The sequence below is a fragment of the Macaca nemestrina genome, chromosome 12 (genome assembly GCF_043159975.1).
Source record: "Macaca nemestrina isolate mMacNem1 chromosome 12, mMacNem.hap1, whole genome shotgun sequence".
In the NCBI taxonomy this organism is placed as follows: Eukaryota; Metazoa; Chordata; class Mammalia; order Primates; family Cercopithecidae; genus Macaca; species Macaca nemestrina.
In genome coordinates this window covers 50900802-51988265 of record NC_092136.1, presented here as the reverse complement: position 1 = coordinate 51988265, position 1087464 = coordinate 50900802, and the positions used below count along the sequence as shown (strand labels likewise).

The 1087464-nt window shown below is 40.1% G+C and overlaps 6 protein-coding genes, 1 long non-coding RNA gene, 1 other non-coding gene and 3 pseudogenes across 30 annotated transcripts; 6 read left to right on the top strand and 5 right to left on the bottom strand.

Annotated features, from left to right (window-relative positions):
• The first annotated feature begins 199362 nt into the window (after positions 1 to 199362).
• On the top strand, positions 199363 to 491088 carry LOC105486919 (spondin 1). Its single transcript, XM_011750058.3, has 16 exons — positions 199363 to 199783; positions 219668 to 219774; positions 279634 to 279767; positions 313556 to 313629; positions 318106 to 318228; positions 371941 to 372089; positions 466686 to 466750; positions 477493 to 477694; positions 478628 to 478768; positions 479596 to 479671; positions 480689 to 480871; positions 482256 to 482426; positions 482506 to 482673; positions 483556 to 483720; positions 485700 to 485963; positions 488498 to 491088. Exons 1-16 carry the CDS (start codon positions 199546 to 199548, stop codon positions 488659 to 488661), a joined length of 2424 nt encoding a protein of 807 aa, XP_011748360.2. The 5' UTR covers positions 199363 to 199545; the 3' UTR covers positions 488662 to 491088.
• A 10161-nt stretch (positions 491089 to 501249) lies between these two features.
• LOC105486925 (RAS related 2) lies at positions 501250 to 615975 on the bottom strand. Of its 7 annotated transcripts, none has more exons than XM_071075058.1 (6): positions 615910 to 615975; positions 518170 to 518257; positions 517160 to 517262; positions 516869 to 516977; positions 504939 to 505057; positions 501250 to 502753 (listed from the first exon to the last, which is right to left on the bottom strand). In XM_071075058.1, the coding sequence occupies exons 1-6, from the start codon at positions 615958 to 615960 to the stop codon at positions 502666 to 502668; spliced, it is 558 nt and encodes a 185-aa protein (XP_070931159.1). In that variant the 5' UTR covers positions 615961 to 615975; the 3' UTR covers positions 501250 to 502665. The 7 variants fall into 7 exon arrangements, with proteins under 7 accessions (XP_070931159.1, XP_011748366.1, XP_011748365.1 ...); XM_011750064.2 differs by lacking the exon at positions 615910 to 615975 and adding an exon at positions 593714 to 593761; XM_011750063.3 differs by lacking the exon at positions 615910 to 615975 and adding an exon at positions 580305 to 580723.
• LOC112427588 (uncharacterized) lies at positions 579873 to 705499 on the top strand. 5 transcript variants are annotated; one of them, XR_011610800.1, is made up of 9 exons: positions 579873 to 580008; positions 591588 to 591726; positions 620376 to 620489; positions 624088 to 624248; positions 643351 to 643500; positions 646030 to 646301; positions 659241 to 659507; positions 690455 to 690613; positions 705206 to 705499. It is a non-coding gene; the product is annotated as an uncharacterized lncRNA (long non-coding RNA). The 5 variants fall into 5 exon arrangements; XR_011610804.1 differs by lacking the exon at positions 579873 to 580008 and adding an exon at positions 589713 to 591093; XR_011610801.1 differs by lacking the exon at positions 624088 to 624248.
• On the top strand, positions 664636 to 665078 carry LOC105486923 (large ribosomal subunit protein uL13 pseudogene; annotated as a pseudogene).
• On the top strand, positions 678547 to 679740 carry LOC105486922 (cytochrome c pseudogene; annotated as a pseudogene).
• On the bottom strand, positions 682732 to 730780 carry LOC105486921 (COPI coat complex subunit beta 1). Of its 2 annotated transcripts, none has more exons than XM_011750059.3 (22): positions 730633 to 730780; positions 729778 to 729925; positions 725158 to 725387; positions 724589 to 724758; positions 721794 to 721908; positions 719691 to 719783; positions 717262 to 717399; positions 713915 to 714034; positions 711869 to 711976; positions 711639 to 711785; positions 710456 to 710601; positions 708113 to 708209; positions 706959 to 707119; positions 705694 to 705814; positions 700305 to 700532; positions 699646 to 699825; positions 691080 to 691224; positions 689720 to 689839; positions 686326 to 686471; positions 685372 to 685461; positions 683742 to 683897; positions 682732 to 683106 (listed from the first exon to the last, which is right to left on the bottom strand). In XM_011750059.3, exons 2-22 carry the CDS (start codon positions 729866 to 729868, stop codon positions 683047 to 683049), a joined length of 2862 nt encoding a protein of 953 aa, XP_011748361.2. In that variant the 5' UTR covers positions 729869 to 729925; positions 730633 to 730780; the 3' UTR covers positions 682732 to 683046. The 2 variants fall into 2 exon arrangements, with proteins under 2 accessions (XP_011748361.2, XP_011748362.2); XM_011750060.3 differs by having other exon boundaries at positions 730668 to 730778.
• Positions 709786 to 709847, top strand: LOC112427599 (U7 small nuclear RNA). The gene has a single exon (XR_003019283.1). It is a non-coding gene; the product is annotated as a U7 small nuclear RNA (small nuclear RNA).
• A 4967-nt stretch (positions 730781 to 735747) lies between the features above and the next one.
• On the bottom strand, positions 735748 to 858279 carry LOC105486929 (proteasome 20S subunit alpha 1). 5 transcript variants are annotated; one of them, XM_011750070.3, is made up of 12 exons: positions 858072 to 858219; positions 831660 to 831845; positions 811533 to 811701; positions 749940 to 749984; positions 748829 to 748930; positions 748599 to 748702; positions 745381 to 745469; positions 744799 to 744869; positions 744553 to 744682; positions 741564 to 741643; positions 738499 to 738609; positions 735748 to 736120 (listed from the first exon to the last, which is right to left on the bottom strand). In XM_011750070.3, exons 3-12 carry the CDS (start codon positions 811575 to 811577, stop codon positions 736064 to 736066), a joined length of 834 nt encoding a protein of 277 aa, XP_011748372.1. In that variant the 5' UTR covers positions 811578 to 811701; positions 831660 to 831845; positions 858072 to 858219; the 3' UTR covers positions 735748 to 736063. The 5 variants fall into 5 exon arrangements, with proteins under 5 accessions (XP_011748372.1, XP_070931158.1, XP_011748373.1 ...); XM_071075057.1 differs by lacking the exon at positions 811533 to 811701 and having other exon boundaries at positions 858072 to 858279; XM_011750071.3 differs by lacking the exons at positions 811533 to 811701; positions 831660 to 831845; positions 858072 to 858219 and adding an exon at positions 751323 to 751462.
• Positions 858280 to 858331: 52 nt separating this feature from the next.
• Positions 858332 to 1064871, top strand: LOC105486928 (phosphodiesterase 3B). 2 transcript variants are annotated; one of them, XM_071075053.1, is made up of 17 exons: positions 858332 to 859670; positions 970326 to 970376; positions 986180 to 986428; positions 988839 to 988975; positions 1003067 to 1003173; positions 1015605 to 1015815; positions 1016577 to 1016650; positions 1019561 to 1019653; positions 1028200 to 1028348; positions 1029139 to 1029276; positions 1030230 to 1030341; positions 1032473 to 1032586; positions 1044169 to 1044368; positions 1053224 to 1053427; positions 1055350 to 1055511; positions 1061597 to 1061849; positions 1063576 to 1064871. In XM_071075053.1, the coding sequence occupies exons 1-17, from the start codon at positions 858693 to 858695 to the stop codon at positions 1063788 to 1063790; spliced, it is 3447 nt and encodes a 1148-aa protein (XP_070931154.1). In that variant the 5' UTR covers positions 858332 to 858692; the 3' UTR covers positions 1063791 to 1064871. The 2 variants fall into 2 exon arrangements, with proteins under 2 accessions (XP_070931154.1, XP_011748370.1); XM_011750068.3 differs by lacking the exon at positions 1019561 to 1019653 and having other exon boundaries at positions 858333 to 859670.
• On the bottom strand, positions 886615 to 887289 carry LOC112427581 (mortality factor 4-like protein 1 pseudogene; annotated as a pseudogene).
• Positions 1046481 to 1084542, bottom strand: CYP2R1 (cytochrome P450 family 2 subfamily R member 1). Of its 7 annotated transcripts, XR_011610799.1 has the most exons (7): positions 1084024 to 1084542; positions 1077769 to 1077910; positions 1074214 to 1074846; positions 1073311 to 1073640; positions 1072371 to 1072491; positions 1069154 to 1069285; positions 1046481 to 1047063 (listed from the first exon to the last, which is right to left on the bottom strand). XR_011610799.1 is itself a non-coding variant. In XM_011750066.3 (6 exons), exons 1-6 carry the CDS (start codon positions 1084366 to 1084368, stop codon positions 1069255 to 1069257), a joined length of 1602 nt encoding a protein of 533 aa, XP_011748368.1. In that variant the 5' UTR covers positions 1084369 to 1084542; the 3' UTR covers positions 1067712 to 1069254. The 7 variants fall into 7 exon arrangements, 6 of the variants coding, with proteins under 6 accessions (XP_011748368.1, XP_011748367.1, XP_070931155.1 ...); XM_011750066.3 differs by lacking the exon at positions 1046481 to 1047063 and having other exon boundaries at positions 1067712 to 1069285; XM_011750065.2 differs by lacking the exons at positions 1046481 to 1047063; positions 1069154 to 1069285 and having other exon boundaries at positions 1072204 to 1072491; positions 1084024 to 1084540.
• Between the last annotated feature and the right edge of the window lie 2922 nt (positions 1084543 to 1087464).

Below are 1087464 nucleotides of genomic sequence, written 5' to 3'. Positions count from 1 at the left end.
TGTCTATTAAGTATAAGAGATAATTCATTAGTAATAGAAATTAATTGAACCCTTTTGGATGGGGAGAGCATCAGGCTGGGGTCAGGTAAGTGTAAATGGCCTTCTGAGCATGCTCTTCTAGGCTGACTCCCAGCCCTGACTTGAAACCATTAGTGGTGACTTGCTCTGTTTTGAGAAAAATTTTCCAACCTTTTGCATGAGAAACTAGAAAAAGGAATGTATGCCACGTAACTGGATTACAGAAATGAGTTAATTTAATAGTCTCTGTGATTAAAAAAAAAAAAATGAAATATTTTCTTATTGAATTAATATTTTTGTCTTGAAGCGTTTTCTAGTGATAGGATGTATTTGTCTTTTTCCTGGTGATACCCTCTTAGCTTATATCTTTGCTGTCCTTAAGATCCTAAACAAATCATCTTTGTTAGTTAAGTATAGTTGTGCAAAAATTGTTAAATAATTCCTTTGTCTTTATTAAAGAAAAATTTGAGTAACAGTAAGTTTGATGTGCTCCTTTGCAAGTTGATGTCTCTAAAGTTCATTTATTTAGAAAAACATGAAATGGTAAGTAAAAGTTTAATGTCTTTACCGTGGGCCTGAACTCAGAGAAATAAGGACATAATTGTTTTTTGGCCAGAGATCACAGATGATAGCTATAATACCTATAATTTTATACAAGGGACGAGAGAGACAATCAAGATTTTTCTGAATTCATTTATTTAAAACAAAGTTAACATTCCTAGTTATTGTCTTCAAAATACTTTTCTCTTCTAGACATTTAATTTTCATTTTTAAAGTTCCATGAAGTTGAATTAGGTGTCTTCCAAAGATGCTTTGGAGGCAGAATTCCTTTATTTTCTGCTGTTGTACAGTAAACCTAATTCTTTCTCTCTCATATAAATCTAGAGAGCGTCCCTTCACTTGTCTTGAGCAAGGTGTAACTGGAAAGTGTTAGGTTGAGCCATATAAAAATGCTAATATATCTTTGACCTATAAGAAATTTCATATGGCTCAGTCTAGTATTATAGCTGCCTTTTGTTCTTTTGTTTTCTAACAAACAGCTGAACCTAAACAGATGGGTGTAGTTTTATTAGTCATCCAGATTGTTTATCAGTATTTAGTTGTTTGACATTTAATACCTAACTTTCTGCTTTATGTCACATCTTTAACAGGTTCTTGTCATTTCCCCTAACTTCTCCCAAGTTGGTTGTTGGTTTCTTGAGAGCGAAACCAGCATTGCATGTTGTATGTTATAAAAACAACACTAATGACATTTGTTAAGTTCTTACAATGTGCCAAGCACTACTCTAAGCATTTTACATGTAATAATCCACTTACGCCCTCTGTGTTTGTAAGTGTGATAACTAAGGTATATGATGTTAATAAAGTACCCCAGGTTACACCAGTAGTAGCAGAGCCGAGACTTGAACTCAAGACTAGTTCCAAAGCCCACGGTCCAGTCCATTATACTGTACTGCCTTTCACCATAGGAATATAGATATTTCTGGACTATTCAGAGGTTCCCTGACTTGTACTAAATGTCTTTGTTGACTTCATTTCAAAAACTCAACATTCATTCAACACATTTTGAGTGCCTGGTATGATTTAGGCACTGTGTCTTATATTGCAATTATCTGTATCACATAAATTAAGCTGCTCAGTGGCCCAGACCTGAATATGGCACACTGCCTTCCCTTAGGATTTTATGATTTGGTATAGATAAATAAGCAGATAATTTTAATATGTAATGACAGATAAGAACAAAATACTAAAAGCACAGAGGAGCGATTTCTTGCTTATTTCAAGAAAGCCCATGCAAACAGGACTTTTGAATTGTGGTTTTATGTCGTATTGGTGGAATGCTGGGGTAGGGAAGCATCCAGGTTTCAGGAAGAGCATTTGCAAAGGCTGGGAGGTGTAAGGAACCGAGAGGAAATGTTTTGGTGCTAAAGGAGAGGATGGCTAAAGAGAGATGAGGCTGTAGAGATTGTTGGGCCATCTGAGGGTCTTCATACACTCAGAATGCACTATAGGCAGTTCAATGGCTGTTAGAAAAACACTAAGAAGGTTTTGCTAGCTAAAGCACATCTGTTACTGGAAAAGGGGTCCCGATCCAGACCCCAAGAGAGGGTTCTTGGATCTCATGCAAGAAAGAATTCTCAATCCATAAAGTGAAAGCAAGTTTATTAAGTAAGTAAAGGAATGAAGAATGGCTACTCCATAGGTAGAGCAGCCCCGAGGGCTGGTGGTTGTCCATTTTTATGGTTATTTCTTGATTGTATGCTAAACAAGGAATGGATTATCCATGCCTCCCTTTTTTAGACAGTTTATGGTAACTTCCTGATGTTGCCATGGCATTTGTAAACTGTCGTGTCGTTGGTGGGAGCGTAGCAGTGAGGATGACCAGAGGTCACTCACATCGCCATCTTGGTTTTGGTGGGTTTTAGCTTACTACTTTACTGCAACCAGTTTTATCAGCAAGGTCTTTATGGCCTGTGTCTTGTTCCGACCTCCTATCTCATCCTGTGACTTAGAATGCCTAATTTGGGAATGCAGCCCAGCAGGTCTCAGCCTTAATTTTACCTAGCCCCTCTTCAAGACGGAGTTGCTCTGTTCAGATGCCTCTGACATACCCAATTTCTATTAAATATGAGTAGATTTTGTACTTTAAGTGAACAGACTTTTAAATATATTTTCTAAATGAAAATTTAAGAGAAAAAAGTACTGGTGTGGTGTCGCTTGTTTTTTGAGAATACAGACCATACCAGTGTTTAAACAACCAGTCTCTGTTTTTCAGTTTTCTGTGATTCTCAAAGTGCAATCCGAGACCAGAGGAGTCAGCATGGGCATCACATGGGAACTCACTGGAAATGCAAATTTCAGACCCCACCCCAGACCTATTGAGTCAGAAACTCTGGGGTGGGGCTCAGCAATCTATTTTAACAAGTCCTCCGGGTATTTCTGATGCACACTAAGATTGGAGAAGCACTGGTCTAAGTCAGTCTTCATGCCATACCAACATGATCTAAGTAGAGTGCTTTTCTGGGATTTTGGGACAGGGTCAAGTAAGCACCATTTAAAAATCAATGATTAATGCCAAGTGCGGTGGCTCAAGCCTGTAATCCCAGCACTTTGGGAGGCCAAGGTGGGCGGATCATGAGATCAGGAGTTTGAGACCAGCCTGGCCAACATGTTGAAACCCCATCTCTACTAAAAATACAAAAAGCCAGGTGTGGTGCACACCTGTAATCCCAGCTACTTAGGAGGCTGAGGCAGACTTGCTTGAATCTGTCAGGCAGAAGTTGCAGTGAGCTAAGATGGCACAACTGCACTTTAGCCTGGGTGACAGCAAGACTCCATCTCAAAAAAAAAAAAAAATGTATAAAACATGATATAAAACGTGTACATAGAAAAAGGTCAACTGGTAAGAGTAAGGCCAAAATATTAAAGAAGTTAGCGCTATGTGGTGGTTATGGGCCCCTTGTTCTTTTATATTAGTTTTCTGCAGTGACCCTGAATGAGTTTTTAACCAAAGCAAAGTTTTTATTTTAAAGTAATGTAAGGATGAGGATGATTGGATCTAGAAAAATAAAAGTGTAAAAAATGTCTTATCTCCAATAAAGGGTGAGGGTTCATTCATTCTGAATTTTTAGCTTGAGACAATTTTTCTTGTGAGTAGGGAACAACAATTTATTAGGCTGCTATGGCCCGTCAAATTGTCCAGGTTTTTGTTGTTGTTGTTGTGTGTTTGGTGGACTTGGTAAATACTACCAGCCTTACCAGTTTCTAACTTGATCTTTCTCTGATGACCTTGCCAACTCCCGAGTATACATCTTGTCCGTGTAATAAGTAATCACTCCTTCAGCTAACTTGGTTTTCCTTTGTGATTCCCATTATAATGCTATGTTGGCATTCTCATTTATAAATCAAGTAACTGAATTTATAGAGAATCAGCTCCCACAGAGACTGCTCAACTCATAGTAGACTGAGAAGGTATTTCTGGTCCTTAAAGCTGAGTTCTAGAGCCTGTGCCATGGGAACGTCTAACTACCATAGCATGGCACCAACAGTTGAAAGTATTGCTCATTTTCAAATGTCTTATTAGAAGAAATCTGAAATAATCAAGATTCTTTTGCCTTAACCTCTATGAAAACAGGGCCTAACCTACTCCATTACATTAAAAATGCCTATTTACATTGTTTTCTCTATTTGATGTATGAGCATTCTTACAGGGCAGGGCCTATTTTTTAAGGTACCTGGCACATAGAAGTTACTCAATGAATATTTCATCTTAACTTTAGAATGAAGTTTGTCCTTCCTTCCATCAGTCACAGGATTCTTAAGCTTCCTGCTTATATATAAGATTTTGCAATCAAGAAGACTTTGCCAAGAAGGGTATAACAGTTAACACCACTAACTTTTTTGTTGTTGGTCACCTAGAGATGTTAACGCAACATGTAATGCAAATATCCCATGTTAGAAACTCCACAGTTGACAGACTTTACTGTCTTTTAATCAATAAGCATTGATTAGCTGTTTGTGGTCCACTAATGTAAAATCATGCTAAGTGCTCTTTTCTAAATTGTTAACAGATCATAATCAAAGTACTAACAGATGCCTTTATACCTCCAGGGTTTTTCGTTGAAGACATTTTTCCAAATATATCTAATTGTCTAGATTGAGGGGCAACTTGATTTCTGGTTTATGGGTAGGTTTGATGACTCTGCTGAGCTCAGTAGTGCTGAAGTGGTTAGGAGGGTGGGCTGTACATGTGACACCTGACAGAGCACAGTAGATGGAACACTGCCATGCCTATATCATCTGCCTTCTGCAGTATGCCAGAATGCATCTTATAGACCTGCATTATAGTTTTTATTTTTCCCCCGTCTGGTACAAGAGACAGTTCTCAGTGCACTGTAAGAACTGCCTACCTTGCTCTGAGATCCACCAGACTTCAAGCCTTAGTTCCCTCAGTGTTCAATATTGTTCTCATACCACATTATAAATACCCTTCTGCCTCTCATGTATTGTCAGATATACTTTACCTACAAGCACATTTTGTATATCCATACTCTGTTAGTTTTACTAGACCACTAGATTCTGAGTCATCACAGAGGAAATGGATAGTTCTTAAATAAATGTCAGTACTTGGGTCCTGGAGTACCCAGAAATCCTCCTTGGCACTAGGTAGACATATCAAAAACACACACAAAAACTATCCTGTAGGAGGAAAATGGAAGAGCCCCTTAGAGCAGAAAGGAAACATTTTTTTCACTTAGCGGAGAAAAATGCAAGGGGAAAATGTTGACTTTGAGGCATTCTAAAACTCCAGTTCACAGGCTTTTTCACAAAGCCTGAGTATATTGTATAAACCTAGCTTCATCTCTTTGAAAGCCACTTATGCTTGTTTGCCTACCCTGGTCTCATTTGCTATTCTTTTTGTCACATAGTTGCTTGACAGATCCTGTCTGCTTCTGCCTTCCCCATCTCCCATTTGAAAGCTCCCTTGCCAGCTGTAATGAGCCTTCTAGGGTCAGTTGGCATTCTTCTTCCAGGGGACTGGGCTCCTGTAGGGTCCACATACAAGAAGGATGACACTTTTGGAAATAACCAAGCAGATAAAGATCAGTGTTGAAAGGGATTCTTAAAGAGCATTGAATATTGCTAACTTACTAAACTGACTCCAATTTTACCATTGACCCTTGAGGGGTCAGTGGTGTATATATATATTTTATATATGTTTAATATATAATATATGTTTTATATATATTATATATGTTTTATATATAAAATATATATATAATGTTAATATATATATCCTAATCTTTTTATGTCACATAACTCAGCAAATAAAAGATGCTGTCAGAGAAAGAATATTGGTTTGTGGGGGGAGACCTTTTTTGAAACATAATAGTTTTTAAAAAGCAGAAAAGGTTTGTCAAACATTATGCTTATTTAATTCTCCTTTAATTCAGATGATTTCCCTGAGCCCACTCTCTTCACATTATTGCTAGGGTTCTTGAAGAATCAGATCATAAGTTTATAAAGCCCCAAGCTGAAAATGCCATCTCCTTGGATGATGCCAATCACTTTTCTATCCACAAAAAACCACAAGCTCAGAGTTCATTCTAGCTAACCCCCAAACCCGGATCTCATATCTAGCCAGTTCAAAATTACTGGCTAATTTTTTAAACATAAAGGTTCCATGGACTGACCCCTGGAGTTTTTTTTTTTTTTTAAACAGAGTCTCACTCCATCGCTCAGGCTGGAGGGCAGTGGCGCGATCTCGGCTCACTGCAACCTCTGCCTCCTGGGTTCAAGCAATTCTCCTGCCTCCGCCTCCCAAGTAGCTGAGACTACAGGCCAGCGCCACTGCACCTAGCTAATTATATTTTTTCTAGAGACAGGGTTTCACCACGTTGACCATGTTGGTCTCGAACGCCTGACCTCAAGTGATCCACCCATCTTGGCCTCCCAAAGTGCTGGGATTACAGGTGTGAGCCACCATGACTGGCCTGATCCCTAGAGTTTCTGATTAGAGAAAAGCCCAGGGATCTGAATTTTAAAATTATCTCCCAGTGACTCTGATGATCCAGATTTGATTGTCCCTGCCCTAAGCCAGTGGTATGCAGCAGGATCATCTGAAGAGCTCCATATACATAGAGGTATCTAGGCCCTACTTAGGAGCCATGTATCCCAGACAACTGGGACGAGGACAAGACATTTATTATAATCCATTTATTATAATACTTAGGGTATTTACGAGTCACCCAAACCTTTTCAAGAAATGTTTTGGCACTCTTAGGAAAAAAATACCAGCATTTTTTCCAAATAAGACAAAAGTAGATGACAACAATGTTTACAATTTCAGTTCTTTAGCATTGTTCAGCAAATTCCACTGCCATTTTAGTATAAACATTCTGCTGTTTTTGTAAATAAATGTACCACATCTGCATCTCTAACATACTATTCCATGTTAACTCCAGAGCAGAAGTACCTAGTCACTTCTCAAATTAAAAAAAATATATATAATACCAGCCTGGGCAATATAGTGAGACCCTGTCTCTACCAAAAAATAAAGAATTAGCCTGGCGTAGTGGTATGTGCCTGTTGTCCCAGTTACTAGAGGCGGAGGTGGGTAGGGTTGGGGACTGAACACAGGAAATCGAGGCGTGATGGCACCACTGCACTCTGGCCTGGACGACAGAGAGAAACCCTGTCTAAAAAAAACTATGGTGACAAAACTCTTCCGTAAGGATAGAGAAGCAGAACTGTATTGTGGAAAGAGAGAGACTGACTAGGTATAAATTCACTGCCACTTACCAGCTGTGTGGTCATGAATGAGTCATTTAGCCTCTCAGCTGCAGTTTCCACATCTGTAAAATACCTACCTGGGAAGGTGGTTGTAAGGATTTAAATGGTACAGTGAATATAAAGTGTGTAGTACATAGTAAGTATCTAGTAGAACTCTTCCCTCAGAATCACCAAAAAAAGTCTCAAACTATAAAAGGAATTATATTAATGCAACCTAATTTATATTCTCCACTTTTACACTATGGTTTACCAATTTCTAACATTTTATTTCTATCACATTTTCTTTTTTTAAACTATTTTTAAGGATTACAGATTCTGAAAATTTTGAGTAAAAATATAAAACATTAATTCCCTTTTCTGTTTGTGGTGTTAATAATAATATCTCTTTCCTTGAGCACCTCCCCCACTGTGGCTTTTCTGCAGCCAGCAGTTCTTGGCCATGGAGATAGAGAAGATCCTTCTAATCTTTCCCACCCAATGACAAAATTCCTACTTACTTCTCCCAAAGGCAGAAGAATTCCTCAGTTTGCAGCTTCCAAATTATCATCCCATGGTTTTTTGCTGTTGTCATTGTTAGCCAGACCTCGAGACAACTCACCCTCTTTCCCACCTCCAGTGGTCTGTAGGCAGCCAATTTTCAAGCAAACAAGGGTTTGTCTTCCCTTGTGGGGTTGAGAAGTTTATACCATGTAACTTGGGCCCTATTTGTTTCCCAAGAACATTTTGGGAGTTTCCCTCCTTTTGCGTGTATTTAAAAGAGATAAACCTGAAACACAAAATAATTTGATTTTGCTAATTGTGAAACTTGGCTCCCAAGAACATTTCACATTTCACTAGCCTTGTAGTCCTCCATGCTGAAAAATTATAGGCACAGGATGAGCAGTGGCTTATAATTCATGAAAACTTTAAACTGTCCAGAAACAAGCTCCCAGTTAACTGAAACAGGAAGGAAATCATCCACTTAGCCACATATGCATTTAAAATCTTACAATCAAACTAGGTTCCTTCCTCAGAACCAAACATCTATGCCAGAATAGTTTCACTTACAACTAGAAATTGCAAAACACATGTGTTTAGAAATTGTTAAATCACAGGTTCTTAGCTCTAGTTTTGGGTCTTTTTTTTCTTTGAGACAGAGTCTTGATTTGTTGCCCAGGCTGGAGTGCAATGGCATGATCTTGGCTCACTGCAACCTCGGCCTCCTGGGTTCAAACAATTCTCATGCTTCAGTTTCCTGAGTAGCTGGGACTGTAGGTGTCTGCCACCACACCCAGCTAACTTTTGTATTTTTAGTAGAGATGGGGTTTCGCCATGTTGCTCAGGCTGGTCTTGAACTCCTGACCTGAAGTGATCCACCTTCCTTGGTCTCCCAAAGTGCTGGGATTACAGGCATGAGCCACCACGCCTGGCGTGGTCATGATTTGGGTCTTGTTGCTCCAGGCATTCCATCAGCTTTCTCAGCCGTTCTCATTTTCAAAGGAGTGTGTACGATATTTCCACAGTCAGTTGCCAGTGTTTTCTTCTAGGCTTATTCTTTTTTTCCATTACAGTTTAAATGAATACATTCACAAAATAAATCTGGTTATCTTTTATCTTTTTCCTTGGCTAGAACTTCCTAGTTATTTCAACTGAGGTAAGTTTCTATTCTGATTCAATCCCCACCCTAACCTCCTTCCCCTAAGAGGAGGGTTCCTATGCTCAGTGTTACCCCTTCACTCCTGCAGAGCCCTCTTCTCTCTTTTCCACACTGCTCTTTGCCACAGCAAGCTGACTTTTGTGGATGACACATTTGGGTTCCCTTGCCCTCCGGCTTCTGGTGGGGTTCAGCCAATGAGGGGTACTGGCAGGAGTAGAGGACCGGAGAGAGGACTGAGGGGTTATTCCTCAGTCACTCCCTATGGGCTCTGGCTTGGCAGTGGTTGCCTTCCTCTACCAAATGCCAGTGCTTCCATAGGGTGGCCGTGCTCTTAAGGCTATATATTTCTCAGAGTTTCAATAACTGCCACCTCCCTTTGCCCTGACATTCTCCTCACTGTGTTTCACCATCTCTTGTTGGGTGCCATGGCCCTCCTTACACGTTTGTAAATAGTCCTTTCCTTAAAATCTGTTACTTTTCTGAAGATGCTGCTTCCTGCTGGACGCGGGTACAGCTCCTCATATACATTTTGGTAGTGCTGTGACACCAAATATGATGGAATAAAGCCTGTTGACCAGTCTTGACAAAAATTGTCACTGCCTTTTTCTACTTTTCAAATTGGTGAGTACTTTCCCTGTCAGTGCCTGATGTACCATGGGGATACATAATTACATGGGAATCATGAATCATGTGTGCTGTTTCACATGTCACTATATGGCAGAGTGCTGAGACCACGGATTTGGTTAGTCCACCAACGTCCAGAAACCAAATTCTTTACCTTCACAAACTTCCTTTCTACCCAGTCTGAAAGTCATAGCACTTCAGTAGAGTGCCCTTCATCCATTCCCTGAGATCCACTCCACTCTGGAAGAGGAAGAGACTGCTCAAGGTTCCCCAACAGGGAATCATCTTTTTTTTTTTTTTTTTTTTTTTTTTTTTTTTTTTTTTTTTTTTTTTTTTTTTTTTTTGAGATGGAGTCTCGCTCTGTCTCCCAGGCTAGAGTGCAGTGGCGCGATCTCGGCTTATTGCACCTCTGCCTCCCGGGTTCAAGCGATTCTCCTGACTCAGTCTCCCAAGTAGCTGGGACTACAGGCACCCGCCACCGCGCCCAGCTAATTTTTGTATTTTTAGTAGAGATGGGGTTTCACCATGTTGGTCAGGCCGGTCTCGAACTACTGACCTCAAATAATCTGCCTGCTTTGGCCTCCCAAAGTGCTGGGATTACAGGTGTGAGCCACCGTGCCCAGCAGGGAATCACTCTTATATCTTCTCTCTCCTTATACTAAATATTGCATAAGTCACCCCATGTTTTCCACCCTAGTCCCTTAACTTTCTTACATCTTCACCACTACTACTGTGATCCAGAAGACCAACACTTCTCTTACATGGATTATAACATCTTTGTAACTGGTCTTCGTGTCTCTAGCCTGGTTGCTTTCCAAAGAATGAGCCTGGTTGCTTTCCAAAGAATGCTCTTTTCAGCAGCCAGAATAATCTTTCTAAATCACAAATCTGATCATCCCTTTTGTATACTGGCCCCAGGATCAAGTCCATACTTCATAACACAATTTCTAAGCTCATTACAGCCTGGACAATAGCTTCTCATGTCTCACATTTTTCCTACTTCTCACACCCCAAGCACTTTTTGTTCCACCAAAATTCTAGTCTCTTTCTTGCCTTCATCATTATGTCCTTCTACCTGCAAAGTTCTGTCTACTTTCACCTGTCTTTCAAGTTTCAATGTGGGCATCATGTCTGTATCAGGAATGCTTTCAACTGCAAATATCTAGAAGCCCAGGCTGCAGTTAATTGTTTTTTATGTAAGAAGTCTGGAAAGCAGCAGTGGCTAGCATTGACTCACTGTATTTTTATTTTTATCACTATTACTTTTAATAGAAATTATTATTTTTTTATAACAGTAAGATTAGTCTTTTAAATTATTGTTCCCATGGTTCTGATAAAACTCTATTCCACATTCTCATTCTCCTGGTCCAAACCAGATATCGCAAAGAACCAGGTTTTATCTGACGTTTTTGCAAATCAGCTAGCTGATATCTGTGTTAAGAAAAATGTTAAGGGCCAAGAGGGGCTCAGCAGAAGAGAATGCCATGCATGACCATTTAGTCACATCTGTCATGGGTGCAGAAAACAAAAACATGACAATGTGTACTATGTATCTGCCATCTTTTGTCAAACTTATGTATCTGTAAGCGGCCTGGTGTTAATACAGTTTTCCAGTTACCTTGTCAGGATGGAAAAGGACAGTTCTAGAACAGGAAAAACATGATGATGATTTGCCTTTAATCTGTGGGGCTGGTGAATTATTCCACTTTAAATGATTAAAACCTCACATTTCTAGGATTAAACTCAGTCATGGTATACTAGCTTTTGTATAGACCACTAAATTTATTTTGCTAATATTTTAACTTATCATAGTATACTTTGAATTAATGTTACACCACCTAACATATTCTACACCACCTAACATATTCTAACCACCTAACAATATTCTCTTGCTTTACAATAGAATATTGTAACATATAGAATGTATGTAACACCTATAACATATAGAAACCTTACAATAGAATATTTCCATTTATCTCCTCCCCATTCTGTGCTCTGCTGTGGTCAAACTTATTTTTTTTTTTTTTTTTTTTACTTTTCCAAATGGTATACAACATTGCAATACATAGTTAATATTTTTTATTTAAATAATCAGCTGTTTTTCTTGTAATAACTTAAAAAATCATAAAAACATTTCTGAAGTTTTGTATTCCAAAACTCCATGTTCGATTTATATTTCCAATTGCTGACATTTCCCTTCAGCCTGAAAACATTAACATTTCTTGTAGTATATAGCTCTGTGGTGATGAATTTCATCAGCTTTTTTTCTTTATCTGGAGATGTCTTTTTTAATCTATATTTTTATTTATCCCTGGAAAAAATTATAAGTTGATAATTTTTTTTCCTTATTACTTTAAATATTAATACATCATTCTATTTTCTTTTTATCTCTGTTGCTTCCCATAAAAAAATCGGTGATCATTCTTAGGATTGGTCTCCTGTATGTACTTTTTCTCTGGCTGCTTTATTTTGCTTTTGGCAATTTAACTATAATGGATGTGTTGAGGTTTTTTTTCTTTTAATATTTATACTGCTTAGGTTTTATTGAGCTTCTTTGGGGTCTAGGGGTTTATAGTTTTTATTAAATTTAGAAAAATTTGGCCATTAAAAAAATTTTTTTCTGTGCCAATCTTACTCTCTTTTATGCTGAGACTTCGTGTATACATATATTACACTGTTTAGTGTTACCTCATAGGTTACTCAGTCTATGTTTAATTTTTCATTTCTTCTTCTTTGTGCTTTGGTTTGGATAGTTTCTATTGACCTGTCTTCAAGTTTACTGATTTTTTTTTGTAGTGTCTTATTTACCATTAAGCCCATCCAGTAAAATCTCACTTCAAATATTATATATTTTAGTTTTAGAATTTTCATGTAATTATCTTTTTATACTTTCCATTTCTCTATTCCAATAGATTCCCTATGTCATCTATTCCTTTGAATTTTGAATATATTTATAATAGCTGCTTTAAAGTCCTTGACTGCTGATTTTAACATATATGTTGGGGCTGGGTTTGGTGGCTTATACCTGTCTATAATCCTAGCACTTTGGGAGGCCAAGGCAGGAAGATCACTTTAGGCCAGGAGTTCAAGATCAGCCTGGGCAACATAGTGAGAACCCAACTCTACAAAAAATTTTAAAAAATTAGCCAAGTGTGCTGGTATGTACCTGTAGTCCTAGCTATCTGAAAGACTGAAGTGGGACTATCGTTTGAGCCTAGGAGTTTGAGGTTGCAGTGAACTATGATTGTGCCCGGGTGACAGAGTGAGACCCTGTTTCTAAAACAAAACAAAACATGAATGTCTTCTCTGGGTCTGTTTCTTTGGACTTTTTTGTTTGTTGTTGTTGCTGTTGCTGTTCCTAATTATGGGTCCCATTTTCCTGCTCCTTCTCATGTCTAGTAATTATTATTGCTTGATGAACGTTGTGGTTCTTGAACTCCTGGCCTCAAGTGATCCTCCTGCCTTAGCCTCCCCTTATTCTAGGACTGGAGCAGACCTACTCCAAAGGTATGGTCATTCCAAGCTTTCAAGTGAATGCCTGGGGTACTCAGTGAAGTCTCTTTATTCTGGCTAGATGGAAGACCAGTATCTCCAGCAGTGTGCAAGCTTCAGAATTCTCATTTAGCTGATAGGGACCCCATTAGCTGTTTCTTGACAGGCCTGTGGTCTATTGCTCTGTGCATCTCCTGCTTAGCACTTGGCCAAAGACTCAAGGGGGCCCATATGCAGATTTCAGGACCTCCTTCCCTGTGTAACTCCCTCCATCTGGCACCCTGACCCTCAATTTCCAACCATTTCAGCAGCTCCAGCCTCTGATCTCTGTTTCCTCCATGCAGGTGGACCATTGCTCTTCATTAGTCTCCACTTTTCTCCTTACGTACATAATCAGGTCCATTTAGATTTCATTTTAAGGGATCTGGGGAGTCATTCAGTTCCCAGCCTGGCCTCACTGGCTGGGCCCAGAGAACTTCCTGTTGGCTTCCTGCCAGACAGAGAATGGTCCAAAGGAACCAGGAAACAACCCTGCCATGTGAGACTTTGCTTTGCTGTTTGTCCCCTGCCGACATCTTCCTGTCTAGCCTGACTCACACTTCCCCTGGATTCTAAGCAGCCTGGTCCAAGCTGACTGTTGTGTCACTAGGTAGAGAACTTTTCCTTCCTCATCTTTTGACCCTCAATCCAATCTTGGTAGTGTTTCTGGCTGTCTGAGTAAGGAAGTGCCTAATGTCTAGAAAGAAACCTGAGGCTTTCTTTGGTTCACTAGGCAAGGGCAACAAGCTCCCTGTTGCCGATGTACCCTTTTCTAAGTTCACCTGCACCCTTAGGACTTTCAAACCAGAGAGCCCCACCAGAGGTCAGTATTAGTGAAAAGGGGAGACTGGAGGGAGTTTTAGCCTCTTTGTAATCTCCACTAACATCCCTAAGCCTTCCCTTGTTATTCTTTGATAGGGATAATTTTTCCATCATAAGAAGCTTGCGTATAAGCATTTTAGAAAATATTGCTATTTATATTGATCTGTAAGTTAAATAATGTGGAGTTTGGGTTCTTCAGGATGGACTCTGGGTTGGGTTGAAATTTGGGCTCAAGATCTGTATGAGGGATCAATAGCTGTGAAAAGAAGGGAGTGAAAGCTGGATTGGGCAAAGAAAGAAATCAAACTGTGTTGCAGGCCTGATAAAGTCTCAGCCCCACAGCGGGGAGTGCGGGAGTCAGTACTGCCCGTTAAAGTGTGGTGCATCAAGCTGCAATAGCTAAGCCTTGATACCCCACCTCTCCCAGGCACCAGATAAAGACTGATGACTTCGGGCTTGGCAACTCTGTAGGTGAGGTAGACCTGTAGGGAGCTGACATTGAAGGCTGTCTGCTGGCTACATCCCCTGCAGTTGTGCAGCAAGTCCTTCTTCAAAGAGGAGTGTGGTGGTTCATCTCTATTTCTACCACACAAAAAAATGGTGCTTGCAATGGAAATGCAAATTTAAGACAGATCTCGCTGACCTTTCCAACCTGCTTACTACTCCTAAGAGCCTCCTATTTAGAAATTCTGGAGCCAACTGAACTCATCTTTTGAAACACCAGGAGGCAGTAAGGACTAGACTTATCACGGACCCTCACTGGGAGGCAGTCAGGGAAGGGGTCACATGGCAGGCTCCAGCAGTGGTCAGTGCATGCATCTGCAGATCTACCCATCTGTCTATCTGTCCACATGTCCACAAATGGACTCTGTGTCAGGCTCTTGGTCAGGGGCTGATGAGATAACTGTGGCTCCAACACCTTCTCTGTCTTCAAGGAACTCATAGTGAGGTTGACATCGCTCAGAGCAGAGCAACCCTCAGGTGACTGCACCCTCAGCAAGAGGGCTTCAGCTAGTCAGATATTCACATTGCCTCCAGGCCCAGAAACCAGTGTCAGGCATTGAGAAGTCACCCCATGGGAGAAAGTACTAGTCATGAGGCCACGGGCAAGGCTGGGCAGGCAATAACTGCCAAAGTAAGAGTCCAGGCCTGGTCTCAGGAGGCATGGGTGGGGCACAGAAGAGCTAGGCCTCGGTCTCCATGGGAATCTTGCTGGTCCCAAAGCCTGAGGTGTCTGGGCACAGGATGCAGCTGAGCTTTCGGGAACTAGGGAAGCTGCAGTAAATCGAGAAATGAGGAGTGATGATGATGTAGGGAAGATGTATGAGAGGGGTGAGGTCAGGGGCACCAGCAGTGGGTGTCTGTGACAGGTGGGAGGGCCACAGACTCAGAAAGCTTAAGCTTTCACAAGACACTTTTCTTTTGGAGAAAGGTGAAAGGAAAAAGGAGATCAGCATGAACTTTTAGGTTGTTTTCTGCTGGGGCGAATTCTCTTGCACACAGGCAGTAGGGAAAGAAAACCAAAACCAAAGCACAGCCTGTCTGAGCAACCCTGGTGGGCCGCTTTGCCCACTCCCCACGGTGGCCATTTTGTGCCTTCTCCACTCTCCACAAGTTCATAATCAGTCTAGATTCTTTCTCTCAAATAACAGAGAACATCAGTCATGAAACCCCTCTAACTTACAGACTCTGAGTACTGCCACCCTCCTGGGTCTCAGCCACATCCCTTCTCCTTCAAAGCCAGGCCCCGACCTGTGCTCATGTGCCCTTTTCCCCTTGGCCATTCCAGGGCATCTATCTATGAATTATTCCTTCTAGCCTTTTGCTGTCCACTTCCTCCCCTTTACCCTGGCAGCCTGCTCAGACATACTCCATGGAAAGACAAGCACTCCTCCTTACCTGAATGCCTTGTTTTGCTCTCCTTCCACTTCTAAACTTCAAAGAGTTGTCTATCCTTTCTCAACTCCCTCCCTTGCCACCCACACTTCAGCACATTGCAATCTGGCTAGGCACATCTGATGCAGCACCATTTGGTACTGTCGACCAATTCATTTTCCTTGAGTTTCTCCCTTCCTGTACCTATCACAATGATATCCTGGTTTTCCCAATCTACTTGGTCGACTTTTTTTTTTTTTCTTTTTGGCCGCTCTTTACTTATCAATGTCCTGCAAAGCTCTGCCCTCAGCACTCCTCTGTCTTTTAGATGCTCTCCGGCAATAACCCATACACAAAAGAAAGCTCCCCTCTGATGATCCCAAATCTATATCCTCAGTTCAGACACCTCTCCTGAGCTTCAGATGCATGCTTCCACAGGTCTACCTGTCAACTCCCGAAAGGTATCATAGACATCGTCAAAAAAGAGCTTCCTACCTTCTAATTCTCCCTTCTGTGTTATCTTAGTCAGTGGTTTCAATACATGTGGTTATTTAGCCATAAACCTGAGAGCTATCCTTCTCCTCTCTATTTATGAACCTGCCCCAATCCTCCTCCTTCTCCTCCTCCTGCTTCTCCTCTTCCTCATCTACCTTTTCTTCCTTCTGCTCTCCTTAACCACTGCTCAGCCCTGTTCCTTATAACCTCTTATCCCAATCTTTCCAACAGCCTCCCTGGTAGTTCCATTCCTCCTCTTTGACACTGTTCAAATTTATTCTAGGTGACCAGAACAATCTTTCTAAAGCACACAGCTAATCATCCTCTCCTCTGCTAAACACCTTCAATGGCCTCCCCACTGCCTGACAGTACAATCTCCTCAATGTTATCTATAAAACCATCTTTCATTTGGCTTCTGTTGACTCCTCCAACTTCCCTTCTCCTTCCCTGCCCTGCATTTTATACACCAGCAACACCAAGCTGATGCATCTGCAACTTCGCTTATGCTGTTCCCCCTGTCAGGAATGTCATCCCTAAGTCATCCCTTCAACTTTTCCTCTCATCCAAGATATACTTGTCTGGTTTACATGCCCTTTTCCTGTCTTACAACTACATAGCTTTTGTCACTGCTACATTGTAGTTACATATGCACAAGAGTGTTCTAGTTGAGCCCAAACTGGGAGTCAGAACTGGTGGACCAGGCACCCTCTTGTACTCTATTTACATGAGCTGATGTGCATGAAGGTATGTACTGTTAGTCCCCATGGATAATATATAGTACTACAATTGCTTAAACAGTAAGTGTGGGATGGAAGACTGAGAGAAGAGGGAGATAAAAGGACAATTTTTGGGGGGTGTATATTTTCTGCCAAGCCCCTTGAAATGTTTGTGAGTCCTGATGGAGAGGTGAGTTACAGATGTTGTGAGACTCTGGGCTCAAGCAGAAAGGGAACAACCATTTCTGGGTGTGTGGAGGCTCCCTTATTCAGATGTGACAACAGAGGACGTTGACAAGGGAGAACCAGGGCAAGCTGGAGGGTGAGGCCAAATGTTGGTTTAAATTGATGGATTGGTTCATGATTCTATGCCAAATATTCCTTGGGAACTTCAAGAAGTATTTGAGACATGGCAGACTGGAGGCAGCACTGGATTGCAGCTCTGACTTGGACGGACAGAGCAGTGTGAGGAGGCTTGCATCATGAAATTTTGCTCCAGAATGACTGCAGGAATAAATCAGGAAATCTGAGAGGACCCACAGACCCCCTAAAGGAAGCAGGTTGCTCCTGCAGGACCTGGGAGACACCTCAAATACTGTGCTGGTATCCACAGCTGAGAGACCCACAGGCGGTTCATATCACAGGACTCTGTGCAGACAACCCCCAGTAACTTCCAGGAGCCTGGTAGACTTGCTGGGTGGTTAGATCCAGAAGATAGATAACAATCACTACACCTCAGCTCCCAGGAAGCCACATCCATAAGAAAAGAGGGGAGAATACTACATCAAGGGAACACCCTATGGGACAAAAGAATCTGAACAACAGCCTTCAGCCCTAGATCTTCCCATCTGGCCTACCCAAATGAGAAGGAACCAGAATATGACAAAATCAGGTTATTTAACACACCCCCAAAATCACACTAGCTCACCAGCAATGGACCCAAACCAAGAAGAAATCTCAGATTTACCTGAAAAAGAATTCAGGGGGTTAGTTATTAAGCTCACCAGGGATGCACCAGAGAAAGGTGAAGCTCAATGTAAGGAAATCCAAAAAAATCATACAAGAAGTGAAGGTAGAAATATTCAAGGAAATAGATAACATAAATAATTAACAGTCAAAACTTCAGGAAATGATGGACACACTTAAGAAATGCAAAACCCTCTGGAAAGTCACAACAATATAATTGAAAAAGCAGAAGAAAGAAATTCAGAGCTGGGAGACAAGGTCTTCAAATTAACCCAATCCAACAAAGACAAAGGAAAAGGAATAAGAAAATATGAACAAAGCCTATAAGAAGTCTGGGATTATGTTAAACAACCAAACTTAATAATCAGTATTCCTGAGGAAGAAGAGGAAGAAGAGAAATCTAAAAGTTTGGAAAACATTTGGGGGAATAATTGAGGAAAACTTCCCTGGCCTTGCTAGAGACCTAGACATCCAAACACAAGAAGCACAAAGAACATCTGGAAAATTCATAGCAAAAACAGCATCACCTAGGCACATTGTCATCAGGTGATCTGAAGTTAAGATGAAGGAAATAATCTTTTTTTTTTTTTAGACAAAGTCTCACTCTGTCGCCCAAGCTGGAGTGCAGTGGCATGATCTCAGCTCACTGCAATCTTCACCTTCCAGGTTCAAGTGATTCTCCTGCCTCAGCCTCCTGAGTAGCTGGAACTACAGGCATGCACCACCATGCCCAGCTAATTTTTATAGTTTTAGTAGAGACGGGGTTTCACCATGTTGGCCAGGCTAGTCTCGAACTCCTGACCTTTTAATCCACCCACCTCAGCCTCCCAAAGTGCTGAGATTACAGGAGTGAGCCACCATGCCCGGCCTGAAGGAAAGAATCTTAAGAGCTGTGAGACAAAAGCAACAGGTAACCTATAAAGGAAAACCTATCAGATTAACAGCAGATTTCTTAGCACAAACCCTACAGGCTAGATGGAATTAGGGCCCTATCTTAAGCCTCCTCGAACAAAACAGCTATCAGCCAAGAATTTTATATCCAGTGAAACTAAGCTTCATCTATGAAGGAAAGAGGCAGTCTTTTTCAGACAAACACTGAGAGAATTTGCTGCTACCAAGCCACTACTACAACTCCTAACAGGAGCTCTAAATCTTGAAAGAAATCCTGAAAACACATCAAAGCAGAACCTCTTTAAAGCATAAATCTCACAGGACCTATAAAACAAAAATACAATTTTAAACAACAGAAACAACAAAAAAATAAAACAATGTATATAGGCAACAAATAGCATGATGAATGGAGTGGTACCTCACATCTCAATACTAATATTGAATGTAAATGGCCTAAATGCTCCACTTAAAAGATACAGAATTGCAGAATGTATACAAATTCACCAACCAACTATCTGCTGCCTCCAAGAGACCCACCAAATGTATAAGGACTCATACAAACCCAAGGTAAAGGGTATAAAAAGACATTTCATGCAACACCAAAAGCAAGCAGGAGTAGCTATTCTTATATCAGACAAAACAAACTTTAAAGCAGCAGCAGTTAAAAGGTAAAGAGGGACATTATATAATGAAAAAAGGCCTTGTCCAACAGGACAATATCACAATCCTAAACATATATGCACCTAACACTGGAGCTCCCAAATTTATAAAACAATTACTAATAGATCTAATAAATGAGATAGACAGCAACACAATAATAGTAGGGGGCTTCAATACTCCACTGACAGCACTAGATAGGTCATCAAAGCAGAACATCAACAAAGGAAAAATGGATTTAAACTATATGCTGGAACAAATGAACTTAACAGACATATACAGAATATCCCATCCAACAACTGCAGAATATACATTCTATTTAACAGCACATGGAAATTCTCCAAGATAGACGACATGATAGGCCACAAAATTAGCCTCAATAAATTTAAGAAAATAGAAATTATATCAAGCACTCTCTCAGACCACAGTGGAATAAAACTGGAAGTCAACTCCAGAAGCAACCTCCAAAAGCATGCAAATAAATGGAAATTAAATAACCTGCTCCTGAATGAGCATTGGGTCAAAAATGAAATCAAGGTGAAAATTTTAAAATTCTTTGAAATGAACAACAGTAGTGACACAACCTATCAAAACCTCTAATACACAGCAAAGGCAGTGCTAAGAGAAAAGTTCATAGCCCTAAACACCTACATCAAAGTCTATAAGAGCATAAACAGACAATCTAAGGTCACACCTCAAAGAACTAGAGAAACAAGAATGAACCAAACCCAAACCCAGCAGAAGAAGGGAAATAACCAAGATCAGAGCAGAACTAAATGAAATTGAAACAAAACACATACAAAAGATAAATAAAACAAAAAGCTGGTTCTTTGAAAAGATAAGTAAAATTGATAAACCATTAGCAAGAATAACCAAGAAAAGAAGAGAGAAAATCCAAATAAACTCAATAAAAAATGAGAAAGGAGACATTACAACTGACACCACAGAAATACAAAAGATCATTCAAGGCTACCACGAACACCTTTATGCTCATAAACCAGAAAACCTAGAAGATGTGGATAAATTCTTGGAAAGATATTTCCAGGACTCTAACCCATCATAGCTTAAATCAGGAAGAATTAGATACTCTGAACTGACCAATAACAAGCAGTGATACTAAAACGGTAATTTTAAAATTACCAACAAAAAAAGCCCAGGACCATACAGATTCACAGCAGAATTCTACCAGACATTCAAAGAAGAATTGGTGCCAATCCTATTGACACTATTTCACAAGATACAGAAAGAATGAACCCTCCCTAAATCATTCTATGAAGCCAGGGTCACCCTAATACCAAAACCAGGAAAAGACATAACCACAAAAGAAACTACAGATCAATATCCCTGATGAACATAGGCTAAAATCCTTAATAAAATACTAGCTAACTCAATCCAACAACATACCAAAAAGGTAATTCACCATGATCAAATGGGTTTCATACCAGGGATGCAGGGATGGTTTAACATACACAAGGCAATAAATGTGATATACCACATAAACAGAATTAAAAACAAAAATCATGTGACATCTCAATAGAGACAGAAAAAGCATTCAACAAAACACAGCATCACTTTGTGATTAAAACTATCAGCAGAACTGGCATACAAGGGACATATCTCAATATAATAAAAGCCATCTATGACAAACCCACAGCCAACATAATACTGAAAGGGGAAAAGTTGAAAGCATTCCCTCTGAGACTTGGACCAAGACAAGGATGTCCACTCTCAACACTCCTCTTCAACATAGTACTGGAAATTCTAGCCAGAGAAACCAGATAAGAGAAATAAAGGGCACCCAGATTGATAAAGAGGAAGTCAAACTGCTGCTGTTTGCTGATGATATGGTCGTTCACCTAGAAAACCCTAAAGACTCCTCCAGGAAGCTCCTAGAACTGATAAAATAATTCAGTAAAGTTTCCAGAAAATATATTATCTGGAAAAATACAACTTAATAATACAAATGGTGTACAAACTAATCTATGCAAACCAGTAGCTCTTCTACAGATCAACAGTGACCAAGCTGAGAAACAAATCAAGAACCCAACCCCCTTACAATCACTGAAAAAAATAAAATAAAATAAAATACTAAGGAATACACCTAACCAATGAGGTGAAAGACCTCTACAAGGAAAACTACAAAACATTGCTGAAAGAAATCATAGATGACACAAACAAATGGAAACACATCCCCTGCTCAGGAATGGGTAGAATCAATATTGTGAAAATGACCATACTGCCAAAAGCAATCTACAAATTCAACATAATTCCTATCAAAATACCACCATCATTCTTCACAGAATTAGAAAAAACAATCCTAAAATTCATATGGAACCAAAGAAGAGCCCACATAGCCAAAGCAAGACTAAGCAAAAAGCACAAATCTGGAGGCATCACATTACTGATTTCAAACTATAAGGCCATAGTCACCAAAACAACATGGTACTGGTATAAAAACAAGCACATAGACCAATGGAACAGAATAGAGAACCCAGAAATAAACCCAGATACTTACAGCCAACTGATCCTAGACAAAGCAAACAAAAACATAAAGTGGGGGAAGGACACCCTTTTCAACAAATGGTGCTGGGATAATTGGCTAGCCACATATAGGAGAATGAAACAGGATCCTCATCTCTCACTTTATACAAAAATCAATGCAAGATGGATTAAGGACTTAAATCTAAGACCTGAAACTATAAAAATTCTAGAAAATATCATTGGAAAAACTCTTCTAGACATTGGCTTAGGCAAGGATTTCATGACCAAGAACCCCAAAAGCAAATGTAATAAAAACAAAGTTAAATTGCTAGGACTTAATAAAACAAAAGAGCTTTTTCACAGCAAAAGGAACAGTCAGCAGAGTAAACAGATGACCCAAAGAGTGGGAGAAAATCTTCACAATCTATACATCTGACAAAGGACTAATATCCAGAATCTACAATGAACTCAAATCAGTAAGAATAAAACAATTCCATCAAAAAGTGGGCTAAGGACGTGAATAGACAATTCTCGAAAGAAGATATACAAATGGCCAACAAACATATGAAAAAATGCTCAGCATCACCAATGATCAGGGAAATGCAAATCAAAACCACAATGTGATACCCCACTTTACTCCTGCAAGAATGACCATAATAAAAAATAAAAATTAAAAAATGGCAGATGTTGGCATGGATGCAGTGAACAGGGAACACTTCTACTACACTGCTGGTGGGAATGTAAACTAGTTCAGCTGCTGTGGAAAACACTGTGGAGAGTCCTTAAAGAACTAGAAGTAGAACTATCATTTGTCCAGCAATCCCACTACCTGGTTATCTACCCAGAGGAAAAGAAGTCATTTTACGAAAAAGATACTTGGACATGCATGTTTATAGCAACACAATTCACAATTGAAAAAACGTGGAACCAGCCCATCGATCAACCAGCAGATAAAGAAACTGTGGTATATATATACCATGGAATACTACTGAGTCATAAAAAGGAATTAATTAATGGCATTTGCAGTGACCTGGATGAGATTGGAGACTATTATTCTAAGTGAAGTAAATCAGGAATGGAAAATCAAACATTGTATGTTCTCACTCATAAGTGGGAGCTAAGCTATGAGGATGCAAAGGCATACAAATGACACAATAGACTTTGGGGACTCAGGGGGAAAGGATAGGAAGGGGGTGAGGGATAAAAGACTACAAATAGGATGCAATGTATACTGCTTGGGTGACGGGTGCACCAAAATCTCACAAATCACCACTAAAGAACTTACTCATGTAACCAAACACCACCTGCTCCCCAATAACCTATGGAAATAAAAAATGTTTTAAAAAATAAGTATTTGAGAGACACATTGTTGGGAATTAAATGGTTCTGAAGGAGTTATTTGAATTAATGGACTCCTGTTTATATTCGTAGGCTGATGAGGACTGGGGACATTGAGTTTGTTATTTTCAGTCTTTCCACAACTGCACCGCAAGCTTTGAGGACTAGATCTATTCTTATACTTTTGTTGCTATTGTTGCTACCTGCAGCAGTGTCTGTACCTTGCAGATTTTGGATGGATGGAAATATGATTATGTATGTAAAGTACCCAGGACAGTACCTGACTCAAACTAGCTGCTTAATAAATGCTAGCTCCTATAACCAGGCAAGCCTGGCAGAGCAAGTTCTTTGGCCCCCTCCTGGGATGAAGACCTTTATACAGACTCGGAACAAAGATTCAGACAATCCATTGGTGCCACCTTTACTCAATCTAAACACACACGAGCCACACAGAACAGGGTTTGCTTTCACTGAACTGGGGGCCTAGGTCTTGGAAGTGAATTCAATTTGGCAAATGTTATGGGCCTGTTTGCATTCACACTTAGTCTGGAGTTTCAAAGACAGGAAGGCAGCATTCTGGGGCCAGGGACAGAATGACTAAGAATCCAAGGAAGAACCCTGGGGAGAGGGGCAAGCCCTGGGAAGCAGAGCTGGGTATCATATGAATGCATCCACCACCACCTAAGTCTCCCTCCAGAGCTCTGCAGGGACACCTGCTGGGTTTTAGAAATGGGAGCCATTTCTCTGCCGTTGGGGAGGAATTTCACCTGCAAGAGGGACCAAGGTCCATAGCGAGGCTGTGAGATCCTCCTCAAATTGGTGCCAGTTCATCTTTCCACTTACATCTCACACTGAAGTGTCCCCTTCCTCATCCAGATTATCAGTTTCTCAGTAGAGCTGCTACTTCCATGTCAGGCAAGACACCCCTTCATTGTACAGGACTGTCCTGCTCATTTCTGGACATTTGGCTTCACTGGCCTCCACCCAATAAATGCCTGGAACACCCACCCCCTCATCATGTCCAAATGCCCATAAATTTTTCCAAATGGGCCATGTGTATTTTGCACTTGCTTATTCCTCTCCCTGTAACCTCCTCTACTCTTCTCAACCAAGTGAAGATGTCCTTCATAAAACTCCAGCTCAAATGTCACATCTCAGGGAGCTCCTCCTGTTCCCACAGCCTCCCAAGGGCTCCCACAGTGGCCGTCCTCCCTCTGATCTAGCTGGGATCTCCTCTATTGGATGGGTTGTTTGGGGGTCAATTTCCTTTGTTACACTTCTCAAAAGACAACATTACAACAAATGTATAGATCTAATTGGCTTTCATTCATGATTGAGTGGGGGCAGCCTCTATTCAACAAGATAGAATAAGAGTTCCCATTAGGCAATGGCAGAAGAGGTGGGGATGAAGAAACAGAATCAGAGGGGGAAACAAGGCTGATTAGTTTACGTCAGGTTACTTCAGGCTACCTTTTTGTAAGGATTAAAGCAGAGGGGACTTTCCTATTTTGCTTATTTGGGTAGACTGGAATCTCCTGTTTTCAGGAAAAAAAAAAAAAAAAGTCTGTTTTGGGATCTGTTGCTTCCCTTAAAGTTTCAGTTTGATTATGTGGCATTTACTACGAGTGACTCCATTTTGGTTTGGTCTGGTCTGTTGGGCCTAGCGCAGGAGCTCAGTCCAAAACAACGGCCTGGATCATTTTTGTTTAACACACTGCAGCTCCTGAAGAGCTGGACTGTGCCTTACAAAGTTTTTTTGTATTCCTCACAGTGCCTAGCAGCAAAAGGTGCTTCATTCAGCCGGGAGTCCTCAGGGAACTAACTTGTCTTCCTGAACAGGGTGGGACTGCACTTCAGGGGACCTGGCAGGACCGCAGCGTGGCTTTCACTGCCACCTGGCGGCAGACCCATTGTGCAGGTTTTCATGCAAATGAAAAAGCTTCTGGGCCCCAGGCCAGACGGCCAGAGCAGCTGAGCTAAGGCCCAGTTACCGCATTGCTCCTGCCAGGAGCCAGGATGTTACAGTGGCGGCCATGATTATTAGTACTAGGACAACTGCTGTCTATGCAGCTATTCACACTTTAAAGAGCTTTTATTTCCCTCAAACCACCCTCAATCTTGTGAAGTCAGTGGAACAGCAATTATTATTCTTATTTTACAGATGGGTAAGCAGAGGTGAATAATACCAGTAACAACATCATCTACTACCACAAAAATAACAACAACCTCTCCTCCTCTTCTTCCACCTCCAGTCTCTCCCTTATCCTAGTGATTGCATGCTTATTGTGTGCCAGGCAGCGGGTTAAGGGATTTACAAATGTCATATAACAGACTCCTGAGTTTTGGTCCAGGCTTTAAAGCCAAGTGCCCATAAATTTTAAGGCAGCGCCTATAGAAATATAAGGTAAGCCATGTATGCAGTTTAAAATTTTCTAGTAGCCACACCTTTTCTTTAAAAAAAGATGAAATCAATTTTGAGATATTTTGTTATTCCAATATGTGAAAATATTATTTCAACAACTAATGAATATAAAAAATATTAATAAGATATTTTACATTATTTTATTTATACAAAGTCTTTGAAAGCTGCTGTGTCTTTTACACTTAGTACAATCCCAGTTTGGATCAGCCATACTTCAAATGCTCAGTAGCCATATTTATGTAGCTAAGTGGCTGCCATATGGGATGGTATAGTTCTAAAGAAAGGAATTTGGCCATCTAGGCAGGCCTTGCCAACTGGAAGTCTCCAACATGATTATGAGCCTTATCCCAACATTCTGACCATTTGTGAGAGGAAGTAGGGGCTGGAGAAAGAGAGTTGGGGAATGAGGATTTCTTTGAGAAGAGTTGTTGGAGTGCTGTGTGATTTCCTTCCCCTGCCCATAGAGGAGAGGAGGGTGGTGCCCTTTCTCCAATTTCAGACAAGTAAAGGAGGCTTCATGAGTTTATACAGTACAGAAGCTGATGCCTGACTCATGCCTGGAGAAGCCAAGAGGTGAGCCTGGCTGGAGATGACTCTGATGTCAGAACAAGGAAAGAGGACTACAGAGTGAATGAGGTGGATTGTGCTGACAGCTGGGCAAGGGCCATGCCCTCCATGGGACATTAATCAGCTTGAGGGATCCAACCCAGGGACCTCATGCCACTACAGAGAAGCTTCCTGGAATGTATCAAAGGATCAGGGGCTTGAGCATGGGAGCAATTGCATCACCCACAGCTGTGGATGGTATAGTAAGGAAGCCCCAGGTAGGGGGTCTCTGAGAAACCATGAAAGTATTCCATGAAAGAAAGAGCTACTAATTTGGCATCTGCTACCTACAGGGATCTAAAGCTGGATTACAATACTATGTATGGAAGGCCTTGCTCTTTTCTTCAAATCTTCTGTTTCTCCCTGTATGTGACCCAAGAGAAGGCCTAACATCACAGCGTGAGCAAGGGGAAAGCAGTGGAGCAAGGAAGGGACAACGCTGACCATGGCCCTCCTTTCCTTCTGTGGCTTCTCCAGTAGTGCAGATGTTATATGATGGCTGGGGCAGGAAAGCACTGAAATTCCTAGAAAAGGATCTGCGATTATGTGACCTCGGCTGGGCCTTACCCTGTTGTTTGACAAGGCTTTCATTTACTTTGGTGACAGTCATTTAGCTCGTGAACATTTACTGAGCACTCAGCAATAGTAGCTGCTGTCGTTACTATTCTAACCTTTATTTGGGTTAAAATGTATTTTAATAAATTTTGATGGCACTATGAGGTTAATATTGGAAGATGTATAATCCAGGTAGATTAATTAGACATCTCTGCTGTGAACAAAAGAAATCTAACTCAAGCTAACAAAAGTGAAAAAGTTAATAGAGTGGCTCATATAACTGAGAAATTTAGAGGGGATTAACATCAGTAACAGTTTTATCCAGGAACTCAGACAATATTATCAGAATTATTTTTCTTCAATAGATATTTTTTTCCTTACTTCTCCTTGTGTGAGGATCATGAACTCTCTTGCCATAAATGGCTTCTCCTGCTGAGCTGGGGAAGATGGCGTCCATTGCTCCAGACTTGTTTCAGTACTGTAACCCAAGGGCAAGATAATACCTTTCTGGCTAGTGGCTGCAGGAATGTTGGCCTGACTCATTCCGGGGTCCATCCTTTGGAGTTGGGGATTAGGAGAAGATGTGGTATGGCAATTGACCGCATCTGAAACACAAGGACTGGGGGTAAGTTCCCTGGAAAATATGAAGGTGCTATTGCCAGAAGTGAGATGGAGGTGCAGGTTGAAGTAAAGAAACTCCACTGTCTACCACTGCAGGGAATGAATGCAATGTGCCATTAGAGCACAGATGAGGCTGTGACCAATAGTGCTTTCTTATTTAGCACCTTTTAGTTATAGTACAATGATAAAAACAATAACAAATCTTATTTTTGGTTTCTATAAGTGGGTACTTTCTATAAACAGCTTTATATCACATCAATGACATGTGCTTTGTTCAACCAGATATGCGTATCTAGCATAAATTTCTTCACTTTTTCCTCAAGGAATTCCTGGCATTCCTTGTCAAATACCTCACTTGTGTCCAGATACATTTAGAATATTTGATTTCCATAGTAGTCTTCAACTGGAAATCTTCTATTGGCCCCTGCAGACCTGCTCTCCACCCTGTCCACCCTGTTCTGTGCCCCAGGAGCTGACTGCATGGATTACATCAATGACTTTTTGGCCCTCTAGTTGGATTTTCAGTTGGGTTGGTCAATGGAGACAAAGGACATTGGAAGGAAAGAGAAGGATGAGTTGGGAATTTGGGGTATCTCCAAATTCCCTTAATGCAGGGTCACTTCTGGCTGGGCAAGTGTCTCTGCATTTAGTCCCTCTGTTTGCACGCTGCTAGTTCCAGGGTTCAGGCTGCCCCCACACCTTCATGCTCAGAAGAAGCAACATCCCCACTGTTACTAGCCCAGGATTCTGTACTACTCCCTGTGATTTTTGTACATCGTGTTCATCTTTGTATATAGTCCCTTTATACAACTTTCTTTTAATGTCATCCTAACTTGAGTACACCATCTGTTACCTGCCAAGACCCTGTAGTAAAACCTGTCTGGAAAGCAAATGAAAATTCGTTGGCTGTGATTGTCCTTGGTGAACTGCACTGATTACTTATGATTGTTGCTTTCTTTTCTACAGGCCCACAAACCTTTCTTTTTACCTGTTCCATCTAGACTCTTGCAGAGAGCAAAAGTCAACCTTGGCAGCCTGTAGTTTCTGGAACACCCTTAAAAAAAATACCTGTGTTTGCTGGTCTCAGTTCTTCAAGATCCTCTATTTTCTAAAGTGCCCTAGAGGTTTGTCCATTTCACCCTGTTAGTGTTTCTCAGTCAGAATAACCCAGGTTATGCTGTGATAGCAAACAATCTCCGACACTCAATGGCTTAAAACAAAAACAGGTTTCTTTCTCATTCCTGCTATGTATCTATCATGCATTAGGAGGGAGCTCTGCTCACAGCAAACACCCAGGGACCCAAAATGATAGCACTGACACAATTCAAATGTTGCTGATTGCTGTGCCAGAGGTAAAGAGAGCTCTGGAAAGTCTTGAATAGACAATTAAATGCTTGGCCTGAAAGTGACACCAAATGTGTCATATGGCTTCATTCCCTAACAGGGGGCTATGAAGGTAGTCTACTGAGTGCCTGTCTCTTTGCGGGGAATATAGTTATTTCAGGAATATCTCTCATCTTTCCAACCAGGATATAAGCTCTTTGGGGGGCAAGGATTTTTTTGGTACTGCTTCCTCTTAGCTTATGTCTACATGCAGATCATGGGATTACCACTTGAGGGGCAGCTTGTCCAACTCTGATTTTTCAAAGTGAATGACATATGAAAGCAGGAAAGCGTGCTATATGTTATGCTGTTTAGCCAGCAGTTCCTAAGGTTTTGTTGTGTGTGTGTGTGTTTTATGTCATAGTAAATACCAGTTTTTCTTATAGTAAAATCTCATACAAGAGGTAAAAAGCATAATACAAAAACAAAAATGTATTTTGTAGATGTACCAGTTGTACTATCACGTTTATTTTGAAATAAATATACATTTTTTTTTGGAATCAACACAATGCCTAGCACATATTAGGCTAAATATTTGTTGAATGGATGAGCAAATATCATTATCTCTGCTTATTCTCTTAACCTCATATATCAGCTTTTTCTTATGTTACCAGGCAACAGAGAATATATGTTCACTTTATGGTTAGTATAATATGGAGGAGCTGAGCTATGTGCAAGATGATGCCAATAAGGTAAAGTAAAGAGGGTTCTTACTGAAATACAAAACAGTGGACTCTGGACCAGAAGGACCTTTTATTATAAAGGGGGTTAAGTAGGAAGCGGAAAGCCGCGTAAGCCACACTTACTATTTGTTGGCCTTTGCTAGCCTTACCTGTGTTACCTCAAGTCCCCTGGCTTCCTCAGCCTGAGAGTATAAAATATGATTAACTTAACATTGAATCTCACATCATGAGAGTTATGAGTCCCATCTGCTCACAGAGGAGTTTCAGGTGCTCTCATAGTGACCCCCAGGAATTTCTGCCTGCCTCACACTCAGGTGTGAGTCCATTCAGGCTTCTCCACTCCTGCCTGCAGGCTGCTGCTGGAAGCCATCCTGTCCCTGCTGATGGTGCCCTTGCTTTACTGTACTGCTCTGTCAGGTGCAGCTGTCTGTCCTCTGTTGGTGGCCCCCTAAGCCATCCATGGGGGTCTGGTGTGGTGTGAACACCCTCTCTTCAACTCTGAGTCACATTGGGTCACCTGGCTCTTGAAGCAGCAGCACAGATGCCTTCATGAACAGAGTATCCTCAGCCTCTGACTCCATGTCCTGACCTTCGCCATCCTCTGACCCACTCCCCAACCAAGCTAACTCTATTCCCCTTCACCTCTGGCACACCCCTACCCCCACTCTCCACCCCTGGCCCTGGTTGGGGATGGCCCAAAATCAGTCCTTCAAACTAGGCCAGGGATCTATCAGCCTTTTCTTCTCCCCACCGTGGTTCTCATCGTCCCCTTTGCCCCACCAAGGGCCTCTCTACCCCATCCACACTCTCACTAACTCTCAGGAGTCTTAACTCCAGCCAGTGGATCCTTGGGCAGTGTTAGCTAATTTTACTTGCTAAGGAGCAGTCACAGACCCAGCCAAGAATCCTGTGCACTTTCAGTATTCCATTTAGCCCTGCAAATTAGGCAGTTGTTATACCAAGAGGTCACTAGCATTGCTCGTGGTCAAACAAGTAGTGGGTGGTAGAGGATTTAAACCCCTGCCTGCCTTTGCCTTTTCCCCTAACAGCACATGCTGCTACTGCAGAGCCACTCCTGACCCTATTAAGGTAAAAATCAAATAGAGCAATTTGCTAATTCAAGTCAAGACTCTTTAGAAACCCCCCTTCCCAAATCCAGTCCTCTCCGTGTATCCCTTATCTCAGTAAATGGCACCACCACCCACCCAGCTTACTCATGCTGGAAATCTAGGAATTATTCTCAATCCTGCTTTTCCCTCACCCCTCAGCAAGTCCTATCAGTGTTACTTACAAAATGCAGCTCAGATTCATCCAGCCACCACATTGCCACTGCCCCCATCCAAGTCTTAACCACTGTTCTCCCTCTCTGATCTCCTGTTAATGATCTCCTTACTGGTCTCCTTGCCTTCATGATGGGCCCCTTCCACTTAGTTCCCTGTAAACTACACCCCCTCCATTAGGTCTCAAACACCATGCCAGCCTCCCTTGTGTTTGTTGATCACATTTCCAAATGTTCTTGAGTGTGTTTTCCCCACCCCACCCACCCTGTGCTCTATAACTTCCTTTATACTGGATCAGGAAGGCGTCTTCCCTCCGGGTGGGAGCAGCTAGACAGACATCCCCCACTGTGGAAGTAGAAGAAAATCTGCAGATATTCAACTGGAAGCAAGCAAGCAAGAAAATGTTGCTAGTCTAAGCACAAGACTGAATATTCCAGTGCAAACTTGCAGAGTGAGTGTTTGTTTTTTTTTCTTTCTCTTCAAGAGATTAGTTAAAAAGAGGCCAAGTCCTGCCCTGGGGAGAAGACAAGGCAGAGACAGATGAAAACTCATCAGCCCCTGTGGACATGCCCCCTTTCTGTTGCCCCGCATGCTCGGTTACCCCTCAGAACGTGACATGGTGGCAGGGGGCTTGATACCTTGACAGGTGCAGGGGGCAAGAAGGGAAATTACTTCCCATTCAACAGCGGCCTGAGTAGAACAAATTTATAATTTCCCTTGAGCTGGAAAAGGAATGAAACAGCTCTATCACATTTGTGAGACTAATGTCTGTCTCCCCAGCTAGACACTGTGCTCCTGAGGACAGGACTGGGGTCTGATTTTTGCTGTTTGTGTGATTCAACAGTGTCAGATACATGGTAGACACTTGATACATATCTCTTGCATGAATAAATTGTAAATATATATACACGCCCATAGGTGTGTGTATATAAACATACATGTAACATATGTGTATGTGTTTATATGTATGTGTGTATATGTTGAGTTGTAAAAGATGGAGGCTTCAGATTGGTTAACGTCCACTCTGAAAGAAAAAATGCAATGATTCTTGTTAAAGCATGGTAGAGAAGATTTTTTTCAGGAGACAGGTACAGGAATTGCTGTGTGAGGAAGAGAGATTGGGCTCAACTCCAATTACAGCATGGAGTGGGAATTTACAGCCAAGGAGCAGGTTGGGGGTCAGTGGATGGAAAATTACTAAGAGAGGAAACATCGGGGCTAAGGAGTAATTGGCTAAACAGATCTAACAAGATTCTTGCTAAAGACAGGCCAGAGTAATCAGACGTCACCTGGGAGATAGTGGCAGATGAGGAATCCGATCAGATATCCAAGGTGTTAGATATGATTCGGGGATGTTCTTGCTAAACTGACTTAGCGGGGCACTTTGCTAAAACGAGATTTTACAACGAAGTACACAGATAGGCCTAGGAGAAGGTTCAGAAGCCTGACTAAAGTTTGGCCAAGCAAAGAATCTTTGTCACCACTTTGCTTTTCAAATTTAACATTCCTCAGCAAAATTTAATAAAGGGCAGAAAGGAATAAAAAAGGTAGTGAATTCTACAAACCTTTATGTGCTACTATATGAAGTCCTTGTTTTTTTATTTTTATTTTTTTAAACCTGGATAAGCAATAATTGTCTATAGGGCTGAGCTCTGTCCCCATCTATTGAGGTTTCATCAGAATCTTTTTGGGGAGTGGGTGTGATGTAAAAATATCATTGCTTTAATTTTCAGCCAAAATAGTTTGACTATTTCAAATTACCTTAAAAGGCTGGGTGCAGTGGTTCTTGCCTGTAATCCCAGCACTTTAGAAGGCCAAGGCGAGCAGATCACTTGAGGCCAGGAGTTCGAGACCAGCCTGGCCAACACGGAGAAACTGTCTCTACTAAAATATAAAAACTAGCCTGGTGTGGTGGTGGGCGCATGTAGTCTCAGCTATTGGGGAGGCTAAGGCATGAGAATTGCTTGATCTCTGGGAGTGGGGTTAGCAAGTCCAGGTGGAGCCATGGATGTCAGACATGAAAAAACATGAAAATATCTCTGAAAAGGCCAATCTACAATAGTGATGTTATCCACAGGACATATCTTGTGACCAGTCTGCACTTCAGCAGTATTTGGGTTCCTCTCCTTTCCCTAGCCTGATGGCCTTTCATTAGCTTTACAAGAGCAGTTGGGTTTTGGGGCCTATTATCATTTAAACTATAAACTAAATGTCTCCCAAAGTTAGCCTAGCCTAAGCCCAGGAATGACTAAGAGAAAGGCAAGTTGTGTTGTGGGTGGGTTGGGGGTTATATCAGATCTTTTTTAACTGCTGTAATTTTCTCACCATTATAATTTTTGCAAACGTGGCTTCATTTGGAGTCTCTAGTAGGTGCTCAGCATCCATGTCCTCTCTTGGTCCTCAGTTGTAGTATTCCAATTCCCCCCATCTCAGGGAAGACACACGTGACTGGCCAATTAGAGTACTGTATCTTATGACTTTAGTGGTTGGCTTAGTAATTGACATATACTCTACTGAAAGCAATTAGGTTTTCAGGGGTGGAGTCTGAGACAGCTGCTGGGGGCCATTACATGGCTCCTGACAATGAAACCAACAGAGGGAAACACGATGTTGAAAGATGGATAGAATTCGTTTTCATGGTATCTTTTTGGATCACTGGATCAACCCATACCTGAAGGTTAGTTACTCTTGGACTTTCCAGTAAAGTAAACCAAAAAATTACCCAACTCCTTTTGTCTTTCTTCTTCCTTAAGCCTGTTTGGCTGTGTTTTCTGTCACATGCAATACAAAGAATCCTAACAGATAATGAGTCCTGTCCCACTGGAGGACTTTGTGTTAGGCAAAGGTCATGGACATTGATGAATCCAGCATCTCTCCTCTATTGTTCAAGTCTCAAAGGATGTAATTCTTTTCTGAGTGTTTTCCCTCTTTGTCAGCTCTTGGAATACTTTCCACTCGGGAACAATCCAGCTCTATAGGTTCTATGTGACTAGGCCTTTGAAAACAAAAGCCTGTTAATTCTCCCATAAGGCAAAGGTCACTTAGGTCTCTAAGACACAAATGTTTTACTGTTCTTCCAATAATGGGGGAGGGAAATTTTACCTTTTCATTCGCCTACAGCTGGGGGAGTAAGCTAGAATAAATATCTCAATAAATTACCTGTTAATTAACTTTAAATATGTAGAGCTAAGGCAGCCGTGTCTTGATAATAGAGTACCTGTCCATTGACTCAGCTTCAGGCATGCCAGAAACACCATAAGACTAGGACAGCACAGCAAGACAGAAGGAACCTGGCTCAGCCCTCCCTCACCAGAGAACACTTGCCAGCTGCTGACTGAAGAGGTGTGTGGCCAGAGTTAAACTCACAGGGCAGATTGCAAACTTAAATGCTTCCACCGCCAGGAAGCTAAGAGTGAAGGAGGCTGGAGGGGCATAGGGCATAGTGGGGACTATTGCAGACAGGAGAGGCTGGTTCAATAAAGGGGCAGCTGTGATTTCACACAAACTACTGCTGCCATGTGGAAAAACAAGCCCAGTATGACTGCAGTGTAAGGAACGCCCTAAAATGTGCAAATTCTAAATGTTGACAGCTAATTTTAACAATAAAAATAAAAACCAAAAAAATGGTACTATTGAACTAAACAAAACACACAAGAAGGCCAGGTCAGCTTGAAGACTTTAAACTTCTGCTAGATAGTCCATAATTATTTATATACTTCCATAGTAAATCTACTTATAAATTCATGGTGTGTTGAGATACTATTCTTTTAAGTTCAAGATAAATAGTCTGCTTCAGATAGCATATTCATCAGAAACCAGATTTTCTTGTCAGGTGCCTGGCTTGGACCACAATGAGTGATGGGTGACTGAGTTGATCTGTTCCCCTTTCCAGGCACTGCACCTGTCTTCCTTTTGGAGAGAGACATTTCCCTCTCTTTGTACATGTGGTTTGGGTGGGGCTGAATCAATCCCTGAATCCAAGGGTCAGCCTACACCCTGGCCTGGCCAATCAGAGACCATGGTTGGACCACAGCAGACCAGGTCAAGGTTGGGGAGCATGGACAACAAATAATGTCAATGAGATAGTTCCTGGTTTTTGTGTCTTTTTGGCAAAAATTGGGAAAGAAAAGTTCATTTTCCTCTAGGGTTGCTAGTTCTGAGGATTATGAATCTGGAGAATCCAGGTACCATCTGTGGGTGAGGGCTTGGGAAAAAGAGTGACACCTCCCACAAGCGAGGGAAGCAGATAATAGGGGAGGGGGAGGTAGGAGAGAGAGAGAGAGGCACAAGGACCAAATTTTCATCCCTGATTCCAGCTAAGCCTGAAGCCACATCACATCTGAAATTTTTATTAGGTTAACCAAGCTTTTCTCCCTTTCTTAGGACAGTTTTAGTTGGCAGTCTCCCACTTGTAACCAAAATAACCTTGTCAAATACATACTGTCGTGCTAACTAGTATAGCACATCATAGGAGCCTTGGAGCCCAGAGCCATGATTGACCCCATTTGGCTGGCACATGGGGACATGTGTGAACCTGACATTGAGGCATAGGGAGACAGGCTGAAAGGGAAGCAGGGCTGACAGAATCCATCCTTTTAGCAGGGGTTAGTATTAAGATGTATGCTAGAGAGAAGCATCCCATGCTCATTCTGTTTTGCTATAACACTTATGTGTGTGTAATTTTAACATAAATTAGCTCAAATGTGGTTAATATATGGTGGAACGATGTCAGTAAAATGGGATATTACACTGGTTCATCTGTGATGTTCCTAGTCAGTCAGCGTTTTGCACAGGCGAATGTCAGAAACAAAGGCGGAGGGCACAAATAGCTGAATGCAGCAGGCTGATGAGGGAATCTGTATGGTCCACAGTTCTCATTTGCTTCAAATCTCTCTTTGACCTTAGGCAAGTCATAATCTCTGGCTTAGGAGTGCCCATGGCTCAGTTCTCCCTGATCCTGTGCAGTTTTTTTTCTTATTTTCATGACTCAGAAGACTACAAGTTCTCTTACATTGCCTTTCATCAAATTACCCAATCTTTCTTTCTTTTTCTTTTTTGAGACAGTCTTGCTCTGTCACCCAGGCTGGAGTGCAGTGGCATGATCTCAGCTCACTGCAACCTCCGCCTCCTGGTTTCAAGTGATTCTCCTGCCTCAGCCTCCAGAGTAGCTGAGATTACAGGCATGCCCAACCACGCCTGGCTAGTTTCTGTATTTTCAGTAGAGATGGGGTTTTGGCATGTTGGCCAGGCTGGTCTTGAACTCCTGACCTCAAGAGATCTGCCCGCCTCACCCTCCCAAAGTGCTGAGATTACAGACATGAGCCACTGTGCCTGGGCTTTCTTCTTTTTTAAGGCAAAATCCTTTATTTCCTGTAGAATTTATTTATTAGGCACTGAGTGAGCATACTCTTTAAACTGTGCTGGTATTTTAATTAAGGTTGTTACTACCTTTGTTAATGTTCCGGTTGCAAAGCTGCATGTGTTTTGAATGGTCTTTCTCAATCCTATTTTCCCTATAAGTCTTAATTATTTTTAGTTTGCAATTTTATAGAAAGGATGTTTCTCTTTTCCTCATGAGAATATATATATATTTAATTATTGCAGAAGTACCTGCATTTTTTTTTATAGGCAGAGTGATAGCCATAGATGTGCTGACTCTGGACCAGGCTGCTTTGGTTTTCAATCATTTCTTTGCTTTTATAGAGTGTCGATAAAGTTCAACCTGCCTTCTTATAACTTTCTTGTCTAATATTTCAATATCAAGAACACGTACCTGATTGCCGGGTCCTAAGCTAAACCCAGAAGCCTTTCTGGAATCCTGAATTAGATTTTCAACCTGGGAGACCTAGCACATGCCATGCTCCTCAGCATCCAGGAGGGGCCTATTAAGCAACACCACGTACACCAACAATGCAGCATAAGCAGATGCTACACACTGTAAAGGAGGTGGGATGCAAGCAGCTGGAAAATCATGGTACAGAAATAAACACCCAATGTCTGCAAATTGGGTAACTCTCATTAGCCCTAAAAAGCTCATTTTCATGGTTAACTAGTTAAGCAGTTGATTAAAGGCACAAGACTATTTAGGCTCCTGCTTATTTGTTCATTTTGTTTTAAACTTTGGACAGGAGATGGCGCACTTGAATGTAATTTGGCAGAGGATCACTCAGTCCTAGCGCTAGCTACAAGGACAAATTCAGCACCTGCAAATACTTCCTTCTTAAACTGAGAAAATGATTTGGATTTTCTGAGGGGGAGAGGAATGCAATTTTAAAACCAGCTAGAAGTTGAGTGGCTAAGAACATAATAACACCACCTGTCATTTTTAATTTGGATTTAAAAATTCAATTAATTCTGATTAGTGGTGGGGACAGGTGCAGCCCCAGTGCTGCCATGTTAAGCCAGGAAGTAATAATATTTTGAAGTTGAAAAAGTCATTTGAGGAGGAACTAGTTTTAGAGCTTACCATAATAGAATAAAGACAGGTTGGCCCACTGGAGTGTGGTAGACCTGGATTTAAATCTTGGAGACAAATGCCAAATATATCGGCTTACACCTTCCAGATGTGCCTTAGCATGTTATCTGAGCCCCTTAAAAAGCCATTATGACCAGAACTGAGTAATGAGGGAGGAGGTCTTAAAAACCAAGAGAATTTACATCTTCAAATACTGCGTTTTAGGCAGTTTCCACCTATATTTGAAGAGCTAGTTCTAGAATGCGGTGGCTTGAGGTCTGGATATTACATGGAGGTGTGGGGGCCAAGAGAGTGGAATCCTAAAATAGAATCATAGCACTTATTGATGGTTCACAGCATGCCAAGCTCCATGGGAGGTGCTCTGAACGTATTCTCTTTTTTAATCTTTACAGCAACATCAGGAGGTGGTTACTTTTATTATCCTGTTTTACAGATAAGGTAACAGAGGTTTAAAAGGGCTAAATAATATGCCCAAGGTCAGCGAGGTGGTAAATATTAGAGCTAATAAATTATTCATCTGGGTATAGAACCCATACCATTAATTACTGTGCTGTACTTAAAACCTTCTGAGGGCTTTCAAAGCCCATGGGATAAAGGCCAGACCCCTTAGCCTGACACTCAAGGTCTTTTATGAATAAATTTCAAGCAAAAGTAGATCAGAGAAATGGCAGTACTATTATCTGAGGCCATGTCTAAGGCAGTGACCACTGATCATCATTACTGAAATTGTTCTGGGGCAAGCACCCACAATATGTGAATGCTTATTCATAAATTAATCACAGGTTCTATTGTCAATCCATACATTAAAAATTATTAAACCTTAATTTATTTCTAATTTTAAGTACATTCTAAATAATGTCTAATAGTTCCCTCCTTCACTCCAGTGAAAGTCTTGCTTATCTGCTGCTGTGTACACTCTGGAAATCACTGGTTTAAGGTAAGGCCAGCTCTATCTAGTTCTCTGCTCAGAGGACAGAAATTCTTCTCTCTTGTCAATGTTCAGGAAAGAATAGCCAAAGCATCGCAAGCAAAAAGAGCAAAGCCAGAGGCATTAGGTTGCCCAACCTCAAGCTATACTATAAGGCCACAGTAACCAAAACAGCATGGTACTGATATAAAAGCAGACACATAGATAAATGGAACAGAATATAGAATCCAGAAATACAGCCACCTGATCTTTGACCATGTCAACAAAAATAAGCAATAGGGAAAGGACTCCCTATTCAATAAATGGTGCTGGGATAACTGGCTAATCATATGCAGAAGAATGAAACTGGATCCCTGTCTCTTACCATAAGCCAAAAGTTAACTCAAGATGGATTAAAGACTTACATAAATCTTAGAATCTTAGAAGAAAACATTATTCTGGACATCAGCTTTGGGAAAGAATTTATGACTAAGTCTTCAAAAGCAATTGCAACAAAAACAAAAATTTACCTCTAGTTAAACCAAAGAGATTCTGCACAGCAAAAGAAACTATCAACAGAGTAAAGAGGCAACCTACAGAATGGGAGAAAATATTTGCAAACTATGCATCTGACAAAAATCTAATATCCAAGATCTATAAGGAACTTAAACAACTCAACAAGAAAAAATGGCTATTATTAGAAAGTCAAAATACAACAGATGTTGGCAAGGCTACAGAGAAATGAGAATGCTTACACACTGTTGATAAGAATGTAAATTAGTTCACCCATCATGAAAAGCAGCTTAAAGATTTTTCAAAGAACTTAAGACAGAACTACCATTTGACTCAGTAATCCCATTACTGGCTATATACCCAAAAGAAAACAAATTATTCTACCAAAAAGACATATGCACTTGCATGTTCATTGCAGCACTATTCACAATAGCAAAGACATGGAATCAACCTAGGTGCCCATCAATGGTGGATTGGATAAAGAAAATGTGGTACGTATACCCTATGGAATGCTATGCAATCGTTAAAAGGAATGAAATCATGTCTTTGTAGCAACATGGAGGAAACTGGAGGCCATTATCCTAAGCAAATTAACACAAGAACAGAAAACCAAATACTGCACATTCTCATTTTTAGGTGGAAGCTAAACATTGGGTAATCATGGACATAAAAAATGGCAACAAGAGAAACTGGGGACTACTGTGGGAGAGAAGCAAGGGCTGAAAAATAAACTACTGGGTACTATGCCTAGTACCTGGGTGATGAAATCATTTGTACCCCAAACCTCAGCATCATGCAATATGCCCAGGTAATAAAACTGTACATGTACACCCTGGATCTAAAATAAAAGTTGAAAATAAAATGTTCTGGAGAACTCAGGCCCTAAGAGGTATTGGGACTGGCACACTTATGCTGAAGAGTCAGAACATTCTTACCCTGGTGTGGGTAGGTAATGAGAATCATAATTTGGTAAGCCTGGAAACACGACCAAGGAAAGCACAAGGACTGAATGATGCTTATGCCCAGGGGGCCCAGGATGGGCAAAGTCCATTGGCCAACGCGTCACCTCCCATAAACAGTATATCAGATGTATTAGTCTCCAGGGCTGCCATAACAATGTAAAAAACTGGGTGCCTTAAACAGCAGCAGAAGTTTATTGCCTAAGAGTTTTGAATGCTGAAGACCTAGATCAAGGTGTCCCAGGGGCTGGTTCCTTCTTAGGGCTATGAGGGAGAATCTGTTTCATGCCCCTCTCTTAGCTTCTGGTGGTTTGCTGGCAATCTTTGGCTTATAGACACATCAGCCTGATGTCTGCCTTCATGTTTACATGGTATTCTCCCTGTCTGCGTGGTTCTTCATAAGGCATTATTTTTACAAGGACACCAATCATATGGGATTGGAGCCCACCCTCCTCCAGTATGACTTCATCTTAACTAAATATATCTGCAATGACTATTTCCAAATAAGGTCACATTCAAAAATACTGGGGGTTAGGACTTCAACATATCTTTTCTGGGTACACAATTCTGAAGTTGGTTTCTGTGACTCTCCCTTTTCTAAACTTATCTGTGGCTGATTGTTCCCTGCTGATTAATGTTTATCTGCTTTAGATCAGGTTTTCTGATTCTCAGCACTGTTGACATTTTGGACCAGATAATTCTTTGTTGTTGGCAAGCTGTCCTTTGCACTGTAGGATGTGGAGCAGCATCACTAGCCTGTACCCACTAGATGCCAGTAGCACTCCACCCCTTGAGCTATGACAATCAAAAGTGTCTTCAGACATTTTGAAATTTCCCCCGGATGGTAAATTCATCAGTGTAGAGAACCACAGCTTTAGATGCAACCCTACATTGACATGGGCTCCAGCTGAACCCTGGCATCAGGGACCCATTCTGCTCCTGGAGACTTTGCATTCCTCTGATCTCCTACGTACATCTATTTCCAGTTTCACTCCCAGAAGGTAACCTTACATGCCTCCCAGGAGCTCCTAAGACCCTGTGCTCCCCAAAGACTGATCTTGCAGTTGCCTGAGCTCCTCTTGCACTCTAGCAGGACTGTGACCAGCCTGAGGGCAGATGCAGCATCTGACCCACTTCTCTATCACTCTATCTCCCTGCCTGGGGCCTGGCACCCCACCCTTGACCCAGTATATTTTTCAAATGAAAGAATCCTAGTGTCTCCTTATTCTGATGGTTTCCTATTTGTTACCAACGTATCTCTTTTTTAAATAGGAAAACGATTTGATTGAGATATAATTCATATACAATTTCCCATGTAAAGTATACAGTTCAATACTTTTGGTATATTCAGAGTTCTGCAATCATTGCCACAATTTTAGAACAACTTCATTACCCCCCAAAGAACCACCATACCTATTCTCAGTCACTCTCCATTCTGCCCGATGGTGCCTAACTGAGCAACTATGAACCTACTTTCTGTCTCAATACATTGCTTATTCTGGATCTTTCATAGAAATAAAATTGCTATTATGTGTGATTGACTTCTTTGCATGGCTTTTTTTTTTTTTTTTTTTCAAATTTCATCCATGTTGTAGCAGGTATCCGTCATTTGTTTCTTTTTATTTCCAGATAATATTTAGTTTATGGATAAAACACATTGTATTTATCTAATAGTTGGTGGACATTTGTGTTGTTTCCACTATTTGGCTATATAAATATTAGTTTTTGAATATGAATGTTCATATGCTATGAATATTTGTATATAAGTTTTTGTGTACCCCCAAACTGGGTGATACGGCAACTCCATGTTTAACCTTTTGAAGAACTGCCAAACTGTTTTCCGAAGCGGCGGAGCCATTTAACATTCCCACCAGCAGGGTACGTGGGTTCCAATTTCTTGGCATCCTCACTATCACTTGTAGCTGTCTGTCTTTTTGATTATGGCCATCCTACAGGGTATGAGGTGGTATCTCATTGTGGTTTTGATTCACATTTCTTTGATGGCTAAGGATGGTAAGCGTCTTTTTACATGCTTATTGGGCCATTTGTATACTTATTTGGAAAAATGACTATTCAGCTCCTTTGCCTATTTTTAATTGAGTTGTCTTTTTATCATTGGGCTCTCTGAACTCTTTATAGAAGAGTTCCTTATACATTCTAGATAGGGGTTCTAGAGATATGATTTGCAAATTTTTTTCTCACATTCCATGGATTGTCTTTTCACTTTCTTGATAGTATTATTGGAAGCACAAAAGTGTTAAATTTTGATGAATTAATTGACTTCTCTTGTTACTTGTGCTTTTGATATCCCCAGTGTATCCTGAATAACACATACACTACAGGAGCCCCTCCCAGACAGTATTGAGATATCACTGCCTTGACTCTTCCTGATTAAGACAGACCAAGCTCTTTAGGGGAGTGGGAACAGGGAATAATCCTGCTTTATTAAATTTGTATCCTGAATAGTTCCTGGTGGTTGTCCTTGTTCTAGTAAAGTGGTTGAAGACATGGGCTCTCCAAATGGGTACCTAGGCTAGAATCCTCTCTGCCATGATTCCTGTTACCTTGAGCAAATTACTTAGACTCACCAAGCCTCAGCAATCTCATCTATAAAATGGGGGAAATGGTAACCAATCAGCATTGTCGTGAGGATTAATTGGGTAATGCATATAAGGTGGTTCACACAGATCTTGCACATAATAAACATGTTAGCTGTGCCATTAATATCCTTAGGACCTGGGACAGAGAAGGCTGTCTGTGACTGCTGAATCAATGACCGAAAGAAGTAGTATTACGGAGAACAACCCAATCTCCTACTGAGAGTCACAATCTTGGTGCTCAGAATGGGCAAACAGAAACATTCGCTCCCTTAGAAAGAAGGTAGGAGAAACTTCTTCAGTTTTATGAGGGAAGGGCAGAAAAATCCCTGTGGGAGTTGATATCAAAAGGATTTTCCTCCCATACCAAAGGGGTTTGACAGAAACTCCACTGGCGCCGTCCCTCAACCTCAGCATTTCCCTTATCTGGAGAGGTCTGTGCACATTACTTACCCTGTAAGGGTCCTGGGGACAGCATCTTCTGCTTCTCTTGCTTAATTGTCTCCTAAAAATCCAAAGAAAGTAGATAATTGTTCCAGGAGGAAATACTGGTAGGCTTTGATTCTTAAAGCTGGCATTAAAGCAGTGTCAGCATTTGTTATAAAGTCCCCTTACACACGCTTTGTACCAGCGCTCCTTGCCTTAGGTCATTATTTCATGACATTTGTTAAGAAATATGCTTTCTTTTTCACAGTCAGAAGTTTCTTCCCCCAGGCCTGCATCTCTCCTTGGTTTGCTTCAGTCTGTGTTGGTGGGGTTGAAGCTGAGTTCACAGGACACTGAACTCATGTCAGGTTTTTTTGGGGGTTTTTTTGTTTTTTGTTATTTGTTTTTGAGTTGGAGTTTGGTTCTTGTTACCTGGACTGGAATACAGTGCCGTGATCTTGGCTCACTGCAACCTCCACCTCCCGGGTTCAAGCAATTCTCCTGTCTCGGCCTCCTGAGCAGCTGGGATTACAGGCATATGCCACCAAGCCTGGCTAATTATGTGTTTTTAGTAGAAATGGGGTTTCTCCATGTTGGTCAGGCTGGTCTCAAACTCCCAACCTCAGGTGATCCACCTGCCTTGGCCTCCCAAAGTGCTGGGATTACAGGCATGAGCCACTGTGCCCGGACGCTCATGTCAATTTTTAATTAATAGATGCTCCTGAGTAAAGGCAGATTCTGGCTCTGGGGTGTTACTAATGATAACAGGGCAAATAATTCGAATCTAGATGAGTTAAAGGATCATCACAACAAAGAAAAAATGTAAAATAAAATTAGTTATATTATCAAAAAATGCAGATTAAGACTACTTTAAATTCAGTTTTTCCTACTATTTGGGAAGCTCAAAAAGTATTTTCCATCATTCCCCAAAAGAGGAAAGCAAGATGACTACTTTGGTGGCATTGGCATTTATTGGACTTCTCCAGTGTGTCTCCTTAACAGTCTGAAGGTGCTGGGGTGATAGCTTCCACAGAACCTCTAGAGCTGGGGTGCTGGGGCTCACCTGCATGAGATATGTAGTATGTTCCATGAGCAAGAAAGAAATAGGGGCTTAGAGATCCTTGAAATGGAAGGGGATGTGTCAAAGCAGCAAGGGTGAGGCTTTCCATATTGATGGATGCTGCCCAGGAACACAGATGGGGTGAGGAGGAGCATAGAAAACAGCAGCATGAAAGGTTACTTTCAAAATTAAGAAAAAAAAGTAACATCAGAAAACAGTTATGGCAGTTCCTCAAAAATTAAACCTGGAATTTCCATTTGATCCAGCGTTTTCATTTCTAGATATATACCCAAAATAACTGAAATCAGAGTCTCAAAGAGATATTTGTATACCCATGTGCATTGCAGCACTATTCAAAATAGCCAAAAGATGGAAGCAACTCCAGTATTTATCGTTGCATGAAAGGGTTAACAAAATGTTGTATCTACAGTCATCCCTTAGTATTTCTGGGTGATTGGTTCCATGACCCTCATCAGATAACAAAATCCATGGATGCTCAATTCCCTTCTATAAAATGATATTGTATGTGCACATAACCCATGCATATCCTCTTGTATACTTTAAATCATCTCTAGATTACTTATAATACCCAATAGAATGTAAATGCAATGTAAAAAGTTGTTGTATTGTTTAGGAAGTAATAAGAAAAATGTCTGTACATGTTCAGTACAGATGTAACCACCTTTCTTAATCTTTTTGATCCAAGGTTGGTTGAATTCATAGATGCAGAACCCATGAATACAGAGGGATAACTGCACATATAATGGAATATTATTCAGCCATAAACAGGAGTCCAATTCTGACACACGCTATAAGATGAAAGAACCTTGAAGAGTCTTGAATGATGTGTGAGTGGTTTGGATACTATTGAACAAGCATTTTCACTTCCATTGTAATATGATTATGACCTATGGCTCCCAGGCCACAGAGCTGAGAGGAACTGAGACTAATATCAGGATAATTGTCACAAATCACACCCTACCCTAGATGCAGCTCCCTTGGGAACTCTTCCACCAGCTGCATATGCTTAGTTCCTTATACTCTTCTGTCGGTGTCTTGTTTCCGAGTATGCCATGGAAACAATGTGTGGGAGGGCAGTGTAGGGTATTTCATCTTTTATTTTTCTTAGATTGCAGCATCTTGGCCTTTGGATTCAGCATGAGTTCAATGGAACAAGGGACAATCCATGTAACAGTCACCATGCTGTCTTAGCTCCACTTGCCTCCCCAACCGGCCTGCCATCTCTGAATCTAACTTATGCTCTTTGACTTTAGGGTGAATTCCTTCCCAGAAGACTCTTGGGCTCTTATTGCAAATACATTCTCAGTAGACTGGCACCTCTAAGTCTACTCATACCTAGTTCCTATGGTAAGCACAGAGAGGCCTCCAGCCGGGACTCGCAGCCATGTTTGCTTTCTGTTCAGCTGTGCCCTCTCAGAAATGGGTTCATTTCTCACACTGAATGCATTTTCCACCAGATGTATCATGAAGATCAATTAGATGCTTTATTGTATGAGTCATCTTAAGGCCACACATTCTCATGGCAATATCATCCTCATCAAGGTGAAAATTCATTCTTAGTTACGTGGTGTATGTATAAAGTGCAGACATACATATCATATATAAACAGATATATAGTGTATCTATGGTGTTAAAATTTCATAGGGAGGGTGATTAGGGAAAAAATGTCTAAAAAGGCTACTGAAGGAGACCATCAAAAAAGTTTGAGAAACATTCTGAAGGTCCCAAGATAAAAGGAATATTTGTAGAAATTAGAAATATACTGCCTATATAATTATCTTTATGTCCACACTTAAGATTTCCATTTAAAAGAAATATTTGTAAAACAAGTGTTGAGATTTCTGTTTTAGAATGTGTCTACAGATGTCACACATTCCAAGGAAGCCTCTTATATAGGCTATATTTTGGGTACTTCATATATTTGGAACTCTAGGTTCTTTTTTTATGAAAACATAGAAATTCCCCAAATGGTTTTATTGGCACTGGTTACCGTCACTGAATTTTAACCAAAAGTCCTTTGGGCAGCTGTGATCAATTAGATTTTGATTATTGGCTAATTGTATGCATTTAAAATATATCCAAGAGACAGATAATATAGTTAACTATGATAATTAAACTAATATTATGATTAAAAATATTTTAATCTTTCATCAATTCAGAAGAAATGGAAGAAACATGTTTTATTTTATATGTACAATTTACAAAGAGCTTTCCTATAAGCTCCACTTGATAACTGTGTAGCTAATTTGATCCTCATAATAGTCCCATGATGTAGGGTTATTATTTTACCATTATTTTAGAGATAAGGAAACTGAGGATCAGTCGGCTTCTTTGGTTTGTTCAAGATGACTTAGCTTCAGTGGTGTTTATTAGACAGCTTAGGCTGCCATAACCAAATGCCACAGAGTGAGCAGCTTAAACAACATAAGTTTATTTTCTCACAAGTTTGGAGGCTGAAGTCCAAGATCAGGTGTTCCCAGGGTTGGTGTCCTCTCTTCCTGGCTTGCAGAAGGCTGCCTTCCTCACATGACCTATCTTCGGGGCAAGAACTGAGAGAAAGAGAGAGATCTCTGGTGTCTCTTCCTCTTCGTAGAATACCAGTCCTGTCAGATTAGGGCCCCACCCTCGTGACCTCATATAACCTTAATTGCCTCCAGAAAGCCCTCTGAGTACTGTCACATTGATGGTTAGAGCTTCAACATATGGTTTTCGGAGGGACACAGTTCAGTTTGTAACTGAGATTTGAATTCCTCTCCTCTGATTCCCAAACCTGCTCTTTCTGTCCCATCCCACAACCCTTTCACAAGCTCACATCCATCCCAAGAAAGGGCCAGGCCCCTGGCAGCAAGCCTAGAGCAGGCAGGCAGCTGTCTGATCCAGGGGTGATAGCCAGAGTTTGGGAGGAAGGCATGCATCATCTGCATCAGGGGAAGGAAGGGCAGAGAAGTGGGCAAGCCAGGCATTGATCCCCCTCACGTGGCCACTGCCTTAGTTGAGGTGCTCATTATCTCTTGCCTTGATGACTGGAAGAATCCCCTACTTACTTTCTCTACCCCAGCTTTTCTCCACTCCATTCCATCCCCCAAACAGACAACAGCGTCGTTTTTCTAAAATACAAGTCTTACCACCTCGTTACTGTGCTTAGAACTATTCCTTGTTTCTCACCATCTAGGCAAAGCCTAATTCCTTAACTCTTTATTAAGAGGCTTAATATGTCCTTGGCCAGGGCCATATTTCCAACATGAGCTCCTCACGCTTCCCTCCTCACATTGAGCATTCCAGCCACACAACACTCTGTTCTCTTTAACACACTGAGAAAATGCCTGCTTTTATTTCAAAACTCAGCTCAGAAGGCACCACTTCTAGGAAGCTTTCCTAGAAATCCTCCCCAAAAACATAAGCAATTCTTGTAATCAAATTATGTTTTTCCGTAGCCATAATTTGATTACAAAGGTGGTATCTTAGTGCATGTGCCACTTATAAACAACAGAAATGTATTTCTTACAGTTCTGGAGGCTGGGAAGTATAAGATCCAGGAGCTGGCAGATTTGGTGTCTGGTGAGCCCCTCTTTCTGGTTCATAAAGGTACCTTCTCACCTAACATGGTGGAAGAACAAAGGCAACTCTTGGAGCCTCCCTTTTTTTTTTTTTTTTTTTTTGGAGATGGAGTCTCGCTCTGTCGTCCAGGCTAGAGTGCAGTGGTGCGATCTCAGCTCACTGTGCAACCTCCGCCTCCTGGGTTCAAGCACTTCTCCTGCCTCAGCTCCTGAGTAGCTGGGACTACAGGTGCCTGATGCCATGCCTGGCTAAGTTTTTGTATTTTATTAGAGACGAGGTTTCACCGTGTTGCCCAGGCTGGTCTTGAACTCCCTAGCTCAGGCAATCTGCCCGCCTCGGCCTCCCAAAGTGCTAGGATTACAGGCGTGAGCCACTGTGCCTGGCCGGGGCCACTTTTATAAGGACAGTAATCCCATTTACATTGGCTCCACTTTTGTGACCTAATCACCTCCCCAAAGGCTCCATGTCCTAACACCATCACATTGGGAGTTAGGTTTCAGCACAGGAGTTTTTAGGGCATGGAGATGCACAAACATCCAGACAAGCATTTACCTTCTGCTGAAATTGTCTCAGTGTTTGCCTCTCCTAATGGAATGTGGGCCACATGTACAGCAGGGGCTCAGCAAATGCTTGCTGAACAAACAAGTTTGGGGCAGGATTTCTAACTCAGGTAGATGGTTTCATCCTCTTCATCCCCCAGCAACCAAGAAAACCAGCCTATTGCCATGGGATCCTTCAACCCTGGCTATTCTCCGTTGCTAAAGACTGACAGAGAATCTCAATTAGCAAATTGACCCTCATGGATTTTCTGCACTCATAGCAAATATCATCAGGAAAACTGAATTTCTCTCCATACCTGGTAACCACAACTTCATTCCCTCCTCCGTTTGGAATAACTTCTTGTATGACTTATACAGTAGCCAAACTCCACATAGCTTTTAGAACCCTGGGGGTCACTGAGGCTTATAGGAAGTCAGTCCTCCAAGCTTTTTTACAGCAAGCCAAAGCCCCTGGAAGGTCAAACACCAAGTGCCGGTAAAACCCCTTTGGTCAGAGGCCAGGCTTGGCTCTTAACTTACCACCTGCAGCCAATTGTCTCTTGAACTAATTGGTTGGCCAATGCATATGGCTTTTTTTCACTGGCCAGCTGTTTAACTCAGTGGTCTATCACTTCCTTCCCTCTTTGAGATATACTAAATCTTCCACACAAGCTTGCTCCAGCTTGTGATGTGGATCATAAGAGCCAGAGGGGGAGAGGGGATGGCTCTTCCTCCCCATATCACGGGGGGTGCCTCACCCCCCTGTGTTCTGTGTCCATTATTACCATTCTCTTTTTTTCTGGTATCAGTGACAATTTCACAGGGTGTGGGTACACAGCCTGCGATATTAAAACTAATAGCATCCTCTGCACCTCCACAGATTAGGAACCATATCACACCATGGGTGTCCACTTTTTGTGAGATTTGGGGTAATGTCATCCTTGGCTTCCCTGAATATTCGGGGAAATATCACAGGGCAGGTGTCCACCCGCTACTCTGTTGGTAGGCACATCCTACGTTAGCTACTGGCAATTAGGAGCTATATCACAGATGGGGTGTAGAGCCACTGTTATATCTCAAGTACTATCATGCTCTCCCCCACGAGTTGTGAGGAACAATATCACACGGGGGGTGTATACCTTCTGCGGTATTGGGAGTAATATCATCATCTCTTCTTTTAGATGATAGGAACAATATCACAGAGCAGGTGTACACCCCGTGTATTTTGGAAGCAATGTCATTCACTCTTCTTCTCTATTTTACGATTCATATCACACACGAGGTGTACACCCCTTGCTATATTGGGAGTAATATCACCTCTCCCCATGTGGTTATTAAGGACAAAATCACAGGGTGGTGTACACTTCCTCCGTTATTGGGAGTAATATCATCCACTCACCCCCTGGATATCAGGAACCACGTCACAGAAGAGTTGTACACCTCCTTCAATATCGTCAGCAATATCATTATCCTCTTCGCACCTGGATATTAGGAACAATACCATGGGGGTTTGGGGGTGTACACCCACTGTGAGATCCAGAGTAATAGCCTCTTTCCCGCTGGATATTAGGAACTATATCACAGGTGTGTGTGCACCTTCTGTGATATTGGGAGTAATATCAACCTCTACCCCGCTGCCTATTAGGAACAATATACGGGGGGCGAGGGGGTTACCCTCCCTGCGATATTAAGCGTAATATTATTCTCTTTTCTCTGTACCTTAGGAACTATATCACAGGGGTCTGTACACCTTCTGCAATATTGGGATCAATGTTATACTCTTCCCCCCCGAATATCAAAAAGAATATCACAGCAGCATGTACACCCCCTGCGATATGGCCAGTAATGTCATTGTCTCTACCTTTGGATACAAGGAACAACATCACAGAGGGTGTGTACATGCCCTGCAATATTGGGCATAATGTTATCCTCTCTTCCCCTGGATATGAGGAACAATATCTCTGGTAGGGGGAGGTGGAGTACCTTAAGAACAGTATCACTGGGTAGGTGTACACCCACTGCGATATTGGGTGTAGTATCATCCTCCCTTCCCTAGGATACTCAGAACAATATCACAGGAGGGACAGCCCGTGCGATATTGGGAGTAGTATCATCCTCTCCCCCTCTCGACATAAGGAACAATATCCCAGGATGGGTGTAATCCCCTGCAATATTGGGCATAATGTCATCATCTCCCAACGTGGATATTGGGAATAATGTCACAGGGGGGTGTACACCTTCTTCGATATTGGGAGTAGTATCACCCTCTCCCCTCAGGATTGTAGACAAAATATCGAAGGGGTTTTACAACTTGTGCGATATGGGCAGTAATATCATCCTCTCCCCACCTACGTATTAGGAACTATATCACTGGCGGCTGTACACTTCTCGCAATATTGGGAGTAATATCATCCTCTCACATCATGGATATTAAGAACAATATTACAAGGGAGGTCCCCCGCCCCGCAATATTGAGAGTAATATTATGCTCTCCCCTTCGAGATATTAGGACCAACATCGCAGGAGGTGTATACAACCCCTGCGATATTGGGGGTAATATCATCCTCTCCCCCTGAATGTAAGAAACAATATCACAGGAGGATGTACACCGCCTGCGATATTGGGAGTAACATCGTTTTCTCCCCCTCTGGATATTCTGAACAATATCACAGTGGGTGTGTACACACCCTGCGATGTTGCCACTGGTATCATCCTCTCCCTCCCAGGATATAAGGAACAATGTCACAAGGGGGTGTACACCCCCTGCGATATTGGGGGTAATATCTTCCTCTCCTCCACTGGCTATTAGGAACAATGTCACAGAAGGGGTGTACACCCCCTGCTATATTGAGACTAATATCCTCTCGCCCCCTGGATATTAGGAACAATATAACAGGGGTGGTGTACACCCCCTGTGACATTGGAAGAAATAGCATCCTCTCCACCTTCGGATGTTAGGGAGGTCTGCATCTCCTGCAATATTGGGAGTCTTATCATCCTCTCCCACTCAGGATATGAGGAACAAGATGACCGAAGGGATGTACACCCACTGCGATATTTTCAATCATGTCATCCTCTACCCCCTGGCTATCAGGAATAACATCATAGAGGGATGTACCCTTTCTGCAATATTGCGAGTAATATCCTCTCCACCCCAGATATCAGGAACAATTATATTAATTATTAGTATTAATAAATATAAGCACAATTAATAGTAATCATCGATATTAATAATTACAATAGAGTAAAAGTTAATACTGATTAAAATATTGACAATCAATTACTATTAATAATTAACAGTAATCACTATTAATAACAGAATAATCATATCAGTAATTCATGTTACTTAATTAAATCAGTAATAAGTGACATCGGTAATAAAATAATAATAATATTAAGATTAATAACTAATATTATTGATAAATGACATTAATAGTAATAATTAATTCAACCATGCATAATCATATATTTATAATATTTATTAAAATTAATAACATTATACTATTAATTAATATTAACATTGATAATTATTAATAAAACTGATGTTTGATAATTAATAATATTATTACTCCTAATACCACAGGGGCTGTACACCTACCTGTGATGTCGTTCCTAATATCCAGGGACGGAGAGCATGATATTGGTTTTAATATCGCAGTAGGTGTACACTCACCCTGTGACTCTGATCCTAATATCCAGGGGCTAGAGTATGACATGACTCCCAACAGAGCAATGAATGTACAGCCACCCGGTGATATTGCTCCTAATATTCATGGAAGAAGAAGAAGCCTATGATATTATGCCCAATATCGCAGGGAGTGTACACCTCTTCTGTGATATTGTTCCTCGTATCCGGAGGGGGAGAGGATGATAACAATTCCAGTATCGCAGGCTGTGTTCACCCACCCTGTGATACTGTTATTAATATCCTGGAAGGGAGAGAATGATATTAGTCCCCATAGAGCAGGAGGTGCACACCCACCCTGGGATATTGTTCCTAATATCCATGGAGGGGAGAGGCTGATATCACTCCCAATACACCTGGGAGTGTACATCCACCCTGTGATATTGATCTTAATATTCAAAGGCCGAGAGGTTGATATTACTCGAAATATCGCAGAAAGTGTACACCCCTGTGTGATACTGTTCCTGATATCCAGAAGGGGAGAAGATTATATTACTCCCCATATCGCAGGAGGTGAACACCCACTCTGTGATAGCATTCCTAATATGCAGGGGGAGAGAGGATAATATTATTCCCAATATTGCAGAAGGTGTACACCCTCCCACCCCCGTGATATTGTCCTTAATATTCTAAGCCAGAGAAGATATTACTCCCAATATCGCAGAAAGTGTACACCCCCCAGTGATAGAGTTCCTATGATCCAGGAGGGAAGAGGATGATATTACTTTCAAGATCGCATGGGGTGTACACGCCCCCAGTGATACTGTTCCTAATTTCCACGTGGGAGAGGATGATATTACTCCAAATATCACAGGGGTCATAAACACTCCTTTGATATTTTTCCTAATATCCAGGGCAGCAGAGAGGATGATATTCCTCCCTATATTGCAGAGGGTGTTCACCAGTCTTTGACATTGTTCACAATCTCTAGAGGGGGAGATGATATTATTCACAAAATCGTAAACACGCTGTGTGTCCACCGTGGATCCCAATATCCAGGGAGGGATATTACTACCCTTATCGTGGGGGGGTGTCCACCCCGCATGTCATATAGTTTCTTATATCCAGGGAGGAGAGGATGATATTGCTACCAATATCGAAGAAGTGTACACGCCCCCGTGATATGGTTCCTAATACCCACGTTGGGAGAGGATGATATTACTCTCAATATCACAGGGGCTGTACACACCGCCTGTGATATTTTTCCTACAATCCAGAGAACGATATTACTCCCAACAGTGCAGGGGGTGTAGCCCCCCCACCATGTGATAATGTTCTCAATAGCTAAAGAAAGAGAAGATAATATTATTCTTTGTAGTGCAGGGGGTGTACACCCACCTGTGATATTGTTCCGAATATCCAGGGAGGGAGAGCATGATATTAACCCCAGTCTCACCATGGGTGTACACCCACTTTGTGATATTGCTCCTAATATCCAGGGGATAGAGTCTGACATTACTCCCAATTTAACAGTCGGTGTACATCCACCCAGGGATATTGCTCCTAATATTCAGGGAAGGCGAAAGTGATATTACTCCCAATATCGCAGAGAGTGTACAATCCTTCTGTGGTACTGTTCCTAATATCCAGTAGGGGAGAGGATGATATTAAGTTCAATATTGCAGGCTGTGTACACCCACCCTGTGCTATTGTTCCTAAAATCTCGAAGGGAGAGGACAGTATGACTTTCTATATAGTAGGAGGTGTACACCCACGCTGGGATTTTGTTCCTAAAATCAAGGAGGGGAGAGCGTAATATTACTCCCAATATGGCAGGGGGTGTACATCCCCCCTGAGATATTGTTCTTGCCATTCAAAACAGAAGGGGATGACATTACTCCAGATATTGAAGAAAGTGTAAACCCCCGTGTGATATTGTTTCTAATATCCAGAAAGGGAGAAGAGAATATTAATCCCCATATCGCAGGAGGTGTACACTCACTCTGATATTTTTCCAGATATGCAGGGGGGAAAGAGGATAATAATATTCCCAATATTGCAAGGGTTGTACACCCCCGTGTGAGATGGTCCTTAATAATATTGCAAGGCGGAGGGGAGGATATTACTACATATATCGCAGAAAGTGTACACCTCCCAGGGATATTGTTGCCATGATCCTGGAGGGAAGAGGATGATATTACTTTAAATATCACAGAAGGTGTACACGCCCCCAGTGATACTGTTTCTAATTTCAACATGGGAGAGGAGGACATGATACCCAATATCACAGGGAGTAGAAACACTCCTGTGATACTGTTCTTAATATTCAGGGAGGAAGAGGATATTATTGCCAACACACACGGGTGTACACATTCTGTACACCGAGGGTGTACAACCGTCTGTGAAATAGTTCATAATTTCCAGAGGGAGAGATGTTATTACTCACAACATCGCAAACAGGCTGTGAGTCCACCGTAGATCGTAATAGCCAGCGGGGGAGAAGGGGTGGCTCTTATTCCCCATATCGCGGGGGGTGCCTCACCCCCTTGCGATGTGGATCGTAAGAGCCGGGTGGGGAGAGGGGGTGATTCTTACTCCCTGATCCTATATAGTTCTATATTTGTATTACATTTGTATTAGGGTTCACCTGAGAAACAGAACCAACAGGATATATACATAGAGATTTATTATGAAGGATTCACTCACAGAATTATAATAGAGGCTGGGAAGTGCCACAATTTGCCATCCACAAATAGAGGCCCAGGAAAGCCAGTGGTACAGTTCTAGTCCAAACCTAAAGGCCCTAGAATCAAGAACACTAATGTCCAAGGGCAGGAGAAGATGGATGTCTCTGTTCAAGAAGAAAGAGTGAATTTGTCCTTTTTCTGCCTTTTTGTTTTATTGAGGACCTCAGTGGACTGGAAGATACTTAGCCACATTGGTGAGGATAATCTTTACTCAGTCTACTGATTCAAATGCTAGTGTCTTCTGGAAACACCCTCACACATACACCCAGAACTAATGTTTTACCAGTTATCTGGGCATCATTTAGCCCAGTCAAGTTGACACATAAAATTAATCATCACAACATTCCAGAAGGCAGAGGAGAGAAAGAGAATAGAAAGGAAGCAATATTTGAAATGCAGTAGCTGAGAATTTTCAAAACTAGCAAATACATTAAATAAATAAATCCAGTGTTTTAAGATTTTTCTGCAAACCTCTTGCAGGATAAATAAATATTCCACATCTAGCACATCATAATAAAGATGCTAAGAAACAAGGAAAGGAAATAATCTTAAAATCAGCCACAGAACAGGCATGTTACCTTTAAAGGCACAACCATAAAACCAACAACTGACACATTAACAGAAAGAATGGAAGCCAAAAGACAGTGGAATAAGGACTTCAAAGTGCTAAAAGAAAATAATTGTGAACCTTAGAATTCAAAACATCCATTGTTTTAGTCTGTTCTCCCATGCTGCTAATACATATCCAAGATTGGGTAATTTATAATGGAAAGAGATTTAATGGACTCACAGTTCCACATGGCTAGGGAGACCTCATAATCATGGCAGAAAGCAAAGGAGAAGCAAAGGCACATCTTACATGGTGGCAGACAAGAGTGTTTGTGCAGGGGAACTCCCATTTATAAACACATCAGATCTCATGAGACTTATTCACTACCAAGAGAACAGTATGAGGGAGACCACCCCCTTGATTTAATTATCTACACCTAGCCTTGCCTTAACAAGTGGGAATTATTACAATTCAAGGTGAGATGTGGGTGGGGACACAGCTAAACCACATCATCCATCAAAAACATTCTTCAAGAATAAATGTGAAATACATTTTCTAATATAAATGGAGAAAGTTCATAACCAGTAGATCTAAATTAAAGGAAATATTAAAAACTGGAAAGAAATAATACCAGGTTGGTAATATAGGAAGGAATGAAGAGACATAAAAATGAATAAATATAATTATTGTATAAAACTACCTAAAATAAATTTATAAATTGTATGACAAAGATCTCACGAGTCAGAAGGAGATAAAGTGTTGTAAAGTCTTTACATTGTCCAAAAGAAGGTAAAAATGCCACTTAAAACTGAATTAGATAAGTTGATAAGCCATGATGCAATCTCTAGGGTAATCACTAAAAGAATTATAAAACAGCATTTGGTGTCCCAGCTAACATAAAAGAAAACTTGGATGATTTAAAAAACTGCAAGAGAAAGTAGGAAAAAAGAAAAAAATATGTGGGACAAAGGGAAATCATAAAATCATAAAATTAAACCCCAAATATATCAGTTATTATAATGAAAATGAATTAAATGCTCTGATTAAAAATAAAAGATTACTATGTACTACTAAAAAACCTGATTTATGCTTTATACAAGATGTAGATAAAACATAAATATATAGAAAAAAGAAATAAGATATTATGCAAATACTCATCAAAAGAAAGCTGGTATAGCTATATCATCACAGTTAAAGACTTTAATACCTTACAAAAGATAAAGGGGGACCCTTTATAATAATTAAAGATTTAATTAACAAGGGTAGTCCTAACAAGGCATGTTAGTGGAAAATTTACACGTTGAAATGCATATATTAGAAAAGTAAAAAGACTAAAAAACCAATAATCTGAGAATCCACCTTAAATAGGAAAAACATCAAATTAAATTTATAAAAATAGAAGAAAGGAGCTGAGCATGGTGGCTCACACCTGTAATCTCAGCACTTTAAGAGGCCAAGGCAGGCAACTGACTTGAGTCCAGGAGTTTGAGACCAGCCTTGGCAATATGGTGAAACCAATCTCTACAAAAAATACAAAAAAAATTGCTTGGTGTGGTGACACATGCCTGTAGCTCCACCTACTTAGAAGCTGAGGTGGAGGATCACCTGAGTCTGGGAAGGTCAAGGCTGCAGTGAGCTGTGATCATGCCACTGCATTCCAGCCTGGACAACAGAACAAGACCCTATCTCAAAAAAAAAAAAAATTAATGAAATAATAAACTAAAATGGAAATCAACAAAGCCAAATATTGGTCTTTTGAAGAGGTAAAATAATTCTATAAAACCCTAGTGAGACTCATCAAAAACATGAAAGAAAACAATGTAACGAATGAAAAATATAATCACTTTATATCATTCAAATGTTAAAAAGAATAGAGGGTATTAAGAAATTTAATGTTCTTAAAAATGTTATTAATCTGAAAACTGATCAAATTTTTAGAAACTGTTATCAAACTTATAGAAACTGTCACAAAAAGAAGTAGAATATCCAGATAGTCCTACAACTGTTAAGTAGAATACATAATTTAAAATCTTACATGAAGAAAACTGTGGTTCCAGATGGTTTCACTGGTAGATTCTACAAAGGTCTAATGGAAGCATAACATCAATCTTAAACTCTTCTAGAGACTATAAAAAGAGAAAATATCCTCCAACCTGTTTCATTAAGCAATTATGATTTTGATACCTGAATCTGACAAGGACATTACAGAAAATAGGGTCAATTTCATTCCTAAAAATACATGCAAAAATCTTTTTAAAAATGTTAGCAAACTGAATCTAGTGTTAAATAAAAAGGTGATAAAATATCACAACCAAAGATAATTTAACCAGGAATGCATTATTGGTTTAACATTCAAAAATTAGTTAATGTAATTTGCCACATGCTATGGTTTGAATGTTTGTATCCTCCCAAAATTCATACGTGGAATCCTAATCTCCAGTGTGAAGATCTTTGAAGGTGGGGCCGTTGGGAGGTAATTAGATCATGAGGGTAAAGCCCTCATAAATGGGTTTAGCACCCTAAAGAGTCCCCAGAGAGCTCTCTCCCCCACCCCACCTGCCACCATGTGAGGTTACAGTGAGTAGATGGTTGTCTATAAGGAAGCAGGCCCTTGCTGGACACCGAATTTGCCTACACCTTGATCTTGGATTTTCCAGGCTCTAGAACTGTGAGAAATAAATTTTTATTGTTTATAAGCCATCCAGTATATGGTATTTTGTTACAGCAGCCTAAAAGGCCCAAGACGCCATATTAACAGAATAAAGGAGGAAAAAATTATGAGACAATTTCTGTAAATGTAGTAGGACCAATTGATAAAATTTAACTCCCATTTATGATAAAAATGCTAAGCAAAATAGGATCTGGAGAGAACTTCTTAATCAGATAATAAGTACCTAGAAAATGCAGCAGACATACTTCATGTGTAATACTGAAAACCTTTTCTGTGAAGTCAGGAATAAGACATGGAACAATAGGGCATGGAAGTCAACTGTTACTACTTCTATTTTACATTAAATTGAAGGATCTAGTCAATGCATTAGGGCAAGAAAAAAATTAGAAATTGAAAGTATAAGAATTGTAATGGAAGAAAAACTATAATTATTCACGGATAATATAATTATATGCCCAAAGAAGTCTAAAAGAAATGATTAGTTAATAAATGAATTGAACAAAGTGCTATTATGTGAATATAAAATATCAATTTCATTATATATGAAAATGTAACTGTTAAGATGAAATTTAAAAGATATTTGGTTTAACATCAAAATATTAAATATCTGTGATAAAAATGTCTAAGACCTTCACTGAGAATATTAATCATTGTAGAGACAAACTAAAGACATAAATATATGGAGGAATATGTCATGTTTATGGATTTTAAGACTTAATTTAAAAAATATATTACCCACCCTCCGACTAATCTATAGTTCCAATGCAATCCTAATCAAAATCTCAATGTATTATTTTTCAAAATTTATTTTAGGTTCAGGGGTACACATGCAGGTTTGTTATATAGGTAAACTATGTGTCACAGGTTTGGTGTACAGATTATGAACATTAACAATCTGATTCTAAAAAGTTTTATGGAAATGCAAAAGGCCAAAGATAACCAAAATAATCTTGAAGGAGAAAAAGGTGAGAAGACTTGTGTGATTGGATATCAAAACTTATAAAACTGCAGTAATTAAGACATTATTGACATAAAGATATTCAAATAGTTTACTCAAATACAATATCCCACAAAATAGCTCTATGGACATAGAAACAATGTGACAAATGTGGCTCTGAAAAACTGGGGAAAGGCAACCTTTTCAATAAATGGCGCTGTGTCAACTGGCTGTCCACGTGGAAAAAGTAAATCTCAACTCCTGCCTCACTATGTACAAAGAATGAATTCCAAGTGAATAGTAGATAGAAAGGAAAGACAGTACAGCTTCTACAAGAAAACCTGTGAGAACATCTTCCTAACTTTGAGGTAGGAATGACTTTTTAAACAGCATACATAAAACAAAACCATAAAGGGAAAGATTGATAGATTGATAACTTGGACATATTAAAATTAAGAATTTTTGTTTATCAAGAGGCACTACTAAAAGAATGAGACTATTTAGAACACACATAATGAGTAAGGGGCTCATATTCAGAATGTGTGTATATGTGTGTGTGCGTATATGTGTGTGTGTATATATGTGTGTGTATATATATATGCAATAAGAAAAAGACAATCCAATGGAAAAATGAGTGAGATAGTTGAGCAGGCACTTCACAATAGCATATCCCAAATGACCCATAAATATATGAAAAGGCCCCCATCCCTGTTTTACCAGGATCCAAGCCCCCATTCTTTCTGTAACCTAAAGATGATATGTAAGTTTCTGTATCTCACTGGGAAGTCGGGTCTTCATTCTGAAGCTTCCTATGTATACACATTAAATACATTTGTATGCCTTTGGTTCCCACAGTTACAGCATGTGAGCGTAAATCACCAAAGCCGCTCTGTTCTGCAAGTTGCGGTGAAGAGAACCTAGGAACCTGATGAGCCAGTACAAGGATACAGGGCCTTGCTATATTACAGCAGCCTAAAAGGACCAAGATGCCACATTAACAGAATAAAGGAGGAAAAAATTATGAGACAGTTTCTGTAAATGTAGTAGGACCAATTGATAAAATTTAACTCCCATTTATGATAAAAACGCTAAGCAAAATAGGATCTGGAGAGAACTTCTTAATCAGATAATAAGTACCTAGAAAATGCAGCAAACATACTTCATGTGTAATACTGAAAACCTTTCCTGTGAAGTCAGGAATAAGACATGGAACAATAGGGCATGGAAGTCAACTGTTACTACTTCTATTTTACATTAAATTGAAGGATCTAGTCAATGCATTAGGGCAAGAAAAAAATTAGAAATTGAAAGTATAAGAATTGTAATGGAAGAAAAACTATAATTATTCACGGATAATATAATTATTATCCATGTCAAACTCCTGGACTCAGGCAATCCTCCTGAGTGGCTGCAGATGTGAGCTACTGCACCCACCTTGGATTCAATTTTAGATTGGAAAAAACACAACAGCTCTTTTGGGGAAACAATTGGAGAAAGTAGACTTTGGACCATATATTGGATAACATGACTGAAACAATGTGGAAAATACATAACTACAACCTAAAACTAACGTAAATGATATTGACAGAAGAAAATAGGGGAGAGAGCTTCATGATATTGGATTTGGCAATGATTCCTTGGATATGACACAAAAAGCACAGGCAACAAATGCAAAAATAGATAAATTGGACTACATCAAACTTAAAAACTTCTATTCATCAAAGGAAATAACAGAGTAAAAAGACAACCTATGGAATAGGAGAAAGTATTTGATGTATATGTGGTAAGAGTTTAACATCTAGATATATATATATACACACACACATACATACACACATACACATATATTTAACATCCAGAATAAAAAGAACTTCTACAACCAAACAACAACAAAAACCACATTACCCAATTTTAAATTGGGCAAAAAACTTGAATAGATTTTTCTTCAAAGAAGGTATACAAATGGCTAACAAACATGAAAAGATGTTCAACATCACTAATCCCTAGAGAAATGCAAATCAGAACTACATTAGATATCACCTCACACCAATTAGGACGGCCACTTTAAAAAAAAAGCAGTTGGCAAGGACATGGAAAAATTAGAATCCTTCTTTTAAAGGCATTCAGTCTTTAAAAGAAGACAGGTCAGGCATGGTGGCTCACGCCTGTAGTCCCAGCACTTTGGGAGGTCGAGGTAGATTACTAGAGCCCTGGAGTTTGAGACCAACTGGGGTAACATAGTGAAACTCTGTCTCCACAAAAAATTAGTTGAATGTGGTGGTGCACACTTGTAGTCCTGGCTTCTGAGGCGGGGAGGCTGGGACTGGGGCAGGGGTCTTGCTGGAACCCAGAAGTTCGAGGTTACAGTGAGCTGTGATCACACAACTGCACTCCAGACTGGGCAACAGAGTGAGACCCTGTCTCTAAAATTAAAAGAAGAAAATCTTGCCACATGCTACAACATAGATGAACCTGGAGGACACTATGTATACTGAATGAAGTAAACTGTTCCAGAGGACAAATACTGTCTGATTCCACTCACGTGAAATATGTATGGTGGTCAAAATCATCGGAACAGAAAGTAGCAATAGCAAGATGGTTTCTGGGGTGAGGGAGTGGGAGGGAGTAATGTGAAGTTGTGTTTTATGGATATAGGGTTTCAGTTTTGCAAGATGAAAAGTTCTAGAGATCTGTTACACAACAGTATGAATACAGTGAACGATACTGTACACTTAAAATAGTAGAGAGGGTAAAATTTATATAGTGCAGCTTTACCACATGAAAATAAATAATTTTTTATTGAAAAAAGTATGTGAAAAGGCATATTCTCATTAGGAATCAGGAAAAATGCTAAATAAAACCATAATTGGTTGCCACTATATACCCATCAAAATGGCTAAAACTAAAACGATGGATAATGTCAAGTTTTGGTAAAGATATGGAACAACAGGAATTTTTATTCATTGGTGGGAGTGGAAATTGTAATTGTTTGGAAAACTCTCTGGAATTGCCTATAAAATTTTAATATAGGTATGCCTTAGAAACCATCAATTTCACTCCTGGGTATACACTTGTGTTAGTTTGCTAGGGATGCCACAACTAAGTACCATATACTGGGTGACTTAACACAACAGAAATGTATTCTCTTACAGTTCTGGAGACCAGCAATCTGAAATCAAGGTGTTGGCAGCGTCTTGCTCTTTCAGAAACTCTAGGGGTAGATTCTTCCTTGCCTCTTCTAGGGTTTGGGTCCTTGGCTTGCGGCAGCTTAACTCCAGTCTCTGCCTGTGTCTTTGTGTGGCTGTGTTATTTCTCTGTGTGTCTTGTGTTCAACTTTCCCTCTCTCATAAGGACACGGGTCATCCTGGATTATGGGTCCATCCTAATTAATTACATCTGCAAAGGTCCTATTTCCAAATAAGATCACACTCACAATTACTAGGGGTGAGGATTTCAATATATCATTTTTGGAGACACATTTCAACTCACAATAATACTCAAGAGAAATGCATGCATATGTGTACCTTGAGACATGTATAAGCATATAAAAGTACATGACAGCATTATTTGTAATAATCCCAAACTGGAAACAACTTATGCTATTAATGAATTATGTCATAGTCATATACTATACAAGAATTTCAATGAGTAAATTATAGCTATACACAACAACGTGTGTTGCACAATCTATTAAGCTAAGAAACTAGACACAGGAAAACACATATTGTATCATTCCATTCATTACAAGTTTAAAAAAAAGATATAACTATGCTTTTTAGGGATGTATGCATAGCTGGTTAAACTAAAAAGAAATTCTAGAAAATGATTACCATAAGTCAGGATAGCAGCTACCTTGGAGGGAAAGAAGGGGCTACAATCGGGACCAGGCATGAGAGGGGGCTCGTGGGTGTTGCCAGTGTTCTAGTTCTTGACCTGGATATTAAAAATGAAGTGTTTACTTTGTGATAAATAATTGAATCACATACTTATTTTGTTTACTTTTCTCTGTGTGTTTTATTTCTCAAGTTTGTATGCATGCACACACACACACACACACACACACACACACCTTTTTTTAAAAAAAGGAATAAAGCAAAGAGTGACTCCAGAAGGTTAGTGGAGTTGAGGCCATCTGGGCTACATTTACAATCAAATAAGCCAAACCAAAGCAAGGTACCATTAAATTTGTTAGAAACAACATGTTGTTCTCAGTTCTGTTCTGTTGAATAACTTGGATGGGTGTGGCGCTGTCTGAAATATCTCCTGAATACAGTTTTGAAAGTGTTAATTCAGTAATATGTTTTTGAGACCCCACAACGTGCTGGACATTGTGGTGTGTTTTTCCTCTGAGTTGTGTTTTGTGAAGTTCAGAGGAAATACAGTCGATTTTGGTTTTGAACAGCTTCTGCTCTCAAACTTCTGCATAGTGAGCATCTCCTCCCTCACACCATCCCCACCTTGGCCCACACTCTGGTATGAACAATGAAAACTTGTGAAATACTATGTATTAAAACACATGGGATGCACATATTAAAAAAATATGGCCATCTGAGAACAGGGTGAGAAAGGCTGTTGGGAAAATCTGTGGCAGCCTGAGGTGGGGAATGCATGTGCATGTTCTCTGAATATTTAAGTTTAGGTAAAGAATCTAAATGTTATTGCTTGAAAGCTACCCAAAAGCCCAACATGTCAGTCCCCCTGGCCCTGCCTTTCTCTAGAAATATAGATGTCATCAAATCTCAATTATTACAGCTATTAACAGAGAACAGCAGACTTAGAAGACACTTAAGAAAATAGGTTTTGTTTCTTAAACTTATATTATCTTCCATGTCTAGCCTGAAATTAATTGCATATGATGTTGGTGTCTTCTTTAATCGTGTATTTGGCACTAATCCATCTGTGGGATATGGTAAGAGTAGATTTCCAGGAACTGGGTTTGCCAAGTCTTAAGTAAACCCATGTTGCAACAAGCCAAGTCAGCTGGCTCCAATCAACTTGCCTTCATAGTCTTTGTCTCTTTTTAGAAACCTTGAGCTTCGGGAGAGTCGGTACCCTGTTTCTTTCCATCAGCAACGTGTACCTACTGAGTAGAGTGTTACGCACGCAGTAAACTCCAAAGCTTGTTGATTTGTTGGTTGAGAAAATGAATGAGCTAATACTTGACAAAACACACGTTTCCCTAGAATGAACAATGTTATTTCAGAAGGATTCTGACTTAAGTTGTATTTAAATCGAAAACAAAAACAAGAACAAAAGCCTCTGACTTTTGGACATTCATTCAATCAACCAATTTTTATTGAACGCCTACATAGACCCTGGTGATATATAGTACTTTTGATGACAAGAAATAGAGGAAAATAAAAGAGTAGGCAGTGTTGGGAGGACAATTTTAAATAGAATGATTAAGGAAGTCCTCACTGAGAAAATGATGTTTCAGTAAAGACCCGAAGGAGGTGAGGGAGCTGGCAGAATAGCATTTTAAGCAAGAGAATAACATATACAATGTCCATAAGGCAGAGAATCCAAGAGATTTTAAGGAAGAGTAAGGAGCTGGGCAAACTGAAAGGAGAGAGCAGTAGATGAGGACAGAGAGGTAACTGGTCTGGATGGGTAGGGCCCTATAAGACATTGGTTCCTACTAACAGTGGGGTAAGAATCCATTGAATGGTTTTCAGCAAAACATTTACATGATAGGATTTGCTTTTTAACAGGATCACTTTAATGCTTGTGATGGAAATAGAGCAGAAACATATGGAGGCAGAACTAGTCTATGGAGTATTCTGCTAATCATCAGATGTATAAAATTGTAAGCAGAGCATTCAGTTTGCACTGAGGCCAAGTCAAAATGGTAGTTCTCTCCTTTTAGGAATATATTGGATGATAGAGTAGATGTAATTATAATTACACAATAAATATCTTCTTGATGAAAATATATATTTGGTAATGCATGAATATGTTACTGTAAATGCAATTTGGAAAGATGTTTTGAAATGTTTAAATGAAATGAGTGAGAAATTATAGACTACTGTTTTGAATATCTTTGAAGAGTACCATTTGTCATCTTTAAATGTATTTCTTAAAGAACTGAGAGAAGATTTAGATAAAAATTAATGAAATATGAAACAAAAACAATAAAGATGAATAGTAAAATCAATAGAAATCATGTTGCTATTGAGAGGTGAATTGTAACAAATTTTTCAGATTATACTGAGAGCATTAATTCGTTAAGAGATAAATTTAGAATAAAAGTTATCAACTTGATAATTCAATACATATGACAATCCAATTAATGAAATGAATTAAACACACACGGCTAACTTTACAAAAATATTTACATTAATGAAGCTAATATAAAACTCAAAGTGTGCCCATACAATAAGATATTGACAAAACCCAATGAGTATTATCAATACAAAAAAGTACTTAGATTCAATTATTGAATAGAAAAGCTCAAAATGTTTTGAAATCTTACAGCTCATACAGGAAAGAAACTGAATAGATGTTTTCCCAAATTTGAAAACAATCCTAAAAATATGACATTACTAATAACAAGTTATGAAGTGGAAAGGAACTTTCAAAAACTATCAATATTGAAAGTTTACTTTTCATTAGCCATGTTAAAGTAAGGATCCAATTGCCTTTGTATTCTTTACATAGAAAATGAAGAGCCAAAGAGTATGTACCCCCCAAATGGAAAGAAAATATATTACAAAGCTTATAGTTAATTAATGAAAATGTTATTTTTCTCGATTTTGTGATATTCACAGTTCTTATTGACTTTATATTTTTATTTTATCTTTTTGAGACAGGGTCTCACTTTTTCACCCAGGCTGGACTGCAGTGGTGTGATCATGGTTCACTGCAGTCTTGACCTCCTGGGCTCATGTGATCCTCCAGCCTCAGCCTCCCATGTAGTTGGGACTATAGGTGCACACAACCACACCTGGCTAGTTAATTTTTTTTGTAGAAGCAGGATCTCACTATGCTGCCCAGTCTGGTCTCATACTCCTGGGCTCAAGCAGTCTTCCCACCTCAGCCTCCGAAACAGCTGGGATTATAGGCATGAGCCACCATGGCCAGCCTCTTGTTGGCTTTTCAAAATTCAGGCTTAGTTGTGATTCTTTTTCTTACCCTCAAATATTTACTTTTGTGCCTAATTTTTTATTTTTTTTCCTTTTTTTAAAGAGGGACCCCCAAATTGCACAAGCTTCAGGTCTCCCAAACCTGGATTCACCTCATCTACAGGTCAATTTGTGTACTCTATGAAGATATGGAGAGGCAATTACATATACAAATCTGGAGTTCAGGCTAGAGGTCTGTGTTAGTCCATTTTCACGCCGCTGATAAAGACATACCCGAGACTGGGAAGAAAAAGAAGTTTAATTGGACTTACAGTTCCATGTGGCTGGGGAGGACTCAGAATCATGGCAGGAAGTGAAAGGCACTTCTTACATGATGGCGGCAAGAGAAAAATGGGGAAGAAGCAAAAGCGGAAGCCCCTGATAAACCCATCAGATATTGTGAGCCTTATTCACTGTCATGAGAATAGCAGGGGAAAGACCAGCTACTCTGATTCAATTACCTCTCCTGAGTCCCTCCCACAACACATGGAAGTTCTGGGAGATACAATTCAAGTTGAGATTTGAGTAGGGACACAGTCTCAAACCATATCATTCCACCCCTGGCCCCATCCAAATCTCATGTCCTCATATTTCAAAACAAATCATGCCTTTCCAACAGTCCCTCAAAGTTTTAACTCATTTCAGCATTAAACCAAAAGTCCACAGTCCAAAGTTTCATCTGACACAAGGCAAGTCCCTTCTGCCTATGAGTCTGTAAAATCAAAAGCAAGCTAGTTACTTCCTAGATGCAATGGGGGTGCAGGTATTTGTTAAATACAGCTGTTCCAAATGCGAGAAATTGGCCAAAACGAAGGGGTTACAGGGCCCATGCAAGTCTGAAATCCAGCAGGGCAGTCACATTTTAAAGCTCCAAAATTATCATCTTTGACTCCAGGTCTCACATTCAGGTCATGCTGATGCAAGATGTGGGTTCCCATGGTCTTCAGCAGCTCCACCCCTGTGGTTTTGCAGGGTACAGCCTCCCTCCCAACTGCTTTCACATGCTGACATTGAGTGCAGGTTTTTCAGGCAAATAGTGCAAGCTGTCAGTGGATCTACCATTCTGGGGTCTGTAGGACCATGGCCCTCCCCTCTTCTCATAGCTCCACTAGGCAGTGCCCCAGTATGGACTCTGTGTGGGAGCTCCAATTCCACATTTCCCTTCCAAGTTGCCCTAGCAAGAGGTCCTCCATGAGGGCCTCACCCCTGCAGCAAACTTTTTCCTGGGCATCCAGGTGTTTCCATACATCTTCTGAAATCTAGGCAGAGGTTCCCAAACCTCAATTCTTGACTTCTGTGCACCTGCAAGCTCAACATCACTTGGAAGCTGCCAAGGCTTGGGGCTTCCACCCTCTGAAGGCACAGCCCAAGCTCTACATTGGCCCCTTTCAGCCATGGCTAGAGCAGCTGGGACACAGGGCACCAAATCCCTAGGCTAAACACAGCACAAGTACCCTGGGCCCAGCACAGGAAACCACTTTTTCCTTCTGGGCCTCTGGGCCTGTGAGGGGAGGGGCTGCCATGAAGGTCTCTGACATGGCCTGGAGATATTTTCCCCGTGGTGTAGGGGATTAACATTAGGCTCCTTGCCACTTATGCAAATTTCTGCAGCTAGCTTGAATTTCTCCTTAAAAACTGGATTTTTCTTTTCTACTGCATTGTCAGGCTGCAAATTCTCTGAACTTTTATGCTCTCTTTCCCTTTTAAAATAGTATACTTTTAACAGCATCCAAGTCACCTTTTGAATGCTTTGCTGCTTAGAAATTTCTTCTGCCAGATACCCTAAATCATCTCTCTCAAGTTCAAAGTTCCACAAATCTCTAGGGCAGGGGCAAAATTCTGCCAGTCTCTTTGCTAAAACAACAAGAGTCACCTTTGCTCCAGTTCCCAACAAGTCCCTCATCTCCATCTCAGACCACCTCAGCCTGGACCTTATTGTTCATATCACTATCAGCATTTTTGCCAAATCCATTCAACAAGTGTCTAGGATGTTCCAAACTTTCCCACATTTTCCTGTCTTCTTTCCAAACTGTTCCAACCTCTGCCTGTTACCCAGTTCCAAAGTTGCTTCCACATTTTTGGGTATCTTTTCAGCAATGCCCCACTCTACTGGTACCAATTTTCTCTATTAGTCCATTTTCATGCTGCTGATAAAGACATACCTGAGACTGGGAAGAAAAAGAGGTTTAATTGGACTTACACTTCCACATGGCTAGGGAGGCCTCAGAATCACGGTGGGAGGTGAAAGGCACTTCTTACATGGCAATGGCAAGAGGAGATGAGGAAGAAACAAAAGCAGAAACCCCTGATAAAACCATCCAATATTATGAGACTTATTCACTATCACAAGAATAGCATGGGAAAGATCAGTCCCCATGATTCAATTACCTCCCCCTGAGTCCCTCCCACAACATGTGGGAATTCTGGGAGATAAAATTCAAGTTCTGATTTGGGTGGGGACACAGCCAAACCATATCAAGGTCCAAAGTGGAGAAATAAGTTTGTGAGTAGTGTTGTAAATGTATCTAGAAGGTATTTAGAACCAGAAAACTCAGGGTCACATTATGACTATCATGGGCCCTAGGCAATTTTTCCTTCATGGGCCTCTTTCTTCATTAAAAAATACACATGCAGATAGTCCCCAACTTCTGGTGGTTCACCTTAAGATTTTTCAACATTACAATGGTGCAAAAGTGATACACATTCAGTAGAAACTGTACTTTGAATTTTTAATTTTGATATTTTCCTGGGTTAACTATATGTGGTATAATCATCTCTTGCAATGCTGGACAGTGCCAGCCCAGGCAGCCATGCAACCATGAGGGTAAACCGTAGACACTGTACTCTATCGTGTGCAGTATTCAATAAATTCCCAAGATATTCAATACTTTATTATAAAAGAGGCTTTGTGTTAGATGCTTTTGCCCAACCATAGGCTAATGTAAGTGTTCTGTGTATATTTAAGGTACACTTGGCTAAACTACAATGTTCAGTAGGTTAGTTGTATTTAAAGCATTTTTAAAATTTATTCATTTATTCCACATATATTTATTAAACACCCATTACAAATCAGGCACTGTACTATGCCCTGAGGGCAGTGATTAGGAAAACAGAGCTGGTGCTAGCATTATGGTGTTTATAGTCTAGTAAACATTTAAGTCAAGGAACATCTGAACTTACAATGGTTTGACTTACAGTTTTCGACATTACAATGGGTTGATCTTGCATTTTTGACATAGTTTTGAATGCATTTTTGACATAGTTTTGACTTAGTGTTAGTTTATTGGGATATAACCCCATCATAAGTCAAGGAGCATCTGCATACACACACACACACACACTCTCTCACACACACACACACACAGAAATGTATGTATGTATAAAGATGAATACAATCTAGGCTGAATTCATTATTATTATACTCATTTTTTTCCTCTGACTTTAAAAGAAATTAAAACATTTTCATGGGCCCTTAAAAGCATCATGGACCTTAGAAACTGTGCCCCCCATGCCTAATGGATACACTGGCCATAAAGTTAGAGATTACCAAGAGAATGTGTGTGCCTGGAAAAAAAAAGATCCAATGACCGAGTCCTGGAACACTCCAACATTTAGAGATCAGGAAAGTGCAGAGTGAGAATAAAAAGGTTTTACACTATAAACTCAATAGGTAATTTTTCATTGGTCATACAAATTAGTGGCCACCAGAACCTGTTTTAAACCCACCCCAATCCATAAGTGACGTCTTCCTTCTGAAAGCAAGTCACATCCACACTCCAGGAATTGCGTCTATAACTGAAGGTCAATAAAGTGACCCTAAACCCTTCCACTGCTCAGTCCACTAGCCCCCTGGGCTTTGTGGCCCCTACACCCTATATAAGACAAGCCATTTACTATTTTTAGAAGCCCACACCTTACAAATAAGCAAAGGAACAGAAGTAGCCACCAGTGAGATAGGAGAAAATCCATGAGAGCACAGTGTCCTGGAAACGGAGTGAGGAAGGCTTTGAGGGGATGAAGTGATTCATTTGTGTCCAACACCACAGATGAGTAAGGGGAGAGCTCTGAGAAAGGGTCGTCTGGCTCATCAGTGTGGAGGTCCTCGGTGTCTTAAGAGGAGTTCTGATGCAGTGACAGAGGCAAAAACCATCTTGATTGGGTCCAAGGGAGGCACTGGGGAGAGAAGTGAGGAGCTGAAGGGAAAGTGAAATCAAGAAAGTTTTCTTTAATTTTTAAGGTGAGAAACATTACAATGTGGGTTGGTGTTTGTTGATAGGAAGGATCCAGTAGAGAGAGACAGAATGAATGGGGGTGGAGGGTTGCCTGAGTCATGTCCTTGAGTAGGGAGGGAGATGGGATCTAGGGTTGCCCTCTGCTAACAGCACAGGCTGTTTGTCAGTAGTGATGGGAAAGGCAGAGGACACAGGCACAGATGCAGATGGGCCACGGGAGCTTGTGGAAGCGCTTTTTTTATTGCTTCAATTTTCTCTTTGAAATAGCCATTTAGGAACCTGGTAGTGGAGATAGAGTATAATTGACGGGCAGCATTAAAAGTCCACTTGAGGTGAGAGGCCAGTCAGCAGGTGCAAACATGTCATGTAGCTGATGAAACTTAAGCCTCAGTGCTTCTCATTTGCTTGCATGGATCCTTTCAAAGGCCTGACTGGGAAGGTTTTAGCCATTTTGCATTTAAAATTTTGCATTTTTTTAGAGTCCCCAAAGATATAAGCTGCAGGCCTCTAGACCCTGGATTTCTTCCTAACAGCCAGCATGGTTTTGTGTGATTTTGGTAGCTGCAGGTAGCTGTTAAGGGCACAGGTGTAGAGTTGGTAAGGTGTCGGATTTAAACTTGGTTATGGCTTTGCCAGGTAAAAAAATGAATTGTGTGAAGGACAAAGGCATTGAGGGAGCATATAAGAAAGTGATTACAACAAATGATAATAGAATTTCAAGTGGGTAAAGAGAGGAATGAGGACATATGGATGAGGGAGTGGTAGTTTTGAACAGTAAAAGGATTATAGGTCTTGGGATGGATCGTTGGGGTCAGAGAGTCAGAGAAAGTGAACTAGAAAAATAGGAGGTGGAGGATGGAGAGAGGAAGCCTGAAATTGAGTGAGTTCTTAGTAATGATGAGGTTCAGGTCATGACCATGGAAGGGAGTGGCTGAGAAAGGGTGGAGGCTGAGACACTGAATATACAAATGGACATGGCCAGACCCTAAATGACAGTACAACTGTGACACTCAACCTTTGCAGCAACCAGCTGGGGATGCCAAACCATAATCTCTGCAGCAATCAGCCTATAACAGTCAGGACTTGGTCAAGGACTGCAGCTTCCCTATTTCTTGCCCCATTTCTAACTCAAGACCAACCAAAAAGAAGCCAAATGTGCTCCTCAAACTAATCATATAAGATGACCCGCTTGGGCCAGGCGCAGTGGCTCACACCTGTAATCCCAGCACTTTGGGAGGCCGAGGCGGGTGGATCACAAGGCCAGGAGTTTGAGACCAGCCTGGCTGATCTCTATGGTGAAACTCTGTCTCTACCAAAAATACAAAAATTAGCTGGATGTGGTGGTGTGCACCTGTAGTCCCAGTTACTCGGGAGGCTGAGGCAGAAGAATTGCTTGAACCCAGGTGAGCAGAGATCGTGCCACTGCATACCAGCCTGGGCCACAGAGCGAGACTCCATCTTAAAAAAAAAAAAAGATGCCCCACTTGTAGTAAGCCTGCCTCCAGTTTAACCATGTCAACGACTTCCAATCAGACTAGACCTGAAGCCCTCCCTTTAATTTTCTTTATAAAGTTTTCTGCCTTTGAAACTCCCACAAACACAGAGACACATTCACTGATTTGGTTGCTAACTCCCTTGCTAAAGGGCAAGCTCTTAATTTATTTCCATAAAGACAAGATCACCGGAGAGGATGTCAATAACTGGAGGTCAGAATATTGGCAAGATCAAATATATGGATATTAAAGTCACTTAGGATTATAAAAGAGGACAGTTGGAGGGGGAAATCTTGAGAGAAGACCTCCAAATATTGAAGAAGCAAGTGGGACTCACCTAGGGTTCAGTGCACGATGGCAACGATGATGGCTAGCAGTAATGATGTGAGAGTCAAAGCTATGGCTTTTAAGTGAGGTAAAAGGAGAATGGCTGGGAAGCAACACTGAGAAATAAGAAGGACCTACTTCACCATTGGCTCCAGTGACAGGAGGGATGAGAGAGATGAAACAGCTGCCCTTTGAGAGGGCTGCAGGGAAAGCAGTGTCCTTACGGAAGGGCCAGGTTTTATTAGATCCAGGACATGGAGGGAGGTTTTAGAGAAGCTTTAAGAGTTTAGGGAATATTGTTTATTATGTCCAGGACATGGAGGGAGGTTTTAGAGAAGCTTTAAGAGTTTAGGGAATATTGTTTATTATGTCCATGAATTCCAGATGGTAGAAGTTTTTATAAATTGAAGAGGGTTATGATATGGGCTCAAAATGTACAGGACATTCTGGGGATTGGATCTGGGGGATGGAGGGTGAACTGAGGAACCAAGGCTTCTTGCAATGAATGACCAAAATGGAGACAAAGAGGATATTCAATTCAGCCCTGGAGAATTGCGTATATTCCCAGTGTATTTCATTGGTGGACAAAGAGAGTTAGGGTGAAGTTGTGGGTATTGAGGTGGAAGAGAGTGGTTGGACTTTGTCAAGGAAGATTCTGATCTCTGGTGCTCCCTCAAGACTTCTCCCGGAGGTGTGGAGACCTCTGGAAGATCAGTTGTTCACTAAGCATGTGGGGCTCTGTTTTGATTCCAAAGATGGAGATTTGGAGGGTGGAGAGGGCAATATTATGCCAAATGAAAATATTTCCAATGTCAGCATAAAAACTGCCCTGTTAAGGCTGCCTTAGTTGCCTCAAAAGTCCTACCAAGCCATCAACATGGTGTCTGATACACAGACACTTAAATATTTGTTGAATGAATATGTGAATGAAGGAATTCCCTTCACTAAACTGAATACTTAACATTTGCAGTCTGATGCATCTGTATTAGAATGACTTCTTGGGTAGACACCTGCCAGACTTCTGTATAATTAAAAGAATAACAAAGCAAAAGGTGGAGTCTGCCCTAAGGGCAAGATCCAGCCTCCACCCTACCATGAAGAAAATCCTTACAAATCCCCAAATTGTCATTTTCTATGTCTAATAATTTAAAGATCCTGACTGCATAGAACATAAGACAGGCAATTATGGAAGAAGAAAGGAAAAAAAGTCAGAGGTAAAGAGCCAGCTACATTGGTGGTAGGCTGGTGGGGTGGACAAAAGGAACATTACAAATTTTCAACAAAAACTTGAAGTGAAAGCACTGGGGGACAAGGAGCAAAGGTAATAGGTATTTAAAAATAAACTTTAGACAACTGTATTTAACAGAGTTTATTTGAGCACAGAACAATTTATGAATTAGGCAGCACTCAGAGCCCAAAGAGATTCAGAGAGCTGTACCCTAGCTGCATGAGCAGCCAGCTTTTATAGGCTAAAAGATGAAGTAAGTAAAGAAATTACTTGATTGGCTATATCTAGGCATTTGCCTTTCTTTGGTATATTCTGGTGGAAAGTCCCTAGTGAGAGGGAGAGACTTGTTATTTCATGTTATTTCACTTGTCTTAATGAGCTGCCCTGTGGGATCACCCAGCATTGCTGGGTCTCTGTTTGCAATGGCAGCCAGGACTCTCTGGACATGGGAGACAGCCCTGGGAGTGTTTCTTGGCTTCTGTTCTAGCCCTGCAACAGCTCCTTGAGGAAACCATATTCTGCTTCCCGGTTAAAGTGTAGAACCCTGAAGACCACACTCATAAAGTGACATATCAAAAGGACCTTAAAACATTTTTAGTCTAATTCTCTGCCTGATGAATGAGGCTTTTCAGAAAATGGCATTTTGCTTCACAGTGACACAACATTCAGTACCCCAGAGGCAGTCCATTTCATTTTGGTTCTCTTTGATGAATAGAATGTTCGGGTTCATTGAACTGCAATCCCCATACCTTCTTTAGCAGCATTTCTGCCGAGATTCTGTAATCAGTTTAACAAGATCAGTGGCCACCAATTATGTGCCATAAGATGTCTCTCTGGTGACCAGAATTCATTCTCTATTTTGGACACAGCTGATTCAACCCTACTGCCATCTTATTAATAAACTTTTTTTCTATATGCATTATTTTAAAATGCCCTTCATTTACATTATTAATTAGTTCATTCTTTCATCCAATACTACAAACATTAAGGAAATTAAGGAGTATCTACCATGTGTCAGGCACAGCGGTTACATTGGTAAATGAACCAGAGAAGGTCTCACTTTCTAGGACTTCATTGGCCAGAGGAAGATAGAGCCTAGAAAAAAGCTATGATTCTAAAGTGAGTCAAATACTTTGCTATGGGATTTATTAGAGTACATTGGAAGTTCATGGCTGAGTCACCTAATTTTACTTGAATTATAATACTAGAAATCAATTGGCTAGGCTTTTTAGGTACATGCTAGATCTGAATGTAAATTCCATTCACCTTGGATAAAGTTAGGTGGGTCCTACATTTTCATTAGTCACTCATTTACAGACCATCCCTAGTGGTGAAACATATGGGTAGGTTCCTCCCAAGTGGGCAAACCCAGTGTTGGGCAGTCAGGGAGGGAATTAAAGGCTGGCAGAAGTGGAGGGGTGAGGAGGTAGGTCTTAGCCCTGGGCACTTTTTATTGATATCAAATGCCAGACTCACCAGTCTTTTTCCTAATGAGGAAAGTCACTCTTATTTCTCAGAGTGACACAAGTTCCTGGGCTTCTGCTCAGAAAACAGACATTTTTTGTTTATTGATTAGTCAATAAAGGAACAAGTTCAGAAGCTTTGAGCACAAATATTTCAAAAATAAATACAGGGATTCATCAATTTCTTTTTTGGAGCAGGGGTTGGGGGCACAGATTCAATAAGCCTAGGTAAAGACAAAAACAATTAGGAGAAAGACATTTTCTTAGGACATTGTTAGATATTTTAAGACAAAAGTGATTACTAAATATATTTCCCAGATGTCAAATCACATAGGTTAAGAGCTTCATTTCCCTGATAGCATTCCTAGCTTCAGGCCATCTTCATAATTTTTACATTTTCTTTAACTTAATGAAATCTGCTCTGATAAAAAAATTTCCATAATTATATTCCAAGTTAAGTTGAGAGAAAAGAAGGGGTCTAATTATTAGAAATTCTATAAGAGCTGCTGCAGGAAGGGCCTGTGGCAAAGCATGTGGGCTGGGCTTTCATCTCAGCTCCTCATCCTCTTGCTTTGTGATTTCCAACAAGTTACTGAACCTCTCAGCAAATGGGTGCAGAAGGGATCCCCACGTCATGGGGCTGGTGTGAGCACCAGCTAGCTAACCAGCCAGCCATTCGCTCAACAAATCCTTACCGAGCATCCACTCTAATATTCAAGTCCTCAGGCACTGTTCTTGGCACTTGGGATGCAGCAGTGGAAAAGATAAGCACGGATCCCTGCTGTTGTGGAACATGCATGGTGCAGGGGATGGTGGTAGACAGTAAGTATAATTAATAAGTAAATTATATAGAAGATGAGAAATGCTATGAAGAAATGGAAATATTAATATGATAGGATAAAAGGAACTTGAGATGCAGGATGAAGGGCAGGATGGAGTTGTGCAGGTCCCAATGTTAAATCGGACGGTGCAGGTACACCTTTGTTGACAATGTGAGATTTAGGCCAAGACTTGAAGTTAAATTAATGACCAGGTAGGAAAGGTCCTGGTACGTTTGAGGATAAACAAGGCAGTGCATCTAGAACAGAGTTAGGAGAGGGTGTGGGAGTGGTGAGGGTCGCGTTTTGAGAGGATCACCTTTCCCTGTTAGTAAGCAAAGGAAACTAGCTAGGAGGCAGTAATAGAGGTGAGAGATGGTGGTGACCCATGGATGACAGGAAGCTGTGATAAGTGGAGGGATTCTAGACATATTCTGAAGGCAGAGCTAGCATGATTTCCCTTTGGATTGGATATGGAGTGTCAGCATGTTTGTGGGAAAGAATCAGGGTCTCCAAATGGCTATGTTTAGTTTGAGATGTCTATAGACACCAAAGTAGAAATGTCAAGAGGCAATTGTATACATGACTCTGGAGGCTGAGAGATATTCTAGGATAAAGATATAAATTTAGGAGTCACCAAAGACTCACTAAAATACATAGCAAGTTAATTTATTGATTTATTGAGATAGTCATTTCTATTTTATTTATTCTCCACCCTCCATGACAAAAAAGGAAGCCAGGTCTTTTTTTTTTTTTTTTTCCCTTTTGCCTCAGGGAGAGTTGGCAGTGGAAAGTATCCATCACTTGATGGCAAATCCTTTTTATTGCTTTTGTCTTCTAAAGCCTGAGGTTCCTGGAAAGGACTGACCCCCAGGGAGGCGTGTGTAATAGTCAGGTGGTTTGCATTAAACTCATCCTCCTTGTTATAGTTCAGGTAACCCAGGGCTTTCTCAGTCAGCATATAACCTTCCCATAACCTCAGAGATTGGGTCGGGGCGGCTCAATTTGTTAGAAGCTCAAGACATTTGCTGGGAATTTTGATATATCTGTGCATTCTCACTTCATGGACAATGTGGTATATGTTTGTTGGACCTGAAACTAATACAACCATTTCACCCCAGTGAGGGAAGTATGCTTGAAGACTAAGCTGACATGAAATGGGGGCATAACAGAAAATGATAGCAGAAATGGGACTTATTAATCATCTATCGCTAAATATGTTATCCCAACGCTAAGTGGTTTAAAACAACAGACAGGTCTTATTTCCCACAGTCTCTTTGGATGAGGAACTTGGGTGTGGTTCTGACTCATGCTTTCTCAGAGGTTCAGGCCCGATGTCCAATGGGGCTGCAGTTATCTGGAAGGCTTGCCTGCAGCTGGAGGGTCTTGTGTGAAGGTGGCATATTCAGAGATGGCAAGTCTGTGATGGGTATCGATGGGAGGCCTGGAGTCTTCTCCGTAGGGCTGCCTTAGTCCTTGTGACAAGGCATGGTAACTTGCATCCCCCAGAGTAAATTATCTGAAACAGAGGAAGAAAGAAACTTCAATGCCTTTTATGTTCTAGTCTCCAAAGCCACAGACTGTAACTTCTTCACATTCTGTTCATTAGAAGGAAGCCGCTAAGTCCCTCCCACAATCAAGGGGAGAGAGGAGGAAATTAGGCTTTGCTTTTAGAAAACAGAAGTTTTCTAAAACCATCATTCAAGAGGTTAGAGCTCTTATATAACCATATCTGAAACCTTTCCTGCCAGGAGGCGAGCCAATAACTTCCTTTTATTTTTAAAGTCAATTTGAGTTTTTTGTTTGTTTTACTACCTATAGTAGAAAGCATTCTAATTGCTACGGACAGGTATAAGTTGAAGTAGCTGATCTGAGACAGGAAAAAAGTCTCTAAAGCTGGGAAGGTGATGATTTCTTGGAAAATGATAAGCTCTGAAAGAGGAAGGAGGAAATGGCAACGCCTAGGGAGATGAGACCTTCTACAGTGGGGCCCCCAGCCTCCCCAAAGATCTGCGGCCCAACCCCAGCGCTGTATTAACCAAGCCTTTTATTATTTATATTCTGATGCTCTGACATCTGGGGCCTTGCTGACTCTGGAGGGACCGTACCTCCCATGCTTAGTCAATTTCTAGAGATACTAAACATCTTATTCACGAGAGAGCTTTTCAAATACAAGCCAATCAGTCCAGAGCCCAGACTCCAACACTTTGAGTCTTATTACTCAAAAAAATTATACAGATATTTTTTATAAGTTTTAATCATGATTTCACTTCATTGGTTATTTCTATTTTACCTTTCTGCCAACCTACTGATTTCTCTAAAACCTGAATTTATACCATGTCTACCTAGTAGATTTATCTAGTAGATAAAAGGCTTTCATTTTGCACTTCCTTTGTTGGGCTTCACCCTCTGGGCCACTCTCCCTCCTCTTGCCGGAATCACCCCAGGGCAGGTGCCAAACAACTAGGGATAGCCCCTATGCCCCAGAGCCCACGTTATTCGAATTAGCCAATCCTAAGTCTGCTTATCCTGCCTTACCCATTCCTCCCTGCAGAAATAACAATAGAGGCTCTTGCCCAGAATTTCCCTTCTCCCTCAGTCTCCCCACCATCCTCGGTGCACCCCAGGTGGCCCTGTGGCATAGTGTGCCCCCTCCTCTTAGAAACAGTATGTCATAAACTGTATTTTCAATGGTAATCATCTCCTCATCTGTAGGCCTTCTTATACCTCAAATTTTCTATTAATAAACTATAAGTCAGGCACACAATCCATGGAACTTCCCACTTTCAAGGAACCGTGCAGATAACCACAAGTGGCATATAAGCTATGACCGGTATTGTTCCTTCCAGAATGTTCTGAACTATGTAAGACCCTAGAGTAAGGGAAAGAGGGGCTGGCTAGTGGAGAAAGAGTCAGATTTAGAATAAATTTAACAAAAAAAAAATAACATGATGCTTCTTTTTCTGAGTGTGGTGATTACAAACTACTACCATCTACATGTAAGTTTTGGTTTTTGAGGAATCTGTGATAATCCAAATAAGCAGTTATTCCTATTTGCTGCTTTAAATTTTTGAAGTAATTTGCAAAGATTTATTTTTAATCATCTCTAGCCCCTACCATCTCCCTCTTTGACCTCGTGATACATTTAAACATTGGGATGTGTGAAAGCATTTGCTGACAATTTATTTTACACAGATGGTACATGCCTCACCTCATCTACAAAATTTGCCAAGCATGTTGAGTCTTACTACTTAAAAAAAAAATCACGCAACTATTTTTGTAAATTTAATCATGAATTCACTTAACTGGTTATTCCATTTTCACCTTTCTGGCAACCTGGTTTCTCTAAAATCTGAATTTAACACCATGTCTATCTCATAGGTGAAAAGTTTTCATTTACTCTTTTGGATCTATTTCTTTCTTTGTGGGTAGAAAGGTGATCCTCCTTCATAGAAGCATCTTTCAGTAACCTTTGGTTAAGACTGACATTCCCAGAAAAGCTCTCTCCTTTGCAGTTATTCTTAGACCTTTCTTGTAATGTTTTTCCCAGCCCCCTTTGCTATCTGGGTCTTTATCTTCAAGCTGCCCCATCATCATTCTCAATAAATTATTATACATCTTTCATCTCAGATGAGATAAAAGCTGATTTATATGAGGGAGTTCCCTTATTCACCCTCAGGTTCCAAATTCTCTTTATCTCTGTGTTAAATTCTTTCATTTTCCTTTAGATTTCAGAGGAAGAGGTTGTAGGAAGTCACTCTTCTTTTAAGCTAAGCTGTTCCTTTTGTCCCCTTGCGGGAAAAGGATTCCTATATTCATCACCATGCATGCATTCATTCATCTTGTCAGTCATTCCCCCAACAATTAATTAGTGAGCACCTCCTGTTTTGGGGAATCAGAGATGTTTAAGACACTGCCCTTGCTTTTAAGAACGTTGGAATAAGGCTAACTAACGAGCAAACCAACAATTGTAAAAGTCTGTACAAAAGCACCTAAATAGCACAGAGGAGGTGATGACTTACTATGGCATAGGGTGGTGCTTCGGTTGTCTGTTCCTAGGTAACAAGCCACCCCAAAACTTCATGGCTTAAAACAACAATAATTCATGATTTCCTAGGATTCTGTAACCTCAGCTTGGCTTAGCTGGGAGACTCTCCTACTTTATGTGTTGCCTGCTGAAGCAGAAAGTCCAAGATAGCTTCTTTAGTTGCACAGCTGTTGATTTTTCTGTTGATTTCACTGGAAGAGCTGGACACTGGCCAGGCAGCTCTCGCCCTCCATGTGGTATCTCCACCCGGCTTGCTTGGCCTTCCTCATAGTACAGCTCTCTTGGGGTTGTCAGACTTCTTTTGGCAGATGGCTTCTAAGAGCTGCTAGTTCTCCTAAGGCCTGTGCTTGAAATCCCAGAGTATCACTTTAACCACATCCTATTGTCAAAGCAGGTCATAAGTCCAGACTAGATTCAGGAGAGGAGACATAGATTTCACTTCTTGATGAGTGGAGTGTCATGGGTGTATGTGGAGGGAATTCATGGCAGACATCTTTGGAGACTACCACAGGAGGGAAGGTTAGGGAAAACATCATAGAGAAGTGACTGAATTGGCCAAGGAAAAACTGTCCAAGCGTGAACTCACCATAACGTACTGAATGTTTGTTTTCCCCTGACATTCATATATTGAAATCCTAACCTGCACTGTGATGGTATTAGGACATGCGGCCTTTGGGAAGTAATTGGGTTGTGAGGGTACAGCCTTCATGCATGGGATTAGTACCTCTATGAAAGGGACCCCAGAAAGCTCTCTCACCCTTTTCCCACATGTGAAGACACAGAAGAGGTTAGCAGTCAGCAACCCGGAAGAACCTCACCAGAACCTGACCATGCTGGCCTCTCCATTCCCCAGAAGTGTGAGAAATAAGTTGCTACTGTTTATAAGCCACCAAGTCTATGGCACTTTGTTATAGTGGCTCAAACTAAAACACTCACTTAATCTTTTGGTTATGAATAAGGACTTTCCTTCCCCATCAACTTTTACCACTCCTCACCCCTGCTGCCCAGAGAACCAAACATGGCTCACTTCTGGCATAAAGATAGGACATGGAGAGTAGCTATTTGAGATGTGTTCAAGAGTCTATTGTCCATACTATGCCCTCTTTGGGTGAGCCTGATCCACGATTGGCCTCTCCACATTCCTGGAATCTCTTTGTTTCCCTGTGTGGCACACCCCAGTCAATGACAAACGTTTCAATAACCTGGAGCAGAGGCCTTGTTTTCCCATCCTGCCAGATCCCTGCACTTTTCCAGAGTGCTTACAGCTCTGCCTGAGTGACCCTCCACCTGGGAGCTGCCTGCCCCATTATCACCATCTGAAACAATCCCTTCTAAGTCAGAGAGCAAAGTATCTGGGAATGCACTGTAGCTCCAGAATCCAGATGCCACCTTATCTAGTCTAAAGACAAATGGAATAGCACAGTTAGTTGCCCTTCATAAAACAGAGGTTAACTCAGAAATTAACAGCATAGGCTATGAACCCCGCAGGACGCCTTCCTCTCAGGGGTCTCAGCTGGGCAGGACATTGCTGTTGTTCTTGGAATAGGCTGTTCAGAGAAGAGACAGGACCAAGTAGACTCTCTATAGCTAGGGAGTCCAAATGCTTTAAAAAGGTATTTTTCCCCCCTAAATGTATTTTGAGAACTAAAACTTTCTGAACATTTTTGATATCAAGGCAAAGAGAAAAAAGGAAAAATATCACATTTTTTTAACTTTTATTTTAGATTCAGGGGTACACATGCAGTTTTGTTGTATAGGTAAACTTGTGTCATGGGGGTTTGTTGTACACATTGTTTTATCACCCAAGTACTAAGCCTAGTACCCAATAGTTATTTTTTTTTTGCTCTTCTGCCTCCTCCCATCCTCTACCCTCAAGTAGGCCCAAGTGTCTGTTGTTCCCTTCTTTGTGTTCATGAGTTCTCATCATTTAGCTCCCACTTATAAGTGAGAACATGCAGTATGTGGTTTTTCTTAAGGATAATGGCCTCCAGCTCCATCCATGTTCCTGCAAAGGATGTTATATCATTATTTTTCATGGCTGCATAGTATTCTATGGTATAGATGTATTACATATTCTTTTTTTTTTTTTTTTTTTTTTTTTTGAGACGGAGTCTCGATCTGTCGCCCAGGCTGGAGTGCAGTCGCGCGATCTCGGCTCACTGCAAGCTCCGCCTCCCGGGCCGACGCCATTCTCCTGCCTCAGCCTCCCGAGTAGCTGGGACCGCAGGCGCCCGCCTCCGCGCCCGGCTAATTTTTTGTATTTTTAGTAGAGACGGGGTTTCACCGTTTTAGCCAGGATCGTCTCGATCTCCTGACCTTGTGATCCACCCGCCTCAGCCTCCCAAAGTGCTGGGATTACAGACGTGAGCCACTGCGCCTGGCCGTATTACATATTCTTTAACCAGTCTACCACTGATAGGCGTTTAGGCTGATTCCATGTCTTTACTATTGTGAATAGTGCTGCAATGAACAAGGAATCACCACAAATCAAGAGGTCAGAATTCCTATCACATCCATTTTACAAAGCACAGGTAGATGAAGACACTGGCTCATGTTACACAGCCAAAAATAACAGAGATCTGAATGCAGGACTCCTTGCCCTAGGTAGCTCCCCTTCCCTGGTTATATCCTGCCAGCTGGGTAACATGTCAGGAACTGTGGGCCTTTCCACTGCTCTGCCCCAGAGTGTTTTCTCAGGCCTGGCCAGCCTCTACCCTCTCCTTTTCCTTTTCCTGACACAAACTCAGTGACTTACCCACTTTTCTTTCCTATGAAGATTCCATCACCCCCTCCAGCCCTGGTCTTCTCCCTGCTAGTCTTGGATGCATTATGGGCCACAGTTTTCCTAATTCCCTTCTTTCCCTCTGCTCTCAAACAAGAACTCACACGTTTTGTGTTTTAAGGATTTCACTGCAGGTGTCTCTAGGGACCAGGGGAGGGGAAGAGGACAGAAGCAAAAGCCCTGCAGGTCTTTATCATCCTGGTCTCGGGTCTAGAGTCTCTGGCCACCTCATAGATAGCTGAGGAAAGCCCTGGTAACCATCAAACATCCATTTTTATTTTAGAAGGTGGAGCTACTGTACCTGCCCTCTGTCCCCACTGTCCTCAGCTTAGGGATGAACATGAGGATGCTTCTCTCCCTGAGAAAGTCTGCTCCCTGCCCAAAGACTCCAGCTGAGGGAAGCCCTTGTGATTTTTGGTCTCACCTCGGCAGTTTGCCTCTCTGAAGTCTTCCGAGAGGGAATCACTGAGTTTCCTGGCTTCTGCCGTTCCCACCTTGTCCTCTGGGGACACTGTCTTATGACTTGGCCCCAATCCTTTCAGACCACCAGGACCCTGGCTAAGGGAATGGGCCGCTGTCCCCGACTGATTAGGTTGCTGGCCTCAGAAGGCGTAACAGGACACTGCAACTTGCAGTAGGTCCCATCAGCCAGAGCACTTACCAACAGACACACATCTCCCCAAGATTTAAAGCATTCAATTTCTGACTGCCTAAGAAAAATTCCATGAGGGAATTTGAGTTATGAACCAAGAGGGAGACAGCTGTGGATTTATTTTCCCTTTTTCTTTCTATTTTTTTTTTTTCCCCAGTGGAGAGCTGATACAATTAGGTTAGAATAGAATAGTCATTGTCTCAGCAGGTGATTCTTAGGGGAAGGCAGAGATGGTGTGGCTTGAAAATCATTTGGCATCAGCCACAGCCATAGAGTAGGAGGGAGAGTCAGCATTCTCAGCAGGCTGTGAAAGCCAGTTATTCATTACCACCGACACTTGACAGTACACTGAACACCCAACATTATATTTATGCTACATAAAATAACGTGATACAATTTGTATGACCCAATTTAAACCAGTAGAGGGTATCGGTTTAATAAAGACAAAGACAATAGAATTATCTATAGATCTACATAACAAAAAGCTAGTAAAAAGGGAACTGCACTAATTTGACAGGAAATAGATTGTATTGTCATAAAATTTGTAAAATGGAGAGAAAGTGCCTCATTCTGGATTTGTGTGAGTTAAGTTGACAGGTGCTGAGACCCGCAAAAGGAAAAAAGCAAGAACCACACGGCAGTGTTTTCTGAATTCCCAGGCCAAGCACAAGTTTCATTCCCTTATTTATCCCTCTGACAACAAAACAGACAATCTGCTGTGAAAAACTTAAACATTTTAACAACTATGCAACAAACAAGCGAGTTTTCTCGGGATGTATAAGATTTTTCAAAGTAGAATTTCACTCCATGTTGATACTTTGCTTTACCTTCTAGATATCCATGGCAACTGACTGGAAATGGCTAATATAAATATAGAAATATCGGCTCTAGCTGCTCCCTGGACTGGTGAGAGCAGTGGGCTCAGAGCTGAGTGTGACTTCACTAAGAAAGGAAAATGTGCATGATATATGGTGGATTTCAATTTTGTGCCACCCACCAGGTGTTTATTCTCCTAAGGGTCCACCTCCACCTCAGAACTGGGTTTGGGGGGGCACAGAAAAGTCTGATCTTGTCTCTGTCCTCCACAAGCTCACAGTCCTTAGGGGATGCAAATTACTCTGATGTGTTGGCATTTCTTTTAAGGGTTTGGGGTGGAAGGTAAATCCTAATGAGCTTTGTTCATTCTGCCTATAGAATTTTCTCACCCATGCTCCTAGTACCAAGGTCATGGTGGTGTCAGCCCCTTAAATATTTTTCCTCTGTTCATCAGTCAACTCCCTTGAATCACTCACCTTCCCTTCCATCTGGAGCCCAGCCCTGGCTCAGTCTAACCACTGGCTTCCATTACCACTCCTTGGGGTACAGAGATGGACCTGGGTACATCAAGTATCTAACCCTTGTCAGACTGTTGTCAAACCCTGGACTGTTTAGAGTCTAGAGTGGTGTGCTAGTTAATTTATGTGTTATTTTGGCTAGGCCATAGTACCCAGATATTTGGTCAATATAACCAAATATTGACTAACAAAAATACCTTCTATGCAGGTATTTTTAGAGGACGTTAACACTGTATCAGCAGACTTTGAATAAAGCAGATTGTGCTCCATGATGTGGGTAGGCCTCATTCAATGAATTAAAAGCCTTCATAGAAAAAGACTGACCTCCCCTATAAGAAGAGGGAATTCTGCCAGAAGACAGCCTTTGGACTCAAACTGCAGCTCTTCCCTATGTCTCCAGCTGCTGGACTACCCTGAAGATTTTGGATTTGCCAAGCCTCCATGACTGTATGAGCCAATTCCTTAAAAAGAATCTTTCTCTCGCTCTTTAGTTTGGTTTCTCTGAAAAACCCATCTAAGACAAGTGGCATTCAGTCTCTGCACCTCAGAGCTCCAGGGCTTCTCTGAGGAGCTTCGGGGAGTCCTGCAGGGAGGGAGGAGAAAGGAGGAGACAGGAGGCTAAGCAGGCTGGGTCAGGCCTTTTCCCTGCTACAGAGTAGCTCCACTTCCATCTCTTTTATATATTAATGCTACATAAACACTATCAAATCCATCTAAGTCTCAGGAAGGATGGCGGCTGAGAAGTGATCATTTAATTTGACCACTGGATGATCTCTAGTGACCTTTGCTTGGTTTCAGAAAAAGGCTGGGGGCAGAATCAGCTTGAATGTGGTGAGAGAGGTGAGGAAGTGAAGGTGGTTAATATAAACTTATTTTTTTCTAGAATGGAGGTAAGGAAGTAGCTTGGGGGGTGGGGAGGGGATACAGTTTAGAAAGTGTTTCCTTTGAGAATTCATAAGTTTGAGGGAAGAGAGGAAGCTGCCCACAAGTTGAGAAGGAGTCACTGAAAGTACATGTGGGAAGGGCAGTTGGTGGCACAGCATCTCTGGGAAATGGACAGGGAGGGAACCAAGAGCCCCACCTGGCTGTATGAACTCAGACAAGTTACTTGCCCTCTGGAACCTCCATGCCTTCATTTGTAAACTGGCGATCACAGTGCCCATTTCATTGGCTCGTAAAGATTAAATGAAATGCAGTGTGTAAAAGCAGATAATGTAGGGCCTGGTATACAAAGGGGCAGTCAAGCTTTCCTTCTTTCTCAGCTTCCTGATACCACTGCGCACTGTCTCCTGGCTTCCACATCTCTGTTTGTACCTGTGATTGGAATCAGGAAGATCAGGGTTTAAGCCAGCGCTGTCCCACATAGTGACTGACTGTAGGCAGGTTATCTAATCTACCCAATCCTCAGTAATGGTGTGTGAAGAATGGGATTATATTTCTACTTTAGGGTTCTTTGTAAAGGTTAAATGAGATAGTATATATAAAGCACCCACTGAACTGCCTAACTTACAGAAGATGCAGGCAAGGAAAAAATAGTTTAAGTGACTCAACAGAGGTCAAAGGCTTTATGAGCTGATGTGAGTCAGGCAGCACCTGAATCAAAGCACAATTGTAGTTTTATGGGGTGAAGAGAAGAGAGAGGCCCATGTCCTTGTGGTTTGGCTTAGGTAGCCGTTTCTTCACTGCAGTGAACTTGAGCTTGGAACTGTGCCTCTTGTTCAGGATCACCGGTGCAACCCCAGAACAATTCTTTTAAGAGCCTTTTTCTTTCTTTTTAACTTTGCAGCTTTTCTGCTAGTTACGTTACAGAGGAGGAGAAGGCAACAAAAAGAAAAAAGAGAGAGAAGGGGGAAAAAGGAGAGGGGAGACAAGGGGTAATGCAAAAATACGTGGGGGCCTCAATCATGTCTGTTTTAATTACCTTACAAAATTGAGTAAATGTGCTGAATGAATTAACAAATGCATATCTGGCCTAGGAGCTATCTTAGTACACTTAACTGAGATGCAGAGTTGTTCAAATAACTCTGGGTAAGAGTCCATGCTTGTTTTTTAAAATAAGACACTAAAAATATACATAACCCAGGTTTCCCCAATCTCTCTACCTTACAGTCACACTTTCTTTAAATTCCCAATCAAAATGGTTTAAGATTCCCTCCTTGCTGATTGCAGAAATTCTGGCCTATCATGGGGGTTTTCTTCAGAAACATTTTTGAGATTTCCCCAAGATGATTTTTGTTAGCCAGAAATGGGTCCTGACTATTGTGTCATCTTACTCCAAAAGGCTGCCCTCTGACTTCTGGATCATCATTTGCCATCTTCTAACCCTTCTCCAGGTTATCTCTCTTCTCTGTGGGCACAGGTCCTTTTCTAAGATCAAGTTATCGATTTCAACAAAACTTAATGAAAGGTTTAGTGGTAACCTTTAGCTTCAACATATAGAAAGTCAGTCTTAAATGAGGACCTGGGCATCTCAACCTCTAGCACCATAAGACCTGGCTCCTGCAGAGGCCTGCCCCCACCCTTGGCTTCCTGTTGCTGCCCATTACATGCCCATCTGGCTACCTTCCCACACAAACAAGAATTCCCACAGGCATCCCCTCTGTCCAAATTCAGGCCTCCAACATCCTTTGAGGCCCACCAGGAGAGGGAGTAGGAAAGCCTTTACCTGCCTCACCTCCATTTCCTCCCTGTCCTCATCACCACCCCCACCCCTCACTGGGACAGCTGTTGCCCAGATAAACAATAGCTTGCCTCCTCCATGTGTCCACATTCAAACACAGCAGAAGAGGCTTTATCTTTGCCGAACCAAACTGCTGCCTTGAAGTGTTTCCCTCTCCCAAAGTAAAAATTAGTCTTGCTTCAAAGATGATGTATTAGTTTCCTACAACTTCTGTAACAAATGGTCACAAACTTGGTGACAAACTTGGATAACCAAAGCTTATCACTTAACAATTCTAGAGGTCACACGTCTTAAATGCACCTCACTGGAGTGCAATTAAGGTGTTCCTTTTGGAGGCTTGAAGAGGGAATTTGTTTCCTTGCCTTTTGCAGCTTCTAAAGGCCTCCTGCATTCCTTGGTCTCCTTGTGTCTTCAAAACCAGCAGCGGCCAGTTGAGGTTCTCTCACTTCTGACTCTGACTTTCCTGCCTTCCTCTTTCTCTTGTAAAGACTCTTGTGATGATATTGGACCCACTTGAAAAATTCAGGATGCTCTCCCCATCTCAAGATTTTGAGAATGTCTGCAAAGTTGCTTTTGCTATGTAAGGTAGCATAGTCACAGATTTGGGGAATTAGGACTTGGACCTCCTGTGTTTGTGGGGGAAATTATTCTGCCTACCACAGATGAGTTCTCCTTTACCACTTGAGAAATAGGAAAAACATTTTGAACTTTAAAATAACTTTTTTTAAAAGAGTGGTTTGGGCTGGGCACGGTGGCACACGCCTGTAATCCCAGCAGTCTGGGAGGCCAAGGTGGGCGGATCACCTGAGGTCAGGAGTTCGAGACCAGCCTGGTCAACATGGCAAAACCCCATCTCTACTAAAAAATACAAAACTCAGCTGGGTATGGTGGCAGGCACCTGTAATCCCAGCTACTCGGGAGGGTAAGGCAGTGAGAATTGCTTGAACCCAGGAGGCGGAGGTCATAGTGGGTCGAAATCATGCCACTGTACTTCAGCCTGGGTGACAGAGTGAGACTCAGTCTCAAAAGAAAAAAAAAGAAAAAAGAGTGATTTGTTCTGAGCACATGTATAAATAATTTGTAATAAGATGGAGATATTTTTGTTGCTGTAATTCTTCATGGAAAGAGACCTGTATTTCTTTGGAAGAAATAAGGCAATATGGGATGTGGAGGAACGAGAGGGGTGGGATGGGAGATAGGGAACTGAATCCCTTATGACATTTTAACATAACAAAAGATGGTCACTAGAGTGTGTTCTGCAGATAGTGAAGCCTATGGAGGACCCTTTGTTTACAGAAGAGGGTAATAGTCAATATGTAAGCTTGAGAGTGGGAACAGGGGTTGAGTTACTTAACAGGGGAGATAGAAAATTGAGATTCTCAAAGGAAAATTTAAGATGAAAGGATGCAAGAACTGAGTACTGCTAGGAAAGGGGGAGGGAAAGAAATAATATAACCAAACTAAACCAGACAAAAAAATTAAACTTATGGCCAGAATGGGCAATGGGCATGTGAGATGTGGGGACACCCTCATTCATTTTTGGGGGTCTTCATTCAAGTTCACCTTGCTCACTAATGTCATAGGGGAGAATGAGGTAGGAGGAGATGAAAAAATGCAGAGTTCTACCCTGGGGCAGTACATGGTAAAAGCAGTGGTACTTGTAGGGTTCAGGGCAAGAGACAAACTGCATTTGGGTTGCAATTGACATAGGAGTTAACTGTGGTTCCTCCCATTATACATAGCAACAAACTCCTTGTCTGGTCTGTGTGAGTGGTCTTGCATCATCTGGCTGCTGCCATCTCTCTGGCGCCCTTCTAAGCACTCTTTCCCCTCACTACATCCACGCACTGTCTCCTCTAAAGTCCCTGAAGGGCCCAACATGGTCCTAATTTTCACTTGTTTATTTGTTTTTACATCCCTCTCTACAACTAATCTGTAAACTCAACAAACTCATGCATACTTTTTTAAATCAAAACATAGTCAGCTCCTAACCTTGAACCTGGAACATAGAAAAGTGCATGGGATTTTGTTGAACGAATAAGTCATCGTCTTTGGCTTATTCTCCTTAATTTCATTTTTTCAGCTTATCTCTAAGTCCCGGTTGGTTTTTCCTCTCTCATTTCAGATGTCTCTTCCTGTCCATATCACTTTCTTCTGCCTAAAATGGGTGCAGAAGATAATGAGACAGATTAGACTGCGGTGAACAGACAGGCACACAAGGTGGAGCGGGCCTTGGTGACAAGCCCCAAATCAAGTGAGAGGAAGCATGAGGAGCCAGATTGGAAGATGGAGTCCAGTGCCCAGAGCTCACGGTGCAGGCAGGCAGTGTGGCCATGTGCTGCTGTACAAGAGGGAACCAGAGCAATTTCTGACAGGTGTTGGGATCAATGAGATAATGGAAGGATAATGGAAGGAAGCGGGGGACTGGAGGTTTAGGACTGAAACCAGAGCATGACTGTCTGTGTGTGGATATATGTATGCTGGTTTGGGGGCATCCTGCCTAACCTCCCAGAGCCTTCCTTTATACATCAGTCAACTGGGAATGACAATATCTGTTTGGTAGGGTTGCTGGGATGATTAACTGTCATGTTGCGTGCCAATGTCTGGCACATAGTTGGCACTCAAAACTATTGGTGTCCCATTCTTCAAACTTAGCTGACATCTCTTTCAGGCACCCCTCAACCATATGTGATCTTGGCTCTCCTAAACACCCACATATACTTGTTGGTACCTCTCTCTAATGGCATTTGCATTTTCTGCATTTTATTAAGAGTGTCATTTCCCTTGTTCTATCTCCCCATTTAGATTTTAAGCTCTTGAAGGCAAAGCCTAAATTGTCTTTATCTTAGCAGCCTCCACAGAAGGTGCGACAGAACTGGCACAGTGACTTGCAGCTGTGCTCAAAGTATTTAATAAGCATTTGTTGGATGTAATTGAAATGTCGAAAACAATCTGATCCCATTGTCATTCTGAGAAATATCAGTCTTAAGAGCCTGGCTATCATGCATTATTCATGACAAAGTCACCCTCAACACTCTTGTTTCCTGGTCTACCATTAGAGGAGGAGGCAGGTCAGTGGTGTGGGCTGGACACATTAACATTTCAGAAGATCTGATCTCTCTCCCCATTAGCTCACCCCAGGCCCAGTGAGGTTAGCTTGGCATTGCCAGTCACAGAACCAGAGTCCTTGCAGTTCTCTCTCACAGAGGCTGTGATGGGAATATTGGTCTTTTAATACAATGCCAGCTTCAAATATATAATTTTTCACATTTTTAGTTGTTTTAAAAAAGTAAAACTCCAACACTCAGTGCAGTCCCAGAGGAGAGAAATTGTTTAGTGAAAGAAGGCATACCTTTGGCATTAAAACAAATGTTTGGGGAAAGGAGGTACAGAAAATCTGGATATGACAGTAGTTGGATTATCCATGAGATGGCACACACAGAGCCTTCCTTTATTTTTATTTCCTAACTTGGTAAGAAGTTTGAGGTTTTATGCTGTCATAGAGTGGGTGGGCCTCTGATATTTATGTGGTTGATTTCATGTACTTTGACAGTTGCATCCCAATTCTGACAGTTGAAAAACCATCTCCCACCTGTCAGCACACTGGGATGTTGATGTTGTGTTGGTGTGTTCTGGGAGCATCCTGAAGCTACACTTAGAGAACCAAGGATTTTCAGTCATCTTAGAATTTAAAACATACTTAGTTAGAATCAATTCACTCACAAAATTACATGTTTCTGGAAGGACTGAACAATCAACTAGAGATAATTTTGAGTTGAGTTGTAGGAAAACCCACAGTCTCTTTGCTCACACATTATTTTTGCTACGCTTCCAGCAGACCCTCGCCAATCAAGGCACCTTATCTTTGCAGATGCCACTCCTTCTCCTTGGGATGTTTCCCATCCCATGTGCTTATGGGGGATAAGGTCATCCTTAGCTAAGATCAAATGTCGTATTCCCCAATCCCAGCCAGAGTGAATTGCTCCCTCTTTTCATTCTCGCGTAATTGTATACACCTCTCTCTGGTGCTGCTTTTTATATTGCTGCAATTATTTGTTTAAATGCCTGTCTCCTTTTGTAGATTGTGAATCCTTTAGTGACAGAGATTATTTTCTTTCCTGAGACCATTTTCCTGCTTCTCTTTGTATCCCATGACCTGCATGAAAATGAAAACAAAACTCGCAGGCCAGTCTCAAGGAATTGACAGTTATGAAAACGAACAGAACAGTTTAAAATCCTGCTCTACAATGATTAGAATCATAGAACACTATAAAAAAGTAAAATGGGTACTGTAGAAGATTATAATGGTGAAACACAAGACACATACAATCAAAATACACATAATATTTGAAAACAAGGTGTACCTAAGAGATGGGAGGAATGCTTCCTGCCCCCACCATTTCCTGCTGAACTTAATGTAAATAAGAAGCAAGCTTCTATAGTGTTAAATCGCTTCTTATCCTTCTACTCCTGTATTACTTATTCTCTGTTCTCTTAGCAACCACTCTTTTCCACACTTAGGTTATTTTTATTTATCTTCAAAATAGGTAGTTGAAACAGTGGTTATATTTCATGCAGCATAGCTTCACTGCTCATTATTTATGTATTTCTGTAGCCAAAATTTCTCCTTTTAACATTCTTTGTCATTCTAGATAATGCCCTCCAATGACTTGAATAAAATAACTATTTGGGTTGTAAGGTTTCTGAAGAATTTCACACCTTATTACCTTCATGAAAAAAAATAGTAGCTTGAATGGATACAGCGATTTCCTATCACTCTTTTTCTTTAAAAATTCTGAAAATAAAATTCATTGTCTTCTGACACTATAAGTTAAAGTAGAGAAAGGTGAAACTATCTGATGTGGGCCCATTGGAATTTTTTCTAGATAATACATCTTGAAGAGATTAATACATGGCTAGAGGGGTGGGAGATAGATCTCTGAAATGTGTATGTCCCCAATCCTATTCACCATCTTCCTGGTTCCCACGTCCCTCTCACCACAGGTAATAATTATTACTCTATATAGCTAGTAGATACAACCATTGGAAGAAGTTTCTTATGCGTCAACAAGTAAACATTAATATATATTACTATTCCCCATCCTTATAAAACAGGAGGGGAAAAAGTGAAGATAATTATTTTAATTTGGTTGGAATGAAAGCAGAATACAGAAGGAATAAAAGAAGTAGATTAGCTCTCTGATTAAGCTAATGATTAATGAGAAAGCACAAAGGAAGAAAATCCAAAAAGGTCCTAACTCCTTATCGGCCATAAAAGGAACTCTAGGTTATGCTAGAATAGACAAATATAAATTGATGGTTACAGGACATGGGCTATTTATGCAAGTTCTGAAGTTAATGATGAGTAATGTGAAAACTGAGTATTTACCTTTTAAATCATACTAGAATAAAAAAGGAAACTAATGTTGCTCATATATCAAAAAGCTATAATAGAAAAGGGGCCTCAAGGAGAAATAATGTTTAAAAGCATAAACTAGGATGACACATCTAGTATTGCAATGATCATCATGCTATCAACATTGAAATAGTGGTTTGATAAAGTTTATTGGCCCTTTGGAAGGTGATGAAGATAAAGAAAATAATCTTTTTAAGGACTGGGTGACGAGCAAAAGCATTTAAGATGTGAAGGTAAGTGAAAAGCTGATACGTTCATTGGGATTGCAGCTGTAAAACATGTCTGTGGACAGGTGAGGGGTCATGTGGCAGGGTGAGGTGGTGAGATGACAGGATTTTTGTTACTATTTTTCTTAATTAAAATGTTCTAAAGTTTTGTTTTTGTGTTGCCTTTCTTTTATTACATTAAAAATGATAGTATCAATGATTATGGTCAATGAAATCATCCTAAAATATGTTTTTAGAGGTTTAAAAACCTCATTCAAGTGCCCTCCTTTCCAATCCTCCTGAGATGATTAACATTGACAACCTGCCATGTATCTTGCCACAATTTCCTTTATGCTCAAACACACAAATACATTTAGGACGTTTTTTAGCAGGTGTTTGTGTTTGTTTTCATAGAAATGGAACTGTACTATAATGGTAACTCTACTTTTCTCATATAACAGTATATCATGGGCAATAAAGATAGCTCTATTTCCATATCTTCACAGTTGTATAATAGTTTACAGTATGGAGCCATCACAATTAAGTCAAGAACATTTCTTCTTGCTGGACATTGAAGTTCTTCCCAGGTTTTTGGTTTCATAAACAATGATACCATAAATATCCTGGTACATATATCCTCATGTATAACAGCTTTCATTTCTACTAGATTTCCCAGGGTGAGATTTCTGGACAGTGGTTTGTAATGCCTACTGAAAAAGAACTTGGGTGAAAGAGTGAGATTTTTATAAATTCATGCATATTTACTTTTGCCCTAAGTTTTCTGAGATGATCATTCTTTGTAGGATTGAAGATCAAAGTTTAAGTTGACTTCTAGGCCCCATCCTGGTACATTCTGGATGAATTCTGGGTTTGGAAGAAGGGGGACTCATACATTTTGAGGAAATAAGAAGGATAATAGGAGTCAGTGAAGAAGTGAAGATGTAAGAGTACCACACAATGAATTCTTCTGTGTCTACTTTTAGGAAAAAAAATTCATTTCTCCTGATAAACTACATTTCCTCTTATTTATGAGAATTATATCAGCATCCCTAGAAACCCTTGTCCCTTGCTCTCCTCTTTGCCTTGACTGCCAGGGGCTTCCGAGCTGTGTTCAAGTAAAAAACTGATCTTTACCTGGATGGTTTGGTACAGTTCTTCCTCCGGGGGTCTAGCTTGTGAAGCAGGGATGCATTAGGCATGGGGTCTGTGTTGGAAGATCTAGACAACTTAGACAGCCCGGGTGGCTGAAGGTACCAAAGCTTCTCTTACTGTGGTCAAGACAATTTGGGATATTTTATAAATGGAAAAGACCCATCAAAAATGCTATGAGAGCAGAAGTATAGAGTAAGGGAAGGAGGGAATGTGTGTATAGGGGAATGTGTGTTTGTTTTTGCCTATTTTACCAGTAGTCACATAACTAGCAAAATCCAGCGACACCTTCAGAATCATTCAGTGATAGTTGGACAGTCTTAATGTAGAAAATTACATAGATAAGAGCCTGGTTCCTCTCAAGATAAGACTGTTTATCACACAACATCAGAGTTTTAGAAATTGTGGGCCACACGTTTTTAGTGGATTGTGAAATTGAATTAGAGCATTTTGACCACAGTTTACAAAAATAAAATGGGGCAGAAAACACCAGAATGCATTCCATGTCATAAATGTAGATTTGGTTTTTTCATTTGTTTCTTTTGCTTTGGTTTTTAGAGATGGGGTCTCCCTCTGTTGTCTACGCTAGAGTACAGTGGCACAAATACAGCTCACTGTAGCCTCGACCTCCCAGGCTCAAGTGATTCTCCAACCTCAGCCTCCCAAAGACCTGGGACTGCAGTCACACACCACCATGCCCAGCTAATTTTGAAAAAACATTTTTTGTAGAGACGGGATCTCCCTACGCTGCCCAGGCTGGTCTTGAAGTCCTGGGCTCAAGTGATCCTCCCACCTGGGCCTTCCAAAGTAGTTTTGTTGTTGTTGTTGTTGTTTTTTAATGACACCTTTTTTTTTTTTCTGTGTGTGTGTGTGTGTGTGTGTGTGTGTGTCCTGGGCTGTGATCAGGAACGTGTTCTTATTGTGGGCTCTGGGGGGAAAAAAGAACACCATGACTCTAGAGCCAGTGGGGAGTGTGAACACAGGGATAGACTGGCACCCTGTAGAGACCAAAACCGGGTGAGACCACAAGATAGGCAAAAACTAGGTATTGCTGAGGAGAGAGCACTTTATGAAGCTAAAGCCAATGGTAGGGCCACTGATTCTGAGTGAAGTGGAGCTGTGCGAGCATGCAGACAATAGGGACCAGTTTAAACAAGTGTTCAGCCTTGGCATGGCTGAACATAGTTTGTTAGAGTCAATAAATGTTTAAATTGGTATACCATGTCAGTAGCAATTTGTATTAAATCTCTCTCCTTGATCTTGGATCAATTTCCTCCAGCTTAATAAACCAGAGGGATAATCTGAGAGACAAACTGAAGGTCAAAATCAAGGCAGTGATGCCGAACAGAAGAGCCCGAGGTGTGATGAGTACAATGTGAACATGAAGGAAAATAGTGAGTTCAGAAACCTGGAGATTCAGAAGCAGGTCAGGCGCTGGGGCTCAGGGCAAAGACCCTGTACACTGTGAAGGTGTTGGAGACCTACCTGTTTTGAGGTGGTCTTTGAGGTGGCACTGCGGCTCAGTGTGAGTGCATACCTGAGAGATTAAAGTGTCCACGAAAGGCCAAATACCTTTCCCTTCATGACATGACTTCACTCTGTGAGTTTATTTTAGGGCAATTAATGTCTTTGAATCTTTCATTAAAAGCCACTTCAAATCCTTTTCCTAAACCAGTAGTGTACAAGTGATAAGTAAATGGAGATTGGTAAGACTGTAGCTCGTTTTATTTCATGTCATATCCTCTTGTTTATGCTACCCTTTGGTGAGTTTACAGGCTGTGGGTTTTTTCCCCCTATTAATAGAAGCTTGGAGGGCATCCAACACTAAAAGTGATCCTATACTTGGTATACACAGATACTTTAAACTGCAACAATAGTTTGTCTTCCATCTTCATCTTCTATATCCTTTAAATTTTCCTTGCAGGCATAATAATTATCTGACCTCTGAAAACTGTTAGCTACAGAACCAGAGTTATGAGAGTATAGATTTTTTTTCTCTCCATTTCAACACCTTGGCTGTGCTTGGCATGCTGCAAATACCATATCGTCATCCAGACTAAAATTGTAATTCTGGGTGTGTACAATGTCACTGTGGTTAAATTGCTGATATAGAAGAATTCTGTTCAGGTTATTGTCAGTGATAGAGAGCAAAGCATGTGGTTGTTTGAACATTCATCTTTTTCTCTTTGTTTTCAGGAACATTATAAGAATGAAAAGATCTTCATTAGGATAGTAGCATATTCTATTTTAACCTAACACTGTTTAATAAATAGAAACACATTTAAGGGAAGATATAACATAGAACAAGATTTCTTGTTTTTTTAATATAGAGATTTTTTTTTTAGAGCAGTTTAGGTTCACAACAAAACTTAGCAGTAGAATGTTTCAAAAAAACCCATAAATCTTTACTACAATTATTAAGTTTTGTCACGATGGCAATTGCCCTTGGCTAGTACTTAACCACACTTTTGTTTTTATTTCTTTTTCTTTTCTTTTTTTTTTTTTTTTTTTTTTGAGACAGAGTCTCTCTCTGTCGCCCAGGCTGGAGTGCAGTGGCGCAATCTTGGCTCACTGCAACTTCTGCCTCCCAGGTTCAAGCGATTCTCCTGCCTCAGCCTCCTGAGTAGCTGGGATTACAGGCATGTGCCACCATGCCCAGCCTTTTTATTTCATTATTTCATTATTTATTTATTTATTTATTTATTTATTTATTTATTTATTTACTATTTGCAGAGAAAACTGGCCTGTAAAGCTCTGCCCATTGACCCGTCCAGTCTCTAATGATCTGACTCCCACTTCTAGCTCCAGTTTGCATCACGATCACTGGTCTTAAGCAGACTTGGCTCTAATTCTAAAACTCCAATGTTTCCCGCTATACCACATTGCTAACTTCTTAAAGGACTCAGGCTCTCGATTGCCTTAAGAACCTATAGAAAACTGCCTTAAAACCTATAGAAAAAAATCAAAAGAAGATAAATTTTAAAATCTAGATTAAAAAAAAAAAAACAAGATCTCAGGTGCTACTTTTCCTTCTTAGTAAACATTCAAATGTCTACTTTGATAAAAAAACATACAAAAATATTTAAGAAAAAAAGAACCTGTATGCCCCTCCAGCCATCCATGTCCCTGCCCCCTTTTCTCCCCAGAAAAGCAAACATAATTTTTTCTACAGGAAGGTTTGGTTTGTATTTGTGGGTAGCAGAAGTGAATTCTGAGGATAACATGGTTTACATGTGGGCTGGGATTTCCACTCACCCCTTCTTTGGCTGGCTTGAAAAATTAAACAGGCGTGTCCTGTGTAAAACCAGATGTGCATGACTCCTCATTGCTTTGAACAGTTCCAGATCCTCAGTAATTTGAGTTTATCTCAAAAATTACTGAACTGCACGGCAAGAAATTAAACTAAAAATTATGTTCATCCATCACCTTTTATGAACCATGAAAAACTACATGGAGAATAAATCTTTGCAAGCAAGACAGTTTTGTTATAAGTGGTTCTTCTGCACTTCAAATGCATTAATATTCAAAACCATAACCTGTCGCGTGCTCAGCTTTGCATGAGAAGGGGAACAAATCAATCCCCTCCTTCTGTTTACTGTGTTGATTAAGACTGTTCTTGTCTTTGCCTGGGATACAGGAGGTGTTGTTGCCTTTCCCTTAAAGGAGCAGGTGCTCAGGAAGCCCAAAACAGAAAGAGGGAATCGGCGTTTTTCATGAGATTGCTGTGGACCATGCTGAATTCTCCCAGCATACCAATACATTTATTAATATTATTCCTACATTGCTGTGGAGAATAATACAGCTCAGAGAGCCTATGAAACTCTGGCGAGCTGACACGGCTAGTAAGTATGAGCCAGGGTGAATCCCACTCAGTCTAACTCCAAACACTTCTTGGATTCCTCCATGGCACCCCTCACAAAGCAATCAAAGGAAGTAAGAAAATGCATGCCTCAAGCAACAAGAGCCCTTCAAGTGTCTGCAGAGAGGAGAATGGAGCATTCTGCCCATCTCCAGTTCTTAAGAGCTCCTTCACTCTGCTCACAATTCACCGAGAAGTCACAGCGTGCTGTTCACTCTCTGTGTGTGATGGCTTTAGTTGTGAGTGGGAAGCTGTCATGAGTGACTCATGTCATGTGCCCCCACACAGCCCTCACGAGGGTATGGAATGCTCCCACCTCAACGTGTTCTGAAGCAATTCATTCCTGTCTGCATGGTGTAGTTGTTCCCTAGACATCTGGCAGTAGGTCCCCCCTCCTAACCTCCAAATAATTACCAAAGTCAGAATCAATGTCTTTTAAGCAGAAACCCACTCCCTCTACTCTTTGCAAAAAGGCAAATTGCAGTCTCCTTGGCTGATAACTGATGTCAGGAACTGTGGCCTTGTGAGCTCTTTCCTGCTCTCTGCTTGGACCCGTGGCATTGGTGGGTGCTTATAGGAAAAAAGCCAGAGAGTGCTTCCTCCTCCCAGCTGTCTCCCTCCCAGCTGTCATGGTTGTTTAAGCAGCAGCCTCAGTTGGTACTCACATCTTTCATGGCAGAGAAAAATCTTCAGTTTTTCTGAAATCAAGATGTGCTTTTTGTAAACAACCAAAATTGAAACTGTTTTCCTGGCCCATCACAGAGGGGCTGGGATGTCTGGACACCTACTGCTCCAGCAGTCCCCATCTTGTGACACCCTGTGAAGATTGAAGAAAGTGTAGTATGGTGAACAACATTCTTATCTCCATCCACAGCCTGACACCCACTGCTGGGCTTATCCTCCTCTGTGATCTCCCTCAAATCCCCTGTGTCCTCAGCCCCTTGTGTGTTCACTGTACCCACCCTGCCAATCAGTTTTCTAGACACTGCCCATCAGCAGCTAAGCCTTGCAGGAGAAAAAATTCACATAACCAGGCTAAATGGTGCCATAACTGTCATAGTCAAGCTTTAGCAGGGCTCTTGACATTGCTGGGCAGTGCTCTGAGTCATCTCCAAGTGATCTTCCATCACATCTACATCCCTCAGGGACTGGCCTGAAGCTCTTTCACTGCCCCTGGGATTACAACTCACTCCCATTCTCTCAACTTCCAATTCTTGCAGAAAACTTCTAGGGTAATGATTCTGAGTCCCTCAAAGATAAGAGCCACACTTTTTTCATATTTGTGGCAATAATGAGCTGGACAAATGATCGAAATGAACAAACAGAATAAAACTCTTTGAGTTCCCCCAAATTTAGTCCTCTTCCCCATGAATCTGAATCAAGAGGAAGGGAAAGAGCCTAATTTAAATTAAGCACTAAACCATTTTTTAAGCACTTTCTCATATATTATCTCATGTAATCCTCACCCAAGCCTGTGAGGTAGGTAATGTTATTTCCATTTTATGCATACAGAACAGTAATTGGTCCAGATTTGTCTAATTCTGAAGCTCATGCACTTTTCCCTGCATTTGCTATCTGACTTCCCACCTGCTTTTCCATCTTTATCTCTTCTAATTCTCTAATAGCCAAGGGAGTTTATTAATAGTTGGCATTCAAGGAAGCAGAGTGTGAGCTGGCTTCTGCAGATAGTAAGAGGGAGAGGTCCCCCAAACTGTAGTATTCACTGGTAATACTCGGCAAAGAAGGCAGAAAGGGGCTGAGACTGTATATTAGTTTGAATATGATTGATTGATTTTTATTGCAAGCAACAAATCCTCAACTTAAAATAGAGGAAAAAGGGAGAATTGAATCAGGTACCTAGAAAATCCTAGGCACATTTGTTGAGTGTTTAGATATCAGGCTCCAACAATGCATCAGCCTGGTGTCACTCTCTGTCTGGGCTTTGCTCTCTGCTGTGCTGGCTTTATCATAAAATAGGGTGCCTCTACATGGCAGCCAAGTGGCCCACTGTTCTCTCTAGGCTCACCCTGTCCTCTCTAGGCTCATCCTGTCCTCCTGACATTTGCTATACTGTGGCCCCTTCTGCCACCCTCCAGTCTCCTGTCTGACCGAGCTCCTTCAGAGTAAAGTCTGCACCTTCATCTATATCCCCAGGGCCTGGCCTGCTTGGCGATGACTTACTAAATAGATGAATGAATACAACCTGCTGTTCCTCCTCTAATCTAAAGTAGCCAAGTTCACTGTGAGGGTTGGGGGAGAGTCAGAGCACATCTGGGACAAAGTTTTTCTTTGTACATCTTCCCACTTAGTTTTTAATTCTAGCCCTGTTTGCCTCTGTTCTCCAGTGATTTTTTTTAACAGATCTTTTCCTTCCTTAATGTCCAATCAAGTCTTAGAGGGTGGGGGGAGGAGGAAAACAGGGAATGACTGCTAATGGGTACAGAGTTTCTAGTAGAGGGGAAGAAAATGTTCTAAAATTAGATTGTGGTAATGACTGCACGACTCTATGGATACACTAAAAAGCATTGGCTTTTACACTCTAAGTGGGTAAATTGTGTGGTATGTGAATTATATTTCAAAGAAGTGGTTTGCACAAAGATTTAAAGAAAAAAATCTAAAAAAGGATATCCTTACAACATAGAGTAAACAAGAAAGTCCACTGTATATTGCTTTTCCCTATATTTACAGCTACTATACAATAATAACAGAATAGCTACATAGTTTTCATATGTTGCTGGAACTATGATGAATAGAAAAAGCAGGGGTCTGGGTGCAGTGGCTCATGCCTGTTATCTCAACACTTTAAGAGGCTATGGCTGGAGTATCACTTGAGGTCAAGAGTTTGAGATTAGCCTGGTCAACATAGCAATACCCTGTCTCTACAACAAAACAAAACAAAACAAAACAAAACAAAACACATTTTAAATTAGCTTGGCATGGTGGCTAGGTCCTCAATCCCAGTTACTTGGGACATTGAGGTGGGAGGATTGCTTGAGGCCAGGAGTTTGAGACCAGCCTGGGGAACATGGACAGACTTCGTCTCTAAAAAAATTTTTTTTTAATTAGCTTGGTGTGGTGGCATGCACCTGCAATACCAGCTATTTGGGAAGCTGAGGTGGGAGGACTGCTTGAGCCCAGGAGGTTGAGGCTGCAGTGAGCTATGATTGCACTACTGCACTCCAGCCTGAGTGACAGAGAAAGACCCTGTCTCTGAAAAAGAAAAAAAAAAAAGGAAAGGATTTACGTGTGTCTGTTTCTACATGGCAATATCTTCAGTGCCTAGAACAATGCCTGACACCCAGTAGGTATGGTAATTGCAGGAAATGGGTACAAATCCCTTGTAGTTCCTCCCATCAAAGGGTCAAATCTGTTTCTCCTCCCCTTGAATCTGAGCTTGGCCACATGATTTGGCCAAAGCAACATTAGCAAACGTGATGCAAGTAAGGCTTTGAAAGCTGTGAGCACTGAAGCTTACCCTCATGTGCAGCTGGAAACCCTCCCATGACCATGTGAGGAATCCCAGATTGGCCTACTGGAGGATGAGAGACCCAGTGGAGCACAGATAAGGCGTCCCAGTGAAGGTCCCCTAGAACAGCCAAGCTGCCAACTGCTGGACGTGTGAATGAGCCCATGCTAGACCACACGGTCTCAGCCGTGCCACCAGCTGACCACAGAGATTCCATCCCTCACACTCCCCCAAAACCCTTAACAGACCAGAAGAGTTGCCCAGTTGACTCACTGAATCATGAGCCAATACACTGATGGTTGCCTCAAACTACTAATTTTGGGGTAGTTTGTTGCAGAGTAATGGGTAACTGAAACAGTAGGCAGTTCATACATATAGAATGAGCAGACACAAAGGTATCTGCAGATTGGCTGAGGAGGAAAGCATGCCATGCAGGCTGGAAGTGTAAAGGATGATTCCAGCTGAGGGCACAATGAGAGGTAGAAGGCAGTCAGGAGAGACACATGGGCAGCAAGCAGAGAAGCAAAACTCACTCTCCTCCCTGTTAGGGAATCTTGTCTCTTCTACAACGTTTACCTGACTCTTTAAACACACTGTCCTCTTACCCTATTCCCCTGGTACTTGGCCACACAAGCCAGCTGCAGACAGTAATGTTCCCCAGACCTCTCCTAGCTGCTTTGGCTCTCAAACTTCAGATTTTGACCCTTTGGCCCTCAAAGTCCATAATTATACTTTGCTCTTAGCTATTTCTGGTCCTTTTGGTTATGCAAACATCGGGGACTCTCCTCCTTAGCTTTTTGGCCTCAATAGTCTATTCTAAGCTTTGTTTGCTTCTTGGTTTCTGGATTCCCAGCAGTTTAAGGCTGCTTCTAGAGGAAATCCTCTGGCCAGGGATAAAGACTTCAGTCATCTTGTTTGGAACTCATGATTCCCAAGGCCTCCTGCCATCCTGGGCAGAGTGTGATGGGGGAGGCTCTCCTACCTCTGCCACTGGAGAGTGCAGAGCACTGGTGCAAACCCAAACCATGGGGCTCTCTGACAACTACTATAGACTGTATCGTCCCCAGATTCACATGTTGAAATCCTAATTCCAAATGTAAGGGTATCTGGGGGTGCGATCTTTGGGAAGCAATTAGATGATGAGGGGAAAGCTCTCATGAATGAGATTAGTGCCCTTTTCAAAGAGGCCCCAAAGAGATTTCCTGCCTTTTCCACCATGTGACGTTACAGTGAAATAACAGTCATCTGTGAACCAAAAAACAGCCCTCACCAGACACCAAATCTGCCAGCACTTTGATGTTGAACTTCCCAGCCTCCAATACTGTAAGAAATAAACTTCTGATGTTTATAAGACACCCAATCTATGGCATTTTGTTATAGCAGCCCAAAGGAACTAAGACAACAATTCTTCCCATTCCACTGGAGAAAAGAGCATGCAGCTGTTGCCCTGTACTCCCTGGTGACATAAACTCCTGCCACTGCTTTTCCTGAGAGACCTGGAGAGGTAGGGTTAAGTGGTGGGACTGGAGAGACACCCACTCCTGCCACTGCTTTTCCTGAGAGACCTGGAGAGGTAGGGTTAAGTGGTGGGACTGGAGAGAACACCTGACTGCCCTGGAATACAATGTGGTAAGGTGCCATAGGCATTTCTGGAGAAACCTCAGGACTACCCATCTACAAGAAAAGGACAGGAGGAAAACAGAGATGTCTGCCCCATATCTGCCCCCTTAACTTACCTGACTCTTTAAACACACTGCTCTTTTAAGGCTGACCCACCATGTGTCAAGCTACAGCTCACAAATAAAGTCCACTTGTCCTAAGTAATTGTGCTGGACCACAATGAACCTTTTCAACCCTGTGTTCTCGCATTCACTCTCCTGATCTGAGCATCCTGCCTCTGTGCTGCGGCTTCTGGCTGCTGCTTGACTTAGTTTAGATGAACCATTTGGACGCCTTCTTTGGCTTGTAGGACTCATCTTTCCACTCAGTGTTTGAATCCATTCTTTCTTAGAATCTTGATGTCCTCACCAAATCTCATGGGGCCAGAGGGTGACCAACTCATCCTGATTTCCCCAGTTTTAAAACTGAAAGTCCTGAGTCTCAGGAGACCGCCTCAGTCCTGTACAAACGAGGATGGTTGGTCACTCTGGGTAGGAGTTCCCCAGAAAGCCTAGATGGCCGAGTTAATCCCCTCTCCCCGACATGCAGCTGGGGAAGCCCCATCCATTGATGCAGCATCTCGTCTATCAGATGAGGGATAACAGTATGTGCCACATAGAGTGGTTGTGAGAATTAAATGAGACAGAACATGCAAAGCACTTACTGGCATGTCATTAAGTTACCAGTAAACATGTCTTATTGTCATCATTGTTGTTGCTGTTATTTTATTATTTCAAATCATCCTAGAAGAGGTGAATTTGTATAACACTGTCTAAGAGTCTATGGTATTGTAGATTCAGTGAAAACTAATGTTACACTAGATAAAATGAGTAAGATCAATAACTCTGGGCCCATTGAGATGCCTACTCTCTATAGCAATAACTATACTAATATCATTTGATGTGAATTAGACACTGTTCATTTAACTTCAGGGTCTCTGGGGGTTCACACACAAGCAGGGCTCCAAAAGCCTCTACCCTGAGGTAGCATGGGCAAACATCTCCCTTTCTTTTCTCCGCCTCCCCACTAACTTCCATGCCTCGTTCAGGTTGCCCTTGTCAGATTCAGATTCATTCATTATTTCTAAAAACAGGTCCATCCCATATTTAAAATATTCCCAGGAGTACTGGGAATAAGATATTCCCGGGAAAGGAGGTTGATGCCAGCTGGACCCTATTACGTGAGATAAACTATTGAATGCCAACTGACTCAGAATCTCTAAGAGTGGACCCCAGAAATCCACACTTTTAATGCATTCCCCAGGTGACTCTTAGGCACACTAAGGTGCAAGAACCCCCACAGTAGACCTGGGCTCCTGGTAGAAGGTATTTGTGCCTTGTTCACTGCAATACCACCATCCCCTAGGATGGGACATGTGCTCAGTAGGCACATCCTGAATGGGTGTTTATTTATCAGTTCGTCCTTTTGTTTCCGATGCTAAAGATTTGGTGTGCCCAGAAAGTATTTCTCCAGAATGAGACAACAACACATGTTCTAGTCACTGAGGCATTTGTTTACACCAGTTTTTCACCCTGGTGGTAATGATCAGGACTGAAAACACTTTGAAAATTAACAAATTTCATGAGGAAAGGAGCAAATTAAGTCTGTGCCGGCAAGAGGCTTCGATTAGATGGAAACAGCACTATAAAAACAATCGCCTGGTCTGCCAAGCAAGGTACACTCGCTCCTCTCAAATTAATGCCATCTGGTTACCCACTTCGAGACAAGGCCCCTCCCCAGGAACACCACGCACCGGAATGAGGACAAGTAATCTAATTCTCCACGACACCTCCATCTTCATTTTAATATGGAAAATCTCGATGAAATGGATTCTGTAAGAACAGATTTTCATTATTGAAAAGCCATGTCAGAATAAATTAGCATGAAGAAGAAGCAGAAAAATACTGGATTGGATTATTCAGAACAATTTGATTATCCACCTATTGGCAAAGTTGTTTCATATGCATTTAGTAGGCGTTGAAGACACTGAGTATTGTTCTTTCTACTAGTGAAAAGGTTAAATTATCTGCCTGGATTTCTGAATTGATAATTTGCATGTTTCCCTGCTATTTGCATGTCATTTGGTTATTTTGCATCTTGGGTCAGTAATGATAGTAGCAGAGCAGTGGCTGGAAAAGAGACCTACTATTTGTAGGTTTGGCTGAGGCATTGTATTATATGAGGTCTCATAACTGAGCTTATACCTAGCAGGAATCTACCTGGAAAACATTGTCAGAGGAGAGGGAAGAGCAAACCAGATGCAGACTGCCAGATTCGCAGGTTGTGGGGAAATACTCGAGCTGCCCTTTTTGTGGCTGAGCCAAGGAGGCGGCCCCAGGGACCTGTGCTGCTGGGGTCCTGGGGAGATAGCCGGGGGTATGAAAGATGGCTCACAGCTGATGCCAGTGTGGCCGGGGGCTCATAGACAAGCAGGGCTCCAAAAGCCTCCACCCTCAGGCAGCATGGGCAAACGTCTCCCTTCCTTTCTCCCTCCGCCTCACTAACTTCTGTGCCTTCCTCAGGTTGACCCTGTCAGATGCAGATTCATCCGCTATTTCCAAAATGCCTGCTCTGTTTCAGGCTCTGCATTAGTCTCCTTTCTGATCATTCTCCACAGATAATCAGGTATTAGAAAACACACATACAAAGCAGGAACAGCTGTCAAGCATCTCCTCTTGGCTCTATGACCTTGTGTTTCTGTGCCTACCTTCCTAGTTAGATTGTGAGACCCTGGAGGGTGTAGACTATGTCTGTTTATCCGGCAGCGATCACAGTGTTTGTCACTTGGCACACACATAATAAATGTCCAGTGAACAAGTAAACAAATCATTACTCTGTAGCATTGGTCTGATCTCATTTTATAGAGGGAGAAATTGAAATAGCATTTAAATGATGTGCCTTGGTTCACACAGGTAGTATGTGGGTCGCAGAGCCTGGCCCCACATTTGTTTGTTCTTGGCTGAACACTATGATGGGTTGGATTGAAGACCAAGTCTTCCTTCCTTCCCCTTCTGTACTGTAAGTCTATGGATCTCATACCTCTCTATAGGGGATAGTGCTCAGGGAAATATCTGACTTCTTCCTTTACCAAGGAAACTTAAATTTGGCCCCTTCCTGTGCTGATAAGTGGCATTTCTTAAATGACAACTAGGGCTGGGTCTCATCTTTGCCCAGTAACTCTTCTCTTCTGATGTTTTTTTCTGGTCTAGAGGCCTCGCAGAGCTCTGACTGAACATGGGTCAAGCACATTGCCACCACTGGGCTACTATCGCCAGCACTGTGTTGCTCCTCCTGGTGGGCTCTGCAGCACCAAGCACCTAGGCCTTCAGGATCTACAGTGTGCTGCCCAGGCCTCTGTCCTGGCCCAAAAGGAGCAGAGCTCCAAGGGTCTCTGCCACAGACTTCCTGTCTGCCCAAGACTGTGTCCAGGAAATCATGACTGATGTGTAAAGTGGGAAACAGGGGTTGGGTGGAACATAGTGCTAGAGAAGCTAATGGGACCACATCGTCAAGAATCTTATGTATCGTGTTATTCATACTACCTCTGAAGGCAACTAGCTCATTGGCTATCACCTTCAAATGTCCTAATTCACTGTATTAGGCCATTCTTTCATTGCCATAAAGGAATAACTGAGACTGGGTCATTTATAAACAAAAGAGGTTTAATTAGCTCACAGTTCTCCAGGCTGTACAGGAAGCATGGTGCCAGCATCTGCTCAGCTTCTGGGGAGGCCTCAGGGAGCTTTTACTTCTAATAGAAGGCAAAGTGGGAGCAGGCATGTTACACGGCCAGAGCAGAAGCAAGGAAGGGGGTGGGGATGCTACACACTTAACCAGATCTTGCGAGAACTCACTATCACAAGGACAACACCAAGCCTCGCGGGATCTGCCCACATGATCCAGTCACTCCCACCAGGCCCCACCTCCAACATTGGGGATTACAGTTCAACATGAGATTTGGTAGGGACACAGATGCAAACCATATCACTCACCCTCTGCAGGATGGAGGTAAATTTTCTCTCCAATCTGGATCATGCTACATAATTACTAATCAATAGCAGAAACTTTTCTTCCCCAGAGCTTACACAAAGGACTGAAATTCTTCTCAGTACAGTCTTCCAGGCAGCCACTACCAATGGGCTGGATTGGCATATGAGATGAAATCTATTTGCCATCCTGATTCTAGGCATGCCCTCCATTTGGATAACTGGAGGAAAATCTTGTCATCCCGGTAATCTCAATAGATTTTTCTTCCTCACTTCCCCCTTCTGCTCCAGGGATCCATAAACAAATAATGCTCCAAGGGATAGTCATGAACTCCCTCTCCCATTCCTCAGTCTTACCCCAAAGAGTGAACCTCCCCACTCGTTCCCTAGAGCAACAGCATCTGTGGCTTTTGCAGAGTCCCTATGCAATGGGTCAGAGATTGTTTTCTGCTAAAACTAATACATACAATATATTATTAGTGAAACTCAGACTTTCATTAATCAGGGGTCTAGTTTTGCTCCCTCCATCAATACCACATGGTGGTGCCCATTTTCTAAACTTGCATCAAGGCAGCAAAACTCGATGGGCATTATGCAGCCATTAACCAGAAAAGCCTGCCATTAGATGAAAGCTTCTGATTCTGCCCAAAAGTTCTGTCTGGGCTCCCATGTAATTTAAGCTTTCTTTGTCAGGCCAGGCCTCTTGGCTTGGAGCTTCTCCCAGGGCGGCGCAGAGCCGAGCAGCTGAATGACTGACAGCTCTGAAAGGCAATGTGGGGGTCCCCATCGCTGCCCTCTCTCTAGGGCACCGGGCTGCTGGACTAGGATTCTGTTACAACTCATAGCAAATGCAGACTGCTCTTGTCACCCATGAGCAGAGACTGATGTGTGGGGAATTTCAAAGTAGAGTTTATTCAGCCCCAATTAAATCCTATTTTACAAATTCCATCCTACTCCTCAACACAACGCTCATTAATTTTTGTCACACTAAGCGGACTAGGTGGCAGTGCTGGGCCGGACTGGTTGGGCTCAGGCTCTCGAGGAAGACTGTCAGAGCAGAGTTCTGTGGTTTCTTAGAAATGGCAAAAGGATTTATGTGGTATAACTAAGTACCAGAAAGACAAGGTTATTTCTAAGCAGGTATCAGAAAATAAAACGATGGGCATGAAATGGGAAAAATAATCTTTGAAGAGAAGCATTTGAGCAACCCAGGGCTCACAAATCAAAAGAGAAAAGGTTTCTTTTTCTTTGTCTTCGCTTCTTTAAATAAGGCCAATTCTATCCAGTCAGGGATATCCAGTGAGCATTACGGGTTTTATAATGGCTTGTGATTGAAGCAATTTTTAAAAGAGTGTCACAGATAAAGCTTCCTGGGCTGTCTTTTAGCTAGTGAATGGGTCACCAGAGGATTAGCCTATTATTCAATCAACAGAGGTCCAGAAACTGGAAATCATCAGAATTTCATAGCATTAGGATTTCCTCCCTCCATCCCCAGTCACCTTTTTATCTTCTTAGATACCTGGACAGTCCAAATTAGGGGACATAAAACCAAATTCTCTCTCTTTATTCCTAACTTGGAGCTGGCCTCAAGTCCGCCCACTGCTGCCACCTTGCTTTTCACCTGTTAAGTGTGGCTATGCATCACCAAAATGGTCAGGGCCCTTTGCACCCCCATTAAGGCCTAGGGCTGCTTTCAATCCAAGAAGCCAGCTCCTTCTCTTCTTCCTTGGGCCTTGCTTGACTTCCTCAGCTCTCCAGAGCCAAAGGGACCTCCCATGCACTAGGCATCCCCAGAGCCAAGTCTGGCCATGGGCACTGCACCCTAAGGATGAGGGAGAGGATGAGCACAATGGGAGTTGGGGAGAGACCATTATCGTCTCCTCTTTGCACCTGAGGTTTGTCTATCTCACATCTCTGGGAGTCACAGAGGAAGAACTCAGAGGATAAAAGATGAAGGTTGACCATCTGCTCTCTCGCTCCCTCCCTTCTTTCCTTTTTCTTTCCTTCCTTTTGGCTTACTTTAAAAAGCCTAATTAGGTAAGAGTAAAATAAATGAAAGAGCCAGGGCTTCCACCTTACTTCAGAAACAACCTTGCTTTGATGAGTCATTCAGTTCTCATAGATTCACTATTGGCAGAAGGACACTTGAATTATGAAGAAAGGAAATACAGAAAACCTGCCTTTTCTGCAATGTTTCCTTTGGAACCAACAAAATCCTGTGTAGAACTCTGGGAGAGGCAAACGAGAACAGAGTGTAGCAGCCTTTCATCCTTATGCAGATTTAAAAGACGAGGAGATGAAAAGCGCATCTATTAGAGGAAAGCTGAACACCTGTCTTCTTCACTTTTATTTTTTGTGCTCAAACAGGAAATCTGGGGCTCCATGTGGCAGATCTCCCCAGTGACCCTCCAGCGCAGGTGTTTCAACACAGGAAGTCTAAGCAGGACTGAGCCAGCAAGACTGAGTCTGAGGGCAAGGCCTAGGATGCCTGGACGCCAGGAGCTGGCCCAGGTTGAGGCAGGCAGGGACAATCATGCGAGGGTCAATGACAGAAATAAATTATCCAAGGGAAGAACTCAAGTCAGGGAGCTGTCAGAAGGGGAAGGTAGATGTTGGCATTGGTAGACCTACAGAGTGAGGTTACACAGTGAAATGCCTGCCAAGGTTTAGCTGATAACTGAAATGAGGGTGGAGGGTTGGGTGTAAAACAATAGGGAGTGGTGGGAACTGTGTCAAACTGGAAGTCAAGTGCCCCTGTCTAACAGAGACCAACCCTCCTGGAATCCAGTAGGTTGTGGCTATGAAGGAATGCAAGCCCGGGATTAACCAGATCTTCCCATTTTTAAAGAAAAGCCTAAAATCTGGATTTCTATTTGAAACATGCCAGTTCTAAAATGATGAGGAAGTCAACAAAATACAGGTGGGGGTGCTGACATGACACAAATCTGCATCATGACCTGTGTAAAATTTAACAGAGGAGAGAGGCAGGCACAAGGCTGAAGGAGAGCAGAAGGGATTCCAGGAAGCGGTGAGGTTGGAAGGGACAGAAGCAACTCTATGGAAGGCAGACAGGGCATGACCACACCAAGTCTTTCTTTTCTTTTCTTTTCTTTTCTTTTCTTTTCTTTTCTTTTCTTTTCTTTTCTTTTCTTTTCTTTTTTTTTAAGTTTGGTCAGGGTCTCACTTTGTTGCCCAGGTTGGAGTGCAGTGGTGTGATCAACTCACTGTAACCTGAAACTCCTGGGTTCAAACCATCCTCTCACCTCAGCCTCTTAAGTAGCTGGGACTACAGGTATGCACCACCACACCCGACTAAGTTTTTTTATTTTTTTGTGAAGATGAGGTCCCACTATGGTGCCCAGGCTGGTCTCAATCTCCAGGCCTCGAGCAATTCTTCCACTTCAACCTCCCAAAGCACTGGGGGCATTACAGGCATGAGCCACCACGCCCGGCCCACATCAAGTCTCTTGACACAACCTTGCTGTGCTATCACCGAGCTACACGCCTTCAGCTTCCTCTCTACTTTATTCTTTGAAGACTAAACTTTGGAAAATTGCAGAGAAAGAAGTAGACTGATTCTGAAACTAGGAAACATGGCTGGTGTCATGAAAATAGGTGTGGATCTGCATGGATAAGGGAACATGACAGAGATAGGAATGACAAAGAATGGGGTTTTGGACCCAAACTGGAAAAAGCCCATTTCCTGGATTCTCAGACACCTCCCATTACACAATACCACTAACTTAGAAATGGCTTTCAGGGAAAACAAACATGCATTAAAGAACAGTTTTTAGTTATTACTCATCTTTGTATAATTATATACTACTTTCTTTTCTTAATAATTCAAGTCTTGAGCCTAAGCTTTTTCAGACAATGAATTCGAATGTTTTCTGAATGTTTTTGGTGAATAGCAACTATGCTTACCATCATATGATATACTGATTTTCACAAATAGTGCCTTTGACTTCTTTATTACCTTTAGGATATTGGCAATGTAATTTATGAGTTGTATTAAATAAAACCCTTGTCTGCATTTCCTATTTGGCAACTGTAATTCCCCTCGCTAGAACTGTAGAACTGTAATTCTACTCAATTACTAGAAATTAAACTGGTACTGTTGAATAGAGAGACTTAAACCAGCTGCACAAAAAAAGCATTTTTCTTTTACAATTTTTAAAAAGCATTTTTTTAAAAAACTGTGTAGCCAAAATATAGTTTAAAATAAGCACCATCAAGGTATGAGAAGTATCTGAAAAACCCTTTCCTGGGTGGGTATGTGGGATACCACCAAGAGATGCTTAACACATGCATTTTTCTTTATTCAACACAAAGCAGGATATTAAAAATCTAATTTCTACAAGCCGCTCTACTGTACCCTTTATTCCAGAGCAGAAAGGAATTACAGTGCACCTGCTGTGTGCCAGGCATTGGGTGGCATCTTCTAACCACCAATTTTATTTACTCTTCACAATTATCTGAAAGCTATTATTATACTTATTCTGTAGTTGGGGAAATGGAGGGTCAAGAAGTTATATAATTTGTTTGAAGTCACATAGAGTTCAAACATGGATTTCACTGATTCTGAAGTCCATGAGGTCCAAAAAAGTCTCCAGTTGTGCTTATCTTCCTCTGCAATCAAATGAAGAATGGGCACCTGGGAACTCTCACAATTAGAACCATGTCATTTACCACCTTTCTATATTCCTTGGCCCCATCTACTCTTAGCCGTTTTAGTCAGTTCATCCCATCCAGTGCCCTGACACAGGAATCCAATGCTTCTTCCCTACAGTTTTTTTTTTTTTGGTATAAATTTAAAGGGTACAAGTGAAATTTTGTCACATAGATATATTGGGCAGTGGTGAAGTCTTGGCTTTTAGTGTATCCATCACCCAAATAATGTACATCATACCCATTAAGTAATTTCTCATTGAGATTCTCCTGCCTCCAATCCCAACCCTACCCAAGCCTCCTGGAGGCTATTATCTTAAGTGAAAAAACCTACACCCTTTTGTGGCCTTAGGTGCATAGTTTCTGTCCTTTAAAGCAGGGCTCCCCAGCACCCAGTTGCAGACTGGTACTGGTCCACGGCCTATTAGGAACTGGGCCACACAGCAGGGGGTGAGCCTTGGGCGAGTGAGCATCACCGCCTGAACTCTGTCTCCTGACAGATCAGCAGCAGCATTAGATTCTCATAGTAGCTCGAACTCTATTGTGAGCTGCACATGTGAAGGATCTAGGTTGCATGCTCCTTGTGAGAGTCTAATGTCCAATGATCTGAGGTGGAACAGTTTCATCCCCAATCCATTCACCCACATCCCCCATGTCCATGGAAAAATTATCTTCCATGAAACTGGAATTTGGTGTCAAAAAGGTTGGGCACCACTGCTTCAAAGTCCTTGAAACCTTTTCTGATTTTACCCTTCCCCCAGTCATTTGTTATTTCTTTCTTCTTTACAATCATATATATTATTGATCCTTTCTTATGAAGCTTATATTCTATCTTACATTATGTAATTGTCTTATTTTCTTTCCATAGCTTAGTGGGAGACTGTGAGACCAGCATCTAAGGTTTTGTACAGAGTACCAGCAGCATGACAGTTCTCCTCAGACATCGCAGCATTCAAGTCGCCTGAGCCTCATCCTTCCACAGAGGTTGTGGCTTGTAAATCGGTGTACTCAAAGTCCTCTGATACTCCAGTCAATAGACAGAAGATCTATGGGCCATTGAAAACATTTTTTAAAAGAAATCTTTTGGCGTAACAAAAAATAATACAAGTCGTATTTTATATATATGCTGTTACTTATATTTTATAATACCTGGCTAGTGCTTAGCCTTACCTCTCTGAAAATCTTGGTTCTAGAAGTACATGAAAGGAAAGAGAGAGGATCTTTTAAAAATTTTCTTTTATTATTATTATTATTATTTTTAAGAGACAGGGTCTTACTCTGTCACCCAGGCTGAAGTGCAGTGGTGTGATTATAGCTCACTGCAACCTCAAACTACTGGGCTCAAGTGGTCCTCCTGCCTCAACCTTCCAAAGCACTGGGATTACAGGAGTGAGCCATAATGCCCAAGAGGATCTTTTCTACCTAAATTTATGCTAGTCAACAGTATAAGCAGTAATAAACTTTAAACCAAATAGAATGCAAAAAAAAAAAAAAAAAAAAAAAACAAAACTCCAGAGCTTAGATAAAGAAATTCTTATCTAAGTGGGTTGGCTTAGCTAGAACGAATTCTGCCTAAAATCCCAACGCTTGCCACATTTCCACCTTAAGTACTGTAGCCTGTGCCCTCAGGGTACCAGATAATCAAAGCTGTGTTTTCACTGTTCACTTTCTCTCCTCTGTGTGTATTGACTCATCTTTTACCACTTCCACAACCCCACTACTCATCCCTGATGCTTTAATATATCAAAGCCAAGTTTATAATCAAAGAATCATACAACTACCATTGACATCATGACCCACGTTAGTATCTGTTTTCTAGGAAGTGTTGAGATCAAAGGAGTAGATATGTTTGGTCACCTCCCAGCTCAGGAAAATCTCCAAATTCATGGAAACCCTGTGGTAGAAGAGCCTGTTTAAGTTAATTTAATGCCTACATGACCAGACTTATTTTGACAGAATACCACCCTCTTCCACACCCACCCAGCTTTTGTTGCTTTTTTTCTAGTTAAGGGACACTAGCCTTCTTTGGAACACAATTTGGAAAATGTGACCGTCCCCTATCTGGTACATAGCTCTATCTCTTCTACATTCTTGGTTTTCTAAGAAAAGTTACCCAGGATCACTTACCTTACGGTACTCCCCTAAAATTTTTCTATTTTAGGAAATACAGTGTTATAACAAAAACAGTCAGAACATGAACTGTGATGATCTTTGCCAAATACAGAGTCATCTCATTAAACCTCAGAGGCAGTGCCTCAGTAGGGCCTGAGAATGTGGCACTGTAAAATTTTCACTTAATGAGCCACTGCTCCCATCCAATGTTACATACATTTATAGGTAGTATATCACAAGCTCATTGGAAGAGGGACAATATTCTACTCTTATTTGTAGCACTCGTAGCATGCATTGGGCTTCATATATAGTAAGCACTTAGTAAATATTTGTTGGGAAAAATGGATGGAGAAAACGTATGTCACCTGCTACCTCTCCTTGTTATCATCCACTGATCTCTGTGTCTCTTCATCATTCACTGAGGGCTTAAGCTCTCCACACCAGTCCTGACATTAGTAATAATTTTGTTAATATCAACATCTGTGAAGAAGATGCAGCCAACAACTGGTCTCAGGTTTTCAGCTCCTCCCTCCCATGACGAATTTCTCTACCGTGCTTCAGTTTCCAACTCCTATGGGATGCCTTTGTCTAGACTGTGTCATCACAAATAGGTACACCTCCTTCTAAAATCTCAGTTCCACGCCCCCCTCCCATCACCTCCTGGCAACCTCCTAAAGCCCAGGCTGTCACCATCCCTCATCCTCACTTGGACCTTCAATCTATAGGTTCTTTATTACCCCTCATGTCCTCCTGTTCCTCCCTATCCACCTTACAATCCATTATCATTCATCCCTTTCAGTTTCGATGATGGCCCAGGCAAGTGCCAGGTGCTGAAAATCGGGCAGGGAAGAAAAGGCAACCTGGCTGTGCACTCCCAGAATTTATAGTATAGTTGGGGGATAGATATTAGAAACATGAAGAAACATATAGATGTATGATTAAAAATTATGAGAAGAGCTTTGAAGGGAAAGCACAGGAGGCAATGAGTTTACATAATAGGCTTATCCCATTCAGTCTCAGGAGATGGAGAAGTCTTCCCTGAAGAATATTAAAAGAAACTCCTTGAAAAAAAAAAAAGGAAAAGCATTTCTGTAGTTTAAATGTTACTTTTTAATTATTTCAAAAAATCTGCTCAACTTTTACCTAGGAAAAGCACTAACAATGATTTCTAAAGATCTCAATACTCTGATCTTTCCCACACCCTCCTGGGCATATTGCTTCTTACACGTTTCCCATTGTCTGTATTTTCTGTCTGCCTCTCCTGCCTCGGGGTGCTTCTGGGGCTTCTAGAGCCAAATGATCAAAATAGATAAGTTTATGGAAAACCCTGGAAACAAGTGTTACTTTTCCTACCATGTGCAACACAGAGACATTATGTCCCACATTTGCTAAATAAAATAAAAGTCAACACTTTGAATGTTGCTATTAAAAGCTGCACATTGGCTTGCTGGCCCTCTCCCCGTGTCTCTCTGGGGCTGACTGTCCTATTTGTCCTTCACCAGTAGGCAGCTTGAGCCTGCCCCAGAATCTGGGAACCTGGCCCTATGCAAGGGCGATCTTCACCTGACCTGTCTCCAGTCACAATCTGACAGTTTAATGTCTGAGTCACTTAGTTTTCCTTCCTGTCCAGCAAGGGCATGCTGGGTTTATTACACAGTGCTATTGTTCCTGTTTTATGCCTGTGAAGCCCATCCCACTGCACCAGGGAATAAATCATCCCCTTGTCGTTGGCCCAAATGAATTAAAACTGCTCTCTGGGGGCCAGGGCAGACCCCTGCTGAGGTCCAGCTCTGCAAGAAAAGAAGCGCCCGAGCCCTCTGAGATGCTATGTCCTTCTTCCCACTCACTGACCATAGGTGTTTGTATCTTGCCTTGCGCTGCCCTCTGGGCACCTGACTCCTCTGAACACAGGAGCAAAGTGACCAGAACAGATAAAGAGGCTGTTGGAAGAACAAGATAAAATTATTAACTTTCCTAGAATTCAGATCTTAAAGAATAGAGAAGGTCTTTGAACCATTTACACCCCGTACTTGAATAAGGATCCTTTAGAAGGCATTTAGATCAGTTAACAAGGTAAATAAATGTGTGTGTGTGTGTGTGTGTGTGTGTGTGTGTGTGTGTGTGTGAGAGAGAGAGAGAGAGAGAGAGAGAGAGAGAGAGAGAGAGGAAGAGAGAGATAGAGAGAGAGAAAGAGAACAGTGCAGGGAGCAAGGAAACTGGAGAACTATCTTGAATTTCAGCCACTGGGAGACCAAGGAGTTATGATTTGCCTGGAGCCATCCAGACAGCTCTTTCACTATTTGAAGAGCTCTTCCTCTCTGTGCCGAGGCTCTTGGAGCATCTACTCTTTTTTTGTTTGTTTTGTTTTGTTTTTAACGCATTAGAAGAACCAGCTTGTAGAAACTAAATGAGCCAGAATTCAAACTTTTGGGTTTCTTAAATTGATACATTATAGTTGTACATATTTTGGGCATCCACAAAATACATGTATACCATGATACATGTGTAATAATCAAGTCAGGATCATTAGGATATCCATCACCTCAGTCATTTATCTCTTCTTTGTGTTGGGAACATTACAAATTTTCTCTTCTAGCTCTTTTGAACTCCCCAAAAAATTGTTAATTATAACTTTTCTACTGTATTATCAAATATTAGAACTTATTCCTTTGATCTAACTGTATTTGTATTTTTATAACCGTTAACCAACTTCTCTCTATCTGCTACCTCTCTTCACTTCCCAGCCTCTGGTAATTACCATTTTACTCTCTATTTCCATGAAAACCTCAAATTCTTTCAAGAATAATATTATTTATTTATTTAGAGATAGGGTCTCACTATGTTGCCCAGGCTGGGTTGATCTCCTGGGCCCAAGTGATCCTCCTGCCTCAGCCTCCTAAGTAGCTGGGATTACTGGGGTTCTCACTTATGACATAGCACTCCTGGGATTACTCTGGTGATGGGTGTGGTGGGTGGATGTCAAGCTGCTTGAGAAGAGGACAGATAGTCCTGTTAGAAGGATTTTGTACTCACCAAAGTGACCACAAACTGAGACAAAGGCTATGAAGTGAAGCCTGTGGATTTAAAAGATCTTGAGAAGGAACTGAATGGATTTGTAAAGTACCTATGTCTGGAGGGAAATGGAAAAGAAGTTCATGATAAGATCTAGGTTTCTCACTTTAGCAGTGGGAATGGGGCAGATGGAGGTGGACAGTAGTTGGTCCTGAGAGGGGTCTAGGGAAGGGAAAGAGCCTGACAGCCATTAGGATGCATGTGGAAGGGGATTAGGGCAGGGATGGCAGAGAGGGGTGTACCTTCTGACAGTCCCAACCCTTCACAACCAGACCTAGGACAGATATTACTAATCAATTGTACCAATCTTTCCCACTGAGCTTGAACCCAGTGTCAGAACATTTTGTAATATAATAAATCCTGGCAGCCATTATCAATTAATGAAATTTAGGTCTGAAGATGAAAGGTGATTGCTTCCTTTTATCGTTCTAGAGGTTTAGAAGCAGAGCTTACAGGTAGGAAGGCTGGGCCTTGCTCAGTGCCTGCTTGGCAAATTTATTCCCTCCCAGGCCAGCTTCCCATGCTCACCTCAAGCCTCTGCCTTTTCTCTCACCTCTGAGGCCTCAGGGGCAAGTCTCAGCAGCCTCAATCTAAAGGTGAGCATTGCACCCCTGACCTAGATTCTCTACCTGTCCATAGTCTTCATGCAAGTCAAACAGCACCGAGATTCCCCCAATCAATGTGTGTCCTTTTGTCCTTCCCCCTTTACAAAATTATGTGGACACTGGTCCTGGCCTGTCCTGAAATTGAGAGCCCAAATCTTGGGAGACTGAGTGACAAGCATTACCCGTCAAGGGAGACAATGGCAGTATTGACCTGCTGACGGGAAGCAGGCCTGTCCGCGTGCTCCAAGGACAGCTTGCAGACAGGCTTTTCTTCCCACACAATTGCTGGCTGTTTCCCATGTTCCACAAGAAAAGGGGCGTACATTCCAGACAAGGAGACTATTTATTTTCCCACCAAAGGTGACACGTGGCATCCAGAGGTCAGGCTCAGGCCAGGGCCATGTTTGCTGGGCTAAGTTTAGCCTTTTCTCAGAAGCCTGGATTGTTCTGACAACCTCCCAAGCTGTGTCCCTGGGCTGGGAATGTTTCCTCAACTGCTCTGTACAAACACCCATACTGGCTACTCCATCTTCTGGGTTTGTTTATAGACCAAAGTCAAAGGCGTGAGCACCCAGGCTCCAGACAGAGCTTTGATGGAAATAGATGGGTGAGGGGCAAGGGTGGGACCCTTAGTTTGCTCTTTCTCCACACAGTCTGAGCAAGAAAGGCAGAATTTCTACTATTAAAAGGTCCTCAAATACAATTTGATCCCTTGAAAAGAAACTGCATGACTGTGACCCTGTCTAGCAAGAAAGAGGAAGTTAGAGTGGCTTTTCTTTCTACGTACCTGTTCCAATGGTACCAAAATTCTGCAACACTCCCTCAAACAGCTGGGATTTTTTTTGAGACACCAATAACAATAATGATGAATTTTTTCTGAAAAGCGCCTTGCACTTTAAGAGACACTGTTAGAAATATTATTTTATCAAATTCTCAGTATAACCCAGGGAGATCGGTATAAATAACATCACGTGTTCAAAGCATGTGCTGGGTTGGGCACAGTGCAGGATCAGAGGGTAAGGGGTATGTGGAGCTGAATAAGAGTCCTGAGCCACAGGGACTCACTGTTATGTGTGTGAATGAAGACGAGGAAGGCAGCAAGGCCTTTTGATCCTGTCTCCAGGCTCTTAGGGCCTCTCAAATTTTGGCTGCCCTCCAGGGGAAAATTTGTCCAGAAGACTAGCATAGCACTTTAGCAAAAATATTGATCCTAACCAAAATCCACTAGTCCTGGGTAGTGGCCAAACCTGAATAGGTTGCCTCAAAAGCTGCCTATACCTCACTTGAAGGAACTGCTCAGGGTTATGCATAAATAGCAACCAGGCTGTATCTCGAGGGGCTGTTCTGGCGGGAATCTCAGCTGTGCTATTGTACTAGCTGAGCAACCTCAGGCAAGTTGCTCAAACACTTGGGAAAGTGTGTATTGGCTTCTTTATCTCTAAAGTGAGGTTACTATTATTATCTCATTTGTTGGTACTAAGGGTTGAATAAGTTAATGTATGTTATGCGCTTTGAATTGCAACTGTCACATAATGCATGATTAATACATGCTAGTCATTATTCCAGCAACCACATGGATGGTGAGTAGAAGCAACAATACAATTTCAAGCACTGGTGAAAAAGTGCAGTGTAGCGTTAAGACAGCCTAACTTAACCCCTTTCATCTTTCCTTTTCTCTCTTCTTCCTCCTTCCCTGCCACCTGCCCTTATTCCTTCCCTCTTTCCCTTTCTCAGTGGAAGGAGTGTGAATAGTAAATGGGAAGAGTTAAGGCAGATTGAGTGACCTTTGGTTGAAACTAGGGCAGGGTCAGACCCCAGGCTTTGGGAGGAACCAAAAGGCCCAAAACCATAAGGGAGGATCTGCAAGTCAACACCAGGAAACCAAACATAAAATCTACATGCAAAAGGCAGAGGCAGCTGGGTACAGTGGCTCACACCTGTAATCCCAGCACTTTGGCAACCTGAGGCGGATCGATCACTTGAAGTCAGGAGTTCAAGACCAGCCTGGCCAACATGGTGAAACCCCATCTCTACTAAAAATACAAAAATTAGCCAGGTGTGGTGGCGGGTTCCTATAATCCCAGCTACTAGGGAGGCCGAGGCAGGAAATTGCTTGAACCCGGGAGGTGGAGGTTGCAGTGAGCCAAGATCATGCCACTTCACTCCAGCCTGGGTGACAGAGCAAGATCCTGTCTAAAAAGAAAAAAAAAGAAAAAAAAAAAAACAGAGGCAATATTGGAATAAAAATGTTGAATATAGAGACCAGAGACCATAATGGGGGGAATGGAGTCAGGGTGTGAGCAGGGTGGAAATAATTGGGAAAGTCCCCAGGAATTACCACTAACAGGCCTGGGAGGTTTGGGTGGCTGTGTTGGATGGTCTTAAAGGGTCAGAGACTAGAAGGGTACAATCACTCACCACTACCACCTCCAACAATAATGACCAACAAACATCTGTTGAGCACTTACTCTGTTATGGCAGCTTGCTAATTCCTTTATGTGCATTTCTCATATAATCCTCACACTATACTGAGTGAATGCTATTGTTTTCCTCATTTTGGAAGCTAAAGTTCAGAAAGGCAAGCTTCTGCTCAAGGTCACAGAGCTGGATGTGATGGAGAATTGGACCCAGGACTATTTGATGTGGAGCCCATTCTCTATGCTCTGCCATCATCCTTTACTCAAAAAATAGCAACTGAATGTCTGTAGTGACCTAGTCTCAGGGTAAAGAATTCTGAAGGTAACACAGATGAGTCAGATATGGTCCCTGTTCTCCTAGCTAATGAGGTAGCAGTGAAGGCAGATAGAAGAATCAAAGTGTAATTTGTTAAGGATCATGATTGCTTGGTCCTTACAATAAATATACCTTCTGGTAGAAAGCAATCAAGGTTTTCCAAAAGCAAAACCCGGAATATGAAAGGAACTTATCTAACAGATTCTGAATTCAAGAAGGAGACCAGTAGAGGCAGCCAGTTAGCAGGGTTTTTACAGAGACACTGGAGAGAGAGAGGATCAGGGACTGGCTGGTGAACCCAGGATAGCAGAAAGAGCTTTGGAACCCAAGGGATCTGCTGCATCCTAGCCATGAGGCCTTATACAAGCAAGTCTCTTAACTTATCTAAAATGGGGATGCTGGTACCTATCTTGGAGGTTTGCGGTAAGGATTAATTAAAGTAAATTATATACAGAACTTATTACAGTGCCTGACATAGTAGAAAATACTAGTAAGTGATGAATCAATGGAGTGAGATGAGAGGGAGGAAGAAGATGGAGAAGAGAAGAAAGAGAGGACTGCCTCTGAGCAGCCACTGGAAGGGAAGCTTGCAGCTTTGAAACAGCCATGTTATCCACAGTGGTGAAGCAAGGCAGCTTCCTGGTCTCCAAATCCATGCAAAGCTATAGAGCAAGATAATCAAACTTGTGAGCTCTCAGAAACACATTGAAGGATACCCCAGTTCTCTCATGTGGCAAATTTTGCTTGTACACTTAAATGTGAGTGTGAAACTGAAGTGCACATGCTTTTTTAAGGAAAAGCCAGAGAATGTGTGTCAGGGGGAGGGAGAACAGCACAGAGTATAAGGGTTTGGCTGTTTACTGGAAACTCTTCAGTCAATAAGCAGTTATTGAGCACCTGCTAGCGTGCACCCAAACTTTGAAGGGAAGTCTGAGCCCTAACCCAAGGGGAGGACACAGGTCAGGCCCCGTGACAACAGGCCCATGAGGAGGAGGTGAAGAAAGGCGCATTCCGAGGAAAAGGAGGAAATGTGCTGCTCGGGAATTTGCAGAGCTCGAAGGCTAACTGGGAGTGGGGATGAGGGATTTTGTTACCTGGGCTTCCAGCCGCAGTTCTGCCAGGAACTGAGCTCTACTGAAGGGTCTGGAAATTCCAGCAACACAGAACTCTGCCAGGTAGAGTTCACTGAGTGTTCCATCAGCCGATGGGAGCAAAGTTAAATCCATGCTGGCTCAGCCCCAAAGACAGAAGCAGAGAAGCTGGTTGTGCATTCTTGCCATGTCTCTCTCCAGCCCTCTCTCCTTTGGCACCTCTGGCATGTTTATCCTGGGTGGACCTTCTCTGTTCCATTTTCTTAGCTGAACCAAACATAGAGCTGTCCTCCTTTGCTTGTCTTTGATCTGAGTCTATAAACTTGCAGGCCTGGTCAGTTCTCTGGCTGGATTTCTTGGAACCTCCTTTCTACTCTATTTTGTTTTAGGCCTTTTCAGGCTGGTGCCAGTAACAGCTCCTCTCCTGCCCCCAATAGCCACAGATACCTAATTTTAAAAATTTCTTGCAGGTTTAACTTCCTTCTAGTGTTCTCGGCTTCAGACCTTCTTGTTCTGGTCAGTAATTTAATGCGGATGTCAGCTACCTGAGTATCCCCAGTCCTCCATCCTACGAGGGCATTTTCTTCCTTTAATACATATAGAAAAATGACTTAAACTCCAGCCCAGGTATGGGGAGGAACATAGCATCCTCCTGGTACCTCCTTCTCTTCTGACACCTCCTGGCTCCCTTTCATGCATAACCCCAATTTTCTTTATTTCTCTCTAGTTTACTACAAACACAAGACCTCTTACAGAGTAGACATTCCTGAGGCTTTGGGGTAACAGGTAGATTTAGCACACCACATTAGAGATTACAACCTATGGTGTCTTACTTGTTGGTGTCTCGACAGCTAATGGGCATTTTCTGTCCTGGGAAATCTCTCACTGGCCGGGTTCCTCGTTAGGCCTTGCTGTTATCTTTGCTCTCAGCCTTGAGAGTCTTCTCCCCTCCCAAGCTGCCAACTTCCCAACCTTACCACCAAAATCCTATTAACTTCATATAAAAAACACCTCACCTACCCACCCTCTACCCACAGCCCTAAACTACTTTGCATATTCCAAGTTTATTAAGGGCCTCTACTGAAATCTGCCATCTCAGGAACTTCCTCCAAGACACCCAATGAAGCTCTGAAAGAACAGTTTTCCCTTTAACATGACAGACTCATTAGAAACAACTCCCTCCTTTGTTTGAAGACTCCCCCTTGCCCAGGGTGTAGGATTTTTGTGTCTTTCTTTCTCCATCTAGTTTCCCAGCTTCCCTCTCATTACCTTGCTGGATTCTTCTATGCCACTTAGTCCCTGGGTTGACCATTAGGCTGCCTGGATTTGATTACATTTTCTTGCCTCACTGCCCTTGACCACACACGCTGCTGCCTAGGCCAGACCCCACACTCCAGCTGGGCCCTGTGTCACACATTTGCCCCCTGGAGGGGGTCTGTGACAGTTCTTTGGAAGGCCCCTACTCACCCCGTTTCAGTCAGCTAGGCCATTTGTTCAGTGAGTAATCATGTCTCATCCTGTGCACAGGGCCTGGAGGCAGAGAACCTGGGACTACCCTCTAATGTTGGAATGTCAACATTAATGGGACACAGGGAGGACCAGGAAATCCATAATGGGGCAGGTGGAATGGAAGGGATCTTGGCTTGGGGACTGGCTGCTTGAAGGTGACATTATTAGGAATATGAACAAAGCAGGTTAGAAAGTTCCCTTTCATGCTTGTTAAGGCTGAGGGGCCTATGGGGCAGCCCAAGGCAAAAGGTCTTCAGGTAAACAGCTGGGGAAATGGGTCTGCAGCCCATGAGAAGATGGGAAGGGGGAGGGGAGCCAAGGGCACAGAAAGTAGTGTGAGGGCCAGAAAAGCTGTGTACTGGATGGCTTGGCTCTACCCAAGCTCTTGGGGACCAGCAAAGGCCTGAGAGTACAGATCTCTCCCCAACAGGGGCCCAGCTGCGTCCTGCACCCTGCACCACAGTCACAGCAGCCCTCACACTTAGCCGGTGCAGGCAGGCAGATAATGCGCTCTGGTGTTCAAGGACAATCAGATTCAGCAAAGCGTGAAATCAGTTTTTTCCAACGAACTCACTGTGGGCCAAAGGAACAGTTTCTATCTTCAGAGAGAGGAGAAACCTGTCATTCCCTGCAGCGATCTACCTGTTTCAGTGGAAGCAGATGTTCTTTCAAAGAGCAGGGGGCATCTGTGCCTAACCAGGGACTACCCATGTGTACATCTGGTGGAACAGAGCACAAGCGCTAGGCTGACTTTCCTCTCTGCCTCGTGTCCAAGGGCTTGGGATAATGGTGACCGCGTCGGGAAAGCAGATGTTACACATCAGCAGCCTGGGGTCACTGCGAGCCAAGAAACCGGTTTCATTTGTTTGTTCATTCCCTTGTGTTTATGAAGCACTTTCTTTTTTTTTTTTTTTTTTTTTTTTTGAGACCGAGTCTCGATCTGTCGCCCAGGCTGGAGTGCAGTGGCGCAATCTCGGCTCACTGCAAGCTCCGCCTCCCGGGTTCACGCCATTCTCCTGCCTCAGCCTCCCGAGTAGCTGGGACTACAGGCGCCCGCCCCTGCGCCCGGCTAATTTTTTCTATTTTTAGTAGAGACGGGGTTTCACCATGGTCTCGATCTCCTGACCTTGTGATCCGCCCACCTCGGCCTCCCAAAGTGCTGGGATTACAGGCGTGAGCCACCACGCCCGGCATGAAGCACTTTCTATGCATCAGGTTCTAGGCCCCATTGTTTCATAAAAGAGACAGAAAAATCCAGTCTCGTGTTAGGTATGTGGACCATGGACTCAGACCACTTGGATTCAAGTCCCGGTTCTACCACTTACATGATGCTGACCTTGAACAACTTGCCTCCCTTTTTTGTGCCTTGATTTCCTTATTTATGAAATGGGAATGTGAAAGTTCCATCTATATCATGAGAGTATGGTAAAAACTGTTACAATACATGTAAAAGCTCTTAAAATCATGCTTCACACATTGAAATGCTTCATAAATGCTAGCAGAGGAAAAGAAAACCATTCAATGTTTGTGGTACATGCAGTGTTGAAGGAATGATGAACAGGTTCTCTGAGAGCACTGAAAAAGGAGTATCTTGTGAGACACTGATATCTGCATTGAGTCTTGAAGAATGATCAGCAAAGTGTACAATGAGTTTGCTGGAACTGGGAATGGCCCCTCATGGCTGGAGCCAAGTTCACTCAGGGAAGATCGGGGAGTGAGGGAGGAAAGGTTAACAGGGGCAGATCCCAGGATCCCAAGATCACAGAGGGCCTTGAATGTCGCACCAAGCCACTTGGGGTTAATATTAGATTAAGTGTTGTAAAGATGCTTCTGGAAGAGTTTCTGGGCACTGAAGTGCCATGCCATTATTCATTCCTAGTCAGGAAGGTGGAATTATAGTTTGTTTATTTTTAACAAAATTGATTAACAATTTAACAAAATTGATTTTTTTTAACTGCCCATCTCTTTGCCAATAAACCATTGTGCCACTGAGGCTGCTTCATAAGCTGGTGACTGTGCTAGCTGGAGTGTAATAATTGTTTATCCTCATGGGCTGACTGAAGCATTGGTCTGTGAGGCAGGAGTTCAAGTTCAAATTAGATGGCATTTGTTCCTTATTTAGGTCCACCTGTTACGAATATTTACCAAGCTGAGGGAAAAAAAAAAAAAAAAACAGTGAATAAATGGACGATTTGTGAAGGCCTTAGGTTGAGTGACTACAGCCTCCTGGGAGGAAAGAGTGGAGCTACATATGTATCTGTCATAAGAGGATGTCTCCAGGTCTAGAGCATGTCTTGAAAGAGCATTTCTAAGTGTCCTTATCAGGATATTTTCCATTTTCATCTGCCAGTGACCTCTTCCCCTTGCCTAGGAGGTGGGTCACCAAAACAATGTAATTTGGGGAGTCCCGTGCAGTACATTAGGAAGTACATGGGCTTTGGTGACAAAGGACTTGGTCTTGGTACCAACTTTGAGCCTTTATTCCTTCATTCATAAAACAGGTATCAGGATGCTGCTTACCTCATGGGGTGCTGAGAGTTTGAGACTGTGTGACAGCTCTGAGAGCACAGTCAACTGTGGTACCTTCTGAGTGTGCCCACAGAGCCACAGCCACAGAATTCATGCTTGCACAAAATGTCAGCACAACACCAGGGGAAAATTCTACATTGGACCTGTGAGACCATGCTGCTATTACAGTTGAGAGATTGGGTCTGAACCTGATCCCGTGCAGTGGGGAGGGGAGAGAGGTGGTGCTTCCTCTGCTTTATGCATATAAAGTGTTTCTCTTGGTTCCTAGCAGATGGTGAATGCCCTGTAAGTGGCAGGCACTGGCAGGGCAGCAGGCATTGGAGAGTGGAGCATGGTGGTGATGGGGAGCTCATAAAGAAATGGAAGGGAAGGACTTGAGAAAAAGACAGAAGGTTCCAAAGCACAGGGAGAATGTTAGGGGGACCAGTGGGAGCCAGAGAAGGACTCACATAGTATAGGAGTGCAGAGAAAATGGGAGGCGAATAGAGAGTAAAAATAGAGTCAAACAAGCACAACGGGAGAGTGGGCCGCTGCCTTGTAACATGGGGCAAGTGCCACTGGAAAACTGGCTGGTGGCAGTCACTGTGGCCAAGGTGTGTCAGCTCCCTGAGCCTCAGGTTCCTTGTGGGTAACACAGTTGGGAAGTGGGGCAGGGAGAGGCACTGGTGCAATGCCTGGGGAGCAGCATCTAGTCCCTCATCACAGATAATGTGGCCTGATGTTCTGGCATCAGGCTTGGCATACAGGAGGCCATACTATTGATGGTTCAAATCGGCTGACTTTGTGGAGTGAAAGACAGAGCTATTCATAATTACACCAGGACAACAGGGCAAATCGGGTCTCTCCGGGGCACACTACCTCGTGTGACCTCCAAACATAGTAAGCTCTTAAAGACACAGTTGCAATCCCTAGGATTCATTAATGGGAATTGCATAGTTAGAAAAGGCACTCACCTAATTCACTATTCTTCTGAGAAGAAGGTAGGTATTGTAGAAATAAATGCCTGATACCTATAAACAGAATGTGTCAATTAATAGTCAGGATGCAGTGCTGCCAGATGAAATGCAAGTTTAGTTAAGTTTGAATTTCAGATCAACAGTGAATCATTTTTAAGGTAAGTATGCAGTAGACATAGTTACCTCTCCTCTCTCCCTGTCTGATTCTTTCTCTTCTTACTGCCTAATGCCTTCCTCTGCTTAGTCACAGATTCCATATTAGTCACAGATTTCATATCATCAGAACGTTGGCCCATGCCTGGTCAGCATAGTTTCTCAGGATCTGAAGCTGCCTTCAGGATTACAGTTTCAAATACCTATTACCAAATGCCTCAGTATTTTAAAGTTCCTGGTTTAATTTTTTAACAATTTTACTGAGGTATAAAATGCACGTACCATAAGATTCACCCACTTCCTAGTTTAAATTTTGCAAAAGACTCTACCTAGGCTAGCTTATGAGTCAGTATCTTGGTCAGGTGCTTATCCCTGTGTCAGGTACCTACCCCTGGTACAATAGCTATGACCCGACCACAGGTCATGACTATCCTTGGACGAGTGCTGAAAGTCTGTAGAGCAATCCAGAGGGAGAGAGTCTAGTAGGTAGTTGGATACACAATGAGGAACCTATAATAACCTTCACCAAAACTTGTTCTGAATTTCACCAATAATCCAGCCCTTGGAGAGCCTTGATGCTGAGCTATCAGACAGTGCAGCAGGAAATGAGTCCATTCCTCCAGGGATACCTGCTCAAACCTTCCTGAAGGTGAGCCCCGCCAAATTCTGCATAGTTGGTTCAGCCCAAACTCAAGCGCCTTTGTACCTTAGGAGGAAGTAGAGAGTGGCAGAAACCTGGAATGCTATATGTGGAATCTGTGCTTAGCCAGCAAGTTTAGATATTAAATGTTGAAAAGAAAAATAGAACCTGCCATAAATTCTCATTACACACACTATTGCCTAATAGTAGAAGTACAAACAGGTCCCTAAAGAATTTTCTGTTTTAGAGTCCATATTTAGTTTTAGCTTGTGATTTATTAATTTGCTCATTTTTCATGGTTGCTTATGGTAAACATTTTAGAACATATAAATACTTGTTTTAAAAAGAAAGAAAAGAAAAATTACCATAAATCCCCTGCCTAAAGATGACCACTATGAACAGTTTTAAGTATATACTTCAAGTTTTTTTCTTTTGCAAAATTAAATGTTAATTTCTATCTAGGTATACATACAGTTGCACATCAAGTAGTGCAAAGATTTCTAATAAGAGCACCTGGGTTCCATGTCACCTTCTCATGCTGTTCTACTTTTAAGAGATAACATATTTCAGTGGGCTTTGTTTCTCATGGTGACATCTGTGCTGTCCAATATGCTGCTTTCTAGCCACATGTGCTTCTTTAAATTAAAATTAATTACAATTAAATAAAACTTAAAATTCAGTTTCTCATTTTCACTAGCTGCATTCATGTACTCAATAGCTTCATGTGGCTAGAAGCTAACATGTTAGACAAAGCAGATATAGAACATTTCTACCGTCACAGAACGTTCTATTAAATAGCACTGCTTTAAGTAAAAAGATGCTTTTGTCTTTATTTCTTTGTTTATCTTTAGGTAGTATCAGTTGCCTTTGTTCTGTTTCTATTCAGATATATCTTTAAAAACTTTTAGAAAAATTAAAATATAACATACATACAGAAAAGCATATTTGTCATATATATAAATCTTAATAACTTATTACAAAGTGAATACTCCATGTGACTGTCCCCAGAGAAATAAATGGAATATTACCAGGAACCCAAACTCCCTCTTATTCCTTACCCTTCTCCAATATCTCATCTTCTATCAACATGGGTTAGTTTTGCCTGCTTGCTGTCTTTCATAGCTGGCTTCTTTCATACAAATTATGTATGTGGGATTCCTCCATATTTTTGTGTGACAGAGAGTACATTTGCTGAAATAATATTACCAGTTGTAATGTAATTCTTGTAATTTAAGAATATTAATATTTCTGTATGAATACTAATGTAAGAATACTAATATTTATTTATTCTACTAATTAGACATTCGAGCCGTTTCCAGTTTGAAGCTGTTATGAATAATGTAGCTGTGAACTTTCTTATACATGTATTTTGATGCATGTGAGTACACATTTCTGTAGGGTGTGAAGCTAAGCATGGAACTGCTGGGCCACAGGTCCGACTATGCTTAGCTTTCATGGACCTTCCATTGTACCATTTCACACTTAGAGGCGTCTGACAGTATCAGCAGTTGTTCTACTGCTGTCTGATATGGTTTGTCTCTCTGTCCCCACCCAAATCTCATGTCAAATTGTAATTCCCAACATTGGGGGAGGGACATGGTGGGAGGTGATTGGATTATGGGGTGGATTTCCCCCTTGCTGTTCTCATGATAGTAAGTGTATTCTCACCAGATCTGATATTTAAAAGTCTGGCACTTCCCTCTTAGCTCTCTCTCTCTCCTGCTGCCTGTGAAGATGTACTTGCTTCCCCTTTGCCCTTCTGCTATGATTGTAAGTTTCCTGAGGCCTCCCAACTAGGCTTCCTGTACTGCCTGTGGAACTTTGAGTCAATTAGACCTCTTTTCTTCATAGATTATCCAGTCTCTGGCAGTTTTTCATAGCCATGTGAGAACTGACTAATACAGCATCTTCACCAATTCTTGATACTCTAACAGTTATATCATTATGTTTTAAATTTGCATTTCCATGATAACGAGTAAAGATTAACACCTTTTTAGACATACATTGACTATTTGAAAATTCTTTTTTTGTCATATGTCTCAATGTCTTCCCTATTTTACTGTGAGATTTCCTGACTTTCAGAAAAATTGATTTGTTGGCACTTTGAATATTGTCTAGATATGAACCCCTTTTCAGTTATATGTGTTGCTAACATCTTCTCCCAGACTATATCTTGCCAACACCTTTTGATGAAGAAAAAGCCCATGATTTTTATATAACCCAACCTACTAATCTTTTCTTTTATGGTTAGTGCTTTTTGTGTTCTTAGAAATATTTTTGTACCCATGAATATATTCTCTTATGTAATTTTCTAGAAGGTTTATCATCTTGATTTTTTACATTTATATCTAGAAAGAAGCTGGAGTTTATTTTTATGTAAGCTGTGAGGTAGGAATCAGATTTCACTTTTTTCAATATGGCTAGGTAATTGAATCAACTGAATCTCTATTATCTATTTTAAGAACCATTCTTCTCTCATTGCTCTTTAGGGCCACCTGTGTCACAAGTCATAGCTACATGTCTATACATCTATGCCTATATCCATGTCTATAGATGTCTGTTTCTGGATTCTTTGTTACAGGGATAGGCAAACTAAATCCTGCTGCCTTGTTTAGTAAATTAAGTTTTGTTGAAACACAGCCATGCCCATTCATTTGTGTACTGTCTATGGGTACTTTCGTGGCACAGCAGCACTTGAGTTGTGACAGAGACCAGTTGACCTGCAAAACCTAAAGTATTCACTATCTGGCCTTTTTGAGAAAAGGTTTATGACCCTTGAATTCTGTTCCTTTTTCTTTTTAAAAAATTATACTTCCACTGATGCTATACTGTCTTCATTGCTGTAGCTTTACAATCAATCTTGATTTTTGGTAGAGTAAGCCTTTCAATATTGTTCTTCAAGATTGTCTGGGCTATTTTGGGGTCTTTGTATTTCCATACAAATTCTATTCAGATATATTTTGATTATAAATTTTTTTTAAAAATCACATAATAATTTTAGCAACTTGTTTTATAAATGACTTAATATATAGTGGAAATCTTTGCAGAACATTAAATGTCTTCTACAATATTATTTTGAATGGCTTCATAATATTCAATTATGCAGATAAACTATAATTTATTCAATCAAATAAATTGCTTGTTGTGTCTTTCCTATTTTCTTATCACCGCATTAAACTGTAAATTGCTTCTTTAGAGTGTTCATACTCTTACACTACATAATTCCATTTAAGGGAATTAAACCAAAGTAAATGATCTTAAATGGGAAAAAAAGCATGAAGATGTTGATCATAGCATTGTTTATAATCATGAAAAACCAGAAATGGCAATTCACTGACACTTGGTAAATGGTTATAGTACTTTCGCTTATTGGAATATATAAAAATGTTTAAAACCATGATCAAGGAGACTAGGAAATTATTATGGAATGTTTTAGAAAAAAGATTCTGTGTACTCTTGGAAAGGCAGCTATACTCACCACTGTACCACCAATGCCACATGGTGTGTACTCTTTATTTATGAGTATTAAAATATAGCCCTTAGGAAAAGATCTAGAATGATCTAGACCAAATCCAAGTTGGTTAATACTAGGGAGTGGCATTTGTGGGGGAGGAAAAGGTACAGTACTACATTCCCTTTTGTGTCGCTTGAATATTTCATAGAACTTATGTTATCTTATAATAAAAACATTTAAAAATCACTTTCAAAAATAGACTGTATGACGCATGAAATGATAAAATAGCAATGTCCTAGGGGAAAGATAAGCCTTCTGTAAAAAGCAATCCCAGAGACTTAGTGTTAAGCAAGTCTGTAAACAGAGGCTAAGATTTAAAGCCAGACTAACATCCCAGCTTGGCAGATGAATACAGCACAAGAGCATGAAACCCACAGAGGACAACCCCAGTTTGACCAGATTTATTCCCTTAGTCACACTGGGTACCGTGATTCCCAGCTACTTAGTGAAGATGAACTGGAGACTCTGGATCCTTAGAGGCTGTTGAGTATGATCACAATAAACTACTTGTGATTCTTATTTCTGAGTGTGAGTGCAAGGTAATCCTGGAAGAGACTGAATATAATCCTTGAAAATGCGTAACGTGGGACTGTCCTGTGGACATCTTGTGGAGACCATAGAAATAAATCACAATCTGGTGGGTGGGGTGGGATTTTTCTCTGAAAAGGGTAAAAACCCCAACAGCCAATCATCTTAGATAGTGTTTATAATGTGGTCTTTGGTCCAGTGGAGAGGGGAGCACATCCCCAGCCTGGTGCAGTTGGGCCCAGATGCTGAGGGAGGTCTGAAGAAATGGTAGTGGTGGATATGACCTATCTCCAGCCATAAGGAGGCAGAGGGGATGGAACAGCAACGTGATATAGTTAGTGTCAGGAGCAGCAGCAACAGCAACAGGGCAGAAAGGCTGCTCTTATGGCAGCTGGCATCCATAGCTACAGGCAGTGTTTGCAGAACTAGGCCTCTGACCACAAAGGGCTCATGCCCCATTGCCAATGCCATTATAAAAAATACTGATGTGCAGGCCTTACTCCAAACCAGTTCAATCAGATGGTTAGGAGTACAGCCCAGGCACCCATTTATTTCCAAACTCTCCAGGTGAGAACCACTGTTTTAGGATCAACACTTCCCCAACACCCCTGGGTGTCAGACTCTCATAATTGCATCCAATTTGGATTGTGCTGCCCTTCAGATGAACAGTGGGTAAGAGTTTCATTCTTCAACAAGCCACAGTCCTACAAAACAACTTCATTAGCCCTGGCGAGCTGCCAGCCCTTCTCTTCCCTCTTTGCCAGAAAATTAATGAGACCATTTATTTGAAGGAAGAAAACTAACCACTCCATTTTGTAGTGTCATGGGTCAAACTGTACACATTCTGCTATACTTATGCTTCCATCAGGAAGGAGTAAAGGGGAAGGACTCTGCTTATGTGCCAGGCACACTTTCTCTTAATCTTCACAAAACACCCTGAAGAGTAGGTGATACCATTAGTTTCTTTTGACAAAAACACTGAGACATAAAATGGCTAAGAAATGTGGCCCAAATTACGTAGGTACTATAAATGGTAGAGTGGGGATTTGAACAAGCTTTATCTGACTCTAGAATTCATCTTTTGTCTTTCTCTTTATTATAACCCTTTCGCTCCTTCAGTTCATTGCTACACATAAATTATTTAAAATAATGTCTGGCAAATTGCAAGTGCTCGATAAATATTAGCAATTCCTCCTGAGAGTTTACTGTGAGAAGGAGGGGAGGCATGCAATCTGACCCTAAATTGCAGTAATTAAACTTTGTTGGCAAAAAATATATAGGCTAGAAGTTGGGGCTGGGTGAAGAAAATTTCCCAGGCTTTGGCTGAAATCCTTAATCCCAGGATGCAATCTTAACCAACTCATTTATGCAAAATAAAAGATTGAGATTCAACTTTGCTAAAACAGAATGCATGTGCTGGGTTAAGTTCTTTAAAAATGCAAAGCAGGTTCTAGAAATTATTGAACTCTTCTCAAGCAAATTCTTTATCCAGCAAAGGGCAGGAAGGTCCGTGAGTTTCAGGTGTCTTGGTGATTTCCACGGATGGTGCCTTCTTGGCAGTCATGTGGGCTCCTTTGCAGTGAAGGGGCAGAAACAGCAGGTGAGGGCTGGTCTGAACCATGGCAGAGAATCAGAAGTCTACAGAAGAATCATCTCAGAACTGGGCCCTTGTTAAAACAAAGCACAGCCCCTCCTAGGGTGGAGTAGAGTGGCTCTCTGGTGAGTGAGTGCCTCTCTATCCCTCCTGAATTCTCCTTCCCTTCAGCAACCTCCCACTTAAATCCAGCTGTCACTGCTATCTAATCTCCTGAGGATGCTACACACTGTCTTTGAAGACTAGCCTTGCAGAAATGGAAATATGTTTTGAGACAGTCTAACTTCCCAAAGAGACTTTACTAAATGAGAATTAAAAAGAGAGAAATTCTAGAAAGTATAAGCAGCATAAAGGACATTCAAAATAATGTTTTATATTTGTTTCTTTTATTCCACCATAAGTGGCTTCTGTCCCCAAAGTGTGGTTTCACATCATGGGTCCTTCCTCCCCGCTTCACACTTGCCAGGTTATTTGTATCACACAGGAACCTGTCTCCTAGACATCCCTGACCCTTCAGGAAAACGACCAACTTCCCTTCCAGCATTCCCTTTCAGTCTAGCCTGTGGTCTCAGGGGCACGCCGTGCTCTCTTCCTAAGCTAAGAAAAGGCCCCCGGTGGTTGATAGACACACACAAAAGAAACTTATTCTTCAGATAAGAATTCTGCTTTCTACTCACAAAGGTAGGTGTTGTCCATTTGGATTCCAATGGAATAATATCTCAAGCACTAAACAATACCTCCTCTATTAGACACACAATAACAGAAATATGATTTTTTAAAATAGAGGAATCATGAGCATAGCAAAGACTTTTTCCTGATTCAATTCCTGGTGGTGTATGACAAAAAGGTCCCAGTCCCCTTGCCAATAGGCCTTGTTATATCATTACTAAGTGTCAACTAATAAAGTGGTGGATCTTTCATTTGTGATTTGCACATTACTTAGAAGATGCAAGTTTTCTGGAATCTTAATCAAGAATTGCAAATTCTCAAAAATGTGGTCTCTGTAAGCAAATATTATAGCAGGGGTGCAGACAGGAAGAGCTCTGTATTTGTTCATACTGCAAGCGTACATTTTCATGTGCTCTGTAAACTCAAATAGCAAAGGATCAGCCAATAAGGTCTATAAGAGAGAGCAACTGCCTAGTTTTGCGAAGTCACACTAGATGGACACCTGCTATGAGGTAATAGCCATGGCCTCTGTGATATGGTAGCATGAAGTGACAGGAGAGGATAGTCTGACTAAAATACAGTTGAAACAGATGTCAACGAAGATGACTGAGATAAGAATGAATTACAAAGAAGCTAGAAATGCAGGAGATGGATTAAAATCTTTGGAAAACTTAGAATCTGAAGAGGCGTTGCAGAAAATCAGACCAATGAGGTGGGGAACAAACTGCAGGTCTCCCAGAACTCAGAGGAAAAATAAGGAAGAGGTAAAAACAATATAAGATTACAATGTTAGCCATTAAAAGAGAGAAAAGAGGTCTAACCTAAGAATTATAGATGTTTTTGATCAAAATCATACAATTAGAACAGAAGTAATAATGAAAGATGCACTGAAAACTTTCCTAAGCTAAAAATCAAATAGGTCTGCTTTTTTTTAAAAATAAACTTTTTATTTTGGAATAATTTTGGATTTACAGAAGAGTTGCAAGTACAGAGTTCCTGGATTCCCTTTACCCAGTTTCCTCTATTGTTCTTGGCTTACATATCCACAATGTATTTGTCAAAGGTAGGAAATTAGCACTCATACATGACAACTAACTAAACTACAGACTTTATTCCGATTTCACCAGGTTTTTTGTCATTTTATTGCTCCAGGATGGGATCCAGGATACCATGTTGCATTTAGCTATTTAGCCTTCATATTTTTATTCTAAAATAGTCTACAATTTTAAAAATAGAATTGTAGGCTGGGCACAGTGGCTCATGCCTGTAATCCCAGCACTTCAGGAGGCCGAGATGGGAGGATTGCTTGAGCCCAGGAGTTTGAGACCAGCTGGGGCAGCCTAGCAAGACCTCATCTCTATTTTTTTATTTGTTCTCACCACAATTTTTTTTATTATATTTTAAGTTCTAGGGTACAAGTGCACAACTTACAGGTTTGTTACATGTGTACACCTGTGCCATGTTGGTGTGCTGCACCCGTTAACTCGTCATTTACATTAGGTATTTCTCCTAATGTTATCCCTCCCCGCTCCCCCCACCCCACGACAGGTCCCAGTGTGTGATGTTCCCCACCCTGTGTCCAAGTATTCTCATTGTTCAATTCCCACCTGTGAATGAGAACATGTGATGTTTTGTTTTCTGTCCTTTTGATAGTTTGCTCAGCATGATGGTTTCCAGCTTCTTCCATGTCCCTACAAAGGACATGAACTTATCCTTTTTTATGACTGCATAGTATTCCATAATGCATATGTGCTACATTTTCTTAATCCAGTCTATCATTGATGGACATTTGGGTTGGTTCCAAGTCTTTCCTATTGTGAATAGTGCCACAATAAACATATGTGTGCACGTGTCTTTATAGCAACATGATTTATAATCCTTTGGGTATATACCCAGTAATGGGATGGCTGGGTCAAATGGTATTTCTAGTTCTAGATCCTTGAGGAATCACCACACTGTCTTCTACAAAGGTTAAACTAGTTTACAGTCCCACCAGTAGTATAAAAGCATTACTATTTCTCCACATCCTCTCCAGCACCTGTTGTTTCCGGACTTTTTAATGATTGCCATTCTAACTGGTGTGAGATGGTATCTCATCGTGGTATTCATTTGCATTTCTCTGTTGGCTAGTGATGATGAGCATTTTTTCACGTGTCTGTTAGCTGCATAAATGTCTTCTTTTGAGAAGTGTCTGTTCCTATCCTTTGCCCACTTTTTGATGGGATTGTTTGATTTTTTCTTGTAAATTTGTTAAGTTCTTTGTAGATTCTGGATATTAGCCCTTTGTCAGATGGGTAGATTGCAAAAATTTTCTCCCATTCTGTAGGTTGCCTGTTCACTCTGATGGTAGTTTCTTTTGCTGTGCAGAAGCTCTTTAGTTTAATTAGATCCTATTTGTCTATTTTGGCTTTTGTTGTCATTGCTTTTGGTGTTTTAGTCATGAAGTCCTCACCCATGCCTATGTCCTGAATGGAATTGTCTAGGTTTTTTCCTAGGGTTTTTATGGTTTTAGGTCTAACATTTAAGTCTTTAATCCATCTTGAAATAATTTTTGTATAAGGTAGGGATCCAGTTTCAGCTTTCTACATATGGCTAGCCAGTTTTCCCAGCACCATTTATTAAATAGGGAATCATTTCCCCCTTTCTTGTTTTTGTCAGGTTTGTCAAAGATCAGATGGTTGTAGATATGTGATATTATTTCTGAGGGCTCTGTTCTGTTCCATTGATCTATATCTCTGTTTTGGTACCAGTACCATGCAGTTTTGGTTACTGTAGCCTTGTAGTATAGTTTGAAGTCAGGTAGCGTGATGCCTCCAGCTTTGTTCTTTTGGCTTAGGATTGTCTTATCAATGTGGGCTCTTTTTTGGTTCCATATGAACTTTAAAGTAGTTTTTTCCAATTCTGCGAAGAAAGTCATTGGTAGCTTGATGGGGATGGCACTGAATCTATAAATTACCTTGGGCTATATGACCATTTTCACAATTTTGATTCTTTCTATCCATAAGCATGGAATGTTCTTCCATTTGTTTGTGTCCTCTTTTATTTCATTGAGCAGTGGTTTGTAGTTCTCCTTGAAAAGGTCCTTCACATCCCTTGCAAGTTGGATTCCTAGGTATTTTATTCTCTTGGTAGCAGTTGTGAATGGGAGTTCACTCATGATTTGGCTCTCTGTTTGTCTGTTATTGGTATATAGGAATGCTTGTGATTTTTGCACATTGATATTGTATCCTGAAACTTTGCTGAAGTTGATTATTAGCTTAAGGAGATTTTGGGCTGAGACAATGGAGTTTTCTAAATGTACAATCATGTCATCTGCAAACAGGGACAATTTGACTTCCTCTTTTCCTAATTGAATATCCTTTATTTCTTTCTCCTGCCTGATTGCCCTGGCCAGAACTTCCAACACTATGTTGAATAGGAGTGGTGAGAGAGGGCATCCCTGTCTGTGTCAGTTTTCAAAGGGAATGCTTCCAGTTTTTACCCATTCAGTATGACATTGGCTGTGGGTTTGTCATAAATAACTCTTATTATTTTGAGATACACTCTATTAATACCTAGCTTATTGCCTCGTCTCTATTTTTTAATTAAAGAAAAAAAGAATAGCAGTGGGAGACAAAAAATTGCTCCTTAAACCTCCTCTGCCCCACTCTCAGCTTTCCTGGTCTCTGATTTTTTCATTCCTCCTGAATTTTCTCCTTACCCTCAGCTGTGATGCACACCATGACCTCAGAACGCCTATTGATAATGACTTTATTCTTCATACACTCTGTACTGCCTCAAGGGCCTTGGGTAATGCCCATTCCATTCCCAGGACCCTCTCACCCTGTGCTGCCTCCTCAGGGGGCACCATTGCCCCAGCTTCCCCTGGCTTCTGGTCAAAAAACAGTCATCATTAATATCACCACTATGATGCATTCTGACTGAAAAGACAATTAAAGTCTAGAGAAGTCAAAAGAAAAATGAAAATCAAACACATTCCTATTCACATACAACTCAATATGTCCCTCTCTTTTTTCTTGATAAATGTTAGAGCCTTTGAGAATGTCATTATTTCAGTTTCACAAAAAAAAAAAAAAGTGTTTAATGACTGGATTTGGGGGATGGGGTGGTTCTCTGCCGGGTACTGTCCTGTGAGTTCCCTGCAGCCTGGGATCTGACCCTCAGCCTTGCAGGGTGAGGAACCTAAACCCATCAGCTTTCCAGAGGTGATCACACTTAAGGAATGCCCATGCGTACTTACAAAAATCTCTGATAAATGTGAATGAATTCAAACAACAATGTATTTATAATGAGCAACACAACTGACAAATCTGGCAGATGTGTCATTGGATGGGCCTGACCAGTCAGCTCCAATAGGAGCCACATTATCAGATGGGTTCTTGGTGAATACACAAGCAGAATAAGGGAGTTACGGAATTGAAAGCTGAATGACATCAGGCCCTGAAAAATGGATGCTCCCATTTCCCCAGTAAAAGAAGGCCTGTCCAGAGAAATAGGACCTTACACAGCCTGGCTGGGCACTTCTCCTCTGGGGATGATTTAGGCAGCACTTCTTTCCTTTGTGCTTCTAAGGCTGACCAGGCCTTTGGCTCATGCATACATTCTTTAGATGTGACCATATTTTTCTTCACTTATTGTCCAGGTCTGGGAACCATTCTGGTTCTTTAAGATGACGATGGTTCTGATCAATTATATGGGGATCTGAATTTTAACCTCCAAAGAACTCCCTTCCAAGTCCTGTGTGGGTGTGTGCATGAGCGTGTGTGTGCATGAGTGTGTGTGTGTGTATTGGGGAGGGTTACTGTCATGTATGCTGTCTACATTCACTTGAATGCAGCTGTTCCTGACTCCGCAAAGTCAGGAAGACCTAAAATAGAAGAGCAAGCACAGCAAGTGCCCATGACATGCCAGGCCTGAGCCAGGCAATAGACATACAGTAACAAACCAAACAGACCTGGTCCCTGTCCTCCTGGAGCCTGGGGTCTGGTGGAGACACTGCTGTTCATAAAATAACCACACAGATTACAGTAAGAGACTTGAATGAGTGCTGTAAAGGAAAAGGAGAGGGAATAGCCTAATAAGAAACCTGCTGCTCTAGGCCGGGCGCGGTGGCTCACGCCTGTAATCCCAGCACTTTGGGAGGCCGAGGCGGGCGGATCACGAGGTCAGGAGATCGAGACCATCCTGGCTAACACGGTGAAACCCTGTCTCTACTAAAAATACAAAAAAATTAGCCGGGCGTGGTGGCGGGCACCTGTAGTCCCAGCTACTCAGGAGTCTGAGGCAGGAGAATGGCGTGAACCCGGGAGGCAGAGCTTGCAGTGAGCAGTGATCGCGCCACTGCACTCCAGCCTGGGCGACAGAGCGAGACTCCGTCTCAAAAAAAAAAAAAAAAAAAAAAAAAAAAAAAGAAACCTGCTCTAGTGCTGGAGGGCAGGGAGAGTTTTCTTGAGAGAGTGACACTTGAGTTGATATTTAAAGCTTAAGTAAAAATTAACTAGAGAAAGTGGGGAGGACAGAGGGCTGGACATTTCCAGACCTGCTCTCTGCTTTTCTCTGTCCTGCTCTCTGGCCTTGGAGGCTGGCCACCTAGGATTGCATCGCTAGCTCCCTGCCCTCTCTGTCTCTTCGGTGGGGAGCCCCACCTCCCTAGATATTCAAAGGGAAGGAGGACTGTAAGGGGTGTGCATTCCCTGTCTTCTTCTCTGTGGTATTGCCTCCAATTTACTGTTTTTTTGGTTTTTTTGTTGTTTTTTTGTTGTTTTTTTGTTTTAGGAAAAGTAGCTATTCCCGCTGCCTCTCCAGCAGTGCTGCCCTTTGACCTGGGAGAGAGAGCCCCCCTGCCACCCCATAGATACCATGCCTTGGACTTCCTGTCCTCTGGCCACATTACTGCCCACGGTGTAAGAGCACCCTCCTCCCATGCCGTTCATGGTCATGCATTTTGTGTGCATCTCTCTTCCAGAATGTGGACTGCTCCTGCAGGCTCCTCTGCCTTAGGTCTGAGGGGCTGACCAAAGAGTATGAGTTTTTTTGTGTGTGGTAGGTTCTGAGGGCAGCATGGGCATGAGGCCTGGGGTGCCCCCCTGTAACCAATAAGGCCTCCTGAAGTTGCCAGAAAACACAGGGGTGGGAAGAGAAGGTGGTAAGCTAGGAGTCCAGGATTGGGGCCCAGATATTTCCCTTCTGCCATGTTCTGGGCAATCTGAGACTTCCAAATTTCAACTTCATCTTCCAGGTTTTTATAAAGGTATATTTTCCAAGGTCAACAGCTAGGATATATTTTGTTGAGTGGTTCGTTAGTTTGAGTGATAACTTTTAAATATCTAGACATATGGTTTGGAGGATTTCCAATTGTTCTCTTGTTCTGGGCCCCACAAATGTGTGGGATGTGCTTGCCTTCCAGTAACCACTCTCTCCCTCCTCCCTTTGGGCTCGGGAGCAGGGCACCCCAGGCTACAGAATGATCCCTTACACCCACACTTTTGTAATGACCCTTTGCGAACAGACCCCCCTCAAATTGTTCTATTTTCAGTGGACCATCTGTTTCCTGGCTGGTCCCTGACTGATTCTGCAGGTGTTTCAGGCAGAGGGAACAGCGTGTGAACGTCCCCTCCCCAAACTCACACACGATTTTTTATTTTACCTTTCAGTTATTCTGTAAGCCATTAGTTGTTGGAAGCAAGATGAGGAGAGATGCTAAAAGGGGCAGGAGAACCAAGGTTACTGTGGCTATTAAGCCAGTGTGTGTGTGTTTAGCTGCAGAGGGGGTGCAGTAGCTCAGCTCCTCAGTGCTCTTTCTCTCACTCACAGACCTTCCGCCTGCCAAAAGGGAACACACCCTTAGCCCCCTTGCAGGGTCTGGTTGGCAGGAGCTCACCCCTGGTGCCTTCAAACGGACCCCAGTGGCCCTTGTTGCCAAAGCAGGGGGAAGGCAGCAACTTCCCTTAGCCTCTCAAGCCCTTCCCTCCAGGAAAACTGGATTCCTGTCCCCTCCTGACCCCCTCAGGACACGATTCCCCAGTTTTGCTCACCTCCTAAGTTCCCTGGGAAACAAGCAAATGTCCCTCCCACTAAGCAGGCTCATGAAGCCAGCTCAGATGAGGGTCATGTACACAAACCTAGCAAGCACCCTCTGTATTGCAATCAAAATACAATTTTGATTTTATCACCCACACTCCTTTTGCAATTTATTCAATAGGGACAAATTTCCCTCTGCCCTGGATGAAATTGCTAGCAAGCTCACAATTATTCTGCTCACTTTCATGTAACAGGTACTCTTTAAATGGCACATGCACTCTTAATTTATAGTAGCAATCAAAATGTTCAGTCCCAAACTCTAATCTTAATTTAGCTTGGTGCCATCTACCTTGTTCTCAGCTTGGGCTGACTTTAGGATGGGAAATTGCAAAGGGAAGTGGGGTGGGGTGTGGCTGGTGTCCCCATGTCTGCCCCTTGGGCTCCTCCATTGTTCAACCTCCTCAATTGGGAGAGGGATGGAGTTGGGTGGATGTAGGAAAGGCCTCACCTAAAATCTGGGATCTCATCTGGCGTCAGCCTCTCTGGGCCTGGCAGATGTTGGAGCTGACATTTTCTCTTCTGGGTGCTTTCTTAGATTCTCTGGGGTTTCCTATAGGGCCCCCCTTATGTGAATTTCTGTTCACCTAGAGACAGGCATTTTTTATGGCTGGTAAACACTCGCCCTCCAGTCAGATGGTGGAACCTCAAGCTGTGTTTCTTGAGTTCCATAGGAAAATGTGTTCCATGGGAAAGTATATATTCTTGCCTGGACAATCTCTGGGCATGCAAGAAATCTAAAGGCAGCAGCACCGCCATGGCTCTGCCGGGAAAGCGGGTAGTCAGCCTCTTGGTCTTCCCGTCCTCTGATTTCCCAGGTGTGTCCTCGTGTGTGCATGCATACATGCCTATGTGTATGTGTAAGAGAGGCACATTAAGTTCTCTGGGTAGCGGCCCGGGCGCGGTGGCTCAAGCCTGTAATCCCAGCACTTTGGGAGGCCGAGACGGGCGGATCACGAGGTCAGGAGATCGAGACCATCCTGGTTAACACGGTGAAACCCCGTCTCTACTAAAAAAAAAAAAAAAAATGCAAAAACCTAACCGAGCGAGGTGGTGGGTGCCTGTAGTCCCAGCTACTCGGGAGTCTGAGGCAGGAGAATGGCGTAAACCCAGGAGGCGGAGCTTGCAATGAGCTGAGATCCGGCCACTGCACTCCAGCCTGGGCGACAGAGCGAGACTCCACCTCAAAAAAAAAAAAAAGTTCTCTGGGTAGCCCAGAGAAGCCCCTGCTTGCCACGTGTATGGTGAGCAGACACCCAGGCACTCGCCTCCTACTAGGGGGCAGGGTGGGAACAAAGAGCACTAACCAAACTTCCCTAAAGAGCCCTTTCTCACAAAATTGCTCCTGGAAAAGAGCAAGTAAGTTCTGGAGAGGCCAGCTATTTCTGCTGAAAATGTGCCTGTGGTGATTTAGGGTCTCACTTTGGAATTTCACATCTATTGCATCTTGGTATCTACTAATTACTTGGACTTGTTGATAATGATCAAAGTCCTTCACTCAACCGCAGTCAGCGGAGATGGGTTCTCACAAATACCCTTTTGAAATCACTCTAGGACAGCCCAGCTCTTTTCACTGTTAGCTAGATAGGAGGAAAAGGCAAATATGTGAAGGCAAGAAGGGAAGTAGCCAAAATGCAAGGAAAGACTAGAAGGGTTGGGAAGAGAGGAAATCAGGAGAGAGGGAGAGAGAATGAGAGCAGATTCCCTCAAGTTTGAGAAGAAATACGCCTGATGCAGCTGCCTTGCTGGGTGGGGCTGTATTCCTTTGGTGACTCTGCTAGATCTCCATTCCAGCTCCAGGAAGGGGCCTGTACTCCCTGGTCCAAAAGAATACAACAAGAGAGGAAACTTTTATGACTTAGGTTCAAAGACCAGGATAGAATCCCAGTAATGTAAATTAAGGGGGAAAAAAGACTGAGAATAAATCTGCTCGTGGCCACAGCAATGTCCCATGATTGTGCCTGGGTCTAACAGTTCTGTGCCCTTTATGAAGCTTACTTCCAAAGGAAGAAAGCATCATTTTGGCATCAGACTTCTCATCTGTAATACCAGAAGCTAGTAGATGTGAATAACAATCTGTAGGTTGCTGAGAGAAAAGAATTGAACCCCCCAAATCCTGCACTCACTCAAGATATATCCTTGCTGACAAGCAAGGATTCAGTAAATATCTCACATCCTCCATCTGAGGAAAATATTCAAAAATCACAGCAAGGATCTCAAGATAGAGAAATGAGCAAGGACTCATAATCTGTAGTTGAATCTAAATGGATTAATTATTAATTTTACAGGTATCTATTTTGTACCTAGAGCCAGACACTATTCTACGCACTAGATGGCAAACAAGACAGACAACTGCTGTCATGGGATGTACATTCTAGTGGAGGGAGACAAAAATTGGGTAGACAAAAAGATGTATGATTTAACGTAAAGATAAGTTCAATGAGGAAAACTAAGCAGGGTAAGGGGATACGGAGGGAAGAACTAGCGGGGGTAGACTGCTATTTTAGAGAGAGTGGTTTGGCTTTTGGGGGAGGAGGAAATTGAACAGAGACCTAAATGAAGTAAAGAAATAAGCCCTGTAGGCTTTTGGCAGAGGAGAGCTCCAAACAGAGAAGCACCAATGCAAAAGCCTAGAAGGGAAACAAGCTTGGTGTAAGAACCTGAGAAACAGCGAGAATGACAAAGATTGAGGGGCACAGTGGGAGATGAGTCAGAGAGGCAGTCAGCGCACTACCAGGAATAGCCTTACAGACACTGGTAAGGGGCTTCACCATCATGCTAAAAGCAAAGCAAAGCCATTAGGAAGTTTTGATCAGAGCAGCAACATGGTGTGTTTGGGTTTTTTTAAAGAGCATTCTGGCTCCTGTATGGAGAACAGATGCAGGAATATCAGTCAGGAGACTACTGCAGCAGTCCAAGAAAAAGAAGGTTAGTGATTTTTATAGGTGATTGATATGGGACTGGTAGAACTGGTGAGAAGTGAGTGGATTTCCATGACACTAAAGGAAGAGCCATTTGTGTTAAATTATTTACATGGACATGCATAAAAGTTGCATAAAAGGATAGATAACATGTTATTGACGGTTAATATGCAGTGAGATTTGAGGTGATTTTTTAAGTTTCCACCTGATACATTTATATATTGTTTAAAATTTTCCAATGAACATGACATCTATATAAACAAAAAATTAATAAAGCTATAGTTATTGTGGATAACAAAAAAGATGAGAAAAAAGAAATATAAGTTGAGGTACAAAGACTGCCTCCAAGATTGTCCCTGAATCCTTAGTTCTATTATCTTCATGTTTCCATCTTTTTTTTGTCAAGAAGCTCAGAGCTAAATTGCCAGCTCCCCATTAGTAATTATGTAGCAGTCCTGGGTCCTGTACAAGTGTGTTTTAATTTTTCAGCTGAATCCTGTCTAAGGGAGTGTTGGAGACCAGATTCTCTGGGTCATCAGACTGTGAGATGGAGATCTGAGTGCAGAAAAGGCACTGGAGTGTACTGTCAGTGGTAAGACCTGTCGGGGAGGAAAATAAGCAGGATTGGGCAGATTTAGAAGGTAAACTCTAATGTAATCACAGTCAAAGGGCTGGGCTGATTCTTGGAGACCTCCAAATCTTGGATGGCCCTAGAGTTTTCTGGAATAGGGTAGGGGGCTGGGCCCTACATCAATTTATCATTGAATGGGTAGTGTAATTCTTGTGAGGCAAGGGACTGAACTGTCAGCCGCTGCCACTCCCCTGTACTGACAGAATAAGTGTTTCAGTCCTGAACATGCTGGTTCTGGGCAGCACACCACAGCATCCACTACAGAGAGGAGCCTCATATCATGGTAAAGCTCTTACACTCCAGACTCTGGCTCCTGGGTTTAAGTTCTGGCTCAACTGCTTTTTGGCTGAATGACTTTTCAGCAAGTTCCCTAATTTCATTTATGAAATAGTGATAATGATCTTGTCTAGCTCAAGTTTTTTTTGCAACAACTTATTGAGTCAATCCATGTAAAGCATTTATACTAGTAGCAGACACATAGGAAACACTCAATAAATGTTAGCTATTAAAATTATGCTAGTTCCTATATTTCCTGGTGCAAACTTTAAATGTATTATTTATAGATTTTTTTTTTTTTTTTTTTTTTGAGACAGGATCTCACTCTATTACTCAGGCTGGAATGCAGTGGTATGATCACAGCTCACTGCAGCCTCAAACTTCCAGGCTTAAGCAATACTCCCACCTCAGCCTCCTGAGTAGCTGGGACTACAGATGCGTGCTGCCACACCTGGCTAATTTTTGTAGTTTTTGTAGAGACGGGGTTTCACTATGTTGCCCGGGCTGGTCTCAGACTCCTGGGCTCAAGTGATCTGCCCAGCTTGGCCTCCCCGTTGGGATTACAGGTGTGAGCCACTGTGCCTGACCTATATGTCTTCATTGTAGAAAATGCTCTAAGTTTCTCCAAAACGCCTGAGCAATGAGGGAGTTGATTCTAGGTCTTGGATCTGATCTTTAGTATTATAAAACATGGGGATCAGCCCAGGCACTCCACAGCAATACTCCATTCTTTGAGGCCCATCAGGTGCTGGCCTGAGATACTTAGCAGCTGCCTCACAGCTGGGCTGTGCTGGGACCTGAAACAGAGCAGAGGCTGAACATGTAGCAAAAACAAGATGAGGCTTGGCAAACGATAGTAAGTAGTAAGATACATACAAACCTTGCCTCCAAAATATGGCTTCCTAGCAAAGCCAAGGATATTATATTATCATTATATGGAGATTTTCTCTTTCCTGTGTAGAACCCTGCCAGGAGGCTAAATAACACAGAAAACATGGTAACAGCTTGCTGTGTTCCTGACCCTATTATGCAGCCAGTGAATGAAACGCGTCTCCTTTGAAAATAAACAGCTATTCATCAAGTTGTCGCTCTCTAGCATGGTATCATTATCTTCCCAAAGTTATGAAGGAAATTATAGGTTCCCAACAAAAAGCGTATGATGTAAAGATGGGTTTCGACAGCATCAGTTTGTTTCGAGGGAAAGGTGGGGCCTGTCTCTCCCTGGGCTGCTCTTGCCACTGAACACACACGTTTCAAGCTGACCCACAATGTACACGAGAGAGGAAGGGGCCCCTTGGGGAGAAGAAAGGCTTTCTGAGGTTGGTGGCAACACTTTTGTATTGCTCCACTTCAAGACTGAGTGGGTCCAACCTTAAGCCCCCACCTTTCAGGAGGTAGGAATGGGTCAAAGGGATATGAGATCAGGTAAGAGGCCAGGACTGGCCGGAGGACACAGGCATTGACCATGGAGGAGACGGAACCCGTCAGTGCGGAGCTGGCGCTGACTCTGAGTGCAGGGCCCTGCAATATGTTACTGAAAACCAGAGATCCTTCCTTTAGTCTACGTGATTATTCCTTGTTCACAGCTAAAGTCTAGAGGAGCAAAACACATCAGCTATATTCAGTAATTTCTGTCATAGGATAAATTAGTGTCTCAGAGTTTTACCTAACATGGAGCATCCTCATTCATAGCAGGTGAGGCAGCCTCCTTCTTCCTGGGGAAAATGAAGCTACTCGACTTAACCCTCTCTGTGTCGCTCCTCTCTATGGACACATCGTGCTGGATCTGTGCTTTCTTTTTCCTCACTCACCTGTACAGAGGAACTCTTGTCTTGAGTGAATCCTCTTCACCTGTTTTTTTTCTTTCAACCTGTGTTTTCAATTCCCTCCTATCCCCGTAGCACTCTTGCTCCATCAAGTATCATTTTATCATCATGCAAATAAAATGCTTGGCATGATGCTTGATACCTAGAATTCAGCTCCAGTTGGCTACTACCACTGTCATTATTATCACCAACAAGGTGGTAGTAAGCTATTTTCACATGTAGTTAAGCCTGTGTCTTCCACTACTTATAATGGTGCAGCTACTGAGTACATGCTATGTAAGTGTTTGCTATCTTAATCATTCTTCTTGTTATTATTGTTACCCACCAAGCATTGCTTAACGTGACTGCTAGAGTGGCATTTGCCCAATGAGCCAGTCAGGTCTAATTGTAAAGAAATTTAAAAATATCAATAAAATCCCTTCACAGGGCAATATGAGCTCTGATGATAGATAATTATAAAATAGTACAGGTATCAGACTTTAGGTTTTGCCACTGGTGTACTACTATTGATTGTCATCTCTGGTAGTGGGTATGGAAAGGGCCATGAGGGAGGTGAGGTGAGCACCCTCATGTGAGTAGTGACCTACCATAATGTGACAACAGTGACAAAAGTAGTCCATCAAATCTTCAGCCACTTCCTGCTGTCCTTACCTTCACCAAAAGACAGGCTCCCATGGCTCCCATTACTCCAAACTCAGCCATTAACCCAGAATCCCCCATCAACTGGACATCGTATGGTTCTCCACAGCACAAGCAGACTTCAGGAAAGGAGAATCTACCTTCAATTAATTCTTTCTCTTTTCAGTCTACTGGCTCCTGCTCCCACCATTCTAACCAAACTACCCTCTATTCTTAATGATTCTGTATGTACATGCAAATAGACGTGAAATAATTTTTAAAGTTGCAGTGTTAGTAGTGGGAAATAGTACAGTGATGATATGATACCAGAATTAACCAGAGATTTCCGTTTGTATAGAGCAATGGCAAAGGAAAAGTAATTATTAGGAAAACAAGAAAATTATAAAGGGAATTTCCTTTGTCATTATAAAGGAAACCAAGATGGTAGCCATGTGCTTCAGAAGGAGAGGCTGGCATCATGAAGTAACAGAGATGCTTTATTGTTCACAATTCTGCATGCTGTAGGAATGTAGTAGAGATTGTCAAAGAACTGATAATAGAAGCGCCCCGCTAAGAAAAATTCTGCAGAGAGAAATGGAGAGACTCCCAGGATCTGAAAAGTATACTTTTCCTCCTTTTTTTCTCAGGTTCTGGGTTTATAAATATACTCCCCTTCAAATTAGAGTAGATTTATTAGCATTGATTAGACGATTTAATACCTACAATGTATTTTCTGTGTTAATTAACTCCTCTCTATGACCTTGTTCTTTGTAAAAGTGCTTACAAAGAACAGGAAAGACACAATCCAATTTCATATATTTCATATGACAAATATTCCCAAATCTGTTGGGAGGAAAAGAGCCACTCAAGACAACCTTTCTCAGAAGAAGTGGCCTCCAAAACTTGTGGAAGTTTTCCCACATCACACACGATTGCTGTTTCCACTCCTGGGCTGACAGCACCAACAAGCCCCAGTCAGCCTTAGAGTCTTCTTCGATTTATGGCTCTATTCTTTTCAGGTCTGGGTTATTCAAAGGTCAGTTGAACTAATGGATGAGGGCTGCTTTGCAGTCTATATTCAATTTAAAATGTGTGATGCCTGTCGACTTATTATTTTTAAAAGGAATGTCTGATTGGAGCAGAAATGCTATTTTAGAGATGATTCTGTGATTAGTTTTAGAGAATAAATCAGATATGATTCAGAAAGATAGTGTTGAAATTCACGACATGTGAAAAAAAGGGAGCAAAATTTTCCAATGTACTCCTGCTATGTACAAAAAGGTTCTCTGAAATATTTCACTCAAGTCTTTTGAGGCCATTAAGAATGTGCCCAGCCAGGACTAAAAAGTAGATTAATAGTTATTTCTACACAGCAATTGAATTATAGCATCAATTTCTACCTAACTTGGACCACATTGAAGCAGGTTATTTTTAAAATTAGATACAAGTGTTCTGGTTTAAAAGGTGGCTGGCTAGTAACCCCTAACACAACTTCCTCAAACCTCTCAATACAATTCTATGAAGAAAGAAAATAAAACAAATGCACATTTTTAAAAACTGCAAACTAGGACTGACAAACTACTGCTAGAATCTGGGACAAATTAACAACTTCAATGCCAACAGAATTGGCCTGAGAATGCAGATTTTGTCTTACCCTTGCTCTGATATTAGAAACAGAATACGTCTGCTAGGCTGAAAACAATAATAGAAATAATAGTGTTAATAGTTGTCTTAGTCCACTTGTGTTGCTATAAAGGAATACTTGAGACTGGGTAATTTGTAAAGAAAAGAAGTTTCTTTGGCTCATGGTTCTGAAAGCTGTACAAGAAGCATGGTGCCAGTATCTGCTTCTGGTGAGGGCTTTAGGCTGCTTCCACTCGCGGTGAAAGGGGAAGGGGAGCCAGCATGCAGAGATCACATGGTGAGGAGAGAGGAGGCAAGAGAGACGGGAGGAGGTGCCCGTCTCTTTTCCACAATCAGCTCTTGTGGGAACTAAGAGTGAGAACTCCCTCAGTTCCGTGAGAATGGCACTAAGCCATTCATGAAGATCTGCCCCTGTGATCCAAATGCCTCCCACCAGGCCCTACCTTCAACATCGGGGATCAGATTTCAACATAAGGCTTTGGGGATAGGGTAGGTAAATAAACTGTAACCATACCATAGTAGTAGTTAACACTTATTGAATGCTGACTGTGTACAAGACACTGCTCTAAGCATTTTGCATGAATTGTCATTTAATTCTCTCAACAACCCTATAAAGTAGAAGTTATTATTTCCCCTACTTTACAGATGAGGAAACTGAGGCACAGAGAGGCTAAGTATCTTGCTCAGGGTTCCAAAGATAGTATGTAATAGAAGCAAGATTAAAATCCGTACACTTTACTTAGTTCCTCCTTCATTTCATAATTGCAGTCCAGAAAGACAAGGTCTTCCTATCAAAAATCTAAGCAGCCATATCTCTACAATGTCCAGTGATAATGAAGTGTATTGTCATAAAATTTTAGTGCCAAATTGCAAAGCATCAAGCCAGAAAAAGAAAAAAAAAAGGGTTACAAATATAAGAAACTGATAGTTGTACAATTATTCGAATGACTTCTGCAGATAAATTAGGACCCCAACCCAAACCAAACCAAAACAGAAACCTGGAATTATAGAGAATTCAAGCAATACATATATGGGTTAATATATGATATTATAAACAAAAATGTACCTTCTTTCAAAATAGTTGAGAAACATTTACAAAACTGATCTTGTTAGACCACAAAAACAAGTTTAATAAATCCCCAAAAGTAGAGATCATACTATCTTTCTGCATAAAATGCATGAATCTAGAAATCAAGAATAAAAGTTTAAGGAAAATCCCTCAACCTCATGGAAATAAAAAAAAACACTCTCGTAAGACTAAGAGAGGAAATCTAAGGTATCATTATATATTATTTAGAAAATCACAGTGAAAATACAGTATATCAAAATTCATGAGATGTGGTCAAAGCTGTTATCATAGATAAATTCATAGTATTAAGTGGTCTCATTATTTAACAGCAGCAACAGCAAAATAAAATAATATTCCTTATTTGACTCAATAACTTAGAAAATAAACAGCAAGATAAGAGAAACAGAAACATAGTAGAATTGTTATATTTAGTGGAGACTGTAGAATTATTTTCTCCCATTCAAGTACTAATGAGGCCTGACCCTGCTTAACTTCCAAGATCAGACAAGATTGGGCACTTTCAGGGTGGTATGGCTGTAGATTAGAGAATGATTTTTTTAATGCCAATTCCTAACTTCGTTTTCTCTAATCTTTTTTTTTCTATGGGAGCTGGAAAATTAAATAATTAATTCCCTAGAATGTCTTGTAGTTAGAAGTGGACATATAAAATAGACCTTATCACTGGGATATGAGTGGAAGGTGATTGAGGAGTCTTCTTGGAAAACTCTTGCTTTAATGTTAAAAAAGGGATACAGACAGAGCTGGTTCCATGCAGCCCACTTCACCTTCACCAACCGCATTTTCTGTTTTGAATAGTTCCTTGATATCTGAGATTGTAATAACCATCTTGGGACCATGACACCACAAACATGAAGAGGAAAGCCAATCTGAAAAGTGGAATGAATCTAGATCCCTGATGGCACTGTTGAGTAGTTAAACTGCGCTAGCAACCGTTCACCTCTGAGTTTATTATTGTGTAAGAAAAATAATGCCTACTTGTTTAACGCACTGGTAGTTTCATTTTCCGATCCATGCAGCTAAATATATTTCTAATGTATATGATTCTAATTTCTAGATTTTTAAAATAAAGACAAAACCTCTGGCAAATCTAATTTTTAAGAAGAGTGGCAAAACAAATAAACAAAATTAAGATTTAGATCAGTATATAATAAATACAGAGAGAATTTTAAAATTTTAAGAGAAGATCCTGCTAATAAGATTGATGATCTCAAAATGGATCTTGTTTTAGAAAAAAAAAAAAGAGAAATAATCATTGTGATTCAGGTTTTTTATTTCTTTCCAATTACTATATTCATCAGATATTGGTCAGGAAAACAAAGTACTCTGGGGATCTTAGGTAAAACCTTATTTAGGACAGGGAATCATATGCTTAAAAAACCTGAAAAAAACACACAAAAACCATTGGAGTGGCAATTTCATCATGTCTCTGCCTTTTTAAAAAAAAACTTGCTGTTTATTTTCTAACTTATTAAGTCAAATAAGCATAGATCAGGGAAGATAGCTGACAGTGCTCAGGTTCCTGCTAGCTTTCAGAGAATCAAGAAAATGCTACTCTCTCCCAAGTCAGCAACTGCAAAAAATCAGCCACTGACAATGATCACAGTTACCTGCGATACCAAGGCGGATGTCTCTGAGAGGAAAGGCCCTAAGGCCACTGCATTGCAGGAGGAGAAATAATAGCGTATGTTTTTCTTCTGCCTTCTAATCTCACAGTGAGGACCTCTCATTAATTGACTACAAATCAGAAATCTGCTGGCAAAGAAATGGGAGAAATGTAGTTCTCAGGTTTTCAGCCTCCTTGTTATGTAGAGATAACATAGAAGGGCTGGGAAGAGAGGAATTAGCTGGCTACTGAGTGCCAGCTAACTTTGTAGCACATTTATTCGTTTTATTTAGGAAAAAAATGAAAAGCTGATTAACATATATATGTCAATCCATGAAATTCCCATGCTATATAACTACACACCCTCCCGTTCTAATGGATTGTATTAAAATCCTGGAAACAGAATTATATTTAAATGGATTTCTATAGGTAATTTGATGAAGGGATTGTAGAGACGTGGTCAAAGGTTTAGGAAATTTGTATGTATTGATTTATTCAAGACTAGCCACAGTGGGAAGTCATTACCATCCCAGGTCTGAAATGGGCAAAGGCAAAGGAAGTATGATGGTTTTAAGGTATGTTCACAAATTTTGGGGTACTCTTCTCTTGAAGAGGTGGAGCTTATTTCTCCTCTGCTTGAGTGTGGGCTGGACTTAAGTGACTCCTTTTGAATGGACAGAATATGGCAGAGGTGATAGTGTATGACTTTTAAGACTCAAAGGCATGTAGCTTCCTCCTTATTCTCTTTTGGATTGCTTGTTCTGGGGAAGGCTGGCTGCTATTTTGTAGGAGGCTCCAGCAACTCTATGGAGAGGCCCACAGGGTAAGACCTTGAGGCTTCCTGCCAGTGGTCATGTGAGGGCATTTGGAACACATCCTCCAGCTCCAGTCAAGCCTTCAGATGACCACAGCCCCACCTGACATCTTGACTACAATTTTATGAGATACCCCGAACCAGAACCACCCAGCTAAGCTACTACCACATTCCTGATGCTCAGAGATTGAATCTTATGGAGCCAACAAAAAATAATCAGAACATATTTAAAACAATCTTACAAATGGTGTTTTGATCAAGATTTGATAAGAGAAGAAGAAACACTAGGGGTTATATAAAATAAGAGATACGTTATACAGATTGGATATTATGCAATTGTGGGAGCTGATTAAATGTTTATGTACAACTGTTGTTTCTGTGTTTCAGGCTGGAACCTGAAATCAGAAAGGCAGGCAATGAGGAAAGAAAGATGGACATGAACTGGGGACAGCAAAACTGGAACTTGAAAAGACAGGTTAAAACCTACACCAGTTTCTCACTGTCCCCAAGCCTCCATAGAGTGGCATTGGTTTGAGAAATGGGTACTTTTTCTCATGTAGCTGAAGTGTGTCTAGCCCAGGAGTCAGTGAAGCAGAAAATATTGGCCCCGCAGAATCTGGAGGAGCTACAGACCAAGCTGCTGTCCCATCCCAACCAGGCAAGCCAGCAGAACAACAGCAGGTGCACAGCACCAATAACTTGTATGCTGCACCAGCCTTGTGAGTGTAAAGTGAATACAGCTCCTGCTTCACCTTCCTAATCTCACACAATTGTTGGTTGTGGCCCAGCTAACCCAGAACTACATAGAGAATTCTGGAAATGTAGTTCCAGCTAAATTAAGTTGATGCAATACAAATCCACCACAGAGTTGGAAAAGGACAAAATATAGTAATAACAAAATAAAATATTAAGAGAATAACCTACTGCAGCTAAATATGGTTTATTCCAGAGAAGCAAGGGTAGTTTTATGTTAGAAAAATCCGTTAATATAATGACATTAGTTCAACAACTCCAATATAAAAAATTGTATGATAATCTCAATAGATGACAAAAAGGTATTCAGAAAAATTTAACATTCATGCCTGATTTGGAAAAAAATCCTCATAGAAAACTAGAATAGGAAGATACTTCCTTTAACATATAATATTTCATATTGACAGCCTGTATCATCTTTAATGTCAAAAAAACAGAATCATTCTCATTAAATCCAGGAAGTGGCAGAGATGCTAGATATCTCCATTGTCATGTAACACTGTTCTGGAAATTCCATCTGATGCAATAAGACATGATGCAAAAATAAGAGGTAAGATTATCAGAAAAGAAGAGATACATTACTGTTATTTTCAGACAATATGATTATGTATCTTTTAAAAACTGCAAGAGAACCAGCTGAAAGCTCTTAATATTAATTCATAATAAGTAAAATGATGGTATACCAAAAAAAGTACAAAATTCAGTAGATTTCCTCAATGCCAGAAATACCATTCAGATAACATAATGGGGAAGGGAATTCAATCACAAGAAATATCAGAAAATATTAAATGCCAGTGATGTAGACATTTTTGAAGAAAACAGATTATTTTGTTGTGTATCTCTCAGTTTGGGTTTGTCTGATGTTTCCCTATTACTAGCTTCAAGTTTTCTGTTTTTGGCAAGGATATCTCAGAAGTGATGTTGTATCCTCAGTTCATTGTATTATGAGGAACATGATGTTAATTAGTGTCATTATCAATGCTACCAACTTTGATCTCTTGGTTAACGTGGTGTCTGCCAGATTTTTCTATTATAAAATTATTTTTCTCTCTGTGGTTATTAAATGTCTTGTGGGAATTTATTTTGACACCATGGAAATATCCTGTTTCTCAGCAAACTTTCACCCATTGTCAACTATTTTAAATGACAATGCTAGCAAGGGTGTGGTGAGATGTATATTTACACACAGTGCTGGGGGTCATATAAATAGGTCACATTCTTTGAAAAGCAATTGATCAATCCTTATGAGGAACATTAAAAATTGTCAAAGTCTTTGATCTAATAATTCAACTTCTATGAATGTACTCCAAGAAGGATGAACATCAAAAGTGTGGCCAAACAGGTATCCTTTTCATTTCAGAAATCTTAGTATAGTGAAAGTTTGATAACAACATAACTGTCCAACAATGGGTAATAAATTATCATGGTTCTATATAACGAAATAATACATAACCAATTATAATATTCTTAAAGACTAATGAAAAAATAGTCACTAAGTAATGTCATTTGAAGATATGGTATTTTAAACTGTGTATACAGTATGTACTTACAGGTTTAAATTTTTTAGAAAAAAACACCAAAATTTTAATAGTATTTGTTATCAAGGGCAGTTTTTCAGGTGATTTTCATTATTTTCTTTTATATTTTCCAAATACTATACAATAATATACTTATATATTCTTTTTTATAATTGAAAAAATCTTAAAGAAACACTGTGTGCAAGTTAATTTTCCTGCACATTTTCCTTGTACAAATTTGTGGTCGATGTGTTAGCTCTGCTAGAGTCAGCAACAAAGAATCAATGAAACAGCGGACAAAGTTGGTGAAATACTTTGATATGTTTGGTAGCCATCAAAATGTAATGTGTAATACTGTACAATTACATCCATCTTCTCAGACCATTTTATTTTTTAACCTCATTGATTTAATCAGTAAATGACCCAATATTTAGACAACATTTTATAATTTACTGTGCACTTTCATACACATTTTCTCATATATTAAATGCTGACCTGTTTTAGGTCCTCTTAATCTGACCATGGAGAAAATCTTAAAAATGTCATTGAGCACTAGGGTCATCTTGCCTCTTTAGACCTCTCTTTCCTTGCTTTAAGAATACTGTGGTAGAAAGCACATATCACTTAGGCCTGTGATATGATTTGGCTCTATGTCCCCACGAAATCTCATGTTGAATTGTAATCCCCAGTGCTGGAGTTGGGGCCTGGTGGGAGGTGATTGGACCATGGGGATGGCCCTTCATGAATGGGTTAATACCAGCCCTCGGTGCTGTTCTCATGAGAGTGAGTGAGTGAATTATCCTGAGATCTGGTTGTTTAAGTGTGTAGCACCTCCTCACTCTTCCCCTTCTCCTGCTCTGGCCATGTGAGACATGTCTGCTTCCCCTTCACCTTCTGCCATAATTGCACGTTTCCTGAGGCCTCTCCAGAAGCAGAAGCCACTATGGCTCCTATACAGACTGCAAAACAATGATCCCATTAAACCTCTTTTCTTTACAAATTACCCAGTCTCAGGCATTTCTTTATGGCAGTGTGAGAATGGACTAATATATATGTGGCCTGAGACTCCAAACAACAGTACTTGAGTTGTCTGTCTCCTCTTTAATAACATGTGACCCTGGGTGGGTCATTTCATGCCTTTGTGCTTCATTTTTCTCATCTTCAAAATGAAGGATTCCTAAGTTTTCACTTAGCTTTATTAGTCTATGATTCTTATTCGGTGTGTCCATTTTCTTCATGTCCAACATTTTTTCTTGACTGGTTCTTTTGAAACGTCAACAAACATCTGTGCCTTTGCAGGGTATCTTCAAATATTATCACACAAATGTGCCTTAACAAGTTCACATCAGAAAAGGACTGAATTTTCTTTTGCCCTGACAATCATAAGCATTAGGCAAATCTGGATTTTCATTTTATTTCACCAGAAACTTTGGGCATCTAGCATCTCCTTTCCTACCTTAGCCCCCTTGAATGACTATTGGCAGCACTGCAGCAAAGGGAACTTTATAATTAAGTGCACAGATACTAGGCATTATGTGAGACGGCAAGTCAGTACTCCAAGATCAGTAAACAATGTTGCAAATCAACACTTCCCAATGAGTTAGAAGAAATAGGTAGCAAGGAGAGATCATGCCCCCAATTTCTCTCAAGGAAACCAGGTCTTAAGCAGCTGTTTACAAGAATATGCTTTTCACTTGACACTCACACTAAACCCTTGTCCCCCCAGTAAGAGCATAGCACTTTAAATAAAATGAGTTCCTTGTAGAACACAGTTTGATTAAGTCTTGAGTTTCCTCATCTGAGGTCTGCTCTGGATAAGGCTTGCTAAACTTGCCAAGTTTTTGAGACTTCCAGGAGTTTTTGTCAAACTAGGAGTTAGGAAGAGAATAATATGTATTAAGCACCAACCGTGGTATGGTTAAAGCCAATTATATCCATTCGCTCATAGCAATCTTATAAGCTAACTCACAAAATGAGAAAAATGTCTCAAAGAGGTTAAGTGAGATATCCTAGGTCATACAACTAGGCAAGTTTGCCTGATGAAATCTGTGATTTTTCTACTGCACTGTGGCTATCCAGGCCTGGGGAATTCCAGGTAAGTTTCAATCCCTCTCCATTCTGTTGCTGTAGGGTCGTACATTCATTTACCAAACATTTATTGAATGCCCCGTATGTGTCAGGAGCTATACTAGGCTCTGGGTATTCATTATTGAACGAAACAGTAAAACAGTGGAGAAGACAGATAGTAAACAAAATAAAAAGTAAAACGCCTTGTGTGTGAGCTGTGATGTGTTAAGGAGAATTGTAAGATTCATTGACAGAGGAGGGCAGTTTGAGATGTGGTATTTTTTTAAATTTTTTTTTTTATTTCAATAGATTTTTGGGGAACGGATGGTGTTTTGTTACGTGAATAAGTTCTTTGGTGGTGATTTCTGAGATTTTGGTGCACCCATCACCTGACCGGTGTACACTGTACCCAATGTGTAATCTTTTATCTCTTACCACTCCCAAGCCTTTCCTCCAAGTCCCTAAAGTCTAACGTATCATTCTTATGCCTTTGCATCCTCATAGCTCAGCTCCCACATATGAGTGAGAACATACAATGCTTGATTTTCCATTCCTGAATTACTTCACTTAGCATATTAGTCTCCAATTTCTTCCAGGTTGCTGTGAATGCCATTATTTCATTCCTTTTTATGGCTGAGTAGTATTCCATGGGGTGTATATATACTTGTGTGTGTGTATATATATGTGTGTGTATATATATACATATATATGTATATATGTAAAACGTGAGAGATATATAAAAAATGTGAGAGAGAGATATACACATATATATGTGTGTGTATATATATATATTTCTCACATTTTTTAACTACTCATTTGTTGATGGGCATTTGGGCTGGTTCCATATTTTTGCAATTGTCAATTGTGCTGCTATAAATATGTGTGTACAATTATCTTTTTCACATAATGACTTCTTTTCCTCTGGGTAGATACCTAGCAGTGGGATTGCTGGATCAAACAGTAGATTGACTTTTAGTTCTTTAAGGAATCTCCACGCTGTTTTACATAGTGGTTGTACTAGTTTACATTCCCACCAACAGTGTAAAAGTGTTCTCTTTTCACTGCATCCATGCCAACATCTATTTTATTTTTTTTTTGTTTGTTTGATTATGGCCATTCTTGCAGGAGTGAGGTGGTATTGCATTGTGGTTTTGATTTACATTTCCCTGATAATTAGTGATGTTGAGCATTTTTCCATGTGCTTGTTGGCCATTTGTATATCATCTTTGGAGAATTGTCTGTTCATGTCCTTAGCCCACTTTTTGATGGGATTGATTGGGTTTTTTTCTTGCTGATTTGTTTTAGTTCTTTGTAGATTCTGAATATTAGTCCTTTGTCACATGTATAGCTTGTGAAGATTTTCTCCCACTCTGTGGGTTGTCCGTTAACTCTGCTGATTATTTATTTTGCTGTGCAGAAGCTCTTTAGTTTAATTAAGTCCCATCTACTTATATCTGTTTTTGTTGCATTTGCTTTTGGGTTCTTGGTCATGAAGTCTTTGCCTAAGTCAATGTCTAGAAGGATTTTTCTGATGTTATCTTCTAGAATATTAACGGTTTCAGGTCTTAGATTTAAGTTTTTGATCCATCTAGAGTTGATTTTTGTATAAGGTGAGAGATGAGGATCCAGTTTCATTCTTCTACATGTGGCTTGCCAATTATCCCAGCACCATTTGTTGAAAAGGGTGTCCTTTCCCCATTTTATGTTTTTATTTGCTTTGTCAAAGATCAGTTGGCTGTAAGTATCTGGCTTTATTTCTGTGTTCTCTATTCTGTTCCCTTGGTCCATGGGCCTATTTTTATACCAGTACCAGGTTGTTCTGGTGACTATGGCCTTATAGTATAGTTTGAAATTGGGTAATATGATGCCTTTAGATTTGTTCTTTTTGCTTAGTCTTGCTTTGGCTATGTGGGCCCTTTTTTGGTTCCATATGAATTTTAGGATTGTTTTTTCTAGTTCTGTGAAGACTGATGGTAGCATTTTGATGGGAATTGAATTGAATTTGTAGATCACTTTTGGCAGTATGGTCATTTTCACAATATTGATTCTATGCATTCATGAACAGGGGATGTGTTTCCATTTGTGTCATCTATGATTTCTTTCAGCAGTGTTTTGTAGTTTTCCATGTAGAGGTCTTTCACATCTTTGGTTAGGTGTATTCCTAAGTATTTTATTTTTCTTGCAAGTATTGTGAAAGGGATTGAGTTCGTGATCTGATTCTCAGCTTGGTCTCTGTTGGTATACAGCAGAGCTATTGACTTGTGTTACATTAATTTGGTATCCTGAAAGCTTTGCTGAATTCATTCATCAGTTTTAGGAGGTTTTAGGATGAGTTTTTAGGGTTTTCTAGGTATATGATTGTATCATTAGCCAACAATGTCCTTCTTGTCTTGTTCCAGTTCTCAGGGGGAATGCTTTCAACTTTTTCTGATTCAGTATAATGTTGGCTTGTCACAGATGGCTTTTATTATCTTAAGGTATGAGATGTGGCAAATTTTGAGATGTCTGTTAAGCTTCCAAATGAAGATGTCTGCAGAACAGTTGAAAATATGTGTCTGGAGTTCAAGAGAGAAGTGAATGAAAACATCTCACTGTAAAAAAGAGTCAAAGGAGAAATCCTAGGGTTTTCTCTATTTGTAATTTAATAACTCATGCTCTTGACCCTATCAGCTGCATGGCAAAGATCTGAAGATGAGAAGCAATGGCATGTTTGAGACACTAAAAGGTACTCAGTGTGGGTGAATGTGGAATGTGGGGGGAAAATGGATCAAGAGGATCATAATGAGCTTGGACTTTGTTCAGGTGAGAATAGGAGGCTATAAAAGGGCTTAAAGGAGAGAAGATGTGTGCTTTAGCAAGAGGACTCAATCTGTCAAGAAGACTAAATTGAAGAGCAAGGCTGTAGGCAGGAGTCCTGACCAGAAGCTGCTTCAGTAGCTCAGGTGAAAAAGACTGGAGGCTTTAACCAAGGCAGTGGGAAAAGGTGGAGATAAGCAAGTGGATTCCAGTTATATTTGGATTTAGAATCAGCAAGGCTTAGAGAGTGATTGGAAATAATGGGTGGGCAAAGAGTGTGAAGGGAATTGAGGGTCCCAGGTTTCTGGCTTAGACACACAGGTGGCTGACAGTGCCACTTACCAAAATGGAGATGCAGGAAGAGAAGCTGATTTGGTAAGGCCAAGGGTGAGTTTAGTTTTGCATATATTGTGCTCAAGGTGACTGTGGAAAATCCAAACTATACAGTTGAGTGTGTGCATCTTAAACCCCTGGGTGAAATCTGAACTGTGCATATTTGGGATACACACACAATACATATACCCACACAAAACAAAGTGTGTGTGTGTGTGTGTGTATGTATGTTGTGTGTGTATCCCAAACAAGTGCAGATGAGGTCACCCAGGGCTAGCATAGAGCATGCAAAGACAAAAAGACAGAACCCCAAGGAACCTTACATTACCCATATGTACTATCTAATTTTTCTTTTTTTTCCTCTCTTTTTTTTTTTTTTTTTTTTTTGAGACGGAGTCTCACTCTGTTGCCCAGGCTGGAGTGCAGTGGCACGATCTTGGCTCACTGCAAGCTCTGCCTCTGACTCTTGGGTTCATGCCATTCTCCTGCCTAAGCCTCCCAAGTAGCTGGGACTACAGGCACCCGCCACCACGCCCGGCTAATTTTTTGTATTTTTAGTAGAGATGGGGTTTCACCGTGTTAGCCAGGATGGTCTGGATCTCCTGACTTCGTGATCCGCCCGCCTCGGCCTCCCAAAGTGCTGGGATTACAGGCATGAGCCACCGTGCCTGGCCTAATTTATCTTTTTAACAACACCATGAGTTAAATTTTATCTTTTCTGATGCAAATCAAAGAAAATGACTGAGGTGAGTCACAATGATTTTAGAGGTTTATTTTGCCAAGGTTGAGGACATACCCAAGAAAAAGGAACACAAAACCACAGGAACATCTGTGATCTGTACTTTTTCCAAAGAGGTTTGGGAACTTTGACATTTAAAGGGGAAAGAGTGGGCAGTAGGGGAAAGAGAAGTGAAAAAAAGATGGGGAAGGCTAGATAAAAAGGGGGAAGCAGTGTCATTGTTTTGAGTCTTTGGCCTTCACTGAATCCACGTTTTACACGTGAAAGGAGGGGATCAAGGAAGAGTCAATTATTCATTCATCTCATGCTCTGTGAATCCGCATTGTTACATAAGATAAAGTAAACGTAGAGTAGAGGAAGCAGTCAAACATGCATTCATCTCAGGTGAGTGGAGAGATGACTTCTGGTTCTGTCCTTGGTTCCGTATCTGTGAATGTAAGCTGTTAATTTACATTATCAGGGTGAAATTCAACAGAACTGATTTAGGGCAAAGATCTTGGGGCCCACAAGGAATTGCCTTGTGAGCAAATTGTGAGGGAGGTATGTAGCCTTTTATCTTTGTAACTATTTAAGAACAAAATGGGAGGCAGTTTGGCTTGACTCAGTCCCCAAGTTTGACTTTTCCCTTTGGCATAGTGAGTTTCAGGGTCCTGAGATTTTAATTTTCCTTTCACACTGTTTTCTCCACAGCTGAATGATGAGACAACCATAGGCATTTCCCAGTTCCCAGTCTCAGGAGGCCTATTTGTATAGCGTCTGGGACCCTTTGCCAAATCAGCTTACATGTGGGTTATACATTTATTACACGAGGCATCCCTGCTGTGTGAAAGCACATGAAGAAATCTTGAGTACTGTCATGAAGCCTCCTTAAAAATGCTAGTATGAAGTATCCTACACAGGTTAAAATGAGAACCTTCACTCCCATTTTTACAATCTTTAAAGTAAGGCTACTTGGGCTGACACTGCAGTTTCGATTGAAAGCCAAGAAATTTATCAACATGGTAAAAGTCAAGTTATAGGACCCCAGAGATCAAACAGGACATGGAGGTTTTCATACATGAAAATAGTCTTTGGTCCACAAAGGTGAGAAAAGTAATAAAATTCCCACAGGTTTCTTCTAGTAAGATAAATGGTCAGAAGAAAATATCACAAATGCAAAGTATTGTGCTATTACTTTTAGTACCTTTCTTGTAGGAAAACATAGGAAGAAATAGAATATATTCCTGTAGAATCTTTAGAGAAGCTTTCCATGTGGGCTGATCCCAAATACTAGGACAGAGTACAGGCTTTTGAAAGGAACTTTTAAAAATAATAGATGTGTCTTTTTCTTTTGAAAATTGTTATGTTGTGTGGTTTTAAAACATTTAAAATCTTGAAACAGAAATCCACTGAAGTGCAATAATTTTATTGTAGAATAGACTGAAAACAATATTTAACCCAGCAACTGGGCATCAAAGTGAGAAAGATTATATGCTAGAATGGCACATGGGGCGTGTTCCATGGTCTGCATTGCTGACTGCCACAGAACGCGTTGGGAGCAGGCTTGAGGCTTTCTGTGTCATTGTGTAAGTACTCATAGACCACTTAGCCATGAGATACAACTTGTACATTTATATAAAGGAGAAAAGAAAGTCATTTTCCAAGTTAGTTTCCACAGCAACAATATTCCATGTTTTCTTCTTCTGTGTCTAAACATGAGCACGCCTCAACTAGTGGGTGGAATATAATTCTTGCAAAATACCAATTAAGATCAACCATGTGTGTGAAAGCTTCAGTGATCACATTCATTCAACAAGCACTGATTACAAGCCTACCCTAGACCAGGAACTGTGGGAGACCCTGGAGATGTAGAGAGGAAGAAGCCCCGAGGTCTGCCCTCTAGATCCTTGTGTGCAATGAGAAAGAGCCAGGTAGAAGGCTGAATTAATAGAATGTGATAAACTGCTATAATGGAGATACATTTGGAATATAGGAGGGGGCAATTAACCAGCCCCTAGAAGTCAGGGACATTTGACCTAGATTTTGAATTTGAAAGAGGTATTTGACCTTGATCTTGAATGATCAATAAACTTTTACAAGTTGAGGAGGAGAGATGGGAAGGTGAGCAATGAAGACAAAGGCTAATGTATGTTCAAAAACATACAAACTGAACAAATAGAGGTATGGAAGAGCAAAATCATTGAGAAAGGACAGGGTGGAGGGGGTGAGAAAGAATAATATGAGGCTATGAAGTAGGCTGAGGCTGTTTGGGAAGCACAGTACATACCTAACTAAAGTGTTAGGATTTGATCTTGTAGATGATGAGAAACCACCAAACCTAATAATGCAGAGGTATGATCAGTTTTATGCTATTAGAATATTCACATGAGCTGCACAATAGACAATGAAAGTAATTGAAAGAGTTGGGAAGAATGAAGGCAGAGTGATCTCCCTAAGATCTCATAGTTTATCTCAGGGTTTGAGAACGTACTGGGATGTAAAAACATGTGCATATGCTTTGGATCCTAATAGAGTACTCAGCAAAAGTTAGTTCTCTCTTTCCCTCCCCATCTTGTTTAACCCCAGACTTGGCAGCTGAGCTACTGTTAATCCTTTGCTGAGATTTTGCGGATGAGGATTTTAGGCATTAAGAGAAAAATTTGTGGCCCAAAGTTACAGAGCTAGGAAGTGGCAGGGCTAGAATTTGAACCCAGGCATTCAGACACCAGAGGCAGGGTGAGTAATCACCACACTGTCACCTTTAGCTAAGTGAGAGATTTGTTGTAAGGATTAAGTGAGAGGATATATGTTTGTTGCTGAGATGACGATATAGTTAGCCATTTGACTGAATCCTTACTCCTCCCCCAAAGCCTGTCCTCCTGGTCTGTAACCTTAATCTGGTCAGTTCCCATTTTTCAGAGTCCCACATCAGCCCTCATAGTCCTGTACTTACCTTCATCCCAAGGTTAGAATTTCTCTCTACAGTCTTTGTTGCACTTTCCTTTCTAATTTCAGGTCCTAACACCTTCTCTCCCATGTGTTCTCATGTAATACCCCTCTCAATGGCCCTTTGTGAAACGTCTGGCCCTCTTCATATAGATCCTGGTACTCTTTCCCCCTGAAGTAAGTTTTCAAAGTGGGAATACCACAGAGCCTCTCTTGACCAGAGATCTTGTTTGTTAAATAGATATTAATCAATGTTGCTGAGATGCCACTCTCCCTAAAACTGCCCCACTCAAAATTCTGAGATTTGTGACCCAAGAGGATCCAGTCCAGTGACCAATTCAATCCTCTCTCTCTGTCTCCCTGTCGGACTTAAACTAGAGACTGAGATACTTAGTCCATCTGAGATGCTGGAACTTGCAAGTCAGGTGGAGCAGAAGCTTGGGCTCTGCTCCTGAACCTGCTGGAGTTGGACTACAGAGGGGAGGGTTGAGGGACTGTGTAGCCCCTTACCCTTTGTTCTTGGCTTTAATGGATATTGACTCTCTGTCAAGCCCTTGGGATCTGACATACATTCACTATATGTTTCCATTGAGCTTTCTTTCTGGGGTTGTGTCATTTTGAGTGGGTTTCTGTTTCTCACGTTCAAATATTTCCTAACTCTGCTACAGAACTATGAGTGGTGTTGTCATATATGAGTTATGTGTGTGTTCAATTATAAACCCCATCAGAGCCAGATAAAAAGAATTTAGGGGGAGTGATGGAATCCATATTGAGACTTGGCATCCAAAGTGGGTTTCTTTTCTTTGCTCATAGCTTGTAACGATATTGTAAAAAAGGGTGCTTCTGTTGCCACCTAATTTTTTTCCTTTTAACCTCTCAGGGTAGCCTATGACAAAGGACTCTAGAAGAACAATTCTCCACTTTTATTTGGCTTAAAATATTTGGCCAGCCTTAGCCTAACAATTTTGGCCGATATGAGAGCTAATTGTGGGGACTAATTATTTGAAGTCCTAAGAACTATGGTACTAAGGAACATAGACAAAGAGTGGGGGCCACCAATAAATTTTAGGATTCAGATGCTGCATCTGTTTGTCATTGTTGTAAGCCTATGTGTGTGCACGCACACACATACCAGGATTCTACCACACGAGACAGCACCTGAGTTTTTAAAATATGTCCTTTTTTATTTTCACAGTGAGCTATGCCAGGTGGTCAATTTGAATGACCATTAATCAGTGCAATGAGGTGTCAAAGAAGGCAGAAATCATTAGGAAGGTATTGTCTCTGGAGGGTTTTGCAATTTTCCAAATTTATTTTTATCTAAAGAGACTCATGAGGCTCCACAGTGACATATGTGTCCTATTTACTTCATCAGAACCAGGGTAGCTAGGCACAGATGCACCCGATGAGGGATGAGCTATATCAGGCTGGGGGGAGCTGCATTCTCAGAGGTCAGGTCCGATTGCAGGGAAGGGTTGGCAGAAGGGCAGCAAGAGGATATCATCTCATCTAAGGGTTGAGTGTTAGGTAGGGGTGCCCGGAGAGGGATGAAGACCTTGAATATCACCAGGTCTCTGGAGACTGGTGTCACGGGAGTACAATCCTGTCCTGGAAAGGGTAGCCAGAGCTCAGCAGTGGGATGGATCTGTCTGCATCCTCAACAAGGAGAGTTTCCTATATGAAAAAAAAAAAACACCCAGTTTTAAAGGGACACAGCTTGGCTTGTCACCCTCAGATCTCTGAGCATTGTGATTAAACTGTAAAACTGTCATAAAAGGAAACATGAAGATTAATAGATAATATTCTTTAGCACTTTAATTTTGTACATTTCAAAATGCAAGAAAATGAATTTCCTGGCCTCTCACCGAAGGAGATATAAATAAATAGCAATCGAGGTTCTAATTTCCTGAGAATTTTAATAAAGAGAAATATTTATGGTTTAAAATTACCCCCGAAATTATGCATCGAAGAATAGATAGTTTATGACTTCGGAGAACAAAAAGAAACTTGCAAATTCTTGATGTTGGCAGATCAATTAAGTGGTAATACATGCTACATTATAATTTTAATCACCATGAAATTAAAATATGGTAATGAATGTTAACACGACTTTATCCTTTCAAACTATGATTTAATTTATGGAACTTTTCTTGACTACTTCCTTATTTCCTTGGTTACTTTTCTTGCTCTGCATGCTACTTTAGATTATACACTTTCCAATGCACATTATTTAAGACAGCCACCAATTAAATGAGTTCTTTTTCCTTTATCAATTAAGGATCTTGTAGATAATTTTACTCTTTTTAGTCTAGTTCTTTCTGCCTCCCTGCATAAAGTATGCAGAGAATTAGAATAGTGCTCTCTTAATGTCTCTTCTTGGTTTTAAATTTTTTTATTTTTTCCAGTAACACGAAAGGCAACCCAAGTGTGAGCTTGCTCTCTTCAAGGGTCTTCTTCCTCTAACATACCTGGGGCAGGGGAAGAGCTTGTTCTTGGCATCCACATGCCAGCTACTTGGATATGGTGCTGCTCCTCCTGCCTCCCCCATTCCTTCCCTCTGCCCAGGGATGCCCCCACCCCACACGCACCTCAGCAGATGGATGGTGTTGCAAAGACCACGTTTCCCTTTGCTCCTCAAACCTCTAATTCCCAGCACCTCACTTTCAAAGCTCCATGCTGAGATGTCTAAAAAGTATCTCCATAAGTGAAGAGAACTATTTAATAGTACACTGAAAATGACTCAGATGGTAAGGAAGAAGAACAACAAAAAATTTTAAACCCTTCTCTGTTTTTTCCCTAACACCCAGTACGTGCTGTCTTTTCCAACACCACCAAGTCTCCAATTCCACTACACTAACTGGGTGTTCAGCAATTCAATTCAATTCTGAGACTAACTCTCCATAGTTAGTGCAGTTTCTACAGGTTAAGGGCTCAGACCCAGAAGACTGCTCCCACTTCAGATGCCAGTCACAAGGCCCAGGTTTCCATCTATATTTCTGAAGGACCTGCTATAAATTCAGTGGTTCCAACTCCCTCTTCAGGTTTGCTAATTTGCTAGAACAACTCACAGAATTCTGGGAAGCACTGTACTTACTATTACTGGTTTATTATGAAGGAATACAGTGCAAGAGCAGCCAAGCAGAAGAAATGTAAAGGGCAAGGCATGGGGGAGGAGCACGGAGCTTCCAGTTCCTCTCCACCCTCCCAGCACTTCTATGTGCTCAACACCCTGGAAGCTCTCTGAACCTCCTTGTTTAGGAGTTTTTACAACCCAGTCTTCAGACCTCCGCTTCTCCCCAGAGGTCAGGAGGGTTGGAGGGGTAGTGCTGAGAGTTCCCACCCTCTAATCGTGTATTTGGTTATTTGGGTTTTCTAAGGACCAGCCCTATGTACTGAAATTATCTAGGGATCCCAATTCGAGTGACCTCATTAGCATTGACTCAGATGTGTTGGAAGGCGCTTGTTATGACTAACAAAGGACACTCCTGTCACTCGGGAAATTCCAAGGGTTTTAGGAGCCCTGTGCCAAGAACTGGAGACAAAGATCAAATATATTTTTATTATACCACACCTTCCCAGAGGACCCACTGTGTCTTATCCAAGGTTTTCTCCTTTCATCTTGAGGTCAACACTCCTGTTTCTCCATCTTCTTCAACTCTCTGCATGTGAAACCACACCCCATCCCCACAGGTGGGAACCCTCAGCCTCTCCCCAAAGCCCTTGATCTAACTCCAGAATTCATTCATTCCTCCCAACCAGGTAATCCCCAGGATCACAATAACCCTATTTCTCAAATGCTTTGTTTCAAAGTCTGATTTATTCAGCCAAAAATGCAGTGACATGGGTGGGGAGTAGTGGCTTGACGGTTGAGGGCTGAAGCAAGTCAGTCTTGAATAGTTTTCTGCAACAAAACCAACGTAATTTCCTGTCTCTACATTAAAAAATGCTCAAACCATGCACACTTCCTGGGCCTGTGATAAACAACATTGAGACTAAGAAAAAACAACTTAGTTGCCTGCTCCGGGAAATACCACACCTTGCAAGGTGAGGCTGTGGATCAGCTAAACAGTTAAATTATCAAAACTAAGTATACTCATTAAAACTCACATCAGCATCCTAACCTCACTGCACTCACCAATCTAAAGCCATTACGCGATAAACTGTACCCAATCCTATCCTAACTAGTTCCTTGGCTAGCAAGATTTGCCTAAAATCACCCAGTCCAGGCCCTTGTTAGATCTTCTGATGGCTGCCCGTCAGCTGTAGGATAAAGTAAAAACTTTTATAAATTTATATGTTTACCTGAGCAGCCTTATTTCCATCACTCCAAATTTCACACTTTATTCCAGAACTCTGAAGAATTTGTAACCACCCCAGCATACACATACATGCCAAGATGTTTCGCATTTCCATGTCTTTATTAATTTTTCTCATTGTCTTAATTACCCTCCTTCTCTCCTCCTTGTTGCCTTGGATAACTCCTACTCAACTTTTATTAGTCCAAGGCCTCTCTTCAGGGATCCTTCTCTGAGCCCCAGGCTAGATCAGATGCTCTTCCTTCCTCTTTTCTCCTTGTGCGTATATCACAAGCTTCCCACTTACAGCATTGCATCGGAATGGTCAGCTTTTATGTGCTGCCCTGTCAGCAGAGCTCTAAGAACAGACATGATGTCTTACTGAGCGTTACAGCTCTCAGGACCTCATGGTTCTAGGAACCTAGGAATGCACAAGTGGTATATGTTGAACTGAACCGAACTGGATTTGGCCATCAGAGTTGTGGTGAATATTTTTCTTCGTTTATTGTTCCCCTTTAATTTGGGTCGTGAGGGGTTTTGACATCATTTTAATTTTTATGGAGTCAAACCTATTGATCTTCATGTGATTTCTTCTATTGATTTTGAGCTTAAAAAGTGAAGTACTGGATTTTAAAGAGACTTCATGACTAAGCTAAGAAAATCTGCAACCTCATCCTTCTCACTGGGAATAGAAAAACAGCATAAGGCAGAAGAACAAGGAAAACACCTTACCCATCTATTCTCAGAAATTCATGGCTCTTTTTCTTTCTTCCCAGTGAGGAATGGTCTATGGGTCAAAGGCACAGCATCTATTTTGCATCTCAGCTTTTATAATTTTCATCAACGCATGAAGACAGCTATCTTAAAGCTAAGCAATTCTACTTGTCTTTAGGTCCCAAAAGATAATCTATATCTAAGTGCTTCTGGATGAAAAAAAAAAAAAAAAAAGCATTTGCTATTTTAGTCTTTTCTTATTTTATTTCCTAAGTAAGTACAATACACTACAGCAATTTACTCAGCTGGCTCTGCTTGCCTGGCTCTGTGCTTCACCCTTGGGCTCTCCCTCTGAATTGCTGGCCCACCTTCCAAGGGCCAGCTCAAATGTTACAGCCTTGATAAGCCTCTTCTCTGATGAGCTCCTTCTCCTAAACCCATTTCCCATCCTGTAGATACATGCTTGTATACAACACTCCTAAAATATAAGTAACATGACACCAAAACTGATGTCTCCTTCATTTATTCATTCACCATTCGAACATTAAGCATTACAAATTCTCTGCTACACACAGGAGAAACGGTAATGAACAAGATAGGCTAGGCCCAAGCCCTGACCTCATGGAACTTGTATCTTAGCAGGGGAGACAGCAGTTTAATAGCTAATTACACATTTGCTTACAAGCCAGGAAGGTGCTATGAAAGGAAAATGTAGAAGGATACGATAATATATTTAAAAAGGGTGAGAGAAGGGGAGTTCAGGAAAAGCTTCTCTGGAAATCGATATTTTAAGTTAATATTTTAAGTTATATTTGAGTAGGTGTTAGCAAAGTAGTGGGGAGTAGGGGGAGGGCAGGGTATACCAGGCAAGGGAATAGCACGTGCAACATCCCTGGCGCATACCACCACGTGGCTGGCTGAGGACATTGCCTTGCATACAAAGGCACCTAGCACACATGGATAAAGTAAAGGAAATGATAATACTTATTTCAAACAAAATGATATTATTTTGTGTAATAATATTTTGTTTCAACATTCTAACATGTTCAACTCTTAAAGGAGAAGCATCAGGAGTAAAATTAAGATTTTTGTATTTTTAGTAGAGACAGGGTTTTGCCACGTTGGCTAGGCTGGTCTCGAACTGCTGACCTCAAGTGATCTGCCCGCCTTGGCCTCCCAAAGTGCTGGGATTACAGGCTTGAGCCACCGCGCCCAGCCTGGACTACAGGAATTTAATCAGCTTGAGCACATCAGCCTGTTTTACAGCCTCCTGCCCCACAGCTTGTTTTTTTCCAAACCCCATGAAGAATGTGGTCACCTGGTTGGCTGGAACCAGTTTACGACATGTCAATTTACTGAAGAGTCAGAATATGATAATAATTAAAGTGGCTCTGGAATCAGATGGGGTTTAAATCTAAGCTCCATTTCTTACACAAGGTGGGAGACCCTGGGCAAGTTACTTAACTTCTCTGTGCCTTATTGTTTTCATCTGCAAAAGAGAATAATAATAATATTTTAAAAAATAGTACCCCCCGACACACACACCTCATAGGATAGCTGCAGGGATTAGGTGAGATTTAAAAACTGTGACAAGCTAAGAGCACTCTATGAAAGTCAGCACTAATCATTTACTGAAATCAACGTATCTGTAAATCTTCTCTATGTCCCTAAATAAATGAATATTTATTGGAGTTTACATGAATAGTACTAACAGGAAAAGATAAAGTATAATTTTTATTTTTTGACTTCTACCCAAGGAATTTCCCTTGTGAGTATGTCTATATATAGCATTGCCAGTGAAAAGTAGAGCAAAGAACAAGATTTCCAAGTGATAAAATTATATTTCCGTTTCAGTCATAATTACATACCTTCATAGCTACTCTCATGAATTACAAGCATCATTTCTCCTCTGTCTTCACTTTCAAATACCTACAGTGTTGGAATCCTTTGGCAATCTTCTATAAATTTCAAACTGGGGCAACTTAATTAGAATCCTGACTTTTCTCCCTTCCACCAGCAATTGCTTAAGTTTTTGAAAAACATCATTAAAACAAAGGATGCATTGAGTATGAGAACATCGGGCTTTATTTGTTTCTGAGACAAGATCATGGGGAGGAGAGAGACTTACAAATGATAAATAGACTTGATATTTAGACTCATCTGGCCTTGATTTCCAGCTTGGGAACCTTCATTTAATATTGAGAAAGACCAGGCTTCATCTTATATCTCACAGTTCTGCATTGGGTTGGTCAACCTACCAACATTTTATCCCATCCAATAGAGCTAGACAAAAAGCAAAATTAAAAAGAAGCAGTAGGGGCAACTGGACTTGAATAGAAGAATAACCATAAATTAATGGTCTATTCATCCCTCCTTGGGCTGCCTTGCTGAGGCTGTGTCCTGTGCAGGTGGCCAAGGCTGCCTAATTAGTGCTTGCGCAGAATGGGGAGTCTGGTGAGACTGCCAAGTGCACCAGTGTTGAGCTTCTAATTTGGAGACTTACCACTTTTTTGACTTTTTTTTCTTGGTAAAAGCCTTTTTTAGTTCACACACCATACAATTCACCCACTTAAAGTATATAATTCAAGAGTTTATCATACATCCATAGGACTGTGTGATCAGTGCCACAATCGATCTTAGAACATTTTCATCACCCTGAAAGAAACCCCATATTGGTTAGTAATCAATCCCTTCCTAAACACCCCCATGCACCTAATCCTAGGTAATGACTAATCTACTTTCTGTATCCATAGATTTACCTATTCTGAACATTTCATAAAAATAAAACCTTAAAATACGTGGCCTTTTGTAATGGGCTCTTTCACTAGGCACAATGTTTTCAAGGTTCATCCATGTTGTGGCATGTTTCAGTACTTCATTCCTTTTTATGGCCAAGTAATATTCCAATGTATGGCTATACCACACTTGGTTTATCCATTCATCAGTTGATAGACACTTGGGTTGTTTCTACCTTTTGACTGTTATGAATAATGCTGCTATGAACAATCATGAGCAAGTTTTTGTACAAACATGTGTTTTTATTTCTCTTGTGTATACATATACACCTAGGAGTGGAATTGCTAGGTCAAATTTTCTTGGTGTTTTAACTTAAAAACAAACCTTATACCAAATTAAACTAAATGACAGCACTTTGTAAATAATAAATCACTTATAAAAATAAGGTTTCATTTTAACTGTCTTGTAGAATATTTAATCACCTAATTTATTCTAGTAATGTTGAATCCATTTCTACTGTGGACTTTGTACTGTGCTATGTGTTGGGAGTAAAGATTCAAAGAGGACTGAGACATGGACCCTAAACTGGAGGGGATTACTGTCTATACAAATAGCTAACATACTCTAAGCCAAGCACGATACTAAATGTTTTCTATGTATCAAATCCTTGACTACTAATACTACCCTATGAGGTAGATACTATTATCATCCTCATTCTGCAGAGAACTTAAGTAACCATCCCAAGGTCACGCAGCTGGTAAGTGGCAGAGAACCATCACACTTCCTTGCTCTCCCAGGCTGCCTCTCTAGCAACAGTATAACACACAAGAGTTAACAGTGTGTCATCTGGAGTTAGATATCCTGGGTTTGAGTGCTACCTCCCCCACTTACCATGTGACCTTGGGCAAATGAATCACACTTCCTACGCTTCACATGCCTAAAGAGAGGTTAATCCAAGAACCTATTTCATAGAGTTGATATAAGGATTAAATGACATAAACATGTATTAGTTGCTTGACATGTAGTTAGTGCTCAATAAATATTAGTTGTTGTTATTATCCATAAAAACTCTATAAGCAAATCATTACAAAGGCATGTGATACATTTTAAGGGCTGCCAAATGTCGCAATTTATCTCTGCTGGGAAGGAAAAAAAAAATGTCAGGCCAAACTGCAGAAACAAGCCTGTTTGCCTCCTTTTACATGAATTCCGTCCATTGACATTAACAACCGAAGTCTTAAAAGCTGGATTCTGTGTGTCTCTTCCACTTCCATTTCTAGTGCTGTTGGGGAGCCTAATGCGAGGTGGTGATTTGTATTCTGCAAGTGTCTCTTGTCTCATCATGAAAGGGGCCCATCTGTCTGGTCTTTGGGTGGGTTTGGAACATGACACCCAGGGGATGGGGGTGGCAGCAGAGGAATCAACCCAGGCACCCACAGAGGTGTCAGCCAGGCAAGATCCATCCCTCTGCGGGCTCCTGTAAGGAGGGGAAAAGGCAATATGATTATTCAAGGGAAGATCTCACAGAGATGTGTGCTGCATTTAAACACAAATGCATTCTGTCCTCAATAATTTGGTGGAGTTGGCGCGTAGCACTGGGGTCAGCCTGACATGGTATTGAAGAGGCCCAGGGTGCAATGTGACTTGTCACACTAAGTACACTTGTCTCCCACGGCAACAAGTTACTGGGCAGCAGGAGACAGGAGGGCTGGGAAAAGCATTCAGGGGAAGGGTCAACAGGGAGCCCTTCTTTGCACATTTATCCGGCCCCAGATTTGGCTGATGGTTTCAGAATGTGTTAAGTGGTCATCAGCATTCTCAGCTGTTCTCCGGGATGCAGTTAGTCGGAATTGGCTTCCTGGTACTTATTAAAGAAAAGTCAGACATCTAGGGAACCAGGCCATGGAGAAGGCTAAGTCCAAAATAAGTATGAGCTTATGGAGATATACATATGAACACACCCCAGGATGACTCTCCTTAAGGATCTTTCAAACTCACATGTTAGATCCTAAATCAATATTGATTCCCTCTCTCCCTGCTGTCCTCGAAGAACTCAGAGATACCTAAATGTATTATAGCTACTTGCTTACTTATATCTGTTTCTGCCTACCGGCTTGTGAATTTGGAGTGAACAGGAACCATGTGTTATTCTTTCAGTAGTCCCAAGACCGTGGTACATGCTTGGAAAAAAAAAAATGTGAATGAATAGACTTTAGGAGTATATACAACCTTTTGCCCTGGAATTCCAGTTAATTATCAGACAAAGTCCATGCAGATGACTTTACTATTCTTACTTTAACTGGTATGGAAACTGAGGTTCATAGAAGTGAAGTAACCTGCCCAAGGTCATATGGTTGGTGGAACTGGAACTGAATTTCACATTGAACATCTGATGGGTGATTAATATACAAAAATCAATTAACCTTTTATCACATTAAGACACTAGGATGACTGAAAGAAAATGCCTGGAGCTTCCAGAAAGTTCAATATCATCAAAGAGGTTATATTAATTGCCCTCAGGCCCATGACACTGAGCTAAGTGCCATGAAAGGTATTCCACACAGATGGCCTGGCTCTCTAGTGGATTTTTAAAAATAAAAACCTAGGCCAGGCATGGTGGCTCATGCCTGTAATCCCAGCACTTTGGGAGGCTGATGCAGGAGAATCACTTAAGCCCAGGAGTTCAAGACTAGCCTGGGCAACATGGTGAAACCCCGTCTCTACTAAAAATACAAAGCTAACCGGGTGTAGTGGCACACGCCTGTAATCCCAGCTACTCAGGTGGCTGAGATGGAAGCAATCACCTGAGCTTGTGAGTTGGAGGCTACAGGGAGCCAAGATAGCTCCACTGCACAATGGGAGTGAGACCTGGTCTCAAAAAAAAAAAAAAAAAAAATAGAAAAGTAAAAAACATATGTAAAGTATAATTATATTTAAGAGGATGATTAGTGCCACAGTGAACTTGAATCAATTTGAATATGGATCAGATGAGTGAGAGCTCTCTGAGAACAAGAATTGGGTCTTTTTTTTTTTTTTTTTTAATCACTATTGTCCTAGGGCCCTGCACAATGCTGGTGACCAAAAAGTACTACTGAGATGGATAAAGTGTAAAGGAATAAAGGCTCTGTAATCACTGGATCTGGATATAAAATGTCAATCAATAGGATTAGATGAACAGGTTCTTCCTAGCTGGCTTCCCCACTAGACCTGCCAGACCTCCTCTGCAAGATTCATAGGGCCTTCATTTCATTGGCATATCCCTGGGGTTAGCAGCTTTGCCATAGCCATATGATAGGCGGTCCAGGTTGTGTTGTATGACCTCAGGAGTAGAGGGATGAGGGCACAGTTTGCCATGGCATTAAGACCACCTCTTCCTCTCTACCCTGGAAGCTGGCTGGAGGTGCAGAGAAATCAATAGACAGGTGAGAAGAAGATAGGGATAGAGGCCAAATTTTGTTCACAGAAGCCTGGGGGGCACATCAGAGTCCAGGGAACAGCAACGGGAAGTTGATGCTTAGCGCCAGAAGAGGGGGCTGCAGCTGGTGCAGCTGCTGCTGCAGATGACATTGTTTGTGGGTACACAATGGGAGCAGAACACTGTGGAGGGGAGACTAGAGCCCAGGCTAAGTGGAGGAGGACTGGTGCAGGGTGGCAGTTGGCCCAGGAAGAGCACGTACCTCCACAAAGGTTTGCCATGTGCTTAGGGGTGTAGACTGGAGAGAGTGTTCTGGGGAAGAAGGGCGTATATCATGGGAATATGGATAAGAATAAGCTCCAGGATTTCAGTCTACAGAGGAAAACAGACACAGACATGACCAATAGTAATTCTACATGACAAGTGGGAAAAATAAAGATGGAGTGAAGTAATATAATAATTTAAAAGGGGGAACTGAAAAAGCAGGTTGTGAAGGCTAGAGGGTACCAAGAGCCAGAGAGGTTTGGATTCAGATCCTAACTTACAAGGTGTGTGACCTAGCACAAGTCATGTAGTTTTGTCTAAGCTTCAGTTGCCTTGTCTATAAAATGTGTGTAACACCTTCCTCATAAGAGTTTGTAAGGATTAAAAGGAGATGTGTGTTAAGTGTTTAACCCATGGCCTGGCATAATAACACTCACTGAAAATTAGTTGCTGTTGCAACTACTACTATTTCGACTTCTATTTGCCAGGCACTGTGCTAAAGGCTTTTGTCTATACTAGTTAATCTTTACATACACTCTGCTAGTCAGGTATTTTTATCCCACCATTAATCAATGAGAAAATGGAATCCCTGCATGTTTAAATAACACAGGTGGTATATAGCAGCCCTAGGACTCACCTCCAGGCATGACAGATTTCAGACACTCCACTCTAGTCACCATCCTGCTGCTTTATTACTATAAATATAACACTTTAAAATATATTCATATTTATACTACAAATATAGTTATAGTATAAAATAGCAGGATGGTGACTAGAGTAGAGGTCTGAAACCAGTCAATTTCCAATACCTATGGAAATTGCCTAGGTTAGTGCTTAATCATCATAATAATAGCAGAAGATATTATAATCATATTTATAATTATTATATTATAGCTATTATTATGTATAATAATTACAGATTACTATGATTATTGTAGTAATTGTTAGGCACTAAACTAGGCACTTTTCCTACATTGGCTCATTTAATCCTTATAATAACTTTATGAATCAGAAACTGATTATCTCCATTTTGCAGACAAGATTAAGTGACTTGTCCAAATTGTCTAACTATCGAGTGGTAGAGTTGTACTTTGAAGTGGGTAGGGGAACTTTACTCCAAACTGTGTATTTTCTGACACTCCAGCCTTCTTAGTTTTAGTGGAAGAGTTTTTCTACCTCTCTAATTTGTCCTTTTTTTCTATTTTCTCTCTCCTTTATCTCCTTCCTTTTCATCAGTGTCTCAAGGGCATTTCTCATTTTCATAATAAGGTTATAGATTCACCTGAAAGGGAATGCAAAAGGAAAGGGGAACACAAACCTGGAAAACTAGCATTTAACCTCACTAATAAGCAAATAAATGCAAATTAAAATAGAAATGATATTAATTTAGGCAACAATTTTTACATGAGCAAACCCGAGTCCACAGGGAAAGGGGTTCTCTTTTCTGTGACAAGGTAAGTTGGTGCAGCCCTTTTGGCAGGGAACTTGCACTATGTAATGACAGCCGCAAAAGGCAATTCCATTTAACAGTCATTTAACTCATTTAACACACAGCCATAGAGCTGCTTGAGAATTTTCATAATGCCATAATGGAAATTACCTTCTTCTCATGGGAATTCCATTTAAGAAGGGGTCACATGGTACTATTTACTATTCCCTCAACCTCCTGTCAGTCTGGTATCTCTCCCCTGGGGCTCAATGGGAGAAGCCAGCTCCTGCTACAGGGTCCATTAATTACCGTAGCCCTTAGGATCCTATCTACAGAGGACCCAGGTAGAGCCGGAGCTCAAGAACAGTCCCTTCCTGATGTGGGCAGGAAACTCCAGCTTCCTTATTAAGGACACCTCCCAGTTCTCCAAGGTTGAACACCCTGACTTTGTCACTGTGATTCACATTCCTCTCATCTCTTCTTGCTGACCTGGCTGTCCCATCACTCTGGTCCCAGGGGATACTGTTTTTCCTTTAACATCCTTACTTCATTCTGAGCGCTGCTTCAGAAGGAAGGGGCCCACAGCTCTCTGCCAATGATTTAATTCCAAAGACTCTTTTTTTCATCACCCCAACCTGGACCCCATCCCCTTCCCAGCAGCCTGGAGGTCCTGAGCAAATGAATTCCTGGTCATGACCTTTCCCTATAATCTCCCTGGACCTGGTCACCTCCACTCTTGATGCCCTCTGGGTCTTGGACAGCACAGTTTTAAATCTAAGTACTGTTAGCTCTTCCTGGGCCCAGGGCAGCGGGTAGGGCAGGGGGTCAGAGAGCACAGGCAGTAAGCATCCTCCTGTGCCCTTCATTACCTGGTATTGATTTTCTCCCATCCCTCACTCTTCCACTGCCCCATAAAGAAGTCAGAGTTGTAAAGCTGTCAGGACATTTTCTGACTAATTTCATGGCTAATTCCTCCCCTCAGTAAGTAGCACAACCCACAAAGGAGCTGCTGTGCTGCTTCAGTTTCCCAAGATGAGGCTGAATGCTCAGTGTAACTTAAAAGTTTCTGTACCTCCATGGATGCATCTGTCGTCCAGGAGAGAGAGGAGGATGGAAGAGCTGAAGGTATTTATACCTTACAGAATCCGTGCATCAAGGGAACACATTGTCCACCTTGCAGGATGTTGCAAATGTGTTTTGTTTGCTGTAACAATCTCAGATCAAAATCCACCTCTGCCATTTACTAGCTCTATGGCATCAGGCAAGGTACACAAGCTTTCTGAGCCTCAGTTTTCTCATCCCTCAAAATGGGGCTATTTAATACCTACTTGCAGGGATGCTGTAAGTATAAAAGTAGAATCCTATAAAATAATATAATGTCTTGCACACATATATATATATAAAATAAATACTTCCTTTGTTTTTCAATCATTGGCCAGAGCCCTTAACCCAGTATCAGTGTGACTGTTAATGTTTTAACAGGGGCTTATGGATCTGTTCCAGGACTTGGTGGCTTCCTGGTTTAACAAAGCCCCTCTAATGCCTAATAATAATAATAGTAATAAAAATTAGAGGCCTGGTGCAGTGGCTCACACTTGTAATCCCGGCACTTTGGGAGGCTGAGGGGGGCAGATCGCTTGAGGCTAGGAGTTTGAGACCAGCCTGGCTAACATGGCCAAACCCAGTTATCAGCAGAACCAGCCCCTGATAATTCAACATGAGTCCTTTTCTATTTTCCATAAGTGTCGACTGGTCTGAGAAATAAAGGGAAAGAGTACAAAAGAGAGAAATTTTAAAGCTAGGTGTCCGGGGGAGACATCACATGTCAGGAGGTTCTGTGATGTCCCCCAAGTCACAAAACCAGCAAGTTTTTATTAGTGATTTTCAAAAGGGGATGGAGTGTACGAATAGGGTGCCCCCAACTGGGAATGCATTCTTTTGCCAAGGCTGTTAATTATTAATATTCCTTACTGGGGAAAGAGTTCAGCCATATTTATCTTACATGTTTTCAGTAATAAGAGAAATATTACTCTGTCCTGCCCGACCCACAGGCAGTCAGACTTAATGGTTATCTCCCTTGTTCCCTGAACATCGCTGTTATCCTGTTCTCTTTTCAAGGTGCCCAGATTTCATATTGTTTAAACAATTTGTGCAGGTAACGCAATCTTCACAGGGTCCTGAGGCAATATACATCCTCAGTTTACAAAGATGATGGGATTAAGAGACTAAAGTAAAGGCAGGCATAGGAAATCACAAGAGTATTGATTGGGGAAGTGATAAATATCCATGAAGTCTTCACAATTTATGCTCAGAGATTGCAGTAAAGACAGGCATAAGAAATTATAAAAGTATTAATTTGGGGAACTAATAAATGTCCATGAAATCTTCACAATTTATGTTCTTCTGCCATGGCTTCAGCTGGTGCCTCCGTCCAGAGTCCCTGACTTCCCACAAGACCCAGTCTCTACTAAAAATACAAAAATTAGCCAGGCATGGTAGTGGGCACCTGTAATCCCAGCTACTCGGGAGGCTAAGGCACTCAAATTGCTGGAACAGGGAAGGTGGAGGTTGCAGTGTGCCAAGATCGCACCACTGCACTCCAGCATGGGCAACAGAGTGAAACTCTGTCTCAAACAAACAAACAAACAAATTAGAGTAGAAGGCAGAATACCACAACAACTGAAGAAGGAGATTGATAGCCATTAGTAATGTTGACCTTAGATGAGTGACAAAGTTTAGTTGCTCATCTTCACAACACAGTGTTTATGAAAGGGCTGAGCAAAGTGCCTGACCTAGAGCAAGCATGCAGCAAGTGTGTGGTAGGCAGAATTCCTGGGTAGTCCCCAAGATTCTTGCTCCCTGTTATGCTCCTCCTGTGGAATCCACATACCTGGAATGTGGGCACAGCTTGTGAATGTGCTGAGGTTTCACTCTAGTAAGTTAGATGTCAAAGGTAAAGGGATTTTTGATGTAATTAAGGTCCTAAATTTGTTGATTTTGTTGTTGTTTTTTTGAGACATGGTCTCCCTCTGTCACCCAGGCTGGAGTGCAGTGTTGCAACCACGGCTCACTGCAGCCTCGACCTCCTAGTTTCAGACAATCCTCCCACCTTAGCCTCCCCGGTAGCTGGGACTACAGGCACATACCACCATCCCTGGCTAATTTTAAAAATTGTTTTGTAGAGACAGGATCTTGCTGTGTTGCCAGGGCTGGTCTTGAACTCCTGGGCTCAAGCAATCCTCCCACCTAGGCCTCCCAAAGTGCTAGGATTACAGGCATGAGACACTGTGCCTGGCCAAATTAGTTGATTTTGAGTTAATCTAATGGGACTAATCTAATTATCCTGGGTGGGTCTCACTCAACTAGGTTAAAACCCTGAAAAGGGAGACTGGGCCCTTTCTGAAGAGAGAGATTCTCTTGCAGGCATTGAAGAAGCAAGCTACCACAAAATCTATAGCTGCAAGAAAATAAATTCTGCCAAGAACAATGTGCACTTGGACAAGAACCCTGAGACCAAAGCCCCAGCTGACATCTTGTGAGACCCTGACCAGGGGACCCAGCTAAGTTGTGCTTAGACTACAGAAACCTGACCCATGCAAGCTGTGAGATAATAAACATGTATTCTCTTAAGCTGCAATATTTGTGGAAATTTGTTCTGCAGCAACAGAAAACTAATATAAACTGGTAGACCCTCTTTTAAAAATTACTTTAGTTCATTGTAAAATAATAGGACAGAATCATGCCAGATGAGACTCCACCACTCTGGCCCATGAGAAGGGTCATATAGGCAAGGCACTGGTTCATCTGAAATCAACTGACTGCTACCCAAGAAAATAAAACACCATTCTCCCAATTCCAATACATTCTCATGAGTAAATATCCACATGCAATCTGGTGAAGCACATCCTAGGAGTAGGCATTTCAAGGGGCACTGCTGGCTGGAGAAAGTGCAGGCTGATTCATCCTGTGGTTGGAAGCAGGAAACAAATATCCTGGGATAATATTTTGAAATAGGAACATATCCCTTCCCCCACCCCCAAGAGTTGATCTTCCCCTGCTCAAACTAAACAATTCTGAGTTCCTTATCTCAGGAATGGGATGAACCCCAGAAAGGGAGAAAAAAGGAGCTTTTCTGCTTTTGGTGTTCAGTAAGCCAGCCCTCAGAGGCAACAGGGAGAAATCGGGGCTTAAGCAATTGTTTGAGAAACAAGCTGATGAGTAAGAGGCAGGCTCCACCTTCCCTGGGGTGAAGGAAGGGGAAAGTCAGAAGAAAGGGTTGAGTGCATAGACTTGTGAATCTCTGAAGAAGGGGCGTTGTTTATCCTTCAGTCAGGCTGAGCTCAGGGCAAAGCAGATTCTTCAGAAAAGAGCATGGAAATGCATATCTTGTTTCCTCTGTGGAACCAAAAAAGGTAGCAAGAGCTCAGAAAAGAAGTGCATAGTATACAGAGAGGGCCTTAAACAGCTCCTCATATATTCCCACAGTCCAATGGGGCATAACAGTGGCAGAAACGTTGAGTGCACTACATTAGGACAGAAAGAGAGTGAAGAGGAGGCCAGACCACAGAGGGACCACATGGACCCTCACTGAAGAGCCAGAACATCTCTACAAATGTCATCATGGAGAGATGATGATCCAGAGCATATAATGCTTCCATAACCCTGCAACTTTTCAATTTTTACCATCCAGCAAGAAGGGGTAGGGGGCTTTCAATGAAAATTAAACTGCAAAACTAGTTTTTAAATTTAGATTTATATTCATTGAATAAATAGTCAACTTCTGGGAAACCCAAGGAGAGGTAGGTTTCCAGGAAGAAAGGGACTGTGGTAGATCATGACAGGAATGGCCCCCAATGATATACCCTTCCCTATTCATACCCTCATTTTACCTACTTCTCATTGCTTCCATGTAATTCAGGCCAATGGAGCATTAGCAAATGGGAAGCAAGCTGAGACTTGAGCTGTCACTTGTTGATTTCCCTCTCTCTTGCTGCTTTTGGAACCTATCCACCATGGGAAGAAGCCTGGGCTATCTGTCTGGAAATATGTGGCCCAGCCAATAGCCAGCACCAACTTGTAAATGAAGCCATTTCTGACCTTCCAGTCACAGAAAGTTGCCAGATGATGTTAGCTGCACAAGCAACCCCAGGCAAAACCAGCATAAGAACCACCAACTTGAGCCCAGCCTAAGTCACTAACCCATAGAATCATGAGTAATGAAAATAGTTGTTATAGACTGCCATATTAAGTGGTGGTTGATTATACTGCAAAAAAATAATAATATAGGGCACACAGAGAAAATATCTGAGTGAAACATGTGATATCCTGAGCTCCAATTAGGATAGCTCAATGCAAACAAATTGGCTAAATGAACCAACCTAACTGCCCATCTATTTTGAATCAGACACCTATATTTCATTTGATTTTGTACACTGACCCTGTGAAGTGAGATTTATTATGGGTAAGATAACTCAGGCCAAGTAAGTTGTGTTAAAAAGCCACAGGTTTTCTACAGAATCCAATCTGTGTTTTTATAATGTGCCCTTATCTCTTCTAGCACCCTGTAGCACTTACTGTCAGGGTAGAACCAGACACTTTGATGGGACCCAGCATGCGTTATAGTGAAGTCCCTTTTCTTTGTTGTTCTTTTTAAGACTCAATCTCAAATCTGCAACCTACCTACCATAAGCCCATTCTTCCCTCAAAACAAACAGAAGAGTTAGAGGGAAGAAGGAGGGAGGGAAAAGAGCCTTTGTAACACCACTGGGTGAGAGTTGAAAATCACCATGGAGCTCAGCGATCTCCTACAAGACAAAAGCATTTAATTTCCCGCTGTTTGGACAGCTGAGACTGGCTGCCTTCTCCCCCCAGCATGCACGCCAGCAGACCGGAGCTGAATCCTAATTCTAAGAAGAAGGGACTTCTCAGGGAAGATTTTCAACAGCAAATAAACAGACACTCTCTAATGACACAATACTGTCTCTAGGAATACTTGAGAAATTTTTGGCTCTTTTTTCTATCATTCTTGAGTTTTCTCCATCAGGCTCAGAAAGCAGAGTGACATAAAAGCTGGGTATGTGCTAAGGAGGAGGGGGAGGGAAAGTCTCCAAATAAATCATTTAATTCACAGAGTTTAAGATTGGGAGATTCTCCTGGGCCTTGTACGCTGTTAAAAAAAAAAAAAAAAAAAAAAAAAAAAGCAGATCTCTGTTAAGAGGCCTTTTCTCTAAAGCAGTTCTGACTCAGCCTGTTTGCCCTTGGAAGATGCTGCAGCACCTGAGACATCCAGAGGCCATCAGTCAACACATGGTCTCCTCTCTACGGTCCTTCTAGAAATGCAGGATCTTTTGCCCCATCCTAAAGTCAGAAAAAGGGGATTCATGTGCAGAACATGGTAGAGAATCCTAGGTGTCTGACTCACAAAAGGATCACCTTGGGCCTGAGCTTCCTCATCTGTGAATGAGGATGGGAATTCATGCCTTGTTGTATAGTTGCAAGGATTATATGGAGTAATAAAGGTAAGCGCCTGGCATGGTTTTTGTACATCTCAGGTGCTCCTGGTACTGGCTCTCACAACAGGTCAGTAAATGTCAGTTCCTCCTAATCTTTTCACATGCATGGTTATTGGAAAGCTGGGTGGCCAGCAGGCTATAATTTTTATTTTGTTCAAAAAGGCAGGACCTTATTTTGTTTATAGAAGGCAGGACCTCTTTGTTCCGCTTGGAAAAAAAAAAAAAAAAAAACTCTCAAAAGTCTCTTTTCATCCTCTGCTAAATTGGAAAATCCAGTCAGTGCCTCTGGAGTGGAGTCAGTTGATTGCCTACCCAGCACCCATTTCTCCCCAACTCCCTACCTCCTTTTTATTTCTCCTGCTTTAAAGAACTCTAATTTCATACAGATATATTCATGTTCCTCCCTGGCCATGTGCCTCAAGAAAGGTAATCCCCACTCCAGCTCCAGGGGGTTTTCTGATTGGTCTAAGACTCGGTTTCTCAGCCTCAGAGCTATTGATATTTTGGTTGGAGATATATATATATATATATATATATATATATATATATTTTTTTTTTTTTTTTTTTTTTTTTTTTTGAGACAGAATCTCACTCTGTCATCCAGGCTGGAGTACAGTGGCGTGATCTCAGCTCACTGCAACCTCCACCTCCTGAGTTCAAGTGATTCTCCTGCCTCAGCCTCCTGAGTAGCTGGGACTACAGGAGCATGCCACCAGGCCCAGCTAATTTTTGTATTTTTAGTAGAGACAGGGTTTCGCCATGTTGGCCACAATGGTCTCCATCTCTTGACATCGTGATCTGCCCACCTCAGCCTCTCAAAGTGCTGAGATTACAGGTGTGAGCCACCACGTCTAGCTGGATACTTCTTTTTTATAGGAGATGCTATCCAACGCATTGTAGGATGGTTTAGCAGTTTCCCTGGTCTCTAACTACTAGATGCCATTAGCATCCCCCTTCCCCAACTGTGACACTCAAATATGTCTCAAGACATTGTCAACAATGTCCTTTGCAGGAGTGAAGGACAAAGTCATCCCCAGTTGAGAACCCCAGGTCTAAGCTAATCATAGTATTCAATTTTTTCCACCAGTAATTGACTTAAATGTTGTATATGATGCATTTCTTCCAGCCAATAGGACTTAGGAGGTCTGCTGAGGCCTCTGAAAAAGTTTCCTCACTTTTAAAAAGAAGCTCAAAGAATATATAGCTCATATAGCTCCTTTTCCTTCTGTTGGACATTTTTGGGTCTGGTTATAATGAGCAGACTGTAGTAGCTATCTTGCAACCATGGAAAACTAGCGTGAAGACAAAGTCAACTCACCGAAAGATAGACCGAACCTGAATTTTTCATGATGTCAATGAACCACTGGGTTAACAAAGCCTGGGGTCATTCCCTGCTATGAGAGATCATTCACTTGTTCATTCATTCACTGGATTTTAAATGAACAAGTGAATGATCTCTGTGCACCAGCTACTGTCCTAGAAACTGGTGCTGGATTGGTAAATAAAATGGGCATATTTCATTTACTTATGACACTCACATTCTATTGAATTTAGTGCTTAAGCTACTTTGAGAGGAGTTTGTATTATTTGTTGCCAATGGCAACCAAACTAATGTACCTAACAAATGCTAAAAGTTGCCAGCATCACTTGGGTCTTCAATGAAACCTAGGAGGGATTGTTTTCCCCTCCATCTGATTCCTATCTCATTCTCCATGCAGACTATTCCAAACCTTCCATGTTTTGTTAAGACCTCTGACCACCAACTCTCTTCTCTAACTTGGCCCTTACTTTTAATCCACTGGCCTTCTGTAGTCCCTGATAACACCCTATGCATACATACCAATTTCACTGCATACATCCCATCATATTGGATTGTCTGTTGATTTATCTGGGATGAATCTGAGTGCAGACATAAACTAACTCTGGGATGACTCAATAGCTGAAAGATGCAGGGAAGCCATGAGGAGACCGCTTCTGGAACAGCATTGCAGGCTGAGGGCCTGAGAGCTTTCTATTTCCTTTCCTAGGTCCTATAAGTTTTTGCTATAGCTTTACAGAAAGGACTCATTTGCTTGAACCAGTCCTAAGGATATCTTCATTTCATGGGTCAGTAAACTGTGGCCTGAGGGTCAAATTCAGCATTTTACCTTAACCTAAGAATGGTCTTTGCACTTGAAAAATATCCAAAGAAGAATAACATTTCACACCCCATGAAAATTATATTAAATTCAAACTTCAGTATCCATCAATAAATATTTTTTGGAGCACAGCTGCATTTGTTTGCCTATGTATTGCTTATGACTGCTTTTATATTACAAAGGCAGAGTTGAGTACTTGCCCCAGAGATCATATGACCCCCAGAGCCTTAGACAGGGGTGTCCAAGGGAGAGAATACAGTCATGGGATCTTAGTTTCTATTTCTGACTGGGCCAGTGAAGCCCCTTCCTCATCCCTCTTTTCTACTTATCACTGGAGACATAAACTAAAAACCATGGTTTCAGGCTAAAAGCCTAAAACAAAACAAAACAAAACAAAACAACAACAAAATAAGGTGAGTTGAACAAACTTGGACCCTAAAACATTATCACCTGAAAAATGTGCTGATCCCTTCTCTGTTTCCCACAACACAGAATCCTGCCTAAAATAAGTACCTTCTGAAATAAGAGATTGTGAGGAGCTTTAAAATAGAGAATGCTTAATACATCAGTTATTGTGTTACTGACTGGGCCAAGACTGGGTTTGATGGAATCATCCTCTGCTCCCAGAAAAACAGTTAGAAGACAAATAGAAGAGAAGGAATTTGGATTTAGCTTGGCAGAGAGGATGGCTGGACCAAGAGATAATAAATTCAGGCACTCACTTCTCTAATAGATTGTTTTCCAAGTATGTTCTGCCAAGGCTTTCCAGTATTTTTGAATAGGGAATGTTGCTACACAAATATAGTTAAGAAGTACAGTCAGCCCACACTCTACATGTAGCAGAAACAAAACATCAAGCCATGCCCGTGCTCTCTGAGCGACTGAGCATCCCCTGTTGAATTTCCATGGTTGATTGAATTCATTAGTTTATTCATATCTTAGATACATTCATTCAATCTGCAAATATATATTAGGAATCGTGTACGGAAGGTTGGAGACCAAACTGAGCTGAGACGTGCAAGAAATGTCAAAATCAACAGAACAGGTTATTATCATCTGTCTGGAAAGAGAACACATATAGATCCCTGAATCTTTCTAACGGAGAGTCTGTAAGGGTGGTGCATGACAGAGAAAACAGAAGCGTTCTACTGGGCTTTTGTCTTTGTCAAGGAGAATTGTCATTGCACTGGAGAGATTGAAACCTATATTGGCACAAGAAAACTGAGTCCAAGAAAAATGATGAGAAAACAGCTGCTCCCAATGAGGCTGTGAAGCAGGTTCACTGTGTACTAATTATTGACTTGTCTTAGTCTGGTGAGACAGAATACCTACATATGCAACAAGTTTCACAAAGTGGGCTTATGACTTACAAGTAGGCAGCAAGGGACAACAGAAGCCTAGGATTCATTGAGAGCTGGGCCCTCAAGGCTCAGGAAAGCTGCCAGTGAAGACAGAGTTCTGACTGTGTGTGCCTCACTTGCACCACAGCTGAGAGACCCGAAAAGGCAGCCCTCCCTGGGTTATATATCTCTGGGGCAACATGACACACTGGGCTAAAGTGTTGAAAGACATCTGATTTCTAGAGGAGGGGGTGGTGGGTCACTGGAACAGAGCCTAGGCTTTAGTGGCCAGTACCTACCCTATCTCAGGATGTGGTGTTTCCAGCACTTTCTACAGTTATTCTTGACAATTGTAAGCAAGAAATAGGGGAGAACTGAGTTCCAACCTTCTGGCAGAGGCCACATCTCCTGGACTAAATAAATTACCTACCTGGTCATGAAGATAAGTTGCCAGCAAGATCACTGGCATGTAGACAATGAAACTATGGGGAAATATAGTGGTGCCAGAGGTCAGAAAATAGTCAAATAGTATCTTGATTTCTCTATCAGAAGAAGACAGAGTCTTCCAGATTATAAAGCAGTTGGGTTGATCCTGGTCTGAATTCTAGGACAAATAAATCACATTTAGCTATTAGTAATTGAAATCCCAAAAGAGTAGCTTAATTAATTTAGAAGCTTATTATTCTCATTATATGAGGAGTCTCAAGTCAGGCATTGCTTTAACTGCTCAAAGATGTTGGGACTGAAATCTCTGAGATTCTCTTGGCCTTTCCCTCATTGTCACTTCATGGTCCCAAGATGGCTCCTCTATCACCAACCTAAGTGTCCATATTCCAGGCAGAAGGAAGATAAAGGACAAGGGCATAATTGCATGCATCAGCTGTCTCCAGCCTCCCTTTCCCTTCTGAGGGGCTTTCCCCGAGGCTCTATCCATCAACTTCCTTCTCTTATCTCACTGGTCAGAACTGAGCCAGATGGTCCACTGGTGTCTGAAACAAGTGGGGAATACAGTGATTTAGCTAGGCACATTGCTCCTCTCCCTGGCCAAGATCAGGAATTTGTTAGTAAGGAAGGAAAGAATGCATATTGAGTACATAATTAGTAATCTCTCTTACAACAGATTTTTCAAGAAACAGTATATATGTATGTTAAAAAAAAAAAAAAAGAGTTGATTGCTAGGAACTGCCATGAGTTTGCAAAGAAATCCCAGCAGATTAACCCACTTTTCTTAAATGAAGATGTTACTAGGCTGGTAGAAGAAGGAAATATGGTGGATGTAGTAAATGCATTTATCAATTAAGAAAGCAAAGTCACTTGTGATATTCTTATAGGTAAGATGGAGAAATGTAATCAACCATGACAGTGGAGTAAGGTAGATTTATAACTGCTTGAAAGACTATCAAAAGACCGCAGATGAATAGTTAATGTCAGTTCTATAAGCAACAGTTATTATTACAACATTGAATTATTTTAATTAATATCAGACTTAGGGCAATAACAATATTTATAAGTGACAGCAGATTCAGTCCTTGTCCCAGTCGTGTTCCACATCAGTTTCTAGGATGAGGATCTAGTAGACCTTATGGACTTGAAGATGATGTAAAACTGGGTGACAAATTCAGAATCCAAAATTATCTAGATGGGCAGGAATCGTAGATCAAATAATATTAGTCAGCATTTACTGAACACCTACTAGATGCCAGATACCATGCTGCACGCTTTCCATATATAATCTCTTGTCCTCTTAATAACCTTACAAAGTAGGTATTCTTATCGGTTTCATTTTATAGATAAAACAACCAAGACTCCAAGAGGTCAAATCATGTGCCTAATACCCCATTGATGGAAGTGGAAGAACTAGGAGCCCTGCCTAGGTCTATCTACCTTCAAGACCTGTTCTCTTTTTTCTACACCTTTCTGCATTCCTCTGCTAGTAAATGTAAGGAATTCCTGTATTTCAGGAGTAGGCAGAAGATGGGAAGACGTAGGTAGAGAGAATCAGCAAAGCAAGAAAAGAACTTAAAGATTTTAATTGGCTAAAATGTCTATTAACTTACTTTGAAATGTATCAAAAAAAGAAGAATATATTGTTGCCATGCTGCTATCACCAACACAACAGCAAAATCAGCATGAGAACAGCTCTGGCAGGCAGTTTAATGTTGTGCTGATTGCTAAAAACCCAGAAAGCTTCCATCAAAATATGAAATTGGCTCCATCCTAAGTGATATTATAGTGCTAAATCTTGAGAAATATGTATCTCGTTCCTTTATGAAAAAGAAGGAATAAGGGACTGATACAGGAATAGATAAACAGATTTGTGACAAAGTGTGTTCATTGTAGAATCTAGGTAGTGGATATATGAGTGTTAATTGTAAAATTATTTTAACTCTTCTATAGGTTTGAAATTTTTCATAATTAAATGAAGGGAAAATCAATGTAAATTGACAGGATGATGTGGCAATGCTTAGTTGGGCAGGATATAGCTTCTCCCTTCTGGGATAGTGCAGTCATACCCTAAAATCTGTTTTCACTTCTCAGTGCCAGCCTTCTGCAAGGTTGGTAACAAGCTGCAATGTGCCCTTGGGAAAAAGAACAGAAAGATGCTGGGCCCAGAAACCATGCCTAACCTGGAAAAGAGAAGAAAACAGTACAACATGGTAATTCTCAGAAAATATGTAAATGGCTGTGAATTTATTGTGGTATAACAAATTATACCAAAAATTAGTAGCTTAAAACAACACATATTTATTATCTTATAGTTTCTGTAGGTCAGAAACTCACAAGTGCCTTGACTGGGTGGCTGTAGCTCAGGATCTTTATGTGGCTGCAGGCAGCATGTCGGGGCTGCAGTCATCTAAAGGGCTTGACTGAAGCTGGAGGATTCCCTTGTAAGACAGCTCATTCACATGGCAGGAGGCTTCAATTCCTGTTACATGGGTCTCTACACAGGGTTGCATGAATCTCCTTATGACGTGGCAGCTAACATTCCCAGAGTGAGCTATCTTACAGAGCAAGGCAGAAGTCACAGTGCCTTTCATGACCGGGTCTCTGAAGTCACACATCTTAACTTCCGTATTATTCTAGTCATTAGAAGTGAGTCACTGAGTTGAGCTCACACTCAAGGGGAGGGGAATTAGGTTCTACCTCTTGAAGGGAGGAGTATCAAAAAATTTATGGACCTATTTTTAAATCGCCCCAGGCTGCTTCTTGGAAGAGAGGTAAGCTTGTTCTGTAAGTACCCTAGGGAAGTGGTTTCTACTTCAATAAAAAGAAAAATTTCCCTAATAATCAGAATCATCTAAAAGAATGAGAAGGAGCTGGTGAGTTTCCCCTAACTTAAGGGATTCAAAAAGAATCTGGACAATCAATTGGAGATGTGATACTCATTCAACAAATATTTGTTGAGTATTTACTACATGCTATGCACTGTGCAAGGAGCTAAAGATGTCACAGTAAACAAGACAAATGTGGTACCTACACTCCTGGTGTTTACACTGTCCTAAGGGAGGAAGACAATAAACAAGTGGACAAGCAAATTAAATAATTACAGATCGTAATAAGTATTATGAAGGCAATAAATAAATAGGCTATTGTAATAGCAACGAAGCAACTTTCATTTTATAGAGAGGACTCATGAAAGGGATAAAGATCTGAACCAGATAATTATTTATATTCCTTCCAATATAATAGTGGTAATTCATTCAATTGTTTACACATTCTTTCCTTCAGCAGGCACTTACTGAGCATCTACTATGTGCCAGGCACTGTGGAAGGCACTTAGGGATACAAAGTAAACAGTTCCATATTGTAAAGACTCCAGAGACTTGTGAGAGATAACAAGATGTATACAGAGATGCTGATCCCCTCTGATAAATCCTACAAGGGTTACACACAGGAGCCTGATGCACACAGGAGTGACAACCCTGCCTGTGGCTGCCAGCAGAGTCTTCACAGAGTGGCCATTTCAGCTGCATTTTCAAGGATAAGGAAGGGGACTGACAATCTGCATGAGAATCTTTGTGAAAAGTCAGCATCTGAGATGCTAGGCCTTGTTAGGGAGAACGAAGGAAAAGAGACAAAAGTGAAATGCACTTTTAATGAGTTAATGGAGCCTGATGAATGAATGCACTCTGAATTCTGTCTCCTGTGCCACTGCATTAAAATGCACTGGGCTGAGAACTGAAGCTCATTGCAAATTTAAAACTTCTAGAGAGAGAAACCCCAACACTACGCGTTCATCACAGCCCTGTTCCTGTTACAACTTCCCTGTGATTTCCTGTCACAAACCTTCTGTTCCAGACTGGGTGGCCTCTCACTACCCCACCACTACTCCAGGCTCCTACAGTCTGCATGACTTAGGATGTCTTTTCCCTTCTTATCTCCAAATCCCACCTATCCATCAAATCCTACTGCTTCCCTGAAACCTTTGGGCCACTCTAGCCTGTGGGGATTTCTCCCTTTGAGGACATTGTGAGGAGTACAGAGACTATTGTCTTGACCTGTCATTGGCACTAAAGTGTCTCTTGTACAATTGCATTGGCTCTCAAATAGATTGTAACTTTGGGCAAGCAAGTAATCTAAGGTACCTATGCCTCAGTTTACTCATCTGCAAAATGGGAGTAATAAAACACTCAGCACATAGGTTGTTGTAAGGATGAGATATGTGTGAAGCATTTAGACCACTGCCTGGCCCATAGTAGGCATGATATGAACTGTCAGCTGTGATTATTGCAAGCCCTCTGTAGATGGAGGCATGCTTTCCCATCCTTCAGGGACCCAATAAAGGGCTCAGCTCTGTCAGTGTCACTGCTATCTGATGAGTGAATAAATGTCTTTTATTCTTATTCCCTCTTAAAGTTCATACCAACAAGCTTGGCTTAAGTTTTTCTAAGAGAAATGAGTTTTGGGCCTGAATTATGTTCTGGAGGCTTTGTTTTTTCTTTCCCCCCAAGTGCGAGCTCTTTGGGTTGTATATGTGAAATCACAATTGGATGGCACTTTATTTATTTATTTATTTTTTATTTTTTTAAATTTATTTATTATTATTATACTTTAAGTTGTAGGGTACATGTGCATAACGTGCAGGTTTGTTACATATGTATACTTGTGCCATGTTGGTGTGCTGCACCCATCAACTCATCATTTACATCAGGTATAACTCCCAATGCAATCCCTCCCCCCTCCCCCCTCCCCATGATAGGCCCCTGTGTGTGATGTTCCCCTTCCTGAGTCCAAGTGATCTTATTGTTCAGTTCCCACCTATGAGTGAGAACATGTGGTGTTTGGTTTTCTGTTCTTGTGATAGTTTGCTAAGAATGATGGTTTCCAGCTGCATCCATGTCCCTACAAAGGACGCAAACTCATCCTTTTTGATGGCTGCATAGTATTCCATGGTGTATATGTGGATGGCACTTTATTTAAAGCCACAATCCAATTGGTAAACCTGACACTTCAGCAATTATATTTTCCAGCTGAGAGACGTGCAAAACTTGAGCCACAGTTAATTGGAAGGCATTAAAAAAGCCTTTTTATTGCATCACATGGACATTTCATTATGATAATAGGAGGACAGGATCCTCATTTCCTCTGCTTTTTCTCAGACACTCTTATGTATTTCTTTATGCACTAAATATGCTTTCTGGTCATTTCTGCCTTATTCCCCACTTCCAGTTCTGTTTGCTTTGTCTCCTTCCCTCCCTTCTGTCTCTTCCTCATCTTGTCAGGCAGAAAGGAGGCAGGTCTGTTTTCTCCTCTACTGTCTGCCCTCAGTGCCTCCCTCCAGTTCCAGCTTCATGCATGAGCAAAGGAGCGATCAGCCAACAAGCTTGGGAAGCTCCCTAGAACCATGAGTACCTTCTAGGTTACAGAGGCTAGAGTCCTACGTCTTTGGTTTACCCTGGGCTGCCGTCGTGAACATCCTCCTGTGTCACCTTGTGAACCAGGTAGGGAACTCAAGATTACTATTTCCCATTAGCATGCTAGCAAAAGTGCATCTATCATGTTGGTTTATTTGTTTGGAAATCAGAGCACAAAGCTAAGAAGTAACATAGGACAGCTGAGCTTTGAGAGTATCTTAAAGGGAGTGTTGGGGCACAATGCCAACTCCCAGGTCTCTGTTTCCAGCGCTCACTCCCTTCTGAGATAGAAACCTATTGTCTTTGACAGTCCACTGTACATCCCCCTTTGAAAGACCCCTTAAGTGTAAAATATCCACAATGGAATATATATCGTCTCACACATTCCTCATTCCCACATGTCCCATGGCTTCTCTTCTTGAATTCATTGTCTTGGAAAAATATACCATTGAGGTGGTAGATATACCACCCAGTGGCCCATATGAGAACTCTCAGAGCCACTCCTGTCTCCCTTTCTATACATCACCAGGCACTCCATCCTCTTTAGTCTGCTTCCTGAACAGCCCTCCAATTCATCCCTTCCTCCTAGCCTTAGCTCGCAGCTCTCCTCTGGACTGTTGTTAAAGCCTCTTAACATGTGTCCATGCCCCTACACTCTCACCGGACAATCCATCTTCATACAGTGCCACTGAAAAGATCATTTTGCTACCCCAAGGATACACTCTGCCTTCTCTCATCTCTAAGCTTTTGCATTAGCTCTTCTCCCCTCCTATATTCTCCATCCCCTTGTCCAGTTGACAAGTCTGTCTTTCGAGGTGTTGAGTACCTTTTCAAGTGTTACTTTACCTAGACAGAATTAGTTACTCCCTTCTCTGTGCCCCCTTTAATACTTAGTACACATAATTCTTCATTTTACAAATATCTGCTTTATCCATCTCTGCAGCTTCTTGAAGGCAGGAATTATGTCTTGTTTTTCTTTGGATTACCACCTCCTAGTTAATCAATACGTGTTTGCTGAATGAATGAAAGGCTTAAATATCACAAAAACTCACTAAACACCTGCTTTATGCAGACACATTATTCTAAAATAGTGTAAAACTCAACAAGTCTATTCTCAAAGAGCAAACAATCTAGTCTAAAATAGGCCCAAACATTGTAGTTTAAAATAGGTTCAAGGAGTGCCTGGGTGCTTAATTTTTACTTAATACTGCTGCATGTTCAGTTCACTGTCACCAGGTGGCAGTAGTGTGCCGTGGTCATGTGGTCCAAGCCCTGAAGTTCTCAGAACTTCACAAAAGTGGTTCTGCTTGGGTCGGGTTGCTAGATTAACAGCAAGAGAACCACAAGGGGAATGTAGACTGCATCTGGGTTCTATGTGTGGCTGGACTTGCAAGGGTTTGCTCTTGGGAGATGCCCACAGCTGCACCTGGCATGCTATGCTGCATTTAGACACAGTGCTCTCTGTAATCCATAAACCCAAAGCAAGGAGACTTAGAGATCTCCAGGTTAGGACAAGATCTATAGCTTACAAGACCTCCTGCTATGCAGTTCTCTTTAACTGCTCTCAGTGGTGAGCTTCTAGTCTGCCATTTTTAATTCAGACAATGGCTATGGCAATTAGGAGGTCTTAGGTGATCTCTGCTAGAACACTTTCCATAAAGAGATATGAGCTGATTCCAAGCTACACCGCGTGAAAAAAAAAAATGCATAAAAACTGAGGAAACAGAGTTACAAGGGAGGAGGTAGAGAGTGAGACAAGGTCAGTAAAAAGTCCAGTTTCTTGCCTAGCACTACCTCAATCCCTAGTCCAATTCCCCGCCCAGGATGGGGAAGACTTAGCTATAGCTGCAGGCCAAGGACATGGACAGGAACAGAAACAGAAATACAAGAGTGAGAGAGGATAAGAACTAGATCAGTGTTCAGCAGAAGTCAGGGAATGAGGACAAGAATGCAAGTAGGGGATTAGCCTTGAAAAAATTGAAGAGTCAAACCTTTCTTCATTTGAGGCAAGAAGCGAACTTGGGTTTTGCCAGAGTTTGGTTTGTGGAAAGGGGATATGGAGATTTGAAGAAGTTCATGCCTACTGTTGCCCATGTGAGGGATAAAATAAGAGGGCAAGTAACCACCCCTCTCCATACCAAAGAGTGGGAATTAAAGAGTGATGAAGCAGGCTTGAAAAGATGGTAAGGACTAGACGAATAGGAAAAGAAACTATTAGGAATACAGTTAAGAACTATACTTAAAGAGAATTCATGCATTTGTAGTAAAGTAATTGGCAGGGTTACCAGGTTTTGCGCGGCAGAACTCAGAAGTCTGGTTCCATTGTTTCGCGTGGTTGATTTACTCTACATTGGGGGTTAAAGAGGAGGAACAGAAATAAAAGAGGAGAGTTAATGAAGAATGGTGGTTAGGATATAGTTAAAATGATTGAACATGATGTCCAGGCTGGGTGGGAAAGGAATTAACAAGATGGGCTGGAAAAAAACAGAAGTGACTAAGCAGTTGTAGACCTGAATGACATAGAGGAGGTGAGAAATAGGAAAACTGGAAGTAAAATGAGAAAGTGCTATTGGGAGCTCAAGATTCCCAAAGCCAAGGGTGTTTCTGTGGGAGAGGGCTGCTGATATGGAGGGAGGCCAAGCTCATTGGAGTAGAGGAGGTTAGAGCAAAGACTAAATTGTCAGCTCAGACTTCATCAGGCTAGTCGCCAAGGCCCATAGCATGAGACAAGATAGGCAGGAAGCTAGACGGCCCACAGTGTCCACAGTGGCTGCAGGAGAGTGACCTGGAGGCTACGGATGATGGAGATAGGATGGAGTATAAATTGGATGCTGGGAGTTTTAATGTAGGAGTGACTCTTACTTTTCTCTTACTTACTAGAATGCTGATCTGGATACGGCAATGGGCAATTGATAGAGGACTGCTCCAGACAGCAGAAGGAAGGGCAAAACTGAATGGAGACCAAAAGATTGGAGAGACAGGTGATCGGAGGAGCTCATACCTTAGCTTTGGGTAGGATGGGCCCATTGTGGGATGGGCCCAATCAGTTTCAGGATTCCAAAGGTAATGTAATTATATGTAATTTGGCTGATGCCTAGAACACAGCAGGTTCTGAAGAAATATCTTTGTAATTAATTAATGTCTTTTGCTTTTAGGATTTTTTTTTTTTTTTTACTATGTGTATTCAGCTTCCATAACTTAATCTTTATTTTTTATTTATTTATTTTGTTTGTTTGTTCGTTTGTTTTTTGAGATGGAGTCTCACTCTATTGCCCAGGCTGGAGTGCAGTGGCACGATCTAGGCTCACTGAAAGCTCGCCTCCTGGGTTCACGCCATTCTCCTGCCTCAGTCTCCTGAGTAGCTGAGACTACAGGCACTCGCCACCTCGCCCGGCTAATTTTTTTTTTTTTTTTTTTGTATTTTTTAGTAGAGACGGGATTTCACCATATTACCTAGGCTGATCTTGATCTCCTGACCTTGTGATCCGCCCACCTCGGCCTCCCAAAGTGCTGGGAATACAGGCATGAGCCACCACGCCCGGCCCATAACTTAGTCTTTAAACTTGCTAGCTCACCTGTAGACAGCTTCCAGGCCTCCTCACCACAGATTACAATAGATTATTCAGTGCAATTCAACTCCTTCATTGCCTATCTGTTTTCTTTCTCTAGAAATCCTTTTCTATAAAATGTCCAATTTAACTCTATATATAAGAGAAACAAAAACATAAAGTTTCTAGACAGTTTTCCTAAATTAATAAGAATAACAATAATAACTAGGTGGGGTTTTTTGTGACCTCGTTGCAGTTTACAAATTATCTCACTTACCCATTTATTTCTCAAAATCCCACAAGGTGGGCAAGATGGGTATTACTATGACCAATTTTGCACATAATCAGTGTAGATAGGTCCTGTGACTCTCGAAGACAGCACAGCTTCACATGGCGAAAACATAGGAGAACCAGCCTGGAACCCATGTACTTCAAGTCTGAATTACAGTCTAGGATGGTGGTTCCTTAAACTTTAGTATGAGTTTTTTCAAAGTACAGATGTAGTAGGTCTAGGATGAGGTTTCGGAATTTGCATTTGAAGCAAACATCTGAGGCTCATGTTTCAATGACCAAACTCAGAAAAACCCTAATCTAGAGAATCCTTTTCCCCCTTCTCTCTTAAAGGGGGGAAAAAAAGAGGGAGATCTTACCTCCTATGAATCAAAGGACTTTTTTCCTCTTGGAGAACTGGAGCGCCCAGCTCTTCTCTTCTGCGACCTACCCACACACACTGATAAAGTTAATTATCTGCCCTGGCTAAATGACTTTCCTTAGCAACACCGTAGCAACTAACATCAGCTCTGCCTTAGGCTACAACACTGGAAGGAGATTTCTTGAAGTCCAGTATATTTTACAAAAGAACAAAACATCTGAACAGGAAATTAAGGGGAAAGTAAACTGGATTCATTGCTAGGAGATGAGAAATAGACACAAGAAATAGTTCATGACAATTCACTGGAACACAATAGTCGAAATAGGAAACTTTTTCTCCTCAGTTCTACTGAAGTCCAGAGGAGGGGAGACTGCAGGATCTCATTCTATGGAGGAAAATTTAAACAGGCAGGAGGAGGGAGGGCATTCCAGGCCATGAGAAAGCTGTAAGCAAAGGTGCTGAGGCAATACTGAAAGTGGAGGACACAGGGAGCCCAGCTGGGTGGTGTTGGGAGCTCAGATTGGGATCTATGACAAGGCATGACCAGATGGACACAGTGAGACCAGAACATGGAGGGCCTTGGAGGCCAAGTCTTAAAATTTGGGCTGAGTCAGAAGGCACTGAGGGTAGGCTTGTTAAAAAGTTTTTATTCAGAGAAAAAATATTTATGGAGCCCCTACTATGAGCCAGGCACTATGTGTGCACGGAAAATACAGTGGTAAGCCCCACAGACATTCTGGAGCTTAGAATTTAGAATGGAGACAAAGACTGAACAAATATAAAATTTTAAAAATCAAACTTATAAACGAATAGGTCCTTATAAATCTTAATATTAAAAGAAGCCAAGTGTTCATGCTTGTAGTCCCAACACTTTGGGAGGCTGAGGCAGGAGGATTTCTTGAGCCCAAGAGTTTGAGACCAGCCTGGGCAACATAGGAAGACCCTGCCTCAAGAAGAAGAAAGGAGAAAGGAGAAGAAGAAAAAGAAGAAGAAGAAGAAGGAGAAGAAGAAGAAAAAGAAGAAGAGGCAGAAGAGAAGAAGAAGAAGAAGGAGAAGAAGAAGAAGAAGAAGGAGGAGGAGGAGGAGGAGGAAGGAGATTAAAAGAAAAGGTACTCATGAGCTCCAGCAGAGTTTTAGTGGCTGGATCTCTTCTAGGAAACCAGAAAGGTCTTCTTTGAGGAGGCAGTTTTGCACTGAGATCTGAAGAGTGCATAGGAGTTGGCCAGTGGAGGGTGGTGGGTAGGAGAGACCAAAGAGCATGATAGGATTCCAGGCAGACAGAACAGCACAGACAAAGAGAAGAGCTGCATGGCTGGAGAGACAGATCAAGCAGAGCCTTGGAGACCTGGCTAAAGATTCTATCTTTATTCTGAGAGCCCTGAAAAACCACTGAGAAAAAATTTTAACCTCAGGATTGACATTCAAATCTGCATTTTTAAAAAGATCACTTGGGCTTCAGTGCAGAAGACAGATGGAAGGAGAGCACAAGTAGACAAGGGCAACCCAGTTAGGAGGATGAGAGAGGATGTCAACACGGACTGGAGTAGTGGTGGAGGAGAGCGTGAAACTGTTGATGTGGTGATGGATTGGATGAGTGGAGAAAAGAGCAGAGGTGTGAGTGACAGCCAAGCTGGTTTAGGAAAACCTGGCTCATGTACTGGGATTGGAGCTTGGTGAGCTGGTTAGAGCCTGCTATCATAGCCCAGATGGTAGGGCCAACACTGTGTACTGGAAAGTACCTCATTTGGTGTTGGGGATGCCTGTTTTAAATCCTGGCTCTTTCCCTTAATAGCCATGGAACATTATCTCAGCAGGTAATTTCATAGGCTCCTAATCTGAAAAATGGGAGTGCGGAGGTGAATTGAGGCTGCCTACTTCACATAGTTTTCCTGTCAATATCCAACGTAAAGTTAAATATTGCATTCCTGCCTACTTCATGCCCACCCATCTCCAACTTAGATTTGAACCTTTTGTAGATGAATAGAGGTTCAAGAGCACAGATTTGAGCTTTCAGACATACCATAAGCTTCGTGAAGACAGGGGTCACAATTTATTCATTTCTGTAGTTTCTTGCCCTCTGAGATAAGATCGGGTAGACTTTCAAGAACCACTTATTTTACTTTGTAGCATACATCACAATTATCATTTGAAAAGTTTCATATAATTATGTATTTAATATTTGCCTTTGCCACAGGCGTGTAAAATCCTTAAAGGCAAGTAACATATCTATGTTTTTTTATCCAAGCACTGAGTACATGGAGGGTCTTTGTCATGAATGAATGGACAGATAGATGGATGCATGGATGGATGGATGGATGAATTTTTGTTCCCTCTTCTACCTACTGGTCAGCACGGAGTCTAGCTCCAAATCTACACTTAATGAAAGCTTGCTGGATGGATGGGACCGTGCAACTTGGAGTGCAGCATGAGCACTGAGCCAGTGGAGTGAAGATGCAGACAATTCCCTCAGCACTTAGACGTGGATCTGAGCCTCGCCTCAAAAGGAGGGCCGATCAGCTGGATTAGGTGCTGCGAGGGTCGAGAAGGGCAAGGGATGAGAGGAGCATAATTGGCTTCAGCAAGGGGTTACTCTCAGGTGACCTCTGAGAGAAGGCACCCAGTTAATAGTGGCAGTGGGAATTCCAGCACAAGCACTGCTGAGTAAGTGGACAGGCAGGGAGGAAGGGCGGACCTCCCATGCAGGGGGCGCCCTGGGCCTGTTTGTAGCGTTATGAAAGAGAAAACACTGACCTGGAAAGCAAAGGAGATTGCTTGCTAATTGTAGGCACTTAAGGTGTGTTGAAGGCCCTGGGCAAAAAGAAGAGGAAACCAAAGCTTCTGAGGGCACCTGGGGAGGGATGCTTGTGTGCACTGAGAGGCAGGGGGCTTAAGGTATCCCCAAGCGGGTGAGGGAGCGGGCGCCACTAGAGACCAGCTCGAGTCTTTTATATGGGTCATATCATTCAACTCTAGCATATTCCCCCACTACCTCTAGGAAGGATGTACTGGCACCCACCCCCACTCCCTTGTTCTCCAGAGCAGGAAACAAGCTTGGAGAGTGCAGTAACTAGCCCAAGCTTCACAACGGGTGAGTGGCAGGACTGAGATTTGATTTGGGTCTCTTCCCCGGAGAGACACTGGGAGAGATTCTTGCCCCGGGTCTTTTCCCTTCAGGCCCTCAGGCTCAGCACCTCTCTGAACATCTGTCCCTGGGGACTGATAATCTGAACTAAAATGTAAGCCAAGAAAACACAGGCTCTTCATTGAATCTTTTGAAACTCCTTTCCCGGGCAGTAGGAGGACCTTCCTGAGCCTTGGGCACTTTTGCCTTTGCTGGCTCCTTCCTCCAGGTTAAGCATATTTTATGACTGTAGAGGTGTAAATACAAATATATTAACATTATACAGTGAAACATTTTGTTTGACCTAAACTTTTTTCTTCTGATTTTTAAAGAAAACATTTTCATAGATCTCCAAAATTATCGTGGGCCCTAACCTCTGTAGCTAAGTCGTTTCTCCTTTCTCAGCCTCCAGTCTGACATGTTCCAATATGGCCTTGGGAAGAGCAATGGGCCCGGAGTCGCCGCATCTAACCCTGCAGTAACTGGTCGCAAGTCTCAGTTTGCTCATCTATAAAGTGAGTGAAAGTAATGCAATCTTTATTGGGAGTAGGGAACATGAAGGCGAGTCGATACAGTAAGTAAGCCGCCAAGCATATTGCTGGGCACAGAGCAGGTGTGCTACAAAAGTTATTTCTCAGGCTTTCCTTCCTCTGAGCACCGTCCTCCAGAGGGTCCAGAGTGTAGCTGGGGGTTGGAGCAGCAGCCTCCTAGGCGATGGGACAGAGCCCACAGTGTCCGGTAAGCCATGATTTCTTCGTCAGACCCTGGGAACCCAATGTCGCAAAATAAACACGGCCGCGCTGCTAATCGCCAGTTCGGAGGAAACAAAACAGCGCTGCGCTGGGGGATCTGGGCAAAATCAGCCCTCCCTCCTCCCGCTCCTTCGCCGCGGCCCTCCCCTCCTCGCGCTGCTCTGGTTCGCTTGACTCAGCTCAGCTCAGCGCAGCGCAGCGCAGCTCCGCGGCCGCCAAGCCGAGCCTGGCACGGTCTCCGAGTCGCCGACGCCGGCTCCGAGCTCCCTCTCTCCGCCCCGGCTCCGCCAGGTCGCGCCTTCGTCGGGACCACTTCGGGCAGGAGTCGCGTGGCCAAGGCCGGCGGCCGCGGCACAAAGTTGGGGGCCGCGAGGATGAGGCTGTCCCTGGCGCCCCTGAAGCTGAGCCGGACGCCGGCACTGCTGGCCCTGGTGCTGCCCCTGGCCGCGGCGCTGGCCTTCTCCGACGAGACCCTGGACAAAGTGCCCAAGTCAGAGGGCTACTGCAGCCGTATCCTGCGCGCCCAGGGCACGCGTCGCGAGGGCTACACCGAGTTCAGCCTCCGCGTGGAGGGCGACCCCGACTTCTATAAGCCGGGAACCAGCTACCGCGGTAAGTGGCCGCCCGGTGTGGCGTTGGGAGCGCGGGACCCGGTCCCCGGAGGGCGCCGACCTCGCGGTGCCGGAGGAGGGCGCGCGGTCTCCGGGCGCGCGGCACGGGTGCAGCCCAGCAAGGGCCCTTCTGTCCTGGCTGCCCTCGGCCCTTGCAGCTGCGAGCTCAGCGCGCATCCTAAGCCAGCGTACTGGGCCGTCGCGGGGGCCGCAGCCAGGAGAGGCAGCCCGCGTCTCCGACGCGCGGTTCCCAGGCGGAGCCACGCGTCACGCCGGCCTGACTGCAAGGGAGGCTCGCTTCTCCCCCGGCCGTCTGCAGGAGGGAGGTAAACCCGCCTTTCTCCAAATCGGTCTGGAGGGGATCCAGGTTTCTCTTGGTCGGGTCCCGGGCAAGGCAGCGACCCCAGCTTTCCCCACTCTGGCCCTGAAGGAGAGGGTACCCGATTCTCAAAGACCGGCCCCGGGCGGGACGGCCACTCCGGCTTCCCTAGATAGGACTCTTCAGGAGAAGGGACTTTGGCTTCTCCCTAACCGGTCCTGGGGCGCGAGAAGGAGGGGCAGGGACAGCCTAAAGCTCCTCGAAAGGGTCCTTGGAAAGAACCCCAAATTATTCTCTCGTGGTCCCAGACGAGATGGAGGATCTTGGGTTTCCAGAACAGGTTCCCAGTGGGGACAGGGTCCTCAAAGAGCTTTGGGTAAGCTCCGAACTGAAAGGGGAATTGGATGAAGATGGAAAGAGAAGCCCCGATGCCCAAGGCCTGCTCCCTGGAGGCCGGGGAACCTTGGCTCCGGCAGCTCGGAGTCTCCGCGTCCCAGGGATGTCGCGCCTACGCTGCTTGGCTGAGAGCTGGGTTTCGGGAGCTCAGGGAGGAGGTGTCTAAGCAGGTGAGCGCCTCCTGGGCGGGACAGGCAGCTCGACTAGCACCAACCTGAAGACGCCTGACTGTATCCCCAGGCCCGCCACCTCGCTCCTCAGCAGGGTCATCTCCCAGACATCGTTTCCCCGTGCAGCAGCCGCCGCTCTCCGGGTCGGGGACAGGTAACCAGGAAGGGAAGGGAGCCTGTCTGGCCTCACCTTGGGTCCCGCCAGGGAGCGTGTCCCCTCACCCTCGCCCCTTCATACGTCAGCTCTGGTGCTAAGCAGGGAGGAGCGGGTCATTGGGGCACCTGGTGGGGCTAATGGGCTCCCAGCTGCTGTACTTTCCTCCCCGCCTTCCCAGTTCCCCAGAGAGCCTTGGACGGAAGTGGTGGGAGCAACACAGGATAAAGTTTGGGGCAGTGTCAGCGGGCGCCAGGGCCACGCTGGAGACCAAAGCCAGGGGTCACCCTTCTTGGAGCGCTTTTCCCTCTTTCCCGGGTTTGTGTCCCCGACTTTCTCCACCCTGAGCTACCCCAAGCCGGCTCCTTGGTGCCCTTGGCACCTTGGCGTGCTGAGCACTTTGCGAGGAATAATCTGACCCTGGCGCGCAGCTCCACAAAGAAAGATTTTGGGCGGAGAACACCCCTCCCAGCCCGGGAGGGAGTGCGCGGCTTGGCACCCTGGCTGGAGCGAGCTGCGCCGACGGGCGGCGATTGCCACTCGGTGGAGCCGGGAGGCGGCCGATCCTCCCTGTGGACCGCAGGGAAGCGAGTGTGACCTCACTGGCCTTTTCAGCCCTCCCCAAAACTGAGGACCTGAGTTCACAGGGGAAACTGTCCCCGCTCCACGTAGCAGAGAAAGAAGTGGCTCTGGAGTCCAACAGACTTGGGTTTACTCGCTGTGTGACCCTGTGCAAGTCATTTAATTTCTCTGCACCAATTTCCTAGCAAAAAAAAAAAAAAAAAAAAAAAAAGCCAAACAGACAAACCAAAAAAGCTGTTTATCCACCCTCTCTTGGTGGTAGGGAGTAAATGAGTTTACAAAGGTGAGTGTGCCTGAGCTAAAAGAGATGCCTAATAAGCGTAGGAGTTCAATGTGAGGCCTTTATTGGTTTACTAATGGAGGTAGGTTCTTGATCAGATTTTTGTTTTTGAAGAGCATGTGTGCGTTTGAAAGCAGGTTTCCTCAGCTCTCCTCCAGTCCCATTCATCTACCAGTGAATGGTGGTTATTTGGGTCCTCATGAATTAATTGAATTAATGAATGAGGTATTTCTTCATATCAGGAGCCTTGCCTAAGACTGTTGCTAATCCAAGCCCAGGAGGATTGTTTCAGTGGCTTAGGCTAGTCTGGGGTTCAGGCCAAGTGTACCCAGTGTCTCTTTTCACACTAATCCTCCGTGTTTTAGTTGAGCATTGGCAGCTGGTGGCCCTAACACTGGGAAGGAGGTACAGCTGGTATTCACAGGGCTAAGGAGGTTTTAGAACTACCTAAAAGTCCAGGGCCAGCAGGTGGGGAACTGGATAGGGAGTGTTCTGGACTTTCACCCTTCAGGCTACTCCTGCCTAAATAGCTGTCTGGACTTTGACACCCCAACTCAGGCTATAGATTGGGCAATCATCTCTTCTCCCTTCTTATGGCTAAGAGACCTTGAAAGAGATCTTGCAGGAAGCATGCTGATGTTTTCCAAGTAAATATTCTGCAATTAGCAAACCTGATTCCGCCACTCAAAGTTTGAAAGAAAAGTTGCTGGCCTAGTTTGTGACATTTTCTGCTGGCTCCTTCTTTCTTAGAATAATTATGTTAAAAGTAACTCGAACACATTCTGCTCATTGTCCTGACTTAAGGCTGCTAAGTTGGCATTCCCCTGGTGTTCTATTTGCTTTTTAATTTTTTCCTGAATTAGGATCCCTCACAATCCTTGGAATCAATGACTTGTTTTCCTGCCTCAAATCTTTGTCCACAGTATTCCAGTTCATCCCCAAGCAGCTTCTGTTCTTTGTGCCTGCTGTCTAAGTATAGTCTTTAGGTACTCTAGACCGGAATAAAATGGTCACTATTAAAAAAAGACTGAAACATGGGGTTTCTTCCCCAAAACCTGAATCCAGTTGAGATCATTATTTTGTCTTTTCCAAGTTGTTAGTATTATATTGATTTCCTTTTCTCTCCCACCACTTCTATTCTCCCTCCCTCTTCCCACAGTCCCCCCTCCCTCCAACGGCAATAATTGTGCTTTAGAAAGCTCTGAAAGGCCTGCTCTGTTTCTGACCAGGGCCTCCTTTGAAAAGGAGATTACAGTGATTAAAAATAACAAGTTGAGGATCCTCAAGGGGCTTCCCTTATATAGGAGGACAATTTGCAGGACCAGCCTTTCCCAGATCACAATTTCAAGCCAAATAGAAGAAAATCCACTGAAATGTTCAATAATTGATTGAAAATAAAAGAGGCTCTTTTGTCTTACCAGAGGTCTGTTTATTAGGAAAATAAAGTCAGACTCTGGCTAATGAGAGTGGCTTTTCCTAGATGTTTTTTAAAGGGACATTTCAAGGAACTTGATGGGAAAAGAATGTCCAGTAGAGGTTTCAAAAGCTGGTCCAACTTCAAGCATAATTGGGGGTTTTATCCTAAACTGAGAGGTTTGCAGACCTCCAAAGCTGCATGGCTCTTTCTTTGTCCCACACTGAGACACACATCGACCACAGGAGTAGACACCTCAGACTGGTGGAAAGCACACAGGCTTTGATGTTGGGTGGGTTGGTTTCAGGTCCTGCTTGGTCACATATTCACTGAAGCCACTTCACCTCTCTGAGCCAATTTCTCCATCTGTAAAATGAGGGTGTTTTGATTTTTTCCCAGCATTCCTGTGAAAATTAGAAATAATTCACATCAAAAGAAATTGTCACACAGTGGTTGCTAAAAAAATATGAGATGATTATTTTGGAAATAGAAAAATACTTAGCGGCAAAGCCCTGGATAAGATATTGTGTTAAGTTCTTCCTACTCATCTCACTTATTCCTTATAGTACTTTGAGGAAGTTTCTGATCGTTACTATTTTACGGATAAGAAGACTAAATCTCAGAGAGGTTTAGTTCCTTACCCATGGTCACACAGCTAATAATCGGCAGAATCAGGATATGATCTCAGGTCTGTCTGACTCCTAAATCTGTGCTCTTAACCAATCTTCTGTGTTGACTCAATGAAATTAGTTGGGAATAGAATGAAATTCACTCAGCTACCCTCAGCCTTCTGGATGGTGAGCCTTCCTTCAAGGAAAACAGAACAACAAATCAAGATAGTAACTGACATCTCTTAGGAGAATTACTTTATATTACTACAAAGTAATATAAAGTGATAAATCCTTATTCACATTTGCTCTTTTCTCTTATTGGCTTCAATGTTGTATTTCCCCATAAATTAGAGGATTAATTTAGAATCATGAAGAACCTTGTCAGTCTTTGGCCAATTCCTTTTGTTCGTGGGGAAACAAAAGGAAATTGGATAGGGGGGAAGCAAAAAAACCCAGAAAGAAAAGAAAAAAGAAAAAACAGATTTTACTGTTGTTTTATTTTTACATACAGATGTTATATGACCATGCCTGCAAAATTATATGTTTGGAAAGGACATATTTAGGATCTGAGAAATTTACACAGGATGAGGTCTTTTAAACTATTTCCTGGATGGTGGAGTTTTTAAAAATGTAAATGCTGTTGATGATTTTATAATTAAGCCACCCCTCCTACCTCTCTTCCCTTTTTTGCACCATTCCCCGCTTTTTTATTATGTAACTATTTTTTAACCGTTACTACTTTTAATAAGTATTTAGTACAAACTGATAATAAAAATTAGAAAATGCAGCTATAGCTAATGCTTAATGGTTGTGGAGATTGTTTATTGCTCTGAGTTTTAGGAAATGAAAGAAATAAAAACATACCAAAAAGCATATCGAAATGGAATTTTTCAAGGTTTAAAACTTGAGTACTTCCCCAATCACAGGTAAGTTGTTTCATTACAGCTGACTCTTTCAATTGCATCAAGAAGCTATAATCACTGATACATTTACCACTATGGGCTGGTATATGAGGAGCTTTTCACTCTCACACTGTCCATTTGCTTGTTATACAGACTCACACATATATATAGGTCAATATCAATTTCTGTTGTGAGATGGGGGGACTCTTACCATATTATATTAGTCATAGTACAGGCTAAGCTCATGTTACTAACAGAACCCAACACACAGTGTTTTAAACAAGAGGTAAATGGGAGATCCAGCACGATGGGAGGCTTTGCTCTATAAGGCCATCCAGGAACCAGGCTCCTTCTACCTTGTTCCCCTGATATCTTCTTGCACTCTGTTGTCTAGTTCATAGCTATTTAGCCATGTGTGGCTATGAAGTGCTTGAAATGTGGCTATTCTGAATTGAGATGTGCTGTAAGTATAAAATATGCAATGATTGTTGAAAATTTAGTATAAAAAGAGCAAACATCTCAATAATTTGTGTATTATTACATATTAAAATTATAATTGTATATATTAAGTAAAATACACTAGTTAAAACTAAATTTGCCTATTTTCACATATTTTAATGGATACCTGTTAACAAAATTAATTTCACCCAGCTTGAGCTTATTTCTACTAAACAGCACTGTTTTAAGTTGTTATTCTCCTCAGCACCATTACAGCCGAGGAGAACCACTGCACATCTGTATTCAGTCAGCATGCAGGGGACTGGGGGGAGAGGAAGTAGAGGACAGCAGTTTTCTTTTAATAATGTGACCCAGGAACTGCACCCAGCACTGCTAAACACACTCTGTTGGCAAAAATTTAGTCATGTGGTCATACCTAGCTGCAAGGGAGGCTGGGAAATATAGCATTTAGCTGGGTAGCCATGAGCCCAGTTAAAACTTGAAGGAGGATTTATTTTTCTAAAAGATGAAACAGAAAATAAATTTGTGAGGACCATATTAACTGTCTCTGTCACATATTTTCATGCACAGTCATGTAAAAACACAATATGTCTTATTCTCTCAGTGAAAGGTCATCTAGGTGCATGAACTTGACAACATATAAACTGATGTTCCTGCTAAGAATCAGCAGAGGAAGCCAGATGCAGTGGCTCACACCTATAACCTCAACACTTTGGGAGGCTGAGACAGGTGGATTGCTTAACCCCAGGAGTTCAAGATCAGCCTGTACAATATGGCAAAACCTCATCTCTACAAAAAAATACAAAAATTAGCTGGCTGTGGTGTCTCATGCCTGTGGACCCAGCTACTCAGGAGGCTGAGGCAGGAGGATCTCTTGAGCTGGGGAAGTTGAGGCTGCAGTGAGTAAAGATTGTGCCACTGCACCCAGTCTGGGTGACAAAGTGAGACTCTGTCTCAAAAGAAAGAAGGGAAAAAGAGCAGAGGCAGGAGTTCTGGGGTGTGTATGTGCAAGCATGTGTTGTGGTCTCTTTTGTCTCATTCTCCTTTCTCAATAAAAGAGGAAGTAGCAAAGAGGTGGTGTAGGAAGAGAAAAAGAAAAATGAAAACCCACTGGGGTATATATTCAGAATGAAAATGAAAGAAAATGTTTGAGTATGGCAGAGTTCCATTAAGATGGGACTAGAGGGCTAGATTCAAGAAGAGCCATGGAAAGCAAAAATCACATAAGTCAAAATTAATCCTTTGAAATTACACATAAGATAAAACCCAGATAGCATCTTCAACCTAGCCTTATCTAAACACCCTACCGCCAATATTCCTGTAAGAGGAATAGAAACGAATTGGCATGTATCAAAAAGTCTAGCACTTCTAGTTTCCCTCCAGCATTGGAAGAGAGCAATGTTTCCTCAGTAGAGTAGCAGATAAACCCTTGGTTTGCTCTGATATGCAAGTACAAAATCCTCATCATATGATGGAGTGAGGGAGCTGAGAGGCTCATCTCATGCTCACTGAGCCCATTCATGCATTGAATGGAGTGGCATGTGGCCCAAGTCATTTAAAGCATTACATTCTCTCTCTTTTCTCCTCCAGTAGTGTGCAATTGTGTTTGATTTTTACCAAATGCACCTCTCTTGGAGCACCTATAGTGTCAGGAAGCTTGCTATATCACACAAAAGGTTTTTTGTGATGCTTGCCAGCTCTTGCTGGTATAAAATGCCCCACTTTTACAGGATGTTTTGGCAGGGATGGAGTTGGGGTGCAGATAGGACAAGGCAAGGAGTTAAGTGAGACCACCAGAAGTCCTTTGCAAGGTCTATGTAGAGCAGGCTTCTACCTTTCACAGAATATTTATAACTTCCATGAAATCTTCAGGAAAACTTAAACAAGGGAACCACCCACATCTACTGATTTGCTTGAGGCTAGGAGACCCACAGGAAATAACTTGAACCCTCTCTACAGTTGTGGTTGAGATATTTGCAAATATGTCTCATGGACTGGGTGAGAGAAGCAGGGAAGAGTTCCAAGAACAAGTCACCATGTGTGGGGCAGGAGTGTGGGCAGATGGGCAGAGTAACAGTCACAGCAGGATGTATGAACCAAATGGTGATTCTAGGTGCTACAGGAAGCTCTCCCAACCCCTGACAACACTGTCCTTTGAATTTTCCAAATACACTAAGCTCATTCCCTCCCCAGGGCCTTCATCCTTGCTCTTCTTCATGCCTGGGATGGTTTTCCCCAGATCTTTGCATTGTTGACTGCTTATCTTTTAAGGGAATCTCTTTAAAGAGGCTTCTCTCACTACCAATTTATGTTTCCCATCACTTTTGCCTGATTTTGTTTACTTCATAGCCTTAAACACTCTCTGAAATTCTCTCTTTTATTATCTGCTTCCTACAGCTAGAATACAAGCTTTATGAGAGCAAAGACTTTGTATTTCTTATTTGCCATTTTATCTTCAATTTCAGAACAGTGCCTGGGCATAGCAGGCATTAAATCATTATTTGTTGAGAAAAAAATAAAGTATCATTGAAGCCCCAAGAACCCTGGTACAAGCTCTCTAAGAGAGCTGGATGGAGGAAGGGGAAAGTGTTTCTCTCTCAGCCAGAGAGAAAGGTGAGCACCCAAAGGATGGCAGACAGGGGCAAGAAGCTCCAGGTGGTGGCGGCAGAGAGAAAGGATGCCCAATGCCACAGGGGCATTGGCCAGAGGCAGAGGGCAGATGGCCTGCATCCAGGGTGCAGACCACTAGGAGGGAGGAGAGAGTAGTTGCATGCATAGTGGAAGCAGAAACACTGTTGCTGTGGCGTGAAAAGCAGAGCTACAGCAGGCAAAAGGACAGAGGCAAGGGGCTGCCAACCTCAGAAACTGACTCTAAGAAACTGGCTCTGAGTATCTGGAGAAGTAGGGCTGAGGGGATTATTGAGCCATCAAACCTAGACACTAATTATTAAAGTGACTTTCCCTGGAACCAGCACGTGGTGGAGTCATTTGTAGTACTTTCCAAACCTAGCTACGCCTTTGGAGAGTGCAAAAACTAAACTAAAATTCAATTTAATTTTAAAACTTTCCTGGGCCCCACCCTAACAAAAGGCTGGATTCTAGGAATCTTATATTCTTTTTTCTCTCTCTCTTTTAAAGGAAAATGATAAGACGCAAAGAAAAGGTGTCCCCTTTTCTAGGAGCATGCTTCACCATCACCACCTCTCCTAGTCCCCAGCCCCAGTCTCCCACACACATTAGCACCTGGTCACATCATTACCGTATCTTGTTACTATGGGACACACTCACTTAGTGACCAGTGGAATATCCTCAAAGCCAACACGACTACAGCATTTCCTGCTTGGCAGTAGGGTGATGAGGAGAAGAGAACCATGAGTTTTCCTTAGGTAGCCACACTCACAGACTGGGGAAGCTTGAGCCAGGGCTGACTTGCTTGTACTTCTCTGCCACCAAAGTCTGCCTCCCATGTAACTTTCACACATCTGTCCAGAGTTCTGTCCTTTGGAATCAAGCAAAATGAGGTCTCCCCTGGGCCATATGTCAGCCCTTGAGATGTTTGTGAATAAAAAGCTGTTAATGGCTTCTCTTCTGACTAAAATGCCCCATTTCTTTAACCATTCTTTGTGGGTTGCAGTTGCTTGCTCCCTTGTACTTTGTGCCCCAGATGTGGTCTGTTAGGGGCAGGACATAACAGAATGATTATCTCCTTGTCCTGGACATTGTGCTGGTGTGAAGCTTGCCAGGTCTTGTGTTTGCCATTTTGGCAGCTGTGCTGCAGTCTGGAATCACACTGAGCTTGCAGCCAACTCAAATTCCTGCAATTTTCTGGAAGGCCTGCTTCCCTCTTTAACCTAGACTGGTGAAAATGGTCCTTGAACATAAAATTTGACATGGTTTCTCGTTCGATTTAATCCAGCATGTTTGGATCCATCCCTGTAGCTGTCAGCCATTCGTGAATCTGTATTCGGTCACCAAGTGACTTATTCATATAATCTAATTTTGAATTATCCACAGTGTTGATAAGAAGGTCTTGTAAGTCTTTATCAATGAAGTTGATAAGAAAATTGAGCAACTTAGAGTCTAGGATAGAGCCCTCTGACATTCCTTGGAGTCCTTCCCTAAAGCTGATATTTAGCTAGGTTTGAAGTCAACAGATCTGCTGTCATCCCAATGACATTTACATACCAACTGCCACCCCCACCATAAGCCACCTCAGTTTAGTTCTAAATACTGTTTCCTGAGCCTGCTGGTGATTCTTATAGTTTAGGCAGAACGTTTTCTTTCTTTGCTTCAAAATTATCACCGCAAGTGATAGGAACAAAGTCAACCTAACTAAAACAGAAAAGGGAATGCACTGATTCCCATATTTGCAAAGCCCAGGGGTGGCTCTTACTTCAGGCACAAATGGGTCTAGTGACTCAAATGGGGTCATTCCATCTCTCTCTCTCTCTGTCCCCCCTTCCCTCCTTCGCTCTCTATCTTTTTTTGTCCCTCGCTTCCACCTTTTCTGTCTTGCTCATTCCATCCTTAATCTCTTGGCTGTGTTTTGTCCTCATTTTTTCTTACTACAGATAAACTTTCTCCAAATGACAGGGAGGATAGCTGCCAGCAACCTTCAGTGAAAATCCTCTTAGCTCATCCTGTGACTAAGAGAAAAGCCCCTTTCCTTCTAACTACAAACTGAAACATCCCAGGGAAGATTGTGATTAGTCCAGCGTGGGTCATATGCCCAGGGCAATGGCATGGAGATAGACTGGCTCTGGATCGCAGTCACTTTTGTGACTTGATCTCTGAGGAGGGAGGACGAACTGTGATTGAAAGTCCCGGTGACCACAGGGTCAGAGTAGGGGCAGCAGTGGGGGTCCCCCAGAGCTTCCTGCCCTTGTCCACATTCCCAGATACGTTCTCTTGGCTGATACATCTCTACCTCTCCATTATTCCTCCTGCTATCCACATGCTGTTCAGCTCAGGACCCATTCATCTGGCTCTGAGCTGTTCCATGTTGAGGTCACACAAGGGGGAAAGGATTAACTTTTATTGAGCTGCTGCAGTGCGCTTGATTGCATTATCTCCTTGAATCCTCATGACAAATCCACGAGATGATAATTATGATCCTTATTTCACAGAGGAGACTGATTTATTTTTTAATATATTTTATTGATTTAGCAAATGTTTTTATATACTTCCTATTACCAATGCATTAATTGTCATGATGATAACAGGAGGTACATACTATTAAATATTACTGCTGTTTTATAGGTAAGGATATGTAGACAAGGAGGGCTTGAGTAACTTGCCCAAAATTACACATGATAAATGGGAAATTTGAAATAAGTCTGTTAGCTACATCTGTTATAGAAAAAATGACCCTTACAAATTTAAGTATGCATGATCTTCAGTTTGAATGGGAGAAACTTCATCTCTGCCTGGGGATGCTGAGAGCACTGACCAAAGAAGGCCATCCAGGGGAACAGCATAATCCAACTCCACCATCCTCACCTGCTCACTTTTGGATTATCAGTCTTGCCTTCCAGTCTTCCAGGCCATCACCAGCAAATCTTTTCTTGCCTGATCCTGGCTAGGTGGCCTTAATTATTGTGCCAATTTTTTAAATAGAAATATATGAGTTGCTCCTCAGAGCTCTGGAAGTTGTTCAGAGTAGAAAGGGGAGCACTGTGACTAACTTAATGCCCCAACAGTCTTTACAACTCCATGTTATAAGTTAAGGCAGAAGCTGAAGTGCATTGTGGTTGAGATGTGTAGCATGAAGACTGGGGCATTTCAGTAACACATAGCAGGTGGTTGGCTGGGGCTGGCCATAGGATGGAGCTGGGACTCAGGATCTTCTCATTGAGGTTGGGGTTCTATTAATAATTCTGAAACCCAAGAAACAGAGTGTGGAGGAAGATGGAACTGGACAAGATCCAATGAGGGTAATAGGCATAGAAGATGAATTTGGCTAATAGTTTACTAGAGTTTTTGTTAGAAGGTTGACACACCAACATTTGAAAGACACAGAAAGCTATTTGGTAATTAGGTAGGGTAAGTGTACCCGAGGATGGAAAGAACTCTGCCCTGGGTCGGGGTTTTAGGCCACGCTCTAGTGTGAAATATCAGTCTTCATATAACTAAGGCAAGCCTTTGTTACTGATGTGGCTTTTAGGGCAAAGCTGTAATTCAATAGTTACACAGCCTCCAGTCTGATTTTTCTAAACCATAAATCTGAGTATGGAATTTCCTAGCTCAAACCCTTCAGTACTGCATCATCCCCCCACCCAGGGTGATATCCACACTTCTCATCCAGGCATTGAAGGCCTTTGATCATCTTCTCCCTGCTCATCTTCCTCACCAAGCCTTTTATCACACCCTTCCTCCCAGAATGCAACTTATGAAATACAGAATTAGTTCTGGTTTCCAGGACCAAGACTGGCCCATTACGTCTTTCTGCTTCATGGGATGCTGTTGATTCCCCTGTCCACTGGACAAACTCCTATTCCTCATTCAACTTACAACACAAATACTACCTCCCCCTTGAAGCCTCTCCGAATTCACCCAGATAGACGCAGATGTTCTCTCCTCTGCAAGCCCAGAACACATTGTTTGTACCTCCATAACACACTTTACATGTTATAAAAAATATCTGTTGATATGTATTTTTCCTCCAGATACTAGACTGTGCTCCTAGAGAGCAGAGGCCATTTCTTTGTTACTCTGTGTCTCCAGCGATGTAGCACTGAGCTAGTGTAGACCAAATGCTCAGTAAAGATAAAAGGATGAGGGAGGTTGGCATATTGTTCAAGGTAACCCATGGGAACTTTGGGAAAGGGACCAGAATAGGAATGAGAAAACTATGCATTTAAGATAAATAAAACCTTTTTTGTTCATTCATTCAACAAGTATTTATTGAGCATTTACTATGTGTAGAGTGATATGCTAGATGCTAAAGATGCAGTGGAGTTCAAGACAGAATTTGTTTCTGCATTCATGGAGAGTACAGGTTATTAGGGGAGACAAGCATTTACCAGAGAGTTTCATAAACACATACTGAACTAACATTGGGTGAGAGGTATTCCAGAAAAGTAAAGAAGTATTGTGTGGGGGTGAAAGGGGCAGGGAGGTCCTCACAGGGCACTCTATTTTGAGTGTCATGGGCTGTAGGAAGCCTTGGTTTATTATAAGGACTTACCCAAATCTCCCCATAACCTGAACTTGTAAGAATCGTCCCCAAAGCCAATTCTCTCCATTGCAATCCCCCCAGTGGTCCTTCACTGGCACCTGCTAGAGTTTTTCTTTGGAGGTTCAATCATTGTTCCTGAGGACCAGCTCTTTGAAACACATTGTTGGGTAATCAGGCTGATGAGCATCATGATCTTTTATCATAATCACCAATTTCATCATCATCTTCATCCCCAATATCACCATCACCACTCACCACCATCACCATCACCATCATAACCACTACCACCATCATTATCATCATCATCCCTTAAAATTCTTGAACACTTTACATGTTCCAGGCACTGGAATAAATATTTATTTAATTCTACATTCCTATAAGAAAGGCAATATCATCAACCTCTTTTTTAAAAATAAGGAAACAGAGAGATTAAGTAATTTACCAGAGATCACATAAGTGGTAGCTCTGGGATTCTAATCCTAAATGTTTGGTCTTAATCAGTTCCCCATATGTACTCACAAGATGGCTCTGAATGGAATTCCTTTTTTTTTTTTTTTAACCCTTCATAAGCATTTTTCTTTAATTTCTTGGATCTCTTAATAGCCTCTCAAGGGAGGCAATTGGGAGGAGTCATTAGAGAGAAGATTCTATTATTTACTGCCAAGCAGTCATTTTAGGTTATTACTGGGACTCAGAACATACTGCACATTTGTGCCTTTCAGAAGGAAGTTGTATAATGAGGTTCTCTGGAAGGATAGAGTCTCCTCTATTCCTTCAAATTATACTGTGTAACAACATCATCACCAGTGATAATTATGGATTAAAACCCCACACTGAGTTCAGCCTCCAGAGCCTCCATCTCATGTGTTATATTTAATAGGGTAGTGTACAACCTTAGTTTTCTAGAACCTACAGGAATGCAGTATTCTGGGAAGCAGAGTTTATGATTAGCCATTTAAGCACACTGCACAGATATACAAAAGTTTGGATATTTATCATTCAGAAACATTGTTTAAGAATCTTTTAATCAAAATATAACTTACATAAGGAAAAGTTTACAAATCATGGAGTGTGGTGAATTATCACATCTTGAATATACTCATGTAACCAGAACCCAGATCAAGAAACAGACCATGACTGGCTCTTCAGCAGCATCTCTTGTGCCGCCTCCATGTTGCACTCCCTCCCTTTCCTGTACATATTACTACTGTCCTGACCTCTAGCACCATGAATTACTTTGCCAGTTTTTGAGCTTTATGTAAACATATATAAATGTAATCATACCATTTGTATTCTCTTGTGCCTGTCTTCTGTCACTCGAGATTATGTTTGTGAGAATTATCCATGTTGCATGTGGCAGTATGTGTTCATTTTCATGACTATGAGGCATTTGGTTATAAGAATATGCCACAATTTATATACCCATTCTAGGGCTGATGGGCATTTGAGTATTTCCACTTGGATGCTACTACAAATAACATTACTGTTAATATTCTTTTTTTTTTTTTTTTTTTTTTTTTTGAGACGGAGTCTTGCTCTGTAGCCCGGGCTGGAGTGCAGTGGCCGGATCTCAGCTCACTGCAAGCTCCGCCTCCCGGGTTTAGGCCATTCTCCTGCCTCAGCCTCCGGAGTAGCTGGGACTACAGGCGCCTGCCACCTCGCCCGGCTAGTTTTTTTTTTTTGTATTTTTAGTAGAGACGGGGTTTCACGGTGTTAGCCAGGATGGTCTCGATCTCCTGACCTCGTGATCCGCCCGTCTCGGCCTCCCAAAGTGCTGGGATTACAGGCTTGAGCCACCGCGCCCGGCAATATTCTTATAGGTATCTTTGGTGCACATATATACACATTTTTGTTGATTTAAGATGGTATTGCTGGGTGATAGGGTAAGAGTATGTTCAGCTTCAGTAAACATTGCCAAAAAATTTAGCAGCAAAATTGCTAATTTTCACTTCCATCAACAGTGTGTGAAAGTTCTAGTTAACGTCACTGGATATTGTTAATTCTTTTAAATTTATCCAAACTGGTAGATATGCAGTACTATTTCATTGTAGATTTAATTTTTATTTCCCTGTTGACTAATGAGGTTGAGAGCCTTTGCATATGTTTATTGGCCATTGGGCACCTTCTTTTGTGAAGTATTAATTTGTGCATTTGTCTTTCTTTTTTTTCTTCTGTTGGGTTGTCTGTCTTTTTCTTATTGATCTGAAAGACTTTTTTATATATTTTGGATATATAAAGTCAGTTTCTGGTTATATGGTTGCAAATGTCTTCTTTGACACTGTGACTTACTTCTTCACTCCTAATGGTATCTTTTGATGAGCAAAAGTTTGATATCACTCCATTTATATATCTTCTTTATTGTCAGTGCTTTTTATTGCTCTATGTAAGAAATCTTTCTTACTCCAAGGTCATTCACATTTTATTTCATGCTGCCTTCTTAAAACTTTGTTTTACTTTTCACATTTAGCTCTACAATCTATGTGGAATTTACTCTGTGTATTACGTGAGTTAAGGGCCAAGATTTACCATTTTCTACACGGTCATTCAGTTGTCCTAACACAACTTACTGAAAAGATTATCTTTTCTCCATTGCTCTGATGTATTAGGCTGGTGCAAAAGTAATTGTGGTTTTTGCCATGGCAAAACCATTAATGGCCAAAACTGCAATTACTTTTGCACCAACTTAATATGTCCTTTGTCATAAATCAAGCTTCTCTATATTTGTGGAACTTTCCTGGACCCTAAATTGGTCAACTGGCCCATTTTTCTTACTTTGCTATAGTCCACTGGCTTAGTTTCTGTAGCTGCATAAGTCTTGATATCTGGAAGTATAAGCCCTTCAATTTTGTACTTCTTTCATTAAGATTGTCTTGGACAATCTTGGCCCTTTGAATTTCCATATAAATTTTAGGACCAGCTTGTCAATATCACAACGAGCATACTGGGATTTAAATTTAGATTGATGAAACCGGTAGATCAATTTGAGGATCATTGACATCTTTACAATACTGGGCCAACCAGTCTATGAACACTCAAGTAAATTTAATTGCACATCAACTCTGCACTGGTCACTGTGCTGAGCTCAGAAGGGTTCTTACCCTTGAAGGTCTTACAAATGTGAAAACAAACACATAAACACAAAATATAATCTAATTTGATACTCTTTTCACTGATAATAATGAGTTCATATTTACTAAGGACTTTACATATATTACTTCATTTATACCTTGCACTGATACTTTGAAGTAAGTGCTGTTACTATGCCCATTATGTAGGTATTTTTCATTCCAGTAGGGTCCAAGAGAAAGAGCACCCAAGTCTTTCTGGGGAAATCAGAGGAAACATCACACAAAGGGTGGAGATTTGGCTGATTTCTGAAGTTTGCCAGGAATGGAGTAGCTTGACCATTCAAAGGTATATGAGTAGCATGTGAAAAAATACAATAGGGCGACATGACATGGATTTTGGGAAACTTCTAGAGAGTGAATCCAACGACTGAAATGTAGTATGGCAGGGGAATGGGAGCATGGTTAGTGAAGCTGGAGAGGCAGAGCCTGAGGGCTTCGTGGTCTGTGGAGTTTGAGCTTTTTCCTGAAGGCAGTGGCTGTGGAGCAGGGATTATCTGTCTTGCATTGGGTTCCCTGGAGGCTGACTGTATTCATTTCCTAGGACTGCTGTACAAATTACCATAAATTGGTGACTTGAAACAACATAAATTTATTCTCTCATATTTCTGGAGGGTAGACATCTGAAATCAAGGTGTCTGGTGTTTGCTTCTGGAGGGCTCTGGGAGAAAGTTGGTTCCATGCCTCTCACCTAGCTTCTGGTAGTTGTCAACAGGCCTTAGCTTTCTGCGGCTTGTAAATACATGGCTCTAATATCTGCCTCTGTCATCTTGTGGCATTCTTCCCTGTGTGTCTCTGTGTCTTTTCTTATAGGGACATAAGTCATATGGGATTTAGGACCCACCCAAATCCACCATTACCTCATCTTAACAAACTGCATCTGCAAAGACCCTATTTCCAAATGAGGTCACATTCCCAAGTATGGGTTAGAACTTCAACATATCTTAAATCATAACACAAGCCTCAGATGAGGATTTAGATGTAAGTGATTCTTTTAAGGAAGTGCTCCCAGGGGAAACTAGTAAGAGAGTGGGGGAAGCAGGATAGCAATTGGGAAGGTGTCCTGCCAGCCTGTGATCCCACGCATGGTCCCTTCAGTTTCCACCAGATCCTGCGGGGCCATTTTGGAGTGTAAAGTGCCTCTAAGAATTGTACTCACCTGATGCAAGGCAGCTGGATCTTTCATCTTGGGCAGAGTAGGCGCTGGTAACCTGAGGACCAGGGACACAACTTAAGAGCCACAGGTGCTGGCCATGGGAAGCAGAAATATATTAGTGCCAGGGTCACATTAAAATGGCAAAAAGGCATTTGAAGAAATCTGGATGGAATATCCTTACTATTTGTTGCTTTGTCCTCTGTTCCCCTTCCTCCAGAATTGTGTATAATGGCCTTGAAGACCACCCACCCTCACCCTAGAGAGTCCAAGACTGCTTTTTGGTTGTCTGTCTGTCCTTCAGAGATTCCCAGCTCTGTCCCCTGACAGCATAACCACCGTTTTTTTTGCTTGACACTGAGCACCACACTTTTCTTACTCTTCTTTGCTTTATTGTGCTTTTTTCCCCTCCATTCCTTCTTTTCTTTTCTTTTTTTTTTGTGATAGAGTCACGCTCTGTCGCCCAGGCTGGAGTGCAGTGGTGCAGTCTCGGCTCACTGCAACCTCCGCCTCCGAGGTTCCAGCAATTCTCCTGCCTCAGCCTCATGAGTAGCTGGGATTGCAGGCGTGTGCCACCACGCCTGGCTAATTTTTTGTATTTTTAGTAGAGATGGGGTTTCACCATGTTGGCCAGGCTGGTCTTGAACTCCTGGCCTCAAGTGATCCACTCACCTCAGCCTCCCAGAGTGCTGGGATTACAGGTGTGAGCTGCTGTGCCCAGCCCCTTCTTTTTTTCTATCTGATCTTTTGTAGACATCAGTAGCTCCTTTACTTTTGTAGGATGAACCGGCCAATCACAGCATGTTATTTACCTTCTTTATGTCTTAGAGTTCTTTGCTGTGTCATTCTGTTGGTGGCTCAGGGCCAGCCACTACATTATCCAAGATAGTGGTTTTATTTGTTGGAGCTTTAGGGCACTTCATTTTCGGGGCTAAAACTAGTTTAAGGAATTTGGAAGACTAAATGCTCCTCTTCGATAGGAGGCTGCATATCATATTCACAAATATTATATGTCAAATGAATTGATTTTTTAAAGTTTAAAAACTTACTAATCAGACAATATTTGTGGAAGATCTGTAACATGATGAATATATTGTGAAGCCATGGGTAGAGTGTTAAACTGGGGAGAGTGGGCCTTCAATTCTGACCCTAAGTTGCCACTGGATGATTTTATGATCTTAGGTGTGTCTGTTGACCTTTCTATGTTTTACTTTCCTATCCATGAAATTGGAGGGCTGAATTAGAAGATACTTGAGATCACTTGAAGTTCTAATAGTCTGTAATTCCATATCTAATGTCCAGAATCTTAGCACTTTTATGCAGGCCGTAAAGTAATTTAAATACCAATTTACATCAATTTAAAGAAACCTGAATTGAATGTCTATTAGATGCCAGGCTCTGTGCCAGGTTCTGGGGATAAAAAGAGAATGAAAACCCAGCCCCTCTCCTGTATTAGCACAGTCCAGTGGAGAAGGTGAACCAACAAAGAATTGCAATTTAGTACAAAAAAATACTGCAATAAAAGATTTCCATCTCAGGAGACTGGGGGTCCAATGGGAGGGAGGACCGCCATTGCCTTGTTGAGAAGGCCCTTGAGCTAGATTTTTTTTTTTTTTTTTTTTTTTTGAGACAGAGTCTCACTCTGTCACCCAGGCTGGAGTGTAGTGGCGTAATCACGGCTCACTGCAAACTCCACCTCCTGGGTTCATGCCATTCTCCTGCCTCAGCCTCCCAAGTAGCTGGGACTACAGGGGCCCACCACTTCGCCCGGCTAATTTTTTGTATTTTTAGGAGAGATGGAGGTTTCACTGTGTTAGCCAGGATGGTCTCGAACTCATGACCTTGTGATCTGCCCACCTCAGCCTCCCAAAGTGCTGGGATTACAGACGTGAGCCACCGTGCCTGGCCGAGCTAGATTTTAATGGAAAAATCGTTCCCTGGGTAGATGTAGGAAGGAAGAGTATAACAGACATAATTCCAGCTGCTGTAACAGGTGACTCTCCACTACGTAAGTTTATTTCCAGCTCATGCAAAGTATAGTATGGATGTTTCTGGCCAGTAGGTGATTTTCCATGGGTTTGTTTAAAATCCCAGTTTCCTTCCCTCTTGTGGTTCCATGGCCCTTCTGGGACATCAGAGTCTTCTGCTGGACCCTGAATTAAGCAGGCAGAGGCAAGAGAGTGAGAGTGCAGGGTCGTGTGGAAAGTTTGTACAGGTCAGGCTTGGAAGTAGAGTATGGCAGTACTCCCTTATCCGAGGTTTTGCTTTCTGTGGTTTCAGTTACCTGCAGTAAACTGTGGTCCAAAACTATTAACTGGAAAATTCCAAAAATAAACAATTCATACGTTTTACATTGCATGCTGTTTTGAGTGTTGTTATAATGATTGTGTCTTATTAGTTATTGTTGATCTCCTACTGTGCCTAATTTATAAATTAAACTTTATCATAGATACACATGTATGTATGTATGTATGTATGTATGTATGTATATATAGGAAAACCATCGTAAGCATAGGGTTTGGTACTATCCATTATTTCAGGCATCCACTTGGGGTCTTGGCATGTGTCTTGGCCTTATCTGCAGGGGGCTACTGTATATCATGTCTGTCCATCACTTCCACTGGCAGAACTTGGTTATAAAGCTGACTTAACTGCGAAGGAGGCTGGGAAATGTGGTGTAGCTGAGTTTCCACAAAAAAAAAAACGAAATACGTTTTGAAGAACACACAGCAGCCTCTGCCACAAAGGTCATCCTACAGGACTTTGTGCTGTGAAGAACTAGTTTTCTCTTGGGCCAGTCTAATGGAAGTGTAATGTTAGACAATTGTCAAGATTGAGTTTCTGACCAGGGACTATCTTTATCAAATTGTGGTTATTGGGAGAGAGCTCACCACATCCCTGGTTGATGCAAGAATCTCCAAGTAAGATAGCAGCTCAGATATTTAACAGGTTCTGAAATGTAAGAGGGAGCTGGGTGAAGAGGTTAAGAGTTCTCAAATCAATGCATGAAGGCCTCACCACTGTCCACGGCCTCTGTAACCCACAGGTCTGGGATATTGATGGAGAACTCAGGTCTATCCCATTTGACAAATAGACAATAATTGATTCTTATACTTAAAACCTGCTTTCTTTTCTCTCTGCAGTAACACTTTCAGCTGCTCCTCCCTCCTACTTCAGAGGATTCACATTAATTGCCCTCAAAGAGAACAGAGAGGGTGATAAGGAAGAAGACCATGCCGGGACCTTCCAGGTAAGACCCTGCCTGGGCTTATTCAGTGGCCGTCCCTGCCCTGGGAGGTAGAGGCTGGAGAGGTACAAGTGTCTCAGGTGGCTTCCCATGCAGTCCCTTGACCTTTGGCCAGCTGGGCCAGGTCCATTTGAAAGGGTCATCATGGAGCAAGCAGCAAATGCCGCACACCTATCTGAGCAAGGTTGGCCACTAGGCAGGCCTTGCTTTGTCTCAGCAGATCACAGGGCTCTTCTCTGGGCCCACAATATCCTTCAGCAGCCAAGCGTGGGGAGAGCACTTGGAGCCCTGGCTAGGCCTGGCTGTTTCGCCTGCACAGGCATTTCGTGATTGACTGGTTAATTCTCAAGTCTAAACGGAACAAGAGCTCGGGACCGCCAAGTTGGAGGGAGTTCAAAGCACAGGAGGAAGACTATTAAGGGAATGTAGAGATTGATTTATGGGGGAAGATTAAAAAGAATTAAACATGCTTTGCTTGGCCAAATGAACAGGGCTGAGTTTAAGAGGTGGTAATGGTCTTTAAATGTCAGTCCTCACAGAACACGTTCCTCAAGGGGAGGCTTACATTTGACTCTGCGTGAAAGGGCACAGTAAGACAAAAGTGGGGCAAGAAAAGAAAGGGAATCGCACAGACAAGGACCCCGACAGTGCGTCATATTTCACTGTGGAATATTCTTCCAAGGAAAGTGGTAGGAACGTCATCCCCTTTCAGAGGTTTAGAAAAGAGCCAGCAAGTTGTCAGAACACATCCCAGAAGACTGGAGGGATCCGAGGAGGAGGCCTGGCCAAATTTGCTGTAATTAATTCTCGTCTCAGATTTCCATTGTTCTGGAATTCATTTTTATCTTGCATTTGCAAACTAAGAAGAAAAAAACTCAAAAGGAATACTTATACCCATAGCTGGCTGCTGGCGACTCTGGTACAATTTGTGGGCTCCGTGGAGGACCCTGACGCAAATACCTCCCTTATCCAAAGACATCTTTCAATCCTTGTGGCCAGGTTGTGATTTTTAATCCTGTGATTTAAATTATTTTTCTGCTCTCTGGGATTCTAGGTTTTGGGCCTAGTGAGATTTAATTCCACACTCACTGTAATGTCCTTCTATGGCAAGGAACCTCTTGGCATGTATCTGCAAGGGTGACCCAATAATAATACTAGCAACAGCCAATATTTGTTGGGTACATACCATATGCCAGACACTATGCTAAGTGCTTTACTTAATCTTAGTTTATCCTGTCTTTGTTTAATTAGTTTATCTTTGTTTAATTCTCAAAACAACCCTAGTACATATGAACTATTATCCCCATTGTTGGTCCAGGAAATTGAAACTAGAGAGATTAAATCACTTGCCTTAGCTTGTTTAGTGCTTGTTTTAGTCCATTTTGTGTTTCTATAACAAAACACCTGACACTAAGTAATTTATAAACAACAGAAGTTTATTTCGCTCACTTGACATGAGACTGGGAAGTCTCACATCAAGGTGCCTACATCTTATGAGGGCCTTTTTCCTGCATTATCCCATGGGGAAAGGCAGAAGGGTAAGAGAAGGTGAGAGCAAGAGGGGGCCGAACTCACCTTTATAACAAATCCACTCTCAAGATAACTAACCCACTCCCGTGATAACCACAATCCATTCACAAAGGTAGAGTCATCACGACTTCACCTCTTATTAGACCCTACCTCTCAACACTGTTGCACTGGGGATTAAGTTTCCAACACATAAGCTTTGGGGGACACGTTCAAACCATAGCAGCACTGTTCTGGCTAAATTCAGTAAGTCGATAGTCCTCTCTGGCTCACAGTTGTTTCTGCTCAGCTTAATCCTTGTTCTTGCAACTGATTGGTGAATACAGGGCCCTGCTCATAGTGGGCAGTGCATAAATATTTGCTCGATGAGTGGATGAACATTTGACTCTTTCTGCTAGTGTCCATACCTCAGTCCTATTTGGGACTGTTGTAGAACTCCTATCTCTGTATGCATCCTCCCTTCTTCCTCCTCTTGGAGCTTCAGACATCCTCTCTTGTTACACAACAGTGCTTCTCAGAATGCAGTCTCAGGACCAGCAGCATCAGCAACACCTGGGAACTTCTTAGAAATGCAAAATCTCAAGCCCATCCAGACTTGCTGAATCAGAAACTCTGAGGGTGGGGCCCCCACAACCTGTGTTTTAACAAGCCTTCAGGGTGAATCTGGTGCATGCTTAGATTTGGGACCCATTATTCTAATGAGACATAGACCAGCCCATCTAATGGGACGTCCTCCATCATCATGTCAACACATCTGTCTGTTCCTATCTATCACTGTTTCCATCAGCCCTAAGAGGGATCAAAGTGGGATAAGAATATGAAAATGCCTAGCATATGATAATGACAATAGGTAACACTTAAAAAGTGCTTGTGTGCCAGATACTGTTCTGAGTGGTTTATATTTGTTTACTGAGTTTATCCTCAGAGTGACATGATGAGGTAAGCATTATTATCCTATATTCCACAGAAGAGAAACTTGTGGCAAAGAACAATTAAGTAACTTTCCTAAGATACCCAGCTCTAAGTGATAAATCTGGGGTTCAAACTCCGGCAGTCTGTCCCTGGGTACCTGCCTGTGACCACTGTGTATGCCATCTCTCAATATATACCTGTCAAATGAAAAAATAAGGGCCCACTATGACTTTTATGACCGTCTCTGTGCCAGGTGCTTTTTATGTTAGCTTTTTTTCCCCCTTAATTCTTGTAGCAACCTTGTGTGGTCAGTATTGTTATCTTCACTTTTCAGATGATGAAACTGAGTCCCCAAGGAGTTCAGTAAGTTCACCAAGACAGTCCAGCATCACAAAGGTCAAAACATTGTGCCAGTTTCTTATTTCTCAAACATTATCTCCTCATCCCTGCCCTACCCTTGTGCCATCAAAATGCACACTCCACTTGGGTTCCAATTATCTCAGAGATTTGGGGGAAGGAATCATAGCCCATGCCCCTCATCTTACCTCTCCTGCTCCTATGATATGTGGCCCCCATGCTGTCCCTTCCAAATCTATCATGAAAGTATTTTATCTGTGTACCAAAGCTGTTATCTTTGGAGTCATTGATTTATTCAGCAGCATTCGTTGAGTGCCTACTGGGTGCTAGGCACTGGGGATAGGGTGGTGAAGAAAACAGAGGTAGTCCTCATGAAGTCTAAAGAGGCTTCCTTGTCATCATCCCATAAACTGACCTCTGCTGCTGAAAGATGTGGCAGAAAGTCAACAAGTCATCCACTGAAACATAAGCAAACTATATATAGAGAGAGTTATATATATAGTTTATATATATTTATAGTGATTTAACAAATAGACACAGCTTTTGTTTAACACCTTTACTGCAAATATGATGACTTTGAGGGCTTAACAACCACAAAATTCTAATACTCATTCATCGATACATAATATTTAACATATTTGTTGGATACGTGTGATATTGTTATATATATAGAATGTGTAATGATCAAGTCAAATATTTGAGGTATCCCATCACTTTGAATATTTATCATTTCTATGTGTTAAGAACAATTCAAATCCTCTCTTCTTGCTACTTTGAAATACACAATATATTGTTGTTAACTATAGTCACTCTGAATATCCTTTTCTTTTTTTAAGTTCTGGGTTACATGTGCAGAACGTGCAGTTTTGCTACATAGGTATACATGTGCCATGGTGATTTGCTGCACCCATAAACCCGTCACCTACATTAGGTATTTCTCCTAATGTTATTCCTCCCCTAATCCCCCACCCCCCGACAGGCCCTGGTGTGTGATGTTCCCCTCCCTATGTCCATATGTTCTCATTGTTCAACTCTCACTTATAGTGCGAACATGCGGTGTTTGGTTTACTGTTCTTGTGATAGTTTGCTGAGAATGATGGTTTCCCCCCGACTTATGGCTGCATAGTATTCCATGGTGTATATGTGCCACATTTTCTTTTTCCAGTCTATTATTGATGGACATTTGGGTTGGTTCCAAGTCTTTGCTATTGTGAATAGTGCCACAGTAAATATATGTGTGTATGTGACTTTAGAGTAGAATGATTTATAATCCTTTGGATGTATACCCAGTAACGGGATCACTGGGTCAAATGGTATTTCCAGTTCTAGATCCTTGAGGAATCACCACACTGTCTTCCACAATAGTTGAACTATTTTACCATCTCACCAACAGTGTAAAAGCGTTCCTATTTCTCTACATCCTCTCCAGCATCTGTTGTTTCCTGACTTTTTAATGATTGCCATTCTAACTGGTGTGAGATGGTATCTCATTGTGGTTTTGATTTGCATTTCTCTAATGACCAGTGATGTTCAGCATTTTTTTCATGTGTCTGTTGGCTGCATAAATGTCTTCTTTTGAGAAGTGTCTGTTCCTATCCTTTGCCCACTTTTTGATGGGGTTGTTTGTTTTTTTCTTGTAAATTTGTTTATGTTCTTTGTAGATTCCGGATATAAGCCCTTTGTCAGATGGATAGATTGCAAAAATTTTTTCCCATTCTGTAGGTTACCTGTTTACTCTGATGATAGTTTCTTTTGCTGTGCAGAAGCTCTTTAGTTTAGTGAGATCCCATTTGTCAATTTTGACTTTTGTTGCCATTGCTTTTGGTGTTTTAGACAATGAAGTCTTTGCCCATGCCTATGTCCTGAATGGTATTGCTCAGGTTTTCTTCTAGGATCTTTATGGTCCTAGGTCTTACATTTAAGTTTCTGATCCATACTGAGCTGATTTTTGTATAAGGTGTAAGGAAGAGGTCCAGTTTCAGTTTTCTGCATAGAGCTAGCCAGTTTTCCCAACAACATTTATTAAATAGGGAATCTTTTCCCCATTGCTTGTTTGTGTCAGGTTTGTCAAAGATCAGATGGTGGTAGATATGTGGTGTTATTTCCAAAGCCTCTATTCTGTTGCATTGGTCTATATATCTGTTTTGGTACCAGTATCATGCTGTTTTGGTACCAGTATCATGCTGTTTTGGTTACGGTAGCCTTGTAGTATAGTTTGAAGTCAGGTAGCATGATGCCTCCAGCTTTGTTCTCCTTGCCCAGGATTGTCTTGGCTATTGCGGGCCCTATTTTGGTTCCATATGAAGTTTAAAGTAGTTTTTTCCAATTCTGTGAACAAAGTCAGTGGTAGCTTGATGGGGATAGCATTGAATCTATAAATTACTTTGGGCAGTATGGCCATTTTCATGTTATTGATTCTTCCTATCCATGAGCATGGAATGTTTTTCCATTTGTTTGTGTCCTCTCTTTTGTCCTTGAACAGTAGTTTGTTGTTCTTGAAGAGGTCCTTCACATCCCTTATAAGTTCTATTCCTAGGTATTTTATTCTCTTACTAGTAATTGTGAATGGGAGTTCACTCATGATTTGGCATTCTGTTACTGGTGTATAGGAATGCTTGTGATTTTTACACATTGATTTTGTATCCTGAGACTTTGCTGAAGTTGCTTATCAGTTTAAGGAGATTTTTGGCTGAGACAATGGGGTTTTATAAATACACAGTCATGTCATCTGCAAACAGAGACAATTTGACTTCCTCTCTTCCTATTTGAATACCCTTTATTTCTTTCTCTTTTCTGATTGCCCTGACCAGAACTTCCAATACTATGTTGAATAGGCGTGGAGAGAGAAAGCATCCTTGTCCTGTGCCAGTTTTCAAAGGGAATGCTTCCAGTTTTTGCCCATTTAGTATGATATTGGCTGTGGGTTTGTCATAAATAGCTCCTATTATTTTGAGATATGTTCCATCAGTACCTAGTTTATTGAGAGTTTTTAGCATGAAGGGATGTTGAATTTTATTGAAGGTCTTTTCTGTATCTATTGAGATAATCTTGTGTTTTTTGTCATTGGTTCTGTTTATGTGATGGATTATATTTATTGATTTGCATATGTTGAACCAGCCTTGCATCCCAGGTATGAAGCTGACTTGATCATAGTGGATAAGCTTTTAGATGTGCTGCTGGGTTTGGTTTGCCAGTATTTTATTAAGGATTTTCGCATCAATGTTCATCAGAGATGTTGGCCTGAAATGTTCTTTTTCTGTTGTGTCTCTGTCAGGTTTTGGTATCAGGATGATTCTGGCCACATAAAATGAGTTAGGGAGGATTCCTTCTTTTTCTATTGTTTGGAATAGTTTCAGAAGGAAAGGTACCAGCTCCTCTTTGTACCTCTGGTAGAATTCAGCTGTAAATCCGTCTGGTCCTGAACTTTTTTTGGTTGGTAGGCTATTACTGCCTCAATTTCAGAACTTGTTATTGGTTTATTCAGGGATTCAGCTTCCTCCTGGTTTAGACTTGGGAGGGTTTATGTGTCCAGGAATTTATCCATTTCTTCTAGATTTTCTAGCTTATTTGCATAGAGGTGTTTATAGTGTTCTCTGATGATAGGTTGTATTTCTGTGGGATCAGTAGTGATTTCCCCTATATCATTTTTTATTGCGTCTATTTGATTCTACTCTCTTTTCTTTACTAGTCTGGCTAGTAGTCTATCTATTTTGTTGATCTTTTCAAAAAAAACAGCTTCTGGATTCGTTGATTTTTTAAAAAATTTTTTTAATTTTAAATTTTTTTATTTTTTTTATTATACTTTAAGTTCTAGGGTACATGTGCACAACGTGCAGGTTTGTTATATATGTATACTTGTGCCATGTTGGTGTGCTGCACCCATCAACTCATCAGCACCCATCAACTCGTCATTTACATCAGGAATAACTCCCAATGCCATCCTTTCCCCCCCACCCCGCCATAATAGGCCCCGGTGTGTGATGTTCCCCTTCCAGAGTCCAAGTGATCTCATTGTTCAATTCCCACCTATGAGTAAGAACATATGGTGTTTGGTTTTCTGTTCTTGCGATAGTTTGCTGAGAATGATGGTTTCCAGCTGCATCCATGTCCCTACAAAGGACACGAACTCATCCTTTTTTATGGCTGCATAGTATTCCATGGTGTATATGTGCCACATGTTCTTAATCCAGTCTGTCACTGATGGACATTTGGGTTGATTCCAAGTCTTTGCTATTGTGAATAGTGCTACAATAAACATACGTGTGCATGTGTCTTTATAGCAGCATGATTTATAATCCTTTGGGTATATACCCAGTAATGGCATGGCTGGGTCATATGGTATTTCTAGTTCTAGATCCTTGAGGAATCGCCATACTGTTTTCCACAATGGTTGAATCAGTTTACAATCCCACCAACAGTGTAAAAGTGTTCCTATTTCTCCACATCCTCTCCAGCACCTGCTGTTTCCTGATTTTTTAATGATTGCCATTCTAACTGGTGTGAGATGGTATCTCATTGTGGTTTTGATTTGCATTTCTCTGATGGCCAGTGATGATGAACATTTTTTCATGTGCCTGTTGGCTGTATGAATGTCTTTTGAGAAATGTCTATTCATATCCTTTGCCCACTTTTTGATGCGGTTGTTTGTTTTTTCTCATAAATTTGTTTGAGTTCTTTGTAGGTTCTGGATATTAGCCCTTTGTCAGATGAGTAGATTGCAAAAATTTTCTCCCATTCTGTAGGTTGCCTGTTCACTCTGATGGTAGTTTCTTTTGCTGTTCAGAAGCTCTTTAGTTTAATTAGATCCCACTTGTCAATTATGGCTTTTGTTGCCAGTGCTTTTGGTGTTTTAGACATGAAGTCCTTGCCCATGCCTATGTCCTGAATGGTATTACCTAGGTTTTCTTCTAGGGTTTTAATGTTTTTAGGTGTAACATTTAAGGCTCTAATCCATCTTGAATTAATTTTCGTATAAGGAGTAAGGAAAGGATCCAGTTTCAGCTTTCTACTTATGGCTAGCCAATTATCCCAGCACCATTTATTAAATAGGGAATCCTTTCCCCATTTCTTGTTTTTCTCAGGTTTGTCAAAGATCAGATGGTTGTAGATGTGTGGTATTATTTCTGAGGGCTCTGTTCTGTTCCATTGGTCTATATCTCTGTTTTGGTACCAGTACCATGCTGTTTTGGTTACTGTAGCCTTGTAGTACAGTTTGAAGTCAGGTAGTGTGATGCCTCCAGCTTTGTTCTTTTGATTTAGGATTGTCTTGTCAATGCGGGATCTTTTTTGGTTCCATATGAATTTTAAAGCAGTTTTTTCCAATTCTGTGAAGAAAGTCATTGGTAGCTTAATGGGGATGGCATTGAATCTATAGATTACCTTGGGCAGTATGGTCATTTTCACGATATTGATTCTTCCTATCCATGAGCATGGTATGTTCTTCCATTTGTTTGTGTCCTCTTTTATTTCACTGAGCAGCGGTTTGTAGTTATCCTTGAAAAGGTCCTTTATATCCCTTGTGAGTTGGATTCATAGGTATTTTATTCTCTTTGAAGCAATTGTGAATGGAAGTTCATTCATGATTTGGCTCTCTGTTTGTTACTGGTGTATAAGAATGCTTGTGATTTTTGCACATTGATTTTGTCCTGAGACTTTCCTGAAGTTGCTTATCAGCTTAAGGAGATTTTGGGTGAGATGATGGGGTTTTCTAAATATACAATCATGTCATCTACAAACAGGGAAAATTTGACTTCTTCTTTTCCTAACTGAATACCCTTGATTTCTTTCTCTTGCCTGATTGCCCTGGCCAGAACTTTCAACACTATGCTGAATAGGAGTGGTGAGAGAGGGCATTCCTGTCTTGTGCCAGTTTTCAAAAGGAATGCTTCCAGTTTTTGCTCATTCAGTATGATATTGGCTGTGGGTTTGTCATAAATAGTTCTTATTATTTTGAGATACGTTCCATCAATACCAAATTTATTGAGAGTTTTTAGCATGAAGGACTGTTGAATTTTGTCAAAGGCCTTTTCTGCATCTGTTGAGATAACCGTGTGGTTTTTGTTTTTGGTTCTGTTTACATGCTGGATTACGTTTATTGATTTGTGTATATTGAACCAGCCTTGCATCCCAGGGATGAAACCCACTTGGTCATAGTGGATAAGCTTTTTGATGTGCTGCTGGATTCGGTTTGCCAGTATTTTATTGAGGATTTTTGCATCAATGTTCATCAGGGATATTGGTGTAAAATTCTCTTTTTTTTGTTGTGTCTCTGCCAGGCTTTGGTATCAGGATGATGTTGGCCTCATAAAATGAGTTAGGGAGGATTCCCTCTTTATCTATTGATTGGAATACTTTCAGAAGGAATGGTACCAGCTTCTCCTTGTACCTCTGGTAGAACTCGGTTGTGAATGGATCTGGTCCTGTACTTTTTTTGGTTGGTAGGCTATTAATTATTGCCTCAATTTCAGAGCCTGCTATTGGTCTATTCAGGGATTCAACTTCTTCCTGGTTTAGTCTTGGGAGAGTGTAAATTTCCAGGAAATTATCCATTTCTTCCAGGTTTTCTAGTTTATTTGCATAGAGGTGTTTATGTATTCTCTGATGGTAGTTTGTATTTCTGTGGGGTCGGTGGTGTTATCCCCATTATCATTTTTTATTGCATCTATTTGATTCTTCTCTCTTTTCTTCTTTATTGGTCTTGCTAGTGGTCTATCAATTTTATTGATCTTTTCAAAAAACCAGCTCCTGGATTCATTGATTTTTTGGAGGGTTTTTTATGTCTCTATCTCCTTCAGTTCTGCTCTGATCTTAGTTATTTCTTGCCTTCTGCTAGCTTTTGAATGTGTTTGCTCTTGCTTCTCTAGTTCTTTTAATTGTGATGTTAGGGTGTCAATTTTAGATCTTTCCTGCTTTCTCTTGTGGGCATTTAGTGCTAGAAATTTCCCTCTACACACTGCTTTAAATGTGTCCCAGAGATTCTGGTATGTTGTATCTTTGTTCTCATTGGTTTCAAAGAACATCTTTATTTCTGCCTTCATTTCATTATGTACCCAGCAGTCATTCAGGAGCAGGTTGTTCAGTTTCCATGTAGTTGAGCAGTTTTGATAGATTTTCTTAGTCCTGTGTTCTAGTTTGATTGCACTGTGGTCTGAGAGACAGTGTGTTATAATTTCTGTTCTTTTACCTTTGCTGAGGAGTGCTTTACTTCCAACTATGTGGTCAATTTTGGAATAAGTGTGATGTGGTGCTGAGAAGAATGTATATTCTGTTGATTTGGGGTGGAGAGTTCTGTAGATGTCTATTAGGTCCACTTGGTGCAAAGTTGAGTTCAATTCCTGGATATCCTTGTTAACTTTCTGTCTCGTTGATCTGTCTAATGTTGACAGCGGGGTGCTGAAGTCTCCCATTATTATTGTATGGGAGTCTAAGTCTCTTTATAAGTATCTAAGGACTTGCTTTATGAATCTGGGTGCTGCTGTATTGGGTGCATATATATTTAGGATAGTTAGCTCTTCCTGTTGAATTGATCCCTTTACCATTATGTAATGGTCTTCTTTGTCTCTTGATCTTTGATGGTTTAAAGTCTGTTTTATCAGAGACTAGGATTGCAACCCCTGCTCTTTTTTGTCCTCCATTTGCTTGGTAGATCTTCCTCCATCCCTTTATTTTGAGCCTATGTGTGTCTCTGCATGTGAGATGGGTCTCCTGAATACAGCACTCTGATGGGTCTTGACACTTTATCCAATTTGCCGGGCTGTGTCTTTTAATTGGACCATTTAGTCCATTTACATTTAAGGTTAATATTGTTATGGGTGAACTTCATCCTGTCATTGTGATATTAGCTAGTTATTTTGCTCGTTAGTTGATGCAGTTTCTTCCTACCATCGATGGTCTTTACATTTTGGCATGTTTTTGCAATGGCTGGTACTGGTTTTTCCTTTCCATGTTTAGTGCTTCCTTCAGGATCTCTTGTAGGGCAGGCCTGGTGGTGACAAAATCTCTAAGCCTTTGCTTGTCTCTAAAGGATTTTATTTCTCCTTCACTGATGAAACTTAGTTTGGCAGGATATGAAATTCTGGGTTGAAAATTCTTTTCTTTAAGAATGTTGAATATTGGCCCCCACTCTCCTCTCGCTTGTAGAGTTTCTGCCAAGAGATCTGCTGTTAGTCTGATGGGCTTCCCTTTGTGGGTAACCCGACCTTTCTCTCTGGCTGCCCTTAACATTTTTCCCTTCATTTCAACTTTGGTGAATCTGACAATTATGTGTCTTGGAGTTGCTCTTCTCGAGGAGTATCTTTGTGGCATTCTCTGTATTTCCTGAATTTGAATGTTGGCCTGCCTTACTAGGTTGGGGAAGTTCTCCTGGATGATATCCTGAAGAGTGTTTTCCAACTTGGTTCCATGTTCCCCCTCACTTTCAGGCACATCAGTCAGACGTAGATTTGGCCTTTTCACATAATCCCATATTTCTTGGAGGCTTTGTTCATTTCTTTTACCTTTTTTTTCTCTAGACTTCTGTTCTCACTTCATTTCATTCATTTGATCTTCAATCGTTGATACTCTTTCTTCCAGTTGATCGAGTCGGTTACTGAAGCTTGTGCATTTGTCATGTATTTCTTGTGTCATGGTTTTTATCTCTGTCAGTTCGTTTATGGCCTTCTCTGCTTTGATTTTTCTAGTTATCCATTCTTCCTTTCTTTTTTCAAGATTTTTAGTTTCTTTGCGCTGGTTACGTAGTTCCTCCTTTAGCTCTGAGAAGTTTGATCGACTGAAGCCTTCTTCTCTCAACTCGTCAAAGTCATTCTCTGTCCAGCTTTGATCCGTTGCTGGTGATGAGCTGCGTTCCTTTGGAGGGGGAGACGCGCTCTGATTTTTTGAACTTTTTGAATTTCCAGCTTTTCTGCCCTGCTTTTTCCCCATCTTTGTGGTTTTATCTGCCTTTGGTCTTTGATGCTGGTCATGTACTGATGGGGTTTTGGTGTGGGTGTCCTTTCTGTTTATTAGTTTTCCTTCTAACAGTCAGGACCCTCAGCTGTAGGTGTGTTGGAGATTGCTTGAGGTCTACTCCAGACCCTGTTTGCCTGGGTATCAGCAGCGGAGGCTGCAGAAGATATAATATTGCTGAACAGCGAGTGCTGCTGTCTGATTCTTGCTCTGGAAGCTTTGTCTCAGGGGTGTACCCTGCCGTGTGAGGTGTGAGGTGTCAGTCTGCACCTAGTGGGGGATGTCCCCCAGTTAGGCTAGTCAGGGGTCAGGGACCCACTTGAGCAGGCAGACTGTCTGTTCTCAGATCTCAACCTCCGTGCTTGGAGATCCACTGCTCTCTTCAAAGCTGTCAGACAGGGTCATTAACATCTGCAGAGGTTTCTGCTGCTTTCTTTTTTTTTGTTTTCTTTTTTTTTTTTTGCTATGCCCTGTCCCCAGAGGTGGAGTCTACAGAGACAGGCAGGCCTCCTTGAGCTGTGATGGGCTCCACACAGTTCGAGCTTCCCAGAGGCTTTGTTTACCTACTTAAGTCTCAGCAATGGCGGGCGCCCCTCCCCCAGCCTTGCTGCTGCCTTGCAGTTAGATCTCAGACTGCTGTGCTAGCAATGAGGGGGGCTCCGTTGGTGTGGGACCCTCCAGGCCAGGTGTGGAATATAATCTCCTGGTGTGCCATTTGCTAAGACCCTTGGTAAAGTGCAGTATTAGGGTGGGAGTTTCCCGATTTTCCAGGTGTTGTGTGTCTCAGTTTCTAAAGGGATTCCCTTCCCCCTTGTGCTTCTCAGGTGAGGCGATGCCTCACCCTGCTTCAGCTCTCGCTGGTCAGGCTGCACCAGTTGACCAGCACTGATTGTCCGGCACTCCCCAGTGAGATGAACCCAGTACCTCAGTTGAAAATGCAGAAATCACCCGTCTTCTGTGTCACTCGCGCTGGGAGCTGGAGGCTGGAGTTGTTCCTATTCGGCCATCTTGCTTGCACCCCTTGTTGATTTTCTGAAGGGTTTTTTTGTGTGTGTCTCTATCTCCAGTTCTGCTTTGATCTTAGTTATTTCTTGTCTTCTGCTAGCTTTTGAATTTGTTTGCTGTTGCTTCTCTAGTTCTTTTAATTTTGATGTTAGGGTGTCAATTTTAGATCTTTCCTGCTTTCTCTTGTGGGCATTTAGTGCTATAAATTTCCCTCTACACACTGCTTTAAATGTGTCCCAGTGATTCTGGTATATTGTGTCTTCATTCTCATTGGTTTCAAAGAACATCTCTTTTTCTGCCTTAATTTTGTTATTTACCCCATAGTCATTTAGGAACAGGTTGTTCAGTTTCTATGTAGTTGTGCGGTTTTGAGGGAGTTTCTTAATCCTGAGCTCTAGTTTGATTGCACCATGGTCTGAGAGACAGTTTGTTATAATTTCTGTTCTTTTGCATTTGTTGAGGAGTGTTTTACTTCCAATTATATAGTCAATTTTAGAGTAAGAGTGATGAGGTGCTGAAAAGAATGTATATTCTGTTGATTTGGGGTGGAGAGTTCTGTAGATGTCTATTATGTCTGCTTGGTTCAGAGCTGAGCTCAAGTCCTGAATATCCTTGTTAATTTTCTATCTCGTTGATCTGTCTAATATTGACAGTGGGGTGTTAAACTCTCCCACTGTTACTGTGTGGGAGTGTAAGTCTCTTTGTAGGTCCCTAAGAACTTGCTTTATGAATCTGGGTGTTCCTGTATTGGGTGCATGTATATTTAGGAAAGTTAGCTCTTCTTGCTGCATTGATCCCTTTACCATTATGTAATGGCCTTCTTTGTGTCTTTTGATCTTTGTTGGTTTAAAGTCTGTTTTATCAGGCATTAGGATTGCAACTCATGCTGTTTTTTTGTTTGTTTGTTTGTTTGTTTTGCTTTCCATTTGTTTGGTAAATGTTCCTCCATCTGTTTATTTTGAGCCTATGTATGTCTTTGCATGTGAGATGGGTCTCCTGAATACAGCACACTGATTGGTCTTGACCCTTTATCCAATTTGTTAGTCTGTGTCTTTTAATTGGGGCATTTAGCCCATTTACATTTAAGGTTAATATTGTTATGTGTGAATTTGATCCTGTCATTATGATGCTAGCTGGTTGTTTTGCCCATTAGTTGATGCAGTTTATTCATAGTGTCGATGTTCTTTACCATTTGGTATATTTTTGCAGTGGCTGGTACCAGTTGTTCCTTTCCATGTTTAGTGCTTCCTTGGGGAGCTCTTGTAAGGCAGGCCTAGTGGTGACAAAATCTCTCAGCATTTGCTTGTCTGTAAAGGATTTTATTTCTCTTTTGCTTATGAAGATTACTTTGGCTGGATATGAAATTCTGGGTTGAAATTCTTTTGTTTAAGAATGTTGAATATTGGCCCCCACTCTCTTCTGGCTTGTAGAGTTTCTGCAGAGAGATCTGCTATTAATCTGATGGGTTTCCGTCTGTGGGTAACCTGACCTTTCTGTCTGCCCTTAACATTTTTTCCTTCATTTCGACCTTCATGAATCTGACAATTATGTGTCTTGGGTTGCTCTTCTTGAGGAGTATCTTTATGGTGTTCTCTGTATTTCCTGAATCTCAGTGTTGCCCTGTCTTGCTAGGTTGGGGAAGTTCTCCTGGATAATATCCTTAAGAGTGTTTTCCAACTTCGTTCCATTCTCCTCGTCACTTTCAGGTACACCAATCAAATGTAGATTTGGTCTTTTCACATAATCCCATATTTCTTGGAGGCTTTGTTCATTCATTTTTATTCCTTTTTTCTCTAATCTTGTCTGCTCTCTTTATTTCATTAAGTTGATCTTTAATCACGGATATCCTTTCTTCCACTTGATTGATTCCGCTATTGAAACTTGTGAATGCTTCAGGAAGTTCTTGTGCTGTGTTTTTAGTTCTCATGCTGTGTTTTTCAGCTCCATCAGGTCATTTATGTTCTTCTCTACACTGGTTTTTCTAGTTACCAATTCGTCTAACCTTTTTTCAAGGTTCTTAGCTTCCTTGCATTGGGTTAGTACATGCTCCTTTAGCTCGGAGGAGTTTGTTATTACACAACTTCTGAAGCCTACTTCTGTCAATTCATCAAACTCATTCTCCGTCCAATTTTGTTCCCTTGCTGGAGAGGAGTTGTGATCCTTTGTAGGAGAAGCAGCATTCTGGTTTTTGGAATTTTCAACCTTTTCTTGCTGGTTTATCCCCATCTTTGTGGATTTATCTTTGATGTTGGTGAACTTCGGGTGGGGTCTTTGAGGTGGACGTGCTATTCCTTTCTGTTTGTTAGTTTTCCTTCTGACAGTCAGGCCCCTCTGCTGCTGGTCTGCTGGAGTTTGCTGGAGGTCCACTCCCGACACTGTTTGCCTGGGTATCACCAGTGGAGACTGCAGAATGCAAAGATTGCTGCCTGCTCATTCCTCTGGAAGCTTCATCCTAGGGGGGCACCTGCCAGATGCCAGCCAGAGCTCTCCTGTATGAGGTGTCTGTCGGCCCCTACAAGGAGGTATCTCCCAGTCAGAATACACAGGGGTCAGGACCAACTTGAGGAGGCAGTCTGACCCTTAGCAGAGCTCGAATGCTGTGCTGGGAGGTCCCCTGCTCTCTTCAGAGCCATCAGACAGGGCCATTTAAGTCTGCTGAAGCTGTGCCCATAGCTACCCCTTTCCCCAGGTGCTCTGTCCCAGGGAGATGGGGTTTTTATCTATAAGTCCCTGAGTGGGGCTGCTGCCTTTTTTTCAGAGATGTCCTGCCCAGAGAAGAGAAATCTGGCAGTCTGGCCACAGCAGCCTTGCTGAGCTGCAGTGGGCTCCGCCCAGGTGGAACTTCCCAGTGGCTTTGTTTACACTGTGAGCATAAAACTGCCTACTCAAGCCTCAGCAATGGCGGATGCCCCTCCCTCCACCAAGCTCCAGCGTCCCAGATGCATCTCAGCTGGTGCTGTGCTGGCAGTGAGAATTTCAAGCTAGTGGATCTTAGTTTGCTGGGCTCCATAGGGGTGGGACCTGCCCTGCCAAGCCAGACCACTTGGTTCCTTGGCTTCAGCACCCCTTTCCAGGGGAACGAATGGTTCTGTCTTGCTGCTGTTCCAGGCGCCACTGGGGTATGAAAGAAAAGAACCCCTGCAGCTAGTTCGGCATCTGCCGAAATGGTCACCAGTTTTGTGCTTGAAACCCAGGGCCCAGGAGGGAATCTCCTGGTTTGTGGGCTGTGAAAACCACTGGGACAAGCGCAGTATCTGTGCCAGAGTTCCTCCGGCTCAGTCCCTCACAGCTTCCCTTGCATAGGGGAGAAAATTCCCTGACCCCTTGCTCTTCCTGGGTGAGGTGACACTCCACCCTGCTTCGGCTCGCCCTCTGTGGGCGTGCCCACTGTCCTGCCAGTCCCAGTGAGATGAACCAGGTACCTCAGTTGGAAATGCAGAAATCCCCTGCCTTCTGTGTGGGTCTCACTGGGAGCTGTAGACCAGAGCTGTTCCTATTCAGCCGTCTTGCCAGCCTCCCCTAAAAATTCTTTAAATTTGGTTAAAGATTACATTTGTGGCTCTAAAAGTGACTTTGGGAGAGGGTTACTTTGCGTCTTTATGAGTGAATCCTTATACAGAGAACACAGACTCACAAAATACAAACACAACAAAAGCAAGTTTTAATGCTGTCTTTGCGCCTCCTTAGACTTAGTGGCGAGGAAGAGTAAGAGTTACAGCTCTTACCTCTCCAAAGAAGGCCAAGGAGAAGGAGGTGGGGCTACCTGCTCTGGCCCCAACAGCAGGTTCCAGCACAGCAGCATTGGCACACACTAGATATCAGAAGACACAGAGCCTCTCTTTGATGAGATAGCTGATTCGGTGAAAGTGGCAAAGAACTCAGGGACTCAACTGCCTGTACAAAAGTAACCCACCTATCCTTAAAAATTATATTACCACAAACTGCTCCCTGGAATGCTGTGGCCCAGTCAGCTGCCCAGCTCACTCTCTTGCCTCCTTCAGGTCTCTGCTCGGTGGTCCCTTTCCAGGGAGGCCTGCCCTGATCATCCTATTAGGCACTTCATTCTTCCTCCCATCCCTGAGCTAGACTCTTTCTCTCTCTCCCCAACTTAGTGTTTTTCCATTGCATTTATTGCCACCTGGCATGCTATTTTACTTATTAACTTGTGTGTTATCTGTCACCTTCCACTGAACTATACGCTCTACAGGGCAGGATTTTAATCTCTGTTCAGAGTATCCCTGGCAGCAACTATGCCCAGCACAGAGTAGGCACATGAATATTTGGGGATAGAATTTTAAGTACAGTATTTGCACTAAAATTTAAGCTGCTAATTTATAATACTATTCATTGCCTTGTTTTATTTTTAATTTAAGGTCTTCAGGTGTCAACTAGTTTAGGTAACACTCTACCAATCGAAGGAAAAAAGTCTCAAAAGGATATTTGTCTGAGAAGAGCAGATGAACACCATACAAACAAGTATCTTTTAATAGTCTTTTATATTCATAATCACCTGTTTTTAAACTAGTTTGTGATATCTACGTTAACAATAAATATTTAGTGGCATTTAATGAGTTCTGAGCTGCTTTAGAACCTAAAAGGGTTTTTGACACACTTTTCTAAAAATAAAATGCTATTGCAAGCTTGTTCTCAGGAATTCTCTTTGAGCTCATAGGAAAACCTGCTCTTGTTACACTAACCTAAGCTTAATCAAGCCCCTTATAAGATGTTAGGATTTTTAAAACTGCCATTCACTATTATAAATAATGGAGTAGAAACAGTTTCTTGCGTAAAACTTTTTATCATTTGGTATCGTTCACTAGGACAGGTTCCTAGAAGTGTAATCACAAATGCAAAGGATGTGGACATTTTTAATGGTTCTAATGAGTATTGCCAAGATGATCCCCCAATCTCCCCACCCACACACACACAAAAAAACCGCTGCATTCAACAAAATGGAATATGGGCATTCCATCATGGAAGTCATGGCCACTGATGTGAAGGGAAACAGACATATGAGATCAGGACTGGGAATCACAAGATTTGAGCAGGTTAAATTGATAGATCAAATCTAGCAAGATGAAAGCTAATGGAGGAAGAGAGAAACACAGAAAACCACCTACTTGGATCCAAATAACCAATTGCACGAGTACAAGATGAGAGGTTTGGATTTATGGCAGCACAGTAAACAACCAACAATAACAAGAAAAATACTCTAGAACTTTCAGTTGCCAGTAAATAAATTGAGAATGAATCATCCATAAGATAGGACCACAGAAAACTGATGAGGTCTTAGGATGTGTCATAGGAGCATAGTGGTCAGAACACACGATTTTGATTTTCTTATGAGATTCTTATGTCATTCTGAGAGAGCCCACAATATTCCCTTTCTTTCTCTATATAGTATACCTTTCAGTGAATGAATATTGGAATATAAAATATACAGTGTTTTCCTTCTTTCATTTGTTTGTTCATTCAAGTATTTCCATATCAGAGTAGTTATTAAAATTTATAATTATTTGTAGGATTATTTGTTTAATATTATTCTATTCCACCAAACTGTAGGGCAAAACCATGTCTATTTCATTCACTGTTGTATTTCTAACAACTAGCCCGGTGTTACATATTGGACACTCAGTAAATATAGTAAGTATCTGCTGACGTGAATTAATGAATGCACTAATGACTAGCTATGTAAAATGAAGCATACTAGGCTCTGTGGATATGGAGATGAATAAATAAGACATGGTATATTATTCCATTTTCACACTGCTATAAAGATACTACCTGAGACTGGGTAATTTATAAACAAAGAGGTTTAATTGACTCACAGTTCTGCATAGCTGGGGAGGCCTCAGGAAACTTACAATCATGGTAGAAGGCAAAGGGGGAGCAGGCACCTTCTTCACAAGGTGCTGGAGAGAGAGAGCAAGACAACAAAGTGCCACACTTTAAAACAATCAGCTCTCGTGAGACCTGACTCACTTATCACAAGAACAGCGTGGAAAAAACCACCCCATGATCCAGTCACCTCCCACCGGGTCCCTCCCTCAACACATGAGGATTAAAATTTGAGATGAGATTTGGCTGGGGACACAGAGCCAAACCATATCACATGGTCCCTGGTATTAGGAGGTCAAAGTCTACAGAAGAACTTCCCAGTTCAGTATTTTATGTACACTGGTGGATCACAGATAGGTTGAAGGAGAACCCAGACATGTATTTCCTTAGATATTAGGGTGGCCTCATCTGTTGACTCTAGGGAAATAGTATCCTTTTCTATATGTGACATAGAGTCAAGAGACCTGTTAGAACTATATTGCAGCCTGCTAGGTGCTAAAATTGCTGCATCTGTGCAAATAAGAAAACAGTCATTTGCAGAAAGTGGGTAGTGAGTGCTGATTTGGGAGCACAGAAAGGACATTTACAGAGACAATAACCTTTGAGCTATCTCTTACAGTGGTTGAAATTTCCACTGGACAAGGAGTGAAGAATGTGTGTGAAGACCACCGTACTGTCCCTCACATCTCTATTTTAAAATTTGCCATATTTTAGTGTTTTACTATATCTTCCTTAACAAGCACCTAGAACTTCACAAGGGCCCAGTACAAGTTTGTTTTTTTTTTTTAATAAATAAATGAACCAGGGGATAAATGATATTCAGTCCCTTCCCCTTCCCTTGAGGAACTCACTTGGTGTAAAATGCCTCTGCAGAGCTATAATGCACAAACAACACATTTTAAAAGCAATGTCAATACCTCTTGCTTGACACACTTAGTTTTCTTGCTTAAAATTGCCATGTGAAAAGTCATTTGTAAGAAGCACAAGAAGCTATGTGCACTGTGAGTGCCTGGGATGGACATTGGGTCCTCACACTTCTGCAGCTTTGGTCTCCAGTGCCTGCTACCAGACAAGATGAAAAATCATTTTCCTTCCCAGCAAGAAGCCTGAGTCTGGGAACCAGAGGCGTTATTAAGACTTAAGCATCACTCCTCTCAACAGAGCACACTTGTGTTTTGTGTTATAAAATACAGAAAAGGATATAGAGAAAGATAAAAAAGAAATAAAAATATGTCATTTTATAATCTAGAGATAATCATTAACATTTGGGTGTATTTCCTTCCAGATTATATATTATATAGAAAATAAAATTGTATAATATAAATGTAGTTATATATATATATACACACACACACCTATATATATATATATATATATATATATAAAATTTTCAAACAGAATATTGGAACCATTCTGTATATAGGGTTTTATATCCTGTTTTATTTTTATGAACATTGTGAACATATTTCAATGAAATTAAATTGTCCACATGATTTTTAATGGCTTTATAATACTCCATCATACTGTTGAATTATAATTCATTCAAAGATTCCTCTATTATTGGCAAGATAGGTGGTTCTAATTTACTTTTATATAAAACACTGCAGTAAACACCATAACACATACATCTTTGCACCTGTATTTGCTTATGATAAAAGCAAAGATTTATGCATCTGTATTTGCTTATGATAAATTATAGGGTCAAACTAAAGTTTCTCTCTCTGTACATACACACATGCATGTATGCACACATGTACATGTATATATGAGCTCTCTTTCTGGAGGAGCCGTTTGGGTTTCAACAGTGTCAATGGTGGGCACACAGGTTAGCATCACAGTAGAAAGTATTCCTATTTTCAGGCTGCTCTAACTACTCAGAAAGGACCATGCAACTAGCTTAGCTTTTCTGTTTAAAATATACAGTGAGTATATGGAAAGACTTTGGGTTTTAGAATCATTAGGTCATCAGACTAGGACTCCAATTCTGCTCTACTAGCTGGGTCAAGAAGTTGCTTAATTTCTCTGAAATTGACTTAGTCCCTTCATCTACAAAATAAGCATGATCAAAATGAAATAATGTATATAAAATGCCCAACACAGTGCCTGGACATAAGGGACCCTCAATCAATACCTCCTTCTTCTGAGCCAGCAGCCTAGGGTGCACTTTCCACATCTCTGTTTACAATGAATCATAAACTCCGTTCCTCTGTAGATTTGGCATCTGTGGATCACTGAGGAGCACAGCTGAATCTTGTCAAAGGTGTAACTGACTAGCTGTCTTTCCAACTCTACAGGTGAGGAGAGAGACAGGCTTCTCTAGTTCATTCTGTCTTTATTGTAATAGGATTGGGATGGCTATAAAATAAAATGAAAAATTTATGTTACGGATACATGATACCCAAACAAAATCTGTTCAATGTGGGTGGTTGGCTGGGCTCTCAATTACTGGTTTTATGAACTACTTCCATATAGCAGCTTCACCAAAAGTGGAATTTAAATTATATCTTGGCAAAAGGCTCCACACCAGAGGTATGAATGGATAGCAGAAACCACAAATGTCACCTGTAGGTACTATTCTAGTTGCTTCGTATACTTTAACTTTCTTCCTCTTGGCTGGAAGTTCCATGAGAGCAGAGATGTCTATTTCTTTCACAACAGCACACACAGTGCTGGGTGCCATGCTGAACACACAATCAAAGCTCAGTAAATATTAGTCACATAAATAAATGTATTAATCTCCTCTTCAACTCAGATTCTACTGCCTGCCCACATACACACCCATGAAGTAGGCACTCTTATTATTATTCCCATTCACAGGAAAGTTAACACTGAGGGAATCAGAGCATTGATCGATGGCACAGAGCCAGTAAGTGGTAGTGAACAAAAACTAAGCCACCAAAGGTCTGTGTCATTTTCTCTATTCTGCATCTCTTACAGCTCCAGGGAGAGATATGTGGGAGAGACAAAGACAGAAATTGACTGCTAAACCCCTAAACTCCTTTCTGGGTTATTCCAGGGGTCATACCAGGTTTACAGTTTCACAGATCCACGAGGTCTCTTCCAGGACTTTCAAATGCCATCGCCTGTCTTTCCCGACATTCACGTCTTCCTTTCATCCCATTTAGAATCTGTGCACCCTGCCTCCTCTTTGAGATCTCAAGCACTGAGCACATCCCTTTGTTCTAGTTCTTCACTCACTGTGTTACCCTGATGAGTTAAATTCCCATTCCCCTACAAGATTCTGCAAAGAGGCAGACAACCGGGCCATGTCTGTCTCTGTATTCCTGTGGCCACCCCTGTACTCTCCTGGCCTCACCAAGGCCTGGCACCCTGGCTAGGTGACAAGTGCTTTCCAAATTGATGGATATCTGCTGCTGGAATTGCTGGCCTTACCCACTTATTTGCAAACATTAATTAGTCTTCTACTTTCTTACAAGGAACTAGCATTGTTTCCACATCTATTTTCTAAAGGTCTGGAAATCATTTTCAAATACATGATAGACTTGTTTAATAGACAATACATAACTTTTATGCAAAACAACTTTTTCATATATTTATTAAGTAGTTTTTTAAAAAGCCAATCAGTTCCTGTGGCCTTGCAATCCTGTCATCTTTAAAATGAGAGTGACGAGCCTTCATTCCAGATCTAACTACTTCGTAGGATAGCTCTTAATTCTGGTTTGCAAACACTTAAAGTCGTTGTGTTTGTTTTTTAAAACAGGTAAAATCCGAAGAGTAAATGGGTCATAGTTCACTGAAACAGTATCCTGTTGTAGGATATTTAGAGGATTTTTTTAATATTATAAATAATTTAGCAGTATACATTTGTATAAAGAAAACCCTCTTATTTATGAGTATATAAATGACACTACTGTGTGCAAGGCATGTTCTAGGCTCGGAGGATATAGCTGTGACATGACAAAAATCCCTACCCCTTTGGACATTATATTTCTATATTTTAGATCATTTCCATGAGATAGAGTCCCATGTTTCTGGATCAAAGAGTTTTTAGGCTCTTGATACACTTTGCTCTGTCACCCAGGCTGGAATGCAGTGGCATGATCTCAGGTCACTGCAACCTCCACCTCCCAGGTTCAAGCAATTCTCCTGCCTCAGCCTACCAAGTAGCTGGGACTACAGGCACCTGCCATCACACCCAGCTAATTTTTGTATATTCAGTGGAGATGGGGGTTTCGCCATGTTGGCCAAGCTGGTTTTGAACTCCTGACCTTAGGTGATCTGCCCACCTCAGCCTCCCAAAGTGCTGGGATTACAGGCGTGAGCCACCATGCCCAGCCTGCTATATCACTTTCTATCACACCTGACCAAGTAGGAGTTTGAGTAGGAATCTGACTCAGAGCTTACTTTTTTAGAGAGTATATAACCTTTGTCAAGTTACTTTGTCTTGGTTTTTCCCTTGGACACAAACTTTCTCTCCAGTTGACCCCTAGCTGGTACCTTATGTCCTATAGTCTTTCGTGTTCAGGAGGCCTGGGTGTTGGCTGGAGGAAGTAAGTTCCCATCCTTCTACCACGTGGTTACTAAACAGATCTTGCAAATCCTGTTCTCATAAAATTACCTCTTTGGAATAAAGTTCAATACCTTAGATTTTTGCCCTGACAAATGAATTATTCAACATGGTTCATCTCTCTAGCACTTCAAGGTTCTTCTATGTTAGGAATCTTTTATCCACTGTGGTTGATCACTGTTTTCACAGCATTATATCGTCTGCAGAGTGAACAGGTCTGTCCCCCCAGCCATGGATATGTGCCTCAAAAACTCTATTTCCTCATCCCTCTACCTGGGATGCTCTCAGGTAGCCACAAAGCTCCCTCCCTCACTTCTTTCCAGTTTCTGCTCAAATGTCACTTTTATCAAAGAGTCCATTTCTGACCATATTTTATAAAGCAATACCCTCATTCTAAACCCCATTTGCCCTCCTTTATTTTATTCATCTGACTTATCAGCACCAGACATGTTATATGCTTGCTTGCTTATTAGCTATTATCCCTACTGCAATGTGAACTCCACAGAGGTATTACTTTGTTCAGCACTGCATCTGTTCAGCACTATAATAGTGCCTGGCACATAATAGGTGTTTAATATGTAGCTGCCAATTTACTGGGTGTGCTTTTTTGAAATCAGCCTAAGAAGTTGTTGTTTGACCATGAAATGACACTGACTTACGGTATTGACAAGGATTCTGGCCCCTACCCTCAGCCCATTTCCCCCCCCAAAGTCAGCTGACACCCCCAGGACTTCTTCACATGGACCAATATGAAGACACATGTGCATCACATGCACAGCCACACACCTCCCAGCCTCTCCAAAACAGCTTGTACTTATATGGCTGCTTTTCTGCGCCCTAGCATTGGATTTTACCTGAATCCCAATTTTACCATTTTAGTGGCAATATAGCCACTCCACCCCTCATTGACTATATAAGCTTGGCCACTTAGTTTTACCTTGCTGAGTTTGTTTCCTTGCCTGTCAAATTTGGAGTAATACTAAGTCAAAGAGTTAGATTAGAACTTCTAATATCTACTGTGACGTGTGAAGAGCTTAGAAGTCATCACTCCTGTCCTCATAAGAAAAAAAGCTGAAAACCTGAAAATCAACAACTCTAATTACTTCCATCAGAGAACTGAGGAATGAGGCAAACCTTCCCCCACCTCCTTCTTCCTCTACCCCCACCACCTCAAAATGGAGAGACAAGTGAATACTGAAAATCACAGATTCTCAGGAGCTGCTGGAAGCAGTAAGTGGTAGGAAGACTTAAAGGGTAGTTAATGACTAGCTAGAGGTTGAGTGTGGACTACATGGAGAGTTAAACTCCTGGGAGCCCAGTCCTAAAGGGACCCCCACACTTGTAAATTTTACTCCCAGGAGTCCCCATCAGGTTCTCACAGTGAATATCAGAGAAATCTCCTCCAGCTTGAGGCTTGGGAAGGGAAAAAGAAGGTTTTTGAAATCTGGCCAGATCCTTCCCCCTAACAAGGTCTGCCCTCAAGGAAACTTCTTTACCAGAGTCTTATCTGATCTGGAGAAAGAGCAATTAGCCAGCTCCAGCCCTGTCTAGCCTTCCTGTCTCATATAAAGGAAATAAAAAAAATGGCTGAGACACTCTTCTGAAGACCACAGCACAAAGATTCTTCCCCAATAAAATATTGAGATTTAATCAAAAGATAGACTGTTACCCTTTCCCAATATGTTACCACCACATCAACAAGGCTCAGTATAACAACAGTGGATTACAACAGAGAGGGCTGCAAGGCATAACCTCTACTTAAGAAGGAGTTTCTAGGGAAAACCAAAGATAGACAAAAATGAAAAGAGAATAAAGAATGAAAAACAAATATAATAACCAAGAACTGTGGGGAAAATCACAAAAGATGTAACATACGTATAATGGGAATATCAGAGAAAAGAATAAAAGAGATATTTGAAGATTAGATGAAATAATAAAAAGGCTATTATGGTAAGTAGTTGGTTCATACTAAGTGATCAATAAATGGTAGTCATAATTAGTATTATTGATAGATCAAAATATCAGGGGAGGGAAGAAGAGTTGAAGGAAAGGCAGCTGTTTAAAGAGGACTTAGTCATGATCAGGCACAGGAGGGAGGATGTCTTTCTTGAGATGGGGAAAACAAGCAAAACTGGTGAAAATATACAACAATTTGATGGTGAACAAGAAGGAAAGGGAGAGGAGATAGGATTACACAGGATGCCCTCCATATAATTCTGAATTTGATAGTAGTATCTTCCTTATAGAATTACTGAGAAAATTAAATAATGTATAACAATGGTTCTCAACTGGTAATGAACGTCAGAATCTCCTGGGTAATTGTTTGTAATTCATCTCTCTGGGCCCCAAGTCAGAGAGAATCTGATTCTGTGCACCTAAGTGGGTGAGGAACTGGGGCTGCAGACCCTGCATCTTTTGTAAGCACCTCATGTGAATCTGACACAAGTATCCCAAAGAACACCTTAAGAAACACATAAGCATGTTGATCACTGACTGACCTGAAACACAGTCAACAAATGTTTTTCAAGTAGACAGAGGCAAGCTGATCTGCAGAGGGGAAGAACAGGGCTGAAGACTGGGGAGATGGAGCAAGTGCAGGAGGAATGTGGTAGAGAGTCCATGAGAGATGGATGGAAGGATTGCATAGCAACAGAGACCCAGTTTAGAAAACACATATTCCTAGGGGAGATGTTCAGACTGGATTTGTAACTTTCTTCATCAGCTCTCAAGAGCCTGGTGGCAGGAGCCAAGCAGACAGATGATACAGTTTTCCCAGAACTGGAAAGCCCCGAATACAGTAGAAGATGGGGGGCACAGGCATCCACCAAGGACAGAGAGAACTAGGGAACCAGAGCACTGTTGAGAAAGCTGGTCAGGGGTTCAAGTTGGCCAGGAAGGTAGTACCTCTACGATCTACCTATAATTTAAAAAAAAAAAACCCAAAGTCCTAGGACCCCACATCTCCTCCAACCACTACCTCATTTCTCTGCCCCACCTCAAGAGCCAAGCATTTCAAGAGAGTTGTGCCTACATGTGTTTTCCCTACTTCTCTGCTGTTGTTCACTTCTCAACCCCCACCAAAATGGCTCTTGAGTCTTGACAGTTTCTGCAATGGCCTCCGCGTTGTCTATGCACACTTCATCATCTTGCACACATTCCTCAGTATTGCAGAGGGAGCTGACCACTCCCTGATTCCTAGAATATTCTCTTCTCCTATCTTTCTGGTTTTATGTATTTTGCCCCAAAAAGTGGCAGCAGGGGAGTTCCCACACAAGGGAGTGCCACACACTATCCTGAAGTGGGGCTGGTTGGGATTCCAAAGAAAGGAGCACTAAGCACCACTGAGATCAGTCCAAAGCATTTATTAGGGGAACTTACTTACAGAGGTGCTGCAGTGATCCCTGCACCAAACAGCAAGAGAAAAGGGATGTTCTGCCCAGGCACAAATGCAGTGAGGGGGCCAGAGTATGGAGTTTTTATGAGGGTTTAAGGAGTTTGGCTCAGGGATGGGGCCAGTTTATTTCAGTGTTTTAGGCAACAATCTAGATACCTTTGTCAGTGTCTGGGAATGTTCAAGGCCCCAGTTTGGGATTAAGCCTGCTGGGAATAACCCATATTTGGTTGGGTCACAGAGTGGTCAAGGCACTCTGATTTTCTATCAAGACGCAGAAAGAAAACGGGAGAGCTGAAGGGCCCTACATAAGCACTGTTGGCATTTGGGCCATATTTGAGGTTTACAACATAATGTTATGTATAGATAGTATATATGATGATATATATAGTTAGTAAAATGGTTACTGCAGTGAAGTAGGTTAACATATCCATCATTGCACATAGTTACTTTTTTGTGACAAGGGCAACTAAAATCTACTTAACCAAAATCCCTAATATAATCTTTCATCCTCATGCTATACATTAGATCTCTAGACTTGTTCACCCTACATATCTGGTATTTTGTATCCTTTGACCTACATCTTCCTATTTTTTCCTTCTCTACCCCCTTTGATAATCACTTCCATCTCTATCTCTGCATATTTGAGCTCTTTTTAAAAAAATGTTTCACATATAAGAGAGATCATGCAATATTTTTCTTTCTCTGCCTGGCTTACTTCACTTTGCATAATGTCTTCCAGGTCCATCTGTGTTGTGGAGAATGGCAAGATCTCTTGCTGTTCTAGGCTGAATAATATTCCATTACACACACAGACACACACACACGTATACCATTTAGGTACCTTGTAAATATCTTTCTAATTCACCAACTTCTCCCCTTCTCAGCCTATGAGTCCAGTCTGTCATCACATACTCCTAGACGACCATAGTAAGCTTTCTGCATCCATTTTTGGCACCTCACAGTTGCTCTGCTAAGCTGCCTTCAGTTGTGTGTGATTGGTATTTGAGCTCGATAAGGTTAGGGACTTAGTTCCATTCATGTGTTCCCTGTGTCCTCATCATCTTGAAAAGGGCCCAAAACACAGTAGATGTTCAATAAAGGTTTGTTGAAGGTATTCAAATAATTTATCACTAATTTCAGGAGGAAGACAAACTTCCTTAACAGCCCAAAAGGCCCAGAAAGGTCTGACCCCTACTCATTTCTCCACCTCATCTTGTGTCATCTTCCCTTGCTCCCTGAGCTCTAGACACATTGGTGGTCTATGAACACTCCCAGTTTTCTTCTGCCCCAGGGTATGTGTAGAGAGATGTTTCCTCATTGTTTCGAACATTCCCCTCTGCCCCAACCCACCTTTTCCTAATAAATACCACTCAGCCTTCAGATCTTAGCTCATATATAGCAAGTTGCTTCCTTGGAAAATCTTTCCTTAGCACCATTATATGCTCTCTTATGTTCTCGTTGCACATATATCTGTCATAGAAATTTCCCAGTAAGAATTGTGTTCATATTTGGTGACTATTTGATTCATGTCTGTATTAGTCCATTCAGACTGCGATAACAAAATACCTTAGACTCGGTGATTTATAAACAACAGAATTTATTGCGTACAGTTCTGGAGACTGAGCAGTCTAAGATCAAGGCACCAGCAGATTTGTTGTCTGGTAAGGGCCTGTTCCCCATAGATGACACCTTCTTGCTGCATCTTCATGGGGAGGAAGGGCAAGAGAGCTCACTCAGGTCTCTTTTATAAGGACACTAATTCCATTTATGAGGGTGGAGCCCTCATCACTTAATCACTTCCCAAAGGTCCCACCTCTTAACTATCACATTGGGTATCAGATTCAACATATGAACTTGAGGGAGGGGGCTGTCAACATTCAGACTATATCAATGTCTTTCCCATCAAATGAGGTCAGGGGCCACTATATTCCCAGTGCTTAGCATACTGTCTGACACACGGAGATGCTCAGTAAGTATGAACTGCAGGAACAAATGAAGAGAGAATGGAATAATGGCAGGGCTGAGATCAGATACAGGAAGAGAAGAAGGTTTAGTGGAAGGGTCACAACTCAGTTTTGCCCATGTTGGAGGGCCCCGCAGGCAATTCAGCTGGAGAGGTACCCTCTTATTTGGGAATTTGGGCTGGGAGCTCAGGACAGAGGGCAGGCTGGATATCTAGACTTAGGTGGTTGGTTACTCCGTAGTAGACACAAAAGATGGGCGATATGAGAGGATTCATGTCTAGAGATGAGAGGGGGATGGGATTAAGGGCAGACTGGGAGCTCAGAAAGGAAGAGCCACAGATTTAAAAAAGATGAGCTAAGTGTAGAGATGTAAAGGAGGGACGAGGATGAGAGGCACGTGAAGCAGCAGGTGAGGCCAAGTGAAGGTGAAGGACAGGCTGGGGGTAAAATCAGGGATTGGGGAGAATCAGGAAGGTTTAGATTTTCTGAGAGGAAAAAAATCTCCTGCTGGCCTAGGCCTAGGCCAAGCAGGTCACCTGCATGAGATAAGTGTGTTTACCTGTGTGCATGCTTATACGTGTATTATAGGGAACACCACACCACTCTCAATGTGAATTCACTTTCAGTAGATTACCTGGCATCTTTTTACAGCAACCCAAACTCTCTGAGGCAGGTAAGGCAGGTGCAGTGATTTTTCTTTTCTAGGTGCACTATTAAGTTGGACTGATATCCTAGGCCAATGCTCTTTCCACCAAACCACACTATTTCACTGGGCTCTAGCCAGCTTGTCTGGAGCTTGAAGACATATTACTGTCTTCTTTCAGCATTTCTGTCTGCTGCAGATGAAACTGGCCCCCAGCCAGGGAAAAATAAAATGCCCTTGATAAACGGCAATATAGTAGGATCATAGCTTTAGGAAATTGTGATGCTCCTTGTAACATTCCCCTCTTTTTTTCTTTCATGGGAAGTCCTTAAGAATCAATTACATTTTCTTAATTAGTGTGGGTGATCAGGACAGACCAGAACCAAAATATTATTAATGGAATGTGCCTCCATCCTGAGCAGCTGAGTTTGGGTAGCACATGTAGCATCCAGGAAAGAGCTCAGAGCTCAGCCCTCTCCACTCTGTGGATTTGAATTCAGCTGTAGAAGCTCAGAAGAAAGAGCACTGAACTCTATTGAAAACCATGTTTCTACATGAGTTTTCATTCTTCATTCAAATTTTAGCAAATTTTAGACTTTGTGACTTCTAGGCATGGCCCACTCTTATGTTGGACAATTTTTCGGGTAACCATATAATAAGGTACTATCCTTCTTATTCTTAGAATCTAAGGAAAGCTATGTACTGTGTCATAAGAAAATGAATTTCCACACACAATTTTGCTTGTATTTCAGGGATTTCTCCAACTTTCTGAGGCCTGTCCATGGCTGACTCCTTCTCTAGTTTAGGGGGCCCTCAGTCCACTCATGGATTCCTACCGCCTCCCAGTAGGTCTCTCCTCTTTGCTCTCTGACTTTCCATTCATCCACTAAATTAAAATTTTCCTATTGTTCTCAAGTCAGCCCAAATTATTCTACATGGTTTATGAGGCCCTCATGATCTGGCAACTACCTCACATTTCCCCCACTGTAGGTACATAGAGGTGGTGAGTGAGGGAGGTTTGAGGAGAATGTAAGTCGGTAAGGATCTGATGGACAAATAAGAGTTACAGAGTGAAGGAGGATGGAAGAGGAGGAGTGCTGCTTGGAGAGGCCTGGAGGTGAGAGGAACCCTAAAGAACAAGAAAGGAACATGATGTGGGCTTTGGAATACGACATCTCAGATTTGATTCCAGGCTCTCCCGCTTGTTAACCAGGTGACCTTGGGCAATTCTTCAAGCCTCAGTTTCCCCGTGTCTAAAATGGCAGTAATAGTAGTCTCCTCAAAGGAAGGCTGTGAGGGCTGCAACGCATAATGTGCGGAAAGTGCTTAGCAGAGTCTGGCAGGTAAACAGTGGGTTGGTGGGCTGCAGTGAGGTACCAGCTCATGCGATGGGGTGCCTAGCCGTGAAGGCCGTGTGGGTCATAGGAGGGAGTTTGTTGACACTTTGCCTCCTCTTTACCAGTTGGGACTTGCTGGCCAGCCTTCTGGAGGTCTAACACTGAATGCTGCCAGCCTCTCCCGCTGGCTGCACGGCCTCCTTGTGCCAACAGTGATTGCAGCTCCAGACAACGGAGCCCCACTGACAGATACTTCCCATCCTAACACCCACCCTAACCTTTCACCAAAGGCCACAGGACCAAGATGGGAAGGCTGAGACTGTGCCACAGCAGGGCTTCCTGTGACCCCAAATGCAGGTCAGCTTTTGACTCTGGTGAGATACATTGGAGAACCAGATTAACACCAGATTCCTCATAGACCAGCTTAGTTATGCCAAGAATTTTCTCAGTGATGACGTGCAAACTGCATTTATCCTTTGTGATAGGGAATGAGACTTTTCTCCATAAAGCCATCATCACATACTGCAGCCTTCTAAGTGTTAACCATTTTGTTCACCGGTCTGGCAAAAACAGACTCCTCTTTCAAGATTCAGCTCAAAGTCACTTCCTTTGTGAAGCCACTCCTGTGCCTCCTCCCCCATCCCAACTCCTAGTAGAAGCCAAGCACTCCTGAGGCTTCTGCTGTCTGCCATTGGGAAGAACTTCCCTTTTATTTCTACCTCTTTGTCTCCCTCTGCTAGACTGCAAGTCCTTTGAGGGCAAGGCATGTTTTAATCATCTTGGACTCCCCACGGCCCGGGACAAAAATTGACTCTTGGTAGTTAATTAATAAGTGTTTGTTGAACAAAAGGATGGCTACATTTTATGCCCTTCTCCTTAGTTATTAAATATTAAATATTCCTATTTACATATTCTGCCTTACTGAAGAGGTGTTGCTGGTCCCTGCACAAAATGGTCCCTGATGACTGTACTCTGATATTTCTTACATTCTTTTCCTGTGGGTCTGTTTCTAACGGCAACCTCGTCTTCTAAATGTAATTTCACACATGTTACTAAATCATTTTGCTTCAGCCTGAACCTAGGATCTTGCTTCTCCTTCAGAATAAGATGCCAGCTGGGAATATAGATCCAGGCAGTCCCAGAAGCCCCATGCTAACAACTTCTGCTAATTCTTAGGCTGATTATGTAGATTATTGAATAGATTGTCTTTCTGCTTTTTATCCTTTAAACTCTCTCTGCTTGGCCTTGTCTGTTTCATCAGTAAAGGTGGGCATGGGGAACACAGAGACTGTGAAATCTAAACCTACCCTACTTCACTTCCGTTTGGTCAGATTTTGAAATAAAAAATCTACTCTATTAGTAAAGAATGATAGTCATTTTAGAGCCATTCTCTGAGTAAAACTGTCAATTAATACAACTTGGCCACTCTGTTTGGGGAATAAAAGAAAGGAGGAGGGAGTTAAGGAGCTTATTTCCCCCAATTCTAACTCATGAATGGGTTTGTGGCTGCAGCTGCCTGAAGTCCCATTGACTGTGTTGCCTGCCTATTGAGTAGGCTCTTCTGGGGTACATAGAACTTAAATGTAGTTTTGAAAGTTGCTTGACTTTTTCTCGGGTCATATTGCTAATATTGAATACATTGCCAATTGAGTAATCAGTTTACCAACTAGAGGAAATCTGGCTCACTAGATTTACTGAGCACCCACTGTATACCAGGCTCTAGACTGGGTACCCTGTCTCCTTGACCTCTAATCTTCACAAGCAATCCAGGAAAAGTGTTATGAACATTTTAGAGATGGAAGGAGGAGACTCAGAGAGGTTATTTACTTCTTGCTCAAGCCTGTACAGCAATGATTTCCCAAACCTGTTGGGTGTTTCTTCCTTGAGTGTTTTGTATTGGGGAGAAAGAAAGTCAAAGCCTGTTTCCATTATCATGGATTTCAGGGAAAGGGGAGCATTAAACAGTAATTAGAGAAGGCTGGTTCTTCTGAAGCTTCTGACTATCATCAAATTGGAAGTTAATGCTGGGGGAGAAGCTCTGTGTGAAGGACCCACATGCTCCCGTCCCTGGCCCAGCCCAAACTGCCTTGGCTTACCTGAGGCTGCCAGTGACTTCTGGCTCCTAGATCTTCACCTTGCAGCTAAGTGGACAAGGTGGGTGCAGCCCAGTGCCTATGTCTGTGCTGTAGCTTCTTAACAGCAAGTGAGATGGAAGCAGGCATGGAAGGCCATCAGTGGGAAGGGAAAGGAGGAGTTGCCGTAGACCAAGGAGGGTGACCACAGCATTCCACAGATTCAAAAATACCCATTTTTAACATTGTAGCATTTTAGAAGTCAGAATGCACCTTACAATTGATATGTACATGACATATAGGATTCCTTCTCCTCTAGATAAACTGTTAGTGCATCACTGGTACCTCTTATACTCAATGGCATCCATCCTGGATTCAAAGAACTATGGCAGGTTTCATCTTATGTGTCAATTCTGAGCAGTGGTGGAGACTGTCTGGAGTTTGGGAGGAGAAAGGTCTGGTGCTGTGTCCATGGCAGTGGGGAACAACAGTAAACTGAGTGGGGCGTCACTGTGCATGAGAGATGGCATAGAATCCTACTGTCAGGCATTTGCACCTTCATCCAATATCTTCGGTATTAAATAGAGGAACACCTGCCATATCTTCAATTGTAAACTAAAGGACACAAAAAACAGGAAGCATTTCCAAGGGACCAGGTCAGAGGCCTGCCTCTTTCATGCAGATTTGTGACTTTGGCCTTTTTAAATACTTTTTTAAAGTATTAATTTAATTATAAAAGTAGTACCTGCATGCTATAATACAAAGATACAGAAGTACATGACATTTTAAATGTCTCATTGTATAGATGTTACTATTACTGGCCTTATAGATTGTTTTTACCCTTCTACTGTAAACAAATGTGTCTTTGTGTATGTGTGTGCACATGCACACACACTTCTCTGTCTATAGAGAAAATCTTAGCAGAATTCTGGGCAGGCCTCATTTATAATGGGCACAACATAGTCCACTTAACCTGTCCCCACTGAGGTTTGGCTCAAAGATTATTTCTTGTTTCTTATGAGTGCAAATACTCAGAAAAACATGTTTGACCACTGTCATAATCCATTCATGCTGCCATAACAAAATACCACAGATTGGGTTATTTATAAAGACTAGAAATGTATTTCCCACAGTCTGGAAGCTGAGAAGTACACGATCTAGGTGCCAGCAAGTTTAGTGTCTGGTGAGGGCCGTTTTCTGCTTCCAAATGGTGCCTGTTGCATGCTCTGGAGGGAACAAGCACCGTGTCCTCACATGGTAGAAGGGATAATACAAGCAGTTTCATCCCTTAAGACCTTTATAAGGTCACTAATCCCATTTATGAGGGCTCTGCCCTGGTGACTTAATCACCTCCTAAAGGCTCCACCTCTTAATAGTGTCATATTGATTATTACATTTCAACATATGAATTTTAGGGGACATTCAGACCATAGCCATGAGGAAAGCTTTACTTATGTTTTAAATTAGTTTATTAAGATGGTTTCCCAGAAACATAAACATGCTTAAGGTTTCTGATAGTTTCTGAATTGATGTGACAAAGACATGGTTGATTGACACTTGTTAACTATGGATGAATTTAAACTCAGTAATAAAGGCTTTGTGTTTCCATTACCAAAGAACAAGAAACTCTTGGAGGTAATTCATTGCACATTTATATTGTCTGTTTGGCGATGTCCTTGTTAGGAATGGAGTGAGTCATGCTGTCTGAATGCAGTGTGTCAGAGGCTCAGGGTCTTAGGGACAATATCCAGGCTCTAGGTCACCTTTGACTTTACCTGCCTTATCTGACATGCTCATAGCAGGCTGGGGTAAGTTCATGTTGCCACAACTCTAGGAGGGATCTCTGAAGTGTCGAGTACTGCCTTTTCTTCTTGTGGTTCAAGTGCAGATGGCCGCAGAGGGCAGGGTAGTTGATGACTTATTCTCTGGGGTCATCCAATCTTGGGATTAATTATTTTGTATTCATTTGCTGGGAAGGGAAAGGAAGAAAAGGGGAAGAAGCTCTGATGGCAGTTCCCTCTTCCTAGACCCCCTACTGGTGGTGCCTCAGGAATTTCCTTTCTTTTGTGGGTATAACTTCCTTTCTTTCCTTCCTTTCTCAGTGTTTATTATTTGTGGGAGCATGTACTAGGTGCTAAGCGCTGTACACATGTGATCTCATTTAGCTCAATCCATTTAACTGAACTGCCAGGAGGCTAAGTGGCTTATAAAACCAGTAAGGATGTTCTACGATCTTTGCCTTTTTACTTGTGGAAACGTGTGAGAAGGTGTGACTGGTGAAACATCTGTCAGGTGAAGACTGATGTGCTTTCTATGTGTCAGCAAGAAGGCAGAAGTACATGCATCTAAGTATCCATTTATATCAAAATAATTTATTTGGACCCATCTAACTGTAGCATTGATTATTTTCTAAATTTGATTAGCTGTCAACTGAACATACTATTCATTTATCGCTAATGGGTACTTTAAAACAAGTTCTCAGAGTAAGGGGGTTTTCTTCTGTTATATTTTTATACTCACATTAACAAAATATATACCTAATCTTGTTCAAAAAGACTTTAAGATAGCTCATATCTGGTCTAATCTAAAATTAATACTTTCAAAATGGAATTTTAAAATGATCATTTTAGTAGTGTTTTGGAGACTTAAATTGGGAAAGTCAAGAAGCTGGCTGTTGACTCACACTATTGGGTTCACATTGCGAAAGATAATGTGCCATTTTTTCATTTCAATTTAGGCAACGCATCCTGATCACCTACTAAGTACTAGGCACTACGTGTGGCCAGTAGGACCTCCATGTGTTGCACAGTAGCTGACAGCAGATCAGCAGCCTTTTGCTGCCAGGATGGACACAGGGCACTCTAACTTTGAAAGCAACCTTTAGGGCCTCTTTTCAGGCACCCAGAGATTGCTATGGTGTAAGGGAAACTTTTGTATGTTCCAGGGCTGATGTCAGGCCCATTTTCATTGGCAATGACCCTCCTGGCATATGCTGCATTTTCCTATGTTGGTGAGAAATTTAATTTTACTCTCCAGAGGTATTAGGGAAAATATTACAAACCACTTTTCAAGTTGAGTCTGAACAAATGACCAGGTATAACTGGTTCAGGACCCCAAAATAATGTCATTGTTTCTTTAAGCATTGTCATTGAGTTGAAAGTCATGGAGGTCACAAATAAAAAGAGTTAGGCTCATATTCTAAAGATCCCCAGCTCTTTAATGTAAAAAAATCAGTGTCAAAATGTTTTGTTTTAATTACATCATTATTTTCAGACTATGCTTTAAAGAATTTTAAAATTAGCTTAGTTTTTTAGTAATCTGTGAATAAAGCTTCTGTTCTCTTGTGCCTGCCTTAGAGATAGGCTGACTCTTTTGCAAAATGCAGCTTATATTCTTAGGTAACTTAGTAGTGCTTAAATCGTGTCCATATTCATCCTGTCATTTGAGCTCTGTGACAGACTTGTGATGGAGACAGAACTGGATTCTTACCCAGATTTTACAGATGAAAAGTTAGAGATTGAACAACTTGCCTAAGGCCACCTGGCCTAAAGTAGGAGGGCTATTTGAGCCCTAGTTCAGGCATATTTCATTGGGCACACTGTCTTTCCAAATATTTGCAAAATTAGGCACTTGAATAGAAGACCTTCACCAAAACTCTGCTTATTATTTGGCTATTTCAAAAGTTAATTGTTAGATTTGCTGCAACTACCTAAGTATCTTGAAAAATACATGCATTCTGATAATGGATGCAGTACATCAACTAAGTATTTTTAGGCCCCTTGTGTTTTTACACTTGTTACATCTTTGTAATATATTGATCAAACTAATAAGTCAGACTATTTGGAATGAGCAGCTCAGTATTAGTTAATGCTGCATTTCTTATATTTTATTGATCACTTGCCTGATTGATTAACTTATACTATACTTGGTTTTAAGAAGACTTTGCTGGTGCTACTGAACCATCCTTTAGCTCACTTTTCTTATGAAATAACCTTGGAACAAGGTACTATTTAGAGTCCTTGGGTCTCGTTGCTAATTTGTAGGTAGAAAATGTAAGATATATTTCAATACATGGATATAATCCATTTACAAGTAGCCAGAGGGCCTCTGTTCAAATTTGACCATCTTTCAGACAATGAGCTTCACCTCTGAACTCTGCAGGAAGCCCTTAGTAGGTCCCAAATGGAAATGAGATCTACTCTATCATAACCATCAAGCCTGAGACCTTAAGGCATTCAGGTAGTCACTTAGGAATGAAGAAGCAAAGATAGATTCAAACAACATTTCAGAGGTAGAAATTGGCTTGTTCGGTTTAGAAATGACATGGAAATTTCTAGTTTAATGATGCCAGTAATTGAGAGACCAACAGAGGGGCAGGGGCTGAAGGAAGGGGCTGGATTGAGTTTGAAATATTGTATCCTTCTCCTGAGGAGGTTATAACTTGGTTTGGGAATGTGGAGTTGACAGAGGTGAGAAAAGATAAGTAAACAAATGACTCAGCTGCAGTGTGATAAGGCCAGAGATGGAGATCTGAAGAGCATGCTGGGAGAACAATTTGTGGAGGTTAGGAAGTGAGAGAAAGCCTCCTAGTGGGCATGACACATGGGCTAAATCGTAGAATTAGTTAGGGAGAGTGTAGCACAGGGCATTCAATGCAGTAAGGGCAGTCTATACAAAGGATCCAATGGTACAACAAGAGCCAGTAGACCAGGCAAGTTCAGTGGGCTGGAGGGTTTAGGATGGTTGAAAGATTAGACAAGAAGCAGCAGCTCAGTCATGAAAAGCCTGGTAATAGCAGCCAGCATTTGTAAGCATTCACTGCAAGCCAGGCATCGCAGAATAGTTCAGAATATGTTTTGAAGGTACATTGTCAGTATGTGGTGACCAGTTGGACATGGGGTAGAAAAGAGAAGTACAAGTCCAAGGAGACTCCTGAGTTTCTGCCTTGACCAAGACGGAGTTTGAATGAAGAGCCTATTTATGAGGGAGAAGGTTGATGAGCTCCATTTGGGACCTGTACAATTCAAGGTCCCTTTAGTCATCCATAGGATTTGGATGTATGGACTCTGAGGCCAGACTGCCCTGGTTTGAATCCTAGCTCAGCCACTTAGGAGATTTATGACCATGGGTAAATTACTTAATCCTTCTGTGCCTCAGTTCAGTTTCCTCACTAATAAAATGGGAATAGTGGCACTTAACCTTATAGAGTAGTTGTGATATTTAAATTTTACATAAAATTATATATAATATATATGTAATTTTATAATATGTATAATTATATAAACATATAATTTATATAAAATCATATATAATTATATATATAATTTAGGTTCTAGATCATAACAGGAACTTGATAACTTATTCATTGTTATTAATTATTATTATTATTATCATATAGTTCTGAGACTCAAGAGAAGGACCTGGGTTGACACCATCAAGCTAGAGTATTATATATGATCATTATGTATGATCATGATGTATCTGTTAGGAGGCATTTGGTTACAAGAAACGGAAAATCCAATCAAGCCTTTTATCATGGGTTCTTTTATTGTTTAGCAATGAGTTTGGAGATAAATGGCTTCCACATTATTTTAGCAGCTCAGTGACATCAGGTCCCTGGACCAGTAGCTCTGTGATTCACTCAGCCTTTCTCTTCTATTCCATAAAATGGCCACACTAGCTCAAAGCATGTCACCCTCACCAACAGTGTTCTAAATAGGAGAGAATGAGGATAGTGGGGGAAAACACTCTCCTCATAGGCCACTGCCCCTTTTGTCAGAGAGGAAAACCCCAGAAGCCTCCTGGCTGATGTTCCTGTACTTCTCTTTAGCCAAAAGCAGGTCACATGGTCACCTGAAGCTCAAGGAGGGGAACAGGATAGGCATAATTGGTTTAGACCAGTCATGATTCAATATCTGGGGTCACTGTAAACCCTAAACAAATAGGGTCTTTTAGCAAGAGACAAGGAGGGAATGGCTGTTGGGCCAGTTATTAAGAAAGTCCACCTCTCTAGGGAGGGAGGACGTTTAGAGACGAGGACAAGAGGAGAACCCAGGACTCCATGACATTCATAAGTCTTATACGGAACAGGGGCCAGGGAAGAAATTTCAAATGCCAATGAAATAGGACGCGAAGAAATCCAGAGAAGTACACCACAAGGAAGAGTTGGGGGAAGAGGCATGTCTACAGGGGTACATCTGGCAGAACTTTGAGCAGAATGAGGCTGTAAAAAGCTGTCAGAGTTGGCAGTGAGGAGGTCAGAGTGACCATTGCCAGAGCAGATTTGGTGATGCCAAGGGTTAAGAAGAGAATGGTGATCTCTATCATATGCAATGGGTAGGGGTGCAAATTAATCCAAAATTTGTATTAGTTTGGCACTGCGTGCCAAAATTTAAAATGCTCATACCCTTTAACTCTGAAATTTCACTTCTAGAAATTAATTCAACTGGCCAATTTAGACAAGTGGAGGCTGATATAAGTATGAGGATGTTGATTGCAGCCTTGTTTGCTATAGCAAAACAAAAAAAAGAGGGGTGATTGATCTGATCTGAAAGCCCATTATATAGGATTAATTATAATAAATGATAGCACGTGTTGGCAATGGAATATCAGGCACAGTAGAAAAGAGCTGAAGTTCTGGGGTCCCACAGCCAGAGTTTAAATTCCGGTTCTGCCATTTACCAGCGGTGTGACCTTGGCTCTCTGGGAACATTTCTGACACTCCATTTCTTTAGCTGTAAAATGGGATAATTATAGTACTAACTCATAGAGCTATGGTGAGGATTAAGGATGCTGATATAAGTGAAATACATTGAATATTTCTGGCACAGATTATTATGCAGTAATTTAAAAAGATTCGGCAGATTTACATGTATGGAAATAGCCGTTTATAAAATGTTAAGAGAAAGAAATGAGGTTACAGAATATCATGATATAATGATCCAACAGGTGGTTTTATGTGGAAGGTAAAATCCTGGGCACAATTCACTTCCTACTTTATACTTATTTGTATCTTTTACCTTTAAAACAAGCATTTAATGTCTTATTCACCTGGCCAACTATAAGCCACAGGAGGGAAGCTACCGTTTCTGCTTTGTTCATTACAGTATATCATCATACCTGGCATATTACAAGCAGATGATAAATATGTGTTGAATGAAAGTATGAAAAAATAGTAATTTGTGTTTAGAAGGAAATTCCATAGGCCAAGAGTTCAAAGATGCAACAGTTCTGCACCAACTCCCAGGGTAGACCTCAGGGACGAGGCTGCAGAAATGAAGCAGAAGTCAGGACTGAGGGTTGTATATTGGTCTCCAGTATGGATGCCTCAGCTTCCGAAACATGCAAAAGCCTGAGGAAGAGGAGGGAAAACAAGCCCCAAAGCCCCGGGATCCAGTCCCTGGTTCTGTTCAGCACTTCCCAAACAGGCTGAATCCCAGAGCCAAATCACATTTTAGAATTGCGGGGCATTTTGGTGCCATTGAGTCATTTTAACATCAGAAAACCCAAGGCCCTGGAAGGAAGAGTTCTCCAAGTTCCCACAGGACCTGAGATGACCCTGCCCTGTGTTTCCCAATTCCTGCTCTAGTCTGGCTCCTTCTTCCAAGGACTGAACATTGTAGATTTCTGATATAAATGAAGTTGTTTTCAGAGGATGTTCATTCATTTGACTCCTAAGAAACCCAGCTCTCTTAAGCACAATTCAATGGCTTGCGTCTCTAAAGTTCACTGATCACCCATCGCTCTTGCTCTTTATTTGTAAAGAACAAAGGGACTAGGGATGTAATTAACTCACCCACATTTCCCATTGTCCTTAAGTCTTTTGTGCAAGCATTGATTGTTGTTTTTATTGTTGAAAGCAGAATTGTTCTCCTGGCAACACACATCCAGAAAGAGAGCCCAGGGAGGGACTCAGCAGGTGATGCTGTTGAAGTTTGACCTTACGGTTTGGAAGGATAAAAGAAAAAGCCAAAAAAAAAAGCACTAATTGAGCAGAGGGTTATTATGAAATGGTTACTATTCTATACTATTAAATGCTTTGGGAGAAAAGATTTGGTTATTTTTAAGTGCATTTAGGAATTCAGAATATCAGCCAGCTGAGCTGCCAAGTACAGGTCCCTCAGGGGATTCAATTTAATGAATATTTAAGAACAACCTGTTGTTAACATATTATAATTAGCACAGGTAAATGGAGGATTAAAATGTGCTTCTGGCAAATAATCTGTTCTCACTTTTACATCTTAATCATTTTTACTCATAAGTTGATGTTTCCTCTGAGGTTGTTTTGCTGGGAAGAAAGAATACACTTAGCAAAGTAAGATGATGTGGCAAAAGAGAGCTTGAGATTTGGATCAAATGTGACCGGGTGGAATCTTGGCTGTGTTCATTAGTACAGTTGTGTGGTCCTCAGGAAATTGCTGAAATCCCCTGAATCTGTTTCCTCCTCTGTAAAATGGGGATTATAACACCTGTTTCAGAATGGTTGTTCAGCTGATTCAACCAAATCATGTTAAAAGGGCTGCTGCATGGCTCAATAAACTTGAGCTTCTTTCCCTGAAAGTTAAGCTTTTCTTCCCCTGAAAGTTAAGCTTTTCTTCCCCTGAAAGTTAAGCTTTTCTTCCCCTGAAAGTTAAGCTTTTCTTCCCTGTTCATCTAAAAAATCAAGCAATGAATTACTGAAACCTTTTCATAGGGAAGAGGAGGCAATGTTTTGGGTTCTTTACCTACATTTTGCACATACATTCGACTTTATCCAAAGAACGCTTTGAGTTGCTGCAACCACCTTCACGCTGAGAAAACAAAGGTGAGGAGTAGGGTTAAAAGCAGGTTCATGTAGGTTCAGCTGGAAAACCAGCTGCCATGGAAGCCTCAGGCATATCTAAATTTGTTCCTCCCTCTTTTCCTTCCTAACGCCTTAAGGTTTGTGGGCGGGATCATGTAGGATGACGACAGCCAAAGGGAACCATCCAAGGCTCTGAGGTGGAGGGAGCTCTGCTTGTTTAAGGAACTGGAGCTTGGTGGGTGAGACAAATGGTGGCAGGAGATGTTGTCTGAGAAGTTGGCAGGGGCCAGATTAGGCGGGGAATTGCAAGCTGGCATTATAAAGTTGGGATTTTAAGTGCAATGGAAAGCCACTGGAAGTCTTTAAACAGGGAAGTGACATGATTTATTATTTTAAATGTGCACTCTGACTTCTGTGGGAAGATTGGATTGTAGGGGCTAAGTATGGAAGCAGACAGATAAGTTAGAAGGTTGTTGCAGTGGTTTATTGAGTTTGGGCACTTTAGGGTGCTGAAGAGAAATATTTTGAAGGTAAAACTGACAGGCAGTCAAAGGTGAGGCTTAAATGAGATAACAAATGAAGTGCCAAGTGTGTAGTAGACATTTAACAACACAAGTTCCCTCTCTTTGTGCTACACCTATATCAACAAAGTGATGCTTTTCTCTGGAATTGGATCTAGGGAGATGATAAATTAATAACCACATTTTCTCAGCTATGGATTTGCTCTTTGGAGGGGCCTGACTGGAGATGGAGGTCAGCTTTTGCAGATCACAGCCTGTCAACTGGGAACACTTACGAAAGGAAGAAATAATACAGAGAAGCAGGAAAGGAGGGAAGAGCAGTATGGAAAAAAGACTGGGCTAGGTACGGTGGCTCATGCCTGTAATTCCAGCACTTTGGGAGGCCAAGATGGGTGGATCACGAGATCAGGAGTTCAAGACCAGCCTGACCAACATGGTGAGACCCTGTCTCTACTAAGAAAACAAAAATTAGCTGGGCATGGTGGCGGGCACCTGTAATCCAAGCTACTCGGGAGGCTGAGGCAGGAAAAACACTTGAACCCGGGAAGCCGAGGTTGGAGTGAGCCAAGATGGCGCCACTGCACTCCAGCCTGGGTGACAGTGCAAAACTCCATCTCAGAAAAAGACTGGAAGGAGCGATTCAGGGACCTTATCCCCCTCACAGGGCATGTGTCAGGGGTGTGGCTTGGCTTCTTCAGTGCCCCATTACTCAAACCCCTAGCGGGAACATGCAGATGGACAGGTGCAGAGGTCGCGGGGAGTACTTTTGGGCTCCAAGCCCATGGCAGCATCTTGGGGTGAGTGCTTATAACCCTTGAAGCCCCAGTGGGTGTGTGTTACAGTGTGCTCTTTCAGCTTTGCCGTCTGCAGGTGGCTTGTGTTAATCAGCGCAATTAGACCCTCTGCTTTATCGCAAGAGCAGAGGGCTTTGCGTCTCCTGAATTCTCGCCCCGTGTACCAGAAAAATTCGATCACAGGTGGGCTTGGAGGGTGAGTGCAAGGTTTTGTTGAGTGGTGGAGGTGGTGCTCAGCAAGATGGATGGGGGGCCACCAGGGGCATGGGGTGGGAAGGTGGTCTTCCCTTGGAGTCGGGCTACCCAGTGGCAGACTCTCCTCTGACTGCCCCTGGCTGAACTCCCCTCAGAGTCCACATCGTTCCGCCATTGCTGGTCTGCTGGTGTCTGCTGGTGTGTTCCTCTGCTCCTCTTGATGTCCAGCCGCTTGTGTGTGCGCCCGCTAAGGTCTCTTGGATTAATATGGGCACAGGATGGGGGGCGTGGCAGGCCAGAGTGGTCTTGGAAAATGCAACATTTGGGCACAAAAACAAGAGTGCCTGTTCTCACTTAGGTCCATGGGCACAGCCCCGAGGGTGGCGCCCTTGCCAGGGACCCCACTCTTCTCTACCCAGGGCTTCCCTGCCCTACTTTCATATCACTGAGAAATGTGAGGATATTGTTGTGTGTGGAAGGTGCTGGCATAACAGCTGGATTTGCATCCTTCAAAGTGACAGTATAGGTGTATCAGGGCAGTCCGCTATGATGAGAACTGAAAAAATCTGGAGGCCGTATCATCTGAATTCCTCATTTTAGGAAACTGAGCTCTAGAGAGGAAAAGTGACTTGGGCAAAGCCATGCAAATAATGGCAGAGGCAGGGCTGGTAGCAAACTACAGTAGGAAGAGATTGAGTCTTAAAGTAAAAGACGGGGGGTGCAGTCATTTATTCAGCAAACATGTACCCAGTTCCTGTTCCATGTCAGACCCAAGTCTAGGCACGGGGAACACAGAGTTAAATAAATCAGACAAGGTTTCTGCCCGCATGGAACTTACGTTCTCATTCCTCCTCTTATAGCCACTCTACCACGGCAGTCCACCTAGTTTGCCTTCATGAATCGATTTCCTCTTCTCTAAAAAGGGATTCGTAATACCTCTTTAATTTTAATTAATCCATTTATTCATTCTACAAATATTCATCAAGTATATATGATGTGCCAGGCACAGTGCAAGGTGCTGGTGACCCAAAAGGAAGCAAGGTAGAACCATCCCCTGCTTTCAGATATGACGAATTAGAGGCAAGATGGTTGTCATCTTAAATGTCCATCAAAATCACCAGAAGGCCGTAGGCGGTCACTGCTGCCCTGGCCCCCTGCCCAGAGCTGTCAATTCCACTGCTCTGGGGTGGGGCTAGGCATCGCTACTTTCACAAACCTTCCAGGAGGTTCTCATAGGGGTGGGGTGAAGAAGTGCCGGAGAGGCAAAGATAAAGGGTCTTGTGGGTGGTGGCTCGGCAGGTAGAGGGTGCAGCCTATCATACCTGGGCTTTTGGGGCTGGAAAATGCTTCCCAGAGGAAGTGACTCCTCAGGTGAGACCGTGAGTAGGATTAGTCCAGGAACAAGAAGTGGGAGCAGTTTCTTGGAAGGCCAGAGCCCCCAGAGATTGCTCTGAGGGTAAAAGGGGTAACAGAGGTGGACCACAGTCCATAGACAAGAACTATGTCATTGTTCCTTTGCCTGTTTCTCTCACTTTGTTCTTTCCAACCCCACTCCCTTCCTGTTATGTTCTTTCTTCTACAATACACCATACTGACAGCACAAGAGCTGATTCTCCAGCTTCTAATAATTATCTGAAAGAGCTTCCTCCTGTCATCCATCTCATGGCCACTGCTTCTCTGCAAGACAGGAGCGAGCCTCCGGCTCCCTTCCCACAGCTCCCAGCTCAATTGCCTCCCTACAGCAGAGGGAAATGCTCTCTTTGCTGCATGATTTGATCAGTGTATTCCCCCCCAACCCTCCACCTTCAGGTGCACAAAGACAAAATGCATTCTTTTCAGATATTTGATTTGTTTGCAAGTAAGTGCTCAGTACCCACCAGCTGATAACCACATTGGATGTGTTTGACCAATAGTCATTTAGTGTTACCATAAATCTATATCTTGATGAGAGATTCTTATTGTTAAAATAAATTAGATCAAAGTTTGGTATTTCCCAAGGGTGTAAGGAAATTCATGGATGTGTACCATAGTCAGTAAGATATACGTCTATGCATGACGTCTGCCATGTCACTCTAAAACAAAAGGGAAATCTGACATGCTTTTATGTCCTAAAGAAGGAAGATATTCACTGACTTGTTTAAGCCTCTTCTGAAATAACCCTCAGCAGACCCTGAGCATATTCTCAAGGCAAGGGGGTGGGGGAAACGGGATACACAAACAGTTTTGATCCGGTGCCAATGTCTGCTGACTTAAGCAGAGAGTACAACAAGCTTCAGGGTTAAGGAAAGGATGACAGGGAGGTTGAGAAAGAAAAATCAGTCTGCTGGAAATGTCATTGCCTTAAGCGAGGGTGGAGGAGAGTTGGAGAGTCCTCTTCTATGTATATTCTTCTAAATGCATTGTAAAATGTTTTGAAAGGATATTATTTCTCCTGCCTGTGAGGTTATCCCACCTTGTCTCCTCCTCTCTCCCCATTTTTCTCATTTTTGGCTCTTTTGACATATAAGTGAGACCAGAAACAAAGGTTGTCATCTCATCCAGGCAGCCATTTGTCCATACTTGCCAGTAAACTGAATTTGCCAAGAGCTCCCACTCTGCGGTCTCTGGGAGAGGCAAGATGATAAACTTGTGCCTCTGATAAAGCCTGCAGCCTGGGATGATCTGGGCTGAGTGGGGAGGCTGAATCCATGGGAAACTGCATCCCTTGAGGAGACTCAGGAGACTCGTCTTGACTCCTCTCTGCCTGGAGGCACTGACTTTGTAAGAAATGAAGGAATGAGGTCGGGGGTGGGGAGCATCCACAACTCAGATGTTTAAAGAGCCAGAGCTGCAAACAAAACCTGGCTAGGAACAGTTTTCTTCTCCGACTGACCTCACTAGCTGCCTCTTTCCAAAATTCCAAGCCCTCTTGGGGCACACAGGGTCTTTCTGGAGGTTGGTGATGTCGTGGAAAGGTCACTAGGTTTGGATCCAAACTGCCTAGTGTGAGTTTACTATGAGCTTCAATAATCTGATCAAGTTCCAACATTTCTCTGAGTTTCAGTTTCTTATGTGAGATGGAAAACACCATCCCTTCTCAGGACTGTTAGGGACTTTAAATAAGCTGACATAGTTAATACAAATCAACCGCCAGCATAGTGACTGGGACACAGAAGGACCTCAGCAAACTGAGTTTTCGCTCCTTTTTCCTTTGCTAAACGAAATCAAACCATTGCAAGCCCCATTAGCGTATAAGAGACATTCATTTGTCCATCCCTGAAGGTGTAAGCACGATATAAAAAGGCTTCCCGAACTACTCAGGCGGAGCAGGATAGAGAGATGTATGTTTTGCTGAGCTGATCATAAATCTGAATGGAGTAATTATGTAAAGTATTCAAGAACAATTCAGTAAGAAGATGCCTCATCTGCCTTGATGGGCTTTTCAATTACTCATTTTTAGTACTGCATTATGCTGTTCTCTGGCAATAATTATTAAACATTTCAACTGTACTGCTATATAAAACTTAAAAGGCTGATTTATTTCCTAGGCATGAGACTACATAGAATAAAATTCCCCAATTACATGGTTCTGTTTTGTAAAACCTGTTTATTGGTGATTTTCTAGTATTGAGTTGAAACTGACACCAGGTCCTCATGTGAAAAATAAGGGGACAGTGTGTAAGGTCCAGCGGTTATTAGCTTTGGGGTCATGGAGGATATTAATACAGACCCCCTACGTGCTAGTGCCGGTTTCTGAATCTGTAAAATGGGGATAATTCCCACTCACAGGATTATTATTTGAAATAATGGATACAAAGTGTTAGCAAGAATATAGAGTCTGCGCCAGGTTTGTTGACTCACGCCTGTAATCTCAGCTCTTTGGGAGGCTGAGGCAGGACGATTGCTTGAACCCAGGAGTTTGAGACCAACCTGGTCAACATAGACCTCATCTCTACAAACTATAAAAAATAAAAACTATTACCTGGGCGTGGTGGCATGTGCCTGTGATCCTAGCTACTAGTAGAGAGGATTGCTTGAGTCCAGGAGTTCAAGGTTATAGTGAGCTATGATCTTGCCACTTCACCGTAGCCTGGGCACAGAGTGAGACCCTGTCTCAAAAATGAATTACAATTTTAAAAAGAATATAGGGTATGTACTTATTAAACTCTAGATATCCTGAGATTTTCCCTGGCTTTTACATACAGCCAATGAGAATCTTCCCACTTATTCAGTGTATACGCATCAATCACCCACAAGGCTCTAGGCACTCAAGATGCCACCAGGGTCCATTCTCTGATTGTCACTTCAGTAACTCAAAGAAAGTCACGGTCATCAAGCATCTAGCAGCTCCAGGTCCCCTTTCTGGGCTCTGTACACAGGAAATCTTTCATCATCGATGCGTAGCCATTTTTCACGTAAGGATGTGTCCTCACAGAGAGTTGGGTGACTTTACTCAAGGTCATTAAGTAGCCGAGGCAGAAATCAGACCTGGGTCTGCTGGCTCCAAAGTCCACATGTTCTCTCTCCACTACCCCGTGCTACCTCTCAGGATTCCAGGAGGCACATTTCACCTGGTGTGAAGGATAATTTCTCCTCCTCTTCCTGGTTTTTCTAGAGGAGATAGCTCTTTTCTTATTGAGGATTACCTACTCCTGGTAAATTACCACTTCCTCTAAGTCTGTGTCTACTTTTCTCAGCATCTTCCAATTCTCACATGGAAGATAAGGCTTTCTATTTTAACTGAGGACTACACCATGATTCAGGCAGTGACCCCTACACACACACACACACACACACACACACACACACACACACACACACACTGTGTGTGCCCAGGTCTACTGGACTGGAGCCTGTCCATTGTATTTGAGGCTCCCAAGCCAGACTGGATTTAGGTGCAGGCCAGCTGGGCTGGTGCCCTGGATACCAGTCTGTAAAGTGCACTAAAATGCTGCTGGAAACGTAATGCAGTGGAGAAAATGGTCTTTACCAGAATGGTTGAGAGCAAGCAGGACATGAGAATGATAATAATAATATTTATCAATGCACAGTGGTTATAATATACACAGTGATAGTTTTGTTGATAAACTTTCTCCTTAGTTCAGCTAAAACCGGGCTCTTGTCACATGACCAGGAAAGATTAGGCTTGTGGACACACAGAATGGTGAGGAAAACAGACTTTATTGGGTAAAAAGGAAAAATAACTCTCAGCAAAGTGAGAGAGAGTCCTCCTAGCAGGATTCCCGCCTCACACATTGAATCCCAGGTCACCATACAGGAATGGGAGAGGCCAGGCTCCTCCCCACTGAACTTCCTGAGGCTCTACCCCATCCTCCCAGTGCTCAGGTGGGCATTATTCAGAAAGAATCAGGAAAGGGTGGCTTCATCCAGGAAGAGTAGTCTGGTTTTTCAACCTTCAGGCTGTTTTAGGCTTAAAGATGGGGTTTTGCTGGGGACCCTTGGCTGCCTCCTGTCTCTATTGGTTTTGTGCCAGAAGCTTCTCTAACAACTTTGTATATGAATTCATATAAACACTTCTGGCCCATTGAAGTAGATGCTATTATCAGTCCCCATTTTACAGATAAGGAGAATCAGTCCAGAAAAGTTAAGGAACTTGCCAGAGTCACACCAGTAATAAATAGGCTGTTGGACTCTCCCAGGCCTTTGTATTGCCTCCTGGTAGGGGAAAACCCCCAGGAGCACTTAAGTGACAAGAGCTGGTATCTCAGAGACCTTCCAGGCCTCTTAGTTGCTGGGTGAGGTATGCAGGTTTAGGGCAGCAGTTGAACTGCTCAGGGTAATAGAGTGAGCAGTGCTGAGCCAGCAGTCTGCCTGCCTGCCTTCTCCCACGCAGCACTCAGCCTCTCCTCCAAATGAATGTTGGGCAAATATTTAGAGAATATTGTTTTGAAAGGGGGCCAGGTTATTAGCCTGCCCAGGGGGCCTACGCGTCTTGGCCCAGCCTTGCTCCCAAGCCTGGCCTGCTGTTTTTGCTCCTAATATGTGAAACAACCCACATAGCACGGAGGATTAATCTGCTTTTGGGGGAGAAATGCAATCTGGTGGTTCTCGGGACTAAACTTCTGTGGATTGGATGCCACATGCCCAGTGCCAGAGGGTCCGCCAATGGTGTTCATGGCCACATCACCTCCCCAACAATCCCACGTGCTTCTCCAGTCTGGGAAGCACAGGGTACACTCCCAGGAAGAGAAAATAAAGCAAGTGAGATTTTAAAAGATGAATAAGATGAAGGTAAGAATCTGTTTGAAGAGCTGCTAGTGCAAAAAGGATGCTAGTTCACAGAAATGCAAATCAAAACTACAATGAAGCACCACCTATCAGCAGTCAGAATGGCTATTGTTAAAAAGACAAAAAATAACAGATGCTAGCAAGGCTGCGGAGAAAAGGGAACACTTATACACTGTTGGTGGAAATGTAAGTTAGTTTGGCCACTGTGGAAAGCAGTTTGGAGATTTCTCCAAGAACTAAAAACAGAACTACCATTTGATCCAGCAATCCCATTACTGGGTATATATGCAAAGGAAAATAAATTGTTCTACAAAAAAGACATGAGCATTCATATGTTCATTACAGTACTATTCACAATCTCAAAGACATGGAATCAACGTAGGTATTTGTCAGTGGTGAATTGGATAAAGAAAATTTGGTACATATATACCATGGAATACTACACAGCTATAAAAAGAATAAAGTCTGTCCTTTGCAGCAATATGGTTGCAGCTGGAGGCCATCATCCGAAGCAAATTAACTCAGGATGAGAAAACCAATACCACATGTTCTCACTTGTAAGTGGGAGCAAAACATTGGATTCATATGGACATAAAGATGGAAACAATAGACACTAGGGGCTACTGGAGCGGGGAGAGATTGATGGGGAAACGTCTGAAAAGCTACCTTTTGTGTACTGTTACCTGGTTGATGGGATCATTCGTAACAAACCTGCACATGTACGCCCTGAAGTTGAAATTATATTTTTTTAAAAGGATGCTAGTAACTTGTGGAAGTTAGGCTGGAAGATGGGGGTATTTTTAGGGAAAAGGGACAGGATTTAAGCCTAAATCTTTACAGCTTAGAAGAGAGGCCACTGACAAAAAGTACACTGAATAACGCAGCCAATACAACCATTCAAATTATGTTTCTGATAAGTTCAGAAAAACCTGGAAAAATATTGAGGGTCCTAGGACAAACAGGGGAAAAAAAAGACACGTTTATATAAACAAAATCAGCACCACTATTAAAAAATTTTAAAGAATACATGGAGAGAAGGCTAGAAGGAAACAAACCAAAATTATTCAAACAGTGGAGGATTTTTTTTTTTTTCTTTACTTTTCTATCCTGGTTAACTTTTCTATGATAAACTTTTTAAAGCAATAAGGGCAAAATCTTAATTTTAAAAAATCTATATTGAAAGCCCTTTCATAAAAGACAAAAGCAACTATGTTTCCTTCCATGGCTTTCAGATTGAAAAAAAATACACATAGGAAACTACTAAGAGGTTATTTAATGACTCAGATTATTTTCTTTGGATTCTCTCTCAGGTTTTACTGAAATAGTTAGAAAGCCCTTCCTGGGCAGATTCAGCAATAATAAACTGCATTAATTTCACTTCCAGAAAAAACTTAAGATGTCAAATTTAGCTAAATGGGATCATAATAGCCCCAAATTATAAACAACAAAATGTTCAACACACTGAGGTTTGTTAGGTAAAATGTGGATCAAACATAAGATGAACTATTATGCTGCCATTAAAAATTTTATTGGGATTGTATGTTAAATGGAAGAGAAATATGTTCATGATATGTTGTGAAATGAAAAGACGAGTTACAACATAAGAAGTATACTTTAATCCTGTCTTTTAGAATTGCATTTTTGTATGTGTATGTATGCATAATCTAAAATGATATACACCAAAATATTAATAACTGTCTTGGGGTGGTGGAATGATCAGGAATGTTTGTTTCATATTTTTTGCTCCCTATGTTTTCTGATTTTCTACAATGAACAAATATCTATATGGAGTAATTATAAGCTTATTTCTGCTTCCCCTCTTAGGAGTGTCTTTCTCCCATGTTAGCCAGCCTGTGGTGTTAATGCTTCCCTCTGGGGATGTGGGCCATGACCGGTTAGGAGAGGGGTGCACGGCATACAAGGGGAACCATGACATACCAAGGGCCTGTTAACAGCTGCTGGCTGCTTCATCAATACTATCTCATCTGTTGCTTCTGTCCACCAAGCAAGATGGATATTGTCATCCTCATTTTGCAGATGGGAAAACAGATCTAGAGAAGTCAAGTAGCTTGGTGTGGTCAAAGTCATCTAATTAGAAAGTTGCAGAGCCATGATTTAGTCCAAATCTACCTGCCTCAAACATTCATCTACTTTTTACTCTACCACGCTACTGTTCATGATACCTCTAGAGAAGAAATATTTACAAGGTAGTATCATAGCACATATCTTCCCTCATTCCTCACCCTGGTCCCTAACTTCAGTGTCCCCTATACTCCCTGACTCAACAGTTTATATTTGGATGTCCCAGTGCCCTGTTCTTCAGACCCAGCCCACCCAGTACCCACATACCCAGACCAGAAGCTGCTGTTCTCAATTGGGGGTTATCACACTACTATCCCTGATAGGAATCCTTGGTCGTGGTGCCTAAGCATTGGCCACTGAGTCCCCTGAGTTGTTCCCTTAATCACATCTCACATCCCCCACAGAAGATGTCCCTTCTTATCCCAAGGCTCAGTTTCTAAGACTAGCCTCTCCTGCTTACTCTGCTCCAAGCCCATGTTCATGGGACCAGTTTTCTGCTATGGATGCTGTTCCAAGTTCCTGTTCTATTCTGACTTCTCCTTGATTCTCATGTGGGAACTGGAGCCCTGACCTGACCACTAGTCCTAACCTCTGTGTCTGGGGCTCTGCTTCCTGAAGACAAATGTCCCAGATACCACTTACGTGGACTTTGGAATAGTATTCTCCTGGATGTCTCACTGCCATGGCCCACCCACATGGTAGAACGCTTGCAACTTCATCTGGGACTTTGATGTTGTTCAGGTTCATCTCTTGAGGCTTGTGTCTGTTGGACCAGAAAGTGTGAGGAGGTGACATATCAAGGAAGACAATCCAGATCAGATTTGAGGAGGGGAGTCAAGATTAGATTTAGGGAAGAAGGGTGTGTGTTCCGATCTGAAAAAGAAAAGCCCATAAATAGGCTGAGGGACGAGTAGGAACCCTCAGAGTAAAGATGGGTCCTGATATAGATTTCAAAATGGGTATGGCATGTGATTTAGGACTGTGTTCACTGAAAAGTTTTAGAAGCCTAGAAAAATCATTCTATTAGCTTAAAATGCCCCTGATATTTGAAAAGGCATATTCACGACCAGATACTCAACCAGTTTGCTTTAACTGTAGGCTGACAAGTATTGGGGAATCAAACCTTGTCTACCTGTCTAAACTTGGTGGATATCTGGGTGGTCTCACCTGGCTGGATGGGAACCAGTCATAGATTAAGATTTGTCCCTCTCTCTCAGGGAGCCAAGCAGCTGCCTTACCAGCAAATCTCTCCCAAAGTGACTTTAAACTTAAGAAGGTTTATTTAAACCTATATATAAAATAGAAATGTTATCACTGGAATGTTGTAATTAGGTCCTTTAAAAATATTAAGCTGGGTGTGGTGGCATATGCCTATCATCCAAGCTACTCAGGAGGCTGAAGCCAGAGGATTACTTGAGCCCAGGAGTTCACAGCCAGCCTGGGCAACACAGTAAGATCCCATTTATAAAAAGAAAAATTTATAACCTCTTCATCTAAAGTAATACATCATCACTGTTGAAAATTTAGAAAACACAAAAATTATACGAAGGAAATAAAAATCACCCATAATGTTATTACTAGACACAACCACTCCATTGTAATATGTTTTAACTTTCTGTCTTAGGTAAAAAGAAACCACAGATTGAAATGAATGACTGTCATTTAGTTGGTAGCTAACGTGGTAGGATCCTGAGACCCACTCTAGATGACAATGAGTGTGGAGACATTTGGGATTGCGAGGAGGTTTGAGAGCAGGTTCTGATAGGCACAAGGCTTTTAGAAGAAGCTGATATTTTCTGAGAAGCAAACAATGTTTGGAGGATTCTCTGGATCCAGGGAAATAACGCCTTCTGTTCAATGCTTAATTACCATCTGGCAACTGAGGTTGTGGATAAACATCCGTGTTTACCTGAGGTAGCTTCTATGGATTGGAGAACATTCTTTTTTGTTTCAGTTCTGGGCCAAGGGTCTTAGTCTTATGTCCCCATGGGACCTTGGTCAGAGTTCACCTGAAATAGCATGAATTTCAGACAGCCCTGGGTCTGAATCCAGACAGATCACTCTGAGCTCCAGCTCCTCATCTGTAAAATCTTCTATTCCTGTCAAAGGTCCAATGATATGACCATACTAAGTTCCTGGCAGATAATAAATGTTAACTAAATATGAGTTTAACTCTTTTGGCTTTCCCAGTGTAGTCACCCAGAACCTTCCCAAGGATTTTAAAGACTTAGGATTAAAAATTCCTGCCAAAGTTCTCTGCAACCATGAGCAAACAGCGTCCTCACTGGACTCACTATTCTGCAAGTCCAAGAAAATCACATTATTTGGAAACCTACCCTCACATCAACAAAGCTGCAGAAGGGAGTCTAGGAACCTGTTAAGAAAATATGAAGCAAAAGTACTATTCACTTTTATCAAGTACTTGTGTGTATGTTGGAGTGGAGTGGGGTCTTTTGTTGTGGGTTGCTCCAGTATATGTAGTTTCATGGGACTAGGATTGGCTAGAGAGAAATTTCCTGCCTATCATAAAGAAAATGGCACAATTAGGAGGGACTGTAGCATAGGGGAAAGAGCACGGACATTATGGCCAAGTAGGGCTGACCTCAAGTCCCAGCTCTGCCATTCTGGGACTTCGGACAGGTTGTTGAACCTGTCTGCATGACAGTAGTTTCCTAAGGGGTGGGTTTAATAATGCTTATTTTTCAGTGTTCGAGGGAATTGAAATAATATATGTAAAGGTCTTCATCAAGAGAAAGTGCTCAAAAATGCTAACTATTATTATTATCATCAAAGCTATTAATAACCATCTAGGGAAACAGTCCAAATTCAGAATGAAGTCCAGGGAATTATCTAACTAAAGGAGCTGAGACACATGTTGTTGCCAAGTCATACAGACAGGAACCTCACAACCAAAGGGAGGAGGCAAGTACACTTAGTTTTTTGTTTGTTTGTTTGTTTGTTTTAAGACAGGGCCTCACTCCATCACCCAGACTGGAGTGCATTGGCACAATCACAGCTCACTCTAGCCTCAACTTCCTGAGTTTAAGCAGTCCTTCTACCTCAGCCTCCCAAGTACCTGAGACTACAAGTGTGCACTATCACAGCTGGCTAACTTTTTATTTTTTTATAGAGATGGGACTTCACTACGTTACCCAGGCTGATCTTGAACTCCTAAGCTCAAGCAGTCCTCCTGCCTTGGCCCCCCAAAGTGCTGGGGTTACAGGCGTGAGCCACCATGCCCAACCTACTACACTTCATTCTTACAGTGCACACTTACATGTACCAGCTACCTTGCAAAGTGATGATGAAATGATGACTATTTTTAAAAAGGCTTTGGAAATAGGAATTGACCAGGCTTTGGCAGGAGAAGACACATGGCCAGTGTAGACAGTGCAGGAAGCAAAGAGGGAGATGGCACAATGTGAGGCTAGAGGCAGGAACTAGCCTCTGTGTAGGATTTCAGTCTTGATTCTAAAAGCAATGAAAAACTGTTGAAATATTTTGAGGAAAGAGATATTATATTGTAATGATATTTGTGCTTTTAAAAGGCCACTGTGGCTTGGAGTATAGGTAACAAATTGGAGAAAGACGAGAGAGTATATAAAGATAGTTAGAATGATTTTACATTAGTTCAGAGAACAAATGATGTAGCTTAGCCCAGGGTAATAATAAGAATGGTGGTAGACGTTCAGGAGATATTTGGAAGGTGAAATGGACAACATTTAAATATGTAAGATGAAGGCAAGGAAGAGCCAAGGGTGACCTCCAGTGTTTCTGACTTGCACAATTGGAGTAGGACCAGGTTAGAGGGAAGATGGTTAATGGTTAGGTTAGTTATTAACAGGGTAGATTTGAGATGTTTCTGATATATCCAAAAGTAAGTGCAAGTAAAAGATAAAGTTGGAGATATATGGACTCAGAGAAGCAGCCAACACTAGAAATATAAACGAATGAATCATCTATACAGAGGTAGTAATTAAAGCCATGAGTTGGATGAGATCACCTACAGAGAAAGAATCAAGTCAGAACAGGAGAGGATTTATGCCTGAGCCTTGAGCAATTTCAAATTTAAAGGCCAGTAGTGGAAGATGAGCAGCCAAAGAAAGTAGAGAGAGTGGATGGGGGAAGTTAAGGGAGGGCACCAAGAAGGAGCTATGGCACAGAAGGCAAGGGAGGAGAGCCAGTTGAGAAGAAGGACTATATAGGATCCATTGGATTAAGCATTGCAGAAGCTTAGCTGGAGTTATTTTTGTAGTGCAATGTGGCCTGAAAATATACAGAACTGGGTTGAGGAATAAGTGGGAGGTGAAGTGAAGACAGTAAGTATAGGTACCTTTTTCAAGTAATTTGATTGTGATGAAGAGAGAGAGATAAGACGATAACTAGAGGAGGATGAAGGGTTAAGTAAGGTCTCAGCTTTTTAATGGGAGAGATTTGAAAGTGCTTAAAAGACGAATGAGAACAATTCAGTTGAAGCATAAATTGAATCTGGAGAAGAATAAGGAGATAATTGTTAGAGTTGGGAAGAAGGGATGGGACCAAGACAGTGTGGTATTAGCAAAAAAAAAAAAAAAAAAAAAAAAATCTAACACAGCAATGGAATGTAATAAAAAGCCCAGAAATAGACCCACACAAATATAGTCAACTGATCTTTAACAAAGGAGCAAAGGTAATATAATAGAGCAAAAATAGTCTTTTCAACAAATGGTGCTGAAACAACTGCATATCCACATGTAGGAAAAAAAAGAAAATCGAGACACAGACCTTACACCCCTCACAAAAATTAACTCAAAATGGATTACAGACCTAAATGTAAAATGCAGAACTATAAAACTCCTAGAAGACAACACAGAATAAAACCTAGATGACATTGGATATGGCAGTGATTTTTTAAGTACACCACCAAAAGCATTATCCATGAAAGAAATAATTGATAAGTTAGACTTCATTAAAATTTAAAACTTTTGCTCTGTGAAAGACACTGTCAAGAGAATGAGAAGACAAGCCACAGATTTGAAGAAAGTATTTGCAAAACACAAGTCTGATAAAGAACTGCTATCCAAAATATGCAAAAAACCTCTTAAAACTCAACATTAAGGGCCAGGTGTAGTGGCTCATGCCTGTAATTCCAGCACTTTGGGAGGCCAAGGCAGGCGGATCACTTGAGGTCAGGAGTTCAAGACCATCCTGGCCAACATGGTGAAACCCTGTCTCTACTAAAAATACAAAAATTAGCCAGGTGTAGTGGCACACGCCTGTAATCCCAGGTACTTGGGAGGCTGAGGCAGGAGAATCACTTGAACCCGGGAGGTAGGGGTTGCAGTGAGCTGAGATTGTGCCACTGCACTCTAGCCTGGGCGACAGAGTGAGACTCTGTCTCAAAAAATAAAATAAAATAAAATAAAAAATAACGGCTGGGTGTGGCAGCTCACGCCTTTAATCCTAGCACTTTGGGAGGCCAGGGTGGGTGGACCACTTGAGGTCAGGAGTTCAAAACCAGCCTGGCCAACATGGTGAAACCCCATCTCTACTAAAAATACAAAAAACTTAGACATGGTGGCGGGCACCTGTAATCCCAGCTACTTGAAAGGCTGAGGCAGGAGAATTGCTTGAACCTGGGAGGTAGAGGTTGTAGTGAGCTGAGATGGTGCCACTGCACTCCAGCCTGGACAACAGAATGAGACTTCATCTCAAAAACAAAACAAAACAAAACAAAACCTCAACATTAAGAAAGTGAACAACCCAAATAAAAAATGGTAAAAGACCCAAACAGAAACCTCACCGAAAAAAATATACAGACAGCAAGTAAGCATATAAAAATATGTTCAACATCATACCTCATTAGGGTGTTACAAATTAATAATGAGATACCACTATACATCTATTAGAATGGCCAAAATCCAACTCAGTGACAACACCAAATCCTGTGGAGGATGTGGAACAACAGGAACTCTAATTGTTGCTGGTGGAAATGCAAAATGGTAAAGCTACTTTGGAAGACAGTTTGGCAGTTAAGTCTAAATATACTACTACCATATGATCCAGCAATTGTGCTCCTTGGTATTTACCCAAATGAACTAAAAATTTTATGTCCACACAAAAACTTGCACATGGATGTTTATAGCAGCTTTATTCATAATTGCCAAAACTCAGAAGTAACCAAGATATCCTTTCCGTAGGTGAGTGGATAAACTGTGGTACTTTCAGACAATCAGATGTTATTCAGTGCTAAAAAAGAAATGAGCTATTAAGTCATGAAAACACAGAGAGGAAACTTAAATGCATATTACTAAGTGAAAGAAGCCAATCTGGAAAAGCTACATACATACTGTATGATTCCAATTCTATAACATTCAGGAAAAGGCAAAACTGTGGAGATAGAAAAGATTAGAGGTTGGGAAGAACAAGGGATGAATAAGAAGAGCACAGAGGATTTCTGGGCCAGTGAAACTATTGTGTATGATACTACAATGGTGGATACATCTCATTATACATTTGTCAAAACCCATAAAATGTACAATACCAGGAGAGCAGCATAATGTAAATTATGGATTTTGAGGGATAATGATATGTTAATATAGGCTCATTGATTGTAACAAACGTATCATTCTGATATAGGATGTTGATAGTGAGGAAGAGTGTGTGTGTGTGTGTGTGTGTGTGTGTGTGTAGGGGTGAAGGGACAGGGAATATGTGAGATAACCCTGTACTTTCCACTCCATTTTGCTGTGAACCTAAAACTGCTCTAAGAAAATAAAATTTATTAATGTTTTTTTAAAAAATGAAGTTAGATCCCTACTCTATCATATTAAAATAAATAAATAAATAAACTCCAAATGGATGGAAGACCTAAATGTGAAAGGGAAAAGTATAAAGCTAATGAAAGAAAATATTGAAGAATACCTATGTGATCTCAGTTTCTTTAGGCAAGATGATAAAAGTGCTAGCCATAGGAGATAAGTTGATGAATTTGACTAGATGAAAGTTATTTCTGTTAAATGAGGAATTCCAAAGGTAACAGTAACCTCTGGATGCCAGAAAGGAAGAGATATGTGTAAATGATGAGGTATTCATATCTAGAAAATCCCCAAAACAGCAAGAAAAAGACAATAAAATCCACTGGCAAATATTTTGAGTAGACAATTTGCAGAAAGGCAGACCTGATAAATTTGTGAAGATGATCAAGTGTGCTAATATTAAGATACGACATTATAAGCATCAGATTGGAAACAATTAGAAAGTCCGGTAATAACAAGTACTGGTGAGGATATGGGGGAAATTAGGAACATTAGTACATAGCTGATAGAATAAAAGGTATAGCTATTCTGCAGTACTTAGTGAAATTAATATGACTATACCCACAACTTAGCAATCCTACTACATTGTCAATCTTGCTGAGAAACTGATCACAAGTACAGCAGCATGAGATTCTTCATTACATCAATATTTGTGGAGACAAGGAACTAGAAGTCAGCTAAGTGCCTCTCACTGGAAGAATGGTTATGTAAAATGTGATCAATGCATACAATGGAATACTAGGCAACAGTCATAAACAAATTACATTTACATGTAGTAACACTGACATAGCTCAAAAAAGCATAAAGTTGAATGAAAGAACCATTAAAACACAAAACAATTCTAAATAATACACACTGAGAACCACACACATTAAATACTTAGGAGTGAGTGCTAAGTAGAGGAAAAAAAGTAGCGTAAAGAGTATAAAGATAAAAAGTAATAGAAAATGGTCTTTGCTTTGTCCAGTGATAAAATTACATGATAAGCTATGGAGTTTGAGTGACTTCATTCCTTTTGTCTGTTGTCCTAAAAAGGAATTTTTTTAAGTAAAATAAATACAATATAGATATAATAATTTAATAAGATTGTGTTTTGAAGATTAATTCAGATAAAGCACTTAGTGCCTAGCACATATTAAACACTCAATTAATATTATCTATTAATGCTATCAACACTATTCATGATCCAGCTACTACCAATCCATTGGAGTTGGCACTTAAAACCAATTGGATTTAGATTATTTTCCCCCAAAAGATCCTTTCAGGTCTAATATACTATTGTTCTGCAAGAGGGATAGGCAAGTACCACAGGAGGCCCAGAAGCAACAGGCAGGAGAAAAGCTGGAACATCCTTGGGGAATGGGAAAGGCTACCATCTTGTTTGTAGCATCATAGGAAACTTTGATGGTTAATTTGGGAGAATACTGATTAGTAAATGTAATGCACAGATTAAAGAAGTAGGAACTGCGCTAGTAAAAAGTGCTATGAAGCTGGGAGACTTTATATACTTTGCTATACTTCCTCTAAAAGGGTGTTTTAACATTTTAAGTTACAAAATTGTAGCTGAGTTACAAAGTTTTGCTATATAGTGTTTGATTTGGAGTATCCCTTCCCCATCCTCCTCCTTCCCCAAAGTGGGACACAGGTTGTTCTATTGAAATAAGCAAGATCATCACCTAGTGGTTAATTCCTCAAAGTGTTGACACAAGATTTGGTCCCAGAGAGCAAAGAAGTGCCCAATCCATGTCCTCATACAATGTTAATTCATTCAACAAACATTGACTGGGACTTTATGCCAAGCACTATTCTGGTGCCTGGGGATACAGAGTTGCTAACACAAAATGACAAGTTTAAAAATAAAATTAAGGAAGTACCAACTTAGAAGCTTAAGCGCCCTCTCAAAATGATGTTGCATGTATTTATTTCCCACTGGTTTTCCGTAGATCATAGACGAAGAAGAAACACAATTTATGAGCAATTGCCCTGTTGCAGTCACTGAAAGCACTCCACGGAGGAGGACGCGGATCCAGGTGTTTTGGATAGCGCCACCAGCAGGAACAGGCTGCGTGATTCTGAAGTAAGTAACCATGGAATCCTTCCCTGCAGTTTATCAAAGACTTTGTGATGTGATTGCAGGGGGAAAAAAAAAAAAAAAAAAAAAGTTCGTTACTGAGGATCAGAAAGTTGCATCATCCCTCTGCCCTCCCTTATCTGAATTCTCAATAGCACCATAGACTATCATTGGCTTCATAAAGATTCATTTGCTGGAATCTATGTTCATCAAATAGGATGATTCTCCTGGCCACCCTGTCCTACTACAGATAATTATATTAGGGCTGGTTAAGAAAAATTACAAACCAGATGAAGATAATCTTTTGACTTTTTCCACCTGGAATTTAACACTTTTTCTTTTCTCAGAGCATACAGCACCTAGAATCCTTAGACTATGCTTAGGCTACCCTGAGACCCACATGTGACCTCCATTAGCCCTGAGCTCTGCTTTATGATGCTACCTTCTTCCTTGCCCATCAAAATGGCCCTCTGGTGCCACTTCCTATCTTGCCTCTTGACCCTCCTTTCAGTGAATTATAATAGGTGATAAAAGGTATTAACCAGCCAAAACAGTTTTCCTCTGAAAGGTAGTGTTGTCTCAACCTATTATCTCCAAACTTACATGCCACAAAATGATGGTTTGGGAAATGGAAATAGATGGGCAGGAAAACAATTTCCGTGGTCAAATGTTTGCAAAATGCTATGTACTAAATACGCTTCTTACAGATTCACAACACTAGCATAATGAAGGTTTTGCAAAGTCCTGGCAAAATATAAAAATCTGCTTAATTTGGTTTCACCCAGTTATTTTCCAAACTTACTTGATTGTAAAGCTCTTTTTTTATGGTGACATCTATTAACATTCACAGTTTGGTGAAACACAGCCATAATTTATTTTAAATAGGTTTGAAGTCCTATAGAGAATGATGCTTAGAATGTTAGGATTTCATACCAGCAAATTAGTCTTGGATAGATGGACATGGTTCCAGTCCTTGCCTCCAAGAAGTCACTGTTTTTTTTTAATGGAAGTAGGCACTGAGACCTTCCCAACAGTCTCTTTTTTAAATCCTCGAAGGTCTTATTTATGTATTTGGTTCATTTGTCAAATATAGTCATTTTGACACACTTACAACTGTGGTTAACTCCAGCCCACCCCTGAGGAGATGGTGATAAGAAAGCCCACCTAGGCATTGCAGTCCCTGTAGTTCCTAGACTTCCACTGTGCTTGACTTATGGGAAAAACCCCACAGAGTCTCTGAAGCATCTGTCCATTGTCCAGACTCAGCCCTGTCGTCGTCTGGCCTCCCTTTGCTGCCATCTGTCTGGACGTTATTTGTTTCTTTCATAGTTTAATGCAAGCTGAGCATCTCTCCTCAGTTTCCTTGAGCAGTTTGGCTCTTGGAATTAATCTACACTGGTCATTAAGAAAAAATCAGTAGAATTTTAAAACATGAAATCGTGTCTATAAATGTCAATATATAACATGTCTATAGTATCTAGTTAAAATGTGGGAGATGGCCTTGTGGAAATGAACAAAGACCCCCGAAATGAGAACAGAGACTGTGTGTTCAGAGCCTGTTGTATAACAAGGGAGTCAGCTGCCATTACTAGCATTTGGCAGAGTCTCAAAGGCAGGCAGAGGACTGGGAAAGCCTTCTAGTGAAAACAAGAGAAGACTGATTGGAGGTTCCTTGGCATGAGGAAGCTGGAGGCAGGCTAACTACAAGTGGAGCATCTTATGCGATTGGTTTGGAGGGCATATTTGGCTTTCTCTGGTTAGTTCTGAGTTGAAAGTGAGGGAGGTGGTGAAGGCAAAAAATAGAGCAGTTGACAGTTCTTTGGACAAATCCTGATATTCTGTGTCGATTGCTGGGGCCCAGAGACTGGAGGTCAGAGTATTATGGTCATTGGGATAAATAGCCTTGCTATTGTCTGTTAGTATATTCACTCTTAGCCCAGAGACTGGGTTCCCAGCTTGGCCCTCAGTGCCCATCCCACTACCCATGACAGCCCAGTGGCTCCACAGAGCCTGGAGCTCTAAAGAAAATGGGTTGAAAATGTCAGATCTATGTGAAGAGTCTTCCTGCTCTAAAAGCTCTTATCCCTCTGGCCCAGATCTCTAGTTTTCTTTGATTTATTGTTCTTACAACCCAGAAGCATTAGATCTTTTTGGTGGAAGCCAGAAGGGCATCTATTGTTTACCCATTAACAATCAATGTATGTGTACATATGTTTATCCATTAACAACATGTATGGCTTGTTCATTCACTCATTCTTCCAACAAATGCAACTGAGCTTCTCTTAGCCCAGGCATCCACGATATACACAATGGAGGTATGTTCTTGACCCTGGAGGTTCTTACAAGTCAGATAAGGGAGAGAGAAAAAGTCAACCAATGCTTTCTGTGTACCAAGAACTCAGCGCACATCTAGCAGGCTTTGTCTAATTTGATCTTCACAGAAAACTACTCCCATTTTACAGAGGAGGAGACAGGCCCTGGGGAAATTAGGCAAGTTTTTTAAAGTCATGAATCCATTTAACATTAAACTCCATGTTCTGCCTTTCTTTTATTTATTTTTTCTCTGAAGGAGTCCTATATAAGCTACAACTATTTATTAAAGAAATAGTAATTGTATGGGTAAGACATAAATGCATTCACATTGTAAAATTTCAAACAATACCAAAAGTAGTGAAATACGGAAAAATACAGAATAAAGAAAAAGTTAAAAATCCATGGCATCTTAGCTGGGCTTAGTGGCTCATGCCTGTAATCCCAGCACTTTGGGAGGCTGAGGCAAACAGATCACTTGAGGTAAGGAGTTCGAGACCAGCCTGGCCAACATGGCAAAACCCCATCTTTACTAAAAGTGCAAAAATTAGCTGGGCATGGTGGTGCGCACCTGTAGTCCCAGATACTCAGGAGGCTGAGGCAGGAGAATAACTTGAATCTGAGAGGTGGCAGTTGCAGTGAGCTGGGATTGTGCCACTGCACTCCAGCCTAAGTGACAGAGTGAAACTCCATCTCAAATAAATAAATAAAATCCATGGCATCTCTCTCAATTCCAGTTTTCTACACAAAGGCAACAATAGAATCAATTTGGTTTGTATGCTTTAGACTTATCTCTGCTTTTACATTTACGAAGGTAATCATAAAAGTACATAGTTTCATTCCTGTGGGAATTTGAGTTTAAACAAATGGTATCATGTTATGCGTAATGCCCTGAACTTGAATGGTTTTTCACTAAATAAGATATATTAGAGATATGTCTGGGTCAGTACATACAAAGCTACCTCCTTTTGTTTTTTAACTGTTGTATGTCTATGGTATGGATGTTAATTATTCCAAAGTTAATGGACATTTAGATTGTTTCTGGTGTCTTACTGTGACAAATAATGCTATGATGAATATCCTGATACTTGCCTATTGAGCAAATTTCCAAGTTTTTATCCACAGTAGATGCCAAGAAATGGGATCATAAGGGATGCACATTTGTAATTTTATTAGATGCTGCCAGATTTTTCTCCAGAAAGCTTGCCAACTTAAACACTCTCCCTGACAGTGAACAAGAGAGCCTAAATCTTTACTTGCTCAATGGCACTTGGTATTATCAATCTTTAAGATTCATAAAGATTGTGTGCATGGCCCATTCATATTCTTGTCCATTTTTTAATAATCTGTCTTTTAAAAATTGATTTATATGGCCAGGCATGGTGGCTCTTGCCTGTAATCCCAGCACTTTGGGAGGCCGAGGTGGGCAGATCACCTAAGGTCAGGAGTTCGAGACCAGCCTAACCAACATGGTGAAACCCCATTTCTTCTAAAAATACAAAAATTAGCCAGGTATGGTGGCAGGCGCCTGTAATCCCAGCTATTCAGGAGGCCGAGGCAGGAGAATCACTTGAACCCAGGAGACAGACAGAGGTTGCAGTGAGCTGATATCCTGACACTGCCATTCAGTCTGGGGGACAGAGTGAGACTCCATCTAAAAAATAATAATAATAATAATTGAATTATATATATAATTTTGTTTTAATATATACAAATATTATATTTAAAATATAGCTTATAAAATGTTTTTATATGTAAAATATTTAAATATATATTTTATTTAAATACATTAAATAAATATATAAATATTTTATTTAAATACATTAAATATATAAAATCAAATACATATAAAATAATTTGATTTATTTAGAATATATTTATGTTTAAAATTGATCTTTAGGTAGTACAGATAATGACACTTAGTTGCAAATTTCAACTATTTCTCTCCACCTTTCTTTTAACTTTGCTTATGGGTGTCTAATTAGTCAAAAGTTTGAAATTTTAAGTAGTATCCATCCTTTCCTTTATGAATTTTGATGTTGTCTTGTTCAAAAATAATTTTCCTATGCCTAAGGCTATAAATATATTCCCATATTTTATAGATTTTAAGTAAGTGTAGGTCTTTAATCTTCCTGGAATTTAATGTTGTGAATGATATGATATTAATAAGCCACCACAGAAAATAGATGGCATGCTCAAAATGAGGTGCCAGAGGAAAGTTTAATAAGGGTCTGGTGGGGGCAAAATAATGGTGAAGGAGGGCTATACAATCCAGGCCTGAAGAAGCAAAAGGAAAAGGCAGAGAGGATGGGGTAGAGAGGACCACCCCTTTACAGGAGCTAAGACCTTTGGTTAAGGGAAGCAACTAGCCTCAGGTACCCCAACCCTACTCCTTTCTCTAATTCCTTGTGGGCTCTCCCTTTGGTGTGGCTCCAACTACAGGAACATAGAGCCCATATATATAATCTTTACGGAGTATTCTCAGTCTTTAACTAGGAGGCAGAAGAGTAGAGCAGGTATCTAGAGGAACAAATCAAAGATACCCACCACAGATGGGAAATTGAAATCTACCTATTTTTCCCCAGATGGGTAGTTGTCCCCCATCCATTTATCAAATAGTTTATTCTTTCCTTGGTGGGCTGAGATGCTACTTCATTAAATGCAAAATTTTTATACAGGTCTGGTCTGTTCTGTTGATCTATTTATGTATTCTTCCATGAAACCCACACCATTTTATAGCATAAAATGGTTTGAAATGGTTATGTTTTGATGGCAAGTTATCGCTCGTTAATCTTCTCATTCAAACTGTTCCTGGTCATCCAAGTAGATTTCTAATTCCTGACAAATCATAGAATAAGTTTGTTGTGTTTGATAAAAAATCGTTTTGGAATTTTGAATGGCTTTGCACTGAAATAATAGTTTCCCAGAATACATAAGATGCATTCACAGTCAAAAACATGGAATGTTCCATATTTATTTTGGTCTTTTGTATCCTTCTTAAAATTTTGAAATTTTCCTTCATTTAGATTGCATATTCTTGAGAGGCTTTTTCCTCACATAGGTAATTTATAGTTTTATTTCTTTTGTGAATGGGATCTTTGTCTTGTGCTTTCTAATCATTGATCCCTTGTGTTTAGAAAAGCTATCGATTTTTGTACCTTAAGTTTGAATTTGGATACTGCTGCACTGTCTTGGTAGTTCTAATGGCTTATTCTTTCATTCTTTTGGGATTGTTGATGTAAATGATCATATCTTAAAATAATGAATATATATACATATACACACATATATACATATACCTGTTGTTTCTTTCTTATATTTTAGTTTATTATCTAGCACCTCTAGTACAGTATTACATAGTAGTATTCATGCTTATTCCAGATTTTAATGGGAACACTATTTTACTTTTAATTGTAATATTCAGTACTACAGGTTTCGAATCAGTGCCTTTAATCAAGTTGAGGAAGACACTTTATTTAGCTGAGAAACTTCCCTTCTTTATCAGGTTGAAGGTGCTATTTGGGAAACCAACCAACCAGTATGCCATGTGCACCTACCATGCACCCAGAGTATAGCAGGCATTGAGGAAGATTCAGGGTATAAACAATGATCCTGACTTTCAAAACGCTTTCAGTCTAGTTGTGATATAAATTAAAATATTTATGCAAAAGCTAGCAAACCCAAGACAGACATTAATGGGGGACAAATTAAACATGGTAAGAGTTCAGAAAGGAGATGAATGAGGAATGGAAAAATCAGAGCCTCTTGGAAAGGTTAGCAGTTACATCTTGAAGACAGTGTTAGGGTTTGGATAAAAGGACAGAAGGGAAGAGGTTATTCCACGTAAAAGGGGTGGATAAAGTGAAAACTGAAGTGAGAGAAAACATGGCAGCCCTGGAAGACAGTAGACAAACTTTTCAAGATTAAAAAGCCTTTGGGGGCCAAAATTCATTGCTAAATCATAGAGTCCCTCCAATACCAACAGGAAGAGATTGAACTTGATTCTAGCGGAGTTGAGGGAGCCATTAGTAGTTGTTAAACAGTGGACTGACACACTGGGAGGAATGTTCATTAAAAAGTTAGTAACGATGGGCCAGGTGTGGTGTTCATGCCTGTAATCCCAGCATTTTGGGAGGCTGAGGCAGGCAGATCACCCGAGGTCAGGAGTTCGAGACCAGCCTGGCCAACATGGTGAAACCCTCTCTCTACTACAAGTACAAAATTGGCCAGGCATGGTGGTGCATGCCTGTGATCCCAGCCACTTGGAAGGCTGAGGCAGGAGGAAACGCTTGAACCCAGGAGGTGGAGGTTGCAATGAGCGGAGATCATGCCATTGTACTCCAGCCTGGGCAACAAGCACGAAACTCCATCTCAAAACAAACAAACAGGTTAGTGAGGATGCTTAAATCTGGCAGCAAAGTTCAGGACAGATAAAAAGGGGGTACCAACTGTGCTGCAGAGCCCTCACTTGTCAAAAGGAGCATTTGTGTTGTATTTGAGTAATATTCCTGGGAGAAGGCAGCCTAGTAGATAAGCTGCACAGACTGATGAATGTCTGTAGATGACAGCTCTGAAGCCCACGTGGCTGGTTGTGTTCCTTTGCCCAGGAGTGCTGGGAAGGAAAATACATAGCAATTATGACTTTCCTTTTGGCACAAACCTGACACCATTTCCATTTTCCATTTGGATGCAAAGCTTTGTACATTTCTAAATTACAGACTTTCCAGGCAGCCCTCCTTATAGCCTTCTCCCTACAAAGTGACCCAGCACTTAAAGTTTCCCTGGCATGTTACAATGCTGCAAGAACGCTGCAAACCGTCACAGGCAAGTAGCAATTGATTAAAAGAAAAAGCCCCCATGAGTAGAATAAATGTTTACAGACCTCACCAGAAGGGAGTTCTGTATCCTTGAGTCTGACAAAAGTTTTATCTCGTGACGTGATCCTCTGTTTCCATGGATTTGTTACCTTTGGGTGGATTTCTAACACTTACTTGTCCCTTCCTGGAAGGGTCTGAGATGTAGATCATCCTTCTCCTGAGAACACATTCATCTGGTGAACCATCAGGAAATTCACTCTTAGGAAACAGTGGTTGGTTAAAGGCAGTCGTAAGAGCCAAGAGCCAGGCACTGTTCTGGGTGCACTACAAATACTTCTTTCATCCTCATAGCACCCCTATGAAGTAGATATGAAGGAGGAAGCTGAGGCACAGAGAGGTTCAGTAATGTGCCCAAGGTCCCAGGGTAAGTGACAGAGTTGGGATTGGAACGCTCCCAAGTCTGCGATCTTCACACTGTACTCTGCCATCTCGGCCTGCTGCTGCAGGGTCAGGCTGGACTCTGACTCTTCTCTCCCTCCAGCATCATTAGAGCCAGATCTTGGCTCTTTTTTATCGCTTGCTCTACATTCGTTGCCTAATTCATAGACACTTCTTGCCTTACGCTTGTAGAAACCTCCTAAGTGATCACTCCAGTTTCTTACCCTCTGATCCTCCTCACGCTGATATAAGACTCGCTGTCCTCGGGCCCAGCTGAGTCACACCACTTACCTAACACTTGAACAGGGCTCCCCAGCACTTCCAGATAAAGTTCAAATCCTGATCAGAGCACATAAGGGTACCTATGACCTTCACCAGGTCCCTAACCAGCCTTCCTCTCCATCTCTTTCTGAACTCTGAATCCTCCCCAGCCTTTCTTGTCTGTCCATTCCCTTGGTAGCGCTTACCGAACACCTCCTGCATGTGCGTACTAAGGACACAGAGGCTGCCTTTGAGGTTGGCACAGTCTAGGGAAAATCATGAACGTACAAATTGGGTCCACAGCCCTGCATCTGCAAACTGAAATCCAGAAAGCTCTAAAATCCAAAAGATTTTTCATAACTCATTTAGGGCCAAAACCTGCCCTAAACTGCTTCAAAGTTACGTATGGTCTTTTTGTATACATATTAATGTGTTTGATGGTGAGATGCTGTCCCAGGCCCTGATGGGGGCATTACAAGATATAAGGAATATGTACTATATTATTCAAAGTATTCTTAATTTCAAAACATATCTGGCCTCAGGTCTATCAGAGAAAGGACCTTGGCCCTGTTGATGCAATCCAGGGTGGGAAATTCAGTAATGGAAGCACCACTCAGGGTGCTTAGGCAACCCTCTGGCAGGATTGGGTTTCATGTAAATGTTAAAAAGAAGCAATTCATTTCTTGCTAGTGAAATAACCTATTCCCAGTTGCAGCTGCTACAAGATACGAGAATTCATTCAATGTTTCTTACCACCAAAGAATAAAGTCAATATTCCTTAGCATGGTGTCCAACTCTATATGATGTTTCTAGCCACCTTTACAGCCTTATTTGTAGGAACTCTTCCCCACACAGGACTCTGAGTTTCATGAAGGCATGGATCAATTTCACTCTTCTTTGTGGTTGTAATGTAGGTCAGAAAATCACAGCCCATGGGCCAAAACTGGTCCACTGCCTGTTTTTGTAACTAACGTTTTATTGGAACACAGTCACGTTAATTCATTTATGTATTGTTTAGAGCTCTTTCAAGCTATAGCAGCAGAACTTAAAAGTTGCAATGGAGACCATATGGCCTGCAAAGCCTAAAATATTCATCTGGCCCTTTATAGAAAAAGTTTACTGGTTTCTGTTCTAATGTACACTCCAGCATCAGGAACTCAATAATTACTGATTCCTGTCCTAGATTCTTCTAAAAGCCCAGCTGAGACCAAAGTTTACAAGCAGGTACTTTATTTGGGAAGTGATCCCAGGGAGCAAGAGTGAAGGGTAGGGGTGGTGATTTGGTCAAGTTTTACTGACTTGGCCACCACTGCAGGCCACTGGTGTTTGATCCCACTTGTGGCCTTTGGAGAAGGCTTATGACATGTGTCTCAGAACAGTGCACCCAGGGTAAACTGGGGAAGCCACTCTCCATTGGTCTCCATCCTTCATTAATTAAAGGTGGCCCCACAAGCATTAGCTCCCCTCCACTTCTGAGATGCATATATGTGAGTATTCTTAAGATTCTGAACACTTGCTGCAGCATCAGAGAAGCTCTGGAACAGGAATCAAGTGGTACACCATGCAGGCAAGATGTGCATCATCCCATTGCAGTGGGGCAGAGATGGTCAAGGTCTGTACATAGTTGGTCACTACAGCAGTGGTTGGAGTCAGAGTTGTGCTGAGAGGATGTGAAGATGTGTGTAGAGTTGCCTATTATGGTCTGAATGTTTTGTGTCCACCCCAAAATCTGTATGTTGACGTTTAATCCCCATTGTGATGGTATTAGGAGATGGGACTTTTGGGCTATAATTAGATCAAGAGGATGAAGCCCTCAAAAATGGGATTAGTGCCCTTATAAAAAGACATACAGGGACAGATGTGGAGGCTCATGCCTGTAGTCCCAACACTTTGAGAAGCCAAGGTGGGAGGATCGTTTGAGTCCAGGACTGCGAGACCAGCCTGGGAAACATAGTGAGACCTTGTCTCTACAAAAAATAAACAAAATTAGCCTGGTGTGCTGGTGAGAGCCTATAGTCCCAGCTACTCAGAAAGCTAAAGTGGAGGATTGCTGGAGCCCAGGAGATTGAGGCTTCAATGAGCTGAGATGGCACCACTGCACTCTAATCTGGGAGACATAGTGAGACCCTGTCTCAAAAAAAAAAAAAAAAAAGACAAGGCTTGCTTTCTCTGAAACTCTGTCATTCACTATGTGAGGACAGGAGGAGATGGCCGTCTTTAAACCATGAAGAGGGGCTTTACAGGGCACCAAATATGCTGGCACCTTGATCTTAGACTTTCCAGCCCCCAGGACTGTGAGAAATACATTCTGTTGTTTATAAGCTAGTCAGTTGATGATACTGTATTTTGTTATCACAGCCTGAACAGACTGAGACAGTGCCCAACATGTTGATTAATCAAATAACAGTATAAGTAGCTTATATTTATTGCTAAGCACTATGCTAAATGCAATGCAGGTCTTATCTATGTCTTACATAATTCTCATAAAAGCCCTATAGAATTTTCACTGTATCATTCCCATTTTGTTCATAAGAAAGCTGACATTTAGAAAGTTGATACTTGGGCCAGTAAAGCAGTAAAGTAATGGGGTCTGGGACTTCAACTCACTTCTGCCTGACTCCAAAGCCCTGATCACCACTAAGCCACACTGACTCAGCTTGACTCCCCTCCCCGCCACTCCTGCCCACCTTCTGCCTTAGTAGGTCTGTGAGGAGTAGGACAGAGCCCTTCCTATAGCCAAGGGTTGGAGGACTACCTGTGGGGTGAGATATTGTTCCCCAAGTAAGGAAACTAAATGTCACTTAGAAAATGGAAAACAAGCCCAGAGAAACTGGCAAGAGAAAGACTTGTTAGTGGGAAGAGAGGATGAGTATTAAGAAGCAATTAGCTAGCATTCATAACACTTTGTAATGTCATAGGGCTCACTAACTCCTTTTATCTTCAAAGTAACAGAAAACCACATGCAATGACTCTGTGTGTGATTTAGCGGAAAATGGCAGGGTTAGGAGGATCTGATGTGGCTGGGGTAAAGCTTACCCCACAATTTTTCTGGCATTAGGTAGCAAGAGGAACTACAGTCTCCTTTGTGGTAAGTCAGGGTGGCTTCACGTCAGGCAGCCTAGGACCTCAGCAACCCTGACCAGGGAGGAATCAAGGAGTCAACAGAAAAGGGACTGGGAAACTCCTGAACCAGCTAAAGTAGCAGATTCTTGCGAGAGCAGTTGAAAAGACCAACGCCATGGCTAAATGGAAACATGTGCCTGGTTAGGAAGACTCAGTTGCCCCAGAATCTGCCATCCAACAGGTGGAATCCAGATGTCAGAGGTTCCTGGGATGCCAGCGGGAGCATGGCTCCAGGGGATCAGTCCAATGGCAGCAGAGTTTCATTCAACAGCTGAGATCCCAGGTGCAGGATCCAGCTCCCAGGGGAGAAAACTGGCAAGAATTAAATAGGAAGTACAGGCTGCCGAGGAACAGGCCCTAGACAGATCTCTAGGCACAGCAGTCAACTGAAGCTTGGTGGGAAGACTAAAGCACTGACAGACTGCACCAACATTGTGGGGATCCTGGGAGTGACTACAACTTGGTGGGCATGCAAGAACATATGGCCTACCCTATTTGTGCACTAGCACCAGGTCTATGGCAGCAAGACTAGTTCCATGGGGCAAGAAAAACACTGTAATAGAAAAATAAAACTCACCACCTAAAAAAAAAAAAAAAAAAAAAAAAAAACAGACTAATTCCAATTCTCTTCCACTGATGGAGTGGGAGTTGCCAATATATTCCCTGCCCTGGTCAAGTTAGGATCAAAACAGAATGTTTCAACCCTGTGAACTTTTTTATAATTGAGGTTAAATTCACATAACATAAAATCAACCATTTTAAAGTGATCAATTCAGTGACATCTGGTACATTTATAATGTGCAACCACCATCTCTACCTAGTTCTAAAACATTTCCATCACTTCAAAGTAAAACCCCTTATTCATTGAGCAGTTTCTCCCCATTCTCCTCTCCCTGCCCCAGCCCCTGGCAATCACCAATCTATATTCTGGCTCTATGGACTTAACTATTCTTGATATTTCATATAAATGGAAGCATACAATGTGTGACCTTTTGTGTCTAGTTTTTTTCACCTAGAATAATGTTTTTGAGGTTCATGCATATTGTAACTTGTATCACTATACTTTATTCCTTTATATAGCTGAATAATACCCATTGTATAGATATACCACAATCTGTTTATCCCTATGAACATTTTTAACATGAGATGATCAAAGGATAAAAATGAGAACTTTGGGCAACAGTGAAAAAGTATCATGGTATTATTCCTACATTGACTTCAGTCCATATTTTTTTAACCAGGAGATACACACAATTGGCATGTTGCCTTACACCTGAGTCCCACACCATCCATAGGAAGGACAGTAATGACTCTGAACAAGAGTAGAAAAGGAGAAAGAAGTGGTTCTACACCTACTTTGTCTTTCAGGGTCACAAAGTATGAAACAGCCTGTCCCAAAAATAGATTGATTAGATCTTTGGACACTCAGTGTGTGACCACAGTGCAACAAAGTCATATACTGGGGAATTTGTTCCTTCATCTGGAAGAAGCGAGGGTGGAAGCTGCCTGAAGGTCCTCAGTGCTGTGGAAGATGGCATTCCTCTATAGATGCTCTCCTACTCTACCACTGTTCATTCCCAATTACTAATCAAATAAGTGTGCCTGAATTATTTACCTTCCTGCAGGCCTGCTCACAACAAAGAATACCCAACCTAAAGTCAGTGAACAATAAGATTACATAAGAAGAAAGAATGTACCACACTCCCTCCATAATTAATTATTGTGGGCTGATTTCAGCTATATTTTTCCTTGGGTATTTTCCTAACAGTTCACATTTAACAGTCCCTGGAAGCCAGGAAAACAGAGGAGAAAAAGCTCCTTTATGTCTTAGTTCTATGCTATTCATAAATGAAAATCATTGTTAATTTAGAGTTTGACAGCTGTGGTGCATTTGTAAGTCCAGAGCAGCTGTCATCAGCACTCCAGCTTATTTTTCAAGCAGATGTTTAATTTGACTTTAGCGCTATTGCCAGCTCTTAAGGAGAAAGAGGGGGAAGCAGAAACAGAAATAATCATTATATTCATCATTTGGTTTCCTTTCAAAACGTAAATCGGCATGATTAACAATGACATCAGAATTGCTCTAATTGCAGTTTTGGGTGCAGAACTAGTTAGCCATCATCTCCTACATGGTCCAAAGTCTAGTTTTCTTTTCTTTTTTCTTTCCTCTTAAAGTCAGAGGGTGTTTTGTGGTAATTACACCCAGACTCTGAACAACAGTCCCAGATCCATAGAAAAGCCTTCCAAAGTGCAGAAGAAAATCAAAAATCAAGGAATAGGGAATGATGGGGGTGACTGGGCCACAACCCCAGATGAAAGCCACAGGCTGAGTCTTGTCTTGTGGCTCTGGAATCAGGAAACCAGCAAGAGCAATCAGAGTCCTTGGAACAGCAGCCAGGATCTCCCGCTCTTACATATCTACCATGCTTCTGCGGCCAGGCAGCTGGCTTTGTGCAGGCTCACAGTGTGCAAATTGGTCTCAAAGTATAAAATTAAACACATCTGTGGCTCCACGTAGAAATCTGATGAGTCAGTACGTACTTGATCGGGCCCACTGTTCCAGTCCACGTTGCTTGGAGGAATCTTCCTTCGCACCAGCTGTGTTGCTAGCTAAACCCACTTCCTGGATCTTTCTTCACCCTCATTTTTATATGTGTGGCTTCCGGAGGTCTCACTTGGCCTTTATTTTTTGCCATCTATCATCTGTCCAATCATAATGTCCCAAAGAACCTCTTTGACATTGCCTTTGTAGTGGGGACACTAGATGCAATAACACACTCCTATCTTTCTATTTGTTTCTTTGTACATTGAGATGAATGACTGCCTTGCCTTCTTCATCAGTCAACAACTCGATATGTGCTATGCTAAAAAAGATCCCATCCAAAGGAAAAGTTTGGCAAATGTCCTGGACCCCAGCTCTGAAATTAAAGTTTGATAGAGGAACAGTCTACAACCTCACCCTTCTAGTGCCAGAGGATCCTCTAGACAGAACTAAAGATGTAGACCCTGAGGGGCAAGTCTGACTCCTAAAAGGGTAGTCTTCCATCTTTTTAAATGGGAAGTATTATTTGTAGATTATGAGTTAAGAACTAATTCTTCCTTAATGATAGACCAGGCTTCTGCCAGGTTAATGTCCCAAGAATTTGTGAGAATCCTTAGGGAATTATAAACATGTACCTAAAACTACTGACCGTTGCTTGTTGCTTGCCACCTTGGCCATCCACTTGGGGCTAGGCTCTGGATCTGTTCCATGGGCAGCTCCTCTCCCTGCCTTTGCCTCAAGCTTGGACTCCAGGCTGTCCATTAGTACCCACATTATGGTTAGGGCCAAACAGCAATGGTTGATAAGATGTTGAGGACTTGGGGAGTGCCCCAAAGTCCCCACAGAGAACCTACATAACTGGACTAAGGGTTGGCTGCTCTTAGGCCCACAAGCCCAAGCTCATCCTTAGAGGTTCCCTGCTGTCAGCTCCTGGCCTGTCTCACACAAGGTGGGCACCAGGCTGCCTGCCTAACCCCAGTGGCCTCTTTCCTTCTCCTTAAGGGAATACCCCTGTACAAGTCCCAGTTGCCCCAGTTTCCAGACCTAACTCCCCTCCACACTAGTTTTCTTAGCATTGTAGTTAAGAAGGTGGACTTCCAGGTCAAGTGATCTGAGATTGAAGTCTGGCATTACCACTTGCTAATGATGTTAGGCAAGTCATTTTAGACACCCAGTGCCTCAGGTGCCTCCCCCATAACATGGGGGTGGTAATATTAATAGTATGTACCTACCTCATAGAGTTGCTGAGAAGACTAAATGAGTTAGTGCATGTGAAGTGCTTAGAACACTTTCTGGCACAGAATAAGCTCTAAACAAAGATATATTATTAATGTTGCTGTTATTACTATTGCTTTACCTTTGCAATAAAATGAAGATCATCATGTAGATGTTTCCTAAGACAAAGAAGTGGTCCCTCCAAGAAGTGAATTTCATTTTCTGGTACTTAGGACAAAAGCTGTACATTTTAAAGCGGTTTTTCAAGCTTAAAAAACTGTTTAATCACACTGGATCTCCATTTATTTTACTTGCTTGCTCCTTGCCACTTCCCATAAAGAATATGAAGTGGCATTAAGAAAAATATAAAACAAAGTGGTCGTGTTAAAAAAAAATCAAGACCAGGGAAAATAAACATTAAAATATAACGTCAGCGGGGTGCAGTGGCTCCTGCCTGTAATCCCAGCACTTTGAGAGGCCCGTGTGGGCGGATCACGAGGTCAGGAGATCGAGACCATCCTGGCAAACATGGTGAAATCCCGTCTCTACTAAAAAATAAAAAAAATTAGCTGGGCATGGTCACAGGCGCCTGTAGTCCCAGCTACTTGGGAGGCTGAGGCAGGAGAATGGTGTGAACCTGGGAGGCGACACTTGCAGTGAGCGGAGATCGCGCCACTGCACTCCAGCCTGGGCGACAGAATGAGACTCCATCTCAAAAAAATAAATTTAAAAAATAAAATATAACATCAAGACAGGAGGAAGATCTAAAGCATGCTAACGGCTCTAAATTCTCATACACTTACAGGAGCACTGGATTACAACACATTAAATAAAATGGAAAACCATGGGTTGTCTAATATAAATAAACACATATACCAGTTAAACAAGTGGATTAATAATTGGAAAGTTTGATAAGGAACAGTGTGTTTCTATAATCTCAAAGTACTTGCCTTGAAATACTTAATCACTAAAAAGGGAGAAAAGCAAGAACTTTAGAATGGAGAAATCTGGCAGTCACCTATAATGTGTGCCACCTGATAGGATGCAATGAGAAGAAAACAATATAGTGTCAGTTCTGTGATATTTCTGCTAGAGATGCATAACCTGAATCTAATTATGAGGAAACATCAGACAAGCTCAAACATTTTACAGAATAAATGACATGTAATCTTCAAGTTTCAAAGTCAAAGACTGAGGAAGATTCTAGATTGAAGGAAACTAAAGTGACATGAAATCTAAATGCAACACTATGATTCTAAACTAGATATATTATCTGCAAAAGAACAGTTGTTGAAATGTGAATAGGGTTTGCAGATTAGATATATCAGTGTTATCTAATCTGATGCTTGTATTGTGGTTAAATGGAAGAATATCTTTGCAGGAATTACACAAAAAAAAGTACTTGAGCTGATCAGGCATCATGTCAACCACTTACTTTCAAATGCTTCAGGGTAAAAAAAGTTTTTTATACTGCTCTTGTAAGTTTTCTTTAAGGTTGAAATGGTTTCAAATTAAAAAGACTCAGGGTTGCCAGACACAGTGGCTCATCTGTAATCCCAACACTTTGGAAAGCTGAGGCAGGAAGATTGCTTGAACCCAGGAGTTCAAGACCAGCCTGGGAAACATAGTGAGACCATGTCTCTACAAAAAAAAAAAAAAAAAAACTTAAAATAAAATTAGCTGGGCATGGATGGTGATGCATGCCTGTGGTCCCAGCTACTCAGTAGGCTGAGGTAAGAGGATCGCTGGAACCAGGAAGATTGAGGCTGCAGTGAGCCATGATCATGCCACTGCACTCCAGTCTGGGGGACAGAGTGAGACCCTGTCTCAAAAACAAACAAAAAAAGGACTCAGGGCAAAATCCAGGGTGGAGGGGAAAAAAAGAGCTGTATTTACATCTTTCCTTCCTTCCTTATTTCTTTTCTCCCTGACTTTTTTCTCTCAGAAGGTTGGGCCAAGATTTTGATGAGAAGACACTGGGTTCATTCAGGAAGGCAGGCAGAGACTTGCCAGACCTGAGGGGCTGGGCTGAGTTGGTTCGTTCAGTGATCCTTCCTGTAGTGTATATATACTAAGCACCTTCATCCCATCCCAAGCACCATACCAGACAGCAAGGATACAGAGCTGAGCAGGATGCAGCTGGTGTGACCGGAGACTCGTAGAGTGGTGGGAAATGAGCCAGTCAACAGGCAGCAACCGCGTGATATGAAAGGGCCTCCCCGAGAGAAGCACAGGGCGGAGTTGGGCAGGCACCCATCCTTGTTGAGGGTGGTGAGGAAGGTCCAGAGAGCAGTGGCAAAAAGGCAACAGGTGAGGGGAAGCAGAGGGAACAGTGTGGGATTTTCACTAGACCAAAGAAGGCAAGGAACATTAGGGGACCTGCAAGCAGGTGGAGTAGGGAGGACTGTGGTTGGGGAGAAGGTGAGGCCATGCTAAGGAGTGGGTGCTCAATGAATGTTCCTCTTTTTCTATACTTTCCTTCTCTTCTTTATCGCTTCCTTTGCTAAAATATTGCTTCCTTTGCCAAAATATCCCTTCTTTGAGCATTCAGCTGGGTATTTTTCTAATTTTTTAATGACGGTAACAATAATCGCTAAAATACGTGCCCACAATCCTATAATGCAGATACTATTATTTCCTCCATTTTACAAAGAAGAAAATTGAAGATTGCTTAACATCATATAGCTCATAAGTAGCAGAGCTGAGATTTGAACCCTGGACAGTCTAACTCTGTAGTGCAAGCTTTTGATCTACCACAGTGCAAGAGTACATCTTTAACAAGGCTGAATTCTCAGGGGGATTATGTCTTTCATAAAGTGTCTTGAGAGCCTCAATAGTTCTATAATCAGAGGTGTAAAGGGAGTGGGGATCTTACAACCTGTGTCTATTGGGACATCTTACCCATTCCAGCCACCTCCCCTCATCCCACTCACTGCCTTTTTGTGCCTGCCCTGTCATCAGTTGTGAGACCTGCAATGGGTCCAGGGACACCTGCAGCCTGGGCTGGACCAGTGAGAGTTTTACCCAGGGTGGTTGCAGAGCCAGCGCAGCTCATAGTGGAGGAGGGAAGCAAAGGGTCAAATCAAGGATCAGGTCCAAAGGGCCCTCAGGGGGAAAGGCTGTGCCCAGCAAGAAACTGGGCACAAAGTTGGGTCAAGGTGAGCTGTTCGGGATGGAAACTGAATAAGACAAAGTCAAAATGTAAAAGGTGAAAAAGGTTCTTTTGCATGTGGTCTTGGGCAGGAGGGAATGGGAAACATACTTTCCACCACTGTAGAGCCCCCACTACCCCCTCAGGACTCAATTATTTATTGGACAAACATTTAGTGAGCACCTACTATATGCCAGGCTTGTGCTAGGATTGGGGGAAGAAAGGAGAGAAAACAAGGCAGAATGACTAGAGGGACTGGCACATGAATATTCATCTGAGAACCTGAAATGCCAAGCTTTCTTTGGAACCAGGCTGCATTTCCATTTTCCCTTTAGCCCCTGGAACAAAGCCAGGAAGTGACAGAGTTACTGGCTGGGGAAGAGTGTGGGAGGGAGGGAAGAGCAAGTTCCCCCCAGCAGCCGCTTCCACAATCATTTCTAAAACAGGTTTTTACAGAAAAACCTGGTTATTCCATTATTCCTCCGCAACCAGGAAAAATCCCCCTTTCCACACCTGCCTAGTGATCAGTACACATGCTTCTGCTAATTGTGTTGTCAAGAAGGTCCTTGACTGGTTCTAAACATTCTGTTAGGCAAAGATTTCCCCCTTGCAGGTAGGTTTTAGGGTCAGGCAGGTCAAGGGTGGAATCCTGGCTCTACACAGTCTGAGCCTGTTTTCCTCCTTGTAAAATGGGAATCGGGAGCAAAGGCACAGGAAGTACCCCTTTACATTTTTAAAAGTAATTTAGGGTTTGCAGAGCACCTTCCACTCTACCCCTCAACTACTCTTGCTAGGTCAACATCATATTGTGAGAAATTGAAGCTCAGAGAAGTAATGTGATTTGAATTGGATCACACAGACCCTGAGTATAAACATCAAGATAGAAACCTGGCCTTCACTTTTAAAATAGAACTGATTTGCTGGGCTTTTGCACATTTTCTTTTGTGATGGTCAAAATCAACTGCCTAATACCAAGGATACCTACATACTATCTAACACCCAGTAGTTTTAGCTGGGAATTTCCTTGCCAAATGGAAGGCAGGAGAGCCCAGTGGAGAAGGGTATGGGTTGTGAACTCAAAGTCATTGGACTTCTAATGCTGGACTACCTCTTAACAGCTGAACTTAAGCAAAATACTTGATCCCTCTGTACCTCAGCTTCATTTATTTGCAAAAGGAGTACTACCTACCTCATAGGTGGGAGAATCAAACAAGATCACCAGGGATTCTTGGCCCTGGCTACATATTGGAATCACCTGAGCAGCTTTTCAAACCCACCTATGCTTTGGTCCCACCTCTGGAAATTCTGATCTCATCTGTCGGATGGAATTAGGGCACCCAAATGATTCTAATGAGCAACCGGGGCTGCAAACCTTTGAACTAAATAAAATGTCTACTACAGAGTGCCTAGCACATAGTAAGCACTCAGTAGATGCTAGCTATCACTGTCATACTGGTTGGTGATAAAGCCAAGGCACGTGGGCCAAGACTGATCCATTGGTACCAACATCCAGTAGGTCCCAGTTACTGTGCTGTATACTGTGGGTAGGTACAACGGTGAACAAGAGAGAGTCCCTACCTTGTAAGGGTTCCATTAATTCTCTAGATTGGTAGAAAAGGCATAAATGTATGAGAAGTTATAATAAATAGTAACACAAGGTTTAAAGGAGAAGGAAGAAGGAAAGATAACATTTTCCAAGCTCCTACCTCATGCTAGGCACTTTCTACACCAACGTAGTTCATTAATGCACACAGGAGCCCCATAAAGTAGGTTTTAAGCCCAACTTGTGGGACAGAAAACTGAGGATCAGGGAAGAAATTCACCTACACACAAAACAGCTCGATCCAGAATCAAATTTTACCTGCCTGACCACAGAGATCTTTCTATTGTACCATGTCTTTAGCACGCTGATTTCATGGTGATTATAAGGACAAGTAATAAGCTGGTAAGAATTAGAATTTAGAAGGTTCAAGTCCTTATGTGTGTACGAGTGTACATATCTATCATATATCTGTCATTCTATGTATCTATCATTCTATCCAATCATCCATCCATCCATCGATCCAGTCATCTGTTATCCATCATCGGTTGTAAAATTAGATTTTCAGCTTAATCAAATATTTCAGTTAATAGGTCAAGCTTTTAAATTACTCTTAATTAATTATCCATTTTCCTGCATAAAATTAAAATATTAGCATTAAGCCAAACAATATATCACTTCCAGTAAATCATGGAGGAATAGTATTGCTGATATTATTCTTTAAACCGTGCTAATGGTATCAGACTATTTAATGTAGATTAACTACGAGCCCTAAACAGTAATACAGATAGAGGAAAACAAAATTAACGTGATTAAATACACTTGGAGGCTATTTAGTCAACAGTCAGATTGCAGAGATTTGCAGCTGCAGCTCTGAAAGCTGGTTCTCTGCTCAGCTGTCACTAATTAATGCGATTTTCCTAATAACAGTTTTCTGATAGCAGACAGGCAGCATCAAATCAAAACAACTTCATTTTTATGCTGATGAGGCCTAACCACTACAACAAAAGCCCAACGGGTGCAAATGGCAGTGTTGCTAACTGCAGGCTTGCATGTGGTCTTCCTCACACACAAGTTGACCATCAGTGCTGGAAGTTTATTGCACAAATACATGGGATGTGGGATAGCTTGGCTAGTTACATCATCACATCAGCCTTGGTAGTACTGGGTCACCGTCGATATACCACAGTTCTAGGAGAAAAGTGCTCTGGACAATTGTCCATTGCTCTGGACCTACGCCTGTATAAGTGACCCATCTTCTCTTAATTTGACATTTATTTTTCCCAAAAGACAGAATTTAAGCAGGTCAGTTCACATCATTCAGTATTCAGAACCCTTACTGGGCAGGGTCAGCAGGAGGGCAACCCCAAAATGGCCAGCATCCAAGTCTAATATGGGTGACTTTGGCTCATGCATTGATCCCTAGTGTAATCATTTGCAGTTAATTGTTTCTCCAAAACATGTTACATAAATCATAAACATTTATAGATCAAAAAACTGGTTTACATCTCCTAAGAAGGGTACTAGACACATGGAAAGCTAGGATTTACTACCTTTTCTACTGACAATCCAGTACAATAGCATCGCAAACTGGGCCAATCAGTAGCATTTGACCTCTGACCATGAGGGACTTCTGGTCATCTCTAGGGGAGCTTGAATAGAGAAGAATCCAAATTGGTAGGAGAGTGAATTATAGATTTTCAAGACTATCTGTGTCAGCCCAGAGAAACACTGTACATACTGATGCCTTTGGATGGAGAGGCATTAAATACAGTACAAAATGTTATTACCAAAAGATAGTTGCCAAATATCCTCCGAGGATAAGAATTCTGCTAGTTGACTTTCTTGAAATGCACCTCACTTTGTAGTAGAAACATCCTTCGAATGGAGACATCCAGAAAGCTAGGGAAATGTACATCTTAATCTCATGGCCCAGACTCATCCATTTACAAACAAAGCAGTGACCAGGACAAAGACCCTAGAAAAAGTTTGGGCCCACCACACCACGAGAGTCCAGCTTCAGGGATGTCTGTTGTGCTGCACCATGGAGGTGGCAACTATCTGGTTTTGCTCTTGTTCCCTTACAGAGATGAGGAGATAAAGGCTTCCCCGTCCTTCCCTCTTTTTTTTCTCTCTCCTCTGTGACTTCTACCTACCCTGCTTTGTAAAGGTTTTAAGTGTTTACAAGGGGCACATTCTCTGAAGTTCAACTCCCTCATGTCTCCCAGATGTGCAAAAGGAAATGTACATGTTACATTGTCAACTTTAGGATATATATTTTTATTTATTTATTGGATTTTAATTTATTCCTTGCCAACTTGAAAACAATTTGCAGTACCTTGTTTAACACAGAAGCTCCAGAATCATTCCCAAGTCTCCCAGTGTAAACACGAGTGGTTTACCATTAAAATAAAATTTTAAAAAAAACGGTCATTTACATTCTGCTCTGCATTAAAATGGGATCACACTAATTTCTCTTCCACATTTTTCACTAAGAAAACTAGAGTTCTTAGTTTCCTTCCTTCCCTCCCTTCCTGCCTTCCTTTTTTCTTCCCTTCTCCCGCTCTTCCTTTCTTCCTTCCTTCCTTCCTTTTTTGTAGCTGAAAATACTTCTATGAGAAAGATTAGGAAACAGGACAGATCATGCCCAGATTTTGTAGCTTACATATGGTCTCATGCTGTTGCCCCAGAACTCTGTGAGGGTCCAAGATGACCGTGACTTACCTCTGATGAGTTTATGCCACATAAGGATGAGGTCAGATGCTATAATAGGGGCACAGACATTGAAAAGAAGAAACGTGGGGCAACTCAATGGATGAGCAAAGTCGAATGCATTGTGCAATCAGCAAGTGAAGTGTCTTTTTAATAAGAAAGCTCTGTGCTTGGTTTCACCTCCTGCTGCTGGACATACCATCATCCTGCTGATTCCCAACATTGTGAAGGGATTTTGAGTTCAGCCTTTGTGGTTCCTTTTGAGAACAATGGTTGCCATCAGCCAAACTGCCTAGCTTGGTCAAAACACAGAAGGCATAAACAGCCTTTATGCAGTGGGAAATGTTTCATGATTCAGACCAGTCACTGTTTGCTGATCACACAGCACTCTGGGTGGCACTGCTAATACAGAGGAGTTCATGCTTCTTGCCAGATTGTGGACATATGGTAGACACTCAAAATTATGTGTTGAATATAAAAGAGTTGAATTATGGGGAAAGTCAGTGTATTTAAAATGCATCACATCAGCACACCTGCAATGTTTCCTGTATGAAAGCTCAGTGCCAAATGTTGGAGGGTCCACAGTGGAGTAACAAGGTTCCTACCCTCAAAAAGCTCGGAATTCAGGCAGAAATGCAAAATATAAACATGCAATAAGTCAAGGGATAATACAAGATATTAAATAAAGTTCAAGCAAACATCAACAGCACCCAATGCCTGAATGCCAAATGAACAGTAACAACAAACTGTGTTCTAGAAGTCTGGTGGAGGGACAGGTCACTTCTGATGGTCCTGGTCAATGCACCTCTGAGGAGGAAGTGAGACAGTGACAGATGATTGGGATCTGATTAGGCAGAGAGGAAGGTAAAAGTGAAGAGGAGACATGTGACACATCCACACAGTAAAGCTGAGTTCAGGTACTTGGGGAGGGGAGTATCAGACCTGAAAGGTCATTTGTACCCCAGTGTTCAGGATTGTGGATGTTTAGCCAAGACTTTGGACTATAACCTGTAAGTGAGAGAGGAGCCTGTGTTCAGAGAGGACCTACTGTGCATCAGACCCTGTGCTGGAGTGTGGTAGGTGGGGGGTGGGATAATTAGGATGTGGTGCTATCATTGCTAACAATGTGTGAAAGAAAGTGATAAAGAAGAGGTGATGATCAGTCCCCTGGCAGAGCATAGGTAAATGGGATGGGTTGGCAAGGACAGGAGACCATTAGGAGGTTGCTGCAGTAATTAACCAGAAAATCCTTCATTTAATCTCTGTGTGTCCTTCCTTAGGGTGGGGTAGAGGGGAGTCAGGTGGGTACTAGCAGGCATGAAAATCATGGCTTCTACTTTAGAGAGCTGCTCTTATAGAATCTCTCCCCAAAGCAATGCACATGCTTACAATTTTGCATATACTTTCCATACAATTTTTTCAGGGGTTCAAAGATCCTTTGGAACCCAATCATGGACTATGAGTTCCTTGCGGAGAACAGTAACCCCCTCCCACACCTCCAACCCCACCTAAAGGAGCAAGCATCTCCCAACAGCCAGTTCTACTACTCTACAGGACGCTCCCATTTCCACAGCAGAAAACCTGAGTGAGAGGAAACAGAAAGAAGGGCAGGTGGCCTGCCCTCAAGGACCTTGCTCTGTCACCTGGATTGTTTCCTTATACCTGAGAGGACAGTGCTCTAGCAGCCAGCCCTAGTTTGCAGGAACCCACAGAAGCGGGAGGAGACTGAAGCTAAGGCAAAGTGGGACGAACTGCAGAGAGTAATGACTTGCATGAACCCAGCCAAGAGGGAGCTTGCAATGTGGCAGCATTTCCTGTTCCTTAGAGGCTGGGGCGATTATGTGATTACACCCACGCCCAGCCGCGGAGCAGCAAGGACTCTGCACAGAACACCGGAGAAACCTAAGAGCAACACTTCACTTTCTATTTCTTGTTTTCCAGCTGAGACAGGTTCTATTTTGGATCAGAGCATAGTCTGGAGAGAAAGCAGTTGAAGTCTTGGGTGCTTGGAATAAAAATTTGACCTTAATCTTTAGGAAAAAAGTATATATCTTAGTTGAAATGTTTTATTAAATGGAATGACATTCATGCCATTCTGCATATCTGCTCCCATATGTTTCAGACCTAATGGTGACTCTTAAGCTTTCTGGGGTCAGGAACCCCTTTGAGAAGCTGATGAAAGCTATGAATTCTTACTCAGAAAAAAATGCACTTGTGCACAACAAGCAAAATTTCATCATCCTACAACCTGTATGCAAACCCTATGTTAAGAACCCCAGGTTTGATAAGCCTTGGCCGGATCCTCTGTTACGACCCAGGAATGCAATGATGAGTAAGACACAGTCCCTGGACCCAAGGGGCTCTGAGTTTAAGGAAGTGTTTATAGATGTGAAGAAGTTAGTAGGGAGAGCTGGGTAGGTCACCAACTAGCAAGTGAACTGTAAGAGGCATTAATAATCACCAGCTAAACAATGTCATACAGCCTGCCAGTTGTCCCTTGACTAGTAATAACCCAGGTACCACTAATCAATTGCAAAATGCTAAGTAATGTGCTAAGGCTGATTGAAAAATAAAAGTAATTTTTCAGTAACATCAAACCTCTTGTTCATGTGTTATTAAGAGAAAAGATTTTTTGACTTAATGATGTGTGTAAGCCTTCACCCCAGGCTCAGGGATTAGACAAATACCTCTTTGGAAGAAATACCATGGATAATTTAAACCAGAGGAAGGAAACCATTAAGGTTCAAAAGACACTGGAAAAAAATTGATAGTTTGGTTTAAAACAATTATAGAAAATGAGAAATAGTCCTGTTGACTATCTAGAATTACCTGCCTGTCAGAGCTTCCACAACCGGGACTACCTCCTGCAGCCTATTTATTTCATTCATATGAGCTGAAGAGTTTTCCAACAGCTGACAAATTTCCAGCCGGTGATCCAGCAGGTACCCCTAAGGATTTCCACCCTTTCCTCAGCTTCACCTTACAGGCATGTGAAAGCTTCCTCCAGAGAGGAAAAGAGTATTTCCCTTGCTTGTGTTTTCCTGTGAAATTCCTACTCACAACCCCCACCCCACCTTTCCTTTATAGCCACATCTCTGGGGTGTAAACTTGAAGGCCTGACCCAGCACAGGGACCCTCTAGTTCCCAAATCCAAGGCCTTCTTATAAGGCCTTGTCCACAGCTGTCCTTCTTCTCAGAGTCTCTTCTGGTCAAGAGCATCCCTGCCCCTCACTCCCACCAAAAACCTACAGTCTGGGAGCGATAGCTCACGCCTGTAATCCCAGCACTTTGAGGGGCCTAGCCAAGTGGATCACTTGCCAGGAATTCGAGACCAGCCCGGACAGCATAGCAAGACCCCATCTCTACAAAAAATGTAAAAAGCAGCCAAGCATAGTGGCAGGCACCAGTTGTCCCAGTTACTCAGGAAGCTGAGGCCAGAGGATCACTTGAGTCCAGGAGGTTGAGGCTACAGTAAGCTGTGTTCATGCCACTGCATTCCAGCCTGGGCAACACAGTGAGACTCTGTCTCAAACAAAACAACAACTAAAGACCTTCAACGGCTCCCCAGTGGTGCAACCATGTGGTCTACATATGGGTCCAGACAGAGCCTGGCTCTTCCTTTCCTCTGAACTGCCCTTCCTTTTTCCCACCATGCCTTTTTCCATCAGTTAGGCATGCATTTAAGAGCAGCATTCATTAGAAAACTTGGCTGATGATGGCTTCAACAAATAGAGGTTTATTTTTCCCATACCACAAGAAGCCCCAGGGTAAGTGACTGCTGGTATTCTTTCAGCAACTAACTGATGTCAGGGCCAGTGTCTCTGTGATTCTTCTTGGCCTTTCTTCATGGTAGCAAAATGGCTGCCTTGCTCCACACATTGTGTTTGTAAGGGAAAGGCCATGGTGGGTCATTTATTTTTCTTGCCTGGAAAGCAAAGCTTCCTCAGAAGGGTCTCTTTTAGGTGTGCAGCTCTACTGCAAAGTTCCCGTGCCTGGTTTTGCAGACTTAGTCTCTTCCATCTTGCAAACTTCTCGTTATGTTACTGAGGCCACATGTGGGTCACGTGTCCTGCCACCGGCAGCAAGGAAGGCTGGGAAAGCAGGAACAGGACTATCATGACTGGCACGTCTGATATTACCCCAAACAAAATGACAGCTCTGCAAGTGGGGAAGATGGAGGGAATGGATGCTGGGTAGATGCCAGGACTTGCTGTGCAGTGTTTTGATTCAACAGATTACATCACTCTCCTGTCAGGCTGGCAACTATTTGGTATCAAACAAACAATAGTTTATTCATCTTTGTATCTCTGAGTCCTAACACAGCTTTGTGGCACTTACTCTGTTAGACAAACTCATGAGTAAATGAATGTCTGTCTGGTTTTAATACCTCTTACATCTAAATTAGTTCTTTTAAAACACAATCCAGTTTTATTCTTTTCTTTTTACATCTCTTATATGAAAATCTATTCCTCATTAGTTTTCCATTGGATTTGGGGAGAAAGGTAAGTTTTAAAGTGCTAGAGTAATGGTATTGACCAGGTATATGGTAAAGATGAGGTCTGAAGTTGAACAATATGAGAGAAAATGGGATCATGGTAACCTTGTTATCCCTAGGCCAGTCTAAATTTTGAAGAGGAAATAAACTGAGCACTAAAACTAGCTTTTCTTCCATTTTTATTGAAATCAGAACCAGGGCTTTGTAGTGTAACTTTATGCACTGCAAATCAAGAGCTTGAGAAATCCAATGACCATACAAGTTTGGGAATGGATTGTGGTCTTGTTGAGAGCCTAACTGACCTCTTAGCCAACTTCTGGAAATAAACAAAGCTGCACATGGGTATGCAGCACTGTGTGGAGCTGATACCTCTGATTCAGGTCGAGATGTCTGCTCAGAGCAGAGAACGTTGTTTCCAAGGACCACAGATGGTGGGCCTGCCAAGGGTCTCTCTTAGTTGTGCAGCTGTACTGCAAAGTTCCTGTCCCTGGTTTTGCAGACTTAGTCTCTAGAACTCCAAGTCCAACTCCTGTGCCATTTTTCCAAGAAGTCACACCTGGTCAACCTCATTTCTACCAACACTTCCCCCAACTCCACCTTTATCCCCACCTCATTCCAGCCAGAAATGGCCACCCTCCACTGAGTTACCACAGCCCTTGTAAATGATTCTTTGATTGGGATTCTATCAGATTCGTGTTGTGAGAGTCATTGGGGTATGTTCTGTCATAGAAAGTGCCAGAATTTCTTTAGAATGGCATGATCTGGCTTTCATCTAACCTCATTTCACCATTTTGTACCCAGACTCAAGCCCAATGAATTATACCAACATCAATATCATGGTTGTACAATTATACTTAAGTTTTGCAAAGTGTCACCATTGGGAGAAACCAGGCAGAGTACAATCACTTTATATTCTTTTTTACAACCACATATGAATCTACAATATCTCAATACAAATTTTAAAAATAATAATAAAAAGTCTTTCTAATCTCCCTGGCTTTTGTGTCAATCCTAGCATGACTATGTCTCCCTCTAGTCACTGGGGTTCGTACCTAGGGAGTCAGTTCACTTACCTCCCTCTATCTCAGTTTTCTCATCTGTAAAATAGGAATAATAGTAATGCCTACCTCTTGGTTGGGGGGATTAAATGAGTTAATATTTGTCAAGCACATAGGAAAGTGCTTAACTGTTAAATAAACAATAAATAAATAAAATATCTTATGCTTAACTTTCTCTTTCTGCCTTAGATCCAATATGTTACTAAGTCCTGATGAATTTTCCTACCATGTGTCTCACAGAGTCTCTATTTCCCATGCACCTCTCTCAATTCAGACCTTCGGAGCTGCCATTGTCTCTTCCTCTTGAAGCCTTGCCGTTGTGAAGTTACCCGCTTCACCTCTGCCTCCCATGGCTCCTCCATTAACATGTTCCACATTGATTTCCAATTTCCTTTTTCTGTTTCTCTCTTTTCACCTGCTGGAATAGGAGCTGCTTACTGGAAGGCATCGTTTCTTATTCGTTTTTGAAGTTTCAGCTCCTAACATAGTGCCTGGCACAAAGTGAGTGCTCGACATATGTTTTATGAGTGAATGATAATTAATTAGGAATAATCTCATGGTAGCTACTGGAATTGCTTTTTTGCCATCATGGTAGATGCCCTCTGAATCTATAGCTTTGTGACCCCAAGCCTTATCCTTGGACAGTCATGGAGTTCTTGAGAGTCTTGTAGATAGAGTCCTGCAGATAAGTTTTCACTTTTCCTCTCCCATGGGCACACTGTCATGGGCGTCCTGGATACTTGTTAACTCTTGGACATACCTCCATTTCTTGAGACCCACCTAAAACCATATACAAGATTGGTGAGTGTGCATCCTGGCATGGATACAGCCTTTGGATAAATATGCGGCCATCATTCAGTTAGCCCTTGGCATCCTTGTGAAGTAAAATAAGGGAGATGGCCTCAGCATCTGATATTATCATTGCAATGACTTCAATATTTGATTCCTGGGTCATCCCACAGTTAATTTTTTCATTGGTAGATGGGAATAAATATTGCTGGTTATAAACTGGACCAACCCTATGGAAAACATTACTGAGATCATAGGGAAATTTTATAAAGTATTTCAAGAAATGTTCAGTAATAAGGATTTTACTGGAATTGGGAAGAAGGCTGGCAAAAATAGTCTAGAGACCACAAACCCAACCTTCATTTTGACAATGTATTGTCTCTGTCAGCAGCAGCTGACCAAGGTAATACTCTCACTCCTCCTTCCACAAGCAAAGAAACAGACCTGACATCAATCATAAAAATAACTACTGTTTATTAAGTACTTATTATGTGCCAGGTACTTTTTGTTAGGAGCTGGTGACTCAGCAGCAATGATAATGACCACCACATACTGGATATTTACTGTATACAACACATCGCAGTAGGAACTTACATGAATTGTCTCTGCATGGCTGTGACCCATTCCCTGAGGATCCAGGTATATTTTTTAAGTCATTTCATGACCTGATTTCTCCTGAGTACTTCAGTTTCTGAGATCTCTCTCTCCCTGGGAGCAGGGATCCCACCCCCTTTCAGCACTAGACAGCAAACCCACAACTTAACAAACTCTAACTTCACCCCCACAGGCAAATTCCCTCAGGAAAAAGAGTGGGAAATGAATAAACCCTCCAAACAGAAAAGGGCTGAGCACCTAAGAGATTCAGGATGGCATTTTTGGAAATGTTCACTTCAGGTTGAAAAGAAAACTTTTGAAATGATTAGTGAGTTATTTAGAACCTCAATATTCTAAAGTCTGAGAAGCTAACATACTGAGAAATTTAACTTACATTTCCTTAACATGCTCTCTTAAGATAAGAGAGCATTCAGTGTATAAATGCTATGCAACAGTACTGCCAAATTGCAACACAGAATGGGAGAAATTTGTCATTTTGAAATGCTAAGGGAGTTCTTACTAACAGCTTTCTCATCTTGTAAAGCTATTATTTTTCTGAACGATAATATGATTTATAAACCTCAGCTGAGTTTTATAGTTTTGATGGGAATAGACTCAAAATGCATTTTCTTGGAATATAAAATTCTCTCAGGAGTTGGCCAAATGAGGAATAAAAAGGAACTTCTGCAACCAAGTGTACCAAAGTCTTGGTCTCCGGTAGCATCTGTGTAGGTGAATGTTGGTCTTCCTCAGGGTTCTGGGCTCAGTTTGACTCTCACTCTCAACTCTGCACACTTTCCCTGGGTGATATCAGCCACTCCAAATCCTTTGACTCTTACCCAGGCCAGCAGCTCCCACGTCCACACTCCCATTCCCTCCCAGCTCTCCAGAGTTATAATGCCCTATGTCTAACGACCCACTAGAGTGCCCACCATCACATCCTAAGCCACATTCACCTCAGATTCTCTCCTGTCCCCAAACCCTGTTCCTTCTCCTAGAACATTGGTAGCAGAATGATACTAACATTTGGAGAAATAAGGTGCAAATCTTGGAATCTAGCACAGGAGACCAAAACGTGAATAGGTAGTAACAGTACTCTTAGGGAGCATAAATGAAATTCATACATAATCTAACTTTTCGGGGGGGACGGAGTCTCCCTCTGTCGTCCAGGCTGGAGTGCAGTGGCACAATCTCAGCTCACTGCAACCTCCACCTCCTGGGTTCAAGCGATTCTCCTGCCTCAGTCTCCCAAGCAGCATGGGCCACCTCGCCCAGCTAAGTTTTGTATTTTTAGTAGAGATGAGGTTTTACCATGTTGGCCAGACTGGTCTCAAACTCCTGACCTCAAGTGATCCACTTATTTCAGCCTCCCAAAGTGCTGGGATTACCGGTGTGAGCCACAGCACCTGGCCCCATAATCTAACATTTTACTGCAGAATATTGATGTGTTTGATTATAGAGGTATTAATGGTATATATACAATCTTAACTTTCTGATATCTAAAAATTTGTGAATTCAAAAACACATCCAGACCAAGGGTTTTGGGTGAAGAATTTGAGGACCTGCCATATATAAAGCATAAGTTATATAAGGTAATAATGTATATTAAGTGCCTCCTTAGTGCAGGCTCAGAAATGACAACAATTATTAAAAAGAGGAAATGGGTTGCTTTCGACTTTATAGAATATTGAGGAAGCTGATACATCTTATAGGAAATACATGTTTTTCATCTCTAGTTCCCCCAAATTTTTATAATCATGTATTTCAAAAATTTGAGGGCAATTACTTTTCTATGCACGATCATGCTTTTAAATGATAGGCTTTGCCATTGTCGCCCCTGTTTACAGTAGCAGGAAGAAGATTGAGAGTATTTATTACAGAGGCAAGCAAAGGCAGGCATGGGTGATTCTGGGAGAGGAGGCAACACAGGCAGAGGTCTGGTCGAATTGAAGAGGTGTTCACACAAGAATAAACGTCGAAAGTCTGCAAGCCAGGAAGCTTGGCACCAAGTGATGACAGCTGAAGCCGGGACATGTTTGGGGAAAATTCTAAAGACCCTTGAGTATTATAAGTGTGTATTTTATCCTGTAGATGACTGATTTTTAAGTGTTTTTAACAAGAGAGCTTTATGGAAACAAAACTTGATTTGCATGGGAGCTCTGTCCACTGCAGCTCCCATGCAGTCCAAACCAACTGGTTTTTACTATGTCCTAGTACTCCTTTAAAAGAGCAGATCTGATCACTCAGTCCTCCGGGCACACTCTCCAAAGATATCTCATTAAACTTGGAGTGAAATGCCATCTCGCTGCAGGCTCTGGGTAATGTGGCCCTACCCATCTTCCCAGCTCGTCTCATACAGGTTGAGTATTCCTTATCTGAAATGATTGGGACCAGAAATGTTTTAGATTTGTGATTTTTTTCAGATTTTAGAATATTTGCATATACACTATGAGGTATCTTGGGATGGGACCCAAGTCTATACACACAATTCATGCACATTTCAAACATATACATGAATAGGCCCTTATATATATAGCCTGAAAGTAATGTTAAACATTATTCTTAATAATTTTGTGCCTAAAACAAGTTTGTGTTTTACACAAACATTGAGCCATCAGAGAGCAAAGGTAACACCACCGCAGCCTGCCATGTGGACAGTTTGTGGTGGTTTGGCGTCACCATCGTTCCTAACCCTAAATGTGTGTGCTGCCAATAAATGTTTTAACTGTGACCTGATACATGAGGTCAGGCATGGAATTTTCCACTATAGTGTCATGTCAGCACCCAGAAAGTTTTGGATTTCAGAGCATTTCAGATCTTAGATTTTCAGATTAGGCGTGTATAATCTATACTACCTACCTGACTTTCCCCTCATAGGTCCTCCCATGAGCCCATGTTCCTCCCTTCCTGAAGAACTTTATAAGGGATGCCCTTTCCCTGTCTCCTCCCTTCCACTTGCCTAGTTAGCTCCTAGTTTGCTCTTTCAAACCTCAGCTCTGCCACTCTTTTTTGGGGGAGCCTTTCCCAGCATGGTTAGGACTCCCTATTCTATGCTCTCCTGCACTCTGTGGACTCCCTTGTAACCTTTAATCAAGGTTGTGTTAAATGATCAGCTGCAGGTTTCGTTATTTGATACTTTCTCCTACTGTGCTGTAAACTTTGAGGATGGGTAGTGTGGCCCCATCTGGCTTGTTTATGACAGTGTCCTGAAACCTCCCTCAGGCCCCGAAGCAGACCCCACAACATTTGTTGAAAATACACCAGTAAATATAATGGGAAGATGAATGGGGTAGGAGGCTGTTGTGGTTGAAATTAGGATGGAGCCTTTGGTTGAAGCCGGAATGTGGGGCCTAGGATACTTCCCAGTAAGCCTGCCCCTTCCCCTCCACAGGGGTCCTGGAGGCACAGAGTGGAAAATATTCTGAAAAGCACTGTTGGAGATGATGGGATGCTCTGACTAATAAAAGGCTTTGTTATTTGGCTTTGGAGTAGAGAAGACTGTTATTCTCTTGGCCCAAGGAAACTTTCTTTTGCTTCATAAGAATGATCAAAGTAGCTTTACGTAGACAGGAAGCATATTTCATTCATTTATTTCAACATCTTGTCTTTCTTGGGTAAGGAATGACTGTAAAAGACATCTGCAGGATGGTCAGAATTGTGTTATTTTGTGCAAGACTAGATGTAGAGTAGACATTTCTTTGGAAAGTCATCCTGGCCTAGGCCCAGACCATCAGGAAAATTGCCTCCATACTCTGTGGATCCATGTACACATGGCCCCATTCCTGGGTCTGGAATCATGTGACACAGTGCAGATCATGTGACTCATACTCCTTCAGTGTGGTCAGCTATAATAGAGTCAAGGAATCGCTATATTTGTTAAATAGGGTGAATGGAAGTGAAAATTACCTTTTGACTGAGTAGCATTGCTGAGGAAAATCAGTAGAAGTGGCCCAAGATCCTTTCACATTGTCTCCGTTTTAAATGTTGTAAACTTTCAAATTACTGAAACTCTGGGTTTCAGTATCCAACCCCTTCAAGGCTAGCTGAAAATCAACAACAGAGTGGGTTAAAATAAAAGAAGCATGTCTGTGCAATCCCAAATTAAAGCGAAAATATGTGCTGGCCAAAAGTAAGTCATTTTTCAACCTCAAAGTATTTTTTCCAAATTCTAAGATCCTGCATTTGACATGTTTAAGAGGGAGATATAACAGCTGAAGTTGTCTTTGTTCAGAATGTAGGAGACAGTTTTGTCTAGACTTTCAGGAAAGATATAGAATGACATTTTCAGAACAAATCAAAATATATTTTTAAATTCCTTTTTCCCCTTCACAAAGAGGATCTGACATGTTTCTGTGATTTGAATTTGGTTGCTCTATAAATGGCCTCAATAGTTTAACATGAAAAGTAGATTAAAATGAACCATTGAGAAAAGTTATTAAAATACTGTTAGTTCACTCTCTTACCTTCCCAATAACCTTACCACCAAAAACAATTTAGTAACTAATATTGAGTGGAGTGGTTTCTAGGTATGTGTTAATCTCTTGACATATATTTTCCAACTTAGTTCTCACCACAACCCCATAAAGCAGATATTGCTGTTATGTTAATTTTCTCATGAAGAAACGGAGACACAGACAGTTGGGGTGACTCACTCAAAGCCACAAAGCCAAGCAGGGACTGTCTGACTGATCCCCCAAACCTGCCTTCCTGCCCTCCTCACCACTGTGCTTCTGTCTTCTTTCTCCACAGGGCCAGCATCGTACAAAAACGCATTATTTATTTTCAAGATGAGGGCTCTCTGACCAAGAAACTTTGTGAACAAGGTAAGACCCTGTGGGGCGGGGTAGGGGTGGGGTGGGGGTGGGCAGAGACATGGAAGGCAGCTCCTCCTGCACAAGCCTCCTGCTGCAGGAATTAAGGCCCCTGGGCTTCATGAGTTCCTCTGGGTTCTGCTTCCTCACGTAGCTCCGATTTTTAATCTGACTGTGTGCTGTGCATAATTGGATCCGCCTTAAGCTCTAATTACTCAGCTTGATTCCCTGGGTAGGAGATAATGTACCTTATATTGGTGTCGTCGTCTTATTTTTGTGAAACAGTGATTATTCTGAAGAGGTTCCTTGGAATAATTCACAGGACTTAATTAAGGAATGCACAATTGTGTGCCTTTAAAAAGTCTGTAATGGTTCTTTGGGAAAAAAAATCACCAGCAAGATCTTGTGTGGCACCAGGACAATATGGGAGGATTTTCTCCAGAGAAGACCAGCAGGGGATGGGGATGCCAAGGGAGCGTTGACCTTGTGATATCACCACATTCAAGGATCTAGTCCTTACATTTGCAAACTCATCAACCTCCTCTCCTTAGGTTGAAGGTATTCTAACAAAGCTCATGGAGACTAACTAGACTCGGGGGATAAAGCAGAGGCCTGAGTTTAGATCAGTCAGGCCCCGGTTTGAATCTGCCTCTGCCCCTTCTAGCCATGTGACTTAAATAGATAAAATAGTACAGTACCTTCTTGACACATAGTAAATGTTATCTATAGAATAGATAGCTCTTGTTATCTATATCTGAAAGCTTATTCATTAATCTGCAAAACAAATTAATTTTAAACATCTGAATATTTTTAAAAGTTATTAAACTAAATAAAAATAAAAAATGTTCCACATTTATACAGCATAACTGTCTCATTTCTATTTATTTTTGCAGAATTTTTATTTGCATTTAGAGCAATTAGTCTTTTGAGAAGAAATAATCCTCTGCAACTATAGCAAAGTATAAGCTACTAAGAAAAAGAAAGGTTGATAAAGGTCTTCTGGGAAAACAATAATAATAGCTAATATGTTTGGGGTGCTTTGCTACATGCCAAAAACTATTTTAAGCACTTCATATGCATTAATTTTGTAATCTACACAACACCCCTATATGGTAAAGATTATTATTATATTTTTATGGACGAGGAACCTGACACAAAAAAATTAAATAACTTTCTCAGCATCATATAGTCATGGTGGAAGGCAGGGTTTGAAGTCAGGAGCCGGTGGTGCCCTTAACCATTGCTTTCTATCAAAGCAACTTCTTCCCAGTTCAGTAGTTCTTATCATTGCCTTTGACAGATCAATGCATTGTCCCCCTGTGGATGAGCTGAGCAGAAACTAGGTCCCCTGTTTGGGATTGCTTGGAGAACATGGCAATAGCAAAGGCGAGAGAGTCGGATACCTTACATGAGGGTCATACCTCCCAGAAGGGCTGAAGAGCTGGAATCTGCAGTCCAGAGGGCCCTGGCCAGTTTCCAGATGGGCACCACCACATGTATATTCAACTGCCTGCAGGTTCACTCAGCCTTTCTCTAAACAGGGAGCATCTCCACTTATTAAGCTCTCGGTTCCTCAATGACAATCCCATCCCTTCTGTACCTCCCTGTGATGAGATCCAGGTGCTGTGGTGGACTTGTGGGTGTTTGGGATCACACCTTTACAAGACACCTCTTGTAAATGCCTTAAGACAAGGCTTCACATAACATCAGTATTGAGACTTTGGGAAGTGCATGTTAGTTAATGATTGATGTCAGTACATGAGGGTGTCAGTGAAGTATCTCCTAAGAACCCTCAGCTCCTGAAAAAAAGGCTGTCCTCCCACAGTCAAACTAACAAAACCACACCACAGTGCCTGTGGGAGAAGACCTAGAGCTGCACAGATGACAAGCAAAGGCAATCAATACTTTTAAAAAGCAAGAGAAACAATAGATTACTTCCAATTAAGAACAGAGAAACAAAATATTCAAAAAAGTGACCTATAACAAACATATGCATACACATACTTTATTTTTTATTTTTTTAATTTTTTTGAGACAGTTTCACTCTGTCACCCAGGCTGCAGTGCAGTGGCACAGTCTCAGCTCACTGCAACCTACCCCTCCCGGGTTCAGGCGATTCTCCTGCTTCAGCCTCCCGAGTAGTTGGGATTACAGGAACGCACCACCATGCCCATTTTTGTAATTTTAGTAGAGATGGGGTTTCATCTCTGCTAAAGATGAAAAGATCTCTGTCTCACAAGTAAGAACTAAATAGAGATTTGCCATGTTGGCCAGGCTGGTCTCGAATTCCTGACCTCAAGTGATCCGCTTATCTCTGCCTCCCAAAGTGTGGAATTACAGGCATGAGCTACTGTGCCCAACCCTGCATACACATACTTTAATACCATGTCACAAACAATTAAAGGAAAGAGACAAAAAAAAAAAAAGGCAAAATAAAGGGAAACACAGAAAAAAGAGGAAAATGTCAACAGAAAGGGGATAATGAGAAAAGGAAGAAAAAGAGAAGAAGAACAAAGAATTCGGGAAGAGAGTTGCAAAGGATTTAGAGTAGAAATGGAGAAAGAGGGCAGCTCTGGAGATGCTCTATAGCCTGAAATTACCCATGGTTGGCAGGCCCTGCTGTGGTTAGAAGAGGAGTAAGTGGACGATTCTTATCACTGCCCTTTGAAAGCCTGATTCATTTTCAGTAGGCTTTTCCTCAGTAGGAAAACAGTATATCTGTTTTTATTTTCAAACTTAAAAATTTATTTTTCAAATGGAAGCTTAAAAATGTATTTTTCAAATGGAAGCTTATTTTCCTTTGAAAATCCAAAAGGTTTATTATGCATCCCTTTGAACCCTCAGAAATATCTTTAAGCTAACCACCTATATCTGAAAGCCCTTTTGATAAGGCAAAGCTACCAGTTGGCCTTCTTTTGGTTTTTGTAGAGACTATTGCTGCCTCATTTAATAGCCCCTAGTAGTTACAATTGAAACCTCAGCATGTATCTCTGATTTAGAAATCCTAGAGCTATGTAGGGAGGCTTTTTTTTTTTTTTTTTTTTTTTAAAGTGCATCTTTCTTCATTTGGAAAAAGCAACACAGAAACAATAAAAAGGTTTTCTCCCTTTGCTATCTATGTGGACCTATCCAGATGAGGTCTTTCCTGGAGTAATGTAGTGCAGAGATCAAGGGCATGAGCTCTGGACCCAAAAAGACCTGGCCTCCAGTTCTGCCTGCCGTGTTCACTAACCCTGTGACCTTGAACAGGTTACCTAATCTGCCTCAATTTACTCTTCTGTAAAATGGGGATAGAAAAAGTACTTACCTCCTAGCATTGTTAGGATTAAATGAGACAATATATGGAAAGAAAACAGCACGTAAAAGGACTCAGTATTTTGTAGTTATTGTTATGATGTCTCATCCTTTCATCTCCACTCTAGAATCTAGAATTCACTTCTATCCATCATGGATTTTATATATTTAAACCAAATCAACCCAGTAAATTCCAAAAGGAAGTCTTATAAAATGCTCTTCCTAACACTCACAATGATTTTAACATTCTTTGTCACTACTCTTTGTATAATATTTAAGAATAAATGTCCAACTGCAAAGAAAAAAACCCATTTATGTTAATACTACTAGAGGAAGTGAAAAAAAGCAACTGAAGCAAGTTACATCTGTAGTCATTGTTTTCATCTTGCAGGAAGCAGAACAGACTAAAAGCAACAATGTGCAGCTAGAGATGTGGGTTTGACAATCGGAAATACTGAATTTATTCATGTAATCTCTCTTTCCCCATTTATCAGCTATTCACAGCTAAAAATGAGGGCCGAGAGGGAATCTTAAGTTTTTCCTGGCTGCTTCTATACCCAGAAGTACAGTAAACCTGAGCTTATGAACACATTTCCACCTCCCACCCCTCCCAGTGAAGTCTCTGAAAGCGTGATAAGAAGTGACGTGATTATATATGCATGCCTTCCCCCCCCACACACCCCTTCAGTAGTTCTTTATATCTCTCCATTTATTTTCACCGCTCTGCTTCAAAGTCACTCCTTCTGGTCCTGTCATTTTGGTCCCAGAGAATATTTCCTAAAGAAAGCACACATGTGTATTCCTCCTAAAATTTGTTGGAGAAATCCTGTTGTGAGAGGGGTGGGGAAGGAGAACAGGATCCGGAAAGGATGATTGAGTAAATTTTACCCCTGACTTTTCAACATAGCCCCCATCTTAAATATTCTCGAATAACCTGTGGGTTATTGTTCCCACAGATCTTCTTAAGTTATTAGGGAAAAAGCACTGATTTTTTTTTTTTCAAAATATTACCATACTTAAAGGCATACAAAATCCTTTATTGCCCAAGTACTGATCTGGCTCTAAGTCTTATTAACTAATGAAAACTGCATCTTCTTTTCCTAAGGGTTAAGGATAAAATGAGATCATGATAGCACCACCTTATGTACAACCCACATTTGCTTTCTAACTTGGTGACTCTTCTGACTGTTTCAGATTCCACATTTGATGGGGTGACTGACAAACCCATCTTAGACTGCTGTGCCTGCGGAACTGCCAAGTACAGACTCACATTTTATGGGAATTGGTCTGAGAAGACACACCCAAAGGATTACCCTCGTGAGTAGAGTGGCTACTCTGTGGTTTGAGGAAAAGCACATGGTCAAAGTTCTGTCTGGTTGTGGGGCACGCTAGCTACAGCATGTCAGATCTGCTCCCTAGTGTCAGCTGGTTCATGAAATGCACATTCCAAGTACGTATATTCATCAAGACAGGCAGACATTATACGGGTATGCTTTCAGCTTCTTTGCATAGTGTTGTCCTTTTTTTTTTTTTTTTTTTTTTTGAGACGGAGTCTCACTCTGTTGCCAAGGCTGGAGTACAATGGCACAGTCTCAGCTCACTGCAACATCTGCCTCCCAGGTTCAAGTGATTCTTGTGCCTCAGCCTCCTGAGTAGCTGGGATTACAGATATGCACCACTGCGCCCAGCTAATTTTTGTATTTTTAGTAGAGATGGGGTTTCGCCATGTTGGCCAGGCTGGTCTTGAACACCTGACCTCAGGTGATCCACCCACCTTGGCCTCCCAAAATGCTGGAATTACAGGCATGAGCCACCGTGCCCAGCCCCAGCATTGTGCTTTCTTATCTGTGATTTTTAAAAATATTCCTGAAGTCATGCTGCTTATCTTCAGGTCAGGCATTTGGTAACCTCAATGCCCCTGCCATGACCCTGTCCATGAATTCCATGACAGACCTGCTGGAAATACCTGGCAAAAGGAACCTGCTCTTGACTCTACAGGTCAAGGTCAACAAATACTCTACTATCATAGCTGTTGGTAATTAGTCAGCATGCCCTTTTTCTACTGACTTCAGATGCCACCTTGAAATCCCTTCATGAGGGGCCAGGCACGGTGGCTCAAGCTTGTACTCCCAGTGCTTTGGAAGGCTGATGTGGGAGGATCCTTTGAGGCTAGGAATTAGAGACCTGCCTAAGCAACACAGCAACATTTTAAAATTAACTGGGCATGGTGGCACATGCCTGTAGTCCTGTAGTCTTGCCTGTAGTCCTAGCTACTGAGGAGGCTAAGACAGGAGGATCTTAAGCCCAGGAGTTCAAGGCTGCAGTGAGCCATGATCACGCCAGTACACTCCAGCCTGGGCAGCAGAGTGAGACTCTGACTCAAAAAATAAAAATAAATAAAAATAAATCCTTTCATAACATTGTTATCAAGATAGCCAAAACAAAGCCATGAGAATTGTCAGGAGACCCAAAGCTGACTATTTTGTAAGTCGATCCTACTAATTCCACTTTATCACATAACTGTCTCAACAAATACCTAACATGTACCAGGCACTGTGCTCAGCTCTAGAGTTATCATATGGAACAACAAAAAAAAAAGATGCACCCCATATTCTCAAGCCACTCAGCGGCTAGTGGAGAGATAGACACTAACCAAATAGTCATGCAGAAAGATGTGAAGACTAAGAAAAGTGGACTTACTGTGAACCAAGCATTTCGAAATATGTTCTAGTGTTTAATCCTCAAAGTAATGTGTTTTTGTGGATATGTTTACTGGGGAGCAGAGAGATGTCATTATTTGCCCACATTGAGATGTAAGTAATGGATCCAAATCCAAAGGGGTTTGTCAGGCTCCTAGGCCTGCCTTTTGTTTGGGTTGCATGTTGCCCATTCTCTCTGTGGGTGGCAGGATGTCCGTGTGTGGCACTGAGCCTGTTTTTTCTGCTCATTGTCTGTTTTGTTCTTGTGCATTTTGCTTTGGAGTTGCCACAGTTCAGGAAGAACAGTAGGAATGGGAGAGAGAGATTAAAAAGAGGGATTTGGCTCAGGTCCCAAAGGAAAGGGGGAGAAAAAGGCACATGATTGGGACTTAAGACTCAGACCAGATCAGAACCTCCATGATCCCCACACAGCCCACCCAGAGGGGACTCCGACATTTGTTGGCAAATCAAGAGCTCTATTGTTTAATGTTACCCACATGCAATCAAGGCTTGGGATCTTAGAAGCCTCTTTCTAGTTCATTCTTCTTACTCTGAGATTCAGCCTGATCTGCATCAGCTGTGTGGGAGACCGGTGCGAAGAAACTTGGTCTGCCTGGGGGAAAGAAAACACTTGGAACGAGCGTGATGGAAAAAATTTCCTCCAGCCTCTCTTATCCACTAACCAGAGGAAATAAAATGTTAGGGGCCCATTACTCATCTTTTGTGATCCTAAGAAGTTTCTTGACCTTTTCTATTCTGCCACTGTCATTTCCCAGAATTTAGGGAGGAGGTGAAAAAAAAAATTGTTTTTGGGTCTTTGGGCCAAATCAAGTACAAATCTATACAGAATTTCTGTGGAGTTGAGAGTTTCTTAGTAATTATAGGAGACGTGTGTTCCAGATCTTCTAGGATTGTCCCATTTCTGGCATTATGTCTGATAGAAATTGTCTATCAGATTGTGTCCTAATTTTTGGTTGGGAAAATTTGGTCACTTGTACAGAATAACACTTAACATATCATACTGCAATTATTTTTTTAAAACTATTTCTTTCCCACTAGACTGAGAAGTCCTCCAGGACAAAAGTGATGCTGTGCTTATCTTTGATTCTTAGTGCCTGTTGCCTTCCCAAGCACTATGTACTGATTGTTGAACTCAGAGTGGCATTCATTATGACCTGGGAGGCAGATATCTAGCCTTCACCTAGTCATGATGGGCAGTACTGAGGAGAGTGTGAGCCAAACCTTCCATGGAGGAAAAGGAGTGAACACTCAGGGAGACTGGAGCCATTTAAAAGGGCATGGGGGAGGATCTAATCAGGACCTTGAAAATTTAAGGCTCTCAAAAGTTATTTCTATCAGACTTAAGTAATAGATGAATTTCCTTTTGCCACTGCAAAGATGATGCTGTCTTGATAACCAATCTCTATCATCATGCCCAGAGAAGCTTCCCACAACAGTGCAAATTGACAGTTGCCAAGCCCCCCGTCCTTTATTAGTCATCCAAAACGCTGCTTTCTCTACAGCGATCTTAGGACAGTAGTTCTCAAGCTTTTAAATCTCAGGACCCCTTTTACATGCTTCAAAAATCTTTGAGGATCCCAACATAAGTGGTTTATATGGGTTATAGCCATCAATCTTCCATATATCAAAAATTAAAACTGAGAAATTTAAAAATATTATTTATTTTTAAAATAAACCTAGTAAATTAAAAATAATAAACTCATTACAGGTTAATATAAAGAACATATTTTGTGAAAATACCTATATTGTTCAAAACAAAAGAAATGTGACAAGAGGATCAATGTTTTAAGTTTTTGGAACTGTCGTTTCTTCTGGCTTAATAGAAGACACCTGGATTCCCATTTGCCTTTGTTTCTGCATTCAACTTAGATTCAAAGTAGATTCACATAGATTTTTAAAAATCTGTTTTTTGGTTGAAGTATGTGAAGAAAATTCTGTCTCATATCACTATGTAATTGGAAAGGGGAAGAGTATTTTAATAACCTTTTCCGATAATTATAGATAATCTTTGATCCTACACCAGAACTCTGCAAATTGTTGTTTTTTAAAAGGTTAATTACAATGTGGAATATGAAACTATATCAGTGAACTTATACTCCTACAGCAAAAGTCATTGCTTTACCTTCTACTTTAAATGGATCTTTTACAAATGCATGGTTTTGTAACATCTTATGTTGATCATTTGGAAAATATTGGTTTACTGAGTTATGCAGATTGTCCAAGTGTTGACACAGTTCATTAAACAATGTGAAAAGCCATATCCATTAATATCACTACCAACCTCATCAGAAAAGTATTTAATATCAGAAAGCTATCAAGTTCATAATAATGAATACACGTTTTCTAAAATTCTGGGTTTTGCTTGAAAGCTCAAATTTTATCACTGGCAACAAATACTGTCAGTTGTTTTCCTTGAAGTGACAGGCTCACTTTATTTTTTAGAAAATGTGGGCCAGATTCCCAAGTCTGAATAACCATAATTTGTCTGTCATTTGTCCTTTCAAGTGAAAATGATGTTTTATGAACGTAAAAAGTGGCTAGTCCAGCTTGCACCTCAAAGAGTCGCATAAGTGCTTTTATTCAAGACAATCACAGTACTTCAGTATATCGCAGAAGTGCTTCTGCATAGTTCCCAATTAGTCACACAGAATAATAAAAAGGTGTATACTCAAAGGCAGAGATCTAATGAAATTAATCATTTTTATTGTTTTTTCAAGGACTTTCTTTTTTTTTTTAAACTTTTAAGTTCTGGGATATGTGTACAGAATGTGCAGGTTTTTTACATAGGTATACATGTGCCATGGTGGTTTTGCTGCACCTATCAACCCATCATCTAGATTTTAAGTCCCGTGTGCATTAGGTATTTGTCCTAATGCTCTCCCTCCCCTTGCCCCACACCTCCAGACAGGCCCTGGTGTGTGATGTTCCCCTCCCTGTGTCCATGTGTTCTCATTGTTCAACTCCCACTTACAAGTGAGAACATGCTGTTTGGTTTTCTGTTCCTGGGTTAGTTTGCTCAGGATGATGATTTCCAACTTCATCCATATCCCTGCAAAGAACATGAACTCATTCTTTTTTATGGCTGCATAGTATTCCATGGTGTATGTGTGCCACATTTTCTTTATCCAGTCTATCATTGACGGGCATTTGGGTTGGTTCCAAGTCTTAGCTGCTGTAAACAGTGCTGCAATAAACATACGTGTGCATGTGTATTTATAGTAGGATGATTTTTAATCCTTTGGGTATATACCCAGTAATGGGATCGCTAGGTCAAATGGTATTTCTGATTCCAGACCCTTGAGGATTGCCACATTGTGTTCCACAATGGTTGAACTAATTTACACTCCTACCAACAGTGTAAAAGCATTCCTATTTCTCCATATCCTCTCCAGCGTCTGTTGTTTCCTCACTTTTTAATGATCGCCATTCTAACTGGCGTGAGATGGTATCTCATTGTGGTTTTGATTTGCATTTCCCTAATGACCAGTGATGATGAGCTTTTTCATATGTTTGTTGGCCGCATAAATGTCCTCTTTTGAGAAATGTCTGTTCATATCCTTTGCCCACTTTTTGATGGGGTTGTTTATTTTTATCTTGTAAATTTGTTTAAGTTCCTTGTAGATTCTGGATATTAGTCATTTGTCAGATGGATAGATTGCAAAAAATTTTCTCCCATTCTGTAGGTTGCCTGTTCACTCTGATGCTAGTTTCTTTTGCTGTGCTGAAGCTCTTTAGTTTAGTAAGATCCCATTTGTCAATTTTGGCTTTTGTTGCCATTGCTTTTGGTGTTTTAGTCATGAAGTTTTGCCCATGCCTATGTTCTGAATGATATTGCCTAGATTTTCTTCTAGAGTTTTTATGCTTTTAGGTTTTACATTTAAGTCTTTAATCTATCTTGAGTTAATTTTTGTATAAGATATAAGGAAGGGGTCCAGTTTCTGTTTTATGCATGTGGCTAGGCAGTTTTCCCAGCACCATTTATTAAACAGAGAATCCTTTCCCCATTGCTTTTGTCAGGTTTGTCAAAGATTAGAGGGTTGTAGATGTGTGGTGTTATTTCTGAGGTCTCTGTTCTGTTCCATTGGTCTATATATCTGTTTTGGTACCAGTACCATGCTGCTTCGGTTACTGTAGCCTTGTAGTATAGTTTGAAGTCAGGTAGCATGATGCCTCCAGCTTTGTTCTTTTTGCTTAGGATTGTCTTGCCTATACGGGTTCTTTTTTAGTTCCATATGAAATTTAAAGTAGTTTTTTCTAGTTCTGTGAAGAAACTCAGTGGTAGCTTGATGGGAATAACATTGAATCTATAAATTACTTTGGGCAGTATGGCCATTTTCACAATATTAATTCTTCCTATCCATGAGCATGGAATCTTTTTCCATTTGTTTGTGTCCTCTCTTGTTTCCTTGAGCAATGGTTTGTAGTTTTCCTTGAAGAGGTCCTTCATGTCCCTTGTAAGTTGTATTCCTAGGTATTTTATTCTCTTTGTAGCAATTGTGAATGGGAGTTCACTCATGATTTGGCTCTCTCCTTGCCTATTCTTGGTGTATAGGAATGTTTGTGATTTTTGCACACTGATTTTGTATCCTGAGACTTTGCTGAAGTTGCTTATCAGCTTGAGATTTTGGGCTGAGATGATGGGGTTTTCTAAATATACAATCATGTCATCTGCAAACAGAGACGATTTGACCTCCTCTCTTCCTATTTGAATACCCTTTATTTCTTTCTCTTGCCTGACTGCCCTGGCCAGAACTTCCAGTACTATGTTAAATAGGAGTGGTGAGAGAGGGCATCCTTGTCTTGTGCTGGTTTTCAAGGGAAATGCTTCCAGCTTTTGCCCATTCATTATGATACTGGTTATGGGTTTGTCTTAAATAGCTCTTACTATTTTGAGATATGTTCTATCAATACCTAGTTTATTGAGAGTTTTTAGCATGAAGGGCCATTGAATTTTACCAAAGGCTTTTTCTGCATCCTTGTCAGGGTCTGCTGCACTCTTCAGAGCCTGCGGGCCGGAATGTTTAAATCCGCTGAAGGTGGGCCCACAGCCGCCGCTTCCCCAGGTGATCTGTCTCCAGAGAGGGGAGTTTTATCTACAAGCCCCTGACTGGGCCTGCCGCCTTTCTTTCAGAGACGCCCTGCCCTGTGAGGAGGAGTTTAGAGAGGCAGTCTGGCCACAGTTGTTTTGCCATGCTGTGTTGAGTTCCGCCCAGTCTGAACTTCCCAGCCTCCTTAGCACGGTCAGGGGAAAACTGACTACTCAAGCCTCAGTAATAGTGGATGCCCCTCCCCGCACCAACCTCAATCATCCTGGGTCAACTTCAGACTGCTGTGCTGGCAGTAAGAATTTCCAGCCAGCGGTTCTTAGACTGCTGGGTTCCATGGGAGTGGGACCCGCTGGGCAGGACCACTTGGTTCACTGGCTTCAGCCCCATTTCCAGGGGAGTGAATGGTTCTGTCTTGCTGGAGTTCCAGGTGCCACTGGGGTATGGGGAAAAAAAAAAAAAAAAAAAAAAAAACCTTCAGCTAGCTTGGCGTCTGCCCAAAAGCCGCCCAGTTTTGTAATTGAAACCCAGGACCCTGGTGGTGTAGGCACACGAGGGAATCCCTTGGTCTGCGGATTGCAATAACTATGGGAAATGTGTAGTATCTGGGCCGGATAGCACAGTCCTTCACGGCTTCCCTTTGCTGGGGGAGGGAGGCCCCCAGCTGCTTGCACTTCCTGGGCAAGGCTACACCCCACCTTGTTTCTGCTCATCCTCTGTGGGCTGCGTCCACTGCCTAACCAGTCCCAATGAGATGAACAGGGTACTTCAGTTGGAAATGCAAAAATCACCCTCCTTCTGTGTTGGTCTCACTGTGAGCTGCAGACCAGAGCTGTTCCTATTCGGCCGTCTTGCCAATACCCTCCAAGGACATTCTTAAGTGAAACGGACCCCTTTTGTTTTTTACTGTTGGTATGTGGCAGTGAAAAATACATCAGCTACTAATATGGTTTGGGGCCATTGCCTTGATCCATGCTCAGTGCCAGAGTTAATGTCAATACATTACAAAGGGAAGTAATGTCTTAGCATTATTATAAAAATAGTTTTCACCTTCTAGACCCCCTGAAAGGGTCTCGGGGTTCCCAGGGGTCTGTGATCCATGCTTTGAGAACCTCTGCAATAGGTAAGATAGCAGCCTAAGGTGTCTGACTTTCAGTAGTCTTTGGGTAACTTGCCCTTCGGAATTTATGTTAGACACTCTAGGAGGGATAGGGCAACACTCAGTCTCTGCAGGTGGGCCACATCTGCAGAGGCTCTTCTTAACCATTATACAAAATGGTTTGTTCCAAGTGCTGTTTCTGGGCTTCCCTCCATCAGAGCACAGAGTTCTCTCTAGGAGGGGCTAGATGTGGTTAGATAAGAAGGGAGGCAAGGGATTCACCTAAATGACCTCTGGCATTCCCTATCTATTGTAATGCCGTAGATCTCTGCTTGTCATCTGGAAATAGTGAAATCCTTTTAAAACACTTCTAATCTAGTAGTTCTAGAAATCCATTTTAACTTATAATGTAAGTTTTACCTCCTAATTTTATAAGTGAAAAATTCCTGAAGCACAAAGAAGTTACCAACTCAGATGACATAGCCAGAGAGTGTCCAAAACAAAATCAAAGCTTAGGTCTCCTGATTCCTTTATGCCTTCCTCTCTAGGCTATCAGGAGGCAATCAATCTTCTGTCCTCTGCAGGAAAATTAGTATCTTATACACAAAGCATCTTTTAATAAGGCCCTGCTTTACTAACATGAACTCAACTGGTACCAAATTTGGTGCCATACTGAACAGCTTTGCCCCACTCTACAAAAACCTATGTTGCAGAGATCCTAACTTAGAAGTCAGAAAGAGAAGGTCTGGCTGGATTCACTGAGCCTGAATGGAGTTCATGGACGCTAAAGTGTCAGAAGAACTGCCAGCTCCTGCAATGTCTGTTCTAGGCACTGTGAGTCTGTAGCTCCCAACTATAGCTCAGAAGCAGTTGCTTCACAGAAACAAGATGACTGGGCAGTGTTACCACATAAGGGTGTCCTGGAGGCTGGAGACATGCCCAGTCTTTGCCAAGGGATTGGGAGTTACCTAAAAGATGCTGAGTCTCTTTACTCTGTAGCTCTGAATACAGCTCTTGGGTTTTTGACAAGTGCTCCTATCCCATAGAGACCCTTTCATCACGCTTGACAATGTAAGCTGCATAGCTTCCCCCATTTTTGTTATGACATCGGTTTTAATGCTGCTTAACAGATATGCATTGATGAAAAGAACATTTTTTCCAGGAGCCAATTACATTTTTCATTTGCCAATACATTGCCTAAAATATAAATACAGCAATTGGAAAATATACTCTATATAATCAAAGTTCATTTTACAATGTAATTCAGCCATCTTTTCTATTGGGTCACTGGATTTAGGAAATTATTATTAAGTCTAATCACATGAAAAACCACCACTCTAACACTTAGCAACTACTTTTGTTTCTTCATATATTCGTCTGTATACAGAGTATCTATATCACATTTGAACCCACTGTGTTCCGCTTTTTGCATTTGATTTTGTCTTCATACTCATATCAGCTTCTTCTAGGCAACTTATCTATTGTTTTATTGATCATTTAAGTAATGTCAGGTCTTTTGCTAACGTAGAAAGCACTGCAATAAAATACTTTGTACTTAGGCCGGGCATGGTGGTCACGCCTATAATCCCAGCACTTTGGGAGGCCAAGGCAGGTGGATCACTTGAGGTCAGGAGTTTGAGACCAGCCTAGCCAACATGGTGAAACCCCATCTCTACTAAAAATACAAAAGCTCACCAGGCATGCTGGTGTGTGCCTGTAATTCCAACTACTCAGGAGGCTGAGGCACGACAATCGCTTGAACCCGGAAGGCAGAGGTTGCAGTGAGCCAAGATTGTACCACTGCACTCTAGCCTGAGTGACAGAGTAAGACTCTGTGTCCAAAAAAAAAAAAAAAAAAAAACCCACCACAACACTTTGTACTTAAAGTCTTCCTCAATCCTTCTCCTTTCTTTGAAATTATTTCCTTAAATAATTTCCCAAGATTAAAACTGCTGGATCAAAGGATATGGATTTTTCTTGTGGCCCTTGTGACGTCTTGCCAGATTCTTCTCCAAAACATTTGTAACAATTCAGTTTATTACCAATAATGAATAAATGTGTCTGTTTCTCCTAGCCTCCTCAGCATTCAATTAAAATTTTCATTAAAATTTTATTTATTATTTATTCAAAATTAATCTTATTTTAAATCGGCATTGGTTTAATTACCAACACACTTGAATCTTTTTTCATGTTTATTGTCCTTTGCCTTTAAAACCACTAGGGTGTTGGCATGAATCAAGTCTGATTTTGCTCCTTGTCTCCCCAGGGAGTCAGTCATTGTCTGGCACATTGAAAGTTCTGAATAAATAGTGTGGAATGAATGGATGAATGAATGAGAAGCAGTGACAAAATGAGTAAGGAAGAGAGTGGAGGGAGATGAGCAATGAGAAGCTGCTGAAGAGGTTAGGCCAGAAGAAAGATAAGGCCATATGTGGATGCTGGGTGGACAGCAGCTTGGATGGGGCCAGTGATGTGTGGGAGGATGGTCTAGGAGGACACTGCAGTCGGTTAGCAGGCAATGGTGTGGCTCGGACTGCGGCAGTGAAAGTGGTAATGGAGAAAATTGGTGTATTTGACATCTCTTTTAACAGTACATTCTGTCACGGACTGGATGCGGAGGAGTAAGAGAGAGAAGCATCATAGCTGACAAGCTAGGTTTCTGGCTTGGAAATGGAGGTGCTCTTTCTTTTGAAAATATTCCTCAATATTATTATCTTTCTCTTTTTACAAATGTCTTTGAAATCATTTCATCAAGCTCTGGAAAGGAGCCTGTCAGAATTTTAAGTGGGATTGCACTAAATCTCAAAATTACCTTGAGAGGAATTGTTAACTTCATAATGTTGAGCTTGTCTAGTTTTTTCCCATTGATGAATAAAACCAAACCATGCCTTGAACGGTGATACCATATGGACCATAGCCCTTCTTTCTCAATCTAACTGCAGAAACAAAATTAAACATTATATTACAGTTCTCCAGAGAAACAGACCAGTAGGAGATAGATAAATGAGAGATTAGATAGACAGATAGATAGATAGATAATTTTTTTTATGAGGAATTGGTTCACATGATTTTGGGGGCTGAGAAGTTCCACAATCTGCCATCTGCAAACCAGAGACCCAGGAGAGCCAGCGGTGTGGTTCTAGTTGAAGTCCAAAAGCCTGAGAACAAAGGGAGCCAATGGTGTAAATCCCAGTCCCAGGGCAGGAGAAGGCCAATGTTCCTGGTCAAGCAGGCAGGCAGGATGTAAAGAAATGGATTTCTTCTTCCTCTGCATATTGTTCTGTTTGGCCCTTGATTGATTGGATGAGGTCCACACACATTGGGGAGGGAAGTCTCCTTTGTTGAGTTACCTGATTCAAATGTGAATCACATCTGGAAATCCTCACAGATGCACCCAGAAATAAATTGGGCACCCAATGGTGCAGTTGACACATAAAATGAACCACCACAAGCATACAATGAACAATAATCCCACTGCTTCCTTCTTCCATCACTGTGAAATCCCTCCCAAAACTGAGAAGTCTGCCCATCAGAGCCTCCCAGCTGTGCCACTGCCAGTGCTATGATGGGACAGGAGACACTGCTGCTGCTACCAGGCTGAGTCACAAATACAGAATTTCACCAGGAAATAGAATTTGGCACCCAACACATGTGTTGTCATACACAGTTTCAATGAAAGAAAGGGCAAAAGAGAAAAGATTAAGTATCTTCTGTACCCTTTTTCTCTTGCCTTCCTTCTGCCTCTCTGGAAAGGAAGTCTTAGGACAACCATTCACCCGTGTATGGGTTGCGAGTGGAGAAGGAAAGTCCATGATCACATTTTCCAGTTAAACAGGGAAGGCTGAACACATAAATCTCTGTTGTTTCCCCAAATCCCACAAAGATAACACTATATGAATAAAGCAGATTCAGTCCCAGAGGATTTCTCTTACTTTTTCCAGTAGTTTTAGGTAATTTGCACAGGAGTGTTTTTTAGGGATTTCATTCTAACCCCCAGATCCACACTTTTCTCCTCTCCATCCTGCTTTGGGAGGGTGACCTCGAGGGAGCTCATCAAGTGGCTCTCTCACCCTGTGCATTCCAGCTGAATTTGGTCAATGGGAAGCCAAGGACAGAGAAGAGTGAGGTCAGGGTCTCTACCTACCCACCCACTGCTCCCTGTCAGTGGATGCTGCAGATGGGCAGTCCTCTTCCAGCAGCTACAGCTTCTGCCCAGCCATCCTGTCTTCCAGCTTCAGCTCTCCCTCCTGGTTCCTGAAACTGCTTCTCCTCAGGTTTAGGGGTAGTCACAACTCCCTGGGAGCTTCACCTTTCCTTATTGTACTCCCTTGACTCTGCCAGGCCCTTATAAACTGTCCCTTCATCAGACTCACTTCTCTTGCCCCACTTGAGTATGCCCTCTGTTCCCTGTGGGACCAAGACTGGTATTGCCACTCTTTCAGAAATTGATTCTTAGACTCTGTACATGTACTATTTTGATAAAATAAAAAGAAAAGCTAGCAAATACGGTAAAGTCAGCTATTGCTATAGGATTTTATGTTGCTATAGGATTTTATAAAGGATTGTACATCCCCACTATACTGAGGCTGCCTTTGATCCACTCAGAATTGCCTTCCTCTCCCCCACCCCACTCAAATGCTGCTTCCTTCCATTGCTCACCTAGGACCTAAAAACACCCAAATGAGAATGTCTTTTCTCTGGGTCTGTGGCTAAACTCAGATGCCAATCTAGTTTCTATTCCCATATCTTCTAACTCCTTCTCACTTTGCCAACACTAGGCTGTCATCTAACCCAAAACATATTCGAAGGAGCAATATTATAAAGTAGATTATTAGATAAGGGGTTTCTGGAATTTTGGCTAAGAGGACACCCTTTAATAATAGTGCATTTTCACAGATCATGTTTCCTGGTTTAAAAATATATTTACTTTCCATAAAAACTGAGACTTGAACAAATTTTAATTTTTTCTAAATGATGTTTGTTTTCCTAAGAAGGCTTTGCAGTTTCATTCTTATGTATGCTTCATCAACTTAATTTCTAGGATTATTTTATGTTTTGGTTATTATGAATGAGATTTCCAGTTTTCATTACGCTTTCTACCAGGTTATAATTAGTGTACAAAAATGCTCTCATTATTCCCATTTATTGTACCTGTATGCTTTTTTCTAATAGTTTTACCTAATATTCCTTGGGCTACATAAGTAATCAATAGCTATTTGCCTAGCTGGGCACGGTGGTGCATGTCTGTAGTCCCAACTACTTGGAAGGCTGAGGCAGGAGAATGGCTTGAACCCATCCTTGAACCCATGGTTAAGGCCAATGAGCCATGATTATACCACTGCCACTGCACTCTAGCCCAGGCAACAGAGTGAGACCTCATTTCTAAGAAGATAAATAAGCAAAATAAAAATAATAATTTGCCTGTAAAATACAACATGTTTTTCTCTCTCTTTTTTTTTTTTTCTGATTAGTCTTCCATGATTTCTGTGGTCTCCCTCTTGTTCACTGACAATGTACAGTGTTGACTCTTGGATCCAGGATGTTTAAGGATGTTAAATATAGATGTACACCTTTAATTTTTTTAATGGATATTGGATTTTTCTAATGGCATTTCAGCACTTATTGACATGAACAAATAATTGTTACTATTCAATCTCTTTTTGTGGAGTATTATAATTCCTAGTTTTCAATTTGCTAGACTATTCTTCCATTCTCTGATAAGCCTAATTTAATCGTGGTTTATTTTTCTTCCTTTAGTATGCATGCATAATTATAAACTATTCACAAAGCATTATATTTTTGTATACATTTTCTCAATAATTCTCACCTTAGTCTCATAGGATGAATATTATCCTCCTGATTTATGGAAGAGAAATTTGGGTCTCAGAGAGGCTAGAGTTGGCCCAATTCATAGAGCAAATCTGTGGTCGAGCTGGTGTGTGATACGAGAGGCAGAGACAGAGAGGAGTGGGAAGAGAGAGACAGAAAAGGAGGGGAAGACAGACAGAGGGAGAGAGAGAGAAGGGAACCAGAGAATGATGCACTGGCTGTGCCACAGGTTTCCGCTATGAGATGCATCTGGCTTTGAATCTGGGTGCATCTGACCCTAGAGTCCTTTCTACCATGCCTCTCCTTTAAAGTGGTAATCCATTAGTATTGTCATTAAATTCTTCAGATCTACATGTAAGAGTGACAGTGGTACACAATTTCTGATTTTTAAATCAACTCTTTATCTGACTGCAGTCTCAAGACCATGCTAGCTTTGAGGAGGAAATTGGTTAGTTCCTACCTACCAGTTTCTATTCGTAACTGAGACTTTAAAAGAATTATCCACACACACTGAATACTTTCCCCTATCCTCATCCCCAAGTTATCATCCAATTTCTTCATCCATTTTTGGTGTATTCAGGCTCTTTCTTTTATTTTTTTATTTTTATTTTTTATTATACTTTAAGTTCTAGGGTACATGTGCATAACGTGCAGGTTTGTTACATATGTATACAAGTGCCATGTTGGTGTGCTGCACCCATTAACTCATCATTTACATTATGTATATCTCCTAATGCTATCCCTCCCCACTCCCCCCACCCCACAACAGGCCCCAGTATGTGATGTTCCCCACCCTGTGTCCAAGTGTTCTCATTGTTCAATTCCCACCTATGAGTGAGAACATGCAGTGTTTGGCTTTTTGTCCTTGTGACAGTTTTCTGAGAATGATGGTTTCCAGCTTCATCCATGTCCCTACAAAGGACAGGAACTCATCCTTTTTTATGGCTGCATAGTATTCCATGGTGTGTATGTGCCACATGTTCTTAATCCAGTCTGTCATTGATGGACATTTGGGTTGGTTCCAAGTCCTTGCTATTGTGAATAGTGCTGCAATAAACATATGTGTGTATGTGTCTTTATAGCAGCATGATTTAGAATCCTTTGGGTATATACCCAGTAATGGCATGGCTGGGTCAAACTGTATTTCTATTTCTAGATACTTGAGGAATCACCACACTGTCTTCCACAATGGTTGAACTAGTTTACAGTCCCACCAACAGTGTAAAAGTGTTCCTATTTCTCCACATCCTCTCCAGCACCTGTTGTTTCCTGACTTTTTAATGATTGCCATTCTAACTGGTGTGAGATAGTATTTCATTGTGGTTTTGATTTGCATTTCTCTGATGGTGAGTGATGATGGGCATTTTTTCATGTGTCTGTTGGCTGCATAAATGTCTTCTTTTGAGAAGTGTCTGTTCATATCCTTCACCCACTTTTTGATGGGGTTGTTTTTTTTCTTGTAAGTTTGTTTGAGTTCTTTGTAGATTCTGGATATTAGCCCTTTGTCAGACGGGTAGATTGTAAAAATTTTCTCCCATTCTGTAGGTTGCCTGTTCACTCTGATGGTAGTTTCTTTTGCTGTGCAGAAACTCTTCATTTAATTAGATCCCGTTTGTCAATTTTGGCTTTTGTTGCCATTGCTTTTGGTGTTTTAGACATGAAGTCCTTGCCCATGCCTATGTCCTTAATGGTATTGCCTAGGTTTTCTTCTAGGGGTTTTATGGTTTTATGTCTGACATTTCAGTCTCTAATCCATCTTGAATTAATTTTTGTGTAAGGTATAGGGAAGGGATTCAGTTTCATCTTTCTACATATGACTAGCCAGTTTTCCCAGCACCATTTATTAAATAAGGAATCGTTTCCCCATTTCTTGTTTTTGTCAGGTTTGTCGAAGATCAGATGGTTATAGATGTGTGGTATTATTTCTGAGGGCTCTGTTCTGTTCCATTGGTCTACATCTCTGTTTTGGTACCAGTACCATGCTGTTTTGGTTACTGTAGCCTTGTAGTATAGTTTGAAGTCGGGTAGCGTGATGCCTCCAACTTTGTTCTTTTGGCTTAGGATTGTCTTGTCAATGTGGGCTCTTTTTTGTTTCCATATGAACTTTAAAGTAGTTTTTTCCAATTCTGTGAAGAAAGTCATTGGTAGCTTGATGGGGATGGCATTGAATCTATAAATTACCTTGGGCAGTATGGCCATTTTCACAATATTGATTCTTCCTATCCATGAGCATGGTATGTTCTTCCATTTGTTTGTGTCCTCTTTTATTTCCTTGAGCGGTGGTTTGTAGTTCTCCTTGAAAAGGTCCTTCACATCCCTTGTAAGTTGGATTTCTAGGTATTTTATTCTCTTTGAAGCAATTGTGAATGGGTGTTCACTCATGATTTGACTCTGTCTGTTATTAGTGTATAAGAATGCTTGTGATTTTTGCACATTGATTTTGTATCCTGAGACTTTGCTGAAGTTGCTTATCAGCTTAAGGAGATTTTGGGCTGAGATGATAGGGTTTTCTAAATATACAATCATGTCATCTGCAAACAGGGACAATTTGACTACCTCTTTTCCTAATTGAATACCCTTTATTTCTTTCTCCTGCATGATTGCCCTGACCAGAACTTCCAATAGTATGTTGAATAGGAGTGGTGAGAGAGGGCATTCCTGTCTTGTGCCAGTTTTCAAAGGGAATGCTTCCAGTTTTTGCCCATTCATATTGGCTGTGGGTTTGTCATAAATAGCTCTTATTATTTTGAGATATGTCCCATCAATACCGAATTTATTGAGAGTTTTTAGCCTGAAGGGCTGTTGAATTTTGTCAAAAGCCTTTTCTGCATCTATTGAGATAATCATGTGGTTTTTGTCTTTGTTTTGTTTATATGCTGGATTACATATATTGATTTGCATATGTTGAACCAGCCTTGCATCCCAGGGATGAAGCCCACTTGATCATGGTGGATAAGCTTTTTGATGTGCTGCTGGATTCGGTTTGCCGGTATTTTATTGAGGATTTTTGCATCGATGTTCATCAGGGATATTGGTCTCAAATTCTCTTTTTTTGTCGTGTCTCTGCCAGTCTTTGGTATCAGGATGATGCTGGCCTCATAAAATGAGTTAGGGAGGATTCCCTCTTTTTCTATTGATTGGAATAGTTTCAGAAGGAATGGTACCAGCTCCTCCTTGTACCTCTGGTAGAATGTGGCTGTGAATCCATCAGGTCCTGGACTTCTTTTGGTTGGTAGGCGATTAATTATTGCCTCAATTTCAGAGCCTGTTATTGGTCTATTCAGGGATTCAACTTCTTCCTGGTTTAGTCTTGGGAGGGTGTATGTGTCCAGGAATTTATCCATTTCTTCTAAGTTTTCTAGTTTATTTGCGTAGAGGTGTTTATAGTATTCTCTGACAGTAGTTTGTATTTCTGTGGGGTCGGTGGTGATATCCCCTTTATCATTTTTTATTGCGTCTATTTGATTCTTCTCTCTTTTCTTCTTTGTTAGTTTTGCTAGCGGTCTATCAATTTTGTTGATCTTTTCAAAACACCAGCTCCTGGATTCATTGATTTTTTGAAGTGTTTTATGTGTCTCTGTCTCCTTCAGTTCTGCTCTGATCTTAGTTATTTCTTGCCTTCTGCTAGCTTTTGCATGTGTTTGCTCCTGCTTCTCTAGTTCTTTTAATTGTAATGTTAGGGTGTCGATTTTAGATCTTTCCTGCTTTCTCTTGTGGGCATTTAGTGCTATAAATTTCCCTCTACACACTGCTTTAAATGTGTCCCAGAGATTCTGATATTTTGTGTCTTTGTTCTCATTGGTTTCAAGGAACATCTTTATTTCTGCCTTCATTTCATTAAGTACCCAGTAGTCATTCAGGAGCAGGTTGTTCAGTTTCCATGTAGTTGAGCAGTTTTGAGTGAGTTTCTTAATCCTGAGTTCTAGTTTGATTGCACTATGGTCTGAGAGACAGTTTGTTATAACTTCAGTTCTTTTACATTTGCTGAGGAGTGCTTTACTTCCAACTATGTGCTCAATCTTGGAATAAATGTGATGTGGTGCTGAGAAGAATGTATATTCTGTTGATTTGGGGTGGAGAGTTCTGTAGATGTCTATTAGGTCCATTCGCTTGGTGCAGAGCTGATTTCAATTCCTGGATATCCTTGTTAACTTTCTGTCTTGTTGATTTGTCTAATGTTGACAGTGGGGTGTTAAAGTCTCCCACTAATATTGTGTGGGAGTCTAAGTCTCTTTGTAGGTGTCTAAGGACTTGCTTTATGAATCTAGATGCTGCTGTATTGGGTGCATATATATTTAGGATAAGTAGCTCTTCCTGATGAATTGATCCCTTTACCATTATGTAATGGCCTTTTTTGTCTCTTTTGATCTTTGTTGGTTTAAAGTATGTTTTATCAGAGACTAGGATCTCAACCCCTGCCTTTTTTGTTTTCCATTTGCTTAGTAGATCTTCCTCCATCCCTTTATTTTGAGCCTATGTGTGTCTCTGCATGAGATGAGTCTCCTGAATACAGCACTCTGATGGGTTTTGACTCTTTATCCAATTTGCCTGTCTGTGTCTTTTAATTGGATCATTTAGCCCATGTACACTTAGGGTTAATATGTTATGTGTGAATTTGATCCTGTCATTATGATGTTAGCTGGTTATTTTGCTCGTTGGTTGATGCAGTTTCTTCCTAGCATTGATGGTCTTTACAATTTGGCACGTTTTTGCAGTGGCTGATACCGGTTGTTCCTTTCCATGTTTAGTGCTTCCTTCAGGATCTCTTGTAGGGCAGGCCTTGTGGTGACAAAGCTGGATGGAGAATGACTTTGACTAGTTGAGAGAAGAAGGCTTCATACGATCAGAATTCTCCGAGCTAAAGGAGGAAGTTCAAACCCATCACAAAGAAACTAAAAACCTTGAAAAAAGATTAGATGAATGGCTAACTAGAATAACCAGTGTAGATGACCTGATGGAGTTGGAAACCATGGCACAAGAACTATGTGACGAATGCACAAGCTTCAGTAGCCGATTCAATCAACTAGAAGAAAGGGTATCAGTGATTGAAGATCAAGTGAATGAAATGAAGTGAGAAGAGAAGTTTAGAGAAAAAAGAGCAAAAAGAAACGAACTAAGCCTCCAAGAAATATGAGACTATGTGAAAATACCAAATCTACCTTTGATTGGTATACCTGAAAGTGACGAAGAGAATAGACCCAAGTTGGAAAACACTCTGCAGGATATTATCCAGGAGAACTTCCCCAACCTAGCAAGGCAGGACAACTTTCAAATTCAGGAAATACAGAGAATGCCACGAAGATACTCCTCGAGAAGAGCAACTCCAAGACACATAATTGTCAGATTCACCAAAGTTGAAATGAAGGAAAAAATGTTAAGGGCAGCCAGAGAGAAAGGTCAAGTTACCCACAAAGGGAAGCCCATCAGACTAACAGCAGATCTCTCTGCAGAAACTCTACAAGCCAGAGGAGAGTGGGGGCCAATATTCAACATTCTTAAAGAAAAGAATTTTCAACCCAGAATTTCATATCCAGCCCAACTAAGTTTCATCAGTGAAGGAGAAATAAAATCCTTTACAGACAAGCAAATGCTGAGAGCTTTTGTCAGGCTCTTTCTTTTATGTCAGTTTTCGAATTTTACTTTTTCCTTAAAAAATTATCCATTTTATTTAGAATTTCATAGTTCCTAGCATACAACTATAGAGTGCAGCAAGATCATTCTCTATTTCCTGGCTAAATTTACCCATGTTAGCTTTATCTAATAAGCTTTGTAGCTTATTAGATAATGCTACTGTTATCCTATTGGTAATTTACATACATCCACTTTTTTATATATTGTTCTCTTCTCCTATTTCTTTTGGGTTGCCCTTTTGTTACTTTGGTGAATTTTTATATTGATTACTTAGTATGCTAATTTTCCCATTTTGCTTTATGGTTTTATTATTAATAAATGCACTTACGGCTGTGAATTTTCTTAGTTTAGCTCTGAGCCCTTCCCAGGGTATTTAATTTGTAGTTCTCATTTTCATTGTTTTCTTAATACAGTGCTTTTGTGCACTTTGTCTTCTTGATGTACTTGTTAATTAGCAGAGTATTTCAAAATTTCTAAGTAGTCAGAGAGTTTTGACTTATATCTTTGTTCCTAATTTTGTTTATTTTGTTTTGGTTAGTGTGTTAGTCCATTTTTGTGTCACTATAAAGAAATACCTGTGAATGGGTAATTTATAAAGAAAAGAGGTTTAATTGGCTGCAGGCTGTACAAGCAGGACTCCAGCATCTGTTTCTGGTGAGGGCCTCAGGAGGCTACAATCAGGGCTGAGGGCCAAGCAGAAGCAATTGATGTCATACAGTGAGAGAGGGAGTGAGGGACAGAGGGAAAAGGTGCCACACTCTTCCAAACAACCAGATCTTCTGTGAACTACCAGAGTGAGAATTCACTCATCACCAAGGGAAGAGAGCTAAGCCACTCATGAGGGTTCTCCCTGCTTGATCCAGTCACCTCCCACCAGTCCCCGCCTCCAACACTGGAGGTTACATTTCAATATGAGATTTGGAGGGGACAAACGTCCAAACCATATCAGTAAAATAGTATGTTATATATAATTTCTGCTTTTTTGTACTTACTTAGTTGTTGTTGTTTTTTTTAATAACCTAGCTTATGTTGACTTTCAAAAGCCTGTTTTCTTATTCTTCGTTGGGTGCCAAGCTATGTGTTACCTAGTGACACACAAGTATCATTAGTCCATGAAAGGCCGCTCTGGGCCCTGTTGTTTGTTTGATTCCATTTACCCCATGTTTATTGTGATTGCTGTCCTACTATAATTTTTCTACCCTGTTATTTTACATTTTCTGATTGTACTTTCTCGTTGTTTCTTTTTTTAAAAACACCTTCTTTTCTTTCCATTCCCTAAGTTATTTTCTTCTGCTGGATTAAAAGTGATTTGATCCATTTTTTGTTGTTCTTATGGTGGTTGCCTTTAATGTAAGACACATACTTATGTTTATCTCTGTTGAATTCATAAACAAAACAAGTACTTGAGCATACTTTATGATTCCTTTGGTCTCTACTATCACTGTACCCAAATACACACTGTATGTTGGTTATTTTCTAGAATTTTATTTCTGGATTGTGTGGATAATTTCTTTTTTGTTTTTCTTTAGTCTTTGCTTTTTTACACAACCATAAACATTACTAAAGTGTTGTTCACCCATTGCTCTTTAGTGTTTTTCTTATTTCACTACTTTCTACAAGAGTATTTTTATAATACACTTTTGCAAGGCAAACCCCCTAAGGCCTTATATGCCTGAGAATTTATTATGCTCTCACATTTAAATGACTGATGGCTGATATAAGACCTGAGTTCAGAAACACTTTCTTTTCCATTGTCCGTTGTGTGCTTCTATCCAGCTGCTTAGAAGTCCAATCTCAGTCTGAATCTGATTGCTTCCTAGGTGATCTACTCTCTGTCTCTGCTTTGCTTTTCCTTTCTTTTCTCTCTTTTTTTTTTTTTAGCTGTCTCTTTGATGTTCTTAATTTTCACTGTTAATGCGACTTGATGTAGTGTTTTTCTTTTTAAAACCTGGTTTTCAGCTGGGCGCAGTGACTCACACCTGTAATCCCCGTGCTTTGGGAGGCTGAGGCGGGTGGATCACCTGAGGTCGGGAGTTCGGGACCAGCCTGACCAACATGGTGAAACCCCATCTCTACTAAAATACAAAACTTAGCCAGGAGTGGTGGTGTGTGTCTGTAATCCCAGCTACTCAGGAGGCTGAGGCAGGAGAATTGCTTGAACCTGGGAGGCAGAGGTTGCAATGAGCGGAGATCATGCCATTGCACTCCAACCTGCTTGACAGAGCAAGACTCCATCTCAAAAAATAATAATAATTTAAAAATAGAAATAAATTAATAAAACCTAGTTTTCTACTCTATGGATCCTTTAAATATGAGGCCTTTCCTCTTCCTCTAATTCTGGGAGATTTATTTTTTGTCAAATATTTCCCCTCCTCCTTTTTTCTCTTTCTGAGCCTCTAGTGACTCAGATGTTGTCACTTCTTCTCATTTCCTTCATATCATCTGGGTTTTATTTTATGTGTTTTTTCCCTTCCTACCTCACTGCTGCCTTTAAAACAGCTTAGAACATCTAAAAATTGTAAAAAACAAACTCAAAAACACTAAAAAGATATATTAATTAAAGACAAGAAAAAGCAAGTAAGAAGTTCCTCAATTTTATCCCTAGGCCGCTCATTTCTTTCTTTAGTGCTAACCATCCTGCTTTTACCCCAACTACTGTGTTGTTTATTTCAACTGTTGTGGGGGTTTTATTATAAACCTTTATGTTGAAATAGCTTCAAATTTATATAAAAGTTGCCAGAATGGCACACAAAACTTCTGATTACCTGTCACCAGATTCCACAATTGTTAACATTTTACATTTCCTTTATCATTCTCTCACCATATAGATACCCATTATTTTTTGTGAATTTCTTATAAGTAGCAGACATCATGCCTGACCTTTTACCCCTAAATACTTCAGTGTGTATTTCCTGAATGTTTTTGTAATATTTTGTAAGAGAACAAGGATGCTCTTACAAAATTACAATGCACTTATCATTAACATTGATAAAATACTATAATCTACATATCTTGTTCAAATTATACTCATTATACCTCTAATGTTCTCTAAAGCAATACTGTTTCATATCACTATAATGTAAACCACAAATATGAGCCACATGTGTAATTTGAAGTGTTCTAATAGCCTCATTAAAAAAATTAAACAGAAGCAAGTGCAATTAATTTTAATGTTCTATTTTATTTAAGTCAGTATATCCAAAGTAGTATCATTTTAACATGCAATTAATATAAAAATTTATTATTGAGACATTTTGCATTCTCCTTTTCATAATATGATCCGTTGTATTTTTCACTTACAGCACATCTCAATTCAGACTAGCCACATTTCAATCACACAGTAGCTACATGTAGCTGGTGGCAACCATATCATACAGCAGAGTTTTGTAGCAAATCAAAAATAAAAATTCTGGTTCAAGATCCAGTCTAAGATTATATACTGCATTTACTTGTCAGGTCTCTTCAGTCTTGTTCAATCTGGAATGGTTCTTAGTCCTTCTTGACTTTCATGACACTGATGCCTTTGAAGAGTACCAGAGAGTTACTGTGTAGACTCTCCTTCAGTCTGGGGCTGTCTGATGCTTCCTCATGATTAGATTCAGGTTGTGCATCTTTGGCAGGGATACCACAGCCATTACGGATATTTGTATAACACCTAATTTACATTTTGTTCTTTTTCTCTATTTCTTGTTCTTGCTTCATATTGCTAACATCCTCCCTATCTTTGAGGATATGTATTGTGCTTCTGTTAAAGTTTTGGTCCATCTGTTGCAATAAGCTGCTTCATGTTCAGCTTGCATTCTCTTTCGCTAGTTGTACTCCTTGGGATCTAGTTACTGTGGCAGGTGGCCTTCTGTTTCTGTGGTGATATAAATGTTATGCCTGGAAGTGTATGATGGGGAAAGGCCAAATCCTAGGTGGTGCCCCTTCTGGTGTGTATAAGGAAAAGGAAGGAGACGAGGCCCAGGCATCATGTCGCTGCTATCAACTCTTCTATTTGCATTCTTCTACTGGGTAATATCTCTAGTTAAGGATTCATCCTGACACTCTTAGAACAAAGCAGGAATAGGAGGAAGTGATCTCCTTAGGTTGTAATCCCCAGCCCTGCAAGTTTGGAAACACAAGGGTGTATACCCAGTGAAGGCTGGGCTTCATTTATCCCCTTCTCTCCTGAGAGGGCTTTATGCTGCTGCCCTGAGATTACTCTGGCTGGGAATGGGAATAGGAATAGAACTGACCTAGTCCTGCAGACATCTGGGTTGCAGGACAGGCAAGGACCCTCCCTTGGTGACATAAAGGAGGGGAAATAAAAGAGAACTCCAACAGTCCTCACAAATCCATCCTCCCACCACCGGGCTAGGGGAAAGAGGAGGATTCATCACTCCATCTATCCTCTTTTTCCTGGATCAGAATAGCCTTTGATCTCCTCTTTATTTCAGTGTCTCTGTTAGTTCCTTGGATCTGTGCTTCCCTCTGCTTCTGAAGTTTCCCTGGGTTGAATTTAGAGGATGAGGAGTACATGTTAATTAACCATCTAATCAGGAAACAGCAATAACATTTCAGGGTTTTTTGTTTGTTTGTTTGTTTGTTTGTTGTTCAATCTATTAAATTGTTGGCAGTACCTACCCTTTCTGCTGTATAATGGTATGTTTAATTATGTTTCTCAGTCTATTTCATTTTCTTATTAGTTTATCATATTCTGATAATAGGGTATTAATACCTTGTTCTAAAATTGTATACTTACTAATTTCCCTTTGATTTTTATAAGTGATTTGTGGCTATGTTCTTTGGGCCTTATAGACATAATATCATTATGCTGTCATTATTAAGGCTGACTTTTGTCACATAATTAACATAGTTAGCTTGCTTTATTAACTTTTACCATAATTCCACCTTGTCTGAAATCTCATTTGCTTTTTCTTCCCTTTAATTAGTATACCTTTTAGTGATTTTTTAAATTTACTTTTTAGTATTTTTAGCCTTCTTCTAAGCCTTTTTAAAGATTTCCCAGTAAATTATTGCATTATTCCAGTTGGAAGCATTCTTTTTGTTTTTGTGTTTTATTTTGTTTTACTTCCCCCAAATTGTTTGAGCTTACACTTATTTTAACCCTAGTCCTCTTAGGTTTTTTTTTTTTTTTCATTTTACTTTTTATCTCTCAATTTTTATAGTTAATTTGGGTTTTTTTACCCTAGATATTATTTGGTATTGTATACACAATTAATTTGTTTGGTTTGGGTTTTGCTTATTTTAATTTCCTTTAGCAACTGTCTTCTTTTTAATTTGATTAGCTGTCAATTTAAGATAAACCACAAAGATTTCATTATCAAAATAGTATCTTTGATTCTCTTTTGTGGGAAATTTTTGTGTGTTTTTTTGTGTTGCCCTACTCTATTACTGCTTCCATTTTTCATTGATTTAACTTGTTACTCAGTTTATTTATTTTAATCTATTTTTATTCTAACAATTTTCCTAATGCCCAACTCCTATCACAAACAATTCTTTCTATTGTTTTTGTTTACTTATCTCTTCAATAGATACATACTAATTCAGGATTTCATACTATTTTTAATAGTATCATGTTTTTTTCAGGTCTATCTTTTAAGATCAGATTTCTTTTTGAAGTAACTTTTGAAGTCAATGCTGATCCATTAGTGGGTGACCAAATTTCTTCAGACTGAAAATTCATTAACATCTTTGCATTTGGATAAAAACTTGACTGTATAAAGACAGAAATTATACAGCTTTTTTACTCTATGATATGTACATGGTTTTTCATTACAGTGAAGTCCTTATCTACTTATGACTATATTTTTTACATGAAATATGTAACCTACCTCCTTGCAGAATGCTTTCTTTTCCTTTGGTAATTAAAATATTTGATGATAAATGTTGATTTCAATTATTTTCAATGGATCTTAAATAGGGCTCTGTTTGTACCTTCAACTTTTTTATTAATGGTTACATTTTTCTTCTAGTGGATCTTTTCTTTTTCTAATCTTCAATGTTTTATTCTTTGTTTGCTCATTCATTCCATAAATCTATTCAAAGCATCTATTTCATGCAAGCAGTGTGTTCAGTTCATTCCTTCTCTTTCTTTAGGAACTCCTATCTCTCCCAGAGCACTCCATTCTCCAGATCTTCTTTTGCATATTTGTATATCTCTTTTCATGCTTGGCATATTTTTTTCCTAGTTCATTTTCTCTTTCTCTGTTAGTTACCTGTAGCATCCAATTCTACATTTTACCTGTACTACCATTGTTTACGCCTTCCTGCCCCTTCCTGCTGTAATGAGCTGTTCTGAAATAGTTATAATGTCTTTCTTCAACATTTAAGAAATAGGTTACAACTATTTTCTAAATCCTGTTTTGATTCTTGTTTCATTTCATGGTATACTGATTTTGTACTTCCCATCCCCACCCCATCCTGCACCCAGGTTCTTAATTCATCTTTCTTCTGTCATACCTGACAAACATTTTCAATGGTTCCAGTCATTTATTCCCCTTTACTCATTCTTCCTTGAGTTTCTTATGATGATATGGCTGCTATTTCTGAAACCTTTGGTTCAGACTGTTTTACTTACATTTAAATAGGCCTTGAAATTGGAAGGTTCACAGGCTCTCACTCTGACTTCCTCCTGGAGGTCCAAAAACTGTATTTCTTGAACACATCATATCCTAAATAACACATACCTGTATTGGATTAACCATTCAGAACTATATATTACATTAAATATTACTTTCCTTATGTCTATCAAGGTAAAGTCCCATTACCACTGAGAGGGATAAGTTAATTTATTGATAACTTGCTTGCCATTTACTCCTGCTGGTTGGCAGCTTAAAGAGCACATGCTTCCTGCATCGCATTTATGTAGCTTAAATAGTCACCTGTTTTGAACTGATCTGAGAGGGAAGAAAGACTGGATTCATTGGCAAGTCATGGATCAATTATTATGTAAGCTCTAATGCTACCAGTCTCCTAGCAAAATTGATGTGATTAACATTTAAGCATGATGCCAACCCATGCATTTTTCATTTACTATTTCCTTCAAACCTATTTGCCAGTTCCTGTGTTGTGATTCCAAGAAATGCATACTTTAATAATAAAGATTTAATTTTCCCTTTGTATGAAAATATTATAAACACCAAACAGCCTTATGAAATTATAGGAGGGGGAATATCAAAGTCCATTAACAGCTTTATGTATGGTCACCCGGGAATTTGCACACACAATTCTGCTAAAGCTAATGGCATTTATGTACTTAAGTTTTCCAAACAACGAGTTGAAAAATATGCCCTCAAGAATTGTTTACGCCAAGAAGGGCCAACTATTTATAATCACAAGTGGAGTTTCCGCAAAGGTCTCTGCCAGCCACTACAGTCCTGGTATACATCCCTCCCAATTTGCAAAAACTCTTCTGTTTGGGGTTAAAGTGAAGCATGAGTCCAAAGAAATATTTGCAGCTTTTTCGTAGACTCAGTTAAATTCAGAGTGAAAGAACATAGAAGAGGACAAAGGGTATAGGAAATGACAGCATAGGCAGCCCTGCCTTATTTTTAGTGAAAAGGATTAGTACAGGTAGCCCTGCAGTAAAGCTGATCGCCTGTGATCAGGGAATATGATAGTTGTAATCCCTTTATTATACCACTGAGTTGATTGATTAAATTGAAAGTTATGAGTCAAATGCCCCCAGACCATCTTCCTGAGTCTGTGCGTATTCATATGGTCCTAATAGCCTTCGACTGGAAGGAAAAAGTGTGCGCTGCCTGCAGGGAACACATGAAGAAACGCTTGGGAGGAAGCAAAACTTTTTCACAACCACCAGCAAGAGTTTAATTAAACTCTCTCTAACATTATAAGCTTGCCTCAATTTAAGAGCAAAATGTGCCAGGTTTTTCCTGAACATTGAGCCTCCCAGGGTCTTGCAGCTCAAGTGGAAAGAACAATGAAAAGCAGAAGGCTTTCTTTTTACATCTGGCTCCTTGAAATGGGGCTAAGAGGCTTTCTGGAGGGTTTTGCTGGCTGGGACAGTTAGTGTTTACAGATGTGAGTGGCTTTCAGTCATTGAATGTAAATTGCATTTGCTTTGTTGTGCACACCCTGGGAAAACCAAGAGGAAGAAGAGAAATAATGTTCCTTTATCCGCCCACACACATTGACATTCAAGGCACAGTCTTTTCAGGTTTATTGGGTCCCTAAGCAACCTTTGAAGAGATCTGTACATCTGTCCGGCTGTCCCTACTCCAGCGGACGTGGATTCCTTTGCTTTGCTTTTCAAGTTTCTGGTTCCATCTTTGGTCCGTTGACTGAATTTTTTGGTAAACATTTCTTGCATTCAGACTCGAGTGGCCGGCCACCCAGCTCCTGGGCTAATTCTGCTTCTCTCTTAAAATTTGATCTGTATTCTGAAGGCGAGTTCATCAGAAAAAAAAAAAAAAAAAAAATGAAGGAGAGCTAGCTTTTAATGTGGAAGCTAAAAGCCTAAGAAGTAAACTAAAATAGGAAGGTGGGAGAGAGCAAGTTCTTGTTGAAATACTGAATCCCCAAACCGGATCAGAGTAATGTGAGAGTGGAAAGAAAGCCTTTCTAAAGTGAGAGAAACTGTAATCTAGGTTTCTTTTGTACCTCGCAGCTCCCCAGAAAAGAATAGCCAATGGTCAGCACTCCACTGAGGCAATACGTATTGTATATAGTCTGAACAATAGTGGACTATCATGAGTCAGATCCATCTAGGAGTGTTGAATCTGAGACATACTAGAGGGCCTTATGGAAGTTACTTAACGTGTCTGTGTCTCAGTTTTCTCATCTGTAAAGCAGGGATAATCAAAGCACCTATCTCATGAAGCAGTTTTAAAGATGACCTAGGTTCAAAGCTAATCTCCACCATTTACTAGCTGTAGCACCTTGCAAAAAACACTGACTAACTTATCTGACCTCCGATCTCCTCTCAGTAAAATCACAGTCTACATCATTGTATTGTTGTAGAGTTGGATGAGTTAATATTCTTAGAATAGGCTTGGAATATGATGAAAGCTCACAAAGTGTTAGTCATTATTATTTTAAAATGAGACAATGTATAAATGGTTCTTAGCTCAGAACAAGACCAACATCAAGGACTGTGTTAGCTATGGCTATAATGTGCTTATTTCTAGCCTTGTCCTGCTACCCACCCAAATTCTCAACCTCTAAATAAGGAATTAGCTCTGATCTCATGCTGATATCTTGGATAAGTCTTCTCATCTGATTGGCTTCCATCACCTGGTGAGAATTTGCTGAGATTCCAACCTGACTCCTGAATTTCTTCCATGTCCCAAGTGGAGAGAGGGCTAAGTTCCAGGTATATTTTATCATCCCTAACTTCACAAATATCACTGGAAGTAAATGGCCCCAAGTTTACAATTGACAGATACTTTATAAAAGATCTTGTACTACAAGGCCTAACCAGCAATGAGGAAATAGAGTTTTCATTTGTGACTTTTTCCCCTATCAGAAAGGAATTTAATAACAAATAAAATATGTCCATTTCAGCAGTCGAACAGACAAACACATGGAACTAATCAGCTAATTTTCAGTTAGTATTTGATGACCTTTTTTTTGTAAATAAGAGAAGTCAGTGGAGTTTGGAATTTATGTGTTCTGCGATTTCTGTGGGCCAAGGTCACTTTTACTTGATTTCTCTTCCCCTCTTTGCCCACCACCCAACCCCCAAAAGCACATAAGCAATTACTAGGTGAGATCTGTCTCTATGTATCCTAGGGGCTGAGCAACAAGCAGTTAAAGAAGAAGCAAAGCCGAGAGAAGGTAAAGAAACCACTTACTTGTTGAGCTGAGTCCTGGGCAGCTCCTTCTCTCTCTGCCTAGCACGGTCTTACTTGGTCTTCATATTTCAGCCTAAATCATCACTGCTTCAAGGAAGCACTCCCTGATTCCCCACACTGGACTGGTTCTAGTTCTTAAGCACTCTTTACAACCCTTTGTACCCTTCCAACTATTTATTGTTCTGTTTATCATTCTGCACTTGAACTCCTGGTCTCAATCGATCCTCCTGCCTCAGTCTCCTAAGAAGCTGGGACTACAGGTGCATACCACGATAGATAGAGCACCAAGTCCTATTTATTGTTTAGTGTAGCTGCTCCAGGTTTCCCTAGGGTTATGTTCTTCAGGATATTCCATATAATTTAAAGCTTACAGAATTCAAGATTAATCCTGAAAAAGGATTAAGACTGCATTTTTAAACCAGCTATAAAGTGGTACAGCTGTGCACCAATAACATAAGCACAGCTTAAAATTCATTCAGTCACCAGCTTTGAAATTATGATTCTTACAATTTTTTAATTTGGGGAAAGAGAGCATTGTTTTACACATTTTGTGCACAGAGTGACTTTACTAATATTTTAAAATATTTTTATATGTCTTTGTTAATATTTTTATGTTTCTATGCCTTATGACATGTCCATATAAGTCCAAATCAGACTGCTCTGTAATTATTTGTTTAATCAAATTAACTGGCTTCCCCCAATAAAGGATAAGTTCCAGGCACTGTAACTACCCTTTGTTCATTTCATTCCACCCAGTGACTAGCAAAATGGTATGTGGTAGACACACAAGAAACCTGGAAGGGATTTAGAAGAGTAGAAACTGACACCTTCTAAGAATAAAGGAGGAAAACTTTTTTCTTCTCTGTGGACAGGAAGGACAGCATGTTTTCCATCTCAAAGACAGGAAAGAGTTACCTCTTCCTCTGGGCTCCATCAGCATCCTGCCTACTCCTACATCACGCACAGATCCTAACTGACAAAATTATTAATCTCTCTTCCACTGAAATAGTCACATCAGATGGATTCCTTTCTGACTGAAACTGTTCTGCTGTGAAAGACTAAGAACAAAGCAGATACTCCTTCATGCCAGGCCAGTTCTATCAGTCATCCTACTGGCCATCCAGGGAAGGAGGAAGACTAAAGCCTTCTAACACCTGACATCCCCCAATCCAGGAGAGAAGAAGAGGAAGTTCCCAGTTACTGAGAAGTGAATCGCAGTTCCCCTTTTTGAGTCTCTAATACCATAACCACCCCATCTCCTTATGGAACCAGAAACCCATAATCTCTTATTTTATCTCTTCCTTTATAAGAATTATTGAGTAATTGCTATGCTACCTGTACTGTGTCAGTTGCATATCAATTAAACAATTGCCTGTTGGACTATACATTCTATACCCTACTCCTGGTACCAAAATCTGTGTTAGAGTTCTCCAGAGGGACAAAACCAATAGGATATATGTATATAAAAGGGAGTTTATTGGAGAGAATTAGCTCGTACAATTACAAGATGATGTCCTATGATAGGCTGCCTGCAAACTGGGAAAAGAGAGAAGCTGGTAGCCTGGCTCAGTTCAAGTCTAAAACCCTCAAAACCAGGGAATCTGATAGTGCAGCCCTCAGTCTGAGGTCAAAGGCCCAAGAGCCCCTGAAAGGCCACTGGTGCAAGTTGCAGAGCCCAAAGACTGAAGAACCTGAGGTCTAATGTCCAAGGGCAGGAGGAGAGGACGGGTCTTCCTCTCCCAGTGCACTGACTCAAATGTCAGTTTCCTCTGGCAACACCCTCACAGACACATCCAGAAACAATATTTTATCAGCTATCTAGGCATTCTTCAATCCAATCAAGTTGACATCTAATATTCACTATCACACTTGCCCTAGGCTATTGTTTCCCTGAGGGCAGAGACTATGTTTTGTTCATGACTGCCTCACTATCTCCCAGCCTATGCAAAACAAAATAGACAGCTGGAAGTATCGAATGAATGACGGATAACAGAATGGATAGATGAACTGGGATTCTGGGGTTCACTCCATCTCTTGTAATAATATCAAGGAAATGTCATAAAAGACAGACTCTAAATCTTCTTTAAAATCTGTATCAGTTAAATGCATCATGCTTCCTTTAATCTATAAGGGCTGGAAAAATCATATTACCCTCAACCCTGGGGCAGCAACCATAATTAGTATCTTCAAGATACCACATATATTAGAAAAAACACTGGACAAACTCTCTATATGATGAACACATCCTTTTCCTTACCTTTCATTTTCTGTGTCCTCTTTGCTTTTTCCCTGCATTCTATGATTTTATGGAAGACTCTCAAGAAAGACATTAGAGTTGGTTGGGACCATTACTATATCCCCAGCTCCAGCACCATATCTGATAGAGAGTTAGTGCTGAATACATGTTACTCAATGAACTTGCTGCAAGAAGTCTTCACTTTTAAGAGAATATTTCAGTTACTTGAAGTGATCATAGGAGGAATATGTATGTACTAACAATCTAATAAGATTACTCAGAATTGTACACACAAAACTCTGCTGAAGCTAACAGCATTTATATGCTTAAGTTTTCCAAACAATGAGTTGAAAATATACCCTGAAGAATTGTTTATGCCAAATAAGGCTGACTCTTCATGATCATGACTGGAATCGCTGCGTGTTTTGTGCCAGCCACTTCATTCCTGCCAAACATCCAATTTGCAAGGATTCTTGGGTTTCACTTTGAAAATAAAGCAGTAAAATGCTGCTTAAGCTCAACTTACGTGGGTCTTATTCTTCATTACTACTTACTTAGGCTATACTGATTAGAGTAACATCTTAACTCTGTTTTGAAATGCTTATTTTGATTGACAAAGTGACGTGGAATTTTAAAGTGACAAATTGACCAAGGAGCACAGAAACGAGTCAACAGAATTGTGATGTTAACTTGAGTTCTGAACACTCAACACTTGAAAAGTGGCTCATACCACCTTTTGTGCAGGGACACCAAGAACCTGAAAGGCTGTCAGTCAGATATTTCTGTTAGCAGAGGCAAGAAAACAGTTCCTTATCCTGGTGGCTCCTAGGTCAAAATTTGCAGGAAAAAAAAAAAAAGAGAGAGAAAAGCTGGCAGACCAAAACCTTACATTGACCAGGGTCTTAAACACGGCAGCTAGAGATTATGTGCTTGGAAAATAATCCATAACAAATAGTGCTTAAAGGCAAAAGAACTCCTGAAAAGTGAGGCTGCTGAAGACCCTTCAGACTCAGTCCAGACCTAGGTTCTAAACCAGTGAGTTTCCTTATTTGGAAGAATTGCACAAGAGTTTAGCAACCCAGCATTGTACCAGTTCTAACAAGGCCATTACATCTAAAGCTTTATTAAGCACATAGACTCTGCAGTCAGCATAAATCCTGCCTTCACCACTCACTACCTGCAAGAGTCTAGGCAAGACATTTAACCCCTCTGTGCCTTGGTTTTCTCATATATTAAATAGGGATGATAATAATAATACTAACTTCATAGGACTAATGTGAGCATGAAGTTAATTAATTTATGTGAAGCTCTCAGAAGAGTGCCTAGCATATATTCAGAGTTATATACTTGGTAGCTATTATTATAACCCTTTTTCATGATCTATTTATTACCTTGGACCCCAGTTCTCATAACTGGGTCTTAATTTTCATGCATGTGTCAATTCCATAGATAGTTAGGGACTACCTACTATCCAGCTGACTTTGTCCTTTATAAAATGGCCTTTTTCCCCAGCAAGACCCATGTAGGAGTCCTGGCTTTGGCCTTCCAGGGATGAAGTCCGTTCCTTGCTCCTTCTAATTCTTCCAAGCACTAGAATTCTGCCTTTTATTGCTGCCAGACCTGCCTGATGCCCAGTGTCTCTGTATCACTGTCTGCTCCTAATCCCTGATCTTGCCTAACACCAGGGGCTTTCTGGCCTGTCTGCTCATCCCAATACCGATCTTTCTGTCTAGTCTTTAAGCTCAGCTGCCTGGTCTGGTCTTGATTCTGACAGTGCCCTTGAAATTTGTTCAAGCAATGAATAAGTTATGCAAATCCTTTATTTCCCTGCAAGGGAGAACTAGGAAGCCAGACCTTATAAAGCCAAAAGAATTCCTGCTGCCCCCTTACTGCAATAATTTAATCTCTAAGAAACTCAAAAAAGCACTAAGGAAATAACCCTCTAATCATAAACAATCCCTCTCCATCAAGAGAAAACAGACCTCTCCTGCCTAGAATTGCTTAAACAGGAGTCTTCCGTTTCACCAGAGCTCCAGGGACAAACCAGCCACCAGCCACCACCATGGGCTGCAGGTTTCAGAAACTTGGAAAGGGGAATTTTTCATCCTAATTATTGCCTTTGCAGTGTTCTCAGATGCAAGGATGTGATGATGGTGGGCGTGGGTATGAGCCTGCTTTTGTGTTCTTAAATAAGGCTAAGAGGCTGTTCTCCTTAGCTTCTTAGCCCTAGACACTCATCAATCAACCAGATTTCCTGAGTGTACCTACTATGTGCAGGTCTTTGGAGAGCAAGTCACCTCCTATGTACTTTTTTAAATTTCTATTTAAATGTTTCTGAGTACAGAGTTGGTTTATATGTGTATGGGGTACATGAGATGATTTGATACAGGCATACAATGTGAAATAAGTACTTCATGGGGAATGGTGTACCCATCCCCTCAAGCATTTATCCTTTGAGTTACAAACAATCCAATTAGACTTTTTAAGTTATTAAATATTTTTAAATATACAATTGTTGACCATAGTCACCCTATTGTGCTATAAAATACTAGGTCTTATTAATTCTTTCTAATTTTTTTGTACCCACTAACCATTCCCACTTCCCTTCCATCCCCCTACTATCCTTCCCAGCCTCTGGTAACCATCCTTCAACCCTGTGTCTATGAGTTCAATTGTTTTGATTTTTAGTCCTTATGTACTTTTAAAAGTATTAGAGGGAAGCTAATATTCAAGGTAAAACAAATAAAGTTCTGATGCTGCCAAAGCAGAAGGGACTTTCCCAAGGTCACAGAGTTCAAAAGGAGCAGATCCAGGATTTAATTACATCACCCTGTGTTAAAATACAGATTGTTTGACACATCTCACTCAGTTCACTGGAACTTGACCTGTTCCAGCTTAATCTCATGCCCTCTGCACATCATACTCTTGGCTTCACGTCTGTCCAGGTTCCTAGAGAGCAGCCTGCTCATTCTGATCTCCAGGCCTTTGCACAGGCTGTTTCCTGCAATTGCCACCCTCCATCCAGCCTCCATTTCTTCACCTGACTGTTTGCTTGCCACCCTTTCATTCTCTGCATTAACCCCACTGCCCTGCCTCAGAAAACCATTTCCAATTCCCCAGTCTGTATTGGTGGCCCTCCTCATTTCTGCTTTGTGGCTATCCTATCACGACACTTTATCCACACTGCACTGTAATTGCCTGTCCTCACATTTAATCCCCTAATATGCTGAGAGACCCTCAAGGGCAGGACCCTTTTCTGGTTTCTCTCTGAATCCCCAGGACCATATGTAGGATTTAGAGCACAACACGTGACGGTGAATTTTTGTTAAAGAAAGGTGGACCAAACTCTCTCTTTACCAGGCTGCCTCCCTGACAGGTCAAATCCCAGACTAAAAATAACAGCGTTGCAACTCCTGGTTAATGGCTCCAGGCAGGCACTCCTGGCCCAGAGCTCCTGACCTCCGATCTGTAAAATGTTCTGGGGTAACATGTGTCCTCCCACCTTTGCCTCTTACAGGCTCACTGATCATCACTGTCATTTCCCTGTTACCACCCCCATTAGGAGGTGTATCAAACTTTCGGTTTTCATCCAACGCAGCTCAAGCATAGGGTAGGCCAGAGTGAGCCTGGAGAGACAAGGCAAGAAAAGTAACTCTGCTTCTTCCATCACTTGGTTAGTTTTTCTTTATTGAAAGGGAATTTTTTATTGAAGCATAACATACACACAGAAAAGTGGGTAAATTGTAAGTCTATAGCTCAAAGCTTCACATTCATGTGAACACATTCATTTCACCAGCACAAAAATCTTAAAATGACTAGGACTTCAGAAGCCTCTGTTTTGTCCCCGTCCAGTCACTACTGCCTGCAAAAGGCAACCATCTCGACTTCTATCATAGATTAATTTGGCCTGTTTTAAAACTTTTTAAGAAGGAAATTTTACAATATGTACTCTTTTGTTTCTGGCTTCTTTTGTTTATAGTTTATCATTAACTTTATAGTTGGTGAGATTCATCCATGTGGTTGCATATTATTTTGGTGTATGTTCTCTCTTATAGCTGTATAATATTCCATTGCATGAATCTACCACTTTTCATTTATCCTGTTATGAATGAACATTTGGGTAGTTTACAGTTTGGGGCTATAATGAACAGTGCTGCTATATCCATTCATGTCTATGTCTTTTGATAAGTATACATGTGCCTTTCTGTTGGTTAGATACTAGATGTGGAATTGCTGAGTTGTAACACAAGTGGCTTAGCTTTAATAAATACAGCTAAACAATTTTCCATACCAAAAGAGATCTAATTAATCTACATCCTTGCCCATACTTGATATTGTTGATATGGTTTTGTTTTGTTTTTCTACTTTAACTACTGGATGTAGTAGTGATATCAAATTGAGATTTTGATTTGCACTTCTTTGAATTTTGCCTAGTGTGTTGTCATTGACCACTTGGATAACCTGAAGTATTTGTTCAGATGTTTTGATCATTCTTTCTTTTTCTGTTATATTCTCTGCCTTTTTCTTACTGACTTGTAGTAATTCTTTATATAGTTAAGATAAAAGTCCTTTGTCAATTATATGTATTGCAAACATCTTCTCCCATTCTATGGCTTGCCTTTTCACTTTTCTAATCTTTTGGTAAATAGAGGATTTAATTTAAATGTGGTCCACATTATCTGTTTTTGTTCATGATTAGCACCTTTTGTGCCCCATTTAAGAAGTTTTTGCCTACCTCAAAGTCATGAAGATGTTCTCTTGTATTTCCTTCTAAAGCTTTATAGTTTTTACCTTTCATATCTAGATATTGAAATGATCTGTAATTGAATTTGTGTATGGTGTAAGGTAGGAGTCAATAGTCTTTCTGAATTTTTTTCTACAGGACCATTGATTGAAATGCCCATCTTTTTCCTACTTCATTACAGCATTACCTTTGTCATACATCAAGTGACCTTATATCTGTGGGTCTATTTCAGGACTCTTCTGTTATTCTGTTCCATTGCTGTTTGTCTGCCCTGCCAATAATACACCGTCTTTATTATGATTCCTTTATAAAAAGCTTTGATATCTGGGACTGTTCTCCAATTTTTTTCTTCTTCAAGATTATTTGGCTATTCTTGGTCTTTTGCATTTCTGCATAAATGTTAGAATCGTGATCAATTTATATTTTTTTAAAAACCTGTTATTGAGACTGTTTTTGAACTCACAGAAAAACGTGGGGAGATTTGACAACTTTACATTATCAAATCTTTCAATCAATGACCATATCATTCCATTTATTTAGTTTTACTCTAAGTTCTGTCAATAATGTTTTATAGCTTTCTGTAGAGAAGAGGTCTTGTTCAGTTTTTCATGAGATTTATTCCTATATGTTTTATGCTATTGTGAATAATAACTTTTTAAAATTTCATTTTCCAGTTGTTTGTCCCTGGTATATAGGACTTAAATCGACTTTTGTATTTTGAATTAATTTTCAGAGACTTTGCTAAATTCACTTATTGCTTCGATTACTTTGTATATAGATTATTTTGGAATTTACATACACAATAAGTTATGCCAATAATTCCCTTCTAGTTTTATAGTTCTCTTTTTCCTTCTTGCCTTATTGCACTGGCTGTTACCTCTAATACGTTGTTAAATAGAAGTGGTAATAATGGGCATTCTTGACTTGTTCCCAATCTTGTGGGGAAAGCTTTTAATATCCATCATTAAGTAAGATTATTGCTATGGCTTTTTTGTAAATATTTTTATCACATTAGGAAAGTTTCCTTCTATTATTAGTTTGCTGAAATGTCTTCTTATTGTGAATGTGTATCAAATATAATCAGATACTTTTTCTGTGGTCTATGAACATATTCATGTAATTTTTTCTGTTAATGTGATGAATTGTATTGATTAAATTTTGAATGTTAGACTACCCTTGTATTCTTGGAATAAACCCCACATTGTTATTATATAGAATACTTTTTCTAATTAACTGGATATAGTTTGCTAATATTTTGGGGTTTCTACATCTATGGCAATGAAAGAGATTGGGCTTCCATCTTCACTTTTACCTTCAATTTTGAGATGCATTTTTTTCTACCTGGGCTGACCCCTCTTTTGTCCTATATATAGACTTAGTTAAATAGACTTTGCTTCTATTATTAGCTTAACAAACTTCCCCCAGATCCTCTAGTTTATTTCTTATTGACAGAACGAAAAGCTTTCCCAATGACAAACTAGTCATGAGCCATGTCATGGTCCAACCACTCCCTGGCAGTGTGTCCACTGTCACATTATAGATCCTCTCTGAGCCTGTTTCCTCATCAATGAAATAGCATTGAGAAGAAAGTTAGACAATGCATAATAAAGCATCTGGTACAGGCAGGTGCTCAGTAATTCCTGTTTCTCACTACCTCTTCTCTTCTGCTTAAAAACTTTTCAAATATGGAAGACCATTGGCTTACTTATTTACAGGGCTTAGCCGTCAGAATTAAGATTCCAGCCTGGGCGGCAGAGCGAGACTCCGTCTCAAAAAAAAAAAAAAAAAAAAAAGATTCAAATCTGAAAAAAATGAACTAATGGGAGTGGGAGATGTCCATTCTTTTTGTTATACTCTAAAAAACAAAGCAAAGTTGTTTACTGCTCCTGCTAAGCTTTTTAAATACAAGCTTCTAGATTTTTTAAATTAGATAAACATTGCTAGAATTTATCATCCATAGTGCTACAGTTCCTTCCCTGGGGCTTCAAACTCAAGTGTTAATGGAGTATTAAACATTTGGAAGTTGTCCAGGAATACAGCCTCTCTCCCATATTTAACAGTGTTTATGTGGAAAAGTCAGCTTGGCAGGACACCTTTAAATAATATTCTTTCTAGATATATAATTGTAGTGTTGTCAGTGCATAATAAACCATCAACCAGCCTTTATTGTACCAATGGGAATGAGAGTTTGGGGGTGCCCTGAAATTATGTTCTTTGTGTCTGGGATGAGAATCAGGTGATTAGCTAGGCTTTATTTATAGATATCCAAATAAATCAAGAGTCAGAAGTTCAGAAAGATTGGGCTGGGAAGGCTGAGGTCAAAGAAGGATGAAGTCTATGAACACCAAGAGTTAATACCCCTAATGCTATCAAGGACACTGGATAGGTCCCATCGTATGTCTCCCCATTATCTCCACCCCAAGAACTAATTCTGGTGACAGGCATGAGTGACATCAGAATGACCTTCTGACTAAATCTGAACTTGGCTCAAGCTGTGGATCCCCAGTGGAGTAGTAGAAAGGGCAAGGCCTTAAGTTTGGCAGGTCAGTGCAAATCTCAGCCCTGCCACCTACTTGCAACTCAGTTGCCTCACCATAACATGGGGATGGTAACTGACCTTCCTAGTAAGACAACTGTGAGAATGGAAGGATACCCCTGTAAAGGACATGATGCAGGGAACATGCTCAATAATAAATGGTAGTGATTGTGATGATAATGATATTGATGATGAGACAATGACAATGAAGACAACATCCCTAGCTTTGGATAGAGGAGTGATAGAGGATTACCTATATTCTGCTTGTGGAAACAGGAGGAGCACCCCTAACTGCCTCTTTTCTAATCCCCACAATTATTTTAGGGATCTCTGGGCCCAGACACATGATCTTAGTTGGACAAGCCATTTCTCAATTTGGGTTCTCCTAAAAGCAGAATCTGAGGCAAGGCCTGCAGGTATTTTGTGTAGAAGGTATTAGAGGAAGCAGAAGTGAAGGAATAGGGAGAGAGTAACAAGGAAGGAGGAAGGGTCAAGGTAAGAGTGCATTATTCAGGTCACTGGCATCAGTGTACTTCTGAAAGGTGTAAAGATTGTGTCCAGAATTGTCCACTTTCCAGAATTTTCTACTAGCACCCACCCCCTATAGACCAAGGGTTGTCTGCAGTAGCATGAACTTCCCCACACTCCCAGGCACTTGCTTGCTGGCCAAATGGACTCTCAAAGCTTCAGAGAAGGCCACGAGTTAGTAAACAGGAAGAGGCCCTTGAGGTGGACACTCACTGACAGCATTAGCAAGTGCTCACCCCTGCCTGCCATAGTTGTGGCTGAAATCGGAGGTGGATGGAGAGTGTGATGCAGGGCACCAATTGTAGCTGCCACAGGCCAAGTCTTAGTTCAAGTGCAGACTCCTCCTGCAAACTGTCTACTTGCCACATGTGATCCACAATTGTGAGAGACCCCAGTCATCAGTAGAGTCTTTCCTCTCCCATCCCCTTGTGCCAGAAAGGACTACCTGCACAATTGGTTCTTATATTTAGCAGTACACAAACATATGCCCAATTCTAGGGCTGTACTGTCCAGTAGGGTAGCTACTCGATACATTAAAATTGATTAGATTTAAATTAGTTTTTTGAAATTAAATAAAATTTAAAATTTATCTCCTCAGTCACACTGACCACATTTAAGTGCTCAGTAGCCACATATGAGAAGTGGCTGCCATATTGGACAGTGAAGTATAGTATACTTCCATCTTCATGGAAAGTTCAACTGGACAGTGCCACTCTTGAGAGAGTCAGTCTGGATCCTAATCCTGGCTCTGCCATATACTAGATGGGTAGTCCTGGGTACATCATTTAATCTATCTATGCTTTAATTTGCTAATCTGTAAAATAAGTTTATTTCCATGATTAAATAATAATATGTAAGCATATACTAAAGTCTCACTACATGTTAATGATTCTTATTTCCTAGTTCCCAGGGTAATATTTATGTGAGGCAGGAAGTACTTAAAGAGCCTCCAGCCCTGATTCAGGCCCTGGGTCCCTTGAGGCTACTCTCTGGGGTTCTAAACTATCTCTATGCTCAAGATGACCATGCCCATATCTTCGAGTCTCCAAACAGAGATGTTGCTTTAGCCCTCACTCCTTTTTCAGCTTCTTGTCAGTTCCCCACCCTAAGTTCAGAGGCTGGAGCTGGAGCAGTAGCCCCCAGCTTATGTCAGCAGCCTTACTGCCTGCTTCTGGGAACTTCTGTCTGTGTGCCTGACTCATTCTGCCACTATTTTCCCACCACTTGCCCACCCTCCCAAGGGGCCTCTGCACCCCCAGTGCTGACTGTGACCTGAACTGACTACCTCACTTTAAAATGCTTGCTGTCCTCTAAGACCTTGTCCTACCCTAATGGGCAGGTCCTGTGCATGTCCTGGTTTGCTACCAATTTCTGTCTTTCCTAGAGAAATAAAATATTGATATTTAAAATAAGCATTATTGAATGTTTTCTTGTGTGCCAGGAACTGTGCTAAGTGCTGTAATATGGATTTCCTTCTGTAACCACATCACAACCCTAGAAGACAGGTACTATTATTATTTCTATTTCACAGATAAGAAAACTGGCTCTTAGAGAATTTACATAGCTTGTTCAAGATTGCACAGTGAGTATATGGTGAAAACAGGAATGTGATGATATCCTTAAGCCAGTAGGAGGTCCTTTTCTTCTTTCTAGATAATTGAGAAGAAGGAGAGACTGATACATACAACAACATGGATAAATCTTGAATGCATGATGCTAAGAAGTCAGACTCAAAAGGCTACATACTGTGGGAGACCACTTATATCTTGGAAAACTTAAAACTATAGGGACAGAAAACAAAACAGAGGTTGCCAAGGGCTGGGAGTGGTGGTGGGGTTGTTACGTGGGAATGTGGGTGGGTAATACAACTATTCATTATCTTGATTATAGTAGTTACTATAGAGTTGCCTGCATTTGTCAAAACTTGCTAGACTTTACATTAAAAGGGGTGAATATTACTGAATTCAAAGCATACTTTTATTTTTAAATGAGAAATGAAGATAGAGAGTAATTTTCCTCTAAATGCCCCCAGCAATTGTTCAAATGTGGGAACAGAGGGGAGCAAACGTCAGTTTTAAAGACTTGGTGGAGAAAATAAGCTCACGTTCCGATTGCAAGGGAGATAATTCAAGGAGAGGAAATGGAAGCAGTGGGTTCAGACTGACCTTCCTGAAAAGCCTGGAGGTGCAGGAAAGGCAAAAGATGGGCTTTTGTGAGAACAAAGCATTGATGGAAGATTTTTTTTTCACCCAGAATGAGAAAACTTGAACCTCTTTACTTAAAGGCAGAAGCTCTTCAGTGAAGAGATTAAAGGTGCACCTTACCCACATATTTCCCATTTCCAGCACTCTTTATTCCTTCATGTAGATCTGTATTTCCATCTGTTTTCATTTTCCTTCAGCCTAAAGAACTTCCTTTAATATTTCATATACTGCAGATGTGCTAATAATAAATTCACGCAGCTTTCATTTATTTAAAAAAAGTCTTATTTTTACCCTCATTTTTGAAGGGTATCTTTGTAAGACAGAATTCTAGGATGACAGTTTTTATTTTTTTAAAAGCTTTAAAATTGTCATTTCATTGTCTTCTAGTTTGTCTTGTTTTTGAAGTAAGTCATCATTCTTGTCTTTGTTTCCCTCGTTGTGTCTTTTATTGCTTTTGGTTGCTTTGAAGATTTTCTGTTTTTCTCTCGTTATTAGATTATGCTGTGCTTAGGCATCATTCTCTTTGTTTTTATTCTGTTTGGGGTTTGTTGATCTTCTTGGATCTGTAGGTTGGTATTTGGGAGAATTTCAGGCATTGTCTCTTCAAATATTTTTCTTTTTTTTTTTTTTTTTTCTTTTATGAGACAGGGTCTCCCTCTGTTGGCCAGGCTGGAGTGCAGTGGCACGATCTTGGCTCACTGCAAGCTCCACCTCCTGGGTTCACACCATTCTCCTGCCTCAGCCTCCCAAGTAACTGGGACTACAGGCGCCCACCACCACACCTAGCTACTTTTTTGTATTTTTAGTAGAGACAGGGTTTCACAGTGTTAGCCAGGATGGTTTCGATCTCCTGACCTTGTGATCCACCCACTTCGGCCTCCCAAAGTGCTGGGATTACAGATGTGAGCCACTGCACCTGGCCTGTCTCTTCAAATATTTTTCTAACTCAATCTATCTATTCTCTCCTTCTGGAACTCCAATTACCCCTATGTTAAACCACTTGTTTTTATTCCACAGTTATATGTACTCTAGTTCATTTTTTTCAGCCCGTTTTTCTCTCTGCTTCATTTTGAATTGTTTTTATCACCCTATCTTTTAGTTCACTGATCTTTTCCTTTGCTGTGTTCAAACACAGATACTATATTTTTCACTCCTGAAATTTTCATTGGAGCTTTTTAAAATAGTTTTTATTTCCCTGCCAAAATTCCCTATCTGTTCACTCATGATGTCCATTTTTTCTTTAAATCCTTGAACATATTGATAATAGCTGTTTTAAAGTTCTTGTATGTTAATCCCACATGTCAATCATCTTGGAAACTCCTGCTATTGACTGTGGGGCTTTTTCCTGGTTCTGGGTTACATTTCCTGTTTCTACACTGCTCTTGTAATTTTTTTTTTTTTTTTTTTTTTTTTTTTTTTGAGACAGGACCTCCTTCTGTCACCCAGGCTGGAATGAGTGGCAACCATAGCTCCCTTCAACCTTGAATTCCTGGACTCAAGTGATCCTCCCACCTCAGCCTCTGGAGTATCTGTGACTACAGGCATGTGCCACCATGCCCAGCTAGTTTTTAAAAAAATTTTGTAGAGATGAGGCCTCACTATGTTGAACAAGTTGATCTCAAACTCCTGTGCTCAAGTGATCCTCTCACCTAGGCCTCCCAAAGTGCTAGGATTACAGGCTTGAGCACCGTGCCCAGCCATGTCTAGAAATTTTTTATTGCATGATGAACATTGTAAATATTATGTTGTTGAGTGTCTGGATTTTTTATCTTCCTTTAAAGAGTATGACAGATGGTTAATTTACTGATGGATCTGCCTGATTCCTTTCCCACGCCTGTTTTCTAAGCTTTGTTGGGGTAAGTCTAGAGTAGCCTTTACTCTAGGGCTAATGTAGTTTTGCCACTAAATTATAGCCTTTCTAGGGTTTCAGTTGAATGTACAGAGTGTTCATCAAGGTCTCTCTAACATGGATGGGTAGACATTTTATATCTCTGGCATTGTGTGACCTCTAGAATCTCTATTCAGCTCTTAGCTCCCCAGGGACTGTTCTCTGCCAGGCCTTGTAAAGTGTCACTCTGCACATGTGAAGCTTAGTGTTTGGTCAAAGATTTAAGGGGACTTCTGTGCATATTCTGAAGCTCCATCTCTGTGCAGCTTCCTCCTCTCTGGCATTCTAGCCCATAAATCCTATCTACTTCAATTGCCGCAAATTCTTACCTCTACCTCCTCAGCTCAGACAGTTTACCATGCTCAGTTCTACTCCACCTTCCTGCACCGTAAACAAGAAAGTGTCTGTGGCAGAAAGCCTAGGCAAATGTGGGCTCACCTCTTGTGTTTCCCTACTGTCAGTGATCATAGTCCTTTGCGGTCTGTTTTCCAACATTTGAAAACGGGTGTTTAATATATTTTGCCCATTTATAGTTATTTATGTCCAGAGGGCTAGTGCAGTGCCATTTACTTCATCAGAGTCAGAAGCAGAAGTCAAATGAGCACATACAGATCTGGGAGTAGTCTATAGACAGGACTATCTTATTCTCTTCTCTACTTCACATTGCCTTTAAGGTAAAAAGTTTCTATTAAGACAGTCATTCCCATCATGATCTGCCTGGCTGACTGATCTCAACATTGATCATCCAATCTTTATACACACACACACACACACACACACACACACACACACTACCATGACCTACTCGTAGTCTTACACATATCTCTGGCTTTTTCTTATGCCTCTGCTTTTGCATCTATTATTTTGTCTTCAAAAATAACTTTACCTGCCTTCCTAACTGCTACTTATCCTTCGGAATTTAGCTCACCTACCATCTCCTCCAGGACATCTCCTCTGGAACCATCTGGGTTAAGTGTCCCTTATATGTGCTCTGATATTCTGTGTTTGCCTTTATCAAAGTGGTATCACCCATGCTTTATTATAATTGCCTGTTATGACCTATCTTCCATGCCCTTCACACCCCACCCTCCAGACAGAACATCTCTAGGACAGGGATCAAGTCTGAGTCATCTCAGAGTCTCTATGACCTGGCACAGGTTTTAAAACTTTTTGTATGAAGGGCCAGATAGTAAATATTTTAGGGATTGTAGGCCAGTCATCTTCAGCTGTAACTACTCAACTCTGCCATTGTAGCATGAAAGTGGCCATAAACAATAGATAGATAATACATAAAATATAAGACTTTATTGAAATGAAAACAGGCAACTGTAGCTTACTGATCCTTGGACTAGCACATAGTATAATCCCAGTAAATGTTCATTGAATGAATTAATAAAATATTATTATTGGAGGCCTCAGAGGAAATAGAAAATAATGTAATCAGTTTTATAAGTGCAAGAGTTTTCCTGGGAATAGAAAAGTGGCACTTTCCATGAGGCCCTAGGGAAGGAAAAAAAACAATGGAGTGAAGAAGGCAGGATAATAGAAAACTGAGGGATTTCTGGCCTAAATGACAGACTTCCCCATGCATTGCTTTTGCCAGGAGGCCATTCTGGGATGGGATCCTGAAAACCAGAATGGTTTGGTCAGAGTAAGTTCTTGAGGCAGCCAAGAACAGAGAATGCCAAAGGACAAGTACAGGCTGTGTCCTGGGCAGCACCCAGGTGCAAACCCACAGAAGGCATGTTCTGCAGCCAAATTCAAAGTGTCAGAAACCAGGCAGGTTCTGGAACTGTGCCTAGCATGAATATAACAAGGGCAAGAGGGATGTGAGATCCTAAACAACTTTTATGAATAGAACTGGCAGGTTCACAATACTTTTCTGTTGGTCACTGGCCACATTGTGCATGGATGAGTCTGTAGATGGGTTAACCTTGGTCTTCTCAGAAGAGTTAAGTGACCAGGTCATCTACTAAGAAATAAAAGGAGGAGGGGAGCCTAGAACTTAGAGGCTGGAGGAGCTCTGTCATGTATAACAACTATAGCAAATTCCATAAGGGCCCAATCAAGGGCGCAAAACAAAGATTTGCTGAAAGCAATATGGGTGAGGCTGAGGTTAGATAATAGAAGGTTGCGGCAATCTAATCACTAAGGTTGTAGAACATTCTGTGGAGAACCATTATGAATGGGTATCTAGGAAATGAATAGGTGGCTTGCTGCAGAATTGGGATTGGCAGGGGAATGCAGCCACTGGCCAGGAAATCCAGATAGTCACTGAACACCTGTTGTATTAGGGTTCACCTAAGAAATAAAATCAACAGGGTATGTTGGGGGGCAGGGCGGTGGTGAAGAGATTTACAAGAATGTGGCTTTCCTGAGTACAGAGGCCGAGAAGTCCCAAGACATGCAGTTAGCAAGCTGGAGTCCTAGGGGAACCAACTGTGTAGTTCCAGTCTGAGTGTGAAGGCCTGGGAACCAGGGTTGTTGATGATTCAGTTCCAGTCCTAAGGCCAGTAGGCTGAAGACCCAGGAAGAGCCACTATTTTAGTTTAAGTCCAAAGGCAGGGGAAAAAAAGCAAGGTTCCAGCTTAAAGGCAATTAGGCAGAAGGCATTTCCTCTTCCTCCAGGGAGAGTCAGTCTTTACGTTCTATTCAGGTCTTCAACTGACTAGATAGGGCCCACCCACAATAGGGAGGGCAGTCTGTTTTATCTATCTATCAATTCAAATATTCATCCAGAACACCCTCATAGACATAACCAGTTTGATCAAATGTCCGCCCTCCCCATAGTCCAGTCAGGTTGACATATAAAATTAACCATCACACTGCCATGTGCAGAACACCTCAGAGAATCTATCTACCATGCACCCTGTCTCCTTCAACACTAGACAAAATGTCAAACAGAGTTATTTGATTAGCACTTGGTGTTTCAAGCATCATTGTGAACACTGGTAATTTAGTACCAATGATGACAGCAGAAAGGATGTTAGGAAGAAGGTTGCTACACATATACTCAAAATTATCTCCCTGGAGTAGCTTTTTAGACAAATGCACCTGGTTGGCCATCAGTATCTTAAACTTACATGTCTAATTATTTCTTCCTCCCAGCTTCCCCCCACCTCTGGACCTCATCTAAGCTATTGGGAATAAATATCCAAACCCAGATAGGCCACTTGAACTCTGCTGGAACCAGTGAGGGACATGCAAAATCAAAAAGCCATGTCCTTACCTGAAAGTCAAAAAGGATAGTGATAGTCTGCTTCTCTGCTACTTCTCCCTAGGTCTGAGTCCCCAGTGTTTCACCAAAGACTCCAGAGACTCTGAGTTTTCCTTTAAGGCCACAAGATTTAACCTCATCTCCTTCTTCGCAGCCCTCCTGATACCTGAGTCTTTTCTCTCTCCTCCTCTATTTACTAGAGGATGCGGGGCCCAAGCATAAACTTTCCTGTGTCGCAGCTAACAGAGATCTGCTTAACCACCTCATTCTGCAGACCCCAGATCATGGAGTCCCATTTAAATGATTCCTTGACTCTGTTTTTCAGATTCAGATACTTGCATGTGACATTCCTGTCATCTCCACACCCCCAATCACCCAATTAGATTCTCTTTGGTTACCATACCTTACAGAAATATGTCTGTGTTTTCCCTGCTCTACTTAGATTTAATTTTTCTAGCTAATATTTATTGACCCCATTTTATGTGCCAACCACTAGTCACTATTTCATGAACTTCAGCCTCAGAACAATACTAGGAGGCTGATTTTATTACTATCCCTATTTTACAAATGAAGAAACTGAGACTGAGAGTGACTAACTGATGTGTTTAATGTAGAAAGTTTCAGAAGCAAGACTAGAATATACATAGATCTGACCTCCAAAAAAAAAAAACAAACCAAACAAACCAGTTTTAACTACTTTACCAAAATGCCTCCCAAGGACTGTTCAGTCTTCTGTCTTATTGTCTCACACTCCTGGCCCCTTGTCCCCATTCCCCCTACCACTGCCCTAAGTCAGACCCTGCATGATTCATGAAGGGAATGTCAAAGGGCCTCCTATTTGGTCTCCTCACCTTCAGACCCTCTCCCTTCCTATCCCTGGGTATGTCCTACCAAAGGTATGGTACCATGCAGCAAAGAAGAGCTGGTCTTTGGCTCTTTGACTCAACTTTGAATCGCAGTGTCATCACTTGCCTGCCTCTGCATTCTTGGGTTAACTGAATGAGAATAGCATCTGTATTAAGAATTTTCTTTTTGAGTGTTTAATGAGATAACATAAGTCAAGACCTTCCCATTGTGCCTGACACATAGTAAAGGCTCATGTATTAGTCTGTTTTTACACTGACATAAAGAACTAACTGAGACTCTAATTTAAAAAGAGATGTAATTGACTCACAGTTCCGCATGGCTGGGGAGGCCGCAGGAAACTTACAATTATGGCACAAGGTGAAAGACAAACAAGCACCTTCTTCACAAGGTGGCAGGAGAGAGCAAGAGTGAAAGGGAACTGCCACACACTTTTAAACTATCATATCTAATAAGAACTCACTGTCATGAGAACAGCATAAGGGATATCACCCCCGTGATCCAATCACCTGTCACCAGGTCCCTCCCTCGACATGTGGGAATTACAACTTGAGATGATATTTGAGGGGAGACAGAGCCAAACCATATCATTCTGCCCCTGGACCCTCCCAAATCTCATGTCTTTCTCACATTTCAAAATACACTCCCAAATCTCATGTCTTTCTCACATTTCAAAACACAATCATGCCTTCCCAACAGTCCCCCAAAGTCTTAACTCATTCCAGCACTAACTCAAAAGTCCAAGTCCAAAGTCTCATCTGAGACAAGGGAAGTCCCTTCTGCCTATGAGCCTGTAAAACCAAAAGCAAATTAGTTACTTCCAAGATAAAATGAGGATACAGGCATTGGGTAGATGCTCCCATTCCAAATGGGAGAAATTGGCCAAAACAAAGGGATCACAGGCCCCAGTCTAATCCAAAACCCAAGGCAGTCATTAAATCTTAAAGCTCCAAAATAATCTCCTTTGACTCTGTGTCTCATATCCAGGCCACATCAATGTAAGAGGTGGGCTCCCAAGGCCTTGGGCAGCTCCACCCCTGTGGCTCTCCAGGGTACAGCCCCCGAGGCTGCTTTCACAAACTGGTGTTGACTGCCCATAGCTTTTCCAGATGCACAGTGCAAGCTGTCAGTGGATCTACCATTTAGGGGTCTGAAGGATGATGACCCTCTTCTCACAGCTCCACTAGGCAGTGTCCCAGTGGGGACTCTGTGTGGTGAGTCTTCAGCCCCACATTTTCCCTCTGCATGGCCCTAGTAGAGGTTCTCCATAAGGGCTCTGCCCCGCAGCAGGCTTCTGCCTGGACATCCAGGCATTTCCATACATCCTCTGAAATCTAGGCAGAGGTTCCCAAACCTCAATTCTTGCCATCTGTTTACCCACAGATCCCCAACACCACATAGAAGCAGCCAAGGCTTGGGGCTTACACCCTCTAGAGCAATGGCCCAAACTGCACCTTGGTCCCTTTTAGCCACGGCTGGAGCTTGAGCAGCTGGGACAAAAGGCGCCATGTCCTGCATCTGCACAGACCAGCAGGGCCCTGGGCCTGGCCCAGAAAACCATTTTTCCTCCTTGGTCTCCCAGCCTGTGATAGCAGGGGCTGCTGTGAAGATCTCTGAAATGCCCTTGGAGACATTTTCCCCATTGTCATGACTATTAACATTTTGATTTTTACTTATGCAGATTTCTGCTTGAAATTCTCCCCAGAAAATGTTTTTTTTTTTTTCACTACCACATAGGTTGCAAATTTTCCAAACTTTTATGCTCTGCTTCCCATTTAAACATAAGTTCCAATTTCAGACCATCTCTCTGTGAATGCATATGACTATATGCTTTTAGAATCAACCAGGTCAAATCTTAAATGCTTTGCTACTTAGAAATTTCTGCTACTAGATATCCTAAATCCTCTCTTTCAAGTTGAAAGTTCCACAGATCTCTAGAGCAGAAGAAAAATGCTGCCAGTCCCTTTGCCAAAGTGTAGCAAGTGTAACATTTACTTCCAGTTCCCAATAAGTTTCTTATTTTTATCTGAGACCACTTCAACATCAACTTCATCGTCCATATCACTATCAGCATTTTGGTGAAATTCACTCAATAAGTCTCTAGGAAGTTTCAAACTTTCCCACATCTTCCTGTCTTCTTGTGAGCCCTCCAAACTGTTCTGACCTCTGCCTGTTACCGGCTTCCAAAGTTGCTTCCACATTTTCAGGTATCTTTATAGCAGTGCCCCACTTTGGGTACCAATTTTCTGTATTAGTCCATTTTCACACTGCTATAAAGAACTACCTGAGACTTGGTAATTTACAAATAAAAGAAGTTTAATTGACTAACAGTTCAGCATGGCTGGGGAGGCCTCAGGAAACTTATAATCATGGCAGAAGGTGAAGGAGAAGCAGGCACCTTCTCCACAAGGCAGCAGGAGACAGCAAGAATGAAGAGGGTACTGCCACACACTTTCAAACCATCAGATCTCATGAGAATTCACTCACTATCATGAGAACAGCATAAGGGAAACTGCTTCCATGATCCAGTCTCCTCCCACCAGGTCTCTCCCTCGACACGTGGGAATTATAACTTGAGATGAAATTCAGGTAGGGACACAGAGCCAATCCATATGAGTTTAATACATGTTAACTATTGTTATGTCATTCTTCGCAGGATAAATCTTCGATCATGTTTTCCCCTTTCCCAATGCCATTTACCACCATGGGTACTCAGCACCCACCACAACCTAGCCCTGAAATTCTTTTTCATCTAATTTCTTTGTTTCTACAGTCCATCCAATCATCTCTTCTGTGTCCTGACCTCACAGTGGGATGTAGGGAGATGAACATGTGTTCTGGAGTCAGGTATACCTGGGCTTGAACCTCAGTTTTACCCCTTCCTTGCTCTGTGAGTTTGGGCTGATTCCTTAAGCCCTCTGGGCCTCCGTTTCTTCATATGTAACAAGGGGATAAGGTTATAGTGAGGATTACACATAGGAGAGCATCATCCTAACACCTACTAGGTGTTTGTGCCTAGCATCTATATTGTTCATTAAATCCCTGCTCCAACTAGCCTGCCAGTCCTGTGCCCAGCACACTATCCTCTTTTCTACCTATTTCTTTACATCTCTAGGCGCCCTTCTTCCAACTGGAAAGTTTCCTTGCTCGCCCACCTTCTTTTGGATTGGTGCTTCATATCTGTAATAATACCAAGAGCTTTGTTTTGCACAATTCTTTACAGCTTTCACAATTCTTTCCAAAACTGTCTCAATTAATTTGTACAACTCTGGGCGATACTCCAGTTTGGTAACTATTATTTCTATTTTTTAAAGGGAAACCGAGGCTCTGAGAGATTGAATGACTGATTTATGGTTATAAATGGGGCCTGGAGGCTGGTCACCATGCCTTTCTTCCCTGCACCATTTTGCACCTGAGTGACTGCTGCTCACCTGACATCAATACCCTTTGTAATGTTGCAAATTGTTTTTCCACAGGTGCCTGTCTTGTCACCCCAGGGCAGGGACATAGTCTTATTCCTTTCCCCTGGCCAAGTGCCTTTCAAATATCTGTTATTTGGTTGATGTCATTAAACGTGTTAAAATTTGAATTAGTATGTTATGTTGCAAGACCATTGCAGGAAACTAACAGCTGTATTGGCTATGAGGTTGAAGTGGTGTAATTAAATTTTATTTAAGAATGAAAATCATAAAGATAGGTCCCACGCTTGAGGTACCTGCTTCTCTGCACTCATGCCTTTGGACTTCGATTCCTTGGATCTGGGAAATTTGGAGTTAGCTGCTCCATCCTCTGTGCTCTGCATTCTTGTGCTATAAATAACCCTGACCACAGTGTATTGTAATTAATCCGCTTATCCATCTGTTTCCCCCACCCCCAGACTGTGAGTCCCTTCAGGGCAACACCATATCCAGTCCTCCTCAGAGTCCAGGGCCCGCCACTGTGCTTGGCACATAATGGAAGTTATATGAATAAGCCAGAAAGATCCATCTGGGTCCCTCCCCTAATCCCCTAGGATTGTACATGTTCCCATTATCTTACTTATAGTACATATTTCTTATCTCTTATACTGAATTAAAGGCAGGTTTCATGTTTTACTCAGTTTTGTAGCCTCCCTAACAACCATGAAAGGAAGAAACTATAATTATTGACTGTCTATTGTGTGCCAGTAGTGATTTTAATATATTGTCTCACTTTTAAATAATTTAAATTAATTCTCATAATAGGTTGATAAGGTCGACATTATCATCCCTGAATTACAAATGAGGGAACTGAGACTCAGGGAAATAAAGTAATTGAATTTAACCAAGTTTACAAAGCCAGTAAGTGTCTATGCCAGCGTTTCAATCCCTGTCTGCTGGCCTAAGACCAATGCCTTTCTTTTTTGGTGTTGCTCTTTGTTTTTTAACAGCACATAGGATACTGCCTTAGCTTAGCAGGTGTCAACTCTGCTGAACTTATCAGCTCTGCTGAACTAAGGCTTGAATTTAATCACAGTGAATCAAATCTGTGCAAGCTTGTTCCCAACTATGTCAAGTGCATATACTGCTGCCCTCCCATTTGATTGTCTGGATGAAATGCTTCTGGAAACATATACTGAGCACTAACAACACACTAGGCACAGCACTAGGTATTGGGCTGAAGGCAGGCTCCTTCAAGAAACGTTCAGCCTAGTGAAATAACAGACTGTAACAGTGATAATAAATGTGATTTGTGCTATGGCAAGACAGAAGACAAAAGCTTAGGTTGGCCTGCAGTGGTCTTGAGGAACTTCTGAGTATTTTATAAAGGAGGAATGGGAGTTGGCTAAGCCAAACAAGAAGAGAGTACAGAGCAAAGAGCATATGGTAATTCTGCACTAAGGTACAGAATTTCAGGCAGGACAGGCCTGAAACAAGTAGTATTTTGGTGGAGAAGGGCAGGGAGAGCAAGAGATTCTGAAGCTGGTCACTCTGTCCACATGAACCTAAGGCCGTTACTGGCTACCAGCCATTGCCCCTACACAAGCGTACTTTGGCTTAGACGACAGCTAGGACTCTCTTCACCCAAGAAATGAGTTAGAGAAACAGCTGGCAGCATCTCTATCCGTCTACTCTAGGGATATGAGAGATGAGGGATAAACATGGGATCTGCATTTTCCTGATGTGTAGGAAATAATGAACAAGCAATTGGGCAAACCCACATGGTCCTCTGCCTGGAGTGGGCCATGGCTGCCCTCAGCAGGCCAGGAAGGTGCAGCCTGGCTTTACACCTATGTTCTTGATGTGCCCCTGGAGCAAAGGGCCATAGGGAAGTGATGTGAGCTGTAAACAGAACCAGGCCATGTTCAGAAGCACTTTCTTAGGTGCTGGGCTGAAGAGTTCTGCCACTCTGGGCCACCAGGTGGGAAACTGAAAATGTCAGTTGGGTTCACCCAGTTCAAGTTTTCCTCTTTGCTATGCCTGAAAATGTTATTTAACTCGAGACTTTGTTTAAGCAACCAAAGAATGGCTGAGAATTGAGCCAACCCTGTGATGAACTAACTATATGTAACTTAGTAAATAATAAATTTTTATGCATCTATATTCATCACATGCAAAAACAAATCCAGTAGGGTACTGATACTATCAGTTCCTTCTTCCTCCCTTCCTTGGGGACTTAAATAAAATCCTCAAGTCAAGTTCTGTCTTGGTCCAGCCCAGATCTTACTCTGTTTTCCCATGCTATTGTGTTGTGCATTAATTCCCTCCCACATCCTGCTGCAGCTGCCATCCCATGTGATCTTCACCAAATCACTGTGGACTGGTCACTTCCACATATTCAAACTGTCTATCCCATCCTTTAAATTTAGTTAATTGCCCCTTGTACTGAAATGTACATGAAACTCAGCTGAAATCAACCATGTTTACTTCTAAGGCTGGTCCGCACACATTTCTTCTATCTTTTGCTCCTTGCTTACCTCTCCAGCTCTCCACTCCAACTGTGCTCCCTCCAATGCATTCTTCACACTGCTGTCTGGATGATTTATCTAAAATTCAAATGCAATTATATCACTCCTCTGCCAGAACCCTTCAGTGGTTTTCAGATCCTTTCAAATGACATCCAAACTCCTGAAGCATTTAGAGCAAGGCCATTCATGAGCCAGCTTCTTCCTACCTCCCTGGCATCATCCCCTAACTTTCCCCTTGACAGTTTGTGACACAGCAATGCTGAATTAGTTATGACTCTCCAAACACACAATGTTATTTAATGTTTCTGAGTCTGGGTATGGCTATACCACCCTGAATACACCCAATCTTGTCTGATCTTGGAAGCTAAGCAGGGTCGGGCCCGGTTAGCACTTGGATGGGAGTCTGCCAGAACAGTCCTTTCTACTCTCTTTTGCCTTACAAATATGATCAGCTTTTAACATTCTCTCAACTATCCCCTTCTCTGAGACCTTCCTAGACAGAACGCATCTCTGGGCTGCCTCTCTCTTGTTCAACATCTGCTATTACCTGTCTATACATTCCCAAGACCTATTTGCTTATAGGAACTCTCTCTTATCACTGAATAGCACAGGGCCTAAGACAGAACAGGTGCTTAGTCAGTGCTCTTTGAATCATTGTCCAATTACGCATCCTCACCATCATTTAAGGGACTCATGTTTCAGCCACAGTCACACTGATAACTGCATCCTGATTGACTTTCCCAGGTCGGGCCAATCACTGGTCTGCAATCATTGGAGGATCCCACTCCAAGAATTATGTACTGTGGGAATATGGAGGATATGCCAGCGAAGGTGTCAAACAAGTTGCAGAATTGGGCTCACCCGTGAAAATGGAGGAAGAAATTCGACAACAGGTAAGACAAAATATCACAGAATGACCAAATAACAGAAATGCAATCAAAGCACTCCTTAGATATTGTTCCCAGAGGCTTGAAATTTGCAGTACAGTGTGCTAGAAGAAAATCTATTTGCTGAGTTTGGGGTTTTATGTTAAGTAGAGGACAGACAAAGGCACAAATATCCATTTTGTTGTCTCAGATTGTCCCTGACTGCATTCATGTTTTCTTCAGCCTGTGCTAAATGCTGCTGCTGTGGCCACATTGTTGGGATGCCTTGTCTCTAGTCTCCTGAGAGTCAAAGCCATGAATTAAGGTTTTCTTACTGTGATCTTTGAGAGGGTCAGAGGAGTAATAGTCAAGCTGTCCAGCCAAATCCCCAAAATAAACGTTTGTGTGTTGGCACGTGCATTTTGCAACTATGTCTTGAGGTACTTGATAAATTAGTCGTTAGTTCATCATAATCATTATGGACTAAGGCGTCTTCTTTGTCCTATGTTGTGTGGGCCCAGGAGCAGTCCCATTATCTAGGCCCTCACTGATGCCTCTGCGAGATAAGGGAGAAAAAGCCCATAATTCTTGTCAATTCATTTGGCTGACAATGCCATCGTCCTTCATCAAAAGCCTGATCAGGTTGACACCAGAGAGGAGGCTAATGAGAGAACCTTGGAAGAAGAGCCGCGTGGCTCAGTGGTGGTTTACTGCAAGACGTGGCAGGGCAGCTTTAGCCATCACTACCCACAAAAGCCCGTCTAGCCTGAGAGAGAACATGGGAGCATGTCCCACTGCCCACCAAGTGCTCTGGAGGAAGTAAGGAAAGAGGAAAGCATGCTTGGGATGTGATCATTTTACAACACAGGTCACTAAGAGGCTGTTGCCCTCCCTGTGCTCCTGTCTCACATCTCCTGAGACGATGCAGGAGGCTAAGGAAACACCAGGGACCCCATCTCCCAGTATGCATGTGCCCAGAGGCCTGAGCTGCACAGCAGGGCAAGCACAGCTGAGGCCTGCAGTGCTCCCTACCATCTGGACTCCAAGCTGCCCACAAACCCTAAATCGGATGCAACAAAGGTCACTCTGACTCCTGCTATAAATCCCCTGAGGAATCAGAAAAATGCCCTAGAATGAGCTTATGTTTCTTATTAATTTGATTTGAAGTCTTTCCTCCTTTCTTGGAAAAAAAGATGTTTGACCAGATGTTTTAAGAGCGCATGCTATTCATCCAAGATGAGCTATCTGACTATGCTCTGTTTCTCTGACTCTGGCTCCGTGCCTCACAATTGGCATCACTCCTTCAGACTATGGCAGAGTTATGCAGGGCACCATATTGGCACTAGTCTGTCTGGCCTATCATGGGGGAACCCTTGTTTGGGATCCTGGGGGTCCACATTCCCAGTTCTCAAGTATGGAATTATGCCTCCCTGATTTGTCAAGCTCCATAGTGTGGAATCTTGAAAACCTTTTGTTACAAATAGTGGTTGAAATATTAAAGTTTGCCAGTTAATTACATCAGGGTCAGGGCATCTTCACGATAACATCAGTCTCACTTGTTGGCTTACTTGAGAGGTTTCTGGAAAAAGAAGCCTGCAGGAATCATATGTAACTGGAACTATATTGTGCTGGTGAACATTATATGACATGTGTCATAGCAATAAAAAGATTGAAAACTCATGGGTGGGACCCCCCACCACCACCACTGCCAGTCTCAGAATGTCCCTCTTAGGAAAAGGTTCTTTGGTATGTTCCTAATCAGCATGCCTGTGATTGGCTTGTATTACCACACAGGCAACATCTGTCTGCCTATCCCAGCTGGCTAGTGTTTCAGACATACAGTCGTAATAATGAGTTTAATTATGGGTACCGCACATGGGAATGAGCATATCTCAGAGCCCATCACCACCTTTCAGGCCCCCTGGGTGCTGGATATCTACTTTTAGCTCCCCTCACATCTAGGCTGAGAGGATGCTATTATTATCCCAGTTTTACAGATAAGGAAACCAAGGCAAGTTCAACAGCAGAGAATACCAGGACTTAAACCCAACTCTGTCTGGCTCTAAAGCCCAGACAGTACTAGATGTATAATCTGCTCTGTGTAAACCTGGGGCCACTTGTTCAAAACTTGTTGAGAATCTCAAGATGGTAACACCGTGAATTTCATAGCACGGGGTCCTGTGAGATTGCACAGGTCACCTGCCCATGAAGCCAGGCCTACTTGTATACCTTCCCTGTCCCACACAGCTGCCCCACAGAGAAATTCCTCTTGCAAACCTCTCAATCTGGCCTCTGCTCTTAGTGCCTCGGGTTCCCCAGCTCCTGGGAAAGTCAGTAGGACAGGGTGATGTCAGGATTCCAAATAATTCATCTTTCTAAATATTGTTCCCCGCAAGCACACAATTAATTATATTTTTTTGTAAGTCGGGTAAGAAACAACAGTAAAAGAAGCAAGAATATGAATCCTCCTAGAATATGAAAGTGTCCTCTGAATAACCAGAAACTTGCTTGAAAACATCAACAAACTAACACAGTGCTCTCAGCCTTTAATACTTTTTATCCTACCAATCACTCTGTCAAAGAACCTGAGTCCAGCCATGATGAAAATAAAAAGCCCTCTTTTCTCAAGAAAGACATTTATATGCTTACCAGCACTCTCTTATTATAAACTTACTGCTCACTGCAAGTTTCAAGGGCATGAAGAATCACAATAGCTATTGTTGGAGGTAAATTTTATGCTAATGACTTTCAAGCACAAATGAACAAAAATACTAATCCCATTAATAGTGGAAAGTTATAATAATACTGTTGAGTATAAATTTTAATGTTACTATAACTGCAAAACACCAAGAAAATTAATGAAAAATTAGAGCAAAATTATTGGCAGTAGTGGCACTAGTAGCTGGGGCTGGGGAAGGCCACAATGCTCACTCCTTCGTGGGAGGACAAAGGCAAGTGGGTCCTGGTGGCCAGGACACCTGGGGACTGGAAATTAGAAATACTGAGCTATGGCTAGTCTGGCAGGTCACAAATGGGTAATCCAAGGCAGGCGGGGGCTGTAGGAAATGGTAGATCACACTTGTAGGTTGGTGTGGGAGTGGAAAGTGTGCTTATGAATACTCGTTATGAAAACACTTCATCCCACTAAGACCATTTCTACTTCAGTAAGCCCATATTTCTGGCATGTTTACTAAGTGTCTGCTTCTCTGCTGGATGCTGGCCCAAAGATGATGCCCCTTTCACTCAGTTATTCAGGCTAGAATCCCTGATCTCTCCACACCAAAACTCATGCCTTCTCTTTTAAATTCATCCAGTTCAATCTGCCCTCATCACTACCTCCCTCCACTTATCTCTTGCCTAAATTGCTGCACTAGCCTCCTGATGTCCCTGCCTCTGATTCTGCTCCTATTACCCATGCTGCCCCAGGGCCATCTTTATAAAAAATAAATCAGATCATGCCACTCCCCCACTTAAAATGTTTAATGGCTTCTCCTTTACCCTAAGATAAAGTCCGAATTCCTTATCATAGCCTGAATACCCTCTATGTCCTGGCCTTGTCTTACCCTCCAATTTTATTTCTTGCTCCAACTCTAAATTTTGGGCATACAGAACCTCTTTCAGTCTGCACAAGAGGGCCATGCCCATCTTGTCTCTGGACCTTCTCTCAGCCAGGACATCTTCCAGCAGCCTTGTAATTGGTGAACTCCTATTCATCCCTCAGGACTTAGCTTAGATGTTGCTTCTTCCAGGAGGCTTTCCCTGATTCTGTACTAAACTGATCTTCCCAAGCGCTCTCCCAGCACTTTGTACTTCTCCTGTTGTTAGCATCATCACACTTACATATTTGTTTGATGTCTCTCCCTCACTAAACAACAACGTTTAAAGCTGCCCTTCCCACTATTGTATCCCCTGAGCTTGGCATAGTATTGGATGCTTCCTAAATGTTTCTTGAATAGTTTGTTCCTTCAATAACTTTATAAATACTTATTGAACTTTTTATTCATTTGGTAATTTTACTGAAAACCTACTATATGCTAGGCATTGCAGATGCAGCAGTAATCAAGAGAACTCCTTTCCTTCATGAGCCTACATCCTAACGGTGGAGAAAAGGAAAACAAGTAAAATATATATATTTAAGTGAAAAGAAACCAACAAGGGTGGTGGTGACATAAAGAGGATTAGGAGTAGGGAGGGGCCTGTTTTAGATAAACTGGTCAGTGAAAGTCTCCCTAACAAGTGACCATGAAGCAGAAACCCAAAAGACAAGTGTAGGGGAAAATCATTTTAGATGCTAGCAACAGCACATGCAAAGGGCCTATGGGAGAACATACCTTATTGTGCATAGAACTAAAAAAAGACTAGTGTGGCACAAGGATAGTGAGGGGATTGTGGCACAAAAGGAGGCTGGAAAGTTGAATGCAGGACCACTTTGTCTCTACTCAGACGAAATTCACAGACAAAGTGGGAGAGGCACATACATGATTATTTCCATATGAGGAACTTTTTTCCTTAGAGGAATCTGTGCATCCGTTGGGGAAATGTGGGCACAAATGTGGGCACGGCCTTGTTGGGTTTCCTCTCTGCTGGAGTCTCCTTTTCCAGTCCACATTTGCTTCTTTCCACTATTCTAATCCTTCATTAGGGCTACTTTTATCTCTTCAATAATTTTAAATATGTCTAATTGTCTCTTTCAGATTATTCTATTTTCTCATAATCTTAGAGAGTACTTTTCCTTTTCATTGAACTTGCTCTCTCGGTGTCATTAGTTTGTTCTTTGGTTTTAAATTGTTTGATCATCTTCAGTGGTATTTGTTTTGCTGTTTTGAGATGGAGTTTCGCTCTTGCCACCCAGGCTGGAGTGCAGTGGTGCGATCTCAGCTCACTGCAACCTTCGCCTCCTGGGTTCAAGCAATTCTCCTGCCTCAGCCTCCTGAGTAGCTGGGATTACAGGCACCCACCATCATGCCCAGCTAATTTTTGTATTTTTAGTAGAGACGGGGTTTTATGTTGGTCAGGCTGGTCTCGAACTCCTGACCTCAGGTGATCCACCCACCTTGGCCTTCCAAAGTGCTGGGATTACAGGCATGAGCCACCATACTGAGCCTCAGTAGTTTTTTTTTTTTTTTTTTTTTCTTTTTCTTTTTTTCCTGTTGGAGGAAAAAAGGTTCAAGTGATAGTGTCTTTACAGTGACTTTGTATTTTCTTCTCCTGGTCCCACCCAAGTTTTTGTGTCATTTCTCAGATTGGAATTGCCCACTGCACAGCTAGTATACACCTGGACCCTGCATTTATGCGTGAGAGAGATTGGGAGTTCCATTTCTTGGAGGTGCCTCGGGCAGAAGCAAGCTTCCTTGCCATGTTCCCAAATGCTTGATGGAGGGTTTTCTCATGCCCTATTCACAAACACGGCAGCCCTTTAAAACATCCAACTGTACGCAGGCGTGCCCTCCCATGCCCCACTTCTCACTGGCTCAAGATTTCCCCTTCTTTCCACGTATGGGCTGCTAAACCCCCGCCTCCAGCTCCTGGGGCCCGTATCCCAGTCCAGGGCCCCAACAGCTCACCACGCACTAGCTCCTGCTTACTGTTTTGAGTTATACTTTCTTCCCCATTTCTGGCATCTGGGCAGTTTTTCTAAACTCATTTACATATTTCTGTAATGTGTTTTGTTATATTTGTCCAGCATTTCTATCTGTTTGTAGAAGGAAAGAGAACTTTTTGTCAGTTCAGTTTTCCACATTTTCAGGTATCCAACTAATACCTGTAACACCTAACAAATATCTGAATTGATTGACAAGCAAGCCATGAATGGTTCTTGCATAAAACTCTGAGCTTTGAAGAGCCACCCATTTATTAAAAATCCATTAGAAAAATCACTCCAGCTTTTATATTCCTCTGGATTCAAGGCTTTCCTGACCATAAAAGGTCAGATAATGGTGGCCCCTAACACAGGCATTGATTATTTCACCTTCAGGAGACCTTGCTTTGGAGGATGACTTGAACCAGCCCACAGGATTATCACACCACATGGCCCCAAATGGCAGCCATAGGATCTTCCTCCTTGGCTTCTCACAGCTAGATGAGCAGTTTTGGTGACTCTTAGTTGAAGCACCAGAAAGACAGTTTGATCACTGGATAGCTTGGGCAATGGTGCCCCCTGCATCAGTTGTTACCCAACCTTATTTGGGTTACATTGATGACACACACTTCCTTTGTTCTCCCCCACCTCATTCAAGGCCTGATTCCATGTAGTATGGGTAAGTGGGCACTTGTGGTTGATAGAAATAAAATGATGCTCAGAGTGGTGATAGGCTAAGGAGTCAAATAAAGATTCTGTCACAGATACTTGATATAGAAATTAAAACATTGTTTGAAAGGTATGATTTAAGACATATGAAACCTCTTACTTGCTTTCAGTTGAGTCTTCAAACAAATCCAAATCACAGAAGGACAACCTGCCAGAGTGATTTGGTGATGCCTGTTCTTTAATAAAACTGGCACAGGCTGCCTTTGCTGGAAGGGTGTAGAGCTGGCCTCTTAGCACTGCTTCTTAACCTCTGCAGTTTTATAAGACAGCGTCATGATCCCTGGGAATTTTTCTGAGAATCTCTGTATAAAGGAAATGTGGGACAGTCTTATTCAAGACTTACAGAATATTTGACTCACTGAAATATCTATTTTTACAGTAATCGAGCCAAAATATTGCAAATAGAAGGCAAATTTAAGTGAGGGATCATTAATATATTACCTTAAGATTTAGAAGACAATTTAGCAATATCTATCAAAATTATACATTTTCTTCTTTCTATTATAGTAAAAGAAAACATAATATTTACCATCTGAACCATTTTTAAGTGCACAGTTCAGGAGTGTTAGGTATATACACATTGTTGTATGTATATTTTCCTTATACGTCAACATAATAAAATAATTCTATATCTACGAATATATCTTTCTGAAATAGTCTTGCACAAAGGTATATGAGGAAGAATATTGATTACAGTATTTTGTTTTTAAGAGATGGAACAAGCAAACTTTCATCAATAGGGGATGTATTAGAAACTCTGGATGCATTTAACAGGTCAAATACCATGCAGCTATTAAAAAGAATGAGGCAGATTTGTGTGTACTGATACAGAATGCTCCCTGGTGTATATCGTTAGATGGGGAAAAAGCAGAACAGTGTGTACAGCTTGATTCCATATATGAAAAATGGCAGTTTAGAGTGAAATGATTATATGCATGTATAGGATTATATATGCATAGAATATCTCTATGAACATACACCAGAAATTCCTTGCCTCTAGAGCACACAGGGAGAGTAAGGGGCAGAACTGAAAGATTTATTCACATTTTGTCATATGGCCTCTCGTATTGCTTGAATTTTACCATGAACACAAATTACTGTCCTTTTTTTTTTTGAGACAGAGTCTCTCTCTGTTGCCCAGGTTGGAGTGCAGTGGCACCGTGTTGGCTCACTGCAACCTCCATCTCCCAGGTTCAAGAAATTCTCCTGCCTCAGCTTCCTGAGTAGCTGGGATTACAGGTGCCCACCACCATGCTCAGCTAATTTTTATATTTTTAGTAGAGATGGGGATTTGCCATGTTGGCCAGGCTAGTCTCAAACTCATGACCTCAGGTGATCTGCCCGCCTTGGCTTCCCAAAGTGCTAGGATTACAGGTGTGAGCCACCACACCTGGCCTACTGTACCTTTTCAAAAGAATAATATTTAAATGAACAAAGAAAACTTTGATAAGAAACTAAATATTTTCCCCCCAAAAAAATTCCATAACTTAATTTATAGATTCAATGTGCCCCCTCAAAAATCTCAGATAATTTTTAAAAAATTATACAGGCTGGTTCTATAGAAATGGAAAACTGAACAGTCAACAATAGCAAGAAAATGTTTGAAAAAGAATAATAATGAAGGGGAGACTGGCTAAACCAGATATAAAAACAGTATAAAACAACGTTAACTAAAACTATGTGAAACTAGAGAGTGAATACACATATCAATAGAAGCTAATAGAAAGTCCAGAAATAGGCACAAATTCATTTGTAAGTTAAGTATATGAAAAGTGTATAATTTCATATCAGTTGGAAAAACACTAGATCCTTCAATAAGTGGTAATGGCACAACTGGAAGTCATCTGGAAAAAATATTTTTCTTCATACCTTAATCCTGGAACCAATACAAGCTCCAAATACATCAAAAATTTAAATATTTTTGAGTGAAGACATAAAAACATTAGAAGAAAACATGAAAGAACCTTTTTTTTTTTTGAGATGTAGTCTTGCTCTGTCACCCAGGCTGGAATGCAGTGGTGCAATCTTGGCTCACTGCAACCTCCGCCTCCCAGGTTCAAGCAATTCTCTTGTCTCAGCCTCCCAAGTAGCTGGGACTACAGGCACCTGCCACCATGCCTGGCTAATTTCTGTTATTTTTTTTAGTAGAGACAGGGTTTAACCTTGTTGGCCAGGCTTGTCTCAAACTCCTGACCTCAGGTGATCCACCTGCCTCGGCCTCCCAAAGTGCTGGGATTACAGGCATGAGCCACTGTGCCCAGCCAGAACCATTTTTATAATCTAGAGCAAAGTTTTTTCCAAGCACATCACAAAACCCAGAGATCATAAAAGGTTAATGGAGTAAACTAAAAACATTTCTTTTTTTTGAGATGGAGTCTCGCTTTATTGCCCAGGCTAGAGTGCAGTGGCGCAAACTTGGCTCACTGCAACCTCTGCCTCCAAGGTTCAAGCGATTCTCCTGCTTCAGCCTCCTAAGTAACTCAGATTACAGGTGCCCACCACTAGCCTGGCTAATTTTTATGTTTTTAGTAGAGACGGGCTTTCACCATGTTGGCCAGGCTGGTCTTGAACTCCTGAATTCAAGTGATCTGCCTGCCTCAACCTCCCAAAGTGCTGGTATTATAGGCACAAGCCACCACGCCTAGCCAAAAACATTTTTGAAATAGTGGAAAATACTAATACTTATTTTTTTTTTTTTTGAGACAGAGTCTCGCTAAACAGAGGGCTAATTTTTTTATATATATAAAGAGCTTCTTATGGTCAGTTTTTAAAAGACCAGCAAACCAATAGATCAAAACACATGGACAGGTCTCAGAAAAGGAAAATCAGATGGCTTTTAGATATTATAAAAGATGTTCAACCTCATTTACAATCATAGAAATACAAATTAGTTTCACAGAGCTATAATTTTTGATCTGTTAGACTTTTGATAACTATATTGTCAGAGGTGTAGGGAAACACCTTTCTATACTGGAGACTCAGCAGTTCATAGTCAGAAATTCATATACGCAGATATGCTCACATTTAGGCACATTCTATTTATTGAACATTGTAACACAAGAGTGGAACAAATTAAGTATCCATGAATAGGGGACCAGTTAAATAAAAATGAGATTTTGATATTAAACATTTCCAAGACAAATTGTTTCATTAAAAAAGAAAATGCAGCAGGGTACTCACGGTTGGTCCCATTTGTGCTATCTTTTTAAAGATGTGTACTTACGTCTCTTGAAGGGTATATAAGGATATTAATAGCGGTTGCTTCTGGGGTGGAGAGTTAAGAGATTGTGGAAAATGAAGAGGAGGGACCTTTCACTGCACTCCCTTTGGTGCCTTTGGAATGTGGTGCCGTGTTTTTGTGTTATCTATTTAAAAAGTAATTATTTTATCACTGAAATAAAAAAAAGTAAGCCAACCAGCCAACAAACACCCAAGCTTAGGAACACTTAAACGATGCTGTGTCTGAAAGCACATTGTGGGGTCTTCCTGGATCATTCTCCTCCTGGTGACCAACAGAGCTACAGTTCACCTATTATTTTAGGTGAGAAAACTGAGGCTCAGAAAATACACTTCACATGTCCGAATGCTAATGGCAACGCGGACTTTTGACTTCCTTCCTGGTACTTTTTTCTGTCTCTGCTAAAAAAGAAGAGACCTAGGCAGCCCCGAAAACGTCACTCTGGTATATGTACTCATCCAGTGTACTGAAACATTTACTTTTCACCAGATTGTGTCTCTGAGACAGTTTAGAACTGGACTTTTCAATGAATACTTGCCATCTAGTGGTAAAAAAAAAAAAAAAAAAAAATGTGTGCACCTAACACAGACTGCACTCATTCATTCATTCCTGCATCAAACACCATACAGTCATGCACTGCATAACATTTCGATAAACGACAGGCTGCATCCATGACAGTGGTCCCTTAAGATTATAATGGAGCTGAAAAATTCCCATTGCCTAGTATTCACTATACCATAATTTGTTTCATTATTTTAGAGTGTACTCCTACTCATTTTTTTTAAGTTAGCTATAAAACAGCCTCAGGCAAGTCCTTTGCAGGTATTTCAGAGGAAGGCATTGTTTTCCTAGAACAGGAGAGTTGTGAGTTACTGCCCCTGAGGACCTTCCAGTGGGACAAGATGTGGAAGTGAAAGTCAGTGATGTTGATGATCCTGACCCTCTATAGGCTTAAGCACATTTTTTAAAATGTGTGTGTTTACATCTTAGTTTTTAACAAAAAAGTTTAAAAAGCTGAAAAAAGAATTAAAAGAAAAAGTCCTGTAGAATAAGGATATAAAGAATGAAAACATTCTTGTACAACATGCACTGTGTTGTTGTTTTAAGATAAGTAGTATTACAATCATTAAAAAGGTAAAAAAAAAAAAAAAGTGTATACAGTGAAAAGTTACAATAAACTAAGGTTAATTTATTATTAAAGAAAAATGTTTTTATAAATTTAGTGTAGCCTAAGTGTCCAGTGTTGATTAAGTCTACAGTAGTGTGCAGTAATGTCCTAGGCCTTCACATTCACTCACCACTCACTCACTGACTGACACAGAGTAACTTCCAGTCCTGCAAGCTCCATACAGGTGTACCATTTGTTATCTTTTATACCTTATTTTAATGGTACCTTGATATGTTTAAATATACAAATACCATTGCGTTACAGTTGCCTATGGTATTCAGTACAGTCACATGATGTACAGGTTTGTAGCCTAAGAACAACAGGCTGTTCCATATAGCCTAGGTGTGTAGTAGGCTAGACCCTCCAAGTCTGTGTATGTACCCTCTATGATGTTTGCACAATGAAGAAATTGCCTAATGACACATTTCTCAGACCATATCCCCATTGTTAAGTGAGGCATGACTATATTTGGGAAATCACTTGTCCTTAAGGCACTCCTAGTCTCTTGGGAAAGACTGACAGAAAAGCAGGTGATTCACCAGTATGTTGAAGAGACCACTGCACTCCCATGTTTATTGTGGCATTATGCACAATAGCTAAGATATGGAATCAATATAAGTGTCCATCAACAAATCAATGAATAAAGAAAAAGTGGTGTATATACACAATAGAATATCTAGCCATAAAAAAGAATGAAATGCCATCATTTGAGGCAATGTAGATGAGCTTGGTTAACATTTTGTTAAGTGATAATAAGCCAGGCATAGAAAGATAAATATCACATGCTCTCATTCATATGTGGGAGCTGCAAAAGTTGATCTCATAGAAGTGGCATATGGAATAGTGGTTACTGGAGACTGGGAGTCAGGGGATGGTGAGAGGTTAGTTAACGGATGCAAAATTGCAACTAGATAGAAGGAATAAGTTCCAATGTCACTGTAGCATGACTGTAATTAAAAACAATCTACTGTATGTTTTCAAATATAGCTAGAAGAGCAGATTTTGAATGTTCTCAACACAAAGAAACAATAAATGAGGTGATATGCATGCAAATTACCCTTTGATTATTATACATTGTATACATGTATCAAAATATCACACTATACCCTGTAAATATGTACAAAATTATGTGTCAACTAAAAATAATAATAAAAGAAAAAAGAAGAGAAAAATGGAGAACAAAAAGACCCATGGTGAGCGTGAAACTTAAAAAAATAGAATAGAAAATGACTCATTAATGTTTTCATTATATTGATTACCTGCTGAAATGGTAATCATTTGTGAAAAAGAAAAATAGGTGGCTCCACTACAGTGCAACTAAAGCTAGGAAAGTCAAGTACAGAACACGGGGAGCACAGTGTGGGGTTTAACTTTGCCTTGGGAAATTGCAGGTATCACGAGCAACATTGAACTCAATTTTCTGGATTCTCAGTAGATGCTAAAATTACCTCCTTTCTTGTCTTCCTCTTGCTGGACCCCATCAGGATTGGGATAGCAGTTTTTGTTGTTACCTTCTCTGTGTCTGAGGATGGACTCATTAACTGATCATGTTAGGAAGGCAGCCAGTGTATGCCCTTTGGCTACATGGAGTAGCTGTTCCAAGAGCTGAATCCATGCCACTGTTGCATCTGGTCTGCAGATCTGCTTTCCAAAGAGCCATATGCGAATGCATTGTTCATTTCCCACCTCTGGTCAGAACATCTGTGGAATGTCCCTCCTGCCCATGTAGTTCTTCAGCTGTGTTATCCTGAAGCTCTCTTGAAGGTTAGCCTTTCATTCTCCAAGCAAACAAGTTCTTGTAGCCCATAGAAGATGCCCTCCATAGAAACAAAAGCAGTCCACGCAGCTTGCCTAGAATGAAAGGTGCGTAAATTGGTAGGGGGTGGACCTGCAAAGAGAGGTGGGGCCCTTTCATAAATGAACTTAAACACCAGGCTGGTGAGATGCTGAGATTACAAGTAGACCTAAAGTATTTGGGGAGCCAGTGAGAGTTTCTGAGCAGGGAAGTGACCAGAGACCAACGTATTTGTTCATTCAACAAATAATTGTCAACATCTACTGTATGCAAAGCTCTGAGTGAGACCCTGTGCTACGGACCCCAGCACAGAGATGAATAAGACCCAGGGTGGGAGACATGTCATCCTCCTGGGTTATAATGCCTTCTACCCCCACGCAACAGCTTAAATTTTTTGTCTCAGAGAAGGAAAGAAACATCAGAGCATAAGAAATTAGCAACAGAAATTATAAACTATAAATCACAGTTCTAATTGTTCTATAATCATATAAGCATAGCAATTTTTCTTTAACATAGAAATATACAAGTCAAAGATAAAACAGGAGCCCAATCTCATGGAGAGATAGTCTGCTGCCTCTACCCAGATATTATACCATGTCCTTTTGACACTGTGGACCCAATAAGGCTTCCATCCCTAGAAGACCTTTCTCTCCCGATCTGTATCCATCAGAATTCCACTCAACCTTCCATACCCTCCTTGCCAGAACACCTTTCCTTCTCCTTCCAAATGCATGTCATTTCTGCCTCCTTGGATCTTCCAGACCATCTTGTAACCCCGTTTGTCCCAGTTCCTGCCTTGTATTATGGATGTCTGCTCCTAAAACAAAAGTAGGAGTCAGTATGAGCTGGGATGTACTCTGGAATCACCCCTCCATCTCCCTAGTGAGGCTTCGCATATGGTTCATGGTACATTGAGAAGTGTCTGTTGAATTGAATGCTTTAGAACTTGGTTCACTGACAGAAGGACTCCTTTAGCAAAGTTAGCCATTTTACCTCCTTTGTCTCCATAGCTGCTACCAGTTCTCCAAATTACAACCTATTTCCCAACAGACTCCAGTTACAGTACTTCTTAATTTATCTTCCTATTAAAAGGCAAAACTACTGCTTCATTAATCAATGGGTAAGGAAAATCAAAAGCTTATTAACTAGCAAGCCAATGCTATTCTAAAGGGCATTGATTCATGTATGTTATGGGCAGCCTCTTCATTGATAGCTACAGCTCTTGGAGGGCAGCTGTCTGGAGTAGCACTGGGGAAACTGAAATCTTTTTTGAAATAGCTTTTAAATGCATGGAAACACATCTGATTCTTATTGGGAATTTCTTGATAGGGAATACAGAAGGGGAGACTATTTGCTTGTCAGCAATATGATATAGAGACACATCATTTCATAGGATTTCATAAGTGCATACATGTAACCAAGAAACACAGATACTTTCATATTATCTTGAGCAAAATAAATTTATTCTTTAAAATGCAATGAGTGCCCTGCATAATGTATTCAAGAATCAATGCAAATATAAAGGATGTGCTTATTGGCTTGTGATCTGTATTCATGACTGCAAGTATGGTTGGATCTTTTGAGATGGGGGTTTCCTCTGTTTCAGTGGCCAAGGGATATTCTTTCTCAAATGGACATGGTGATAATTTGAAACTTATCCCATGCATAGTGACCCCAAATTTGAGTAAATATATATCAAGTACATATGATACACAAATAAGTGAGTCTGAAGTTAACCTCCAAGCACTACAAATTAGGGCCCTAAGACAACTGCAGAATTTGTTGCAGGGCAGGTGTATGGCCTGGTTTAGAGCTTTATTATTTTGACCTCCATTCGCATGTTAGTTTTACTTATTCTTCTATCTTCATTCTTTAACAACATACATCCTTTACTTATTAGATCCTAATATATTAGCATCTAATATACTTTTACTATTTTTTGGACAATGCAAAAAACCTTAGAACAGTGTAATTCCCTTTAGCCCGTGTATTAGTCTGTTCTCACATTGCTATAAAGAACTACCTGAGACTCGGTAATTTATAAAGAAAATAGGTTTAATTGACTCATGGTTCTACAGGCCGTAAAGGAAACATGGCTGTGCAGACCTCAGGAAGCTTATAATCATGGCAGAAGGTGAAGGGGAAGCCAGCATGTCCTATAAGTCTGGAGCAGGAGGAATAGAGTGGGGAGGGCCATACACTTTTAAACAACTAAATCTCTGAGCACTCACTCACTATCACAAGGAGTCCACCCAATGATTCAATCACCTCCCATGAGACCCCTCCTCCAACACTGAGGATTACAATTCAACATGAGATTCATCTGGGGACACAGAGCCAAACCATATCATTCTGCCCCTGGCCCCTTCCAAATCTCATGTCCTTCTCGCATTTCAAAACACAGTCATGCCTTCCCAACAGTTCCCCAAAGTCTTAACTCATTTCAGATTAATTCAAATAAACTCAAGTCCCAAGTCTCATCTGAGACAAGGCAAGTCCATTCTGCCTATGAGCATGTAAAATAAAAAACAACTTAGCTACTTCCAAGATACAATGAGGGAAAGGCATTGGGTAAATGCTCCTGTTCCAAAAGGGATAAATTGGCAAAAAAAATAAAGGGGTTACAGGCCCTATGCAAGTTCAAAGCCCAACAGGGCAGTCATTAAATCTCAAAGCTCCAAAATAATCTCCTTTGACTCCATGTCTCACATCCAGGCCACACTGATGCAAATGATGGGCTTTCAAAGCCTTGGGCAGCTCCGCTCCTGTGGCTAAGCAGGGTGCAGCCCCTGCAGCTGCTTTCACAGACTGGCATCGAGTGCCTGCAGCTTTTCCAGGCACAGGGTGCAAACTGTTGGTAGATACCATTCTGGGGTCTGGAGGATGGTGACCCTCTCCTCACAGCTCCACTAGACAGTGCCCCAGTAAGGATACTGTGTGGGGGCTCCAACCCCACATTTCCCCCTCTGCACTGTCATAGTAAAGGTTCTCCATGAGGACTCCATCCCTGCAGCAGACTTCTGCCAGGACATACAGGTGTTTCCATACATCCTCTGGAATATATGTCAGCCTCAACTCTTGCCAACTACACACTCACAGGCCTAACACCATGTGGAAGCCTTGGCAGCCTCCAGCTTGCATCCTTTGGAGCTCTGACCTGAGACATATCTTGGCCCCTCTTAGCCATGGTTGGAGCTAGAGAGGCTAGGACGCAGAGCGTCATGTCCCAGGGCTGCACAGAGCAGTGGGACCCTGTGCCTGGCCCACAAAACCATTTTTCCCTCCTGGGACTCTGGGCCTGTGATGGGATGGGCTACTGTAAAGGTCTCTGAAATGCCTTTCAGGCATTTTTCCCATTGTCTTGGCTATTAACATTTGGCTTCTTTACTTATGCAAATTTCTGCAGCAGGCTTGAATTCCTCCCCAGAAAATGGGATTTTCTTTTCTACCACATGGCCAGGCTGCAAATTTTCCAAACTTTTATGCTCTGCTTCCCTTTTAAATATAAGTTTTAGCATCAAGTCATTTCTTTGTTTATGCAGGTTAGTTAGTGTAGGCTTTTAGAAGCAGCCAGGCCACATCCTGAATGCTTTGCTACTTAGAAATTTCTTCCACCAGATACCCTAAATCATCACTCTCAAGTTCAAAGTTCCACAGATCTCTAGAGCAGGGACACAATGCTGCCAGTCTCTTTGCTAAGGTATAGCAAGAGTGACCTTTACTCCAGTTCCCAGTAAGTTCCTCATCTCCATCTGAGACCTCAGCCTGGGCTTCACTGTCCATATCACTTCAGCATTTTAGTCACAACAATTTGACGAGTCTCTGGAAAGTTCTAAACTTTCCCTCATCTTCCTATCTTCTTCTAAGCCCTCCAAATTGTTCCAAAGTCACTTCCACATTTTCAGGTATCTTTGTAGCAATGCCCCACTCCATGCACCAATTTTCTGTATAAGTCCATTCTCACATTGCTATAAAGAACTACCTGAGACTGGATAATTTATAAAGAAAAGGGGTTTCATTGGCCCACAGTTCCACAGGTTATACAGGAAGTATGGCTGGGGAGGCCTCAGGAAATTTACAATCATGGCGGCAGGTGAAGGGGAAAGTGACATGTCCTACATGGCTGGAGCAGGAGGAAGAAGGGAGAGGTGCCACACACTTTTAAACAACCAAATCTCTGAGCACTCACTCACTACTATGAGAACAGCAAGGGGAAGTCTGCCCCCATGATTTGATCACCTCCGACCAGATCCCTTCTCCAATATTGAGAATTAAAATTCAACATGAGATTTGGTTGAGGACAGAATGCCAAACTATATCAACCCACTACCACCTTAAGTATTATTGTTACAAAATAATTAAATTTCATATATATTTTAACCTTACAACACATTTATTAGTATTGCTTTGCCCAGTCAAAATTCATTTGGTTTTACCCAAATATTTACTCTTTCTGTTGTTCTTCACTTTTTTATGTCCATTTTCCTTCTGGGATGATTTTCCTTCTACCTGAAAAACTCCTTCAGCATCTTTTAGTGAGAATTTGCAGGCAAAGAATTCTCAGTTTTTGTTTATTTGAAAATGTCTTTATTTTGTCTTTATTTATTTATTTTTATTTTTATTTTTATTTATTTTTTTTTTGAGACGGAGTCTCGCTCTGTCACCCAGGCTGGAGTGCGGTGGCCGGATCTCAGCTCACTGCAAGCTCCGCCTCCCGGGTTCACGCCATTCTCCTGCCTCAGCCTCCCGAGTAGCTGGGACTATAGGCGCCCGCCACCTCGCCCGGCTAGTTTTTTGTATTTTTTAGTAGAGACAGGGTTTCACTGTGTTAGCCAGGATGGTCTCGATCTCCTGACCTCGTGATCCGCCCGTCTCGGCCTCCCAAAGTGCTGGGATTACAGGCGTGAGTCACCGCGCCCGGCCTCCTATTTTGTCTTTATTTTTGAAGAATAGTTTTAAATAAGTTGCCACTTATTTTCATTCAGTATTTTTAAGGCATCACTTGTCTGTCTGTGGCTTTTATGATTTCTATTGAGAAGTCCTTTGTCAGTCTTATGGTTGCTTGTTAGAAAGTAACATGTCTTTTTCCATAGCTGCTTTTAAGATTTTGTCTTTATCTCTGATTTTCAGTAGTTTTACTACATAGGTAGGCATGACTTTATTTATATTTATTGTTTTTGAGATTTGTAGCACTTCATGCATCCATGTCTTGGTATCTTTTGTCAGTTTTGGAAAATTCTGGCCCTTATTTCTTCAAACATTGGTTCTATCCCAATATTCTTTCTCCTCTCCTTCCAGAATGTTAATTATATATATGTTCAACTTTATCATCATTTTCCATATGTTTCTTATGCTTTTTTCTATATTCTTTATCATTTTCCCTCCATACTTTAGTTTGGATATTTCCTAATCCTCTCCTCTGCTAGTTTGAAATGCTATTAAACTTGTTCTTAATTCTAGTTATCATATTTATTAATATTAGTTCTAGAATTTTCATTTGATTCTTTTTTTAGAAATTCCAGTTTGTTGCTAAAATTCTCCATCAGATTTCTATTTCCTTGAACATATTAATTACAGTTTTTAAGTCCAAGTCTGATAACTATAATATCCAGATCATTTGTAGGTCTATTTCTATTGTTTGTTTTTCCTTTGTTTCAGTTTCCTGGTATGTCTCATCATTTTCTATTGAATACCAGACATATGTATGAAAACTTATAGGGGCTCTGGATGACATTATCTTCCTTCACAAAGATTTGCTTCTTCTAGCAGGCAGTTAAGAGTATGGAAGATCACCTTAATCAGGCCTTGGGTTGGGCTGTTTTTAAGCTGGATTCAGTCTTTGTGAGAGCTCTTTTACTTATGGTTCACTCTTATTCCATGGGTGTAGCTCTTCAGGGGTTCCTCACTTAAAGCCTAGGGTGCTTACCAGTGTGTCTCTTCCTTATGGTTTCCAATTTCCAATTTTAATCTTCCTCAAATCTGAGGCTGCCAAAAGCTCTGTTTAATCTCTTAGCCACTAATTTCTACACAGAGTTGCAAACTTCCTTCATCATGACTCTTACAAATTAGCAACTGCCTCAGAAGAAACAGCAGTGCCAAACATCAGGCTTACTTCTCTGTCCCTTTCTCTTCAGGATCCTAGCTCAAGTCATTTTCTCTCCCCAGTCCTGTGAGACTGATGAAAGCTGTACTCAGCTTCTCAGCCTCTTAGCCTTGTGTGGCTGATGAAAAAGCCAGAACCTGAAGGGAAAAAAGCAGTTTGGAATATCTGACTCACCTCCATGCATTTCCCTTCTCTCCAGGATCTTGACCTTCAAGTCCTGGCTGCATTGAAGCCTTTCCAATACTTTAAACCAAGTTACTTTGTTTTGTTTTATTCATTTTTTGTAATTGTTCCTGGGAGGTTGTTGGTCTGATATAAGCTAGTTCATCAGTGCTGGAGGTGAAACTAGTACCTCTTCTTTAAGTACTTGGGTTCTGTCTCTCCTGCATGCAAGTCTTTCTCTTGCATCATTCTTATTTGTCTCTCAAATCTCACTTTCTGGTATCAGTTCTAATATGCTAGGTGTGGAGGACTGTACGTCTGTCTACAATTGTTCAAATCTTTCCTCTTAAGTAACATCTCTTACTATTTGTTTCTATTCTTAATTGGTATTGGGAAATATAATATTACATCAAGTGTGACTTCCTTCAATGTGAGTACCTTGGTAAAATTCTGCAACTCTTAAGACTGAAGAAAAAAACCTCTATGGATTTAACATAATTAATTACTTTATAGTAATGTAGGACTCTAATTGATTCTTACCTCTAAGATGTCATGAATTGATGCCACTTTTTTTCTGTTTTTTGAGCTATTAAATGTGAAAGAGTCATTATTAAAGATTTTTTTGATGCCTTTGAAAAGGAATTACAGAAAAGGTGCTCAACATCATGATCATCAGAGAAATGCAAATCAAAACTATAATAAGCTATTATCTCACCCCAGTTAAAATGGCTTATATCCAAAACATCAGGGAATAAAAAATACTGGTGAGGATGTGGAGAAAAGGGAACCCTCATACACTGTTGGTGGGAATGTAAATTACTACAAGCACTATGGAGAATAGTTTGGAGGTTCCTTAAAAAACTGAAAATAGGGCTACTATATGATCCAGCAATCCCACTGCTGGGTATATATCCAAAAGAAAGGAAATCAGTATATCAAAGAGATATCTGCACTCCCATGTGTGTTGCAGCACTGTTCACAATATTGGAAGCAACCTAAGTGTCCATCGGCAGATGAATGGATACAGAAAATATGGTGTGTATATATACACACTGGAGTACTATTCAGCCATAAGAAGAATGAGATGCAGTCATTTGCAACAACATGGGTGGAACTGGAGATCATTATGTTAAGTGAAATAAGTCAGGCACAGAAAGACAAACATCACATGTTCTCACTTATTTATGAAATCTAAAAATCAAAATAATTGAACTCCTGGACTTAGAGATTAGAAGGACAACTTCCAGAGACTGGGAAGGGTAATGGGGGTGTGTGGATGGGGATGGTTAACAGGTACAAAAAAATAGTGAGAATGAATAAGACCTATTTGATAGCATAATGGGTGAATATAGTCAATAATAACTTAATTGTACATTTTTAAATAAAGAGTATAATTGGATTGTTTGTAACTCAAAGGATAAATGCTTGAGGGAATGGATACCCCAATCCCCATAATGTGCTTATTTCACATTGCATCCCTGTCCCAAATCATCTCATGTACCTCATAAATATATACACCTACTACATACCCACAAAAAAATTTTTAAATTTGTTTTAAAAAGAAAAGAACTATAGATACTCCTTGACTTACAGTGAGGTTACATCCTGATAAACTCAGGATGTTTTATCAGTTACAACTGAAAAACATTGAAAATAACATTAAGTCAAAAATACACTTAATATACCTAAGCTACTGAACATTATAGCTCAGCCTAACCTACCATATATGTGCTCAGAACAGTTACATATTATTTTTATATATATATATGTGTGTGTGTGTGTGTATGTGTGTGTGTGTATATATATATGATGGAGTCTTGCTCTGTCACTCAGGCTGGAATGCAGTGGTGTAATCTTGGCCCACTGCAACCTCCACCTCCGAGGTTCAAGCGATTCTCTTGCCTCAGCCTCCCCAGTTGCTGGGACTGCAGGTGCATGCCATCATACACAGCTAACTTTTATATTTTTAGTAGAGACAGGCTTTCCGCATGTTGTCCAGGCTGGTCTCAAACTCCTGACCTCAGGTGATCCACCCACCTCAGCCTTCCAATGTGCCGGGATTACAGGCATGAGCCACTGCATCCAGCTAGAACACTTACATTAACCCACAGTTGGGCAAAATTATCAAACACAAAGCCTATTTTGAAATAACTGTTGAATATCTCATATAGTTTATTTAATATTATATTGAAAGTAAAAAATAGAGTGGTTGTATGTGTGCTGAAAGTACAGTTTCCACTGAATGGGTATTGCTTTTATACCATCATAAAGTCAAAAATTATAAGCTGAATCATCATAAGATGGGGACTGTCTGTATATTAAAATAATGAAGGTTTTTCACACCAGGTGGTGGCTCATGGCTCACGCCTATAATCCCAGCATTTTGGGAGGCCAAGGTGCGGCAGATCACTTGAGGTCAGGAGTTCGAGACCAGCCTGGCTAACATGGCAAAACCCCATCTCTACTAAAAATACACACAAAAGAAATGGCTGGGCATGGTGGCAAGCGCCTGTAATCCCAGCTACTCGGGAGGCTGAGGCATGAGAATCACTTGAACCCGGGAGGCGGAGGTTGCAGTGAGCTGAGATAGTGCCACTGCACTGCAGCCAGGGCAAAAGAGCGAGACTCTGTCTCAGAAAATAAATAAATAAATAAATAAGGTTTTCTTAAAAATATAAAATGTATGAACACTAAGCAATGTATATTACATGTATATATATATAGAGAGAGGGAAAACACTAACCAATGTATATATAGGAATGTCTAGTTTGGTAGATGCCCTCCATTCCAATTCAAATGAGAGCAATAGTTGATTACTATAACCTAAAGAAGAATGTGTTAAAGCAGGGAATTATAAAAATTAATACATGGATATGTCAAATAGTTTAACTTAAATCAGATAAGTATACCTTCAATCAGAAATATAAATCATGCCAATAATTTATCACCCCTGATTTCCAATTTAGGCTTCTTGAAAATGAATCTAGTACTTAAAGATACTTACAGAGCCATCTGAGTATAGAACTCCTGATTTTTACAACTTTTCCCAGTCTTTTACAGTTATCTTGCTCTCACCTAATTATACATTATTTTCAGCCACTTGCCTCTGTTGAGTCCTTTCAGAGCAATCATACAAAAAAAAAAAAAAAAACTTTCCTTTTCTCACTTATATCTCATCAGTTTCAAAAGATTTAACTAAATTATGTAAGCACAATGTCAGAATAACTGGTATAAGGAGGTTTGAGAATAAACACAACTTACTCTTGATAAACATGCAAGTTTATTGCAGAAGCAGAAGCATGCTGCCACAGTGGAGAGTGGGCACCCAACTGAATCATCCGCATGCCCTAACTCTGTCAGTATTTATGATACTACAGAGGGAATGGCAAGCACTGGCTGGTCATGCAAGGAGGTTAAGTGTTGGCTAGTCAAGAGAGCTTCTGCAATACAGTTATTTTGAATATAGTTATTTTGCTTAATCTTGGGTTGAATCTACATATTTTTGAAGTCATCTTCCTTGTCACCACTCATCTTATCCTCACACTCATTGGCATGATTTCAGAATAATTGGAGATAGCTTCTTCCAATCTAAGTATCACAGATTGCCTGTTTACTAATAACAGTGCACTTTTTGTGTGTTACCAACTACCAGACTTGTAAACACTTTACATGAATCTCATTGAATCCTCAGAACCCTATGAAGTGGGGCTATTATTATCCACATTTTATACTTGAGGAAATGGAGGCTCAGAGGAGTGAAATGACTTGCACATAGGAAGTAACGATAGGTGCACAATTCAAGTCCAGGTCGTGAGCATCTACAACTTACATGTGTACCATACACTAAGTGCATCCCTTGTCATAGAACTTGGGCACTGGTGGTGCGCTCCCGCCTCTCAGGCTGGGGCCAGCTCCCCACCGTGCCATTCTCCTTTTATTTCTCCAGTCAGCCTCCCTAAACTCAGCCCACTTTGCCTTCATTCAGGAAGTGATTACTTCTAGCCCCCCAAATTCTCCCCCCTCACCTGTCAAAGGGCTGAGTTCACGCATCCTCCGTTCCCTTTCACTGACTCTGACGATATTTGTGTGAGCTCCTTGTGATTTCAGAATTTTACTGTCATGGAGATATGGGGTGAGAGAAATACACATGCAGAAAAATGACAAAGGCTTCAGAAACTTACTACATTCTTGGATTCTGGTTCCTGAGCTACCATTCTTCATGCCCATGCTGTGGTGGGAACCAAATGCTCCCCTGGACTGCTGTCCTCCATATTGATTCCTGAGAGAAAGGCTCTCCAATTCCCTAGCAAGAGCCCTGGTTACCCCCAGACCCATAAAGGCTCCTTTTCCTAGCACAGATGTCCCATTGTTTATAGTGGAGGCTTGTGCTCTAAAGCCCTTCAAACTTGGAAGCATACAATTCTGGCCCCCACATACAACAGCAGTAATGACCCCTCTGGGCATTACCTGATGGTCACTATTTAGAACTAAGTATCGTGACTTCTGGAAAAACTGTTAAAATGCCAAGTATTTTTGCCTGGCACAAATGAGGTTGAGTGGACAAGGCAAAAGAGCCATAGCTTCAGCCACCGTTAACCATTAAAGGTGAAAAGAAATTCGTTTATCCAAATAGCCTATATCCAAGATGGATTTCCTGGCTGTGCTGAAATGGCAGAAACTCAGGGGAAGTCCGTGGATAAATTTAAGTTTATCAAGTGCATCTAACATGTATCCCAGTATCAATACTCCCACTCCTTTTAACATCAGAATGCCAGCTGTCAGCTGGATACATGGCCACCCAGAAAAATACGTTTCCCAGCTTCTCTCGAGATAGCCATAGCCATGAAACTAAGTTCTGACCAATAAGGTGTAAGAAAAATCATGTGTGCAATTTCCTGAAAGAGTACTTAACCAGAGGGAGCATGTCGCTCTTTGTCCTCTGGACTGTCCACCTACAAACTTTTTTACATGAGATACAAATAAACCTTTTGTAAGCTATGATGTTTGAGGTTTCTCAGTTATATGCAATCAAACCTAATCCTATCTGGTGTAACCACCCAAGGAGTTCATCTTGCCTGCTGCCTAGAGAGCCGATTCATCAAGACAGGGGAACTGCAATAGAGAAAGAGTAATTCATGCAGAGTTGGCCGTGCTGGAGATGGGAGTTTTATTATCACTCAAATCAGTCTCCCCTACCAGTCAGGAAGCAGAGTTTTTAAGGATAACTTGGTGGGTAGGGGGAAGCTAGTGAGCCAGGAGTGCTGATTGGTCAGAGATGAAATCACAGGGAGGCAGAGCTGTCTTCTTGTGCTGAGTCAGTTCCTGGGTGGGGGCCACAAGATCAATGAGCCAGTTTATTGATCTGGGTGGGGTCAGCTGGTCCATCAAGTGCAGGGTCTGCAAAATATCTCAAGCACTGATCTTTGGAGCAGTTTAGGGAGGGTCAGAAACTTGTAGCCTCCAGCTGCATGACTCCTAACCCATAATTGCTAATCTTGTGGCTAATGTTAGTCCCACAAAGGCAATCTGGTCCCCAGGCAAGAAGGAGACCTGCTTTGAGAAAGGGCTGTTACCTTCTTCCTTTAAACTATAAACTAAGTTTCTCCCAATGTTAGTTCAGCCTACACCCAGGAATGAACAAGGACAGCTTGGAGGTTAGAAGCAAAATGGAGTCAGTTAAGTTAGATCTGTTTCACTGTCTCAGTCATGATTTTGCAAAGGTGACTTCAATCCCTCCTTTTGGGTTTTTATAACACCTTGTTCTTAAGGTGTAGGCTATGAGGATGGGAAAAGGCCATCCATCACTCTGGCTTCTTCCTGCTGACAGGAGACATAGTGGGAATGGGAGTAATCCCCAAGGTGAGAAGAATAGAACCGTTTTGCAACTGTCTGAGTGTACTCATGCAGGCCTGGCTGGGCTTTCAAGGCTTACATGGCAAAAACATTGGTACTCTCATCTATAGTTTTACTACAGTGTTTAAGTGACCAGCCTACTATAAGGTAAATAACGAGTCCAAGGATGAGGAGTACAATTCCCAATTTTAAAAGCAAAGATTTCAAAGCATTAGTTTGGGGACTTCTAACCCACAAAGAATTTAAAATTTTGTCTAAACTGCAGAAAAAACCTCAAGAACAGCTAACAACAGTGTACTATAGTTTTTCTTTTGAAGCATAATTTTTCTCTCTCTAGTCCCCATTTTTATTAAAAACAAATCATGAGAGAACTGATTTGTTTACAAAATAAACTTTACTCTTACTGTACTTGGCCTGATTATTGGCAAAAAGTGCAGTAAGAATAATTATTTTTCACTTAGGCTTTTTTAATTGGCTTTGATAGAACTCTGCTCCATGAACACTCTCAGATAAGACTTTTTAAAAGGTGAGCCCAGGCATGAGTTTGTACCCTCAAATACCTATGAGTTGGGTAAATTCCTCTTCTCTTGAGGTCCCAAGATAACCTGGGGTTCCTGGGCCTGTTAGAAAGTAGCATTCTTTAACTTTCCACGGGTCAGGAACCTTGTACAGGGACTCTGTGTAGACAAGGTATGAGGCCAGATTCCCCAATGGGCTTTAATTGGATCTCTAAGTCAACTTGGATTCTTTAAAGGAAGCATGCCATTCCAGTCAAAGCTTTGGTAAAAAAACCAATTTATCCAATTGTGCCCTGTTAGAAAAGAAAATAGATTCTTACTGTGCTTATACAATTAACTATACTATAATGCCATAAATTGAGAATATTCACAAATAGTTTCCAAATTCTGGAGAAATCAGGTAGAGAAGAACAAATATCCAAATTTTGTTCACAAGAGTATATTTTACTCACTTGTTGAAAGTTGCAAATAGCTTAAAGAAATTTGTCCCCTTGTCTCTGAAAAAAAAGGTTTAGGAATGCTTAACACATTAGCTCTCCATGAGAGTCCTAGAAGTTTGGTTTTTTCATGTACTCCAATAGCGCAATTTTTAAAGTTATCTGAGACCTGCACTTAGAGTCCTATATCTGATTATGAACTGCCTTTTGAAAAGGACCAAAGCAAGACAAAATAAAATGTCTGTGGATTACAAAAGTCTATAGCCACTATTAAAGCTACAATTGACTAGGAATTTTGGTTACTTCTGTGGCATGCAACGATTTTATATAACATTTATAATTAACAATGTACACTAAATTATATTAACATTATAGAAGTTTCCCATAATTTTGGAACATATACTAATAACATTTATGCAAATGCAGTCCAAAGTAAACCAAACAGCATTTACTCTTCTATTTGAAACTTTTTCTTCTATTCTAATGTCATAATCTCCAGCGTTATTCATCAGAATCCTGCATTTAAGAGCATCTGTTAAATTTTATAGCTGATTGTAAAACCATCTTTTAAAGAGGACCAAAACAAGACAAATGTCTGTAGATGACAAAAATATTTTAGGGCAGCCACAGTTAAAGACACAATTGACAAGGAAATTTGTTACCTCCATGGCACACAGTCTGTTAACATAATAATTATAATGCTGATAACATATATTAAGTCATATTAGAATTATAGGAGTTTTACATAATTTTAGAAATATACCAATAACAGATTTACACAAATATAGACCAAAGAAAGCCAAACACCATTTCGTATTTGATGATGCTTCCTGTATAATTTTTTGTACCAAATAAGCCAAAGGTCATTATTGGACTTCAGAGGACCTAACAGCTAAAATATTAAGCTAGAAAGAGACATACTTTATAATTTCATTTTGGAAAGTTTGTCAAATATCAAAGGTTTAAAACACTGGATATCATAAAATAGAATCCCAGGTCATCATAAGTTATTCATTTGGCCAAAATGATAACTCTAAAATCTTAAAAGAAAAACCTTTACTCTGATAGGAAACTTAGCCAATAAAGATAGCATGAGGCCAACTGAATTTGTCTCTTCTCTCTCCTCCCCTTTTTTCCCCTGCCATTTACCCAAAGGAGAAGACAAAACCCTTTCATTATCTTTTAACATTATGTAAAAATTGTCTTCAAAAAAGAAAACCAAATTTCATGTTTACATTAGTGCATCTTTAATGTTAAAGCTAGTTATTTAAATAAAATTTTATATTTCTATCTGGTTTTAATTAGTTTGACCATAAAGTAAGATGTTCATTAACTTTTTAGAACCCTTTACAACTTTCCATCAAACAGCAGATTAATTTTCTGAGAAAACCCTGTTACTTGGACACATGGGCCCAGATTCTGGTCCCACATCGGTATGATTTTAATGTTTTAACCTATGGAAAAAACCTAAATAATTTCTCTTAAATCTTAGCCACCTTGTTTATACCCACAGAATTTTTTAATAAGATTAACCCTTTACAAACCCTTTTCACTTTGCTTAAGACTTCAGTTTTGTCCCATTACTCTTTTAGGTTAAGACAATCTTTAAAATCCTCTGAACTAGACAAAGTTATATTCCCTTTAACAAAAGCCATATTCCTATGCCTTCTTATAATCTTTTACCAAAAACACATTCCCTATACACCCTGTATGTAAAACTGTTTCTCCAGTGGTCTCAACTACATATTATAGTATTAACTCTTACTCCTTTTAGCATAGCTAGTAGGCATGGCTCTCCATATGTTCCCAGGCCTTATCTATAATCTAATGCTTCAAAGTAGGTAAATTGAACAATTTTCAAAAGTCAAACAGTTTGACCTTAAAGCATTTAGCAAATCTGATATCTGACCTTAATTGAGAACAAATGTCTACATTTTCAAGACATTTTATTTTACCAATAATCCTTAAAACTGTCTTTATTTCCAAAAGATTACTAAAGTCATGTGAACAAAAAGGCATTAAAGGTTCTATTTTTCTGACAAAATAATTAATCAGAGCTCTTTTATAGATAAACATACAACACATATAATACACAGACAGAAGATTCAACACTTGTAAAATTTTTCAATTGCCAGTTTCTTAATTGGATTAGTGGCTTCAGGGTGGAGCCCTTGGAGGAACAGGGCCAGGAAAGCATGCATTTCTAGGGCTGAATAAGGACCAAATAAGCAGCTGAAGGCAAAGATAGATCCCCAAAATTAAGGGTGCCATTTTATACTGGATCCTGGATCCCCAAAAGGAGGGAAATATGGGAGAAGACAGTGCAATGCTTCTACCCTGCATTTCAGCATTTCATTGCAAGGCAACCCAAAGCCAATCCGCCCATTTTGTAATCAGCCCATCTCTCATGAGGGAATCTCATCTCCCATTTGGGGGTGAAGATGTTTCCTTATGTTCCAGGTGGCCAAGAGCATGTTTCTCTGATCCAAGTGTGCAAAGAGTCAAGTATCCCTTCCTAACTATTAGCCATCCCTTAAAGTATATTTCCTACCTAGTTATCATAATGTGAAGTAATTTGATACCCCCAAAACTCAAAACCGTCAGATAACACAATGCAAAACAGAACAGAGCCTTTGGTTTTGAGAGGGATTTATCTGCTTTTAATTCCTGGGGTTTCATGAGGAAAACAGAGGGATTTTTTCCCAAAACGGGGCCTGTGGCACCTCCTCTGTTTTCCCAGTGAGTCCTAGGCTACCAGAAGTTATCTTAGGGTCTCTCATGTGTGCATTAAGAGTGACAAGAAGAAAAAAAGAAAAATAATTCAGTCAATTGAGAAGAAAAAGCTTTTTTCCAGAAAAACAAATTCCAAGAAGAGAAAAACATAAAGGTCTTTTAAATATATCTGTAGCTTTGTTTATCCACTTTTAATTAAGCTGACTTTTAATCATAGAGCTCTTTTAAAAAGAAATCCTTTCAAATCTCTTATTACCTGACTTTATCCATGCCAAGTGGCCAATATTTCTAGCTTCTGAACTTTACCAAAGGTGACCTCCCAGGTGCTTCAAAGACATGGTGAGCAGTTTCCTTTTTTGTAGGAGTTAGAATCTCCACAAGGTAGTTCAGAGAAAGGAAAATTCCAGAGAGGAAATCAGAAGCTAACTATGGGAGGAAAAAAACACAATAAATGGCAAAGTTACACAAACAACAAACCAGAAAGGAATCATTCCAGAAGCCAACAATTGAACCCAGGCCACCATTGTCAAAAGATAAAGCCTTAGCTACTGAGTAGACAGCACTGAGCAGTTTCTATTGCATTTCCCAGAAGGAGCCTAGAGAAGCCAGTTTCAAGCTTGCAAGGCTTTAACTGCTTAAGAAAAATTTGTAGGACTAACTATGGCATGAACCTCCAAATTCCTGTCCTGTGGATGGTGGAAACCAAAAGAAAGTATTCCCACATGGTCACTAAGTTAAGCTCTTAAGGACACAAAACAAGACAGAGAAAATTCATACAGTATTGGTTTCAGGGACCCGTAGCAAAGTTTGTAACTGACCAGCCTGCCAAGCTGGCTTGAAAAGCAGGCTTATATTGATGCTAAGCCCACATTCTATCCTGTGATACCCCTCTCTCCATTACAGAACACAGAAAGACAAATTCTTAGTACAAAGTATACCAGATTTGCTACAGCCTAAGACTAGTCTCATAAATCCTTTTTTCTATTAATCAAACCCTTACAGAGGGGACCAGTAGCTTACTGTTTTACCCAAACAGAGAGAGAGAGAGCGACCAGAAACTTGGCTGGTAAGAATTTCTTCCCTTTTTGCTGGCATACCAGGTTTCTGGGTTCCCTTTCTCTGCAGTTTCCAGAAGAACGGAGTGGCTTCTGGTGACTCTGCTCACTTGTGCTATAGCTGGGGCTTCAAGCCACTTTACAAGAGAAAATCACCCTTTACTGTCTTACAGAACCATAGGCAAGATGCTTAATTTGCAAGATGCTGCCCAACGGGCTGCATGGGAAACTGAATTAACATTTTCCATCCCAGCAAAACACACATAACAAAACAGACATTAGTCACCTTGTTCAGCACCCACTATCAGCCTGGCAAAGCTCAAACTTTTTCCCATTGGTCCCTGTCGTCTTTGATCTACTCTACAAGGGGACGGACAACCTCTGAAGGGTAATTCATATTGGGGTCTCTGGGAAAGGCAAAGAGCAGACAGGCACCCCGAGACAGGCCTGTTGAGCCTTCTTTAGGGCTCATCCAATGTGACCAGACGAATAAGAAGGGTTCTCTGAGTTAGGCCTGCTGGACTTCCAGCAGCAACCCCTCTGAGATCCCTTCCACATATACAAACACGCACAAAGATAAGACAGACAGAAGGCCTTCCAAATCAGATCCCTAACCAAGAGCTCCAAGAATATCCCTTCTTCCAAACTATCCTCCTATTCTCCGTCTGAGAAACCTCCTTAAAATCTGCCTGATTGAGAAGTCTCCAAAGTCAGGACTATCCCTACTAGTTAGAGCCAACCGAGACCCCCCAGGAGCCAAACAGACACCCCACAATGTGGCTACAGGTACCCCATGGTGGAGCTACAAAGAGACACCCCACAATGGGGCTGCAGACACCCTATCATAGGGCTACAGACACCCCACCATAGGGCTACAGAACCAGTCGGGAGAAGGAAGGAGGCCTTGGCAGCAATACTCACCAATCCAGACACCCTTCAATGGGGCTACAGACAGATACCCTGTGATAGGGTACAGTTAAGGGACATCTCCCCAGGACTTTTTCTCCATTGCAATTAAATTCATGCACATTGGGGGTAGTGCCCCACCAGTAGAGAGAGTACCAGAGTCAGTCCCCAGGCCAAGAGAACTAGGCGACCACTTGGGTTGGCTTTGGGATCCATCCCTAAAGGGGGTTCCACTGAACCACAGGCAGGTAGCCACCAGGGCAATCCCAGACAAGCCCTTAAATTTGTAACCACCCGAGGGGTTCACCTTGCACACTGTCTAGTCAGAGCCGATTATTCAAGACAGGGGAATTGCAACAGAGAAAGAGAAATTCATGCAGAGCCAGCTGCACAGGAGACTGGAGTTTTATTATTACTCAAATCAGTCTCCCCGAGCATTCGGGGAGCAGAGTTTTTTGTTGTTGTTGTTGTTTGTGTGTTTGTTTTGAGACAGTCTCGCTCTGTTTCCCAGGCTGGAGTACAGTAATGTGATCTCAGCTCATTGCGAGCTCCGCCTCCTGGGTTCACACCATTCTCCTGCCTCAGCCTCCTGAGTACCTGGGACTACAGGCGCCTGCCACCACACTCAGCTAATTTTTTGTATTTTTAGTGGAGACGGGGTTTCACCTTGTTAGCCAGGATGGTCCCGATCTCCTGACCTCGTGATCCACCCACCTCAGCCTCCCAAAGTGCTGTGATTACTGGCATGAACCACTGCACCCAGCCCAGAGTTTTTAAGGATAACTTGATGGGTGGAGGGAAACCAGTGAGCCAGGAGTGCTGATTGGTCAGAGATGAAATCACAGGGAGGCAGAGCTGTCTTCTTGTGCTGAGTCAGTTCCTGGGTGGGGGCCACAAGATCAATGAGCCAGTTTATTGATCTGGGTGGGGTCAGCTGATCCATCAAGTGCAGGGTCTGCAAAATATCTCAAGCACTGATCTTAGGAGCAGTTTAGGGAGGGTCAGAAACTTGTAGCCTCCAGCTGCATGACTCCTAAACCATAATTGCTAATCTTGTGGCTAATGTTAGTCCCACAAAGGCAATCTGGTCCCCAGGCAAGAAGGAGACCTGCTTTGAGAAAGGGCTGTTAACTGCCTTTGTTCAAACTATGGACTATAAACTAAATTTCTTCCAAAGTTAGTTCAGCCTACTCCCAGGAATAAACAAGGACAGCTTGGAGATTAGAAGCGAGATGGAGGCAGTTAAACTAGATCTGTTTCACTGTCTCAGTCATAATTTTGCAAAGGCGATTTCCCTGACACAGGTAAGAATTCCAAAAGTATTTCAGAGATTGAAAGACTTGTTTCTTATTCCTGTTCAAAGTAGTTGTCACATGAAGTATATTAAATCCAAGATTCTCTGATTCTCTCACTGTTGTAAAACACACACATACACACACACGCGCACGCGCTTTGGTTCCAGTGACTGGGGAAGAGTCATTTGCTCTCACAGATTATTGTATTCTACACACAATTCTTCAATTAAATGAATGTTTAGAAATCACAAACAACACAGAATCCTACACAAACTTGGTCTCAGTATTCAACCGATCCCTACCCCCACTTGCCAGATGAGAAAACAAAAGAAATCAGCCTGCCTTTTTTATTCCTCGGGCTAAATTGTTACATACTTTGCAAGGAAATGAGAATAGATATTTCCGAGACTAAACCATCATACACAAGCAGTCAGTAATAAATATGATAAATGCCTAAATAAATTATGGCTAGAGTTGGTAAAGTAATTTTTCACCATCAGATGATTCCTGTAAAAAGCACTAAAGTGTCAATCTACGTGAAGCCCCCAGCCCTGTTTCAAGTTATCTATTAATTACACTTCCCTCATTTATCCAGTGCCTCTGCTATTGTGGTAAGTGTCGGATTCATTTTATCCCATTGCTCAATAGATTTTAATTGCAGCTGCTGCAGCAGACACCTTGAGATACATTTCCTATTGAGACCGTGGCAGCCTGCTAGACTGGCCCAATGATGATTAATTTCAATGAGTTGAATCGCTGAGAAGGAGGGAAGCCACTTCCATTTTAATTACATCTATAAGAGTGCAGCACTTTTGTACCAGTTCATTGTCTTAAACAAAAGAATACCTGAAAGGAAAACAAAATTCAGGGTGTGGTGGTCTCTATTTGCATTGATCTCCTTTTTTCAGTTCATTGCACCACAACTCAGTCAGCTCTGTATTGGGAAATATTGACAAGCCATTGGGATTTGCACACAGATTGGAAACCATGAAGAAAGCATCGTTCAGTTTATTTTTGTTTATCTTACTTGGGCAATTAAAATCCATCGAGCGGGTTAAGATATGACACAGCATTTCACCATCATCGCAGATGTTCCACATAAAAGGGTCAAGAATAATTAACTCTGACATGTGTATGTATTTATTTATTCCAGGGAGACAGAGCCAAAGACATTCTTGGGATTTTCCAGAACACTCCATACTCATTTATGCCCTTGGATGCTGGCACATGCTATTCCCTTCTCTCCCCCATCCATTTGGATAAAATCCTCCAGCAAAGGCCAGCTCAATTGCCATTTCCTCTGTCCTGCCTTGAGATAGGGGTGGAGTGAGGGTGGGGGTTGAAAGAGCAGAGGCCTTGGATGACACATATTTGACTGGGACTGCTAGTGCTGTGTGACCTTGGGCAAGTTACTTAGGCTCTCTGAGCCACAGTTTCCTCATCTAAATGAAGGAAAATTAACATTCTCCTATGTTATTATCATGTGGATTAAATGAGATACTTTATAGAAAGCACCCAGATTGATGCCTGGTCATAAACGGGTGTGATAGGTTTAAGTCTACTTGCCTCTTCTGCACTTCCGGCAGTAGCACTTTTTAAAAAAAAAATCTCCTTTATGATGCTAATTGATCAGCAAGCCAGAAAACAGGAATTTAGACTCTGTCCTTTCCTCCTTCCCCTCCCCAAGTAAAAAGGTGATGAAATGTATTTGTCTCTACTTCCTATTTCAGATTCATTCTCTTCTCTTCGTCCTCACTGCTAACTACCTTGATTCGCACATGGTTTCTTCATCCCTCACCCGAATTAATGGGGAAGGCTCTTTGCAGATCCCCACACCTCCCATCTGACCCCTCCATTGCATCTTCCATGAGGCTCACACAGTGATCTTCCCTGCCCCTCACCATAGGTGACCAACCATCCCAGTTTGTCCAGGACAGCAAGGGTTCCCAGGATGTGGGACTTTTCAGTTTTAAAATCAGGACATTCCCAGGCAAATCAAGATGAGTTAGTCACCCTACATCCCTTACTTAAAATCTCTCAACAGTGTCTCAAAGATTCCAAGATAAACTTAAATTTGTCAATGTAATACAAAAAACGCTTTGTAATCTAGCCCTCCTCTCTACCTTCATCTTCATCATGCCTCTCTATTTCCTGCACAAACACACACACCCTTTGCTTTGGCAGTACTGGGCTCCTAGAAATTCCTCCGCAGATATTTCATGCCCTTTCTTGATGCCTTCTTTGTCTTTGCCCTTGCAGTTCCTTCCACTTGCAATGCCCATTACCCTACTCCTTTCATCCGGTTAGCTCCTTCAGATCCTGAAGCATCACCTCCACTAAGAAGTCTCCCCTGAGAGTCTAACGTAGAAGCTCCTCAATTGTGACTTCTGTAGCACCCTGTGTTTACCTCTGACCTGACATCTCTTATGCTTCACTGTGATTATGATCTGCCTGCTGTAATAGACTGAGCAGTCCCTGAGGACAGGGACTATGCCTTCTTTAAGTCAAGGAGCTGACACATGGTCCATGCCCATTATTGGATGGATGAACAAATAAGTTGTATACATTTGCCTTCTCACCTCCACTACTAAGTGACCTCCTCAAAGGCAGAAAGGACACATCTTGATTTTCTTTGATCTCTTGATTTTCTCCCCCAGCACCTGATCCACAGCAGGGCTTAATTAAATGTTTTGAATATATGAATGAATGAATACATCTTTCTTTAGATTTGAGCCTAGCTTTCCTGGTGAAATAAACTTCCCTTCAGTTTGTTCACCACCCCTGCCCCAGCTGGCTGTGTGCCCTAGACAAGGAACTAGTTGTCAGAACTAAACATGGCTCCACACTGTCCCTCAAGTGGCCATCAGCCCGACGACACTGGGGTCAGGACCTCTCCTATAGGCTTGAACTCCAGAAGGAAAAAGGTATCTGTCCAAAGGCTGATTTCAGTCAGATCTAAGAACATTTTCAACTAGATTCCTTACACAATTGAATATAAAGGCCACTAGCACATGGGGAGGAAAGCTACACCAGATGGCTTTCCCACTACAAAGAGATGAAATATATGTCATTTCCACTTCTATAGTGGTTTAGTCTTTTTGGAGCTCAGCATTAAACAGCTGGGAGCCCTTTCTGACAGTGCAGATTCCACTGCTGATGGCAGGAAGTCAGTGGCAGGCAGCGTCCATCCATTTTCTCCAACTACCTTTCCAGCCAACCACCTATGACTTTCTCCCCTACAAAAGTCTTATGACAAGTTAAGTAGAAAGCCTAGCAATGAATAAGGCCTCAAGGGGTTTGGCAGGATGGAGAAAATGAAGAAAGTTTAGAATAACAGTGATTGTTCCTGGGAATAAATGTAAAGTGGAAAAAGGTCCAAGGGTATTGTGGTCACACAGACCAGAGATCAAAGCCTCACTCTTCTGTGTAGAAGCCACCTGACCCCAGTTCAGTGGGTCTGGGCCTCAGTTTTCTAATCTCAACAGGGAGAAGAATGACAAGACCTAGCTGGCACAGAGTATGTTCAGTACATTTTAGCTCTCTTCCCCTCTCTTGACTCCTTTTTGTATTTGCTAAAATGATACTTCTGGTCTGACAATGGATTTTTTTCTTTTCCTCATCTGTGGGTTTTGTTTTGTTTTGTTTTTGTTTTTTTAGTAATGATAACTCTCATAAAGATTGTTTTAAATGAAATCAAATTTAGATATGCATTTTTAAATTACTTACTTTTGAATAGAAGGACAAGACTATGCCGAACAGAATAAAATTAGAATTGTCAAGGGGTACCTGGGAAATGTGACAGCTCTATCCATGAGGCAACCATGACAGCTAAAAAAATGGGTGACTTGTAATTTGCTCTGGGTCTCCAGAAAGTTCTGGAAACACTATATTCTGCTTTGAGTCTCACATTTGCTCTCCTATGTCTCCCAAATGGAGAGGGGTCTCTAACACTCTTAAGCTCTCTGATATACCCATTGATACCTGTCCCTGAGACTACTTGTTTCCATATACTATTGTTCCTGATATTCATTCACCTCCAAGTCTGCTCATCTTTTAAAATCACATTTGAATAGGCATGTGTGAGAGAGGCTAACACACCTGTAAGCCAAAATCCCATGGGGCGCTGTAGAAGACATCCCAGTAAGGCTAAATGAGCAAGGGTTTCAGAATCAGAGGCCTAAATTCTAACCTTGGCCACTTCATCTTTGTGCAAGAGCAGCGCTTATGTCTGTGGGCCGTTGTATAAAATCTACAAATCTCGGTCATTCAGTCCAATTTCCCATTCAATGAGAAGCCCCTTTCATCACATTCCTAGCAGATAGTCACCCCATCTCTGCTTCAGTTCCTCCAGTGACAGGGACCTCCTTTTTCTGAACTGCCATATAAGTTTGTGGAATTTGGGTATTACACAAAAGCACCAAGCTGAAGAGGCAAATGGGAGCTGAAATCAAGTCCCCATTCTGCATGTAAAGCTTGTTGCCTAAAAAGGATGCCTTTTTCTTATTTGACGGTCCATAAAAGGCTCCTTTTTCTAACTTTCACAAAGGCATCATATAGACTAGCACTGACCCTGTCAGGTCAACACACTCCAGTGCTCACTGAAAAATAGAAGGAACTTCAACCTCTGCCATGAAGGATGTTGTTTCAGATGCCAAGTGGACAGTGAGACTGTGTCCTTTGGCTCCTCTTAGCAAGGGCCATGACCCCAAATGAGCCCAGGTGTTGAGAGACCAGCAATTAGTCGCCATCCAAGCTAGTGTCTCTGCAAGAGAAGAATATAACAAAATAAATAAAGACCTGCAGCAGCACACCATGCTTGATCATTTATCAAATTGCAAAATCTTATCCATGACTGTGAAATGGCTTTATGGTTACGAAAATGTACTAATAATGTTATTAGGCAGCAATTAAACTCAAATTCCTTTTAACTGTATTTGATGTCATTCTTTTTCTGGGCCCATTAGAGTAACATTAAGGTGTTTGTGCAGATAGCTCAGTCATTTCAAATTACTTTCCTGTCTAATGTGGGAGCCTTTAATAGCATACTCTTAGGTTGAATTCAATTTTGGAGACACCAGGCATGCTAATTAGATTGTCTGAGTGTTCCTTGCAGAAGAAGCCAAAGAAGAGCTCTTTTTCCCCCTCTTCTGCTTAGCAGTGTTCATGGAACACAACTTCCTGTGCAATTAGAGGTATAGACCCTTTACTACACAAAATCTCACTTGAACCATAAGTATTGCTAGCAGACACAACATCTGGTGAATATGCCACCATTGTTGAAATGTTTTTAAGTTCTCATTAGAGCCAGTAAGTTTTCTCCCCTATTATTCTGAGTATCATAGCTAGTGTTTGTTCTGTCTCAGCATATTAGAGTTGGAAGAGAGGGAGCAGTGAGGGAACATTTATTAGGCACCTACCATCTGCCAAGTTCTGGGTGAGATGTTTAATGCCTCCAACAGCCCTGTGAGCTGCAGGTCATTATCTCCATTTACAGATGGGGAAACTTTAACTCAGAGAGGGTAGGTAAAGTACCCAAGGTCACACAGCTGGCAGGTTATGGAGTTGGGATTTAAATAGATGTGACTCTAAAGCATATGGTCTTCACCTTCTCTTAGCTCTTCTGCTTACTGGTTTGGAAACTTGGAAAGTCACTTTAACATCCTGATCATCAAGATCACATCTATAAAATAGGGATGATAATAATATTGACTCCCTCACAGTACATTGTATTTATCAAATATAGTAATAAATGTAAATGGCCCTTGGAGAAAGTGAAATGCTATACATATGTTGATGGATTTGCAACTCTTGAGGCACCTTAGTTTCCCCATCTGTAAATAGGGGGCATGCAAGCTGATATATGGATCAAATGGGATAGTATTATGTCAAGCATCCAGCCCATGGTCCAGAACTCAAACATTCAACCGAACAATAATTTCATCATCATTTCAACCAGCCTTAGTCCCTGGCAGCCTTCCAACTATGTAATCTCTGCTCACTTACAGATTCCCTTTTCTAAGTCTCCTTTTTCATTGATCTATTAACATAAATTCTTTCTTCAAATAGTCATTGCACTTGGCATCGATCTACTAACTTGCAGCTATTACAATCATGATTGCAATTACCATTTGGCTCCCTGCAATGCTATCATCATTTTCTCTTGGTTGCCATGATAAATCTTACTAATAACTCCTGCCTCAGATCCTTTGTGGAATGAGGCAAGAGATTAATTTATTAATTGATGGATTAATGACTCATAACAGTTACAATCATCATTAATTGCTATTACCTCCGAAACATCAGATGGTTGCGGGGGGGATAAGAGTGAGGCTAAGTGGAGTGTTTCTTCCTCTCAGAAGGCCAGCCTGGTAGAAAAGGTGAGAGCTGTCTCCAGCCAGGCAGAGAAGGTAAATGTCACCTTGTGAGTATGAGTGTATTAAAACTGTCATGGCACAAACCACCACTGTTCCAACCCATTCCTTTGTCTTCCCTGGCTCTTACTTGGCTTTGAGACCAGTGTGGCCAACATGCTGAAACCCCGTCTCTACTAAAAATACAAAAATTGGCCAGGCGCAGTGGCCTGTGGGCTATTATATAAAATCTACAAATACCGGTCATTCAGTCCAATTTCCCATTCAGTGAGAAGCCCCTTTCATCACATTCCTAGCAGATAGTCACCCCATCTCTGCTTCAGTTCCTCCGGTGACAGGGACCTCCTTTTTCTGAACTGCCGTATAAGTTTGTGGAATTTGGGTATTACACAAAAGCACCATAACTACTGTGATTCTTTCAACATTAGACACCCAGCTCTGAGCTGCAGGCCCTTCCCTCATCCCAATGTCATTCTCCACCCAGGAATTCCTGAGAGCAGCCAGCCAGGCAAGATAAGAAAACAATAGGCCTATTTGCCCCTCCAACCTCCAGGATCCTTGCAAGCTCTGGTGAGTGCAGCAAGTAGCTACAAACTTGTCACCCTGTCTTTGAGAGATCACTCATCCTTGAGCACTCAGATTCCATGGAACCCATGGAAGACCAGAGCTCGAAGTCAGAAGAAGGGTACAGCATGAAGAACCCAAACTTTTCATCAGTCCACTCTGCACCATTTCCATTCATACCCAGCTCTCCTGTGTGAGAAAGGTAACCCTTCCAGAGCCACATAAATCTCTTGTGCAACCCTCTTAGCCATGTAGCATTTCTGCTTAGATACAAGAGTAGTGCGAATGTAATGCACATGCTTTTACCAAATTATTCCCATCAAGGAAACAGTATTATATGTTCTGCTTATCACAGGGTCTACCTGTAGTGACCTCCCACCATCAGCAAAGCCAATCATTTTCCCTTAAATATTATAGCTATTGTTCATTGCTATTGGCTATAGAGTTTAGTTTGAAGGTTTGCCCATAGCATATCCCCCGTCATTTACCATCCAAGATTTAGATGTATGAACTGTTTTTCCTCTATTTACTATCAACTTTGAATGTCTGTGCCCCACACCCCTTTCTCCTAGAGAGCCTTTCTCATATAGACCTGACCTCTGTCATAACTCATCTATAGAATCTTGCAACCATTTTCCTGAAAAAACAATGGAAACAGACCAAGGGTTTGGTTCAGTGAAAATGTTAGTTAAACCTGAGTCTACGTGGTAAAATGAATTACATATAGTTTACCAAGCAGATGAAATGTAATCACAGCTACCCCAAATAGCATACAGGCATCACTGTAGCATAAAGTTGGGTTAACGGTCAATCCCTCCAAAACAGGGCATTAGGAAAGCCCTTGGCCTAGGCCAGTTGAATGGATTTTTCTTGGACTTCTCCAGACTTCTTCTGTCTCTGTGATGGTTCTGTAGTTTCTGCTGATTGACCTCTGGACCAAGATAAGCAGCACCGCTTCTCATCAGACTGGCCACTTCCTTGTATCAGAACTGATCAGAACATTGCAAAGAGTTACTTAATATGTCGGTCTAACTGATCTGACAAAGTGGGAGGAAGACTGGGCAACCTTTCAATGCCGAACTTTGCATTTGATCTCATAGTCAGTAAAGACTATTGAGCTGAGGAGTACATCCTGGTAATAACAATATGCATCTCCCTGAGTTGTCTGAGGATCAAACGAAATAATATATGCAAAATGAATTTGAAACCCATATAGGCCTGATGATTGTTATTATTTCTTTCTGAAGGAGTTCTTCCCCATTAGTGATTCCTGGCTTGTCTTTGGACTCCTCTTTCAGAAAAGCAAGCCAGACACATGTGACAAGTTAAACAGGCATAGAAGATATTTTTATCTGCTCAAGCCAACAACAGTAAATGCATCCAAGACAGTGTGTGATTAATTGCCAAGTGAATTGTGAAAAGAATAATTGCCAGAAGAGTTTGAACAAGGGAGGGCTCAGCTCTAACCAGTGGGGAAGGGAAGAAGGAGGATCAGGAGAGGCTGTATAGAAGAAGAGAGATTTTGTTTTTGGTCTTGTGGGCCAGATACAATTTGGATTGGCAGGGAAAGGACGTTCCAGGGAAGATAAGCTATGTATGGTTGGGTGGACTTGCTAGGGATTGGAGTATTCAGGGAGCTGGGAGTCGGGGAGATGCATTTGATGTAGTGGGAAATTGTGAATGGTATTTTCTCTGACTCGGTACCTTTAATCAAGCCCTACATACCTGTGCCACCCACTCCAACCAGCCTCTCCAATCTTGGCTGTCCCACTTACCCAACACTCGCTCCTGCTTATGCTGTACTCACCCTTTGCCATCCTGGCTCATCTCCACGCCTAATCTTGACTACATTTCCTATTTATATCCTTGTGCAGGACCCTGTGAACTTGATTCTAAATTTTGACCTCAGAGGTTTCTTCCTCAATTCCCACTCAAGCCTACAGAAGTAAAGCTAACACTCAGCCACACCTTCATGTGAGATCTTGAAATCTACTACCTCTTTAAAGTAATCCTGTGAAATGGAATTTCTTTTACCCCCATTTTGCAGGAGAGGAAACTGAGGCTTGAGATGTTAAGTGTGAGCAATGTGTATTATTAGTCCACTTTGCATTGCCATAAAGGAATAACTGAGACTGAGTAATTTATAAAGAAAAAATATTTATTTGGCTCATGGCTCTGCAGGCTATACAAGCACAGCACTGGCATCTGCTTGGCTTCTGGTGAGGTCACAGGAAGCTTTTACTCATGGCAGAAGGCAAGAGGGAGCAGACATGTCACAAGATGAGAGAAGGGGCAAGAGAGATGCCAGGCTCTTGTAAACAACCAGCTGTCCTGTGAACTAATAAGGTGAGAACTCACTCATTACCTCAGGGAAGGCACTAAGCCATTTATGAGGGATCTGCCCACATGACCCAAACACCTCCCACTAGACCCACCTCTAACATTTAGGGTCACATTTCAACATGAAATTTGGAGGGGACAAATATCCAAACCATATCAGGGTAAGATTTGAACCCCAACCTGTCTGACCCCATAGCCTAACTCCCACCACTAGGCAGATGACACAGCCTCTTATTGCCTTGGCCCACCATATTAGTGTTTTTCATCGTTGGTACCCATGGATAGGATATTTTACTCTAGGCAACCCTTGGAACTTAGACCCTGCCTCATATTGCCATCCTGCTGCAAATCCTAGGGTACCAAGGACATGTCATAGGTAGGAATTCTCGGTGCAGCAGTTAGTTTGGGGTCCTAAAAGACTTTCTTTCCTTTTCTTCATTTTTTTTTTGAGATGGAGTCTCGATCTGTTGCCCAGGCTGGAGTGCAGTGGCACAACCTTGGCACTCTGCAAACTCCACCTCCCAGGTTCAAGCGATTCTCCTGCCTCAGCCTCCTGAGTAGCTGAGATTACAGGCATGTGCCACCATGCCCAGCTATTTTTTTTTTTTTTTTTTTTTTGAGACAGAGTTTCACTCTTATTGCCCAGGCTAGAGTACAGTGACGCACTCTCAGCTCGCCACAACCTCCACCTTCTGGGTTCAAGCGATTCTCCTGCCTCAGCCTCCCGAATAACTGGGATTACAGGCATTTGCCACCACGCCTGGCTAATTTTGTACTTTTAGTAGAGACGGGGTTTTGCCATGTTGGTCAGGCTAGTCTTGAACTCCCAAACTCAGGTAGTCCCCCTTCCTCAGCCTCCCAAAGTGCCAGGATTACAGGCCACTGCGCCTGGCCAATTTTTGTATTTTTAGTAGAGATGGGGTTTCAGCATGTTGGCCATACTGGTCTCAAACTCCTGACCTCAGGTGACCCACCCGCCTCAGTATCCCAAAGTGCTGGGATTACAGGCATGAGCCACTGCGCCCAGCCCCTAGAAGAATTTCAACACCAACATTTACATTTGATTCCATTGACCCTGCAAGCCAGTGAAAGTTTTAAGATGGTTGTAAACATGAGGATAACATGATCAAATGCCATATTTTCAGAAGATAAATCCTGGACGCAGTCCAGGACTATCCTGCCTCTTCCCTCCTATGCAATCGAGGTGGCAGGAAGACACAATTTGCACCCTATTTTGTGGTTTAAGTTAAGGTAATAAGAGTCTGAATTCAGTAGTGGTGGTAGAAATGGACAGAATATGATAATAAGTAATTGACTCATTTTACTCTGAAATAAATGTATTTCTTCTGAAAATAAACTTTCTCACCAATAGCATCATCTGGAAAGAATAAGCTCATAGCTTCATAACTCTCAGGGACTCGGGACGTATCTCAGGTGTATCATTGTTCCTTGGTTCATATTCTTGAAACTTTTGACGGCAGCAAGATGTGGAGGGAAGCTTAGGGGATTGAAGTCAGACCTGCTTTCTAGTAGTGACCTGCCACTCACCTAACTATGTAACCTTGAGAAAGTCCTTAATCTGTCTGAGCCTGTCTCCTCATCTGTAAAACGGGGCTAATGATGTCTGTCACGCAGGGTTGTCGTGAGGCTTAAATACAACAGAAGATAGAAAAGCTACAATAAGCACAGAATAAATGTCAGTTTTTGTAATATCATTTCTTAGCCAAACATCTCATTAAAGCCCTGAGTAATCACCCTTAAAATCATATTTGAAAGAAGTGATTGGGTTTAACCAACCTTTTAGAAAGAAATTTGGCTTTCCAAACGCTTTCCAGTGTGTATTAAGACACATAAAAATCTTCCTATCTTTTGACCCAGTTGTTCCACTTCTCAGAATCTATTGTTAGGAAATTGTCCTCAATACAGAAAGAGTGGAATGCACAAAGAGGTTCAATGCACAGATCGCTACAATAGTGAAAAATCAGAAGCAACCTGCATGTCCAGAAGCCAATGATTGCCGAGTCCCACTGCAGTCTGCCGATACTTTAAACATGCTTTAAATCAGTATCAAATACACAGCTCAAAACAGTATGAAAATGGGCAAAGTAAATCAAGGATCAAACATTCTTTTCTTCAGTTCATCACCTCCCACCTCTGATGTCCAACCCCACTCTCTGCAGAGCTTCCCTGTGTGGCCCATATACCAACAATTCTCTTTTTCTGCCATCTGGGTACTGCCAGAGCTCATCTGCACAGCGTTAAGCTTCCCACCCAGCCACCTATGCCCCCTCGGAAGCAAATCTCAGCTGTTTCCCCTGCAGACACAGAAGTTCTCTCCAAGGCTGGCAGTTTTTTGGCACAGCTCTCTGTCTGTCTCCCAAGGCTTCCTTGCTCTGGCCTCACCCCACATCCCTATTACCTTCCCACTTCCAACTTCTTTCCCGATTATCTCCAACATAATTTGCTGTGTCCTTCTAAGTTAGAGAAAGTATTCTCTCAGGTGTCCAAAATTTGTTCATCTACATAAACTTAAGGAAGAGAGAAAAAAGATGGACTTTGATGTCAAAGTTTATTTAGAAGCCTCTTTACACTTAGTCTCCAAGTCTTTCAGTCGTGACTGCTCTGTGGAATCCCTCAAGAGAAGACTAAAATGTTATTAAACTACATCATTTCAAAGCTGGCATTCATGAAGTTAGAAACACAGACAGTTAGCTGATCAAAAATAAAAATAAAAATCACATAAAGTCATGTGGTGCTACCTGTATTTTGTAAGCTGGCACTTCCTCTTTTGATAACTCCTTGGGAAGAGCATTTGGTTTCTCTTGAGTTTGTATAATTACATGCATTGTGCAATTTCTTAGCTTTGGCAGGCACTGGGTAGCATTTGGCTTCAGCACTTTCAACTCTAAGGACAATTTCACAATGGGGCTTTTCCTCTCAGCTCCAACATCTGGACCCAGGGGAGACTGGGTCCACCATGTGATGAAACCCTATGTGAACTTCCTCAGCCAAGCAAGAACAAGCTGTACAGGGGCAGGTCCTTCCCTCCCTCCAGGAGCCTCAGAGCAGGCCTTTCATGATGTCTGCCAGGTTATGGCCACTTTTTAAAAGAAAATAAACTGATCATTTTTTAAAATGTTGCTTTACTGGTTGAACAATAATCACTATTTCAAATTAATATTTATTCAGCACCTACTGCATGCCATGAGTTCCACACTGTGTGCTATAGAGGCAGCTCCTGCTAATCCATCCTGCCTCTTCTTCTGTCTTCCTTCTTCTTTCCTCCTCCTTCCTTCCATCCCCTTTTCCTTCCTTCCTTCTTCTTTACTTCCTTCCTTGTTTAGTTCCTTTCTTCCATCCTTCTTCCTTCCTTGCTTCTTTTCTTTTTTTTTTTTTTTTTTTTTGAGACGGAGTCTTGCTCTGTCACCCAGGCTAAAGTGCAGTGGCACGTTCTTGGCTCACTGCAACCTCCACCTCCCGAGTTCAAGTGATTCTCCTGCCTCAGCCTCCTGAGTAGCTAGGATTACAGGTGCCCACTGCCATGCTTGGCTAATTTTTGTATTTTTAGTAGAGATGGGGTTTCACCATCTTGGCCAGGCTGGTCTGCCTTCGTGATACCCACCTTGGCCTCCAAAAGTGCTGGGATTACAGGTGTGAGCCACTGCACCTGGCCTCTTTTCTTAAGTGTTGTTTAAATAATGCTGAAAACAAAAAAGAAAAGAGCGCTTACAATCCCATCACTTGGTATATAAATAATAAAAAGAGCATCATTCTAAAGTTTATTTAGAAGCCCATTTACACTTAGATCTCAAGTCTTTTAGCCTTGAATACTTTGTGAAGTTCCTCAAAAGATGAGTGAAATGTTATTAAGCCACATCATTTAAAAGATACATTGCTCATCCTCCCCTCCTGAGTCCTCTGATGCCTCTGGTGACCTGGGGCAGGGAATCCAGTGGCTGCCCCAACTGGCCCTGACAGTGATGGAACCTGGACCAGTGAGAATCAGTCTCTGCCTAGGAAACGCTGACAGCTTATGTTATATACAAAGGATGATGCCTTCACAGTTTAAACTCTCCCCTTAATTTATGACCTTGGGCTGAGCTTTCTGCCTCTCCTCCAGATCTTCCAGTCCCACCTCCTCTCAAGTAGAACTCCTTAAATGTAGAGTTGTTTCCTTCTTCCTTCCCCACACATTTAAAACAGGCAGGCACATTTTGTTCTTCGTGAACGTTCAGGACCCACACACACTATGAAACAACGTGTGAAAGGAGGAGACAGCATGGACTCTGACTTCCTGGCTCTAGAAAGTTCCTTCCAGAGTAAGTTTGCATTCAGTTCGCTGTTGCACACAGTCCTGGGACAAAGGATCCCAGATGAAAGTAAAAACCCATCAAGAGAATTCTGATTTAGAAGTTAAGAAAACAGCCTGTCTGTATTTTTAGAACAGCCCAGAAAAGAATACATCTGTGACTTGAAACAGCTGGAAATCTACTTTCTGCCAAAATTATGCTGATTGTGAAAGCTGTAATGGTCAGACAAGAGACGTTCAAAATCCAAGCAGTCCTGTATTTTCATGTATTCAACTTTCAAATAATCTTTACTTTCATACATTAAACATTGATCCCTCTACACTGCCTTTCAAACACCAAATGCCAGCCAGCCATGAAGTTTGTGCAGCCATGTTTGTATAATTGAGGATTTTATTGTATCGGTTTAATAGTAAGAATGGTCAACCAAAAGAACAAAAGTAATCAGAAGCGTGGGTCTTATAAACTCATAATATACTTGAGAAAATAAAGGAAATTATGAGGCATCCTGAAAACAGAGTAACATTAGCTCTGGATAGTCATTGGGTTACGGCAGTCAACCATGTGTTCAATTCTGAAGGAAAACAACAACATTTTAAAATGTGCGAAATGTTAAAAATATTGGTAACAAATTGTGGCCGAAAGACAAGGTATCATTAGGGATATATATATATATATATATATATATATATATATATAAGATATATATATATATACATATATAACTGAAAATGAAGTCTTCTCCTACTTAGGACCCTGCTAGGGCATGTCTCTCATTCAACGTTATGTCCTCAGTGCCTTGTACATAATAGATGCTCCATAAATATTTGTTGAGTAAAGAAATAATGTAAGTCATTTGTAGCTTCGTAGCTTCAATGTTTTAAAGAATTTATTGCGTATCAAGTAGAGATATATTTGCCTGTCTCTCAATATAGAAAGAGAAGTAGAAGAGAAAGGGTTTCTGAAGCTGCCCCATCAGTGTGCATAGAGATAGATCAATCTCTTATAGGGGCACGAGAGGTGAATTTAAGCAGAAAGGGTGACAGTGAGCTGTTTGTCAGACTGTTGTCTAAACATCCTCCCTCACAGTACACCCTCCTCCAAGCCACACATACATCTGACTGAAATCAGGCAAAAAATAGACCTGGTAAGGCCAGGACAAAGACAGGGCTTAGGAGTGAGGTGCCCACCCCCCCCCACCCCATCACAGGATGCAAGGTCTGGAAAGAGGTGAGACAGGAAGTGCCCTGGGGAGAACATCAAATTCAAGTCCAGTATAGTCCAAACTGAGGAATAAAATGAAAATGTACAGCCAAGGTAAAGAACCAAACCAGAGAGGCTGGTGAATGAAGAGCATTCAAATGGACATTTCTAGAGGAATTCTCAAAGTAGAGTGCAGGCATCCAAACTGGTGTTTCCAACCAACTTGCTGTGTGCATTTGAAGAAATCAGAGCAGAAGGCATGCAGCTCCTATGCAAAAGATGGATAAATTACAACACAAAAAAGAAAGTCTAAACTCGTGCACCGGCAGAGCAAGTCTCTGGTGTATTTGCTCCTAAATATAAATGATTAAGCCAAATATTGGACACAGTTGAGATCAGGCACTGGAAAAGTATTTCAGTGGTGCCAAGGCCACAAGCATGGAGGAAAAGCAGTGTCAGCAGCAAGTGTGGTGAGAAACAGGGTAAGAGCAGGATGGCCCTGAGATTCCAAGATCAGAACCAGGAAGTGTTGGAAGGAAGGCCTGGGAGATGATCAGAACAGTTCTGCCTCCACAGAGGACCCTAGCCTCACTCCCACTGCCACACCACCCAAATCTTAAAGGTACCCCATGCTGAATTTCATCACTGACAGCTTGTGAAGGTGTATAAGGCCCAGGAGGAGTTGCGGTAAAAGTATGCACACATAATATAAATATCATCCTGCTCCAAGGTTTTTGAGGATGGTGAGCTCTGATTGTCACAAAGATAGTAGGGGTGGTCATTGGTTTCACTTTATGTGACCTTAAAGTACATTTGAAGTGAACTCACATTCAATGTCACTTTGTGGGATGCTTGGGGAGGAGGGTCTCCTTTAGTGTCCAGCCTTCTGAGGCTCTGCCTTCTCCCTCCCTGGCCTTCCTCAAGCAAGCAGAGCTGAGACTCTGCCTTCGAATCTCAGGTATTGCCTGGAATCCCTGAGGAAGTGCTAGCTGGGGAATCCAGTCACCTAGCACATGACTCTCAGAGAGTCTGTACTCCCTCCTCTGACATCCAGGAGGGCCCATCACAGGGCCACACTGTGAGACCTTGCCCATCACACAGCCCTTACAGGGGATTCCCACAGAGCCTTTTGACTGTGGTGACCATGCATGGCTTTCAGGGTATGCTGCTTCCCTGAGGAGCTCACCAAGGGCTGTGATACTCTCAGAAGTGCCTCTGAAAGGCAGCAGTTTACAGAAGAACCCCTGTTGAGCCCCTGGTGAAGCTGAGCCACTGCACAGTTTGCCCAAGGAACACCTTTCAGAAATACCTTCAGATCCACTGGGACTGCCAGAGGCTCCTCATCCTGTGCCCAGCACAGGCCAATGGTTCTAGCCCTTTTGGTTCAGGATAAAACTTCACCCTTCCTAAGTTTTAGTCTTTCCACTCATCCTTCACTGGTGAGGCAAAATACGCCTATTAAATCTTCTCACTGGTGTGCGAGAGTCGATTTCTAGGGTATTTGACAAGAGCTCTAGATTCCTCTTCCTCTGAGTCCTTACAAAGCATATACCTATGGGCATGGAATTGAATAATCTGCCAGTCCTCCGTTTCCTTCAGCTCCCTAAGCAGCAAATACAAACTAAACTTCATTAGCAACTCCAACTTGAATGGCAAATGCCAGCCACTGGGTCAGCTCAAAGCTCAAGGATAAATTTCAGTGGTGAAACATCCACAGCAAACCCTCAAGTGGGAGAATGCTCAGAAACAGTGGGAAATGGGAATCTAGGCCTACTTCACACACACACACACACACACACACACACACACACACACACACACGGCCTGCCTGCATGGCTGGTACAATAAAAGTGTGTGTTTACTCACTCATCTATTTCATTACAAGGGACCAATCACAAAGACATTTATTTTGTCTTCTTTCCCGCTCTGGTAAGCTAATTACAAAGTAATTAAATTAGCTACAGAATAAATTAGTTGTTATCAAATTGCAAGTAAAGGGATTCTTCTAAAAATTATTTAGAGTAAAACACTGGCTTGCACAATTCTTCCAGGGTAGGAAACATTTTTAAAATTTATTTTTTTTATGTGTTTATTATTGTAGGAGGAAATCCTAAATTTAAAGGTAAGTCTAAAGTAAATATTTATTCTATCTTTAATGAATGACAAGGAAAGGAAAGCATGGGTAAATTCTTGAAAATACTAGAGGGGGTGGTCTACGTGAAATGTTTTTGTGATCATCTTTGTTGGTTGAGCTCACTGAAATATTGAAATGTCTTTAGTGGTGAACAAGTGGGGTAGAATGGTGCTTACTCTACATAATATTGATTTAGCACCCTTACCACATGTAATTACTAAGTAGCCAGAAAGAATGCCTTTTTCAAAAGTACATACTCTGCCCTCTTAAAAATCTCAAAAATAGCATCTTTTGTTTTCAACTTCCAAATTACACTTCTATTAAATGCCATGCAGAATTCAGAAAATGGCTGCCTGTGATCAATCTGGTGTGCAAAGCCCTTCATGAAGTCATATCTGTTTGATCATAAATAAGCTCAAAGATACCTTACGATAAAAGTATCAGGCTTTCAGCTCTCTGGCAAAGTAAAAGGAGGATGTGGGATATTAATGGCAAAGACAAAAATGATTGGAAAAGGCCTGGAATCAAAGGACAAAAGCTGGAATTATTAAACACAATGCAACATAATGCCACAATCAGAAACACTGCAATACCATGGAATTCTTACAGTGCAGGTCAAATTATGCCCCTGAGCATAATACTTGATACTTGAGGGTGAAATGTCAGGTCCTACACTTGGGCCTGGAAGCAACAGCACAATTACAAGATCAAGTAACAGTATTGGGAATAAAAATAGTTTGCAGGTTTTAGAAGGCAGTGAATTCAGAGTTCATGGCATGCAGAGGCTGCAGAAAGGCCAATGTGAATATGGACAGCCCTAGAAGGCATAATCTGGAAGTAGGGTTCTTAACTGGAACTCTGTTGGTGGGGAGTGGATTTAGGAGTCACAGCCTCTATTGTCAGACATTTATTTCACAGTTTTCCATATTAGCAACATTGTCATGATTAGCTATGTATATATAACTTTGCAGCCATCCTTAATGAATACCTAAGGATAATCCTAAAAGTGAAATTTATAGGTCTGAGGGTATATACATTCTTAGGGCTTTTAATACATACTACCATGTGCCGCTTGAAAAAGTGTACATTCTCTGTTTCTAATAAGAGCATTTGAAAGTTCCCCTTCCCCAGCAATCCACCATTTGCCACATGATTTTCTCTAGGACTAAATTTTAAAGTAGAGTCTTTAAAGTAGAAGGGAGTCTGAATTCCATCCCTTTCATTTATAGGAGAAAAAAATAGAAGCCCACAAAGGATAGGCAATGTGTCCTCTAATACCAGAGCTTCTCAGGGGGAGAGAAGATGGGGGTGGCTGTAGCTCCCTTCTCCTGGCTTTAGGCCTGATACAGAGCAGGTGCATGGAAATGTCTGGCATAGGGAAATCTATAGAAACAGGAAATAGCTTAGTGGTTGCCTAGGCTAATGGATGGGAGGGAAGATGGGGAGTGACAACTAACGAGTATGGGTGTTTGGGTGGGGGCATTGAAAATGTTCTAAATCAATTGTGGTGATGTTTACACAACACTATGATGATACTAAAAATTATTGAATTACACACTTTAAAGAGGTAAATTATATGTTATATAAAATATATCCCAGTAAAGCTGCTATTTAAAAAAAAAATCTGCTCAGTAAACATTTGTAGAAGGACAGAATAGAGGGAGGAAAACAGATCAAACATCCTTGTTCCTTGATTTCCAACCAGTGGTCTTTCCACTTTCTCACTTTCACTGAAGTAGAGCATGTCTAAAATTGTCCCCAGTATCAGTGTTGGGTTTCCCCTAGGTGTTTCCCTGTTGTTTCAGGAATGTGTGTGTGTGTGTGTGTGTATGTGTGTGTGTGTGTGTGTGTGTTTTAGTAAACACTAACCTGCCTCTTCCAGAACTTTTGAGTAGAGAATTTTTAAAATCTGAGCTTCAGGCCAGGTGTGGTGGCTCACGCCTGTAATCCCAGCACTTTGGGAGTCCAAGGCAAGTGGATCACTTGAGGTCAGGAGTTTGAGACCAGACTGGTCAACATGGCGAAACCCCATCTCTACTAACAAAAATTAGCCAGGTGTGGTGGTGCATGGCTTTAGTCCCAGCTACTTGGGAGGTTGAGGCAGGAGAATCTCTTGAACCCAGGAGGCTGGGGTTGCAGTGAACGGAGATGGCACCACTGCACTCTAGTCTGGGTAACAGAGTGAGGCTCTGTCTCATAAATAAAATGTGAGTTTCAGCCTTTTATATTTTCCTGGGAATCTAGCTCAGGGCTCGTCACAAAATAGGTACTTGATAAATGCTTATTTACTGAAATACCGAACTGTATGTACATTAAATATTAAGTAATAAGGCCATAATCTAGTATTATTTTCTAATATTGATGCTTAAGTTCTCCAGCTGTCAGTTCAGGCTCTGTCAATTCAGTCGACAGTTAGCACTCTGGTATTTCAGAGATTCTGATCTCCCTGCTTACATTTCACTGTGCATAGTGAGTTGTTATGGGCCCCACTTTGCCCTCAGTGCCCAAAAGCAAGGGACTAAACTTAAGGCTCAAAAGTACTGACTGCAGCATCTGGGGGGCAAATCCAGAATCCATGAAACTTATTCACTTTGGAAGGAGGAAAGCTCCCCTTTAAAAAAAAAAAAATGCCAGGTGTGCTGGTTCTCACCTGTAATCCCAGCACTTTGGGGGGCCAAGGCGGGCTGATCACCTGAGGTCAGGAGATCGAGACCATTCTGGCTAATGCAGTGAAACCCCGCCTCTACTAAAAATACAGAAAAAAAAAATTAGCCAGGCATGGTGGCACGCACCTGTAGTCCCAGCTACTTGGGAGGCTGAGACATGAGAATCGCTTGAACCCAGAGGCAGAGGTTGCAGTGAGGTGAGATCACGCCACTGCACTCCAGCCTGGGCGACAGAGTGAGACTTCTATCTCAATCAGTCAGTCAATAAATAATAAAAATAAAATAAAAACACAAAATTATAAATGCTAAGTACAACCCCTTGGAAGGGGCCTGACCAAGGAAGCTTCGTCAGCTTCCTGCTAAGTCTGCCTGTGGCTTTGTTCATTTCTCTGCTCCTTTTAATTGGGTTTAATTTTGTTTTTATGTTTAAAAGTCCATTGTTAGTAGCAATTTAGCATCATAAGCCTCCTAATTCTTCTTAAAAATACAGTGAGTTTAAGTAATTGTGTAATTAACTCCCCACACCAGCTAAACGATAACTAGAATGACAGGGCATCCCATCTTGAGTGGAGTTGGGCTTTCAAATCGGTGCCTAATGTGAAAATCACACATAGTCCTAATTGTCTTTAAAATCCCTTAAATTGCCTGTTAAGTACAGAATGTGTGGTTTTATGTGTCTGACCTTGTCAGTAGTTCTTAGACACACTCAAGTTTGAAAATCACTAAGCCAGACCAAAGGAAGGAAAATCCAAATGCAGGTGCCTGGAGGTAAGAACCTCTTTGCCTTATGACCGCTCTCAAATCTCTAGCTTGAACAAAGGTAGGTGCTCACCTGGGATGCTGACTGCCTCTTGTTTTGATATTGAGCCCTTATAAAGTTAATAAATGTTAACAACTTGGTTTATTGCTATGGAATTTGAAAAGATGATATATTTGGAAGTTGATAGACTGGGGCTTGGCACAATAGATGCTCTGTGAATGTCAGTTGAATTTAAATCTAAGTCTCATTTGATCAGGTCTCCATATACACTGCTCTGATAAAGATGGTGTCTTCCAAGCTGGTGTTTCTGGTTGTGGCCTCAGGACATGACCATCACATTCATTCAGGGCGTGGGCCCTGGGCTCAGAACCTCTTTTGGGGTAAGGGTTTCCTTTTACCTGAGGGAGGGTTCTCAAGTCTCCCATTTGAAAACATTTCTTCGTGACGTCTACTTGATGTAACTTTGTAAAGTTACATCAAATAAACAAAAGTTATTTGAAATGAACTTAATAATTTACTTGCTGCGTTTGCTTTTTTACTTCTTTGTAAAGCTTAAGCTTAGAAAAGGTGCTTCTGTTGTATTTGCATTTTTTAAAACTGACTCGAGTAAGGCAATAAATGAGGTTTCCAAAAGATGACCAGAAATAAATCTAGCTAAAATCGGTCTCAGGACTTGAGTTAGTTTTGTTCCTACCCTTATATGTATTTCACTGACATAAGTAATAGTGTTTCCTACTATCTACTACTTTGGAGGAAAAAAAGAGAGTCCCTTTGGTACAGAGTTACTAGGTACCTAAATATCAGCCCTGTTTGCTGGGCATGTGGGATTCAGAAATGAATAAATAGTACACAGCCTTGACCTGAAGGTCACATATGTCTGAAGATATTTAGTCCCCTAGATACTTTCTTAAGGAGATGTAAAGGCACTAGCTTTCAATATACCTTTCAGGGGAGTAGAATAACTGTATTCCTCCAATGTCTTCATAGTTACATTGCTTTATACAAAAACTCTCTTCATAATAGCACCAACATCCACCTAGGTGTTCAATCCAGACACCATGAGTCACCCAGACCACTCCTTTCCTTCACCCCCACAACAGTTGACCACCAAGAGATAGTAGTTCTAAGTCCCAAAATACCTCTTGAATCCATTTCTCCCTCTTACTCCTCTATCTCTTTCCTGGTTCAGGCCTCATCACCCCTTGCCTTGACTATCACTAGTTCCTAAACTTCTCTCCCTGTCTTCCATTCCCACTCCCTGACTCTTCCCAATCTCCCTGCCCTACCCAGCCCATGTTCCATACTATAGCTAGAAAGGGCTTTTAAAACACAAAGCTGACAATGGCACCCTCCTGCTTAAATTCCTCTGTGCTTCCCCGTTACTCTCAGCTGTGGTCCTCCACCTTTTTCTCCTGCTACTGTGCATGCTCATATGTATGTGCATTCAGAGGTTCATTCACTTATGCATGGTTCTGAGCATGCCAGCTATAATCTCGCCCCACCACTCTGGAGGGTGCAAGCCCTCAGTGGGGAACCCCTGCCTTAGAGCATGAAGCTCAAGTTCCTTGGCCTTGCCTACAAGGTTCTTTCTGATCTGACCTATTCACATCTGCAACCTCATTTCCTCCCAGCCACGCATATGTGCCCTGTGCATCAGCCTATTCCAAACCACTTACCGTACCCTCAAGAGACCATGCCCAATGTGTTTTTACACATTGCTCTCTTTTCCTTGAATACTTTCCCCCACCCTTCATCCACCCAGTTAGCAACTACTAACCCTCCGAGACACAACTTAAGAACCACCACCTCCAGGAAGCCTTCCATGCTCCATTTATGTCCCTATTCTCTATGTTATATGTCCCTCCCCTATAAGATCATTTATGGCTTCATGCTTATCTGTAATTAATAGAGTGTTCAAGTTTATAGCTTGTCTTGTGTGCTAGCGGATAAGCTCCTTGAGACCAAGAACTTTGGGTTATCAATTGTTAAGATCTCAGTTCTTTGCACAGTGCTTTGCATCCTAGGAATTTGCTAACATTTGATATTTGTGGGAGGAAGGAAAGAAGTAAGAGAAGGTGGAACTTTGGAGCTATGATCATTTTCTTTCCATCAAAGCCATAGAAAAAAGAACAATATTTTTAACATCCATTTAATTAACTTCTATAAAGATTTGTTGTTGACTTCATGAATCTTAAAATTCTTTATTAAAAGATCTCTTTCTTCATTCTCACTTTTGAGGATTTGTCTTAAAGTTACATAAAGGATTCATAGGAGAGAGGCAGAGGTGGGCAGATTACTTGAGGCCAGGAGTTTGAGACCAGCCTGGCCAACATGGGGAAACCCCATCTGTACTGAAAATACAAAAAATTAGGCGGGCATGGTGGCACATGCCTGTAATCCCAGCTACTTGGGAGACTGAAGCACAAGAATTGCTTGAACCTGGGAGGCGGAGGTTGCGGATGTTGCAGTGAGCCGAGATCATGCCACTGCAATCCAGCCTGGGTGATCGAGCAAGACCCTGTCTAAAAAAAAAAAAAAAAAAAATTTATGGGAACAAACATGCAGTGGTCCCAGGTTTCAAAAAAAAAAAAAAAAAAAACTCTGTAGCTCTACAGGATGGTGGCTGGAAGTTGGGCTTTGAAGTGAAACAGACCTGTATTTGAATCCCTCTTGGCCACGTAGTATCTGCATGGCTTTGGCAAGTTACCTACCTCTCTGAGCCTCAGTTTCCATACCTATAAAATGAGGATAATAAAACTACCAACTCCTGGCTGGGCACGGTGGCTCACGCCTGTAATCCTAGCACTTTGGACGGCCAAGGTGGGCGGATCATGAGGTCAGGAGATCGGGACCATCCTGGCTAACACGGTGAAACCCTGTCTCTACTAAAAATACAAAAAAGTAGCCGGACGTGGTGGCGGGTGCCTGTAATCCCAGCTGCTTGGGAGGCTGAGGCAGGAGAATGCCGTGAACCCAGGAGGCAGAGCTTGCAGTGAGCCGAGATCGTGCCACTGCACTCCAGCCTGACAGAGCAAGACTCCGTCTCAAAAAAAAAAAAAACAAAAAAAAACAAAAAACTACCAACTCCATAGCATTCGTTTGATTTTTTTTTTTTCTTCTTGAGACAAAGTCTTGCTCTGTCACCCAGGCTGGAGTGCAGTGGCACAGTCTCAGCTCACTGCAGCCTTGACCTCCCAGACTCAATCGTCCCACCTCAGCCTCCAAGTAGGTGAGACCACAGGCCTGTGCCACTACACCTGGCTGTTTTCTTATTTTTTGAAGAAATCTCACTCTGTTGCCCAGTCTGGTCTCAAACTACTGGACTCAAGTGATCCTCCCTCCTCAGCCTCCCAAAGAGTTGATGTTACAGGTATGAGCCACCTCGCTCAGTCTAGTTTGAAATTTAAATGATAAAAATACATACAATTGAGTATACACACATAAGTGTTTAATGGATGATGATTATTATTATTATAAGGACAAAATCTAGTGCATCTGATCTTAAACTATGGTTTCATAGCAGGTGACTGTAAAGTGGTCGGGGGATTCCTTGAAAGGAGAAACAAAAAATTCAGTGGGAACTTAGATAAAGAGATGATGGAGAAATCATTTTTTTTTCCTAATCTGTTTAGCTCATTCTCTTATAATTAAACTGCAAGATTATTCCTTCACCTACAAAATGGATAAATTCTTTATTATATTGACTTGTTTTAAAAGATATCATAGTTTAAAATGGAATGAATTTATCTTTAATATGATTTTCTGGCAAGATTAGATTCTAATGTGGATTAATATCCTAAATTGAGAACTCTAATTGAACACTGTGGGAACCAAGGATGAGTCAAAGACATCATCCCTTTACAAGTGTCAGTCACTGAGGAAACGTTCACTTGTATGTCAGAGGGACGCCTAACATCAACAAGAGTCACGGTAGCTCAGGCTGAATGAAGCCTTGCTGTGTTGGGTACACATGTCAAGGGAGATGCAGGATGCTATTTGCCTCACGTCTATTCTTCAGGAAGCCCTCTCCCTCATCCTCCAGTAATCACCATCCTTTGCCTTGGTGGAGTTTTTAGTGTATGCAGCTTCTGTGAACACAAGGACCTCCCCATCATGTCCATTGCACCCCCTCTATGCCTAGCATAAGTGCATGATCCGGAGTAGTGCTCAATGAATATGTGTCAGGACAGTGGGGAAGGGAAGAGGACGATACCCTCTGGCCCAGATTCAGTCAGACTCCACCAAAGTCAGTCTCCAGGACTCTGTTTTCCAAGTTTGTTCAGCCCTTCCCCCTCAGCTAACCTATTCGTCCCTTTGAGCCAAACTCACTGACTAGCATTCAGCTTCTTTCACTTTCAGTCTTGCCAGACCTGGTGCTTCATGCTTAACCCTTAGGGAAACATCCTGTCTTTTACCACGATTTCTGCAGGTGGCTAATATCGATTATCTTATTCATTCAACTCTCAGAGGGTAATCCCTTCTTTAATTCAAGTTTCAAGGCCATCTCACTGTGGGCTCCTATACATCACCGATTACACCGGGCAGAGTCAAGCAGAGGTGCTGGCCCCGTTCTTTATAGATTCATCTGGAAACTATGGTGCTGTTAATCTCCTCTGTGTTCATGCTAATAGTGTCTGTCTGTAATCAACCTCAATCTACCCTTCACCATGCCAAAAAGATAAATGCCAGACTTCAGAAAATGAATTAAAGGCAGCCCTCAAGCCCCAGAAAATCTCCCGTCCACCCCTGCCAGGGCGCAAGATGTCCTGATTTAGGAGGTTGATCCCTCCTCTAATTCCTCCTTGGAATGTATTTCAAAATCAAAAGCCAATAGTTACATTTCTAAGCAATGGAGCAGACCAAAAATGTTTTGTTTGACACAGAAGCAATAGAGGCAAGACCATTTTATGAAACCTCTGAGGGTAATTCATTGAAATCTTGACATTTAATATCACCCAATCACCTCTCTACAAGCTATTTTCTTTGGCTCCATTAACCCCACACATACAGACAGGGCTGCTGGCACTTACTGGGTCTTGTCGTTAGGTGGGCTGCTTTTAATACCCGGGGCAGGATTTGGCAAGAAGAAGTGGCACCTGCTTTATTGAAAGACATCTTCATATTTTATCCTCTGAAAGAGAAATATGCAACATAAATGTCCTTAAGAGATGATTATCATACATCAAGATGTCCATTCCAAAAGGCATTGTACCAGATGCCCAATCACACACAGTCACCCAGAATGGACGTGACAGATGGAGACTTTGAGCTTTTAAAGAAAACAAATGTGCAAACTCCAAAGTGTCTGTGTGCTCCTGGCCAGCACATGCCCAGGTAATTTGAGTTGTGCCCATTGGCTGAAAGATAAGATTCACGCCTCAGAGAGGGTTGAGGGAGAGGATGTATACAGGTTTCTTGCCCAGAGTCTCCAAATCAATACACACAGGATACACCACCTCGGCCCGGAGATGTTTAAGCACTGAGTTAAAAGAAAGGATTGAGCATGCAACGTCAGTTGACACATTAATGTTGGTTCTCGGGCATCAGGGGAGACATTAACATAGAGATCTTTTCTTCTCCAATGTTCAAACATGGGAAGAATCATTCCAGCAGGGAGAGCAGGGAAGTCCAAAATCCATAATACTCAGGTACAAAGAAGTGAAACCAGAAATCCAGGGTATTTTTGCTATTACTACCAAGGGCCTATCTTCGGTGTAATGGCAATCTTCTAAATCTCTGCATAGTTTGACACCTGCAAGTCTGATTGAGTCTGATTGAACCATTTGCTGTCTAAAATCCTTGGGAGGCCCGTATAACCTACAGCTGTAGCTTTCAAATTGCTCCATGGGCTCAGGTCAAGGCTTCCACAGGGACTGAGGGAGGAAAGGTACAGCTCTCAGGCACATCCCTTTGGCACCAGTCAGAAAAGTTCTTTCCTCTGTTTTACAAATTGAGCTTCCAAGTAAGATTTTCTTCTTTTCTCTTTTTATGTGTCTCTGAAGTTGGGTACAGTGGCGTGATCACAGCTAACTGCAGTCTTGACCTCCCTGCTTCAAGTGATCCTCCAACATCAGCCTCCCAAATAGCTAGGACCACAGGTGTGCATCACCTGTGGTCTAATGTTTTATTTTTTAATTTTTTGTAGGGATGAGGTCTCACTATGTTGCCCAGACTGGTCTCAAACTCCTGGGCTCAAGTTATCCTTCCGCCTCAGCTTCTCTAAGGGCTGGGATTACAGGTGTGAGCCACCATGCCCAGCTCCAAGTAAGATTTTCAACTAAGAGTCTTGAGGCTTAAAAACAAAGTTTGTTTGAAAAGAAGGGGTCTGCAGGATTAAATTCAGATAAGATCCTCCCTGTTCTTTATCCTGTCTTCCTCTTAGACGTTCCCCAGCACACCCAGATAATCCAGTCATGTCCAATGACTTCCTTCTCGTTATATCAAAATTTCCTTCCATTTCATTTGCCTGGAATGTTCTCCCTTCTCTCTCCTCTGCATGGTAAATCTGTATTCTTGTTTTAAGATTCAGTTCAATTTTTGCCTTCGGAGTACTCCCATTCCTGCCTTAGCAGCAGTTATCCACATTCCCACTGCATTTGTGCATGTGTTGACGCATATTGCATTATTACATGTATCTGAATGTTGGCCCAGTCTGTACACTCATAGAATATAGAGTCTCTGTCTTATTCTGTCCTCCTCCATCTTCCTCCAGGGCCTGGCATGTGGTGGGTACTCAATAAATATTTGATGGATGGATGTGTAGCTATTTAATTCACACTAGATAGCAATTTGGCATTTTTCCAAACCCCTTTATTCAGAAGGAATTCAAAGAAATAGGCCCACATTCTCATAACCAACTCAAGCAGCTCTATGTTAGCAAAGAACATGATTACTTCTAACTACTTCTGTTTAGGTCTGAGTTTTATTTTTTTTTATAAAACTTATGATTGCAACAACATTAAAAGAAATGTTGTGTAGCGGTCACATGCTGAAAGCCCATGGACAATAGCAGTCTTTTAAATTGGCATGGTTTGACCCTACCGATCTGATTGGGTCATTTCTTCACTTAAAATTCTCATGAGACTTCCTGTTGTTCATGGAGTTCAGAGGTTCCTGGGACACCTCTATTGCTAAGGCCTCCACATGGAGGTCTAAGTGGAAGGGAAGTGGCTCAGGGTCCCACATTTTTTGCTGCAGTCAAAGAGGTTTACAGAATCAAAGTCTTTTGTGTCTTTATTTCTTTTTATTTGTATGGCTATGGCTGAGCCTGACTCTCCAGGTTTCCATAGTTCCCAACACTTGTTACTTTCCCTGTCGGTTTTACCTGCCTGATTCCTGGTATTCAAGTTTGCAACTCAAAACTCATCCCTAACCCCAGCCCTCTAAAACTGTTTTCATTTTTATGAACCTCTTTCCAGGCCCAGAGCACGATGCCTATTTTTATATATACTTGTAATTGTATTGCATATACAATTTTATATTCTGTTTTCTTCACTTAACACTGTATCATAAATATTTTTCCATTATGTGAGATGTGAGACACAGCCTTTCATGGTTACTTTTTTTTTTTTTTTTTTTTTTTTTGAGACTGAGTCGTTCTCTGTCACCCGGGCTAGAGTGCAGTGGCACGATCTCGGCTCACTGCAACCTCCATCTCCTGGGTTCAAGCGATTCTTCTGCCTCAGCCTCCTGAATAGCTGGGACTACAGGTTCATGCTACCATGCCTGGCTAATTTTTGTATTTTTAGTAGAGATGGGGTGTCACCATATTGGCCAGGCTGATCTCGAACTCCTGACCTCATGATCCGCCCACCTCGGCCTCCCATGGTTACCTTTTTAAATGACAAGTTTTTAAGTTGGTTGGCTCTAATTTATGTAGGTCTTCTGTTATTGTTGTATCAATTTTTTATTTTTTTTGCTCTTAGAAGTAATATTGTGTTGAAAATCTTCATACATATGACTTTTTCTAATAATAAAAGTGTTCTTCATATTTCCATTCACAATTGCCACAAAAAAAGTAAAATAAAATACCTAGGAATACAGCTAACTATGGAGATGAAGAATCTCTACAAAGATAACTACAGAACACTATTCAAAGAAATCACAGATGACACAAACAAATGGAAAAACATTCCATGCCCGTGGATAGGAAGAGTCATTATTGTGAAAATAGCCACACTGCCCAAAGCAATGTATAGATTCAATTCAATTCCTATTAAACTACCATTGAGATTCTTCACAGAACTAGGAAAAACTATTTTAAAATTCGTATGAAACCAAAAACGAGCCCAAATAGCAAAGGCAATTCTAAGCAAAAAGAGCAAAGCTGGAGGCATCATGCTACCTGACTTCAAACTATACTACAGGGCTACAGAAACCAAAACAACATGATACTGGTACAAAAACAGGCACATAGACCAATGGAAGAGAATAGAGAATTCAGAAATAAGACCACATGCCTACAACCATCTCATCTTCAACAACAATGACAAAAACAAGCAATGGGGAAAGGATTCCCAATTCAATAACTGGTGCTGGGATAACTGGATAGCCATATGCAGAAGATTGAAACTAGACCTCTTCCTTACACCTTATACAAAAATTTACTCAAGATGGATTAAAGATTTAAATGTAGAGCCCAAAACTAACCTAGGCAATACCATTTAGGACATTGCCTGAGATATCCTGATGCAACTTTGTTATTGACAGCTCACAGAATGGAGCAAGATTTTTGAGGCCCAAAGCTTATATGAGTGAGAGGAGATTTCTTTAAGAAAAATATTTTTTTTATTATGCTTTAAGCTCTGGGATACATGTGCAGAATGTTCAGGTTTGTTACATAGGTATACATGTGCCATGGTGGTTTGCTGCACTCATCAACCCATCACCTACATTAGGTATTTCTCCTAATGCTATCCCTCCCCTAGGCCCCCACACCCTGACAGGCCCCGGTGTGCGATGCTCCCCTCCCTGTGTCCATGTGTTCTCATTGTTCAACTCCCAGTTATGAGTGAGAACATGCAGTTTGCTGAGAATAACGGTTTCCAGCTTCATTCATGTCCCTGCAAAGGACAAGAACTCATCCTTTTTTATGGCTGCATAGTATTCCATGGTGTATATGTGCCACATTTTCTTCATCCAGTCTATCATTGATGGGCATTTGGGTTGGTTCCAAGTCTTTGCTATCATAAATAGTGCTGCAATAAACATATGTGTGCATGTGTCTTTATGGTAGAATGATTTATAATCCTTTGGATATATTCCCAGTAATGGGATTGCTGGGTCAAATGGTATTTCTAGTTCTAGATCCTTGAGGAATTGCCACACTGTCTTCCACAATGGTTGAACTAATTTATACTCCCACCAACAGTGTAAAAGCGTTCCTATTTCTCCACATCCTCTCCAGCATCTGTTGTTTCCTGACTTTTTAATGATCACCATTCTAACTGGCGTGAGATGGTGTCTCATTGTGGTTTTAATTTGCATTTCTCTAATGACCAGCGATGATGAGCTTTTTTTCGTATGTTTGTTGGCCATGTAAATGTCTTCTTTTGAGAAGTGTCTGTTCATATTCTTTGCCCAGTTTTTGATGGATTGTTTGTACTTTTCTTGTAAATTTGTTTAAGTTCCTTGTAGATTCTGGATATTAGACCTTTGTCAGATAAATAGATTGCAAAAATTTTCTCCCATTCCGTAGGTTTCCTGTTCACTCTGATGATAGTTTCTTTTGCTGTGCAGAAGCTCTTTAGTTTAATTAGATCTCATTTGTCAGTTTTGACTTTTGTTGCCATTGCTTTTGCTGTTTTTGTCATGAAGTCTTTGCCCATGCCTATGTCCTGAATGGTATTGCCTAGGTTTTCTTTTTCCTTTTTTTTTTTTTGTTTTTTGGTTTTTGGTTTTTGGTTTTGTTTGTTTGTTTGTTTTTGATGAAATCTCACTCTGTTGCCCAAGCTGGAGTGCAGTGGCACAATCTCAGCTCATTGCAACCTCCACCACCTGGGTTCAAGCAATTCTCCTGCCTCAGCCTCCCGAGTAGCTGGGACTACAGGCACAAGTCACTATGCCTGGTTAATTTTTATATTTTTAGTAGAGATAAGGTTTCACTATGTTGACTGGCTGGCCTCAGTCTCCTGACCTCATGATCCGCCCACCTTGGCCTCCCAAAGTGCTGGGGTTACAGGCATGAGCCACCACACCCAGGCGCCTAGGTTTTCTTCTAGGGTTTTTATGGTTTTAGGTCTTATGTTTGAGTCTTTGATCCATCTTGAGTTAGTTTTTGTATAAGGTGTAAGGAAGGGGCCCAGTTTCAGTTTTCTGCATATGGCTAGCCAGTTTTCCCAGCACCATTTATTAAATAGCAAATCCTTTCCCCATTGCTTGTTTTTGTCAGGTTTGTCAAAGATCAGATGGTTGCAGATGTATGGCATTATTTCTGAGGTCGCTGTTCTGTTTCATTGGCCTATATATCTGTTTTGGTACCAGTACCATGCTGTTTTGGTTACTGTAGCCTTGTAGTATAGTTTGAAGTTAGGTAGTGTGATGCCTCCAGCTTTGTTCTTTTTCCTTAGGATTGTCTTGGCTATCCGGGCTCTTTTTAGGTTCCATATGAAATTTAAAGAAGTTCTGGCCAGGGCAATCAGGCAAGAGAAAGAAATAAAGGGTATTCAGTTAGGAAAAGAGGAAGTCAAATTGTCTCTGTTTGCAGATGACATGATTGTGTATTTAGAAAACCCCATCGCCTCAGCCCAAAATCTCCTTAAGCTGATGAACAACTTTAGCAAAGTCTCAGGATACAAAATCAGTGTGTAAAAATCACAAGCATTCCTATACACCAATAATAGACAAACAGAGAGCCAAATCATGAGCAAACTCCCATTCACAATGGCTACAAAGAGAATAAAATACCTAGGAATACAACTTACAAGGGACTTGAAGGACCTCTTCAAGAAGAACTACAAACCACTGCTCAAGGACATAAAAGGACACAAACAAATGGAAAAACATTCCATGCTCATGGATAGGAAGAATCAATATTGTGAAAATGGCCATACTGCCCAAAGTAATTTGTAGATTCAGTGCTATCCCCATCAAGCTACCATTGACTTTCTTCACAGAATTAGCATCTTATATTCTTATATTATTATACATGTATGTTTTCTAAGGATTTACTGATTGTGTATAATAATGTATATAGTAATGTAGTATATATGAAAATATGGTGTATAGTAATATATTAGGCATAGTAATGCTACTGACCTTTGAATCTTAATACCAAATGACATGTCCTCTTTCTAAACTGGTTGGTTTAGTTCCAACTGTACAGCAAATTCTTTGTAAATATTATTTTCTTCTTTCCCAGTAATTATTGTCCTTTAAGTCTTTCGCAGTTTGTCTAAAGCAATATTATGTTATAATAATAGCTATATTATTTTCAAGGGCCAATTTTTGAAAACAAAGCTTTTAATCTTAATCCATTAATGGTTCATTATTTAAAATAGGTATCTTTATCAAGTTAAGGTAGTAAATAATATCACTCCAAGTAAAAGTTTTATCAATTTTTCTTTTGATATATATTGAAATAGATTGTCATCTAATGTTAATATAATGTTAGTCTTTTATTGATCTTTTTTTTTTGCATTTCTTGAGTGACCTTCATTAAGATCAAATTTGTCACATAGAATAATTAGATGGAGTCCAGCCTTGTCTGTGCTTTGATGCAGTCAACATAGCTTGGGAATTATCTGTTCCTTGTGAGCTTGAAGGAATCCGTTAGATCTGTATGGCTTGCTTTTTGGGGATATTCTGAATTTTTAAAAAATTTCTACCTCCATTACTGGTTTAATAGGGTTTCCTACCTCATTGTTTCATTTTTAAATATGAGTGAATTAAAATCATATCTGTTTATTAAAAAATATCATCCATTTGTTCAGGTTTTTAGTCAGTTAGCATGTAATTAGACATAGTATTCCATGTCAGTGGCTTAATTCCTTTTGCTCCTTAGTATATGGAGTCAGACCTGAATTCTCATCCAGGTTCCACCACTGACTGATGTGACTTTAACCAAGTAACTTGACTTTTAACATCATTTCCCTATAAATAGGGGTCATATTACTTAGAGTATAGGGTTGCTGTGAGGATTACAGATGATGTATGTGAAGTTCTTAGCACAGTGCCTGTCCTCAGTAAGTCGAAGATATTACACTGTTCTCTTTCCTAACGCTGTTTGTCTCCTTTTTCATTGTTCTTTAATTATATTTGCATGGGTTGTCTATTTTTCATAGTCTTTTCAGTATTTTCAGAAGCAACATATAAGCAATGGGGAGCCACTGAAGGAAAGAGTACCAACTCTGATAATTGAGTGTCTGAGCTTCATTTGTGGGTGGATCATCAAAAGATGGGTCTATGCTGTGAGAAATGACAGAATTGACAAAGGGCCATCTAGACTCTTCTTGCCAAGCAAAATGTGGAAGTGTGGTCCTTATATTCATAGTCAGTAAACACAGGCTCCAGAGCTTGGGAGAGACTCTTTCAAGGGCTTCTGAGAGTGGGAAATTGACGAGGCCCCCAATTGTCCTGCGCCTGCATCCAAGCCTTCAGGGCCTGGAAACAGAGATGCTGACAAACACCGTGACCCAGACTGAACCCAGCTTTTCAATGGGACAACAAAATCAGCTTTGTTCATCCTTTTGAAATGGAGCCCAATTATGTTTGATTAATAAATGAAACTCTGTGTCCAAAGAGGAGAGGCACTGTAGAAAAAAATCGTCAGAAAACACTTTGTGTAAGAAAAGGCTGATGAAGTTTTCATCAGAGGGCTTTCATTTGCCTGGAGCTAGTCTAAGACAGAGAGAAATGTTCAGTTTCCAAATCCTTCTCTTGTTTCCCATTCCCTTTCTTTTTTTTTTTCTTAAATATGTTTAACTCTCCTGCTTAAGATTTGTTTGGCTCCTTAGTGATGGATTTGTGCTTATTGTGTCATTTAAAGAAAAATGCACTATTAAAAACACTCCTAATCCATTTATAAATGTCAACTGAAAAACAAGTCAAAGGTTGACAATAGTAATTAATCAAACAATATTTATTGAGCACTTTCTATGTACAAAGCTATATGCTATGGAGTAAGAATAGGAAACCGTCTCCAGCCTCAAAAGTTCTTCAGTTGAGCTGAGGAAATAGCCAAATAATTGACTAGCTATAATACAAGGGAAATGGAAATAAATATTAAAGTCAAGACATAAACCACGCTGTATTGAAGTACATATCCTGGGGATGGATTAGCAAGGACTTAATGAGCAATTTGGGGTCATGAAGCAATTCAACTTCATGTTGCATTTGGGTTGCATCTTGAAATGTAAGTAGGCTTTTTTATAAGGATGTGTTCCCTTAGATTTTTAGGTGAGCCAGCCAATACACCTATGTATTATGCCCCAGATGTCAGCAAACACAAGCACCTATTCTAAGCTAGTCCACCAGACCCATGTGTGCACACAAGCACACAATCATGTTGTTCCCAGGTCACCTACTTTCCTGTTCCTCATTGCATTTGTCCAATCCAAATGCTTACTCCCAGACATGCCTCTGAACCTCTTCAATTTGATAACCTCCAAAGCTTAGCTTCTTAAATTTGGTCCTTTCTACATGGTTTTTGGTTTTGCTCCCTTCTTTAAGTTTTAGCCTTTCACTCCATGTTGTCCTGGAGGAAGAACTCTCAGCTCAGGTCCTCTACCCATATGGCCCCCATCCCTAATCAGACCAAATCTTGGAATGAGGAAGCCATTGGAAGAATTCCCTGTGTTATCCACCCAGGAGTTGTGTAGGTAATACAAGTTCTCCTCTACTCCCTGGCCCCAGGTAAGATGATGCTTCCGAATAAAAACATGCCCTTGCATAGATAGGTGGTTCCCTTCACAGCTGGCTCATTACCAGAATGGAGAACAGTCCTACTAGCATGGGGTTCAGAGGCTTCCTGTATGTGCATCTTTCCAAAGATATTAAGAGGAAAAAAATATCCAAGTGAATTTCCAGGTTTCTCCAACACTTGAAACTATACATTTGATATTCTTAACCACCTTGATGAACATGTTGGCCTGTCTCTTCCACACACCGAGCAGGTAAAGAGAAGTCAAGTGAGATGATGTGCCATGGAATTCCACCTGCTATGTCAATCATCAGGCTAGAAAAATGGGAGGCTGTGCATTAATTCTAAGAGAACCTCAGAGAGCTGCCTCAGGATCAATCAGCCAAGGTGATTGGAACATTGTACCATTTCTGACTGGCAAATTTATTAATGAAGTAAGAGTACAGTCTCAAGCCAAATCCTCTTGCCTCTGTAACAAACTCCTCCTGTGAGAGAGGATGAAGGGGATGTGTTTGTTAGAATACTTAGAGGCCATAAGTAACACAAAGCCTAACCAAGAGTGCTTTAAATTTTGTGGACTTTACTATTTCATTAAACATAAAGTTTGGAGATGGGTAATTCCAAGGTTAGTAGAGTGGCTCATTCATGTTATCAGGGACTAAGACACTTCCATCTTTCCACTCTGCCTTTTTTGTTTGTTTCTGTTTTTGTTTTTGTTTTTTAAGACATGAGAGTCTCACTATGTTATTCAGGCTGCAGTAGCTATTCCCAGGCAGGATTATAGCATACTACAGCCAAGAACTCTTGAGCTCAAGCAATCCTCCCACCTCAGCCTCCCAAGTAGCTGGGACTACAGGTGTGCACCACACCCAGCCCACTCTGCCATTTGTAATGTGTCATCAGTGGCTCCCTTTATGGTCACAAGATCAGTATTAGCATAGTAGTTCCACACATTGCCTCCTTAGGTGAGCCGGGTGATTTCTTCTTCTCAGAGTGCTGTCGGCCAGGTTACTTGTGGTATTCAAAAACCAATGGGCTACTGTAAAGGGTCTGTGACAGTATTATTCCTATGACTGGAAACTTCAAGGGGTGTCTTGAAGGCAGCGACTGGCAACTGAAGTGTCTGCATGGCTCTTCGGCATGGCGGTCTCAGAGCGTCAGACTTTCTACATGATGGCTTGGGATCCCCAAAGGCCGTAATACAAAAGGCAGAAAGTGGAAGCTGCCAGTGTCTTAAGGCCTGGGCCCAGAAACTGGCCAAAGCAGTCGCAAAGCCCCCGACATTCAAAGGGAGATAACATAGATCCCCACCTCCTAATGAGAGGAGTGTCCGAGAATTGAGTTATCTTTGGGTCATATGTAGGTTATAAGTCAAGCTATTGTAATAAAGAGACCAAAAATATGCTGACTTAAACAAGATAAAAGTGTATTTCCCCTTATACATCACAGTTTAGAGGTGAGCAACACAAGGCTGGTGGTCTATTTCAGCCATACAGCTCCCATATCTGGATCCAACATGCTTTGGCTGCCACTTCTTCTCAAGTGGTGGGAAAGGGAAAATGAGAATTGCAGACAAATAGCTTTCTTGTAAAAGATGATTGATCCAAAAGTTACACACATCCCTTCTGTTTGCATCACATTGGCTAAATATTAGTCACATGGCCACACCTGTCTCTAAGTTATTGCCAAATAGAAGATAGGGAAAATGGGTACTGGAGACAATTGCTTCTTGGTTTCTCTTCACAGCCCAAAAAGAAATAGGTAGTGTTGGATGAGATTCAACTCTAGACAATGAAGTTGGCATCTGTGGCGGTTTATGAATCAACCTTGTACATGCAAAGGGTTTTCACATCTGGGGCTGGGTAGTAAATCACAGGGTGCTCTGAACACATATTTAAGTATTGGGCTATTCACCAAACAGAGAAGCATATATTGTGCAGATGCCAAGCTCCATGAGGAGTAGCTGCCTATTTGAATCTCTCACTGGATGGTAATGGAAATGATCAGTTGGGTTCGCTTGGTAGGGTACTCCTTAGAAATAGCTAATGAGGTTCCTTATTGTCTTAGTCTGTTTTCTGTTGCTATAACAGGATACCACAGTTGGCCTCATAGTTCTGAAGGCTGGGAATACCAAGAGCATGGGGCCAATATCTGAGGAAGGTCATCCCATGGCAGAAGGCAGAATGGATTGATTACATGAAACACAGAGGCACCAGGGGCTGAACTTACTCTACAACAATGCACTCTTCAAATAACTAGCCCACTCCTACAATAACAAAATTAATCCATTCACAACCCAAATTACCTGTTATTGGACCCTACCTCCCAACAAAGTTGCATTGGAAATTAAGTTTCCAGCACATGAATTTTGGGAGACACTTTCAAACCATAACATTTACTCTGAACTTCACAAAGACCACAAAAGAATTAGTTGATAAAGAATGAACTAAACAGGTGACTAAATTGTTTAGCAATCATAAATATAAAGCAGCCTAACTAGAGTGTTAAAAACATTACTGTGAGGCAGATATAGCAACAGCATCAGCCTGATCTAACCAAACAACCCCATCTCAGTAGGATACTGGTGAAGCCATTCCCTAGGAGAAGGTGGCATGCGTCATGGGTGTTTGCTGGACTTTCTTCTGCCTTATTCCTGGTTCAGAGAAACTCAGTGATCCATTTTTGCATCCCACTCCAAAGCAGATCAGATGGTTGTCTTGCTTGTATCACAGCTAATGCTTTCGTGAGGAGAGCTCTCTGTTTCTGCCTACAAGTGCTCACAGTTCGGTTGTTTCAGCCAGCACCAACATTTGTTTCTTAGATCTAAAAGTAGCCCTATTCCTGTCTGCTTTATAGATTGGAGTTCTGAGTATACTTTTGTTTAACAAAATGTGTTCCATTACATAAAAAAAAAAAAAAAAAAAAAAAAAAAAATTGATAGCCATTAGCTTAGGAGGCTTCTAGAGCTCAGTGCACAGCCAGCCCTTGCTCTCTCATATATTTTTACAAATATCTTCAAGAAACAAATGGCCTTTCCACGGTTCCTGAGGGATAATGTTAATAATATAGTTGCAGAAATATCTGAAATGGAATAAGGATATTATGACTGTAGACTTCACTTATTTACTGCTGAATCTTGTAGCTTCTGTATTAAAAAGGAAGAAAAAACACTTTTTTATTGAAGACACAGTATGTCAGAAAAAACATGGATTTTTTTTACTCAAAAAGACTTGTGTTTAAATATAATTTGTGCCACTTATTAGCTCTGTGATCTTGGGCAAAATATTGAGATCTCTGAGTCTCCATTTTTTCATGTATAAAATAAAAACAATAACAATTCCTGTGATATACTGCTATTATAAGGATAGTTAGCTAATTTATGTAAAGTGCCAAGCACAGGGCCGAATAGTATTTGTAGCTACTATTTATTGAACCCTTACTATGTGGCAGACACTGTCTAGGTCAATGGTTCTCCCTTGCGGACTTGTTAGAACTGCAAATTCTTCATCGGGCCCCAGCCTAGACCTACTGAATCAGAAACTCTGGGGATAGGGCTCAGCCATCACCCTCCTGGTGATTCTGATACACACTAAAGTTTGCAAACCACTGTTCTGAGTGTCCAAGAAATGGAATGTATGATTATCATATTCATATTACACTACAGCTAATAATTTGTGCTGAAACAAATACAGATACACCCTCTTCTATTTTGTGTGATGACAGCCCCAGATTTTTCCCACCTTAGTCATATCTGTGACCATTCCTTACAAGGAGATAGGCGACTTGGAAAACCCAAATATCTTACCTCCTTCTCCCTCCCGAGTCCTCTCTTCCTCCCCTGGAGGGTCTGCATCCTGTCTGTGTCAGGCAGTTTATGAAATACCTGGTGAGAACTCAGCCACTCCAGAGAGAGTGAATAGCTCCTCCAGCTCCAGCACCTGGCGTCAATATCTCCCTGACTTGTCAGTATGTGTTCCCATTGGTCCCTCTGGTAAAATATGATCTCCCCGAGGGCAGGAACAACATCTTAATGATTTCTGTGTCCCCAGCACCCAGTACCCATAATAGACGCCTAATAAATGAGTGGTGAATGAATGAAGTGTCAGCCCCAAATCAGAGGGGCGTTTGTTCCTGGGGCATTCAGGTGTTAGGCATACCCTAGCAGCCAGTATATTTCTGGTTGTGGTGACAAGTAGGCAATGCGATTGCCTAGAGACCCATGAAATGTTACCTGAGCCATGTCTTCTTTCATCCATAGGCTCAGTTCTGTGCCACAGGGAAAGCTGTGTGACAGTCTCATGGCAGATCAGACCCACATTAGGAACAGCCTAGAAAAGCAAACTGCAAATATCCATTTCTTTTCTCTGTCATAATTTGTTTTCCCAGTTGCTGGCGAGGTTGAAATTAGCTCTGTCTGTTGACAATTTGGATAGAATAACCTTTCTGTTTCATGAATTCTGAACAGTGAAGGACTGAATTCTGCTCTGGGCTGTGGAAAAATAACAAAGCACTCAGTGGGATAGGTGGGAATGGAGCACAGACTTAACTGACGAAGAATTTGGCCCTGCTCTGGGGCTATCTCTGAATTTATTATTCCTGCCTTCCATGTCTTTTCATGCTGGGTGGGTGTAGAAAGCCATCCTGCTCACCACTTTGTCCCCCACCCACTGCCACCTATGCTGTGAGCCATTCATCTAACCCACTTAGAAGAACCAGAATGAATATGGATTTCTTCTTTCACACATTAATTTATGGAGCCTTCCTATTTCTTCTCATTGCACTGTTCCTACCTGCTGCAATCACATTCAGTTTTATTGAAAAGCAGCAGGGAATTCATCCTTTGCTGGAAAACTTTGACAATTAAATTCAAACTATAAGGAAAAAGTTATCCTAGTTTCAGTCTCTCTCTAAATCAAAGTGTAGACAGTATGTAGTGGGCGATGGTGAGAGGCCCCCATAATGAGGAGAGCAGTTACCCTCTAAGAGTTGAAGGGGAAAAATTGATGCAGATGGTATGAGTTAAACCACATACAGAAGTGACCCTGAGATCTGGCTTTTAAGTGGATGATAGCCAAATTCCAATCACAACTAGTATGAATCCTCTAAAGTTGAATGTTTGTCATAAAACTGCCACCTATTTGTGTCATATTGTAACCTTGTTGAAGAAAGATCTAACTAGGAGAGAGTGGTCTGCATGACCTCTAGAAAGACAGGAGTTTGGGGGGGTCTTCTTTGCAGTCCAAGAAGATAGCATGACCAGATGACATGATGTGTTTATCTGCAAGCCAGGTTTGTTCCCATAATGGGAGGTAAATGCATTTGACTTAGATAGTTCCATGAGGTCCATAAAAACTATTCAGCTAAACACCTTTGCTTCAACTCTGTGCTTCCCAGGCAATATTCTGTTAAGATTATGGCTTCTCATGAAGTCTTTCCTCCAGCCTGGGCAACATGGCGAGACCCCATCTCTACAAAAAGTACAAATGTTAGCTGGGCATGATGGTGTGCCTCTGTAGTCCCAGCTACTCAGGAGGCTGAGGTGGGAGGATTGCTTGAGCCCAAGAGGTGGAGGTTTCTGTGAGCCAAGATTATACCACTGCACTCCAGCCTGGGCAACAGAGTAAGAACTTGTGCCAAAAAAAAAAAAATCCTTTCCTACATGTGGAGGCTGTGTTGCCCCACGCCCGCCCATAAGTTTACATAGAGTCCACTTGGCATTCCTGTTTCTCACTGTTGGGCTTGTCTTCTACATCTTGAAAGTTTGAGTAATGTGAGCCAGTTCCTCTGCTTGAACCCTTCTGCACGTACCATCAAATTCAAGATCTGGACCGGGAAATAATAGGACCATACTCCGGACATGGTTCAGCCAACATCCTAGATGACAAAACTCTTTAATTCAACTGTGAGAAGGTGATTTTTCTTCCCTATCTCTGTCTTCAGGAGACCAGTGTTAAAGCTGAGTGATAATCAGCCTTTTTTTTTTTTTAATTCTTACTAAGGTGACATTGTTAGGCTGTTTTGAGCAATCCTTTGAAGTGGTTTTTCCTCCCAATTTTTCTAATTTTTGTTCATTATATATTTGAAAAGAAATTCAAATTGCCTGATAATAGAAAATGAAAACATTACAAGCTATAAACTTTGACCTTAAAAGCGTCTCTAATATAACATCATAAAATATAATTAGAAATCCATTTTAACATCACATTACAGATCTATGACTTAAAGGTAATTTCTGTCATTTAAATATAAGGGTGAGATGATGACTGAATTGGATTCTTAGGAGAAAAACAATTTCTTCTGCATTAGGAGTTATTAGTTTAATTGAATAATATCTGGATCATACTGGTGGTAATGTTAATGTTATTACCCATTATCCTGGTGATGGTCACACCACTGTTTCCAGGAAAAATATAGCCCATTAAATGAACAGAAGGATTAAAATAGAAACAAAGTGGCAGCTTTTCATGGCTCATTATGCCAGGGTCAGGACAAAGGAATGGCCCTGACCTTGAAATGGGACAGAGGACCCAGCCTGAGCTAAATGCCTCAAAGAATTCCAAGGGAAGTCCTTTCAGGCATGACAGAGTGCATTTGGTTTCCTCAGCATGTCGTTCTGAACATTTCTACTCATTAATTTATTCATTTATTCACTTACCCATTCATTCATTCAACCCATTCATTTATTCAACCAACATATTTTGTGCATCCTCCTGAAACCATGAACAGTGATAGATCGTGGAGAGACGAAGATGACTTAGTCAAGGAGAGAGGGTCAAGGCTTATTGAGAACCTGCTATATCTCAGACATTGTAGTGGGAGATTTCAGACAATATCTGTTTTATTCTTCTCGAGAATTCAGAAGGTAGGTAGAGTTGTTATACCCATTTTATACATGAAGAAACTAAGGTTCAGACAGGTAAAATGACTTGTCCAAGGCCTAGAAAGGGAAGGAATCAGAATTCAAACCTAGGCCTGTCTTAAGTCAAGGCCTAGGCTATTTCTACTACACCTGGAATTTGGACTTAGAACATAAACACATTTTTAAAACATTATAATACAGTGTGATGAATGGGATACACAGTCATATAAATCAAGCCAACTGCCATGGCGAAAGTCAGATTTCCATTCTAAGTGGACTCACCCGACAATTTTAGGTAATAGGAAATGTCTACGTGACCCTAATGTGTCCTCCAAATCTCTTCTTCATCCTCAGCCCCACACCCAGCTCTCCCTCAATCTCCTTCTTATCAAAAACCTGTTCTCTGCTCCCCCCATCCTTGCAAGTGAAGGGCATTTGTTCTTCCACACCCCACGTGATGCAGGGCAAGAGGAAAGGTCAGGCTCCACCTCATTCTCATCACCTCCTCACCTCTCATTAGAACCCTGATCCTGCGAGCCTCCTAATGCCCAGCCGTTAACTAGCATCTGTCCTCCTGGTCTCTGCTACCTACCAGCCTTCTGGTCACTCCCAGCCATCAGTGAAGATATTGGCCCAGGGATCACTGTCTTATCCAACCCAAGTTACCACCTCTTCCTGGGACTAGGACCACATTCAGCTGCTGTGAGTACTAGAGTCATATTGGCACCATGAGATATTTTATCATCCTGTGAACTCATTTGGGAACTCAATGACAGGTGATACAATGGCCTAAGCCCATTTCAAAGAGTATTTCTGACAAAGCTTTGTATAAGTACAAAAATATTTTCAGACCATGCTTTTTCCCATTATAACATTTCATAATCTCTTCCTTGTTTTGTCCCTGCACCACCACCTCCATTAACCAGGTCTCATCAAGTTGTGACATAATGCAGATCTCATCAAGTTGTGACAGGTGACAGAGGCATCACATGACAGGGGACCTGATTAGGAAATCCATATCCTCATAGGATGCACTTTAACATCTTCTTGAACTGTCTTGATATTTTGAGACGTATGGCAAAGATTTCCATATACTGTTCCAGTGACCAGTGACCTTGAGAACATATTAAAAACTATAGATTTCTGTGCCCCACCCAGAGATCCCAATTCAGTAGCGCTGAGGTGGGACCTGAACATGAGTAGACTTAGAAAGCCTCTAGCTGATTCTGAAGCACAGCTAGTTTGGGGAGCACTGACATATAGCCGCTGCCCATGAACCTGGATGTTCCCAAATCTTGATACCAATTGAGTGGCTGAGTCCTCCCTCATCTGTACATATACCATCATTAGGTCAGAAAAATACCTCCAGCTTCCAGCTTAAGGTTTCCCTCTCCTTTCTCACCACCAGTAACATACTAATAAGCATTTAACAACAGGCTCTCAGAAAGATAAATAATTAAGCCCCGATTTATGTTTGCCAGTTTCCATGGTGTAAATACTCCCACCAGGGCCAATTTCCAGCTACCAATGTGATGCCACTGAATGTAGAGTTGGGAAAAGATGCATGTAATTAATGCTCCTTAGACAGAAGTCAGCTCTAGTACCTCACTGTCCCACCCACCCACTTACTGATTCCCAAAGATCAAACAAACTGCACCCAAGAAACAGACGGGTCTCTCTCAGATCCTACAGCACAGCCAGAGCCTCTCAGAAGTAAGGTTGTCTCCATTTTTTAAAAAGCTCTGGCACATTAAAAAGCGGAAAAAGTGGGCCGAGCATGGTGGCTCATGCCAATTATCCCAACACTTTGGGAGGCTGAGGCGGGTAGATCACTTGAGGTTAGGAGTTCAAGACCAGCCTGCCCAACATGGTGAAACCCCTTCTCTACTAAAAATACAAAAATTAGCCAGTGTAGTGGCACATGCCTGTGATCCCAGCTACTTGGGAGGCTGAAGTAGGAGAACTGCTTGAACCCAGAAGGCAGAGGTTGCAGTGAGCCAAGATCACGCCACTGCACTCCAGCCTGGGTGACAGAGGAAGACCCTGTCTCATAAATAAATAAATAGTGGAAAAAGTGCTACTACAAGATTGGCAAAATTGGGGTAAGGCTTTAACAACAAAATACAATGTAATAAAATTGTATTGATCTCAAGATTATAAGAATTATAAAAATATTCACTTATACTTCACCATAAATGGGGTTGATTGGTAGCAGGACATATGGAAAGCTGTAAGATGAAAGTCATTCGGTTCTGTTGGTGTATCTCTGTGACTCTGGAGAAAATGCCAGATCTTATCTGAGGCTTTTGTGAGTGTGAAAACTGGGGCACACCCCCTCACCACCCCAAATTCTGTCTCCTCCCTTCTACCTCCCACCCTCACACCCTCCCTTTCAATCTATGAGAGACCCTGGACTTAGTTTTCTCCCCTCTACCTTCTGTTCTTTGCCTCTCAGTAATTTCCAAAGCTAGGTGCCCTGCCACTGGGTCTTATCTGGGTCACAAAATAGCCAAGTGACAGGAATTAAATGTAACAAGAAAACACTGGGGAGTCCAGGTCCCTTCTGCACCACTGAGGACATGCAGTTAGTTACTAATGACAGACTCTTTTATCTGGCTCCAGTCTGGCAAGAGATCTGCCAGAGAATTCTTTCTGGCTTTCATTTTCCTTATTTCTCTGAGCCATTTCTGGCAGAAACATTATAAGCAAATCAAATTTTGATCAGTTGAAGACTATTTGAAGGCTCTAGGAGCTGCTGCTGATTCATTCATTTATTAAACAAACATTTATTTAATACCTCCCTCATGCCAAATCCTGTACTAGACAGTGGGGAAGAGGGATATAGAGAGGAGATGAATAACGTTCCTCCCCTTGAAGCACAGAGAGTGGAGGAAGCGGATACATGATATGTAAGGGGGTAACTGCAGTCCCTGAGGCAGATCCCATGACAGGGTGCAACATAGGTTACCTTGGAAGCACAGAGGAAGGGTAGCTACGCTAAACCAAGCCATCAGGAAAGCCTTGAACTTTATTTTCAAGGACAAGTAGGCATTACCTAGGTGAGAAAGGGCTAAAAGGATTAAAAGGGAGATGGTAGTTTATGCAAAGAAGCTTAAAAAAACAAAAGCTATGTCATTCAGGAAACTGCAAGTAGAATATCTTTGATATCAGAGGACCCTGGGTTCAGAGGCTGGTTCCTTTGCTTATTAGCTACATGAATGCGAGTGAATTTAGCTTCTCTAAGCTACAGTTTCCTCAGCAGGAAACCCCACCTTAAAGGACTGTTAGTGTGCAGATGAGATAATGCATGTAGCACTCTCGTATCTAGCATAGAGGCCAGACCCAGTACTTGCCAGCTGGTTTGGTGATGAGGATGAAGATGAGGATGGTGGTGACTGGCATAAAGGATACACATAAGGATGAAAGACTGAGGGAGATATGAGGCCGGAAGTAGGCGGGGCCAAAGGGTGAGCCCCTGGGCTCCATGCTGAACAAAATTGGACTTTACCCCTAAATCCAAAGGAAGAATTTCAAGAGTGAAGTAGCCTGATCAAGTGTCTGTTTTAGAAAGTTCCCTCTGATGGACTGGATGCAGGGAGACGGGAGGCAGGAACTGATTTTGAAGGCTCTTGCGCTAATGTAAAGACATGGTGAAGGCAATAGATGTGGCAGGGATGGAGTGACGGAGGCCTCTCCAGGGTGTGGCTGAGGACATCAGTCCTTATGATTTCTCAGGCTATGGATGTGAATTTTCCTAAGCCAGGTCTGCTGACTCACAGCAGGGCCCAACTGCATGGAGGAATATAGAATCCAGGCTATTATCATTAGAATTAAGCTGCTTCGTTGAGTCCATAAATGTCACACTCAGGCACACCAACATGTCTTTTTTTCTGGTTTACGATGTAAAAAGTAACAATGGTTATCAGTGGGTAGTGGGATTATGAATTGTTTTTATATTATTCCTTTTGCCTATGTCTATTTTCTAAGTGTTCTACAAAGAACATATTTTGAATAAGGAAAAATCTATTATAAAAATGTTTTTTAAGAGAACAAAACTATACATAGTTTCGATCCAGACAGCATCCTCTCTCCTTACTGCCTGAGTAAGGAAATGCTTGATTGAATTAGAAATGGGAGGGGAGGTTGTTGATAGGATCCAACTTCAAACTTCTAAGCTATTTATTTTCTTCCTTTTGCTTTGGAGATTGTGCTGTGCCAATGAAGATAGACTGAAGACATGTCTTGAGTTTGAAAAATAATAGTCATTTTTATTGTTACAGCTTCAAGCATGGATTATTTCCATGATTTATATTTCAGGAAACCCCAAGTGTGGGAAAATTGCGCAGTAGTTAGAGAAGATTGGATTATTGATACTGTCTTTTTAAAGAAAATAAAATATCTTATCAGAGAGAAGTCCAAGTGACAATAATATCACCATATGTCTACAGGGTTGCAAAAATAAGGAGTTGAAAGTAAGCTCTGGTTTAAGTATGTGATGTTTAAGAGAACTGCAGACAGGGGTGTACTGCTGAGATTTTTCAGCATCATGTTCTAAAGCACTTTCTTGCTGGGCCTAAATCAAATGTTTGTCTATATAATGTCTTAGATGTTGTATGCATCATCAGGCCATCTTCCTAAAAGGTGGAATTTTGATTACAGTCTTCAATTTGGAGTTTAAAAATTTTGTAATACTAATAATGACAAATAGTGCACATAGTGGTATGGTTCGTAAAGTGTTCTAACATTTAATCTTTACAGCTTTAAGTATTTGAGTTCACTTTAGTCCATTTTAGAGATGAAGAAGGTAAGGCTGAGAGAAGCTTACTGACTGGCCTGAGATCACACAGCTAGGAAGTAGAGAGACAGGATTCATTCAGATCAAGCTCTTCGGACTTGAATAGCAATGCCCCTTACAATGCTCCCTTCTAATGACAGGTTTTAGTCACAGATGCCTCTTTACCCATCATGGGGTTACTTCCCAATGAACCCATTGGAAGCTGAAAATATCCTAAGTGGAAAATTGGCATTTTTTTTTAAACATAATTGGATGCGAAAACACAAAACACAATATCCAGAAAATGCTGGCAACACAGTACACTGTAGAGTATCGGTTGTTTACCCTTGTGACTGAGTGGTTGACTGGGAGCTGTGGTTCACCGTTGCTGTCCAGCACCACAAGAGTATCATATCGCAAATTGCTAGCCCCAGAAAAGATCAAAATTCAACATACAATTTTTATTGACTGCGTAAAGCTTTCACATCATCATAAAGTCAAAAAATTGTTAAATCAAACTATTTTAAGTCAGGGACTGTCTGCATTCTATTTTCATTAAACTCACTAATCAAAAAGGCAAGTACGGCCCATAGAAATTATATCCATTCCTGTTGCTGTTGTAACAAATTACTCACAAATCTGGTGCCTTGGGGTAACACAAATTGGTTCTCTTATAATTCTGGAGGTTAGAAGTCCAAAATGAGTCTTACAGGGCTGAAGTCAAGATACAAGCAGAGCTGGTTCCTTCAGGAGGCTCCAGTACACAGTCAGTGGCTGCCAGTCTTCCTTGGCTTGTGGCCACATCATTCCAATTTCTGCTTCCATCATCACATTGCCTTCCCCTCTCCTTTGATCAAATCTCCCTGTGCCTCCCTCTGGTAAAGACACTTATATTTAGGGCCCACCCTGATAATCCAGGACAATCTCCCCATCTCAAGATCATTAACAATATCTGCAAGGTCTTTTTGGACATATAATGAAGCATTCACAGGATCCAGGGATTAGGATGTAGATATTTTGGGGGACCATTACTTAGCTTACCATGGCAATATTCATTTCATTCATTTATTTAGTTATTTTTGTAGAGATGGAGTCTCACTGTGTTTCCCAGGCTGGTCTCAATCTCCGGGCCTTAAGTGATCCATCTACTCAGCCACCCAAATAGTGGGGACTTCAGGCACAAGCCACCACTCCCAGCTTTATTTCATTTATTAAGTGGTCCCTGAATATAAGATCCCCTGAACTTAAATTTAGGCCACAGCTCTTCATAGTTTTCTATTTTAACCTTTCACTTTTGTGTGCCTTGAGGCCTTACTATTTGTTTGCTTGCTTGCTTGCTTGCTTGCTTGCTTGCTTGCTTGCTTGCTTGCTTTTAAGCAAATTTAACTCTGACTTTCTGTTGAAAGGTAACTCCCCCAAAACCCCTCCTTCTACTCTCTGTCAGGGATGGATACAGGCCACTGACTTTTTCCAGGCCAGGCTTAGGAAGGGCTTACAGAGAGGTGCATTCTTTATTGTTCAGCCTCTCCTAACTACTGCCATGTATTGTGCACTTAATATGTGTCAGAAGCTTTGAAAGCATTCTACATTTATTTACAGCTCATTTGTATCTTGGAACAGGCCTGGAAGGTAGATTATTATCCCCATTTTACCGATGAGAAAATCAAGGCTCAAAGAGTTAAGTAACATACCCAAGGTTACTAAGCCACAGAGCCTCCAAAACCCAGCCTCTTAATACCATGCTCTTGCAAAATTAAATAATTCCTAAACCCAAGTGATGTATAGATCTCTTTTAAAGGGCAAATACAAGCTCACAAATGCCCAAAGTTGAGATATAAGGATTTTCATAATCATATTATTTAAATATGTACAAAGATAACCAGATATGAACTCCTTATGCTTATAGCTCTCATAACACTATAAAAACAAAATAGTGATACTAATAATAACACAAATAAAACTGCAAACACTTTAAATGCTAATTAAGAACATTGCTTTAATGTGATGGGTGATGCTGTTTTGCCGAAATTAAATGACTGCTCACAATCTCGATGCAGTGCTGACCTTCGTAGCCTGGGTCCTTCCGAGTTTGGTATGCATACACCAGGCCCCTTTGGGCTAACTCAGTTCTCTCACTCTTCTTCCAACCACTGACAACACATTGTTCAGGCAGCAGCACACATATCCTTTGGGCTTTACCTAGTCAAAATGTCTTTGATTTGTTAACTCTGCCTTCTTTTCATTCCACTCTCTTTAGCAGCTGGGTTCTCTGGGAAGGAGACCTGCACCAAGATTAGAGTGCAGGAAGTTACCAAGCAATGTTCTTGGGAACCACAGCTGTGGGAGTGAGGGGGAGGAAGCAGGATGTGCAGAGGGAGAAGTTGAGCTGTGTCGCAGGCCCAGCAAAGACCTCTGCCAACCAACTCACTGGGCTGGGTGGCTCTTCAGAGTTGTCCTACCTTGGGGACAAGAGCACTGACCTTTGTGCACCTGGAGGATCACTGGATGAGGTTCACCCTGGAAGGAAGTGTGACCTCACATTAGGCTGTGGTATCTGGCCAATGCCAAAGAACTGACAGCTAAGAGCCACCTTTTACCATCATCCCTGCAGCTAGGAAGTAAGTCCTTCACTCCTGAAGAGAGATCTGGACAGAGCACCGCATTGTCTTCCACACTAACGCACAATAAAGTTGTACAGGGCAACAGTGAGATGTGAAAACAAATGCATCCCAGCCACTGAACTGCCTGGTGATGTTTGACTAGATCTTTGAGATGATCCTTAATATGTATGCAATCTATTTCTTTATCCTCACAAAAATATAAATATAAATGTTTAATTCCCACAGAGAACTAAGAAGACTGTAACAACATATTTACAGGCCCCTAAAGGTCTTCAGAACCTACTCCAAGAAAGACGAAGGTTAGAAAGCTTCCACCCCAGTTACCTCTGCTGGAAATTGCTGCATATACCTGTGATATCCCCATGGTGTGACAATCACAAAGTTTTACGAATACTTCTTTGGGTGGCAGTAATCATGATGGACAGATCCTCTCACAATTCACATGTTATATTTGGGAATAAAAACTTGATTGAACATTCATTCAACATATTTGATCAGGCACTTACTATGACATGGGTACTTTGCTAGACACCTGGTGGGGAAGATACCTTTATATGAGTGAACAAATACGGACAAAGAGGATCTGAGAGTCTCGGGTCATCAGTAAGCTTTTTCAGAAGAGGAGTGGCTTGAGGGGACAAGGGCAGGAGCATTCCAGACAGAAGGATCCAGTGCAAAAGCACGAGCCTTGAGGTGCCTGGGCATGACAGGTGATGTAGGAGATTTGGCCAAAAGGTGTGTCAGGCAGTAGTGTGAGGTTGCACTGACAGAAGAGGGGTGGAGAGCCTGCCAGTATGACTAAGTCATCAGAGGTACCCCCTTCGTTACTATTCTCCTGGCCCTGACTAACACCTCATTTAACTTTCATGCACTGTGATTAACCCACCAGGGAACAAGCTCCACAGGGCAGTCTGGTCTACTGCCCTGTGCCGAGAGCCCAGCACAGTGTCTGACCCAGAAAGGAGCTCGTTAACATGTGTTTTACAGACAAAGAGTCAGGCTCAGAAAGGATAGCACTTTCCCCAAACTTGCACAGCATGTAAGAGACCAAGCCAAGAGCTGAACCCTCGGTCTGCCTATTCCATCACACCGCTCTTCAACTCCTGCTCCATGATGCCACGAAAATAACTAAAAGAGGGTTTTCACGGTCAGAGAAACTTCTGTTACCATGGGAAACCTGGAAGAGAGGACAGCCTCTGTGTGTGTGTGTGTGTGTGTGTGTGTGTGTGTGTGTGTGTGTGTGTTCTCAAATTCCTAGAACGGACACCCTTTAGTGTCAGCCGCAACACAAAATTTCTCCTGTGATCTCCCGAGTCTCTCCCCAAACCTCAAATATGTGGAGTACTCGAGAATGAAAAGGGTTAAGCTTTCACAGCTTAGGAGAGCTGTTACTTTGCATTTAAATAGCAGCATTTAAGAAAGCAGCATTCCCAGGATCCTTATTTGATACTAATGTGCTGAGCACCTTAAGGCACACTTACTTCTCCCCCATTCAGGTCACTTGGAGCTTCATTACTTAATAATTTGAAAGCTTTTTATGGAAATCAGTTGATAAAGGGAGATGATGAAGTGAAATGTTACTACATTTAAGGACCCAGCAAACTAAGCTGCCAGAATCACACCTGGGTCAGACACTTCTAAGTAAAGAAAGAGAAGGAGAAGGAGATCTTGGTGTCTGGATGACTCCTCATTTCTTTTGAAACTGCCGTTACTTTAAAGATACTCCTTGCCTAACAAAGCTTTAACAGTCTTTAAAATTGTCAAGTGAAGAACCCATCAGCTATCTTATGAATTCTACCCCTGCCATGGCGATCTGTCTCTCTGCCCACCTTCCCAGCCGCTGCCTTGGCTCCAAGACCATCGGGTCTAGACGTCCGCCCTACTCTCCTCCACAGGCAGGGTCAGCCTCACACAATGCCCACCTCAAAAGCCTTCATGACTAACCAGTTGAGAAAACCCTGAGAAACAGGCTTGGATGCGACCTTTCCTTTTCACTTTCCATTTTTCTTACTCTCTCTCTTCCTCTCTCTTTCTTTCTCTTTCTTTCTCCTTCTTTCTTAATTCTTTTCTCTTGCTTTCTCTTTCTCTCTCTATCTCTATCTCTTTTTCTTTCTTTCTTCTTTTTCTCTTTCTCTTTCTCTCTTTCTCTCTCTCTCTTTCGTTCGTTCGTTCGTTCATGGTGTTGAGACAGGGTCTCACTCTGTCACCCAGACTAGGGTGCAGTGGCACAATCACAGCTCTATGCAGCCTTGATTTCCTGGGCTCAAGCAATCCTCCCACCTCAGCCTCCTGTGTAGCTGGGACTACAGGTGTGTGCCACCACAGCCAGCTAATTTATTTTTTATGTTTCATTTTTATTATTTGTAGAGACGAAGTCTCACTCTGTTGCCCAGGCTGGTCTTGAATTCCTGGACTCAAGCAATCTTCTTGCCTTAGCCTCCCAAAGTGCTGGAATTACAGGCATGAGCCACTGTGCCCAGCTGCGTTTTTTTTTTTTTTTTTTTTTTTTGGAGACACAGTCTCGCTCTGACACCTAGGCTGGAGTGCAGTGACACCTAGGCTGGAGTGCAGTGGCACGATCTCAGCTCACTGCAACCTCCACCTCCCAGGTTCAAGCAATTCTCCTGCCTCAGCCTCCCGAGTAGCTGGGGCTACAGGTCCCTGCCACCACGTTTGGCTAATTTTTTGTATTTTTAGTAGAGACAGGGTTTTACCGTGGTAGCCTGGATGGTCTTGATCTCCTGACCTCGTGATCCACCTGCCTCGACCTCCCAAAGTGCTGGGATTACAGGCGTAAGCCACCCTACCTGGCCCCTGCCTCCATTTTTTTAATGGTAATATATTCACATGGTTTGAAAGTCAAAAGATATATAAGGTTACACAGTGATAAGCCTTTTCCTTGCTCTTTGGTTACCTAGTTCCCTTCCCCTGAGACAGCTGATTTTTGTAATGTTCTTATATATCCTTCAAGAGATACTTTATGCAACTAGAAATATATACCCACACAATTTCCTTTATCCTTACCACCCCCTCCACAAAAGTAAATAGATTATACAAATAGATTACTATACAAACTGTACTATAGTTTCCTTTTAACATTTAGTATATCTTAGAGATACTCTCATTTGTAACACGACTTTTTTTAATGGTGAATCCAAAGACTATATAGCAATATGTTAAAAAAAAAAAAAAAGATACAAAAGTATATACGTGTGTGTGTGTGTGTTTTGTGCATAAGTTATGATGTCAACTATGACAAAGCAAATGAATATTGCAATTGATGAAAGCTGCCGGGTAAGGATGGTGGGATTATAGGGTCATTCTTTTTGCTTCTCTCTGCCCCGAGCCTGTGTGTGTATGCGTGTGTGTGTGCGTGAGTGTGTGTGTGTGGCCAAAACATGGTTATGTTTTTAAATTCTAAAGACCTCATTTCAGTATGTGAGGTATATTTTCATTTTGGTAGAGTTCTTTCCTGGCCCTTTCATGTGCATCAGCATCTGTTTCTTAAAATACTTGAGTTACTTTATTGGGGAAGCTTTCTTCCACCACTCTATTTAAAATTACAACATAACTCTCTCGCCCTCTCCTGGCCCTCCCCCTCACCCTTCCTGGCTGTATTTTCCCCAGAGAGCCAATCATCACTGGACACACCGTGTAGCTGTTATGTCTGCCTCCTCCTCCGGAATGTAAGCTCCTTGAGGACAAGGATGGGTGTGTCTTCTGTTCAGGGCTCTCTCTCCAGCATGTGGAATAGGCCTGGAATGGACTAGGGGCTCCATCTATCATTGCTGGATGAATGAGTCCTCACCATCAGCCCCAGTAACCCAACCCACATGCTCTCTGGCTCATGCCTGTCACCACTAACCAGAGCACCTGCAGTTAACCAGTAACCGGAGCATCTGCAGCTCTGTCCTCGGCCTCCTTCTTCCCTCCCCACTCTGGCAATGCTGGAAGACCACTCCTCCCTCCCAGGTCTGGATCTCACCTTAGGGTTCCATTCCTGCAACTGCACCCTCCCTCTCTCCTGCAATATGAATTTATCTTCTGTATTGGATTATACACTTGGACATACAAACTTGCCCTCATATTACACATCTTTTAAAAAATAATCACATGTCCTTCCTGCTACTGCCATTTTTCTCAGCTCCACAGCAAACTTCTCAAAAAGTGCTGTCTGGGCTTGCTGGCTCCGCTAGCTCACCCCCATCTTTCCTGAACCTGCTTCCCTTGTATTTTCAGTAGTGGCCAGTGGGGCAGTGGCAGCAGCAGTGAGCACGTGGCAGGGGGGCAGTAGGGCAGCAGTAAACAGGGGCCACAGAGGTAGCAATGGGGGCAGCATGGGGTTTCTGAAGAGGCCCTGGGCAGGTCCTGGTGTCCTCCTATCTCTCTGGCCATTGCACCTTAGTCTGCTTGGCTCTCCCCCATCCTCTCCTCTGCCTCCCTTCACTCCCCAGGAAATCTATTCTGTGGCTTTAACTACCAGTCTCTATGCTGATGACTTGGAGTTTACATCTCTAGCCTGGACTTCTCCATTGAGATCCAGCCTTATATATCTAGCTTCCTACATGACACCTCCTTTTGGAGTCATCCTTGATCCCTTTTTGTTTTACACCTCACATCCAATTCGTCAGTAGATAATGCCCAGCCGACCTGTAAAATATGTCTGCATACCATGCCTTGCCACCCCTCCCATTGCTCTTCCCTGGTCCTATGTCACCAGATACATCAATGGCCTCCTGCCTGGGGTCCCTGCTCTCCACCTTGCCCCATTCCAGTTACTTTCCCATAGCAGCCAGCAGGATCCTTTAAAAATATAAATCAGGCCATACCACTCTTCTGCTCACAAACCCCTCAGCCATGTCCCAGTCCCATCACACTCCGAACAAGAGCCCCTAAACCCTCTGGGAGGGCAGCCAAGGCCAGAGGCTTCCTCTAGCTTATTATTAACTAATTGTTTAATTAATTCATTCATTATTTATCCCTTAAATATTCCCTGCATACCTCTTACAAGCCAGGCTGGTGCTGGCGATATAGAAGGGATGCAATGCGGCCCCTGCTCTAATGCTGGCTTCTGGGACGGGACCTGCCCTGGGATGGCAGTGGGGATGGGAATCACTGTTGAGGAGTGTCCAATACTGTTTCTTTTTCTTTCTTTTCGAGATGGAGTTTTGCTCTTGTCGCCCAGTCTGGAGCACAATGGCGCAATCTCAGCTCACTGCAACCTCTGCCTCCTGAGTTCAAGCGATTCTCCTGCCTCAGCTTCCCAAGTAGCTGGAATTACAGGTGCCCGCCACCATGCCCAGCTAATTTTTGTACTTTTAGAGATGGGGTTTCACCAGGTTGGCCAGGCTGGTCTCAAACTCCTGACCTCAGGTGATCCATCCACCTTGGCCTGCCAAAGTGCTGGGATTACAGTGTGAGCCGAAACACCCAGCCACCAATGCTGTTTCTTGAAGACTACAGGAGGTGTTCCCATGGGGCAGGGTTGGGGTGCTGAAAGGGGCACTATCCTTACAGGTTGAAGCACCTCCAGTCAGATATGGCCTGGCTCACGGGCTGGGCTTCCTCGCAGCCCCTTCTGTTTGAAGGCAGATAGCCGCTGCTTGATGTTCTCCTCCTGTTTGGATTTAGCATCACCTACATGATGTTTGAATATCTTCTGTTGTGGCCTCTTTTTCCCTTCTTTGCTCTGGCCTTGGCACTAAGGTTTTTCTGACTGCTGAAGGTCGGGTAGAAGATGGGGAGGCAGGTTACGAAAGAGCAGGTCCTGGAGGCTGGTGGGATGGGAGGCAGGCATGCCCCATCAGCCTCTTCTGCTCCTTTGCTCACTGATTTCACTCAGGGGAGCAGCTGACTTGCATGAGCACTAAAAAGAACATAATAAAAATGCAGAAAATGAGGTTAAACCCAGGATAGTACTTCAGTTACCAAAGGACAAGCTAAATAAATGCCGATGGCCAGTGCCAGCACACAGAAGGTAATAGGGTGATGTGAGTCCTCAGAGCTCCCACCCACCGGAGGCAGCCCTTGGGCGGAGGGGCAGTGGGGCAGGCCCAAAACAGCTCTGATGGGCCCTTCCTCTCTGGCTTCAGAAATGCCAAGCTGCTTCCACAAAACCATCTCAGGGGAAAATTGTTATCTATGGACATTATGCAATTTTCCCATCGGAATTACAAGCTGTGTTTGAAAAGAAATAAAAAGAAATTGAATTTGAAATGCTTCTGTGCAAACGCATCATCTTCTAGTGGATCTGCTAATAGGCTTCAGATACTTTCTCTGGCTCTGAAATAGCTGATCAGACAGCAGCTTGTGATGGCAGCTGCTTCCCAGGGGATGGGGCGTGGAATGAGCACTTATGAACAGCCAGCCAGCCTGCCCACCTGAGCCAGGTTCAGAACCTGTGAGCTCTGACCATGGTTCCCAAAGTGGCCCGTGTATGCTGTCCCTTCCCCTCCTCTACCTGGCAGTGCTGGCACAGTTCTGTGCTGGGGCTCTCACTGCTCCTCCAGCGCCTCGAGCTAACACCCAGGTCGATGAGTGTCACTTCACACTACTCTGGCTCCATCCTAGGTCAAGAGAGTGTTCACAGACTGGGGCTCGGAAGACACCAGCCCCTTCCTCATCACAGCCTCTCATTCATCCAAGAAGTATTAGCTGAGTGTGTTCCCAGCATAGATCTAAACACTGATAGTACAGCAGGGAGCAAAACATACAAACACCCTCACCCTCTTGGAGCTTCCATTCTAGCAGGGGGAGATAGACAATAAAAAGTAAATAAAGCAGGACACAGTGACTCACACCTGTAATCCCAACACTTTGGGAGGCTGAAGCAAGCAGATGGCTTGAGCCCAGGAGTTTGAGACCACCCTGAGCAACAAAGCAAGACCCCATCTCTACAAATAATTTAAAAACTAACTGGGCATGGTGGCAGGCACCTGTAGTCCCAGCTATTTGGTATGCTGAGGGTAGAAGGATGGCTTGAGCCCAGGAGGTCATTCTACAGTGAGCCATGATTATGCCTCTGCACTCCAGCCTAAGCAACAGAGAAAGACCCTGCCTCAAAAAAAAAAAAATAAGCAAAATGCACAGTCAACTGGATAATGGCAAATGTTATGGAGAAAAGATACTGGGATAAAGGAATAGGGATGCTGAGTCAAAAGGGGAGCAGGGACCTGCCATGGACATCAAAGGCTTCCCTGAGAAGCTGACATTTGAGCAAAGACCTGGAGGAAACAAAGGAGAGAGTGTTCTGGTGTCTGGGAGAACAGCATTCCAGGCACAGGGAACAGCAAGTGCAAAGTGTGCCTGGCATGTTTAAAGATACATAAGAAGTCCAGGATGCTGAAAGCCAGGTTGGGGAAGAGTAGTAAGAGATGACGCTCAGGAGGACAGGTAGACCATGGAGGGCATGGGGGACCAGAGCAAGGTCCTGTCTGCTGTGAGATGCAAAGCTGCTGGAGGATTTTGGCCAGAGGAATGGCATGATATGACTGCTGCATGAAGAAGAGTCTAGAGGGAGGGAGGGGAGGTAGAGAGACCTGCTAGGAAGCAACCGCACTCATCTAGCTGAGCAATGATAGTGGCTTGGATCAGGATGGAGGCAGGCAGGAGATGGAAAGTGGTTGGATCATGAAGATATTTTGGAAGTGGAATTGACAGGGTGTGCCGATGGATGAGATGCATGGTGGGAGAGAAAGAGGCATCCAGGATGGATGGAAATGGAAGTACGGCATTGCCATGCAATGGGATGGGAAGAATGAAGGAGGCTGGGCTTAGGGAGGGGAAGATCAGGAGTTTGGTTTCAGGCATGTTGCTGAGTTCGAGATGCTACTTAGATATATAGATGAAAATGCTGAGTGGCCGATATGCAAGTCTAGAATCAGAGGCCAGTTTGCAGTAGAAGATTACAGCTTAGGAATCACCAGCACACACACAGTTGGCTTTTTAAGGCAGGGGACTCAATGCAATCACCAAGGGAGTGTGGATAGAAGAGAAGAAGACCAAAGGCTTGAGCCCTGGGGCACTTCAAGCTTTAGAGGAAAGTGAAGAGGTGTCAGCGAAGGAGACTGAGAAGGAACAGCTGATGAAGTGGAAAGAAAATCAGAGGTAGCAAGTCCCAGAGCCGAGGAGAAAGCTTTTCAAGGCAGGGAGAGTGACTAGCTGTGTCAAATACTGCTGAGAGGCCATGAGAGCCGAGAGCTGGGCACTGACTTTGGCTTTGGCACAGAGAGGTCACTGGTGCCTTGAAGGGAGCAGTGAGTCTGCTGTCAGAGGAGAGGTGAGTCTCTGTTGCCTCACCTGAGAAATGGGGACACCTGCCTGCCTTCCTCAGAGGGCAGCAGTGTAGACCGTGGGCAAACTATAACGTGCCACCAAATATGAGCTGTTTTATTTATGACCTGAGAAGCCCAGAGCCTGTAGAAATGAGAGGAGGCGACTGTTGGGCACAATTGGTTTTAAAGATGCTTACAGCCCCGTGATCACCTCATAAAATGGCCCATTTCCTGCTACTCATCACCAGGACACTCACCCAGGCATGAAAAAGTTACCTTCAGAGTTAGAAGCTGTCAGGATGGATATTTTTTGTGCATGGCAACTGGGAAAGGGAAAAAGCAAATAATGGGCCAAATAGTGCTCACCAGGATCCCTATGCAAGGTTCCAGATGCTGCTCTCCCAGAGGGAACCCCAGTGAGCCTGTACCTCAAAGCAAGGGCTCCTTGGAGAAAGCCACCAACCAGGGTCAGCTGTGCTCTGGCTGCAAAATGAGCAACATGGGGGAGGGAGCAGAGAAGGATGGAGAGGAAGGACAGTCAGGGAAAGTGGAAAGAATGTGAGTTTTGGAGTCAGGTACACCTGCGTTGGAATCGTGGTTCCTGTGTGGTCAGCAAGTGACCTGACTTCTCTGAGCCTCAGCTTCCTCACCTGCAGTGGAGAGCATGATAGCTATTTCCAAGGCTTTCTGTAAGAAACAAGCTGTTGAATGGGGGAATGCACACTGTGTGTACAGCTGTGTATCACTGCATTTGCAATTAGTGGCACTGGATTTTCCCCTGTTTAGTAGCAGACAGTTTTTCTTCAGCCCAAGGAGCCCGGCTTCATCAAAACTTGTTGTCAGAACAGCATTAACGTTCAGCATTGTGAACATAGTCTGATAGTCTTCCCCGTGTGGCTGTGATACGCAGAACTGAAAGTAGGCTAGGACATGCCCTTAAGAGCAGCAGAAGTAGGAGGGGTGGGCCTGGTTCTCCTGGGCCACAGTGTGTACTTTCAGTCCACCTCTGCCTGGGTTCACGGTGGCAACGAGTGTGGCCTCTAGAATCAGACTGAGGTCTAAACTCTAGCTCAGTCGGCTGACTGTGAAACTAATTTGGCCGAATTAAATGTGTTTCTGAGGATTAAAAAGTATATACCCACCTTGCAAATGTGTTATAAGGATTAAATCAGATGCTATCTATTAGGCAATTTATAAGGTTAGCAAGATGCTTAGCACATAAAAAATAAATAATTGTTTTATTATTGTCGCTATTTCCACCTGTTTCTATTCCTTTCCCACCATGATCATGGATTGCATCCCATTTCTCTTCCTGGGAGGAGAGATGGTAGGGGCATCAGGGAAGTTGGCCAGGCTGACTCCATACTGAGGTCTGAGCCTCAGTGCTACCAGGGGCAAAGGAATGTTTAGGATGAGGAAATGGCTTGTGGTTCGGGACTGGAAGACAAAGTCAAAAAGTTAGCAAGAAAGGGACAGGGGGAGGTGACAGACTCTGGCCTTCTGCTATGGGCACAGTTGAGATGCTCAGAGCTCTCCCTCGTTGGGTGCTGGCTCTGGAGTGCGGAGGAGGGACGGCGTGGGGTAAGACTGGTTCAGACACCAGCCCTGACCCTAGACTCACAGCCTTACTGTCTGTTCTGCTCAGACCACCCTGTTTACCTCCTGGTACTGATGTAATTGCTGCCACCAGAACAGATCTGTTCCAGATCTGTTTTCATTCCACATGAACCCACTTTCTCCAGACCTGACCTCAGCCCATGGCCTGTTAGGGGATGTGCTGTTCCCATTTGGTACCAGTAACTGTGAGGTACAAGTACAGCTGTTATAGCCCCACAGTATGCTTACAAAAGCAAAATGGAAGATGACTATGAGTGGCCTGTAGTATCTTTGGGTTTTTTCCTATTTTAATTGGCATCATCCTAACGAAGCATGAACTGTGGATGCCCTGAAACACTTTGTTTGAAAAGGGTCCTGTGGGAGCTGAGAGGGGCCCTAAGGATTCTTGAAAGTTCCTGTCTGTGCCTTAGAGACTTGTTAAAATAAGCTTTTCATTTAAGTCTGAAGTGTGGGTTGCTTACTCTGAATTTAAGTCCTTCGTTCTTCAGAATATGAAATGCCCAGGGCCCCAGTGCCCCCATCCAAGCTACATAAGCCTTCCATCATATGCTCCCTGAGACGCAGAGCTTGGCTTTCAATGGAGGGAAGTTCTCCTGAGGCTTTGTGGGTTTGTACCTGCAACTGTGTGCTCCAGTCTCTGTACTCAGGCAGCACAAGTCAATTCTGATACCAACTTGGCCTGAATGTAAGTAAGAATCAGAATGATGAGTAATATTGATGGAGTACCTGCTATGTGCCAGGCACTTCACTGGCACATTACATGAGTTGTCATTTAGTCCCCCTAACAACCCCATGCAGAAGATCCTCTTTTTACCCTATTTCACAGATGAGAAAACTAAGAGAGTCACGAGACTTGCCAAAAAACACAGAGCTTGGCAGGTCACGGTGGCTCACACCTATAGTCCTAGCGCTTTGGGAGGCCGAGGCAGGCAGATCACTTGAGCTCAGGAGTTCAAGACCAACCTGGGCAATGTGGTGAAACTCCATCTCTACAAAAATACAAAAATTAGCCATGGGTGGTGGTGCACACCTGCAGTCCTAGCTACTCAGGAGGCTGAGGTGGGAGGATTGCTTGAGCCCGGGAGCCTGAGCCTGCAGTGAGCTGATATCGTGCCACTGCACTACAACCTGGGTGACAAAATGAGACCCTGTCTCAAAAACAAAACAAAAACACAGAGCTAGTAAATGGTACCATCAGCATATGACCTCAGGTATGATTCAAGAGCTTATGCTTCTCAACTACGCTACTTTCCTGCCTGCTGGATTCATAAGCATTAAAAATGATGAAGAGTATCTTGTGTGCCCTAAATTGAGAACATGGGCACATACACATCCTTGCTGGGAGTAGAAATTAGTACAGACATTTGGACGGCAATTTGGTAGGGCCGACTACAATTTTAAATTTGCTTCATGTTTTGATCACTCCTTTGACTCAATGACACAGGAATCCTTGGATGTATGAGCAAATAAATATGTACATGAGTCTTCATCACAGCATCATTTGTGAAAACAACTAAATATTTACTAATGGTGCCAGTGGAATAAGTTAGAGAATATCCCCTGCTACATAACTGTCTGCATACATCAAAGAGAATGGTGTGACTTTGCTTTTTCAACAATCTACTGAGCAGCCGTGGGCATGGAGATATGGCCATAAATGAGGAAGATTCTCTCTGATCCTGTAGAAGTTAAGTTCTACCAGATAACTTGCTGCTTCAACAAAAATATGTAGCTTTTTAAATAAGTGTGGTAGAATGCTCCTGCTTTCTATTTCATTTAACTCAAATGATCGCCAAAAAAGAGAACAATAAGCTGTTGACCATGCAGATGTTGTGTAACCACTAGATGAAAAGATTCACAGCAGGAAGCTGTCATGCCCACACACATGGACCCACCATCCTTGGAGCCTCCATAGATCTAAATGGAGTTTCATCACCATAAATAAATGGTAATGTAGGGTCCCAACTGTATTTGTGGAGTTGTACATTTGATCTTGGCCAAAAGGCCAAGAAGCAATAGTGTGTGTGTGTGTGTGTGTGTGTGTGTGTGTGTGTGTGTAGAGTTATATACTACAAAAGCAAAATCACTATGTTAGCTGGGACCTGTAAACCAAAATTTAACTGTAAAGCGAGGTGAATCTGCAGGGCCAGCTAACTTGGCAGCCACCTTCACTCCACCCACATTGATTTTATTTTCTAGTGAAATATTTCTTCAAGAGCAAAGGGATTGTCATCAGACAGTATCTCCGATTCCCTTTTTATAAGTCTTGACCTGGCTTGCCATAATTTGAAGATATCTAACACTTTAAAAATCAAAAAAGAGAGATAAGATACATGGTATATATAGTATATAGTATATACTGATGGAGAGTTTCCTGTGATATGACATTAAGGAAATATTTTAAAGTCATGGTACAGAACAAGATATTCAGTATGACACAAATTTGGCGGGAAAGCTAAATATAATGCATGCACACACACACACATCCTTACATGTGCATCGTAGAAGATTTGGAAAGATAACACACCACGCTGTAATATTCTGGAAAGGGAGAAGGAGACAGAAGGCAGGGTCGCTGTTGAAGTAGACTGTGTTCAACATTTACGTCGTGAGTTTCTGTGATGCTAAAGTTTTCCACAATGTGTGTATTATTCTGGAATTAAAAATCAAAGAAAAAACGTAGAGCAGAACTAGATGATGAGGACCACGTAAGCAAAACTCAGGAAGTAAGAAATTGTCATGGAAATTACCAGGAGCCTTTGAAGCGTTTTGGCAGGAGACAGATATGGTCAGATTTGCAGCAAGTAGAGGATGAACTGGGGGAAGCAAGAAGATACTGGAGACAGTGTGGCCAGAGGGGAGACTGTGGAAGGAGGTGAACACTGGAGGCCTCAACCTGACTGGTGTCGGGGGTGAAGGGAGCTGGTGGTGTTTGGCGTGCCTGAGCTGTGCCTTCAACCCAGGCCGGGCTGCTGGAGGAGGAGCAGGACTCTGAGGTCAGAGGAAGGGCTCAGCCATGAGGCATATGAGATGACTGGAGGAAAACCAGGTCTGGGGAGATACAGAGCTGGCACTCAGGAGACAGATAAGTTGTGTTCTATATGTGACTTCAGGATAAACAACTTCTCGGTCATTCAACAGGTATTTCTTAGGAGGGAAGAAGGGATACACTGTAAACAAATAAATATATTTTGCATGAGAAACGTAACTGCTCTGTTGGGAAATGCTTTGCCTGCAGACGTATGAATGTTGGGGTGTCTGTGCATCCGAAGATATTTTTCATCTAATGCAAAGAGGGCACCCCAGGGAGCCTGAGCCTAGGTGGAGGCTGCAAGCTTCCTGGGTGGCTCACCGCTGCTGGCCTGTCTTTGTGGGCCCTTCTCCTCGCCCAGGACTGTCTGTAGGAGCCCAGACCACACTGGGTCTGGCTAAGCCGCCTTCCTCTGCACCACCACCACCCAACAGCCCCTTTCCTGCATGGTAAATGGGAAGCGCTGGACCAGAAAGCATTTTATAACCTCTGGGCCTGAGCCTCAGAGACGGCACTGTCCTCCTTCCTTCCAGTCTCCATGGGGCTGTGGGATTTTCTGAGCAAGGTACCCAACCAGGGAGAAGGTCACAATGCATCCTAACTATATTCTAGGCACCTGCTGCCAGGCACGACTCTAAGGACTATAGCCTTGTCGCCATGAGCCAGCCAAGCAAGTCTCTTCCCCTGGAACTCAGGGATCTGTTCAGTTGGCAACAAAGCCCTTCCTTCCCCAGCTGGTGACATTCTGGAGTTTTCCACACACAATGGACTATTGTGTCTGAGCACTGCTGGGCCCGGGCCAGGGTAAGGGGTAATACAGGGCCAGCTGACTCTACTCTGGGGAAAGCTCCCCACCAAAGCTGAACTTCGGCCTGTGGAGGCCTCCAGCCTTGCAAAGATCATGGCACCCCTCACCCGCAGTGGGTAATTGAAAACAAAATCCCAACCAAACCTCAAAGTTAAGCAAGATCAACAAAGTTCTGATTTTTGCCCTATGATGACCATTCAATGCTTTCCTTCAAAATGTTAATTATCAAATTATTCCTCAAAAAATTACTTCGAGTTTCCCAGTTATCCCTAAAATAACTTTATCATGCTTTATTCATCATCCAAAGCAAAACAGAGCCAGAGAACCTGAGGAGCACCACGGGTGTGGGGCCTCAGCTTTGTGCTGGCCTCCTCGTCCAAGGGAGTCTGATCCAGCCATGGGTCTCACCAGCAGGACAGGCCTTGGGGGGACAGTCCTCGGGGCCAGGTGTTAGCCACATTGCAGCTTCTGCTGACCCAGCTGGCCTGGAGCAGGCCCCACTCAGTGTCTGGACACAGAGCATGGCTCTGCCCTCTGGAATGGACATGACATGGGAGTCTGGCCAACCACAGCAGAATCCAGGCCAGATCTCTGCTCTAGTGGGGAAGGGATGGGCTGAGCTGGAAACCAAAGGTGTGACTCAGTGGCCCTTCAGTGTCCAGGACATACCTAGACACTCAGTCCCCTCTCCTGGTATCACTGAGGCCCCAGGATTCCCCCATCCCAGAGAAAGGTGGCTCTAAACCCAGGCAGGAAGAGTTCCAACAGCAGGTGAGGGAGTGGGGTGAACGGTGTCACCAGCTCAAAGCCCTGTTGTTCCCATGAGCCCTGCTCTGTTCACTAAATATTTGTGGTCCTTTTTTGCAGAGTGATGAGGTCCTCACCGTCATCAAAGCCAAAGCCCAGTGGCCAGCCTGGCAGCCTCTCAACGTGTAAGTAACACAAGTCCCTCGCCTGGCCTGTCTTATCCTAGCCCCTTCTCAAGGCCACCTACCTAATGGCCACCACATACCAGCTATGCTGTTAAAATTAGCAATACTTCTCCGTTAACAAGCAGGCAAGATGCTTTCTAGGTGCAGAGCATCACACCTGCCCTATCTTCTCAAGGATGCAGGCTCAGGCTCTGTTTTCCCCCAATGGCCTTGATGCCACAGTGGACCCAACTCAGATGTGAGGATTAACTGTTCCGTGTTCACCAATGTTCTCAGCCACAACAGACCGAACATGCCCTCACCCTCAGAGCATACAGGTTATACTCACGCTTAGCCAGTCTGACGTGTGGAAAGTCAGATTTACCCTGGCTTCCATTCTCAGTCCCATTTCTTTTCTGTCTCCTCTATCCCATAGAGATTTTATCTGCCCTTGAGTCAGGTGACTAGGCGTATGCTGACAGTCTCCAAAACTACCTCCTGCCAAATGGATGGATAGATAGATACAGTGGTATATCCGTCAGGTTTTTGGACACCTCTCCATGAATGGTCCACCTGGACCTTAAACTCATCATGTCCCAAATGGGTCCCATCACCTTCAACAAACCTGCTGTTCTCCATGTGGAGAAATATTGAAAGTACAGTGAGTCTCAAAGCCCTGTGGATTCTGCCTTCTGAGCAGCTCACAAATCAGTCCTTACTTGGCTGTTCTCCTCCCATTCCTTCCAGCCATCACCCTTTCTCACCTGCACCACGTCACCTCTTTCCTTTGCTGTAGTCTCCCTCAGTCCAATTCCTCATCCACAGTTACTAGACCGATCTTTTAAGAATCCAAATCTTGGCCGGGCGCAGTGGCTCACGCTGTAATCCCAGCATTTTAGGAAGCCAAGGCGGGCGGATCTCGAGGTCAGGAGATTGAGACCATCCTGGCCAACATGGTGAAACCCCATCTCTACTAAAAATATAAAAATTAGCTGGGTATGGTGGCGCATGTCTGTAATCCCAGCTACTCGGGAGGCTGAGGCAGGAGAATCGCTTGAACCAGGGAATCGGAGGTTGCAGCGAACCAAGATTGCACCACTGCACTCCAGCCTGGTGACAGCGTGAGGATTTGTCTCAAAAAAAAAAAAAAAAAAAAATCCAAATCCTCCGGCCAGCCTGGGTAACATGGCAAAACCCTGCTTCTACTAAAAATATAAAAAACTAGCTGGGCATGGTGGCACATGCCCTATAGTCCCACCTACTCAGGAGGCTGAAGTAGGAGCATCACCTGGGCCCAGGGAGTCAAGCAGCAGGGAGCCGTGATCGCGCCACTGTACTCCAGCCTAGGTGATGGGAGTAAGACTCTGTCTCAACAACAACAAAAAATTATCCAAATCTGTTGTGTCCTCTCCTTCTTCATCCCTCTGTGACCTCGCTTAGTGTCAAGATCAAGTCCACACTCCTTAGTTTAGTGTGCACAGGTGGGCGAAACACATGTCAGGGTTCATCTCCTGGCCTCCCCATACTGCACCTCATGCAGGCCACCCTGAATCCTGGGCAGATCCTTGAACAAGCCTTGATTCTGCTTATCCTTTAAAGATGCAAGGCCTGGAGGAGAAGAAGCTCCTGACTGACCCCAAGAAGATGGTTTATGAAGAAGCTTTGGCCAGCCCCTCTAGGGAGTAGTCTACATCCATTAACACCGATATTGAAAACAGCAACAACATGAGCAATGTGGGAGACACTGCTCAGTGGGAGAAAAGGCAAAATCCACAGGAGAGGAAGGGAGGAAAGTGCTGGACATTCAAAAGGAAGATGCCTGAGGATAGGGCAGCGGGGGTGAGGGAGGAGGAGTGCTCATAGCTGACTGGCTGGGAACACAGAAACTATGGTGAGGCACCTGAAACCTGCACATTTAACCATTCAGCAAACTAATGGCCCATCCCCTACTGTGCGCCAGCCCTGCACACGCAGTCTTAGCTCTCTGGAACACTCAGCCCGAGGGGAGACAGACAACAGACAAAGTTGTGCCACTCCAGGTCTTCCCTTTGCACAAGTCCAGGCAGCACCATATAACCTGAATATATAAAATATAACGTCATCATGGCAGCCTTGTAAACTCCAAGGGGATAAATGTTAGAGTGAGGAGTGGCTCTGGAGCCCCAGAGCAGGGGCAGATCCCCCTCCTGCTGTGTGCAGGAGGGACATGGGGCTACGCCTGAAAGGTGTTCCTTGCGCTGGTCAGGACTGGCCCAGGTTTGGGTGGAGCTGAGGCTCTGAGTGGAGGCCTGAGGAGGGAAAAAGAGACCAACACTCAGACAGCTGGCCCAGGGCAGCCCAGCTGGCTGCATGGAGGCCTTTTCTAGCCTGCTGTGAGCTCTAAGCCTTGCTCTGGATCCTCCCTAAGGAAGCTCACACCAGGGCAGGAAAAAACCCACCCAGCCCAGGAAATGCCTTGCCCTCCAAGAGAAGCAACACGAGGGAGGGCCTGCCCAAGGCGCTCTCCTGGCAGATGCACCTTTGCCCATCTTATACCTGTCCTACCAAAAAACAACGATGTGAATTCACAAAAGCCCTCAGTGCCCTTTGCATAATTAACGTCAGTTACCAGTCGGGTCACCCTGAATATCCTTACTATGCTGTCTCCTCAGATTCTCCCAGTTCCTCGGCTCCCAGAACCTGTGTGTAAAGAACCCCTCACTTCTGGTCCTCTAAGTGGGGAGGGGATCAAAGGAAGGTAGGGGTGGGGAGAGTTTGTGGGTACCAATTTTTGTACCGTTAAGGAATCTTTCTGCCGGTTTTCTCTTGAGGAGCCTGGGCTTAGGAAGATGTAAACTACAAATCAAAGCACATTCAGGAAAGAGATAGGAAGGGAGGGAGAGAGGAAAGAGAGAGCAGTCCTTTTACTTTCAGCATCTCCTTGGGTCCAAGTAGGCACTGACCTTTATTATCCCTTTTAATCCTAATAACCATGAGGTAGGTATTGCAATGTCCATTTTACCAATGACCAAACTACTGAGACTCAGAGGTCCTATGACAGCAAGGGTGGATATAGAATGCCAGCAGTACCCGGCTGATTCTAATGCCTGTGCTTTTCACTATAACAAGATCCTTCCAATTAAGTAACAATTCATTCATATTCCTATGTTTAAATTAATGAAGACATATATACCTGCTAATGAGCCTTCTGATTGGCATGAAATTAACAATGTGACCACACCGAATGGTCTCACACCTACCCCAAAACAAACAAAATCTGACTTTCACTTACCCTGTATCCTATCAAGGAAGATTGAAACATCCTTGATAGGAGAGTCCCCCAAAAAAAGTCCTGTGAAAGGTGCTTAGGGACACTGTGGTAAGCACAGCACAGTTCCTTATGGAGATTACAGTTCAGTGGGGAGAGATATTTACTAAATGATCACACAAATAAATGTGACACGTCTATGAAGGAAAGACATAAAGTGCCATGAGAGTGCCTGGGGGTTAGAGATAGCTCCCCCCTAAAAAGGCAATGAAGCTAAGATCTAAGGAAGCAGTAGGCGTTAACTAAGCAAAGAAGAAAAGGGGAGAACATTCTAGAAAATCTGGAGAGACCATCATGTGCAAAGGCCCTGTATGAGGAGGGAGTAGAGTATGTCTAAGGCACTGAAAGGCTTTGGTCTAACTAGATCCAGAAATCAAAGATGAGTTTGGTGTGAGGCCATGCCATGTAACATTTGAAATTTTTTATTTGAATTTTTGCATTAAAAGTAATGAGTAAGACCAGGGGCAGTGGCTCACACCTGTAATCTTAACACTTTGGGAGGTGGAGGCAGGAGGCTAACTCGAGCCCAGGAGTTTGAGAACAGCCTGGGCAACAAAGCAAGACCCCCATCCATAAAAAGTTTAAAAAATTTGCCAGGCATAGTGGCATGTGCCTGTGGTCTCAGCTACCTGGGAGGCTGAGGCAGGAGGATCACTTTAGCCGAGGAGGTTGAGGCTGCAATGAGCCATGCACTCCAGTCTGGGTGACAGAGCGAGACCCTCTCTCAAATAATAATAATGGTAAATCATTGAAGGGTTTTAAGCACAAGGACGACATGATCATATTTGCACTAAAAAATAAAAAGCAATAGCAACACTGGCGCCTGTGTGAAAGGGTAGATGTGGCGAGCCCAGTGAGGGGGGCTACTACAGAAAACCAGAGAGAATTAACTGTGACTTCACTAGGATGGTGGTGGTGGCGGAAAAGGAGAGAGGTACAGAGATGTGCGAGACGCGTAGGAGGTAAAATCGACGGGCTGTGGCAATAGGTGGAATAAGGAGGCGGAGAAAGAGCAGTCAAGATGTTTCCCATGTGTCTGGCTGGCATAACAAAGGAGTTGGTGAAGCCACTTATAAGGCTGAAAACGTTAGATGAAGTTCGGTGGGAAAGATCATGGGATCAGTTCTAAATGTATGTTGTTAAGATGTATTCAAGATTTCCAATTAGAGGTGTTAAGTATACGGTTGCCTAGATAGCTCTGGAACTCATGGCAAGAATTCTGCCTGAGATCTAAAATTGGGAGTCCTCAAGGAATGGGAGACAATCAATGCCAAGGGCATAAGAATAGGAATCAAGGGCTTAGGACTGAGTTCCAAAGATCTCTACTATTGAACGTTGAGGAATCTTGCCTGCAAAGGACGCAGCAAAGGAGCAGCAAAGAAATCGATAAGGAAGCTTGGTATGGAGAAATCCAGGGGAAAGAAGAAAGTGTTTGAGGCGGGTGGTCGACTGTGCCCAGTGCAGCCGAGAAAACAAGAAAGATCAGGGCTGCAGGAAGCCCTTTGGGTTTATCGACAGGAAGGTCATCAGTGACTTTTGGAGAATCCTTTCTGCTGAGTGATGAGGGGGAAAAACAGCCCAGAGCGGGTGAACTGTGAACAGAGCATGAGGTTACGGAGTCAGCAAGTACAGACGACCCTTCTGTGAAGTTTGCTATGAAAGAAGAGAACCTGGCTCCAAGGGGATGAAAGAGTCAAAGAGCATTTTATTTTTCTTTTTTAAGATGGGAGAGACTTTCTGAAAAACTGAAATGAATATTTTGGGACAGCTTCCCACATTTCACCTACCCCTCAGACTTCCTGAGGCCCCAGTAGAACAAAATTAATTGATGGCAAACACTTAGACCTCCCAAACACCTAAAACCTCTGCACTCAATGCTACCGGCTTGTTAAGGGAAAGGAATTTTCCTTTGATTTTCCCATACCCCAGTCCCCCCTTTCCTCTTCCAAATCTCATTAGGAAGTCAAATTAGGAAGCCTATATGCAGCCAAGTTTTGTTTTGCAGAAACAGCCCTGCCCCTCTTTGCTGAGCCTGCCTGATTGAGGTTAATGGGATTCCAGCCTCCCTCGGCCCAGTGGAAAGCCAGGGTGACCTACTTTGCAAGGTCCTGCCCGTTGAAACTGACTTGTTTTTCAATGATCTGCATCTTTATCCCCAGGACCACTTCATCCCCAGGACCACTTCTCAAAGGACAGCCATGAATGAGCAAATTAGCTGCTGACTTGTTTAGCTCAATAAATCAAGCTGTGGCTCCGACAGCCCAGGGTGCAGGTAGAGACAGGAAAGGCAAACTCTGAACAAAACCCACATCCTTCCCTAGTTCCTCTGGCGCCTAAGTAGAAAATGCCCAGATTTCCTACAAATCAATTCTGAATGTCCATCATTCGGTTCCTGCAATTGCATCTTGAATACTAAGAATCACTGGAACTTTTACAAATAACTTTTATTTCCTTTCTTATAATGAATCCTGCAAACCACTGTCATCACCTTAAATTATTTCCAGGCACTCTGCCAGATTAACATTGATTAGACAAAGGTCGTGTTTGTGAGGCCAGTGGAGTAGAGACATGGTCGCCTTCTCCAGAAATCCAAAGCCACCTTCCCCCGGGAGGCCAGAGACAGCTTTCTCTTAAATCAGGGCTGGAAGATCAGGGCTCTCCCTGCCTCCTGCAACAGCTGCACAGGTCCATCGATGTCCTCGGGATGCTAAGGGAAGATGGGCCTTGGACAGAGGAGCAGGTGGTAGATCTAAGCGTCCAGATGGACCTGGAGTCCTAGATGCCTCCTGGTTATAAACACAGCATTTTCCAACGCTACAGGAACCTCCCTCAAACCTTTCTCCACACACACCCCTGCAGGACTTCAGCCTAGAGAATGACTTGGGCGCCCTCTCGTGGCCAGATTGAGTTTTTGCAACTCTGAAAATTCAGATTTTTGAAAACACAGGTTGAGAGACAGAACACAGCATGAGTGGTTTAGGAAACCCTCCTGAGTCTCATTGGTGTGGATCTGTAATTTAGGAGGGGATTGTAAGTCTCTGGAAGCAGTTTCAAAATCCTTTCTTACCTCTTTTCTTTTATGGTGTTTTGGAACATTTTGTTCGGAAAAGTTGAATGAGAAGGAAATCAACCTCTACCAAGCCCTGTTATGTGTCCCTCACAATGATAAGCAATTTTCTCACAATAAAACCTTGGGGCAGGATGATGATGCTCCCATTTGGCAGTGTAGTAACTGCAAAGAAAGGTGAGGTGGAGGCCCCCATCACATAGCTATGAAATAAACAGCTGATTCGAATCCAGCTCTGACTGTCACCAGTGCCCTGGGTTCTTCCCTCCACACCATACTGCCTTTCCAAATGTAGAAAGAGGAAACATTTCTCTGGGTCTTCATATCTAATGTGAATTGTCTGTTCATAACTTTATCTAGTGGGATCTTTTTCTACATATTTGGATTAGCTCTGTACATAGTATAGATATTAACACTTTGTCAGTCACACTCAGTGGAGACATTTTTTGCCAGCATGTCATTTTTCTCTCCAATTCAGTACTGCCGTTTTCATTTTACAGATGTTTTTCATTGATGGATAATTCCTTTCTTTATTATTGCTTGTATTGTTTCAAAGTTGAAAAAATTAATATTTCTCTAATAGATCTGAAAGCTTTATTTTTTTCCATGATCTGGTTATTTTCTATCTGACTCTGAGTCTGGTTTTTTTTGTTTTTTTCTTGTGTGGTATACTAAATGTGAATCCGGTATTTTTTTTGCTACAGTTAACTTATCCCAACCCCACTTGTTGCACAATCTTTTCTTGACCCCTAATTTGAAAAGCCTGTTCTGTATAGTCCTTATATGTAGTTTCTGGGATCCCCTATCTGTGTTGCTGATTTATATTTCTATCTTATCTGAATATCACGCTATTTTGTCTATCATGCTTTATCATATACTCTGGGATATGGTATAGCTAGATCAACTCTCTTTGCTAGAGCACGGATACAAGTCTGAGTCCCAGATAGGAAGATGAAACCAGATTAACAAAATGTCATGTATTGGAAGACATGGCATATACAAAAGCATAAATACGAATTTTTATGACAGTTTGAACAAATTAAAGCACTTCAGTTCTATCTAGCATTTTCTAAGGAAAACTCATACAGATTCTTATTCATTTCATTTTTATTTTAGAATAAATACTTTGAAGTGATGTTTAATTAAATTTGAAGGTCAAAGGAAATACAAGAGCTCCATGTTCATTTCTTAGATTAATTCATTTACTTCAACAAACATTTGAAGAGAATCCACGGCATGCCAAGTTCTAAGCCGGACATTAGGATATAGCTATGAACAGGACAGAAATGGTTTTCACTCTTTTGGAACCTGATGGGGAGATGTTAACAAGAAATTCCAAAGCAAGAGTGAGTTCAGCATGCTATGGGGAGGTAGAATAGGAGTTCTAAGCAATTTGGGGAGAGGTCAGGAAATACCTCCTCCAGGAAGTGTTACATAAACGGGGTCGGGGGGGATTCTCCAGCTGCAGGGCATATCTGAAGATGCTAGAAAATTGTTCTCAGGCCCTTATAGATTCAAATTTACTCTGTCACCGTGTGATCAGCCATGTGACCTCACGGTCAGGAATTGGCTGCCCCATGTTTCCCACATCTTGAAACATTTACCAGGGTCTAGAGGGTACCTCGCTTTGGCTACAGACTTGGATACAACAGATTGGGCCAAAATGCCTTTGCTGAGAATGATTTCCACAAGGCCTTGGTCCCAGATGGTTACACCCATTGGCTGAGCAGGTTTCAGGGCAGTATGTTAGGGTGGCAGTTGGTTTAGTTTCTACAGCTCTGGATTAGAACTGCTTTTGTCCCCTTAGATTGCCATTGTGAATAGAGTCACTCAGGGGTACAGGACATGAATGATTAATCTGGCCTCAAATCACATACTTAGGAAGACAGGAAGGCAATAGATGGAGCGGTCAGTCTCTGTAACAATGGAAGAGGAAACCTGCCTCCCAGGGGACAGCTGGATGCCCCCAGAGGGCAGCCGCACCCAGGTGCCAGTGCTGTCTGCTCCGCAGTTACTAGAAGGCAGACAAGAACCCTGTCCTGTGAGTCCCTACATGAGGTAATGCCACACCTCCATAGACTGCAATCCTTGTGTGAACCAGGTCTTTAAAGAAGCTGTTGAAATCACTGACCTACATGCCAGAAAATGCACACGTGGGAAAAGGAAATTAAACCCCCTGATTGTGCCTAAGTAGCTGATGATGTCATTGCAATACTTTAGCAGTTTATAAAGGCTTCCTAATAAAGCATCTCATTTGATCCTGACAGCAACACTGCAGGTATATATTGCTAGATGAAGATATTGAGATTTGAAGAGGGTGAGCCACTTGCCCAAGATCTAAAGCTAGGAGGTGGAGGAGCTCAAGTCATCATATGCATATTTGTTCAGTCGGCCCACTGGACACCTAGGTCCTGGGATGCAGCTGTAAAACACAGAGTTCCTTCAAGGAACTCCTGGTCTAAGTTGGGGAGAGGAAACAGTGAGGAAGTGATTGCATTCCTGGGGTCTGGCTATAGAGACCTGCACAGAATGTGGGAAATTCAGCGCTATGTACTTGCCTCAGCTGAAGGCAAGACCTGTGCAGAGTGTGGGAATCTGGCGCTGTATACTTGCCTCAGCCGAAGGCAGGCAGGAAGGCCGCTCGAAGAGGTGACATGATCTGAGGCTTGAAAGATGAGTGGACCCAGCATTCTCAAGCTTGAGGTATATTAAAATCTGGAGGGATTATTAAATTGCTGGGTCCTACCCCAAGTCTCTAATTCAGCAAATCTAGGGTGGGGCTCAAGAATCTGTATTTCCTTCAAGTTCCTAGAGGTTGCTGATGCTGCTGGTCCAAGGACCACACTTTTCCAGTCACTGAAGAGCTTGCCCAATAGATGCAAGTACAAGTGGAACCTGCAGCTAACTTGCAGCTAGGCTTGCCTGTCAGGGCCCAGGGAGCTTCTTAGGTAGCATGTAGGGTGGGATAAGGGAGGGGGTGCATGGGAGGCAGCAAGAGGACCTTGTCAGTCGACAGATGCCAAAGCCAGGGCTCAGGCCAGGTTCTTCTCCACTCCTGTGCCAGAACCTAGACTGGCATCAGGCTAAAATGGAAAGTCCACTCAGGAAGTCTTTTCTTCCCACCTGTCCCCTTTCTGATCTCCATACGGCCCTATGGTGCTTCTCTCAATAACACTAATGGTGATAAGAGTTCTAGGGCCAGGCACTGGGCTAAGTACTATCTGCAACCTAGCTCATTTGAAATTCACAGGAACCCTTTGGAGTAGACATATGCGATCATCATTTTAAAGATTTGGACACTGAGACACAGAAAGGTTTGGTAATCTGCCCAAGGACACACAGCTGTAAGAGGTGATACCAGAGCCCGGGGGGCCCAGTTCCCCAGGCCCCAGTCGGGTCTGCAGTCATTGCTTTCTGGAACCAGGTGAGGGCAGCCAGAAGCAGCTGGTCCCGACAGAGGCACAGGGACTTCTAGACAGCTGAGGCAGAGCAGCTGCCAGCTGGACTGAACAGAACAGTTGGTCTCTGGCCAAGGATTCCCCATGATTAGCAGCCTGGGGGTGCAGAGTCAGGCCAAGCTGCCTTCAAGCCTCAGCCACCTCCTAGCTGTGTCTCTTAGTTCATTAACCACTTATTCACTTTCATGGCCTCTCTACGAGACAGGATAATAATTCTAACCCCACAGGATTGTCATGAGGGGAAAATGAAATAATATGGGACTGCCACCCACTGTGTGCCCTGTGAATGTGACTCTTTCCTGCCCAGCCACTCTGAGTGGTTGCTGCCATGTATCTCACATGGTCCCAGCCATTCCTGAGAATCTGAGTGACACAAAGAGATAGAGGTTGAAGAGCAGCCTCCGATAGCTTAGACTCAGGATGTTACTCCCAGCAACCGGGGGTGTCGGCCAAAGGTCTCTGACTCTACAGCTGGTCCCTGCTTCCCAGCTGTGAGCCGATGGGTACAGTCTGGAGCTGGACAGTGCCTGCCTTCTGAGGGCAATGGAAACAGGAAGTTGGGGGAGATGACCCCTCTGATGCGAGGTTGAGTTGCAAGGATCACTTGAGCCCAGAAATTTGAGGCGGCAGTGAGCCATGATCACATCACTGCACTCCAGCCTGGGTGACAGAGCAAGACTCTGTCTCTGAAAGAAAAGAAATGCTCGATAGGGTGGTAGTATATGGTCCTCTCCACGTTTCTTCAATGGATGGGCTCAGGACAGAGAAGGTTATAAACCCGTCGTGGCCAAAGGCAGAGTTCAGTGGGAGACCACGAATCTGAATACTCTCTGTCCCTCTCATTCTTCATCCATAATCCAGGCAGATTTCCCTCAGAGTGAGGACCAACCCCCAGAACTCTAATATAATGGTCTCTGTATTTCATTTCCAGGAGAGCAGCACCTTCAGCTGAATTTTCTGTGGACAGAACTCGCCATTTAATGTCCTTCCTGACCATGATGGGCCCCAGTCCCGACTGGAACGTAGGCTTATCTGCAGAAGATCTGTGCACCAAGGAATGTGGCTGGGTCCAGAAGGTGGTGCAAGACCTGATTCCTTGGGATGCTGGCACTGACAGCGGGGTGACCTATGAGGTGTGTGTGTGCCTGGAGTGGTGAGTGGCAAACTTCCCTAGCACCTTCTCCTTGCCCAGCCCCATCCTGAGGGACACAGAGGAGATCTGACCCAGGCTCTGTCCTAGGTGAACTTTCAGTCTGGCTGGGGAGGCCAGCATGGTCTCATCATCACATGTGGTGTGATGTGGGCTCTGGGAAGTGTCTGTGCAGTGGCCAGGAGAGCATGGAGAGGGAAGTGCTAAAGAGCAGTTCCCAAGTGAGCAGGGGACAGCATTCCAAAACCACGATGGCAAGAGCGAAGGTTTCTGGACAGCTGGGCTAAGGAGTTTGCATTCTGTCCTGAATGTCATATTTCTCTGATATGATCAATTGCATTGAAATCTGGAGCCATCAGAAAACCAATGGGAGAACAATCTAGAAGAACAGACATCTGCAAACTATGGTTTGGAAGACAAATCTGCCCTACCATGTGATTTGTCAATAAAGGTTTCAAAGCCAGCTACACTCCTCCAAATACATATTATCTGCGGCTGTTTTCCCACTACCACGGCTGAGTTGAGTATTGGCAACAGACACAATATGGTTCACAAAGCCTAAAATATGTAGCATCTGACCCTCTACAGAAAAAAGTTTTCCAATGCCTGGTCTATTAGAAAGACTTTGGGATTCAGGCCAACCTGGCTCAGCCATTTCCTAGCTTGGATAGCCTCTCTGAAACTTGGCTTCTTCATCTGAGCACAATCCTACCATGTATATGGAAGAATTTTAAAATACAGTTCTAGAAATTTCCCAGCACAGTAATATGGCATGAACACAATTCCATAAACATAAATAGTAGTTACACTTGTCAAATTCCTATCAAGGACTTTGCTCTGATCCATGTAACAAATGGCTTTTGTGGGTTTTCCCAATTTTATTTCTTACTCTCTGCCTCTGTATGTTTTCTTGCAGTCACCCAACAAGCCCACCATTCCCCAGGAGAAAATCCGGCCCCTGACCAGCCTGGACCATCCTCAGAGTCCTTTCTACGACCCAGAGGGTGGGTCCATCACTCAAGTAGCCAGAGTTGTCATCGAGAGAATCGCACGGAAGGTACGGGGTTAGAGCCCACTCTGGCATCGACCCTTCCCGGCAGGAGTGCCAGGGAGATTGCACACCTTTCTGCTCTAGAATCATGGAGTCCCTGGCAGAAAGCACCTCAGGATATGGAATTCCTGGGCCTCCCCGGGTTTCTAACATGCAAATTATTTCATAAGATGAAAATAAGCAGGCCAGGTGCGTTGGCTTATGCCTGTAATCCCAGCCCTTTGGGAGGCCGAGGTGGGCAGATCACCTGAGGTCAGGAATTCAAGACCAGCCTGGCCAACATGGTGAAACCACATCTCTACTAAAAATACAAAAATTGACTGGGCCTGGTGGCAGGCGCCTGTAATTCCAGCTACTCGGGAGGCTGAGGCAGGAGAATCGCTTGAACCCTGGAGGTGGAGGTTACAGTGAGCCGAGATTGTGCCATTGCACTCCAGCCTGGGTGATAAGAGCAAAACTCCATCTCAAAAAAAGAAAAAAAAAAAAAGAAAATGAGCAAAATGAACTCAGCAGTGAGGCCCAGTGCTCAAATGAACAATTTGATCTAGGCAAATTGGTTTCATTGTGAGTTCTGTAATTGATTACTAATGTCTCCCATGGGCCAGGAACTGGGGAGTGCTGGTACCCAAGTTATGTATTTATCATCCCTGGTTAGCCATTTCTGCTTTCTTGGCATTTCTTTCTCAGGCAGATTGTAAATGTTGGCCCAGAACTTTGCCATGGCATACGATTTGTATACAGAATGGGCATTAGATTTTAGTCCTCTTTCATCTTCACACTACACATTCCCTTCTTTCGCTATGTGAGCCCTCCAAGTAAAATTCCTTTTGCAGGGGGAACAATGCAATATTGTACCTGACAATGTCGATGATATTGTAGCTGACCTGGCTCCAGAGGAGAAAGATGAAGGTACGTTATTTTCTTTTGTTGCAGGTGGCAACATAAATTGACACAACCCTTTGAGAAAGCAATTTGCTAACCTGTTTTAAGAACCATAAACCATGTGCTTTGACTTGGTAATCCTATCTCTGAGGATTTCTCCTCAAGAAATAATCAAAAACAAGGCCAAGGTTAGGCATAAAGCATAAGGGAATTGGTGAAGATATGACATCAGAATATATACTGAACAACATCAGGCCTTTAAAACAATCATGTAAATCTCATTTGAATGGGCTTCGCAGGATTCAGACTACTCTCTGCTTCGATTCTCAGGCCAGTCTATAAGGCAGGTGTGGATACATTCACTTTCCCAGCAAGCAAAGAAAGGCCCAGATCTTACAGTCAGGAGGGAGCACAGAGTAATGGTTCAAGCTCAAGTTTTCTTATGGGATCTGGAGCCAGACAACCTGCACTCTCAGTAGACATGTGATCTTGGGCAAGAAGCTAACCTTTCTGTCTCAGTTTCCTTGACAGTCAAATGGGGATGATAAAAGAACCTGCTTCATGCACTTGTGAGAATTAAATGAGATTAAACATGTAAGGCTCTTAGAATGGTGCTAGTACATGATAAGTACTCAATGAATAGCGGCTGCTTTTATTCTTACCATGACAACTGTGTATGGGATCATTGGGAAGATGAAGCCATGGCATGAAAACAAGCCTTGAGCTTTTCAAAATGGCCTACAATGAGCCTGCATGTGTGTGGAAACAATGCCAAGATGAGGGACTGAAAATGAGAAGAAGTTCATGTGTTGAGAGGAAGGGATAATAAGAATCATTCTGCTCATTTAGATATTTATTAGCAAGATGTTAAACTGTCATCTTTAAAGGGAAGTGAATGGCCGCTTCCATCCCAGGAGCACGCAGGCTCACCGAGGCCAGTCTGGCAGCATGGCTTTTCTTGTTCCCAGATGAGCCAGTATGGGGAGAGCGCCAGTGGCAGCTCCCATAGGCTCCCAGGGAAAACATGTCAAACACTCTTTCCAGATGACACCCCTGAAACCTGCATCTACTCCAACTGGTCCCCATGGTCCGCCTGCAGCTCCTCCACCTGCGACAAAGGCAAGAGGATGCGACAGCGCATGCTGAAGGCACAGCTGGACCTCAGCGTCCCCTGCCCCGACACCCAGGACTTCCAGCCCTGCATGGGCCCTGGCTGCAGTGACGAAGGTGAGGAGATAACCCAGACCAGCCAGGGGCTTGCAGGAGTTCAGGTAGGGAGGGTCTGCCCAGCTGTCAGACAGTGTCCCTGGTGAGGGCACAAGGACCCTGACAGTAGATGTCAGTGGGGTCCACCTTGGGCAGACTCCTATCTGCAACAGTATCTTGAGGGCTCTGAACACAGAACCTCTCTTATGACATCAAAGGAATTCTTGAGATTGACTGACCACCCCCCCTTCTTTTACTGAAGAGCTTACAAACATAGATACATCTTATGACAAGTTACAGACAACACATAGCCTGCTTCTGGGACTTAACTCCAATCTCTTCTTAAGGAGACTGTTAACAGATCAGCCCAGATTGAATCTAGATCCATTGCCCTAATTCTGTCATTTACGGCCCCTCATCTGTGTTCTACCTCAGCGTGAGTCAGAGCACTCTCACTTCTTCGTGTCAGGACCTTCGGGCTGATTGCAGAAATTCTCAGTCTCTCTATTTGCAACAGCGCAAAGGTCAGGCTTTAAGTATAATCTTGCAACACCTATATCATGATGGCTCAAGCTGCAAGATTGCACTAAGCTGATTGCTGTGCAAAGGTCGGCTATCTGCTTCCCAAGCCATGACCCCTTTCTCTGCCTGATAGATCTACGCTACTCATGCCCTGATCTTACAGATGCAATAAGGCAATGGGAAGGTATGTATAGGCTGGACTGGTGTATGGCAGGGAAAAAACCCACTTCCAAGCTGAGGATAGAGAAAGCAAGCGTATCCCTTGCAGGTCATTAATTCCTTGGCTCTGCCTAGAGGGAGGCTCTTAAATACCTCTCCCAGTGCTGCACTTTCAGGGTGGTTTATTGCTAGCTCATTTTGCCCACAATAAGCACTTTGGAGGGGAGTAAACCCTCCCATAGACAAGTCATTCCTACAAACAGGCGGGAGGAAAGCTGGGACTGGCCTGTCAACATTGAAGGCTCTCTTGGGGCTGGGACTGGGAAGCTGTCTAAGCTGAGGAGCTGAGGTCCTTAACCTCCCCCTCCACAGGGAAGGATTGTTCCTCATACAAATGGATTATGATTTATCTTAAATTATATGTGGATCAAATTATATCTTATCTTAGATATATGTGTGTGTTTACATTTTTTAAACACCCTCCTTTCCATACAAGCATCTTTCAAAAGTATTTTCATGAGATAAGGAGTAATTCTGAGTGTCCCATGCACTTGGAAAAGAGGCATTTCCTCTTAGAGAACTTTGCTGGTTTAAGGATTTAGACCTCTTAGGCATGCTGACATCCTCAACTGCCTAACTCTTGATTCCCACTGGGGGAAGTTCCCGCCGCGCGGCCTGGCGGGCGCCCCCGCCACTGCTGCAGCGTGCACTCGGTATGTTGCAGACGGCTCCACCTGCACCATGTCCGAGTGGATCACCTGGTCGCCCTGCAGCATCTCCTGCGGGACCGGCATGAGGTCCCGGGAGAGGTACGTGAAGCAGTTCCCAGAGGACGGCTCCGTGTGCACGCTGCCCACTGAGGAAACGGAGAAGTGCACAGTCAACGAGGAGTGCTGTGAGTGGGGGCCCCGGGCGGGCGGGCAAGCAGGTCGGGGAGGCAGCAGGTGCGACTCCAATGCTGCCGGCCTCCCCAGCTCCCAGCAGCTGCCTGATGACCGAGTGGGGCGAGTGGGACGAATGCAGCGCCACCTGCGGCATGGGCATGAAGAAGCGGCACCGCATGATCAAGATGAGCCCCGCAGATGGCTCCATGTGCAAGGCCGAGACGTCCCAGGCAGAGAAGTGCATGATGCCCGAGTGCCGTGAGTGGGAGCGGGGGTGGGCTTGGAGGAGGCCACCGGGGACAGGCGTGGAGGGCCATAGCATCCACTATTACCACCATGAAGGTCGGAGGCTGAGCAGGAGGAAAGCATGGCCCACGGTCCTTGCCGGGCACTGCTGGGAGCCAGATGAGAGCCATAGGTGTGTGGACATCAACCAGAACCAGAGAGAGTAACCTCCATTGGGGGACATTCTAAGCAATGCTGGGGTGGCAAACGGGAGGCCTCTGGATAGAATTCACCTGCAGCCGTGTTTTATAGGAGTGTCTTTCTTGCTGTGGTGGGGAGGAGGGGCAACACATTTAGGCGGGACATACACTACCCAGGTCCAGCCCACTCCTGTTGTACATTGGACTTGGTTGATCCCATAAAGCATGACCCCCCCTACTCTGTGCACAAATGCGTATGGGCCCACCCACACATCAGTACACAGATGTATACAGGCACACAAGTACATACACACTCTAGGGAATTCAGGACCACAATGTCCAAAAATGCAGCCCTGAGCCTCTTCTTTAGTGCCTGATTCTTAGTGAGTGTGGGATGTGTCTGTCTCTAGGAAGACCCTACTAAATCTTCAGTGGCATTTCCAGTGGGGACTTATGTAGTCATATTGCAACCTTCATGTCATAACCACCGGGGCGGGGCAGAGGAGGGGGTAGATGAAAGAGAGTGACAAGAAGAGCAGTAGGCTGCTGAGCCACCTCTTGCTCCATAGAATTCACTCTTATTTGAACCCATGGGCCAATTCCACTTTATTCCAGGGGCCAAAGCAGGGGACTGGGTGTGGGACATTGTGGGGCCAGGGAGATCAAAGAAAACAAAAGAACCTGTTCTCAGTGGCAAACCCGGTTCTTGATCTAGATACCATCCCATGCTTGCTGTCCCCATGGTCCGAGTGGAGTGACTGCAGCGTGACCTGCGGGAAGGGCATGCGAACCCGACAGCGGATGCTCAAGTCTCTGGCGGAACTTGGAGACTGCAATGAGGATCTGGAGCAGGTGGAGAAGTGCATGCTCCCTGAATGCCGTAAGTCCTGGAGCTCCCCAAAGCCTATCACTTCTATGTTCCTGAGTCCAGGGAGCCCTGAACCAGCCAGTGCTAATACTGCTAGATCCTAGAATAAAATGGTTTGCTGGGGAGGAGTTTGGGGTTTGGCTTTCAGTGTTTGCAGTTACTTAAAACACTGCAGTCAATTTCATTAGTAAAGTCAGAATCCCACTACCGTCTATATAACACCCAAAGTTCAAGTTGCTGTGAAGTGTAAATGAGAGACACATATGAAAAACAGCACAAGGCTCAATAAACCTTAGTTCTTTCCCTCCTTTCCCCCAACAATTATGGGCTTGCGTGACCCATGGATTTTCCAAGCTTTTTAATTCTATTCTTCTCCCTGTGACCATTTTATTTCCCCATGACCAGAAGCTGGACATTAAATCAATGACTCCTGCAGACTGGTAAGAAAACCAGCAAGAAAACAAGCCAAGTTCTCAAAAGCTCACCCCACCCCACTCCACTCCCAGTCCTGTTTTCCAAAATATCTGCGATCAGCTGTTTGTATTATATGGGACTAATCTCCAAGCCGAGCAAGCCAGTTTCCTTGGCTGGTCTTCCAAGAGCTGCTCTTTTGGGTGGTGAAAGGGCAGGCACACTGGCTGTGGCTCTGGTCCCCTCCAGCATGCACTTGTAGTCCTTCATCCTCCCTCCCCTAGCTAGTAACCTTCAGCCGATGACTCAGCACCTCTGTTCCTCAGTTTCCCCATCTGTAAAGTAGCAGGAAATACTTCCTAGGTTGCTCTGAGGATGAAACCAAGTAATTGGTCCAAAGTGTGAGCACTGGACATGACAAGGATAGGCTTTAATCCCCACCCCACGCTCCAGTTCCTGGGCTGTTTTAGGAGACTCAGCCACAGGTGGAGGTAACTTGGACCATCCACTAGAGAAAGCCTGGGATTTTCAGTAACTAAGACTGGCCCATGGTTCAGGCCAGCTCACCAGAGTTAGGGCCCCATAGCCTTCTGACTGAGAGTACCTGACTTGAAAGTTTTATATCCAAAGGGTCCACTGAAGGAAGGAAGAAAACGAAAATTTATGAAGCACTTGCAGGGCTGGGAGCATCTCATTTAATCCTTACAACCTAATGAGAAAAATACCATGATCCCCATTTTGCAGATAAGAAAGCTGCCTGAGCTTCCACAGGGGGGATAAAAGAACAGAAACTTGAACAAAATGAGGACATCTAGGTCCACCCTGACTTTGGCCTTGCAAGGCCAACAGAGGGCTTGGAATAATGCCTCCCTGGGACACATCCTGACAGTCAAACTGATGTGTTATTTTCCCTTCACATTTATGAGATGCTGGCTTAGTAAGAATTTACTGGATCTTGTACTGTGATAAACCGTGAAGCACCCCTTGCTCCTGACCCTCTTCTCTACTGAATGTCCCATTTCTGGCTCCTGTGTTTTTTGCATAGACCACCATAGATAGAACACAGGATGATGTTGGGAATGAAAAGCTGCCAGGCTGTGTGAGAACCAAAATGTCCCTGGTATTGGTCCACAAGGGTCAGCCACCTTTAGCTTATTGACTTGTTCTCTCCAAAGAGCAGCAGGGGGCTTGTTGGCCTTGCTCTGAAAAATATCACCAGTGAGTCTGGGACTGTGGGAGGCTATTCTGTACTTGAGGCTGATCTGACAATATTCTAGGAGTTCACAAAGCAGGGCAAGAGGCTCTGAACACATCTTGAAAGTCCTCCAAAGCCTTCTTGAGTCATAGAGGGAGCACAGAATGGTTGATGACCTGGCACCAATCCTGCCTTTGCTGCTTACCAACCACAGGGGCTGGATGAAGTCAGCCTGCCTCTTTGGAGCTTCAGTTTCTTCTGTAAAATGGCATGACACAGCACCTGCTTTGCATTCCTCATAGGCTTGTTGAGATGTTCAAAGGAGTGTGTGACCATATCTTGTTTCAGACATGTGATACACTCATGCCCATCTGTGTCTTGCCAGCCATTGACTGTGAGCTCACCGAGTGGTCCCAGTGGTCGGAATGTAACAAGTCATGTGGGAAAGGCCACGTGATTCGAACCCGGATGATCCAAATGGAGCCTCAGTTTGGAGGTGCACCCTGCCCAGAGACTGTGCAGCGAAAAAAGTGCCGCATCCGGAAATGCCTTCGAAATCCATCCATCCAGAAGCTACGCTGGAGGGAGGCCCGAGAGAGCCGGCGGAGTGAGCAGCTGAAGGAAGAGTCTGAAGGGGAGCAGTTCCCAGGTATGGCTCCCAAGTGTGGGCCTGGGCTGGTGTCCAGGACAGGCAGGGCTCTGCACTGGGCTAAGTCTTGGACCTGTTTAAAAGGAGTCGGGGAGAGTCTGCATTTTCTGGAGTCTTCAGACCACATTTTGATTCTTCAGATCCAAGTTTGTTCCCAAATATTGAGCAAACGTAATTTATAAAGGAGATTGGCGGTGGGAGGGTCCTTTATCAAAGAACATTTAGACAACCTAATTACCTGACAAAAATAAATTTTCAAGCAAAGAATCTTTAGGAATTACACAGTTCCTTCTTTTTTACACACATATAAAACCAATGTGTCCAACTTTGCTCAAAGTCAGTTATGACTTAGCAACCCCATTCACTCCTTGCAAAGGGGGAACATGATACAGATGTGTCAAAGGAATCTTGTTCGCCATTTAGGGAATGTTCCTGAGAATCTCCCAGAACACATCTTCCATTTTAAGGGTTTGGCTCAGACAAGGCAGCCATGGCCTGAGACATTGATTTTCTTTGCAAGGCTAACCAGAAATTTAGCAGCAATATGATGTCAGCCTTGAGTTTTATTTCCCCAAATAATATTGATCCAAGCTGCCAAATAACTAATAGAACAATGCACCAAGTGCTCAGGGAGCTGAGGAATGAGCATCTTACATTGACTGGAGTTCAGGGAGATGTTAAAGCAGGGAAAACTAGAGTGGGTCTTGAAAAACCTGGAAGAGTTTGCCACTTAGAAAAGTGTATTCCAGGCTGGGTGTGGTGGCTCATGGCTGTAATCCCAGCACTTTGGGAGGCCCAAGGTGGGCTGATCACCTGAGGTCAGAAGTTTGAGACCAGCCTGGCCAACATGGTGAAACCCCATCTCTACTAAAAATACAAAAATTAGCCGGGCATGGTGGCACACACCTGTAATCCCAGTTGCTTGGGAGGCTGAAGCAGGAGAATCGCTCGAACTGGGGAGGCAGAGGTTGCAGTGAGCCAAGAGCACGCCATTGCACTCCAGCCTGGGCAACAACAGTGAAACCCCATCTCAAAAAAAAAAAAAAAAGTACATTCCAGACCGCAAGAATAGTCATTACAAAGGCACAGAGATGCCAAAGACCATGATAGGTCCAAGTGATAAATGGGATGCAGATGAAGCACAAACGACAAGGCAGGCAGGAAACCAGGTTGGGAAGGTGGGGACCAGACCACAAAAGGCCAGTGGCCCACCAAGGATTTGGGACTTGACTCTGTAGGTGGTTTTAATCAGAAGGGTGACTGTATCAGACCTGTTTTGAATGATCTGGAGGTGGCAAAACACACACACAGAGGCCAGATAGGTTTTATTTGTAACCCAAGAAAAAGATTGTAGGTCCCCAAACTCCAGCTTAACTTCAGAGATTTCCAGGACTTTAAAAATCAGAAACTTGATGTACACATTAACCTTCACTTTTTTACATGGGCACCTTCTTCAGCACTGAAGCCCCTGGTAGGCATTTTCTTTTTCTTTTAAAGTCCCATTCTTTTTTTTAAAGATGTTCCACCTCCACCTAGGATGATGAGAAATGGAAAAAGTATGAGGAGCTACTTGACCGTTCGGGATCCTTATGATTAGGGAGCTGTTTGCATATCAGTGTTTCTGTTCTACATGGTAGTTAGCCAATCAACAAACGTTCATTAAAGTCAACTATGTGCCAGGTACATAGTTGTACCATACATTCCTCCATGACTCTTAGCTGTCGTGTGGTTAGCAAATATCTCATGTGTAACCATAAATGTGATGGGTTCTATAAGAGAGCAATCTAGAGTGCTATGGAAGCAGTAATCAAAAAATCTAATTAATCTCTGGGGGTCAAGAAAGTTTTCTTGGAGAGCAGCATGTTTATGCTGAGTAGGAAGAACAAAAATTGTACTTCTCTATACTTAGCATTTGGGAGCCAAGTACTTGGGGAATAAGGCATAAGAGAAAGCAGTTTAGTGTTCCTTGCATGGCTGCTGCGTAAGTCACCCCAAAACAATCTTTTTAAACAACCACTTAGCATGATTCTGTGGATCAGTGATGTGAACTGGGTCTACTGGATGGTTCTTCTTGGGTCTAGTTTGGACTCATTCATGTGGTTATTACTAGCTGGTGGCACAATTGGGCCAGACCAGCCTCACCTGCATATCTGGGGCCTCATGAGATGGCTGAGGCCTGTCTGCACTTGGTCTCTCCAGTGGTCTAGCCAGGCTTGTTTACATGGTAGAAGCTTTTAGGCCTGTTTTTGCTCATGTCCCATTGGCCGTAGCAAATCATGTCATCAAGCCCAGATTCAAGAGGTGGAGAAACAGAGTCTGCCTTTTGATGAGAAGATTCGTGAAGCATTTGTGGCCATTTTTTGCAATCAGTCACATATGACCTAACTGTCCCTAATAAGGACTCTAACCAAATCATTACATACTTGAACAGAGGAGGAGACCAGACAACCACATTTCACAGTTCTACTAGAGTTTAGCATTCCTGTTCCGTCCCCAGTTTCTGTAGGCCTAACAAGGCATTCTCATGCTTTCAGGTTGTAGGATGCGCCCATGGACAGCCTGGTCAGAATGCACCAAACTGTGCGGAGGTGGAATTCAGGAACGTTACATGACTGTAAAGAAGAGATTCAAAAGCTCCCAGTTTACCAGCTGCAAAGACAAGAAGGAGATCAGAGCATGCAATGTTCATCCTTGTTAGCAAGGGTACGAGTTCCCCAGGGCTGCACTCTAGATTCCAGAATCACCAATGGCTGGATTATTTGCTTAAGACAATTTAAATTGTGTACACTAGTTTTCATTTTTGCAGTGTGGTTCGCCCAGTAGTCTTGTGGATGCCAGGGACATCCTTTCTGAATACTTCTTGATGGGTACAGGCTGAGTGGGGCACCCTCACCACCAGCCAGCCCTCTTCCTGCACGGGAGTAGTGTCAGCCACCTTGTACTAAACTGAAACATGTCCCCCTGGAGCTTCCACCTGGCCAGGCAGGACGGAGACCTTGACCTCCTCCACATGGAGAGGCAACCATGTCCGGAAGTGACTCTATGCCTGAGTCCCAGGGTGTGGCAGGTAGGAAACATTCTCAATCAGATGAAGAGAGCAGATTCCCCTCATTCTCATCTTTGGCCTGTTCACTGAAACCACTGTTTGCCCATCTCTTCTTAGTGGAACTTGAGGTCTCTGTTCAAGTCTCCTCAGTCATCAATAGTTCCTGGGGAAAACAGAGCCGGTAGACTTCAAGAGGAGAACTGATGTTGGGTGGCTTTTATTCTTCCACTGAGAAATTCGGAATACATTTATCTTACCCCTGATACTGGCTCCTGATGCCCCCCACAAAAAAATAAATAAATTATGGCTGCTTTATTTAAATGTAAGGTAACTAGTTTTTACACCTGAGATAAAGAATAAGTTTAGAGTGTATTTCTCCCTTGCTTTTAGGGTTTGGGAGAAGTATGCACAATTCCTCTAGGAAGCCAACCTTCTGAACTTTTAGGTACTAAATCCTTACTGGAACCAAGACCAAGGAAGCAAAATTGGTCTCTTTAGCAGTCCCATGCCTGAATTTTAAAATCTTCCTATACACATCTAGACTTTCAAGTTTGCAAATCAGTTTTTAGCAAGAAAACATTTTTATTATACAAGCATTTTGCTAAGTCTGCCCAAAGCCTCCCCGCAAGGCGTTCCTTCAACAAAATACAATCTCTCTCTGTACTTTAAAAGTTATTTTAGTCATGAAATTTTGTATGTAGAGAGAAAAGGTTATCAAGACAGAAAATAAATCTAAAAGGGAAAGGAATATTATAAGATTAAGCTGAGCAAGCAATTCTGGTGGAAAGCCAAATCTGTCAGTGCTCCACACCAGGGCTGTGGTCCTCCCAAACATGCATAGGAATGGCCACAGGTTTACACTGCCTTCCCAGCAATTATAAGCACACCAGATTCAGGGAGACTGACCACTGAGGGATAGTGTAAAAGGACATTTTCTCAGTTGGGTCCATCAGCAGTTTTTCCTCCTGCATTTATTGTTGAAAACTATTGTTTAATTTCTTTTATAGGTCTTATTACTGCTTAATCCAAATGTGTGCCATTGGTGAGACACATACAATGCTCTGAATACACTAAGAATTTGTATTAAACAACACATTAGGATATTTCCAAATACAACATATGTTCTTTAACACAAGAGAGACTGTTCCATAAAAATTCACTGGGTCTTTCATGTCTTTAAGCTAAGTAAGTGTTCAGAAGGTTCTTTATATTGTCCTCCTCCATTTTCAATAAAAGATAGATAGGGCTTTTGTTCCCTCGTTCTTGGAGGGACCATTATTACATCTCGGAACTACTTGTCTCCAACATGTTTTAAATCCTTAAATGAATTGCCTTCTCCCCAAAAAAGCATAAAGAAACGCAAGATTTAATTTTCTACTCGGGGGGGGGAAAAAGTCCTCATATAGAAGTGCCCACTTTTGCAATGTTTTTCTAAGCTATCTAAATAACTCTCAACCCATGATACAGTTCCTTAAAACGGTGATTCCTAATTCAAGGACAAGCCACCCAGTGTCTCATGTTCTTATTTGATCCCAGTTGGGTACGTGTAAAATCCTGATTTGGGAGACTTGACTTAAAACCAGGTTAATGGTTAAGAATGGGTAACATGACTCTTGTTGCACTGTTATTTTTTGTTTGCAATGGGGAATTTATAAGAAGCATCAAGTCTCTTTCTTACCAAAGTCTTGTTAGGTGGTTTATAGTTCTTCTGGCTAACAAATCCTTTTGGAAATAAAGACTTTTTACTACAAAAATGAAATCTGTTTGGACTTCCACTTGAGATAGTAAAGACAGTATCAGACACCCAGTAAAAACTGCCATTTAAAGAAGTTGTAATTGTTTGTTGTGTATATATTTTTTTCAATGCCAAACCAGCTGTGATCCAATTTACATCCACATTTTAGGTTCAACAGCAAGAAGTTCAGAGACAGATTTCCCAACCAGACATTGGGTCACTCACTGGTCACCTTGCCAGTGCATTTTATTTGAAGGGAATCTGTTGTAGCAAATGGGAATAAACCTGGGCTTCTATAGACCCAGAACTGAAAAAATAAACATTTGTGCTGTTTTTAATTTGAACTTTGCGTATTGAACACATTTTAGGGATACTCAAAGTCTATGTACTCCCTCCAGGAAGTAAGGGTACATTATACATTCTCACATGACTATAGCTCTCCAGAAATAGGTCAAGTGCATGGCTAAAATGTACTATGGCTTGAGTTTATTCCCACAAAAACTCATATTTGAAATTTGATGCCCAAGGTGGCTGCGTTGGGAGGTGGGCCTAGTGGGAAGGGTTTGGGTCATGCAGGCATCTCCCTCATGAATGGCTTGGTACCACTATAGTGAAGGAGTTCTAACTCTCTCTAGACTGAATTAGTTCTCACAGAATTGTTCCCATGGGAGTAGGTTGTTACGAAGCTAGGATGCCCCTTGGTTTTGCCTCTTCAAACACGTCCATGTCCCTTTTGACCTTCCCCGCTATGTTATGGCACACCATGAAAAGCCCTCAATAGAAACGGAAGAGACGCTGGCAACATGCTTCTGGTACCTCCTAGCCTGAAGGACCATAAGCTAAATAAAATAAACCTCTTTTCTTTATAAATTACCCAGCCTAAGGTACTGTTATAGCAACATTAAAAGGACTAAGATGAATATCAATACACAAAAACTCTCAAATTATTTCTGTGACTTCTGTTTAACCCACATTTCAGACGACAGTTAAAAAATAAAAATTTTTTGTGAGATGGAGTTTTGCTCTTGTTGCCCAGGCTGGAGTACAATGGCGCAATCTCGGTTCACTGCAACCTCTGCCTCCCCGGTTCAAGCAATTCTCCAGCCTCAGCCTCCTGAGAAGCTGAGACTACAGGCATGTGCCACCACGCCTGGCTAATTTTTTGTATTTTTAGTAGAGACAGGGTTTCTCCAGTGTTGGTCAGTCTGGTCTCAAATTCCCGACCTCAGGTGATTCGTCTGCCTTGGCCTCCCAAAGTGCTGGGATTACAGGCTTGAGCTACCGCGCCCAGCCAAAAAAATAATTTTTTTAAATAAAAGAAAAATTATTTTTTTAAATAAAAGGCAACCTGGCAAAACCCTGTCTATATAAAAAATACAAAAATTGTCCGGGCGCAGTGGCTCACGCCTGTAATCCCAGCAGGCTTTGGGAGGCAGAGGCGGTGGATCACCTGAGGTCAGGAGTTTGAGACTAGCCTGGCCAACGTGGTGAAACCCTGTCTCTACAAAAAATACAAAAATCAGCTGAGCATGGTGGTGTGTGCCTGTAGTCCCAGCTACTCGGGAGGCTGTGGCAAGTGAATCACTTGAACCAGGGAGGCGGAAGTTGCAGTGAGCCGAGGTCGCGCCACCGCACTCAAGCCTGGGCAACAGAGCAAGACCCGGTCTCAAAAATAAATAAATAAATAAATAAATAAATAAATAAATAAATAGGCATGGTGGTGCGTGCCTATAGTCCCAGCTACACTGGAAGCTGAGGTGAATCACCTGAACCCAGGAGGCAGTCTGCTGTGGGCCATGTTCATAACATTGCACTCCAGCCTGAATGACATAGCAAGACTCTGTCTCAAAAAAAACCAGAAAGCTCAAAGACCTGTAGAAAGGTCTCTCATCAGTTTATAATGGAATCTGACCATTAAAAGAGCTCAGCTTTGGAAGTTCAGCTACAAAGGAGCTAAATATTTATTCCCTAATGATATAGACTCTGTTGTTAAAAAAAAAAAAAAAAAAAAAACACCCTAAACATTAATGTTTAATCCCTAATTATAGCATAGACTCAAGAAAGACACAGTCATTTCCTCTATTTTGTTATGTGGTGCCATCAGTTTTAATAAGAGAATGATTCATTTTGTTTTTCATATTGCCCAACATAGGGAGAATAAAAATAAATCCCTTTTGAAAATGAGATGCAGTAACAAATTATAAATAGCAGCTGAATGCTAATTAGCATGAAGCTAATTCTTCAATTTACATCCTTTGAAATCTGAAAGCAAAAGATCCACACTAAAATGTCAAATTTAAATAATGACATCCTGCTTTAGAAACCCGGTTGGTTCAGAAGGCTTCACACGCTCTGTAGGGTGGAGAGCAGAGGTTGTGTCATGGTTCAGCACCGGGGACCTGGGTTCAAACCACTGCTGCACCTGAGTACCTGTGAGGGTTGGGGCCAGTTGTTTTACCTTTTCTGGCCTTAGGCTTCGACACAAGCTCTCTCATACTAGCAGACGCCTCTACTCCACCTCCACAATTTAGACAATTCTTACACATGGGTCTTGATGGTATCCTGTTGTAGGACTCATTGAAAGCCAACTGCATTCCACCCAACCCTCACTTCAAAAATGAGTAAATGCATGCACTGTGTGAAGCTGGTTTGGGTTGCACTTCTGTCACTTATAACTGAAAATGTCATGACAAATAAAATATGCATGCATAATTTTACAGTTATCAGAGCAAAATGAAATTTGTCTTCACTTAACATTCATAATATTCATAACGTCTTAACACTAGATAGCATTCATTAACATTTTCTCATACTGTTCTAAATACTCGTCTTTATAACTGATTGGTAATAATTCTCATATTTTAAGCAGTTGCATGTTTATGCAATTTTTCTTTACCTCAAATAATTTGTAAGTATTCACAGAAAAGGGTGAAAACATCTTATTCAAGTCTATTGACTCCTTCACAACACCTGGAATTGGTATAAGCATCGTTCCTCTTTTTCTAGTGTTGGAATGCAACTGTTCCTCAGTGGTCCTAATCTGGAATCACTAGCCTACAGAAGAAGTCAAAAGAGCCACCTGTGAAAAACACTTGACTCTCCTGCTCCCTTCCCCACTCACTACACTAGTGCTGCCCAAATCAAGACCTGCAGCCTGATAACATCCACAAATGATAAAGAAACTGAAAGCAAGTGTTCAGAAACTTTTAATTTGACACTGCCATGATATATAGGAGAATGATTATTTTCCAAATAATTCATTTTTTACAACATTTAGCAAAGTATCAGTCCACAACACTGGAGACTAACAACCTTTTAACCTGGCCCTACAATGCAGATAGTCTTGAGAAGCTGCATTCTCCCCCATCAGAAAGGCATATGCTCACCTGCGAACTAGGTTTCTAAATCTCTCAGACGCTAAAGGTGTTAATATCTAGTTCCAGATCTGTATACCTCCATATCTGTGACTAAGTAACTTGCAGTGGCTTATTCTTATTCCTCTAACCTCCTACCCCATAAAACAAGATAACTTCCCCATCTTGCCCTGCTTTTGCCACAGAATTTCTCAAAAGAGCCCAGACTTACTTCCTCCACATCCTTAGCCTCCAATCACACCTCAACTCACTGTCATCTGGTTTCTACAACCAGAAGACTGAAATAAATATAAGGAAATCATCAGCAACCCGCACAAGACCAGTGCAGCCTCTCACTCCCCCATCCTCTGCACAGCACTCAATGCTTTCCACCACCTCCGTGGCTTCCTTCACAAAACAGCCTCACGGTTCTCTCCAGTTTCTGGCTACTTCTCTTGGCTTTTTGCTGCCTCTGAATCTTCTACCTCCCATGTTTGTTTTCCCCAAAGTTTTACTCTTGGACCCTCTCCTCGGACACACTCTTCCTGGAGGATATTACCCATTCTTATCTCCTCAATCACTAAGCTCAAAAGAGACAAATTCTAAATCTGCATTCCTAGTCCTAGCCTCCTCTTTTGGCCTCCAATTCCCATACCCCATTCCCAAATGCCTCCTGGACTAACCCTGTATGGGACTGTCACATAAGTTTCTATCACTACAGAGTTGCCTATACTTCTTATTTTAATAGCACCACCACCTTCCTGGTCACCCAGACAGTATTTTGAAGACTCCAACACCACTTGGATATCCTTCCAGTGTTCAGTCTCCTCCTCCCCATGTCACTGCAGTTCAGGTTTTCATCGTCTCTTTCTGAAATCATCCATTCATCAAATGGCTTTTCAGCACATGCCAGGCAATATAAACACAACAGACATGATTCTGCCCTCACTGCGTTTATAATACTAAGAGGACAGATTCCATGATTCCAACAACCTCTAAAGGACCGCCAAATTTGCACTTCTCTGCCATTATGCTACCACTAGATTAGATCCAGGCACCTCCTGTTCAGAATCCTTGGCAGTTTCCCATTATATACAGAAGGGTCATCCTATTTAAAGCCCTCTACAAGCTGATCCCAGTCTACTTTATCATATTTTTTTCCCATTGCATGTAGAATCTTTTTAGGCCAACGTTCCAGTCCAGAATACACCCTGCATTCCGCCAACTCTGGGCCTTTCCCATCTTTCCACCCTCACTCTTCTCTCCTCTCCATCTCAATCCTACCAATCCATCAAGCTCCAGCTTAAGCACCAATTCTAATTAAGAAGTTCCCTCAGATTTTCCAGGAGGAATATATGCTACAATTCCTTCTGCAGGACTTGACAACACTTTTTGAATGCTTTTCCTACTCTGCCTTGAAAGTGGGTCCCAGCATTTGTTTGCATCACTCTAAAACTTCCTGCACTGGACTCTGAGTAATTTGAAAAAAAGGAAAATCTCCACATTTATCCATTTCCCCAGAATGCCTATTACTGCCGTGCACAAAAAAAAAACAAAAACAAAAAACACACACAAAAAACTATATGCTCAGTCAAGTATTTTTAATTAAAATACCTTTTGCTAAAAATCACTTTGAAATTTTAGAAGCAGTCACTGGTTAAATACCCTTAAGTGATTAAGTGATGCGTTTGAAACAGACCACTTGATTATCATCTCCTTCTATTTACCAGCCAGTTATCTATTTACCTGCCAGTTATTCAGGATGGTCTCAATCTCTTGATCTCACAATCCGCCAGCACTTTGGAAGGCCTGAGGCGGGTGGATCACCTGAGATCAGGAGTTCAAGACCAACCTGGCCAACATGGCGAAACCTCATCTCTCCTAAAAATAGAAAAATTAGCCAGCTGTGGTGGCACATGCCTGTAATCCCGGCTACTCAAGAGTCTGAGGCAAGATAATCACTTGAACCCAGGAGGCGGAGGCTGCAGTGAGCCAAGATTGTGCCACTCCACTCCAGTCTGGACAACAGAGCGAAACTCCATCTAAAAATAAAAAATAAATAAATAAATAAATAAAGAGATGGGGTCTCACTATAACGCTGATCATCGGATCATAGCTCTACTGCTGCCTCAAACTTCCTGGGCTAAAATGCTCCTCCCACCTCAGTCCCCAGAGTAGCTGAGACTACAGGCATATGCCACCATACCCAGCTAATTTCTATTTTTACTATTTTTACTTTTTTTATAGAGACAGGATCTGGCTATGTTGCCTGGGCTGGTCTTGAACTCTTGGTCTCAAGCAATCCACGTGTCTTGTTGTCTCAAAGTGCTGGGATTACAGGCATGAGATATTATGCTTGGCTCCCACTTACCTGTTAAATGGAATCATTACATATAGCGTACAGCTATGGGAAAAGAAATAAAATGAATTAAAACAAGTGGTGATAAACAGAAGAGGAGCAAGCTAGACTTTAAGTATATACAACCCTGTTACATCAAATTTTAAAAGTCAAATGATAAAATAATAAGGGCATAATGTATGTCAATAAAGGCATAATGTCCAACTCTGAGATACTGTAAATCTCTAAACAAACAATATAGGAAGAAAACACCTAGAACAGAAATTCATGACGATCCATTCAGGAAATGCTGTCTGAAAGAACTTCCACATAAAGAGACTTAAGAGATTCTAAAGAATCACTCAAATGCTAAATGTGCTATAAAGCAGGGCTGGCAAACCATGGCCTGTCGGTCAAATCCATCCCACCATCTGTTTTTGTACAGAATGGTTTTCATAATTGCAAAACGAGAGTCATATTTCATGACATATGACAATGACATGAAACACAAACATCAGTATACACAGTTTTATTGGAACACACCCACATTCATTCGCTTAGACATTGCTTATAGCTGCTTCAGTGCTATAACGGCAGGCTAGAGTAGCTGGGACAGAGATACAGCCTGCAAAGCCCAAGATGACTAACAATCCGGCCCTTTATGAAAAAACTTGCCAACGCCCAATTATAGAGAAAAAATGGCCACACAGACAAGGACTATTCATTCCATGAGACTGGCCACTCTTTGTAAGAAAAGTTTCAAGTGAGAGATTTAAAAAGCTACAAGGCAAATGGGAAAGACTTCCACTTCCAATCACGATGGAGTAACAAGAACCACATTTACCCTCCTATCTTAGACAATTTAAAAACTGGACTAGGCCGGGCACAGTGGCTCACACCTGTAATCCCAGCACTTTGGAAGGCTGAGGCAGGCAGATTACGAGGTCAGGAGTTTGAAATCAGTCTGGCCAACATGGTGAAACCCCGTCTCTACTAAAAATACAAAAATTACCTGGGCGTGGTGGTGCGAGCCTGTAATCCCACTTACTCAGGAGGTTGAGGCAGGAGAATTGCTTGAACTTGGGAGTCAGAGGTTGCAGTGAGCCAAGATCGCACCACTGCACTCCAGCCTGGGCAACAGAACACGACTTCGTCTCAGAAAAAAAAAAAAAAAAAGAAAAAAAACTGGACGAGCCTGGTGCGGTGGTTCACGCCTGTAATCCCAGCACTTTGGGAGGCCGAGGCGGGCGGATCACCTGAGGTCAGGAGTTCAAGACCAGAGTGGCCAACATGATGAAGCCCTGTCTCTAGTAAAAATACAAAAATTAGCCAGGCATGGTGGCGCATGCCTGTAATCCCAGCTATTTGGGAGGCTGAGACAGGAGAATCGCTTGAACCCAGGAGGCAGAGGTTGCAGTGAGCCGAGATCGCACCACTGCACTCCAGCCTGGGCAACAGAGCAAGACTCTGTCTCAAAAAAAAAAAAAAAAAAAATCTGGACTAAATACATTAAACAACTGTTTTCAGACATTGTACACCAGGCAGCAAAGGACTACAATCCTCATGGAAAGGAAAGAAGTAGGGTAAGCCTCAACACTGCACTGGCCATCTGCCTGGAGGCACACTCCAGACTGTAGAGGGGATGGGGGATTCCATGTAGGACACAAATGTTTCTCTGAGCTGAAAGGAGACATTAAAGAACAGGAAGTCTGAAGCAACTAGAAGTCACAGAACAAAGTTGTGGTGAGAAGACAGCTACACATAAAAAGAGATCCAAAAACATGCATAGAGTCTATGAGTCTTTGCTGAATATCAAGATACATATGTCTAGGATGAAAACTCCAGGAGGTTAGGCAAAGAATGACCCAGGAGCTGTGAATAGAATGGTTCCATAGAGCTCACATGGGGCTGGGAATTCTTCAGGTTCCCACAAGCCAAATTGATAGTTCAGGGCATTCAGCAGAGAGACCCCAAAAGAGTCATACTTTAGTAGTGGAGCTAAACTAGCCTGGGAAAAAGGCTACTTGAGGCTGCATTAGCTTTCAAAGAAGTCTTGAAAGGATCAAACTGAAGTGCAGCTAGTAAATTAACTATGAGAACGAAACCCGACAAAGAAGACAACAAAATCTAGACACCCAACAACATAAAATACACAATGTCCTTCATCCAACCAAACTTACTTGGCATGTGAAAAAACAGAAAAAATGCGACCTGTAACTAGAGAAAAATCCGTCGAAACAAATCCAAAAATTATACAAACAATAGAATCAGCAAAGACATTAAAACAGCTGTTATAACCACATTCAAATATTCAAAGCAGTCTTTCTCAATCACAGTTCTGTGAGAGAACTGAGCCCCACAGAAAGTTATCTGAGTGACTATTTTCTTGATTTTCCCAAGAATGGTACATGGCTGTACCATTCTAGAGGCAAAGGTACAATGCAAATCTAGATGCAACTTGAGCCCTAATGCCGTATCTGTTGTGCGTTAATTCAGGGCTCAATGTTGTGCAAAACCAGTTGAGAGGAATACATGAACACAATGAGGAGAGAAGCAGAATATATATAAAAAAGACCCAAATATAATTTTTCAAGGGGGAAAAAAATTTTTGAAAAAAAGTTTTCAAAATGAAAATTCACTGGATAGGATTCATAGCAGATTAAACAACAGCAGAAGAAATGGTTATGGAGATTGGGTGCAGTGCCTCATGCCTATAATCCAAACCCTTTGGGAGGCTGAGGCAGGCAGACAGCTTGAGTCCAGGAGTTTGAGACCAGCTTAGGCAACAGGGCAAGACCTTGTCTCTACACAAAGTACAAAAAGGACTTTAGCCAGGTGTGGTGGCATGCGCTTCTGTACTCCCACCTACTCAAGAGGCTTAAGTGGGAGGATGACTTTGAACCTGAGGCAGGTTGCAGTGAGCCAAGATGGCGCCACTGCACTCCAACCTGGGCAACAGAGCAAGACCTGGTCTCTACTAAAGGAGGGGAAGAGGAGGGGGAGGGGGACGGGAGGTGGAAGGTAGAGGATGGGGAGGGGAGAGGGGAGAAGGAGCGGAAGGGGAGGGGGTGGAGGGGAAGGGGAGGGGAAAGGGAGTTGGGGGGGAAGGCAGGGAGGGAGAGGGGAGGGGGAGGGGGAAGGCAGAGGAGGGGAGGGGGAGGGGGAAGGCAGAGGAGGGGAGGGGAAGGGGAGGGGGAAGGCGGGGGAGGGGGAAGGCGGGGGAGGGGGAAGGCAGGGGAGGGGGAAGGCAGGGGAGGGGGAGGGGGGAAGGCAGGGAAGAGTAGGGGAGGGGGAGGGGGGAAGGCAGGGAAGAGTAGGGGAAGGGGAGGGGGGAGGGAAGGCAGGGAAGAGGAAGAGGGGAGGGGGAGAGGAAGAGGGGAGGGGGAGGGGAAGAGGGGAGGGGGAGGGGAAGGGGAGGAAGGCAAGGAAGAGGAGGGGAAGGGGAGTGGGGAGGGGGAGGGGAGGAGGAAGGCAGGGAAGAGGAGGGGAAGGGGGGGGAGAGAGAGAGAGAGAGAGAGAGACAGACAGACAGACAGACAGACAGGGAGGGAGGGAGATGGGACTTGAAGATGTAGTAACAAAAATAATCTGGCCGGGCACGGTGGCTCACGCCTGTAATCTCAGCACTTTGGGAGGCCAAGGTGGTGGATCACAAGGTCAGGAGTTCAAGACCAGCCTGGCCAAGATGGTAAAACCCCATCTCTACTAACAATACAAAAATTAGCCAGACATGGTGGCAGGCGCCTGTAATCCCAGCTACTCAGGAGGCTGAGGCAGGGAACTGCTTGAACCCAGTAGGCAGAGGCTGCAGTGAGACAAGATCATGCCACTGCACTCCAGCCTGGGCGACAGAGCAAGACTCCGTCTCAAAAAAATAGTAACAATAATCCAAAGTAAAGCATAAAGAGGAAAAAAGGTGAAGTGAGATAATAAAAGTAGATGGGTTTCTCATTAAATCTGGATATTATGTAAGCAATCTTTTGTTATCTGAAGTTAACTAAAACAAACTTTGCCAACTGAAAGTACTACCGAGGATACATGATAGTGCTACAGTAACAAAGGCCACAGGATAAACATGGTATCTTCCTGGGCAGTAATTGTACTAGAAGACCTGGAAAATAATTCCATATCGACATAATTATACTATCAAGTACAGCGTATAATTATATAATTTTTTTTTTTTTTTTTTGGAGACAGAGTCTCAATCTGTCACCCAGGCTGGAGAGCAATGGCACGATCTCGGCTCACTGCAAACTCCGCTTCCTGAATTCAAGCGATTCTCCTGTCTCAGCCTCCCAAGTAGCTGGAATTACAAGCACCCACCACCATGCCCGGCTAATTTTTGTATTTTTAGTAGACATGGGATTTCACCATGTTGGTCAGGCTGGTCTCAAACTCCTGAACTCAGGTGATCCACCCGCCTCAGCTGGGATTACAGGTGTGCACCACCATGCCCGGCCAATTATATTATTTTTACTGGTCTTCAAATAAATGTGTGTGTGGCTTTAGCTGTTTTCAGTTTCATCTTCAGAGGGGTATCTATGTAGGTATTCACCTGCCTCTACAGTTGGATTTCTCTATCAGGAACACTTCATAGAAAAGGTTTAAGAAACATGGACTTAAGTAAATATTCAAAAAGTCAAAGAACATCAAATGTTTCACATCCACTCCACCTGCTGAATGACCAATGCTGACTTTTAGATTCAAACCCTAAGACACTGGAGAAAAGGCATAGAGCTACTAAAGTAAGTTTCGCTAACACTTGTTCCCTTAAGAAACCACTAAATTAACACAATGAGTAATCAAGCATCATCTTGTGATAACAGATCAATTTTAATTCTAGCACCTGAAGCTATACAAGGGTATGCTCTATAAACTTCATGGGACTGTTGTACACACTTGATAAAGTGACAACTGTGCAATACCACTTAGCATCTCAAAATCAGGAACATACTATTGAATTGCTTAAACACAATCCACAGAATTAAAAACAAAATCAGATGCCATCCACAGTTATACTAATTATCCATTAAAAGCTTACACTTAATACTTCATATAACAATCAATATCTAGCAGGGAATATTAAAACTGATTTCAGAGTCTCATCCTGTTGTACTCTATTGGGAAGTTTTCTTGAGTAGATATGTGACTGGCCAAAGATGGGTAAAACCAAGACCAGACCAGCAAGTAAAAGTTCTACCACAGTTTCTGTAGTTTCCACTTGTTTTTCTTTGTCAGTTAAAAGTGAACAGTGAGAATTAAATACTTATCTTTACATATACACAAGGTATGCTGCGAAAGCATATCTGCATACAAACATATAAAAATACTTGTTAACTAGTTTGATAAGAAAATAATGTATAAAAGTATATAGCAAAAACATTAATCATCTCTGACCCTGGAAAGATCAATTCCATATTTTATATTACATCAAACAAAAACAGTTTTAGTTTTTTGAATCCCTTATCCAGAAATACTCGAAAAGGAAGACAAACAGAAATTATTCATTTTTACCCTTAGCATGGCTGTGAAAAAGAGTTAAATTAAAAAATCAAGTACACTGAAATGTCTAAGTCCTGAATGAGTCCAAATATTTGACCACGTAGAATATTGTCATCTTCAAGAGTAGGAGTAATAACACAGGTTTTTATGAGCAGTTTTTAATCCATAAATACAATAAGCATTTTGGTATTTTGGCCACCAGAAAACAAAAGTTGTAGTATCAGTAAAGGTCTGAGATGGTTCACTTTTGTAGATTCAATTCAGTGTATTTAAGATTAACAAAGGCTGACAATGAAATGTTTAAAGATAGGCAAAAATTCACATTAAAAAAATCCCTATATTTCTATTTAGAGTAACAGTAGGCAGTATGATTCCAAAAGTTAAAAATTTCACAACCTGTGGCTTCAGCTTGGCAAACAGCTTAGATTCCAAAACTGATTCATCTCTATTAAAATGTAAGCACTTAAAAAAAGAGCATGTCTGTGTCTATAGACATATATTTTAAAGGAATCAGATAATCTTGGAAGCAGCCTTAGTGTTTCCTTTAAATTTGTCTGGAAATGACCATTGTATTAGCTTCACAGAAAGAACTAGCCAGCTTCTTGGTCTAAGGCTAACATGGTGATCATTTGTCTAAGGCTAGAAAGGTACCAACAAGATGTAAACCGAGGAGAGGAGGAGGAGATGAGGGCTTTTCCTGGCAGTTGGTAGCTAAAACTGAAGGGATTCTAGAAAATGACACAATGGCAGCCTTTCTTGTCTTTTTCTTTCCGTGTTGGTTCTGGTGAAGGAGGACATTCCTGCTCTTGAAATTTCCTGTAAGATAAAAAATTCTAAAATATAATTGCCTTCTTGGTAATCTACTATTACAAACACAGGTTATTTTTTCCACAAGTTCACTTTAAGGGCATATGCTTTTCAATGTTAAACTTCAACGAGGGAACAAAGCATATTATTTCTCTCTTTCCTACCCCCACCAAAAAAGGGCACAAATGCGTCAACACCAGCATAAGCAGAGCTGTGAAGTTGCTTTAATGGATGAGTCCTGAATCAGATGAGATACCAGATTCAGTAATCTCTTAAGTTCCCATCCCAATTTGAAATTCCATGACTCTAAGGTATACTTAAGAATAAAGATTCATCATTAGAGTGCAATATAAAATTAACCTTACGAGGTATGCAGGTCTTATCTGTGTTCTGCCATTTATTAAATTCAGTATTAGACAAAGTTAGTTAACCTAGTCTGAGCCTCAGTTTTTTAGAGGGGAATAATGGAAACCTACCTTTCACAGCTGTTGTGAGGATTAAAGATCTTGTGATATTAAAATATATCTAATAGTTCCTGGCATTAAAAACAAAACAAACAAAAAACCTCCTTTACTTCCCCCCTCATTCCTGAATTACCGATGGATAAGGAGACAGCCGAAGAACCAAAACCAAGGACAACATTTCAAAAAGGCAGTCACAATTATTTTAAGAAGGCACTGCCCCATCAGTTGCTTAACACTAAAATGGAACTGGAATGGGAAAAGGGGGCAAAATACATATAACATAAAATTTTCCGTCTTAACCATTTTTAAGTATACAATTTGATGGTATTAAGTATATGCATGTTGTTGTGCAACCATCATCACCATCCATCTCCAGATCTCTTTTTCATCTTATAAAACTGAGACTCTGTACCCATTAAAAAATAATGGGACTGGGATTTTTAACAAACTACTAAAAAAGAAAAAGCTATAACCTTCACTTTTTTTTCCTTCACAGAAAGATAATGCCTGGGCAAGGAGTTAATAAGTAGAAGATCATTGCTCAGGTCTCAATTTACCTTAGATACAAAATAAATATGAAGCCCAGGCACGGTGGCTCACGCTGTAATCCCAGTACTTTGGGAGGCCAAGGTGGGTGGAACACGAGGTCAGGAGTTCGAGACCAGCCTGGCCAATATGGTGAAACTCTGTCTCTACCAAAAATACAAAAATTAGCTGGGTGTGGTGGCAGGCACCTGTAATCCCAGCTACTCGGGAGGCTGAGGCAGAGAACTGCTTGAACCCAGGAGGTGGAGGTTGTAACGAGCTGAGATCACACCACTGCACTCCAGCCTGGGAGACAGAGAGAAACTCACTCTCAAAAAAAAAAAAAAAAAAAAAAAAAAAAAAAAAAAAAAAAAGGCAGCCCACTTCACATTCCTATCAAACTGTCTAACTAGCAGAGAGTCCCAGATCTACAGAGCAAAGTATGAAACAGGGGCCAGGCACCAAGACCCAAAATAATAAATCAAATCCTACTCACTAAAGCAACTTCATTTTTCTCACCCACAAACATATCTAGTAATTCTATCAGACTTCACCCAACACCTTCAGCCTCTTGGAACCCGTTAACACTTTTTAAGCCAACGGGGCCCCCTACGGCATCTAACAGAAAAATTATTTGTTGTGTGGGACATTATGCTTCACATCTTGCAGGATTATTGAATCTCTACTACCTGGCTTACTCTCAGCCTGGGATGAGGTGGGAGCACCGGCTCTGGAATCAGAGTTTTGAATTAAAGCCCCAGTTCTGCCATTTAATACCTAAACTTTGAACAAGCTATTTAACTTCTTTCTCTGTACTCCTGTTTTCTCCTCTGAAAGTGAGGATAAAACAGTGTTTAATTTATTGGGCTATGGTGAGGATTACATATAATAATACATGTAAAACATTTAGCACAGAAGCTGGCAGAGATTACCATGCAAAAGTTAGCTGCTGTCATCACTATCTTCACACTATCACCCCCTTTGGAAGCAGCATTTATTCTTTTCAAAATCCTATGTGTACTTTATACTTCATAATTAAATTGGATTTTATATTCTAGAAGTGCCTAGAATATGTACTTAAAAATTTTAATGCACCATGTGCATTAATTCCTAAAAAGAATCACTTCTATATAAAATATCCTTTCTTGCTAAAAACATTTAATATTAATTTATTAAAACATGCTTCTAGAATGTGTTTTGCTTACCTGATAACCCGGACAAGTTCATGGAAAGCTTGATCTACATTCATCCTAATTTTTGCTGATGCCTCCATGTATGTTACCTTAAGTTGCCGTGCTAACTGCTGTCCTTCTTCCTGTGTTACCTGAAATTCCAAGTTATGTTTATGGTACATTATTAACAACTGGATTTGCTCCATCTAATCGTGGCCCCAGATTGTGCTAATAATTCAGCCAGAGGCCAGGTTGTTTTATCATAAGATGAACCAACAGACTTAACAGCTCAAGATAAACTAAAGCCCACCTCTGCAGAACAATGCAGAATATACCTGTGATGGAAATACTAGCCTACAACAATATTTCCAACTAGAGATGACACAAAAAGTATTAAATACAACAGTGATACATTCTGGGAATGGCAAGTGTAAGGTGCTATTAAAGTATACAACTCTGTCAGGGGATCAGGGAAAGTTTCCCTGAGGAAGTGACATTTAAGCCAAGAAGATAACAGAGTATGGATTTCAGGGGCGGAGGGTGGGGGTGTGAAGAAGTATCCCTGACAAGAATGTGTGAGGCATGAGAGTGAATGGGCTTTCCAAGAACTAACAGAAGTGTCATATAGCTGGAATACAATAAGCAAAGAGAGAAAATGGCAAGAGGTGAGGATGGTGAAAAGTGTAAGCTTCAGAGGCCATAAGGTCTTCTCATCATTTGCATTCCCCAGTACTGGTACACAGGTGACACTCATCAGTACGCGGGGAGAAATGAATTATGAATGCAATTACAGGCCCTCACAATGCCTTAAATTTTGGAGATCAAGGAAAGGTGGCATTAGCTGATTGATGTATAAAATGGCAGGTCAGAATAAGAAAACATAAATGAATGTAAGTTCCTACATGTTTTAAACGTAAGGATTTGAATAGTGACGTTTACCAAAAATTATTAAATTCTATTATATTTACATTTATATAGTGGGGCTTAAAATTATATTTCTGAAAATAATACCCTTTATTGCTGTTATTATCACAAAATTAAACACTTGATGAAAAAATTAGAAAAGCCAAATTGGGAGGGAAAAAAAATCAAAGAAAATTTAGGAACCTATCAACCACAGAGAACCATGTTCTTTTGGTCATTTTTCAATGAGGCATAATTTTTACACTACAAAAATAGGATCATAATTTTTGTATATCTCATACTCTGGAAGCATTCTGAACTCATTTATCTAGGAGTTCTTTTGTAAATCCTACAGGCCTTTCTATATAACCATGTCATTTGCTAATAAAGACAGTTTTATTTCTTGCTTTTTGATGTGGGTATCTTCTATTTCCTTTTCCAGCATTAGTGCACTACCTAGAACCTCCAGTACAATGACATAAGTGGTGAGGGGAATACTCTTGACCTATTTTGGATCTTAGAAACAAAGCTAGTTTTTCACCATTAAGTATGCTGTCAGTTATAGAATTTTTTTGTAGATGTCCTTTCTCAGGTTAACAAAGTTCTCCACTACTCCCTTTGTATAAGGTGTTCATCAGGAATGGATGGTGGATTTGCCAAATGTTTTTTCCTCCATCTACTGAGATAATTATATGATTTCTCCTTTTCAGTCTGCTAATATGATTAATTATATTGACGCACTTTCAAATATCAAACCAACAACCCATTCCAGGAATAACTTCTCCTTGAGTGATATATTGCCTTTTTTATATATTGTTAAATTCTATTTAATATTTTATTAAGAATCTTTATATCTGTGTTCATGAGAGAGATTGGACTGTGGATTTATGTTTTCCTCTGGTTTGGGTTTCTGAGTGCTATGCTGGCTTCACGTAAGTTGGAAAGAATTTTCTCTTCAATGTTCTGGAACACTTTGTTTCAGAACAAGTAATATGTCCATTTCATTTAACTGAATTTATTGGCATAAAGTTGTTTATAGTATTATCTTTCAAACATCTGAAGGATCTAAAGTGAAGATACTGCTCTCATTCCTGATATTGTGTCTTTTCTCTTTTTTATCTGATCATTCTGGCAAGAATCTTGTCAATTTGATTGATCTTCCAAAAAGCCAGTTTGGGGTTTTTATTTATTTGTTTTTTTTGGTAGAGGTGGGGTCTCACTACGTTACCCAGGATGGTCTTGAACTGCTCTTCTGGGCTCAAGCAATCCTCCCGCCTCAGCTTCCCAAAGTTGGCATTACAGGAATAGCCACCACGCTCCGCCAGTTTTTCTTTCCTTTATGGTTTTACTATTTTCCATTTCATTGGTTTTCATTCTCTTATTATTTCCCTTCTACTTACTATGGGTTTTTTCTCTTTCTTCTAATTTCTTAAGAAAGAACCTAAAGGTCACTCAGACCTTTGTTCTAATACAAATATTTAGTGCTACAAATTTCTCTATATATACTTCTTTAGTAGCATGCCACAAATTTTGATTTTGTGTTCTAATTTTCATTCAGTTCATAATACTCTGTAATTTCCCTTTTCATTTTTTTCTTTGACCCAAGGGTTAGTTGGAATATGTTAATTTCCCAATATTTGGAGATTTCCTAGATACCTGTTATGAATTTCCAAGTGAATTCTACTGTGGTCAGGAACTACACACTGTCTGACTAAAATCCTTTTAAATTTATTGAGGCTTTATGATCCATTCTTATTTCAAAATAAGGTGCATTCTACTGTTGTTGGATAAAGTGTACACTTAATGTCAATTAGGATATGCTGTTTGATATTGCTGCTGAAGTCAACTGTATCCTTATTGATTTTCTTTCTACCTTCCTATCAGTTGAGAGGGGTATTGAAGTCTCTGACTTTAAGTGTGAATTTGTACATTTCTCCTTGTAGTTCTCAACATCTTGCTTCAAGATTATTGAAGCTATTAGATCACGAATGTTTGGAACTGTTATGTCCTCTTGATGAATTAATCTCTTTATCATTATGAAACACTCTTCTTTATTCCTAGTAAAGTCTTGGCTCTGAAATCTTTGTCTGATATTTATATAGCTACTTTTTATCTTCATGATTGCTAGTCAGGCAATCATGAAGATAACTAAAGTAGCTATATAAATACCTTACTCCATTCTTTTACTTTAACCTTTGTGTCTTCGTATTTAAAGTAGATTTCCTGTAGCATCCTGTTTTTTTATTCAATCTAACATATCTGCCTTTTAACTGAGACATTTGCACAATTTACATTTAATGTGCTCACGGATATTGTTGCGTCATCTTGCTATTAGTTTCCTATCCATATCATCTATTCTTTGTTCTAGTTGTCTTCTTTCTCTACCTTCTTTTGCGTTAGCTCAGTTGTTTTTATGATTACATTTTATCTCCTTTGTTGGTTAATTAACTATATATCGGTTATTTCAGTGGCTGTTTTAGAATTTATGGTATACATTTTTAATTCATGACAGTCTAATTCAAATGATCCTATACCAATTCAAGTATGGTTTAAGAACCTTACAACAAAGCCAGGTGCAGTGGTGTGTGCCTAAAGTCCCAGCTACTTGGGTGGCTGAGGCAGAGGATCACTTGAGCTCAAGAGTTCAAGGCCAGTCTGGGAAACAGTGAGAACTTGTCTCTCAAGAAAAAAACAAACTAGTTAACAACAATGTTTCTCCCTCCTGTTCTTTTTTGTTATTAACTTTTACCTCACAATGTGTTTATTATTTTTGCTTTAAATATTCAGTTATGGTAAGAGTAATTTACATTTATCCACATAATTACCATCTCTGGTACTCTGTATTCATTTGTAGATTCATATTCAGATTTCCATTTGGTATCATTTCCCTTCTGCCTAAAGACATCTTTTCACATTTCTTATAATGCAGGTCTGCTGATGATGAATTATCCCGCTTTTTATATGTCTGGGAAAAGTCTTTATTTCATCTTCATTTCTGAAATAAATTTTTGGTGGGTATTGAATTCTAGTTGACAGTTTTTGCTATCAGTACTTAAAAGATTCTGCACCACTATCTTCTGGCTTCACTGTTTCCAATGAGATACAACGATTGACTCCTGCCATCCTTCTATTTGTTCTTCCATATGTAATGTGCTCTTTTCCCCCTCTGTCTGGCTATGTTTCAGATTTTTTTCTTTATCACTGATTTCAAGCAATTTCATTATAATATATCTTATGATTTTCTTCACATTTCTTGTGCTCTGAGTTTGTTAAGCTTCTTGGATGTGTGTCTATATTTTTCATCAAATGTGGAAATTTTCATCAATTACTTCTGCTGTTAATCCCATCCAGTGCATTTTTCATGTCAGACATATTAGTTTTACTTCTGAAAGTTTAATTTGGATCTTTTTACATCTTTCATGTCTCTAACATGTTTTCTCTAGCTTCTTGATTGTATAAAAAACAGTCAAAATAACTGTTTTAATGTCTCTGTCCACTAATTCTATTATCTTTGTCATTTCTGGATCTGTTTCTATTAAATATTTGTTTTCTAATTGTGTGTCATATTTTTCTTGCTTCTTTATATGCCTGGGAATTTCTGAGTAGAATGCTGGAAATTTTACCTACCGGGTATGAGATATTTTGTATTCCTAAACACATTCCTGGTTCTTCCAGGATGTAGGTATTTGGAAACATGTTATCCTTTCAGGTCATGTTCTAGGTTTTGTTATAGGGTACCAGAAAGGCATTTAGTTTGGCTAATTTTGCCCCATTACTGGGACAAAACCCTTCTGAGTTATACTATCCAATACTCCAAGAAATATAAGGTTTTCTACTTTGACTGGTTAGAATATGAATTATTCCTGACCCTGTTGAGCTCAAGGTATTGTTCCTTCTAAACTTTTTAGGTAGTTTGTTCTCCCAGTTTAATATTCTATTCCAAAAATTTAGCAGCCTAAATACAGTATCATTAGTTTATTACACCAATATACATATATCCAACACTTCATAACAATTTGTGCCCTGTTGCATTCCAACAGGATAACACATAGGTTCTACATAGCACTGGTATATCTAAGTTTATCTAACTTTTAAATTTACCTTGTCTCTCTTCAAAATAACGTATGTACCACAAGGCCTATGCATTTGAAATATAAACTGATCAAGTTACCCGAACAATTAACAATAAGGAAGGAAGCCGCGTAAACAGAGAAAGCTTCACAGACGCACCAATTTTAGACAGGACAATTTCTATTTGAGGAAAATTTGACATGGGAAATTCCTTCCTATAAAATACCCCTATGCTGCCACAAATTCTGTTCCATCTTCCCAGATGTCATCCCTTCTCTCTCAACTCTACACTCTCAAATTCTTCCTCACTAACCTTTCAAGACCTGAGCAATGAAACTTGCCCCTAAGTGTTGGTACTGTTTTGGAAGCACCTTCTCAGAGCTCCCATCATACCCTCTGGTTACCACTGACAATTCTCTAACAACACCACAGTAACATTTTTCGTTTGGTTTTCTTGTTCTTTCACCACGTCATCATGTCCTCTGAGGCTAGGAAGTTAAGACAGGCTTCTCTTTGTACATCCAAAACTTAGAAGTGTGCTTAGCAGCTAAATAAATAAACACGTTAAGTAAATGGTGTACGACTAATCAAATAGGTACATTCTTAAGTTAAAAAAAAATATATATATATATATATATACACACACACACACAAAGCAAAAGAAATCTCAATAAATTACTTACTTTATTGGGGTAAATATGATTGGGGGAAGGAAATATATGTACTTAGAATTTTTCCACTAGTTTTTCTGCTCAAAAAGATACCTTGTCCTACCCATCATGCATAATGTAATTCAACCCTGCTAGGGTTATGTGCTTCACTTGTTTTTGTTTTATTTGGTTTTGTTTTGAGACAGGGTCTCACTCTGTCACCCAGGTTGGAGTGCAATGGCATGGTCACAGCTCACTGAAGCCTCAACCTCCCAGGCTCATGTGACCTTCCCACCTCAGTCTCTTGAGTAGTTGGGACTACAGGCACGTGCCTTTTTTTATTATTATTATTTTTAGTAGAGACAGGGTTCTGCCATGTTGCCCAGGCTGGTCTTGAACTTCTGGGCTCAAGGGATCTGCCGGCCTTGGCCTCCCAAAGTGCTGCGATCACAGGTGTGTGTCACCACGTGCAGCGATTTATGTTTTTAAAGCATGGTTTCACATCACTGTCTTCCAGGAAACAAAGCCAGCAAATTCATACATACATTTCTGGTGAAGAAATCTCTAACCACATGCTTGTGAGCTCACTGACTCCGCATACTTTTGACTAAGTAGAAATAGCATTGCCATCACCAAAGCAAACAATAAAAGATAAAAAGGAGCCATAGCACTGTGGAATTTAGAAATCAAAAGAAAACTGAAGAAAGCTACACAAGTAAGTATTTCCTAGAGGTTCCTCGACTCAGATAATTTCACAAAGACACCAAATATTAAGCCTCATCTCCTGGATATTCTGATTTGGTAGATTTAAGCACTTTCCAGACATGTTTTGTTTTAAATAACCAGTGCAAATCTGATGCAACAAATTCACAGAACTACATTTGGGAGCTTCCAGTAAGACTCAGTTCAAAAACACAATTAAGTATCAGCAGCAGTTCACAATAATATGTATGAGCTCATCTAGTACTACATATTTCCAAACTGAATAAACTACATTTGCAGCACTCAGAGTTATGTCAAGTTAATGAAGTTTACAGAAGCAAAACTTGTTTTCACAAATATTTATTATGTAAAAAGAATCATCATATTAATATCACGTCTTAACTCACTGGCACCCAGATTCATCTACTCAACAAATATTTATTTAGTGCATATCTCTGTTCTATATGCTAACAATAAAGCCTGAACAAAATTGACCTGTCAAAACCGAGAAGCCCTCATAGTGCCTACACCTACATTCACCATCTAAATTTGCCCTTCTAGATGCATGTAAGGCACAGATAAGGCCATATGTGGTTAAGACCCTCTATTATTTGAGAAGGAGGGGTTCTTTTTCCTAGGAGGCTGTAGGGGGCACAGTGTGGTCAAAAGTACTGACAGATGGGAGTCTGGATTGATATATTTAGCTATCATTTTAAGTTTAATGAGTTATTTTCTCAAATTAACAGTTACGATTAATAATTAAGCAACTAAAAAGCAGGGGAAAAAGAGGGAACAACCAAGGTAAACCAGGAGAAAGATGGTAAAGACAAAAAAGCAAAAACAGTTGATCTCTAGACAGGGTTGAGTTGAGGACAAGGAACTTGAAATCAGATATATCATGAAATTCCACTGTCTAAGCCAAAATACTGTGGTATTAAATTTCAGGTTCAAGTGTTGCTACATTTACCTACTTTCATATTTCAGCAAAGGTAAGCAAATCATTTACCTATGTTTTCTTCCTACACCTTTAGCAGAATAAACAAAATGACTGGCATATCTTAAGGGACCAGATGGCTGTTAACACTAAAAAACCATACAAATTCTACAGATCTCTTTTTATTTCACGTAAACCTCAGTGACTATTCTGTCTACTGCTTCATCATCACTGCCTAGAAAAGGTGTTCAATAAATACTGGATGAATGGATAGAAGGATGAAAGAAGCAACCCAGTCCACAGATACAGAGGCCACAAGCAAGCAAGCAAAGCCTCTTCTGGATGATCTCCCCTCCCTGGTGGGGTTCAGAATCTCAGGAGCCAGTGGTAGAAATGGCCAGTACTGACCCACAAATTCAAAGAACAAGGAGAACTGGCATTTATTTTCTACAAGAAAATATGCTAGAAGGTAAAGAAACTACAAAGGATCATGTCTAAGACAAAGGTATAAGAAAACAAGCTGCGTCGGCAACAGAGAGCAAGCCAGACAGGTTACTAAGAACCTAGATATGACAAAAAACTAAACATCTCTGAACAGGGGGAAAGAAGCTTTTACAGCGTCCCTGTGGCCTGTCCAAGTTGACTTGGTAGAACACGTAAGTGTGTCAAGACATAGACCAACACCTTTAATTGTGAAGAGACTTTAAAAAGGTAAAAACCAGCCAGGCGCAGTGGCTCACGCCTGTAATCCCATCACTTTGGGAGGCCAAGGCGGCGGATCACAAGATCAGGAGTTTGAGACCAGCCTGGCCAACATGGTGAAACCCCATCTCTACTAAAAATATAAAAAATTAGCTGGGCATGGTGGCCCGTGCCTGTAAGCCCAGCTACTCAGGAGGCTGAGGCAGGAGAATCGCTTGAATCCGGGAGGTGGAGGTTGCAGTGAGCCGAGATTGTGCCTGGGCGACAGAGCAAGACCTGTTTCAGGAAAAAAAAAAAAAAAAAAAAAAGGTAAAAACCTCTTACTATAGCATCTCAATTTCAACAGCATGCCCCTCAAGGGTAGGAGATAAGGTATGTTTGCCTTTGCATATTCAGAGCCCAAGACACTTTAGAGAGACAAGGAGACAAAGTAGTACCAACAAAGGACATTGGGGAGGCTGGAGGAGCAGGAAATACTATCTCAGAGCCAAATAAAGTGCTTCAAAAAGGAGGGAGTGATCAACCATGTCAAACGTCACTGACATTTGCCCAATTAGTGATACTGACAGTGGCACTGAATCCCTGATGTCAGTACAATCAAGAACGGCAGGAGAAAAAGTAGAGAAAGTTGAAGTTTTAGGAGTTTTGCTATTAAAGAGGGGCAGAAAAAACATACTCAGAGGGGAATGTGAGATTAAAAGTTTGTGCTATAGTCTTTTTGTTTTAAAGATAAAAGACATTGTAGCATGTTGTATGCTGATGGGAATGATCATGTAGGAATGTTCATCTAAAATAGAACAACTGCTGGGGTAAAGTCCATGAGCTGGTGAGAAGGAACAGGATCCAGTGTCTGGTAGAGAAGTTGTTCATAGACAGATGAACAGTTTATCCATGTAAGTGGAGGGAAGTGAACCTCATGGGGTACCTGAGCACTCAGGTTAGTAGATATGGAGGTAAGGACATGTACAAATTTCTCACAGAAACAGGAAAACATACGCATTATCAGCCAAGAGTGAAGAAAGAGAAGAAAGTGTTACAGGTTGAAGAATATGAGAAAGTATGTAAAAATTATCCAAACAAATGGGAAATAAGTGGACTAGGGAAATGTAGGATTTCCAGTCAGCACTAAAGGCCCATAAAGATCAGTGGTCATGACATTAAACTGAGAGTAGTCAACATGCCTGAGTACAGGTGCAAAGGAAAAAAAAAGCATAAGGAAGAATAAAACTTTTCTTTGTGTCTATCCTTCAGAGAGTAGACGCCATATAAATGAGCAGAAAACTAAGCAATTGGATTTTAGGCACTTGCTTTTCTCCCTTGGATATATATACATCAAAGCTTTTCAGGATATACATAATTTATGACTATTTATATGGTTTAGATGGAAAAATAAATACAAAATACAAAATAACTTACTCCAAAAGCTAACACTACGTATCTTTAGGGTGACCGAAATAAGGAAATCATTTCCTGTATGTTCTCCCACTTTTTTACTCTGAGAATCTATTACTTTTACAAAAAGTAAAAAAAATTCCATGAAAAAAATTATAATCCAATGACATACAAACAAAGCCAGTGCCACAATATGTTGACTGTCTGCAGACAGATGGGAATTGCATACCACATTCTGGCAATCTCCAATACAGGTTGAATATCCCTTATCTAAAATGCATGGGACCAGAAGTGTTTGGGATTTTGGAATATTTTGATTTTAGAATACAGTATTTGCATATACATAATGATGTTTCTTGGGGATGGGACCCAAGTCTAAACACAAAATTCATTTACTTTTCATATATACTTTATACACATAGCTTGACGATAATTTTATACAATATTTTAAGTAATTTTGTGCATGAAACAAAGTTTTGACTGTGTTTTGACTGTGACATCACATGAGGTCAGGTGTGAAATTTTCCACTTGTGGAATCATGTTGGCTCTCAAAAAGTTTCAGATTTTGGAGCATTTCAGATTTCAGATTTTTGGGCTAGGGATCCTCAATCTGGTATATAGACAACTTAAAAATAACTCATATAGACCCAGCTGATAATGGCAGAGCTTCTTTGGGTTCTAGTGGGTATATACCCTCCTTCCCTCCCTAATCTGCCACTGCCTACCCTACAGGAGATCTCCACCTATCCTAGGTCTCCTACCTATCCCTTTACTGGAGCTACCACCATGAGAAGGTTTGAGAAAGATCCTATTTCTATATTCAGGGCAGGAAGCATATAGGGGTGAGGCAGAAGTCAGCGAGAGATAGGGAAAAGAACTCCTTCAATGCACGTCTACTTTGCCATTATTTCCCAGATGCAATGACATATAGAGTTTCTAGTACTAGAAAGAACTGAGAAGAGCCACAGGCAGGGTCCACTGGGCAACATCAATAAATATAATCCAGTTTAGAAACCTCAAGGAAATGGTCTAAAAAAAAACAAAATTAAATCTAAAAAAAATAGATGAACTGTCTATGCTAGGTTTATAATGCAAGCAATGCCATATTCTTAATTATTTCAAATGGTTTATATTCATTTGAAATGAAGAAGAAATGTTTTCACCCTAACTTTATAACTCAGATTTGCACAAGACCTAGCAGGAAAATTTATTCTATACCAAGTTTCATCAGTGAACATTTCCAAATCTTAGCATTAGGATAATATATCATTTTCCCTTAAGTCAGTGTTTGAAATCTGGTATGCCAATAAAATTTTATGTACACAGCTAAAATCAGACAGTTACAAAATAGAAGGCTGCCCTCAAAGCTGTTTATCAACCAATTTTTCCTGATGTTTGCACTTTTCCAACAAAATCCTAAGAATCTGTAAACACAACATAATATAAAAACAAGAATACTTAAATACCAGCAAAAGAAACAATTTAAAAAATACAGTTCAGATGTGGGATAGAGACGAAAGACCTTAAAATAAATATATATATATATATATATATATATACACATAAAACATTGATATTGTTTGGCTGTGTCCCCATCCAAATCTCATCTTTAACTGTAGTTCCCATAATCCCCACGTGTCGTGGGAGGGACCAGGTGGAGATAATTGAATCATCGGTAGTTTCGCCAATCCTGTTCTCGTGGTAGTGAATAAGTCTCACAAGATCTGATGGTTTTAAAAAGGGCGGTTTCCCTACACACACACTCTTGCCTGCCGCCTTTGCTCCTCCTTTGCCTTCCGCCATGATTGTGAAGTCTCCCCAGAGATATGAAACTGCGAATCCATTAAACCTCTTTTCCTTTATAAATTACCCAGTCTTGGGTATGTCCTTTTGGCAGCATGAGAACGGACTAATACAAATGAACAGCCTACATTAATATACAACTGACCTTGTTCCCCTCCTCCACAAAAAAGGTGAATGTACAATGTCACCAAAACATTGTTTTAACTAATAAAATTTCAGTAAGTGGGTAAAGAAACAAGTGAGAATAAATTAGCCTGCAAACTAAATACTAAAAATATTATTTTATTAAATGTTACCAAAGTGTTAGAGCTAGCCAATGTAAAGAATTAATAGAAAATTCAGTCATTAAAGTGACTTAGAAAAAATCCAAATATTGTAATATAAATGAAAGCCATTCTCTACATGAAGTTAATTTAGTATTAACACTGAATAACTTAGGCCTTTAGTGGTAACTTTGAAATTATTCAACTAAGTTAGAGTTTTGGATGTAATCCAAGAAATTATTACATGTGAATGAAGCTAGTTCAAACATTTGCAGGCTTATAAAGTCTTACAAAATTTTATGAAAAACTATTTGAAAATAAGAAATTTTAATTTCCCCAAATCTACGTCCTTTCTATTTTTTTTACCTGCTGTGACTTCTGTAAATACACTGTGCCAGACTCAGCTATGAACACTTAAGTGGCATGGAGCACAGTATTTTTTTTTTTTTTTTTTACCAGACTTTCAATTATTTCCTTAAATCTATCAGTTCACTTACATGATTACAAACAATTGGTTTCCCAACAGTGAAATTCCTTCTCACCTGTCTTTGATGATCCAGATCTGCTTTATTACCAATTAAAATCATTGGGAACTCATCACGATCCTTTACTCTGAGAATCTGTCTTTGAAACTTATAGATTTCTTCAAAACTTTAAAAAAAAAAAAATCAAAAACAAATTAATCAATTTGGTCAAGTATCAGAATTCAGCAAGTCTCATGCCCCATTTAGTACTTTATTTTTCCTTTTTCTATAAAAACAAAAAGTCCAAATTCAATAAAGTCTAGTGATCTTGACAAAAACAGTGGATCTACATTCTAATATGGTACAAACCTGCCTCTATCTGTGACTGAAAAGACCAACAGGAAGCCCTCGCCAGTCCTCATATACTGTTCTCTCATGGCTCCAAACTCTTCTTGTCCTGCTGTATCCAAAACTACAGAAAAAACAACAAATGTAATTATACTTGTGCTTTCATTTTATAAACTGCTTCCCCACAAGGGCAAGACCAATTAATATGGGTCCTCTAGAGAGCCTCATACTTGGTATAATATAGAAATGGCATTCCTTTCTTAGTACTTTATTCTTAATACTAAAGACAAATATATTCTAATGGCAGACAGTTACAGAGTTTATCTTCATCAGTACTGGTTGACTTTGTGGTTAGAATATATTAGCATACTAACTAGAAGCTTAAAAATATAAATACATTTAATCAGATAGAGTCAAGTAGCCTCTAAAATCACTTGAATGTTTTATCCCCTCCATGGAAAAAACTGAAAAAGATACGTGTAAATTCAATAAAGAAATCTGAGTTATAACCACCATCCCCCAATACCATACTTAGTGCAGGTGCTAATGTAATTTTTGATCTCTGCAAATAAAAGAATCACACATATTAGAAGAATAGGGCTTTCCTTGTGGAGAGGTGGGATGTTTAGACACAAACAGTATTTGTTAAAGCCTCTGTGCTATAAATTCTAAGTGACAAATATCAAACCTTTTCTATATTCACTTCATCCATTTTAACCTTTGCCAAAAGGTAGGAAGAGTTGAGACCTGGCAGGTTTTTTCCAGTTGCCTCAATAAAATCAACTTCAACAAACTGTAATGAGACTAGTTTCACTAGAACAAGATCAGTACAAATATTGTTTTACTTTTCATTTACTGAAGAATATTTAAATTACCCATTTTGCGGACTCTTCAATCAAAACTTACAAATGACATGGGCTAATATTCCAGATCATCTAATATTTCAAATATATTTAACATAGCAAAATATTAGAGCTTACTTTTTTAAAATATACGATATGGAAATTATCAAAAAAAGGAAGTTTACTTACTATCTAGCCGGGCTGCTCTGTCATCTATCACACACTGCTTTGTGTAAGAATCTTCAATGGTTGGATCATAATCTGTTACAAAATAGGACTGCAAGAAAAGAAAAAACCTTATTTTAAAATTTATGGCCAGGCATGGTATCTCACACCTGTAAATCTAGTGCTTTGGGAGGCTGAGGGAGGAGGATCACTTGAGGCCAGGAGTTTGAGACCAGCCTGGGCAACACAGCAAGACTCTATCTCTAAAAAAAAAAAAAAAAAATTAAAAAATTAAAACATTAGCTGACGTGGTGTGTCCCTGTATTCTCTGCTACTTGGGAGGCTGATATGGGAGGATCACTTGAGCCCAGGTGGTAGGGGCTGCAATGAACCATGATTGTGCCACTGTATTCCGCCTGGGAGACAGGATAAGATCCTGTCTCAAAAATAAAAACAAATAAAATAAATAGAATAAAAAATAAAATTTATGATTACCTGCCTACCAATGTTACTTTGCTTAACAAATTCCACTTACCCAGAACTAATCAAAACATTTTCAAGGTACTAGAGTTTACCCTATATGTCAATTCCCCACCAAATGTTCTTATGAGCACTTTCACGTGAAGAAAAGCTACTAGGTATCTCTAAATGTTCATATCTGAAATATGCAAGATTGCAAAAGATCTACAACTTTTTTTGTAATTATTTAAGGTTAAGAATCTAGATCTCAAACTCTAGAAAAATTAGAAAACACAGTAAGTTATAATTCAGACCTATTTGAATTAGCAACCTGATTATAATCATCAGTCCTAAGAAGACAAGTAGCTGGAAAGAAATGGAGACAACACAAAGAAGCCTGGAACATTTCGTCTTATACCTTTCTTTTCTCACACTTTGTCTTATTCCTCTTTCAACTCTTATGTACTATAAGAAAATATCATTTTGAAATTTTTTCATCTGTAGGAACCTCAAACTTATTCTTTCAGTGACACCTTTTTTTGCTTTTTTAAAAATCTTATATTCTATTCCTCTCTTCTTTGATCAAACCCTCCCAACTATTGAAAAAAAAGAGGGGCGGACAAAGTATCCAAGTAAGAAGGGAAGAATCTCAGCCTACATACCAGTTTTCTTTAAAAGGGTTTTAAAAAGTCAGCTACTCAGGAGGCTGAGGTGAAAGGATCACCTGAGCCCAGAAGGTCAAGGCTACAGTGAGCCATGATCATATCACTCTGCACTCTAGCCTTGGTGACAGGATGAGACCCTGTTTCCAAAAAAGAAAAAGGATTAAAAAAGAAAACAACAATAATCTGAGAAAGTACCTTTCCCTCTTTTTACAGAAGGGCACTAACTAGGACACCAACATTATCCTCCTTTTGTTCTGAGTATCTCCTTTGATCTACTTTGGACAGACTTCCTCAAAGCCCATTTTTCCCACTGGCTCATTACAAAATCTGAAGGAATGATTTGGAAGGAGACAGCTTAATGCTAGGAACCAGCACCAAGGGTGTTTAGCCTTCTTCAGGCAAGGGTTCCTGGCTCTTGCGACCCAACAGTTGTGGTGACCTACGCAAACACCAGAGAGCTACTCAGAAATAAGCACTCGGAACAGGAGAGAAAAGAACCCCCTGGTTTTGGGAGGAGATATACTAATCTGCCTGATACCATGACTTTACATACTTTTTTTGAAGGACACTTTCCACATTTTATTTAAGTCTTAAGAATAACTTTAAAGCCAGGCATGCTGGCTCATGCCTGTAATCCTAACACTTTGTGAAAATCACTTGAGCCCAGGAGTTCCAGACTAGCCTGGGCAACAAGGTGAGACCGCATCTCTACAAAAAATGTAAGACTTAGCCAGATGTGGTGGTGTACACCTGTAGTCCTAGTTACTCTGGAGGCTGAGACAGAAGAATTGCTTGAGGCTAGGAGTTCGAGGTTGCAGTGAGGACCTGTAGTCCTAGTTACTCTGGAGGCTGAGACAGAAGAATTGCTTGAGGCTAGGAGTTCGAGGTTGCAGTGAGGTATGCTCATGTCACACTACACTCTAGCCTGGGAGACAGAATAACACCCTCTTAAAAATTTTTTTAAGTTAAAATTAAAATGTTTAATCACAGAATTCCTATATTCTGTGATTATAGAATATCAATAATCCTATTTCTTTTTTGATATTTCACTTAAATGCATGCTTTACTGAACAAAATTTGTAAAAGAAATGTTTACCAATAGCAGTAACTTTTAGTAGGAAGCCATCTCCTCCACTACTCCATCACCATTTAAAAATAAACAAGTATCAATTCACTTAACTAGCCTAAAAAAATAAATAAATAAGCAGGTATCAAAACAATCATGATCTTACTTTTTGGCACCCATGCCACTTCAAAAAGTAAACAAATTTTACTGGCAACAATATTCTCTATATCCACTATTCTAAACAGGAATCAGCAGTCTTTCACAAGCAAATTGGATAAAGCATGCTCTGTACTTTTTAAGATTCGTTTCTTGAAACATGTTTCCCCATATGCCATGCTTTTATATCTTGTAAAACCTGAATTTCACTGACTATTCCCAGTTGATGCCTAAAAGTGCTACACTGTCCCTACCAATTTGGCCTAAAATATAATAAACAAATGTTAAATACATTTTTTACAAATGTCCAAGCCATGCACAGTAACTAGAATTCTTTAAATGTGACAGTTCTTGGCATTGTGAGATTAAATTAAGATATAAGCATGTACAAAAGATTGTTGGTTTGATTGTTGTATAAAAGACTGTTACAACTTTGAAGTTCAGTATAACAAACTGTTTTACCTCTATTAGCTATGAACATTTCTTTGGATGTCTTAACTCTTGAAACACAATCTTAGTATTACAAGAATTTTGCCATACTGCTACATGCATTTATTCCACTCATACTAATTTTTAAGACAAATTAATTGCTGGGATTTTTGGATATTTAGGTTCACATCGAATCTCTGCTGTGTCCTATCTTCAAACTGTCTACAGAGACCATCATCTACTTGCTATACGTAAATTGTGGAGCCATCCACATTGGAAGATTCCTCCTCCAACGAAACATCACTCTGGGAACTATCATAGAATCAAAAACCTCTTTCCCTCTCAAAATTCTAACAAGACAGGTCAGAATATCCCTAAGAAGAGCATTCACTGTGTGCAGGTAACAAATACAAGCATCATCTCCCACCAAAAAGGCAACATTTTTGTTAAACTTGGGTACCAGATATTTGAGGCAACAGATCACCAACAAGTAATCAGTCCCAGTGATGAACAGTCCTGGGTTTAATTCTAACTCTGCTACTCTCTAGCTGTGGGACCTAAGGCAAATCACTTTACATGTCTAATCTTTAGCATCTATAAAACAGAGATAGAAACAAAATCCTGTGAAGCAGGTAAAATGAAGTAATGCATATGAAGTACCAAGGCATGCTGATTAATAAATGTCAACCATAATAATAACTTATTTTTGTCATGCAGTTAAACGGTCTGAATTAGTGTTTTTTACTCAAGTATAAAGATTTGCTAAGCTCAGGAGTAGCTGTAATAACTCCAGTCCTAGTTACACTTCAGACCAACTACATGACCTCTGGGACTTGATATCCAAACACTGTGAATCAAGATGAAAGCTGGGGTTCTGGAAATAGTCTCTGGATTTGAGGAGCAACTACACCGGTAATTTACGTAAGTAAAAACCCATCAAGCTGTACATTTAAGATCTGTACACTTTTTTGTACATATATGAATACCTCTAGAGAATATATAAATTAAATGGCTCCCTGCTGCTTACAGGATTCCATCGTTTCTTTACGTAGTATGCAAAGCCCTCCAGTCTTTACGTAGTATGCAAAGCCCTTCAGTTTGATCTGTGTTGTTCACCATGCAAAGCCCCATTTCCCACTACTTGAAACCCTTCGGCCAATTGTCCTTGCTCTCTTGATTGCACTCACTCATTTGTTCAGTGATCATGTATGCAGCACCTACTAAGAACTCCATAAAGACAAGGTCTCTACCTTCAGAGCCCAGTGCCTTTTATACAACAATCAGTAGTTGAGCTATTACTGGGGGCAAGAGGGATTGGGGCATTTTAAATCTATACCCAAGACAAAGAACAGAAACAGCACGAAGTGCCAATACCATGCTTGTTCAGAAGGCAAGATAAGTTAGGAACCTTATGTACAGAACTATGTGTGCGTTCACTTATAAACACAGAGCCTCAGCAATTTGCCAGAAAAGAAAACAGTCTCTCTCCTGAAGTTATAAAAAGTTACCAACTACATCCCAGAAAGGATGTTCTGTAGCAGAAAGAGAAAAAAAAAAAAAAAAAAAAAAAAACACAGCACAGTATTGCACTGAGCTAGACAGTAAAGGTTCAGGCAAAGATAGGGAAAGAGGGTGGACCCAAGGGCTCAAGAGTACAATGAGGGGAAAGGAAGGGTGGAGGATGGAGAGAGCACATGTTTCCCGATAGACATGAAAGGGTGTGTGCAGAAGGATCCTAGTCAAAAGACAAGGAATACCCCCATTCAAAGGGCAGCATGCCTTCCTGGTAGTATAGAAGGGCAAATGAACTTCAGTTTCTTTAAAGTTGTCAGGAGATACGGAGAAACATTTAGGATTAGGGACGCTATCACATTCAGACAGAGATAAAATCTGGTCTGGCAAGCCTGGGCAACATAGCAAGAACGCCATCTCTACAAAACATAAATTACCCAGGTGTGGAGGCACACGCCTATAGTCCCAGCTACTCAGGAGGCTGAGGTAGGAGACTGAGGTAGGAGAACTGCTTGCGCTCAGAAAGATGAGGCTGCAGTGAGCCATGACGGCACCACTGCACTCCAGCCTGAGCAACGAAGCAAGACTCTGTTTCAACGCCACCCCCTCCAAAAAAAATTGATCTGGGTAAGTTTGTCAGAAGCCCCTAATAATGCCAAAGTATAATATTATGCTGGGATAAGCAGGATAATCCTGCTTACATGCCACTAGATTACGTAACAGAAGCTTGGGCTGGCCTCCTAAGGAGAACTGCCAACTCAGTATCTCCCCATTCAAAGAAGCTACATTAGGGAGGAAAAGAAGGAAGGAAGGAGAGGAAAGGGGATGAGTTGCCCTTCAGCATTCAGTGGTAAGGAGTGACAACTCACTTTCTCCTGACACCAAGCTATTGGTGAAAGTGTAGTTCCCAAACACTGCCACATAGTGGTGCCTGGTCTACACACTGGGACTGGTAATTTACTGGAAATTCTAGGAAACTCAGTGAATCCAGCACACTCGTTAAGTCTACCACCCTTGCATAGAAAAAGGATAGGCTAGATCTAAGGTACCACTGGGGAGCTGTAAACAAATGCAGGGCAGTTCTGAGCACAGCATCATTCTCAGGAAAGTCGTAGGAGTTCTCTAAAACCATAGGGTACAGAAAGGGGGAGGGAAAAGGAGAGGAGAGGACAGAAACAGACAAAACAAATGTAGGAAAACCCTGAAAAATACTGAATCTGGGCACTGTGTATATGGTTGTAGGTTCTCTGAACTTTTGTATATATTTGATAATTTTCATATTAAAATTAATTTTTTCTAAATCTGGTGGTAGCACATAAGGAAAGAGACAGTGATCTTTTTTTAACCCTGAGCTTTCACCTTACTCAAGACTACATCATGTAGAAGGCTGACAGCTTTTCTTGCTCAGAATATATTCCAGGTTTTTTTTTCTCTTTTCCCCATCCCTCTTTTCTCCCTCCCTCCTTTTCTCTCAAAACCACATATATCTTATCTACTTTATCTTTTATTTTTTACTTTTATTGTCCATTTCTTCCCCCACCCAACTAGAAACTCCATGAGGACAGGGACTTTGTCAGAGAAGTAAAGTGACCTGCTTAGTGCTTAAACATCAAATCACGTTGCTAATCTGCCTCTCTGAAAGTAAAACACACTCACACTCATCTTCCATTCCTGCTTCCACTGATCCCATTGAAAGTGACATATCCATAGGCCAGGCACCATGGCTCATGCCTATAATCCCAGTATTTTGGGAGGCCAAGGCGAGTGGATCACCTGAGATCAGGAGTTCGAGACCAGCCTGGCCAACATGGTGAAACCCCATCTCTACTAAAAATAAAAAAATTAGCAGGGCATGGTGGCAGGCACCTGTAGTCCCAGCTATTCGGGAGGCTGAGGCAGGAGAATCGCTTGAACCCGGGTGGCAGAGGTTGCAGTAAGCCAAGATCTCGCCACTGCACTCCACTCCAGAGCGAGACTCTGTTTCAAAAATAAAAATAAATAAATAAATAAAATGCATAAAATTTCAAATTTCTCATTCCCTTATTGGCCTATAAAGGAGTAACTGTACCCTCCCACCCACCTCCCAAAAAAAAAAAATAAAAAGACTAACAAATTTACTTTCTTTTCTTCTCCTTCTTGGGCTCCTGCTCAGCTCACCCCTTACCCCCATACTACACACAGATATCAGGTCATGAAACATTCTAGAGGCAAAATTCTGTGATTCTCTGCTCCCCTCCAGTTTAATACAGCATTTCCCTATTATTACATCTATCCATAAAACACGTACTATGTTTTTTAAATTATGATAAACTAAAACACGAGATTTCATTAACTTGCTTCCTATTAATAGGTGCATTTATATCTTTACTGGTGACAACATGATAAAGAAGAAAACACAAGGGCTCTGGAGTCAGACAGCCTGAAATCCAAATCCAGAAGCCATCCCTACTTGCTAGTTGTTTGAGTCCTTGGGTAAACTGACTAACACATCTCTAACTCCATTTCCTCAACAGAAAAGGGCAAGAACGGCTAGTTTAGGGAAGGCATATTCCAATGCCCACTTCAGATGTGGCACCGAAAAAATTATAAGGGAAAAGGAAAAACTTCCCAGGGAGCTGCTCCCACTCCCAGTGGGCAAGGGGAAGCTCACAAAGTTGCCCCTCAGGATCTAAGGGCCACAGGTCCCCAGTGACTGCTATGTAGCCTCCATTCTCCTCTTCCAGGACAGAAGCGCTGGCTAAGTTATCCTATCCCTAGTTCCACCACTGTATCTCTGGTGTGTGGGGCTGCCTAGGGAGGCAGCAGAATTGAGGGACTCTGAGGTGTAAGTCAAACAGACCCGGACACAGTTCTATCAGTTTGCCAGCTGTGAGAAACTAGAGCAGCTCACTTAACCTGTTTGAACCTCAGTTTCCTTGTCTATGAAATGAAAATCACACCAACTTTGCAGGATTGTTGTGAAAAGTTAAAAAATACTCTATGTCTATGTGGAGTACAAAGCACAACAGATGCCCTTAATAAATTATAGCTAATAAAGCCCAAATCACATCTTGCTTTCTATACAATGCCTTCAACACTCCAACCAGAAAATAATCTCAATATTCTCTTACTCTTAAAGTGACAACAGTTTGGATTTTTCTCAACTTCTGTCTTATTAGTAATAAGTTGTGATTTAGAAAATACATATACCAAGCTCAATGTATACTATATAATTGATACTTACAATTTCCTTTTACAATTGCTTATCTTTTCATGTATGTGTGTAAGTGAATGTATGAATAACTGATACATTGAGTTAAATTCAAAGTGTATAAGCATAAGACTTTCCCTCCAAGCCCTTCCTTGGGAAAGTTTTTCCTTATTCCTGAGTGAAATCTAAGGCAAGTCTCATCATTTTTTAAAATCATTCTTTGACTATAAATATATTTAGGCCAAACGCAATGGTTCATGCCTGTAATCCCAGCACTTTGGGAGGCAGAGGCAGGAAGATTGCTTGAGCCCAGGAGTTTGAGACCAGCCTCAGTGACACAGAGAGACCCCATCTCCACAAAAAGGAAAAAAAAAAAAGTTTAAATATCCTTCAGCCTCAAGAATACCACAGTTTCAACAACTGTCTTAACTGCAGTAATCAATACTCATCTAAATTAAAGCTTCTCCCCTTCCTTGATGGAGCTGAGAAGTCTAGTTGGGCTGGGGGATGTGGGGGATCCTGTCATCATCTCTCTCTCACTGCTCTCTGCATCTCTTCTACCCACAACAAGGCCATCTCTGGCTCCTTCAGGGTGGGAACTGAAGGAGTGGGAAAAACTATGGGGGTGTCAAAAGGCCACACCAATTAAGTGTGACGTTCATATCAACTTTTTCATGAGGGCCCTCCATACTCAATTCCCAGAACTTAAGTGAGACCTGGCCATTTACAACCCCAACCCTCGATCTCTGGGGTTTCCATGGGTACACCTCCCTTCTGGTTCACGTCACCTTCTAGGTGGCCAAGCACAGTGTCACTTTCTAGATGGCTTTAAGCTGGTTTCACCCAGCAGCTAAAGGAAACACTAATGTCTTTCCAAGTACAGAGAGCTAACATACAGTCTTCTCTGTGCTCTGCTGCCTCAGGGCTACTGATCCACAGATTTGCATACTAAACCTTTCATTCCCCAAACTCCAGGGGATACATGTCAAATTCTCATAATGACTCCATTAGAGCCTCCCTCATCATTTGGCTTAAATCAAAGGGGCTTAAGGAGAAGCATCTTTCTCCTCTCCTCCACTATGTGTGGAAGCAGGAAGGGACATCGAACACAAGATATTAATAGCTCTTTCCAAAAACATTGTCTTAGAACCCTTAATAATCTCAACGCTTTTATTCCCTAGAGGTAGGTATGGGCTACATGTGCAAAACCAGCTTAAGGCTACCCACTATGCAAGTTCTTGGAATATGAGGATAACTTGGCACCTACTGTTTTATTCTGTCTTTTGGGTTTCAACAGAAGCTAAAATGAATTACAGTTCCAGTTAAAATTGTGTTCTATGTCCCAGGACATATAAAACTAGATTTACATGCTCAAGGTTTTTAAAACTTTCCTGAAGCTAAGTAATATACTTGCACATAGATCTCAAAGTATCAGCTATTGGAAAACACAGTAATTGTGAGGACTGCAGTGGGGAGAGAATTAATTTCCCCAAGCACAATAAGTACCTAGTTAGCCATTGGTAGCCTCCATTTTCTAAAACAAGAGCAGAGCAAATTCCTCTGGTAACACTAGAGAAGACTGCAGCAACTTCAGGCAGCTGTAAGCCAGAGCTGGGCTCCTCCTTGTGTCACTTTTTAGCAGCAGCTGTCATGTCACAGAGAACCTTTGTTCCCTGCAACATCCTCCCTTAATTTTTTGTCAAATGTTTCCAATATGCTTGATATTCCTTCACTGAAGTACAGTTTTTTTTGACTGAAATTAGTATTTCATTTAATCTAACATGTACAATTATATGTGTCTATAATTTAAACCCCAGAACTCTAATGCGGAATAACAAAAGCTACACTAAATCCAGTAATCCTTTTAGTTTCTTTTTAACAAAATTTAGTGAGGTCTTCAGTGTTGCCAATTGTCTCAGACTGCCTAAAGCAACCATGTGCCTTCTATTTGCCTTCCATACATTTTCAGCTAATATATGTGTATCACCTCACACATAGTATTTAGTTGCAAATGAATGGGCCTGGTATGTGCCAGCAGAAAGTACAGTACAAAATCAGCTTACAAACTGGTTATATCACAAAAGTCTGTTTATAAGTTATTTGGTGTTTCTTCCTAAATTGCAGGTATATTCACAGGCCAAACCACAAAAGCTACTACTGGATGTGGCCCTGCCAGTATCAGCCCCAAGTTCTAACCTCTGAAGCAGGGTAATTTTTTCTAAGAATAAATGGGAAGAGAATTTCTTTTCCTTTTCCAGAGGGCAGAGTCAGGCCTAAACAAAACTTATATAGAGGGAAAGCTTGTCTTTGGGGTACCACTTGTATACCCCAGCCTTCTCAGCCTGCCCTAACTCCCCACTCGAATAGCCTTCCTTGGGTTTAGCCTTCTTCTGAAAACATTCTAAGTACAAAAACACTGTATGTCTCTTCCCACTGTCCCAAAATTAAAACCCTCAGGAGATATTCCCTGAATTCCCAAACTAAAACCCGCAGGCACATTCCCACTAGCAGTGTTTGGGGGTTCCAATTTTTCAATATCCTCATCTAGACCTGTTATTAAACATCAGTCTTGACCATGCGTCGTGGCTCACACCTGTAATCCTAACACTTTGGAAGGCTAAGCCGAGAGGATCACTGGAGCCCAGGAGTTCGAGACCAGCTGGGCAACACAGTGAGACCCCCATCTCTACGAAATATTTAAATATTAGTCAGATGTGGTGGTGCGTAACTGTAGTCCCAGCTATGTGAGAATCTGAGGTAGGAGGATCACTTGAGCCCAGATGTTAGAGGCTGCAGTGAGCAGTAACCGCACCACTGCATTCCAACCTGGGCTACAGAGTGAGCTCCTATCCCCAACCCCCACCCCACCCAAAAAAAAGGAATAATTTTTTTTAACAACAGACACCTTAAGGGTGTAAAATAGTCTCTCACTGCAGTTTTAATGTGCATTTCCCTAGCGGGATGTTGAGTACTTTTTTGTGTGCTTATTGGCCATTTGTATATCTTCTTTGCAGAAATGGCTACTCAAATCGTTGCCCCTTACTAAATTTTATCTTATCACTGAACGTAAGAGTAGTTTATATATTCTGGATATAAAGCCCTTATCAGAAACATGATTTACAAATATTTTTAAATGGTTTTCATTCATTCCTTCATTTATAGAAATGGGATCCCACTATGTTGTCCAGACTGGTGTCAAACTCCTAGGCTTAAGGGATCCTGCCTTCTCAGTCTCCTGAGTAGCTGGGACTACAGGCATGCATCACTGTGCCCAGATGATCTGCAAATATTTTCTCTCATAGCCCCCTTCTTATAAAGCCTTCCTGCCATAAATGAGTACATAGTTCCTAAATCTCAACTGTGGGGCTAAGTCTTATTACCCACCAACAACTCTCCACAATTCCAATTCCACATACCCAAGATTTTGGGTAATACCTGCTCCTGCGCCATCAATGGGTTATACTAGCCTCCCACTAGGTGGCTGTTCTACTGGGCTAACTACTGATCTAGAACGAAACTTCCCTCACTATAACTATCCCTCTAATACCCCATTCACCCCACTCCCTACCCTGAGCTTTTCCTACCACACTGAACTTCAGCCTATACCATGCGCTAGTATAGTTCATTTGTCCCAGAATGTGAATTTACCCTTTTTCATCAAATCTAAGATGCCACTGATTTTAAGACCATCATTATTTTATGTGCCAAGATTAAAAAAAAAAAAAAAAAAAAAAAGGCTGGGCGCAGTGGTTCACACCTATAATCCTAGTACTTTAGAAGGCCAAGGTAGGTGGATCACTTGAGGTCAGGAGTTCAAGACCAGCCTGGGAAACATGGTGAAACTCAGTCTCTACCAAAAATACAAAAATTAGCTGGGCATGATGGCACATGCCTGTGGTTCTAGCTATGCGGGAAGTTGAACTGGGAGGATCACAGGAGCTCGGGAAGTCAAGGCTGCAGTGAGCCGTGATTGTGCCACTACACTCCAGCCTGGGTGACAGAGGAGACCCTACCCCTACCCCCAACCAAAAAAAAAAAGAAAGAAAAAGAGAAAAAAAATGCTACCAATACACTCATGACATGCCTTTGATTATAAGGCATCTCAATTTCAGATATACTAAAATGTATGGGGGGAGAATGTGATGAAATACAATAGTTCTAGACAACCGTACTGGTAAAGCTAGTTTTTGAGACGGAATATCTTACTTTGTCGCCCAGGCTGGACAGCAGTGCTGCAATCTCGGCTCACTGCAACCTCCGTCTCCCTGGTTCAAGTGATTCTCCTACCTCACAGCCTCCCAAGTAGCTGGAATTACAGGCACCCACCATTTTACAGATGAGACCATTGAGGCTCAGCAGTTAAATAACCTGCCAAAGGTCACAAAGTGGAACTGGGATTCAAATCAGGTCTAACTCCAATGCAATACTCCTTCCATTACACTTTCTTTAACCTGCCATACTAACACAGCACATAGCCTGCGACATTTTAAAAAAAAACATCCTGGTACCCCTTAAAATAAGTGATTTGTTATTTTTTTAAATTATAAACTGCTACTGCCAGATAGAAAAGTAAAGTCGTTTCATTAAAAATGGAAACACCCCGTTTGTAAGTTATGAGTAAATGTATAAGTAGGTCATTTTTAAAAATACACAAAGATACTCTTTGATCCAGCAATTTCAATTCCAGAAACTTATCCTGCTGATAGGTCTGCACATATAAGAAATGACATGTGCAAGGTTGTTCATAGTGAAATGTCTTTAAAAGACTGGAAACACAATATGCTTCAGCAAGGACAATATCATTCAGCAAATGGCTGGTTAAATTATAAAAGGTTCATTCAATATAAATATAACCATTAAGAAAAGGACTTCATCCATTAATATACAGTAATCTGCAAGATACGTTGTTAAATACCCACAGTTTATGTATTTGCTTTATGTGCACAAAATATCTCTGGAAAGATACACAAGAAACTAACTTTATCTTCGGGTTTAACTGGGCTGCTGGGAGATATGGATGGAAGGAAAAACAATTCTTGTAGCTTTCAAATCTGAAATATGTGAATGAAAGAAGGAACACAAGAGTTTTGAAAGACCTAGACGGATTAAACATAAACTCTTTAGTAATAAAAGCTATATTCTAGTCCCAGCTATACAAACAACTAGCTGAGTGCTCCTACATGAGTAAACCTCTTTCCTGGCTCTCAGCTATAAATGAGGAGTTTGCTCTTCATGACCTCTTTAAGACTATTTCCAGGTATATAATTTTATTGTGACATGTTTAGCTCCTACAATATGCCAAATACAATTTATAGGTGCTATCCGGGACTTCCTTGTTTTAAATTTGTGGAATACAGAAAAATATCAGATTTTAAATGAGGAAGATTTGCTTGAAGACCTACCTCTGCTACTTTATAGCTGTAGGATTTGCAGCAAGTCACTTCTCACTGACACCAAATTTAATTACTTGCAAAGCTGAGAGCTACTTTCAAAAGTTTGTTATAAGGAGTGAAAATTTTCTGTACTTTTCAGCTCCACATGAAATGTGAACTACTGCACACAGACTCCCCCTTCAGGTGCTATGAAGTAAAGAGCATGTATTTTGGAGGCAGTCAGACCCACATGCCCCGCTTAATTGCTGTATCATCTTGGGAAGGTTATTTAATCTCTTAAGTCTCAATTTCCTCAGCTAAAAGATGAACATAATTATTCTGACTTGAAAGGGCTATTGTGAAGATTAAATGATATTGTTAAGTACTCAGTACCACTGCTTAACTAAAAACGGCATTCAAAAATTGGCTCTTTTCCTTTCCAAACTTAGAAATGGAAGGCTACCCCATAAACAGGTAGGTAACCAACTTTTGCTTCCCAGAGTCTGGACTGTTACTTCCATTTTTACTTCCTCTCCCTTCTAGCCCTTGTTACCTACCAATATCCTAAACCCCGATTTCATTTCTCACCTCTTCTAGAGCAGAGAATGGTCTGTAGAAGCAAAACTAGAATTCAAGGGAGTGATTTCCACAGCCCATGTTCTATTACTAAGCTGCTAAAACTGCCACAAGAATCTTCCCTAGGTTCACTCACCAGACCACTTAATCTACAAATACTAACTGAGCACCTACAATGTGCCAAGCATTGTGTCAGGAGCTGAGAATCTAATCCCAGGCTCTCAGAGGGCTGGCAATTTCTTGAAGTATTGACCATCAACAAATAAGCAAACATAATACATCAGAGGTGATACGAACTCTGAAGGAAAATGAAGGGGGCTGGCAACAGCAGGAGTTGGAGGGGAGGATATAATACTGTATAAGACAGTCAGAGAAGGTTCCATGCACAATGTGACACTGGAAAAGGGAATCCTGGATGAACTGAGGGAGTGAGTCATGCTGTCATCTAGAAGCTCATTCCAGGCAGACGGAACATTAAATTAAAGGCAGTGCGGTGAGAGTACTGTAACATATCTGAGAAACAGCAAGACAGCCAGTGTAGCTACAACAACAAACAAGAGAGAGTGGGTTAGAGTTCAGAAAATTAACAGGGAGGCAGGCGGAGCCTTGCAGGCCACAGTGAGGACTTTGGATTTTATTCAAAGTGAAATGAAAACCACTAGAGGGTTTGAGGCAGGTAGGTAAAATGTTCTGACTTTCATATGAAAAGTAATACTGGCTGCAGTCGGAAGACTGGATTACAGGCCAAGGGTGAAATCAAAGAGACTACTTAAGAAGCTATTACAATAAATCATGAAAAGAAAATGGCAGCTTGAAGGGGGGTGACTGGAGTGGAACTGTAAAGTGGCCAGATCCATGTTTACTTCCAAAGGAGGGCCAATAGGATTTGCAGATAAACTGGATGTAGATATAGAGTCTGTCAGAACGGACTCAAAGTCCAGTTTTTCTGCCTAATTAACTGTAAGAATGGTGGTACCATTTATTGGGCTGCAACAGGCTGGTGGGGTAGAGAATGGGCGCAAGAACAGAGAGTGGTTTTGTACATGTTCTGTTAAGACACTTATTAGACACCTACTACAGAAATGAGTCTGGGATTCACTGAAAGGTGGGGCTGAAGACAAATTTGGGAGTCAGGAGATAGATGGTATTGTCACAAGATGAATCAGACAGAGAAAACAAAAGGGACTGGGACCTGGGGTACTCCACTGTTGGGAGGTTACGAAAATGAGAAAGATCTAGGCAAGGAAACTAAGAAGGAGCAGCTAAAAGTAGGGAGAGAACAAAGAATATGGTAGCCAGGAGGACAAGAGAAGAAAATAATTTAAGAAGTGAAAGATAAGGGTTGCTGATAGATAAAGTAACCATAATAACAACAGTGACAGCAAACACTTATGTGGCATTTACTATACACCAGACACTGCTCTCTCTCTACAGACAAGGAAAAAAAAGAACTGAAAGATTAAGTAGGGTGACCATATAAGTTATTGATAAACGAGGACTCAAAGAGGATGCTAATAATAATTACATCAGGACAACGGGCATAAACCAGGACTTTCCTAGGCAAATAGACATGGTCACCCTAAGGTTATGCATCTCTCTCAGGCATGGAAGGAATTCTTCCTTGTTTCTTATTCGGCATTCTAATCATAACCTATCGTGTGGCTACTGCTTTCCTTCCCAGCCTTGCATGCAATGGACAGACGGGTTCTGATACCTCCTTTCAAAGGGATTAGCTAAGAACCATCCCACAGAGGAAATCAAAACAGTGTGTGCATACACATTGCTTCTGATACTTTTTTCAAAATCTCTGTGGCAAAGGATTTTCACTGATTCAAGAAGAAACAAATTTAAAAGTATTTTAGGCCAGAAGCAGTGGCTCATGCCTGTAATCCCAACACTTTGGGAGGTCAAGGTGAGAGGATCGTTTGAAGCTCGGAGTTTGAGACCAGCCTGGGAAACATAGCAAGACCCATAAAAAATAACTTAAAAGTTAACCCAGTGTGGTAGGGTACACCTATAGTCCCAGCTACTCTGGAGGCTGAGGTGGGAGGACCGCTTGAGCCCAGGAGTTTCAGGTTACAGTGAGCTAGCATCAGACCACTGCATTCCAGCTTGGGCAACACAGCGAGAATCTATCTCTAAAAAATAAAAATAAAATAAAAAATAAAAGTACTTTATTTTATTTTGAGACAGAGTCTCACTCTGTTGCCCAGGCTGGAGTGCAATGGCGCAATCTCGGCTCACTGCAACCTCTGCCTCCCGGGTTCAAGCAATTTTCCTGCCTCAGCCTCCCGAGTAGCTGCGATTAAAGGCACATGCCAACACGCCAAGCTAATTTTTATATTTTCATTAGAGACAGGGTTTCACCATGTTGGCCAGGCTAATCTTGAACTCCTGACCTTGGGTGATCCACCCACCTCGGCCTCCCAGTGTTGGGATAACAGGCACGAGCCACTGTGCCTGGCAACATAAAAGTACATTTTCCTAAAATGTATTTAGGAAAACATAGGTCAGTTATACCAGAAAATTATTTCAATAGTATATTTTTCAATGTACTTGTTTCACAAGAACATAGCCATTAATGAAGGAAATTAACACTGCAAACTAACAAAGTTACATAAACATACACACACAAACAAGATATGTCATGATAGCTTTGTTACTAGGAAACACTTTTTTTTTTCTTGAGATAGTGTCTCGCTCTGTTGCCCAGGCTAGAGTGCAGTGGCTCAGTCCCGGCTCACTGCAACCTCTGCCTCCCAGGTTCAAGCAATTCTCCTGCTTCAGCCTGCCGAGTAGCTGGGATTATAGGCACCCGCCACCACACGTGGCTAATTTTTGTATTTTTAGTAGAGACAGGGTTTCACCATGTTGGCCAGGCTGGTCTCAAACTCCTGACCTCAAGTGATTCGCCCACCTCAGCCTCCCAAAGTGCTGGGATTATAGGTGTGAGCCACTGTGCCCGGCCTGAAAAACTCTTAATAGCCTAAATATCCCTAATGGGAGAACACAGGACTAGTTAAATGAATTATGGCATATCTATCACAGAATAGCAATCAGCCATTGAAAAGAATAAGACACATCTTGAAATGCTACATAGATTTCAAGAGCATCTATGATATACTATTCATTTGACAAATACTTGTTGTGTACGTACTACCTACAAGCTAGGATATGGTTCTGAATAAGAATAAAACAAGCATAGTTCAGGTACTTGATTTTGTTTGTTTGTTGTTATTTTTAGAGACAGAATCTTGCTCTATTGCCCAGGGTGGAGTGCAGTGGCCCGATCATTGCTTACTGCTGGCTCGAACTCCTGGGCTCAAGTGCTCCTCCCACCTCAGCCTCCAGAGTACCTGGGACTACAGGTGCATGCCACCACGCCTGGCTAATTTTTTCATTTTTTTGTAGAGATGAGGTCTCGCTATGTTCCCCAGGCTGGTCACCAACTCCTGGCCTCAAGCGATCCTACCACCCAGGACTCCCAAAGTGTTGGGATTACAGGCGTGAGCCACTGCACAAGTGTCAGTCAGTTCTGACATTTGTGGAGCTATGCTTTAGTGAAGATATATAGGTCTATGGCACAGTAAAATCAAAAAAAAAAAATCTTACACCTGTATCACTGTAGTTTTACTTTCCTAATAACATGAAGAACTAAATTCCTCATCAAGTTCATCTCAAAATGGGAAAGAAGTAGCAGCAAATGCTCTCAACCAGAGTTTCCCTCCAAACCACATGCCTGGAGGCTGGGCCAACACTTCTCTGCAGGTGGCTGTCTATACATACCAAGGATGACCTATCTTATTTTTGATTACTTAACCTCATTCTACCAGCAATTCTCAGTTTTTATAAAATCTCTTCTTATGGCACACAAATTTAAATCAGACTAGATCGCTAGGGATAATTTTAAACTTTTATGTGGAGACAAACATGATTCATATCAAAAGGAACCATATATATACTCATAAAAATACCCAAGTATGAAGGTTAAAAAAGTTAAGAGCTAAACAGCACATGTTTACAGAATTTAAGACCCTGCTCACACCATTTAGAGACACAAATTATAGCTTGTCTATATGTGCTCAGCCTAATTTCATAGTAAAAAAAAAATGCCACATCAATTGTAAACCACATGAAAAGAAAGTAAACATGTAACTAAACTGTGAATCATATTTATATGCATATAATATAGGTCAGATTCTATAGCTATTATTCCATTTAGCAAAAGCACTTTCATAGTGCTTATCTGCAAATGCAGGAAGAGGCTTGCTCACTGTAGCAGCTTGAATGGTGGCATCCGAAAAAGATATATCCAACTCCTAATACCTGGTACCTATGAATATTACCTTCTCTGGAAATAGGGTCTTTACAGTTATAATTAAGGTGAGATGGCCCTGGACCTAAATCCAACCACTGTTGTCCTTATAAGATAAAGGAGGGTGAGATGCAAAACACAGAAAATAACCCAGAAAGGAAGGACACATGAAGGCAGAAGCAGAGACTGGAGGGATGCATCCACAAGCAAGCCAAGGAGCACAAAGGGCTGCCGATAAGCACCAGAAGCCAGGACAGAGGCATGAAAATGACTCTACCTCAGACTCCAGAATCAACCAGCACGACAACAACTTGATTTTGGAGTACTGACCTATGAAAAAATAAATTTCCTTTGTTTACACCACTAAGTTTGAGGTGGTTTGTTACAGCAGACCTAGGAAATTAATATACACATCTAAAATAATCATTTGTTTATAATGTAGTAAGTCTCAAGAGTAACTAGTAAAGAAAAAAGAACTTAACAAGTATTTTTAATTTATTATGTTATAAAACATCTTCATTGTAGAAAATCTGGAAAATCATTAGAAAAAATTATAAAATTCACCTTTAGAATCAAAGCCCGTCTTCACAATCTCTCAACTTAAAATGTGAAACTAGACATGTATTTTCTAGCATTCCGTGAGCTAAATAACCTGATCTTAAATTGTTCAAATAATGCCCATCATTAAATGCCTTTGTTTACAAGTAGGTTTATATGGCACTTACACAACTATGAAATTGAGAGTCTATGATGGAAATTCTGATCTAATTTTAACATAAGCCTTATAATTGAAACGTACAAATGGGAACTACAAGGAGAGTTTTATTGTCATGGGGGTTTCCAGCAAGGTGCTTTCCCTTGATCATTTTGGGTCCTAAACTGTTCTGGTCTCTAATCATAATTTACATATCAACCAAATCCTCAATTTTAGAAATAATATATGCAGAAATAAGAAGTGCAGAAAAGCAATAGATGCAGAACAAAATATTAACAAATTTTATTCAAGAGCTCTTGACTAATGGTCTTCCACATTTCCATCACATTTTTTTCAAAAAATGATTATCAATTAGATGCCACAAAATAAAGAGGAACATCTAACAGCTGCCATGTAATAGCAAATGTTGAAATACTGAGAATGAAAAATAGCTTGAAAATTATTGCCAAACCAAATCTTTGAATGCAGGCACATGGTTTTTTTGTAGTTTTTGTTTTTTTGAGATGGAGTCTCACTCTGTCGCCCACGCTGGAGTGCAGTGGTGCGATCTCGGCTCACTGCAACCTCCGCCTCCAGGTTCAAGTGATTCTCCTGCCTCAGCCTCCTGAGTAGCTGGGACTAAAGGCATGCGCCACTATGCCTGGCTAATTTTTGTGTTTTTAGTAGACCAGGTTTCACCATGTTGGCCAAGCTGATCTCAAACTCTTGGCCTCAAGTGATCCGCCCTCCTCAGCCTCCGAAAGTCCTGGGATTACAGGCATGAGCCACCACACCCAGCCGAATGCAAGCACATGTTTTAATATTTCATTTAAATAGCGAGGCTTTTTGTTATAATAAGTGAAAGTCTCACTAACTCCAGGTAAATTTTTAAACTAAACCTCTACTATTTAAATGTTTATTCACAATTACACAGCATCCTCATTCCTTAAGTGTGGGCTGCACATAATGACTTCCTCCCAAAGAATACAATATGGAAAAGGGTTGGGGCAGGGAGTAACTTTATAGGAGAGAAACCAGACAAACATGACCTCAGCCAGATGATTAGGGTCAGCATCAACAGTTACAAATCACGCTGACAGCATGTACTCTTGATATAATGTGACGAAAACAGTACTTCACCTCTGTGGTCTTCCTCCCAAAAACCCATAACCCTACACCCCTCATGAGAAGAACACCAGACACATTCCAATAGAGGGGCACTCTACAAAATACTTAATGAGTACTCTTCAAAATAGGTGAGTCATCAAAAACAAGGAAAGTCAGCCAAGAGGAGCCTAAGAAGGCATAACAACTAAATGTAATGTGTTATCTTGATGGGATCCTGGATCAGAAAAAGGACATTAGGTAAAAACTATAGAAACCTGAATAATGTATAGATTTTAGCTAATAATAATGTATCCACATTGGTTCATTAATTCTAACAAATGTACCATACATGTTAACAATAGAGGAATTGAGTGACAGATACATGGAGACTTCGTATACTATCTTCTCAGGTTTTCTGTAAATCTAAAGTTCTTAAAGTCTACTAAAAAAACTATATGGCAGTCATTTCTAAAAAAATGCCAATTGAAGTTCTGGATAAGACTTTTCTAATCACCCACATGTAAAAGCTTAAATTTAATTAAGGAAAACAACTAGACCCACTAAACAGTTTCGAGCACTAATATTAAATCCACATTTTAGGGTACTCAGAGGCAAGATAAAGGGAGACCAGATCAACTCCACCTTTTTAAGCAAACATTTACTGTGATACGAACGTAAAAATTCAGTCTCAAAACCACAGTTATTAAAAAATATTAATTTTAAACTAATAAAAAGAACAAAAAAAACTGTAGTTCAGAAGAGAATTCTTTTAAAGCAGAAAGCCCAGATCAGAAACCCATAACAGGAAGTTTGGTCCTTCTTCCACCATCTTCGACTAAAATTTTACGTCTCTGAACACATTTGACTATTTCCTCATTTACATAATGGAAAGTGACAATCGCACAGTGTAATATCCAAAAGATGCTCAAAAAATAGCCTGTCATAAATAAAAATATAAAATTCTTAGTCTTTTTACTTCAGTCGCATCTGCTAAAACCAGTGCTTTCTTGGTGAGGTATGCATCAGTCCTAAGAGAATCAACCAAAAGAGACAGAAGGGATACATAGGAGGGAAAAGTAGGAATAGCATTTAACTGTTTATATCAGCATTTTCCAAGCCCTCCTTTTACATTTTTTACATCTCCCCCTGCAAAAGTATACTGATGAGGCCTGGTACGGCAATCCATGGCTATAATCCCAGAACTTGGGGAGGCTAAGGCAGGAAGATTGCTTGAGCCCAGGAGTTCAAGACTGGCCTAGGCAACATAGCAAGATCCTGTCTCTACTTACTAAATAAATAAAGCCAAGCATGGTGGTACACCTCTGTAGTCCTAGCTACTTGGGAGGTTGAGGCAGGAGGATTGCTCGAGCCCAGGAGGTCAAGGCTGCAGTGAGCTATGATTACACCACTGCACTTAGCCTGGGTGACAGAATAAGACCCTGTTTCAAAACAATCCAAAAACAGTGTCCTGAGATATCCTGAAAACTGTTACATTGTAATTCACCAAACTTCGGGTTCTACTGCAAATTAGACATTGAAAATACCAAAAATAAATGACTATCCGTTCCTGCCTTCAAAGAGTCTACTCATAGTTAAGTAGGAGGCAAGACAAGAAAACAAATACCACTTCTGCTGAGGGGAGGATGCCATCAATTAGAAGATGCGCCTAATTACAGAGGTGTTAAAATAAGAAATTTTTTTAATGTGTGCCTTAGAATGAAGGAGATACTATAGTTTCTGTGTGGTAAGTGCTAGAGTAAATTCAGAAAAAGGTACTATGGAGGTAGAGATGTGAATGTACTGCCATTTAACACTACTACCCTTATAGGTGTTGGGGGGAGTTCCACAGATTCTCACTCATTCAAGTTACGGAAGAAGAGAATTCAAAATCTATACACACCTTACCAAGAACAGACTTACCTGCAAAATGCAAAGACAGACCTGTAAAGATGCAGAATATGTGTATGAATAAAATCTTAGGCCAGGCGTGGTGGCTCACACCTGTAATCCTAGCACTTTGGGAGGCCAAGGTAAGTGGATTACCTGAGGTCAGGAGTTCAAGACCAGCCTGGCCAACATGGTGAAACCCCGTCTCTACTAAAAATACAAAAATTAGCCACGTGTGATGGCAGGTGCCCATAATCTCAGCTACTCAGGAGGCTGAGGCAGGAGAATCGCTTGAACCCAGAAGGCAGAGGTTGTAGTGAGCTGAGATTGTGCCATTGCACTCCAGACTGGGAAACAAGAGCAAAACTCCATCTCAAAATAAAATAAAATCTTAAAAGACAAGATGAATTCATACTGACATTTCACTAAATTATTTGGGAAGCAAAATTCAAAGGTAATTATTTTAAGAAATGTAGCCTCTATTAACAAGAAGCAGATGATGAGTGAACTTACTAGTTTTTCCTCTTGATCTTTCCTACAAATCATTGCAAACTCTAAATGTACAAAGGGGAGCTGAGCACAGTGGCTCACACCTGTAATCTCAGCAAGTCAGGAAGCCAAGGTGGGAGGATCGATTGAGCCCAGGAGTGCAAGGCTGCGGTGAGCTATGATTGCACCACTGCCCTCCAGCCTGGGCAACAGAGTGAGACTCTGCCCCTAAAAGAATAAATAAATGTATGAAGAGGACAACTGTAAAATAAACCACATTTCTAAAAGAGAATCAGGTCATTTTCAAAGGGAACAGGAAGAATAAAGGAATCATTTTCATGATATTTCCCCTCACTGTTAGGACTAAAGCTGTCCTTTATACAGGAAAAGAAAACCCTGTCTTCACAAAATCCTGAAGGTGTTGCTATGTATAAACCCTAGAGAAATACCTGTCAAATGAATAACTATCCTAACAAATCTTACATGGAGGTTTACTTAATACTTGAGTGCAGCCGGGCATGGTGGCTCACATCTGTAATCCCAGCACTTTGGGAGGCCGAGGCGGGCGGATCACCTTAAGTCAGGGGTTCAAGACCAGCCTGGCCAACATGGAGAAGCCCCGTCTCTACCTACTAAAAGCACAAAAATTAGCCGGGCATGGTTGCGCATGCCTATAGTCCTAGCTACTTGGGAGGCTGAGGCAGGAGAATCACTTGAACCTGGGAGGCAGAGGTTGCAGTGAGCTGAGACCATGCCACTGCACTCCAGCCTGGGCAACAGAGCGAGACTCTATCTCAAAAAACGAAAAACAAAAACAAACAAACAAGATAACCCAAACATGGACATTTTGTACATTCTTTCAGTCCCCACTTCGGACTATTCAAAAGTAAATATAAATCAGACTTTTAGAAAAAGTAAGTATTAAACTTCAAATTCCTTCAAGGAAACATATCTGTATACTTTGGGTCACACTTACTGACTTGGTAACAATACAGCTATCATTTACTATGTGTCAGGCACTAAGTGCTTTACCATATTAATTCACTGAAACCTCACAGTCCATGAAGTAGGTGGTCTTATTATTGTCTCCATCATACAGATGAGGAAAGACTTGCCCAAAGTAACTTGCCTAAAGTCACAAGACTAGTAAGCATGGAGTAGAAATTGATTCCCCGCAGTCTGGCTCAACTCTGTGCCCCAAGCTACAACATTATAATGAGAGCTACCTTCAGAAAATAAAAATAAATGTATTGCTCCTGCTTTCTCTAGATTCATGGAGTAAAATGTCCGGATTTTCTCAAATCCATCTCCCCATACACCTCTGTCAATCCTAACATTTGGCAATAATGCCAAGCAGGAAAAGAATCTTTTTCCAAGGTATGTAAGACCTGTACTGCAATAAAAAATATTAACTATTCAGGTTCCCTCTGTCTTCTAAGAGTACAGATAACTCCAAGTTTACCATACATGATGGAGAATTTCTCCTACTTCCCCTGTAAAATATTTTCAAAATATCTTACTCAACTGATAAAAGGTGATAAACCTACCTAAAAGACTTTTGGTGAAGAGAAGCAAGTAGCAGTTTTATTTTTGAGAGTGTAGAAAAGTTGTGTGATCAAAACAACAAAAACAAGATTATAATTCCAGTTTACTGATGGACTCGAAAAACACGTACGATTATAAAACAACTAAACAACTCAACTGTAGCTATGTGACATGTTTACAATGAACTAATCATTGTAAAAATGTTTAAAGAACGGGAATGACAGCAGAAGAAAAATGTCACCATGAGAGAGTATAAAGATGAGTTAAAGGTTTTCTTCCTGCAAAACTCAATTTGTTTATTTAGTTGTAGCACTGCCCACCCATTGCACCCCACAAAAAAAGCCACATTCATTTGAGGTCACTTTACCTCCTGCTATTTCCTTTGCAGTGAGTCTGCAAAGTTCTAATGCATGGTGCTGATTTTATTCATTGAACAGAAAGCAACTGAGTGAAACATACAAGCAACTAAACCTTTGGCACCCTGTGAAACCACAAGAGAGCAAGATCTTTTTTCCCAGGTTCTAACATCTTTTTAAAGCTGTTTTTTCAAACAGCAGTATACCTAGAATGACTGCTTGCTTGTCTAGAGTCACGTGCTCAGTACCAAAAGCCAGATCAATTGACTCTGAGATGGGAAATTAATCGAGACAAAAAATTGTAATGGACGTCTTAACTTAAGCAGCTCTCATTTACTTATTCTTTCATTTAGCTAATTTTAATCTATAAACAAAATAAAAGCAGTAGACAGTTTTTCCTATAGAAACTCATTCACACAGCCTTCAGAGTTAAACTTCAGATTAGCCCAGAGATTCTCCTTAATCAATTCTTTGTTGCTTTTAGAAAAGATTATGCAAAAACATTAGCTAAAACTGGTTAAAATAAAAGCACAGGGAAGGAACTTTTCTGAACGATATTAAATATACTGTCAATTTATTTTAAATAGGATGGACTGGTAAAAATAAAAATATAAAAGAATTTAAGTCAAAATTCATTTTTTAATAACCTAACAATCATAAAGTCACATAAAGTAGTATGCAGTAAAATGTGGGAAAACTATAAAAATGTTAATTTTTATAGTAACTTAACAATTTAAAAAATGATTGAAAACGGCTGGGCATAGTGGCTCACACCTATTTTGGGACGCCGAGGTGGGCAGATCTCCTGAGGTCAGGAGTTAGAGACCAGCCTGGCCAACATGGTGAAACCCGGTCTCCACTAAAAATACAACAATTAGTTGGGTGTGGTGGTGTGCGCCTGTAATCCCAGCTATTTGGGAGGCTGAGGCAGCAGAATCGCTTGAACCTGGGAGGCAGAGGTTGTGGAGGCAGAGGTTGCAGTGAGCCAAGATCGGCCACTGCACCCCAGCCTAGGCGACAGACTGAGACACCGATTAAAAAAAAAAAAAAGGATTGCAAACAAGCAAACGCACGTCAGTATTTTAAAATCTTATGTCTATACCATTCCTCCTTCCCCTAACATGACTAGTCAACAGCATAGGTGTTCTCAATAAATTTCCCTTGGTGAAATGGCGGTGGGACAGGGAAGGGAACTCTACAAGGATGGCACTAAAGTCCCTCATTCTTTATACTCACTTAAAAGAATGATCAAAAATTGTCAAAATTTCTGAAGTTTTTGCACAGGGGTTGGGGGGGGCACTACATTTGTTATTATTTTTGCCATGTCTTTTTTTGTGTGTTTGATCATCCAGGAGCAAATGGGAGTGGGGCGAATAGGGGAGCTGCCTACCTATTAACACCATTTTAGCCTACCTCTGACCACTTTTAGCCAGGTTGGATGGAGTCTTCTTAATAAAGGAAATATCAGATTTAGCTCCCTTTCCACCATCCCTGGCTTGTTGCTGGCTGAAACTTCAGTCTCTAATTGAAAGTCTTACCCATTTCTGAAATTCTGCCTGTCCTGTGTTTTTATCACTAAATGCTCCCCCACTTCCATTTAAGCTCACCCTTGTTTGACTAGAGTGAGGTGAAGACAATATTTGAAAATGTGTTTGGTTCTTTTGAACCCAACAACACATTTAAAAAGTATATTTAATCCAGATCTAGTTATTAGTGGCTTCTGGTATAATTCCGAGTACTGTAATCATATGATAATGATTAGTTCATTATAATTAACTACAATTGAACTTTGTTTAGTACTTTTATAACCCTATCTACCTAGCTATAATAAATCTATTGACTATATACTATTTAACAGTTACTATGCTAGACACTGTATAAAAAACAAAGCAACACCAATGAAAGTGTTTGCCCCAAAAGAGATCGCAGTCTAACTCTCAAGACAAATATACCCAACCAAATAGGTGATAACTGCTATCAGGAAATATCAAATGTGCTGGGCACAGTGGCTCACACCTGTAATCCTAGCACTTTGGGAGGCAGAAGTAGGTGGGTCGCTTGCACTCAGGAATTTGGGACCAGCCTGAGCAACATGGTGAAACCCCATCTCTACCAAAAATACAAAAACAACGAGCCCAGCATAGTGGTGCACACCTGTAGTCCCATCTACTTGAAAGGCTAAAGTAGTAGGATCACTTGAGTGCAGAAGGTTGAGACTGCAGTGAGCCGAGACCGTGCCAATGCACTCCAGGCCTGGGTGACAAAGTGAGGAGGCTCTGTCTCAAAAAAACAAAACAAAAAAACCCAAAAAAGACAAAGAAATATCAAATGCTATCCAAACACATTCCATCTAGGAAGACATAACTAGCAACCATTTTCTGCTTCTCTTCCTTGATGTTTCTTTTTTCCCATATTTCCCATAAATAACATTTTTTCCAAATTCTTTACCTAAGAAAACCTTAATCATCCATCAAGTAATTCCTTTGTAATATGTATGTTATTGGCTAAATACAGCAATCCAGATCTGTATCTATGTGTTAAAGTAGTCGCAATCTAATTTATCTTGAACTTATTACGGAAGTACATAATATCCATTGTTAAAATTTTATCAGCCATACCCATTAAGATTCCAGATTAAATGTTAAAAATAAATGAAATCACAAACAAGTGAGCAAGAGGCTATAAAAAATGACCATCAATCCAATTAAGACAAATGTGAATTTAAAAAATAAAAAGCTAAAGAATGACCACTAAGATCTTAAGAGAAAACATACAGAACTTACGGAAATAAAAAATATAACCTAATGGTAAAAATTCAATAGATGGACTAAAAAGCATATCTCTTCAAACACTGCTAAGGAGAACTAAAGGACAAACTATAGTGAACATAACTACAGCTAGAGACATTTAAAAGAGAATTCTACGAACAACTTTACGCAATAAATATGAAGCACAGACAAAACGGACATACGCCTAGAAAAATACAAACTCAAAATTGATTCAAGAATAATTAGAAGGCTGGGTGTGGTGGCTCACACCTGTAATGCCAGCACTTTGGGAAGCTGAGATGAGAGGATCACTTAAGCCCAGAAGTTTGAGATCAACCTGGGCAACATAGTGAGACCTCATCTCTACAAAAACAAAACAAAACAACAAAAAAAACTAGGCCAAGCATAGTGGCATGAGCCTGTAGTCTCAACTACTTGGAAGGCTAAGGTAGGAGGATTGCTTGAGCGTGGGAGGTGGATGTTGCAGTGAAGTGAGATCACACCACTGCACTCCAGCCTGGGTGACAGAGCAAGACCCTGTCTCAAAAAAAAAAAAAAGAAGAAAAAGAAAAAGATAATTAGAAAGCCTGAACAGCCCTATGACTAATAAAGGAAGAAAAAAATAAAATAAACTTCCCCCTCTTCCCCTCACCGGCACACACACAAACTAGGTTTAAAAGTTGTAAAAGCAAGGTCTACCAAACTTTCAGTAAACAAGTAAATCCAGTATCACACAAATTCTTCCAGAGAATAGAAAAGGAGGAAATACTCCCCCAACTCATTTTATGAGGCCAATATAATCTGGATACCAAAACCAGAAAAGAACATTCTTAAAAAATGAAAAGTACAGGCCAATTTCACTAATAAACATACATGAAAAGAGTCCATATGCAAAATATTAACAGAATCCAGAATCCAACAGTATATAAACAAAAATATACATTAGGACCAATATATCCCAGGAATCCAGGAACAGAATATACAGACTTTTTAAAAATTACAAATATAATTCACCATATGAACAGACTAAAGAAAAACACTGAGATACGGAAAAAGGATAAGAAAATGTCACATTTGTCTTAAAAAAAAAAAAAACCTATAGCAAACAACACTTTTTACAGTGAAACTCATTAAAATCAAGAACAAGTATGTATGTCTACTATTACCATATTTATTCAACATTACATTGGAGGTCCTAGTTAATTTAATAAGAAAAGAAAGTGGTATACAAATTTTTTAAGAACATATTTTATATGATTATCTGCACAGGAAACGATATACATAGTGATGATTGGAATTAGAATTCAGCAAGGTATTTGGATATAAAAGTCTACATAGTCCCCTCAACCTGTCCAAAAAATAAACAACAACAACAAAAAATACCACTTCCATATAAAGCTATTAGAAAGCTTAAGTCTAATAAAAGACACCATTTACAACAGCAACAGCAACTATATGATATACAGGACTAACTCTAGTAAAAATATATTCTAGACCTTTAGGGAAAGAAATAATTAAGCTTTAAACAAAGGCCCCCCCCCAAAAAAAAAAAAAAAGGAAAATGTATATGAGTACAAAAGCATTTTCTTCATGGATAGAATTGTGAAGATATCAGTACTCCCTTAACTGACCCAATTTAAATTTGTTTTAACGTTATTGGGTTTTTCATAGAATTTGATAAGCTGATCCTAAAATTTATAAGCAAGAAAATAGCCAAGAGATTGTTTATAAGTGTAAGATTCAAGAGAATTTTTTTGTTTTGCTCAATGCCATCTTCCCAGCATCTAAAAAGTTCCTGGCACATAGCAGTTGCCTCCAACATATGTGCTGAATGAATTTCTGAATGAAAACAGCAGGGAAACTTATCTTACCCTCTACGAAATTTAGAATGGAAATGACACAAGAATAGGCAAAAAAGACTAATGGAACAAAACAGAAGGCCTAAAAACAAATCCACATGAATGAAATTTGATATATAAATAGAAGAGTAGATCATAGGGGAAAGATAGAACACTACTCAATAAATGATGCTGGGACAACTGTTTAGGCATGTGGAAAAAAGCGAGATTGAGGGGAGGGATTATCAAGGGTTCATAAATCTCTAAGCACAGTCTGTATTATCTCTAGATTCTTCCTAGCGAAGCCTCACAAGTTTTACATTAAGATGTATTCTAATTGAGAAAATATACAGTACCTCACCTGGAATGGTAATGCACAATAATATAAATGCTTACTACATGTTAGCTATCATCATACCTGAGCCCTCAAACTTACCCTGATATGAAGTCTTGCTTCACCGCTTCCTAGCTTTGTAACATTGGAGAAGTTACTTGAATTCGCTTTGTCTTACTACAAAATGAGCCTGCATTACCACTTACCTCAGCAAGAGTAACTTATTGGTGGGGGTTTCTTTTAATCCTTTTAGTATTTTTATTTTAGAATGGCATTAAGTTTGTAGATTAACTATTAGAATTGACACTGTTAAGATTCTGAATCTTCAGATCTAAAAATATAGTATGTTTTTCCATTTATTTATTTAAGTCTTTGTCTTAAAAAAAATTTAATGTTTGCTTTAAAATTTTGTATGGAAGACTGTAAAAACATTTAAAACACATTTTTTAAGTGTGTAGAAGTACAGTCTTTTTGTTTGCTATTCTAAAAGGGGTATCTTCTTCCATTGATTTGTAAAAATTCTAAGTATTACATAAAATACTGTCCAATTGTGGAACAGAGTGCAGGCTGGGGAATGAGCAGCTACTGATAGCATTTTGAAGGAGGATGAAGTCTGGAATCTCACTATGCTTCTCTCATCTCCTTCCTTGAATTTGAGATGTTCTCTAAGAATATTACAGAAAAGCATTCAGCAAAACATGGACATGTACTAGAATCCCTTTGAGAGAACTTGGTTTTCTTTCCTTGAATAGTGCTGAAAAGTGACCTCATTATCCCACAGCATGGAATCCAAAAATAGTAAAGAAGGCTTCCATAGAATATGTGCAAATCTGAAAATCTCAGGGTATGTACCTAATGCTGTATTTATTTTTCACAAAACCGGAAACAGTGACAGCTTAAAACAACAAGTAGCTAGACTGTTACATAGCTTTTAAAATGCTGCTGCTATTGTGTAATTTTTAGCATTTTGTATATTGAATTTCTATGCCAGGAAGTATGCCACTGTTAACTATTTTACATGGTGCCTAAATTTTATTTTAAATAAAAAGTTATCACACATATCAGATTAAACTCAACTACATAAATTGTTATACTAAAACATTTCAGGGAATATGTACTTTCTAATGCTAATGAAGTTTTAGAAAAGACTGTAAATATACAAACATAAAATTATCAAGTATCACCAATTCTGAAATTTGTTTAATAAGTAAAATAATTTTAAGGGGTAAAAGTTCTATATCTTTATTCCAGCTGACGTGACAAAATTAAGAGTTCCAGTAAGAGCAAAATGTTGTCCTCTATTTGGGAGGGGGAGGGGACAGGGCACTGAGCAATCAAGCAGTTAAAACTCCTATGTCATATCTTAAATCATTTATAACATCAAAAAGAAAGTAAACATTTCAATCCTATTAAGAATATGATTTTGCTATTCTGTTCTGCTGTGGAAAACTAAGTAGTCACTTGTTTAAAAACGAAGATGAAGCAGACATAGCATAAACCAATTAAACAAAATTAAATCAAAACAACAGAGTTTTAAGACATAATATGCATGCATGAATTTCATTTCATTACAGATTATTACAGTTAAAATACCATTGAGTGTACTCACTTCAAGTGGTGTGTAAAAACAAAAATAGCTGAAGAGAGGATGGTCAAACCTCAAAACAAGTACTATAACCACCACCCAAAAATGCAAAATAAAGGAAGTTGTCTTCTTCAGAGTTAAGAGGAGGGGAAAAATCTTACTATTTACACACTGGGAGGAAGTGGGGATGGAGAGAAAGAAAAACAATTCCATGCCCTTCCTAAATGTTTAAGAACAAATGCAATTTGCCATTACTAACACTAAAAAAGTAAAGTATTATGTTACCTTCAGCATTTTATCAGTATCCACAAAATTGCCTTTTAATTTGTCCCAGTAAACTAAACTTACATTGCCTAAGCGTCTTTCTCTACCCCCCTTTCTCTTCACTTGATTTCATGCGAAAGTCAAATTATTTGTATGACTGCTACCAGGATTTTAATAAAAATTTACACAACCCAAACAATATAAATTTTCCCCTATTTAGCCAGCCTCTAAATGTTTTAGGGAAAAAGAAACACGTGCGGTACATTATTTAATTAGGTTCCAACGCTCTTCACAGATTCATATATACTTCTCATCTGTAACAACTCAATAGAGAAACAAAATTCAAGGATGAAAAGGGTTTATTTACTTCTTTCCATACTGCAGGTAATGCGAATGGATGTTGTCTCTTACAAGTCACAGGTCAAACATAGTATGGAGGAAAAAAACACAAAGAAGCCAAACTTAGACCAAATGTAGCTGTGACAAAGTTAAATGGCTTTATTAGAGAAAAAAAAGTCTTAACAGGATTTTTAAAAAATAAAATCTATCACTGTAGTGCTTACAAAGTACATAAGGCTAACAGTAAAGAGTGAGAAAAATGGCCAGGCTCATGCCTGTAATCCTCGCACTTTGGGAGACCAAGGCAGGTGGATCACCTGAGGTCAGGAGTTCAAGACCAGCCTGACCGACATGGGGAAACCCGTCTCTACTAAAAATACAAAATTAGCCAGGCGTGGTGGCGCATGCTTGTAATCCCAGCTACTCGGGAGGCTGAGGCAGGAGAATCACTTGAACCCAGGAGGCGGAGGTTGCAGTGAGCCAAGATTGTGCCACTGCACTCCAGCCTGGGCAAGAAGAGCAAAACTCCATCTCAAAAAAAAAAAACAGTGAGAAAAAACATTGTAGCAAATTTAGTCAAGCCAGGAAGACAAGTGTAAAAGCAATATCAAACATGGTAAAATGTATTTGGCAAGAGCTATAGTAAAATTTTAAGGTGCCATTAGGCAATAGTAAAAATAATATTTAGGCAACAAAAAAGTATAAATCAATGTAAAAGCTCAGAAACACTAGAAAACATTTATAGTATGTAAAGTAGTAAAATATATATATATGACACAAAGTAATGACTAAAATTAATGCAGATACAATACACATACAGCAAAAATTTTTTTTTTTGAGATGGAGTTTCACTCGTTGCCCAGGCTGGAGTGCAATGGCACAACCTCTGCTCACCACAACCTCTGCCTCCTGGGTTCAAGCAATTCTCCTGTCTCAGCCTCCCGAATAGCTGGGATTAGAGGCATGCGACACTATGCCTGGCTAATTTTGTATTTTTAGTAGACAGGGTTTCTCCATGTTGGTCAGGCTGGTCTCGAACTCCCGACCTCAGGTGATCTGCCTGCCTCGGCCTCCCAAAGTGCTAGGATTACAGGCGTGAGCAACTGAGCCCAGCACATACACCAAATTTCATATATATGTGTGTATATATACACACACACACATATGTATATACACACACATATACATATATACACACATATACACGTATACACATATATACACACATACATACACATATATCTACACATACATACACACATATATACATACACACATACACACATATACATATATACACACATACACATGTATGCACATATATACACATACATATATACACATATATCTACACACATACACACATATACACATACATACATACACACATATACATGCATACATATACACACATACATACACACATACATACACACATACATATATAGGCACACACATACACATATATACACACCCATACATATATACACACATATATACATATATACACACGCACACATATATACACACACACACACACACACACACACACACACATATATATACACACATACATTTTTTTTTTTTTGAGACGGAGTTTCACTCTTGTTGTCCAGGCTGGAGTCCAACAGCGCGATCTCAGCTCACTGCAACCTCCCTTCACCTCCCAGGTTCAAGCGATTCTCTTGCCTCAGCCTCCCAAGTAGCTGGGATTATAGGCATGCGCCACCACACCCAGCTAATTTTGTATTTTTAGTAAAGACGGGTTTTCACCATGTCGGTCAGGCTGGTCTCAAACTCCTGACCTCAAGTGATCCACCCGCCTCGGCCTCCCAAAGTGCTAAGATTACAGGCATGAGCCACTGCGTCTGGCCAAAATTATATATTTTAAAGCAGAGACAGATCGAACACAAAATGCATCAAGTTAGGCTTTTAGACCCCTCGCATACACAGATGCCTTTTCTTATTCTAAACAAATATTCACACGTGCATAATCTTGTATTTTCTTTCCTAAAGAGGGTCCTCAAAATGATATAAGCTTTAGGCCCCCTCAACACCTGGATCTGATTCCTGTAGCAAATAGCAAAAACATACCTTTTCTAATGTCTAAAACTTGCAAATTTCTGGTCATGATACCAAAAGTAAAATAGAACAAAAAAGCAGAAATCAACAAAGACTTAAATTTTAAATATATACTAAAAATTCACATGATGAAAGGACACATTTTAAATTAGGAAATTAAAAACAGGGCCAGGCACAGTGGCTCATGCCTGTAATCCCCGCACTTCAGGAGGCCAAGGTGAGACAGTCACCTGAGCCAAGGAGTTTGAGGTCAGCCTGAGCAACATAGTGAGACTTCATCTCTATAAATAAAAATAAAAATAAATTAGCCAGGTATGGTGACACATGCTTGTAGTCCTAGCTGTTCAAGGGGCTGAAGCAGATGGATTGCTTCAGCTCAAGAGTTCGAGCCTATAGTAAGCTATGATTGTGCCACTGCACCCCAGCGTGGGTCACAGAGTAAGACCCTATCTCTTAAGAGAGAAACAAACAAAAAGAAAATTAACAAATATCCAAATGACTAATGTAGTATTCACGGTGAAATGTGAATGTGTTCATTAAAAGATGGAAAAACACAGCAATGAATTATAAGATTTTAGAAAACAAACCCAAAGGAAAACAGAACAAAATAATTTAAGGAAAAATACAAGGATCTATTCATTGGTAGTCCTGATAATTTAAGAACTGCTTCCTGGCCAGGCTCAGCGGCTTACATCTTGTAATTCCAGCACTTTGGGAGGCCCAGTCTATACAAAAAATTTTAAAATTAGCCAGGCATGGTGGCACACGCCTGTAGTCCCAGCTACTCAGGAGGCTGAGGTGGGAAGATCGCTTCAGCCTGGGAGGTCAAGGCTGCAGTGAGCCATGATTGTGCTACTGTACTCCAGCCTGGAGGACAGAGCGAGACCCTGTTTCAATTAAAAAACAACTGGTTCCTTGAGGTTGGGGGAACACCATTCTCAGAAACTTAAATGAGTACCACTGATGAGGGATGTCTTAATCATTTCAGATTCCCTGAAAAAGCAGAGGCATTATGATGACATGTAGTTAACACACACACAAAAAAAAAAATTCAGATGATATAAATATTCAAGGGAAAAAGGCTGTAATAAAAATAAGTACAAAAAATATGTACTTTTAACCACAGCTATACGTTGAGAAACTTAATTAGGGCAATGTTTTCACACCCTCAAATTTTTAAGAAGAAAAACATATTTACACATAAAGCTTACATTTCAGGAGACAGAAAACTGAATCAACAGGATGAAATAGACAAAATTGTTTTATCAACAATAGGAGTAACTGTAGTTAATAACTAGTAAATTTCATTTGTTTTTTGTTTGTTTTAGAGACAGTTCACTCTGTTGCTCAGGGTGGTGTGCATTGGCGTGATCTTAGTTCACTGCAGCCTCCAACTGCTGGGCTCAAGCAATCCTGCTGCCTCAGCCTTCTAAAGTGCTGGGACTACAGGCATGAGCCACTGCGCTTGGCCTTAAATCCAGATTTTTAAAGAACATAAAATTGAAAGCCCTGGGAGAATATGAAGATGACCATACTACCCAATTCATCCTTCAAGTCAAATATATTCTTGGTCACAAGTTTCTGTGAACCCAGAAACTGGAAACAAGAAACACAGCACCCATACAACATAATAAAATAAACAAGAAACTGGAGTAAAATAATAGTGTATAAAATCCCTCAATGTACTAAGCAAATATATTCTAATGATTCAACATACCACAGTAATGGCTTAATAAAAACAAACAGGGATCCATTTCTACAGATGTCAAAACAGCATCTGGTAAAATTACATTGCTAATAACATCAAAGGAAAACACTAATAGGATACGTACATAACTTATCCAAAAAATTTTAAAACCATTGTACATGATGTAGAAAAAAAAATTAACAAAACAAGGTTATCTACTGTGTTCATTTTGTTTGAAGTATTTTGTTATAAGGTTCTGGCCTGGGCATGGTGATGCACACCTGTAGTCCCAGCTACTCAGGAGACTGGCAGGAGGATCACTTGAGCCCAGAAGTTCAAGTCCAGCCTAGGCAACATAGGGAGATCCTCAACTCTTCTAAAAAAAAAAAAAAAGTTCAGGCAAGTAAACTACAGAAAGAGGATGTAAGTATTAAAAGGGAAGGAACAAATGAAAAGGCAACCTATGGACTGGAAGAAACTACCCGCGATACACAGCTGACAAAGGATTTGTGTTCCAAATATATTAAGAAACTTTACAACTCGGTAACACAAAGCAATCCAATTTTTAAAAGAGACAAAAGATATACAGACACAAAAGCAGTTATACAAATGGCCAAAAGGCACATAAAAAGATGCTGAATATCATTAGTCATCAAGGAAAAGCTATTTAAAACCACAGTGAGATAACCACAGTGCAGCCACTAGATTGGCTAAAATACCCAGTATTGGTAAGGACCCAGAGTAACTGGAATTTCCATACCCAGTTGCTGGGAATGTAACATGGTACAACCATTTTATAAGAAACTACCTGTCTCCCAAAGTTACACTTATCATACGACTCAATAATCACAATTTGGTATTTATCTAAGAGAAATGAAAATGTAAGTCCAAACAATGATTTGTACATCAATGTCTGGCGCAGCCTTATTTACAGTTCCTGAACATTGGAAACAATCCAAATGTTCTATCAATAAGCAGACAAATAAACTGGGGTATATCATACAACGAAATACTACCAAACATTAAAAAAGAACAAACTACTAGCCAGGCATGGTGGCATGTGCCTGTAGTCCCAGCTACTTGGGAGGCTGAGGCAGAAGGACCACTTGAGCCTGGGGAGGTTGAGGCTATAGTGAGCCATGATGGCACACTGCACTCAAGCCTCAGCAACAGAGTGAGACCTTGTCTCAAAAATAGTAGTAATAATAAAATAAAGAACTATAGAAACAAGCAATATCATAGGTGAATGTTAAAATCATCATGCCAAGCAAAAACATCCCAGACACAAAAGAGTACATACTGTATATTTCTATTATATAAAGTCTAGAAACAGGCAAAACTGAACAATGGGAATAAAAAGTCAGCAGGAAGGGAGACAAGGGACCTTCTTGGAGAGATAGAAATGTCCTATATGTGCTTGTAATGATGGTTACACAACTGTGTACATTTTTCGAAATTCACATGACAATATACTAAAAAGGGTACACTTTAACATATGTGGTTACTACTGATAAGAATGTAAATAAGAATGGGAAGTAAACAGGAAGCTTTTACTTTTTAATTGACAAGCTTTTGTATTGCTTGCATCTTTACATATCATAAGGTTAAAATGTTACATTTTTAACAACTCACAAATATTTCAGTTTTTCAACCAATTGAAAAAAATCACACACACATTATCATTGGAGCAAAACAGAAAGCCATGAAAGAGACTCATTATAAAAGATACAATACATAAGAAAATCTGAAAATAGAAAATAAAAGAATTACAAATCAGATATTTTAAAAAATGATCTTTTTCTAAGCTTTGAGTGACAGAGAAAATCTTGATTTGTACTCTACTGTATGTGTTTCACCACACAATAGAGAAACTAACTGAAGTACATATAAAACATCCAGAGGTTTTTCCAGGTAAGCTAACAGATAATGGCAAAGACATGAAAAAAATCATACAAGGAAAAAAATGCAACAGTAAAAATAAGAATCAGACTTCCCTGGAAACCATAACAATACAAACCAAAAAATGTTTAAATATCATTTTATATCAATTAGTAAATTAATTTACAAATTTTTTATTATAAAATAATTAGACCATTGTAAAAACTTTATGAAAGTATAAAGAAAAAGATAACATTTGGGTCAATTTCTATTTCTTCCCATTGTTTTATCTGTTAAAGATAAAAAAAAGCACAAGAAGTATTTTTTCTTCAGGTAAATCACAGTATAAGCAACTTCTTACATCATCATATATATTTCTAAAATAATTTTATAAGCTACACTGATCTGCTTTAAGTCCACTAGAAAAAAGAGTTATATTTAACCATTGGTCTATGTAAGACAATTCTAGTGTATCACTATTATAAGTCACGTCATGATAAATACCACTGTAGATAGATATTTATGGTTCTTATCCCTGGAGGTGTATTTATCAAGTCAAAGGAAAAGGCGAGGCTATTGATACATAACACTAGAAAGCTACACCAATTGTATTCCCTTAAGATTAAAAACTCAAGTTTTAAAAATTCTTTTTCCTTATAAAACATATTGCATGTTCAATAAAGAAAATCCAGACACAGAAAAGAAAAAAACAAAAATAATGAAAATCATCCATAATTCTACCATCCAGGGATGCCCACTTTTAGTTTGTGTCCTATTTTCCTATGCATATATAATTAAATCTATGCTGTACTGTGAATTTCATTTTATAGTCTTTTCCCCATCCCCACCTTGCCCTTTTTTTTTTTTTTTTTTTTGGAGACAGGGTCTCACTCTGTTGCCCAGGCTGGAGTGCAGTGGCAGCCATCACAGCTCACTGCAACCTCGACTTCCCTGGGCCCAGGTGATCCTTTCACCTCTGTTTCCCAAGTAGCTGCAACCACAGGCACGTGCCAGCACGCCTGGCTAAATTTTTTAGAGACGGGTTTTCACCATGTTGCCCAGGCTGGTCTCAAACCCTGGACTCAAGAAATCCACCTGCCTCCACAAAGTGCTGGAATTACAGGCGTGAGCCACCTCACACAGCCCCACCCTTACTTTTAATGAGCTTTTCCTGCTTACCAGTCTTTTAAAAGTAATTTTAATGACATGGACTATTATTTAATCCATCTTCATTATTGACCACATAGGCGATTTCTAATTTTTTTATATTAAGTAACAGTCAAATCTTTGCACATATAGCAAATTACTTCATCAGAAAAAGTTACCTGGAAAATAACTACTGAGTCAAAACTTATGAAATTTAAGATTTAATTCAGCTTGTCGATTTACAATCTCAGCAGCATGAGAGTGCCCATTCCCCATCACTTTACCTATACAGGTAGTCTTTTATTAATCTTTGTCAATTTGATAATTTAAAAATGGTTTATTGTTTTACTTTGTCCTGGTTTTTTTCCTACTCAGTGAGGGCTAACAATTTGAAGTGTTTATTCTTTTTTGAACTGCTCACCTCGCTGTCATTTTAAGATATAAAAATCATTTGTATCATCAGCAAATTTATTTTAAAAATGTAATTCTTGTTGTTGTTCACATCCATTAAGTTATATATACAATTCTGATATATCCATAATGTAACCTATTCAATTACTGATGGAGGGTAACACTTTTTTGAAAAGCATCCATACATACACACATACATAACACACACAATGGATTAGTCTGTCTCCTATATCAAAGAAAATTATCCAGCTGGGACTCCCATCAAGTTCTTCCTTGTTTCTAAAAACTCTCCTGCATCCATAAACATAGCCATATAAATATCCTTCCCACCCTTCTAGCGAGTGTAAAAAAAAAAAAAAAAAAAAGTATATTATTCTGCCCATCTTTTATCCTTCAGTTAGAAATCAAATCTCCTCCAACCTTCTCAAAGGTCCTTGCCATCGACAACTGTCCCTCCTCCAACATCTTCCCTATTGTACTAGCTTTTTCCTCAGCATATAAACAAGACACCTTTTTCTAAAAACACTCACATGCACCACTGCACTACCACCACTCCAGCCCCAACCTCTGCTCTCACCTTTTTTCTCCTCCATCAACATTTTCCTTGACTGCCCATCCAGCGGTCTGGCTTCTAGTCCCATCGTTGCACTAATACTGCTCTCTGTGAACTGTTCATTGCTGAATCCAAACTTACAATTTTTCTCTTTTTTTTTTTTGAGACGGAGTCTAGCTCTGTCGCCCAGGCTGGAGTGCAGTGGCGCGATCTCGGCTCACTGTAAGCTCCGCCTCCCAGGTTCACGCCATTCTCCCACCTCAGCCTCGCAAGTTGCTGGGACTACAGGCGCACGCCGCAACGCCCGGCTAATTTTTTTTTCTATTTTTAGTAGAGACAGGGTTTCATCATGATAGTCAGGATGGTCTAGATCTCCTGACCTCGTGATCCGCCCATCTGGGCCTCCCAAAGTGCTGGGATTACAGGTGTGAGTCACCGCGCCCAGTCAAACTTAAAATTGTCACCGTCAGATTATTTACCATTCTAAGACATGTGACTCTGCTGAACACTCAAAGCCATTCCTGAAACTGTCTTCTCTTGGTTTCTGTAATACCTAACATGATTTGTGTCTCTAGTTCTCCAGTGGGTTCTGTTCAGTCATCTTGTTCCTTTTCTTCTTCCAGACTCCCTTTCAATGGCAGTCATCCAGAGTCCCACCTTGAGCCGGCAGACCTCCATAACATGGGTGATCCTCATCTACACCAACTAGCTTCAAAAATCCCTACTTTACATTCCCAAATCTACCTCTGCACCTAGATCTCTTACCTACACTTCTCTTCTGATTATAAAAAGGGATATATACCTTCATATGGCAGCCCCTGAAGCATCTCAAACTCAAGAGGTTCAGAACTGAACTCATCATCAATTAAGCTGAATGACAAAATGACTTGCAATTTGAATGAGGCATAAAAATATCCATTTTTTTTGCTAGCAGAGAAATAATAGCAACAAAATCAAAACTTTAGAAGAAAACATCAATTACAACATTACTTAATAAACCAAAATGCCCTTAAAATAAATTCTTCTTATGAAAAGATAGAGTAGACATACTTTTCCCTATTTCTCCTGCTAAAAACTAAAAATCCTTGACAAATACAAGACTCTGAAAGTTGGAGGGAAGACATATAGACCAACACTTTGGAATCCAAGAAACAACACTGTGGTGAGTTTCCTGGGTTTTCTTTTTGCAACATATATCCTGGAGTTGGAGGTGAGAAAGCCAGCAACGTGGAAATGCCAACAGGCACACACACAAAAAAAGCCCTAACAAAAGAAAGCTCTCTCTAGCTAAAGTACCAGGAACAGGATGTCCCAGCAAGACAGAAAACTTTTAGATGACAACTGCTCTACTCCCACCAGACACCAAAGAAAAAACCGCTGCCCACACCAGGGAAGGTCAAGTGGGGATCCTAGAATCCCACACTCAAAAGGCTGTAAAGAGGCACCCCAACACCCCACTGCAATGCTGTCAGAAAAGACCAAGTGGGGAGCTAAGACTTTCATCCCAACTGGCCAGTATGATCCCAGCAGTGTCCATGGACTTCCATCCCCACCAGGCAGTAACAAGGAGTGTCCCCACACTTTGGACTTAATGGAAGCTGAGTAGGGAATCTAGATACCTGCCTCCACCTCACAGTAACAAGGCAGCACTTCCCTTTCTCCTGCCACAGTGGTATCCAAAAGAGCCAGCTAACCCAGTCTAAAGAAGATACAGAGTCACACACAAAATATAAAAATGTGCAGATTTCAAAAGAAAAACCCAAGGAACAGGAAGATCCCAAACCAAATGACAAAAAGACAATCAACAGACACCAATATTGAGATAACAAAGATGTCAGAATTATCTGGCAAACATATTAAAGCAGTCTCCATCAAAATGTTCCAACAGCTTGAAACAAACGAAAAAAAAAGTCTCAGCAAAGAAATGAAAGTCTCAGTAAAGACACAGAAGTATAAAGAAACAAGTGGGAGCTTAAAACTAAAAAATACAATAATCAAAATAAAGAGCTCAATGGATAGTCTTAACAGCAAAATGGAAGGGACAGAAGAATCAATAAACTAGAATGCACAACAGTAGAAACTACCAAATCTGAAAAACAGAAAATACACTGAAGAAAAGAAAATAATGAACACAGCCTCAAGAGCCTTTGGGAATGTTACAAAAGATCTAACCTCCACGTTATCAGAGGATCCCAATGAGAAGACAAGGAGAATAGAGCTGAAAAAGTACATGAAATTGCCGAAAACTTCCCAAATTTGCTAATACATAAACCTACACATTCAAGAAGCTGAATAAACCCCAAAGAGGAAAAACCCAATGAAATCCACACCAAGACACATCATAATTAAACTTCTAAAAACAAAAGACAAATATTGAAAGCAGCCTGGGAAAAACATCTTATCTACAGGAGAAAAACAGCAGATTTCTCATCAGAAACCATGGGGATCAGAAGAAGTGGCACAGTATCTTTCAGGTGCTGATCAAAGGAAATTACAGTACCTTGCTTATCCCCAGTTTCACTTTCCTTGGTTTCAGTTACCCACAGTCAACCACAGTTCAAAAATATTAAATGGAAAATTTCAGAAATAAAATTTTAAATTGTGTACCATTCTGAGTAGCCTGATGAAATCTCACACCATCTCACCCAGGACAATGAATCATCCCTTTGTCCAGAGAATCCACACTGTATATGCTACTCACCCGTTAGTCATCAACACTGTTTGCTCTGAACATTCAACTATTGACATCATCATGCCTCAACGATCCAGGATCATCCAAAGCAGATGATTCTGACCATACATCAGAAGGTCAATAGTAACAATGCAACATCACAATGCCTACGTCATTTACCTCACTACATCTCATCAAGTAGGCATTATCTCACATCATCGTAATAAGAATATAGAACAAAAAGATATTTTGAGAAAGACCATGTTCAGATATCTTCTATTGTAGCATATGGTTGTAATTTTTCTATTTTATTAATAATCTAATCTCTTACTGTGCCTAATTTATAAATTAAACTTTATTGCAGGTATCTATCTCCTTATTGGAAAAACAGGATATGTAGGGTTCAGTACTATCCAGTTTCAGGCATCTGGGGGGGTTGAAATATATAGCCTTGCAGATAAGGGGGGACTACTGTATTAACTCAGAATCTTATGTACAGTAAATTTTTTTAAAATTGTTCTGGGATGAAGGAGAAATCAAGATATTCTCAGATAAGGAAAACCAAAGAGAATGTATTGCCAGCAGGGTCACCCTAAAAGAATGACTAAAGAAAGTTCCTTAAACAATAAAAGGAACCTTGAAACATCAGAAAGGAAAAAAGAACATGGTTAGCAAAAATATGGACAAACTCCATAGCTTTCCTTCTCGAGTTTTCTGTAGTACGCTTGACAGTTCAAAAAAAAAATGTTAATACTGAGCTTCTGCACTAGGCCCGACAGACCAAACCAAAATGAAGTTACCCATGGTAAATGAAGTTCTACCCCACCAAGCCATTTATCTGACCTTCTATAAATCTGGAGAATGAGAGATAACAGCCAAATCCCCAAACAGGCCAGTTTTAGCTGGCACAATAAGGAAGTCCCATCCGCTTTAACCTTTACAAGGAAAATAACTTTAAAAAGATCAATGGGCCCCCGGTTCAGTGGCTCACACCTGTAATCCCAGTACTTTGGGAAGCCGAGCTGGGAAAAATCACTTGAGGCCAGTAGTTCAAGACCAGCCTGGGCAAAACAATGAGACTCTGTCTCTACCAAAAAAAAAGGAAAAGAAAAAAATCAATAATAAAAAAGACCAATCCATTTTTTGTTTTGTTTTTGCTTTCTTCAGCCCTTTTCTGCCTGTAAAGCCAAACTTCTGTGCTCAGTTCATCAGAATAGTCATTCTATTTTATAAAATGAGATGTTGCCAGATTCTGGGATCAAAAAGTCAATTAGATCTTTCAACTAAATTTGTTGTAATCTTGTTTTCTGATACCTCCAACTGAAACTTAGCACTTCCTCCATAAAGCACTCTAGCAATACCTGCTGACTGTCAACAACAGATATCAGACATTTTGATGTAATAGCCATTGCAGGTAAGTCAGAATAGCATTTATACTACTAAAGTTAGAAAGAAAGAAAATAGAAAGTTAAAGTTAAAAAAGAAAGTTATTAAACCTAAAAAGAATTTTTTAAAAAGTTAAAGAATTTTGCTTCTAACATTTTCATATTTGAATTTAAATGTATTAGTTCCCCCTTATAATCATACACATTTTATTTTATACATTTAAAAATAGTATTCTGGTTAGGAGCAGTGGCTCATGCCTATAATCCCACTGACCTTGGGAGGCTGAGGTGGGCAGATGGCTTAAGCTCAGGAGTTCGACACCAGCCTGGGCAACATGGAGAGACTCCATCTCTACTAAAAACACCAAAAAAAAAAAAAAAAAAAAAAAGCCAGGCGTGGTGGTGCAGGCCAGGGGTCCCAGTTATTCAGGAGGCTGAGGTGGGAGGTTTGCTTGAGCCAGAGTTGGGGGTTGTGGGGCAGGCTGCAGTGAGCCGAGATCGCGCCACTACACTTCAGCCTGGGCAACAGGGCAACAGAGTCTGTCCCTCTGTCACCCAGGCTGGAGTGTAGTGGCACGATCTCAGCTCACTGCAACCTTCACCTCCAAGGTTCAAGTGATTTCTGCCTCAGCCTCCTGAGTAGCTGGGATTACAGGCACACCCCACAAAGCCCAGCTAATTTTTTGTACTTTTTTTTTTTTTAGTAGAAACGGGGTTTTGCCATGTAGGCCAGGGTGGTCTCGAACTCCTGACCTCAAGTGATCCAGCTGCCTTGGCCTCCCAAAGTGCTGGAATTACAGGTGTGAGCCACCACACCCAGCCAAAAAGTATTCTGAGAATCCCACAGGCTTTACCAAACTACCAAGAGCCCTTTACACAAAAAAGTTTAAGAATCCCTACATTAAGAACCATTTCCAATTTATTAAAAAGTCTTAATGGACCACAACTTCTATTTGTCACTGGAATGAGAATAATAGCTCTGCTAGAAGACACCAAAAGAAAATTACCTATAAAACTAAACCATGCTAGAAGCAAATGCTTTTTCAAGTTCTCAAAAATCAATACCCCAAGAGTCAGACCCTTAGTTCGGTAAAAATCTATTCACAGTCATCAAAGGATCCCCAATTTACACCATGAGTTAATTCCTAGGTAATTCCCAAAAAGAATATAATCCAAACCTCTAAACAAGAACAAGAGCACTTATTCCACCTTCCCCAATCTTCCACCTCTTACCTACCCCTAACCATTTCCTCTTAAACATTATAATCTATAAATCTAAAGATGAAGAGTTCCTTTCTTAAGGAAATTAGCAACATTCAAATGCATATACTTTCACATTCTTGTTCCAAGAACACAGAATTCCTTTTCTCTCTCCCATCCCACCTCTCTCAAAAGCCTAAGTACCCAAATTGGGCGAAGCCTTTAAGATGAACAATGACCACAGCATTTTTTCTAATCCCATGATGAAAATAAGATTCCTGTCATACACAAGGCCACCAAAAGAGTGGCAGCACATTTTTAAAATAAATAATCCTACCCCTCCCACTAAAAATTCAACTCTTGATGAAAATCTTCTCAGTCCAAAAGTAATCCATTTTCTAAAGGAATAAATTTCATGAGCAAAAAAAGTCAACAGCACAGCACAGAGCACAGGTCTAGTATGATACTACAGGTTTTCTTTCAATCGTTAAACCTACCTCAAACTACATTATGTGGGCATTTTTTTTGTATACCTACAAATAGTGTTATGAATTCGGTGCTGAGAAAAGTTAAAGGCATTTATTTATACAGGAAACTAAAGGCAAAATTAATCATCAGTTCCTGTAACTACCAAGACAAAATCAGATACTGTGCTTTGGCGAAATCTTCAGAAACCATGTATAGTAATTTTTAAAGCAAATCATAACACACACATTCACATACAAGTTTTATCCACAAATTCAAATATGAATATCTTACTGTAATAAGAATGTACTCAAGTTTTATTTGGTTGAGAGGATGAGGACCAAAAAAATAAAAATAAAAATAGTTTCCTACTCTGAAGAAAACCCCTGAAGAACACACTTGTGTCTCGTCAAACAAGTCATGATACCTTTAACACCAAATTAACAGCTAAAAATTTCCATTTGACTACACAGTTAAGTCAGAGTACATTCTCTGTTCTTAATTAACTATAAAATATCTCAGAAAATGTTATGAAAAAATACAAATATGCATACTCACCTCCCAACTTAGGAAACAAAACATTTGTAATATGATTGAAGACTCTTGCAGGCCTCCTCAATAATATTCCCCTCTCTCCTCCCCTAACACCAAGAGGTAATCAATATCGTGAATTTGGTATCCATCATTCTCATGCATTTATACAACATTAATAATCATATAATAGTATTCCTAAACTACGTTTTGGAGAGGACACCACTGCAAATCCTCAGCTCCATACTAGCTTTTATCAGTACCCATCATTTGCAGTTTTAATAGAAATACAAATACATCAAGTGTGCTTTTGGGTGAAATTACCCCACTGCTCCTGCCAGATTCAAACTGTTAACATAGTCACATGACCAAGAACTTCATTCAGAAAGAGTATCTATCATTCTTTTCAGCTCCCCTCTAGTAAGTGTTGGCATTTTTATTCCAACTTAACATTAACAGTTTTGTAGTAAGAAGAGGATCATATTTAGAAATACAAAACCAACTTAAATCCCAGCTTTGCTTTTTACTTGCTACAGGACCTTGGGCAAATCCCTTCTTCCCAAGCTTGCATTTCCTCATCTGTAGAATGGAAATAATGACCATGAGGATGCCGTGCTGACTTCCGATCATAAAGGGTTGTAACTGGTAGAAAATGAAATAATTAGTCATAATTACTTCAATATATTTTTTATAGGTACCTGCTCCTAATTAAAAAACGAAACTTGAAACACTTAGTAATATAATTCAGTTACTGCATTGGATAGGAAAATGAAGTCCCACCAACCAATCAGCTTATCAAAAATACAAACCAAATTTCATCAATATAGGCTCTATACAAGCTATAGAACACGGTATTATAGCTTTTCATTTCATTATTCTATTGAAATTAATGCAAACTCAAGGTTAATATTAAGAAAACAGGGCCGGGCACGGTGGCTCATGCCTGTAATCCCAGCACTTTGGGAGGCTGAGACGGGCGGATCACGAGGTCAGGAGATCGAGACCACCCTGGCTAACACGGCGAAACCCCGTCTCTACTAAAAAAATACAAAAAAACTAGCCGGGCGAGGTGGCGGGCGCCTGGAGTCCCAGCCATTCGGGAGGCTGAGGCAGGAGAATGGCGTGAACCCGGGAGGCGGAGCTTGCAGTGAGCTAAGATCCGGCCACTGCACTCCAGCCTGGGCGACAGAATGAGACTCCGTCTCAAAAAAAAAAAAAAAAACCCAGAAGATGTCTAGTTTCATTATCTAGATACTAGCTACTTATTTGGGGGACATGATTAATGTATGGTGCCTTTTTCAATGTTAATCACTTAACTTGTCTCATATACATATTTCACAACTGCAACTTTAATTTTTTAAAAATTAAAAATATGACAAGCCTGAAATCTATTACACATAATTCATTTTGGCATTACTCTAAGTAAACAGCTATTGATCAGAGTAAAAATGAAGAAAAGTCATTACTACATCCATTTTAAGTAATAAAGCATAGAATATTACAAGAGGTTCTGTTTTTAAAAGAAAAGGAATGTGGGGTATTTTGTGAAAGGCCAGTAAGACAGCTGGAACAAAGCTGTTTGAGCAACAGCTGTGCACCATGTACTGTTCATCTAAAACCACAAACTAAAGTAACTCATGTCAGACAACTTCATTGGATAATCAGCTCAGCCAATGGCTTTTCTGAAACTCTCACTACAAAGAAATATACACTAAATACGTACTTTGCAATGATTTGAGGAAGGAGACAAAATAAACACAATTGTCTGTCTCTAAATATAAAATTAAAAACTAAAAATTACAAACTAATAGTGAAACAGAAGTTTTCCATACTATTTTCACACCTCTCAGGCTTCATAATAGTAAGGAAATAACCCAAAGACTCAAAACTTAAATTCGAATTACCAATATGCAACCTCGCCATTCCTACTCCATTCTCAATTAACTTTCAAATGAACGAAAGTGCTTTGTCATAAAACACCTCGCAGTGGTTATCAGAAATTTCTGACATTAAGTCACTTGATAATTTTAAGGTAGTTCCCTATAGGCCAGGCGCAGTGGCTCACGCCTGTAATTCCAGCACTTTGGGAGGCCCAGGCAGGTGGGTGGATCACTTGAGCTCAGCCTGAGTTTGAGAACAGCCCGGGCAGCATGGCGAAACCGTCTCTACCAAAAAAATACAACAATTAGTGGGGCATGATGGTGCGTGCCTGTAGTCCCAGCTACTTCCGGGGCTGAGGTGGAGGATTGCCTCTACCCAAAGACGGAGGTAGCAGTGAGCTGAGATCGCGCCCCTGCACTCCAGCCTGGGTGACAGAGTGAGACTCTGTCTCAAACATAACATAACATAACATAACATAACATAACATAAAAAAAAATAAAGTAGTTCCCTGTAATCCCAGCACTTTGGGAGGCCAAGGTGGGCAGATCACTTGAGTCCAGGAGTTCGAGACCAGCCTGGGCAACACGGCGAAATCACATCCTTACAAAACCATACAAAAATTAACCGGGCATGGTGGTGCACGCCTGTACTCCCAGTTACTCGAGAGGCTGAGGTAGGAGAATCGCTTAAGCCAGGGACGTCAAGGCTGCAATGAGCCGTGATTGTGCTGTTGCACTCTAGCCTGGGAGACCCTGTCTCAAACAAAATAATTAAAAAAAAAAAAAATTATTAAGTAGTTAACTGAAACCAACTTATTGGCATGGAAATTCCATGCCATTATCTGAAAATAACAATTCATATAGTACTCAAGCTACTACAATCATTAATTTAAACATCTGCAACTTGTCATTAAATTATCAGACTTAACTTTTGTTTCACATTTCCACTTTTTTATTCCAAAAACCCACAAACCTCTCTCTAACCTTAAATTCACTCCTTCCTCAAGTTAAGTAAAATGTATGCCTCTGTGTACCTGCACACAAGCCTACTTGCATGGGGCAAATTTCCCTTAGTTGACACATCTTAATTTTAGAGGCAAAAAGGACAAAATTACAAATAGCCACATATCTTTTCCATGTGATTTCTGAAACCTAAACATTAAATCTATTACAAATCTTCCTTTGCAGTTTGACTTGACTACCTGCTTACCTTTCCTTTCAGCTCACATCTTTTGACTACTGAAATGTCAACCACATCATCATTAACTAAAAACAGCATTAGGAGAAAATTCATCAGGAAATAAGACAAAAGTTACAACTTTTAAGACCTTACTCTCAGACTGTTGTACACTTGCCAAGTCAGAATTGGCAGAGAGAAATTAAGAGAGGACTATCTTCTCCAAAGACTATTTTGGCTAAAACTGAATGTTACGGATCAACTTCTAATACTCAATATTCAAAGTGTATATGCCACATATGATCTCTGAAATCCAAAATAATAGCCAGCTCTTTTTCTTTAGTAACTAGATGCTATGGAACCATAATAGATACAATTCACCTTTCCAAAGGCCTCTTTTTTCCACTATTTATTTCCTGTGTCCTATTCAAGACTTTCTTTTTTTTTTTTTTGAGACAGTCCCACTGTTGCCCAGACTGGGGTGCAGTGGCATGATCTCGACTCACTGCAACCTCCGCTCCTGGGTTCAAGTGACTCTCCTGCCTTAGCTTCCCAAGTAGCTGGGATTATAGGCGCGTGCCACTACACCTGGCTAATTTTTTTTTGTATTTTCAGTAGAGATGGGATTTCACCATGTCAGCCAGGCTGGTCTGGAACTCCTGACCTCAAGTGATCTGCCCTCCTCAGCCTCCCAAAGTGCTGGGATTACAAGTGTGAGCCACCGCACCTGGCCTCTACTCAAAACTTGACACTAGGAAATACCAACAAATATTTTGTTATGTGCTTAGTTCTGTGTAACAAAGGTATTCCTAGTCTGCGATTCTGAAAATGCAAATATGAATAAAATGTACAAATATAACTAAGAGACATAGATTCAGACAAAACATAACAAATATATAAAGTCCTCTACTAAAATACTTATAGTCTAGGGCTTACAGGGTTTAAAATAACGTCAAGGTGAACCAGACACAGATTGTTGTTCAAGGTCTGAGCTACAGAAGAACAAAAGAAGGAAAAAAGGATCGTTTTCTAATCCAAAACCTTCTTTTAAGAATACACACACTTCCACTTGCCTCGGTGCAGAAAGCTGAGGTATGAAGGGTTTAAAAACTTGAAAACTATCCCTTTTAAACATCTCTAATTCTACAAAAATATACCTCTCAGCCAAAAGCCCATATTTGGAGATTAAGATTTGGAGGATTTAATAAAATTTCGTATTTGTTGAAATTCTGCTACTGATATTCTCCAAGAAATTGAAGCTCCCCAATGTCAACTTGCTGTTCAGCACCAAAACAAATCAGAAATCTCAGTACCCCAAGGCAATTCTGAGATGACCAGCTCTTAACTTCCTAAACCAAGAATAGCTATGAGCAACTCTTCATGAATAAACAAGAAGAAAAACAAATATATTCTTCCACACAAAGAAAAATCACTTCCCTGGAAGTTGTTTCATTAAATAGTATCAAGCTTTACAAAAATACCAGTTTTGTGGCCTTCAGAAAAGAGAACATTACCGTTGTTTAATATCAGACTGAGAAATCAAGGGCACTAAATATGTTTTGGGGACAGTAATTATGTGTGACATCCAGAAAATTTCATCAAGTATGGAGAAGACAAATTTGATAAATCTTCCCAGAATAGAGAGGATCTTATCCTTTTCATTAGCTAACTTAAAACAATGTACTATAAAAGTCAACAGAAAATCAATGCATAAATAATAGGTATTTCAGAAGGTAATTGAAAAAAATGAATACAAAAATGGAGAAGAAAGTCTTCCCAGACCTGAGAGTGTTTCATCATTTCCCCAGGAATACTAGTGACAGAGAAAAACTTCTAGTCATATCCTAATAAATGTGTCCATTTCCAATGATAAGAAAATGCTGCAAGCATACACCTAGAAAAGTTATTTCTACAGTACAGAAACTTGAGGCCAGAGAGATAAAGATGACAAATAAAGCAGAAAGCTGGGACCCAATAATTTTATACCCAGCCAAATCATCATTTATCATGCAAAATAAATTTAATCTTAGATATGTTTTCAGTAAAAAGTACTTGGAAATGTTCTTTAAATCACAATTCAAATTAAATTTGAATTAAAAAGTATCTCTACAACACAGTAACTATAGTTAATAACAATATATTGTACTCTTGAAAAATGCTGAATGAATTTAAGTGTTCTCACCACAAAAATGACAACTATGTGACATAATACATATGTTAGCTATATTTAGTCATTCCACAATGTATATATACTTCAAAATACCATGTTGTACATAATAAATACATACAATTTTATCTGTCAATTTAAAAATAAAAAGGCCAGGCCTATAATGCCAGCCCTGTGTGAGGCCAAGGTGGGAGGACTGCTTGAGGCCAGGAATTTAAGACTAGCCTGGGCAACAAAATGAGACCCCATCTCTAAAAAATAAAAATTAAAAAAGCTTGCTGGACATGGTGGTATACGCCTGCAGTCCTAGCTACTCAGAGGGCTAAGACAGGAGGAAGGTTACTTATGCCTAGGAGTTCAAGGTTGCAGTAAGCTATGATCATGCCGCTAGACTCCAGCTTGGACAACCGAGCAAGACCCTGTCTCTAAATAAATAAAGACAATTTTAAAAACAATTAATTAAAACTAGCTGTTCATGAGGATTGTTTGTAAACATTAAAACCAGACAGAATGACAGAAATGGCAAATAAAAGCAATAACCCTTAATGACAAAGGGATTAATGCCAATAGGTATTATTAACTATTGTAATTATAGCAATAACAGAATGCATAAGATTTTTTAAATCTTTTAAAAATACTGAATCTCATACAATTTTGGTTGTTGTAAATAAGGACAAAAAATGTACGAAAGGAGTGGGTAGAAACAGGGTACACAAAACTGCTTAATTCCCATTTTCCGTAACTGGGAATAAGACACTATTATTCTGATTCCCTAATTAAGTATGTTTAAAAATATAAATCATTTTATACAGAGCCAGATAGCTCACACCTGTAATCCCAGCGCTTTGGGAGGCCAAGGCAGGAGGATCACTTGAGGCCAGAAGTTCAAGACCAGCCTGGGCAACACAGCGAGACCTCGTCGCTACAAAACATCAAAAACGTAGGTACAGTGGCTCACACCTGTAATGCCCGCACTTTGGCAGGCCGAGGTAGGAAGATCATTTCAGCCCAAGAGTTCCGAGGCTGCAGTGACCTGTGATCACACCACTACACTACAGCCTGACCTGGGCACCAGAGCAAGACCTTGTCTTTAAAATTTTTTTGAAGAATGTAAACAATTTTTAAGATAAATTCCAGTAGAAAAAAAAATCTACTTTCCAAAAACCAACCACATAACACAGAAAAAAACAAAAACAGTTGTACAGCAAAAGACACACTTGGTGCAAAGGGAGGAAGTTATTATGCTAAATAAAGATTAGAGTTCATGGCCAAAACCTTACTGACCTAAATTTATCAACCTTTCCTTCCCAAGACATCTGGCTACAAAATTAAGAAGATATATTTTTTAAACAGAGAAAAAGTTGGTCCCCTTTATGCTCTGCTTCGTTCCTTTAGGCTTAATTTCATTAAATGCCTAGCTGAACTAATTATAAAGATCTCGTTAGCATAACTAAGTAAAACAAACTCTGCTCATTATTATTACCTAGAATAACATCAAAGATATTGCCTTGAATCACATGGGCAAGTTGGTGTCAGGTTTCCCCCTGTAAAGTTGTTATTTTCCCCCTGTAAAATTAACAATAACTTATGAGAACATACTTTGAGACTATGTTAACATCTACTACTCTCAAACTTTCACATACCAGTTTTAACATTCATTTTTACCCACTAGCTTAAGATCCATTTATGGTTCTTACTTAAATCAATTGTTATAATTGCCAAAAGGCAACTTACTAATTCCACCTTTTCCTTTATGTTCATTCATTAGTCAGAATTCTACATTAAGGACTTCTAGATCATTTATTTATCATAGATCCTTACTCTATTTATGGGTAATAAACAAGTACTGTCTTATTTATTTCAATGATTAAATTGCCCTATAGTCAGTCAATGGGAGTTTTGCCAGGCTGGCTCCTGTATCTCTTTCAAATATCCCCATCATTTTACTTTTTTGAGCACTCCCTTATGTTATGAGACTACAAGATGGTCTAAGCATATTTTGCATTTTTTCTTCCCCTATTCTAGAATACGCCATTTCTCTAAGGTTCCTTCCAGTAGAGAACAGTATTAATGGTATTTAGAAACCAAGATCTAGTGCTAGGTGATCTCATTGCTAAAGGGGTATCACTGCTTCCTGGCCATCTTAGCAGACAGACGTGGAAAAAGATGTACAGATGTATGCATGTGTATCCATAATAAGATCTATTTCTATATCTACATACTTTTTTGATTTTTGGTTTTGAGACAGAGTCTCGCTCTGCCGCCCAGGCTGGAGTGCAGTGGAATGATCTCGGCTCACTGCAAGCTCTGCCTCCCAGGTTCATGCCATTCTCTTGCCTCAGCTCCCAAGTAGCTGGGACTACAGGCGTACGCCACCATGCCCGGCTAATTTTTTGTATTTTTTTTGGGGGGGACGGAGTCTTGCTCTGTCGCCCAGGCTGGAGTGCAGTGGCACGACTAGGCTCACTGCAACCTCTGCCTCCCAGGTTCATACCATTCTCCTGCCTCAGCCTCCCAAGTACCTGGGACTATAGGCGCCCACCACCATGCCGAGCTAATTTTTTTTTTTTTTTTTTTTTTGTATTTTTAGTAGAGACGGGGTTTCACCATGTTAGCCAGGATGGTCTCAATCTGCTGACCTCATGATCCGCCCACCTCGGTGTCCCAAAGTGCTGGGATTACAGGTGTGAGCTGCAGCACCCGGCCTATATGTACATACTGCTAAAACCATGAATTTATGCCACTATCTTAAATTCCAATCAAACATCAGAGTTCATTTTAACCTTCACCCTTTTCACCTTTGTAACTCCCTTCTCCAACAGTGAGAAACTGGCTCCCATTTTCCACAATATATTTACTTATTTGCTTATAATAGTATAGACAATTGCTTCAAAATTGCAAACCATGCCTCTATGACAACAAAAACCAAAAATTCTAGTTAACTCTATTAACTAGAGTTCAATGTTTGTTTCAATCTTTTCGTCTTTATCCTGAGGACAGAGTTCAAATACTAGGATCAAAAGTTACCTAAATTAGTTGTTTTTCACTCCTTCAGTGTAGTGAAGTTACTCATTTGAAATACAGTTCAGTTCATTTGTTTCTGTTTGTACTCCCCCTTAAGGTGTTTTTTTTTTTTTTTATCACTTGATTTGGTTGGTGTGTTTATTGCTTATATACTCAGTATGTGAAACATTAACATAGTTCCAAAAGTCAGACAGGTATCCTCAGAAGGGTCCCTGCCCCCATTCCCTGTATCCTTTCCACCGCATACCTTTTTACCCATCCTCTAGGAAATCAATCTTATCAACCTCCAATTTATCTTTGTGTTTTGTTTCTGCCCCAATGAACAAATACATATGTATTTTCTTATTTCTCCTTCTTTCTTATACAAAAGGTAGTATGCTATACACAAAGTAGTAGATACTTTTGCACTTTACTTTTTTCACTGATTCTGTAAGTTTGGTTTGTGTGATCCCTCCAAATCTCATATTGAATACTAATCCCCAAAGTTGGAGGTGGGCCTTAATGGGAGGTGTTTGGGTCATGGGGGTGAATCCCTCATGAATAGATTAATGCCCTCCCTGGGACTGGGGTGTGAGTGAGCTCTTACTTATGTTCCACTACAGCTGGTTGTTAAAAAGAGCCTGGTGCCTCCCCATTGGCTCGCTTCTCTCACCATGTGATGTCTGCACACGCCACTCCCCTTCCCCTTCTGTCACGAATGGAAGCTTCCTCACACCCTCATCAGAAGTAGATGCTAGCACCGTGCTTCTTGTACAGCCTGCAAAACTCCGAGCCAACAAAACCTCTTTTCTTTATAAATTATCCAGCCTCAGGTATTCCTTTAGGGCAGGGGTGTCCAACTTTTGATTTCCCTGAGCCACACTGGAAGAACTGTCTTGGGCCACACACAAAATACACTAAACTAACGATAGGTGATGAGGTTAAAAAAAATTGCAAAAAAAAAAAAAAATCTCATAATGTTTTAAGAAACTTTATGAATTTGTCTTGGGCCACATTCAAAGCTGTCCTGGGCTGCATGCCACTCACAGCCTGAGTGTTGGACAAGCTTGCTTGAAAGCAAGACAAACCGAGACAACTGAACAACACATCCAAGAAAGCACTCCATATCAGTTAGTCATGCCCTTTCCCACTCTTGTTCACAGGTGCATAATGCTCCACTGGATTTTCCTATCACGTAGGTTGCTTGTAATTTTTGTAATTAAGAAATGCTGCAACCTTATACATGTGTATTTTCATACTGTGGGAAGTGCGTCTTCTGGGTAAACTCTGAGATTTGGGATTGCTGAGTCAAAAGGCACGTATGTGGTCAAATAAATACATCTTATGTCACCTAATAACACATAATTTCTGTATTATTTCTGCCCCCCAAAAAATGCATAACCTGAATCTAATCACGAAGAAACATCAGCCAAACCCAAATTGAGGGAACTCTACAAGTAACTAATTTGTACTCTTTAAAAATGTCAATGTCATAAAACAGAGACTAAAGAACTGTTCCAAAGTAAATAAGACATGGAAATAATGAATTGGATAATCCGCTTTTCTTTTGCTACAAAGGGCATAACTGGGACAACTGGCAAATTTCAAACAAATTCTACACATCAGGTAATAATATAACAACAAGTCAAGATTAATTTCTGAGTTAGGTCAGTATATTTTATTCATGAAAGCAAATGCAGCCAGGCACAGTGGCTCATACCTGTAATCCTAACATTTTGGGAGGCCAAGACGGGTAGATCACATGAGGTCAGGAGTTCAAGAACAGCCTGGCCAACATGGTGAAACTCCGTCTCTACTAAAAATACAAAAATTAGTAGCCAGGCATGGTGGCAGGCACCTGTAATGCCAGCTACTCAGAAGACTGAGGCAGGAGAATGACTTGAACCCAGGAGGTGGAGGCTGCTGTGAGCTGAGATCACACCACTACACTCCAGTCTGGGCAACAAAAGTGAAACTCCATCTCAAAAAAAAAAAATTATCCGGGTGTGGTGGTGGGTGTCTGTAATCCCAACTACTCGGGAGACTGAGGCAGGAGAATACCTTGAACCCAGGAGGTGGAGGTTGCAATGAGACAAGATCGCACCACTGCACTCCAGCCTAGGCGGGGCGACAGAGTGAGACTCCGTCTCAAAAAAAAAAAAAAAAGAAGAAAGCAAATGCCCTGGTTTTTCAGGCAAAGAGATATTTAAGGATAAGGGTGGCATCATGTCTTCAACTTACACTCAAATGTTTTTAAAAACTATATATTGCAGGGAATAAAGCAATATGGTAAAATGTTGCCATTTGGGAAATCTGGTTAAAGTCAAAAAAGAAAGCAACATCAGATGTCTTTTTAACACTTATATTCTTATTTCTACTGCTGAATTTTACTTACATGGATAAAGAGCTTTCTCCCAGAAAAAAAAAAAAAAAAAAAAAATTCATCGTATAAGGTGACAGTAAGTTAAAGACGGCAGTATTAAACTGTTAGTACATACCAACAATAAATTGACTATAATATTTTTAATTAAACTGTAATTTAAAGCTGTTTAGTGCTATGCAACAAAAAATCACATGGCCTTTATAAAACACTAAAAATGAAATATAATTTATAAGACATCAAGGAGCTCAGTCCAATTATTCTCAAGTACAATTTAAGACAATTTATATTTCTTTGCATCTTTGAAATACATTTTTCTTTGCAAAAAGATATAAATCTAAGGCCTACCAACTATAATAGTTGTAAGTTTCAATCTCAAACAGGCTCAGTAGCTCTGCTCAAAGTAATTCAAGATCAAGGCCTTTCAACAAAATTCATGACTATTAACCCCATGCTGTCTACACGCAGAGTGAAAATCCTTTACTCATTATCACTTTTCATTAAGGAAGGTACAGTGGAAGTAACATCCTAAAGACCATTTTCCCCATCAGAAAAAAAGGTGTTCAAGTGGCATCACAAAATGTTTCAATTGTATCAGACCAAGTTTAATTTGAAAAAGAAACCTTTAAAATATGTGTGTGTGTGTGTGTGTGTGTGTGTATTTTTTTTTCTTTTTTTGAGATGGAGTCTTGCTGTGCTGCCCAGGCTGGAGTGCGGTGGCATGATCTCCACCCACTACAACCCTCCGACTCCCAGGTTCAAGCAGTTCTCCTGCCTCAGCTCCTGAGTAGTAGTAGCTGGGGTTGCAGGCACCCGCCACTACACCCGGCTAATTTTTGTATTTTTAGTAGAGACAGGGTTTCACCATGTTGGCCAGGCTGGTCTCAAACTCCTGACTTCAAATGATCCACCAACCTCGGCCTCCCAAAGTGTTGGGATTACAGGTGTGAACCACCGTGCCCAGCTAAAATATTTTTTTTTAATAGTTTTAAGAAAGTCTCTTCCCACTCTCCTCCCCCAATTTAAAGTTATCAATTTATTTTCCTAACTGAATGGAACAGACTATTTTCATTCAAAGCTTAGGAAAGACTATATTTGAGCAATCAGATAAAATAAAATCCCATCCCAGTGAGCAGTAGCCTGTCATCTACCAAGGGAAAGCAGTATTCTTGACCGACTCAACAAAAGTGCTCCCACTCGGCCAGGCGCGGTGGAGGCCCAGGCAGGTGGATCACCTGAGGTCAGGAGTTCGTGACCACCCTGGCCAACATGGTGAAACTCCATCTCTACTAGAAATACAAAATTAGCCGAATGTGGTGGTGCATGCCTGTCTGTAATCCCAGCTACTTGGGAGGCTGAGGCTGGAGAATCACTTGAACCCAGGATGTGGAGGTTGCAGTTAGCAAAGATCACGCCATTGCACTCTAGCCTGAACAAGAGTGAAACTTCGTCTCAAAAAAAGAAGTGTCCCCACTCAACTCCTACAACTTCCTTATCCCAAAACAGGCGCACGTATGCTCACAAACACACACACACAGAGACAGACACAAAGAGAAAGAGAACAAACAAAACACTTAAGAATAAGATGCAAGTTAAGAAACTGCATGTTAAAATTTCCTTCTTCTCCAAAGGCAGTCATCCTCCATAAGAAAATGTTCTTCCCTGAGTGTACAGAAATTTTATCTAGGAATTGCCTGCAGGACCATTTCAGCTGTTCCCCAAACAAGAAAACCTTTAGTATGGTATCACTTTGGGGGCAGGTGTCTTATTTTTCAATGCTAACAATTTATTTGTACATTAATGTAAAAAAAGTTCACACACTAAAAATGTCTAGAGTTTCAAAATCATAGATAAAAGTTAACAGTTTAAGTAGTTTCTAATTGCAGGAAAAATCTTCAAGATGTAGCAATGGAACAGCAAATTGGGAATTTAAACTCACAACCTTCACATGTGGATCAATTAACTATTAACACAAATCTCCTGAAATCTCTTCTCAGCTCTCTGCCCCAGGAAAAAGCAATGAAAAAGCATTCAGCAAAAGACAAACTTTTAAAAAGCAATGCTGGGTCCAGACTAACAGGTCATAGGACTGACTGAAATTCAAGATGTGAGAAATCAGCTAACCCCTACCTCCCTCAAAATCTGGCAAATTGTTGAATAAAAAGTTAACATGTTAAAAAAAAAAAAAATAGAAACTGGGATACTTCGCCCTATAAATTTTTAAAAAATATATGGTCTTTTCTCAGAGTTACCAGATAAAGCACTAACACCAAAATTAAATGCTTACATCATTATTTCTTAAAATCAAATCCAAACTTACAAAAAGAAATTTCTCCAACTCAAAATGGAATCCACACATTCATCACCTGAATACCACACAGAAGGAGGGGAGTATAGGGTTGAGCCAGGAAGGAGAGGGCAGTGAAGACTTAAAGTAATAGACCAGATTATGTGTCAAAGAAAAATGAATAAATTACAAATTTTGTTTTGCAGGAACACCAAGATACAGAACTAACAGCAGCAAATAAAACCAAGTAACAATTCTTTTTTTTTTTTTTTTTTTTTTGAAACAGAGTCTTGCTCTGTTGCCGAGGATGGAGTGCAGTGGCGTCCGCCCCCCAGGTTCAAGTGATTCTCTTGACTCAGCCTCCCGAGTAACTGGGATTACAAGCACACACCAACATGCCCAGCTAATTTTTGTATTTTTAGTAGAGGTGGGGTTTCACCATGTTGGCCAGGCTGGTCTCAAACTCCTGATCTCAACTGATCCACCCACCTCGGCCTCCCAAAATGCTGGGATTACAGGCATGAGCCACTGTGCCCAGCCAACAATTCTTATTTATTTACTCTGTAGATGGCACTGTGCTGGATGATTTACCTGCATTATTTTATTTACTCCAAAAACCTAAGGGTACTATTATTTAATATTATTCTCCCTTCCCAAGTGGTGAAACTTGGGTTTAGAGAACCTAAGAAACTTGACTAAAGACACAGCTAGTTAAACGAGAAAAAAAAAAAAAAAAAAAACCACCCTAGAATTTCAAAGGTGTAGAAATTTGTTCAACCAAACCCAACATTTCATGAAGAAACAGAAGCTCAGTCAAGATAAAGGCCGATTAAGAAACTACTCAAAGTCACCTGGGTAGAGAGAGACCTAGCCCCTACATACCCAGTGGTCTCTCCTAACCACTCTGTACCATCTTGAAGTCATTTCCTACCTAGAGTTTACTCATCATTTAGGTGTTCTACCTACCAACAGAACTTCACACATTTTTCAAAGAATGATGAGCAACAGAAAGGAGGAGGTCATGTACACACACGTACTCATTAAATAACATAATACTTTATGTTTTATCATGGCTACTTTATGATATTTATTTTTAAAAAGGAAAAGGTATCTCAATTTAACTTCCTTAGTTTCCTAATTTTGCAACTCTTCGTATGAACAGAGGGTAACAACTAAATCTAAGTCAAAGAAAGTTAAGTTTACCTTAAATCAGGCATTGTTTTTAAATTCTCCGTTCCCAATTTTATATATTTTTTCTGCTCAAAATTACATAGTAGAAAATATATATACTGAAAATTGTAAAAACAGTCCGGTGTTTCAGGAGTCTCAAAAAAATAATTAAGACCAATTTGTGCCATTCTAATCTCCTACCAAGAGAACTGACTTCTGCTTATTAAAATGATTCGTCTGCTGTGTTCTCTCCCTCCAGTTACTACTGCTAAACAATCATAGTGGAATGAATTTTAACATCCCAGGAGTCAGGCAATGAATAGCTACCCTATTAAGTGTAAATATAAAAAAATCACTTTAGTTCCATAATCTAAAATTAATATAATAATGTATGCAGCTTTACTATATACTGTATTAGACATTGTTCTAAGCCCTTGACATGTTAACTCATTTAATTTCACGGCTGTATGTGGTCCACCATATTTCCCCAGTTTACAGATGGGGAAAACTAATATACAGAGAAGTTAAGTAACCTGCCTAAAATTACACATGCAGCAAGTGGTAGAGCTGAGGTTGCATCCAGGTGGTCGCGTTCCTGTTCTCTCCAAAAAGTCTCCTTTTTGCAGAGACCAGATCACAGGTCCCAAATCAACTATCAGTCCCACTTCTGCACTTGCCACCTCCTCTCTCCCAGCTAGCATATGACTCCCACATATAACATTTCCATTCTCCCCACCACCAAGCCTACATAGTGCTTTCATCAATTTGTTCCAGACTTTTCTGAGTCTGAATTCCCTTTGCATTTAAACATGTTAGAGAACTGTAGGCATAAACACTGATAACACCTACCATTACTGAGCACACACAACATGCTAGATACAATGCTACAAACTTTGTCATAATTTAAAAGTTATAAAGAATGTGTAATCACACCCATTTTACTGGTGAGAAAACTGAGGCTCAGAGAGGCTATTTTGGCCATGTCCTCACAGTCGATAAGTGACAGCTTTAAAAGACACACATGCTCAAGTCTGTAAGACTCAAAGTTCATACTCTTGATGTACAAATGTCTTCCTCATACATACCTGCTTCCTTCTTTAATATCATCTAGAGCATCTAGGTACTATACTATTCATAGTGGAGGTATTGCTTCAACAAATGATTCTATAAATTATTAGGAAAACAGCAATTAATTTGTTTGTTTTGTTTTTGAGGCAGAGTCTCGCTATGTTGCCCAGGCACAATCTCGGCTCACTACAATCTCCGCCTCCCGGGTTCAAGCGATTCTACTGCCTTGGTCTCCCGAGTAGCGGGGACTACAGGCGCGCGCCACCATGCCCGGCAAATTTTTGTATTTTTGGTAGAGACGGGGTTTCACTATATTGGCCAGGCTGGTTTGATGCCTCCCAAAGTGATGGGATTACAGAGAGCCACGACGCCAGGTCCAATTACTGCTTTCTTAATGGTTTAATACCATTACTTCCCCAAAAACAAAAGGGCCCAATACCTTAATTAACATGGGCTCAAATAATTCAGGTGGCCCCTTCCTCAAAAAAACTTAAATATTTGTGATTCAAATCTTTTAAGTAACACTACTAATACTGGAACCCAAGATTATTCTCCCACTCCTAGACTTCTCCTCCACTCACCCTCCCCACCGCGACCCACCCCACCCCACTCCCGGCCATCACACTAGTCCCCAAAGAAAGGGTTAGCTATAAATTGTTTTGCTTTGCCATTAGATAGGTACAATCTCTCTGCGCCCTAGGGAAATAGCAACCTGACAACACCCCTGAATCTGTAGCCTGCTAAACTTAAACCAATCTCACCCCTTACTCAGTGATTTTTTTTTAACCCACTAATAAGCATACTGTTAATGCTCATTACATAAAACATCCTTTCTTCCTGGATACAAAGGTTTTAGCAGTAGTAATCCCAGGGAATATTATAGCAGCAATTATTGCTCATTTACTCAATGTGAAAAGTGACAATCACATTTGTTACCGTACAATATTTTAATGTCACTATAAACACTAAGTGAAATAAGCTATTCGGGTATCTGACAAATGGGTGAAAAGGAAACCAGAAAAAAATATTTCACCGTTCATACTCTAGATACTGTGAAGAATATCCTTGTTACCTGTTATAGCAGGGTACCTTCGTTCTCTCCCAGCATATGCCACACCTTTTAGGTTGACAAAAGCAGAAAGACATCGGGGCTTTGTGTTTTAAAAATCGCAAAAGAGACTACTCAAACCTCTCCCCAAGAGCAAATTCTAAGAAGGAAGAATTCCACCTCCCTTTTCTTTACCACAAACCCCTGACTTTCCGCCTCTAGCAACCAGGGAGGGCTGGGGGTGGGGGAGAGGGTGGTTAGAAAACAGAACGCACGACTCGGTCATATTCCAGCCCGGCCCATCCCAAACTTCACCTAGGCACGGCGAGAAGCAGGGCGGCATCAGGAATTCCTAGGAAAAGGTCTCACCCCATCAGAGAACATTTTTAACTTCCTCGAAGCCACCATTTCCCCGGGGCATTATCACACACTCCCACCCGGACACATTACCTAAGAGAGTACTTATAAGAAAAGCATAACAACACAAAGAAATACACAGTGCTTGAAGCGGGTAGCTCCGGCTCAGGCGGCGCTGGGAAGCCCGGAGACCACGCGGAGCCGCCGCCAAGTTGCCACTGCGATCGCCCCGACGGTGCAGGCGCGGCCGCAGGCGGCTGGAAAAGCAGCGCGCGGGGCTCCACTTCCAGCCCCACGCCCGGACCCTCGGAGCAGGAAGCCCGGCTCGGTGGCCCAGCCTCTCCCGGAGGTCTCCGGCCTCGGCCAGAGCGGTAAGGTGGATCGGTGCTTCCCACCCTGCCAGCTCCGCCCTCCCGACCACATTCCTGAGAAGCCCTACTCCCGCGACACCGCGCCCGGGAGGAGGCAAGAGCGCGACGCTGCGGCCGCAGGGCAGGAGCGTAGTCGGCCCCGCGCCCTCCCGCCCCTGGCCCCGGCCCCGGCCCCGGCCCCGGCCCGGGCCCGCGAGGCGCCTCCGGGGCGAGGTCGCGGCGGCCGCCCCGCCACAGGTAGCGCCAGCTCCCGCCCGCCGCCGCCCCGGCGCCCCGGGCAGGCCCGCTCCAGGTACCTGGATGAACTGGATGGTGAGCGCCGACTTGCCCACGCCACCCCCGCCGACCACCACGAGCCGGTACTTCTCCTGGCCGGAGCCGTCCCGCCAGCCGGCCGCGGCCATGGGGACGCCGCAGAGCCCAGCCTGACCGCGCCGAGCCGCCGCCGCCGCCCGCCCTAGGCCCGGCTGGGGACGTGTGCGGCCGGCTGGCTGCGGGCGAGCGGCCGCGCTGGGGTCCCGGGTACCGGGAGGTGTCGGGAGGGCCGGTCAGCGCGGTAGCGCGGCGCTAGGGGCTGGCTTGGTACCGCCTGAGGCGCGGAGAAGCGGGGTGACGGCACCGGCCAGGGTCGGCAGCGGCCGGGGGGCGCGCTCCTCTACGCGTCTCCGCAGCGCCTGCCGAACGCAGCCTCCAGCGCCGCCACAAATGGCCGTCTGGGGGCCGGGCTGCCAGGCTGAGGTGCTGCATATGCATGAGGGGGCGGGGAGGGGCGGGGCCGCGCCGCTTGGGGCTGAGGTTCGGGAGGTGACCCGGGCTTCAGACCTCCACGGACACATCGATCCAATCCCTAGCTAGTGAGCGAGTGCGTGAGAGTGTGGGAGTAGGTGTCAGTTGGGAGTGGCACGAAGGCAGTAACAGTGTGTGACCCTAATTGTGTATGTCAGGGATTGTATGGATGAAAAATACAATATGTGACAGCGTGTGTGAAAAATGGGCTGTTGGCATATTAACTCAATTTTATAGGAGAGTAAATACCCTGCTTTAAGAGTACAGATGGTGACCATATTTGTGTGAAAAACAGTATGTGACAGTGATTGAGGATTAGAGCTGTGTCACAGTAATTGAGTGTGTGATGGGCTGGTGGTTGTGACAGTATGAAAAATTGGACAGTGGCTGAGCATGGAGAATAAGTCACAGTGATTGAGCTTGCATGGGCAAGACGGAATGTGACAGATTTTGTATGTGTCAGTACAGTGTCATAGCGGCTATGTTTATGTGTGACAAATGTGCAGTAATGAGGAGTGTGAGTGTGAGGGGTTGAACTCCTGGCCTCAAGCGAGCCTCCCGCCTCGGCCTCCCAAAGTGCTGGGATTATAGGTGTGAGTCACTGTGCCCGCCCTCATGGGGTTTTTAATAAGAATTAAATGATCACATAAAACAGTGCTGGTACACAGGAAGCATTTACAGCAATCTTGGAACATGACTGCAAGTTCTTGGACTTGGTAACTCATTTGGAACCAGTAGAATGCAGCAGAAGAGATGCTGCCTAATTTACCAGGCTAGATCAGAAGAGGCCATGCAGCTGTTCTCTTGGTATTCTCACTCTGGGAGAAACAAAGAAAGAAGTTTGACTACCATAAGACTGCCATGCTAAAGAGGCTACATGTAGGCATGCCAATCAGAAGTCTCATTGATGGCCAGGAGCAACATGTCATTTAAAAAAAAACAGAAAAAAGCCCCACTGAGCTCCCACCAGATCACCAGCATCACTTGCCAGCCATCTAAGTGAGACATCTTGGACACTCAGCCTAATCAAGCCTTCCAATGATGGCATCCCCTGTTAGCATCTGACTGCAACTGCGTGAGAGACCCCAAGCAAGAACAACCCACCCAGCCCAGCCCGTCCTGAATTCTTTTTTTTTTTAAATCTTTTATTTTTTTATTTTTTGAGAGACAAGATCCCTTTGTCACCCAGGCTGAAGTGCAGTGGCACAATCATGGCTCACTGCAGCCTCCAACTTCTGGACTCAAGTGATGCTTCCGCCTCAGCCTCCCTAGCAGCTGGGACTACAGGCACATGCCATCAAGATCAGGTAATTTTTTTTTTTTTTAAGAGACTAGGTCTCCCTATGTTGCCCAGGCTAGTCTCAAACTCCCAAAGTGCTGGGATGGCTGAGCACGATGGCTCACGCCTGTAATCCCAACACTTTGGGAGGCCGAGGTGGGTGGATGCTTGAGCCCAGGAGTTCCAGACCAACCTGGCCAACATGGCTAAACGCATCTCTACTGAAAATACAAAAGGTAGTCCAGAGCGGTGGCGTGCACTTGTAGTCCCAGCCACTTCGGAGGCTGAGGTGGGAGGATCACTTGAGCCTGGGACGCGGAAGTTGCAGTGAGCCAAGTTCGCGCCACTGCACTCTCGGCTGCACGACAATGTGGGCTCAAAAAAAAAAAAAAAAAAAAAAAAGTGCTGGGATTACAGGCATGAACCATCACTCCAAGCCCTTCTTGAATACTTGACCCACAAAATCATGAGCAAAATAAAATTGTAGTGGCTCACGCCTGTAATCCCAACACTTTGAGGTGCCGACGCAGGCGGATCGCTTGAGCCCAGGGGTTGGAGACCAGCCTGACCAACATGCTAAAACCCGTCTCTACACAAAATTACAAAAATTAACTGGGCGTGGTGCACACCTATAGTCCCAGCTACTGTGGATGCTGAGGCGGAAGAATAGCTTGAACCCAGGAAGCGGAAGTTACAGTGAGCCAAGATCGCGAGATCACGAGATTGCACCACTGCTCTCCCGCCTGGGCGACAGAGCCGTCTCAAAAAAAAAAAAAGCACTGGGCTTACAGGCATGAGCCATCACTCCCGACCCTTCTTGAATACTTGACCCACAAAATCATAAGCAAAACAAAATTGTAGCCACTCATGTCTGTATTCCCTGCACTTTGGGAGGCCCAAGCAGGAGGATTGCTGAACCTGGCAGGCGGAGGTTTCAGTGAGCCGAGCTCTGGGCCACCGCACTCCAGCCTAGGCAACAGAGCAAGACCTTGTCTCAAAAAAAAGGAAAAAAAAAAAAGTACATCGAAATACTGCTTCACACACGAGGATGACTAAAATTAAAAGACAGGTAAGTGTTGACAAAGATGTGAAGAAACTGGAGCCCTCATACACAGCTGGTAGGTGTGTTAAATGATGCCGCTGCTTTGGAATACTTTGTGTCAGTTCCTCAAAAGATTAAATGTAGAGTTACCATACAACCTGACAATTACACCCCTATTTATCTATAACTGAGAGAAATTAAGACATATATTCACATGAAAACTTGTTTGTGAATGTTCATAGCATTGTTATATATAATAGCCAAAAAATGGAAACATCTCAGTTGTCCCTCAGATGATGAGTGGATAAACAAAAAAATATTGTATAGCCATGCAATAGAATATTATTTGGCAATATAAAGGAATGAAGTCCTGATACATGCTACAACATGGATAAACTTTGAAAACATTATGCTAAATGAAAGAAGACAGACACAAAAGACCACATATTGTATAATTCCACTTATATACAAGGTCCAGAATAGGCAAGTCTATAGATACAGAAAGCAGATTTGTGGTTGCCAGAACTATAGCAACCAATAGCAGGTATGGGGTTTCTTTTTGAGGAGTTGAAAATGTTTTGAAATTAGATAGTGGTGTTGATTGCACAACTCTGTAAATATACTAAAAACATTGGATTGTATGCTTTATATAGATGAATTTTATTGTGTGTGTATTATATCTCAGTGAAGCTACAAGGAAAAAAGAATGAATTGCAAGGTTTTATTTGAACAGTGAAGTTCAAGGAAGTGGCTTTATACTTCAGAATGTTCCCCATATTAACTCTATTCCTTTTTTTTTTTATTTGATTCAAACGTAGTATTCAGCAAATGAGAAGTCCATATGCTCAACCCCACCCACACTTTCTATTCCAAAATGAGCTCTTTCCCTTAGAAAATACCCGCAAAAGCATACAGTAGAAAGAAACTTCCATGCAAACACAAATCACTGAAGACACAGGAGAATATGGGAGAGGAAGAACTAGTTGTTACTCAAGCCAATTAAAGGTGAATTTTCAACTTAATCTGAAAAGTTTCCTTTTCAAGTAGCTGACAGATAATAAGTACATATATTTTCATGAAAAAGAATGATCTAGAACCTTGGAAAGAACAATAAAGGTCATCCCCCTTACTTTATAGAAAGAAATCCTGTAACAAGGGAGAGAATTTGTTTCCCAATGTCACCTACCAAGTTGTTAGCAGGGATTAGGAAACAGGTCTCCTGACTCCCCTCTCAGAGCACTTTGCCCCATGCCAAGCTGGGTGTTATCCAGAACCCCAGAGAGCCTCACATTGCAGAAGCAATGTGATGCTGCCAGTCAAGAGAGCTGTTGACTGCATCATTTTGACTTAAATCAAGCTTTTGTTTGGCTAAAGTGTTGTCAAGAGATTTCAACAGGCAGATTCAGAGCCAGATCTAGCCAGCGCATATGTTTTGGCCTACAATTCAATTTTTTTGTTTAAATTTTGAATTGGTTGCTGATATTTAAAAATAGGGAATGTCACAAATAAATCAGGATTTCTAACTCTTCTTGAAAAGATTAAGTGGAATATCTAGCAACACTGGACTGGCGTTATCTGGCAACAACTAGCTAAAGCTAAATACTGACTGCGTTTTAGAAAACTTAAGATCTTCCTGTTCATCAGAGTCGCCAGCACTCTTCTGTCACACACCACCCGTTTGTTACCTGCCTGGCTTTAGTGGGCTTTAAGAGCTTGCAAATCCTACTACTATGACAGTGTTCTCCACGAAGATTGTGCTTCCAAATCCCCTGTAGTGTATTTTTTTATTTATTTATTTATTTTTGCTATTCAAACATAAAAGGCAGCCTGTAGTGTCTTTTAAAATGAAGAAAGTGGGCTCCTCCCCAGACCTCCTAATGAGAACCTCTGAGGACGCAGACTTAGAATCTGAATTTGTATATTAAATATCTAAAGTGATGGCCGAGTGCAGTGGCTCATGCCTGTAATCCCAGCACTTTGGGAGGCCGAGGCAGGTGGATCACCTGAAGTCAGGAGTTCAAGCCCAGCCTGGCCAACATGGCAAAACCCCATTCTACTAAAGTACAAAAAAATTAGCTGGGCACGGTAGTGTGTGCCTGTAATCCCAGCTACTTGGGAGGCTGAGGCAGAAGAATCATTTGAACCGGGGAGGCGGAGGTTGCAGTGAGCAGAGATCGTGCCACTGCACTCCAGTCTGGGCAACAGAGCAGGACTCCGTCTCAATAAAGTAAAATAGGCCGGGCGTGGTGGCTCATGCCTGTAATCCCAGTACTTTTTGGGAGGCCAAGGCGGGTGGGTCACCTGAGGTTGGGAGTTCGAGACCAGCCTGACCAACATGGGGAAACCCCATCTCTACTAAAAATACAAAATTAGCTGGGCGTGATGGCACATGCCTGTAATCCCAGCTACTCGGGAGGCTGAGGCAATAGAATTGCTTGAACCTGGGAGGTGGAGGTTGCAGTGAGTCGAGATCACACCATTGCACTCTAGCCTGGGCAACAAGAGCGAAACTCTGTCTAAAAATAAAATAAAGTGACTCTGAGACACCACCACAGCAAGAACTCTTAGAGGAGGGTACTCATCCCTGTCCACTCTTTATTTCAGGACAAACAGTGACCATCTCATCTGGACTGTTGGTTACTCATCATCTTTACAAACCAATATTGACCAAACAGCATCCCTGGCCCATCCCGGAGACAGGATCTGAGGGTAGAGTGGAGAGGGAGATGCTGAAATCAAGATTCCCCTGACCTCATCTGTAGCTACAACAGACAGAGCCAAGACCTAGTGGCCAAAGAAGGCCAAACCCCCAGATCACAGCCTGCAATACTTATCATGGGTGATGAAGGAGCATCATACACTTATTTCCTTAATGAGCCATTGCTTTTAATGTGAATGAATGGCTGGCAGAGAATGAAACAGCCCAGCAGGAGCTGCATGCATCTGAGATGAGACAGAAGCACAAATCTATTCCTTGTTTAAAGATCATGTTGCTAAGAATAGAAATTGAAACACACACTCAAGCGTGTGCACACACACACAGCCCTGAGGAAGGCCATAATGGAGCTGGAGAAATCCACAGCTTAGTAGAGGATGATCTAAGAATCACTGAGCCTTAGAACAGAAAAGGCATCTTGAGTTCATTCCCTCTAAAGCTCTCCTTTCACACATGGGGAAACAAAGGCCCACAGAAAGAAGAGGAGTCCCCAGCATCACCTGGAAAGAGAGCAGAAGCATGACTGGAACTTAGATTTCTGTTTCCCACCTTGAGATCCATCTCAATGTAGCACACTGTCTTAGGAACCCAAGAGCCCAGAAGGCAGAGCAGGGCCAAAAATCATACCTCTCTTCTTCTGCATGGCTAACAGAAAGAATCAAAGATATCCACCATTGCTTTTTTTTTTTTTTTGAGACAGAGTCTCACTCTGTCACCCAGGCTGGAGTGCAGTGGCGCGATCTTGGCTCACTGCAACCTCTACCTCCCTGGTTGAAGTGATTCTCGTGCCTCAGCCTCCAGAACAGCTGGGACTACAGGTGCGCCCCACCATGCCCACGTAACTTTTGTATTTTTAGTAGAGACAGGGTTTCGCCATGTCGACCAGGCTAGTCTCAAACTCCTGACCTCAGGTTATCCGCCCGCCTTGACCTCCCAAACTGCTGGGATTGCATTGTGAGCCACCACACCCAGTCTCACCATAGCATTTTTTAAATAATGAAAAATTGAAAAATCCCTAAATATTCAACAACAGGGACTTGGTTAAATCAATGATGCAATGGCTACTATGTGGCCATTAAAAATAATTTTTACTTATATAGGAAAATGAGAAGTGTATGTGCTATGGTCTAATCCCCCCCACCAAACTTCATATGTTAAGACTCAATTCTAAACGTAATAACATTAAAAGATGGGACCTTTAGGAGGTTGACAGGGCTCTGCCCTCATGAATGGGATTAGTGCCTCTATTAGGCTTCTCTAGAGGGACAGAATTAATGAAATATATATAAAGGAGAGTTTATTAAATATTAACTCACACGATCACAAGGTCCCACAATAGGCCGCCTGCAGGCTGAGGAGCAAGGAGAGCCCGTCCGAGTCCCAAAACTGAAGAACTTAAGAGTCTGATGTTCAAGGGCAGGAACCATCCAGCAAGGGAGAAAAATGTAGGCTGGAAGGCTAGGCCAGTCTCTCTTTTCACATTTTTCTGCCTGCTTATATTCTAGCCTCGCTGGCAGCTGATTTGATTGTGCCTATCTAGATTAAGGGTGAGTCTGCCTTTCCCAGCCCACTGACTCAGAATGTTAATCTCCCTTGGCAACACCCTCACAGACACACCCAGGATCAATACTTTGTATCCTTCAATCCAATCAAGCTGACAGTATTAACCATCACAGTACCCTTATAAAAGAGGCTTGAGGAAGCCTGTTTGCTTCTTGTACCACGTAGGGACCCATAAAAGGCACCATCTGTAAAGCAGAGAGCCCTCACCAGACATGAAACCTGCTAGCATTTTGGTCTGGACTTCCCAGCCTCCAGAACTGTGAGAAATACATTTATGTTGCTTATCTATTACTCAGTCTAAGATACATTTATTTTTATCCACTGGCCAGTTACTAGAAATAAGATATTTTGGGCCGGGCGTGGTGTCCCATGCCTGTAATCCCAGCACTTTGGGAGGCCGAGGCAGGCAGATCACCTGAGGTCAGGAGTTCAAGACCTGCCTGGCCAACATGGTGAAACCCCATCTCTACAAAAATACAAAAATTAGCCAGGCATGATGGCGGGTGCCTGTAATCCCAGCTACTCGGGAGGCTGAGACAGGAGAATTGCTTGAACCCAGGAAGCAGAGGTTGCATGCGGTGAGCTGAGATCACACCATTGCACTCCAGCCTGGGGAATAGAGTGAGACTCCATCGCAAAAAAAAAAAAAAAGAAAGAAAGAAAGAAAGAAAGAAGGAAATAAGATATTTTGTTATAACCACCCAAAAGGAAAATACAGTAGGATACAAAACAGTATATCCAGTATAGGCCAGGAGTGGTGGCTCGCGCCTGTAATCCCAGCACTTTGGGAGGCCGAGACCGGCAGATCGCCTGAGGTCGGGAGTTCGAGACCATCGTGGCCAACATGGAGAAACCCTGTCTCTACTAAAAATATAAAATTAGCAGGATGTGGTGGCACATGCCTGTAATCCCAGCTACTTGGGAGGCTGAGGCAGGAGAATCCCTTGAACTCAGGGGGTGGAGGCTGCAGTGAGCCGAGGTCACGCCATTGCACTCCACCCTGGGCAACAAGAGTGAAACTCCATCTCAAAACAAACAAACAAACAAACAAACCAGTATATCCAGTGTAATTACAATTACAAAGATAGATAGATACTGATATATATTAATACATAAACTCTCATTTATTGAGCACTTACTAGGAACCCAGCATTGTGCTAACCATTCAAAACATTATCCAGTTTAATCCATCAACCATCTGAGTGGGTTCAGTTATTATTTGTATCATACAAAAAAGCTGCAGCACAGAGATGTCCTATAGCTACTAAATGACAGAGTGCATATTGAACCCAGGAAGTCCAAGCTTTTACTTAGTCACTCTGCATAGATTTTTTTTAAAAGATAAAGACTGGCAGGATACTCAGTTATCCTAGAGAGTGAGATCACAGATGAGTTTTATTTTCTACTTTTTGTATTTTGCATCTTTTTTTAAAGTAATTCCCCATTCTCTTCTACCTCCAGCCCCTGGAAAGCTCTAATCTACTTTCTGTCTCTATGAGTTTTCCTATTCTAGACATTACATATAACTAGAATCATACGATATTTGTCTTTTGGTGTCTGGTTTATTTTGTTTAGCATAATGTTTCAAAGTTTATCCATGTTGTAGCACATATTCATACTTCATTCCTTGTTATGGCTGGATAATATTCCTTTGTATAGATATGACACTATTTATTCATTTAACTGTTGAAGAACATTTGGGTTTTTTCTATTTTTTGGCTCTTAAGAATAAATGCCGCTATGAACACAAGTACCTGTTTGAATTCTTGTTGTCAAGTATATGCCTAATCGTGGAATTGCTGGATCATATGGTAATTCTATATTTAATTTTTTGAGGAACTGACACGCTGTTTTCCACAGCAGCTGCATCATTTTACATTCCCACTAGCAATGTATGAAGGTTTTAATTTCTTCACATCCTTGTCAACACTTGTTATTTTTCATTTTTTTATTATAGCCGTCCTAGTAGGTGTGAAGTGATATATCACTGTAATTTTGACTCGCAGTTCCCTAATGACTAATGATGTTGAACATCTTTTCACAGGTTTATTTGCCATTTGCATATCTTCTTTGGAAAAATGTCTATTCAAGTCCTTTGCCTAGTTTTTAATCAGATTGTTTGTCTTTTTGTTGTTGAGTTGTAGGAGTTATTTATATATTCTAGATATTAAACCTTTATCAGATATGTGATTTGCAAACATATTCTCCCATCCTATGGCTTGTCTTTTTACTCTCTTGATAATGTTCTTGGATGTGCATCTTTTTAATTTTAATGAAATGCAATCTCATCTCTTTCTCTCTCTCTCTCTCTCTCTCTCTCTCTCTCTCTCTCTCTCTCTCTTTCTCTTTCCCCCGTGCCCTTTCTTTCTCTTTTTGACAGAGTCTCACTCTGTTGCCCAGGCTGGAGTGTAGTGGTGTAATCATGGCTCACTGCATTGAACTCCTGGGTTTAAGCCATCCTCCCACCGCAGCCTCCCAAGTAGCTGGGACTACAGGCATGTGACACTTTATCTGGCTAATTTTTAAATTTTTTTGTAGAGACAGGGACTTGCTATGTTGCCCAGCTGCTCAAACTCCTCAAGTGATCTTCCCGCCTTGGCCCCCCAAAGTACTGGGATTACAGTCATGAGCCACCATGCCTGACCTTTTATTTCTTTTTAATGAGAAAAATATAAAATTATATTTGTGAATATTTGTTAATTATATGGACAAAGTGGGAGCCAGATTATACACATATGATCTATTTATGTAAAAAGGTATGGGAGTTAGATCATCTGAAAGGAAGAATTAACTATTCCAGGAAAACTGAAAATGAGGGTTAATATACAAAAAAAACCTATGTAACCTTCTGTCACTCAGGAGAATTGTGATGGCTGTTTTTCCCTTTCTTCTCTACAGCAGCTTTCCAAAGAGAGGCATACCTACTGCTCGGAGGGGACTAAGCTCTGAAAATCGAGTTCCCGGTAGCACCCAGGCCTGGTTTTTGGAGCTCCAAACAGGTCTTTCTTTAATCCACACTTTTTACCAGGACCATGACTATCACTCTTTTAAAGATTCATGAAGGGCCGGGCGCAGTGGCTCATGCTTGTAATCCCAGCAATTTGGGAGGCCGAAGCGGGTGGATCACTTGAGGTCAGGAGTTAGAGACCAGCTTAGCCAATATAGTGAAACCCCGTCTCTACTAAAAATACAATTAGCTGGGCGTGGTGGCGGGCATCTGTAATCCCAGCTACTTCAGAGGCTGAGGCAGGAGAATCGCCTGAACCCAGGAGGCAGAGGTTGCAGTGAGCCAAGATTGTGCCACTACATTGCAGCCTGAGCGACAGTGAGACTTGGTGTCAAAAAAAAAGATTCATGAAGAACTTAGGAAAGAACAACATAGTGGAAAGGGGAAGAGGGAAGTCCTATTTTTTTCAAACACAGGCTAAGACATTTCTAACCTCCAGAACAATCGGCATAGCTTTAAGAGTAGCCATATAGATTTAGGTTAGACAGCTGGCAGAACCTGATAATTAGAGAAGGTAGACAGCTCTTAGGAAGCTTTTTAAAATGCAGTGGGGCAGCCCCGTTCCTGACTCACAGAATTACACTGTTTCAGGAGAGAACAGAAAGGAAATGCTTTGTGATTGCAATCTTCCCTCCTGTGCCCATGGGGCAAGGGATACTTCTGACTCCCACAGATGCAACATCAGTGATCTGGTGAGAACAAACAAGGTTTTCTTCACGAGAGCATTCAGGATCCCTGTAGAGAGGGTGGGACATGGCATCCTAGAATATTAGAAGGGGAAGGGACTGAGAGATTGCTTGTATTAGTCAGGCACTAGGGGCTCACTGAATAACAACTCTCTTTTCACTCAAGTTCTGAACCAACTGAGAAACAGGGCACAGAAAACCAACAGATGGGGATCAATATGTCAGCTTTATGACTGATAAGAGCTAGACTGGAAGATATGGTTTCGATGTGACGTCAAATGGGCTTGCTTACACTGTTCCCAGAATAAACTTCCCACCTAATTACAGGCAGTGCTGGAAAGACTGCAGGCCTCATCTTATGGGGATCTGCCTCTGTGTGGCACATAGAGGAACAGAATAACTGTCCCCTTTAATGAGGCTGGCTCCCAAAGAGAAAAAAGAGAAGGCATTAAACTCACCATTGCCAGACTTACTAATTAGATAATTCGTGTCTTCTTCAGGGAGAAGAATGAATAAGGGGCAGAAAGAGAGGCCAGGAATTCTGCTCTAGTGATCTTCAAATTTTAGTAAGCATCAGAGTCACCTGGTGAGCTTGTTATACCACAGATTGCTGGCGTCCACTCCCAGAACCCTGATTCAGTAAGTATGCAGTAGGGCCTGATAAACTGTGTTTTTAAACAGGTTCCCACATGAGATGGTTATCTAGGGACCACACTTTGAGAACCACTGCGCAAAGAAAATCTCTCCACTTGGAAACATTAGGAGAATAAGTGTTGCTCTTGACAGCCAGATCTTGTTTGGTTGCCAGTGACAAAGCCAACTCAAACTGAAATGCAGGCTGAGTATTCCTAATCTGAAAATCCCAAATCTGAAATGCTTCAAAATCTGAAATTTTTGGAACACCAACATGATGTTCAAAGGAAATGCTCATTGGAGCATTTCAGATTTCAGATTTTCCAATTAGGGATGCTCAGCCGGTAAATAGAATGCAAATACTCCAGAAACTGAAAACATCTGAAATCTGAAACACTTCTGGTTCCAGTCATTTTGGGTAAGGGATACTCAACCTGTTAAAACAAGAAAAGGTTATTGGTTCATATAGCTAAATGATGTAACAGTCAATTTAAGTTCAAGCACTACTAGACTCAGAGACTCAAATGATATCTTCAGGACTCTGTATCTCTCAGCTGTGTTCTGCATGGCTCTAGTTATAAGCGGGGGTTTCCTCTGGTATTGGCAAGATGACTCCACTTACATTCTTTTCCCTAACACAGTGTTTCTCAAAGAGCATGATTCAGAATCACCTGGAGGCCTTGTTAAAGCACAGATTGCTGGGCCCCACCCCTGGAGTCCCTAATTCAGCAGGACTTAGGTAACAACTGAGAATTTTCATTTCTAGCAAATTCCCAAGGGCCACATTTTGAGAACCACTTCTCTAAGCAGTTTCTGAAGAAAACAAAGAGATTTTATCTCTCCTGGTTTTTTCCACACCATTCAAAAAACAAATAAAATAAGACCTGGAATTGATTCTCATTGCTCCAACTGAACGGATTTGAGCTGAATGCCCATGTCCCTGAGCCAACAACTGTTGTGATGTTCTCATCAGCCAGGCTTGGGTCAGAAGTTTCCATAAGTACTCCAGAGGTACCTGGAGATGCAGGTGAGGTTAACTCCACATGAGCTATCCAGACTGAAAATGGGTGAGGGATACATAAAGGTGCTTTTAGAAAATGGCAAATGAATGCTGGTGGACACTAACAATAGAGGTTCTCTACCCTTTGTTTCATAGATTAAGAAACAGGTTAAGTGGCTGTTATGTTTTATCCCACTTGGAATAGAAAAGTTTTTTGAAAGGGTAGCTTGGCATAACAGAATATGCATGGGTTTTAAAGTAATAAAATCCATCCCCACCACAGACAAATTGACTAGTTTGGGGTAGATCACTAAACTCCTTTAGTATTTCATTCCTCTCTTTAGGTTTTTAAAAGGAAAATAACAATAACACCTACTCACAGGGTGGGATGAGAGTATGACGATTTTCTAGAACATGTAACACTTCTTTATTAGGAAAGTATTAAATATGAGTTTAATTTTTTTTTTTTTTTTTGAGACGGAGTCTCGCTTTGTTGCCCATGCTGGAGTGCAGTGGCATGCTCTCAACCTCCGTCTTCCAGGTTCAAGCATTTCTCCTGCCTCAGCCTCCCAAGTAGCTGGGATTACAGGAGTATGCCATGAAGCCCAGTTAATTTTTTTATTTTTAGTAGAGATGGGGTTTCACCATGTTGGCTAGGCTGGTTTTGAACTCCTGACCTCAGGTCATCTGTCCACCTTGGCCTCCCAAAGTGCTAGGATTATAGGCGTGAGCCACCGCACCCGGCTTAAATAATTTTAAAAGTTGATGTGAATTGTAATGTATGAAAATTGAAACTATCTGGAGTTACTACTTTTTGTTTTATAAGTACTTTTTTCCCCCTACAAAATTGGCAAGATGAAATATTTGGTAACATTGTTGAGTGAAAGTCTGGGGAAAGACACTTTCATTTATTGCTGATTGAGCTCAGCCCATATCCTAGGACCTTTCATTTTCCTCAGTGGCCCAGTGCCTCATGGAATTTTTTCTGTTTACCTGAGGGTTTTTTCCTGAACTGTAGAAGTCCATGCTGGGCACCAGCAGGCCAGGCCAGGGTATTATCCCAATTCACACTTCCACATCCCAGAGCAGCTTTCATCCTATGAGTCCTGGGAGTTTCACCTGCTTCACCTTTGATTAGGAAAACCCTGAAGTAAGTATTTTGCACCGTTTCTCAGAATTACTCACTGTAGTATCTGGCTTAATAACACATCCCTTTAATGGAGGCCTTCCCATCCCTGCGTCATTCCCTCTCCCGCAGCTTTCTGGTGTTCCCTGCACCTCCCAAATATACTACCTGCACTAGAATCATTGTCACAGAGATATGTTTTTCTGGAGGAATCTCAATCAAGATATAAATAGTCCCTGGGAATGGGCAATGTCTAGCAGCGTTACAAATTCACATGCCCTTTGACCCGGCAAATCTAATTCTAGTAACAATTTTAACAAGTATATTCACACGTGTGCAAAATAACATATAAGATTATTCACTGAATCACTATTTGTGATAGCAAGAGACTGACACAATTTAAATCCCATTAATAGGGAACTGGTTAAATAAATCAAAATTCATTGATACAATGAGATACTATGTAGAAAAAAAAAATGCCTACTAACTTAGAACAATCTTCAAGATTTATTTAAATGAAAAAACAAGATACCAAACAGCATGTGTGATACACTACCATTTGTGGAAAGGGGGGAGCATAAACAAACATGTATTTGATTGTAATCGCAGATTTTCTTTCTGGAAGAATAAACAAGAAACTAGGAAACACTCCTTTTTTTTTTTTTTTTGGAGACGGAGTCTTGCTCTGTCACCCAGGCTGGAGTGCAGTGGCATAATCTCAGCTCACTGGAAGCTCCGCCTCCTGGGTTCACACCATTCTTCTGCCTCAGCCTCCCTAGTAGCTGGGACTACAGGCACCCGTCACCATGCCTGGCTAATTTTTTGTATTTTTAGTAGAGACGGGGTTTCACTGTGTTAGCCAGGATGGTCTCGATCTCCTGACCTCGTGATCCACCCGCCTCTGCCTCCCAAAGTGCTGGGAATACAAGCGTGAGCCACCGCGCCTGGCCGGGAAACTTTTCTTATATAAACCCTTTGGTGCCTTTTGAATTGTGAGCTATGTGAGTCAATTAGCCTATTCAGAAAAAATGACTTAATTGAAACTTAAAAAATGAATGTGGAAAAAAGATTTTATATTCAGAAAGTTATTTTGAGTCATTTCAGAAACATTTATTTGTGTAAAGTTAGATGTAACTACGAACTGCAAAACTACAGATTGCAATATGTCCAACAAATGTGTACCAACAGTCACCTAGAGCTTTAAAAGGTTTAGATAATGTGTTAATTAATCAGAGAGGTAGAAAGAATAAAAGACAGGTAAGTTGTTGAAGAGCCCAAAGTCATAGTTGGGGACTTGGAAGCTCTCATTATAAATAACATCTTACCTATCCTGTGAACTTGCTATGAGATTAGTATGTACATGTTATAGGTGAGGAGACTAAGGCTGGAGAGCTGAAGGGACTGGCTGAAGGTCACTTAGGCAGAACATAAATTCCAGGTCTATCTGACCCCAAGGCAAGATATGTACCAACATCCCCTCAGTGCTATCTATTAAAGATTCAGACCTTGGTAAGAGGTGATAAGAGCATTGAATAAGGGGTCATCGCCCAGGGTCCAGGCCTGAAAGTACTCTAGTAAGCAGGAAGGACAGCCATTTGGTCTTTGTCCCCTTTGTACAGATTTTCATGCCAGAGCCAGAGCATAGGGTCCACATCTTTCTGTGACTGCAGCATGACAATGCCATATTACAGGGAGGGAATCTATCAAAACTGGTTTGGAAAATATTTTTGACAAACATCTAGTAAACACATTGTATGTGCACTAAGCTGAAAGTTCTTGAAAGTACAGATTATTTTGCCTTTGTAGCCCCTGGCTCAGTGCCTGGCACATAGAGGTTTCTCAGAAAATATTTGGTGAGTGAATGAATGAGCCAACAGGTGGCCGCATAGTGCGAGGCAATGCAGGAAGTCCAAAGAAGTAAAATACACAGTGCTAGGTTATAACTCAGTTGAGGAGACAAGACAAAAATACCATGATATTTAGGTAAGCATAGGAGACAGGCTATAAATAAGGTCCCCGTGTCAAATGAAGCCTCAGCTACAGGCAATCAGAAGTAGAAGAATAGCCCTGTACAGTAGAGTGATGGGAATATGTCACCTAGATAGGCAGAGATCAAGAGGAAGGCATTCTAGGGAAGACAATTTCTAGTGGAGATGTTTTATAAGCCTAACAGCCTGATGCAGGGTATAAGATTTGGAATTAGGCCCAAGGTTTGAATCCCAGATCTACCCTTTATTGATGGGCACAATTACTTAACCCCTCTGATAAGGATAACAGCTCATAAGGCCATTGTGAGAATTAAGCTAGTTAATTATATTGAGAACCTAATCCAGTGCCTCACTTATGGTAGGTGTTCAATAAATGATTTTTCATCTTCATACATGAAATCCAAAAGTCTTCAGCTAATGGCTACAGGTAACAGTGAAGAAAGGGTGCTGGCTGGAACACTGGGAGAGATTTAGGGGGCTAAGCTCCAAGAAACAGACTGGGATGGAAGTAATGTGGGGTGGGAGAATGGGGCTTCAGAGCTAGGCTGAGATAGTTGGACTCTACAGCCCCACCTATGGCCATTTCAGTCTCCCAAATTGCTGGTATTAAGGATCTTGTCCTTCCTAGAATGCCGGGCTGAAGACAAACTGGAAAGAAGGAGGACTAAGGAGAGGGCAGAGGAAAGATATTTTTCTCCGAGCCTTGAGATCCTCCAGACCTTGAGCCAGCTGGAGAATAATGGGGAAACTGCAGTCACCCAATGGTATATGGGGCCTCTCCAGATCCAGGGACAGTCTAAAACTGGATTCGGGCAGTGGGGCCAAGAGAGATCCTCCACTACTGCCCCTAAACATCACCTCAGCCTCAGTTCCACAGCCTCAGTGGTCAGCAATCCAAGTTCCAAGCCTCGACACAAAGCCCTCTCCTCTAGATCTTGGTCTCCCTCCCTTGGCTTGTTGCTCTTTGATCCTTCACTTCTCTTTGTTTCTATTTTAGTCTATATCTCAGCTTTTCTGTCTCTGTTCCAATTGTTCTCTCTTTCTGTCTTTGTTTCTATCTAAAAGTTTCTTTTTCCATTTTACTCACATTTCTCTGAATAACAAGGCATGGCTCCCTGGGAAATTTTCTTTGCATTACAAGAACCCAAAACAAAGCCAAACAAAAACACCCAATAAGCCTGGGTGTTTCGGTATTCACAAAAGCATATGAATCTAAAAGCCAGTAATAATTTAGATTCATACCTCTATACCATAAACAAAAATATATCTTAGACATATTAAAGAGTTAAACATAGAAAAGCCAAATCACAGAAAAACTGCAGGAAATTGAATTTACTATTTATCAGATCTTTGAAGGAATGGTAACTTTTAAAGCATTAAAGCAAAGAAGAAATCATGAAGGAAAAGATTTTTATTATAGTGGTACATGCTTGTAATCCCAACTACTGGGTGGCAGGGACAGGAGATTGATGGGGGGCAGTGGTGAGGTGGGAGGATTGCTTGAGCCTAGAATTTCTAGACCAGCCTGGGCAACATAGTGAGACCTCATCTCTCTCTCTCTCTTTTTTTTCTGAGATGGAGTTTTGCTTTTGTTGCCCAGGCTGGAGTGCAGTGGCATGGTCTCTGCTCACTGCAACCTCCACCTCCTGGGTTCAAGTGATTGTCCTGTCTCAGTCTCCCAAATTGCTGGGATTACAGGCGCCTGCCACCAGGCCTGGCTAATTTTTGTATTTTTAATAGAGATGGGGTTTCACCATGTTGGCCAGGCTAGTCTCGAACTCCAGATCTTAGGTGATCCACCCACCTTGGCCTCCCAAAGTGCTGGGATTACAGGTGTGAGCCACCATGCCCGACCTGGTCTAAAAAAAAAAGCGAAGCTTCTGAACAAAAAAAAAGTACAAGATAAAAATTTAAAAATTGCAGTAAAGCAAAGAATAAATATTTATATCGTATAAAGTTCATATCATAAAAAGAAGAATTAAAGCCTGAGTAAACATATTTTCCATAAGCTGAAAAATGTCAACATAAGGAAAAATGCTTAGCTTCTTATTTTCAGACATATGCAATTAAAACATTAATAAGAACCTTTTCCCTGCCATTATTCTAGCAAAAAGTAAAACAATGATAATACCCAATGCTTGTGGTTAGGTAAATTTGTACAACACTTTTGGACCAGTATTTGGCAATAATTATCAAGAAACTTTAAACTATTTGTACCTTTGTTCCTTAATTCCATTCCAAGAGATTTATCCCAAGACAGCAGATTTTAAACTATGCTTCTGGCAAGCTGAGAAGTGCTACAGAATTGTCTGTGGAACTGATAGTAGGAATATGCATTAACCAAGGTTTGGGGCTATAAGCAAGAAAAACTAACCCTGATTACCTTAAGCAAAAGGGCAATCCACAGGGAAAACTTGGACACTCACAGAATCCATGGGAAGCTACAAAACCAGGTTCTGAAAATAGGCAGGAAACAAAAGAATTCCGGAGGGCTAGGCAGCTGGAACCACACTACAGGTCACAGAGCAAGAACAGTTAGGTGCATGTGGCACTGCTGCTGGAGGAAAATGACCTTCAATCACCCCCAAACCTTCATATGCCCGTGATTCATAAGAAAGGATGTCTGACTGACTGAACCTAAATCACATGCCTCAGGCTTTTCAAGGAAGCAGGAGATGAGGGTGAAGACTCTGGGTCTCTGGTTTCCTAATGGGTGATGGGAACTGCCTCTCAAGTCTACAGACATATGGGGAACCCTCAAGCAGAAGACTTGGGTACTAGTTGCAGGACGATATGGATGCTGGACAGCTGAAAAGCAGGAAATATTTATCAACTACTGGGTGATATTCAGGGATGCCAACCACATAAAGCTCTCAGCTTCCTACCCCCACTTCAACCAGAGCAACTCTACTTTCATCACCTTTTCCAAATAGGCTTCCAGGCAAGATTTTGTTTGCTGAAAGGTTTCTGCAGCTTCAACACATTTAAGAAGCCCTTGTGGATCGCCAAGAAGGCTGGCTTAATATACCTTACCAACTGTTTTCTCCTTTGCTGCCTTCCAGGGACGAGACTGGAACAATGTTTATTTTCCTAGTCTCCCTTACAAGTAGAGGTGGCCATGTAGCACAATTCTAGTCAAATGAGACATTAAGTCTGTATCCACTGGAGGTGATTTGAGGATGATAAAAACAAAAAGGTAGACCTGACTGGCATTATCTCTACCTCTTTCTGCCATGAATGCTGATGTTACAACTGCAACTTCAGCAGCCACTTTGAGAACATAAACATGAGAAAATGGTTAAGAGAACCAAAGCCAACATCCACCCACCTCTGAATCTCTTGTTATATGAGAAAAATAACCTTTTATTTTAAAAGCAATTTTAAGAAGTTTTCTTTCCTTGCAGCTTATATAATTATTTATTGATATATTTATTGATATATCCCTAAGAGAAAAATCTAGAAGTAAATATATATACATATATATGTGCGTGTGTGTTATATATATATATATATAGAGAGAGAGAGAGAGAGAAAGTTATTACAGAATTTTCCAAACTGGTTTAAAGAAATAACTAAATCTAAATGTCTATGTATAGGAGATTGCTTAAATAAATTACAGTCTATCCACTAGGTGAACTACTATGCCACTATGCCTGTAGTGACATAAATAATTATGAAGCTATTATATGTTTATGACATAATAGTAATTAAAACCCTAGAATGAGTAATTGTATCTGTTATGTACTATGCATACAAACTCAGCTATCTGCAATGGCCACTGTCACCTTTAAAGAACTGAATCACCCACTGCACCTGATGAGCAGAGCAGCTGTAAACATGTTCTGTGCTGTGTGGCTCAATGACCACCTCCACTCCACACAGCTGATTGGCTCAGGGGTGGACATCTGATCCAGAGTACCCAACATCCTTTGCAATGCTTATTGCAAAACTCTTTGCTCAAACAGGGGTGAATTGGGCCAGTAAGATTCTCATCCTTTAGAATCAGAATTGGTAGCATACCAAAAGAATCAGGCAAATCGCATCAGGAGCCAAGTTTAAAGAATACACAGAACGGTCAGGCATAGTGGCTCATCCCTGTAATCCCAGCACTTTGGGAGGCTGTGGCAGGAGGATCTTTTGAGGCCAGGAGTTGGAGACCAGCCTGGACAACATAATGAAACCTCGTCTTTACAATAAATAAATAAATTAGCTGGGCATGGTGGCATGCACCTGTAGTCCCAGCTACTCTGAAGGTTGAGGTAGGAGGATCGTTTGAGGCTGCAGTGTGGCATGATTGTGCCACTGCACTTCAGTTTGGGAGACAGCAAAACCTTGTCTCAAAAAAAAAAAAAAAATAGAGAACTACTGGGCACAGTGGCTCACATCTTTAATCCCAGTACTTTGGGAGGTTGAGATGGGACGATTGCTTGAGGCCAGGAGTTCCAGACCAGCCTGGGCAATATAATGACACCCCATCTCTATAAAATAAAAAATAAAAATTAGGCTGGACACGGTGGCTCACATCTGTAATCCCAGCATTCTGGGAGGCCGAAGTAGGTGGATCACCTGATGTCAGGAGTTCGAGACTAGCCTGGCCAACATGGTGAAACCCCATCTCAACTAAAAATACAAAAATTACCTAGGAGTGGTGGTGGGTGCCTGTAATCCCAGCTACTCAGGAGGCTGAGGAATGAGAATCACTTGAAACCAGGAGGCAGAGGTTGCAGTGAGCTGAGATCGCACCAATGCACTCCAGCCTGGGTGACAGAGTGAGACTCCATCTCAAAAAAATAGATAAAATAAAACAAAATAAAAATTGGCTATAATCATGTCACTGCTTACCAGCAGCCTGGGCAACAGAGTGAGACCCTGTGTCTTAAAACAAAAACAAAATGTAGACTATGTCATCAAGCAAGGGCCATGAGAGGCTATGAACTCATGTGTTATAAGGAACCAGAAAGTATTATGCTGAGAAAAGATACAGAGTACAGCATGAAGAAGTCAGCCAGGTGAACGGAGAGACAGAGGTAGACGCAGAAAGAAAGGAAAGCCCAAAGAGTTGCTAACTTAGGTAAATAGCAGTGTTAAAGTGAGGATCAAGAATTCTGGAGAGCAGCCTTAGATTCAGAATGCTTTCTAGGTCCAGTCCTACAGGCTTCCCTGGACTCCAGCCTCTTTTGGCTAAATGGTTTCAATCAGACCCTGTAGCCAGTGTGAGTAGGCATTCCTGGGAACCATAATAGTCTAGCATAACTGTAAAAATTATCTTTGCCTATAGACAGGGACAGGAACATGAACAAATAAAAACCATCAATTTGTTAGAGAAGGATTTTGTGGATATTTCTTTTGAAGAATTCATTATTGTTGCTGTAATGTTGTTTTTATATTAAATAACAATTTTGTTTTAAAACCACTGTGGAACTCCTGGGATAAAGCGTTAAGTACGTGTGTATTACTGACTCTGCAATACTGGTTTCCAAGTATTCATTTTAAGAATATAATCAGAGATAAGGCACAAAAATGTACATTCTTGAATCCTTATTATAGCATTGTTGTAGTAGAAAAAAATGGAAACTACTTAAATGTCAAACAACAGAATATTGGTTAAATAAATAATGATATATCCATAGAATGGGATGCTGTACAACCATTGAAAAATCATATTGTAGACCGGGCACAGTAGCTCACGCCTGTAATCTTAGCACTTTGAGAGGCTGAGGCGGGCAGATCACTTGAGGCTAGGAGTTCAAGACCAGCCTGGCCAACATGGTGAAACCATGTCTCTACTAAAAATACAAAAATTAGCTGGGCTTCATGGCACGCACCTGTAATCCCAGCTACTCAGGAGGCTGAGGCAGGAGAATCGCTTCAACCTGGGAGGCAGAGGTTGCAGTGAGCCAAGATCACGCCACTGCACTGCAGCCTGGGCGACAGAGCAAGACGCGGTCGCAAAAAACAGAACAAACAAAAAAATCGTATTGTAAAAGAATATTGGTTGATACAGAAAATGTTCATGATTTACTGCTAAGAAAAAGAAATAGTAACTACAACGTGACACCCTTTCTTTTGTACAGAGAATAAAGCATACTATCATAGGCGTAAAATACTGAAGGGACAGATACTAACATGGTAACAACAGTTGCTCTTGGGTTGCAAAGCAGGGATAGTTACAAGAAATTTTTGTATTTTTCCTTTATACTATTCTGCTTTATTCGTGTTTTCCTACCTTGAGTACTTTGTTTGCCTAATTAAAGAGGTGGGGAGAGGAGGAGATTTCCTCCCCTGCTTTTATTTATTTTATTTTATTTTTTTAAGAAAATCACACTGTGTGCCTAGGAAACTATTGCCAGAATTCCCAAAATCTGCCACAGCCCCGTGCTTGGGGAAATCAGAACTAAGTGAAAGACTTTCGCTCTGAGAGCAAAGTGCGCAGGTGACAGTCAGGAGAGAAGGGCAGAGGAAAGAAACGGGTTGGACCAATTCGAGGACGGGCAGGCTGGCGTGCGGACGGGCGCCAGCAGACAGCCCTCTCCCTAGCGGAGCGCTCGCCCCAGCCTCTGCCCAGCAGGCCCGGGGCGACGCGCTCGGATGCGTGGCTCTGGAAGGGCACTGAGCTGGAACATGCCGGGGCACCGCGCGGGCACCCGGGTGCCGCCGGCGCCGCTGATGAGGGGTGCTAGCAGGCTATGCTCGCGGAGCTAGGAAGCTGTAAACCTGTGAAAAGTCAAGCCAACCAGGCGGAAGCTGCTGCTCTGCAACAGCTAGCCCCGACCGGGGCCTGCCCAGAGCTGCGTTGACCGCTGGAGCCCGCGTGCCGCTGCAGTGGAGCCATCATGAAGTGGCTCCCTGGCCAGGCGGTCCTGGCAGCCCGCCCGCTGGGGAGCAGTGCCAGGAGAACCAGGGCAGGCGGGGATCACGTGCTCCGCGCTCAGGAGCCCTTGGCATACCTCGCGGGCGGCAGCTCTCCCCTCCATTTCCACCCAGGGGGGCTATCGATCTTACTCTAAAAAGACAAAAACACAAATTACGGTGACGCAAAAGAAATATAAAAACAGGAGTCAGAGGACCTAAATTTGATTGTCAACCCATGTGACCATGAGCAGGTCACATTCATGCCTCCGCTTCCCCATCTGTGACATGGATATAATGATCCTATTTGTCCCAAGAGGTAGCCGTGAGTCTTATTAATGAAGATACAAATGATATAAGAAAGAGTAATGAAAACTGCTTTGGAAATTATGACGGATAAGCTGATGCCAGTCCCTGTTCGCTAGATGTGTACACTTTAGGACTTAATAGTTCTTAAATTTTGAATGTTATTTGTGTGTATTGGTAAACCATCACTTTCCACTTTCCACAGCTTAAAATGGAAGACTATAGTGCAGTGATAGCTTAGAACTGGGAAGGAAATCAGATCCAAAGCAAAGGAGAGCACACACCTGCCAATATAAAGATCAATAACAGTGGCTCACACCTGTAATCCCTGCACTTTGGGAGGCAAAGGCGGGCGGATCACGAGGTCAGGAGATCGAGACCATCCTGGCTAACACGGTGAAACCCCCTCTCTACTAGCCGAGCGTGGTGGCGGGCGTCTGTAGTTCCAGCTACTCAGGAGGCTGAGGCAGGAGAATGGCATGAACCCAGGAAGCGGAACTTGCAGTGAGCCCAGATCGTGCCACTGCGCTCCAGCCTGGGCGACAGAGCGAGACTCCATCACAAAATAATAATAATAACAATAATAATAATAATAATAATAATAATAAAGATCAATAACATTTCTGACATTGGGTTTGGAATTGAGTTCTGAGTTTCAAAGCAGTCAGTCAAAGTGTAAAAGGAACCACGATCAGATAATGTTGTACTCATTATCGGAAAAGATTAGTACAGAGAAGATTAAGCCCTCAGGAAAAAATGGGATATTCTCTAAATCTTCATTCCCCAAGTATCAGTCGTTTACATACCATCTTCATGTATTTTGCTGTATTTATATGCCACATGTACATTTAGTTATTGAATATTTTTTCTTTAAAACAGTCTAACAAAAAATATTTCCTGATAAAAAAAATATATTACTCCCTTAAGTGTTTGTTCTATATTTTCCTTGATATAATGTACTTTATTAAGAAATACATAACCATTAAAGTAGAAAATGTTCATTCTCTAACCACCTAATGTCATCTTATATGCCACGTGTATTAGTCCGTTTTCACACTGTTATAAAGAATACCGGAGACTGGGTAAGTTATAAAGAAAAGAGGTTTAATTGACTCACAGTTCCGAATGGCTGGGGAGTCCTCAGGAAACTTACAATCATGGCAGAAGGCGAAGGGGAAGCAAGGACCTTCTTCACATTGTGACAGGAGGAGGCAGGGGGAAAGTGCTGTACTTCAAAACCATCAGCTCTTGTGAGAACTCACTATCACGAGAACAGCATGAGGGAACAACCCCCATGATCCACTCACCTCCCACCAGTTCCCTCCCTCAACACGTGGGGATTACAATTCTAAATGAGATTTGGGTGGGGACACAGATCCAAACCATATCACCACATAAGATGTCTGAGTACATAATATGTGCAGGCTATGTATAGCACACTTTGGGAAACTCTCTTCTTCTTGTTTGATGAGCCCCTTACAGAGCCCATCATGGCATGTCCACACTGACAGAGATCCTAGATATCACTAGGGCCAATTCCCTTTGCAGACTCTGCTAGCAGAGAGAGACCTGGCAAAATGACCAGACCTGCCCAGGATCACCCATCATGAGAGGAACAGGCTGATGCCTCCTAACCTCCAGTCCTATGTCCTTGGCTCCCTTTACACACTACCTCTTCCTAAGTCCCTCCACTCCCCCTACCTCCCGCCATCATGTTGACCCCTCAGTCAGGGCTTATGCCCATGACAGCCTAATAATGTGCCTCTGTCTGAGTCTAAGAGAAGATAAGTTGATACAATTTGGACGGTTCCCCAGAACCACCTTGGATTCTCTCGTGGTCTCTTTCCTTAGATTATGAACTCCAGGAGGGGAAGAGCCATGATTTAGGAGGTTGGTGTGAGATAGTAGGTGTACAGACAGAGTTATATAGAGCTCATCTTCCTAAGTAGGTCCTGAATAGGCTTTGGACAAATTGCACGGGATAAAGAGAAGTAGCCAGAAGAGTTGTAGAATTTCCAGGGCTCAGAACTACTATCAGGCACAGCTTCTGGTGGGGTGGGTTGTACTCTGAAGGAAAGCACCTGCAGAGGAGGCAACTCAGGATCACCTACCTGAGGCTGAGGCAGCAGGCAGAGGGGAGGCTGTTTTAACCGGGCTCCCAGAGGAGCTGCCTTTCACAATTTGTTCACCTGAGGGGTACCTGCTTATAATATGCTGTCAGGTGCCATATGACCTAGCAGAGCCTACATGGATTCCAAAGAAAGTTATGGCAGTCAAGGACTATGAGGTAATAATCTGAAACTCAAATGGGTCCTCTGGGGCCCAACAGGGATATATCTTCCTCACCTAAAGGCACCTGCAGAGCTGATGAGCAGTACAGCCTTGGACCAGTGAGGATAACCTGCAGAGCTCATCAGAGCTAAGCACTAATAAGATTCAGGTTGGGAGGTTGGAGTACAGAGACCCCACAAAGTCTAGCAATAATGCTGCCAACACTCAAGGTAGACAGAAGAACAATCTTTTCAGTTCTGCTTAGCTTCTGCCAGGTGTTGCTACTGGGAAGGCTGTGGGATGAAGGAACAAGCCCTGGATTAGGAGCCAGAAGGCTAGAGTTTTCACTCTGGCTCTGTGTGATGTTGGGCAAGTTGACTTGCCATTCTGGGCTTCAGTTTCCTCATCTACACATTTTTCTAATTCTTGTTCTGCTGTAAGAATTAGGAAATTGAACAGGTGCGGTGGCTCACACCTATGATCCCAGCTCTTTGGGTGGTGGAGGTGGGTGGATCACTTGAGGTCAGGAGTTCAAGATCAACCTGGCTAACATGGTGAAACCCGTCTCTACTAAAAACACAAAAGTTAGCTGGTCGTGGTGGTGTGTACCTGTAATCCCAGCTACTTGGGAGGCTGAGGCAGGAGAATCACTTGAACCCGGGAGGCAGAGGTTGCACTGAGCCAAGATTGTGGCACTGCACTCCAGCCTGGGCAACAGAGTGAAACTCCATCTCAAAAACAAAAACAAAAAAAGATTAGGAAATTTAGGTTCTGAAGTCAGACAGACTTGGTTTCTAGCCCAGTTCTTCCCAAAGGAACTCAGAGGTCAGCTAAGGACACAGATACATAAACAAAGATTTACAAAAGAGATTGGCACAAAAGCAATGATCTTGCTTCTTGATCAAGGCAGCACAGTGAGTGGCAGAGAGAGGACTAGAATACAGGGCCCGGACCTTGATGTAGAGACATAATAATCATATAAATGATTAATGAAGTGGCTAATCATAAATGTGAGAGTTGCCACAAAGGAAAGGTAGAGGACGCTATGCAAATACACAACAGATCGTAACATGATATATAAGCTGTGGGAAAGATTCTGGATGTACATGGCTGAATAGGAACAGCTCTGGCCTCCAGCTCCCAGCATGAGTGACATACAAGACGGGTGATTTCTTCATTTTCAACTGAGGTACCAGGTTCATCTCACTGGGGCGTGTCAGGCAGTTGATGTTGCTCCACACGTGCAGCCCGACCAGTGAGAGCTGAAGCAGGGTGAGGCATCACCTCACCTGGGAAGCGCTAGGGGGAAGGGAATTCCTTTTCTTAGCCAAGGGAAATTGAGACACACAACACCTGGAAAATGTGGTAACTCCCACCCTAATACTGCACTTTACCAAGGGTCTTAGCAAACGGCACATCAGGGGATTATATCCCACACCTGGCCTGGAGGGTCCCACGCCCAGGGAGCCTCCCTCATTGCTAGCACAGCAGTCTGAGATCTAACTGCAAGGTGGCACAAGGCTGGGGGAGGGGTGCCCGCCATTGCTGAGACTTAAGTAGGTGAACAAAGCCATTGGGAAGCTCGAATTGGGTGTAGCCCACCGCAGCTCAAGGAGGCCTGCCTGCCTCTGTAGACTCCACCTCTGGGGACAGGGAATAGCTAAACAAAAAGCAGCAGAAACCTCTGCAGATGTAAAAGTCCCTGTCTGACAGCTTTGAATACAGCAGTGATTCTCCCAGCAAGGAGGTTGATATCTGAGAACGAACAGACTGCCTGCTCAAGTGGGTCCTGACCCCTGAGTAGCCTAACTGAGAGACATCCCCCAAGTGGTGCAGACTGACACCTCACACGGCTGGGTACACCCCTGAGATGAAGCTTCCTGAGCAAGAATCAGATAGCAATATAGCTGTTCAGCAATATTCTATCTTCTGCAGCCTCCGCTGCTGATACCCAGGCAAACAGGGTCCAGAGTGGACCTCAAGCAAACTCCAACAGACCTAAACCTGAGGGTCCTGACTGTTAGAAGGAAAACTAACAAACAGAAAGGACACCCACACCAAAACCCCATCAGTACGTCACCATCATCAAAGACCAAAGGCAGAGAAAACCACAAAGATGGGGAAAAAGCAGTGCAGAAAAGCTGGAAATTCAAAAAATCAGAGCGCATCTCCCCCTCCAAAGGAACTCAGCTCATCACCAGCAACAGAACAAAGCTGGACGGAGAATGACTTTGATGAGTTGAGAGAAGAAGGCTTCAGTTGATCAAATTTCTCAGAGCTAAAGGAGGAACTATGTAACCAGCACAAAGAAACTAAAAACCTTGAAAAAAGAATGGATGAATGGATAACTAGAATAATCAATGCAGAGAAGACCTTAAAAGAACTGATAGAGATGAAAACCATAACACGAGAACTACATGACAAACGCACAAGCTTCAGTAACCGACTTGATCAATTGGAAGAAAGAGTATTAGTGATTGAAGATCAAATGAATGAAATGAAGTGAGAAGAGAAGTGTAGAGAAAAAAGAGTAAAAGAAATGAGCAAAGCCTCCAAGAAATATGGGATTATGTGAAAAGACCAAATCTATGTCTGATTGATGTGCCTGAAAGTGACGGGCAGAATGGAACCAAGTTGTAAAACACTCTGCAGGATATCATCCAGGAGAATTTCCCCAAGCTAGTAAGGCAGGCCAACATTCAAATTCAGGAAATACAGAGAACACCACAAAGATACTCCTCGAGAAGAAAACTCTAAGACACATAGTTTTCAGGTTCACCAAAGATGAAATGAAGGAAAAAATGTTAAGGGCAGCAAGAGAGAAAGGTTGGGTTACCCACAAAGGGAAGCCCATCAGACTAACAGCAGATCTCTTGGCAAAAACTCTACAAGCCAGAAGAGAGTAGGGGCCAATATTCAACGTTCTTAAAGAAAAGAATTGTCAACCCAGAATTGCATATCCAGCCAAACTAAGCTTCGTAAGTGAAGGAGAAATAAAATCCTTCACAGACAAGCAAATGCTTAGAGATTTTGTCACCACCAGGCTTGCCCTACAAGAGATCCTGAAAGAAGCACTAAACATGGAAAGGAATGACAGGTACCAGCCATTGCAAAAACATGTCAAAATGTAAAGTCCATCGATGCTAGGAAGAAACTGCATCGATTAACGAGCAAAACAACCAGCTAATATCATAATGACAGGATCAAGTTCACACATAACAATATTAACCTTAAATGTAAATGGACTAAATGGTCCAATTAGAAGACACAGACTGGAAAATTGGATAAAGAGTCAAGACCCATCAGTTTGCTGTATTCAGGAGACCCATCTCACATGCAGAGACACACATAGGCTCAAAATAAAGGGATGGAGGAAGATCTACCAAGCAAATGAAAAAAAAAAAAAGCAGGAGTTACAATCTTAGTCTCTGATAAAACAGACTTTAAACCATCAAAGATCAAAAGAGACAAAGAAGGCCATTACATAATGATAAAGGGATCAATTCATCAGGAAGAGCTAACTATCCTAAATATATATGTACCCAATACAGGAGCACCCAGATTCATAAAGCAAGTCCTTAGAGACTTACAAAGAGACTTAGACTCCCATACAATACTAATGGGAGACTTTAACACCCCACTGTTGACATTAGACAGATCAACGAGACAGAAAGTTAACAAGGATATCCAGGAATTGAACTCAACTCTGCACCAAGCAGACCTAATAGCCATCTACAGAACTCTCCACCCCAAATCAACAGAATATATATTCTTCTCAGCACCACATCCCACTTATTCCAAAACTGACCACATAGTTGGAAGTAAAGCACTCCTCAGCAAATGTAAAAGAACAGAAATTATAACAAACTGTCTCTCAGACCACAGTGCAATCAAACTAGAACTCAGGACTAAGAAACTCAATCAAAACCGCTCAACTACATGGAAACTGAACAACCTTCTCCTGAATGACTACTGGGTACATAATGAAATGAAGGCAGAAATAAAGATGTTCCTTGAAACCAATGAGAAAAAAGATACAACATACCAGAATCTCTGGGTCACATTTAAAGCAGTGTGTAGAGGGAAATTTATAGCACTAAATGCCCACAAAAGAAAGCAGGAAAGGGCTGGGCGCGGTGGCTCAAGCCTGTAATCCCAGCACTTTGGGAGGCCGAGACGGGCGGATCACGAGGTCAGGAGATCGAGACCATCCTGGCTAACACGGTGAAACCCCGTCTCTACTAAAAAAAATACAAAAAACTAGCCAGGCGAGGTGGCGGGCGCCTGTAGTCCCAGCTACTCGGGAGGCTGAGGCAGGAGAATGGCGCAAACCCGGGAGGCGGAGCTTGCAGTGAGCTGAGATCCGGCCACTGCACTCCAGCCTGGGCGACAGAGCGAGACTCCATCTCAAAAAAAAAAAAAAAAGAAAGCAGGAAAGATCTAAAATTGACACCCTAACATCACAATTAAAAGAACTAGAGAAGCAAGAGCAAACACATTCAAAAGCTAGAAGAAGGCAAGAAATAACTAAGATTGGAGCAGAACTGAAGGACACAAAGACACAAAAAACCCTCAAAAAATAAACGAATCCAGGAGCTGGTTTTTTGAACAGATCAACAAAATTGAAAGACCTCTAGCAAGACTAATAAAGAAGAAAAGAGAAAACAATCAAATAGATGCAATAAACAATGCTAAAGGGGATATCACCACCTATCCCATAGAAACACAAAGCACCATCAGAGAATACTATAAACACCTCTACGCAAATAAACTAGAAAGCCTAGAAGAAATGGATAACTTCCTGGACACTTACACTCTCCCAAGACTAAACCAGGAAGAAGTTGAATCCCTGAATAGACCAATAGCAGGCTCTGAAATTGAGGCAATAATTAATAGCCTACCAACCAAAAAAATTCCAGGACCAGATCCATTCACAGCCAAATTCTATCAGAGGTACAAAGAGGAATTGGTACCATTCCTTCTGAAACTGTTCCGATCAACAGAAAAAGAGGGAATCCTCCCTCACTCATTTTATGAGGCCAACATCATCCTGATACCAAAGCCTGGCAGAGACACAACAAAAAAAGAGAATTTTAGACCAATATGCCTGATGAACATTGATGCAAAAATCCTGAATAAAATACTGGCAAACTGAATCCAGCAGCACATCAAAAAGCTTATCCACCATGACCAAGTGGGCTTCATCCCTAGGATGCAAGACTGGTTCAACATATGCAAATCAATAAATGTAATCCAGCATATAAACAGAACCAAAGTCAAAAACCACATGATTATCTCAATAGATGCAGAAAAGGCCTTTGACAAAATTCAACAGCCCTTCATGCTAAAAACTCTCAATAAATTTGGTATTGATGGAACATATCTCAAAATAATAATAACTATTTATGACAAACCCACAGCCAATATCATACTGAATGGGCAAAAACTGGAAGCATTCCCTCTGAAAACTGGCACAAGACAGGGATGCCCTCTCTCACCACTCCTATTCAACATAGTGTTGGAAGTTCTGGCTAGGGCAATCACGCAAGAGAAAGAAATAAAGGGTGTTCAGTTAGGAAAAGAAGAAGTCAAATTGTCCCTGTTTGCAGAAGACATGATTGTATATTTAGAAAACCCCATCATCTCAGCCCAAAATTTCCTAAAGCTGATAAGCAACTTCAGCAAAGTCTCAGGATACAAAATCAATATGCAAAAATCACAAGCATTCTTATACACCAGTAACAGACAAACAGAGAGCCAAATCATGAATGAACTCCCGTTCACAGTAGCTACAAAGAGAATAAAATACCTAGGAATCCAACTTACAAGGGATGTGAAGGACCTTTTCAAGGAGAACTACAAACCACTGCTCAGTGAAATAAAAGAGGACACAAACAAATGGAAGAACATACCATGCTCATGGATAGGAAGAATCAATATTGTGAAAATGGCTATACTGCCCAAGGTAATTTATAGATTCAATGCGATCCCCATCAAGCTACCAATGACTTTCTTCACAGAATTGGAAAAAACTGCTTTAAAGTTCATATGGAACCAAAAAAGAGTCTGCATTGCCAAGACAATCCTAAGCCAAAAGAACAAAGCTGGAGGCATCATGCTACCTGACTTCAAACTATACTACAAGGCTACAGTAACCAAAATAGCATGGTACAGGTACCAAAACAGAGATATAGATCAATGGAACAGAACAGAGCCCTCAGAAATAATACCACACTTCTACAGCCATCTGATCTTTGACAAACCTGACAAAAACAAGAAATGGGGAAAGGATTCCCTATTTAATAAATGGCGCTGGGAAAATTGGCTAGCTGTAAGTAGAAAGCTGAAACTGGATCCTTTCCTTACTCCTTATACAAAAATTAATTCAAGATGGATTAGAGACTTAAATGTTAGACCTAAAACCATAAAAACCCTAGAAGAAAACCTAGGTAATACCATTCAGGACATAGGCATGGGCAAGGACTTCATGTCTAAAACAATGAAAGCAACAGCAACAAAAGCCAGAATTGGCAAATGGGATCTAATTAAACTAAAGAACTTCTGCACAGAAAAAGAAACTACCATCAGAGTGAACAGGCAACCTACAGAATGGGAGAAAATTTTTGCAATCTACTCATCTGACAAAGGGCTAATATCCAGAACCTACAAAGAACTCAAATTTACAAGAAAAAAGCAAACAACCCCATCAAAAAGTGGGCAAAGGATATGAACAGACACTTCTCAAAAGAAGACATTCATACAGCCAACAGACACATGAAAAAATGCTCATCATCACTGGCCATCAGAGAAATGCAAATCAAAACCACAATGAGATACCATCTCACACCAGTTAGAATGGCAATCATCAAAAAATCAGGAAACAACAGGTGCTGGAGAGGATGTGGAGAAATAGGAACACTTTTACACTGTTGGTGGGACTGTAAACTAGTTCAACCATTGTGGAAAACACTGTGGCGATTCCTCAAGGATCTAGAACTAGAAATACCATTTGACCCAGCCATGCCATTACTGGGTATATACCCAAAGGATTATAAATCATGCTGCTATAAAGACACAAGCACACATATGTTTATTGCGGCACTATTCACAATATCAAAGACTTGGAATCAACCCAAATGTCCATCAGTGACAGACTGGATTAAGAAAATGTGGCACATATACACCATGGAATATTATGCGGCCATAAAAAAGGATGAGTTCGTGTCCTTTGTAGGGACATGAATACAGCTGGAAACCACCATTCTCAGCAAACTATTTCAAGAACAGAAAACCAAACACTGCATGTTCTCACTCATAGGTGGGAATTGAACAATGAGATCACTTGGACACAGGAAGGGGAACATCACACACCGGGGTCTATTGTGGGGAGGCATGAGGGGGGAGGGATAGCATTAGGAGATATACCTAATGTAAATGAGGAGTTAATGGGTGCAGCACACCAACATGGCACATGTATATATATGTAACAAACCTGCACGTTGTGCACATGTACCCTAGAACTTAAAGTATATAAAAAAAAAAAAAAAGACTTTGAGAAAATCTCAAGAAAGACACACACACACACACACACACACACACACACACACACACACACAAAGATTCTGGATGTTCTCCAAAGAGTAATAGGAAATCATCTAAGCAAAATGGTGATATTGAGGCTGCTGCAATGAAGACCAGATCGGAAGGATGCAAGAGTGGAGGCATGGAGGCCTGCTAGGTGACTCTTGCAATAATTCAGACAAGAGATGTTAATGACATGGATTAGGGAAGTGGGGTGACTAGACCAATAAGGCATAAAACTATCGGGACTCAATGACTGATTCCATGTAACAAGAGAAAGGGAGAAGGCCATGTTAAAGGTGACACTCATGTTACTGATAGAGACAGAAGACAGCCAAGGGTCCCCATCAAAACCCCAGTTTCAAGCCTAAAAATGCCTGAAGTCTGAAAAACCAGACTGCTGGTCCCAGATGAAGCCCACACTTTCCCAACTAGTTCTCTCTGAATAATGCCCACCTGCACACTGGGGAAGTGGGTGGAGCCTTGGGAAGTTTGTGCCTTAGGCAGCAGAGGAGCCTTCTCTCTTCAGTTCAAGTGGTGACCTGGGAATCAATCTGTGAGGTGGAGGGCCTATTAGCAGGACTCCATCTCACTTGCTGAGTTGTTTTTTTTTTCTATTTTTCCTTTTTGTTCAATAAAGTCCTGCTTTACTTGCCCTTCAATACATCCACATGCCTAAATTTCCCTGGTATGTGACAAGAACCCAAGTTTTAGCTGAACTAAGGAATAAAGTTCTACAACATTACTGGAATGAAAAACAGGGTAAATGATGGTGCCATTTACTGAGATCAGAGTACTAGGGGGGAGCATGTTTTAGGGTGATCTTTAGTTCAACTTTAGACACATTGGGTTTTCTAGTTGTGGTGGTTGTGTTTTAATTCGGTTTCGTCTGAGAATGCCGAGTATGGCTATGGAATTGAGAAAGTAGTTGGGTATGGAGGTCCCTTGATTAATGAGAGGATTGGGTTTTGGAGTCAACCCATTGGCAACTGAAAGCACAGTGGACGGAGAGAGGCAACCTGCCTATCCCTGAAGCATAGTGGAGAATAGACGGTACACAGGCTTTGGAATGGCACTCATTGGTTTTTGGTTCCCTTTTAACCACCAGCCATGTGACCCTGGTCAATTTGCTTAATTAATCTGAGCATAAGGCTCCTTATTATTTGGAAATAATGATTCCTACATCACTGAATTATCATGAGAATTATACTCTATTACAATTAACAGTTCAAAAGACTCTTATCTACGTACTGTATATAAGGATATTTCAGACAAACACTATATCTTATAAGCTTGGCGTGAAATTGCTATGATCTGAATGTTTGTGTCCCCTTAAAAGTTACATACTGAAATCCTAACCCCTGAGGTGATGATGGTATTGGGAGGTGGGGCCTTTGGGAGATGATTAAGTCATGAGGGCAAAGCCCTTATGAATGGGACTAGTGCCCTTATAAAAGAAACCCCAGAGAGATCCCTCACCCCTTCCACATGTGAGGTTGCAGTGAGAAGGCAACTGTCTATGAGGAAACTGGCCCTCACTGGAACCCAACCATGCTCGCACCTTGATCTTGGACTTCCCAGCCTCCAGAACTGTAAGCAATATAGTTCTGCTGTTTATAGCCACTCAGTCTATAGTATTTTGTTATAGTAGCCCAAATGGACTAAGACAGAAGTCTAATATCAAAATAATTTATCTGAACAAAATAAATCCAAAGCACTTATCATAGCAAAGAGACAGTATAGCATAGGTTTATGCAGACATTTTAGGCATAGACAACCCTGGGTTCAAGCCTGGGCTTATCACTTCCTGGCTGCATGACTTTGGAAAATTATTTACTGGGTTTCCTTTTCTGAAAAACTGAGAGAGTAATAGAATTCATCCCATGGGATGGTTGTATGGATTAAATAAAATGTGGAAAATACCTTGACTTAAAAGTTTCAAAAATGCTAGTTATTGTTATTGTACAAAATATAGCGTCGGGCACACAGTGAGCATTCATTACATGTTTGTTTCCCTACCTCCTCCTCACCACTCCTCCAACCTCCCCAGATTCATCTGCACACATTTTTAGGTGCACAGGCCTTACTCAGGGGCTGTTCATAAAGGAACTAGAGCTCTCTAAGTTCTAATTCATTACAACACTTTCAGCTCAGCCCCCTCCACAGCGATCTATTCTCCCCCTTCATTCAACAAACCCAACAGACAATATAGGACATTGTCATGTTGTAAGCAAGTACCAGCTCCTCTCCCTCGCTGGGAATGGAAGAGACAGAGGCTCTAGGCCATATGCTCACAGCATCAGCTGTGTTTCCATGACGACAAGCCCAGCACAACTAGATGTTTCAGCAGACAGGAGCTGTGACACCCTGCTCTCCGCAGAATGTAGCTGACTAGCTATTGTTATTTCCTTGCACTTATCTAAGCACTAAAGCAGGCTGGATGTGGCTCTGAGGGGTGGGGAAGTTTGTGTTTGCAAGAGTAGGAAATTGAATTTGGGAATGCAGTTGGCTGTTCATTGTAGCAGTTAACTGTTTTGGCTATAATAAGTTAAAAGAAGCCCAAAAACAAAACAAAAATTCCATTCTAAGTGCCACAACAGAGGAAAATACTTATTGCTATGTGAACAATAGGAGGATTTGGACCTAATGCTTCCTAAGGGAGTGATAGAAGACTTCATCTTTATAAAATCTTGGTATTTTCTCTATCTTTAAAGAGAAACATCCTACAAATGTGTTAATTAGGGTACCTTCAGCTCCAAGTAACCGGGAACCCAACTAAAGCAACTTAAATAATTAGAACAGTGACTATCTCATGCTCCAGAAAATCTGGAGGTGAGCCATTCTGGGGCTGGCTAATTCAGTGGCTTAGGGATAGCAGCAGGACCCAAATATTTTCTATCTTTCTGCTCTTTTGTCCTTGTTATGTCTGCAGTGTCTTTCCTCATAGTTAAGAGATGGTCAAAGCACTTCCAGGTGTTACAAGCAGACGTTTCATCTCCAAAGAAGAAAGGCATTTGCTCCTGTGCATTGCTTTTTAGTAGTGAGGAAAACCTCTCCCAATTACCCACCTGCAGACTTTCTATCAGGTCCCATTGATCACAGCGAGGGCCCAGGGTCATGCCTTCATAGTGGATTCAGGATCAAGCATTTGGGTTTTCTCCTGAGGGAAATGGAGAGTCATTAGAGGATTTTCAACCAGGTGATAGAGTCACACCTTTTTAGTGGTTGTCTGTTTTGTAGAGACAATGTCTCACTACGTTGCCCAGGCTGGTCTCAAACTCCTGGGTTCAAGCAATTCTGTTACCTTGGCCTCCCAAAGTTCTGGGATATACAAGTGTGAGCCACCTCACCCAGCTTAGATTTCTGTTTTCGATAGATCACTTAGAGAGTAATACGGAAGATGGACTAGAGGGAGGGAAAGATGAGAAGCAGGAAAACCTGTTAGCAAACTGTTGCAAAATCCATATGAGAAATGATGAGACCTGAACCACAGTAATGATGATGGGAATTTGGCATAGGAATTAGGAAAGACAGAGCTAATCGGAGATGATAAATTTGCATTGGCAGTAGATGCAGAGATTGCCTAGAAGTCTTGCCACCAACTGAACTGAAGAACATCACAGGATCGAATTTGAAGGAGCTGATGATTAGCTCAATTGTGTAAATATTGAAACCATGGTGTTTCCAGGTGGTAGGACAAGATAAAGGCTGGAATTGAGAAAGGGATATGGAGCTGAGAGTTGTCTGCATGGGAGGGATTGGTTAAAGCCAAAGGAATGGATGAGGTCACCCAAAGCAAGAAGGGAAGGGTGCCAAGAACAGAACTCTGGGTGCACAGCATTTAAGGAATGGGCTGTGGATGAGAATTCCATGAAAAAGATGAACTCAGAGGAATCAGAAAGATAGAAAGAGAACCAGGAGGGGGTTGTATTACAGAAGCCAAAGGACAAAGATTTCCAAAGAGTGGTAAATACCACAGAAGGGCAAGGGAGACAGGCATTGACTTCAGCTTTAATGACTTTGATGTGAGCAGTAAAGGCAGCATATGCAGATAACTCTTTCTAGAAGTCTGGCTGTGACGGGGAGTAGAGAGATGATATGATAACTGAGGCGGGTGAGGGACAATTTTATAATGTAGAATGAAGCTTGGACATGTTTGCAGGCTGAAGGAAGGAGCCCAGGGTCTGGGAGATGCCATAGTCCTGTCTGACCTATAGACATAGGCCAGTTTTGAAGCAAAACTCCAAAAGTTGAGTTCTCTCCTCCCTGTGGGCCACTCCAGAGGATCCCTTGGGCTGGCTCCTCAACAGGGGGTCACCAGGTGTCCCTCAGCCTCTGCTGTTATGATGACACACTCATCCACATGCCCTTATTATTCTTAGAAAACACAAGGGAATCAATCCTAGTCTCCATTTAGTACTGGCTTTCTGGAAATTATGCAAAATACTGGCTGTCTCCCAGATCACTTATTAGTGCCTTGGGGTGGTAATTTCATGGAAATGACTGTGAGGCACAGATGAGCCGTCTAGCAGACAGCCGTTTACATTCCAGGGGTCTGTCTTCTATATCTTCCCTATCCCCTTTGGGGCTGGTCCCACTGTCCCCAGGTCAGGTTCTCAGGGAGCTGTACCCTCACCTTCCCTACTTCCTTCAGACTCAGAGCTTCCTTTGCCCAGCCAGCCACTCACTGTCCATCTCTTGGTGGCATAATTGTAACCAGAAGCAGAGTAGGGTATGCACCTTGGTGAGGTCAGGGATGTGTAACTTGAAGGAGATCCAGGAAAAGCTGTCAACATGGCACAGATCCCAACATGCAGCCCTGGGACAGGCAGCCCTTACCCACAGAGCCCTGGTAGGACACATATTGAGGTGTGTGTGTATGTGTGTGTATATATATATGTGTGTGTGTGTGTGTGTGTGTGTATATATATTTGAGACAGGGTCTCACTTTCTCTGTCAGGATGGAGTGCAGTGGCATGATCTCAGCACACTGCAACCTCCGCTTCCCGGGTTCAAGCAATTCTCCCACGTCAGCCTCCAGAGTAGCTGGGACAACAGGTGCTCGCCACGATGCCCAGCTAATTTTTGTATTATTTTTGGTAGAGATGGGGGTTCACGATGTTGATGTTGGCCAGGCTGGTCTCAAACTCCTGACCTTGTGATCCACCCACCTCAGCCTCCCAAAGTGCTGGGATTACAGGCATGAGCCACTGTGCCCGGCTGCGGTATGTTTTCTAAGGGAAACCTTTACAGAAACTGCCTGCCTCACCCCCAAAGTTTACTCCCAGAAGCCATGCTTCTGCTGCATCTTCCTATTCCTCATCCCCATCTTGGGCTATGAGGTCCAGGGTAGACATTCCGTGGCTTCAATCACTTAGCATAATGTTTTAAGATTCGTTCATGTTGTAGTATGTATTCATACTTCATTCCTTTTGATTGACAAATAACATTCTTATGTATGGATGTGCCATATCGATTCATGGACATTTGGATTGTTTCAATATTTTGGCTTTTGTGAATAATGTTGCTATGAACATTTGTGTACAAGGTGAATGTATTTTGCTATGAATATTTGTGTACAACATTTTGTGTGAATGTATGTTTTCATTTTTGGGGGGATGGAATTGCTAGGTTATATAAGTATGTATATTGTGTAATTGTTTAAACATGACGTTTAATTGTTAACTGCCAGACTGTTTTCCAAAGCAACAGCACCAGTTTACATTCCCACCAGCAGTGTATGGGAGTTTCTCTACATCCTTCACAACACTTATTGTTTGTCTTTTTCATTAGAACCATACTGGGGGGTATGAAGTGAAATCTCATTGTGGTTTTGATTTCCATTTTTCTAATGGCTAATAATGTTGAGCATTTGTTTGCGTGTTTACTGGCCATTTGTATATCTTCACTGGGGAAATGTCTATTTGTATCCTTAGCTCATTTTTAAATTAGGTTGTCTTTTAATTATTGATTTCTAAGAGTTCTTTGTATATTTTGGGTACAAGTCCCTTATCAGATATATGATTTGCAAAACTCATTCTGTGGGTTGTCTTTTCACATCCCTGATGATAGCCTTTGAAGCACAAAAGTTTTAAGTTTAGATAAAATCCAGTCTATTTTTTCTTTCACTCATGCTTTTTTTTTTTTTTTTTTTTTTTTTTGACACAGGCTCTCACTCTGTCATCCAGGCTAGAGTGCAGTGGTGTCATCTCAGCTCTTTGCAACCTCCACCTCCCGGGTTCAAGCAATTCCTGTGCCTCAGCCTCCTGAATAACTGGGACTACAGGTGTGCAACACCACACCCAGCTAATTTTTGTATTTTTAGTAGAGAAGGGGTTTCACCATGTTGGCCAGACTGGCCTCATGGGGATCTGCCTGCCTCTGCCTCCCAAAGCGCTGGGGTTACAGGCGTAAGCCACTGCACCGAGCCTCATACTTTTTTTGTATCCAAGGAGGCTTTGTCTAACCCAAAGTTGTTTTTTGTTTGTTTGTTTTTGTTTTTGTTTTGTTTTGTTTGAGATGGAGTCTTGCTCTGTTGCTTAGGCTGGATCACAGTGGTGTGATCTTGGCTCACTGCAAATTCCGCCTCCCAGGTTCAAGAAATTCTCCTGCCTCATCCTCCCAAGTAGCTGAGATTACAGGCGCGTGCCATCACACCCGGCTAATTTTTGTATTTTTAGTAGAGGCGGGGTTTCACCGTGTTGGCAGGCTGGTCTGGAACTCCTGGCCTCAAGTGATCCACCTGCCTCGGCCTCCCAAGGTGCTGAGATTACAGGTGTGAGCCACTGTGCCTGGCCCTAACCCAAAGTCTTGAAGCTTTACACCTGTGTTCTTTTCCAAGCGCTTTTTAGTTGCAACTCTTACACTTCATTGATGATCCGTTTGGAATCAAAACTTAAATTCAGTATAAATCTGACCCTCATCACATACACACCACTCCTCATCCCAGGTTTAGGTTTCACCCTGATTGCTTAGAGCAGAAGTAGAGGAATAAAATGTAGCAGTAAGCCATCCCCTGTCCTTAATAGGGGGAAGGCTTCTCCCTCACCATTATGTTTCCTTTCAAATAAGAGAGCTCAATTATCGTGACACTTTCCATTAACTTACCCTGTCCACAACAAGTAGAGTGACTTACTTGATTCATAAAAGTGAGAGTAAGCTGGGCATGGTTGATTCAGTGCCTCCTTTTAAATTTCTTTTCTAGCCCAGCACAGTGGCTTATACCTGTAATCCCAGCACTTTGGGAGGCTGAGGTGGGTAGATCACTTGAGGCCAGGAATTTGAGACCAGCCTGGCCAACACAGCGAAACCCCATCTCTACTAAAAATACAAATAATTAGCTGGGTGTGGTGGCATGCGCCTGTAATCCCAGCTACTGGGGAGGCTGAGGCACGAGAATTGCTTGAACCTGGGAGGTGGAGGCTACAGTAAGCAGAGACTGTGCCACTGCACTCCAGACAGGGCAACAGAGTGAGACTCTGCCTCAAAAAATTAGAATAATAAGAAATAAATTTCTTTTCTTTTGTGTTCTTAGGCTAGAGCCTGCCTGCAGGGAGAAGGAGTTCTCTTCTGCTCCTTGTTTTAAGTCTCATCTGGGCAGGGCCCCATGTCTGGAGGCTGCTGGGGACCATGCTACTTCCACTGGATGGTGAGTCTGCCTAATTCAGGGATTCATTAGCTCACTTATTTGGCTCCCCTCTAAACTATATGCCTCAATTTGGCCTTTATTACCAAAAAGGTGAGTTTTTGTCACCATCTATCTGGCTTTGTCACCATCTCTATCTGGTTTCTCAATTTGTTTAGAACCCAGGCAGATGAGAACAGCACTCTGAGTGGGCCACATCAGAGACTCTAACACCTTCTTTCCTGACTTAAAGGAAAGGAACTATTCCTAGTTCCTCTAGTATATGGGGGTGGGGAAGAAGGAAAGGGCCATTTCCCTCAAATTTTCTTCTCTCTTGCTCAGTTAGACCCTGGAGATAGTTCAGTAATCTATTGCCTAACCAGATATCCACATGGGAAATAGAATTGCAGTCTCATCTTCTTGCAGGCAACTCTAATCCCTACAAATGCTTCCTTTGGGGCCCAGTATGGTGGCTCACACCTGTAATCCAGGTGGTTTGGGAGGCTGAGACGGGAGAATCACTTGAGGCCAGGAATTCAACACCATCCTGGGCCAACATAGTGAGACCCTGTCTCCACAAAATAAATAAATAAATAAATACATACATACATACATACATACAGAGTCAGCCAAGCATTTCGGCGTATGCCTATAGTCCTAGCCACTTGAGAGACTGAGGTGGGAGCATTGCCAGAACCCAGGAGTTTGAGGTTACTATGATCACACCACTGCGCTTCAGCCTGGACAACAGAGAGAGATCCTGTCTCTTAAAAAATTAAAAAAAAAAAAAGGTCTGGGTGCAGTGGCTCACGCCTGTAATCCCAGCACTTTGGGAGGCCAAGGTGGGTGGATCATGAGGTCAGGAGTTTGAGACCAGCCTGACCAACATGGTGAAACCCTGTCTCTACTAAAAATACAAAAAATTAGCTGGGCTTGGTGACACACACCTGTAATCCCAAATACTCAGGAAGCTGAGGCAGGACAATCACTTGAACCCAGGAGGCGGAGGTTACAGTGAGCCGAGATCGCACCACTGCACTCCAGCCTGGACAACAGAGCAAGACTCCATTTCAAAAAATTACATAAACAAATAATAATACTAGTAATAGCATTCCTTTGGAGCCCCTCCCTCCTTTCCCCATACGAGGCTTCAGTTAGAGAAGAAAACGCCCACTTACCATGAACAAACGCTGCAGTCTCCACAAGTCCCACTACCCTCAAGAAGTCTCCCCTGCCTTCCCTTTTCTATATCTTAATATAATTCAGAAGGTAGGGGGTGACGGTGGAGGGGTGGTGGTTGATGGGAGCAGAACCAATTGTGCATCCTGTTTGTAAGCCCAGGGGAAGATTAAAGGGCGAAGGGTTCTACACTTCAAATGTAAGCTGTTCTCTTTAGAAGGTGAGATATTTTGTTTTTGTTTTTGTTTTTGTTTTTTGTGGCCATGGGCTTTAGTGTCAATTGTAGGGCAACAGGAAAAGAGCCACCAACATCCTGTTAAAAAGTAACCCCCCCATGCTGGGTGCGGTGGCTCATGCCTGTAATCCTAGTACTTTGGGAGGCTGAGGCGGGTGGGCCGCTTGAATCCAGGAGTTCGAGACCAGCTTGGCCAACATGACAAAACCTCATCTCTACTAAAAATACAAAAATTGGCTGGGCATGGTAGTGCATGCCTGTAGTCCTAGCTACTCAGGTGGGTGAGGCAAGAGGATCGCTTGAGCCCAGGAGGTGAAGGCTGTAGTGAACCCCGATCGTTCCACTGCACTCTAGCCTGGGTGACAGAGTGAGAACCTGTCTCAAAAAAAAAAAAAAAAAAAGTTACCCCTGCTCTTGACCAAAAATTTAAAAATATTATAAATATAGATGTAATAGAGGAATTGCAAAGCCCCCATAACCCCACTTCCCTGGATAAAAGGGAACAGTGTTAGCAGTTGGATATATATTCCTCCAGACTTTTTTTTTCAATGCATGTATTAACTTTAAGAAAAGGATGAGTTCATAATGTATATGCAATTTTGTAACTTCCTTTTTTCAATAAAAAATATCCTAGGCATCCATAAGATTTCTTGCTATCAGAGAATGGAGAGAAAAATATGGAAAGGAAGATAACTAGGATGAACCTTCTGGAGTTGGATTACAAACTGAATATTGGTGGAAACATTTTCTTCAATATATATAGATAGATTTAGAAAGAAATATACATATATGCACTTGAATCTCTCAAGTCGCCTGCTTGGCCCTCTTCCAAGTGTACTAAATAAAAAGAAATATACATATAAATGTCTATATGTGAGAGTATATACACATAACACACACACTCCACATGGATATACATAGATGTATTTCCTAGCTTTGCCCATTCTTAGAGTCCAGAAACAGTGATATCCCAAACACAATGAACATACCTAGCACTCAGTTCTTGATTTTTAAAAACCATCCTTCAGTCGGGCGCTGTAATCCCAGCATTTTGGGAGTCTGAGGTGCATGGATCACTTGAGCCCAGGAGTTCAAGACCAGCCTGGGTAACATGGTGAAACCCTGTCTCTAAAATATATATATATATATATATATATATACACACACACACACACACATACACACACACACAAACACACACACACAATATGTGTATATATACACAATACATATATACACACATATATATATAGTGTGTAAATCTAGCTGGGCTCGGTGGCTCGTGCCTGTAGTCCCAGCTACATGAAAGGCTGAGGTGGGAGAATCACTTGAGCCTGGGAGGCAGGCAGAGGCTGCAGTGAGCCAAGATCACACCACTGCACTCTAGCCTGGGTCAATAAATAAATAAATAAATATATATATATATATATAAATAAACAATAAAAACATCCTTCACTAAAAGGAACCAGGGCTCCTTAGAGAAATGGCTTCCAGGGCTGAATCACAGACAGTGCAAGATGAGTCTGGTTTGACATCTTTCTGTGCCAGAATGTAAAGAAATGCCAAAAAGTTGATGGAGACATGTCAAAAATTCAAAATTTAGCCAGGCGTGGTGGAAGGCACCTGTAATCCCAGCTACTCAGGAGGCTGAGGCACGAGAATCGCTTGAACCGGGAGGTGGAGGTTGCAGTCAGCCAAGACTGTGCCACTGCACTCTAGCCTGGGCGACATAGTGAGACTCCATCTCAAAAAAAAAAAAAAATAGCCAGGCATGGTGGTGAGCACCTGTGGTCCCAGATATTCAGAAGGCTGAGGTGGGAGGATCACTTGAGCCCAGGAAGTGGAGGTTGCAGTGAGTGGAGACAGCGCCACTGTACTCCAGCCTGGGCAACAGAGTGAGACCCTGTCTCAAAAAATAAAATAAAAACAAATCATGTATATTATGATTATTTTACATATATAGGTTTACTATTTTCATATGTTATACATTTTAATGTTATATACATTATAATATTTTTTTACATATATGTGTGTATATATATGATATATATGTCTTATTGGTTCTGCTTCTCTGGAGAATCCAGACATACACCACTGAATAAAATAGGACCATGAGCACATACTGATATAAATAGATAAGTTAAAGTTTGATAAAGAACAGTATATCTGCATAGTTTCAAAACATCTACCCACATTTCTTCTAATTAGGGAGAGCAAAAACAAAAACAACAAATTCTGCCCACAAAATGCTTATTACAAAGGGAAAGAGAATATGTTTTCAGTGAAGAAAGCTGGAAGACACCACCTTCGTCAAGTGATCAAAGTGAACATCATCAGTAATGGGACAAACGGAAACAATAGACCCACTGGTAAGATGCAATAAGAGCATAATATTATTCCTGTGATGTGTAACCTGAATGTAATCATTGAGAAAACATCAGCCATACCTAAATTGAGGGACACTCTACAAAATACCTAAATTGAGGGACACTCTACAAAATAATCTTCAAATACGTTAAGGTTATGAATGTCAAGAAAAGACTGAAGTACTGTGTCTAATTCAAAAGGAGAATAAAGAGGCATGACAACCAAATGCAACATGTAATGCTGAACCGGCTCCTTTGCTGAAAAAGACCTCCTTGGGATAACTGGTAAAATTTTCATGGGGCCTGAAGATTGGATGGTTGTAATGTGTTAATATCAATTTCCTGATTTTGATGGCTGTATTGTGGCTGTATAGGCAAATGTCCTTGTGTTTAGGAAATATACACTGACGTACTCAGTGGTGATGGGTTATCATGTCAGTGACTTACTCTCAAACAAGGTGAAGAAAATTCTTTGTACTAATCTTGCAACTTTTCCATGGATTTGAGACTGTTTTGAAAAATTAATGATCTAGAGGAAGAGAAGAGTACGGCACTGGAAGGCTGATTGCAATCGTGTGTGGGCAGGACTTGTTGCCCACAGGGCTTCTTTGTACCTTGCTAAGGCAGAGGGTTGGCTTTTCCCCTGGACACCTCACTCTTGCTTTCCAAGGCATCTGGTGCCTCTAATTTCTGAATCTTTCTAGGGTACTGCAGGGACACTGACTTGCTTCTTGTCAGTGTCTCCTTTGCAAGTACCCTCTGACCTCGTTTGGTTTTCTTGAAAGTCAAGTCTGAGATAAGAACTTGGGTGGAGGTAGTTTATTTGAGAGATGATCCCAGGAAGCAAGTGTGAAGAAGCAGAGAAAAGCTGATCAAAGGAAGAAGGAAAAGCCAATAGAAGAGTACATTATTAAGGTCATCTTTGAGGCAGTTAGGGGCTGGGAAAGGTACATTGTGCCTCTCCAAACTGTCTGCCCAAGGCACTGGACATTGAAGTATGCATCCTTTCTCTCTGTGGGTCCCCCTTTGGTTGAGGACTGCCCCCCACTGGCATTAATTTGGGGAGTCCTACTCCCCAAATGCCTTTTCTCTTGCACATGAGCCAAGCAGCTTTCATAATATCGAAGAAGCTCCAGGGCAAAGAGAAAAAATTTGGGCTGTTGAGGCACAATGCTATCAGCACAAGTGAGTTTCAGCTGTGGCTGAAGTCACAGGCAGGCTGAGAAGATATGAATGAGGTAGCAGCTTTGCCTTCCTCCAATTTCTTAAGACAATTTCTCCACCTGCTTTCTCTATTTCAGATTTCTCCCTCTGTCGCCAAGGATGGAGTTTGTGTTTTTGTTTACTAGTCTCTTTGTTGGCAATGGGCTGATGTCTGAGTAAAGTACAGGGAAAGGACTTTGCTATCTTGTCATCAGAAGTCAACCAATTGATAACTAATATAACACTTGCTTTTAATGTATCCAATATGTGATTACACTACTGTGAGTGATTCCCAAACCCTGTCCCCAGCTCTTCTAGTTGTCTCATTTCTCAGGATTTCTTTGGCATTGCTGGTTAATGAAGTGAGATTTGCTCATCCTAGGCAAATCACAGGTTGGACTCCTCCCATCCAAGAGGGAATGCAATTCATGCTCCACAATTTTCACAGAAGCTTGTCAGCTTCAGTATCTATTGGTCTTATACATATTTTTCTCTTTCTCTCTTTCCCTCTTTCTAGCACCTATTGGTCTTAGAGTTGTTTTTTCTCTCTCTCTCTCTTTTTCAGATGGGGTCTCACTATCTTGGCCAGACTGGTGTTGAACTCCTGGCCTCAAGTGATTGTCCCACCTTGGCCTCTCAAAGAGCTGGGATTACAAATGTGGGCCACTTCACCTGGCTCTTGTCTTATAGTTAAAGCCTGTCTGTGGTCACCAAATCGATGCCAGAAGCCCTTGTCAAGAAGCAAAACTAAGACTTAAAGTGTAAACTACCTTCTTATAAGAAGCACAGTTGGAATTTAAAAGTCCAATTAGAAAGAGACTGAGAAGGGAACATGCCACTCTCAGACAAGATCAGATCCTATCTTATGCACTGTATTCTTTTAGCACTTTATACTATTATGATTAAATAATTCATTGTGAAATCAATTGTTTAATGTCTAGCCCTCCTCCACTACAAGATAAGTTCCATGCGAGTAGATATGTGTTATTTAAAATTCCTTCTGGCCGGGCACGGTGGCTCACACCTATAATCTCAGCACTCTGGGAGGCCTAGGCGGGTGCATCATCTGAACTCAGGAGTTTGAGACCAGCCTGGGCAATTTGGTGAAACCCTGTCTCTACCAAAAATACAAAAAATTAGCCAGGCATGGCGGCATGTGCCTGTAGTCCCAGCTACTTGGGAGGCTGAGGTAGGAGGATCACTTGAGTCTAGAAGGTGGAGGTTGCAGTGAGCCAAGATTGTGCCACTGCACTCCAGCCTGGACGACAGAGTGAGACCCTGTCTTTAAAAATAAATAAATAACTAAAAATCATGCAGTGTATGTTTTCAGATACAAGTGACAGAACCTCCAACTGAAATTTGCTTTAAAATTAGAAAATACGTTATTGTACATAAGAAATTTAGAGGTAGGGTAGGTTCCCAGGTTGGTTGATTCAGCAGCTCAACAAAGTCATCAAGAATATGGGTTCAGCTTGGGCATGGTGGCTCACACCCATAATCCCAGTTCTTTGGGAGGTCAAGGCGGGCAAATCACCTGAGGTCGGGAGTTTGAGACCAGCCTGATCAACATGGAGAAACCCCATCTCTACTAAAAATACAAAATTAGACAGGCATGGTGGCTGGTAATCCCAGCTACTCAGGAGACTGAGGCAGGAGAATCACTTGAACCCGAGAGGCAGAGGTTGCAATGAGCCAAGATCGTGCCATAGAAATCCAGCCTGGGCAACAAGAGTAAAACTCCATATCAAAAAAAAAAAGAAAAGAAAAATAAAAAAAGAATATGGGTTCCAATGAGAACACATGGACACAGGGAGGGGAACGTCACACACTGGGGCCTGTCAGGGAATGGGGGACAAGAGTAGGGAGAGCATTAAGACAAATACCTAATGCATGCGGGGCTTAAAACCTAGATGACAGGTTGATAGGTGCAGCAAACCACCATGGCACATGTATACCTATCTAACAAACCTGCACGTTCTGGGCATGTATCCCAGCACTTAAAATAAAATAAAATAAAACGAAAAATACGGGTTCTTTCCATCTCCCTACATGCCATCTTTGGTGTTGACTTCACCCTCAAGCTGCAAGATGGCTGTAAGAGTTCCAATCATCATACAAAATCAAGGCATAAACTCTGGAGGAAGAAGAGAGAACATCTCTCCTGGCTCTTTTTTTGAAACAAAGAAACTTTTCTTGGAATCCTCTTACACAGTTCTCAACACGCATTGGTCAGAATCGAGTCATATGCATATTTCTAGGCTAATCTGGGCAAGGGGATAAGATTGCCTTTAGACCAGTCAGTCAGGCCTAGCTCTTGGAACTGGGCCTGGAGTCTTCTTCCCTTGATACTCATGGCTGCATGAGAGAGAAATGGATAGCTGAACAAAATCAAGATTCTGTTAAAATGGAAGCTGGAGGCAACACAGAGTGTCCACTAACTCTCTGCACAGCACATGGCTATTCAAATCTGCTAGCCCAGGCTGGACGACAATCTCTATGAAAGCCACTGGCTGTCCTCACTACCCTCCATTCCAATGTGGACACCTCCCCAAAACATTTCCCCTCTTTCTTTCTTGTTAATCAGCTCCCCATCGAGTTCTGGAATTAGCTAACCCCAGGCACAGCTGTGTTTTACCTTGAGGTTTTTGCTACATTACCACAGAAGACGCTGTTTATGCTCTTGTTCAATATCCTTTATATAAGAATGTGTGATGAATGTCTCTTTCAATTACACATTTGTATCTATAGACAAATACCCTCTCACCAAACGAGGACAATTACACAATCCATAATCATTCTTTCCTGCAACAGTGAACTTAGAGCTATCTACAGTGCTCAATAGCTGTCATGATCTCATCCCAGGCTCTTGGTACCATTACGTTTCTCCTTTCTCTAATATTGTGTCTAATATCTGGTTGTTGTTTTTTCTTCATGTAATAAGTTGATGTTGGGAAAGACTGGAACCCAGGATTTTGAGCTGTTAATGGGGAGAGACCAACAATACAAGAAACTAGACTTAGTTTGGCACAGTTCCTCCATGGGCCAGAAACTGACTTCCCAGATTACATATCTTAATTTGAGTTTAATTTGATATCTAAAAGCTGACTGACCAGACATTGAAAGGTATTTATATCAGATTATTGGAATTGCCTTTTGAGGACTGTAAGGCCAAAATATACTCTGGTGGTCTTTTAGGAAATACATTCTCAAGGGAATGGTTAGTACCATCGTTAATCATCCTGGCTAGAGTTCAATCCTGTGGCTGGAAATGAGGTCTGGGGAGCAAACCTATAGAATGGGGTGAGACGAAACTTCCTCCTTTCTCTGATGCCTAGGGCCAGTTTGGCCTGGACTCTAAGGTCAGAATATTCCTGGAGAATTCCTGGTGGTCATAAATATTGTCTCCTGCTGTCATGAGGCCAGGCCTGGAACACAGCAGGAAGATGGATAGTGGGGGTCCCGAGGAAGGATCTGAGTTTTTGCAGTCATTGGAAATTCTCATCTTTTGTTAATTTGCCTTTCCTTTTTCTTGAATCATCAGTCGCTTCCCTTGAAATATTATGGGCTGGTCTCTGCTGGGATATGTGAAATTGAAAGGAAGGTCTTGTCTCACACATCGGCCATAGAAACCAAGTTCTGCCTACTTGAACCCCAAACGGTGTCAGCAGTAGTTGTTAGCAGAGGATAGCTGGGTCTGTGGAGCAGAGACCTCAGGGGTCCCTGTGACAGAGGCAGCAGTGTCGATATATGGTGAGGAGGCCAGAGAGAAAGTATAGGAAGGATTCTCCCTCCCTTCTTCCTTTATTTTTTTCCTTCCTTCCCTTCTCTCCCTTCCTCTTCTTCCTTGTTCTCTTTCTTCTCTCCCATCATTTCCTTTCCTTCTCCTCCTCCTCCTCCTCCTCATCCTCATCCTCCTTCTTCTTTTTTTTTTTTTTTTTTTTGATAGTCTCTTGCTCTGTCACCCAGGCTGGAGTGCAGTGGCTTGGTCTCAGCTCACTGCAACTTCCACCTCCCAGGTTGGAGCGATTCTCCTGCCTCAACCTCCAGAGTAGCTGGGATTACAGGCATCTGCCACCATGCCCAGCTAACTTTTGTATTTTTAGTAGAGACAGAGTTTTGCCATGTTGGCCAGCCAGGCTGGTCTCAAACTCCTGACCTCAGGTCATCCGCCCACCTTGACCTCCCAACGTGCTGGTATTACAGGCGTGAGCCACTGCACCCAGGCCATCTTTTTTTTTTTTTTTTTTTAGAGACTGGGTCTTACTCTGTCAAATAGACTGAGTGCAGTGGCACAATCGTAGCTCACTGTAACCATGAACTCCTGGGCTCAAGTGGTCCCCCTGCCTCCGCCTCCCAAGTAGCTGGGACTACAGGCACATGCCACTACATCGGCTAATTTTTTTTTTTTTTTAGAGATGGGGTCTTGCTATGTTGCCCAGGCTCATCTCAAACTCCACGCGTCAAGTGATCCTCCTGCCTCGGCCTCCCAAAGCTCTGGAATATTACCGGGCTGAGCCACCACACCTGGCCCTTCTTTTTATTTAATTTAAATTTTTTTTTTTTTTTTGATACAGCGTTTCTCTCTTGTTGCCCAGGCTGGAGTGCAACAGCGTGATCTCAGCTTACTGCAACCTCCACCTCCCAAGGAAAAGCGATTTTCCTGCCCCAGCCTCCCAAGTAGCGGGGATTCCAGGCACCCGCCACCACGCCTGGCTAATTTTGTATTTTTAATAGAGATGGCATTGGGGCTTCACCATGCTGATCAGGCTGGTCTCAAACTCCTGACCTCAGGCTATTCACCCGCCTTGGCCTCCCAAAGTACTGAGATTACAGGTGTGAGCCACCTTGCCCTGCCCTCTTCTTTTTAAATAGGTAACATATTCACATGGTCCTAAATGAAAAAGTACAAAAAGCATATACCCCAGACATCCAGTCACCCAGTCCCTTCCCCTTCTCACCCCGTTACTAGTTTCCTTTGAATTCTTCCCGGGAAACTTATGAATATACAAACAAGTATATATATTTATATTTATATATGTTTATTTTAAAGATATATTTATATAAATATGTTTATTTTAAAGATATATTCATCAAAATATATTTAGATTTATTCATGTGCTACATAACATTTCAGCCAATGAAGGACTACATATAGGATGGAGGTCCCATATTTTAAGAGAGCTGAAAAATTTCTGTCTAGTGATTTTGTAGCCATCTTAACGTCATAGCGCAAGGCACCACTCACATGTTTGCGGTGATGCTGATGTAAACAACCTACTGTGCTGCCAGTTGTATAAAAAGTATAGCACATACAATTATGTACAGTATATAATATTTGATAATGATAATAAATGACTAGGGGACTGGTTTATGTGTTGACTATACTATACTTTTTTTTTTTTTTTTTTTTTTTATGAGGCATCTCACTCTGTCGCCCAGGCTGGGGTGCAGTGCCATGATCTTGGCTCACTGCAACCTCTGCCTCCTGGATTCAAGTGGTTCTCCTGCCTCAGCCTCCCGAGTAGCTGGGATTACACGCGTGTGCTACCATGCCTGGCTAATTTTTGTGTTTTCGATAGAGACAGGGTTTCACCATGTTGACAGGGTGGTCTCGAACTCCTGACCTCAAGTGATCTGCCTGCCTCGGCCTCCCAAAGTGCTAGGATTACAGGTGTAAGCCACTGTGCCCAGCTGACTATACTATACTTTTTAATTGTTATTTTAGTGTGTACGCCTACTTATTAAAAAAAAAAAAATGTCAGGTACAGTGGCTCGAGACCATCCTGGCTAACATGGTGAAACCCCGTCTCTACTAAAAATACAAAAATTAGCTGGGTGTGGTGTCAGGCACCTGTAATCCCAGCTACTTGGGAGGCTGAGGCAGGAGAATTGCTTGAACGTGGGAGGCAGAATTTGCAGTGAGCCGAGATCGTACCACTGCATTCCAGCCTGGGCGACAGAGTGAGACTGCATCTCAAAAAAAAAAAAAAAAAGGGTAAACTGTAAATTAGCCTCAGGCAGATCCTTCAGGAGATATTTCAGAAGAAGGCATTGGTATCATAAGATGACAGCCCCATTCACGTTATTGACCCTGAAGACCTTCCAGTGGGACAAGATGTGGAGGTGATATTGATGATGCTGACCCTGTGTAGGCCTAGGCTAATGTGTGTGTTTGTGCCTTAGTTTTATTTTTTGAAAAAATCTAAAAAATAAAAAGTAAAACAAACTCCCATGACACAAGTTCACCTATGTAACAAACCCTAACATGTACCTCCGATCTCAAAATAAAAATTAAGAAAAAAGCAAAAAGCTTACAAAATAAAGATATAAAGAAAGAAAAATTTTTTTCGATTTAAAAACTCTTCATTTTAAAATTTTATTTATTTATTTATTTATTTTAGAAGGGTCTCGCCCTGTCACTCAGACTGGAGTGCAGTGGCACAATCATAGCTCACTGCTGCCTCAAACTCCTGGACTCAAGTGATCCTTCTACCTTGGCCTCCCAAGTAGCTAGGACTACAGGCACACACCACCACACCTGGCTAATTTTAAATTTTTGGTAGAGATGGGGTCTCACTGTGTTGTCCAGGCTGGTCTCAAACTCCTGGCCTCAAGTGATTCTCCCTCCTTGGCCTCCCAAGTAGCTGGGACTACAGGCACATACCACCATGCTGGGCTGCATTTATAAATTTAGTGCAGCCTAAGCGTACAGTATTTATAAAGTCTACAGTAGTGTACAGTAATGTCCTAGGCCTTCATATTCCCTCACTACTCACTCACTGAGCAATTTCACTCACTGAGCAATTTCACTCACCGAGCAAGTTCACTCACCCAGAGCAATTTCCAGTCCGGCAAGTTCCGTTCATAAGTGCCATTTCATAAGGCATACCATTTTACATATTTTATACCACATTTTTACTGTGTATTTTCTATGTTTAGATGAACAAATACCATTGTGTTACAATTTACTACAGTAATCAGTACAGTAACATGCTGTACAGGTTTGTAGAGATGGAGTTTTGGAGTTTTGCCATGTTGCCCAAGCGAGCCACCCGCCTTGGCCTCCCAAAGTGCTGGGATTACATGTGTAAGCCACTGCACCTGGACTGGGACATTATATATTTTTAAATATTTTCCTTTTATGAACAATGTGTATTTAATTTCCCATGTGGGTAAATATATCTATTGGAGAAATTCTTACAGGTAGACTTGCTGATATGAGCATCTGTAATTTGGGTATATCTTGCTATACTGAGGAGGGACCTGTATTTGAATACATACGGAATGGCACCCTGAAACAGTTTCAGAAAGAGCCGGGAGAATCCATGAAGACAACTTTTTTTCTGGCAATTAATTGGTGGAACTTAGTGGTTTGGGCATAATAATTCGGGTTACGTTTAGATCTCCTGAGTGATGGTTACTTCTTATAAGACTTCTCATGACAGACACTCCCAGTTGTCTCCCTAAATACATTCACTTCTTCTTTCATAGTAATAGAGGTTAAGCTGGGCAAAGGACCATTCATTTCCTGGTCAGTTTGCAAGTAGAGTGACCTTGGAATTAACCTATGACCAATGGACTATGAGTGGAAGTGAAGGATGCAACTTTGCCTCACTTGTTTTTGTTTTTGTTTTTGTTTAAATCACTCACCCTGGACTTCTACTCTCTCCCCTTCTTACAAGCTGAAACGTGTTTGGGTCTATGGCCCATCTTTGACCATGCAGATTGTGATGGTTAATACTGAGTGTCAACTTGATTGAAGGATGCAAAGTATTGATCCTGGGTGTGTCTGTGAGGGTGTTGCCAAAGGAAGTTAACATTTGAGTCAGTGGACTGGGGAAGGCAGACCCACCCTTAATCTGGAGGGCACCATTTAATCAGCTGCCAGCAAATATAAAGCAGGCAGAAAATGTGAAAAGGTGAGACTGGCCCAGCTTCCCAGCCTGCATCTTCCTCCCGTGCTGGATGCTTCCTGCCCTCGAACATCAGACTCCAAGTTCTTCAGTTTCGAGACTCAGACTGGCTCTCCTTTTTCCTCAAGCTTGCAGACAGCCTATTGTGAGACCTTGTGATTGTATAATTAATACTTAATAAATATATATATATATATATCTCCTATTAGTCTGTCCCTCTAGAGAACCCTAATACACAGATGAAGACAATGGCATTGGGGATGACAAAACAGTAAGATGGAAGGAACTTGGAACCCTTAATGACTGTGTGGATCAGAGAGGCTTTGCTGTTCTGGCCTGCTTACCTTGGGGTGCTTTTGTTAGAGAGAAATAAACTTGTATTTTCTGAAGTCATTGTATTCTGGAACCTTTTTAAAGCTGCTAAAAGCAACTTAGCCTTTACCCTAACATCCATTCAATATTTTTTTGGAAATAGGCTATCTCTTAGAGCACTGCCCTCAGTGTTTAAGCAAAATAATTTACATATGCATATATTTTCTGTCTATTTAAACAGGAATTTAAGGGAGCTAAGCACTGCTCTGCCACAGAACAGGCAAGTCATTCCTTCCTTTCACAATATGTGTTGAAGCCAGGCACAGTGGCTCACGCCTGTAATCCCAGCACTTTGGGAGGCTGAGGCGGGCAGATCACTTGAGCCCAAGAGTTCGAGACCAGTCTGAGCAACACGGCAAAACCCTGTCTCTACAAAAAATACAAAAATTAGCTGGTGGTGGCATCCACCTGTATCCCTAGCTCCTCAGGAGGCTGAGGTGGGAGGATTGCTTGAGCCCAAAGGTTGAGGCTGCAGTGAGCCAAGATCATGCAACTGCACTCCAGCCTGGGTAACAGAGCGAGACCCTATCTCAAAAACAGTATGTGTTGAGCATATATTATGTGATAGGTACATTGCTAAGTGCTAGGGATACATTGGTGAGCAAAACCAACACTGTCCCTGCCTTCATCCAGTCTGGGGGAGGAGACAGACATTATTCAAACAGTCACACAAATAAATATGTTGTCACAAAAGGAGTGAGTGTGAGGGAAGGTCATGTGAGATGGGATAGGAGAGGCAGGCAGTGTCCAGATCACGCAAGGCGGTAACAGCCATGTGAACGCTGCATGATCTGCACCTCTAAGTAGCTGCTGATAAAACGATCTTCTTGATAGCTTCACTCTGCCCACCCAACCTCACCTCATTTCATTCCTTTAACAAATATCTATAGATCACCTACTTAGCTGACAGCATAAGGAAGCCCTTCTGATCTCAGGAAGACAAAGTGCTGGGCCTTAGGAAAATCTTAGGCATCTATGCACATATTTCTCCAGAAAGAGACATTCTCCACTGAGATTGGATATTTAGCTGAAGTTAGGATGATGCCCGGGAAGGCATGAGTTTCTGCTCACTGGAGGCATTCAAGCACAAGCAGGATCAGTCAAACTAGATTTGGAATTTGGGTATGGAACAAAGGTTTGGCACCTTGAGACCAAACAATTCCTCAAGGTCAGCAAGGTGGGGCAGAGCTGGAGCAGGAAACCATAGCCTGGCACATTTCCTTCTGAATTAGCCTCCCCTTTCTGGGGTGAGGCGAGAACTGCTGCCACGTGCCCCGCCAGAGTCCCATAATGAGTTCAGGCTTCACCTGTGCTAGTACGGCCTGAGTTTGAGAAATAACTTCTCACAGCTTGCCAGAGGCTAGAATGGTCCTTCTCCTGCCTCCAGAGAGCCCTGACTTAGCCTCCCCTTTCCTCAAAGATCTTCAGGAAGGCTGAGGAAGATGCTGGATTTTCCATTAATATCACTATTCAAGAAATAGCAAGATGATGGAGTAGAAAGAGGACTGGCAAAGTGCAGTGAGTTGAACCTGCAATCCAAACTAATTGGGAGGCTGAGACAGGAGGACTGCTGGAGCCTGGGAGTTTGAGGCTGCAGTAAGCTAGGATCATACCACTGCACACCAGCCTGGGCAACAGAGAAAGGCCTAGTCTCAAATAAATAAATAAATAAATAAATAAATAAATAAATAAATAAACGAAAGAGGACTGGATGAGAAATCTGATCACAGTCCTGGGATGCTGACAACTCACTTTCCCTCAATTTACTGATCCATAAGAAAGGATGCAGAGTGGAGGAAGGGCACTAGATGACCTCTCACACTCTACAGTGGTGGTTCTCAATGTGTGGTTCCCAGTCAAGCAGCATCAGATTTACCTGGGAACTTATTAGAGATGCATATTTTCAGAGTCCACCCTTGACCTACTGAATCAGAAACTCTGGGGTGGGGCCCAGCAGTTTGCAAACCATTGCTCTATGGCACTGTCTTTATGGCACCCAGTACCTCCTAAGCCTGCACCCTGCCCATGGCAGAGCATGTGATAGCATGTCAGGCCACTGTGCTTTGCACAGCTCTGAAGAATGCCCTTCACATTTCAGGCATTGTAGATCTATAGTTATTAAGACAATTTTCTGGTAAACAGAAGTAACATGTCTTGAAGAAGGGACACAGTTTTCTAATTGAACTGGAGGTGAGACTTGCAGGGGCCAGATTCAGGGCAGTCTGGGCTTAGCTGTGAGACCTCCCACACCTTTCCTCCTGGGCTCTGCTGCTGTGGTGCTCTTACTATATGAAAGCCTGAAAGGAGAGCTCTCACTGGAACCTGCCTCCCCTCACCAGCCCTTCTCCAGAAGGGATGTGTTTCCGGTCCAGTGATGCAGAACTAGAAGGACCCTTGGAGACTTCCTCACCCAGTCACTTCACTTTACAAATGAGGAAACTGAAGCCCAGGGAGATTAAGAGACTTGCTCAATCAAGGATACAGAGAATGAGTGGCACAGTCAGGATAAGACTCAGGTCTTTTATTAGAGATATAGCCCTGCCAACATCTGCATTTAGTGCCACCCAGCCCCAATTCTGAACATGTTTCTTCTTTCAATTCCACCTCCTGCATCTATCCCCAACACACACACACACACACACGCTCACACACATATGCTCACACACACATGCTCTCTCACACACACACACTCACATGCACACATTACCCTAGGGCTCTCACAGTTCCCTGCTATCTCCCTTTCCATACCCAATATGGAGGAAAGGATGTGAAATTCAGTCCTCTCTAGAGCCCATAGGATTGATGCCAACTCCAAGGACAGTCTTGGGCAGTATAGGGAGTTGCTTTTAATTGGAAACAAAGCCTCCAGGTAAGGTAAGGGTCCACTGGCTTATTTTTAGGCATTCGGAGCAGTCAGGGAAGGTGTACTGGAAATGGACAATTTCCAGGCCTCCCTCCCCTGCCACATGGCTGAGTAAAACCCATTCTGCCTGCCTAGGAGATTCACAGGACCTGTGCAGCCACAGCCCACCCCGATCCCTGCCAAATTTGGGAGGCAGCAGATTTAATTATTTAACTCAACTCTGAGTCAGAGGTGGCCCAAATGTCAGAGCCCAAGCCAATGCTGTCGGGGCAAAATTCCAAAATGATCCCCTTAGTCCCCGACCACATCATCCCTGAGTTAGTAAGACCCAAAGCAGAAAATCAGAAATTCTCCAGCAGCCTCTGCAGCAGACTTCCTCCCAAGGGACTGCACTATTTTTTATGGCTCTGACACCCACATGTCCTTTGTCCTTCCCTCCCTTGCTGAAGTGTCTCTAAATGGGGGAAGGAATAGAGGAAGTCTGGCCGGGGGCATGGAGGGAAAAGAATGTGCTTGCCCCAACCAAGCAATCATAACCATCTGGGAACTTCTGGCTATAGAGGGAGTTAATTTAGGTCACAGATCCAGGTCCTCCAAGAGCCGAAGCCTCAGGGAGAATCATAGCATCACAGATTTGGGCACCTAGCTAATGCAGACATTATAGGATGGTAGTTAACACATCAACTAACTCCACTGTTACACCCACAGCCCTTCCTAAGGGTAAACTGCTCTTTATCTCTGCAAAAGGCAGCCAAAGGAAGCCCTGTTTTTACCATGTGACCCTATCACCCTTTGGCCACAACTGACTGGACAAGTGGAAGTGGGAAGCTAAATCCAAGTGCGACAAATCCAATAGTTACATGTGGTTGGTGGTTACCATAAGGGACAGCACAGATACAGGACATTGCCATCATTTCAGAAAGTTCTATTGGACATTACTGGGAGATAGGCTCCCCCATTATCTTCTTTTGTTTTGTTTTTGTTTGTTTTGTTTGTCATTCACCAATGATCCCATTATCTTCTATAATAGTGGTAGATAAACTTGTCCTGTAAATGGCCAGATAGTAACTATTTTAGGCTTTGAAGGCTATAAATCTCTGTTACAAGCTACTCAAACCTGCCACTGTAGCATGAAAGCAAGCATAGACAATATATAAACAAATGAGTATGTCTGTGTTCCAATAAAAGTTTATTTACAAAAAAAAGGACAGTAAGCCATATTTGACCTCTGTTTAGTTTGCTGATCCTTGCTCTACCACACCACCCTATTTGTTTCTTTCACATTGCTAAGTGTTTTATAATAACTTGTTTACTGTCTCTCTCCCCATATCAGACTGGTAGCTCCATGAGGGCAGAGCCTATGTCGATTTTGCTTGTTAGAGAGAATCCAATACTGACATGTAGTGTAGGCTTAATAAAACTTTGTTGGTTGACTGAGTGAATAATGTGCCATTTACTGGACTAGGGAATGCCAGAGAAGGAACAGTTTTTGAGAGAAGATAATGATTGTCTTTAGGGACATGCCCATGTTATTATCATTTCTTATTTTCCTCTCTCTGGAGTCCCATTCAGCTCTAACCTTCTTTAAATCTCACTAGTTTTGAGGTCAGTGATATTTTTCAGAGTAGTTGCTTTTTGGACTCACTCTCTGGGAGGCTGTAATTGGAGGTCCAGCCATGGAGGGGATTCCCTGGTACATCCACCATGAGCCAAAGCAGCAGGAAGATTTGGGCCCGGCCTGTCCCTCCCACACATTTGTCAGCATTGGCTCCAAGAACTCAGATTCCTTTCCCATTCTGTTTGGGCTCAGCTAAATTAGAAAGACCAAATCTGTGACTTAAGGAATTACTTCATGCAGAATTTTCAAAATTTCAGTCATTCATGTGCCCCCTTCACAGTTTTTACTGCATTTCCATACCACCCACACACAGGCTTACTTAATATTTTCAGCCCTTTCAACATTTTTAATGTTCAAATTAAATTGGATCACTCCTTGCTCAAAAAATCAAACAGCCTCCCACTGCAGAGTAAATTTCGGAGCTCTTACCGCAGTCCGCAAGGCCCAACATCAGCTGGCCCCTGGCTACTTCTCTGACCTCATTTCTGCCATTCATTCAGTCAGCCACACTGATCTCGTATTCTTGGAACATTCCAAGCAAGCTGCTGCCTCAAAGCCTTGGCTCTACCTACCTAGAATGCTTCACTCCTCACACATCATTCCTCAGAAGGGCCTTCCCTGGCCACCCTACATAAAATATAAAATAGCAGCTGTCTTTGCTCTTCCAAATAAGTTTTAGAATCAGCTAGAAAAATTTCACACACACACACACACACACTCAGAACATTGATTGGGATTGCATTAAATTTCTAGAATAATTTGGAAGAACTGACATCTTTATCATACTGAGTTTTCTTCCCATCCATGCTAGATCTTATTTGTTTAGGTTTTACTTTATAGTTTTCATTAAAATTATATAATTTTCTTGATAAAGACTAGGCATACATCTTTTATGAAATTTGTTTCTACACAGAAACAATGTTGTTGCTTTTTAAAGGTTATCTTTTAAAAAATATATAGAAAATGCTTGCTATAATCCTGTTCTTATTTTTAATATTATTTACTTATGCCCTCTCTTCTTTTTTTCATGGTAAGTCTTACCGGTATCAGAGGGATGTTAAAGAACTACTAGCACCTAATGGAGATACACTTTTTGATATAATAAAAAGTATTGAAAAGGAATGAAAAAGGGAGTAATTAAATATTCTTTAATACTGATATTCATGTGGAAACTTTAAATTATTTTCTGTCCTACCAATGCTATGTGACTTCCACACAGGGAAACATTGATTTATTAAATGTCATAACCCCATTGAAATGCCTTTAGGGCTGTCAGTTGCTTTGGCTCACCTCTGGGCCTGTCTTTAGCTCGGGAGTAACAGATGGATCTGGGTTAGGAGACATGGGTGTGAAAGGTATCCCAGAGAAGAGGGGGATCCTAGAGTCTGGATAAGCTGGGAGGCGACCTCTCAACACCTCAGAGACATGCTGCCTCTATGAGAAGTTGTGCACACAGAGGGGTTGCCTAGGGCAAGGATTGAAGTTGGAGGGAGCAGGGAGTGGCACGGGCCTCCCTCCCTTTCCCCACCAAAGACTCAGGCTCTGGGTGTGAAGCAGGAAATGGGGTCTTCTTAGAATTGTTGAGGTTTCCTGGAAGCCTGTGAGAGCTGAGACCATCTGGCTTTCTAAAGTTCACTTTCTGGTGGAGGAGGGATCCCCCTCTGGGGACATAGGCTCACTAGTTATAGATACTGAGGCCCTGGGGGTACTGATGCTGGACTGGAGGAAGAGGCTGTTAGCCCTGGACTCTTCCAGTCTCCACTGCTGTTTACCCATGACCACAGACTCCCTGTCCTCTGGTCAGTCTTTGTAGCCTGTGCTTGTTAAATCAAACTATGTGTTCTGGGAAATATGAGCATTTTAAGGCTCCGCCTTATCTGATAAACCCTTGAACTGAAGAAGGCAGGAAGCCACAAACTCCTGGGTGGGCAGCACCTACCTGGGGTTACCCCCCACCTCAGAGGGGAAGGCAGCTGTTCTGAGTCATCAAGTAAGCCTAACAACTAGCACCCACTTACATGTTCACATCATCAGAGAGGGAGGCAAAGGCCAAGTTTAATGCCTGGAATAGGGGCATTGAGAACAGCAAAGGCTTTGGGACGACAGGGCCCAGGTTCTAGTTCTGGCTCTTCCACCTCCTAGCCATATCTCTTCGACAACCTCTCTCAGTCTCTGAAAGTCAAATAACACCATGGTGTAATGCGATCCCACTAAAAAAATTGTAGACTAGGTGCAGTGGCTCACACCTGTAATCCCAGCACTTTGGGAACTCAAGGCAGAAGGATCATGTAAGGTCAGGAGTCTGAGTCAAGCCTGGCCAACATGGTGAAACCTCATCTCTACTAAAAATACAAAAATTAGCCGGGTATAGTGGTGTACTTCCACAATCCCAGCTACTTGGGAGGCTGAGGCGGGAGAATTGCTTGAACCAATGAGGCAGAGGTTGCAATGAGCCCAAATTGTGCCACTGCACTCCGGCCTAGGAGACAGAGCAAGACTCCGTCTCAAAAAAAAGGTAATATTTTGTAAGCTCATATTGATTTTATAATTGAGAAAAGAACAATAGTCACAGTTTATTGTAAAGTGCTAGACAAATACATGTTTTCTATTGTTATTTTTATCATTGTTCCTTTGTCCAGTCCTAGAGCCAGAAAATACCACCTAAGAAAACAATGCCTTATTACATGTCCCTTACTAAAGGCAGACAGATTTTAGGGTGGGAGTGGTATGGGAGAAAGCAGAGGCTTTTCTCTTAAAATTTAAAAATATTCATACCAAAGAGGACTTCAAAGAGGATACAAATCCAGGGCCAGGAACAGTGGCTCACATCTGTAATCTCAGCTCTTTGGGAGGCCAAGGTGGAAGGGTCACTTACGCCCAGGAGTTTTTGACTAGCCTTGGCAACACAGCAAGACTCCATCTCTACAAAAAATAAAAAATTAGCTGGGTGTGGTGGTGTGGGCCTGTAGTCCCAGCTACTCAGGAGGCTGAGGTGGGAGGATCGCTTAAGCCTGGGAGGTTGAGGCTGCAGTGAGCCATGATCACACATCTGCACTCAGCCTGGGTGACAGAGTGAGACCCTGTTTCGAAAAAAAAGAGGATACAATTCCAGGAAGCCATGGAATGGTAGACGCGGAAGCATCTACAGTAATACACTCCATATGGATTTCTCAAACACGTATGTAAAAACATAAATGAAGTTCTCAAAAAAATGAGATGTCCTGTCTTAAATCTTTGCAAGATATAAGGGTCACTCAGGTCTTTTAGCTCTATTTGAACACAAAGTATTTAATATTTTGCATGTAGAGAATAAGAGGTAGTCAGCATGAGAAGGGAGAAGAAAAAGATTTGTAATCAATGCTGTGTAGGAAGAAAGCAAAATGACAAATATGAGCCTACTCAGCAGATGGATATTAGAGAGACTGAGAGATAGACAAGGGGCAAATAGATAGAGAGACAGAGCAGAAAGAGGAGAAATGAATCTGTGAAAGCTGAGACCATTCCCAGACCCCATAGCTGGGTGACAACCTCTGAGATGATCCAAGGAGCCTAGCTCTGGTTAGAAGACTTTATTCACTCAACAAATTGTTATGTTGTGGGTCAGGGCTCTTCTAGACATTAGAAGTGCAAAACTGAACAACTCTAAACCTCTACCTTCATGGAATTTATATTCTAGAGGGAGGAGACATAATAAACAAGTAAAGCTAAAAGTATGATGTCAGGCGGGTGATAAAACTTTAGATAAAACTAATGCTGAGCGAGGGCGACAGGAAGTGCAGAGGAGAGGAATGAGGGAGAGAGGTGGGAGCCATGTGTTACTCTCTATAGCTGGTTCCATTGCCAGCCTCAGTGGGAAGGAAACATTTGAGCCATGGCCTTAAAAGACCCATGTGAACTAGCATGCAAAAAAATGCAATAGGAATCATCACAAAAGATGCTGTTGATTGTCCAGCCAACATCCAGTTATTCCTTCCTTCTCTCTCACAGATCCCTTCTCCCTTTGCCAAGATGCAGCCATGTGATGAGGAGAAAGCTGGGCTCAATATCTAATCCCAGAGGGGGATCCTGTTAGATCCCAATTAGTCTAAGTCAATTATGGCTATCCAACTCCACTTACCAGTGAGTGTGTCAGGAAGCCAGGCTTAAGCCAATCAACACAGGGAATCCCCCAATCACTGTCACCAGTCCAGGAGCAGGCACATACCCTAAACTATCCTAAGCAGATTGAAAGGAAGGGTTTATATTTCTGTTTGGGGAGGAGATTTTTTTTCTCTGTTATGATGAATGTGAACAAGGAAGCATGTTGTCACTGTTGCTCAGGACACAGTGACACAGCCATCTCTGGACAATGAGGGAAGCTAGCCTGTAGACAGAGCCAATACAAAGAAGAGGGCAGAGCTGGGAGCACTACAGAGAAATGGAGTCAGAGCCCTGATTATTCCATGCCTGGGGCCTGCTCTACTTCAACACTCCCTGTTATGTGCTGTGAAGAATCTCCTTACTGTTTACCCCAGTTCGAGTTAGGTTTTCTGTTCCCTGGTCCTTAAAGGTTCTTAACAGACAATAAAAATAATAGCAGCTAACATTTCTTGAGAATTGGCTTGTGCCAGGCTCACACGTTATATTGGTAATTTTTTAGAATGTTCTAAACAATCTTACAAGGCAAATGCAACTACTGTGCTTATTTGCAAGACACAAGTGATTCTGCTCAAGGTCATATGGGTGGTTAAGTTGCAGAACGAAAATCTTTCAGAGCTCAGAGCCTGTGCTCTTAATCACTGTGGTGATTCCATCCATATGTGAGGCAGAGGAAAAGAGGAAGGAGATTGTGAAGAAGCCCCAGGAAGAAGAGGAGCTAGAGATATTATTAACTATATTAATATAATTATATAATATTGCTATCTCAGCCTGGAATACCTCATCCCTGGGACAGCTTTTCTCTGCCTAGGAACTTCTTTTTGTTCTTTAAGAACTCGACTCAGATCTATCTTCTCCTCTAAGAAGCTTCCCCACATTCCCAACTCCCCAAATCTCCAGCCTTCTGGGATCCCACAGAAATGTGTTCAGATTTCTATTATAGCCCAGGTTATTTTATAATATGTTTGTTTTCATACCTTCTCCTTTTACTAAACTCAGAACTCCTTGAGGGCAAGCACTTCGACCGGTTATTCCTTGTGGTTCCTGTGCTCAGCGTAGCTCATCGTAGGTGCTCAGGAAAAGTGGGATTGAATGAAGTGAGCATCCATCCATCAAACATCACACCTTGAGCGCCCTCTGTCTTATCAGGTACTGTGCTAGGCCCTGAGGAGTTGTATGGTTAAAAAGATCAGGCTTTTGTCCTCTTTAAGTTTATAAACAAATTGAGGATGGGTTCATATCTTTAATTATACATTACAGAAACCCAACTCAAACTAGCTTCAGAAGTGAAAAAAAGAATGTGGGTAGGGGGCAGAATTAATTTGCCCCAGGCATGTGATCAGGAGAAAGCTGGGCTCAATCTCTAATCCCAGAGGTGGATCCTGTTAGATCTCTATTAGTCTAAGTCAATTAAGGCTCTCCAACTCCATTTACCAGTGAGTGCGTCAGGAAACCAGGCTTAAGATTACCTCCAGCTTCAGGAATCACTGAATCTAAGATCCAAGGATTTCCAACAATATTATTCTCAAAATTACATCTCTTTCTATAACTTGCTCTTGTGTAGCTGCATTCTCAGGATTTTTTTCCATGTGAAAGTACTTACAGCTCCATGTTTGCATTCAATCACAGCAATTAGAGCTGCTTGTTCCAATCTTTCCAGCAAAAGTAATTCCCAGTGGTTCATCTGCCCTTCACAGAACCATTCACAGTGACTCTGATTGAAAAGGCCTAAGTCACATGCCTGCCTCTGGATTTTTGAGGTGGGGTTAACCCCTCCAAATCACATGGACTAAAAGAGGGAAGGTGGTCCACCAGAGGAAAATCAAGTTGCTGTTACCAAAAGTGGGAGATGATGCTGGGCAGGCAAAAACCAACATGTCCTCCACAGGGGAGATGCCCTATACATTAATAATAATGGCAAGGCTAGTAGTGATGCCTTTCTTGAGAGCTTACAGTCAAAGATTAGATAGAAGAAATGGATCACTTCAAGGACAGCTGTCCATGAATGCCTCTTAGGAGAAAGCCTATGTACTAGGTCTTCTGGATAGGTAGAATTATGGTAGGTGAAGATGAAAAAGCCTTTCAGATAATGTGGAAAGGCATGAACAGAGGCAGAGAGGCAGGGATACTTTGGAGGTTTTCCAAGTTTGGTGGGAAATTTTGGGAATTAAGTCTGGAACATTGGTCAGGGGCTAGACCCATAATCTAGTAATGTACTGGCCGGGCGTGGGGGCTCATGCCTGTCATCCTAGTATTTGGGAGGCCAAGGCGGGCGGATCACAAGGTCAGGAGATAGAGACCATCCTGGCTAACACAGTGAAACCCCGTCTCTACTAAAAATACAAAAAAATTAGCCAGGTGTGGTGGTAGGCCCCTGTAGTCCCAGCTACTTGGGAGGCTGAGGCAGGAGAGTGACGTGAACCCGGGAGGCGGAGCTTGCAGTGAGCCGAGATCGCGCCACTGCACTCCAGCCTGGGTGACAGAGAAAATCTAGTAATATACTAACCCTTTATTCAGATGTCTTTCATATATAATCTCAAAAAGAGTATACTAATTTTGGTGGAGACTAGGAATAGGACAATTCTTCCCATGTTACCGATTGAGTGTTACCCAGTACAAGTAACACCTGCTGAGAGAGAGATCATGGTGCCCAGACAGAACAGCTCGAGTACCCCAGTGTTCTGCCTTTCAGTCCAGGACTGTGCCCCTCCTCCCAACAAACTCCCTTTCCACCACAAAGAGTGAAAATGAAGTCTGGGGTTGGAAGGCACCAGGACAGCAGCTGTGGCTCAGCCCCATGGCCAGCCTGAAGGGGCCTCTGGAGGAAGCTGTGAGAACTACCACCTAGGCAGAGAGCAGGTATCTGACTTGCATAATGGCTAAGAGCCGACTCTAGAGTCAGACAGGTCTGGCATTTATGACCAGTTTCATGACACCATGTTACCTTGGACAAATCATGACTTTTCTGAGCCTTAGTTTCCCCATCTCTAGAACAAGGACGGTTAATAAGATCTGAATGAGGTAATGCATATTAAGAAGTTAGCACAATGTGGCAGGGCCTGGTGGCTCACACCTGTAATCCCACCACTTTGGGAGGCTGAGGCAGGAGGATCACTTGAGGTTAGGAGGATCACTTAAGGTTAGGAGCCTAGGCAACATGGTGAAACCCTGTCTCTACCGAAATACAAAAATTAGCTGGACATGGTGGTGCATGCCTGTAATCCCAGCTACTTGGGAGGCTGAAGCGGGAGAATTGCTCGAACCCAGGAGGCAGAGGTTGCAGTGAGCCAAGATCATGCCACTCCACTCCAGCCTGGGCAACAGAGTAAGACTTTGTCTCAAAAAAAAAGGAAGTTAGCACAATGTCTGTTCCATAGGGTGTGCAATAAGTGGGATATTGAGGGCATTACAGACCCTTGTATCCCACAAGACTCCGTCTCAAAATACAAAACCAAACAAACAAAAGAAACTGAAGCTCAAAGAGGTAAATTAGCATGTTCAAAGTCACGTGGCTATTAAGTGGTAGAGCTGGAACTTGAATTGGGTTTTTTTTGACTTTACATCTGGCACCTAAGCTCCTCTGCCACATTCTTGAACTCAGTTCTCCAGCACATCTCAGTGTATCCAGAAGCAATTTTTCTCCCTTTTTCCCTTCCCCCTTCCTCCCCCACCCCACAGGTCTCCACCTCCCAAGTCCACAAATGCCAAGCTCACAAGTCATCTGTTTTGCCAAAATTCTGTTCCGATTTGATAAACCGTAGCTGGGCCAGCTCACTCAGCATGATTCAGCCGGAGAGAATAGCAAGGCTGCATGCCCGGCATGCCGACCGGCTGAGCTCAGGCAGGATGGGCGGCGTTCAGGAACCTCAGCCTGACAGATGGCTCCACTCGGCTGTCTCCGCGGGCCTGATGCCAGGGGCAGCACTCACTCTCAGCAGGAGGGAGGTCGTGTGAGTTCCACATGCATGGATGTGTGCGTGTGTGTGTGTGTGTGTGTGTGTGTTTGGATAGACCATGCAGGAGTGAAGCTGTGTATTATCCAGAATGCCCATGTGTATGTGGCCGGTTTGCATATGTTTGTCTGTATGTGTGTGGATGAATGCATGTGTGCATGCCTGGCTGTGTGTTTGTGTGTGTATTTGGGTGCCTGCAGAAGTGTATGTGTGTGTGTTTGAGTTTCAAATATGCATTCATGTAGGATGTGTTCTCATTAGCATGAAAGAGAAAGCTGGGGTGGGAGGTGGGGGGAGAAGGGTCGTGGGCTTTGAGAGTTGAGAATGTTGAATGTTCCTGCCTGCAGTGGAGATTTGCTGTATGCCCCCCGCTCTAGCGGTCTCTCCTCATCACAGGCCTGTCTGACATCAGCAGCAGCAAAAGGTCATATCAAGCCCAATGTGAAGTTTAGGCTCCGGCTACAATTTAGGTTCCCCAAACCAACTCCTTGGCTACAGTTTTCCCCTAAGATAGAGGTACTTAACTGTTTGTTAATCTAGGGTCCCCCTGAAAATCTGGTGACCAGAATGAATCTTCCGGGAAAATGTCCTCAAAACACATACATTCACACGCAATATTATGGAGTTTAAGGTGCCCTCCAAAGCCTATCCATGGACCTCAGGTTAGGAAACCAAGTATTATATAAACACTTATTGAATGGCTATGATACTGAGCCCTTGTTAGAGAGATAAGTACATAGAGGAAGAAGATGGCCACTGTTTAAAGAGTACACAGTCTAGCAGGAGGAATAGATGTAAATGCATAACTACAGTTAGTTATATATTGCACTGTATAACTAACTACAGTTATCTATATACTGCATTGTAGCAGTAGTGGCTGGATGAAAGAACTGCCAGAGCATGAGAGGAATGAGGGCAAGCACTTCTGGAGGGGTTCAAGGAGGAACTCACTGAAGAAGGGGACACATAAAATACATATTGAAATACGAGAAGGCATTTATCAAACAGAGAAGATGCAGAAAGACTTCCCAGGCATAAAGAACAGCACGGACAAAGGCAGAGGAGATGCTGTATTTGGGGAACGATACACATGAGATGAGCCGGGAGCAAGGTGAAAGAGAGTTTAGAGGTGGACTGGGAAGGACCTTGTTCACACTAAGCTAAAAGTTTTGACTTTTATTCTATAAGTAAAAGGGAACTATTGGAGCTCTTTAAATAAGAGAGTGACATGATTTAATTGATGTTTTACAAAGACCACAATGCATCCGGCACTTATCCAGAGGTCAAATAAGCGGCTGTTGTGACAGTTCAGGTGAGAGAAAATACAAGTGCGAACACCAGGAATGTATGGGAAACTAGGACATAGGCTTAAAGAAAAGAGGTATTTAGGAGATAAACTAGTAAAAAATTAGATGACCTCATTAAATGTGTGGGGGTTAAGAAGAAGAAAGAAGAGTTCAGCATAGTTTCTGTGTTTCTAGCTTGAGAAGAAAGGTAGATAATAGTGCCATGCACTGAGATGGAACCACGATGCAGTTTAGGTTCTGGGAGGAAGATGATTTGTGTTTGAAACAGAGTGTGAGATGTCCAACTAGAAATATACATCAAGCAATTGACTATATAGGTCTGGAGCATTGGGGAGAGAGATTTAGAAATGTCAATTTATGAGTCACAAGCAGACAACTGAAGTCACAGGTAATAGATGAGATCACTGAGGGAGAATTTAGATATCCGGTGAGAAGAGAAGCAAGAAAGAAGTCAATATTTAAGGGGACATGGAGGAAGAGGAATTTGTAAAGAAGACTGTGAGAGGGGATTCTTAGGGTTTGAAGTGATTGAAATAAAATCAGGAGAGGTATCTCCTAGAAGCTAATAGTATACAATTTTTTTTAAAAAGTGGAGTTTCGCTCTTGTTGCCCAGGCTGGAGTGCAATGGCATGATCTCGGCTCACTGCAACCTCTGCCTCCCGGGTTCAAGCGATTCTCCTGCCTCAGCCTCCCAAGTAGCTGGGATTACAGGCATTCACCACCATGCCGGGCTAATTTTGTATTTTTAGTAGAGATGGGGTTTCTCCATGTTGGTCAGGCTCCTCTCAAACTCCCAACCTCAGGTGATCCGCCCAGCTCACCCTCCTGAAGTGCTGGGATTAGAGGCATGAGTCACTGTGCCCGGCCTAGTGTACAAAATTTTAAGAATGAGGGAGTAATCATTAGTGTCAAAGGCTACAAAGAGGCCAAGTAGGCAAAGGACTGATATAAAAACCATACATAATCAAAAGACAGAAAGAAGACTGGAAGGAAATATGAAATACACAAAACATTAATCAGAGTCATCAGCATGGGGAATTATGGGAGTTTTTACATTTATCAGAGTTATTACTATTGGAGATTATAGGTGCTTTTATATTCTATTTTATAGTTGTTTATCTCAGTGTTCCCAGTCCACTCCAGTGCATGTGGACCAAATTTGAACAATGAGAAAGAATACCTGGGGAAATTTTAGAAGGCTATTAGAAGACTTTCTTCTAGCCAAGAGAGAATAACAGGCACTGGATTTAACCTCCTGCCTAAAACAATTATAAAGCAATAGGCCGGTCATGGTGGCTCACGCCTGTAATCTAACACTCGGGAGGCCAAGGCAGGTGGATCACCTGAGGTCAGGAGTTTGAGACTAGCCTGGCCAACACAGAGAAACCCCCTCTCTACTAAAAATACAAAATTAGCTGGGCGTGTTGGCACATGCCTGTAATCCCAGCTATGGGGGAGGTTGAGGCAGGGAAATCACTTGAACCCCAGAGGCAGAGGTTGCAGTGAGCGAGATAGCACCACTGCACTCCAGCCTGGGTGACAGAGTGAGTCTCTGTCTCAAAAAGAAAAAAGAAAAAAGAAAAATTAAAAAAAAACAATTATAAAGCAGAAAAATTATAACATAACTGTTTCTGGTAGTGCAGGACACTGATCCTTGAAAGAGAACGAGAAAAAAAATGAGTCCTAATACTGCACAAGTTTACTGTCTGGAAAGTTTCCAGGCTGTAGTGCATAAAAGAGTAACCTAGGCAGAGCTGGGAGATTCTCTGAGTTGAGGAGACAGCTGATTATTCAAGGAGGCCAAGATGGCTAGAATTCACAGGGCAGAGTATCAGGGGGAGAAAGTTGCATAGAGAGAACTCTAGAGATCTGCAATGGGTTCCCATTAAGTCTTCCTCTGAGTACTAAAGACTGTATGCATATGAGGAAGCTACTAGAGGCTGGAGAAAACACACTTCACAGAAACAGGTGGAGTAATTCTTGGAGTTCACACAGGTTGGAAATAGTTCATATTCCTAACAACCAGGGTGAATAAATCTCATAATATATTGAGCATGGGAAAAATACCCAGAAGGATATTGCCTCATAATACAGCCAAATTAGTCCTAGAATAGACTGTGCTCTCAAAGCTTCAAAGCAACCTCAGAGGCATCAAACTGTTTCCAAGCAAGTTAACTGCATCCTGAAACAAAGCTCAAAACAATTAAGGAATAAAAAAGCCTAGCACCCAACAATGTAAAGCTTACAATATTGGCATCAAACTTACCAGACATGCAAAGAGGCAGGAAATTATGGTCCATAATGAGGAGAAACTCAATCAATAGAAACAGGCCCATAATGACACAGATGATAGAACTAAAAAATAAGAACAATAAAACAGATTTTATAAATACATTTCACATGTTTAAAAAGACAGAGGAAAGCATGAGCATGTCGAGGAGAGGGAAGGAAGATGCCAAAAACGCCTAAATCAAACTTAAAGAGATGAAAATTGCAATATTAAGATAAAAATATACTAGATGGAACTAACAGATTAGATGCTGCAGAAGAAATATTAGTAATTCGAAGACATAGCAATAGAAACTATCCAAAATAAAACATAGGAAAAAATATGTAAAACAAGGAATGAGCATCAGTGAACTATTAGTCCTTAATATATGTATAATTGGAAATCCTAAAGGAAAGGACAGGGAGAAGACAGAAGAAATACATGAAGAAACAATAGCCCCCGAATTTCCAAACTTAATAAAAATTGGAAACCCACAGATCCAAAAAGCTCCATGAATCCCAACCAGAAGAAACATGTAGACAACACACTAAGGCACACCATAATCAATTTACTTAAAACCAGTGATAAAGAGAAAACCTTCAAACAGCTAGAGAAAAAAAGATGATGCAGAGAGGAGCAAAATGACATGGGATGCCGAGGCAGGAGGATCACTTGAGTTCAGGGATTTGGGGCTGTGGTGTGCTATGATCACACCTGTGAATAGCCACTGTACTCTAGCCTGGGCAACAAAGACCCTGTCTCTGAAAAAAAAAAAAAAAAAGATATCAGACTTCTCATCTGAAATTATGCAAACCAAAAAAGAGTAGTGCAACATTTTTAATGTGCTGAAAGAAAAACCGCCAACCTAGAATTCCATACCTAACAAAAATGTTTTTCAAAAATAAAGGGAATTGGCCGGGTGCCGTGACTCACACCTGTAATTCCAGCACTTTGGGAGGCAAAGGCGAGTGGATCACTTGAGGTCAGGAGTTCGAGACCAGCCTGGTCAATGTGGTGAAACCCTGTCTCTACTAAAAATACAAAAATTAGCCAGGCGTGGTGGCGTGCACCTGTAATCTCAGTTACTCAGGAGGCTGAGGCAGGAGAATCACTTGAACCTGGGAGGTGGAGGTTGCAGTGAGCCGAGATCATGCCACTGCATTCCAGTCTGGGTGACAGAGTGAGACTCCGTGTCAGAAAAAAAATAAATAAATGAAGGCAATCAAACTTACTATGAAGTCATAGTAATCAAGTATTGGCAGAAAGATATACATATAGATTAATGGAACATAATTAATAGTCCAGATAAAAAACCTTACATTTATGGTCACTTGATTTAGACAAAGGAGCAAGGACAACTCAATGAGGGAAGGAATAGTCTTTTCAAGTAATGGTGCTGGGAAAATTAAATATCCATGCATAAAAAAGTGAACTCAAACCCTTACCTTACACCATATACAAAAATTAATTCAAAATGGATTATAGACCTAGACACTGGAGCTAATACTATAAGACATCTATAAGAAAACATAGAAGAAAAAAACTTCATGGCCTTTGGTTGAGCAAAGAATTTTTAGACATGACACTAAAAGTAAAAGCCATAAAATACAATTTTGATAAATTGGACTTTATCAAAATAAAAAAATTTTGCATTCAAAAGATACCATTAAGAAAATGAAAACAGAAGCCATAGGTTGGGATAAAGAACTTGTACCCAGAATTTATAAAAAAAAGTTTACAGCTCAATAATAAAAAAGAAAAATAACTCAATTTTTAAATGGGCAAAAATTTTGAGGAGATGCTTTACCAAAGAAGGAAAACAGATGGCTAATGAGCATGTGAAAAGATGCTCAACATCTTTGTCAACAACATGCAAATTAAAATCATGATGCAATGCCACTATACCATAAGGGCAATAATAAAAAAGATAATTCAGGCATGCACCTGTAGTTCAAGCTACTCAGGAGGCTGAGGCAGGAGGATTGCATGAACTCAGGAGTTCAAGGCCAATCAGAGCAACGTCGTGAGACTCCACCTCTTAAAAAAAAAAAAAGATAGTACTCAAAATATCCAATATCAAATGTTTGTGAGAATGTGGAGAAATTGGAACCCCCATGCATTGCTGGTGAGAATGTAAACCAGTATAACTACTTTGGAAAACAGTTTGTCAGTTCCTCAAAAAGATAAGCACAGACCTGACACAGCGGCTCAGGCCTATAATCACAGCACTTTGGGAGGCCATGGCAGGAGGATTACTTGAGGCCAGGATTTTGAGACCAGCCTGGGCAACATACTGAGCTCTTGTCTCTATTTAAAAAAAAAAAAGATAGGCACAAATTCAACAATACAACCCAGCAATTCAATTTCTATAAATCTAACCAAAATAAATGAAAATATATATTACCTTATGACATATATGCAAATGTTCATAGCAGGATTATTCATAAGAGGCCCTCACAAAAACAGAAACAAACTAAATGTTCATCAGTTGGTGAATGGATAAACCTAATGTGGTATATCCATAAATGGAATATTATTCAGTAATGAAAAGGAATAAACTACTGATACATACCACAATATTGGTGAATCTTGAAACATGATGCTGAGTGAAAGAAGCCAGGAGCAAAAAAATTACATGTATGATTCTATTTATATAAAATCTATAGGCCAAAACAAATTTAAAGAGACAGAAAACAGGTTAAGCGGTTGCTTGGGTTGGGGTAGAAATGAAGAATAATTATTATATGCACATTGGGAAACATTTTGGGTGGTGGAAAAGTTCTAACGCTGGATTGTGATGATAGTTGCACAACTCTATTAATTTACCAAATGACTGAATTTATACATGTATAATAGGTAAATTTTACAGTATGTAAATTATACCCCAATACAGTTGTTTAAAAGAAAACAAAGAAGAAATAAAGACTTTGACACATTTTTTAAAAACGGAAAAAATTTATCACCAGCAAAAACATCACTGCAAGAAAAGTTCAAGGAAATACTCCATTGAAAAGGAAAATCATGCCAAATAGAAATCTAGATCTATGCAAAGGAGCAAAGCACTAGAGATAAAAATATATGGGTGTACTATCTATTGCTGTATAACAAATTATTCTAAACTTTGATGGCTTAAAACAACACACATTTATTATCTCACATGGCTCAGTCTTGGGAGACAACTCTCCACGGCATTTATGCATATCTTGTATCATCTTTTATCATCTTTGTTCTAAACTATCTTTTTTTTTTTTTTTTTGACAAAGCCTCTCACTGTCAACTGGTCTGGAATGCAGTGGCACGATCTTGGCTCACTGCAACCTCGCCTCCCAGGTTCAAGCAATTCTCCTGCCTCAGCTTCCCGAGTAGCTGGGATTACAGGTGCCTGCCACCACACCCAGCTAATTCTTTGTATTTTTAGTAAAGAGGGGGTTTCCCCATGTTGGCCAGGCTGGTCTTGAACTCCTGACCTCGTGATTCGCCCACCTCAGCCTCCCAAAGTGCTGGGATTAAAGGCATGAGCCACCACGCCCAGCCTAAACTATCTTTTAAAGGATGTTTGTAGGGTCTGGAGTGGACCTCCAGCAAACTCCAACAGACCTGCAGCTGAGTGTCCTGACTGTTAGAAGGAAAACTAACAAACAGAAAGGACATCCACACCGAAACCCCATCTGTATGTCACCAACATCAAAGACCAAAGGTAGATAAAACCACAAAGATGGGGAGAAACCTGAGCAGAAAAGCTGAAAATTCCAAAAATCAGAGCACCTCTTCTCCTCCAAAGGAACACAGCTCCTCTTCTCCTCCAAAGGAATGCAGTGCGAGACTTCGTCAAAAAAAAAAAAACGCAGCTGAATGGAGAATGACTTTGACAAGTTGAGAGAAGAAGGCTTCAGAAGATCGGTAATAAAAAACTTCTCTGAGCTGAAGGAGGATGTTCGAACCCATCGCAAAGAAGCTAAAAACCTTGAAAATAGACTAGATGAATGGTTAACTAGAATAAACAGCGTAGAGAAGACCTTAAATGACCTGATGAAGCTGAAAACCATGGCACGTGACTACATGACGCATGCACAAGCCTCAATAGCCAATTCGATCAAGTAGAAGAAAGGGTATCAGTGATTGAAGATCAAATGAATGAAATGAAGTGAGAAGAGAAGTTTAGAGAAAAAAGAGTAAAAAGAAAGGAACAAAGCCTCCAAGAAATATGGGACTATGTGAAAAGACCAAAATCTACATCTGACGGGTTTATCTGAAAGTGACGAGGAGAATGGAACCAAGTTGGAAAACGCTCTTCAGGATATTATCCAGGAGAACTTCCCAAACCTAGCAAGGCAGGCCAACATTCAAATTCAGGAAATACAGAGAACACCACAAAGATACTCCTCGAGAAGAGCAACTCCAAGACACATAATTGTCAGATTCACCAAAGTTGAAATGAGGAAAAAATGTTAAGGGCAGCCAGAGAGAAAGGTTGGGTTACCCACAAAGGGAAGCCAATCAGGCTAACAGTGAATCTCTTGGCAGAAACTCTACAAGCCAGAAGAGAGTGGGGGCCAATATTCAACATTCTTAAAGAAAAGAATTTTCAACCCCGAAGTTCATATCCAGCCAAACTAAACTTCATAAGTGAAGGAGAAATAAAATCCTTTATAGACAAGCAAATGCAGAGAGATTTTGTCACCACCAGGCCTGCCTTACAAGAGCTCCTGAAGGAAGCACTAAACATGGAAAGGAACAACTGGTACCAGCCACTGCAAAAACATGCCAAATTGTAAAGACCATTGATGCTAGGAAGAAATTGCGTCAACTAACTAACAAAATAACCAGCTAACATCATAATGACAGGATCAACTTCACACATAACAATATTAACCTTAAATGTAAATGGGTTCAATGCTCCAATTAAAAGACACAGACTGGCAAATTGGATAAAGAGTCAAGACCCATCGGTGCACTGTATTCAGGAGACCCATCTCACATGCAGAGACAAACATAGGCTTAAAATAAAGGGATAGAGGAAGACCTACCAAGCAAATGGAAAACAAAAAAAGGCAGGGGTTGCAATCCTAGTCTCTGATAAAACAGACTTTAAGCCAACAAAGATCAAAAGAGACAAAGAAGGCCATTACATAATGGTAAAGGGATCAATTCAATAAGAAGAGCTAACTATCCTAAATATATACGTACCCAATACAGGAGCACCCAGATTCATAAAGCAAGTCCTTAGAGACCTGCAAAGAGACTTAGACTCCCACACAGTAATAATGGGAGACTTTAACACCCCACTGTTGACATTAGACAGATCCATGAGATAGAAACTTAACAAGGATATCCAGGAATTGAGCTCAGCTCTGCACCAAGCGAATGGACCTAATAGACATCTACAGAACTCTCCACCCCAAATCAACAGAATATACACTCTTCTCAGCACCACATCCCACTTATTCCAAAATTGACCACATAGCTGGAAGTAAAGCACTCCTCAGCAAATGTAAAAGAACAGAAATTATAAAAAGCTGTCTGTCAGAACACAGTGCAATCAAACTAGAACTCAGGATTAAGAAACTCACTCAAAACCGCTCAACTACATGGAAACTGAACAACCTGCTCTTGAATGACTACTGGGTACATAATGAAATGAAGGCAGAAATAAAGATGTTCTTTGAAACCAGAGAAAACAAAGATACAACATATCAAGATCTCTGGGACACATTTAAAGCAGTGTGTAGAGGGAAATTTAGAGCACTAAATTCCCATAAGAGAAAGCAGGAAAGATCTAAAATTGACACCCTAACATCACCATTAAAAGAACTAGAGAAGCAAGAGCAAACACATTCAAAAGCTAGAAGAAGGCAAGAAATAACTAAGATCGGAGCAGAACTGAAGGACAAAGAGACACAAAAAAACCCTTCAAAAAATCAATGAATCCAGGAGCTGGTTTTTTGAAAAGATCAACAAAATTGATAGACCGCTAGCAAGACTAATAAAGAAGAAAAGAGAGAAGACCCAAATAGACGCAATAAAAACTGATAAAGGGGATATCACCACCAATCCCACAGAAATACTACCATCAGAGAATACTACAAACACCTGTATGCAAATAAACTAGAAAACCTAGAAGAAATGGATAATTTCCTGGACACATACACCCTCCTAAGACTAAACCAGAAAGAAGTTGAATCCCTGAATAGACCAATAACAGGCTCTGAAATTGAGGCAATAATTAATAGCCTACCAACCAAAAAAAGTCCAGGACCAGATCCATTCACAGCCAAATTCTACCAGAGGTACAAAGAGGAGCTGGTACAATTCCTTCTGAAACTGTTCCAATCAACAGAAAAAGAAGGAATCCTCCCTAACTCATTTTATGAGGCCAGCAAACCCTGATACCAAAGCCTGGCAGAGACACAACAAAAAAAGAGAATTTTAGACCAATATCCCTGATGAACATCGATGCAAAAGTCCTCAATGAAATACTGGCAAACCGAATCCAGCAGCACATCAAAAAGCTCATCCACCACGATCAAGTGGGCTTCATCCCTGGGATGCCAGGCTGGTTCAACATATGCAAATCAATAAACGTAATCTAGCATATAAACATAACCAAAGACAAAAACCACATGATTATCTCAATAGATGCAGAAAAGTCCTTTGACAAAATTCAACAGCCCTTCATGCTAAAAACTCTCAATACACTAGGTATTGATGGGACGTATCTCAAAATAATAAGAGCTATTTATGACAAACCCATAGCCAATATACTGAATATTGGGCAAAAACTGGAAGCATTCCCTTTGAAAACTGGCACAAGACAGGGATGCCGTCTCTCACCATTCCTATTCAACACAGTGCTGGAACTTCTGGCCAGGGCAATCAGGCAGGAGAAAGAAATAAAGGGTATTCCACTCACAGTTGCTTCAAAGAGAATAAAATACCTAGGAATCCAACTTACAAAGGATGTGAAGGACCTTTTCAAGGACAACTACAAACCACTGCTCAATGAAATAAAAGAGGACACAAACAAATAGAAGAACATTCCAAGAATCAATATCGTGAAAATGGCCATACTGCCCAAGGTAATTTATAGATTCAATGCGATCCCCATCAAGCTACCAATGACTTTCTTCACAGTATTGGAAAAAACTACTTTAAAGTTCATATGGAACCAAAAAAGAGTCTGCATTGCCAAGACAATCCTAAGCCAAAAGAACAAAGCTGGAGGCATCACGCTACCTGACTTCAAATGCTACTACAAGGCTACAGTAACCAAAACAGCATGGTACTGGTTCCAACACAGAGATATAGACCAATGGAACAGAACGGAGCCTCAGAAATAATACCACACATCTACAACCATCTGATCTTTGACAAACCTGACAAAAACAAGAAATGGGGAAAGGATTCCCTATTTAATAAATGGTGCTGGGAAAACTGGCTAGCCATAGCAGAAAGCTGAAACTGGATCCCTTCCTTACACCTTATACAAAAATTAATTCAAGATGGATTAAATACTTAAATGTTAGACCTAAAACCATAAAAACCCTAGAAGAAAACTTAGGCAATACCATTCAGGACATAGGCATGGGCAAGGACTTCATGACTAAAACACCAAAAGCAATGGCAACAAAAGCCAAAATTGGCAAATGGGATCTAATTAAACTAAAGAGCTTCTGCACAGCAGAAGAAACTACCATCAGAGTGAACAGGCAACCTACAGAATGGGAGAAAATTTTTACAATCTACCCATCTGACAAAAGGCTAATATCCAGAATCTACAAAGAACTTAAACAAATTTACAAGAAAAAAGCAAACAACCCCATCAAAAAGTGGGCAAAGGATATGAACAGACACTTCTCAAAAGAAGACAGTTATGCAGCCAACAGACACATGAAAAAATGCTCATCATCACTCGCCATCAGAGAAATGCAAATCAAAACCACAATGAGATACCATCTCACACCAGTTAGAATGGCGATCATTAAAAAGTCAGGAAACACCAGGTTCTGGAGAGGATGTGGAGAAATAGGAACACTTTTACACTGTTGGTGGGACTGTAAACTAGTTCAACCATTGTGGAAGACAGTGTGGTGATTCCTCAAGAATCTAGAACTAGAAATACCATTTGACCCAGACATCCCATTACTGGGTATATACAAAGGATTATAAATCATGCTGCTATAAAGACATATGCACACGTATGTTTATTGCGGCACTATTCACAATAGCAATGACTTGGAACCAACCCAAATGTCCATCATTGATAGACTGGATTAAGAAAATGTGGCACATATACACCATGGGATAGTATGCAGTCACAAAAAAGGATGAGTTCGTGTCCTTTGTAGGGACATGGATGAAGATGGAAACCATCATTCTGAGCAAACTATCACAAGGACAGAAAACCAAACACCGCATGTTCTCACTCATAGGTGGGAATTGAAAAATGAGAACACTTGGACACAGGAAGGGGAACAACACACACTGGGGCCTGTTGTGGGGTTGGGGGAGGTGGGAGGGATAGCATTAGGAGAAATACCTAATGTAAGTGATGAGTTAATGGGCGCAGCACACCAACATGGTACATGTATACATATGTAACAAACCTGCACGTTGTGCACATGTACCCTAGAACTTAAAATATAATAATAATAATAATAAAATAATTTCAAGAAGTCAGAAAAGAAACAAAACAAAACAAAAACAATCCTCCTGCCTCAGCCTCCAGAGTAGCGGGGATTACAGGTATGCACCACTGCTCCCAACTGTTATAGGATTTTTCGTATGTCTTGTATCAGAGTTATTGGTGAACAACTATTACACCCCAAAGTCAGAAACCATTTAGTCAACTTTTGTGACCCCTGGTATCTAGTGTATAATAATCTTACATGTAATGGAAGCAGTAAAAAATTTGTTGATTAAATTTGAAAAAAATAAATAAACAAAGGATGTTTGTTTAGCAAACAGCCTTGGAAGATGGTGAAAATGTCTCTCTCCATGGCAGAGGGCTGATATGTTTCCTGATTCATCCAATAAAGATAATATCTTTGGGGTGAAGGTTGGGCAGGTTTACTTGCAGCCTTTAGCTTTTAATCATACACTATGAATGTAGAAATTGACTTCACAGTGTTTTGTCTTGTATGGCCCAAACACACACTTAAATATTTACAGCTATGATATGCTCCAGGAAATACCTATACCAGGAGGTGGTTGGGGAAAGGAGGGATGGGGAGGTGGGAAGAGAAGAAACATGAAAAAGATTGTATAGTGGGAATAGAGTGAGGGTTGGAGGAGAGAACTTCACAAAAGAAAAATGTAATGCACTGCAACATATAGTTCAATAGAAGCTCTTTGGTTTGCAGGACAGTGGCTAACTCAGCAGACGAACCAGAGCTTCCTGCCCTTTGCAGATGGCATGAAGATAAGAGTTTGCCAAACAACTAAGATGGGCTCTTGGTTGAGCAGAGAAACTACAACATGAGACGCACAGAGCCACCCTATTGCCCTACTGTCATTCAAGCTTAAAGGAGACATATCTACAGACAGGGTTTGAGCCTAGTAATGGTGAGAACTTCCTTGGGTGTCTCAACAGCCTGGAGATGAAATTCCCAAGAAGGCAGAAAATAGAGGTAGCACATTGGTTTTATTGCTTTTTATTTATAATTATAAAAGTCATGTGTGCTTATTATAAAAATTCAAACAGTACAGAGGATATAAAGGGGTAAATAAAAACCCTCTCCCTGCCAATTTCACTCTTTAGGGATACCTAATGTCAGCAGTTTCTTGTGCATGCTTCTATACACTTTCACTTTTATTTAATGTTTCTCAAAGTAATATATGCAGAACGCTTTTAAAAAGAAAGCCACATAAACACAAAGCTTGTAAGAAAAACCAATAATCCCTGTCCTGCCTCTCCCCCCGTATTTTCCCAAGTCCCTTTTCTCCAAGGTAACCATTTTAGACATTTTTTAAATAGTCTAATCTTGGAAGTGACATTTTAGAGGGTTCTTCTGGCATTTATATATCTCTGCTTTTCCTAAATAATATGCTGCTAATGCTAATTTTTGATTGATCAATTTTAGACATAAAGTAATGAATTCTTGTATAGTGGATTCAGGATTTAGCTCTCTTATACCGCTGTCCCAACTGCTTCTTCTCCCCTATACTCCCAATAGAATTGTACTACAATTTTTTTGCTAAATCAGTATTTAGTATTTACATTATTATGCCTTACAACTATTTACTTGTTATGTTATTACAAGTACACCAAAATTATATATTTTTTTGTTTTTTTGAGACAGGGTCTTACTCTGTCACCCAGGCTGAAGTGCAGTGGCATAATTTGGCTCACTGCAGCCTCCGTGCCCCCAGCTCAAGCAATTCTTCCACCTCAGCCTCCTGAGTAGCTGGGACTACAGGTGTGTGCCACCATGTGCAGCTAATTTTTGTATTTTTTGTAGAGACAGGGTCTCACTATGTTGCCCAGGTTGGTCTTGAACTCCTGGCCTCAATCCACCCTCCTGCCTCGGCCTCCCAAAGTGCAAGGATTACAGATGTGAGCCACCATGCCCTGCTCAAAATTATATTTCTTTTCCTATCTTTGCTTTTCCTAAATCTAATAGTGCCTTGGTTTTTCACCTGCTTAATTTTCTTTGTAATTATTACGTATAGTTAATTCTTCTGAAACTTTACAATAATCTTTCACTACAGTTTCCCTTGTAGTCAATTATATCAGGTAATCTGTCTGTTCCAATTTTTCTCTTGAAAAATTGAAAATCTCCTAGACACTCCCGGAGACTCACTTTCTTATCTGATTGCACCCTAGCCCTTCCGCTTAGCTGTCTTCCCAGCACTTTTCTTCCCTGTCGTCCTGAGAATTCTTTTTTGCCTTTTTCTGAGTTGGGATTCCTGTTGCCTAGAATTTGTATCTTCCTCTTTCTTAGTTTGCACCCTTGTTTGGGAGATATCTATTCCAGTAGCTTCATCAGTTTTAACCTGATGATACTTCTCAATGAACCTCTCTTGAATCACCTTACTCTTTGGCCTGGTTATGCTCGACACCTGGTGCAACACTGTGATCCTAGAATCTCTACTCATTGTCACTCTTCAGGTGCTCTTCATCTCTTTCCTTGTTGGATCTTGTTTGTTTGTTTACTCCTATATTTTGCTGAGAAAGTGTATATTTCAGACATTGCATGACTGAAAATTTCTTCATTCTATCTTCACACTTGATTATAATGTGGCAAAGTATAGAATTCTTAGGAAATATTTGTTTGCAGAGTTTCTAAGCCATTGCTCTCTTCCCTTCTTGATTCCAATGTTGTTAAGAATCCTAAAGACATTTTGATTCCTGATTGTATACAACCCATTGTTTCTTTTTGGAAGATTTTAGAATCTTCTCTTATTTATTTATTTATTTTTATTTATTTTAGAGACAGGGTCTCACTCTGTCACCCAGGATGAAGTGCAGTGGCAGGATCATAGCTCACTGCAGCCTGGTCCTAGTGAACCTAAGCAAACCTCCTGCCTCAGCCTCCTGAGTAGCTTGGACTACAGGCATGCACCACCACACCTGGCTAATTTTTTAATTTGTTGTAGACATAAGGTCTTGCTAGGTTGTCCAAACTGGTCTCTAACTCCTGGCCTAAAGTAATCCTCCTGCCTGGGCCTCCCAAAGTGTTAGGATTACAGTCATGAGCCACTACACTCTGCTAGAATCTTCTCTTTGTCTTTGGTGTTCTGAAATTACACAATAGTGTTCTGAATTTCACTAAGTGCTGAGATATGAATATATTTTCATTCACTGTGCTGGGCAACTTCTGGAAGACAAAATCCTCTCCACAATTGGCTCAGCAAGTGAAGAGATCTTGGGAGGTCACATGCCAGCTATTTTACACTTTGGTCCAGAGTGAAATACTAATCACCTCAGCCTGCCTAACAGCAAAGTTCCTGGGAAATGTGAGGAGCAGAATAGAATATTTGGTGAACACCACTATGTCTGACATAGGAAGAGTAGACTATAGAATTTTTGTTATAAAGGGAAGGAGAGATAAGGTAGTAGCTAGGGTGACAGGAGGTGAGTGGATTTTGTTTTTTGTTTTTCTTTTTTTTTGAGACGGAGTCTCACTCTGTTGCCCAGGTTAGAGTGCAGTGGCGTGATCTCAGCTCACTGCAACCTCCACCTCCCAGGTTCAAGCAATTCTCCTGCCTCAGCCTCCTGAGTAGCTGGGATTACAGGCCCACACCACCATGCCCGGCTAATTTTTGTATTTTTAGTAGAGACAGAGTTTCACCATATTGGTCAGGCTGGTCACAAACTCCTGATCTTAGGTGATCCGCCTGCCTCGGCCTCCCAAAGTGTTGTGATTACAAGTGTGAGCCACTGTGTCGGGCCTGTTTTTTGTTCTTCTAATTAGAAGGGAATTGCATGTGTTTAGAGGAGAGGGAGTGGTTAATCAAGGGCATGGTATTGGTCTTGGAGAAGGTGGAAGGAAGAATGATGAGCCTTAGAAAGGAGATCTGACCCTCTTTCTCTGAGATTGGCAGGAAGGAAGTGAAGGAAGTATAGTTAGCTAAATTTGTAGGTGTAGAAACAGGAAATTGAAGTTCACACCTGATATTTTAAATTTCCTAAGAAGTAGGAAGCAAGCCAATTGCCAGAATTGGTAGCAGTGGTGGTATGGTGGAGAAAGGACCAGAAGTAGGTTATGGGCGTTCAGGAGCTTAGAGAAGGTTCTTGAATCTATCTCCACTAAGCCATCTGCCTTCAGATGGACAACTATTAATACAATAGCTTCCCATCTGATTAACTTGCCTCCACTAAACCCTTTCAGCATACTACGAACAGGCTGACCTTTTTTAAAAGGACATATCAGATCATGCCACCCTCTGCATGAAATTGTACGCTTGCTCAAAATTCTTGAAATGACCCAAATATTTGGTTCACATTGTCTTCTCAGCCTTGCCCTCAGCCCTCCAGATACTCTCAACAGGAACCCTTTTCATTTCCTTCCTCCTTTCTTCCTTGAGGCCTTCATAGATCCTCTTCCCTATACCAGGAGAGCACTTCCATTTCACTCCTATTCCTTTCACTTGGTTAATTTTAACCCTTTCTTTGGGTCTCGAATTAAATATCACTTTCTCAGAGAGGCCTTCCCTGATTCTTCAGTCTAGGCTAGGTCTTCTTATTGTATGCTCTTATGATACTTGGAGATTTTTCCTTGGTAGCACTCTTCACAATGGTAATTATAGTTGGCCCTTGAACAACATGGGATTGAATTGCATGGGTCCATGTTTACATGAATTTTCTTCTGCCTCTGCCACCCCAAGACAGCAAGACCAATCTCTCCTCTTCTTCCTCCTGCTCAGGCTATTCAACGGGAAGATGACAAGGATAAACACCTTTATATGATCCACTTCCGCTTAATAAAGTAAATATATTTTCTCTTCCCTGTGATTTTCCTTTTTTTTTCTTTTTCTTTTCTTTTCTTTTTTTTTTTTTTTTTTGGAGACAGAGTCTCACTCTGTCACCCAGCCTGGAGTGAAGTGGTGCAATCTTGGCTCACTGCAACCTCCGCCTCTCTGGTTCAAGCAATTCTCCTGCCTTAGCCTCCTGAGTAGCTGGGACTACAGGCATGCACCACCACGCCTGGCTAATTTTTTTGTATTTTTAGTAGAGACGGGATTTCACCATGTTGGTCAGGATGGTCTCAAACTCCTGACCTCAAATGATCTGCCCACCTCGGCCTCCCAAAATGCTGGGATTACAGGCGTGAGTCACTGCACCTGGCTCTCTGTGATTTTTCTTAATAACATTTTCTTTTCTCTAGCTGACTTTAGTGTAAGAATATAGTATATAATACATGTAACATACAAAATATGTGTTCATCAACCATTTATGTTATCAATAAGATCAACAGTAGGCTATTAGTAGTTATATTTTTGGGGAGTCAAAAGTTATACATGGATTTTCAACTGTGCAGGGGGTCAGCCCCTTAACCCCCATGTTGTTCAAGGGTCAACTGAGTATGTTTGTATATAGTGAACAAGGGGTCTTCCCTCCACTAGACCATAATTCCATGAAGGTAGGCACTATGTCTGTTTGTTTGGTCTACTGCTACATGTTTAACATGTAGCACATTGCCTGGCGTGTAACAGATGACAAATAAATAGTTGTTAAATGAATAGGTTAATCAATTTTGTTAATTAATATTGTGAAGAGATAATCAAGGTCACAATACCTATGAGAGCCCAATCAAGAATGGAGACCGCTTTTCCTAGGCGGCCGCTGAAGACGGCAGAGGTGCAGGTCCTGGTGCTCCATGGTTTAGGCCATCTCCTGGGCCTCCTGGCAGCCATCGTGGCTAAGCAGGTACTGCTGGGCCAGAAGGTGGTGGTCATACGCTGCGAGGGCATCAACATTTCTGGCAATTTCATTTTTTCTTTTTTGAGAGAGTTTCCCTCTTGTTGTCCAGGCTGGAGTGCAATGACGCGATCTTGGCTCAAAGCAACCTCCGCCTCCGGGGTTCAAGCAATTCTCCTGCCTCAGCCTCCCGAGTAGCTGGGATTACAGGCGCCCACCAGCATGCCCAGCTAATTTTTTGTATTTTTAGTAGAGACGGGGTTTCGCCCGTCTTGAACTCCTGACCTCACGTGATCCACCCGGCTTAGCCTCCTAAAGTGCTGAGATTACAGGCGTGAGCACCACGTCCGGCCATTTCTGGCAATTTCCACAGAAACTAGTTGAAGTACCTGGTTTTCCTCCACAAGCAGATGAACACCAACTCTTCCGAGGCTCCTACCACTTCCGGGCCCTCTGCTGCATGTTCTGGCGGACGCTGCGAGGCATGCTGCCCCACAAAACCAAGCGAGGCCAGGCTGCCCTGGACCGCCTCAAGGTGTTTGACATCATCCCACCACCCTAAGAAAAGAAACAGCGGATGACAGTTCCTGCTGCCCTCAAGGTCGTGCATCTGAAGCCTATGAGGAAGTCTGCCTATCTGGGGCGCCTGGCTCACAAGGTTGGCTGGAAGTACCAGGCAGTGACAGCTACCCTGGAGGAGAAGAGGAAGGAGAAAGCCAAGATCCACTACTGGAAGAAGAAACAGCTCATGAGGCTACGGAAACTGGCAGAGAAGAATGTGGAGAAGAAAGTTGACAAATACACAGAAGTCCTCAAGACCCACGGACTCCTGGTCTGAGCCCAAAAAAGACTGTTAATTCCACAAAAAAAAAAAAAAGAGAGAGAGAGAGAGAGAGACCACAGCACTGCTGCAGAGTCAGTCTACAGGGTTATGTTCAGCAGCTTCATTATGGGAGTGGAGAAAGCTGATAGTTGAACTGATGCAAGGTGGGTGTGGAAGAAAGAGGATAATGTTGGTCTTCATGTGGCACTATAAGGTCTAGGCGGAATAGGGAAGGGAAATATGGAGAGGAGTGATGAACTTGGTAGAAAATGGTAAGGTCAAAGACCTGGTGGAGTCCAGGATATGAAGGAGAATGTATGGTGGGAGTAAGAGTGAGAGAGCTAGGGAGCCAGGAGGTGATAATCTGAGATTTAGTACTCCAGACCTTAAGATCTCAAAAGTGGAGCAGTGCCAGGTCTTTAAAAAATCCAAGACATAATCATGGAAATGAATGAGTGGAATGGCTGTAAGGTGGTGGTTACTGTTGCCAAAAATAAGGAATACGGAGGCTAGGATGTTAAATGGTTCCATATAGTGAAGTTACCTAGGTGACAGCGAGCCTTAAAGTGAAGAAGACTTTGTGCCAGGTACCAAAATCTTTAAGGACTGAAGTGGTCAGAGGATGACTCCTGTAAAGATAGCATAGAAGATGGCATGAGCCTCAAACACAGGCCTTCCCCTCATTCCTTCCATTCTTGGATCAGTTATACAACAGTCAAAGTTCCAGGACAGAGGGTCTGATAGGCTGAGCTGGATGGTATAAGCTTCAAAGGACAAGTAAATTTTGCAAGGGGTAGAAGTAACGTGGTAGGTTAGTGTCAATGGGGAATGACAAGACTGCCAGTGAAGTCCCCAGTAGTATACGGAAGATGTGAGAAAAGGCAGTGTCTAATCAAGAAGCTGGAAGGCCCAGGCATGGTGGCTCACGCCTGTAATCCCAGCACTTTGGGAGGCTGAGGCGGGCAGATCACCTGAGGTCAGGAGTTCAAGACCAGCCTGGCCAACATGGTGAAACCCCGTCTCTACTAAAAATACAAAAATTAGCCGGACGTGGTGGCATGCGCCTGTAATCCCAGCTACTCAGGAGGCTGAGGCAGCAGAATCACTTGAACCTGGGAAGTGAAGGTTGCAGTGAGCCGAGATCGCACCATTGCACCCCATCATGGGGGACAAGAGTGAGACTTCATCTCAAAAGAAAGAAGCTGGAAGAAGATATAATGGAGGTATGGCACTCAGAAAGAGCCAGGTTTCCATTAAGCAGGAGGCAGAGAAAGTAAACTGCCAAGAAATTAAAGTTTGTAGGAGGGGTTTTTGCTTATTTGCCTATTTTTCAATGGATGAAGGATTATTCCAGCAGTAAAAGTAACAACATGTAATAGAGAGAGGACAGGCCCTGGTCAGAGGTCAGGGTTCCATTCCTGGCTCTATCACCTACTAGCCAAGCAACTTTAGCCAATTACTTTGCCAGATCTCAGTTTTCCCACTTGTGAATCAGTAACCTAATAATTCAGTTACTTTGCGGATCAAATGAGATAATGGGTGCAAAATTGCATTATAAACTTTAAAGTATGGTCCCTACATATTGTTATCATTAATGTGTGGTGAGTTCACGCAAGCATTTGGACCAATGTTCTTATTCCTGACTCAGTTTGGAACAGTACTGGGAGGAATGCAGGCCAAATACTAACTCCATTTTAGAGGTGGGACAAAGTACCATGCTAAATTGTGCTATGTGGTATAATGGTGGAATAGAGAATGCTGTGTGAGCACAGAAAAAGGAACAATTCAGAGCCTAAGTGAACTTTATAGTGGAAATGCCATGTGAGCTGGCCATTGAAGATTAAGTCAGAAAGGGAGAGCTATTCCACTCTCCTTAGTTAGTGGTAGAGATCTAAGTAGAAGCCAGGGCCACAAACATGCAGTTAGGTGCTGCTTCCCAGTGCTCCTTGACCCCCATATGCTGCAGCATATTCTCTTTGCTTTTGCTAAGGGCCTAACTGCCATGGGAGCACCACCATTCTTGCTTAGTCTCTTTGCAATTTGCTGTCAACAACTTACTGTCAGTGTGCAGATGTACAGTTCACATCCCCCAGATATGCAGCATCACACTTCAGTTTCTGCCTCTGAGCCTCTTCCAAGTTGTCTGATGATGCCTGCTGTTGGCTGACTGCCATGCCTTATCTGGGAATCAATGAGACCAGTAGGTCAACTGTGAGCAGTTCTCCCAGGAAACCAGCAGGGTTTTAAAGGAATCGTGACTTGTCATACACACTGTGATTGTTCTACACCTGAATGAGGTTGCTAGAGGTCCCTCCATCCTATCCCCTCCTCCCCTATTTCCTTCAGTGACTTTGCAGAAAAAACAGATCCTATTTGGTTTCCTTCTTCCTCAATCTCTTAGGTTCCCAAAGTCTGACTGTTCCCTTCATACTTTTTCAAAGGGCATTGGTGGGGACCTGGTAACCCACCTCATTCATAAAAACTTGGTTACCCAGTGGTGGGCCATATTTCTATTTAATAGTCTGCCATAATAATAACCATGGTATATCCATTTTACAGATGAAGAACGTAAACCTCAGAGAGGGTAAGAGGTGAGAGGCTCAGGGTGGGGAAAAAGCAGAACATGAGACAGTAATACAGCCTAAGGCAAGGCAATAATAACTATCTGTCAATGTTTGGTTGCCCAGATCCATTTCCCCACTTCCTGATAGTACCCTGATTTCTGTACACATTATGTGCAGTCTTGGTGGGAGCAGACATTCAGAGAGGCCTGTTTCCCACTGCAGTTAGGGGAGGGCTACAGAATTCTGACCTTTGAGATTTAAGGGAAATAGCAGAAGTTACCTCCCTGCTGAGACTAGTATGCAGCCTAGCCCACACTCCATGTTTAGTAAATGTCATTTCTGCCCAGCAGTGTCTTTTCTTACAGTCTGAGTGGTGTTAGGCAAGTCACTTAACATTATTTGCCTCAGAAATGATGTGTGTAAGCCAGGTGTGGTGGATCACGCCTGGGTGGATCACTTGAGGTCAGGAGTTTGAGATCAGCCTGACCAACATGGTGAAACCCTGTCTCTACTGAAAATACAAAAATTAGCCACGTGTGGTGGTGTGTGCCTGTAATCCCAGCTATTCGGGAGGCTGAGGCAGGAGAATCACTTACACCAGGGAGGCAGAGGTTGCAGTGAGCCGAGATCTGGGCAGCCAGTGCGAGAGAGCGAGACTCCATCTCGGGAAAAAAAAAAAAAAGAAATGTTGTATGTAACATCGCCATCGTTCCTAACGTGTTAAGTGCTCAGTGGTTAGTTACTGCTCTGATCGTCATAATTATTCTTTTGTTTCCAGTGAATGGGTTGAATCAATTGTGGTATATATCATCAGCATTACAGAAACTATTTAAAGTAATGTGGAAGCAGATATTGACTTATTGAAACAGTAACTGATTTATATGGTTGAATAAAAAGGTCAAATTATGATCATACTTTGATTAAAATATGCACATAGGCCAGGCGTGGTGGCTCATGCCTTTAATCCCAGCACTTTGAGAGGCTGAGGTGGGTGGATCACTTGAGGCCAGGAGTTCAAGACCAGCCGGCCAACATGGTGAAACCTCATCTCTGCTAAAAATACAAAAATTTGCTGGATATGGTGGCGTATGCCTGTAATCCCAGCTACTTGGGAGGCTGAGGCAGGAGAATCACTCGAACCTGGGAGGTGGAGGTTGCAGCGAGCTGAGATCACGCCACTGCATTCCAGCCTAAGCAACATAGCGAGATTCTGTCTCAAAAAAAACACAACAACAAACAAACAAAAAAACAAAAGAATAGAATATACCTGAAATAGTATGTCCCAAAATGTTAACCAGTATTTATCTCTTTTATTTTTGCCTTTCTTCATTTTCTATTTTCAGTGAACAGACATTAGTTAATAGTTACTAATTTTTAAGTTTAAAAAGGCCATCACTTAGTGGAGAATCAAGGCTTGATTTCAGCCAGGGGCAAATTCAAGCAGATAGAACAAGGCAGCCAGGTTCCACAAAATAGGGATGAAGTCAGAATAGCAGTTACATCAGATATCTGGATGGCATACTTCCGGTTGAAAGGGCAGTCCCAGGCAGTGGCTAGATACACAATTCAACCCTCCAGGGGAGCTGGGGGCCAGAGCAACTCAGGTCCTTGTAACTACTTTAATTCCCTGAAAACCTTTCTTAGTTACCCTTCCCATCTACCAGCCACTGTCTACTCCATTCGCCTAATTTATTTCCTTCCTAGGACTTACTCACTCTGAAAACACCTTATTTGGTTGTTGTCACAGGAATGTAAGCTCATGTGTGCAAATATTTTGTCCGTCTTATTCATCATATACATGCTCTGACATGAAAAGCGCCTGCACAAAATAGGAGCTCAATTAAAAACAGAATTAGCTGGGCGCGCTGGCTCCTGTAATCCCAGGCTTTGGGAGGCCAAGATGGGCAGATCACGAGGTCAGGAGATCGATACCATCCTGGCTAACATGGTGAAACCCTGTCTCTACTAAAAATACGAAAAATTAGCCAGGCGTGGTGGCGGGTGCCTGTAGTCCCAGCTACTGGGGAGGCTGAGGCAGGAGAATGGCGTGAACCCTGGAGGCAGAGCTTGCAGTGAGCCGAGACTGCGCCACTGCACTCCAGCCTGGGCGACAGAGCAATTCTGTCTCAAAAAAAAAAAAAAAAGAAAAAAGAAAAGAAAAGAAAAGAAAAAAAAAACAGAGAATTATTGCAAAATCAAAACCCACCAGGGAATAAAAATAAGGGAAACTGAGGCAGAAATCCAGCTGTGCCTTTGGGATCTACAAGTGTGAGGGGTCAGCAATTATGAGTTCACCTTTTGGGGTTGGATTCAAAGTAAGGAATATAAGCAAAAAAATACAATTTCAATGATCTTTTTTCTTTTCAAAAAGCAGTTATCACATTTTTAAAAAATGATGATACTTCCAGAAGAATATGACACAGTCTCTATGTATGAGCTTATTGGAAGTCTAGGTTAAATGAGTAACTTCCTGAATGACGTGAAAAGTGATGAGGCTCTGGCATTCTGGAAAAACTTGATACAAATTGTACATTAAAGCAATTCCATGGAATGATATTTAAATGTTTAAATGGCCACTTAGTCTAAAAGATTTTAGCTTGAAACTAAATGAATATTTCTTATAAACATCAAAATCCCTGGCATAACTCAGCTTTTATGAGACACAAGGAAGCAGAAAATTCTGAGTTTTATGTCAAACCTTTTGTGAACAAGCAAGTAGGAAAAATGAAAGGGAGAGGGGACAGCTGAGACTTTCATTCAACATCTTTTATATGCCACACACTAACAAGCCATGACTTTTCTCATTTAATAACTCTACAAGGCAGGCACTATTTATTTCCATTTTCCAGAACAAAAAAATAAAGCTGAAACAGATTGACTTGCCCAAGATCACAGTTAATAAATTACAGAGGAAAATCTAATTCCAGGTTTATTTGATTCTAGAGCCTGCATACTTTTAATTTACCACACTTGCCTCTCCAGCATTCCTGGAAATCCCCTTGATGAAATATATTGCTCATCTTAAAAAAAAAAAAAAAAGGCAATAATAAGGCTTAAAAGGAAGCAGGAAGTAATAGGAAAAACTAAGTAATTCACAAACTATTAGGTTGAATCACATAAAATTGCTGATATTTGACTTTTTTTAACCCATAAAAGAAGCAGTTTCATATCCTTCAACCTCATGATATGGTATTATTTCTGTGGATAAAGATCACCATGACAACTCTATTAATAACTACTCCATCACTCATCTGTACACACCTTTACTGATTAAATTTCACATCATTTCAGTAACAGTTTAAGACAGGAAGGGTTTTACATATGAGGAAGAGCAGATTTGGTAACCCTACCCATTTTTCAGAACAGCATTTCCCTTAGGAAAACATGTAAGTTTTTTTAAAGGCTCCCATCTGTCCCTGACTCCCTGCCCCTTCCATGTCCCACTTTCCACATCATGTTCTGTCAAAATAACTTTTTTTTTTTTTCTCTAAAAAGAGACAGGGTCTCGCTTTGTTACCCAGGTTGGAGTGCAGTGGCATAATCATAGCTCAGTGCAGCCTTGAACTCCTGGGCTCAAGTGATCCTCCCACTTTAGCCTCCCAAGTAGCTGGGTCACCATGCTGGGCTGATTATTTTAGTTTTTGTAGAGACAGGGATCTCATTGTGTTAACCAGGCTGGTCTCAAACTCCTGGGCTCAAGCAATCCTCCCACCTTGGCCTCCTAAAGTGCTGGAATTACAGGCGTGTGCCACTGCATGCAGCCTAAAATTACTCTTGAATTTTGCTTCTACAGTTGGCTTCTAACTGGTCTCCCACACTTCCAATCTATTCTCCAAAGGTTTTTTCCTAAATGCAAACCTGGGCTGGGCTCAGTGGCTCACACCTGTAATCCCAGCACTCTGGGAGTCTGCAGCAGAAGAATCACTTGAGGTCAGATGTTCAAGACCAGCCTGAACAACACAGCAAGACTCCTATCTTTCAAAAAAGAAAGAATTTTAAAAATTAGCTGGGTGTGGTGGCATACACTTTAGTCCTAACTACTTGGGAGGCTGAGGTGGGAGGACTACTTGAGCCCAGGAGTTCAAGGTTACGGTGAACTATGGTTATGCCACTCACTGCACTCCAGTCTAGGTGACAGAGCAAGACCCTGTCTCTTAAAAAACAAACAAAAAGCAAATGTGTCACTTATCTGCTTACAATTTGCCATCTCCAGCCTAATCATATTGCCTCCCCAAAATGCTATGTTGAATAGAACCCACTTCTCTGTGTCATGCACCTCTGTGACTTTATCCCACCTATTTTGTGGCTGGAATGGTTTTTTCACCCCTTTTCCCCATCCCTTACTTGACATTAAACAGGCAAATTTATGCTTTTCAAGGCTTAATTCAAATGTCACCTCTTTATGAAACTATGCCTGACTCTCCTCTGATAGCCACCAGTTTTCTGTGCTCTCACAGCAATTGGTACATTTTTCTATTTTAAGACTTTCAAATAGTGCTCTGATTAGGTGTTTCTGTGCCCTTAAAATATTGACCAGACTGTATCTTACTCTTAGTAACATCAGGATGTTGCATAACACTAGATGTACAGCAGGTATTACCAGTCAGAACCCAAGGGTCCTCAGTACTGAGTCCCTATGTTATATCTTAGGTTGGGGAATGAGGGAAAAAGCATACAGGTTGAGTGCCAGAAACAAGGGTGCACTCTTCCAGAGCATTTCCAGAGTTCTTTTACATTGAAGGCATAAGTTGGGGACTACCTGAACTTGGATTTATATTTCCATTACCAAGGCTTATTTCATTAGGGTAAACAGTGTTTATGAGCACTATGTATAGATTACATAAGAGCATTTGAATTTTATATTTTATACAAATATCTAAGATGGTAGTGGGGCACCTAGAAATCAAATTGTCCTTTGCTACAACCATGAAATACTGAGACATTTCATTCAATTTGATAAACAAGAGACAATTTACTAGCTGAAAATATATGTATGCAATATAAAACCACCAGGAGCACACATGGCCACAAAGACAAGCTGTTAGATCAAGAACATTCATCCCATCAAATATTAATATTGCCATAATGGTTCTTCAGTACTTTTAAAGTTTGGTAGCAGGTATTAAAGTGTTAAAAATCTTTATAGAGAAGAAACATAAAATTGACAAAATTTGTTCTACTAACTTGGGAAAAAGATCATCAGTATCTGATTTTAGCTGTGGGAACACATTTGTCTAGTTTGTGGAATACTAGTGTTCTATCAGGGAAAGTTTGAAAAATAAGCTCTTAGCTTAACAGAAAGCAGTCATACCTTTACTCAAAGCAAAGGATCACTAAAAAAAAAAAAAAAAAAAAAAAAAAAAAAAAAGTGTGACTTTAAACAAGTCTGTAGAAAGAGAAAATTTTGATTATAATTCATTAAATTCACTTTTTTAATGTTTTTGGGCTTTCAGATATGGTTTGCATAGCTCAGTAGGGGTCAGTAATTTTCCCAGACTCCTAGAACCAGATGGGCATTTTCCCTTTCCCCACACCCTGGCTGGTGAAGTCCTGTGTGGTAGGAGTCTATCCCCACTCTCTTATAAGGGAATACAGTGTTAACTCACAAGAGGATGCCCAGAAAAGGCTGAGGTTTCAGCCACTTTGAAGCTCAAGAGGTCAAGATCACAGATCTAAAAATCACAAAAGCTGGAATCAGGGACTCTAGCCAATAAAATAGCTACATCCAGTAACAGGGTGGGTGGGTTAGACAGCATTTATTTTCAAGATGTACTGGAGATAAGACTGATGTGATATTTCAATTTCCTATTCACTTGGAGAGATAGGCAGTGTATCTGCAACATATCCTGACTCATCTTTTTTTTTCTTTTGAGACAGAGTCTTGCCCTGTTGCCCAGGCTGGAGTGCAATGGCACGATCTGGGCTCACTGCAACTCCTGCCTCCTAGGTTCAAGCTATTCTGCTGCCTCAGCCTCCCGAGTAGCTGGGATTACAGGTGCCCACCACCATGCCCAGCTAATTTTTTTTTTTTAAATTTTTAGTAGAGACAGGGTTTCACCATGTTGGCCAGGCTGGTCATGAACACCGGACCTCAGGTGATCCACCCGCCTTGGCCTCCCAAAGTACTGGGATTACAGGCATGAGCCACTGTGCCCAGCCCTGATTCATCTTATATAGGAAATATTATCATAATGTAGGAGAGTGCTGTCTTTTTTCTTACCTAACATTTTTTCCTAGGCACATCCCCACAGTGCAATTTAGTCCACACCCTAGTTATCTTTATGACTATATGCATCATTCATTTGGTCACTCAACAAATATTTATTAAGCATGTACTATCTACTGGGTACTCTGGTACAGACTATAGACACACCACCATTGCTTGTCAATATTCATTTTGGAGCATCTTGATCATTTTTCATTATTAAAAATATTAAATCTTTGGACTTTTTTCAGTAGCCTCTCAAAAATAGCATTAGCAGTGAAGAGTCTGACCACATCCAAAAATTGTATAGAAACTGTTGTATGTGATTAAAATTAAGGCATAGGCTTTAATTTTAAAATTATATGTGAAATTTATGGTTAGGCTACTGTAGTAGACCATGTTAAGGATGACAGAGTCTAAACCAGGACAATGGCATTGGAGTGGGGGAAAGATTAGAAAAATATTGAGGAAGGGAAAAAAATGAGTCTTGGTGTCTGATGAGATATAGGTATGAGAGCAGAGTTAAGGATGATTACTGGGTTTCTAGCATAAATTACCAGAGAACACAGTAGAGGAACAAGTTAGGGGAACAAGATAAATTCCATTTCATTTTGTTGTGCCCATTGGTAACATCCAGGTAGATATACCCCAGTTGATTTACAGAGTTTGTTGAAGAGGTAGCTGTAAAAACACAAGGCTTTCCTGCTCCTTGTTTATGGCAATAAGGATATTTTTTAAAATATAAAAAACAAAAATAAAATGTATGGCTTTTTAGTATAGATTTTAAAGCCAGAAAGCCAGAAAGTCAGTTAACTGAATTGTTTCATTTTACAGATAAGGACGTAGGCCCAGAGACATCTGTCTGTTTTCACAAAGCTACTTAGTGAATTGAGAATAGATTTAGAAAAATTCATTCAAGACTCTTTCAGTCCACCATGCTGCATTCCATTTGTGTATTTTGTTAGTTTTACAACTGTGATGGTTAATACTGAGTGTCAACTTGATTGAAGGATGCAAAGTATTGATCCTGGGTGTGTCTGTGAGGGTGTTGCCAAAGGAGATTAACATTTTAGTCAGTGGATTGGGAAAGTCAGACCCACTCTTAATCTGGGTGGGCACCATCTAATCAGCTGCCAGTGTGGCTAGAATATAAAACAGTCAGAAGAACGTGAAAAGACTAGACTGAGGCCGGGTGCGGTGGCTCATGCCTGTAATCTCAGCACTTTGGGAGGTTGAGGCAGGTGGATCACCTGACATCAGGAGTTCGAGACCAGCCTGGCCAACATGGTGAAACCCCATCTCTACTGGAAATACAAAAAATTAGCTTGGCATGGTGATGGGCACCTCCAATCTCAGCTACTCGGGAGGCTGAGGCAAGAGACTCATTTGAACCTGGGAGGCAGAGGTTGCAGTGAGCTGAGATCATGCAATGGCACTCTAGCCTGGGCAACAAGTGCAAAACTCCATCTCAAAACAAACAAACAAACAAACAAAGGCCGGGCGCGGTGGCTTACACCTGTAATCCCAGCACTTTGGGAGGTCGGGGTGGGCGGATCACAAGGTCAGGAGATCGAGACCATCCTGGCTAACACAGTGAAACCTCGTCTCTACTAAAAATAAAAAAAAATTAGCCGGCCGTGGTGGTGGGCGCCTATAGTCCCAGTTACTGGGGAGGCTGAGGCAGAAGGATGGCATGAACCCAGGAGGCGGAGCTTGCAGTGAGCCGAGATTACGCCACTGCACTCCAGCCTGGGTGACAGAGAGAGACTCCGTTTCAAAAACAAAAAAAACAAAAAGACAAGACTGGACTAGACTGGCCTAGCCTTCCAGCCTACATCTTTCTCCAGTGCTAGACTCTTCCTGCCCTCGAACATCAGACTCTTAAGTTCTTCAGTTTTGGGACTCAGACTGGCTTTCCTTGCTCCTCAGCCTGCAGACAGCCTATTGTGGGACCATGTGATCGTGTGAGTTAATACTTTATAAACTCCCCTTTACATACATATCCTATTAGATCCTATTAGTCTGTCCCTCTAGAGGACCCCAACTAATACAATTATTCCACATACAATTATTCCAAAATACATACAATGCAAATTTTTCTCAGAATCCTATAATTATATAGAGAGCCCAGATAAAAGACACAAATCCCGCTTGCATTCTTTTGTCACTGCGTGACTGACTTCTCAGAGATTCTGCCATTTCTAGATGGAGAAAATAAAAGAGGAAGTGGTCAGATTGTTAGAAGTGACTTTTGATCACAGTGAGCAACCCCTAAACATCGCACGGTTACTGTAACCTGGATGCACATATCTCTGGGCTCATTTTTAAAGAACCAGACATTTGATTGTCATTCTGAAAGCAAACAAAGCCAGTATGTTCATCATAGATATCTATCACATGAGGAACATGGGTTACGACAATCACGTTTAGCTAACAATAGTTGATAGGCAAAAGTGCTGAGAGCTTACTTTAAAAAACTACACAACAGGCTGGGCACTGTGGCTCACACCTGTAATCCCAGCATTTTGGGAGGCTGAAGCGGGTGGATCACCTGAGGTCAGGAGTTCGAGACCAGCCTGACCAACATGGAGAACTCCCATCTCTATTAATAATGCAAAAGTTAGCTAGGTATGGTGGCAGGCACCTGTTCTCCCACCTACTCAGGAGGCTGAGGCAGGAGAATCGCTTGAACCAGCAAGGCAGAGGTTGTGGTGAGCTGAGGTCGCACCATTGCACTCCAGCCTGGGCAACAAGAGCGAAACTCCGTCTAAAAAAAACCAAAAAACTACACAACAAATAGTTACAAAGGGGTCAATGATACCTGAATCAAATAATTCTCAAGACATGAAGATTCTTTTAAGTCAGTTACTGTGTAAAATGAAGACCTAAATTCTGAGGGAAGTATAAAGATAATGAGAACATGGTTCAGTCTTCTCTGTAAGGTAAGGAAGGTCAATGCAGGAAGAAATGGAATGAATACTTACTGATGAGCATCTACTGTGTGCCAAATATTCGTAATAAATACATTATATCATTTCATTTTCATATCACCTCTGTGAAATACACATTAAAAGCACCTTACAAATGAGGAAACTGAGGTACAATTTATTAGGCTGTGGTGGCAATGTGTGACTAGTTATAAGGGCTTTAGTGTCAGATGCCCTGGCTTTATATCTGAGTTCATCTCTTACTATTAAGCCTTGAATAAGTGACTTAACCTCTTGTAAGACTGTAATCATCATCTTTAAATGACGATATTAACAGTATTTGCCTTAGAGTGTCATTGTGAACATTGTAAATGTCACGGAAAAAGCACTCATGGTTACACCTAGCACAAGTAAGCACTAAGTTAGCTATTTACCACTGCCTGAGACTACATAGCACATAACTAGCAGATGTGATTCCATACTTTCCTAATTCTAAACTGAACTTCTGCATCATACCTGGTTACTTCTGTAGGTTCCTGAGATCCTGGAGGTAGAGAATGGAGCTGGGGACAGGTAACATTGATGGTGTACTGAGAATCTGGGAGAGGAAAGTAAGGCAGGGGGCTGGTATCCCTAACCGTTTTGAGGACAGCATTCAGAACTGTTAAAAGACAAACTATAATTTTAACTCAATCTTGATTTAAGAGAAAGCCTATACATTATTAGCTGACTGGAACATTCATCAATGTGGAAGAAACAAGTCACAAATAAAACTACTTACTTTACCCAATACATAGCAGAAATATTTCACCTCTGATACTGAGTTTCTAAAGATAGTATATTTTGGTTCTCTTACCTTTCTGATACCCCTAAAATGACTTTTTGTCTCCCACTTTATTTCTCACTTAACAAGAAAAGTTTCTGACAGGTAGCAAAATATCACTATTAACTTGGCATTTTGTTGTTGTTGTTTTTCTGAGACAGGGTCTCACTCTGTTGCCCAGGCTGGAATGCAGTGGCATGATCACAGTTCACTACAGCCTTGACCTCCTGGGCCTTATCAGTCCTCCTACCTCAGCCTCCCGAGTAACTGGGACTATAGGTGCATGCTATACCATGCCTGGCTAATTTTTGTATTTTTTGTCGAGACAGGGTTTTGCCATGTTGCCCAGGCTGGTCTTAAACCCCTAGGCTCATGCCATCTGCCTGCCTCAGCCTCCCAAGTGTTGGGATTACAGGTGTAAGCCATCGTGCCTGGCCTGAAGTTGTTTTTAAAAGAAGAAAAAGCAAGTTTTCTATTAGTAAGTAAAGAGCTTGATGTATCTGCCAACTATATTAACTTCCTTCTCTTTGTTCTCATTTATGAATTACCTTGCAAATAGAAAAATAGCCAGGTGCAGTAGCTCACGCTTGTAATCCCAAAACTTTGGGAGGCCAATGTGGATGGATTGCTTGAGCTCAGGAGCTTGAGACTAGCCTGGGCAACATGGCAAAACTCTCTCTACAAAAAATACAAAAATTAGCTGGGCATCATGGCATATGCCTGTGGTCCCAGCTACTCGGGAGGATGAGGTGAGAGAGGTGGAGGTTGCAGTGAGCCGATATCGCACCACTGCCAGACCCCGTCTCAAAAAAAAAAAAAAAAAAAGGCCAGGTGCTGTGTCTCACACCTGTAATCCCAGCACTTTGGGAAGCCGAGGTGGGCAGACCACGAGGTTGAGATTGAGACTATCCTGGCCAACACGGTGAAACCCCGTCTCTACTAAAAATATATAAAAATGAGAGAGTGGGGACGTCCTGCTTCGGAGCAGGAATCTTCGTTGCGCCAGCGACTAAAAAGAGAATTAAATATGGGTGATGTTGAGAAAGGCAAGAAGATTTTTATTATGAAGTGTTCCCAGTGCCACACTGTTGAAAAGGGAGGCAAGCACAAGACTGGGCCAAATCTCCATGGTCTCTTTGGGAGGAAGACAGGTCAGGCCCGTGGATACTCTTACACAGCCGCCAGTAAGAACAAAGGCATCACCTGGGGAGAGGATACACTGATGAAATATTTGGAGAATCCCAAGAAGTACATCCCTGGAACAAAAATGATCTTTGTCGGCATTAAGAAGGAAGAAAGGGCAGACTTGATAGCTTATCTCAAAAAAGCTACTAATGAGTAATAATTGGCTACTGCCTTATTACAAAACCAATGTCTCGTGACTTTTTTATGTGTACCATACTTTAATAGATCTCATACACCAGAATTCAGATCATGAATGACTGACAGAATATTTTGTTGGGCAGTTCTGATTTAAAACTACGACTGGCTTGTGGTTAAATGAATATGTTCAGTTTTTGAATTGTAATAGTAATTCCAATTCAGTAAATGCTATCACTGTTTACCCTTTCTAAAGATATGATTAGACTTCATTAGTAATGTTCAGCTTTTCACAAAGATGGTGAGTGCCATCTTAAAACTTACTGGAGATTGGTTTTATATTTAGATTTATATAGCTGGTTATGTGAATATATTTAAATACTGGGGAAATTCCTTCACTGTCTCAGAACCAAGCAAGATTCACTTGTGTTTTGTGTTCATTTGCCTCTTAAAGGCAAGGGTTGAAGATAAATAAGGTAGCAATGTTTAGAGTTTTGGCCTTAACGATGCCAATCTAATTATAATTCCCTGTATTTAAAATGGTTCCTTTTACTTATTGAAAGGCATTTTAGTATGGTTTATGTGTAATATTAAAGATTATTCAACACTTCTCACATCTTATAAATCTATAAGGTCATATGCTTTTAAAATAGTAGCAAGTTAAACTTCACTCTTAAATTCTTTACAGTCTAAGTCAAACTAAGTTATAATTTAGGATTGTCTTTAAACAGCCATTCAGAAACATAAAACTGTAGAACTGTGTATTTGTGATTGGGAATGGTGCTTTTGCCAACTTAAAAGGATTAAAGTAGCGGAGATACACACAAATTTTAAAATTATGTGTGATCACAAGACTAAAGATAATTAAAAAGAAAACCACAAAAAAAATATATATGTGTGTGTGTGTGTCTATATATATATATATATATATATATATATATATATATATATAAATAAATTAGCTGGACGTGGTGGCACACGCCTGTAGTCCCAGCTACTCGGGAGGCTGAGGCAGGACAATTGCTTGAACCAGGGAGGCTGCAGTGAGCCGAGATTGTGCCACTGCACTCCAGCCTGGTGACAGAACCAGACTCAGTCTCAAAGGAAAACGAAAGTTAAAAAAAAAGAAAAATAATCTTGCTTTTTCTTAATTTTTTTTTTTTTGGATGGGGGGATCTCTTTGTTGCCCAGGCTGGTCTTGAACTCCTGGGCGCAAGTGATCCTCCCACCTTGGCCTCCCAAAGTGTTGAGATTACAGGCATAAACCACCATGTCCAGGCTCCTTTAAAAAAAAAATTGAAATTTGTTTTAAAAGACAGGGTGTCTCACCCTGTCACCCAGGATGGACTACAGTGCCACAATCATAGCTCACTGCAGCCTTGAACTTCTGGTCCCGAGAATTTCTCCTGATTCGGCCTCTCAGGCACATGCCACCATACCAGGTTAATTTGTAAATTTTTTTTGTAGAGACAGGGCCTCAACTATGTTGCCCAGGTTGGTTTTGAATTCCTGGCCTCAATCCACCCTCCGGCCTTGGCCTCCCAAAGTGTTGGGATTACAGGTGCCAGTCACCACACTTGGCCCTTTTTCTTCTTATAAAACAACTCAAAGTGCCAATCACTTCTAATTGTAAAATGAAAAATCACTGCATAGAGCTCCCTCTAGTGTTGTGACAGTGCAATGTAAGCCATTTACATTGTAAATGTAAGTTTTACAGGTTTATCCACATTCAATACATTAATATATTAAGCTTTCATTTGGTATTGAACAATGTTTATTCCCTTACCAGACATCATGGTCCTAATTATATGGTGTCTTATAATGTGAACAGCTACTACTCTTGAATGTATATCCTAAATAATAGGGCGTAAACAGCTTCTCTCAACAATGTGCTGCTATCCAGTTCAGTTCACATTACATGCACAAAGCTAATGAAATGCTAATGAAGTAAACAGTTTAATGTATCTGACAACTGTGTTAACTTCTCTTTGTTCTCCTTATTTATAAATTTAAGAAAATAGCAATGTGAGGCAATCTGATTCCCACAAAAATGGCCTGAATATGTCAGGCAGGCAACTTTCTAACAGTATCAACAGAGATATATTCTAGGATGTACACAGGCATAATTCCTTCAGATTTGAAATGTGATACTGGTTGACTGGGATTACAACACTAATATCATGAACACACTAAGTCACTTTTCCTGTCCCATATATTGCCAATAGGTCATGGAAAAAGGATTCCCTGGTAAAGTAAGGTTAGGATATACTGGGTTAAACCAAACTAATCTGCTTTCCTCTCAGAATCTCTGGTATGCTAATGTGCATCATGAGTCTCCAGTGCAGGACAGTTTGAAGCTTTTCCCCAACTTATTTGACTATGGAATTACTTTTTCACTCAGAATATCTAATGACATCTAAGGAAGCTAATGTTCAATAAAACAGAGTTTGGGAAATTATGATCTAATCCAAACAAAGTTGCACCGGCTCCTTTGCTCTCATTGCAAATCTCTACCCTTGAATCGACATCCCTTCTCTGCATTTCCAGTATATCTTTCCCATTTGATAGGCCCTGGCTTTTTTCTAAGATCTCAGTGCTCTGGAACCTCAAATGCCCTGTAATCTTCTAGGCTTTTTTTCTTTCTCTTTTTTTTAAAAGCAAGTGGCTTCACAGTTTATGACATCATACAAGGTATCAATCTCTTTATACTCCAAACCAATCATTTCATTCTTATTGAAATAGGAGATGCTGCTTTCAGTTTTTCACAGGCGTTATCTAAGGACTCATAGGGAATGCAGCCTGAAGCCTAGCTGGTAGACAAATAATAGTCTTAGGTTTAGACTCAGCTAAAAAATCAGACTACCTCAATCACCTCCAATGAAGGTAAAGGCCAAAAGGAAAGCACAATCAGACTCCAGGAAACTTAGCTTGCAAATGCACTTGGAATTATACTGCAGTGTGATGGTACCCAGCCCTAGTGTGAAGTGAGGAAAAGGAGAGGAATGAGTAAGGCACAGAGGCAAAAAGAAAAAGGCAGCTTTTTGAATCCTCTCTAGTTGAATCCTGCCAGTACCAGCTTCAGTAATTGGTTAGAACCAGTTTAATTCCTAACAAACACACCCCAAACTAAGTGTGAATGATTAAAAAATCTATTTTGGATTATCTCTACTCTTCATTGTGATTCAGGATAATTAAGAACAGTATGTCAGCTGGGTGTGGTGGCTCACGCCTGTAATCCCAGCACTTTGGGAGGCTGAGGCGGGTGGATCACCTGAGGTCGGGAGTTCAAGACCAGCCTGACCAACATGCAGAAATCCCATCTCTACTAAAAAACTACAAAAATTAGCCAGGCATGGTGGCACATGCCTGTAATCCCAGCTACTCGAGAGGCTGAGGCAGGAGAATCGCTTGAACCCGGGAGGCGGAGGTTGCGGTGAGCTGACATCACACCGTTGCACTCCAGCCTGGGCAAAAAGAGCGAAACTCTGTCTCAAAAAAAAAAAAAAAGAACAGTATGTCTGTTTCAGTCAGGGTACATAATACTTCTTTAAACTGTAGGGCGATCTGTTTTCTCAAGTTATTTTGATACCTTCTCCCTGGAGCTAAATTCGAGAGAAAATCCCTTCAAAACATGATAATGCATTTTTAGGGAGAGCAATGTTTGAATATTAAATAAGTAAAAAACAACTAAGTGAATCAAGGCCTACCTTATTTTATATCATTGAATTTGTAAATTCTCTTAATAAAGCTGCATATATTCACAACTCAGTAATTTAAATTTGTAATAGAAATTTATAACCCAACTAAAAGAAATCCATTGTCACATAACTAAAATTATGTAATCATTTATTTATAAAATAACAAAAATGTATGAATAGATCTGTTTATTGTACTGTGAAAAGGTCTTGGTACATGAGAGAAACATATACTTTGAGGATAGCATTCAGAACTGTTAAGACAAAAGACAAACTATAATTTTAAACTCAATCTTGATTTAAGGGAAAGGCTATAAATTATTGGCTGAAATGCATTCAGCATGAACTCAGATTCTATATAACATATAAGCATGAAAGAGTACAAAAGATGTTGGAGTCCAGTAAGCCCATAACTAAATTAACTGTAAAGCTTCAAGGACTTTTTATTTTTATATACTAGTTTTCTTCTGTGACAAGTTGATTTTATCTCCAAGACTTAAGGCCATTCCCTGTAAAGAAAAATGAAGATATTTATAATTATTTAAACTATGTACAATCAGTAGGTTATTCCACATTATTAAGCCCCGATTCAATGACACCATTATCAACAATAAAACCAAGGACATACCAAACAGACTCACCAAAACTTTGCTGGGTTAATTACCTTTTAGTGCTAGATTTTCAAGCAGTCACTAGATTTTTTTTTTTTTTTTTGAGACGAAGTCTTACCCTGTCACTCAGGCTGGAGTGCAATGGCACGATCTCGGCTCACTGCAACCTCCACCTCCTGGGTTCAAGCGATTCTCCGGCCTCAGCCTCCCGAGTAGCTGGGATTACAGTTGTGCGCTACCATGCCCGGCTAATTAGTCACTAGATTTACACCTTGGCTTTCAAAAAATTCTAGAGAACCCATTTCACAAACACCCCATAGGAATCAATCTGGTTTTAGGCAAATATCCCAGAATGAGGGGCCCAAAAGGTGAGAAATTTTAACGAGAAAAGTTATACTTCTATTCAGGTATTATTGTTATATGTGTATATGCATGTAATGCTAAAAAGATATTACATATAGAAATAATAAAGTCATAAATTCCTCCCCCCTTGTCAGTCCAGAGATGCTCTCAAAAAAAAAAGGAATTGTTACCTGACTCTTTGCACGAATTCTTATATGGCCGGTAACAGCAGCATCTGGTCCCTGGTGAATTGGCTTCTCAATGCTGACATTTGCAAGTGCATCTTCACCAAATATGGAACGAGCATAAAGGTTGGCTGCCATAAAGCCACAATAACCAGAAAGGGCCTGGAAAAAAAATTGTGATAAATTCATTACTAGATACCTACATAGAGGCAAAACAGCATAGACGATTTTTTTTTTTTTTTTTTTTTTTCTTGAGACAGAGTCTCACTCTGTTGCCCAGGCTGGAGCTAGAGTGGAGTGGCGTGATCTCAGCTCATTGCAACCTCCCGCTCCTAGGTTCAAGCGATTCTCCTGCCTCACCCTCCCGAGTAGCTGAGATTACAGGTGTGCATCACCACACCTGGCTAATGTTTGTATTTTTAGTAGAAACTGGGTTTCACCTTGGCCATGCTGGTCTTGAACTCCTGACCTCAAATGATCTGCCCACCTAGGCCTCCCAAAATGCTGGAATTACAGATGTGAGCCACCATACCTGGCCCCACAGGTTATTTATCACTTAAAACAGTACTTAAGTGGTGGTGGTTACACAATCTTATGAGTTTGTCAAAACTCAACTATACAGGTAAAAAGTGTGAATTTTACTGTGTATTATACCTCAGTAAATCTGACGTTAAATAGTTCTTATTCTGATTTGTATTTATATATTCTGTTTACTTAACGTGCTTGACTGCCTCCCATATCAGACCTTAAGTGCCATGAAGGAAGAGACTACTTTTGTTGGACTCAGTATATGCTAAATAAAGTAATATATAAATTAAAACCTACCTGTTTGGTAGCAGACATTATTTTATTTATAAAATGAATAATATAACATTATAGAAATTTTACATAAAGAAAAAAAGTTCCTTAGCGCTCCAGCTTCATTTTTTTTTCTAGTTTTTTTCATACACACACAAACATAGCAAAAAGTATTAGAGCACATATATTTTAACAAACAATCAGAGCCCACGGAAGAGCTCATGGACATTTTCTAATCCAGTATTACAAATAAACGATTTTATTTAATTTATCTTTTTGAGAGAGTTTCACTCTGTCGCCCACGTTGGAATGCAGTGGTGCGATCGTGGCTAACTGCAACCTCCACCCCGTGGGGTTCAGGTGATTCTCCTGCCTCAATCTCCCAAGTAGCTGGGATTACAGGCACACAGCATCCCGCCTGGGTAATTTTTGTATTTTTAGTAGAAACGGGGTTTCACCATATTGGCCAGGCTGGTCTCAAACTCGTGACCTCAGGTGATCTGCCCGCCTCAGCCTCCCAAAGTGCTAGGATCACAGGAATGAGCCACCATGCGCAGCATAAACTATTTTAGAATGTGCCTCTAGCTGAATGGGGGAGAAGACTGAAAAGAAAACAAAAAAAATTAATCTGACTATTCGGTTGGGTCACTGCACTAGGATGGCATATTCCAATAGAAAGAGGTAAGCGGACTCAAACATTCCATGGGATAACCTCTTTTAGACATCCCAGAATGGCACTGCATGTTGAATAACAAAAATGTGCTAGAGGAAATACAGGAAGGCCAGGAACCTACTCTACCATTCCATCAGATTTCAGAATTTCCTAGTCAAATTTTACCTTTTCTGGAGTCAGGCATTTCATATTGGTTGACTTTAATATGTGCTGTAAGTAGTCATTTAAATCAATCATATTGGTGTTAACTGTCACCTGTAGAGAGGAAAAAAAGTCAAGGAGATCATAAATCTTACTATGAGAAAGCTGTGAATCACTGGTATGTCTTATTAAAAACTTGTTCCAACTGTTTAGGTTGGAAAGAGTAGACACCAAGAAACTAAATAACATCTATAAAATCCAACAAGCTGTAGGTTGGTATCAGTACTTCCCAATAAAGATACCTTCACAGAGATTCAGTATGAAACACACAGAATATTTTTTTTTTTGAGACAGGGTCTCACTCTGTCACCCAGGCTGGAGTGCAGTAGCATGATTTCAGCTCACTGCAGCCTCAACCTCCCATGTTCAAGTGATCCTCCCACCTCAGTCTCCAAAGTAGCTGGGACTACAGGCATGCACCACCACACTGGGCTAATTTTTGTTCTTTTTTGTAGAGATGGAGTTTCACCATTTTGCTCAGGCTGGTCTAGAACTCCTGAGCGTGAGCAATCTCCCTGCCTTGACCTCCCAAAGTGATGGGATTACAGGCATGATATGTGCCCAGCCTCATATAGAATATTTCTAATAAAAGTCAAGGCTCCTCAACAGACCATGAACTTTATAAAGCCTTTTTTGGGCACTAGATTAAATGGTAAACTCTTGGTCATACATAGAAGGGATGGAATATTATCTATAATGTCTAAACCTATAGGTAATTTGGTAATTTGTCTAACAGCAAATTACCAAACTACTTACATGATTTTTAGTTAAGGCTAATTTGCAAGAACAGATACTGAAAGACTATTTGCTTTTCATGTTAAACACTTTTTAGCGAGATTAATTTTATTAGCAGACTCCTCAACAGCAGGCAAAAGGAAGAAAGATAAAGGAGTATAAGAAAATCTCCCAAGGACTAACTTTGTTCTCCCATTCAAATTCGGCCCACATCTGACGGAATTCTGCATCAGTGCAAGTTGCAGGCTGGATATAGTCCATGATGTCAATGTGAATATCACTGAGAACCACACAATTTCTGTCACTTGCTGCTCCAGAGACATCATAAACTGCAATTACACATACAAAAAGATTCGCAATCACTGGGGCAAACTTGAATTTAAAAAATCTTAATATCCAAATATCCAAATAACTACACTATTAACAATAAGATTGTTTATATAATACTTATTATGTACAGTGCTCTATTCTGCATGCTTTCCAAATATTACTTGTTTAATACTCCCATCAATTCTATTGACAGTATTATTATTTTCCATCTTACATAAGAGGAAATGAAAGCACAGAGTAGTTAAGTAAGTTGTTCCAGACCACACAACTGATAAGTGGTGGGGATAGGATTCAAACTCTGGCACACTTTGTTTTTTGTGGTTAAACAAATAATTCAATTCAGTGAGTACTTACATAGCAGTTGCAGCATACTAGGCACTGCAGTGGATATACAAGTAGATGATGTTCCCATAGGAGGTGCTTAACTAATACTTTTGAATAAATATTGCTGACCCACACTACTTAATGATACAAGATTACTCATCCCTCAGTATTAACGGGGAATTGCTTCAAGGACTCCCTATGGATACCAAAATCTATAGATGTTCAAGTCCCTGATATTAAATGGCATAGTATTTGCATAACCTATACACATCTTCTCATATATTTTAAATCATCTCTAGCTTACTTATAGTACCTAATACAACATAAATGCTATGTAAATAGTTATACTGTATTGTTTAGGATATAATAACAAGGAAAAAAGTCTATATATGTTCAGTATAGACACAATCATCCATTTTTATTTCTTAAATATTTTTAGTTCGTGGCTGGTTGAAGACATGGATGTGGAACCCATGGATAGGATACAGAAGGCTGACTATATTTGCTTCTATGACCATCTCTTCCAAAGTAGAGTTATAATCTGATTGGAGCCTACATTCCTCTTTCTAGGCTCTTTTCTTGACATTCTTACACTCTTTCAGAGAAAACTGAGGCTACCAAGAATAAGCTCCTTTAATTTCAGCCCCACATCTAAAAACAACTCTCTCTCTTGGAATCCACTCTCATATCCTTCCCTCTCATACGTATCAGAGAAGTACTGCCTCTTTTCTTCAAGATTAATACTTCCTGCCATCTGTGATTCCTGCTTTGGTCCAGGACCCCACTCCAATCATTATCTCTTTCATTCTTATGTCTTTACTTTCCCATTCTCTACCAACTTTCTTCCCTTATAGTCTATAACTATACTTGAGGTTCTCTGTTATCTTCAAAAAATAAATCCTCACTCATTCTTGCCTTCTTTTCTTGGTACTGCCCTTTCTTTTTTCTATCAAAGCCAAGTTCCTACACTCAGAATAGTCTACACTACCTGGATTTCTTCATGTCGTATTTAGTCTTCAACCTACCACCAATGACCAAGATGTCCCACAAGAAATGTTTTAAAATCACTAATAGCCAAAACCAAAGGACCTCTCTTTCAGACTCTAATAACTAAAGTTATTTTACCTTGTGGAGCTTCAGGTTTCTCCTTACTTTTCTAACCACACTTCAGATACCTTTGTAGGCGATTCTCCTTTGACCAAGCTTTCAGTGTTGCTGTTTGCTTGGATTCTGTTTTCGTATCTCCCCTCTTTTTAGTCTTTATGCTCTCTCCAGGTGATTTCTTCTATTCCTATGGCTTTTAAACAAATACTTATCTCTAGTTTATTTTTACTTACTTATTTTTGAGACGGAGTCTTACTCTGTTGTCTAGGCTGGAGTGCAGTGGTGCGATATTGGCTCACTGAACCTGTCTTATGGGTTCAAGCTATTCTCCTGCCTCAGCCTCCCAAGTTAGCTGGGACTACAGGCGTGCACCACTATGCCCAATTAATTTTGTATTTTTAGTAGAGACGGGGTTTCGCCATGTTGGCCAGGCTGGTCTTGGAACTCCTGATCTCAGGTAATCCGCCTGCCTCCGTCTCCCAAAATGCTGGGATCACAGGTGTGAGCCACCACACCCAGCCTATCTCTAGTTTAGACCTCTTGTTCGTGTCCCAGACTCACATCAAACTGTCCCTGAATATCTTTAGACACTTTAAATACCGAACCTGCTCAAGATTTAACCTATTATGTCTCTCTAAAGTTTGTTCATCTCTCCTGAATTTCCTGTTTTGGTGATGACATAAACAACCCAATAAACCCAATCTGGAAATCTGAGGGTTACTCTAGCCACTTCCTCTTCAATCATTAACCTTATCTTTAACGTTATATTCGTCCTTCTCTCCATTCCACTACTGTGTTGGCTCAAGTCCTCTGTCATCTCTCACTTGGGCTTCTATAATAGTCTACTAATTAATCTTCCTGCCTCTTCCAGTCAATCTTCTATAGTACTGTCGCAAAAAGATATAAGGCTATAAGTCATTCATTTGTAATTCCTCAATGTTTCCTCTCTCCACAGATAAAAATCTGAAATCCTTAGCATGACAAGTAAAATATGGCTCCCACTAACCTTCCGAACTTCATTTTTTTTCCCGCCCATCATCCTCCAACCCATTCTGAACTCCAAGTATATCAAATCATTTTGCATTTGTTCTAACTGCATCCTTGTCTATCTGTAGTCTTCTACTGAGTACTTGCTCCTCCATGAAGCCTTTTATAACCTTTTCTCCCAATCACCCACCACTCTGAGAACTGACCAAATCCCTTTATGGATTCCTACCTTACTTAGTACAGGTATACTTATTTTTTTCACAGCACTTACCATTACATATTGCACATATTTATTTTATGTATCTGTTTTCCCTTACTCGACCATAATCTCTCATTTGTTCCTCACCATGGTAGCCCTATCCTTATGACAGAAATTGCAATAAAATAAGCTTATTGACTGAATGACTCTATATAAGCTAATCCCTAGGTCTGAGATGCCCTTGTGTGTCTAGCAACAAATGACTCAGGTAAAATATTATCCTTTGATAACATACCATCTCCCTTTATAAAGCCTTCCACACTGTTAGCATTTTTTTTCCTTAACCTCAAAGCATACAGTATATAAACCATCCTGTATCGCATTGGACTACAATTATATATTGCCTTAGCTAGCTCCTCCTTTTGCCTAACAGTTTCTTGAGGACAGTGACCCTATCTGGTTCATTTCTGTACATCCAGAACATAGTACAATGCCTGGTACCATAGAAAGTGTCTCATAAATTATGAATAAATGGATTTAGATCCTCTCCTCCTACAATGTCCCCAGCTACTCACTATAGAAATTCTTCAGTAAAAATATTCAACCATTACATGCCATAAAACAGCACCTTACCTATATTACCAAAAATTATTCCATTTTCTGTTGATGCTACTTTGACGTTAGCTTTAATATTTGCGAAATCATGAGGAGCAAGAGTCAAAGGAGATGGCTTTTCCACAAGTTTCAGATCCCCTGAAAGAGTTGGGATATGGTTAAAAAAAAAACACATATATACACACACACACGCACACACACATTAACCATAAAACCTTAAATGTATGCAGCTTAATAGTTTCTAGGAAAATAAGGACAAATATGAGAAGAGTATGAATCAAATATAATGAGGACAAAATAAAGAAACCACTTAACCATCCTTATTATTCACCATCAATACGCATATTTTCTTTTAAAAGGTAATAGGCATCTCAGAGTAATTCCATATTTAATTTGTGGGAAGGGAGGATACTTTGAGCCTACCATTTATTTATTTATTTTGAGATAGGGTCATGCTTTGTTACCTAGGCTGGAGTGCAACTGCATGATCATAGCTCACTACAGCCCTGATCTTCCAGGCTCAAGCAATCCTCCTACCTCAGCCTCCTGAGGAGTTGGGACTACAGGAGTGGCCCACCACACCTGGCTAATTTTCTTGATTTTTTTGTAGAGATTGGGGTCATTTTATTTCAATGAATGAATGCAAACTTCTCAAAAAGCTTAAGTCTTAAACTATACATTTCATTATGAAGAAAGATAAAACAATCTGCAAAAAGACTTGTAAATGCTTAAGAAACATGTTTTTTTATACAGCCATCAAGCTATGCTGAGGACAACAGGGCAAAAGTATGTTTTCCCCTTGATATCTTGAAGTTCCTTAACTCTTGCATAAGCCATATGAAATCTGATGGGGGTACTGCACTGTTCCCATATACAATTTTGTATTTTCCAACTTCAAAACCAGATGTGGAGGTAAGCAGTCTAACTCATGTGTCTTTATTAAGAAAAAAAATACATCTCATATTGCTAAATGTGATATGATTTATTACTTTGGTCACATGTGGTATTTAACAGTTATGCATTCAGAAAATAACTTAGTTCTGTAATGAAGCAATTAGAAATAAACTAAGTGAGCTACCTGGTCAATCTGTGACTTAAACAGCTTATACGATATCTAGAAATACTGACATTTGCTATATTAAGCTTATTAAATGAATCCATCTGAATGTGCCAAGAGCATAAAACAGTCAGTATGACAAGAGGTTCAGAAAACTGGAGTTTAAGGGAACTAAATGATAAATGAAAAACTAAGCTTTGATTCAAAATGTCAGAAAAGGTTCAAGAGAGAATTTTTATTCTGAAACCTGTGCACCTCCCTTAATCTGTCATAAAGATCTACTATGTGACAATCTCTTTCCTGAATGGTAAATTTCCTCACCTAGTGTAGCTAATTCTAATGTGCAATTCTGCAAAGTATCACTGGTTTGGTTCACAACGAGTACATCCAGGACAATATCATATTGGTTGACGTGAACGTAAGCTTCTGCATATACAGGATCTGAGAAACCTGTCAACTGGGTGACCTATCAAAATAAAAACAAAGACATAATAAAATGACAGATGCAATTTCACCAAACATATCCTAGCCAAATGACTAAGTCTGGTAGGTTATTAACAGAGTTGCTTAGAAGTCATTTTGAGATAGGTAAAATAAAATTGTTTTGTAATGCAGAAATGGAAATTGAAAACAGAATATTAGAAATAACAGGTCCTAGAGTTTAAGATGATATCCAGACATCTATTTGTTTTTAAGCTCAATAAGTCAGTATAAGGTATTATATATGTTGACTTTTGAGCTTATAAGTTCAATAGCAGAAAAATGTTAAATATATTTAGCAAATACATTAAACATTATCCCAATTTAACCAACTAAATAAATTTGGATACACTTTCATTTAAATCCCTCAGTAAGTATCTAAACTCACTACTTGATCTATGAAACTCAGGATACAAATAAAATCCAAATCATGTGGTAGTCTTTGCTCCACAAACTGAGGAACTAAACAGATTATATAGTAAGAAATGATTGTAATGCCACAAAGATAAAATTACAAATGCTCTCCCACTCCAAATTTAAACACACCCAAAGTATAGCACTTTAAAAATGTAATACTGTCACCAAAAGCATAGGCAATAAAAGAAAAAATAGATTAAACATCAAAATTAAACACTTTTGTGCATCAAATATTATCAACAGAATGAAAAGGCAACCTACAGAATATAAGAAAATATTTGCCAATCATGTATCTGATTAAGCGGTTAGTTTCCAGAATATAAGAACTCCTAAAATTCAAACAAAAAAACCAAACAACCCAATTTAAAAACAGGCACAGGACCTGAACAAACATTTCTCCAAAGACGATATATGAATGGCCAATAAGCACATGAAAAGACACTCAACATCACTAATCATTAGGAAAATGCAAATCAAAACTACAGTGAGATACCACTTCACATACCCATTAAGATGGCTATCATCAAAAAAACAAAACAAGTATTGGCAAGGATATGGAGAAATTGGAACTCTTGTGCACTGCTGGTAAGAATGTAAAATAGTGGGGGCGCCCAATGGCTGAATAGGAACAGCTCCAGCTTCCAGTTCCCAGCGTGAGCGACACAGAAGACGGGTGATTTCTGCATTTTCAACTGAGGTACCAGGTTCATCTCACTGGGGCGTGTCAGACAGTCAATGCTACTCCGCGGGTGCAGCCCGACCAGTGAGAGATGAAACAGGGCGAGGCATCGCCTCACCGGGGAAGTGCAAGGGGAAGGGAATTCCTTTTCCTAGCCAAAGGAAATTGAGACACACAACACCTGGAAAATCGGGTAACTCCCACCCTAATACTGCGCTTTACCAAGGGTCTTAGCAAACGGCACACCAGGATATTATACCCCACACCTAGCCCATAGGGTCCCACGCCCACAGAGCCTCCCTCATTGCTAGCACAGCAGTCTGAGATCTAACCGCAAGGCAGCAGCGAGGCTGGGGGAGGGACACCCGCCATTGCTGAGGCTTAAGTAGGTGAACAAAGCCACTGGGAAGCTCGAATTGAGTGGAGCCCACACCACAGCTCAAGGAGGCCTGCCTGCTTCTGTAGACTCCACCTCTGGGGACAGGGCATAGCTAAACAAAAAGCAGCAGAAACCTCTGCAGATGTAAATGTCCCTGTCTGACAGCTTTGAAGAGAGCAGTGGTTCTCCCAGTACGGAGGCTGAGATCTGAGAACGAACAGACTGCCTGCTCAAGTGGGTCCTGACCCCTGAGAAGCCTAACTGGGAGATATCCCCCACTAGGTGCAGACCGACACCTCACACCTCTCACGGCTGGGTACACCCCTGAGATGAAGTTTCCAGAGCAAGAATCAGACAGCAACACTCACTGTTCAGCAATATTCTATCTTCTGCAGCCTCCGCTGCTGATACCCCGGGCAAACAGGGTCCAGAGTGGACCTCAAGCAAACTCCAACAGACCTAAAGCTGAGGGTCCTGACTGTCAGAAGGAAAACTAACAAACAGAAAGGACACCCACACCAAAACCCCATCAGTACGTCACCATCATCAAAGACCAAAGGCAGAGAAAAACCACAAAGATGGGGAAAAAGCAGTGCAGAAAAGCTAGAAATTCAAAAAATCAGAGCGCATCTCCCCCTCCAAAGGAACGCAGCTCATCGCCAAAAACGGAACAAAGCTGGATGGAGAATGACTTTGACGAATTGCGAGAAGAAGGCTTCAGTTGATCTTCTCAGAGCTAAAGGAGGAACTATGTAACCAGCGCGAAGAAACCAAAAACCTTGAAAAAGGAATGGATGAATGGATAACTAGAATAATCAATGCAGAGAAGATCTTAAAAGAACTGATAGAGATGAAAACCATGACACGCGAACTACGTTACAAATGCACAAGCTTCAGTAACCGACTCGATCAACTGGAAGAAAGAGTATCAGTGACTGAAGATCAAATGAATGAAATGAAGCAAGAAGAGAAGTGTAGAGAAAAAAGGGTGAAAAGAAATGAACAAAGCCTCCAAGAAATATGGGATTATGTGAAAAGACCAAATCTATGTCTGATTGGTGTGCCTGGAAGGGATGGAGAAAATGGAACCAAGCTGGACAACACTCTGCCGGATATCATCCAGGAGAACTATCCCAACCTAGTAAGGCAGGCCAACATTCAAATCCAGAGAACGCCACAAAGATACTCCTCGAGAAGAGCAACTCCAAGACACATAATTGTCAGATTCACCAAAGTTGAAATGAAGGAAAAAATGTTAAGGGCAGCCAGAGAGAAAGGTCAGATTACCCACAAAGGGAAGCCCATCAGACTAACAGCAGATCTCTCGGCAAAGACTCTGCAAGCCAGAAGAGAGTGGGGGCCAATATTTAACCTTCTTAAGGAAAATAATTTTCAACCCAGAATTGCATATCCAGCCAAACTAAGTTTCATAAGTGAAGGAGAAATAAAATCCTTTAGAGACAAGCAAAAGCTTAGAGATTTTGTCACCAACAGGCGTGCCCCACAAGAGATCACGAAGGAAGCACTAAACATGGAAAGGAACAACCGTTGCCAGCCATTGAAAAAAACATGCCAAAATGTAAAGTCCATCGATGCTAGGAAGAAACTGCATCAACTAATGAGCAAAATAACCAGCTAATATCACAATGACAGGATCAAGTTCACACATAACAATATTAACCTTAAATGTAAATGAACTAAATGGTCCAATTAAAAGACACAGACTGGCAAATTGGATAAAGAGTCAAGACCCATCAGTTTGCTGTATTCAGGAGACCCATCTCACATGCGGAGACACACATAGGCTCAAAATAAAGGGATGGAGGAAGATCTACCAAGCAAATGGAAACAAAAAAAAAGGCAGGGGTTGCAATCCTAGTCTCTGATAAAACAGACTTTAAACCATCAAAGATCAAAAGAGACAAAGAAGGCCATTACATAATGATAAAGGGATCAATTCATCAGGAAGAGCTAACTATCCTAAATATATATGCACCCAATACAGGAGCACCCAGATTCATAAAGCAAGTCCTTAGAGACTTACAAAGAGACTTAAACTCCCATACAATAATAATGGGAAACTTTAACAACCCACTGTCAACATTAGACAGATCAGCGAGACAGAAAGTTAACAAGGATGTCCAGGAATTGAACTCAACTCTGCACCAAGCAGACCTAATAGCCATCTACAGAACTCTCCACCCCAAATCAACAGAATATACATTCTTCTCAGCACCACATTGCACTTATTCCAAAACCGACCACATAGTAGGAAGTGACGCACTCCTCAGCAAATGTAAAAGAACAGAAATTATAACAAACTGTCTCTCAGACCACAGTGCAATCAAACTAGAACTCAGGACTAAGAAACTCAATCAAAACTTCTCAATTACATGGAAACTGAACAACCTGCTCTTGAATGACTACTGGGTACATAATGAAATGAAGGCAGAAATAAAGATGTTCTTTGAAACCAATGAGAACAAAGATACAACATACCAGAATCTCTGGGACACATTTAAAGCAGTGTGTAGAGGGAAATTTATAGCACTAAATGCCCACAAAAGAAAGCAGGAAAGATCTAAAATTGACATCCTAACATCACAATTAAAAGAACTAGATAAGCAAGAGCAAACATATTCAAAAGCTAGAAGAAGGCAAGAAATAACTAAGATCGGAGCAGAACTGAAGGACAAAGAGACACAAAAAACCCTCCAAAAAATCAACGAATCCAGGAACTGTTTTTGTGGAAAAGATCAACAAAATTGATAGACCACTAGCAAGACTAATAAAGAAGAAAAGAGAGAAGAATCAAATAGATGCAATAAAAAATGATAAAGGGGATATCACCACCGACCCCATAGAAATACAAACTACCATCAGAGAATACTATAAAAACCTCTACGCAAATAAACTAGAAAACCTAGAAGAAATGGATAATTTCCTGGATACTTACACTCTCCCAAGACTAAACCAGGAAGAAGCTGAATCCCTGAATAGACCAATAGCAGGCTCTGAAATGGAGGAAATAATTAATAGTAGCCTGCCAACCAAAAAAATTCCAGGACCAGATGGATTCACAGCCGAATTCTACCAGAGGTACAAGAAGGAACTGGTACCATTCCTTCTGAAACTATTCCAATCAATAGAAAAAGAGGGAATCCTCCCTAACTCATTTTATGAGGCCAACATCATCCTGATACCAAAGCCTGGAGGAGACACAACAAAAAAAGAGAATTTTAGATCAATATCCCTGATGAACATCGATGCAAAAGTCCTCAATAAAATACTGGCAAACTGAATCCAGCAGCACATCAAAAAGCTTATCCACCATGATCAAGTGGGCTTCATCCCTGGGATGCAAGGCTGAACATACATAAATCAATAAACGTAATCCAGCATATAAACAGAACCAAAGACAAAAACCACATGATTATCTCAATAAAAAGGCTTTTGACAAAATTCAACAGCCCTTCATGCTAAAAACTCTCAATAAATTCGGTACTGATGGAACGTATCTCAAAATAATAAAAGCTGCTTATGACAAACCCACAGCCAATATCATACTGAATGGGCAAAAACTGGAAGCATTCCCTTTGAAAAGTGGCACAAGAGAGGGATGCCCTCTCTCACCACTCCTATTCAACACAGTGTTGGAAGTTCTGGCTAGGGCAATCAGGCAAGAGAAAGAAAGAAAGGGTATTCAGTTAGGAAAAGAAGAAGTCAAATTGTCCCTGTTTGCAGATGATATGATTGTATATTTAGAAAACCCCATCGTCTCAGCCCAAAATCTCCTTAAGCTGATAAGCAACTTCAGCAAAGTCTCAGGATACAAAATCAATGTGCAAAAATCACAAGCATTCTTATACACCAGTAACAGACAAACAGAGAGCCAAATCATGAATGAACTCCCGTTCACAGTAGCTTCAAAGAGAATAAAACACCTAGGAATCCAACTTACAAGGGATGTGAAGGACCTCTTCAAGGAGAACTACAAACCACTGCTCAGTGAAATAAAAGACGACACAAACAAATGGAAGAACATTCCATGCTCATGGATAGGAAGAATCAATATTGTGAAAATGGCCATACTGCTCAAGGTAATTTATAGATTCAATGCCATCCCCATTAAGCTATCAATGACTTTCTTCACAGAATTGGAAAAAAGTGCTTTAAAGTTCATATGGAACCAAAAAAGACCCCGCATTGCCAAGACAATCCTAAGCCAAAAGAACAGAGCTGGAGGCATCACGCTACCCGACTTCAAACTATACTACAAGGCTACAGTAACCAAAACAGCATGGTACTGGTACCAAAACAGAGATATAGACCAATGGAACAGAACAGAGTCCTCAGAAATAATACCACACATCTACAGTCAGCTGATCTTTGACAAACCTGACAAAAACAAGAAATGGGGAAAGGATTCCCTATTTAATAAATGGTGCTGGGAAAACTGGCTAGCCATAAGTAGAAAGCTGAAACTGGATCCTTTCCTTACTCCTTGTACGAAAATTAATTCAAGATGGATTAGAGACTTAAATGTTAGACCTAAAACCATTAAAACCCTAGAAGAAAACCTAGGTAATACCATTCAGGACATAGGCATGGGCGAGGACTTCATGTCTAAAACACCAAAAGCAATGGCAACAAAAGCCAAAATTGACAAATGGGATCTAATTAAACTAAAGAGTTTCTGCACAGAAAAAGAAACTACCATCAGAGTGAAGAGGCAACCTACAGAATGGGAGGAAATTTTTGCAATCTACTCATCTGACAAAGGGCTAATATCCAGAACCTACAAAGAACTCAAACAAATTTACAAGAAAAAATCAAACAACCCCATCAAAAAGTGGACAAAGAATATGAACAGACACTTCTCAAGACATTCATACAGCCAACAGACACATGAAAAAATGCTCATCATCACTCACCATCAGAGAAATGCAAATCAAAACCACAATGAGATACCATCTCACACCAGTTAGAATGGCAATCATCAAAAAATCAGGAAACAACAGGTGCTGGAGAGGATGTGGAGAAATAGGAACACTTTTACACTGTTGGTGGGACTGTAAACTAGTTCAACCATTGTGGAAGACAGTGTGGTGATTCCTCGAGGATCTAGAACTAGAAATACCATTGACCCAGCCATCCTATTACTGGGTATATACTAAAAGGATTATAAATCATGCTGCTATAAAGACACATGCACACGTATGTTTATTGTGGCACTATTCACAATAGCAAAGACTTGGAATCAACCCAAATGTCCATCAGTGACAGACTGGATTAAGAAAATGTGGCACATATACACCATGGAATACTATGCGGCCATAAAATTCGTGTCCTTTGCAGGGACATGGATGCAGCAGGAAACCATCATTCTCAGCAAACTATTGCAAGAACAGAAAACCAAACATCGCATGTTGTCACTCATAGGTGGGAACTGAACAATGAGATCACTGGACACAGGAAGGGGAACATCACACACCGGGGTCTATTGTGGGGAGGCGGGAGGGGGGAGGGATAGCATTAGGAGATATACCTAACGTAAATGACGAGTTACTGGGTGCAGCACACCAACATGGCACATGTATACATATGTAACAAACCTGCACGTTGTGCACATGTACCCTAGAACTTAAAGTATTAAAAAAAAAAATTTTTTTTAAAGAATAAAAAAAAGAAAAAAAGAATGTAAAATAGTGTAATTACCATGAAAAACATCATGGAGGTTCCTCAAAAAATTAAAAGTACAATTACCATATGATCCAGCAATTCTGCTTCTAGATGTATACCCAAAAGAACTAAAAGCAGGGACTTGAACAGATATTTGTACATCTGTGTTAACAGCGGCATACTTCACAGTAACCAAAAGGCAATCCACGTATCCAGGGATGGATATATGGATAAACAAAATGTGGCATATACTTACAAGGTAATATTATTCAGCCTTAATAAGGAAGGCATTTCTGATACATGCTATAAAATGAATGAATCTTGAAGATATTATACTGAGTGAAATAAGCCAGCCACAAAAGGAAAAATACTGTATTGTTCCACTTCTATGAGGTACTTAAAATTGTCAAGATCACAGAGACAGAAAGTAGAATGGTGACTGGGGGTAAGTAGGGTTGAGGGGAAATAGGAATGAGGAGTTATCATTTAATGGACATAGTTCCAGCTTTGCAACATGAAAACAGTTCTGGAGATAGCTGCATAACAATGTGAATTTAATTAATGCCACAGAACTGTACACTTACAAATGGGTTAAAATGGCAAATCTTTTGCAACTTTAACTACAATTCAAAAAAACTAAAAAAATTTTATAAATGTAGTATTATTGATATCGATTCCCAATTTTAAGGGAAATTGTTTTAGTAGTTCCAATTCTGCTACTGACCTTATCTTAAACAAAAGCAATGTAAGACTGTTCAGTCTAACAGATGAGGGATTAAACGAGATCACTGATTCTTCAATTTATGTATTTAAGGGAGAAGAATCATTTTCCTAATAAAATTCTATATGGAACTCAAAATATTAAGAATATAATAATAGAATTGCTCTGTTTAAAGTAGCAGAGAATAAGAGAAGGTGAGATCAAGGTGTGGAAAGAGACCAGGGCTGTTGCCTGTTCAGCTTCCCTTTAAAAACCTCAGTTAACCTTTAAGGATCCCCTTCCCTCAACTTCTACTTATTGGTCTATGATTCCACACACTACTGGATCGAGTTAAACCATCTGATGGACTTACGGTACTATCACATATAGTAGTAAGGTACTTCATCAGCTTTTGAGTTTTAACTGAGGTTTAATGGACCTATCACAGTGACTTGACAAAATAGTTATCTTTCTTTTAAAAACAGCAGGACTAACAACTTCCTTAAGGAGCCAATTTAAGTAATTTAGAGTCTATCAGACATTTTGTTACCTTGTTAAGTTTAGATGCTAGGGGATCTGCTGTCTCTTTCCTCTGTGTGTTACCCATTGCTGCCAGCAAACTCAGCTGAAACTGATCTTCCTTGCAGTTCATTTCATTCTTAGCAGTTAGTTGCATGAAGGAAATGGGGTCATCAGGCTGTACTGTCACATTCCTCTTTTCAGATTCTTTCTGTGTTGAGAATATAACAAAGTTTCTCTTTAATATGAAAAGATAGTTTTTAGAGGACTTTAACAGAGACAGCCCTCACATATAAAGACTGAAAAATCAACAAAACAACGAGAAAACCCACAAAGCACTTTTCTTTTTCTTTTTTTTTTTTTTTTTCCTGAGACAGGGTCTTACTCTCTTGCCCAGGCTGGAGTGCAGTGGTGTGATCACAGCTCACTGCAGCCTCGAACTCTTAGATTCAAGCAATACTTCCTCCTCAGCCTCCCAAGTAGCTGGGATGAAGGCACATATCACCATGCCTGGCTAATTCTCTCATTTTTTGTTGAGACAGGGGCTTGCTATGTTGCCCACACTGGTCTCGAACACCTGGCCCCAAGGAGTCCTCCCGCCTCAGCCTCCCAAAGTGCTGAGATTACAGGCGTAAGCCACTGCACCCAGAGACACAAAGCGCTTTTGTTGCCTCATCATATATACCTTACCTTTTGGGATAATTTCTCTTCTTCTAGTTTAGCAGATAACATGTGAGAAAGGGATTGTCGGCATTCCTTATTGAAAATGTCATTCATTAAAGGTGAACATTCAGACAAGACCTTGAGGCACAGGGAAATTCGATCCACATCATCATCAGTAATTGGCTTCTTAGGAAGAGAGGATTTTCCCAAATGCAGGATAGTAGCCATGAGCAACATAGCCTCAGCAACAAAAGACTAAAAAAGTAGAGAAATGGGTTACTGATACTGTCGTGATTCTCAGATTGCAATCATGTCACTTCATTATAACTCAAAATCTAAATTTTCACTTCACCTGAATAGGACTTCAAATTCTTTGGATTTTATGTCCATATCTGTTTTTGCATTCTTCTCCTTCCTTTCTACTCTTAACTGCCACTCTCTAAGACCTGCATTAATCCTCAATTAGAGACAGCAGCGGCTTTTTAACTGTTTTCCTTTGCTCCAGTCCTTCTCTGTAACCACTTCACATGCTGATGCTGTCCTTTTTAATCCCAACTACAGAAAAGTTAAAAGAATGATATACTTTACCATCTGTTAACATTTTGCCATATCTGCTTACCTATTCTATATATGTACACTTACTTTTTTGGGCTGACATGTGAAAAAGTCTTCACCTCAAAAATACTTCAGCATTCATCTCCTAAGAGTCAGAACAGTTTCCTACAAACCACAATTTCATTTTCTCACCTGAAAAATTCAACAATCCCAAAATACAGCTTCTATACTCTGAATTCAAATAAATCTCCCTAAATTGTCTTAAAAATGTTTTTATTTTTTAAATTCAGGATCAGCTTCATGCATTTTATTTGATTGTTCTCTTTCATCCCTCTTAATCTAGACCAGTTCTCTGCCTTTTTGTTTTTAATCACAGTAACTTTTTTAAAGAACTGAGGCCTGTTGTTTTATAGAATATCCCACACTTTTGATTAGAATACCAGATAGGTGATGTTTTATATTTCACACTGTATTGCATCACAAGGTACCTAAAGTTAGGCTGTTCAATTATTGGTGCTGCTAAGCGTGATCACCTGATGCTGCCATCTCAATTTTTATACTGTACCAATCATTTCACTCCCCATGTAAATACCTTTAATGAATGTCAGCCTTCACACCGAAGTTCGTATTACTTGGCCTGCTATTCAAAGTCTTCCACAAGTGATTGCAACTTAATTTTTTAGTCTCATGTAGCATTATCCTGACACATATGCTCTATGCCCTTGCCAAACTGCCTTTGACTGAGTATTGATCTGCACACATGCATGAAAAACTACTGGAGGCCTGGGGAAAAACCAGCAGAAGAGTAAGTATATATCCTCCAGGCTTGGATACTGTCTCCAAAAGGAGAGGAAAGAAAGGAGGGGACAGAAAATAAATCTGAGGAAATGACTGAAAATTTCCCAATGGAGATATAAACCTGCAAACCCAACAAGCTCAGTGAACAAGTACAAGAAACATGAAGAAAACCACACTAAGGCACATTCTAATCAAACTACTGAAACCCAGTGAAAAGGAGAAAATTTAAAACCAGTGGAAGAAACACACACACACACACACACACACACACACACACACACACACACACACACACACACACACACACACACCCCTCTCTCTCTCTCTCCACCCAGGGAGATAAGAACGACAGCAGACTTCTCACCAAAAAGCCAGAAGACAAGGGAGCTTTATCTTTACACTACTGGAAAAAACCCAGAAAACTTAGAATCCTATACCCACAAAGGTAACTTTCAAAAGTGTACAAAAAATAGACTTTTTCCAGACAAAAACTAGTAGAATCTGTTGCCAACAAATCTGCACTGTAAGAAAAGTTAAAGCAAATTCTTTAGGCAAAAGATATATGATACCAGAAACTCAGTCCTACACAAATAAATAAAGAATGCTGGAAGTGGCATAAATGAAGGAGTGCCAGTGAAATCATAAGCAACCAAACTTCTTGTACCAAACAGTGCAAACATTATTAACTTGGTATGTTACAAGAAACTGGTTCTTCTAAGCAGATACCCGTAAACATTCTCAACTTCCAGAAGTGACACAACCAGGAGAGGAAAGCAAATTCAACTCTGCGATAAAAAAATATTGGAGGTTTTTAAAAAACATACTTTAAAGATTACACTGACCAGACCTGAATAAATGCCCACAAGAGAGTTACAAAATAAATTACTGCTCATAAATCAAATCAATTGACAAGGGATAATATATCTTGTAAATTACCTGGCTCTCATTTATGGCTTTTCTTATAATGGAATTAAAACAAAAACATAAAAAAACCTGGCCAGGCACAGTGGCTCACGCCTGTGTAATCCCAGCACTTTGGGAGGCCAAGGTGGGCGGATCACCTGAGGTCAGGAGTTCGAGACCAGCCTGGTCAACATGGTGAAACCCCAGTCTCTACTAAAAATACAAAAAAAATTAGATGGCCGTGCTGGCAGGTGCCTGTAATCCCAGCTACTCAGGAGGCTGAGCCAGGAGAATCGCTTGAACCCGGGAGGCAGAGGTTGCAGTGAGTTGAGATCATGCCACTGCACTCTAGTCTGGGCAACAAGAGTGAGACTCCATCTAAAAAAAAAATTTTTTTTTAGACCAAGCTGTTAAGTCTCCAAAAACCAAGGAAATACGAGTGATGTGAGTGAAACTGTTTCAATTTACAAACCTGCTGTTTAGATAACCAACATAATACAAAGCTGAAGGAATCAAAAGGAGTCCCATTTATACAGGCCCAATTTGAATGTCAGAAATTGCTGTGGTAGGACATTGTAACCAACTTTGCCCTACTACCACAAATGGTCTATGGATTCTGTTTCTTAAATAATAAGAGTTGAAACAACTTGATCTGTGGCTGCAGAATGGATGTTGTGTTAGCAGGCATGAAAACATTAATTTCTTTCTACATCTCCATCAAAGCCCCTGGGTGACCAGCAAAACTGTCAATGAACAGTAATATTTTAAAAAGGAGTCTTTTATTTCTGAGCAGTAGGTCTCAATGGTGAGCTTAAAATACTTATTAAACCATCCTGTAAAGAGGATGTGCTGACATCCAGGCTTTGTTGTTCCACTGACAGAGCACAGACAGAGTACATTAAGCATAATTCTTTTTTTTGTTGTTGTTGTTGAGACAGAGTCTCACCCTGTTTCCCAGGCTGGAGTGCAGTGGCGCGATCTCAGTTCACTGCAACCTCTGCCTCCTGGGTTCAAGCGATTCTCCTGCCTCAGCCTCCCCTGTAGCTGGGACTACAGGCGCCTGCTACTACGGCCAGCTAATTGATTAAGCATAATTCTTAAGAGCCCTAGGATTTTCAAAATGGGAAATGAGCAATGACTTCAACTTGCTCACTGGTTGTATTAGCCCTTACCAAGAGTCAGCCTATTCTTTGAAGCCAGGGACTGACTTCTCCTCTCCAGCTACCAAAGTCCTAGATGGCACTTTCTTCCAATATAAGGTTGTTTAGTCTACACTGAAAATGTGTTGTTTAATGTGGTCACCTTCACCAATGATCTTAACTAGCTCTTCCAGATAACTTGCTACAGCTTCTCCATTAGGACTTGCTACTTCATGTCAAACTTTTATGTTATGAAGATAGGCTTCTTTCCTTAAACCTCATGAACCAACCTCTGCTAACTTCTAACTCTTCTTCTGAAGCTTCGTTACCTCTCTCGGCCTTCATGGAATTGAAGAGAGTTAAGGTCTTAGTCTGAATTAGGCTTTTGGCTTAAGGGAATCTTGTGGCTGGTTTGATCTTCTATCCATACCACTCAAACTTGCTATCAGCAACAAAGCTATTTAACTTTCTTTCTTCCCTTTTTTTTTTTCTTGAGACGGAGTCTTGCTCTGTATCCCAGGCTGGAGTGCAGTGGCGTGATCTCAGCTCACCGCAACCTCCACCTCCCAGGTTCAAGCAATTCTCCTGCCTCAGCCTCCTGAGTAGCTGGGATTACAGGCGCCCATCACCACACCCAGCTAATTTTTGTATTTTCAGTAGAGACAGAATTTCACCATGTTGGCCACGCTGGTCTTGAACTCCTGACCTCGTGATCCGCCCGCCTCAGCCTCCCAAAGTGCTGGGATTACAGGCATGAGTCACCACGCCCGGCAGCTGTTTCTCTTTCTTATCATTCCCATGTTTACTGGAGTAGCACTTTTACTTCCTTTAAGAGTGTTTCCTTTGCATGCACAATTTGGCTACCTACTTGGCAAAAGAAGCCTTTGGCTTACCTCAGCTTTTGACATGCCTTCCTCATTAAGTTTAATTATTTCTCACTTCTGATTTAAAGTGAAAGACATGTGACTCTTCCTTTCACTTAGAAGCCATTGTAGGATTATTAACCAGCCTAATTTCAATATTGTGGTATCTCAGGGAGTAGGGAGGCCCAAGGAGAAGGAGAGAGATGGGGTAACAGCCAGTTGGTGGAGTAGTCGGAACATACACACAACAATTATTACGTTTACTGCTTTATATGGGAATGGTTCCTGGCATCCCAAAACAACTATGATAATAACATTTTAAAGATCACTGATCACAGATCACCATAATAGATGTAATAATAATGAAAAAGTTTGAAACACTGTGAGAATTACCAAAATGTAATACAGACATATGAAGTGAGCATATGCTTATTTGGAAAAATGGTGCCAACAGACTTGCTCAACTCAGGGTTCCCACAAACCTGCATTTATTTAAAAAAAAAAAAAAAAAAAAAAAAAGCAGTATGTGCAAAGTACAATAAAATGAAGTATGCCTGTAAATGCTATGTAAATAATTGTTACACTGTATTGTTTTCAAATTTCTATTATTTTTACTGTTTATCGTTTTTTAAAAAAGATATTTTCAATCCATAGTTGGTTGAATCTGCAGGTGCAGAAGCTGTGAATATGGAGGACAAACTGCATACCATTGTAAATGGGTGTTTGGTCACAACAGTCAGAAGCTACAACGAAGGTATGAACTACAGATGAGAATAATTTAAAAGACATTCTGGGATAAAACAGACAATAACCGAATGGATGCAGATGCTGGAGAGAAGGACACTTCCTTCGCTGGTCCTGAACTAATCCTAGCAAACTGAAGTGACTTCATAAATCCTTTATCTCTTCCACTGGAATAATCACATGACATTATTATTATATCACTTTGTCAATTTTAATTTTTTTAAAGTCCAAACAGAAGAGGAAGATACTTTATCAATTTTAGAGTAATGTATTATCGTGTCCACTTCTGCTATTAAATCATAAACTCTTCCATGATAGAAACTTGGTATTAATTTCTGCATACCTCACTGTTCAATGCATATAGTAGGCACTCAATGTTTAATTGTTGCATAAATGTACAATAAATGAACCTACATTTTGCTTTTTCTTCTCCTGAACCAAAGCTACATAGCGCAATGCAATCTTGGTCAGAGTTGTGGCAAGGGATGCAGCAACAAAGAAATCTCCATCCAGAAGGAATCCTCTCAAGGGAGGTCTGCAAAGCAATCAAGGAAAATCAAACCCACCAACTTGTTAAGCAGCATGCAGCTTTTGCATAAATGATTGATATAGGCCTATTAAACACTCTTACTACCATCCTTCAGTGATAAGAATACCTCAGTTAACTAACACCTTAGCTCCCAGAAGAAAGAAGGAAAAAGAAAAGTAATACATGACTTTAAAACATAACTTTGGCCAGGTGCAGTGGCTCACGCCGGTAATCCTGGCACTTTGGGAGGCCAAGACAGGCGGACTACCTGAGGTCAGGAGTTCGAGGACAGCCTGGCCAACATGGTGAAACCCCCGTCTCTACTAAAAATACAAAAATTAGCTGGGCATGGTGGCACACATCTGTAATCCCAGCTACTCAGGAGACTGAGGCAACAGAATTGCTTGAGCCCAGGAGACAGATTGCAGTGAGCCATGATTGTGCCACTGCACTCCAGCCTGGCCGTCAGAGCAAGACTCTGTCTCAAAAAAAAAAAATTTATCTTCAAATGACACAAAAGCCAACAGAATATGGAAAGATAAAATATTTAATTAAGGGCATATGTAATTGCAGCTAATGAAGTACATTCAAATTCCAGCTTACCTATTTATCTACTAGTTAAGTCTCAAATTCCTCTTCCATAAAATGGAGATAATATATTCTATCTCAAAGGCTTATTGTCAAGACTATACTACTTAGCACAATGCCTAGCACTTAGTGGGTATTCAATAAAATTTTAGGCATAGATTTCACCATCTTCACCATTAAAATTTACTTAATAGAAAAATGCACAATTTTATTCCATCATTTAGAAATTGAAAAATCTTCAAAATGTTTTCAGATGCTAATAAACAACAAAACTCAAATATCATCAGTTACCCCCACTTAGCATTTTCTGAGTAAAAATAATTTGAGTTTAAACAGAACAGTTATTTCCATAAAAACACTGGAAGGGACAGAAGATTAAAACCATCAATACAATTTCTAGGGGGATGAACTTAAACGTCTTCCTCTTCTCAAGTACCTTAAATGGCAAATATTTTCATTTTGGTTGCAAAAACAAGGGAAAAGAAATCATTTGACTGTTTTACATACAAAAGTAATAATAAAAATAGTACAGCTGGCAGAGTAATAATGTGTCATACATTACCTGTCTTCCTCTTTCTTGGTGGGTCTAGAACTGCTAAGGGCACTCTGAGTTGCATAGGTACCCATTTCAGTAACCAATTTCTGAACTGGCCCCACAGTTATTTCTTCTTCAGGTTTTAATTCACCAGCTTCTTTCTTTATTTCTGACTCTACAATTGGGATCTAAAAGTCAATTGGAAACATCATTTTAGTAATAGTATCAACAGCAAGCAAAATTATATTTAAATATTTGATTGTTTCTCTAAAAAAGAAATCCCATTACCCTAATGGGATTTTTGGAACTGGGAACTCTGCTTTCAATTTATTTCCTTCCCAGGACAATGTAGTGGGTAGAACAGGGGCTTCAGAGATGGATATTCCAGGGTTTGAATTCTCACTCTGCCACTTACTACTTTGGACCTCAGTTTCTTAATCTGTTAAGTGGAAATCTTAATTCTTTCCACACATTTTACCTAATAGAAAAATGCACTGGACAGTGTCTAACACAAAGTAGATGGTCATTAAGCCTTATTCCTCTTCTTCATTCCTTTTCTTGAAATTTTAACCAAAACAGTACTCATCCTTCTAAAATGAAATAAATCTGACTTATTTGTACATAATAAATTCATCAACTTTTAAATTAACTGAATGGCTATTATGTATTTATTACTCAATACCGGTCCATCATCTAATGTAAGAGCACTAAGAGTATTTAATTATTACCTATTTTAATTTGTTTATTTTATAGGTGAAAAAAAACTGATGTCTAGTTAGGTTGAGGAACTTATATTCAAGGTCCTCCAGCTAACTGTGGACAGAACAATGACTAGAACTAATTGTCAGGTCTCCTGACAATGAGTCCACTGCTCTTTCTATTCTACCATAAGGTTGTTAGGATGAAGAATACTGTCAGTTTTAGTACATAAATATTCTAAAATCAGACTTACTTACTCTAAGGCATTGTTCCTTCAAAATACAGGCTAAAGCAGAATTTTACAAGCTGCTGCTTCTGAATTTTTTTTTTTTTTAATAAACAGAATATTTTGTTCAAACAAAATCTAACCTAGAGTGTAAATAATGTAAGTAAAAACACAAAAGCAAATCACTACAAAAAAGTCAGATTTTCCTAAAGGAAAAACTACCATATAAAGTAGCATTTACTAAAGTAAAACATACCTCTCCAAGGGACCTGCGGATCTCAGTCATCACACTCTGAATGTCTTCCTTGGTACTACAGTATTCTCCCAGGATCCATAATGCTCCTCGGTAAATCCTAGGGCAATACAAGATCTGAAACGTGAACTTGGCAGACAAATCTTGAAGCAGAGATCTTTCTTTGTTAATTTAAGCACAAATAAAAACAAGGGCCAGGCACAGCGGCTCATGCCTGTAATCCCAGCACATTGGGAGGCCAAGGCCAGCAGATCACTTGAGCCCAGGGGCTCGAGACCAGCCTGGGCAACATGGTGAAATCCCATCTCTACTAAAAATACAAAAATCAGCCGGGCATGGTGGTGCACATCTGTAATCTCAGCTACTGAGGAAACTGAAGCATAAGAGCTACTTGAGACCGGGCACAGTGGCTACTGTAATCCCAGCACTTTGGAAGGCTGAGGTAGGTGGATCACCTGAGGTCAGGAGTTCAAGTCCAGCCTGACAAACATGGTGAAACCTCATCTCTACTGATAATACAAGAAAATACAAAAAAAAAAAAATTAGCTGGATGCGGTGGCAGGTGCCTGCAGTCCAGCTACTTGGGAGACTAAGGCTGGAGAATCGCTTGAACATGAGAGGCAGAAGTTGCAGTGAGCTGAGATTGCACCACTGCACTCTAGGCTGTGCGACAGAGCAAGACTCCCTCTCAAAAAAAAAAAAAAAAAAAAAGAGCTGCCTGAATCCAGGAGGCGGAGGTTGCAATGAGCTGAGATCGTGCCACTGCACTCTAGCCTGGGTGACAGAGCAAGTTTCTGTCTCAATAACGAAAAAACAAAAAACAAAAACCAACAAGATTCTGCAGTTCTAAAGTATTTTAGATAAACATTTCAGAAAGAATCTAGGTTTCAGTTCTCTCCAGAAATCACAAAGATTAAAAGTAAAATAACTGTTCTTATTAATTATTAGGAACATTCTAAAACTGGTAAAACTAGCAGTAAAAATAAAATACCAAAATGTTTCACAGAAAAGTGTCCATTTAGGACACAGTGAAGGTAAATTTGGCTTTATCACTTACTATTATAAGAAATGTATTATTTTATGGCCAGGCATGGTGGCTCACACCTGTAATCCCAACATCTGTGGAGGATGAGGTAGGAGGATTGCTTGAGTCCAGGAGTTCAAGACCAGCCTGGGCAACAGAGCAAGGCCCTCATCTCTCTTTAAAAAAAAAAAAAAGAATAAAATAAAATAAAAAAAGAAAACCAGGAATGTATTGTTTTAATGTACAAAGTAATTCACTTTTTATTTTCAGTCACTGAAAAGAGAGGCAAGGTGTTGAACTAAACAATGGAAACAAAAGAAGTACAAGGGATCAGTAAAAAAAAAATAGTAAAGAAAGCAACCATTCATTCATTCATTTAGATTAAAAAAATAAATAGAGACAAAGTCTCACCATGTTGCCCAGGCTGGTCTCCAACTCCTGACATCCAGCAATCCTCCCACCTTGGCCTCCCAAAGTGCTGGGAATATAGGTGTGAGCCACCATACCCAGCCAACAATTCTTTAGTTTACAATGTTAAACTGAATAAAGTCCTTAGTCATCTTTCCCCTAAGATTTTAATTAAATTTATTCAGAAAAAATTAATTATAGAAACCAAAGCTCTAAGAGATTATGGCTGTTAAAAACAAATCCTTAGTGTTATAGCTCTTTTAAAATTTGTTTAGCAGGCTTTCCAGTTTTTGCTGGAAAGCCCTCCCACAAAAGAAAAAAAAGCAAATCCTTAATATGATTTTTTTTTTCACAAAAGAAGTAAATCCTGTTCTGTTCACTTCCATAAATATTAATATATTTTCATATCATAAAAACAATTTTGTACTTGTCCCTTCCTTCCTATCTTAGACATACTTCAAGTCTGTTATAGACTATCTATCAAATGCTTTAAATGAAGCAAAAGTTAGATGCAACAGTCCTTTCTCATTAGCAAAGGCTCTCTGAAGGAAAAGACAGATTTAGGTTGCATTTTCAATCTTTCTCTTCATTAAATGTGAAAGGAAGATACAAATAATAGTAATAGCCAAAAAGTGATGACATTTAGAAATATGCTCTTTAGTTACTTTAAGATTCAAAATGTTTTAGAGAAAATCAGAATAGAGACACTGAACTAAATCACTCCTAAAAAAAATTATTTTTGGCCATATATTGTGGATTAACTGAGAGTAGAGGAAGCATGATGCTTGTTGTTACACTTGTCTTATTTCAGCTTGATTGTCCTCTGCATTCTATTTTCTATCAACCGACCCTTTAAAGATAAAAACCGATACAATGCTTACTTGACCTCACATTTAAATGTATTTTAAACATACTTGACAGATTTAATAGCATGAAAGACTTCAAGCATCTTCTCAACAATAAGCATTCTCAGGTTATCAAAGCGCTGAATGGCTTCACGAACAAACTCCAAGACATCAGCAGCTGCTGCTTCATTATTGTCACTGAGAAATTCCATTAACTAAAAGAAAAAAAAAAAAAAGGGAAAATAGAGCTAGCAATTTTCCAAAAGAAAATTATCTAGGACAATAAATAAATCAATAAATTTATAAAGAATGTAATCTTTTTGTTGTTTTCTAAGAGACAGGGTCTTGCTCTGCTGCCCGGGCTAGAGTATAGTGGCACAATCATAGCTCACTGCAGCCTTGAACCCCTGGGCTCAAGTGATCCTCCAGCAACCTCAGCCTCCCCAGGAGCTAGCACTTCAGGCATGACACTATGCCTAGCTAATATTAATATTTTTGTAGAGACAGGGTCTGCCTATATTGCATCGGCTGGTCTCGAACTCCTGGCCTCAAGTAATCCTCTTGCCTAGCGCTCCCAAAGTGCTCGAATTATAGATATGAACCGCCAAGCCTGACCCTTGTAATTCTTAATAATTTTCAAATACACAACAAAATGTAAATTGAGAGACAAGTGCTATTACGTAAAGAAAGTCACAATGGCTTTTCTGTTTTATGATAAAAGATAAGCCAGAGATCCAAAACTCAAAATAAATGAATTTGATCCTCCTAAATTGTAACTAAAAGTAAAATCATTTTAGAAAGAACTCAAGAGCTCAGAGGCAAAAATCAAATTATAATAACATATCTCACTTATCTGATAGTGACAGCAAAATATTCTAGGTATGTTAATTTTTCCTATAACTGATTCCTTTAAGAGCTAAAGCTATTTAATATAAGTACCTATTTGCCTTACTGAATAATACATATACACAGCATAATTTTACTTTAGGTAACTATATCATCAATTAAAATAATAAGCAAAGCTATTTTTTTGGTCACTGTTTTTGTTTTTTAGATGAATATGTAAGTGAAAGAAGTCACAGTCCTCACCCTTCTGAGCTTAAAGGTAGAGGTAGACATAAAGATCACTTCTCACCATGAGATTTAATGGTCCCAGGCAGTTGAGATTTCTGGAGTTTGACTGTCAAATAACTAGCTTTTTAAAAAAAATCTATTAGAGAATTTCAAAATTAAAGTGATCAGAATTACATACCACAGGAATAACATTTGCAGCCATATCTGGAAATCGGACAGAACAGGAATGCAACGTTCGCACTAGGAGTTGTCTGTATTTGTCAGTATCTTCATGCTCAGACACATTATTAGTTTTTATCACTTCCTTCTTCAGGACAATAACCAGCTATAGAACGAAGTAAAAATAAGTGAGAGTTATATCACATTTGGGCCTGATAGCTACAAAGTGCTGTCAGAGTTTTGTTTTACCTCTTCAACATTCCTAGAAGAGACAAGATCCAGTGCTAACTGCAGAGTTTTCTTTCGTACTTCTAAGTCTGGTGTGCTCAATACTCTTAGGATATCCATAACCAGATCCTAAAAAAGAAGAAAAAATCAGGAATTAACACCAATCTTTCTGGTCACAAGAAAAGTATATTTACTACAGAATGGTGGGGTTTATCTATCATCACGTTAATTCTTTAATCAATAACAAAACCACTAGTGGTGGAAGAACTAGATATTTTGGGTCTCCTGATACACTGCAATATGAAATAATAGCACATGACACATTCAAACTGACAATGTTTACTTCGACTCTGTCAAGTTAAAGCTCAAGCTCCAACTTACAGTTTATAGAAAGTAACAGAAGTCAAAAGAACAAGCTAAACATAAGAAAGTAGCCATACACATCGAGAAAGAGGGGCATTTTATAGTATTACTGGTCTGGTCTCTTCAACAAATCAGTGTCATTAAAAAAAAGATACTGTCCAAAATTAAGAGACTGAAAGGGCATAACCACCAGATATGATGCATGGTTACAAAATAGGCAAACTAAACAAAAAGGGCTTTTGGGACAACTAGGAAAATCTACATATAGACTTGGTATTTGATAACATTAATAAATTATTAACAATTTTGTTAAGTGTGATAATATTATTTGACTCCATAGGAAAATGTAACATTTAAAAGATGCATACTTAAAAACAATTCGAAACTGATAAAAAAGTTCTAAGAGTGAACTCCTGTATATCCTTCACCTACATTCACCAGTTAATATCTTCCCACATTTGCTTTTTTTTTTTTTTTTTGAGATGGAGTTTCGCTCTGTCGCCCAGGCTGGAGTGCAGTGGCAAGATCTTGGCTCACTGCAACCGCTGCCTCCTGGGTTCAAGCAATTCTCCTGTCTCAGCCTCCCGAGTAGCTGGGACTACAGTAGCACGCTACCACACCCGGCTAATTTTTGTATTTTTTAATGGATACAGGGTTTCACCATATTGGTCAGGGTGATCTCGAACTCCTGACCTCAGGAGATCCACCCACCTCAGCCTCCCAAAGTGTTGCGATTATAGGCATGAGCCGCTGCACCCGGCCCACATTTGCTCTTTACTGCTAATCATTTTAGTGTATCTCTTTCAAGGGTAAGGATAATTTCTTATATAACCACATTATAATTACCAGAGAATTTAACATTGATCAATACTATTAACTAATATACACACCATATTCATATTTCTCAATCTGTCCCAATAATGTCCTTCATAGAAATTTGTTGTTGCTGTTGTTCTGATCCAAGATCAGATTGCATTTACCTGTCATGGGGTTTTATTTTTATAACCATTATTATTCTCATGGATTAAACAAATATGGTGATAATTTTCTAGAATCAGATCAACTTTTGTTCTCAATCAATTGGTATAATAATTTTCCATGAAATGTAAATTACATTCAAATTAAAATGAGTATGTCACTCTCCCTAAGAATAGTCAATACAGTACAAACCAAAAAGATAAAAAAGATAATATCGATTTATTTTAGAAAAAAAAATTTTTTTTTGAGACAGAGTCTCACTCTGTTGCCCAGGCTAGAGTGCAGTGGTGCGATCTCAGCTCACTGCAACCTCTGCCTCCTGGGTTCAAGTGATTCTCCTGCCCTCAGCCTCCCAAGTAGTTGGGATTACAGATGCACCTTACCACGCCCAGCTAATTTTTGTATTTTTAGTACAGACTGGGTTTTACCACGTTGGCCAGGCTGGTCTCAAACTCCTGACCTCAGATGATCTGCCCATCTCTGCCTCCCAAAGTGCTGGGATTACAGGCATGAGCCACCACACCCAGCCATTTTAGAAATTTTTTTTTATGGTAAAGATAATACCCCAAAAGTCTATGATGACTCCATAATTAACACTTTAGCTGATCAAAATATAAACCGCTCAGTTTTCAAGCATTTAGGTTAACCAAGATGGGCAAAGCTTGAGAATGACCTAAATTTGAAAAATATTTCATTTAGGATCTCTCTCTTTCAGATAACACTTACCTGTAATACTCGTTCATGAGCAGGATGCTCTTTTAATTCTATCAAGCGATCCAAAACTATGAGTTTTACATTGTTGTCGCTCTCCTTAATAATTAAATCAATGTAACACTGAGCAGCGGCCTATATAAAAAAAGAAATATTTTAAGAACTTATTCATCTATCATAAACATAAAATCTGAAAATAAGCATGCGCGTGCATGTGCACGCGCGCACACCCACACACACACACACACTCCCATGAAGGCACAATACACTCATTAATTAATCCCTGTACTAGAGTTTATACATTATACATTTTGTTCTGAGGAATGGGTTCCTCTAGTCCCTTGTTATTTTTCAAACTTACAGAAGATTACAGGCATTACAAATTAAAAGGATGAAAAAAAGCTGCTACAGGTAGAAATACTTACTAACAGCCAAAAATTAAGGATTGAAACTAAGGAACAAGCCAGAAAAAAGCAGGAAAAAAATCCCAAGAAGTACATCTATTAAGCATATTTCAGTTTAGAGGCAAAGTCTAACTCATCTGCATTGCAGTACAGAAACAACAAGAATATAAGGATCACCCAGAGTTGTTAAAATATTTTAGTATTTATAATAATTATTAAGACAAAAAATGTGTAAAGTATTTTAGAATGATAGAATAAAATATCCATACTGATATAAAGAAAGAAGGAAGGAAAACAAGGGAGGGAGGGAAGAGAAAGAACAGCCCTTCCCTGCACAAGAATTTCATTAATAAATATTGAATGAGAGAAACAGAAAACCACCATTAGAATACCATAGCAATAATTGTTGTAAGAAAATCCACTGACGGATGCTGAAATAAGTAGGTATGAATTTGAGGAACAACAGTATATATTTGCATAGTTTCAAAGTATCTCCCCCCTACAACATTTACTGATTATACCAGAAGAAATCATAAAACTGGAAGATCTGGCAGACAGCACCTTCACTGATCAAGGTTAACATCATCAGTAATAAGACATATAGAAATCATGTACTCCTTGGTAAGATACACTGAGAAGGACACATCACTTCTGTGGTATTCTTTCCAAAAATGTACAACCTCAATCTGAGAAAACAGACAAACCCAAGTTGAGGGATATTTTACAAACAAACCAGCCAGTCTTCTTCAAATGCATCAAGGTCATGAAAAATAATAAATGACTGAGAACTAGCACAGACTGGAGGAAACTATGATATGACCACTAAATGCAATATGAGATCCTAGATTAGATCCTGAACAAAAAACGGACATCAGTGGAAAAACTGATGAAATATAAATAAAGCCTGTAGTTTGGTTAATAATATTGTTCTAATGTTAATTTTGTAGTTTTGACAATTATACAATGATTATAGAAGATGTGAACATATGAGAAAGGCTGGGTGAAGAATATATAAGAACTATGTCCCGGTCAGGTGTGGTGACTCACGCTTATAATCCCAGCACTTTGGGAGGTCGAGGTGGGTGGATCACAAGGTCAGGAGATCAAGACCATTCTGGCCAACATGGTGAAACCCCGTCTCTACTGAAAATACAAAAATTAGCTGGGTGTGGTGGCGTGTGCCTGTAGTCCCAGCTACTCAGGACGCTGAGGCAGGAGAACCACTTGAACCTGGGAGGCGGAGGTTGCAGTGAGCCAAGATCATGCCCCTACACTCCAGCCTGAGCAGCAGAGTGAGACTCCATCTCAAACACAAACAAACAAAAAACCAAAAAAAAAAAGGACTTTGTACTATGTTTGCAATTTTTCTGTAAGTTTAAAATTATTTCAAAATAAAAAATAAAAAAAAATTTCAAGTTTTGGAGGGTAAAGCAGTAAATTCTCTAATTTAAACAATTTGGCTTTTAGAACAGCTCATTCTCTGAATAGATTAGGGGTTGCTGATATAGTCTTGATAGAATAAATTAGAGAAAGGGAGAAAGATCATACTCTATTATTGAAAACACTCACTAAAACTTAAAATCTACATGTAACATTTTTCTTTTAATTTTTATTTTCTTAGAGACAGGGTCTCACTCTTTCACCTAGGCTGGAGTAATCACAGCTCACTGCAGTCTTGAACTCCTGGGCTCAAGCTATCCTCATGCCTCAGTCTTCAGAATAGCTGGGACTATAAGCACACACCGCCAGGCCCAGCTAATTCATGTTATTTTTTGTCTTGCTCTGTTGCCTAGGCTAGAGTACAGTGGCACCACCATAGCTCACTGCAACCTCGAACTCCTGGCCTCCAACAATCATCCCACCTTGGCCTCCCAAAGTACTGAGTCTCCAGGCATGCACCACCACACCTAGCACCAGCTAATTAAAAAAAAAAAAGTTCTGTACAGATAGGGTCTCTCTCTGTTGCCCAGGCTGGTCTCAAACTCCCGGTTTTAAGCAATCCTCCCAGCTTGGCCTCCCAAAGTGCTGGGATTTTAGGTGTTAGCCTCTGTGCCCAGCCACACACATAACTTTTGACTCCCCAAAAACTTAACTACTAATAACCTACCGTTGGCCAGAAGCCTTACCAATAACACAGTTGATTAAAACATGTTTTGTGGTCAGGCGTGGTGGCTCACGCCTATAATCCCAGCATTGTGGTAGGCTGAGGTGGGCGGATCACTTGAGGTCTAGAGTTCGAGATCAGCCTGGCCAACATGGTGAAACTCCATCTCTACTAAAAATACAAAAAATAAGATGGGCCATAGTGGTGGGCACCTGTAATCCCAGCTACTCGGGAAGCTGAGGAAGGGGAATTGCTTGAACCCGGGAGGTGGAGGTTGCAGTGAGCCAAGATTGCCCCACTCCAGCCTGGGTGACAAAGCAATACCTTGTCTCATACAAAACAAAACAAAAACTCGTATTTCATATGTTAAATGTATTATATATTCTTATAATCAAGTAAGCTAGAAAAAAGAAAATGTTAAGAAAAGCGTATGGAAAATATTTACTACTCATTAAGAGGAAGTAGATCATCATAAAGGTCTTCATTCCCAACCTCTTTACACTGAGTAGGCTAAGGAGGAGGAGGAAGAGGAAGAGGGATTGGTCTTGCTGTCTCAGGAGTAGCAGAAGTGGAAAAAAAGTCCATGTATAAGTGGACTTGTGCAGTTTGAACCTGTGTTGTCAGAGGTTAATTGTACTGTCATTCTCTGTCTGTATCTATATACATGTGTATGAAAGCAGGAAGGAAGAAAAGAAGGAAGGATGAACAATGTAAAGCATCAAATAGTTTCATAAAATTTGTAGTTGTTCTCTCTGTGCCATGTAACCACATAGTGAATTGCAATGTCACTAAATCAAGAGTGCTAAGACAGAAAATCAATCACCTAATCTGGCCTCAAAAGAAATACACAGTACCTTGATTGCAGTTGGTGCACTAGAGAGTGTCACTAATGTCCCAGCAGCTTCATATTTTACAGCAGGGCTGGATGACTGTAGTAAGTTATAGATGCAGCGAATAAAACGAGCTCTTTCTGATGGATTAGCATGACAGACCTGGAGAAGAAAACATTAAGACTTCAACTGATTTCAGGAACGCTTGTTTTCAAATGGAGTTTTTTCATGAACATCAGCTTATGGTATGCTAGTTTTCTCAATATGAAAGCTAAGAACAGTCTTATGAGGACACATGAAAATGTCAGCCAAAATGGGATAAGACACTATGACACAACACTGGTAATTTCAGAAAGAAGAGGCCAACAAAAACATAGATAAGAAATGGCTTTACTAGATAGGATGGTGTGAACGAAGTAATTTTTATAGCTATGCATTCATTTATTCATCCCATCATAATTTATATTTTTACTGTTTCATAAAAGGTTTTCTGATGGCTTAAAACATGTGTATGTTATACACAAGTGAAAGAGAAAAAGAAAATGTAAAGTAACAAAAGTAAGGACACATTAACCCAGTACACTAATATGGGTACTGTCACAGGATATTAAATTTGGTCCTACATTTTTATTCTGGATGCCAAAGAGAAACATGACGGATGATATAAATCTCAATAGCTAATAAAAGGAAAATACCAGTTTTTCAAACAAGAAAGATAACACATTTTTCCCAAGTACTACTACTTATTATTTGAGACTGTATTCAACTTTGGAGAGAAAACTAAAAATTTCTATCCCATCTAAACGCATCCTGATACCTTTACTTGCATAGCAAATATCCCTTATTTTTTCTCTTTTGAAGTCAGTATTCATATTAGATTTTCCTAAAATATATATAGTCAAATCTCTATTACAGGGACATGACTTAAAAGCTATTCCCTTTTACTAAAACATGGACCCTACTAAACAAGTCATTAGATAGCAGAGAACTGCTAATTTTGAGAACCTCAGCGGCATCCTAATACACATGAATTAAAAAGAACTATAGGCGGCCGGGCGCGGTGGCTCACGCCTGTAATCCCAGCACTTTGGGAGGCCGAGGCGGGCGGATCACGAGGTCAGGAGATCGAGACCATCCTGGCTAACACGGTGAAACCCCGTCTCTACTAAAAATGCAAAAAATTAGCCGGGCGAGGCGGCGGGCGCCTGTAGTCCCAGCTACTCGGGAGGCTGAGGCAGGAGAATGGCGTGAACCTGGGAGGCGGAGCTTGCAGTGAGCCGAGATCGCGCCATTGCACTCCAGCCTGGGCGACTAAGCGAGACTCTGTCTCAAAAAAAAAAAAAAAAAAAAAGAACTATAGGCTGGGCATGGTGGCTCACGCCTGTAATCCCAGCACTTTGGGAGGCTGAAGTGGGCAGATCACGAAGTCAGGAGTTTGGGACCAGCCTGGCCAACATGGTGAAACCCCATCTCTATTAAAAATACAAAAATCAGCTCGGCACGGTGACATGCACCTGTAATTCCAGCTACTTAGGAGGCTGAGGCAGGAGAATCGCTTGAGCCCAGGAGGTAGAGGCAACAGAGAGCCACGATTGTGCCACTGCACTCCAGGCTGTGCAACAGAGCGAGACTCCACCAAAAAACACAAAAAACGAAAACAAAAACTGTATATTTACCAGTCTTCGTTTCATTTTAAACTTCCATTCCAAACTACTGGTACCTTATGTTAAGAGGAGCCCCTTCTTACAGAAGCAAAGACAGCTATAATCAGTTAGTAGTGTCTACCACAGATGTTTTGACCATACTATTGTATTTAATAAAGTCATCTGGACCTACATTTTGTTGGCCTCTAATGGTATCAATAGCAAAGTTGGATCTTACTGTACCTTTTATCAGAACATTAAGATGTAATAAACTCTTTCAAAGGATATATCACATTAAAGTATTGCCAATATAGTACTTCATTTAAAAATCCAAAATTCTTAGCTGGTTTTAGATTTCCTGTCAATGGCCTACAATGTCATATTTCATGCATTTAAATTTTTTCTATTCTCTTTTACAAACAGGGAACATAAAAAGTATTTAAGGCTTTTTTGTTTGATTTTAGTAGTCTGATATACGCTCAAGAAAATCTTGAATTTTATCCTAAAGCCTAATTCATAATCTATTCAGTGACTGGGAAGTTCACAATGATTTATGTGAGCTACACTGGCTCAAGCCATGAATTTTTATCAGAATCTTTATGGAGGTTTAGAAAGGATATAACCAAGTATTCTACTTGGAAAACACAATAAACCAAAAGTAAAAGAAAAAAAGGCTTTACTAGGCTATGCTATAAAATATTTATACTATTAAAATATATTATCCTAGCAATTATTATCCCAGAAAGAAACTATTTAACCCTGTCTTAAACTGCTGAGTTTATTTTACCCATCATAGATTATCATTCTTACCTTATAAATCAGTTCAACAATAACCAACTGCAGAATGTCTCCAAATGTTTGAACTTGATCAATACAAGTACTTAAGTAATCCAAAGCTCGATCCTAAAAAAATAAGAATATATTTATCGTCCGCCACCTCATTCAATAGAAGAACTTAATGCATCTTAAAAAAATACACACATTACAACTCAATATAAAACAAATGAGGAGATCAGGGCAAAGAGTTATTAATTGGGAACAAAAATCAAGAATAAAGTTAACATATAAAATATAAGACATAAAGTTAAATATATTTTCTGGAAATGAGCCACAAACCTGGGGTCTGATTTTCTAGCAGCTAAACCAAAGAGGGAAAAACTATGTGTTATGGGATTCAGGGTATCCATACAATCAAAACCAGCTGCTTAGGTATATAGTTATTCCTATTACTGAGACCTAAAAGAAAAATCTCCTATGTGTTCTCATATATTGGACATTGTAATATAAAGAACTACAATACTGAAAACATCTCTCCAGTAAAAGTATCAATAAATTTTATTGGACTATTTCTGATTATGTCCCTTAATGTAGGTTAACAGCATAATGCCAAAAGCATTGGTCAGTAAAACCAATTACACAAGAGGACAAAACACTGTGGCTCATATAAACAGCTTTCTCATAATCTTGTTTAGGAAGACAAAATGACAATATCAAATACTGCTTCGCATGCCCATTAACGTTGCTACTATCAAAAAAAATAGTAACAAGTGTTGGCAAGAATGTGGAGAAGCTGGAACCCTTGTGCACTACCAGTGGAATGTAAAATGGTAGAGCTGCTGTGGAAAACAGTATGGCAGCTTCTAAAAAAATTAAAAACAGAAGTGCTGTATATTCAGTAATCCCACTTCTGAGTATATACCCAAAAGAACAGAAAGCAAAGTCTCAAACAGATACGTGTACATCTACGTTCACAATAGCATTATTCCTAATAGCTAAAAGGTTGAAGTAACCCAAGCATCCACCAATGGATGAACAGGTAAACCCAATGTGGCATATATTTACAATCAGGTATTACTTAGCCTTAAAAAGGAAAGAAATTCCAACACATACTGCAACATAAATGAACCTTGAAGACATTATGCTAAGCGAAATAAGCCAGTTACAAAAGGACAAATATTGTATGATTCCACTTACATGGACTACTTAGAGTAGTCAAAATCACAGAGACAGCAAGTAGAATGGTGGTTGCCAGGGATTGGGAGGAAATAGTAATAAGGATTTTTTTTTTGATGGGTACAGAGTTTCAGTTTTGCAAGATAAAAAAAGTTATGAGGATGGAAGGTAGTGATGGTACTACATTATAAATGTATTTAAAATCATGGAACACTTAAAAATGGTTAAGGTGATAATTTTTGTTATGTGTACGTTACCACAATTTTAAATAATTAGGGGACAATCCATTAAAGGAAGATCTGGGGGAAAAAAGTAACAGTATCTAGATTTCAGAGGAATGGAAGGCCTCCATATTTTTCAGTCCTCATGCATATTATTTCCCATATTTTGGTGATAAATACTGGCTAGAAAATTTCAAGATTAGATGGCATCAAGGTGTACAGAGTAATTGCTAACCAAAAGTAGATCCATATACTTTAACCACCAGCAGAGCAGGATGCAGAGTTGGCACCCACGTATGAAAGCTGAAGAACCTAAAAGGATACACATCTACACTGAAGGCCACCCTATTTCCACAGGCATGGCTAAGGATGTACCTATGCAAAGCTACTATTTTTCTCTACTAAACAATTTTAGATCTATACCGACGTAAGAAAGAACAGGTCATCAAAGCCCCAAAATAGAACACAGCCATAATAATTTCAATTTTAAAAAACTGTAAGGTGGCTGTTCTAAAATGCCTCTTCAATGTTTAATTGAAAAAAAAGAATGTATATGTATGCAATATTTTAGAGAAGCGTTAAAAAAAATGTATTTTTCTACAAGCCTAAAATTATCAAAATACACAAACCACATGAACTATAAACAAAATTACTGACTAAAAACATGATCAAGCCTATGTAATACTTTTAATTCTCACTTAAATACAGTAATAAAAGTATTTTTTCAAAAGTACTTCACCTGATCTGCATGAATTAGCATCATAAATGCATTCCTTTTGCAACTTGCATCCTTCTCATTCACCAGAAAATCATGTATCAGTTCAGGAGCATCAGGTATAAGATGTTCAAAATTTCTTTAAATAAAACAGATATCCATATTTAATAAAAACCTACTTTACTATTTTAGTAACTCTCTGGACAATACCAAAATTAAATTTAATCAAACTTTACAACATAAATTATTCTTTTGCTTTTTTTTTTTTGAGACAGAGTCTTACTCTGTTGCCTGGGCTGGAGTGCAGTGGTGCGATCTCAGGTCACTGCTGCCTCCACCTCCAGGGTTCAAACGATTCTCCTGCCTCAGCCTCCTGAGTAGCTGGGATTATAGGGTGTCCACCACTATGCCCAGCTAATTTTTTGTATTTTTATTAGAGATGGGGTTTCACCATGTTGGCCAGGCTGGTCTTGAACTCCTGACCTCATGATTTGCCCACCTTGGCCTCCCAAAGTGCTGGGATTACAGGTGTGAGCCACCGTGCCCAGCCATTTCATTTGCTTTTTAAAACTTTTTTTTTTTTTTTTTGAAACGGAGTCTCGCTCTTTTGCCCAGGCTGGAGTGCTGTGGAGTGATCTCAGCTCACTGCAACCTCTACCTCCCAGGTCAAGTGATTCTCCTGCCTCAGCCTCCTGAGTATCTGAGACTACAGGCACGCACCACCATGCCAGGCGAATTTTTGTTATTTTTTTAGTAGAGACGGCATTTTGCCATGTTGGCCAGGCTTGTCTCATACTCCTGACCTCAAGTGATCCATCCGCCTCGGCTTCCCAAAGTGCTGGGATTACAGACATGAGCCACCATGCCCAGCCTGCTGTTTGAAACTTCAAATCAATTGGAACTGGGAGAAGGAAACACAAAGTTACACCTTCATCTATTAAGTTATCAAATTATACGTTTTCTAGTTCAATACAGAAAAAGCTGATTTATTCAACATGCCATCTGTTAACTAGTATCTCTAATAACTGTTGTGCACACATTTTAAGCATATCAATATATTAAGAATTACATTAAGAGGAAGAAAATAGTACCTTGGATTTTATTAGTTGTGCGCTATTTACTTACTGACTTGCCTCTTCTTTTGGAAATTTAGAAATATTAGTACACAGAAGAGTGAACACTAGCTTAATAAAATGCACCACCTTGCTTCAACAATTATTAATTCATAGCTAGTTTTGTTTCATCTATATCCTTGCCAAATTTCCCTCCTGCCATATTATTTTGAAGCAAATCACAGGCAATAGGCAATGCATCCTTTCTTCTGTAAATATATTGGTAGGTTTCTCTAAAATTGAGGACTCTTGTAAAACTAATTATTCATCATCATATCTCACAAATTTGAACAAATTTGTTCAAATTTCCAACAGTCTTGTAAGTGGCCTAATTTTTCTATATGCACTATAGTTTAAATTCTGAAATTTGTGTAGTCTGTATGGTAACATTAAAGGAACTCACCTACATCATCATTATTATTATTATTATTATTCTAATTTTTGAGATGGAGTTTCGCTCTTGTTGCCCAGGCTAGAGTGCAATGGTGTGATCCTGGCTCACCGCAACCTCTGCCTCCCAGGTTTGAGCAATTCTCCTGCCTCAGCCTCCCGAGTAACTGGGATTACAGGTATGTGCCACCATGCCCGGCTAATTTTGTATTTTTGTAGAGACGGGGTTTTCCATGTTGGTCAGGCTGGTCTCGAACTCCCGACCTCAGGTGATCGGCCCGCCTTGGCCTTCCAAAGTGCTGGGATTACAGGCATCAGCCGCCACACCTGGCTCACCTACATTATTAACCAGAATACCACTTTCCTTAATGGATAAAATCTAATAGTAAGATAACTATGAAATTGTATCTTAACCAACAAATCTACTAAAGTACAAAGATGCTTATAAACATTACATTGTAGTGCTTAATGAATTGACACCTGTGACTGTAAAAACTGAGCATTCTAGCTTCATCTGATTCCTTGAATAGGTTTAAAAATTCAAAATCTCAGCCAGGTGTGGTAGCCCACACCTACGATCCCAGGACTTTGGGAGGCCAAGGCGGGTGGATCACTTGAGGTCAGGAGTTCGAGACCAGCCTGGCCAACATGGTGAAACCGTGTCTCTACTAAAAATACAAAAATTGGCTGAGCATGGTGGTGGGTGCCTGTAATCCCAGCTACTTGGGAGGCTGAAGCAGAATCACTTGAACCCAGGAGGTGGAGGTTGTTGTAAGCTGAGATCGCGCCACTGTGCTCCAGCCTGGGCAACAAGAGTGAAACTCCATCTCAAAACAAAACAAAAACAAAATTTCAAAATCTTCAGCTTTCTAAGAATTGGAATCAATTATAACTGTAGCCCTTCTCATTTAAAAAGTTCCTTCCTCAAAGCTTCTGACAGTAAAAAAGAAAAGACCGACATTCCACAAAAAGAATTCTAAAACAAAGTCCAAAGTTAAAAGCTAAGCAAGTGAACATATAAAGTGGCTTGGAGTAATACGGTTGAGAATGATAGGCACTGTCATAAACTGTAAAGTATATAACTTATTTAAAGGGAGTTATTGTTATCCAAGTTCAGCAGAATGTTGTTATGCAGAAGCTAGGGCCAGCGCTGCCAGATCTTTTGACTTTTCAATGTTCATAATAAAATATACAGTGCTGGCCATACAAAACATAGCTCCAAGCTATATTCAGTCTGCAAGCAACCATTTTGGAACCATTAGTCTAAGAGACTAAACAGTCTTCACAAAATGAAGCTGAAGCAGTATCTTTATTTACCTATAGATGGTATAGATGGCCAAAACAGCATTTCTTCTAACATAGCTGTGTCGATGCTCCAAACACGCACGAATAGCTGGCATTAAAGGTTCTAGCAATTCTGCTTCTTTCAATTTGCAAAGAAAACGAAGAGTAGATCCTCGAATAAATTCATTAGGATGCTGAAGATCCTGATATAAAAATTAAAATATGCTGAGTTTCAGCTCTTTACAAAAATAAAATTTTAATGCAAAACTTTCCAATGGAAAAAAAAATACATTTGAGAAAAAAGACCTAGATTACCAATTTCCATCATATTCTTGTTGACTGAAGCAATTTTTAACCTATCTCATCAATGTCTTACATGTGTCACTGTTTTTTAATTAATATATACACATAAAATGCATAGAAAATGTCTGAAAAGAGTGACGATAAAACTTTTTACAATAACTCTTTACAAATTTAATTCCAAATCTCTACAACTTACATCTTATCAAAGACTCAATTTTAACAATTAAAACAAAGTCCATTCTACCAATTTTAGATCTAAATTCAAAGCAATATTCAGACAAAATTAAGATTCGGTTTACCTTTCTATATGCATCACATACAAGGATCATCTCGTGTAAAAGTCTCCCATCTGGAGTTGTTTTAGGAACAATTTCCCAAAATACCAGAAGTAATTTCTTGATAGTGTGATCCTGAAGAGGTAGCACAAAACGAATGATGGTCATCAGAAGTCCAGGAAGCTTTTCACCATTCAGAATCATAATGATTACTTTCTTCAAAGCTTCAGTCTTTGACTTTACATCTCCTTTTTCTGAATCACAAATTGAAAAAAAAAAAAGCACAATTATTTCAAAAGAAAATTCATCACATAAATTTAAAAGCAATTAACAAATTAAAATGTATCTTCTTAATTCAGTATCAGCAATGGTAATAAAAGTACAAACCCAAGTGACAAGCGTTCTTCACCTGGTTCTCCACCAAACAAGTTGTCTTTGTTTAAGTCATTTATCTCTGGAAATCAGACTCTTTATATACAATATGAAGGCATTGGATTAGATTTCTGGTTCCCAGCCAATTGAGTTAATGCAGACTCCATGAATCTACAGTCATACCAAGTAAACATGTGCTTCAAAACACATATAGCTATTTTTCAAAATGTAAACACATGCTATTAATTGCTTCTGAATTCAAAACGGCTTTTAGCTATTTGTGTGCATTTTAGCAAAGTTAAAACTACTATTACGGGAGGATAAATATGTAACTTTTTTAACATTGGAAAGAGAAATGTCATACTCAAAAAGGCGGAAAACTAAAATAGTGCATTATTTCTAAAATCTCATCATAGTTCTACAGGCTGTAAAACTTTAGAATCTTTCTTACCATCTGGAAAACTGCGAGGTAATTCAAATGTTCTAGATTAGTAGTCATTATTTAGAATTAAGGATGACACATTTAAGATAAAATGCTAGTTTACTTTTAGTCTAAAAACTCTGCAATATAAAGTATTTTATGCAAAACTGTCTATAATTTCACACCATTATCACTGCATACTGAAGAATTTATAGTACTAAAAATCTTCTGGAAGCAAAATTCAAAGGCAGAGAAGTATGTAGTAGCACACTGCTACTACAACTGTTTAGATCATCAAAATAAATGAATTATCTTGGGAAGGGGAGAACAAAGAGTGATCACAAGTCTTCAATAATCTCAGGACCATTATGAGGAAAAGAACTACAACTAATGGGTAGTAGTTACTGGGAACCAGATTTGGGCCTAAATATGAGAAATAAATTTATAATGATTAGAGCTAAATGGCTATTAAATGAAAAGTTCTGAGGGTCAGATGAGCCACCTCATCTGACCCTCAGAACTTTTCATTTAATAGCCACTTAAACTTTTTGTATTTTTACTAGAGATGTGGTTTCACCATGTTGGTCACTCTGGTCTCGAACTCCTGACGTCAAGTGATCCACCTGCCTCAGCTTCCCAAAGTGCTGGGATAACAGGCATGAGCCACCGTGCCCAGTCTCAACTGTTCTTAATGGCAAAAATATACATTAAACTGGAGAGTACGTATATATTTATTGGTTGGAGGAAGGTAGTTAAGGCAGCTTCAATTAAGACTAGGGCATCGTTCCAACTGGGGGCAAATTTTGTTCTTTACCTTCCTACCTATAACCTTAAGTATCCTGAGGATCTAATAATGAAAAATTTTAAATTATGAGGGAAAAAAACCACTAATGAGTGTATTCACTATTTTGCATTCAACTATCCTACATGAATATGAAAACAGGGAAATATATGTGGCTTATGCATATAATGGTATCATTTTAAATGTCATAAAAGTGGGTTTCTTTTCCCTTCTCTAAAAATAGACCTCTATAGAAACCTAGTATTAAGTAACCTAAAATCAGGAGGTATTCCATTACTGCTGATTAAGAAGTGGGATTAGACAAGTAAAACATTAAGTTTCTTTTCAAACTGCAAACTATCTTCTAAAAGATACTTTCTATATTTGAAGCATAATTCTCACTCTGCTCTGTTTAAACAATATTTATCAGTTTAAGTTATATTTATTTTTAGTAGTTCAATTAAACAAGAATCATAACTTTGGAAAGTGTATTAATTATAAATTTTTTTCTTGACAGAATCACTCACAAAAAGGAGACACAGGATACATTTTTAAAATTCAGAAATATGATAAATTCAGTTAAGTTTGAGGACACAAAATCAACATACAAAAATAAGTAAAATTTCTATATGCCAACAGTGAACAATCTGAAAAAGAAATTTAAAAATTAATCCAATCCCATTTACAATACCCACACATAAAATTAGATATCTAGGAATTAATTTAATCAAAGAAATGAAAAGAGTTCTACAATGAAAACTATAAATACTGATGAAAGAAGTTGAAGAGGACATCAACAAATGGAAAGATCTTCCATGATCATGGATTAGAAGAATCAATATTGCTAAAATGTCCATACCACCCCCAAAACAATCTAGATTCAATAAAATTCCTATCAAAATACCAATGACATTCTTCATAGAACTAGAAAAAACAATCCTAAAATTTATATGGAACCACGAAAGACCCAGAATAGCTAAAGCAATCTTTAGCAAAAAGAACAAAACTGAAGGAATCACATTATTTGACATCAAATTATCCTACATAGCTATAGTAACCAAAACAGCATGGTACTGGCATAAAAACACACACAGACCGATGGAAAATAATAGAGAACCTGGAAACAAATCCATACACCTACAGTGAACTCATTTTGACAAAGGTGCCAAGAACATTCATTGGGGAAAAGACAGTCCCTTCAATAGTGGTGCTTGGAAAACTATATGCAGAAGAATGAAACTTGTCCCTATCTCTTAACTTATACAAAAATAAAATCAAAATAGATTAAAGGCTTAAATCTAAGACTTTAAACTATGAAACTACTATGAGAAAACATTGGGAAAAACCTCCAGGTAACTGGTCTGGCCAAAAATGTCTTCAGTAATACCCCACAGGCACAGGCAACCAAAGCAAAAACGGACAAACGGGATCATATCAAGTTAAAAAGCTTCCGCACAGCAAAGGAAACAATTGACATACGTGATGAGACAACCCACAGAATGGGAGAAAATATGTGCAGACTACCCATCTAACAAGGGATTAATAACCAGAAAATGTAAGGAGCTCAAAAAACTCTATAGGAAAAAAAAATCTCATAATCTGATCTAAAAATGGGCAAAAGATTTGAACAGACATTTGAGAAATACATACAAATGGCAAAGAGGCATATGAAAAGGTGCTCAACGTCACTGATCATAAGAGAAATGCACATCAAAACTACAATGAGATATCATCTCACCCCAGTTAAAATGGCTTTTATCCAAAAGACAAGCAATAACAAATGCTGGTGAAGATGTGGAGAAAAGGGATCCCTTGTACACTGTTGGTAGGAATGTAAACTAGTACAACCACTACAGAGAAGTTTGGAGGGTCCTCAAAAAACTAAAAATAGAGCTACCATACGATTCAGCAATCTGACTGCTGGGTATATATCCAAAAGAAAGGAAATGAGTACATCAAAGAGATATCTGCACTCCTATGTTTGTTGCAGCACTGTTTACAACAGTCAAAACTTGAAAGCAACCTGTGTCCACCAACAGATAAATCGATAAAGAAAATGTGGTACATATACACAATGGAGTACTATTCAACCATAAAAAAGAATGAGATCCTGCCATTTGCAACAACATGGATGGTACTGGAGGTCATTATGTTACGTGAAATAAGTCAGGCACAGAAAGACAAACTTCACATGTTCTCACTTATTTGTGGAAGCTAAAAATCAAAGAAATTCATGGAGATGGAGTAAAAGGATGGTTATCAGAGGTGGGAAGGGTAGTGGGAGGAAAGCGGAGATGGCTAAAAAAGAAAAAATGAGTTAGACCCAATATTTGATAGCACCCGGGGTAACTATACTCAATAATAATTTAATTGTACATTTAAAAATAACTAAAAGTGTAACTGGTTTGTCACACAAAAGATAAATGCTTGAAGGGATGGATACTCCATTTTTCCATGATGTGATGATTATGCATTGCATGCCTGTATCAAAGCATTTCATGTACCCCATAAATATATACATCTACTGTATACCCACAAAAATTAAACATTAAAAAAATAAAATTCACAAATATAGTTGTTTTCTTGTTTGCAAAAATGCTTAAAAAATGAAAAGTTAAACTTTTCGGGAAAATACATGTTTATTCCAGTGTTGATCTAATTGTCTGGGTGGGTAACCCAAAGAACACAGTTCTTTTGGTTTTACAAGCTAAGTAACATGAAGTTAAGTGCACGATAGAATTAAGATATTCCAATACACATCCTCAATCTGTTGCCTAGAGAATATCATCAGCTACATTAAGTATAATATATTGAACTCCACAAAAATTATGACATTTTGAGGAATATCTAAACTATTAAAATCTCTTTAGGTTTACTGAGATGTTCTATTTCAAACAACCAATATTTAGTCTAAAGGAGTTCGCATTTAATTTAATAAAAGGTCTATTGAAGAGATCCTAGAAAAACTTTAGACAAAAATTAAGCATTTCTAATTATAAAGGAATATGAAATATGAGTTTTTTATTTTCGTCTTTTTTCATTTCATTCTCAAAATAATATCAAAGTTTACCTAGATCATTTTTTAAGCTAATTTCAGATGGTGGTTCTGAATCCATTGGCACATTAATTAACGTGTAGCACACGTTCTCAGCTGCCGTCATGGTTTCTGGTTATATTATAATTAATCCTTGATACAAGACTTAAGGATGCCAGAAAATCTAGAAAAATAAACACAGGTACATGATTACAAATCAAACAAAGAAACAAACAAAAAACCCACAAACCAGTATCTATAGTGACATTTTAAAGTATTAGAAAGGACAGGTCAATCTATATCGTGTTCCCATAAAAATAAATTCTAGTAAAAACCACACTGTCAGCTCCGGCATAAAGTATATTATCTATCACTCCCTCCATCGCACACGAGTCCAGTGTTTGAGAATGCTGTACAGCCGAAGGAAGGCCCACAGAACAGTGACAGTCCCCCAGCCAAACCCCACAATGTTATGGAACATATAGTTTTTAACACAACACACAATCTGCATGCTCAAGTTAGGAGACCTTGTGCCTGAATATTCTGCCAAAACCCTAAAGCGCTTTATCGCGGTCCTTGGTGGGTTCCGACTATACGTCCGCGGGTCCCTTAATCAGCGCGCTGCACCCCCACCTCGCCCGACCCGCTTCCTCCTCCCCTTCCCCCAGCAAAGCAGGCCTGGGCCTGAAAGGGTAAGCCTCGGGGTCTTGGGAGGGAAAGACCCCTGACCAATACAGAGGTCGGGATGGAGCGTCCGACCCGGAGCTTCCTAGGCCCCCGCCCCTACCCCCACCCCGTCCCCTCTGCCAGGCCCAGACGCAAGCGGCCTAGTCGCTCCCTTTCCGCATCTTCCAGCTAGAGAGCCAGTTCTTCCGACTCTGCCCGACCCACCACTCCTCCGGGACTGGGGGCTTGTGGCCCACTACCAGGCTCCGAGGGGTAGTGGTTTGGGGCAGCCGTGGATCCGTCTACTCCGGCTCCAACCCGCAGCAGCGGCGGCGGCTCCAGAGTCCTTGGCTGACGTGGAAGGGGGTGGGGTAACAACCAAAGCCACAGCCACCTAGCACCTACGGCGACTCAGAGAGGACATGCCTTCTTTGTGCAGCGCTTGCGCGCTGCAAGTGTATCCTATTTTCTTACTCTTCTCTCGTCCGGGGTTGGTTTAGGCCGCAGAGCAATGAAACCACGTATTTTCTAGTTTTCCCTGAAAGCCAAGAGCTGAGTTAGGCACTATGCTCATTTAAACTCTAACTGGAAATCGTTCCTTCTTCCAGGAACAGTCAAGGGTAGGAAGTGTTTGGAGAGAGGGAAACTTTTGCAGGGCTGTATTCCCGTGAAAAACAGCTCTGGACTGGAAAGTGGAAACCCAGGAATGCTTTTTCTTGCTCACCCCCTAATAAACTGGGAAAGTAACTAATACTATTGGGAAACTAATTCAGTTATTTTATTAATGGTCACTAGATTAAAATCCATTTCAGTTCTTAATATCGCTTGTAGTTTGAATCTGCCTCTCTGCAGGTAGGGCTAGAGTTATTTGAAAATCCAAAGCCACATTGGTATAATTTCTTTTTATTTAATAATGCCCTCTTTCCGTGATCCTTCCTGAGCACCCAGTAGATTAGAAAAAAATTTTATGCATAAAGGGAGACAGTCACTGTTTTAAAGGATTTTACGTATCTCCAAAGACCTAATTGTTACAGCTGCAATCAGCCACAGTACTTTTGGTTTTGCCCATTTGAAGTTCCATAGCACGCCCCGCCCCTACCCCTCCCTCTTCCCCCAAAAAGGTTTTATGGTCAATTATTAATAACAAAATATTTTAAAGCTTAAGCAAAATATTGTGAATAAAAAGAGATCTGACGGCAACTGCCCTAATTAACAGGTTCATCTCAGAAGATGGAACACCAATAGTACCTCATTTATGTAGGATCTAGCTCTTTTGAGATTTCTCTTTTTAGAACCATCAAGCAAACTACAAATTCTTTGAGCACCCAAAATGTATTACAAAAGCCATGTGTTGACAGCACTTTAAGAGTGCCTCCTCTGATTCTGTGCACTCATTTTTAAAAAACAGTTGTAGAGTGACTTGAATACAGTTTCCATATTATACTCTTTACCCAGTTTCTCCCAATAGTAACATCTTGCATATAGTACAATATCAAGAAATTGACAGACATAATTCACCCAACCTTATTCAGACTTCACTAATTTTACATGTACTCATTTTATATTCACTTGTAGACAATTTTATCATTCTTATATGTGTGTGATCACCAACACAGTCGAGACACAGAACAGTTCTATCACAAGGATTCTCATGCTGTCATGTCGTCCTTTGATAGCCATAGCCACCTCCCACACTAACCTGTGGCAACCACTAATAGTTTTCTATGATTTTTATCACCTCAATGTTATATAAATGGAATTATACAATAATATTTTGAGACTGGATTTTTTTACTCAGTGTAATTCCCTTGAGATCAATCCAAGATGTGTGTACAACAGTTTGTTCCTTTTCTGTGTATTCGTTTTTAACATGAAGTTTTACAAATGCAGTTATCTGGTTTCCAAGCCCACTTAACTTACCAAAAAGTGGCAATCTGTCAGCAAAAAAGGTATAAAAACTAGACTTACAGTAAGAAAGCTCAGTTTAGGGCCATCATGGGGTAGGACTTAAACCGTACAGACTTCATTTGCCCCAGAGGTTCATTGTGTTACAGAATAACTTTGAGGTTTCTCATGACCCCAAGTCATTAAGTACTAAATATGAAAAGGCAAGAAAATGTAATGTTTTACATATTACTTTAGTTAGATCTGAACCTACAATTGTCATTGGCAGTGCATATATTTTTCCATATTCTTAAGTACAAAGCTTTTTGAATGGGTATAAGGACCTTAATATTAGCCTCATTAACTCTTCCTGATCTGTTGTAAAACACATTTTGTTTTGGGCTTTTTTACTCTAAGATATAATCATATAATTTTGAATGCCTTTTAAATTATAAATGCAGAGCAAAGACCTTGTCATTATATCAAGGACCATAGAAATTGTGATATCTAAAAAGTCAAGGCCTAGAGAATAGGGACTTGCCCCACCAAATCATGTAATGGCCAAACACTTGAGTTAGAACTAGAACCTGAATCCTGTCATCTACTTTATTACTTTTATTTTTTTGAGACAAGAGTCTCACTCTGTCACCCAGGCCAGAGTACAGCGGTATGATCATAGCTCATTGCAGCCGCAGACTCTGGGCTCAAGTGATTCTCCCACCTCAGCCTCCTGAGTAGCTGGGACCACAGGTGTGTGCCACCACACCCAGCTAAGTTTTAAAAATTTTTGTAGAGATGGGGTCTCACCATATTGCCCAGGTTGGTCTTGAACTCCTGAACTCAAGCAATCCTCCCACCTCAGCCTCTCAAAGTGTTGGGATTACAGGCGTGAGCCAACACACCTAGCTACTGCCTTTTATTCCATGCCAGTTTTTCAGAGCTGCACATATACATGCTCAATAAATGTCAGGTGAATTGAGTATCTTTGTATCAAAGTGACAGACTTTATAAAACATCATTAGGATTTTACTGTTTGTAATTATTCAGCAGACTAAATGGAGTATGTGAGTACAACAGACTAAACGTGAAAGGGCGTCACAATGAACTGTATATACAGTGGGGTTGAGTATTACTGGAGTGGGAGGACTTTAAGTTCGAAAGTCAGTATATAAGACTAAAAATCACATTGAAAAAATTACTTAAATTGCTCCCGAAATACAATACAGAATATTTATTTATTTATTTATTTTAGTTGAATACAAGCCAACTAGTGGTTTGCATTTGTGGAACAGGTGCATGTTCCACAAGGATAAACATACAATATATTTGTTTTTATTTTTTGAGACAGAGTCTCGCTGTGTCGCCTGACCAGGCTGGAGTGCAGTGGCATTATCTCAGCTCACTGCAACCTCCGCCTCCCAAGTTCAAGCGATTTTCCTGCCTCAGCCTCCCAAGTAGCTGGGACTACAGGCGTGTGCTACCATGCCCAGCTAATTTTTGTATTTTTAGTAGAGATGGGTTTTTGGCATATTGGCCAGGCCGGTCTCGAATTCCTGACCTCAGGTGATCCACCCTCCTCGGCCTCCCAAAGTGCTGGGATTACAAGTGTGAGCCACAATATTTTAAACAACAGAATCATTCAGCAAAGAGAGGCTCACCCAATGGAAGGCATGTGGAAGAGAGACCTGCCTAAGCAAAAGGCAGATTATTACATTTCCCGCTTATGCTCCCTCCCCAGACTATATACCCATTGAGTGTGGAGGCAGGTGGGAGTTTCTGAGTTCACTATTGTGTGTGTGTGTGTGTGTGTGTATGTGTGTGAAAAGTTACATGTGCTTGATGTAACTCCATTGTTGGTCAAATAGCCACATGGTACTTGCGTCTAACTCCCAAGCTTACATGGTAGATTCCTGAGGCTACTGGTGGAGAAACTGACATCTTTCCCTTAATAGGGCTCCCAGAGCTACTTTTACCATTCTCTAAGAAATCAGGGAGATTTAAACCTACTAAGGTTTTTGAAGATTTGGGAAAGTCGGGGGGAAAAATAAACTAACATTGTATGAATTTTAGAGTTTAAAAGGTATTATTACATAAATTCTCCCTTTTAACGCTCAGTATAATTCTCCAAAGGGTTTCCTTAAAATAGTTAAGTAACTTGCCCAAAGCCAGTAGCAGCTAATTAGAATTAGGTCTAAAATGGGTTACTATCTGTAAATTAATTTCTCTTCAGAAAGACGTATTATCTCAGAAAATAAAATAACTCCTCTAGACATCAACAGCCAAATTTTGGATTATGGGTTTTTTAAAATTAAATTAAAATTTTTTTTGAGATGGAGTTTCACTCTTGTTGCCCAGGCTAGAGTGCAATGGTACAATCTCGGCTCACTGCAACCTCTGCCTCCTGGGTTCAAGTGATTCTCCTGCCCCAGCCTCCTGAGTAGCTAGGATTATAGGCATGTGCCAGCACACCCAGCTAATTGTTTCGTATTTTTAGTACAGATGGTTTCTCCACGTTGGTCAGGTTGGTCTCGAACTCCTGACCTCAGGTGATCTGCCCACCTTGGCTTCCCAAAGTGCTGGGATTACAGGCATGAGCCGCTGTGCCCAGCCAGGATTATGTTTTTTTGTTTTTTTTTTAAAATCAGATTATTTCCTCTAATTTCATTTTACATGGTCTAAGATAAAAATGGTTCTGCAATACCTGAGTATACCACTCATGGGAATAACAGAAGGCAGCCTAAAGATCATGCTGGAGTGGGGCTGGAGAGGATAAAAGGTTTAGGATTAAAATTTCCCATGTGTTGTTTTTATAGAAGTTCCCTACAAAGATCAGAGCTACAACTACTGCCATCTGCTGGTTGGAAAGAAAACCATTCATATGATAGTTGATGCTTATATCAGGAAGTGGTGGTTTCTTAGGTTTTAATTAAAATCACCACAGTTGAACCCTGAAATTTTTTTTTTTTTTTTTTGATAGGGAGTCTCGCTCTGTCGCCCAGGCTGCAGTGCAGTGGCGCGATCTCCACTCACTGCAAGCTCCGCTTCCCAGGTTCACGCCATTCTCCTGCCTCAGCCTCCCATGTAGCTGGGACTACAGGTGCCCGCCACCGCGCCTGGCTAATTTTTGTATTTTTAGTAGAGACGGGGTTTCACTGTGTTAGCCAGGATGGTCTCGATCTCCTGACCTCGTGATCCGCCTGTCTCAGCCTCCCAAAGTGCTGGGATTACAGGCATGAGCCACCGCGCCCGGCCTGAAATTTGTATTCTAAACCAAATCTCCATGGATTCTCATGCAGCCAGTCCATACACTGGAGAATTGTTATACGGCTATGATAGATAAGAGGTATTATTTTTCTCCATCACTAAAAATAAGGCAATTTAATTAGGCAAATGACCAGTTGTAATCCCAGACTACTATATACAGTTGAAGCTACTTAAAAAAATAAAAAGCCAATATACCAGGCATTGAAACAATTTTATTTCACAGTTGTCTTTAAAACCACAAAGACATCTATATTCTTCATATAAAAACATTAGTATAGATACCCATACTTTCTAGAAAATGATTATACAGACCCTCTCAAAGAAAAATGTATTCCATTATATAGGTTTCAGTGAAGTTGCTTGGAAAAAACTCACATCTGGACTGATTCCTAAAACATAGCATTCCACCACTCTGCAACTTTTGGTTCAAAGTATAGATTATTGTCATCAGTATGTGGTGCCTATATTCTTACATATTTGATAATACATATATAGACTGGCTTATCACTTAATGTTCCATTGGTTCATCAGCCTTTTCTGCAGGTTCATCAGCAGGTTGAGCAGGCTTAACAGGGAAAGAAAAAAAGAAAATATGTAAAATGAACACTTGATCAGTATACACATCTAATCACAAATATTACATTATAAAAAATTGAGAAAAAGGGGTAAAGAGATATTCTGAATACACAATTTTAGTTCACTATTCTGTTAACATTTCTGAGCAGTACTTTTTTTTGCTCATGATTTGAGGTGAATAAAGATTTTTTATTTAAAAAAAAAATACAGTTGGCCCTTGAACAACAAAGGTTTAAACAGTGAGGGTCCATTTATATGCAGATTTTTTTCTTTTTCTTTTTGTTTGCTTTTACTCTAACATTGTTTAGGGTGAAGCTTTTGTTTGTTTTTTTCCAATAAATATAAACTAGCAGACCAACTATGTAGCCTAGAAATATAATAAAAAAGAATAAGAAAAAGGTGTGCCATGAATGCATAAAATATATGTAGAAACTAGTCTATTTGGTTGGGTGCAGCAGTTCACACCTGTAATCCCAACACACTGGGAGGCTGAGGCAGAAGGATTGCTTGAGCCCATGAGTTTGAAACTGGCCTGGGCAACACAGTGAGATCCTGTCTCTACTAAAAAGAAAAAAAATTTGCTGGGCACGGTGGCACACACCTGTAGTTTCAGCTACTTGGTAGGGTAGGGGGAAGTGGGAGAATCGCTTGAGCCCAGGAGTCCAACCTTGCAGTGAGGTCTGATAGCACCACTGCACTCCAGCCTGGACAAGAGGGCAAGACCTTGCCTCAAAAAACAAAAAAAAAAGAAACTAGTCTATTTATGTGTTAAATGCCAGTTTATGTAATCGGTAAGGCTTCCAGTCAACAGCAGGCTATCAGAAGATTTTTAGGAGTCAAAAGTTATATGTGATTTTTCAACTGTGCTGGGGTTTGGCACTACTAAACCCCACACTGTTTGAGGATAACTGTACATATAATTTCACATTTCTGAAAACCTAAATATCATTGAACAATTCTACCATTTTAACATACTTTGTATTGCTCAGGAGTAAAAGCCTCCCTTGTATTATCACTATTAGGCTTAAAATACAATCAGCACTTTTTAGACATTCTTTTCCCCTTTACCAAACTAGTTGTGCGGTATTCCACAGCATTCTTCCCAACAGTGCTAGTTTTTACCAAAAACAGTTTAAATATTGCAAATCTTGCTCCCCCAAATAGTACCAACAATATCCTTTTCAAGTTCAAAATACTCATGCTGTAGAAATTTCCATACTAGATTCATTTTTACTTTCAATTACACAGCTATCAAATAAGCATCTATAAATAGCAAATGTGTATTCTAAACGTCCAGCAGAAAGACCCGTATTTAACCTGAGATTCACTTCTTGATGCTTTTCTCTTCATGAAGAGCCATCTTAGTGTCCAAAGCTGGCCCCCAATGAGCATTTCTTCCAGTTTCCGCTCACACAGAATCTGGGCCGGGCCAGTGACTCACTTTAACCAACCGAATGGGTGTAAGTGATGTGCCAGTCCTGCATCTCAGCCTTAAGAATGCCTGGCGGCTTTCACTTCTGACTTTTGCAAGCCCTGAGTTGCCAACATGCTAGAGAGACCCTGCTGAAGAAGTGGCCCTGAAACTACATGGATAGAGGCTCAGTCATCCTAGCAGAGGTCTTTGCCTTATAGATGCTCCTCTAAGACACCTAAAAGGTGTTAGTAAAGAAAACAGGTGACTAAAGTTTTCTTGGGTGTTCCAGTTGCACCCCACAAATGACTGCAATGTTTGAGAGATCCCAGACGAGACCAGCAAAGAACCATGTAGCTGAGCCCCAGTCAGCTGCAAAATTGTGAGAAGTAGTGTTTGTTGTTCTAAGCCCCTAAGTTTTGGGGTAGCTTATTACCTAGCAATAGATAACCAAATAATCAACACTTCTCCTCCCCCCTTTTTTTTTTTGAGAGAGAGTCTCACTCTGTCGCCCAGGCTGGAGTGCAGTGGCGGGATCTCGGCTCACTGCAACCTCCACCTCCCAGGTTCAAGCGATTCTCCTGCCTCACCTCCTGAGTAGCTGGGACTACAGGTGCGTGCCACCACGCCCAGTTAATTTTTGTATTTTTAGTAGAGACGGCCTTTCACCATGTTGGCCAGGATGGTCTCCATCTCTTGACCTCGTGATTCACCCGCCTCAGCCTCCCAAAGTGCTGGGATTACAGGCATGAGCCACCACACCTGGCCCCCTTTTTGTGTTTATGGAGATCACTGCCCTTTCAATATTTAACTTTATTCAGTTCTTAATTTTCCTGTTGCCATTTGAATTATGGGCCCATTTCAATATTTAAGACAAAATGGAAAATTTACAGATACAGCTGTGGTAAGAACAGCAGCTTACAATAGAACTAAAGCCTCTTGTGATATGATTATACCTGTGCCTTTCTCTGTGGCCTTTCTTCAAGACCTTCGAGGAATGGAGACACATCATCATCATCATAGATTGTAAACTCCAAGTCTTTACCAACAATTCCAATGGAAACATTCTGAAGGGTAAGAAATGGTAAAAGTAAAATAAGATAATTTGGATGAAAAAAACATATAATAAAATATTGGGTGAAAAAAGCAGAATAAGGATTTATATAGCACCTGAATAAAACCTTAAAAACCATTTATGGGTAGGGGAAAAAAGAAGGAAACTAGCAGACCCTTGTCATTTGCAGATTTAATATTAATACTCACTTTTGATTATCATGAGTAACTCCAAAGATCTATATTATCTACAAACTTTTTTTTTTTTTTTTTTTTGAGATGGAGTCTCGCTCTGTCGCCCAGGCTGGAGTGCAGTGGTGCGATCTCGGCTCACTGCAAGCTCCGCCTCCCGGGTTCACGCCATTCTCCTGCCTCAGCCTCCCGAGTAGCTGGGACTACAGGTGCCCACAACCGCGCCTGGCTAATTTTTTGTATTTTTAGTAGAGACGGGGTTTCACCGTGGTCTCGATCTCCTGACCTTGTGATCCGCCCGCCTCGGCCTCCCAAAGTGCTGGGATTACAGGCGTGAGCCACCGCGCCCGGCCTCTACAAACATTTTTTAAAAAAGATTATGCAGGTTATAAAGTCTTCACATTGATATTAAACAATAATTATCCAATCACTATAACAAAATGGCTTGATAAAAGTGACTAATCTCACTTTATTAATGATCATTAACTTCAAGTAGGCCTTAGTGGTTCCTGGATCCCACTATACCCATTCCTACATCATTCATGCTCCCCTTCTTTAAGACACTTCTAACATTCTCCAAGCTCTTTGCAGCTGAAAACCTTGTTCCTTTATTACTGCAAAAACAGAAGCAATTGGAAGAGAACTTTCACAAGTTCCCACTGTATCCACTCTTTCCTATACCTATGTCCCTAGATTCTCTCCTTTCCCATTAAAATTTCCTCTCTAAGGCCAACCCTTCCATCTATGTACTATTAAAGGACATTGCTCTAACAATTTTCTCATTATTTTTCCTCATAAATGCTTCCCTAAATTTACTTCGATTACTCTCACAATCATGCAGCAAATGTGATGTAATTTCTTCCATCTTAAACAAAACAAAACAAAACAAAAAACAATTTATCTCTCCTCTTCCAGTCACCACTCCATTTCTGTGGACCGTCAACAGAAAATATCCTCCAAAGAGCTATCTCCAATTCCTCATCTCCCATTCTCTCCTGATTCCACTATCACGTTTTTGCCTTATCATTCCATTAAGGTTGTCTTGTCAAGTCCTTAGTGACAACTTCATTGCCCTTCCTCCTTGAAAGTTTATTCATTTGCCTCCAATGCCTTATTTTCCAAGTTTTCCTCCTACTTCTTTGACCACCTTTCTCAGTCTTTTTTGCTAATACCTACTCATCTCCCTGTCGCTAAAGGTTAGAGTGTTCTTGGTCCAGTCCTCATAATGCTTGTCTAACTATTCAATTCCTTTAGGAATCTCTTCCAGTCCAGACTCTAAATGCCATTTCTATATAAAGACTTCAAAAATTTGAAATGTAGGTTGGACCACTCTCTGTGGAACTCCATTGGTTGCTTATAACTGCTTACTCTGTACCGTCAATTGGACAAAAAGGCATTTCAAATTTTACATGTCCACAACTGACTGCCTGACCTTCCTCCCCAACGCCTACTTTAAAACCTGTTCCTCCCACTGTCTTCTTCACCTCAGTAAATCATAAATCTTTCCTTCCAATTAATCAGGCCCAAAACCTCAGAGACATTCCCCGCTCACACCCTACCACAAATCTATTAGCAAACTTTTTGGTTGTAATTTCAAAAGATATACAAAATTGAACCACTACTCTTCATCTTAAACTCTGTCACTCTGTTCCAATCGCTATCATCTCTCACATGAATTACCTGAATAGCCTTAAAACTATTTCTACCCATAGCCCCACTATCTATCTACCCCTACAATCTGTTTTTTTTTTTTTTTTTGAGATGGAGTCTTGCTTTGTCACCCAGGTTGGACTGCATGCACCACCACGCCTGGTTAATTTTTTGTATTTTTAATAGAGACGGGGTTTCACCATGTTGGCCAGGCTGGTCTCAAACTCCTGACCTCAAGTGATCCACCCACCTCAGCCTCCCAAAGTGCTTGGATTACAGGCATGAGCCACCACGCCCAGCCCACAATCTGTTGTTAAAATGCCAACCAGAGTGACTGTTTTAAAACCTAAACCAAATCATGGTATTCCTCTGCTCAAACTCTTAATAGCCCACTCAGAGTAAAATGCAGAGTACCCACAATGCCTTATGGGAACTCCATTACCTCTCTGATTTCTTTCCTTTTCCTCTTGATGATAGATCCCAACACTACTGGCCTCCTTGCCTTGAATACTAGGGCCTTTGCATTTGTATTTCCTAGAATAATTTTGCTCTAGACATCTGCATAGCTCACACTCACTTACCTCCTTTATATCTTTTCCTCAAATTTAATTTTCTTGGTGAAAATATCCTTGACCACCTACCTACATCCAATTAAGTCATTCTTTCTCCTTTTACCCTTTTTTATTTTTTACGTAGCATTTATCTTCTTCTAATATACTATATAATATACTTATGTGTATACTGTCTTTCCCTACTAGGATGTATGTTCCATGAAGGAAAAGGTATTTGTTGTGTTTACTATATTTTGAATGCCTAGAAAGTGCCTGCACATGGTAGATGCTCAATATATATATATTTTTGTTAACTAAATAATACCAAGATAGGCCAATCTGCTGAAAATAACGAAGGACATTTTGCATGAGATTTACTGGTTTTACTGCTTTGTACCAAAAAGAAATGCTTAAAAAATAAAATTGGATTACTTAGCAAATAGCTTAAAGGGAAAGAATCTGCAAGACAATCATATCCCAAATTAAAGAATATTGTATATATACTCCATTACATTTATGCAATAAAGGTTTAAACTGTAACATTAATATCTACAATTGGAAAAGACAATACTTACCTTTGTAGTTAGGTCCTGTTCTGCAGGAAGTGTCTCTCTTAAGGCACGCAGACCATGTTTAACTAGTTCATTTAAATTGCCTATATGTAATAAATCAACAATTATTTCTTAATTTCATTGTTAGGCTTCTGTTATTGATCAAATCTACAGTCTGAAATTGTGGTTTTTAGTTACACACTAAATTTATCACAGTAAAAACAGCCAAGTTTAATGCTAGTCATACAATCTTTTAATAGCATTCTGTGACATTGCTGATCATTATTTAATGAGAGGACTCATTATTTCTGTTACAATTTTGATCTTCTCTTTTGCTAGGTCAAATCAAAATCCCGACAACAAATTATACAACTCCAAGTTTTGTAGAATGTGTTCTGTAGAATCCTAGTCCCTATATTTGCTCATTGTAAAAAGGAATCTCCAACTTATTCTATGTGGCCAGTATTACTGATACCAAGAATAAAGACATCACAAGAAAAGAAAACTACAGACCCAATATAGATGCAAAAAATAATAACAATAATAAAAAAATAAAACCCTCAACAAAAACTACAAATGGAACCTGGCAACATATTAAAAAATTATATACCATAGACAAGCGAGATTTATCCCAAGAATGATAAGTTAGTTTAACAACTGAAAGTCAGTGTAACACACGTTAACAGAAGGAAGGGGGAAACCTGCATAATCACCTCAAGAGATGCATAAAAAGCATGTGATAAAACCTAAAATCCTTGCATAATAAAAACACAAAACTAGTAATTGAAAGCAACCTCTTATAGAGGGCATCTACAAAAAGCTGACAGGTAACATCATTTTTGTTTTTGAGACGTAGTCTCGCTCTGTCGCCTAGGCTGGAGTGCAGTGGGGCAGTCTCGGCTCACTGCAAGCTCTGCCTCCCGGGTTCATGCCATTCTCCTGCCTCAGCCTCCCGAGTAGCTGGGACTACAAGTGCCCACCACCACGCCCGGCTAATTTTTTGTATTTTTAGTGGAGACGGGGTTTCGCCGTGTTAGCCAGGATGGTCTGGATCTCCTGACCTCGTGATCCACCTGCCTTGGCCTCCCAAAGTGCTGGGATTACAGGCGTGAGGCACCACGCCCGGCCAGGTAACATCATTCTTAATAGTGAATGACTAAAAGCTTTTCCCTTAAGTTAAGGAACAAAGAAAAGAATGTTTGTTCATGCAACTTCTATTCATCATTGTACCAGAGGTTCCAGCCAGGGCAATTAGAAAGGAGAAAGTAAAACTATCTCTATTCCCAGATGACACGATCTCAGGAATCTATAAAAAAATGACTAGAACTAATAAACGAGTTCAGCAAGATTGCAAGATATAAGATTGATATACAAAAATCAACTGTATTTCTACGTAGTTGAAATGAATAATATGCAGTGAAATTAAGAACACAATTCTGTTCACAACAGCACCAAAAATAATAAAATACTTATAACACAAATATGATTTGTACATGGAAAACTACAAAACATCAGTGAAAGAATTAAATACCTGGCCGGGTGCAGTGGCTCATGCCTGTAATCCCAGCACTTAGGGAGGCCGAGGCAGGTGGATCACCTGAGGTTGGGAGTTTAAGACCAGCCTGACCAACAACATGGAGAAACTCTGACTCTACTAAAAATATGAAATTAGCTGGGCGTGGTGGCGAGTCTGTAATCCCAGCTACTCAGGAGGCTGAGGCAAGAGAATTGCTTGAACCCGGGAGGCAGAGGTTGCAATGAGCCAAGATTGTGCCATTGCACTCCAGCCTGGGCAACAAGAAGAGCGAAACCCCGTCTCAAGAAAAAAAAGAAAAAAAGAATTAAATACCTAAATAAATGAAGATATTCCATGTTCATGGATCAGATGCCTTGTATCATTTAAGTAACAGTACTCCCCAAAATTATCTATGGATTTATTGCAATCTTTAGGAATTTCCTATGCAGGTTGAAATGTGCTAGGCAGAGGGTGCCGATATGAGCAGTTCTGAATCAAACTGGACACTGAGTTTCCAATGAGCTTCCCTGGGCAGAAACATCACATACATATTGCTGCAAGTGTACTCTGTGACTCCTTCTGGGAAGGAAAGCCTGCACATAGATTCCTCTGGACTGTATTTTTCCTTAATGATCCACCTATGTATTGTTATTTTATCGTTATAAGTCTTAACCTGGGAGTACAACCATATGCTGAGTGCTTTAAGTCCTAGCAAATCTCCCAATTTAGGGGTAACCTTGGGGACCCCAATCCATTTACCATAATTTAAAATGTTAAACTTTAAGCAAGCATTTACCAAGCTTATTTGTCCAAGGAATCCTCTTTTCCCAAAGTTAAACCTATTGTCATCCTACAACAGTTTGCTTTGAGTAATGTCAATTAAACTATTTTTCTCTGCATTCACTAAACCCCAAATATTTCCTCCAAAGAATGCTATGTCACCAGAAAACAGATAAGATGACAAAGAAATGTAAAACCCAATACCCTCCTTCCAATGCAAAGCAAAGCAAAGCACTTGAAAACCTGCCCTGTCATAATATCTTACCTCTTTTACCTTCTTTTCCCTCAGCTACACTGCCTTTTTATTTCTTGTTTATGGACTACTAATGCAGAAATGTCTGTGTGGCTTAAAATAAGACTCACAGAAAACTAAAAGTGAACAGAGCTTACAACTGGCAGGTAGTATAGTGGTTCTCCACTCTCCACTCCACAGGGCACACTTCTGACCAACTGAATCAAGAATTTTCAAGGTTGGGAACACATTTATATTTTGAAAAAGTTCTAGTTGTGATTGAAACTACGGTATCAATTTTAACTTCTGGCGGTAACCAGAAGTTGAAGTTAGTATATGTGACAGAAACAAACTCTTCTGGGGCTTAATTTAAAAAAAAAATTCTTTCTGTAAGACTGATAGTTTTATGTAGTTAGGATACTATATTTATTTACTATATAGACTGGAAGAGGCCAAAAAAAAAAAAAAGCAAGGCTATCACTTACACTCCATAAATTCAGACATATGTCTCTCCAAGTAAGTACGAGCTGACTGGGATCGGGCTCCAATGGACATGGCTCTGCAGTCAAAATAGTTAGCAGATGGACAGGTTTGGAAAATGTGAGGGCCCATATCCTACAAATAGAAATAAATACACCACATAATTATTTATGTTGGTTGAACTAAAATTTATAAAAATTTCTAGTTAATAAAAAAAATCATTAACATATAACAATATTCAATGAACTTACATCATAACCGGCAATAAGCAGCCCAACACCATATGGTCTCCGGCCATATCGTTGTGTTGGTATCTGGGTCTCTTAGACTGGTTAAAGAGCTTGTTTTAACAAGGAATGAAGTACTATCTTTATTTTCAAATTATACATTATTAACAAAGGTATCTGGCTTATTCCTTAATTGTTATATAATCCACCAGAGAAATAACGCAAAAGGACACTATTTCTTTGGCCTAATATAAAATGTTTGCCTTTCTACCAAATCTAAGAAAGAGTGCCAACAAAATGATTTCTTCCCATGTAAAACCTGATTTGTTTTGGATACAAGGGGTCTAGGATTTCTTGGGACATCTAGAACCATTAGGAAACTTTAAATCCCCTCTAAAAAGATGCTTAATTTTCCTGAAGTTGGGCTTATCTATGTCTAGCAAATATCAATTGCTTATAAAGGCTAATGAAAGAGCAACCCAATTTGTTGTTTTAAAGTTTTCACAATCTTACCTATGTCATGTTATTATCATATTCCTAAAAATTAACAGAAGTATCAAAACCCTTCAAAGTTCATATCCATAAATGCTAACATAAAAAGGATACTGCTTCCAATTAGAGATACAAGACGAGACACAGGCAGTGGTCTATCAAATACAAATCTGGAATCCAAACACTCCTGACGCATAAAATTACTAAAAAAGAAACAAAGTTTAGTAATTGCAAATTATAGACAACTATTCCAATCTAAATTGTTTGATTTCACTTCGCATTATTCCAAGTGTTTACATGGATCACATCCACATAAGACAGACAGAAGGTAAGAAAGACATGCCTGCAAGGGTGCGTTTTTGTGCCAAACTCTGGAGCCACATAAGGTTTTTAAAAAATACTGAAATATTTTTTAGCTCTAGAGAATCTTTGTCTCACAGCACTTATAGAACAGAGAAGGCTGAACAAGAGAAAAAGAGCAACCTCTCTTCTCTTATCCTTCCCACTGTCAGCAATCTTAATTCTAGATCTTGAACCAGCAAAAAGATTATCTACTCTGTCTTTTTTTCTTGAAAGCAGACTAACATTTCCCCGAAAGAGCAACTATAAGAAATGGAAACCACAGCAGAGGGCATCTTTACGTGTTCCTGCCACTGTTACTTCTATTCATAAGAAGCACTCTAGAGGAGATAGTGGACACTAGCCGCTGAGTCTCACTGTTAAATCTGATGAAATTCAAGCAAGGTTAACACTGGGGAGAAGAGAATTCATGCCTATAAATAAGATCAACAAGAAATGGATATGCTCCTTTCTTTCAATGTTGCTTTGTCCAGTATATATGTATGTCACATCTGATCATCACATGGTTGACTACAGGAACCAAGCTATTTGTTCAGTACTTGTATGCAAGTCCATTTCCCAATGCTGTCTAAAAGTAAACTGCCCAATATCGCATGCAATAATCACATGTGGCTATGGAGCCCTTGAAAAGAAGCTAGACTGAATTCAGAAGTACAAAATAACATACCAAATTTCAAAGACTTAGTACCTAAAAACGTGCAATAACTCATTAATAAAGTTTTTATATTGATTATGTGTTGGCATGGCAATATTTTATAGATCGAATTAAATAAAATGTTTGATAATACATTTTCCATTTTGAAGAGTAGGTGGAAACCCTTAAGGCTGTCATTATATTGCTGACTTAGAGTAAGGGACTGGCTGAATAACTTGAAATTCTTTCCTTCTTTTTTTTTTTTTTATACTGAGTTTCACTCTTGTCGCCCAGGCTGGAGTACAATGGCATGATCTCAGTTCAATGCAACCTCTGCCTCCTGGGTTCAAGCGATTCTCTTGCCTCAGCCTCCCGAGTAGCTGGAATTACAGGCGCCTGCCACCATGCTCAGCTAGTTTTTTTTATTTTTAGTAGAGACAGGGTTTCATGATGTTGGCCAGGCTGGTCTCAAACTCCGGACCTCAGGTGATCCACCTGCTTCAGCCTCCCATAGTGCTGGGATTACAGGCATGAGACACCACGCTCAGCCTGAAATTCTTAAACAATAGCACTACTATTTACACTGCTTTTGCTGCTGCTGTTGTTTTAAGAATAGGGTCTCACTCGGCCTGGTGCTGTGGCTCACACCTGTAATCCCAGCACTTTGGGAGGACGAGGCAGGCGGATCACAAGGTCAGGAGTTCTAGACCAGCCTGGCCAATATGGCAAAACCCCGTCTCTACTAAAAATGCAAAAATTAGCCGGGTGTGGTGGCACATGCCTGTAGTCCCAGCTACTTGGGAGGTTGAGGCAGAAGAATCGCTTGAACTCTGGAGGCGGAGCCGAGATCACACCAATGCACTCTAGCCTGGGTGACAGCATGAGACTCTGTTTCAAAAAAAAAAAAAAAAAAAATAGAATCTCACTCTGTCACCTAGGCTAGAGTACAGTAGCACTATCATAGCTCACTGCAACCTTGAAATCCTGGAGTCAAGCAATCCTCCCACCTCAGCCTTTTGAGTAGCTAGGACAACAGGTGTGTGCCACCACACTCAGCTAAGTTTTAAAATTTTTTGTAGAGATGGGGATTCACTATGTTGCCCTGGTCTCATATTCTTGGCCTTAAGCTTCTCAAAGAGCTGGGATTATAGGTAGGAGCCACTGTGCCAGGCTCACCCTTATAATTTATATTCTTTCTTTCCTAATCAAATCACAAATTTAAGAGATTAGTTTTAGCTAACTGCCTGCCATCCACAATACACATACTCACATAATACCTGAAAGGCTCTGTGTTAGTGCTTTACGGTAGGCAATTTAAAATATTTAAAAATAGGCTGGGCATGGTGGCTCACACCTATAATCCCAGCACTTTGGGAGGCTGAGGTGGGTGGATCACCTGAGGTCAGGAGTTCAAGACTAGCCTGGCCAACATGGCGAAACCCCGTCTCTACTAAAAATACAAAAATTAGCCAGGCGTGGTGGCGGGTGCCTGTAATCCCAACTACTCGGGAGGCTGAGGCAGGAGAATTGCTTGAACCTGGGAGGTGGAAGTTGCAGGGAGCTGAGATCGTGCCAGTGCACTCCAGCCTGGGTGGGTGTGAGACTCCATCTCAAAAATAATAATAATAATAATAATAATATTTAAAAGTAGCCTTGATAAAGAAAACACTGGAAAAAATTCAGTGTTTAGGTATTTAGCCCAATCTCAGATACTAAGTGGTGAAGGTGAGAACTCAATCTGTGCAATTTCAAAGCCCTATCTCTTCATTTACATATTGCCTTTCAACCATAAATAATCTGTCTCTTCTAGACTCTCACAGAAATTTTTCTGTTATATTATAGATAAACTAGATTTGAGTTTATAGATAAACTTGCCTTCAAGTTCTTTTAAGACAAGATCCATGTCTGAGTCACTTATGTATACCCTGCAGTATCCAGTATTGAGCATTGCAAAAAATAAATGTCTAATAAATACTGATGTATTGAAGAAAACAAGCACAAAGAAAACATGTATGGTTCAGCTTCTCCTTAGAAACCAGACAAAAGTATCAACCTCTTCTTAGACATAACAGGGTCTCAAACAATATACATTGTATTAACAAATATCACATTACTCAGGGACTTCTAAAAAGTGCTGATGTTTAATTTTATGAGTTATTCCTATGGGGATCAAAAAATGGAAAATTTAATAACAAACTCAAACCCACCAAGGTATTCATAATCTTAATTTACAAGCATTCTGGCAGACAACTTCCTAAAATATCTTATCTGGATCTTTTTGAGAAAACTAATCAATTATGAATCAAAAAGGATGTTTATTTTTCATGATTATACTTACCATAACAGTCTAGCATCAGCAGTAAGCCCCGCAATTGAGATACCAATATGGTTGTCAACATGGAGAATTTTTTTCTGATGAGCTGCAAGCTCTGATTGTGCCCTCTAAATGGAGACATTATAAGATGTTAAAAAAAAAAATGTAAAAATAAGTTTACAACCTTACTGTCTATGGTGAAATTTACATTAATAGTTTTTTACAGAGGAAGACATATTTATTACTTTACTTACTTTCAATGCAACCAACACTGCATGAGTTTTTGATTTCAGACCAACTGTGGCTGAACCTTGTTTAACAGCTTCCATTGCATATTCAATTTGATGAATCCTGCCCTAAAGAAAAAAAAAAACAAAACCACATCTTAGAAGGCCTTTTATAACTTAAAAATTAGAGTTTTCAAATGTCAGGTGGGCATAGTTAAATCTCAACTGATTTTTTTTTTAAATCAAGAAACTTTTTTTTTGAGACAGGTTCTCACTCTGTCACCCAGGCTGGAGTGCAGTGGCACAATCTTCAGCTCAGTACAACCTCTGCCTCCTGGGCTCAGGCAATCCTCTCAAATCACCGTCCCCAGTAGCTGGGACTATAGGCAGGCACCACCACGCCCAGCTTATTTTTGTATTTCTTGTGGAGACCAGGTTTCATGTTGTTCAGGGTGGTCTTGAACTCCAAGACTCAAGCAATCTACCTTCCTCGGCCTCCCAAAGTGCTGGGATTACAGGCATAAGCCACTGCGCCTAGCCAAAAGCTTCTTTTAAAATAAATTTTGTTGTATATACTTAAGGTATGCAACATGATGTTGTAAGATACACATATATAGTAGGGTCACTATCGCAGAATGAACACATCCATTGTCTCACATACTTACCCATTTTCCTCTGCTGTGGCAAGAGCTATCAACTACTCACTTAGCAAAAATCCTGAATACAAAACATTACCTGCATTATTAGCTGTAGTCTTCATGTTGTACCTTAGATCCTTCCACTTGCTCAACCTACATATTTGATACTTTGTATCTCCTCTTTTTTCCTCCCCACTGCTATTCCCTACCCTGGTAACCACTGTTTTATTCTCTCTCTATATATATTTGCTCTTTTAAACAAAACATTCCACATATAAGTGAGAGCATGAAATATTTTTCTTTCTGTTTCTGGCTTATTTCACTTAACATAATGTCCTCTAGGTCCATTAGGAGACCTATTTTAATTATAAATGCAACTTCCAAGAACGACTAAAATATTATATTCCATTTTCCCCAAGCCTATGCTCTCACAAGCTTCTAAATATATTGCAGCCACAAAAAGCCATTTCACAGAAATAGTTTAAAAAACATTATTTTACCTGCGGGCTCCAAACAGTGACATCATTGTCGTACTGATTTCGAAACTAAAAGTAAAAGAAAAAAAGACCTGTTAATAGAAGAACATTTCAAATCCCAACTCTAACATTCATTAAGAAATATGCTTGTGTTTCCATTCAATGTTAAGGCACTCTGTTCATGCAATCTTACTGGAAGATTACTACTGTACTCAGACGTAAGCCAATTCTACATTTACCATAAACTGGTGGGAGAGGGAGAAGCAGATCTAAATGGGTCCTATTTTTCCAACCTCTTATTCTAAAACCCTCCATAGCAATCCCTTTAGGCTCAATTACTAAAGTTCACAATCAACTTTCTTGCCTATTTTTGCTTATGCTGCTCCCTTTTATTGGGACCTAATAAATGGTTAAAAGCCTTTCTCTTCTTTAAGTTAGCTTAAATGTCGATTTCTGGAAGTCTTCTCCTTTTCTTCCCAAATCCCCCTAACACATACTCCCACAGTTCTTTATCTAAACGTCCCTTTCTGTTTTTATGATTAGCTTTTCTTCCCAAATCCCCCTAACACATACTCCCACAGTTCTTTATCTAAACGTCCCTTTCTGCTTTTATGATTAGGGACATGTATGACTTTTGAACGTTCACTGTAGTTATGCTTGTACAAATGCTCTGTCTGTATATTCATATTGAATGAACAAAAATGTCCTCAGAAAGTTAGAGGTGGACACAAACAGCTGCAGCGATAGAACCATTACGGCTATTATGACTATTATAATAAGTCTAGCAGTGCTGGGGAGACTAATCACGGGAGTGAGATTGAGTGCGAGCACAGCACTGGAAACCCAGAACCCTATGTTGTAACCCAGATTCCATCACTTCCCCTCTCAGCCTCGGCTTACTCATCTGTAAATAGGTGACTGGACAAAATTATTGAAAAGGGCCTCTTCTAACCGAAGTCTAGGGGAGAGAGAAATCAGACGGACCCACCAGGAAAACGGACGCGGTCCAGGAACACAAACCTGGGGGTCAAGTCCGCACTGGTGGTACAGGTAGGCCTCCAAGTCTCTGTCTTCTCCTCTCCCATACACAGCACTAGGGGCTATTCTGGACCGCTCAGAATCTACTCCACTGAAGGAACCTGAGGGGCGAACTCATCTAGCTGACAGAGGAGGAAGTGTCGGAGGCTCCCCGGGAAGCGAAAGCGGTGGAAAGGCCGCACTGGCTACCGACAGCCCCTAACCCGGCCAGGCCGGAGATGCTGAATCACTGCCGGAGCCCGGCCGTCTGCCGAGGCTCCCATACCTCGTGGCCCCGGGCGGCGCTAAGGATGACAGGAGAGGTGGCTCGTCATCCCCGAGTCACCGGAGCTCTGCCCTAAACCTTCCAGAGGTCGGGATTCAACGTACCATGTTGGCGGCGCGGGCCTGGTTGCGGCCTCCAGCAAAACTGAGAATCAAGGAGGTGCTGCCGAAAGTATCGCTCAGCGATCTACAGAGAAGTCTGCGGGAGTCTGATGGCGGCGGCGCAGGGTAGCGCAGTCTATTCCAGAGATATCGATAGGCTTGCAACACTTCCCCTTCCTTAAAACTCTCCGACCGCTCGGCGGCGGGCGGAGCCTGGGAAGATCTAGTAACTGAGATTGGCGGGAAACCCAGGGCTGGGAGTGCCGGCGGCTGAGAGCTGCGGGGGACCCCCTGTCACGTAGCCCTTCTTGGTTCCTGTGTAGTGAGGATTCCCTCCAGTTTCTCCCGGTGGCGGGCTGCATCTAAAGTCTTACGAGGCAACAGCCGTGACTCCGGGTGATACTAGCTCTCATTCACCGTCCACAGATTTTGGGGTGTTACGTGACTGAAAGAAACGAGGCTGCAGGAAAGCCCCAAGATAACGATCCGTTTCTGTGTGTCAGCCGTATTCTTCCTCGAGTATCTTGTTTGTGTACATGCTTTTATTTGTATTAAGGTTGGTGCAAAAGTAACCGCGGTTTTTGCCATTTGGCAAGATACCTTGGAATGCTCTTCCTTATTCCCTGGAGATGTTATCTTTCAAGGCTCTGTTGTCTTTAACCCCTCATTATTATTATGATTGGTTTCCTCCACCAGACTTTGAACTCCATGAGGGCGCTGTCTTTCTGTGTCCTCAAAACCAAGCATGATACCTGATTAGGCCACTGAGAAAAAATGGACACGTTCTTTCGACTTACCTATTTTGTCTTTTGAGAGCATCTTTCCGTAATGAAATAGTCTGACATCTTTGCAAACAGCTGCCAATCTAACATCCACCGGCTATTTACATTCTTTGTAAAAAAAGAGACTGGGTGCGGTAGCCTGTAATCCCAGCACTATCGGAGGCCGAGGGCGGAGGATCGCTTGAGCCCAGGAGTTCGAGATCACTATATTATTTTAATACAGTGGGACCTCGTCGCTACAATAATAATAATAATACTAAAATAAAAAAGGCTGGGCATGTTGGCATGCGCCTGTGGTCCCAGTTACTCGGGAAGCTGAAGTGGGAGGATCTCTTAAGCCCGGGAGATCGAGGTTGTAGTGAGCCGTGGTCGCGCCATTGCACTCCAGCCTGCCTGGGCGACAGAGATTCTGTTTCAAAAAAAAAAAAAAAAAAAAAAAAAGCCGGGCGCGGTGGCTCACGCCTGTAATCCCAACACTTTGGAGGGCAGAGGCGGGTGGATCACGAGGTCAGGAGATCGGACCATCCTGGCCAACATGGTTAAACCCCGTCTCTACCAAAAATACAAAAATTAGCCGGGCGTGGTGGCGTGCGCCTGTAGTCCCAGCTACTCAGGAGGCTGAGGCAGGAGAATCGCTTGAATCGGGGAGACGGAGGTTGTGGTGAGCCGAGATCGTGCCACTGCACTCCAGCCTGGGCGACAGAGTGAGACTCAGTCTCAAAAAAAAAAAAAAAAAAAAGTACTAAATTGTTCTCCAGAAACGTTTTACCAACATATACTCTCAACAGTAGTATATGAGGTTGCCTCCTCTAATTCATCAACACTGGTTATTGCCGTATTTCTAAAAAACACTGTTGATTTGGTGGACTAAATTAACAGATTAAATTAATAGATTGTTCTCTTTCGTTTCTCCAGAACCCAGCACAATGCATGGCACATATTGTTTATAAATAGTGCTAAATGATTAAATAAATGCTCATTTATAAATTGTCATATACTACGTAAACATTTTGACAGTTCTTTCCATATATATCTCTCTAGCCACATGCCTCACACAGATATGTAATATACAATTTAAAAAAATAAGATGATACTGAACTGTTTTTATTAATACACTTAAAAAGTTATAGCTATCATATGTCCATAAGTAATCGTCTATATTATTTTCAATAGTTGCATAGTATTTTATTTTATGGAAATACAATAATTTGCCTAACTATTGGTGTGCAATTAGATTGTTTCCAAGTTATTGGTGTCATAAAAATACTATAATGAATATTCTTGTACATACACACCTATTGTGTGCATAATTACCTTCCCTCATGAAGAATTCATATAATTGTGGGGTCAAAGGGAATTTACATTTACAGTTATGATAAATATGGCTGAGTTGCAAAAAATGTTGTATCCATTTAATATTCTACGCTGTCTGAGAGTCAATTTTCTCTATATTCTCACCAACACTGGATATTATAAGTACTTTTTACTTTTATCAAGTTGAGAAAATGTGTTTCTTTTTAAATTTTATTTATAGTTTTTTTATTAGTAGTAAAAAAAAATCTTTTGTTGTATTTATTGGCTGTTTATATTACTTTAGTGGATTGCCACTTCATTCCTTTCCTCATATTATTGTGTTAATCATTTTCTTACTGACTTGTAGGAGCTTCCTGCAATTAGGGATGGTAACCTCTTATTACTGTGTCACTTTTATAGAAAGCGCCTTTTGGATACAAATAAAAGAAACCCACTGAATCTAGTTTAAATAAAAGTTGAAGCACACATTGTAAGTATGCAACAGGGAATCACATAAATATCCAAACTTTTTTTTTACTTTTTTAAAACATTTAAAAAATTTACTGAGATATTCCTAGTACCTGAAACAAAGCCTGGCATATAGTAGGCACTCACTAAACATTTGTTGAATGAATGAGTGACAGATCACTCCAAAACCTGTCCTTCTGATTATTATTTCCTAAGCAAATATCTGGGGCTTTGTGATACATCCTTTATTCACAGCAATTGTCTGGACTCTTCAGAATGGCTGTTATCAAAGCTCTACTTGTAGACCAAAAGAAGGGGCGTTTGGTTGACCTTTTTGTTAAAACTGAAAGTCCCAAGGGTTTATTAAAGGTTTATATGACTTTCAGCTCCTCTTTGTGTGTTTTGGGGATTTGACTCAAGATACATCTTTAAAAACAACAACAACAACAACAACTTTTTTTTTAAGAGACAGAGTCTAGCTGTGTAGCCCAGGCTAGAGTATAGTGGCATGATCACAGCTCACTGTAACCTTGAACTCCTGGGCTCAAGCCATCCTATTGCCTCAGCCTCCCAAGTAGCTAGGGCTACAGGTGCACACCACCATACCTGGCTAATTTTAAAATTTTTTGTAGAGACACGGTTCTACTATGTTGCCCAGGCCAGTCATGAATGCCTGACCTTAAAGTGATCCTCCCTCCTTGGCCTCCCAAAGTGCTGAAATTACAGGAGTGAGCCACCATACTCAGCTCCTCAGCTCTCAAGATATATATATATACACATATATATATATACACACACACACACACACATATATATATATATTTTTAGACAGGGTCTTTCTCTGTTGCCCAGGCTGGAGTGCAGTGGCACAATCACTTCAGCCTTGACCTCCTGGGCCCAAGTGATCCTCCCACCTCAGCTTCCCAAGTAGCTGGGACTAAAGGCAAGTACCCCCATGCCCAGATAATTTTATTTTTTTTGTAGAGACAAGGGCTTACTTTGTTGCCCAGGTTGGTCTTGAACTCCTGGACTCAAGTTATCCTCCTGCCTTGGTCTCCCAAAATGCTGGGATTACAGGCAAGAGCCACCATCCCCAGCCTCAAGATACATCTTGAGCATTAATCAGAAGCTGAAAAACTGATCAATAAAGATATGTTGTAGTAAGACTAGGTCAACGAACATAGCACTTCTTCTTTAAAGGTCATTGGAAGCCAGGCAAAGTGGCTCACACCTGTAATCCTGACACTTTTTTTTTTCTCCTGCTAATGCAGGAGAATTGCTTAGGGTCAGGAGTTACCAGCTTGAGCAACATAGCAAGACCCTGTCTCAAAAAAAAAAAAAAAAAAAAAAAAGAAGAAGAAGGAAGGAAGGAAGGGAGGAAGGGAAGGAGGGAGGGAGGGAGGAAGGGAAGGAGGGAGGGAGGGAGGAAGGGAAGGAGGGAGGGAGGGAGGGTGGAACGAAGGAAGGAAGGAAGGAAGGAAGGAAGGAAGGAAGGAAGGAAGGAAGGAAGGAAGGAAGGAAGGAAGGAAGGAAGGAAGGGAGGGAAGAAAATTAGCCAGGTGTAGTTGTATGCACCTGTAGTTCCAGCTACCCGAGAGGCTGAGGTGACAGGATCACATGAGCCCAGGAGTTCAAGTTTGCAATGAACTATGATCAGCCTGGGTGACAGACTAAGACCCTGTCTCTAAATAAATAAATAAATAAAGGTAATTGGTAAGTTATGTTAGGCTTTTAAAAGAATCAAATAAAAGTAAATTGTAAATAAAAGCCAAGTTGAACATTTTTTTTCATGGATGTGTAAATCTTATCGTGTTATTATGTTTAACACCTGTAACTGGTAAACTGAACAAATAGATGTATAGAGTGCAATTTGTAAGTAACTTATTTTCACTCCACATATTAAAACACACCTGGTGGAATTAATCCTTCTATGCTCATTGAATAAAATAAGACACACATCTCATGACTTTTCTGGTTGTTCAAGTAAAAAATGTTTGACTTCCCTTTTATTTCTCTGTCTAAAATTTCTCTCCTGGCCGGGCGCGGTGGCTCAAGCCTGTAATCCCAGCACTTTGGCAGGCCGAGACGGGCGGATCACGAGGTCAGGAGATCGAGACCATCCTGGCTAACACAATGAAACTCCGTCTCCACTAAAAATACAAAAAAATTAGCCGGGCGTGGTGACGGCGCCTGTAGTCCCAGCTACTCGGGAGGCTGAGGCAGGAGAATGGCGGGAACCCGGGAGGCGGAGCTTGCAGTGAGCCGAGATCGCGCCACTGCACTCCAGCCTGGGCGACAGAGCGAGACTCCGCCTCAAAAAAAAAAAAAAAAAAAAAAAAAAGTTTCTCTCCTAATCCCCACCACACCCACCCCCACCTGAACTCTCATTATCACCACCAACTCCAGGTTTCCTTCCTTCTTTCAAGTTCAAACAGAGAAAGAGGCAAGAAAGTTCTTAACTTCGCTACTACAGTTCTGTGATTAAGGGTTGCTACTCTTTGAGCTTGGCAGATGTTTACAGTTGACACTTGTTACTTAATGAGTTCTTTGGTAACCCCTTAATTCTCACCTTAGCTCAATGAGAAAATACTGGTAATCTTGTGCTTACCAAGTAAATATATTTCATCTGGCTGTCAGCTCAATGTTAATTGCTAGCATGTATAGCTATACCCCCAGCTTTTTTCTGTGGAAATCTTATCCTTCTTTGTGACTGTTTCTAGTAGCCCTGGTCTAATCCAAATATCTACAGAGTGGCTTTGCCTCTGAGAGTGCAGACTTTGACCATATCCCAAACTAATTTTTGCAATTAGCCAAAATTTTTTGCTCTCATCCACTACAATGTTAGCTCCATGAAGTGGGGAATTTTTATCTATTTTGCTCACCACTGAATTTGCCTGTACCTAGAAAAGGCAAATACAGTGCCTGTACTTAATAAGTGCTACATTAAGTATTGAATGAATGAATTCCTCAGATATGAGTCAGACGCTAGTCCACTGTGACCTCAACCCCTACCCTACCCCCCTGCCAGGTGTAGGGATCATACATCAAAGTTTCATTAAAGCCTCTTTCCCTAGGTGTGAGGTGAGGAAAAAGCAATGTCCACTCACAGCACACCAAAAACTTTCTCAAAATCGTCTAAACTCCAATCTCTGAATTAGAAGTAGATGGACAGCTAAGAGTTGCAAAAACAGTTCCCTTTCCACTCCCCCCACCCTTTTTTGGGCAATTTCTACTTTTTGTGGTTTTCCACTTTATTATAAAATATGAGAATAGTTGGCATTTTACTTTCTTGGAGCCTCAGCCAAACTGAGACAGAAAGAGTCCCATTTTAAATTGCAACTACACATACAAAGCTTAATTGCACTTATTTGTTCACATGTTGTCCTCACACTAAATCAGGAGCTGCTGGAGGATAGAGAATGTTTCATATTTATCTTCGTACATATGTTTAATGTGTCACACTAACTAGATGCTCAATAAAGTTTAGTTAAAAGAGTGGGCTGGGTGCGGTGGCTCATGCCTATAATTCCAGCACTTTGGGAGGCCAAGATGGGCAGATCACGAGGTTAGGAAATCGAGACCAGCCTGACCAACATGGTGAAACCCTGTCTCTACTAAAAATACAAAAATTGGCCAGGTGCGGTGACCCACACCTGTAATCCTAGCTACTTAGGAGGCTGAGGCAGGAGAATCGCTTGAACCTGGGAGGTGGAGGTTGCAGTGAGCCGAGATCACTCCACTGCACTCTAGCCTGGGTGACAGGAAGGACAAGACTGCGTCTCAAAAAAAAAAAAAAAAAAATTTGGTGGATGAAAAAAAGTTCTCTAGTAGTAGTAGTAGTAATAATTTCAAATACTTTACATAGTACCAAAGGTTGAAGTCTAAAACTCTATGTTTCTCGTACTCTTCTAGTAGTTTTATTTGGAAATATTTATAGAAAAATTGTGGAATTGCTTATACTTTAATGTCATTGTGCTAGATATTCTCTGATGACCCTATAGATATACTTCACCCCCCTTTTTTTTTTTCCTTTTTTCAACTTTTATTTTAGATTCAGAGGGTACATGTGCATGTTTATTACATGGGTAGATTGCATGTTGCTGAGCTTTGGTGTATAAATGATTTCATCATGCACATAGTGAACATTGTACCTAAAAGGCCCTTCTTCCACTCCTCCACTCAAGTCAGCCCCAGGATCTATTGTTCCCATCTTTGTGTCCAGATGTACTCAATGTTTAGCTTGCATTTATAAGTGAGAACATATGGTATTTGGTTTTCTGTTCCTGTGTTTGTTCCCTTAGGATAATGGCCTCCAGCTCCACCTATGTTACTGCAAAGGACATGATTTTGTGTTTTTGTGTTTTGTTTTTAGAGATAGGGTCTCATTCTGTCTCACAGGCTAGAGTGCAATGGCGCAACCTTGGCTCACTGTAGCCTTGACTTCCTGGGTTCAAGTGATCCCTCTACCACAGCCTGAGTAGCTGGGACCACAGTCCCGTGCCACCACACCCACCTAATTTTTGTATTTTTTGTAGAGACGGGGTTTTGCCATGTTGCCCAAGCTGGTCTTGAACTCCTGAGCTCAAGTGATCCACCTGCCTTGGCCTCCCAAAGTGCTAGGATTACAGGAATGAGCCACCATGCCCAGCCTCCTGTATTTTTTATGGCTGTATAGTATTCCATGATACTTTAATCTTTTATAGATTGCATCAGTAAGATCCCTTCCTCTCTAGCTCCTGGTTGGGCTCAGCTAATGAAAGACACTAGTAGATCAGAAAGCAATAGGAAAGAGATATCAGATTATTTATTACCTTCCCCCACTCCATGTTGGCCACAGGTTGGCAGTGGTGCTGCATTATCACTTGCTGTTCCCCTGCCCACATGCTGATTATACTCTCTTCAGTTACTCCTTTGGAGAGTGCATCTGTTTCTTGCTGAGACCCTGACTAATATAATACCATTTTATTTTTTTCAGGATACAGGAGATAAACAATACTTTTTTCTGTGAAAAAAAATCCTCATCTTTTTTTGAGGTTAAGTTTATATTATACTTCTAGGAATGTTAATATCAGTAGGTCTAAAACAGCTGGAAAATAGAACCTAAGTTTATTATCTATGCCCTTCCCTATTTTTGACCTGTTCAAATATATAGGAAAAACAGCTTACGGCTGGTTTTATAATATATGTTTTTTTTTTTTTGAGACGGAGTCTTGCTGTGTCTCCCAGGCTGGAGTGCAGTGGCGTGATCTCGGTTCACTGCAAGCTCCGCCTCCCGGGTTCATGCCATTCTCCCGCCTCAGCCTCCCGAGTAGCTGAGACTACAGGCGCCCGCCACCACGCCCGGCTAGTTTTTTGTATTTTTAGTAGAGACGGGGTTTCACCGTGTTAGCCAGGATAGTCTCGATCTCCTGACCTCGTGATCCACCCGCCTCGGCAATATATGTTTTTTTCTAATTAAAAAAGGGAGGCCAGGTGTGGTGGCTCACGCCTGTAATCCCAGCACCTTGGGAGGCCGAGGCAGGCAGATCTCCTGAGATCAGGAGTTTGAGACCAGCCTGGCCAAGATGGTGAAACCCCATCTCTACTGAAAATACAAAACTTAGCTGGGTGTGGTGGTGCATGCCTGTAGTCCCAGCTACTCAGGAGGCTGAGGCAGAAGAATCGCTTGAACCTGCGAGGCAGAGGTTGCAGTGAGCCGAGATTGTGCCATTGCACTCCAGCCTGGGCGACAGAGTGAGACTCCGTCTCAAAAAAAAACAAAAACAAAAAGAAACGGGATATACATTTAAGATTTATTTTCCAATAAAGATAATATGATTGGCCAGGCGAGGTGGCTCATGCCTGTAATCCCAGCACTCTGGAAGGCCAAGGCGGGCAGACCACTTGAGGTCAGGAGTTGGAGACCACCTTGGCCTATATGGTGAAACCCCAGCTTCTTGGGAGGCTGAGGCATGAGAATTGCTTGAACCAAGGAGGTGGAGGTTGCAGGTGAGCCGACATCTGCCACCGTACTCCAGCCTGGGTGACAGAGCAAGACTCTGTCTCAAAAAAAAAAAAAAAAAAAAGTAAAAAAATCTAAAAATAGCTACTAAAAAAAGACACTATGATAAATTATTATATTGTACTAAGTAGTGAGACTTACTGTGTTTTTTTCCCTTCAATACTATCCATCTAGAGAAGGGAGACTATCCTGAGAATATATTTTCCAATATGTGTAACATGTATATACATTGTGTGTACATATGCATATTGTGTATATGATTCTTATTTCATAGAAATAAATACTGCATATCTTTAGGTCCACTTGAATGTAAGCCTGAGCTCCCATCCTGCCATGCTGGTGAGAAATTCTATCTTAGTTATCATTGAGCATTTCCTCTCCATCCAGGGTTGTACAAAGTTTCTAGGACTTGAATTATTATAGAAGTACCTGGAATTATCTCAAATTATTTGGTCATCCACATTGATTTGCTGCTGGGATTCTCTTTTGTGCCATCTTCACTTCAGATCTGGTGACTCTCACATTTCCTTCCCTCCCTTCCCTCCTTCCCTTCCTTCCTTCCTTACTTCCTCCCTCCTTCCTCCCTCCCTCCCTCCCTCCCTCCTTCCTTCCTTCTTTCTTTTTTTAGAGGGAGTTTCACTCTTGTTGCCCAGGTTGGAGTGCAATGGCGCAATCTCGGCTCACCGCAACCTCCAACTCCTGGGTTCAAGCGATTCGCCTGTCTCAGCCTCCCGAGTAACTGGCATTACAGCCACGTGCCACCATACCTGGCTAATTTTGTATTTTTAGTAGAGATAGGGTTTCTCCATGTTGATCAGGCTGGTCTCGAACTCCTGACCTCAGGTGTTCCGCCCACCTCAGCCTCCCAAAGTGCTGGGATTACAGGTGTGAGTCACTGCACCCGGCCAACTGTCATACTTCTTTACTACTCTTGGTACTCAAGAATCTGGAATCAAGTAAGTGAATGTGGCAGCCCCTGCACCCAAGTACAGCTTCCTAGGGTACCCCATGTGGCTTTCCTCTTTGAAGTTTTGCCACTATCTGGGCTTTGTTACAGAACAAGATGGGAATCTTAGCTATTCACTTAAACTATAGGCTTCAGACTTTTAAGTTTTTTTTTTTCTTTCTTTCTTTCTTTCTTTCTTTCTTTCTTTCTTTCTTTCTTTCTTTCTTTCTTTCTTTCTTTCCTTCCTTCCTTCCTTCCTTCCTTTCTTCTTCTTCTTTTTTTTTTTTAAATAGAAACAGGGTCTCACTATGTTGCCCAGGCTGGTCTTGAACTCCTAGACTCAAGCCATCTACCCAGCTCGGCCTCCCAAAGTGCTGGGATTACAGGCATGAGCCACTGAGCCTCCTCCAGACTTCTAACTTTTGAGGAATCCATCTTTCACCTCCCTCTTCTCATTTCACAAGACAGAGCCTATGATATTTCTGAGCAGTGTTTGCTTTTTGCCTTACAAAAATCTGAAGTCTAGATACTTGCTTGAATGGGAGAAAGGGATAGTAGGGTAAGAGAACACATAAAATTAATATCTCAAGGCTAGGCATGGTGGCTTACGCCTGTAATCCCAGCACTTTGGGAGGCCGGGGAGGGTGGATCACCTGAGGTCAGGAGTTTGAGACCAGCCTGACCAAAATAGTGAAAACCCCATCTCTACTAAAAATTCAAAATTAGCTGGGCATGGTGGTGAATGCCTGTAACCTAAATGGTGGTGAATGCCTGTAACCTCAGCTACTTGAGAGGCTGAGGCAGGAGAATCACTTGAACCCCGGAGGCAGAGGTGGCAGTGAGCCGAAATTGTGCCACTTCACTCCAGACTGGGCAACAAGAGCAAAACTCTGCCTCAAAAATAAATAAATAAATAAATAAAATAAAAATTAATATCTCAAAATAAACTGCTACGAAAAATTTGTATCAAATTATATATGATTCTTTTTAAACCTGCTTTTCTATGTAAACATTAAACCACGAACATTTCTTCATGTCACATGCTTTAAATGTCTGTACAACTATAAGGTATTATATCATATACATGTTTCATAATTTATTTGACTAATATTTGATAGCCTTTAAACAGCCTGCTTTAAACTAACCTTGTCTGCACCCACTCCCACCTTTTTAAAATTTTAATTTTAATTTATTTGTTTATTTTTAAGAGAGGCTCTTGCTCTGTTGCCCAGGCTGGAGTGCAGTGGTGTGATCAAGGTTCACTCCTGGGCTCAAGCAACCCTCCTGCCTCAGCCTCTGGAGTAGCTGGGTCTACAAGAGTGAGCCACTGTGCTGACAATTTTTTTTTTTAATTACTGTGTTTTTTCCCCTTCAATACTATCCAACTAGAGAAGGGAGAATATCCTAAGAATATATTTTCCAATATGTGTAACATGTATATACATCATGTGTCCATATGAATATTTAAAAAAATGAAAAAAACAGACAAACCTGCTTATAGGAGGCCAGGCGGGGTGGCTCACGTCGGTAATCCCAGCACTTTGAGAGGCCGAGGTGGGCGGATCACACGAGGTCAGGAATTCGAGATCAGCCTGGCCAACATGGCAAAACTAAAAATACAGACTTAGTGGGCATGGTGGCAGACGCCTGTAATCCCAGCTACTCGGGAGGCTGAGGCAGGAGAATTGCTTGAATCCGGGAGGCAGAGGTTGCAGTGAGCCAAAATTGCACCACTGCACTCCAGCCTGGGTGACAGAGCGAGACTCCATCTCAGGAAAACAAAAAACAAAAAAAACCCTGATTTTTTAGAAGCTTTTTATTTTTAACTGGTTATTCAGAAGCTAAAGTTTTTTTTTTTTGTTGGTTTTTGTTTGTTTTTGTTTGTTTTTTGTTTTTGTTTGTTTTTTGTTTTTTTTTCTGGCAACAGATAACACTTGGAATACAGCAAGCTGGAATTAACAGACATAATTGGGAAGAATAACAATTTAGAGTTATCTCTAAACTGTATAATATAATTTTCCTCCCTTGGTGTGTGACTAAAAGAGAGGCCTGTACAAAAGCCATGGCACACTTGAGTTGTTTAGAAATATTTTTTTTCCAGAAATTAAGCAATTATTGCAGACTGTCATCTAGATAGTTGAGTAACAATGAATCTTACATGTTCAGGGGAAAATTTCTTTTTCTTTTTTTTTTCAGACGGAGTTTTGCTCTTGTTGCCCAGGTTAGAGTACAATGGCAAGATCTCGGCTCACTGCAACTTCCGCCTCCAGGGTTCAAAAGATTCTCCTGCCTCGGCTTCCCGAGTAGCTGGGATTACAAGCATGCGCCACCACACCCAACTGATTTTTGTATTTTTAGTAGAGACAGGGTTTCTCCATGTTGATCAGGCTGGTCTCGAACTCCCAACCTCAGGTGATCCGCCCACCTCGGCCTCCCAAAGTGCTGGGATTACAGGCGTGAGCCACCCCGCCCGGCCATTCATGGGAAAATTTCAGTTTGGCTTTAAATTGGAGAATTAGTGTTGTTTTTCTGTTCCATTCTTCCTGCAAGGTACCTCTATTGATCAATTTTGCAAATACTGGGTAAGAATCAGGGTGTATCCTGATCCAAATCCCCAAATCATGCTTGGAGGAGTTGAAAGCCATTAAAACCCCAGTAAACCAAATATCTCTTTTGTTGGTCCACAAGTAGGACTTTTATATAAGAGCCACTCTGAAGTGTCCAGCCAAGTACTTTTAGCCACCAATATACAGGCGTAGAAGGTAATAGTGAAAAGAACAGGCTTTGGAGCCAGATATTTCTCATTCCTTCAAAAAATATTTGCTGACCACCTTACTATATACTAAGGGTTATTACTAACAATAATAACTGTTATTACTAATCCTGGCCAATGTCTTCTAATTTTCAAAATAAACCTCTCTTAGGCCGCGCGCGGTGGCTCAAGCCTGTAATCCCAGCACTTTGGGAGGCCGAGGCGGGCAGATCACCTGCAGTCAGGAATTCAAAACCAGCATGACCAACATGGCGAAACTCCGTCTTTACTAAAAATACAAACATTAGCCGGGCCTGGTGGTGAGCGCCTGTAATCCCAACTACTCGGGAGACTGCGGCAGGAGAATCTCTTGAACCCGGGAGGCGGAGGTTGGTTGCAGTGAGCAGAGATCATGACACTGCACTCCAGCCTGGGCGACAGAGCGAGGCTCCGACTCCAAAAAACGAACAGAAAAAAAACCAAAACAACCCAGATATTTCTTCCTCTAATAGGATAAAGGCAGTCTTTTTTTTTTTTTTTTTTTTTTTTTTTTTTTTTGAGACGGAGTCTTGCTGTGTCTCCCAGGCTGGTGTGCAGTGGTGTGATCTTGGCTCATTGCAAGCTCCGCCTCCCAGCTTCACGCCTTTCTCCTGCCTCAACCTCCTGAGTGGCAGGGACTACAGGCGCCCACCCCCGGCTAATTTTGTTTTTGTATTTTTAGTAGACACGGGGTTTCACTGTGTTAGCCAGGATGGTCTCAATCTGCTGACCTCGTGATCCGCCTGCCTCGGCCTCCGAAAGTGCTGGGATTACAGGCGTGAGCCACCGCGCCTGGCCAAAGGCAATGTTTGTTTGTTTGTTTGTTTGTTTATTTATTTATTTTGAGACGGAGTCTCGCTCTGTTGCCCAGGCTGGAGTGCAGTGGCCGGATCTCAGCTCACTGCAAGCTCCGCCTCCCGGGTTCACGCCATTCTCCTGCCTCAGCCTCCTGAGTAGCTGGGACTACAGGCGCCCGCCACCTCGCCCGGCTAGTTTTATATATATATTTTTTAGTAGAGACGGGGTTTCACCGTGTTAGCCAGGATGTTCTCGATCTCCTGATCTTGTGATCCGCCCGTCTCGGCCTCCCAAAGTGCTGGGATTACAGGCTTGAGCCACCGCGCCCGGCCCAAAGGCAACGTTTTTTCGTCTCATGATGGCTTCAGAATTTCTTTTCCTTTAGCTTGTTGCTGGAGTGGCAAGGGCAACAAGAGAACCAAGACGTCTTATGATGGAAGGAGTATGCTTACAAATAGGCCAAATATTTTCATTTGTTTTATTTCTTTATCTTTCCTCAAGACAAGAGAGGAAAAATTCAATCTTTAGTCTGCCAACAGACCAAATAATTGCTAAGATATTGTTTACAATAAAAGTAATATGTCCTTTAAAACTAATGTTTTCTAGAATTTCAGTGGCAAGCTAGGTGCGCAATTCCTTCCTCTACTGCTAGGTGGCAATTAATGCCTTATTTAGAAAAAAAATTCTTCCTCCCTGACTCCATCACCCTCGCCCAGAAAAATACGTGCATTTTCTCTTCCTTAAGGAAAGACTTCCCTTAAGGATAATATTCTTTTATTCCTGTTTTGTTTTGTCCAAGTGAATTTACATTCACCTTTTCCTTTGATTGTTAAGAATAACACATACAAATCAAACGCAGACTGCAATAGCTAAGGAAGAATAGATCATATCTTTTATAGAGGGTGGTTTCCAAACTGAGTGTATGTTCATGAATGATACAGAGTAGGAAGTTGCTATAATTTCCCTACAGGGTTTTTTTTTTTCAGTTTCGCTAAAGAAAAATTTCCTGGCCCGTGCTAACATTATGCCTAATGTGATTAATTATAAATGTAACATTATTAAATATAAAATAAAAATAGGCAAGGAAAATTATTTTAAAGACCTAAAGGCAATTTTAATGTGGAAAATTGCTTTATTTATTTATTTATTTATTTTTGAGACAGAGTATCACTTTGCCACCCAGGCTGGAGTGCAGTGCCATGATCTCGGCTCACTGCAACTTCCATCTCCCAGGTTCAAGTGATTCTCATGCCTCAGCCTCCCCAGTAGCTGAAATTACAGATGTACACTGCCACGCCTGGCTAATATTTGTATTTTTAGTAGAGATGGGGTTTTGCCAAGTTGGCCAGGCTGGTCTCGAACTCCTGGCCTCAAGTGATCCGCCTGCCTCAGACTCCCAAAGTGCTGGGATTACAGGTGTGAGCCACCGTGCCTAGTCTAAAATTGCTTTTTAATGTGAACTATGGGAAAAACAATGAAATAATTATTCATAAAAGTAACTGAGGGGGTATAATATAAAAAAAAATTGTTTTCAGGCAATCTTTCAATATTTATTCCTAGCAAAATTACTTAAAAACCACACATAGTTCCTATGTATTTATAAGTCTAGTGAATCTGGTCTACATTTTTTTCTAAGTATGTTTAATTGTGTGTACATTGCTCTCTCCAACCTTCTTTGCCAAAAAGAATACGTGTAGTGGATGTTTGTTTTATATAAAATTCAAATATTGAATCCCTGTTTAAAGAAGACTCAGTTTGGGTCTTAAACTAAAGACTTTCTCCAGGCTGGACTCAATGAAGTCTAAAATGAAAAAGAAAAGCTGCTTCTGGCATTCTAGGCCTTCCCTGCATCCAGATGGCCTGTCTGTAGCCTAGCCAGAACCAAACCCTTCCTGCTGCCTTTTCAGCTGGTCTTGGATGACAGCCCCAGGCTACACCAGCTTCCATATCCCTTAACTCTTGAATGTCTGAGATTTTTAAGAAGAGGTGGGACTTCCCATGTGAATTTGGTTGAAAGGGTAAATCAAGTTTTATACTTGTAGTTTATAAAATATTTATTCACATCACTACCACCAACCCCCTCACAGGCTTCCTCCCACAGTAGCTCAGTCAGCCAATTGGCATCAGAGGGAGCACCGTTTGGAAGGGAGTGTGTGTGGGCAGCTTGCAGGTGAGGACAGGGCTGCCAAGGCAGACCATGCGGTCTGTCTTGTGCCTACACCCAGTACCTGACTTGCGCCTTTCCAGAGCATTTGTATACACACAGCAGTTCTGCTGTTTGGAGTGTGGGTAATTTCAAAAAGTATTTTTTAAAATAACTAATTGACAAGACTTACATTTAGCAAACAAGAATATGTAATGGCAGATATAAAATGACCATGCTTGGATTTAAGTGGGAACTTCACTGAAGTCGTTGGGCCAGAAAAACAAATCTACTTCATGTTTTAAAAGTACCTTTGGAAATCTTACTAGTGGCAGCCATTGTTTTCATTTGGGTTCTCAAAGGCTTATTTGTCTGTGGGAATTTCAACAGAAGGTAATACACAGCCAAACTCTACACTTGAAGGCAATATTCCTCTCTGGCTTTGCTTTTCTCCACAGGATATATTCTAACTGATTTGCAAGGGTGCTTCTCAGTTGGCCGGAATAGATATTTTCAGATGAAAGCCTATGACTCTGTGTCACTTTCCCTCTTATTTTTGAATCTCATGTCTTAGTTCTGCAGTCACTGTTATTTTTAATTATTATTATTATTATTATGCCTGTTGCCAAGCTATTCCACTTTACACAGAGTTAATTAGAGACCTGACAAATTTAGGCCAACATAAAGTCCTGGCTTCCAGATCAGACTATGTGAACAAAGAAAAAAAAGAAATCTACCAAAGTGCCAGCTTTCAGAAGGCTCTTCAAGGAAAAAAAGAAGGGAAAAAATAATTTTAAAAACCAAAAGAAACTAGAGTTATAAAGAGTGGAGCTTAAAAACAGGACCCACGGGAGGAAGATAAAGGATAAAAAATCCTGTATTGCTAAGATAAAAAGGAAATATATAAATGAGAGAATAAAAATAGATCTGATATCACTATAGATTTGCAGCATTTAGCCTGGAGTGCTGGGTGACTACTCTCAGCAGCAGGAACCTCTCTCAACGGCTAACATAAAAGGGGCACTCTGGCACAGGCTTTCCATTTGTGGCTTCAAAACTGAAATGCTTCCCTTGACCCTCTCTACCTACCCAGCTCTGTTCAGATCTTCACTCCCTTGTTTTCAGCTTCCCTACTTGCTCTCTGCATTTGCCTGGCCCACAAATGCACAAAGTTGCCTTCTGTGGGTGACCTTGTCTTTTTGCAACTAAAATGATGAAAATTGGAACTCTCCATCCAGCTATGTTGTCTCAGGCCACCCTGGGTAACACTCCTCCCAGTTGGATCCAGTCCTCAGGATTTTTCCCTCTGAAAAACACAGTGAACTAGACAGGCTTTTAGGAAACATTATGTCCTTAGGAGAGATATGATATTGCTTATGGTTCAGCGCACACTTCCAGAAAATAAACTGAGATCACCTAAATGCAGGAAGATTAAAAAAAACCCATCATTTCTGGAGGTAAATGTCTGTTTTTCAGTTTTACACATACTGCCTTACTAAAAGCTGATACCTGATGGATTGCAATTGGGTTTTCACAGAACAATAAAATACTACTCCTATCAGAAAGGAAATGTGGAAAAAATAGTGAAAGCACAAAAGGAACATGTGGAGTTAAACATCAACTTTTCCTCTTAGAAAATCTGCAGAAAAGCCCAATTAAAGAAGAAGATTGTTTTAGAATAAGTCATCTAATGCTGGTTTACTCTTCTTTTTAAAAAAGGTACACTTTTTGTGAAAAGAATTTTACTTCCCCTGTCATTTTGGGATGGGGGAAAAAAACTTGGGAATATCATTCCCATGTTCTAGTGTAAAAGAAAAAAAAGTTGCTGGCATGAAAAATGTTCTAAAGTTATATATAACAATAATTTTCTTCCCTAATTAAAATGTATTTTTCTACTTTTCCACATTAACATGAGAATATATAAAAGGCATCCTTGCATAAAACCCTTTGACCAGATTTCACAACTCTAGTCCTATGCTAATAAGAAGTCTTTATTTAGTTTCAGTCTTTTCAAATAAGCCTGTATGCTTCTGACGCAGCAAACACCAGTTTGGTCCTCTTTGTCCTCTGTCCCTTGACCCCCTGGCTCAGTCTATTCACCTAAGGTAAAACTAGACCCTATTTGCACAAAACATATTCGTCTTTGTGCAGGCACACACAGAACTAGGGGGAGCTCTGCTCTGGCCCAGGAAAGAGATAGACATTGGCTGCCATCCAGTTGAGTTGGCTCAAGAGAAGTTCAGCTTCCTTGTCCTCTCACAGACGGTCCCTTCCGTGCTGACCTTTAACTAATTGGCAGGGCTCTGGAACCCTGACTCTGCTTCCTCACTGCCCACACTCTTTTCCCCCACATTCTTGGTACCTTTTGGAAGGCAGAAAAGCTGGAGAAAGAGGCACTAGGGAGAGAAAAGTGCAAGTCTGAGCCTCTTAGGAGTTCCCCTCCTTCTTGATAAGGGAGTAGGACTGTTAATTTCAAAGGAAACCAACACATGGTATGGAAAATTTGCAAACACATGGAGAATTTAGCATGGTCTATGCATCAGGGTAGATAGTTTATAAACCTTGGAAGAATATGCTGGCCCTTCTGCAGATATCCCATAGTCTTTTTGAAAGTCCATATTTAATGGAGCTTTTGCAAATACATTGCTGCTTTTTTATAATGAGCATTATCAGTATTTCCACTGTGTAAGATTAGATTCCAGGCAAAATTAGAACACATACAATGATCAAATATATTTATATTACAGCTAATAGCTAAAGCTTTTTAAAATGCAAACTATAATTATTTAATTTTGAAAAAGACCCAACAATTCTATATTAAAAATTCTCTATACCATGGTTGAAACTTTAAAAAAAGTAAATATTACACAATAAAAATTATGAAATTGTGAAAGTACCTTTACAATTGTAAAAGCAAAGATTTGATTGTATTTTCCTGATTTTTGTTCCCCTTTCATGACGTCAGTGATGATGGCTCAGTTACATGCTTGGCATCCTTCCTCCTGCTAATTTTGTACAAACAATCCTCTCCCTCATTTGGGGGCATCTGTAACCCATATATCCAGCCCACTCTATTTACCTTTCAAAGGCTGGCATTCAGCTGTAAGCAGGGGAGGAAAAAAAACCCAACAACTTTCCAGTTTGTTGGCAACTTGTTGAAGGCAATTGATTGCTTTTCAATAGAAAATGTTTCCTTCCCCTATTGTGTCACCTCTACCCCCTAAAACATTTCACAAAGCTCTGGCTGAGCCCTCCCATGATTGCCAGACAATGGCTTCCTTTGGAAGAAAAATAATAGAAGCAGCTGGTGTCATAAACCTGAGGTGTTTTCTTAAGAGTCATTGCCCTCCACCTACAATGTCTGCACAATAAATGGCACCACAGAGCTGGAAGGGACTTCCTAATTCAATCCTACCTATTAAATTTTACAGGGCAGGAGCCTGAGTTCCAGAGAAGTAAAGATATATTAATTCCAATTCTAGAGCAAGAGTTTTTCAAATTTTCTATGCCAGAAACCATCTTTGCAGGTTGGCAAAGCTGATGAATTCCTTCTCAGAATGATTTTTTTTCTTTCTTGAGACGGAGTCTAGCTCTGTCTCCCAGGCTGGAGTGCAGCGGCAAGATCTAGGTTCACTGCAACCCCCACCTCCCAGGTTCAAGTGATTCTCCTGCCTCAGCCTCCAGAGTAGCTGGGATTATAGGCACCCACCATCACACCCAGCTAATTTGCATCGTGTTACCCAGGCTGGTTTTGAACCCCTGAGTTTAGGCAATCCACCCACCTTGGCCTCCCAAAGTGCTGGGATTACAAGCCTGGCCAGAATAAGGTTTTTAAGAGCATAACATAAAATATATGAGGCTGGACCTTTCCTTGCACCAAATTTCAAAAATTAACTCAAAATGGAGCCAGATGCAGTGGTGTGTGCCTATAGTTCCAGCTACTCTGGAGGCTGAAGGGAGAAGATCCTTTGAGACCAGGAGTTCAAATCCAGTCTGGACTACATAGCAAGACCCAGTTTCTTAAGAAAACAGGAGTAAATCTTAAGACTGGATTTGGCAGTGGCTTCTTTTGTCTTTTGAAAGATAGCTTTATTGAAATATAACTCATATAACCCTAAAATTCATCCATTTAAAGCATATACAATTCGGTGGTTTTAGTATATTTACAGAGTTGTGCAACTATCACCATGACCTAATTTTAAAACTTAATTTGGTTTCTGTTTTTTTTTTTTAAACAATAAGGAAGATTTATTGGCTTGTGTACAGAGAAAGTCAAATAATATAATAACACCAAGGTCTGCATTTTTCTCTGTTCTTCTGTCATTTTGGCTTTTATAAAAAACAGCTTTATTGAAATTAATTTACATACAGTAAGTCCTCACTTAAAGTCCTTCCCAGGTATTTGGAAACTGCAACTTTAAGTGAAACAATGTACAGCAGGTCCTTGAATAAAACTGTTTAGTTCAACTTCATTTTATTATAATGATGAGAAAAAAATACTGGTTTTGTTTTATGTCCTATTGCTTAAAGTCATAGTTTCTAAGAACCTATTGACAAGATGGAGGACTTACTGCACCATACAGTTCACTCATTTAAAGTGTTCTTATGCCAATAGTTTTTGGCATATTCACAGAGTTGTAAAACCCTCACATAGGCAGTAACTTCTTAAATATGACATCAAAAGCTCAAGCAACAAAAGAAAAGATAATAACTTGTACTATCTCAAAGTAAAAACTTTTTCTTTTTTGAGACATGATCTTGCTCTGTCACCCAGGCTGGTGTGCAGTGGCACAATCACTGCCTTGACCTCCTGGGCTCAGGCAATCCTCCCAACTCAGTCTCCTCAGTAGCTGGGACCACAGACGCGCACCACCAAGCCTGGCTAATTTTCTATTTTTTGCAGAGACAAGGTTTTGCCATATTTGCTGCCCAGGCTGGTCTCAAACCCCTGAGCTCAAGCAATCTGCCCAGCTTGGCCTCTCAAAGTGAGGGATTATAGGCGTGAGCCACCGTGCCCAGCCGGTAAATTAAAAACTTTTATGTTGCAAATAATATCGTCAGGAAGTTGGAAAGGCAGCCCACAGAATGGAAAAAAAATTGCAAATCATACATGAGTTAAGGAATTATATCCAGAATATATTAAGAATTCTTACAATTCAATAATAAAAAGACAACCCAATTAAAGAATGGGCTAAGGTTTTATTAAATAGATATTTCTCTAAAAGGAGATATACAAATGGCCAATAAGCCCATGGAAGATGTTCAACATTATTAACCATTAGGGAAATATAAACCAAAACTACAATGAAATACCACTTCATACTTACTAAGATGGCTACAATAAAAAAGACACATAATCACAGGGGTTGGAGAGGATATTGAGAAATTGAAACCCTCAAACCACTGCCAGTAGTAACATAAAATGGTATAATCACTTAGGAAAACAGTCAGGCAGTTCTTCAAAAGTTTAAATGTAGAGTTACCATATGACTCAGCAATTCTATTTCTAGGTAATAACCCAAGAGAATTGAAAACATACATCCACCCAAAAACTTGTACATGAATGTTCATAGCAGAATTATTCATAATAGCTAAGAAGTGGAAACAACCTAAACATCCATCAACATTGATAAACAAAATATGGTAAATCCAAACAATGGAATATTATTTGGCATTAAAAAGAACTGAAGTCCTGAAGTTCAGAAGATGGAGTGGAGTAAAGTGGAGAGTAACAGCTAATGGATACATGTTTCTTTTTGTGGTGATAAAAAATGCTGTAAACTTAGATTATAGTGAAGATTGCATAATTTTGTGATTAGAGCCAGTGGATTGTATACTTTAAGTGGGTGGATTTTATGACTTATATCTCAATAAAGATGTTTTAAAAAATAAAATACATAAGAATCCAAAGCAAACCAATTCTATTGAAATGCAGTTATCAAAATATTAAAAACAAATTTGGGATATAGTGATACACGTGATTGTTTAATTATTTTATTTTTAAACTTTAATTTAATTTAATTTTAAGTACCAGGATACACATGCAGGACGTGCAGGTTTGTTACATAGGTAAATGTATGCCATCGTGGTTTGCTGCACCTATCAACCCATCACCTAGGTATTAAGCCCCGCTTGCATTAGCTATTTATCCTGATGCTCTCCCTTCCCTTCCCCTCCTACAGGCCCCAGTGTGTGTTGTTCCCCTTCCTGTGTCCATGTGTTCTAATTGTTCAGCTCCCACTTCGCAGTGAGAACGTGCGGTGTTTGGTTTTCTTTTCCTGTGTTAGTTTGCTGAGGATAATGGCTTCCAGCTCCATTTATGTCCCTGCAAAGGACATGATCTTGTTCCTTTTTTAATTAACACATTAAATTATAAGATATAGCGGTAGATCTATTAACTATCATAATTTCAAAGTGTAATTAGTATATATGATGTTTTAGATATCTGCAACAAATGTGAAAGCAATAAAAAAAAGTCTGTGATTTCCACTGGTGAAAGTCATAAGGACTGCTAATACTTTATGGTTTCTTGTCTACATTAATAATTGAAGAACCACATGCCAATCTAAGTCTACAAATAGGAAGAGGTGAAAGATAGGGCAGAGGTTGGGGGAGATCCTGAAGGAAATGCTAAATTTCAATTAGAGGTCAGTGAAAATAAAGTGATTTTGCTTTCCTTCCAAGTTCATGCATACCCTAAATTCTGTCTGTAGACTCCTTTCGGGCGTCCATCAAGCTCAAGTTAAAAACCTCTGTAAAGAGAGTTAGTGAAATAGCTGGTTTAAAATTCAGGCCTCCTGTTTCTAAGTTTCTTGTTACCTAATTCTACCTTTCTCTCTCTCTCTCTCTTTATTTTTATTTTTATTTTTTTTTAGTAAAGGGGATTAGGTGGAAGAGATCGAGTTTTTATTTAAACTGCTAGACTGAGTCAGTTCTAAAAAGAGGGGGGCAAGAGGGTTGCTTATGTAGGAGTTTCCAAAGAAAAGAGGATTTTGATTATGACCCTCCCTGTTTTTCTCCACCCTGCCCTCCTACAACACCAGCACCCATACAACCATATACAGCAAATGATGTTAGAATGTTTTTCCCTTTCACCAGAAGACGTTATTTTAGAGAAATAATTGTTGTTTAGAGCTCTTGTGGAAATGTGGCTTTTTCTTTTCCCCCAAACGGATTCTCATTCTGTCACCCAGGCTGGAGTGCAGTGGCATGATCTTTGCTCACTGCAACCTCTGCCTCCTGGGTTCAAGCAATTCTCCTGCCTCAGCCACCCGAGTAGCTAAGATTACAGGCATGCGCCACCATGCCCGGCTAATTTTTGTATTTTTAGTAGAGACGGGGTTTCACCATGTTGGTCAGGTCTCGAACTCCTGACCTCATGATTTGCCCGCCTTGGCCTCCCAAAGTGCTGAAATTACAGGCGTGAGCCACTGCGCGGAGCTTGCCCGCCTTGGCTTCCCAAAGTGCTGAAATTACAGGCGTGAGCTACCGCGCCGAGCCCGGGAAATGGGGATTTTAAATTTTTCTCAGAGGGACTACTTTCTAAAATTTGCTTTTGAATGCCTGGAGAGGCAGAAAAGCTGCCAGCAGAGATTGAGTCAGTTGGATATAGGGTGGGGGTAACCTAGCTCAAACCACTCATTTTAGATTTTGCAAAAATTTAATCACTCTTCAATTTAGACGGGTGCTTACCAGAACATACCTTATGATGAAGATTTAAATAGACAGGTGCTAATGTACACATGGTCACTAAGAGATGGAATAAAGGAAAACAGTGGCTCAAGTTGTTTGTTTCCATCCTAATGAAACAACAACAAATATCAGATGATCACAATATGCATACACAAATAGAGTAAAATAATATTTTAAAATAAGAATGGAATGTGTGGATGTGTGGCAGAAATCTGCCATTAATTTGAAAACTGGAGCAAGGAGATTTCTGGGTCCTCCTCTGAACTTTGCCTTCTTTCCAAATCACCTCTATCATGTAATATGGTACAGCTTGTTAGAGTAGTAGGGCCTGGGCACTGGTTTAGAATTGGTCATCACTTCAGTACTAGAAATTAGAAGGTTCGAGAAACCTTTTTAAATGACTATATTTTGTGAATTTAAAAATTCAGGGAATTTTGTATTTTTGTCATTAACAATTTTCTGGGCAGTATACTTTGCATGCCAAAACATTAGAGTCAAAAGGGCAGAATATTTAAAGTTGACTCTCTCTGGAAAATCCAGGTTAAATGATCATTATAGTTATAGATTTCAGGGAAAGTATCACAGATAAAGGGAACTGGGAGTGCAGTAAAAATGGATAGGAACTGGGGAGGGTCCAGAGCAAGATCATCATTCTGGATTTCAAACCAAAGGAAGGTCATGGGGTCAAGGTCCAGAGATTTAGACAGACACTCTGAACAGGGATCATCAGTCAGAAACCAATAGACAAGAGACAACCAGATGAGCTCAGAGGCTCTGTCGGGGACCAGGATAGGTAGCCAAAAATCTAGGGCCATACTCCTTAACTGGAGCTCTCCAGGGATTGATGGAGGGAGGCAAAACAGGCAAGATAGCAGACACGATGCTTGCTTAAAAACAGCTGCCGCCTCAGGTCTAAAGATTTGCTGTGGTAGGGACATGGATGCAGCTGGAAACCATCATTCTCAGCAAACTATTGCAAGAACAGAAAACCAAACACCGCATGTTCTCACTCATAGGTGGGAAATGAACAATGAGATCACTTGGACACAGGAAGGGGAACATCACACAGCGGGGCCTATTGTGGGGTCGGGGGAGTGGGGGAGGGATAGCATTAGGAGATATACCTAATGTAAATGACGAGTTAATGGGTGCAGCACACCAACATGGCACATGTATACATATGTAACAAACCTGCACGTTGTGCACATGTACCCTAGAACATAAAGTATAATAATAATAAAAAAAAATTTGCTGTGATTCTGATTGGAACAGAACTTAATCCCTGCTTGGCTAACTTGAACCTGCAAATGGGAGGAGGAAGGAGATGGAGCAGAGGTCCCAGAGTAGAGGAGGAGATGGAGATGAGCATCAGCTGCTTCTGGGGGGCAAGATCCTGAAAGATCACTATATACAACACACACACACACACACACACACACACACACACACCCCACAGAGTAGTATGTGCAGATAATAATGATAGCAAAAATAATAGCTGATGTTTATATAGTTCTTACATGTTACTGTTGTTAGCACTTTATATATATTAATTTAATATAACATATTAAGTACTACTTTTTATCTTTTATCTTTTTTTTTTTTTTACTTGGACAGGACTATTGCAGTAAGTGGTACTATTATTATGTTCTATTACTATTTTCTATTATTATGTTCACAAAAAAGTTAAGTGATTTACCCAAGCTCATATGACTAGTAGGTGGTAGAGGTGGATTTCAAGGTAGACACTGGCTTCAGTCTCTGTCACTACTTCAGAATTCTTGATATATGTATGTGGTGTATACACATCTGTACACACAGGTATGTGTGTGTGTGCGCGCATGTATACACATACTTTTACATACATATGTATGTATATATACACATGTACAGTAGTGTCTATATGTATAGATACTGGTGTACAAGAGTCAAGTGTGCATATCTCTTCCCAACTCCATATTCAGGGACATCATATTGGTAACTTGAAACTGGCCATAGTGGAAATATTTACAGTGTGGAAATGAGCAAAGGACTGAATTTTTTTAAGAGTGGACTTATCAGCACCCCACTGGATATACATATCACATAGACATACATATCTTATGGATAGACATATGTAACATAGGTAACCAACAACATAAATAATTTAATTCGCATCTTAAGCCACAAATTAAAATATATTGTCTTTTCTTGACTGTGTAATAACTATTTTATTTTGATCTACTTTCCCTCACACCCAGTCTATACTGATTAAGAGATTAAATAAAGAGATTTCCTTATAAGATACTTGTTATAAATGTCAAACTAAATTTCAGTATAGAAAATAATGCCTTGCTACTGCTCTGTGCACAACACTTTATGACAGGTCTCTATCAGTCCTATATCTGCTATGTTGTTATATGAAAAATACTGATTTTCAAAAAAGCCCTGATGGTTGCTATTACTGTTTTTTTTTCTTAATTTTTTTAAATTTTCAGGTAGACTCATGATAGAGTCAGTAGTGAAAAAGATGCATTACAATATCTATTTATGGTTTTTGATGAAATGTGCTTATAGGTTGCTATTAATTTTAAATAAAACTTATTGCCTGGGACCTGCATGACTTTTTTTGTTTAATTAATAAAATCATCTAGATGTGGATTAATCTCCTTTGCTCAATATTTATTATTGTTTCATCTACAGTGAAATGGGAACTGTACACATTTTGATAAGTGGGTTGAAAGGCTTCTAAATATCACTCTAGTCTCTTGGAGTGTGCCCCATTATATGCAATCTGATTTTGTGATTTCCTGCAATGAAAATCAAATCTAAAGAGACATTCTTGGCCAGGCATGCTGGCTCACGCCTGTAATCCCAGCACTTTGGGAGGCTGAGGAAGGCAGATCACGAGGTCAGGAGATCGAGACCATCCTGGCTAACACATTGAAACTCCGTCTCTACTAAAAATACAAAAAATTAGCCGGGCGTGGTGGCGGGCCCCTGCAGTCCCAACTGCTCGGGAGGCTGAGGCAGGAGAATGGCGTGAACCCAGAAGGCAGAGTTTGCAGTGAGCCGAGATGGCGCCACTGCACTCCAGCCTGGGCGACAGAGTGAGACTCTGTCTCAAATTAAAAAAAAAAAAAAGAGACATTCTTGTCACCTCATACAACATGGCAATAGTAGGCAGCTCTCCCTGTGCCTACTGGATTCTCTTGGTCAAATGAGTGTCACACAGTGTGCTCAAGGCCAGCACTCTGGCTGGGGCCATGAGAATGTGAACAGATTTTGCCCTGCTGCTCCAGTGGCAAGAGGATGGGGTCAGTAGATGATATGTTGGACGGGATCTTTGTTATCTTAGCAAAACAAAACATGTTAACTCTTCTCAGCCTCCTCTTCTCCTAATGTCTGGTACTCTGTATTTAACAAAACGTATCATGGGTAAAACAATCATCTGAACAGATTCTGGGCACAGTCATTATTTGTAATCATGCTGAGATGCAATGGAGACCATATGATTGCCCTCTGGGGTTATGACTGCATCTCTTCATCTCAAAGGACAGAGCTGAACACAACTAGCTTATTATTATTATTTCAAGTTTATGTGAAAAGGGGTTGTTGTGCATGAGTTAGAGGCAAGCAAAGCTCAAAGTAAACATATTCATGTATTTCATAAACATTAATACGTTTCAAAAATACTCAAGGAATCAAATCAAAATAAAACACAGCTTGATAGAAACATTATGCTAAGTTTTATCCCCAACCCAGTTGAAGTGATCTTTAAAAATCTTCAGTTTATCATATACTGCCTTTGGAATCCTCAAATTGTAGTAGAATTACTTCAGAAGCCCTAACATGCTACAGCATATCTATTCATCTTGATAGATAAAGCTATTACAAAATCTCTCATAAAGCCAGTTGCCTGCTATTTTTTCCTGGCTTTATTGGACGTAATCAATTGATAAAGTTCGGGAAGATCTTATTGGTAATGACGGATACCCTGAAGGTGTCATTTTAAGAAAACTAGAGAAGAAAAAAAAACATTGAAAAGACAGGTAAGGCAAGCAAAAGGATTCTAGAGAATACCAGATAACTAAATAGAGTTTGAGGGTAGGGGATCAGTTGGAGTGTCATTTTTGCTGACGTGAGTGATGAAACTTGTTAAATTTTTTATGGGAAAATAACCTTATAATTTATTATTATTAATTATATATTTTTATTCTCCTGTAAGGTAGAAAATAGGATAATTCTTTGTGTGTGTGTGTATATATACACATACGTGTGTATATATGAGGAATTACCATAAAGATTGCATTTAAGCCTTTTGCAAATTTGGAGTATCACACTTTCATTAGAACATCCATTATTTCTATGCAAAGAGTGGGAGGAAATGTCATGGACTTGCTTGACCTAAGTAGGTTATTGATATATCTAAAGTTTAGGTATCTAAACGTAGCACACAGCACAGTGTGTGAACTCAACACTTAAAAATCTGACTTCAGTGACATTACTGTTGTGTCATTTGCATCTAGCAGATTTCACCATTATCATACATGCTGCAATTAACTAGTCTTCAAATACTATAATGATGTAATTTTTTTGATGTATAATTATTTTTAAGTTCCTTAAGACAGTTTCTTTGCTTGGATGCTTCTGGTGTTTTGAATCCTAGATTGAAGATCTAATATAATTTGTTTTATATATGCCATTATCAGGATGTGATGGGTACAGGAAGGCTAACCCAAAAGCAAAGAAGCTACATGGCTTTTAGAGAGTTCAAATTTAGAGTCCCTACATAATTTACTGGAACAGATCTTTGCAAAATCATCCTGAAGAGACATGGATGTTTGGTCAGCAGAATTGGCCTGTTATTTGATGGAAGGGGTGATGAGCTGTTGAAGCATAGGAAAAAGATGGCCTCCAGGACAAATGTTGATAGTGTTCATCCAAGTGCCCTCAGGGGAAGAGAGTCCCAGCCAGCCAAATGCCTCTGAAGATTGCAGCTCCACAGACAAGGACATTCTCAAAGTAAACACGGATTTGGGAGATCATAGCCAATGAACTTCCAGTGTTCCCAATTCCCCTACCATGATGTGAATATCCCTATTGTGGGATTAACACATCAGACTCTGATAACCTGATCCCTTTAAATGCTGAATTATTCTAAAGCCCCTGGCCCTGATTCATGTTCACCAAGTGATAATCTAAGGAGAATCATGAAAGTCTACTTTAAAGAGGGGAGAGTGGGCTACCCATATGGATGTAACCCATTGCTGTGACATTTATTGCAAATTAATAAAGTGGCTTTTGTAGTTTGGTACAGTGATTTGTTAAAATGTTGATTTTATTTTATCCTCTCTATAATTTCCTGTTCTCTGCATTTCAGAAGGTAGTGAGGCTTTATAATTTCTTATCATAAGAATGTTGGCAGGACAAAAATTAGAAGCTGCTTTAAGTTAGTGGTTTTCCTCAGTTCTGGAAAAGCTAAGCTGATTGATTAGATGTTGCTGGATTTCTTGGAGGGTTGAGAGAGAAATGATCTTAGAGAGGAAAGAGCCTTCTCTAGGAGTTTCCCTGAGGCTGGAGAGGGTGAGATGTCAGACCACAGAAAGATGGCAAGACCTCAGAGAGGAATGGCTACATGGAGTGCCCATGGAGGCTGGATCCTCGGCATGAAAAGTTCCTGAGTCCCAAGCATCACAAAAGCCACAGTCTCTACTCCTGAGAGTGCACTTCAGACTACAACAGTGGGTGTCTGGACAGTAACCAGACGAACAGTGCCTTGGCAAGGAATTACTTAGGCTTAATTTCTCTCCAGCTCATATGATGGGGATTTGGAGTTCAAAATAAGTTGATTTAAAGAAGAGAGAGAAACTTGTTTTCTTTTCTTGCACATCTGAAATTGCGGCTGAGATTGTCACACATAGTACATCAGTCCTGTGAGTTCAGTTAATATGAATTCATGCTAGGAAATCAAAAATTTGAACCTGAAAAGATAAGGGCAAGACAATTACTCTATGATAATAAGTGCTATTCTTTAAGGACTCTTGAAAATATGCTACTTGCCTTCTTGAAGCAGTGAGCACCTGCATTAGAGTCCCCCTGGGTCCCTCTGCCTTCACCAAGTTTTGCAAGAGCAAAACTTGAGGAATTTCTATAATTTCTACCAACAACCCAAATGTTTAACTCTAATTTTATACAATACGTAGTTTGTCAAATAAAGGTGAACTTTAATCCCTAATTAATGAAGTTTTATTATAGAGCTTATATAACTTTTTTTCTTTTTTTTTTTTCGAGACAGGGTCTGGCTCTATCACCCAGGCTGGAGTGTAGTAGTGCTATCATAGCTCCTTGCAGCCACAATTTCCTGGGCTCAACCAATCCCTACACCTCAGCCTCCTTAGTAACTGGGACTACAGGCATGCATCATGACGCCCAGCTAACTTTTTACTTTTTGTAGAGATGAGGTCTTCCAATGTTGCCTAGGCTGATCTCAAACTCCTGGGCTCAAGCAATCCTCCTGCCTTGGCCTCCCAAAGTGCTGGGATTACAGGTGTGAGCCATTACATCCAGCCTATAACATTTTTTATAAGATACATTTTTTGGAAACTTTTAATTTTTAAATTATTATAGATTCATAGGAAATTCACAATACAGGGAAGTTTTGTGTACCCTTTATCCTGTTTCCCCCAGTGGTAACATTTTACATAACTATAGTACAATATCAAATTCAGGAAATTTATATTGGTATAATCTATTGAATTTATTCAGATTTCACCAGTTTTACCTATACTCGTGTGTGTATGTGTGTAGTTCTATGCAATTTCATCACATGTAGTAAATTCATGTAATAACAGTAAAAGGCAAGATACAGAACTGTTTTATTACCACAAATACCCCAAATGCTACCTCTCTATGGTCACACCTGTACTGCTCCCAACCCATCCCTAGTGCTACTAATCTGTTCTTCATCTCTGTAATTTTATCATTTTAGGAATGTTAGATAAATGAAATAATACAATATCCAACCTTTTGAGATTGGCTTTTATTTTCACTCAGCATAATTTTCCTGAGACTCATACAAGTTGTTGCGTGTACCAATAGATTGTTTCTTTTTATTACTGAGTAGTATTCCATGATATAGATGCACCACAGTTTGTTTAGCCATTCACCCACTGAAGGACATTTGGGTTGTTTCCAATTTAGGCTATTACAAATAAACTTACAATTGGTATTCTTGTATAGGTTTTTGTGTGAACATAAATTTTCATTTCTCTGGGTAAATGCCTAGGAATGTGATTGCTAGATCATGTGGTAAGTATATGTTTAGATTTTTAAGAAATTGCCAAACTATTTTCTAGAGTGACTGTACCGTTTTACACTACCACCAGCAATATATGAGAGACTCAGTTTTCTCCACAGGGATTTGGTATTGTCATTATTTTAGCCATCCTAATAGGTATGTAATGATATCTCATCATGGTTTTAATTTGCATCTTCCTAATGGCTAATGACATCGAACATATGTTATTTGCCATTTGTATATCCTCTTTGCAGAAATGTATCTTCATGTCTTTTACCTATTTTCTAATTAGATTGTTTGTTTCCTTGATGTTGATTTTTGAGCATTCTTTATGGTCCTTTGTCAGATGTTTGGTTTACAATATTTTCTGCAATGCTTTTTGGTTTGCAGACACCTTTTTTCAGCCTGTGTCTGTCTTCATTCTCTTAACATGATATTTTACAGAGCAAAAGTTTTAAGTTTGATGAAGTCCAATTTATCAATTTTTCTCGTAAGGATCATGTTCTGGGTATCATGTTGAGGAACTCTTCACATTGCCCTAAGTCCTGAAGGTTTTCTCCTTTGTTTTTGTGAAAACATTTTATAGTTTGACATTTTACTTTTAAATCTGTTATCCATTTTGAGTTAGTTTTTATATAGGGTGTGAAGTTTAGGTTGAAGCTCGTTATTTTGCCTATTGACATTCAGTTGCTCTAGAACTATTTGTTGGAAGACTGTCTTTTCTCCGTTGAATTTTTTTTTTTTTGCAACATTGTTGAAAATCGGTTGGTTATACTCGTGTGATATATTTCTCTATTATATTTCCTTGATCTATGTATCTATCTCTCCATCAATATCACACTGTTTTCTTTACAGTAGCCTTAACATGTAAGATCCACTTTTTTAAAAAGTGGATTTTTTAAATGGAGTTTTTTAGTGCTTATATATGCCAGGCATTGTTCTAAGTACTTCACATGCATAAACTCACAAAATTCTATGAGATGGAAATATTAGACCAGTTTTACAGATGAGAAGACTGAGTACAAAGTAGTTAAGTAACTTGTTTGACAGATAGATTTGGAACCTAGGCCAACAATCTAACCACTATGCTTTATTGCCTCTCTAAACAGAGTTTTGTTTCTTCATAGAGTTGCTTTTACTGGGCACTGCATTGGCATTTTGCCATTCACCTATGTTGAGAGACATGAGAAGACATAGCTCTATGAAACTTATTGTTGCATTTACTGTTGGAAAGTTAAGGAGGATGTGGTTCACTGCATCACATGTGTCCTCTTTAGGAGAACAGATGGGAGAGCTGTCTCTCAGATCACAGTACCAGGAATAGCTATATTTCTCCTGAGTAAGTGGTTTGTTTTTATCTCTTGGACATTGTGAAACCATGTAAACAATTACATTTCCCACTTTATGCTGGCTGCTAAAAAGCTCAGAACCAAATTTTCAGCCTATCTTTAGCAATGATGTGACTGGATGATGTGTATTACTTCTGACTTCATCTTATTTTTTTTCTACCCTAATTTTCTCTTCTCTCTTATTCCCTCTTAAAATTTTTTTTTGCTTTAGTCTTTTAAAAAATAGAAACATACAAGCATTCTTAAGGCATCATATCTAGAGGAATAAAAATAAAAGAAAATATATATAAGCACATAGGATAAAAAGTCAAATCCAAGGCTTTTAACAACAAAAAGAAACAGTACTTTGCTCACTCCTCCCCACCTCGGAGTTTTGCTCCACACAGCTAACTGTAGTCACATCTTTAGCCATTTCTTCTGGTGCTTATACTTTTTCTCTCTTGACTTTTCAGTTTTAGATATCATCTCTTGATTTCCTATTAAGGTGGTTAGGATCTAGTTTTCTTCTACCACCCTCTCCAACATAAACCCTTTACCTATCCCCATCCTCCCATTACATCACCATTTCAGTGTTTACATTATTAGGCCTAAGAAAATATTGTTCACAGGTGAACTGCTTGCTGTTCACTTCATATCTGATACAATCATTTTGTTTTCCCTTTAGTTAATAATTGTCTTTTTAAAACATCAATGTTTATGAATTAATCACTAATTTCTCCATAGCCCTCTGACAGAATTATAAATCTCTTCTTCTATCAGTTTTGTTTTCTCACTGCCTTCTCTTCTGGATGTCATCTTGGAGCTCTTCCTTGTCCAGCTCTGGTCTGGGTTGTTGCTGTCCATGGCAGCCCTCCAGCTGTTTGAGATGCCCCCTTTTTATCATTTTGGGAATTCCTCCACATCCCCCTTTTGTTGGATCTCCTATCTCCCTTTTGGTTTACTCACTGGGTTTGGTGGAGCTCATCCTGCAATAGCTTCCTGAGAAAAAGTTTATGGAATATATATTTCTTTGAGACCTAGCATGACTGAAAATATTTTAAATTTAGCATTGCACTTGAATGAAATTCTGAGTATAGACTTCTAGGTTGGAAACATTTTCTCTCAGAATTCTTCTTTGTCTTCTAACTTTCCATGTTGCTGTTGATATGTTTTACATTCATAATATTTCCTATAAGACATGAAAGAGTTTTTTCCCCTCCTCTCTGGAAAATTTTGGAATCTTTTTTTAACGTTTCATGATGATACACCTTAGAATAGTGTCCTTTTTCATTCTCTATGAGGAATGAACGTCAACACAATAGGCCTTTTAAATCTGAAAACACATTTCCTTCAGCTTTGAGAAATTATCATGTGTATTCTTTTTTAAAAGGCCATATCAGCTTCAGGCATATTCTTATTTTAGTAATTCCCTCCCTTCCATTTTCTCTGCTCACTCTTGAGAAAATTTTTTTTGACATTTTACTTTTACTGTTTACTGTTTTACATTTTACTGTTATCCATTTTGAGTTAGTTTTTCTATAGGGTGTGAAGTTTAGGTTGAAGTTCATTATTTTGCCTACAGACATCCAGTTGCTCTAGCACTATTTTTTGGAAGACTATCTTATCTTCATTGAATTTTTTTGACATTTTACTTTTAAATCTGTAGAACTGGGGGACTTGCTCTGTTGCCCAGGCTAGGGTACAGTGGAGCAATCCTGGCTCACTGTTGCCTCCAACTCCTGGGCCCAAGCAATCCTTCCACATTGGCCTTCCAAGCAGTGGGAACTACAGGTGCATACTCAGCTACATTTTTTATTTCTACTTTTTGTAGAGATGGGGGTATCACTGTGTTGCCCAGACCAGTCTCAAACTCCTGGCCTCAAGTGATCCTCTTGCTTTGGCCTCCCAAAGTTCTGGGGTTACAGGCATAAGCTCTTTCTTTCTAGGACTCTTGATTCAGTTGTTGGATCACCTGAACTGACTTTCTAGGTTTCTTATCTTTCCTTTGGGAGTTTTTTTATCTTTTAATTTTTCTTTTCTTTTTTTTTTTTTTTTTTTTTTGAGACGGAGTCTCACTCTGTCACCAGGTTGGAGTGCAGTGGTGTGATCTTGGTTCACTGCAACCTCCGCCTCCCAGGTTCAAGCAATTCTCCTGCCTTAGCCTCCCAAGTAGGTGGGACTACAGGCATGCATGCACACGACCACACCCAGCTAATTTTTGTATTTTTAGTAGCGATGGGGTTTCACCATGTTGGCCAGGATGGTCTTGATCTCTTGACCTCATGATCCTCCTGCCTCGGCCTCCCAAAGTGCTGGGATTACAGGCACGAGCCACCGCGCCCAGCCATCTTTTAATTTTTCTACTGAATTTTAAAATTTCTGCTATCATATTTTTATTTCTAAAAGCTATTTCTAGTTCTCTGTTTCCCCCACACTCCTAGAGGGGTGAGGGAATTCATCATTCAGTCTGTAGACTTCCATTTAAACCCCTTGTTTTCAGTTGTGTCTAGCATATACTGCCCAGGGTGTTTGACCCAGCCTTTCATGAGAATAAACCTTCAGGCTTCTTCCTGGATAGTAGAAGAGCAGTCATTTGACAATAGTATGTTGGGAAGAAGATCTGGGGATCTAAATGGTCATTATAAAGCTTTAAAATAATCTTTTCTTTCTACCTACACCCCACAATTCCATCTTCAGAGACATCTAGTGCCTCCAATTGCAGAATTGTCCAGGGTTCCATGGTGCTATTTATCTTCCTTCTTTCAGCTTTCTCTGATTTGTCCCAGTATGAGTGAATCTGAATCCTGATTCAGGAGCAAAACAAAAGTTTGAAGTCAAAGCCAGAGAAATGGTGCCCATAGTCAGATACAAAAGATGAGCAAAAACATGAAAGTTTCTGCAAGTGGAAGGATAATCATATGAAAAGTCACAATCTGGCTGGGCATAGTGGCTCATGGCTATAATCCCAGCACTCAGGGAGGCCAAGGTGGGGGCATTGCTTAAGGACAGGAGCTCAAGACTGGCCTGAGCAAGGTAGTGAGAGCCCATCTGTACAAAAAAAAAAAAAAAGAAAAAAAAAATCGGTGCATGGTGGCACACATCTGTAGTCCCAGCTGCTAGAAAGGCTGAGACAGGAGGATCACTTGAGCCTAGGAGGTGAAGGCTGCAGTAAGCTATGATTGTGCCACTGCAATATAGTCTGGGCAACAGAGTAAGCTCCTGTCTCTTAAAAAAAAAAAAAAAAAAAAAGTCACAATCTTTGTCTACCTTCTCTCTACATTTCCCTGTTTGAAAAGACTCTGCTTTGAGATAATGTGCTAAAGAGGAGCTGTAGTTCCCTGTAGTTCTCTCTGCTGACCCAAACTATTCCCTGAGGGAGAAGCAAGGCTATAAATGGGAGAATGAATTGCAAGATCAGAACCTGGAGGTTGGGGAAAAGTTGAGATGTGTGTCCAGGCTTTAGGACTAAGGTCAACAACAATGTGAGGATGGAGAAGATCCAATCTTATGTGGTTTTTGATTTAGAAGTGCACAGGAGGGCCTGGTGTCTTAAAGGAGCCACTGGGAGGGGGCTAGGTTGTGGTTTCCATCCTCCCTGTCCAGTTGGCCTTTGAAGACTGGCTGGTTGATAGAAATCTACTGGTTAGGAACATTCCACATTACTACACTAAATATAGTGGGCCTTTACAAAACTTGGAGGTGTTCCTACACAAAGAGAATGCTGTTAATAAATTCTCCATCCAAGGGCATGAGCTCTGGGTTGTTGGTCCAGTGGGATGTGCTGTAAGACTCAGCCAGACCAGCAATTTGCTGCCAACCTTGGACCCTGGGGAAGTTTTGAGAGGGAATAGTTGTGTCCTTAATATCATATTTAATAACCTTAAATAAGCATAGGTATAGACTACCTTCACTTAAGAGATGACTCAGAGTTAGTGAGCAACAAATTTGCTTAAGGAAGGAGAGAAGGAAGCACAAAAGAAAGGAAAGAAAGAACTTGTTTCCATTTACAGCTTTGTCATTCAGAAATTGGAAAGTATGTCATGAATACAAGGATTTGCTGTGAAAAGGTGTTGAAATCCCAATGGGAAGAGGAAGTTGAAGATGTAGTGGGTTAAGGAAGGAACTTTCTAATCAGAGAGAACAGGGCAAAGGAAAGAAACAGAGAAACAAGATGGTGACTGCTAGCCAGAGGAATTTTAGTTTCCTTCCTCCTGGCAACACTGGAGAGATTCCCACAACTCTCAGCATCCGGAACTTAGTTCACAATAGGTGCAGGCAGATAAGTGACAGCTAGTGGGACGAGTGGCTTTCCGGAAGGGTGGGATGGAAAAGCTCAGGACTTAACACAACCAGAAAGCAGAAGGGGATAGAAAATGACCACTAGACAAAAGCTGAACTGAAAGTCTGGCTGCTTTTGGTATTTAGCACATGCAAGGAGGGTTGCAAGGAAACAAGGTGTCCATGCTGCTGGTGAGGTAAACGAACTTTCCAGACAAAGATGACCCAGGGATTCTTAGTATCTATATACAGTCAAATGCTTAGAGCTTTCAGTGTTAGTGTTTTCTGTTAAAATATAAACACAAAAAATGAATATAACTGTGGTATGCTGAGTTCCCTAAAAATAGACTCTGAGATGGATATCTGCATGCAGAGAGTTTATTGGAGAGTGCCTACGGATTCAATATCAGAGAAAGAGTGAAGGAAGTAGGATTGGCTAGAAGAAGTTAAACTGCAATAGGGTCACAACAAAGGACTCTTGGCCAATCCGACAGGGAGCTCTGGAGTTGTCCTGCTTTGAAGTAAAGAAGGCTGGGCCTTAATACCTGGGCATGGACTAGTCATTAGATGTGGGCTATCTATGAACTTGGGCAGGATGACTCTCTTTAGCTGAAGACAATTATCAGGAGATAAATTATCTGAGAGCCATCAGCAGCCAACATTCCTAGTAGCTGAGGGAATGATTGCCTTAATCCAACCAGGGGATCTGAGTGGCAAACCACAGCATCCATTACAGCCAACCCTTTGTCTTGTATCTACTAATTTTGCGTAAGTTCTAGGAACAGTTCCTCCGGTATCCTGGTTAGACCCTTTCCCGGGTAAACTCACAAGCAGAAAGTTACTGGGGTAAACTAGGACCTTGTTACTGACCTCTGGTCTGAAAGTTGCAACTGATACTCATTGTGTTCCTGTTCTACAACCCATTTTATTTTCACTCACCCTCAGCTCTGCCATCCGGGTGGATTACCTGGTGGGTTTCTGGTTACTATGTCCTTCTTGGGCCATGGCTGCCATTCCTGCCTCCATTTACCATCAAAATTGGGCAAAGTGATACCAAGAGATGTCCCAGTCAATCACCAGGACCTCCAAACCCAGAAATCCCAGAGTTGCAGGGATAAGAAGCACAAATAACACAAGTGGATCACTGTAAGCAATAGTAAGCAGGGCCCAGGGCCACTCCAACTTCTTACTTTTGGTTCCCAGACTTATGTGTTGTACCCATTGAGAACACATGCCCATATAATGATGGTAGATTTAGAGTGTATGCTGCATCCAGGAAGATGTCACTCTGTCTTTGCAGGGTATCACCTATAAAGTAGCACCTCAGTTGCACCTGCAGAAGGTGATTTCATTACTCTGTCAAGCTGACAGCTTCTGTACACAGAAGCTGTATGGTATGAAACAGGAACAGTGGAGTAATTTTGGTTTTAAAATATAGGCATAAAATCATAGGTATATACATACAATATGCAAGTATAAAAGATATGGAAGGAAAGTTTTAACAGCAGTTAACCTTGGATGATTGGATTACAGATGGACATATTTTTCTTTCCATGTATCTGAATATTTTAACACATATTACAATGAACACATACCACTTCGTTGCTTAGAAGAGGAGAAACTAAATAAAATGAACATAAAAATATTAACTGTTAAATAAATCACAATTATTTAGAAAATAAGAAGAGGAAGGTTGGGAATATGTCACATTATGGGTAAACTCAGATAGATGGCATTTTCTCCCTTTATGTGGCATTTTCCTTCACCATGCTGACTCAAAACAGCTCTTTCAATATCCGTTGAACTGAGTTTTGATCATTGCTGCTTTATAACATCACCTGACTGTCCAGTCCACTATCTATACATCTCTGCATAGTTGCCTGCTGATGTGTCTGAAATGCCTAACTCTCCTATTCCAGTCTGTATCAGTCCTGTTCCTGGAATCTATTTCCTGTAACTGCAACTGCATCTGCCTTTGGATTTTGCAGTCAGCTGGTTACCACAGTGACTAGTGTCACTTATTTCTTTCTGGATATCTGGTAACAGATTTTCTTCTTTGTGTGTTTGTGTAATTCTTCTCAAATCTCTTTGTAGTCCTTTCCTCACTTGTCAACCCTCCTCACTCTCATATTACCTACCCACCCATTCCCAGCTCCACCTGAACTGTCCTAGTCTCAGCTGCATCAGAAAGTTTGGGATGAGAGACTATCTGCTCAATGTAGCCATGCCCTGGGCCTGTTTTGGGGGGCACAGAGGTGGATAACTGCCCAAAAGGGCAACAGCTTATGATTTGTGCACTCTGGTCCTAAACTAAACTAAACTAAACTAAACTAAACTAAACTAAACTAAACTAAACTAAACTAAACTAAATTAAACTAAATAAAGGGCAGTGTTGAAGCTAACAATGTATCAATCAGGGTCTAATCAGGAAATTAGAAACCACTCTAGATACCTTAAACAGAAGGGATTTAATTCATGGAATTTCTTACACAGGTGTTGGAAAGCTAGAAAAGCAAAAAGGGGAAGCTAGGAAAACCAAAGATTCGTATTTCAGGAAGTCATTACTACCTTCAAGACTGGGAGAACAAAAGTGAGCCAATGCTATGAACATCCTCCAGAGCTGCCACTGCTTCAGGGGCTGAGACTGTGGGAGGTGGGATGAGGTGTTCCCCAGTGAGTGCTCAGATCTCAGGGAGCAGCACCATGAAGAATTCTTGAGATATGGAGAGAGTTGCCATGGTTCATAGTTTCAAAGCAGTGAGGTCCAGGTGTTCTGTGTTTCTGTCATTAGATGAATTGAGACAGCTTGTTATAGCTTTTTTTCCTGCCTTGTACATGAGCTACTTTGAAGGAGGTCTCTGTGTCTTGCAAACCAAAAAACCTTTCCAAGACACCCATTGCCTCAATGGTCTCTAGCCCAGACCTCTTTCCTAACATTTTCCTTTACCATACTGGCTCAGAACAGCTCCTTCAATTTCAGTGGAACTGCCAAGAGTTTTGATTGTTGCTGCTTCATAACATAACAATATTTTTAAATCCATGAAAGAGTTCTATAGCATTATCTTTTTTCCTTCGTGAATCAATATGCTTCTCTTTACGAGCATTTTTTTTTTTTTTTTTGAGACAGGGTCTCACTCTGCCAGCCAGGCTGAAATGCAGGGGCATGTTCAGGGCTCATTGAAGCCTCTGCCTCCTGGGCTCAAGCAATCCTCCCATCCCAGCCTCCCGAGTAGCCTGGTTAAGTTTTGTAGTTTTAGTAGAGACTGGTCTCAAACTCCTGGACTGAAGTGATCCACCCACATACTGGCCTCCCAAAGTGCTGGGATTATAGGTGTGAGCCACTGGGCCTGGCTGTATTCATTAGTATTTTACAATTATTATGTCAAATTCTGGTTTATAAAACTCTTAATGCCCCATTAATTATAATTGCATTAAATCTATGAATTAATATGGAAAGTGTTATTATGTCGGTTATGTAGTCTTTCCAGTTACGAGCAAAGATGGCTATCCATCCAGTCTAATTACCTTTATTTTGTCATTATGGTTTCAGAGTTTTCTTTTTAGTTCTTGTTAGGTTGGCATTAAAGTATTTAATGAGGATTTAGAATTTCATGTGGAGATGGGATTGCTTTTTGCACTTTTATTCCTGGCTATTGATTGTAACAACTATTTTACAATCTGTTTGTGTTTCCTGCTGACCACTTGAGGAAATGAGAAATTGTCCAGTATGAGAAGAGGTGCTTAGCAGAAATGGATTTGAGCTGCCTGTTTACTTTCACGTGTTTGGGTCTCTTGTGGACATTGTTTGAGTAGTGCCTGGCCCTTGTGAGCCATGCAGGCAGTGTACCTTTACCATTTTCCTCTATGAATAAGCAGAGTTAATTGACCTGTGCTGGGATCAAACCCATATCCTTAAACCCCCTAATGGCACAGGCAGTGCAGACCTTTGCTTTCAACAGCTCTCATTTCAAATAATTAGAGCTGCCTGGGCTGCTTTGGGAGCTATTGGTTTCTATGGTATTAAAGACTGAAGTTACTAATTATTTCAGAATTGGTTGCAGGTTTTCAAGCAATGGATTAAGGGTTGGTCTAAATAATGTCTTTAAAATATCATGTTTCTTTAAAATTACGTCAGCAATATGTGTTCACTGTAGAAAAATAAGAAAATGCAGATGAGCTAAAAAGAATGCCCATAATTCTACCATTTAGAGATAATCACTGTTAGGAAGACTTTGTTGTCTTTTCTTCTTCTAAATGGTTCCCTATTTCTGATGCAAATAATTACACAAATAAATATGCATACTTAATATATTTCCTAGTTTCTAAGCTGTACTTAACCATTTTTCACATTTCTGAAATTTAGGTGCAATTTTATAATCAATGATTAAATTTAATAATGTGTTTCTCTTCTCCCATGAGAGAACCATAATTAAATAAAGTCTGTTGGGAGAAAGATTTTTAATTAAACTTTTAATTTTTAGATAATTGTAAATTTATACATAGTTGTAAGAAGTAATACAAAAAGATATATCCTTTACCCAATTACTCCTAATGGTAACATCTTACAAACTTATAATACAGAATCGCGAGCAGCATACTGATATTGATACGGAACATTTCCAACATCATAGGATATTCCATGCCGCCCTTTTATAACCATACCCATCTTCCTCCTACCCCCTCACCCCTCCTACTCTGTTACCCTAGTAGCCATATATGTTCTTTATTTCTATAATTTTGTCATCTGAAGAATGTTTCAAAAATGGAATCATACGATGTGTAAATTTTTGGCTTTTTTTCATTCAGCATAATTCTCTGGTGATTCATCCAGATTTTGCATGTATTGATAATGTGTTCTTTTTTATTGTTGAGTAATATTCCACAATATAGGTGTACTCAATTTTTAAACTATTCACTCATTGAAGTATATCTGGATTGCTTCCAGTTTTTGGTATTACAAATAAAGCTGCTATAAAGATTCATGTACAGATTTTTGTGTGAATATAAGTCTTCATTTGTCTGAGATAAATGTCCAGGAGTGCAGTTGCTGGGTTGTATGGTAGTCATATGTTTAGTTTTTAAAGAAAGTGACAAACTGTCAGAGTGGCTGTCCCATTTTACTTTCCACCAGCAATGTATGAGTGATCTGTTTTTCCTTCATCCTTAGCAGCATTTGGTGCTATTTTTTATTTCAACCGTTCTTACAAGTAAGTGAATTTCTTTTAGTAGTTATAGTACTTTTCTTTTCTTTTCTTCTTTTTTTTGAGAAGGGTCCCACTCTGTTGTCCAGGCTGGAGTGTAGTGGTACAATCACAGCTCACTGCAGTTCAATCTCCTAGGCTCAGGCCATCCTCCCACCTCAGCCTACCAAGTAGCTGGGACTACAGGTACACATCACTATGCTTGGCTAATTAAATTTTTTGTGTGTGTGTGTGGAGATGGGGTCTTACTTTTTCTCCAGGCTGGCCCTGAACTCCTGGGCTCAAGTAATCCTCCTGCCTCAGCCTCCCAAAGTGCTGAGATTACAGGCATGAGCTACAGCGCCCAGCCTGTAGAGCTCTTCAAATGATCTATTTCATATTGGGTGACTTGTGGTTGCATTTTTCAAGGAATTGGTCTATTTAAACTAAGTTGTCAAATTCACGTGTATAGAGTTGTTTTTAGTATGCCTTTATTATCCTTTAGATGTCTGCAGGGTCCATAGTGGTATCTCCTATTTCATTGCTGATATTAGAAAGTTGTGTCTTTTATCTTTTTTCTTTCTCAGTCTTGCTAGAGGTTTATCAGTTTTACTGATCTTTTCAAAGAACTAGCTCTTAGTTTTGTTAATTTTCTCTATTCTTTGTTTTTCACTTTCATTGATTTCTGCCCTTTGTTATATTTCCTTCCTTTGCTTTGTGTTTATTTTGTTCCCTTTTTCTAGGTTCTTGAATGTGAGCTTAGACTATTGATCCGATAATTTTCTTCTTTTCTTATATGTACTTTTAGTGCCATGAATTTCCCTGAAAGACATTTTATATTGCATAGAGAAAGCCTTAGTGTATCTGCTATGTTTATAGCTACCTACCAAGGAATTCAATTCTACAAATATTTATGGAGGGCTTGGGCCAGGCACTGTTCTAAATCCTTGGTGTATCATGGAACAAAACAGACAAAGATCTCTATCTTTGTGGAGCTTATATTCTAGCAGGGAGAGATAAGCAATAACTGGTAAGCAAAATATATATAATATGTTAGAAAATGATAAGTGCAAGAACAAAAGGTAAAGCAGGGGAAAGAAGGAATAGATCTGTGGGGAGCTATAGTATTTATTTCCACAGTGTGTACTGTATGGCATTTATCCACCATAGTTGTAGAATAAAATAAATTAGTCAGGCAAGCCTTCTGGAGAAGATGAAATTTGAATAAGGATCTAAAGGAATTAGGGGAGTTACTCAAGTCATTATCTGTAAGAAGATTTTTTTTTTCAGACAGATAGGGCAGCTGGAGCAAAGGTCCCATGGTGGGAGCATGCCTGGATATCTGAGAAAAAGCAAGGCCAGTGTGGCTGGAGTGAAGTAAGCAAGGGAAAGTAGTAAAGATGGAGTTGGAGGTAATGGGACTAGGGCTTTGGCTTTTATCCTGAGTGAAATGGGGAGCCAGGAGTATATGTGAAACAAAGGAACCACATGATATGACTAAGGCTTTAAAATAATCACTCTAGCTGCTATATTGGGAATAGACTATGGGTAGAAGCAGGTGGCCTCTAAAGCTACTGGAGTAATGCAAGTGAAAGGCAGTGTGGCTTGGAGCAGAGGGGTAGTAGTGGGAGCAATGGGAAGTGATTATATTCTAAATTTATTTTGAGGGTAGAGCTAATAGGATTTCTTCACAGTTGGACATGAGGTGTTAGAAAAAGAGAAGGGTCTGGATAACCAGCTTGATGTAAATCCTTCAACATAAGTGGCCACATGTGATAACGTAGGCACACCTCCAACCCCTACAACTCTGCTTACTGCTTGTTAGGCTATGACAGGCCCTTACCTAGGGGCAGCTGATCAATAGGCTGGACATTGGCCTGGAGGGTGTCCTGGCAGGAAAATTCTGCCCAAACACATGGCAATTAAGTATGTCACTAAGATATTTTCTTTCAATAATCAGAACTGGAGAGACACGGAAAAATTCATCAGTGAATGAAAGCTGAAATGTGCAGAGTGAAGCCAGTATTCAGACTTAATGAGTAAGCAGGAACCATGAATAAACGGGAGCTCTGAGCAAACAAAAGTCACAAGGCAGCGAAAAGATACACAGAATAACAACAGAAATGATAGACGATAACCAAGACAGATCAAACCCTTAGGAGAGAGTCAATGGCTGGTCTCGCTCACAGGCCAATCCTAGAGCCAGTCAGTTCCTCTGTTACCAGAACTGGGAGGGAGAATGGTGCTAGACAGGCAAAAACGAAAGGTGTGCACCATACATGTAGAGTCAGGCTGGAATCAGTGCCATGAAGTCAGAACCACATGAGAGTCAAAATTATGAAGGTGCAAGAAAGCCAGAGAAAGCAGAGGAAACCAGTCTGCTGAGAGAAGCATCTCCAGCAGATGCTCAGAGAGGCACAGATGGCAGAGGATGCAGCCACCTGAGAGTTGGGACTTCTTCTGATCTTCCTGTTTCAGTCCCATCACAGGGTGGCCTAGCTATGCTGAACCCTGCACTTCAGTGCCTCAAGAGATTGCCTCTTGTATCTGTTCAAAACACCTTCTTTTCTATTTGAGCTGGTGTGAGTAGTTTTTGGTCTATGCTCCCAGGATAAAGATGAAACACTTGGCTGGAAGTTTCTCGATATTTACTTATCTCTCAGATTTGAGCATGGCAGATAAGGTACAGGAAGTGAAAATATAAATATCTAGTATAAAGGAGAACTAACTGTAACCATGCAAGGCATTTTACATACTTGCTTTCATTTAATCTGTAGTGTGAGGGAGGTATCGTTACTAAGGCTCACAGAAACTTAGTGCAGTTCATCCTCATTATTCATGAATGGATTTGCCTACTTGCTAAAATTTATTTGTAAGCCCAAATCAGTGCTCATGGAACTTTTGTGGTCATTTATGGATATGAGCAAATCCGTGACAAATTTGAGTTGTCTAACATGAATATTCCCCGCTGAGGTTGAACAAAGCAATGCCTTGCCTTCTTGTTTCATCTCTTATACTGTGAACAAGAACCTTTTTGCAGTCTATTTAGTGCCAAGTGTTTCTCATTTTTGTGTTTTTTGGTAATTTTGCTGTTTACAATGATTCCAAATAATGATGTTGCAGTCCTGTCTGGTGTTACTGAGAGCAAGAAGGCTGTGATGTGCCTTATAGAGAAAACGTGTGTTAGATAAGCTTCATTCAGGTAGGAGTTATAGCCCTGTAGGCTCTGAGTTCAGTGTTAATAAATCAACAATATATATTAAATAAGGTGTCTTTAAACAGAAACACACATAAAACTAGGTTACATATTGATTGGCTGATGAAAATGAGGCCAGAGGCTTGCAGGAACCTAACTTTGTATTTCCCCTGCAACAGCTCATAGCAAATGCTAAGTCAATGTTTGAGATTTTACAGAATATTAACTATCGTAAAAGAGCATGAGAATTGACTGTAACATGTCTAGGATCAAGCAATCTGTGGAAGAGTGGAGTGCCCAACTCCAAAGCCATGCCTTTCTAATTCTGGGCACCTTGTGCTCATTCTATCCCACCATGCTACCTTTCAGAAGAGAAAGAAAAGCTGCTTTGCTCAGCTTCCACTGCTCCTTCCACTGCATAATGCTGCCTTCCCTGGAGCTTGTTGCCCAGTTGGAAAATCAACAGGTATGTGAAACAATTGTGAAAAATGTCAGATAGTCTACATTAGGGCTGGGATAGTAATGTGTGCCACATTTGCCCTCATTCATCCCTTAAATACATGTGGCTGACATTGCTAATCTATCATAGCTTCTTTTCCTGCTGAACTCAGATGGAACTTCCCAGTCCTTAACTCAGGACTCTAAACCACAACTACCAGTTACTCAGAGTTGGCATCTAAGACGAAATCTTTATCTTCCTTGCATAAGTGTTCTTACAAAATCAAGCATACTCCTAGAGGATCTGAGTTGCCGGGCTTAAGGAAATTTATTTGTCTGTTTCAAAGCCTATATCCTTTTAGGGAGCACTTAGTGTCTTGGCTAGTGGTAGCTCTTAGTGTCTTGGCTGACTCTGCTTTGGAAAGGCTTTATGGAGTCCTTTGTGTAAGACTTTGCTTCTGCAAGATTCACTGTAGTGGGGACCTCTTTCTTGTTCATCTCTGGATCTCACCTGTGCCTAGAACACCGACTGGTATAGAATTGGTGCTCAATGATGTCTGCTGAATAAATGCTTAGGCACCTAGATCAACACCTGTCTTCTCCAGGGAGAAAGAGCTCTCATGTGGGCCAATCACAGAAAGGAATTCTTATGGGTATACAGTGGGGCCATCACAGCTAGGGGTAACAGCTCTTTAGAGGAGGCAGTCAAGGGATTCTAAATGAAACTGAACCAGATAAGCATTCTATTGACTCTCTCTGCTCCTTTCATCTTCTCCTATGGCTTACCTCTATGCCTCTGGTAAGATGGACCTGGGAATCCCAGACAAGAATGGGGTGGAGGTACACAGGGAAGAGGAGGCATGAGGTACACTGCTTAGGCTGGGATCTAGTCTTGGCTCTGAACTAAAGGTCCCTAGGCTTCAGTTTCTAGGCCTGCTTAGCATCAGTGCTGCCCAGTCTCACATAGCTCTGGACTCTTACTCTTCTATCTGCCCAGTCCAATTCCTCTTACTTCACCTATATCCTTTTTCCTTCTCTTCTTCATCAGTCATAGCAATAGAGGTTTGAGAGAAAATAAGGAAGAGGAGATGGGAAGCTAGACCAGGAAGAGATGGATACATTTGACTGGGAGCCTAAGGAGAGAATGTCACTTAGTAGTAGGGCAATATGACATAGAAGTCAGAATTGAAAGGACGTTGTTACATTTCTGAACCATGTTTGTTATTTTATTATTGGAGGTGATTTTTCAGTTCACATCTCTGCTCTTGTGTTAGGAGAACTACAGGAAGCTGGAGATTCCCAGTCTGCAGCTAGTTCTGAAGTAGTATAGTACTTAAGGCAGTGGAAGATAATGGTGAAAGTACATAAGAGTATGGACTCTGCAGTAAGATTGGGCTGGGTTACCACTTGCCAGCTCTATGATTTGGGGCAGGCTCCTTAATCACTGTGTATTTTAGTTCTTTTATCTGTAGCATGTTCTTTATGCAATCATGACTGTTAAAAGAAATGAAGTTTATAAAGATTTTTGTGAAGTGTGTTTACAAAACTCAAATGGTATCTATTATCATTGGTAATACTAATATCTTATGTTATTTACTTGCAAGTGGTGAGGGCTTTCCTTTTCTTCTTAGCTCTGAGAAAGAAAGCAAAATAGACTGAGTTTCCAACAACGTATAAGAGGAAGACAGGCACTTATAGGAATCTGTGACTCTATGTCCAAGAAGCAATCCTGGTAATGTTAGGAAGCCTGTAGTCTTCCCCATCAGGGACTAGAGTGGAGGCTTCGGAGACCATTAATTTCTAAAAACATATGGTGACCGACTAGGAAAAAACTTTACTTTGGGAAAGGTTGCTCTCATTGCCTGCTGCCCACCTCTGCAGTCTTGGAGGGTAAGGAGTGGCTATTTCCACCTTAACCAAGAAACAAACCAATAAGTCAGAGAGAGGCTATTACGGTATTTTAAGCCTTGACATACTTAGTTCTGTGTTCCCAGCTTCTTGGATAGTTTCTCATAGCTGGACACATTGATACACAGCTTTCCACCCACACCCACACTGTCCTGGTGTGGACAAAAACAATGGGTGTTTTTCCATTACCCATTGTATTTGTTTTTTACTGCTGCTATAACAAATTATAACAAAGTTGGTGGCTTAAACAACACAAGTTTATTATCTTGCAGTTTTGGAAGTCTGAAGACCAATTGAATTGTCTTCAACTAAAAATCAAGGTGTTGGATGCCAGGCGCAGTAGCTCACGCCTGTAATCCCAGCACTTTGGGAGAATGAGGCAGGTGGATTGCTTGAGGCTAGGAGTTTGAAACCAGTCTGGCCAACATGGCGAAACCACATCTCTACTAAAAAATACAAAAATTAGCCGGGCAAGGTGGCTTACACCGGTAGTCCCAGCTACTCGGGAGGCTGAGGCATAAGAATCGCTTCAACCCAGGACGTGGAGGGTGCAGTGAGCTGAGATCGTGCCACTGCACTCCAGCTTGGGCAACAGACTGAGACTCTATCTCTAAATAAATAAATAAATAAAATAAAATAAAAATCAAGGCATTGGTCAGGCTGTAATTCTAAGAGCCTCTGGAGGGGACAATCTATTTCTTTGCTTTCTCCAACTTCTAAGGGCCACCCTGGGTCATGGCCCCCTTCCATCTTCAAAGCCAGTAATGGAGAGTTGAGACCTTACAATGAATCACTTCAACCTCCGCTTCCAATATTACATTTCCTTCTGTGATGGTTTGGATGTGTCCCCTCAAAATTCATGTTGAAACTTAATCCCCATTGTGGCAGTGTTAAGAGGTGAAGCCCTTTGGGAAGTGATTACGTCGCGAGGGATCTGTACCTTATAAAAGAGATGGAGGGAACTAGCCTAGGCATTTGTTTTCTTTCCTTTTTTTTTTTTAAGACAAGGCCTCACTCTGTTGCCCAGGCTAGATTAGAATTGCAGTGGTATGGTCACAGTTCACTGCAACTTGAACTCCCAGACTCAAGCCATCCTCCCACTTCAGCCTCTTGAGTAGCTGGGACTAGCGGTGCATGCCACCATGTCTGCCTATGTTTTTATTTTTTCAGTAGGAATGGGTTCTCACTGTGTTGCCCAGGCTGTCTCAAACTCTTGGGCTCAAGTGATCCTCCTGTCTCAGCCTCTCAAAGTGCTGGGATTACAGGAATGAGCCACTAGGTCTGGCTGCTTAGGCCCTTTTTGCCCTTCTGCTTTCTGTCATATGAGGACACAGTGTTTGGCTCCTCCAAGATGCATTTCATTCAAAAATGGTAGCAACAAGGTGCATCTTAAAAGCAGGAAATGAAGCCCTCCCTAGACACCAAACCTGCTGACACCTTGATCTTACACTTCCCAGCCTCCAGAACTATAAGAAATAAATTTCTGTTCTTTATAAATTACCCAGTCTCAGGTATTTTGTTATAACAGCACTAACAGATTAAGATACCTCTGACTTGTGTGCTTGCCTCTTGTACAATTAAGAACCCTTGTGATTACATTGGGTCTGCCCAAATAATCCACAATCTTATTTTAAGGTCCCCAGATTAGTAAACTGAATTCCATTTGCAACCCTTGCCATAATTCCTCCTTGCCATGTAACATAACATACTCATAAGTTCCAGAGATCAGTACATGGATGTCTTGGGGTGTCATTATTCTGCTTTCCACAACCATTAGCCACTATGTCCTGCTCTCTGATTCTAGAATTAGGACTGAAACTAGTAAATTGCTTTAGATAGTGGGCCTGACCCATCATCTCTTTGATGGTGTCCATGAATCCCATGCCTGAAAAAACTGGTCTCTGTTTGGCCTGATGTTCTCTCTCCTTCACTTGACCTTTATATAAAGTGGTTCACAGTGCATTACACTGAGTATGAGAGTATTTTAATTGATCTTCCCAAACAGGTGAGTAGAATAAACTATTATTTCCTCAACAATATTTAGATTATTTTTTGTGACAGCTAGGTTAATAGATCCAATTTTTCTTTAATGCAGTTTTCAAATATAAAAAGCCTGTCTGTTCATAGTATATCACAGTCTTACCTGATAGTACTTTCGTTAACTCAATTAATGCCTGGGGACACTTTATACAAACTACAATTATCATTAGCTACCAGTTCCTGAAACTACTCAGAAGTGACCTGTACATTTTTTTAGATGCATGTATAAAGGCACACTCATTGATATAGTTTGGGTCTGTGTGTTGCCTAAATCTCATGTCAAATTTTAATACCCAGTGTGGAGATGCGGCCTGGTGGGAGGCGATTGGATCATGAGGGCAGATTTCCCCTTTGGTGCTGTTCTTGTGATAGTGAGTGAGTTATCATGAAATTTGATTGTTTAAAAGTATGTAGCACTTCTCCACTCCCTCTCTTTCTCCTGCTCCAGCCATGTAAGATGTGCCTGCTTCCTCTTTGCCTTCCACTATGATTGCAAGTTTCTTGAGGTCTCCCCAGCGATGCTTCCTCTATAGCCCGTGAAACCTCTTTTCTTTATAAGTTAAACCTCTTTTCTTTATATGTTATCCAGTCTCAGGTATTTTTTAAGTAGCAGTGTGAGAAATGTCTAATGCAAAACATTGGTACCTAGGAGTGGGGCATTGCTATAAAGGTAGCTGAAGATGTGGAAGCAGCTTTGGAACTGGGTAACAGACAGATGTTGGAACAGTTTGGAGGGCTCAGAAGAAGACAGGAAGATGAGGGAAAGTATGGAACTTCCTAGACCTGATGAACAGTTTTGACTAAAATGCTGATAATGCTGATAGTAATATGGACAGAGATGGTCAGGGTGATGAGGTCTCAGATGGAGATGAGGAATTTATTGGGAACTGGAGCAAAGATCACTTTTGTTATGCATTAGCAAAGAGCCTGGTGGTAGTGTGTCCCTGTTCTAGACATCTGCAGAACTTTGAATTTGAGAGACATGATTTAGAGTATCTGGCAGAAGAAATTTCTAAGCAGCAAAACATTCAAGAATTGCCCTGGCTGCCTCTAAAAGCCTATGTTCATATGCATGAACAAAGAAATAACCTGAAACTGGAACTTATATTTAAAAGAGAAGCAGAGTGTAAAAGTTTGGAAAATTCACAGCCTGGCCATGTGGTATAAAAGAAACACTCATTTTCAGGGAAGGAATTAAAGGAGGCTGCAGAAATTTGCATATCTCAAAGAGAGGGAAGTACTAATAGCCAAGACAATGGGAAAAAGACCCTGAAGATATTTTAGAGACCTTCACAACAGCCTCTCTTATCACAGGTCCAGAGGCCTAGGAGGGAAAAATGATTTTGTGGGTCAGGCCCAGGGCACACTGCTCCCTACATCCCAGCCACTCCAGCTCCAGATGTGGCTCAAAGTAACACAGGTTGGGCTGCTGCTTCAGAAGGTGCAAGTCATAAGCCTTGGTAGCTTTCACCCAGTGTTAAGCCTGCAGGTACACAGAGTGCAAGAGTTGAGGCTTGGATGCCCCTGCCTAGATTTCAGAAGATGTATGGTGATATGACTTGGTTGTGTTCTCATCCAAATCTCATCTTGAATTGTAGTTCCCATAATTCCTATGTGTTGTGGGAGAGACCCAGTGGGAGGTAATTGAATGATGGGGGTAGTCACCCCCATGCTGTTCTTGTGATTGTGAGTTTTCATGAGATCTGATGGTTTTATAAGGGGCTTTTCCTGCTTTGGTCGGCACTTCTTTCTCCTGCCACCATGTGAAGAAAGACATGTTTGCTTCCCCTTCCACCATAATTGTTAAGTTTCCTGAGGCCTCCCTAGCCATGCATAACTGTGAGTCAATTAAACCTCTTTCCTTTATAAATTACCCAGCCTTGGGTATTATCTTTGCAGCAATGTGAGAATGGACTAATACAGTAAATCGGTACCAGTAGAGTGGGGTGCTGCTATAAGGATACTCAAAAATGCAGAAGTGACTTTGGAACTGGGTAACAAGCAGAGGTTGGAACCGTTTGGAGGGCTCAGAAGAAGACAGGAAAATGTGGGAAAGTTTAGAACTTCCTAGAGACTTGTTGAATGACTTTGACCAAAATTCTGATGAGCATTTTTTCATGTGTCTGTTGGCTGCATAAATGTCTTCTTTTGAGAAGTGTCTGTTCATATCCTTCACCCACTTTTTGATGGGGTTATTTGATTTTTTCTTGTATATTTGTTTTTTTCGTGTACATTTGTTTAAGTTCTTTGTAGAGTCTGGATATTAGCCCTTTGTCAGATGGGTAGATTGTAAAAATTTTCTCCTATTCTATAGGTTGCCTGTTCACTCTCATGGTAGTTTCTTTTGCTGTGCAGAAGCTCTTTAGTTTAATTAGATCCCATTTTTCAATTTTGGCTTTTGTTGCCATTGCTTTTGGTGTTTTAGTCATGAAGTCCTTGCCCATGCCTATGTCCTGAATGGTATTGCCTAGGTTTTCTTCTAGGGTTTTTATGGTTTTAGGTCTAACATTTAAGTCTTTAATCCATCTTGAATTAATTTTTGTATAAGGTATAAGGAAGGGATTCAGTTTCATCTTTCTACATATGGCTAGCCAGTTTCCCCAGCACCATTTATTAAATAGGAAATCCTTTCCCCATTGCTTATTTGTGTCAGGTTTGTCAAAGATCAGATGGTTGTAGATGTGTGGTATTATTTCTGAGGACTCTGTTCTGTTCCATTGGTCTATATCTCTGTTTTGGTACCAGTACCATGCTATTTTGGTTACTGTAGCCTTGTAGTATAGTTTGAAGTCAGGTAGTGCAATGCCTCCAGCTTTGTTCTTTTTGCTTAGGATTGTGTTGGCATTGTGGGCTCTTTTTTAGTTCCATATGAACTTTAAAGTAGTTTTTTCCAATTCTGTGAAGAAAGTCATTGGTAGCTTGATGGGGATAGCATTGAATCTATAAATTATCTTGGGCAGTATGCCCATTTTCACGATATTGATTCTTCCTCTCCATGAGCATGGAATATTCTTCCATTTGTTTGTGTCCTCTTTTATTTCATTGAGCAGCGGTTTGTAGTTTTCCTTGAAGAGGTCCTTCACATCCCTTGTAAGTGGATTCCTAGGCATTGTATTCTCTTTGAAGCAATTGTGAACGGGAGTTCACTCATGATTTGGCTCTCTGTTTGTCTGTTATTGGTGTATAGGAATGCTTGTGATTTTTGCACATTGATTTTGTATCCTGAGACTTGTAGAAGTTGCTTATCAGCTTAAGGAGATTTTGGGCTGAGACAATGGGGTTTTCTAAATATGCAATCATGTCATCTACAAACAGGGACAATTTGACTCCCTCTTTTCCCAATTGAATACCCTTTATTTCTTTCTCCTGCCTGATTGCCCTGGCCAGAACTTCCAATACTACATTGAATAGGAGTGGTGAGAGAGGGCGTCCTTGTCTTGTGCCAGTTTCAAAGGGGATGCTTCCGGTTTTTGCACATTCAGTATGATATTGGCTGTGGGTTTGTCATAAATAGCTCTTATTATTTTGAGATATGTCCCATCAATACCTAGCTTATTGAGAGTTTTTAGCATGAAGGGCTGTTGAATTTTGTTAAAGGACTTTTCTGCATCTATTGAGATAATCATGTGGTTTTTGTCTTCTGTTCTGTTTATGTGATGGATTACGTTTATTGATTTGCATATGTTGAACCAGCCTTGCATCCCAGGGATGAGGCCAACTTGATCATGGTGGATAAACTTTTTGATGTGCTGCTGGATTCGGTTTGCCAGTATTTTATTGAGGATTTCTGCATTGATGTTCGTCAGGGATATTGGTCTAAGATTCTCTTTTTTTGTTGTGTCTCTGCCAGGCTTTGGTATCAGGATGATGCTGGCCTCATAAAATGAGTTAGGGAGGATTTCCCTTTTTTTCTATTGATTCTATCTGAAGTTAGTCAGAGGGTAAGATGCCTGAATTAGTGATTTGAAGATGAGGCAGGTTGACGTGATGTTAGGGTTTATGGTATGACAGTGGAAGTGGATAGCAGAGGTGGAATGGAGGGAAGATCATCACTGGAAGGAGAAAATTTGTAGTAGTATTAAAGTATGTTCTTTATGAGACTGGAGTACCTGAGTTTAGATCCTGCCTTCACTACTTAATGGCAGTGCAACCATGAGCAGATTTAATCCAATAGCTAGGAAGAAGACTAACTGATTAGCTGGGGATAGCTCAGGGCAGCAGTTTGCAACTCATTAATGTGATGGGTTCTACCATAAGAAGAAAGCAGAATGAGAAACATAAAGTAAAGAAGGTATTTTTGGCATAGGCCCAGGGGAAAAGCAGTCTGGCTGAAACCATTCAGTTTTGTCAGTCAGGAAGCAACTATCTACGTAAACAGGAAGTAGAGAAGGTTGCAGGATAGGGCAGTGGTTAGTTGGTGACAAACAAGAGCTGATACCAGATGGGTGTAAGTGGTTACATGTAAAAGACATTCTGATAGAGGCCCAGGCATTTCATGTTAATTATCCCAGTCTTCTCCTGGGAGATCTTGTTTCAACAGAGTGTCTATGCAACATGTGTTGAGTCCTATTCTCAAATAGATAAGTCCTTGAGAGACTGGTTTTTGCCAGTTGTCTGCTGGGTAGTTTTATTTCATCTCATTGAATCATCTCAACATTCTGTGAGGATGGGATTAGGTGAAGAAACCAGCTCAAAGGGATTAAGTTACCTGGCCTAAATTCATTTACAGCATACTATCATACAACACTTTGGAAATTATCTCCTCTCTGAAAAGTAACTATTAGGCATAACCTATTAGAAATAAGGTGTATTGGCTTTCTAGAGATGCCATAACAAATTACCACAAACCTCGTGACTTAAAACAACATAAATCTATCCTTTTACTATTCTAGAGGCCAGAAGTCTGAAATCAAGGTATTGGCAAGGCCATGATCCTTCTGAAGGTTCTAGAAGAGAATGCTTCCTTGCCTTGTCCAGCTTCTGATGTCTCCAGGCACTCTTTGGCTTCTAGCTACATAATCCGATCTCTGTCTCCATCTTCATCTGGTCTTTCCTCTTTGTCCTTGTCTTTTACTCTTCTGTCTGTTATAAGGATACTTGTAATTGGATTTAAAATCCATCTGGATGATCTCATTTCAAGATCCTTAATTACAGCTGCAAAGACCTTTTTTTTTTTTTTTTTCTAAATAAGGCAACATTAACAGGGGCCAAGTATTGGGACATGGACGTATCCTTTTTGGGGCCAACTTTTGACCAACTATAAGAGGTATCACTATTATAATATAAATGCAGATTTTGTAGTATTTTAATAACAACTAAGGGATTGAGAGGAATATGTCTTGATTAGAGTTTCCATGTCTAGATTTCCATTCTTTAAAATAATAAACTTTTACAAAATGCTAGTTCCCTTAGAAAACCCCCTCAAACCTTTGGCCTATTAGAATTTCAGAGCAAGAGGGGAGTGTGATGCAAAGGCACATGTACTTTGAAAATGCCCTCCAAGTGAACATGATATATCCTTCCTACAAGGTACACACCCATATGTGTTTGAGAATTGCTCCTCTGAAGAAATACTATTCCAAGGCTGATGGATGGGTAAGAGGGAGCTTCAAGGTATATTGATTGTGTGTTGAGGGAAGAGAGAGAAAAATCTATCTGTAGTGATAATGGAGGCCAAAAATTGGGTTGATCTGAAGAACCTCAAATCCAAAGGGCAGGGCTGGAAAGAAGGATCTGATTACTACAAGAGAGTAACACTGTTATTCATGTGATCTGTCTGCAATACAAATCTAATCATGTCACTCTAGCTTGAGATCTCATTGGCTCTCTATGAATAATGGATGAATTTCAGATTCCAGAACACAACACACAAGAATTTCACAAGCTGGCCTCTACCTACTCTTTAGACTCATCTTTCACCATTCTCCCTCAAAGACTGTCTGCTCCTGCCATACTAAAATTCTTGCTACTTCTCAAACATGTCTTATCCTTTATTGCTTTCCTAGCCTTGAACATGCTGTTCCATCTGCTTGGAATGCTCTTCTCTGCTGCATAATTCCTGCTACACCTCCAGACCACTTTTCCTGCCACTCCATTTTCTATGCTGCATTAAAAAGCCTCCTCATTCTCTTCAATGAGTTTGCATCTGCCTCTGCTGTGATTCTAAGTCACTCCATTCATGGGAACTGTTGGCCTTGTGTCCCATCTTAACTTCCCCTGAGTCCAATACTTTGAGAGCTTTTAGAAAGATAAAACTGTGTCATACCCATCCCTAAATCCCCAGTGACTAGTAAGTCCTTAATAAACATTTGCTGAAAAATGAAAGGATCAGATCATTATGGCTTCAAGTCTGAAATACATACTTGGTTTGGTGATAGTGGGATCCAGGCTTTAGATCTTAAGCCTGTCAGACTGGAGCCATAGGCAGAAAAGAACACAAGGGAGTAAGACTGGAAGGGGCACAAGAAGAGGGAATTGTAGGAAACTGAGAGGTTATCCAGTTTGGAGGCATAACAGGGGTTGTTTAAGAAGATTAGGAACCCTCAATTCATTCTCCCATCTTCAGCATGAAAACTACTGAAGTGGAATCATGTTTGAATTCCCCTTAATACCAGTGACAACACATCAGGAGTGATGGGAATGACAGATGAGCTACAGATAGAAAGTGTCATACTGACACCAGGGAGCTATGTAGTTATAGGATGAATTGAGGGAAAGAGGACAAAGGGAAACACATATGAGAGAACCTTTAGAAAGTTCCTGAATAAGAAAAGAGGGATTTGATGTTGGGTCCCATTGGCTGGTGTACATATATTGGCTGGTGAATAGTCTATTATATTTTTGGTAGCTGTCATTCTCAGCCAATTCTGACAAAAGTGAACTATATTGCCCACACTTGCATTTGTTCTAAGGGCATATAATTCATAGGCTGGCAACCTCTAATGAAGTCTTGGTATAAGAGCTTTTCTTAAAAGGATGTTAGTAGCATCTGAATCAGTTGGCTCAAGCAGCACAGTGTAACAGTCAGGAATCCAAGGTGTAAAACCAGAGTGTACACCAATTGGACCAGTTAATTAACTTCTATGTGCCTTTGATTTCCTCTTTAGTAAAATGGGTATGATAATACCAGTACATACTTCATGAGGTTGCTTTTGAGATTCAAATGGGTTAATATGAGTAAAACCCTTAATAAGAGTGATCAATAAGTGTTATCTACGTTGTAACTATTCAGAAGTAAATACACTAAAAAATCACCTTCTGAGTTGAAATAGTAATAATTATTTTTCTAGCATATAAGGACCTGTAATAGTCAAGACCCAGTTGCAAGTGACAGAAACCCAACTCAAAATAGCTTAAGAAAAAAAAAAAAAGATTTTTATCGATTTGTCTATCTGAAAAGCCCAGGATTATCTGTAGTAACTTCAGTATGGTTTCAGGGTTGCAAAGTCACATTATTAAGACTTGACTTCTTTATATCTCTTAGCTCTTCTTTCTTCTATACTAATTTTATACTCAGGCAGTTTCCTCTTGTAAAAGCAAGATAGCTGTTGGCAATGCCACACTTGCGTTTCCACACAACTTAGTAACTTTCAACTTAATAACCCTGGTAGAAGGTCCAGCAAAAACTTCGCCCCTGATTCTTGTTAGCCCAAATTGGATCACATACTTATTCCTGAACCCGGATCATGTGTCTACTGCTGAGTGAGCAGAAAACCTTTCCACAAAGGCAAATCAAGGTTTGGTTACCTTGATTTGCAGAAGAAAGGCAATTGAGGCAGATAGGGATAGATTCAGATTTTGTGGAACTTAAAGCTTTATAATTTTGGGGTCTTCTTTAATTTAAAAAATTTACACATTTAAAAACAGGCATAAAAGTTAGTTTTATTTAGAATGAGAAAATAAATCCCAACAAATTATTGAACTCTTGGAGATTTAGGTTCTTAACTTCTTAGATCGATTTAGACAATTTACCAGAAATGCTAACATATAAATGCTTGTTGATTGTAACTTGGCTTTCTCTCCCCACCTAGAATACTCCATTACTCCCAGAACCTTGCATGCAACTGAAGGCTTCTGAAGCTTAAGCTTTGTTAGTTTCACAATAAATCCCCCTCTGGACACAGGGCAAGCAAAAACAAAATAACAACCACCAAAAAAACCCTAGCAAATATCCACTTCATACGTTTCTTTCTTTTTTTTTTTTTATTTGAGATGGAGTCTCACTCTGTCGCCACGCTGGAATGCAGTGGTGCGATCTTGGCTCACTGCAACCTCTGCCTCCCAGGTTCAGGCAATTCTCCTACCTCAGCCTCCCAAGTAGCTGGGATTACAGGCACAGGCCAACAGGCCCAGCTAATTTTTTTTTTGTATTTTTTAGTAGAGATGGGGTTTCACCATGTTGGTCAGGCTGGTTTCAAACTCCGACCTCAAGTGATCTGCCCATCTTGGCCTCCCAAAGTGTTAGGATTACAGGCGTGAGCCACCGCTCCCAGCCTCATACACTTCTTAATAGTAGATTCCTTATTTTAAAGAATGGGCAACTGAATGTATATCCAAGTAACTCTGCTCAGGCCACCACGTCTGGAGAACCCTGGGTCTTGGCAGTACAAATGATCATCATTTTGTACTTTGTGGCAATGGCCAAACCCAGCTGGATTTTTGCTACACTGATTTTAACAGCTCTGCACTCACGTAATTCGGTGCTTTAAAAGGCCATGTTTTATTTGGCACTGATGCTTTCAACAAACTTACAGGGACCATTGGCCCCAGGAGCCAAAAGCTGAACCTGTGCTGCTACGGCTCCTGGCCCTGTCCTAATTTCCTCTTCTTCTTCTCTGTTGTTTCTTCCACCTTTCACTTCTCTTCTTCCTCTTTGTTTTCCTCCACCTTTTCTTATTCCTTCTCCTCTTCTTCCCTGATTGTTTTGACAGATCACTGAGTTCAGACAGTACATCACACATGAGGCCTAAATTATGAATAAATTCCATTGACGTCAGGCCATTTGTACATCCAGTGAACTTGGCTCAATTTTTGGCATCTCTAAGCCATGTCCACTGGAGATGCAGACGAGTGCCTTCAGGGCAACAGAGGCATTCCAGATGGTGGCGTTCAGATAGACTCCCCAACACACTGCCTCCCATCCGGGCCAGCGCTCAGAATGCCATAGGCCACTCTCAGCACATCCCCTCAGCTGCTGTTGACTCTTGGAAGGAGCGCAGCAAACAAACTGTGACTTATCAGGGCAAACCTGCAGATGATTAACTTTGGGCTCATTATATGCTGCATTTCTACCCAAGTGGACTCCAGGCTGGGGGTAAAAGCAGTGTAGGAGAGAGGGCAGACAGAGTGAAACAACAGGAGTTTGGCAGCAATTATAAAAGTTTTCCCCAGCAAAGGAGACACAACAGTAGGAGAAAAATAGATGTTTAAAAATAGACCAACATAAGTTAAAGTCCCTGCTATTTCACTCATTACTTGTGTGCACTTGTTAGGTTGTGGTAGATATCTGCCCAGTATTTTTCCCACACCCCTGCTTCTGAAAACACTCTTTTCTTTTGGGGGACTCCTTTACTACTCCACATGGCCTCAGGGCTCATACCCTCCTACCCTAACCCCATCTGTCTCTTAGGGAGTGATTATCCCCAGCAGAGTCAATTACAGTGTCACAGTCCTGTGGACACAGCAAATAAGCATGTGGCTAATGCCAGTCCATAAAGTCCTTCTTTGAAAGATTTTTTAAAAAATTCTATATTGGATCAAAGCTATGTAAGAATGTTAATATACCTTACAGCTCCAAAATAAGGGAGAAAGGAAAATCGCTGTCATACCAGCTGGGCGAAATGGAGACATTCAAAGTCAAAAAGCGATGCCTTCACTTCTCTGAATCACTGCCATAGCTACCTAGATTTATGGAGGCAATGTGGGATTATACATATGTGAATTTTCCTGGCAGCTAAAAGTTATCCCTTCAGAGGTAAAAGGGCCCCCCTCTTTTTTTTTTTTTTTTAAACCATGTTATTCACAGGTTTTTCTAAAATATTTCACATATTTCCCTTACTTTTTAAGTGGAAGATACCACATTTAGCCTCTTCTGGATGGCTCAGAGGCATCAAAATAAGTGTCAATTAATAGGCTATGTGATAATATGGTTTGGAGTGTTTTTTTTTTTTTTTTTTGAGACGGAGTCTCGCTCTGTCGCCCAGGCTGGAGTGCAGTGGCCAGATCTCAGCTCACTGCAAGCTCCGCCTCCCGGGTTTACGTCATTCTCCTGCCTCAGCCTTCCGAGTAGCTGGGACTACAGCCGCCCACCACCTCACCCGGCTAGTTTTTTATGTATTTTTAGTAGAGACGGGGTTTCATCGTGTTCGCCAGGATGGTCTCGATCTTCTGACCTTGTGATCCGCCCATCTCGGCCTCCCAAAGTGCTGGGATTACAGGCTTGAGCCACCGCGCCCGGCTATTTTTTCTTTTTTTTAAAAGACTGTCCTAACCTGCACTGCCTAACTCTTTCCTGCTTACCCAGGCACCACAGGGCAAGCTCTCAACAAGAATTAGCTTGAGGTACCCTGGCCTCATTCATGGCCAAAGCCCTGATTCTATTCGTGTCTCATATCCCCCTTCTGATGTGTTCTTGCATTCCTCTGGCTCCTGAACTTCTGTTTGCTTCCTGCTTTTAGCCCAGCAGTTTTCCTTTAGATCTCACCTGTGACACAGCTGCTCTGTGACTGACCTTTGGTTCTCTTCCTCATAGGCCGGTCTGCCTTTGCCCTTAGGCCCTATTCTGTCTCCAGCTGGCAATTGTAGTGAGACAGGCTGGGGTCCCATGACGAGGATCAGATGCTAGTGTTCCTGTCTCCTTTCACGTGGTTAAATGGACTGGGATCATTTACTGTAGAGACAAACAACCTTAGATACTACAGTAACCCTCAGAGTAAGATTTTAAAATAGCTGGAGATAGAGGAAGGGTTATAGAAGATATTCATATTACTGCAGAGGGCATATTGTAATTAGGCAGTATAGAAATCCGTTTTCTGGGAAGCATCAATTACTCTCTTTACTGATTAATTGGGTTATACATGCTTCTTTGGAATTGTCAAATTTCCAAGCCTGACACTAGGCTCGATTGCTGGTTCCTACACTATCCAGGCCTACCTATCTCTTGTTCCTTTTCTGCTGACCCAACAGTCCAGGGCTGCCAAAGGTATAACATTTTCTTTCTGCTTCCCTTCTTTCTGAACAGGTCTCTTTCTTCATCTCCATAAAAATGACTTAAAAAAATAAAACATAGAAATGCATCTCTATATATATGTTGAAAGTGGATGTTATACTTCTCAAGGGTCAAAGGGAGATAACATGCTAAAAGTATTATTCTGAATGAATAGATGACCCGATTTAAAGCTATAGGAAACATTGCGAAGGATGAGTCATTGCCAAATTAAAAGTTTACATTAAATATAAACTTTTAAGAACTTCAGAGAACCCTGGCTAAGCCTAAGTTGTCAGTGGCCGCTGAATTGCTAAACCTCTCTTGCCTCTTTCACACGCAGTTCATCCACCCATTCCAATGCAGAAAGCACATAAAATTCCAGCCTGGAGGCCTCACCTCTGATATGCGGACAGAAATTTGCCCCTCTTTTATTCACCCTTCCTACTTACCCACTTCTCTGTTCTGTTCACGCTGGCTCTGTGATTCCATGGCATACTGCAGTGCAGTAGCCCTCAAACCTGGCTGCAGAGTGGAATCTATCCAGAGAGCTCTTGAGTGGTTCTGGGGTGCTGAGCCCAATCTCTCCCCTCCACTGTAAGACTTCATTGCAGTCTTTCACTGCAGAAAAAAAAAATCTGGTGTCCAGACCCAAACACAACCAATTAAATTAGAATCTTTTAGGCATGGAATTTCTCTTTTCAGTATTTTATTGAGAAAATTCTCAAACAGACAAGAAAGTTGAAAAATTTACAATCTTGCCACCTGGATTTTACCATTAGCATTTTATTATTCATGCCTATCCATTTAGTAACATTTTATTACCACATATCTATCTATCTGTTAACAATCCTCTAACTACTAATCCACTTATTTTTTGACACATTTAAAAGTAAATTGGACCAGGTGTGGTGGCTCACACCAGTAATCCCAGCATTTTGGGAGGCTGAGGCTGGAGGATCACTTGAGGCCAGGAGTTCAAGAGCAGCCTGGCCAACATGGTGAAACCCCATCTCTACTAAAAATACAAAAATTAGCTGGGCATGGTGGTGCATGTCTGTAATCCCAGCTACTTGGGAGGCTGAGGCAGGAGAATCACTTGAACCCGGGAGGCAGAGATTGTAGTGAGATGACATCGTTCCACTGTATTCCAGCCTGGGCGACCAAGTGAGACTCTGTCTCAAAAAAAAAAAAAAAAAAAGGAAATGCAGATAAATAATGTATTACTTCCTGAGCCTGGGTAGTATGCATGTGGGTGTTTTTCATTATTCTTTATACTGTACACATATATTATAGGTATTGTATTTTATCCCCCAAATAAAAAGACATTTAAAAAGAATGAATAGTATTCTTTGCCCACGGGAAAATACTTAGGTAGTTTTTTTCTGTGTGGAATACCTACCTACCCTACTCTTTTCACCTATAGAAAGTCTACCTTTTTTAAGGAATTGGTGTAACTTTCCCCTGCTGAAGAATCTTTCCCTTGCTTCTGCAGCCATCTTCCTTCCTTCCTTCCTCCCTCCCTCCCTTCCTTCCTTCAGACGGAGTCTTGCTCTGTTGCCAGGCTGGAGTGCAGTGGCGCGATCTCGGCTCACTGAAACCTCTGCCTTCCAGGTTCAAGTCATTCTCCTGCCTCAACCTCCTTAGTAGCTGGGATTACAGGTGTGCCACCATGCCCACCTAGTTTTTTGTATTTTTAGTAGAGATGCGGTTCCACCATGTTGGCCAGGATGGTTAGATCTCCTGACCTCATGATCGCCTGGCTTGGCTTCTCAATCTCTTTCTTTTGAATTTACTTAATATCTTTACCATTCATCCTAGCCCCAAATTAAATGCTATTTAATTTATACTCTTTTCATTTCAGGTAAAAAAGGTAGCTTGCTGACACTAGTCTCAGATCCATTCCCACCGGATCCCTGCTCTGCTCTGTTGCTGCCTTTTCACAGGCTGTCTCGTTCTTTGGTTCTTAATAGGTTAAAACAATGAGAAGCACCACAGGAGGACTGAAAACAGGGGAAGAGAGAAGCCAGGCCATTTTTCACTCTGTTACCTCCATCCTTTGGAATCTGGCAGTTTCCCTCTGGACAGCCCCTCCCTTCCTTCTCCTGATCTACTCGAGCAGTTCTCCTGGTGGTTTTGGCTCCTTCTGCCTGACAGCCAAGGCTTCTGGGCTCTCGTGACAACTGCTTCTCTCAGTGTCACCCTTGCAACAAGGAGAATAACTTCCCAATTTTACTAATCTGTGAATTACTTCACCATTCCCTTTTCGACTTCTTCACTGCTCCATTCATCTACATAACTCATCCTCTGTTGAAACAATTTCCCTTCCTCTGAAAGACGTGTTTTTTTTTTTTGTTTGTTTGTTTTGTTTTTTGTTTTTCCTGGCTAGATCCCAGGATCCCAGCTGACACCATGTATAGGGAAAAGAGCACAGGCTTGGAAACTAGAGGGACCTAAGTTTGAATCCTATTGTTTATTCTATGAACTTGTTTAAGTTACTTAATCTCATTCTTAAACTAGGGGTTATAACACCTACTTCATTGGGTTGCTATGAGTGTTAAATGGCATACTATATGAACAGTGCCAGTACCATAGTTAGGACTCAATAAATGGAAGCTACCATTATTGATTTATAAACTCCTTGACAGTATAGCCATTTTCTTCTTTTTGTGTCTCAGTGCTTTACCTAAAGGTGTTTATCACATTACTTCCTCTTAAATTTAATTTAATCAGCAACTTATTGAGCATGTACTACATACTGACAATTGTATTAGGTAGTACTTCTGGAAGATATGATGAAAATACAGCCCTTGCCTTTAATATGCTTACAATCTAATGAAAGTGAGAGATGTGACAACAACTAAGTCTACAGAAATGCAATCTGACAAACACACCAAACTGAGGTACAAGTGACACCAACAGGTACATGGTTGAAGGAATGAATGAGTGACTCTGCCTAGGAATATCAGGAACAATTTTGGAGAGGAATAGGCGCTGTGCTGGCTTTGAATGAAAAGAAAACTTTCAACAGGCAAAGAATGAGGGAAAGGAGAATTTGGGCTGAGGAAATGGCATGAACTAAATGGTGGAGCTATAACCATGCATGCACATTTAGATCACAATTTCAGCACCTTTAATGGGAGTATGTGGAGGGAGATGTAGGGAGAGACCTTGAAATCCTTGATAGCTACTGGGCATGGACTTGATCCTACAAGTAAAAAAATCAATACAAATTTTTGAGAAGGGGAGTGATTCAATCCAATTGTAACTTAAGAAAGAAGAAACAGAGTATGGAGACCCATTATCAAGTTCTTACTATAGTCCTACTGTGACATAATGCACAACACATGGGGATAGATAGGAAGGATGGGCAAGAGTGTTCATTCAAATTGGCTTTGAAACAGCATTTCTCAATCTGTTTAGCATACGAGTGTCTCATGAATCACAACAATAGCAAATATAGTCAATTATTTTTTTAATGTACTTAGAAAAAATATACATTCTTTATACTAGCCTATGATAAGGCTGTATGTGATCTGACCCAGAAAGTTCTCAGACTTCATCTGTATGCTTCCCCTTGCTTAGTCTACTCCAGCTCTATAAGCCATTTTTCTGTTGCTTGAATAGGCCAACCAGGCCTTGGTTGTGACTCAAGGCCTTTGTAGTTGCTGTTCTATCTGCCTGGAGGAATTTTGCTCCAGACCTTTGTTTATCCTTACATTTTCTGCCACTTCACTTCTTACTACCCTTCCTTTTACTTACCCTCCTTTAGGCATTCAGCCTTCCTACTCTTTCTTGAATAAATCAAGCATGCTCTTGCCCCAGGGCCTTTGCACTTGCTGTTTCTGCCTAGAATTCTCTCCTTCTAGATTTCTGCATGGCTCATTTCCTCACCCCCTTCAGGTCTTTCTTTGCTTACATGTCAACTTTTCAGTGAGGAATCCCTGCATCCCTGTTTAAAAATGTGAAGTTAAATATTTTTTCCCCACAGCACTTAACCTCTTGGGATATTATGTATTTTCCTTTTTCTTTTTGTTTTTCCATAGTAGAATTTGAGGTGCATTAAGGCAGATATATATATGATATATCATATATATATCATACATATATCATATATATATGGCAGAGAGATATATATATATCCATATATATGGAGTCTCGCTCTGTCGCCCAGGCTGGAGTGCAGTGGTGCAATCTCTGCTGACTGCAAGCTCTGCCTCCTGGGTTCATGCCATTCTCCTGCCTCAGCCTCCCGAGTAGCTGGGACTATAGGCACCCGCCACCACGCCCAGCTAATTTTTTGTATTTTTAGTAGAGATGGGTTTCACAGTGTTAGCCAGGATGGTCTCGACCTCCTGAACTCGTGATCCACCTGCCTCGGCCTCCCAAAGTGCTGGGATTACAGGTGTGAGTTGCTGTGCCTGGCCAGGGCAGACAGTCTTGTAGAATTTTGTTTCTTGCTTTATCCCTGGTGCCTAAAACAATTTGTGGTATACACTAAGTACTCAATAAACATTTTTGAATGAATGACTGAATAAATGGATAAATAATTCCAGTCTCCTCATATCTCAGGTCTCAGATGAAACGCCTTTCTCAAAAATGCCTTTCCTGATCCTCCCATCTAAAACAGCCTTTCTTATCCTAATTGTGCTTTATAATATCATTATATATAGTACTTGTCGTTATCTGAAATTATTCTATTTATTTACTTGCTTATTGTCTTCTTCTTCCCTCCTCCATTAGAATGTAGGCTCCTTGAGACCTGGGCCCTTGACACGATAATTGTTAAATGAGTGAATGTACAAAGCACTGTGTTGAAAGCTTCAGATGAATTATCTCACCCACTTCTCACAGCAACCTCAATTAAATAGTACCATAGACTTCCCTTATCTCAAATGAGAAAACAGAGGTTTAAAGAGCTTACGTAGCTAGAAAGTGGCAGAGCCCAGATTTGAACACAGGTATTTTGATTCCAGGACTCATTCTGAGTTAGTTTATGTAACTGAAGACTTCTCAGAACCTTGTAAATCTACAATCTACAAGAGAAGGAAAGCATCTACAACACTGCCCAAATTTACTTGACCACAGAAGCCTCTTCTTTGTGGAAAGTTCCTAGAATTTATGGATATACTTTTGAAAATGCGTCCATAAGGTTCTAGCCCTTTTGACTTGGAAGTTGTTAGAGCTTTCTTTACAGGTCTAACATAACTTCATTGTAATTCAAGGCATGTCACCCAACATGCCCAAGAGACATGGTGGGAAGAAGGAAGAGAGGTCTGCTCAATGGAAAAGCAAAGACATTCCGGGGTTACTGTCAAAGAAAGTAATAGAGGAGGAAAAATATCTAGGGGAGAGAGAGAGCCCTAAAATGTGGTCCTAATAAGAGAAAGGAACAAAGATCAGCTTTCTTTCAGCAAAATCTGTGACTATTCAGTATGTGGTCCTGGGTAAGGCAGCAGAAAGTTAATTCTGGCATGTAAATTCCCAGTGGGTGAGTAGACATTGGTGTTGTTTACTCAAAATTCATTCTCTTTCTTCCTCTTTTCTAAGAGAACACTGTATCTTCCCTTGTAATTCACCCTCATGCCCTTAGCCTGTGCTTCCCTAAGCCAATCACTCCCCTCACCAGTAAATGCTGTAGGAATGCATAGGTTGCCTTATGCAGCTGTGATCAGTAAGACATAAAGGCAAGTCTGCCTGGGGACTTACATCCCTTGTAAGTTGGATTCCTAGGTATATTTTATTCTCTTTGAAGCAACTGTGAATGGGAGTTCACTCATGATTTGGCTCTCTGTTTGTGTTACTGGTGTATAGGAATGCTTGTGATTTTTGCACATTGATTTTGTATCCTGAGACTGCTGAAGTTGCTTATCAGCTTAAGGAGATTTTGGGCTGAGATGTGGGGTTTTCAAAATATACAATCATGTCATCTGCAAACAGGGACAATCTGATTTCCTCTTTTCCTAATTGAATACCCTTTATTTCTTTCTCCTGCCTGATTGCCCTGGTCAGAACTTCCAACACTATGTTGAATGGGAGTGGTAAGAGAGGGCATCCCTATCTTGTGCCAGTTTTCAAAGGGAATGCTTCCAGTTTTTGCCCACTCAGTATGATATTGGCTGTGGGTTTGTCATAAACAGCTCTTATTATTTTGAGATATGTCCCATCAATACCTAATTTATTGAGTTTTTAGCATGAAGGGCTGTTGAATTTTGTCAAAGGCCTTTTCTGCATCTATTGAGATAATCATGTGGTTTTTGTCGTTGGTTCTGTTTATGTGATGGATTACGTTTATTGATTTGCGTATGTTGAACCAGCCTTGCATCCCAGGGATGAAGCCCACTTGATCGTGGTGGATAAGCTTTTTGATGTGCTGCTGGCTTCAGTTTGCCAGTATTTTATTGAGGATTTTTGCATTGATGTTCATCAGGGATATTGGTCTAAAATTCTCTTTTTTTTGTTGTGTCTGTGCCAGGCTTTGGTATTAAGATGATGTTGGTCTCATAAAATGAGTTAGGGAAGATTCCCTTTTTTCTATTGATTGGAATCATTTCAGAAGGAATGGTGTCAGCTCCTCTTAGTACCACTGGTAGAATTCGGCTGTGAATCCGTCTGGTCCTGGACTTTTTTGGTTGGTAGGCTATTAATTATTGCCTCAATTTCAGAGCCTGTTATTGGTCTATTCAGATTCAACTTCTTCCTGGTTTAGTCTTGGGAGGGTGTTTGTGTCCAGGAATTTATCCATTTCTTTTAGATTTTCTAGTTTATTTGCATAGAGGTGTTTATAGTATTCTCTGATGGTAGTATGTATTTCTGTGAGAGTGGTGGTGATATCCCCTTTATCATTTTTTATTCCATCTATTTGATTCTTCTCTTTTCGTCTTTATTAGTCTTGCTAGTGGTCGATCAATTTTGTTGATCTTTTCGAAAAACCAGCTCCTAGATTCATTGATTTTTTGAAGGGTTTTTTGTGTCTCTATCTTCTTTAGTTCTGCTCTGATCTTAGTTATTTCTTGCCTTCTGCTAGCTTTTGAATTTGTTTGCTCTTGCTTCTTTAGTTCTTTTAATTGTGATGTTAGGGTGTCGATTTTAGATCTTTCCTGAGGTCTCTTGTGGGCATTTAGTGCTATAAATTTCCCTCTACACACTTTAAATGTGTCCTAGAGATTCTGGTACATTGTGTCTTTGTTCTCATTGGTTTCAAAAAAATCTTTATTTTTGCCTTCATTTCATTATTTACCCGGTAGTCATTCAGGAGCAAGTTGTTCAGTTTCCATGTAGTTGTGTGGTTTTTAGTGAATTTATTTATTTATTTTTGCATACTATTTCTTTTTTATTTTATTTTTTTATCATACTTTAAGTTCTAGGGTACATGTGCACAACATGCAGGTTTGTTACATATATATACATGGGCCATGTTGATGTGCTGCACCCATTAACTCGTTATTTACATTAGGTATATCTCTTAATACTATCCCTCCCCACTCCTCCCACCCCACAACAGGCCCCGGTGTGTGATGTTCCCCTTCCTGTGTCCAAGTGTTCTCACTGTTCAATCTCACCTATGAGTGAGAACATGTGGTGTTTGGTTTTTTGGCCTTGTGATAGTTTGCTGAGAATGATGGTTTCCAGCTTCATCCATGTCCCTACAAAAGACATGAACTCATCCTTTTTTATGGCTGCATAGCATTCCATGGTGTATATGTCTTAATCCTGAGTTCTAATTTGATTGCACCGTGGTCTGAGAGACAGTTTGTTATAATTTCTGTTCTTTTACAGAATTGCTGTAATTCTGTAAAAGAACAGAAATTTCTTTTACAGAATTAGAAATTCTGTATTTTACAGAACTAGAAAAGAGCAGAAAATTGCTGAGGAGTGCTTTACTTCCAAGTATATGGTCAATTTTGGAATAAGTGTGATGTGGTGCTGAGAAGAATGTATATTCTATTGATTTGGGGTGGAGAGTTCTGTAGATGTCTATTAGGTCTGCTTGGTGCAGAGCTATGTTCAATTCCTGGATATCCTTGTTAAGTTTCTGTCTTGTTGATCTCTCTAATGTTGACAGTGGGGTGTTAAAGTCTCCCATTATTACTGTGTGGGAATCTAAGTCTCTTTGTGGGTCTCTAAGGACTTGCTTTTTGAATCTGAGTGCTCCTGTATTGAGTGCATATATATTTAGGATAGCTAGCTCTTCTTGTTGAATTGATTCCTTTACCGTTATGTAATAGCCTTCTTTGTCTCTTTTGATCATCGTTGGTTTAAGGTCTGTTTTATCAGAGACTAGGACTGCAACCCCTGCTTTTTTTTGTTTTCCATTTGCTTGGTAGATCTTCTTCCATCCCTTTATTTTGAGCCTATGTGTGTCTCTGCACATGAAATGGGTCTCCTGAATACAGCACACTGATGGGTCTTGACTCTATCCAATTTGCCAGTCTGTGCCTTTTAATTGGAGCATTTAGCCCATTTGCATTTAAGGTTAATATTGTTATGTGTGAATTTGATCCTGTCATTATGATGTTAGCTGGTTATTTTGCTCATTAGTTGATGCAGTTTCTTCTTAGCATCAATGGTCTTGACAATGTGGCATGTTTTTGCAGTGGCTGGTACCGGTTGTTCCTTTACATGTTTAGTGCTTCCTTCAGGAGCTCTTGTAAGGCAGACCTGGTGGTGACAAAATCTCTCAGCATTTGCTTGTCTGTAAAGGATTTTATTTCTTCTTCACTTATGAAGCTCAGTTTGGCTGGATATGAAATTCTGGGTTGAAAATTCTTTTATTTAAGAATGTTGAATATTGGCCCCCATTCTCTTCTGGCTTGTAGAGTTTCTGCTGAGACATCTGCTGTTAGTCTGATGGGCTTCCCTTTGTGGGTAACCCAACCTTTCTCTCTGGCTGCCCTAACATTTTTTCCTTCATTTCAACTTTGGTGAATCTGACAATTATGTGTCTTGGGGTTGCTCTTCTCGAGGATTATGTTTGTGGCATTCTCTGTATTTCCTGAATTTGAATGTTGGCCTGCCTTGCTAGGTTGGAGAAGTTTTCCTGGATACTATCCTGCAGAGTGTTTTCCAACTTGTTTCCATTCTCCCCATCACTTTCAGGTACACCAATCAGACGTAGATTTTGTCTTTTCATATAGTCCCATATTTCTTGGAGGCTTTTTTCGTTTCTTTTTACTCTTTTTTCTCTAACCTTGTTTTCTCACTTTATTTCATTAATTTGATCTTCAATCACTGATACCCTTTCTTCCATTTGTTTGAATTGGCTATTGAAGCTTGTGCATGCATCACGAAGTTCTCATACCATGGTTTTCAGCTCCATCGGGTCATTTAAGGTCTTCTCTACACTGTTTATTCTAGTTAGCCATTCGTCTAATTTTTTTTCAAGGTTTTTAGCTTCCTTGAGATGGGTTTGAACATCCTCCTTTAGCTCTGAGAAGTTTGTTATTACTGACCTTCTGAAGCCTGCTTCTGTCAACTCATCAAAGTCATTCCCCATCCAGCTTTGTTCCATTGCTGGCGAGGAGCTGCGTTCCTTTGGAGGGGAAGAGGTGCTCTGATTTTTAGAATTTTCAGCTTTTCTGCTCTGGTTTCTCCCCATCTTTGTGGTTTTATTTACCTTTGGTCTTTGATGTTGGTGACCTACAGATGGAGTTTTGGTGTAGATGACATTTTTGTTGATGTTATGCTATTCCTTTCTGTTTGTTAGTTTTCTTTCTAATGGTCAGGTCCCTCAGCTGCAGGTCTGTTGGAGTTTGCCAGAGTTCCACTCCAGACCCTATTTGCCTGGGTATCACCAGCAGAGGCTGCAGAACAGCAAATATTGCTGCCTGATTCTTACTCTGGAAGCTTCGTCCCAGGGGGCAGCCACCTATATGAGGTGTCTGTTGGCCCCTACTGGGAAGTGTCTCCCAGTTAGGTTATACAGGGGTCAGGGACCCACTTGAGGATGCAGTCTGTCTGTTCTCAGAGTTCAAACGCCATGCTGGGAGAACCATTGCTCTCTGTGGAGCTATGAGACAGGGATGTTTAAGTCTGCAGAAGTTGTCTGCTGCCATTTGTTCAGCCATGCCCTGCCCACAGAGGTGAAGTCTAGAGGCAGTAGGCCTTGTTGAGCTACATGGGCTCCACTCAGTTCGAGTTTCCCACCACTTTTTTTTACCTACTCAAGACTCAGCCATGGTGGATGCCCTTCCCCGAGCCAGGCTGCTGTCTCGCAGATCGATCTCAGACTGCTGTGCTAGCAGTGAGCAAGGCTCTGTGGGCGTGGGAGCTGCTAAGCCAGGAACAGAAGAGAATCACCTTGTCTGCTGGTTGCTAAGACCTTGGGAACAGCACAGTATTTGATCGGGAGTGTCCCATTTTTCCAGGTAGTCTATCACGGCTTCCCTTGGCTAGGAAAGGGAAATCCCCCAATCCCTTGTGCTTCCCAGGTGAGGTGATGCCCCACCCTGTTTCTGCTCACCCTCCATGGGCTGCACCCAGTGTCCAACCAGTCCCAACAAGATGCACCAGGTACCTCAGTTGGAAATGCAGAAATCACCCATCTTCTGCGTCGCTCCCGCTGGGAGCTGCAGACAGGAGCTGTTCTTATTTGGCCATCGTGGAATGCCCCAACATTTCTTTATTTCTGGCTTTCACATTGGCATTCTTTCCCACTTTTGTGTAGTTCCAATTTTTTGTTTAGTATTATTATGTGTTTTTTTTTAAAACCAAATATCTTAGAAGTACTATTAAAGAAATTAAATTTTAGATAGGGAAACAAATCACTCATTCCCAGTAAATAGCATTATGTCATGCATTATTCCATTTTAGAAATTCAGCTTTGACTCCCTATTTCAGGTGATTGCCAGTTTGCTATTTCAGGAGTAAGGAGCCAAACATCAGTTACACAAGCAACTTGCACGAGGTCTTGCAACACAAATGGGTCAGTGCTGACTCAAGGGTGCTGCCTAAATTGGGGGGAGTGGGACTTGTGTTGGAAACAAACAAGAGAGGAGTAGCTGACAGATCAATGGTGTAATACTGGAGTAAAAATCCCCAAACTACTACAGCCAAGGATTTTGGGGGTTCTTTCCTGTTCCTAAACTATGTTCTAGCCTCCTGGATGCCCAGCTACATAACTATCCCTGAGTCTGGGATGAAATCTGTACTTGAAACCAACCAAAGGCTGCTGTTCTTCCACCTCAAAAAACAAATCTAGCTACTTGCATTATTGCCTGAAAGCCTCTAGATATGGCTTGGAGAAGATGTAAACCCTCTCAGACTCAGTCTCTTGAGCTGGTGACTCTGGGTGAATGGAGGCTTAATACAAATAGAGCAAGGGGTTCTTCATGATCACATAATCCTGTCTACATGCTCACTTTGGGGAAAATCAGGATGCCATGGGCTTCAGAATCAGAGTTTAAGAGATTTATAGATGCCTTAACAAGCAAAAGTGAACACCCCTACTCCCACCTCCATGAACTTGCTCAGGTAACTTGTCCGAGGACACATATCTAGTGAGTGGAAGAATGAGATTAAAATCCAAGTTGTCTAACCCTCAATACCTATGCACATAACCATTTTGCTAAATGAGATTTCCGTCAAGGTCCATGCCAAATAACTTCATGCATGAGAAAATCTCGTGAAGGGCTTACTGTCAGAAAAAGGTAATGAGATCGATGTTTACCCAGACCCTTCACCATTCTCCACCTTTCACGTCTACCCAAAATGTAGTCAATCCTCTCACTCTCTACATAGAGTCCTCACTGGTTCCTCACTATATATTCATGAGTTCATACTTCACACCCAGCATAGCACACACGCATCAGTGGGTCCTAGCTCCGGTTCAGTAGAACCACCTATAATGGCACATCTAGTTTTTAGATCCCTCCCATTAGAGCAAGAGGATCCAGCAGGATGGAGAAACTCATGAACACTAAACTACAATTGGAGAGGGAATTTCAGTTATGTGATAGAGACAGTTTTCCAGAACTAGACTCTTGGGCAAAACTGTCTTGGCAATGAAAAGGCTGAGCTATCACCAAGCTTTTTGGGAGTAGCAAAGAAAACTGTCTCATTTATCACCACCTCTTTGGGACATTTGTTTGGGGGAAAAGGGTGCCCTTGACCTGGCACATTCATTGGGCAGAGAGCTCTGTGTCAGGCTTTCTAGTTCCTTTTAGACTTTCAGAGGTATGAAAAAATCATACTAATAGAAACTTATTTCTGTATATGTATATATATTATTTTTCTTATAATTTTATAGTCTACAAAGTGTATGAAATTTGACCTTTTTTGATGGGAGGAGTAGAAAGTCATGCTCATAATCTTGGAGTAGCCTTTTGGAAGGTACTAAAAATGGCTGTTGGTGGTGATAAAGTTTAAATAAAACTTGGATGTGCAAGACAAGAGGCTGCAGGTACTGGTCTAAAGAGCAGGTAAATATATAGAGAAAGGCAGAACCCAGCCTGCATTGAGTGCTAGCTGAATTTACACTGAAAGCAGGAACAAAGATGGTAAGTGTTTCTCATGGATTAGGTGTGGGCTTGGCAGATGAGAGCCAGCCTGGAGCCATTTCAGATTTCACCTGAGTTCTGCTCAGAAAGATCAAGTGACCCCAATAGAAGATGGGTTCACCTGATTTCCACTGCTATGGGGGGATACATAAGTAACCAGTTGAAGGTCAATGCTTCACCCACACTATAGACTGTTTGATGTGGGGGCTTCCAATGTACCCATGAAAGCAACTGTGAGAAGAATCGTCAGCTTGGAACATCAGCCAGAAAGAGCTGGATTTAAATATTTGTCACAGCTAGAGGTAACCAATGCCAAATTACGTTGGTGACATTCAGGTAAGACATTTCTTGCTCCCTCTTATTCCTCTCACTGTTTTAACCCTGGAGGATCCAGAGGCAGCCTGATGGTGAGTAAGGAAGGATAAGTAATTCACCAGGTAGGGAAAGAGAGATGAAGCCAGCTAAGCACCCCTCTCCCACTGTAAGCACTTTGTTAAGGGGAGAAATTTTAAATGAAATTTTGAACTTTGACTCTTACACTTAAATTACTGAACTTTTAATTAACAAAAGAGGACTATCCATATGACAAGATGTAATCAGATGACTTTATTATCTAGGAGTGATCTGCTCTGGATTTCTCTCAAGCAAAGGACCACTTCCTCAAAATGGGCAATGAGGAGAGGCGGAAAAGTTGTTTTTTTTATTGCACCCTATGAGTCCACTAACTCAAAGTGTTGGGTGCATGTCATAGTGTTTTGTGCTGAATTTTCCTGTTATTTGCAAGGGTTCTAATACCATACAAAATATTCCATGTATAGACTAAACATCAAATATTTCCAGCTAATTATTCAAGTAAGACAAAGATGGAAATTATTAGGCATACTAAAAGCAGCAAATATTTGGCTTCAGTAAATTCTTATTGGACTTAAGCTGGTTGACTGTTTAATTACAAATTCATGAAACAAATTAAGTATTTATACAAAATGCAGAAATGTAGTGACAGGAAAAACAGATCAATAAAATTACGAATTGGAAATCAATATCAAGAAATATTCCAGGAATTCAAATGCAAAGCGAAGTTTTAATTCCATAGCTCTGGTGACAGGGATACAGCTTGTGGCTTGATTCCTTTACAAGAGAAAAAAGACTGATGCTTAACTCTCTTTTGAGAAAGTTATCATATAATCTTCTGTTGGATCCCTACAAAATACTCTGAAAATCACTCTTAGCAAACTCTTCCCACCATTAAAATACATTTCCTCTAACTACTAAATGTCCTTTCCAGTAAGCTGAGAGAGATACCTGAGTTTGAAGTAAATATTCGTATTCATATTCATTCTTAGCTCACTGCAGCCTCCAACTCCTGGGTTCAAGTGATTCTCCTGCCTCAGCCTCCTGAGTAGCTGGGATTCCAGGCATATGTCACCACGCCTGGCTAATTTTTTTTTTTTTTTTTTTTCATTAGAGACAGGGTTTCACCATGTTGCCCAGGCTGATCTTGAACCACTGACCTCAAGTGATCCACCCACCTCCGCCTCCCAAAGTGTTGGGATTACAGATGTGAGCCGCCGCGCCCAGCCTAATTCTACTTTCTTGACTGGTTATGTTCTGTAGAATATATGTGACATCTCTATATTCAGGCCTTCCTAGGGCCCCAAAGCAAAGATAAAAATATTTGGGGTACATGCAATTTTAGTCCATTCCTTGTAATATGCTAGAGGTCACATGAGAAAATAAGGTAGTTAGAAGTTAGATTTTTCTTGAAATCACCTCTTTTAAAAAATTAATTATTTTCAACGTTTTTGAGTTAGAGGTACATGTACAGGTTTGTTACCTGAATATATTACGTGATGCTGAGGTTTGGGGTATGAATAATCCCATCATCCAGGTAAGGAGTATAGTACCTAATAGTTTTTCAACTCTTGCCCCCTTCCCTCCCTCCTTCCTCTGGTAATTCCTGGAGTCTACTGCTGCCATCTTTATGTACATAAGTACCCAATGTTTAACTCCTACTCATAAGTGAGAACATGTGGTATTCAGTTTTCTCTTCTTGTGTTAATTTGCTTAGGATAATGACCTCTAATTGCTGCAAAGAACATGAGTTCATCCTTTTTATGGCTGTATAGTAATCCATGGGTTATATGTACCACATTTTCTTTATCCAATCCACCACCGATGGGTATCTAGGTTGATTTCATGTCTTTGCTGTTGTGAATAGTACTGTGATGAACATGAGAATACATGTGTATTTTTGGTAGAATAATTTATTTTCTTTTGGATATATACCTAGTAATGAGATTGCTAGGTTGAATAATAGTTCTGTTTTAAGTTCTTTGAAAAATCTCCAACTGCTTTCCACAATGGCTGAACTAATTTGCATTCCCATCAACAGTGTATAAGTGTTCCATTTTCTCTGAAGCCTTGCCAGCAGCTGTTATTTTTTGACTTTTAATGATAGCCATTATGACTGGTGTGAGATGGTATCTCACTGCAGTTTTGATTTGCATTTCTCTGAGGATTAGTGATGTGGAGCATCTTTTCATGTTTCCCAGCCACTTCTGTGTCCCCTGTTGGGAAGTGTCTGTTCATGTTTTTTTGTCCGTTAATTTTTTTATTTTTTTGAGACGGAGTCTCACTCTGTCACCCAGGTTGGAATACAGTGGCATGATCTTGGCTCATTGCAGCCTCAGTCTCCCAGGTTCAAGTGATCCTCCCACCTCAGCCTCCCAAGTAGCTAGGACTACAGGCATGCAATACCATGCCTGGTGCTAATTTTGTTTATTTTTTGTAGAGACGGGGTCTCACTATGTTGCCCAGGCTGGTCTCAAACTCCTGGAATCAAGCAATCCTCCTGCCTCAGCCTCCCAAAGTGCTGGGATTATAGGCGTGAGCTACTGTGCCTGGCTTCTTTTGCCTATTTTAATTAGGGTTATTTGTTTTTTGCTTGTTCAATTGTTTAAGTTCCATATAGATTCTGGATATCAGACTTTTATTGGATGCATAATTCACAAATATTTTCTCCCAATGTGTAGGTTGTCTGTTTACTCTGTTGATAGTTTATTTTGCTATGCAGAATCTCTTTAGTTTAATTAGGTGCCACTTGTCAGTTTTTGCTTTTGCTGTAATTGCTTTTGAGAACTTGTCATAAATTCTTTCCCAAGGCCAATGTCTAGAATGGCATTTCCTTGATTTTCTTCTAGAATTCTTCTAGTTTGTGGTCTTACATTTACATTTTTAATCCATCTTGAGTTAATTTCTGTATATGGTAAAATGTAGAGGCTCAGTTTCATTGCCCTGCATATGGCTAGTCAGCTCTCCCTGCACAATTTATTGAACAGACAGTCCTTTCCCCATTGCTTATTTTTGTCAATTTTGTTGAAGATTACATGGCTATAAGTGTGCAGCTTTATTTCTGGATTCTCTTTTCTGTTCCATTGGTCTATGTGTTTCTGTACCAGTACCACGCTGTTTTGGTTACTGTAGCTTTATAGCATAGTTGGAAGTTGGGAAATGAAATCACCTTTTCTCAGGATGATCACCTGGGCCCAGGGAGGTCAAGGCTGCAGTGAGCTGTGATCACACTGCTGCACTCCAATCTAAGCTACAGAGTGAGACCCTGTCTGAATGAAAAAGAAAAAAAAAAAAAAAAAGAAATAATCGGTTTTGAAATGTTTGTCAAGACACTCAGGGAGAGATTTCAAATGTAACAATGTAATAGTTTAAAAACCTTAAAAATCCAGGATAAATAAATGCAGGCCTACAGGACCAAACCTTATCAACACTACTGATGTATTCAGTAATTGGATGTTTCTAATTCATGTGCATCAAAAGCCTTTATCATGAAACAGCTATAAAAAGAAATGGCAAAATTAAAAAGCAGAGAGGCTAAGGACTTTTTCTTGAGTTCTAATTCTGACACTTATTAGCTGTATAATCTTGTAGAAGTTGATATACCTGTTTTCTGCTAGGTAAAAAGGGAATATATTAATGGAATTCTGAATCAATTATAAGGCAAAAAGGAAAAAATAAATAGCAGTCACAATATCACCTGATAAACTGCTAAAGGCTAGAATTGAGGATGTGGCTTAGATGTGTAGGAATAATAGGTTTACTGACACATAGCGCCACACATATAGACCAGCTGGACCTGCTGGTCTCCCTGTGCATGAGCCTGCCCCTGTAAAATATATGATATAGAGGAACAGAATAGAGCGCATGCTCTCTGTGGATATTATGTTAAAATGAAGGAGGAAGGAGCCGAGATGAGCATTGTAAAATTCTTCTTCCAAACTTATCAATAAGGAAAGTCACTAGTGTTTCCCTGGGGAGGACTGACAGAGGTTGGCAGAGAGCACACAGGGGTATTGTGCCAGTGAAGCTCTTTCCACAAGGAAAGAAACACTGGAGTAGAGGGACAGTTTTAGCCCTGAACATTTCCCAGACTCTAATTCTCTTAATACATTGGGCTTGACCATTTAGCCTATATTCCATCAAGCTGTAGTCATCCTCTTGTGGAGAAGCGATCAGCAGACAATCAAGATAGTTCTATTCTTACTATTCTATTCATAAGACTGTTCTCCTAACACTAATTGTGATCCTCTGTGCTGTGGGTCCTCCTGGTACTGTCCAGGGTTGCTTCTGACCACAGAATGCTCTGAAATAGGCCAGATTAATACATTACATAAAATAACTTGTAGGCAACATTGTACCCACGGCTGAAAATCAATTTCCCACCCCAGACGATGTCTAGCCAAGTTGTCCTATTACATAGTATGTATCTTTGGGTCCACTGAGAAGCAGATGCCAAGAAAAGATGAGAAATGGAAGAGATTTATTGGATGGAGGAGCAGGTGAAGACAGGGAATGCCTCCAAAGCATGGTGTAGGTCTGACATCTGTGCAAGAAGAGAGGGAAGGAAGGACAACTGGGTAGGTAGAATCTTAGACTGCAATGCAGCAGTTCTTAGAAAGGTTAAACCTGGTTGATGGAGAATCCTTCAGCCAAAGTTCCTTGTTGGAAGAGTTCTATTTCACTGGAATGGGCATGTTTTAATACCCTAGTCATCTTCAGTCATTGGTAGAAGCAGCTAGTAGGAAGTGTGGCCTCAGTGTGAACATGATGATGGGTCCAGAGGCCATCAGTCCATTATGATCCTCACAGCAGGAAGTGTGAGCAGTGGATTTTCATAGATGTAACATGTATATAGCCCATCAGAAGTTCCACAATGGCACTGAATGACAGCACAAAAATACCCCAATAATAGTATATAACAAGGCAGGCACAGTGGCTCATGCCTATAATCCTAGTACTTTGGGAGGCTGAGGTGGAAGGATCACTGAGGCCAGGAGTTTGAGACCAACTTGGGCAACATGGTGAGACTTCAGCTCTATAAAAAATTTGAAAATTGGCCAAGCTTGCTGGCATGTGCCTGTAGTTCTAGCTGCTTGAGAGACTGAGGCAGGAGGATCTCTTGAGCTCCGGTGTTGGAGGCTGCAGTGAGCTCTGAGCCTGGGTGTACTTAAGCCTGGGTCATAGAGTGAGACCCTGTCTCTATTATATATATATTATATGATTATATATGTTAACAATATATAATTATATAAATATAAAGCAAGATCCTGTCTCTATTTTATACATATAAAATATACATGATTATATACATTCTTCCAAACTTATCGATAAGGAAAGTCACTAGTGTTTCCCTGGGGAGGAGTGAGAGAGGTTGGCAGAGAACAGACAGGAGTATTGTGCCAGTGAAGCTCTTTCCACAAGGAAAGAAACACTGGAGAAGAGGGAAAGTTTTAGCCTTAATATATAAAGAATTATATATTTTAACATATAAAATCATATATAATATAAAAGTATGCATAATATGTATAAAATATATAAAATAATAAGATGCTTCACATCTGAATATAGACTTCTTCCTATTATCAAATTCCAGGGAGAAATTACAATAAAAAAATTAGATTCCCTTGCAAGTTAAGTCTAAATAAGTTAAAGCCCAAAAAGATTAAAGTCCTAAATAAAATTATTTTGACTTTATGAGTTAAAGTTTAAAAAATTGAAGTCCAAAACTTGTCTTTCCTTATTTCTTACTCTACTCAGTCTTGGACGAGAGAAGGCAGATGTGCTCATTTCCGTCAGCAGCGCAGTTCCTAGGATGGATGCAGTTCCTTCAAGAACTCAGAATTTGTTTTCATGATCCCCACTTAATAAAATAAAGTCCAAAGAATTCCTAGAACATACTGAATTATAAGAGTTCTAGCTCAGTCACTATGCAATTTGGAAAGCAAGCTAATCCCTAGATTATAATGCTGATAATATAGGATATATGGCTCCAGATCGCATCACTTGGTGAGTCCAAAGACCATATCAAAGTTATCTGCATAACGATAGGTGGATGGAGATAATCCAGGCTTGTCTTATCAGGATTCATTCATTCATACTGCAAATAATTACTAAATGCCTACTATGTGTCAGGAGATATTCTAGCAGCTAATAAAATAGACAAAGATTCTTGCCTTCATGGAGCAAAATTGCATTCTTTTGGAGAAGACCTTTTTTAAACAAGATAATTAAATATTTAACGTATTAGTGACATGATAAGGAGAAAAAAACAAAAGAACGGAGTTTTGAGATGTTGAGAGGGGATTAGAATTTTAGCTAGGAGAGCCAGGGAGACTATTTTGAATAAAAACCTAGAGGATGTTAAAGAGAAAGCCATGTGCCTATGTAGTCAGTGATGATTTTAGGGTGGAGGAAATAGCAAATGCAAAAACAGGAGGCAGGAGTACTCCTGGACTGTTTAAGAAACAGCAAGGAATCCTGTGTGGCTGGAGTACAGTGAGCAAGGTGAAGAGTGATGAGATGAGATCAGGGAGACACAGAGGGCAGACCATGTAGTGCTCACTCTGATGAGATAGGAAGCCAGTGCAGGGTACAGAGGAGGGTACTGACTTGAATTAACAAGATCACCTGGATGCTCTGCTGAGAAGAGACTCTAAAGGGTAAGTGCAGCAGCAGGAAGACCATTTAGGAAACTGTTGCAATAATCTAAAGAAGACATGACTGTGGCTTGGACCAAAGTGATAGCAGGGGAGGTGACAAATGGTTGCGTTTCTGGATACAGTTTGGTGGCAGTCACAGCCAATTTTCAGGAGTCAGGAAATTGTGAGCTTAAACTCAGTTGGGAGAAATTAGCCATCAAGAAGGTAATCTTTTACTTCCAGTATCAGAGGAAGAGCTACTTCTGCATACTATCTGCTTTCTCAGAGAGCAGCATTTGCAACACTTCTGGCTTCTATAAAAGTTTTAAAATCTTCATATGATGGCAGCCTCAATTAATATGTTTTACTTGAAGTGCCTTTCCTTTATAACATATTCAAATCCTCTTAATTTCTATTTTCCCATTGAGTCTCACGTTTCTGGCACCTCATGCTGATAAGAGTGGGGCTGTGTCTAGTGACACAGCCTCCGTGAAGTCTTATGAACAGGTATCTCAATCCTGTGCCACAGAGGCTATTGCCTGTACCTCTTGCTATGGCCTAAGACTTGCCTCCTGTGTCCTACTATTGTAATCACCCTCAGCAGAGATGTGAATTAAAGCTGCTTGGGAAACAAGTACTCCTTTCAGTCTAGTGAGTGTCTACACCTATGTCATGTACTACATAAGACCTTGTCTTGTCTTCACTTTGAATGTCACAAGCCTTGAGTGGCATTTCTTTCAGTTACATTTTTTTCTCTGCAGGAAAGGGTTAAGCCTCTAGTGTTATATATCCCTTCTTTGTCCCATGACTATTTTTCAGAAAGGCTCATTTGATTTTATGATAATTCACCTTGTAACTTAGGTTGATCCCTTCTTTTCGTGTCTATGGCAAGGCTGGTATGATTTGCTGGATTTGAGCAACTTCTTTCCTTTACTTTCTTACACAGACATTTTTCTTTTTTTCTCTGTTTGTTTTCTAACCTAGAGATGCATTTTTCTCACATACTTCTCTAGGTTTTGTTTTGTGGGGTCTCACACAGTGAGATGTGAAATCTATGCATTCCATGTTTACCAAAAAACAAAGATATTCTCACCTTCACCTTGCTGAGCTGCATAACATTTCCAGGAGACAGTCACCTAGTAGACCAACATCCAATGTAGGTCTGGATTTGACTTGTCATTGTCTTTTCTCAACCTTGCAGGGCCAAGGCCTTTACCACTCTGCTACTGGCCTTGCTGACAGCTGACCATGAATACATGCTTTTTGCAGGGTGGAATATCTGAAAGACAATGAAGAAGGGAAAAGGAACATGAGTCATATTAGATCTTCATCATACATCCTGTTCCTCATCTCAAACTCATCAAACTCTCTTCTCCTGTCCTGGGGGTTAGTAAGTAGATACAGGCCAGGCGAGTTATTCTAATGGATGTTTCCCCATGTGGAGGGAAATATCAAAAGCGAGGAATAAGTGCTTCCCCATGAAAGTATGTAAAATACTTAGCACAGTGCTTAAAATGAGGTTAGAACTCAATAAATTTTAACTATTATTTAGCAAAAGAATTGAAAAGTTGAGATGAAAATTAGATATGTTCTATGCATAGCTAAAGTGGAAAAGTATAAATAGTAGAGATGGGGCAACAAAACAAATTCTACAATGATGGATTTTTTGTTTCTCAGTTTTTAGAGTAAAACTCTATGCCTTAAACTGTCCTTAAAATCATCTATGAATATAACCTGTCTCCGGTATGGAACCGGCCTCTTGACAAAGGAATACAGTTAGGTCAGGTGTGCATTTTTTTCTTGGATCTCAGGACCACAGAAATGGGTTAATCCTAATCTTTGGTTATGACACATACTCCTCACTAGATTGTTCCTTCCTTTCCTCCTTCTTCCCACCCTCCCTCCCTGCTCTCTCTCTTCTCTCCTTCTCTCCCTTTCCGGTCTGCCATCTTTCCAACTTTGTCTCTTTTCAAGGGAGTCTCATAACATTGATACCTTATTTTGCGTGGAATAGAACTTTAGGATTCTCCAGCCTCTACCCGCTTCCTTTCCCAGGCAATTGTCTTTATTTGTGCTGAGTTTGGAGTTGGAATAAACACTGAAAGTGACAGACTTGCCACATCTAGAGGAAAAAACAGCTGTTTTTTTGCTTTTCCCCAAAATTCTAAGTGCATCCCTAAAGCTGAAAGGAAGTGCATGGTTTTGACTCAAACTTTGCCCTGTTTGCCAGCCCCAGGGAGTCTTGGTTGAGGTAGGGGGAATGTAACAAAATCTGACAACAGACGAGCATGATGTGGTGTGAAGTTTTATTATGAAACTTATGTGTAGTTCTGCTTTTCACCCAGTTGTGTCATAGAAAAACAAAACATTCATTTCAGTTTTTGCTAACCATGTGTTTAGAAGAGCAGAAATATATAATTTGTGTTTAAATATTATGTACTATAACACACAATTCTCATAAGATGTCAAAATTATATTATGTATTGATTCATAAGTCAGTTTTAAACTATTTCCTTTCTTTCCATTGTAAGTATGATCATATATGTATTAGTGTGTATAATATCATATATCTATATAAAATATATACATTTAAGACAGGAAAGAGACATATAATTATCATATGAGCAGTTTATCTGCATTAAAGAAACATTAGATAATACAGAAAATTAGAAAGGAAAAAATGTATGGAGCAGTTCCTTAATTCATTCTACTGGCAACTGATACTGTGCTAGGTGAAAAGAAAAATACGTAGATGACTAGGACATAGACTGTACCCTCTAGGAAAGAGATATAAATGAAATATTTTTGAAATATTCAACAGAAATTTAAAATTTGTCAAGCATTTTTAGTATCCTCTGTATCTTCCTGTTACCTTTAACTTAGTCATTTAGAGTAGGCTCTGTTGACCCAGAGATCATATGATCCACGGGTGACTGGGCCTGGTCATAATTTAACTTTAGGTCCAGTCCTCTTTACACCATGTGTCTATGCTTCCTTTCTTAGAAAGGGCAGGAGTTAGGAAGAAATCTTCCCACTTATTTTGTGGGCCGGGCGGGCTGGGCAGATGAGTGATAAAAGATGCAGTGTTGACTGTGCCCATTGAAGACAAAGAACTACATTAAGATGGAGGTAGGGAAGGAACATGGTTATGCAGTGTATTAATGACTCATTCCAAATTTCACTGGATGGACAACCACGAAAACAGAACATTTTTTCTAAAGTTATTTTGAATAGAGAATTTTAACAAAGCCTGTAATAAAGTCAATAATTTAAAATAAAGTAATAAGGTCAATAATTTTAAACAGGTTTATTAAGTCACATATTGGTCATGTATAAAGTTAGGAGTTAAAAATATTTTTTTAAAAAAATTGAGATGGAGTCTTGTTCCAGGGAGGCAGATGTTGCAGTGAGCTGAGATGGTGCCCAGGCTGGACTGCAGTGGCACTGTCTCGGCTCATTGCAACCTCCGCCTCTCAGGTTCAAGTGATTCTCGTGTCTCAGCTTCCCAAGTAGCTGGGATTACAGGTGTGCACTACCATGCCCAGTTAAATTTTTTGTATTTTTAGTAGAGACGGGGTTTCACCATGTTGGCCAGTCTGATCTCAAACATTTGACCTCAGGTAATCTGCCCACCTTGGCCTCCCAAAGTGCTGGGATTATAGGCGTGAGCACTGTGCCTGGCCAAAAATCAATTGGTTCTACTGTGCCTAATTATATGGTATTAAGGACAGACTTCCATTGGTTTCAGATAATCAGAACCATATTTCTGAGATTTCAAAATAATTATGCAGTAAACTACACAAAAGAAGTAAAGTAGTGAAACCCTATAGCTATGCTCATTTTACACAGCGAAGAACTGGAACAGTATTTTAGTTCTTTTTAAGTAAGGTGGTTGAGGCCTCTGCACACAAAGGAGAAATAGGCAGTTGTCTAAATAATTCTGGCATCTTCCACAAATGAAACAAAAGTAGACTATTTGTAATACTCTCTTGATTATGGTTTTTCATACATTTATATATGAATATCAAATTTATAACAAAATCAAAATTACTTTATCACACTCTGCTGCTTTCATTTATCCTTCTACCTATCCATTCATCCAGTAAATATTTATATTGAACTTACTATGAAGAAAAGAACTCTGCTTGTCACAGTATTATCAAATGTCTCAGTTGAAGAACAATTGCATGTCACTGGGATATGGGTTTAAATAATAAAATGAAGCTTTTATGGAAAATTTGGATATTATTTACAAAATAAACAAGTTTTAAATATAACAAGCAAACAGTACTCAGTTTTAAAAACTGAGGGTTTTTTTTAAAGAATACTCCTAAACTACTATGCAATTCTGAGTTATGAGTTTCTATTATTAACAAACAGATGAAAAACTCTTCCCTAGTAAGACGTGTCATCAGTGGATTTATTTCTAACTCTGTGGTTTATTTCATTACATGATGAGTAACATTTTTTCCTTTGTTAGTTATAGAGGTTGAGAAAAATTTGGTGAGTATGTTTCACATAGGCTAAAAAAAAAAAAAAAAAAAAAACCCAAACAATGAATTGTTCTTCTCCAGACTGTATATCTGGCTCCTAGATCTCTCTTCTGAGTCCTGACCTTCTATTGTTCATTGCCAACTAGATATTTCTGTTAGTGATCCATAGGCACAATAAACTCAGTACTCAGAAAGATGAAATCTATGCAGTCTCACACAAAGCTACTCTGCTTGAATTTTCTCTCCTAATTAATAGTACCACCATAGATCTAGTTTCTCAAGCTAGAAATTTGATTCTTATCTAGAGCCTGTCTTTTTTTGCATTCCTCATAGTTACTAGGTCACCCAGTTCTGTTCATTAAATCTTCAGAAAATGCCCAGAATCTTTGCTTCCTTATCACTGCCACTGCTTTAGTGTCATTCACCTTTATCTTGCTTGGACTATGGCAAAGATCCCCAAATGATCTTCCTGCTTCTAGTCTTTCAGTACTCTAGTCCATCCTTTACACTGCCATTAGAGGAATCTTTTTCTAACTTAACTATGCTCATGTCACTCTCTTTCTCTGAAAGCTTCTGAGTGGATCCTCATTAACTACAGGATCTAGTCTAGTCATTTTAGCTGGCATTTAAGAGCCTTTATAAGTCTGATCCTAACTTTTCTTTTCAGACCCATCTCTCTAGAAGTATCATGTGCTTCTGCCAAATGGGATTGCTTGTCTGAATATATACCCCATGCAAGTTCTTTTGTATATCTATGAGATATTGACAATGCTATCCTTTTGATTAAAATGTCTTACTCACTTCTCTATTTGGTAAACCCCTACTTATCCTTCAGTGCCTATCTCAAATATAACCTCCTTTAAAAGGTCTTATTTGAAATCCTAAGAAAGTGTTAGTTCCTTTGCTTCTGTGCTGGGTTGTTCTTTGCTGGCCACTTGAGATCCCCTCTCCAACATCCTCTACTTGCCCTGCGTCCTCAGAGGTTGACCTCTTTGGATGACAGTAACAGGTTTCCTTGTCCTCTGACTTTCCAGTAGATTTGAACAGTGGGACACCCTGAAAGAAACTCAGAGGACGGAAAAGTATGATTGTAATATTTCCCTACATCCCTCTCTTCCAGGCCTTGGACTGGCAGGTGCTGGATTAACTGAAACAGAGTTCCTGTGAGGTAGCTCTCTCCTATAGCTTTCTTTCTGAAGTTTGGTAATAGCTCTTTCCCTTTGTCTCTTCAGGCCTAGGAATAGGAGCAATTTTCACTGTTGATGCTTCACTATCCTTAATTGCCTATACCTTTGTAAATAACTTCCTTATTAAACTCTCTTTAATCACTCCTTTTCAGTATGCCATCTGTTTCCTGTCCTGACTGGTCCACTTCTGTGGTACCATTTAGATCTCTTTTAAACTATACTTAATACACTGTATTCCAATTGTTTTTGCTTACCTGTTTGTTTCCCTCATTGAATTCCTGAAAGGCAGATCTGAATCCAGGGAAAGAATCATTGTGACTAGGTAGGAAAGAGCCTTCCCTTCCTAGGAGGGTTTTGCAAAGACCACAGTAGGACACGCAGAGGCCAGAGCAAGAGGGGATCTCTGGAATGTGCAGATAACCTGAGGGACATGGGATTAATCTTTGAGAATCAAGTAAAGAGCTGCCTGCCTGCCTTACCCATGGAAATCAGAGGCGTCAACCTCAAACCAATTTGGGCTAAAGTCTGAGATGCTTGGCCTGGCATTTGGCACTCACTGATACAATCTTCCAAATTTCATCCGGTAAAGAGCCAAGAACTATAAACAAAAGGGCAACGACTGTAAGAACTGTGTAAGATTTCTTAAACTTCCCTAACTATTGGAGGTGAGAGTTGGAGGATCCCAATGCAGTTTTCTTTTCTTTTCTTTTCTTTCTTTTTTTTTTTTTTGAGACAGAGTCTTGCTCTGTCGCACAGTCTGGAGTGTGAGGTGCCATCTCGGCTCACTGCAACCTTCGCCTCCCAGGCTCAAGCTATTTTTGTGCCTCAGCCTCTGAGTAGCTGTGATTACAGGCAAGCACTACCATGCCCGGCTAATTTTTATACTTTTAGTAGGGACGGGGGTCTCACCACGTTGGCCAGGCTGGTCTCGAACTCCTGACCTCAAATGATCTGCCTGTCTAGGCCTTCCAAAGTGCTAAGACTACAGGTGTGAGCCACTGTGCCTGACCAGATCCCAATAAATATTAATAGCACTTCTTCCTGCTTGAGTTTTCAACAAATTGAGAAATAAGATTACAATAGATAAAGGTTAAAATAATAACAATAGTAATGATAGCTCAAACAACTGGAGCGCTTATTTTGTAACAGGCACTGTTCTGCGCTTTATATATGTTAACTCCCTTAATCCTCACATAATCCTATGAGTAGATACTATTAGCCCTATTTTGTAGGTGAAGAAATTGAAGCCCTGGGGAGGTTAAGTAACTTACCCAAAGTCTCGTGGCTATTATTAAGTAGCAAACTCAGGGTATGAACTAGTTTGGCTCCCGAGTCTATGCACCTAACCACTACATTATATTGCCTCTTGAGAAATAACACATTTAGTACAGATTAAACTGATGGTGGAGAATGTGGTTTTTATCTATGAACAAAAAATAGTGAACCCCTACTCACAGACAATGCTGGACTTCTCTAGGCTTCCTTACATGAAGCCAGTCTCTGAAAAACATAGGGCATGGAAGAACAGAAGTTATCTTCTTTTCAGGCTGCCTGCTGAGAGTAGGTGCTGAGGGAGGGAATAAGGGGCCTGTGTTGCATGCTCACTTTCTTTTTTCATACTAATCAATCAGATTATGTAATTTCTCCTCCTCTGGGAAGGAAAGAGTTGAGGGGTGGACAAAGTTTAGGGAATACCATACTAGTGGAATCTTCTTCATCTGGAAGGAAACACCAAAAATTGGGAAGGGATATTTCCCCCAATGTAGCATTCCTATATTTATTACTGTTAATTTCTTTTTTTAGTTCTCAATATGAATGCTACATTGTACCATAATCATTTGCTTGTCTGTTTCTACCTCCCTCTTCCTTCCTCAACTATGTGATTCTTAACAGCAGAAATCTTTTTCTATTAATCTGTGTTTCTCCAGTGACTGGCACAGGGTAAGCACTCAATAATTGCTTGTTAAATGAAAGAATGAATAAATAGACATTTCTCTCTAATTCTGAGAGAATACAGAAGTAAGAACTTAATACACATTAAGACTGTTAGCTCAGAAATAGGTTAGCTGCTTCAGAAATTCAGCGACTTGGTTTGAGTTCATCTTCAGCCTCTTTATTGTCTTTTATTTTTAAATATATATACAGGGGGTTAACAAGTGAGCTGTTCAAGCTGAAAGCTTCTTACTGTTACTGCTGCTGTGACTCACGGCTTTACTGAAACTGAAATCAGGAAAGGTGTAAGGAACAACACAGCCTGGCAGCTCGGCACATACCTTGATTATTCCTTGCCTAGGAGAGAGAAGTACAGTGTGGAGGACATGGGCTTTGCTGTCAACCTGGGTTTGAAAATCCATTTTGCAACTAACTAGCTGTGTGACTTTGGCCAGATTATGTTTGCAGCATAGAAACTATGTTCTAGTAGTTTTTAGGCAATTTTCTTCTGTGAGGGCATCATTTGCTTTTCAGAAAGATTCCCATTTGACCGCTTTTATGGAATTACTCGTGCTCTAGCCTATGGCCTCCTTTTCCATTTTTGAAATCTTGCCTGCTTTATCTTCTAGACATCAGATTCTGCTGTCTGATAGCATGTGACTATTGAAAAATGTGATTATTCCTCTGACTTCTTTAATTTATCCTGCTTTTCTAGTTTGTGATTGTATCTCAATTAACTATTTCCTTAGTTACTTATTGACTTAATGGAATCCAGCTTCATTGACATAATTTGTGAACTTTGGCTACCACTAACATCTGTTTGAACCAAGTAGCCTGTCAAATTGCCCTGATATGTTTATTGCCTCTTCTAGAACTGCAGAAGCTTACTATCAGTGGTCACTTCAAAAATGAATCAGTTATTTTAGCCTCTCAGTAGAGTTATCCAAATGTAAGACATGTTTCCTTGACCAATCAAGCCTGTATGTTTTATACCTGGTAACACATATTTCTGGGAATACTATATGGAATTATCCAAATCCTAAGCATCTAAAGAAATGGTCATTTATAAACCAGGATACAAAAATTAGTATTTGAAAGACCTCACCAATGCCTGGTTTTCCAAAACTGAACTCTCACTGCATTACATTACAACCAAACGACAACTTGTTGTCAACTGGCTTCCATTTATTATTCCTTTCATGGTCCTACTATTCCAATGAGTCAAGTTCATTATTTTTTTCAAAGTTTGATTCACAAATTCAGAAACTATTCCCTGAAGGATACTAAAGAGTAAGTAACAGTGACATTTGCTCACATTTGTGTATGATTTTGCAGTTTATAAAGTATTTTTGAATCCATTTTCTTACTGGATTTAAGTTCTGTAACAGATGATCTTATACAGGCATATCTTTAAACTACTAGAATAATAATTCTCGGGTTGATATTTTTGACATGCTGGAATATTTCTGCCTCCACAGCCATTGTTCATTCATTCACTAATTCCTTCATCTAACATCTATTGACTCTCCCTTTTTATTAAGTACTGTGCTAGAAATTCTGGAAAACAGATGAATAAACATGGCCCTTACATTTAAGCCAGGGAGAAAGACTTAAAATTAATCAACAAAAATATGATTTTAAAATACTGTAATATAGGCTGGGTGTGGAGGCTTACACCTGTGATCCCAGCACTTTGGGAGGTGGAGACAAGCAGATTGCTTGAGTTCAGGACCAGCCCAGGCAACACGGCAAAAACTTATTTCTACAAAAAATAAAAAAAATTAGCCAAGTGTGGTGGTGCACGCCTGTGGTCCCAGCTACTTGGGAAGCTGAAGTGGGGGAGCCAGGAGATCTAGGCTTCAGTGGGTTGAGATAGTGCCACTGAACTCCAACCTGGGTGACAGAGAGAGACCCTGTCTCAAAAAAAAAAATCTGTAATATAGATTCATAGTGCATAAAGAGCTAAAAGAATACACCAAGAGGAGAGGTTAATTTTGCCTTAAACCTAGGGTGACTCAGCTTCAAAGAAGAGGTAATTATAAAGAAAAACAAGTAAAAGCCTGAAGCAAATTAAGATTAATTTAAATTCATTTAAGTGTTTTTTTATATCACATAATAGATTAATTGTTTTCCTTGAGTGTGTGGGAACAGTATAACACGAGGAAGGTTGTGATGTCTAACAGGCAAAATAGGGTGTCATAATTTCAAAGAGGTTAGAAATCACTCTCTTAGTACCCTAGAAGTTTAAACACTGGATTACTCAGACCTTGTTATGTGTAATTTCTAGGTGATGAATACTGGGAAAAATTTGTGCCAAATCAGCATAACTAAAGGGCTTTAATAGCAATAACTTACTTATCTTTATTGTAATAATCATGAAAAGGTGACTATATGGCATCAGAACCTAGATAAGTATTTCCCACTTCATAAGTTAGGGCATTTTAAGTTGTATTTTTTAAGGATATTGAGCAAACACTTTTAATTCTCATGTACCTAACAGTAAGGACAACAGTGATTTGCTTTCTTCTTGGTTATAAACACTTGTGTTGTGTGTGTGTGTGTGTGTGTATGTGTATGTGTGTGTTTAAAGGATGTTTTTAGCATTATAACATACCCCAAAGCTCTACTTGAGTTCTTTTTAAAAGGACAATTACAACAGAAGAAGAACAAACAGGATTTCCTCTATAACTAATATTGACTTAACTTTATAGGGTCCTAAGCCTGAACTCCTCTGTTTATTCATGAAACAGATCCAGGCTATTGGTCCATTTGAATTTATTTCCAAACTTCACAGTTCAGACTGTACAGCCAGTTTAACTCTTGGCTTCTCAGGTGACTTGACTTGCAAGGGTTATAGAAAAGACCACAGCAGTGTTGTGATGTTGCAAAAGAAACCCATGCCCTGGCCCACAGCCCAGTAGACTAGAGTCCCTCAGCAAAAGAGAGTTTCCACTGTTTATACTTGGGAATTATCCCTGGTTTAGCCTTTGTCTCAAACCATCTGGATGTCAAAAGTGCTAATAAGCAACTGACTTACTGGAGGAATAAATTCAATCTAGTGATTCTATTCTGGAAGGTTCTGTAAAGACAGAGATACTGGCAATAAAGAAGCAAAGCAATTTCCTAAGTTTTGAGGTCATCTAAACCTAGTTGTGAGACAGTATATTGATAACAGAGTGGCCACTGGAAATTCTTCATAGTGGTTCAACTTTTTTGTAGATGAAAGAATCCATGTTTAGATCTTGTCCAACAACCCACTTCCTAGCTTTCTTAAAAGTAGCAAGCGTGGGTTCTTTCCTAGAGACCCTGAAATTATTTCACAGCTCTCATTGTGAAAATTGTTGGGAAAGTTTTATGAAACTTGGGGTTTCCTGAGAATTATCAAGATCATTTAAAATTTGACCACAAAGCTAATGTCAGAGAATAGCAGCTTTAAGGCCTCTCAAATCACAGTATTGTACAAGAAAAAATATTCTTTTTTTCTAACGAAGAGTAGGGTATGTCCTGTTATTATACCTTTTCATTTTCCTGTATTAGCTGGTTCATTGACCTATGTCAGAGATGAAAACTGAGTGTACTTTTAATTTATTTTTACATGGAAATAGTTATTTAGGTAATGGAAAACACCATTTTTGTGGAATGGCTAGTAGGCATAATTGTACTCATTCACTTTATTTCAAGATCATGCTTTGCTTTATTAGTAAAAAGCATTTGTCAAAAATTTTAACTTTGAGATTTTCTGAAATTATCTTTTTTTCTTTTCTTTTTTTTAATTTGAGACAGGGTCTCACTCTGTCACCCAGCTGGAGTGCAGTAGCACCATCACAGCTCACGGCAGCCTCAACCTCCCTGGCTCAGCCTCCAGAGTAGCTGGGATTAGAGGCATGCGCCACCACCCCCAGCTAATTTTTCAATGTTTTGTTTTGTTTTGTAGACATGGGGTCCCAATATGTTGCCCAGGCTGGTCTCAAACTCCTGGGCTTAAGCTGTCCTCCCACCTTGGCCTCCTAAAGTGCTGGGATTACAGGCATGAGCCACCACACTCGGCCCTCAAAATTATCCTAAATATAGCAATGCTAGTAATGAATTGGCACATAGTAACCACCTTTTTCTCTCCACTAGCTATGAAAGTATCTGTTTCTATAAGTAATTATTTCTTTCCAGCTTTACAATCAGTTTTCTTTTGAGTTTTCCTTGGAAACCTCACACTCTCAGGAAAAATGTTGCAGACTCTTTCACTTTAAAGGCCAACACATGTGTCTCATGTTTCATTTAAACTTCTGGTCAAGGAGTTAGCTTAATGTCAATCTCTCTATCATATCTGATGGTTCTCTGTGGCCTGGAAACATACAATTGATAAGATTTACTAAATGCTTTTTATGTGCCAAACACTATTGTGAATACTTTCCATTTAGTAACTCATTTAATTCTCATAACCCTATGAGCTAAGGTCATCAGCTAAATCAACCTAAGTTAGTAGGCACCTTCTTGAATGTCATACGCAATTTATTAATCCATTCATAAAATACATATAGAATATCTCCTAGGTCCTAGATGCTCTAGATAGAAAAGTATGTAAGACTGGGTATCTACGCAGACTTTTAGGAGTTTGGGGTCAAGCAATTAGTAGCCCCAATTGCAGTTGCTTTGCTGGACATTGTGTAATTAATAGAACAGATTAATAAGGCCTCAGGCACATAGTATGTGGCAACTGATATGATGAATACATTCTTTTCTATTCCAATTAGAAGAGAGGATCAGAAACTGTTCACATTCCTGTGGATTAGATAACAATCTTCAATTACACTTTTGCCTTAGAGCTATATTAATGTTCTTACCTTCTGTCATAGTATACTCTGAAGAAATCTGGACTGCCTGAACATTCCTCTGATACATTAACATTGATGACATTATGCTGATTGTTCAGAATGAGCAAGAAGGCACTAGTATGCTAAAGGCCTTGGTAAAGACACAGTGTTGCAGAGGATTGGAAATAAATCCTATGAAGATTCCGGGATTTGAAACTTCAATGAAGTGTTTTAGGAATCCAATGGTTAGACACATGACAAGATATCCCCTTCAAAGTAAAAGAAAATTGCTGCATCTTGCGTTTGCCACCACAAAGAAGGAAATGACGTGGCTGGTAGGCCTCTTTGGGTTCTGGAGGTGATGTATTCCAAACCTATGAATACTGCTAGACTAGTGACATAGAAAGTTGCCAGCTTTGAGAGAAGAGGTCCAGGCTGCACTGCAAACAGAGCTGCCACTTGGGGCATACAATCCAGCATATTTCATGGTGTTAGAGGTGACAGTGGTGGGAAAACATGCAGTGTCTTATGGCACGTATCATTGGGAGAATAACAATGTAGGGCCCTGGAATTCTGGGGCAAGGCTATGCCATTTGTAGCATAGAATTATACGTCTTTTGAGAAAAAGCTCTTGGTGAGTTACTGGGACTGGTAGAGGCAGAGTGCTTCACCATGGGGCACAAAGTGACCATGGGTCTAGAACTGCACATTACAAGTTTGGTTCTGCTGGATATGTTAAATCACAAAGCTGTATAGGTCCAGCAGTAGTCTACTTTAATATGGAAAATTACATCAAGGATTGAGCCTGAGAAGGACAAGGGACATGGCAAATTGCATGAGCAGGTAGCCCAGACCAGCATGCCATTCACAACAGCTGAAACAGCACCCTTCCCTAGCTTGTTCCTATGGTCATATGGGGGCCCTGTATGACCAACTGAAGGAGAAGGGAAGCTTAAGCTTGATTTTTGGGTGGGTCTATTCTGTATGTGAGTACAAGTTCAAAATGGACCATGGCTGCATTACAAACACATTCAAGGATAGCCTTGAAAGACAGTGGAGAGGGAAAATCTTCCCAGTGCATGGATCTGTAAACAGTGTACCTAGTCACTGACTTTTTGTGGAATGAGAAGTGGCCCAGTATATATAGACTTGGGAAATAGCCAATGGCCTGGCTGTCTGGTCAGGGGCCTGGAAAGAAAAGAATTGGAAGATTTTAGAGAAGGAGTTCTGGGACAGAGGCATGCAGGTAAACATGAAGAGTTTAGTGTGACATATTATGGCCCAACAGAAAGTATCTACCATGGAAGAGATTGTGAACAGTGAAGCAGATATAATAACCAGACCAGTTTATATAAGCCAGTCTCTGTTGTTGGCTACCCTGAAACTGACATTTTGGCACATGAACAAAGTGGCCATGGTGCCAGAGACAGGCTATGCATGGGCCCAGGAGCATGGACCTCCCATCGCCAAAGCTGACCTAGCTTCTGCTGTTTCTGAATGTCCTACCTGTCAGAAACAGAGATCAATGCTGTTATATCACTATTTCTTAATAAGACCAACTGGCCACTTGGTGTTAAGTCAACTAAAAGGGCTAGAGGGTTGTTTTCACCGATTCTGGGTACAGGCTTGTCTTTCCTGATTGTAGTACCTTAGCCAGAATCATAATCCAGGGGCTTAAAGAATGTCTGATCTATGGGTATAGAGTACCACACAAAAAACATTTGAACAGGTGACTCCCTGATCATCAGGAGGAGGTAGTGCTGCTTATAGACAATATGGATAGGAATATGTATGCAACTCCTATGTGATCTACTTGAAAGCCTGCTGGTACTCCTTTGGCCCACCGTAGCTGTGAAAGGACATGTACAACTCTGACTCGAAAAGGGTATGACTGCCAAGGGCTCAGACCCATCAGGAATGAAGGTTTGGGTCACACCACAAGGTAAGCTTCCATTACTTGCCAAGGTGATAGCTGAGGTTGAGAGGACTTGGAATGGATAATAGAGGTGGGAGAGGTTAAGTACCTTGTTGCAGTCTCAAGCCCAACTGCAGCAATGGGGCTCTAGTTCATCTCACTAACTTCCTTCTAAGTTTTCCCTCAGGAAGAAAGTCTATAGGAAACATGGAGGATGTGTTCCCTAAATTTGCATAGAGAAGCAGATCTGTCCAGAGAAAGAGGTGGACTGTGGGAATCAAGAAAATCTGTCATTCAGCCTGGGTGTGGTAGCTCGCACCTGTAATCCTAGCATTTTGGGAGGCCAAGGCAGGCAGATCACCTGAAGTCAGGAGTTTGAGACCAGTCTGGCCAATATGGTGAAACCCTGTGTCTACTAAAAATACAAAATTAGCTGTGCATGGTGGCGTGCGCTTATAATCCCAGCTACTTGGAAGGCTGTGGTAGTAGAATCACTTGAACCCGGGAGACAGAGGTTGCAGTGAGCCGAGATCGCGCCACTGCACTCCAGCCTGGGCAAAAAGAGCGAAACTCTCTCTCAAAAAAGAAAATTTGTCACTCAAATATTCTGCTATAGAGAGCATAAGTAACTACTGGACCCTTACTCTTCCGGATCTACCCGTTTCTGTACTGAGACAATACTTCTTTTGGGCTTCTCCTAGTCAATAACAGCAGGGGTATAATGTAGGCCCATTCCTGTGAGATAAGGGACTCCTTTTAACAGGTGACTTTGGCTTGAAGACTCCACATTGGCCTGGTTGACACTTTCTTAGAATGATGCTGTAGTATAAGGCTCTTTCTACCTAATCCTCCTTCCTTTCCCCCACTTTCCCTATTGTGAGACTTGCATCACAGTCTGAAGACTCTCTCCACTTCCTCTGGCTATCTTCCACTTACCTTTCATAGGCATTTTCCACAGTAAGTCACTTGCACGTCTAATTCTGTTTTGGGATTTGTTTCTCAGAGGATACAAACTAACACAATGCCACCAGGGAATAAGACCTTAGCTAACAATAAAATGGTAGGGTATGAGGAAGACAGAATTAGAATCTACCTCCTGTACTGGATCTACAGAAATGTAGTATACAATGTTGACTGTGTTCTATGAACTATTTTCTGCAAATACCAATTCAAAAAATGTTATTTTTGCTAACTTAAATAAAGAGGAAGTGCTGGAAAATAAAATGAAAGTAAAGGAATCACTTCCTCTATCTCTAACTGTTCTTTCACTTTTTTTTCCCTATTTACAGTTTTTATTATTACTTAACTGGTAATCTTTTGTATAGTGTGGCAGTCTACAAATTTATAACACTTGGCATTTGAGCAAAACACTGCTAGAAAACCACTGAAAAAGTGTGTGCCATGAAGGAGCAAAAGCATAATCTTAATTCATATAAATGAGACCATTTTGTTACTGCCTAGTCAATTGTTTGAAAAGAAAAATGAACATTAGGAATCTTGTACCGTATTCTTATCTTATCTATGTTACTACCATTTTGGCACATCTCTTAAATTCTTGAAACTGTATCTTACGTAACTAGAAAATCAAGTAAAGGCATTTTCTCTCTAAAGAAAGACATATCCTTAGATGGGTCTTTTATATATTAATCATACTTCATGATATGTGTGCATGCATATGCATGTGAGTGTGATGTAGAAAAAATCAGCATAGGATTTGGGGTAAGGAGACCTGAACTCAGCTCTACAACTTGTAAGAAACCTGGGCAAGTCCTATTGCCTTATTGAGTTTGGTTACCCTGTAGGCTGTTGCAAAGTTCAAGTGTAACAGAGCATGTGAAAAGGCTTTGTAAATTATAAAATGCCATATAAACGTGAATTTTTATGATAGCGATGATAATTAGGGATCTTCTTTAGGACAGCTCCTGATATATGACAGATGTAAATAGATTAGGATAAGGAGGAAGTTAATTTAACTCATTGTATGACTCTACTAGGACTTCCATAACAAAACACCATAGTAGCTTAAACAACAGAACTTTATTTTATCACAGTTCTGGAGACTAGAAAGGCTAGAAGTTCAAGATCAAGGTGCTGGCAGGGTTGGTTTCTCCTGAGGCTTCTCTCCTTAGCTTTTACCCCTTCTTGCTGTGTCTTCATATTTTTTTCTCTCCATCCCTGGTGTCTCTTTCTCTTCTTATAAGGACATCAGTCATATTGGATTAGTGCCCCACCATTAGGACTTAATTTAACCTTAATTACCTCTTTAAAGGCCCCATTTCCTAATACAGACACATTGGGCTTAGGGTTTCACATACCAATTTTGAATGAACACAATTTAGTCCATAACACTCATCATTAAGTATGTTCAAATCTATTCCAGGGTCTATTTGAAACTATGCTGGTCTACCTCAGGATAATGTGGTTCCTAGACCTCCTGCCTCAGGGTTACTTGAGGTGCTTGGTAGAAATGCAGATTCCTCAGTCCCATCTCGGGTTTAATGAATCAGAATCTCTGGAGTTAGCATTCAGCAACAGCATTTTTATCATCTGGGTAAAAGTTATCTGGATGATTCTTGTGTACCAAAGTTTAACAATTACTGTTATAATGGAAAGCAAATAGAGCTTTGGAGTTCCATGGCCTGGTTTCAAATCCTGGCTCCACCAACTACTAGATGTGTAATCTTTGACAAATTACTTAATCTTTCTGCCCCACAAATTACTTAATCTCAATTGTCCCATACGTTGTAAAAATGAGGATTATTATTTCTACTGGCAGATAGTTGTGAGGATGAGAGTAAGACGCTTAGAGGACCTCACATGCTGTAGTTGCTTTATAATATTTTTATTGTTGTCATTCTCATACTTTATCTTCTGATAAAACAATGATTCCATGAACACTTTCATTTTTATGCCTTTTTTTCTTCCTTGCAATGCCATCCTCTCTTATATCTAAATCCTACCCATCCTTTAAGACAGATTTTAAATCTCATCTACTTTATGTCACCCTTCCTGATCCTCATTGCAATTTGGCTATCTTTTAGGACAGGGGTCCTCAACCCCCAGACGGGTACTGGTCCATGGCCTGTTAGGAATCAGGCTGCACAACAGCAGGTGAGTGGCAGGTGAGTGAGCATTACCACCTGAGCTCCACCTCCTGTCAGATCAGTGGAGGCATTAGATTCTCATAGGAACATGAATCCTTTTGTGAACTGCGCATTCAAGGGATCTAGGTTGCATGCTCCATCTAATGCCTGATGATCTGAGGTAGAATAGTTTCATCCCGAAATCATCCTCCATGGGCCGTGGAAAAATTGTCTTCCACAAAACCAGTCGTTGGTGCCAAAAAGGTTGGGACTGCTGTTTCAGGATATTCCATTTTGTATTACAGTTATTTGTGTATTTCTTGTTCCCCACTGACCATCTACAACTGATTCTATCCTAACACTTGTACACATACACGCAACACACAAATGCATGCAACACATACTTTTCGAGGGTACCTAGGACAGGGCTTAAATTAATAAATATTTGCTGAATGGAATCAAAGGGGATATGCTTTTTGAAGGTGAAGATCCCACTTAACTCTTCGTAAAATTTAGGCTTATTTTTTTTTAAGTGATTTTTGTATTTTTTGTAGAGACAGGAGTTCACTATGTTGCCCAGGCTGGTCTTGAACTCCTGGCCTCAAGTTATTCTCCTAACTCAGCCTTCTGAAGTGCTGGGATTACAGGCATGAGCCATTGTGCCTAGCCAAAATTCAGGCTTTCTATGCCCATGATACAAGAAGTGGTAGCTCATGTTTTAGGGGCTGGTAGTACACAAGAAAATTTGAAACAGAATTTTGACAAATGTGAATGTATGCAGGGAATAAAGCTAATATATACCTTCATTCTTATATCCCAGTAAGTAAACAGAAGTGGAGCCTTTAGTTATTATTATGAATATGTGGCCAGAGAAACTTCCTGCAATGTGTAACTCTGGAAGAGTAAAGAGTTTGAGAGTGAGATTGATGAAGGATGAAGGAATTTTGATTGTTAGAGAAACTTGGAGCCCACAGTTTATTTTGAAACCATTTTTAGTAAAGATTTAGTCAGGTTCATTCCTATGAAGGTTTAGAAATATCTGGTCTATTTTATAGCACAATAAAACCTCATGGTTTCCTGGTTGGCTGGTATTTGTTTAAAGAGAGTGGCTTGCTGGTCTGGACAACATTTGAGAGGCTATAATGAGAGGAAATCTGATGTAAACCGTTTCACCTGTAAAAAGGAGGGTCTCTAAGGAATAAAATCAGCCATAGCCATGAAGTTCACTGGTTAAAGAGCCGTAGTTTTGATTTGTTTAAAGTGTTGTTCATGTTAGAGTGGATGTTAGTCATCCTTTCAAACATGATTACACATCCCAAAATACAGTATTAAAACCTTGAATTTATATAAGGGTTCTTGTTATTTTTCACAGTTTGCACTTATATTTAATATAGTTACCAAAGCACCAAACCATGCTAGAGAGTTGTCACTGGGAACAGTCCAAGCATAATTCTAGTGAAGATTGATGTTAGGTTAAGAACTGGAGCGCTGCAGTTAATCCTGGTCATTTAGCAGGAAAATGACATAAAATACTGTTGCTTTTGTCTGAATTATCTGACTAGACATTAAACAAATTCTGTAAATGTACAAGTCTTTATTTTGCTTTTCATTAGTAGATCTAGTTGTTTGTTTATTATTTCTGGAGCTGGTAAAAATATAGTGATTTTAAACAAAGAATGTTGAACAAGATCATTTCAATGATCTTACCATCTGAATCTTTTCAAAAGGGAGCTTTCTCACTGACTTCAAAGGGGTACAAGAAAAACAGAATCAGAATAAGATTGTATGACTCATTGAAGCCAGATAATAACTGTTTAGTTATTTTAACCTCTAAGAGCTATGCTAGACATTTATATTTGTTTCTGTATTATATAGAATCTGTAGCCTCACTGTCATATTTTTTTACTCTTTTATTTGTAGGATACCACTGTGAATACAAAATAAGTGTTGGTTTATCATATCTATTTCTAGAAATGTAGGGAAGACTGTAGTTAGCATACCATTAAGGGGAATCTGTTATTTTAAACATATTTTTTTTTACACAGGAGAAAGGTTGGTGTATGTGTACTTTATATTGTATCAATAAACTATTCAAATTTTCTTTTTACACTAAAACTAACAAAATAATAATGAAACTAAAGGTAAAGCTTTTTCCTGGCCAAACTTTCTAGAATGAAACTTTCTTTTCTTAATGTCAAAATAAGTATTAATTCATTCCTCAATCCACTGCAATCTGGCTTCTGCCCCAACTGTGGCAACTGTTCCACATAAGGTTGACAACGAAACTTGTCATTGTCAGGTTTCATTGATGCCCGTGGTTACTTTCCTCTCCACATCTTTTTAGAATGTGGTATTTTATGTTTTTTTTGTCCCCCTTCTGGAAACTTCCTCATTTTGGTTTGTGACACCACTCCTATCTGATTCTCTTTCTAGCTTTGCTACTTCCTTTTCAGTCATTCTTTTGAGCAATTCTTTAGTTCCTCGTCCCTTACATGTTGGTATTCCCGAGTTCAAAAACAAATCCTCTTCTCTTCTCACACTATATACTCTCATAGGGGATATCTCTTTTTCTCCCAGGGTTCTCCTTCTCCATATATACTACAGGCTTCCAATCTATACCTCTAGCCCAGATTGTTTTCTTGAGCTTCAGACTTATACATCCAATGGCCAAGAAACATTCCCACTTGGATTCAATCTGTTCAAAAGGAAATCCATAATGTTTACTCTCAATTATTCCTCTAGTACTTCTTATCCTGCTCAATGGTTTCAAGATATTCCAGTCAGCTAGGCTAGACCTGGGGAACCCTCTTCACAGTCTCCTTTTCCCCACATTCCAAATCTATGGAATTGATAAGAAAGTTTTATAGCTGTTATTAATTCAATTAATTCTTCCTTCCCAAATGGTACTGCTACTGCCATTGCCTTACAGAACTTTATCTTTCATTTGGTCAACTATAATGGTTTCTTAAATGATTTTCCTAACTTTGGTCTTACATTCTTTCAAATTAACCTTCATTCAATATCAGCATTGGGTTTTGAAAAATAATTAAATTGCAATTAAATATAATAAAAATTGATCAAGACTTCTCTCTCCTTTAAAACTTTTAACAGTTCCTTACCACCTACAGAATAAAGTCCAGGTTTCTCAGAATGGCCTATAGGGCTTCCCATGATTTGGCTTCCATCTATCTATCCAGTCTCATTTTTCCATTTCCATCCCCCCCCCCCCACAAATCATACCAATCTCTTTACAGTTCCAGAAATGCCCATGATGTCTCATGCTTCAATGGCTTTGCAATAGTATTCTTTGTATGGAATACTCTCCCTCCTGCTTGTCCACCTGGGAAGCTCCTATTTTTCAATACCTAGGTTAGTACCTCTTCATCTGTGAACTACTCCATGTCCTATCACTGTACCTGGTAAGAACTCTGTTAGAGCATTTTGCACTGTACTGCATTTGTTTACTTATTTTCTCTTTTACCAAACTGAGGGCAGGGACTCTTATTCATATTTGTACCTTTAGCATCTGAGTAGTATCAAGCACATGCTGAATAAATGAATACATGTTTGCAAACATAAATCTTTTCTTGTCTTCCCTATGTTTAATGCTAATATGAATGAAAGTGGTTACGGCTTATTTTTTTTTTTTTTTCTGTTTCTCCATGTTACAACACATAGGCCCTAAATCAACATCTTTTCTGCAGAATGAGATCTAAGATATGTAGGGCCATAAAATTAAGATAATATTATGTATGTGTTCCTTAAAATTTAACATATAAAACATTTCTGCATTTATAGTAATTAGAACAGAGGCACTAACATCTCTGAAGCATTTACTTTTTGATGAAAGGGAGCTAATTTATCTACTTGATTGTGTAGTAAAAAGGCAGACTTAGTTGAATAAAATAATATTGAAAGTAAGGCTTAAAAAGAGTCAAACAGATAATATAATCTGGAGGTCTTGGAGAAACTCAGAATCCTATGAAGTCCTGAAGGGATGTGAGAGGGTAAGGAAAAGGATAGATGTAAGAAAAATAAACTAACTTACATTTACTAAGCATCTACTCTTTGTTAGTTACCTTACGCATTGTAATTTAATTTAGTTCATAATAACTCTTTAAAAGGTAGACATTGTTATCCCCATTTCACAGATGAGGTAGGTAACATGAGACTTTAAGTAACCTCCAAGGTCATGTAGCTACAAATGGTAACTAGATCAGAATGATGCTAAAGTTTCCTTCCTTCACACCACTCTGCCTGGCCTTTCATATGAAGTTCCCAGAGCTGCTGGGCTGCTGTACGCAGCTTAGTAACACACACAAAGTCACATTATTTACTCCTATTTGCAATGATAATATGTAGGTGTTTCACTTAGCAGTTAATAGTAATATAACTATAATTTATTTCCAATTCCATACTTATTAAAAATTTTTTAATGAAAAGAACAGTCGCAAACTTTTTGATGATGCTAATGAACTAGATGAATCCTTTTGAGCTCCTCTTGCAAAACTGCATGAATACATTTTAAGTAGGCTTACTGGAGAAACACACACACACACACATATATCTATATACATCTATCTATCTATCTATCTATCTATCTATCTATCTATCTATCTATCTATCTATCTATTTTTTTTTTGGTGCACTCTGCTTGTTGGCTCCATTTGGAATCCAGAAATGACTGCTTTCTGGGGGAAAAGGCAGTTTGCTTTCGCTACCTCCTGTAGATTGCTTGGCCTGGCAGTTTGTCACTTTCCTGGGCAAGTATCCAGTTTGTGGTAGTGAGGTGGTTTTGTGGCAGAACTCCACAATTAACCACAAGTTCAGTGTCAACGGTAGTCTGCCACCGTCGTGGCTGTGATCCTTCAGATCTGCTGGGATAGCCAGAGCTGAAGAAACTCCTGCTTGTCTAGGGAGGGAACAAGAAAACTTGGAAAGAGTCTGCATTGCTGTTTATTGTTCAAGGTTCAGGTTTTAGATTTAGAACAAAAAATTCAGGAAATTTTAGGGTAATCGTTATAGATTTAATACTTTTACCAATTGTTATATTTTAAAAGTATAATAGTAAGTTTGTGTCAGAGATACAATTGTTGCTCTGAAAACTTGAAATGGAAAGAGGAAAATTCTTAAAGTACTAGAATATATGCTTTCACAGCCAAATAATCCAGGTACTGTCACTTGAGTTAAATGACCCACACATCTCTGAAACATTTATTTTATGTTGAAAGTGAAACACAACATAAACATCTGTGTAATTTTGTTTTTGTAAATCTAGGAAAAAGGGTTCTTTTAGTGATTTGGTGCAAATTAATGTTAAAAATATTTTTAAATTACAATATGAAAAGTTTTTTTCTATTATATTCTGAGTTTTCTATTAAAAGTCATTGACTAATAAAGCTAAAAATCAAAGGAAGTACAGTTAAAGTCTGATTTATTAAAATAGTTTTGAGAAATATCAACACACTTGAAAAATTCTGAGGACCTGCTGTAGGTTAAGTACTGGGTTAGGCATGAAGATTGAGCTAAGATTGAATAAGAGAGAATTCTTGTTTGAAGAATATATTGCAGAGGGAGCCATGTAAATAAGCAAATACGATAAAAGAACATAAACCTTTATGTAACAAATGGTAACAAACTCCAGTTCCATTAGTAGGGCCACACCATCTCTGTAGTCCCATCATACCTTACACTTACGCCATAGGATACTTGAGTTATCCAAATGCACTATAGTTGCATTCCTTTAGATTTTTGCACTGCTTGCTTCCTTTGCCCAGATTATTTTTTCTCCTTACTTTACTTAGGTAACTTCCATTTACCTTTTAATATCAAGCCTAGAAATCAGTTTCTCTGAGTCCTCCAGAGAATTACTCCTTACCTGCTACTCCTACTGTAGTCTGGGTTCCTGAGATCGCAGAGTACACTGAGGATTACTACCTCTGTATCACAGCTCCTGTTACAATGGGCTGTAACAGTCTTCTTACTGTCTTGCTCTCATTAGACTAAGGAACCACATCTTCACCATTATGTCTTTGTCATCTAGCACACCAGGCACATAATAAATACTGAATGAATGAATGCATTCATTAATGGAGACAGATTAAATGCTGGTGGAGGGGGGATGGTATGAAGGAAAACTGAAGAAGTAAAAGAAGTTAGGGAATATAATACAGAGATGAAAGAGAGAGGTCAGGGGAAAGAGGAGAGAGATCAGAAGACAGCCATCTGGACAGATGTTGGGGAGAGAAAGAAGGAAGACTATAAGAGAGAGAAATGGAACTAGAAGAATGAGAAACTGTGAGAAAAAGCTGAGAACTACACAGTGGGGGCACCCTAGAAGAAAATGATTTTCTTCTTTTTTAATAGTCCTAATACATTGTTCTCAACAGTTCTTTTCTTTTCTTTTTTTTTTGAGAGGGAGTCTCGCTCTGTCGCCCAGGCTGGAGTGCAGTGGCCGTTATCTCGGCTCACTGCAAGCTCCGCCTCCGGGTTTACACCATCATCCTGCCTCAGCCTCCCAAGTAGCTGGGACTACAGGCACCCGCCACCACGCCTGGCTAGTTTTTTGTATTTTTTTTAGTAGAGACGGGGTTTCACCGTGTTAGCCAGGATGGTCTCGATCTCCTGACCTCGTGATCCGCCCGTCTCGACCTCCCAAAGTGCTGGGATTACAGGCTTGAGCCACCGCGCCCGGCCGCTCTCAACAGTTCTTAATCACATATTTATTCTTTTGTGCTATTTAATAGTTTATGTGCAGAGGTTCTATCTCTTAGATAAAGTTGCAGCTCTGAGAAAGCTCTGAAGGAACTGTTACAGTTTTAAAAAATGTTCTAAATAGCATTTAGCACAAAGCTGTGGCATATAGTGGGAACTAAATAGCTACTTGTTGAAAGGAACTAAAAGAGTGAGTCAAAATGAGGCTCAGATTCTGAGATGAGTATTAGCTGGAAGGAACATAGGTATTGTTAACATACTTAGGCAACAGAGTTGCCACTGCACATGGAAAACAATGATTGTTTTTTATGCTAGAGAAAAGCTTGTCCATATTTACTTTTAAATATAAGGTTGTAAATGTTAATTATTTAATTCTTTGAAAAACCTTGTAAGGTTTTGCATGTATCTTCAGGGATGACTCTAGTTTTATAAATGTGGGATCTCAATGATACTGGTTAATTTACTGCCTATTTCTGAGTTTCTTTGATATTTAAAATGTGTCAGACCACTTTATCCTGAGAAATTAGAAAAAAAGAAATACATAGGGGCTTGCATTGTCCTAAAATGACTTGGGAGTGGGGTGGTAAGACCCAGGATCCCATGTCATGGTAAACCAGGAGAGAGGAAAGATTCATTAAGAAGTGGAGAGATCATGGGTCAAAACGTGAGGTAAGGCACCTAATGTAGATGACGACTTTAGCAAACCACCATGGCACGTGTGTACCTATGTAACAAACCTGCACGTTCTGCACATGTATCCCAGAACTTGAAGTATAATAATAATTAAAAAAGAAAAAAAAAGACGTGAGGGAAGGCAAAGTCAGGTAAAAGGAGGCTGGGGTAGAGCGCTGGGAAAAGTCAAAGGTATACTGTGACTTTAGGTTTTTTTTATGACAGTTAATGGTCATAAATTCTTGAACCTAAAGAACTAAGTAATTTTATTGGTTGTTTAAGTTTGGCAAGGGAATAATTAAATAATTTGACCTCTAAGAAATGCGGCCTAGTAATAATCTTTGACAAAGACTGTAAACAGAGAAGGGAGTTGCTATAAACATAGCTAGCTCCTTCTTTTTGTGCATATTTTTAGTTAAGTAAACTTCTGATGGTCTTTGGTCACGTCCTTACATTTTATTTTAGAAATTTCTCAGGTGCTAGGTTGGCCTTCAGAGGGATGCACTCCGAGTATGGGTTATTGAAGAGTTGGGCTTGTAGCCTTATAAAAACCTGAATGACAGCTAAAAGAAGGCTAGAGAATTGAGAAGACAATTTTGTGAAGAGAGCTTTGGATTTTATTTTTCAGAAAACAGTCTTTTGATACAATCCCTTTATTTTTACTTGTCAACACTGAGAGTTTGGTAGTATAAATAATATAAAAGTTTGCTATTGGCTCTTACTTTTATTATACTATTGGCAACCTGAAAGGTGAGTCTTAAGGATGCCTATGTATCTTTGGCATACAGAAATCAGAGCTTTTTAAGACTAGAAGGGATTTCAAAGGTTAGCTAAATTAATTGCTTCATTTTATATTTGAAAAGAACAAGGCCAGTAAGAGTTATAGGATTGCTTAATGTCAGGGTATGAATGGCTAGGCCCAGACAAAAACTCACAAAACTGGATTTCTACTCCCCTACCGTTTCCATGACCATATGCCAATCCTACCTTAGATGACAACTTCAGATTAAATGCACACACACGCACAAGCACACACACACACACACCTTTTAATCTGAATTTGTTCTAATTTCCAAATCAATTTATTATTTCCTATGGAATTTATAACGGGAATTTCAATAATGCTGGTGCTAGTTTTGTCATGCCCTTTTGTACAAACTCAAAATGTATCCATTGTTTTTTACTTTAATCTTCAACTGGTGGTAATGAGTTCTATGCACATCATATAAAAAATGTATTTCCTGAGTTTTGCTGAAATGAACATTTTTTTTCTTTTGTCATGGGGATAAAAAGACCTTTTGAATTTTTATCTTTTAGGACAAGCATTTGGGTAATCCATTAGAAAAGGAAAAGCAAAGGAAAGGGAATTCTGGAACTTTTTCATTTTGGTTAAATTCTTTTTTTTTTTTTTTTTTTTTTGAGACGGAGTCTCGCTTTGTCGCCCAGGCTGGAGTGCAGTGGCACCATCTTGGCTCACTGCAAGCTCCGCCTCCTGGGTTCACGCTATTCTCCTGCCTCAGCCTCCGAGTAGCTGGGACTACAGGCACACACCACCACGCCCGGCTAATTTTTTGTATTTTTAGTAGAGACGGGGTTTCACCGGGTTAGCCAGGATGGTCTCGATCTCCTGACCTCGTGATCCGCCCGTCTCGGCCTCCCAAAGTGCTGGGATTACAGGCTTGAGCCACCGCGCCCGGCCTTGGTTAAATTCTTGTGCTAATTTCTCAGTGACTTTTGCTATGCATGTGAACTACAACCATATACGAAAATGGTCTGTTTTAGGTCATGGCTGTGGGCAGAGATTAATTGGTGAAAAATGGGCCTGTTTGTGGGATTTACCACACAGTAAGGTTTCTCATCTCTCTGGAAAAATGTGAAATTAGCTCGTTGAGAAATGCAGTCCGGTCATGAGGTTGAAGTGACAGCTTAGGGAGGGAAACACAGTTCACTCTCTAAGGCGGTTATGATTGGTTAGATTCCAGAGTAGTTTCTTTGGTGTAGCAAAGTTCTTTTCTTCTCACTTTCAAGTCTGTGTTTCCTAACGTTGCTAGTTTCACTAGTACTTCACAAATAGCATCTTATTCGGCTTCCTTCAAGGCCAGCTGATCCAAACTGGGGAGTGGTCTTGGAGAGGATTCCTAGTTCTCCCCGCTCCCCCATCTGGAACATGTTACAGTGAAAAAGCCTTCAATTTGCAAAGACCAATTGCGACAGCAAATTTGTGCTGTGTGGAAGGGGATACAGGATGTGAACCAGTAGATATGTATGGCAAGGGTGAAAAATGGAAGGCGAGACGTTGGTTTCTCGCCTGTGAACATGGTTCATGAGCAACCCTCAAGAACGTGCACGTGGAGTGCTCCCAGAGTGTACTCCACGTACACGGTCCTCTCTAAGAGCCACTGCAAGGATCCTGGGCCTGCTGCGTGGCCCAAGAATCCACGTTGCTCTGGAGGCCAGATCTAGCCACAGTGATTACGGTTTCTTCGCCATGGTCTTGGTGTTGGCTGGCCTTCATTTGGTCACAGTCTGAGAACTCACCCTGAACGGGGCTGAGGTCAGAGACTGCGCCCCGCCCCTCCCACCCTTAGCTCACCATATCCCCACTAAGCACACCCCTTAGTGAAAGGGGACCACAAACGCCCTCTTTCCCGACGACCCCAGTAGTGACCTGTGGGATTCTGGCTGGGTGTCTGTGACTTACCCTCAAAGAGAACCTGCACGCCTGGGGTCCCAGGATGGCGGGCTTGCCCCTCCCATCCGAAGAAGACCTCGTCCTTCTCTCTTAGTCCTGGCCGGTCTTCGGACTGCCGCCGCCGCGCTCTCCTCGGCCCGGGCACGCCGGGTCGGCGGGGTCCCGGCTCGCGTCCCTGTTGGGCGACGGCGGCGCGGGTGGCGGCGGGACAAGGCGCGAGCGCGCGCCGGGCGCGCGCCCGGCCGCGACAGCCGCGGGGGAGGAGCGCCCGCCCGCTGCTCGCGCGCCCAACGGACCAGGCTGGGGCCGTGAGGTAACTGTTGCAGCCAGCGGAGCTGGGAGGCGACACCGAGTCTCCAGTCCCGAGAGGTGCCCAAGGGAAAAGGAGGCGGCAGCCAAACTGGTCCTGGAGAGAAGCCCCTTCTGCCCCTCTCCTCAGCCAGCATGTCCCGGACTCCGCCGCTCCTCAGTCCGCGAGGTGGGGACCTCGGGCCGTGGCGGCGGGCGCAGCCCTGACGGGTTGTGAGTCGGGGGGCGCCCCGAACGCAGGGGCTGGGGTCTGGGAACGCGAGCGGCCGCTGCGGTAGGAGCGGGGTGTGCTGAGTCCCGTGGCCACCCCCGGCCTCAGCCATGAGGAGGGACGAGCGAGACGCCAAAGCCATGCGGTCCCTGCAGCAGCCAGATGGGGCCGGCTCGCCCCCCGAGAGTCTGAGGAACGGCTACGTGAAGAGTTGCGTGAGCCCCTTGCGGCAGGACCCTCCGCGCGGCTTCTTCTTCCACCTCTGCCGCTTCTGCAACGTGGAGCTGCGGCCGCCGCCGGCCTCCCCCCAGCAGCCGCGGCGCGGCTCCCCCTTCTGCCGGGCGCGCCTCTCGCTGGGCGCCCTGGCTGCCTTTGTCCTCGCCCTGCTGCTGGGCGCGGAACCCGAGAGCTGGGCTGCCGGGGCCGCCTGGCTGCGGACGCTGCTGAGCGTGTGTTCGCACAGCCTCAGCCCCCTCTTTAGCATCGCCTGTGCCTTCTTCTTCCTCACCTGCTTCCTCACCCGGACCAAGCGGGGACCCGGCCCGGGCCGGAGCGGCGGCTCCTGGTGGCTGCTGGCGCTGCCCGCCTGCTGTTACCTGGGGGACTTCTTGGTGTGGCAGTGGTGGTCCTGGCCTTGGGGGGATGGCGACGCAGGGTCCCCGGCCACGCACACGCCCCCGGAGGCGGCGGCCGGCAGGTTGCTGCTGGTGCTGAGCTGCGTGGGGCTGCTGCTGACGCTCGCGCACCCTCTGCGGCTCCGGCACTGCCTCCTGGTGCTGCTCCTGGCCAGCTTCGTCTGGTGGGTCTCCTTCACCAGCCTCGGGTCGCTGCCCTCCGCCCTCAGGCCGCTGCTCTCCGGCCTGGTGGGGGGCGCTGGCTGCCTGCTGGCCCTGGCGTTGGATCACTTCTTTCAAATCAGGGAAGCGCCTCTTCATCCTCGGCTGTCCAGTGCCGCCGAAGAAAAAGTGCCTGTGATCCGACCCCGGAGGAGGTCCAGCTGCGTGTCGCTAGGAGAAACTGCAGCCAGTTACTACGGCAGTTGCAAAATATTCAGGAGACCTTCGTTGCCTTGTATTTCGAGAGAGCAGGTATGTTGGCTGGAAAGCGAGGTCTGGGATGTGAGAGGGTTCGGGTTTACCGCTGCAGTTTCCGAGTTGAGTTCGCTTATTTGAAAGCATGTTAACTTTCAGAATGGAAAAAGGGTGTGTGGGGGGGGGGGCGGGGGGGGAGGGGGAGGAAACAATGTTTTATTCTGGAAAGGATTCTTAAAATACAGGAAGCCTTTTAAAAATGCAGAAGCAAGTACCTTTTGTCATTGAATAGAAATCAAATAGCCCGCTAATCACATGACACTTTTTAAGGATTGTATATGCAATAGATGAGTTCGCAGAAGAATGAGGTGAATCATTTGTGGTTGAATAGATTTGACTACTCCCGCTTTTGGCATACTCTGATGTGTATCTTTTTGGTGCCATTTATCTGTTTGCTGTTATAGTGATGCCTGCCCAAAGATAACATACAGCCTTTAGAATGAGAGGATACATCTGTGAGTTTTAATCAGTGTGGTTTCGTTATTGAAAATCAAGAGGAAAAATCTGAGATTTTATTGTTAGAAGAACAGTGATGAGCTTTGCAAATGAGAGTAATTTAAATGAAAATACAGCAGTATAGGTGAATATAATTTTTTGCGGACTAATTCAGTGTTCTTTGTATTTGTTGCATAATTAGGAGAATGTTTTAACAGTTTAAACTTTAAACTTGGTAATTTCTGGAAAGATGCCAATAGAAAAAAACCTATTTTTTCCCCGTAGGTTTACATAGTTTTATTTTTTTTAAAGGGATTGAAATCATCATCAGAAAATGAGATTATATCTTTATATAGTATTGGAAAACCTACCTGTTCTACATCAACAAGAAACTCAATAAGTATAGCTACTATTATTGAGGATTTATGAAGTGCAAAACATTTTACACATACTGTCTCAAATCCTCACAAGAACGGTGTTTGGCTGGTGCCATTAACCTCTAGAGATGAGACATCTAGGCTTATAGAAGTAATGCAACTTCACATGTCTAGTAAGTGGTAGTTCTGGGATTTGATTAGATTTTTCAGGTTTCAATGCTGTGTTCTGCACAACTAACTGGTAAGTATAGTGGTTTTAAGTAGGAGAGTAAGAGCGTAACCATAGGTTTTCAGAATTTTTGGATTAGTGATATGCTTTACACTGGGAGCCAATATGTTGGAGACAAAAGTTTCTTGTCCTTAATGCATTTGATGCATTCTTCTCTCTTCTTTTCTGTTCTCTTCCTTCACTTCTTCTCTGTCTTCTCTTTGAAATATTTTCTAAGCTACTACATTGATTTTATGACATGTTGAACACTGATCTGTAGTGTTCCAGTGACACAATACTTTGCTTCTTGAGTTGGCTTCAGAGGCCACTTCTGTGGTCAACCTCTTGAAAAAGTTTTGTTATACCTTTCGTTTTCTCAGTTTACTACCAGGGTAATAGACAGTACTTGAGGAAAATGTGTGTCGGAAGAAAAATTGTTTTGAGAGGATTTATTATGGAACAAAGTAGTATCAACTATTTTCATAGAATGGAATTAATATTTGAATTTTGACCAAATGTGAACACATTGCATTTTTTAACACTGGAAAATTGTTTTAGCAGTTTCATCACTTTTGTGGGCAATTTTCCTGAACTTAACAGTTACAGTTTAACATATTTTAATTGTAATTTGTTGGTGGTGTTAATTCGGTCTGTCCTTTTGTAAGTGGAAAATTTCTAGACTTCTTAATCCTTGTATGGTGCTCTTTCCATCACAGCAACCTTTTTCAACCTTTAGGTGCAGTGTTAAGTACCAGGTAGCTTCAATTATTGTTTATATTAGAGGAAAATACAATTTGTGCTTCTAAAAAAAAAAAAAAAAGGGTGTATTTTCTTAGTGCAGAAAATCCTTATTCACATTCTACTTTTAATAGGAACATTTTTGCACACTTAAAGTATATGTGAATAGTTCAGCGTTTATACATGCCTACCTAATATTCAGTGTCTACAAAATAATTCTATTTTGACATTGCAAGAAAAGAGTATTTTTAACTTAGCAGATACTGTCATAACAAGAATTTTTATTTATGCTTGTTCCTGAAGTCTAACAGTGGATTTGTGCTTTTTGTTTGCATATATATTATAGTAAATATTTTGAGAGGAAATCAGTACTTTTATGGAAGTAAAAGATCAGGAGATTTTTTCTAATTTTCAAAGTGTTGTATATGACAATGGTAAAAACACTTTCTTGTTTCAAAAAGTGAAGGAAGATGAAAAGATTTTAGATAGGACCTGACATAGGGGAAAATGTCCTGGATTCATAGGCAGAGGATTGAGGAGTTTTGGCTTAACTGTTTAATTTTGGAAAAGTCAGTGAACCTTTCTGAATCTTAGTATACTGTCAAATTAAGGGATTCTAGTAGATGAATTCTGTAATACCTTCTAATTCTAAAATTAAATTATATAATACCTTCCATTTCTAAAATTAAATTCTTTTAGTTTACACTTTTGGTAAGGTAGAAATAAAACTATAAATAAGATGTCACAAACCAGTAATTCTTGCAGTTTTACTTAAATGTTGAATGTTGATCTTGCTAACCTATGCTTTCCAAGTATAGTAATTGGAAAAGATGAGCAAATATCCTGTTTATTTTGGATAGAACTTTAAAAAAGTATATGGGGGTTCATTTTTAGGATGGTAATAAAATTATCACATTTTCATTTCCTTAAGAATTTAAACGTTTTTATTAACCTCTTTGAAAGCCACTTAAACATCTATCAATAGAAATGTTTTTAATTGTAGAATAATAGATTTAAAGTAATTTTTAACTTTTGGGATGTTATATTACTGCGTTGAAAAATAATGGCATGTTTGTAAAACATTTGATTTTATAATTAGATTTATAATATTTGATTTAAATGCTATATGTGTCAGTTCAGTTCTTAACTAAGGGTTTTTTTTTTTTTTTTTTTTTTTTTTTTTTGGCAAAGCATTTAGAGATTTGAAACCCAAATCTAGTTACTGTCGATGGTGTTCTGCTTTGGTGGGTTAATGGAAAGAAGCACTGAGTTTGTAGTCTTATCTGCCAAGAATCAGCAGAGACTAATAGGAAGTTAAAAAAAATTAGTCTTCTGCATAGAAGCTTTGAGAAGAATTGAACAAGCTACATTTCTATGCCATTTTAATTGCATATTCTACAGTGCAATTTTCAGCTTTTCAATGAGATCGCTTTGTGTTTGAGTAGGTAAATACAAGGTTTTGAAAGGCATAAGTTAGTGTGTGAGATATTTTTCTGTACCTTTAATGCTAAGTGCTTTCTAAATGGTTAGGTAAATATTTAAAAATTCCATGGCCCTAATGCCCATAAATATTACTTAAAGTGTTAATTTTATTTGAAAAAGGTATACATGTGTAGTGTGAGAACTTAAGAAAGAGAGTTTTTTAAAAGTGTGATTATTTACTCACCTAAGGAATTTGCAAGGCATAATCCCCTGTTAATTTCTTTAAGAATACTGTAGTATTTGTGAAATTTATTTTATGGCTTCAATGAGCGTTTTATTCCAATTTCATGTTACTATTTTGTGGTAAAATATCAGCCTACATAATAATTTTATACTTTATTTTGTAAATATAGTATGTACTCTGCCATGAGTGTTATTTTTCAAAAACACAGATTTGATAGAGTCACCCGCTCTGTTTTAAAAATTTCTTATGGCTTTTCATTTTCCACAGGATACTGTTCATGCCCTTGACCCTTGCTTGCAAAGTCCTTCATAATCCGCTCTTTGCCATTTTTTGTTTTATTTTTTAAAAAAGCATTTTATTACTAATGGGACACTCACTCCTCACATACATTCTAGCTATTTGAGGGCTGCTTCTTGTTATTGACATTGTTGTGGATTTTTCTCTTTTGATTTTACCATCTCCACTTGTTGAAATCTCCTTTAAGGAACAAATAAGATTAGGAAGACTTTAGACAGTACACTGATACTCAAATTTATATGTAAGTTGAGAACAAAACTCCATTATAGCAGAATGGGCCATATTTAAAAATAAGAGTTGACAAACCCTGTGAAGCAGTGCTGATGAGTATTTTCATTATAGTGCATTAGATAGTCACATCTCCATAATTTGTTTTTATACACTTAGTAGAAGGTAAGCATAAGTAAAATCATAAAGTTTGTTTTTCATTGTCGTCAGACTGTGCTCCTCAGGGGCAGGCCCTTCTCTCATTCTTTCTCTTTTCCCTTTCAATTACCAAGTCAGCTTATTTCCCTAGCACACTCTTCTGCCTTCTGCACCCCATCCAAAGCAAGAATTTATACTTGCTGAAAAAGCCTATTTCAGTATAAATGTTTGTATAGATATATAAAATATAGGACAGGTTCAGAGTTTATCTAATTGAAATCTGCTCATTGTATGTTGTATAAGGAAAATAAATTGAACTCTAGAGAGATAAAAATACTGGCTCAGGGTTATTCTGTGAGATATTTGGAAAACAGAGACTAGAACCTAGGTCTTTACTCCTAATCCACTTTTACTTTCCGCAAGGAGAATATATACTTCCCATCATAGCTTTCCAAGGCTGTACTTAATTTTGCCAGGTATCTCTAATTATGTGAAAAAAGGCAGTGTCTCTGGTTAAAGGAGGTAGGCGAGAAGCGAGAGAGAGTCAGTTAAGAGGGACTCATGAAAATCGCATAGTTTATAATGACCTTGATGACAAACTTCTGATAAAGTTATTTCAGAGTAATTTGTAAGGATGCAGCTGGTCTCAAACTCATGTACCTACATAACATTTATTTTATATGTTGAAGACAGAGGGGAGGGTCAAAAGGAGAGTAGGAAGAATGGAAGTGAACTGGCTGTTGCCGGCTTTGCTTAAAGGCTTTTAATTAATTAATTAATTAATTAATTAATTATTATTATTATACTTTAAGTTCTAGGGTACATGTGCATCATGTGCAGGTTTGTTACATATGTATACTTGTGCCATGTTGCTGTGCTGCACCCATCAACTCGTCAGCACCCATCAACTTGTCATTTACATCAGGTATAACTCCCAATGCAATCCCTCCCCCCTCCTCCCTCCCCATGATAGGCCCCGGTGTGTGATGTTCCCCTTCCCGAGTCCAAGGGATCTCATTGTTCAGTTCCCACCTGTGAGTGAGAACATGCAGTGTTTGGTTTTCTGTTCTTGTGATAGTTTGCTAAGAATGATGGTTTCCAGCTGCATCCATGTCCCTACAAAGGGCACAAACTCATCCTTTTTTATGGCTGCATAGTATTCCATGGTGTATATGTGCCACATTTTCTTAATCCAGCCTGTCACTGATGGACATTTGGGTTGATTCCAAGTCTTTGCTATTGTGAATAGTGCCACAATAAACATACGTGTGCATGTGTCTTTATAGCAGCATGATTTATAATCATTTGGGTATATACTCAGTAATGGGATGGCTGGGTCATATGGTACATCTAGTTCTAGATCTTTGAGGAATCGCCATACTGTTTTCCATAATGGTTGAACTAGTTTACAATCCCACCAACAGTGTAAAAATGTTCCTATTTCTCCACATCCTCTCCAGCACCTGTTGTTTCCTGACTTTTTAATGATCGCCATTCTAACTGGTGTGAGATGGTATCTCATTGTGGTTTTGATTTGCATTTCTCTGATGGCCAGTGATGATGAGCATTTTTTCATGTGTCTGTTGGCTGCATGAATGTCTTCTTTTGAGAAATGTCTGTTCATATCCTTTGCCCACTTTTTGATGGGGTTGTTTGTTTTTTTCTTGTGTATTTGTTTGAGTTCTTTGTAGGTTCTGGATATTAGCCCTTTGTCAGATGAGTAGATTGCAAAAATTTTCTCCCATTCTGTAGGTTGCCTGTTCACTCTGATGGTAGTTTCTTTTGCTGTGCAGAAGCTCTTTAGTTTAATGAGATCCCATTTGTCAATTTTGGCTTTTGCTGCCGTTGCTTTTGGTGTTTTAGACATGAAGTCTTTGCCCATGCCTATGTCCTGAATGGTACTACCTAGGTTTTCTTCTAGGATTTTTATGGTATTAGGTCTAACATTTAAGTCTCTAATCCATCTTGAATTAATTTTCGTATAAGGAGTAAGGAAAGGATCCAGTTTCAGCTTTCTACTTATGGCTAGCCAATTTTCCCAGCACCGTTTATTAAATAGGGAATCCTTTCCCCATTTCTTGTTTCTCTCAGGTTTGTCAAAGATCAGATGGCTGTAGATGTGTGGTATTATTTCTCAGGACTCTGTTCTGTTCCATTGGTCTATATCTCTGTTTTGGTACCAGTACCGTGCTGTTTTGGTTACTGTAGCCTTGTAGTACAGTTTGAAGTCAGGTAGCGTGATGCCTCCAGCTTTGTTCTTTTGACTTAGGATTGTCTTGGAGATGCGGGCTCTTTTTTGGTTCCATATGAACTTTAAAGCAGTTTTTTCCAATTCTGTGAAGAAACTCATTGGTAGCTTGATGGGGATGGCATTGAATCTATAAATAACCTTGGGCAGTATGGCCATTTTCACGATATTGATTCTTCCTATCCATGAGCATGGTATGTTCTTCCATTTGTTTGTGTCCTCTTTTATTTCACTGAGCAGTAGTTTGTAGTTCTCCTTGAAGAGGTCCTTTACATCCCTTGTAAGTTGGATTCCTAGGTATTTTATTCTCTTTGAAGCAATTGTGAATGGAAGTTCATTCATGATTTGGCTCTCTGTTTGTCTGTTACTGGTGTATACGAATGCTTGTGATTTTTGCACATTAATTTTGTATCCTCAGACTTTGCTGAAGTTGCTTATCAGCTTAAGGAGATTTTGGGCTGAGACAATGGGGTTTTCTAAATATACAATCGTATCATCTGCAAAGAGGGACAATTTGACTTCTTCTTTTCCTAACTGAATACCCTTGATTTCTTTCTCTTGCCTGATTGCCCTAGCCAGAACTTCCAACACTATGTTGAATAGGAGTGGTGAGAGAGGGCATCCCTGTCTTGTGCCAGTTTTCAAAGGGAATTTTTCCAGTTTTTGCCCATTCAGTATGATATTGGCTGTGGGTTTGTCATAAATAGCTCTTATTATTTTGACGTACGTTCCATCAATACCGAATTTATTGAGTGTTTTTAGCATGAAGGGCTGTCGAATTTTGTCAAAAGCCTTTTCTGCATCTATTGAGATAATCATGTGGTTCTTGTCTTTGGTTCTGTTTATATGCTGGATTATGTTTATTGATTTGCGAATGTTAAACCAGCCTTGCATCCCAGGGATGAAGCCCACTTGATCATGGTGGATAAGTTTTTTGATGTGCTGCTGAATCCAGTTTGCCAGTATTTTACTGAGGATTTTTGCATCGATGTTCATCAGGGATATTGGTCTAAAATTCTCTTTTTTTGTTGTGTCTCTGCCAGGTTTTGGTATCAGGATGATGTTGGTCTTTTTTAAAAAATTTATTTATTATTATTATTATACTTTAAGTTCTAGGGTACATGTGCATAACGTGCAGGTTTGTTACATATGTATACTTGTGCCAGGTTGGTATGCTGCACCCATCAACTCGTCAGCACCCATCAACTCGTCATTTACATCAGGTATAACTCCCAATGCAATCCCTCCCCCTTCCTCCCTCCCCATGATAGGCCCCGGTGTGTGATGTTCCCCTTTCCGAGTCCAAGTGATCTCATTGTTCAGTTCCCACCTATGAGTGAGAACATGCGGTGTTTGGTTTTCTGTTCTTGTGATAGTTTGCTAAGAATGATGGTTTCCAGCTGCATCCATGTCCCTACAAAGGACACGAACTCATCCTTTTTTATGGCTGCATAGTATTCCATGGTGTATATGTGCCACATTTTCTTAATCCAGCCTGTCACTGATGGACATTTGGGTTGATTCCAAGTCTTTGCTATTGTGAATAGTGCCACAATAAACATACGTGTGCATGTGTCTTTATAGCAGCATGATTTATAATCCTTTGGGTATATACCCAGTAATGGAATGGCTGGGTCATATGGTACATCTAGTTCTAGATCTTTGAGGAATCGCCATACTGTTTTCCATAATGGTTGAACTAGTTTACAATCCCACCAACAGTGTAAAAATGTTCCTATTTCTCCACATCCTCTCCAGCACCTGTTGTTTCCTGACTTTTTAATGATCGCCATTCTAACTGGTGTGAGATAGTATCTCATTGTGGTTTTGATTTGCATTTCTCTGATGGCCAGTGATGATGAGCATTTTTTCATGTGTCTGTTGGCTGTATGAATGTCTTCTTTTGAGAAATGTCTGTTCATATCCTTTGCCCACTTTTTGATGGGGTTGTTTGTTTTTTTCTTGTAAATTTGTTTGAGTTTTTTGTAGGTTCTGGATATTAGCCCTTTGTCAGATGAGTAGATTGCAAAAAAATCCTCAATAAAATACTGGCAAACCGGATTCAGCAGCACATCAAAAAGCTTATCCACCATGATCAAGTGGGCTTCATCCCTGGGATGCAAGGCTGGTTCAACATTCGCAAATCAATAAACATAATCCAGCATATAAACAGAACCAAAGACAAGAACCACATGATTATCTCAATAGATGCAGAAAAGGCTTTTGACAAAATTCGACAGCCCTTCATGCTAAAAACACTCAATAAATTCGGTATTGATGGAACGTACCTCAAAATAATAAGAGCTATTTATGACAAACCCACAGCCAATATCATACTGAATGGGCAAAAACTGGAAAAATTCCCTTTGAAAACTGGCACAAGACAGGGATGCCCTCTCTCACCACTCCTATTCAACATAGTGTTGGAAGTTCTGGCTAGGGCAATCAGGCAAGAGAAAGAAATCAAGGGTATTCAGTTAGGAAAAGAAGAAGTCAAATTGTCCCTCTTTGCAGATGATACGATTGTATATTTAGAAAACCCCATTGTCTCAGCCCAAAATCTCCTTAAGCTGATAAGCAGCTTCAGCAAAGTCTGAGGATACAAAATTAATGTGCAAAAATCACAAGCATTCGTATACACCAGTAACAGACAAACAGAGAGCCAAATCATGAATGAACTTCCATTCACAATTGCTTCAAAGAGAATAAAATATCTAGGAATTCAACTTACAAGGGATGTAAAGGACCTCTTCAAGGAGAACTACAAACCACTGCTCAGTGAAATAAAAGAGGACACAAACAAATGGAAGAACATTCCATGCTCTTGGATAGGAAGAATCAATATCGTGAAAATGGCCATACTGCCCAAGGTTATTTATAGATTCAGTGCCATCCCCATTAAGCTACCAATGAGTTTCTTCACAGAATTGGAAAAAACTGCTTTACAGTTCATATGGAACCAAAAAAGAGCCCGCATCTCCAAGACAATCCTAAGTCAAAAGAACAAAGCTGGAGGCATCACGCTACCTGACTTCAAACTGTACTACAAGGCTACAGTAACCAAAACAGCACGGTACTGGTACCAAAACAGAGATATAGACCAATGGAACAGAACAGAGTCCTGAGAAATAATACCACACATCTACAGCCATCTGATCTTTGACAAACCTGAGAGAAACAAGAAATGGGGAAAGGATTCCCTATTTAATAAATGGTGCTGGGAAAATTGGCTAGCCGTAAGTGGAAAGCTGAAGCTGGATCCTTTCCTAACTCCTTATACGAAAATTAATTCAAGATGGATTAGAGACTTAAATGTTAGACCTAATACCATAAAAATCCTAGAAGAAAACCTAGGTAGTACCATTCAGGACATAGGCATGGGCAAAGACTTCATGTCTAAAACACCAAAAGCAACGGCAGCAAAAGCCAAAATTGACAAATGGGATCTCATTAAACTAAAGAGCTTCTGCACAGCAAAAGAAACTACCATCAGAGTGAACAGGCAACCTACAGAATGGGAGAAAATTTTTGCAATCTACTCATCTGACAAAGGCTTTCAATTTAAACAAAAGACACTGAAAAACTGTTAGCTGTAAACAACACTTTGGGAGAACTGGGTTCTGTCTGTGGGTGGTTCCTGACAGTTTATAACATTGAGTTGTTGTTCATGTTGTTATTTACAAGCTGATATGCGCTTATTTAGGTTGTTGTTATAAGCCTGTTCTTAGAACTTGGGGCAGAAGAGTATATCTCCCACTGTTATTTATTTATTTATTTATTTTCTTTTACAACCAAGATCTTTCCTTCTGTCATTGATTTACCTAGCAGATAACTTTACAGATTTCTCCTCCTCCATCTGCCACAGTATGTTGTTTGGCCACCTCTTCCTTAAATTTCATACAACTTGCATTCAGCTATATATATATATATATATATATATATATATATATATTTTGAGAGCGTCTCGCTCTGTTGCCCAGGCTAGGGTGCAGTGATGTGCGATCTTGCCTCACTGCAAACTCTGCCTTGCAGGCTCAGGTAGTCCTCCCACTTCAGCCTCCTGGATAGGTGGGACCGCAGTCGTGACACCATGCCCAGCTAATTTTTGCATCTTTTTTTTTTGGTAGAGAAGAGGTTTCACTGTGTTGCCCAGGCATGTCTCAAACTCCTGGGCTCTATCGATCTGCTCACCTTGGCCAAAGATGGACACATTTGAGAATATGTTACCTTACGTGGCAAAATGGACTTTGGAGATGGGATTAAGGATTTTGAGTTGAAGAGATTATCCAGCATTATCTGAGTGGGTGCAGTGTAATCATGAGGGTCCTAAAATGTAGAAGAGAGAGGCAGAAGAGATCAGAGAAGATTTGACAGTGGAAGCAGGGTTGGAGTAATACAGTGTGAAAGGAACTCACTCAACCCATCTTCGCTAACTTTGGTGATGGAAGAAGGGGGACCCTGAGCCAAGGAAAGCAGGCAGCCTCTAAGAAGATGAAAAAGGTAAGGAAGTAGATTTTCTCCTTAGAGCTCCCAGAAAGTTTTGAAGCCCCACTATCATCTTGGTTTAGCTTAGTGAGACCTATATCAGACTTCTGACCTGCAGAACTATAAGATACGTTTGTGTCATTTTATGCCTTTGAATTTGCAATAATTTGTTACAGGAGCATATTAGTTTGCTAGGGCTGCCATGACAAGGTTCGACAAACTAGGTGACCTGAATAGCAGAGATGAATTGTCTCACAGTTCTGGAGGCCAGAAGTCCAAGATCAAGGTATCTCCAGGGCTGGTTCCTTTTGAAGGCTGTGAGGGAGAATCTGTTCCATGTCTTTCTCCTAGCTTCTGGTGGTTTACTGGCGATCTTTGACTTGTAGATGCATCACCCTGATCTCTTTGTTCATCTTCACGTGGCATTCTCCCTGTATGTTCACTTAGTCTTTCCCTGTACCTACCTGTCTTTGTTTCCAAATTTTCGAATTTTCTAAGGATCCAGGTCGTATTGGATTGGGGTCCACCCTGATTTGCCCTGTAGAGACCTTATTTCCTAGTAAGATTACATTCTGAGGTACTGACGATTAGGACTCAACATGTTTTTTTTTGGGGTGATACAATTCAACCAATGCAAGTAGATACAGAAAACTAAAGCTATGTAAAATTGAATTGTTTTTCAAAATAGATGCTGAATATAAATTGATGCATTTGTATTTTTGCTGGCAATGAATAAGAATGCTCCTGGATCCACATTCTTATCAACCAGTGCTTCCTATTTACTGACTTTTAAGTTTGGCTGGTCTAGTGGGTATGAAATGGTATTTCTTTGTGATTGTAATTTGCGTTTTTCTAATTTTTAGATTTATATGTATGTTGTGATGTAGAGATTCAATCTCATTTTTTATATATATGGATATCCAGTCATGCCAACACAATGTATTGAAAAGTTTATTTTTTCTCCATTCATCAGGGCTGCCTCTGTCCTGTATCAAATTTCAATATATATATGACTGTATCTGGGCTCTATTATGTTTGATTTGTTAGTTTATGCATCCTGTGTTAATACCACACTGTCTTAGTTATAATAGCTTTCTAATAAGACTTAATATCCATTATTGTTAGTGTCCATTGATGTGTAGAAGTTTTCAATTTTGATGAAGTTTATCTACTTTTTCTTTTGTTGCCTATGATTTTGGTATCATATCAAAGAAATCACTGCAAATTCAATGTAATGAAGCTCTCCTTCTGTGTTTTCTTTGAGGAGTTTTATAAAAGTTATAGTTTTAATGTTTAGGTCTTTGATTCATTTTTATTTGTTTTTGTATACATTGTAAGGTAATGGTCCAACTTTATTCTTTTGCCTGTGGATATTCAGTTTTTCTAAGACCATTTGTTGAAAAAAACTGTTTTAATAACCTTTCAACAAAGTGTTGACTTCTTTGTTGAAAATTATTTGACAGTACATGTGAGGATTTATTTCTAGGCTGGCTGTTCTGTGTCATAGGTCTATACGTCTGTGTTTATGTCAGTACCACACTGTTTTGATTATTGTATCTTTGTAGTAAGTTTTGAAATCATGAAGTTTGAGACCTCAAACTTTATTCTTTTTCAAGATTATTTTGGCTCTTTGAGTGTCCTTTGAGATTCCATATGAATTTTAGGATGAATGGTTCTGTTTCTGCAAAAAACATCATTGGGGTTTATTTTTTATTGTGGTAAAAACTGTAAAATTTACTCTGTGCTTTATTTTTAAGTGTGCAGTTCAGTAGTGTTAAGTATATTTGCACTGTTTTGAAACAGATCTCCCTATCTTTTCCATCTTGCAGAACTAACACTCTATACTCATTAAATAATGAATCGCCTTCCCCTGTCCCCTGGTAATCACCATTTGACTTTATGTTTCAATGAATTTGATGACTTTAGATACCTCATATAAGTGGAATCATACAGTATTTATTTGTGGCTTGCTTATTTCACTTAGTATAATCATCTTTGGGATTTTGATGAATCTATAGATTGCTTTGAGTAGCACTGGCATCTTAACAATAATAGGTTTTCTCATCCATGAAAATGAGGTATCTTTTGATTTATTTTTATATTAATTTATTTCAGCAACGTTTTCATAGTTTTCAGTGTATGAGTCTTTCACCTCCATGGTTAAGTTTATTCCTGAACATTTTATTCCTTTCAATACTGTTGCAGATGGAACTGTTTTCTTTATTTCCTTTTTGAATTATTTATAGTGTAAAACTGTATGCATCTGATTTGTATGTGGTGATTTTTGTATATTTCAGCTTTGCTGAATTTGTTTGTTCTAATAGTTGTTTTTGTGAAATCTTCAGGGTCTTCATTTAGTTTTTGACCCCTAAAATTAGTGCTGCATATGTAGACTGAGAAACCTCAAGTAAAAATTTAAATTGGCCTCAAGTTGGTAATGCTCCAAGGCTATGGTTAGAAGCAAATTCAGATTCTCCAAGGCCTCAAATAATTCCTACAGATAAAATCCCAAGGAAATTGAGCAATGCTTAGTCAAAAATCCACAAATCAGGCGAGGAAACAAGGCACTATGAATCAGAACCTAAGAAAAGTACACAACAAAAACACATCCACCAAAGCTTCAGATTATATAAGAAATATAAAAACACACTTATTATGATTAAAGAAATAAAATAGAAACCTAAAAAAAATGTTTGGGGGACAGGTGATTAAAAAAAACTGTCACTGGCCGAGTGTGGTGGTTCATGCCTGTAATCCCAGCACTTTGGGAGGCCGAGGTGGGTAGATGGCTTGAATCCAGAAGTTCGAGACCAGCCTGGGCAACATGGCAAAACCCTGTCTCTACAAGATACAAAATATTAGCTGGGTATGGTGGCGAATGCCTGTAGTCGCAGCTACCTGGGAGGCTAATGTGGGAGCATCTCCTGAGCTGGGGAGGTCGAGGCTGCAGTGAGCTCTGATTGTACTACTGCATTGCTGCCTGAGTGACAGAGTGAGACTCTGTCTCAAGTAAAACCCCCCAAAATCCCAAAACACACACACAAATAGTCATATAGATCAGAAGAGTTGGAGAATAAGAAGTAAAGTATAACTTAGACTTAATTGAAGTTTGAAAAGGGGATAATAAAATGGAGAGGAAGAAACATTTGAAAAGATAATGACTGTAAAATAACATTTTATAGAACTGATGAAAAATGCCAAGTTTTTGTCCAGAAAGCTCACTGAATCTCAAGCAGAATAAATTAAAAGAAACCCATACGTTATTGCAAAATTGCAGAACCTTAAAGAAAAAGATAACCACTAAAAGAACTCAGAACAGAAAAATTACCTTCAAAAGAATGAATGGCAGCTTTACTGAAAGGTGACTTATCAGTAGCCACAGTGGAATCCATAAAACAGTGGAATATCAACCGACAGGTGCTGAGAGAAAATAACTGTCAAACTAGAAATCAGTGCCCTGCAGAACTATCTCCCTAGGAAAAGTGCAAGCTAAAACAATTTTAGAAAAGGAAAAATTGAGGGAGTTTTTACTACTGAAAGTACGTACTCAGGCAGAAGAAATGAATGAGATCAAGAAGGTATACTAGTGATAAATATAGGTAAAAACAAACACTTATATTGTAAGACATTATTAACAATGCCTTCTAAGAGAACAGGCTAGAACTAAAGTACTAGAAAACAAGAGCATTTACATTGGAAAGAAGAAATTAGAAGAGTATGTTAAAAAGTTATATTTCAACGGGGAGGGCTAAGAGTTTGACTTTAAATCTTGTTTATACACAATAGCTGTCTACACACACACACACACACACACATACACACACACAGCTAGTGCAACTACTGAAATAATAGATATTGTGTGAATGGCTTCCAAACAAATAGATGTGACAAAAGAATTGAGGGAAAACAGGAGAACAAATAAGTAATGTAAGAGAAAAAAGGAGGTCAAAAAAGGAAACCTAGCAAACAGGACGAATACTTAAAGCATGTAAAAAGATAATAAAAATAAATCTAGATACCACCACGAATTACAATAAATATAGAAGCAAAACCTTTGTGAAAAGAATATAAAGATTGTCCACTTGGATTTTCTGACTGTATACTCTTTGCAAACATAAGAATTTATCAAGGTTGAAAATAAAAGAATGGAAAAAGGACACAAGACACTATAATAAAACTGGTAAAATATTAATATCAGAAAAACTGGGAAAACACTTTGCTAGAGAAAAAGATGATCATTATGTAATTATAAAAGACTGAATTCACCAAGAAGATAAAATTTATAATTGGAGATACCTAATAACATAAATGTCTATGTCTACATATATACATACACATATGTACACACATATAATTGATAACTATTTCCAAATTCACCTACAGTAGAAAGCATTCCTTTTGTATATTATTTATACCTTTAATTCATTCCTATCACATTAATATACTTTTCTTATACTGTCTTAATTAACCTTTCAGTTATTAGCTCCCTTTTTTGAGCACCTCAGTGTGCTAGGTGCTGTGGGGGAATATAAAGATCAGTAAGATATGGTTCTATCCCTAGGGAGTTTATATCTAGTAGACTCAGATGTGCAGATTGGCTCACTGTGAGACACAATTGTGTAATTGCTGTGTTCCAGTCAGAGCACCTCATTGTGGAAGGCCAAAGAGTGATCAATTTTTCGAGGGAGTGTCTTTATAGAGGGGGCATTTGAAGGACATATTATATAAGACTTGATTAAGTAGAGACAGGCGTTGAGACTGGTAAACCATCTGGTAAAGTTCATGACTTTGTTGTAGAAATCAGAATGGAAAGCTAGTAAAGTAAGGAGTGTAGAGTTAGTGTGGGAATGTTACTGGAAAATACTGAAAGATTGGTTGAGAGTAATGTATGGAAGATATTGAATGCCATCCTAAACTTTTTGATTTATTCAGTGGAAGATGTTGGAAGATTTTCAGAAGAGAAGAGACATTTGCTTTATTTAGTTTAGAGAGATTTTTGACAATGGGAAAAGTAGATCGGAGAATGAAAATATTGGGAGCAGGGAGCCTGTTTATAATCCTTCGTTTGAGAGACTGAGAACAGTGGGAGTGGAAAAGCCCTGGTGATAGGGAAAAAGGAGGTATGAAGATGCTTAAAGTCTTAGTGACTGAAAGTTTAGTGGTGTCATTAGCTAATGTAGTGAACACTGGAAGATGAGCTGGTTTGGGAGAAATGATAAAGAGCTTGACTTTATTGATTAATGTATGTTCCAGTTTTCACATGTGAATGGTTGATACCTCTTTCACATCTCTAAATGGGATGTAAACTCCCTGAGTGTAAGAACTAAGCATTTCTGTTTTGTATTTATCATTTACATTTTGGAGTTCACAATGGATATCTGTTATTATAGTTATACTTATTGTCATTTCTTACAATATTTCCATGTTAACCTTGAGTGAAGAAAAGAACTATGGGTAGAGATGAATCCCAATTTCCTACTGTCTTTGGTATTTTCATTAATAGTCAACTATTGCACAGTGGTAAAGCTAGACTACTTGAGTTTAAATGTCATCTCTGCTACTTACAGAATGTTGGACAAGTTATTTAACTTCTCTGTCCCCCAGTTTCTCTGTGTATAAATTAGGGGTAATAACAGTATCTATCTTATTGATGTGAAATAAATGTGATATGAAATGTTGTGAGGATTAAATAAGTTAATAACCTGTAAGTTCTTGGAACAATGTCTGGCACCTGGCAAGTTTTCAACAGGTTAGTTGTTATGGCTGTTATTATTAATATTTGAAATTCTCATCCTCGAATTATTTAAGTTTATGCCAAGTTTCTCTAAATCAATGGTGAAACTAATTGAAATTTAGGTCTATGAGACAATCCTTTTTTATTGTTTCAATACTTCTCTTGGAACTGGTATTAAGCAAAAAAGCAAATCCTTTCCATAAGGGATTATATAGGGGAAATTCTTTCAACCAGTGGTCAGTATTTAGGACAACAAAGAAAAGATACAAGGAGTAATTTAAAAAGTGATTAAAAGGGCGGTAATTTGGATTTATTTTCTTTTAAAGTTTCAGAGTTAAAGATTAAGAACCTTTGGTCTTCCAGAAACAAAATGTGTCAGCTGCTACCATCATAATTTACTGTCCCATAAGCTTTTTGTTCCAGTTTGTCACTTTGGAGTTGGGAGTACACTGGGAAGTCAAACAAATGTCTTTACCCGTAATTCTTCCTTCACACACTGTCTGTTAAGCATGTTGATAACTATGCAGCACCTCCCCAGGAATGGTAAGAGGGAGATAAAAGATACGGAAACAGAAAGAAGAGAAACTGTGTGTAAAAAAGTGACTCTTCCAACCCTCTTCCTCACTCCAGTCAGTATTAGTCACTTTGCTTTACTGCTTCAGTGTAACATTTTATTCCACTTTTCAGAAAAAGTCTCCTGAAGAGCTTCTACCAGTTAGATGGTGATGGTTCAAAGCAGACAAAAATAAATATGGATAGGAATTTTTACTAATATATGGGAAAATATTTTTCTTTAGAGGAACATACCTACATACGCATTACTAAATACCAGTGTTTATCATTATGTAAGTCATTTTTTGTTTGGTTTTGTTGTAAAAATAAACACCATATAGAAATAACTTTAATATCTGAAAATTCATTTCTTCAGCAACATTACTGGGCATTCTGCTAGGAGCTATAAGGGCTATGAAGAAGAATCATATAATGCCATTACTCTTAGGAGTTTAATGTAAGATAAAAAGTGAAGATTTTATTTTAAATAATAAAAAAGACAGTGCAATTAATATTGTAGTGTTTGAAAGGTCTCAAAAAATAACACCCAAATTCCCTGCCCAAATTTTGAGAAGAGAGTGACAGATGAGATATCAGAATACCATCTATATTCCTGATAAAACTGTTATTGGAAGGCATGGCTTATTCTGTAGATAGTTTTGCTTTGTAATACTGAACCCCTGAGTTAAACAGACTTACCTGGTCATTAGCAGAATAGGACCAGGAACATTTTCCCTATTTACCTGGAGAGCCTATCCATAGAGAAGCATTGGAGAACTTCTGCTTCCATCTAGTGGGTAGGCTTCCAAGAACAAAAAGCAAAGGGTAGAATTATGCTTACATGATTCATTAGTCTAAACTTACCAGTCAGGTAAGTCACTATCCTCCTTCTGGGGGATAAATAAGTGGAAGGTAGAGAGAGTCAAAAACTATTTAGTGACAGTTCTTCATAGAAGCCATAGGATTGAGAAAAAGGCATTGCCTCTGTCAACACGATAATAGAAAAAGCTATTTGAAATTCTGACATCTTTTAGACAACACATATTTTACTTTTTTGCTTGTCACCTTTCTTTTTTTTTTTTTTTTTTTTTTTTTTTTTTGAGATGGAGTCCTGCTCTTGTCGCCTAAGCTGGAGTGCAATGGCACTATCTCGCCTCACTCCAACCTCCGCCTCCTGGGTTCAAGGATTCTCCTGCCTCACCCTCCCAAGTAGCTGAGATTACAGGCACATGCCACCACTCCCAGCTAATTTTTGTATTTTTAGTAGAGACAGGGGTTTTGCCATGTTGGCCAGGCTGGTCTCGAACTCCTGACCTCGTGGTCCGCCCGCCTCGGCCTCCCAAAGTGTTGGGATTACAGGTATGAGCCACTGCGCCCGGCCCTGCATGCCACCTTTCTTGTAACTATAGTGTCTATATAGTTGCATGGAATGTACATAATTTAAAAACTGAGCCTAGATTCTGCCTTTTTTCATTTGTTTCTTTCAACAAAATTGAGTTACTTATTTCAGTGCATTTATTGTTGCACTTAATACTCTCTGTCATATTTGGGTTGATAGGCCTTTCCTGTTTCTACATTTTGTGTCCTTTAAATGCAGGGACAGTATCTGATTTATTTTTGTAACCCTGGTGCTTGGTATGTATCAAATAGTTTATTGAGTTGAATTATTGGATTAAATACTGTTTTCTTTATCACTTCACAGGCCTTTTTTTTCCTAGATGATACATAATACTCATAATTTCATCACTGAAAGTAACTTGAAGAACAGGATGCCTAAGGAATAAGTTCTTGATGTCACAAAACCCAGCAAAAATCTTCTTCAGCAGGGGAAGCTTACTTTAGGTGAATGCCTCAGTTAATAGGTGAAGCTTGGAAGAGTTTTGCAAGTTGGGAGAATGGAAACTAATGCAGGACATTGTGTGCAGGAGTTACCTCTAAAACAAAAGGAGGGACATGGAATGATAATTTGAGGTGAGATCATAGTGGTGCAGTAGGGTTATAAACAATTTTGACATTACTTTTTCAAATATGACTTGCAGAGTTAAAAATTCCTAGATGTTTGAATGGTTCTCAGTTAACGAGTATTGATAGAACATTTTCAGTGCTTAGATTGCACTTTTGATTTCTAGAGAGAACTTCATTTTTAACATAAATTTACCAATTTTAATAGTTCACCAAGGAAGAAGATAGTAGTAAAATACTAGTCATAATTATTTAGCAAACTCTGGAAATGTGATTTTTTTTTAAAAAAAACTTTTCTTTAAGTTCAGGGGTACATTTGCAGGTTTGCATAGGTAAACTTGTGTCATGGGAGTTCGTTGTACAGATTATTTCACCACCCAGGTATTAAGCCTAGTACCCATTAGTTATTTTTCCTCATCCTCTTCCTCCTCCCACTCTGGTAGGCCCCAGTGTGTGTTGTTCCTCTCTACGTGTTCATGTGTTCTCATCAAGTACATTTTTGTAAGGTAACTGAAGTTTATCTTTTTACAAGTAATATCTTTTTAATTTAAACACATTTTTGCTGTGACTATTTCTATTATGTTTATCCCTATTTCTGCTTACCCTGAATAGATCTTGATGAAAATAATATATTTCTCTGTTAAGTAAGGGTTGTCATTTTAAAAATTAGTAAACATATATTTGACAAAATTATTAACAAGCACTGCAGAAGCAGTTCATACAATCTGCTTGGTAAACTGAGTGATCTCCCAGTTCTGTGTTCCCCCAAATAGTTCACCCACAATTCCATAAAAGGTTCTCTTTAGGCAGATGCAACAATACCCTGAAGGCGTAATTGTTAGCTTTATAGTCAGCATTAAGCAATTAAAATCCTCCAAAATTAATTCCAGACTTGGCTGTAACCCTAAGAGCCATTCTGGAAGACAGAGAATGTAGAGTTTACAAGATCTTATGCCCTGTTTATAAGGGAGGGGAATATCCCCAAAATATTTAGAAGAGTTCACACATATTGAATGCCACTAATTTCTTTTTTTTTTTTTTTTTTTTTTTTGAGACGGAGTCTTGCTCTGTGCCCCAGGCTGGAGTGCAGTGGCGCGATCTCGGCTCACTGCAAGCTCCGCCTCCCGGGTTCACGCCATTCTCCTGCCTCAGCCTCCCGAGTAGCTGGGACTACAGGCGCCCGCCACCTCGCCCGGCTAGTTTTTTGTATTTTTAGTAGAGACGGGGTTTCACCGTGTTAGCCAGGATGGTCTCGATCTCCCAACCTCGTGATCCGCCCGTCTCGGCCTCCCAAAGTGCTGGGATTACAGGCTTGAGCCACCGCGCCCGGCCGAATGCCACTAATTTCAATGACAAGAGCCTATTTCTAATATTCCTTATATTATTACTTCTAATATTCTTTTTTTTTTTTTTTTTTCTTTTTGAGATGGGACTTGCCCTGTTGCCCAGGCTGGAGTGCAGTGGCGTGATCTCGTCTCACTGCAACCTCTGCCTCCCAGGCTCAAGCGATCCGCCCACCTCAGCCTCTGGAGTAGCTGGGGCTATAGGCACATGCTGCCATTCCTGGCTAATTTTATTTTTTGTATTTTGTAGAGATGAGGTTTTGCCATGTTGCCCATGCTGTTCTTGAACTCCTGAGCTCAAGTCATCTGCCCGCCTTGGCCTCCCAGAGTGCTGGGATTGCAGGCATGAGCCACTATGCCCGGCCCCTTCTAATATTCTGATACTAGAATATGCCTTATAGTATTCTTTCTAATATTTCTTATATTTCTAATATTCCTTACATTAGTCTTTAGGGCTAATAGGAATAGCTTCTGAAGTGCTTATAATAGCTGCTTTGGGAGTGTGGCCTTTCTGATTATATGCTAGCTGATCACCCGTGGAATATAAATTCTTGTTAAATCACATATTTACATTTAAATAACAAGAAAGGAGAATATAAGCACCCTGAAGATAAGAATTTTTGTCTGTTTTGTTTACTGCCATGTCCAAAATAATGCCTGGTCAATAGTAAAAGCTCAAATAGCTATTGAATGGGTAAATATCACAGTGACTTTGCTGAAGTATTTAAATAAGTTTCAGACATTATAAAAATAAATACATTTTGGCCAAAAGCTTAATTAATTAATGCAAGAGTTAAAAAAAAAGAAAGGTTTGAAGCATACAGTCCTATTTCAGGGGGCTCAAGAATTTAAGAGGAAGAAAGGGGGAGACATCCAGGTAAGAGGACATGCATGCTAGCTTTCCAATATTGGACATTATCTACTTTTTCTGAGACAGTATCAACCCTTTGACCATGACACATCTTTTCGTAACAGAGTCCTACTTAAGCTCAACATTTAATTGGTACTTGGAGCCAAGAAATATATTGTGGGCCTACATTTTTTGCGTATCTTCTGTGTTATAGCCTCTATACAATCTAAGGACACTTTGTTCTTTCTCTCAAAATTCTTTCTTCACTTTTGAGTAATTTACTTTTGAATTTATAAATACCTCACCTTATTATTCATCATATTATTTGCATTATGTTAAACCCTGGTCAACCCTTAAAATGTTAAAGGAAAGACATTACTATATTTTTTAATGAATACACTAAACTTTTAAGTACAAATACATTTGTCATCAGCCTCTGTAAAGCCATCAAATGTTTGAAAAAAAATTTTAAACAGGAAGCAAAGGGTCTAGTTTTAAGAACTTAGCTGTGAATGGATGATATCCTACCCATTTAATAGTTCTCCAAATGAACAGAAAGTATACAATGAAAGGAAGGTCCCTTAGAGGTATGAAATTTTTCTGCAGCACAATCCTGTCTGTCTTCTTTATTCAATAATTTGTAGTCATTTTCAGAATTCATTCCAAAAACCAGCTTATTAGTTTAGATATCAGCACACCGGTCTTGGCAAAAGGCAACCCAAAAATAAACAACACTATGTCAAAAAGGATGAAAAGCCAGCGATCCAACCAGTAGAATTGTTTTGGAAGCCTGTTTGTCTCGGACTGAGACCACATATTAAGTCTTGGCTGTTGCCGTCCATTCTTGCACAAGGCTCCCTGCTCCTGGGGACTCTCCTGACCATCTGCCTCCACCATGCCCACCTGTATCTCACTCCTGCAGGCAAGGTTGCCACTTTTAACACTGTCTTACTGTGCCATGATATATGGATGTCTAACTGGCTTGTAAAGTCTGTTTGCCATATACTAAGTGATGTTTCTTACATTTTTATTTTTTTTTTTGAGACAGAGTCTCACTCTGTCACCCAGGCTGGAGTGCAATGGCATGATCTCGGCTCACTGCAACCTCCGCCTCCCGGGTTCAAGCGATTCTCCTGCCTCAGCCTCCCGAGAAGCTGGGACTAAAGGTGTGTGCCACCATACTCACCTAATTTTTTTTGTATTTTTAGTAGAGACAGGGTTTCACTGTGATAGCCAGGCTGATCTCAAACTCCTGTCCTTGTAATCCACTCGCCTCGGTCTCCCCAAGTGCTGGGATTACAGGCGTGAGCTATGGCGCCCAGCCTTTATCTTCTCTTTAACAGTTATTTTGCTTGCTCCTGTTGCTAGATGTTACCAATCTTTATCTCCCCTTTCCCAATTAATTACTGTTTATCAATGGTAGGTCAGGACACTGGTTAACCAAGCTAATTGGAATTCACTGTAAAAGTAAGGATGAAAAGTCCTAGAAGTCTTTCTCGTGGATACAGTATATGGACTTTGTAATATCTGTTTTGATTCCACAGAGAGTTTTTTTTGTTTGTTTTTATAAAGGACTTCTAGATAAATGAGGTGTTAGCCATATTGTTTCAACGTGAACACCTAAATACAGATTTTTTTCTTCTCTTTTTTAATGAGGTGTACGGTACATACTGTAAAGTGAACAAAACAAGTATATAGCTTAACACATTTTTACCTATGTATACATCTCTGTAATTACCACTCAGATAAAAAAGTAGAACATTTTCATACCCTAGTTGGCTTCCTTATGGTCTCTCCCATTTGATAGCCTGTCTCTAAGATGTCCACAGTTCTGACCTTTATCCTAATAGATTATTTTTGCCTGTTTTTGAACCTTCATGGAAACTGAAGTTTAAGTTTCGTATGATTGTCTTGAGTCATGAAGTATTCTTTTGATTTTAAAAAGTTTTATTTTTTTCTATTCTTGAAACATTCCATTTATTCTTGAAACATATCATAGTACCTACTATTGGCAAAATTAATTATTTTAGAGATTAAAAAATGAATAAAATATACCTTACCATCAAGAAACTTGGAGTTTAGTACAAGAAAAGAAATATAAAGGATATATTTAAAAAGTACAGAGAAGGCCTAGGAAAAGAATGATGCTATAAAAGTGAGCGTCCTAATGAAAATAGATGACACACTCAAATGGCTAAAGTAGGGAGAGTTTATGAAGGAATGATTTATAAAAGAGTGGGAAGTGTTAAGAGAACATGGTATGAGTATCTGATGAGCAACAACAGATAGCCATTATCACCTTTAGACATACAAGGGCAGAATACGGAGCTGTTAAGACGCAGATAGTAGCTGTATAGAGGTTCACTTGACAGAAGCTGTGGCTCTGGTAGCAGAGAAGCATCACTAACCAGAGGTGATTTTACATGAGAGCAGGGGTGGAGGTGGGTGGGAGATTAGGGGAGAGTAACTACTCCAGGCTCACTTCCTGTCTTTCTGTCTTCTGCTCTTGTCTTCCATTGGTTGACTCCACCCCAAAGACAGAGGGCAAGGTGGGCTTTGGATATAAACAGAGGATCCTGGGGCACTGAACAGGGTGGAGAAGAATGAAGAATGGATCTGGACAGGCAAATGAAATATTCATAGCACTACCTTTTTTTTTTAAATTATACTTTAAGTTCTAGGGTACAAGTGCACAACGTGCAAGTTGTTACATATGTATACATGTGCCATGTTGGTGTGCTGCACCCGTTAACTTGTCTTTTACATTAGGTATATCTCCTAACGCTATCCCTCCCTCCCCCCCACCCCATGACAGGCCCCAGTGTGTGATGTTCTTCACCCCGTGTCCAAGTGTTCTCATTGTTCAGTTCCCACCTGTGAGTGAGAATATGCAGTGTTTGGTTTTCTGTCCTTCCGATAGCACTACCATTTTTTTAAGGACACAGTATCTGCAGTATTGGAGGAAGGTCCTTTTAGGAAGAATCAAGTAAACAAAAGGTAGAGGAGTATTGAAATAAAGAGTATGTTGAGAAAATGGAAAATATATCAGATAGTTTGGAGTGTGTACTTAATGAAGTAGAATGTACTTAATGAAGAAAAATAGGCATAAAAAGAAAACATAGGTTAGTATTTGTAGACAAATGTTAATCTATAAAGATTAATCTAAAAAGATATATGTGCAACATAAATTGCATATCCTCTTATTTATTATTAAGTCTTATATTATGAATATTTTTATAAATACCTGAGAATCAATAGTGCCTTCATCATTAGGTGGAAGACAGTTGGTCGAGTTTTGTGCCTTAGCATGGTTATCTGGGTGATTTACACATAGTGACCTAGTGCAAATAGTACAAAGATCAGGAGTCATTTAGAAAGTGGGGCTTACAGTTAAGAATATAGGTTCTGGATTTGGACCATCTGTGTTTAATTTCTGACTCCAGCACTTTCCAGCTTGATGACCTTAGGCAAGTTATCTAATATGGACTTAATTTTCTCATTTTCAAAATAGGTACAATCATAATCGTTTTATTTTACAGTAGTTATGAGGATTGAGTAATTCACATAAAGTATATAGCCCAGAGCCTAGCAGATATTGTTAATAAATGTTACCTATTTTTTGTTTTTTAATTTAGGAGGGTATTATAGATGTCTTTGAATATTTGAAAGTCTGCCTCATGAAATAGGGATTAAACTTATCTCCATGAGAACCTCTAATATCAGAATCAGGAGTAACGTGTGTAAGTAACAGGCGAACAGATTTGGGATTAATATGAGAAAATCTTTTAATAATTATAGAGTTTCTTGACTTAGAATAGGTTAGCTCATGAGATAGTGATTTACATACCAAGGGAAGTTTTCAGGAAAACATCAGGGGGATGTTTTAAAGTATTAATGTCTCAAAATGAGAAAATTAGATAAAAGCTTTAGGATATCTTCCAACCATAATAGTGTATTACTTTATCCTAAAAAATTTGTGAAAATCAAAGTTCTAGGTAAGAGAAAATGTGTTTGATTTCCTTTTCCACATCTCTGTCTGTTCCTCTTGACAATTTCTCTTCCTAACTACCTTCCAACAATCCAGCTTACATGTCATCTTTTTTTGTTTAATGATATGTATAATTTTTTTTTCCAGAGACAGAGTCTCACCATGTTCCCCAGGCTGGGCGCAAACTCCTGGGCTAGGTGATACTCTTGCCTCAGTCTCCTGAGTAGTTGGTACTACAAGTGCAAACCACCATGCCCAGCATATTTAACAATATTTATTGAGCACATACAAATACTGCCCTGGATACTGTGATTAGTACAGTGAACAAGACACATCAGTCTCCTGCCTTAATGGAGCTTTAAGAAATTTTAGCAGAGGGAAATAGAAAATAAAAACACAGTGAAATAGTTTTCAGGTAGTTTTAAGTACTGTGATGCATGAAAAAATAAAACAGAGTAATAGTACAAAGGGATACTAGGGCTTTGGATGGTGGAGGTGGAAGTGGTGCTTTAGGTATGGTAGAAATGGAAAGCCTCTCTGAAGAGGTGACATTTTAACCAGCATATAAATGTTGAGAAGGAGCTGGTCATGCTGAGGGAAGCACATTCTAGGCAGAAGAAGTAGCAAAGGCCCTGTGGTGGGAAAGATCTTGGCGTGCTTGTTAGAAAGGAAACTGGGTGGCTAGAGAGTGGTAGGAGTGGTAAGAACAGTGTGGATCACATCAGGCCTTATACACCTTGTTAACATTTACATTTCATTCCAATTGCATTCTTATGGCAAGTCATGAGACAATTTTATTGTATAATTTATGTTTAAAAAAGATTATTCTTGCTTGTTTATGGGCTATTGATGGAATAGCTAGAGTGGAAGCAGGAAGATAGGAGGCTGTTGCAGTTATCCAAGTGAGACATAATAGTGACTTGGACTATCTCAGATGACTTTCTCCCCATTCATCCCTGGATAGAATGTCCTTTAAAAAATATTTTATAGGCCAGGCGTGGTGGCTAATCCCTGTAATCCTAGGTCTTTGGGAAGCCGAGATGGGAGGATTGCGTGAGGCCAGGAGTTTGAGACCAGTTTGGGTAACATAGGAAGACTCTGTCTCTACAAAAAATTTAAAAATTAGCCAGGCATGGTAGTGTGTGCCTGTGTTCCTAGCTACTCAGGGAGCTGAGGTGGGAGGCTCACTTGAGCCCAGGAATTCAAGGCTGCAGTGAGCTGTGATTGTGGCACTGTACTCCAGCCTGGGTGACAGAGTGAGACCTTGTCTTGAAAAAAATATATATATGTATAAATATATATGTATATATGTATGTGTGTGTATATATATTTTATAGTGTTTACCAGATACTACTGTTAAATTATCTTTATATTATATTTTAGTTAGGTATATAATTGGCTTCCTCATTAGATTCTGAGTTTCTTAAGTACAAGGACAATGTCTTATCCCTTTTCTTATTATTTTAGGTAGCATTATAGCACTTTTATTAACTTTGCACTTAATACATTGCTATTAAGTGAATGAATGAAACTTCTATCTGAACACAGGGCTTTCTATAGCTATTACAAATGGCACAGTTAAATTACGTAACTACAATAAGGTAAGCTAGATTTGAGATGGAATTAAAAAAATACCTTCTCATATTTTACACAGATAATCAATGTAGTTTGTATATAGTTTAGGAAAACCTACTAAGAAGGGAATATCCCTGCCACAACTTCATTAACCACATACTCCTTATTATCTGCATTTCCATGAAATTTCTTGTAATTTGCATAATCCTCAAGAATGGAGTCCACATTCTTCTTGGCAGAAAGTTAAAAGAGCTGTTTTTGCCTGGTAATTAAGTCCCAGTCATCAACAAGCCATGGTTTTAGCTCTTCAGGAATCTTTACTTTAACTTCAACTCCGTTCATGAATGTTTCCTCATTTTCAACAGTAGGATCTACCCGGGCCCTTTACTTCTGAGGAGGCTGAGGAGTCTCACTGGTACTGCCACCATCTCCATTTCCAGGGGTTTTCTGTTTGTTCTTTTTTGTTTTCACTTCAACATTTTTCTGTTGGAGACCAGATGTCTTCTTTCCTGGGGCAGCCCCTCTCATCTTCTCCTCTGCATACTGCTCTTGATTGGCTTTTTGCAGTTCTCACTGTTTCTGCAAAGTGGTATCCTCGTATTTGAGTACTCTGCTCTCCGGAACCCACTCATCCCAATTTTTATTCCAACAACTGTAATGTATAAAGTATTTCACTTGTTTGTCCTTTATAGCAACCTTTACACACTTTGTTTCTTGAAGAAGAGGCTCGTGAAAACACAGCACTCACTCAACCTCCTGGAATTTAGGCTTCGGGTCCTGCTTTGGCGCCATTTGTAAATGATTTGCTGCCTCCTCCTTCTCCTACCACCCCCAACTAAAACTTACTAACTTCAATTTTCAGCTAACAATCTACTGTAGTTGCTGTTATTTGAACTACTTAAAGTGAATATGAGGGTAAAAATTAGTTAATTTCTGCTTCTTACTGCCATAGGAAAAATACTGAACTTCTATATAGCACTTATACTTAGGGAGAGGCATCTTGATCCTGATTTCAACTGGGATGGAAAACTGATTTTATTAATATTCTAAGAAAAGCTTTTATTTGTATTTTTATTAAAAATGAAGTTATGTTCAAATGAAAGAGAGTATGTATGAGTCTTGAAAATTGTTACTTTAGGTAAGGCAGGACTACTAATTTTTAAATTATTTTTATAAAGAAACAACTCTTGCTCACCAAAGGGCTTGTAGAAATGGTGGGCTGGTCGCCCTCATGGCAGGTATAAAGGATATGGATGTATACTGTAACCTAATGTATAATACAGTGTAACCTAATATTATCACATATTAGGTTAATATAATTCTTCATCAGGTAGAACTGAAGTTCTCAGAGTTCGACTTGAGGATGAAAAGGTGCTTTAGAACCTTTTAGGCCTTAAGTCTGTGTTTCTGTTTTCGGGACTGTCTCCTAAAGAGAGGTAACCTTTTTTCCCGTTAGATAGTGAATTAGCACCTATTTCTCTATTTCTTAAGAGAAGACATAATCTTTGGGGTCGTTCCTTTATAATCTTGATTAAGTATTTTTTCTTTCTTGTTAATATTGTTGTTCATTTTATTTTTTGCTTATTTTTAAAAAAATTCAGATAATTTATATATAATAAAATGCATGGGCCTAAATGTTGAGTTCAAGTTTTGATGATTATATACACTTATGTAATCATGAACCAAAACAAGATACAGAATCTTTCCTTGAGCTTCTTTCCAGTCAGTTCCATCCAGCTCCTCAGAGATAGCAACTTACTGATTTCTATTACCATAGATTTCTTTTACCTGTTTTTTAACCTCTTCAAATGGAATTATACAGTATGCATTCTTTTGTGTTGAGCATCTTTCACTCCATATACTGTCCTGTAATTCATTCATATTGTTTTGTATATCAGTCATATGAATATATTCAATGAATGTGTTCTCTGAATGAATCTATTTTATGAGTAGATCACAATTTATTTATTATTCTGTCACAATTTGTTTATACATTCTTATGTTGATGAATATTTAGGTTTCCAGTTTTTGGCTTATGAATTAGGCTGCTCTGAGCATTCTTGTGCAAGTCTTTTTTGTGGAGACATGTTTTCATTTCTGTTGGGTAAATACCTAAGAGTGAAATTGTTAAGTCAGAGTAGATATGTATTTAACATTAAAAGAAACTGACATATACTTTTTCAAAGTGGTTGTACCATTTACAATCCTACCAGCAATATATGAAAGTTCCAGTTGCTCTACATCCTCACCAACATTTGATGTTGCCATTCTTTTATTTAGCCATATAGTACCCGTGATATTGAATGCCTTTTTATGTTCTTATTGACCATTTATGTATCTTTTGTGAAGTGTTCAAGTCTTTTGCTAATTTTAAAATTGGATTGTTGATTTTCAAAAAATTACTGGTTTGTAGTTGTTTCAGACAGTCATGCGTTGCTTACTCCATGTCTAGGCTATATGTTGTAGCCTATTGCTTCTAAGATACAAACCTGTATAGCATGTTACTGTACTGAATGCTGTAGGCAGTTATAACACAATGCTAAGTATTTGTATATCTAAACGTATTTGAACGTAGAAAAAGTACGGTAAAAATATGTACACCTGTATAGGGCACTTACCATGAATGGAGCTTGCAGGACTGGAAATTGCTTTTGGTGAGTCAGTGAGTGAGAGGTGAGTGAATGGAAGGTCTAGGACATTACTGTACACTATTATGGACTTTATAAACACTGAACACTTAGGCTTTTGAGTTTTACAATTACTTTATAAAAAAGTAATTACATCACAATGTCATGACAGCTACCCCTGAAAGTTTGTTATGTGGCATGTCACTATATTATGGATGTAAGTCCTTTGCCATATGTATGTGTTATGAATATTTTCTCTCAATCTGTTGCTTACCTCTTCGTTTTCCAAATGTCTTCTGATAAGCAGACATTTTAATTTTGTTGAAGTCTAATGCACTAATTTTTTTCCTTTACATTTAGTGCTTTTTTTAATACCTTGAGAAATTTTTGCTTAAGCATCTCTAAGATACTCTGTTTTCTTCTAGAAGTTTTATGGTATATGATCTAACTTGAAGTAATTTTTTGGGTATGGAGTAAGGCAGGGGTCAAAGTTTGCTTTTTCCGTGTAGATAACCAGTTGTTCCAGCACCGTTTTGTTAAAAAGACTTGTCTAAAATAAATTGATAGTATGGTTGTTGGTTTACATATAGGATGCTAGCCTTAGTTTTTAGCTTTTTCTGATTTAAATTCTAAAAAAATGAAAACCAGGTATAGAACCTATAATGAGTAAGATGGCACTTGCCTTGTTGTATTTTAGAGTTTTCTGGTGGTGTCATTTTCAGAATACATTTTGAGTTCCTCAGAATAAAGGAAATGAAGCTTATTTCTTTCATTCTCAAGCCAAACCACTCTCCGAGGATTGAGGAAGTAATCCAGGGTTTGATATGGGGCTCATGGCATAAGGTTAGGTAGACTGTTATCTTCAACTTTCCAGATTACTTAGTAAAAATAACTTGCATATATGTAATGATACCTTTCTATGTTTTAGATGTTGTTCAAAGCACTGAATTGTAAACATATTCTCACTTAACCTTTCCCTTGAATCTTACGTATTTACCTTTTATTTTTTTAAATTTAAAATAAAAAATTAACAGAGTAAAATAGGTATTTTTTGGTGTATGGTTCTATGAATTTTACCATGAGTATAGACTTTTTATATCCTCTACAGCATTCAGGATATAGAGTTGTCTCATTGCTTCCAAAAATTCCTTTGTGCTTTCTATCCCTTTGTAGTTGCATCTTCCTTCTCTCACTAATCCCTGGTAACTACTAGTCTCTTTTCCTTCACTGTAGTTTTATCTTTTTGATGTCATAAGTGAAGTCACACAGCATGTAACCTTTTGAGACTGGCTTCTTTTATTTAGCATAATGCCTTTGAGATTCATCCAAGTTGTTGCATGAACCAGTTTATTCTTTTTTATTGTTAAGTAGTAGTCTGTTGGTTGGATTTACCTGTTTATCCATTCATTCATCCTTTTTTTTTCAGGAGGGGAGGACAGAGTTTTGGTCTGTTGCCCAGGCTTCAGTGAGTGCAGTGACATGATCTCGGCTCACTGTAACCTTTGCCTCCCAGGTTCTAGTGATTCTCATGCCACAGCCTCTGGAGTAGCTGGGATTACAGGCATGCACCACCATGCCTGGCTGATTTTTGTATTTTTAGTAGAGACGGAGTTTTGCCCTCTTGGCTGGGCTACTTTTGAACTGGCCTCAAGTTGTCCACCTGTCTTAGCTTCCCAAAGTGCTGGGATTACAGGCATGAACCACTGTGCCTGGCCTATCCATTCATTGTTTGAAGAATATTTAGTTTTTTTTCCAGTTGTGTTGATTAGGAATAGAACTGCTGTAAACATTCATGTACAAGTTTTTGTGTGAACATTAGTTTTTATTCCTCTAGTGTAATACCTGAGAGTGGGATTGCTGGGTCATTTGTTAAGTGTGTGTTTAACTTTATAAGAAATTGCCACTGTTTTCCAGAGTGTTCATGCCATTTTGCAGTTTTACCAGCAATGTATGAAATGTGTATGTATGTAGTAGTTCCACATCCTGACCAGCACTTGGTATTGTTAATATTTGTTATTTTAGTCATTCTAGGTGTGTAGTGGTATTGCATCATGATTTCAATTTGCATTTCTTTAATGGATAATGATTTTGAACATCTGTTTTATATGGGTTTATTTTCATTATATATCGTCTTTGGTTAAGTGGATATAAGTCTTTTGTTGGGTTTGTGATTTGTAAATATTTTCTTCCAGTTTGTATCTTGTTTCTTCATTCTATGAACAGTGTCTTTCAAAGAACCAAAGATTTTAATTTTAATGAAGTTCCCGTTTTTCAGTTTTTTATTTTAATAAGTTCTTTTGATGTAATATTTAAGAACTTTTAAACCACAGGACATGCATATTTTTTCTTATGTTTTCTTATAAATCTTATAAAAAAGTTTAATAGCTTTATGTTTTGCCTTAAGACCTGTGATCCATTTTGAGATGATTTTTGTATAAAGTGTTAAGTTTAGGTTTATTTTTTCCTACATACAGAATTTTAAATTCTAACATCATTTGTTGTAGACTCTTACTTGTTTATCGAATGGCTTTGGCACCTTTGTCAAGAATTAATTTGCTATATTTGTGTGGATTTATTTCTGGGTTATTGATTCTGTCACATTGATCAATGTGTCATTCCCTCTTCCAATATCACACTGTCTTGATTACTAGAAAATTGTGTAGTGTGAATCTTATCTTTTTTTTCAAAATTGTTTGGCCTTTGCATAAACATTTTAAAATCAGCTTGTTTATATCTATGAAAAATTTGGCTGGGATTTTCATTATAATCGCATTAAATTAGTAGAATCAATTTGGGTAGAACTGACATTTTTAGGCTCTTGAGCCTCTATGCTTGGGCCCACTCCCACTCTGTGGAGTGTACTTTCATTTTCAATAAATCTCCACTTTTGTTGCTTCATTCTTTTCTTACTTTGTTTGTGCGTTTTGTCCAATTCTTTGTTCAAGACACCAAGAACCTAGACACCCTCCACTGGTAACATATTTTGGCAAGTCAGTCAGGATGTAAAGTAAGTTTGGGATATTTTTTTTTTCCTTTTCCTTTCTGCTCCATGCAGAGGAATCTCTCCTTCACTTGGGACCCTTGGTGGGCAGCACCTAAACACAGGCAACTGCAGATTTCTGGCTGGGGTCACTCTGAAGGACTCTTTTCTGTCTTTTCCGGTTGTGGTCCCTGATCCCTACATGTGGAGCAGCTCAGGGCCAGCTCACATGTGTTTCAGGCAACTTAAACCTTCTTTTCTTATACTAAAATTCTCCCTTACTCTACTCGACGGGCTAAGGACAAAAGAAACCCACCTAGCCTCCAGTTCCTAACATTACAGTTCATGGAATGGAGCAAAGTCCACTTTGCACTCTAGTGGAACAGGAAGCATGCTGTTCCACTAGAGTGGAACCAAATGCTCCTCCTTTGCTCCATCACTGCAGTGGAACAGGAAGCACGGGCCTTATCAAATTATAAGGATTCTGAAAGTCAGGGATTACACCTAGGAACCAAAGGAAGGCTCATAGTAGGCCATTGCCTCTGGAGGGAAAACATGCAAAGCAGCACTGGTGCTCACCTGAGGTCAGAGACGTCTGATACTCCAAAGTTTGGACCCTCTTTGGGGTCCAAAGACTGGACCCCAAAGAGGGATGCCCCAGGGGATCCTTCAGACCTCAACCTCTCTGAAGGGAACACCCTTGGCAGAGGTCCTAAGGCCTAGTACTAAGCCCTTCTTAGAATTTTATCTCACAGTTGCAATACTGTTTGGCCCCAGTATTGTTTGGAATCAAGTGTGCTGTTGAATGGGAAAGTGAGATGGAGTTGCATGTATCCAGGCTTTGATGCTGCTGTTCCAAGCAGGGTTGGGCCTGGTTAGTATGTGATGTTCTCCTTTGGTGCTGTTTGGCCCCAGTGTTCTTTGGAGTCTGGGGAGGTTTGACCTTTAAAAATTAAACTGCCATGGAAACTGCTTTACCTGAAATTTTGGTTCACTGCCTTCATTGGATTAACTATTGGGGCAAACAAAAGTAAAACTGGCAAGTTTGTATTGCTATCTCATGGCTAGAGTTCCAAGGTGAAACTATTGAATCTTCATTTATGTGTGTATATACATGTCTAGATATGTTTATTTGTATGTACACTTATTGTTACATGTTCTGTCTACCAAATTGACATATAGGTAGAAGAGTACTCATAAGTTAAATAAGTCTAAGTACTTTTCAAGTTAATATGACTTAAGTATAACTTTACTAAACAAACTGGTTTTAAAATTATTGGTAAAATAAAAATAGAAATGAGTTGGAAAAAAAAAAAGAATGGACATTTTTACTGTTGACTCTTCCAATCCACGGACATGATGTATCTCTTTATTTACTTAGGTCTCCTTTGATTTTATTCATCAGTGTTTTGTAATTTTTAGTATATAAACCCTGTTCACTTTTTGTTCAATTTACATGTAAGTACAGATCCTCCTCAACTTATGATGATGGGGTTATGTATCCAGATAAACCCATCGTAAGTTGAAAATATTGTAAGTCAAAAAACATATTTTTGGCTTATAATATTCTCACCAGTCAAAATCAGGCTTTCAATTTATGGTATTTTCACCAGTGAAAAGCACACTTTTGACTTAATATTTTCAAACCAGTGAAAAGCACATTTTTGACTTAATATTTTTATCCTTTGAAAACACACTTTGAAATTGTGATATTTTCAACTTACAGTGCATTTATCTGGACAAAACCTCATCGTAAGTCAAGGAGCATACTGACTGTATATTGCTTTTGTACCACTGTGATATGGTTTGGCTGTGTTCCCACCCAAATCTCATCTTGAATGTGGCTCCCACAATTCCCATGTGTCACAGGAGGGACCCAGTGGGAAGTAATTGAATCATGGGGGAGGGTCTTTCCTATACTGTTCTCGTGATAGTGAATAAGTCTCATGAGATGGGATGGTTTTATAAGGGGGAGTTTCCCTGAACAAGTCTCTCTTGCCTGCCACCATGTAAGACATGACTTTGCTACTCCTTTGCCTTCTGCCATGAGTGTGAGGACTTCCCCGCCATGTGGAACTGTGAGTCAATTAATTAAGCCTCTTTCCTTTATAAATTACCCAGTCTCAGGTATGTCTTTATTAGCAGCATGAGAACAGACTAATACACATTGTAAAGCTGAAAAATTGTAAGTTTTACCATCATAGGTTGAGGACTGTCTGTATTTTATTTCTTAGAGCTGTTGTAAATGGTATTTAAAAAGAATTGGTTTCCTGTTGCTCTTTGCTAGTAGTATATAGAAATATGATTGAGTTGTGTGTGTTGGCTTTGTATTCTGTGATGCTGCTGAATTCACTTATTAGTTCTAGGAGCATTTTTCGTAGATTTCTTGAGATTTTTCTATGTACAGTTGACCCTTGAATAATGTGGCAAGGTGGAAGTTAGGGGTGCTGATGCCTGAAGCAGTTGAAAATCTACATGTAACTTTTGACTCCCCCAAACCTAACTACTGATAGCCTGCTGTTGACTGGAAGTCTCACCAACAACATAAACAGTTAATTAGCATGTATTTTTATGTTACATATATTATATACTATATTTTTACAATAAAGTAAGCTAGAGAAAAGAAAATGTTATTAAGAGAATCACAAGGAAGAGAAAATATGTTTACTGTTTAATACATGGAAGTGTATTATCATAAAGGTCTTCATCCTCACTGTCTTCACATTGAGTAGGCTGGGGAGGTGGAGGAAGAGGAACAGTTAGTCTTTCTGTCTCAGGGGTGGCAGAGGCAGAGGAAAATACACATATAGGTGGACCTGTGCAATTCAAACCTGTGTTCAAGGGTCAACTGTAAATGATAACGTTGTCTGTCAATAGGACAGTTTGATTTCTTTCTTTCTAATCTGTATACCTTTTATTTGTTATTTTCCTGCTTTATTGCACTGGCTAGGACTTCCAGTACCATGATGAATAAGTGAGATGTGATATTATATTTTTTCCTTGGTTCCAATCTAGTAGGAAACTGTTAAATATGATGTTGACTGTAGCTTTTGTGTAGATGCCCTTTATTATGTTGGGGAAGTTCCTTTCAGTTCTTAGTTTGCTGAGAGTTTTTATCATTAATGAATGTTGAATGCTGTCAAATGCCTTTTTTTGCATCAATATGATCATGTTTGTTTTTAGACTGTTAATATGATGGATTACATTGATTGATTTAAAAAATATTGAACAGCTTTGCATTCCTAGTATAAATCCCACTTCATTGTGGCGTATTCTTATACATTGCTGGATTTGATTTGTTGATATTTTGTTAAGGATTTTTGTCATTGTTATGTTCATAATGGACATAGGCCTGTAGTTTTTAATACTGTTTTTTGTATTGAGGTAATAATGGTGACTGTCAAAATGAATTGGGAAGTGTTCCCTCCTCTATTTTCAGAAAAGAGTGTGTAGACCTGGTTTTATTTCTTTTTTTTTTTTATATTTTTCTTTTATTGATACGTATTATTGATTTTTTTTTTTTTTGAGATGGAGTTTGGCTCTTGTTGTCCAGGCTGGAGTGCAATGGTGTGATCTCAGCTCACCACAACCTCTGCCTCCCAGGTTCAAGTGATTCTCCTGCCTCAGCCTCCCAAGTAGCTGGGATTACAGGCATGCACCACCACGCCTGGCTAATTTTTTTCTATTTTTGGTTGAAACAGGGTTTCTCCATGTTGATCAGCCTGGTCTTGAACTCCCGACCTCAGGTGATCCGCCCACCGCAGCCTCCCAGAGTACTGGGATTACAGGCGTGAGCCACCGTGCCTGGCCTGAGTTTTTCTTTTAATGTTGGGTTGAATTTGCTAGTGAAACCATCTGGGTCTAATTTTTTTTTCTTTTTCTTTTTTTTTGGAAACTATGTGTTCAACTTATTTAATAGTTATAGAATTATTCAGAACATCTATCTCATCATTGGTCAGCTTTGGTAGTTTGAATTTTTCAAGTAATTGATTCATTTCATCTAAGTGACTGAATTTATGTGTAAAGTGTTATTTGTAGTGTTGTTTTATTATCCTTTTAATATCTGTGGAGTCTATAGTGATATTCCTCTTTTATTCTTGTTACTGGTAATTTATGTATATCTTTTTTTCTCTATCAGTTTTGTTTGAAGTTTGTCAATTTTTAAATATTTTCAAAGAATGAGATTTGATTTCATTAATTTTCTCCATTGTTTTTCTGTTTTCCCTCTTATTGATGTCTGAGCTGATCATTATTTCTTTTTCTTCTGCTTGCTTTAGGTTTATTTTGTTCTTCTTTTCCTAATTTGTTAAGATGAAAACTTAGATGATTTATTTTAGATTTTTCTTCTTTTCTAATATAAGCATTAGATTCTTTGAGTTTCCCTCTAAGCACTATGCTGTGTGCCATAAATTCTGATACACATTGCATTTTAGTTTTTATTTGGTTCAGACTATCTTCTGATTTCTCATTAAACTTCCCTTTGAATGCTGGCTTATTTAGAAATTATTTAATTTCTAAGTGTTTGAAGTATTTCTGCCATCTTTTTGTTACCTATTTCTGGTTCAATTTCACTATGATCAGAGAACATACTTTGTATGATTTCAATTCTCTGCATATATTTGGTGCCTAGATATGAGATTTTATTTGTGGTACTTATCCTGGATAGTTTTACTAGGCTGTAGATTATGTCAGTCTTCAGTTTTGCTAGAAAATGCCACATTGTTTTTCAAAGTTTGAAAGTATTGGGGGAACCTGCCCCCAATATTTCAATGTAGGTTCTTTGAATTTACGTAAGTGCTGGCCAGCTGAGAAATAAAGAGAAAGAATACAAAGAGAGGAATTTTACAGCTGGGCCTCCGGGGGTGACATCACATATCAGTAGGACTGTGATGTGTACCTGAGGCTTAAAGCCAGCAAGTTTTATTAAGGATTTCAAAAGGTGAGGGGGTGCAAGAACAGGGAGTAGGTCACAAGATCACATGCTACAAAGGGCAAAAAGGAGAACAAAGATCACATGCTTCTGAGGAAGCAGGACAAGGGCAAATTCGGAACTACTGATAAGGGCCTGTGTTCAGCTGTGCATATATTATCTTGATAAACATCTTAACAGAAAACAGCGTTCAAGAGTGGAGAACTGATCTGACCTCAAAGTCACCAGGGTGGGATTTTTTTCCCCACCCTAGTAAGCCTGAGGGTACTGCAGGAGACCAGGGTATATTTCAGTCCTTATCTCAACTGCATAAGACAGACACTCCCAGAGTGGCATTTGTAGACCTCCCACCAGGGATGCATTCCTTTCCTAGGGTCTTCATTATTAATATTCCTTGCTAGGAAAATAATTTAGTGATATCTTCCCTACTTGCACGTCCATTTATAGGCTCTCTGCAAGAAAAAAAAATATGGCGCTATTCTGCCCAACCCCGCAGGCAGTCAGACCTTATGGTTGTCTTCCCTTATTCCCTAAAATCGCTGTTATTTTGTTCTTTTTCAAGGTACACTGATTTCATATTGTTCAAACACACATGTTTTACAGTCAATTTGTACAGTTAACACGTACAGTTAACACGTAGTGGTCCCTGAGGTGATGTACATCCTCAGCTTATGAAGACAACAAGATTAAGTAAGACAGGTGTAAGAAATTTTAAAAGTATTAATTTTGGGAACTGATAAATGTCCATATTAAAATGAAATCTTCACATTTTATGTTCAGAGATTGCAGTAAAGACAGGTGTAAGAAATTATAAAAGTGTTAATTTTGGGAACTGATAAATGTCCATATTAAAATGAAATCTTCACAATTTATGTTCCTCTGCCACGGCTTCAGCCGGTCCCTCCATTCGGGGTCCCTGACTTCCCACAACATGAAAGTAGTTGTACCAATCTATAGCACCGCTCCTCCTGCCCCAGAATGTGATATGAATGTTCTATATCCTCCTCAAACCTACTATGTATTTGATTTATTCATTATTTCCTTATTTAACTTTAAATCTTTCTAGTCTTGGAAGACAATTAATCACTAACGGAACATTTTTCTCATCTTTTTTTTTTTTTTTTTTTAAAGACAGAGTCTTGCTCTGTTACCCGGGCTGGAGTGCAGTGGCACAATCTCGGCTCCCTGAAACCTCCACCTCCTGGATTCAAGTGCTTTTTCTGCCTCAGCTTCCCAAGTAGCTGGGATTAGAGACATGCACCACCATGCCCAGATAATTTTTGTATTTTTAGTAGAGACAGGGTTTCACCATGTTGGCTAGGCTGGTCTTGAACTCCTGACCTCAGGTGATCCACACACCTTGGCCTCCCAAACTGCTGGGATTATAGACGCGAGCCACTGCACCTGGCCTCATATTTTGTGAGTTAATTTTTATATCATCCTTGATAATTTATGGTATCACAGTAAGCATACCAAAGTTGAAAACTCAAGTAGGTTTTGGTTATCATTCCAAATGACTTGAAGTTCCTCATTGGTCATGGAGTTTTGGCTGTGAAACAGGACCTGGGGCTGCCTCTTGCCAGTGAGATTCTACCTGTGCCACAGGTGGACAGGTAAGCCCTTTTTTGGTTGCTGAAATAAGTCCATATCCTAGAGATGAGGTTAGACTTTCACCAATATCTACTTCTAATCTTCATGATTTAAATGATGAAGTTCTTTAGTTTTGTACAGGTAAAAGAAATTCTTTATCTAATTCTAAGTTTGTACCTAACTTCTTCAACCAATCTTTTCATTGCCTAATAGAATTCTGCCTGGGTTGTAGATTTTTTTTAAATTTAAATTTTTTTTTTTTACATTCTTCCTATCTGACAAAGACACAAGACTTCCATTAGAATTCTACAAATCTCTTATACTTTTATCTGAGTCTATATTTTCAACCCTTATGTGCTAATGACAAATATTTAATTCCATCCTTAAAGGATAGTTGATTGTGGGCGTCTACTGTATTTTGTAACCTTTGTAATACAAGTTATGTAATTTTTAGTGCTTAAACTATACTTTAAAAAAATAACAACAGGGAAAGTAGAACTTACTTAGGTCCCTGAATTAATTTCAGACTGTTGAAATATTGGTCAACTTTTAAGACACAGAAGGAAAGTGTTTTATTTGGGGATAAGTTATTTTAACCTGAGACATTTTAAATGGCAGGAAAGCATCTGGCTTCCTTTTTTGATGAGTGACTCAGCCCAAAATCTCCTTAAGCTGATAAGCAACTTCAGAAAAGTCTCAGGATACAAAATTAATGTGCAAAAATCACAAGCATTCTTATACACCAGTAACAGACAAACAGAGAGCCAAATCATGAATGAACTTCCATTCACAATTGCTTCAAAGAGAATAAAATACCTAGGAATCCAACTTACAAGGGATGTAAAGGACCTCTTCAAGGAGAACTACAAACCACTGCTCAGTGAAATAAAAGAGGACACAAACAAATGGAAGAACATACCATGCTCATGGATAGGAAGAATCAATATCGTGAAAATGGCCATACTGCCCAAGGTAATTTATAGATTCAATGCCATCCCCATCAAGCTACCAATGAGTTTCTTCACAGAATTGGAAAAAACTGCTTTAAAGTTCATATGGAACCAAAAAAGAGCCCGCATCTCCAAGACAATCCTAAGTCAAAAGAACAAAGCTGGAGGCATCACGCTACCTGACTTCAAACTATACTACAAGGCTACAGTAACCAAAACAGCATGGTACTGGTACCAAAACAGAGATATAGACCAATGGAACAGAACAGAGTCCTCAGAAATAATACCACGCATCTACAGCCATCTGATCTTTGACAAACCTGAGAGAAACAAGAAATGGGGAAAGGATTCCCTATTTAATAAATGGTGCTGGGAAAATTGGCTAGCCATAAGTAGAAAGCTGAAACTGGATCCTTTCCTTACTCCTTATACGAAAATTAATTCAAGATGGATTAGAGACTTAAATGTTAGACCGAATACCATAAAAACCCTACAGGAAAACCTAGGTAGTACCATTCAGGACATAGGCATGGGCAAAGACTTCATGTCTAAAACACCAAAAGCAACGGCAGCAAAAGCCAAAATTGACAAATGGGATCTCATTAAACTAAAGAGCTTCTGCACAGCAAAAGAAACTACCATCAGAGTGAACAGGCAACCTACAGAATGGGAGAAAATGTTTGCAATCTACTCATCTGACAAAGGGCTAATATCCAGAACCTACAAAGAACTCAAACAAATTTACAAGAAAAAAACAAACAACCCCATCAAAAAGTGGGCAAAGGATATGAACAGACATTTCTCAAAAGAAGACATTCATACAGCCAACAGGCACATGAAAAAATGCTCATCATCACTGGCCATCAGAGAGTGATTAAAATTTAAAGAAGAAGGTAAAGACTGAATTGGCTTTATACTTACTTTAAATTTTAAAATACCTTACCATCTACTTAACTTAAATATAAGCCACTTTTATTATTCAGTTAACAAACTGAATATCATTCTTTTTTTGTTTTTTTAAAGACAGAGTCTTGCTCTGTCGCCCAGGCTGGAGTGCAGTGGCGTGATCTTAGCTTACTGCAGGCTCCGCTTCCTGGGTTCACGCCATTCTCCTTCCTCAGCCTCCTGAGTAGCTGGCACTACAGGTGCCCGCCACCATGCCTGGCTAATTTTTTGTATTTTTAGTAGAGGTGGTGTTTCACCATTTAGCCAGGATGGTCTGGATCTCCTGACCTCATGATCCCCCCACCTTGGCCTCCCAAAGTGCTGGGATTACAGACATGAGCCACTGCGCCCAGCCATTCTTTTATTAAAATAATTTCTATAGTAAAAATGCAAGTGTATTATGTTAGTTATATTTATTCCTTTTGGTAATACAGTTTTATTAAATTTGAGTAAAATGCCTTCTAACTATCCCTGTGTTACTCGGAGATATTAGAATGCATTACCCAATTTGAACAAAAATTAAGATAATAGACATTTAGAATGCTGCTTGCTACAAGTTCTGATTTGTGAAGAATATTAATTTATCAGGTAGGGAAGATATATAAAGGCAGAAAAATTATTAAATTGTGACTTCCTAAATGTCTACTTAAAAACAAATTTATAGTAAATTTATAATGTTATATTGAATTGATTTGAATTATTTGAATCTTACAATACAGTGTAGAAGCTTTTTTCTAAAGTATGTATTATTAAAAGCTGAGAAATATTTAAGTGGTTGAAAGCCAGTGGGAAACATGAAGCAAACTGCTAATGCTACTGGGGAGACAATAGAACTATGTTTATTTAATATTAAGCATTAAACTTTTGAAGACTTTACTGGAAATTTGATTGGTTTTTCTGTCACCCGAGGGTATTTTAAGCCCATTTTATGCATTATACCTGGGCTGTACCAAGAGCAGATGGAAAGTTCCCAGGGGAACTCTCCAACTGACCCATAATTCAAGATAAGATCATAGTTTATGCAGCTACAAAAATAGTCTTGGAGTTTACCACTGTTTTTGTTTTATTTGCCTATCAGATCTTTTGTCACCTTTTCTCTCACAGATCATATGGATGACATACAGTTCTGTTTATTTGTCAATATCTAATTGATTAGCATATAATTATAAGATTATAATTCAAGAGGTGAAATGGATGCTAATTGGAACTCCTATTAGGAATTTGCTTATCAACATGTAATTTCTTTTTTTGAATAATCAAAATATATGCTTTTCATTGTATAGATTCAGAAAGGTTCTGAAAACATAGGAGATACTTTCTTTTAAAGCTGCACTCAGAATTTTATTTCTGTGATATGTGAAAGTATGTAGTTTCCCTTTTCATTTAATTTTATTGAAATTGAATTAAAATTTTTTCTTTCTTCCTCTTTCTCTCTCTCAGAGAACATGAGCATTTTCAGGAAATTAGAGATATGAATTTGAAATTTTTTTTGTATATCAAGCAGTCATCAGTCTTTGTTTAACTATGGAATCTGCAGAACATCAGAATTGCATGTTTTCAAGCTTAGAGAAAAATGGACACACTGAATCCTAGCAACTGAAAGCAAATAGACATACGTCAGTATCTTTGTATAGTGCTGACACTTATGTCAGCACTTTGTCCTATTTGCTTGGGAACTCTTGTTTAGTAGTGTGTTTACAATGAGGCCTTTCAGTGGAGAGGGCTACATGACTGAATGTGTGTGTACTCTGTATTGTCTGAGTACATTCTATGTGTAAACTTTAAGATATGTGTATAGACATATTTGTTATTGACATTTAGTCTTGTGTTTATTTTATTTCTCGAAAGTATTTTATTTGTTCATTTTTGATAAGTAGCAATCGGCCATTCACTTTTTATTTCTAATTTTGGTGTCTTTGTGTAGGTCACTGTGTGTGATTCCAGATAAGTTATTACAGCTAAATCTGTGTGGCTTATCAGCCACATATTTGTTTGTTGTTGTTGTTGTTTGTTTTGAGACAGAGTTTTCCTCTGTCACCTAGGTTGCAGTGTGGTGGCATGATCTTGGCTCACTGCAACCTCTGCCTCCTGGGTTCAAGCGATTCTCCTGCCTTAGCTTCCCCAGTAGCTGAGATTACAGGTGCCCACCACCACGCCTGGCTAATTTTTGTATTTTTAGTAGAGACAAGGTTTCGCCATGCTGGCCAGGCTGGTCTCGAACTCCTGACCTCAGGTGATCCACCCTCCTCGGCCTCCCAAAGTGCTGGGATTACAACCCTGAGCCACTGCATGCGTCCCACATATTTGTTTTAGAGAGAGAAGTTCGTGCAATTAAAGGTGGAATAATCTGGATTTGTCATAAGTCCTGTGATTTCATTGTGCTTTAGTTTTCTGAACAGTTAAAATGAAAATTATCTAATAAGGGTTTAAAATATGTCACTGAGGGTTAAAATAAAGTTCAAAGTACTCCCAGGTATTATGGGAATTTGTCTATTACTTGGGAAGGGGGGCAGACGTTATCTAGGTGGAAAAAACCAGTGGGCAATTTAAAATGTTAGATTTGGAGCTTGGAAAGAGAGAATAAGGCTAGAGTTATACTCTAGAAGTTACTCAGTATATTTTATTGATGGCCTAAAATATGTCCTTTGAGATTGAGGCCCTGGAATTCATGCAGACCACAAGACTAGCATTTCCCTTGCTTGTGGAATTGATAGTCTAGTTACTAGATTCTAGAGGGAGGATTATTTGCTTAGAAGGTCATAGGTGAAGCTTGGGAATGGATAAGACTGAAAAAAAAAGAGTGTAGATATGATTAAAACAATTAAGGACACAGCGACTTTGGGAAATACATTATGTAGGTTTTTAGGAGAAAGACAAGGAGAAAGACAAGGACATAGGAAGTACCTGTGTTTAGTGATTGGCATGATGAAGAGACAGTGAAGAAAAGAGGTTCAGAGTGTCAGGGATTTGGGGGATTTATCATTAAGCTAATTAAATTTAAGCTCCAGGTTTGTCACTTACATAAAATCCTTTCAAGTCTTTGAGAGGAAGATTTTCACATCGGCATATGTTTCTATAGGATTTCCAAAGGTAAGGCATTTTGAAATTGCTGTTTCATTTTGACTTACCCTCATGTCGTATGGCATTAGAGTGGCTGCAGGCATTTTTGAGATCCAGCTAAGGGGAAGTTGAATTGGATTTACATTCAGTTTGGGTGGTATGTATTTATGTGGTCATGTCACTTCTGAGTATAGTTTAGACTGGCTGTTCTGGTATAGGAATGATATCAAGGAATACTGTTGTTACTCACTGTGTTAAACACTTAGTTTTATGACACAAAGATGCAAGGCTAGAGATCACTTGGTGATATGGACGTGTCCTCTAAATGCATCACATTAGAAGTATGTGGTAGAGAAACAAAATCTGAAATACACAGGGCCAGAAGCTAGTCTGGAAAAAATTCTTCCAAATCTAATGGTTTATAAATGAAAGAAAATATATGAGTTTTCCTAAATTTGACAATACTAAAAGTGACATTACCAGTAGTAGTTTGTGAAGACTATTTTGTAAAATATAAATAACAATTTAGTCTTTCGAAAATTAAAAAAATCTTTATAGAAAACCTCACATATAATAGCCATATGAAGAGGTGATAACAAAAGTCATGCAAAAAATATGTGGAAGTATACTAGAAGTGTGTCAGGGACTTTATTGATAACATTATTGTTATTTTTTCTGGATTCTTGTGATGTTTATAATGCTATGATTTTTTTTCTCATTCTAAGTAAGTATTCACCTTTGTATCTAATTTTGTATTTGTAATTTTGCTTCCTTTTTTTTTTTTTTTTTTTTTTTTAAAGAAGGCCCCTAAATTCTATAAGATTCAGGCCCAACAATACCTGGGAGGCACAGAATCATGGAAGTTAAGAGGAGACAAATCACAGATGGAGAATATGTGCTGTTTTAAAAGATGCATTGGGGTAGCTAAGGAAGGCAGTTGCATTTGGCGATTCAGGGATTATTGATAATCTTCACTAATGAGTATGAATTTGGGCGTGGGAAGTGGAGGTTGTGTACTTTTTAAAGAAAGTGGCAGTAGAGTCTAAAAACAGTAGCTTTTGAGGAAAGCAAGGTCCAGGGAAGTTTTTTTGTATGTGTACTTGCTTCAAAGGTAGGTGGACATCTAAATATGTTAAAGGAAGGGAAAACATGCAAATAGCACAGAAGGAAAAATTAAAGGCAATAGCAAGAGAGGTTAAAGCAGCGCAGAAATAGTGACGAGAGCAGGGAGGAAAAAGGAAATGAGATCAAGGCATAGGAGTGTTCTAAATAGTGGAATTCAGTGAAGGTGATTTAATTGTTACCGTATTAGCACTGTGCTAGTGCTGAGCGCAATAATTGGTTTTCATAATGCTGTAATTTTTCTGTAAATCAACATTTTATGCTTAGGTCAGTAAGATTTATAATACAATTTATAAAGATTTACAATCACATAATTTATAAAGATTTTCATTTGGATGTTTAAAATGAAATGTTTCATGACATAGTTGGAAGATAATTATCGTAATTATCTAATTAGTTGAATATGTTAAAATTAATCTTCCAAAATTTTTTGAATCAAGTGATTGCCCCAAATCAGCTTGAAGATATTATCAAGTAATTTTCTAGTAAGTTATATAAACTAATTAATAGAAAATGCATGAAATAATCTTATTTTCTCTTAATTTTATAGATGGTATGGAAAAAGGTACAGAATTGAGGGTCAGGTAGGATATTTATTATTACTTTTTTCCATTTCACTCATCAAAATGTATTGAGTGTTTATTATATGCCAGGAGCAGGTCTAGGGATAGAGCAATGAACAACACAAAATTTCTGCCTTCCTGGAATTTACATTTTAGTGGGAGAGACAGAATATAAGCAAATAAGCACATACGTATATATTGTCAGATAGTAATGTGTGTTACGAAGAAAAATAAGGGAGAGTAAGGCGACAGAGTTGTATAGGATGATATTTCAGATAGTGTGGTAAGGAAAGCCAGGTAGGACACTTAAATGTTGCTTTTTGTCAGTATATTTAGAAAACTATTTTATGCAAGTCAAATTGTGTTTACTAAGATCAAATCATTTACAATTTAACAGGAGCAACATCTGCTTACCTCAGTTTTCCCTTCTGAAATTATTGATATATAATAGTACCAGGCTAGATGTGGTGGCTCATGGCTGTACTCCCAGTACTTTGGGAGGCTGAGGTGGGAGAATCACTTGGGCACAGGAGTTTGAGACCAGCCTGGGCAAGATGCTGAGACCCCCATCTCTACAAAAATAAATAATTGAAAATCAGCCAGGCATGGTGGCATGTATCTGTAGTCCCAACTACTTGAGAGGCTGAGGCAGGAGGATCCTTTGGCTGAGACCCCCATCTCTACAAAAATAAATAATTGAAAATCAGCCAGGCATGGTGGCATGTATCTGTAGTCCCAACTACTTGAGAGGCTGAGGCAGGAGGATCCTTTGAGCCCAGGAAGTTGAGGCTGCAGTAAGCTATGACCATGCCACTGCACTCCAGCCTGGGTGACAAAGCAAGACCCTATCTCTAAAAAAAAAAATATATCTCTATATATAATAATAATAGTATCTAAACCATAGGTTTGTTGCATGGTTTAAATAAGATTTTGTGTGACTGTTTTGGTGCCATACCCTAACTCTTCACTTTATATGAAGTATCCCTGTAAAAGGGAATAAAACTTTATTATGTTTCACAGATACTATGTTTTTCACAAATTGGTGGTTTGTGGCAGCGCCATGTTGAGCAAGTCTGTTGGCACCATTTTTCCTACAGCATATGCTCACTTTGTATCTTCATATCACATTTTGGTAATTCTTGCAAAAATTTTTTAATTGTTTTATTAGTGTATCTGTTATGACTATTTGTGATCAGTGATCTTTGATGTTACTATTGTAGTTGTTTTAGTGCAACATGAACCACTGCACCCAGAGGAGAGCTAACTTAATTGATAAATGTGTGGATTCTGACTGCTCTACCAACTGACTGTTCGCCTATCTTTCTCCCCTGTCCTCGGACCTCCCTATTCCCTGAGACACTGCAATAATGAAAATGGGCTGAGTGATAATCCTACAGTGGCCTCTCAGTGCTCAAGAGAAAGGAATAGTTGCACTTTTCTTACCTTAAATAAAAAGCTAGAAATGATTGTCCTTAGTGAGGAAGGCATGTGGAAAGCTGACATAGACCAAAAAGCTAGGCTTCTTGAGCCAGTTAGTTAGTTAAGCTGTGAATGCAAAGGAATGAATTTCTTGAAGGAAATTAAAAGCGCTTTTCCAGTGAACACAAAAATGATAAGGAAGTGACCAGCCTTACTGCTGATATAGAGAAGTTCGAGTGGTCTGGATAGAAAATCAAACCAGTCAGAACATTTCCTTAAAACAGCCTAATCCAGAGCCAGGCCCTAACTCTCTTCAATTCTGTGAAGGCTAAGAGAAGTAAGGAAGCTGCAGGAGAAAAGTTTGAAGCTAGCAGAGATTGGTTCATGAGGTTTTAGCAACTATCTCCATAACATAAAAGTGCAAGGTGAAGCAGCAAGTGCTGATGGAGAAGCTGCAGCAAGTTATCTAGAACATCTAGCTAAGGTAAGTGGAAGGTGGTTGCACTAAACAACAGATTTTCAGTGTAGGTAAATCAGCCTTCTATTGGAAGAAGATGCTAGGACTTTCTAGCTAGAGAGAAGTCAATGCCTGGTTTCAAAGCTTCAAAGGCTAGGCTGACTCTCTTGTTAGAGACTGATACAGCTGATAACTTTAAGTTGATGCCAGTGCTCATTTCCCATTCTGAAAATCCTAGGGCCCTTAAGAATTATGGTAAATCTACTCTACTTGAGCTCTGTAAACAGAACAACAAAGCCTAGATGACAGCACATCTGTTGATAGCATAGTTTAGTGAATATTTTAAGTCCACTGTTGAGATCTACTGCTCAAAAGAATATTCCTTTCAAAATATTACTGCTCATTGACAGTGCAGCTAGTCATATCCAAGAGTTCTGATGGAGATGTACAAGGAGATAAGTGTTGTTTTCATGCCTGCAAGCATAACATCCATTCTGCAGCCCATGGATCAAGGAGTAATTTTGACTTTCAAATCTTATTATTTCAGAATTACATCCCATAAGGCTATAGCTGCCATAGATTGATGGATGTGTGCAAAGTAATTGGAAAACCTGGAAAGGATTGACCATTCTCGATGCCCTTAAGAACATTTGTGATTCATGGGAGGAGATCAGAATATTGACATTAACAGGAATTTGGAAGAAGTTGATGCCAACCCTCATGAATGACTTTGAGGGGTTCAAGACATTAGTGGAGGAAGTAACTGCGGATGTGGTGGAAATAACAAGGGAATAAGTAGAGCCTGAAGATGTGACTGAATTACTTCAGCATCATGAAAAAACTTGAACAAATGAGGAGTTACTTTTTATGGATGAGGAAAGAAAGTGCTTTCTAGAGATGGCATCTGCTCCTGGTAAAGATGCTGTGAACATTGTTGAAATGACAACAGTGGGTTTACATAAACTTAGTTGATAAAGCAATGGCAGCATTTGAGAAAATTGACTCCAATTTTGAAAGAAGTTCTACTATGAATAAAATGAAGCATTGCATGCTCCAGAGAAATTCTTCCTGAAACGAAGAGTCAATTGATGTGGCACACTTCACTGTTGTCTTGTTTTAAGAAATTACCACAGCTACCTGCCTTCAGCAACCACCACCCTGATAAGTCAGCAGCCATCAGTATTGAGGCAAGACCTCCCACCAGCAAAAGGATTACAATTTGCTGAAGGCTTAAATGATCATTAGCATTTTTTAGCAATAGAGTATTTTTAGATTAAGGTATGTACATTGTTTTTTAAGACATAATGCTACTTAGCACTTTACTACAGTATAGTGTCAATATACTACAGTATAGTGTAAATATACTTTTTATGCACTGGGAAACCAAAAAATTCACGTGACATGCTTTATTCTGATAGTCACTTTATTTCAGTGGTGTGGAACCACATTTGTGGTATCTCCAAGGTATACTTGCATTTATTATGTATACTTTTATGTGAACCAAATAAGTTATAAGATGACCAACTCCTCTATTAAATACCTTTCTTTTCTGTGGATACCTCCAAATTACAGAATGAAGCTTCTGTGTTTTTTCAACTTGGAGATTAAATAATTGTTTTAAATTGAGGCATATGTATATACTGTAAGGTATATTAGTCTTAGATATACTATTCAGTGAATATTTTCTTGGATATATACCTATATAATCGCCACACAGATCCAAGTATGCCATATTCCTAGCCCACCAAAAGAAATCTTTGTTCACCCTTTGAATCATTACTATCTTCTGTAGATAGTCATTGTTCTGACTTCCATTTCCATCAATTTGTTTTCTCTTTTTTGAATTTCACATTTCTGACTTCTATTTCCATTTCTATTTTATGAAAATTCAAAAAAGGCAAAACAATTTTATTTATTTATTTATGGTTTGTTATCTTTTTTATCTGGCTTCATTTGCTGAAAACAACTCCTACAAGATTCATCCACATTGTTACATTATCACCAATTTGTTGGGTTTCAGTTCTGTGTAGTGTTCCATAGTTTAAATGGACCACAATTTATTTATTAATTTTCTAGTTTATGGACTTTGGATTATTTTTATTTTGAGGGAGTCATTATGAATAAAGCTTGTGTGTACATTTTTATACATCATTTTGGTAGACATATGTACTAATTTTGTTAGTTATATACAAGGAGTGGGTTTACTGAGTCATAGGGTAGATATATATATATATTTTTAAAATAAGTGTTTTTTTTTTTTTTAAGTTCTGGGGTACATGTTCAGGATGTGCAGGTTTGTTACATAGATAAACGTGTGCCGTGGTGGTTTACTGGACCTATGAACCTATCACCTAGGTATTAAGCCCAGCATTCTTTAGCTCTTTTCCCTAATGCTCTGCCTCCCCACCCTCCCCCAACAGGCCCTAGCAAGTATTGCTCCCCTCCCTGTGTCCATGTGTTCTCATTGTTTGGCTCCCACTTATAAGTGAGAACATGCAGTGTTTGGTTTTCTGTTCCTGCGTTAGTTTGCTGAGAATAATGGCTTCCAGCTTTATCCATGTCCCTGCAAAGGACATGATCTTGCTCCTTTTAATGGCTGCATACTATTCCATCATGTGTATGCACCATTTTCTTTATCCAGTCTATCATTGATGAGCATTTGGGTTGATTCCATGTCTTTGCTATTATGAATAGTGCTGCAGTGAACATATGTGTGCATGTATAATATACTGATTTATATTCCTTTGGGTATATACTCAGTAATGGGATTGCTGGGTCAAATGGTATTTCCAGTTCTAAATCTTGGTGGAATTGCCACACTGTGTTCCACAATGGTTGAACTAATTTACATTCTCATCAACCATGTAGAAGAGTTCCTGTTTCTCCACAACCTTGCCAGCATTTGTTGTTTCTTAACTTTTTAAATAATCACCATTCTGACTGGTGTGAGGTGGTATCTCATTGTAGTTTGATTTGCATTTCTATAATGATCAATGATGTTGAGTTATTTTTCATATGTCTGTTGGCTACATGTATGTCTTTTTTTGAGAACTGTCTGTTCATATCCTTTGTAGAGTGGGTATACTTTTAACTTTAGTAGAAACTCCAAGCAGTTTCCCAAGTTGTACCAGTGTATTCACCCAAAAGCATTAGGTGAGAGTTTCAGTTGCTTCACATTCTCAATAACACTTCCAGTGAGTGAAGTCTTTAGCCATTCTGGGAGGTGTGTATTTATGTATCATTGTCATTTTAATTTGCATTTCTATGGTGCTGATGATGCTCAAGTGCTTCTATATATGTTGACTGGCCATTTGGATATTGATATTCTCTTTTGTGAAATTTCTCATTAGATCTTTACCCCTTTAAAAATTTGATTGTTTGCCTTCTTTATTATTGATTTATAGTAATTATTTATATTATGTATTTTATATACAAAACTTTTGTGAGGTATATGTATTGGGAATATCTTCTCCTGGTCTGTGGCTTATCTCTTAGTGTTTTAATCTTAATGGTGTCTTTTAGGGAACAAAAGTTCCTAGTTTTCATGAAGTCCAACTTATTTTTTTATTTAGTGGTTAAGTGCTTTTGAATATTAATTTAAAAAATCTTTGCCTACAGGAAAATCACAAGTATATTTTCCTACATTTTCTTCTAGAAGTTTTATAGATTTGTCGTTCACTTTTTTTTGAGGCAGGGTCTTGCTCTGTCACTCAGGTTGGAGTGCAGTGGTACAAATACAGCTCAGTGTAACCTTGACTTCCTGAGCTCAAGTGAGCATCCTGCCTCAGCCTCCCTTGTAATTGGGACCATGGTGCATGCCACCATGTCCAGCTAATTTTTTGATTTTTTTTTTTTGTAGAGGTAGGGTCTTACCATGTTGCCCAGCCTGGCCTCACACTCCTGGGCTCAAAGGATCCTTCCCTCTTGACCTTCCAAGGTGCTGGGTTTACAGCTGTGAGCCACCACACCTGGCTACCTTTCACTTTTAGATATGTGATCTAAAATTAATTTTTGTTCATGGTGTGCAATTGGGATTAAGGTTTTTGTTTGTTTGTTTTACTGGTTTATAGTGCTGTAGCACCATTAATTGAAAAGATTGTCTTTTCCTATCAGACTTGCAATGGTATTTTTCATAAACTAAGTGACTGTTTATATGTGGATCTGTTTTTGGACTCTGTTCCATTCGTCTATTTATGCATTCTTTTGTTGTTGTCACACTATCCAATATAATAAATCTTGAAGTCTGGTAGTGTCAGTTCTCAACTTTGTTCTTCTTAAAGATTGCCTTGGCTAGTCTAGGATCGTTGCATTTCTGTGTAATTTTTAGGAGCCTTACATCAATTTCCACAAAAAAACTTAATGGAATTTTGATTTGGTTTGCATTGTATCTGTAGATTAATTTGGGGAGAATTAGCACCATAGCAATATTGAGTCTTTCAAACCATGAACATGGTATATTTCTCCATTTATTTACATCTTAAATTTTTTTCTCAATTTTTAGTTTTCAGTTGTAGATGTCTTTATTCATTGGTATTTTATTTTCTTATGTTATTGTATAAGTGGTGTTTCATAAATTTTATTTTTGATTTTTGTTATTATTATATAGAAATAGAAAAATCTTGAGCTTGTATCAAACAACCTTACTGAATTTGCTTATTCATTGTAGTTGGTATATAATCATGTTAACTGTTTTCTTTTTATCTTTATACTTTCCCACTCTCTTATTGCCTATTTTCCTGACTATAACCTTTAGTGTAATGTTGAATAGAAGTGATGATAGACAATCTTCTTCTCTCTTTAACCTTGGGGGAAGTGTTGAACATTTTACCAATCTAATAAATAGATTGGTATTAGCAGTAGATTTGTGTGTGTATGTGTGTATGTATCATTACTATTATTTTTGGTAATAGTTACCTTTTATCAGATTAAGGAAGTTCCCTTCCATTCCTAGGTTACTAAGAGCTTTTTTAAAAAAATGATAAATGAATGTTAAATTCTATCAGATACTTTTTCTGCATCTATTGAGATGATCCTAGAATGTCTCTCCTTAATTTTGTTAATGTAGTGAATTACTTTCTTTTTTAAAGATGGGTCTCACTATGATGCTCAGGCTAAAGGGCGGTGGCTAGTCACAGATGGAATCGTGGTGCAGTACAACCTGAGCTCCTGGTCTCAAGTGATTCTTCTGTCTCAGCTTCCCAAGTAGCTGGGACTCCAGGCTCACATCACTGTGCCTGGATATTACTTTGGTTTATTTTTGAATGTTGAATCAACTTTGTATTCTTGGAATAAACCTCACTTGATTGTGTATATTATCCTTATATATTGCTGGCTTTGCCTTGCTAAATTTTTTTTTATTTTTAAAAGTTTTCATCTGTGTTCATGAGAGATGTTGGCCTATAATTTTCTTTTCTTGTGTCCATATCATGTATTTGTATTATTAGGCTGATGCTGGCCTTACACAGTGACTTAAGAAGTGTTTTCCTCTCTCACTATTGGCTAGAAAAATAGTATAAGATTGATTTCTGTTATTTTTCATCTGTATGATAATCTCTTTTTCTCTTTTTAAAATTTGTGAAATAGTCATCACAATAGAGTATGGTTGTCTTCTTTTGCAGCTGAAGAAACTGAAGCTTGTAGAATTTCAGTACCGTTAGGTAGCTGGTGGTTACTGCTCTGTATTAAAAACCAACCTGTTTTACTTCGAAGCCTTTGCTATACGGTATACATGGAAGAAAAATGACTGTCCAGGTGATCATATGGAGATCTTAAGAAATACCAGAGGTTGTTCTTTTGGAAGCTTGTACACTTCTTTTAAAAACTTACTTCCTGTCGGTCTAAGAAGGACACTCTTGATGAATGCTTCTTAGTTGTTTGCGAGGGTTGTGGTTTAAAGTAGCTAAGCTTTATAATTCTGTTGGCTCTGTCAAATGAAAAGTCTATCCATTCCAAAACTGACAAATCAGTTTTATTTCTGTGTAAGAACAAATGGTTACTTGGAATTTACTGGGATTTTTCTTTTTCCAAATCCACATAGTACTGGCAACATTTTTTTCTTTGATGTTAAGGTATTTCCAACATTTATTCTTTACAGTATATGATAGGTTAAGGGATTCCATTCATTATATACTGATAGGTCCAAGGATAAGGGAAAAACTTCATACAAAAGGGAAATATAAGGTGAGTTTTAAGACAAATCTGGTACCTTATTTTCCCACAAGCCCAAACATTCTTACTTTCTTATATAAGAAAAATGTTTGACTGTTATTTCATGTGGAAACATCTTTTCTTCCTTTAAGTGATGTAGAATATTTGAAAAACTATTCCTTGTTTTTGTTAGCAAAGAATTTAGGTTTTCTAACAATTGTTTACTAATGATTTCTCATTCTGTAGCTATTTACATTTTTTTTCTTGAGGATTTTATTGGAAATGTTTGGCGTCTTTATGAGTTTTCAGCAAGTTTTGATGTGTTTAATCACTAAAATTTATACTGTGCCAATGATATTATTTTATTTACTTGATATGAAAAACCTCAATAAGTTTGTCTCATTTCCAGTTAACTTAATTGAAACATTTGGCTCCCTTTGAAACCGCTTCTCATTTTTAAAGCAGAAGGTGTTATTTAGTGAAACCTACAAAAGAATAATGTTAGAGAAAAAAGTACTTTTTAGCTGAAAAATGTTCTGTATTAATAAATTTTAGAGCTAGAAACTTTTTCGAGAACTCAGTCAATCCTTGTGGGACTTTTGAAATTGCTATCTCAGTGGCAATATTTTCTTGACAAATAGAGTATTGAGTGCTTTTAATGATCTCTTATTAATTATATATGGCTCCGACAGTAGAGAGCTGAGTTTGGCTTAAAGGAATAGATACTATTTTTACCCATGGTCACCTTAAAAATTGGAGTTAAAGTATTGGCCTGCTGGCCTTTTTTCTTCTCTTTAGTTCTGCTAGTAATAGTAGGTTTTATTTGCCATTGTATAGGTTTAATTGGTTAACATGTGGCTGCTACTATTTAGTAAAGTTAATTTTTAGTATGAGAATTAAGAGTTTGATTTTGGTTTTTATATAAAGTGAAGCTATGGAGTAATAGATTTGTAGTTAATTATGCTGAATAACAAAAGTCTAATATTTGGATGATCAGTGTATTAGTAGAATTAGAAATACTTGCTCTTGAAGTTGTTTAAAAATTGAGATAGAAAAAGAGGAAGCTGATTTTATTAATGCTGTAAAACAGGAAAAATAAAAAAATAGAGGTATGCTATCAAAAGTAAGTATTTGGAAAGGAATATTTGAGTGGTAAATTACTTATGAACTGACAACCGTTAATTCTTTGCTTAAGATTAAAATCAAAGTATAATGTTATCGAAACAAGCATAGAAAAGGCATGCCAGTTCCCCCCATATTTAGGATATTATTTTTCAAAACATTTGCTGAATTAAAAAAAGGTTACTTAAATTTCAAATGTGAATTTTCCTCCAAATGAAAATTTTCCCTTTTTCTCAGTGTTTTGCTAATGTTCAAGTGGCAGTAGGTGTGGGAAACTGTTGCAAGCAATATCTCCCAAGAGCGAGCTTATTCTCCTATTGTAGATATCTGGGTATCATTGCTTTCCTTTCCTGCACTGTATCATGGTTTAGTTATTTTATGGAAATCTGTCAGAGTGAAAGAGCAAAAGGTCAGTTGGAAGAGAAAAAAGATGAAACTGAAACTAAAAGTGGTTAAATATACTTACATTAGTTATCAATTACTACTTGTATATTATCCATGGTACATTTTAAATTTGCATTGACTTTTTTGTTTTTCTTTAGGTACCTTGCTAGGATTATCGATTTTGGTCATTATGAGCAGATGTGCTTATCATGTACATAACATTCTGTGACCATTCAGTTCATTCATTGTGCTCAAGTGATAATAACCAATTTTAATATTATTTTTGTAAAACATATAGACCTTAATGTTCCTCACAGATGGAACTTAATCTTCCCCCACAAATTTTGTTTTGTATATTTTAATTGCAAAAATAAAGGATTTATTCATATTGTAGTTACTTTCCATCAACATGAATGAATAATTTTCACTATTTTTCTTGTTAGCGTTTTAAAGTTTTATTGAATTAGATGGCTAAATGAATAGTAATTATATTGTCTGCATTGTAATTATCTTTGATTTCAGTTATTCACACCATGTCTTTACAACTGATAATCAAAATTATTTCAAAGTTTGAAAATTTTTAACATAAAATTTCTGCTCAATTTTTATAATTTTAAAATTTCTTTCAAGTAATACATATATATAGTTAACAATAAGATAGTACCAAAAGGCTTAAGGTGAAAAATAGCAGTTTTCTTTTTAGTTCTGTCCCCTTCTACAGTTCTGCACCCCAAAAGCAATTACTCCTAATTTTTTCCCAATTTCTTAAGGTATTTACCTACATAATATAAAATAATATGGCTCTTCTACTAATTTTTTGGCCTAAGCATAAGTTTTCTTATGATAATTGAGGAGTTAGCTCTTTTATTATGCCTCTCTCCATTCTTTTTCCATTCTCTTCTTATAGTTATGTCATGAATTTAAAATCTATTTTTGGTATTTACATTGCTTGATTATGGAAATACTGTTTATTTGTGAACTAAATAGTCCACTTTTTTTTTTCTTTTAAAGCATCCAGTGTTACTGTTAATAAGTATTAAGCCATTCTCATTTCTCTCTGGAAGTGTTCAAGATTTCCTTTACCCCTGGTGCTCACAAGTTTTATGATGCTGTGCTTTGATAAGTGTCTCTTTTTCGACCTTTGTGCTGATATTCAATGGATCTTTTTATCTTTTAATTTTTTGGGAAAATTTCCTGTGGTTTTTTTTTTTTTTTTGTATTTTTTTTCTCTTCCCTTTTTTTGATTCTTTCTGGGCTTCCTATTAGTTGACAATTCTGTTCCCTAGGTTAATTTGCCTAATTTTTAAAGTATTTTTCCTTTATAGTTTATATGTTAGGCTTTTTGTCTTATTTTTCTAGTTGTGCTTCACTTCAGCTTTCTGTCTACTGAATTATAAAAATTTTGTTATCATAGTTTTAATTTCTTAGAGGAGTTCCTTATTCTCTGTTCCCATTTTAATATTATGTTTTTAATTCAGGGGTACAACATCTATTATTTTTCTGAGATTATTAATAAGAGTTTATTGATGTCATTCCTCCTGGCTCCTAATTTCTTTTGGCACATTTTGGTCTGCTTTTCTGTTGGAAGCTTTTGTCAGATTCTTCAAGTCTTAGTTCTTGCAAAAGCAGAATCTAAAATACCCTATCTTTGGTTTATTTGGAAGGAATTATAATGAGAGAATAAGGAAGTGAGACACGGAAGAGAGGAAATCCAGTACAAGGTGTATTGATTTTGTGGGTTATCGTTTTGGGCGACTGGAACTCAATACTGCTGGAGACTTTCAGAGAGACTGTATAGAACTGCACTGTCTAATACTAATCACTAGCTACATATGGTTATTAAAATTAAAATTAAAATGAATGAAATTAAATAAAATTAGAGATTTAGTTTGCATTCATACCAGCTGCACTTTAAGTGCAGATATAGAACACTGGACAGTGCAGATATAGAACACTCCGATTCAGTCCAGTCCAGTGCAGATATAGGACATTTCCATCATGGTTTAGAACATACCTTAGAATTGTACCATGGAGGTTCAGGAAAGCTGACCTATTTATCTACCAACATCTGTCCCTTATTGATTTAAGAGTTGCTCCTAGAGTTCCTGACTCCCTGTCACTTACGGCCTGTGCCACACAGGGGCTGTGTCATTTCTACTACCTTACTCATTTCCACTTGTTACCTATTAACACCAAATGCAGAGTTTCTCTAGTTCATTTTTTTCTAGAGACCCAAATCCTGGTCTTCTATTAGTCTGAGGAAAGTAGTCACTTGACTGAGTGTGGTGGAGGGAAGATAGGCTTTTATAAGTGTAAGTATGCAGATTTTTAGCCAAATTGCCCATATTTTTGGGGGGAAATCTTACTCCAGTATCCCATGGCAACTGTTACATTCAATCTAAGCCTTTGGAGGATTCTGTGGAGTAAATTGACTTCTTATTCTTGTCCTTTACCACAGGCATTCTGATTTTAGTTTTCCCTGATCTGCAAATTACTACCACTCCGTAGCTTAAGAAAAATTATGATACATAGTATTTCAAACATGTGGAAAAGTATAAAGAAAAAATGTGCTTGCAATTCATATAGTGCTGGGATAAATTCAACTAAGCCCTGATGGGTTTGTCTTTTTTTTTTTTTTAATACTAGGAATCTTTTATTTGTTTAAATTTTAGGAGACTTATCACCACCCAGTGATATCAAGGCTATGGGGTTGTTACATCTTTTTTCTTCTCCTTTGCTGTGTTTAGTTGGCTAATAGTTTATTGAGAATTTTTTGGTCTATTTGCATAAGAGATCTTAGCATATTATAATATTCTTTCTGTGTAACATTTGTCTGCATTTGGTTTTGATGTCCAGGTAACACTAGATTTATGAAAAATGTTTGTGTTACCTCTTTTTCAGTTATATGGAACAGTTTGTACAAACAAAACAGTTTGTACAAAATGTTCCTTAAATGTTTGGTTGAACTACCCAGTTTAGGCCTGGTTGCTTTGTGTGTGTGTATGTGTGTGTGTGTGTGTGTGTGAGAGAGAGAGAGAGAGAGAGAGAGAGAGAAGGGGGGGGAGAGAGAGAGAGAGACATTCCTTCTTACTAGTTTAATGTTTTTCTTTTTAAAACACATTAAATGTAATTTTTTCAGTTAGAGTCTGTTAGTGGTAAGTTCTTTATGTGTCTGAAAATTTCTTTAACTCTCACTCTTGGATGGTAGTTTAGCTGGGTATAGAATTCTGAGAAGCCTGTTTTGAGTTTTTTCTTCCTTAAATCTTTTGAACATTTTCCAAGTTTTTTCTTATTTTTAATTTGGCTTGATGACCATGTGGTTTGATATGTGGCCTGAATCTTAGTTAAGTATTAGGTCTATAGATTTAACAAATGAAAACTAATTTTTATAATTTGTTTCCTAGTTTTTATTTAGATACCAGGCAATATTCATGATAAAAAGTACCATATAGTCTCAGATATCTTTAATTTTAATGGTTAGAATTATGTTAAAATATTAAACCAGCATGTCTGAATCATGACTACATAATAAAGCCTATTGATTTAATTGGTTTGAGGTGGGAGTCCAAGCCTGTATTTTCTTTCAGTGCACTCAGATAATTCTAATGTACAGTCAGAGATTAAACAACATGAAGTTACAAATTGAACTGTAAATTCAGTGATATCCTAATACAAATCTCAACAGTATTCTTCCTGTTTTGTTTTTATTTAAAAAGTTGGCAGCCTAAATTTAAAATGTATGTGGAAACACAAATCAATAGTCAAAGCAATAAAAAAGAAGTGCATCATTGGATTTATAGTTCCTGATTTCAAGATTTATTAAAAGACAGTGTGATATTAGTGATAGGATGGATATTATGGACAATAGACCCACACATACAATCCAGTTGGTTTTTGGCAAAGGTATTAGGGCATTTCAAAGGAGGAAGTAATAAAATTTGCAACAAATGTGCTGGGAAAACTGTGTAATATGTATGTAACAAAATGAATACTGACTCTTACCTCACATCATACAGGAAAGATGAACTTAAAGTGTATCATAGACCTACATTTAAAACTAAAAAAAGCTATAAGACATCTAGAAGAAAACACAGAACACAGAAAACACAAACTATAAAAGAAAAAATTCATAAAGTGTACCTTGTCAAAATTAAAACCTTTTGTTCTTTAAAAGTTATCAATAAGAAACTGAAAAGATAAGCCTTAACATAGAAAAAATACTTATAATACATATATTTGAGAAACAACTTATATATTGGATATATAAAGAACTCTTACAACTCAATGAAAAGAAAATAATTGACTCAATTTAAAATTGGCATAATATTTCAATGCTGCTACCACATTCTAAAAGATTTGAACATGTACCATTTTCATTCCTCGGAAAATAGTTTGGCAGTTTAGCATATGATACTGAAATTCTCTTCTAGGTATTTATCCAAGAGAAATGAAGACAGATGCCCACACAAAAATTTCGTCATATGTGTTTATAGCAGTTTTATTCATCATAGCTCTAAACTGGGAACACCCAGATATTCTTTGCAGGTGAATGGATAAACAAATTGTGCTCTATCCCTACCAGTAGAAGGGAATTAACTATGAACACAGACATGGATGAGTCTTAAAACATTAACGAAAACATGATGCTAAATGGAGGAAGCCACATACAATAAAGTATATTCTGTATAATATCATTTATATGAGATTTTAGAAATCAAAAACTAATTTGTAGTGTCAGAAAGTAGATTAGTGCCTTGGGATAGTGGTAGGAGAGTTTGACTGCAGAGGCAAATGAGGTATCTTTTGTTGGTGATGGAAATGTTTTGTATTTTAATTTTGTTGGTTATCACACAGTTGTACAACATTTGTTTAAAATAATCAAACTGCACATTTTAAATGGGTGTATGTATATTTTATTCAACTTTATGTTACAGTTACTTTCTGCTGTATATTACTGGGAATGTCTTTCATTACTTATATAGAAATAAGGCCAAAAAACTATACAGTTAAAAATATGGTAATAGTCACTTCAGATATTTTATGTGTGCCTATTAAAGCAAACAGAATACTAAACTTGTTTTATATATGTTCAATAAACTGCTGAACAATAATAGGATGCAATGGCCCTGTTGTTAGACTGTTGGAGTAAGTGTAATAGCAATAACCTACCTTCCTTTTTACCTTCCTTCCTTCCCCTCTCCTTCCCTTTGTTTCTCCCTTCCTCCTTCACTCCCTTCTCTCCCTCTTATGCCTATCCTTATTTCCCTTTGCTGGTGACAGTGCCAGTTGAATTTGTACACCGATCTAGACTCAGATTAGTTTAATAAATTTTTAAAAAGATCAAGCTGAATGAAGAAGGAAAATTAAAATTTTACAGTACCTGAAACTAAAAGGTTAAACAAATGGATTAATCTGTTTAAAAAATGTTACATTTTCTGCGCATCTAGAATTCAGTTAAGAAGATACACTGAAAATTGCAGTTTACTGGATGATCTTAGGAAAATTACTCTGTTCCTCAGTTTTCTCATTTGTAAGACAACAATAATAATATGTTGAAAGGATTAAATGAGCTAATACTGCTGGCACATAGTAACTACTCAATAATTATTTGCCTGTCATCATCATGGTCATATTAAGAGTGAAATTTCTTCCACATCTGACCATGGCTATTTTAATATATGTGTTACTAAGCAATATAATGTATTTTAAAGAAAAATACGGTGATATGCCACTTTCGAAGAAACAAAAAAGATGTGCATTGTAAATTTTAGATCATAGGTGAAATTGTACTTACTGTCAATTCATTAGGTGCATGCAATAAACATTTAGATAGGAGCATTGTTAGAGTTTTTGACCGCTTTCGTACATGTCAAAATGGCTTTGAAGACATAATTGCGGTTTTCATATTTTTCATACTTTAGCATTTTGGTACATGCCATATTAGAATGTATCTTAGACATTTGATAAGTGTCAAGATTTCCCCCTTACTCTGTCATCTAGCATATATTGAGTACCTGGTATATACCAGATGTTGGGGATATGACAGTGAACAAGACAATCTAGATGCCTCTGTCATGGAACTTAGATTTCATTGTTGGGGGAGATGCTGGTGGGGGAAAGATTGGACAAGACAACACGTAAAATAACAAGATAACTTCAGATAGTAATAAGTGATGAGAAGAAGAACATGGGATGATGGGGGTAGAACATACCTGGAAGGACTAATTTAGGTTGTGTGGTTATAGAAAGCCTTTGTGAGATGACATTTGAACAAAGACCTGAATGATGAAGAGTCATGAAAATCTGGGGGTGGATTTTCTAGTCAGTGGGGACAGGAGTTCAGCTGCATCTTAGACCCGATGAGCTTGGTATATTTGAATACTTACAAAAGATGAGTATTGCTAAAGGATGGTAATTAGGTAGAAGACTAATAAAGTAGAAGAGGAGGGTGGAAAGATAGGCAGGACCTATCTTTCACAGATAGCCTTGGGCATAATTTCTTACTGAGTCTGTGAAGCTTGATGCTGTAAGCAAAGAGAATTATGGAAAAGAAGTGGTTGGTATTAACGGTGTGGCTTTTAGGAAACATGGGGATTTAGAAGTATAATAAAATAAATAATCATTAACTTTGTATGCCATGGGGAGAAATCAGGTCTGATTATTGACTTCTCTTTAGGGAAACATCAATTTGTAAAATGTGTTTTGAAAGTAGCAGAGGAGGTAATATGGGCATACTACTCTTTCCCTCCCATTAATTCTTTAGACTTCTTCTTTGATATTTTACTGTGAGTGTGGGATTTCCCCTCTGTATATGTGATATTTGTGATGAAGAAAAGCAAATAATTTAGCTAGAGTTTAACACTTTTTTTTCCTACTCTTTGATCAAAACATAAATAGTATTTGGATACCGTATAGTAATATACAAGGAGAAGCGACTGGAGAGAGCTTGTTTGGTTAAGATCACTCATTTAAGTAGATTAGAAAAGTGTACCTACGGAGAAGCATCCCTTGGAAGATAAGACTAGGTTATTTTATTTAGCCTTCTTCTTGGTTGCTATGGTTTGGATGCTTGTCCTCTTCAAACCTCATGTTGAAATTTGATCTTCAGTGTTAGAGGTAGGGCCTAATGGGAGGAATTTGGGTCATAGGGATGAGTCCCTTACAAATAGATTAATGACTTCCATTGGGGTTGAGTGAGTTTTCCATTAGTTCCTAGAAGAGCTTCTTGTTAAAAAGAGCCTGGCACCTCCTTCCATCTCTCTCTTGCTTCTTCTTTTGTCATGTGGTCTCTGCACACAGGCTTCCCTTCACCTTACCCCATGAGAGGAAACAGCTTGAGGCCTTTCCTAGATGCAGATGTCCATTCTTCAACTTTCCAGTCATCAGAATCATGAGCCAAATAAATCCTTTATCTTTATAAACTCCCTAGCCTCATGTATTCCTTTATAGCAACAAAAAATGGAATAAGACATTGACTAAGTCCTTTATAAATATATATAAGTATTTAAGTGTGTTTTTTACATATGGGGACAGCTTAGAGTCTCAAATATTAGACATACCTAAATGTAATACGTGGCTTCTAGACTGGATTCTATAAGCAGTGCTACAAAGAATGTTATTGGATCAGCTGACAAAATTGTACCAGTACAATAAATCTGATGCAAGTATTTAGTGATGTTGATTTTTCTGGAGTCGATAACTATAGTGTGGTTATGTAAGAGAATATTCCTAATCTTAGGAAATTTACATTGAAGAATTTAGGGCTAAAAAGCATGATGTAAGCAACTTACACTAAAAAAGTTCAGGGGTGAATAATATATATATTATATATATATATTCATATATATATATATAGAGAGAGAGGGAATGTAGGAGTATGTTAATAATAAAAGAAATAGGACAAAATTTTAACAATAGATGGATCTGGATAAAGGACATATAGGAGTTCTATGCACTAATCTTATTTTTGCAACACTTCTGTAAGTTTAAATTTTTTATGTCTAAATAAAATGTTAAAAATGGGTTAAAGATATTTTTTGTTTAAAAATAATTTCAAAATGTGGCTATATCTCATTGGTAGAAATACTATCAATTCTCTGTTGAGTTTCTCAAGCAAAATGCCAATGGTAGTACAATTATTAAGTGTTAAATGTTGAATTACAAACTAATATTTTTTGAATCTAGAGGTAGGAAAGATTAGTGTGGATTGAATGTTAGAACTATGAAAAAAAAGTGCAGAGTGGTGAGGTAGGTAAGAGAAACTGGAAAGAATAAGCTGGTTGAGAATTCAGAATTGGAGAAGGTAAATTTAGTAGTTACCCATGTAAATGCTACCATTGTGAAGCAATGTTTTGTAGTCTTTTGCAGTCTTCCTGAGGATACTTACCATATTTTATTGATTTTTAACATGCACATTTTTTTTTCCACATTAAAAAAATATCTGAAATCAGGATGTACCTTATAATCAGTGGCATCTGATAATTAGCGTCGGTGTGGATTAAAGTCAGTTTTTCCATAAAAGATTTGTGGTTTTGCCTGTAACCTGGGGGCACTACCAGTAACCTGGAGGCACTACCACTTTTCTTCTGCCAGTAACGTGGGAACAGTACCAACCTGAAACTATTTTAAGTTATCTTTTGTGTTTGAGTACTTGGACCACCCTAGTGTGAATTCAGATTACAGATTTGTGTGTGTTCTGGCTGGTGGTTCAGGTTTGGAGAGGAGATAGCACCTCCCTCCCACATGCCACTAGTGCCAAGATTGAGAAGACAAATTTCTGTGCTGTTGCTTTCCATGTAATAGGTTTATTTCCCCTTTACTCTTACACCTTTTTTGTCACAGTCTTATTATGGGGGTTCCTGTTAGACTACTCATCTTGGATATTTTTTTTTTGTTTTCAGTTATATATGAAAATAATGATGATAAAATACTTTTTTTCCTGGCTAACTTCGGTGTGCTTGCTTTTTGGATATGTGTTCTTAATTGTATTATTCCTATGCATGGTTTCACAGATATCTTTAATCTCACCCTATCCATAGGAATTCTAAAGGTAAAATAATACCCTACATTGATAGCTCAGTCCATTAAGTCATTTGTCTTGGTGACAAATTGTAGCATAAAGTCATAGTCAATTTTTGGTTAGGAGGACCTTGTAGAAGAGATGAATGAGCATACATACACCCTGGAGTTAGTCCAAGTTTTGCATTCTCTGAAGCTTACCTCTGTAACTTAACCTTTCTGAACTTTAGTTTCCTCATCTAGAGAATTGTTTATGATATGACTGCTGTGTTAATGTTATTGTGCTCCTTCAATGAGATATTGTGTATAAAGATTTAATGTGGGCTCTGGCAGAGATGTGGTGCTGAATAGATGATTTATTTTTTGATTGATTGTGATTGCCCTTATTTTTGGTTTCCTAAGACATCTTCTTCCACCCAGTCCCTCTTGTTATGGAAATATATCTTGTCCAACCATCCCCTCCCACCAGTCACAAGATGGGTGGGCATGTTATTCATCCTGGCCAATTTAGATTAATCTCCTAAATATAATGGTAGGTTCACGTCTGAGTGGGCATGTGACCAAAGTTCATCGGAGTCTTTTCCCATTAGTACTGATATACAGTTTACCACGGCAATAATGCTCTATATGATCTAGTCACTTTTTTGACTTCATATTGGAATGCTGTTTCCCTCTACTTCAGCTTCACTGGCCAAGACTCCGTTGTTCCTTGAAGATACCAGTATTATTCCAGACTTCAGGGCATTTGCATTTGCTGTTTTTTCACTTGGAATGCTCTTCCCTCGTATTTTCACTTAGCTTGCTCCCTCACTTCATATCAGTCTCTGTTCAGCTGCAATCTTATGAAAGAGGTTTTCCCTGACCACCCTATATAAATAAGCCTTCTTTGACACCTGCCTATCATTCTGTATTCCCTTAGCCCGTTTTTATTTTTCATTTCACTTATCTAATATGTTCTTGTTTATTATTTTTTCTCTCCCTCTAGAACGAAAGACCTTGTCTGTTTTATTAATGTCTGCATCCCAACAGCTTACGATAATGCCTGGTACATAATGTGTGGGTTCCTTAAACATTTTCTTAGTGAATGAATGAATGAATATACAAGTCTGGAGCTCAGAGATTTCAGTGCTGAAATGTAAATTTAGTAGTCAATAGCATATATATGGTCATTTAAACTATAGGAATGGATGCAATTATCAAGAGACAGTATGGAGCCAAACCAGAAAAGGGACCCAGATTCAAGCCTTTGGCTGCTTTTTCATTTGTAAATCAGACTAGAAGGACCCAACAAGTTAGGAGGAAAACCGGGAGAGATATGTCATTGAAACTAAGAGAGGAAATGTTCTAAGGACACAGCTTTGTTGAATAATGCTGACAGGCTGGATTAAGATGTGTTTGTAAATTAGCCATTGGATTTGCAAAGATGAAGATTGTTTTGTGGCTTTTAAGAGTCATTTCAGTGGAGTAGTTGGGGTAGAAATCAGACTGGAGTATGACAGGTGAGGTAGGGAGAGTGAAGTAGACAACTCCTTTGAGAAGTTTTGCTGTGAAGAACAGAGAATTGAATGATCATTGAAGGGAGGAAATGTAATCAAGAAAGGACTTAAGTATTCCCCCAGGGTTTTCTGAATGTGCAATTGATTCATCTTAATTATCTCCCCTTGAGGTCTAGCTGTCATCAGTTAACTGGAGGATTGATTCATAATCCCTTTTTGCAAGATGGCAAAGCTTACCTTCCTCCTCAAACCTTGTATCTACCAAGGTTCTCTTTCTTCTTTAATTTCATTAGAGTCCTTGGTAAATGACTCACATTTGTTTTCATTATAACTCTTCGGTAAATTAAGCCTTTGCCTTTCTTGCTGATTTTACTGTATTGTATAACTATCATAGATGATTTCAAATGTTAATAGTGATAGAAACTGTAATAATATAATACTAACATATATTGATATTTACTATGTATGTGGGGCCTTTTGAAGAAATTTACATATTTTTTTTCTTAATATTCAAAACAACCATGGGAGGCAGGTGCTATTATTATCCTCAGTAGAGGATCTAAGGATCTGAGTTTCAGAGGGCTTAAGTAATTTCCTCAAGATCATATAGTTATAAGTGGCTACAAGTATGGTTGTAGAAATTTTGCTCTTAGCCACCATGCTATTCTGCCTTTAAGTTAACAAAGTAAATGTTTCATCTTCTAATTATACTAAATTAATATGCCTTTGGTGAATTGTTTTGGTAAAGTTAATACTTCTTTTTCTCCACTTTTTATCTATTATATGAATTTATGTCTTGGACAGGATTGTTGGTAACTCGATTATTTTTACAATAATCAAATTTTAGGGCTAGATGGGACATTTAATTACATAATGAATGGAATAAAAATCTGCTAATCAGATAGACCTGTTTTCTAAATTGCATTTTTTTTCTCCTTTGTCTTTTGGCCTACTCTGTTGGCTGTGAACTTTATTTTAAAATTCATTTGTGCTTATAACAATAATAAGCACTATTTATTCCTTGAGTGGTTTTACAAACCTTACAAGGCTTACCATTTCCAGAGTGTCAGAGTAGCCGTAGCAGGTTTACACTTCTTAAATATACTCTTGGTTTTATGACATTCCATTTTGACAGTGATGAAGAGCATGCTTATAGGCATCGTTGAAAAGGAATGTTAAAACTGTTTATGTGATAGTTCTACAAGTTTCTTACATTTATCTATTATAGAAAGATCTATCAGACATGCTTACTTTTCACAGAGTTTATAGTATATGCATATGTTTTAATGATTTGTTATAAATAATATGCTTAACTAAGCTTAATAAGAGCTTTTAGTAATTTAAGTTTTGGGATTATTTTAAATTATGAATTTAAACAAGCTCTTTCATTTCAGGTGACTGGCTAAACCAACTGTGGCTGATAGTGTTATATAAAGTTGTTTTCTAGTTTTGAAAAGCTGAAAGTTTATGTTTTTATGCTTTTTGTGAAAGTCACTAATACTTGTAATCTAATGAAAATGTTTCTACTGCTGCAATTGTGGAGAAATTTTGAAAACCTAGATTTAGTCAGTATTTTTCATGCTAACATTGTAAAGAATGTCAGAGGCCATGGAGAGAATCTAAGGGAATCAGAGAAAAGGAAGAGGAAGTAACATTTTTAGAGTACATTTTATGTTCTAGGCAACTCAGTAATAGGGCAGTATATCATTTCATTCTCACAGAAGTCTTTCGAGGTAAATATTATAATTTCCCTTTTATAGATGAGGAAACTGAGGTTGCAAAGGTTATGTTGATAAAGATCACATAGTTAGTAGAACTAGGATTGAAATCTAGATCTACTTGATACTTAAGCTTCCTCTTACACTTGCTTTATGGAGTTGTTCTTGGGCCTTCTTAAACAGATAATTATTCTATGTCATAGCATAATTCTTGATAGAATTACGATATTTAAATTTTTATTTACTTAGCTATCATAAACATAAAAATACTATACTACTTTATAAGCTTGCAGATCTTTTGAATATAAAAACTAAACTGCATGTTGACTCATTTATCAGAGTTCTCTAGAATAATTAAAAGTAATTATAGCAAGTCTTTTTTAAGTATATGTAATCATTTGTATTATTTGAAAGCTTAGACAGCTTTTATAGCATTTTGCTTCCAGACCATGCTCATTGATGCATTGAAGAGATACCCGTGAACCACCTTATCTACTCCCATACAGCTGATTTATCTTTGTAGCAGTCCCTAAGTCAGAGAACCTTCCCTACTACCTCTGCTATAGTTTTCAGTAAATTGGGCAAGATCAAATGTTTCCTGAAGATAATTTCCTTGGCTTTTATATTAGATCCCTAGCAGTAAATATGTTATTGACTGATGTGAACACAGTAAGAAAGCATCTCAAACCTTTTGTCGATCAGAGCATAGCTCAGTTGTTTTAGGAATTCCAGATAAAATGACAGTAATGCATTATTGTGATTATTCCCTTCTTTTGAAATGAATTTGAATATACATTTTTATTTTAAAAATAACATTTCAAAAATCACATTGTGCTTATTTTCACAGCGGCCTCTGGCCAAAAGCAATAAAGTTCTGTCCTGGGTGGAACTAGGCTAGTTGCAGTTTCTCAAATTTCCTTGATGAGATGTTTTGCTTTTGTGAAAATAAGTCATATTGTCTACTGCCACCTTTGTTTACTTCTCCATTTTATCCCCTCTTGGTTGCAGAAATTAGCTACTACATAATAAAATGCCAAGATTTTATAATTTTCTGTGTTTAAATTTGCAAGTAAAAAATTTTGTTGAAACATTTGTAAGATCAAACTAATGTGAGATAAATATGACTGATACTCAGAAGTTGATTAATCTAACTTTCAGTACTGTACCTATTACATAAAGTATGATTAATCTCCATGTGCAAGTGTATAAACAAATTTTGAGTATAAAATAATAATCTTAATTTTGTTTTATATTTAGTGGAGTGTTAAAATACTTTTAATAAAAACAACGAATGACTAAAATGATTGAATAAGTTATCAAATAGAGCTTTGTAAACTAGGGTTCATAGTTGCAAATAATAGAAATCAACTCTGGATATTTTAAGAACTAAAAAAAATATTGAAACGTTACTAAAAAGCTTACAGAATCACTGAGAGGGTTGTAGAACTAGGCTCAATAAAAGGATAAGAATAGGAGAGGTTAGGCAGCAAGTAGGACCACAGCCAAAATCACAGCACATCAGTCTGGTGAATACATGCATGGCTGCCACCAAAAATGAACACTCACTTGCCCCTCACATTAGCCAATGAATGCTGTCTCTTCCACTGCTACCTAAGAACCTTGATGTTGCTGCCATCAGTTTACAGACTGGATTCTCTGATACTCCCCTCTGCATCATTATCTCCCAGTTTGAGTAGGTAACCTAAGGTCACATACTAATACTGTAACTACAAGAATAGTTGGGGAAGTGAGTATTGTGTATTTTCAGATTGTGTGGAGAACTAAGCTCTGTGGTTTATCAACACTCCTCAGGTAGGTAATTTCTAAGTGTAGGAAAGTTCAGATGTTGGGTGGACAAAAATGTATAGATATCCACTACATTCCTTGTGATAGCATCTTAAGTTCTTTCCATTTCATTCTTTTATGAATTCTTTTAACATTATTGTTGCATAAGAGAAAAAGTCATAAATTATTTTAAAATTTTAGATTAAGAGACTTGGTTGGAGACATATTACTCTGGATGTTCTTAGATGTTTCAGGCCATTTCAACCTTATTTTAGTTATTACTTTAACAAGTTTCTGCAGAGTCGTGGTTGCGTTAATAGCAAACATACTAATAGTGCTATTTGAGCATCATCAGAGATCATAAACATAGCATTCTATCCCTTCTTCCAAAAGATATATCAGCATTTCCCTAGATATATCCTTATCTTTGTACCCACTTTGGAGAATGAACTCTAAAAGTATAATGGAAGGAACAAAAACTTTAGAGCCAGATTTGGAATCAGATGTGACCTCTGTCACTCTGTCATCATCATTTGGTATCTAACATTAGCTATTATTCTCATTTTAGATATGATAAAACTGAATTGTAGAGAGGTTAAGTAGCCCAAGACTTTTAAATGAAACATGAATGATTAAACATTAAAAAGTATCCAGAAAAATTAACGTACTTTTTTTTTTCTAAATGTAGTATAAATATTTTTAGTGCATCTCAAGTATGCAGTGGCTTTGATACCCATATTCCAATTACAGGTGTCTAATTTTTTAACTTACGTACAGGAACAGGTAATCATGTTAGATCAGTTTGTCTCAGAACCTTGTGTTTTATGTTTAGAATGTTGGGGAGATTTTGTTCGTATTCTAAATAACTATTTGTTATATCCTTCCACCATCATTTAATATCTTAAAGTTATAAAGCATTTTACTTTGAGTTTTTAACCTTACAACACCCCTTGTACTTGTATAATGTCATTTTTACAGATGTGGGAAATTAGGAATATAGATTAAAAATGACATAGTTATAAGGCTATAGTTTAATTCTCACAGAGAAACTCAGTCATATAAGTTAAACATTTTTGTTCCCAAATGATAGTCATAGTAGTAAAAGAAAGTTTTGAATTTCACTTATTAATTCAGAAAGTACTTACTGAGCCCCTAGTGTGTTCTGTGCACTGACCTAAGTGCTGGAGATACCTAAGTAAATCAGACGATTTCTGCTTTCATGGCGCTTATATGCTTATAGAGGGAAGTAAAAAATAAATGTAAAAAATATTTTCACCTGTTGATAAGTAAGTGCTGTGGAGGAAAATTAAGCAAGGAAATTAGTAGAAGGGAATTCTAGGGGTTAGCAAAGGGGAGTTATAATTTTAAACAGAATTGTTGAGGAAGACATCACAAGGAAGGTGACATCTGAGCAACAAAAAACCTAAAGGAGGTATGGGAGGGAGACATGCGGATGTCTTGGAGAAGAACATTATAAGTAGAGAGAAGAGCCAAAGTCCAAGGCCCTGAGAATGGAGCATGTCTGACACGTTCAAGGTGAGGCAGGGTGCGGGTTGGGGGACAGTATGTTGAAAGCAAGGTAAGCAAAGGGAAGAGTAAAAGGAAATGAGAAGAAAATAATGAAAAAGCATACGAAAGTAAGTGATTATTTTCTTGGGTCTAGATTTCATACTGGTACCTAACTTTGCTAAATGTTTCTATTATTAATAGGAGCTGTTAATGAGCAGTCAACATATCAGAGAATGGGGTTTGGGCAACTATAGTTTAATGAGGCAATTAAATTGAGAACCATGGCTTTAGACTAGTTCAGTATGAAGAACAGATTAAATGTACTCCGAGGAACTGCCTTTTAAATATAGATTTTTGAGATTCGTTTTAGTGGTTTTTTTTTCATGGTTAAACAACATGGAGAGGAAAGTAATGATCTTATAAAATAGAAGTGTTCAAGATAACTTACTAGGATGGATCACCTGTGTTTGCCAAATCAAACAGGGCAATTTAAAATACAGTTGTTCCTTGGCATACATGGGAGATTGGTTCCAGGACTCTTGAATATACCCAAATCTGCACATACTCAGGTCCTGCGTTAGACTCTGCAGAACCCACATATACAAGTTTCACGTCCTGAACTTACTGTATTTTCAGTCCGTGTTTGGTTGAAGAAAAGCCACGTATATAAGTGGACTTGTACAGTTCAAACCTGTGTTGTTCAGGAGTTGACTGTGTATCAGGTGAGCATACAGACCTGTTTTGTTTTGCCTACCATAAAACACTGATCTTTAGATCGATAACACAATTGCTGTTTTATGCATTGGTTCATATACACCTAATGAGACTGCTATTTTACTTTCATTGTTAATACACAGTTTTTAAATTCTTAGTACTTAAAATGTATATGAAAAATTTATTTTTCACAAATTGATATACCTGTTTTTTGAATAGTAGTATGCATATTGCTTTACAAAATGACAGTGTAAAAATGGCATTCAGATTCCCTTTTCTAAGATGCTGGAACATTTTGATTTTTACTGATTAGAAGTTTAATTGATATTAGTCAACAAGGAGAAACAATGAGGAACTTACAGAAGATTCTCTAGAGTGTCAGTTGTATTAAAAGATTAGGAGTGAATGTTTTATCTTGTAAAAAGATATCTCAGCCCCTAGGATGGTCTAACAGAAATGACAATAAGCTCCAATTCTATATATTTTAATTTTTTATTTTTTCTGTTTCTCTGTCTCCTGTCTTTTCCTGCACATTCTCTCTTTTACTCCCAACCTCTCCTGTTGATTTCTTTGGATCCATCAAAGTTGGAAATTGAACAGTATTTCTGATATGTTATATAGTATGAGTTCTGAAATCTTTGTGAATTAAATTCATGAATGCTACCATAGTGATTTTATTAAGGTGTGGCTTTTGATTACATGTTCTTCAGGCTACAGTTATGGGAATCAACTAGTAGGTAGGCTTAGTTTGATTGTCCTGCTTTAACATTTGTTTTTCCTTCTTGAAATAACTTTCATGAAGTTAGATACAGGCTTTTGTACAGGATCATTTTGTGGGAAATGGGTCTGAAAAGTAAGCCATTGGTAGTGAAAAAAGCAGAGAGAAAATGAAAAAGAAAAAAAGATAAGAAAGATGTGCCTTTTAGCCACAAAACAGAAGTTTAAAAGACATGAAAGAATGAGATGTCATTTTTTTAGGAGCTCTAATTTAGCCATGAACACAGCCACCATTACTCCACAGAAAGGGATAAAAGGGATTCTGTTTCAGAATTTGCTGTATTAAAAACCATTTGAGAAAGAGAACACTTTATTGAAAATTGAAAATTATTGACTAATATTCGATGTGAGGATATGCCTAAGTACCACCCGACTAAAAACAAATTAAGTGTAGTCTTGAGTCAAACATATTGTTTCATCCAAAATGTAAATTAAATTAGTTTCATATGGGTGTTTTTTTGTTTGTTTGTTTGTTTGTTTTTCTTGAGACAGGCTCTTGCTCTGCTGCCCAGGCTGGCTTACATGACATGTAGCTTTAGCCTCCCAGGCTCAAGTGATCCTCCCACTTCAGCCTCCTGAGTAGCTGTTACTACAGGCACGTGCCACCACACTTGGCTAATTTTTTTTTTTTTTTTTTTTTTTTTGTACAGTTGAGGGTCCAACTATGTTTCCCAGGCTGGTCTTTAATTCCTGGGCTCAAGCGCCTCCAGCCTCCAGCTCCCAAAGTGCTGAGATTACAGGCATGAGCCAATGCGCTCAGCCAATTTTGTATGTTGATAACAATCTTGCTGAACTTATTGTTTCTTATAACTTATAGGTTCTTCTTCTTAGGGTTACCAAGTAAATGTCATTTGCAGTGGTTACAATTTTTCTTTGTTTTCAATCTAACGTTTTGCTTTTTTCTCTGATTGTGTAAAGTTAGCACTTCTAAAACAATACTCTCAGCATGTATTGCATGATTACATACTTTTTCTTCTTATATTAATAAGGTGAAGTATATTAATTGAATGCTCAATATTGAATTAATCTTGAATTTCTGGAACATGTCATGTAATTCTATTCTTTTAAATGAGTTATTATGAAAAATTTTAACCATACAGAAAAGTTGAAATTTCTTCAGTGGAAATCTGTATATCCTCTGTCTTAATTTAACAATTAACATTTTGCTATATCTCCTTTTTTTTTTAGACCACTTGAAGCCATTTTCGCATACATTTTCAAGAATAAGGATTCCAATACAACCACAAAAACCTTACCACATCTAAGAAAATTAATACTGATTCTATATTATGTAATATCTGTTCTTTCTTTAAGTTTCCCCAAATATCCCCAAAATATCTTTTATAGCTTTCATTTTTTTCCAAACCAGGCAAGATTTATACATTCATTACATGTGGTTATGTCTCTTTCATCTCTTTCAATCTAGAATAGCCCACCCCATCATCTTTTCTTCTGTTGGAAAGTTATACTAATATGCAGAGATGATATCATATTTTTCACTACAGAAAAAGCACTCATAAATATATATAAATGCATATCGATCATAATGCTTGAGAAGGAATGGGCATTGGACCCATACCTCTGCACTCTGGCTTGAAGGAAGATGAAAAGTTTCTAGATACAATAGAGGAAATGATAATTAGAGAAGTCCAGGAGACACAAAATCTATGTGACAAAGATAGAGTGTAGAGGAATGTGATACAAAGGGAGAGGTAAAACCTTTGAACCTGGAGCTATATAATAAATGTTAAAATTCTTTATACTGAGGTTGTGAAGCAGGGCAATAGTGAAGAGGAGTAGTGAAGAAATTATAGGAGTATGAAAAATTATTACAAGATGTATCCTATATAGAGAGAATATTACAATTTCTGGTGAAAACTATCAGATATAAGGGGATGTTCTCTAGAACCAAAAGGTGAAGGAAAACACTTCACTGGCACTATGCAGAAGAAATGGGTTATAATTATCCACCACTGCACCTACCAGCCACGAATGGCTGTTTAAACTTCAGTTAAACTAGTTAAAATTACATAAAATAAAAAATCTAGTCCTTCAGTCACACTGGCCACATTTCAAGTGCTCAATAGCTATACATAGCTAGTGGCTGCCATATTAGAGTGTTTTCATCATCGAAAAAAGTTTAACTGGCCGTCACTGCAATAGATTCAATATAAAAGTATGCTGACTTTTAGGGTATGCATTCAAGGTTTGGTAGAGAGCCTTTTAAAACTGATCAAAATCCTTGATTGTTATTTAGTCTGGATGAATCACATAGGGGATAATGACAGTGAGGAAGAGAACACGGAAGCATATTTAGAGTCCTCACAAAAAATCCAGATGTGCTGGGAATAATAGGCATGTGTGTATGTGTGTGGGGGTGTGTGTATTAGTTACTCCTTATTGGTGATTGACACAGTGGAACAATGAAGGAAGATGGTAGAAGACAAGTAATCTAGTTTTACCTGTGCTCTTCTCTCTTGCAAGGTAGAGGGCTAAGACTTGGATCCAGGCTGGAGGCCCTGAAACTGGGATTGGTAAGATATGCTTATTACTATGTTCCTGAACTGAAGCACAGTTGAGGGAGGCCTGGGAAGCAAGGCATAAACACAGCCTTGATAAACAAAATGAGTAAAGGATGTGCGGTAAAGAGCTAAAAAGAGGATAGCTTGAACGTGTAGAAGGAAACTAAAGCTATAAGGAGTTAAAAGCTTGTTGAAGTAAGTGTTTTGGGGGTTTTCTGTGAATTAATAATTTTGAAGAGGAAACAGCCCTGGTGCGTGGGGCACATTTTCATAGAGATCGCAAAGAAAAGAAGACCTCTTTTGTGCATATTTTCTTTCAGTATTTTTGGGCAAGGAGAATGATGTACTTTTTACTGACAGGAGTACAACTAAAATTGCCATTAGCAGAAATAAAGCCCAGTTATCATAAGGGAACTGAAGTCCAAGATTAATGAAGATTATAGAAAAGTACTTGATTGATTGTTCATAAACATATTCAAATATCCCAATACAGATGAATTTTGTCCTAGGGTATTGAGGTAATTTACAAAGGATATTAGCAAACAGACTATGTATTTTTTAAAGACACTATAGAGAATGAGAGAGGTTCTGGAAAACTGGAGATAGATACATGCCATTCTGATTTTCAGAAGGGAGAAATGAAGGTTCCACAAACAATAAATCAATTGGTTTGACATTCATCTTAGAAAAGATTAAAGGGGTGGGTTTTGATCATCTGAGAGAGATAGTAGTAGTCACTAAGAGAAGATTAAAAGAGTGGGTTTTCAACACCCGAGAGAAGTAGTAGTGGTCATTAGGAGTTAGTATGGGCTCATGGTGCATAATTGTAACCAAATGACTTCTCAAATCCACAATGTACTAGTTGTGCAACATTGAGTAATTTGCTTCATCTATCTGGGTCTCAGCTTTCTTATCTTTAAAATGAAAATAAAAATAATATCTATTACATAGGGTCATAATAAAGAATAAATGAATTTATGTTTGTAAAACATTCAGAACAAAGTGTGATACATAAAAAGTGCAATGTCAGTGATAGATAAATAGCTAGAGAGATACCAACAGGCTGCCTGCTTTAATCAAATTGTAGCTCAGTGAGATGAAATGGCTCATGTGCCTAGATTGTAGCAGGTCTTTTAAAAAAATTGAGGTGAAATTTGCATAACTTAAAATTAACCATTTTAAATTATACAGTTCAGTGCTATATAGTATACTCAGTATTGTGTAACCATCATCTTTATTTAGTTCTATATTTTTGTCACCCGAAAAGGGAACCGCATATCCATTCTGCAGTAACTCCCTATTTCCCCCCCACCCTAGTCCCTGGCAACCACTAATCTGCTTTGTGTTTCTATGGATATACCTATACTGATGTTTCATATAAATGTACACATGCAATATTTGACCTTTTGAGTCTGATGTCTTTTACTTTAGCATAATGTTTTCGGGGTTCATCCACATTGTAGCATGTGTCAGTACTTCATTCCTTTTTATGGTGGAAGACTATTTCATTGTATGGATATACAACATTTTGTTTATCCATTCATCTATCAGTGGACACTTGAGTTGCGTCTACCTTTTGGCTTTTGTAAATAATGCTACTATGATTATGGGTGTATAAATATCTCTTCAAGTCCCTGCTTTAAATTATTTTGGGTATATGCCCAGAAGTAGAATTGCTGGATAATAAAGTGTTATAGTCCCCTCTTATATGTAGTTTTTGCTTTGACAGTTTCCATTACTTGTGGTCAACTGTGGTTCAGAAATATTATATGAAAATTCCAGAAATAAACAATTTATAAGTTTTAAATTATGTGCCATTCTAAGTAAGTTGCATGATGAAATCTTCCACCATCTAGCTTTGTCCCTCTCACCTGGATTGTGAATCATCCTTTTCTTCAGTGTATCCACGCTGTGTGTGCCACCTGTCCCTTCGTCATTTAGTAGCTGCCTCAGTTATCAGATTGAAAAAATATTGTACATACAGGGTTTGGTACTGTTCGTGGTTTCAGGCATCCTGGTGTCTTGGAACACATCCCCCACAGATAAAGGGGGGACTACAGTAATTCTGTTCTTAATTTTATGCGGAACCACCATTACTGTTTTCCATAGTGGTTGCAACATTTTACATTCCCACTATCTGTGCATAAGGGTTCTGATTTATCCATATTCTCATCAACATTTGTGATTTTCTTGTGTTTTGTTTTGTGGTTTGAATAGTGTGTTTTAATAGTTGTGAAGTGGTATCTCACTGTGATGTTGATTTACATTTCCCTAATGATTAGTGTGTTCAACATCTTTTTATGTGCTTGTTGGTCATTTTCATATAGTCTTTGGAGAAAATGTATCTAAGTCTTTACCCATTTTAAAATTAGTTTTTTTTTTTTGTTGCTGTTGATTTGTAAAAGTTCTTTGTATATTCTGGATTTTAACTCCTTATGAGATATTTTTGCCCATTTTAAAGTTGAGTTGTCTTCTTGTTGTTCAGTTATGAGAATTGATCATATATTCTGGATGCTTGAGCCTTACCAGATGAATATTTTGCAAGTGTTTTCTCTCATTCTCTAGGTTGTCTTTTCATTTTCTTGATAATGTCCTTTGGTGTGGAAAATATTTTACTTGTTATGAAGTCCAGTTTATTTTTTCATTTGTTGCTTGAGCTTTTGGTATCATATCTAAAAATCCACTGTCAGACCCCAGGTCATGAGGATTTACAAATCCCTTTGTTTTCTTCTAAGGTTTTATGGTTTTAGCACTTACATTTAAGTTTTTGATCCGTTTGGTGCTGATTTTTTAAAATTTTATTTTCTAATTGATAAACCGTAATTGTACATATTCATGGGATATATAGTGATGTTTTGATACATATATAGTGATAAATCAGGGTAATTAGCGTATCTGTAATATCAAACATGTATCATTTCTTTATGTTGGTAATGTTCAATATTCTCCTTCTAGCTATTTGAAACGATATATTATTGTTAAGTGTAGTCATCCTACAGTGGCATAGTACACTTGAATTTATTCCTCTGTGTTTTTTGTTTTGTTTTGTTTTTATTTTTTTTGGGTTTTTTTTGTGGTGTGAGGTAGAGTTCAGATTTCAGATTTGCTGTGGCTATCTAGTCGTCCCAGGACTGATGTTGAAGAGATTAGTTTTTTTTTTAATTAAAAAAATTTTTTATTATACTTTAAGTTCTGGGATACATATGCAGAATGCAGGTTTATTGCATAGGTATACCCGTGCGATGGTGGTTTGCTGCACCCATCAACTTCTCACCTACATTAGGTATTTCTCCTAATGCTATCCCTCCCCTAGTCCCCCACCCCTGGACCGGCCCCGGTGTGTGATGTTCCCCTCCCTGTGTCCATATGTTCTCGTTGTTCAACTCCCACTTACGAGTGAGAACATGCGCTGTTTGGTTTTCTGTTCTTGTGATAGTTTGCTGAGAATGATGGTTTCCAGCTTCATCCATGTCCCTGCAAAGGACATGAATTCATCCTTTTTTATGGCTGCATAGTATTCCATGGTGTATATGTGCCACATTTTCTTTATCCAGTCTATCATTGATGGACATTTGGGTGGATTCCAAGTCATTCCTATTGTGAATAGTGCCACAATAAACATACATGTGCATGTGTTTTTATAGTAGAATGATTCATAATCCTTTGGATATATGCCCAGTAATGGGATTGCTGGGTCAAATGGTATTTCTTGTACCAGTTCCTTGAAGATAATCATGTATTTTTTGTCATTGGTTCTGCTTATGTGATGGATTACATTTATTGATTTGTGTATGTTGAACTAGCCTTGCATCCCAGGGATGAAGCCGGCTTGATCGTCCTGGATAAGCTTTTTGATGTGCTGCTGGATTTGGTTTGCCAATATTTTATTGATAATTTTCGCATCAATGTTCGTTAGGTATATTGGCCAAATTTACTTTTTTTGTTGTGTCTCTGCCAGGTTTTGGTATCTGGATGATGCTAAACTCATAAAATGAGTTAGGGAGGATTTCCTCTTTTTCTATTGATTGGAATAGTTTCTGAAGGAATGGTACCAGCTCGTCTTTGTATCTCTGGTAGAATTCAGCTGTGAATCTGTCTGGTCCTGGACTTTCTTTGGTTTGTAGGCTATTAATTACTGCTTCAACTTCAGAACTTGTTATTGATCTATTCAGGGATTTGACTTCTTCCTGGTTTAGACTTGGGAGAGTGTATGTGTCCAGGAATTTATCCATTTCTTGTAGATTTTCTAGTTTATTTGCGTAGAGATGTTTATAGTATTCTCTGATGGTAGTTTGTATTTCTGTGGGATCAGAGGTGATATCCCTTGTGTCATTTTTTATTGCATCTATTTGATTCTTCTCTCTTTCCATCTTTATTAGTCTGGCTAGTGGTCTATCTATTTTGGTAATCTTTTGAAAAAGCCATCTGCGCTCAAGCCTGTAATCCCAGCACTTTGGGAGGCCGAGACGGGCGGATCACGAGGTCAGGAGATTGAGACCATCCTGGCTAACACGGTGAAACCCCATCTCTACTAAAAAATACAAAAAATTAGCTGGGCGAGGTGGTGGCACCTGTAGTCCCAGCTACTCGGGAGGCTGAGGCGGGAGAATGGCATGAACCCGGGAGGCGGAGCTTGCAGTGAGCTGAGATCTGGCCACTGCACTCCAGCCTGGGCGACAGAGCGAGACTCCCTCTCAAAAAAAAAAAAAAAAAAAAAAAAAAAGAAAAGAAAAAGAAAAAGCCAGCTCCTGGATTCATTGATGTTTTGAAGGGCTTTTTGTGTCTCTATCTCCTTCAGTTCTGCTCTGATCTTAGTTATTTCTTGTCTTCTGCTAGCATTTGAATTTGTTTGCTCTTGCTTCTCTAGTTCTTTTAATTATGATGTTAGTGTGTCGATTTTAGATCTTTTCTGCTTTCTCTTGTAGGCATTTATTCTGTAAATTTCTCTCTAAACACTGCTTTAGTTGTGTCCCAGAGATTCTGGTATGTTATGTCTTTGTTTTCATTGGTTTCAAAGAATTTATTTATTTCTGCCTTAATTTCATTATTTACACAGTAGTCATTCAGGAGCAGGTTGTTCAGTTTCCATGTAGTTGTACGGTTTTGAGTGAGTGTCTTAATCCTAAGTTCTAATTTGATTACACTGTGGTCCGAGAGACATTTTTTATGATTTCCATTCTTTTTCATTTTCTGCAGAGTGTTTGACTTCCAATTATATGGTCAATTTTAGAATAAATGCGATGTGGTGCTGAGAAGAATGTATATTCTGTTGATTTGGCGTGGAGAGTTCTGTAGATGTGTATTAGGTCTGCTTGGTCCAGAGCTGAGTTCAAGTCTTGAATTTCCTTGTTGATTTTGTGTCTCATTGACCTGTCTAATATTGTTAGTGGGGTGTTACAGTCTCCCGCTATTATTGTGTGGGAGTCTAAGTCTCTTTGTAGGCCTCTAAGACTTGGCATTATGAATCTGGGTGGTCATGTGTTGGCTGCATATATATTTAGGATAGTTAGCTCTTGTTGCATTGATCTGTTTACCATTATGTAATGCCCTTCTTTATGTCTTTTGAGCTTTGTTGGTTTAAAGTCTGTTTTAGCAGAGACTAGGATTGCATTTTTTTTCCTTTCCATTTGTTTGGTAAATATTCTGCCATCCCTTTTTGAGCCTATGTGTCTTTGCATATGAGATGGGTCTCCTAAATACAGCACATCATCGATGGGTCTTGACTCTATTCAATTTGCCAATCCATGTCTTTTAATTGGGGCATTTAGCTCATTTACATTTAAGGTTAATATTGTTATGTGTGAATTTGATCCTGTCATTATGATGTTAGCTGGTTATTTTGCCCATTGGTTGATGCAGTTTCTTCATAGTGTCGATGGTCTTTACAATTTGGTATGTTTTTGCAGTGGCTGGTACTGGTTGTTCCTTTCCATGTTTAGTGCTTCCTTCAGGAGCTCTTGTAAGGTAGGCCTGGTGGTGACAAAATCTCTCAGCATTTGCTTGTCTGTAAAGGATTTTATTTCTCCTTCTTTTATCAAACTTAGTTTGACTGGATATGAAATTCTAGGTTGAAAATTCTTTTCTTTAAGAATGTTGAATATCGACCCCCACTCTATTCTGGTTTGTAGGGTTTCTGCCAAGGTATCCGTTGTTAGTCTGATGGGCTTCCTTTTGTGGGTAACCCAACCTTTCTCTCTGGCTGCCTTAACATTTTTTCCTTCACTTCAGCCTTGGTGAATCTGACAATTATGTGTCTTGGGGTTGCTCTTCTTGAGGAGTATCTTTGTGGTGTTCTCTGTATTTCTGCATTTGAATGTTGGCCTGCCTTGTTAGGTTCAGGAAGTTCTCCTGGATAATATCCTGAAGAGTTTTTTCCAACTTGGTTCTATTCTCCCTGTCACTTTCAGACGCACAAATCAAATGTAATTTGGTCTTTTCACATAGTCCCATATTTCTTGGAGGCTTTGTTTGTTCCTTTTCATTCTTTTGTCTCTAATCTAATCGCTTTATTTCGTCAAGTTGATCTTCAGTCTCTGATACCCTTTCTTCCATTTGATCCATTCAGCTATTGATACTTGTGTATGCTTCACAAAGTTCTTGTGCTGTGTTTTTCAGCTCCATCAGGTCATTTATGTTCTTCTCTAAACTGGATATTCTAGTTAGCAATCGTCTAACCTTTTTTCAAGGTTCTTAGCTTCCTTACATTGGGTTAGAACATGCTCCTCTAGCTCGGATTAGTTTGTTGTTACCCACCTTCTAAGCCTACTTCTGTCTGTAAAACTCATTCTCCATCCAATTTTGTTCCCTTGCTGGTGAGGATTTGTGATCCATTGGAGGAGAAGAGGTGTTGTGTTTTTTGGAATTTTCAGCCTTTTGTGCTGGTTTCTCCCCATCTTTGTGGATTTATCTACCTTTGGTCTTTGATGTTGGTGACCTCTGGATGGGGTCTTTGAGTGGACATGCAATTCCTTTCTGCTTGTTAGTTTTCCTTCTAACAGTCAGGCCTCTATGCTGCAGGTCTACTGGAGTTTGCTGGAGGTCCACTCCAGACCTGGTTTTCCTGAGTGTCACCAGGAGAGGCTGCGTTCACAGCAAAGATTGCTTACTTAAGTTCCTTCTTCTGGAAGCTTTGTCCCAGAGGGGCACTCACTAGATGCCAGCCAGAGCTCTCCTGTATGAGGTTTCTCCCAGTCCGGAGGCATGGGGGTCAGGGACCCACTTGAAGAGACAATCTGTCCCTTAGCAGAGCTTGAGCACTGTGCTGGGAGATCTGCTGTTGTCTTCACACCTGGCAGGCAGGAATGTTTGTCTGCTGAAGTTGCACCTACAGCCGCATCTTACCCCAGGTGCTCTGTCCCAGGGAGATGGGAGTTGTATCTCTAAGCCCCTGACTGGGACTGCTGCCTTTATTTCAGAGATACCCTCCCCAGAGAGGTGGAATCTAGAGAGGCAATATGGCTATAGTGGCTTTGCCAAGCTGCGGTGGGCTCCACCCAGTTTGAACTTCCCAGCGGCTTTGTTCATGCTGTGAGGGGAAAACCACCTACTCAAGCCTCAGTAATGGCGGACACCCCTTCCCCCACCAAGTTGGAGCATCCCAGGTTGACTTTAGATTGCTGTGCTGGCAGCAAGAATTTCAAGCCAGTGGATCTCAGCTTGCTGGGCTCCATCAGGGTGGGTCTCTGAGCTAGACCACTTGGCTCCCTGGCTTCAACTCCCTTTGCAGGGTAGTGAACAGTTCTGTCTTGCTGGTGTTCCATGCGCCACTAGGGTATGAAAAGAAACTCCTGCAACTAGCTTGGTCTCTGCCCAAATGGCTGCCCAGTTTTGTGCTTGAAACTCAAGGCCCCGGTGGTGTAGGCACCGGAGGGATTTTCCTGGTCTGCAGGTTGCAAAGACTGTGGGAAATGTGTAGTATCTGAGCTGCAATGCACCATTCCTCACAGTACAGTCCCTCATGGCTTGGCTAGGGGAGGGAGTTCCTTGACCCCTTGCACTTCCTGGGTGAGGCGATGCCCACCCTGCATCTGCTCGCCCTCTGTGGGCTGGACCCACTGTCTAACCAGTCCCAGTGAGATGAGCCAGGTACCTCAGTTGGAAATACAGAAATCACCCACCTTCTGCATTGATCTCCCTGGGAGCTGCAGACCAGAGCTGTTCCTATTCAATCATCTTGCCAGCCGCTATCAAAGAGATTAGTTTTATATTGTTGAGTATTCTTAGCACCCTTGTTGAAAATCAGTTGACCATAGATATATGGGTTTCTCAATTCTCAGTTTTATTCCATTGATCTATATGTCTGTCTTTATGCCAGTATCACAATGTTTTGATTACTGTAGCTTTTATAATCAGTTATGAAACCAGCTATATGAGTCTTATCATACTGTTTCTTTTTTCCTTTCTATTCTTTTTTTTGATTTGGCTATTCAGTGTTCCTTAAAATTCTGTATGAATTGTAGAGTCAGTTTTTTCATTTCTGCAAGAAAAGTCATTGGGATTTTGATAGGAATTGCACTGAATTTTTAGTTTGCTGTGGGTGATATTGCTATCTTCACAATATTAAGTCTTCCAAGTCCATGAATGTGAATGTTTTTCCACTTAGTTAGGTCTTCTTTACTTTCTTTAGCAATGTTTTCTGGTTTTCAGTGTCAAAGTTTTGTACTGCCTTGATTAAGTTTATTACCAAGTACTTTATTGTTTTTGATGCCATTTTAAATGCTGTTGTAAAGATGGGTTATGTCGTCTATATCTCCCATCTCAGTTCTTTCTCTTAATATCCCAATGTGCGTACAAAAAGAATAAAATAAATTGAGTAGTAGATTTAGTTCTAAGCATCCTGAAAGGCTGGCAAAAAGGAAATGAGATAGGGAAGCTGGGTCAGTGTATGTGACTTTCTTTTCTTTTTTTTTTTTTTTAATTTATTTTTTATTATTATTATACTTTAAGTTCTAGGGTACATGTGCATAACGTGCAGGTTTGTTACATATGTATACTTGTGCCATGTTGGTGTGCTGCACCCATCAACTCATCAGCACCCATCAACTCATCATTTACATCAGGTATAACTCCCAATGCAATCCCTCCCCCCTCCCCCCTCCCCATGATAGGCCCCGGTGACTTTCTAATAAAAGAGAAGAATTTTTTTCTGGAACTCAACTCTAGGAGAAAATTATTATGAGAACTTTTGCATTAGGGACATGAAATAACATTATAAGGATAATTTTAATGTCTTATTGGAAACATATTTTAATACTGACAATGAATAAAAGCCAAGGAATATATAGGTTATATATTAGGGTTATAATTTAGCTCAGTCATGTAGTATAATTGTTTTTTAAGTGTTTATCCTTCTCATTAATTTATAAGCTCCATGAAAATAGCTTTTTTTGTTTTCTGTTTTTATTTTATAGAGACAGGGTCTCCCTATGTTACCCAGGCTGGTCTTAAACTCCTGAGATCAAACGATCCTCCCACCTCGGCCTCCCAAAGCACTGGGATTATAGGCATGAGCCACTGCACTGGCTGAAGGTGGCTTTTTTAGAGGGAGACTGTGTTTTGTTCTTTTCACATTCCCGAGAGCAACTGCCTCACAAGCTGTTTATAAAAATAATTTTTTTTTCTGAATACTGTTATTAAATATATGTGAAATTTATAAACTGACTTTGAAATTTGAGTGGTTCTTTAAAACATTATTTCTTGATTCAGAGAAAGAATACTGTATGTGGATAATCATTTATTTTTAACGTTTTGATTTTTTGCTTGAGTCTTGTTTGTGATCTAACTATATTGATTAAGTTATTATACATACACACACACAGCAGATCTAATATGGCATTTTTTTTTTTTTTTTGAAATCACACTGGTTTTATTTATATAAAACTTGTTTACCTAAATCTTATATTTTTCTCCTGGAAGCTAAGGAAGTGGAGAGTTAAAAACAGAAATTATAGTGATTAAAGGTGCATGGTTTTCCTATACCTTTTTTTTAATTATTATTATTATACTTTAAGTTCTAGGGTACATGTGCATAACGTGCAGATTTGTTACATATGTGTACTTGTGCCATGTTGGTGTGCTGCACCCATCAACTCGTCAGCACCCATCAACTCGTCATTTACATCAGGTATAACTCCCAGTGCAATCCCTCCCCCCTCCCCCCTCCCCATGATAGGCCTCGGTGTATGATTCTCCCCTTCCCGAGTCCAAGTGATCTCATTGTTCAGTTCCCACCTATGAGTGAGAACATGCGGTGTTTGGCTTTCCGTTCTTGCGATAGTTTGCTGAGAATGATGGTTTCCAGCTGCATCCATGTCCCTACAAAGGACACCAACTCATCCTTTTTTATGGCTGCATAGTATTCCATGGTGCATATGTGCCACATTTTCTTAATCCAGTCTGTCACTGATGGACATTTGGGTTGATTCCAAGTCTTTGCTATTGTGAATAGTGCCACAATAAACGTACGTGTGCATGTGTCTTTATAGCAGCATGATTTATAATCCTTTGGGTATATACCCAGTAATGGCATGGCTGGGTCATATGGTACTTCTAGTTCTAGATCCTTGAGGAATCGCCATACTGTTTTCCATAATGGTTGAACTAGTTTACAAATCCCACCAACAGTGTAAAAGTGTTCCTATTTCTCCACATCCTCTCCAGCACCTGTTGTTTCCTGACTTTTTAATGATTGCCATTCTCACTGGTGTGAGATGGTATCTCGTTGTGGTTTTGATTTGCATTTCTCTGATGGCCAGTGATGATGAGCATTTTTTCATGTGTCTGTTGGCTGTATGAATGTCTTCTTTTGAGAAATGTCTGTTCATATCCTTTGCCCACTTTTTGGTGGGGTTGTTTGTTTTTTTCTTGTAAATTTGTTTGAGTTCTTTGTAGGTTCTGGATATTAGCCCTTTGTCAGATGAGCAGATTGCAAAAATTTTCTCCCATTCTGTAGGTTGCCTGTTCACTCTGATGGTAGTTTCTTTTGCTGTGCAGAAGCTCTTTAGTTTAATTAGATCCTATTTGTCAAGTTTGGCTTTTGTTGCCGTTGCTCTTGGTGTTTTAGACATGAAGTCCTTGCCCATGCCTATGTCCTGAATGGTATTACCTAGGTTTTCTTCTAGGGTTTTATGGTATTAGGTCTAACATTTAAGTCTCTAATCCATCTTGAATTAATTTTCGTATAAGGAGTAAGGAAAGGATCCAGTTTCAGCTTTCTACTTATGGCTAGCCAGTTTTCCCAGCACCATTTATTAAATAGGGAATCCTTTCCCCATTTCTTGTTTTTCTCAGGTTTGTCACATAATATGGCATTTTATTACCACTTACTTTTCCTGTTCCTGTTGTGGATCAACCATTTCTTTGTATTTAGCTACATAAAAAACTATCAAGAAATATATAAAAATGTACTTTTAGAATTATTGATTTCTGCTCACCGTCATTTGTCAACTTCAATGTTAGACTGCTACTAGTTAGCTGGAATTCAGTGCCAAATGAAGTCAGAGGTGGGTAGGAGTCTTTATTATGTATGTTTTTATTATTTTCCCTCTCCTTTTATTTTTCCTCCTTTCCTCCCTATACTTTTTCCCTTCACCATTTTTTTTTCATCTTCCCTGCCTGTGCCCATCCGAAGTACATATAAGGATTGTTTAACGTGTTTGACAGGAAAAGGAAAAGAATGAATGTATATTGGCTGGATTCTCTTGGAATTTTGTGAGATCAGGGACCTGAATCTGAATCAGGTAACATCCATGATAGTTTTTCCACATCCCCATTTGCTGTCTGATTCAGATTCAGGTCCCCAATAATATAGCATCCATGATAGTTATTCCATATCCCCATGTTCTGTATTGTGTTGTCCAGCTCTTCCGTTCAGGACTGAAAGATTTATTTCCCCAGCTGCTAAGAAGATTGTCCACTGACAGGACTCATCAGGAAACCCTCTCAAAAAATTGTCGAAATGTCTTAACGAGAGCTGTCTTGGCTATGTGCGGTGGCTCATGCCTGTAATCCCCTTACTTTGGGAGACCAAGGCTGGCGGATCACTTAATGTCAGGAGTTCGTGACCAGCCTTCCCAACATGGTGAAACCCTTTCTCTACTAAAAATACAGAAATTAGCTGGGCATGGTGTTATGCATCTGCAATTCCAGCTACTTGGGAGGCTGAGGCACAAGAACCCAGGAAGCAGAGGTTGCAGTGAGCCGAGATTGCACCACTGCACTCCAGCTTGGGTGATGGAGTGAGACTCTGTCTCAAAATAAAATAATAAAATAAAATAAAGCTGTCTTTAAAATGCTAATGCCCTTTCTCTAGGGCATCTCACATTAAATGACTTGTTGATTTGATGCTGTAAAGGCTTCACCCTCTCTCAACCCAATGTAGGACAACTCTGAAGGGGGATGTCTTTGTTGCCCTTTTCTTGTTACTAGACTAGGATGTTTTAAAAGCTGAGGATAAAAACTTACCTAAATGTTTTCGTATTCTTTTGCTAATGAGAAATAATCTGTCACTGGTGTCATGTTTTGAGATATTTGAAAGCCATCTTTAGGCTCATTTAGCTATCCCTTAAAATATTAAGTATTACATAAGGTTAAAAAAATGAAATAGTGGCAAGAGTATGACCCAGAAAGCACGAGCGAGGCTGAAAAGAATATGAGGATCCTTTCGATGGTAATTTTGGAAGATCCTGTTTGAAATGGTGAACTTAATTATGTAGAATTTCATTTCCTTCTTTATGACTTTAGTCACTGTTACAGGACATTTTTGCATCAGTGTAAAGGAATACCTGAGCCTGGTAATTTATAAAGAAAAGAGGCTTAATTGGCTCATGGTTCTGCAGGCTGTACAGAAAGTGTGGTGCCAGCATCTGTTCCTGGCGAGGGTCTCAGTAAACTTACAACCATGGTGGAAGGCAAAGGCGGAGGAGGTGTGTCACATGGCGAGGGCGAGAGCAAGGGTTGGGGGAGGTGCCATGCTCTTTTAAACAACAGGATCTTGCCAGAACTCATCACCAAGGGGTTGGTGCTAACCCATTCATGAAGGATCCAGCTCCATAATCCAGTCACCTCCCAGCAGGCCCCACCTTCAACTTTGGGAATCACATTTCAGCATGAGATTTGGAGGGATAAACATGGAAACCATATCAGTCACTCTATTTTGTTTCAGAGTGAATGATACTTACAGAATCATAGTGTTGTAAAGCCCTTTGATTTGCCGTTTTTGGCTAGTCTTACACAACATAACACAAATGTCAAAGCCTCAACATTGTAAAAAATAATATAACATGAAAATGAGTGAGTACTAGGAAGAGTAAGTGCTGTTATGTCTTTCTACCATAGAGAGGACAGTCAGAAGATACCCTAAACAGAATCTGTTATTCATTGTGGTTGACTCCAGGGCATAGTGACAAAGGGAAGTGTATAGTTTTCATTTTAAGCCTTTATGTGCTGTATAAAGTTTTTAAAGAAGCATATTGTATACCTAATTCCTAAAAAATCAAGCAACCAAAATCTAGTGGTGATGGTGGGATGTGTGTGTATTGGGGGAGGGGGGGAGGGGAGAATGCCTTAAAAATTAATTCATTTAAAATCTTTCTTATTTTTTAACTTCCATATTTTAAATCAAATGATGTGCGAAAATAATGGATTGTTTTATAAACATATGTAATATACATATTTAAGTAGCAGGTGTTTCATAAATACCTTTTTATAGAAGTGCACACATTTTTGTGTTTCAAAATTTGAAAGCCCCTGTGAAGAAATAGTCACTCTCTGATACACCACGTATGTAATGACAAGAAATTTACAAGTATAATTAGATTTTTAGTTATTAAATTGTGCATATAATAATTTTACCAACATAGTATAGCATTTCCTTTAGCATTTATTATATTGTAAATGAGTGTTATAAGTGAGTTATAACCTAAATTCTTTAATGTAACCTAGTTCTTTAACATAATCTAGATTGTTTAATATAGGCATAGGCCTATAATATTAGTAAGAATAGAGCATATGGTTTAGAATTATTTTAAAATGTTGAGGATTACTTCAGATCTTATTACTGTAATTCCCTATTTGTGATGTGTAGACGTTCTGTGACTTATTAATTGTTCTCTTGGATATGTAGCTGTTTATGTTTCAGATTGGCCGCAGCTGTTTTTGTTTTGATTTGAGGCAGGTGGCCTAAAGAAGCAACATTCATAAATTAAATCACAAATTTTTTCTATGTATTTGTAAATCATTCTCAGAAATCTGAAGGCTTTTCAGTACAGAGTTAATTTCAAATTCATAATATTCTTTGAATTTTCACATAATCTATTAACCTGAGGTTTGTATAACAATATTCTTTTCATTTTTATGAAATATGTAACTGCTAACTTATTTTAACATAGACATGAGCTAAAGAGACGCTAATTATACTTTTACACAAATCTTATAAAATTATTTAAATTCTGACCCAAATAGCAGAATGGTTATTACATTGATTCTTTAATCATTTCAAAATAGGAAAAATTATTTCCAATGGTATTCTCACTTTCTAACTTATTTAGTTCTCTTTTTCATTCATTATGGTTTTGGAAAGTATCTAAGACAGCTACATTTATTAACTACACTATAGCTAAGGTAAAAAGATAATGGTCTGTCTCTTTATTGTTGAAATATCCGTACTAAAATGATACTATTAAAAAAAGAGCTAACCTCATTTTAAGGAGTGGTCTGTAGCCTTTTTTTTTTTTTTTTTTTTTTTTTTTTGAGACAGTTTCGCTCTTTTGCCCAGGCTGAAGTGCAGTGGCACAATCTTGGCTCACTGCAGCTTCCGCCTCCCAGGTTCATGCGATTCTCATGCCTCAGCCTCCCAAGTAGCTGGGATTACAGGTATGTACCACCATGCCTGACTAATTTTTGTCTTTTTAGCAGATTCATGGTTTGTGCCATGTTGCCCAGGCTGGTCTCAAACTCCTGGCCTCAAGTGATGCATCCACCTTGGCTTCCCAAAGTGCTGGGAGTACAGGCATGAGCCATCCGCGTCTGGCCAAGAACTTTCTATTTTTCTATAAGCCTTTTTTTTTTAAACATAGATTAGTACATATGTAAATGAAAAGTAATAGAATATTCATGTTGAAAGAGAAGTGAAGATCATCTAGTCTGGCCTTTCGGTGCTTGAATTTCCTTAAACACATTAACTAAATAGTAAGCTAGCTTCTGCAGGTACTAATCCAATGATGAGTAACTATATCTCTGAAGATAATACATTCCATCTTTAGATAGCATTGACTAGTGAAAACCAAATAGTTATACAGAATCAAAAGTCAGCTTCCTTGTGTTTCTTTTTGTTTTTAACCCATTGGCCCCAGATTCTTTGAGGCTATACAGAACAGTTTAAACAGTCTTCCTTATGACAATCATAAAATATTTTATGATTAATATTATAAAATATTAATATTATTTTATAATAAAATATTATTAATCATAAAATAGTAAATACTTTTAGTTCCTTCAGCCATTCTCCATATGTCACAAAGGCCTTCTCTGTTATTCAGAATATATTGCAGATGGTCTCTACTAGGAGCAGAATCCATGAATAGGATTCAGGAAACCCATGGATTTCGATATTAGGGTTCTTCAGAGAAACAGAACCAATAGTAGGATATTTATACACACACATCCTCCTATATCCCATATATATATATGGGAGTTTCCAATGATTATTACTTTATATCATTACTATAATTCATACTTTTCTGTTTTGAACCAGTTTGTTTCAAGAAATTGAGTGCATATATATATATGGGATATAGGAGGATATGTGTGTGTAAATATATATATATATATATATATTTGTGGAAGCTGAGAAGTTCCAAGATCTGCATTTAGCAAGCTGGAGACCTTGGAGAGCCAGTAGTGTAAATTCCAGTCTAAAAGCTGGCCAGCTTGAGACCCAAGAAGAGAGGATGTTTCAGTCCAGTTCTAAGGCTGGAAATCACCAGTGTTGTAGCTCAAGCTGTCAGGCAGGAAGAATTCCTCCTACTTAGCCCTTTGGTTCTATTTAATTGATTGAATGAGGTCCACCAGCAGTAGGGAAAGCAATCTGCTTTACTCAGCGTACTGATTCGAATGTTAGTCTCATCCAGAAATACTCTCATAGATCCAGAATAGAATAATGTTTGGCCAAATGTATGGGCACCTTGGGACTCAGTCAAGTTAACACATAAATATCACAAATATGAAAAATTTGTATCCTTATATTTACTAACTTCTGAATGAGAGTTGAGAGTTTACGATTATTTCAAATCATAAATTTGAAAATTTATGATTGTAAGCAACAGACCACTATAGCAAAACTGTGGCTTCACAACAGTAGAAATCACAGATAATTTTATGCCTACTATAGTTGTTGCAGATATTTGGAAATACTGACATTCATTGGTTCATAATGTGAATATTATATGTAATTTCCTAATTATAAGAACATATATTATTGAATCATGTTTATTTTAATAATATTTATAATGTAGATATGATATAAATTTTATTGACTGATTGGTTTTCTCTGTTTTCTTATGCATTACATTTTATGCTTTTAAGAGTATTATTTTGAAAAGGATCCATAGGCTTTACTGGACTGCAAAAGGGGTCCATTGTTCAAGAAGTGGTTAAGAACCTTTGGTCTATACTTTTTCTAAAGTGTAATTTTAGAAAGGAATACATTTTATGGGTGTGGCCCATTAACACTAAGGTAGGCGTAGAGATTATCATCTGCCTGCATCTACATAAAATAAACCAAGATCTCATTCATTTTTTTTAGGCAGCCAGACTGATCACACTAGTTGGAATTAGTCCATCTTTTGATTCTAGCCTGGTCTTTTCAGACTCACTCTGTTAGTGTGTTTCCTGTTCTATGTTTCTGTCATTTACAAATACAATAAGCATGTTCTCTGTATCACAGATTACCAAACCTGGCTGCTCCTCAGAATCATCTGAGGAGCTTTAAAAAATAGATTTTTAGTTCCTCCCTCACATTTAGTCAGAAACACGGTACACCTGGTGATTATGCAAGCTGCCTGGCACTGTTCTGTGAATTCATATTTGAAAATCCCATTATTTTATATAATTTATGTCATTTATAGTAATATTTATTAAAATGTTATAAAAGTTAGAATTTTGTAGTGTTGCACTTGCTAAGTCTTTCCAGGTTGACCTGCAGCACCCTGGAGTTTCCAACGATTATTACTTTATATCATTACTATAATTCATAATTTCCTGTTTTGAACCAGTTTGAACCAGTTTTTTCAAGAAACTGAGTCCATCTACCTAATTTCTCTCATACGCCATCCAATAATAAATCTTGGCAAAAAAGGCAATTGTCACTCATATTTCTAGTGAGTTGATATAAACTTATACTAATCACTACCTCTTCATCTGATTTGTCATAAATTATTTCTTAAAACTTGTTTGTAAGCAATTGATATCATCCTTATTGTTTTGGTTTAAGTTTCCCTAAAAGTCAAGCGTGGAACAAGGACAGTAGTTTATTTGGGAAGTGATCCCACAAAGCGGGAATAAGGAAGTGGGCAAGAGTGAGACATGGAAGAAGAAAATGCCAATATAAGACTATAGTATTGTAGTGGTAGTTGTGGCAGCAGAAGCTAGATTCTGCTGTGACATCCTGAAAAGTGTTCAGAGAGTTTCCTAGACTTTCTATCTGAAAGATAGGCAATGAGATTTATCTGTCAGCTCTTGTTCTTTATTGGTCAATGATTCCCTCCATCCCTCAGCCTGGGAAAGTTAACTCACCCATATTTCCAGGCTGCCCTTGCTAACAGGCTGAGTGGGACATTGTAGTGCCAGTGAAAATCCTGGGACAGAAAGTGGAAAGATGGTAAATGCATGTTTGAAGTGGCAGTCTGTTAATGTGAGGTAAATCTTTCCAGGAAGGTTCGTCACAAGTATGACAAAAAGTGGACTGAGGGGCTGTGACATGGGGTGTCAGTGGCACTTGCTACACTCATCTTCTGTATTTTAAGAAATCTACTTTTTTATTTTTATAAATCAATTACATTTGTTTGTTTCTAAGAGTCTTCAAAGGTTACCAATAACCTCATGTGCTAGTTCTCTCAGTATCCTGTGACTATAATTCATTCTGACTAAGAACTTGGACTGATTTACCTGTCTTGGGCTTTAGTTCTGGCATTACAATGTTTGTTCAAACCTTTTCAGTTTCTGACAGATAAAACTGGGACGATCTAGGAGTTAAAGAGTTTTACTTTCTCTTTAGTGGTATTATATTATCTTCTGAAATAAGCCGGTTTGTTGTTGTTGTTGTTGTTGTTGTTGTTGTTGTTGTTGTATCTTGGTTTAATCTAGTCAAAAAGAAAAAGAAAATTCCTTTAGTTGTCTCTTGAATTTTGCAAGTCATAGGTAATTTTGAGGTTTGGGTTTTTTGAGTTCACTGGTTAACTTCTTTAATTTCTTTTCCGAGCTGTCTTCTAAAGTTCCTCCATCCTTCAAGTTTTATGCTAAGGAGTCCTGGCTGTCTTTTCTGTGAGAACATTGAAATGTTTTCTTAAATTTTAAGGAGATCCGTTGAATATGTCTAGACTTTCTCTTTATTTGTGGCCATCAGAAACTTTGAGCTGACATGGTTACTCCTTGCATTTTCTCCTTGATTCTGATAAGCCCTGGAATCCTTCATTTATTTATTCCTTGTCTTTGTACAAATCAAAGGCTACTGTTATTCGGTCATTTTTGTCCTCTTGCCCCATTCTTACCTTTTTTCTTTTGCCTTACCCCTCTTTTCCACTTCTTCTAAAAGTTATCTAGTATTCTAGTATAATCTGTTGACTTTTGCTTTCTGCACTATCTACTGTTCTCTCTCATTTATTCCATTGCTTTGGGATGCTTATTCAGTGACCATAGCTAGACTGGTTAAACTACTTAGTCTTCAGGTATTAAGGATGATAGTGTGTGGAAGTGATAACATATTTGTGTTTTGTCAGGAGTCTAGGATCCCTGTTTTTCCCCTTTGTTTCCCTATTCACCATCCACTGGATCATAGGAAAACTTATCTGTTAATATAAGTGAAAAGTAACTTAGTTCTTTGGAGGGAGAGATACAAAAGTTTTGACTCAGGTGATTTTACGATTACGAGCATATTTTCAGTATAGATCTTTTTGAGTGCCTTCCATGAACCACATACTTTATTAGTCACCAAGGATAAAGAAGGCCAGGAACATTGTTATCAAAGAGTCTAATAAAAGAGATGGAGATGTAAACAAATACTTGAATTTTAATGTCAAAGTTAAATTGTGCTCTAAATGATGGATATATTTTTTATGAAATCTCTTCTGTAATAACATGATGTTCTGATAATTATTTGGTTTATAAATTGAGTCATTGGGTGTGTGAAGTTGACATATTATTCTCAGACGCCAATTCTGATTTCTCCATGCTGAAAATTATGATGGTAAGAATCCAATAGCTTTGATTTACTTAGGTAAACATTAGGCTAAACATCCAGTGCTGTATCTTCAGTATTTTCTACCAGGCAGAAGAATTGTTATTTTTATGCCTCTGTGTTTAAATGATAGAAGTAAGATACTTTAATTGAAAAGAGAATAAAAAAACAAAGTATCCCTTTTAGAGGATCAAAGGGGAGCAGGAACTCCCCAGGTTTTAAAATATTTTAATACATAAAATATACACAACAACTTAAAATCGTTACTTTTCTGGGAAAACTGAAGCACACACTGGAGATTTTTAAAAACTCCACTTGATGTTAGATGATTAAACAGTATTTTGCTTTGGAAATTGAAAAACAAGACTTGTTATAAAAATAGTTCATTCCATACCAATAAAATCTTATTGGCTTGTTTACTTTTATTTTGTAATAAGATAGAGTGAATGTGGAAGCTTGTGTTTTAAGAACTTCTTGTCCTGTTTAGATTATGTTAAATAACATACGACATTTTTAAAAACAACTTTTATAAACACCTAGGACTTTAGACAAAGGAATATGGGTGTGTGATGAGGCTTGACCCAATTAAGTAGGCAAAAACTTTTAAAAATATTTCATGGCGTAGAGGGAGAATTAGTTCACTTTTTATGAATTACTTGTTCTTTTCTGAGTTACATGTATATTTCTGGGAATTAAATTTTTAAATAATTGGATAATTTAATGTGATAATCTAATTTTACTAGCCAGTTTCTTTAGCATTTTAATTTTCACTGTTCCTTAACTCTATATAAACAAATCAAGAGAACTCATTATTATTAACATCAGTAATACTAACAAATCATGCTAACATTTCTTGAGATCAGTCTCTAAAGTAATATATAAGCTCTCATGTGTATTATGTCATTTAATGTCTCACTAACCTGAGTGTGTAGGTATTATTATTGCTGTGTTATAGACGACATTACTTAAAAGAACACTGTAGTAAATCCTTTGGAAAAATAGCGTTTTGGAATGTGAGCACCCGTTCCTCAATTTGTCTATGTTATACGTATATACTTTTGTATATGACAATTTTTTTTTTCAGTATGCTGTTTCTAGCCAGGTGCAGTGGTGGGTGCCTTTAGTCCCAGCTACTCAGGAGGCTGAGGTGGGTGGATCGCTTGAGCCCAGGAGTTCAAGTCCAGCCTGGGCAACATCGCAAGCCTCCATCTCTTTTAAAAAAAACAACAACAGCTATTTTTGGTCTCTTCATCCTTTATTATTTTTGTGAGTGTTGCCATTATCTTTTGTGTCTGCTCAGACTTGAACTCTATAGGCTCTTTTGGCTTTGCTCACCTTCTTCTCTTTCATGCCCTCTTCAAACCAGGAAGTTGCACAGTCTTGGAAGGACAATCTCTATAATATTTCTCCCATTATCTGTTGTACTTTTTGAGCTCAGGACTGAGATTGAAATTTTTCTGAATGAGAAGAACCACCCTCAACTGCGATTACTGAACACCGAATGACTTTGGAAATTAACTTTTGCTGCAGACTTGATAATGTGTCTTAATAAATCCATCCTAAAATTACAAGGAGTAACAGAGTTTAAATGTAAAAATCATGTTATAGTAAAAGTCATTTTGATGACATTGAATGTTGTTTGAGTCACAAGTAATGTCAAGCCACTGTATATGTCACATCTTGTCAAAAGTTAAAACAAGAAAAGTTAGATTCCATTCCCACACAAATTTATAGCAGATATATTTTCTAGATAAAATTATAGTTCTAGCAGCAGTTTTCAAACTAAAATACAAGTTAGGGATTTTCCGTATTTCAAAATCTGTTTAACTGTGCAATCAAGGAACTTCCAGGTAACTGTCAATTGGAAATGATTATTTACAGTGTAATGACTTGCTGAAAGACAAATGTCAGGAGAAGATTCTCATAGAATTTTATAAATACCTTGTAAGTGAGGAATATTCTTAAATAAAAGCACATGCCTGTGGACTGGTATCAATATTTGGCAGTGCCTGTCTGCATGAAAAGACATTTTCAAAAATGAAATATGTAAAATCTAATTATAGAAGAACATTAACAGATAAACATTGATTTTGATGATAGAGAACACCAACTTTGAGTCCCAATTAAAATGAAATACTCTTAATCATGGTGGATAAGCTTTTTGATGTGCTGCTGGATCCGGTTTGCCAGTATTTTAAGGATTTTTGCATTGATGTTCATCAGGGATATTGGTCTAAAATTCTCTTTTTTTGTTGTGTCTCTGCCAGACTTTGATATCAGGATGATGTTGGCCTCATAAAATGAGTTAGGGAGGATTCCCTCTTTTTCTATTGATTGGAATATACGAAAATTAATTCAAGATGGATTAGAGACTTAAATGTTAGACCTAATACCATAAAACCCTAGAAGAAAACCTAGGTAATACCATTCAGGACATAGACATGGGCAAGGACTTCATGTCTAAAACACCAAAAGCAACGGCAGCAAAAGCCAAAATTGACAAATGGGATCTCATTAAACTAAAGAGCTTCTGCACAGCAAAAGAAACTACCATCAGAGTGAACAGGCAACCTACAGAATGGGAGAAAATTTTTGCAATCTACTCATCAGACAAAGGGCTAATATCCAGAACCTACAAAGAACTCAAACAAATTTACAAGAAAAAAACAAACAACCCCATCAAAAAGTGGGCAAAGGATATGAACAGACATTTCTCAAAAGAAGACATTCCTACAGCCAACAGACACATGAAAAAATGCTCATCATCACTGGCCATCAGAGAAATGCAAATCAAAACCACAATGAGATACCATCTCACACCAGTTAGAATGGCGATCATTAAAAAGTCAGGAAACAACAGGTGCTAGAGAGGATGTGGAGAAATAGGAACACTTTTACACTGTTGGTGGGATTGTAAACTAGTTCAACCATTATGGAAAACAGTATGGCGATTCCTCAAGGATCTAGAACTAGATGTACCATATGACCCAGCCATGCCATTACTGGGTATATACCCAAAGGATTATAAATCATGCTGCTATAAAGACACATGCACACGTATGTTTATTGCGGCACTATTCACAATAGCAAAGACTTGGAATCAACCCAAATGTCCATCAGTGACAGACTGGATTAAGAAAATGTGACACATATACACCATGGACTACTATGCAGCCATAAAAAAGGATGAGTTTGTGTCCTTTGTAGGGACATGGATGCAGCTGGAAACCATCATTCTTAGCAAACTATCACAAGAACAGAAAACCAAACACCGCATGTTCTCACTCATAGGTGGGAACTGAACAATGAGATCACTTGGACTCGGGAAGGGGAACATCACACACTGGGGCCTATCATGGGGAGGGGGGCGGGGGGGGAGGGGGGAGGGATTGCATTGGGAGTTATACCTGATGTAAATGACGAGTTGATGGGTGCTGACGAGTTGATGAGTGGAGCACAGCAACATGGCACAAGTATACATATGTAACAAACCTGCACGTTATGCACATGTACCCTAGAACTTAAAGTATAATAATAATAATAATAAAATAAATAATAAAAAAAAAAAGAAGTAGTTTTGTTTTTTGTTGTTGTTGTTGTTTTTTTAGACGGAGTCTTGCTCTGTCGCCAGGCTGGAGTGCAGTGGTGTGATCTCGGCTCACTGCAACCTCCACCTCCTGGGTTCAAGCGATTCTCCTGCCTCAGCCTCTAGAGTAGCTGGGACTACAGGTGTACGCCAGCATGCCTAGCTAATTTTTGTATTTTTAATAGAGATGGGGTTTCCCCATGTTGGCCAGGACGGTCTCGATCTTTTTACCTCATGATCTGCCCACCTTGACCTCCCAAAGTGCTGGGATTACAGATGTGAGCCACTGTGCCTGGCCACAGATGTTGTTTTAAGTGGTTTAGAACTCAGCTTCAGGAGGAGGCTAAGTAGTAAGAAGCCTGGAAGGTAAATAATGCATTGCTATTTTTTATCAGTTGAAAATGCATTATTTTGAGATTTTTATAAACTGGTCATTTTTATAGGATGAAAGAGACTTACATAATAGAGATTCTCAACCTATAAATAGTGAGTATTGCAGTATAATATTGTGGTTAAAGTTATGAATTTTGTAGTTAGAGAAACCACAGTTTGATTCTGGCTCTGCTACTCCCTTGCCCTGTAAGTCTGGGCAAGTTTCTTAGACTTGCTCAGCCACCGTTTATGGTAAAAATGAGGACAGCCACAAGGTTGTTTCAAGTTTCAAGTGAGATAATGGCATATAGTAGGCCCTTAATAAATGTTAGCTATTATTAGTAGTGTTCATAGATTCTGTAACCAAAATTTCAAATTTATAATGGAACAAGTGATATTTATAGGTTAAATCATTCTACAGATATTTATTAAACAATGATTATGTGCTGGGTACTCACTGTGCTAGATGCTATAATCAAAGTAGGAACAAATCAGACCTCGATCTCCTGGAGACCAAAGGTGCATAATTTGCATCTAATTTATATTAATAATTGATGAATTAGTAAACAGTTCCTATACTCACATACGTGCTGCCAGCCTAATGGATTACTTAGTTGTCCTCATTGACCATCAGCATACCAAAAAGACTAGGATAGTTTAAAATTGTTTTTCTTCAAAATAAAGTTTAATGGGGTTCTTATTTAATATTTCAAAGTACATAATATATTCACATGGTTCAAAAGGCAAAAAGTGGAAACAGTCATACATTGACAATTCTCTTTTGCATTGCTTAGTTCTCAACTTATCCCACAGAAGTAACCACTGTTCTCAGTGTGCATATATATTCTTTTGGAATATTAAAAAATTGACATATCACAGTTGTACATATTTTTGTGGTACATGTGATATTTTGATACGTGTATACATTGTGTAACAATCAAATCAGGGTAACTGGAATATCCATCACCTCCAGGATTTATCTTTTCTTTGTGTTGGGAACATTACAGTTCTTCTATTTTGAAATATACAATAAATTATTCTTAACTATAATTTTCCTATTATCCTATACTAGAAATTATTCCTTCTAGGATTGTTTATTTTTTTAATTGTTTTGTGTTCAAGAATTAGCACAATTTATCATCGTGCTAGACTCTGTCATCACAATAAAACACTAGACTTGTGTATTTGCTTCCTAATAAACTAGCAGTGCTATTAATATAGAAAAAAGATCATTGAATTAAAAATAGAAGTCTTTAAAAATTCTACTAGTACATTGATCTTTGAAAGACTTTAATTATCATATGATTTTCCTTTCTATGCCATTTGAAATTATAAATGGTAATTTTTTATTTGTTTGGCACTACCAAAAAGTGCAATGTTTGGAAAAAGAAATCATTTCACATTGAACAGTAGTTAGACATCGTGCTCATTTTAGATAGGATTACTCGAAGCTTGGTTTTGATTTGTCAGTTTCATTAGCTTATACATGCCATTTTGTAGTAATAGTCAATTCAGTTTTAGATAATTCTCAGATTTTTATTATTTTATGCTATTTTATACATGAACAATTAGTATTTAATGGTCCTTTGTAAAGTTTTTTCTCAAAATGTAGTGTTAATTTGTCTGCGTGTTTAAAGTTAATTGGAAAAGTTATTTTGCCTATTCAGAGCATAAAACTTTTAGTACATTTTGTTTTATAAGTGTAGGATACCATGATGATCCCTGGGGAATCTGATTTTTTTTAATAGACAAGAAGTTCCCCGTTTTCATTTTTAAATCAAGTTGCTATGGGGCTAGCATCTTTGTCTGCTTAATTTTAAGCACGGTTACCATGACAAAACATTTATTTGGCTAATGCCTAACAGTGTCAAATATATACTGCTGGCAACTGGACTAATTTCTATCTGACTAATAAAAATCCCAAATAAAAATGGTACATTTTAATTTTAAATGGAAAAAGATTAGTTTCTGAATATAAATTGAGTTTTAAGTTTTTCTTTTTGGTTAATTAAGATCTATTCTGATGCTTTTTTGTTAATTTTCTTTAATATCTATATCTCCCAAATTTAATATTCAGTTCTAAAATAAAGGCAAGTCAGTTGGGTGTGGTAGTTCATGCCTGTAATCCCAGCACTTTGGGAAACTGAGCCTGGCATATCGCTTGAGCTCAGGAGTTTAAGACCAGTTTGGGCAGCATGGTGAGACCCTGTCTCTCCTGATTTTATACTTTTCTTTTTTTTGAAATGTGGTCTCACCATATTGCCCAGGCTGGTTTTGAACTCCTGGGCTCAAGTACTCCTCCTGCTTGGTACTACAGGCATTCACCACCCCACCCAGCTGGTTTTGTACTTCTTGACAGGAAAAGAAAAATCACCAAGAAATTCCTTAATACATATTTTAAGTGCTGCTTTATAAAATTTATCAGTACGGCTTTAGAACATCACACTAGATAATAGTGTTGTGCTGTTATTTCCTTTTTAATTTATTAAGAAAAAGGAAGATGCAGGGGAATGAATCTTTATTGAACTTTCCTGGCCTGTTCAAGGAATAGTAAATAAACCAAGTTAGCTGGAGGGGAGTGGAGAGGGCCTTGTAGGCCATTGTTAAAACCTTAGGCTTTTACTCAGATTGAGATGAGAAGTCACTGGAGAGTGTTGAACAAAGAAGTGACATTATGTGACTTAAGCTTTAAGAGGGTTGCTTTGCTCTATTGAGAATAGATTCTACCTGGGCAAGAAAGGAAGCAAAGAATATTTAGGAGGCTTTGGTAATAATTTGGGCAAGAGAGCATGATGGCTTAGGCTAGAGTGGGAGCAATGAAGATATGATAAGTGTTTATATTCTGTACATATTATGACAGCAGAGATAACAGGATTCTCCAGTGTGATGTGTGAGAAAGAGGGGAGTTATGTTTTTGGCTTAAGCCAAGGTAATGATGAGATTGCCCCTAACTGAGATGAGGGAAGACTATGGGGAGGAAGGTCAGTTCAATTTTGGACATGTTAAGTTCAAGTTATCTATTAGACAGCCAACTGGAGATGTTGAGTAGGCTATTGGAATATAATTCTTCAGCTCAGAGAAGAAGATACATATACATTTGTGAGTCATTAGCTTATTGAAGGTATTTACACCCACAAAGTTAGATGAAATAGAAAAGAGAAGAGGTCCAAGGTCGGGGGGGTCACAGCAATGTTAAAGCATCAAAATAGTAAGTAAGACTCAGGAGACTGAGAAATACTGTTCAATGAATTAGAAAGAAATCTGAAGAATGTAATACTCCAGAAGCCAAGTGAGAAAAATAATTTCAGGGAGGAAAGAGTGTTAGATTGTGTCAAATGGTGATGGATCAGAAGGATGAAGAGAGACTTGACCATTGGTTTTAACAACATTAGAAACCTCATCAAGAACAGATTTAATGAAAAAGTGCCAAAACCTGATTAGAGTCAGCTTACCAGAGAATGAAAGGAGAAGAACTAGAAACAACCAATGAAGACAACTCTTTTGAGGAATTTTACAAAGAAATGAGATAGTGGCTAGGTTGAAGTATGATCATGATAAAGGTGTATGTGTGTGTAATGAATGTGTGAGATGTGAGAAACTGAAGCATGTTTATAATCTAATTGGAATGATTTAGTAGAGAAAAAATGATGATGAGAAAGAATTGCTGCTGAAATATCTTCAGGTAGGGAGGAGGGAATCGAATCTACTACATTTATGGAAAAGTAGCTGTAGGCTGGAGCAGACAGTTAATCTGTTGTGACAGAATGAAATACCAGGTATATGGATACAGATATTAGAAGGTAATTTGATGATTTGATAAATAAAAACTAGGTCTAGGTAGATGCTTTCCATTGTTTGAAAGAAATGTATTATAAAAATTATTACCATTTTAGCATAGTGGAAAGGAATGAAATTGGAGGGAGATAAACCTGGGTTTAGATTTTAGCTCTGCCAGTTACTAGCTGGCATGTGGCAGAACTTAGTTACAATGCCCCTGTATTATTTAGGGACCCAGCAAGAAATAAAATTCACTAAAAAGTGATTCAAATAAAAACACTTTAATGAAGAGTCTACTTTGAGAGAATGAACAGCATTAAGGAATGGGCAAGATATGGTAAGGCACCTGGAAACTAGCAATTATGGAAAGCTGTTACCTCACCTGGGGCTGAAGAGGCAAGAGTGGACATGGTGGTTTTAGTTTAGTGATTGCTGAACGTATGAAGGAAGGACCAGCTGGTAAGAGCTATAGTCATGGAGGAACACAGTTGTTGCCAGAGACAATGGTTCATAGGTAAGGAAGCAGCAGAGAAGAAGTAACTTTGATCTCTCTCTACTCCTCAATGCCATTTTTCTGCTATTGACCTCCATTGGCTAGATGTAAGCAGAAACCAGCTGCAAGGCTTCTTAGGTGTTACAGAATTTAGGGTTCACTCTTCCTAGGGTCCAGAGAAGGGCAAAAGATGAAAGTGGGAGATGAATGCCGAGTAATCAGTAGAATCATTAAGCCTCAACTTCTCCATATATAAAATGAGGCTACTGCAAAGTTGCTGTGATGTTACATGTACTGCCAAGCACCTGCTACATTGCTAGCATATAGCAGTGTTTATTAAATGACAAATATAAGATGCCACAGCATAATGGTTAGTCCTTAGAGCTTTGGAATTAGGCAGATCTAGGTTTAAGTTCTGTCCCTGTCACTTACTAATCATGAGACTTTGGGAAGTCTTTGTTTTGTCATCTGTAAAATGGGGAAATAAGGCTTACCACAGATAATTCTAGTAAAAATGAAAAGGGACAGTATATAGTAAGCGCCTAACACAGTGCTGATACGTAGCATGCAGTTTAAGTTACCATGACCATCATGATATTATGTGACTGGAAAGAATAGTAAATGACATCAGTTTCCAGGTAATACTAGTCTCCTCCCCCTCCCCCTCCCCCCACAGTTTTTTTTCTGCTTCTCAGTTTTTCTGCATAGGGTTATTTCTTTGTCACATAGGGTTCAAAGTTACTATCTTTGCACTCTAAACAGTAGTAGCAGTGGTAACTACTGTGCATTATTTACTGTGTTTTTATTACTTGTTCTCTGCTCTATGGGGTAAACATAATGTTGAAAATGTTTAAAAAAAAGAAAACATAGCTTTAGTTAGTTTAACTTTTTGGCTATTCATTTATTTTGTTTTTGATTTATGTTCGCTAAACACACACAAAGAGTTAAGTGGATTTTTTTATTGGGCCTAAGTTGGAAAGCATAGAAACAGTTGGAAACACTGAATTCAATCAGTTTCATTAGCATAGATTTATATATGAAGCTCAAGTAAAATGTCATCAAGAAATAGGAGAATATAGGATGCTGTAACAGTTAATTCAGAGCCGTACTATAATAAGTATTCTTTTTAAATTGCACATAAATATAACAGTTCTGTAAGCTTGATTTGAGGGCACATACATGTTTTTCTTTTTGGTTACATAGAGAACAATGAAATAAAGCCTCATTGACGTAATTGAACCTGATAACATCTCCTGGTTGTACTGCTGATGTTTCACTGTGGTTTTGGTGGTTTTGTAGAGCTCCATAGAGCATGTTAGACTTAAAAACATATTCAAACAGAAACTTTTATCAGGATTCAACTTCTTAACCATCAAGAAAAAATGAATTTAAATAAAGGCACAGTCTTGGGTACACTTAAATCAACTTAAATAATTTTTAATAGTATATATTACTTAGAGAAATTACTGTTCCTTAATTAGTTTTGAACAAATAACCACAGTATGAAAAGAAATAATAATTTCTGGTATGGTATTATATATTAGCACAGAAGGAAAGAGATAAATATAATAATGGAAGCTCCTAAAAACAGCAAGTTAAAATTTTGTGCTTTCATTAAATGATGTCTTATAGTTCGACAGAACTACATTTTTAAAACATATCATAGCACTATAACTTTTTGTTTTAAACTGAAATTAAAAATTTAGTTTTATTTTTTAATTCTTATATTTAAGTTACTTACAAGATCTACTTTAGTATTGGGGTTTAGATGCCTAAAACTTTGCTGACTTGGAAACAATGTGTATCAGAGCATTTACTGTCTACTTGGAAGTAAAATTTTAAAATAGCTACATTTTATTATGTATGAGGAATGAGTGCTTGAACCAATATTTCTTAAAACTTTTAATGTACATGTACCGCCAACTATGCATTCAGTATGTATGGTAGCTACCCACCAACTTAAGGTAAATGTATAAAAAAGAATCACAATTTTTGAAAACTAAAAAATTAAAATATTTTATATCAGTGTATATTTGCAATATTAAAGGTATCTCTGTTTAGCTCAATGTTGAGTAAATAGGCTGCTTGTTGTAGGTTCACTGTATATCGTCATATTCTTTTCTCATCCCTATTTCTCTTAAATTGGAAAAATCCAACCAAAATTATAATTTATGAGGAACGTCAGCAGGGGTTTTTTGGCTGTTGGTTCTGAATACTCAGATTAAACAGGGACTCCGGAATTAAGAGATTGCTCACTGAAGACTCTTTCAAGGCTGAGTCACTTGCTAAGTTGATGGACATTATCATACTTGAAAGTTTAAGAAATAGAGGCTTTTGGCCGGGCGCGGTGGCTCAAGCCTGTAATCCCAGCACTTTTGGGAGGCTGAGGCAGGAGAATGGCGTGAAACCGGCGGGGCGGAGCTTGCAGTGAGCCGAGATGGCGCGCCACTGCACTCCAGCCTGGGGCACAGCAAGACTCCGTCTCAAAAAAAAAAAAAAAAAAAAGAAATAGAGGCTTTTGCATTTTATTGAAAATAGCACTGTTTGCTCTTTATATTTTATATTTGCTTTTAAATATTTTATTTTCTCAGTTTTTGCACAGCACACTGAAAAGATGTATACTCTGTATCCAAAAAGTTGAGTGCATTTACATTTATGCTATTTCTTTAACATTGAACTCAGCATAATGTATTTTAACCACCAGCCCTTTTCTGTGAAAACAACAACAACAAAAACAGGGTATATAAATTTGCAGTTAGTGTAGTACTCCTTGCTTAGCAAAGCTTTTTCTTGATGTGCAGACAACTGATTTTTTCTCTCAGGACTGATTTCAACACATTTTTCCCAGTCTATATCATAGTTTACAAAATAAATATTAAAGTAGGAAAAAATTATCTTTTATAGTATGGATTTTTCAGAGGTAAAAACATAAAAACTTGTCTGCTATTCTTTCTCATGTGTATTACACATATACCAAGAGCTGATTTGGACTCTGCACTTCAGTGCACTTATCAAGCAGTAAAGTAAAATATCTGGTTTTTCTTTCAGCATAATGTTCATCATTTGTGTGGCTGAGAGTTTTACAAATCTCTCAGCAATAGTCTATCTTTTTTATATGCTTTTGCTAGGAGGAGCACAGAATCTGAATGGTGCCTGTGTAGTTTTTGTCTCTTCTCTTTTAGGAACAAAAATCTTCAGTTTCGTATATGAAAGCATTTTGTGCTTGTTTTAGAAAGATTCTGTTCATTTACCAAAGAGGTTTTTATGTTTTTTTTTTAAAACGTTCCATAGGTTCATGTCATTATTTGATAAAGTTTCAAAATAGACAACATCCAGAAGAATATGGGGTAAATGAATTACCAGTCAAAAAGAAATCCAGCTTTTAGATAGTTGCTGTTGTATGTGCTAGTAAAATTTTTGGTTTTTTCCCGTTGTATGGTATTATCACACGCACAGATTTATATTGTTTGCATTAGAGTCCTATTCTTGTTTTAGGCTTAACATTTATTCTGAGCTATTTATGTTACCTTGTTTTTATCAATACCTTAGGCTTTAGAAACCAGTTTTGAGCCATTTATTTATTTTATTGATTGGGGAGTATAATGCAACACAATGAAAATAATGCAAATTTAAAAGATATAAATAATATTCAAATGGTGTGAAAATACTTTAGGAAAGATGATTTGTTCTCTTTTAGAATAATGCACGTCTTAGAGAACCTTTTCAGCTTTTAAGAATATAATTTGTTAAGATAATGAGATTTCTGTGGTAATCAAAATTAACCTTATAGTTCACAATTATGAAATATATGCAAACTAAATTGTTTCCTTTTTCCCTCTAACTATTCTGGGACAAGGAGGAACAACTAGTGATTGACAGATCATAATTTGATAAATAATGGCTAATACTCTATTACTGTTTCCTAGTTTAAAATTTTATGTTTTTAAATATATATATATTTCATTAGCAGTATTTTCATTAAGTATTTGCTCTTTGCATATTTCTCACTTTATTCTGTCATTAGTTCTCCCACTGTCCAGGATCATTCCTATCAAGTACAAGCATGCTTTAGAACCTATCATGTTAAAAAAAAAAGTATTATTCCCACATTTTTTTCTTTTTTTTTTTTTTTTTTGAGACGGAGTCTCACGCTGTTGCCCAGGCTGGAGTGCAGTGGCGCGATCTCGGCTCACTGCAAGCTCCGCCTCCCGGGTTCCCGCCATTCTCCTGCCTCAGCCTCCTGAGTAGCTGGGACTACAGGCGCCCGCCACCGCGCCCGGCTAATTTTTTGTATTTTTAGTAGAGACGGGGTTTCACTGTGGTCTCGATCTCCTGACCTTGTGATCCGCCCGCCTCGGCCTCCCAAAGTGCTGGGATTACAGGCTTGAGCCACCGCGCCCGGCCTTATTCCCACATTTTTTTCTAACGATTGCTTCATTTCATTCTTGCCTTTACAGCACAGTTTTTCAAAAGAGTTTTCTCTAGTCACTTTCTCTACTTCCTTACCTTCCTAAATTCATCTTAACTTTTAACTAAAGCTGAACAAATATTTATGAAATACATGTAAAGTATAGAGACTAAAGAAACAGACACCATCGACCCACCCATTACTGTTATTTTTGAACATTGCCATTAACATTGAAGTTCCCCGTGTGTCACTCCTGGATCTGGTTCACTTCTTTCTCTTTTAGAGATAATCACCATCCTGAATTTCTTTACAGTTTACCATATGTATTTCTAATAAGCATATCTCAGTGTGTATTTCATTTTAAATGAGTGAAGTTATACTGTATGTATCTGTCTGTGATTTGCTTTTCTTGTTCAACATTGTTTCTGAGATCCATCCATATACTATGTAGCTGTATGTACTTCATTCATTTTCACTGCTGTACTCCATTGTATGAATATACCAAAATTTTTCTCTTTTATTGTTGATGAACATTTGGATTGTATCTAGTTTTTTGCTACCCTAAGCTGCACAGCTATGTGCATTCTTCTTGTCTCCTTCTGTCAAACTGTAGCAAAGGACCAAGTTTTTGAGTTTTTCCCTGATCTGTTGTGGATTGATGCTTTTGTAAAATATACTAAAAATGTCTCACCAATGTCAAATTGCTATAAAAATATATAAACCTTTACTCTGAATTTCTGTATTTATCTTGTTATGGACTGCATTTTGAATACTGCTGTAAGATGTGTACCTAGCTGTGGAATTCCTGGGTCGTTCATCTTCTATTACTTATGGAGAAAATTGTTTTCTCAAAATCGCCAATATTCTAGTTGCTCAAATTACACAGAAGGCAGTCTGCCAGCTCTTTGTGGCTTTCTGTGTATCTGCTTTCAATTCCTAATATGAAGGGGATTTCACAGTAAGACCTGCTGCTTTAGGGTAATGTAATTTTCATCCTAGAGAAAGTGACTGCAAATAAGATTAGGCTTTGCTTAAGAATTGATTCAAAGCTAACCTAGCAAGCACAAGTGAGAGAAAACTATGATAATGGGATAAAGGGCCAGGATGAGTGAATTTATTGAGGGAGATGGTCTGTAATATTGTAATACTACAATATTGTAATATGCAATATTGTGGAAGATGGTCTGTAATATTTTAATACTACAATATTGTAATATGCAATATTGTGGAAGATGGTCTGTAATATTGTAATACTATAATATTGAAATATTGTAATACAAAATGCTATGGTAGAGAGATCTAAAGAAAGCAAGCAGAGAAAAAAAAGCATTGTACATAGTAAGATTTTTAGAGACCTTTAGGAGTCCAGTTAAAATAGGGCATACATTCCTTCTCATGTTAGCAGCCTTCCTTCTGCATAGGCAGCCTTACAATTGTCTCAATGCGTTAGAGAACTTTCACAAAATATAAGCTGAGATTGCTCTTATAAGTAAGCAGCAGGACTACTTTATATCAGTGTTTCTCCACTGTATTTTCATTACAACCCCAAATCCAGGAAAATATATATATATGTTTATATTATATATAATATACAAAATATTATCTATACATATGTAAAATATTATATATACATATATAAATATGTTATATATATGTTTCCCTAATCTCCCACTTCATGTCATTTTCATACTAAAGATGTACAGTACATCTGTTTGTATACTGTAACCTTTGGAGGGCTATGAACCATTTTAATTTTCAAGATTTTTTTTTTTTTTCCCCAAGAACCAATTACCACCTGCTTGGGAGTGATAGCACCCCTGTTGAGAATATATCACATGAATACAAACATGGCTCTTGGCATTAGAGTACAAATATTTAAAAAGGTAATGTTTATTTAATCATGTAGGTCAATGAAGTGGGGAAGGCAGACTACTCAATGTTAAGAAACCATTCTAATGAAAGTATGCTTGAGTGAGCAACAAATCAACTTCTACTTAGGGTAATGAATCAGGGAAATAAGGTATACAAGTATTTTTCTCTGTTTGATGGTGTTATTGTGGGAGAAGTATAGAAATATGGATCAGATGATAGTACAGTTAGGTAAGGTTGTAGACCAAGAATGCAAATTAGTTCATTGATGCCTATCTCATAGGTGATTTTTAGTGATACATGGTATGGCTCTGTTTTCACTTCTGTCTCTTCTATACATCTATTTGTGAACTTAAGAAAACATCAGATTTATAGATGTCATGATAATGGGAGGAATGAAGAATAGGGTAGTTGACATTCTCAATCTCCAAAGAAACTGACAGGCTAAAATAAGGGCAGAAGTAAAGTATTGCCATTGGGTCTAAAAAGCCATATTTATAAGAATAGCATGGAGGAAAATGGATCATAACAATATCATGTATAAAAGAAACTTAGGGATTTTAGGTTATGTTAATCTTAAGAAGCATTTTAGGAAGCTATTAACATCTTTATTTGCAATAATTAGTGTCCCTTGAATCTAGATTATATGCTGATTAAATCACAACCTGAAATAATTATATCAGGATCACATTTAGGACCATATAAAATACTGCTTAAATTTAATGTGTCTGTTATATATGTGGTATACTTTGCATGTAGTTATATCAGAGCCATTTTGTGGGCACTGGTTCATGAGCCTTCTAAGTGATTGTACTGTGTCTGAATTTCCTTTGGAGAGAAATAGATTTTTCTTCAGTGGTAAGAAAGAAATTACGTTCTGCAAGGATATTGATGAGGAGATGGTGTTAATGATAATTGACAATTTTTTGAGTGATTAAGCATGGGTGTATTATGTAAAATATGAGTCAACAAACTGTAGTCTACTGACCAAATCCTGCCAGCAGCCTGTTTTTGTATGACCTTTGAGCTAATAATTTTTTTTTGCATTTTAAAGGGTTATAAAACAAAAACAAAAAGCAAAGAATATGCCATAGAGACCTTATGTGGCCTGCAAAGCCCCAAATAAGATCTTTTGCAACCAGAAAACTTAAGCCTGAAGGACAAGAAACAACACAGATAGTTCAATATATAGAAATTATATGATTATATTACAGATTAGGCTCATATGCAATAAAGGTTCAGAGCTATGTACAAAATAGCTGTTATAATGTATTATTTAATCAAAAGGAGAAGACCTATTTAACTCAGTAAATGTCAAAGAAATTTAGGATTGATGATAGGTAGCAGTTATAACTTCCTGAATTAAAGTTAATTTTATCTCCTTGGGCATATGAAGTGACTACTATATTGGGTTGGGAAGCAGCCAAAAAGCTTGTTAGGAAGAAGGGTAGGAAAAAAAACTAGTCTGGGACTCAAGTTACCGTTGATAGGCTAGTCTATCAAGGAGACAGACAGGAAAACAATCACTAATTATCTGCATATCAAAAGGAGTATGTGCTGCTTTTGATAAATCCATTCCTTTATACTTAATCTAACCCCAAGGACAACAAGCTTTTCAAAATGTTTTTGACAGAAGTACCTTATTGGTAAGAAGATAGCATCACCCATCACCCATGATGAGCCTTTGGAGATGGTGGGTAGGCAGAGAATATCTGATGATGTGTAATATTTCTTTTATTTTTTGTGACTTAATGTGGTTTTGGATTTATATTTTCCTTTTTGTGGTAATATTTGAAGATTAATATGGCTTGTTTTAGTTACTTTATTGTGATAATTCTTTATTTTGATTTCTCAATTACAGATTGTATTAATTAATGAAATATTCTGTCTGGAGATAATTTTTATTCTCACCATTCCAGTATCTCTTCCAGATTTTGAGCTATATTAGATAATTGTAATGGAAAATGCTCAATTTTGTCTTTACATATTCTTGTTTATTTATTTCTGGTTTGTAACCAAGTGAATTTTTTTTTTCCAGATGATTCTTTGGGATTGGGACTTAAAGCAATGGTATAAGCCTCATTATCAAGTAAGTATAAGTAATATCACTAAATAATACCTGTGATGAAACTTTTGACACTTAAAGATTTGCAATATTTCTGTGCCATAAGATTTTCTTTAACTAAACTCATAAGTTAACTAGAACCTTCATTGAGGTAGATTTTTTAAAAATACATTTTAATTATAAGGGAAAAAGAAAATGATAAAAAACCAAATTTATATAAATTGTTATGAAAATATTGCTAATATAATCTGGGCTCGGAATCAACTCATATTTCTATATTAAGAATAAGATTTTTTTCTTTTCTGATGTAGACCACTGATCTATAAAGGGGAAAAAATAGATGGAAGGCCATATCTGAGACAAAGCAAAGCAATTGGCAACATATTTTATTAGGGAAGTAAAGATACCCAACTTTTATTTTTTGGTAAACTTTTTATTGAATTATAACATACATGCAGAAAAGTGTACAGCTCAATTTTCAGAAGTTAAACATCCCATGTAACTGATACCGATATGAAGAAATGGAATGTTTCCAGTATCTCAGAAGCCTTGCTTATGCCCAATTCCAGTCATTACCTATATCCTCAAAGGTAAATCCTATCCGACTTCTAGTTACTAGTTTTGCTAATTTTTGAACACTATATATATACAAATGAAATAATATGTGTTAAGATTAATTTTTTGAATACCTAAGTAATATATGTTTATATCAGATAAAATGAAAATAGAAGTATTTAATATAAGGAGGAAAAAGAAAAATCACTCATAAAACATCAAGCAATAACTGTGTTAACTGTGTTAACTTTTGATGTATATCTTTATTGATCTTTCCCATTATGCCAAATTTACTTAATAATTCTAATAGCTTATTTGAAGATTAAGTCTTGAAGTACACAATAATGTTATCTATGAGTAAAGACAGATTTATTTATTTATTTCCAAACCTATGCCTTTTATTTCGTTTTCTCATGTTATTGTACTGTCTAGGACCTTCAATTCAGTGTTGAATGGAAGTGGTATGAGTAGGCAGCCTTGTTTTTCTTCATGAACTCAGGGAGAAAATGTTCAATATATCACCACTAATGCTTTTTTATAGATACCCTTTAGCAGATTAAGGAAGTTTTATTCTAATTCTAGTTTACTAAGGACTTTTTTTCTCTTTTTAAGTCATGAGTGGATATAGAATTTTATCAGATGCTTTTTCTGCATCTACTCAAATGATTCGAGAATTTTTTTCTAATTATTCTACTAATGTGGTGAATTGCATTAATTGGTGTGTTTGTTAAACCATCCGTGTATTCCCAGAATAAAGTAAATTTGATCAAGATGTATTTTTAGGCCGGGCGCGGTGGCTCAAGCCTGTAATCCCAGCACTTTGGGAGGCCGAGACGGGCGGATCACGACGTCAGGAGTTCGAGACCATCCTGGCTAACACGGTGAAACCCCGTCTCTACTAAAAAATACAAAAAACTAGCCGGGCGAGGTGGTGGGCGCCTGTAGTCCCAGCTACTCGGGAGGCTGAGGCAGGGGAATGGCGTAAAAACCCGGGAGGTGGAGCTTGCAATGAGCTGAGATCCGGTCACTGCACTCCAGCCTGGGCGACACAGCAAGACTCCGTCTCAAAAAAAAAAAAAAAGTATTTTAAAAAAATCTTTATCCCTAGATTCTATTTGTTAATGTTTTGTTTAGAAATTTTGAATTTGTGTTTATGAGAGAGTGTTGGCCTATAAATTCTTACTTTTCATAATGTTCTTGGCATTATATTGGTATCACGGTTACCAAGAACCTTGATATCAAAATAAAATAAGGTGAGATATTTACCCTTTCTATTATCTCAAAAAGTTTGGGTAAGGTTAAAAATTGGTATTATTTCCTCCTTTAATGTTTGGAAGAATGCTCTGGTGAAGCTACCTCACCTTGAATAATTCTTTTGTGGACAAATTTTAAGTTATGGATTCAATTTGTTTTAGTACTATTTAGGTTTTCCATCTTTTCTTCTAACAATTGAGTTACTTGTGTTTTTCTAGGAATTCCTTTTTTTGTTGTTCCTTCTGGCATTTGTGAGACTGCTGAAAGCCCTATTTTAATTTCCAAATAGAAATCTTTTTGAGGATTTCTACTTGGTTTATCTCTCTCTCTTAGCCACTTTTATAAATTGACAAATGCCTTTAGAGGAAAAGCAGGTCTGAATTTAAGCTCACTACTTTGTTTTTCTCATCACTTTGAGATCTTGTTTGGCCCTCCCTGTCTTCATAACTCTGAACTGCAATTTCAGTCTCCCACCCCCTTGAGACTATAGATCTCTACTCTGTTTCCTGGCCTCTTTTGTGCTTTTCATCCTCTCTGCTCTGTGCCAGTTATGAATCAGCAGAAAATTCCTAGAGGGAAAAGAGTAGCACAGAATGTTGGGTTTCTTTTAATCTTTTCTCTTAATTCTGGGTTCTTGGCCCTTTATGCCCTGGCTGTTTGGTTGTGTTTTGATGCCTTGAAATGTATGCTATTTATATTTTATTTCAGCTTTTCTAGTTGTTCTAGACAGAAGAGTTGGTCTGATACAAACCAGTCCCTCTTGGCTGGAATATTAGGCAAGCCTCTTAAGACACTCTGAACCTATTTCCTCACCTACAAATTGAGAATAATACCAGTTCCCTCAAAGGGCTAATTAATATGTGCCTAGTACTCAGTACAAATGTGAGCCAATATTATATAAATTTCAATAATAATAAATACTAATCTGAACTTGAAGTATAAGACAGAAATGAGCATTTTTTTCTTTAAAAGGCCAGAGAGTAAATATTTTAGCATTTGCAGGTCATACAGCCATTGCTACCTTCTGCCACCCCTACTGCTTCTCCTCCTTCTCTCCTTTTTCCTCTTCTCCCTGCCACTCCTCTTCTTTTTCAATAGCCATTTAAAACATAAAAACTATTCTCAACTTTCTGTTTAACAATCAAGATTTTGCCAAAAAGAAGTGAATGGAAAATAGGAATTTAAGTTCAACTTTTAAAATTGTGGCAAATAATTTGAATATTCAATTTGATCTGTCACTCTCTTGCTCATTTCTCTCCTGTTTCACCCAGAATAAAAGTCTTTGTCATGTACGTAAAAGAACTTGCACAACATGGTTCCCTCCCTTACTCTCTTGTACTTCTCTTTGTCTTCTGCTACTTTCTCCTTCATTTACTCTGTTCCAGCTGCACTGGCCTCCTTATTATTCCCCAAGCAAGTCAGACAGGCTTCTAACTCAGGTCATTGCACTTGCTAGTCTTTCTGCCTGGAATGCTTATTTCCTACACCTTGTCATGTCTTTACATAAGCATTTCCTTCTTAGTGAGGCATACCCCAACTATCCTCTCTAAAATTGCATTGCGTTCTATCACATCTTTTTCCCTTAACTTACTTTATTTTCTATTTTTAGCAACCTGTTCAAAATCTATTATATACGACCCTTTATTACTCATATTACTTAGCTTGGAATCAATTGTTCTCAAAAATTTGGTCCCAACATGTCTTTCCAGCCTGTTTTTCATTGCTTTCTTATATAATCTATACTTTAACAATTTCATGTTCCCTGTATAGCATTATTTTACTGCTTAAAAATTGTATTTTACCACGTTTATACTTGTATTTATGCGGTGTCCATTTTGTGCAGTATACTTCCCCAATACATTTTTGTTTTGTTTTATTGTAAAAAAATATAAATATAATCCTAACAAATTTTTAGGGCCCAGCTCAAAATGCTACCCCTTCCATAAAATTTCTGTTACCATCCAAATGTAAGTTTTCTATATCTCTTTTGAACTCTAATGCCATTTTGTCGCTATATATATATATATTTCATTTTTTGAGACGAAGTTTTGCTCTTGTTGCCCAGGCTGGAGTGCAATGGCATGATCTCAGCTCACCGCAACCTCCACCTCCCGGGTTCAAGAGATCCTCCTGCCGTAGCCTCCCAAGTAGGTGCGATTACAGGCATGCACCACCACGTCTGGCTAATTTTGTATTTTTAGTAGAGATGGGGTTTCTCCATGTTGGTTAGGCTGGTCTCGAACTCCTGACCTCAGGTGATCTCCCCACCTCGACCTCCCAAAGTGCTGAGATTACAGGGGTGAGCCACCACGCCTGGCCATTTTGTCTATATTTTTATATCTTCACTTTCTGCTAATAATAACAGTACTATCTTTGCCTTTTGTTATTTGTACTATACATTACTTTATATGCTCTGTGTGTGTTACCATATTTACTTCTCTCTTTTCCTCCTTGCTAAGTACAGTTATTAACTCTGGAAATAATGTAAGAGGAAATCAAGCGAGAACTATGAAAAATGGAAAGAGGAAGGCAGACTGACTAGGGACCTTAGTACAGGAAAAACAACACAGTGACAGAGTCTCTTATGACCCACACCCAAGAGCAAAACATGGTCTAGGCCCCCACTCTCAACCTATAAACATAAGGTGACACAGGTAGGCTTATTCTTTACCCCAGATTAAACAAGAGCCCTGCCAACAACACTAAGCAAGTCTGGTGGCTCTAGCAAGGGGGAATTAATTTGGAGCCACTGGCAATCAGTGGCTAGGGAGAAGCTTTCTCCTTCCCTCCTGGGCATGAGACTCCCCTTCCCCACTGACAGACACTTGGTAGCCAATGTGCCTGGCAAAGGGGATATCCTTACAAATGCCTAGCCCAGAAAGTGATCTTTATTCCTGTGGCCTGGAGACTCCTTTCTGTCCCCTAAAGGAACCAGATGACTCAACCTGAGGAAGCTCTCTCTCCCTCTACCCTAAGGTACTAATATGGACTAGTGGGAACTCAAGGGGCACCAAAAAAAAAAAAAAAAAAAAAAACACACCAAAATGATTGTGAATGCTTTGAAAATTGTCATCCAAACCACAGCCCACAAAAGTACACCAGGACCTGTGTGACAAACCTAAATGGGGATACTGCCTTCTAATGTCAAAGATTTTGGTAGGACCCAGAGTCTTGTAAGTTATAGTCAAAATATTGAGAATAAAATAAAAAATCACCCATCATACCAAAGCAAGAAAATCACAAAGTGAATAAGAAAAAGGAATGACAACACCAAGATGAATCAGATTTGGAATCATCTGGCAAGGATTTTTAAAGCAAACGTCATAAAAATGCTCTAACAAATAATTACAAAGTATCTTGAAACAAATGGAAGAAGAAAGAAAATATTAGCAAAAGAAATATAAATTATAAAAAAACAAATGGAAATTATAGAGCTGAAAAATACAATAATAGAAATTTTAAATTACTGGATAAGATGAATAACAAAGTAGAGATGACAGTAGGATAGAATCTGTGAGCTTAAGCATAGATCAATAGAATTTACCCAATTTTTACAACGTAGAGAAAACAGAAACAAAATGAACAGAGTCCTAGGGACCTGTTGGGCAGTAACAAAGAACCAACATTTGTATTATTGGTGTTTGAGAAGGAGAAAGAGGGTGGGATTGAAAGAGTATTTGAAGAAATAATGGCTGAAAACTTCACAAATTTAGCCAAAAACATAATCCTACAGATTCAAGAAGCTTTCTGAACCCCAAATAGTATCAACCTCTCAAAATCTACTCTAAGACATGTCATAATTAAACTTCTGAAAGCTAAAGACAAAGAGAATATCTTAAAAAGCATCCAGAGAGAAACAACACATTACCTATAGGGGAACACCAATTCAAGTAATAGCATATTTCTCACTTAAAACCATGAAGACCAGAAGGAAGTGGCAGAACACTTTTGAAGTACTGGAAGAAAATGGCTGTAAAGTCTATATCCAGCAAAAGTATTCTTTAAGAATGAAGGGGGGTAGGTTCCAAGATAGCCGAATAGGAACAGCTCCAGGCTACAGCTCCCAGCATGAGCAATGCAGAAGACAGGCGATTTCTGCATTTCCAACTGAGGTACCGGGTTCATCTCACTGGGGCTTGTTGGACAGTGGGTGCAGGACAGTGGGGGCAGCCCACAGACTGTGAACCTAAGCAGGGCGAGGCATCACCTCACCCGGGAAGTGCAAGAGGTAGGGAAATTCCCTTTCCTAGCCAAGGGAAGCCGTGACAGATGGCACCTGGAAAATTGGGTCATTCCCACTCTAATACTGCACTTTTCCAATGGTCTTAGCAAATGGTACACAGGGAGATTATATCCTGCGCCTGGCTCGGAGGGTCTCACACCCACAGAACCTTGCTCACTGCTAGAACAGCAGTCTGAGATTGAACTGCAAGGCAGCAGTGAGGCTGGGAGAGGGGCGCCCGCCATTACTGAGGCTTGAGTAGGTAAACAAAGCCACGAGGAAGCCGCTTTGGAGCCCTCGGCAGCTCAAGGAGGCCTGCCTGCCTCTGTAGACTCCAATGCTGGGGGCAGGGCATAGCTGAACAAAAGGCAGCAGAAACTTCTGCAGACTTAAATGTTCCTGTCTGACAGCTTTGAAGAGAGTAGTGATTCTCCCAGCACAGAGTTTGAGATCTGAGAACGGACAGACTTCCTCCTCAAGTGAGTCCCTGACTCCTGAGTAGCCTAACTGGGAGCCACCTCCCAGTAGGGGCTGAAGGACACCTCATACAGCTGGATGCCCCTCTGAGAGGAAACTTCCAGAGAAACGATCAGGCAGGAACATTTGCCCTTCTGCAATATTTGCAGTTCTGCAGCCTATGCTAGTGATACCCAGGCAAACAGGGTCTGGAGTCGACCTCAGGCAAAATCCAACAGACCTGCAGCTGAGGGTCCTGACTGTTAGAAGGAAAATTAACAAACAGAAAGGACATCCACACTAAAAGCCCATCTGTATGTCACCATCATCAAAGACCAAAGGTAGATAAAACCACAAAGATGGGGAGAAACCAGAGCAGAAAAGCTGAAAATTCTAAAAATCAGAGCACCTCTCCCCCTCCAAAGGAACGCAGCTCCTCGCCAGCAACGGAACAAAGCTGGACAGAGAATGACTGACGAGTTGAGAGAAGAAGGCTTCAGACGATCAGACTTCTCGGAGCTAAAGGAGGAAGTTCAAACCCATCGCAAAGAAGCTAAAAACCTTGAAAAAAGATTAGACGTATAGCTAACTACAATAACCAGTTTAGAGAAGTTCCTAAATTACCTGATAGAGCTGAAAATCATGGCACGAAAACTACGTGACGCATGCACAAGCTTCAGTAGCCGATTCGATCAACTGGAAGAAAGGATATCAGTGATTGAAGATCAAATGAATGAAATGAAGCGAGAAGAGAAGTTTAGAGAAAAAACAGTAAAAAGAAATCAACAAAGCCTCCAAGAAATACGGGACTATGTGAAAAGACCAAATCTACGTCTCATTGGTGTACCTGAAAGTGACGGGGAGAATGGAACCAAGTTGGAAATCGCTCTTCAGGATATTATCCAGGAGAACTTCCCCAACCTAACAAGGCAGGCTGACATTCAAATTCAGGAAATACAGAGAACAGCAAAAAGATACTCCTCGAGAAGAGCAACTCCAAGACACTTAATTGTCAGATTCACCAAAGTTGAAATGAAGGAAAAAATGTTAAGGGCAGCCAGAGAGAAAGGTCGGGTTACCCACAAAGAGAAGCCCATCAGACTAACAGTGGATCTCTCAGCAGAAACTCTACAAAACAGAAGAGAATGGGGGCTAATATTCAACATTCTTAAAGAAAAGAATTTTTTTTTTTTTTTGAGACGGAGTCTCACACTGTTGCCCAGGCTGGAGTGCAGTGGCGCGATCTCGGCTCACTGCAAGCTCCGCCTCCTGGGTTCATGCCATTCTCCTGCCTCAGCCTCCTGAGTAGCTAGGACTACAGGCGCCCGCCACCGCGCCCGGCTAATTTTTTGTATTTTTAGTAGAGACGGGGTTTCACTGTGGTCTCGATCTCCTGACCTTGTGATCCGCCCGCCTCGGCCTCCCAAAGTGCTGGGATTACAGGCTTGAGCCACCGTGCCCAGCCAAAGAAAAGAATTTTCAACCTAGAATTTCATATCCAGCCAAACTAAACTTCTTAAGTGAAGGAGAAATAAAATCCTTTACAGACAAGCAAATGATGAGAGATTTTGTCACCACCGGGCCTGCCCTACAGGACAACTGGTACCAGCCACTGCAAAAACATGCCAAATTGTAAAGACCATCGACACTATGAAGAAACTGCATCAGCTAACAAGCAAAATAACCACCTAACATCATAATGACAGGATCAAATTCACACATAACAATATTAACCTTAAATGTAAATGGGCTAAGTGATCCAATTAAAAGACACAGACTGGCAAACTGGATAAAGAGTCAAGACCCATCAGTGTCTTGACTTATTCAGGAGACCCATCTCACGTGCAGAGACACACATAGGCTCAAAATATAGGGATGGAGGAAGATCTACCAAGCAAATGGAAAACAATAAAAAGCAGGGGTTGCAATCCTAGTCTCTGATAAAACAGACTTTAAGCCAACAAAGACCGAAAGGGACAAAGAAGGCCCTTACATAATGGTAAAGGGATCAATTCAACAGGAAGAGCTAACTATCCTAAATATATATGCACCCAATACAGGAGCACCCAGATTCATAAAGCAAGTCCTTAAGAGACTTAGAAAGAGACTTAGACTCCAACACAATAATGATGGGAGACTTTAACACCCCACTGATAACATTAGACAGATCAACGAGACAGAAAGTTAACAAGGATATCCGGGAATTGAACTCAGCTCTGCACCAAGCGAATGGACCTAATAGACATCTACAGAACTCTCCACCCCAAATCGACAGAATATACATTCTTCTCAGCACCACATCACACTTATTCCAAAAATGACCACATAGTTGGAAGTAAAGCACTTGTCAGCAAATGTGTAAAAGAGCAGAAATTATAACAAACTATTTCTCAGACCACAGTACAATCAAACTAGAACTCAGGATTAAGAAACTCACTCAAAACCACTCAGCTACATGGAAACTGAACAACCTTCTGAATGACTACTGGGTACATAGTGAAAAGAAGGCAGAAATAAAGATGTTCTTTGAAACCAATGAGAACAAAGACACAACATACCAGAATCTCTGGGACACATTTAAAGCAGTGTGTAGAGGGAAATTTATAGCACTAAATGCCCATAAGAGAAAGCAGGAAAGATCTAAAATTGACACCCTAACATCACAATTAAAAGAACTAGAGAAGCAGGAGCAAACACATTCAAAAGCTAGCAGAAGGCAAGAAATAACTAAGATCAGAGCAGAACTGAAGGACAAAGAGACACAAAAAACCCTTCAAAAAATCAATGAATCCAGGAGCTAGTTTTTTGAAAAGATCAACAAAATTGATAGACCACTAACAAGATGAACGAAGAAAAGAGAGAAGAATCAAACAGATGCAATAAAAAATGATAAAGGGGTTATCACCACCGACCCCACAGAAATACAAACTACCATCAGAGAATACTATTTACACCTCTATACAAATAAACTGGAAAATCTAGAACAAATGGATAAATTCCTGGACACATACACCCTCCCAAGACTAAACCAGGAAGAAGTTGAATCCCTGAATAGACCAATAACAGGCTCTGAAATTGAGGCAGTAATGAAGAGCCTACCAACCAAAAAGTACAGGACCAGATGGATTCACAGTTGAATTCTACCAGTGGTACAAAGAGGAGCTGGTACCATTCCTTCTGAAACTATTCCAATCAATAGAAAAAGAGGGAATCCTCCCTAACTCATTTTATGAGGCCAACATCATCCTGATACCAAAGCCTGGCAGAGACACAACAAAAAAAAGAGAATTTTAGACCAATATCCCTGATGAATATTGATGCGAAAATCCTGAATAAAATACTGGCAAACCGAATCCAGCAGCACATCAAAAAGCTTATCCACCATGATCAAGTGGGCTTCATCCCTGGGATGCAAGGCTAGTTCAACATATGCAAATCAATAAACGTAATCCATCATATAAACAGAGCCAACGACAAAAACCACATGATTATCTCAATAGATGCAGAAAAAGCCTTCGACGAAATTCAACAGCCCTTCATGCTAAAAACTCTCAATAAATTCGGTATTGATGGGGTGTATCTCAAAATAATAAGAGCTATTTATGACAAACCCACAGCCAATATCATACTGAATGGGCAAAAACTGGAAGCATTCCCTTTGAAAACTAGCACAAGACAAGGATGCCCTCTCTCACCACTCCTATTCAACATAGTGTTGGAAGTTCTGGCCAGGGCAATCAGGTAAGAGAAAGAAATAAACGGTATTCAATTGGGAAAAGGGGAAGTCAGATTGTCCCTGTTTGTAGATGACATTATTGTATATTTAGAAAACCCCATCACCTCAGCCCAAAATCCCCTTAAGCTGATAAGCAACTTCAGAAAAGTCTCAGGATAGAAAATCAATGTGCAAAAATCACAAGCATTCTTATACACCAATAACAGACAAACAGAGAGCCAAATCATGAGTGAACTCCCATTCACAATTGCTTCAAAGAGAATAAAATACCTAGGAATCCAACTTACAAGGGACGTTAAGGACCTCTTCAAGGAGAATTACAAACCACTGCTCAACGAAATAAAAGAGGACACAAACAAATGGAAGAACATTCCATGCTCATGGATCAGAAGAATCAATATCGTGAAAATGGCCATACTGCCCAAGGTAATTTATTTATAGATTCAATGCCATCCCCATCAAGCTACCAATGAGTTTCTTCACAGAATTGGAAAGAACTTATTTAAAGTTTATGTGGAACCAAAAAAGAGCCTGCATTGCCAAGACAATCCTAAGCCAAAAGAACAAAGCTGGAGGCATCACGCTACCTGACTTCAAACTATACTACAAGCCTACAGTAATCAAAACAGCATAGTACTGGTAACAAAACAGAGATATAGATCAATGGAACAGAACAGAGCCCTCAGGAATAATACTACACATCTACAACCATCTGATCTTTGACAAACCTGAGAGAAGCAAGAAATGGGGAAAAGATTCCCTTTTTAATAAATGGTGTTGGGAAAACTGGCTAGCCATATGTAGAAAACTGAAACTGGATCCCTTCCTTACACCTTATACAAAAATTAATTCAAGATGGATTAAAGACTTAAATGTTAGACCTAAAACCAGAAAAACCTTAGAAGAAAACTGAGGTAATACCATTCAGGACATAGGCATGGACGAGAACTTCATGTCTAAAACACCAAAAGCAATGGGGCAACAAAAGCCAAAATTGAGAAATGGGATCCAATTAAACTAAAGAGTTTCTGCACAGCAAAAGAAACTACCATCAGAGTGAACAGGCAACCTACAGAATAGGAGAAAAGTTTTACAATCTACCCATCTGACAAAGGGTTAATATCCAGAATCTAGAAAAAACTTAAAAAAAGTTACAAGTAAAAAATCAAACAGCCCCATCAAAAAGTGGGTGAAGGGTAGGAACAGACAGTTCTCAAAAGAAGACATTTATGCAGCCAACAGACACATGAAAAAATGCTCATCATCACTCGCCATCAGAGAAATGCAATTCAAAACCACAACGAGATACTATCTCACACCAGTTGGAAAAGTGCTCATTAAACAGTCAGGAAACAACAGGTGCTGGAGAGGATGTGGAGAAATAGGAACACTTTTACACTGTTGGTGGGTCTTTAAACTAGTTCCATCATTGTGGAAGATGGTGTGGTGATTCCTCAAGGACCTAGAACTAGAAATACCATTTGACCCAGCCATCCCATTACTGGGTATATACCCAAAGGATTATAAATCATGCAACTATAAAGACACATGCACACGTATGCTTATTGTAGCAGTATTCACAATAGCACAGACTTGGAACCAACCCAGATGTCCATGAATGATAGACTGGATAAAGAAAATGTGGCACATATTCACCATGGAATACTATGCAGCCATAAATAGGATGAGTTCATGTCCTTTGCAGGGACATGGATGAAGCTGGAAACCATCACTCTGAGCAAGCTATCACAAGAACAGAAAACCAAACACTGCATGTTCTCACTCATAGGTGGAAATTGAACTGTGAGAACACTTGGACACAGGGTGGGAACATCACACACTGGGGCCTGTTGTGGGGTGGAGGAGCGGGCAGAGATAGCATTGAGAGATATGCATAATGTAAATGACGAGTTGATGGGTACAGCACATCATCATGGCACATGTATGCGTATGTAAGAAACCTGCACGTTGTGCACATGTACCCTAGAGCACAAAGTGTAATATTAATTTAAAAAAAAAGAATGAAGGGGAAAACATTGTGAAATAAAGGAAAAGAAAAGAATTTGTCAGTGAGACACTTACCTTGCAAGAAAGACAAAAGAAAGTTCTTTAAACCAGGAGTTACCAACCAGTACCGTTAGGAACTGGTACACATAGCCGGAGATGAGCAGCAGGCAGATGAGCATTACCGCCTGAGCTCTGCCTCCTGTCAGATCAGCCACCACATTAGATTCTCATAGGAGCACAAATCCTATTGTGGACTGCATATACAAGGGATTTGGGGTTGTGCACTCCTTATGAAATTCTAAGGCCTAATGATCTAAGGTCCGGATGATGGAACAGTTTCATCCTGAAACCATCTCCTCGCACCCCCACCCAGCCTGTGGAAAAATTGTCTTCCATGAAACCTGTCCCTGGTGCCAAAAAGGTTAGGGAACCCCTGCTTTAAACAGAAATTATAAAAGAAGGACTCTTGTAGTAACAGGAAGGAAGAACAGTGAAACAAGAAGAAATAGTGGGAGAATGCAATAGACTATACTTCTTGTGAGTTTCATGAATCATATTTGATGATTGCAACAAAAATTATAACATCATCTGATACTCAAGACAAGACAATTATACTTAAAAGTAGGCAAGGTAGAGACCTAACTGGTAGTAAGGTTTTCACACTTCACTCAAAGTGGTAAAATGTCGATACCAGTAGACTGTGATAAATCACATATGTACATTGTATTGCCAAGAACAACCGCTAAGAAAACTATATAAAGTAATAAACTCAGAAACTCTATAAATTAATCACGATGGAATCCTAAAAAATTCTAGTAACCCCAGAAAAACAAGAAAAAACAAAGGAACAAGGAACAGAAGAAACAAACAGAAAACAATAAAATGGCAAACTTAAGGCCTGACATAAGTATTTACCTTAAAAGGATACAATATGAACAAAAGGAAAAATTGATCATGAAAAAAAGATTTGTCTATGAAAATGATTTTTTTTACATGAGGTATTCCTGTTGTCATGGGAGATATTTATGAGTAGATTCTAATTACCTTGTATTGTTAAAGTGAAAGTCACTCTCAGTAAATTTGTGATTTGTTCTTTCCTAATTTCAGCAGTTTTTTTTAAAATTATTATTATACTTTAAGTTCTAGGGTACATGTCCACAACGTGCAGGTTTGTTACATATGTATACATGTGCCATGTTGGTGTGCTGCACCCATTAACTCGTCTTTTACATTAGGTATATCTCCTAATGCTATCCCTCCCCCAACCCCCTCCCCACAATAGGACATGGTGTGTGGTGTTCCCCTTCCTGTGTCCAAGTGATCTCATTGTTCAATTCCTACCTATGAGTGAGAGCATGCGCTATTTGGTTTTCTGTTCTTGTGATAGTTTGCTGAGAATGATGGTTTCCAGCTGCATCCATGTCCCTACAAAGGACACGAACTCATCCTTTTTTATGGCTGCATAGTAGTCCATGGTGTATATGTGCCACATTTTCTTAATCCAGTCTGTCACTGATGGACATTTGGGTTGATTCCAAGTCTTTGCTATTGTGAATAGTGCCGCAATAAACATGCATGTGCATGTGTCTTTATAGCAGCATGACTTATAATCCTTTGGGTATATCCCCAGTAATGGGGTGGCTGGGTCAAATGGTATTTCTAGTTCTAGATCCTTAAGGAATTGCCACACTGTTTTCCACAATGGTTGAACTAGTTTACAGTCCCACCAACAGTGTAAAAGTGTTCCTATTTCTCCACGTCCTCTCCAGCACCTGTTGTTTCCTGACTTTTTAATGATTGCCATTCTCACTGGTGTGAGATAGTATCTCATTGTGGTTTTGATTTGCATTTCTCTGATGATGAGTGATGATGAGCCTTTTTTCATGTGTCTGTTGGCTGTATGAATGTCTTCTTTTGAGAAATGTCTGTTCATATCCTTTGCCCACTTTTTGATAGGGTTTCAACAGTTTTTAAACAGTATTGAGGAAAGGTTACTTCAAACAAAAATTGTTTTTGTATGTGTTCCATTTGAATTCTGTGGTGGCTAAATGAGACCACTACAGAATTCCAATGAGTGGTTAAAATGACAAAGTTCACAGAAAAAGGAGTATAAACGATATAAATATTATAAGGAACATTTAGAATCACAATAATCAGAGAATTCAGGTTGAAGCAGAAATTAGAGTTTTTTTTTTTTTTTGGCTATCAGATAGGTAGGGATTAATTAAATTCATAGTTGCTAATTGTAATGGGATATGGAAAAATAGGTGCTGTTATATACAATTAGAAGTGTAGATCTGATCAACATATTCTAGGGCAGTTTTAGAGGAATGGCAACATTTTAACATGTTAATTTGCATTCAGCAATTCAGATTATGGAAAGCTGTGTATAAGAAATCTGCTTAATTGTTCACAGTAACATATATAGACAGGTGTTTATTTTAGTGGTATTTGCAAGGGAGAAAGGCTAGAAATAGTTGGGCTATGCCCTGGTATCAGGAAATGTTTTAAAATAAAAACTAATACATATTAACACTTCACAAGAAAAAAAAATTCCACAAAGAGCAGACATTATTTAGCTGTGTTGGTGTAATGTTCATAATATTTCTAACTTCCAAAATGTATTGAGGATACTTTAATAAACAGTTTTGTTGTGAACTCATTAATTTGAATAATTATTAATTGCAAACATACCCAAATGTAAGTTCAATGTACAACAACAACAAAAAACAAAAGTAACATTTAATTTACTGTTCTGATTGTTAGTCCACTTATTTCTATGGGTAATCAAATTGAACGTCATATATATGTTTATTTGAAGAGTAAAAATCATCTTATGTTTACATCAGTGACATATTTCTTCTAAATTAAAATATTTTTTTCTACCAATTTTTTAAAGCCTTGCCTGATGTTACCCTGTCTGTGAGGTTTTTGTTAATTATTCATCTTTAAGTTATCACTCTCTTTTGAACTAACATTTTTTCTGTATTTTTATCTCATCATTTTCCATAATATTAATAGTAATAATACTTTTAATGCTCTAAATCATACATTATCCACTTCTTTATTTGCTTTACATATATTATCAGATTTCTCATATTAGCCCATAATAAGGTAGACATTACTATCCTTTTTTTGCATTGAAGAAACTGAAATTTTCAGAGATTAAGTAAACTGCTCAAGGTCACACAGGTGAGATTAAAGTTTAGGTTTCAAATTCAGGTATGTTTGCTACAAAACCTTGTCACTGTGTTAGACTGCCTCTTAAGTGAGTAAGGTAAATGAAATAAGTGCTTTGTGTGTTTAAAAGAAATTTTGTTATAAAGGAAAGGAAATAATCGACGAATTAATGAAATGTTCAAATTACAGACTTTAAAGTAAATACAGATTTAGTTTTATACTTGTCATTAGGTAATTCAGTGTTAGTAATTAATACCATTAGATATAATGTGATAATCAACTAGTGAAAAAGAAAAAAATTAAAGTTCACGGTTATTTGCTACATATATATATAAATTTTAAGTTAGAATTATACCATTTGTTATGTCATTTATGCCATGTACAAATAAATGAAAATTTCACTTTTTTTCTTTCTAGAATTCTGGAGGCGGAAATGGAGTTGATCTTTCAGTGCTAAATGAGGCTCGCAATATGGTTTCAGATCTTCTGATTGATCCAAGCCTTCCTCCACAAGTCATTTCCTCTCTACGGAGTATCAGTAGCTTAATGGGTGCTTTCTCAGGTTCCTGTAGGCCAAAGATTAATCCTCTCACACCATTTCCTGGATTTTACCCCTGCTCTGAAATAGAGGACCCAGCTGAGAAAGGGGATAGAAAACTTAACAAGGTCAAAATACAGTAATCATCCAACCCTATTTATCAAATTTAATGATATTTTCAAAATAACTGCTCCTTTAAATTCTATATAAAATACAATTTTCCTTTCAAGGACCGGACATAATATTGAGCTGCTTGGGATGTTAGAGGCAATTATAAGCTCAAATAATTATAGTTGAGTATTCAGTTTTTATTTTAAGTACATTGCTGTGATTAGTACTTATAATTTGAATGGTAACAACTATGTATTATTATTCTTGTTAAGAAGTAGAGAACAACAAGCAAATTTTGTTCCAGGGTGGTACAACAAACTAGTAGCCAGATCATTTTGTTGCTGTATTTTATTCTTTAGAATCCAGGAATTGTTCTTGTTGAGCCAAGAAGAAATGGTCATTATAATATTCATTTTATGAATTACATAGCATTATTTTAAAATGATTTTTATATTTTTTGAACCCTGTTTTCCCCCCTTTTATACCTACTGGAGATTACAGTAGCCCAGTAGGCACTGATTTTTATATCATTGGATTAGAGGATTAATTTCTCTTTAAAATATAAATATTTCAAAATAGGATTTTCTTTAGAAAATAATAAATACTCTTCTAAATTGGTATGCATTATCCTTATTCAGAGTGCTTTTACTTGTTTTATTTGACTATTAGTATCTTTACCAATAGCTAAAATCATAAAACTTTAAAACTAGAAACATTGTAGAAATTATTTTACTCAACCACTTTATTCCAGATAAGGAAACTAACCAAGAGAAGATGAAATTTATTTCAGTTAATTTTGTCAATTGTAATAATGCTTATAGAACTTAGAAATAGATAAATATAGTTTTTGTAGGAATTTTGTTTATCAGTTAATTTTGTCAGTTGTCAGCATTAGGGTTTAGAAATGTGGAAAAATTAAGCAAACCCAATTAGAAGAAAAGGGTTTCAAAAGTACTGATCACAATCTGGATCATAGTTATGTGATACTTTTATTTTTTTAAAGTTTATACAGTAGCACCTACATTAGTCAAAACCCAATTAATTAGTACTTAGTTATATGACTTCTTTTTTAGCAGTCTACCTTTTAAGAAAGAGATTAATCACAAGCATTCAGAGGGCATAGCAATAAACCATAAATAAAAGAACTCTAATGTATTCTTGAGTTAGTTTTCACTCTACCCCTCCTTTGCATTTTCTATTGATATTTGATAGGATAGTAATTTTTAAAAATAGTAATTCTTAAAATTTTAAATCAGAAATCATATTGATATCAGTATTTAGTGTGTAGAAAAGTGTGCTAGTACATTTTAGGAACATTTTAAACATAATATTAATTAAACAGGATGCCTAAATGCCTCATTTCCTGAGCATTGTAGTTAATCAAGGTTATTTTGGGTTCTGGAATCTACTGATAGAGTAAGTCATATAAGAACCAGGAAGTAACCCTTATTCCTTTTCTTTGTGTTCCTTAAACTGCTTATTAGAATTCTATATCAAATTTGTCTCTCCTTTTGGAAAAGCATATAAAAAGCCTGATGTTACTTCAGAAAAGGGCAATGGCATTTATTTAAAAAACAATAGGTGAAAGGGAAAAGGAACAGATAATATAACTTTCTTATACACGTTAAAAACAAAGAAAGATCATGTGAACCTAAATTACAGTCAACAAGGATATTAGCATAAAGGACTTTTTCACTGCAGGTCTAATTAACTATTAACCTTTACAAAGTCAATGTCCTTGGGAAAACTGAAATATAAGACAGATATTTATCTCTGAGATTGCTGCAGTGTCTGCTGATAGAGGAAATTCATAAAAAGCAGAAACTATTATGTAAATATCAGTAAAACATTTATAATGGTCAAAAATGGAATATTGTTAATTGAACATTTGGGTTAGTTGAAGATATTTTTTAAAATTAGGGCAAAATATTAATGCTAAAGGTGTTCTGTATTTAACTCAGTCATTTATTCAAACTCAGAATCCTGCAGTTTCTCCTGATTAACCACTAAGTAAATTCTATAGCACTGTACTGAAAATATAAAAAAATTAGAATATAGGGCTGATCATCCCTGATCCTAAGATTGTCCTCCGAAGTTGATTTTCAGGGTAAATCTTTCATATCCACTTTTTAAATTGCCAATTGTTTCTTTCTCATGAAACAAGTAGTAAAATGTACAAAAGGAAAAGAATCTAGTTTAAATTATAGAGCTCAGACATATTTTTTAGTAGGAGGAAGAGGAATAGAATAACAAAATAGAGTGTGAAATTTGGAGTAAATTGACAGATTTTCAGAATAAAATGTTTCTTTTTTCTCTGTACATGTTAAAAATATACTTTGTATTGATACTTGCATGTGCCATCACTAATACTACATATATAGCATATTAAAGAGTGACATTTTAAACCATTGTTAAATTATTCAACAGGGACTAAATAGGAATAGTTCGCCAACTCCACAGCTGAGGAGGAGCTCAGGAACTTCAGGATTGCTACCTGTTGAACAGTCTTCAAGGTGGGAACGTAATAATGGCAAAAGGCCTCACCAAGAATTTGGCATTTCAAGGTAAAATCTGCAGAGCCTTTTAAGAAACTTGAATCAAATGCATCTACTTTGCTTCTGTCAATAATGTTTCAGTTAGTTCTGGAAGCAGAAAGGAATGGTTGAAGTATTTTAGGTATAGGACAACATGTGTAGTAATAATATGGTAAAATAGAGAAACTGATTATTAAAAAGAAGCTAATGTGTCTTGTCCTAAAACTTTGATAGGCTGGGTACAAAATGTGCTGGATCCCTGAGAACATGAGATAGTTTAGGGAAATTAGGATCAACTCAGGACTGGGTGCCGGGGAAGTTTTTAAATCGAGAGAAGTGGCCATTACAGGGTTAGCCACCAATCCAATGAATAGTATCCAGAGGTAGGTCTGCAGAGTTGGCTGACTTCTGAAAAGAGGAGCACGTTTCCAAGGGTCATCACAGTTGTTAGGTTGAAGGTAAACAGACTTTCAAATCCTGTTCCTGCTGGAGACTGAGACAACTAATATAATCTATATTCTGTTGAGGATTTACTTGGAACCGAACAATGCTAATCTTATAAATGAAAGTCATCAGTAACTTTAAGTAAATGAGGCTGGGAAAATGTAGGAGCTGAAATCTCCTGAATGTAAATATATACATTTACCCTGATAACAAAGGATTTAATAATATAGTACTTTGTCTTTTGAAAACCAGGAAAGATACTGATCCTTGCTTGAGTTTATCATAATTTTCTTTACTCAGCTTTCTAATTATGTTAATATAAGATCGGAATTGGCACAAATTCTGCGTTAACCACTTTCTGTTATTATTGAGCATGTTTTATACTTTTGAGCTGTATCGTTTCACATTTGAAACAGTAGATGGCAGGATTGGATCATAGATATTTGTTAAAATTTATGTTAATATTTGCGTCTGAAAGAATAAGATGATTATAATTTTCTAGATTCTTAGGTGGTTTATTAATTTGAATCTTGTATAATATATTCAAGCAGCTGAACTCCTTTTTTGTAAAAGAAAAATTGAATGAAGCGATGTCTAAAACAGGAATGCAGTGAAGTACGAAGAGTACTGTACAGGAAAATGAACAGTGGTCCAAAATTTGCTGTGGCCTGAACATCATAGTCTTCTTTTTTTTTTTTTTGGTAAAGGAAGCAGGCTATAGGGAAGTGAATGATGTCAGGAACAGAAAATGTGACAGTATTTCTTAACTATGGGTAGCATTATCTTGAGAATATAGTTGGGTTTTAAAAGGAATGATAAAAATGTTTTATATTTTAACCTTTCATACTGATGTAACAGCAATGCATTTGCAGTTAAAGAAACATTTGATACATTGAGTTAAGGTCATTTTTATCCTGCTGCCTCAGATAATTGATTAAAACAGAAGCATAGTCCAGAGAAAACCAATCTTTAACTCTGAAAAGTGTTTATTATATAAAGCTAAATGTAGGTAGGTTCTATATAATGACTTAACTCTCATTAAAACAAAATTCATGCCTCATAAAATATTTAGAAATTTAGAGAATAAATTAATTGGTGGTATTATGTACATCTGTTTTAAAGAGACCAAGGTAGATGTATCTTTTCTAGTTTGCAGAAGCTGGAGCCTCTTGGTAATAAATGTCTATGTGTACTTTGCACATAGGTGGGTTATGATGGGAATATATGAAACATTTATAACCACTATTCCTTTTCAGATTCAAATCTCTAGATCAGTGCTAATAGAAATTTTTGTAATGATGGAAATAGTTTATATCTGCACTGTCTAATATGGTACTCCCTAGCTACATGTGGCTGTTAATCATTTGAAATGTATCTAGTATGACTAAGGAAGTGAATTTTAAATGTGATTTAATTCTTATTAATTTCATTCAGATATAAAGAGCCATATGTAACTGTTTTGTAGATACATGCGACATCCATATTAGTGCAGCTCTAGATCTTTAATGCGTAGTGATGTTTTGTTCAGGAATCTTTAGATTTTAGTAGCACAAAACTAATAGATTTATGACTCTGAAATCATCTTGACTTTATATTAGAGTACTCCAGAATCGAGATCTCATATGCTTGATTTTGAGTCTTGAGCTTTGGATTCTGATCACAGTTTGCCTGACTGATTTCAACATGATTCCAGTGTTGAACCTCTCATTTCCTGAGCCTATACCTGAAACCAGATTTCTCATCACTCCAGGTGCTTTTTCGTCTGTTACTGTTGTTCTGCCCTTATTTCCCGGCACAATGCTGCCATCCTCTAGTGGAGTGGTTGCTTACAAAATTGATTTACTTAGAGACTTGGTGTTATCTTTGCATCCTGTCACCTTATTCTACAGATGACAGTTGTCAGATATCTGTCTGCATTATCTTTTACTCTCTATTCCTTCTTCTCCTTTATCACTGTGCCTATACTATTTTATGCTTTCATTGCTGTTTACTTGGGCTATTGAATTAGCCTCTTAATTCCAGTTTCCAGTATCCTTCTTGACTTTATTAATCTTCTACTTTACACTACAAATGTTCCTTAAATAAAACTGTGATTGCAGTTGTCCCTGGGTATCCCTGGGGGATTGGTTCCAGGCCCCTCCCCTTCCCATGGGTACAAAAATCCATGGATGCTTGAGTTCTTTATATAAAATGGTGTAGTATTTGCATATACTCTCTACACATCCTTTCATATACTTTAAATCACCTCCAGATTACTTATAATACCTAATGTAATGTAAATACTGTGTAAAGAGTCGTTATACTCTATTTTTTATTCGTTTTTTTATTACTGTTGTTTTTCCTTGAATATTTTTGATTTGGGGGTGGTTAAATCTGTGGATGTAGAAACCTCATATACAGATAGCTGACTGTATATAGTTTTTCTAGTCATTGCATTTTTGGACTCTTTACCAGTCCTATAGAATAACGCCGAAATTCCTAGTGTAGAATGTGAAACCCAATTATTACCTCATGACAGAGCTGCAACCCTTACTTGGAAAAAGTAAATGAACTAACACAGATGAGCAGTCTTTCAAATACTGAGAATAGAAAAATGATATGGAAAGCTTTCTAGGTAAAAACAATAGGCATATAACTTGTTTAAGACTCTTCCTTGATGTTTTCTGATAATTTTGTTCTTAGTTTAACTCCATTTGAAAATTAAGCTAAATTATGTTTCAAAATAATTAAAATACAAACAATGAAATATATATATATAAGGTATTTGGATAAAATACTATTGCCAGGCAATGAGTTATTAGATTTGATTACACAGCAGTGGTGAAGATAAATGGTGACTCACGGGTTTAAAAGCAAGTCTCTTTAGTGTAGGAGTAGGAGGGTAGTATAGGAGTATCAATTATAGTTGATAGCCCACAGGATAATTGAACACAACTTGCCTATTTTTTCTCCAGGGAAAACCTGTTCAAAAGGAGTGACCTGTGAGCCCTGAATATATATGCTGTTTGACCTCAGAGAAGACTGGGTCCCATCACTCAGTTCAAAAATAGCAGTTCAGTCTTCTTTTAACTCTAAGTATAGGTTGAGCATCCCAAATCCAAAATGCCCCAAAATTCAAAATTTCTTGAGTACAAACATGACTCTGCAAATGGAAAATCCCACACCTGACCACATGAGACGGGTCACAGTTAAAATACAGTCAAAACTTTGTTTCATGCACAAAATTATTTAAAATATTATATAAAATTACTTTCAGGCTATGTGTATATGAAATATAAGTGAATATTGTGTTCTATCCCCAAGATATCACATTGTGCATAAGCAAATATTCCAAAACCTGAAATCTGAAACACTTCTGGTCCCAAGACTTTCAGATAAGGGATATTCAACTTGCACTAAAACTAGAACTCAGAGATGGGTAATTCAATCATCAGCAAGTCCGGAAAACAACCTTTCTTGGAACTTTCTGACCAGAGAAGTCTCATCCCAGATCTGAAACTTAAACAGAAGGCAAGATTAAGGGTCATAATGCCGTTCCATATGGTCATTCCACAACTGTGCCTTATAATTTATCAGAGACTTACAGCAAGGTTATATTAGCAAACTTGACCCTATTTGAACTCCAGCAATTCAAGAGGGCTAATTGTGTCATCCTACTCAGCTTCTTAAGAGAATAACTCTGTAAATTTAGACATCTACAATTATCAAATTTATACAACTGCATTGAAACTGAGTTGGTACAGACCTTGTTAAGGTAATTTGTATTGACTGTCTAGAAGTTAGCTCTTAAAATATAGCTTAGCTCAGGGACCATAACTTTTGATGTCTCTTGTTTGTTTGCTTTTGACAACTCATTCCCAAGTGAGTAAAAAAGAAAAATAAACTCAATTTCTTCCACCATACTCTGACAGCACATTTCTGATACCAGATGTGTGGGGATTTCTCCCCAGCAGCAAGCAAGCAAGCAAGCAGTTCTATAGTAGACATAAGCTAGGTGTCCTATAATTCAATTATTTCTTTTTCTTTCTTTCTTTCTTTCTTTTTTTTTGAGACAGAGTCTCACTCTTTGCCCAGGCTGGAGTGCAGTGGCACGATCTCGGCTCACTGCTACCTCTGCCTCCCGGGTTCAAGCAATTCTCCTTCCTCAACCTCCTGAGTAGCTGGGACTACAGGCACATGCCACCACGCCCAGCTAATTTTTGTATTTTTAGTAGAGATGGGGTTTCACTATGTTGGCCAGGCTGGTCTCGAACTCCTGACCTCACATGATCCGCCTGCCTTGGCCTGCCAAAGTGCTGGGATTACACGCATGAGCCACCGTGCCCAGCCTAATTCCATTATTTCTGACACCATCTACCCGGAGATAGCGTCAGATCATACTGGTTAAGGACTCAGTCCCACAAGACTAATCCCCACTTCTGATGCCACGCAGGCCTCAGGTTATTTTGCCTGTGCTTCTGACCAACCTGCTGTAAACCAGGTTCCCTCAGCCCCCTCCCTGGATTCAGATAATTTGCTGGAGCAACTCACAGAACTCAGGGAAACATGTTTACTGGTTTATTACAAAGAGTATTTTAAAGGATACAAATCAACAGCCAGATGAGGAGATACAAAGGACAGGTCTGGAAGGGACCTGAGTACAGGAGCTTCTGCCCCTGTGGAGTTGAGTTATGCCACCCTCCTGGCTTGTGGACATGTTCTTGTTCACTTTCCTGGAAGCCCTCACGTGTTTGGCTGTTCACAAGCTCCTCAGACCCAGTCCTTTCTGGATATTTATAGGAGCTTCATATTATAGGCGTGATTGATTAAATCATTGGCCATTGGTGAGCAATTTAAGCTTTTTAAAATTTAATTTAGTCCCTCTCCTCTCCCTGGAGGTTGGGAAGTGGAGCTGAAAACCCCCATCCTCTAATCCTGTCTTGATATTTCAAGTGACTAGCCTCCATCCTGAAACTGCCTAGGAGCTGCGGGCCATCAGTCAACTCATTAGCATACAAAAAGACACTTTGGAGATCCTCAGGATTTTAGGAGTTGTATGCTAGGAAACAGGCACTGGACTAAAACCAAATATGTATTTCACAGTATCACACCAAGTCTGACTTTAATCACCTTCCTATCAACTATTAGTAATCATTGGAACTACTACTCTGCTTGTCTTCTGTTTTCTTCGTATTTATTTATGTAATTTTATTGAGGTGTGTATTTATCTGTTGCTGGGCCAGGACATAATGGGAAGATTCAGGAACTAATCAGATAACTTATCATTTGACCTGTAACTCTTAATTCTAAATAGCTAAATGAATGTATGATATACAGAAATTATTCAAAGACCCTGGATCAAGATAGAAGACATTGGAGCAGTGCTGTGGTGCCATTCTGAAAGGAGAAATCTCTCTTTGTCTTGACTATTAATCAGGGAATCAGGGAGTGGACTTTGGTAGAAAACACAGATTTTTCTCTCTTTTTTGAGTTTTCTTTCTTTTTTATTTTAAACTAGAAGCTTTTAGAGTGTTTGTATGCTGTGAATGATACGGACAAGAACATGTTTATGAGATTTAATTTTGTTTGCATGACTAAGTATTTGAAAGCTCAATTCATTATCTTATTATTATTATTATTGTTATATTATACTTTAAGTTCTGGGGTACATGTGCAGAATGTGTAGTTTTGTTACATAGGTATACACGTGCCATGGTGGTTTGCTGCACCCATCAACCCGTCACCTACTTTAGATATTTCTCCTAACGCTATCCCTCCCCTAGGCCCCCACCCCTGGACTGGCCCCAGTGTGTGATATTTCCCTCCCTGTGTCCATATGTTCTCATTGTTCAACTCCCACTTACGAGTGAGAACATGCACTGTTTGGTTTTCTGTTCTTGTGATAGTTTGCTGAGAATGATGGTTTCCAGCTTCATCCATGTCCCTGCAAAGGACATGAATTCATCCTTTTTTATGGCTACCTAATATTCCATGGTATATATGTGCTACATTTTCTTTATCCAGTCTATCATTGATGGACATTTGGGTGGGTTCCAAGTCATTCCTATTGTGAATAGTGCCACAATAAACATACATGTGCATGTGTTTTTATAGTAGAATGATTCATAATCCTTTGGATATATGCCCAGTAATGGGATTGCTGGGTCAAATGGTATTTCTTGTACCAGATCCTTGAAGAATCACCACACTGTCTTCCACAATGGTTGAACTAATTTACACTCCCACTAACAGTGTAAAAGTATTCCTGTTTCTCCACATCCTCTGCAGCATCTGTTGTTTCCTGACTTTTTAATGATCACCATTCTAATTGGTGTGAGATGGTATCTCATTGTGGTTTTGATTTGCGTTTCTGTAAGGACCAGTGATAATGAGCATTTTTTCATGTTTGTTGGTTGCATTAATGTCTTCTTTTGAGAAGTGTCTGTTCATATCCTTTGCCCACTTTTTGATGTGTTTTTTTTTCTTGTAAATTTGTTTAAGTTCTTTGTAGATTCTGGATATTAACCCTTTGTCAGATGGATACAGTGCAAAAATTTTCTCCTATTCTATAGGTTGCCTGTTCTCTCTGATGATAGTTTATTTTGCTGTACAGAAGCTCTTTAATTAGATCCCACTGGTCAATTTTGGCTTTTGTTGCCATTGCTTTTGGTGTTTTAGACATGAAGTCTTTGCCCATGCCTATGTCCTGCATGGTATTGCCTAGGTTTTCTTCTAAGATTTTTGTGGTTTTAGGTCTTACGTTTAAGTGTTTAATCCATCGTAAGTTAATTTTTGTGTAAGGTGTAAGAAAGGGGTCCAGTTTCAGTTTTCTGCATATGGCTAGCCAGTTTTCCCAACACCATTTATTAAATAGGGAATCCTTTCCCCACTGCTTGTTTGTGTCAGGTTTGTCAAAGATCAGATGGTTGTAGATGTGTGGTGTTATTTCTGAGGCCTCTGTTCTATTCCATTGGTCTATATATCTGTTTGGTACCAGTACCAGAGGAAAGAACAGGCAGTAATGATTGCTCTTCTGCAGCCTCTCCTGGTGGCACCCAGGCAAACAGGGTGTTTTGGTTACTGTAGCCTTGTAGTATAGATTGAAGTCAGGTAGCATGATGCCTCCAGCTTTGTTCTTTTTTCTTAGGATTGTCTTGGCTATGAGGGATCTTTTTTGGTTGCATATGAAATTTAAAGTAGATTTTTCTAATTCTGTGAAGAAAGTCTATGGTAGCTTGATGGGGATAGCATTGAATCTGTATATTACTTTGGGCAGTATGGCCATTTTTGCGATATTGATTCCTCCTATCCATGAGCATGGAATGTTTTTTCATTTGTTTGTGTCCTCTCTTATTTCCTTGAACAGTGGTTTGTAGTTGTCCTTGAAGAGGTCCTTCACATCCCTTGTAAGTTGGATTCCTAGGTATTTTATTCTCTTTGTAAAAGTTGTGAATGGGAGTTCACTCATGATGTGGCTCTCTTTTTTGTCTATTTTTGTTGTATAGGAATGGTTGTGATTTTTGCATATTGATTTTGTATCCTGATACTTTTCTGAAGTTGCTTATCAGCTTAAGGAGATTTGGGGCTGCGGCAATGGGGTTTTCTAAATATGCAATCATGTCATCTGCAAACAGGGACAATTTGACTTCCTCTTTTCCTAATTGAATACTGTTTATTTCTTTCTCTTGCCTGATTTCCCTGGCCAGAACTTCCAATACTATGATGAATAGAAGTGGTGAGAGAGGGCATCCTTGTCTTGTGCTAATTTTCAAAAGGAATGCTTCCAGCTTTTGCCCATTCAGTATGATATTGCTTGTGGGTTTGTCATAAATAGCTCTTATTATTTTGAGATACATTCCATTGATACCTAGTTCATTGAGAGTTTTTAGCATGAAGGGCTGTTGAATTTTGTTGAAGGCCTTTTGTTCATATATTGAGATAATCATGTGGTTTTTGTCATTGGTTCTGTTTATGTGATGGATTACATTTATTGATTTGTGTATGTTGAACCAGCCTTGCATCCCAGGGATGAAGCCTACTTGATCGTAGGATAAGCTTTTTGATGTGCTGCTGGATTCGGTTTGCCAATATTTTATTGAGGATTTTCACATCAGTGTTCATCAGGGATATTGGCCTGAAATTTTTTTTTGTTGTGACTCTTCCAGGTTTTGGTATCAGGATGATGTCGGCCTCATAATATGAGTTAGGGAAGATTTCCTCTTTTTCTGTTGAGTGGAATAGTTTCAGAATGAATGGTACTAGCTCCTCTTTGTACCTATGGTAGAATTCAGCTGTGAATCTGTCTGGTCCTGGACTTTTTTTGGTTGGTAGGATATTAATTACTGCCTCAATTTCAGAACTTGTTATTGGTTGGTTCAGGGATTTGACTTCTTCCTGGTTTAGACTTGGGAGGGTGTATGTGTCCAGGAATTTATTCATTTCTTCTAGATTTTTTAGTTTATTTGTGTAGATGTGTTTATAGTATTCTCTGATGGTAGTTTGTATTTCTGTGGGATCAGTGGTGATATCCCTTATATCATTTTTTTTATTGTGTCTATTTGATTCTTTTCTTATTCTTACTTATTAGTCTGGCTGGTGGTCAATATATTTTGTTGATCTTTTGAAAAAAACCAGCTCATGAAATTCACATTGATTTTTTGAAGGGCTTTTCGTGTCTCTGTCTCCTTCAGTTCTGCTCTGATCTTAGTTATTTCTTGCCTTCCGCTAGCTTTTGAATTTGTTTGCTCTTGCTTCTCTAGTTCTTTTAATTGTGATATTAGGGTGTCAATTTTAGATCTTTCCTGCTTTCTCTTATGGGCATTTAGTCCTATAAATTTCCCTTTACACACTGCTTTAAATGTGTCCCAGAGATTCTGGTATGTTGTGTCTTTGTTCTCATTGGTTTCAAGGAACATCTTTATTTCTGCCTTCATTCTGTTATGTACCCAGTAGTCATTCAGGAGCAGGTTGTACAGTTTCCATGTAGTTGTGTGGTTTCTAGTGAGTTTCCTAATCCTGAGTTCTAATTTGATTGCACTGTGGTCTGAGAGACAGCTTGTTATAATTTCTGTTCTTTTACATTTGCCGAGGAGTGTTTTACTTCCAATTATGTGGTCAGTCTTAGAATTAGTGCAATGAGATGCTGAGAAGAATGTAGGGTCTGTTGATTTGGGGTGGAGAGTTCTGTAGATGTCTATTAGGTCCACTTGGTGCAGAGCTGAGTTCAAGTCCTGAGTATCTTTGTTAATTTTCTGTCTCATTGATCTAATATTGACAGTGGGGTATTAAAGTCTCCCACTATTATTATGTGGGAGTCTAAGTCTCTTTGTAGGTCTCTAAGAACTTGCTTTATGAATCTGGGTGCTCTTGTATTGGGTACATATGTATTTAGGATGGTTAGTTCTTTTGCATCGATCCATTTACCATTATGTAATACCCTTCTTTGTCTCTTTTGATCTTTGTTGGTTTAAAGTCTGTTTTATCAGAGATTAGGATTGCAACTCCTGCCTTTTTTTTTTTTTTTTTTTTTTTGCTTTCCATTTGCTTGGTAAATATTCCTCCATCTCTTTATTTTGAGCCTGATGTGTCTTTACAGGTGAGATGGGTCTCCTGAATAGATCACACTGATATGTCTTGACTCTTATCCAATTTGCCAGTCTGTGTATTTTAATTGGGGCATTTAGCCTGTTTATGTTTAAGGTTAATGTGTGTGAATTTGATCCTGTCATTATGATGCTAATTGGTTGTTTTGCCCTTTAGTTGATGCAGTTTCTTCATAGTGTCAATGGTCTTTACAACTTGGTATGTTTTTGCAGTAGCTGGTACTGGTTGTTCCTTTCCATGTTTAGTGCTTCCTTCAGGAGCTCTTGTAAGGCAGGCCTGGTGGTGACAAAATCTCTCAGCATTTGCTTGTCTGTAAAGGATTTTATTTCTCCTTGACTTATGAAGCTTAGTTTGGCTGGATATGAAATTCTGGGTTAAAAGTTATTTTCTTTTGGTGGATCATGAGGTCAGGAGTTTGAGTTCAGCCTGACCAACATGGTGAAATCCCATCTCTAATAAAAATATGAAAGTTAGCCAGCCTTGGTGGTGTGTGCCTGTAATCCCAGCTACTCAGGAGGCTGAGGCAGGAGAATTGCTTGAACCTGGGAGGCGGAGGTTGCAGTGAACTGAGATCACACCACTGCATTCCATCGTAGGTGACAGAGAGAGACTCCATCTCAAAAAAAAAAAAAAAAAAGAATATTGGCCCCCATTCTCTTCTGGCTTGTAGGGTTTCTGCTGACTTCCCTTTGTGAGTAACCCAAGCTTTCGCTCTGGCTGCCCTTAACATTTTTTCCTTCATTTCAACCTTGGTGAATCTGACAATTATGTGTCTTGGGGTTGCTCTTCTCAAGGAGTATCGTTGTGGTGTTCTCTGTATTTTCTGAATTTGATTGTTGGCCTGTCTTGTTAGGTTGGGGAAGTTCTGGATAATATCCTGAAGAGTGTTTTTCAACTTGACTCCATTTCTCCTGTGACTTTCAGGTATACCAATCAAATGTGGATCTGGTCTTTTCACATAGTCCCATATTTCTTGGAGGCTTTCTTCGTTCCTTTTTATTCTTTTTTCTCTAATCTTCTTGCTTTATTTCGTCAAGTTGATCTTCAGTCTCTGATATCCTTTCTTCTGCTTGATCAGTTCGGCTATTGATACTTGTGTATGCCTCACAAAGTTCTCGTGCTGTGTTTTTCAGCTCCATCAGGTCATTTATTTTCTTCTCTACACTGGTTATTCTATTTAGCAATTCGTCTGACCTTTTTTCAAGGTTCTTAACTTCCTTGCATTGGGTTAGAACATGCTCCTTTAGCTCAGATTAGTTTGTTATTACCTACCTTCTGAAGCCTACTTCTGTCAGTTTGTCTAACTCATTCTCCATCCAGTTTTGTTTCCCTGCTGGTGAGGAGTTGTGATTATTTGGAGGAGAAGAGGCGTTGTGTTTTTCGGAATTTTCAGCCTTTTTGTGTTGGTTTCTCCCCATCTTCGTGGATTTATCTACCTTTGGTCTTTGATGTTTGTGACCTTCGGATGGGGTCTTTGAGTGGACATGCTATTCTTCTGTTGTTCGTTTTCCTTCCAACAGTCAGGCCCCTTTGCTTCTGGTCTGCTGCACTTTACGAGAGGTCCATTCCAGACCCTGTTTGCTTGGGTGTCACCAGGAGAGGCTGCAGAACAGCAATCATTACTGCCTGTTCTTTCCTCTGGAAGCTTTGTCCCAGAGGGGCACCTGCCAGATGCCAGCAAAAGCTCTCCTGTGTGGGATGTCTTTCAGCCCCTGCTGGGAAGTGTCTCCCAGTCAGGGTACCTGGGGGTCAGGGACCCACTTGAGGAGGCAGTCTGACCCTTAGCAGAGCTCGAATGCTGTGTTGGGAGGTCTGCTACTCTCTTCAGAGCCATTAGGCAGGGATGGTTAAGTCTGCTGAAGCTGCACCCACAGCCATCCCTTCCCCCAGGTGCTCTGTCCCAGGGAGATTGGGGTTTTATCCATAAGTCCCTGACTGGGGCTGCTGCCTTTTTTTCAGAGATGCCCTGCCCAGAGAGGAGAAATCTGGCAGTCTGGCCTCAGTGGCCTTGCTGAGCTGCAGTGGGGTCTGCCCAGTTCAAACTTTTGGGTGACTTCGTTTACACTGTGAGGGTAAAACACCTACTAAAGCCTCAGCAATGACAGATGCCCCTCCCCACACCAAGCTTGAGCATCCCAGGTGGATCTCAGACAGCTGCTGTGCTGGCAGTGAGAATTTCAAGGCAGTGGATCTTGGTTTGCTGGGCTCTGTGGGGGTGAGACTTGCAGAGCCAGACCACTTGACTCCCTGGCTTCAGCCCCCTTTCCCGGGAAGTGTAGGGTTCTGTCTTGCTGGCATTCCAGGTGCCCCTGTGGTATGGAAAAAACAATACAACAACAACAAAAAGAAATTCTTGCAGCTAGTTTGGTGTCTGCCCAAATGGCTGCCCAATTTTTTACTTGAAACCCAGGGCCCTGATGGGGTAGGCACCGGAGGGACTCTCTTGGTCTGTGAATTGCGAAGACTGTGGGAAAAGCGTAGTATCTGGGCTGGAATGCACTGTTCCTCACGGCACAGTCCCTCACAGCTTCCCTTGGATAGGGGAGAAAATTTCCCAACCTCTTGCCCTTCCTGGGTGAGGTGATGCCTCACCCTGCTTCGGCTCACCCTCTTTGGGCTGCACCCACTGTCCAACCAGTCCCAGTGAGATGAACCAGGTACCTCAGTTGGAAATGCAGAAATCATCCAGCTTCTGCGTCGATCTTGCTGAGAATTGCAGACTGGAGCTCTTTCTATTCGGCCGTCTTGCCCGGGAACACACAGATTTTTCTATTTGAATGTTGCCCTGGGTGGTACTGTTACTCTTCCAGTCTTTGCCACTCCACATGTAGGCAATTGCCAGTATGAAATAATCAAAAGAATAAGAATCCAGCTTAAAAGAGTATTCAAACACAAGCTGAGGATGCCCATCCAGGAAACACAGACTCCAAGGAAATAGGGTCAGTGCTTCAAAGTTGAAAAGTTAGGATCATATTTGTATAGGCAGAAAACAAAGATGTTTAGCAGAATAACATATTCCACAAAAAGTTGGCTTCTGAGTTACAGCAGTTTGATTAGTTACAGATTGTTTGTTTTCTTTTTCCAATTTTAAAGAATATATTTAACATTCCATCTTAAAAAACATGTCTTTGTGTATGAGAAGAAAAAGGGAAGTTAATCTATAATGAAGATCAGCAGTAAAGAGGGAAGGAGTCTTCTCTGACATCCTGTAGTTTTTTGCAGCATTTAGCAAAGCAATGTAAGTTAGGGAGGAAAAAAGGCTAATCTGTAATCAGGGAAATCAAGGTTGTATCTGCCTAGGTTACAGCTGCCTGTTAATGACTGAGGTCCCAAAATCACATTCCTTTAAGTCTCAAAATAAAAGTTCCAGACTTTGGTTTTGAATTACTTGTTTTCACACAATGAAAATATGAAGAATGACAGAGCATTGGCAGGGAGATGAGTTCATTGGGTGATGAGTTCATTGGGTGGTATTATTTGCTTACTGCTTGTTTTTTGCCTACACTAATAAAAGTTGTCAACATCTGTGAGGATAGGGAACAGAAAAAAATGAAAAACTGTACTTTAGTCCAGTAGTTCGCAGTGAGGTCACTGGATCAGAAACTCCATCATGTAAGAACTTGTTAGAAGTGCGGATTATATGGCCCCACCCCAGACGTAGTGAATCAGAAACCTTGGGAATGAGACCAGCAGCCTATGTTTCAAGAAACCTTCAAAGTAGTTGTGATAACCTGCTTTAGCCCAGGGATCGGCAGTCTACAGCCTATGGACCTAATCTGGTCTATAACCTGTTTTTTTGTAAGTAAAATTTTATTGAAACAAAACCATACCCGTTTGTTTATTTTAGTTTATGGATGATTTTGTGCTATAGCGGCAGAGTTGAGTAGTTACAATAGAGAACATATAGCCAAAGTATTTACCATCTGGTTCTTTACAGAAAAAGTTTGCTGACTCCTGCTTTAGACCTTAGGCACTAGAGGCCCAAACTCTGAATTTATGAGAATATATTTGCTAATTAAATTGAGGACCGTAAGGAAAAAAGATGAAACTTTTCATAGTTTTTACAAATTTTAACCTGTTATTTTTCCCTTTTAGTCAAGGATGCTATCTAAATGGGCCTTTTAATTCAAATCTACTGACTATCCCGAAGCAAAGGTCATCTTCTGTATCACTGACTCACCATGTAGGTCTGAGAAGAGCTGGTAAGAAATCATTCTTTATGACTCAGATATGGGGGTTCTCAAAGTATATGATAGTGTAAACAGTTTTCATCACACATTTACAGCTAATTTTGAATACAATTTCATGTGTTGTGAGTTAACATGACTTAGCAGTTTGGGGTGGCTACTAGTTGACCATTTGCTAATTCTTTCAGTAAACACTTTTAGAATATCTACTCTGTACCAAGTACTTTGCTAAGCAGTAGGGATTCAGGGATAAAATATATAACTATTTAACTAACCTGAATGGTTGCAGACCCAGGACAAGGGAAAATCTTCAAGAAAGAGTATTTTTTTTCGTAGAATAGTAATTATGGAGAAAAGAATTTTAGTATTAGAATAAAAAAAAACTATGACTTCATCCTGGAAAAACACTATAATAGGAATTTTTTTAATTAAAAGATTATAGAATGATTAAAAACTCTTAGATGAAAGATATGTTAACAAATACAATGTAGGAATAGCAAAGCAATACTGATAAATTCTGCTTTTAAAGTACATTATGGCTGATATTACATAGATACAATTTTGTGATTGAGATATACAATTACAACATTCTTTTATACACAATACACTACAAAGCATGTGAAGAGGTCAGAAAATGTTACTGATAATCAAGAAAAGCAGGCACTAGAAAAAGATCTACATATGATATTGATGCTGTATTTTACAATCTTTAAAATAACAATGATGTTTAAAAGGAAATGGAAGGAATAATGGCTAAAATGAATGGATACTTCAAATAGAGAACTAGAACACATAGAAAAGAAATGGACAGTCTAGAATTGAGAAATGCACTTGATTAAATTAAAAGCTTATTCAATGGTTTAAGAATGGATTGGATACAACAGAATACAAAAGTAGTGAACTTGAAGACAGAGAGATAGAAAATTTCCAAACTGAAGCGCAGAGAAGGAAAAATACATAAATAACAGAACAAAGTTTAAGAGACATATGGGACATAGAATTTCTAAAATATGTGTGACTGAAGTTCCAGAAGGAAAGGAGAGAAACAAAAGGACGGAATAATTTCCCAAAACTAATAAAAGAAAGCAAATAACAAATTCATAAAGTGCAGTGAGCCCCAAGCAGGATAAATACAAGAAAATCACAGCTAGATATATGAGTCAAGCCTCTAAATTATAAAGAAAACGTTTCAAAAGCAACCAAGCAAGGTTGTTTTTATTTTTCAAGGAACAACAATAATACTGACAGTGACTTGTTAACAGCAACTGTGAACTCCAAAGACAATGGAGTGGCATATTTTAAAAGGTGTCGAAAGAATAAAACTTGACAACATAGAATTCTTTATCCAATGAAGAAATATTCTTGAAAAATTAAATTGGAATAAAAATTTGTTTTAGTATCCTCACTCTCCTGTGACAGTAACTGTGGTGATGGGTATGTTAATTAACTTGATTGTGGTAATCATTTCACAGTAAAAATGTAAATCAAGTCATTATGTTGTACACCTTGAATACATGCAGTTTTTGTCAATTATACCTCAGTAAATCTGGAAAAAATCTTTTAGTAAATCAGATGAGAAGCAGAAAAACGTACATTTTTTTCAAACAAACAAAAGCTGAAAGAATTTGTAGGTGGCAGACCTGTGCTTCTAAGATTCAGTAAAGCAAGTTTCTTAGGCAGGAGGAAAATTATCCAGATTGAACCATGGAACTGCAAGAACAAACCAAAAGCACTGGTAAGGCTAAATAGGTGGGTGAGGATTAAAAAATATTGATGGGTCAAAAAGTGGGCAAAGGATATGAATAGACAGTTCTCAAAAGAAAACAATTATGCAGCCAACAGACATATGAAAAAATGCTCATTATCACTGGTCATCAGAGAAATGCAAATCAAAACCACAATGAGATAACATGTCACGCCAGTTAGAATGGCGATCACTAAAAAGGATTATAAATCATGCTACTATAAAGACACATGCACACGTATATTTATTGCAGCACTGTTCACAATAGCAAAGACTTGGAACCAACCCAAATATCCATCAAGAACAGACTGGATAAAAAAATGTGGCACATATACACCATGGAATACTATGCAGCCATAAAAAGGATGAGTTCATGTCCTTTGCAGGGACATGGATGAAGCTGGAAACCATCATTCTCAGCAAACCATCACAAGAACAGAAAACCAAACACCACACGTTCTCACTCATAAGTGGGAGTTGAACAGTGAGAACACATGGACACAGGGTGGGGAACATCACACACTGGGGCCAGTCCGAGGGGGGAGGCCTGGGGGAGGGATAGCGTTAGGAGAAATACTTAATGTGTGTGACAAGCTGATGTATGCAGCAAAACACCATGGCACGTGTATACCTGTGTAGCAAACCTGCACATCGTGCACATGTACCCTAGAACTTAAAGTATAATAATAATAAAAAATTGATGGGTAAACACAATAATAACTTTCTTTTAGCATTTATGAAATACGTAGAAGTCAATATATGACAACAGTAGCATAAAGGGTAGTCAAGGGGTAAATGGACTTAAATTTGTCATAAGGTACTAGCAATGCTTGAAAAACAGTAAAAAGTTCTAATTTAAGATAAACTAATAATCAAAGATGAACATTGTAATATCCAGGGGGCCAATTAAAAGACCAATAGAAAAAGATATAACTAAAAAGCTTATAAGGAGATAAAATGACATGCTTAAAAAAAACTTGAATAAGAATCTGAGAAAAGAAAAGCAAAAACAGAAGCAAAAACAGAAGAAACCCATAAAAAGTAAATAGTAGCATGATGGATTAAGCACACTTTATTACATTAAATATATACCTTTGGGGCAGAGGAAGGGATCTGACTAGAGTTGTCAGTATATTATCTGAAATGTCAAGTTTTCAACAAAAAATTACACTCCAATTAAAAGACAAAGATTAGGCTGGGCACTGTGACTCACACTTGTAATCCCAGCACTTTGGAAGGCTCAGGTGGGTGGATCACCTGAGGTCAGGAGTTCGAGACCAGCCTGGCCAACATGGTGAAACCCCATCTCTACAAAATACAAAACTAAAAATTACAAAAATTAGCCAGACGTGGTGGTGGGTGCCTGTAATCCCAGCTACTTGGGAGGTTGAGGCACGAGAATCGCTTGAACCTGAGAGACAGAGATTGCAGTGAGCCGAGATTGTGCCACTGCACTCGAGCCTAGGCGACAGAGTGAGACTTCGTCTCAAAAAAAAAAAAAAAAGAATCTTCTGACTGCTCATTGGTTGATGTCCAAATTATGCTGATCCCCTGACTTCCAGGAAACCATGCTTAAAAATATAATCAAAAACTTAACAGAAAAAGCTAACAGAGAACTAAGTAACTACACATTGCAGGAGAAACAGAATCTACACAATTAATTCAGGTAAGTCACTAAACAAATAATCAGAAAGAAGAAAACAAACACAAAACCAGCAACATAATAGACCTTTGGTGTTGGAGGGATCTGATATAAAGCTGTTACAGTATTTTATGTAAAATGTACAATTTTTAACAAAAATATATGAAACATGCAAAGATACAAGAAATTTTTGACATATACCCAAGGAAAACGTAACCAACAGAAATTATCCCTGAAGTGGATTAGAGTTTGGACTTAGTATAAAACAAAATTGTGACATGGTTTTAATAATTATAGAGTAAGGCTACTTTTACCTCAATATTGGATTGGTGGTTCTAGCCAGGGCAATTAGGTAAGAAGGAATAAAAGGAAAAAGTACAACTGTGTTTGCAGATGGCATGAGCTTATATATATAAAATCCTAAGAAATTCACTAAAACCTATTATCATCAATAAATAAGTTTATCAATGTGGCAGGATATACAAATATCAATTTATTTCTATATGCTAACATTAAGGAATCCAAAACTCAAGTTACAAAAAGATTTCCATTTACAGTTAGCATTAAAAAATCTTTGAAATAAATTTAACAAAATAGTATAACACTTTGACAATGAAAACTATAAAATATTGTTGAAATTAAAGAAGACCTAAATATATTGGAAGACATTCCACGTTTAAGGATCAGAAAACTTAATATTATTAAATGGCAGTATTCTTTAAATTGCACTAGATTCGATACAATCCTTATCAAAATTTCAGCTTTGCCAGAATTGACAGTCTGATGCTAAACTTCATGTAGAAATGCAAGAGTCCCAGAATAGCCAAAACAGTTCTTTAATAAAAAAGAAGAAAAAGTATGAGGACTCCCACTTTCAAATTTTAAAACTTACTACCAGGCTACAATAATTTAGATAGTATGGTACTGGCATAGAGATATTTCTGTTCAATGAAATAGAATTCAGGTTTTAGAAATAAACCTTGACATATATGGTCAAGTGATTTTCAACAAGGATACCAAGATAATTCATTGAGGAATGAATCATATTTTCAATAAATAGTGCTGCGACAAGTGGTTATGAACATGCAAAATAATTGATTTAGAATCCTACCTCTCACCATACTGAAAAATTGACTTGAAATACATCATAGACTCAAATGTAAACATTAAAGCCATAAGAGAGAACAAGTGTCGGCAAGAGTGTGGAGAAAAGGGAAACTTTTGTACACAGGGAATGTAAATCGGTGCAGTCATTATGGAATACAGTATAGAGATTTCTCAAAAAATTAGATAGAACTGACATATGACCCAGCAATTTCTCTTCTGGGTATATACCCAAAGGAAATGAAATCAACACCTTGTAGAGATATCTGCTTTCCCATGTTCATTCACAGTAGCCAAGGTTTGGAAATAACCTAACTGTTAATCGATGGATGAGTGGAGCAAATAATATTTATATATATATATATATATGTAAAATGGAATATTATTTGGCTTTATCAAGGAAGGAGATCCTGCCATTTGTGACAACATGGATGAACCTGGAGAACATTATGCTAAGTGAAATAAGTCAGACACAGAAAGAAAAATACTACTTGGGGTCTCACTTATATATGGAATCTGCAAAAAAAGTCAAGATTCATAGAAAAAGAGTAAAATGGTGGTTACCAGGAGCTTGATGGGGTAGTGGAAATGGGGAAATAGAGGTCAAAGGCTACAAAGTTGTAGATATATAGGATCAAGAAGTCTAGAGATCTAAAGTACAGCATGAAAACTGTAGTCAATAATAATACATTGTATACTGGAAATTTTGCTAAGAGAATAGATTTTTAGGTGCTCTTACCACACATACATACACAAAAGGTGTCTGTGAGATGATGGATATGTTAATTTGCTTGACTGTAGTAACCATTTCACTATGTTTGTGTATATCAAAACATCATGTTCTATGCCTTAAATATGTACAATAAAAAGAAGCAAAAATAAAAGCACACATTATGAAAAAAGCTTCCATTATACCCTTTGTACTAGAAAATGAACTGGAAGCCAAATAAAAGAAAAAGGATTCCATGAGGAATAAAAGTTAAAACCATAAAACTTATGAAGAAAACATCAGAGAAAATATTGTGACTTTGGGTTTCGAATAAGGCATTCTTAAATGTGATACCAAACGCATGGTCCATAAGTGAAAAATATTGATACATCAGAATTCATCAAAATTGAAAACATTTGTACTTTAACAGACAGCATCAGGAAAGTGAAAAGACACAGGATAAGATAAAATGTTGGCAAATCATATTTGACAACAGGCTTGTATCCAGAATATGTAAATAACTCTTGACAACTCAATAAGAAAAAGAAAAAATGGCCTGATTAAAACATAGATCTCAACCTGGGCAACCTAGCAAGACCCTTTCTCTACAAGAATAATAATAATAATAATAATAATAATAATAAATTAGTTGGGCATAGTGGTGTGACTTGTGGTGGCACCAGCTGCTCAGGAGGCTGAGTTAGGCGGATCACTTGATCCCAGGAGGTAGAGGCTGCAGTGAGCTATGCTGATACTGCAGCACTCCAGCCTGGGTGATAGAGCCAGATCCTGTCTCAAAAAAAAGTATAAATAAAAATAAAAGAAGGGAAAGAAAATAGAAGGTCTGAATAAATGTTTCTCCAAAGAACATATACAAGTGGCCCATAACCATATGAAAAGATGCTCAGGATCATTAATATTTTGGAAAATACAAGTCAAAACCACAGGGAGCTACCATTTTACACCCACTAGGATGTCTGTAATTATAAAGACAGACAGTAACATGTTTGGGTAAAAAATATTCAGAAGTTAGAACACTATACAATACATTGCTGATGGGAAAGTAAAATGATATAGCCACTTTGGAAGACAATTTGGCAGTTTCTCAAATTTTAAACAAGTTACCATATGACCCAGAAATTCTACTCCTTGATACATATCCAAGAGAAGTGAAATCGTAGGTCCACACAAAAACTTGTACGTAAATGTGTATAGCAGCATTATTCATAGTAGCCAAAATTAGAAACAACCTAAATGGCTATCAATAAATGGTTAAACAAAACGTGGCTTAACCATACAGTAGAATATTTTTTGTCACAAAAATAAAATGGAGTAGCACTACATGGCATACCGTTGAATGAACCTTGAAAACATTATGCTAAGTTAAATAAGGCAGTCACAAAAGACTACAGAGTGTGCAAATCTACTCATATAAAATGTCTAAAATGGACAGATATATAGATAAAGAAAGTGTATTAGTGGTTACTATGATTTTAATGTTTGTGTACCTCCAAAATTCACATGTTGAAACCTAATCCCCAATGAAACAATATTAAGAGCTGGAGCCTTTTGGAAATGACTAGGTCATGAGGTTGGAGCCTTTGTGAATGAGATTAGTGCCCTTATAAATGAGGCCTGCGGGAGCTAGCTATCCTGTCAGCCATGTGAGGATACAGTGAAAAAATTACCATCTGTGAGGCAGAAACTGAGCCCTCACCAGACATCAAGTCTGCTGGCACCTTGGTCTTGGTCTTCCCAGCCTCCAAAACTGTGAACAGCCAATTTCTGTTGTTTACAAATTACCCAGACTAAAGTATTTTTTATAGCAGCTTGAATGAACTAAGACAGTGGTCACCTGTGACTATGGGTAGGAGGGACAGCAATAGGGAATGACTGCTAATGGGTATAGGGTTTCTTTTTGAGTTTATGGAAATATTCCAGAATTAGATAGTGGTGATAGTTTCACAACTCTGTGGATTTCTAAAATTCCCTGAATTGTACAATTTAAAATAGTAAATTTTATGGTATGTGAATGATATCCTAAAAAACTGTTTAAAAAACACATAAGCATGTTCTGTCACCACAGTGTAATTAGATTTAAAAACATCTATCAATAGATCTGCAGAAAATCCTCAAATTATAAATAACCTATGAGTTAAGAAAAAACAATGAAAATTAGAAATTATTTTGAGCTGAATAATAATGAAAATAGGACTTATTAAAATGTGGGAAGAAGCTAAAGCAGTGCTTTGTTGGGAAATTTATAGCAAAAAAAGAGAAAAATTAAAAATCAGTTAAGCTTACATTTTAAGAAGCTGTAGGTTTAACAGCAAAGTAAACCAAAAGAAAGAAGAAAACGTGACACTGATACAAAAAGATGACACTGATACAAAAAATGATAAAAAGTCTGAAGAGTCATATATCTTCTAACGAAATTCAACCTGTAGTTAAAAACCTTCCTACAAATAAAATTGTAGCTCCAAATGACTTTACTGGTAAATTCTTCCCAATATTTAATATTGTTATGAAAGATTATATCCAGTGCCTTAGTTTTCTATAGCTGCTTGCTGTAAACTGAATATTCATATCCCCTCACTTACACCCCAATTCATATGTTGAAACCTAATCTTCAATGTGATGGTATTTGGAGCTGGAGCCTTTGGAAGTTGATTAGGTCATGTGAGTGAACTCTTTGTGAATGGGATGATTGCCTTATAAAAGAGACCTCAAAGAGCTCTCTAATCCCTTCCACCATGTGAGGACATGGCCATCAGTGAAACAGGAAGTGGGCCATGATCAGACACCACATCTGCCAGTGCCGTGATCTTGCACTTTCCAGCCTCCAGAACTGTGAGAAATAAATTTCTCTTATTTATAAAATACCTAGTCTATGGTATTCTGTTATAGCAATCCAAATGGACAAAGACATTACTGTATCAAATTACCATATGCTTAGTGACTTAAGTAACACAAATTTATTCTTGTAATTCTGGAGGTCGATGTTTGAAATTGATCTCATTGGGCCCAAAGCAAAGTGTCAGCAGGGCTGTGTTTCTTCTGGGATAATCCATTTTCTTTGCATTTTCCAGTTTCCAGAGGCCTTCCTAGAGCTTGCCTGCCTGCATTCCTGGCCCACGACCCCATTACTCCATCTTCATTGCCAGCAATGTCAGTCTGAATCCTGATGCTGCCATCTCTCTGGCTTTTTTATGTCTGACTCTCTCTTTTACTTAGGCATAGGACTCAGCCGTGTGTGACTCTTATAATGACAAGAACCCTTGTCATTACATTGAGCGCAACTAGATAATCCAGGATAATCTCCCCATCTCAAGGTTAACTGATCAGCAACCTTAAGTCCATTTGCAATTTAAATATCCCTTTGCCATGCAATCTAACATATAGGTTCTGTGGTTTAGGATATGGACGTCTTTGGGGGTGATTATTCTGCTTACCACAGCCAATCTTACACATCTCTTTCACTGAAAAGGGAAAGAGGAAACACCAAATTTTTATAAGGCCAGCGTAACCCTAATATCGAAACCTGACAAGGATATTACAAGAAAATTAGAAGCCTACATCTCTTGTGAATATAGATACAAAAATCCTAAACAAAAAGTTACACATATAATTGAGTAATATATTAAAATGTTAATACCATAACGTCCATGTTAGGAAGTATTATTACAGGAATATAAAGTCTGTTTAACCTTTGAAAATTCACTGCATTAATAGAATAAAAGAGAATAATCATATGGTCATCTTAATTGGTACAGAGAAAGCTTTTCATGTATGTTCATTTGATAAATTTGATAATTACAATAAAAAATTTTAAGCAAATTGGGGATAGAGGGAACATTTTTAATCTGATAAAGTATCTATCAAAAATGTTTTTCAAACATAATACATAATGAAATACTGAGCATTTTTCTCCTGACTTTGGAAACAAGATAAAGATGTTCACTGTAAACACTTGTCTCCAACATTATCCTGTAATTTCTAGACAATGCATGAAGACAAGATAAAGAAACAGAATAAATACTGGAAAGGAAGATATAAACCCTTTTCTTTATTTGCAGATTGCTGTTTTGTATATATAGAAAATCTAGAAGGCTCTAAAAATATAGAATTAAGTAAATTTTGCAATATTTTAATTGTACAGAAAAATTAATTGTATTACTCTATACTATCAGAAAGTGGTTGAAAATGAAATTTAGAACACCATTTACCTCAGCATCAAAAGCCATCAATTACCTAGAGATAAATTTAATAAAAAATATGCAGTGCTGCTACACTCCATGATTTTAGGGAAAAATTTCCGTAACAAGACATAAAAATACTTACCATATGGGATTAGATGAATAAATCTGACTACGTGAAAATTAATAACCTCTTTATTAAAAAGTCATATAAAGGCCGGGTGTGGTGGCTCACACCTGTAATCCCAGCACTTTGGAAGGCCGAGGCTGGTGGATCATTTGAGGTCAGGAGTTCAAGACCAGCATGGTCAACATGGTGAGACCCCCATCTCTACTAAAAATGCAAAAAAATTAGCCGGGTATGGTGGCGGGCGCCTGTAGTCCCAGCTACTCAGTAGGTTGAGGCAGGAGAATGGCATGAACCCGGGAGGCAGAGCTTGCAGTGAGCCGAGATCTCACCACTGCACTCTAGCCTGGGCAACTGAGCGAGACTCCGTCTCAAAAAAAAAAAAAAAAAATTAGCCAGCCAGGTGTAGTGGCGGGCACCTGTAATCCCAGCTATTTGGTAGGGTGAGGCAAGAGAACTGCTTGAACCCAGGAGACAGAGGCTGCAGTGAGCTGAGAGTGTACCACAGCACTCTGGCCTGGGCGATAGAGTGAGACTCCATCAAAAAAAAAAAAAAAGTCATAAAAAGATTTGAAAATAGTAATAACATCTGAGAAGGAACTAGAATTCAGCTGTATAAAGAACTTTGTCAGTGGAAGAATTATGGACAACTATTCATTTTCTGTTGCTGCATATCAGATTACAACAAATATAGCAGTTTTTGTGCAAGAGTCCACACACAACTGAGTCCTCTGCTTAAGGCGTCGTAAGTCTCGAAACTAGATGTTGGCTCTTCCTTGTTCTCATCTGAAGAATCAGCTGAGAATGAATCGACTGCCAGGCTCATTCAGGTTGTCCTCAGAATTCATTTCCGTTGGTTGTGGATTCTTGATGGCTCTGGGTTCTTGATAGCTGTTGGCTGGAGGCCACCCACAGTTTGTAGAGGCTGCCCATAGTATTTTGTCACATGGTCTTCCTCACTATGGCTGCTCACTTCATGGAGTTAGCAAGGAGAATCTCTAGAGTGAGTCTCTAGCAAGAGGGAATCCATAATGAAACATAATCATAGGGGTGACATCCTGTCATCTTTCTTTTGATAAGAAGCTAGTCACAGATGTTTTCTACACAAAGACATGAACACCAGGGAGCAAGGGTTAATGGGACTACCTTAGAGTGTGTCCATCACCACAAGCCAATGGAAAAATTGGCAAAAGACTTGAACGAGCATTTCAGCAGAAAACTATACAAATGGCATATAAACATGAAATGTGCTTAACCTTATTAGTAATGAGGAAATTAAAAAGTGAGGGTACAGTGCTCTTTTATTTACCATCAGATTGGCAAAAAATAAAGAACATTATATTTATACACACACACACATGCAGAGAAAGAGAGAGAGAAAGTTTGTTTTAAGGGATTAGCTCACACAACTGTGAGGGCTTGCAAGGCAGGCAAGTAGGAAATTTTCAGGACAGTCTGGCAGGCTGGAAATTCCAGCAGGGGTTAATGTTGCAGTCTTGAACCTGAGACAAAATTTTTTCCTCTTTGTGAGACCTCAATCTTTTCTTGTAAGGCTCTAAGCTAATTGGATGAGGTCCACCCATGTTATAGAAGTTAATCTGGTTTACTCAAAATTTATCGATTTAAATGTTAATCACATCTGAAAAATATCTTCATGACAACATCTATACTAGTGTTTAAATAAACAACTGAGCACCATAACCAAGTTGACACCAGCGCACACATCTATAAGTTTACTAGTATGCCTGAAAATATTGTAGCTCCTTAATGACTGTTACTTGTTTTCCTTTCTGAATGAGACTTTACTTGGGTCTTTATTTTCAAATAAGGTTATAAATCTGCCTGCCTCTTTCCAGATATATCCATACTGCTTTAGTTTGAGGCACTCAGCAAAGGTTTCTGGAATAAATAGACAGAATTATAGACTCATCTTATGTGTTGCTGAAGCACTCTGTTTTATTCCCTTATTAAGCACTTAGCACTTGTTTGTATTCTTCACTATGTGCTAGCTTCATTGAGTTTCAGGGATGGCATCTTTTTCTCCATTGTGAAACCCAGTGTATTTTCCAGCATATAGTAAGCTCTAAATATTTGTTGAATGAATGAATCAGCTGGAAATATTTTCATGTAATTTTTAAAGCGATCTGACATTGCGTTAGCATATGATGTTATTCTCAACTTGCTTAATGCTATTAAGAATTTTAGTTCTTTGGCCAGATGCAGTGGCTTGAGCCTGTAATCCCAGCATTTTGGGAGTCTGAGGCAGGGGGATCACTTGAGCCCAGGAGTTTGAGACCAGCCTGAGCAACATCGTGAAACCCTGTCTCTACAAAAAAATACAAAAATTAGCTGGGTACAGTGGCTTGTGCCTGTAGTCTCCAAGACCAGAGGATCAATTGAACCCAGGAGGTTGAGTCTGCAGTGAGCCATGATTGTGCCACTGCACTCCAGCCTGGGCAATGGAATGAGACCCCATCTCACACACAAAAAAGAGAATTTAAATAAAATTTAATTTTATTGAATTGAAAATAATTCAATAAACTTTGGTAGAGATGCTTTGCTCATGTGGATTATCAGTCTGATAGGGACACATAGGTGAAAGTTAAAGACCAATAGGAATTAGGAAAATTTCTGCCATACAGTATGTATGTTTTAGTCATACCGTTCACATTTACCTATTATAAATGTAGATATTTACCCAACAAGAGGTGTTTACCCAGCAGCCATTGATCATGACAAATATGGCAAATATTGCTTAAGTTTCTAGAATATCTTGAGGCCCCATGTAGGAATTTATCATTTAATTGTAAATAATTTGCTTTTTTAAATAAGGAAAAAATCCATAAAGACACAAATATATTTAATAAACATATACACATAAATACATTCTTATTTATCTGTCTCCTTTCTTTTAATTTTTTAAGGTGTTTTATCCAGTCTGAGTCCTGTGAATTCTCCCAACTATGGACCAATGGCTGCTGGCTCTCTAACTAATCGATCACCCATAGAATTTCCTGATACTGCTGATTTTCTTAATAAGCCAAGCATTATTTTACAGAGATCTCTGGACAATGCACCTAATACACCAGATTTTTATCAGCATCTTAGAAATTCTGATAGCAATCTGTGTAACAAGTAAGTTTCCCAACTGTTTATTATTTCTTTTTCAAAATGTTGATTACAGTTAAGTCCTCAACATTTTGGATAGGTTCTTGGAAACTCCAGCTTTAAGCATTTATAAATGACCATATTTTTTTCGGTGTTATAATGAAATGCCATTATTTGAAGATGTGCTATAAGTTGTTTCACTTAAAATGTCAGTTCTTAAAATGTCAGTTTTCAAAAACTTATCGATGATATTGAGGACTTTACTGTATTTTAATAAAGTATTACCGGTTTTCTAGTTCTTTGTTATAACTAGATGATGGATTCAGCCTATATTCTTTTCCTTATTTATGTAGTAGTTTTTATTCTAAATAAATGTCTTCTTATTTTAGTGGTTATTAATTTTTTAAATTAAATGGTCTCCATCTGAGGTAAAATGTAATGGTATTCTACCCATCCTAAGATCTTAATAAATATTAAATTATTTTAGTATACACTGCTTTAGTACCTATTGATAGTACCCAGTTCATATGGTGTTTGATCTTATTTCTGCTTTACTAATAGTAGAAGTTTACCTCAGATCCAGTGTTGACTTTTCAAAAATATTTTGTTTCCTTCAAGGACACATAGATACTTTCTAGGTTAAAGCCTTTTAACTTTATAGAGATTGGAATATTAGGATGTGTTGCAGTTGGGATCTTGGTTAAAAATTAAACAGATTTTCTAATTGTGTTCAGGTAAAAAACTTTTACCTCATTTACCATATATATTTATCTATTTTATTCTATAAGCTGTGGACATCAAATACTGAAATATGTTTCAACATCTGAATCAGACAGTACAGATTGCTGCAGTGGAAAATCAGGTGAGATTACAAAAGTCATATGTATTTGAGTTTAAGATAAATTTCTTACAGTGGTTTTTAGAATGGGAAAATGAATGAGTTTAACTTCAGTTTATCCATCTTTAAAATGAAGATTATTCTTTTTTACCCACTTCACACAGGATTTATTTAGAACAAATTATAATAGATGACGAAAGTAATTCAAAGAATAAAAATGTCCTGTACAAATGAATGTAGTCTTCTTATGTTATATCTGTTGTTTATAAATAGTGAAATTATTTGTATTAACATTGAAATTTGTACTGCACAATCTAAACCCAAAAGGTATAAATTTTTTATGGCATAAAGAGGAGTTGTTTTAAAGTGTGGTTAATTATATCATTCTGAAATATTTTATATCCTCAAACAAGAAATGTTGTTGTTGATGAAATTATAGTTGTTTTATAACCTTAAAAATTGATGACTCAAACTACCAGTAGTAGTTAACTAATTACTTCAGACCAACATTTCCCCTGAGGGCAACTAGAAAATGTGGATGAATTATTATTATTTTTTTAATCTACTTGAAGCCATTGAAGAACTAAAAAGATCCTGTGAATCACCCATACAAGATCTGTTGGAAGATAGAACTCCAAGAAAGTGAGCCTGGAGTTTGGGGCTATCAAAAGAGTATATTCCAGTTCCACAGAGACCAGTGACTAATAGGATGAGCAATTTTATTAGTAGCTTCATGGGACTAGGAAGACAGAGACTAGAGTTGAAGGCTTGCCATGGTATGGATAACTTGATAAACTCTAAAGTGTTGTACCCTAAGAAAAAAGTTAAACCAAAAATAGATAAGCATTTTCAGGGATTGTAGGCTCTTCTCAATCTGTTTACATACCATAAAATTTACCTTTTTAAAGTGTGCAATTTAATAGTTTTTTGTTTTTTGCATTTTAAAGGATTGTTAAAAAATAAAATAAAATAAAAAGACTAATTCTTCACAAACTCTTCCAAAAAATAGAAGAGGAGGGAACACTTCCCAACTCATTCTTTTTTTTTTTTTTTTTTTTTTTGGTATATCATTACAATGGAATTCAGTTCAGCAATTAAAGGAATAAACTTCTGATACATGCTGCAACATAGATGAACTTCAAAACATTATTCTAAGTGAAAGAAGCCAGGCTCAAAAGATCATACATTGTATGATTACATTTATATGAAATTCTTAAAAGACAAATTTATAGAGACAATAATCAGAACAGTTGTGGCGTAAAGTGAGAATAGGGATTAACTATAAATAGGCATGAAGGAACATTTTGGGGGGCGTGTTGAGGATGTTCTAAAATTGGATTGTAATGATTGCTGATAACTGCAAATATACTAAAATTGTTGAATTGTACACTTATGGGCTGAATGTTTGTGTTCCTCCAAAAATTTATGTGTTGAAATCCTATACCCCAATATGCTGGTATTGGGAGGTGAGGCCTTTGGGAGGTAATTAGGTCATGAAGGTGGATCCCTCATGAATGGGATTAGTTCCCTTGTTAAAGGGATCCCTTGTAAATGAACCCCAGAAAACTCTCTAGCCTTCTTTCCCACCGTGAGGATACAATGTGAAACCAGTAGTCTGCAACCTGGAAGAGGGCCCTCACTGGAACTTGGCCAGGCTGGCACCCTGATCTCAGACGTCCAGCTTCCCTAACTGTGAGAAATAAATTCCTATTTTTTTATAAGCCACTCAGTCTATAATATCCAGTTATAGCAGCCTGAACTAAGGCATTTTACAATAGGTAGATTTTAATGGTATGTAATTTATACTCAGTAAAGTTTTTAAAAAGAACAATAATTTATTAAGTGTCATATTTCTTTGGGTGGACTAGCCTCAACTGGGAGATTGTCACCTGAGGACTTTCATGAGATTGCAGTCAGATATTGGTTGGGGAAGCAGTTATCTGAAGGATTGGTTGGGCAGAATTTCCAAGATGGATTACTCATGTGCCTGTTGGCTATTGACCAGTCCATCTAAATATGACCCTTCCATGGGCTTCTCCCAGTTTGTTGGTGGCATTCCAAGAGAGTAGGAAGTGGAAACTGCCAGTCCAGTTAATGACTCAACTCAGAACAGAGTGTCACTTCTGCCATATTCTGTTAATCAGAGCAGTCATGAGGCCTGTTGAGATTCCAGAGGGTTGGTAAACAAATGCTCTGTCTTGATAGAGGAATGATAAGAATACATTTCAGAAAAGTGTTTGGGACAAGAGATAGTGTTGCAGACATCTTTAGAAAAGAAATGCTACATTTATCTCACCTGTTTTTATTGTTATTTGTAAGATAATAGTCATTAGGAATTCATATCATTAAAAAGCAAATTATGTAATATACCTCAAGTGCCAGCAATTTTTAGATTAACTGCTATTTTAGAATATCATTGTAGTTACTGCCTTAACTTACCATAAATACTTGAATAGTCTAAATTTAATTTTTTAAATTAAATGTTTTTCATTTGGAAAAAATAATATTTTCTAAACAGTAAAACTTCCAGATCATCATCTAATCAATTAGTGATTGGTATATTCATTGTATTAGGTTGAGATTACACTAACATTTATTAGTCACCTATTATGTATAACATCTTGTAAGGTAGGTATTATCCAAATTTTACAGGGGAGAAAGCTTGCTATTATTAAGTACAAAAATCAGGGTTTGAACCTAGTTTTCTGAAACTCAACTCCAATGAGTACTCTTAAGAATTCTTTTATTTATTTTTTTTTTTGAGACAGGGTCTTACTCTGTCACCCAGGCTAGAGAGTATGGTGGCACAATCATGGTTCACTGCAGCTTCCAACTCCTGAGCTCAAGCAGTCCTCCCTCCTCAGTCTTCTGAGTAGTTGGGACTACAGGCATAGGCCACCATGCCTGGCTAATTAAAAAAATTTTTTTTTGTAGAGATGAGAACTCGCTGTGTTGCCCAGACTAGTCCCAAACTTTTGGCTTCAAGTGATCGTCCTGCCTTGGCTTCCCAAAGCACTAGGATTATAGGTAGGAGCTGTTGTGCCTGGCCGAGATCTTTTACAAACAAACAAGCAAACAAAACTCTACATATTGAGTTTATAGCTTGTAATTATCATATAATCAGTACCCAGATCCAGAAACAAAATAAGAGGCTGGCCAAAATGGCCAACTAGAAGCAGCTAGTGTGCACTGCTCTCATGGAGAGAAATAGAAGGGGTGAGTACGTACAGCACCTTCAACTGAAACATCCATGTACACACATTGGGATTCATCAAGAAAACAACCCACAGAGAATGTAGAAAAGCAAGGCAGGATGACTGCCCGCCTGGGAGTGACATGGAGCCAGGGGAGCCTCCCTCACCTAGGGAAGAATGACTGAGTGAGCAACCCTGGGGACCCATGCTTCTCCCGTAGATCTCTGCAACCCTTAGGTCAGGAAACCCCCGCTCATAAACCCACTGCACCAGGGTCTTCAGTCGGATATGCAGAGCTCTGTGGCATCTTGGCAAAGTAGCTGCTCAGCCACATGCGGAGCCCCAGGAGCTATAGATACTTGGGCTTAAAGGCAAAAGCAACTGCAACTCGGCAAAGCAGGGGTTTAGACCCCCATACGGACCCCTAAGAAGCAGCTGAATTCAGGGGGCTGAGCAGCAATGGCCTGCAGGTCCCATGTCCACAGCATCTTACAGGATAAGACCACTGACTTGGAACTCCAGCCAGCCACTGGTAGCAGTGTTGATGTGTTGATGGAACTCCCAGAGGGAGGGGTAGGCTACCATCTTTGCTGTTTTGTAGCCTTAGCCATTGTTGCCTTCAGTGTAACCACCCTACAAAAAAGCAGCCAGCTTGCTTTTTTATGTGGGTCCCTGACGCCTCTTCTTCTCACTGGGCAGGACCTCCCAACCAAGGTAACCAGCCACTCTTGCCACTGTTATTCAGCTGGCAGTGGTTCTGAGCCTCCGGGGGATGGTGCTGCCAGGGGAAGGGACAGGCTGTTTCACAGCCTTTGCCATTGTTGCCTTCTGGCTCTAGGAAGTCCAAGGTGACTAGGGTCTGGAGCTGTCTTTCCCCACAGCTCTATGGGAAAGCAGCTAGACTGCTTTTTCACATGGGTCCCAGATCTTGTTCCTTTTCACTGGGCAGAATCTTGTGACCAAGGTCTACAACCACCCCTGCCAGTGTTTTCTGGCCAGCAATAGTATCAAACTTTGCTGGGATGGAGTTCCCAGAGGGAGGGGCAAGCTGCCATCTTTGCTGTTTTTCAGCCTTAACCATTGTTGCCTTTGGGATTTGGAGAGTCCAAAGTGACTGGGGGCTGCAGCAGACCCCCAACACAGCCCAACTGCTCTACAAAAAAGTGGCCAGACTGCTTTTTCACACAGGTCCTCAATCCTGTTCCTCCTCACTGTGTGGGACCTCCCAACTGGGGTGTCCAGCCATCTCTGCCGGTGTTTTCTGGCCAGCAGCAGTTTCAAACCTCCCCGGGATGGAGCTCCCAGAGGGAGAGGGGGACTGCCATCTTTGCTGTTTTACATCCTTCACTGTTGATACCTTCAGGTGCTAGATAAACCAAGGTGACTAGGGACTGGAGTGTACCCCCAGCATACTGCAGCAGCCCTACAGAAAAGTGACTAGACTGTTTGTTACATGGGTTTCCAATCTCATATATCTTCACTAGGCAGGTCCTCCTGGCCTGGTTCTTCAGCTACCGTCACCTCCAGGCTATCAAGCCAGTAGCAGCTCTGTAACTCCCTGAGACAGAGCTCCCAGTGGGTTGGGCAGGTTGCCATCTTTGCTGTCTCACAGCCCTAGGCTTTGCTGTCTTCAGGCTTTAGAGAGTCTTTGGGGACCAGAGGCTAGCCGGTCCAGAGCCCAGCACAGAGTACCTACCTCACAGAAAAGTGGCTGGACTGTTCTCCATACAGGTCCCGGTCCTCACTTCTCCTCTCAACATGGGACTCTAGCACAAACATGCTGTCCCTGTCTGACCACATCAATCAGAGGCAGCCCAGCTGTTAAAGGAACAGCCACATGCAGAGATAAGAAAGAACCAATGCAAGAACTCCAGCAACCTAAATGGTCAGTGTTTTATGACCTTCAGACAACCACACTAGTTCTTAACCAGGCTGAGCTGGCTGAAATGACAGAAATAGAATTCCGAATATGGATAGGAACAAAGATAATCAAGATCAGGAGAATGGCAAAACCCAATTCAAGAAAACTAAGAATCACAATAAAATGATATAGGAGCTGACAGATGAAATAGCCAGTATGAAAAGGGACCTAACTGATCTGATAGAGCTGAAAACACACTACAGGAATTTTATGATGCAATTGCAAGTATAGCAGAAGAGACCAAGCTGAAGAAAGAATCTTGGAACTTGAAGACTGGCTCTCTGAAATAAGAAAGTAAGACAAAAGTTATTTTAAAAAATAAGAATGAAAAGGAATGAGCAAAACCTCTAGAAATACGGGATTATGTAAAGAGGCCAAATCTACACATCATTGACATCCCTGACAGGAGAAAGCAAACAACTTGGAAAACACATTTCAGGATATTATCTATGAAAACTTCCCCAACCTTGCTAGAGAAGCCAACACCCAAACTCAGGAAATACAGAGAACTCCTGCAAGATTCTACTCAAGAAGATCATCCCCAAGATGCATAATCATCAGATTATCCAAGTTTGAAATCAAGGAAAGAATGTTAAAGGCAGCTAGAGAGAAGGGAACCCAGTCAGGCTAACAGTGGACATCTCAGCAGAAACCCCTACAAGCCAGAAGAGCTTGGGTTCCTATATTCAACATTCTTTAAAAAAAAAAACTTCAAGAATTTCATATACAGCCAAACTAAGCTTCCTCAATGAAGGAGAAATAAGATCCTTTTCAGATAAGCAAATGCTGAGGAAGTTTGTTACTACTGTTTGTTACTACCAGACCCACTTACAAGAGATCTTGAAAAGCACTAAATATGAAAGGAATAACCATTACCAGGTAATACAAAAAAATACAGTTAAGTACACAGACCCAATGATGTAAAGCTACCACACAAGCTGGCTTAATAACCAGGTAACAGCACAATGACAGGAACAGATCCACACATATCAATACTAACCTTGAGTGTAAATGGGCTAAATGCCCCATTTAAAAGGCATAGAGTGGCAAACTGGAATAATAAAAAAAAAAAAAAGCAAGACCCAATGATATGCTGTCTTCAAGAGACAGTTTCACATTTCACAGGCTGTGACACCTGTAAGCTCAAATTAAAGGGATGGAGGAAAATCTACCAAGCAATTGGAAATCAGGAAAAAAGCAGAGGTTGCAATCCTAATTTCAGACAAAACAGGCTTTAAACCAACAAAGATCAAAAAAGGCAAAGAAAGGCATTACATAATGGTAAAGGGTTCAATTCAATCAGACCTAACTATTCTAAATATATATTCACCGAACACAGGAGTACCCAGATTTACAAAGCAAGTTCTTTGAGATCTACAAAGAGTCTTAGACTCCCACACAATAATAGTGGGAGACTTCAGCACTCCACTGGGCAGTATTAGATCACTGAGGCAGAAAATTAACAAAGATATTCAGTACACAATAATAGTGGGAGACTTCAACACTCCACTGGGCAGTATTAGATCACTGAGGCAGAAAATTAACAAAGATATTCAGTACCTGAACTCAATATGGGACCAAATGGATCTGATAGACCTCTACAGAACTCTCCACCCAAAAACAACAGAATGTACATTTTTCTCATTACCACATGGTACATGTTCTAAAATCAATCAGACAATCCTCAGCAAATGTAAAAGAACTGAAGTCATGCCAAACATACTCCTGGACCACAGTGCAATAAAGATAGAAATCAAGACTAAAAAAAATCAATCAAAACCATGCAATTACATGGAAATTAGACAACCTGCTCCTGAATGACTTTTGGGCAAATAATGAAATTAAGGCAGAAATCAAGAAGGTTTTTAATATGAATGAGAACAAAGATACAACCTACAAAATCTCTGGGACACAGCTAAGGCAGTGTTAAGAAGGAAATTTATAGCACTAAACACCCATATCAAAAAGTTAGAGATATCCCAAATTAATAACCTGATATCACCACTAAAATAACTAGAGAAGAGAGAGCAAACCAACCCCAAGGCTGACAGAAAACAAGAAATAGCCAAAATCAGAGCTGAACTGAAAGTGATTGAGACACAAAAACACCATCCAAAAGATGAATGAAACCAGGAGTTGATTTTTTGAAAAAATTAGTAAGATAAATAGACTGCTAACTAGACAAATACAGAAGAAAAGAGAGAAGATCCAAATAAACACAATTAGAAATGACAAAGGGGGTGGTGCCACTGACCCCACAGAAATACAACCATCAGAGACTACTATGAACACCTCTTTACACACAGACTAGAAAACCTAGAAGAGATGGATAAATTCCTGTATGCATAACCCCTCCCAAGACTGAACCAGGAAGACATGGATTCCCTGAATAGACCAATACGGAATCTGTAATAAATAGCCCACCAACCCCCCCGCAAAAAAAAAAAAAAAAAAAAAAAAAAGGCCAGGACCAGATGGATTCACAGCCAAATCCTACCAGATGTACAGAGAAGAGCTGGTATTATTTATACTGAAAGTAGTGGTACAAAAAACTGAAGAGGAAGGACTGAAAGTATTACAAAAAAATGAGGAGGAAGGACTCCTCCCCAACCCATTCTATGAGGCCAGCATCATTCTGATACCAAAATGTAGCAGAGACACAAGAAAAAAACAAAACCTCAGGCCAATATCCTTGATGAAAATTGATGCAAAAATCCTCAACAAAATACTTGCAAACCAAATCCAGCAGCACATCTAAAAGCTAATCCACTATGATCATCCCTCGGATGCAAGGTCAGTTCAACATATGCAAATCAGTCAATGTGATTCATCACATAAACAGAACTAAAGACAAAAATCACATGATTATCTCAATAGATGCAGAAAAAGGCTTTTGATAAAATTCAACATCCCTTCATGTTAAAAACTCAATAAACTAGGTATTACAGGAATATACCTCAAAATAATAAGAACCATCTAGGAGAAACCCACAGCCCAGCATCATACTGAAAGGGCAAAAACTGGAAGCATTCCCCTTGAAAATGGGCACAAGACAAGGATGCCCTCTCTCACCACTCCTATTCACATAGTCTTGGAAGTCTTGACCACAGAAATCAGGCAAGAGAAAGAAATAAAGGGCACCCAAATAGGAAGAGAGGAGGTCAAACTATCCCTGTTTGCAGACATGATTCTATATCTAGAAAACCCCATAGTCTTGGCCCAAAGGCTGCTTAAGGTAATAAGTAACTTCAGCAGAGTTTCAGGATACAAAATCAATGAACAGGAATAACTAGCATTCCTATACACTAACACAGCCAAACCAAGAGCCAAACCAGGAACACAATCCCATTTACAATTGCCACAAAAAACATAATAAAATACCTAGGAATACAGCTAATCAGGGAGATTAAAGACCTCTACAATGAGAATTACAAAACACTGCCCAAATAAAGCAGAGATGACACAAACAAATGGAAAAACATTCCGTGCTCATGGATAGGAAGAATCAATATCATTAAAATGGTCATACTGCTCAAAGCAATTTATAGATTCAGTGTTATTCCTAACAAACTACCAGTGAAATTCATCACAAAACAGAAAAAGCTATTTTAAAATTCATATGGAACCAAAAAAGAGCCTGAGTAGCCAAGGCAATGCTAAGCAAAAAGAACAAAGCTGGAGGCATCATATTACCTGATTTCAAAGTATACTACAGAACTACAGTAACAAAATAACATGGTACTGGTACAGAAACAGACACATAGACCAATGGGACAGAATAGAGAGCCCAGAAATAAGGGCGCATACCTACAACCATTTGATCTTTGACAAAGCTGACAAAAACAAGCAATGGGGAAAGGACTGCCTATTCAATAAATGGTGGTGGGATAACTGGCTAGCCATATGTAGAAGATTAAAACTGGATCCCTTCCTTACATCATATACAAAAATCAACTAAAGATCATTTAAAGACTTAAATGTAAAACCCAAAACTATAAAAACTCTGAAAGACAACTGAGGCAATACCATTCTGGATATAGATACTGGCAAAGATTTCATGACAAAGATGCCAAAAGCAATCATAACAAAAACAGAACTTAACAAATGTGAATATAATTATACTAAAGAGCTTTTGTACAGCAAAGTAAACTATCAATAGAATAAACAGACAACCTACAGAAAGGGAGAAAATTTTTGTAAACTATGCATCTGATAAAGGCCTAATATCCAGCACCTACAAGAAACTTAAATTTACAAGAAAAAACAAACATAAAAAGTGGGCAAAGGACATGAACAGACAATTTGCGAAAGAAGACATACATATGGCCAACAGTCATATGAAAAACAGCTCAACATCATTGATCGTTAGCGAAATGCAAGTCAAAACCACAATGAAACACCATCTAACACCAGTCAGAATGGCTGCTATTAAAAAGGCAAAAAATAACAGATGCTGGCGATGTTGGGGAGAAAAAAACACTTGTAGACTGTTGGTGGGAGTGTAAATTAGTTCAGTCATTGTGGTACGCAGTGTGGTGATTCCTCAAAGACCTAAAAACAGAAATACCATCCGACCCAGCGATCCCATTACTGGGTATATATCCAAAGGAATATAAGTCATTCTGTTATAAAGACACATGCATGTGTATGTATATTGCAGCACTATTCACAATAGAAAAGACATGGAATCAACCTAAATATCCACCAGTGATAGAGTGGATAAAGAAAATATAGTACATATACACCATGGAATACTATGCAGCCATAAAAAGAAAGAGATTGTGTCCTTTGCAGGGACATGAATGGAACTGGAGGCCATTATCCTTAGCCACAGGAACAGAAAACCAAATATTGTTATGTTCTCACTTATAAGTGAGAGCTAAATGATGAGAACACATGGACACGTAGAGGGGAGCAACACACACTGGGGCCTCTCAGAGGAGGGAGAGGATCAGGAAGACAACTAATGGGTACTAGGCTTAATACCTGAGTAATGAAACAACCTGTACAACAAACCCCCTTGTTACATGCTTACCTATGTAACAAACCTGCACTTATACCACTAAACTTAAAAAATAAATAAATAAAATGAAAAAACTCACAGCTAGTGAAGTAGTGAGGCTAGGGCTCGTTTCTATAGTAGTATTCAGACTTGAATCCAGATTCTATTTTACTGTATAGTTTGGGCTCTATCTTATATGTCCATAGTAGAACAAGTAATAAATGATTATGGTAGTTTTTCTAAAAGAAAAGGCAAAGAAGAAGATGTAGTATATATACATCATAGAATACTATGCAGCTATAAAAAGACTGAGGTAATGTTTTTTGCAGAGGCATGGATGGAGCTGGAGTCAAACTAACATAGGAACAGAAAACCAAGTACTGTCACTTATAAGTGGGAGCTGAATGACTAGAACACATGCACATAAAGAGGAGAACAACAGATACTGGGTCCTACCTGATGGTGGAGGGTGGGAGGAGGAAGAGAATCAGAAAAAAATAGTAATTGGGTACTAGACCTAGTACCTGGGTGATGAAATAATCTGTACAACAAACTCCATGACACAAATTTACCTATATAACAAACCTGCACATGTACCCCTGAACCTAAGATAAAAGTTGTTTTTTTAAAAAGAAACAAAATATTACCTACACCTCAAAATTACCCATCATGACCCCTTCCAATCATATGCCCCAAAGGTAATGATCTTTTTGTCTTTCATACGCTTTTGAACTTTTCTTAAAGAGAATCACAGAGTATGTACTTTTGTGCCTGGCTTCCTTCACTGAACATTATATTTTTAAGTACCATTCGTATTGTAGTTCATTCTCTTTGCTCTGTAGTGATCAATTGTGTAACTATACCACCAACTGTCGATAGGTTCTGAGTAATTTCCCTGTTTAAGGTATTACAAACAGAATGAATATGAATGTTTTTTAACATGTGAATGAATACTATTTAGCTATGAATACTGCTGTCCTTTTCCATGTGATTTGAGAAAAAAAAATTATTACATTGATAGAGATACAACTCACAATTTATAATATTGTGGTTTAAGGTTTACATGTGATTTAATCTTACTGATTTGTAATTATGATTTTAGAATTTTTATATCTAAAACTCAGAGATGTTGAAAATTGTTTACATCAAATTGGTAAGAAAATTTCTATTGATAGGAACTTTTTCTTTTTCTCACTTTTAAAAAGAATATCCACTTAGGATCCATGAGTAGATATGAAAGGGGAGTCCAATACAGGAAATGTCTTTGCTGCCTGAGCATAAGCTATCTAGGCAAAATAGCACAGCAAGATACAACTTAATGGTGTCATGAAATAATTTAGATTGAACTCCATTATGATTTACTTTATCTAAATATTTTTAACAATTATTTTTCATGTAAAACTGTACATATAGGGCACATTTTACTCCTATCTATTACTATGTATTTTTTTGAAAGGTGAAGAAGAAAACATTTTCTCAAAAGAATCATTCAAACTTATGGAAACTCAACAAGAAGAGAAAACAGAGAAGAAAGACAGCAGAAAATTATTTCAGGAAGGTGATAATTGGCTAACAGAAGAGGCACAGAATGAACAGCAAACAAATGTAAAAGATAAACTTTCAATATGATTATGTTAAGGTGAAATATAATACTGTTAGTACTGGTTTCATTACTTTTGCCCAGAACAAGATTTTTAATGTAATAGTATTTTTAAATTGTTTTACTGATAAGTGACTATGACTGAAATATTGCTTGGGTTACAAATAATACAGTAACTTGTTCTAATTCTATCATCCTAAAGCAACAAACTGCATTCAGTTTTAAATGAAGATATTTTATTTAGTTTTATATAAAGTACATTATTTTCTATTCTGATATTTTCTTTTGCATATGTGAAGGTATAGAGAATATGTGCATGTTACTAAAAACAATGAAAATAATGTATTTGTAATGGCAATATAGTTTTGTTCTTAAATTTCAAAATTTAGGCTTTTAGGAAAAAGAAACACCTATTTCTTTTGAAAAATTATCCTGGTAATAAATGCCAACATAAGGATATGTTTTTTTTTTTTCCTCTTACCCTTTGATACCTGTAACTACTAAAATGAAAATAATAGACTTTGGATTTATATAGTAATTTGGAAATATAATACTTTTATTCATAAAAATAATATAAGAAGATTAATAAGTCTTACACCCAGGAGTTATGTGTTTGTCTGAAGATAACATTCTAGAAAGAGAAATTAGAAGGGCAGATAAGACTATATTTAAGAATAACCATTATAGAAAATAGTACAGACTTTTTTTAATGTTTAATCCTAAGTGTTCTCATTTTAGTGTATATTTCACAGTATTTATAAAAGATACAATAAAGTTGTTTTTCTGTATGTACAGATTGAACAGGAAGTATCACTGGATCTGATTTTAGTAGAAGAGTATGACTCATTAATAGAGAAGATGAGCAACTGGAATTTTCCAATTTTTGAACTTGTAGAAAAGATGGGAGAGAAATCAGGAAGGATTCTCAGTCAGGTTTGCTTTCAAATATCTACTTTGTAACTGTAAATTAAATTTTCTTAAATCTTTATAAAAAGCAAAATCTAATATTATATAATGGTTTAGGCACTAGTTCAACTGACATTGTTCATTAAGTTATTTTTCAGAAAAAAATAAATATATACATAAAACAATTACATATAAGATGTAGATCATACTATTATATATATGACAAGTAGTTTATTTGACCATATTAATGGGATTTAATTTATGCTAAATAAATAATAAAGATTTACATTTTCTTGAATGTTGAGGTTGAAAAGGACATGAAAAATCGTCTAGTTCTAACCACTGAAATTTAAGCTTAATTTTTTCCACCTACCCTCCCTATACTTTACTCAAGGTCAGATGGTTCATTTCATGCTAGAACTATGGGAAAATACTTTGATTTTACCACCGAGACTCAGGGTTATACCTGATGGTTCCACATAACAGCATCAGATTAACCGCCCCAAAATATTACTCTCGTTAATTACTTTAATATCTTATTTATGAAATGCAAAAACATAAGGATAAATTTTGTGAAAGATATATAAGTTCATCTCATTGAAGTCCTTAGGGATAAAAATGTGATAAACATAGTATTGTTTTGACTTTTTTTTAATACCCAGGACTAGATTAGAATAGAATTCACATGACCTTCAGTAAATTAGGAACGAAAAGCTAAGGAAAAGAATGGAAAAATTTAAAAATTGGGACATGATATGTATGGTAAGCCTTCTTTAATTTTCAGGGGCTTTAGGGTGATATCTTCCATTCTGATTTTTTGGAAAGAATTAATTGTAGGCAAGTTTTAAATAAATTATTAACTTAAAGACATATATTAATACATGGTTAACATTCCAAAATACAAATCACAGAAACATTATACTCAGCTACAAATAGAAATTCTGATTTTTAAAGTAAACTTTATTTTAATTGACATTTAGGTTATGTATACCTTATTTCAAGACACTGGTTTATTGGAAATATTTAAAATTCCCACTCAACAATTTATGAACTATTTTCGTGCATTAGAAAATGGCTATCGAGACATTCCTTGTAAGTATTAACATATCTTATTATTTAAGTTCAAATAATATGGGTTTTGAAACTCTTTATCGTCTTTCTCTTCAGATGGTCCCTTAAACACTTTTAAAACTGCATGTTTGAAAAAAATTTTTTTTTTTTTCTTGAGACAGAGTCTTGATCTTGTCGCCCAGGCTGGAGTGCAATGGTGCGATCTTGGCCCACTGCAACTTCTGCCTCCCGGGTTCAAGTGATTCTTCTGTCTCAGCCCTCACAGGTAGCTAGGATTATAGGCACCCACCACCATGCCCAGCTAATTGTTTGTATTTTTAGTAGAGATGGGGTTTCACCATGTTGGCCAGGCTGGTCTTGACCTCCTGATCTCTGGTGATCCACCTGCCTCGGCCTCCCAAAGTGCTGGGATTATAGGCGTCAGCTGCCGTGCCTGGCCTGAAAAATTTTTAAATGGAGATTTAAAAAGAAAATTTGTATTGTACTACCTAGATTTAACTGACTACTGTTAACATTTTGTCTGTTTTTTGTTAACATTTTGGTATATATTCTCCAAGAGTTCTTACATAAATTTATTTTTTGTAAAGGTGGTCATAATATTGATACATATTTATAATCTGCTTTTTTACCTTGTTGTTATATAGTATACATCTTTCTATTTTTAAAATTAATTGCCTGAGTACTTTATCTTTTTAAAAGTTAGTGAAGAGTTTCAGAAAATCATTCACTTAAAAATGTTTAAAATTGATAATCTAATTTCAGTTTTTAACTGTGTTCCAACTTATGGAATAATTTAATGGCTATTGCATATTGTGTTTGAATATAATTTGAGTTCTGTATTAGAAAAAGGTAGGACTGTCTATATATTGTCTAGTTTCCGTTCATGTGGACACATTTTTGAGAAATTAGTTCTATAAATAGTGAATTATTCTTCAATTGGCATAACTCACTAATACTGTTTAATAATTTAAGGTGAGTTACATATACTATAATTTCGACTTATAAATTGTGCATTCAAAAAAGTGGTTGAATTTTATAAATGGAATATAGGGATGCTTTAAGATGGACTTCAAAGGAAATGGAACGAAAAGAAAGAGGTGGTAAGGAGTCTTCACTGTCAGTTTCAATTAGGATATATTAGTTAAGAAAATAGTCTCTGGACCTAACTTTTCTAAACTTCAAAAATTTGTGAATGAGAATAACAATAGTACCTACTCCATAGGTAGTAATGATATAATTCATGTAAAGCACATATCAGAATTTTTAGTAAATGGTCAGTAAAAGGTGGTGATTTATTAATAATAATTAAGTTCCCAGTGGACGCCATGTCATTTCTATAGGCAAAACAATATTATATTATCTACTAATGCATACATATACATTAAGTATTTGTTGAAGTGTTAAATTTTCATTGGATATTGATGTTAACTGCAATCATTAGATTCACATAGGTTATCTTATTCAATCTTTTTTGGCAAAGTTGTATTATATACTTTTATAGGTGAGAAGTAAACTCAGAAGGATCTTTCCCAAGATTATAAAACTAGATACCAAAGTACTGTTTCAGTTTCAGGTCTATCTGACTTCTAAAGCCTATACTCTTTACACTATGCCACATTGCCTTTTCACATAGTTGAATTTCAGTAAATTAATGTTTTATTGATCATATATGATGTGTCAGACACTGTGCTGGATGCTTTCACATATTTAGCATTTAATTCCTATAGCAAGCCTGAGACATAGTATATCTGACCTTTTTGTTGGGGACAAAAATGTAAGTAACCAGAATTTGTAACTGTTCTGTGTACAAAACTGTTTCGTGTGCAAACATGAGTCTCTGTAATCCAGACACTACATGATATTTTTGAAAGCCACAAAATGGCAACCTTAAGAACATTTTCCAATGCCTTTCAATACTCCTTGGTTATCCTGCCTTTTCTTTGGCACCTTTACTATGTTTTCATAGTATACGGGGAAGTTTTTAAAACAGAATTTTTTTTTAACACATCAAGAGACTTTAGATGAAATACAATTCAATTGTGGGGAATTATTCTGTCACATCCTTTTTATGAGGATATAGTATGATTAGGAAATTATTGTAGTTTTTAAATGTTGTATGTTAAACCTAACAAAAACATTTTGGTGACTTTAGATCACAATCGTATACATGCCACAGATGTCCTACATGCAGTTTGGTATCTGACAACACGGCCAGTTCCTGGCTTACAGCAGATCCACAATGGTTGTGGAACAGGAAATGAAACAGGTACTTCCTTCTACAAATCTCTGTTAATTATTTGATCAGGAATAGTAAATCAAACTTTCCCATTTCATTACCTCTGTCCTTTTCAATTTTTCGTTAAGTAACCTTTTAGTACATATGAAGGACTATGTAAGTTTTTTAAACCACTTATCCCCAAATTCTACTGTGTAAGTTTTGATGCATAATAATGACATGAAAATTTTTAAACCTGATATCCATCTTATGAGGTAGATTAATATTCAGTACTGCTGGATCTATCATATTTCCTTCTTTGCCCCATTCTTTGGTTTTCCTCACTGAGATAGCCACTATCCTGAATATTATGATAATTAGTCCTTTGTTTTTTAAAAAAAAATTCTTGTTTTTTTGGTCTCAAGTGCATCACATACATTTAAAATATATAACATTCGAAAACCAAAGAAAACATGTTTAAAAGCCTCGCAAAGTATTTTAATGATGACATCAAAAACTTTTATAAACAAATTTTGCTTCCAAAAAAGTTAATGCTATTCCTTATCATAAATATAATAGTTTATATAAATACAATGAATCATAACATTTATAGTTATCTTATTCTAGCTTATTAAAAGGGCCAGGCATGGTGACTCATGCCTATAATCTCAGCACTTTTACAGGCTTAGGCAAGAGGATCACTTGAGGCCAGGAGTTTGAAACCAGCCTAGGCAACAAAGCAAAACCCCATCTCTACAAAAATAATTTTTAAAAATTTAGCTGGATGTGGTGACACACACCTGTCCTAGCTAATCAGAAGGCTGAGGTGGGAGGATCTTTTGAGCCCAGGAGTTCGAGGCTGCAGTGAGCCATGAACATGCCGCTGCACTGATATATATCAAGACAATTTGCTCAGTTACCAATACTTAAGAAATAATATTACCCTGCTAACAAGTGTAAATGTCGTAGACTCAGCCACTGATATTACTTTTTACATTTGGGTAGTTGAGTCTAAAGTATGTATTATTTGTTTAATGGATTTGCTTTATGTCACTGGTTCATTTTTGTCTGCCATCTGTATTTATTCTTTCTAGTGCCCTTCATTCCTTCCAGCAGTCCTGTGCTTTTATTAGAGATAATTTTCTTCAACTTTTTTGTTTTAGATGTAATTTTGTCTTAGAATACTTATATTTTAGCATGTTTGAAGGTATTATTCCATAATCTTGTGACTTTCACAGTTTTTGTTGACAAGTCAAGACTTAGGTCATATTGAGAAATATAATATATAAATATAATATGTTCCTTTTTCTCTTTCCTATTGGTTTTTAACATTTTAACTATGGTGTACTCATGTAATTTTTTTTTGTATTAATCCTGCCTGATGTTTAGTGAACTTTTTGAATATGTTGATTGGTGGTTTTTTACTGGTTTCTGTCATGCTCTTCAAAATTCAGCCTCTCCATTGTCCAATTCCAAAGACATTCCCACATTTTTAGGTGTTTGTCACATCAGTACCTCACTTCTAGGTGCCAAAAGTCTGTATTAGTTTGCTATTGCTGCTGTAATAAGCTACCAGAAATTTAGCCTCTGAAAACAACACAAATTTATTCTGACAGTTCTGGAGGTCAGAAGTCCAAAAAAAGGCTTCACTGGAGTAAAATCAAGGTGTCAGCAGAACTATTTTTCTCCTATATGCTCTAGAGGAGAATTTGTTTCCTCGCCTCCTCCAGCTTCTAGAAGCCACTTACACTTCTTGGCTCATGGCCCTTTCTTTCTTTCTTTCTTTCTTTCTTTCTTTCTTTCTTTTGGAAACGGTGACTCGCTCAGTGGCCCAGTCCGGAGTATAGTGGCTCGATCTCAGCTCACTGCAACCTCTGCCTCCTAGGCGGGTTCAAGCAATTCTCCTGCCTCAGTCTCCCAAGCAGCTAGGACTACAGGCGCACACTGCCATGCCTGGCTAATTTTTTGTATTTTAGTAGAGATGGGGTTTCACCATGTTCCCCAGGTTGGTCTGGAACTCCTGAGTTCAGGCAATCCGCCTACCTCAGCCTCTCAAAGTGTTAGTTTTACAGGCGTGAGCCACTGTGCCCAGCCAGCCCATTCTTTAAAGACAGCAGCATAACATCTTCAAATTTATTTTTGACCCTGACCTTTTGATCTTTCCAAGGAACTAGTGAAAATCGATCCAGCTCTGCAACCTTGGCTTTCTATGCAGAACACACTTAACTGACAGCAACTCTCTTAATTTTAGTCTCTTTTGTAGTCTGCATAGGCTGAGAATTTCCTGAATTATCACGTCCTTATTCCTCTTTGCTTACCAGTTCTCCACCAATCTTTCTTTTTCCTCTCATATTTACTATAAACAGTAAGAAACCAGACTACACCTTCAACACTTTGCTTGGAAATTTCCTCAACTAAATGTCTTAAGTTTATCATTTGTAAGTTTTGTATTCCACATAACTGCAACACCTAATTCAGACAAATTTTCTGTTACTATATAACAGGGATTCCCTGGCCTCTAGTTTCCAGTGACATGTTCCTCATTTCCTTCTGAGCATTCATTGGCAATGCCCTTAATGACCATTTTTCTATCTCCAGTCTGTTCTCGATGACTTAGGTATAGTATTCTCTAAGACAATATATGTTTTCTCTCTCATGCTGCACACTTCCTTCTGAGTTCTTACTAGCAGTGTTGCGAGTTCTCATACATAGTGTTATGGAGTCAAGTATCTGTAGAAGAAAGGAAACCAAGTAGCTTTGGGGAACCAAGCAGCTATTGCAATGGAAAATTATGATGAAAACTAAGACTACAAGGACCATGGGATGTGCTGTCCTATTCTCACTGCACTGGAGAACTAATAGAAAATAAACGACAAGTTTAGGGCTGTAATTAATGGTTGGAGAACCAGATAGCATCTCTGACCTAAAAGAAACCCTTATTTTATTATTTTTTTATTATTATTATTATTATTATTTTGAGATGGAGTCTCGCTCTGTCACCCAGGCTGGAGTGTACGGGCGCAATCTCGGCTCACTGCAAGCTCCTCCTCCCGGATTCACACCATTCTCCTGCCTCAGCCTCTTGAGTAGCTGGGACTACAGGTGCCCTGCCACCACGCCTGGCTAATTTTTTGTATTTTTAGTGGAGATGGGGTTTCACCGTGTTAGCCAGGATGGTCTTGATCTCCTGACCTCGTGATCCTCCCACCTTGGCCTCCCAAAATGCTGGGATTATAGGCGTGAGCCACCGCGCCCGGCCAAGAAACCCTTATTTTTTATTGTAATAGGATCATAACTTCTGAAAATAAAACCCAATGTCTGATCCTGAAGTTGCTTGAAATACAATGCAAATAAGTTTGTGGCTTCAGTAGACCTCTTATGTTAGAATTAAGATATGAAATGGGAACCACTGCTCAGTGAAATAAAAGAGGACACAAACAAATGGAAGAACATACCATGCTCATGGATAGGAAGAATCAATATCGTGAAAATGGCCATACTGCCCAAAGTTATTTATAGATTCAATGCCATCCCCATCAAGCTACCAATGAGTTTCTTCACAGAATTGGAAAAAACTGCTTTAAAGTTCATATGGAACCAAAAAAGAGCCCGCATTGCCAAGACAATCCTAAGTCAAAAGAACAAAGCTGGAGGCATCACGCTACCTGACTTCAAACTATACTACAAGGCTACAGTAACCAAAACAGCATGGTACTGGTACCAAAACAGAGATATAGACCAATGGAACAGAACAGAGTCCTCAGAGATAATACCACACATCTACAGCCATCTGATCTTTGACAAACCTGAGAGAAACAAGAAATGGGGAAAGGATTCCCAATTTAATAAATGGTGCTGGGAAAATTGGCTAGCCATAAGTAGAAAGCTGAAACTGGATCCTTTCCTTACTCCTTATACGAAAATTAATTCAAGATGGATTAGAGACTTAAATGTTAGACCGAATACCATAAAGACCCTAGAAGAAAACCTAGGTAGTACCATTCAGGACATAGGCATGGGCAAAGACTTCATGTCTAAAACACCAAAAGCAATGGCAACAAAAGCCAAAATTGTCAAATGGGAGCTAATTAAACTAAAGAGCTTCTGCACAGCAAAAGAAACTACCATCAGAGTGAACAGGCAACCTACAGAATGGGAGAAAATTTTTGCAATCTACTCATCTGACAAAGGGCTAATATCCAGAACCTACAAAGAACTCAAACAAATTTACAAGAAAAAAACAAACAACCCCATCAAAAAGTGGGCAAAGGATATGAACAGACATTTCTCAAAAGAAGACATTCCTACAGCCAACAGACACATGAAAAAATGCTCATCATCACTGGCCATCAGAGAAATGCAAATCAAAACCACAATGAGATACCATCTCACACCAGTTAGAATGGCGATCATTAAAAAGTCAGGAAACAACAGGTGCTGGAGAGGATGTGGAGAAATAGGAACACTTTTACACTGTTGGTGGGACTGTAAACTAGTTCAACCATTATGGAAAACAGTATGGCGATTCCTCAAGGATCTAGAACTAGATGTACCATATGACCCAGCCATGCCATTACTGGGTATATACCCAAAGGATTATAAATCATGCTGCTATAAAGACACATGCACATGTATGTTTATTGCGGCACTATTCACAATAGCAAAGACTTGGAATCAACCCAAATGTCCATCAGTGACAGACTGGATTAAGAAAATGTGGCACATATACACCATGGAATACTATGCAGCCATAAAAAAGGATGAGTTTGTGTCCTTTGTAGGGACATGGATGCAGCTGGAAACCATCATTCTTAGCAAACTATCACAAGAACAGAAAACCAAACACCGCATGTTCTCACTCATAGGTGGGAACTGAACAATGAGATCACTTGGACTCGGGAAGGGGAACATCACACACCGGGGCCTATCAAGGGGGAGGGGAGGGATTGCATTGGGAGTTATACCTGATGTAAATGACGAGTTGATGGGTGCTGACGAGTTGATGGGTGCAGCACACCAACATGGCACAGATATACATATGTAACAAACCTGCACGTTATGCACATGTACCCTAGAACTTAAAGTATAATAATAATAATAATAATAATAATAAATAAATAAAAAGAAAAAAATATGAAATGGGAAATAAAGGATCCTGATAATCGAAATGAGATTATTTGGATAGATTTAAATAAATATTGCCTTGTATTTCCCAAATCCTGCTGATTCTTCCTGCTGGGAAATCGTCATTTCTCCTTGTGTTGATTGCCTGAAAGCCCTGTAATGACCTCACTTGAGATTCTTGATTTATAGGGGAATAAATCACTTCTAAATCCAACTCCGCTGTCCCTCATTTCTTTGAGATCCATAATTAAACTTAAATCCTGCAGATCTTAGAGGAATAAGTATTAAGTCTGAATACCAGAATAATTTACCAATTCATATTGGTAGAAACCTGCGGGATATATATCTGAATAGACTTAAGGGTGTTAGACCAGGGAGAAAGGAAGATGTACCTACCAGATATTCTGGAGTCAGTGTATTAGCTTGAGCAACTGGCAGTGGCTCTAACAGTTTGCCTCATGAGTTGTCTAAAGTATAGGCATCAGATGAAGTAGAACTGTGAAACTTCCTTGTGTACTGTAGAGGAAGGAATCCAGAAGCTTATCATGATAAGATGTTGAAATGGGGTGATCATATTCAATTTTATCACCCATCCCTAACTTTATCCTCAAGAAGTATCCTCCTTTATCACAGTGCTGGGAAATTTATTTCAACATTAATTCCTGGAGAGTGAAATGCTATGCTGATCCTATAGCCAGAGTTAGGGGCTTATGGAATTTAGATGATAAAAGGATTTTGGACTGGGTTCATCTAATAATGGTAGTTAGCTGAACCACACCCATTTTCTGAATGCATTGAGTAAACATATTCAGCAGCTGGCAGAATCACTTCATCAATTCCTTGATCTTTGGAAAGAGGATCATCATTGTAGGAAGGATCAAATGGAATCTCCAGGAATTGCCTCATTTCTGGCAAAACAGTGAACCGAAAGCAATATACTACATTCATAGATGAGTTGCAGAAATCAGTGCTACTATCAAGTACTTAATAGATGCAGGAATGGTGATTTCCATCACATTGCTGTTCAACTTAATTATATAGGTTTTACACAGGGTAAGTAGATCCTGGAAAATGATGGATTATTCTCAACGTAATCAGGTGGTTACTGTAGTTGCCACAGCTGTTCCAGATGTGGTCTCTTCTTTTAATAAGTCAACCTAACTTGTGATATTTGGCACAGAGCAATTGATCTGGAGAGTTGTCTTCCCTCCATAACTCTTAGCAAAATTCACAAGAAGACATATATTTACATCTGGCAGGCATCACAGTACACTTCTGTTGTCTTAGTTCTGGGCTATGTCAAGTCTTTCATTCTCTGTTATAATCTAATCTGGTCCCATAAGTTAACAAGGTCATCCATTACATTGATGAGATAATGATGAGTAGCTCCACGGAGCAAGAAGTAACAAATATCCTAGATGCCTTCATAATAGTGCCCGCAGATGAGAGATGAGAAAAATTGCACAAAAATTCAGAGATCTGTCATATCATTGAAGTATATTAGGGATCCAGTGGTCTAGGACATGTTGAGATATTTCCTCTGAGTTGAGGGATAACTGATATATTTGAAATTCTCTACATAAAGGGCTCTTTGGATTCTGAAGGCAAATTCATGACTTCTGAGTACTATTGCTTCAAAATAGTACTGTAAGGCTGTGTATGCAACCCAGAGCAAGAGAAACATGTGAAGCAATTTCTACTTGTGCAAATTACTCTGCCATTTTTCCATCTGACTGCCAAAAGAAAATGTCTTTTGCAGATAGAATGCCCTGTGGAGTCTCTGGAAGACCGCTACAAGATAATTACAGTGTAAATACTTGGAGTTTTGAGACAAAACCAGGCAGCTTTCCTCAGATAATTATTTTCCTTTCTGTAAAAGCAGCTAAATTGTTGTTGCACTTTGGTAGAATCTGAATACTTGGCCATGGGCACTAGGTTACCATGTTACCTGCCCATAATGAACTTGGGGCCCTTTGATCCTCCAGTTCATAAATTTGTCATGTGCAGTAGTTCTCGATCATCAAGGAGAAGAATTACTTACAATATTAGTTTTGAGTTGCTCCTAAAAGCACAGAACATAAGCTCAGACTTCCATGACGTTTATTCCTAATACACCAATACCTCTTCCTTAATCCATAGTTACAGCTTCTTGGGGAATTCTCTATGACCAGTTGACTTAAAGAGAAAAATCAGTGGCCCTGGTTTATAGATAATTCTGCCCAATATGCCAGTACTTCCTGAAAATGGGTAGCTACAGCATTGTAGGATCACTCAAGGGTATCCTTTGAAAGGTAATAAAGTAAATCCTTCCAGTAAGCAGATCAAGCTGTGAATCAGTTGGTCAAGAAAGAGACATGGCCAGCTGAAAGGATCTATATTGATTTATGGTCAATAGCTAAGAACTTCCTTGGATGCTTTGGGATTTAGAAGGAAAAATATTTTAAAATTAGAGTTTTTAATTGGACAAGGAGTTTTTGTTAGTAGGTTTATGGCTAACCTTCCCAGAGTGGTGAATATTTGTTTGCCAGGTGAATGCCTACTATGATGCTTAATTTTACATGTCAACTTGGCTGGGCAGTAGTACCTACATATTTGGTCAGACATTAATTTTAATATTTCCCTCAGGGTATATTTTTGGATGAGATTAACATTTAAGTTGATGTACTTTAAGTAAAGCAGATAACCCTCCATAGGTCGCTGGGGTTCATCCAATTATTTGAAGGCCTTAATAGAAACAAAGACTGACCTCCTCTGAGCAAGCAGGAATTCCACCAGTAAACAACCTTCAGACTTGAACTGCAATATCAGCTCTTCCTTGGGTCTTTAGCCAACCAGCCCACCCTGCAGATTTTGGACTTGCCAGCATTCTTAATTTCATGAGCAAGTTCCTTAAAATAAATCTCCTCTCTCTATATATATGTGTGTGTGTATATATATGTATGTATATATGTATATATGTGCATATATGTGTGTGTATACACTCACACACACACATCCTATTGTTTATGTTTCTCTGAATAACCCTCACTAATATATAATACTTACCAAAGGCCATTCACTGTAAAGGCTCTCGATGATCAGGTGGACAAAATGATCTCTTATCTTATAGCTATCAGTCTCTTTCCCTGTGTACTGGAGTTCTTATTCCGTGGGTTTATGCACGCAACAACTAAGTGTGTTAGTCAGTTCTGACATTGCTATAAGGAAATACCTGAGACTGAGTAATTTATGAAGGAAAGAGGCTTAACTGAGTCACAATTCTGCAGGCTGTACAGGAGGCATGACTGGAGAGGCCTCAGGAAACTTAACAATTATGGCTAAAAGGTGAAGGGGAAGAAAAGCACCTTCTTCACAGGATGGCAGAAAGGAGAAATGCAAGCAGGGGAAATGCCAGATGCTTATAAAACCGTCAGATCTTGTGAGACTCACTATTATGAGAACAGCCTGGAGAAAACTGCCCCCATGATCTGGTTACCTCTACCCTTAGTCCCACCCTTGACATGTGGGGATTATAGGGTTACAATTCAAGATGAGATTTTGGGTGGGAACACAACCAAAACATATCCCTATGATGGAAAGAATAGAGATATTATGTATGGGCTAAATACCATGGGCTTCTTCTCTACAGCTCACCTGGCTCAGGCCTCTGCTGAGTGCCTTGCTCTCCAGTAAGAGAGACCAATGGTGAGTCCTTAATAAGGCACCATTCCCTGAGGGAACATCCAGACATTCGGGTGGTGGTAGGTTGATTACATTGGACCCTTTCCTTTATGGAAGAGACAGCTTTTGTTCTCACTTATTGTGGATGTGGATTTATCTTCATTGTCTGTAGTGCTTCACCATCGCCATCCTTGAACTTACTTAATGCCTTATTTACCATCAGGTTATTATAGGTAGTATTGCATCTGATCAAGAAACTAATTTTTCTGCAAATTGTGGCAATGGGCTTATGCCCACAGAGTTTACTAATCTTTCCATGAACCTTATCAGTCTACATCAGACCTGAGAGAATGGTAGAATGACATCTTTAAGACTCAGATGGGGTTCCTGCTAGGCGTAAATATTATGTGGAACTAGAGTACTGTCCCACAAGATGTGATTTGTTCTGTGAACTGATGCCATTATGTGATATTCTCTTCCATTGGTTGAAATACCTGTTTTTGTGCTGGTACCATACTGTTTTTTGTTTGTTTGTTTGTTTGTTTTTGAGACAGGGTCTGGCCCTGTCACCTAGACTGGAGTGCAGTGGCATGATCTCAGCTCACTGAAACCTCTGCTTCCTGGGCTCAAGCCATCCTCCCACCTCAGCCTCCTGAGTAACTGGGAGTACAGGTGCATGCCATCATGGCTGCTAACTTTTTTATTTTTTATTTTTTTGTATTTTTTTTATAGAGATGGGTTTTCACCATGTTTCTCAGGCTGTTCTCAAACTCCTGAGCTCAAGTGATCCACCTGCTTTGGCCTCCCAAAGTGGTGGGATTATAGGCATGAGCCACTGTGCCTGGCCCATGCTATTTTGATTACTATTGCTTTGTAATAGATTTTGAAATCAGGTAGTCTGATGCCTCCAGCTTTGTTCTTTTTGCTCAAGATTGCTTTGGCTACTTGGAATCTTTTTGTGGTGCCATATGAATTTTAGGATTGTTTTTTCTGTTTCTCTGAAAAATGTCATTTTTTTGTTTGTTGCTAAGTATGTAGAAATGCAATTGGTCTTTGCATGTTTATCTTGTTCCCTGCTAACTTGATGAACTAATTTATTAGTTCTAATAGTTTTTCAGTAGATTTCTTGGGATTTCCTACATATATGAGATTAGGCCATCTGTGAATAAAGAGAGTTTTGCATCTTCATTTCTAATCTGGATGTCTTTTACTGAGGCCTCCTTTTAAATGTGTCAGCAAATTTTTAAAATCAGTTTTCTGAAATGAAGTGAATAAATGGGATTCAAAATAGTTATGTTTCATTGCCCTTGCCAACTGTGTTTTTCATACTGTTTTTTTTTAAACATATATAAGGTAATGTTTTAAGATCCTAATATATAAATTCCAAGTAATTACTGAATTTAAAAGGAAATCTTTTGCCATTTTTGAGTTTTAAAATATATTTTAAAATTGTAGGGAAAATCCAGAATGTGTATCACATAGGAAAATTCAAATTATTGACTCTGTATTGATATTTAAAGTCTTATTAGAAATTTGATTACTTACATATATCATTATGCATAGATTTAACTGCCTCTTGTTTACTTTTTATAATTATTTAAAAAATACCTCTAAGCCGGTGTGGTGGTACCTAACTCCAGTCTAAGCTACTCAGGTGGCTGAGGGCAGGTCAATTGAGGTGAAGAATTTGAGGGTATAGTGTACTATCACGATTGGACCTATGAATAGCTAGCTGCTGCACTCCAACCTGGGCATCATAGCAAGACCCCATCTCTAAAAACATAAATTTAAAAAAAAATGCTCTAGCGTGGGCTGTTCCAAAACTTAATTTTGGTACAAATTATAAATAGGATGAAAATAATGAGGTATATTTACAGTTGTCACTAGTATATTAAAGTCATGTTAAAAAATTCTTGTGATGGTTATATTGAGTCAACTAAAATAGGATTAAATAATTCTTTTGGACTTTAACAAGCCAGAGCATTATTTCTAGGTTCCCCCAATGAATACAACCAAGGAAACTTTGTACCTAGTATCTGTGGTTTTATGTGTCTACTTTAAATATAGTTTCTTTTTCCTTATACTTTTTACAGATTTCTTTCGCAAAAATAATAGAATGATCATCTAGATAGATAAAGCCACCAAAATAGAAAAAAGAAGAAATCAATGGCAAGATATTAAGACACCAAAAGCACAGTATGGATAGTGAACGTGTTGTTTCTAAGAGGATAAAAATAGACTTATGTTGACTGAGATGTTCCCCAGTTTTCCATGCCTTTTCATTTTCCATCATTTTCTATTCCATTATATTATATGGAGCTTCATGAAAGAAAACAAAAGGGAGATAAGGAGTTGTAGTTAGGGCTACAAATGAAATGTAATCTTCCTGGATGAGATTTGAAAAGCATCTATGTAGAGAAGCTTAGTTTGGTAAGATATTAAATTCCTAAATCTTTGTAATGTTTTCATCAAATTTTATTCTCTAGTATTGCCTTTTTCTGTTATATACCCTGGCCATTATATCTATCTAGTCATTAAATAGCAAATATTTAGAAAATCAGAGGTTTTTAAAATTATTATTTGCCTGAGTAAGACAGCATCACACTGGTGTGAGAATCCTATCATGTCTTGTAAAGTAAGCAACTTCAGAGTCAGATTTAACACTGTTTCTCTCTACTAACATTTTAAGTTGGGAATAATATAATCTTTTAAGTTCATAGATTTTAGCTCTTACTTAAATCAGCAAATAAAATAAGTAATCATATTACCCATGAGAATCCCCTCCGTAGCAAAATTGTGAGGAATTTGTGTGCTAATGCTGGTTTATTTTGCAATTTATTTTTTCTCAGATTCTGATGGTAGAATTAACCGTGGGCGAATTGCTTATATTTCTTCGAAGAGCTGCTCTATTCCAGATGAGAGTTATGGCTGCCTGTCTTCAAACATCCCTGCATTAGAATTGATGGCTCTATACGTGGCAGCTGCCATGCATGATTATGACCACCCAGGGAGGACAAATGCATTTCTAGTGGCTACAAATGCCCCTCAGGTAGGAAATATTTTTCAGAACCTTTAAAGAGTAATTCTGAAATTTTCAATCATGCTGTGTATCCCTTTGTAAATCATTATTCAATTGAATCATATAGCCATTCCATCTGACTTTAAGACCCTACATTTTAATTAATTGGATAATAACACATGGCATTAATGTGATGTGTGCTAGGAAATTAGGGGGAAAATCAACTTCTTCAACTAGAAAATAATGAACAGTTTTTGAAATAACTCATTGTTTTGTGAAATTCTAGAGTCCTTTATTGTCAGTATTTTTGTCTTTTATCAAACCAACAAAACTCTGACTGTATTTAAGATTTCTGTTCCTGGTTAGGCCCATTGTATGGCTAGAAAGCTATAGTGGTTGAGAACTATTCATCTTTTTTGTTGTTCTCTTGTTTCCCTAAAGATTTGCCTTAATACCAGACCTTAAATCTCTTTATCTCTGAATATATTCATGTACGTAAAAATTATTCTGGTATATTATTTTTGTACCTAGTATAGCTGATAAGATATAAAATTCCTTTAAGGTCACAATTTGCATGAGGAGGCAAGAGTTCCCAACAAATAGATACTATAATTGCAGTAGCTTTAAACATTAGGACTTGGAACTAAATATGTGTTTGGTTTTTGTTTTTTGAGATGGAGTCTTGCTCTGTCACCCAGGCTGGAGTGCAGTGGCTCGGTTCACTGCAAGCTTGGCCCCCTGGCTTCTTGCCATTCTCCTGCCTCAGCCGCCCAAGTAGCTGGGACTACAGGCGCCCGCCACCATGCTCGGCTAATTTTGTTTTGTTTTGTTTTGTTTTTAGTAGAGACGAGGTTTTGCTGTGTTAGCCAGGATGGTCTGGATCTCCTGACCTCGGATCCATCTGCCTTGGCCTCTCAAAGTGCTGGGATTACAGGCGTGAGCCATCATACCTGGCCCTAAATACATGGTTTTAAGTAGAATTTAATGTGGTTGTGGTTTAAGCAGATTTTTGTGTGGTAGCTGGGTTTGTTTATGCTGGGGATTCCTAAAATGTCATCTGTGTGTTTCTAATTGGATGCTTTATGAAGAGTAGGTACTCACTGACTGTTGCTGAATTCATCTCACTTCCCACTTCTTTATTCTATGTTTAAACCTTGGCTCTGATCCTTTCATTTTCTGTAGCCGTTTTCTGTTTTTCTTTTTTTACTTCAATCTCTTTCATATACTCCAACTTTTTTAAATATAGGAGATATAGTCTCTTGAATTGTGAGCATGTGTGTCGGGGTTGGGGGAAGGAATGTAGGGAACTATGAATATGTATATGTGTAAATGGGTATAATAGAGTGTGTGTGTGTGTGTGTGTGTGTGTGTGTGTGTGTGTATGGGTTAAAAGGGCCATATGATTCATTTTTCCAGTGAGACTTTATTAATAGCTCATGATTTCCACAGGTAACTTTCTGATGAATGTAAATCTAGGTACTAGTAGTTGCCCACTTTCTAAGTATTATTTTTTTAAAAAAGTACCTTCTAAGTGGCACATATTTTCTTATTTGCAATACAATTCTGTAAGAATCAGATGCCCATTCTCTCAAACCTAGCACATCCTAATCTTTGAAAATCCTAGTCCTTTGGTGAATCATAGACCTGAGGAGTAGTGGCATAGTTGAAAAAGCACTGGACTTGAGATTAAAAGTCCTGTCTTAGATTTCTGATTGCCCACTTATTAGCTGTATGACCTCAAATAAAGGTTTATTCCTCTGAACCTAAAAATAGTTATCTGATATGATTAAGGAGATAACATATGGAAGGTTTTATACTGTTTCCGATGGCATGAGAAGCTTCTGAATCAGAAATCACGTAGGTAGAAATTACTTACTGTTCTAGTCCACTCTGTTGTTTTGTTTTGTTTTGAGATGGTGATGGAGTCTCACTTTGTCACCCAGGCTGGAGTGCAATGACATGATCTTGACCCACTGCAACCTCCACCGCCTGGATTCAAGTGATTCTTCTGCCTCAGCCTCCCAAGTAGGTGGGATTACAGGCGCCTGCCACCATGCCGGCTAATTTTTGTATTTGTAGTAGAGACGGGGTTTCACCATGTTGACCAGGCAGGTCTCAAACTCCTGACCTCAGGTGATCTGCCCACCTCGGCCTCCCAAAGTGCTGGGATTACAGGCATGAGCTACCATGCCGGCCTACTCTCTGTTTTTATTACTGCTTTCATTTTTGTAAAGTATATCCTCCCTCGAGGATGTTACAAATGAGTGAATTCCAATGTTAACTCTCACATGAAGATAATTTAAAACAGTGTTATATGAATGCAACTTATACAAGTTGCGTACTCAACTGTTATCCTAATCAAAATACAGTCATGAAGTCTGAACATGATATCAATCATGTTATTTCTAACTTCTCATTGTTAAGAATTGCCATTAGATGAAGCCATAGGAAGTGCTAGAATGGAAAGGAGATGGATTAGAGTTCAGCTGTGAAAATGTATAGCCTCTTACCTAGTTTCCTTGCTTGTTCCCTGCTCTCCTTCGGTCTGTTCTCAACACATGTCAGCCAGAATGTGACCCTGTTTAAGTGTGTTGCATCACTCTGTTCCAGACTCTCTTGCCAGGTGCTGTGGCTTACACCTGTAATCTCAATGCTTTGGGTGGCTAAGACATTAGGATTGCCTGAGCCTAGGAGTTTGAGATCAATCTGGGCAACATTTGAGACCCTGTTTCAAAACAAAAAACAAAAAAGTAAACTCTCCAATGGCATTCACCTTACCCCTAGTAAATGACAATCATAAAATGTTCTGCAAGGCCCTGCATTATTGGCCCCATTAAGTCTTTTTATTTTTATTTATTTATTTTTTTACTGACTCAAGTCTAGTCTCACTGGCTTCCTTGCTAATACCATCTCTGTCCCTTTCTGAGAGTGTTTGCACTTTCTGTTCTCCCTGCCCAGAGGGCTTTTCCTTTAGATATCCGTATATTCATTTTGTCACCTCCTTCCATCTAAAATTTCTTCCTTATACCACTATGTTCCTTCTCTGCTTTTTTTCCATAGCAGTGACCATTTAGGATACTACATATTTTGTTTATGTACTTCGTTTTTTATATGTATCTCCTCAATGGAATATAAAGTTCCACAAGGGCAGGGATTTTTGTCTTTTATTCCATAATACCTAGAGTAGTGCTTGACATACAAAAAGCATTTAGTAAATATTTGTTGAATGTTGAAGGATGTCTGAATTCTTTGCTCTGTAGTACTCCTAGGTTTTCTGAAATATATTCTGTGCTTCCCAAAGTAACAAAGTTTATGAGGCCTTCTTCAACTAGCACCTGTGAGATAAGGACCCTTATAAAAGTCTACGGCTTAATGTGGTTAAGTAGCAAAGTAGGTTCTTTCATCTTTGGAAACTCAGTGGGTCTAGTCAGGCCATAATTAATAAAAGATATTATAGTTCCGGTGTGTTATAGACAGTAGCATATAATACCACCAGCTGGGTCAAGCATTCTTTTTCATTCTCATGGCAAGGAATGTGTGCTAGAAAGATACACGAGGATTCTTAACATGAAAGAAGGTGATACATATAGCCAGGTATATCCCAGAGGAATGTCAGTATTAATAAGATTCTAAGAGATTTCTGAGCTGTTTCCAAATGAAAAGTTGGCTGAAAGATGGAGGTTAGTGCTGAAGATAGTAAAATTTCTGGAATATTTTTATGAGACTGGGTAAAAGGAAACACAGTTTTAAGTTGAGATTTGTAAATGTTTTCTCTCCCAAAATATGGATTAAGATGACTAAACACATGAATCTGTTTCCCCTTCTTCCTGAGAATGCATTAAAATGATAGTAAGATATGAAGTTCATTACAACAGAGAGCAATAAGAGGATGATAGGTATTATCACCAGCAGATAAAAAAATTTTTATAACATTTCTGGAAAATGAAAAGTGGATGAATATTGACAGATAAAACAAAAGTACCCAGCATAGCTGGAACCCCAGAGAGACTCCTGTTACCATTTGCTCCTGCTTGCTCTCTCTGTGCACACACACACCTTTAATCAGAGTGACTACAACCCTATGTTTACCTCCAGGCAGAAAACTCATCTCTTAGATATTGAAGGAAACTGCCTGGAGAGTAACAACAGTTCCTAGAGTGGGTATTAGTAGTTCAAAGTAAATTTCTCTCATTCTAGACATCTAATAGCTGGCACCCGTTATTCTAAAGCAAAACTTGCTAGGTAACAAACCCTATCCACATTTACATAGTTCCCACTCATTCATCCCAAGGGAAGACACTCCACAATAAAACATACATAACAGCAGAGAGAAATTACAACTGAAATCTAGAATTCATTGTGTGTGTGTGTGTGTGTGTCTAAGACAGGGTCTCACTCTGTTGCCAGGCTGGAGTGCAATGGCACGATCTTGGTTCACTGCAACCTCCGCCTCCAGGGTTCAAGCTATTCTCCTGCCTCAGCCTCCCGAGTGGCTGGAACTACAGGCGCATGCCACCATGCCCAACTAATTTTTGTATTTTTAGTAGAGATGGGGTTTCACCATGTTGGTCAGAATGGTCTCAATGTCTTGACCTCGTGATCCACCCACCTTGGCCTCCCAAAGTGCTGGGATTACAGGTGTGAGCCACTGCACCTGATTTAGAATTCATTTTTCTATATACACAGATAACCAAGGATCATCAGACATGGCATTAATCACAAGCTTGGAAAGAAAAGGCTAAGATGGAAAGAATAACTGACCACAGGGAGAATCTAGGGAATAGAGAAGCATCTAATTATTTTTTTAAAAAGTATTATCAGAGAATTTGAAAAATACTGCATCCATAAAGTAAGAACAGGAAACTATAATAAAGGAACATCAGAGAACAAGTTAGGCTCTTAGAAACTAAAAATATTACTGCAGGAAATTTTAAAAATTCAATAAAAGCTTGGGAAGTAAAAGTCCAGGTAGTCTCTCCCAGAACATAGACCAGGAAGATTAAAAGAAAATACAGGGAAGGAGAAGATAAGACATGGGGGACTAGGTCAAGATGTGACTAGTGGAAGTTCTAAAAAGAGGGGAGTCTTTGGATTGAAGGGGCTCACTAAGTGCCAGGAAAGTTGAATAGAGAAAAAATACTCAAACCCCACATGTAGCACATCATGGAAAAATTTCAGAACCCCAGAGATTTTATTTAAAAAAAAAAAAAAGAATTCCTGAGAAGATGAAAACAATACCTCTATAAAATAACAAAAATTCAACTGTCATTATATTTTTAGCAACAATAGATGCTAGACAATACTGGAATGAAGTCTCTAAAATTCTAGGGGAATTAATTCATTCATTTATTTGTTCAAGTATTTATTGGGTGCATATTGTGGGATAGGCACTATTTAGGCATTGTTATGTTGAATAAAACATGGGAAAAATCTTGCCTCTCATCGAACTTACATTCTAGTACAGCAAGAAAATAAATAAATAAATAAATAATGTGTGTGTGAGCAAGAGAGAGAGAGAGAGACAGAGCATGAGAAAGAGAGACCAAGCGACAGAGAGAGAAAGAGAAGATTATGACTTAAGAGCTAGGATAGAAGTAAAATGAGAGGAGATAGGAAGTGCTGGCTAAGAGTATTATTTTCAAGTTAGAGTTCTATATTCAGCTAAGCTACCGTTTTACATAAGAGCAAAATGACGAGATTCTCAGATATGCAGTGATTTTAAACAATCATATCTTGACCATCCTGAGAAAGTTATTTTAAAATGTATTTCAGCAAAACAAGGGTGGTAACTCAGATAAAGGAAGATAAGGGATTAATAGAAATTTTAGAACTGATGGGTTTGTCTCTGTGTCCCCACCCAAATCTCATCTCAAATTGTAGTCCTCACATGTGAAGGGGCAGGGCCCTGGTGTGAGGTGATTATGATTAGATCATGGGGGCGGGTTCTCCCATGCTGTTCTCATGATAGTGAGGGAGTTGTCACGAGATCTGATGGTTTAAAAGTGGTAGTCTCCCCTGTGTGTGCTCTCCCTCTTTCTCCTGCTATCTTGTGAAGAAGGTACCTGCCTCTCCTTTGCCTTCCACCGTGACTGTAAGTTTCCTAAGGCTTCCCCAGCCATGTGGAACTGTGAGTCAATTAAACCTCTTCTGTTTATAAGTTACCTAGTCTCAGGTAGTATCTCTATAGCAGTGTAAACACAGAAAAGAACAAACCGAGAACAGTGTAAAAGAATCCTGAGATAACAGCTGTTCATCAAGACTATTTCTTTACCCTATAAAAAAAACAACAAAACTAGCTGCTTTGTGTTCTGTAGCACCTTATTTGTCTGCTCTCTACTGGATTTTTTTTGAGTTGGAAGTATTATTTTTTAAAAGAACAGTCCTTCCTAATCTTTTCCACTTGAAGTGCCTGCCTTCTTAGTTGGCCAGGTGTGGTGGTTCACGCCTGTAATCCCAGCACTTTGGGAGTCCGAGGCGGGCAGATCACGTGGTCAAGAGATCGAGACCATTCTGGCTAACACAGTGAAACCCCGACTCAAGTAAAAAACACAAAAAATTAGCTGGGTGTGGTGGCGGGCGCCTGTAGTCCCAGCTACTCAGGAGACTGAGGCAGGAGAATGGCTTGAACCTGGAAGGCGGAGCTTGCAGTGAGCCGAGATTGTGCCACTGCACTCCAGCTTGGGCGACAGAACGTGTGTCTCAAAAAAAAAAAAAAAAGAAGTGCCTTCTTAGTCATGAGATAATGGCTATGACCTAGATTTTTTGTTAATGTTTCCTCCTGTTTCTTATGTTTTAAAAGGGGACATTTGTTCAGATTAGTCAGACTCATCCTTTGTATGATCTAAGTCCTTCTTCTGTCTGAAGGGTTTTCGCTTTTTGCTCTTATTTTAAGTGTTACTATTTGCTAAGATTCTGTCAGTTTGTATTAAACCCCTTCTCAGATCTTTCCAACTCAGAGGGTGAAAAGTAAGATTTATGACCAATTAATTTGTTTTGCCAAAGTATTGATGTATTTACTGTAGAGAGAAGGATCTATAGCCAGAAAAAGCAGGTAACAAAATGCTTTAGCACAAAGTCAAAGGATGTTAGTTTATTGCAGCTCCAAATGAGCTAGGGCCCTGTCTTTTTTCTCTACTTCTAAGACCCCGCAGTAAGAGCTGAGACGACTTTATCTGTTTGCTTGATTAGTTTTTCTTACTCAGTTTAAGCTTGGTCTGCTGCTCTCTGTGCTACCTTCAAGTATTCTTCTAAAGTAGAGTTGACATTTGCTTCCTACTTACTGCTTCATGATTCTTTCTTGCCCCCCACTCACCTTTGAGCTTGTGAATCTACTGGGGTCCAGCAGGGAACCCCTTCCACCTACTCTTCAGATAGGTTTTCTCCTTCTTATGCAGTGACTTGGTTAGCTTTTCTGTACCCATTCTCATTTTCACTATGTCTTTGAAGTTTCCAGTATGGTGATTATATCTAGATTCTAATACTGATTCAGACTTTTTTCCCCCCATTTTATATTTCTTTGGCATTTTCAAATGGTAATTTGAATGGTGAAAGAATTCTGAACTTGCTCATTTTTTTAAAAACTGATCTTGCTAGCTGTGAGTTTATTAAGTCAGCTAGCTTCACAGGACACTCATTGTACATTGTGTTTTATTGAGCCCAGAATCAGATTACTTCCTCCTGAACAGACAGAGCTGTTCTCATAGTTAAGTCTTTGTAACATTTGAGCATGAATTAGTCAAATCATTATTAAATGTAAATGACCCCTTAGGGAGTTTTTAAAGCTTACTCTTTGTTTGGTATTTATAATGTTTAGAAGTTGTATTACAGGTGGTATGAAATGCCTTTATATGGCTCATTGCAAAGTTTAAATCATACCATTGCTTTTATAAAATCAAATAGTGTAAAACATAATCAGTGTTATGCATCTGTGCTTAAAGCTAGGCTATAGCTAATTTTCACAAATAAGTAGAGCTATTCAATTAAGCTCTCAGAATATGTATCCTACCTGAGATCTCATTCTATCTGTCCTTCTTTCTCATTACACAGTAGGTTCCATGAAAACAGGGATAGGGTTTTAATTTTTATCCCTGGCCTTTAACACAACTTGGCTGTAGAAGCTTTTTAAAATAATTATATGCTTATTTAATAATTTAAAGAATTGCTTTATTTTTAGAGATGGAAGAGGCTTTAGAAATTCTATACTCCACTGATTTTAAGTCTGTATTCCAAAGTCCTAGAGTACTGAGGAGGTACCTCAGGGTCTTCCACTGGAGTGAAGTGTAGGAAAAGTGAGTAATTCCACACCATTTGAACCAGAGGATTTGTGTTTTTATCTGTTACATAGTTCTGTTTTACTCCCAGGCACTGTGTGAGGATGGGAATCCAGGATATGTCCGTCTCAGACAGGCAGGCCTCTTACTTACCCTGGACAGTACTCCTGCTTCTTCTTCTTTAGTCACCATCACCATTGACTCCAGAATGACTAAACAACAGAAATGTATTCTGAAACCTGCTCTAGATCCCTAATGACTTTATTCACAGTTTATCTGAGAAGGTTTTCTGATTAAATGAAATAGACCTCAAAATATCAACTTCACATCTCTTGGGAGGCAGCACAGGGTCTGCAAAGATAAACTTTAAAGATAAATAACCCTTTCACTTACTAGCCATGTATGCTGGAAGGAAAGGTGTATCCTAACCTCTTTGCACTTCAGTTTACTCATTTATAAAATTATCACAACCTATTTTCACAGGCACTAAAATACCTGGTAAAATGCTAGTATATAGTAGGTATTCATTGTTTGTGTACTTCCAACCTGATATTAATGATATTAAAGTTTAATATCTTTGAGGTGTCTGCCTCATTTTTCTGTATTTCTTTTTAGGCAGTTTTATACAATGACAGATCTGTTCTGGAAAATCATCATGCTGCGTCAGCTTGGAATCTGTATCTTTCTCGCCCAGAATACAACTTCCTTCTTCATCTTGATCATGTGGAATTCAAGCGCTTTCGTTTTTTAGTCATCGAAGCAATCCTTGCCACAGATCTTAAAAAGCATTTTGATTTTCTTGCAGAATTCAATGCCAAGGTTTGTTATGAAAATTAGTGCCTGATTTAAAAAATCTTTATTGTCAGTGTTACTGATAAAATATGATTTTTAATGTTAAGTTAGAATTATTACTGCTTAGAAAGTAACAATAAATAGTTGATATAAAATAATATATATGCCTATATTTTAAAAAATAAACATTTTTATTGTTATGGTAACATTTCCTAAAATATTATTGCTTGCTATATTTTCTTTCAACACATAAACTTATACTATTGTGACTTTATTTCACATACTTTCACCTAGAAACAAACCAGTTATTTCAAATGAGTTTAAAGAGAGATTTGACAAAGCCATGCTTAGTGTCAAGCAAGACATTATATAAAATTAATTTTATGTGTTTCCTAAGAATCCAGTTAATTCTAAGAATCCAGTTAATTATGCCTACCTCACTGCACCTGTTATACCTTCTTTATATTAGTGATTCTTTAGCTGGCTAGTGTAGGGAAAAGGAAGCACCTTCTTCTGCTTGAGAATAATTCAGTCATTCAACAAGTATTTATTGGGATTGCCCACTATGTGCAGACATTGTACTAGGCCAAAGAACTCATATTCACCAGGGGATCAAGAATCACTGACCCAGTATGACAGTGGTACTCATGGGACTATGCTTTATCCCTCAGACATTTGAGGTGAAAAAAGTTGAGGACCACCGCTTTAGATTCCCGCCCTGGCTTGCAGGAAGCTGCTATTTTCTTGATGACTTTTGTGACCTAAAAGAAGCTGTACCTGCAGGGTAGAGAAACTGGTAACAAAGGAGTACTAGATTAAATCCGCTGGAAGGAGACCCTTATATATGTTGTTGTCATGACATTAATGAAATGCTTATGAAAATCAGTGAGAAATCAGGGTACCTTTAAAATTATTTCATAGTTGTATAGTTTTAATTCATTTAAGTGCTTAAGTCACCTTTTACAGGTAAAAGATTATCTAACACAATACTTTGAATGTGTATTCCGTAAAGACTTCTATTTTGAAGTCTCTCAAAAAAATGCCATATGAATGGGGCTCTAGACCTCCTATTAAGTTTCAGTCAAAAGAGCTCTTCTCTCAAGTGTTTTCTATGATGGTGTTCTACATAATTTTTTTTTTTTCTGAAAGAGTTTGGTGCCAAAAAGCAACCATAACACTGAAGTTCAAAAGCTATGACATGGCTCATTCTTTTCATTTTTTACAAAATGAAATTTTAGTTCTTGAAAGGCTTTTTTTTCCAGCTAATAATGACAATTATCATTTATTTAAATAACAATATTTAACACTTACCGTGAGCAAGACATTTTTTCATTTATTAATCCTCATAGCAGCATGGCTAGATTGGTATTACTTTTCCTACTTCATAGATGAAGAAAGTTAGATTCGAATAGATTAAGCAGTTTTTTCACTGTTACACACTGAATTTTTGATTCAGAATACAGCTTGCTGATTCATGACATTCTGAGTCAGGATTTAAAACTATAGGGCCAGCTTCTCAGACTTGTGTTCAGGTCACTATATCATTGCCTTTCACAGCAAGAGCAAACTTCCCTAGCTTAAGTGTTCTTTTTTGAGGTAGAAATAAGTAGTTATAATTCTTATATGATTTTTTTGATATTGTGTATCTACTATACTTAATATATATGTGTATATATATACACACACATATAATTCATGATTCTTTGTGGTAATCACAAATATTGAAACCCATGGTTATATGTTTTTCTAGAAAGCATTTTTAGAAAGGAAATTTAACCAATAGAAGTCCATATTATGGAATAAACTGATTTTAAAAAGAACTATTTGCTGAACTAACTTTCTGTCATTTAGACAGGAAACAGTTTTAAGATAATTTGGTAAAAGCAAACAAAACAACAATTTTTTTAAATGCCTTCAGAACCTAAAATGAGTTTGTTTTTCCAAAATAGGCAAATGATGTAAATAGTAATGGCATAGAATGGAGTAATGAAAATGATCGCCTCTTGGTATGCCAGGTGTGCATCAAACTGGCAGATATAAATGGCCCAGCAAAAGTTCGAGACTTGCATTTGAAATGGACAGAAGGCATTGTCAATGAATTTTATGAGCAGGTAAGTTGAAACATGAGCTTGGTGGGATTTTTAAGAGCTGTCATAAGAAGACACTCCTCTTTGGGTTTTTGGATAGCTTTATTAAGTGTTTGAATTCTGAGTTGCTTTGACTGGGAAGGGTTAAAAATTGTTGCATTTGCTTTGGTTCTTAGTATTTTCTATGTTCTGTTTGCCATTGCTGTTAAAATTTAAAAAAATAACCTATTCCCTATCTTGAGTGAGCTGAATATACTCGTGAGTCTATAGGTAGGGCTGTTAGCAGCGGCAAATCCGTACGAGTCTGCAGCAACCTCAATTCTTGCCCCCTCAGAAGAAAGAATTCAACTGAGGGGCATAAGGCAGAGGGAGCGATTGAGGCAAGTTTTAGAGCAGAAGGGAAAGTTTATTTAAAAGCTTTAGAGCAAGAATGAAAGGAAGTAAAGTACACTTGGAAGAAGACCAGGAGGGCAACCTGAGAGATCAAGTGCATGGTTTGATCTTTGACTTGGAGTCTTATGCACTGGCATGCTTCCAGGGTTGTGTTACTTCTCCCAATGCATCCCTTGAGGTGGCTGTCGGATGTGCAGTGGCCTGCCAGCACTTGGGAGGGGCCACATACACAGTGTGTTTACTGAAGTTGTATTCATGCTCACTTGAGGCATTTTTCCCTTACCTGTCCAGAGTTCATGGAGGAAGGCTATATACCAATTAAACTTCACCACTTTGCCTCTTAGTGTACATGCTTGAGCCCACTCACCCAGCTCCTGAGATCTTATCAGGATGCTGCTGATGACCAGCATCTATTGGGTGACTGCCTTACCTTGGTGCCAGCTGTGACCAATTATTATTTTAGAGAGACAGCTTAACCTATCACCTGATGGTCACCTGACATTTCTGATTGGGTTGGGGGCAGGCCCTCTCCTGCTCTGCCCATGTCTTTCTGACTACTTTCTATAACAAGGCTAGATGACATTATGATTCCAAGGTCTCTTTCAGCCCTGAGATTCTGTAACCTAGAATAATTTATTTCCAGATGAAGTGGTTTTTAAATTATTCAGGGTATGCTCAGAATATAAAGAATATCAATCCATTTTCAACTCTGCTATAAAAAGACTAACTCCCTGCCATAGGAACATCAACTGGGAAGAAATCTGGACAGAGGGCTACAAATGGAGAGAATAGACACTTAGTGGTTTTCAAGGATTCAAAGATATAAGCATGCTCTTTTGTTCTTAAATCTTTTTTTTGAGACAGAGGCTTGCTCTGTTGCCCAGGCTGTAGTGCAGTGGCACAATCTCAGCTCACTGCAACCTCTGCCTCCTGGGTTCAAGCGATTCTCCTGCCTCAGCCTCCTGAGTAGCTGGGATTACAGGCACATGCCACCATGCCTGGCTAATTTTTGTATTTTTAGTAGAGATGGGGTTTCACCATGTTGGTCAGGCTGGTTTCAAATTCCTGACCTCGTGATCCACCCACCTCAGCCTCCCAAAGTGTTGGGATTACAGACGTGAGCCACCATGCCCAGCTGTTCTTAAATCTTTAAATTTTTTTTTTCATTATTATTCTTTAAGTTCTGGGGTACATGGGCAGAACATGCAGTTTTGTTACATAGGTATACACGTGCCATGGTGGTTTGCTGCACTCATCAACCCGTCATCTACATTAGTTATTTCTCCTAATGCTATCCCTCCCCTACCGCCCCACCCCGTGACAGGCCCCCATGTGTCATGTTCCCCTCCTTGTGTCCATGTGTTCTCATTGTTCAACTCCCACTTATGAGTGAGAACACACAGTGTTTGGTTTTCTGTTTCTGTGTTTGCTGAGAATGATGGTTTCCAGCTACATCTATGTCCCTGCAAAGGACATGAACTCATCTTCTTTTTATAATTGCATAGTATTCCGTGGTATATATGTGCCACATTTTTTTTATCCAGTCTATCATTGATGGGCATTTGGGTTAGTTCTAAGTCTTTGAAAAGCGTTCCTATTTCTCCACATCCTTTCCAGTATCTGTTGTTTCCTGACTTTAATGATCGCCATTCCAACTGGCATAAGAGGTTATCTCATTGTGGTTTTTATTTGCATTTTTCTAATGACTAGTGATGATGAGCTTTTTTCATATGTTTGTTGGCCACATAAATATCCCAAGACGCATAATCGTCTGATTCGCCAAGGTTGAATGAAGGAAAAAATGTTAAGGGCAGTCAGAAAGAAAGGCTGGGTTACTCTCAAAGGGAAGCCCATCAGACTACCAGTGGATCTCTCTGCAGAAACCATACAAGCCAGAAGAGAGTGGGGCCAATATTCAACATTCTTAAAGAAAAGAATTTTCTTTTTTTTTTTTTTTAAGAAAAGAATTTTCAACCCAGAATTTCATATCCAGCCAAACTAAGCTGCTTAAGTGATGGAGAAATAAAATCCTTTACACACAAGCAAATGCTGAGAGATTTTGTCACCTCCAGACCTGCCTTACAAGAACTCCTGAAGGAAGCACTAAATATGGAAAGGAAAAACTGATACCAGCTACTGCAAAAACATGCCAAATTGTAAAGACCATCAACACTATGAAGAAACCGCATCAACTAATGGGCAAAATTAACTTGCTAGTATCATAATGACAGGATCAAATTCACACATAACAGTATTAGCCTTAAATATAAATGGGCTAAATGCCCCAATTAAAAGGCACAGACTGGCAAATTGGATAAAGAGTCAAGACCCATCAGTGTGCTGTATTCAGGAGACCCATCTCACATGCAAAGACACACATAGGCTCAAAATAAAGGGATGGAGAAAGATATACCAAGCAAATGGAAAGCAGAAAAAAAGCAGGGTTTGCAATCCTAGTCTCTGATGAAACAGACTTTAAACCAACAAAGGGATCAATTAATCAAGAACAGCTAACTATCCTAAATATGTATGCACCCAATACAGGAGCACCCAGATTCATAAAGCAAGTCCTTAGAGACTTACAAAGAGACTTAGACTCCCATACAACAATAATGGGAGATTTTAACACCCCACTGTTAACATTAGACAGATCAACGAGACAGAAAATTAACAAGGATATTCAGGACTTGAACTCAGCTCTGGACCAAGTGGACCTAATAGACATCTACAGAACTCTCCACGCCAAATCAACAGAATACACATTCTTCTCAGCACCACATCGCACTTGTTCTACAATTGACCACATAGTTGGAAATAAAACACTCCTCAGCAAATGGAAAAGAACAGAAATCATAACAAACAGTCTCTCAGACCACCGTGCAATCAAATTAGAAATCAGGATTAAGAAACTCACTCAAAACCGCACAACTACATGGAAACTGAACAACCTGCTCCTGAATGACTACTGGGTACATAACAAAATTAAGGCAGAAATAAATAGACACAATGTACCAGAATCTCTGGGACATAGCTAAAGTGGTGTTTAGAGGGAAATTTATAGCACTAAATGCCCACAGGAGAAAGCGGGAAAGATCTAAAATCGACACCCTAACATCACAATTAAAAGAACTAGAGAAGCAAGAACAAACAAATTCAAAAGCTAGCAGAAGACAAGAAATAACTAAGATCAGAGCAGAACCGAAGGAAATAGAGACACAGAAAACCCTTCAAAAAAATCAATGAATCCAGGAGGTGATTTTTTGAAAAGATTAACAAAATAGACCACTAGCTAGATTAATAAAGAAGAAAAGAGAGAAGAATCAAATAGATGCAATAAAAAATGATAAAGGTGATACCACCACTGACCCCACAGAAATACAAACTATCAGAGAATACTATAAAATTTTTGGCATTAAAATAATCTTTCCACTTTGCTGAATCTGCCATTTTTGGGGTCCACTTTTGAGGCTTCCTACAGTGTAGGAGTGCATGATTTCCTGACATACCTAACATTTTGTTATCTCCAAAATAGCAAATACACCTTTTTGACTTTGGAATTATATTCCTTAGGAATCCTTGTTGGCCCTAATTATCAGGAAAGGTCAAGATATCTACCAGGTGAGGGCTTTCTTAACATGAGTGGAAAGTGGGAGTAATTGAGCCTCTGTAACCATGCACCTGGTATATTTTGTTACTTCCAGATTATATTGAAAATGTGCAGTGTTTTACACCCACCAGCTAAACATCCCAACACAATAGTGTATACTCTGCTGTTTATAAGTTACAAAATGCCATATTGTATAATCATGGAAAGATTATTAGTATTTTACTATTCTCTGATATGTTTAAATTGTATTTAATTTGGGGTAGTAAATGGCTGTATTTACCTAATTTGTAAGATTATAATATGCAGTTTGCATATTCTCATCTTCATTCTCAGTGATAATTGAAACTTGCTTTATTTAGAGCTCGCCCATGGATCTCATGTTTACAAATGAGGAATTTTATCCTAAGGAAAATGTTATCTTTATATTATATGTACAAATAGGTAATAAAAAATAATGGTGTATGTCAGTTTTAGAAAATTCACTAGTTCAGTGAGATAACATTAGAAATATTCATTTAGACCCTGCATATTATTTTAAAAGCATATAGAATTTTACTTATTAAGCAAACCTGGAAGCCCTGCCTGAGGCTGAATCCTGGCTTCTCTTCCTTATCTGCAATATGACCTTGGTTGGGTAAGTTACTTAACCTCTCTGTGCCAGTTTCCTCACTGATAAAATAGGAATAATGATGGTACCTACGTCATAAGGTTTCTGTGAGGATTAAATGAACTAATATATGTAGACTTCTTAGAATAGTTTCTTACACATAAGTTCTCAATAAATGTTAACTATTATAATTTCACATATATCACTAAAAATATATTATCTCAGAGAGTTTCACTTAATCTAAGTGTCATTCAATATCAAAGGAGGAAAATGTCATCTGATATCCTACCACTTATGAAAGTTTTAATCATCCCTCATCAGAACTAAACTTCTTTCTCATTCTGGTTATGCTATTAAACTTTCTTCAGATATTGATGTAAAATTCTAACCACGTCCAACTTTTTTCCTGTTATCCTAATTATACTGTCTTTATATGCCTACAGCCATTTAACTGCCATGAGCTTAGGAAAGCCAAACTCCTGGGTTATATCTATGAAATTACAGAGTCCTATAGATAAACCCAACTGTTTTTGGAAAAACATCAATTGTTTTCTTCCTCATAGAAGATAATCTCGTAAAAGATTTCTAATCATGGGACAGTTAATCACGGGGACAGTTTCTGTTGTTTCCTCAGCGTTATGTTGGCTCATTACAGAACAGACACTGCTTACCTGCAGAATTTGTACACTGTGGGGAGAAATTTATCCCAAACCAGTTCAGACACTAGGACTAAAATGTTAATAGTGCCATTTGGAGAATGCTGAGTACTGTGCTAAACACCTTATATAATACTGCCTTTTAACCTCATCATGGCATCCCTATAAGGTAGATTATTATTCAGATTTTACACACAGTGCATTTGTACATAGAGCTTGCTCAACACCACACAGATAGTAGTCTGATCTCAAATTAAGCCCTAGAAGCCACAGTGGTAGGGTAACAGAAGGCAGGCCATTGGGGATCTAGCCCCAGGAGCCTCACCTCCATTATGGTAGCTCTACTTTATTTGTTTTTCATATTAGGTTTTCTCATTTTGAATCATTAGAGAGTTCTGCTGTTAAAAAAAGGGGGGTGGAGGTAGTGTTATTGAAAAGCACTTGCAAAATTCAGCTCTGTACATTTGAGATATAACTACAACAAAAATGTTTCTATTATGCTTTTGCCCCTAGATAAAGAGAATCCATAATTGACACTATGGAATTTTGCAGGTTGTTAGTAAAATATCTGATACTTATTTTTAAAGATCTGTATGTTTCTTATTAACTGAGTATCAGCCATACTGGTTGATGTGGACAGAATGTGAGAATAAAGTTTTGTTTAGGATTTCTCAATATTAAATTCTTACAGTTGAAATGATAGAATAGATTCATTGATGCTTATTTATAAAAAATAGTTTTATATAAATTGTTTATTTTAAAAAAACTCAAGATAATTTTAACAGCAAAGCTCAGTAGTGGTTCTTTCACCAGTTAAAAATGTACTTTTCTTTTTAAAATATGCAGGGAGATGAAGAAGCAAATCTTGGTCTGCCCATCAGTCCATTCATGGATCGTTCTTCTCCTCAACTAGCAAAACTCCAAGAATCTTTTATCACCCACATAGTGGGTCCCCTGTGTAACTCCTATGATGCTGCTGGTTTGCTACCAGGTCAGTGGATAGAAGCAGAAGAGGATAATGATACTGAAAGTGGTGATGATGAAGATGGTGAAGAATTAGATACAGATGATGAAGAAATGGAAAACAATCTAAATCCAAGTAAGAATATAGGGACATTATAATTTATGTAATGTTATAGGTTGAGTATTCAAACTCTGAAAATCTGAAATATGAAATGCTCCAAAATCCAAAACTTTTTGAGTGCCAGCATGGTGCTCAAAGGAGATATTCATTGGGACACTTGGATTTCAGATTTTTCAATTAGGGATGCTAAATATAATGCAAATATTCCCAAATCAGAAACAGTTCTGGTCCCAAGCATTTTGAATAGGGATACTCAACCTTTAATAACTGCATATATCCATTTAACTTAGATTTGGAACTTTGTTTCTCAGATACAGATTCAGCAGTCATTATATTGAGTAACCACTATCTAAATGTTCAGATTCAATAGTCATGTTTTGAGTAACTGCTGTAAGCTGGGTACTGGGTGAATACTGTAATACAACAAGCATTCTTATTCTTATTTAATTAAAGTAACATCTCTTGAAGTGTTGTCCTCTAACCAGTACTCTTCATTCAGCAGGCTCCACCTGTGCATGCACGATAGGGCCATCACCACATCTGAACATAGGTGGATCCTCATGGCGAGTCCTCCTTCATGTCACTCCTTTTCACACATCTCACCCCCAATCCCACTGGAAAGCTGAGGAGCACAACTTCCATAGCAGCATACTAATCTGCCGTTCACATAGACTTGAGAAATAGATCAAAACAGTGGGGGGTGGGGGGGAGGGGGAAGGAAAACATACATTCCCTGGTTGTAAAGGGAGAGCCAAGTTTTGTGGCATTATGAATTTGAGTTACCAAACTGTAATGACATGCTTTTCTATATAAGACAATTAGTATGAATGGAAAATGAAATGAAAATTGTCACTTTGTAATTGTGAATGAAATCAGTTATTTGCTCATTTTAAAGTAGAATTTAAATTATACCTACATAAGTATTGTTTTGATTTTCAAGCATGCAATAAATCAGACCAGATAGGAAAACTACAAAGCACCTCCCACTGCAACACACACATGCCTTGTATTTAGGATTAGCATGGCAAATCCTATTAAAATGTATTTAAAATTCTTTTTTTTTTAAATGGCATTAGCATCTGAAGGTTGACTGACTTCTAAAAATTATACTCCCCCATCTCTACTAAAAATACAAAATATTAGCTGGGCATAGTGGCGGGCGCCTGTAGTCCCAGCTACTCGGGAGGCTGAGGCAGGAGAATAGCATGAACCTGGGAGGCAGAGGTTGCAGTGAGCTGAGATCGCACCACTGCACTCCAGCCTGGGTGACAGAGCAAGACTCCGTCGCAAAAAAAAAAAAAAAAAAAAAATTATACTTATCAAAATGTTGGTAATTGTGTTTAATTCAATACATAAGATGCCCTTAAAGGTTGTTTTTTAACTTTGGGTTATTTTCATTTGAAATTTCAGCATAATTCTTCCCTCTCCACCATACCCAGCCAGTTTTCCCTAAACCTCTTCTCTATTTTGTTTTTATCCATAACAATACCATCTAACGTATTCCTGTTTTGCTTCTTTCTGTTTTCCTAGCTCTTTCCATTAGAATCTGAACACCATAATGCAGGGATTATTTTTATAGTACTATTTCATTATACTATTTTTATTATACTATTATTTTATAGTACTGTTTACTTTTGTAACCCCAGTGCTTAGTTACCTAGAATATAATAGGCACTTAATATTTGTTGAATGATTACATCATATTGCTGTGATTAGAATATATTTCTTTTAAATTTCACAGAACCACCAAGAAGGAAAAGCAGACGGCAAATATTTTGTCAGCTAATGCACCACCTCACTGAAAACCACAAGATATGGAAGGAAATCATAGAGGAAGAAGAAAAATGTAAAGCTGATGGGAATAAACTGCAGGTGGAGAACTCCTCCTTACCTCAAGCAGATGAGATTCAGGTCATTGAAGAAGCAGATGAAGAGGAAGAGCGACAGTTTGAGTAAAAGAAAAGTCATATTGAAGAAGCCCAGAGGGCTGTGCCCAGGTGCAGAAATCATTGCCTAGTGTCCACCGGCTGACTCTCAACTGACCATTCCCACATGGACAAGCCTTAATACTGTGAGAGGATCCTTGCTCTGCTGGCAGTTTCCCACTCCTATGCACTTTCACAGGAACTAGAAAACTATTCTTAAACCAAGAATACCATCCATGTTGACCCATATTGCAGAGCCCTTACTTAAATCCTTCACTATTGTATGAATACTTTGTCATAATGCTGCTTTGCTGGGTAGTGAGCTCTTATTTTTCATTGGGGGTCAGCTATAACTAAAAACTCAAGTGACTTATTTCAGTTACCAAAGTGGCCAGAACTTTCGCTTTTATGAAAATAGATTCATATTGTATTTCCCAATGTGTCTTTTATGTCTTTGAATGTTTTGGAAAAAAGTCTATGCCTGTCTAAAAATGAATCCAGTGTTGCCTTTCTGAGGGATTTCTTCTCAATGCAATACACTGTTAAGTTCTATTCTCCCAGCTAGGTTTATCCATGAAGGACTGAGTAACCTTTGTTATATTTAACAAAATCCAGGTGCATCAATTTCTGATGCTTTTTACTATTGTGTATTATCTACTATGTGTGTTTTATTTCTGCTGAGAGTATTCAGGTTTGCCATGGACATCAGAAGTTTGAATTCCAGTCTTACCTTCTTTATGTTCCATGGCTGAATTTTAAAGCTGTTTAGGCTTAACAATGAAGGGATTTATTCTTTAGTCAAAATTGTTATTTTTACTCTAGCTCAGGATTTGTATTTTTAAAGATTTAGTTAATATAAACACAGCACAGATTTGTCAGAAGAAAAAAAATTTGCCGTAATACCAAGGTTCACCTTTTATGAAATGAGCAACATTTTCTCTTCTTAGATGAATTTGAAACTAATTAAAACCAAAGAAAAGGAGATGTCTGTCTTTTGCCTTAATGCAAAATCAAATGAAACTAATCTCATTAAAGATAAAGAAAAAAGGAATATAGTGAGCCCTAAAGGACACGTACATTGAATAAATAATTGGAATATGTGGTTATCTTTAGATCCATATCTTAGTTGTCATTTGTTTACTCTCAAACTGATGTTCATCTTTCTGTTAATTTCCCTCTGCCTCAAGACTACATGACAGAAATGACCTATCACTACTTATTATTTCTGAAGCCCAACTGCAAGACTGATTTCTGAGATCAAGTAAAGAATTGGAATACTTATTTTTCATATAAAAAATCTAAATATGTTAATAAATCATTTCATACAAAAGTACATTATTAAATAACCATATTATCAAAATAATCACAAGAAAATGGACCATATTTACAATGTTTTGTAAACTTGCCAGTGTGTGGATATGTACCCTACTTGTGAAATACATTTGAAGATATAAAGATCAGCCAAAATGATGGCAAAATGGTAGGCTAATATCTTCTATTATTATTGGAGACCATATCATATTTTGGATTCATGCAATTTTGCATACAGTGAAATCATTAATTTTCCAAGGTAATTCCTTTAGAATATGGTATTGGCATGCAGTTTCTTACTTATCTAGAATATTTGGCTTATCTGAAAGATACCAATTTAAGATCTCTGGAAGTGTTAGAATTTTTGATCCTTCACAGTATCAATATTTAATCACTAAGCTTTATTTATTAGACATGTTGAGTGAGTGCTGAGTTCCTTGCTGCCACTTTTGTTACCATTGCCACACACTATTTGTAAACCAGTCCCACCACTTATTACTGATTAATAAAATTTTAACTGATAATTATTTGCACTTAAAATGTATATATCCTGTCCTTATATTTCTCTAGAGTACATTTTCCATCATGTTTACGTGTATTTCTGTTATTACTTCCTCTCCTGCAGAATACATACAAGTGTATGTGTATAAATTCATACATGTGCAAGCATGCATATTGAGATTCAATCACATTTCCATACTGTCTTTATTGGGTTTTTTATATATATATATTTTTTAGTTTATGTTATTTTCTCAAAAGCAGCATTTTTAATTACAAATACTGGATTTACTGGATTTAATTATAAATCCAATTACTATTGGGAACTCATTTTTACATAATATAGTCCTTAAATTATTTAACCCTTGCTAAGTAATTGACATATGTCAAAATAACTAGCCTAAAGAACCCCAAAAAAGTATCTCTCCCGAGCTGAAACTTAAAAATTCATAAGTGTAAGAAAGAATGTGAGAGTATATTAAATGCACACCGTACTATTAGATGAAATCTTACTTGAGAAATTGCCATAAGCCATATTGCAGATCTTATTTTGACTGCTACTGAATCAGATTAATTTCTTGTTAAAATAATTTTCATCATAAATCTCCTATTTTTAAAGCCACTGGTATTAGAAATATTCTTTTAGTGCTGTATATATGTATCTACTGACACATTTTTCTCCATAAAAGTACTTTTAGAAATTATTTCATGATTTGAAAGCTGTTTCCTGCTGTTATTTCATTACTTACTTTGTTGGTGCTATTGGCTTTTTCTACTTAGTTTACAAGAAACCTGGAGTTTCTGGCTTACTTAAGTCATCAGAAATTCCCTGTATCTAGATTGCATCATCTCATAGAAACAAACTTCACAAAGGAGATGAATAGATACAACTCTGGTTCCTTCATTATAATTGCCAGATTAATATAAGCTCTTCTAGTGTGTAGGGGATAGGAGTGGCAGGTGGAGCAGAGATGCATCACTTCTCAAAGGAATGTGACTTTTAAGCTCAGAACTGAAGAATTAAGAGTTAGCTCAGAAATGACTGCTTGTAGAGAGAGAATAACAGTGTGTACAGAGGCCAGAAGAGAAAGCATCCCTACACTGGATGAGCCAAAGAGATTTAGGGTGGCTGGAAGATAGAGCACAAGAACAGGGAGTGGTAGAGAGATGGTGGTTAATGAAGGGCCTTGTAAAACATGACGTGCCACTTTAAACTTTATTCCTAAAGGAAATGGGAAACAATGAAAAAGTTTCAATCGGAAGAATAACATGATTAGATTTACATTTTACGAGGATCAAATAGCATACTTCAGTTGTCCTTTGTTATATGTGGGGGATTGGTTCTAGGACCTCCTCAGCTATAAAAATTGTCACATATTCAAGTCTCACAGTCAACCCTGTGGAACCCGCAGATACAAAAAGTTGGCCCTCTCTATACAAGGGTTACACATCCCACTAATACTATATTTTCATCTGCATTTAGTTGCGGATGCAGAACCTGCCAATACAGGGCCAACTATATTTACTGAAAAACTCCACATATAAGTGGACCCATGGAGTTCGAACCCATGTTGTTCAAGGGTCAACTGTATTTTGAATGGTTTAAAACTATTGTTTTGGACTGAGTTCCTGCACCTAGGCCCCAATAGACCAGACCAAAGCAAAATGGAGTCATTCATACTAAATGCCACACAATCAAACTGAAACTTTAAGGAAATACATTGATCCCCAGACTAGTTTTTTCTCAAAACAGGAGATTCCAGTCTATCTGAGCATAATGATGGAAGTCCCCGCTGCTTTAACCTGTACAAAGAAGATGTAATCTGAAGTAACCTAGTGATAACTGATCAGTTTTTATTTTTCTATTATTCTGTTTCCTTGTTCCCATCCTTACAAAACCCACTGTTCTGCCATTACCCAGTGGGAATTTCATTCTATTTTGTAGAATGCAAGTTACCTGATACATGAATCTAGAATAAAAGCCAATTATATCTGTAACAATTTGTTGTTAATTTTGTCTTTTGACAGAATGGCAGAGCAAGATTTAGACAAAGGGAGTGCTTGGCGATATTGACTGGAATAGATTGTGGACCACAGCGACGTGAACAGAGTTATGATTTAATATGGAGTTGGTATGGGGGTAAGAAAGATTAAGGGTGGCTCCCAGATTTCAGATTTAGACAGCTGTCAATATCATTCACTGAGTTAGGGTATATCAGAGGAATTGATTTTGGATGTGTTAGAGAGTGAAGAGACAAATTCAGATTAGAGCAAAGTGAGATTAAGAGGCTTGAGACAACCAAGTGTATTTCAGTGTAGGTATGGAATTCAGAAAAGTGATATGGGCTACAAGTATGGATCTGGGAGTCAACAGTAAATAGTTGGAAGTCTACTTTGAGTATCAAGCTTTTCTCAAAAACTGTGTCATAGTCTTGGCTTCTGGTACATTGGACAATGAGCCCTTTTTGCTTGCTAACACTGCTGCATTCTGTATCTGTTTCATTATCCTGGACATCTCACCATATCACTACACAGAAAAATTCCGTATTCTTGGCTGGGTGTGGTGGCTCACACTGTAATCCCAGCACTTTGGGAGGCCGAGGTGGGTGGATCTCTTAAGCTCAAGAGTTCGAGACCAACCTGGGTAACATGGCTCAGTATTAAGGTACTTCTACCTATTTGTTTTTGCATGTCTTATAATTTCTGCCTTATGAAAGTTGTTATTTGGTGTGGTATTATAACTGTTATAAAGTCCTTATGAATTATAGTACTTAGAATTACAAAGTGCACTTTTTTGTCTTATGTTTTCTGACTTGAATTCTGCCTTGTTTTATTAAGATCATGACTCCTGCTTTCTTTTTATTTGTATTTCCTGGCATGTCTTTAACCGTCCTTTTATTTTTAACCTTTAACCTATGTTTTAAGTATCTCTTCTATACAACAATAATATAGCATTGGATTTGGTCTGAAATCAAATTCAATGCTATATTATATGAACACCTTTTTGATAGGTGAGATAAGCCCATTTATATTTATTCATGTGACTGTAAGGACTTAATTCTTCATATTATTTGCTCTTTTCTTAAAAACTCATTTTAATTATGACGTTTAAGAAAGTGTGTATCTTTGATTCAGTGGCAATAGTTATACTATCTTTGGACCCCATTTCTTTATAGTATCTGCTTCTCATCTATAAATTAAAAAATTAGCTTGTACATATTCTTCTCTATCTCCCACTACCCAATTTAAGGCAATATTATCCTTTACTCTTGTACTGTTAAATATTATTAAACGTCTACTACTTGTCACTTTTAAACTATATCTTTTGAATTCTAACTATATGAAGCAAAGAACTTATTCTGTGTTCTACCATTTCTCCTCTTCTCATTTTTTGTTAGATGCATTATTTTTATGAGTATAAAACAGATAGTATTGTCACATTTATGCCACCATTGTCTTAGTTCTATACTTAAATTTATTCAATGCTCAAGGCTAGTCCTTTTGCTGATGTTTCCCCAGTCATCACTTGGTTCACTGAAACTTGTCCTCACACCCGATTAACAGTTTAGGCGCTAGAGAACTTACCGTTTAAAGCAGACAAAATTAGGGAGCCCTCAATGTAGGGCACCAATTCCAGGTAGGAGCACCACCATCTCCTTGGCATAGGAACCCGAACTTATTTATACTTATTTCAGCACTTGGAGGCAAATTCTACAACTGCACAAACAGGAGGAGAAAATGAGACGGGGAAAGTTGTTCAGCTGTTTATCCCAGTAAATCTGCTTGATTTCTTTCCACTTTTAGAAAAAGTTATCCTTACCTACTTCTCTCCTTATGTACTGATTTTCTCCATAGCTATCCCATGAAGAATGGGCTCCCATCTCCACCTCTGGCTTCGTCTATGCATGGTTTTGTTTGTGGTTTTCTATATTTTTCCATTCACCTTCCATCTCCTAAAATTTCAAAGTATCTGATCCACTAACATTGCCCTCCACCCGTATTCTCAATGCCTTTATTCCATTTTCTATCCTTAATGGTTATTTCAGTGATAGGTGAGAAAAAACAAGCGTGCTCACTTGTTGAATCAGAAATTAGATCTCTAACATTTTAATCAGTAGCTTAGCACTAACTGATAAGAGAGAAGGCATCCTTATTGCACAGATCCAACGTATCTGTTACAATGTAATTTCAAAAAACAGATTTTTCCAGTATGGATTACTTACTAATTCATGTTAATTTATATTTTTCCAAAAGTGTAGCATTTTATTTTTACCACAGCTAACTGGTTCCAAATAATCGAGTTGAAAGTATAATGAAAAACAGCCTTATAAATTGTAAAGTGTAAGATAAATTATTGGGTGTGAATAAAAGGAATATGGAATGAAATAAGGCATGCCTCTGCCGTGATCTAGAGAATTCACTTCCCCTGTGTAAACCTCTATTTCCTTGGCTATAAAATGAGCACATTAAGTGAAGTTAAGGTTCTTCTACCTTTAAAAGTTGATGAAGCTACATCTTTTATAATTTGTCTGGCTTGACAATTAACCTGTGAAAATAGCATGATCCTCATTCTGCATAGATTTATGGAGTTCCTAAATTGTACTAGCAGCAGTAGTGGTAGTACTCAAAAGCAAAAGAAAGCCTCCTCAACTTTTATTACAATCTACTTCAGTTCACTAAGTTGTTTTACCCAGTAAAACTACCTTAAAGTTCAACTTAGGCTCTTATAGCAGATATGACAGTAAGTAGGAGACCCTGGGATGACAGATTTGCTATGTCAAAGAAAGAACAAAGATTAAGGAGCAACCTGAATATGTTTGTCAAGATTCAGGAAGGTTGGGGCTGGGTGTGGTGGCTCATGCCTGTAATCCCAGCACTTTGGGAAGCCGAGCTTAGAGGACTGCTTGAGCCCAAGAGTTCAAGACCAGCCTGGACAACTATCTGAAAAACTAAAATAAAATAATTACAGAAAGATTCAGGAAGGTAGGTTGGAAAGTTGCTTGGCTTAGCAAGTGAGGCAGACACTATAGTTGGTCTTCTGACTTATAGTTCCTCTTCTCTTCATAATTAGCCCTGGTTTTGTTTAGATAACTACATCACCCATATGTAGCACATGTATTTTGGAAGAAGCCAACTCCATGACTACTTCTAGTAGTCAGGCATATGTTCAGGCTAAGTGAACCATAATTACACTCACAAACCATAGTTTTAAATTAATGGATGGGCACATAACTCAGAACCTATAGGACACAAAAAACAGTTTTCTGGGGGCATTTAAAAAATTCCCTTGCTCTCCCAGAAACGATCTAAGCTTGCTTTCTCTGTATGGAGGTGGGCAAAGCACATGTACTCCATGAGCTAGCCTTAAGATAAAGCTGGTATCATCTGGAAGGCAAAATTGAGAAGTGGGAAGAAGCAGAATCTTTGATTACACCATGTAACATCTAAGCCATATGGACCCTAAAACTTCCACCCTTCCTCCAAATTTCCCTTTTATTATTTAAGTGAACTTGCAAGGATTTTCTTCCCCTTGCAACTGGAAACATCTGAATATATCCAAGATGCAGACTCCTGATGTATAACACACAAACTTGAAACTGTTCAACAGGTAAGTCCAAACTAAGGTTAAATCCATATTCTTAATAGAAGTCATTGTTGTGTGCGCTGACTCTGAGGCTGCAACTATTCATGAGCCATGTTACAAGAGCATGTACCCATAATTTCACAACTTTATAAGAAATGATGATGTAAAAATAGCTATAAATGGGTCAATATACATTCCAGTTTGTTTAGGGCAGTCACAATTTACTCTTGTTGTCCTGATATAACTATGAATAGGAAGACCCATTCACTCTCAAGTGTCCCAGTTTACACAGTTACCCTATCTCTAGAGCATGTTTTTGGATTTGAATATAATTATCTTTAGAAAAATAACACTAACCCATGGAAATGCCTAGAGACCTCTAAAAGATATAAGTGAATTCAATCTTTAATCCTTGTGATTAGTTTTAGAAAGAAGTGGTGCCAGGGAAAATGTGCCAACAAAGATTCAACAACCATGTATCATTTAAAATTTTAAATATATTATTGTAATGTCCTATCTACTTAACTGCTGCTATGAAGGTGGACACTCAGGGTCACACAGACCCTCATTTATAAGAAGAATGACACAGTTCTTATGAAGACAGAGCAGGGAGTAAGATACGAAAGCACTGGCAGGCTCTACATTAAATACATATTTCTTCTACAATCTCCCACCATATCTAAAATACCTCTAAAGTCCAAACTCATTTATTTGGGTTTTAATTTATTCTGTAGTCCTCTATTAAACTGGACTGGTACCACACAGTTCATTAATGACAATACCTGATCAGAAGGGAGCTGGTTTCTGGAACCAAGGCCCCCCAGGACAGAAGCCAGATGAAGTCAGGAAGGGATAAAAGTACCTGCTACTAAACAAGATGCTCTGCTTAGGGCATCCATGACTCTTCTTAGCATTTTAAGCAACACCCATCATTTGCACCTTTGTGTCTCTCAACAGAGAATTTTACCCCAGAAGTCATAAAATCTTGAAAAGCAATCATGACTAGTGCTTGTTTCTGCTCCAGTACTATTTTAAGACACATCTGTGTTCATTTGGCTTTATGATGCTGTGACTTTTATTCTAATACACACATTGATTTGATTAAACCAAGTTCAGGGATAAGGCAAATATACATCCTTGCTCCCGAAAACATCCAGGCACTTTCAGCGTCTTTCAGCACAGATGAGGTAGGGTTGGGGCTGCAATGTCATGCCTAACCTGGGCTTCAGATCTGGAACTAGTTCATGTGGAAAATGCAAATGAAACCTCTGAAGCAATGCTGTGAAAAACAAGAACATTTCCATCCGAGCCAACTGTTCTCCAAGACAATGTCTTCTCCCTAAACAGAAAAAGCAGATATAATAATTTTTTAAACCCACAATCTTTACCAAAATTAATGTCTAATATTTGGGTGTCATTCAGGAAATCTGGAATTTAAAGAAAGTAAGAGGGAATTATGTTTATTAAAGGATTCTCTTAAATCTCAAAGAATAGGATTTGACACTTCAGCTCCTAGAACCCATACATTTACCTCCTTTTGTCAGACCATGGACTTTTCTAAGACTTTAGTTCCATCTCCCACTTCCCTCCCATGCTGCAACAGAGCCTAAGATATGCCACAAAAGATCTAATTTGAGGTGAGACATTTTGCTCAAGAAAAGTCCGCTTCATTTCAACTAAGTGTGTGTTCTTCCCCAATGAAGGGGAAGAGTTTCTAGTCCATTTTCCATGGGTCTTTTGTACCTTTTCACAGAAGAAGCAATATTTTCCTAGTTGAAGATGAAATACAATAACCAGAAGCCAAGATAGTGAGATTCTAGTTTTACTTAAGTGACTGTATCTTTTCCCTCTCTGGGTTACTGGCTTCTCATTCCACAAGTTTTGATTATGGGCAAAAAAGCCACAGGCAAAAACAGTTTTAGAAGAAGCCAGGGGTTCTCAAAAGTCCATCTATAGTTGATAAATTAAGGCTTATATTAAGCAGAAACAGGTGTTAATTACTTCCAATTAAATCATTCTCTCCTGTAAGAATCAGTTCTGTGTTTTTAGAATTGGGATATTTAATTCTACAGGAGGATGCTTCAGATTAAGATGCTATATCTAATGAATTATCATTATCCTTTATTCTAAAGTTACGCCCCTGTGAAAGTTCTCTTACCTAGGGAAAAAGGAACCAAAGCTTCCTTCTTGGCAAAATATCCACTGCTGTCCAGAAATCGCTCAGGATGGAACACTTCTGGGTCTCTCCAGTACTTTTCATCAAAATGTACAGAATAAAGATTTGTAATTACTGTTGTGCCTTTAGGAATGGAATAACCACGTACAACTGCATCTTCAGAGGTTGCATGGAAAATCCCTAATGGAACTATATTACAGAATCTCAAAACTTCATGCAAAACTGCCTCAGTATAAGGCATTTTGAATTTGTCGTCCCAAGAAGGCTTCCCATTGGGGCCCATAATTAAATCAATCTCTTTCTGAACTTGTCCTGTCAGAGAAAAAGTATTCAAGTTATTATGCAATTCTTAGAATTAGAGCTAAAGTTATTTCCTTCTGGAATAAAATAAATGATAACCAATAACAAGCCAATAGGATATAGATACATCCAGATTCAGATTTTTTATTATCTGGGCATTCTGTTGAAATATATGCTATATATCTTGTACTAATAGTACCCAGTGCTCTGGGTAGCTCTATTGTGAAAGACATAAGTAATAAGAATAAACATCAAACAAACCTAGAATTGGAGTAAGAAAAATAGTAAAGCATAAAATTAGTTTTTTAAATTCTATCAGAGTTCAGGTTCCAGCTCTGCCACTTGCAGATACAGCGTTTTTTCTCATTTATAAAATAAGCATAATAAGACCTCTTTCAGAGATTTTTTTACATGAATTGAGATAATAGATTTGAAAACTCTTTTTTGTAGCTATTAAATATTTCTGTCCTTGGCTGGCATAGCAGGAGTTCCTAAAGAAAATGTATTGTGCATGGCTAAGACTCAAAAACATGTATGAACCCTACATGTAAGGATAGACCCTGAGATCATCAAGAGAATCCTCACCTTGAATATTAGGATAAAGGGCCATGAAAAGAATCGCCCACCGTAGCACATTGGTTGTAGTTTCAGTTCCAGCAATGATGAGTTCACCCACTGAGAAAATTAGGTTTTCTTTGGAGAAAGTAGATGATGGGTCATTTTTACCTTGATCCATCTCATCAAAATAAGCATCAACAAAATGCTGAGGTAGCTGAGGCTTTCTGTTGACTGAAGCTTTTTCAATGAGTCTGGAGAGAAAATCATAGACCACAGATGCATTTCTAAACAGCTGTTGATGTTTTCCAAAAGGCAGGATGCCAATCCATGGAAAGGCATTATACAAGAAGACTGAGGCACTGGCAGCTAGTTCCACATTTTCACTAAATAACTCAATCATGTGCTGAAAATCGGTGTCTTCATAAGTGAATCGTTCTCCAAAAATGATCAGATTGGTTATGTTTGAAACAGCATTCGTTATTAATTGTTTAAAGTCAAAAGGTCTACCTTTGTAAGTTTCAATAGCATCAGTGAAAAATTTGGTTTCTTCCAAGATTTTAGATTCAAAAGACTTTTGGCCATATCCAAAATATCGAAAGCTGTTTACAGCTAATCGTCTGTGATCGACCCATCCTCGGCCATATCTGGAATTGAGTAGGCCTGAAAAAAAATTAAAATATTGTATAATTCCTACTTCTCTGTATCTAAAAAATGAAAGGGAACAAAATGTTTTAATGGATGGTTAGTCATCTTTCTGCAAATTATACTCCTATATAACTACATGGTTGGGTGCTGTTCTCAGCAACTCATTAGCCAGAGTATTATAACAGATAAAGGTTTTCTACTCCTTATCTGTGGACTGGTAGAAAAGACCTATAATTGCACCACCACAAGAAGCTAGTCAGTCTTGTGTAATTTAACCTGGTGAAATAGGGCCAGGTGACTATATATTATCCAAATTTTACCATAAGCCTAATTTACCAAAGAGAAATGACCGCATGTTCAATGGGCAAAATTTTATCTTAGACTAAACAAACACCTAAAAAATCATCCTTCTAGGATTAGAAATTTTCTGCTTAAGAGAGAATGGATTTTAGAATATAAATTTCCTCCTGTTAAAAAGGGATATGGTAGACAATCAAGTAACTATGACAGGGATAAGGGAACTCTGAATGAGCTGTCAATATAGTCAAAATGCTGAAGTCAAAAGAAGGGCAAACATGAAGCTCAAACTTTTCTAATGCTGATACTGCCTACCTTAAAATTTCAGAGTCTCCACAATGTATCTGCTGTTTTGATGTGGCTACTATGGAAAATTTCCCCCTTAAATTAATTCAACATCTTCAGTGCACATATTTATGTAACATGTACTTTACTCAAAATTTCACTCATTACTGGGACACGGTTGTACCTATGATAAATTTAACACTGATATGTGATTCCCAATGTTGGAGGTGGGGCATGGTGGGAACTGATTGGATCATAGGGGCAGATCCCTTATGAATGGTCTTACAACAGCCTCTTGGTGATAAGTGAGTTCTTGCTCACTTAATGTGAGATCTGGTTGTTTAAAAGTTAAGGACCTCTCCCTACTCGCTCTGTTGCTCCCACTCTTGCCATATGACATGCTGGCTTTCTCCAATGCCTTCTGCCATGATTGTGAGCTTCAGGAGAAGCAGATGGCCTCAGCAGAAGCAGATGCCAGCACCATGCTTTCTATAAAGTGTACAGAACCATGAGCCAATTAAACCTCTTTTCTTTATAGGTTACCCAGCCTTGGGTATTTCTTTATAGCAATACAAAATGGACTAACACAACCCACAATGAAAAATGTCACATTCTCTTGTGTACATGAGGTACACACAAAATTTACATTCCAACAACTTATTGTGCAATAATTTTTGAATGTAGAGCTTATTAAAAAGTTACCATATGTGAGGGGGTCATTAGTGCTGTGTAGCAATCTTACATTCCCATAGTCCATTCTTTTTTCTATACTCCCAGATGACTATTCGTTCAACAAATATTCATTTAACATGTATTTGTGGAACACCTACTATGTTCCAGGCAATGTTCTAAGTGTCAGGAATGTATCAGGGAACAAAAGAAGCAAAGATCCCTACCCTCACAGAGCTTAGACACTAGTAGGAGAGACAGACAAAACAACAAATAAATTATATAGCAAGTAAATAGATATAGGGTAGTCAGCAAAAGATGACATTGAGTAAAGACTCACAGGAGATGAAGTGAAACAAGCAAATACCTGAGGAAAGACCACTGTAGTTAGAAGGAACAGCTAGTGCAATGGTGCCAAGATGAAACCAGCCCTAGAGAAATATGTGCACATGGGATATATACACAAGAAGATACAGAGGAGCACTGTTTATAATAACCCTACACTGGCCAAGCTGTGTGCCTGGGCATGACGCTGGGCCCACCCAAAGGGCAACCTTTTTCCATTCACACAGTGGGCTAATAGTGGCCATGATTTTCTACTTCCAAGGTCAGTACATAGTAACTTAAAGCAACACATAATTTTCTACCTGGTTTTTAAAAATCTTAAGTCAAATGATTTATGATGAAAATAGTCTAAACAATAAATTTACAGCTTTGAAAAATATATACTTTGTCTCAAATATTACTGTGATTGCATCATCTTTCATTTTCATCATCTTTTTAAAGGTTTATTATAATTGTGGCTTCTTATTTGGTCTAATTGCTTGTTTTTTATTTATATTACTGCTTTCAAGTATCATTATACCCTGGCCTGAGAATTCAGTCTTTTACAATTTGTGCTTTCTCTGCATTAGTTGATTTCCTTTGTGATGTAATATAGGAGTTTTATTTTTGTCTTTTCAATCAATGTCTTTAGTTTTTGCCTATGTAACCAAGATATTGTTAAATTTTTCTTTGAAATTAAATGTGAAACTCATATTAGAGAATTTAGGATACAACTTTAGTAAAAAGTCTTATACTATTAACTATTAAAACCACTGTATGTGATTTGAACATTCTATTTTAGGCTGTCTGTTGCTGCTTTCTTCTTACCGATTTTGTCAACTTTCAGTCTCTCCCCCTTGTTGAATATGGAATCTCCGACACTGATCAATACTAAACCATACAGAACGCTAGTCCTTTACACAAGCCATGCAACTCTACACCTACTAATCACAGTGATTAGTAGTCAAGAAAGCTGCTTCAAGTTCTGTAAGCTTTTAAGTAAAACAATAGTAAAAATGTCATCAAGTACTCAAGACTGGGTTCAAAAGGGCACTTTGGATTCAAGTGCAAGTATGTGTTTATTCCTAACTTGTTTCACAAAACCTGCAGATGTTATTAGGTGCTGATTCTTTAAAAGTTTATAATACTTATTAGAGCTGAACCACAACAGAATTAGCAATGTACTGGTCTAAAATATGAAAGTAGTACAGCCTGAAAGGTCCTCAGATACCAGGTTCTATAAGTAAATAGTTTCTTATTAATCAGTACAAAATAATCCCAACTCTATGCACTAAAACTTAAAATAAGAAATGTGATTTAAAATAGCTTACTAAATCACTAAATAGGTGCAAACAAACATACCTCCCATTTTTGTCATCTTCATGAATAAAGGAAGGCATGGTCTGTCTGCAAAAATTCCACTTTGATGAACAAGACATTCCTTTACTACATCATAGCCATTTAGAACCACAGTTGATATGCCTCCAAGATCTAAACTGAAGATCTTTGAGAAGAGAGAAGAAAAACAATATTTAAATGGCAGAATGTATGGAGAAATATAACCATGGAAATCTACAAGTGGTAAGTGTGGCTTTTCCAGGATTTGTTATGTCCCTGAAAATATAGGCAGTTATTACTCACCTGACAATGTTCAGAGTGCCCTCCTTCTATAAGCCATGCAAAACTGTGTGATTTCATTATGCCATTCAGTGCCTGAAGTCACAATCTTACCAACAGTATAATGAAAAGGGTTCTGGACTTGGGAGGCCTGAGTCTAGTTTAAGGTTTGCCATTAAAGAGATATAAGACTCTGGGCAGAACACTTAACCTATTTGGGCTTCAGTATTGCCATAGAAAATATATTTGATATACATGCTCTCTTATGATTCATTCTACCTCAAAATGTTCAATGATATCTAGGAATCTCCTTCTATTTCCAAGATGAATGAGGCTAAGTGAGGGAGAGGATTGTCAAAGACCTGAGAGACAACTTTGAAGTATAAACATATTGTAACTAAGCCCATTTGTATTTGGCTCTCTGTATTCCACAAAGGGAATGAACAGGGCTCTAAGGGAACCTAACCTTGGAGGAAAGGCATTTACCACATACATTAGGTAGTTGCCTCTCAGTTAAGGGGAAGGCAAAACAGAATCCATTCCATGCCTTGCTGGAGTTGTCTGCCCTGTGCCTCACCTCAGGTTCACTTACAGTGTCACACCTCCTGTAGTCTATCCTAGCTAACCCAATGTAAGAGCCTAGTCCAGTGAGAGAATGATACTTCCTTAAGACTGCTTATTGCCATCCTTTCTGGATAGCTTTTTACAGCCAAAATACTGAGACAAGCCTTATCCCTGTACAAACAAGTCAAAGAGATTTAGCCATGGCACACGCTACTTCAGAAGAAAACAGGAGGCTTAGCAGAGAACAAAAGTTCAGCAGAAAGTTATATCAGCAAAGGTCATGAGGACTGCCAAGTGGTAACAACTAACCAGCTGAGTAATGGGGCCACCAGAGTCTTTGGCATAAGGGTGGGCTCTGCCAACTGAGCAGTAGGTATATCCAGAACCTTGGGAAAAGAACATTGACTGCCTGCCATAAGCAGTGGTATTAGTCAAAAGTGACAACAGAAGAGTTCTAAGTAAAAGGGAATGGCTACCAGCTGAGCAAAGAGGGGACAATGCAGTAATGTAGTCCTATTAAAGGAAAGTCTCTTCGCAGAAGTGAACTTTAGCAGAGACGATAAAAAAGATGGCATTCCACAAGGATAGTAAAAGAACCATGAACTTAAAGTTGTGTCACTATGAAGGCAGAACAGAGGGCAAATGTATTTCAGATAGCGCTTCAGGGTAGAACTTCAAACTATGGACACCAGGGACCATAAAAAGCAAGGAGGAGCCATGGCTTGAGAAAGCTGTTACACAATCCACCTTTACTCAACAATCTGAAATAGTCCTGTATTTGAGGGTAGAACTGGAGAAATTTTTACTTGAACTAATATGTATTCCTGTATACACTGTTTTCAAGGACTTTAGTAAAGGTTTGTAACTCAAATTGTGAAAACTTATCCTTAAACTGCTTTGATCTATGGAAGGGTACAGATTAGCTTATATATTATTTGATTTATTCAATAATTTTTAGTGCCAATTATGGGCTAATTATAATGCTGGCAGAGATGTAAAGAGGAATACACAAAACATTTTCCTTGCCTTCTTCTAGATCACTCTGTGATCTCCAAGTCTCTTTCCCTCGCCCAAACCAGCCCTACTCATAATTTTTCACTCTCCCAGTTAATGACCACTCCATACATCCTTCAAGTTGTTGAGGCCCAGAACTTTGCAGTCACCCACACTGACTCATTATTTTCTTCCAAACTCCACATCCAACTGCTCAGCAGTTATGCTGTTCCTACTTTCAGAATATAAACAGAATCAGACAATTTATTATAACCTGCAGGTGACCAATCTAAGTCACCTGCATTTCTCCCTTATAACAACAATCTCCTAACTGGCCTCCTTAATTTCATCCTTGTCTTTTTACAGGTAATTCTCAACATGGCATTCTCTTGCTTTATGGCCTTTGTTCTTGCTCTTCTCTTAGTCTAGAATGTTCTTCCTTTTCATATTCCTATAGCTTGCTCCTTCATTTCCTTTAAGTCTTTGTTCAGATGCTATCTTTGTGGTGAGACTGTTCTGATTAAGCAATTTAAAATCTGACCCACTAACATTCTCCATTCCCTTACCCCAATTTAGTTTACTTCCTGCTCTGTACTCTTTGAACATATTATATAATTTACTTAATTGTGTTTATGTATATTGTCTGTCTTCCCCCCACTAGAATATAAGCTACATAAGGGCAGGAATCTCTGTTTTGGTCACTGCTATATCTCTAGCACCTAGGACAGTGCACAGCATATGACAATAGAAATAGACGTTGAATTAATGAATAGTTGTAGAGATATACATTTAAGCATATTATTATAACATCATGGGCTAAGTGCTAATAACAGACAAATGTGCAAAGTGCTGTTGATGAAAACCATTAGGTGACTGCCACACTTTTCAACCTTTGCTTGGTTTGTTCCCTCATTTTGAATGCTTCCCTTGACTGCCATACTATCATAACCATACCAACTCTTTAGGGACGATCCTCCATGATGCCTTTCTTGGGGCACTCTTTTTCTCTCTGCTTTGAACCACACATGGGAGTTTAGAAGCTCCCATGGCACTTATTTAACACTATCTTGGACCCGAAACATTCATATTCTTGTCTTCTGCCTGCCTGCTAAATTATAAACTCCCTAGGAGCAGTGATTTCATCTTTTTCATCTTTGAATCCTTACACAGAATCTCATTCAGTGCCGTGCATAAAGTTCTCAATAAATGCTGTAAAAATAAATTAATACACTGTCAATTCTACTTGCCTTAATGGAATAATTTTATTGTCCTTAAGTCCATTACCTGAAAATAATCTGATAAAGCCACTTGTATTGGCTTTGCTAGCCAGAGAATGCCTCTCTAAATCTAGACTAAGATTAAAGTTACTGCAGAAATTTAAACATTCAGAATGAATCTCCAAGGAAATGGTAATTTTCAGTGTGATACACTTCTATATAAGATTGCCTTTAAAATGAATATATAAGTCCTGAGGACTGGCTGTTTAACTTTCAAGAATCACAAAGCAGAACTGAATTCACAGATTAACACAAAGGCGGGTATCACCTGAAGTGACTGTCCTAAGTAATTTTAAAGTCCAGTGTTTTTTGGGGTTTTTGTTTTTGTTTTTGTTTTCTGTGAGCATACATCTCAAATTTAAAAGACAGTGGGAAACTAAGATTTTATTTAGAAATAAGTCCTAGGAACAACTTTTCATAACCTTTCGGAATTACAGGAGGGAACAGTCTTCTTCCACTTCCAAAAAAAGGTATAGTATTTTAACAATTTATACCAACGTTGAGAGTCTGTCAGAATTGGAATATATCTCTAAAATAATGGGAGATCTTTAGAGATGTTTCACACCAGGATAAAGATCAAATGCTGCTGTAGCCTAGAGTTAATATGTTTGGTGGTTATCAACTAAACCTAAGGCATAGTGAGGCAAACAACGTCTATCTACTCTTTGATGCATATTCTTTTTCATGTTTGCTCCTTTCAGTTTTTCCTCTGCCCCACTGCAGCTAGTAACAGTTTAGTCCTATTTCATTTGTAGTCAAGAGCTTTCTCCGTAAAGAACCATGGTTCCCTCAAAAGTGGTACCAGCAATAAAACTAGCTGCTCATGCCCAATTCTTATCTATTGAACCGATCTAAATATCTCAAGACGACAGTCTAGTACGTTTATAATTTGTAACCTATGATAGGGGACTTAGACAACCCCCTGCCCAAAATAAATATTCATAGTAATACAGAGTGTCTTTCAGTTCAAATACTTATATAAGAAACGTTTAATTCCCTTTTCTGTGAGAAACCATTTCAAATAACTTGTTTAAAAATACTTTCAAACTTGGAGGTCGAACAAACCTGTTCTGGGTATAGAAACTAATAACTTAGGCCGGGCCCGGTGGCTCACGCCTGTAATCCGAGCACTTTGGGAGGCCAAGGTGGGCGGATCACAAGGTCAGGAGATCGAGACCATCCTGGCTAACAGAGTGAAACCCCGTCTCTACTAAAAAATACAAAAAATTAGCCAGGCGTGGTGGCGGGTGCCTGTGGTCCCAGCTACTCGGGAGGCTGAGGCAGGAGAATGGCGTGAACCCGGGAGGCGGAGCTTGCAGTGAGCCGAGATGGCGTCACTGCACTCCAGCCTGGACGACAGAGTGAGACTCATCTCACAAAAAAAAAAAAAAAGAAAAAGAAAAAAAAAAAAGAAACTAATAACACATACAATAACCAGAACACTTGAGTAGCACTTTACTGTTTTCCGTTGTTATTCTCACTAACGAGATGAAAAAAAAACTAAGTCTCAGAACAGGGGTCAAGTTTTGTCTGGCAGAAGACCCGATCTCTAGTCTTATGCTTTCACATTTTGAATAAACTCAATTCTGGGAGAACTGTCGGCTGGAAAATAAGATCTAAGAATTACACATACTTTTGTTACCTCGTCCAGCTTACCTTTAACAACGTAAACTATTAGTGAGTCGTGAAAGGAACGTAAACCATTAGTGACTTTCTATTCTAGAAACGTAGACCAATATTTTTTTTTTTTTTTTTTTTTTGGAGAAAGAGTCTTGCTCTGTCGCCCAGGCTGGAGTGCAGTGGCGAGATAGCTCACTGCAAGCTCCTCCTCCCGGGTTCATACCATTCTCCTGCCTCAACCTCCCGAGCACCTGGGACTACAGGCGCCCCCACTACGCCCGGCTTTTTTGTATTTTTTTAGTAGGGACGGGGTTCCACCGTGTTAGCCAGGGTGGTCTTGATCTGCTGACTTCGTGATCAGCCTGCCTGGGCCTCCCAAAGTGCTGGTATTACAGGCGTGAGCCACCGCGCCCGGGCACCTAGCCCAATTCTTGTAAAAATTGGTTTAAGTAAGGATTTAAGGTCAAACCTGAAATACCACAGTTGCCAAACATCCCTGTACTTTTCCTTCAAAACACTGACCACAGCCTGTGGTCGATAAAGAGATTAGTTTTCTCTCCCACTCATCTGCCAACTCCTTAAAAGGCTGTATCTGCCTTTTTCACCGCTAGCGTCAGGCCTGTAGTTGCATATAAATAAGTGTAATTCAAAACAAAACAGGTAAAGCTCTGGTCAGGCCCCGTGGAAACTCCTGCCCCCTCCGGACTTCAGGACACCCACACACATGCGGGGGTCGCCTTTTCCGCTGCCAGTCACAAGGCATTTCCGTGCTGCTTTCTCCTCCGCAGATTGAGGAGGAGCTAAGTACCGACCTCACCGGCTGGTTGTGAGTTTTAAATGAGTCACCAAGTTGGCAGTGACAGTGGCACACAGAAGGCGCCTTTTAAGTATCTGCTAAGGGGCCGTTCCCAGCCAGTCAGAACGGCATTGCCATCTGTGCTGTGGGACCCCCGCAGCGGATTTTAGTCATCAATTCATTCACGCGTTCACAATCATTTCCCAGGGCCAGCTTCTCAGTTAGGGGCGTTCCCCTGCGTTCTCCATTCTCACAGCAAACGCCTACACCAGTAGTTCATCGACTGCAAACACCGAAGAACCTGTTATTAACCATCTAGAATTTAGAACGCCTTAATTTTCCGACAAGCCGCGTGCAGCTTCCACAGAGCTGCGAGGCCGACTCGCAAGACGCCCGCCCTGAGGGCAGGGGTCCAACCTGGACCTGAAGTGGCTCCGCAGCCGGCGAGCCAAACGGCGCAGGCGCAGGAGCAAGAACTCGAGCGGTAGCGGGAAAATCAGGCCTGGATCGCCTCGGGGCCTCGGCCCGGAGTGGGTCACCGGCAGGGGCGGGGCTCCCCTTGCAGGGGGCACGGCGTCGAGGACTTCTCCCTTCCACAGCCTGGAAGCGGATGTCCCTCAACGGGCAGCCGGCATATGGAGAAGTCCCTATTACTCGGCTCACGAGCGGCCATAAGTCCAACCAGGAAGGCCCTGGCCAGCCCGGGCCAGTCTGGCGGCCCTCCCTGCCCGGGACCCGTCGGAGCGGTACCTCTCCGTACACCTGGCTCTGCTTTCTCATGTAGACATGGGGAAGCTCGGCTGAGGCGGCCAGGGAATAGATGTTGCCGATAAATGGCAACCCCGGCGGCCCCGGAGGGAAGCCCATCGGCCTCCTCAGCTTCAGCAGCTGGCGGACCCCCAGCGCGAAAAGCAGCAAGAAGAGCGCGCCGCCGAGCGCCGCTGCGCCCTCTTCACCTCCCCAAAGTTTCCACATCTGCCCGAGCTGGGGGTGCGAACGCCACGGCCGCCCTGAGTCCCTGGCACTCCAGCCTCCAGCCCTGCCGTACTCCCATTGGCAGGATACTCTCAGGTCCCGCCCTAGCTCCGTGGCCATTGGCTGACTGAGTGAGCGCTCAGGTCCCCTCGGGACGACGACCCTCCAGCTCTGCGCTGCTTGGAGTCGGCTCTGCGGAGCGGGTAGCCGGTGCTACCCTTTGGAGGTGGCGCGGCTCTAGGCGGAGCAATGAGCCTGGAGGCCGTTTTCCAGAATGTTGACACCAGAATGTTGACCAGGTGTCAGGACGGCCTCACTCACTGGGGTAGGCGGATCCTGCCTCTCTGGGGCCAGCCCTTCCTTAAAGTGTCTTTTTAAGTACCAGGTCTGCTTATTTCATTTCAGACTAGGAAAACTGGAGAGGTGATCAACACTGCAGTCTTTAGCTGAACCTGATACTTTTAAGAATTTCCAGTAGAAAACTGACCCATCAGTAGTAAAAGAAAGTAATTTTACTGTTTTGTCCTGTTTTACTATTTTTCTCCTGTTAATGTATTTTTGTGTGTGATCTTTTAAGAATTGTGATGATTGAGCAGTTTATGTGATTAACTCAGTTTACCTATATTTGACCCCTCTCTGGTCTTTCCAAACTGATTACTTACTGGCAATCACGGAACTCTTGTCTGCACTTGTTCACGGAGAGTATTTACTATTCAAGATTTCTGCCTCCACTGCCTGGAATTAAGCAACTGATTTCATATTATTCTTGCTAATTCTGTTTTTATTCCTGTTTTCTACTGGACAGTTCCTTGCAACACAGGACTTACTGGGTTTGGGACTCTTCTAACAGCTGCCCTCTAATTGTGATTTAGAAGGGCATGAGTTTTATGGTCCTCGTTACCTTACGGCTCATTCACACAGCAAATATTAATTGAATGTCTACTATGTTCCCATGTCCTAAGCGATGGAGATACATAGGTGAATAAGAGCAACAAAATCCCACCCTTTCTAGAACTTACATTCTTATGAGAGGGAAGAGCAATAAAATGGAAATACAATAAATTTAGATAATCATCAGCAAACAAAAAGTGCGTTATAGAAAATGCCTGGTGGTTTGGGAGATATTTTAGCAAGCAAGGGCTGTCAAGGAAAGTCTTATTAGGAAGATGACGTTGGAGCTGAGATCAACTGCTAAAGAGGTGTATTTGTTTCCTACCACTGTTGTAACAAATTACCCCCAATTTGATGGCTTAAAAACCACACAAATTTATTTTCTTACAGTTTTTGAGGTACGAAGTCCAAAGTGAGTCTTCCTGGGCTGACAGAGAGGTGTTAGTGGGACTTCATTCCTTCTAGAGACTGTAGGAGAGATTCTATTTCCTTGTCTTTTTCAGCTTCTAGAGGCTGCCCACATTCCTTGACTTTCATCCCCATTCCTTCCTCTTCAAGGCAATTAATGTCAGTTCAGATCCTTCCAACATGGCTGTCTCAACGATCTACTTATAAGGATCGTTGTGATGATATTGGGCCCACCTGGATAATCCCCGACTCAGGGTCAGCTGATTAGCCCTTTAATTCCATCTGCAACCTTAATTCTTCTTGCCATGAAACCTAACATATTCACAGTTCTAGGGATTAGTATGTGGACATATGGGGGGAGGGGAGCATTATTCTGCCTACTATAGAAGGGAAATTTGAGGCAGATATAGGGGAAAATATTCCAAACAGAGGAAATATCAAGGGCAAAGGCATCATGTACTAAGCAAACCTTGTCCTCTGAGAGTGTTTCCAATTTCTCTACATCTCCCATGCAAGGACACTGCGGAAGTCAGCAAGTTAGTCAGGGCTTTTAGTTTTTCTGTTTAACTGACTTGTGACCATCCCCAGGGGCTGAAGTTACCCCCGCAGGGCATGTGTCACAGGATCTCCAGCCACAGAATATATACCTACTGCCTATTACAAATGCCTATTAAGAGATTCCTTAAAATTCTTATCAATCAATAATCTAATAAAATGAAAAAATAATTGTGAGAGATCGTTACTAAACTTGGTCTCTAATTTCTTACCAAAGGCCAGTGGAGATGACACAGGATGGATATTGGGACTGTGGGTGGGAGGCAATGCTGCTGAGGCACCAGGAGCTGGGGAAGATCACCTATGGGATGCCTGAGATCAACCCTGCCTTTGCAGCACCAGGAGGCTTACAGATTTTGGTCTGGCCACAGCCGTTATACAGTACAGGTACTTGGTTCAGGAATGGGCCCCCTGCCATCATTTATTTTCAGAAAGGATTAATTTTCATTACAAAAATATCCTCCAATTCACTTAAATTAAGGAGCATTCCTTCTTTGGCATTCTTTCCCTGGCTACTGTAGCAGAGGAGAGCTGAGTTACCCCGAGGCAGCCATGTCTGACTGACAGCACTGATGAAATGTTCCCCGCCCCACCCCACCCCAGCGCTCCTTGAGGGATAATAGGTGGGGGATTCTCAGGAATAACTGTAAGTCTTTCAGGACACAGAGCCTTCCCTGTAACAGTTTATCATGTTCTTTCAGCTCAACAAAGATAAATCTCTCCCTTATTCCCCCTCTTTGCATTTGCTCTTTGAGTGATAGCAAACAATCAATAATGTTTGTCTATGGCTTTTATCATGACAGGAAGGTTTAGGGGAGCAGGAAGTTAAGTATTTCACTGTTTCATGGCTGAGATCTCATCTTCAGTACTCAGGGTGGAATGGGTGAACACCCTGTATAGGGCTTTGCCATTTATATGTGTAGAACAGTAATGGTTTTAACAGAGAACAGCAGTGCTGTGCCAGAATCAGAACCTCTTTCTGGGCCTTTGGGAACTGAACCAAAGCTCCAGGACTCATCCTGAGGGGCAGTATCTCCTGGGGTCCCTTTCTGTTCTTGAAAGGCTGCAGCCCTGGCCTGGGCCATCAGTGTTGTCCCAGAGAGCTCCCAACACAGAGTGATGCAATCAGCGCAAATGTGCCTCCTTTGCACGTTCCATTATGTGCACTCTCAGTGTGTTTCATCAGAATTGAAGGAAGTGAGAGTCAGAGGAAGTACCAAGCTGAGCCATATTGGAGCCTGAGCTAAAAGAAAAAAGTCAATAATACTTATCCTGCCTTATTAAAAATTTGATGTCTTGTTCATAATGGGTTTTTGCCTCAATTTTGATTTTAAAGTGTTGCATTAAAGTGTTATCTTGATT

Excerpts from the sequence above, each read along its gene's own strand:
- LOC105486921 (XM_011750059.3), bottom strand. The coding sequence starts at position 729,868 with ATGACGGCAGCTGAGAACGTGTGCTACACGTTAATTAATGTGCCAATG. Across the intron at positions 724,759-725,157 it reads TATGTGATGCATATAGAAAG|GATCTTCAGCATCCTAATGA; the intron begins GTAAACCGAATC and ends TTTTTATATCAG. Across the intron at positions 685,462-686,325 it reads AATTTGAATGGGAGAACAAA|GTGACAGTTAACACCAATAT; the intron begins GTTAGTCCTTGG and ends TCCTCTCTACAG.
- CYP2R1 (XM_011750065.2), bottom strand. The coding sequence starts at position 1,084,368 with ATGGCCACGGAGCTAGGGCGGGACCTGAGAGTATCCTGCCAATGGGAG. Across the intron at positions 1,074,847-1,077,768 it reads GAAGATGACAAAAATGGGAG|GCCTACTCAATTCCAGATAT; the intron begins GTATGTTTGTTT and ends ATTTTTTTTCAG. Across the intron at positions 1,073,641-1,074,213 it reads CCTTTATCCTAATATTCAAG|GACAAGTTCAGAAAGAGATT; the intron begins GTGAGGATTCTC and ends TTTCTCTGACAG.
- LOC105486929 (XM_011750070.3), bottom strand. The coding sequence starts at position 811,577 with ATGCCATGGAATCACAGAGCCAGCGTGAACAGAACAGAGAAGTGG. Across the intron at positions 738,610-741,563 it reads AACAGGACCTAACTACAAAG|AATGTTTCCATTGGAATTGT; the intron begins GTAAGTATTGTC and ends CTTACCCTTCAG. Across the intron at positions 736,121-738,498 it reads GGCCACAGAGAAAGGCACAG|CCTGCTCAACCTGCTGATGA; the intron begins GTATAATCATAT and ends TTCCCTGTTAAG.
- LOC105486919 (XM_011750058.3), top strand. The coding sequence starts at position 199,546 with ATGAGGCTGTCCCTGGCGCCCCTGAAGCTGAGCCGGACGCCGGCACTG. Across the intron at positions 466,751-477,492 it reads GCCTGGCAGCCTCTCAACGT|GAGAGCAGCACCTTCAGCTG; the intron begins GTAAGTAACACA and ends TTTCATTTCCAG. Across the intron at positions 477,695-478,627 it reads ACAGCGGGGTGACCTATGAG|TCACCCAACAAGCCCACCAT; the intron begins GTGTGTGTGTGC and ends GTTTTCTTGCAG.
- LOC105486925 (XM_011750063.3), bottom strand. The coding sequence starts at position 580,412 with ATGGCCGCGGCCGGCTGGCGGGACGGCTCCGGCCAGGAGAAGTACCGG. Across the intron at positions 517,263-518,169 it reads CAGAGCAGCCCGGCTAGATA|TTTTGGATACAGCAGGACAA; the intron begins GTAAGTAAACTT and ends TTTTTTCTGTAG. Across the intron at positions 505,058-516,868 it reads ATCTGGATCATCAAAGACAG|GTAACACAGGAAGAAGGACA; the intron begins GTGAGAAGGAAT and ends TTGGAATTTCAG.
- LOC105486928 (XM_071075053.1), top strand. The coding sequence starts at position 858,693 with ATGAGGAGGGACGAGCGAGACGCCAAAGCCATGCGGTCCCTGCAGCAG. Across the intron at positions 859,671-970,325 it reads CTTGTATTTCGAGAGAGCAG|ATGATTCTTTGGGATTGGGA; the intron begins GTATGTTGGCTG and ends TTTTTTTTCCAG. Across the intron at positions 1,003,174-1,015,604 it reads TGTAGGTCTGAGAAGAGCTG|GTGTTTTATCCAGTCTGAGT; the intron begins GTAAGAAATCAT and ends TAATTTTTTAAG.